The 1,089,862-nt window shown below is 41.5% G+C and overlaps 3 protein-coding genes across 5 annotated transcripts in view; 2 read left to right on the forward strand and 1 right to left on the reverse strand.

The window, feature by feature from the left end:
* The first annotated feature begins 225,861 nt into the window (after window positions 1-225,861).
* Window positions 225,862-848,396, forward strand: sfl (N-deacetylase and N-sulfotransferase sfl). Its single transcript, XM_071584433.1, has 19 exons — window positions 225,862-225,896; window positions 258,100-258,165; window positions 327,079-327,144; window positions 493,729-496,809; window positions 808,816-808,848; window positions 827,379-827,693; window positions 828,997-829,249; window positions 830,269-830,493; window positions 831,394-831,597; window positions 832,538-832,664; window positions 833,718-833,833; window positions 833,952-834,137; window positions 836,435-836,746; window positions 838,505-838,725; window positions 839,191-839,317; window positions 839,406-839,557; window positions 841,551-841,727; window positions 843,562-843,682; window positions 846,394-848,396. Exons 4-19 carry the CDS (start codon window positions 496,259-496,261, stop codon window positions 846,505-846,507), a joined length of 3,234 nt encoding a protein of 1,077 aa, XP_071440534.1. The 5' UTR covers window positions 225,862-225,896; window positions 258,100-258,165; window positions 327,079-327,144; window positions 493,729-496,258; the 3' UTR covers window positions 846,508-848,396.
* A 26,054-nt stretch (window positions 848,397-874,450) lies between these two features.
* On the forward strand, window positions 874,451-886,867 carry LOC139687276 (venom peptide isomerase heavy chain-like). Of its 2 annotated transcripts, none has more exons than XM_071584416.1 (8): window positions 874,451-874,528; window positions 874,702-874,813; window positions 874,898-875,218; window positions 875,517-875,671; window positions 877,224-877,330; window positions 879,889-880,217; window positions 881,799-881,965; window positions 886,138-886,867. In XM_071584416.1, exons 1-8 carry the CDS (start codon window positions 874,460-874,462, stop codon window positions 886,309-886,311), a joined length of 1,434 nt encoding a protein of 477 aa, XP_071440517.1. In that variant the 5' UTR covers window positions 874,451-874,459; the 3' UTR covers window positions 886,312-886,867. The 2 variants fall into 2 exon arrangements, with proteins under 2 accessions (XP_071440517.1, XP_071440518.1); XM_071584417.1 differs by having other exon boundaries at window positions 874,526-874,563; window positions 886,138-886,866.
* Window positions 886,868-901,671: 14,804 nt separating this feature from the next.
* The window catches only part of ChAT (Choline acetyltransferase), a 290,787-nt gene continuing 102,596 nt past the window's right edge, over window positions 901,672-1,089,862 (reverse strand). Inside the window, exons 2-12 of one of the 2 annotated variants that reach the window (XM_071584493.1) lie at window positions 1,030,853-1,030,992; window positions 927,571-927,765; window positions 922,491-922,663; window positions 920,844-921,027; window positions 917,272-917,455; window positions 912,138-912,370; window positions 910,723-910,961; window positions 910,027-910,149; window positions 908,917-909,145; window positions 906,770-906,973; window positions 901,672-905,394 (exon numbers count right to left, since the gene is read on the reverse strand). In XM_071584493.1, the coding sequence (XP_071440594.1) occupies window positions 905,170-905,394; window positions 906,770-906,973; window positions 908,917-909,145; window positions 910,027-910,149; window positions 910,723-910,961; window positions 912,138-912,370; window positions 917,272-917,455; window positions 920,844-921,027; window positions 922,491-922,639 (1,770 nt within the window). In that variant the 5' untranslated portion in view covers window positions 922,640-922,663; window positions 927,571-927,765; window positions 1,030,853-1,030,992 and the 3' untranslated portion in view covers window positions 901,672-905,169. Of the gene's footprint in view, window positions 905,395-906,769; window positions 906,974-908,916; window positions 909,146-910,026; window positions 910,150-910,722; window positions 910,962-912,137; window positions 912,371-917,271; window positions 917,456-920,843; window positions 921,028-922,490; window positions 922,664-927,570; window positions 927,766-974,072; window positions 974,359-1,030,852; window positions 1,030,993-1,089,862 lie in introns of those variants that run through there. The other variant, XM_071584492.1, reaches the window with a different exon arrangement.

The raw sequence follows: 1,089,862 nt of genomic DNA on the forward strand, positions 1-1,089,862 counted from the left end.
TCCAAATTTCGAGGGGATCCCTATATTCATTCGGGTCTTGTAATTGAAGTTTGCCAATGTGAAAAATCATCCCATCAGTTAATTGGTAATTGGTAAAATTCTTACTTTAAAATTGGCGGGAAATGACGCTTTCATTTTATGAGCAAAAGTGTAAATCCTTGTTCTTCTGGTCGTGCAACGCTGTGGAAGCCTTCTCACTAGCTTCTTGCAATGGTATTATTTCGTTATTTTATTATTATTCAAGTCTTTGTTGAGCTATTAATTTCACTCATTCGTATTTAATAGATAAAGTTAATGTCATGCACTAAATTACCTCCCGACTCAACTCCCCATCGGAGATGGAGTACTGCAGCGGATTTAGTCCAAGTTAGTAAATAGAATGCCGTGCAAAAAACCAAGTACTTCGGAATGCGAACGTTGTACTTATCATTGGATATCCACTTCATCTCATCGGCGTCAAAAAAAATTGCAACGCATCACTCTACAGACATATTTTTATTCTGAATCTCCGGTAACGCCTTTTGTACAGATTTTCTTCCGCTGAGCGTTTATCGTGTGATCCACCCTAATGTAATTCTGGGTGATTTACTAAACAAAAAAAGCGATTAACGGTTCCCGTGACGCATTCCAATGAAATTTAATAGCTAATATGCCAAAGAGCATAACTTGGACCTATTTCAAATGCCCGTTCAAAATATTTATCCTATTCCCCGAAGGACAGTCCAACAGTAACACAAGTTGAAAGCGGAAATACGAGGGTACTCGTACTTGGGTCAATTGTCACTTGATGTATTTTCGCTTTTTCTAAGGTGCCGCTTCCTCCAATCATTGGAATGAATCCTTCAATTGCACATTCTCATACATTCTATTTCCTACCTTCCGTCATACGATGCTTTAAGTCCTATTTAAATATTTCATTCGCTATAATTAAAATGTTGGTTAATATCTCGTAGTTATGATGCTTCTAATTGCGCGCTTGTTTGTGTGTGAGTGAGAGAGAGAGAGAGAGATGTGAGGGAACTGACTCGACCACGAAGTTTATCTAATTTTTTATTATACGGTATATCTGGAAAGTAAATGATCATTTTCTTTCTCCAGATATACATCTTGTTGCTCCTTCCTCGTTACTTATTTTGTAGCCTAATTAATCATGAAGTGGTGCAACTTTAGGAATGAGGAATGGGGAGGGTGGGCGGGGAGGATTAGGGGCCGATTGTTCTATCAGGCGCAATGAGATTTTGTTAGCGGCTTCGCATTCCCGAGAAGTTTTGCATCGTCTGCCTCGACTGATTACAACAAAAGTATCTTCCGCCTCAGTGTGAAAACAAATTATGTGCTTTGAGAAGTTAGTTTCAACTTCCAGGGAAGTTTCCGGGAGCTAAGTAATAGGATCCTAGCGCCACCGCCCAGGAAAGCCTCGCCCTTCTCTATCTCCCTCGGATGTTGATGAATTTAACTTCCGGAAAAGAGAAGTTGGTGGAGGGGGGGAGGTATCTAAAGCATCATGCTTTATTTTTTTTAACCCCATCCTTCGTTCCCAGTAAGCCGTGAAATCCTGTAGTTTTAAGTGCATATAGAACCGTAAAAAATTGACCCGCTTCTTCCCTTCCAATGTAGTTAGTGTTGGAACGGTCGACAAGGATATGCTATTTAAACGATCAATGGAATACTAATTCATTGCCTCTCAGCTCAATATGCGTTCACTCGCAAGTTTATTACGTCATTTATAATGCTTTGTAGGGCCTAATATTTTTTGCTTTGGCAGAGTTCGTGATTTAATGTCTCCAAGCTTTAACTGGGCAATTTTCGACTTATCCTAAGGATAAACTTTGAGATAGCCAATAATCCACGATAACCGATAGGCAAATGTCAATAGTAATGGCGATAGTTGTTTTATTTCATTGTTTGCCGTATGACTTGATTATCTGGATGCGTCGTAATAAAATGGATAGTCTCGTCAATTATGTTTGCTAACGAACATTATTAATGTAAAATTATGCTTTTATCCCAGCATTATATATTAATTACTTCTACACAATTCACATTTATGTGTTAGTGAGTAATAGTTGTCTCCTCATATGCGTAGCATATTAAACATTCAACGTGACTAGCGCGCTAAAGGTGCGTGGAATGAACTGGAATCTATCTCTTAATCTCTCTGAATTTACTTACGGATCTCTTAATTTACTTCTGAAATATCAGTGTGCCCATGAAATATAATCTGGCCGTAATGCACCAAGAAACACCTGAAATTGACCCCGTATATAAATTCTACGCCGTCATTCTTACATTGAAAATCCAATTGCTGGGTTAATGTTTCCGTAAATAGTGCACCAATGAATTTATGACCGAGGAAAGACGATGTTTGATTTGGGTGGGAGACTTCGTAATTTTGAATGTATTAGATTATGGAGAGGCTAATAATTTCAATTGTCGTTGGCTGTGCAGTGGGGCTGTCCAGTTTCGGCCTAACGTGGCGGTGGGTAGGGCTAGAACCACCAACTTGGTGTCTAAACATCCCTACACTCAGTACACATCTTAAGGAGAAAACGTGAATTAACGAAAAAAACTCGTGAAAATCGCCGATATACGATTGCGGATGTCTCGCTAGACGTGGCTTTCAACACAGCGCCTTGCCAGTAACGCAGATTTGTATGCTGCTGGTGTACACAAATGGTTAAAATGTAAGGCGGCAGATTTCTACAGAGACGGAATTGAAAAGATTGTACATTTTTATGATAATGGCTTCAATTAGAATGGTGACTACGCAGAAAATAGTTAAATAATGTGCCTTTCAAATGTTTATAATGAAACTTTGTCTTGTCACTAAGTTCATATTATATTTCAAAACGTAAGTTACTTTCTGGAGAGCATTTATACAATGGCCGTGAACTCAAACTCTCGTAGTAATTTAGGATATTCCGGGGCACAGTCAGCAGGCATGATGCCATCTTTTGATGGCACGCTTTGTGTGCGTTGTGCATTGCGTTGCACGTCTCCGATGCCTTCGCCCTAACTCCGCCCATTGGCGGCGGGACATACAGCATTTCGGCTTTTAATCAGAAGTAATGGGCAGGCCCCCCAATAAAAGGCCAGCCCGGGGAAGGGATACCTCTCTCCTCAAAGGCCATGATCCCCCCCATTCGTGAACTTGCCGGGAGAGGGTGCTGTCGCTCACGGCGCCACCCGGAGTGAGTCCCGGACTTTCAAACCCTTTTTCGACGGAAAATAGTTTTGGGGTGCCTCAGTGATTTACGATATCCGCCGGCGACTCCGACGGAATGAAATGGAGGACGTTTTTTGCCTCGTCTTCGGGGCGTATGTTTTCCGGGGACCCGGAAAATGAGCCACCCCAGCCGCTCTGAATGCCGGATCTCTTTCTTCGGACTTAAGAGTTGGCCGTGGGCTCTGCTTCACCGGCAGACGGCGATTCCGGTGTAAAATATCCGTAGGACCTCGTCTCGGTTAATCTCTTTTCCACTTCATGTCGCTCCTTCCTCTTGCCTCTTACTCTAACGCCAAAGTTTCACGGAGCGCATATATTACATAGGCCGCAGATACATTCAGTCCTTCGTGAAGAAAATTGTTTGGGCAACACTCTCAGGTCTCTTATTTTTTTCTTGTATAGTCCCTTCACACCTTTTAATAATCCTCTTTGTAATTGAATAATGCTTTTCGAAAACAGCGCCTGATTCTCACGATCAGCCCCTGCCACACTCCCTGGCGGTGGCTTGCTAGGGTGTATGTAAATAAAAATGTAAAAATCAAACGATCTAGGATGAAATTTTCTAATCATTTGTTTTAAGTTATTAACGATAGTGCATAGCAAAAATTATAATTATGGTGAGATATTAAAGCAAGTGATAAAATGCGTTGTGGTGAATACTTTGATACCATGATTTTCCAATGCCAAACTCTTGGCTCCTATGCTTATCAGGCGGTAACTTGATACTATGTGACAGATCCGGTAATCTAATCCAGTTGAAATCAAATACGATATCTCATTCCCATGGGATCCCGGCCCATAAAAGTATTTGATGTTTTCTAAGCGACACTCTTAAATTGTCGTTCGTGACTTAATGTTCGAATGTTAACAGTATTCTTTTAACACATAATAATGCCACCCCCGGGACTCACGGAGAAGAATGGTGTTAGGAAAAGAAGCTTTCACAAGAAGGAAGGGATTGATGACTAGGATGAGTAAGGATGTTAAGAAAAGCCTCGTTAAAACTTGGATTTGGAGCGTAGTCTTGTACGGCACGGAAACATGGCCTCTAACGCAGAATGATAGACGTAGATAGGAGACTTGTGAAATGTGGGTGCGGAGAAGGATGGGAGAGGTGAAGTGAACAGAAAGGAAAACAAATGACACTCACCTACAGGAGTAGTGGTTTAAATTTCGGCTAGGCTATATCATTACAATTTAACGTTTAAAACTACCAAAGCAAAGACGAAAATATGAAAAATCGATTTGGTTAAATTCCGGAGTTCACACTCATGCCGCATCAATTCCTTCAGAAAATCGATGCCGCTCCTTATTTTTCACAAATGGGATGAAATCAAAGAGCGCGATTACTTCTGCAACAACCTCCACAAAAAATAATACCACTCACATATTTCACGGTTCAAGCTGATGGCTGCCTTCAGAACGTGAAGTCAGCATTCAAAATATCGAAAAAATAATTAAAGGGACTCTGATTACACAACAGGCCTGATATTATCAATTTTGATTCGAAAAACTAACGGAAGGCTTATTGCCGTGGTATTAGACAGTTTGTTGAAATGTGACTGCACCAAGCGTAATGAGAATATGATCAACTGCTGCTTACACGAGCATTTCCCCCATCCCCCCAATGGCAAGGCATTGATGCATCGGCGAGGGGAATGAATAATAAATAATTGCTCATCTATCCATTTTCCAAATAATATCATTAATGTAATTCGGGCGTTTCGCTACACGATAATTAGCGAGACTGAATATTTTACGTCAAGCATGGAAACGACTACAATTGAAGGAATCAATAAGGCAACTAATTACGGAGGAGGGCCAGGGTACAGCGCTATGTCTTCCAAACTTTTGCCCTCCGCTCGTGATCACGCCCACGGACCGCCAAATACAAAGACATTTGCTGCAATAATACAATCAAGTCGATTGGAGTTTAAGAGAAGAGATTAATTTGACAAAGATAGAGTTAATGACATTGATCTCTACCGAAGTAAGATTATCATTAACAAAAAGAGCAATTTGTGTCTCGCAGGATCTACCTTTTCGGAAACCGTGCTGATTTTTCAATAATAACTCCCGATTATCGAGGTGTCTCACGATCGAACTAGCAACTATATGTTCCATAGCCTTGCTTGGGCAGCACGCCGTGGAACAAATCTTCGCCCGCTCCCGAATCCTACCCCGTCAACCTTCACGGAGCACTTCGCAGGAAAGCGGCGAAAGGGAGAAATGGGGAAGAAATGACATTCGAGACGCGATAGTGATTTTATTCCCGTTTGCCGTTGCTTGCCCGTCGGGTGTGCACACTCCGTCATGCTCCCTCCCCGTCTCCCGGTCCGGGACGCCGTGCGGAAGCTGCTGCATGCCCGACCCCAGCCCACGACCTCGGGTAATTGAACGTCGCCCGACGGTGGACGTAGACGACGAACAAGTGAAGATGTACGCTCGTCGAATTTCATATGACGCATATGCGTAAAATAGGGACGTGCGATGTTTTGACACACGAGGGGGGTAGTCTGAAAATTTTCCAACCGAAGAAATAAGCGAGGCATTTTTTCTTCAAAATAATTTTTGTTTTTCAGCATAGTCTCCTTTTGAGTCGATACAATTTTGCCTGCGTTGCTCCAACTTCTTTTTCAACCCTTCCAAATAGTAGTTGACGTCTTTCTCCGCAAAATAGGCGCTTAAGTATTTTATAATATCCTCGTCCGATGAATATCTTTGTCTTTCAAGCAGACACTTCGGCGTTATGAAAAAGGAAAAAGTCGCCGGGGGTCGGATATGGTGAATACGGTGGCTGCGTATGTTGCTCGCACGTATATACTCGGTCGCCTATATTCGGTGAGTCGATTACCCGATAGATTCAGTCTTCCGGTTTTCATTTCGACGAAGCAGATTTGTTGTACATCGCCTCCCACGTTTGCCCAACATTCCTATAGTCTCGATAGAAGATTATTATTATTAGGTAATCTACCGGTTAAGGTAGGTTTTTGGATGGATAATATTACTAATTAAAGAATTTGTGACCCCTAGAAAACACAATTATACTAAGACTAAATTCATAGAAGACAAGTTTATGGTCAAAATAATCTGTTACCTGGACGACTGGCTAATATACGCTAAAAAGAAATTTTGCCCGTTCCAAATCATTCAGTACCTACAAGAGGAATTTGGCGTCCAAATTAACATCCCAAAGTCAGTAGTAATTGTCACCAAAACACTAAAGTATTTGGGAGTGATCATCAATACGACACAACAAACGGTGCAACTCACTGAATATTCACGCAAGAGAATCCATAATGTCATCCCAATCTTACCATTTCTCCGAGCCGTAGATATTCCAAAGGCAGCCGGATACTTATCTTGGGTTGCGTGGATACTCCGCTTGCCCACGTTCTTAATTAACCATATATATAAACGGAACAACGAATGGTGGTTAATATTACAGGAAAGTGAAATTTTTAATAGAAAAGTGTCACTAGTGAGAAGCTCAAACTGCATTGACGTGTTCACCGACGCCACCCCCGCGCAGGGAGGAGTGGTAATACAGGAATGGAGCATTTCACAAAGTTTTCCCATCCCAGAACTGTCATCTATTAATGCAGCAGAGTGTTTTGCAGCCTTAAAAGGCCTGGAACTAACTTTTGATTTATTAAGACATTTTAAATTGTTCAATATGTCTGTAAACATGTATGTGGATAACTCCGCCGCTGTATACTCCCTCAGAAAGGGAAAAGGAGTAATCTTTAACCTAAATCCAATGTTAGTAACTATGTATATGACTATACTAATAAATGAAACTCAGTCACATACAGTGACCTGGTCGCTGATCCCCACTGGTGCCAATCCGGCTGACGAGCCCTCCCGGGCCGTGCCGCCTGCTCTCGATATGCCACTCGGCAGCCATCATGGCTCCAGCGGTATATAGGGAGCGCGCGACGCGGACTCGGGAGTTGGATCCAAAGCTCTAGAGAGGCATCAGGTGGGATCAGAGGTCAGCAGCAGCATCCTACTTTACATCAGGTCCCTCTTCAGCGCTGAGTACTTTCTTCCTCCCTTCATCCCGTCCAACATCCCTATCCTGTTCCTTCCCTTTCCTCGTTTGCCTAACATTCTCCCCTCAATCAGTCTTCAAAATCCCACTGCCGATCAATACGCCCCTCATCCATTTTTCCTGTCTCCTTAGGATTTCTCCCAACAAACTCCTTTCCTCACCCACCATACCTAGTACTTTCTCAATAGTTTTCCTTTCGGTCCATTTCACCTTCTCCATTCTTCTCCCCACCCAATTTTCAAAAGCCTCTAGTCTAGGTCTCTCCTGCTTCAATGACCACGTTTCCGCGCCGTACATAGCTACGTTCCATATCAAAGTTTTTACGAGTCTTTTCTTAACATCCTTACTCAACGTCCCTGTAATCAACTCCCTCCTCCTTGCGAAAGCCTCTTTACCTAGCGCAATTCTTCTCCTTACGTCCCCACTACTTTGACCGTGTTGGTCCAAAACACTTCCGAGGTGCGTGAACTCTTCTACCTGCTCTAGATTTTGCCCTCCTATTTTAAGTTTAAGCTTAGCCTTTTTCTTTCTAGAAAATCGCACTACCTTTGTTTTATTAATATTGATTCCCATCCCATATCTGTCGCTCTGAATTTCCAATTCACTCAATTTTACGAATCCCCCGCCCACTTTCATTCCTACCTCCAGTTCTTCCCATGCCTCCTTAATCATTTCCTCTGCATGCAGGTTGAACAGCAACGGTGATAATGGGCAACCCTGCCTTACACCTCTCCCTAACCTTGACCATTCGGACTCCCCGTTCCCCACCCGCACTTGAGTGGTCTGAGACATGTACAGGTTGCGGATTACCCTCCTTTCCCTCCAATCTTTTCCTAATTTCTGCAGAATACTCATTAGTTTTTCGAATTCACTCTATCAAACGCTTTTTCGAAATTACGAAACAGGCAAATACCTCCTGGTTGTGTTCTATATTCCTCTCGATTAATAATCTCATTACTGCAATGGCATCACGCGTACCTATCCCCTTCCTAAACTCAAACTGGTCACCCCCTAAGTAATCATTTGCCCTACTCTCTCTCCTTTTGTTAATGATCCTGATAACAACTTTAGCTGCGTGGGATATCAAACTTATCGTCCTGTAGTCCCCACATGATGTAGCCTGTACTTTTTCGGAATAGGAACTAAAACTGATCTCACAAAGTCTTTCGGCCCGATAGAAGATATATCCTTGGTAATAGAATGTCACGCTGCCCGAATTACCTTTCAGTAGAATATGGCACATGAGCGCCAGACATAATCGCGTGTCGCATCAACACAACGCCCAGCCTCAAAGCGGCGAATCAGATTGGGGGAGATAGCGGCTGAAGTGGTCCAGTTGGAAGGTTAACTATTTGGTTCATCTCAACACCTATGCGCGATCACTGTTACAGGAATTTCAACTAAATTGTTTCCAGCGGATAGAAAAGTAGAGACACAAAGGGAAGAATTAGGCAAAGGGCAAAGAGCTTTCACAAGGAAGAGGGAGTTAATGGCAGGGACTTCGAGTGAGGGTGATAATAAAAGGCTCGTCAACATCTTGATTGGGGGCGTGGTATTGTGCGGCGCGGAAACATGGTCACTGAAGCAGGATGAGGGTAGGACGTAGATTGGAGGCTTTTGAAATGTGAGTGTGGAGAAGGATTAAAAAGGGGAAGTGAACTGAAAGGAAAATAAAAGACGAAAGACGTGGTATGGTGGGGGAGGGGAGAGGATTGTCGGCCGAAATCAAAGAGAGGCGATACTCCAGATATTCGCAAAGTGTTTTGATTGGGAATTAAATGCTGAAGACTGTGATTGAGCGGAGCATGTTAGGTAGGAATAGGAAAGGGGTATGGATGGAATGAAAGGAGCAATGAAGTATGCGGAATTGAAGAGGGATCGCTTGCCCGATATCGGATTGCGTTTTGTTAAAGAGGGACAAGTTAATTGTCACTGTACCGTTTGGTTGGCCTGTGACCATTAAAAACCTATCTTAACCGGTAGATTACTGGTTATACATTAATTTGAAAAATGTCGTTGAAATGAACTGCAAATTTGGAATTTCCGATAAAAATCTTGCTCTTTTTAGTTTGGTGAAACTGTTGTTGTGCGGACCCCGGTGGCGGCGGGGTACCGTCTCCTCCCGCTACCCCACAGGTTGCGGGTTTGGTTCCCGCCGAATTTATTTTTCCACCTAGGGTGTTTGTAATTGTATTTTTGTCATTTTCAAGTGTAAAAATCGGCTGTTAAGGAAAAAATAGCTGTTTCCCGATTGATGATAAATAAATGTTAAATAAGTTGTGTTTGGTAAAGGCCATCGCTGGTAGTCGGGTTCACCAAAAGCGAAAAGCACCGTGGGTCCGAATTGATGAGTTTTCCTCTCTTTCACCCGGCCCTTCCGTCCATCCCTCATCACCTCCCGTGCGCTCTCAGGGTCTTTGGGGTAAGTGGCGCTGGTGGAAGAGTGCCCAGGGAAAGAGCGAGGGCGGAAGGGGCAAAGGCCTCCGTCGAGAGCGCGCCTCGAAATGGGAAGCTCAACAAGTCACGCTACTTATTAGTACGAAACTATTAGTACTTCCCAGCCACGCTTGGGGCGCCACTTGCTGCGGTAAGCATTGGATCACTGGAAATGCAATTGGGTGAACCGAGGTTAATTGCCTCAAAAGATGGACTTAGCTCAAGCTCCGTTCTGGTTTCTTGCGAGGTCTTAAAATCGGAACGTTCCTCAGACGACGCGGACTAGGTTGCGGAATAGAAGTTTTATTCAAAGAAATAGGTGACAATTTAACATCCAGTTTCTTTTTTGACTCGATTGCATTGGATTAAAGCAGTTACAATTTCAAGTGGTGGTTATAGAGGTTTGTATGTTTACCTGTATGTTTACCCACTCGCTGTGAGGGGAGGCAGCGTGTGGGGGGGGAGAGTGGTTTCGGGGAGACGGGAGGAGGAGAGTATTCGTATCCCACAGCAGGACAATTCGATATTCGAGAAATTCCAATAAAGAAGTATATGCCATCAACAGGAAACTGAACGATTGTGAATCGTACGGGTGCGTCAGCCTTTTAAGTGATCTTAAATGAACGATTTTGTACTATTCCACAGACGTGATCATGAAGTACAACGCGTATCATTGACTTGTGGTATCAAGTATTTTTGTCAAGCTATATCATGGAATTAATGGCGAAACTCTGCTTAAAAATTTCCATTAAATACAGCAGTGCATCGTCGAAAATTCTCTTCATTAGCAAGAGTCTTGTGTTTGCACCTTCGCCTTCAAAATCCCACCTTCCTCAACCCCCAACCATAACCACCTCCCTTTCACCCTGTCCTAAGCGTATACAGGGTTCGTCCGGAAAATAAGTGTACTGAGCTCAGGAAAAAAAATTTATTACACTTTTACATATCTTAAGCTAATATTCCTCAAAATAGGACCCTTGTGAGTCGATACACTTGTTCCAGCGGCGTTCCCATTCCTGGAACGCTCCCGCGAAGTCATCATCGGGAACCTCTCGAAGGCTCGTCGTCGACCTCTTCTCTGCCCTCCACGAACATCTTGTGCCACCGAAAGATCATGTTTCTGGACATGGCTGACTCCCCGTAAGCCTGGTTAATCTACTGACAGTTTCGGTAGACGATTTCCCAAGCTTTACCGCAAATTTGATGGAATAACGCTGCTCCAAAAACTTCGGCATCGCGTTCCGTGACGTGGGTCGAGCGTGGAGGTTCGCGTTAACAGAGCTCCTCACTACACCACAGCTCAGAGCCGACTGCCTTTTTCAGCGTCGCTTGCCAACATACCCCCCTCCAATCGCAGCCCGTCAGAGCGGTGCTGGGCGCGCCCAGCCCAGGAGTCAGTACACTTATTTTCCGGACGAACCCTGTATATTGAATTGCTGCAAGGAGATGAAATATATACCTGATGTTGCCTCAAGTCGGTGAAAGACATTGTATCTATGAGGATAGGCTGAAAACTAATGCACAAATGCTTGTAGACCACAGACAAAATGGCCTTCAAAAGCACTCCTGGTGGCATGTGAAAGTAATATCACGCATGCGCTGGTTTGAAGTCGTTACAGTTTCATCCGGTGTATTTTGAGAAGCGGAAGTATGGAGACGTGTTCTGGTGCAATAACAAAGCGAGTTAAACAGCTAGCTGTTATCGAATTTTTAACAGCTGAAAAAGTGACTCCTACTGAGATTCATCGTCGTTTAAAGGCTGTTTGTGGTGACGAAGCTGTTAATAGGTCTACTTTAAATCGATGGTTAGTGAAATATAATTCGTGGTTGCGAGCCTGAAAAAGCCATAATTGTTGATAAAACACGCAGTGGACGTCCAATCACTGCCACAGACGATAAACATCGCAAACTTGTCGATGATTTGATTCAAAATTACCGGTGAATCTCTCAAAAGCGTATCGCAAACCATATTGGAATATCCAAGCAACGTGTCTAGTTCATTAATGAACAATTGGGATACCGTAAAATCTGTGCACGATGGGTACCACGCCGTCTCACAGACAGAGAACAAACAGCGTCGATTGGAATGCTGCAAGCAACAGCCTCCTTATCCCCCAGATCTTGCGATGTTATTTTTTCCTAAACTCAAGAAACACCTCATGGGTAATCAATCATTGCACCTCGGACGATTAGGTGAAGGCAGCTGTCAATAACAGCACGCTGTTTAACTCGCGTTGACATAGCGCCTTGAACACGCCTCTATACCTCCGCTTCTCAAAATACACTGGATGAATGTAACGACCTCATGCCTGCGCATGCGTGTTGAGGGGGAATGTTTCTTCCATATGCAACCAGGGGTGCTTCTGAAGGTCATTTTGTTTGTGGTCTACGAGCACGTGTGCATTAGTTTTCAGCCTACCCTCGTAAAAAAAAAGTTTGGGGAAAAGTGGAAAATCATTCAAAATGGATATCAAGTTCTTACACGAAAAGAAGCTAGAAACCGTAGAATTTTCTCATAAGTTTTGTTGGTACAAACTGTTGGCGAAGTGTATTGCTATCAAAAATAGAATTTTTTCCCTACCTTAATATAGTCTTATACCAAAGAAACTCAGAGAAATAATGTAGTTGTCTTATGTTATTTTCTTGAACCACGACAAGGTCGTGGCCTTTCAAGTCGTAAGTCTAAACCCGCTCCTGTGGTTAGAGAATGGCTGAGGAATGGGGCTGTATATTTGTCGAAGGAGGAAGCGTATCAAGCTTGTTGAAAACGGAATGAGGAATTGAATAAACTAAGAGAGAAAGGCTCAGTGGTGGAGTCCCGCGGGGATTTATCAAAGGAAGAGCGAGGCCGCATGAGATGGGAGATAGGAGGTAACAGCATCAAAGTGGAAGGAAATTATAAAGAAAGAGGCGTGTAGCAGAGAACAGGAGAGATATCATAGGAAGACCTGCCCCAAAAGGAGAACGTTCATCGTCGGCTTCATTGATACGTACGTTTTCGGAGTGTTTGTTCCGTCGTCATTGTCCTCGGGAATCAACAACGAATGCACGGTGGTGGAAAAAGGGAGGACAGTGCACACGCCGAGTGATTGCACGTTTCACATCGAGGAGAAGGAGGGTAAACATCGGGGACAAGACGAGCTGCAGTGTAAATGGAGCAGAGGTCGTCGCTTGGCGCTTCTATTAATTTCGACTGGAGTAAACACACCGCATGGCCCACTGCCTCGTGCACTAAAGCTTGTATTGAACTAGGTTGGGCTCGGGACGCCTCCACCCCCCCTCCCCCCCCAACCCTAGCACTCGTGGAACCGCGTGAATGAGTAACTGTTTTCATCCTACGACGACGAATTCTCAATTCAGTTATTTTGTTTCGCATTTCTAGTTTGCTCCGTGCTGGTTAGTTGAAATATATTATTAAAAATATCTTATATTTAGGCAATGTATATAAAACCTTCTCGTTTTACTCCAAATAAGGATGATATTTAGAAAAAGATACGCAGCGTAATGATTAATACGAGAGCATTTAAGGTATTATGATGCACAGTCTTTGGAATTATAAGAAAAAAACCCACGGCTGCAATCCTCACTCTGAATTTCCAATTCCCCGGAGTAAACCACCGAAAGGAGTATACGTCCGTTACGATTGTGAAATTCGCATTCGCCACGACATCATCCGTAAACAAACAAACCAAACTAAAGCCACACGCTTACTTTTGGTTCTATAAAGGTACAGAATCCTACTGCACAAACTTGCATGAAACAAAGCCTTAATGAAAGGTCGAATAGAACTGGGCGTAACGACCCGCGTGGAATGAAGGAAGCCACGGATTCACGTTTGTAATCCACCAACAAGTGAATTTCAGCGAATGGTGAAGTAGTGGCACAAATCCGAGTTTCATCCGTGACCCAGGAAGAATGGGGGGTGATTGGTAAAGGAGTTACGTGAATTCCTTTTGTAATTTGCTGCTGCCTGGATGAATGTCGATTGCAATGGTGTCGATTACACTTAGAAGCTATGATGACGAGTATTAGCCCTGATACCCGCGACTGAGTTTCGCTTTTTGGGTTCTGTCCAACCTTCTCTATGAAACACTAACCCGCTAAATACTATTTAGTTTGCTTCCAATTATCTGACGTGATGTTATCGTCTGGGTTAGGAAGAATTTCTTCTACTATTAATATCTCCAGTCCGTCGTTTGCATGATGTACTATACGCTGCTAAAAACGGGTAATGGTATTTCTATGGGTTCATCTTGTTTAAAGGGTGTTACGTATATTTCCATTATCTATTTTAATATTAGTTCTTTATGGAATACAAATAGAAGCATTCTATCAGCATTTGGGAGTGTTTAATTAAAATATTCAAATGAATTTGAAATTTAAAAAAGTAAAATAAATGGGAGAGATGCTACAGAAGAAAGAAAATAAACAGAACGCGTTAGGCCTGGAATAAAATATGAAATTTTATTTACATGGCGAGTTAAAAAAATTCGAAGAAATGAAAACGGAATATGTAAAAGACAACGAAAAAGAGAGTATCCAACATGAATATATGGAGCAGAAACATGGAAATGAATAGGAAACGATGGGATCTCTATCATGAAAGGAATAACAAGTGGAATCATTCAGGTAGTGATGAAAGTGTAAGAAGCGAAAAGTAAAGACATTCAATTAAGTCAGTTGATATGCTATAGTCATCCAAGGCAGAGGACGGATACACAGGTTGCCAAAGCAACCTCTCCAATGGCCGCAAAGAGGCAGACCAAAAACAAAACTGTGTTGTTTGGAACATATGGGCATAGTATTTGATTGTACTTTTGAGAAAACTTAAAATTGAGGAATACTAAAGCCAAATAGTGCCGAAAATCGGAAGTTCCTTCCAGCTAATATAAACCGATTGAATGAAAATGCAGACATGTTTTAGGTTTTTTTTTGTATTCTACCGGTTAATGTGGGTTTTGGATAGATATAGTCGATACAACCTCTCCCAATCAAGAACACAACCTGAAATCGGGTACTACAGTAAGTCCCTCTTCAATTCCACATACTTGTTTACTCCCTTCATCTCGTCCAACATCCCTATCCTATTCCTACCTCTTCCTCGTTTGTCCAGCGTTCTCCCCTCTTACCACAAAATTCAACATCCCACTGCCAATCAATATACGTACTCAGCAGCCACTTTTCCTGCCTCCGTATGATTTATCCCAACAATCCCCTCTCCTCGCCCACCGTACATAGCACTTCCTCGCTTGTTTTCGGGCCACTTAAGAGGACATATAGTAAATGCTTCCTTGGGAGGAGAGATGGTCGCCAGTTACGCGCCATGGTGGTTCGAATCCCGCGCGGGATCGGATCCCTCTTGACCTCGGCGGTGCTCGGCGTCCGCCGCGCCAAGTCCCTCCCTCCCGGGAGAGCGTTGGAGGGTTCTCGGGAAGAGCGACTTCGGTCCTGGAGCATTAGGAAGGGTGACTGCGGTGGGGTGGGTGGGGACGGGGCGCGGAAGTTAATAACGAAATAGGGAGGTCGAAGTCGAAAGCGTTTCGTCTCGGTTGGTCTTATTTTTACTTTTCTCCATTTAGGATATTTCCCGTTCCCTCTCGAGTGAGGAATCCCCGCGCAGAGCAGGTTCACATGTGCTGGAGTCAGGCGGGCGGGCCGGAAGCGAAGGGGGCCGCAACCCCCCTCCCCCCACCCAGTGGTTTCGGCGTCGCGTCCCTTTCGTGGGAACTTGTTCAGCCCTCTTTCCCCCACTCGTTTCATTCACCACCCAGTTTGTTTCTTCTCTTCCGAGGGCACCTCATAATTCCACACTCCCACTCCATCCCGGGAGCCCCATCCTTGTTTGCTTTCATCTGAGATAGACACGAAGAGGCCCCGCGTGTAAAGTCCCGAAAAATACTTCGACCTTCCTCCGATGTTGACTCGTTTGAGTGTTCTTCTGGTCCCAGGGAACGAACGCCTCGGTTGAGGGCGGCTTCCTTCCTTCCTTCCTGCGTGTGTACGCGCGCGAGTGTTATTCGGTCTCCTCGAAGGCTTTTTTCCCCCTTCGTATGCTAGTATCAGTGGTGTAAAAAACGGAAGAGGCGAGGAATGATTTGTTGGGGGATTGTGTGGCGAGAAATGACTCCTGTCGGAAGCTTAAATTCTCCGTCTGGCCTCACCGCTGTGGCTGGTTGCATTGCCGGCAAGCGATTAACTCTGTCGGTTGAGGAGTCTGTTCCTCTCATTTCACCCTCGCGACGGAATTTGCGGACACAGTGAGAGTCTCGAGGCCTGATTAATTATCTCGGTGTCAGGAGTGACCGCAGTCAATTATTTTCTTTACGACCGTTTACATATGACCAATTTTTGTTTGAGAGACTAATTGTGTCCCCCCCATACTTGCCTTCCAATAAGAATACTTCCCGTTTTCTAATTTTTTTCAATCCAGGGATCTGTGTTGAATTTTATATAATTGTAATTATTGTGTAAATGTTATCAATGTGGGATGTGAATTCGATGGTTTATTTGTCTTAGCCCACCAATTTATCCAATTATTCCTTTCTAATCTCTTTATTCCTTCGAAATTCCTTACGCCGACATCCCCCGGTACTTGTTTCGCCTAATTAGTCCATGCGATAATTAACTGCGCAGTTAATCCGTTGTAATCGTCATTTTTTTGTAGTTCACCCTCTTGGTTTTCTCCCACATGATATTCATTAGAAAATCGTTCTTTAGTACGTGCCGCATTAGTTTCTCCTTTCTCTTGCCAATCCGTGGGATATCCATCTTAGCCAGCTTACGATGGGCTTATCAGATGTTCATATCCATGATGCTGACATTATTATTATGTAGTTCCATACTACCATCTTTTGTCCGAGGGAGGATCAAGTGAATACCTAGAAACTAAAATATCTTTCTCGAACGCAAAAAGGTTCTAGCTAATGTTATTTTCATGTGTATGTAGACACCACGGCGTAGAAATGAAGCATTCCTCAGACTGTTCACGGATACCCCTGGCAAAATAATGGCTTTAACTGTTGCGAAGGTCTCAGACGTCACCACTTGGTGTGACTGACTTGGTCGAGGAGTAACGCTGTTTATGAACATCGTAGTCTGCGCTTACTTTTTACTGCGCTACTGGAGTGATGTGTGTACTTCACCCCACTGAAATTTCACACGTCCCTGAATTTCGATTTGGTTCACCTCAAAACTACTCAATGGACGAATAAGATGACGCTGCTCCACTTTAATGCTTTTTGAAAATTAAGCCATAATGCTCACAGCTATTGTTGCGTTCCGGAATTGTGCTGCCAACTGTGGGCAAGTATTTAAAACATGACTATAACTATTGCGATCTAACAGGGCAGTGGCACAACCTTTCGAAGTTGTTGTAAAGTTTTAAGGTTTTCATTCGAATCTTCGTTATTTTTCTTTACTCTGCATCTATCTTCTACTTACTCCGCCTTCTGATTCAGATGTATTGGGCCTCTACTCGCGAACACCCCAGTTTCCGTGGATGCTGGAGCGAGCGAGGTTGTTCCCTCCGGCCCCTGTCGGGTTCCTCGGGCGTGGCGGAGGGAGGGGCCGGGGGGGGAGGAGCAGTCTGGGGTGGGGTGGGTTGTGGATGTCTCTCGAGGTTTCGCCTTCTCGGTTTGCGAAGGAGTTAAGGAGGGGGGGGGATATTTTTCGTCGTCGAGCGGTAGGGCCCTGTGCCCTCTTCCTCTCCCCACCCCCATCATCCCCCGCACACGAACTCGTAAAAAGTTCTCCACTACGGTCTCCGACGCTTCGAGGCAAGGCGGGGGTGCCGCACGGAGCAAGGCGCCCATGACACCACCGCCGCCGGTCCTTTCTCGCTCCGCTGCTCGGATCCAAACTCCGCCTCCAACCCCCATCCCCCCCCCCCAAACGCCCCCCCGCCCCTCCCCCAGGCCTCTTCATACCCCCGGAGAAGATTGTCCTTGGTAGTGGTCGGAGTAAATGCTCTTAATTGGAGGGGATTTCATACTAAAATGTGTCTTCTCCCCACCGTACGTCCTCAAAAGAGATTGAAATGGAAATAGAGACGTGCAGTGTACAGAAACCACAAGAGAATTCTAACCGAATCTTAGTTTTTTTGCATATGCTGATAGGAATCGCTTGACATTAGGCACAACGGCGCGTGAAATTCTCGCATCTATCAATGTGCGAGGCATTGGGTGGATGCCTTCCCTGTGTCGACTGTGGTATTCCAGGAAGATCTTGCGTCCGAATAAATGCACACCTAGGGTGAAGCTGGGGCGCCAGCCGGTGGTGCCCCGAGAAAACGAATCCGGGCCCTCTGGTCAGTATCAATCTACCCGCTGGACTACTTCCACTTAAAAAATGAAGTCTGGATTAGAAAGTTTCTAAGCAATGTCATTTCCGCCCTGGACTCAACTCGACCAGGTCAGGCTCACCGCGTTTTGACTGCAGAAGCTTAAAGAGCTGTTAAAGCTGTGCCTCTTGGGGTATCCATGAACTTACGAAGCACTGAAATACTTCTTTTGTGCACCAAGTGGATTAAATATGAAAATTGTATGAGTGAGAACCTTTATATTAATTATTTATTATTCAAGAAATTCCGGGTCGCGGTAGTCCAGGGGGTAGAGCGTTGGAATGCTGACCGGAGGGTCCTGGGTTCGATTGAAGGCACTCTGGGCACCTGCAGCTCCACCCAAGCTATGTTATTTTCGGGTACCAGATCATTCTGGGAAACCATAACCGGTATAGGGAAAAGAACTGGCCCCCCTACCCTGTGTGAATTTCACACGCCATCGGGCTTAGTACTGGGTGAACTCTACCATCACCTACCAAACCGACTTTCGGGTTGATTACTGTGTTTGTAATTTTTTAATGGTTTTTTCAAGAAATTACGGGACAAAAATATTTAGATTTTAAGGTTATCATTTGACTTTTCCTCGAAGGATCGAACGCAAATACCTCGAATGATAACTGTTCCCTATCACGTGTCCTATACAAGTCGAGAGAGGACTATTGATACGAATACGAGGCAACTCGAGGGATTTTCTGTTGTAGCGCACATCTTAACGGTTCGCAGCGAGCAAAGTAGAAGAGCCATAGTTTGCTAAACACTACCACAGCAGGATGTGCATTGAGTGTAGGGAGGTTTAGACGCCAAGAAGGTGGCGGAAGCCCTACCCACCACCCCGCTAGGCCGAAACGTACGTTGCTTTCTTGACAGCCGTCTTATGTACATTAATGAAAGCGAGTGTCACTTTCTGGAAATTAAATTAAATACAATTAAGTCAACCAACTTATTTTGTTTCTCCTTAATTTTGTAAGTTCATTTAATCAAAGATAACCGCCGCACTTCCGGTAGCGTCCTCCACCTCTCAGTTGGAAAATAATTTTGGAAAAACGTTCGTCGAGGGAATTTTACGACCAGTGGACGCAGTGACCTTTTACATCATTTAAGTCACTTACTTTCATGCACGTGTCACTCCCATTGTATCATTTTACTTTTATTTTTGTATTTCAGAAGTTTTTTAGCTTCCGCTCTTTTTCCTTTTCGCCCGTCTGAAAGTCCTCGCTCGAGTAGTCTCGAATGCGAGGTGCGATCAGCGATCACGGGGGTCGCTTTATAACCTTTCGGTGGTGTGTAAAGCGACTGTGTGTGTCTTGCTTAATATTCAGTTTTGAGAAAAAATTTAGAAATTGCTTAATGACTTCTATGTAACAGGCCTGGAGAATGTTTTGTTCGTGGTAGCTTAGTGAGGAGAGTGTTCCGCCACCTACCGCAGGGTGTCAGGTGCTCAAATCTTGCCCCGTCTAAATTCCGAACTGAGCGAATTTTTTTAATGGCCGAACTTTGTGGGAAACGGATTAGTGGAAGATGGAAAGTAAATGGACCCCTCTTATCCGGTTGATGGGTGAATGTTGCACACCCGAGGCTTGGTTCGAGGGAGTCCTACCCACCCATTTTAATCACCAGCCTGCGGTGGTGCTTTAAACATCAAATGATTCAGAAATGCCATGGATTGCGGTGACGAGCGGCTGGGCATTAACTTTTGATTGCTGGAAGGGAGAGATTTGGAGAGTGCGGTCCATTTATTTTTATGATAATACACGAGTGGAGACGATCACCTTGGAAATATTTGGGCGATGGCCTCCCAAAATTCTTAGCAGTTGAGTGGCTTCCGCCTTTATCTTCAGTTAACTTCTTCTTCTTCATTCATCTTGCGTTATAAGTGTTACAGCCTCCTGGTATATCATACTTTAAGAAAAATGTATTCGATGAGTTTTTCTCTGAATAGTTTCGCGGAAGCAGTACTTGGCAGTTATTGCGTCAGCTGGTAGTTTTTATCCTTCAGGTAAGGCCTTTTAGGGTTCTATTGCGACCTCAAACAGAAGAGTGATTTTATTTTCATTGATATCGGTCCTAGAGGATTAATACTTCCCAAGAGACAAGACGTGTGAAATGTGTTCTCTCATTGGTCTTTCTGCTATTTCTGTCGAAGGCTGTGACGCCGCCTCTCGAGAATAGTATTGATGAAGTTCTTTTGGGTCTTCCACCGGGTCAGGGGTTCAATTTTGGACGGCGTTTCGACGCTCGACTCGATCATCGTCCTTAGGGCGGACGATTCAGGCAGAGATTAATATTTTTATTATTCAGGAAAGTGTTACAAGTTGGCAGTTGTCCTGGTAGTAACGTGCATTCAGTGTGTATTTATGCATAACATTATACATTACATTCATATTTTACATGCATTGCAGGTATTCATTGAATTTCACATGCATGAATGTATCGTAAAAGCGTTTTACATATCTTTTTAAATATATTTTCTTGGGAAGGGCTCGGATAGTTCTGTATGTTAACTGTTTCAGTCAATGATCGTTTTGTTAAAAAATGCATTTTTTTTATATTTGTTCTTTACGTCCGGCATTTCATACTAATGTCTAAAGGAACCTGTGGTACCCTTATTCTAATAGAAAATTGTCTCCTTAGCGTGGCCAATATATGGAGCCAATCTATATATACTCCAATAATATGGAGCCATTTGGAGAAGAATCAATCATCTCAGGTGTATGAAAAAAAAGGGATTTCGATCATTAGTCGAGATTGGTTCGGTCTTTGCATTAAATTCGTATATTCCGGCGCGAGATTAGAAAAAGATCCTATAATCGATTCATGAGGTTTAAACTTGCGTCTTTTCCGAAGTGCTTCTCGCGTAGTCAAGATGGTCTCTCTCCCGTCCTCACGATCAACTTCCCTGACGTCATTGCGCTCCGTGACCAGGATCCACTTACTATTGGAACTCCTAACTTGAGACTTAAGTTAGTTATCATAACAACGTAGGGGTTCGACTAGATTTTCCGCAAATAAACTCTGTTCTCAATTCAGTGCGTAAATTGGAAAACCGTGCCGCAGGCAGATAAGTCTACTTTGAGGTGAGCGGGTGGAATAACACCGAGCCCAATACAGTTCGGAAATTGTGAGCGTAACTCACTGCCATATTACCTAAAATAGTCTTGAGTAGTTTCGTCACAAGTATGAGGAAACCATGTAATTCCATTCTGCTTCTGTGGAAATTAAAAAAAGGGTAATTGATGCTGATTGAGTTGATGTAGATTGATTTAACGTAAAATTCTACAAGTGAAATGAAGTCAAATAAACATTCCTCTAGCAAAATTCGATATACTACCTTGATCAAAACTTTCCCGGAATTTATTCAGAAAATTAAAAATACAAGTTTATTCATCTAAATCTATATTGTCCCCTTCAAAGTAATCCCCATCGACTGCAACACACTTATGCCAGCGCTTGATCCAATCCTCGAAACATTTTTTATATTCGGTTTTCGGTATGTCCATCAGTGCTTCCTGCGATTTTTCCATTACTTCCTCTCGGCTGCTAAAACGCGTTCCCCGTAATGGTTTTTTAACTCGATTGAACAGAAAGAAGTCACAGGGAGCCAAATCAGGTGAATTCGGTGGCTGTTGGATGGTATTTGTTGCATTTTTCGTCAAAAAATTACGAATAATGATAGCACTGTGCGACGGTGCGTTATCATGGTGCAAAATCCACGAGTTTTCTGCCCACATTTCTGGTCTCTTTCGGCGAATTGCTTCACGCAAACGTCTCATAACGCCCAAATAATACTCTTTGTTTACTGTCTGGCCTTCTGGCAAAAATTCATGATGCACTACACCGTTGTAATCCATGAAAACCGTCAGCATTGCCTTCTTTTTTGACTGAAAACGACGTGGTTTTTTTGGTCTCGGCTCATTTGGTGAACGCCATTCACTTGCCTGATGTCTGGATTGCGTGTCGTACTCATAAACCCACGTCTCGTCTCCAGTAATGATCCTTTTGATGAATGTGGGATCGGATTCAGCCTCGCAAATCATGTCTTTTGCGACGTCAACACGGTCTCTTTTTTGCATGAAATTGAGGTCTTTTGGCACCAACTTTGCTGCTACACGACGGAAACCCAAATCATTAACCACAATGTCTTGGGCGGATCCATAGGCAATGTTCAAGTCCTCCGCTATTTCTCTGATGGTTAATTTGCGGCTATTGACCAACATTTCTTTTACTTTATCAATTTTTTCACCGACTTTCGATGTCGATGGTCTGCCACTGCGTTCATCATCTTCGATTGACTCACGACCACTTCTGAACCGCTCGTGCCACTGGTAAACGACCGTTTTTTTTAGAGAATCGTTGCCGAAACACTTTTCCAACATTTCCAACGTCCGTGCGCCACTAAATCCGTTTTTTACGCAAAATTTAATACAAGTTCGTTGTTGCAAATTTAAATCCATTTCTGCAATTGTAAAAAATCGCCAACACACACAGAGATAGATGTACTCTTGGCTACGTAACTTTTGCAAATGTCAAGTTATGACACTAAGATTTAAAGGGAATATCAACAACAGATGTACCAATTTAACAAAAAAAAACAGAACTCAAATCGGAACGATGGGAGCGCCACACGGTGGTTATTCCGGGAACTTTTTGATCAAGGTAGTATCTGCAAGTTTTTTTATTGGACTTCAAGACAAGACAATCACAATTTTTAAGGGATTTTTGTGCATTTCAAAAATGTACTTGATGTTGGTACAGGCGCTAATGAAAAATTAAAAGTTCAAAAATTAAAATTTGTTAGAAATTTGTCTATGATTTTGAGGGGGGGAAAATGTCTCTGGTTTTTTTTAATGGGCGCACGGTTGGCTGAAAGGAAACCTAATATACAATTTAAACACAAAAACCCAAAATTTAACCGAAAATACTGAATGTTTTAAATTCAATATGCAGAAAAAACTTTATCATTTCGGTTCAAAATCGCAAAAAATGATTTGAAGTAGTAGATCTGTTCATAATTATGTAAACACTTAAATGCTGAGCATTGTAATTCGGCAAAAATTATGAGACTTAAACGAAATTACATCGGGATAACGTAGTACTGTAGTACGTACTTAAGTGTGAACAAGAAACAGAATCTAAGGATCTGTGGAAAGGCTGAAATAATAGAATTTTGATTTTATTTGTATTAGTGTGTTACTTGAGCGTAAGAGACACGTGTAACTAAACCGGGAGTACTGGTGTCACTGTCATAAAGTCAGTTCCCGGAAGGAAATTTTTCCTCAACTAATTTATTAATAAATATATGAAAAACGAAGAGCGTAGTTTTGTAATTTAGGGAACTTGAATGAATTATGGACGAAATTAAGCCGCTCATTGGTATCCCTCCGCCCATGCGTCTCGACCAATCATCCTCCACGGAAGACCTCTCATGGAGATGTGATTACTCTCCCGGCCGGCCTTCTTTGAAACTCCCGTCGCATGAATTTCAAAGTGATCATTATGCTCATAAAATTTAAAACGGTGCGCAGTATCATTGTTTTGTTTTTGCGGCAGTCGACTGGATTACTAAAGTCGCCTTTGGTGTTTTGAATGTGAGCACTCAAATATTCGGTGCCCTATTTATTTCTTGGTTTGCCATCATAACAACTCGTTTCCATAGATGTCAGCACAGCCGATGTGTCACATACGGTCGCTGGCCACTGAATTATTCTCTCTTTTGACCTTTCGTGGGTTCAATATCGTGGAATATTTCGTGGAACTGGTTTCATGAAGCCATTTTCCCCCGAATATTCGCGAAAAAATATTCTTTTTTTGTCAGCTGTTTCGTTCGAATTGAAGTGAATATGGTGCAGATCCGTGCAATTCATCGGGAAACGCTTTTGAAGGGAACTATTAGGTGATTTGTGGGATCAAAAATTAAAAAAAATAATTGATTTCTATTTTCGATTCGAGGGTTTTGAAGGCGAGAACTGAATAACTTTTATTTTATATAATAATGAATTTCCATTTCTGTGGTTGCCAAGAACTATTTGATTCCTGAAATCACTCGTATTATAAGCCACATAACCCGTGGCACATGCGTGAGTGAGGCACGCGAATGATGGTTCTTGAAGGTGGTGCCATGTAAGATAGCCGAAGGCGGAACCACACCACCCATCCCCCATTAACTGGACTATTCCAAACGTCCAACTTGCGAAATAAAAGTTCTTTTCGTCTATTTGCGAGTGTTTTCGCGCTCATTTAAAAAAAACGGACCAGCTCCATAGACAACATTTGGTGTGCCGATGCGTATTACCTGCCGAATTAATGACGTTCAATTTGCCTCGCTGTACTTATTACTCCATGATGAATGCGCTCGACGTCCGACTCGCTGCCCAACTGTAAAACTCGTTTTTTATTATTATTATTTTCCTTCCCGTCTCCTTGTTCATTTCTTTTCGCGCGAAACACGGTTTGTCACCTATCACGCATGAATAATCTCCACGAATTAGCCGTCGCTTTATTGCAGTGACATTGAATCGCTGTGATGAAAATCGCCGGTTTCGAGTTACCCGACTCCTTTTTATTTCTATAGCGTTTGAGCGTCACTCGGAAAAAGAGAATGGACCAACGGCGGCTCCCCTTATAAAAGAGTCGACGTGTATCAATGTTAAATGTCACTTTTTCATCGGCAATGGACCCGCGTTGCTTTGCTATGCAAATTTGCTGTACTTACGCATTTGTAGCCATGCGAGTGTGGGGCGAGAGAAGTTGAAAGGGTATTTGGTAATATCCAAAGAGGAGGAATGGGAGAAGGCATTTTGGAAGCCATGAAGCAAAGAAACCTGGGAATTAAAATCGAGTAATTTAGCCGAAAATATATTGCGTTGCTATTTTTTTTCTAGCGGGAGCTGTTGCAAGTACTTCGAGTAGTTAAATCAACCCTATTCCTTCTTTTCTTCAAAAATATTTTTTTCAGAACAACGTTATATTTATCCTTCACATCGATTTTGCTTATTTCTCGGTTAGCGAAATGCTATATATATGAAGGATAACTCCAGCAGGCTGCTTATTCCCCAAAAAAACAAACTTTTTTCAGTTAACATAATTTTTAAGAGGAAATCGCGCAATGAAATTGTTAGCTGTCAAGTTGTTTTTACCGAAATATTAAATGGAAAATGGGAGTCTTGATGGGCACAGCGCGCAATTGTTAGCGTGCGTCAATAAAATTGCGCAATGGGTTAGGACTATTATTATTGTGTACATGTAATTTTGCCAGCCCCGGTAACGGTAGGGTAACCCCCTGGCCTGCCAATCCAGAAGTGCGGGAAAGTTCGAGTCCTGCCATCTCTGGATTGGCGGGTTATTTCTTTACCTAGGACAAGGATGTTTTTGATTGTCTTTATGGTAATGTATAAGGGTTAGGCGGAATGAGGGACTGTGAAGTCTCAATCTCGCCCGTTTAAAGTCGTAAAATAAATTTAAAGAACGTATCAATTAATTTCTTAAAAAGGCTATTCATTATCTTAGCATATTTTGGATAATGCAGCCTGTCAGGCATCAAACATCCATGTTTCCTTGTATATTTATCGTAAATCATGTATTACCTTTTATGTGAGTGCACTTCAAATTTTCGGTTTACATCTAACTTCTACATAACACCCTGCAAGCCACCGCTAGGGCGTGTGGCGGGGAGTGTTAGGTCACCACCAGTAAAAGGGAACAAAACCGCATGCAAAATCAACACATCCATGCAAACCTACACCCACAGTGGCGTATGCATTCATGCAAAAAGACAAATTCAGACTAAAAGTTGAAATCCAATAATCGGAATCTATGAAATACTTGGAGTTTAATCTAATTGCATGCAATTATTTCTGAAGCCTGTAAAACAGGCAAAATACTTACATATAAATTGATTCAATACCTGCTACCTATTTGAATTATCTCTTAGAATTAAGATAGATGTTATTGATTGGTTTCCCAAGTCAAAGTTGTGATAATATTATATGTGTAACTTTTCAAAAGTTATTCGCTTAAAAATTCAATATATATTTTTTTCCTAACGGTAAGAGATTTTTATCATCTTATCTAGCAACGGAAAGTATTCTTTTATATCAGGTTTATTTTCCTGCTGGCTATTATAGAGTTATATTGAATATCCTTGGTCTCCTCTCGCGCAAGGCTTTTTAATTTGGCTCGCTCCATTTGTATGGCATCGTGTGCTATGTACGTGAGTGTGTCTCAGTGAAACCTCTCTTTCAACAAATGCATATAGTATAAACGTGAATGTGCCGCACCAAGATATCTTATTTGATGATTCTCTAAATTCATAATCTAAATTTAGTTTGTGTAATTGAGAATCTAGAGTTATGGGTTGATTTCGTTTATAGTTTATTAATGTCTTCCCTCATTCTCATGAATGTGAAAGAAATTTATTTACTCCATGCCATGCATTATAATACGTGTGAAAATAAACTTGCATATGTTCCTCTGTGTCTGTGGACCAGAATGGTCAAAGTAATGCAGACATAAGGAGAAGAATTATGTTAGGTAAAGAAGCTTTCACCAGGAGGAGGGAGTTGATGATAGGGACGAGTAAGGATGTTAAGAAAGCTAGTCTACTGGGCTAGTCAAAACGTTGGTTGATACGTACCGGGGTTATGTACGGCGCGGAAACATGGTCATTGAAGCAGAAAGATAGGCATGGATTTTTTTATTTTTTTAACGGTTGTGGTAGTAGTCACATCCTAACTAACCCTTCCTTGTTTATTCATGCTAACATACATACCTGTATAGCAGTGTTGCATAACTATGTATTTTGGAGAGTTCGACATATTCAATTTTTTGGAGGGATTAAAAAAATGACCGGAACGTTGGGAGAAGTGTATCTTTCTAAAATGGAACTACGTTGATAAATAAAAAAAAAGGTTTTTGAAAAAATGGTTTCTTCATTTCTAACACGGGTAATTATTGAACGGCCCTTGTAAATTTCCCTTTTGCCTTCAATCGCCTAAGTTATTCGATATAAGATTTTTGAGCCCTTATTTACATAAACTGTCAAGTATCCAATAAATACATAATAATACATTTGAAATTATACACGTAACCATTTACAGAATACACAGAACATTAGAATTTAGGCACTTCAAGTACAATTAGTACATATTAATAGGCATGGATTGGAAGCTTTTGAAATGTAGGTATGGAGAGGGATGGAAAAAATGAGGTGGACAGAAGGCAAATCAAACGGGGAAGTGCTTGGTATGGCGGGGGGGATGAGAGGGGAATGTTGGGAGAAATCATGACGGAGCAGGAAAGATGTATGCAGAGCATTTTGATTGGCGATGGGTTTTTTCGTGTGGGCCGTGGACATTCTCATAATTGGTAACAATCGCGGCAAAACCTTCGCGAAACAGAGAATGATCAATGGAACAGTTTTGGAAAATCGTTAGGCACTAAAGATATCAGCGGCGTAGTCGTTGGGTCAAAGTGTAATTCGCGTTAATTATTTCGCATCTTATCGTCCCCGACGTCTTGAGTACTGGGGCTTAGCACATAGGGTTCGTTCGCTTAACACCGTAAGGCGTTCACCGCAATGCCTGCGTGTCATGCGCGGCGCGGGTGACTGCCGCCCGACTTGCCCGGAGCCCCTTCCAACCCATTCGGGTAGGGAGAGATCAGAGGTGGCGGGACAAAGGGAGAGGGAGTGCGTATTAAGTTTCTCGCTCCAAACCTGCTTTAAATCGACCGAAAAGTTACTCCTTCCGCCTTCCGAGTGCATCGTCTCCGCTGTCCCGCCGAAGCCTTGTTTATTTTTCTTTCCGAATCACTCCCCTCCTGAAAATGTACCGAGGACACCCTTTGGCGAGTTTTCCTCCTCTTTTTACAGCCTCCTGAATGCCCCCCCCCCCCTTCACCGTCTCCACCTCTCCGTGGCGACTCCCGCGTTTGCGGCGACTGCTGGGCCGAGTACTGTGCGAGTCTACTGCGTCACACTCATTTTTACCTAAAAAAATAATTTTATTCGCAGATTTTTCCAGAAATTATGATAACGGTGCACTCATTTTACACCGATAGAGCTAATTGCGTCAAAATATTGACATTGCATACTTCTGCCTGAGCACTGTGTTATCGTGGGTGACAAAACCGTGAGCCTTCCAGTTATGGAGTAAAGCGTTTTTATCGGGACATCATTCCCGTGCTGATGCGAAATTCATTGCTCATCAGGCAGGTAGAAGCTGCAGAGGTGAAAGAATTTAGGATTCCTCGAGATTTTCCCACTGCAAGGAAATTTTTCCTTAGTTTTTCAAGTGGTATTGATCATCGCTTTAGGTATTCGTCTTGTGGTAGAGCAAAGGATAGATAGAGGAAACAAGATTGCTAAGTCCCTGATTACAGTTCGTTTAGTATTTCGAGGCATTTTTTGGAGTAGAAAATAGCTTTCCTCTTAAACAGCAGCTGACAAGGCTTGCATAGAAAGTATCGGTAAAAATATTTTCCTGGCGTGTGCGTGAAGTGCTGAATCCAGACATTTGGTTAAGTGTGCGCATGATCGCAGATCGTATTCGCATTGTAAGATGACAGTGCACCTCATTATCACTTTAAATTTGGCAATGCGAAAGAACTGCGCTAAACTTGTCCCGAAGGTCTTTAGACGGACGACAAAGAGCAGAGTCGAGTGTCTGCTTGCGAAGACCTTCTGCAACGACCTCGCGACGATTCCCGACTTGGCATAAGCAGATTATTTCCTATTCCTATGAGTTAAATCCTCCCTCAAAGGACACCATAATGGGACCCTAAGGGCCGTCAAAGAAACTTGCTCGCGTGCCACTAAGGACCTTGCGTAATCCGACTACCAGGGAACCTTTCAGTCGTGGAAAAGCCGCTGGCATAAGTGTATCGGCGCTCAAGGGATGTACTTTGAAGAAATTTGAGGCATTGTAGCAGTATCCGAAATAAATCTACGAGCCTTTGCCCTTCATCTTCACCCCATCGTCCGAGGTGTAATGATTACCATTGAGGTGTTTCTTGAGTGGAGGAAAAAAATAAAAATTGCAAGGCGCAAGATCGGGGGAATAAGGAGGGTTTCCTTTGTTCTCCTCTGTGGGACGGCGTGGCACCCATCGTGCGCAGATCATACGCTATCCCAATTGTTCAATAATGAAGCCGACACTTTCCTTGGATATTCCAATATGGTTTGCTATACGCTTTTGAGTAATTCGCCGGTCGTTTTGAATCAAAGTTTCGACGAGTTCGCGATGTTTATCATCTGTAGAAGTGATCTGACGTCCGCTGCGTGTTTCATCAACAATTATGCCTTTTCCTGGCTCGCAACCGCGAAATTTTACTACCCATCGATTTACATTAGACCTATCAACAGCATAGTCACCATAAACAACCTTTAAACGACGATGAATCTCAGTCGGAGTCACTTTTCCAGCAGTTAAAAATTCGATAACAGCATGCTGTTAGCAATTGGGATAACTCGCGTTGGCATAGCACTAGAACACGTCTCCATACTTCCGCTTCTCAAAATACACTGGATGAATATAACGACCTCAAAACTGAGCATGCGTGTTAAGGAGGAATGTTACTTCCACATGCCACCAGGAGTGCTTCTGAAGGTCATTTTGTCTGTGGTCTACAAGCATGTGTGCAGTAGTTTTCAGCCTACCCTCGTACCTTTCCGAAACGTTTCCCGATATTTTTTATACCAACCGTGTATTTAAATGATGAGGCCTCTATCACTTTGATAAAAGAATCGTTTTCGTGAGAAGGAGAAGGGACTCGGTGAGAGGGTGGCTTTTAGATTCGAACCACTCTTCAATTTTCTTATTACAAGGTCGAGGTTTCCATTGGACCCTGAAAAAAATGCATGCCTTCGACGAAGAGGAAAACCGAGCCGACTACCCCCCTGCACCGGGTACCGCCCAGCCCCCGGTTTACGCGCCTTTGAGACGACGCATTGCTTTTCTGCGTGGTATTTCGCTGCTCACCGAGAGGGCGGTGCCCGTAATGGGGACACGGCATCTGAGCGGGGTCTCGAGGAGACAGACCTTTAGCGGCTTCCTTGAAGCTCCTGCCGTCTCACCTCACTTCTCTTCGTGGTCCCACCAAATCCAAGTGAACTCTCTCACTCTATTTTTTAGTCTTTTTGCAATGTGTCGTCTCCTCGTCCTCCGCGAAGCCTTCACGCCGGTGTTTCCGTGACGAAATCGCCGCCGTGGAGGGGAGGCGAATGGGAAGCACTGGGGGAGAAGATTTTGTCCACAAGTAGCAGTGAGTATCTGATTACGAAATCTCTTTAACGCTGCCCTGATTGCAGAGAAAAGCGGAGAGAGATGCAAGTGGCTTTTCCACTCGACCGAGGAAATAGGGTGGCGATGGATAGCAACGACAAAGACACCTGTTTACCTTGGGCGGTTAAAATTTTTTAATTCTTCGAGGTCAAGACGTTGTCCTGGAATTGTTGTGAAGCAGGAGTATAAGCAGCAGAGTATTCTCGCAGATCATAGAGACGAAATTCTCATTTAACTATGAGAGTTTGTTTTGCTATCGTTGAACTTTGCAGGTTATCCATCATTTGTTGAAAGTATTGGCCTCGCCAAAAATAGGAAACGGCTTGTCAAAACATTATTTTACTGCATTCAATAAGCCCCTCTTTACTTCCGCACAGTTCCTTTTTCCCTTAATTTCGTCCAATATTCCTATGCTGTGATAGAGGGAGGAATATTCCTCCCGCTCCTTCCTCGCTTGGGAAAGGGAGGCCTCCTTTGAATGTTTGCCAGCAATCCCCTATCCTCATCCACCATACTCGTACCTAGCACTTTCTCGCTTGTTTTTTTCTGTGCACTTCTCCTTTTCCATCCTTCTCCATACCCGCATTTCTAAATGGCTCTAATCTACTTTTATCATTCTGCTTCAATTACCGTGTTTCCGCGCAGTACAAAACTATGCTCCACATCAAAGTTTTAACCAGTATTTTCTTAACATCCTTACTCAACGTCCCTGTCATCAACTCCCTCCGCCTTGTGAAAGCCTCTTTGCCTAGCGCAATTCTTCTCCTTACGTCCCTCCTACCCTTACTACTTGAGCCATTTTTTTCAAAACATGTCAAGATAGATAAACTGTTCCACCTGCTTTGGTTTTTGTCTTCCACATTTTTGCATTTACGTTAGCTTTTCTTTTTCCTCGAGAAACGCATAACTTGTTTTATTTACATTTATTATCATCCCATACCTATCGCACTGACTTTTTCGTGTGCTCAGCAGAGTTTGCAATCCCTTGGCTGACTGGCAAACTATAATTTGATCATACGCAAACCTAAATGACTTTATGATTTCCCCTCCGACTTTTATTCCTATCTCCAGTTCTTCTCATGCATTTCTCACCATTTCGTCTACTTATACGCTGTACAGCACTGGTGATAATGAATATCCCTGTCTCACTCCGTACCCAACGGGTATTTGAGTGAATGAAAATTATATAACCACAGTTATCAACCCGAAGGTTGCCTTTGGTAGGTGATAGCATAGCTCAGCTAGAACTAAGTCGGGTGGAACGTGGAGTATAACATCTGGGCTTGCGGGGCAGTTACTTTCTCTGGGCTGCCTATTGTTTCCCATGCAAATCTGATGTCCGAGAAAATGATTTTCACAGAAGGTTCATTCTCCGAATAGAGAGTGTGTGTTTAATAGAATAAGTAGTAGTAGTTTTTGTGGGAGACAACCGACAGCTGAGGGCATTAGCGCCATAAGGGATGAATGGGAAAGGAAGGGTGGAGAGAAACCCGGCGTCGGCATTAGCCTACTCCGGTCGAAAGCCGACAAGGGGTCCGTAGTTAAACGTCCCATCCGACGGACGGCGTACTCACTCAAATTTCTCTCAACAAAGCACCTCAAGTATGGATCGGGTACCACTGAAAAATATTTGTTGTCTCCAGGATTTGAACCCGGGGCCTAACGGTGGGAGACCTGTTCGTTAGCCACCGGACTAACCCAATAACAGGTGTGTACTTTGGGAAGGGACTCCCGGGGTGATTACGCGAATTTATCCGATAAACTGAAGAACTTCAAAGAAGCTTTCCGTTGATCTCGGGGTGGATGTGCCGACTCATCCGTCTTTGGGAGTTGTTTCCAATTTCGCCCGTTCGTTCGAGTCATCTCAGCGCCTCAGTGTGATCGTAGGCAGAGTAAACTACATTCCTCCGCTCCAAATGTATTTCTACATATCTCTCTTGCACAAACTTCCTCCGTTTTTGAACTTCAGCTCTCTCGCATTTCCTCCAAGTAACCAAACAGAATTTAATGCTTTATCTCTTATTTTTACTCTCTTTCAAATTATTGTAAAGGTGTCATTGATTGTTTGTGAAAAATCCTGTTGTTTGGGTCAGTTTCAAACTAGAAATGCAAATGGAAAAATTGCAAATTCATGTGTTACTCATCGTAGCAAACTGCATCGAATTTTGTCATGATATTATACTCCAGTCATTTCGTTGGAATTCAACGACTAATATCTCCTTCTAAAACCAAGCGGCGCGCAGAATTCACGGGGATAGATATTCCTGCCGGACAGTCGGGGGTGAATACCTTTCATTGATCAGTAATAGAATGTTTTCTGTCATCTCCTCTTAAAATGTTGAAATAATAGTTTATTTAATTACGAAACTTGGGCCTCATTTTCCTTTCATGAATTTGTTTGTTTCCTCAATTTTCTATTTGTCGTCCTTGCTTCGCCATCTTTCTCTCTTTTTCCGAAACTATCCAAAAACCACATCCTTTCAAGTGAAAATAGTTTCTCACTTGCATTTGTGCCATTTCTGATGTATGTTTGCAGTCCCCGTGCCTAAATGAGACATCTCAAGTGTGTACAAATCACGGAGGAAAAATAAAACTATTCTCTTCTTCACCACTCTTATTGATTTGCAGAATTTATCTCTATATGCAGATAACTCCGTCGAAAACCATGATACACTTTTTTAAAACTTGAAAATCGGCTAACTATTTTTTTGCATTCGGTTGTTTGGAAAACGGATTGCGATTTTTTCTGAAGTTTGATGTCACTGAATTGTTGGCTCTTTAAATAATGGAAAGCCTTCGACAACTTGTATATGTCAAATAGAGAAGCGAGGGTGGGAGGGAGGGAAGGGGTTTTCCAAAAGCAATTTCGCTTCATCGACTGGATTTCCGGTTGTGATTACTTGCCATACTTTTTTCCAACTTCAAATTCTGTTAGTTTCTCGGTCGCTGTTCGTTCTTCCTCCTCTCTTCTCTCTCATCCCGTGGACCAGTCCAACAGTTGACTACTCCTTTTGTGATACCATTTGTTTGTGTGTATTTAGGAGGCCTCTCACCATTTCCTCTTCATTGGAAGTTTGCGAATTTATCGCATGATGACCGACAACCGGCAATGGGTTGTCCTTCGCGCGGTCACGTTTCCTCTACTTCCCCCCTCTTTCGTTTTTCTATCTCTCTTAAAACTCCGCGAGTTTCAACTTGCCTGCATAACCTGGATCCAACCCATCTAATACTCACTACTCGATACCCCGCCCCTTTCCTTCTCTGATTCCTCAATGTGGCTTCGCACATCATCACGCAGGCCAGTGCAGGGCGTGGCGTCAGTCGATTGTGACGTCGTTCTTGGATCCTCGATGAAATACGTCTCGATTTATCCGAGATCGACCGGTCGTTTTGGTGGTGCACTAAGCCCACCGGAATTCAACCCTGGAGTTGACTCGTAATAGTTCGCTTTTTACGGAATCAAATACCAGATTAACGTAATTTTGGAATTCGATATATGCCAAACCCTTCTGTACCTTAATCCACATGCTTGCGATAATAGCAGCGGTGAATCTACGTATTTATATAAGTATTTGGATTACCATTGTTAAATAAATTCGTGGTATTTAATAAGATTTAAATTTTATGAAATGCTAATCACGTGATCAATTTTTAATTATTCATCCCTCGTGGTACATTATAAATAGTAAGAGGCATCTGATTGCTTGGCAGACTCTATTTCCCCTACCTATATATACCTGTATGTGCACCCTCACACTTTTCCCTTTCGGGATAGTCTCCTTCAGATAAATCCTGGTTTTGCATTTCGAAAGAAACTTCACAGTCTCACTGCCTTCTTCGATAATACCCTTTTTTGGGTGTATTTCTTTCGCCGCCGTCCCTGGCATTCAATGTTATGTAATGTAAATATCGTCTACTCTGTCAACAAGACCATATCAGCGTGGCACAATTATTTTACACTTGTCAATGCATTTTGCTCTGTCATTTTTCACCACATCTCTCCTTTTCTCTTTTCCATCGCAAGCAATCCTCACGTACCGGTATTATTCTATACAAGACAAGGTTGTGTTTAGGCTAAAAGTAAGAAAAAAATCAAATTCAATCTAATGGCGAATAGAGGTGGTTACTTTATCCGAGTATTGAATTTGTCGTGATCGATAATTTACTTGCATAAGGAGGGGGGGGGGTTACATAATGCAGGTCAAAGCAGATCAACCAAGTTCCATTCTATTTAAACCCTGTGTGTATGCTCTGCTTAACTTTCCTTCCATACCGAGGTTCCTGATAGAAATCGAGTTCAATATAATCACACTCCTATAGTTAACAGGTTTCCTCAGCTGATCACGCCAAATGTCGCGCGGTATTAAATGCGACAACTATGGATATTGTTGCATTCAAAACGCATCGATCGACAATATCATTATTATTGATTCAGTTGAGGTGAACTCAGGTGTGGCACTGGTTGACCATTGTAAGGTGAGACCATGATAGGGTTTCGAATACGGGACCTTAGGTCGGGGGTTGGAGGCGGTTTTCCCCTTCACCAGCACTAACCTCTTCTTGCTGGAAAGGAAAGATTGTTCTCGAACGCTCCCCTTTACTCCATCACTTACCGTGCTCCATAAAACTCTACCACGAAACCAATTTGCATTAAGTTTAAGTGCCCGTCGCCCACTTCTTCTTTCGCAGCCTTGGTCTGCGGCATTTTTCGAAGAGCCGCAAGCCATATCGTCTCCCCGCGAAGAGAGGAAAGACTAAAAAGTTGGGAATGATTATACGAGTGAAGGCGAAGGTCAAGGCGGGTGAAAATGTTGGTGGTTGGCTCTAGTGGTATGACCTAACGTGAGTGGAAGTAATTGGTGGGAAGAGCAAAGCCGAACGGGAACCGAGGACAAGTGTATCAATACTGAGAGCTCGCGTTGATGATCATAAGGATTATTCCCATTTCTGTGAGAGGAGGGAGGGCTCATGGGCTGAAATGGATTGCGCATATGTATATATTCCGTCTTCTATTCTCCCTTCGCCTCCTATCGGATTTCGTTCCTCCTCTTACTCCCGTCGATTCTCTGTCCCTCCCCGTTTCTTGACGTAAGAGCCATTTTAATGGGGCTTTGCATGCCCCGCGTACATAACATAACCCCGCGGCCGGCCCCGCTCGACTCAGCGGTTTCGCACTGAAGGTGAAGTTACTTGTGGATCGAACTTAGAGGATAAAAAACAAAGCCATCCATCCTCTTCCAGGTATTTCGGCGCCGTTCGGAAAGAGGGATGAAAATAAAAATTCAACAAAATTCCACCATTCGATGGATTGCGCCCCAGAAATGTGGGCAATCGAAACAGTTCTTCCCAAGCAGGGAACGTCTGGGAGTAGTTTTAAATTAGATATTAGCGGAGGTCGAAGGTCGTCTTTGGGAGCCGTACCCGCGTTGGGCTTTAGTTTGAAGAAATCCACCTCCATTTTTATTTCAGCCTCCTTAGTGCACTCGCCAAGTCCTGATTCCAGTTCTCTCGTCCTTTCGCTGTGGTGGCGCGAAGTACCTCGCGGGAATGGTGGGGAACTTCCCCGCGTCGATCCACTTCTCCGCCGCGGATTATTCCACGGGCGTAGAGGTTTCTTCCCTCGAGTTGAGACTTGCCGTCTCTCGTTCGAATGAGAGGGGGGCCGGGTTTCCTCCTTGCCATTCCGTGCACCAGTCACCATGGGTGCTCCCCCCCCCCCCGGGGAGAGTTCCCTTTTGAATGTTAAATTTTGATGGATGAGGCCATTTAAGCGACCGGATGCCCCGAAGAGGTTGAACTGAAAGAAGTGTTGTGAAAGTGTATTCATTTTGCAGGGACAGGTTGATGGATATAGATGTATTAGTTCCGTGCGGGAAAAGAAATATGTGTTTTTCTGTTCGTGCCGAGGCTTTCATGTCTTCTCGCGTCCCGTGGGGTTTAGGAGGCTTTCTAATAATGAAATGTGACGCGTAAGCCATCGTCTCCCGAGCGAACAGTGGAAACTGTGGGTTTTTTTCATTTCGGCTTCAGGAAATCCGTGACGTGCATGTTTTGCCGCCGCCGACGACGATGAGAGGTATTTCGTTGTGAATCGATGTCATCAGAACTAACCCACTCATGCATGGTGTGAACAACCCATTCATCTGGTTTGAATAAACATCCTGAGTAATGCCTTCTATTTCACTCTTGCTTCCTTTCCTGTTCCTTTTGTGCTGTATTTATTTTGCCCGACAGCCTGGGTTCACTTAATTTTCTGCATTTCATTTGTTCATTCAATCATTTAATTTGCTGCACCATTAATATAACATACCCTGTACATGCGAGATTAGGCTGAAAGCTAATGCACACATGCTTGTAGACCACAAACAAAATGACCTTCAAAAGCACTCCTGATGATATGTGGAAGTAACATTCCACCTCCACACGCATTCGCAAATGTGAGGTCGTTACATTCAGCCAGTATCTTTTGAGAAGCGGAAGTATGGAGGCGTGCCCTAGTGCTATGTCAACACAAGTTAAACAGCGTGCTATTATCGAATTTTTAACTGCTGAAAAAATGACTCCTACTGAGATTCATCGTCGTTTAAAGGCTGTTTGTGGTGACGATGCTTCTTGACAGGTCTACTGTAAATGGGTAGTAAAATTTCGTGGTTGCGAGCCAAAAAAAGGCATAATTGTTGATGAAATACGCAGCGGACGTCCGTTCACTTGTACATACGATAAACATCGCAAACTCGTCGAAGATTTGATTCAAAATGACCGGCGAATAACTCAAAAGCGTATCGCAAACATATTGGAATATCCAAGGAACGTGTCGGCTTCATTATTGAACAATTGGGATAGCGTAAGATCTGTGCACGATGGGTGCCACGCCGTCCTACAGACGAGAACAAACAAAACCCTCCTTATTCCCCTGATCTTGCGCCTTGTGATTTTTATTTGTTTTTAAGTCAAGAGACACCTCAAGGGTAATCATTTCACCTCGGACGATGAGGTGAAGGCAAAAAATCGATAAGAGCACGCTGTTTAACTCGCGTTGACATAGCACTAGAACACGTCTCCATAGTTCCACTTCTCAAAATACACTGGATGAATGTAACGACCTCAAACCTGCTCATGCGTGTTGAGGGGGAATGTTACTTCCTCATATCACCAGGAGTGCTTCTGAAGGTCATTTTGAATGTGATCTTCATACGTGGGTGCCATAGTTTTCAGCGTACCCTCGTAATTACACTGATAACTGAGCAATCAGATATTCGTGAGCTAGGAGTCGAGATGTACTGTTGAGTTCTCTTCCTGCATTTGATATTGTATTGCTTATTGCAGTACATCTGCCTTAATTGTGGCCTTTCTTGCGATCCATGCAAGAATCTGTACCATCTTACTTGTCCGTTAGTCTCCTCCGAGGATTCTTGAAGATAATGGAGCACTGTCAAGTGTAAAATGAAGATCCGATCATTTAGAAGTGATGACTCTCCTATCGAGCTAAGTGTATCTCTAAGTGCATCAACGACATACCCTATTTGCTCTGAACTCAAGGGTTTAATGGAAGGACTGCATGTGATGCGTGAAGATCAGCGCTCCCATACATCACAACCGTCACATTTTGGCGGCGGCGGATTCCATGGCTGAGATCACTCAGTCTGCTGATTTCATTGACAATGCTCTCAAGAAATTTAGGATAGGAAAAATTTGGTCAGTTAACTTCAATCGTGCTATGTGGGGATTCCACTTAATCGATTGAAAGGGAGAATTTGCAAAATTTAGAGGAAATTTTGGCGTTGCAATTGGATTTTCGAGGGATTAAACCCGTATTTTCCTTGTTATTAACCAGTCTTTATTTTGTCTTGTTCATGAATATAGTTCCTGTTTAATTCTTGTGATATTATCAGTTTGTTTCATTTGATACGACATCTCATCGACTTAAACCTGGGGTTGCTGAAATTGGAGGTGGTGTTTGGTATCTTTTTCTTCCGTCTCATTAATTTCTCTGTGCTAACTACATCCGTCTCTGTCTATTGCTCCCGACCTGTATTTATGATCTTGCAAGTCTTTGGAAAATAAATTTCTAATGCATTATTATCTGTTGTGTATCGCCTTCCCTAAAATTTTCACAACACTGATTTTGAATGTTTCCTTTTGAAATTAAGTTCGAAATAAAGCTATTGTTACTTTGGATGATTTTAATGTGGAATTGTCAAGAAATAGGTGTGAGAGCTATGATATAACGGAATTTTTTTAAATTTCAAATGCTCTCCTAAGGTGCCACTCTAAGCCAATCACCATACGGTGACCAGTTGATGTTAGACTTATGTATCGTTAACAATTGGAATAGATTCCAGTCATATTCTCACTCACCGATACCCTTTCTTTACGCCCATGACCTTTTATATATCTTAAATTAGTTTAATGTATCTTGAAGTTCTACGGATTCAGTCTCTTATCGTAACTTCAAGACTATTGATCTGGATCGTTTCCAATAGGATATTTCCCCTCTTGACTCAATCATCCTATTTTTTTCAAGCTCGATTTATTCTAAACTATCAAATATTTTTCTCAATTGATAGATATCCTTAACCACTATGGACCTTCCCGCGTGCTCTATGGTTGACGGACAAAATACATGATTGAACAAAAGAAAATGGGGAGGCCTTAGCGTCTTTTCATCCGTTCGAAAAATTAAATCAAGGTTTATGTTGGTGGCCGTTGAGTGGAAAAGTTTAAATATCAATAGTATGATATTTTAGTTAAGAGTATTTTCCTTAATATTGAAGCATGCATCAATATCACTGCTCTTTACTAAGTTATATTTGTTATCTAATGGTTCAGTCGTGTTCTTTTTTTTTAAATTCCCTCAGTTCTTATATTTTAAGTCTTTTGTTTGTTCAGTCGGAATAGTCCAAGAGAATACTAAAGTTAATTCCATTCCAAGTTTATGTGATCCGAAGTAGCGTGTCCTCTTGGATATTTTGCAAAAATGCTCAAAATGTTGCGTATGCGATGGTTTATTTCGTCGAAATCGAGTTGTCCACACATAAAGTAATAGCATGTGAGCATAGCCCACCCCCTTGCTCTTGCTTGATCAATTTGCGGTATTGGTAACGATTGTGCCGAGTATCATCAGAAAGGTCGGATCATTCTAACTTCATCCGCTCGGTCTGTAGGCGGCCATCAAAAAAACGTGATATAAATAAGGGGATTGTGTGCTTTGCGGAAATGTAATGGTTCAACTTATCACTGTGATCTTCCCGAAAATAATTGCGCGACTACCTGATAATGGTGAACAAACGTAAGTTCCCTGTCGGCCACTCAATTCATAAATTTGTTTCATTTTCATATAAAATCTTGTCCATCCCTTTCGACGGATAAACGTTGTATAACTTCATAATTTTGTTAATATTTGTTTAGTATTTGCTAGAATAACATCAGTCAAGATCAGCGTGAAACTTGACCAGCTGCCTCTGATGAACTGTGAGGAAAAACATTCATTGCAAGTTTTTGGATGGTATAGGAACTGATTTCACTAAATATTACTGTATAAAACCTACCTTAACCGGTAGATTACCTAATAATAATAATACTATATAAAAGGGGCAATAGTGACGATTGTTTTGGACTCAGCTTGCATGCCAGCATATCTGTCCTGGTATTTAGCGTCCGTAAGATGAACGAGGAAACAGTTCACTAGAATCATCATCTTGCTCTGTGTTGTAATTTGTAATTAAATCGATGAAAATTTTAATTCCTCTTGTTTTGTCTGAATTTTTTTTCAATACGGTTGACTGTTGCAGCGATTGTTCTCGTAAATGTAAAAAAAGAACTCTTATATTTTATCGTTTTTCGGTTGAAGAGTGATTTGAGGTGTACTCACGGCTTATTTAGAGCAATTCGCGATTAATCATCCATGTATGTAATTGCCATAACCACATAACCCGCTGATTCCTGGACCGCAGGAGGAACAACATGCAGCTGCAGCAGGAAAAACTTTAAAATGTGGATTAGTTGCTCCACACCGCGCAGTGCCCACACTTTTCCCAATGACCGAAGGTGGCTGCTACGTTTCATTCGCCTTGCACACTCTTTCATAGCTCATGGAAATTTAATTATAAATTAACATGCATGCAATATTTTCGAGAGCAAGACGGACCGCATGGGGGGAAATTGGAATTTAATCGAAGGGAAAAAATTGCATCAATATGTTTTTGGAAGGGAAGAAACAACGCCCACCTTTCTCTCCTCTTATGCAGTGGATTAATTTTTTAGTTTCGCCTACTTTGATTTTGTTTTTACGGAGAATTTTTTTTATACTCATGAAAGAATTTAGAGATGTGTCTGACGGTAGGAGAAGGGGTAAAAAGAAAGTATCAATTCTGTCCTTCTTGGAAATCACTATAAATATGTCCCTATAAAATATAATATCTTCCAAATCAAGTATTGATTAACCTTCTGAATTATTAAAATATTCGCCTTCTTCTTTTAATAAGGCTTTGGGATTTAATTTAACTATACATTGATACAGCCAAAATGTTTTAGTCATCTCCCCAGAAACTGCACTGTTGATATTTAGTTAATTCATTTGTCGATTTCTAGTTTCGCATTGAACAATAACTTTGCGTTCTAATCCACCGTGTAGTCTCCTGGGGCTCCTCAATTCAACCTCGTTATCGCCCGTGCTTGCGTTCCAGGCGCCTTTATTTTTTATACCCCGAGGGTGAAATTTCCCGGGCGCACCTTCCTTCACACCCCCCGCCCCCAAACCAGCATCGGCCCGCGACACTCGTGTCCGCGGGGCTCGCGTCTGCCCGCGCCCCCTGCGCAGGTGTGGTTATGTGCCCCCGTGTTTCCCGCCGTAAGGTAGGTTTTTGGATGGACACAACTACCAAACAGGCATTTTATTATTCCTAACAAAACAAAAAAATCCATCATCCTACTCTATATCAGGTCCCTCTTCATCTCTGAGTACTTCCTTCCTCCCTTCATCCCGTCCAGCATCCCTATCCTGTTCCTTCCCTTTCCTCTTTTGCCCAACATTCTACCCTCTATCACAGTCTTCAACATCCCACTGCCGGTCAACACCCCCTTCATCCACTTTTCCTGCCTCCATAGGATTGCTCCCAACAAACCCCTCTCTTCGCCCACCATACCAAGTACTTCCTCATTTGTTTTCTTCTCTGTCCATTTCACCTTCTCCATTCTTCTCCACACCCACATTTCAAAAGCCTCCAATCTACGTCTATCCTCCTGCTTCAATGACCACGTTTCCGCGCCGTACATAGCTACGCTCCATATCAAAGTTTTTACGAGTCTTTTCTTAACATCCTTACTCAAAGTCCCTGTCATCAACTCCCTCCTCCTTGTGAAAGCCTCTTTGCCTAGCGCAATTCTTCTCCTTACGTCCCTACTACTTTGACCGTGTTGGTCCAAAACACTACCGAGATACGTAAACTGCTCTACCTGCTCTAGTTTTTGCCCTCCTATTTTAATGTTAAGCTTGGCCTTTTTCTTTCTAGAAAATCGCATAACCTTTGTTTTATTAATATTGATTCTCATCCCATACCTGTCGCTCTGAATTTCCAATTTACTCAGCAATGCTTGCAGCCCCTTGGCTGACTGACAAACTAAAGCTTGGTCATCAGCAAACCTAACTGATTTTACGAATTCCCCGCCCACTTTCATTCCTACCTCGAGTCCTTCCCATGCCTCTTTGATCATTTCCTCTGCATACAGGTTGAACAGCAACGGTGATAATGGGCAACCTTGCCTTACACCCCTTCCTAACACTGCCCATTCTGACTCCCCATTTCCCACCCGCACCTGAGCAGTCTGAGACATGTACAGGTTGCGGATTAGCCTCCTTTCCCTCCAATCTATTCCTATTTTCTGCAATATACTCATTAGTTTTTCCCAATTCACTCTATCAAACGCTTTTTCGAAATCTACGAAACAGGCAAATACCTCCTGGTTGTGTTCTAAATTCCTCTCGATTAATAATCTCATTACTGCAATGGCATCACGCGTACCTCTCCCCTTCCTAAACCCAAACTGATCATCCCCTAAGTAATCATTTGCCCTACTCTCTATCCTTTTGTTTATGATCCTGAGAACAACTTTAGCTGCGTGGGATATCAAACTAATTGTCCTATAGTCCTCACATGACGTGGCCTTTACCTTTTTCGGAATAGGAACTAAAACTGATCTCACAAAGTCTTCCGGCCAGATTCCCTCCTCATAAATACTACGGATCAGCCCATATAGCCTCTTCCTCCCACATTTTCCTAAGCATTTTAAAAGTTCCACGGGAATGTTATCTACCCCCACGGCCTTATTTAGTTTCATCTCCCTTAATGCCCTTTCTATCTCACGGTCTAGTATGCCTGGACCTAAGCTGTCCTCCTCTACGTCATTTTCTTTTTCAATGTCTAACTTTTTTGGTCTGAGTTCTTTACCATACAGTTCTTCTATATACTCCTTCCATCTCTCTTGGATCTTTCCTGCGTCAACTATTACCTTACCCGCCCTATCTCTAACTGTTAGCATATCTCTTCCTTTCTTACTTCCCGATAACGATTTAACTTTGCTGTACAGCGCACCGATTTCACCCTTCCTCTGGAGACTCTCCATATCCTCGCACTGCGTCTTCCACCAGGCTTCTTTTGCTTTATTTGTTGCCCGCCTCAATTTATTGTTTAATTCTTTGTACTTCATTTTGCCTAACTCTGTATTTACATTCTTCCATTTTCGCCGCTCATCCATCTTTGTAATCATCTCATCCGTGATCCATGGTTTCCTAGTCCTTTTAGCGTTAACGGTTCCAATAGTGTCTTTTGCGGCTTTAGAAAACCCCTTCTTGATCATTTCCCATTTTTCTTCGATAGTACTTAGCTCTTTACCATCCTCCTTGATTTTCTCCACCGCCTGTTTGTATTCCTTCCTTTTCAACCCATTTAATGCTTCTACATTCCATTTTCTAACTCGCCGCCCCTGCCTTATCTTTCTGAAACGTACGCTACATTTCATAACAACTAAATTGTGGTCTGAGTCCGCATCCGCTCCCGGGAAGCTGTGGGAATTTATCACACTATTCCTAAACCTGTGTCTAACCAGGATATAATCTAGCTGATATCTTCCTGAGTCACCTGGCATTTTCCATGTATACCTGCGTCTTTTGTGGTGTCTAAACCACGTGTTGGTGATGACTAACCCCTGTCTCCTGCAGAACTCAACTGCTTTCTCCCCGCGGTCATTCCTCGTGCCTAAACCGTAGTCCCCCACCTCATCACCATCTCTTCCTTCACCTACCGTCGCATTCCAATCCCCCATCACTATCAAATGTTTCCCTGCAGGAACACACGCGATCATGTTCTCTAACTGATCGTATATCCTATCGACCTCTTCTTCCTTATGGTTGCTCGGTGGCATGTATACCTGAATAATAACTAAGTTCGTCGGTTCTGCTTTTATCTCCACTAGTAGTATTCTATCCGTTACCTGCTCTATGTTGACTACGCTTCTTCCTACCTCTTCATTTAATACTATGGCAACCCCTCGTTGGCTCTCGTCCCCGCCGCTGTATATTATTCTATACTTATCACTCCAGTAATCCCCGCTATCTTTCCATCTCACCTCGCATAGACCTAAAATATCTATATTTCCCCTTTCCATCTCTCGCTTAACATTCTCCAATTTCCCTGTCCTCATCATTGTCCTAACATTCCACGTTCCTATTCTAACTAATTTTGTCTTCTTCTCCTGCGTCTTCTGTCCTGCTGCTGCTGGTTTTCCCTTGCAAGGGTTTCGTGGGATGACGACCGCGGAAGCCTTGCCTCCCCCGCTGCCGGGCACGACACACGGCCGATTGGGCCGAGCCCCGTGGTTGCCAGGACTCAAAATATCTCTATTGTCCATCATATTTTTCTAGGGAATGATAATTGAGGTGGTTTCCCTTTGCCTTCCTCAATAGTGTTTTTAACGTGACACCATCACTTACTGGCCGCCCCACTGGGGTCAGACACCATTGCAGCCGCCTCACTGAGGAACAGACGCTGCGTGGACTACCTTTCGTCTGGCTCCTAACCTTCGACCTATCTGGCATGGGTGACCCTACCAGGAGCAATAATTATTACTCCCGCCAGCACAGCTCTAGGGGTCATCGGAACGCACAAGCCCTTCCACCACGTCAAGGTTGTAGTCCGGGGAGGGATATATATATTGTTTTAATATATTAGCTTTGAGCCTATTCCTAGTTTAACCGGTACAAGCGGCTGAGTGTGTGCACAGAGTGCGTAATCACCTCTGTCATCTTGGAATTGGTCGAATAAAACGAACTTCGGAAAATGCTGTGACAGTTTCTTAATATAGTCATACTCTGATCTGCGCCGAAATGAATTAAAGGCGAATGATTGTTACACTCTGAAATTCTAGTCGTAATTAGTATTGAATTTGTTGAGAACTGGCTCTGTATATTATTTTAGGTGTCTCATTAGTGACGTGGACACGAATTGCACGCAGACTACCGCTGAATGAAGGATATTGGAGTATTTGTGTGAGATATGTAAGACGTGGCGTACGAATATTTCCCTATTAGGTCATTGCTTCATTTTTTTAACTCTGCTCAAGAAATTCTGATGAATCGGTTTACTCTCGGGCTCTCGCAACCCTCCGCAAAGTCGTTACTTGAGCGCTTGTCTTACGTTGTGTCCTGCTTGGAAGCATCTTGTCTTGCTGGTTCCTCGCTTTTTGATCCCTGAAACCTGATTAATATAAGACCACACCCCTCATTTTGGGACGCTAAGAATCCTTAAATAAAACGCCCACACATTGTAAATACTTGCCCTAAGATGGAATATTGGCGGATAGGCAGATGATATTATCCGAGGAAACCAGCCTTACTTAAATCATACATAATTGTCTCTTAGTTATGGCTGGCCAGGGATTTAGCGTTTATGACCTCCGAAGCACATCAAATATAAACTTGGCGAATATTTCTTTGGATACTCAATTTTTATTTCATTATTAAAGTTTGGATCCATTAAAATATATGTATTTACCGATATTTGATTTTTATTTAGTTTTGGTTTAGCTTTTATTTTGACCCTCAGCTATCATAATGGGTGATATAAAAATAAATGGAGCCTTTTGAGTGTAAAAGTTTTAAATTATAACATCTTGTTGATGGAATAGTAACATATTATATTTATTGAAATTTCAAATGTACAGAAATGCTAAGATATGTGATTCAGGATGAGCTCCGATGCAGCGTTATTTTTCGTTGGGTTTTTCTAATGTGAATTTATGTTTACTACTAGTGCAGTACTTGTATGTTCCGTGGCATATATTTAGCTAATTAAAATTCGCTACCGATTCAGGAGGGGATGAAAAATTCCGCAGTGGCGATTTCCAGTGCTTTAACCCTCGTTTGCGGACGCCGGCCGAGGTCTCGTCGCGTCATCCGTGTCCGTGGTCGGGGATGAGCGTGGACCACTTCCCTCGACCCCCCTGCAATTCAACCTCTCACCCTCGCAGTACGGATCCCGCGGGAGCGAAGACACTCGAATGAAAAATAATGAGTTGCGAAACTCCGGGGGCATTCTCAAGCGTCGTCCTTTAGTAAAGCGAAATATTTATGGCAATGGACTCGTGAACGTCATGTGGCATCATATTATGGTGTGGGCGAATGTGGTACCCATGAATATCAGGCCATCCATGATACCAGGAGCGAGAAATCCTGGTTCCAAATACCGTAATGGGATTGAGTTTTAGCTAAACGACGTTGAAAGGGAATGCGCATGGAAAAAATCGTAAATGATGTTATTTTTTGTATAAATTAGATAACATATAGATAGTAAAGGATATAATTTTTTGATAATTGCTCTAACCATAAAAACATGAGTTCGGAAAGGTATGATGTGGAAGAATACTAAATGCAAAGACCATTTGTTCTCGCACATAATGGTGGTAGTTTATCGGCGAATGTTAGGTTTTAGATATATCAATTTTTATCAATTCCGTGGTTTTTTACTGATTACAGCGAATAGCACTTTTTATCACTCCGTAAGCACATTGCGCAATTCAGTCCAAAATGTCGATTATTTTCAACCCTACAGCAATTTATTTCACTCAGCCTTCTCCCATGTGTCGCGGTGTTCCAAATGCAATTGTCACTCAGCGTGTCTTAAATTCACATTCCCTGCTTTCCGTTAACTTTTTTGAAATAACTGCTCTCCTCCCCTACCCATCTTAGTACGTTTTTATTTGTCTTTTCGACCATTTTATTATTTCTCCGCACGTCCATTTCATAAGCCTTCCCAATATTTAGCTTCATAATAGCCTCTTCCCTCTACGACCAAGTGTCAGAACTGTGCAACGCAGCGTTCATTTTTAAATTTATAAATATGTAAAGAAAAAATTAGTAAGAATTTTGATATCGGAGCTACCACTTGGGTCAAAAATCCTGCTTCCGAACCCACATCGGCTTGAAAATCCCTCCGAACCCTTCGGGAATGGACTTGTCCCGTGTGTGTGTCCCGCGTTCGCAGGAAGGATCGTGTTTTCCCGAACACGCGGTCTGGAGCACTCTCGGCCTTAATGGCTCGCAGCCCGGGGGGCAACTCAGTCGCGGATGACCGGCGTGACCCACTCGAAACGGCGGCCGCCTGCGATCTCTCATCGCCACCAATTACTCACCGCTCCTGGAGCCGTCTCGTCCGCTCCAATCCCCCCACCTTCCCCCGGAACAACAGGGGCGACGGAAGGGTGGGTGTGGAGGGGGGTCGGACGCTGCGCCCTCGAGGGAGGGTTCGAGCATGACGGGAATCATGAGAGTCGAGGACATTTTTCGACGCGTGATGCGCCATCGGCATCCCATTTCATTCCCTAGCCGCAGACACCCTTCCCCTCGCCTTCGCTCTTTTCCCAGAGCCTTCTCCGAAACCCCTCGAGATGACAGAGGCATCCGTGCCACTCGCAGTCCCGAGTCATGGGCACAATCCCAATCTACTATAGTTCGCCCATACTACCTTTACCGAGCGATCTGTGCCGTTCCTAGATTCCATCTCCGCGTGCATTCAAGCTTACCAATTTGGAGTAGGCTCGTGCCCTATTGGTAATCCGAATCGCGAGTTAAACCCGCTCTAAACGTATGCACATTAATTTGGATTTTTTTTATCACAGGTATACTCTATACTTGAACACTAAATACTTTGGACACCCCTGAGTACTGGCGGACGTCCTTTTGCGAAAAATAACACGAACAGAGGCCGAGATTGGTAAGTTGACTTTTTGGGGTGGTATTCCGGTCCACGCTTGAGAGAGAGAGAGAGAGTATTCGTACAGTGCTTAAGCGACCGCGGGCCTCTTAACTGCAGGGCCCCAGGCGCCGGCCGAGGAAGAAGTGAGCCGATCCCTCCGACGACAAAATCGGATCGCCCCTCCCTTCATCCAAATCCGCACCCTCCCCGAGAGATCCAACCGCAGGAAACGGCGCGCTTATGGCTGCAGAAGTCTTTATCCCCCTGCCGCGCCTCTTCAATCCATCCGCAAAATCTCTTTCTAGTCCCGCAAACCTTGGGCAAAAACAATTTCCTGCAACAAAGGAAGATTCTCAAAGTATGGTTTTTTTATATTTGGTATTCTACCGGTTAAGGTATATTTTGGATGGGCGAAGCCTGTACGATTTCTCCTAATAAAAAACAGCCTGAAATGGACGCTACAGTAAGTCCCCTTACAATTCTGTATACCTCTTACTCACATTCCATCCAACATCCCTATCCTGCTCCTGTCACTTCTTCATTTGCCCAACGTCCTCCCTTCTATCACAGTCCTTAACATCCCATGGTCAATTCAAACTTGCTGAATCCATCTTTCCTGCCTCCTTTCGATTTCTCGCAACATTAGTCCTCTCTTCCCCCACCTTAAAAATTCAGGATACCTTTCCTCGCCAAAGTGCCAGAAGAGCAGTGTATTAGCAGTCCTACGAAACGTTTAAGTGCTAGCTTGAAGGTAATCATTGAAATGATCTATTGCATTATATCAACAAGGCCAGTATTAAAATACAATCGAGCTAAAATAAATCAAAATGAAAATGGAATCGATGTCAGCTACTCTAGCAAAAAAGTAGGGAAAAAACGAGTCCAACTTTAAGAGTATGATATTTTTTTGACATGAGTTCGTAGGATGTGTGGTTAGGAAAATGAATGGAGGATAAGGGATGAATAGAGAAGACCATTGCTAAATGATTGAAAGAATCAGACATTGAGAGGAAATCCTTGGAGGAAACCAATAACGGAAAAAAGAGTGGAATGAAGAATTACCGTAATACCGAGTTAAATGTCGAAGGCTTGCGACGGGAGGCCAAATGCTGTTAATTCAGAAGGAAGACAATCCCCCTCTCCTCTCTCACTATGCCCAGCATCTCCTCATTTGTAAAGTCTAGTTGGGGAGATCAATTCCTCGCTTGAGAAATTACCATTAGATCACGAATATTAAGTCAACCCACAACCGCATGAAATAATGTATATTTGTTGGGAATTATGGGAGAACATTTAGGGCGATCATCGGGAGCGAAGATCGAATACCCTGTCCAGATTGAAGAAATGAGAAAACCCGTCGCCAATCGAACCCTTTTGCCGTTTACAGGCGTGGAGAGGTGACACTTTTGGCCGTAAGTGATGGAACCCTGGTCGACTCTAGCTAAGACAAATAATGCGCTGAAAACCGAGAAATTGAACACGGGATCCCAGGGTATGACACATAAAAAACTGTAAATCGTAAATAATGTCCCCTTCCTTCCAATCGTGTCTTGTAAATTGGTTTCTGAATTACTTTCGTAAGTATATTCATTTGGGTTTCAAACAATCAAAATTTCTAAAATGTTTCCAATTATTACTATATCTTATGGATCAAGAGTTTAAATTATATATAGTATAAATACCTCTAGTACAGCAATTAAATAAAGAGTTAAGTAATATATTGTTCCCGAAATGAATATGACCGATTCCCTCTTGGCTATTTTTAAATGTCCTAAAATAATTACTATCTCTCGATGTATTTCACTCATTAGGGGACTTCCATGCAGGCCATACGTACTATGAAATTCCCACGTGCTAATGAAATCCATATAAATAAAATCAGTGAATACTGTCATGGCGTTGTGTGGCCAATCAACTCGGTTGTTACAGAACAGATGAGGATCGTGGTTTAATAGTTCTTGGAATACTGTTGGTTAGAGAAGCATTGAAAACGACAAGGGTGAAAGGGAAGTCAAGCAAAAAAGAGGTGAGGTAAAAAAGGAGTTCATTGTAGGGGAAGACCCTAGAAGGCAAAAACATGGACGGAGGCGATAACTGTAAAAAGGGGTCCCAGAGGGGAATGTGCTAAACTTATGGGAATGAGGGAGGCGTTAAGGCCTGAATGAAAAGGAAGGTTACAACCAATTTGGCATGACATGAAGATGGTTTGAAGTTAACGAAATATTCACAAGGGCCAGGGTGGAAAGATAGGTGATCATCATTCTTCTCTCCAGTAAGATTGCTCGGTAAATTCGGTGGACGGCATTTCTGGGTGCAGGGGTGTTGGTGGGTGGTGACTTCGCGAGAATGTCTCGTGGGTGCGAGGGCGAGTGTCGCGGACGACGACGGGTGCGAACGGAATGTCCGTCCCTAGATCCGTCGGGATGCCATTCCAGTGTCGCAGGGGATTCCAGGGGGAGCTCCTTCCAGGCCGCAGTCACGTCCCCCCCCCCCCGGGTGTCCTTGGAATGTGAGGGACGGCGACGTGCACTGCGTGCGCGATGCACTTCCGCGTCACGGAAGGGGGAGGTCGGGTTGGGTCGGTTGGCCTCGGCGGGGGCACCGGAAGCGCCCATTCGAGCTCCGTCGTGAACGCCATTTGACGGCGAACTCCCTTTTCGAGTCAGAGCATCGCTTGCAGGGGTTCTCCTATTTATCGCCTTTCATTGGAATGTTGCCCATCATATGTATTTTTCAGTTCTTAGATGGGTTTTCTTCAGTCACCAACCACGCTCTCTCCTTAGCTGGGACGACTTCAATTTTTTTTATCTCCCGACATTCGCAACTCTCGACTACAATGAACACCCCAGAAGGGAGTCTCAGGAATGCTTATGTATCATATTCCTCGCCATTCTCTTCCATTTTGGGGAGTAAAAAGTTCTCCAGCATCTCACAATAGCGCACAGGGTTCACAGTAGCCGTTGAACCTCGAGATTCAAAAAAGTAAGGCTCACTAATTCCCATGAAGGTTACAGCGCACCAAACTGTCACTTTAGGGCTATGAAGAGGTCTTGGGTGAAGTTCGCGAGGGTTGTCCTGTAGCGAAAATGTTGATTATTTACTGAGCCGGAGAGGTGAAAATGCGCTTCATCCCTAGACCACAGCGCCACTGCGTCGCCACCACACAATCATTGTTCTTAAAGAACGTTCCTACGACATAGCCTCGATTTTCACCAGACCACTGCATGGTGACTACTAAAAATGGCGTCGTTTCCCCAGCTAACGCCACTATTTCCACTGCGCTGACTCACTTGCGCGCTCTTCAATGATTTTTTGAAACTAGGGAGTCCATTATGCCCCATCCTGTGTACAGCAATGTAATATAACAAGAGAGCAATATATCCTGAGCAATACCCTGTTTAGAGCAATGTAACATTAGTACGGCACAATAAAACCGAAATGAAATAGATAATGAACGTCATGCCCCAAATACCCTACAGTAAAACCTCAACATCGTTGTCGCAACCGCCGACCGAGGCTCCTCAGTAGTGATTCTAAACACCAAAGATTACATATCCAAAGCCCCGGGTCACCTTAATGATATATCTTCCTATACTTCCCTCACCGACAACCCGACACCAACTTTCCAAACAGAAATTCGGTCTTTCCTCCCCGAATTTGGACCAGAAGAAGACCTCACCTTCCAAGGCATATGAAAGCTTTCGAAATGGTACGGCTAGGAAACTTGGTCGACAAGATAATAACAAGTGGTTGGCTTCATTAGTAATAGGTTTCGTAATGACATGGCCCGGAAACTCGGTCGATGAGATAAACGTAAGTGGCAGGCTTTTTAGTGGGATTGGGAGAGGATTTGAAGAGCGGAAAGGTGGGAAACGAAACAATTGAAGAAGTACTAGGCGTGGAGGGAAGGGCCGTAAGAAAATAGTAGAAGCTAGGAAAAGTGGGTGATAAGCGTATTGAGTGGCAGGGGAATGTTCTTTAACTGTGGAGAAAATACTGGGTGAGTGAGTCAGGGGAAGGTTGAGTTTTTTGGACGGAGTCGAGGGAGGTAGGAGTTGAAGAATGGCTCGTGTGGCATTGCAGGGCGTTACGGTGTCTGATGCTCTCTCCTCGGCGAGGATTAGAAGTGCAGCCGCATTTGGGCTTGGTGTCCATTGAGAAACAACCTTTGCGGTTGACTACTATTAATTATCATATAATGTAAGACAAAAAATTTAGGAGCGCTGAAGTTCGGCGATATCCTATGCATATCTTTCGGCTTAGCGTCGCAGGGAAGGAGGCAAATCCGTTTAGCGCCTCTCGTTTCACTTGTTATTTCCAGGATGTAGTAGATGTGGGAGCCTGTGGCGTGGGATGGCTTCCGTCGGGCTAGCCGCGTGTTGCTGCTGATTAGGCGACCGAATTAAGCTCTTGGTCAGGGCGCTCCGTTTTGACGGAGGTAAAACTCCCACGGGATCGTGGATGATGTGTTTCCTCCTGGCTCTATTTAATTTGATCCGCGGGTACGGCTCTTAATGAACCCAGACTTAGAGCGTCTAAAACGAGACCTCTCGCAACATCAATACGGAAAGGCCTCTTGAGAGAATTCTCGGCAGTCTCTCCTCGAGGATTCCCAAGCTTAATAGAACCGTTGGCTGTCTGCTTAAATTTTGATCTGGATTTTGAACACTCTCACTTTGGATTTGATGCGAAACTTCAGTGAAAAGTGATTATAATATTATATTAATTCTCAGAATTAATATTTCAAAAAACTTTTTGAAAATGTTGTTAGATTGCTCATGTCCACCTTTTCCATCCTTCTCCACACCCACATTTAAGAAGCCTTCCATTATGGTGTCCATCCTAAATATTTTGGGAATAAAAAATTGAGGTTGTTTCCCGAAGTGGAAGGAAAGGAAAACACATGAGAAAGTGCCAGGCATGGTAGGGGAGGAGAGAGGATTGTTGGAGGAAATCAAAAAGAGGTAGGAAAGATGGATTTAGAGAGTTTTGATTGGCGATGGGATGTAGAAGACTGTGATAGAGGGGAGAACGTTTGGCGAACGAGGAAAGGGAAGGAAAAGGGTAGGGAGTTGGACGGAATGAAGGTAGGAAGGAAGCATGTTAAGTTGAAGAGGATCTTGTTGTAATGCTAGATGTCGAGTCGTGTTTTTGGGTACGAGATGTTGTGCAGGTTGTGTCTATGTAAAGCCTAACCTTGCCGGTAGAATGCCAAAAAACGTATGCTTACTGTGCATTGTATATGTGCATGTGTGATACACATTTCATTGATTTGATTCCACTACTGTGTCAACGAAAGCTAATGTAAATGGAAACGCGTTCGCTTACGTCTGCTTGTAGTGATGGAAGATCGCTCGAGAGAAGAGGTTTTCTTTGCTTTGGGGCCCAGGAAAAATGAATATCAAAAAGTACCCAGCAGCAGTGATTTTCGTAAAATGTGTTGTGTTCTAAAAAATTGTATTATTCATTTTTATGAAGAAGCTTTCAGAAATACATAATCTAAAATAATAGCGGATTATACCTTTAATTTTCTGCTCTTGTTCAAATGCTTCTTATTTCGGACCTCGAACTTATTTCGCTAGGACTGAGGCGTAAAATACGCCTTCGAAGGTCTCGATTCCGAAAAACGAAGTATTTTTAGGTTCGCCTCTAAAAATATGGCAAAATATTACTTCTTTCCCAAGCAAAAGAAAACCGACAGCAGTTGGACAGAAGGCAGAGAAGAAGACTAAATTAGTTAGAATAGGAACTTTAGGAATGTTAGGAGAATGTTGGGAACAGGAAAATTAGAGGATATTAAGCGACAGATGGAATGAGGAAACATATATTTATCAGATCTATGCGAGGTGATATGGAAAGATAGCGGGGATTACTGGAGTGATAGTTATAGAGTAATAGACAGCAGAGGGGATGAGAGCCAACGAGGGGTTGCCATAATATTGAATAAAGAGGTAGGAAGAAGCGTTGTCAACCAAGAGCAAACAACGGATAGAATATAACAAGTAGAAATATAAGCAAAACTGACGATCTTGGTGATTGTACATTATACGTACTACCAAGAAAATCGTAAGGCAGAAGAAGTCGATAGAGTATACCATCAGTTAGAAGATACAATTAACTGTGTTGCTGCTAACATTTGATAGTGAAGGGTGATTGGAATGCGGCGGTAGGCGAAGGAAGAGATGGTGACGAGGTGGGGGACTACGGTTTAGGTGAAAGGAATGGCCGCGGGAAGAAAGCGATTGAATTCTGCAAGAGAGAGGGGTTAGTCATCTAGTCAGCAGTATCTCGGACGTGTTTTGGATCCACACGGTCAAAGTAGTAGGGATGTAAGGAGAAGAATTACGCTAGACAAAGAGGCTTTTACAAGGAGGAGGGAGTTGATGCCTGGGACGTTGAGTAAGGATATTAAGAAAAGACTCGTAAAAACTTTGATATGGAGCGTAGCTATTTACGGCATGGAAACGTGGTCATTGAAGCAGTAGGATAGACGTAGACTGAAGGCTTTTGAAATGTGGGTGTGGAGAAGACTGGAGAAGGTGAAATGGACAGAGAAGAAAACAAATGAGGAAGTACTTGGTATGGTGGGCGAAGAGAGGGGTTTGTTGGGAGAAATCCTATGGAGGCAGGAAATATGGATGAAGGGCATATTGACTGACAGTGGGATGCTGAAGATTGTAATAGAGGGGAGAATGTTAAGCAAACGAGGAAAGGACAGGAACAGGATAGGGATGTTGGAAGGGGTGAAGGGAGGAAGAAAGTACTCAGAGAGATGAAGAGGGACATGATGTAAAGGAGGTTGCTGGTTTGTTTTTTGTTAGGAATCGCAAAATATTTATTTGGTAGTTTTGTCCATCCAAAACCTACCTTAACTGGTAGATTACTTTATAAATAATAAAATATTACTTCTTTCTTTGATTCTAATGGTAAATGAAATCATTGTCGAAAGCGCATTATCCATGCGAAGAAATTCGCTCTTTGCCCCCATTAGTCGATCGTTCTTTCAGAATAGACTTTGAAGAAGAACAAATTTGAACGTGGGACTAATGTTTTTACCTAAATTTTCCCTTAAGCTTTAATTTTTTGTAATAAATATTATCTTTTCGTACTCTTTGATTATGTAATTTAATTATTAGAGCGGGCCCTTAAAGTGATGCAAAATTGGAAATTTTGTGAGAGATATTTTTTTAATGGGAACTTTGCGAGATTTGAAAGGTAGGTTTACATTTTTAAAGGCATAAAGGATTCTGCACTCTCTTGCCTATAGTCGATGCAATTTTCTCTCCGAATAGATGGAATTGTTTACTTTACACAAAGCTGATCTGTATATGATAAATGAAAAAATATTAAGGGATATCCGGATGTATGTACAATTTTGTCCCCAATATTACGAATTAATGACCTTCCTTGTCAATGCAGACGGATGGGACCATAAAAAGCGTTTAATTATCATGTCGATTACCGAATTTTTTCTGTCTACCTTTGATATGAATCCTGTGGGATTCCACTTTATATGCGTGATTATTCCTTTTTTTATCCTACTGAAAAACATTTTCCCACAATCAATGTTCCTCTCGGCTTGGTTTCGTGATTTGAGAAAAAGATAACATAAGACCGTAATTGACCTTGGTATGAAATTAAATTTTATACGTTAAAAAAAGTTATTTATCCCCAATAGAAACTCAACCGTCGGCGAACGACTTTTAAAATTAATTACTCCTGTGTTGCGCACGAACCTCCATGGCATTCAAATATGGAGGCGTCACTGCGTTTTGAAATCTCACCCAAAAAATCAAAATTCCGCTCGCTGCGTATTACTCGTGCAATGAAAGAAAAACGCAAATAATGGAAGGGTGCATCAGGGAGTGAGCGTTGGTCCATCTTCCTTCCCCGTAATGGTAGCTACCACTTTATGACAAGAAGTTCCTGCGAGAGGCCCTTGTATTGATAGCAATTATTTTAAAGTTAATTTAGATTAAATATTATGATGTGCCCCATGCAGGTCACCTCTCGCTCCGCTTAATAGTCTATGGACCTTGCCGTCTCTGCCGGGGTGGGATTAACAACCTCGCCCTCCGAAGGAATCCAATCCGGTTGTCCATTAATGCCATTACCGTCTTGAACTTTTCGAGTCTTTGCGATGGAAGAGTATGCACACTAAGTGGCCGTACGCGTCGTGGCAGCGGATCCGGGAAGAATAGAGGGAATAATATCTTCCTCCGAATGGAGAAAATTAATGGCATCAAATTGCCAGTAGGACGGAAAAAAATGTTTCTCTCCCGTTCGCTTTCTCTCGCTAAAGAAAAGGGACTCCCCTTTCCTCGAAGGAAATCGTCCCTTTCTTCTGGAGCGTTCACTTACATCTTATCGTCGTCCCGCTGCGACGAGACGAGTCGGCGTTGTAAATGGATGTAATTAAAAAAAAATCCGGATCGCTCCCTTCCGGAGACGATTGCGAGTGTGGAGCCGGATTGTGCGTCCTTTACGAACCGAAATGTTTAAAAGAAATCACCGTTTGGGATTTTTTTGAAAAGGTAAAAAGGAGAGACGGCGGGGCGGAGAGAGGGTGAGAAGTGGGGTGGTGGGAGGGAGGAGAAAGGTGCGAGATTCCCCCCTCGATAATAAACTCTTGAGAGGGAGAGAGGAATGGTATGCGGAGAAGGGGGCAACAAAGAGCCCCGTAGCAAAAGAGAAGGTTTATTTAAACTTTACCTTCGGTGAGTTCAACCTTCCCCGCGCGGTTCAACGGCTCGCTTCCCGCAACTTGCCGATCTTTGGTTTTATTGCGGACGAGGACGAGAGGAAAATATATACTGCAACTCGTTGCAACTGCGGCGAAGGCGACCGGTGAGGTTTTTGGCAAGGGAACTTTTCTCTTCTTTTCCCGGGAACGCCTTGAAGTGAGTGCCTAGTCGTTGGAGGTTAGGGAGTGGAGGCATGACTCGCAGCATTATTGTGCTCGCGATAATTCGTTCGTTCGTTTGCCTCCCTGGCAAAGGCAAGAGGAGGGCAGGACTGGCAATGCCTTGAATCCGCTGTCATGTACCAAAGCAACCGATTAAGCACACGTTCTCATTGCCTCCTGCTCTTCCATCGTAACACAGTCGTACCCTAAGAAGTTGGTAATAAACAAATGAAAAGTGGATATCCAATATACGTAAGTAGTACCCATACATAACGTAGATTATATTTTTCGAACAATTTAAAATATTTTTTCACAGTAAATGGAATGAATTTATCTTTCTGCAGACAGAACTTTTTCATTACTACGAGGGTCATCCGGAAAGTAGTACCCGTTCGTGAAATAAAGACAAAAGTAAATATTAACAAACATAAAAAATTTTATTTGAAAGAGGATACTTTAAACTACTTCTCAACATAATCTCCAAGCAAATTAAGGCATTTGTCATAACGTGTGACAAGTTTCTGTATTCCTGCTGCATAGTCCTTCGCCGCCAGCTCATTGAGATACGCGAGGGACCCATCTTGCACAAATTTTTGCATAATGCAGATGGTGTTTAACAATTTCATGAACAATTGTTCGAGAAACATTGGGAAAATGCTCACAGATGTCATCAATTGTGACGCGCCGATCGTTCCTCACGAATTCGTCAACTGAGCTCACCAGTTGGTCTGTAATGACAGACGGTCTCTCCGAACGCTCATCGTCGTGTGTGTTCCCCCTCCCCATGTTGAAGTTGCGACACCACCGCCGAACAGACGACTCGTCCATTACATTGTCTCCATACACCTCCTTTAATTGGCGATGAATATCACATGGGCGAACGTTTCTTGCATTGAGGAATTTAATCACTGCCCTCACTTCACAACTGGCGGCGTTCTCAATTTTTTTAAACATTGTAAACAATCACAGAAACAACACAGGCAATGCTAGCGTCACGCAACTTGGCTCAGAGAAGGCAGACAAGCCACTGAAGCTATCTGACCTCGTCCAGCGGCTACTCGCGTCGTCAGCACTTCATGCGGCACGAACGGGTACTACTTTCCGGATGAAATCGTATTTTCCGCAACCCTAAGCTGCTCCTCTCCGGAGATTTGTCGCAAGCTTTATTTTATCGTAGCCGCTAACACTGGAATCTTCCATGAGCTCCTCTTTATGGTCTAGCCTTCCTCGGTATTTCTTCGCCTGTGTCCTTCATTCGCAGTCTTCAGAAATCTATTGGGCGCAACCTGATGCGCAATAGCTTACCTAAGACCATACTTGAGTGAAACTCAGGGGGTGATGGCCACAGGGGGAGGTCAAGGAAGGTTTGCGAGATGTAATTAATGGCATTTGTCAGTGTAAGGTGCAATAAGGGAATGGTGGGGTCCTGGCAGGGAACGGGTTAGTTTGAAGAGCCGCTACAATTCAGATTGATAAGCCCGTGATCAAATGTAGGTTTGCTCTCCTCAAAGCTTTATAATCACGCGTGATCAATCCGAGGGTTGACTTGTAACAGCCCTTCTGTTCCCTATCACACTCCCTCATTACTCCTTAGTGACTCCTTATGATAATTCAATTGAAATTACTGTTATACGAGGGTCATCCGGAAAGTAGTACCCGTTCGTGCCGCATGAAGTGCTGACGACGCGAGTAGCCGCTGGACGAGGTCAGATAGCTTCAGTGGCTTGTCTGCCTTCTCTGAGCCAAGTTGCGTGACGCTAGCATTGCCTGTGTTGTTTCTGTGATTGTTTACAATGTTTAAAAAAATTGAGAACGCCGCCAGTTGTGAAGTGAGGGCAGTGATTAAATTCCTCAATGCAAGAAACGTTCGCCCATGTGATATTCATCGCCAATTAAAGGAGGTGTATGGAGACAATGTAATGGACGAGTCGTCTGTTCGGCGGTGGTGTCGCAACTTCAACATGCGGAGGGGGAACACACACGACGATGAGCGTTCGGGGAGACCGTCTGTCATTACAGACCAACTGGTGAGCTCAGTTGACGAATTCGTGAGGAACGATCGGCGCGTCACAATTGATGACATCTGTGAGCATTTTCCCAATGTTTCTCGAACAATTGTTCATGAAATTGTTAAACACCATCTGCATTATGCAAAAATTTGTGCAAGATGGGTCCCTCGCGTATCTCAATGAGCTGGCGGCGAAGGACTATGCAGCAGGAATACAGAAACTTGTCACACGTTATGACAAATGCCTTAATTTGCTTGGAGATTATGTTGAGAAGTAGTTTAAAGTATCCTCTTTCAAATAAAATTTTTTATGTTTGTTAATATTTACTTTTGTCTTTTTATTTCACGAACGGGTACTACTTTCCGGATGACCCTCGTAGTTGTGGATGTTTTGGTTTTATTAATTAAGATTTAAAGTAAAGTCCACTTCTTTAAAAATACGTTTTATCCTTTTTTTCGCCACTCTCCTACTTTTTTGTTGTGCTTAACACCACAATTCCTTCCCGTTTCTACCTCGCCTCTGGCGCTTGTCAATATAAGTTGGCAGCATATGAGTTGCGGTGGTAAGGAGGTGCGCTCCTGTGACGCTTTCCGCGTGTGCGATGATTCCTGTTGGCATGACATTATATCATCTGCTGGGAGTAGCAACGAGGCGATTTGGTTTTTCCAATGGATGGGAGGGACAAACAAACGCTTAACCGCCCCTCGTCTCGCCCCCCCTTCGCCCCGTCCCCCCTTCGCCCCCGCCTCAACACCAGCGGAAGCAGTTTCGGGCGACGCTTTTCCCATTACACGCATGGAGAGTAAACGTGGTCCGGAGGCGAGCAGGGAGTTTGGAGGGCACGGGGAAGGGGTTAAAGGTTGGAAGCGGTCGACTATTGGGAGAAGTTGGGACTCTTTGTGTGTGTGCGTTGCGAGAGTCGGCCGGCAGGCAATGGGAAAGTCTTGAGGTTCACCCCGTTACCGAAGTGTTGCCGTGGAAACGAGGGTGTGCATCACGGGCGGCCGCCCCTCACACGTCCAGGGGGCAGCGCCCCCGAGTCACACCGTCGTGCCCCCGGAGGTCCCCACACCTCTTCCGCACCGCAACAAGGCCCTCCGATGCGTCTTCTGACCCTACCGACCCCTAACCCCCTCTCAACCCCCTTTGCCCACCTCTCATTCCTCTTCCCCGCCTGTCCCTCCCGCGCCCCAAAACGGCCCCCCGTCCTCTCCCAAACTGTAAATCTCGTATCCGCTCGCCTCCTCCGGCATCCATCTCCATTCCTCTGCCTCCGGTGCGCGCCCCGCCCTCTTCTCATTCCCGCCTCCCGAACTCCCCCTCCCCCCGAATAAACAACACCCCTCCCCGACCGATTCCTACCCGCCCGCCCTGCCGCCCCCGTCCTTCCTCACGCGTTGGATTCGTTGCGATCGTGGGCGCTTGTATTCGCTGACCACGGAGGGGATTTATGTCTTGGGTCATCTTATGCTGCTCACCGTCGCGCAGTCTTAGCGTCAGGGTTTTCCACACCTCTGTAATTTTTGAGAAGTAATCAGTTTGAGAAAGTTTCAAATGGCATATATGAGGGATGACGTTATCTCGGCTAGTTGGTCGGTCTTATTACTGATTGAGTCAGCAACTCCGGATCGTCGCATGTACATTATGACGTGTTAACAACGTACGAGGGCTGTCAAGAAAGTAACCAACGTTTTGGCCTAGCATTGCGGTTGGTAGGGCTAGAGCCACCATCTTGGTGTCTAAACATCCCTACATTCAGTGTACTTCCTGATGTGGTGTTGTGCTGCAGACTATGGATCTTCTAATTCCAAGAAACTGCGGGAGATGCCGCAGCAGTAACTTTTAACGGGGTCCTTCGACTAATATGCACACAGAGCAACAATCCTGGTCAAGACGAATGATTTTTACACTCTGAAATCGTTGCCGTGGTTCTTCTACTTGGTCCACTGCGAACTGTTAAGATGTGCGCTGCAATGGTGAATCCCGGGAGTCTTCGACGTAATTTCAGGTTAATTGTCTCACCTGCTTAAATGTCTTAAGGCCCGACTAACTTCCCTCAAGATGATGATGTGAGGCAAACAAGGAATCGCTCTCATCACATTTACTTCCTAATGCATTTTTTATTTTCTCTCGCTTCTACCTAAACATGTGCCATTTAAAGTTGAATGCTTGATTTTCTTTTACACAATATGAGAAAAATACGGGAGATGTGATTTCAAATTGTACTTTCTGGTTTTATCTTCTTGTTGGTTGAAAGTTCTAATAAATACGATCATTTTTGTTTTGCACTCAATAACACTGATAGCTCAAGGATATGAAGGGCTTGCAGTTTGTTTGGGGAATAAAAAAATGAGAATGTCTTTGAGATGTCAACAATCTCTATGGTCATTGGCTCATTGATTATTATCAGTGTCAGTGTTGGAATCTTGTTTCTGTTTTGTAGTGCATGTAGGTTGGTGTAGCATCCCAGAGACTGTTTTGAACGATTATCGCGGGAGTCTAAATTATTTCCATGTTAATGAAGTGGATATATTCGGATAGTGCGTGGGGCTGGAGGTCGGCACAGTGTTAGTTTCGTGTGCTAGGGCGTCTTCAGAGCGTGTCTCCCTCGTGTCTTCCTGCCCTTGCTAGGAGGCCGCGGCGAGTCCCCCCCTCCCCCGCGGACTATATCCGATTGCCAGATGCTCCAACCCTAGGCCAACAACGCCAGTCTGTGATGAAACTGTCCTCAAAAGCTGAGCTCTTCCCACTCCTAATTAGTGCTGTGACTTGCATTTGCCAAAAATATTAAGATTTTTCAAATTAAAGTAAATTACATGGGAATACGTGATTTCTCTAGAGCTTTTAGTATTCGTATTTATGCATTATATTCTCACGGATTTCAGGTATGTATCTCAATTGGCAACTACGTTAGAGAGCATATTGAGGTGCTTAGACTTCCTTACATAGGTTTTGTGTGAAATTACGGGCATTAATTATTGAATACGTGTTCATCAGATGGGTCTGCATTAGCAAATAACAAGAGCTTGTGAATTGACTTGCGTCTTTCAGGAAAAAGCTACGAAGGATTTTGTGTTATGCTCGTGTCTTAGGTTTGAATGTCGAAACTGATGTGTCCACGTAGTTGGTGAATATTTTCCAAGGGTAGACATCTCGTGTGTGTACGCGGGAGTCTGTTGAAAATCATGTGATTGAAAGGTAGGATGATAGGCACAGATTGGAGTATATTTGGGAACTTGATGTGGCGAAGAAAGGGAATAGTAAAGTATAGGGAGGGAGAAGAAACGAGGAAGTAATTAGGGATGGCGGGGAAGGAGAACTAGTTGCTGGGAGAAATCTAAAACGAGGCAGGGAAAGAGGAATGAGGCAGTTTGATTGGTGATGGAATGTTGAAGACTACGATGCTGGGCTTTTGTTTGGCAGTTTGGCTCGTGGGGAGGAAAATAATGTTTATGTTGGCTAAAAGGAGGGAAAGTAGAAATGATTCGGAATGGAGGAAGGGTTTATTGTAATGCAGGGTATAACATTGCATTTTCTTGGGGAGTATAATAAGTGTCGCAATGATTTTCTGTGTGCCCAAACAAAACCTAACACAAACGATATACTGTCTTTGATAACAATGATTTTTATACCTTCCAGGACTTCCGTTCAAGCATTTCCCAAAGTTGTGTATCTTTCTTTTGCTTCAACAACCACTTTTAACAAATCAGTAGGCTTCCCTCTTGTTATTTTACTTTAATTGTTAAAATAATGTTTCTTTGCTCTCGGCCGACAATGCTTGAGGGCCACAGGATGCGGCACAGCCAATAGATTCTCGTATGCGTACTGACTGTGCGGAATTGCTCGGCGGACTTTAGCTACCCCAACTTTTCGCCAGAGGATTGTTGCCGGTCTCCAGAGTCAAATGTATCCTCCTCATGTTTCTTATTTCTTTTCTGGATCTCTTATTTTTCTTCCGTTTATCTCACCCTCCCTCCCTTCCCCATCCATTTTCATCCGTTCCCACCAATTTACCATTTTAAACTCCCTCCGTCCCACCCCCTCCAGTCCCCGCTTCCCTCCCCCCGCCCCCACCCAATCCCAACGAGCTATCTCCTCGTTCACCTAAATCTTTCCCGGGCGATTCCTTCCGCCCCTCCCTCCCTCTCTCCTTTATCCTCTCTCGCCCCTCTTCCCACCTCTATTCCTCTCCCATCCTTCTCCCATCCCCTCCCACCCCTTACCTCTTCCCCTCCCACCACATTGTTTTCCACCCTTCATTTAATGCTCGGATTTTATTCGTCTCTCCTCCCTCTCCGCCTCCGCCGTAATTGTCTCTATTTATCTTCCAACACTCCATGTAATTTTTCGCGCTTGAGTTCATAAAATGGATGTTTTGTTGCAATAATAATTTTATTTATAACAATTATTTTTATGTAGCATTCCGAGGCTTATCTCCGAAATTCCTCTCTCTCTCCCTCTCTCGCAATTCTCTAAAAATAACTTAATGTGGCCGTTGAAGCTTTAAAAAACCTTTTAATTTGCGTGAGCTTTTAATGGATGTTTATTGCACCGACGTGGGCGGTAGAATGGGGAAACGCTATTTAAAATGAGTTGCACTCAGCTGAGACATACTCTTCAAAAGAAGAGCTCAGCTTCACGCAAATTCGCTCATCTAAAAGGTGAGCCTCGCTCAATTCTAAAGCTCATAACTAGCCCAATGTTCAAATCGTATTTTGTGCTCCGACTACATTCTTAAGTGTTTTATTTTCGTGTGGATGTAATTGTGGGAGTTATGTAAAAAGTAGCTGTTTCTGTCTTTGAGCTTAAACGTTTTTATTATTTTTAACGTGATCAAATTAATCGGCTTATTTTTTGGGTAGCGATCTAACCTCTTCTGAAAAAAAAATTTCCTGGCTTTTCCTTAGACAAACAAACTACGCTCTTTCTTGGTTTTTTTCTCGCGATAGTCAATCCATCTCCAGCGCATGCATTAAGAAACATAAAAACGTTTTGACTTTTTTATTTCCCTCAATCTATATATTGTTTGTTGGTGGTCATCGCGAGGTATGGAATTACACTGGTTGGTGAAATCGTGCTATTGTGAAGGAAAAATACATGAATTTCGAAAATGAAAATGAGCAGGGAAAGGACCGCAATTTGAAGCTGGTTGTCGTAAAACATTTCGAGGGCACCCACGCTTAATCCCTTTTTTTTCAAGTGAGTGTGCTGAAGCGTGAAACTCGTGAAATGTGAGGATGCTAATCAGATCACGCTCCAGCGAGCACATTTGACCCGAAATTCGATGTTTTGCGTCGCCCGGCTTTAATCTTAAACACTTTAATGAATTTCTTTCTCTTGCCAAATGTGAATTTTAAATTGCGTCCTTAGTAGCTCAAGCTTTGGCTTGCTGTAGAGTTTCCAATTACATGTGTTAGTTATATTGACAGCGGTGTGAATTCTGTTAAGTGGCGAGAAAATGTGGGGATGTGGTCGTTATTGATGGCTTTTTTATCGAATCGAATATCAAGTTTTTCGGCCTTCGTGGAGGCGGGGTAACGTCCTCGCCTGAAAACCCAGAGGTCGCGGGTTTGGTTCCCGCCGGGGTGGTCCGTGTTGCGATGCATTATGCTTTCGAGTGAAACCGTCTGTCGTTATCTCGCACGGGCCGTCAGATGCGCTTAATTGATGCAAACGATCTGCGATTAGAGCGGCCGCTCACACATGGAGTGTCGCAGTCCCTTGTCTAAAGTATCGGTGTCGAATGACCCCCAAGTGCTGAGCTCGGACATTTGCAATGTCAATCAAAGCCGTGCGGTCGGTGGATGCTCTTGACCTCTGCCCTTAGACCTCTGTCGAATCGAGAGGCTTCCCTCGCGGTCCGCCCCTCGGGGATGATTACGCTCCCCGCAGCGGCCCACACTGTCAAGGGCAACCGGTATCCCTTAGGCGTCGCGCGCGCCATCCTCCCTCGGAACCCTTCTTCCTGTACGGCTCTTTCATTTGTTCGCCCCTCACCACCGTCTCCGGTGTTCATCCCCTCTTCTCCCGGTTCGTCTCACTCGCCACTCCGTCGTAGCGGATCCATTGTCGCTCTGAACCGCCTTCGACCCCCTCAGTTTCTCATTAAAAAAAACATTTTCCCAAGTATTGGAATAGATAGATGTGCATTGTTTTTTGTTAGTCTACACTGTTACTGAAAAAAATACATATTTGCGAGATTTAAAGAGCCTCACAACGGTTAAACGTGTCGAAGCTTCCATCATTGAACTAAAACATAAAATACCACATAATAATCATAGCTCACGAAGAAAATATATAGTATTGAATAATAAGATGATCAAATTAAAGAATGCAAGAAGAATTAGGGTTGACTTCTTTTTGAAATATCCTGTCATTTGAAAAGAACGTATTTCAAGTTATATAAAGTATGTGGTAGATCTAGTACGCAAAGGAAGTTAATGAAATTAATTTTAAGTAATGTTAGCATAGCTTCTTCTTGCACAGAAATATTCGGCTTTGGCGGTTGAATTAAAATTTTTATTATGTACTCCATCAAGGGGAGTACAGATTAAAACTTTTAAGGCTCCTTCAACACGAAGATGTTTTATTTTTTCGCCAAAACCTGATGCACGAGGATATGTCTTCGGACAGTGGAGCAGCCGACAAGGGAGAACTGGAAAAAAATATCTAGGATCACCAGCTCAAGGGCAATGTGAACTACATGATGGTGGGAGGGATCTTTTATCAGGGCCAAAGTCTTCATCAGGGTTCGAGAAGGCGTGCTGGGCGAGGATAGGACGCATAGATTCCTATCGTCTTGGTAAACATACTCGCAAGTAAAATACGGGCGGGGCAAAATATTAACGCTCTATAAGGACGGTCTAGGTACTTCACAGTATGAGTTCCCTACGCATCATGGAAGTGAAAACCAAAATTTCAATTCCAGATAATTTTGAAGCATACATCACTTGAATGTGAACTCCGCTCTTCTGCGCTGAAAATAGTATTCCAACTCTGAGTGAAAACTGTCTCCTTTTGCAACTCTTGATCCTATATTCATGTACATCAGGCAAAGAAGCTTTTACAAGGAGGAGGCAATTGATGAGAGGGACGTTGAGTGAGGATTTCAAGAAAAAGCTCGTCGAAACTTTGGTATGGAGTGTGGATTTGTACGGCGCGAAAACATGGTCTCTGAAGCAAGATTATAGGTATACTAGATACACTACACACGTAGATTGAATGCTTTTCAAAATGTGGGTGTGAAGGATGGGGAAGGTGAAGAGGATGGAAAGAAAAAATAATGAGGAAGTGGAGGAAGAGAGGGGATAGTTGGGAAAAATCATAATGAGGCAGGAAAAATGGATAAGGGGCGTATTGATTGGTAGTAGAATGTTGAAGAGTGTGATAGAGGGGAGAATATTAGACAAGGGAGGAAGGGGCAGGAACAGGATAGGGATATTGGACGGAATAAAGGGAAGAGACAAGAAAGCGGAATTGAAAAGGGACTACTTGTAGGGCCCGATTTCAGGTTGTGTTTCTGCTGAGGAGAAACTGCCCATCCAAAACATACGTAACCGGAATAATACCGAATAAAGTAGTCATATACGACGTCCACTTGATGATTAAAATAATACCTAGCCGATATATAAGGTGAACACATCTATTTCGTAATGGCCGCAATTCTACATTCCGTAAGTTATGTGTTGCCATGAATAAGATATGGTCATGGCTCTGAGATGTTAATCCAAAATTCCAGTTCTAATTTATTTTCCATTTTGAATTCAGCTGTCAAATCCGCAACACAGTGGAGCGTAGTGTGTGCGCTAATACCAAACTCGGGTTAATATCAATTTCACTGCGGCGGCACTCTTCGTGGTTCTCTCTTCCTCCCCGTTCCATCGAGTGCCCTTTTTCTGGATGCCTTTCATTTTCCCCTGTTTCCCTCCGGCGCCAACCCCACCCACCCATTCCATTTCGATAGTAGCGCGGTGCCCAGGGATCTCAATAGGCGTCTTTCTTTTCCATCTGAGAGGGATGTGGGATGGTGAGGGTGGATGGAAACCACATTTTTCTCTGTGGATCTCTGGATGGCTTTTGCTCTCCCACCCCCTCCCCTGGGGCTCTCCCCCTCTCATTCCCTCCACCCTCCTTACCATAACATCCCCATCTTCCATCCCTCCGCCCCTTCATCCCTCTCCTTCTTTCGTATTCATCCCGCGCCTTCCATCCAACCCGTATTCTCTTCCCTATCCCCTTTTCTTCCCATCTCTTTATTTTTCTCCGTCCGTCAAAATTCTTCTGTCATCATCATAAATAGTCGCCAATCCCAGGAGTTGAGTCGATGATGCAGAACTCCTTCCGTCTCTCTTTTCAGAAAATCTCCTCATGCGTACTTTTTTTTCTTCTCTTTCAAATGTCCCTGTTTCACGTATCGCATCCTGGGTCTCTTCCTCTCAGGTATTTCTTGTTCGCTTTGCTTTCCACAAATTCCTTACGTAATTTGCCTTGTCTCGAGTTACTTATGACGAGTTTTTGTTTCCTTATTTCCATCATTTCGTAAATGCATCTTTCTTGGACTGGTCCACGGCCAACGCTTTCGTTTATTCACTCAATGGCCGTGACCTCTGTTTGTTCGCATCCGTAGAGAAGAATACCAAGTAGATGTTTCTGTGGAATTCCTTAACTCTAACTTTATCATTGATATATTTTGGAACATTGTCGTAGCCCAGGTTGCCTTTTTATCTGAGTAATGCTCTTGAACTACATCAAATATAGTTCCCATAGATGATCAGAGATTATGGTTGAACAGCCAAGGGCATACTAATATGAGCTCGTATAGGTGTGCTACGTGTTTTAATAAGTTTTGCATTGTTCTATTGTCCGTATATTTGTTTTAAAAAAGGAAGGACGTTTTTATGACCAGTCATCTTTTTTAGTTTGCCTTTAGTATTTTATTCACTTTCTGTCTTCTTGCAATGGGTCTAATGACAGAGTTTGCATGGCTCAACGACCTGCCACCTCATTTTCCTACATTTCCCCATCTTTCCAAGATGCATTAAGATACTATTAGTCTTATATATTTGAATGCATATTCTGGCTATTCGATTTTGCCTCCCGTCTCAATGGTGTTACATGTATACATGGATTGTATATAAAGTATCGGGAAACGTTTTTGAAAAATAGTTTTCTGATATTGCTACAATACCTCGAACGTTTTCACAAGTGCATCCCTTGAGCGTCGGCACACTTTTGCCTCGACTCGAAGGCTCCCTGGTGGGTGGATTGCGGAAACTCCTTAAGGGTACGTTTTCATGCTTTTTGATGGCACTTAGGGTCCCATGGTGGTGATCTTTGAGGGAGGATTTCAATTTTGGGAATAGAAAATAGTCTGCTGGTGCGTAGTCGGGATTCTAAGGGGGTTGGGAATCGTCGCGATGTCGTCGCAGAAGGTCTTTGCAAGCAGGCATTCGACTCTGCTCTTTGTCGTCCGTTCAAAGACCTCCGGAACGAGGAGTCGAGCGCAGGTCTTTCGCATCGCCAGGTTTTCAGTGATAATGGTGTGCACTGTCACCTTATCAATGCCAATACGATCCGCGACCATGCGCCCAATTAACCGACGGTCGAAATTCAGCACTTAACGCACACATCAGGAAAAAATTGTTACCGATACTTTTTATACAAAACATGTACTGTTATATATAATGCGCTATGGCTGAATTAGGTAGCCAGAGGAAGGCTATTTTGACCCAATAAATGAAGGAAAGTATTCGCCAAATCACCAATCAATGAATTTCCTTCGCCCTCCTTATCTCCTTCCTTGTTCTGCTTTCTTCCCTCGGCGGAGGGGTTGGGGTCGGGCTATTCTCTTCCCTCAGGTGCTTAACGCTCAGTCGCCTTCTCGTTCATCTCCTCCTCGCCCATCCCTTGCAATAGTAAAGAAAATAAGGGCGGTTGCTTCTTCCATCCGAATCTTCGCGTGCGCTACTTATAGCCGGGGGAATCGGGTGGGTAGGAGGGGGTCTTGGGATGAACCCTCCGTACCCGCGGGGTGTGGACTCGTTTCAAGTCTCGCATCGTCTCATACTCCCGCGGTTCAAATGACGTGTGTGCGGCGTAATCGATGGTCTCCGACGCCGGGAAACCTCTCGCCGTCGCGCGCCCTTTATGACCCACGGCGCGCTCATTTCGACGGCCGTTTCATTGCCGGACGCGGCTGCACTCCTCATGGTGCTCTCGTGCTGGGGCGTGCCTCTCACGCGGCCCCGCACACATTTCCATTCCCATCCCGGCGTGGACGGACGTGCGCTTGGATTTCGCGGCGCCACCATCCTTCCTCCCTCCCCATTCGGCCTTTCCCGGGGCGCGCACCACTTCTTGGGCATTTGCATCTGCGGAATTTTTTCTTCCTCGAATCGTCGAATAAGTATTTTGTTGGATTCACGAGATCCAATTCTTAAATTAAAAAGGAAGTTCTTGTGCTGATCAACTGACCCTTTGTTTCTGCATTGACTTTTTCTTTGTCCATCGGTGGGGATGTGTCACCTAAGACTCTTTGCTCCAATTTGTCTAATCAGTTATTAACATGTATCGATCCGTTCCTTTGAGGAAGACGAGATACTTTTATTATTTCCGTGAAGCGATTGTGCAATGTTCTGTCCAAAAACTTTAAATTGAAAAAAAGTATTGCTTTAATTTATTATCAAAGAATTGATCGCTTTTATTTCTGGCCAAGTGTAATATTCAAGTCCGTGTAAATTGATAGGTGCGGTGAATACAAGAATATGTGTAATTTTATTTTATATTCTACCTATTTGGGTATTTGTAGCAGTTTTGGCAGTGGTAAATGTTTCTTTGATTCGATGACTGACGTCATTTCATCTACTTATCTTATATATATTTTCGTGTCTGCTTTTATAATATAATTTGTTTGGATATAATTGAATGCTTATCGTATTTCTTTTATCGTTTCAGGTGAGTTCCTGCCCTTTTAACCGGTTTAATGAGAGCCCCTTAAAGCTTTGAGCACATCCCTCATTTATTATGTAAGTGAGCATATCCATGTTTTCTTTATCTTTTCCTTTGAAGACGAATTAAATAATTGCAAGTCTTTTGAAATGCGTAGTGGAAGATAGGAATGCTTTGGTTAGTACCTCTGCTTCTCAAGTCAGACAATATTCCTTCATTATATGTCATTTTTATTTCATCCCCCTAAATAACATCGCCGTCTGTATTCCGAGAATGTTATAAGCCAAGCCCACCACATTAATGACCGATGTCTTAAATATTTTTAAAGAGCAAACTTGTTGCAGGGGTCGTGGCATGGTGTTTGGTAAGCCATTGAACGTTCATTATACTCCGACTCAACAAAATACTGAAGTTTGCGTGGTCTCATTAGGCTCCAAGTTTCAAAATATCGTCACCATTTTTTGATTTAGGCTGACCAAAAATAATTTTTGATTATACATACTTTGAGCCTGTTAGGGTTTTCACAATATACGATTTATGTTAGTTCAATGATGTATGATTTGACGCACTAGAGCAGAAATGTTATCTTACTTGTGTTATGGTTTTTCTGCAGTCAGTTTCTTAGCGATTGTCATCATTTATTATTTAAATTTATTTGTTAAAATCCACATGTGCAGATGGACAGTGTCAGGTGGCACACAAGTCCCTAGTAATCCTCTTTCGCAAAATAAGAAAATCCCCATCTCATTAACATCAATCAATCAGCAAGAAAAAAAGAGAGAAATTAAAAAAAATGAAGCTCTTACGTATAATTTTACACCACACATCAATCAAATTATTATATAATTTATTCTTTACATCTTTTCTTTCAAGTATGCACTCTGTTAGGAAAGGCTCGAATAGTTTTGCAGGTAAGGTGTTCCAATCAACAATTGTGTTATTTAGAAAAGAACATTTTTTTTATTCGTATGTTTTATCATTCTTTAGCAGATATAAGTTCATGGTACATCTAACATCACTTGAGGGTGACTTTTAACTTCGTAGGTGTAATTGACATTTCACATCATCTCGAGCAAAAAAAATCTGCAATAATGTTATTTTGCGCACGAGTATAATTTTTACTTGTTCCTTCGGGACTTTTGAAGTAGCCATCTCCTTAAAAGGCTGATTACTTAATCTCAATAAGAACAACAACGTGGCAGTTCTTAGGAGCGTCCCTGAAATGTAAAAGTGGGTGTTCCCTTGCGTCATTGGATGTAATGTGTATTAATTCACTTGCTCGCCGACTCTTAGGCGCCACACGAGAGACGCCCTATCGCGGGCCAATCGGTGGCGTCCATGGCGTGTAAGAGGAGCTCGCATGAGATTGCGCATCTACGAAAAAGCCCCGAGCATCGGGTTCACTCTTGGAAGAAGGCGCCTTCGAGGAGGGCATACCGCAAGGAATTGCAAAGGAGCGTGTGCCTTGTGGAAGGTCGCATCGGCAGGATACCCATAGATTGCCAGAATGACCGCGTGCGGCCTCCGAATTGAACGGAGTCGTATTTATATTTCTGCCGTAGGACACAAACAACTATTCAAGTAGCCCTCCCCTTTAAGATGAACGGACGGTTGTTGCTAGATGGTGTTTGCAAAGAGGAGACACCTGTCGTTTATATTAATGCGCTCTTTCATAAAAGCGAGCTTAATTGATTTTTTTTTAAATATCGTACTTTGATCGAATTAATGTAAATCAATTTTCTCTTGGGAGATCTCTTTCGGTCCTCGTTCATATCATTTTCCTCGAAAAGAAACGTTGACAGTAAATCAACAAATGTTACAGACAATTTAATAGGACTACAGAGTTAAATTTTGTAGACACACTTCGTCAGCCTTCGGAGAGGGTTTGCTTTCTTTTCCGCGTGGATTTCGTGGTGGCGATTATCCAGAGAATTTCTTTGTGTGTCAATCGAAAGACTTATGTCACGAATTATAATCTCATTGCCTTTTTACTGAGCACATTACCAAGTATCTAAATTCACTTGCACCTTTTTATTACTCCCGAGAGATGAAGTTGCAGTGGGACTCTGAAACATTTCTCTCTGGAGCTGTACATATAATCTTTATACAATCTATTAGCTGCCACTGTGGTTTTATTTTAAATTTATGGTATTATCTAATTCTTAACATTCGACTTAGAACGAGGCAATTACGAAGTAAATTCTATGGCATCGTTTGGAGTAAAATTGCGAGCCGGTGAAAGCATTTTCGGTTCAATCTATAAAAGTCGAATTACAGTTTATTATGACTGTTGTGTCAATTCTTAATTAAATCGGTCAATTTATATTTTGGTTTTTCTTAGCCTCAAAAGTTTGAACGATCACAAATATTGGTCCTTTTTAATGGTACGAAATATGGTATACCCATATTGCGGATAATGTAAATTTAGCAAACCGCCTTAATTTTCCCAAAACTCCGGTTTCCATCAACTGTTTGCCGTTGCCTGTTGAAATAGGGAATGGAACTAGTCGAGAAATGACTGAACAATGGGGAAAGCATTAATTAATTACATGCGCGAAGGAGCTTCTTGATTTGACCCGATTCCTTAAGATTTATTGCTTTCTTGAAGATTTGAAAATTGAGGCCTTACTTAGGAAGATATTCGTTTATCTCTGTCGTTGCTACGATGCCGTGTGCTTAATGAGGTCATTCGTAGCTTAAAGGAAGGGAGGAGGTAGCTGCGCTCCACCATAAAATTTAATATCATCGGCCATTAAAAGGAGTTGCTCATCTTCAGTGCTTGCATAAGAGTGTACTCTATGAATTAAGATGTAACTTATGAGAAGGAAGCTGTGCATACTACCTTGATCAAAAAGTTCCCGGAATAACCACCGTGTGGCGCTCCCATCGTTCCGATTTGAGTTATGTTTTTTTTGTTAAATTGGTACATCTGTTGTTGATATTCCCTTTAAATCTTAGTGTCATAACTTGACATTTGCAAAAGTTACGTAGCCAAGAGTACATCTATTTCTGTGTGTGTTGGCGATTTTTTACAATTGCAGAAATGGATTTAAATTTGCAACAACGAACTTGTATTAAATTTTGCGTAAAAAACGGATTTAGTGGCGCACGGACGTTGGAAATGTTGGAAAAGTGTTTCGGCAACGATTCTCTAAAAAAAACGGTCGTTTACCAGTGGCACGAGCGGTTCAGAAGTGGTCGTGAGTCAATCGAAGATGATGAACGCAGTGGCAGACCATCGACATCGAAAGTCGGTGAAAAAATTGATAAAGTAAAAGAAATGTTGGTCAATAACCGCAAATTAACCATCAGAGAAATAGCGGAGGACTTGAACATTGCCTATGGATCCGCCCAAGACATTGTGGTTAATGATTTGGGTTTCCGTCGTGTAGCAGCAAAGTTGGTGCCAAAAGACCTCAATTTCATGCAAAAAAGAGACCGTGTTGACGTCGCAAAAGACATGATTTGCGAGGCTGAATCCGATCCCACATTCATCAAAAGGATCATTACTGGAGACGAGACGTGGGTTTATGAGTACGACACGCAATCCAGACATCAGGCAAGTGAATGGCGTTCACCAAATGAGCCGAGACCAAAAAAACCACGTCGTTTTCAGTCAAAAAAGAAGGCAATGCTGACGGTTTTCATGGATTACAACGGTGTAGTGCATCATGAATTTTTGCCAGAAGGCCAGACAGTAAACAAAGAGTATTATTTGGGCGTTATGAGACGTTTGCGTGAAGCAATTCGCCGAAAGAGACCAGAAATGTGGGCAGAAAACTCGTGGATTTTGCACCATGATAACGCACCGTCGCACAGTGCTATCATTATTCGTAATTTTTTGACGAAAAATGCAACAAATACCATCCAACAGCCACCGAATTCACCTGATTTGGCTCCCTGTGACTTCTTTCTGTTCAATCGAGTTAAAAAACCATTACGGGGAACGCGTTTTAGCAGCCGAGAGGAAGTAATGGAAAAATCGCAGGAAGCACTGATGGACATACCGAAAACCGACCGTAACTTTTGCAAATGTCAAGTTATGACACTAAGATTTAAAGGGAATATCAACAACAGATGTACCAATTTAACAAAAAAAACAGAACTCAAATCGGAACGATGGGAGCGCCACACGGTGGTTATTCCGGGAACTTTTTGATCTAGGTAGTATATACAGTTCAATTCTTTGCAGACGAGAGGTGAAGCATCATGTTGGCCGAATTGCTTTAAAATTAACGTAGAGGAATAAGAGAAATAGATATGGCAGTTCCTATTTAAGAGAAAGATGAAGCGAGTAGAAAGAGTCTTTGGTGTTGCATAGTTAATTTGCGATGCTAAATATATATGTAAAAATACGAAGGAAAAGATGCCCTATGTGTAGATGAAGAATGGGCCCCTAGGGACTGTGTCCACTTTGAAATCTCTGTGACAGAGGTATTGATGGCCGACCATGTAACTCCCCGTCCAATTGTAATGTTTTTATTTTAAAGCCGTTGGAGGGTGCTATTGAAAAACATTTTCAAGGCAGTATGTGAAAGAAAATAAATTTTTTAAATAATTTTCCTGTTTGAAGAAATCCCTTGTCTCTCCCTCGATAAGCATTATGCAGAGTAGGCATTCGGAATCATTATGATCTCCAAATGGTGCACTTTCTTAAAATTATTCAGAACTACTCTACTGAATGACTAAGACTGCCTAAAGGAATATTACTTAAATGAAATCAATTCTCATGAGTATCTTATACAATCATAGCATTAAAATTCTCCTTCTTTTTCATTTTCTTCGTGTTTTCTTTTCCTCACATTCTTCCTTCAATGTACTGTGCGCTCTGACTTAAATCTCAATTCTATTTGGTTTTTTTCCTTTTCAGAGGGTGTTATTTTCCTAGAATCACATTATACACCGACCCTTTAGTGTTGATACATTATAAATTAAAGGGTTCCGTACTCACTGCGTCCTCAAGCTGTGGAAAATATTTTTTGCGACCCTCTCGTACCAAACCTTCCTCTTAAGAGTATAAGGCGTATACTCACTTCGTTCGCCTGTCGTGAACGAAAACCGAAGGGCTTCGCCGGAGTCGTCTGCGGTCCATTGTGCTGGGAACATATTCCGCCACTCCGACAGGAGGCCACTTCTTCCTTCCCGAGTTCCTTGATGCGTTTCCGATACCTCGACCCTCTTCCCACGCCCCCTCCCGAATGCTTTGTCGTACCGTTTCTGTTTCGAATACGTATCGCAGTTCGGCCTCTGTCCTGTTTATACCCTCCACTTGGTAACTTCTACGCTTACAGCGGATCCTTCCACCTCATTGTGGCGTCGGCGAATATTTTCGGATGAGAACTAGTTTCTAAGTGTTTCATAATGCGGCCCAAACGTATGAACAATGAGGAGAGACGTTTTTAAATTTCATTTTCTCTCAGTAATTCTGCATTGATAGTCGTCGAAATGTACTCGGGTATTAGCCGTGTGTAATTGATGCACTCTCAACGATATACTATTTATCCGGTAATTGATTATGAGATAAGCATTTTTTAAATAATTAGCGGGGCATAACCGCCGAATTCGTGAAATATAGTATGATTAGGACGAATCAAATGAACTTTAAATTATGGAATTTGGATTTTGGAACATTAGTATGTGGATTGACCTTTTTGTTGGTAAAATTAGTAATGGGGTATTTCCCTTTGCTCTAAGTATGTATTACCTCGGTGCTTTGATCAAGTTATGGTGCCGTAGAGAGCCACCCATTTTTTTAAATACTAATGCGTAACTTCCAAAGTAGTTCACAACATTTCGAATATACTGAACAGCTCGCGCAGATCCGTTGTGAAATCGACTCCTTTGAGAAACCCTAGAGCCGTTTTTTGTAGGATGATACATTCATAGACTCGAATAAATTTGGAAAAGGATGAAAAGTACATGTTCTGACCATCGCTCGATTTCGTATCCTCAAATAATTGTGGTAATCCCGTGTCGCGCCAAAAGCGACGGCGATGGGGTGGGTCTTGGCGGGGGTGGGGCAAGAATGGGGTGTGGGGGGAAGGCTAGAGGGAATGGCATTTCATTGGTTACGAGTGCCGCGCGGCCCAAAGGCATTCTCGCTCGGTTCTGGCCTCAAGGAAACCGCACGGTCGAAAGGGGGCGGTGGGCGCGCTGATGGAGCCGCACCTCGGCGTTTCATCTCAACACACACCCTCTGCGCCCTCCCGCCCACCCTTCCACCCCCTCATGCCCTTCCGGAGAAGTGCCCTCAACGATTTTCTCGTCCATTTGCTCGCGATACGGCGGCTCCGATGGGGAGGGGGAGGGCTGCGGGGGGAAGCCGGGGCAAAAAGGACGGAGGGCAATCCCAAATGCTTTGGTTTAGAGGCATTTTCGATGTCCCACCCGCTCACCCCTACTGCCCTTGACCCCTCCTCTTTGAGGGAAATCATCCTCTTTTGGGAAGGATCCCATTGTTTTCCGTGCCACCCTCCCTGCGACGGCCGTATCACGCGTATGTACGCATGCGACTCTTTGTGTGCGTGCGTGCGTGTGCTAGGGTCGTGATTCTGGAATGTTTGCCGGATTTCGAGAGCGGTCCTTTAAGCTGTTTTACGTGTTTGCGTAGTCAGACCGCAAGCTGGTATACTTCCCACCTCTCTCTTTCTCCAACCCCTCTCCAAACCCTTTCCTCCCTTCTCTCTCTCTATCTCTCTCTCTCTCTCGTCGTCCGCTGATATCTCCTCCCGCGTGAGCCTGTCGAGGTTTCATCATCGTCAGATTGCTCGGGGTAGCAAGAGATACTTTTGGCCCTTTCTCCTTCTGCGACCCCGGAATCCCCGCCACCTATCCCTTTTCCCTTTTTTTACGATTACTCCCACGCTGTGACCCACGTTTTCGTGGACGTGAGTGAGAGGGAGAATTGTTTCGTGTGCTCGGCGTCCGTCACGAGAGGAGATGGCGCCATTGCGGCGTTTACGGTCATCGTCTCGTCCATCGGATTTCATTAGCGCGGCGCGGCGCTCAGTGGAGGGCATTGGCTGGGTCGGGACAGTATGTCAATGGCACCCACGTCTAGGTTTACTGCTCCCGGAGGGCCGTGAAGATGAGCGTCAGCTGGGGATACCGCGAGTGGAAGTTTCGATCTGCATCCACTGGTAGCATGAAATACTACTCCCTCGACTTTTAGGTCGCATTGGAAATCGTTTTTCGGTCGAAATATTAATTACTGGGAAGGTTAGTCTCTCCATTAGAGTGGTTAAATGCATTTAGTCTCGAGAAAGATGCAGTTCTTGAGCAAAAATCGTCGAGGAAGAGAGCTCGGATGAGTTATGCCTATCATACAAAAGGAAGTTGGCCCACGCATTTATGTTTATGCATATACTCATGCACACGGGAAAGTACAAGAGGGAAAAACTATTTATTATAAATACAAATTCTCTGTGCATAGGCTCATTTAGTTGTCACCAGTATTTATCGTATTACTCACCGCAGTATCTACCATCTGATCGTTATAGTGGAGAAGGATTACGGACAATTTGGCAAGAAATCTTTTGCAAGTAAATTATATCTGAGGGAAAGCATTAACTTGCAGTAATTCTCACAAGGAAGGTATAAGTTATTTTAAAGTGAGCCTTTTCCGAGTCCATTTTATTATAGTTTATATTCTTGGTTACCTAGATTTTTCTATTTTTAGCAGTTATTGTTGAAATAAATGAGTGACGTCCCGTGTGAATTACGTACTTCGACTTCATTAAGTTTTAGGGGCACTTTTTTCCTGCAAAATATGAGCTGCCATTAGCGTCCGGCAAACGTACAATGTGCATGGAAAATGAAGATTAGATTACTTTGAAAGTGAATGCACTGTTTCTTAATTAAACAGTATCTATTATTGGCAATTAATTCGTGTTTTCAAATTATGTTATCAATTACTTTGTTTGAAGATTTTTTCTTAGAAAATTCTTCAGTATGTAAATATGATATTAAGCTATCTAATATTTTCAAGTATCTGCAGTGGTAGTTTTAGAGGAGGCCATTAGGGACAGAAGGGAAGGAAGGGTGAAGAGGGGCCCGTCCTCGGCGTTAGGTTACTTTTAACGCATTTTTATGTCCCATCCGACGGACGGCGCAATCGCTTTAAGTGCTCTCCACGAAGCAACTCAAGTAGAGATCGGGATGCCACTGAAAAATATCTTTCGCCTCCAGGATTCGAAGTCGGGCCCTCAAGGTGGGAAGCCAGTACGTTAGCCTCCGCACCAACCCGGCCCTCTTTTTTTAAGAGAATCTGGTGCTCTAGTGTTTAGCATATAGTGAGATAACGAGTGCTCACACTTTCACTGAGTACTCTGACCTTCGAGATGAAATTGAGGGTTGATTTATTTATTTATTATTTAGGTAATCCACCGGTTAAAGTAAGTTTTCGGATGGACACAACCACATATTAAATATTTTATTACTCCTAACAAAGCAAAATCCAGTATCCTACTCTGCATCATGTTCCTCTTCATCTCTGATTACTTTCTTCCTCCCTTCATCCCGTCCAACATCCCTATCCTGTTCCTGCCCTTTCCTCGTTTGCTTAACATTCTCCCCTCTATTACAGTCTTCAGCATCCCATTGCCGGTCAATACCCCCTTCATCCACTTTTCCTGCCTCCATAGGATTTCTCCCAACAAACCCCTCTCTTCGCCCACCATACCAAGTACTTCCTCATTTGTTTTCTTCTCTTTCCATTTCACCTTCTCCATTCTTCTCCACACCCACATTTCAAAAGCCTCCAGTCTACGTCTCTCCGCCTGCTTTAATGACCACGTTTCCGCGCCGTACATAGCTACGCTCCATATCAAAGTTTTTAAGAGTCTTTTCTTAATGTCCTTACTCAACGTCCCTCTCATCAACTCCCTCCTCCTTGTGAAAGCCTCTTTGGCTAGCACAATTCTTCTCCTTACGTCCCTACTACTATGACCATGTTGGTCCAAAACACTTCCGAGATACGTAAACTGTTGTGCCTGCTCTAGTTTTTGCCCTCCTATTTTGTTTGCTTAGCTTAGCTTATTTTAGCTTAGCCTTTTTCCTTCTAGAAAATCGCATAACCTTTGTTTTATCAATATTGATTCTCATCCCATATCTGTTGAACTGAATTTCCATTTGATTTATTTAATTTAAGGTAATTTATGCCATGCCATTGGAGCGAGACGATGTGCGTGCCAGGAATATGTACAATTATAAAGATTTTCCATATTCCTCCTCAAAGTCGCCAAAGCCAAAGTAAACTCTTATGACTAAAGGAAGTAGCTAATCCTCTTCACCGCCAACTCCTCTTCATTCTGTCATGCCATTGGTAACATCTAGTCCTATTCACGGAATAAAAAATTTTCCGTAGAATTTCCTGCAAGAATTTGTATGCTCGGCCCAAGCTCGTCGCTCGATTGCGTTAGAGTTAGGGAGGGCTACTAGCCGTTCGATGGGATGACAAGGGTAAAGGAAAAATCCGCTCTTATCAACGGTAAAGAGATGAGAAACCTTTAACCTTCTTGTTTGTTTGCTTTTTAAACGCCATCCTGTTTCTGCGGCCCTCGATGGAAATAAATATAACTGTACGTTTCGCTTTTTACTCTGTGTCGTCCACCTCATTCGCGTGATTGTTTTTTTACATTCATGGGGACTTCGCGTGCATTTAAGTAAAAGTCGTGTGCTTTTCCTCGTTTTTTATTTCGTTTCAAGCTCGTGTTAAAACTTGTTTTGCAAGGAATTGCATACATGTGAAAAATTAATTTTGCATACGTGCTGCCTATCTACATTTTTCTTTGTGTTCTTGTATCCCTTCGAGCCTCTTCGAGAGACTTTGAAAAGGTTTTTTACCGCAGCAGATACGGTGGGGAAAATAAGGCACTACGGAACGTGATGAAGTTCCATCGATGGGGGTGGGGAATATTATCAAAGGGGCGACCCAATTTAACGTTAACCCCGGCTGTATTCACAGAAGAGTGCTTAATGTTTTCCTCGATTTCGAATACACGTGCTATGTCTGCTGTGTAACTTGTCCGTGTATTTCGTAAATCAAACGTCTTTTTAAATACTTGCGGGAAAATTTTATTTCTCCCTCCGATACCCAAGTTCATTCGGGCGGGTCCATTTACGAAAGTCCTTTTGACGTTGCATCGGAGATATTATTTTTAATTTTAGATGTAATTGAAAATTATTTCGTTTCCGCCATCCGTTCTGTTGGTAATACCGTGTATGGATGTTATTTTTCTTAAAAATTATGTTGAATTTCAGAAGTATTAGTTTATCTTTTTGTAGCAGGGGTATCAGGATGGTACGATGACTAACGCACTTAATTTCCATCCTAAGGGTTCGGCTTCGAATCCCAGTGACGACATATTTTTCAGTGGTGTCCCGATGCCTCCTTGAGGTGCTTTGTGGAGGGCACTTTGACTGAGTACGCCGTCCGTCGGACGTTAAGCTGCGGGCCCCTTGGCGCCTTTCGTAAAAAGTAGGATAATGCCGACGCCGGGTTTCTCTCCACCCTTCATCCTTTCCTGTCCATCCCTATGGCGCCAATGACCTGATCTGTCGGTCGCCTCCCATAAAATCTGCTGCTATTAGTTTTTTTGTCATGCTATCTTGAGCTGGCCAAGCGAGAATTTCTTCAATCCCCGTTTGATATTCCTTAGCCTCAGGATTGTGATGAAGCCGGCTGGCAGAATCCGAAGTTCTCTTGGCGGTTTATTTTCCTTCGATTGTACTCGACTGCCGGTGGACTCAGCAGTCCCACTGATATCAAAAGTAACCCTGGTCGGTCTTTACTTGTAGCTTAAAGGCTTCTTTCTGTGTACTCGTTTTTATTTTCCTCCCTGTGCGAAATGCGTGGAAAATCTTTTTTCTGTCGGGTTTCAAATGCATTTGTGAAAACACTTTCATAACGGTTGTTATTATTGTTACATATACCACAGGATCGTTGAAAAAATTTATTTATAAATTATTCGGTTTCCCTAAATTGTGGAATTCAAATATGTGATCTTAAAACGCTGGCAAAATACTTCCGCGCTATCTGAAAGATTATTATTTTAGATCAACGCTTTAGTAACACTTTTATTGTGCCACAATGTTCAATTACCAGCTTTATTTCTTTTATTTTCTTACATATTCTCGAAGAAGTATTAGTTTCTCTCTATAATTTCCGAACATCATTTATGGTATCCATTTAAATATGTGTGTTCAGGTTTTTTTTCAGTCCCTGCATCATCTGCTCGCTAGACATTTTATTCGAGTCAACTCCGGCTCCTACTTAATGTTGGAAGGACAGGAAAAAGTGTATTTTTTGTAAAAACAAAAAATCGAGTCCCAAAGCAATTCTGTTTATGTTGTACCTATGCTCTCATTTGCTAAGGTGGATAATCAAATTAATGGCATGGAAACGTGTCTCACTTTCCTTGTGTGCCTTCGTATTGAAACATTTAATCCTATACCTCTGTACGGATTTAGTAATTATCAGACTTATGGATAGCGATCGCTTCAGTGGAACCGCTATTGTGAGGGATTTGGAAAGAATTTTTAAACCTTGAGAGTAATTTCTGCTAATATTTAATACATGCGAAGTTACTTCAGTGTTGAAACTCAAAAGTTCGCATACTGATCACGCGACGATTTCAAATATAAGATCAATGATCGTGTTTCCCTGTTTACTTCAAAGAATTTCTCGCTCGAATATAACCCCCACTTATGAAAATAAACACTGTTTTTCTCGTGAGTGACCGACATTACTCGAAGCAGGCTCGGGCAAGCCCTGTGACTCACCCCGGGAAGGTTTCGACACTTCTCTACGGCGGTTATCCTTCTGCAGCGCCAATTGCCCCGGCTGCGGCAATTGGCGCTCGCCTGTTCCCTCCCGCCATCCGCGTCGTCGCATCGTTTGCAATGGTCGCTGACACTCGGGCTCATGACCACTCGACCCACAGAGGTATTCCGGGTGAAGTAAGCGTGGCCGGATCGCTTCCGTGAATCGTTCTGGGGGAATGCAAGGTAAGGGCATCGCTTAGTCACAAGAACAGTTTCTCAATCGGCAGAAATGTCATATCCAACCTCCTCGCCGTAACTTTGCGGCTGACGTTAAACTGAGTTCTTTTCTTGTGTTTTTAAGTTTCCCAGACACCCTCACTTTCATTTTTTTCTGGCTTAGCCTAGTGGAGTCGGATAGCTTGGCATAGACGATCTTTTTCTCAGCCTCTTTCTTTTTGGATGAAAGCAGTCACTGTTAACAGTAGCTACAATAGCCACCCACCCTCGTTGTCGCTCAAGTTAGAGCGGACAGAGTGCCTATAGTTTATTCACCGTAAATGCGGAGTGACATCATCGTTGTACGAGGGCGATTCGAAAAGTAAGGTCTCCTATTTTTTTCGTGAACAATCAAATTTATTTTCAACTTTGTGTACATCTTAGGAAAGGCTGAGCATTTAGCTATTTTCCTACATAGTCGCCTTGGCCATCAATCAGTTTTTTCATCCTTGTAACCAGCTTTTTAATACTGGCGTCGCACCTTTCTCCTGCCGCGTCGCGAAGCCAACTGACGACTGCTTCCAGCAATTCCTCGTCTGACTTGAATTTCTGTCCTCCAAGGTGTTTCTTGAGAGCGGGAAACAAGTGGTAGTCGCTGGGGGCAACGTCCGGGCTGTAAGGAGGGTGGTCGATGATATCCCAACCGAATTCGTGGCGCGGCGGGAGAAAGGTACGACGCCGGTATTAAAAAGCTGCTTACAAGGATGCAAAAAGTGATTGATCGTCAAGGCGACCATGTATAAGAATAGCTAAATGGTCAACCTTTCCAACGATGTACGCAAAGTTGAGAATAAATTTGATTTTTCATGAAAAAAAATATTGGACCTTACCTTTCGAATCGCCCTCGTATTTGCGGCCTTTGGAAGTGTTTGCCAAGTTTGGCTGAGAAGCTTTTCTCAAGTCTTCCTCTCTCAATAGATCAAAACCATTTCGTATTTATTTCTATAATTATTATCCAAACTGCGGTGTATGTTAGAATATCAGCCATTAAATATTCTGATAAATGACATTGCCTTTTTGAATGATCATCTGTGAACAAGTTTTTCCACTCTAATATACTCGTAGTCGTCTGACGGCCTACCGTCGGACCATTTAACCTCTAGGTATATCTTTAAATGCCGTACTGGAGAATGTTCATGATAAAAGCTTTTCTTCTTGCAAATATTCCGTTGACCTACTTAATTAGTATCCCATGAATATTGGCTTCAGTGACACTCAGCACCATACGGTCTCTTGCTTTCATTATTATTCATGCTTTATTTATCATTTGTCCTGATTGGGAGTCTTTCATGATTTTTTACATTTGGCGTGTAATTGTTTCCATTGGCGCCAAACTTTCTCGGCGAAATGGTCTTTCTCCTAGAGTGCGAACGTTACGAGATAAAAAATTTGGCAGCAGTGGAATAAGCGTTTCCGTTCTTCTAGGCCAACCACTGCTTCTTAGGGATGGTGCGATGGCTACCGTCCTGAATTTCCACCCCGAAGGCTCGGATTCGAATCCCTGCGTTTGGAGAATAATTTAGAGGCATCCCTGCTCTTGCGCTTCGTGAAGAGTGCTTCCGAAGAGGGATAAGCCGTCCATCGGAGGGGGGACGCTAAATATTGTGACCCACTGACGCCTTCCGTCTAAAGTAGACTAATGTCGGCGCCGGTTTTCTGTCTACCTTGCCACCATTCCCGTAAACTCCTACCTCAACCCAATGTCACAAATTACCTCAGCCGACCGTCGCCTCCTCTAATCACTGCTACCCCGCATCGTATGCGGATCGGAGCCGTTGATTTTGACAGTTTTTTACGAAAAGATGCTTGATATTTCACATTACAATTTCCTTTTTACTTGAAATAATTACGGGGATCAAGGTGGTGCGGTGGCTATGGTCCTGGCTTCCCACCTAGAGGGCCCGAATTCGAATCCTTTAGGCGGCAGATATTTTTCGGTGGTATCCCTGCTTGTGCTTTCTGGAGGGCACTTTAAGTGAGCGCGCCGTCCGTCGGATAGGACGTTAAACTGCGGACCCCTTGGCGCCTTTCGATAAGAGTAAGCTAAATGCCTACGCTGGGTTTCTCTCCGCCATTCACCCTTTCCCATCCATCCCTAATGGCGAAAATGACCTCAGCTGTCGGTCGCCTCCCCTAAATTTACTACTGCAACTTAAAATAATGACAAAAGCACTTTCTAAAAGAAATTAATAATGTCTGTAACTTAGTTACGATTTTCTATAAATAAAGTAATACAATAAAATATTTAAAACGCAAATGACGTTAAATCTGTATTTATTTTCTTATTTTCTCTAATGCTTCCCATTGGCAAGTTCGGAAAATATCTCTTTGTGCGTCTGGTAATGGTCAAAGGCACTGATGATATAGATATGGCTCTGGTACGTCATTCTCGTGAGTACGCGTAGTCCAAGCCCATACGAAATTGTTTTTGGTCGTTTGAAGGTGCATTCTCTTGTGCCTCGCCAGCACTGCTGGTGGCGGATCTGGGCGAATGGATCCCAGCACTCAGCAGCGACGCACAAGAGGTAGGTGGAAGTAGTCCGCGTGGATAAATGTGCACGAGGGCGCATGGGGGGAGGTTAGGGCGAGGGGTGCTGTGTGAGGGGGGGTGGGGTGGTGCTGCAATGAGTCAGTCGCGTGGTATGAATGGGTCCGCGCGGCCGTTCCCTTCCGCCTGCACTCTTGCGTGCGTGTGGCAGCGCATGAGCCCCGTTTTAATGAAGCCGGCCGGCAATGCTCCTCGTTTCACGGCCATCACTCCCTCCTCTCCATCCCCCCCCCCCACGCGCCGCCCTTCGGTGTCCACCCGGGGTGACTGGGGACGGACGAAATTCCGCGGCGTCCTCCACAGATGTCTCCCCGGCGCTCTCTCCCGCTCTCTCTCGCTCACGCACTCCGGATTCGCCGACTTGGCTCGCGGGTGGTGCATCCGGGATTTTGCGGCCTCGCCCTCGGTTCTCGGGGGGATCGTGGACCCTTTCCCCTTAATAAGCGACCGGGCAAACGGACGTGAAAAGCCCCCGGCATATTTAAGTTACTCCGCTCGTCAAGCTGGTAAAATGGAATATGTTTATCGAAAGGCATTGAAATGGCCAAGAATATTTTTAAAATTTGTCATTATAATTATATTTTTGTAAAAACTGTTTACCCATCATGGCATTTCATTTGATTGACGATCACGAGCAGAGAACAAAAGCCTACTGCATTTTTAATGTGTTCCCCACTTACCTTCTCCGAAATAAACAAAAAACAACTGAGAAAATATCATGATTTATTATGTGTTTACGCATCGTGAATATCGGAAAATTTATATTTTAAAGTAACCTTAGTTTTACGCCAATTATTGAGAAAAATGGCCGAAGGAAAATTTGAAAATAAATTTCAAATAAATTGGATATAACCTTCGGTCGATTGTAATGGCAATGCTGGGGAAGTGATGAAGTTTGTAATTAAATGACAGAAACGCCATGATAACACCTGACTTTCCGTAAGTTTCTGGCGATATCATAATAACGAGAAATCTCGGCCCCGTGTGAGAAAACTACTGTTGGGAAATAACAAATATTCTTGTACAATTTTAACTTCTGTATAGCGCCATACACTCCCTTTGTCGAGTCTTCCTTATTTCATTGCATTATCTGCTTTCTATAGCGAATGGAAAGGCTGCTTGACAGAAAAATCTGGTTGTTGGTGAGAAAGGCAATTTGGTAGTTCAATCTATCCGGTGAATACACGGTCACGGGATTCCCGTGTGGGAAAAAATGGGGGTATTTTTTTTATTTGTGTACTCCGGCTGAATCCATGGAATTCATAGATAAGATTGAATAGGTCGGCCATTATTTTGAAGACTTCCAAGTCAGAACGAAAAGAGTCCGTTGTCATGGGTATCGGAAAATAGTGGAGGTGCACCAGTGCCCCCCCCCTTCCCGTATTCCCCCACTGAGTGTACGTATGACTTTCTTTTGAAGCGGGAAGAGACTTACTTAATCGATTGGAAGCGAATTTTCATTCAGGCTCTCCTCCGACCAGTCTGTTGGAATCTTAACGCTCACAAAAGCATATCCAAAGGCCCTATCCCGTTCACTTGTGTACTCAGTCGACGAGGGTTGTGTGACGCCGCTGTGTGCGCGGGGCGATAGAGGGAAGTAGGTGTGTTGTGCAGGAGGAGGCTTCCCTCAGGCAAGGCTTTCGACTCTGCGAACTGGGTCAGATGACTGCGGGAGGTTCTTGGCAGGAATTCGTTTTTCGGCAGCCTTGTAGAATAACGAAGAAATTGAGGGAAGAAGGAAATCGCGAGTTTTATTTCAAATGAAACTGTTTTCTACATTCCGCTGGAGAGCCTCCATGAGACCAAAGCATGGAAATAGTTCCGTTGTTGCAAACTACGCCGATTTAAAGAAGAAGACGGCAGGCATTTTAATCTATTTCTAGGAATTTTCCAGAATATCTACAAGTTTCTATGAGGTGTAGCAGTTGAGCGTTTTACCTGTGATTCCAGAGGGTCGAGTCAAGTGGATTTTATGAGTATTATGTAGAGAAATTTCATGTACTTTTTTGTTTCAATTCGCACGTTTCCAGTTTTATTTTTTTTTCATATTTTTTGTAAGGTACGTGTATATTTTTTTGTCACTTATTGAAATAGTTTAAATGTTTAGCTTGTGAGATATTTGGGTTCAATAATAATATTTCTCTTCACTATGCAAAAGCCTGCCTTGTGTGTTCAAATGTTTATGTATTGTTACTGCCTAAAGTTATATATTTTGTTAACTTTAATAAATTGGCGAGAATGACGTGCCTTAATTCGCACTAAAATTTGTCAACAGGTCTTAAAATTTAATCAGAAGTCTTTTGAGATTAGAAATGTTTTTATACATATGGATTTTTATTCCATCGAAGCAACATTTTTAAGCCTGCAACTTCAGTCTTATGATGACAATAAATTGATCGATCAGCTTGATAGTTCCGAATCGGAGCGTTTAGGGCCCTGAGTCATACACCTATCCAATTGGTAGTCACTATGCTGGTTCCAAGTTAGACTCTAATCGTATTGATGGCCGAATCAACGGCTTATTAATTTTAGTTGAGATAACGTGGTGGAAAAGGGACAATTTCTTCCAATGAACGTACATATGTATATACGAGGGCGATTCGAAAAGTAAGGTCTCCTATTTTTTTGCATGAAAGATCAAATTTATTCTCAACTTTGTGTTCATCATTGGAAAGGTTGAGCATTTAGCTATTTTTCTACATAGTCGCCTTGATGATCAATCACTTTTTGCATCCTTGTAACCAGCTTTTTAATACCGGCGTCGTACCTTTCTCCCGCCGTATCACGAAGCCAAGAAATCCTATGGAGGCAAGAAAAATGGATGAAGGGCGTATCGACTGGCAGCGGGTTGCTGAAGACTGTAATTGAGGGGAGAATGTTGGGCAAGCGAGGAAAGGGCAGGAACAGGACAGGGATGCTGAACGGGATGAAGGGAAGAAGGAAGTATTCAGAGATGAAGAAGGGCCTGATGTAGAATAGGTTGCTGGATTGTATTTTGTTTTGTTAGGAGTCACAAAATATTTATTTGGTGGTTGTGTGTTAGTGTCTGGGGACTACCAAAAATCTGCCAAATGAATCTCTTTTCCTTCAGCAGAGCGATTTCTGGTGTCGAGTAAATTTTCCAAAGTAGTTTTGGCGGCTTGAAACCTCCGATTTGAACTCCGGAGGTGTTGTACCAAAACCCTTCACAAAAGAGAGAATGGAATACGATGGCAAAAATTGAAGGCTGGGAAGTATTTTCTTCTTTATTTCTCAATTGCATGAGGAATCTTGGGGTTTAGGTCTGATAATGTGAAAATTGTAGAGGTTCTACGACAATTTATTATCCCCTCATCGTCATGTTGGTTTTGAGAGCACTGGAAAAAAATGGTTTCTGATTCCGTTGGAAGGCTGAGTTATCCACCCGTTGAACCAAATATCTGCTCTGCAAATTAGAGAGGGTATCTGGAAACCCTTCATGAAGTACTAGTAGTTACTAGGGGAGGCGACCGACAGCAGAGGTCATTTGCGCCATTAGGGGTGAATGGGAAAGTAGGAAGGGTGGAGAGAAACCCGGTGTCGGCATTAGCATACTCTTAACCAAAGGCGCCAAAGGGCCCACAGCTTTATGTCCCATCCGATGGACGGCTTACTCACTTAAATTGCCCTCCACAAAGCACCTGAAGTGGGATCGGTATACTACTGATAAAATCTGCTGTCTACTGGAGTCGAATCCATGTCCTCTGGGAGGGCAACCAGTACGTTTCCCACCGTACCTTTGCGCTTTCAATAATCTTACACGGGGGAAAGGAATTTTTGACAGGAAGTAGAGTAAGGATGTTAAGAAAAGGCTCGTCAAAACTTGGCTATGGAGCGTGGTTTTGAGCGGCGCAGAGACATGGTCATTGAATCTGGATGATAGGCGCTGATTGGAGGTTTATGAAATATGGGTGTGGAGAAGGATGTAAAAGGTGAAGTCGACAGATAGGAAAATAAATGAGGAAGTGCAAGTATTGTGGCGGAGAAGAGAGGGTTGGTTGGGAGAAGTCAAAAGGAAGCAGAAAAGATGGATGCGATGCATGTTGATTAGCAGTTGGATGTTGAATATTCGATGTTGAAGACTGTGGGAGAAGGAAGAATGTTAGGCAAACGAGGAAGGGGGCGGGGATAGGATCGGAATTTTTGATGGAATGAAGGGAGGAAGGAAGTTTGCGGAATTGAAGATTCATTTTTGCTCTAGTATCCGATTTTCGGCTGTTTTTTTCGCTTGATGAAATTGTATAGTGTTGAAACTTAAAACGGCAGAATACCGCAATAAACATACAGTCTTCACATAATCATCCACGCGATCTTCAAAGGTAGGCTTATATCATTTAATTATCAGCTGTCGGAATAGTAGCTACATGTGCCTCATAGACCAAAGCAGTGGGTCTCAATGTTGCTATCGGAAGAAACGTTTACTCCAGCCGAATTTCCTGCCCATAACTTTGTCTCGGGATATCAGACGCAGTCAAAAAAGAACTTCCGTGTTGCGGTAAAGATGAAAGCCGCTCTCAGTTGGAGAGAGGTCCTCAACCGGCCCTCCCTGTTGTGCTCAGCCTCCGACTCGGTCGAGTCCACACCTTTCCTCTCCTCATTCCATTTCCCGAACGCTCCCCCTCATCTTTTCTCCCCCCCTTCCCTCTCTCCCTCATCTGCTCACCTGTTTACGGCACCGCCTTGGCGCCCGCCCACTCACTTCTGCTTTGAAGATCCAAGTTCACCTTTTGAGCCACCCCGCCCTCTTTAGGCCCCGGGATCATCGACTCACCGCCGTGTTTCACGTGTTACCTTTGTTCCCTCTTTTGCCTTCTTCTTCAAACCCTTTTTTTCTGGATATCGGCGGCGTTTCTTACTTGCTCGAGAGGCGGAAGGAGTGGCTCCCCTTCGCGAAACCGCGAATACAAAAAAATATGTTTATATTTCTATATATATATATATTTATATATGTACACATTTTTGTGTACTCTCTGTATATATACATACAGTGAGCACAAAATATACACATATTATACACACACACACATATATTTATATATATATATATATATATATATATATATATATATATATATATATATATATATATATATATATATATATATATATATATATATATATATATATGTATGTATACACACACACGTGCGCATACATACACAAACTCGCACGTACACATACGAAGAAGTGTTCTCGAAGTTTTCTTTCCCCTTGTCAAATTTTTATATTTAATTTTTATTATTGTTTTCCTCCGTTAAGGTGTCGTTCCAATTGTTAATCTTTTTTAATTCGAGTGCTAATTTTAATTCAACTTGGGGCACATTAGTCATTCTGTCAGTTACAATGTTTGCTTGTTTTCTTTTGTGAGTTTTTGTTTTTTTTCCGAAATTCATTTAACCGCTTAAGTCCCTGATAATCGTAATGAGCGCTCAATCATTGTGATTGGTTTTACTTTTTATCTTCAGTGTTTCATACCATAGATAAATTTTCTTTAATTTGCTCTCAATATCTTCTTATTATTATTTTCATAACTAGACATAATTATTAATTAAAAAATATGTCTACTACGCTTCCAGCAACATGTATTCGAATCGTTAATGCGCCACTTGTTTTGTTGCTTTGGCGTATTATGGTAGCCTTAAGATACGCGTTTGATGATGTCATCATTTTAGGTATTTTCTGTCTATGACTGCTCTTTTGTCTGACGCTGATGAAATACAAATAAGTCTATGCTAACGACTTGTTGAGGTTAATATCCTGAATTTGACGATTGTGGAACTCGGCGCTAAAACATAGTAACACGAAAACATTGCATTTTGTATAGCTATCTTAGGACTACTTAACTTCTGCGTATTTCGCTTATCCACGTCATAAATCCCCGTAGTGAATCTCAAAATTATAAAAAAAGCCAGAGAAAGTGGAACAAAATTTGTACTGCGTGCCGAGGGGTTTGTTTTTAATTGTACATTAAAATTTCAATTATGAGTAATGGTTCATTCGCTTCTCGTGAACAAATTCCGACTGTATACCGATGTTAAAGTGGAAGAATTGTGGGATCGCTGCGATATCATCCGCAAAATAATTCTGAGCCGTTAGACATTCAGTTATATCAATCATTTAATGTGTATATCTATAGGTTTCAGATAAAACGTTTCGTAAGTTATGTATATGACTAAATAATTATGCGTAACTTATAGACTTTTTTATTTAGCTATCTCTATGAGATTTTTTTATCTCATCAAATGGAAAATAGTCGATCATTGCCTAAATCGCTGATATACTTCCAGAAATATTTTTTTATGTTTTGAAGGGCTGCTGAATGATTTGGAAAATGTCGACTGCGCGTAGTAAGGAAATGTTCTCTGCTTTGTGCGAGTGATTACTATATATTGCCGCATATATAGTGCCACCCGCATATCAGGAGTGCTAGCTTAAGTGTGCAGGTGGATAAACCGCATTAAATATTTTACTTTATCCCTTTGGAACTCCATTTCTTCCCGTGAATGATTTTTCTACGGCGTCACTTGAACTCTCTTTTCATATAATGCCTCCGAGAGCCGGTTTTCGGTTCTGCCGGCGTCGTAATATTGCCTTCCGCACGACCACGGATGCTCCAAGAGTGAGTGATATTATATATGTAAATTGGCAGTATGGGCACCAAAGGATTGTTCGAGAAATGATGTCGACTGCTTGAAATTGGCATTCAAATTCTTCGCTCCTTTATCGGAGAGAATCGGGCCATAAGATATATTATTTTTTACTACTTTTGGCGATCGCGGATGCTTTTACTCGTTCATGGCCGACCGTCCCCGACGCTTGGGCCGGGAGTCCCGCTGGGTATTTTTTTCCAACAAATACACTCCTTTCTCCCCGCTGTTATTCCCTTGTATTCGCATATTGCGAGGGATCGTTGAATACGCTCGCTCTCCGCATGGGGGACCTCCCTCCCCTGAGCACAGAACCCGATACTTTTCTCGAGGTTATGAAATATCCCCCAGAGTTTTCAATAATTTCGTCCCGGCGGGGAGGCAGTGCGCCCTGCCCGACGCAGTCCTCAGACCGTACGTTACCTGGAATGTCTCTCCCGTGTCGAAAGGCTAGTGAGCGCAATAACGGCCCCTTGGGAGCCCCTCCTGAGAGGCGATTGAATGTATATGGGCGGCATAGTCATGTTCCTTCTGTGGTTAGCGGTGTTCCGGCAAAGCGACTATTCTGTACTTATCATTCCTTTCACCTGGACGACTCTCGTCAGTATTTTATTACGCTGGAAATAATATCTTCCGGTGATCGTTTGATTCACCCCCCCCCCTTTCCCCGAAACAGGCGGTTTACTTCTGACGTCTGAAACCGCTTTATGTGGTTCTCGTTAAATTTGCTAGTCAGGCATATTGGTTAGCCTTGATTCCTTATACGACCTTATACGACTTAAGGAAATATTATTCAATATAATCAGTCTAAAAAGAGGCGGTAAGAAGCTCAATTTATCCTTTCCATATTGTTTAATTTCAAAAATTATTCTTCGATGTGTGAATTAGGGAAAGGGGTAACTTCGATGGGGAGGATGGGTGAACAGAAACAAGACGTCGTCGTATGACGGGCCTTAAGATAGGTACCGATGAGTGGGTATTCTATGGAGATATGTTGCGCCACCATTCCCGAGATGCGAAAAAGACGAAGTAGAATGAGTCAGAAGGTGGCAGTGGATTCTGAATGACATTTAGATTAGGCATGTTGGACGAGCCGAATAGGAGTAGAAAGGGCGTGGAGTAGAAGAGTGGTTTACCATTGTTCAGGATGTTATGTGCATTTGGGGCCGCATTAGGCAAGGCCTAGTACTGTGGCTGTGATTATCGTCTTTGTCAGTTATTGAACTGTAGAATGCTGTAAATGTCAATGTAAATAATATATTTTATCTCCCGAAAGCCCCGTACGGAAGCCAAGCCCAAGGCTGATACGCATGTGAAACAGAGAGAGAATGAGAGATGCTAGAGAAATATGAACCACTGGATGAAGGCATCAGGAAAGAAAAGGAACCCTCATGTTGTGCGAATATTGTACGTAGTCGGATGCAGCATGTTTAAGCGTGAAACGAGAATCGAGGAAGTAATCAGGGGAGAAATAGCGGAATCCGTTGTTGGGAGATCTCTGCGGCAAATGAGAACGAGATGGATTGCGCCCGATTGGAGGCGGAATATTGGATTGGTTTGGAGGGGGAGGGAGGGGAAAGGCAGGTTGGGGGCGCGTGCAGCCGCAGATGGCTCGGGGAAGAGAGCTCTCTCCTCCTCCGTGCGTGCGTTTCACTCGCTGCGGGGCAGCAGAGCACCGAGGTGCACTCCACTATCGCCTATCGAACCAATCATGGCAACTGTACTTGTGGTGCCCCACGATTGGGCTCCATTAGGTTCCCATTCTGCGGCGCGTGTGCCTACGGTTGGGATCCATACGTGCCATAGTGCAGCGTACACCACCGCATTTAGTATACCATATAGTCTCTTCTGCGACCCAATTTTTTTATTATGCTGTCATCTTTCGATCCTCTTTACCTTCGATCCCCAACATTTAATTTCATTTTTTGTTCACGTCATCAATATTTATTCAGTATTTTCTTCCTAACAGTATGTGTGTACGTATTTGCATAATTATTCCTGGGATATTGTGTCATCGGAAGAAGGAAACCTGCCGGGCGTAAATATAGTAATCCTGTGAAAATGTATATAAATAAGGTAGAGGAATTTATATTCGCCTATTTTAAATAAATATTGGTAAGGATATGCATGATTTGCAATGGGCGAAATTTGATGTGTTTTTAACCAAAAGACATTTTCTCAAGTGATGACTGAGTCTTAGCATAATATCTCACGTTTTATGCATGTGTTTTAATAAAATGTCACCATTTTCTTTATCCACGTTCTCCCTTCCTCAGTTCATTCAAGTGCTGTAAGTTTTTATTCATTTGGGGTTTTAGCTTTTAGAAATATGAATATTGTTAAAAATGAACCTTTTTTAATTTCAACTTTAAATGTTGGGGCGGCAGGAGCTTTCTTTGTGTTCTCACGAGCTCTACTCGAAGGACTGGAAGCAGTGTTTTTTATTTGGAATATGCTATTGCTTTATTCAGTCGTCACGGCATTTTTGGATTTCGGACGGACTTTTTATGTGTTTTTTTTAAACGGCACATGAATTCTGAATGCATGGTGCATGTTGGTAAAACAACAATATATATAAAAAACGAAGCGTTTCGTGTATAAGTAATGGCACGTCCGGATGTTCAGGATTTCACCGTTATCTTCTCTATTCCGGAGGAAATTCAAAACTTGTATTTCGAAACTTTTTTACCCTGCAGAGATACCCAGCCAATGGGTCTCAGTTTTCTCCGTTATACTGGAGAGGAGCGTTATTGCAGCTTGCAATGGAATATAATCGAATAGAGACATTGTATTTACACACGGAAGGTGAAATACTACAGCAGCAAGTCCCCAACGAATTTTTACCTTTAAGCCATGATAACGCTTCAGATCTAAATAGTGACCTGGACAAAACCGTATCAGATCACTTCGCTTCAGATTGAAATAAGCTACTAAATTACCGTTGAAATAAATAGAAAAAAACTGAAAAAAATATGAATTAATAGTAATAAATTACTGAGGATTGAATTGATTACTGATGATTTTGAGTAAGGATGTTAGGAAAAGGCTCTTCTAAATTTTGATTGCAGGGCTGTTTTGTACGGCGCGGAATCATTGTGATTGAAGCTGCATGGGCATAGATTAGAGGCTTTTGTAATGTGGTTGTGGAGAAGGTGAAATGGGCAGAAAATAAGACAAATGAGAAGGTGCTGGAAATGGTGGGCGAGGAGAGGGAATTGTCCGGAGGAATCATGAGGAGACAGGAAAAATGAATGAAGGGCGTATTGATTGGCCGTGGGGAGACTGTGTTAGAGGGAAGAACATAGGACAACCGAGGAAGGGGCAAGGATAGGATGGGAATTTTGGATGTAATGAAGGGAGGAAGGAAGTATGCGGAATTGAATAGGTTTCCGTTGTAAGGTTGAATATTGAGTTGTTTTTCCTTAAGAAATACAAGGGAATTGCCGCTGTACTGTATCCGCTTGTGTCCATCAAAATCCACCTTAACCGGTAGATTACTGATATTAGTAACTCATGAAAGCGCTGCATCCCAATTTCGGTAATAATAGGAAGAAAGCATCAAATACAATTATGAGGATTCATTTAAGTTGTAGAAGACTCTTTTGCTCTTCAGTCTAGTTTTTTTACTGAAAACATTCCCTTCGGCGCCTGTTGCACATCATCGCATAGGTTATTAATAGTCGGATCGAGCCCATGACTGGGCGAGCGTTACCCACCGGAGTGCCTGGGTCGGCCGTGGGTTGGGAGGCACTGATTTAGGCAATCACCCTGAGACTCGTCTGTTGGAAGGTCAACAGAATGTTGACCGAAGTCCTAGACTTGCGAACTCGAAGGCTTTAGGGGAAAAGATCAGTTCCTTTCTCTGAGCCACCATTCAGTTTCCTATGATGATCTAGTAACCAGAAAACCGCCCCGCCGATATTCAGATGAGGTAGTCCAAAAGTATTAATTGGGATTCGAATGCTGGACCAACTAGTCAGTAGCTCAAAATACTCTTTATAATACAACTACTCTTTCTGCAGAATAAAATACTGTGGCTGACATTATGTTATCATTTTTAAATAGCAAGATAATATTCCGCAAATATGTTTCTTGTTCTTCATATCGCAGGCCATTCTCATCAGTAATGTGAAAAAGTAGTACAGTATTCTACCCAGAGGGAAGGTATGCATACAGGGAAATAATTAGAACGAAACGTAGCCATATATTTTGTTGGCTAAATAAGTCGCCAAAGTGACCAACCATGTTTGGGTGTTCATTTAAGTCTGTTCATATAATTATGATTCGCATAAAGTATTCTTTTGAAATTTAATTGAATGTTTTACTGTTAGCATAATTTATAATGAATATGTGATACAGTGTTCACTGTAAAAGCAAGGTGCTTTCTCTGGGAAAAATAGATTTATTGATCTTACTTGTACAAGTGCTTAAATTTCTTCAAAATACTCTGCCCCTGCATCAATAAACTTGCAGAGACGTGTCTGCCACGCCTGGAAGGCACCCTGAAACTCCTCGATGGGAATGTATCTCAGGAACGTTGTAAGAGGCTTTTAGATATTTTCCAACCAAAAAAAGTCGCACGGAGCCAAGTCGGGACTGTAAGGTGGCTGGGGGACCACCGGGGTGCTCGGGCCAGGAAGTTGACGTAACGATGAAGAACATGTGGCTGGGCGCTCCATCAGGCCGTGTAAAAAAGTCGAAAAACGCACTTCACGCGGAGGCACGTCTTTCCGCTCAGATTGCTTGGAGAAAACTGGCGACCGGCTGCGTTGGAAGGACAGACCCCCACCACATTTCCCGACCGGTTTTACCGCGCTGCCATGGATAGTCGCGGTACAATAAAACCATGCCCATTTCATTCACAATAGACCGTGTACGTGTCGTTGAATTTGACCCCACTTATGCGACAGCGGCAGTAGTTGCGGGTTTAAACATGTTCAGTTTGCCTACACCTGCTTCGGATGATTTAAAACGCTTTTCTGGTTGGTGTTACATAACATTGCGCCTGTTATTACGAATGCATGATACTGGGAAACGGTAAAAAAGTCACTTGAGGCTAGCTGTGGAGTACAGGGAGGATAAGTTTGATGTTCGCGAGATAATCGCATTTCGCGTGACTCAACACGCACAAATACGTCTTCTTGAACTTGGATCTGTTACCAGCGAGAAGGCAACGGAGTGTTTATTGTTTCTCATGGTCCTCTAAAATTAAGATGATCTTCCCTCACAATAGTAGCATCGGTGTTTAACAGTTATTTCCGTGAAGTAGTGACTGAAACTCCGGTGGAGATTTCTCTTGATGACTTTATCCCCTCTATAAACGTTTTAAACCATCTTCTATATGCCCTATAAGGAGGAATAGTCTCTCAGCATGGGCGTCGGATTACGATTTCTGCGGGCGAAAGTAAAATTTAAATGTAGCGTCTCGTTTTACCTCCCGTCGGTGCCGTGGGCGACTTGAGCGTTTCAACTCGACGCCTACTGCTGGCGCAATCCTGGATTTAAATTAAATCAACGAAACTTGTACCACGCAGCCATTAAATATTAAGCTAGTCATGTCACATAAAGTTAAATTTTCCTCTTTAAATTATGCGAATTAACTTTTTATAATCTTTTTTTGGACAGCCTTCCTAGGACTGAAAAAAAATTGATGCACCTTGCCCTTCTCTAACTTAAGGTGTGATATTATAGTTACATTCAAGATGTCATTTTAATGTATTTTACATCCGGTCTTAAGAGAATTAATTCCGTTTATCTATTAAGGTAGGTTTTTGATGGACATAAGTTTCTTGGACGAGTCTTGTCTTAACATCCGGACTTGTTATCCCTGTCATCAACCCCGTCCTTCTTTGGATAGCATCTTTGGCTAACGCAGTTTTTCTCCTTATATCTCTACTACTTTGACCATTTTGGTCTGAAACGTTTCCGAGATAGGTAAACTATTCGACCTGCTCTACCTTTAACAATTATGTTGGCTTTGCTCTCTCTAGAAAACCTAATTACTTTATTTTTATCCATCTGAAATAATTGCTATTAAATACTTGTCGCTAAAAAAAAACCGTCAACTATCCAAGTCACGGCTCAATGAGAAAATTATAATGATTTCTGTGAGTAGTATCTGCAGATGTCAATTCCCGAAGTAATTTCCGTCAATGTCGCACGACATAAACATAACAAAACTCCTAAATAGCCATAGCCGGCGAATGAAAATTCAAGATAATTATTTTTTCCCAATATTTGTGAACCAAATGGTGACATGCATTTGGTTAGCTATGCATAGAACATTTAAGCAATGCTTGCGTTTCTGTTTACTCACATTTATTAAAATACTGTTGTGAACTCTGGCCAGTATTCTTCATCGTAAAATAGCTAAAGAAAATTCATTGTAAAGATACACCATCACCGTAGAAATTATATTCGTGAAAAGGTTTCTAAGAGTCCCTTAGATGTAAATCATACGGAAGGGCATCCGTTTGTGAGTGTACCCTTGTGGAATGAACGGGCTAGAATCGAAAGCTGCGGTTTACCTTTCAACCTACGCCAATGTGGGTTCAAAGGTTTTATCGAGGCGTCAAAAGAGGCTTACTTCTGCCCATCAAAGGACTACCCTCCGAATACTTTTACACCTACTTACTGTTCCATCGAAAAGAAACTCATCCCTTTTGTTCTATCCGAGGAGGACCACAGTCGCCATCATCCAGCTCGCCATGCCGCTTTTTACTCGGCAAAAATCCTTTCGTTTCCGTGGTCGCTCGAGGGAGCGTGGCCTTCCCGAATCAGTGAACTCAATCTTTCCTAGAATTCATAGTTTTTTTTCAAGTGCTCTTGTGGTTGGTGAGTTTTCGATTGCGTCTATGTACGTCGTATGATCGCCTCTCATATATGTACGAGGGTTGGCTGAAAACTATAGCACACATGCTTGTAGACCACAAACAAAATGACTTAAAGAAGCACTCCTGATGATATGTGGAAGTACCATTCCACCTCCGCACGCATTCGCAAGTGTGAGGTCGTTACATTCAGTCAGTGTATTTTGAGAAGCGGAAGTATGGAGGCATGTCGTAGTGTCATGTCAACGCGAGTTAAACAGCGTGCTGTTATCGAATTTTTAACTGCTGAAAAAGTGACTCCTACTGAGATACATCGTCGTTTAAAGGCTGTTTGTGGTGACGATGCTGTTGATAGGTCTAATGTAAATCGATGGTTAGTAAAATATAATTCGTGTTTGTGAGCCTGGAAAAGCCAGAATTGTTGATGAAACACGCATCAGTTCCACAGACGATAAATGCCGCAAACTCGTCGGAGATTTGATTTAAATGAAAATGAATTTGAACCGGCGAATCTCTCAAAAGCGTATCGCAAATCATATTGGAATATCCAAGGAACGTGTCGGCTTCATTATTGAACGATTGGGATCCTGTAAAATCTGTGCACGATGGGTACCACGCCTTCTCACTGCCGGGAACAAACGAAGCCTCGTATTTCTCCTTTTTGCTTCAATACGTACTTAAAGTGCGTAAAGAGCATTCGTTGGCCCATAATGTCTTACATGGGAATAGTTGAGTGGATGTAGTAAGGCCTACTTACACCGCTGGCAGTGGTCCTTGGAGTTTGGAAATAACTTTTGATGGGCAGCCATGATTTCCTTGTATCAAATGAATTTACGTAGCTTGGGCGACGCTTGAAAGGCAGGGGTGGGGGGATAGTAGAAATGTGCCTCTCTCACCGAGTACAATAATAGTGTATTCCTCCACTTTAAACGAACCAGCGTATTTTCGCACAATCCGATTTGGGTGGTGAAGTTGGTGCGACATAGTCATTCGAGTTCATTTGTCGAAAAGTCACGCCAGCGTAAGCTGGGCACACCAACTAAGCCATTTTCATCATCTCGTCGAATTTCAATGTCAAACATTGGTTTCAGTCTCAAAGGGAAGTGTATTAATATTATAAGAACTAGGTTACATTTGTAATTTTTCCACTTTTAAAGATGTAATGCCATTTCCATTTTTAGCATTTTTCTGTTACGATGTTGTAGAATATTATTGTTGTAAAAACCCTTGACGATTTAGCAAGTAAGATATTTATTAGATTATATCAAACAATGTAATGCATTCACTTACACCAGAACTGTGATATGCATTATGCATTCATTGTTATTGTCTACCAGCATATTCCACGCGAAAGGTTTTCCTCATGTTCACTTAAAAGACTCTGCTCTCGTAGAAGTAATGGAAATCATAATGAAGATACGCGATACAGTTATAGGAACTGTGGTAGGTGCTAACCTCGCGGTGACGTGACCACATCCCTGCTTGCTTTAGCTGGGCTTGTTTCGGTCTTATCAGTAATTTAGAGGGAGAGGAGGAGGGAAGGAATCACATGTTTCGTTCAAACATCTTAAGAATAAACGTGAGGGCGATGGAAAAATAAATTAAATTATTTATAAAGAGTAACCATGGTCAAAGACGAGGGTATTCGTAGCTCATCTGCATTTTTAATGTGTTTTTTCTTTCATGATGATTTGATGGCTTCGAATCGTCTGTCTACCTCAACGTAAAATTACCCTCTAGGCAACAAATTCAGAGTGTAAAAATCATTCACCTTGACCTGGATTCGAACCCGGATCCCTCAATGCATTGAAATGCACATTAGCGGATGACTTTGTTAAAAGTTACTGTTGCGGCATCTCCCGCTGTTCCTTTGGAATACCCTGTAGGGATTGAATCCTTTCCGGTGACCCCAAATCTAGAATGATTTCATTCCTAGCCGTTTAAATAATACGTGGAGACTTGTTTGAACGTGCGTAGTAAGTTTATTAATATACTCATTGGATCGTCCTTATATTTTTTCATGTTGTGAATCTATGTATTACCGCATAAAGAGTAAATTATGTCAAATAATATTGTACGTTTTGTATTCACCTCACAATTTTAATTTAAATTGGACAAATATTTCATGGGTGAAGTTCATAGTTGAAGGTTCCTTCGAGAGTGATTGATTTATAAGCCCGCAATCCTGATCTTTTCCACGATTGTATATAATTCCATTAGGGAAGGCATGCAAATTTTTGTCCTTATAATGAGTTCCATATTGTATATTCTACTCGTTTACTATCCTTAAGTAATAGTTAAATAACTTTTCCATCATGGAGATTGCTCCTAAATAAAGTTTTCTGTAAATCCTGTACCGTGGAGCCTTCACTCAAATTACTGCATCCTAGCGTTATTAGGAAGTTCACGATTCGTATTATACTACGTGGAAAACCAGGCTGTCGTAATCATTCCATGATGCTGTGCTCTTCAACTGAAGCTATGTGGAAAATTACACCATATGCTGCAACGATGATTTATGTTCATATATTTATGTACATTAAAAAAGCTATTCTGAAGCAAATATCCGTATTATTCTTGGAACAGTTTCTCAAAGCAATGATTTTTTATTTCAAATCCTTCAAAAATAGTTGCAAACAACGTCTACTCAAACTACTCTTTACGTCATTATGATGAATAGCGTTACCACGTATATTGTAACTTGCTTGCTGTCTTCGAAAGGCTATTACTAAGGATTCTAGCCAGCGTTCGTTAAGAAACGAGCGGCGGGTCTTCGATAGAAATGTATGGTTGCCTAAATTTAATTAAAAAAGTAAAATAATAATGATTTAACCCTTAGAGTATGCGTACATTTTAGGAAAGCCTTCTCTCTCGCCTCTCATTTCCCTCTCGTGTTCTCTCGGGAAGCATTCCGCTTATTTCCATCTTATTCTATTTCGCTCCAATGTCGTAATTCCAGATTCTCTGTCCTTTCTGTTGCTTCTCTCCCCCTTCCTCCATTCGATCTCCAATCCCCCTCCCCTCCAGAGTCCTCCCATCCGGGATTCTTCTTCTTTTTCGTGATCACAAAATGGGAGGAGGGGCGAGGGCACGAAAGGGGTGGGTGGTGGGGCGGGGGGATGGATAACTTGTGGCTCCCATGAATCCTTCAATGGGGAACGCGCGCACCCTTAACCCAGTTCCCGGGGATCGCCGTCGCCGCTTTTTGCAGTGTTTTTACTTTATGCCCTTCCCTCGAATTGGCCGACCCCGAGGCGAAGATGTGCCCGTCGCTTCTGGTTGTGTCAGGTCCCTCTCTGCTCGCTCCGAAAAATCCCGTCCCAACGGCAGGAATAAAGAGGAAAAGGAATTGATCCTCCCTCCGTAACGACCCACGCGATGTACTCTCTCGGCCGATTTTTCCAGAGATCCAATTTGCCTTTGTTACCGTTTTCTCTCGAAATCGTTTCCCTCGATATATTTCTTCTCCGGCAAAGTATACCTCTCTCTTAATTCCCGCGACTTCATCCAAATGGCTGACCTATGTTTAGATTTCAATTTTTCGAGTGAGTCGAGAGACTTTGACGAACACGCTTCTCTAAGTATGGAGTCGATTCAGATGCATGTCAATTTGGTCAGCAGTGATGTTTTATTTTCTCTCTATAATTCATGCAGAACTTCATGCAATAATTCCCTGCATTTGATTGTATAATTTAAACATTAAAAAATGGTATGTGATGAGTTGTCTTCTTCCGTGTCTTGCAAACACGTGATGGCCGTTCGTTGCAGTTAGGATGAGATAGGTCAGGACGACATGAGTTTTGACTGGTGATTTCTTCATTGTAAGCAATGAAAATGAGACATTATTATGTTAAAATTTACCCTTTAAATTATTATTGGTCTGTCTAATTTAATTGTTATACCTACTTTCATAAAAGTCACAGCGGGGGGTTTAATCCTAGAACATTCCAATGTATGGGCATTATATTGCATACCACGCTGGCCGTATTGACATACTTGTATATTGACATCTGCTCACGAGACAGTGGTAATTTAGTATGCCGTTTGGAGGAAGGGAAATATTTTGAACAATACGTATGAGGGGGCGGAGTCTACCAATAAAGATAAAGAATGCAGTACTGTAAGGAAAAATGTTGTTTTATTCCTGTAGTTGAAAAATTGAAGCCATTTAGAGGGAGAAAATCACAATTTTTTCCGAGGACAGCCCGATATCTATTCACCATGGAATACATAAAACAATGGAAGTTTATTACGCTATGAATTTAAAATAATCCTCTCAAAAGGTTTTGGCTGATTAACCAGGCCGCGCTGCCAGAAGTCTTTCCTCATGCGGAGGTGGAAAGGGCAAACCGTTTACCGCTCAAGATTTTTCTAATTGTGATTCACACGATACATTCTTTCTTCAGCCTCTAGGTTATTCTCCTCCATCTTCTCTGTTTTAAACATCATTATGCCACTCTGTTTCAAAATGTGAATCACATAAAATGATTTTCTCATGCTGCACGTCGGAAAATATTGTCGAGTGAATTGATGAAAGTATTTCTTTGTGTGGTAAGCCCTGAGGTCTAGTCGCCAAATAATTCACGGCGAATAGCCTTCCCTTTTTTTCCTTCCCTCTTGCCCATTGTGAATTTCATGCGTTGGTGAACCCTGGCATGATACTGAAGTTCCCGAGAGGATTTCCTTGCCTTCAAAAACTTCATGCTACACTTCCATGATTCATTACTTCAAGTTTCCTGAGAATGCTACTGAATATCTTCAAACCAATTATGAGAATGCGTATTAAATTTTAAAATATATATTCGGAGAAGGAAACATTATTAATATTTTGCTCCAACACTATGTTGTTAATTTGGATGTAAAATAATCCAACCAGTCTACTTCTGACCGTGCTCGGTATTTTCAAATAGCAGTGGCAATATTTGCAAGGTGCCGCGAATATACCCCGCCTAGCACAAAGATACCGTTATTACTCCAAAGTAGCGGAAATTATAATCTGTTTACCATTCCAAACTCGTCGACGCAAAATCGTTCAGTTCGAAAACTTCCGATTCACGAATGGACTCGACATCGTCTCTGGCCACGCACGAGTCGTGGAAACGTTGTCATCCCTTCAAATGATTGGAATTGACGTATCCCCTCTCGTGAATTAAGTTGTGTGTGTTGGTCCGTTCTGTGCGTCCGACAAGGCTTCTGATGGCACACACGTACGCCATTAGACGGTCCCCATTTCTCGTGTGGCCATCCATCTCCGAAATTCGGTGGGCGCGGAAGGCACGCGTGGGCAAAAAGCGTTCACGTGATTGGAAGTGCGGATTCGCCAGATGGCTCGGCCGGCGGGGAAAGAAGATACGTCGTCCCCCCCCCCCCGCCGAAGGGAGAGGACGCCTCGCTCGCATCCGTGATGAGCAACATCGCCATCGCGAAAGTACCCTTCCGACCGTTTCGCGCAAAAAAAACTCGCCGATGGAAAATAAATGAAGCAAATGAAATGACAGGTACCGTCCGTGGTTGGGCGTGTTTTTGTGTGTGCATTCGCAACTGTTCACGGGATGCATCGCATCCTCTCTCATGAGAGCGGACGATAGGTTTTTGAGTGACGGACGCTTTGGAGTGCTGTGCAGAGGTCGGATCCCAAAACGTAGGTGGTTGTGGAGCCTGCGAAAAAGAGTAAATAACGTTGGAAAAAAAGGAGGAGTTGGGCGATGTAAAAAAACGGACGGGATGGGGAGGCACAGAAGGATTGAGCCTTTAGGGCGGGAGAAGGTTGAGCGAAGCTAAATCGCAATCTCTCTTCGTGCTTCACGTTTGCAAATTGCCGGGACGTTTGACGGGAGAGGAGGCTTCACAGGGTGGGAAGGGGTCACGGCTGTCCCCCTCTTGTCTCTCGGTGTGAGCCAATCGTGATTTCGGGCTTCAAAAGCGGTCGGACGCATTGCCCCGCGCCACTGCACACGCCCCGCGTCTGTTTCAATCGCATACGCGCGCAGTGCGTGCTCGCTGACCTGTCATCACGTTCACGTTCATCGGGGAGATCACGTACGGCGTCGATTGGGAATTGGGGAGGGGGGGTCACTGCCACGCCCCACCGTCCTCCTCCCCCTCATCCCAGAGAGCCCTTTCCGAAATTTCTCCTTTGCCTCTGCTGATGATCGCTCTGTCATCACCAAAGGGGAAGAGACCCGCTCAAAACCGCGTTTCCACGCCCCAACTCCATCTCAACTTTTATTATGAATATTTTACCTTCTGCCGCGGAATACTCAGTAGAAGGATGACAGAACAGTTCAGGCGCGACAGTCATCACTCCTTTCGGATTCTCCATGATTGCTCAGGATTTGATGGGTATTTCGGATTCTAAGGAGGAGTTAAGTGTAAATAAATTATTTAGAATTTTTGTGTCAAGGTTTTGTTACTGAATAAGGACATAGGTGATTTATGATCGTGGACGATTTATAACTGATACCTGTGAAGACCAGGGACTGTATGTATTAGGGCAATTGGAATTACCGGGTCGATTTTTCACTGCTTAAAGATGTAGGAGTAGGAAACATGTTACGATTTTCGCTTCAACACCTCTGAATGATGTTCAATGTTTTTCGCAGAACATTGGCTATGATGATTGAACAAAGTGCATTGGTTATGATGTATATATATATATATATATATATATATATATATATATATATATATATATATATGTAAATTCGATGGCCTAGCACTGTTCCAATGACCTATCATGGCGGAGCGTGACGAGGTCACATTATAGAGGTTTCCCCAGCGAACGATCCACACTCCACAAAGGCTGGGAGCCAACTGTCATCGACCTTTTCAGCCTTTCCTGAGCCTACCATCCCTCGAACCCAGCCATATAAACCGCTTCCATTCCGCCCGCCTATCCGGGAAACAAATTTCATACTACTTTAGGACAGACCTTGTGTGTACAAACGTACATATGTATTTACGCACATGTTTTCATTGAAAGTGCTTCCGATAGATATGCGGTCAAATCCATCATGCTAGTTTGGAATGTGGAATCTTTTTTTGAAGGCGGTAAGTATCCCACTGATATAATGATTCCCAAATCTTGAATACGAGAAGCTAGGGTCGCCTAAAATAAATTACTCTGTTAGATCTGAAATTCGGCCGTACTACAGTGGGCGTGTTTAGCAAATCACTCACTAACATTAATGTATTTTGGGTGTCTAGCTTTCACAGTGACGAATCGCCCACTCGGTTACTCTGGAGGAGCTTGGCGGATCCAAGGAAATCTAGTGATTTCGATACTGGAGCGTCCTCAGGATATGTTTCTAGTCACGTCGGGTTTCACTTCCTAGAGCATTTTGCACGTCAGTCCCGACCTGGTCAAGTCCATTTTATTTTTTTTTGTTCGGGGAGGAAGTCTATTCGTTTCTCTGTCTTTCTCCCCATCACTACTTCTCTCACACCCACTCACAAACAACATCTCTCTCTCTCTCTAGCGATCACGTATCGCTGGATGGGTATTGATGGGCGTTGAGGAAGCAGGACGGGGTCTGGGGGATGGTGCGGCTCATGTGCGCTTTGACATATTTATATGCCTCCGTCCAAGCGTTCCAATTCCGCGGACCCAATCAAGCGGCTCTCTCTCTCTTCGGCCGCGGAGCTCGTCTCCCCTCCCACATTCGAGAGCGTCCTTGGGACCAATTAATCACCCCCTTGTCCTGGTCCCCCGCCGGACCTTCCTCCCCCTCCAAACCCCCTTCTCCCAACCCGTACCCTCCCCCATCAGAAATTCAACCCTCGAATTGCATTGTCAGTGCTCCAGCCTGCGACAACGCCATCAGCTTTATCGGGGAGGGTGGCTTGGATGCGGAAGGCTGGGTCATCCGCGGTGGACCCCCTTCACTCCCTACCCCTGCACGGAAACCCCTTCAGAGGTGGGTATTCCACGTGAAACGTGATCGGGTGGAAATTGGTGACGTGTCGCACCGTTACCCGGAGTCCCCTTAGTGTCTATTCCCCCGAGCACGCATTTGGTTTTTGGCAGCGACCTATTTCTTCATAGAGGGACGTTGTTTTGATTTATTTGATTGTTTTGATTTTTGTTGACGACCCTGAGTACACTCGGATCCACCTAAGGTGTGGCACCAGGTCACACTCGGTGATACTTGGGTTAGCACAAGGAAGGAACTTTCACCCTTATCCCTACGTGCGTATCGCACAGGCCTTTTAGGGTTTGATATTATGGGAGCTCTCTATCCTTAGTAATAAAATCAACCATCTGGTTGATTTTTAAGGCTAATTTAGTTATTTACAGCCGACGTAGTAGTCTATGAGTTTTAGTTATTTGTATATTCTCGCGCCGATTGAAATGGAACGTTCACCTTTGAAGTAAACTCGAGAGGACCTATTTGGAGATTTCCTCTGCCAGTACATGTCTACTTCTTCTTATGTCTTATTTATGCAAACAACATATTTCCTTCAATAATTGAACGAATTTATCAAAAAAATATTCGACAAACAGGGAGTCGAATTCGTCAATATCCCTCGATCTTCAAGTTCTTACCATATTAATGTCAGTGAACAACGCCAAATTGTTACACACAAAAATGGGACCGCGAGGAAATCTAAAACTGTAAATTTTGAGAGATCCCGTATACCTTATCACATTGCCACGATCAGGCTCCGATTCGCTTCGAATGTTATCATCCTACCTATGGCGGCTTCCTTCTATCTTACCTCGTTTCTAGTGTAATACCTGTAGAGGTCCTTTCGATGAATTTTAGCAGGTAAAGCGGGAATAAATGTACCCGCCGAAATCCCGACATTTATGATGTCTCTTAATCATCCCTCTGGAAACGTGAAACGAGCGAATTTCATTTTGTGAGTGGAGAGGCCATTTCTCCACATTGTTCCTCCCTCTGCTAGCGCAATGAGGGAAATGGCCGGCAGTGTTTGCGGGAGGGAGAAGGGGTAAATTAACGCGCAATATTTATATAAATTAGAAATTATGGGACCGCATTCTTTCTCGCTAAAACCCGCTTCCTCTCATTTCATTATCCCTCCCCTACCTCCGTTCACTCTCCTCGCCCGCGAGTTGAACATACGTTTTTACGCGCTCGGACCATTTAAATACCTCAAACCCTAAGTGGCTGTTAATAATTAAAAATGTAGAAATCTTCTCGCAGCTCGGTAATTTCGTTCCTCTTGGCAATTCTTTGGGGCAGGGAAAGCAGCAGCAGTGGCTTGCGCGCTCTCCCTGGTCCGTTTGCCCCAGCGATGGGTTTCAGAAATTTTTAACGAGTGTACAAGAGCCATTTCGGAAAGTGGTTTACCGGACGCGCGCCTAGGCCCTCCCACTCCCCCGCGAGATGACAAACGACGGGACCGGGCGAGAGAGGTGTGCGTCGGGAGAGTTGGGAGCGGCCGGAAGAGCGATATAGAGAGGGCGGGACGCTTGCTTAATTTGCGCGGAGTGGCCCTCCGGTGCCGGAGGAGGGAGCGGGACACCCTTGGGCAGTGTTCGCGTGGTTCCAAGGCTATTTCTCGCGTGCCTCCCGATGTCTCGCATTCGTGGAAGATCCTCTCGTCATGGTGTGACGATTCGAATCAATCAAAGTGCGTATCATCAATTTTCATTACATTATCATTTATTAAATATGGCCTCAGATTGTCCCGGATGATCGGTAATAACTATGAATTGGTATCGGGTTCATTTCCAGATACTTTAATTTTTTTTAATGAACGTGCATACATGTACATTGCGATTAAATGCATGTCGTCTTTCAGATGTATTTATGTACCAATGAGGCTTCGATTGACGCGTGTGAAATTAAGGAACAGAAGATTCATTTAGAACAAACATTCATTGACGTTCATAGCATTCTTCAATAGGTATATATTTACCCGGCGCGACGCGTTGAACCATTCTATGCATAGTTTACTTTACCGATGCTGCTCATGTTCGTGCATATCAACATAATGTTTTTAAAATGAAATGCGATTGTGTATTTAAATGATTTATGAGTAAAATAAAATGAAAAATTAGGTTTTTGGAAAATTGAGTTTCGCGTTCTTATTACACGTTGAAACTTGATTCTATTAGGCATTGCATGGATGCTATTGAATCAATTTAGCTAATTATATTATCATTTCTTTTTTTTTCATTCAACTTGTCCAGTTGTTTTCCAACTTTCCCCCAACACCGCATTTCTACAGTTCTGGCTTTTTATTTTCTCACCCGCATAAGATCCACGTTTCGCTACCAGAAATTAGCTCACTCCAGACAAGGCTTCACAAATTTCTTTTTCATGTTTATTTTAGATAATTAAGTTCTTTTTATCTTAACAAACAGTTTAAATCATTCACAAATTACATTAATTTTCGAAGTAATGCCGTCATGCTCAAGATGTAACTTTAATTTTAATTAACAGTAATTTTTAGTCAAATTTTACTTCCACGATGAGGCAATAATGCCGAAATTGATCGGCTTAAATAAAAGTAGGGAAATATTATAGTATTCCAACACTATTTGCGAACACGCTATTTCACAAAAATTATGCTAAGGCTATCATTCTTCATTTATATTCTTCCTCGTGCCTAATTGAGAACTTAAATATTAATATGACATTTGTGTGAAAAATATTTTATCATTAGCAAAATTCTTCATTTTGTCATCTCACATTTAATGTGTTTAGGGAATTACGAGTATGTTGTTGACATTTGCAATGATGGCGGTGTCATCTCCGAGCCTTGTAACTCGAAAGGGTGGTCTCCCATTTGCGTTAAGATCCTTTGTACCTTTTTACATATTTCCTTTTACATGTATTATAAGCAGGTTGAATAATTAGTTAGACAGGAATACGACTCCTACACCTAAAATGGCATTCCCGTACTTTATAGTACCCTCATTACAAACTTATACTCGCACCTAACTCCTTTTCTCACTTATTCCTTCGTTTACTATCAAGTGCTTTATTAGAAAAGTAAATCATGGAATAAATATCGACTTAGGAAAAATGTTTTAAAAAATGACCTTGACTGATGTATTCATTGTATCATATAATTGTAAAAATTACATTACTTATCCATATTTATATCTGTGTCGCTGTTAGTCAGTTCAGTGTAGGAAGCCAGCCGACGTGAAGTAATCGTTGGGACCTAAAAGTTTTCGTTGCGATTTTCCATACATTTACGCACCCAAGTTGTCTTTTAAGTCCTCGATGTGTAGCCATTTAGCTGATGTGCTCAGTATTTTATCCGCTAGTCATGTTTCCCACGCGAGAAAATTAGAATGCGTCCGCGAGAAAATAATAACTATTAAGTCTTCTTTTGCAACACTTTTCCGAGCAATGCTACGCATTATACGGACGGGGATCAGAATGGAATGGTGGTCAGTGTAATGTCATCTGCCTCCCGACGTCCGAGGAAAGCGGTCGGAATTTGCGGGTGTATATTTCACCCTACTTGGAAGTTGCGATGTCCGCCCGTTCGCACGCTGTGACCTCCGCGTTATTTTTTCTTGGAGCAGGCGTGTGCCGGTGATGGGTTTCTCTCCAACCTTCTTCCGATTCTCTAGAATTGGTCCTGTGGTATTTAGACCCGATTTCTGTTATCTGCCCTCGAACAAACTCACTTGCCGAGCGTCTCCACTGCAATGAATACCTTCTGCCGCCGTGCTGTTCTCAAAGTTTGCAGTCGGAAGTGGGCACACCACTCGTGCACCCACCACGGAACACTCTCGCTTCACGTGGCGATGTTATTTAACAGTCCTCCGTCCAACTTGGCCTCTTCCGCTTTCATGAAATTGGAATAGCAGCTGTCGTCTTAGCGTTGAACCGAGGATACAAATGCAAACGCCAAATTTTTAGCACCTCCTCCATCTTAAGCCGCACGGACCTGAGATAGAAGCCGAAGTCTGACTCGTGCTAGAATTATATTTTCAACTTGAGACGAAGCAATTTTATCGATGCTACTTCTCAATTCTCAAAAAAGTGACTCACGACGGACGAATTACATGTGAAAAGAGATATTCTTTGCGGACGATTATACATGGTTTGTATTAAAAGTATCCGGAAAAGTTTCGGAAAAATAGATTTATTTCAGATATTGCTGCAATGCCTCAAAGTTCATCCCTTGAGCGTTGACCCACTTTTTCCAGCGGCTTTTCCAAGACTCGAAGGTTCCCTGGGAGGCGGATTCATGAAGGTCCTTGAGGGTTCGCGTGGGAGCTTCTTTGACGGCACTCAGGGTCCCATGGTGGTGTCCTTTTAGGGAGGATTTCACTTTTGGGAATAGAAAATTGTGTCTGGTGCCAAGTCGGGACTGTAAGGGGGTTGGGGAATCGTCGTGATGACGTTGCAGAAGGTCTTCGCGAGCAGACTCACTGAGCACTGCTCTTGGTCGTCCGTCCAAAGACCTTCGGGACGAGTTTAGCGCAGATCTTTCGCATCGCCAAATTTTCAGTGATATTGTTGGGAACTGTCGTCTTATCAATGACAATACGATCTTATGCCATGGCTACTACACATAGCCGATTGTCTTAATTCAGCACTTCACGCACATGTCAGGAAATAATTGTTACCAATACGTTTTATACAAACCTTGTGTGTATAATGGAGGCCCTTTCCATAAAGGCCTCGAATAACTTGCATATGGGGGATGGTGCGGTGGCTAACGTACTGGCTTCCAACCCAGAGGGCCCGTGTTCGAATGCCGACGGCGGCAGATATTTTTCAGTGGTATCTCAATCCCTACTTGGGGTGCTTTGTGGAGGGCACTTTGAGTGAGTACGTCATCCGTCGGATGGGACTTTCAACTGCGGACCCCTCGGCGCTTTTCGTCAAGAGCAGGCTAATGCCGACGCCAGGTTTCTCTCCACCCTTCTTCCTTTCATATCCATCCTTAATGGCGCAAATTACCTCAGCTGTCGGCCACCTCCCGTAAAACTGCTACTACTAATAACTTTCTTATCAGAAACTTACTATTTGACCGGGTTTGAGGAATCAATATCTTATATTTTCTATTCTCAAAATCAAATCTTAGCTAAATAACACCGCCATGGGGCCCTGAGTGTAAGTGTCAAAGAAGTTTGCACGCGTACCCTCAAGGCCCTTCTGAAATATACCTACCAGGTAGCCTAAGGGTCGCGTTAAAGCCGCTAGCAAAAGTGTGTGTGACGCTCAAGGGATGTACTTTGAAGAATTTTGAGCCAAATATATTTTCCCAAAACTTTTGTCGATACGTTTTTACACAAACCAGGTAGAGGAAACCGAATATCTGGAGTAGGAGATAGTGAAGATGTTAATCCGCCCTAAGGAATCATCAAGGTAGTGTAACAGTAAAGTAATTGGGCTCCATTAATCACGAGGCCGCAGGGTTGATGTAGAATGAAAGTTACAACAGACTTGAGGTGCAGTTAAAATATTTAATGCGGTTCTATGAAGCAGATAAGTATTTAAGGAAATAAAAAAGGGAAGCCTGCAAGTAATGGCGATTCTTGTCCTATGGGGCGGAGATATTGACTTGAGTGAAAGCCTGAGCAATGAAATACCAAGTTGTGAAGATGAAGGAGTGAATAGAGTTTCCAAAACCTTCAAGCTAGAAAGGAAAGCATGAAGATATCAGGTAATTAATGGACATGAAGTAATCGGTGGCACAAAAAAATGGAAGAAAAATCTCTCCAATAGTATGGCTAGTTTCGAAGAATGGTTGATGAAAATTGACAAAGAAGTCTGTTTGGAATGGTCACCACCAGGGAGAAGGAAACGTGGGCGGTCTAGGTAAACACATAAGCGCATAAAGAAAAAGGGAAAATTGCATGACCAAGGGGATTTGGAGAATGAAAATACAGGGCATCCATTCGAAAGTGATCAGGTGCATTAAGGAAGTACACATAAGTAAGTAGCAGGTAAAAAAATCGCTGTAAATCTGTTTGTCTAAGATGAATGTCTAATTAAATGTGCAAAGTAATGACCGAGGTCAATGGATCCGAAGTGTGAGGCATGGCATACGGAGTGACGCGGGGGCCATAGATTGCGGGCGCCACACAATGCGAAGCCATTTTGGAAAGTTTTTCGGAACGGCCGAGGGAAAGAAAAGGACTTTTGAATTTTTAAGCCGCCGGAGGGCGCCCGATCCTCTGATCCTGTCTCCAAGCTACGAAACCGAAATGGTATTTCCTTTCTCCTCCCCCTTTGTGTACGGGGAACTGCGTATTGCCATTTCCTCGTTTTTCTATATTTTTTCGTAAAAAGATGGGGGAGAGCGAGATGTCTTGGTGGTAATTTTGCGGAGGGCCCCTGGGAAAGGGAGCGGTGGCCTTTGGTGGGCGAGGGGGGGGGCGGAGTCCCTGTGTGAACGGGACGAGAGTGGGAGAGATGACCAATGGCCTCTCCTCGCCCTTTCATCCCGAGCCCTTTTGTTATTTATTTATAAGGAGATCGCCCCCCTTCCCCGAGTCCGCCCTGTCCTTTACCCCTCTCGCTTGAAGGACAAGGGAAAGGGTAGGTCATCACTTTTTCAACCGCGAAACGCGTGCACAGGCTGACCCATGTTCCAGTAGTATTTTCCATTGCCCCTCACCCCTGTATTTTGTATACTTCCCCGTTTGTTTGTGTATTAATTATATTTTCTAGAGTTGCTCGCGAAAAAAATACAAGGCCCTGCAGAAGCTGACCTCACTTTGTGGTTATGTATGAATCCTGGGATTGTGAAACTGTAATAAAATTAGTTCGCGTTCTTGTTGCAAAAAAGTATTTTCCATTGCAAATCAGTGCGATGCCGCAGCCGGCAAATTTCCAATTGTTCGTTTGCGAGTCGGCTTTCCGAGGTGGGGGAATATTTTTTTGTTCGTGGATCAGAAACCGCCCGCGGGAAGGATCTGCTATTATTTAATTCATACAGTTTCAAGGTGCAATTTTTATGGCGATTGACTCCCGTCGAGTTACGAGATGACGGTGACTCGCTTTGACATCCAGCGTTGTATTTTTGTCTTAATCCTCGCTTTCAATTTCTATTTTTGACCGCGCTGTTTTTATTTTCCTTTGATTGTGATGGTGGTTGTAAAAGGCGGTCCGCTGGTTAAGGTAAGCACAGTAGCTAACCACGTCTACACTTCCCCTAAGCAACGCATCAGCCATATTCTTCAACGCTACCTATTTCCCAAAAACTTACGCTCGCCTACCCAAAATTGTCTTCTCTGTCAGTTTTTTACATTTCATTGTCACTTAGTATACCATGCATTCGTTTTTCCTGTCTTATTTTTAGTTTATTCCATCAGCATTCTCTTTTACCTTACAATGCCCTTCATTTTACGCTATCTCCCTTACCAATGTGAAAACCTTCCGATCTAGGTTTAGGCATCCGCTTTCCTCAATGATCAGGTTTATGAGCCATGCAAAAGAACAATTGATATCACAGTGGTAGCACCCTTTTAAATTCTATACTCAAGGTCACTTTTATTTCGATCTGAGCTGTGAAAAGTCGAGTCTCTGAGAGTGGTACGAGGTACATGTCATAAAGGGAGTATCGCATCTGTTATACTCTCTTGTTTCATCAAAAAGAGATTGGCGCATGAAAATTAAGGAAATCAGATCTATATCTTGAATTTAGTTCTTCCGTCAAATGTTTCACATTTAGTTTCATCCTGGCTCCGCTCTCAACGGTTTCCATGGTGATACAAGTATTTATTCTCATTGATGTGTGGTATCATTTGAAATGATTACCTCTCACGAAAGACCCGCTTTGATCTTATCAATGTCTAAAGCTAATAATTTTAATTCTATCAACGTAAACACATCAGAAGCCACTCGGAATGTATATATATCAAATAGCATCTTCGTAAAGTTTATTTCGCATTCGATGGCGACTCCGAGGAATAATTATCACGTGGCCAAATTTCATTTTTATATGAAAAGATGAAGTATAGAATAACTTTTGAATAGCAGTGTGAGGAATGAATTCTCCTTTTAATATTTATTTAATATTTTTCATTGTCCCCATACTAATTAAAATATTATCTTTTTGTGTTACGAATTTAATTCGTGAAATCCACTTGTGTTTAGCCATTGAACTCCGTCTCCTGCGCTCTATGGATATATATGTTCAGGCTTGCATGTAGATTCAGATTTAAATGCCAATTTTGAACATTCCTCTAGTACTGAGAGAGAAGGATGAAGTCAACTTCATATTACACTTGCTAATTTGTTGTGCAGAAATGTGAACACTAAACCATGCTTTCATTTCTACTCCGACCCTAGTCTGGGCGACATCACCACACCGTTTTCAATCACAGTTTGTTGCATAGGGTTAATTTGAAGTGTCAATCCGATAAATTTCACCATTAATTGATTATAGCTTCCCTTGATGGACATTTCATGTTTATGCTTTAATTTCCTGTATCATTTTCTCTCAATTGCTGCTCAGAACTGTGTGAAGTTCATATTTTTTTTTGATAATTCCGAAATCATATAGAAAAACTAGCAAGAGTCCAAGTATTTTGTTTAAGATCTTTTTCCTTCACATGCGGCCACTCATAGATCCATCGCTTTTATTTACTTGGTATTTTCAGAGAGTCGGAGAGAGGAGCGTCCCCCAGTGAGGAAAAGGCCTCGATGAGAAAGCTTTTGCAAGCTCTCCCCATATTGTTGAATAAACATCTTTATCTGTACAATACCCCGCAAGCCGCCGCCGCCCGATAAATTCATTCTATTAACCATTTATCAGTCCCTCCCAACTTCTGGAGCACTTCTTATGAGGCACTTTGTCGAATGAATATTTAAAATCTATAAATATAGCATTGAACCGAACGTTTAGGCTCCCGAGACGAAAATATCATGAACGGAAAGTGCAAGTTGGGTTTCGCAGCATCTTCCTTTTCGGAAACTGTGTTGGTTAATATGAGGCGTATTTTAGTTCTGTTTTCCTATCTTCCGAATCGTCATACGTCCAGGACTTAGGGGCATGTCCACCGGAAGATGAGATTCCTACTAACTATTCCATAGTAACCTACCGCACACTGTAAATACAGTTCGAATACCTATAGGTATTCGCACCTTCGCTGTGATTAGAGTCCCGGATACACTCATATTTCGCCCGGAAATGAAATGACGTATATACCTGGATGGAAAGATTGCCAACTGGAGGGGGTGTTACCAATTAAGGATTGGGTGTCTAATGCAACTCATATTTGTCTGTTTTTTATTGTATTCTACCGGCTAAGGAGGTTTTGGATGGGCTCAGGGTATATAATTTCTCCTAGACAAAAACACAACCCAACATCCTACTCTACAGCAAGCCCATCTTCATCTCTGTGTGCTACCTTCCTCCCTTCATCCCATCCAACATCCCTATCCTATTTAGGGGTTAGGTGGTAGAAGAGACTTCATAGTCTTAATGTCACCTCAAAGTAAAGACGACAATCTGTCTATCCCATTCCTACCCCTTCCTCGTTTTCCCAACAATCTCCCTTTTGTCTTAGTCTTCAACATCCCATCGCCAATCAAAACGCTCTGAATCCATCTGTCCTACTTCCTTTGGATTTCTACCAACTTAAAAGAAAAAAAGGTTAAGTGTGATCGATGTTGCTTTTTGTGAGAGCCGAGGGATTCACGGAATCCATGTTTTAATTGTAAAACCTTAGATGTTATATTGCTTATTGTAACAATAATTTCTTTCTCTTGATCATCGATTTTTTTACGTATCTAATCATTAGTAGGCGGATCCTCTTACGTTGGTTGTTCTGATATTGCGTCATATATGCCAAAGTATGCCATATTTTTTATGTAATGCCTTTTTTACTAAGCAATGTAGGATAAGAAAAAAGATAAATTATTTTTAATTGTAGACATTGGATTTTGGGCCCTGGTCATTTTTCTTCGGGTTCAGTTCTTGTGCTGTCTGTGGACATTTTGACTCAACGTAATCGTCTACCACATGCATGTTAATGAAAGTGTTTTATTTAGGAGATAATTGGAGTTCTTTTTTTACCCCTTATCCTTGGCTTTAGCGAGAATATTTTTAGAAATATTCAAGGGGTATTTATGTTTACACGGCGCGAGGCACGAAATTGTCACTCTTAAAATGTTTTATTCCGTCATATCGTCCTAAATTTTTTACTCCTCTTCTATTCTGGGGGTAAATGGGAAATTTTAGCGCTGTCGTACGCACATGCGCATATGTATGAATTCATAATCCTTCGCTTCTGCTCGCCACTTTCGAAGTCTTGGTGCGGAGTGGTTCGCGACCAACCCAAGGGACGATGGGCTGAAAAGATTCATGAGGTGGCCTTTCGAGCAATCCTTATAATGCCAAAGCTACACATGCGATTGAAGTTCTCTCTCTCTCTCTCTCTCTTTGTCCGAAAAGAGTGACGCGTGACTGGTGACCGCGTGTGCTGCCCTCTTCTTTATTTTTTAACCCCGGAGTATGTATGTTGTCAGTGGCCGAGTGCCATCTCGCAAATCCAGTTTTAAACCCCGCGAGATACGGAAGTTAAGGGAAATGCTCTGCACAAAATCCTGTCTGGATTTCGAAAATAAACCTCCCCTCCTACCCTCTACACCAAATTAATTTAGAGTCATATTCCTCTTGTAGATCGCAGATATATGGAAGTAATTACGCTCTCGTATTTTATTAAGCCACCGAAGGTAATGGCTTCTTGCCGGGACTGTTTTAATTCATCGTTATCGCGCGCTCTAGAGGATAAACATGTTTAATTATGGCGGCGCCGTAGACTCGCTCCGAATGTGTTTAGAATGTATTTTACTCCACGTCGGCCGATCGGCGTGCCATCCAGTTGTCCCATCGGCACACGAAGCATTCATGCTCTCATGTCCCCCCGAGTTGCTTGAATAATTCAGCATATGTGATAATTGTGGACGAAATTACCTTTTTTATATTCCTGAATGCATTTCTTTTTATTTTTAAAATCATAATAATTTATTTTTTAATTGGTTCTGTTATTTTTTGTTCAAACAAATACTTGCTGAGAGCGAAATATTCATTACATATTTAATTTCAAACTTATTGCCAATTACTTTTAAATATATGCGCAAATGAAACGGCATATGGAAGGATATTTTGGTGCGCGCAACTAACTTTGGCGCTATGTGTATTCTATCGCCGTGGATTAGTATCAGGGAAAAAGGGAAAGGAATATGGCAGGAAAGGGTTCTGAGGCTGAAGGAAGGCTAGAGGCATGAGGGGAAATGAAACCCTCGGCTTGCGAAAATGTGGCAATCTTGCTGGTGAAATGGGAGTGGGGCCAGTGGGGGTAGTGTAAGAGAGAGATAGAGGGAGACGGTTGTTTGATCTGTCAGACCTTATTACCCCGGATTAAGGAAGGGCTCTTTCCTTTTGTGGCTTTCTATTCCAGAAGTAATTTGGGCAAGTGCGCATAATTGTACTTGCAGATTGACCCGCCAACGCGCCGTCGTCAGGGATTGAATGTTTAGCTCGAGAGCGCTCGCCTTTTATTTCCTCTCCACCGACCACTTCATTTTCCTCGTAATTTCTTAGCGCTAACGGTATCCCTGAATCGTCTTCAATTTCTTTCATGGTTTTGAGGTGACTTTGTAAGGATCCTCCTTATATTATATATTCTGTCATCTCCATCTGAAACGCATGGCGCCTCAAGAATATTATTTAAGATATTTGCATCTATCTAGCTGTAGGTATTTTATTAAAGTGCTCGTGGTAACCATTTGGTTGGAATACGTTCGTCTTTGGGTTTCAGGTTATAGTCCCTCGAATATATCTCGCTATAAACAGACTCTGCGTTATTCTAAGTATATGTTCTCTCTGTGGAAGGTTTAAGCGACCAGAGGGAAGAATATACTGCCCCCATACTCCGACTGTCTGACTTTTAACGTGCAGCGCTCCTTAACAGAGCAATGAATTTCTTCACTTAATCGGTAGCAAAAGAACGCAAAGTGTAAGATCCCAGGAGGGAATGATAACTAGTTGAATGTCAAACTCGCATGAGAGCCGGTTTTGATCGGTCGCTCATAATATTGCCTCATTTGGACCGCAGTATCCATGTGGACATGGCGTTGCACTTATCGCATCTTTTCGTATTTCGACAATTCGTGGATGTAACATTGTGGCATGGAAATCTTAGAGGGCTTAAATATATACCCGTAGTTTTGCAACTGATCTGCATGCAATGTTACAGTTTAAGCAAATTTTAGATTTAATCGGTGCCTTTCCTCCTTAAAGGTTCGTGTTTTCCTTAGAGAGGACATGTTTGCTTTCTATGACTGGTCGTTGTTGGTTTTCACTGTGAAATAGTGGAGCATGCCTGACGAATTTCGTTCTCGGTGTGTGTTATTTCAGGGTGTTTAGTTTAGTGAATTGTGATTAGACGTTGAATTTGGCTCTTATCAATTTCATATCACTCGGTAGCTTCCTCATTACCAGTCGCATAATAACGGAGTTTGGTCTCGGAGAGCATCACAGAATTTTACCAAGGCCCGTGTTGCCGAATAATTCGCGGTGAATTTCTGGATTGCATGTATGTGCATGTTTTTGGAGATAAAGTGACGCAAACGTTTCCCTTTTTAAAATGTTATTAATTATTCTCTTTCCCTTAATGACTGTAAACCTGAGGGTAAATTTGTATAATTAGAATAAATGATGCCGACGAGGGATTAGTTTTGCATGGCATGAACCCGCAGCGTGATGATGTGGAATATTAATCTGTGGACAAGTGGCGTTTCTCCGAGGAAGGATAATGGAGATCGTGTAATCAGAACGTGGAATCCCTCATTATTTCGATTTACGGAGACATCTTTGAAATATCGACACTCGGCTTGCGAATTCTTTATCCTTTCTCCCCCTACCTCCCCCCAATCTCTTAAATCACTCGCAAGAGCCCATGCCATAGTGGAATCCGCTTAATTACCGAAAGATTGAAGCAATTGTAAATCTTAGGAACGAAAAAAAATGAAAAAAAAATAATAGAGATAGCTCTTCCATCTTTAACGACGAGAAATTTCCTTTCAGAAGGTTTAGGCAAATTTATAAATTTCTTCACTGTGAATAAATTAACTGTTGACGTTTTACCTTCGCAGTGTCGTTATTGAGTGCAGTAATAATTATTTTTTTTCGCATCTAAAGGGACAAAGCCCCCGGGTGTCCCGAAGGGATGTGAGCCGTCTCATCCTGGGTAACTCGTCGGAATTTAATAAGATTGACATTTTCATTTTAATTGGTGGCGGTGAATGGGTCGGGGGAGAAATCGTTGGGTGTGTCGGGTTAGTGTGTCATTTTAATCGTCTTCCCAAGCTTTCACGCCAACACGATTTTCCCTCCCAGAGCGTAGTCCTCGGTGAAAAAATGCCGGAAAGCGAAGTGTGTCTGGAAGGGATCCGGCAATTTTCTTATTAATCTTGTTTGTTTCTTCATTTTGCCCTGGTCCCTCGCCCCATTCTCGCCCGCAGATCTCTACTTTCATTTTCACCCTTAAAATAACGAAAATAAAAATCCTCCGGCCCATCATTGCCCAATGTGATTTCGAGCGGCGATCGATCAGGATTATGCGCGGGGATCAATGAGCTCAGGGGACCGTCATCAAAATGGTTATTCTTCCTGCTCTGCGTAGTGGGCGTTATTTGCAAGCGATGACCGTCGATGGGGAAATATTCTAATCCCACCTTATCTCGATGTGATGATTTCGAAGCGGTTCCCGCGGAGCGAAGCATTTCCGACGTGTCTGCTCCGCGATTCGGGTGTCACTATGCCGATCGCTGGACATTTGAGAGGAGCAATTTAGATTCGAATTGGGAATATGGCAATCATCACTTTCAACATGCTCTAAAATCGATTGCGACATGCTTTCAGTTACTAAAGGCATAAAATCGCAAGTTTTGCAATCGTGCGATGAAAATCATAGGAAAATGCGTTTCATAATACACGTAATGTCTAATTGTGACCAAATACGTATTGTTAATTACATAAATTTTATGGGACACTCTGCCATTCACTCTTTCTTATTGCTTGTGTGTTTTTTCTACACTTCTTTCGCATTACTTGGAAAACTTAAGAGAATCCATGTTTGGTGCATAATACACCATGCATATCCACATCAAACCGATCGTCGTGTTGCAGTTACAATTTAACCCTCGCGAAGTTTAAATTGCAAATTTAGTCTCTTGCCTAAATTTAAAAGAGGCAACTTTTAAATGATTTAAAAAAACGAATTAATAGCCTTCCGTACTATGATGATAAGATAAGATTAACCGTATGCGATTGCAACACCTACAGGCTAAAATTGTAATTTGTCAGACGAACGATAGGACATCAGAATAACTGCCAGCTACGGCGCTAAGAAAGATTGGAAATAAGATATTTTGGGCCTAGTAGGGTAATGTGCCATTATTTTATCCGACTCTTATTTTATTTTTCAGTCTGTCGTAACTTGTCTTACATGCGTAGGTACGTATTTTAATCATAGATATTGTAGTGTACTCTAGCTTTTGTATTAAATATTTCCATCATTTGAATTATTTAGCATTGGTGATGGTAATTTACATTACCTGGATTTAATTTTGATGGCAGATGTCTGATGAGGAAAATTCCCCGCCCCTCACCTTAGCGGTGGCTTGCAGGGCACTAAAGACGCAAATTCTCCTTGATCTTCAGAAGCAAGTGAAGCAGGCCAATTTTCTTCATCATTTAACTTTACTCTAGCTTATTTGTATGAAAAACTCAGTTTAATCTCGCTTTTGTATACTACCTTCAAACTTCCCTTTGAGGCTCGTGTAGATTCTTTTTATTATTTAAGCAAATTCCTTTAATAACTAAATCCAAAGTTTGCTTTTCCCTTTCATCCTGAGGACTGATTAGACGTTGGGTCTAAGGGTGGCTTGAATGCATTGCGGTTATCCCTAATGGTGAAAACTGGCAAAGCAAAGGGTTTGGAAAGCTCCGCTTTAACGTGAACTTTCATTAAACTCGAGGGTAATTTATAATTTTCTGTGGACCCATCGCCACCTCGATTTCAGTCCATCCATTGCCCTGAGAATTAGCGACGATGTCATGAATACGGCGAGAAAGAGCGGAATGATGGTGCGTTGAATGTATGTATCTTCGTCGGGTGCCGAGAGCTTCTACGTAAAACGTTCTCTCTCTCATTTTTTTCCCTTTGGTATTTGGTCGCAGAAAAAAATTACCGTTGCCCTGAATAGCGTGACAACATTCAAATAAGCGTGCTCTTTTGTTGAATTTTTATGATACAGGGTCTGATGAAACTGAGTTCGTAGTTTCCCTAATAGTTCCAGGCTTGGGAGTGGCTGCTCATCGAAGGATGTAATCCTTTTATGTTTAAGGCCGTGCGAGACACTTTCTGAGCAATGGGTGCGCTTTCTGCGGCCGGTTCCGTAGCAATCGGACAACACTGGGTTCAAGATCGCCACGTAATTTTCTGCTGCTTAATCCACACCTTCCCTCTTGGTGGTATTTCTGAAAATTCACCTTTTTGAAACTTTCCTCCACTCCTCCAGTTATCAGACTAGACCATATGTTTGGAATGCATTACACCGGTGGTCATTCACGTCACTGACAAATTTCAACGCACCAGCAGAGCATATATTACCGCAAACCACTCGCCGTAGTAAGATCTGGTGCTTTCCCGGAGTATTTGCTTGATAGAAGACGATGCACGAGTCGAGCATCGAAACGACGGCCACTAACCTTGAACCCCTGACCCAGTGGAAGACCCGAGAAAACTTCATCGCTCACGTTAGTGTTTCTTCAGTTTTTTTTAGTCCGATATACATAATGGATGTGAAACATTGGTGTTGACGTGGAGAACTAACTAACCTTTGCCGAAATCGAGTTCTCGACACTTGAGCGGATACTTTCCATAATTGACATCAATTTGTTTTTGACCTTTTGTTTAGCTCCCTATCGGCCTGACAGTCACGCCGTGCCGTGTAATACCTCCAGATCAGATTTCTCAAAAATAAGGCCACGCAGCACTGTTCAAGACTAACATCGTTTCTCAAACATTTTTCCGGGTAATCCTTGCCGAAGCCTGACGTTATTAAATCCGTCCGTGCTCGCGCTTGCATGTCCACTAAAGGGAGGCGTCGACCCCCCGCACCGAATCCTCCTGATGCAAGCATTTACATAAGTACAGGATTTTGAGTGAAGCATTTTGAAATCTTGTCGAAAGGAAAGGAACTAATTTTTATGGCCGATATAAAGTGGCCATTTCTAAGTCAGCGCCAGTAATTATTCGTGTCTACCTTGACGTAGCGATGGCTGAATACTAATTGATGGACTTCCACTTGAACACCAATGCCTCAAAACTTCATGACATGTCAACATTCCAGGAAAAAATTGGTTTTCACAGAGAATGAGATTTCGGTGAATATTTGTGAACGATAGCAGCCAAGGATAACCGTTGGCCACCGAAGCAACGTGTGCGCTTCGAAAGCCGAAGCTGGGATTCTCCGCCACGTTCTAGTCTCCAGCACTTCGAAACGGGAAGCTTCTTTTGTCTTGTTTGGCTGTGGAAGTGAAATGATGTTTACCTTAGTTGGGAGAAATGAAAGAGCTCAGCGTCATGGATGCATTTTAATGGTTTTACCCTGCCCGCTGGCTTAAAATTTGCATAATTTTCGGATCGTTTAAAAATGGCTATTGGTTCACGTGCCAGCTTTGATAACACATACTTCTCCAGGCATTCAATGCGTAAGTTCATGAGCTGGAATTTTGTGAACTCCGACATAAATGGATATCTTCTTTTAAATTAATTTAGATATACCTATATCATACACTAAGGATAGCGCATGCATTAATATAAAGGCTTCAAGTATTTGAATGTTGGTTAACTCGTTCGGAGCACTTCCCATGAGGGATTAGCCTCCAGTCTCATGAAGTGAAAACTCTCATCAGATATTTATTGGCTGGCATACGGGAGCATATTGGCGCCGAGCATGAAAAACAGAGGAGTGCTTGTTGGCGTTGCAACAAGGTGAGGTATGCGCACCAATTTTATGCGAACTCGAAGTGATAGCATAATTGAATTAGTCTATAAACGGTGAAAGAAGCAGCGAGGGTTGGAAACCGATCGGCAAACTCCGCCGCGGGCCATTCGCGCGCTCTTGCTCGCTCCTGTGGTAAAGTGGCCCAGGAATGGAGGGGTGGTCGATTGGCGCCGGCTCACCCATCCCTGCAATATTCCTCCCCGTTTTCTCAATTTTTCTATGTCTCCAAGTTTCATTATGCTTAGAATACGTTGGTTTCCATTTATTTTGATATTATTCCCACTCTTCGACATCGGCAAAAGTACCCCGCGATCCAGCGAAATAGTGTGTGGCAGGGAGTGCAAGCACCAGGCGGGAAAGGGTGAATGAAAAGGAAGAATATGGATGGGAATGGTAAAAGGAATAAAGCATTCATTAAAAGACTATCAAATAACGTGCATACATGAACACCCAATTCAAAACGAGGGCTATTTCACCCTATAAATATGCGAGGAAAGAGAATAAAAATGAACCACAACCATTTTCACGACATGCCTCCACCTTTAGAAGAGAGGTCATGCAGAATTGAAAACTAAGGAGGGGAAATTGTGCTATTTCATGGACATGTGCAACTCATGGTCTCCGCCCCCAAATACACAGGTGGGGAATGTGACGCCGACAGCGGACGCGTCCCCCCCCCCCGTCGGAGAGAGAGACGAGGGATGGAACAAGAAGCTTGTGAACAACATAGCAGGCCAAGCAATACTTTTCGCACCTTTGTCAAGAATCAGTCTCAATTCCATCAATTAGAATAATTTTAACCTTCTCTTCTTTCAGTTAAGTACTTCGAAATATTCGTGTTGTTGTTGTCGTCCATTCATTCCGTTGTTTATCCATATCGTAAATAGCAACACGGGATATTCCAGTTGATTTCGTACGATAAACTGTTGTGCTAGAGTTGTGAGAAAGTAAAAATCGTGCTCTCGGGTCGCGTGTTGGTCAGTCACGACATGTAAAAATGGTGCGCAATGAATTGCTATCCGCGTGATCACTTCGTTCATTCGACGCAATTGGAAGAGCTCTGCGTTTCACGAAACTCACATGAAATGTACAGGGTCCGTACAAATTATCGGGACTGGTTCCAAAAATTTAAATTTAATGCAGTTATCATTACTTAATAAACTTCTAAATACATTCCTCCTGCATCGATACATGCTTAGTTCGGCGCGTATGCCAATCGTCAAAAGCCCGCTGGAAGTCGGTTTCCGGAATAATGTTGAGAGCCATTGTCGTCGGCCCTTGAACCGCCTCAATGAAGTTGAACTTTTGAGTTATCCTTTGAGGCAATAACGTTGTCGAGAAAATCTTCATCTTCCTGGACGCAGTCCAAAATTTCTCGCGAAATTTCCACCTGCGATAGTTTTTGTTCCTCGCTCAAGACTTCCGGCACCAGCCTCGCGCATACTTTCCTCATCGCAAGATCCTCTGTTACAATGGTGTGGACGGTTCCGACTGAAAGGCCGGTCTCCTCACTGATATGGGCGATGATCAAATGCCTGCGTAGGTCCCAAACGTTTTTCACTTTGGCCACCTGAGTATCGGTTCGAGCGGTCGTCGGGCGTTTCGACGCGGTGATCGTTTTCGACGAGCTCCCGGCCTTCCTCAAACATTTGTGCCACTCAAAAACTCTTGTTCGGCTTAAGGCATCATCTCCATAAGCCTGTTTAATGAGTTCAAGGGTCTTCGATGCGGATTTCCCGAGTTTAACGCAAAACATCACAGTGCAGCGTTGCCCGACGGTGCGCTCCATGTTGGCGCGACGACACCACAAACAATCACGCGTTACAAAAATCCACCTCCAGTCTCAACACATGCCCGGAGGCGACTGAACTAAAGTGCGCCTGAGTGGTGGGGGACCCCTCTACCGAGCCGACAGGTCGGACCACCATCCACCGCTCCGCTTAGTTGAGGCTACAGCGAACCAGTCACGATATTTATTGTACGGACCCTGTATTACGCTCAACAAATTCATGACTTTCACGTACACTCAATCACCCTCGGTGATCAGTACTCTGGCGCGTGATTCTCTTAATAATTCATCACCATCCTGGGAATGAAAAAATGTAACTTTTATGATTCCGCAGAAAATTGTAATAATATTCTGTGGAATCAGAAAGTTGCTATTTTTTCCGTTTCTAATATGAATCGATTCCATTAAGTTCCGCCTGAAACCATTAATTCATCACCATCCATTCAAAGGTTATTTCACACTATTACGTTCGCGCGTTCTTTGGTCATTTTATGTCCTATTTTGAAATTTGTTATTTTTAATAAGTTGCTATATTCTTAGCAATTGTGAAAATCTTGGTAAAGTTATGGATATTCAGTGGTATTCCTGTAAAACATGAAGATGAGGAATGTCTAGAAAGTTTTCAATTTCGGAAAGTCGCAAAAAATTTGCTATTGACTTAATGATTCCAGCATTAATATTTCTAAGTGCGATAAATGTAGTTGGTATCATCTTTATAGTTGAATAAAAACGTTAGAACATAGGTTAAATTCTGATGGTAACTTGGGTAGTTAACTGCAGTGCCATGGTCCTCTTCAGTACCATTCACATACAGGCTAGTAAATTGCAATTTATGCGACGTTAAGATGTGGTTGTTAATACTCAATTATTTATGAAATCATAAATTGGCCTATAAAAGCTGGAAAAGTCAGATATATTCATAATTTCAATTTTGCAGTGGTTCTGACCAGAATATAACTCAATTTCATTTCTTTTCCCACTGAAAATTGAACTAGAAAAGTATAGTAAGTTTAATTGGTTACCTACATTCATTATTTCAGTTAGTTTATGCAAGTAAAATATATTGTAATTTGTGTTATGGGGCCTGAGGACTTGCGTCATTTTATTCATTGCTTAGATGTACTGTAGTATATAGGCTGTAGAGCTTATTATTTCTTGCTATAGTACCTGGGTCCATCAAAAACCTACTCCAACCCGGTTGTAATGAAAATAGAAGTTATTTATTCCGTTTGTTTTGGCTCATTTAGTCGCTTCAATTTGGCTCGGATGTCGTTTAGGATGGCACGTAACCGCGCTCAATGAAACTGCTCTTCGAAAAATAATTCGAATCCCACTCGATCCGTTGATTCCGTGTTTGCAATCCGTATTTGATCCTGAAATTTTGAAATTTTTGCGATGTTTTCGAACGGCAGACCAAGTCGGAGTACTGAAGTAAAAATGCCCCTCCCTCTTATCGGCACACAAAGCGTATGCATTTCACGATGCCAGGGAAGAGAGTAGTGTTCGCATCAGAAGGGAGTATTCGATGCGACGCCGAGACTTCTATCGCAAGGGACACGAGCTCATTGCATTGAGTGGGGCTGGATCGTCCAATTTCGAGATATTGTTCGGAGGGCAATACATCTCACGGAGCGTCATTTCAGTTTCCGTTTTCGCTCACGCTATATAACCGGGGGTTTCGACCTGGTTTCCATAGTGTCGATTTCGCGAATTGACTTGACCTTCATGTCTCTCATCTATTATGTTTTCTTACATTTTCTGCAGTACTTTTAGTTGAAGTGGTATTTTTACGGGGATGTAATTACGTTGGCATTTCAACGAGGTTCAGCAATCGATCCAATAAATTACAACTATTTCCGCCGTCGTAAGAGGATTGTGATTCAGCGAAATCTAATTGGGAAAAGTTTGGGGAGAAACTATTTGGATAGTTTCACAAGGAATCAGTTAATATCCGTTCAGGTGAGCTTATCTTGAGTCTCTGCTCCCTATTTCAGTGCTCCCATGTATTGAATCAAAATTTCTCGGGCGGCTGATCGAAAAATGCTTTGCTACCCTGGGAATTTTGCCTTCTGTGCCGACTGCTTAATTAGCTCCCTTGATTAGAATTTTCCCAATAGGCGACTTAAAAGAGAAACACGGTGTGGGGCACCTCGCCTGGAGACACCCGACAGGTTTCATTCAAACGAGAGCCACCTCCGCAAAATGGTAAGGAAGGCAAGGAGGGTGTGAGGATCAACCTCCTCGCCTTTCGCCATTCCTTCCATCGCGTGCTTTCGAAAATTATCGATATCGAGCGGTTTTCGCCGAGATCAGGCGAGTCCGTGATTGATTGCCTCCGTGGCCTCCCGACTGTCATTTCGTCTCTTCCTATAACTCTTTGTGTTCGCGGCGAGGCCTGCTCTCTTGCGCCGTGTGTTAATTTGTGGCATTCGCTTTGTTTCCGTCTCACCATTAGCGTGGCACTATTTCACGTGAAAAACAAAAGACAGTGTGCCCGATTACGTTCGCGGAAGGTGGGCGAGGCGGGACATATTTGCCCTCGATGCGATGAGACACACCGACACCTTCGATGGCCTTCGTGCCTCGGTCGCCCCGGATTATTTGCACTCCGTGTGTTCCCTGATGAGTGCATGCGCGGAGATGAATTGCACGCCATCGAGTTGTAGGTAATTCCTCTCAGGGAAATCGGTGAGGTCTCGACTCGGGGTATTTACGAGTATTGATGATGTAAGGTCTTCTTTATTTTGGCAGCCACAATTATACAGAAGGCCTTGTTAATTACTAAATGGACTCCAATTTTTAGAGTGATAGAGGTTTAGTCTATTCGTTGGGCGAATCTCCTTGTGTATTCCAAAACACATTGAACAAAAAGCAACTCTGGGGTTATCATCGAATTGCTTAGAAACTAACTAACGTTCAATCACCACGGGCCAACACATTCCTTATTACGTCTACCTGCCACATTCACAGAAATCCGCATCACTGTGCATCGTCTTTCTGAACAATAAATTCAATGGAAGGTTTTAATGAATGTATGGCGCATATTTTTATGGCGTACCCCTTGAAAATGCTTTAAAGACGAAACCTAAGAGAGATCTAACACTGCGATGTGCAGCAGTAGAATTCAGATTATTAAACTGAATGATCTAAAAAGGAAAAGGCCGTCAGTCTACCGATTAGAGGAATGTGTTTGACGGTCTTCAACAACTTTCACTTTTTGAAACAAATACTTTCTCTGACACAAAACTCATGTTCGACCCACGCACAAAAATTGCGTTTGGTTATCCCCTTTTTTAGCTATTTCCACTCGCGGTCATGTTGTCCTAAAAGTCCGTCCTCTCCTTCCTCTAATCCATGAAACGAATTCTCTCCCTTCTATCGCGGCTTTCAGCCTCCCAGTTACTCTTCGTGTATTCATGTATCCTTTAATCCACCTGTTCATCTTTTATATGATGTAGTTTCCAGGTGTGGGAGAGATCCATGATTCAAAAGAATACACTGTGCATTTCCTCGTAAATCCGCATAAATAATCATGTGGAAATACAAAAGTGTATTCTTTTCAGTTTTCCTTGCCCTTTTTCAAATTTTACCTCTCAATCGTCTCCCCAATTGATTGTAAAAACACTTTTATGCCGTTAGTGTTCCTCTCTGTCCCTTATTATTTCTGCAATCATCTCCGTGTTTGTTATAATTATTTGTATTTTTATCGGATGAGTAAAACGCAATATTTTTTGCTCTCTCTAAGAAAGTAGTTTTATATTTTCTCTGCATCTACCTTACTACCCCGTGATCCACCAAAATGATGTGTGGCACGGAGGTCCAGCACCAGATGGGATTGGTAAAGGATAAGGGAGAGAATGGGTGTTTAAATGGTTAGGAAAGGGAAAAAAACATTCGCTATAAACCTTGAAAAGACGTGCAAATCCATACGCATGCTAGTGGAAAACTTAGTTCCAAGCAAGTGTTAATTTCACCCACTGTAAAAGTTCCTTGGCAAATGAAAAGGGCCGAATAAATATTAACCGCAGCTATTAGACCTCCGCCATACCAAGACATGTGTTTCAGGACTGGAAATCAAGAGGGGACAAGTTCTATTAATCCCTGGCCATGCGACTTATGGTCCTTATTCCTAACGTGACGGGTAGAAAATGTCACATCCCGCTTTTGGCAGCGGGCGGCGTGAGGCATCACCCCCACTGATTGGGACGAGGGATGGAAGGGGGAGCTTGAACACACCACCAAACATGGTGGGAAGTCATTTGGGGCAATGCTCCCTCATTCGTCGTCAGTATTTACCCTGCTTTGATAAATATTATGGGTAGTCATTAATCCCTCACGAATTTAGGAATGATTGAAAACATCATCAGTTAGTCTGTTTAGTTTGGTGACATTTGAGGGATGTTTCTTGCTACTTTTAGTCCAAAGTTTGAGCATGGTGACGTGAAATTTAATTAAGAAACGTAATCTATGGTTTAAATATGGGCGTGGAATAACTGCAGCCGCGGGAGAACGATGGAAATCCACTAAATTGTCCGCATTAGGACACTGGATGGCTCGGGTGCGCTTTGGAATTTAGAGATTGCAATTATTCCTGCATTCTCATTTCATTCCGAATTTGATTCCTCAAAAAACCGTCAATTCAGTTTTGTAATTTCGCAGCAAAATTAAAGTATCGTCAGAAATATTCTTTAATTCATTGTCTCGTCTTAACGAAAGGTTAATTGAAGCGGACCAAAGCAATGAATTCTGAGATAATTTAGATACATTGACGGAATTTTAGCCATATTAACGGAATCTGTTGATTTGGAAGGCATTTCCTGCGGTTTGATAGCGAAGTTTTATTGAAGCTACGTATTTCAGCTCGCACAAGACGTTATATCCTTCCTTTATTCCATCACATTCGTTAATAAATATATCAGAAAAATCACTAAAATTTTACTCAAGCCAACCGGCGTGCTCCATGGTGTGCCATTAATAGATAATACTATTCATATAAAGAAATTTATTCTTTTTATCCTTTCCTATAGCTTTGACCTTAGCAAATTGAGCGGGTTTCTTGCCTAAGGATATGAAATGACGGAATTACCTTGGAATTAAGACATCCTCAATATTTTCAACTGGAATTATTCCCAAGTTCATTGATTATTTATTCAACGAAGAGATAGTGATTTAAGAGTGGTAAATGTTAATAACGAATTGAGTAGCTTCAGGCGTGATGTGGTGGAAGTCGAGCATAATGAATAACTGATCTTAGCACTGATGATGGTGTAATACATCGAAACCCGGTCGTAAAATGAAAAGGAAAAAATTATCAAGTGGAAAAGTGCTACGATCAGTCATTCAGTAAGTGTTTATATTCTACATTGTAGTGGCAAGTGGAAATAAATTACCAAATCATTGTGGTGTTCGTCAGTTCCATCTCCACAGTGTAAACTCAAGGTTCACCATATAATCTCTTTCCACGAGGGCTTTTCTTCGACTCCATTAGCACCGTGTTGAGGAGGAAAAGATGACGAACACGTCTATTACGCCTACGGAGACTGACAGGTATCCAGGTGGAATATTTTAATGTGGTAATTTTCCTTCGGTTTGGGAGAAGTTGCGACCGCATACATCTTATCCTATTGTTGTGGTTCTGAGTAAACTAATAGAAAGCTTTCCTGTTCACCCATTACTTGAGAGTTCACACATTACGTCGAGGGTTCATTAATAGCCTACGGAACTCCCGAAACTGGATAGGTTGGCAGGCTTGCGGTAACCTTCATGTAATAGAAATGGCTTGTTAAAACTTCTCATAAATATTTAGACGTGATTTAACAAAGCTGCCTTTCTCCGAAAAATATATATCGTCTATTCGACTAATATATCCAATAAAATATCTCTCGCCGTGAGGTATTATACGTTTTATGGATGTCACTTGCCTGAAAAGGACTGATCGTAATTTCAGAGTCGCATCGAAATCGTAGCGGAAGGCGCGGTAGGATTGTGGGTAATTTAATTGTTGACGCCATAACTAAATGAACTTATAATTACGTCCCAAATTCACACAAGGAAGCATACATTCAACTAATCTATTTCTTCGGAGTAATCAGAGCATTGGTATTTCGGTCTTTCCGAATTTTTATTTAGAATGGAATATTCTCTTTCTTCAATCTATGACCATGTGCGTTAATTAGAAAAAAAAATCAACTTGAAACTTCTCAAAGTATGCTTGATCATTTGGAAGAATGTTCGTGAGATGTTTTTCCTGACGAGTGGTCATTTTTGAATTGCATGCTCCATACTTTGGTATACAATTATGCATTGTTGTATTCTTTGGTAATTTTCTCGTTGCCCCTGGAATTCGGAATACTTCATTTAGCGTATACATTTAGTTCTGTTCTGTAAACGGTGGACGTTTTGATTACTTTCAGCAATTACATGCAAAAATAAATGAATATTAACGAAGTTAGAATTATGAAGTGTGAAATTCAATCTGCTTTAGTCATCTCTATTGCATGGAATATTTTCTGTACGCGATTGAAAGAGAGTTCTCGGGGAACACAAAGCCGTATGGAGTCTTCCATTATTTGATAAACCTCGGAGAAACGATCTCATGTTCCTTCTAAATGGAGAAAGCGGGATATTTCGAGGTTAGAAAAGAAAAATGACGAAACATAGAGAGATTTAGAGCACTTTAGGCAACATGGGAGGATCTAGAGAGCATGTAAATGTGTGGGATGAAATAATTTTGAAAAACGGGCAAGTGAGCTTACGATAGTGCGCGAAAACGGCGCGGAAACGTGGTCATTGAAGCAGGAGGACACACGTAGTTTGGAAGTTTTTGAAATGTGGGTGTGGAGAGTAATGAAGAAGGTGAAACGGACCGAAAAGAAAACAAATGATTAAGTTCTAGTTACGGTGGGCGAGGAGAGGGGTTTGTTGGGAGAAATCCTATGAAGGCAGGAAAAGTGGATGAAGGACGTATTGACCGGCAGTGGGATGTTGAAGACTGTAAAAGAAGGGAGAATGTTTGGCAGAAACGAGGAAAGGGCAGGAACAGGATAGAGATGTTGGACGGAATGAAAGAAGGAAGGAAGTACTCAGAGATGAAGAAGGACTTGATGTAGAGTATGTTGCTGGATCGTGTTTTGTTAGGTGTCACAAAATATTTATTTGGTAGTTGTGTCCATCCATAAACCTACTTTAACTGGTGGATTGCCTTATAAAAAACAAAATTAATTTTCAAGTCTCGCCTAGAGCCCTCCCCGAAATTTTCAATGCAAAAATATGTAGATGAACATTATGGGCACTTCCTGGGAACTGATGTAGATGATTATCGACGTATGAGACTCGCGCTCAACCGAAATGACTAATTTTCTTCGATATATCCTTCTTTCGACCCTTCCTGCCTCCATACGTAAGTAGAATCTGTCCTCATCCTCCCCAAATTTTTAAGACGGAGGTCATAATTTTTCATCCACTCACAGTCACTCGCCGGCCCCGGTTACGGCGGGGTAATGTCCTCGCCCACCAACCAAGAGGTCGCGGTTCGATTCCCGTCTGGGTGGATTTTTCTGCATCTAGGGCTTGGTTGTATGTGATTATCTTCAATGCAATGGTCTTCAATGCAAAGTTAGGTGGAAGAAGGGACTATAGGTCTCAACCTCGCCCAATTTATTCGATAAATAAATAAATGAAACACAGCACAGGGCTTAGATTTTTTAAAAAATCAGGCGGTACTCGTCAATTGGAAACCATTGTTGCCAGGACAACGTATTGGCAGCCATTGTGTATATTTGGCGGAGATCTTCACTTGGTTAATCGTCCCTGGGAATTCGTTTCCAGCTCTCGGGGATCTTGGATCGAGAGGGCGTCTAATGGATTATCGTGGAAATACTCGCTCGCGCATAAATGTGGTCCATAATCAATTATACACCTCCTGTAGCTCGTATTCCGGAGTTTCCGAGCGTCCCCGAAGCCTGTTCTACGTATGCGTGATATTGCAAAAGTTCCTGTGTGAGGCAGCCGCGAATTATCCGAGTGCACGTACGTCCCAGTCTGGCACAAATAGGCTCACGCGAATGCCCTGTGTGCGTTTGCGGGCACCCTGTCATAGAACCACCGAGTTACCGCTTAGTTTTAACCTCGAAGGCACTGTATTTCTGCGGCGAACGTCTCTGTTGGAGCCGCGCGTCCCTCGCACCTGTTGTAGGCCTTTGAGCTCCTTTACTACGAGCACACGATCAATTCCTACCGTGCTATTCAGATTAATGCGCCGTGCATGACATAAGGGGCTCTTTGTGTCTGTTTTGATATAAATACTGTTATTTTGTGTGGAAGATTTGATCCTGGGAACATGGGTTACTTGTTTGTCGGACGAAACTCACCTTAGTATAATCGTAACTTATTGTTTCGGAATTTATATGTATGGTGGAAAATAAATAAATATATGTTTATTTATATATGTATATATTTATGTGTATGTTTATTTTAGTAGGAATGTTTTACGTGGAACCTAGCTGTTAATATTTTTGATTCATAATGAATATTTTATCAAGTTTATTCTAAGAATTAACATACTATGCAGGTGAAATTATACATTGTGCAATGGAAGTCTAGGATTCTTTTGCAAAGCATGAAACTGAATAATTAATCCGACTATCATATAATTAGTAAATGAAACATACATCTACATGACACCCCGCAAGCCGCCGAAAGGGTGTCTGGCGGGGGCAGTTAGGTCGCCACCCGTAAAAGAGAATAAAATTACCGACAAAGCTAAAAATATTATGCAAATCTAAACCCACAGAGGCGTATATATTCATGCGAAAACGTTTTTAACTTAAAAACGCACGCAAATATATTAACAAGCCACTAACATACTCTTGAACATGCACCTACGAATATAACTTATTTTTACACAGCGTTTAATTTTGTCCTGACGTGTAAATCTAAAGTCTTTCATATTTCTGTGTGAATTTGGTTTCTCACTATTATGATTCCTCATTGTCCGGGAAAAGAATAAGTATTTGTATCTATCTGTACTGGAGTTAATGTCCCTCATTTATCCTTTGTGGTCTGACCTACCCAAATAGTTTGGGGCCGAAGCTTATTACCCCACCATTTAATTTTTTCTTTGTCCCGGGAACCGGGGATCCCCGAAGAAGTGGACTTATCTTATCCGCAATCATACGGGTTATTTCATTCATTAACCGGTAAAATAATTCAGAATCAATTTCGTTGTTCAGACTTCGAATTTCAATAGTTGCATACTATTAGACTGATATCCCATCTTCCCTCGCATATGTGAGAGGTGGGGGACGGAAGTAGATGACAGCTGTTGTTTTTTTTATAATTCTACCATAATTTGTTTATCTTAAGTCTCCTCTCTGTCTACACATCCTCACTCGTATTCTGTCGCGGTAGAATGATGGAGGCAGCTGGATCTCCTTTGAGGTTACAAGCCCGTTGAATGAGTTTTCCCATTCTTAAAGAAAGATCCTGAACACACAAGATTTTATAGTCCAGAGGTGGAATACAAGATTGTACTCAGCACACACTATTATTTATGTCGAAATATCATTGAAAAATCGAACTCCGATCCCTATCTCCTAATTGACGGCGTTGTAGCTCAGCGGATAGAGCATTCGACTAATGTGCCGAGGAATCCGTGTGTGGATCTAAGCGATGCCTCGCGACTCCCTCAGCTGAACCAAGGGATGTACCCGTCATTTATTAATAATCGCGGCTGCCACAGAGAAGAAAACTGGCCCGCCCACCTTGAAATGTGAACTTCGCTGGTCGTTGCGATTTAAATGCGGCGATGACTATCCGCAACCCTTACAACCAACCTTCCGGTTCGTCGATAATGACCTTTGGCTAATGCGTGAATCTACGAAAAGAAGCAATGTCTTGCATTCAGCTGGTGAGAATAATTTTAATCGGTTCTTTCTCCTCGTTTCTAAGCCGACGACGCCATCACAGCACCAATCACTCTAGCTTTCATGGTGTCTTACCTCGCGGATGCATCTTTTTATTGCATCCGTCTACCCTTTCCCCTTTCTCTCCATGGGGTAAACGCTCACCTTCTTCGCTGAGCACGCCTCTCTCTCCGCCTTCCCTTCCTTGAAACTTGGCTAATTACAGGGCGCTGCCGCTCTGCTTCGTGGGAAATAAACAGAGAGTTACTTGGCTGAACTCTGCCCCACTTCTGTCCACAGTCTTCTTCCTCTTATATCGCCTCCCTCCCCAAACTCGAAAGCCTCGCCCCGCCTCCCTCCTCCAATTTAGTCGCGGCCTCACTTTTCCTCGAGAGGAGCACTTCTCCCCGCCCTCCTCCTCCACCCCCCACGTCCTCCCCACCCCATCGAAGCAAACCCCCGCCCACGTCCCCCCCCGAAATATTACCCGGAACATTTTCGAGAGTGCTGCTGCCAGGGACCGTAATAGGAATCTTTTTCTCTCCTCCTCTCCACTCTTTGCCACAAAGGACACGTTCAACGGCGTGTCACTTATTAGGTACCAGTAATTAGGCGGGATCCGAAGTGACCTCATTTTATTCCCTTGCTTTGTTTCCTACGGTCTGCTGTACAGATAAATTAATGTAAATGTATGCAGAAAACTATACAAATCTGCATGCATGAAGGTTTTCGTGATAGTAATGTGGTGCTCCAAAAGTACTAAAAACTAAGAGAAAAATACCTTTTTAGAGAGATTGTGAGGGTCCTCGCCACGTTATCAGTGATTTATTATTATTATTAGGTAATCTACCGGTTAAGGTAGGTTTTTGGATGGACATAATTACTAATTAAATAATTTGTGGCCCCTAGCAAAACAAAAAATCCTACTTTACATCAGGTCCCTCTTCATCTCTGAGTACTTTCTTCCTCCCTTCATCCCGTCCAACATCCCTATCCTGTTCCTTCCGTTTCCTCGTTTGCCTAACATTCTCCCCTCAATTACAGTCGTCAACATCCCGCTGCCGGTCAATACCCTCCTCAGCCACTTTTCCTGCCTCCATAGGATTGCTCCCAACAAACCCCTCTCTTCGCCCACCATACCAAGTACTTCCTCATTTGTTTTCTTCTCTGTCCATTTCACCTTCTCCATTCTTCTCCACACCCACATTTCAAAAGCCTCCAGTCTACGTCTATCCTCCTGCTTCAATGACCACGTTTCCGCGCCGTACATAGCGCCGTACTATATAAACATATGTATATAAAACTTATGGATGTGAATAATGATGTGCATGGAGTCAGCACAAGCGGACAAAGACAAAAACACAGAAACACACAAAAAGAAAAGAAACTCAATAGTTTTCGATTTTTCTGCGGTCCAAGCCACCAAGCGAACTGAGGAATTCCTTCCTTCTCTTCCTTGAGAAAGGTGGCTTGGACCACCGAAAATTCGAAAACTAGTGAGTTTATTTTCTTTTTCTGTGTTTCTGTGTTAATGTCTTTGTCCGCTTGTACTAACTTCATATACATTATCCCTACTCCTTGTCTGAGTCTTCGATTACATGAGTAACTCCTCTAATTCTGATGCTGACAAATTTAACCCCGAAACATTCAAATAGCAATTTCTATTTTACGTACTTTTCTGTGCTCCTACGCATGCGTGTCTGCACATGCACAGAACAATGTTTTGTTTGTATTCACAAGGTAAGATGCGTAACGGTTTGAGGCTCTGCTGAGACTGGTGCGAAAGGTGTTCGCTGGTACTTCTTTCGCGTCGTGGCAAAGGGACATGAATTATGCAATGTGCTGGCCTTCAACGCGGCAGGCGTTGTCTCATAACCCTCTCTCTCTCTTTCTCTCTAGGGGCGCGCGTTCTTTTGTCTCGGAAAGGAATGCTGGGGAGATCGGACGACCGTTCTTTTTCAGAATTCCGTCCAACCCTTCCTTAAAACATATCCCCCTCCCGAAGAGGGCTTCGCGAGAGACTTGGAAGGAGTGTTTTTGCTCCAGCAGGATGGGTGGGATGTCAAGAAGTGATTCATTTCATGACTTTTTCGCCTACATACAAGTAGCTATAGCTAAATCGTGTCTCAGTATTTTAAGATATTCAATATAACAGTTAGTTCACTATGCAGTGTACCACGGTGGTTCCTTATTTGCGGTCTCTCATTCAGAACACTGAGCTTGCGGAATATTTTATAGAAAGAAAAGGATCTTCCATATTTTACGGGGTCTGTTCAAATGCTATTGCGACTTTTGTACTTTTTCAAAAATTTTTTACTTATTCATGAATGTCTATTTTGTCCCCTTCAAAGTAATCCCCTTTAGATATTATACACTTGTGCCAACGTTTTCTCCAATCCTCGAAGCACTTCAAAAAACTATATTTTTTGATCTCGTTCGCCTCCTCCTTCGATGCCGTGTTTATCTCGTCAATCGTAGCGTAGCGTCTTCCTTTCATGGGCCTCTTCAGTTTCGGGGACAAGAAAAAGTCACTTGGGGCCAGATCTGGGGAATACGGTGGCTGCGGCATCATTACTGTGTTGCTTTTGGTCAAAAATCCGTACACTTCTTTCTAGATTTACAAACTAAGTGTTTCCTCACTCCTTCTGGCCAAAATAGCTATACATTTTCTCCTAAATATCTATTTACTTTCACTTCCTTTTTGCTTAAGTAATGAAATGACATTAAATGTAGATAAAAACAAAGGTTATGCGGTTTTCTTGGAAGAGAAAAGTTAAGCTAAGATAAATGGGAAGGTAAAAAAATAGTTCTGGTGGAACCGTTTACCTACTTCGAAAGCTTTTTGAACCGAAATGGTCAAAGTAGTGCATAGAGAGATGAATTGTGTTAGGTAAAGAATCTTTCATAAGGAGGAAGGAGTTGTTGACAATGACTTTGACTGAGGAGGTTAAGAAACGGCTCTTCAAAACTTTAATGTACTTCTTCACAAAACACAACCCGACATCCAACCATTCAATAAGCCTCTCTTCAATTGTCTGTAGTTCCTTCCTCCCTTCTGCATCTACATCTACAGCATACCCCGCAAGCCGCCGAAAAAGCGTGTTGCGAGGGGTGTTACGTCACCATCGCCCATCATCAATCGAAGCGCTCTGAATCTGTATTTTCTACCTCCTTATGACTTCTCCCAGAAATCTCCCATCCTCCCCCACCACTCCTAGCACTTCCTCGTTTGTTTTCATTTCTGTCCACATCACCCTCTTTATCCTCCTCCACATTTCAAAGCCTTCCATCTACTTCTTTCATCCTGCACCAAGTCCCTGTTATCCGATCTCTCCTCCTCATGAAAGCTCTTTTGCATAATGCTAATCTTCTCCCTATGTCTCTACCATTTTGCCAATTTATATCGAAAACGCTTCCGTGATTGGTAAACTGTTCCATCTGTTCTAGATTTTGCCCTCATATTTTTAACAATCAGCTTAGACCCTATTGTTTTGGAAATTCTAATACCCTCCATGTACTTGGAGGGCAAAGATTAAATGGATGATGCTTCAGTTTAGTTTTTTCTGTTGTTACATTTCCCTTTCGTTGTAAGATGACCCACTCTCTTTCGGGCAGAAGACGACTTGTCTCTTCAGAACTCTCCCGAGCTGACACCGTCGCACCCAATGAGCGTGTGTGTGTGCCTTTGTCATCGGAGAAAAACTAATTGGTGTCAACAGTGAGGGCTGAAGGAGGTTGTGGGTGTCCACCCCACTTCCAAGCAACTCTGTCCTCCGGGGTGGACGAGGGGAAGTGTGAGGGGTGTGGAGCGGAAAGGCAACCCCATCCAGCGGCCTTGTCCATCAGCCGTCCGCCGGCGGTTATTCGTTGTTCTTCCTTCCGTGGTAGACAGACCCAGAGGTCCCTGCTTGTTCAAGAGGGGGGATAGGGAGCAGGCGCGATGATGGTGCTACTAAGACCCTCTCCTACTCCTCGCAGGAATCATTTTAGAAATTTCCGAGTGATGATGGGACTTCGCGAGGAGATCGAATGTTAGGTTCAGAGGGGACTTCGTTCTCAGGGAAAGCGATTTTTTTTATCTATTGTATACCGTATCTCCAATCAATTTAGACATTAATTCAACCAAAATCCTGCGTTTTCTCAACATTATACGACTCCCATTCTATCGATGCTCTCGTATCCCTTAAGTCGCATTACGAGGTGACTCTTTCCAAAAGTTGAAAGATATCCGTATTCATTCTTTGTCGTACGCGTGCCTGAATTTTTTTGGGTCAAAATTTATTTTCATTAGTGTACATAATTAGAAAAAAGCGCTCTCGGTTGCAATGATGAATTAAATTGCGAATTTGGGTATATAGTTCAAGTCACACGGAGGTTTATGCAGTTGTAAGTATTTTTCGCCGTATTAGGGCGAGTGTACTTTTATGCCAAGGCCTTTTCTCAGATTTGGATGCTTAACATAATTTTTATGAATGAGTGGTTCTAGATTTCATAGTGTATATTTATATTTCCTGCAGGAACGTAAGACTGGAATGTATGGCTCATTACTCGCCTTATTAGTTATAATGCTTATCCAAGTTGGAGATAAATCTCATGCGAGAGTAAATGTTTTAAATAGCTATACTATGTAACTGTTTTAAAATTCAAATTGGGAAATTTTTTGTATGCTCAAGGATTAAACAAAGGGTAGAGGAAAGGAAGGTCGAGGAAAAACCACATAGGCTGGAATCGAACCCGCGACCTCTCGGTTGGCAGGCGAGGAAGTTACCCCGCCGCCACCGGGGCCGGCTAAGTAAGACTATATGCATTTCATCTAAATCTTACCCTGCCGATCTCCACCTGGGGATGTGGTTTGGGGTATTTAGTCACTAGCCTTCAGACTAATTAGCGAGTTTTATTATTTTAATTTTGAAGTGTTGGAATTGTCATACGTGATATTCTGGATGAGGTTCGAATTTCCTGGACTGACATTTTTTTCCCTGGAGCATTAGCAATGAAGACTGCCTCTAATATATCGTGTGCCCTTCCTCCTGAATATCTTTCAATCTCTTTGTCCTCTTTATTTCCTGTTGATTATTGCGACAAGAGTGCGATTCGATGTCTTCCATCGGGAGACTCGCCCCGACAAATATTTCGCACTGGCTCCAGCCCATGTTTAAATTACCCAAGGGTCATCGCTGGATGCTCAAGCGGCGACTCTTCTTAATGCCAATAGCCAACGCATTGAATTCAATTGAAAGGAATCTCTTCAAGGTAGTTTGGCGATAGTCAAAATTACTTCTCGTATTTAATCATTTTCACCTTTGATAAATTCCGTTTTAAGTTCTATTTTATTTCTCACATATTTTTTACCGTTAATAAATGGCCCCTTTCAAAATTGCAATTTTTTGGCAAGTCGTTACGGCTTCGCACTGTCAATGTCGAGGGTTGATGGAACTTTCCTTTCCAGGGGGACCTTCTAGACGGTGGGGCGTTCATTAAGTTATTTGAGGGTCGACTTCCCTAGCCTCAGCTTTGGCAATATAGCGTGTAGCGCGGCATGTCATTGATTGGGTTTCGAATGTTCCTCTCGGCGGGAGGGTCGCCTGCGTTAGTTCGGACGCAAGAGCCAAGTCCCTATCAGGATCCGCCGCTTGGCCGTGCCTTCCCCCCCGCGGCTTCCTTAATCTGAGGAGGAATCTTGGCGGTTGGAGGTTCGGGGCAGCAGAAGTTTTCCTTTCCCCGCTCTGGTGTCTCCCCCTCCCCCACCGCGGGTTCCCTCCTCGCCCTGCGCCCGCATCCTGAGAGGCACCTCGGGGCGAAAGGATGATCCTCGGAAATTTCAATGGGCGGAAAACTTGCTAATCAACATCATCCCCCAAATATTTCGGGAAACGGAAACTTGTGACGGGATGGGGCGGACTGAAGGAGGAGGAATTCCTGGTAAGGGTCATTCCCTCACCCCTCCATCGAAGGGTAAATTTAGGGAGCTGATGGGAAGGGTATTTGGGAAACACCGCCTCACCCCACACCCACACACACCCTCTCGCACACCTTCCCAATTACGTGCGGATCACTGGTGTCGGCCGAGGTTTGGGGGAAGTGGGTCTGGGTGGGGAAGGGGTCAAGTTTGCCCCCTACCACCCCACGGAAGGTGTACTTGGAGGTCTCAGGGGGCCCGGCGGGAATTTCCCTCTCCCCACGCCCTACCGAAGGGGTTGACGGCGAAGGCATTTCACCCTTCCCCTCCTTCGTCCCCCACCTCCCTTGGCTACCTTACCCAGCCCTGACCCCAGCAGCCTTGACCGAGGAGGGGGGCCTCCTCTATTTCCACTCGACGATGCCTTGCCCTCTCCCCACAACGGTCAACACCTCGTCGGACTCCGTTGGAAACGAGTCGACGGTCAGTCAGTCCATTCAGTGTCCTCCCGTCCCACCCACTTACTCCCCCCCCCTCCCCCCCTCCCCCCTCCTCCCCCCTCCTCCTCCCCCCTCCTCCTCCCCCCTCCTCTCCACCCTCACCGCTAGGCATCCAGGCCGTAGTACTTCTGGGGAGGCCGTGGCAGCACGTGGCGAGTACGGAGTGAAACAAAAGCATGGTCGTGAAGGGGAGAGAACTCTCCTGCCTTGGAGATACCTCGTTGAGTAGAGACTGAATTAGTAGTTTCAGAGATTACGAGGGAGTTGTCTGCCCGCCCCGACGTTGTAGCTCTAAATTGCCCGTTAACAGTCCGCCCGCCGGCGAATATTATGCATAATATTTCGTCCGGGGAGTTAGTATAAAATTGATGTACTGCCCAGATTTTTTCTCTGGGGACCATTTTGTCTTGAGCCAATGGGAATGGCTTTTGAGTTTAGGGCGCGGCCAGGGTGAATGGAGTGGAATAATATGGATGATGGTGAAGGCTAGCGAATAAGTGGGGGGGAAAGAGGAAAGTATTTGAGGTGTTTGGGAAGAAGACATTAAAAGTGGACATTGAAGGTGGTGGTATAGGGTTGAATGCTAAATATTGTGGTATAGAGAGGAAGAGCATATACCTGTGTGTATGGCATCAAGGGTGGTGAGCATTGTGTGGAGCTGTAAACTTGTATTGAAATGTGTGTTTATTTGTGTTGTTCGCTTGTTTGTAGATTCGGGGCTTGTCTGTAGATGTGAAGATCCTATTTTTAATTACGCTACTGGCAATGCGTTAAATCAGCCCCTTAAACTACTTGTATCGTAATTAAAGCTCAAGAATAAAAGACAAGAATATAGAGTCAAGAATATGCTGTGAGTATATGGGATCCTCTCGAAGTTGGATTAATTGCAGAGTTAGATCGCAAGCGGCTTGGAGGAGCTAGATTTGTAAAACGTTGTTATGATAAACTTCTACATCTACATCTACATCTACATAATACCCCGCAAGCCGCCGCAAGGGCGTGTGGCGGGGGGTGTTAGGTCACCAACCGTAAAAAAGAAAAATACCACATGCAAAAAAAACAACACGGAAAATTACACCCACAGCAGCGCACACACTCATGCAAAAATCCCTTCATCCAATACTCATGCAAACACATATACCGCAAAACAACTAAAAAACTGCACCCCATGATGCGGCACGAAAGCCATCCTACAACACGAAAGCCAGGACACAACAAGCAAGAAATTGAAACACCACATGAAAAAGCACCACGAAACACTCTGCCCCCAAAGAGTCTTTAAAAGGCAGGGAATGCGACCCAACGTAGCAGGTAGCAGGAATTTCCCCCCGCGGAGAGGGACGAGGGATTGAAAGGGAAACTTAAAAACAGATGAACAGAACATGAATGAGGTCATTCGGGAAGAATGTGTTAATATAACAAAACACATAAGGTTAGTGGAAGAGCATGCATTTAAATACAACTAATTATTTTTTAGACGCTGAGGGTGGCAAGTGGAATTTTTGCTATCTATAACCCTGCAGTTGCTATCCCGTATTGTCCGTGGGAAGAAGGAGTCCTTGAGTCGGCTAGTTCTGGCATCTATTTCCCGAATTTTATATGCATGATCCAAGCGACCAATGTATGTAGGAGTACGAATAATTTGCGAGACCTCGGTGCTGAAACATGCGGATCTAAATTTATTTAATAATTTCAATCTTGCATTGAATCGTCTCTCAGCCAATGATTCCCACCCCAAATCCATGAGCATTTCGGTGACGCTTTGCGTTTTATCGTAGGAATTTTTTACAAAACGGGCTGCCCGGCGTTGAACCTTCTCAACTTCCCGAATGAGGCCTAACTTAGTAGCGTCTCCAGAATATTAGAGCAACTACGCTGGAAATCACTCATGGAGCGAAGATTAAATTATATATCAAATCTTTTGCACAAATTGTAAGGGATTCTCTTTAGCAGTGATGCTGAACATTTATTATTGCTCACATCGTACTACGATATGAGAGATCAAGTTGTTAAAAGTAGAGAGATTAAATGTAGAACAGATAGATTTAAGATTTTAATTTTTACACGAACGATAGGGGATCATAATAACATTGTCCGACCGCGGTAGGATCATGTTCGGGTAAAACTTATTCTTGGGTGTATTCACCCCCCGCCACGCACCCTAGCGATGGCTTGCAGGGTACATAAATAAATAAAATAAAGAATGTTAGAAAATAAGAAATATTGGAATGACCTACCAGATGGTTTTTAGACAATTTAGATTAATAGTTAAGAAATTTTATCATTGTAAATATTATTGCAGGGAAAAATGCGGCCAACTAGTTTGCATCATCGTATCAGTCACATCATTTTATCAGTAAAAGTTGATTTCATTCCACATAAATTGTATGATTTTTGATAATTTTATATATTTCTGTATCTTCGTTTTGAAACCAAGGGTGGCATTCTATGCGATATGTTTGGTATACTGATTGTTCCCATCACCGCTCAAGGAAAATGGCGTTACCCCTAGTCATGGCAAAATACATGTAGTCCACGAAGTTTTTTCACCCCATACATTTTTATTTTCGTGAAGCTACTCTTTCTGTAAAGGGTAGATGCAGGCTTTGGCTGCATAAGCGAGTAAAAAATCATTCATTTTCAATAAAAAAAAACCATGGAAAAAAAGACGAATCGTGTAATACAAAGGATCAGTGGCAATAAAAATGCTTTTCAAAATTTCACACTTAAGAGGTGCGGGGAATTAGAAGACGAATTCAACTTCTACGACGTGAAGCTTCTCGGGCTTAAATGGGAATATTAGGACTTTCCTAAGTATGAGGAAGTAACAGACCACCAATCTGTGGATGGAGAGAGGAGTTATAAATATGTTAGGGCTGCGCCAGGTGAGGCGGAGAGATAGAGGGGAATATTGGAGGGAGAGTTACCGATACCGATAATATACAGCGAAGTGGAAGATAGTCTGGGATAGCTGTAGAGTTAGATGTAAGGGTAGGAAGATGTTTCGTAAGTATAGATGACGTGAGTGATGGAATTATATTATTTCAGATTGAAGCAGAGCTGACTAACTTGGTTCTTATTCAGATTTACGTGGTCACTAGAAATAATCGGGAGGAGGACGTAGATGGCTCAAGAGCTGGATGGATACATATAGGATGCAATTGGCGGTGTTTCTGAAAAGAAAGACTTGAAAGTGATAGAAAATGGAAATCAAGTGGAGGCCGTATTGTGGAACTTGACTGACCGTTGTCAGGGAATCTTTAAGGTTTAGCGATTATACCATTATTCATTACTTATGAAAAATTGACTACCGGGTTAAATTTCATTGACTTGTGTCGAAGGTTGGTCCTCTAATTTTTGCTTTTTTAATTTACAAATGACGTAATGGTTCCGTAGTGATAAAATATTAACAGATTGTTTTTACCTTAGAATTGAGACGCAACAAGAAATGATGGATGAATATTAGTCAAGGTACCATTTTCCTCCATTCCGAAGAGACATTTTAAAATATTGTGGCTCTAAGCCCTTATTGAAAAAATGTTTACGTGGGAATGTAACATGATTTTCCTCATAAACGAAAGTATTATAATCATTTAGATAATGGTTTCAAAATGTTTTTAAAAATACTACAGTTTTTGGGAAAAGCCCTCTTAAGAAATACATATTCGCTGAGGAAGAATTACATGAAAACTACCGTGGAAAGGCAACATTTATGAAAGTGAAATTTTCAGAACATTTAGGATAGCTCGACTTGAAGACAGAACCAATTGAAATGAGCAGTGGTGGCATTTCTTCCACGACATTTATTCCGAAGAGCAATTAGCGAAGCAGTACTGATTACGCGAAATTCACCGATCACCCATGCTGAATTTCGTGTAAACAGTACTGAGTACTTTATGGGTTGGTTGCATTGCTATAAACCGGTGGACACATTTTTCGCTGTTCTTTTCGCCGAAAAGTAGATGTGAATGACAATTGATTAAATGTATTTCTGTATTGAATTTATTTTCAATACCTCACATTTCTCCCTCACGAAATTTTGTGACATATATATCTTTTACCTTTTCAGGTAAGTTCCAGTATCTGCAGACAGAGTTACTGATGCGGTTTTTTATCCCTTCGGGAGAAAAAAATCTGTGGTACCTTGTAACGGTATTTTGTGGAACCACGCTATCCTCTTGAGGTACGTAAAGCTTATTTGTTTTCGTGTTTTAATAAGCTGTGAATTGGTTCCAATTGAGATTTTTCCCTGGAGCCTTATCTATTTTTGGTGCTTGTAATGGATGTATCCAATAGTGCACTCTTAGGGCCTAGTGCTCCTATTTTTATTTTAAATAGTAAGTGTATAGTGCAAGCAGAATTAAGTGGGTTTCGTATGTTTTCCAGCGGTTTCCTTTTTTTTAAAATGTATGCTGCGCTTCTCAGGTTTCCGCTCTCAAGTTTCAATGCATTTAAATGTTTCCTGAACATCACTTAAGTGTGTTCTGTTATTTTTGGGGCTTGACGAAGGCAATTGGTTATTTAAATCGCCAAGTAATCCTCGTCTATTTAGTGTAGGTGAATGTAAATTAGATAGGGATGCTGAAAATATATTATATAAACCAGTCGTGCGTCCTTGGCTTATGACAGCTGCAATGGTGACAATATTAGTATTATTGCAGTAAGCTAAATGGCGTTAGTAGAATACTAGAAGAACTAAATGGACATTAATCTAGGGATATAAGGTATATTGATAGTCGCTTACTTAAATCAGATGCATATATTCTTCATGCTTTGGTAAAAAATTATGTATTATACTGCAGCCCGAAATATCACGAAAAATATTTTCGATACATTAATTGCAGGATCTATGTGTAAAATATAGTCTTTCCGTCGACGATAAGGGATCAGAATAATGGGCAGCGAAACCGCTTGTAAACTAATTTAGACCAACTAGCGTAGTTTTTAACCACTGCTGTGCTATTATATCCTAGCCATTAACTAGCAGCTCGTCTCGCCATCTTAGTTCTGGAAACTTTGATACTGTAGTGCAAGCAAAGCTATTTTGCAAAGTTATTTTCATCGTTTTAATTATTCTACAGCTCCTTTGATCGCTAATAATGTCGTAACATGTAACGTACCATGACGTTCAACAACGTCATGGTACGTTACAACGTAACATGACGTTGATGATGCATCATGCATGGTGTGAAATTTACACACCGTAAATATGGCTTGTAGAGCAACATGTAGTTTTAGGCGAAGAGCGCGAGAACAAATTCCGTTCCACATACTTGGCTTTCTGGTTTTTCGTAGCTTTGCTACCTGTCATAAGGTTTCCTGAATGTGGAACTATTTTTTTTTAAATCATCATAATTTACCCATCCAATATTTGGTAGGCTGTATCCTAAATATATCCAATATTTAGACATTAACTCCAATGAAGTTGGGAGTTAATATCTAAATATTACGTTTCAAACTACTTGAAGAAGCAATGTGACAATTTACCATCTTTCAGGAATGAGCAATCATTAGGCATCCTTGATGAAACGCTAGAGATATTTCCTAGAAATGTATTCGTGCATAATGTAGTCTTAATCGGCGTCCAATTCATCTTGGGCATTATAGTCAGCGTCTAAAAAATAATTAGTTGCATCTAAATGCATGCTCTTCCACTAACCTTATGTGTTTTGTTATTATACCCATTCTTTCCGAATGACCTCATTCGTGTTCTGTTCATCTGTTTTTGAGTTTCCCTTTCAATCCCTTGTCCCTCTCCGCGGGGGGAAATTCCTGCTACCTGCAACGTTGGGTCGCATTCCCTGCCTTTTACAGACTCTTTGGTGGGTAGAGTGTTTCGTGGTGCATTTTCATGTGGTGTTTCAATTTCTTGCTTGTTTTGTCCTGGCTTCCGTGTTGTAGGATGGCTTTCGTGCTGCATCATGGGGTGCAGTTTTTTAGTTGTTTTGCGGTATATGTGTTTGCATGAGTATTGGATGAAGGGATTTTTGCATGAGTGTGTGCGCTGCTGTGGGTGTAGTTTTCCGTGTTGCTTTTTTGCATGTGGTATTTTTCCTTTTTACGGTTGGTGACCTAACACCCCCCGCCACACGCCCTTGCGGCGGCTTGCGGGGTATTATGTAGATGTAGATGTAGTCATTAGAGCTGAAGGCATGTACGCTTGGATTTGCAGTGCTGGAGGCAACAAAAGTTGCATCATAAATGATTTTGCCCCGAATCGAAATGGATTAAGCAGGATTACGCTGGAGAACTGGCGGAAAAGTGAATGAAAGCGCGCGCGATCGAACGCCGGAAAATGTATACCACAGCATTATGTATGCGTCGTATGATTAAGCCAAAATTTCCTGTTTAGCCAAAGCCATATGTTTTTCCTTTTGAAGTACGTACGTGGCTCGTCAGATACAATGCACAGGCGAATGCTCTTTGATGAAATATTCACTGGTCGTTTCGGTTTGATTTCAAAATAAATTCCGAATTGTTGCCTTCAGATCCAATGCTGTGGAGTGGTTGCGGTCGTATTTGTAAGGTCACCTCGGGAGTACGGGATCCGTCGGAGAACGTGTTAATTAAGGTTGCAAAGACGACGAACTAAATCCCTCAAATGTTGAAGTCTGCGATGGGGTCCGCCGGCCCCGGTGGTGGCGGGGTAACGTCCTCGTCACCAACCCAGAGGTCGCGGGTTCGATTCTCGCCCAGGTGGATATTCCTCCATCGAGGGTGAGGTTGTATGTAATTGTCTTCAATTCAATGTCTGTAATGTAAGGGTTAGGTGGAAGAAGGGATTACAAGTCTCAACATCGCCCAATTAAGTCGATAAATAAATAGTGGGGAGAACGTTTGAAGAGCGAGGGAGGGAAAGGACTAGGATAGGCATGTTTGATGGAATGAAGGGAGGAAAAAAATACGCGGAGATGAATATCTGCTTACTGTAATGCCCAATTACAGAATGTGTTTTAGGTAAGGAGAAATTTAATAGACTGTTTCCATTGAAAGCCTACCAGTAGAATATAAAAAAATATGCATTGTCGTTCACCTATGATTGATATTTTTGTAACTACCGAACTCTTAGTCATAGAATATGACCAAACTCTTCGGGTACTTAACATTACCCTTTAAAAAGTTAATCGATCCATGCATTGATAAGAACTGGTCATATTGTACATCCCTGTCAAATTCACATTCCTAACAGTGCCCATCCCGCCTCTTCATCCGCCTCATACACCTTAGTAGGCAGATTCCCCAGACTACTCAGGTGCGTGTGGATGATTCTCCAATTTGCTCTTATTTTCTGAAATGCATTAATTAAATCTGTTCAATTTACTCAATGAAACGTCTTTCCTAAATCTTCCAAACAAACTAATGTATTCTAACTGCACTGAATGTTCCTTCTTATTATTGCCCTCATTGCCGAAATGGCATCACTCATGCCTCTCCCCTTCCTGAATCCAAACTGATCGTCCCTTAAGCAATCATTTGCACATGTCTCCATCCTCTCATTGATGATCCCAAGTACCGCTTTGGCTGTGTGCGAAATCAAACTTATTGGTCCATAGTCCTCACATACGTTTGCTTTTCCCTTTTTTGGGAAAGGAGCTAACACTGACCTGACAATAGCTTCCGGCCAAATTCCTCCCTCATAAATGCTCGTAAAAATACATTCCCTTTTCGTAAACCCTCAAGCAGTTCCGTAGGGACGATGTCTATCCCTGTGGCATCATTTGATTTTAATTTTCACTAATGCCAATGAAGTAATCGTCTCGTGGAGTACGTATCTAAGTTACTAGACGAATTTCTTGAATTTGTTTCCTCCACTCTAATTTAAAATAAAACATTATAAGTGTACACTTGCTATTTCGATAAATACCTCATTTGTTCCAATCGTCAAGTTTGCCATTCCCGCTTAAATTATTTTTTCACATTCCTTTTGATGGATTGTTTTTACCCCGTTTTCTCCTTTGTAGGGTGGTGACGCAATTCTATGTCGCCGAAAAGCAAACATTCGGTGTAAATTAGAGGGTCAATAAGGCTTCCCTCAACGAAAAGTCAAACCCTACCGCAGCTTTCTATTTCATAGAGTGCCTTGCCTTGTCTAACTTCTCTCTTTAAGTTCATGAAAGTTTAGATTGGTGATGTTGATTCATTATTATTTGAAGGGAGAGCGGGTGGGGGGGGAGGGGGAGGTCAGGGCCGAGCGGGGATGACGATGGACTAGATTTTTAAGGGGCCACTAATCCTGTAGAAATCCCAGAGGTTGATGGTCCTCTCTGCCATTTGCAATGGAAATGAGTTTTATTTAAGGTAATAGGTGTGACTGAGGTCGATAAACCCTCTCATGACCACACCCCTACCTCCATTACTGCCTCGCTTTGATAGTCCTTTTATTCAAATATTATCGCCATAGGTGTATTCTAAATGTTAGTTGACATGAAAGTGATTTCGAATCTATAAAAGAGATTGGCCCTTTCAATATTTGATAGGCTGAATGTCTTCCTGAGAATTTACCTCTCTGCCATATTTTTAAGCTCCCATTTAATTGGACCACGATCTCGCGGTCCAATTGGGCGATTGGGTATTGTAATTGGTGGTATGGTTTGTAGCGGCAAGCACCTTATGCTGAAGCCGAAAACTGCTGAAACTCTCCCTGGACTTATGAAACACACGGAAATTGCGTAATGTAAACAATTTTTGCTCTTAAGCCTTAGCCTTTTTTTTCCTCAACCCTCAGACCGTGCGAAATACGAATCCTCCTCATCTGACGTCCTCTCACTCCTCAACTTCTCGGTTATCTTCCATCTGTCAACTTCGAATTCCTCCCTCTCTTCCCGCTCCTGGCATATCTCTTGCTTTCACTTCCCATTTTGTGTCGAGCTTGCTTTTTATACATATCTTCTCGTGGAAAATGCTCCGATAAATGTGACGCAGAAGTGAGGTCATTAAAAGGAGATTGATGCGAGATAAAGAAAGTTTAACGGAGAGAGAGTTCATGACGAGGGACTTAGGTATAGACGGGGGGAAAAATGGGGAGAACATTGATGCTGAGTGTGGTTTCCTGTGGCTCGGAGACTTGGTTGTTGAAGCAGTAGGGTAAGCATGGAATGGGAGTTTTGCAGGCGTGTGAATTGAGACGAACGGAGACAGTGAATTTGAAGGAAATGAGTTCAAATAAATAAATATCAGTTGCGGTAGTTGAAGAGAGACAGGGTTTCAGGGTATATTAAGTAGCAGTGAAATTTTGAGGACCCTGATAGACGGAGGAGAATGATGAGCGAGTGCAGAAAAGCCCGGAATACGAGATATGGTGGGCGTGTTGGACGGAATGAAGGGTGGCAGAGCGTATGCGATGTTGAAAATTTGTTAATTACAGTATCGGCTGTAACGCTTTTAGTGTGGTGATAGACGGGGTAGATCCGATAGATATGCAGTGAATAAGGAAGAGCCAAATAACTTTAAATTTCTACAGTATTCTTTGAAAAAGGAACATTATTTGATTCTTCCTTGTTCATTATAATGGAATTCCACGAAGCATCGGCCACAACTATCTCTCAAATAGATGTGTGGTAATAGTTACTCTGTATTCCCATCAAATACGTACCTTGACCGGTAGACTACTTTTAATAATGATTCACCTTTTTACAATCTTTTAAGCTAGTTAATTCAGTTTCCAAAAATACATAGCTTATAAATCAGGCAATGCTAAGCTAAACCTCATGCGTGGGTAACTCTCTTATGCCCTGTGAGTGGTCACGGCGGCGTGTAACGGGTTCATAGTACGCCCGCCATTATTATGCGGATTCGCGTGAATGTGATGTGCTTCTAATGAGGGTCACAAGGTACAATTTGTTTCTTCGATCATTCTTTGCCGGTATTTGACCAGATTGGTAATAATTCCGAATTTTGCCGCGGTAGAAAGAGTATCTGAATCTCGTCATGTGGGAATTCGGTTGAATAATTCTCTTCTCTTGACATTCCAGTGATCTTATGTGCCTATGTAATGCTGGGAGCAGATAGTTCTCACTGTGGTGTCAATAAATTAAAATCAATCGTCCTCTGCATTTCTAAAATCACTATCTCCTCGTGTTTGGAGGTCCCGTACAAGTTTTAGGATTGCAGGCAGCACCATCACACTTTCTTTCCGCCATAAAATTTTGATGAATATAGCCGATCTTCCCTAGAACTGATCCATTTACGTAGTTAACAATTTCTCAAATGGATTCCAAACACTTCCCTCGTTTGTATCCAAACGAGTACGTTAACCCGCTTTTCTCCGAAATTTGAATTCCATTTGCGATCTGAAGAATCAGTCGATCTCCTTTACAGTTTGACATAGCTTGCGTCTTAATAAATTCTGATTTTATTTTTTTGATGAATATTTGACGTTTTTCGTCTTTCGACCCGAAACCCTATGAGCGCAGCGAAAGGGCTTCGTTTTCTTAGCGACTTTTCCCCGAGGCCCGAGCACAGAACTGGCTGGGAACTTTCCCTTTTAGTTTGAATTTGAAAGATAAATAAAGCTAAATCACAGCTTATACAGTTTGCCTGTTAGTGTAAATACGATATGGGGTCAAAGGTGAATCAACAATTATTTTTTCCTGTTGGAGTGATTCGGAGTACCCGTTTTGTGTTGGAGTTTCCCGAAGGCTAAAAGGTCGGTTTGTTGATGCAAATCAATAAAAACATTAGTATGGAACAGTATTTAAATTATTTTAGTTTTTCCCCAATTAAATCTGAAACTTATATCATACCCTGCATGCCTCTACGCTGGTGCGTGGCAGATATTATCAAACCTTACACTTTAAATTTAGGTGGAGGTGAAGTAATTAAAAGATCGATTTTCAAAGGTTACTTCAATCATTTTCATGCATTTAAAAAATTGAGATTCCTTAGCTATATGCTACTTCTTAAAACCTGTAGGTTTGACCAAATACCTTTTATGATGTTTCAAAAATATTTTACCATTGCTAATTAGTTCAGTCCGCAGCTATTGTTGGCAGGGAATAGGCTTATACTAATTCTGAAGCTATACTAACTATAATAAGAGTTTTCTCGGCCATAGCTACACAGACATTTACGAGGCGTTTAGATTGATCGGGAAGAAATGTATCAGTAAAATTGATTATACTTCAACCTAAGTGATGTTAAAAGGTTCCTAAGTGAACCAGTGAACGTCCTGGTAGTCTACTTTCTTCAGCAGAAGAGGTAGAACAAATCAAGAACCATAAAATAAAATATTATAAGTGGCAATGGCGTATATTTTGAGTACTTGACGGAAATGAAGTGGTTATACGTATATGACATGCTACGATGTGAGACTAAATCTGTTCCCCTACCTCGCAGGGAAGTGACTATTCTGTCGTCATTTAGACGACTCATAGCCATTGACGTTTAGTTTTCACGTAGCTTAATATGAGTCCCAGCGTACCATTGATGCTTTGCGTTAATGGAAGTTCAATTTATGGCCGATATTGAATCTTAAATTATGAGAGACAGGATTAAATTTCATTTCAAAAGTACCGATTGAAAACATTTTTAAAATTCGCTATGGTTTATTTACCTATAAACTCCCAGCGTCGTTCATGCCTCCCTATCTGTCCCTCATACCGTTCGAAGCCATGGAAAAAATGTTTTGGTGCCGGGGAGAATGTTCCATTATCCCGATTGTTTCGGATGACAGAGTTTAGCACTCATTGGAGGCCTAATAATTGCCCTCTTGAATACTGCATTTTATATCCTACTTTTAATGCCATTTTTCCGCATCACATGCTCGCGGGGATGAAATGAATTTCGTTGTGATTTTCGCTAGAATGGGCATTTAGATTTTACATGAATACGGCGTAATGTGATCGTGAAATTTAATTAGCCTGTTATTAACGTTTCACTCCCATTAATGAGCTTATTTCATCATAAGTCCTGCTTGAAAATTCGTCTCGGCATTGTATGCAAGCGCAGTGGTTCGTATGTTAACGGTTTTGTGTGGTGGAAATGAATGGCCACGAGAGGATTCCGGCCTTTTGTTGAATTCTTGAAAAATCATTTTGAATCCGTTCTGTTTAGGGTTTTGATAATTTTTAAGTTTTATTGAAATTTAACTTGATACTTAGTATTTTCTTTGTAATAGGACACTCTGAATAATGTCAAAACTCTTCGTGGTTCGAAACCTTCGAGCAATGTATCTCAAGTGTCTGTGGTTGCTGCAGTTAATTCGATGTGAATGACATTTTGCTTGCTTGTCTCCCAGATCCTCCATTACGAAAGCAAATTATGGAGTTAGATACGTTTCGTAAATATGTATTTCAATGTTTCACTTGTGTTCACACCTCGTGGTTCATTACCTGCTGTTTTGGCCGGGGTACTCGATTAGCAATTCAAAGTTCTCAAATACACATGTTTAAAGTTAAAGGTACAGATGGTTTTAATGCTCAGCATTCCAATGGTTTCGTGGGCGAGAAAGTTAAGCCAAAGGCTAGCCGACAAATACCATCATTTGATATCATTTGCGTCTTTACTTTCCTTGCATCAACTCCATAATTCTCTAAATATTTTCTTTTCACTTTCTGCAAATGTTGTGTAGCGTTATAATTAGTGTAAACTGGTTTAAAATTATCTCGTATTTGATAATACCTGCGTGGAAAGGAACATTATATTATGTTTTTAAGTATCATATGAGTAATTATCAGAATTGAAAAGCTAAATTAATGAAAATTATTAGGTCCTCGTCAGCAGAGTAGTTATATGAGCGGTTTCTTTAATCATTATTGCAATTATTTTCCGGGAAAGGATTCCCCAATTCAATGATATTTTTATTTAGAATATTCCAAACAGCAATCTTTTTATCTCTTCAATAATATCCAGAGGATAGCGTTTTCCTTTTCTAACATTTAGTCAATGGAGTTGTGCAATTCTGCAAAGGTTCACGTTGGAACATGAAGTGCCGCACCGATGATAATTAGTGGTTTCTTTGACGGAGCACAGTGGTCATATCTCTTTCTTGCGTTCCTCACGTCTTAACTCGCAATTTAAGTCTAAAGTATCCAATTGAAGTTTTTATTAAGCATTAATAATTGTTGAGCGATAGCGCGAGACCGTTAACTTGGAGCAATCTCATATTTGAAACTCCTTAGCTATATTCCTCTTTCTTTCGTATTTGAGAAGGGTGACATTCGCCTCACTAACATCTTATTTGGCTGCTATTACCTCATTCTACACTCTTCTTTCACATTCCAACCGCGGATTCTCCAGTTGATTCTGTGACTATTCTTTTGGACCAATTCAATACAAATTGCTTCGCCGAGTATGGCTACGCTTGTCTCAAGCTTTCTGAATATTTATACGTGATGAAATTTAAGATATACCGTATTTATACTCGTGCAGGAAAACAATTAATATACATATTGCCATAATCTGGATTACGAAGACAAGTTAAAGTTCTGTCAGCATTGTTCAGTGCTCAGGATTCTGTAATCATCGCTGAATTCGCGAAGGTTACATGCAGAACCTTTAGATAGGGATCTTTCGAGTAAAATGCTGACACAATCAGGATAATTTTACCGCCGTGTAATACATTGGAAGGCGAGATTATACATATTTGCTAATCTAAAGGAAAAATAACTCTCGAACTAATCGCTGGAAAGAATTATTTCTCCCTCGAACAATACTTGGTCACGCAGTATGTAACACCACTGAACGACAGTTTAAAACTCTCTGAATATAAAATGATGCGGAATGCCATCCGTTAATTAAACTCTTATTACATTTGACTGGTTACCTAACGCAGCCTTGCATATGCCCTCGTGATAACTGGCAGACTTAGAAGTAGATTTTGATGCTTGCATTTATCTTCCATCTTATATCTACATGGTTTGTATGGAAGGTATTGGTAAGAGTTTCGAAAAAATAAATTTATTTCATGTATTGCAACCATGTCTCAAAATTCTTCAAAGTGCATCCCTTGAACGTCGGCACACTGTTGCCCCGGCTTGGCTTTTCCACCACTCGAAGGCTCCCTGGTTGGCGGATCCCGGAAGGTACTTAAGGGTACGCGTGCAAGCTTATTTGACGGCACTTAGGGTCCCATAGTGGTGTACTTTGAGGGAGGGAGGATTTCACTTTTATATGGAATAAGAAATAGTCTGCTGGTGCCAATTTGGGTTTGTAAGGGGGTTGGGGAATCGTCACGATGCCGTCGCAGAAGGGGTTCACAAGCAGACACTCGACTCTGCTCTTAGTCGTTCGTCCAAAGACCCTCGGGACAAGTTCAGCGCAGATCTCTAATATCGCCAAAATTTATGTGATAATGGTGTGCACTGGCATATTGTGTCAATGCCAATACGATCTGCGATCATGCGCACACTTAACCGGCGGTCTGAATTTAGCACTTCACACACACGTCAGAAAAAATTGTTGCCGATAATTTGTATGCAAACCTTTTATCTAAGTGAACGGGCAACCACGGCCCGCGTGTTTCATTTTCATTTTAAGCGGCGGACAGAGTAATTGTTCGGGCCTTTTTTTCATACCAAACCTTCCTGCAAACAGGGCGTCTCTCCTCCGCGCCGTGCGGGGCCGTTGCTGAAATGCCCGCGTCCCCTCTCCATGACCTATTGTTCCATTTCCCCCTCCCCTTCTACCACCTCTGAATGCCGAACGCACGGTCTCAGCTATTCCCATGGCAAATTGTCCAGCGTTTGAAAAAGATCGTGTGGACATCGAGCAGAAAGGTTTGGTGTGCATCGAGGACATTTGAATTACTTTGTCCGAGTAGTAGTAGTATTTTTAGGGGAGGAGATCGATCTTTAAGGTCATTTGCGCCATTAGGGATGGATGGGATAAGATGTGTGGAGAGAAACCCGGCGTCGGAATTAGCCTACTTTTGTCGAAAGGCGCCAACGGGTCAGCAGTTCAACGTCCCATCCGACGGACGTCGTACTCGCTCAAAGTGCTCTCAACAAAGCACCTCAAGTAGGGATCGGGATACCACTGAAAAATATATGCTGCCTCCAGGATTCGAACCCGGGCCCTCTCATTGGGAAGCCTGTACGTCAGCCACCGCACCATGCCGATCCCCTGCTTCGTCCGAGTGATAGAGTTGGGTACGTGGTTTGCTTAGGCAAAGTGAGGTATTGGTTGTCAGAGTGTAAAAGAGAGAACATCTCAAAGAAATATTAGAGGCCATTCTAGCAAGTACTCCTCCTAATTTCCCTGCATGCGATTTTTCCCGATTCTCTTGTCGCCATCTCGGAGACGGGAAACGCGTGAGGGAAGAAGTTGAAATGTGGAGCCAGCCCATTGAAACCGAGTTGAGGGAATCCGGCCCGGTAATGTTTTATACATTTTATGTTTGTATCAAATCTCTTTTTTGGCATTTTTTCCTTATTTTTGCTATTAATATCTCAGTATTCAGACGAGATGACGATGGCCCTTCACATTCCAAATATTTAGGCGCTCCCATTTGGTCCAATGCGGTTAATGAACCACCACGTATTTGATGCGGCTCTTACATATGTATGTACTTGTATGAATAGGGTGGGGCAGAATTTCAAAAATCACTGAAGAGCGCGCAGATGAATTACCGGAGTGGGAGTAGTTGCGTTAGCTTGGGGAAATGGTCATTTTTAGTCGCCATCATGCTTTGGTCTGGTTAGAGGCTTTCGAGGCTTTTGTCGCACGAGAGCGATGATAGTGTGGTGGCGACGCAGAGGGCGCTGTGGTACATCGATGAAGCACATTTTCACCTCTCCGGCTCGGTAAATAAGCAAAATTTTCGCCACTGGGAGACTGACAACCCTCGCAAACTTCACCCAAGACATATTAATAGCCCCATAGTGATGGACAGTTTGGTGCGCGGTGTCCTCCATTGGCAATATTGGTCCTTACTTTTTTGATTCTCGGGGTTGTATTTAGATCAAAATATCTTCGTTTCGTGGGCGTCATTTTTTGCAGCATGACGCCATCTTCGTTAAATGCGTGTTTATGTATTTTGAGCTGGAAAACCCTCACATAAATTCGCGTCCTTGTATATGTTGCCGGGGAAGTGTTGTTTTTTAAATAAATTTGCTATTTTTACGTGTTTATTTTTATCGCTCTCATTGCAATAATAAAGATGGGGTGAATTATTTTCCACATTACAGCGCTTCGTTTACTTTTATCTCAACTGCCCTTCTGCGTCATTTGTCACCCCGACCTTCCCATCACCCTGCATTTTTAATCCACCCACACCGGTGTGCCTCCCCTCTTCCTCCTCCCCTCCCCACTAACCTTACACCCCCCTCTCGAGGAGTTTCCCTCGCCGCATTTGAGGACCCCCCCACCCATTCTCCTCTCCTGTAGCAGTTTAATCTCGTGGAGCCTTATTACCTTCTATTTCCCTCCCAGAAACGGCATTTTCCCCTCCCCGATTTTTTTCCGCGCTCTGAATTCCTGCCGTTGTGTCCACACTCACCCTCTGCGGTAGATAACCGCAGAGGGGGAGATAGAGAGAGGGGTTCTTTCTTTGAAGAGTCGCCTCCATTCGCGGATATAGGCCATCCATTTATTCTTCACAATAGGAACCTCACCCTTTTCTACCCTTAAGAGCTATTAATCGACGTCACCATTACACTCCACTATCCTGCCATCGATCATATGATTCAAATACCCAGTTCATTGTTACCAGCGTATAAAGTAATGCCTTAGTAATTGTGATCCCTCACAAATGCGGTTCCTTCTCTCAATACTTCAACCAATGTTTCCTCTGCAACTCTTGCCATCGTGTTTCTCATCTATTTGTCATCAGCATTTGGTGAGTTGATCAACGAATTCACTCTTTCTTTGTTGCTATATCTGTATAGTTTGTTATTAGTTGGTTCATTCATTGGATGTTAATTTTGTCTCTATCATTATACATTAGTTAAAGTAGCTTTTCATAAGTAATGATTAAATTATTTGCGTCTTTATCCCGTTTTTCTTTGTGAATGTAATAATCTTCGTACTACTATGTTGTTTTATTTAACTAACTCCAAGTTTTGTAACACATTCCGCGAATTTTTTTGTTCTCTCTTGATGGTAAATTTTATCCAGTATTAAAAGAATTTACCTCGTGGAAAGTAATTGGTCGGTGCTCATCATTTTTCTGTAGATCATTCGGGAATTGTTTTCGCGATAACCTCTTGAATTATTTGCTAGTCTGTCCTCATCTTTCAATGCCTTTTTTTAGATTCCTGTTTATTCTTTAGCTACTCAAGTTTTCCGTCGTTAATTTTTTCAGCAAACTCTTAATTAATGTGTTCAATTAATTTGGCTATTACTAACTCCTATTGCGGATGCCGATTAATCTTTTGAGGCAGGTAACGCGGCATTTTTCTTCTCCCTAATTTCCTGATATTGCATCTTTGAAAAGCGCGTTCCGTGTCTGTGACGTTATCCTGGTGCATCTGCAGGTTTCGGTGGCAATGTGCTTAAAAAAAACAAAATTAATTTTCCATCCGTCCACAATATACTTTTACTATCCGTCAGGTGATTGGTAGAAGAGAGTGCTGACTCCATTTGAGGGTTATCACATATTGTTTTTAAAGAAGAGAAATCCATCATACTATTAGTTCTCGGATCTTTTTCCCGTGAGAAACCCCAATGTGGATACGGTTGATTGATTGATCTTCGGGAATGAACACAGTGACCTTTGTGGGCTTCAATTACTTCCACATATTGTTCAATTTCCTTGCTAGGGACGAATCCTAACTAGGACAAGTCATTCTTGGAACGCTTTATTGCTTCACATTATTTTATTAAATGAGCTTCTGAACGCAAAAACATCTCACTGAGCCTTATTGAAATTACGGTATTCATTGGTTTTTTCCCTGAACAGGCAGGACGAAGTCGTAATATGAGATCAGAAGATGTTCAAAACGAGAATAGTATGAAATAAACCGAACGTATTTGAGCCCACATATGAGCTTAGCTGCATGAAACTGCGGTTACACTTTTCATTGCATCTTGAAAAATCCTGTCGATTTGCCGTCTGGCCTCCGTAGAAATTCTCGTACACTGAAGTAGGCAAGGATGTAAGAGCGAAGGAGAGACTTCATATAGTGTATGAATAACTTGCCATTTCAACAAAATTATAGTTGGAAAACAATAAACAATTGGTTTTATAAATAATGATATTTTCAATTTCACTGTAAATAGGAGCCTAAGATAATATTTTAGCTATCCGAAATCCGTATTGTCAGTTTTCATGAAGGCTTGAAAGCCTTCTAACTAACTAACTTCTAAGCTTTCCACCTGCGCGCTCAGGCTGATGGGTACGCAGCTCATTTCATCTTAAAATTGCCTGCGGTGCTTCACGCGGATTCTATTCTTGATAGCACACCCTCAAGAGTGACGGACAGATTGTACGTAATTCTTTTCCACTTTGAACTCCACTTCTAGTCCGCTTCGTCCTCGGGTGATCTCGACGTGTCTCGGAGTGCCTCCGCGCTGACTTGGGTGAATAAATGCCATGAAGAAAGCTTGCTCCTCTGTGTGTGTGCCTCTCGCCATTTTCAACGAGCTGCTCTCAAAATGCATTGTCCTGGCTTTTTCACTCGGTCTTCCAAAAAGTGCCAAAGAGTCAGATGTTTTTTTGGCAAATTTGTTTCGATTATAAAATGGACCGTAGTGTTGCATGGTTTCGAATCCAGTTCTTTGAGTCATGCGGTTGATCGTAGATTTGGAGGCAATTAAGATGTGCGCATGGAGAAGAGCAGAGAGAATAATTCGGACAGAGGAAGAGGTCGGCGATGAAGCACTTTATAGGGTGTGAGATGAAAGAAAGTGCTGGGCGCTGTCGGAGACGTGCAGAAACAGTTTTTCGAGGTAGCAGAGTGATAAATGTCTCGATGAAAGGTGGAAAGTTAGGTAAGCGGGGAGTGTGAAGGAAGAGAAGGAGCTCTTGGCGTGGGACCCAGTGGGAACAGAAAGAGGAAATCTAGTTGGGTAAACAAGAGGAATTTCACGCGAACAGTAGTGCACGATAGTGGTTTAGGGTCGCTCAAACTTACATGTGTATATTGTTAATGTTGATGTTGAGTCAGTGGTTTTCACGGGAGGCAATATTGACTTCTGTGTTTGTTGGGGACACCGAGGGGCATTTAGGGTTTTTTTTTGGTATCGTCGTTTTAGTTTTCAATAGCAATTTGTCCCTTTGATAACCTCTTGAAAGACCACGATTTGTCTTACACACTGGAAAGCAACGAATTAATTAGCGCTGATCACTTGAAGTGCTGAGTGTGAGTCACTCCACCTCTATATATGGTACACTGAAGTGGTGTGCACACGTCAAGGGAGTGCACATGTCGGTCCGCTTTGGAGAAGTGTTCCCTTCTGACGGGATGCGGGGAAAATGTCCAGAGAGTGCAAAGGAGCTCTCTGATAGGTGTTATTTCGCGTTATTTGCGGTCTTATTTGAATTTTGCGAATAGGTGTTCAGAGAGGTATTGTTTATACGAAAGTTTGCATGGCAAACTAGCAAACCTCGGTGTGATAAAAGTTATTCTGCTGGACATTGAAAATATGGGCTAACCATAACCATAAGTACCCGAAGGTCGGTGTGGTAGGTGATAGTAGACTTCACCCAGTACTAAGCCCGACGGCGTGTGAAATTCACACATCAGGTTAGGGGGGCCAGGAAGATCTGGTACTCGGAAAATCACTTAGCTTGGGTGGAGCTGCAGGTGCCCTGAGAGGCTTGCTCGGAATCGAACCCGGGCCCTCCAGTCAGTAGTCCAACGTTCTATCCCTGGACTACCGCGACCCACACCTTCAGTGTATCAAAATATATGTATATTTAAATTTATACACGTTGCGCGAATTCTATCAATGAAAGTCTAAAATATTCCTAGAAAAATGATATATATTATTTTTCTCAATTGCTGATGTGTCCCATTCACATTCCATCATCTAGATGCTGTGTTCCACTCCACTGCCACCTTTTTTGTGTAGCTCATATCAATCGCGTCCTTCGTATGGCCGGCCTCATCCTCTCAGTACTCCCTCAATTCTCTTTTTTGGTTAGCTATGCTATGTATTTCATGCGATGGCCACCTGATCTAAATAATAATATTTTGAAACTCGAGGTAAATCTTTGTGTTTTCTTGCAATCAGGGTAATTCTAATTTCAAGGAGATTAATTCATCACATTCTCAGCGAAGAATTACCAGCCGCCTTATTAGCATTTCATTGTTTTTCATTTGCGGGAGTTACGAGGGGTCGCTGTTTTACTTGAGGAAGCCAAGGGACGGAGTGGTTTTGTTTTCCGCGTCCAAAAAGGACGAAAACTTATAAACGTTTTTAAGATGGAAGAAACGATTCCCGTACGTTTCGGCGTCGGTTGCATCACATATTAAATATTTATGACGCGCATGCATTTTTTTAGAAGTTCGCCTCCTCGGGCTGTGCCTCGGGGCGTCCCTTGCCTTAGGGTCACGGAGAGCTCTTCGTTGCGTTCGCCCGGCCGTCATCACGGGGGAAGAGATGTGCGACGGGGGGCACCGGGGGCGGGGTTTCGACTGGGAGGAGGGGGTTTCGAAGGGGGCATGTGCCTCTGGGAACCTCCCGAGCGCGTTTCCTTATTCATGAAGGTCGTTTGCATCTCAGGATTTAATGTCGTACTCTCTGACCCCGCCGGGGTATTTTAAGAATTTCCTCGTCTCTTCGCTCTCGCCCCGACCCCTCCTCCTTCTCCCCGTGCACCGTTGTACCGCTCGAGGAAAAAGTTCCCCGTTTGTTATTGCTATTAAAATGGCCGCGGGAGCCAACATGTCCCCGTGAATGCATCGTGGGATGAGCATAAAGACTTAATTTATTTATGCCGTTTCAAGTGTTTTATAACATTTTCACGTCTACTTCCACGGATGGAGTGTCTACGTGCTCGAAATGGAAAACAATGGGATTCCATCATCTCTCGCTCGCGAGCCGCGGAGTTGAATATCGGGCTCTGATATACATATTTCGAATCGAGTTGAGTTTAGCCCCGCGGAAGTATCATCCCTCTTGAAACAAGTTACTTCAAATATTTCCGCATCGTGGTTTTTATTAACAACCCATTTTATATTCGAAACAACCCATTTCTATAGTCAAGTGCTGCAGTCGAGCCGTACTTAAAGTTTCATTTAATACTTTCGCTTCTCTAGAGTTAATTATTTTGTCTATTTTCTTCCTACGGCGAATGTTTTACGGAATAATATTTCTAGTGTCGTTCTTTCATGGTTTGCAGCATTCTTCAACAAATGTAATTGTGGCGTCGGGCAGTTAATAGCTAATAAATTTTTCGTCGCTGAATATTTAGCAGAAGAGAAGGCTTACGGCTCAAAGAGTAAGCGTGTGTAGTAATGCTGAAATTCATAATAATTTATTGTGATGGGGAATTTTTTAAGGCAAAGAAATAACATGAATAAGAATTAAATATCCTGTGAATATGCTTCTCTTACCTCCAAACTTTAATTGCGTATTTATTCTGATGTTGATGGAAGCTTGGCTTCGGAACGTTCTCATGGCTTTGGAAACTTGAATCCTCCAACGAATCTGGGACATTCAGAAAAGGGATCTCGAGCCATTTCAGTTTTCTTGGCATGTTGCCAATTTTCGAGCGAATGAATGGGGAAGAAAATATAAAAATTACCATCTCTTCTTTGAAATATTTCTTATGCATGGCTCTTTCCGCAATATTTTTGGCTTTCGGCCGACACAGTGTGGTTACTGTTATCCTCGATGTTCGCACATAATAATCATCCGTTGTGAAAAAAGAGTTGGTAGATGCAAATTCCGAGTTCATATTTTTGCCAGGCACTCTTTTCCAAAACAAAAGTTCGAGTAGGTAATGGATGTGATTCCGCGTCTCGTATGTAGCTAAGTGGTTTTTGGCAGGATAAAAATAGGTACGTATTTCAAAGCATAAGAGCAGTTCGTTTCACGTTGAGATTGGGCCTCTTTTGCCTGCATTGTTAGGAGTTAACAATATGAGATTGATGTGTAGCATCAATGTAAGCATTGTGTATATCTGCCAATCTTATCATTCCTGTAAAATTTTCTACTCTTACTTCTTCCATCCCCGGATTCCTTTGATCGTCCTTTTTTAATTTTTCCCTCTTATATTAAGCATTTTGTAATTTTCCCCTACTGCTATGGTCTTTTGTGAGTCATCGTGCCTCAGGAATCTGTTCAGTCCGCCTCGCTTCTTGTTCCCTCGGCAATATTTAGTCGCACAACATTTGCGGAAAAATCAGCTCTATGGTGCTATTATTGGCAGTCATTAACCGGGTTTGGTAGTTTTTGTATGGATCCTGGCACAATACACGACTGTATTTCTTAGAACGAGGCAAAAGATCTCCATGAGGATCCAAATTTTAAGAAAAAGTAACTCATTATTTTGCTTTATATTCTTTCTACTTCCCTTCTTGTCATCCAAAATGCCTATTCTTTTCCTTCGTCCACCCCACTTTCCCTCTCAGTATTCCCCCTTATCGTACCACGTTCACCATCCCAATGCCTCTCCCGTGCCCGCTTGTCCTGCTTGTTCGAATTTCTTAGAATTATATGTGTATGTAAATCTGACCGTGAATGAGGCATCCTATAAATGTAAACTAATTACTTAGGCTGGGAACATGAGTAATCTTTTATCAATTATCTTTTACTTTGGCCCATTACGTGTCATTCCTAACAAGCAGAAATACCTTTGCAGCCGTGGACGAACTCAACTTTCTAAGGGTTTTCACTATAAATCAATAAATAAATTATTCAAACGTTAGATATTATAGAATAACTTTGTTAACTTCTTCGTAGAAGATAACCCTAGTTTCAATAAGATGAAAAGTAAAATACACAGAGTGCTGATCAACAGTTCCTAATAAGCCAACGACCTCGAGATGTGTAGTGACTTAGTGCCATGTTTGATAGATCGTCAATAATCATTAGCTTGAGCGGCTGAGAAATCAATTTTTCGTGGTACATGAGGAGGAATTCAATCGGACAATTTGACTTGTTTTTTTCTGATATTATGTAATGACCTTTTATTTCCGCGAGGAAGGAACATGGCTCTCCGAACAATAATATCAAGAAAATAAGTTGATTCTTAACCATTTGCACGTATTAATTATGTGAACTGCATCATTTAACGAAATGTTTATTTGGTTCAACTTTTGCAATGTTTTTTGCTGTCGTGGTTTTTGTGAATATTGTTCTGATTGTAAGTACAATCTACAATTAATTTTTTAGCGAGGCAGTTTCCTCTGATTTTGTTTATCTTTTAGTTATCACTTTATCGTAATCGTATAGTTTGAACCCATCAAGGCGATTTAAGATGAAGAAAGGCATCGGTTGAAACCACCCAGAATGCATTTATCTTCATCATTTCCTTCAAACGGCATGAGCGTGGCAGCCCAGATGAGTCGCCGTTTATCAGAGTCATGAATTATGTAATTTATTTTCGTGGTCCTTTACTGGGAAATGGGCTCTGAGGTTTTAAAATCATACTCGAGAGAAAAGAGCGGGAGTTCCCGTGAATTGGGCTGCAGGGCATAAATCGCGAGTAACTGAATCCACGTGAATCGAAGCTCGAGTACCTGGACCGTTCCGTGATGCCATTGCGGCAATTTTCGAATATTCACTCGTTATTCGAATTTCGCTACTTCCAATGCCTGATGGAGCCTTTGCAATGGAATCAACTGCCTTGAAATATTCATAAATCCCAGTGGTTATTTCAAAATAGAATAAAGGATCTCGTCCCATTTATTCCAAAGTCCCTAGATCTGCGAAAAAATAATGGGCGTAATGGTCCCTTTTGTTAATTCGCGGACCCACTGGGTTTTAATCGACCCATTATATTTCGTATCATTCAGTTCTCTTCGTAATCCTCAGTGATTAAAGCGGTTTTTTTACACGCCCCTAAGTTCCTCCATATTTTCGTTTACCATGCGTATATTTTTAACACTTTTTGTATGATTCCCGAGGATTTGATTTTATTTCATTTAACTGTCATGAAAAAATTATTTTTTTTTTCATTTGCAATTTAACCTGTTGTTTTGTGTGCATAGTTGTGATATTTAAAAAAAGTATATTTGTGGCAGGTTGGATAGGTTTTATAAAAAATAAAGGAGGAAGGATTTAGTAGAAGCCCGTCGGAGATGAACTTTGTGAAATATAATGTCAGCCCGAAAGACTGAAAGGGAATAATTCTAACGCCGTGTTTTTGTTCGTGTGTTGTTGACTCCAGATTTCTGCACAAAAATTTCGGTCTTTGGTATCATTCGGTAAGTCGCCCGCGTTGGATAAATTTGCACTTTTCGCGGGATTTTGCTATTGATAATGATGCATTAAATTTAATTTTCCTTGCAAACTTTTGTATCTTTTTGTCTTAAGTGACATCGAAAGAAAGACTAAACCAATTAAAATTTAGCAATTGTCTTTCTGGATTGATAGTCAGTTTTTTAACCCTGTAATGCAGACCTCAGGAAAAGTCATGTGAGCAACCGTGTCTGGTTTTAACCTTGGGGTATTTCATTCCCTATAATTATTGCCATTGCTTTCGTTTCCTTCATTTTTGACTGAATCCATCTGTGGAGCTTGATCACTCCTTTTGATTTATCGAAGCCGTCGGAAATCACTGGCCGTCGACGTGTTGATGCACTAATGGACGCTGAGAGAATGGTGTTATTATTTCATTTATGACTTATTGTGCGTGTCTCTCGGGCTTTTCGAGAATCCTGATCGATTAGGTAATGCGAAAGGGCTGACTATATTGTTGCATTTTTTCTGCGATTAATTGAGTAACAGCCAGTGAAGTATTTTTGGAACGTTTGATTGTCTTCGATTCTCTCATCCAATCTCACGACCACTGATACGAGGTCATAAGGATATCTAAAAAAGGTTGTAAGCTCCATCGTCATTGGCATTTTTTCTCCATTTTTTTCATGATATCCTAGTTACTTTTTACATGTTCCATATAGCCTTACAAGATACATCCGATTACTAGCCTCTTTACTTTCTCACTAGATATTTATTTATTATAAAATCTCGATGTTCTACATGAACGATGTATTACATGAAGATGATGTAGTTAATTGAAACCGGTCGTATAATAAATAAAAATCTAGCGAAAAAGTGTTTTCATTTGGTCATTATTGTATTCGAATTTCTCCATACCACGCCTGAACTACGTAATTTGTCCATTACTGATATTTTTTATCTCTTTATCATCGTGTTCATTACAATTTTTACATTCCTGTTCGCAGCCAATTATCAAAAACACTGCAGCATACCTTTATCTCAACTACCCGGTTTCCGATGCGTGCATAACTACGCTCCATATCGGAGTTCGTACTCCGATAAGATTCTTGTCTTAAACCCTCTCCCCTTTGCTAAAACCTCTTTACCTAAAACACCTCTATCCTCAAAGTCATTATCTCTGTGTGGCGTTGAATATAAATATAACAGAAAAGGAGAACATTGAATCAATGAAATGTTTGCACCAGAAGAAAGGGAGAATGATGGCTGATAATTGATTGGAACGAATCGCCGAATAATAATTCTAATAATTAGTGCGGGAAGATGGAAATTTTATGTTCTAAAAACTGCAATAAGAGAAGATTAACTTCTCTGGCATATTATTCGGCCTATTTGTTTGCAGAAGACAGTCATTGAAGGAAAAATGTATGGGAAGAAACTCGGTTAAAACTGAAGGATTAAATAAGTTAAGCTTACACGAAGAAGGTTAAGGAATCATGAGATAAAGAGGTTTATGATCGGAGGCGGTCGAGCGGGACCCAGTGAAACAATGGCTATCGATGTTTAGTCCGTTCAAACGTATATCCCAAGCCTATATAACGAGGTCTCGATCAGTCTCTCACATTAGGAAGTTTATTTACATTGTGTGCATCTTACTTGAGTCTATATACTCGTTCTTTCTTATTTTTTTATCAATTCACCCTTCGCCATGTTATTCAATATGAACAAATCAACTCCAATAAATATCCTAGTAACGCCATAGCCAGAGGGCCCCAGCATTTCAACATCTATCTTCCCTCCCCTTAATGCCCTTTTTTAGTGAGTACTAAACTGCAATTCAAAACGAAGAGCAAAATTGTGATTTCCCTGCCTCATTTCACCTGCAAATCATTTTCTCTCGTACGGGATTACCTTAGGTTTTTTCAGTTAATTTTTTGCTAGCAATAAACGTTAGTTCAATAAAATTGAGTTGTTTGCGTTAACACGGGGAGGCGCGGATGATGATAGTCTAAATGGAATTAGAATGCGAAAGAAGAGTTATGCTGAACCCAGAATACCCTGTAACTGAACTCATTTTGAGGACCAACAACATGGAGATGTTTTGAAAAGAAAGTGGAGCGGTGCAATTGAAATTGTGCGTAAATAAAGGAGATAAATAAATTATTGGAAATTGAGACGAAAAGGAGTGGGGAAATGTTTGTCTGTATGTTTGGGTTAGGAAACGGGGATACTAATGAAGGGAAGGTGGGAGAGTGGGCAAAACATATCCGTTTTTATTTTATGCTGTGGAAGAGTGAGATGTCGCAAAAATGTGGCCTTGGGGCGACGTTGTCAATTTCAATATTTTTGCAGTGAGAGGAGAAAGGAGTTTCCGTTTTTGAATGCTTTTAAGGGCATAAAACAACGGTAATGTTGTTTTCCTCCATTAATTTCTGATATAGCCAACTCCAACAATATGCGAATCCTATATAAATATGTATTCTGTTCTGAACTTTTCCAAATTGATGCTAAATTAAGAAACTAAAAGCACCAGAACGTCAGAATGTGGAATAAAAATTTAATAATGGCCGATGAATCTGTATGGTATTGATTACCACTCCAGTTTACCTTCTGAAACAACGCACACCAGGAATGCTTTTAGCTGTATTATGAGCCGCATCAATAAGTATAAAAACTAAGTGCACCATCGGAGTGTAAGCCCTGCTCTTTTATTATGTATATTTTTTATTTTGTTTTGTGATTATTTCTAAGAATCATGCAGTATTGCATGCACTCTTCGATTCGGCAACAAATGAAAGACTGATACAATACATGCAGACTGGTTCTTTAATGAGTTATGATAAGGTCAAGAGTGTTGGGAAAGGGATACTCTCTCCTCTTTTCCTCTCTTTCATAAAAAGAGAGGAAAAGAAATGAAACGTTTGACGGAATAAATGGTGGTAGAAAGAATCTTAAGCAATACTATATTGCAATGCGGGATGTGAGGGTATTTTTTTAGGGTTGTTTTAGAAGTATAGTGCTGCATTAGAATAATCGGAAATCTGCATTACCCGGTCGTGTATTGCTAATAAATTTTGCTAGTTGGCAGGAGGCAAGATTCCAAATACTTCGTTCTTTCCACTACGTATTACAACATACCAAAATGGCCATTTTTGTTTGCAGAAAATTTGTTTTCGTTGAACAATACTGCGACAATTGTTTGACTGTACTTGCACATCTTGGATACATAGTACGTATTACAGAGTGAGAGAGTGCATATTTTTTACCCAAAAAAATTGGACGTGAGTATAATATACGAAGTAGGCAATGATTCTTTTATGAATTTCATATTGCATTTTTTCTTGAATATGTGTGGCACGAGAGAGGCTTGATTTGGGATCCACGGTGGGCTTGGTGCTAGTAAAGTTAAGTCTGTGGGCAACCTAGCAATATTTAGTCGGAGAGCTGAGCCAATTTGCTTCGAATTTGTTATCAATACAATGCTTTAAGCATGAAAAGCAAAGAAGTGTGATCTCTAAGAAGCAGGAAGGTTATGGTTCCCAATTTAACACATGGAAATCGATTTGAAATTTTATATTTGAATTAGTTGCGATGCAACATTATTTACCATGTAGCTTCCACGTCGCTAAAATTCTATGGTCTATCACCTTTTAGTTACTATTGCGGAAGTCTAGTTCTAAATATTTTTTATGGGCCACCATCTCAGCAGCTTACATGCTTCGTTCAGTGCTAGGATTCTATCCAGTATTAATCGCACTTGAATGCCATGTGGCTGGAACTCACCTGTGCGAGGGAAGTTTGCCGAAGGGGTTGGGGTCCGATCGTTATCGACGTGCATTACGGAGATATTTTTAACGCCTGGGGCTTCGCTCTGTGCGCTGCCCGTGTGAAAGCTTCCCATTCGGATAAATCAAGCGTATCCAATATGTTTTATCGGGGAAAGGGTGTATTAAGGGAGATGAATGCTTCCCTCTCGCAAAACGAACAGTTTTAATTTTTGCTACTCGGCTTATTTCCCTGAGACTTAAGCGTCCCACTCCACTTAATCGAGAACTTGTTTGTTCTCCCATTTTTCCTTCTTATCCCGGTGCTGTTATTTTTGCTTTCTCCTCGCGTCAGCTTTTTCCACTCGTAACCGCATCGTTCACTTTAATTGCGCCCATATTGATCGCGTGCCTTGGCGCGTCCCACCACGCTCGCCCCGGCCGTGAGCGCGTTCGCCTCCCGTTTCGGTAGTCCGTGGGTCGCTTTCCATCCGTCCCTCTCTCCTCCTGATTACATTGCAGTGTTTACTCTGTGTCGGCACCTTCGTATTATCTTGCAAGTGGCCGCAGAGGCGCTTAGAGATGGCATAAAATTGTCTTTTTTATAACATTTGGAGTAAGTGTACCAAGTATTCTGTTGCAAAATATGCGGAATATTTTAGAATGCAATTTGTAATTGCTTCATTGTCCGTCCTGAAAATCATTCTGTTCAACGTATATGTGGAAGAAATGATGGCATGGGAAAAACTGGAGAAAGGAATGAAAGTCAAAGAGGAATTCGTAAAATCAGTTAAGTTTGCTAATGACCATGCTCTAGTTTTTTCCGTCAGTCAAGGGATTGAAAGCATTGCTGAGTGAATTGGAAATCCAGTGCGACAGGTATGGGATGAGAACCAATATAAATAAAACAAAGATTATGCGTTTTTTCGGAAAGAGAAAGGCTAAGCTAAACATTAAAATAGGAGGGCAAAAACTAGAGCAGGAGTTTACCTGTTTTGGGCCAAAATGGTCAAATAGTGGGTACATAAGGTGAATAATAACATCAGGGAAGAAGCTTTCGGAAAATGGAAGGAATTGATCGGAGCGGCGTTGAGTAAGGGTGTTAAGAAAATTTTCTTCAAAACTTTTGATATGGAACGTGGTTTTGCAAGGCGTGGAAGCGTGGTCATTGAAGAAAGGAGGGAAAGAAAGAAATTGACCCAGAATTCCATTTATTGTAACGCAGAGTAAGAAAAATATTGGGTCAAACCTAATGCAGTTGTGTTTGATGAGGAAATAAACTAAGAAAACAATGGAACTGGTGAAGCAATTGAGCAAGAGGATGAATTTATAATGTTAGTCTCGCGTGCTACCGGTTAAGGTGGTGTTTGGGTGGATAGAGGCTTGAATTGGTTGCTTTGGGTGCTATTAATTGCCTATGCAACAAGACTTTTGGTATCATTGCTGGACGTTTACGGTTGCATTGTTTATTGATAAGTATATCAGAAGGGGATCGGGATTGGTGCGGTGGATATCGTACTGGCTTCCCACCCTGAGGGCTCGGGTTCAAATCCCGGCGGTGTTGAATATTTTTCAGAGGTATCTCGATCCCTACTTGAGGTGCTTTGTGGGGGGCACCTTGAGTGAGTACGCCATCCGTTGGATGGGACCTTAAGCTTCGGACCCGGTATCTCGATCCCTACTTGAGGTGCTTTGTGGGGGGCACCTTGAGTGAGTACGCCATCCGTTGGATGGGACCTTAAGCTTCGGACCCCTTGGCGCCTTTCGTTAAGAGTAGGCTAATGCCGACGCCGGGTTTCTCTCCACCCTTCATCCTTTCCTGTCCATCCTTAATGACGCAAATGACCTCAGTAGTCGGTCGCCTCCCATAAATACTACATAGTACTTAGTATGTTAGAGGTTTTCTACTGTTTTGAGATAAATTGATGTGTCGTTGAGGGAACGGATATGAATCCAGATCACTGAAATGAACATAAAAATTGAGTACAAGGTAATACTCGTAATTGATTTGACAGAAGAGTGCAGACTTAGTCAGTTATCTGAAATAATTTAGAAGCATCGCCTTTTGAATTTGTTGACAAAGACGGGACCCAATGGGTACGCGTATGCTATATTACCGAGTAGTTATAATGGCTTTAAATTTTATCTTCTAAGGTATTGATGACGACGTTAGTGCGAGGCAAAATATTTCTTGAATCAGTTGTTGCGTCTGTTATTCCGAACACTTCATAATACTCTCATCCGTTGCCGAAGAAATCATTTTGGGATTCGAGGATTCTTGTTTTTGAACTATCTCTTTGATTTTTGTTCTCATCTACAATGGGCAAGCAGCAACACCACTGTAGAAACCTCACTTATGGCATTTCAAGTGCGTCGTTGTTCACTAAAATTTTTAGGAGCTATAATTAAGCTGTGTTGTGATGATTACTCATTTCATTGCCAAAATTTTAGTTTAATATCCCTCTAAATAATGCGATAACGAATGAAAAGTTGCTGACCTCTTAATTCCGCTAGTCATTTTCTTGATTCTTTCATTTTTTGCATTCACTTCCCTTGATAGTGGTTAGCTTTTCGTTTTTTTGAATTAATATTTAATAAATTGAGACCTCGGAAGGGTTGAAATACTGCAGTCGGGTAATAGTCATCTTTCAAAATAGCATCTTCCAAAATTGTTTAGGATATTTTTGGGTCGAAAAACTCGAGAACTCAGTAAAAGTAATGATCCCGATCTTTCTACAATTCCATTTAGCTACTCTTAATCCACGCAAATAGTTATTTAAACTACCAGATGAGTAGCATGCGTGTTGGATTTTACTTGTATAAAGTTGCTCAGGCTATGCACAGGAATCTTTAGCATTAGACTTTAATACCGTCTAGGATGTAATTTTCTTAATATTTTTAATGCAATGTTTACTACCGCTGTGCAAATATTCAGGCTTGAAATGAAAGCTATGTGGAACGAACATGGTATCTCATCGTAGTAAATTGCTTATTATATGTCACATGGAATTATGTTATCGTTTCTAAATGAAAGAGCAGAAAGAGAATGGAGAAAAGGACGATCCAAGATACCCTGAAGTATGCTACTTTCCTCTCCCAGCTCCCTTCAGTTAATTTTCAACAAAAAAAGATCGAACGAATGAGTAAATGAGGATTTATTCCGACACTGTAATATGTTTTTTCTTGCTGTTTCTAAACGAGTAGTGATGTGAGAAGTATAGTGATTGTAAAAAAACAGATGTCTAACAGCAGTGTGCTCATTCTGCTATATTGAAATGCGAGAGGTAGTTTATCCCTTATTGTGGAAAATTATTCCCAGCCGTGTCGTACCCCGTCGTCGTAAATTATAGACGTTACTTTCCAACTCCACTTCTTTCAACTCCACTTCATAGGCTTCAAATCTTCCTTTCGAATTAGGTTGTCTCTCCCACTCAATCGCGTAAGGCTGTGAGAAATAACGATAAATGACGGACGGCATCTCAACCGGCACAGGAATCGGGTTGAGTACACTTGTCGTCCAACATCTGCTTCCAACAATTTGGTCGATAGATGGGAATGCGTGACATGGCAATATATCGACGCCACATCATTTTCCATGCCAGTGATGTCGACATTGGTAATTTTAAGAAAACAATGTATCTTGGGTCCATTGATGCGACTTTTGGAAAATGTTGTCAATGCGAAGGATATTGACGAAATTGTGGATTTGACGACAATGTCGATATGAAGATTTAAATGTTGTTTCCGATGTGTAATATGGTCAATGTGACGTAATAAACTATGAAGCCGATACAGTAATACTGATGTCTATAATAATAGTTGTAGACAATTTTGGCTGTATTTTGGGTGGACATGCAGAAGTATTTTCAGAAACCTTCCATACGAATCCAATGTATGTAATACCCTGGTATTAAATGACCACATTTTCGTCGGAAGATAGTGTCGATACTCTACATACACGATGTAGTTGATATTGATCGACGTATCGGATTATCGCTGCGGGGATGTATCATCAAAATCGTATATTATCGATCAATAATCGAAAATAAGTATCACATAGACCGGCTATCATCTAAATTGGACCTGATTCAGGCCATTCTGACGCAGAAAACTCCCGGGTGATTTTTCTTGCCTGGCGAACGCTTAAAACGGTGGAGTCGAGTGGTCCGGAAAGTAAACACGAGAGGAGGGCATCGTTGGGAAATCGATCGCTGTGAAACATTCTCCCCATCATTCGAGTGGTCGTGAAACTGACCTCATCCCGTCTCCTTCCCCATCCAAAACATTTGGCGCCCCCCCCCCCCACTCCCAAATTAATTGACGGCTCCCAATAGGTCTCTATAGTTCGCATATCCCATCTCCACCAAGTGTACCATATTATTATGACGGAAAAAACCCCGAAGAAGATTTCTATTCCGCAAATACTAGGAGTCAATTTTCCGGACGAATGAACACCCCCGGGGGGGGGGGGGGGTTCTGCATCATATCCCCCTTTTATCGGGCGCATTAAAAAATCGGATTTCGATTTTGGATTTATCGTCGTGTCGCGTCCATTCTTCCTGGGGCTTTTAACGGCCCCCTTAGGGGGCCGGGACCACGCCCAGGCTCCCTTCCGCCCCAGACCCCCCTCCCCGAACCCTCCCCCCTCCCTCTCTCTCGTCTTGCCCCCCCCCCGCAACAAGTTCCGCTCGACGCAACTCTTGTTGTATGCGATTTCCCGAGGAAAATTGATACCCGAACGAAGGGAGGCCGGGGACCGGTTAGCAGGGAATGGCTATTCATTTTGCCGCTGATGAAAGGACATTTGTATTTGTCTTCCCAGTGGAAACCGGAATAAGTAACCGAATGTAATGACCGAATGGCGCAGGTGACCCGGGGACGATGCATCAGAAGCGACGCCATGTCGTAAATCAAATCGGATTTTATCCATTCTCTACCATCGGCGCACTGTTCCGAAAGCGTCCTGCCCACGCGGTGAGCGCTGACCACCCTGCACCCTGTATATGACCCCTGCTACTCATGGACAACCATGGTCGATTTTATTTAATAGTGAGGGCTTTAAGTATAAACGCTTAATTACCTCTGGGTTAAAGTAGGATTTTTATTGACTCAAAGTGACTCCGAGAGTCAGAGTAATCATTGACCTTTTAACCCCACCTGTGCTGTTAATGTGCAGCAAAACATCCAACACTATAGTAAACCATTATTAACCTTCACATACGTATTGCCTTCCTTTATTCGATTTATCGTCTTAAGTTTTGAATTTAAGGGGGTCGGGTTAGCATACGTTTTCGATGGAAGTACGCAATACTGTACTTCTATGCCTTGTCTAGCACGCGAGTAAATAAACCACACCCGCGATTCCCTGGCAAAATATTATTCGCTGTCAATTTTTCCACGAGCGATAACGGTTCGGAATAACATTGTGGGTCAAAATTGATCTGGTGTGTTTTCACCCCCTGCCACACACTCAAGCGTTGGCTTGCAGGGTACTTAAATAAATAAATAATTAAAACTCTCTATACTTGCAGCCCATAAAGGAAAGAATTAATTCCATTTGAAATGCCTTATTGCCACCTCCCTCTAACTCTGAAACTAACTCTAGCCGAATGGCAATCTTAAGTTTGCCTTTCGGGGACATATTGGCTAATTTTTCAGAGATATTTCCGTAAAATGGGAGGTTACACTAGTGCAATTTTTCTTTCTAATTTCCTTGAAATGGATGTATTAAATTCCTTGCGATAATGGAGAGTTTCTTATTAAGCATTCTTGCAATTTAGTCCTGGCTGTATCCGTTTTTCAGTGCAATCATTTAAATTGTATTAAGTTCCCTGGAAAAATTACATTTATAAAGTGGAATATTTAGCAATCTATTCAACATAAAATGAACTTTGGACTGATTTATGAAAATATGTTGGCGGGAGTTAAAGGGAATAATATGGTCTGTGGAGGTTGTCTTTCGGTAATTTGATAAATCATAGCCTTTGCCGGTTTTCGAGACTATAATATCAAGAAAAATGAGCTTTCCTTTGATTTATTTCTCTCAAGTAAAATTCATATGTTTACCCTAGGCGTTTATAGTGCTTAGAAATCTTCAGCTGTCCCTCCGTACCAGTCCTCACTGCGAAAAAATCGTTAACATATCGGTACCAGTAAGAAAAATATTTCGAAATGTCGGAGCACTTTTTGAAAAGTTTTTTTTCAAATCGTCTCTAAATAGGTCGGGCTGGAGAGGCGATAAAGGTGAATCCATTGCCAATCCTTCCGTTTGCTTTTAGTATTCCCCATGGAATTGGAATCCATTGTAGTGCCACATTTTTGGTTGTGTATTCAAGGAGAGGTACATATGTAAATTTATCGCTCGATGGTTTTATAAACCTATCTCAAACGGTAGGACACCAATAGAAAGAATTTGTTGGATTGTTGAAGAAATCCCTCAAGGAAATAAATATTTAACTAATGTGGGAATATTTTTGTACAGAGGTACGTTTGCATAGGTGTTTCAGTTCTTGTTCATGATTAAATATCTAGAGTGCTATGGTGGAAAGGAAAATGTTTAGTACCTTTTGTCTAACTTTTTGGTAGTGGCGCTAATAGCTTCACCTACTCTTTCCGTAGTTAATGTATCCACGGATATATAATTTCTATAAACATTTTGACTTGATAGAGGGAATTTGTAATTTGCACGAAACTTTGAATGTGTCAATTCATAGTTTCATAATTTTATAGTTTTCTAGTCTAAATTACAAGTTTTAAATCTTTTAGAAACTTTTACTCCGTATCGCTATCTTTCACGTTCATTATTTATTGTAATAACAGTATTTATGTTAATACTATGAATTTAGTTTTGCAAGGGATATCTTTCTTCTGATGAATTACAAGGTAGCAGTATCAACAGTATTATGTGTGCCTAATTATTTAATTATCAATGAAAAATTTCATATATTGTCACAAAATTTAATGTATGTAGACTACTATGCATATTAACATAGCTGTAGCATGAGCCTACCTTGAGGTAGAGGAATGCAATTGATACTAATAAATACTTCTGGACAATTTCAAGTGAAAAAATGCATTTCATAAATTCTTTTCCTCCAATTTCTGATTTTCTTTATTTTCTCCTCGGAGAATACTCATAAATCACCGTGATACTTTCATATACGCAAATAATGAAGTGCGGTTGCATAAAAAGTAGATATTATTTGGCTGATGTTATTCATTTTTTCAATAATTCCGTAATCTTTTATAGAATTCAGTGGATATACTACAGGCCGAAATGTCATCTACCAGTGGTTGACAGAAGAGTATTTGTTTGCAGATTTTGATGGAAAGTACGTTTGTTCAACTTTGGACCGGATAGGTCATTCCAGTGTCATTTTCATGGGCACCTCTCAGCGCTTCCATCGGTATTTACATGTTCTTCAAAAGCGATTTTGAAAGATGGATCGGCGAGTTCCTGTTGCCTAAGTCACGAGTTATTTGCTCTCACTCTAGTTTCTCAAGGAAAGAGGCGATGGAATTTCACGAGAGCAAAACAGACGGTGTGAAAGAATCTTCAACTCGGACTTTCTTTTATTCATTTCAAAATTCGTCGTAAATTCACTGCTTCTGCCTTTTATTTCTTTGGAGGTATTGCCAAAAAAATAATAGCTATTTGATTGGATGTTGAGCTTTTATTCTTTCGTCGTTATAAACGTGGTTTCATCGCCTTAGGGAAAAATGTAGCTTGTTCCCCCAATACTCTCTCATGCCCCTCAATCAGAGTTGGTTCTCGTGGACGTCGGAATATTCAATTTGAATGCTTGCACGAAAATTACGATTTTGGCTTGGTAATACTGCTCTTGATCGGTGTTGAATTCCACTCATCGCAGTTGGTCGTAACTTCACCTCCTCCTCCTCCGAGAGATTTCTTTCGCATGAAATTTCATTCAAGGCGAAAAGATATGACGGGAAGGATCTTGAAATGTAATATCCTTTAATTTCCGCTCCTGAAGGTATGGACATGAAATTGTCTTCTCTGCAAGATCATTCCGTTAAGCAAGACATCTTTTTAGTCTCATATCATTCATTGCCTGAAATATTTGACTTGACAGTATAACTCACCACTCGGGTTTACGAAGCTTTCGAAGAGGCGCGGGAAGTGAGATGCCGACGTCACCATTTTAATAATCACTTGATAGAATTTACTTTTGAAAGCCTCCGTATTTTGAATGTGGCGCGTCAATTGCTCCACGATTTTTCTTAAAACAGAAATTGTTTCATCCCTATGGTTATTACATTTTTGTCACTAGATTAAGACGAGAAATAGCGATGGCAACCCCTCCGAAAGGGTTGGAATTTCATTAAAAAAACCTCAGGAATATATTTTGTCAGAACCAAACTCGGTAGTGAATCCGAGGCCATGATTGATATTTGATGGATAAGATTTTTTCTGTTTTATTTCAAATTTAATTACTGAAATTTGCACAGCCAATCTCTTGATGAGATAATAACCTTTGTTTATTGGACCACGTGTATATCTTCCGGATGTGGCCATGTAAAAAGCGGTGATTGTGTAATGAAAGGTATATATTTTTGTATAATGGGACGCTGAATCTCACACACCAACGTAAGTACATAGTTTTCTTCCTGATATTAAAAGTTTTTTACATTTTTACTATATCTAACTACCCTTATTTCATTTTTTATCCCTTCTACGTCCATTGCAAAAAGTTTTATTTTTTGTAAGGCTAGGATAAAAATTCATTAACCCGGAGGGAAAAGCAGAGGTAGAATATGATAACTATTACGATGCTTTACGCCTACACAGTGTTAATTCCAAAGAAACTGCGGGAGATGCCGCAACAGTAACTTTTAACGGAGTCATCCGCTAATGTGCATTTCAATGTAACAATTTCAGAGCGTAAAAATCATTCAGATTCAAATTTCAGAGTTTAAGAGGACGCCTCGGTAGCTTAAGTGGCTAAAGCACTCGACCGGATATTGAGGGATCTGGGTTCGAATCCCAGTCAAGGCGAATGATTTTTACACTCTGAAATTGTTGCATTGGGACAGTGTTAATGTTTCACAGAGCGCTGTCGACACTCATAAGCGTAAAATACGGTGCATTCCTAAATATCTCAAGTCACCTATCATTAAAGGGTGCTTAAATTTGTCTATCTATAATTGTAAAAGTTTGTCTTTATGGATCAGTACTGTAAAATGTCACATTGGCTGAAATTCAGACTTTTTCGAATTTGTTTTAATATTGATAAATAGTACAATCGCCATTACCGAAATCCCTGGCAACTTTAATTCCATACTAAAATCATTGAATTGTGACTTGAAACTATTAAGAATTGCGGCAAAATTCTTTTCTTGGCGCCATTCGTTTGGTTTTAGTCACCGATTTTGCTTGTTCTTGCTATCGTAGCGATAAAAGCAGACATTGCTATTTAATCTTTCGCCTTTCACGTGAATCCAACCATTGCGTTGTTATTCTCGAGTGAAAGACCTTGGGTCGTCAAAGTAGATAGCATTCCAATCTAAATGGAATTTCAATGGGGAACCTATGCTCGACTCCATTATCGCTTACGGTATTTAATTGCTATTACGGATGAACGAGAAAAAAAGTGAGCTCGTGCTCAGCGTAAAGGCGTTAGCTATTATCGTTCAAGGAAATGAGTGAATTTTATTAAGAATTTCTGATCGTTCCCCCAACGTTCGTTGCAGGACGAGATGGTGTGACTTCGGTATCGCTATTTAACTAATCTGGGGGCTTCCCAGCCGTCTGGGCTGCTTGTCCTTCGCGGGGGTCGTTAAAAAAAAGTAAAAGGCCTTTGGGTATTAAGGGGTCCGCGTGACGGGGGCAGCGGAAGGAGGACGCAGTTACTTTTTACGTCCCCTGTGAACATGATCTTTAGAGGGGTATCCGACCATTGCACCACCATTTTACACGCACCCGAAAGGGCATCCAGCGCTTGAAATCCACTTTTACGCTTCAAATCGTTCGAACGGTTTCTTTTTTTATATATATCTAACTTCTCGTCGCAGGCCCTTATACCATATCGGGCCCATGTGAAGGGGAGTTACGTGAGGAGGAAACGGATACGCGATTTTTCACCGAAGGGGCGTTTCTCTTGAGTTCTTCTCGACCCTGGGATCACTCTGCCTTCAGATGTATATTTTTTCCCTTCGCGGATATATTTAAAAAATATAGTAAATCCGACTCTGAGGTCGCTCTTTCACCCTCTCCATCTCCCATCTCCACATCAGCGGAAATAGGTCGAAACGTCACTCTTCTCTCAGGTTGTACCTTGTCCTCGCGATTCTTGCTGCATTCCTCCCCGGCGACCGGGCGGAACCACCTACGTACTGCACGGAGCGAAGTCGAGCCCTTTCTCCTCGGTCCCCTCCCTTCCCCTACCTCCCTCCCCCATCCTCTTCCCCCCACCCCTGTCTTCCCTCTCCCCAGATTCAGACAACTCGCTCCGTCCTCTCTCCCTCTCGTGATGGTTTTTGGGAGTCCAATATGATGTTAATATGAAGCAATATTCGGAAAGGGTTGCTCGTCCACCCTTGGTTTAGTAGGATACAATGCGCTGCGTAGTGGAATAATGAGATGAGTGATTACGAAAATGAAAAAATAGGTGGGTAAATTACGAAGATTCTTCCCTCTAAAATTAACCGCCGGTAAAAATATAAAAATGGGTTGTGATGGACGCTATTTTCCTTTCCGTGAAAATTTTAATAGGATTAAACCTTACAGGGTCAGGCTTCACCTCGTGGAGGTTTTGTATATCCATTGAATGAGGGAGAGAGACTTAATCCTTTTCCAGAGAATTTATTTTGTTTGGTACAGCGCGTTTCACCAAACCAAATTAATGCTGCGGAATAGTAAGTTCTCTCTTTCATCTCGATCGATATACTTGAATAGGATGTTGCTCTCTTCTAGTTCTTCTCAAACCGCCTTCTCCACCCTTCTGAGCCCGTCTCCCTCCCTCCCGTCTCTGCCTCGCTTCAATGTCTTCTCCGCCACGGAGTCGGATTAATGTTGCCGCTACATGTTGCAGTCTGATGTCTTGATAAAATGACGAATGAGAATGAGTTGACCTTTGAGGGTTTAATTTACTCCTAAACCGCAAATTCGTGAATTCAGAAAGACAACTGGCTTGTGCTTTGTTTCGTTTTATCTATGTTCATTCATTTATTTATTCAGTATTAGTTCGAAAACAGCACATTTTGGCCTTTACATCGAACTATTAACAATGATGACAATGGTCACATTTACAAACACCCAAGCCCTAGATGGAGGGAAACTCACCCAGGCGGGAATCGAACCCGCGACCCTTGGCATGGCAGACGAGGACGTTACCACGCCGCCACCGGGGTCGGCGGCGTGGTAACGTTCATCAATCTGTGTTGTCATAGTTTCATAAATATGAGTAATGAAGAATTAAATTAATCAATTATTGTAATTATATGATAATGCAATTGGACCATATTGTAAAATTTTTAGTTATAGGTATTTTTATAAATGATTTCACAGCTCCTACTGCAATTGCATCGGTAAAACTTCTTCCGCTCTCATGGTGAACTATATATAAGCATGCCTATCAATGGAACACCCCGCGCAAATCAAATTATTAGTTATCATTTTCATCCGAGAAATTGATTCAAGTGATACCAAAATGTGCGGGAACACGTCAAAGCGGATGAAACTCCTATTCTACGAAAAATCATGACACCACACATAGAGGTGTCTGAAATTGAAATTAGATTTGAATTCAGGGTATAATTTTTGCCGTTTATCTGAGGGGCGTATTGGAAATAATATTTTAGATTATGATTAATTATTTTCGGAATTATTTTTGAATTATAATCTCCTTTTGTTTGCTCACGATGTAATCATTATTCGCATTGCAATTTTAATTTGAGATTTCTGCATTGGGTCAGTTCTCGTCGTATCGATAAGCCAATGAGCGAGTGAATATGCATGTCACGATAAATGTTGACAGCATTTTTAATTGCCTTTTACCGTTTTAAAAAGATAAATTTTTTAAATGTTTAAATGATTTGCCGGGTTTGACCGCCAAATCGTGTGAAAATTAGTTTTATATGTGATATCAATGCTGAAGCAAAGTCGTATGTTATTATATTTTGTGTAGTTGGTTTTATATTTGGTGGGATTCAGTTGTGGGATTACTCTCCCGTCTCTCGCTGAATGAAATAAATTTCAGCCTTCACCATCTTCGAAGAAGCCCCAAGGAGAGATTTTAGGGAGACTAGGATGTCGTATTCCGTGCCCTTTGAGGGGGAGTCTTGAGGTGAGACGATTTCTTTTGGCGAGAAGGGTCCTTGGAAGGGAGGAGGGTTGGCGCGGAAGGGCGTCGCGGGATTTGAGTGTTCTGGGGGGGGGTTAGGGGGGATGGAGGGGCAGGCGAGGTGTCCATTAGCCTTGTTTCCACCCCCAGAGCGAACGCCTCCCCGTCACTCTTCCCGCCATCTCCGCTTGTTAAAAAGGATTGGCGAAGTCGCTTTCATTCCTCTCCTCGGTGAATATTCCTCTTTTGTCATTCTTAAGTTCTCGCTCCTCCTTGAGTTTGGAACTCGTCGTCCGCTATAGGACGCGGTGGGACGTCTTCCTCCTCGAGACGAGGAGCGAAGGACGAGAGGGTGGATTGATTGTTCCTGTCCTCATACGGGTGAACGATTATTTTTTTCCTTTTGTCAACCTCGAATTTGCAAAATGCGATTATTAATTTTTTCTCTCACTCCGTTACGACGGAGTCACTGATGCAGAGGTCTTGTCTGTTAGTTACCTTTTCAGTGAAGTGGTTTATCATGTCGAAATGATCGAAGGGGCCTAAAGGAGGCCTGATTTAGAATATGCTGCTAGTAAATGGGATCCTCACGAAGTTGGATTGATTGCCGAGTTTGATTGCGTGCAGCAAAGAGGAGCTAGATTTATGGAACGTTGCTTTGATAAACCGGGGAGGGTATCCAAAATGTTAGAGCAGCTAGGCTGGGAATGACTCACGGAACGAAGTTAAAATTACAGATTAAACCTCTTGCATAAATTGTAAGGAAGTCTCTTAAGCAATGATGTTGGACTCTATTATACCCCCATCGTACTACGGTCGGGCAGATCATGCCAATAAATTTAGAGACATTAACTGTAGAACAGATAGATAGATTTCAGGTGTCAATTTTTCCGCGAACGATAAGGGTTCAGAATAATACTTTCCAACGTCGGTAAGAGTAAAAATTTTTGGGTCAAAATTAGTCTGATATGTATTACCAGAATATTTTGTACCCTCTGCCACACACCCTGGCGGTAGCTTGCTGGGTTCTAAAAAAATACACTTACTCCAGTTAGATTCTCATTCGCTCAACCCTGACGTGCTCAAACCTCGTGTTCAACGTACAATGCCGTAGAGACAAATAACGTATTCTTCGCCACACCATTTGTTAATATTTGTGCATCATATCTAGGAGCGCAGGGGACATCCTAGTCCAGTGAGTAGAGCGTTGAACTACCGACCCAAAGGTCAGGGCTCGATTCCCGGAAACTCCCCTGGGCAACCTCAGCTTCTCTAAATCTGTGTGATTTTTCGGATACTTTCGGACCCTGGGCTTACGACCAAGGGAATGTTCATTCTCTTAGATTTTCGGGTTAATAACTGAGGTTACCTGGGAGCGCATCATTTTTAATTCATTAAGACACCTGTTTAATGATGTTCAACGAATATTCGTGGCTTATCGACTCTAAGCTGATCTAATCGAGACATTTGCCAATTAAAACGGCCCCTCCACTTAATTGTCGATATCACTGGAATGTGTTCGTGATCATATCTTAATTCCGCAAAGAAACTCACAAGGTTTCGAATTTTCGGTGCCCCAGCCACCTTTCTCAAGGAAGAAACGGACAGAACTGTTCTGACCTTTTCTTCCTGGAGAAAGGTGGCTGGGACCACCGAAAATTCGGAACATTTTGTTTTTTTCTGTGTTTTTGTCTTTGTCCGCTAATGCTTACTTCGTATACATTATTATTCACGTCCTTGAGGCTTTCACAAAAGTGTTATAATATATGTATATATTTATCCTCTCTGTCTTCGAAATGGAACGCTCTTCGGCGACGCACAATTATATAAAAACACAGATGTAGATTTTTTAAATATAGAAACACAAAGAAAAGGACACTCACATATGTACTTTTGACGTTTCGACGGCACGCCCGTCGTCATCGGAATAAATATGAGCTAAATAATAATTTACTTCTAAGGTTAGCATATAGTATGATGCCGTTTCAGATGTGTGCGAAGTGAGTTTTTTGCGACTGAATGTATGCATGAGGACGCGACCACCGTTCTACACGCCACGACGGATTCTGCAGCCCTGAATGCAGGCAGCAAGGAACACTGCTTAGCGTCTCGGGTTGCATACGATCACCATTCGTTGGGGTGGCCTATTCTGCGCCGCATGTCTCCGACGTTGAGGTTGGAAGCCCTATAAAGAGTTATATGTTCTTTCATAAAAGAAATTAGTTTCTATTTTATTTCGTGGCGTTTGTTTTTTCGTCGTATGATATTATGTCAGCGTATTCATTGTCTTTATGAAAAATATATTGAATAACTGTGAAATGTTTACGATCTTTTCGTTAATTATGCTGGCGGAAATTATAGCAATGGTATCATTCACTAATAAACATTCTAATAACGAAGATAACCCCCAAGGCAAATCAGTTTTTCACTTAGACAATGCCCACACTCAATTATTTACATTATAATACGCTTCTTGTAGTTTTCCATTGAACAAATATTTTTCAAGGCTTTCATAATTTTGCATCTGTAGTACGAGCATCGAGGGTCATCCGGAAAGTAGTACCCGTTCGTGCCGCATGAAGTGCTGACGACGCGAGTAGCCGCTGGACGAGGTCAGATAGCTTCAGTGGCTTGTCTGCCTTCTCTGAGCCAAGTTGCGTGACGCTAGCATTGCCTGTGTTGTTTCTGTGATTGTTTACAATGTTTAAAAAAATTGAGAACGCCGCCAGTTGTGAAGTGAGGGCAGTGATTAAATTCCTCAATGCAAGAAACGTTCGCCCATGTGATATTCATCGCCAATTAAAGGAGGTGTATGGAGACAATGTAATGGACGAGTCGTCTGTTCGGCGGTGGTGTCGCAACTTCAACATGGGGAGGGGGAACACACACGACGATGAGCGTTCGGAGAGACCGTCTGTCATTACAGACCAACTGGTGAGCTCAGTTGACGAATTCGTGAGGAACGATCGGCGCGTCACAATTGATGACATCTGTGAGCATTTTCCCAATGTTTCTCGAACAATTGTTCATGAAATTGTTAAACACCATCTGCATTATGCAAAAATTTGTGCAAGATGGGTCCCTCGCGTATCTCAATGAGCTGGCGGCGAAGGACTATGCAGCAGGAATACAGAAACTTGTCACACGTTATGACAAATGCCTTAATTTGCTTGGAGATTATGTTGAGAAGTAGTTTAAAGTATCCTCTTTCAAATAAAATTTTTTATGTTTGTTAATATTTACTTTTGTGTCTTTATTTCACGAACGGGTACTACTTTCCGGATGACCCTCGTATGTTGATCAATTTCAAAAATGCTAAGTTTAATTTTTCAGAGTTCTTGAGTTTTCACAAAGTAGATCCTGAAACCATGGAATGTTCATCAATTGATTTTTAAAATTTTCCTAGTACGATCTTGTTAGTATTTTGTGTCCCATTTTCTTTTATCACGTTTGTTATAACCCGTGTTGGCCGAAGATAACATTTTCCCCTGGCACTATAACTCTAGCCCATTACTTGTATGTATTATTCGAAGACCACGGGAGCTTTCAAACTGGAAAAGTCACTAATTTTGTCTGGATTTTGACGCCGCACTGCCCGTCGAAACGTCAAATATATTCATGAGTGTCTTTTCTTAGTGTGTCTCTTGTTAGTTAAGTTTTGCTCTTGGGTTCATGTGTATATTTGTGTCATTGCAGATGAGATTTCCATTTCGAAGAAGTTACGCGTGTTCGTATGGCAAAAGTAAATTTGCGCTTAGAAAACAGAACTTTATTCTCTATATTGCTAACATTATTAGGTGATAAATATAGTTATATATGACTTGCAGTAAGCGAAGTACTACTGTCAGCATACATTATCGGCAGCTAACATCAGTTGGTAATAAAGATTTTATGCAAAGAGGAGGTAGGTGTTACCAAGTGATTGACAAACGGTACCAAAGGGTCCATACATAAACGTTCCATCTGAAGGACATTTTACTGTCCGTGTGTAGTTATCGGCAGATTTATATTTTGATGCGAATTATTGATAATAATTTGTTTTGAGCCATAGCTTTCTCTATGGGTAGCCTGTTCTCGTACTTTGCTCGTTATCTTATAATAGATACCAGCTCAGAAATAACAATTGCTGTACTGGAATGCGTTTTTTTCAGTCCTTATATTAAGGAGGCGTGTAAAGACACGTTCTCTGAGGAATTATTTATTTCAATGACTTTTATAGACCGTAAATTTGAATGCTTATTTCGAATTAAATGTGAGTGTAATATAATAATGTATTTGCCACGAAGTCTTAATGGACTAAGTGTGAGTGTGTTAAACCCTTGGAATAATTTGTCTAAAATGACTCTCAACTCACATGACATGGCGGTATGTGGGGAGAAATTCATATTTTTTTAATTAGCCTCAACCGTATTTATTCTCCTCCCATTACCATAGGGTACCATGATTCCAATGATATTAACCTTATTTGTATTTAAATTCTTTGACTTGTTTTTAAATAAAAACTAAATTTAAAACGCATCACATGAATCGACCTCTTCAATCAGTTCCTCGCTGCATTGACTTTAATTACTGTGTTCAATATTGTTATCGTTTCGATCCTAATTTGTGCACCTTTCATTGAAAAACTTTATTGCATCCGTGTTCTGGACATCGTGCTGTTTTCAGCCTTAGTAAAAATGTGTAGTCAGCCCCGGTAGGATATTTTGGTGATCACCTTTCTTGTATATGTTTAACTAAGCTTGAGTGTTTTCGTTGCTGACATTCTTTCCTTTATCTTTTTTTCAGGTGAGTTCCCTTTCGGATTCCTGATCGAGGGTGAAGTCATTTCTCGAGACACCGGCCGTCTCACTTCAGCTGTTTGCACGTACGTAAGATGGATCGTCTCCACCCCCTTCCCTCCTCCGCAACCCCTCCTCCCCCAGAATCCTCTCCGCTCGTTTTTGCTGCTTATTGATTCGAGTTCGCGAGGGGAAGGAGCGGTGGTTGCCTGGAGGAGTGGGCATGATGCCTTGAGGATTAATGAGCCCCGGGTGCCGCCTCTCCCGCGGGCGCTAATGGAGCAAATCAGGCATCGGAAACCGCGAGCGAAACGTCAAGCTTGCCGCCGCGTGGAAAAGATTTCCGTAGGAGCTACTTTAATTGACCATGGAGGAGCATTTGTCACTGCTTGCGTTTCAAAGGGAATGGATTCATAGGTGAGAGCCTTTTTACCTTTTCGCCACTCCCGGGCGGGCCAATTGAATCGCCTTAATCGATGTTATCCTGCGGTGAAGTAATTTGCATTTCTTTCGACTCCCCAGTTGGTTCTCACTTTAAACGCGGGTGAGTTGGTGAAACATGTTCTCATACTTACATCCTCACTGTCGTCCTAAATTATTTTTATCAGCGCAGTTGTAATAAATAGTGTTACTGTGGAGTTCCACGAACGTCAATGAAGGAAACTAACCTTAGGTAATCTATTGAAATAATGAGAATAATGACCTTAAATTACGTCGTTGCTCTGCGTGAATAATTGAATTAAGGTGGAAATCGTGTCAGCTGTTTTACTTTTAACTCTTGTCTTAGGTAAGTCGCTATCTCGCTCAGTCACATTGCGTTTTTTTGCATTCCGCCTGAGACGCTATCAATTGACTAGTAATTCCAAGAAACTGCGGAAGATACCGTGGTAGTCACTTTTTACGGAGTCGTCCGCTAATATGCATTTTAATGCAACCGGAATCCCGGTCAAGACGAATGATTTTTACGCACTGAAAGTTTGGCATTAAGGTGATAAATACATGGCAATTGGTAAACATAACAAGTATAGACTATAAAGTACTTTAGACGTCTACATCTTGCATTCTCGTCAACGCTTACACTCTTGTAGATGAACTGAAGTCCTTAGCCAGGAAGTTACGAGGGGGAGGCACTGGATAAATAATATTGATAATATCGTTTCTACAAGGGAAGGATAAGAAAAAAAACCTTCGAAAATTTTCAATAGAGCTTGTCTCGTCGTTAGCAATGCGATAAATGATATTCTTTCATTTTTTCATAGGAGTGGGTGTGTGTGTGTGTGTTTAACATTCCCTTTCCCTGTGCCACATTCGTTTTTCTCACGAGGATCTGATGCCTGGATAGACATTGCATTGGTGGAATCGCAGAGTACCTCAGGTTATTCCCCGGAATCGAACCCACTGCCCGTGATAAGTAGTAGGGTTACTACCATCTTGTTAATATATTTTAATGAATCGTAGCCAGGTCTGATACTTTGTTGACAGATTTGTTCAAAATTAGTTTCATCAACAGTGTGCCCTGATGGTCAAGTATTGTTTTTAGGCGAAACTTGGAAGCTATTACACGACCTGATATTATAATGAGCGCAAAAGTATGATATGCGTATAAATTATCTCTGAAAATTCTTACCTCATCACATTTTTTTCTTCTAAACCTTAAATCCCTTATTTTATTCGTTATTTATCTTTTTTATATCCTTGTTCCAGTGATCGCTTTTCCGTTCATTATTTTAATACACATATACCTTAAGTTACTATCTCTCCCTCTCGCTTATATTTACCGCACGCTTTTCTCTCCCCCTTATCTCACTCCCTGCCCGCCCGTCGTTCTCGCATGTCCCGACTCGGAAGAGGATGTCGATGAACGGGGAAAAATACTCACCGGGAAGTAATTGACGTTTATAGAGGGGTCCCTCTTTTTTCTTTCCCCCTGCCCTGCTCCCATCCTCATCCCGTCCCCACGGGACCCCAACACTTCCTCGCTTATCGGATGCGAGAAAGATTCCAGAGTAGTTCGGGGTTGGGAAAGGAAACACGTAAAAATCGAAGTGGCAGACATTTCCGGTTCACTTAGCGAACTGTGCCGGATTCCCTCCCTCCGTTCTACGGCTATCTCCCTCCCCCCCCGCCCCCTCAACTCCCTACCCCCGGCTCGACTCCCTCCCGCCAACGCATGTCCTGCCTCCGGCGGTTTGCTTCTCCCTCCCTTTCGGCCGACCCGTCCCCGGGGAACTGCACCCTCTCCCGCGTGTTTGTTTCTCCCTCCGCCTCCTCTCCCTCCGAAGTCCGTCCGTCTGCGAGTCAGCCCCTGCCATTCGCCCCCCGCCGCCTTCCCTCCCGTCGCCCCGTGGTATCCCTTAATAAGGCGACTCACTCACTTCCCGTCCCCTCGCATTATTTTGCTTTCGGAGAGCGGTGTGCAGGCGAGAAGGACGCGAGGCCCGGTGGATTCCCCTCTCCTTGGGAACTCCGAATTTATCCCTCCCCCCACTACCCCCCTACCACCCCTCTCAATGCCGATGCAATCACTCTTCGTTCCCATTCGAGATTAGGGAGCTCCCGAGTTCACGACATTGCTCTGAATTTCCTGGAAAATACTGGCTCGGTACCTAAGAGAAATGATTCGTCGGGGACTCTATTACGTCACGTCGCAAGGTTCAACCGTGGTGTTTTCGAGGCGCCGCTGCCGACGGCTCCCTCTTCCTGGATTCGAATTTTGCCGGTGGTTTATCATTACATCAGAATTCACACTTCGATTGTGGTTCGGTAAAGTATTTCTCTGTAGTCCGGTTGCTGCGGTGGACTTAAGGTCATATTCAGATTATTTAAAACTCGAGGTGTAGGAAAACGAATAGTTTAAATATTAAAAACGGATTGATTGGGAATTACTCTGCAAATCCTGACGAACTTCAGTTCCAGCAAAAATGGAAAGGAAAAAGTTTTGCTTGCATTTAATCAAGCTGGAGTGATTTTGGCAATATTCAACTCTTTACCATCACTGTTATATATTTCAATGCTTTATTTATTTATGGTCCATAAAGGTTACACCGCAAGTGGTTCTATTGTATACATCCTCAACTGTCAATTTAAAACTGCAACAATTGTGCGTGTGGGCTTTAAAGAGAATTAACGTTTACCAGAATAAAAAGTCATCTGATGTTGGTCGCAGTACAGCAGGTAGGAAGCGCATAGTAACGAAGTTGGTACCACTGTTGGTATCCTGAAATACTTGTGTTGTCTTCTTCGCCTCCAGTGGCTAGGTCTTACGTATATCCATCCTATTCATCGCGTATTTGGCTGGTTATTCTTGAGTTGGTATAGGATTATTATTTTTTTATTTCATTCCTTGCCTGCCGTTAAGTAGACTTTTTTTAAGCAGGATTTTAATCCTGTTTTAAATGAACTTTATCCTTACTTCTTGCTGCATTAACAATAATGTATGAATGACTGACCTCATTCGTGTTCTGTTCATCTGTTTTTAAGTTTCCCTTTCAATCCCTCGTCCCTCTCCGCGGGGGGAAATTCCTGCTACCTACAACGTTGGGTCGCATTCCTTGCCTTTTACAGACTCTTTGGGGGTGGAGTGTTTCGTGTTACATTTTCATGTGGTAGTGATGTTTCAATTTCTTGCTTGTTGTGTCCTGGCTTCCGTGTTGTAGGATGGCTTTCGTGCTGCATCATGGGGTGCAGTTTTTTAGTTGTTTTGCGGTATATGTGTTTGCATGAGTATTGGATGAAGGGATTTTTGCATGAGTGTGTGCGCTGCTGTGGGTGTAATTTTCCGTGTTGTTTCTTTTGCATGTGGTATATTTCCTTTTTACGGTTGGTGACCTAACACCCCCCGCCACACGCCCTTGCGGCGGCTTGCGGGGTATGATGTAGATGTAGATGTAATGTAAGGTTTTGAAAGTATCGTAAACTTTCCTTTAATTCAAATAAAAAAGTCGTTCGTGGACCAAAGATATTTGATGAACTATACAAAATAATATGTTTAAGTAAATTAATAAATGGATGAATTTGGGCTTCTCCTAGTAGTAAAATATCTCGACTGGTATTCTGGTTGAAATTTCCCTGACGTGTCTTTTTTTATTTTGAAATGAAATTCATCGCTTGAAATGTATTCATCCCCCACTGAATCCGTTACGAGAGATGGCTTCTCCGGCTATCAAAATCATGGTGATGAGGAAGATGAATAGTCATCTCATGTCTCATCTCACTGTATTTTACGAATCACACTCTGCGTCAGTATATAGGGATAACTGTCTTTCAGATTGCATAAAAAATCAAATCAAAAGTATTTATATTTTATGTATCATTACTACTGTACATTTATAGTATTTGATGACGCGTTGGTACTGGTAAATTTTGTAAAATATTATAATTCGCGAATTTTCATTTGCAATTTTTGGTGGATTGATGATAAAGGGATTACGATCCTGTCTACACGATTATTTTGAGTAGTCCTCACTATCTATGTCTGTATATATTGTTTTACTCTATTTTTTTATCTGAATGTCTCTACCTGTACTTCGACAATTGGATTAGACTGGCAATTTTAGCCCACACGTCCGCTAATTCCCATTATCTGTTTAAAATGTGGTTGTCACTCGCCTCTGGGAACTTTCCGAGCATCCCTATCCACTACAATGGGTTGGACGTTAGTACACTGGGAAGGAGGGAAGCTGGAGGTTAGCGCTTCCTTTTTCTCACTCGATGCACGCGAAGCTTGGCTTAAGCTCTTGACCAAACTTTCGATGGAATCCCGAGGGGGTGGAAAGGAGACCCCGGGAAGGTGATACGATAGGTCATCGCTCTTGATAAACAACTAGAAAGATGAATGCTGCCCAACAATGTCAAACTCATAGTTATAAAAGGGGCTTATCTTCTCTAGGATTGGTGATTGGTGGGAACTTGGAAGAAACAAGAAATGAAATGCATTGTGTTGCCCTACATTTGAATTGCAAGGACTAGAAAAATATCCTAGAACCTGTTGAAAATCGTCATCGTACCTATCCGTGTTTCATTTAATTCAGAGGATACAAAATTTTCATGTAAAATGTTGCGAAAATATCGCTGAAAAATGAGTCACCCACACATCAGTTCATTTAATTTTTCAACGAGTTTTAATTCACCATCCCCAAGGAAAGTTACGCATAAAACAGTAATGTTCATTGCATTTCGTGAAATTGAAGCAATGTTTCTGTTTTTATTTGTGATCAATTTTTTTACCAATATTGTCACCAATAAATATTGCTTCTTCCCTTCAGGTTACCTTATGAATGAGAGAAGTTCGTATTCGGAATTATTTGAAGACTGTGGAAGAGCTTTAGATAAGGATTAGCGTATTTTTTCACGACTTTAATGTTCTTCAGATGGTTATATAATATTATTAGTTTATTTGCGCTCACAAAAGCTTGACTCGTTGCTGCAGTGTTTGTGTGTAGGGGAGTTGGGGAGGGGGGGAGGGTTGTTGGGTGTCCCCAAGGAAGCGTTGGCTCCTCTCACATGTTAGTCTCCTTTGGGATCCGGACTAACTTGCTGCAGTCGTGTCTTGAATCCGTATGCACTCGTGAGTGAGTCTTTCCGATTAGTGGCGCCTTTATTAGTGTGTACTAACTGAGTAAATGGCTTTCCATTGATTACCATTCCATTTTTTATTTGAAATTTGAATTGGCATTTAAAATTACATTTACATTCAATGGTTAAAACGACAGTGATGATTGGTCATAGTTGGTAACTTTTAAGTAATTAATGATCTGCTTTCTAATAAAGTGTCATTAATGTCAGATGTTGAAGTGTGATGAATCGGAATGATTTTTTATGATACATCTTTTAAAGCTATTTATGCATGTACCTATATTCGGTCATTGATGTTGAGTGTGAGCAATTATTATTAGGTAATCTACCGGTTAAGGTAGGTTTTTGGATGGACACAGCTCCTAAATATATGTTCTGTGGCTCCTAGCAAAAGACAACATCCTACTCTACTTCAGGTCCCTCTTCATCTCTGACTACTTTCTTCCTCCCTTCATCCCGTCCAACATCCGTATCCTGTTCCTTCCCTTTCCTCGTTTGCCTAACATTCTTCCCTCTATTACTGTCTTCAACATCCCACTGCCGGTCAATACCCCCTTCATCCTCTTTTCCTGCCTCCATAGGATTGCTCAAAACAAATCCCTCTCCTCGCCCACCATGCCAAGTACTTCCTCATTTGTTTTCTTCTTGGTCCATTTCACCTTCTCCATTCTTCTCCATATCCACATTTTAAATGAAATTGAAATTTGGAAGTTATCTTGATTTTTCTTTGGAAGTAGGAATGTAATCTTTCGAAAGAGAGAATACAGTAATTAAAGGAAAAGGATTAAAAGAATACAGACTTTATCAGTTAAAAATATTCCGCTGCGATGATTAAATAGGATAGCATCATCATCAAAAATATGGATTTCATATTAAAATAAGGAATAAATATTGTGTTTGGCATTGATTACTTCAATGACATTTTCATGTGCACAATAATTTTGAACAACTGCGTGATTCGTTAGTTAAGTTCTGGCTTCTTACTCAACTTGGCTACCCTACATAATGGAGCTGATTCTCTCCGCAAGAGTTGAGCAACGGTTTTCAGTCAAAATTATTGCGGTGTTGGTAAAATGAAATACCATTTGTTTCTCAAACTTGTCCCGTCCCTAACTGTGAATCGTGTCGAAGGGTCAGGATCGCTTCCCAACTCTCACTCCTCGCACTTGATTAGTTGAATTCATGGGCTCCGATTAATCGCTGCGATCGATGTTGGGCTATGCAATTACGTCCCCCCGTATTAATATCTTATTTTACAGGCCAAAGTGAGTATTCCTAGTTCCAATTCGTGTGGACGATCTTATCTCTCTCTCTCGATTCCCGCTTCTCCTTCACCGATAGACCCTCCCGTCCCGTCGAAGCCCGGCCGTAAAAATCAGACTGACGCTGTCGCCCCGCGGCGGGAATGAGGCTTTTGATGAAGGATGGGATTTTATGACCCCCATTTCGGTGGCGGAGGGTTTTTAGGGTCTCTTGAGACGGCGATGGTTGAGCGTGGGTGGGCGGGGGGATTGGGTTGTGGGGGTTGAAAGGGTAACGGGAGGAGGGTCCCTCTTTAAAGGCTCTAATGAAAGCTGGAGAGATGGAAAGATTTATGTCCCGTTGGAACACGCCATTTAATTCGACCAAGTGTGTCCTCGAATTTGTGTGTGTGTTTGTATGTGTTAGCGCGTGTGAGTTCCCGTTGAGTGTATTAGTGACGTTAGGTAGTGTCTTCTAATCCAATTTAGAAGCAGGACGGGCATTCGCCCGTAATTCGGCGAGAATGGCCATTATGACACCTTGTAAGACGATGCTTTACGCATTGACTCTCTTTTTGAATGGTTTTATGCGGCATTAAACGTGATGAAAAGTCAGAGCGCGTGAAACATCGTGTGATTTGAAATTTCCATCTTTCATTCAAACGTTTTTCTGTTGTATCATTTTTATGGGGTTCTCGAGTATACAACGCTTTGTGTCTTTGGCAAGTTGTATGGGTAACTTGCGTATTAAAAATATTTTTCCGCTCTGTGACAGTAGTCTAAATAAATGTATATTTGGTACATATTTTAGCCTCCCTCCCCCGTATCATTTGATCACAGGTCTTATCCACTCGCTTCATCTTCTTTGTCTGTACTTAAACGTCTCCTAGCATATCTCGTGTGGCATAGAATCTTCTTTTGTCTCTGAGGTGGAACGACAGAACAGTGCTAGCGGAACGAACACACCTCCCGACTACACTCTGGCGATCCGCTCAGTCCCTTTGAGCAGTTGTGTTTCACCCGCCAGAGACGATTAATATTTGCCGCGCTTGGTTCGTTCGGAGTAAGCCACGCGAGTGGAAACGCACCCGCATTCAGTAATGCGCACGAGGGTCAGGATGAGATTAGAATTCCCTTTCTCCTATTCGGTTCTCAAGTGACACGTCTCCTCTCATGGCTAAGTGACGTGGCTTTTTATGATTCCGCCCACCCACCTTCTCCCTCTCTCTCCCTCTTTCCATTATTTCATGATTGCTCGCGTCTTGGCGATCCGCCCCTTCGCGTAATTCATTGCTAATCTACAACTCTAGTTTTTCCTTCTCATGGCTCCTATTATGCTCTTCAGTGCGATAGTTTCCCCGGGGATGTACAATATTACTTTATATCTTTCTTTTCTTTTGCTTCTTCCATTAACTTCAACCTCAATTTGTGCAATAATTTTTACCCGTGCTCCATGTTCGGTCGCTGAATTGGACCCTTGTCCAAATGTTTCAATGTGGCTTGGGCTGAATGGTTTAATCCCTTCTTTCTGTCAATACCACGTGCGTGAGGGTGAGGTTCGGCGGTTATTCCGTCGGGGGGGATGGCTGGGAGCCGCCGGGTGCGATCATGACGGCTGATTTCACATCCATCCAAAGGTAAATTCATCTCTCTACTCGTGCGTACACTGCAGCTCATGCGAATTCCGTTACGAATCAGTTTTCCGGAATCCGATGAAGATTGGTGTCATTTTGCTCTCCTGTAATGCACTTGAGAGCCTGTAAGCTGTCGAGTTTGCAATCCCCTTGAGGGTCGTCAGAGGCAACATATCCACAGGGCACCTTTTCCTTCAGTTCGTCCAACGTCATCGTTCGTCCTTTGATATTTTTTTGTGTTTCAGGTGCAATTGCGTGGAAATTATCTCAACTCATTCGTCCTTTAATATTTTTTCGAGGTTCGGGTCCAATCGTGTGGACGTCAGCGACTAGTGAATGATTTTTTTGCAGCATTATGAGACATAAATTTCTGAGTTTGAGTCCCGTTTGATGCTAACTATACCAAACCTCTCAATCAGTTCTCGGGGAGATTTATTTAAAAGAGGTCTCATTAGCATCTGCGAGTATAGTCAGCAAAGAGCATATGATTTTATAAATTACTCTTATTAAATTTCATAAAAATAATTTGAATGATCGAATTATCAATTCATTTTTTTATTACTGGTACCGTCACGGCAACGGAAAATTAGTTTTATTGTCAATTCGCACATTTATCGCATTAACATATATTGGGTGACGTGAAACCCCACTGCCACGCACCCATTTGGTGATTTGCAAGGTACTAGAGAGATTAGGAAAGAGCGTTTTCAATCAATGAGTCTTTCGTCACAGTATAAAGCCCTAGGATAGCTGAACATGTCGAATAATTATTCAGTTTTACCAACATACGAGTATTAAACCATTTGTTAAAAGAATTTATTGCTGCATGCTACTTTCTTTCTGACTACAAAGCACGAGAAGAGTGTACCCACATACATTGCACTATTTGTGACAATATTTTTTACGTTTTTCATGGTTAATGTCAGAATCCACTGATTCGTTTGGTGCTCTGCAGATTAGTGATAATTAGCCATTAGTCTTTTAGGAAACCTTTTAATTCTATACTGTTGAGTTCAAATAATTTACATTTTTGCTGTTCACACCTATTCGTAAATGTCCACTCCTATATCAATCTCCTGGTAACCAGAGGTCGCCCCGAGGCGCGGAAGACATCCACGGTCGTCAATTCTTCTCACACAATACGATCGTATGTATCGAGAAAATCAATCCGCTCAGGTCAATCAATATTCGCATTCATATCTGTCAACCCAGCATGCACACTTTCTCGCTTCAAGGCTTCCCTGCATCAATTTAGGAAGGGGACTATTCAATTAACATTATTTCAAACTAATACGGAACCAATACTGTGATTTCGAAGACTGTAATAGAGGGAAGAATGTTAGACAAACGAGGAAAGGGCAGGAGATGGATAGGGATGTTGGACGGGATGAAGGGAGGAAGGAAGTGCTCAGGGATGAAAAGGTTGCAACTCCAAAGTTTTCAACGAGTCTTAATATTGTTATGGCCAACTTTTACAAAAACCAAGAATCAAAATTTTTCTTTCTAATTATCATTATTTAAAATGGCGCAAAGTTAATGAAAAAGGTTCATCCCACAGTGGAAGATAAAAACCGGTGAATATATGCACCTTTTAGCTGCCGACTAGCGCCATGTTACTCTCAATCGCTGACAAACCGCGACAGTGCGAAAGGCGGAATTGAATGCGGTCGTCCTCGTAAATATGCTGATATTTCTAATCAATGATTCTTTGACTCTGTTCAATGAGATCCGGTAAGAGGAGACTGGGCGTGGCGGTTCTGGAGAGTGAGAGAACCCAGGCGGCCCTGCGCGCCCACATATCTCCCCGGGTTTCATTTATCTGTTTCCTTATTGGATTCCCCCGTCCCCTCCACCCCCATTCTCCCCCCCCCACCCACCGCGCCAGTCCCTGCAGGTATCGGACTCTAAATGACTAAGGAGAGCGGGGGGGGGGTTTAGAAACAAAAGACGGTCCAGGGCGCCTTTGCAGTGACCGGGGAGGGTGCCGTCTCGAACCAAACTCATCTTTCAGAGAGCAGGACGATTTTCATGGCGCCGGCGACAGTTTAAAAAAAGCGTTTGTTAAGGGGGGTAGGTGGTCAGGGGTGGCCGGCGGCCCGAGGGATTGATGACCCGGGTTGGAATGGAGGGAATCCCTGGGACGTGAGTTATTCATTCCCCTGTGAGCGCCACGGCCCGCTGTCCAGCTCTCTCCCCCCCTCCTCCGTCCTGCTCAGAGTCCGAAGTATTGGCCCTCGGGGGGGAGAGGGGGGGTGGAAGGGGGCGAAGAATTCCGGCGCGGCCATTCATTGGCGTATTTTTAGGTCTTCCCGCCCGCGCGCACTTCATTATCCGCTAATGGAACTTTTAATCACGTGATTCGGGAAGTGGAGAGGGGTAAATTCCCTCCCTTCAACCGCTAACTCTGGTTTCCCGGCGATATGCGGCCCAGGGTGCTCGTGTCCCTGGTTTTCACTCCTTCCTTGGAGGGGAGGAGTTGGTTTGGGGGAGAAATTTTTTTCGTTGGGACCGTGGTCACTGGTCAATCCGTTATTTCGGCGGAAGGGCATGCTGGTAAATGAAGGGACGTCCTCGCAAGAGAAAAAAATTAATGTGTTTGTCGACTTTTAAAGAATGTAATGAGTGAAATTGAAGGAAAATAGTTCGAGGGTAGTTGGGATTTTGGCGTTCCATATTGTCAGGGTATCATTGTTTTTCCTTTTGGAAATCCCAAACTTCTCACCAACTGGGGAAATTTTACAAAGGTACTACTGTTGTCTTCGCTGACAATATAGCCTTAAACTCCATCATGAAGGGCGTTAAATGACTCCAATGTCTATCTCTCATGTTCCCTTTTCCTTCCCAGGGTCTCATCTCAAATACAGATTCCGTTCCTAGGAAAGACGGCAATGAATTAAATATCACCGGAATTGTAGTGTGCAAATCCGATGACAAAGGGTTTCCCTGTGAGAAGATTACGCGGGGCGTAGACTTTAGTGAGGTCACCATGAGAACCTTTAGCCGGTTTAATTTAGAAATAAAGTCTTTATTTTACCCACTAGCGAGATGTCAACGTACGTGTAGTAAAGATGAGATTATCGGAAACCAACGGTAACCCAATATGCCGCATAGTTAACATCGGCCCACCAACTATGGTTTACAGATACCCGCCCTCTGCTCGAGATTACAGGAAATGAATATCCGCAGTCTCTCCCGATCCAGTTTAAAAGTCCTCTGCGTAATTTATCTAATTGCGTGTTCTTCTAGATTTTCATTTCATGGGTGGCAAAATAACCTGTCGTAAGCTAGTTTTGTTTTATGGCCCCACACGGAAACCGAGCCACTTCAATTTAGAGTCCTTAATCCGTTTTACGATCCCGTTCATTAAAATATATATTTCAGCTGAGCACTGCGGCAAACGGAGTGAAAACGTTTATCCAAACGGTAGGAATTTAAATGTGGGGGAGAAGGGGGGGGGGAGAGAGGATTACGAACGCATGTTCCCTTCTCGTGATTAATATACTTGCGCTCTCGTGTCGACTTGGAACTGATTGGACGGATTCTCCGGCGGCCTTTCGCGAGGGCGAGCGGGGGGTGGGGGCGAGGGGGGAAGATCGGAGATTATTTCGTGGGCGATCGCTATGATTCCCACGGCGTGGCTGCGTTGCTTCGGTGGATTGGATAAGAGTTCTTATCTAGGAATATTTGAGAAAATGTCTATTAAATTCCTGATTGGCGTAGCAATTTCCTGGCTAAATCAGAGGTGAGCATACCGCGTCGTGGAAATGAATCGCTGCAAGCGAATCCCAAATTTGAAATCTAGAATATTCGTCACGGATGATAAAAACGTAACTCCTTAGTTGGTTTTCACCATTTATAAGTACTATTTAATCTATATGAAATTAAGATTCACGATTTTTTTCTTCTCTCCATTCACCCTACGGAAATTTTAAAAATTGACTTTCATATTCCGCGGAAACGTAAGTAGGAAAGGTAGCAATGTATTTGCATCTGACTCAGTTCAACAAAGATAAACTCATTGCGGAGGGAATCTTACAGGTTTTTCGAGACGGAAGTTAGGAATTATTTATAAGTGTTAAGACCTGCAGCCATGTTAAAGGAGACTAGTCGAAAACATTAGGCTGGAAAACAATGATCCTAAGAAGTCCTCGACACCCTCGTATCTTCGAAATTTTTGGGCATAGTATTGTAGAAAATGCAGTTAATGTGTCGGTAATTGTGCTTTATGGTGTTTAATCTCTTCTTCTTTAGGATACGAATGTGAATGAGAATCACTTCGTGCCGTTGCTGTTTACCGGAGAAGTTTGAAAAATGAATTCCGAGTTGTCGACAAAAGCAAACTCCGATCCGCTATTTGCATCCCCCTGGGTATTGCAGCGGCTGAAGAAATCTCGCACAACCCGTCACGCGAATGTCCCCCCGTTGGAAGGACACAAACGCGCGCGTGTGTGTGTGTATGTGTGCATATGCCACGTCGCCTCGCGTCTGTAGTGCCGGATGCTCGGTTCTCCCTCCCCCAAGGCCTAGGAGGTGGGGTTGGGAGAAGGGGGACATTCCGGCAAGGGTGAAGTGGAGTCCCTTTTGGGCCGATAAATCTCTCCTCTCATGCCCAAATATCGGTCGTAGGTGGTCGCGGCTGTTGCGTTTGAGGGGGTCAGATGTCGCGGGGGCGGAAGCGAGAGAGCAGAAAGGTGGAAAGGGGTGGAGAGAGGGAGAAGGGAGGAAGGGCTTTTAGCGGGAAGGCGCTCGCGGGACGTGTCACAGTAGATCTTCCATTTGCTTCGATATGGGATACTAATGCCTGCTGTGAGTTTGTGTGTACTCCCACAAAATGCCCGTCATGATCGATTCTCGTTTTCTTTATGCGTATGCTTTCATTTAACTTCAGCTGTGTACAACCCTACATTTAAACCTACCTTCCTGGCAGGTGGTATATTCACCCTTTTTTATCGAGATCGTGTGCCTGATGATGTCTGGACGTCACGTAATATCGGGTCGTGCATATTATATTTTTTATGTGGATCACATCATTTTATGGGTTCAATTCCATCGAGGAGAAATTCCTCCCAGTGACACAGGGAACCATTATATTTATTAAGTTTATTTCTGTGAATATTACTGAATGAAAGGGAATAATAGTGATGATAATTAGTAATGAATAATACTTCTCGCGTGCATAAATAAATAAGAATATCGTTTCCTATTTCAACGAGTGGTACTTGATGATGACGCTTGAGCGTTGAAAGTGATTGAAATGGTGCGGGGGCTAACGTACTGGCTTCCCACCCTGAGGGCGCGGGTTCAAATCCCGGCGGTGTTGAATATTTTTCAGAGGTATCTCGATCCCTACTTGAGGTGCTTTGTGGAGGGCACTTTGAGTGAGTACGCCGTCCGTCGGATGGGACGTTAAACTGCGGACCCCTTGGCGCCTTTCGTAAAGAGCAGGCTAATGCCGACGCCGGGTTTCTCTCCACCCTTCATCCTTTCCTGTCCATCCCCTCTGGCGCAAATGACCTTAGCTGTCGGCCGCCTCCCCTCAAAACTACTACTTGAGCGTTGAAACAGGTTGTACGCAAATAAAGGACAGTGGAAAGATACTTTGAATTCTTAATTTTATTAAAATGAATTTCCACAAGGTGCAGCCTGGAACAATTGAATATATTTTAGCTTATTTCCATTCCGAATGTAAGATGATCAATTTTTTTTCCTCGCATACAAGTTACGTAGTAGGGTGTTTTGTTCTCAGTGTTAGTCTCAGAATTTAGTTTCAGATGAACATCGAAGAAAACAGAATTTTTTCACCTTATTTGTCACCCACACTTCCTTTATTCTTCTTCACATCCATTTCTCGCTTGCATCCAATCTATCTTACTCTCGCCATCTTGTATCAACCACTAAATATACGAACAATACACGTCTACACACGATTTTAAAATTTTTCTCGAATTAAAAAAAAAATGTTTTCGTCTGCGGTGCCCGGCTTCAGCTCTCTCCGCTTTACGTATGAACGCTTTTTTACCCAATTCTTTCATAAAATTCCTGGAATATAATTACCAATCACAAAATAAGGAGTGTGTTGAAACTGGTATTTTCAATCAATTACGCTTACCAGCCCCTTGCGGACGAAAAGGCATCATCAGTTAAGACTCCATTTCATTCATACTAGTAGATAATTTTCACTATCTAAATTTCAAGAGATAGAACCTCATGTGTCTTTGACGATAATGCTTTATTTCTGGCGACAATTTTTATGAAATTCATTGCGAGCCAAACGGTAGAATCACAAGTCTCTCCCATCCGTAATTCGGGGTTCGATCGTGTGGGTGTGGTGTTTTCCCCGTAATAATATTTACACTCGGGCCACCAAGTAAAGTGCGAACCCAAATGCAGTAGACCGTGCTGATGTGTTAGCTGCTTCCTAAATTCTCTCCGACAGTTCTCAAATTTTCCTGCTCTCTCTATTGTGCAAATCATCTCCACGGTCGTGTTAATCCACTTGAAAATTGAAACCACCTTATATATGCTGCTAATTAGCCTGGTTAGGAATTTATTTGTAACAATCATTGGCTGTTACATATATTGTATCATAAACACTGTTCAAGTCTTGTTAGTTGAGAAATTCAGCTGATTTCAAATTCTAATTTTTTGAAATTCCCATAGATATTTTACCAAATAGTTTTGTGTGCATCTCGTGGTCACATTCCCATCAGGAAATAGGGAAGAAAATCTTGTTTTGAATAAAAATGTCTAAAATATTGACAGTACTTCCTTATCCCCTGGCAATTTCCACATCTTGACCCTGAAATCACACGGATTGTGTATTTCAATTTTATGAAAATTAGGATACAAGAAGTATTTTGTATCATCAAAATCCAATCCAAAAATCAATAATTTCTATTTGTATTTCTTTATTTTTTTGAAGGATTTAATTCAATTTTATTGCGAATGTTTTTTTTAAATATTTATATTTGATTTAATTTCCCCTCTCGTCTATTAAGTAGTACATAATTTTCCCTGAAAAAAGTCCAGATTGCATGTTGCAGAGACATTCGGTTCGCCGAAATTTATTAATTTTATCACCGTCTCTCGTGTAGTTATTGCGTAGTTTTTGAAGCATAGAGTCGATGTATTCCTGGAGTAATGCATCACATAATTTCGTGTTGTGTAGCGTCTTACAACTGCTCATAGGCAGTGAGTACCTCGGGTGCTTTCAATTGATACGCCATTGGATTTCCGCCTCGCGAGGGCGATGGCAGTGATTTAAGGACCAAAGTGTCGAGTGTCAACTCCAGTAAACCGTTAGATGCCCGCAATTATCCGGAATTGGAACGCTCAGCGATTCGCTGCGATTGTCTGGTTCCATTTAGCCCGCAGGCCTCATAAACTTCCCTCGGTCGCTGAGAGCATCCCTTGGCGGCGGCATTCCCTCCCACACCCACGAGTTCAGATTCCCCACCCCCCTTCCCCAAATTCCGCTAGCCCGGTTTTTTTTATTCCATGAGGATGCCGCTACACTAATAAGCCGCGAATTCAAATCCTCGTGCAGTCGGGCGTTACTCGAGAAATTACCCGCGCGGAGGCTTGCCCTTTGAGTCGGTACGATAAGCGCGTGTCCTCGTGCAAGTGAGTCGGAGCGCGTCCACGTCCAGCCATGGCTGAACGAATGGTGCCATCACCTAGCTCCCCAGACGGAATCCATGAGGATGACCGCCAAGTTTATCGGAGATTGCGAAAATTAATTCACGTTAATTCCTAGATCAGGGCTTTGAGCACTTCTTAACGGGTGCACTTGGAATTCTGTCAACTCTTTTAAATTTCCTGTTTTATCTGATGATATGCGTGCCACACAATACTATTTTCCCTCATCAATTAAACCCATAGACTGCGCTGAAGTTTATTGCCGCGAAATAAAAGAGTATTTTTAATTAACCTTAGAAAAACGCAGTGACGTACCCGAATGTTGGTTTCGAATGGCGAGGGTGTAGCTCATCTCGTTTTACGAGATAAGATATGTTATATCTTCTGTGGTTTATTTTGAACGCCAAGATATTAAGTCTGTATTTACTATGAATAGGTTTGATTTCACGACTTTTTAGGCTCCCATCGCATTCGAGTCCATAGGAAACAACTTGAAAACGTAAGTTAATCTGTCTAACCCAGCAGCCTTCGAAGAAGATCTACTTCGCTGAAAGTGGCGTGTGTATGAATGTATGTATGTTTATTCTATATATATATATATATATAGAATATATATATATATACACATACGAGGGTCATCCGGAAAGTAGTACCCGTTCGTGCCGCATGAAGTGCTGACGACGCGAGTAGCCGCTGGACGAGGTCAGATAGCTTCAGTGGCTTGTCTGCCTTCTCTGAGCCAAGTTGCGTGACGCTAGCATTGCCTGTGTTGTTTCTGTGATTGTTTACAATGTTTAAAAAAATTGAGAACGCCGCCAGTTGTGAAGTGAGGGCAGTGATTAAATTCCTCAATGCAAGAAACGTTCGCCCATGTGATATTCATCGCCAATTAAAGGAGGTGTATGGAGACAATGTAATGGACGAGTCGTCTGTTCGGCGGTGGTGTCGCAACTTCAACATGGGGAGGGGGAACACACACGACGATGAGCGTTCGGGGAGACCGTCTGTCATTACAGACCAACTGGTGAGCTCAGTTGACGAATTCGTGAGGAACGATCGGCGCGTCACAATTGATGACATCTGTGAGCATTTTCCCAATGTTTCTCGAACAATTGTTCATGAAATTGTTAAACACCATCTGCATTATGCAAAAATTTGTGCAAGATGGGTCCCTCGCGTATCTCAATGAGCTGGCGGCGAAGGACTATGCAGCAGGAATACAGAAACTTGTCACACGTTATGACAAATGCCTTAATTTGCTTGGAGATTATGTTGAGAAGTAGTTTAAAGTATCCTCTTTCAAATAAAATTTTTTATGTTTGTTAATATTTACTTTTGTGTCTTTATTTCACGAACGGGTACTACTTTCCGGATGACCCTCGTGTATGTATATATATATATATATATATATATATATATATATGTTCATTAACATGGGTACAGTTATAAGGAGAGGTAATAGGAACACAAATAAAAGAACACCAGAGAAATGGCGGGGAAGGTGGAATCGAATTTCTTGACCGGGAATCGAGCCATGGATTTTCGACTTCTTGGGTCGATGCTCTAACCATTGAGCTATCAATTAACGAAAATCATTCTGAAATCTGTGGAGGTAGTAAATATATATATATATATATATATATATATATATATATATATATATATATATATATATATATATATATATATATATACACACACACTTATTATCTCATGTAACATAAGATTATTTTCAACGAATAATGCAGGAAAAGTTGTATTCGTGGGCTTAAATTTCTTCTTATTTTCATTTATATTCACGGATAGGATTCCTCAATTCCAAGGTAAACTTTTGGACAACCATGTGAATTATATTTTGACTTTTTAATGTTTAATCTATTCTAGACGCACTTTAGATAATTTTCTTCTATGTTTTCAATCTGTTCATCCTTTATATCGGCGAAAGCTTCTACCTGCTCCTCCCTTTCTCTTCGTCTATAAATTGCGCCCCATTGCATCCGTTATCATGGATTGGAAACGGTCGGCAACCAGAAGGTCGCACGATTGAACCTCCACTTGGGACATTGACGATGTCCGGCATTGCTTCAGTAATTATCCTCGGATAGTGGAACACATAAACGTGAAATATACTTTATCCGTCGATTTACCTCCTCACAAACATCAATTCTATGTCAAAAGTTGAATTTCATGACTGGATGTTTTTAATCATCTATTTCAACAAAATATACCGAAAATGCGGCATGGCACAATTCGCCCTTTTTGCTTTTTGAAGTTGCTTTAGTCATACATGTATTCATGCAGATTTTTGTATAACCCTGGGCCTGTATAAACGAGAGTGTTAATAGTGAAAGGAATATTCATTGCTGAAAAGGTAATGCCATTCTATTTCATCACAAGTCATTTACTAAATTATTTATGATTCTGTGTGGCCAATGGTATGTATACATTCTGGTCGGACTCACCTTTATTATCGATATCCATATCATTCACTTCGTTACATGTATGATGGCTATCGCATTGAATATTCAACCGAGGTAAAACAAATCATTTTTTTTAACGTCCTCATTCTTTTACACGTATTCCTGTTGTCAGTTATGCATTGCATATTTGGGGTCCATGAAGTTAATCTTTCATTTTTCTTTCATCTACGGAACGCCGAAGAATAATTTCTATGGATAACGATTTAGATTCAAAATCTGGGCATATTTGGCAATCTTAATCATTCAATAAAGGCCTGGAGTATAAGTTTTTTCCTTGAAATCATTTAAGGCTCATTAAATTGTAAAGTAATCCATTTTTACTTATTTAACTCCTGAAACGCTCCTAAATATCCACTAAAAGCCCTTCATTAATACGAATACATTTTCGTGATTATGGTGATTATTGGTTTTAAAATTACTATTTTCCAGGGACGATAGAAGACGAGAATCATTGTTCTGATAATTTTAAGGCCAGGAAAAATCTTATTATTCTTTTTATTATTTTCGATTACGTATGAATAGAATAGGCATGTTGAAAGGAAGGAAGGGTGGACGGAAGTGTGCGGAATTGAAAAATATTATGTTATAGTGTGGGATATCAGGTTGTGTTCTGTTAGAATTTTGGCGAATACATTAATCGTTATATGGTTCGATAGTGATAAAAAAATTACCATAAATGGTAGAATACAAATTATGATAATTATTATTATGAGACGGGTAAAATTCTAACTAAGAATTTCGACCCGAATGGATTATTTTGCATACGTAGAACAGCATTAGAACTGTAATGAATGCAAATGTATATTAATTACCTCTTAATGTTGCTCCATACGGATAGTACCCGTCTAGTTTGAATTTATCCGCTGCCAAGATTCTTTTGATGCCTCGCAGGGCACCATGTACATAGATGCATGCACACGCTGACAGGTAACTATATGGATTCCTCGCCAACCCTCTCTATCGCTGTGACCAATGGCGCCGATAGCATGACTTGTGATCTCCCTCCTCCCTTCATCCACCACAGGTTGACTCCATTCTACTCGCTTCGCACGTGTTTGCATCCGTACGCGAATGCCCTGCCGAGATACGCTGGGACGAGCCACCTCTCAGCACCGTGCCCCAAAAACACGCCACCTCATCCTCGGTGAAGCCCTCCCTCCGGAAGCACCCTTTCCCATCATGCCGCCCCGTCCATCGAGGACCCCTCTCTTTCTACCAACTAACCTCCGCCCATCCCCTCCTTCCCTTTTAGCCCCCCACGGCAGCGATACCGGCCATCTAGCACCTAATGGCCTCAGTACCAAATGGCTCGTTAAGTTCCAGCCTGGTGACCTGGCAATATTTGCTCGCTCGCTTCCAACTCGTGTCGAGGGAGGGATACTTTGGCTCGCGTGATGATAACCGTGGCCAACCTTTCCATCTCCATCCATCCGTCCGTCGCCGCAATCAACAAACCCTTTTCGCGTGGGCCCTGCCGTTCCCCTGTCTTTCGATCCTCCTCCTCTCCTCGCTTCCCTTGCCCATTCCTCCCCACTCACGCACCCGTCCACTCACACAGAGAGCAGCAATAATCATCTTTTCTCTCCCCGCATCCGAAAAAAACGTTTCGTCATCGTCAGCACAGCTTTAAGCTCTCCTTCCCTTTTCCCGCGAGAGATGGCGACGTCGTTGGTCCCGTTTGAGGTTCCCGCCGATAGGGGAGCAGACGTCTATGCCCTTCAATGTGTTTTGCAGCTTACCCACCTCCTCCCCGGGTGACACGTGCCGCTGAAAGATCTTTCGAAACTCAGCTCTGGGAAATGGGACGTGTTTTTTACCTTGCCCATTTATTACTATCTGCGTTCTCTTTCAAACGAAGCACCCTTTCGATCGTCCGTCGCATCGGACGATGCGATCCGTCCAATCCGCACTTCGGATTCGTTTCCTCTTTCTGCGCTTTGTAATTATTCTTTTTGCTCGACGTGCACTCGAGAGAGTGTAAAAGGGATCGTGGAAATTTATTCCTTTCATTGCTTCACTCTTTCTGCGAACAGTTTGGTTCCACACAGTCGACCGTTTGTATTCACTCGGTTTGTTGAGTCATTTATTTTTCTTTCTAGAGCTGTGAAGGATGTGTTCTATACACTTACCAATATTCTAACTTGTACGTACGGCTCCCCGGTGTTTTTCGCGTTCTCATTATTTTTCGCTACAGTTGAACTCTTTTATTTAAATTGTCGTCCACCGTACTCATGCATTATAAGGGAAACGTTGTGTCGTTTGATTGATGCCATTATTTACTGTCGTGTTCCGATAAAATTAGGTTTCGCTGACGCATATTCTAAGCTGTGCAATACGCAGTGATCACTAAGTAAAATAGAGGAAATACTAAGCAATGTATGCAGATTATTTGCGCACGCTCAAATTGCACGAGTTTTCGATGAACTGCTTTCGACAATCTTGAAGTAATATCTCGGCACTGATTCTCGAACCGACGTTCCGTCAGAATTTAATTTTGATATGCACAAATTAGCCAATCGGAATGCATGTAGAATAGATTTTGACGAATTATTTTTATTTCTACCCCTAAAATATGCCAAGAGGTATGAATTAATTCATAAATTTGTCCACATTTTGAAAGAAAACTGACCTTCTAAATTTTTGAAAACTATATAGTTAACTTGGTGTCAAATCAATAATGCTTCCATTATTCCGTCTCGATGTGTAGATTGGGTCTGAGTGCAATGAACAGAAAAATCATTTCGAATACTGACATTATTATTTACGATCATACATTATATGACTAGTCATCGATTGGAGGCTTTTAAAATTTGGGAATTGAGAAGGATGGAAAAGCTGAAGTGAACCGAAAGGAAAACAAACGAGAAAGCTATGGTGGGAGAGGAGAGGAAATTTCTGTGAGATAAGTAGAGGAGGCAGGAAAGATGGATTCAGAGCATTTTGAATGGCGATGGGATGTTTAAGAAAGAGGGGAAATGTTAGGAAATCGAGGAAGGGGTAGGAATGGGTAGTCACGTGAGGCAGAATGAATGGAGGAAAGAAGTATGCAAAATTAAATAGGGTCCTGTTGTAAGGTGGGATGTCGGATTGTGCATTGTTAAGAGAGACAGGAAATTATCGCTTTATTATTTGGCATATTGTTTCAATGTAAAAACACTTATACCTAAACCTGTGGATCACCAATAATAATAAGAAGTTTTTTTATTTTTTTGAATCACTTGCCTCTCTTTATGCTTTGGTGATTAACCAGAGAGTGAAGCGGATGCTCGATGGTAGAAGTGGGTTATTTCCTAGCCTGTTCGCGAAGGATAAAGCAAAGCGGAAAAGAGTCCCTCTTCATCCCAGGGGAATATTTCCTCGCCTCCTCCGTGGAAGGATGTCCTTCTCCTGGGTGCGTGGGATCGAGGAGTAAGGAAAAAAATTCACCCGGTCGGATTTGGGTGGATCCGCACTAATTGCTCCCCCGTTCACTCTCGCCCGATTCAACGCCCGCCCCCCAAATCCTCAATTCTCACCCTCTGAGCTGCTCACATTCAATATTTTCTGCGAGAGCGTTCTCCGGGAAAGAAATATCCGTCTTATTTTTTTAAAATACCGCCGTATGAGCGGTGGGTGAGTCAGGGGGATGCACGGGTGGAGGGGACCCCACACTGTATCTGCGTGCGTGTATGCGTGTTCGCTACGTGCCCGAGAATCAAACGAACAAGATCAGCGTGGTGAACCCAAGTTCCGAGTGTTCAGAGGAGTTGGGGGAGGCACCTGCCACCGGTGGGTGGGTGGGGGGGGAGGGAGGGGTAGAGAGGGGTTCCGCGTAAATAGCGCCCCATTGGCTCTTTCTTCTGTACCCTTGACTATTTTCGAATCGCATTCATCTGCGTTCGTTGTTGGCGAGTAGATTGAGTGAGCTTAGGGATTTCGCGGCGGTTTGTGCAATCACCTAGTGAGACGGCTTTTGGGTTCTCCCACTTGATGGGATCGTTCATTGGATGACGCCTCGCTTCGCTTCCGTTAGGGACGGTTGAGAGTCGAGTTTTTTTTCTCTGGACTCCACTCACGCATTGGGGTCAACGGGAGTTTTTAAGACCCCTGAGCGTTCGCAATCCCCCACGACGCAGTCCAGAAAGGCGTTCCCTCCACCCATTTGCATATTTATTATTCCCTGGAATCGTGTGCAGGTCGAAGCCAAGTCTTATTTACGGTGGTCGTTTTTCGATCCCGTTCGATTTTCGTATTGCATTACTTCGGTCGCTGCACCAGGCTATTAGAAACCCTTCAGAGACACGTTTTTTGCATAATTATGAGCGATCCCTGCATGGGGGAGCTTAGAGGCGTCATGAGTGGTTAACATGCGAACTAACGAGTTTGCACGTGAAAAGCGGATTTTTATAAAATCGAAAGGCCGTGATTAAATAATTTTTGTGGATCGCGAAAGTGAAGCTTTAAATATACCGTAGGAAAAGAAGAATTTTAAATTTTTATAAATATTTTAGATTTGTCCTTATAATTGTTCGAAAGCCAATCATTAGAAATTTTCTTCCAGTGGTAGTTGGCAAATTCGTTGTGGTTTTGATTGGAAATTTTCTTTTCAAAGTTTGAAATTTGCCAAAATAGCGCGGGTATAAATTTTCAAAACTGAAGTTACAAATAGTCAAAGTATTCCTTATGAAATTTTTATTTTAGCCGCTTAATTGAATCCAATTTCTCTTTGTTTTGATGCCCCTCATGTCAGAACCAATATCTGTTTAATTAATATGCAGCTGGATGGTTCACCTTTCATGTGTCATGACCAAATATACCACTTTCCTTTTCTCCATAAAATTCTCATTGCTGATACAACTATATGTTTTCTTACATCAGGTTTCCCATTTTCACTGTCCGTGGATAATGCATTTTATTCACATTTATTCATTCACGTAAACTACACTTGCAGATCATTGAAACGCTAACTTCAGCGGCCTCTTTAAGTCTTAATTATTCCAAAGCAATGTGATCTCTCTTATTCATTATTGAACACATTCCTTTGCGCCATTCTTATCTTTTCCAAACGGCTTTTATCCATTATTTTTACGCCAGGCGTCACACGTGACGTCGTATTATTTAACAGCTGTGAATATTATTTAATTCTTCATGAGCTTTGAGGTTGCCATCTTTACTCTGAACTTGGAAGGGAATGGGGGGGGGGGGATAATCTCCGTTGTCAGTACGGTATCATTATCGATAATCTATGTGGTATGGTAGATTTTGATAGGCACCAGCTATCAAACGGTACAGCGGCAATTCCTTTGTCTCATCCGGCGAACCAACCCAGCATCCTATTTTACGGGAAGCCCCTCTTCAATTTCACATACTTCCTTCCTCCATATCCTATTCCTTCCCCTTCCTCTTTATCCTAACAGTCTCTCCCCTATTACAGTCTTCAATATTCCACTGCCAATCAAAGCGCTCTGTTTCCATATTCCCTGCTTATCTGCCTAATTGTGTTTGCCCAGGTGATTATTCAAAAAGGGAGCGGTGTTCTTTGGATTTTCTTTAGCGGTGCCCTGTGTTGTTTTGAGTTTATCCAGTAATGCTCAATATTAATGGCCTCATAGTGTTTGTAAATTGACATTAAAAAACTAAAAAACAAACAAACAACAAATTAAAACAGCAGAGTTTGTAAATTGTTATACGTAGCTCCATTACCACTCTACCCATAGTCTTCAGCATTCCATTTCCTCCACATGTCTCCTGAATTCTTCCTCTTCGTGCAACCTTCCCACCTCACCTCATTTATTTAATTACCTCCCACTTTAATGTTTGATTCACCTTTCTATTCAATCAAAATCTCATTACATTCGTTTTACTATCATTTATACGCATACTCACGGGTTTCCAGTGCGCCCCATTGTGATTGCAATCTCTTATTTATAATTTGGAAAGCACATCAACTATGGGGTTTACGGCAGACCTCCTTAAAAATATGTATTTATTAATTAAAATGGGTTTCAGGTCAAAGCAATGCAAAGGTGTTTCTTCTCATATTAATAAATGATTACTAATTCCCCTCTGCTTGCATTAAATAATTCTCTTGCACAATGAAAAGATGAATGCGAAAATGTACAATAAACCTTGCAAAAGAAGTATTATAGTATATTATGTCATTTGTTTTATCCCGTTTCCTGTCGTTATACAGACGCACTCCAAGTTTCTATTGCGCATATTGTTTCCCTGACGTGAAAACAAGGTCTGCTTCCCGGTCGTTAGGGAATGCGAGTTAGTGTTTCCACATATCTTGCCACTGGCAGCATTCCACGGAGTGACTCGCCAACTGTCACATTCGGATGTCGCGTCAAGCAAGGCCGACGCCCCTCTTCGGCGTGCGACGAATTTGGCAAATAGTCGACCAAGACGAACCGCGTCAGAGATTCCAACACGAGATTTTCGGGCTGAACCGAATTGCATACGAGTTAAAGCGTCCCATCACGTGGTCTTCAAAGCACGCCGGACGATGAAATGCGTCGATCGCTGTTTTCCCTCGCGTGAATTCGCGAGAGCGCACGATCAACCGGCGAACAAGAACGAAAAGGCGCCGTTTGCAAATATTCATCGGGAGTTCCATGAAAAGAAACCGAAGAGGACTCGGCAGAGTGTGATATGACTCCAACAAGGGCTCGCCACATGGCGCACTTGCCGTTAACTTGACTAATCTCCATTCTTTTCATTCTTCCCCTCTTGCTTCTCCGATCCACGTTCGCATCGTTCCTTTTTTTTTAATTTCGAAATTTTCGATCCAGCGAGTTCTTTCGTGAGGGGTGGTTCTTTCGTTATTCTCTCTCTCTCTCCCTGTCGTGTGTGTTCGCATCGAGGGCCGTGGAAAACCCTTCCCTTCCCAGTCGTGAGGGTGTCGGAGGCTACCTTCCCATCCCCCCACCCTCTCTTCCCCACACGGCCTCTCTCAACCCGGGGGAGGCTTGCTCACATAATAAGCGCCGGCGCGGGATGGCGTTCCCCGTGTGATCGTTTGTGCTTCGGCTGCCGCCGTTTGAGGGCGGGCGGGATTGAAGGGTTCACCCGCCGGCAAACACACTCCTCCCCGCCTCTCTTTGGGAAAGGGTATCCGCACCCGTGCGATCTTCCGCCCGGTTCTGTGGCGCCGCGGATTTTTCAAACGGCCGTCGCTCGCATCGCTCCGCGGCAATCGCCTCGACGAGCAATCGAGTCCCCCGCTCCGCGTCTCTCTCTTGTTTGTTTGCACCCGAGCGCCGTTCGCCTCTCAAATCCCTTCACTGCCCAACCTCCCGTGTTGGTCGCGTCGAGTAGGTGTTTTTTTGTTCCTGGCGTTTGGTATCTATTTGGGTACACCGACTCTCACGGGCGCGTGCATGCCTAGTACGTTCAGCCGTACTCGTGTGGCGAAATTCTGTGATAACGGTATTTTGTGTCATCAATTTTTATCCGTTTCCGGAATTCGTGTCAAAGGAAAAATGATAACCAATTTATTGATTCATTTATTTTGGGAAAACTCGTAATCCAACGCTTGGTATTTACAATATAGTTTTTATCACAGTAATAATTTTGCTTTAAATAGGCGTTAGCTAAGGTAGGTTGCAGATATCACAATTCGATGTGTGAAACTGGAACAAGTGGAATCCTTAATATACCTAACGCAGCAGCATAACATGGAATGGAAGAAGCTCGACCGACAGCAAGCGAAGAATAGCCCAAGCAAAGAAGACGTTCTTTGAGAAGAGGCAACTACTATATTTCAAAGAACATAAGACTGCAAACATGGAAGCAGTTCGTCAAAACGTTCGTGTGGAGCATGGCACTCTACGGATTGGAGACATGGAATATTGGAAAAGTGGACCAACGAAGAAAAAAAGCATTTGAAATATGGTGCTGGAGGAGAATGCTGAAGACTAGATGGACAGATCAAGTAAGGAATGAAGAAGTATAAAGAAGAGCAGAAGAGGGAAGGACCATATGTAGAGCTCTCCGGCAAAGAAGAACTAGAGGCATTGGACATACCTTGAAGCACAATGGATTAGTTAGAAACATAATGGAAAGAAAAATTAAAGGCAAGGTCCTACGAGGAAGGCCAAGAGACAAGTACATAGGGCAAATCAAGAAGGACGTAAAATAGGGAACTTATTAGGGGGTGAGGGAATTAACACTAAATAGGGAAGAATGGAGGGCTACAGTAAACAAATATTAGGATTGAAATACTGATGATGATGAGGCTTAAGTTTTGTACCAAATCCAGGACCTACCGTCTACCACCCATATCTCTCTTTGATAAGCGTACATAGGGCAAATCAAGAAGGACGTAAAACAGGGAACTTATTAGGGGGTGAGGGAATTAACACTAAATAGGGAAGAATGGAGGGCTACAGTAAACAAATATTAGGATTGAAATACTGATGATGATGAGGCTTAAGTTTTGTACCAAATCCAGGACCTACCGTCTACCACCCATATCTCTCTTTGATAAGCGTTCTTTTACATTCCTTATTTGATTATGCTTTATACCTCCCTTCATTCCGTCCAAAATCGTTTTCATTTATAATTAACAGCAATTGCCCTCCCGTCGCAAATTTTCAATATTTAACTCAGTATATCCGCATTCCACTTTCCCTTCCGTCATGGGTTTCCTCCAAAGATTTCCTCTCAATGCCTGTTTCTTTCAATCATTTGCATGTTTTGGGCGTATGCAGAAAGCATTAATCCGACATTACAATTTTAGCAACGACGACGTTTGGTGATTGCAATTGCAAGAAATAATGTATGAAATTAATTTTATTATAATAAATCTGTGTGATGAGAAGATTATTCTGCTCTAAGATTTTTTATAGTTATAGATATATTGGGATTACTTAAAAAGTGATCCATTTGAAAACTATGTTATTTTTAGGTCGTGCTTTCCTTTTTTTTAGAAAAGAGGAATTTTGTTGATAAAATATCGGAAAATCGGACGTTTCAGTTGGAAATCATTATTACAGTCCGCTGATTTTTAGGGATCGTTTCTATTTCGATATTTCAAAGTGGTATTTTGGCGTACCTTCCAGTATGACTGTCCAGTAAAATTAAACATATGCCTGCGGTCTCACCCCTTTGGCTGACTGTCGTTAGACATAGAAGGATGTAAATAAAAGATCAAATTCGTCGTGCTGGATAGGGCACTCCCAATTTTCATCAGGGCAACATTCAGTTCTTACTCTCATTATCTTTTTTTCGGGTCGTTGTCCGACGAATTGTACTCTCAAGTTGAGGATAAATGTAGTTACCGAAATGACTATTTTAGAAGAAAAAAATACCTGATAGAGCACGACATTATTTAAGATAGCGTTCCGTGTCCAATGCCCGGATACGATCATGGAATCCGAACGGTCACTGCGAGGGGGGCTTTGTCCCCCCGGGGGGGGGAGGAAGGGGGCGGCCCGCACCGCATGTTCCCTGGTCGACGCGGCCTCCTTGCGAATTGTGCAATCTCTTTCCATTCACGCTCTGCCCTTAAATCAACTCGCGCTCTCCGAGCATTTGCCCTTTGCCCGTAGGCGTTAACAGTCCCGGCACGTGTCATCGGGGCAATTTCGCAGCTTATTACGGTTCGCGGAATGCATGTATGTCTCTCTCCCTCCCTCTGTTGTAGCCCCTGCGGTCTGGGCATTCGAGGAGGAGGGGAAAGCGTATTATAGTTCGGAGACGATGTTGCGAAAAAGCTGGTTCGAAGGGTTTTTTTTCTTTTTTTAATTATCATATCAGGAGTTATCTCGCTCATTCCGCACGTAAACCGCGCGAGCAATTAGGAGCATTAATGGCTCGTATTTTGTGTTTTTAAAAAATGATTTCAGAGGTTGTGGGCGTCGATAAAATTACGGCGAAAGTGCCCAGCCTATTTGAATGCCTTAAAATTCAACGGTAATATAATTGTGGTGCACCGCAGATACGTGGTGCCGTTACCTCTTCAACGCGTTATTTTATTCAAGCCTTCATTGGGTGACAACTAGTTCATTTGTGTTTTTATGTGTATCGCATAGCGAAGGAAATAGTGATTAATTTTTTCGAGTCATCGAATTATTTTTTCCACGAGCTTTATTCACTGATGGATTAGGTAGGCCTAGTGATTTCTTATTGCTGTGTGTGCGCTTTCGCGATTTCGATAGTTTTTTGTTAACACAAAGTCGGTCGTTAAACTATTTGCGGAAAGAAATGTTCAAAATGCAATTTTCAAAACGGGATTAATTGATATCAAAATATGTTTTGTGATTCCTAATATCAAATGGCAACTTACTTTGTCCTAACTAACGGCACCTCGTTAGAAGTATTCAATATCGCTCCCCTGTTTTTCTCGCCGAAAACAAGTAGTGTTTTTTAATGGCTAATCAATTGATCCTATTCATTTCGACCGAAAAATAGTCAAGCAATGATGAGCTTACCTTACTAAATTGGATTAGAAGCGTCATGTAGGTATTTGATATGAGTTCATATTTTCACTTTAAAGGGAGCCGCTGATGCAAATTTCACTCTTACTTATTGAGCTGTCATATTTCCCCGCAGCCATTCGCCTTTGATTAATGCTTACAAAAGATTTAGCTGATTTTGAATTTTCAGCATGTCTGAGAAATTAATGTTCTTATTTATTTTTTTCAAATCGCCCGTGGTTATCAATGATATGAAATTTATCAGGGTGTCAAATGCCTGCCTCTTCAGCTGTGTAACTATTCTGGATTCACGTCCGCTTTCTGTAGAATTTTAAATAATGTTTATAGGGAGTGGCAGTAATCAGGGAAATCATATCGAGGATGTAAGGTCTTTTTAATAAAGCAGGCGATTCATTGTTTCGAAATATCCCATTAAAATGAAAATGTTGGATCTGATGAGCATGGAGTAACATCAGTTGAAAAACAAAAATTTGAATTATCTAATCGCCCTTTCAACCTCCCCGTGAGCGTCACGGTGCACTACCTAGACATAAACGTCGTAGGTTGCAGAACTGAAAGACTAGCGAGGAGTACGAGGAATGCAGCGTTGGGCATCGAGCGGTCCATTCCGTGAACGACTTCGAAGGGGAAAAAGTGGGTTCCCACTCGATCGGAAAAATTGCAAACAATTCAGAATGAACTCAATTTCCTCAACAATTCTTTGAATGTTAGAGAATGTTGGTGGAATGTTTTTAATAATATTATATAATTTGGTTCCGAGAACAATCGGTGAATTCATAGTCTGTCGCACGTGGCAGATCGCGGAATTAACCGGGACTATTTCAGAAAGAACTGCGGAGATGATATGTCCATTGGAGGAAAATGTACAAGGTCTGTTCGGAAAAAGATGAAACCGTTTTAATAATTCTTTTATTTTATTAGTTACCCCTTAATCATGATTAAGCCGCCAAAAAATATACCGCTTTCAAAATACAGTTCCTGGCTCCCAATAAAACAATCAAAGCGTTTTTCCGGTTTTCGAATGCCGCCTGGAACGGTTCTTTCGGGATAGCCTTTAAGTTTGCGATGCAGCTTTGTTGGTTGACTTCAATAGTTTCATATCGGCGTCCTTTCAAGGTGAATTTCAGCTTGGGACATGGAAAAAAGTCCACCAGAGAAAGATCCGGAGAGTGGAGTGGTTGGGGGAGCACCGATGTGCTGCTTTTGGTCGAGAACTTGGTAACAATCAATGATGTGTGCGTCGGTGCGTTGTCACGATGAACCCAACGAGGCTTGTTCCTTCGCGTTTGTGGTCTCTTCCGCCCAAAATTTCTGTCAAAACGGTGAAATACGATCCAAAACTAGTGTCAACTTCGTCGGAAATTCCCTGACGGTTAACCTATAGTTTGCATACACTAAATCATGCACAGTGTTGGTACGTGGGCGTCTTTTGTTTGACGTCGATGGTCGTCCCATTCTCGGTTCTTCATCGGTCGAGGTTTGTCCAGACTGGAAGCGGTTGTAATTACGAGAGCGCTGTTCCCGACTCATTGAATCATTGTCAAATTCCTCTTGAATCATTGGATGAGTTTTAGTTGCACCGCTCCCTGGGTTAAAACAAAAGTCAATGCACACGCGCCACGGCCATCATTCATGAATTAAAGTTTTAATTTCTACCTAAATGCACCCTATTTGCCAGATTTAGCTCTCTCGAATTATCTTCTGCTCGCTAACTTGAAAAAATGGTTCGGGGTCAAAGGTTATCCAACCGTGAAGAAATGAGGTCGGCGGTTAATGGCTATTTTGAGGAGCAAGACAGTTCTTAATATGAAAACGGTATCGAACTTACTGAACATCGCTGGGAAAAGTGTATGGAGCTGAAAGGAGATTATGTTGAAAAATAAATCAATATTTTCCAAATTTTTCGCGTTTTCTTTGTTGGGTCAGATACTTCTGGGACCGCCCTCGTACTTCTCTAACACCTTAATTATCACCGGTACAAGAATTTGTACAGCAAGTGTGTGCAAGCTCAGACAAGAATCGCTTTCGTGCGGAGACAAGTCGAGGTAGGGCCACAAGCAAGGTGAAGTTTAACTTCTCGCAGACGCCGGTAGGAGGCGACACCTCACTGATTGTTATCCGTCAACCAGTTCTGGCGTAGAAAGACCAATGTCATCATTTTTGTACTGATTTTGTATGATTGCAAGGCGTTGAATGGAAATTGGGGGAAAAGACGGTATGTTCGTCGGGGAAATTGGTACCAATTTGGGGATTGAAATCTAGAAAACGAGCGGCCACCCAATTTCCGAAAGTCATAGGCATACCTGTAGAGTGAGGTGAGATTGCAGTATGCTGAAATGGTGAAGAACTCACGTTTGCGAAAATTGAGACTTTCTATTTACCGACCGACGGAATTTTGCCAATGGTTATATGAACTGGATGTCGTCTGGAAATCAGATGTTATATTGAGTGATATTTCAAGTTTTATTCTAGTCCTTGACACTGTTTCCAACGAAGAGGCTTTCACTTAATTTGAAAGGTCTTTCATTTTGAATGTATTTATTTTCCCAGCAATTTAATGGGGTCCAATGACGTTGCTGACGAGCTTAGGGTAACCTGAGGTCCATCACTCGGAATCTGTGACTCAGGGCCTATTAAGTGTGTCTTAGTGGGGCACCTTGACAGCCATCTCATCCATACTAAAACGGTCCTCGGCGATCACTTGACGAGTCCTTAGTCTTTCCTTCTGAGATGGGCTTGAAAGCGATGCGACTAACGAACCCTTTTAAGTGCATGCACGGTGTAGAACATTTTGGAGCCTGAGTTATTTGTCATACTTTGGGTTCCTTCGTTTCTTCATCCCTAGTACGTCAATATGGTTGTTATGTTTAGAATTTAATATTTATTTATGTCACCAAGTCCAACGTGTGGTTATGAAAATATGATTCTTCTTACAAAATGTACTCCAAAAAGAACATGGGGATGTACAGGCACTGGACAATTTTGCACCAAAACTATGTCAGTCCTCATCATAATCAATTTAATTTTCCTTACTCGGTATGTTATATTTTTTTCTTTAAAGATTATGGAAGGCAATCCAATAAACATGCCCTTTCTAGGCGATGAAGGAACATCTTACGTTGAATAAATATTGCGGATTACGTTGCACAACTAATGTCGGTGTGCATTAAAAAATTCTTTATTTTTTAATGTTTATCACTGTCTTTAATTTAATGTAATCCTAAAGTGTATCAAAGGATTATTTGGTTTTTTATTGATGAATTGGATTTTGGCACAGGCTGAATATGCAAATTTTGTGTAGCGATGAAAATGGAGAAATAGAATAGGGATGTTGGACGGAATGAAGGGAGGAAGGAGGTGTGTAGAATTGATAAGTGGCCTATGATAAGGCTGGATGGCGGCTGGTGTTTCGTTAAGGGAGAGGCAAAGGAATTGTCGATGTACCACTGGTGTCTATGAAAAACCTACCTTAACCTAATTATGTCTAGTTCTAATATATGTAGCAGATAAGCTGTGGTCATCGATTTAAATTGATCGCATTAAAAATAAATGTGTTGAAATAAATTGCTGCATTTAATAATCTTGTTAGTTTTCATTTAAAATGGAATACGACGTGTATTTTAGACACAAAAGTTATGCCTTCAGATATTAACTCCTTCAGTATGTGATGGTGTCAATCATGTGATGAGATTCGTCACACCAGATCATGTTTTTATGGAAACAAAAAAGTTTCACATTCAATCCGCCTCAATCGATTTCGCACTGCTAAGAATGAAAGCATTCCTCCGGATTATCCTTTGTAATGCTGTGTAAATTTTTTATCCTCATTATTATGACATTCTTATGAGTAATGAAATGGAGTTACAAATAAATTTAAGAAGATTGGAAATCTTCGTCATATTAATTCAAAACTTGTCCCCTGCCTTGGTGCTATATTTATGAGGCATGTTCGCTTCTTTGTCAATACATTTGAATTAAGGGTCACATGTCTAAACTTGTCCGTAGGTCAAAGTTTAATTAATCCCGGTGAGGGAAAGAACGTATGCGTTTTTCTGCTTCTTACTTCATATTTGTAATTTTGTAGATTCCTAGCCGTTGGAGACATATGGAACTTACGCAAAACATTTTCCACTCAGAACATTTGTTGATTCTTTTTATTGTTCTTCATCATAATTTTATCATTTATTTTTTTCTTATATTTTGTTCACTTTTTAATTAGAGCTTGCAAGTCTTTCCATTCACCTAAAATATGGCTTTTGTTACTTCTATTTCTTACGTTTTAACTGCCTTATAAAAATATTTTCCAATTTTAATTGACCTTTAATCTGACGCCTATGGGCGTAATTTCATTTTTCTGACTCCATTGTAACTATCCTTTCCCTTGACTGCTCTCTTTTCATTTGTAAGATCGATCTTATTTGCTCTTTTTTTCTCTTCCTGCCCATTAATCTCCTCTTAGCATCCGACTCCCCCTGTTTATACATTTTCCTGCTATTTTTACCCATGATAAAAATAATGGCGCCCTGCTGTTATATTCCCTCAGCTCCCTGCTCCCATGTTTACACTCTTCCATGCTTCTCGTCCAGTCTCTTGCGTTCCGATGACCCCTAGAGCTGTACTGGTGGAAGTAATAATAATTGCTCCTGATAGGATCACTCATGCCAGATAGGTTGAAGGTTAGGAGCCAGACAAAAAGTCCACGCAGCGTCTTTTCCTCAATGAGGCGGCTGCAATGGCGTCTGACCCCAGTGGGGCGGCCAGTAAGTGATGGTGTCACGTTAAAAACACTATTGAGGAAGGCACCGGGAAACCACCTCAATTATCATTCCCAAGATTTAAATAATGGACAATAGAGATATTTTGAGTCCTGGCAACCACGGGGCTCGGCCCAATCGGCCGTGTGTCGTGCCCGGCAGCGGGGGAGGCAAGGCTTCCGCGGTTGTCATCCCACGAAACCCTTGCAAGGGAAAACCAGCAGCAGCAGGACAGAAGACGCAGGATAATAAGACCAAATTAGTTAGAATAGGAACGTGGAACGTTAGGACAATGATGAGGACAGGGAAATTGGAGAATGTTAAGCGAGAGATGGAAATGGGAAATATAGATATTTTAGGTCTATGCGGGGTGAGTTGGAAGAATAGCGGGGAATACTGGAGTGATAAGTATAGAATAATATACAGCAGCGGGGACGGAAGCCAACGAGGGGTCGCCATAGCATTAAATGAAGAGGTAGGAAGAAGATTAGTCAACATAGAGCAGGTAACGGATAGAATACTACTAGTATAGATAAAAGCAGAACCGACGAACTTGGTTATTATTCAGGTATACATGCCACCGAGAAACCATAAGGAAGAAGAGGTCGATAGGATATACGATCAGTTAAGAGGACATAATCGCGTGTGTACCTGCAGGGAAACATTTGATAGTGATGGGGGATTGGAATGCAACGGTAGGCGAAGGGAGAGATGGTGATGAGGTGGGGGACTACGGTTTAGGCACGAGGAATGACCGCGGGGAGAACGCAGTTGAGTTCTGCAGGAGACAGGAGTTAGTCATCACCAACACTTGGTTTAGACACTACAAAAGACGCAAGTATACATGGAAAATACCAGGTGACTCATAAAGGTATCAGCTAGATTATATCCTGGTTAGACACAGGTTTAGGAAGTGTGATAAATTCTCACAGCTTCCCGGGAGCGGATGCGGACTCTGACCACAAGTTAGTTGTTATGAAATGTAGCGTCCGTTTCAAAAAGATAAGGCAGGGGCGGCGAGTTAGAAAATGGAATGCAGAAGCATTAAATGGTTTGAAAAGGAAGGACTAGCAACAGGTGGTAGAGGATATCATGGAGGATGGTAAAGAGCCCAGTACTATCGAAGAAAAATGGGAAATGATCAAGAAAGGGTTGTTCAAAGCCGCGAAAGACACTATTGGAACCGTTAACGCTAAAAGGACTAGGAAACCATGGATCACGGATGAGATGATTACAAAGATGGATGAATGTAGAAAATGGAAGAATGTAAATACAGAGTTAGGCAAAATAAACTACAAAGAATTAATCAATAAATCGAGGCGGGCAACAAATAAAGCAAAAGAAGCATGGTGGAAGACGCAGTGCGAGGATATGGAAAGTCTGCAGAGGAAGGGTGATATCGGTGCGCGGTACAGCAAAGTTAAATCGTTATCGGGAAGTAAGGAAGGAAGATCTATGCTAACAGTTAGAGATACGGCGGGTAAGGTACTAGTTGACACAGGAAAGATCCAAGAGAGATGGAAGAAGTATATGGAAGAACTGTATAGTAAAGAACTTCGACCTTAGGTCCAGGCATACTAGACGATGAGATAGAAAGGGCATTGAGGGAGATGAAACTAAATAAGGCCGTGGGGGTGGATAACATTCCCGCGGAACTATTGAAATGCTTAGGAAAATGTGGGAGGAAGAGGCTATATGGGCTGATTCGTAGTATTTATGAGGAAGGAATCTGGCCGGAAGACTTTGTGAGATCAGTTTTAGTTCTATTCCGAAAAAGGTAATGGCTGCATCATGTGAGGACTACAGGACGATAAGTTTGATATCCCACGCAGCTAAAGTTGTTCTCAGGGTCATAAACAAAAGGATAGAGAGTAGGGCAAATGATTACTTAAGGGATGATCAGTTTGGGGTTAGGAAGGGCAGAGGAGGCAGACATAAGTCACATTGAAATATTTCTATTTTAAATTAAAGTCTTATTCTGGAATGAGAACGATGCCAAAATTAGCCTCTCCTCTGATTACGGCAAAAGGGTTATGTCAGCTTTGTAAGGAAGCATTATTTTCTTCCATACCCAAACAAAACCGTTTTCGGACGACTCTTCTCTTGGTGGCCTACCTTCACTGCTTCGAGCTCCATTCTCAGTGCTCTATAACATCCCTAATCTCAGTTACAGTTATGAAAACCCTGTACACTTTCTTAGTCTCGGGTTACTTATATAGTAGCCCGTCTTATATATATAATAATATGAATATATATGTATTTCTCGTAGATAAATACTTTTAGTGGTCATAAAACTGCTTGCACCAATGTTATTGAATGCTGATTAACATTGATAAAAAAGTGATAACGTTTTGTGAAAAGGGGAATATTGTGGTCGTTTAGAATGGCCGGTTTTATTGTCTTCTTTGATTCTTATTTTTGTTTTTCATAGGTCTTAATATTTTTAGTATTTTAGTGCCAATCTTAGGTCTTAATGTTGACATCAAAACTATTTTAACTAAGTTATTTCATGAGTACCTATCTTCCTCTGTCCACCATTCACTGTGGAAATTCCATCATATTCAAGTGCTTTGTGACCACGCACGGTCCCTACTACGCATGCATACCTACATGCAGATAAAACCTTTCTCGTCCCGTAAACCGACCAACCAATATCCCTCCTTCCTCTCAGCTCTCCCCCGAAGGACAGCAAAGCGTTTTGCATAAGTGCCCGTCATTGCGGCCCCCACTTGGCCGCAAATTGATTTACGACACTCGAAAAAAGCCAGCTCGCGAGACGGGAAAAGAGAGTGTGCGGAGGAAGGACGGGGGCTGGAGGCGGGAAGGGGAGGGTGTACTCGTAGGGAGGCGGGCGCGGAGGCCTCCTGGAATCCTGCAGCCCCCACCCCCTCCCCCGCCGCCTGTACTCCACACCCTGCGGAGAAAAAAATTGAGCTCGCCCGCGCATTAATATTTCCGAATACCAACTTAATTTCCTTAATGTATTAACTAAACCCCATTTAAGCGTCAAAAAAACAGGATTCAGCTCTCAAGTAATGGTGTAAAAATAATATTAATGAAAAATGTGGCTTGGTGAAATGTTTTTCAATGAAACAAATAATACTTAGTTACCTACTTAATTCGGTAGAATACCAGTAATAAAGGTAATTTTCCGCGATTTTGATATTTTACCACCACCGGTTTCGACAGGTTGTAATGATCAAGGTCAGTTACTAAGAATTATGTATTTGCTTATATCATGCGGAACACTTTCACCGTATAAAGTCTTTTTCCTTTAATTTAGACTTTTGTACAGCCCCGAACTCTGGTCTTTGGGTCAAGAGAATAAGCGGAGGTGGCGGCTTCTTGCGATATGTTGGTGTGAAGGAGGATTGAAAGACTAAAATGGAAACTTGAAGGAAAATGAAAACTAATGAGGAAATTTTATGCATGATAATGAGGATAGAACTTTGTTGTGGGGTGAAATTCAAGGAATTTCGGAAAGTGGATGCAGGACAGAGGTACTGTTTTGGACAGATTGGGCATTTTGGACGGAACGGAAAGGGATGATTTAAAAGGCGTGCCGCTGAAGGAGGAGTTTCCATAGAGTAGGACATAGCGGCATCTGGCGTGCTGCTGGACGTGACGCGAAAGAACAATCCTGGTCCATCAAAACCTACCTTAGACAGCAAACAAACTCTACTACGATATAAAAAATATATGCTTGCAAATAATATAGAGTATAGATTGAAGCGTTAGCAAATTTTATATTGATAAAAATTGTGACCTTCTTTATAAACGCTTCTTCAAGGAAACTTTTACAGAGTAACTCCTACTTTCTTGTCCCAAGTAACTCCAATTGTCTTGTTCGGAGGTACAGAGTAACTCAGTTTTGCATTTACAGAGTAACTCGGAACAAGACAATTGCATAGTACTCGCTATCGCCGGAAAATACGGACGCGTGGTAGAATCCTGCCGGGAAAACCTATCCCGAAGTTGAATTGAAAGGGACGATTGTTTTTTTTAATTTTGATTTCACTACTACTCACCTACGGTACCCGTATCGCGCATAGGAAAATTTCAGATGCCTACTTCTTTTTTTTGTATTCTACCGGTTAAGGTTGATTTTGAATTGACTCGGCCTCAAAAACTTTTCTAACCAAAACAAAACCTGATATCGGGAACTGCAGTACTTTCCTCTTATATTCAGTTTACTTCCTTTCTTCCTTCATTTTTTCCAACATACCTATTCCTACGCCTTCCTCTCTTACCTAACATGGTCCCCTCTACCACTTCCTTCAACATCCTATCGCCAATCAAAAGGCTCTGCATTTATCTTTCCTGCCTCCTCCGGATTTCTCTCAACCATCCCCTTTCCTTGCCCACCATGCCTAGCACTTCCTCGTTTGTGTTTCTTTCTGTCCACTCAACCTTTTCCGTCCTTCTCCATGCCCACATTTCCAATGCCTCCAATCAACGCCTCTCATCCTGTTTCAATGACCGTGCATAACTGCGCTCTATGCTAATGTTTTAATGAGCCTTTTCTTAACATCCTTACTCATCGTCCATATCATCAATTACCTCCTCCTTTTGAAAGCTGTGGTCAACGTATGGTAATACTGCCAGCTCTATTTGCATTGTCTTCTGTAGAGGAAGTTGCATGTTATTGGCTAAGTCTTGCTATGAGATGCTATATCGCATTTGGGCTTTCTATATTGGTTTGCAGTATTTTTATTTAGCCGTTTAGTGTGTCCAAATCGAGTTTTCGACTTGATGAATAATGGGCAGAGGAGAAGTCACGCTAAATTCTAAAGCCGAAACCAAAAATATTCCTTTCCGGCGGTCAGTACAACTGTGGATTGTGGTACGAGATGAAGAGGTGGAAAACTTCTAGTTCCGCAGCTATTAATTACGGCAAACACGATTGAAGTAGTTTCTAGGCGGTGTTCACTCGAGTCTCTCTGCCCGCGAGCGTCGTTTGGAGAGGCCGCCGCCGCTGCGGTGACAACCGGCCGGACATCCTTCCGTCCTCGCGGGAGGGAGGGCGATGTTTCACTTACGAGAGACACGCGGCGGATACCGCCATGTTCCGCCGCTCGTCGGGTGAAACACATATACTATAACACGTGTTCCAGTTCGGCTTACGTGTTGAAATCGTTTTCTCAAGCCAGGATTAACGACTGCTTTTAGAGCTAAGTGCTGCACGGTATTAAAAAGTTTATCCATTAGAGGTCAAATTCTCGCTGCACTCGCGGGTGCTCAGGTGCGATTCCCGGAGCTCGGTTTAAATGTACTCCTGTAAGGTGCACACGCCGGTGCACTATTGATCTGTCCGGGCGCTTGGTTTGTCCAGTATTTTTTAAAATTCATTACTTATTGAAATGAGCTCTCTTTCAGCAATCGTCCTCTGGCATCTAAAAAGTTTTTTTTGGAAAATATTTATGAATTGTTTATGTCATTACTCGTACGCATTTCAAAATTAACAGCTTTTGGGTTAAAAGTCTGAAAATTCTCTTGGTAGTGAGTATAGTCCTACAGGAGGATCTCAAGAAAAGTACCCTGCTTTGAATTTGTAACTGAGTGAAATTAATTTAGTGAAATGTATTTTGGATATGATTCAATGTATAATCGTGGAAAAAAGCGCGTTAATATGGCTACACTGTAAATACAACACTTATGGTTGTGTAAGTTGGGCTAGGCAAGTGGGGGCAGACAATATTCCAGTGGAACTACCTACGGCTTTGGAAAATGCGGGGGAAAGGTCTTTATAGACTGATTCGTAGCATCTCTGAGGAAGCATTCTGGTCGGAAGACAGTGAGATGTGTCAATTAGCGATTACGTTGAAAATGTATCATTACCCCTATCGTATTTCGCTAGGCGAGATCATGTAAATAAAATTAGAGAAATTAATTGGAGAAGAGATGTATTCAAGATTTCATATTTCCTGCGAACGATAAGAGATCTGTATGACCTTGTCCGACCGCGGAGCGGGGAAAAGGATTTTGGGTTGAAACTAGGTAGTCTGCTGTGTAATCACCCCTTGCCACACACCATAGTGGTGGCTCAAGGGGTACTATGTCATAACAATAAATATGTAGAAAAATGTGAAATTTAATTTTTAAGCATTGTCTGTGTGATTTAATATACTCTTATGTGGGTGAACTAACATTTAATTAAAATATTCTGAAGATATAATTACGCCTTTGTGATAATAACGGTAACGACTTTCGTTGAATAAATGAAAAACTCCAATAGTCGTGAACGGTTAACGGCTATTGGAGTTTTTCATTTATTCAATACTACTAGCCGTAAGAGCTCAATTCTATCAATACGACTTTCGTTCACTCGTGCAACTGAATTTTAGTCATTTGAATTTACGTGTAATAGTATTGAAGCGCTGGTTAAGTTATTCATTCATCTACTTTGTTGCTAATATCTCTCCTCTGTATCTTTTCAGGTCAGTGGAAAATTCATTTCGTAGCTGCATTAACCTAGAGTTGGTCTGAGCAAACACATCTACAATGTAAGTCTAGAATATGATCCAGTGATACTTGCGTTACGTTATGGGGCAATGTTTTTGCATTTACTCTTCATGTTTTAATAAGTTTTTTCTTATTGTGTTGGTGGTGCTTGTATGGCGAGTATTCATTGCTTTTGAATCATGAAAAGCGAAATTATTTTTCGCTGAGCTTCTTGTGCCACTTTATAATATGTCTTATATTCGGGTTTCACTTGAGAAACATTGCCCTTAATCTGAAGTATTCCCCAAAAGGATCAAAATAAGGTTTCAAATGCAACATGGTGGAAACGATTGAAAATTAATCTAAAGATTGGTGATGTCATATGGATATCCATCAGCTTTTTTCAGGGGTGTTTCTTTGAAATTGGCCCTGTATTTATGTAAAACATCGTACCACCAATACTTGGGTGATGTGAACGACATCATAGGCGATATATTGATGTCCTATTTGCGTACAAGTATACTTGTGAATAGCGTATAATTTTTCGCCATTCGGTGTTATTGTTTTAGCTTTGAATGACTGGCAAAAAAGTGTTGTACTGTGGAGTAGAATCATATTTTCTAAAATAAGGATTGTATAATTACCTCCTTGAGAATTCATCTCTGGTGACAAACGTTGACGTCTGAAATGGATCGGTAGCTGAATAGATATTGGCCGCAGCTGTATTCATTTAGATTATTGGTTTTGGGAACGGAAGAGGACAACACAGCAATATTTATTTTGTGAATACCCATTTATTTGGGCATTTCATTTGTGGAAACAAATGCTCGCTTTGTGATCCTGGACAAGAAGTAAGGTTTTGAAATGAATTGAATGCTGGATCACAGTCGGCTTAAACGAAAATAATAGTGTCAACATATACGCAACATAATTATTACCATGTATGCAAAATACTGGATGAATCATTAAAATGTTTAATGTTGGAATATTTTACGGTTACCGGGAGTCTAGTACTGCTCTAATAGATTTGTGCGACATTTCTAAATCGTGAGTGAAACGTCATACTACCCCAAATTCCGATTTGACCGCTGATGTTACTCACCTTCAAAATGGGTCGGACGTAATTAAATTGTTTTCCTCGATCCTCTTTCAAAATCCTTTTGGTCCTTTTATCAGTGGTCCACAACGACTTTATCTACTAGTAGCCAACATAGAAGATGTACAGTATTCCTAGATAGAGAGCCGCATTAGGAAAATTGTAGCATTGATTGAAAACTTCTCGCGTGTGAACTATTTCATGAATGAGTATGTCGTAAAAGTATTCTTATAGATTCATATAATATCAAATCCTTCTAAAAAAATTATGCTTAATACTGGAATTAAACAACGCGACAAGGCTTAGGTGTGATATAAAATGAGAATAATGAAGATATCAGATTATATAATGGTTATGCCTAGATTTAAGAACAGCGTGATTTATTCGCGGTTTCCCGAGAGCGGATGTGGATTCTGATATCAATTTAGTAATAATGAAGTCAAGCCAAAGAGAGTAGACGGATGGGAAAATATAATGCAGACGCACTAAGCGGTACGATAATAAAGAAATATCAGCTGGCTTTAGAGAAAATCATAATTGAGGAAAGGGAGACGGGCACAATAGAAAAAAATGAGAACATATGAAAGATGGACATCGAAAGCCGCAAACAAAACTATGGAAACAGTGGATAGATAAAGACGAGAAAATTATGGATTACGGAGGATATGATTAGAAAGATAGGTAGGGGAAAAAATGGAATAATATAAACACGAAGTTGGGTAGAAGGAAGTATAAAGAGTCAAATATTAAATTGAGGTGGGAAACAAAGAGAAATAAGTATTGAAGGACGCAGTGCAGGGATATGGAAAGTTTATAGGGGAAGTGTGTACTTGTTGCGCTGTAGAGGAAGGTCAGAAGCAAGGTCAGAAGGTGAAGGTATAGTCGAGAGATGAGAGGGGAAAAACCGTGCTAAAATCACGGAAAAGTCAGGAAAATAGTCATTGAATCAGTGAATATTCAAGGGAGACGCAGGCAATATGTAGAGGAACTCTGTGGTAAAAACATTAGGCTGGCATGCTTACACATGGAGGGGATGGATGTATCTTTGTGTGTGAGGATGGCATGGGTCCAGGCATAGTTGAGTGCGAGATGAAGAGATTTTTATGGGAATTGAAATCAATTCAGGTCGTTGGGATGGAAACAACGCAGAAAGGGCTACTTAAGGGTTTAGGAGAACGTTGAGAGGATCAGTTTTGATGGACTAATTCGTTGCATTAACGAGGGAGGAATTTGAACGTAAGATTTCCTGTCAGTGTTAGTTCTCATCACAAAAAAGGGAAAGGATGCCATGTATGAGGACTATGGACAAATAATTTCTATGTCTCACGCAGCTAAAGTCATCCTTAGGATAATTAATAAGACAATCGGGAGGAGGGAAAATTATTGCAAGCGGAATTATCAAATTCGGATAAGAAAAGGGAGAGGCACGTGTAGTTCACATACTTGCGCAATAGCAGTGATGAGGACACTAGTAGAGAGGAACATAGAATTAACGTGTTTCTTTCGTAGATTTCAAACAGAGTTTCCTACGCGTATGTGGATAATGTAGGTAAACAGGTATGGGACGAGAAAATCAGTGGAGTTTGCGGATTTCCAAACCTTGGTTTTCCAATCAGCCAAGGGACTACAAACATTGTTGACGGCTTGGAAAAGCCGGAGTGATAGGCATGGGATGAATTTAAAGGTAAAAAGTAATGTTAAGGTTATTTAGTTTCCAGAAACAGGAATGATAAGTTAAATATTAAAAGAGGAGTTCATAATTTTGAGCAGGGGCTACAGTTTACCTAATTTGAGTAGGTTTTAACCAGAATCGCCAAAGTAGTAGAGACATTAGAAGAAGTATTACCTTAGACAAAGACATTTTCACAAGGCGGAAGATAAAGGACGAAGGGCATGCCGGGGAGGTTGAGTAATGATGCTACGAAAGGCTTGTTAAAATTTTAATATGGAGCGTGGTTTTGTACGACGCGAAAACATGGCCGTTTATGCAAGATAAGAAGCGTAGCTTTAATGTCTTTTGAAATAGGGGTGTGTGGGAAGATGTAAAATGTGAAATTGTAAGAACGTGAAAAAGAGGAAGTACTGGGTATGGTGGGCGAGGAGAAGGGATTGTTGGGAGAAATGCAAAGGAGTCAAGGAAGATGGTTTCAGAGCGTTTTGATTGGCAATGGGAGGTTTAAGACTGTGATAGGGGGGAGAACGCTAGGCAAGCCATGGAGAGGTAGGGATATCATAGGATGGAATGGAGGGAGGGAGGAAGTATGCGGAGATAAAGAGGGGCCTGTTGTGGAGTAGGATGCTGGGTTCTTTTTAGATAGGAGAGACAAGATTTTTATTTGGTAGTTATGGCCATCAATACCCTAACTTAACCGGTAGACAACCTAATAAAAATAATGTTCGGCCAGAGTAAGCGGAGCTAGGTTGGTAATCACTCACGTAGCGAAAGTTAAATTGCAGGTTAAATCTCTTGCATTCGAGTACGCCGGAAGGATGTCTTTTTAGCGATGATTTTGAAAATATTATATTAGTCCCATCGTACGCGAGATTATGTAAATAGAATTAGTGAGATTAAGTGTAGAACAGATAAGTTGAAGGTGTAATTTTCCTACGAATGAGAAGAGTCAGGAATAACCTTGTCTGACCGATGGAAGATGGTCTTATTGTAGTGTCGGATGTCAGATTGTGTTTTGTATAGTAGAAGGGCAAAGAAATGTGTCAAACGCCAAATGCGTCACTTCTGACTTGAAGATGTCAGCAGCATAGCTGGAAAAGCTGTTGTCGCCAAGAGACGCCCTGATGGGTTGGAAGGCCCGGAAGGCTTCACCTTCGTGGATAAACGCTGCGGAAACCTCAGTTTCCAAAGAAATGTGTAGTTGTATCGTTATTCAGTCTGCGTTCATCCCACCCTTACCTCAAACGGTAGATTAACAATAATAAAAGCAGTGATAAGGTCATGCATAGGAATCATTGTAAGAACCAGACTAACAGAATTCAATTTAATAAAATTTTTTTTTGGAAAATTAAAATTTAAGTACGAACTATTATGTTAGTTTTTTTATTTTTAATAGATATAGTATGCAACTGGTCGCTGTCCGTTGGTTTTGCTCCGCCATTACTTCAAAATGTCCAGTAATCCCCTATTTCATTGCTCGGACTTATTTATTTAAAGGAAGGACAGTGAATATGCGTGTGGCATGATTGCCTCGGACCACTTAGTCCCTGCACCGCCGCGGACCGAGTCACTTGGTCCTCTCATTCGGATGTGTCTTCGCCGCCGGGGTTTCCGGCGTCTCGCCCTTCTTTTTCGCGGGAGCGCCCTCCATCACCGCCGCCGGCAAAGTTGGAGAGCAAAATCCGGCAAATTAGATTTTATTGCGGGGACGGGGGGTCGAAGGGGAGGGCGCCACGCATTTGCATATATAGCGCCCCTTCTGATTGCCGCGGTAAGTGGCCCGCAAGACCATGCGACTAGACTCCACTCATTCCAGGTTTCGGGCGCGACGTCCTCATTCTTTTTCATAATTCCCTCCTCTTTCTCTCCGCGGTAATACATTCGAAGGTCAGCAGCCCCCCCTGCTTTCAGCAGCCCCCCCCTCGGGCGTGGACGTTAAATATGGATGAAAATTGATTAAACCGCCACCACCCACCCTGGGGTTTGTTTTTTTGGAAATTAATATTCACCTCCGATTTTTTTTCACCTTTCCACCAGCCCCCACTCCCCCTCCCCTCCTCCTCCCCCCGGGGGACGGGAAAGGCAACCGGAATAATAATAAATAAAAGACTAACGAAAACTATAGCTCATCAGGGTTTGGGGTTGTTGACTGTTAGCCTTTCGCGCAAAAAAAATTGGGCTTGCTGAATGGGCACTCAAAGCAGGGTTTACCTCATGACTTTTTTATCCTACATCTTCTCGGGAGCGTTTTTTATTTTTCATGGCTATGTTGAATGGCGGGAAATAAATGGGAGAGCAATCTCTCGACATCAGATTTCCTCCCTACACCTCGGACGTGTCGTGCGCGGGCTTGTTTCGCTCTTTTTTAAGCTCTTGGACGGAGAGAGACTGAATTTTTTTATAAAGTGGAATATTTTTTTATTTTCCTTGTTTTACGTACGTAGCTGATGAATGGCGGCGTCCTTCTTCATATGTAGATAAATATTAACCGGCGCACAATACTGCCTTGTTGGTGTGCGTCTTATATGGAAAAGGGGGTGCAAGGATGACGCTGTTTTTAATTGGCTGCTTTAGTTCGTACCTTATTTTCGGTTCCCTTTTTGTTTTTAGCGATTTTTTTGATTTTGCCATTGCGCTGCCATTGGTCGTCATGAGTGCTGAGTGGGTTGTTTTTTCTGGAAGCTAGAACTCGGTAATCATTCTTCTGCTTAGAGTATTTGGTTACGGTTTGCTGTTTATTATTTTCAGTCCTCATGATTGAGGGTGAGGATCCATCGGATTGATCGTCGTGACTTATTCACGGTCGTCGTCAGATTGAAGTCGTATTCCAATGAGCCATTTTGGGTTCTCATTTCTAATCCGTCTTCCGCATCCCTCTCTCTCTCTCTGCTATCTCGAGCTTGCCTGTTCCCTCTATTGGTTTCCTTGCGACACAAACGATATATCTTGTGCTCTCAAGTGTTTGCTTGGTGTTCATCATCTATATCTTTTCCGTAACCCAAGGTTATTTGGGTTGTTCATTTGGGCTTTTCATCATATTTTTTGTGCACGAAATCTGTAAAATATTTTCTATTAATACGCGTTCTCCTTTTTTTCATCGGATAGTCAGGTATGTCCCTCATTTTTCTTCGGACGAATCCCTATCCTTAACAGAACGACCTCAAACCTTATTCGTAAGTGTAAGTATTTCTTAGTTGCCATGTTGTTTCATTTTTCCTCGGATTCAGTATCAACCGTTACGTTGCAGGTTCTCTTTCCAACTGATAATGTATAATAGTCATTCATGGGCGTTCACCGACACAGGTCTTCCTATCAGGTTCGTTTTGTACCTTTGCGATGTCTTTTATCCTTCCCCTTCTATGTTCATTACTCTTCTCAATTGGCATTTCATGACTGGGAACATAATTAGTTACTTTATACATGCCTATAGTAATATATACTAGGAATCTTTTACCACACTTTTCCATTGGAATTGGAAGTTGCTCCCTTCATATCGGCTTCATCATATTTTTTAAATGGTTTCTCAAACGTTTCTTTGTGTCTTTTTGTCCTGTAAGGCATCAACGCCCCACTGGTTTATATTGTAGTGTACGCGACATTTACTTATTTTAATCGAAATGTTTTCTTTCGTTGAGGCCTGTGTTAATCTCTTTTCGGGAAATTATATTGTACTTACTGCTCAAGTGTTTTCCTTTCCTTTTGGAATTAAAAATCACGTGCACAGCTTTCCCGTTTTTTTTGCAGCGAAATCCTTTCAATAGGTGAGAAAATGTTTGTCTTCAAACGTATACGCATTAATGGAATGACCCTAATCCCATTTTAAAATTGATTATCCACTTCCTACAAGAATAATACAAATATCGGATACCCTTTCATCATATATTTGTTATTATAATTACACGAACAGTTGTGTTATTGTTCTAGACCCTGCGGCCTATTGAATATGCCATGATGACGCCATTAAACGGCCGACCGTGATTGATGTTTCTTAGGGCTTTGAGTATTCTTCTTCACGACTCTCTCTCTTTGTTTCCTGCCATTTTATAAATGTGCAAATGAAAATTTAGTCGAAATTAGTTTTGTTAATTCCCACAAGGCTTCTCAAAATGAAAAATATCGCACGACTAATATATTATGGCATAATAATTGAACTACACTGGCAATATCCATGGTAATGAGTAACCAAGACTACAGAATCGTAGCACTCTCGTATTTTAATGAGGTAAATCACCTTGTCTAATTCTCTTTTCTGATTTGAATCCATCTACATAGTCTCATAAATTACCTTTATACCCTCCAGGGTTTCAGTGTAGAAACAAAATAACATTTCGGTAAAACTTAAATTTCCTGCCTAATTTTACCGTCTAGCGTTATAGTTTAGGCTGCCAACCCCTTTCGGGGATTAAGAGACATAAGTCCAGGATTTTACATATCCCATTGTCATGATTCAAGTCACGATACATTAAACTAGTTAATTCGCGAAACCTTTGAGGAAATGATGCGATTAACTTAGAAGGGAGCAGAAAGGAGTATTTAAAGACCGTTCCAAGAATTCTTTAGTCATAATTATGACGGATAAGTAACTTTCAGGGTTTTTGAAAATTAGTTGCTAGAAAATTGTCACGTTTTAAACCAATACACTCTGGTCGTTAACTCTCCTTACGAAGAAAAGGGATTGTTGAAACCCTTTGCTTTAGCCATAAATAATCCTTAAAAATACGTCATTACGCAATTTAATTTTTCGCTCAAATCCGGTTTCTCTCGTGAAGTCGTCTATCCGATTTCGGCGATTAGAAAAAAACGCCCCTCCGCGGTCTGATCCCCATTTCCCCCACCGCCCACAACGCTCGGCTTCTCACCGCCCCTCCAACCCTCCCCCCTGTTTCAACCCCCAGCCCAACCCACCCACCCCTTCCCCCCCCTCTTTAGCCCGCCCTCGGAATATTCTCCCATGAATATTTACCTACCCTAGCGACGAGGGAAGGGTTTTGAGCGAGATCATCACCATTTCATTTTTTCATTCCTTTTATCCTTTAGGATTCTGCGGTCCTTTTCCCTCTCCTCCGCCCTGAAGGACTTATTTTTTTATTACCGCCGCCGTCTGCCCCTCCCCCTCGCCCCTCCCTTCTCCCTGGACCCCCCTCCCCCAACTCACCTCTAAACGTCCTCCCAGAGTTCCTCGCGCGGCTGGCCTTTCGCTGCCGCCCCAAAATGTTTCCCACCCGCCCCCTCCTTCCGCGCCTCCGCCTTTTTTTCCGGTTTCTTTGCGGATCCACCTACGCGTGTACAACCAAGCATGCATATTGCATTCATTTGTCTCGTGAGGCAATCACATGGTTTTTGCCAGGATTTATTTCTAACTGGTGATATATAAGCCGCGGAGGCATTTTTATGAGTCAACCGTGAGAACTCCTGTTCGTGTAATTTTCTCTGTGGTTGCTCTCGATTGTGCATTTGTCACATTTTTTGTGCCATTACTAAATTAATTTAACTTTATCATGCTGAAATTTGCAGTCCCAGTACTTTTGATTTTACTGTTAAGGCGGGATTGCAATTGAATTCAGCAGCCTCTTACTTTTTCTGTCCAATAAATACGCGAACTGAGGCTATAAAAACTTTATTTTTCTAAATTTAGTCTACATCAATTTTGTCTCCTTCAAAGTACTCTCCATTAGTTGCTATACTTTCATTCCATCTTCTTTTTCACAGTTAAAACCACCCTTGGAAGTCCTCGCCAGTCAGGCTTTTTAGTTTTCTTGTCGTTTCTCTCTTTATTGTGTCCACATCTTCCAAGTGTTGCCCTCTCATCACATTTTTGCATTTCGGGAATAGGAAAAAGTCGCAGGGAGAGAGATCTGGCGAAGAAAGAGGATGATCAAGGACGGAGTTTGCACTTTTAGCCAGAAACTGGCGAGCAATCAATGTAAATTAAACATGACTTTTGCACACATCTAAAAAAATCCAAATGTTCGGTTAAAATAGTGTGCACTGTTGATTTTCCTAAATTCAGTTCATCAGCTATCGTTCGGACTGTTTGTTGAAAATCGGTAAGGACAAGGGATCACACACGATCAATGTTGTCGTCAACACAGGTGGTTGAATGTCATCCCAGCCTTGCATCATCCGCGGCCTCTTGTCGGCCATCTTTGAAACGCTTCCTCCACTTGAAAACGGATGTTTTCCTCAGAGCATTATCATCACAAACAGCAGTCAATATTTCAGCAATATCTTGATAACTTTTACCGCACTAAAACTTGATGTTGATTCGGTGCTCTGTGATTTCGTCAATTAACAATTTCGACAAACAGTATAAGCAAGGACAACAGAAACTAGCATAGCTGGTACCATACGCACAGCTCGACGATCCGCCAAACACAGACGGCTCATTGAGTCTCAGGCAACTAGCACCGCTATGGTCAGCGTCATTGCCACCAGATTGCACCAGTTCGCGTATTTATTGGCCATTACTTAAGTCCTTCCCACTACCCTAGATCTCAAGACTTGCCTACTGTCGTTTATGTATTCATCTTCCTTTTTAATGGCAAATTTTACCTTCGTATGTTTTTTAATGCAACAATTTCAGAGCGTAAAAATCATTCGCCTTGCAGTCAAGGCGAATGATTTTTACGCTCTGAAATTGTTGCATTAAAATGCACATTAGCGGATGACTCTGTTAAAAGTTACTGTTGCGGCATCTCCCGCAGTTTCTTTGGAATTTGTCTTCGTATGTTTGTCTATCCTCTTCCCATCCGAGACCTAAATTGACCGGTGGATTAGTAATAATGATACTTGGAAGGTAAATTAAAAATGCACATAGGAGTTAGTTTGTTGTAAAAAGTACAAAGGGCAGTCGTCCTATTTACTCATAGGTACAGAATAGAAAATGATAGTAAAAAAAATAATTGATGAAATTTAATGAAATCTCGTTCGTAGTTTTCTGCTTCCACTTCCACTATTTTCGTTTCATGTTATCGCGAAAAAATCCCCTCTTCCTGGCTTTTTTAAAGTTAATAGAAAAAATAATTTTTCAGCTATTTGAAATTATGATTTCCAATTCCTCAGTTGATTGATATAATGGCGGGATTGAGCGTCGAATCCGAGGGTGCGTGGGCATATCTCCACCCTTTGCAGACCCCATGCCGCAGGGGTTCAAGCCTGCGCTCGGCCGAAGAGAGGAAGGCTGCCTTGAAGAGATCATCTTGATTTCACGTTCGTGGTCGAGTGCCGTTTGGCCGTCAGATTTCTTTTTTCAGGTGGATCCAAACCATGGCACGCACTCTACTTTTTCCTCCTAATCTTTCCGTTCTTCTCCTTCTCTCGTTCCCTCTCCCTTCACCCTCCCCTGTCATCTGCTTCCTATTGCGGACGGTTCCCTTTCTCTAACGGTCGAGGCGAGGAAGGCTCATGTTGCACCCTAACTCTTCTCCCTTGAATTAAAATCACCCAATCTCTTCCCTGCCACCGACCGTCGCAGCTGTGTTTCCCTTGTCTGCGTGGCGCTTTCCTTTCCAGGAGGGGACAGTGTGTGGCGTGCTCTAACGTTGACGGTAGCGGACACGGGATGTGAGCCGAGGCATTACTATTTCTGTTTTACACTCACTATCTTAATATTCGTTTGCATACGCTTATGCCTATATTATTACGCATATGTCTCCGCTTCGTACCGGTAACTTGCTCGTTATACTGAACGCGGAGTAACTTGGCCAAATAATACGGGGAATTCGAATCCTTGCCATTTTTGTAAATGGCATCGATCGGGGATGAAGGCATTTTTTCACTTAGATAACCCTTCCACCTATCTGATTCATTGATGTAGATGATGGGCGAAGTGGGGATATTCTTTTATATACTATTTTATAGTTGGAAAATAATGAAACTATTTTAGCGGAGTACAGACTTCGTATTGTTCAGAATGGCATCGCTTTACATTCACCCGAAGACGATGCCCATAATCGAATCTCCATCCCAGTTTTTAAACACTACTTTATGGGAAAAATTTGTAATCAAATTGATCAATGGACGTATTTTAATTTCGTGAATTTTCCTTTCGTTTTTATTAACTCTTCCGCTGTAATCAAGCTGCTATCTAATTAAATGCAGAACGTTATCAATATAGTTTTTTTTACGTTGATGTGAAATAAGTAAGTAATTATGAATTATTCTTCATCGTCTTAGCACAATAGCTACAGCGATCTATGAATTTTATACTCAATTGGTTCCCATTGCATCCTCCTCTGTCCCCGTGCAACTGATCTGCTGCCCTAATGACAGCGGCCATCCGGCGTATTTCCCCCCGCCCCCCTCCGGGATGATATGGGCCTGCGGCATTGGATACCCGGAATGGCATCCGTGTGCGCATCACCTGCGAATATGCTCGGGAATACCAGCCTATGGATCTTCTGCCGGGGGTGGATCCGGGAGATGAGGAGAGAGAGGCCTGAAGGGCCGTCATCGGTTAAGTGGCCAGTAAATCCGAGGATGTAAAAACAATACTCATTAACCCTTGATTGACTCTGTTTCACTATGCGGGGTTGAAAGGTACCGTGAAAATATATTATTTTAGTATACATTTTGAAGGTGTAGTGCTTTTTAAGCGTTATATGTTTATTTGAGAAGGCGGTGAGAACGGAAGATGTTGTTCCACGCCATTCCTTCTCATATTAGGTGCTCATGATTACGTGATGCAGGTGGCTAATAATGTGTTTTAATTCAGAAAATGTCAAAGCTCCACACATTTCAAACGCGTACGGTCCATCTAAATCGTCAAAGTTTTGTTCATTGAATGGTCGAAAAATTGAAACAGCGTGTAAATAATTAACCAATGTTGCTTATCTTAAAAATACTCAATTTAGATGTCGCTTTCGTCTTATACTATTTTGAGTATTAAAAAAATAAAATTTGGTAGTATTTTTACAAAATTTTATTTATAAAATAATTGCACGACACTGAAAAATGTATCGGTTCAAATCGCGATGGGCCTAAATGTCGAGTTGTTGATGTTTGGCTTTAATAGAGTAATTTCTCTCTTTCCTCCTTACAAAGGTTCGCCCTTCTTTCCCGTCTTCTCTAATTACTTCCTCCATCGCTCTCCTTCACTCCCCCGAGGATCCATTCATCCCCGTCCACTCCACCCCCTCCGCCCCCGGCCCCCGCCCCGGTTGCACCGCCGGGGGCCTTCCACGAACCTCCCTCCCTCCCCATTCCTCCCCCTTTCCCTTGTCGAAACTTTCCCTCGTCTCATCATTCACCCTGCATATTGATCGTCTTGATAAAAGAATCCTTCCAACCTCCACAATCCCTCTCATCCACATTACCCACGCTTCCTTCAGCCTGTCCTCCGCGAACTTCCTGATATCATTGCCCATCCCTCTCTCCCTCTCCTGACGTCGACTTCCACGGACACGATGACATATAAGTAGACCAGAGTACAGCATTTCCCCATGCCTACTATCTCAGTTTATTTCCGTTTAGGCCTTGTTTTACCATGTCCTTCATACATCAACTTGACGCAAGTGCGGTGAAGTCAATCATTTTTAGACGTGATATTTATCAGACGGGAAAATTTTACTCATGAACTTCACAGCCCTCCCCTGGTAAACAAGCAGATGCTTCTCTATTCAAAAAAGTCTTGCAGATTCTTGGTAAAAAAAAACACTTGGCCGGACCAAAATTTCAACTGGGACCTCCTATTTGTCATTTGGGCATATTTTCGCGGTTGCTGGTTATGAAGACGAGGTTCAAATCTTTCAGAGCTGAAATGATTGCGGTCTTCCGGTCCACGCCCTTTAAAGTCTTACGCCTTTACCTACACGTATGTGGTGCTTTGATACATGTCTCATTTTCATTATGTATTCCACTTTTTGAAAGAGGTAGATTTTGAAATAAAATATGGGTAGTGTCATGGAAGATGGAGCAAGTTAAATATCCCGCCACAAATGCGCTCACACGCATGGACTTCTTTAAATTTTTCATCCATTTCGGGTTTCCGAGCCCGTTTTTGCGTCACGACGTCCAGATTTATTTTTTGCCAATATTTGGGAGTGTGGGCATTAATATTTCATGCAAGCATTCCATTTTTTCATCAACCATTAATAAAATACAAAGCATTTCTTGAATTTTAAGAGCGTGTGCAATTTGATAAAATTTCTCCCGGGCGTTAATTTGAGTTTCCTCCGTCACCATATCTCCATGGCCCTTCAGAATTCCTTCATTATCCATTGTCTTTTTTTCCCGTTAGAACCCTTCTCTACCTCTCTGCCGGCGTACCTCTTCCTTCACACCACCCCTCTTCCCTATCCGCCCCTCTACTCCCGTCTCTCATGCATGGGAAATTGGTTTTTCTCATTTTCTCCCCCTTGGCAATTCCGCCTTCTCTCTTCGATCTCCCCGCTCCCCCTAATTACTTAATCTTCGCAATTAGCTTCTTAACGAGTTCCATTAAAAGGATCCACTTCGTTCCCCATTTCATCCCTTCGACCTTTAAAACATTGGCTTTTGATCGCCCCCTTCTCCCCCGCCGCTCCCACACCTTCCCCCCCGCCCCTCCTATTGTCTTCGATTCGTCCTCCCAAGGTGTGCATGTCAGTGGTCCGAGGTTCCCCTTTCTGTACGTAAGCAATCACTCCCGGAGACAATGGCCTCCGCCTCCCTCGTTTATAGAGTAAATAAATGAGGTAAAAAATAATTCCATTTCATTTGCTGATTTTTTATTTAGTAGGTGTGTGTTTCACGAACGACTGCCACGATTATCTGTGCCTTCAAAGTTTTTAAGGGTGGCAAACCGTCACGTGCATATTAGGGTGATTGGGATCACAGTTCACTCTTTTTTTTGATAGATTCCTTACCAAAAACTGACGCGGGAGTTCAATAGGATGGAAAAGTCTCGGGAAGGGATGAAGCCGAGGGTTATTAAATTGCGTGGATAGGGAAAGGGACGGTGTCCCGAAATAATAATGTACCTGTGGAAGAAGCGTTTTATTTTTTAATATCTTAAAAAGTTCAGGGGAAGTAATTTTGTCGAGGAAAACTGGAATAAATTGAAGTGTCCACGGAGGATAAAAACGTTCATTGCTCTGCCGGAGAGAAAAAGATGCATGCGTTAGGTTTTTTTTAAAACAGCGAAATAAGGAAATGAAATTGCGCGCCCGATCGATATCTTTTCTTTTCGAGCGTATTTTCAATGGTTTTACGAAAAGCTACTTTAATCCGTTTCCACTGGAAGAATGGCTGTCGAAAAATTATTTCATCGGGGCTTCCGGGAACGTTTCTCTTTATCCGCGGAGGCTGAATTCCCCTGCTAGGCTTCATTGTTTCTTTCTTCCTTTTCTTCTGCCGTTCCCGTAGGGAAGGGACGAAGGGCAATAGCTGGGGAAGGACCGACGGATAGGGATGGGCCCAAACCGCTTCTTCGTTGGGTCAGCTGAAAGATATTGGTGTAAGGGCCATATTTATTCCGTGGAACGTCCGTCGACCCCGGGCCAACCCCCGGAGGAATGCAATTCAAGGTGGCCGTATCAATTCCCCTCCACAGTTCGCGGGGACTTTCTCCTCAACCCAGGAGGCTGACGGAGCCCCCCGCAGTGGACCATGGTCGTCGTCCCCCTTGCTTTTAAAATATTTCCCTCGGGCTTTTGTGAAATGTCACTTCGAATTCTCCGGATACCTGAACAGTTTCTGGTGAGCTTCGCTTTTTATAGGGACCCACTATTATGATATTTACTTAATTATTTATTTATTATGTTGTATTATGGCGGAAAATAATTTTTACAGTGATTTTTACTTCGAGCCCAACTCATCTCTCTGACGTTTTCCTCGTGACCTGCTGGCTTCTTTTCCTACCGGTATATTATCTCACCTTTTCCAGGGAAATAATTAAAAATGGAAAGGCTCCCAGTTCGTTCAATTACGAACATTAAGGATTTCAACAGCAGGATTTATTTTCTTTCGACAGAGAAAATTAGTTGGACAGAGGGGAAGACCAAGGCTGAAGTTTTGCAAATATTGGTTGAGACCGGAAGTTGCCGGACGAAATCCGACAAAGTCGATGAAAGTGGGCGGAGGAAATATTCTAAGGTTGTGAATTGGCCTTGGTAGAGGAGAGGATAAATAAAGAAGTAAGTAATGATAGAACAAAATGTTGGACAGAACTGAGGAAGTTCTCTTGAAAAGTAGACAATTGTCTTTAGTGACCGTCCGAAACCTACCTTAATAGACGGAATACCTTGAATATATGTACAAATTATGTCGTAAATAATCGTTTATTAAGATGTATTAACTTTGTATTAATCTATTCTAAAACACGCTCATGAATTATTAACCGTACTAGTTAAAGTTCTGGTTTGTAAGTTTCAAGTATAATTCAAGATTCGACTCTAAGCTCTGTGGAAGTGATAAAATATTTTGAAGCATATGACATTTCTGTTTGAAGGTGGAAGGTACGTAGCTATGATAATCCGTCATATGGGGTTGAAGAATATTTTTTGTTGTATTAGTTAAGGTTAACAATACAGCATTACGTCCCGCCTCAAAACATCTACCTTTAGTTATTAATGATTATGTGAAATATCTACAGGGGCCGAAACTTACATGCATAATTAATACGAGTAGATGTCTTATAGATGTTACGTTTGAGTCATATTCATGAGTGGGCGTGCCGTAATGTGGCGATGGGAGCAGAGGCGTCGCGCGAATGAGAAGTTTCGTTAGACTTTTCGAGTTTTAATCTAATTAAAAAAAAAAAAAAATTGTCGAGCGGTCGACGCAGTGTACTGTTTAATTATAAAATAAGTGCTTTTCATGTCACGAGTGGCTCGTCTGTGGAGAGAGTGTTAGTGGCGATCAAAAAGTCCAGAAAATTATACGGAGTGATTTATGGGCGTCGCCTCGGCGTAAATTAGCCCTGCTAACTTTATTAAACTTCATGCCTCCCGTATTACGTTTACTTACCGCGGGGAACTCTCCAAGCTTACGACCCCGCAGTCGCGGAGGGAAAGCCTCGAGGGCCTGTACCCCCTTCCATCACCCCCCTAAACATTTTATCTTGAGCAGCGTCTCCCCCCCTCCCGCGCTCTCTCATTGCCGTTCGCCTCATTTGTGTGTGGGCTCAGTGCCCCCTTGTCCCTCACCCCCCCCCCCGGGGGTCGGTGGCAACTTCTTTCTTTCTGCACCCTCATCCCCTCAACAACCGCCCCCCTGCTCCTTCTCTCCTGTCCCCTCTCCCACCCTCCGCGCGCATTTTGCGGCTACAATCCTTTTCCGTCCATTTGCCTCCATTCCTGTGGCAAACCCGACCTCTTCCCCAAACGCTCAAGGTAATATGACTCTGTGTGTGTGTGCATGTTCTGTTTTTTGTCGTTTTTTCTTCTTCAATTTTCTCATTTTTTTCCTTTTTTCATTTTTTTCTGTCCTTCTCCCGTGCGCTGCGCGGGTGGGCGGTCGGAAAATAATGGACGGAGTAGTCTTTTGTTTTCCTTCTGTTCTCCGTCCTCTTCCTTTTGAGCAGCCTTCCTCTCCCCCAGCCCGTCCACCCTCCATCCCTTTCCTCTGGCATTCGCTTCTTCTACTCTCCCTTCTCCATTTCTCTCCTGCCTCGCCCTTTATCCCTCGTTCCATGTCTCCTCTCGTACGTTTCCTGCCTCTTCTCATTTGTTTTCACCCACCTCTCTCGGGTTGGGCGAGTTTTTTTGTCTTTGGTTTCGGAATGGTTTCCAAGTCCGAGGGGGCCGTACAGGATGCAAGCGGTGTGCAGCCCTGGGGCATGAAGGGCGACTCGCTCCAAGCAGCACCAGTAGTCGGTTTATCCCGTTGGACGACGGCGAACATTAAAGAGAAGACTCCAAATGGTGTGTTGCATTGGGAGGGCCATATTGCCTTTCTTTTGGGAATAAATATCTTCAGGATTTCTGGACTAATACAAGTTCATCAGGAGTGCCAGCCGACTTTCGTCAATCAAGGAATTATAAAATTATAAATTGCTTGAGCTAGACATCTGATTGGCTCACTTTTTGGCGACTCTTGTGTAATTCTGCTTATCTTATCTCAACGTGATCACAAAAACGCCCCATTCGGGAGAATATTATGTTATCTATTTGCTGTCATCCTACCTAAAAGAGCATGGTTTTTCTTTTGCTAAATACTTTAGCCATTAACTAACACAGACACCGTTGCTTACAGGATTTGTGGGAAACTACGTCATGTAGAAAAATATTTAGAATAAAACTTCCAGTAAAACAAAGACTTCCGTTGAGTTCAGAAAGTTGAAGAAATAAGTTGAAAAAGAGAAAGCCAAAGGAGGACGGAAATTTTCGGCTAGAGTTCAAAGAAGAAATAAAAGTGGATAAGGAAGATATGGGGAGTGGGTGTTGAAGGTTTGTGGAGAAGGGAGACTATTGGGTGGGCGGGGAAGGACAGGAAGAGAGTACACGTTTTGGACGGGTTGATAGGGAGTTGAATGTAATGAAAACTCACGAAGGAAACAACCCAGGGTCAGACTTTGTTCATGTTTTTCGGGAGTTCTTTCAAAGTGCAAAATCATATATAGTGGCTTTCGTGGACATCCGTTATTTATCAAAGATCAAATGAATGACATGAACGTTGATAATGTATTTTATTTTTGCGTATTTTCGTTCTGCTAAGATTTGAAGCGCAATTATTAATTGTACTGAGGGCAACTTTCTTTGTAAAACTCTGCAAGCATATTGTGTCTCTGGAATCACGGGCTCATTACATTTAGGTGTGCCACGAACTCGATTTGAAATTACCGTGATTTGTGTGTAATGCTCTCCGTGTTGGAGATGCATCGGTTGATTACATTGCAGTGGTAATTGCTGAATTATCGGATCCTGACGGATGTTGTGTGTGCATTCAATTCTCACCTCGATCCTCTCCGAAGCATTTATTTACGCCCTTGGCGGTATTTTTGCTCTTAAATCATTTTGACGATCCACGGGTCATATTTGTAAACATTCTATCTATCGCGTTGGTGCGATGCAATCTAGGGATCTGGAACAATAGCGGTGTGGCCGTTGATGCTGGACCGTTGCCCGCAAAGCCATCAGACTCCCCAGCTTCATATGATGTCCTCGCACGCACTTGATGCGGTCGGTACATACGCACGCGTGCTTTTTCTACGCCAACCGCGTATCGCGTCACCAATCGAGAGGAGGGGCTGCGGCATCCGGATCGCGTGGAAACAAATCAGAGCGATCAAAATGGAATTATCGACGCGATGGCAGGGTCCATCTGTTATTTCATTGTTCATTTGTTTCCTGCGCATGTCGTTCCGTGTATTTTTTTTAAATCTTTACTATCGTGGAAAATAACGCACGAATGTGCAACACTTGCGCTGGCAGTCCCATGGGTATTCAACGGTCGAATCGAGAGATCTTTTGGGCGATGCGCTTCATCGCTGTGAGGGTAACTCATTTTTCTCCTCCTCCTGGATGTTGGTTTTTCATCATGCTACTCGGCTTTTTTATTTGTGGTCGTGTTGGCTGGCATTTAATCTCTCGCCTTTCCCCTTCACCGATGAAATTGCGCGAGATACGCGAGGTTTCGGAGCGAGGTCGGTGAAATTGTGTGCCCGCGCTTTTCAAGAGGACCGGGAAAGCGATAGTCGTTCCTCCTCTCATCCGAGACACACACTATCTATCTCTCTTACACACTCCTACTCACTCCTAATTATCTGTTTATTATTATCCTGTCAGGGATTGCTTTGAGGTTTACGGCTGTTTCTTGCAGGCTAACCCTGATTCCCCGCCGCCAATTTCCAGTGCCCTTAGGGTGGACGCCTTTTGAGGAGAAAAGCGAGTTTGCCCTCGGAAATTCGTGAAAATACATATTCATGGCAATCGGTTCTCTCCTCCGTGTATCATTTGTGTTCATTATATTTTAGAATTGTGTTTTTCCCCTTTTAGTTTTCCTCTCTTGGTAATGTTATAAACTTTTGAGGATTAATCCTCACCCAAGTTATTTCTGTGCCCTGCAGTGATTCATTTTATTTCTTTTACATCAACGGAACCTCTCCGTCCTAGAATGTTTCTTATTTTTATAACCGATGTTTTTATTATACAGGTTGAGTCGCAGAAGTAATGAAATTGAATTTCCCGCGCCGCTTTTATTGGTCGGAGTGGGATCAAACTGCTATGGGTAGGTGGAGGAGACGCTAAGCTCTGCCGCGAAACTGGTCTCAGTGCTCTCCATGCTGTGGAAGCGGCAGGACGTCAGTTATTGTAAACCTCTGTGCGCCGACCGTGTCACGAAAAAAATGAAATCGAGGATCGAGCAACGTCACGTGATTATTAGGTTTTTTGCTAAACTGAAAAAATATCTTGAGGAGACTTACAAAATGATTCGTGGGGCTAACGGGGACTCTGCTCTGTCCCACTCACATGCTTCGAGGTGCTTAAAGGCCTTTAAGGAGGGCCGGGAAGAGGTTCGCGACGAACAACGCTCTGAGCGGCCGTCAACCAGCAAAACCTACAACAATGTGGCTCGTGTTCGACAATTGTTGGACTCTGACCGTCGCTGGAGTATCAAGATAGTTTCTAATGAACTGAACTTGCCGTCTTCTGTTGTGTTTTGCATTGTTATTGAATTTAGTGATGAGGAAATGGTGCGCCGAGCTCGAGCCCAAGGTGTTTGCCACAACGCGCTACGAGTCCGCGAGTTCCTGGCCAAACACCAGTTGCCAACGCTGCCCAACACCATCCCCCTACTGTCCTCGCGTCGCCCCAGCAGACTTCTTTTTAGTTCTCTCGGATTAAGCTAGCCCTAAATGGAACCCGTTTTTTCGTCCATGGAAGAAATCCAATTAGCCGTGACGAAGACCTTGCGAAAGGTCACCGAAGATGCCTTCGGGGGCGTGTACCGGTCATGGCAGAATCACTGGAAAAAATGTGTCTAGGTCCAAAGAAAATACTTTGAAGAATTTGAAGTGTTTTTGCAAATCTGTTCGATAAATTACTTAGAAAAATAATTGATGTACTTTTCGATCGCACCTTGTTCCAGTGCTGAAGCTCTCCAGTTGGCGTGCAGTGTAATTAGTATGTTTTTCTCTACCGCAATAATACTCGTAGTACTGCAGAGGGACAAATTAAAGTGTCTTACTAAATTATCAGAATGGCATAACAACCCATTCAAGAGCAAAAACTCAACTGACGGTTGCATCCACATGCATGTAGATACTATACTATTGTACATCGTACATATAGTAGTTATCAGAATTTTCAGTTCCATAGGTAGACTTTTAAAATGGGGAATCAATGATGATTAAGTTCAGTCTCCTGAGGAACATAATTGATAGTAGAAGCCATGAGGGTTTTTCATCGCATTAATTTCGTCGTGATGTGTTAAGGAAAAGAATAAAATACGGGTTTGGCTATTAACGCTAGTCGTACGCTATATTTAATATAGAACTCTTTCTTTTGTTATTTGTGCCTTCTACTGTGCACACGCCGTTGATGGCTCACGAATTAGAACTGACCGCTAGGATCTTAGTTTCGCCCGAAGAACATTTCAGTTCCACTTTGTCCTGATCATTCCCTCTTCTACATGTTGAATGAAATTGCCTCGTTAGTTGCTGCGCCGAAATATCGTCGAGTGGTAGGCAATCCGCTCTAGAGTTAGTTCATTTAAGGAGTCGTTTTTGCGGGCCAAGGGCCGATGGAGGTCGGGTGAGTGTTATCCTGGCACTTATGTTTCCCATCCTACCACGAGACGACTCCCCGTTTTGCGGGTCGTCGACACTCCAGGCGAGACAACAAATCGGTCGACTCCTCCGCGAATGACCTTTCCTCTTGCCACCGTGACCTCCTCTCCTTCCGGAAGTGCCCTCTCCTGGGGGTTTTTATTGCACGCGCTCCACAACCGGCACCAAAGGGACCTCATCGAGCCTTGCCCTAAACACATTCCCGTTAAAGAGAACCCTATTCCAATGATGGCAATACTTCGTCCTCCCCAACGACGAATGACCTAGCAATCTCATCAAAATCATTTTACTTTCCTTCAAATTAACAAAAGGACTCAAAAATACGATCCAGATCATCGTTATTACTTTGTAGTGTACCGTGTAATGTGTGTTTTGTGATGGAAACTGACCGAACACATTTACACTTCCACTTCCCGCTGGGGTGCAACCAAACGCGGTTACCAAGAAAATCTCCTGCGGAGTTAAATCCACCGCTGCACCCGACCGCACACACCACAGAAAAACAAGTCTACATATGACGCAAGACTCAACCTATGTACCCACTATTTCCCCGGATCACACAGACTGAAAACCTTTCTTAAAGAACTTTTTCCTATTTGACACGCCACCGACGCGACCTCATCCTTCCTGCCCCAATGCCCATCTCTCGAATACAGACGACCCGCCAATCTCAAAAACCTTCTGAGATCCACCAACCCTTTTGCGCCCCCCCGCGACGAAGATCCTAATATTTCTCCCATTTGGAACCGCTTCTTATGTAAAACATGTCTGCTTATCAGATCTGCACTCCTCTCCCCACATCTCCTAATTGCCCCTTCACCTCGTTCCCACGCTAATTGCCTCTCGAAAAACACAATTTATCTTTTGTCATGCAAGCAAGGAACTTCATTTTACATAGGCGGATGAATTACCCCCTTATCCTTCGATTCAACCATCACCGCTACACCTGTCATTCTACGAAACTTTCTTCTCTTCCTATCCCTTCACACGCAAATTCCCACAACCTTTCATTCCACCAGTGTTTCTTCCTAACAATTTTAGAATCCCTACCCGATGCAGCCACCAATATAGAGGTGAGAACTCGCTACTCCGCATATATACTGGCTTTCCGATCTTTTTAAAATTCCCACCCTTAGCCGCCATCTTTAATTCCTTTCCCACCAAATAAGCTTTCTCAAGGAGGAGAGAGTTGATGACAGGGACGTTGAGTAAGAGTATGTTAAGAAAAGACTCGTAAAAACTTTGAAATGGAGCGTGGCTATGTACGGCGCGGAAACGTGGCCACTGAAGCAGGAGGATAGACGTAGATTGTAGACTTTTGAAATGTGGGCGTAGAGAAGAATGGAAAAGGTGAAATGGACGGAAAGGAAAACAAATGAGGAAGTGCTATTTATGTTGGGCGAAGAAAGGGGTTGGGAGAAATTCTGTGGAGGCAGGAAAAATGGATGAAGGGCGTATTGATCGGCAGTGGGATATTGAAGACTGTAATAGAGGGGAGAATATTAGGCAAAAGAGGAAAGGGCAGGAACAGGATAAAAGATGTTGGACGGGATGAATGGAGGAAGAAAATACTAGGAGATGAAGAGGGATTTGATCTAGACTAGGTTGCTGGATTATGTTTTCTTAACCCTAACAAAATATTAATTGGTAGTAATGTCCATCCAAAACCTACCTTAACCGTTAGTATACTTAATAATATGTATGTATAATTCATTTGAAAATAGATATGAGGAAAAGGATAGGAGGACACACAAAACATGCAATGTTGGATTAAATTTTTAACCTTAGTGTATACATGTATTTGTGTTGTCACGGAAGAGCGTTTGTTTATGAGTGCAGGCCAGTGGTTGGTTTAAGTCTCTGATGACTTTTGCCGGATCTTATGTCTATCAGTGACACTATTGAGATGGGAGGAAAAAAACGAATAACAAGGATATGCAAGTACCCTGTTTATATTTCTTAACAATAGTATTACGATATAGATGGATTACATTCGTGATTTCAAGATGATTTCATAATTGAAGAAATTTCCGAGTACTGATTTTCCACGTATTTATAAATATGTAGAATCATTTTCGACGCAATCTGTGCACCTATTTGAAGAGATATGCGCAAGAACTTAAGGCGAGTGTTTTTTCTCGGAAATCGCTAGAGTGGGAACTGGGATGAAATTCGATACTCAGAAGTGTTTTAGAGGAGAGGTTCTTCGAGATAATGAATACTCTTCTGCTGTTGTCGTTTTCCTGTTCTGCTCGGAGCAGTTGAATCAGCGTTACGGCAATTCTTTCAAAATTCTAAAAATATATCTCGAGGGTGTTACCAAACCCAACGATATCAACATACCGTTGGTGAAAAGACCTTTTGGAAATCCACGGTTTCCACTTGTTATTGTAACTTGAACTTATGCTTTGCGGATCCCAAATGATGCCCTTTCTGCCCTTGGGTCTTAATGCCCCTTCAAAGGTGGGGAGACGTCTTTATGGGACCAATCTTTTGTGATGCTTAATGTAATTTTTCTGAATTTATATTTATCATTATATCTTAAACGTAAATAGTGAAGTGGTTTATTTATTTTTATTGATCAGCCTTTACATAGGGCGTGCTAATTTTTAGAGCGATTTGATTAATCTTAGATTGAAATAATTACGATATAAATTGTTCCGTTGCCTCTTTTCTGGGAAATATTGTCTTGATTTTGGGGCTCAGTAAAATTGTAATGAACCCTGAAGGATCCAATGAAACAGACGCTCAGGGCATCAGGAATAGTGTAAGTCACTTTCCTAAGTAAGAAAGTGACTTACATTTTGGCCTAGCGTGGGTATAGCTAGGGCCAGCATTTTGGTGTCTAAACGCCCTTGTACTCACTCAGTACGCATCCTACTGTGGTAGTGTTTAGACTATTGTTCTTCCACTATACCCACTGCGAACTATTATAATAAATTGCGCCCCTTCAAAAAATCCCGCGAGTTTATTAGCGTACTTCGTTTTCAAGGGTTAAATTGTTAAAAAATTAGGTCGGTGAATTAGATAAAGTTTTTACCGAAACATAATAATGCTGATATTTATAGTAATTACGAATGCGCTATCTTAATAAGTACCCGTATTTAATAAAAAGATGACCGATATGGAGTCTCAAAAAGAGTCCCAAACGATTTGAAGTCTCAAAAACGTATTCTTTTATTTTTATGAACCTTATTTTTAGGTTTAAGTATTTTATTTATTTTTTTATATAGGCATAATGGAATGTTTGTGCATGAAGTTTAGCAAGTACTGCCAGAATCCGGTAAAATCCATCCCGAAAAGAGACCGAATTAAATGGTACATTTAAGTCGTACTATAACCTTTCCACAATCACAGCTGACATAACATTCTTGGTGCAACACCCCATGTGTCAATGTTCCATTGCACTCAACGGCTTACGTATTTTATTGCTTGTCAATGTATCTAATGCTTCATTAATTGTTATCTAATGCTTTAAAAATTGATAAATATCATGCATATAAATAAATATGATGAATAAATGGATATTAGCGAATGACACCGTTAAAAGTTACTTTAGCGGCATCTCCCGCAGTTTCTTGGAATGTGATAAATATTATACTGTAGCATTAAAATAGAATTTTTTGATATGCGAATGCATAATTCGAAAGTGTTTTATTTTTGTTTTATTTAGGCAGTTGGACTATTTTCTTCCGTCACTCTGATTTCTATCCTCCTTTCGCATTGTGTGTGCATCATTCGATTTGATCACCCTGGTGATATCCTCCGTTGGAATACTAAGAACCTCTTTAGAAAGTCCGATGAACTGCGGGCACTTTACTCATATTACCAACGAGGTTGATAATTGCAGACTTCAGATTCCAGATCGTAATTTTTTATTTCAGCAACGCCAATGCAATTATTTATGTCCATAAAACAGTTTATTGTGGGGAGCGGCCAGTTCAAGAAAGTTTTTTTCAAGAGCATCGTGTATATATATGTCTGAGTAAGCTTTGAAGAACCGTTCGCTGTTTGGACATTTATTTGCGGAGAAAGTGTCTACTTCTTTATTTGTTGGCGCATGAACTATCCTGTTTTTATCGTAATAAATACTTTTACAGTCTTCTATTAAATTTACCTGAAGGTCCCTATATCAGAATCAATGGTTTTCAGCTATTGGTTCAAATCATAGCATTTAATATCAATAGGGAGCATTTGTTGTCAAAAATAATTATTCTAGTTTCATGTATTTTCCGTTAATTTGTTGGAAAAACGTTTTAAAATAATAAGATCAATTTATTGATTTTCTTTAAACTCTTGTTTACTTTTTTTTAACTCTGTCATGGACTACAGAAGCACCTAATATCGAGTTGACCGAAAAATTAATTATCTTAGCCGTCATCTCAGTTAGGTCGTTTTTCTTTAACACCGTTTTGCGGAGGCAGAGGTGACAAGGAGTAGCAGGACAAGAGTCGCATTTGTCATTACACTTTAGTGCTGCCCTTATTTTGCCCAAATAAAGACCTCTATCTATGTACGTATCAATTTTGTGGTGTGGTCGGTAAATTTGCAAAGTACTAATCGAAGAATCTTATTTCTTCACTATTACTTGACTCGGTGAAACATCGTACGACAGGATCATTCACGTATTTTCGCAAAGAAAATCCCACAATGAGTGAGTACTCTATATTAGATGAATCTAGGATTAGTTCTATGCTAGGTGATGTCATTTTTAACTCCAGAGATCATGTATGTAGAGCTAACATAAAATCTTTCTCATTAGACATAATATAAGTCAAAGTACAACTACTAAATAGACAGGCGTGTATAATTCTTGGCGAAATCAAGAACGTCGTCGCCAATCGTTGCGACAGTTTTAATTCAACGTAGGAGACGGGAGTGCGGGCGTAGCGGTAAAAGTTCAACCTTTTGTACTTGTCGTTCGAGGAAGGGAAAGTTGCGGGTGGAAGGAGAGGCGAAAGAGGATCACGACGATGAATAAGAGGGAGGGAGCGGCTGGAAGAGAGAGAAAGAGGGAGAAGAAGGAGTGTGGAGGAAGTGAATGGGGATGAAGTGAGGAAGGAAAAGACCGGTATTAGAATTTCAGATTCCGTTTTTGGAGGGGAGGGAGGGACGGGCGTGGGTGGGAGGGCCCGTGGGAATATATTTGGGATTCGCGGAGGGAGAATGGGGGAAAAAGAAGGGGGCGTTCCGAGATGAAGGAGGGGCCGGGGGAGAGCGCGGGGAGGGGGGGGGAGACACCCTCGAGAGCGGAGAGCGTTGGCGTCCGTCGAAGAGGCTCTCTCTCTTTTTATCCTCCACCATTCGGCTTTTTTCTCGAATAAGTATTTTATTTACGCCCTTCCATTTCCCCTCTTTCCTTTCCCTTCCCTTGTTTTCCAGATGCTGGCTGTCGTATTAATGGGGATTGGGATGGTCGCATTTAAAAGAGGAATGAATGAAGTTTTTTTTCCACTTTCTCTCCTCCGTTGTTGATGTTGCTTCCTTTCATCCACGCCTGCCTGCTTTATTCAAGAGGGGGAGGGGGTGGTTCCCGGAGGGTGGCTTTATGACCTCTCGAGCATGCTCCTCGGAGGACTTTGGGATATAAGTTGAATAGTATGTGCTTTATGTTCCCGCTTATGCGTTTCCATTTCTTCAACTCTCAGCATGGATAATAGGTGCATTCTGTAATCGAAGACATCGCAGAGGCAGCTTTAATCTTTATCAGAAGAGAGTGCTAGAGTTCGTCTTTATGTTTGCTTTCTTTGTGAGTTACAAGATATGATCTGTATTCAACTATCAATACTTAATTATTGCACATTCTTGGTATCAGCAGTTGTCATCAGTATTCTGTCTGCATAGATCGGTCCTCAAGTATTTTATAATTCTGACATTCAAAACGATTCTGTTTCCCACAGAGTCGTATAAGGCAACTTTCGCTGAACTTCTTATCTTGTTATTATAATATTTGAAATATCTTCCTTCTTTAATTTTCCTTCCCAAATAGTGTCACTGACGTAAAATCCAATTATGTGCCGTCGCAAATTTGAATCTGTTTGGTGAGGTTTGCTTTTCTTATTCCATTGGTCTCTCTTTCTCCCGCCGCATGTTCAATACTACCTTGATCAAAAAGTTCCCGGAATTTATTCAGAAAATTAAAAATACAAGGTTATTCATCTAAATCTATATTGTCCCCTTCAAAGTAATCCCCATCGACTGCAACACACTTATGCCAGCGCTTGATCCAATCCTCGAAACATTTTTTATATTCGGTTTTCGGTATGTCCATCAGTGCTTCCTGCGATTTTTCCATTACTTCCTCTCGGCTGCTAAAACGCGTTCCCCGTAATGGTTTTTTAACTCGATTGAACAGAAAGAAGTCACAGGGAGCCAAATCAGGTGAATTCGGTGGCTGTTGGATGGTATTTGTTGCATTTTTCGTCAAAAAATTACGAATAATGATAGCACTGTGCGACGGTGCGTTATCATGGTGCAAAATCCACGAGTTTTCTGCCCACATTTCTGGTCTCTTTCGGCGAATTGCTTCACGCAAACGTCTCATAACGCCCAAATAATACTCTTTGTTTACTGTCTGGCCTTCTGGCAAAAATTCATGATGCACTACACCGTTGTAATCCATGAAAACCGTCAGCATTGCCTTCTTTTTTGACTGAAAACGACGTGGTTTTTTTGGTCTCGGCTCATTTGGTGAACGCCATTCACTTGCCTGATGTCTGGATTGCGTGTCGTACTCATAAACCCACGTCTCGTCTCCAGTAATGATCCTTTTGATGAATGTGGGATCGGATTCAGCCTCGCAAATCATGTCTTTTGCGACGTCAACACGGTCTCTTTTTTGCATGAAATTGAGGTCTTTTGGCACCAACTTTGCTGCTACACGACGGAAACCCAAATCATTAACCACAATGTCTTGGGCGGATCCATAGGCAATGTTCAAGTCCTCCGCTATTTCTCTGATGGTTAATTTGCGGTTATTGACCAACATTTCTTTTACTTTATCAATTTTTTCACCGACTTTCGATGTCGATGGTCTGCCACTGCGTTCATCATCTTCGATTGACTCACGACCACTTCTGAACCGCTCGTGCCACTGGTAAACGACCGTTTTTTTTAGAGAATCGTTGCCGAAACACTTTTCCAACATTTCCAACGTCCGTGCGCCACTAAATCCGTTTTTTACGCAAAATTTAATACAAGTTCGTTGTTGCAAATTTAAATCCATTTCTGCAATTGTAAAAAATCGCCAACACACACAGAGATAGATGTACTCTTGGCTACGTAACTTTTGCAAATGTCAAGTTATGACACTAAGATTTAAAGGGAATATCAACAACAGATGTACCAATTTAACAAAAAAAAAAACAGAACTCAAATCGGAACGATGGGAGCGCCACACGGTGGTTATTCCGGGAACTTTTTGATCAAGGTAGTATGGCATCGTTTATACACCGTGCATAATTTTCTCCGCCCTCTTCTGATGCCCAAAATTTATTCTCTCCAGATATTTTGCGTAATTTCCTTATGGTCCTCTTTTCTCTTACATATAATGTCATACTCCATTTATATTGGGGGTGTAATTGTATATACAATTAATTAGGGCAGGTATACGAGGTATATTATACTTCCCTTCCTTAACTAATGGAAATTTTTATTTTTAGCGCTATTTCTTTATTTTGGGCAGCAATATTTATCGTTCCTTATTTACTTTTAAATGCGTATCTAATTCGCATGAGCGCTAAGCAGTGCATTTAAAATAATTTCGAATACGAAATTAGTAACTTTACCTCTCTCCTATGACGTTAATTTACGTATTTATTTGTATATATTTCTTCTTCTAAGGAAATTTTATTTTATGTATTCTGTATGTATCGATATCTATTCTTTATTTTAATGTCTTTCTTTAGATTCCAACGATTAATAAAATCTAATACCTTTCTCGATTCACCCTTTCTGGTGGTCTGCAACTGTCGTTAAAATGATTTTAATATGCCTTTCTTCGGTGTCTGCGTGTTTGGCATCATCTGTTTCGCACGCACCAGCCTGCTAACCATGAGACAAATCATTTTTACCCCGGTTTCATTTATCATGCACCAGCTTAACAAAAATTAATTTTCGTTACTCGTACGAATAGCATTTGAGTGTTCACTAATATCACAAGGATTCGTTGACTGACCGAAATGATTTCTTTCCTATACCGAATCTCAATGCATTCTGATTACATTCGTCGCCTTAGAAATGGGAATTGCGATGTAAATTGCGTCAACAAGCGAATTTCGCTCCTTGAGCAAATGAGTCATGCTGCCAAAAATGCTCATTCCTTTAACGAGGTAAACTGTAAGTATTTAGCGTGTCGTAAATAAAGTGAAATCAGTGTCCCGGTGAAGGATTTAATGATTCATTTTCGTTATTGCAATTGCATTGCTCATTTTTGTCCTCAAGTAGAAGGCCTACTTAATTTCAGTCGGGCGGTCGGTGCGTTAAAAGCCTCCCGCCCCATGGCTTTCATCTCTTCTCAGTGTTAAGCGGTGTCATTGGTGTGAGCCAATCCTAGGGCTTCCCTTCCCTCTCTCCCGTCCTCCCCCCTATTCCGTTCCCGTCCGCTCCTGCTGTGCTGTTTTTTGAAAACATCCTCTCTGATACATTTCCCACCCCGCTCTCCCATAGCATTTTGCCCCGGGCCGGACACCACCCGGCGGCCAAATCAGTGCCCTTTGTAAAAAATTAAAATCTCATGTATTTTGTTTCCCATGCACGCGTACTTAGTTGCGTGTTTATTTTGCTCGTCCCTGGGGCATCGGATCGGGTCGTTGGGTGAGTTTGGCCGTGGATGGTGCGGCAAAGGGAATCTCGCGCTCCAAAAACCGCTCTTCTGTTTTCGCTCGTCTTTCGTTTTATTTTCCTATTTCTGCCCCCTCGCCCGTTTACACTTAGGCGCCCCCCGGGCCGTGGCTCCCATGGCTGACGTATCACTTCGCCCCCCACGCACGCACGCTCGACCGGCCATTTCGCCTGCGTCCCGTCTACCGCACTCTTTCCTTCCCCTTGGACCGCTGCTGCTGCGATATCAGATTCCTGACGTATTTATGAAATCAAGGATGCCGTTTACCTTCTCTTGGTTGATGGACTGTCACGGTCGTCGTGTGTTTCAAAACTTTTCTGACACGATGCTCATGCGATTATTTTCCAGTTGAAAGGTTTGAAAACGCCCTGCTAGGCGTGTATCTCCTTTCGATTTGGGTTTTTGGCTGAATAGGAGGGAGGACTCGAGTGAGGTGGGGGCTTTCGAGGTGCGTTTAGAGTATGTGTGGAGAATTTGAAGCAGAAATTGAAAATGATACATAAATTAACATTTAATAAGAAGCGGCCGGTGGGTGAAATGCCGTGGCTGCCTTTTTGGCGATAACGGAAAAAACCAAAGCTAATGGCGTGAGCAGATAATTAGATTATATTTAAAGGTATTAGCATTTTAAAATTAATTGTTAATGAAACCGTGTACAAATTTAAGATTTAACTATGTAAGGACTACCCTAATAATCCTTTGTGCAGGAAATAAATTGGAGGTGACGTTGTTATTATTTGGCTGGATTTGTTTGGTATCATGTTTCTTACAAACTTTTCTTTCAAGCAATTCTTACAAAGGATATATTTCTTCTCCTTCATCATGGCGTACCATAGAATCGTCGCCCAAGTTGTCGTAAAACAAAAGGACTGGTTTTATGGAAAAGATGATCATACCAATGTTTTGCCGCAAACGTTTAAATTACTGGCAAGTATCAAAAATAAAAGTAAAAACTGTTTTCATTAAGATTTATTCCATTAAAGGAAGGGCAAATGCAATGATAACGTTTTTATTGCTAATTAGCTGCCAAAAACATTGGACATAATGTTAAATATGTATTTGCAAGTCAGTGTCTGTATTCAGTTCCCCGTTGAAATCAATCAATTTATTTCCTTTTACACAATCATCTAGTTTTAGGATGATGTGGCTATGTGAGAATGGAATTCTGCGATAGAGAAGGCAGGAAATATGAAAAAAATAAAGACAATATATGTAAAAGGGAAATGAGTTAGATTATGGCAGTAATGCGAGTGAACTTTTAGTCCAAGACATTACTCTTGCGGGAAATACAGAATGAATGATTCCGCTCCCTCTCTTTATTTTATGTGCTGATCCGTCAATAATGTCTCCGTGGTGTGTTATGTCCGCCGTTTGGTGCCGCTTCGATTTGTATATTTGCTTAGGGAAACATATACCATATACATACGTATCTCTCCATTTCCACCGCGCGCTGCCGATTCTCTAAACATCCAGCTCTCCAATTTCGTTCGGCGTTTCGTTAGAAAAAGTGTATTTTTCGGAGTTTGGGGATTGGGAGGGGGTGGGAGGCGAGGGCGAGCGACGTGGTGTGAGGAATGCTCATCATTCCACTCTGTGAATGATCAACCCTGCGCTTCCATAAATGATGAACATCAAATTTTCATCTTCCATGAATTGTTTATGTCTCATGAAAGGTTCATCAGGCAAAAGTTTGGTGGCGTAAAACGCCGCGCCATTTGTATTCGGTCTGTGACGTTTACTCCCTTGGGGAATTCCAGCTGTGAGGTCAGATATGCGTTTGAATTTTTTCCACCCTTTCGATTTTAGTGCTCTTATTTTTAATACTAACTTCGCGGGCGGCCATCTATCGGTAAAACTGGAGAAATGATTGTGGTGCATCTTTTCCGAAAATTCCGTGAGCAATCAGAAGGGTTTTGTCCGAAGTAAAGGGTTATAATTATTTGAATTCGGAGCGTATGTCTGATCTCAATGAATCAATAGTAAGATACATATTTGATGATGGATCGGAGTTCGCGATTTTTAGTTTTTTTACACATGTTGTAAACTCTGACCTGTAGCTGGTGAAATCTGTTAATCACCGCTACGGCCGTTTGCAGTTTTATTGCAGACGCTTCATAAACTCGCGCTTTCTACTCCAAACTCTGTGACGGAAAGTGAAAAAATAATCGGAGATTCTCCGGTGGCGAAAATTTAGCTGGACATTATTTTGGAATAATTGGTTTTGAAGTGTTTACCCTGAATCGGTTACTAAAGAATAATATGGCAAAACCCGATTAGAACGAGGGATTCACGGCGTTCAAGCTGCACAGTTATATAACTGACGTTTTGTCGGCCCTAATCCTAGTGTAAGACCTTATCATGGAGATTGGTATTTTATTTAGGAAATAAGGAAGCAGCATTTTATTCCATTAATGTGCGCTATCCCAAATATTGCGTGATGGGGCTGCTGTGTTTAAATATTGACACGTATTATTCCTTGGAAAAATATGCTGTAAATACAATTTACACAGCAAATACTATGGCAGCCTTTCATTCAATGGGTCATTAAAATTCGCTCTGGTCTTGTTTTTTGGTGCTCTTAGTTTCTGAGATTCAAAGAAATCCGTGGAAAATCTAGAAGAAACATCGACTCGAATGGAAAAACTGATTTCAAGGATAAGTAATCTACTTTGCGCGCAAAAAAGTGGGAATTAGAAAGGAAAGACAATGCTCATTGCTTTCTTTCTCTGTAGATATAAACACCCCACATACAATGCAGTGCTCCAGGTGCGAATGACCAGTAAAATGCACTACTGCCATGGAAACCATTGCCATTAAATGTACCGCTGACTTTTAATAATGTTATTCTCTTTGCATGTCTCGGATCTTATTCGTTTAACTTGCGTGTCTATTAGTATTTGGACTTCATCATCAGTTTACTAATTTATATTTCTTTCCTCTTCGTTTAGATCACCGCCGCAGATACCAAACCGAGGGTCGATTTTCATCACTGAGGATAGAAGCCATTTCATCAGGTCAGTAGCCGAATATCCCTATCCACCAGATCTCTCCGTCGACCCGAGACGTGAACCACTGTCCTTAATTACTTCTTAATGTAATTACTGCGCGCGTTATTTCATGAGAGTATCGCAGTGAGTGACAAATGATTTGTTCGATGCTGAGAATCCGTCATCGCTTCGATACCCCGATTGGCCGTCCATGTTTAACGCCCTCGTTGTGCCTGAGGAGCCCGTCCCCTGACCGCAGATCCTTCGCCGAGAAGCACGTGCGTGCGTGGCGTATTGATTCCCCAGATTTGCACTCTGGCAGCACCCTCTCAGTCAGATCGGCCCCACCCCGTCCACCAGGGGTGAGGAGGGAAGGACGAAGTGGGGGGGGGGCTACGTTTCGCGGATTTCGCGAACCCATCGACTCCCTTCCCTTTTGTTCTCGAGAGCTCTGCGTTTGGGAGCGAGCCAGGCGGAGGTGAAAGGGCCGGAGGAGTAAGCGTCTTTCGAGCGAAATTAAGGCCATAGAGGCCCACCGCTTCCATTTAACCCCAATGGATGGAACTGGTGCCGTACAATACAAATGCGAAGGTACACGGACCCATCGCACCCACTGTCTCCGCCACACGCCTCCATCTAAATCAGCCAGTTGTACTTAATTGGCACATCGCTAACGAAAAATGTTCATTATTATGTGATTTCAATAAAATGTAAAAGTGAGTTGGTATCTATTCTGATGGTAGACCACATATTCTGCATGATCCTTTCAGAGGATAATTGTCCTGTGTGTAAACTTGCTCGTAGGACATAATAAAATATTCATTTGTTTCACTTTACGTATTCCGTCTAGAATGGGTCCGTTTACTTTTCTAGAGGTGTTGCGTAGTATTTCATATTTTAGCAAGTGGATAAACTCGGTGAACCATTGCATTGGGTACGAAACACAAGTGAGTTTAGTGGACGATTTCTCTACATGTCGATAAATTAAGGTGACTCGCTCCAAAAATAATTACAGAACATATTCCGCACGCATGCGAACCGATCAACGTATTGACATTGGGAGGCATTTTGAGTGAAGCTACCATGAAATTTCGCCAAAGCGTGTGCAAGCAGAGGAGTGTCTTGGATTGTGTGTGGGGGTTCGAGATGCGGCAGGCAGGAGGACGGGCGGGCGGCTGCTCCAATCCCATCCACGAGCGCGGTTATGTTTGCGATGTAGCCCTTGTCATGCCCCCTCGGTTGGAGAAAGAGAGAGAGAGATGGGTATCGGATTCCTCTTGTCTTGTTCAACCCTTCCGACCGCTTCCCCTCCGTCCCCTCTCCGCCTCTTTCCTCGGGTTTTCTCCGCCGCGCACGCACTGACCCGAGGAGAGGGCACGCGTGTGGGAAAGGGAGGCCGGGTTCAGGTGGGATCCTGGGCGTGGAGGGAGGCTTTAACCCCCCGTGGAGATCAATTTCCCGGCCCGCGCGATGGCAGCAAAAAGGAGAGGTTCTGGGTTTGCCAGTCGGGGCCGGGGGGTCTAGGAGGGATTAAGGGGGTCGGGGCAGAGAAAGTAGATAGTGGGGTAAGAGAGTTTGGGAAGCCTTTCCATTTTGTTCTCATTGGCTACTAAAACTTAATTTGAAACCCAGGGGACCACGAAAATGATTTTTTTAACATATCTATTAAATAATGAGCTCAAAAGTTGTATTTTATTGATATATCGCCGGCCCCGGTGGCAATGGGGTGACGTCCTCGTCTGCCAACCCAGATGTGGCGGGTTCAATTCCCGCCGGGATGGATTTTCCTCCACCTAGGTTTTGGGTGCATTTAAACCATCGTTCAATAATTCCCGGGACTAACTAAGAAAACGACATTTGTTTCGCAAAATTCATTTTTATCCATCAACATGATCACCTTCAAGAGCTATGCAATCATTCCAACGCTTTTCTAACTTCCCGATACCATACTTGTAAAAAGATTTGTCCTTGTCCTCAAAATAAGCCAAATCTTTTTCCCTGGAGCATCTTGTTGAGATCAGCAAACAGCCAGTAGTCTCTGGGGGCTAGATCTGGAGAGTATGGTGGGCGGGGAAATAGATTGAAGCCCCACTCGTTCAATTTTGCCATTGTTTTCATTGGCTTGTGGCACTGTGGTGCATTGTGTTGATGAAAGATGATTTTTTTCTTCTTCAAGTGCGGTCGTTTTTTTGCGATATCGTCCTTCAAAAGCACCGATAACTCAATGTAATAGTCGCTATTGATAGATTTACCTTTTTCATGGTAGTCTATGGAACTTATACCTTGCGCATTCCAAAATATATCCCGTTCAATAAGTCCCGGGAATTATTGAATGATGGGTTAGTTGTCAAATTGTTGTATCATTGTTCATAGTCCGATATAAAGGTTGAAGTGCTGTTTTCGGACTATTGCAAAATAGATAAATATGTGATTGTAATAGGATGAAATTAGGAAAAAAGGAGGCAGGAAGAAAGTAATCGGAGCGTTTTGATTGGCGATAAGATGTTGAAGACTGTGATAGAAGGGTGGATGTTGGGCAAATGAGGAAGGGGCAGAAATAGGATAGGGATGTCGGACGGAATGAAGTGAAAAAAGTAGTAAGTACAGATGGATAGGGATTAATTGTAGTGCCCGATTTCAGTTTTTGTTTTAGCTAGGAGATACGAGTAAATACATTGTTGCACAATTGTATAGGCTGTGTCTATTCAAAACGCACTTCAGCCGATAGAATTCCAATAAAATAGTTATTAATTTTTTTTATTTATTGCAAACATTAAAGCTCGTTTAATTTCAAATATCTAAATAGATTAGATCGATATTTTTTCCTGACTTTTTAAAATTTCCCCGCCCTGGTTTTCCTCATTTTGACGACAGCTGGCGTGGAGCACGTGCTGCTGCGGAGACGGGAGGGGGTTGACGTTCCCCGCCGGTAGGGCACCTGAATCTTCACCTGGAACCTTTTGTGTACGGAGGGCGAACGTGTCCCGGCGACTGTATGTCATGCGTGTCGCTGACATTCGGTCGCAGTACCAGTTATTGGAGCGGTCGACCCCAGACGCTATTGTGTGGCTGAGAGTGGGTTGTTGGGATTTGTTGGGAGAGGAGGAAAGGTGCGCTCCTGAATTATGTCGTACCCTTTGCGAAAGGTACAAGGATTCCTCGCTTTAGTGTCACGTCACGTTCCACGGACGGGGTATCAGAATGGGAATCAGTCCTTACGCAGCGTACGAGAAAATTTCTCAACTTCGGAGAAAGTTATGTCTCCACAGATGCTCGAACCCGACTCATCGGTGTCGGCGACCCGTGGGTTGTTCGACGATTTATTCTCCTCGTGCTACCTTTTCACTCCTACAAGCGAAAATAATAAAGACATTTTCAAAGTCTTGGGTTATCTTGTTTGCGGTAGGGTTTGCATATTTAGATAATGAGAATATAACAGATCAAAGTTAATACCTCTGTAAAAATGTAATGTATCGAGGTCATCAGGGATGTGTAATCACCTCGGATTGAGTGATAGGGAAATATTGCTACCACACTATGGGAGGACCTTAGGGGAATCGTTTTCATCACATGGCGGCCAAAATTCCTGATATATTCTTGTTTCCAACTCTTACATAGCATACTCTCCTACAGTATGTTCTGTAAGTGTCTGTCTGTCTCAGTTTTATGTTGAATATTGAATGACAATGCCTATTAAAATGTATTTCTCGAAATCACTCTACGAATTTCTTCCAAGAATCTTCCTTTTCCCAAACCATGACTAGCGCTTCCTATGTTTTCCTTTTATTTTATTTTTTCAATTATTTTCCATCGCAAAAGCCTACTCCCTATTTTTATCACACTGTCTAAACTATTAACTTCGGCGTCATACCAAATTCACGAGTATTTCAGTCTGAAAATGGGTTAAATGCAGCCGTCTAGTTTTTCTTACCTAATGTTAATTCCCTTCCACCCTGATAGCATATCTGTTTTGCATCCCTATTTACGTGTCCTGAGTACTTGTCCTACGTTTTTTCCTCGGGGCTGCACCTTCAATTTTTCCAAATTTTGTTTAGATAAAGGTGTGCCCTATCTGTCTGGTTATTCTTTTCTGTAGAGGGCTTCTACCATCCCAACATGATATGTTGCCCTCAGGTAAATGAAAAGTTCCACTTGCTCCAATTTTTCTCCTCGTAGAGCAATATCCCTTCCACATCGTAGAATTTTAGTTCTCTTCCAGTTTATCATCTCACCTTATTCTTGAATTACTTCGTCTTTAGCGTTCAGAAGTGTTAGCAGGTTTACTCGCTTCTTCGCTGTAGCTGCGATATCTTCTGGGAACCGGAGCTTATGAGTGTTACCTTCATTCATGTTGACTCCTTCGGTGCGTTATTCCTGGGCTTTTTTAATTGCTTATTCCAGGTATACGTATATGAATAGTGCTGGTGATAGACTGTCTCCTTGCCACAATATTAGGTTAATTTTTTGTCTATGTCTCGTCCGATTTCCATTCGCATAGTTGCGACTTACACTTCTACAGTTGATAGATTATTCTTCTGTCTATCACCAGTGTTACCATTAGTTCAAACATCTAGTTACACTCGACGTTGTCCAAGGCTTTCCCCAAGTCCACGAATGCCTCCTTTTACGGTTTGTTGACATTTTTAACCAATACTTCTGGCTTAGTATGGACTCCCTTGTTCTGTTTTTTCCTGAACCCGAATTTGTTTTCCTCCAGGTCTTTCCTTAAATCTTTTGCTTTATTTTTCGCCCACTTACTCTTGTTAGTTTTTTGGGCGCGTGTGACACAAGGTTAAGTGCTGGACGCTAATCACATTTCTTGGTCCTTGTTTTTTTCAGTTTACGAAGTCATCTAGCAATCTTCCATTCTCGTAGCTAATTCCAAAGATATTCCAAAGTGTCAGTTTGTTAATTGTTAACATTAGTAAAATTATAATTTATTTCAAAGTGACAGTGTGTCTGTTACGATATCACAAATAGCCTTTATGATTTCTCGGTTCATTTCTCTTCTCCTAGTACCTTGACCATATTCAGGTCTCTCACCTCACCTCCTCAGCCTTGTCCAATCAACTTCTGTCTCCTGGTCGTCTTTTCTACTTAACATTCATCTTTCAAATTCCATTATTCGTCTTCTAAAGGGGTTGGCATTTGTTCTGTATGCTATTTTCATATATTTCCTATGTTTTCAACTTTTATTAATGTATTATCACACGAGTATTTGACATTAATTGATTTTTTCATTTCTTCTGCGAAGCGATTCTTTACTTGTTTGTATGTAATCAGTATTTTCTCGCAGCATAACATCATTGATGTCTTCGGAGCATCATGAAATCCATACTTCCTAGTCCTACTAACACCCCCGTCTAACATAGTAGTTGCGTCACTTCTCATACATAGCTTCAATAGGTTTGCTGTTTTGGATTCATGTATATTCTCCTTTTTTTTAAATAGGCATCTAAATATGTGCCGTAATCCTTGGTCACCTGGCTTCCGCGAACTTACTTAACAAGTTGCTCTTCAGCCACCGCAGTAATTATTTTCTTTAATTCATTCCATTTTCCTTCAGCACTAATCTCTATGAATTTTCCCATCAATGGCTGTGGTCAACCTTTTTCATTCTTATTTTCCATTTTGCGTTTTCGTATTTCATCTTGATTCCGGTGCTGCTTTCTTAATCTTATTGTAGCGTATTCGTATCTTTATGACGACGAGGTTACGGTCGCTATTTATATGCGCGCCTGGGTATCTCTTGCACTGCTTCACTTGATCTTTGTCTCATTCTTTCGGGGACAGTGTTTCTTTTGTATCTCGTATATACGTCTTTCTTAATCTTCCACGTGTATCTTCTCCACCGGTGGTGCTAGAAGAGTACTCGCCGCCAATATTTTCTTCTCATTTCAGAATTCCATTCCTCTTCCACCGTCCAAATGCCCCGTCCTCTCAAATGCTTCACTTTCTTCTATGCTCTCTCAGATCACCGTGTTCCAGGCACCTTTCACGATTCAGATCTTTCCTTTTACTCAGAGGGCTTCTTACAGTTATTCATATGGTTGTATTTTCCCTTCTGCATGACTAGCATGTACACCGTGCCTCTAACCTAACCGTTGGAATGTTCTCGTCACCAACCCACGCTTCACATTGAAGTTTTTATTAATATATTTCCTCTGACCTAAATTTCGGTTTTTATAATTTATTTCCTTCTCTGAAAAAGCTTATTTATCCAAGGTGATATTTTTATCGTGGCCTTACAATTTTGTTCATTTTAGTCTGCAGCAATTCATAAATATTTGAAGTGATCTTCCTACTGTAGTTCTTGCCCTCAAACATTAACTCGTGACTTGGACTTCCTATTACTTGATAATCTCATTAGTGTTGTTTTCTTCCAGCAATTATTTCTAACCCCAGGATCATAAAACCTGTTCTGCAGGTAATTCCCTCAGCATTATAGCGATGTATTGCCCGAGTTACTGTCCAAAGCTTTGGTATCAGCAGTTGTAAATTACTTGATCTGTTTCCCATTACTTCCATTCGTGCCATAAGCTTTCCTTATACTTCTATGAATACTTAAAGCGCCCTGCGCTGAAAGGTATTGGTCGTAACTCACAACACTGTTTTACTTTCCTGTGTCTGATTCCCCTTCCGATACCTAGTCATAGGTTTGAGGATCTCCAATCTTATCGCTGTAGAAGACTTGTACAGGTTTCAGGTAAGCCGATTAAACCACTCCCTTTTACTGTAATTCGTTGTTCAATGGTGCTCCCTGCCAAGCGTGAATCTACCCTTTGTAAACCTAAACTAATCTCCTACTAAGTAGTCATATACCTTCTATCCGTCCTGTTTTAATGATTTTAGCCCTATTTCTTCCGCTATCGAAATAAAACACCTACCTTCATAAATCGGCTCCAGAAATTGTTTCTGTTTTTCTTTTGGGAATAGGAGTTTTAAGGAGTGAATCGTCTTTTTTTTGCCAAATTTTGCCCTTAAAATTTTTTGGTCTCCTTTTTCTTGCAATGAAATGGAACTAAGGGGCCTCATATTCATCAAATCCGTGCTATCCCACCTCACATCCATTACTCCCGTATTGCGATCCCTACTCACTATATGGTATTGACTTCCAGGGGAACTCCCAATTGTTTGCTTTAGTTGTTTGTACACGCAATATAATTGTCCCCTTCTCAAACTCCTATTTTTTTCTCGTGTTACTCCTGCCCGACGCTACCGTGTCTCCACCCTACGTATACGTGTGCCTCTGAAACTCGCTTCAATATTATTTCATCTCTTAATTATCTATATTTCCTCTCAGCAAATCTTGTGCGTCGCTTTCTGATGTGCTTTTCCTAAGCCATGGTACATACTAAGTCATTATTCTCGCAGTTCGTGTCCGTGTGATGACTTCCACGGAAGAGTTTCCTCCCTCGCTTCAGGACACGACACTCACCCTTGTGGGCCGAGACCCGTAGTTGCAAGGATTTCTTTTCAATGTACCGCCGTCGATGCTGTTATCAAGGTGAAATTAATTGACTGCTTTCCTCAATAGCGTTCCACAACCTGGCACAATGGATTAATTGGCCACATTATTGGGATTAGATTCGCTTTCACTGAAGGAAAGACGTTGGTGGAATTCCTCGTCTCGTTCCTATCATTCCACACGGCTGCCACTGGTGTTAGGGTGGCATCATGGACACTACGTATGTGGACTGCATATATTTGGAAGATATTCCTGCCGCCGAAATACCGGGTCTTAAGGAGACTTTTATTTGAATTTGGATCATCAAAGAAAGGAGCGAGGAAATTTGCGGAACTAAATTGTTCATAGAAGGAAAACCATTAAGGAAACATGCAGCTATATCATCAGGAACACTTATACGGTATTATCGTGCACTTTTTTTCCAATTCCAAGGGTGTCAAAAATTGATTTTTAAAAAGTTTTTTGCTATCGAAGATAGTGGCTCAATTCATCTTCTTCGCAACAAAGAGTTGGTGTCTGATATGAGTAAAATTGGAATGCGTTAATAGTTTCGTGTAGCCAAATGCGAACTTAGGGAAAACTGCAGGTTTAATTTGACGCCACCTGGGAAGAGCATTCCTTCCCAAGACAATGAAATGACAAATTTTCTCTCCTCCTATCCATCTTTCCGTTTTCCCTCTTCATTTCGGGTATTTTTTTTTTGAGAGTGGAACAATTTCAAAAGGCTCATTCCTAACGGAGTCTATCCCTCCCGTCCCTCCCCCCGAATCATCCGAGCGCTGCATCACCGAGGGCACGTATCATGGCCCAGAGTGCCGCTGTGTTTTTTATTCATCGCGTGCGCAAGTCTCGTGGAGGAACCAAAATGATAGCGCTGGGTCCTTACGGCGCGGTAGGGAGGTGGTTTTTCTTCCCGGCGACAATTTCGGGAGAGGGGGGAAGAAATTGGTGCCCCGCCCGCCCCTCCATCCCTCGCCGCCGCATATGAATGCAGTTCGCTGCATGACGGAGAGTGCAAGGAAGACCGCGTTTCCCTCAAAGAGGTGTGCATTTCAATGGGGTTCCTACACCCTCCGTGCTCGATCGTCATACGAGGAGGAGGTGACATAAAATGCTGATCTCATATGCGGTGGGTGCTCTCTTCGCCCAGATTGAAATTCCGTATGGTATAGGCGAGGTACAATGAAGGGAGCAGATCCACGACTCTCACGCCGTAGTCATAGTCAAATATCTTTTGCGATCTATCATTCTCACGCTTTCGGAGCCACCCGACCGTCTCCGTTAATTCTTCCCGAGCTTCTCATATGAGGGAGGGAATATGTTTTACGGCATCACGTGCGATGTGCTTGTCTGATCTACAAGAAATGCGTAGGCAGTTTTCCCATTAAAATGTTTTATTACTGCTGTTTTTCTTGTGTGATATAATTTTTACTAGGCGTATATTTTTTACTAGTAATGTTTTACTTTTTTGCTGTGGAAGAGTAGTTTCTTTTTTACCCTCATTAGGCATGTATTTATTTATTCCTGAATTATTTATCATATTTTTTTATATTTATATATTGCTGCGAATATTATGAGGAAGTACTTGGTATGCTGGGCGAAGAGAGGGGTTTGTTGGGAGAAATCCTATGGAGGGGGGAAAAGGGGATGAAGGGGGTGTTGACCGGCAGTGGGATGTTGAAGACTGTGATGGAGGAGAGAATGTTGGGCAAACGAGGAAAGGGAAGGAACGGGATAGGGATGTTGGACGGGATGACGGGAGGAAGAAAGTACTCAGAGATGAAGAGGGACTTCATGTAGAATAGGATGCTGGATTTATTGTTTTGTTAGGAGTCACAAAATATTTATTTGGTAGTTGTGTTCATGCAAAAGCCTACCTTAACCGGTAGATTACCTTATAATAAAATTATTGCTGCGTCCTCGACTGGCGGGATAAATGTTTATTAGCACTGTGCATGGAAGAACTCCTGTAGTGACACGAAATATTTTGCATGCAATCGTTGTTACACATAAGTTGCTTCCAGCACGGTCACGAGTTGTGCAAATTTTTCTTGCCCCTTACCCTTGGAATGAAGGAAAATATTTTAAATGGATTTTTCTTCCGTATAATTATCCGTCTGTTCTTTTAGAAAGTATATCAGGAGGATATATATCATCGAATGCACTTAGGTGAGTAATTACTTGGGCAAAGGAAACGTGATGGAAGAAGTAGTGCAAGGATATGGAGAGTTTGTGGATAAACAGTATGGTGTACAAATGTGCTTAAGCCTTGTCAGGAATGATAAAGCCGTGCGTATTATAAAGGATAGGGCAGTGAGTATTAAACGACCGTAATAGATCCTTTAGAGATGGATAGAAATCATAGGAGAGATTTCCTGCCTTTTTTAAATTTCTCCTGGCAGCCTTTTCTCCTTACCTACCATAGCTAAAATTCCTTTAGTTTGTTTTCCTTTCCGTCCATTTCACAGTTTTTATTGCCCTCCACATCCTCTCTATCAAGTGTCCAATCCACGCTTATCTTCTTGCCTCAACTGCCAAGTATCCGATGCGAATATTAAAATATTTAAATGGTACATAAACGAACAGAACTATTCAATGAATCATACATTAGGTTCTACCCTACCCGGCGTAAGCCCGTTGTAATAATGTTTTTATTTACCAACCTTTGCCGTGATTATTAATTCAGATATATTACGAAAATGTGCTTTAAATGATTGTTTAGTTGATTTTTTAGAAAATGCCACTTTTCTACCCTCAGGATAGCATGCACTATTCCCCTGGAAAATCTGTTCTCTGTAATATTGCTAGTACTCGCACCTGTTTACCAGTTGGTAAGTGCTTAGGAAACGTAGCGATGGGGATCGAGGGATTTGCATCGTCTAATTATATTTTCAGGTTTTACAGGAACCAAGCGGAGGCAACCGTATCATTGAGTCGTGGTACACCATTCTGCCAGACGTTAATGAGCACGTGGGTATTGGCGTTGGGTGGCGACAATGCAATGTCAGTTGGGAAGTTGGCAGGCATTGTTGTCATCTTCCGACGCTGATTGCGGGTACATCCGGAAAATGAATCCCGTCCGTCGTAAAAGGAGTTACTCGTAGGACAAATGAAATGGCTCTCTAAAATTTCAATAGTTTCCCCTCGCCGTCGCCATTCAAATTTCCCGCCCGCGTCGAATCCATTTTATGAGTTCCCCTCGGATCCCTCGATGCCTAATCGTGAAACGGAATGGACGGCGATGTGGTGCCTCATGGATGCTGTTGATGCGTGCCAAATTGAGCGCACCCCAAAACGTTATGGGACGCCGCATGGGCATGTGGTAAGACGTTAAAACACAAGCTCTTGATATTAGAATTAAAAGAGTAATTTCGTTGTTTTTTCAAAGTGATCTTAAAAGGGAAAGAAAGATAAAAAATTCTGTTAATCACCGTAGTTATTTGGTTCGTTAACCTTGTGACTGCTTTATGGCCAAACGAATGATTATTATAGAAATTACATAGGGTGTTTCAGTGTCAATAAATTTTCTGTTTTTTCCTTACCATAACTGTATTTGGTATGCCTATGATTTTTTCCGTGATTTTTTTGTAGGATCTTATTGACTCCCTTGCATGTTAGGAAGCACTCATGGTTATCGTGGAGATATTATTTGCATAGCTTAAAAAGGAAGACCGATCCTTTTTTATTGATTGATTAAATCCCATTCGTAGTTCTATGTAAGAACCCCGTCAGAGTTTCTTTTCGCAGCAACGTTTGAAAAACCTACTCCTTCGTTTTGCAATTATTTTTTTAAAATGCATTTAAATACTTAAAGAGTTTTTCAGATGGTTTTGTCGCCGCGTAGTGTAAGTGATGCCAAATATGTAAACTGACACATTTCTCGGTAAAAATCTACCCTTCGTCATATTTGCAATATTTTTTACCAAGCACTGAATTTAAGTCTCTGTTATGCAATCCTAGATGGTAACTATTAAGTTGAAAAAAATAAATTAATGATTCAATGAAAAACAAGTTGGGAAACACTCACGGAGCGAAGGCTTTATTACAGATTAAATGTCTTGCATTCATTAGAAGGATGTCTCTTTGACAATGATTTTAAAAATTTACTATTAGCCCTATCGTTCTACCACAGAAGAGATCATGCCAAAAACATAATAGAGATTGAGTGTGGAACAGACATATTTGATGTGTCATTTTATCCACGGAAGATAAGGCACCAGAGTAATGTTGTCCGACCGCGCTATTGGGGTAAAAGTATTGTGGGTAATTGGTAGTCTGGTGTGTATTCATCCCCTGCCACACACCCTAGCGGCGGTTTCCAGGGTACTATGTAGATGAAATATATATTTGTGAGCAGTTGGACTTAGTATCTTCAAACAATCAAATAACGAATTGTTTTAATTAGTCATCTATTTTATTGGTTGTTGATTTTTGATATAATTCGACGTGTTTGTTAATTCCAGTTTGTGAAGCTTACTGTTAATAAACATTTTTATGCACAACAAGTTCAGAAAATGTACCTTAAAAACAAATAGGCTCGTATGAATCCTCGTAGTATGAATTGAGGCTAAATATAGGCTCTCAAGAAAAGTGAGGACGTATGCCTACACATCAAATATGATTCTTCGCGGTAGGCCATTATCCATAAGTCGCTCTCCACTTCGGAAACAGTGAGAGCGAAATAAATCGCGCCATATACGATACCCAGCCAAACATATGTATACTCTAACATTGCCAACTTCCTCTGAGACGCGAGCGAATAAACAAGATGTCTCCCGTTTAGAATCAATGAGTGCAAAAATAAATATTTAATTGACTTATTATTGGGAAAGACGAGCGCCCCCCCCCTCGTCAACAAGGCCCCAGAGACGGGAGCGCAAACACCCTAACTAATGTTTGAGCACAAACATTCTGAGGCCGCGGGAGGTGGGTCGAAATTTCACTTCCTCGAAGTGCTCTCCGTGCCCTGGCTCTCCTTTAACTAAACTAAATTTGAATTAAATCCGAGCTCGCGCAACATGAAGGCGCCGTATACCCCCGCCCCCCCCACCGAACATTCACCCATCCCGGCCTCCACTTTGAAAACCTTGCCATAGTTGCAAGGAGAGACAAAACGACGCATAAAGCCTCATTCGGATCCGCACACATGCACACAAGGGCCGCATTCAAAATGTCGCGCCCGTTCGCTGCTGTTGCGATTCAATTGTTTGAGGACCAAGTTAATATTCCGGAGGGAAGGAGTTGTCGGGAGGCTCTGAGGGAATCAGAGCGAGGGAGTTGGCATTGTGCGAGAACACTGCGTCTCCAGTCGAGATGGCCCGTGTGGGGGTGAAGTGAAGCCCCTCTTGCGCCCCCCCCCCTGCTTGCAGAGCAGACTGTCTCGGACGAAGGCAGCGAGGCGGCGTGTGAGAGAGCCACGGCGAAAGCGTGATGGTTAATAAATGTTACTGACGCCGCCGGTGAGAACGGGCGGGCTCTAGGGTTCTAGGGCCCGCCTTAAGGACGTCGGTGACCTGTGTGAACAGCGTCCGGAGAGCAAGACCTTTTGGAGAGAAACTAGGGATCCCAAAAAATACTGTCTATGTTAATCACGCCTTCGGCGTTTTCGCAAGGATTGTGCAGCCTTTGAGAACGACATGAGAAGCTGAAATAAGCACGAAGGCGTTTTATTCCCTTGCTTTGGGCATTCAAATAATTCGTGCGAGTTTTTTCTTGACTAAAATGTAAATTTTATCATCATAGTTACACGTACTGGGAGGTAACAAAGAGGGAGCTCTCATAATACATTTTTGAATGAGGTTTCGCCCCTCGCTGTTCAACATTGCTAGAGTTTTAAGCCGATGGACGGAAGTTCATTTGGCACGACTCTGGGGGTGAACTTTGGTCATTTCGACGCTGCGATAAATGTGAACGAGTGCCATTGACTTCTTACCATAATGGAGGTTTATTCTCTATCACTTGTTGTGTTTGAATTCATAAATACCCCCCAACCAGGATAGGGAAATTCGGAAAAAGTCCGTCAGAAAATTATTTCTCTAAAATTACCTCCATTCATGTATTTCTGCTCGTACATGCCTCGTTCGCCGTCTTCGCAGTCTGATATTGTTTCGTTCGTGTTCTTCTGTTCCTGAGACATCCATTATTGCTCTTTATGTCAAAACATGCCTCGACTGCATTCACCCGTGACTTTCTCGGTGCGCCCTTTCCTCTCAAGTCATTTACTCTTCTGTCATAAATCTGTTTAGTGATTCATTTTGTCACCCATTCTATCACTTCCACCAAATCAATAAAAAGCGCACATCTTCTCTACTTGTGCATCACCGATGAAGCAAAGTCACATTTTTTGACCCACTCACTCCTCACCGTTTTCCTCATGATTTATCGGAAGCGCACTTTTTTAAGAATCACAGTCCACCGCATTAATGAAACATTTTAGCCTATCCATTTAGTCCCAATTATCGCTGCCAAAGTGAGCAGAATTGCACATTCATTCAAATGCACCTTCATTTACCCTCTTAGGGTTATATAAACATTTTTATTAATACTGAAGATATTGCCAATTATGTCTCTTTCCGCATTTGCCCACATTTTTTCTCGGAATGAATTTTAAAGTTTGTCTCAAACTGTTTTCCAAAATTTTTGAAACCGCAAAAAGTCTAAATTGACCAAATTATTCCCTTGTTTCACTTTTTACGCCGGGGAAGCACTTACATGTATTATTCCCAATCTCTTTATTATAACTACCTTCGTGTGGAACAAAGTCGCCCTCAGCGACATTTATCATTATAAATTTGATTTGATATTTTAGTACCCTGAAAAGCAACCTCTAGGGTGTGTGGCATGGGATGAATACACACCAGACTAATTTTGACACAAATGTGACCCCACCACGGTCGAAGGATGTTATTCTGATCCCTTATCGTTCGTGTAAAAAATGGCATCTCAAATCCATCTGTTCTACACCTAATATCTCTAATTATATAAACATGATCTCTTCTACCGTAGTACGATGGGGAATGATAATACACTTTCAACATTACTGCTCAAGAGACAAATTTCTAATTTATGATTTCCAATAAGAGGTATTCAATCTGTAATTTAACCTTCGCTCCATCAAGTGGTTCCCCGTCCAGCTGCTCTAATATTTTGAATATGCTACTAAGTTTATCATGACAAAGTTCTACAAATCTAGCTCCACTATTTTGCACGCGGTCCAGTTCCGCGAATCAATTCAACTTCGTGAGGATCCTATATACTTATAGTACATTCTAAATGGCCTAACCAGCGAAATGTAACATTTCTTTTTGACTTTTCATCACATTTACCTAGAGGTCTTCTAATTATTTCTAGTTTTTTTTTAGCTTGTCCACATATTCCCCGTATCTCCCCGCAAGCCACCGCTGGGGTGTATGGCAGAGGATGATTGCACAAAAGGCTAATTTGGTAATTAATAATAATGTATAAATGGAAATTTTGACCCGAATATTTTGATCTTAAATTTGAGTGTCATTTTATGTGTTTTCTTTGTATATTTTTGTGTTCTATTGTGTCGTCCAAGTGTTATATTGCTCCCGTGTGCTTCTACATCATCGATATATATATATATATATATATATATATATATATATATATATATATATATATATATGCACACACACATATATACGTGCACTTACACACCTGCAGAATATATCTATATATCTTATGATTTCTCTGCCAGTATTATTGTAATATGTCCTGTGAAGAGGTTGAAGGTCATTTGGGCATAATAAGCATTTGGGGCCTGAGTGTCAAAATGTTTCCTTAGGATTGGGAAGCAGAGGGAATAGGAACATTTGATAAATGTAATGAGTATATCAGTTTTCGGTGTGCGACTGGGTGTCCTTTCGTTATCTGCAAATTAGATTGTAAATATGATTATCTGTCCAAGATACTGTGAAAGAGGGGAGAACGTCGGGCAAGCGAGGAAGGGGAAGGAATAGGAAAAGCATGTTAGATGGAAAGATTTTTTGGAATAGAAAGGAAATGTATGTCATGTCAGATAGTGCGAAAGTGGTTAGAAACTGAGCGATGACATTTATAAAATGGCGAAGGGCAAAGAGCTAAGGTGGTGTAGAAGAGTGTGGGTATGGGTTTACAGGGATGGCCTAAAAACGACCTCTAATCGCTAGGAGGCTAGCTATAATTAAAACCCCGTTATTGATTGCCTCTCGTTGGAAGTCTGCAATCGTTAAAAGGTCCCCCAGTGGTGGGATAATGGGAGGGGAGCCGCGGGGCTTATTAATTCCGGCCGTGGCATACGATCAATTAATAATCACTGCTGTCATCAAGGTTGACACATCAGTATTCAAGATGGCATCGTTGCATTTACGGTGGCTTCCGTATCGATTTCGATTGAATTAAAAGTTGGGCGATGGGAGGAAACAAAAGTGAGCGTCGGCATGTTCGGTGAAGTCCGTTCCGTTGCGGCCGGCGGCGCTCTTCCCCGGGCGAAGGCCCAAGCCCATCCACGGGATGTGACGCCGCGTCGGGGCCTCGCGACAGTTTGCCCGATAAGGTCATGCAATTCCTTGTGTGTGTCAAAGCTTTTGTGATATTTGGCATGGAAATAAATATACCAATGGGCAACCCTTATCGTAGCAATTATTTTGGAGAAGACTATGACTACGGTAGATTTCGACTCAAGCTAAATATTCCACGCCACATATTATTTTTCCTTCTTACGCTAAGGGCTCAGGATAACATTTTCCGACCGCTCTAGGGGTGGGGAGTATTTTGTATCTAAAGAAGTCTATTAATCACACCCTGCAACGCACCTTAGTGGTGTCTCGCTAGGTATTGCATAAAAGTGATTTTTTGAAATGTTTGCATGCAGCATAGGGGAGCTAGATTTTTAATACGTTGTTATGATTAACTTAGTCGCGTATCCAAAATATTAGAGGAGCTGGGTTGGAATTACGCTCGGAGCGAAGGTTAAATTACAGATTAAATCTCTTATTTGAAATCATAAATTGGAATGACGCTCCTTTAGCAATGAGGTTCAAAATGTATTATTGATCCCATCGTACTCTGGTAGGTGAGATCATACCAATAAATTTAAAGAGTTGAAGTGTACAACAGATAGATTTAAGATGTCATTTTTTTCGCGATCGAATAGGGATCGACAGAATAACATTGTCCGACCGCGGTAGGGGTAAAAATATTCGCGTCAAAATTACTCAGGTTTGTATTCTACCCCTGCCCCACTCCCTAACGGTGGTTTGCAGAGTAAAAAAATAAATAATGTGATAGAAATAAAAAATAAATTCCAGCGACCAACAGCCAGAGAGTCGAGCTTTATTCGGGAGTTCTAAGTGGGTGAATCCAGTGCGAATCCACTCCTAGGTGTTTCCAGTGATTCCAGTGCTTACCGTGACTCGGCTCGGTGTTCTTATTTTTGGCCGTGGCGATTTATTTAAATTAATTCATTGAGCGCAATGTCCCAAAGTGACGCTCTTTCTGATAAAATATTTAAAAATTCATAACGGCCCTTATTCAATCAAGGCCCTGCGTAAATCACAAAACTCTCAATAGGGACGTGTTCAATAATCTGTAACCTGCCAGGGTAATTGATTGATTAACGGAAAATGTTGTTATCCGGTTAGTTGCACAAGCACTCCAAATATGTCAAATGTGACACCATCGATTTCACTTTGCAAATCCATTTTTCCTTCACTCTAGAACTAACGGTTGAAGAGACGGGAAAAGGAGAAAGTCCTTTGTGTGTTCCACGCCATTGTCTCGAGAAACTCTTTTATTTTGCCGTCGAAACGTGTACATTTGTGAACGTTCGGATAGCCCAAAAACCCTGGAAGCCGTCAGTCGGAAAATAATATGCATTTCAGTGCCGGGAGTCTTAAAATGACCTTTTTAGTAACGGCCGATAGTGGGAAATGGTGATCGTGCACGTGCACTCCTAGCGGAAGGTGCGTGAATGCGGAGGGTGGAAGGTGTATTATCTTGCCGTCCCCTCTCCTCTTGAAGGGGAGGGCATATGTGAGGGACACGTGCGGCAGGAAACCATACGAAGAATCCAAGTGTTTCACCATCTGAGATATATGCCCAAGAGATATGAAGTGGCTCCGAGGAAATAGTCGAAATAATATACTATCGAGTTAAACCTATCAGTTGAAGTATTTATTTTATTTTACATTTGTTTGAGTGACGGGTCACTGGCGTCGGGCTTCCCGCCCCGTAAACCCTGCGTGTGTGTGTGGTTGCGACTTGTGAAGGTCAATTTGGTGTGCAAATACCTGATCAAGGGAGTAATTGGTAGAACTATTTATTTTAATTTTCATTTGTTTGAGTGACGGGTCACGGGCCTCTGGCTTCCCGCCAAACAATAACTTTCCCACCCCCTTCTATATTCCACCTATAAGTGCCCTTAAGTGTACGGCTTTGGGTTTTACTTTCTTTCCATGCACTCGGCCGTAGTACGTTCTTTATCTATTTATCAGTTGAATAAGATTTACAGTCCATCATCAGTTCCTCCCTCGTGGTATATTGTATTTGTCAGCTTAAGACAGGATTCAGCCGCATATATCTTGGGAGCTGTAACTATTGACTCTAGGTATTTGATGTTCGTGATATGATTGATTCAACGGCGGTTTTTATCGATGGAATATCTGTATTTGATGTGAATCTTAATGGTATTCGAGAGAGATATATCCTACACGGATTCCTGTAGTTCTCGTGCTGGCAATACATTGGGGCAGCTATGCAGTGGGAGTCAGAGCGAGGATCATTGGTAATTTTTTTCCTGCCCTTTTTCCTTTTGGCATTCACCATTGCAGACGCGCGCCGAAGTAACTTCAGCAAGCGTTTGTCGCTCGTGATTCTTATCTTAAATATTCCGTGATCGCCGGCACCATTTCCTCGAATCGCTTCCGGTTGAAGATTTGTTCAGTCAGTCAAGGAGTTTTAAACTCTGCTGAGTGCATTGGAAGGTTATTGCAATAGCTATCGGATGAGGTTTAATGTAAATAAAGCAAAGGTTATGCGGCTTTCTAGACAGAGAAAAGCTAAGTCAAGTTTGAAAATAGGAGGGTAAAAAGATGGAGCAGGTGGAGCAGTTTACCTATCTCGGGAGTTATCTGAACCAAAATGAACAAAGTAGTGTGGGCATACTTGTAAGGCGAAGAATTGCGCCAGGCAAAGAACCTTTCACAAGGAGGAGGTAATTGGTGAAAGGGACGTTGAGTAAGGATGTTAAGAGAAGGCTCGTTAATACTTTGATATGAAGCCTAGTTACATACGGCGCGGAAACATGGTGGCTGAAGCAAGATGATAGATGTAAATTGGATACTTTTAAATTGTAAGTTTGCAGAAGAATGGAGAAGGTGAAATGGGCAGAAAGGAAAACAAACAAGGAAGTGCTAGGTATGGTGGGCGAGGAGAGGGGATTGTTGGGAGAAATCGAAAGGAGGCAGGAATAATGGACGCGTGAGAGCATTCTGATTGACGATGGGATTTTGAGGGATGTGATAAAGGGAAGAACATTAAGCAAACAAGGAAGGGATTGAAATAGAGGGACTAATATATGCAGAAGGGACTTGGAGTAGCGCTCGGTTTCAGGTTCTCTTTTTCGTAAGGCGAAATTGCATAGACTGAGTCCACCTTCCTTAACTGGTAGAATACCCTAAAATATATTAATACTAGCGAGTATGTGCAAACGGCCGATGGAAGGGAAGAGGAGTGCAATGAAAATTGAATCTTGATGAATAAAGAAATGGATACTAATGGATATTGGGAAGTGTTTGGGCGTAGAAGGCTACTCTACATATCGGAAAAGAAAATACTTTGTTCTTCCACGTAAATTTTATTTTTCACGACTTAGGTTTCGACTAACATATTCATCATCAGGTGAAGAACAGAGGACACACAGCTTTATATAGTAGACAGAAGAGGAGGGGGGAGGTGTTGGTGAGGTGGGAGGAGGGAAAGAGAAGGGAAACGTGTGTTTGAGGTGGAGAGGGCGGTTGGGTATGGCGTCAGGGGTGAGATGGCGTCAAGGTAGATGCCTTGGAATGGTTGGACATTTCCAAGAGCAGGCATCATAAGGGTATATTAGTTAATAATATTAATGACCTGACGTATTCGTCCCCTTCCCCCCTCCTTGACCTCCCTCTGTTCCACAACCCTTCTCCTCCCCTCTCCCCCCTTGCTCGGCTTATCAGCTAGATATTCACATGAGTTTTAAGAAACGCAGCGGTGCTTTTATTAGTATAACTAGGGCGGGAATTACCCACAGATTAAAGAGCTACACCTAATCTTCTAGGCCTTTACATGCATATAACATATTAAAAACCCTACAATTCTAAAAAAAGAATGAATCACATATATATAAGTTGACGAAGGCATGGTAAAATAAATGTTTCCAATTTAATATTTTCCAAAAACCGGAGGAAGCTGGAATATCTCTGATAGAAGTCTTTGGAACCATTTTATGGATCTTTTGATACCGCAAATTGTTCCAACACTTACGTCTTGCGTCCCCAGTTTTAGTTGAATGAATTCCTCGCGTAGAATCAATTTATAAGAGGGGTTCGCTGATGGATAATGGCAATTTATATCGTCTCTATCGTAGTGGGTTTAATAAATATGTATAGATTTTTAAAGTTTGAATTTCTTCTAGCGCTGAACTGTTGTTAGTAAGATTACCGTTCTTCTAAATAAACTGAAGGTTGTTGTCGCACATCAACTCCGTCTTCTTTCCGCGAATCGAGAATATTTATCAACCCTCAATATATCATCCGCTTCAAATTTTTCATGTCAAACGGCTCGTAACTATCTACTAGTGTGGAAGTTGTAACTATAAGTTTGTCGTGTCGAGCAGACTTGTATCCGGTTCACATAACTGTGAAGTAAAACGTAAGGGGCGTTCATAATTCTTTGGCGAAACGTCAACCCGTACGTAAATATTTAAAATCCGGCCGCCCGAAGTCGTTTGCATTTTCAATCAGTCGGACCGACGTGTGATTTTCTCCGAGGTCCCACCACGTGGGTTATTTATTTTCTCGCATCGATCGGGCTCGGCGTCTCATCTTTTTTCATCGGAGATGTATGCCGCTGTTGTCAACCGACTATGCCAACATGTTGTTTGCACTCCCTGGCGAGCGGGGCGCTGTCGTGTGGAGCTGCGAAGCACGGAGAGTTGCTACCTAGGAAACATTTTGACGCCGTCCTGCGTCCTTTCTAAAAAAATATTCCCCGAGCATTCATGGAAGTGCAGGGCCCGGACCATCGTTCTTTTTTATAATAATTTGTTATTCTCGCCAGTCCCGCGTTAGACGCCGTATTTGTCGAAGTGTGAACGTTGCCGAATGTTTGCGAGCACCCTGAATTCATCTCCGAAAACGGGAGATGAATAAAAAGACCCGATCCAAGAGTTTTCTTTTTATTCCTATCCTTCACTCATAGAAATATTCGTTTTGGAGTGGGGCCCGGGGACCTGTCCTTCGTTCACCGTAGGGAAAAAATTATTTTTTCGTCGCACTGGACATCTAAACGTGTACGAAGTCTAGAAAAATATAAGGGTAATATTAAGGTGGAGTTATCAAGGATTTCGCCCGAAATAAAATTGTAAATCATGAGAGAATCTCGGATTTTGTGTCTTTCATTAGTTTATCCTGTCGTCGATTCGCCCCGTGATCACCAACCTTTGATAAAGTAAGCAATTTTATTTTCGTTGTTGTCGTGGAATTAGACGTGGTAGCACTGCAGCCGACGCGTCTTTTCCTGGCTTCTTGTTTGCTTTATTTCTTCCCGCTTTCCCTTCGCCCTCCTCCCCGGCCCCTCACTCCTCATTCCTCCACCCCGGATCCCCTTCCCTCCACGCAATTACTTCCCCGAGCACGCGCCACAGAGGCGTAAGGCGAGGGTGCGCTCGGCTTGCGGAGGGGAGGGTGTGCATTGGATACCCCAATCACGCACGCACGTATCCACGCACATTTCCGGTCCCTGTCCCTCCCATCCCCCCGCCCTTCGTCGAACCTTTCCCTCTTATCCACAGTTGGCGTCGAAATCGAGGAAACAAAAGAATAATCGAAAGCTATAATGAAAAACCTTGGGAAGGAGAACCTGGCTCTCGGTGAAATTATTTTTTGAGACGGCTTGTGCCTCCCTAGCGACGGACGTCCGTGTGCATGCATCATTTCACTAGGAGGAAACTCACTGCATGTTCAGATGTGAATTATTATAATTTTTCCCCCGAGAGCAAGGTTCTCAGCAGTTTAACTCCTGTCATAAAATGTCATGACGTACATCGTCACGTCACTTTTAACGCACAGAACCCATTTGAGATAGTTCAGCAATGGGACTTTGCGAGTATTACCTCGCCCCAGAAATACATTAATGTGTGTTATCCCACGCTGGGTCTTCGAATATAAATGCCCGTTGAGTCGTTTAGACAGCGACCAGTGGAAAGAAAATCAGTGCCAGAAAGAAAAGATGATTAAGTAACGATCTTGTCGATCATAAAGAGGTACTTTTCTTTACTTGCGCTAATGCTGCAAGGAGTAACTGTATCACTAGATAGGGCTGTATCCATGCCCTTATTGGAATGACGGATGAGAGAATAATCATTGGAGCATAAATAACAGTACTTGTACATTCCTTGCACTGCAACTAGTACGAAAGATAATATTTCAGCTTACATTTTTTTAAAGCCTTAAAATATCAGTATAAAGTTGAAATTGTGCCAAAATTCTCCCTGGGGCTTTATGTCTCGTATTGTTTTTCTTATTTTTCAATTAATTCTGTATTCAATATGGATTATTTTTCTTCTCAACATTTTCCTACGTTGCAATCAGTTTCAAACTGCTTATTGATTGATTTTTAGCAAATCATCACCGCTTCGTATTGATCGTAAGAAAAAAATATTGACCAAGAAGAAGGTAGATGAAAGTATTCTCGAGAGAAAAAATTTCCATTGGATAATTGTCAGGTTTCGATCAATGGACTCCTTCAGTTTGCAAACACGTCGTGAAATATTTGAATAGGGATAATAAATGAAGGGAAAACTTCTCCGTTGAGAAGAAAATCAATGAGAAAACATAGAGCGATGTAATTTTCTTGGGAAGAGTGAGATTAGAGAACAATAGTATTTCAAGCACAACTTTCGTGCCACCTTGTCTTTTAAGTCATCAAAATGCGGCGCTCGCCCGTCGCTGTATTCAGCGAGTCCCACAAGGTTTCATTCTGGATCCTGCCTCTTGTTAACTGTCCGCGACTAATGGGAGAATGAACGCACGCTTTTTTCGGTAGAATTGTATTGGGTCTCGCACCAGGTGACAACCATAGGAGTCGGCAATGCTCCGTACGCCACATTCTTATTGACAGAAGATGTTTTCATTTCTTTTTATTATATTCGTTTCACGAGTGGGACTTCCAGCGACCATCCCGGTGGGCGGGGGGAGAGGACAGGCAGAGGGGGACCTCGGCCTCAACGGACGGTAGCCACGGTCATTATTGATGACTGAGGCATCCGTCTCGGGATGGACTTGGTGTTTATTTTAAGTCCTCCCCTCTTTCTTTACTCATCCTTCTGTTATTCCGCCCGGGTGACATTGAGGCATGGACGGACACGCTGTCGACTGAGGAATGAAAGGGTGGGGAAGAAGGGTGTTTATTTTTAAGGAGCGTTTGTGTAGAGGGGAAGGGGATTAGTAAGGTGGGGAGGGGGGGAGTTCGTGAGGCGATTGTCGTTGGGGGAGGAGGGAGGAAATAGGGGAAGGACGGTGAGAGCGGGGAAGGTGAGATTGAGCGTAGGACGTAGATGTCGCGAGGGGCGCCTTCCTGCTTGCCGCGTGTCTTCGAGGCTTGTAAGCGGAGTTTGGTGTTCAGGTGCTGGTAGATTGGGCCAACTTGTCCGTCGAATTAAGTCCTTTCTTTAAGGGACAGGCGGGAGGAAGTCATTGTAGGGAAAGACGCTGCACTTCTTTTCCGGCCTCTTGATTCCATGAGAAGAGGTGTGGGGGTTGAAGTGGAGGAAGGAAGGGGGGGGGGGAGTAAAGTTTTCTCCTCCTTTTTGGCCTCTTCCCCCCCAATCTTTTTCCTTTGACAGCCAGTCCTCTTCCCGCCTCCCGTCGTCATCCTCGCGGGCTTTTCTTCTCCTCTTGGAGGCCGTGGGAATGAACAGTGGTGGGCGATTCATATTGCGAATCCTTTTGTGGGAATCTGGACGTGTGAAGAAAAGGAGGATCAAGAAAGAGTGAGGGAGAGGCATGCATTAAAAGCTAATGTGAGCGGGATTTCGAGTGTGTGTGTGTGTGTGCGCTTGTTGGTTTTTTGTGTGCAGGAGAGTGTTGTTTGTTTGCTGCCGCGCTGGCGGAGGGAGTCGAGCACATGGTATAAAGGAGGAGTTGTCGCTTGGGAGGTGTTTCGCTGAAAGCGGGCCGGCTGGAGCGTCGTCCTCTTATCGCGGTCGACGATTTCTTCGCCCGCCCCGCGCCGTGCACGCATTCTGATTGAAGCTGTTTGCTCGCTTCCGTCTCGAGTGCCGACGTCGTATTTCTCTTCTCATCGTTTGCGCGTCGTTTTCCGAGTAGCGACGATTTGTCAACGACAGCCAACGGGTCGCTCGCTCGTGGGGCCGACGACGTAAAGGCGTGAGTCCTGGAAGGTGGAGTTTTCTATTTATCTTTTGTGTGTCGGAGGGAATCGCGATTTTTGCATCAATCAAGGTCCGCTGCCATTTCCTCACCCGAGTGTTTGTGTTTTTCTTTGTATCGTTTCTATCCATCCTTCAAAAAAATTCCCATGGTCGTCTGTTACTTTAAGCCGGTCTTGTTGGATATAGTCCTTGACGACTTAGAACCTAAGGTTCTCTACGTGGAAATATGTCGTTATAACTCATAGATTTTATATTAACATATTTTATAGTTTAAATTGCGTAATCATTTTACCATCCTGATGATTACGTGTTCAACCAAGTATTTTTGGGAGATTGTCGTGTGCAGAGGAGTGAATGACTTCCCTCTCAAATAATGTTTAGCAAATGATAGCATCAATTAAAATAAAGGTCTATGGTCTATTCATTAGATATATCTTTTTTAATACTACCTGGTGAAGTATTATGCTAAGCGTTATATAATATTTCACAACTGGTTTCAATTTGCGCTAATACTTGTGCAGGCATTTTTTTTCCTTATCAGAAGTTACATGGACTATAGTTACTTCTAATAATTAATATACCATGAGTCAAGAGAGCAAGTGCATGTAATTTTATTGTTTTTTTTCTCTGTACAGATTTTTTCAATGAAACATAGCTTATTATATTTTGCAAACAATTATTTCGCTGGGTGCAATGGAAGTGAGGTATATTGAATCTTGGTAAAGAAAAGCTGATATAGCATTGAGGGGTTACTTTAAAGCGCTAAGTTCAAGAAAAATGCTGTTATTACTTAATAAAATTTTACCTATTCACATTGATCCATGGTACTATACGTGATATAATGTGTAACTGGATTTAGACTGTGAGTAATATAGTCGCTGCATTAAAATAAGCATTTCCCGCCCTCTCCCGATTTTTCTTCCATTGCTACAGGTTTTTGAAAAATTTGATTTTCTCGAAACGCACACCCCTCTTGCAAAACCCCTCCAAAACCCATCGTCGAGGCGTATCTTTTCAAAATAAATCCCCGCTACACGCGCCCATATTGACTCGCGTAAAAGTTTTTCGAAATCGTCGAACACGCATCGAACGTCGCTCGGCTATCGGAGCGTAACTAATTTATGTCTCAGGGGAAATCCGCGTTCGAGGGTTGCCTTAACCCTAGTCTTAAGCTCAGCGGGGCGGAAGGGAATAATTTAGTCCGGCTTTCCTTACTCGGGGATACGTCAAAGTTTGAACTAGGAACCGCTGCTTGTGGGCTGCTACGTTTCAGAAGAAATCTTCAAATTATTTTGGAGTATAGAGAACGATTCTATATTTTTTTATTCCTCCTTATTTACCCTTGCGTGCATTCGATGGGATCATCTCAAATGAGTTTGCATTGAATTTTACAATTATGCAAAGGGGACTTTAGGAATGTTGTAGCATGTAATAATTCTCACCGTTTTATTAGTCTTTGAGTGTGTACAGCATTGGAAATCTATTTCATGAAGTTTTTATGCTTTGAGAGTGTATTATATTGCGAAGAAATTATTGGTAAAAGTTAAAAAATATTAGCAGCCAAACATGATCTCGTCTTGAAGCATGACCTGAATCTACGTGACACACGGCTAGCCAACCTTTAATGCTATGGCCGAATCGGAAGACACTAATTGGTTTGTATATTAGCGATGAGCTACGTTCAATCAATTGATAATCTAGATGAATACAACGGAGATTCGGTTACGAGCGAACTTGAGTCCACTGCAGTACTAAAATTAAATTACTCATGTAATTCTGGTAATGATTTCGTACAGAAAGAGCTTGGTAAAAAATAAATGAAACCTAGTCTACTCATTCCCTTTTTGTCTTCAATTACAACTGTTCTGGTCTCCATTACGCGACTACATGGAAATCTTTAGCGAATATTTTCGGAAAATAATTGAAAAATATAACTGACTTTCTATGAATCCCGGGTTTAACGCGTAATTATAAGCGCGGCCTATCGAGCGAATTATAACTTCGCACTTTTCCCTCCTCATCAAATGTCCTCTTCGGTTAGCATTATATCGAATTCCCTTCCGTCAACTTTACCGCACATTTTCCGTACGTAATTCACCCAAAAGGTGGTCCAGAGGCGCTTACAACAGATCCAGTCACGCTATAAACCAATCCGATGAGAGTTCGACGCGCGGCGGGATTCGAACTCGGGACTTTAATCTTTAGTCGATGGCAGTCATCATGCCAACGGCCACATGCGTGCGTTCCCCAGGTAAATACTCGTGCATATGGTGGCGCCGCTTGGCCGGTTCCCGCTGCCCTCGTATTCCCCGCCCCGACGACTAAGCCGCCCGTTCCCTGGGGTCTGTCGCCGCGGGCGCAGGAGGGTGGGCCTCAATTCCACTCCCCCCGGACCTCTCCGCACTCCCGCTACCCCCACCGCAACCTTAAACCCAAAAGTTTCATCCGGACCCACGGAATCCATTTATTCAGGCCAAAAATGCGACCTCTCCGTTGTTAGCTTTTTCCTCGCGGAAGCGGTCCCTAATCTCAGCATTCAGGGAACCGAAGAAAAAAAAATACCCTCTCCCAATCTTACGGCAGCGATCAATGCGCCATTGCCCTTCGTTTAAACATTCGTGCGAATTCCATGTATGTATAATGTTTTTATTTGTATTTTTTTATTATTTAGTACCCTACAAGCCACCGCTAGGGTGCGTGGCAGGGGGTGAATAGATTTCAGACTAATTTTTTCACGCATATTTTTACTCCTACTACGGTAAAAAATGTTATTCTGATCTCTTATCGTTCGTGGAAAAAATCTTTAATGCACCTAATCTCTAATTTTAGTACTGCTCCATCGGCAGCCTATTAGCACTCGTTTCTGCAAGCTGTCCCATATGTTTGATTTTTCTTTCCTCTATAATTCCTATTTTTATTTAATTGAACTTTATTCTCGTTCTTCAATCTACATCTCAAATAATCAATTGCCCGGTTTCAGATTCTATATTAGATTATTGACTAATGGCAAAAGAGAAAGAAAGCACTCATCAATTTCATTCCACTTAATCCGTTATTCATCATTGCTACTCGGGATCCTTTTGCAGTTAATTTAGACTTCAGTCCTTTTCTTCTAATAACTTGATTATTAAAGATCATGAGCCCGTAATCTACTCTCTCTCCCTCCCTCCCTCTACGTATATATATATATATATATATATATATATATATATATATATATAATACACAGTAACACACAATATAGAAACACAAAAAAAAGAACACTCACGCGTTATTTCTTGATATTTCGACGGAAACAATCCGTCTTCATCTGAAGATGAGGTAGTGTATGTGTGTGTATATATATATATATATATATATATATATATATATATATATATATATATATATATATATATATATATATATATACACACACACAAACATATATACGTACTTGAACACCTTGACGTGGTGGAAAGGGTATGAGTTCTGATAACCCCTTAAACAGTTATTCTTTAACTGTTTCCCACTTCAAATAATTATTGGACTCTTCATAGTTCCTTCTACTTATCTCTATGTTTACATTTTTTCATTTCCTTCTCTCGTCTAGCTTTCTAATCATCTCGTCCGTAATCCATGGTTCCGTTGTCATTTTCGTATTTAATGTTCATTGATATAGAGTAGGATGATGGATTTTGTGTTTTGTTAGGAGTAATAAAGTATTTGTTTGGTAGTTGTGTCCATCCAAAAACCTACCTTAACCGGTAGATTACCTTAAAAAAAAAATAGTTATGAACATTATGGGTAATGTGTTAAATGGAAAAAGGGTCTAAAAGGGCAAAATTGAGACCATTAGGTCTCAATTTCGCCCAAATAAAGACCTATATATCTATCTTTCTATAGTCTTCTTTGCGGCTTTCGATATCCCTAATTTTTATTGTGTTACATTTTTCCACTTTATTACTCTCTCCTCACTCATAACTTTCTCCAAAGTCTGCTTACCCTCCTTTCCTTTCCATCCGGCTAATGCGTCTAGGTTCCATTTCCTGAACCGTCGTCCCTGAGTTATCTTTTGGAATCTGACACTACATCTGGTGTAAAAGGTACGCTACGCTTGGTAAAAGTAAAGTTTTAAAAAATAGACTTAAAAATTATCATTTGGAGCAGGTAGTAAAACTAAAAAAGCAAATTTCCCTTCGCTGTCAAGCAAGTAAATGCAATGCTACCTGTCTGTGGTGCATTGCATTTTGATCGATAATGTCATTGCACTTTTTGTTAACAGTGGAGAGAGAATTAATCCATTCAAAATTAATCCATTGTAATTATCTAATTTTAACAGAATTGTGTACTCTTGTTTTAGGAGAAACTTAATGTGTTATATTTCCGTGGAAGTATTTGCAAATAATACGGAAATCTTCATTTACAAGAGAAATCATCTTAGCACATACTGCATACCCTTGAAAATAGATGAACTCATTGCTGTGAAACGTTTATTTGTCGTGTTTTCATGTTTTGTAGTATGTCATGTCATTCTTTTGTTGTTTAAAAAAAAATTGACCGAAGGAAGTATACTTAGAACACATTGAAGGAAGAAAGGGGCCTTAAAATATATTTGTGTGCCTCTGCATTTTACATTATTATTAGATAATCTACCGGTTAAGGTAGGTTTTTGGATGGACACAGTTACTAATTCAACAATTTGTAACCCCCAGCAAAACACAACATCCCACTCTACATCAGGTCCCTCTTCAGCTCCGAGTAATTTCTTCCTCCCTTCATCCCGTCCAACATCCCTATCCTGTTCCTTCCCTTCCCTCGTTTGCCTAAAATTCTCCTCCCTATTACAGTCTTCAACATCCCACTGCCGACCAATATGCCCTTCATCCGCTTTTCCTGCCTCCATAGGATTTCTCCCAACAAACCCCTCTCTTCGCCCACCATACCAACTACTTCCTCGTTTGTTTTCTTCTCTGTCCATTTCACCTTCTCCATTCTTCTCCACACCCACATTTCAAAAGCCTCCAGTCTACGTCTATCCTCCTGCTTTAATGACCACGTTTCCGCGCCGTACATAGCCACGCTTCATATCAAAGTTTTTACGAGTCCTTTCTTAATATCCTTACTCAACGTCCCTCTCATCAACTCCCTCCTCCTTGTGAAAGCCTCTTTGCCTAGCGCAATTCTTCTCCTTAAGTCCCTACTACATTTACCGTGTTGATCCAAAACACTACCGAGATACGTAAACTGTTCTACCTGGCCTAGTTTTTGCCCTCCTATTTTAATGTTTATCTTAGCCTTTTTCTTTCTAGAAAATCGCATAACCTTTGTTTTATTAATATTGATTCTCATCCCATACCTGTCGCGCTGAATTTCCAATTCACTCAGCAATGCTTGCAATTCCTTGGCTGACTGACAAACTAAAGCTTGGTCATCAGCAAAGCTAACTGATTTTACGAATTCCCCGCCCACTTTCATTCCTACCTCGAGTTCTTCCCATGCCTCTTTGATCATTTCCTCTTCATACAGGTTGAACAGCAACGGTGTATGCCTAAATATATGAATTGAGGACAATAACTGGGTATGAATGAGTTCTGTCTTTTATAAAATAAGAGCTGGTAGTTGGCATGGTCGAAGGCTTTGAGTTGAACTAAAATTTAGAGGATGGATGCCAGAGAGGGTTGGGAAAGCCATTTCCGTAATCCGGAATAGACACGTAGGCCGAGGAGTAGGGAATTCAGCCGATCGACCGAAGTGTATCCCCTGGAAGAGCACGTTTTCGTGAGTGAATGGAGACAGGATTCCTTCGATTCTCACCCGGTCGACGTCGAGCCGTGCAGAAAATCAGAGGCAGGAACAATTCCGTTCAGTAGTGGAAGACTTGAAGTGAGAGGTGGATAGGAAGGCTACGAAGCTGAATATTTTGACACGAAGCATCTCTTCAGCAGTTAATGAAAGATGTGGTAACTCTACTAGCGAGAACGTGAAAGCCTAAGCCACATTCAATCATAAAAATAAGTTTCATGTTAAACGCAGAGTGACGTGAAAGTTTTGCATTGGCCTCACTTTTAATGCAGTTCCCCTTACCAAGGATGAGCCAGCGGAAAGGTTGCATGCTTAGTGACGGATTATTTTTACAAGTAAATAGGACCAGGACTAGAAAACTATCTCTGTATTATGCATGTATTATTTTGTCGTGATTATTTTAGGATCTACCATAAAAATGCAAACGGTTACGCGTGTATCCTTGGGGCGATCCCGTTGACACGGTGCCCTTTTAGAAGTCCGTAGCATTGCAAACACCCTTTCTCTGGGACATTCGCTATCTGACATTATTTCGAGTTTTAATGTAGTACGCGAGAGTGCCATAAAAAAATTATTTCACTTCGGCCATCATTTTGCCTTTTTTTTAACGACTGGCCTTGAGGGCGAACGAGAAATTGGTGATCTGCTCACTGTTAACGCCTCCGAGAGCTTTGATAGGCGGTTGGTTATATTGCTGAAAATCTTTATTCCCATCAAACGGGAATGCAGTCTTACGAGGATACGAGTCTCGCATCCCTAACAATTCTCGGGTATCTCTCCAAAGACCGGAGTGAGTTAAATGTGATAACACCTCATCAAGAAGAAAAATCATCTTTGGACGATACTTTCCAAAAACAACCCAAAACTCACGCCCCTTAGAGAGTCGTTGAAACCCGTTCTTCTTGGCAATATAGCGTCCGTTTTTTTTACCGAGTATTTCGCGTACTCATGTTGTTTTCGCTGAGCATTCAAGTTTGGCGATGTTCTGCAAATTCTCTCTCCTCTGAATGTCTAGTTTGAGGGACGTGGCGCGTTCTTTCTCTGACTCCAGGAAGGCACTTGGATTTATGGCTGGCCGTAAGCATTTCGGGGCATTAGGGATTTATTAGGGCCTCCTTTTCCTTCTCTCGACGTGCTATCATCCACACTTGGCGTCTCTGAGGCAGTGGGCCTTTTTTTCTGGCTTCACCCATCGTAAAAGAGGAAAATATTTGCGCGGGAAAAAATACTTCGATACCAATGGAGGGAAACACGCCGGAAGTCTCGGGATTTGGGATTGACGAGGCCGCTCCGTCTTCCGCTCTGCTTCCCAACCTTTTTGCGGGGTGCAGTGCTCATGGCAAACTTTTCCCCCATTTATCTGAAGATAAAACAATTTGACTGTCGCTTGTGACTGAATTCGAAAGTGTTTTAAGTTTTACTCAAATACGTTTTAGTTTTCAGCTCTAATATCAAATCCTAAAAAACTCTTCGAAAACGTTTCCCCAACACAATAACGCATGGAAAGAGATGGGGTGAATATAATATTTTCTTTACTGAGCAGTAAATTATTCCCTAGACCTTATTGTTCAAGTTCAGGGTAATGTATGCGTTTGAATTGGTATGACAATAGAAAGTAGATGAATCGCAAATGGAAATGCAACATTTCCGGTATGACGAATATTTTTCAATATTATGTTCTATCGCATAGCCATAAATAATTAATAATCTTCCTGGCGATCAGCATATAACAGTGAAGCAACATTTGAGACTCCAATTTCAATTATCAACTATCGGAAGGCTTACTCCATGCTCTTCTGAAGTCAAATCAATCGAATGTGTAACAAGGAATATTCTAGCCCTCTTTGATGCACACTATGATTGTTAATATAAACATGAATTGAAACGCATGATAATATTGACGTTAATTAAGTAAATTACCGAAATTTCTAATAACGTACTTCCGAAAAAAAATTCAACCTTTTGGAATTTCGCTTTTTTTAATTCATTTGCATACGACGTCGTAATCAGGGTTAAGTGCCTTCAAAACGGAGTTCCCTTCCTCCTCGAAGGGTTTTGCAACCCCCCTCTTCGTTTCGTGATCGCTTCATTTAGTACCTTTTTAATTCACATCTCCTCCGTTATTCTAGAGTAATTCTCAACTGCTTCCTTCGGTTTAAAGACGTGCCTACTGAAGGCCCCGTTTTTGCTTTCTAAAAACTTCTAATTTCCTCGGCCGTCATCTGGAGTGAGATTTCGCCGTGTAGTCCGTCTCCCTTCGCTCTCGCCGGCGTTCTTCTCTTAGAATTCCTCTATTTTTTCCCGTTTTCCCTGCTTTTTTCCCTCTCACCATGTCCGATTATCTTTCGTCCCCCTTTGCTTCAACGTAAGGGTCCCATTTTTTGGCTTCTCCGAGGCTGGAGATGTGTCCGGATTCTTTTATCTATGTATGTAGCCTCTATTCTCTCGTGTTCTCCCTGCCTGAATCTCCGAGTTTCTTTTAGAAGCATTACGTGCACAAGTCTGTTTCCCGCGAATGAAATTCCTTGGCTTGTAAAGGTTCAATATGTGGTCGTTCTCGGAGACTGCTTCATGCGTCAAGTCTTTGGGAGGGCTTGGCGAGTCTTATTTCGCTTTTGGGGATATGTTGGCGAGTCTTGTTTCGCTTTTGTGGATATGTTGGCGAGTCTTATTTCGCATTTGGGGATATGTTGGCGAGTCTTATTTCGCTTTTGGGGATATGTTGGCGAGTCTTGTTTCGCTTTTGTGGATATGTTGGCGAGTCTTATTTCGCTTTTGGGGATATGTTGGCGAGTCTTATTTCGCTTTTGGGGATATGTTGGCGAGTCTTATTTCGCTATCCTTTCAAAGGTCCAAGAACGACTGACAAGGAAGGAATCATAGCCCGTAATTTAAGCCGGAAACCACTTGGGAATGTTTTTCCTCACGACATTCCTTATTCTTAAACGGGTCGTAATTTTACCCTCGCTCGTTCCTTACAATAATGATTTGGCACTCGAGAATTACAGTGATTCATTCATTTAATTCTCGTATTCTTTGGGATAGCGTTTGAGTCATTTATTTAGTTATTATGTGCTATAAGGTCTATTAGTCGTCGTTCATTCCATTGGCAGAGTTAGATGAAATATCAGGTAGATTATTGTCAATAGACCTCGGAGACCTTTCCCAAATGATTGGAATCGCTACGTTTTTTTTCCTTTTAAATGAAAATATTTTGCAAATTAAAATTGAAAAAGTTGAAATTTTGGACCTGTGCTACTTAATCACCATCGAATTTCCATTAAGTGATGATATTTTTAACAATCCAGTGGAACACTCGCACTAAAGCAGTTAACTTATATGCCCAGTTGATTCTGATGGAGTATCACTTAAGTCAGAAAAACCGAATGCCGTCTTAGTTCCCTGGTAATTCCTTCATGAATGCAAAAGGGAGCTTATCAGAATAAGGGGATCGCGTCAATTACATGACCCCCGAGGTCGCTCCAGATTAAAACAGTTATCTTCCAAACAATATACTGTAGTTAGTTTAGCAAAATGAATATTTCATGTTGTCATTCTCAAAAAAACACAATTTTCCTACAAATTTAAACGAAATGCTTGGGCAGGTACACTTTTTTGAGCATGGAGCGTCCCTTTCCATCTCCCTTAAGGAGATTCCTTGTAGCTAAAGATACCTTGTCTCGTCGCATATGTAAAACTTGTCTCTCTCTAACTCGTCCATGGTAAGTGGTTCAAATTTCCACAAAATGGTAGCCTCAAGGGTCAACGCTGTCTTCATTATTTCCCCTACCGCCACCCATTTGGATTCTTATCCAATTTTTATGCAGCTGATTTTAGTAACAGTCCTTTTTCTACAGTGCACCCCAATATTATGCATCACTTATAAAATATTCTCGTTCGTATGCCGGAAATCCTTATATACATTTAAAAAAACCATAAACACAGTAATCAACCCGAAGTTTGGTATGGTAGGTGATGGTAGAGTTCACCCGGTCCCATACGGCGTGTGAAATTCACACATCAGGGTATGGGGGCCATTTCCTTTCCCTCTGCCGGTTATGGTTTCCCAGGAAGATCTGGTACCCAAAAAATCACAAAGCTTGGGTGGAGCTGCAGGTCCAAATTCTTGTTTCAATTTCCCCCAAATCCTTTCGGATATTATCCTGTTCGGCCGTCCCTTTTCTTTTAGCGCTTTCTTGAGCTGAAAAAAATTATGAATCCCGCCGCCAGATTCCACATTAGCTATGTTATCTCACTTCTCACAAAACTACGAGTAGTACCTCTGCACTTTTAAATGTTTCTTCATTCCATAGTCGATGTTTTCTTAATTCGCCATCATCAATATTTTCCTGTGTCTTCCTATGTCCCCATGCAACATTTGTGTTTCTTTCCAGAGAATTTTTATTTTTGCTTTTGATCCGATGTGACAGAATGGGGTTCGATGACAGCCGACAAGTTTTAGCCTTTCCCGCTTCCGTGTACGATGCCAGTCAGCCACGAATGGCAGAGTAGTCCCGTAGTTTCCGGGCTTTATCATTCGTCTGTTCCCATCTGTCATAAATTCAATTTCATATTACGCTGAAATAAGAGGATTCGCCATTCACATGAGCTAATCGAAGCTGCGGATAATCTTCCACCTTTAAGTTTTGCCGTTATACATATATACATACAGTATACATACATACATATAGTATTACAATGAGTAGTCCACTTGTGATTAGGATGAAGGATTTTTCTTTTGGGACAGAATGACTGTTATCGATTAAAAAAATAAATTTTAGCGTAGATAAAATTATGACGCCCATGGAGAATTCGCAGACATGAGAACCCTGATCCCTGATGTCAGCAAGGAAAAGAAAAGAACTTGTAATTATCGGGCCGAGAGAAACATACCGTTCGAAATATGGAAGAAAAACGAGCGCGCAATGGAGATGTTTGAGGGGTGCATTTCAATATTTCCAGTCGGATAGATAAGTATAAGGAGTCAAGTCACGGCGTGATAATTGTTGATGAGTGAATTTAAAAGAAGTAAAAAACTCTCGGTGTTGTGATACTTGGGTATTATAAATAAGACTGCTGCTGTTGTTGACATAGAAAAGCTGACAAAATTAAATCTGGACTTTCCTTGGCCGTAATAAGATTTGAAAGAACATTATCATTGCCAGAGTGGATCCCGTTGCCATGTTGGCATGGCTAAAGCTGTTGGAGCGCATCGTCCATTATTAAAGAAGTAGGTAGGGAGGGAAGACGTGTATTAGACCAGAAGGGAATCTCAGTACCGGGAGATGGAGGTGAAAATGAATGCCTCGGTAGTGTTTCGTTTTTCCGCTCTTTTCCTCGAAGTCTCTTTTAAGGGGGAGAGGAGACTGTAGGAGACACGTCCCAAGGTCTCCCGTGGATTTAGTGAATGGATATCCGACGCTGGGAGTTGGTTAGAGAGAGAGTTAGTCCCGGCAATGTTTTCTGTGCCGTGTTCTCGATAAATGAAGCACGTCACCCGCTGCAGCGTGTTCCATTCGTCCCCGGAGTTTGGGTGGTGGGGGAGGAGAGCGAGCAGTCTCTCATAGAGTGGGCACTCGGCGAGGGCAAATGCGCGCTGAAAAGAGGCGGCCCAATGCTCCAGGAGATTGGGGGGGTGGAGAAGCCGGAGGGGGGGGTGGAGAAGCCGGGGGGGGGGTGGAGAAGTCGACCGGCGCGCGACTAATTGGCCAATGAGAGGCGAAGCGCCCACCGCGCGCACTCAAGCCGCCTGAGCACATGTCCTTGCCCGCCTCGAACGAAATCCGTTCGCATCCGCGGTCTTTTTGTTTATTCCTCGTTCAGCGTGGTTGTTGGCAGATTTAGCGCGCGCGGATCTTAACTGTATGGGGTTGATATCCTGATCCCACCGAGCAGCCATGATAAGATCCCTCTTCTGGGGAATCATCCAACTTGTTCCGACCGTTTTAGTCTGAAAAGTCTGATCCATCCTCTCTCGAAGGAAGGATCGAGTTTTCTGCAAAAAGAAACACCCCAATTGAACTCATATTCCCGAGTTTTTATTTTGCTTTCGGGTTAATTCGCGCTCTATCCTTCCTCCCTCCCCATTCCCAAGGGAAGAACGAGTGCTGTGAAATGCATTTTTCCGTATCTGAAAATTTCTGGCATTACGTTCTTCGGGTGGAGGACACCGATTTTTTCTTTTAATTGGTAGCAAAACGAGTGCTAAAATGCCGACAGTTTGATTCCGGGCGAGGGAATTCGCTCGCGGGGAACGGAATGGAAGGAGTGGGGACCTCACGTTAGTGTGTGCGTGTCTCAATTTACGAATAAAGACCCTCCCCCGGCCGTTTCCTCGCTCACTGACTTCCGTGGAAAACTTGCCTTATTTTCTTTATTCCGCTCGGAGTGACCCTACTCTCCTGCCCTACCCTTCCCCTCTTCCCTCCTGTTACATCTTCGGATTGAAACTTTGGAAGTGGATTTTCCGAAGAATTTTTCCACTTCCCTTCGCGGGACGAAATTTTCTCGTCCGTGCGGTAAGCTTCCTCCTTAGGTCATCCCTTTTCATTCAGTCGCGCGCTTCCATCTTTCTCTCGCCTATGCGGGAAAGATCAGAGTTTTCCTGGTTTGGATCAGGTAGCGGTTATACTGCATGAAGGGTACTTCCTCTTGTTTCTTTTATGGAATTAATTTATTCTTTTTCGATTGGAAAGGATGAACTAAATTCTTCGAGGAATGCCCTCCGCTGTGTACATATTCCTTAGCGGTTCTAATCTTCTGTCGAAAAATTGTTTTGTCCCATCTACCTCGTTTCACATTTCATGCGAGTATTCTGGATCAAAACGAATCTAATAAAACATGACCTCATAAAAACAGCGATCGAGTACCTATTGTTTTCATGACTGCTGAGCCATTGATCTCTACTTCACGGTTATTCCCACTTTTTAAATATGATTTGAACTCCGTATTTCCTTTCGCATTTTCTACGAGATTTGAAGTTTTCTATTTCCAATGTTTGCACAGTACTCGTAGAAGCACACATAAATTTGGGCTTTCTCAATTAAAAAAAATGCAAATTCCAGTTTTGCTACTAAATGGCTGATGAGGTTAAAGTTTATGTTCTCGCCAAGTGGATAGCATTTATGTGCTTATGTTTAGGCAATCAGTGGAAATACTGGTAAATACATATCAAATATCGCTTTAAACAACTTAAATTACTTGTGATAAATACGAAAAAGCTTTTTATTAAAGCATAGATTTAACTACTCCGATAAAATATCGGAATGCAATTTCAAATCGGAGATTGTCGGAATCGGTCATCGAAAGCAAGTTCTGCTGGTGTTACGAGGAACAAAAATTCACTTTCTTGTTTGAAGGTGTGAGTTTCTCATGAATACAGCGGTTACTAAGTGAGGTATGGAATTTGGAACGGATTCCATTCCATACATATATCCTTTCAAAGCCTTCATTTCTTTTAATCATTCAAAAAAAGAAAAAAAAACAATTTGAGTGTCCCTTCAGCATTTTTTGTCACATTAATCTGTTTAAAATTTTCATTTTCTATTTTAACGGAACTTAAGTGCCCTAAATTTTTTGTTGTGAAACATTTTTGAGTGTGTGCGTATTTGATGTACCTAATTGCGAAGATTTTGGGTCTCTAAATTGTAGCCGGTACTCATTTGAATAATCGGACGATAGATGAATTTAGAGGAGTGCCTATGAGAACTTCTGATAAATGTTGAAAGTAGATGGCGCACACTCGTTGACGAAAATTAAAAATATATTGTGATTAGTATAATTTTATAAACATTAACCCGAAATATTTTAATCTTACGACTTTATTAGAGGCGCTCAAAGTTTTGATATTTTGATGGAAGCATTTTTGTTATTTAAGTTTTAAAAATAGTTTATGAAATCAATGAATATAGAACTTTTTATTATGTTTTGGAAAGTCCACCTTATTAGTGGCCATATGAATGGGATAGATATAGACACGGGCGCTACACCGTCATGTACTCGTAAGCCCTGGGTGACGTGACACAAATAGCCCTAAATCCCGTTCTATGTATGTATCACGGTGCCTCAATTTCACGCTCTGCGTACTTGTTATCTTCCTTAATTTCATCCACAGCGGTTATTATAATCTTTCCCCTGCGTCGTTTTCGTAACATCCTCCCCACTATTATAGCATTTCGCCTACTGCTCAGTATCCCCATCATCCACTTGTCCTATAATCAAATTTTCCCAAAAGCTCTCTCCTCGCTACGATGCCTAATACGGAGTTTGTTCTTCATTCAGTTAATTTCATTCCCTCCATTCTTATCCACATCTCCAGAGCCTGCAATCAACGCTTATCGTCTGGCCATAACGTTTCCGAGCCATAAAAAATTACGCGACCATTGAAGTTTTCACAAAAAATTTCTTTGCAGCCTTCCTCAAAGTCCTTGTCACTAACACCTCCCAAATATAAAAACCACCTGGTCAAACTCAGTTCTTTTTATCTCCCTATCACTTTGACCAACAACTGAATATCTTCATAATTAGGCGAACTGTTCTCATTAATGTCCTGCGATTTAATTTTCTTAATTAACGGAAATACTCTAAAATATAAGTGGACAAGTTTCGTGCTTACTGCAGCTTGACTGCTAGAGGTGGAAAACAAAGTTAAGACATAAAATGGAGAAGGCTTTCATTTGCATGAAAAAGTTAAAGTCACAACAGGAAAAAACGCCAGGAAAAAAGGAAACATTGCTACAGAGTATTAAATTCATATAGCGTTTAAGAGTCTGCGGATGTAAGATGGACAGCTGTGATGGCAGTAGATGCCGAATCAGTGGTGTTGCAGGAGACTGAGGAAGAGAGATCAAATTTGCCAATGACGTGACTAACGAACGCTGCAAGGGCTCAAACGAAAAAAACCTGTGTATAAAATGCCGGAAAGGTAAATAACTCTTCGAGAATATTTTGTGGAATAATAGATATAGTAATAGTCAGGTGAGTGGGGAAGAGGGAAGGGAGAATGGAGTGGAAGACAGGGAACGGATAATGAAAGAAGTGAAGCGGAAGAAGTTCGTATGATTCCGTGAAGATGTTAAAAGAGCCGTTTGAATTCGGCGTCCAACGAAATTGATTGATGGGAATGGCGATTTTAAATTTATTAGAGAATATGCAAGGTTTTTAAAAAGGTATCGGGAACATTTTTTTCCTAGCGTGACTGTACGTCGCAGCGCGCCCGCACTGCTCAGGATCGTTGGAGGTCTGACCTTCAGCTCGCGCCAATCGCCTGCGAGTTTTCGTCCAGGGTAAATTGTATTTTAGCTGAGTCCTCTCGAACGACTCGGCACAAGCGCAAAAATGCAGCCAACGGCGGCACGGGAGCCATCAAATGTTGTGTTGGACGGGGTAAATCGGGTACGGAGACGTTGGACATGATTCGTCAAGGATGAAAGTATGTCACCAACTGTAGATTTTAAGAGGTACACGCTCTTCAAAGATTGCCCCGCGCTGGACGGCTGTCGACGTAAAGAATCGACGACAACGTGTGGGTAAAGTACGGTTAAGTGCGCGCATGATCGTGGATATCGTATTGACATTGATAAGAGGACAGTGCGCAAACCTTCATATCACTAATAATTTGGTGATGCGAAAGATTTGCGCTAAACTCGTCCCGAAGGCCTTTGGACGGACGACCAAGAGCAGAGTCGCGTGTCTACATGCGAAAACCTTCTGCAACGACATCGCGACGATTCCCCAACCCCCGACTTGGCACTAGCAGGCTATTTCCTATTCCCAAAAGTGAAATCCTCCATGAAAGGTCACCACCGTGGGACCCTAAGTGTCGTCAAAGAAGCTTGTACGCGTACTCGTAAAGACCTTTTCCCTCACGTGCTCAATACCAACAGATTCGCTCTGGCGTGTTGTGTTCTCTCTCTACTCAAGGTTAGAGTGTTTACTCTACTTTCTCCGTGGCAAGAATTTCAGCTCGAAAAGAATCACTTGCCGTGCGGAAAAACAAAAAGTAATGGCAAGACGAGAAGAGAAATGAGGACAGAAGCGAGGCTGACACGTCAAGACATAGAGCCCATCCGATGAGCGATGACACGAGAAATGGGCGACGCTCGAGGGAGACGGTAAAGATACGTGGCAACTGATGAGCGTTACCTTCATTCGTCGGAGCCAAACCGTTGTACGTAATCTCCTGGGTTATCTCACAGATCACGCATAAATTTCCGAAGGCTTCCTGCCTCACGTCTTATCCACAGACGCCCGCCCGCCCGCGATAGATTGAAACTGTCACTGGCGCATGCAACCGGGAACTTCCTCCCCTTCGCTTGAAGCAGCCAATTTTCAATCAACTTCCCTCAAAGGCAAAGGGTGATTCTCGTGGAAATGTGACGATGAGCTTCAAAATGCTGCACGTACCTCATCACCTCAAGGATTCCTCCGGGCAAATACGTTCGCCGCACCACCTGCGAGTAAGATTTGGCAATATTTCGTGATTAATTTGTTTGACTATAGTTCAGTTGTTGCATGTACCCCCCTTCCCGGCTTTGTCATGTGACCAAGTTTCTGTGTAATCTTCATCATGGCGTAACTTTGTCGAAGTTGGAAGTCATCTGTCGAAATTATACTCTTCGCTCATAATGATCATGCTCGATGCCTGATCATTATTTTGATAACGGATGCGCCTTGCTGACTTGAGCTGCAGTTCATTAGATGGAATATGCGACCCCTTATGCCATTCTCAAAGTAGATTCACCAACAGGACCAAGTTTGGTTTCCCTTTGAATCGACGAACTCGTAGATACAAAATAATGATTCTAAACCGACAGAAAGCTCTGTCGTCACATGTCACTCAAACTCGAAGTCTCTGGAAGCACATTCGAGGCCAAGCTTGTTGGAAATGTGTCTGAAATCAGTCCCTGTCAATTTTTCAATTATATGGTTTAGCAAGTCCTCACAATGAGTATCATTGATTCTAGACCTTTTCAAATCTACAGCAACTCTGGCAATTTTTCGTGTTTTGAAGCAAATTAACACTTTGATGAATGGTTATATTGACGAGGAGTTACACACGAGGTGTTTCTTGTATTCACGAATTTTCACGCGCTTATTTGCGTCATGTTGACACATACTCCCGTTATGCCTATTTGGTTTACTGATTTCATTTCGAAGACTCAGACCCGACGTGGTCACTTCGAGTGTGGAGAATCATTGTACGGTTGGGGAGAGACATGTAAACGGCATGGTCGTCTATCTTTAGGGCAATCTTGTATCGGGGCCTATGATGGATCTCCTGTACATCAAGGAGCTGGATTTTGGCCATCAGGTTTTTAGTATGACCTGTTGGGTATTCCTATTGAATATTTATGTCTTGGTTAAGGAAAATTTGAGTCAAAATTCAGGCCGTCGTAAACCTGACACTCTCATGCGTATGCCTTTGGAACAATTTATACGGGTAATGATTCAAAAGAGAATCGATTTCGTTTGGAGAATAATTCAAGCTCTTAATATTTCCTCCGCAGGAAAATCTGAATTCCAATCTACCTCCTATAGTATAGATGATGCCTAAAAAAATTAAGAGAAATGTGAATTCTCAAGAGAGGTGAAATATATTTTTGTCGCCATCTTGCCATTTTGCGTTTGGCTCAAAAGATATTGGTGTTTTCGATCCATTTCCCCCCATTGCTTTCCCTCCATTATCTTTCCAATCCTGTCCAGGTGCCACTGCTTTTTTCAAACTTCTCCGTTCACATTCTTTTCCATTTGCACTCCACGTTCACTCTCCACAAGCATTCTCCTTCCTCTTCACATTCCTTCCCTGCCTCCTTTCCCCCCTCCCCCTCGCCCGCCTCTATCCCCCTCCCTCTCTCAACTTCTGACGAGTGGCGGAATTCCATTCAGCGAAGCCATTCTTGCCTCTACATTGTTTAAAAAAAATTCTCTCTCCATTTCCCGTGTGTCTATCGATTTTATCCTCTCTTTCTACTCCCCCTAATTCTCCTCTCAAGTTCGGGATGATCCAGGAAACATTCTGAAGTGTTCCCTGCTGTTAGTCGTTCCTTCCTATGTTCTGTCTTTATCTTTCCCCTTGCACCTTCATTTCATTCTATAACGAAAAGAAAACTAGCCACTTCCTTTAGGATATGACTTTTATTGGTATATTTTCTAACTTTGTGGGTCGAGTCTTCAAATTGAAGGTTTTGTCTGTACATTTTTTTCGAATTGTTTGTACTACCCAGTACTGTTCAGTTTCAGTGCGTAATCGCTTCAACTTCATTAATTTTGTCGTGTGTTTTGAATAATTCTCCTTGCGAACTTAGCGTGCGGTGAGGTCGAAATGTATCTAGGTTTCATGGTTTGCTTTGCGTTGTTTAAGTGAGCGAAATGTTGAAATGCTTCTAAGTTTTGATATATTGCTCTATCAATTTTCATTTTTTATTTCGATGAGTAATTATATACGAAAATCCATATTCTTCATGCAAGTTTAAATTTCATGTATCGACGCCCCTTGTGCCTGATGATTGAATTGATTTGAGAATTATGTATTAGGTTTTATACTAATGCCCTTCATAGCCTTGCTGCTTTAAATAGGCATTAAATTTTGAGTTGATGAGGAGTTCTCAGAGAAATCTCTAAATATAGAACCCAGTTCAACAGCATTATTTATTTTAACTATAGCGAGCGTTTTCTTTGACTGCATAGGTATTTGTCCACTCCCATAATCCGTCTACTCCCTGTTTGCAGTCATCTTTATTATTTAATGTGTATACTTTGCCTAACAAAATAATATGATAGCTCATTGGCTGAATCTTTGTTTATTATTGATGTGCCAACTCTTAACTGCAATTTCCAACCTCTGTGAAATGACTCGTTGTTAGAGGTTATGGTCATTTTGTTTGATTAAATATTGACGGTTATTCAAGTGCCATTGATGTACGGTCAGATATTTATCATGATACCTTCGTCAGATTACTATAATGGTTTGATTTTTTTCTTTGTCATAATAAAAAATGTCATCATTTTAGCAATTAAAACTTCAGGCGTCATTCATTAGGTTATTATTGGTGGAAAATTGCCATTTTTGTGTCCCCACTCTATAGTTACAGTATTCACGATGACCAATATTATTACTCATTAAATATCTTATAATTTTTTAAAAGATGCTTTTGAAAATGATTTCAGTACTTACCATTTAAGTTGATACATTAGGTACTGTAACATTTAAAAAAAGGAGACATTTATGTCGCAATCAATTTATACAATTTCCTTGACTTTAACTACTTGTGGGAATCTGCAATTTGAAATGCTAAATGTAATTCGATTTTCTCAGCATGAGATTATTCATATGTGATTTATATACATTATATATATATATATATATATATATATATATATATATATATATATATATATATATATATATATATATATATATATATATATATATATATATATATATATATATAATATTAAACGAACCCCGAACATTGATTAAAACATTTAAACACAGAAATACAAAGAAAGGATACTCACTAATGTAGTTTCTACTCATGTGGATGTCCTTCCTTTTTATTTCCATTAACTACATATGTGAATGTTATTTCTTTGTGTTTTTTGGTTAAATGTCTCAAACAATCTTTACATGTATATATATATATATATATATTTACACGCTGATAGTTATAAATCATTCATTATTTTGACTATAGTTTATCGGTATCCAGATTTATTTCAATGCGTTATTATTCATGAATTCTCTTTCATTTATCCCGTGCTTGGTAATAAGCCATAACTATTCTTTATGTAAACGCTAAATTATTTCTTCAATATTTCGTAAACATTTTCACTATGGAATTTTTTTATCAGCTATCCAAGTCTTGAGGATTACGTTTGTTTTACTGTTGACAGAATTCGTAATTACGTGAACGGCTGAGTGAATGGTGATTGCCAAATTAAAACCTCGAGGATGAGAAAAATCGATGTTTTCTTCGATTTCAAGATTGATGATAATTTTTTTCCTCTTCAGCTGGATGTAACTTTTTTATACTGGAATTGAATGATGGGGGTGCTCGAGGAAATAGTTGCAAAGCATATACTTGAGTGGCTCATCGAACGGCAAAGAGGCTTTTCTGTGTACAATATTACTTTGGCGACGTACTTCGCTAATACCCTGTGTGTACCTATAGTGGCTTCTAATATAAGAAGGGATGTATGCTGGTCTCGCTACTTGTTGTTAGGAAAAGTATTCAAATAAAAATAGGCTTACGAATGCCAACGGAAGTACACACTCATTGCATTCCCTTTACCCGTTTTACCGTAAATGTCGATTCTGGCTTCTGGTTTTAGCCAGGATTTTCTCCGTACGTTGAATATAAAAAACTTATAATGTTTGCATTTGAAAATTTCGTGAGAAGAATTTCATTATTACGAAAATGGTTTTAATATAATTTGTCAGAATTTGGCCACTCAACTGGTATGTAGCAGCACCGTCGCAGAATTTGGACAATTTCTATTAATTATCGGGGAAGGCAGCATTTATGTTGGTATTACACTTAAAAAGACAATTAAAAATATAATATGTGTCTCTTTTTTTCTAATCATTTTAGTTTTGTGTTCCTTAAAACTAAAATTTAAAAAAAAGTTAGATTTGAATGTATTAAATTAAGTATTTATCCGTTTTCCTCTACCTTGAACTATGCCGCGTTTGTGGGCATTAGTACTTAGCAAAAAAATTATTTTCTCATAAGTTTTTCCCAGACAATGTTTATTTTACCTATATCATCATAGATAAAATAAACAGTTGCCCATCTGCTTTGTGGAACTCCACGATTATAATAAGCTTTAAAAATACTTTGCGTTTCCACAATTAAATTAATTTATTAAACGATCAGGTTTCCTTAAAGAGTAACATCTTCAGGAGAGGACCTACGGGGATCTCTTTTTGCCTAATTTCAAGTTTGTGCTTGAAATAAGTATTCATTTGCAATTTTCAGAGATAAAGATATAGTCACTGGGCCTTAGAGTTATCAGGAGGCGTAAATTAATAAATATGATTATAATAATAGGATTTTTGTGTCTGCTGAGTATGCCTCTAAGCGCACGCACGTGCGCCAATCAATTTCTCCCATTATGCTGATGAATTCATTTCTCCGTGTCGGAGTGTAAATCACGCGCATCGAGGCCAAAGTTTGCTGGGGAAAAATTGGAACTATTGCGATGAGTGCCATGTTATGATAATGGATCTTCGTGTATATCATCGCCAACGCTCCCCATCGTAACTTCTCAATTCCTGAAAGCTATTATTTGAAATGAAATGTTGTTAAATACCACTGAGTAAATATTTGATCGATCAATTTTATTATTTATCACGATATTTTCACGTTGGTTGTAGGGATATAATTATTATTATTCAAATATTATTCAGAAAGTGTTGGTTTTTGATGTATACAGAGAATGCTGTAATTAGGATATGATTCAAGTGCCACAACTCCTTTTTACCACAGGTGAGTATACGATATTTTCAGACCGAAATTGACCTACGATTGCTCGTCACATGGACATTTCGCTGCATTATATTTGGTTGTCAAGACTCCAAGATAGGCTGAACTTAAGCGTGAATTAATTGCCGGCAGAGGTTGGGCTGATGATTCCAATGGATCGTTGGTTTGCCTTCACTGGCAGTGTCTTTCTGTGGAACACTTAAAAAGGTAATGGTTTCCTTTGGCAGCTACTAAACGTAGATGGTTTAATAGTTTTCACAACATAGAAGTTCAAGTAGCGAATTGATAAACGGCTGTAAAACAAAACTGATTTTGAAAGTTGCAAAGTCAATGTACGTGTATGTACGTTTTTGTGCATGTGTAATTGACAAAGTTAAAAATATAATTTTGTATTGTAAATACTTATATTTTCACCAAGCAAGTTGGTTATGCCACTAAAATATCATGCAACGGTGGATGGCGTAATTTGTTGGAACTCCTTCATGAGGAGTTCCAACAAATTACCATCATGTGGCCAGATGATATCACGCTGTATCGAAACCGGTCGCAATAAAATTATACCTCCTATTTTTTCTATTCTACCGGTTAAGGTAGGTTTTGGATGGACACCCTAATTATGGCACACCTCTGAGTTTAAACATTTCCTGTTGCCACAGCTCCGAGTTATTAATTACTTTTATTTATTTATCTATGTACCCTGCAAGCCACCACTAGGGTGTGTGGCAGGGGGAAGTTATGGTACGTACGAGTATATACATTGGTCATATCATATGGCATTCTTTGCAAAGCCTTCGTTTATGTGCGCATATATTCGTGTATGAACATTAATATCACCGCTAACTTACCTCAAGCGAAGTCACTTAAGTTGGGTTGACGCCTATAGAGGGAGTACTCGCAAAGTTTTGATGGGAGGGAATAGGATTTGAATGCACTGTAATGAACCCGTTCATTGTCTCGCGTCCATGGTTTCATCGTGTCGTTTGCGAGCCTTTCCAGGATAATACATTGAACGGGATTTCTCCTTGGGTTCTCATCTTCTCGAGCGCCTTCCCCCTTGCGCCTTTTCTCCCTCCCCTCCTCCCTTCCCCTCCTTCGTCACTTCCTCCAACCCACACCCCGCTCCTCCTCCCCGAAGCGGCACTCGCTTCCTTCCAAGAGCCCTTCCTCCGACACCGCCCCACCGCGGCTTTTGTGCCCTTTGTTACCTTCTCCTTTCAAATATATTCGATTTCAATTCCTCCAATCGACTCCCAGCCACTTAATCCCCACTGTATTTCCCCTCGTCATCCGACCTCAAACGTATACAGACTCCCCCTTTCATTCCCCATCGTCCCTTCCCTTCTGAAACCGCCCCTCTTCCTTCAGAACCCCCCCCTCTCCCCCCTACTCCCCTGCCTGCGCCGCAAGTCCCCCAAATCTCGCCACCCCCAACCCCCGCCTCTATTTACTCACCACTCTCCCATCTCACCCTGCCGTCCCACCTTGGTCTCTTTCTCCCTCCCTCACGGTATGTGTGCCCGCTAAACCCTTTCCTGGGCGGTTTTCATGCATAATCAGTGAAGTAACTGTCGCGCTGGGTCTCGGATGGAGAGGTTTACGCTGGAAGTTTCACCGTCGGACTGCCTTTATTTAACCTTTGTAGGTCTCAGCGAGCGAGCAGGCTTTTGTAAAAGTCTGAATATATTCCGTGGCAAAATACTTTCCTCCTTCCCAGGCTGCCGCTAGGCTGTCTTGCTTTGCCTTGGCCAGAGCACTCCTCTGCCATGCAGACAACTCGACATCCTCGTGTTTGCGGGGTTTTTGGTCTCGCTCGGCAATCTTGTACCTTGGTAAATGTTCCCATCGTCTTAACTAAAATCGCAAGAGATGAATTCGGAGAGGGAGATAGAGAATATCGTACTTTTTTTACTAATATTTCCGCCAGATTCAAAGTTTTATGTGATTTTTCTCATGTAATACTCTCGTATTTAGTGCCGTACCGTGTGCGTAGTATGAGTGCATTTTATCGAGAAGGACGTCTATGGATATAAACTTTGTGGAATGAAACTTAAATAGCTTATTATCCGCTTTTATTTTACGTCCCAACCTTTAATTATACACACTGCGTATGATAATAGTCAAGTTTTGGCTTTTAATAGATATGTTAAGCATAATTTTAAAGAGCCCTCGTATTGGCCGTGTTCAGTGACTTAGCGGGCATCACTAAGCAATAAGTGTGTCATCCCAGCCAACAAAAATGGCTCAGCAAAATATTTTAAGGTTTAAAAAGAAAGCATGTCTCTCTTATTTGACTGAGGGAATGCATAGATTGTCTTGCGCTGTCGTGCATTGATTCTCAGCGGGCGTTGTTGCGGAGATCTGATGGAAATATATGCTAAACATCCTGCACGCTGCTCATTACGATATTATTTTAAATAAATGTTATCCAAATTATTTTTCTGGTTATTTTACAAGAAAAGGAACTTTGTTTTCGTCTCGCCATCTGTTTATTTCATATCGTCTGGTCCCTTTCTCGAGAAAGGATCTGTTTTTTAAATATTCAATTGTTCCCGGCTCAACCTTGTGGAAATTCATTTTAATAAAATTAAGAATACAAAGTAACTTTCCACTGTCCTTTATTAGCGACAGTGGAAAGTTACTTTGTATTCTTAATTTTATTAAAGGATCCGTTTCTTTGAAGTAGCTGAAATCTTTTCCCACGCTGCATGATGACCTATATGACGATGGAAAATGTTTCAGCTTATGGCTTAACTTCGTTTTTTTCTAATTGAACGACGATATATATAATTGGGAAGTTGGCCTATCTCGTGTATTTGGATCGCAACAGCTTCTTGTTCCTCCAGAGACGTTTCCTGCATCCATGACTCCAGTCATATCGTCAATCCTCTTAGGTCATTCAGGCCGTCCCTTTGTCTGCGCTAATGAACTTAACCGCGAGAATGCGCTTAAATAAGGGCTTCACTGGATTTTAATTTAAATTACAGAGGCCACACTGCCTGTTGTCTTCTTGGAGTGGCGATGGTATAAATTAACCATTGCCGTAAATAGCCGAGTGTGCTTTGAGGCAAGACGTAAAAACACAAATATGTTTCGGAGGTCACACGTGGACAACGTCCTCTTTAAAACTGTTCTCGTCGCCCACTTTCACGGTCTTTTCTCCCCCGTTGGATCCCACGAATTCGCGGTACTGATCTCCCGCAATCCCCCCGCCCTCTCACGTGCCCTCAAAAAGAGATCCTTCCAGTGGCATTGCCGCCTCCACGCGCCCTCTTTTGTATTCCTTTAAACCCTCTCTGCTATCTTCCCATCCTCCCTTCATTATTATTTGCCGAGATGCGGGAAGGGAGTGTAGGGATTTCATTACGCGAAAAGTCGTGGCACAATGTTCGCCTGACTTCTCGTCCCTCTAATCTTTTCGCCCCTTTAAGCGAGTGAATGAATGCATTAATTGTGTTGACACCGGCGCAGCTGTCGAGCGGGGAACCAGAGGCGCACCCAGGGTACCCGCCGCCCCCTCTAACTGGTGACTTTAAATCGCTGCGGAGGTGCTGCCTTTCCTCGGGTGGAACGCGCAGTCTCCCGGAGCCTAAATCCGCGGAAGACTGGGGATTCCGTCGGACTTGGGGAGGCAACCCCTTTGGGATCCGGCGGAACGCATTTTCAATATCCCTTACCCTATGATATGTATCCCGCTCAAAGGCCGGTCTAACACTAATATAAGCGGGGCTCTGCGACCACTTGTGTTTGGTTCGAAGTGGACACGATCACAAATCCCAAAGGTTTAACTCCCTTCACCGCAGAATGTAAACGAAAAAGTACATGTAAAACAGAACACACGGTGCCGCAATCCCTTTACGTAATATGCTTCTTCTAATGAACAAACAATGCCGACTTTCGTTCTCTTTTAGCGATGATTTCAATTCCCTATACCAACGAAACGAAAGGTCCATTGGAGGGTTTTATTCTCTCATTAAGATATTTCGTAAAGAGTGGGTCTGAAGAAATGTATGTGTACTAGGAAAATAATCTGTACTAGGATAACATACGGAAATATAAGGCGTTGTACTACGAATTCGCATTTTCAGGGAAGTGTGAAGTCCTTTGTCATAGCGTTCAAAATTTAAAGCATAAAATAGCCAAAATATGTCATTTGCAAATAAAAATCTTACGTTATATTTAAATGATTATTCCAAGAAATTGCGGGAGATGCGGTAACAGTAACTTTTAACGGATTGATCCGCTAATATGCATTTCACTGTAACAATTTCAGAGTGTAAAAATCGATTGATTTTTACATTCTGAAATTTGTAAATGATATTGTCTAGGTAACATGACTGCATGACCCTTGACGTATTGAATGGATGAGAATTGAGACGAAGGAAATTTTAGATAGTATCACTTGTTTGGAATATCGATTTATTTGCCTAATCTATTGCCTACATACTTGTGCCTATTTATTTACTCATATACGAGTTTATTTATTCAATTGTTCAATTCTAGAACAGTGGAAAGATACATTGTGTTCTTCATTTAATGACCAGTTTATGTGTCTATTATTTACCTTGTTATAATTTGCTGAGTTAATTTTTTTCCAAATCCTTTTTCTTAGCTCTATTGATACAATTTTTATTTTCCAGAAATGTGAATTAATGCAGTTTTAGTCTTAACTTTCGGAATGCCTATCTTGATTACGCTTCCCTCCACTTGCGCACGGTGGTGTGATCCAATAGGGGTTGCATGCTCGAGGGTGTGTTGCTGCACCCTCTCGCCCCTCTCGAGTGAGCTCGCGTCTTTCGTTCGCTGAGGGGAAAGGCGGCCATGAGGCGTTCCCGCAGAATAAGTGCGCAAAGGTCAAGCGCGTGACCTTTTAACCTGACCGTAAGCAGAAGAGGTCACGGCCGCGGGCGATCCAAAAGAGGCTACCGTTTCGGCCTTGTCACGATGGTCCTTCATTTGCTCCTCCTTGGGCATTCGGGCTGCTACGCCCATTCATTTAGACCAGCCCTCCCAAGTGTTATTTGTTCCCTCTATTATCCCTTATTTTTCGTGCGCTAATTTTTCGCAAAATTTTGCAGTTTTTTTTTCGTCTCTCGGTTGCTTAGGTCCTTCGTCGCTCCTCTGCTATTCATCTCGGACTCTCAATTTGATTTTAAAAAAATTTTAATTTGGAGAAACCCTTGACTGAAAGCACCATTGCCGTTTACATTTTTCCATGGCGGATGTAGGAGGATTGCACGAAAGAACTTGGTTAATGGAATTGCAAATGAAGTAGGGCGCTTTAAGTAGGGTACCGTAAAAAATGAATGCAAATGTCGATGGAAAAGTCCGTAAGGGTAGAACCTCCCGTTTATGCGCGTATTTTTTCAGGAATTCTTTCCTCACAGAATGTCTTGCGTGCACCTGACTCTTAAACGAAAATTGATTTGGTCTAAAGGTCTATCTAAATGAATAGGCCAGAGCGAAAGTAGTAGTGGCACTGAGATCATGGATAAAATTGATCTCCGATCAACGGATGATTAAGAGCTCGACGGCCCCGGCTCCTCCGTCGATCGAGCGTCTTCATTAAGGTAAATTGAAGTGTTAATAAAATTGTACGGTGTCCCAGGAAGTGTTCAAAGTGTCGGGTCGCTTTGTAAGTAGATTAATAAAAGCCTTAATTGAAAAATAAGGTCTACAAAAGTGGTTTATCCACAAACCCTCCTGGAGATAGGCTCCCTCCAGAGAAATTAACCTGAAAAGACAAGTGTTCGTCGAAATTAATTATTCGCACAACCTTTATAAGCCTCCGTCAATGACGGATAATCAATAGCCCATGACGTAAGTGATTGTTAAGAATGGCCTTTTTCGTAAAAAAACAGAAGTTCTTTCGGAAGTTCCACGCGCGAACGTAACCCGAGCCCATGGCACTTGTGATTAATACATTTTATCCATACACCTGAGTTCATTTTGACTCGAACATTATGTTATTTTTAAACATGATTTGTGGAAGGGTAGGGATTAAGTTTTTAAAAATATTTTGGAGCCATTGCATAGCTTCCCACGAGCTTCGGTGCCCCGGATTCGATACCACGCGTACAACCTGCCCCCCTCCGCTTCGAATATGTTTCAAGGGAAGGGAAATAGTGTTCTAGAAGCAAGTGCGGGTAATTTACTTTGCAGGAGCAGTTTTAATTTAAGGGGAAATCAAATTATCTCGTTCCTTCTCTCAGTGACGGGGATTGCATTCTTCCACATTGGTTTTGTGCGGAAAAAAAGAGTTATCTCCCCGGAGATTTGTTGCAGCCGCATCCGCATCCCCCTTGTCCAATTCTTCGTGTCCTCGAGGTCACCAGAGTCCTTCCCCCCCTTGGGGAACCCCTCAAGCTCTCTCTCTCTCTTTCCTCCGGCGCACTCTCCCCACAATTTCGTTCTCTCGCATCACCATTCGCGGGCACTTTAATTATCCCCTTCGTACCCAATCCCTCTACTCCCTAGGCCATTTTTTCTCCCCGCTCTCCCCTCCCCGCCTTTCCAACCCTCTCGACGGCAGCCTCGCGATATTAAGGCACGGACCCCGGGTCCGCTGGAGGTCGTCGATGTGGGCTCAGGGGTCCGACCCTGAAACCTCCCTCCCACCTCCCTCACCCTCTCCTCTAATATCCTCTCAGTGAAACCTAATAATGAGGTTTTATTGTCTGCGCGTGTTTGTCCTTCCTCCCTTTTCCCCCGTTTGGCTTTTCCCAGCTTCGTCGGGGCTTGCTTTCATCTTGCATCCCACTTACTTTTTTGACGCGTTCTTCCTTGAAACGTGGTTTATGCCCTGTATCGCTTCTTCCTTCACCGCGACTTCCTCCTCGATCCACGCAACTCCTCCTCCTCCCCCCGACCCCCTCCCATTCCATCCTCCTCAAACTGATTTTTTTTTAATTTCAACGTTTTCCGAGAACGGCAGTGGGACAATTAAATCACTTCCCGAGTGATTGGAGCTCTCGGGGACGTTGAACCCTTTCGCGGAGCGCCGCCAAGTGCTTCTTTATTTCTTTTTTGTGCTTCGGGATGTTTTCCGGGATCGTAAAAGGTTTCAGATTCAGGGAGATCTTTTTTCGTTGCCCCCCTCTCTTTTTGACCTCAGGTTAATGATCTTTAATTTAAGTCGCAGGCCTCTTTGTCGGTAGAGTCGGTCCTCCAGCGGAAATGTCATGGTGAAAGGAGATACAAAAATGGTATTCGGCAGTGACACTTAATGCAGTTTCTGGGTTAAATCAAAGCTATTTCATTCCGAAATGGAAGCGGTACATATGTGGCTTTGATCTAGTGATACTTGACCGAAATCCAGGATGTGATATTCGGGCGCAATTATTTTTATTGCCGCCTGCCACATGATGAACCTAAATGCGCCGGGGTTTATCTGTATTTAGATGCGATGCCTAAAGGGTGGTATTCAGGCTAATTTTATTATTGATATTTATGGAATGGTTTCGCCTGTTTTCTGTATTTATCCTCTTCCTCAATTGTGTCCTTACGCCGATCGTATCTGACGCATATGAACTGAGCAATTACGTACTCTTCGCCTTGAATAATAAATAAATTGTGTATAAGTGTTTTAAAGTTATAATTTAGCATGTAACCACCAGCCAAAAATCTTGCTCCAAAATGCTATCTATCTTAGAGTTACTATTTAAGACTTTACAGATTGCCGATGGGAAATTCCATACTGCTGATTTTTGCATCTTTTAGTTGCAAGTAAAACTGCGAATGAAAACTTTCTAAAAGGGAAGTTTAATGGGACTGGAAAATAATACCATCACCCTCGGAGCCACCCTTTGAAGTCTTCTGGTTTATTTAATCCTATTTTGGTTTTATTTCCGCATTTCGGTGAAATTGATTTATTGAAAAAAATCCATTTTGCCAGAGTAATGAAATATTTCAATCTGTTTGGGAAAAGGATTATGGAAGACGAAATGTAGGTTCAAATAATCTTAATAGGTAGTGTGAGTTGAACGGAGAAGAGTATTCAGATGTTGTTTGTATGGCCAAGGGTACGTATTCGAATCCACTAGACTCTTCCCGTGTGGGGCGTTTCATTTCTGCGTGCCATGTTCAACCTGGTGGCTGGAGATATAAATGGAAACGACTTTTATTGGTACCGTGTGCCCGATCGCCTTGTCACTCGCCATCGGTGAAACTCAAGGTTATTGTTTGGTTTACTCAATACACTCAAGGTGGCCTAATTGCTTATATTTTGTAATCATAACATCCACATGTAGTGGAAGTTCGTCATTGTGAGAAAAACAAATTTGCACTTTTCCACAGATTTATTTGTAACGTACAACGTGTTTCAGTTCATCGAACCATCTTCAGGTACAAGACAGTCTTGTACTTGCACGCATGCTTTCTCATAAACCAGGAAGTGCTGGACATAGTGGGGAAGGGGAGGAGAGGGTCGTCGGGAGAGATCCAAAGGAGGCTTAAAAGATGGATTCAGAGAGTTTTGATTGGCTGGATTGGATGTTGAAGAATGTGATAGATGGGTGGATATTGGTCAAAAAAGGAAGGGGCAGGAATAGAATGGGCATGTTCGATGGAACCAAGGGAGGAACGAAACATGCAGAATTGAACTTACTGTAGAGCCAGATATATGGATTGGTTTTTGTTAGGAAAATTGTACAGGCTGTGTCCATCCAAAACCTAACTTAACCGGTAGAATACCCCAAAAATATACTTTAAGAAACACTGTAGTCCGTCGTAAAAATAACTGGTGACATATTGATCGGGGGTAGCAACCTATGAAGACAAACCACTATTGAAAGTTTCGTGAAGGGCGATGAACACGAGGATCCACCGACTGCTGGGCCCTCATCCAGGGGCACCGGCGTGAACGGCGCAGAACGGGAGTAAGTACGGGCGCCTAGATGACCTTCCCCCGCTCCAACCCCGGAGTAGTACGTATTCTTACTCCCTCAGCGTCGCCTCTGGCCGCCGCGTCTGCCTTTCAACGCGCTCATTTAAGGGCGACCCACACCCACTCACCTCGTCATCTTCCGTTCTCCGAGAAACTCATTTCCCAACGCCCGCCCTCCATCCTTCATCGACCCTCAATGCCTCCTCGCCACCCCCATTCGCCTCCTCCTTTGTTTCCAAATCCCCTTTCTTTCACCCCCTCGCCTCCGACTATCTCCTTTTCTCAGCTCTCTCACCCCTCCTCCTCCGTCTTAATCGCCATTATTCTCATTCCCCTTCCGGATCCTCTTCGTGGTGTGCTCCAGCCTCCTCCTGCCCCCCCTCTCCCCAACCCTGGAAGTTTTATTCTCCCCTCCCCCTCACCCCCGCCCCGCCCACCCGACTATTTGCATTCCTTTCCGCTCCCGCGATATTTCTCCCCCTCCCCTCCCCCCTGCTCTGCTCGGGAATCTTCACTCTCACCGCTTTCATTAGCAACCACCTCGTTACAGCGTTTCGTAAATAAAAATTATCATCCGCGAAGTATTTTTCGTAATTATTCCCAGCTGGACATAATCTTATTCTGTCTTCAGTGTGTGCAAACGTTCGTCTCTGTAGTGAGGGTAAAAAGGGGGAAGGGTTAGTGGATATAGCCGTGGGTGACCGCAACCGTTACGTTCTCCTGTTTAAGCGACAGAATCAAAGGCATTGTCGGGGTTGAGAGGATCGTCTCGACAAAATTGACTCCTCTTGAGCCCGTATTCTCCTTGGATAAAGGAATCTACGGCATTCCTTCCTTTCAATGTGTAATCTGATCATTGGAAGTACGTTTAAAGTCATCCTGGAAACTGTGACTCATCATTGTAGTCTGGTGAAGAGAATAGAAAGTTGTCAAGTTCCCAACAACATTGTTTCCTTTACCCTTGCAATGTTTCATTTGCCGACTAGCGCGACCTTCAGCCTAACATTTCCTCTCAATAACTACTTTATTTGCCGTTAAAATTTTCGAAATTTCATTACGAACTTCCTTTTCTCTCCTCATGGATGTAATTTTTCCTCACTCATCTTCCTAATTTTCTCCATTCTACTTCAAGCCCACGTTCTAAAAGCCTCAAACCTTTGGTTATCCTACATTTACGCAATGTCCTGCAAACCTGCACCGAGGGCGTTACATATTTATATTCATGCTAAAACTTCTCTGTTTTCATTTTCCGCCTCTCCTTGTTTTTCCTGTTTGAATGCCTCTTTAAATAACGCAGTTTCACCTTTAAATAACACAGTTCTTTTCGCGTCTATACCTTTTTTCTTTCGTAATCCTACGATTGTTCCCTAAAACACTCAGCTAATAATGATTATAGCAGGCTTCGCGATACAATGCAAAATGTTGTAACGGGTTCACTGAGGGACTTAAATTAAGCAATCCATGACTGAAATAATTTACTCCATTAGGGGAAGGATTTGATAATTTTGATGTACTTAGGATTTTCATGCAATGGCGGAAAGGTATGAAGAAGGATACTATTTGAAAAAACCTAGGTTTCGACATTAATCTGCGCCAAGCCAAAGGTGCTTAGGGATCGTAAGTTAACGTTCCTTCTGGTGAACGGCATAGTTCACTTGAAATAGTCTCGACGTAGCACACACTGAGGTATTATGATTAGTGTTAATGATAGTTTACTGCGTGGGATGGGTTTTAATGTACGCACTGGTAGCCTTGTAAGATCCAGATAACACGACTAAACCAGACTCCATAAGATTCTACCTGATTCATTCTTCAACTCCGCTACTTTTATGCCTTCCGACTTTCTTGCCGTTTAACGTCTTATCTTTTCCTTGCTGTACCAATATATCAATCTTCCACGTTTCTATACTACTGCATCTATTGGTTCTCAAAATTCTCCAATCAACGCATATTCTCTTCCCTAAATCCCGCTGACCTGAGTGCTCGGGTTTCATTCCCGCAGATCCCTTTCGGCACCGTCATCCCTTATCCCAAGCTGTGTAATTTTTCGGGTATCAGACCTTCCTGGGAAACCATAGGCGGCACAGGGAAAGGAACTGCTGACCGCTTTACTCGTAGCCTGATGTGTAAATTACTCGTTTTGTTGGGCTCAGTTCAAGGTGAGCTCCGACCCGCAGCTACGTATCAAAGCAACCTCTTGGTTTCTTGGGAAGAGAAATGGAGTTACGGCGCCCTCGGAACCCGTCTTTGATCGTCGAAATACTTTTCATCATCATCGCCAATTCTTGCGGGTTGCTTAATGTATGTGCATAGTTATGCCACGTGAGTAGTCTGTACTATTGCCCTTTAGGGTCTTTGTCCTTTCTTTTGAGTTCCCCTTTCAACATCCGCGCTGCCCTTTCAACCCCCTTCCCCTCCCCACACTCCTCTCTCTTCCTTTTCTTTCCGCCAACTTTATTAATCGGCCTCCGCCGTACTTCTTATTTAGCTCTTCATTTTAATCCCTTTACAGCAGTCGCACTCTCCCTTGCGTTTCCCTCCTCACCGCCCGAAAGCGATTCCTTCCCGGTGCCGATTTTATTACTCCGTTTTCTTTCTCCCCCTCCAAATCCCCTCCCCTTTCTCCGTTCCTCCTTACGCTCCTTCGCCGTCCTTTCCCTCGGAATTATTACCCCTCCGTGGGAGGGGTTGGTGCTAGGAGTGTCATTATTCCCTTTCGTCCACTTTCCCTTTCGTTTTACGTCTTCATCCCGTGATTCCTCCTTCACCTTCCCGTCATTCAACCTTCCATTCCTCCCCCTTCTTATCGGATTCTTTCCCCCGTCTCATGCACGCGTGGCGCCTATCGCATCCCTCGCCCGACCCTCTTATTTTTATTTATAGCAGATCGATTTGTGGAGAGGGCCGACATCTCTTCTTTGGTACTTGGCGTTCGGGTGCCTTGAAATATTTTTTGCTTACATAGTACGCATTCCAGGCGTTGATATTTGCGTGCCTTTGACGATAAATATCTCCCTGGAGCGAGGCAATAAAGTCATATGCATAAAACATCCGGGCGGGGTATAAATTATTTCAATTTTTTTGTTTTTTCCTCTCCCTTCAAAATATGTCCTTAATTTTCGCAGCAGTCGACAGTTTTCACGCGTTGGAAGCTTTCCCAATTATTTTCTCTTCTACTCTAATGCTCTCTCTCTATGTTTCAATTTTAAACTTTTACGTATTCTCGTTCATACACTACTGCTGTACTGCCGAGTCACTTAAGAATCACTTCAGAGAAAATTGCTATTTTAAACGCATTATTTACTCTGCCCGGAAGATTTAAGTTTTAATTTTTTCTATTTGTAAATTAATGCTCGCGAACAAAAAATTGGTCCATGGTGTTACTCCAAGAAATCTCGTTACGTGTATTTTGCAATCTCTTTCTTGTTAGCTTATTGCCCTCTCGTCTTCCATAACTTGTTTCTTGTAACTCTTCTTTTAAAATATTGTTCCTTACACGAAGCTGTTTGGCAGTTACTCTGTTTTAGTCAGTTTCTTCCAAAATATTATCTGTTAAATCTTGAATCGAAGAAATTACGAAATAGCCTTTCAGATCTCACAGAGCCAACTTGTTCATTTAATTTTCATCATTCTTTGGTAGAGCACAAATTTTCATCCTTTTAACCTTCGCTGTTTCACTGCCCATTTCTCAAAGACATCGTGAGCTAAAATGTGTGTCTAGGTTATTATGAACATTTTATGATACTCAAATTAAATCTTATTTGCAATTGATAGGTGATTATTACAATGGGATACCTTCCCATCTTGGGCTTAGTTTCCATTTTAGTTCGTACACTGGTAACTGGTAATCCTGTTCCCACAGTGGACGCAGAAGTTATAGCTATGCATTAAATGACTTCCGTTTTTTAAATTATCTTTCTTGCTTTTTTAGAGATTATACCACTATCTTCATTTTGTATTTGTTCATCTTCAGGCTTGACTTTTCATTCCATACCTTTCTCACGTTTGTTGGTACATACAAGTCAGTGCCCAAGAGGTTGTCCGAATTCGTTGTCATTAGTTTGCGGTGCGCGTGCGAAAATTGTTTCGTCACCACTTCGAAATAACGATGAACTTTTGAGATCGACCGCATTCGGCCGTAAATGAGATGCGATCTTGATTTCGTTTCAGCGACCACTTTAAGCACTAAAATTACTATCAGCTGTGTAGCTTTCATGCGCATGAGTGTTATTTTCAACGTGTATACGTGATTTCTTAACCTGTGTTGCCATTTTTAGCGCATATTATTTTTTTGGTCACAGGAATTCATTTAATGTTTGTTATTCCATTTATATAATATTCATGAAATTTTCTAATTCGACTGTCTTTTATGGCAGTCAACGTCATTGTAGCATCCTGCATCCTTTGCTAAATGAAGAAAGATGAATAGGAACAATGGAATTTACGGTCTTTAATATCGACGGGGTAACATCTTCGCCTGCCAGTCTAGGGGTCGTAGGTTTGTTTCCCCCCTAGCTGCTCTGGTTTTTATGATTTGCCTAATTTTTATTCCACGTTAAAGTTATCTACTTCCAATGCAAAATCAAAAGTTGATGTTTATGGATTGCATCAGCATCATAGGTAATCTGCTTCCTAACCTGTGGAATTTTCTCTGATTAAAATATCCTATTTCATGTCGCGTGAACTTATACGCGTTTCCATCAATTTATTTCTTTCTTCAGTTCTTCATTCATTCTACTTGCCTTATTCCAAGCCTACCTGTTCTCTTTCTTTCTCTTCGCTCTAACGTAGCACGCTCCCTTCTATCGCGCCCTTTAAAATTGCACAACCCTTCGATATCTCCCCCATCCACACCTTCCTCCTCCTTCGTACTCCACCTAGCGATTTCTTCTCTCGAGATTCATTTTTGCAATTTCATCTCTAGTCATTCTGGTCTCCCAAATTATTCCTCATTTTTTACGCTTAACATCTTGGATCTACGTGAATTCTCTTGCCTTAAAGACTAAGTTTTGCAACCGTGCAGCTCTACGTGCCATATTACAATTTTCTCTAATATCTTCTCCATGCCTATATTATCTGTACCGATCCCACCTCTTGCAATATTCTTTCACCGACGTTTTTATACTCCTGGTGTCTCAACTGAACTCTTATGGCTACTTTGTTTTTGGATTTGCCGTGAAAAAGATTCTATTGCTCAAGACGCATTGTTTATGCATCGTAAAGATGCAGTCTGGGTGTACCGTTCCTGTTCATCATATTATTTTGTCCGTACGGATAAAGAGTCGTGTATTGTGGCGTAAATCATCGGATTAATTGATTCAACAGCGTGCCAACAAATGTTCGAGTGGCAGCAACGCCATCTGTCCAGTAATCCAGGTGGCTCATTGTGACCACTACCTCCGCGTGGATCCTGATCCCGACATGCAGTGGTGGTGTCCGTCCCCTTTCTCCTTCTCCCTTCCGCTCCCACCCCACCCATCCCACTCCCTTCATCACACGCATCGATTCTTTCCGCCCCGCCCCCTCCCATCTCTTTCTCCCGCCTTCTCTCTCTTTCTCCCGCTCTCCACCCCCCCCGCCCCCAATAATCCTTTCCCCAATCTCTCAATGGTTCGCAACTTCCCCTCCCCACTCTCTCACCCCCCCCCCAACTCCGTACTCGCAACGAATCGCCTTCATCCTTTTTTCGCGTGGGAATAATAATAACTCATTCTCCTCCGGGAGTTCGCCTTTTTAATTTCGCCTCTCCTCTTCCTTTCCACTCCATCCCCCCTTCTTCCACCCCATCGCACCCTCCCTCGCCCTCATCATCGTCCTCCACGGAATGCGAAAAGGTTCCCTGTAATCCTGCCCTCCCCCTTCCGTCCTTTCCCGTTCGCCAGGTGGTTAACAGCGAGCATTATCGCGCGATAACAAGAAGTTAGTTTTCAGCTCTCCCAAGTGAGGTCTCTGCAGCTGAAGTCCAATGAGTCCTTTCATCCTTATACAATCATCCTTCAATACACGAGCAACCGCTTTACGAGTCTTAGCTTACACGCGTTAGATATACGATAGGTTTTAGTTTTTTTAAGCTAATCCTTCGTTCCTACGGGGATAATAAAGAGTGGACGAGGAAAAAAAACGTTTATTAGGATTTAATTCTCACTAAACGAAATTTCGCCTGAATAGTTTCTTTGCGTAGCAGATTAAACTCTGATAGATAAGAGTTGGCTTTAATACTCACATGTTTTCTGTGTACGCTCGAGCAATAAAAATATGCCAGTTTTCTTTTATCATTTGTTGCATTTATGGAAAATGGCAACTTTACATATACCCTCTACACTGTAAGAAAATATGTATAAAAAAAAGGAAAGTTTTAGCCAATTTCCGCGTGAAAAACTCTTAATGGTGTTTCTTTCCATTAAATGAAGATATTGGTTTGGATAAAGTTTCAACTACGTTACTGCTGCGAAAAACGACTAGCGACCGTGAAAGTTTGGCGGTGTTGTGCACATATAAATACATTATCATGCCCCGAGCACATTTAGAGCGCGGAGAGTAAATTATTCCCGGGAAAAGTTGAAAAAAAACGGAAAGGTTATATTGGATGAACGTGATTGCTTAGGAAACTTTTTCCATATGGATGCTGGCTAAGGAGGAGGAGATGAGAATCCCTTTGAATTAATCTCTGATGTTCTACTCTTTATTGACCTACCTACGGAGAATGGGCTTTGGCTGATGCTCCAAGGGAAAAGATTATGGCGCTTTCATTTTCAAAGAAAGATTAACTTCTCTCCGCACCTTACTGCTATGATGTCAAATGTAAAGCTAATAATCATGCAATTTCAATCCAACCTTGATGAAGTCATTCATACCATAGCACGGATCATGTGAGAATCTTTTATGCGTAAGTCAGACCATTGTTATGAAGTTACTTTTAACAGTTAACAAGGTGCTAGCGGAATTGAATCACGAATTATTGTAATGCCGGAGTTCTGGGTATGGGACGCAAAGAAATTCATCGTTGTTCAGTCTTCAGCCGCCCCAAAACTTATCTTAAACGGTAAACTAACTACTAGTATTGAATACTAACAAACAAACAGATTATTGTTATTACGACCGGAGGGGTTTCTTGTGAGATATCCTTTGGAGGCAGGAAAAATGGATGAAGGGCGTATTGATCGGCAGTGGGCTGTTGAAGACTGTAATGGGGGGGAAAATGTGGGAGTGATGAGGAAAGGGAAGGAACAGGGTAGGGATGTTGGACGGGATGAAGGGAGGAAGAAAGTACTCAGAGAAGAGTTACTTGATGTAGAGTGGGTTGCTTGATTACGTTTCGTTGGCAGTCACAAAATATTTGTTTGGTAGTTGTGTCCATCCAAAACAAAAAATACTCTCTCAACCGGTAGATTACCTTAAAAAAAAAAATATATATATATATATATATATATATATATATATATATATATATATATACATATATAGTATATATATATTTATTTATTTATAATTATTTGGCAATATACAGGTTAAGGTAGGTTTTAGGATGGACACAGCTATTCAATAAATATTTTGTGACTCCTAACAAAACACAAAATCCAGCATCCTACTCTATATCAGGTCCCTGTGAAGGTGAATACCCCCTTCATCCATTTTTTCTGCCTCCATAAAGATATTTGAGGTCTATGCGAGGTGAGATGGAAGGATAGCGGGGATTACTGGAGTGATCAGTATAAAATACTATACAGCGGCGGGGACAAGAGCCAACGAGGGGTTGCAATAGTATTAAATAAAGAGGTAGGAAGAACCGTAGTCGACATAGAACAGGTAACGGATAGATTATTACCAGTAGAGATAAAAGCAGAACGGACGAACTTGGTTAATATTCAGGTATTCATGCCACCGAGAAACCATACGGAGGAAGAGGTCGATAGGATATACGATCAATTAGAGGCCATAATCCCGTGTGTTCCTGCAGGGAAACATTTCATAGTGATGTGGGATTAGAATGCGACAGTAGGCGAAGGAGGAGATGGTGATGACGTCGGGGACTACGGTTTAGGCACGAGGAATGACCGCGGGGAGAAAGCAGTTGAGTTCTACAGGAGAGAGGGGTTAGCCATCACCAACAATTGGTTTAGACACCACAAAAGACGCAGGTATACATGGAAAATGCCAGGTGACTGAGAAAGGTATCAGCTGGGATATATTCTGGTTAGACACAGGTTTAGGAACAGTGTGATAAATTCGCACAGCTTCCCAGGAGCAGATGCGGACTCTGGCCAATATTTGGTTGTTCTGAAATGTAGCGTCTGTTTCAAAAGGTTAGGCATAGGCGGCGGATTAGACGTTAGAATGTAACGTAGAAGCATTAAATGGTTTGAATGGGAAGGAATACAAACAGGCGGTAGAGGAAATCATGGAGGATGGTAAAGAGCAAGTACTATCGAATAAAAATTGGAAAGTATCAAGAAAGGGTTCTCTAAAGCCGCGAAAGACACTATTGCAACCGTTAACGCTAAAAGGACTAGGAAACCATGGATCGCGGATGAGATGATTACAAAGATGGATGAGAGGAGAAAATAGAAGAAAGTAAATACAGAGATAGGCTAAATGAAGTACAGAAAGTTAAACAATAAAGTGAGGCTGGACACAAATAGGGCAAAAGAAGCATGGTGGAAGACGCAGTGCGAGGATATGGAAAGTCTGCAGAGGAAGGGTGAAATCGGTGCGCTGTACAGCAAAGTTAAATCTTTATCGGGAAGTAAGAAAGGGAGATCAACGATAGCAGTTAGAGATAAGGTGGGTAAGATTGGAGGGATAGAAGGCTAATCCGCAACCTGCACATGTCTCAGACTGCTCAAGTGCGAGTGGGGAACGGGGAGTCCGGATGTGCAGTGTTAGGAAGAGGTGTAAGGCAGGGTTGCCCATTTTCACCGTTGCTGTTCATCCTGTATGCAGCGGATGTTATCAGAGGATCCAGAGGAAATTATCGAAGAGGCATGGGAAGAACTGGAGGTAGGAATGAAAGTGGGCGTGGAATTAGTAAAATAAGTTGGGTTTGCTGATGACCAAGCTTTAGTTTCTCAGTCAGCCAAGGGGCTGCAAGCAATGCTGAGTGAATTGGAAATTCAGTGCGATAGGTATGGGATGAAAATCAATATTAATAAAACAAAGGTAATGCGATTTTCTAGAAAGAAAAAGGCTAAGCTAAGCATTCAAATAGGAGGGCAAAACCTAGAGCAGGTAGAACAGTTTACGTATCCCGGAAGTGTTTTGGACCAACACGGTCAAAGTAGTAGGGACGTAAGGAGAAGAATTGCGCTAGGCAAAGAGGCATTCACAAAGAGGAGGGAGTTGATGACAGGGACGTTGAGTAAGGATGTTAAGAAGAGACTCGTAAAATCTTTGATATGGAGCGTAGCTATGTACGGCGCGGAAACGTGGTCATTGAAGCAGGAGGATAGACGTAGATTGGAGGCTTTTGAAATGTAGGTGTGGAGAAGAATGGAGAAGGTGAAATGGACAGAGAAGAAAACAAATGAGGAAGTACTTGGTATGGTGGGCGAAGAGAGGGGTTTGTTGGGAGAAATCCTATGGAGGCAGGAAAGGTGTATGAAGGGGGTATTGGCCGGCAGTGGGATGTTGAAGACTGTGATAGAGGGGAGAGTGTTAGGCAAACGAGGGAAGGGAAGGAGCAGGATAGGGATGTTGGACGGGATGAAGGGAGGAAGAAAGTACTCAGGGATGAAGAGGGACCTGATATAGAGTAGGATTCTGGATTTTTTCTTTTGTTAGGAGTCACAAAATGTTATATTTATTAGCTGTGTCCATCCAAATACCTACCTTAACTGGTGGATTACCTAATAATAATAATATTAATAATATTTTCATTTCTTTCCTGTCCATCATAAAAGTCTTTGATAATGATGAAAAACGGCAGAGGGATGTTGAAGACTGTAATAGAGGGGAGACTGTTAGGCAAATGAGGAAAGGGCAGGAATAAGATATGGATGTTGGAAGCGATGAAGGGAGGAAAGAAGTGTACAGAAATGAAGAGGGACTTGTCGTAGAGTAGGATACTGCATTGTGTTTTATTAGGAAATATTTTTTTGGTAGTTTTATCCATCCAGAACCTACCTTGACCGGTAGTTTACCTAAATAAAAATAATCGGTAATCTACTGGTTAATGTTGGTTTTTGATGATCACAAGGTGCAGAATGGTACAGCTTAACAATTAACCCCCCTTCAATTCTTCATAATTCCTTCCTCCCTTCATCCCGTCCAACATCCCTATCCTTTACCTGCCCCTTCCTCGTTTACCTAACATTATCACCCCTATTACAGTCTTCGACATCCCACTGCGGATTAATGTGGTTCACATTCCTTTTTCCTGCCTCTTTCTTATTTCTCCTAACAAACCCCTCTCCTCTCCCAACATACCTAGAGCTCCTTCATTTTTTTCTTTTGGTCCATTCCAACTTCTCCATCCTTCTCCTCGCCCAAATTTCAGAAGCCTCCGATCTACGCCTATCATCCTGCTTGAATGACCATATTTCCGCGCCGTACAAAACTACGCAACGATCATATTAAAGCATTTAAGTCCTTTCAACGACCGAAGTACTAAGTGGTGTGTTCTTGATAGTGGCTTGATGTGGTGTCATCTATAATTTTTTTCTCACTTTTCAAATTGTCTCTCTTCTCTTTTCGTAACGGTTACCTTCCCGTGCTGCTCTAGAAAGTTAATGCAGATGTTAATACACCGTCATGTAAATCCACGCTCGGGAGTCATTCTTGTGGCTGTCTCCTTTGTGGTTAACATACGTGCTTTGTGCTGGAATTTCGTATCGAAGTGTCACCATTCAGACTTTAGTTATTATTCGCTCATTTTCACGTTTTGGCAATCGCATCCGCCCTGCTGAGTATTGCCGTGATGAGTATTGCTCATTGCTTCTTATAGCCTCAATCCGGTCTTTGTCGTAGAAATTCTTTATTAAGTATGTAAGAGAATTTATTTGTCGTCATTAATTAGTTTTCACTATTTGTTTATCAAGGTATGATCCAAAGATTTTATAGAATAAGTAGTAACCAGTAGTAGTATTACTGAGATCAAAATTTCTTAAAATCAGGTTAGATCACTCCAGGAACAAGGATTTTTTAAAAAAGAGTGTCAATGAAACTTGTGATTTAATGTTATGTGATATATTGCCTTTGCGTTTTTCACTAAAAAGTCTATTTGAAGGCTTTTTTTGATTGACAGGCAATAATAAATCTAAGGCAATCATGATTTGCCTTCTATTTTAGTTGACTCTCGTGTTAAAGGTCTTGATCATTCACATGAAGTGCCTCATCACAAATTTCATATCCCGAGTGCGGTGGCGTGTAAAGGCACAACCTTAAACTCAGGAAGTGGATGCGATGGATGAGGGTAGAGCTCATCTGGTGCTAAAGCCTGCGGCGTGGAATTCATACATTCAAGGCGGGGAAACCAATTCCTTAGCCAATGCCGCCTGTGATTGCCAGATAGTGCTGGCGCCCCGGGAGATCGCCCCCATCTTTTGGGTAAGCTGTGGTGTCCGGAGGACCACCCCGAATTAGAATCCGGGGCCCTGCGGTCAGTGGTGAAACGTTCTAACCACAAGAAAGCCGCCCCCCCCCCCCGCCTTGTAACTTTCTTAAATTGAATACAAACCCAAGCATTCATTTCGGTTGCCCCGAGTGAAGGGATTTCGACGCGAATGGAGTACGTATTGATATCCGCCTCAGTCCTTCTTCGTGTTTGTGCTAAAGAACCATAAATCTCGGATAAGCCTATAAATTCTTCCCTCCTGCCAAGGTGCCTCCTCTCCCACTCCATCTTCTTCAGCTTTCCGCCCTTGTTTTACGATCGCGAAAGATTCCCATTTTCCCCGTGCGCGCTGGCAAGCGATTGACTGCGCGTTCCCAATCCCATCTCTTTATCTCTCCGCGGAAAACGGATTCTTCGAATTTTTCGAATCGCGTTGCAGAGTCGAGTTCTCCTCACGGACGGCTCTGTTCCTCCCTCCCTCTCGCTTTTTTCCCCTCTCCACTCCTCCTTTTTTATATTCTTCCAGGGCCGGCTCGTCCCCGTCCGTTCTCGTAATCGAAAGTCTATTTGTTCTCGTCCCCCTTCCCATTCGTCCCGGCTCCTTCCAAAAGGTACGCCCCCCGATGACCTTACCGCCCAAGCGAGCCTTCCGTTAACGTCCTCCGACGGTCACAGTTTTTTCTCGCGTTCCCGTCAATCGGGCGAATGCGAATGAATCGCTGGATCGTTTTTCTCCTCGTTAGGGCGGAGGAGGTGATGTCCGCCGGCGTGGGCGCGCATTCACTTCGGCTCACGACAACGGCGTCCCCGTAACGTGTTTTAAATGATGCGACGAAAGGCGACGACGGCTATCACGCTCGCCCCTCCTTGTTTCGCATCACGTACGACAAGACTTCCTTGTTTGAGTGACGTCAAATCACCGGATGTATTGCTCGTGCACTTCTTATCAGCGGCTATCTCATCGAATGCCCGGGCATCCGTCCGATAGACTGTGTGTACAAGGTACGCGAATTGAGGCCATAAAAACTTTATTTTGCAAAATATAGTCTACATCGATTTTGTCCCCTTCAAAAGTTCTCTCCATTCGTTGATATGAACTTATTACATCTTCTTTTCCACTCTTTAAAGCACCCTTGGAAGTCCTCGTCAGTTAGGCTTTATTGTTTTCTCCTCGTTTCTTGCTTTATTGTGTCCACATCTTCCCAGTAATGTCCCCTCATCACATTTTTGCATTTTGGAAATAGGAAAATATCGCTGGGGGCGGGATCTGGCGAATGAGGAGGATCATCAAGGATAGTGATTGAATTTTTTGCCAGAAACTGGCGAACAATCAATGCTGAATGTGCAGGTGCATTGTCAGGGTGAATGATCCATCCATCATGTTCGGTTAAAATAGTGTGCACTGTTGATTTTCCTAAATTCAGTTCATCAGCCATCATTCAGACAGTTTTCCGACGATCGCTAAGGACAAGGGACCGCACACGATCAATGTTGTCGTCAACACATGTGGTTGAAGGTCGTCCCGGCCTTGCATCATCCGTGGCGTCTTGTTAAGTAAACGCTCAATCCACTTGAAAACGGATTTTTTCTTCAGAGCGATATCACCGTAAGCAGTTGTCAGCATTTCACTAAGTTCTTGATAACTTTAACCGCACTTCACCAAAAACTTGATGTTTATTCGTTGCTCCGTGATTTCCTCAATTTCCATTTTCGACAAACAGTAAAAACAAGGACAGCAGGAACTAACATAACTGGCACCATACGCACAGCTCGACGATCCACCAAGCACAGATGGCTCATTTGGTTACAGGCAACTAGTGCTGCTAGTGGGCTGGGCTATAGCCTGCGTCATGGCCGCCAGATTGCACCAGTTCGCGCATTTATTGTACAGCTACGTATTCTCGCAATAGAAAGCGGGAGTGGATTGATGATCCATCGTTCCTCATCACCGAGTTTCTTATTGATGATCGTGGGGCTGTTCACGTGCAGGGCAATGTCGCACGTGACTCTCTGTTTGTCCAGCCATTACAGTGACAGTGAATAGGTGTCTATTAGTGCAGTTAACCGCGAAACTGATTCGATGGGATTTGATCCACGAATCTCGTCACGGGACGCATCCAATGCCTTCACGCTTTCCGTCTCGGGGCATTCCCATTAAACACTCGCTCGTCAGGCAAGGAGAATAAAATGAAATGTTTCATTTATTTACCGAGTCCATGTTAAGCATAATTTAATAAGAAAACGTTGGAAACCCTAGTCTGCTCGCCAGTACACGTAAACGGCTCCTATTAGCCAGCTCCTAGTCTAACTCCTCCCTTATTGTGTAGGCATCTCGTGCTTAATTACCATGGTCACTCACTACCACGTGTGAAATCTCTTAGCATAAAAGAGTTCTTCTGACCTTAGACGTGATTTAATAGGATGCCATCGGACTCGATTTAATAGAATGCTATCGCTCGATCAATCCCCTTCAAGCCATCAACGGCACTGGCCTTCGTTTTCTCGTTCGACCTTTTTCGTTTAGGTAATGGCATGATACAAAGAGGCCTATGGCAGGCTCGTTGGCAACGTTCTTGTATTATATTTTTATGCTATGAAGTATTCGCCCACGAAAATACCTTAACACAGAAGGAGAAACATTAATGACTTTTGATTTGTGGAGATGCTCTCACCAATCATTAGATTTCCGTGAAGGTTGAGGTCGACGTTTTGAACCTATTGGAAGTTAAGTTAGAAAAAAATGAGACAGGCTCGGCGAAGGTACATATCTCTGATTCATAAAAAAGAATGAAGTATTGGTGTTTACTCTTTATTGTTTTTTTCAAAATGCATTCTATCAATGTCTAATACTAATCCAGATAATTGAAACTTTCTAACCCAAAAGATTTGTGGCTGAAAAAATCTATCACGTTTTCTTTCTTGTTTTGGACTAGTCAAAATCAAAGTTTTTTCTTCATCGCGCTTGGTGAAAAATCGGTGTATATTTTGTCTATTTACATCTGTATTGAATTTTCATTCCTTATAGCTCTTTATTTTCTATATTTTGAAAAAAAAATTGATAAGTTCGAATATTTTGTTCAAAATGTCGCACAGAAAACTAACGCGTTTTCTTTTTATTTTCAGATCCCTCATCACTTTTCATCTTCGAGGTGCTTCATGATGCATGATACATCCGAGGCGTAGCCTAAGGTAAGACAAAGGTCCTTTTTTCACCTACTAAATCATTAGATAAATCAATTTTGTGCAGTAAGCATTAAGTCGCCTCACTTAAATGGGAAGTTCGTACGTGTTTATTTTTCGATGACGTTCACCATCTAAATGTTGGCATTACTCGTCCTTAGTTTGCATTTTTCTTTGTAAGGTTCGAAGTGTAAGTGGAAATTGAATCCTCAAGTACAGTTGAACTTTGCCAAGGTGAAACGCGGCGAGCTTAAATGTGGCCTAGGTAATATTCAGTAGGCGGAATACTTTAATCAAACCATCCAATATTGGCAGTCGAATGAATTAGCGCATCTTTGGTTATTTTTACTCATTCCCAAGAACCAAATCGCTAAAATTGGAGATATCACCTCTGGGATTCCCTATAATAGGGAGAAATTACCACAAATTCAAGGTAAAATGCCGGGCATAAAGAACGAATAAAAACAATTTCTTTTCTATATAAAAGACTTGTTGTTTGGAACACCTTACCTGCAAAACTATTGGAGCCCTTTCCTAACAGAGTGCATACTTTTAAGAAAAGATGTAAGGAATATGGGTAATAATTTGATTGATGAGTGGTCTAAAATTTTATGCAACAGCTTAATTTTTTTTATTTATCTTTTTTTCTTGCTGTTTGATTGATGTTAGTGGCATGGGGATTTTCTTGCTTTGTGAAAGAGATTTGTGTTTTTAATTTCCCTTTAAGTGCACTTTTGTTTAATGACTGATTTTACCTTTGTGATTCTTTGGGACCTGTGTGCCATCTGACACTGTCTATCTGCACATGTGAATTTTTATAAATAAATAAATAAATAATACATTTTTCATTGCCAAGGTACGCTTCTCGTTCGGTAATGAGTTGATCGGTTGTGACTCCAATCTGATTTTTTCCGGAAGTGCACGTTTCTGCAACGTCCTCTGCGGTCATCAGGTACTGCTGACCAAAGTCGATGCCCCCCACCCCCTCAATGCGCACCCACATTATTGTAATATTGGTTCCGGAGGAGGTCGTCTCATAAACTTTCGTCGCGTGCGTCGTCATTCAGCCCGAGCGACCGCAGCGCCGCTCAAATTGTCGATTCCAACAATGAAAGGAAAAAAAGCGCCGACCATCCACAAAACAAAAATATCTCCCACTTAAGGGCCGGGTCAAAAGGAGAAGGATTAATGGCCCGGACCGAGTCTAAATTGGAGGCTTTTTTTGTTCCTTGCCGGGAGCCGAACATATACAAAGGGAAGAGGTCCCACTATCCGTCTCTATGAATTTTCGTTATTGCATTACTGAAGGAAGAGGTAAGAGGGTTAGGTTTTATATGAATCTCTCGTCTGGTTCCGTCCCCTCCTATGCTATATCGTCGTCATTGTCGTCGAAAAGGAAATTACGACACGCAAACCGCTCTTCAGATTTTTTTCATTTTCGTTCCACCCCCTTTTTTTCCCAATAATCGCCGTATAGAGGGCTGTAATCTCCTCTGCCGGGGTCCTCCCTTGCTCCCCCCCCACCCCTCACCACCACACCACCAACCCCCCTTCTGACGCCTCCCCTTTTCCCGCTGCCCACCCTCGCAACCCCTCCCCTCGCTCTATCTTTTTCGCATTTCAACCATCAAGAGTCGTTCCTCCTCTCCGCCCCCGCAGAAGTTCCTCCTCGGAACGAAATATGTGCTTTTTTCCCCCCTCGAACGCCCCACGCCCAGTCAACGCGTTTTATTTCGTTTGCGACTTGAATTTTTTTTTCATTTTCCGCTCGAATTCTCTCGTTATGGTTTTGTCTCACTTTTGTGCGATCTGAAAAAATGGAAGAGTAGGAAGGGGGGGACGAAACAAAAAATTGGCGGGAGGGTCCTGATGGCGGGGATGAGATGGCGCCACCATTTCGATCACCACACGTAGACACGCCCGCACTTCTTTTGACATTTCGCACCATTCCCCCACACCTTCCCCTTTTCGCCACCCCCCAACCCACCCACCCACTTCACCCCCCTCCCCCGCAAACGACTCACCGCATTCGGACAACCGGGAGGGCCCGATTGGGACAGGTTCGTAATAAAAAGAATAAATGAAAGAACCAAAGCGCATAAGAATGGATTTGATTGTTCGGTGGGGTTTTGATGGAACCGCGATAATTTTATCAGGCCGGCTCATCCACCGCCATTCGGGCGGACTCCTCCTCCCCCCAAAGAGGGGCCCGCACCCTCGAGAGCCCCAAGCGAGAACGACCTGTTTGTTTCATTCATGTGGTCCCCGACCTCTCTTTCATTCCATCCCTCTTTTCACTCGGTGCCTTTCCTATCTTTGGTGGCGTGGTGGCCGATAACTTGTGATATCTCCCTAGCACGCATGCCGTCATTCGCCCTGCTTTTATCGTGTCGGATATCCCCCCGATTCGACCCGTCCCACGCTTTGCATTCCGGGGCAGAGATCACCTCTGCAGCGGAATTTTCGAAGCGTGCATTTGAAATTTCCCTCCCTCTTGTCTTTTTAAAAAATACCTATCCATTGTTCCCGAGAAACCAATCAATGGGGGGGGGCGCATTTCGAGGGAAATTATTTGTTATGGTTCATTCCGGCAACTGTTTCGAAGTTCTTCTTTTTTTTTGACTGACACATTCTACATCTACATAATACCCCGCAAGCCGCCGCAAGGGCGTGTGGCGGGGGGTGTAAGGTCACCAACCGTAAAAAGGAAAAATACCACATGCAAAAAAACAACACGGAAAATTACACCCACAGCAGCGCACACACTCATGCAAAAATCCCTTCATCCAATACTCATGCAAACACATATACCGCAAAACAACTAAAAAACTGCACCCCATGATGCAGCACGAAAGCCATCCTACAACACGGAAGCCAGGACACAACAAGCAAGAAATTGAAACACCACATGAAAATGCACCACGAAACACTCTGCCCCCAAAGAGTCTTTAAAAGGCAGGGAATGCGACCCAACGTTGCAGGTAGCAGGAATTTCCCCCCGCGGAGAGGGACGAGGGATTGAAAGGGAAACTTGAAAACAGATGAACAGAACACGAATGAGGTCATTCGGGAAGAATGTGTTATTATAACAAAACACATAAGGTTAGTGGAAGAGCATGCATTTAAATACAACTAATTATTTTTTAGACGCTGAGGGTGGCAAGTGGAATTTTTGCTATCTATAACCCTGCAGTTGCTATCCCGTATTGTCCGTGGGAAGAAGGAGTCCTTGAGTCGGCTAGTTCTGGCATCTATCTCCCGAATTTTATATGCATGATCCAAGCGACCAATGTATGTAGGAGTACGAATAATTTGCGAGACCTCGGTGCTGAAACATGCGGATCTAAATTTATTTAATAATTTCAATCTTGCATTGAATCGTCTCTCAGCCAATGATTCCCACCCCAAATCCATGAGCATTTCGGTGACGCTTTGCGTTTTATCGTAGGAATTTTTTACAAAACGGGCTGCCCGGCGTTGAACCTTCTCAATTTCCCGAATGAGACCTTTTTCACTCGGATCCCACACGCTGCATGCGTATTCTAAATGAGGCCTTACAAGAGCGTGGTAACAAAGTTCCTTGACCTTCGAATCACTTATGCCGACAATGCGTCTAATGAATCCCAATTTTTTATATGCTTGACCGCAGACTTTACGTATGTGAGTCCCCCAAGTTAAGTCTTTTGTGAATGTGACACCTAGGTATTTTACCGTATCAACTACTGCTAGGTCACCTCCAGCTAATTTGTAAGCAAATCCCGTTGATCTTTTAAAGAAATTTACCACTGAACATTTATTATAATTTAGAGTTAATCCCCAGTTAGAACACCATTTAGTAATGCAATCTAAATCCTGCGCTAGAACAAAACGATCCTCATCCCCAGATATCTCCCGATAGATCACCGTGTCATCCGCGAACATCCTAATTTTACTTTTCACTTCGCGGTTCAAATCGTTAACAAAAATCAAGAAAAGCAACGGCCCGATCACACTTCCCTGAGGTACCCCCGACGTGACTCGAACGCTGTCTGAACTAAACACATTTGAAATGAGTTAATGAGAGCACAGCTTTAGAGAGTGGTAGCCTCGTATGGATTATGTGGAATCTTTCCGCGCTATCCGAAACACTATATGCTCTATACACTATGCACTACTATAAGTTATTTGGACTTGTGTGCCTTCTTTGGTGGACTTCGGTTATGATATTTTTGCTCTAGTCTTACCTGTTTTAGTGCCTTCGAACGTTCGACGGAAACAATTCGACGAAAAATTAATGGTTCGAATTATATTTCCTCTGGCCGAAATTAGGAAATAATTTCGTTAACGCTTGGGAAATAATGGGACTCAAACTAATATATGCTGATTCTGTAAAAATGAAACATAAAGAGTTTAATAAATAATATATATTGTAGGGAGGTAATTTCTGTCCAAATAAAGGCAAAATAATGCTCACGCCTGTTGAAATCTTAAATTGAAACTCCTAAAAAAATGGATTTAGTGCTGAATAGTATTTCTTTTTTTGTGAAGGAGTCCAGGTGTCTTTTTTTCCTTGATTTAATCTATGTTTCACTGACATGATGTCATTAACGCCCGAGTCTTTTTCCAAAAGGAGAAAAAGGAAACCTCTTCAGGGCATAATTATTGCATAGTAATCTTGTCTGTTGTTATTTCGACTGAGAGTTGCCTGCATAAAATGTACTCGGCAGTGTGTGCATAAAGTTCGGATGTACTCTCCTGGATTTAAATGATATTTTTTAGTCGGGACCAAGAGCGACTTACCTGATTAACAGAGAACGCGATAGTTTTCCTCGAGGTAGCAAGCGGTAATACGTGAAAGCTATTAAATTTTCATGTGAAAACGGTGAGTTTAGACCCAATCATCGAAAGGGCGAAGTTCAATGAAACTTCAGTGAACTACTTCATCAATAGCAGCAATTATATTCTTGTCTTGGGGCCAGTGATGAGACCAGGATTCGAAACATGGTCCTTGTGATTTTAGCGTCCATCGTATTTTATGCAGTGTAATAGAATGTGTGATACCATTCTGTTTGGGACGAAGACGGGTGAAGTAGTAACGGCATTAGAAGAGGAGTTCTCTTAGGCAAAGAAGCTTTTGCTGAGAGGAGGGCAAGGAGTGTGATTAAGGATCAGATTAAAGATCAGATCAGATAAGGATAAGTGTAAAGTTGGTTAAAATTATTATACAAAAAGTATTTTTGTAAGTTTCAGATACTCGACGTGGAAGGCTAAAGGATAAAATTAGGTGTTTTAAGATGTGGGTTAGGAGGAGAATAGAAGAAGTTAAATCGACGGATGGAGAACAAAAATGAAGATACCCTGGCCATGGTAGGAGAGGACTGGGGGTTAATGGAAGAAATCATAAGGTAAATGACGTGGTTGCAAAAGATTTTGATTGACGAAGGAAAGTCTTAAAGTGTGCTAGAGGTGTGTTTAAGGTTAGACAAGCAAGGTAGTGGGAGTAAAAGAATAAGCTTATTGGAAGGAATGAAGGAAGGCTGAAAGTATGCAGAATTGAAGGAAAGAGTAGTGTTTTACATTGTATAATGTTGGTTGCGCCGAGAAGTGTAGCTATGGTTAGAGTCCTGTATGCATCCAAAAATTACGTACCTTAACCGGCAACTGCATTGTAATAATTTAAAAATAATATTATACTCTAATTATTTCTAATAATTTTTAAGGTGTTAATTCCGTAGACATCCATTAAAACGGCCAATCCTTTCTTTAGTGAGACGTAGGTAGCTTGACCCCCTTATTGATCAGCGGTGTTACAGTTTCTGAACTATCTTCCCTATCGCGGGAAACAATTTCCTGGGGTTTCCCCATATGGAGAGATATTATGTTAGCAGGTCGTAATGAGCTCCACTCTTCCCTTTGTGTTCTCTAAATTCGTTCCTTGGCACACCTCTTTAACTTCCGAAAGGGCATCCGAGTCGAGCTCCCCGGTCGTTAAGAGAAAAGGATCGGAGCTCCCGCCCTTTGCTTTTTAATTCTCTTTTTTTACTCTCTCGGCGCTCAGTACAGGGAAAGCATTATGCTCTCCTAAAAATGCTGACTTTCGCTTTTCAACGGAAATCTATACAGGTTATGAGGTCCTCTGGATACGATTTGACCATATTTTGATAATATCTCTCTTCGTGTTTCTTGTGTTAAGCTAAAAGCTGTTAAAGTGAAGCATAAAAGTTTTATGCTAAATGCAGTCTAATTGAATGAGATACAGGCGAAATATATCAAAAATGAGGGACAATTAAATGAGGCTATTCGTATCGTTGATTATTTAGGCTTGATTGAAAATTTACTTTGAAAATTAACTTTCCATTTTTATTGAAGTTTTCTGAAAATTATGCATTATTGAAACTTGATGAGGAAATATCATTATGCATTAAACTTTCGAAATATATGTAATATTGCCTGGACTTGATCATGCCTGAAGATATTTTGATGAAAATGAAGTGCTTCCTGCTGTCCTATTTTGGCGATCGCCTCCTATTCCCTGTATTTTATAGAAATTTTCACTGCTTGCATGATTTATATGTGTAATAATGGTAACTATTGGATAACCTAAGTAACAAAATCAATAAATGCCAACGGCAGTAAATTTACCATCTACTACTAAGGAAAATTTAACGCAGAACAATAAAAAGGAAGGAAGTGTAAGGAAATTTCCTCCAAGGGTATATAAACCTTTTAACGGTCTCGCCCATATTATAAATCATTTTGAAAGTAACTAATTTCCTTGCTCGTGTATGTAGTTGCAGAATATTTACTTGTCTAAAAATGAATCGAGATCAAAGAGAGCATTGCAATTAGATATTATACGAATAGATAACATCATAACATTTAGCGTGTGGCTTAGATACTGCAATTAATGAAATTTTGCAAAATAAATAATAAGGAAACTTGATCCATAATACTAATTAAGAAAATTGTACCCTCTAGTGGTAGGATTTATCAAAGGCCTACCCTAACGGTAGACTCAATTAAATCCATAATTACAAGAGAATGTGCAATCATGGATGCTCATTCATTTTCCTTGACATCTTTATGAAAGTGAAATTTTTATGACGGAATTGCGATTGCAAATTTTCAAATAGAGAGGAGAGGATGTTATTGACTTTCAATTAGGGATCCTTCCTCATGATATAAATACAATGTGAGGAACGTTAGCAGGTCAAATTTATGTATTCATTAGGATTAATTGAACCTCTACCAAATTACACACCCATCCCTTCTCGCGCAAATGACCTCGGTTGTCGCTCGCTAGGGAATGATAACTACATCTACTACTGGAAAGAGCACGGTGAGCACAATACAACAGTGTACAATATAACCACTAAAATGAACCGAAATTTTGGTTTGTTATGAAAAGGCTGAGCTCGTCTCGCTATAAACCGTACGCTGATTGAATTTGATACATCAGGGCAGATCATTGGCACAATTCTCTCTTTACTGTGCGCGGTTTCCCAGGTCGCCGAAAAATTATACTGTAGCTTTGGTGAAACTTTTGGTGTTCCGATTCATAAAGCAGCTTTGGACCGAGCCATCCAGGCAAGAATGCAAACGATCTACCAATCTGCTGGGCAACCGTGACACCTCTCATATTATTAATTACTTTTTTGCTTTACATTGATTAACAGAAAAGAAATGCCGCAATTACGAAAAAGGAAAATTCCCGGCCACGTAAGATTTTTTTCACCCTCTCCTACCATCGCGCAAGTAGGATTTGCGATTCAACCCCCGTTAACAAATCGCTTCGCCGGATTGTGCGTATTTTCCGCGTCATGTCAAGTCTCCTTTTGCTTTCTTCCGTTTCGACTCCCCATTCCGCTCCCTCCTTGTCTCTCTCTCTCTCTCTCCATTGAATTCCCTCGTCTCCGCCTACGTTCATTTATCCCGTGCTTCACAGTCCTCCCAGAATCCCGCATTCCTTTTTTTTCCTCCCCCTTACTCCCTTCCCGCTTCACCTGTCTCTCGTCTGGTCTACGACTACGGTTTCATCAACGGTGCACTCTTCACCCGAGACCCCTTTATTTTTTTGTTCGCTCCCCACTTTTTATTCTCTTTTTGTTCTTTCCTCTTTTACGCTCACATAAAAACACTCAGCCCCCAACCCTCCTCCCTCTTTCTCTCTCTCTATCCCCCCTCCCCTCCGTTCCCGCCCTCGACCTTTCCAAGTTCTACACATTCGCAATTTATTTCCCTGGTCTCATTTTTTTCGGTATTTATTGTCCGTCTCATTTATCCTTTGCCAATTTCGCTCGGGAGACCCACTCATCCGCCATTCTGGAGGGGAAGAAGGCAAATAAAAAGAAAATAGCTCGCTCCGAACCCCCACAGCCCACCTCCCCCCTCTCGACCGACCAGCCATTCCACCGTCCCTCCCTCCCACCCCCATTCAGCCACTTCCAAACCCTTTCCCTCCCCAGCCCTGTCGGTACTCCCGTATAGGAAACACGAAACACACTCGCTCCACACTTATCGCCGCCTCCTCCCCCCCTTCCGCCTCTCACTCACTCGGAGCTCTCGCCTCTTTCTCCGCCTTTCCATCTCCCTTGTCTCCATCTCGAAAGCCTTCGCACAGCTTCCCTCTCCTGTCGCACGCATTCGCACCCCTCCCACCTACCCCACTCCCCTCCACCCCGCCACTACCTCCGCCTCCCTCGAAGTTTCCCATGCACGCCGCACCGTCAGCCTAATTGGACGAGTCGATCTTTTCGGGCGGGAAACTTCGGTGTCCACGGCAGTCTTTGCGCTCGTGCCAACCGAAGGGAGCGTGTATTGATGCGATGCGAAGGCCACTTTCGAGTCGCTCGTGCTTCGGTTCTCGCGTCGCTGGCTGTGGCGTCTGTCGATGGTCAAGGCTGACGGTGCGCCAGTGCACTCACTATATATGTGCATATGTGCATCGTTGGCATTTTCTTCCGCCATGAAAATAATTCATCCTCAGCAAACTCTGCTAAGTGCATTGAAAAGTCGGTACGATAAGTATGGGATGAGAATAAATGTAAATAAAAAAAACGTCATGCTGTTAAAGCTTTAGAGTATAAAGAGAAAAGCTTATCTAAATGTTAAAATGGGAAGGCAACAACTAGAGATTGTGGGATAGTTTATCTACAGGGTTCGTCCGGAAAATAAGTGTACTGAGCTCAGGAAAAAAAATTTATTACACTTTTACATATCTTAAGCTAATATTCCTCAAAATTGGACCCTTGTGAGTCGATACACTTGTTCCAGCGGCGTTCCCATTCCTGGAACGCTCCCGCGAAGGCATCATCGGGAACCTCTCGAAGACACGTCGTCACGGCCTCTTTGACGGCGTCCAAAGTCCCGTATCGCGTTCCTTTTAAACTCCTCTTTATCTTCGGGAACAGAAAGAAGTCCGGTGGTGCCAAGTCCGGGCTGTAGGGCGGGTGCGGCAGCGTTGCCACGCCGTGCTTGGCCAAGAAGTCCGACACGACAAGCGCGGTGTGAGACGGCGCATTGTCGTGATGCAGCCGCCAGATGTTTTTGATCGCTGGCCGGACGCGGGCGACTCGTTTTCGAAGATTACACTGCTCTGCTATCATCCGAACACTAAGACGACGATCAGAGTTCAGTACATCGCGAACTTTTCGCACATTTTCGTCGGTGAGTGTCGTTGATGGGCGTCCAGGCCGTGGTTCGTCGTCGACCTCTTCTCTGTCCTCCACGAACATCTTGTGCCACCGAAAGATCATGTTTCTGGACATGGCTGACTCCCCGTAAGCCTAGTTAATCATACCGACAGTTTCGGTAGACGATTTCCCAAGCTTTACCGCAAATTTGATGGAATAACGCTGCTCCAAAAACTTCGGCATCGCGTTCCGTGACGTGGGTCGAGCGTGGAGGTTCGCGTTAACAGAGCTCCTCACTACACCACAGCTCAGAGCCGACTGCCTTTTTCAGCGTCGCTTGCCAACATACCCCCCTCCAATCGCAGCCCGTCAGAGCGGTGCTGGGCGCGCCTGGAGCGGCGGGAAAAAATCAGTACACTTATTTTCCGGACGAACCCTGTATATCGGAATCGTTTTGGACGAAAATGGTCAAAGTGGTGCGGGCATAATGGTGTAAAAAGTTAATATGGAGCGTAGTTTTGTGCGTTGGGGAAACATAGTCAGTGAAGCAGAATGATTGGCGTAGGTTACCAACGATGATAATAATTTCGCACCGTGCTCAAAATTTGTTTATTCAGTAATACTAACACTGTAAAATCGACAGTGAAAACTAACGTTGTAATTTGCTGCAGCTCATGTGTAGTTTCACGATGTTTCGCTTCACTGCTCTCTAATGTGACCCCTCAAGTCAGCCACATAATTAGACTATAGTGAACCGAAGCGCGTTTTGTCGCTTATGGTTAAAAATACTGAGAATTAGATAGTTCATTTCCATTAGAGATTTATTGAACTTCCGCGAAGTCTCGCGCGACTCCGATAATGTAGTATGAAATAGTATCCTGCCTTTTTTCCATGCCCCATTTTTTTGGAACAAAAGTTTTTCTCTGACTGACACGCGTTTAAAAGCTGCGGTATTGTGTACTTAGATGTGCAATTTCATTCGAATGATGCCATGTAAGCTGAGCACTGATTCCTTCGATCATTGTATAGCATTTCGAAGGTTGGGAGAGTACTTGCTGGAGGATCACAGAAATTCTTGAGCCCGAGAAAAGGGAAGCTCATTCGAGTGCGATACTCCGGGTTGCCTTTTCTACACTAATATGTTGGAAGGGAGTCGCGAAGGAAAATCGAAAGATTATTTGCGTAATCTTGATTTTTGCATTGAATGAAGGATGAATTAAGGTTAGCTCAGGACTGATGCAGGACTGGTAGGATAACGGTTGACATATATTTTCGGAGCGTATCCACGTCATGGTTATTCCTCGCCCTTATGTCATACCATAACTTTAATTGGTATTAATCCGTGCTGTCACCCTCGGTGAGGAATCATGCGTCTTTCCTAATTTTGACTTTCCCCTTCCGATGTTTCAAAACTTAGCCTCTCTCACTTCTTGATTGTCGTCTCGGAGGATGGAAATATATGAATCTATATTTTCGAAATGAAATGAGGCAACACGCGTATTAGACATTTATATTCAGTTTCCACTTCTTCAATCCACCACTTTTATTTTACTATTACTTAAATAAAGTGGTGGATTGGAACAAAGTTTTTCTTTTTCATTTATTAAAATGAACTTCCACAAAGTTGATGCTGAAACTATTGAGATAATGTACAGGTTTTCTTGTTAATTCTGTTTTTTTCACGGTGGCGACTATCCGTGTTCAAGTTGTTAAGTTTCTGCATGCTCATTTCTTTATGCACCTGTAGTTTCGGTTTTTTCTTGTTTCATTCCTTCCGAGAACGTCTCCTAAAAGTATTAATTTTGATTTTCTAAAAGTGATCGTTATCTGGAATTCGGGAAAAAATCTTTCCAATATGTGTTCTCCCGTGGTTCTTCAAACTGGAAATGACACCAATTGATTGTCTAATCAATATTTGTAAACGTCATATCTGTCGACATTCGATTAATTTTTACTTTATCACATCCTTGTCTTTAAAATCACTCTCCTAAGCCCTGTGAGTTGCTTTATGGAAACTCTCCTCAATCATGTCTAATTGTGACCTGGTTCGCCCTTCTATCTCAAGAACAATGTGCCAAAAGACGACTTGGGTGAATTTTAATTCTGATGAATCCTTAGCTCACATTTCTTCTTATTCGAATTTTTCATGACTGTTTTATCCATTCTATGAGTAGTTTTCAACGGCTTGGATCCTTTTTCATTGAGGATGGAGAACTAGCGTAAATTTGAGACTTTTTAAATATGGATGTGAATGGAACAGATGAAATGGTTGTAAAGAAAAACTGGTTGCTAGGTATTGAAGGGGAGGAAATGGGGTTGTTAGGGAAAATTAAGAAAAAGACGGAAAATGTGTATGCGGGACGTATGAAGGGGGTGTGGAATGTTGAAGTCTGTGACAGAGGGGAGAATGTTAAATGAGGGAGGAAGGGCAGGACGGGGAATGCCTTGGGAACCGCAATTATTATGAAGGGATGTAGTCAAGATGCATGTACGTCGAGATGAAGAGTAATTAGTTGTCGTGTATGGTGTAGCGTTGTTTGGCGTCATCTTAGATTTGTCTTGGGAATATAGCCATTGCAAGTCTTTTTGCGTTCATTGAAATATATTGATCGTTAGACTCATGTTAGTAATAGTATTTTATAGGTGAGGAATAACAGGGATTCTTAATTTCCCTAAGGTTGACTTTGACCCTTGTGAAGGGGTTGTACGAAGTTGGGTTAACCTCCCCTCTCATTATTATGTCAGCGGTGATCTAAGAGGCGACAGGCGAAGCAGGCGACCGAATTATGTGATCCTTTGCGCCGACAGAGATATGGGGATAATGAGGGCGAAGTTGAGTGGTATGAAGTAAAGATAGAATCTCTCAGCATTACCATTAGCCGTAATAAAGGGCGCGCGCGCGAGTAGCGGGGAGTGAACTTGAAAGAGCCGCTCCCCTCCACTCTACTCACAGTCACGTATCTTAGGTTCGCATTCCAAAACGACCCTCCGCCCTCCAATGGAGAGGTTGTTTGGGCGACCGGGAAGAGACATCCCTCCTCCGAAAATTTTCGTTTTTGAAACATCCCTCTTCGTACTACTGAACAAAATAGGGACCACAATCAACAATTTCAGAATTTAAAAATCATTCGCGATATTTGCGCCCTGAATTAGTTGGATTTTTATGCACACATAGTGGGTGACTACGTTAAAAGTTACTGTCGCGGCATTTCCCGCAGTTTCTTGGAAAATATGGATCCTTTACGTGATCTGAAACGTTCTCATATTTATCCGCGACGATTAATTCAGCGTTTTATTAAATTTGAAACAAATAACAGCTTAATAGCGTAAAAGCGTGATCTAATTTATTTTCCAAGAAAGTAACTTATCATTGTTTGTCTATTTGTAGAAACTCCCGAGAAAAACCGCTGTAGTTTTTGGAAAGGAGATTGATTGCAATAGCTTACAATAGAAGAAGTCACGGAAAACGGTGATATACTCGTAGTGATTGATTAAGTATTAAGTATCTTTAGAGAAAATAAATATCATCAAATATTACGCGAGTTACGCTTTGTGGTTTTTCTGCCTTTTCAATATTTAAATATTGAAATCTGGGTGGTGATGGTAATAACGCAACGCATCCATTTCAATCTAAAGAAAGCGTTGGAAAGTAATTGACAGCAGCTCTTTATTTTTTTAGCGGGGGAAAAAAACCTCTTTCTTCGTTCATGTATTGATAATGCAAACGTTTCGGGGAACTCGTTCGTTACTGAGTCGGGGCCACCCGCGAGGGGAGAAATAAACTAGGTACGTTGGATTTTTAACTTCCTTCTTCCAACTCCTCACCGTGCTTTAATGGGATAATCAGACGTTATCGAGTGTGCTTTGCGGTACGAAGGATTATTATATGTTTGAAAGTGAAGCCAACTTTTGCTGGACCGCTACGTACGTAGGCATCCACTTAAAGACAACCAGCAAATGGGGCGTCCTAACTGTCCTCCATGTTGGTCCTTACATTTCCATTCTCGGGTTGTGTACAGCATATGGGCATTGGAAAATAGAGAAGGCGTGTATGGGACACCAATTGGAATGGTAAGCAATTTTCAAGGGAATTTGAAGTTATTTTTATTATATGAAAGAACAGTAACGTATCATCGTACAATTTACGTATCTTCAAAACTTGTTTCCTCTAGAAACGCAGCTAACTCTCTGAATATCCCCATTTTCTTTAGATTTTCATGACTTATCCTGAATACTAAGTTGTTACAAAAACTTTCGAGGCGGGACATGACTTAGGTTTAACGTAAGGATAACGTAAATTACCCACCAGACTCAACAGTCTGATATACTTCGAATTTCAGATATTTGGCCCAAATTGCCAGAGTTTCCTGATTTATTATTTCGATTTCTTTTACGGAGATATTTTATCAATTAAATGAGTGCTAAAAATTTTTCGATAACACCAGAAATACGTAACCTATTGCCGTATTATTTATTTTCCTTTAAATAACACACTAGAATATAGACACCAGCTGACCCGGTGTACTATATTTGTATATGAAATGCACGGACTACGCTTATTGACGTCACAGTCTTGGAGGGCCTGGATGTGAGAGATTGAACTAAAACTTAACTTAATTCACATCTCTGTAACCCGTTGAGATTCAAATTTTCTCGCGAGAAATTGTCCCCATGAGGTATCTACACTTCCATTAGCTGTGGACGCGGCTTGATTTCAACGCTGATTATGAGGGAGAGTGGAATAGAGAATACCAATGCAGTGGCAATCAGTGGATTGACGGAACAAGCCGGGATTTCTATGGCTTCCTACTGAAAAAAACTTAATCGCTTCAGTGTCACGTCTACTGGACAAAATAGTCGTACATTAAATGAAAAGGAAAAAAAAATCTCCAAGCTCTAACGGAATTTGAAAATAGTCTCATGAGTTTCAGGTTGGCATTTTTATTCCGGAAATCTATGTTCCTAATCAATACAAGTTCTATTGATTGGGGGATATCGTCTTGGTTCCTTATGGTAGCATAGTAGGTCTTTTCCCGTCCGATGATCGGTGATCTTCGGCCTACTAACTTCATATTCCAGTGCTTAAGAACACCCGCAAAACCTTATGCCACATTTCCGCATTTTTTACTGCGAACCATGGTAAATTTTCTTTAAAAAAATAACTCTTTGAAACTCAGGAATACGTTTTTGTCACGTTTGGTGAGTGATTGCACGCGACCGTGGGCATATTTTCTCCGCGTTGAGTGTTCGCAGACTCTATGGCATGGCTCGCACTCCCACCGATCCAGGCAAAGTAAACCCCCGCAAAGAAATACGGCGCTTCCCTCTCCACCCCCCTCAACCCTACCCCTCGGCCAGGGTGCATATACTACATTTTGCACCCCGGTGCAGCGTATCCATTTCACTAGCCCCGTTTGACGTTTCCATCGCAAAGTTTCCGCATATATCAAAGGGCGATCCTTTCACCGGTTCCCTTTTTCCATTCACGTCGAGTGGTGAACAAGATAGAGGAGAGGGATAAACTTTTCTTCATTACGCTTCCAAAGTGTCTGCACCTTCTCCCATTCCCGCGAACACGCTCCTTAAACTCTCCCGCTCCCCCTCACACACCCGCACCACCCCCCATCTCTATATCTCGGCAGAAAAGGGAAAAATAAAGGCTGCTCCGCCGTTCGCTCGTGGAAAGAATTAGGCCGTCGTTATTAAAAAACACCCTTCTCAACCCTTCAAAGAGCCCATCCCCCCCCCCTCTTGGAGGGGTCTCTTTTAGAAGCGTTGGAGGGAAGAGAAAAAATATGAAAGGAATCGCCTCATTTCCTTGGGTATTTTCGCAATCTCTTTGTCTTGCCCCCTTCCCGCCTGCCTTAGAAGTCCACCGTTTTGTCTCCAGTTTCCTTCCCACTCATCTTTTGAGGTGCAGGGCCGCGCTCAAGCCAATAATGGTTCAAATTTCGAAGGAGCGTAGAAGTTGCCCGAATTTCGAATAATTTTTTCTCCATAGAGACGTGCTTGTCAATCGGTTTGCCGCAAGGCAATAGTTCGTCGCGAGCAACATTCACATTTACTTCAGGAAGAAAAATGTTGAGATTTTTCGAGGCCATCGGAAAAACTAAAAAAAATGCATCAGCTGGGCAAAAGTTGCTTTTGGTGATTCGTTCGCTGTCGAGAGTAACATTCTACGCCCTGAATTTCGTGTATCCCCATAGCTTCTCAATGATGTTCCTATAATTTTATACCCCTGCGCGTCGTATCTCGGAAGCTAGCCGTGATAATGTTTCCAAAATGTAGTAGATTTTGATTTCCTGCTTATTAATATTATTATTATTATTATTTCCTGCTTATAATGTAACCATAGGATTTTCTTAGGTCATTTCTCAACTTGTCGTGGATATCGCGAAAAAAGAATTTCAATCTTTCCATATTTATGGAATATTTATCCGAAATCGAAAGAAGTATGAAAAAGTGTTTTTTCATCTGAATATATTTCAACAAATTTGCGATTACACAATGGCAAAGGTGAAAATTAATGAAAAACGTAGCTTTGTATTACTCACTAAATAGTTCAAAAAAGAGTAAATCCTCGTTTAAGAATATCCACCGACATGAGCGTTTACACGATTTCTGCAATTACTGCAACTCTTGTAACTACGTCTTCTAATTGAAGCTAGGAGGAGGAAATATCTGATTTCAAAAGTTTTAAAATTAATTAAAACAGTATTTGTATTATTGGAAAATTTTAATTTAAACCCTCTGCATGTATGCATGCATTACTGTATACATGTATTGTTATTTCTGGCCATATTTAAGTGCGCCGGAGCTCCGGGTAAATTGCCCCCGTTTAGATGCTTCGATTCCGCGTTCTTGTTTTTCTCCGGCGACCTTCTTTCTCAGTCGGAAGGTTTTGTTGCGGATTGCCGTGGAGGTAATACCCCGTTTTTAATCACCAGGGAATTGTTTCCTCGTATTTTATGAGCCCATTTCCGCGTGCTCTCCCGCGGTTTTAGATTATTCTCGACCCCGAAAGGAATCCCGGGGAGCCAGAACCATGTTTATCTCCGGGTTTCCAAGGTGACGGAGTTTTTCATCGGTGACTAGGGCGAAGGTAAATTTCCATAACGTCACCGCGGACCCCGAAGCGTCCCCAATCAAGCCGGCTTGATTAGCGAATCCGTTCATTAATTAATTCATTTGCTTGTTTCTATCTGCGGCTTGAAATCCTGGGTTCACGTGCTGGGCCGAGTTTACTAGATCTGGGTGACCCTCGCTGTGCACAACTTCCGCTCCGTCCCTGTCGTTATGTACATCGCGAAAATAAAAGATTTGTTAAATAAAGCCACTCTCATGTTCTTATTTAGAAAACCAATGGTCGACTATAAAACGTTCTGGCATTTTTGCCCATGAATTAGCACATTGTGTAATGTAGGATTCCTGTAACAGTAGTCAATTCGCTATCGCGATAGTTCTCCTTTTGTTTCTGCACAGCGTGGTGTTTGCTTCCGTGGATCGGCAAATTAGAATATATTTATGAGTAGGAAAGTCCCATTATCGATCGGGTCTTCGAGCAAAATGCTTGGTATCGTGCATTCCACGGTACTACACGAGTTCGAATCCTTCAAATCGTTCACGTCGAGAGCTCGTAGAGAAAAAAAAGTCTTCGCGAATAAACCATGGACCCCAACTGCATTCAACTTCACAATTGTGCCTGATGGTGAGTTCGTGCGGAAAAGTACTCGTGATTGAATATCCACCTTTCCGCATTTGTGGTGCTAGTGACGAAACTAGAATAATGAGAGTCTGCCGAGATCCAACCAGGGGGCCTGGGAACCAATGAACCAATGGCTGGCGTTCAGGTAAAATTTGAACGACCCTTGTCGGTTTGCGAACTCCATACCAGCATTTCCGAAACATCATCATTTGAGAGGCAAAAGTGTGAGTCCCATTGTTTAAAAAATTTAAGGGCAGCAAGATAGATTTGGTCCGAGTAGAGTGAGGAAACGATTGAGCTCCATCCAGTGTTAGTTACTCACTCCAATCAACCCCAATCGAGTCGTAATGCGTTCTTTCTCATTTTGAACGCTACCGTTCGAGGGTCGATCGGAATTGCGGCGAGAGTGGCATGGATGAAAAGACGAACGAAGGAGACCGAATCGAAGGAAATGTTGGGCCAACTGCACCAGGAACCCGTGTTAGAAATGAAGAAACCATTTTTTCAAAAACATTTTTTTATTTTTCAACATAGTCCCTTTTTAGAAAGATACACTTTTCCCAACGTTCCGGCCATTTTTTTAACCCCTCCAAAAAATAGGATTTGTCGAACTCTCCAAAATACGCTTCTGTCTCGACGACAACTTCCTCGTTTGAGCTAAATTTGTTTCCCGCGAGCCATTTCTTCATGTTAGGGAATAAGAAAAAGTAGCAGGGAGCCAGATCGGGTGAATACGGGGGGTGTGGCAGCAATTCATAACGCGGTTCATGCAGTTTGGCGGCGAAAACTCCGGATGAATATGCTGGTGCGTCATCGTGGTGAAACAGCACCTTCTTTTTCGCCAATGCGGCCGTGTCTCCTTCAATTTTTTGTTAAAGGGGTCCAATAACTCGCTGTAGTATTTCCCAGTGATCGTTCTTCTTTTTTATAAAAAAATCCATGAGGATGATGCCATTTGCATCCCAAAAAACCGTCGCCATGACCTTTCCGGCCGATCTGGACCATCTTCGCCTTCTTTGGAACAGATTCACCGGGAAAAACCCATTGTTTTGATTGTTGCTTAGTTTCTGGTGTGTAATGATGTAGCCAGGTTTCATCAACAGTGATAACTCGATGCAAAAACACCTTAGGATCTCGGTTAAATTGCCGCATACACTGCTTCAAAGTTGACAGCCGGATCAGCTTGTTGTCCACCGTGAGCCATCGCGGCATCCATCGGGCCGAGAATTTTTTCATCGCCAACTTATCATGTAAAATATTAATTGCCGTTCCGGTCGACACACCCACGGCCTCTGCTACTTCGCGCACTTTCGTTCGTCGATCAGCGAGAATCATGGCGTGGAGTTTTTGAATTATTTCCTCGGTAACCACGTCTGCCGGGCGTCCTGGTCGCTCCTCATCAAAAACAGATGTTCACCCACGTTTAAATTCGTTGAACCAATATCTAACTGTGGTCATATATGGTGAAGTGTCCCCATAAACAGCATCCAACTTTGTTTTATCTCCTCGCATTTCTTCCCATCCATAAACAAAAAGCGAATTACCGAACGATGCTGCTCTTTTTCCATCTTAGCGAAAATCACGAAACACGTCCTACTCGAATGGCTGCCAAACTAACCTTTAAATCAGTCTGAAATTTGTTTCACCGTCGGTTGATAGATGGCAGAACACGATGATAACATAACCTTCCCTTAGGAACGCCCTTTGTCGTCAAACACGGGTACCTTTTGAACTGCCCTCGTAGAAGCATATCATTTCTGGTCGATGACCTCACTGAGTTTCTCGTGATATGATTATGAAAATATAGCTTAACCAAAAAATTTAAAATTGATAGTTTTAAAAGTTACCATCTAATCATTATTATCAAAACATTTTTAAATATAACGAAATGATGTGAAGGAATATCGATAATTATTCAAATCTGATCTTGAATGAGATTTCGACTGTGTTTTTGTCAAAAGGAAAGCTAAACCTCAATGTAGCCCATTATTCACTATCAATTCGTAAGATCCGCATCAACTCCTACGGTCAAAGGTTTATGAGGTGGATGGAGCAATGGTTGCCTACTATACCGCCACAATTTACCGTGTTTCGGAACGGCTGATTCTGCAGTGGAGGTCATTAATGTTCATGATGGGCAAGATTAATCTTAAAAAATGACAAATCGTTTATTTATGAATATATTTTTAGATGTGTAATAATTATTTATGAGCATATTTCTGACATTTTTGCTGTATTTTTCTCTAATAATGAGACGTTATTCAATAAAGGTGATAAGGGCTGCTACCCTAATAAGATCGTGTGGTAGAGAATGAATTTGAAGTTCTCAATTATATCCACTTTAGTGATGCAGGCAATTGATTGTCCAAATAATCGACCCGACGGCTGGTTTCCATGGGTGATCGTAGATCGCTTAATAGAAAGCACGTACATGTAATGAAAGACCAAATTTATTTTACCGGTTTCATAATAAATTTAGTTTATATATTTCATATTAAGAAAGTTCTCGATGGCTCGACCAAATTACTTAAATGTACCTTTATTTAAAAAGATATACACGGAGGTGCTGGAAACATTTTTTTTATTCAGCCTGACTCATGTCTAAGTCCATGTTACATTTTTATGCTACATACACATTTCATGACGATATTCGGATGCTTATGCCCGTTTTATTTTGAGAGTGAAATATACATAAATTACCTTTCCACTTAATCGTTAAGGATATTTATGTGCAAGAGTTGAACCTCATTTATGGAAATATTACACCCACCGGCGTCAAACTATCGAGAAAAAGACAAATGTTGTGTCTTAATCAACACGGGACCGGACAAATGAGAGCATCAACGTGATGCGAAGCACGAGTTTTCTTTTCAGAGTACCGCCCTGATGTTGATGCACGTTATGCGTTATTTCTACTGTTATTCATTTCGTACAACGCGTTTGGTACTTTGTCAGGCCTGAAATTGATGCATTGTTTTATTTTATTTTATTTATTTATTCAGTATAAGTCCGAAAACAGCACATTTTGGCCTTTACATCGAACTATTAACAACGATAACAATGGTCACATTTACAAACACCCAAGCCCTAGATTGAGGGAAACTCCCCCAGGCGGGAATCGAACCCGCGACCCTTGGAATGGCAGACGAGGACGTTACCCCGCCGCCACCGGGGCCGGCATATTGGTACTTAATTGTGTCCAACGCAATAATTCGCTGTGTAAAATTGCCATTTGCTATTAATTTTCGAGTGCCTACGAATTAATTAATTACTTACTTATTTTTTGTAACTAATTAATTATGCGAAAAGTACAGTTTAACGCAGTTATCTATCTATATTATTTGTCTGGTGTAATTTTAGTAGAGCGGATTTTTGCTTACCACCAAATCCAACCAAAAGCAATGGCGAGTACGAAAAGCCATTTTTTAATTATAGTATGTCATGAGCTTCATTTTTATACCGAGTTTATAGTGAAGATATTACATGCTAGGCCGTTTGCAAAAGCGAAAGTGTTTCTAAGTTTCGCCCCGCTGAATAATCTCCCGCGTATCCTGGCGTTATCTGGATTCAAGTCCGCGGAATATGTGTCGGCGTGGGGAAGGAGATTGCAGCTCTGCCCCCCAGGAGTCTCGGCTGGCGCCCGGCAATTACTCCACTGCTTCCCGCTCCTCGAAAACCGCACGGGCCGGCCGACCCGGCCATTTTCCAAATCCATTCCCCACATCCCTCCCCCCGCCCTCACCCTTCCCCTCTTGTGGCGAGCCCTTCTCCGGCCTTGCGTGGAACTCCTTCTGCCGCGCTCCTCCTCCTCCGAATCCCTTTCAATTCCGGCGTCCCCACCCACCCCCCCTCCTGCCCCCGGTGCCCCCTCGGCCGCCGTTTCGACCTGGGGCTATTAATGGTCCGCGCGCGAACCAAATGAAGGCGTAAATCAATCCTCGTAATTTCGGGTTCCATCCCTTTGAAACCTCCCCCCACTCTTTCTCTGCCCCCTTCCCGTCCCCCCCCACCTCAGTCCCTCCCCTCTAGAACCACTGTGGAAGAAGACCCGAGAAACAAATACCTCATGGATCAGTTTCCCGTTGGTGTCTTCGGATCGGTAATTCTTTCCTCTTTGCGACAAGCCTGTTCCCAAAGGGGGCGTGGGGCGACCGGTGGCCTCTCATCTGATGCTTTACTTGCATCCCGCCGAGGTGCGACTCCCTTTCTGAGCAAAGTTTGCACGTGCTGGAGAGTCCCCCCGTTCCTGTATTACCGCCTTCCCGTTCTCCTCAAACCAATTGCATTATTTCGTACATGCTCTTTGGTGATTCCGGTCTCATGCCTTCTCTCTCAACTTGATACACATATTGCTCACTGAATGTTGCATATTTATTGCATACTTCTTTTGTGCTTGACCATTTGTAGTGCATCCAATCTGCATCTTTCCATGCTCCTCTCTCTTTCATTTTAACTAAGGTCATTCATTCTAATGTTAACCCAATCAAACAGCTTAGCGCACTTTCTTTATGTCATGATTCTCTTGGGAAGAGTAGACGGATAGACTTTGGAAGGTAGCTGTTGTGAATCTCTTTATTTTTGTTCTACCGGTTAAGATTGGTCATGGATGGATGCAATTTATCCTAACTAAAAACACAACTTGAAATCGTACACTATAGCAAATCTATTTTCAATTCCGCACACTTCCTTCCTCCCTTCATTCCATACAACATCCATATCCTATTCCTACCCCTTTCCCATTTGACTAATATTCTCCCCTCTATCGCAATCTTCAACATCATCCTGCCAGTCAATGTGCCCTGAATCCATCTTTCCTGCCTCTTTTTGATTTTTATCAATTATCACCCCTCCTTCCCGACCACGCCCATCACATCCTCATTTGTTTTCCTTTCTTCGCTTTTTACATCCTTCTCCCCACCCGCATTGCAAAAACCTCCAATATATGTACGCCTATAATCCTACTTCAGGAACCCTGTTTCCATGCCGTAAAAAATCACGCCCCAAAGTTTGTTAATCTCTAAAATGTCTTTAAAAAGCCCACGTTGATGGTTGATGGCTTCCATGGTTATTTAATAGCAACATTTCATTTTATTTAATGTTCATTTCCTTTCTCTGCCCTGCACAATCCTCCCTTGTCATATTTACACACTTTCTGTCCCAATCTCATTGGTGTCTGCTGAAGGGTGGCGTCATACTGTTTTAGGGCTGTTCCCGAGGGATTCCCTGCGTCCCTCCCCTCGTCCTTCCTCGCGAGCCCTGAGCCGGTGGCGGCCATCCTGGAGAAGTTGGCGAGCTAACGTTGGGCGTCGCGAGTGCTCTGGTCAAACTCTCTCCATTTGAGGGAAAGCTGTGGCGTCGTATTCAAAATCCATTACGCACTCTCGCTGATGCGCAATCCTACGGTTGTATTCTTCTTTGATTGCATCTGCTCCCATTTCTGGAAGAGAGCTTAAGTGCGCCCCTTTCAATCGCCTAATAAACCCAAACAATTTGCCCAATATAATTCCACGAAAATGGTAATGTTTTCCGGACCATAATGCAGATCACGTCGCTTACCCGCCCGCGGCCCTACATCTGAATCTGCAGGTTTCCCTACATTCCAGTGCTGAAGTGTGTGGCAGGGGATGCTTACATGTAGGCATGCACTTTCCAAAATATTTTATGCGTGAAGGTTAGTAATTGGTGATATAAAGAGCCATGTGCAGGTCTGTAAATTGTAGCCAGTATGTAGAGACTGCATTTTGTGGTAGTTAAGGGGCAATACCCACTTTAAGTCTGCATTGACGGTAGGGTCTGAGTGTTTATATGGATCTGCAATTACCAGTTTTCTTTTTGCTGATAGCTCAAACGTTTGGGACCTAATTGGTTTTTTCAAAAAATCATGATTTCACATTATTTTAAAGTTTATATACAGGGTTCGTCCGGAAAATAAGTGTACTGAGCTCAGGAAAAAAAATTTATTACACTTTTACATATCTTAAGCTAATATTCCTCAAAATAGGACCCTTGTGAGTCGATACACGTTCCAGCGGCGTTCCCATTCCTGGAACGCTCCCGCGAAGGCATCATCGGGAACCTCTCGAAGACTCGTCGTCGACCTCTTCTCTGCCCTCCACGAACATCTTGTGCCACCGAAAGATCATGTTTCTGGACATGGCTGACTCCCCGTAAGCCTGGTTAATCATACCGACAGTTTCGGTAGACGATTTCCCAAGCTTTACCGCAAATTTGATGGAATAACGCTGCTCCAAAAACTTCGGCATCGCGTTCCGTGACGTGGGTCGAGCGTGGAGGTTCGCGTTAACAGAGCTCCTCACTACACCACAGCTCAGAGCCGACTGCCTTTTTCAGCGTCGCTTGCCAACATACCCCCCTCCAATCGCAGCCCGTCAGAGCGGTGCTGGGCGCGCCTGGAGCGGCGGGAAAAAATCAGTACACTTATTTTCCGGACGAACCCTGTAGATTATCAGGTGATCCATTCCAATGTTGAATTTCTCCCGGCTCCCACGTTTCGTAAATGCAGCGGCGATGCAAATCGGTGAGCGCGCGAAAAACTCAGGGACGATTGGTCGGAGGAACTTCGTCTGGTCTTTGAAGAACATTCCGCTCATCATTAGATTTAATGATTTTTTTAAGTGTTAAATTTGTTTCGGGTACTTTTGGGATAATGCTTTGTTTGAATGTAATGTTTCCCTGCTAGCTTCTTCATTGATGATCATACAGTGTTACACCATTTCTTGTGTCTGGTGGATATCGTTTAAAAATTGTTCATAGCAGATCTAATTATGCATGGCGTGTCTGTGTTGCATTTAGTTTGAAATTCGTGCATCCGATGGTGGAGAATTTTGACCAATCTGTTGTGCTTGCAGTTTTATGAGCTCTGTGAAAGATTTTTTTTACCGAATCGATTATTGCATTCTTGTACGCATACCGCCCCTCATCTGAAGTTACCTATTTTTCAAGATCTGTTCGTTTTACGATACATTCGTTCCTTTGAACAATCTTGCTCTTTGGTTAACATGGATGTAATTGAAATAGATTTTAATGCTAATGACCTTATTTTCCGTCAGTCTCCATTACAAAATTTCTGTAACTACTTACGTGTACCGTTGTTGTTCTTTCTTTGCATATTTCTATTGCTTCGTTATCTTAGTGTAAAATGCGTGTTTGTTGGAGAGTCCTACGCACTAATGGGCTTCTGATTGCTCTTCCTCTTCATACGTGTCAGTGTTTCCCGTTGACTTGACCCATCACCCACCCTCTCTCTCTCTCCTTGGAAGACTTCTTCATTAGTCCACTTTGTTTCCCCGTCAACCTAATCCAGCTTCTTTCACATGTTTTCAAAAGCCATTTTAAAAGTTTGTAATTTTCACTGAATACTGTAATAACTAGTTTTTTCTTCCTTCGCTTCAATTTAGTACTAAATATTAAAAGTCAAAGTTTGCTGTAATTTCCTCTTCATCTAGTCTTAGAGATGATGTAGAGTGGGGGTGTATGGAGGACTCAATTTGGTGCATCCCTGATGCGGCGTGAGTTTTTACTTCGTGCTAATGGCAGTCCTTCTGGTGAATTGTTTTTATCCTCTTAAGATTGATAACTTGGTTAAATGCTAATTTTCACTTTGACGCATTTTTCTGCAATTAACATCCCTTCCCTTCACGCAAGAGTGCTTTCGTCGGCAAATAATGCCCTAAGTCTTCCCTCCGCACTTCAATCTCTCTCATTCTCATCCTTTTCTTACGCATGCGCCAAGAATCCTTGTCTCCCGTGGATTAGAAAAAGTACTTTCTATTCTCATTCTTCGGCTTTGTCCCGTCAATTTATTCGGAAAGGTTTGCGATTATTTTTCACGTTTGATGTCTCGCCATGGATCTTTGGAGAGTAGGGAAGCTGAACGTTGAGGAATGTTGCTGCTGCTTAGTTTGCATTTAAATATTTGGGCGAGTGGCTGAGGACATATCTAACCACACTTCCCAACCTTTTTCGTAGATATATTTTAAAATATGGTGGGAGTATTTCCTTCCGATGATAATTTTATTTTGCATTTTTCATAGATTACGTGCCACCAGGTCTGTTTTGCAAGTTTTTTTTATTTGGTCTTTTTATTAGATTCAAGTGCTAATTGTACTTGCACGAATGAACCATTTCTCGCGCATGACCTGTATTTTAAACTCCAATCGCGGTACTCTTTAGACGTTAATATTCAGGATAATTAAGCCGTTGAACTACATGACTACATGGTCTGTATATGACACCGTACATTAGCGAGTTTTTCAGAAGGGAACATTTTTGAGAACGTTTTGGTAATGGGTTAAGTTCCTTTTTCTAAGAATTTGTCTTAGAAGTTTAGGTTATGTATTTTTTCAGAAGAATTCAGACAGAAGACCAGCTTTCATCTCGATTTCTATGTTCCTTTAGATTTCAACGAGAAGCGGCCGACGAGAGCTCCGTAAGTCTCCTTTACGGGAATCAAAGGAATATCGGAGGAATGTTATCCGCCAGTATTCCCCGTTTTAAGATATTTTCTCCCTTTTCCGGTTACTAGTTATTATTAGTAGTTATAGTATGTTCGTTGTGTTCTTATTTTATAGAGCCGAGGTAATCCATGTTCTTGGGTCGTAGTATGTATATTTCGTCCTATTGTAATCGTTTTAACTTGATTCTTATTAGGCTTCCCTTTCCTGGCCCTTCACTTAGTTTCACTGTCAAGATTCGTGTTCTTGGTCCTTATATGTTTTCACTAGCTATTAACTATGCACCAGTCTAAAACCAAACTAACTCACATAGCGGGTGTCAATTTTTCAGAGTTGAGTAAACCACACACTAGTTGTAATGTAATCAAGCTCCGTCACTCCGATCTACGTACTTGTATTCAGGCTATCCAGTAAACTTGGACATAGCGGCTTGTCACCCACAATTGCTTTTCAAGAGATCCCAGCAGTTGCTCCATCAAGATGCCCGATAATGTATAAAACGGGGAAGCGTGGAGAAATCAGGGATTTCCGTAATTCTTTAGAATTCAGGATAATTCATTTTGGAAATGAACTTATGGGTGATCTTGACAAATAAATTCTTGGACTAATTTAGAAATTCGAATTCTCTCCTTTCAATTTAGAGCGGCTTGAGGAGTGAGCTAAAATCTTCCAGTTGGTTGAGAAGAGTATGCAATTCCCTTATAACTCTTATTTTTTAAAAAATGTTCGTTAAACCTGCTGAATGCCCCGATAACCTGAACAAACCCTAAGGACGACCTGAAAAAAGGGATTTCCTTGAAGGCTGAATATTTGGCCACTTAACTATTTAAAATTTAATACCTAACCCATTTTTCATTTTTTAATTTGATTTTGGCGTTATTATAAAGTACTTGACCGAACTAAACATTTTCTGTAAGTAAATTTTATTTTTCCCCAAGTAATTATTGTGATTGTAAGGCACATTTTAAAAATATGAGCAGTTAAAGCGTATACTTTTCTGACGCCCTAGTGTCAAGGGTAGATTCATACTGGAAACTTAGTCGAAGTCAATATGCCACATTGTGAAACCCTATATTACCTTCTACAGTCCTGCATCTCCCTCTCTCTTCGTGGACAGTTCATAACTCATTTTAACCTTGGCATTACAATAAAATAAATAGAGAAATTTGTCCCGGTCACAATAGAATTGTGTGGATATTAGACTCATAAAAATCAGGCAGAGGACGGGTAATCCAATCACAGCATTTTGGGTCGTTTTCCATTTCGATGGATTTCTAATTTACTTTCATTATTGCACTAGCAATCAGTCACTGTGTTATGCTACGTCGCCTTCAACCGTCGTGAATTCGTGGCATCTATGGTATCTCTTGCATTTGGTGCTTTTCAAGCTCTAAAAGTGTATTCTCCATTCCATAAATTTTTCATAGGGTCTTCTAACGTTCCATCCATTAAAAAAGAAGTTCATTTAATCTGCGCAATAATACCCTAATGTTAACAGGAATTAGATTTTTCAAAATAGAAATTTTTAACGGTTTCTAATATTAAAAAATTGTATGAAAATTATTTGTGAGTATTGTAATTCTTGATGAGTAGTTAATGCAATACTCCTCCCTCCTTTGATACCGAATATGGCGGACTTTCGGAGATGTGCATGATTTGTATAAAAAGTATCGTTAACAATTTTTACTATCGTGTGCGTGAAGTGCTAAATTCAGATCGTCAGTTAAGTGTGCGCACTGTATTGGCATTGACATCCCAGACTGTATTGGCATTGACATAAGATGACAGTACACACCGTTATCACTGAAAATTTGGCGATGCGTTAGTTCTTCACTAAACTCGTCTCGAAGGTCTTTGGACGGATGGCCAAGAGCAGAGTCCCTTCCGAAGACCTGCAACGGCATCGCGACGATTCCCCAAGCCCCTTACAGTCCCGAATTGGCACCAGCAGACTATTTTCTATTCCCAAAAGTAAAATCCTGCCTTATAGGACGCCAACATGGGACCCTACGTGCTGTCAAAGATGCCTGCACGCGTATCCTTAAGGACCTTCCGGAATCCGCCAACCAGGGAGCCTTTGAGTCGTGGAATAACCGCTGGCAAAAGTGTGTCGACGCTCAAGAGATGTATTTTGAAGAATTTTGTGGCATTTTAAAAATATCTGAAATAAATTTATTATTCCTAAACTTTTCCGGATACTTTTTATACAGACCATGTATGGCGGACTTCATTGCTGATGTATCGCTTCTTGCAGAGCGCTGATGTTGTTCATATTCATGTTTGTATGGACAGCATATGGGGAAATAAAAACGTCTGCTATGTTTTTTACATTGTCGGAGGCCATTCTTTCTCGGTCTCGATGTTCTCCCCGCCGTATGAGTGAGAGCGATCTTTCTCCGCCCATTCCTACTCTTGCATCTTCCCCTCTCTCGCCCGCTCGCCTCTCTTCCCGACTTTTACGGCTCCATTTGGAAGGAGAGCGGAAGCGGTTATGTGTAAGTGACATTCGCTCCTCGTCTCGTGTCTAGGCAGTTACCTTCGCGACGGAGTGAGTTTTCTTATTCCTCAATACGCTCTCCTATACGTCGAGCCGAAGCGAGTGGCTGCGTCGTCTCCCATAAATTGCCGCGCTTGGGCCCAATATATTTCTTATAGGTTCCTGAATATTGAGTGGGCCCTCTTATTTTCAACTGAACGAAGCGAAGGAGTTTCAAAAGCAGTTATTAGCGCGATTGACGCAATTTTATTCAAATTTGTTGCGGTGATAAATGTTCTAAGCAATATTCCAGTGTACCCTTAATTATATTATATTGCCTTGTGCACTTAATTTTATAATATCACCAAACAATTAAATTATTTCAATCGCCTAATATTTCTTATGTATTCAAGTATGCTAATTGTTTTATGCCAACTTTTCTTTGTTTTCCCAAGATATATGGTGCTCACGTCTTTGTTGGTTCATGTGTTTTTTCCTATCGTTGTTGAATTTTTACTCGACAGTGTAGAGCTATGGTTAATATGTAAATAATTAAGTGCCTCAATTATTGGAGCTCATGGGTAAAGGGCTCGACTTGCACCAAGAGGGCTCCGACCCTGATTATGTTGAGAACAGCCGACGGCAGCGAACTTATAAATTATAACTGAGTGATGTTTTGAGTTAATTTTCTACAAACTTGAAAAAGGCCCTGTAATACCGTAGAAAATTGGCTTATTGATTAGATTATATACGAGTATGGTGAAACACGCTATGAGGGCGTATCATTTAAATATTATTTGTCATAAATATTATTTAAGCGTATTGTACGTTATCACTGTAATCTAAGGTGGTATTCTTCAGGTCTCATTGACTTTGATCGAGGAGAGCAAAGGGCATACTAGCTTGATGTGCTTTCGAATTACGAGGTGAAGTACCCTAATGAGAATAACAATTGTCTTTAATTTAACACCTTTTGTTTGCTCTCCATTCACCTCGCTTGGGACCTGCTAATTGTCAGCGACTCAATTATGTGGATTTTAAACCCTTGGGTAATGAAAATAATATCATTCTCTAATGAAAGACAATATCAGACTATATTTGATGAATTTCCGCATATCACTACCATGCTAGAGTCACGAAATATTTCTTACAAAATATTTCTTACAAAATTTTTCTCACGAAATATTTCTTACAAAATATTTCTTACAAAATTTTTCTCACGAAATATTTCTTACAAAATTTTCTTTTGCTGTTTTTGGATCTCCGTTGCAAATATTCTACTGCATCGTATTTTTGACACTAAATTGATTCATGTTTTCGCGGTGAAATTTTTTAATACCACGGAAAACATTTTAGGAAATCACGTTTTGTTTCTTCATGAAAGTGTAATCAAGTCAAATAACGTGTGTAAATAAATAAAGGGTAAAAATCCTAAAGAATTCAAAATCTCGGTATGCATGTTAATTACAATGGTTAAATAAATATCTGGAAATGCGTAAAAGTTTATTTTGAAAATATTGCCGTAAAAGCCTATCGAATCTTGAATTATTTATGTGTTTATGTACAGCTAGAGGTAGTTTATTAAAAATAGGAAGTTTAAAAAATAAGAGTTACTGATTCTGTGACAACTTTTATGGGTGCCTTTAATATTTGCACTCAGCGTGTCGAATTGGACCGTGTCATATTTTTTTAAATTTCGGAATATAATCCTAAATGTGCGTTTTTACGTTATATTTTTTAGATTTAATGGTATTTGTGGAATTGAATGCTTAACTCTGGCTTTCATTCTTGTTCTTCTATTAATTCCTTTTGTGCACGGACACTAATTGAGTACGTGCATGATTTTTAGAGTCAAATTTGTTCCAACCTCATCGCAATCTTTGAGAACTCTCGAAACTTGAGAGCATATTCGAATACTGAAATTGGAGGGAGTGGTTATATGACACTATTGCTGATCTAGTTATTCGTGTGTTTAGGGTTGAAATATTCTGAAAAAGCATGGAAATACTTAGTAGCCTATCCTGGGGAGGCGAGTTTATGAAAAAGAGCCTTAACCATTTGCTTACCGAGAAGTCATGGGTGTGGTGTAGACAGATGCGTTTTCGACTGCCGCTTACCCTACCCATGCTTCATATCCTCTTGGCATTGATCGATTTTGCATTTTGTACGCCTTAATAAAGCCTCGTTGATTTTTTTCCACTTTTAGATTATCATTTCATCTAATAATTAAAATCTGTGTGCCAAATTAAAACATATCTCCAATTGGCAAATTGAAGTCCAACTTATATCCTTGTTCGTTTGGGTCCAAGCGATAATTCTATTGAAGGATGTACGGGGGCTATTCTCTCGTACGATATGCGTGTAATATTTTCTTAATTCAACTTCAGCTTCGAAACGATACTTAAGTACATTATGGAATGTTTGAGTTGTCTGAAGTAGGTTAACCGGATCATCCTTTTGTCGTATTAGCTGTGTTGAATATCACTCGTTTAGCTCCTTTTTTCTGCCGGAATTTCATAGATATGAAGCACCTTGCCTTAAAAACATTCCGTGCCGGGCGCGTCACCCTTTTATGGCCATTTGCTATGCCGCTTACCAGGGATTGCGATTTAAATAGCCTTAATTGGTTGCTTTGACCCGAGACGATAATTTTGAGGTAATGGTTATGAATTGCTCTGGATTCGCTAGCAGAATAAATAACTAGTGAGACCTCTCGGGACACTGAGCGTAGAGGAAGGCACGTGCTAATGGTGTGTATGCTTTATATCTCCAAGCGATGCATCAATGAAGGGATTAATGAGACCCACAGAGTAGCGTTTGAACGAGTTAACACTTTCCGCATGAGCTAAAATTAAAGGTAGCCCTCCCCAACCTCTTTGAAAACGTCCCTGCATTGTCGGGGGCGCGGCGTGGCAGATTGGTTTAATTTCAGCTCATTATCAAAAGAATTGATTTCCTTAAATGATGCTATCGTGTGCCGATGACAGGGTATACTTTCGGAAATGAAACGCTTAAACCAATTATTGTATCCGCGCTGTTTTGATTGCATAAGAGAAATGGCAATGCCCTGACCGTTACGAAGTTATAGCGCGCCATCCTAAAAATGGAGATTGCAATTCGATGACCCGCCGTTCGTGTGATTTCTATTGGAAAGTATGTGAGGTTTTTTTTAACGATTAGATTCAAATAAAATCACCAGTATTTTATTACGAATAATATCCATACGGGTTTAATATTTTACTGTTGATAAATGAAGCTACGAATGTGAAGAAGATTACATTTTCCCGGTAAAACCTAAGTTATATCCGCTAAGCTTGAAACAATTGTTGGTTATAGCAATCGTTGAACTTAGGTGAAATTGAGGCAATTACGGAGGAATGGCGCCCTTTGATAGTCTCAACCCTTCAGTTCTTCTTCCCAGGAGGACATGTTAGATCGGTCACAGCGGCATTTGAGAAAACGACACTTAAACCAGTACTACGTTCACTGATATACAATTATGTATGCACATTGGTGTACATAGTTGTATTTGTCGAACAACTGCACTTTCTTCCCTCGATCAATCATTTGTTTGACTGGAGTAATATTATTTTCATAGTGCTTATTGTAGTTTCATCGCAGAATGAGACTTTGGAATATTTTAAACACCATAAAGCGATGTATCGTTTACGCTAAGTTTTGGGCGTTTTTGAAATATTAGTCGTAATTTTTATTCTCGGGAGCCAAGCGCTGTTAATGAATTTGAAATAACGATGCTGCATTTGAGCAAACAGCACGGAAACAATGAATGTTTAAAAGAGATTTTTGAACGACAGTGATAATAGGAAACCCAGGGAATTTTCACAATGGAGTTACACAAAAAATTGGTGAAAAACAAAACTAAAGGCATTTTGAAATCCATTGTTGAAAAAATTCTATGATTTTTTTAAAACCTAAACATTATTCATCATCCTTCATTCACCAATTCTACCTGAGAAATTGGTGCTATTGCCTTTCAACGGTGTCGCTCGTGAATAATAGGAAAGGAATTATGTCCCGCGTAATTTTCGGTCTATTCTCAGAATTGAAATAGAAAATAATATTAATTTTTCGTTATTTGCCTCTTTGCGATTGCTCTATTTCGCTATTTTATGAATCGAAAATGAAAAAAAAATTGCATGCTCGATCCCATTCCCTAACGAGGCACGGTAATGCCAAAAAAAAACATTTTAACGTCCTGGACGAAATTGCATTCATTCACATTTGAAATCCCAATGAAGCCATTAGGCTTTCAGCTTTGGCGATTTGCTTTCGTAATCAATCTTCTGTCTCTCTCTCTCTCTCTCCTTTTATCTCTGTCCCTCAGTAACACACAAGCACACACGCACACATTGCATGCTCCCTAGCCTGTTAGCACGCGCGCGCGTACGTGTGTGTGTGTCGTTCGACCTGCTGCAATAATGGATCCAATTCGCTCAATGTGTTCGAATGGATAAAAAAAGCGTATTTTCGCGCCCTCCCCCACACCCCCCCTCCCCCTCCGCCTTTCACCCCACCTCCCTCTCTCCACCTTCTACCAGCAATCCCAATTCCTCCTATCGGGTTTCGTTACTTTTCAGCCGTCGCAATGAATGTTCCATTACTATTTTCGTTTCGCGCGCTCACTGTTCTATTGTTTCACGTTCTCCCCCTATCCCCCCCTGCTCATAAAACACACAGCCCGCCTTTCTGGATGCCTAGTTTGATTCCAGGTGGGCAGTATCCGATTTTGGCCGTACGTTTGTTTTACTGAGAGAATCATTCCGTCGACCTCGTATCGTTAATTCGGAACGGTATCTCCTGGGATATCCCATATTTCCCATCATTGGCTGTTGATGATTCCGTCTGGGAGGGAGAGGGAGGCTGGATATGCATTCCTTCCAATTCCATTGGACAGTTTGATTGGCTCATACGATTCGTTATCTGTTGTCATATTTCTGTCTAGTGTGGCTGCACCGAAAAAAAAGCCCTGGATAATTTTGTGATTGTTCCACTAGAGGGACGATAATAGCAGTTCGTTGTGTTTTCTGGGGTTGTAATGGCGTTATTCGCAAAGGACTTCACTATTGAACGATCCCAGGGAGTGTGCCGGCGCAAATCGACAGAAAAGCGTTTTATTCATGTAGCGTTTCTGAACAAAAATGTGTGAGAGGTAGAACACTGTGTTACGAGGAAGGGAAGATGTTGATAGTCCGAATTTACATTCATGTGCAATCCTGCTATACCTAATGTATTGCGAATTTTTAATTAGAAGTCCGCTTGCCTATTTCGTGCCACCACCTGAAGCCGGTAATGTTGTTGCCGTCAGTGTAATTTTATTTGCGCTCTCATTAATTCAGTCGATTTCGCCCAGGCCATTTTGAAAGTCGTAAGCAAAAAAATAAATTGAAATTAAATCGTGCTGGGTTAATTTCTTTTTTTCCTGTTCGCTATCTTCAAGTCTTTTTTGAATTGTGCAGGGTAGCATTTAGATTAATTCAGGATTATATGCTATTAATATTTAACAATCGATATGAAACCCATAATGATTCACTAAATTAATTTACATAAATAATACTCATGGCGGAAACATGGTTATTGGGCAGGTGATAGGCGTAGATTGGAAGCTTTTGAAATGTGGGTGTGGAGGGACTAACGGTAAAGTTGGATGTCGGGTTGTGTTTTGTTAAGAGAGACAAGGGAATCGTTGCTCTACCGTATGTTGGCTTGAGCCCATCAACATATCTTAACCTGTAGATTACCGGTAATAATACCAAATATTACATAATCCTCCTGATTTTGCTCCGCACTTCCTAATCACTAAACTATGATCTGAACCCTCGTTCCTTCGTCCACCACCGCATTCCAATCCGTCATCACTGTTAAATGTTTCCATCCTGGAAACCCACAGGACTTCTATTACCCTGTCCATTCCTTCGTCCCAACAATGATTTATGTTCATGTAAACCTGGATAAGAATGAAGGCCTTGGTGCTGCTTTTATTTGTGAAGACAGTATGCAGTCACGTGCCGGCTCTATGTTTTCCATTTTTCTCTTATTTTCGAAATGGTTGCTGCCCCAAGTTGGTTTTATTCTCCACTATAAGCACATTACTCTGACTATTGTCCCAAAATCCTCGTTATATATTTTCATCTCACCACCCACAGCTTTGTGATATCTGTATTTCCTTTCTCCATTGCCAGCTCGGTAGTTTCTAACTGCCTTATCCTCAGCCTCGTCCCAAGATTTCCAGTATTTGATCCAACACATGGTGATCCTCTTCCGTCTCCTTTTCTGGTGGATTCAATTATTCGCCTGTGCAAGGATTTCGTGTGATGACGACCACGGGATTGTCATAACACTCTCCCCCCCCATACTCCGGTCCGCCGGGCACGACCCCAGCTCCTGTGATCTTAGTCTCATCATTGCCATGATTAATTATCACATCTTAGCCGAGCATAATTGCGTGAGTTAATGAATTGGGATTTTCTTCCCGTTTACCCTCAATGGTGTTAATAATGTGGCACCATACCTAAACTGGCCGAATCGCTGTTGTCGTCGTCTCAGTGAGGGACGGACGCTGCGTGGTCCACTACCTACCGTTTGGCTCCTAACGACATATCAAACCATTTTGGCCCCTAACAAGATTTAACGTGCTATGTTCCTGCCAGGATAAGTTAATCAGTTATCAGTGTTCGCAAATCCTACTTCCACGACAAGCTTATTCTCACTGAGTACAACCTCGTCGAAGGATTTCGTTATTAATGGATAGAGCATCAGTATCCTAGAATATCGGAAGTAGTTTTTGGGGCAGTCTTTCAATTATATCATTGTTCATCTTTGCGCAAATGATATTGCGGTTATTAGGAATTGGATTTGAGGTGAATGAACGTTTTTGGCTCTTTTGGAACTTGTTATTTATTTCATTAATACATGTTTTGATTTTCATCAACTTTGCCCTCTCAATATAAGAAATACACTCGGATTAATAACATATGCGTTTCATAAAAATGGAGTTTGTGGCATGTCATTCTTTCATTCTCATTGGTGTTCAAATTTAATTGTGATTTGGATAGAGCACCGGAGGCACTTATACGTATGTGCAATTTTCAAAAAATTAAATCACATCAAACAATCAGAAGGTTGCTTTAATACCTTAGGTTAGAGCTCGTTCTGAATCAAGCGTAATTGCTTTTTAAATTCCAAAATTAGATTTATTGAAGCCATTTTGTTCTCCTGTCACATTTCCTGTATTAGGGCACTATCTGGCCAGACCAGAACATTATTACGGGGTAAATAAACCGGGTTGGACTGCTAGGCGTCACCCAATGCAATATTTAGCCGGCGAAATTAAAAGAATAATTTCTTTTAATTAACCTTTTTAATTAAAAGTTAGTGGCTGAGATGAACCTATTTGTCCCACCCAAAAAATACAAACACCGCGACAACTTCCTGATATGATCACCCGGGAGGACTTGCCTTCAGGCATGAGGGGGGGGAGCCTTGGTAGGTAGGTAGGTGGTCAGTCGGAAGGCCGACGGGACGGCGGCCGGGATGGACGAAACAATCCTCCGGGGACGAGGTGACCGTTGCGCGGATGCGGGAGGTGTGGACCGATGGTACGACCGTAAGCGAATCATCGGGTGCCCCCCCACTCTCTTCCTCTCGTTGACCTCCTTCCTCCTCCTCCCCCGCAACTCCTCACCTGATCGTTTCCTCCCCTCTCCTTCCTGCAGCCGACTTGATAGGCCGTGATTTATGCGACGCGGGAGCAATTTCCAATACCCCGGTTCGATCCAGGAAGGGAACCTCCTTTTTAAAAACGGGAACCTTTTACATTTTCCGGACCATTCGGGAGGGATCTCGCGCTCGCCGCTAATGCCACTCTCTGCCTCCCGTGCCCCCCCCCTTTCACCCCCCCTCGCCCCACCCCACCCCCCCTTCACCCCCAAACTCATCCTCCGCGGGCCATTCTTCCTCCCCCTTCGGATCCCTCTCTTTCCTCCCGCTCGCCCTATCTGTCCCTGGACACTCTCCCCGCCAGCCACACGCCCACCGGTTCCTCCTCAATCGCACCCCCTCCTCCTCCCTTCTGATCCTCCTCCAACTCGCCCGGAGCCCCGCCCGAAATGTTCGCATACTCCACCGCGCACCCTCCACGGCCCTACCTCCATATCTCATCCATTTTTTGATATCTCTCACTCTCTTCCATTACATCGGGAATGGAATAGCATATTAAGAACCAACCCTCCCCCCCTCCTTTCCCCTTCTTCTCCTCTCCCCCCTCCGTCACCGCCCATTCGGAATCGCATTATGTAACACCCTTCCCCCCCATTCCTACTTCCGCCGAAAACCCTTTTCCCTCGAAATCTCAAATGAACCGTTATTCCTCTACCGGCTTCGAGCCTTCCTTCCACGTCCCTGCCTTCCCCTCCTCGCCCCCTCCCCGCGTAACGTCCCCTCGAGTCGTTCCCCCATCCCCCGTCTCGCCTTATCCAATCAACGCCGCGGTGGAGGGATTTAATAAGCGTTGATGGCACGTTTAAAAGTTTTACTGCCTGCAGCTGCGATCTGCATTCCCACGGTTTCTTTTATTCCCATTGTTAGGTTCCTCCCCTCCCCCTCCACCCCCTTTTTCCCCCTCTCCCCCGGTCGAGCGGCTTTCGCAGGCGGCGGCGGCGGCCCTGAGAGAGGGGAAAGGGGGGTTGGATGCTATTTTTTTCGGTTGTCGGGAGATGTTTGGGGAGGGTGGGTCGGCGAGGGGGTTTTCGGGGGTTTGTGTTTGTGGAGGGGGCTGGGTGGTGGTTTGGGAGGGCGAGGTGTGAGGTTCGGGGAATGGTTCGGGGGCGTGGGTGGATGTGGGGAGGGAAAGAGGGGCGAAGGGATTGGGTGTGCCGCGGGGAGATTTCGGCATCCGAGCGGAAAAGCCGTGGGTCGTTTGGTGGGAGTGGGGACTTTGGGCCGGAATGGGATTTGTAGTAGTCACGAGGGTGTGGGTGGGGGATGGGAAGGGTGGAGGGGGTCGATTGGGGGAACGGTTGTCTACATCTACGGATTATTACCCCGCCGGGGGGGGGGGAGGCGTGGGTGAAGGAGGTTTTAGGACCTCAGGGCCGATAAAGGAAATTTGTGATTCCTTTATTCTAAACTTATGGCTGCACATTGTTTCCTCCATGAAGGTAATTAGGAAATAGATTGGATTTCGATTAGTCTGAATTGTACTATTAGTCAAAGAAACTTGAACGTAATAATGCGAAAGCGGAAGAAAAATGTTTATCCAGTGTTTTCTGATTGAAGAAGATAGAGAGAGAGAGAGAGAGAGAGTGAATGGAGCAGATGCTGCGTAAATTAGGTGGGTGGAGTAGGAAAATGGTAATTCTGCGCAGTACGGAGAAAAGAGTGAGGTCGGTGGGACTTGTAAGTGGGTTATTTTATTGAAACCTTTCAGGTTATTTGTTGTAATGTGTATCTTGGATTAGATTTGTTGCTTTGCTTAGGTTATAAAAGAACCACGGTGCTGTTTAATTGCTTTAATTGGTCCGTCAACGACCGTCTCTGGTCACTTGAATAATTGCAGTTATCATGATTACATTTTCCACCATCATGTTCGCGAATAATTTGGGGAAACTGGATTTTTTTCAGTGTTTTGTTCATCGATGTATTTTCTCTTACCACTCAGAAGGTCTTACGCGCCAGTTTGGTGTAGGGTAAGGATTGTTTCCTTGGTGTGGCATCAAACAATCTCACGATATTTATTTTATGTTTACTTCATTTCCGTTAAACGTACGCAGCCTTACGTGAGGTCTCCGAGCATCCAGCCTCACCAATGCTCGGCTTTTCAAGAATCACGGAACAGGGTCTTGTTTCTTTGCGGCAATGTTAAAACAAAACGACGATATGGCTTGCCGCTTTTGAGGTGGTTTTATTTCGGAGGTCGCCTTAATGGGCTTATGCTCTGTGTCATGTATATTATTACTTTCTGGAAGACCAGTCCAGCTTCGTTATATTTGCCCTTTTTTTCTTATTTAATACGGTTTAGTAGTATAATACGTTATTTGGCCTTTTATGTTTGTCAAATGGACCAATTTTATTAATTTTAGTGTATGTCATAGCGCTCTTGTTGTTACACGTTAAATTTTCAAAGTAATTTTTCTCTTCCTCAGTAAAAAGGCAAACGGTTTTTCTATGTTTATTTTTTTAAATATCTCCTCGTTCTTTTCCCATGGGGTAAGTCCAAAAGCCAGCCTTAATGTCTTCCTTTCGGTATTATTACGTTTTTCCATCAGGGATCTTTTTACTAGCCCCACCCATGCGGGTGCTGCGTATGTTATGGTCTTATAACTGTTGAATATATCAACACTTATATTTCTTGAGGGGTGGCGTTTTTCCTGAGGATTGGTGCCAGTTGTGATCTTTATATGGCCGCCTTATCTCAACCATTCCGTACGTTTCCAAATATATATTTTCTACTTCTCCAGTACGCGAGCTCTCTCTGTGCTGGATTTACCTGACGACCAGGTCGTCCTCAGGATGAGACCTAACTAATCCAAAGCCAATGCCTCGTCAACGTTTTCGCTCGAATGTTGTCGCAAATTTCGTTTGATGAAATCAAGTTTCTCTCTCTAGCGCTCCGAGGAGAACGGTGGTCCCGTATGTCTTCGCCGAGGGAAGGCGGCGGCAAGGAGAGAGAGAGAGAGAGGGGGGGGGGGTGGCGGAAGGGAAAGCGGTTCGAAAGGGAAGAGGCGGGTTTGGCCATTATGCTCCGTGAGGCAGGAGGATTTTTTTGGCTGGCGGAAATGTGTGTGAGTATGTCTGTGTGATGGGGTGAGTTGATGGAAGCGGGGCGAGAGGAGAGGATTCCTTTCCTTTGCCCCAGGAAGGACCCCAGGGGGGGGCAAGAGGTAATGGTTTTGATGGTTTCGAGAGTGTTTCCGGGTCTCTGGCAGTTAGTCACGACTTGAATTGTCAGCTGTAGTTCCTGGCTGCTGCTATCGGGGTGGAATGCGAACGGCGTGCCTTGTCAGGGAAGTTCTGGCGGTACTAGAGTCACAATTGAATTACGCGTTGATGGGAACTTGCGCTAGAGTGTATGCCAGGATGTATGATTCTTCTCCACGCAGGCGCGATCGATTTTGCATGCTAATATCACGATTGGAACTAGTAGTGAAATTGGATAGCGTTGAAAGCAAATGGGGTTGCTAATAGATTTACTTGTGTTGCATTTTTCCGACGTTAGTTTGTACTGAGCGCGTGCTATGCGAGCAGCTTAGTACTGGTTGGCATTTGATGAGAGCTGTGCCTAATTGGCCACGAAACCTTACCTCCTTGGCGTGTTTGACTAGTTTTTCCGGTCCCATATCGTGAATGAAGGTAATCAAAGCAAACGACGAAGTTCCAGGCATGGTTTGGGGAAATTCAAAAAGGGTGGGAAAAGTGGATGCAGGATAAACTACTTATATTATTTATTTTAGTACCCTGCAAGCCACCGCTAGGACGTGTGGCAGGGGGTGAACACACCTGACTAATTTTGCCCCAAATATGGCCCTAGCGCGGTCGGACAAGGTTATTCTCATTCCGTATCGTTCGTGGAAAAAATGACATTAAATCTTTCTGTTCGACACTTGATCTCTCTAATTTTCTTGAAATGCTCTCTCCTACCGTAATACCATGGGGTAATAACACATTTTCTACATCATTTCTGAAGACACGTCCTTCCAATTTATGCAAGAGATTTAATTTGTAATTTAACCTTCGCTCTGTGATTGATTCCCAGCCTTGCTGTTCTAATGTTTTCGATACGTTCCTTTGTACCGAATAAAATGGAGTGGGAAGATGCATAGGTATTTTTACTTCAGTACACTTCTATGTTTATCATAACAACGTTAGCTCCTCTACGCTGCACGCGATCCATGTCGGCAATTAATCCCACTTCGTGAGGATCTCGCATACTAGCAGCATATTCTAAATGAGGCTTAACCAGCGAAAGAAAAAATTTCTCTTTGACCTTTTCATCCCATTTACCCGATATTCTTCTAATAAATCCTAATTTTTTGCTAGCTTGTCCACATATTCACCTTATGTGTTTCACCCAGGAGAGACCGTAAGTGAGAGAGGAGAGAGAGAGGAGAGATAACTCCTAGTTATTTAATTGAGTCTACACATTCAATATCGGTGTTCCCGATGCAGTTGGCTTTCGGATGGGAATCACTTTTTTTCCAAAAATGTATCACTATGCACTTTTTTAAGTGTAATTCTAATTGTTAAGTGTCTCACCAGCGCTGAATAGCGTTAAGATCATATGGAAAAATTGCTGTGTCCTCAGGATCACGGGTATCACCGTAAACCACTGAAACGTCGGCAAATAAATCTATCTTACTATTGATTACGGAGTCAATGTCGTTAGCACAACGTCATAGGCAATGGAATGCTAAACACGGTAATAAGGGGAGAATGTTTGGAAAGCAAGTTAGATGAAAGAGAAGAATAGTATGAAGTTAAGGAAGGTTGAAAATATACTGAGCTAAAGAATGGGTTATTATTATATGGGGTTTCAGGATATTTGGTCTCATGTCTCTTAGTTTATTTCAATAGTTTCTAGTGCCAAGGTCTATTAAAAGCCTACCGTAATCCGGTAGACTACCTCTAATAAATCATAATGGTAACAGAAAAAGTTGTATCCAAATCAATTAGTTTTCCCGTATAACAAGACTTCAAATCAGCACACACCCCGCTGCTGGTGGGTTTACCAAGCCTCGTACGCCTTCTGGATTGCGGCGAGTTCCTTTTTGAGGTCGAAGGGCGCCTTGAACGTTCGTCATCTTCATTTTCTCTACCCTCCCGAAACAACTTCTGCCACTCACAAATACCCTATCCACGGAAGGCATTATACTACATATAGGTAGATACTCGATCTACCCACGGCATTATACATATTACATAAGTTGCCTCGAGCATGTCATTGGTTTTATTGCCGGTTTTGCCCAATCGCACGCAAAATTCGATGGCGTAACACTGTTCCTATAACCGGTTCATGACGGAGCGTAACGAGATCACGTAATAGAGGTTTCGCGAATGAACGATCCGCACTCCGCAAAGCCTGGGAGCCAACTGCCACCGGCCTTTCCTGAGACTCCCCTCCCTCGAACCCAGTCAGAGAAACCGCCACTAGTCTATCCGGGAAAACATAATTCATACTACTTTTGGGATCAACCTTTTATATTCACGATGTCACCCACCTCATTAGTATGAGTTTCTATCATGAAAGATCATATCTAGAAGTACGAAATTAATTGTTGCCGAACGCAATCACGATACTTTTAGTTATTAGGGCGATGAAAAACTATCATATCAATTGAGTTATATCGAGATTTGACTTGTTTTTCATGTGTGTCATAAGAAATTTATTCACTGTTAATATTTAAAATGGCAAATGATTTTTATAAATTAGGATATACGCACTGTTAAGTATGATTTCCTTTAATGATGTTAACGCCCAAGAACCCGCCTTTTTTGTACTTGCATGTAGTCCACGGAATCGCGGTTGGTTTGATACGGTCCTTGAATAACATTTCCTCCCTCAGCTTAAATTTCTATAGCTCTTCCATAAAACCTGAACGCCTTCTGCTCCGGATTAATCTCTTTTCAGCACACCATATTTGCTTCCCCTTTCAAACCGTCGGAAATGTCTATTCCTCTCTCAAGCAGCAACAAACATTATCCCTTCTTCGGCAGCCTTCAACATCCTGCTGGCTTTCCTTATCTCCTGAATCCAGTCTTTCTTCACTCTTCGTATTTCGCCAAGACGACGTCGGTTCTGCAACCTCCGTGTTTTGCACTGCTTCCTATTTCTCGTCATCCTCCGTCTTTCCTCCATTGAACACCTCCAGATGTTATTTCTCCTCCACAAAAGACGAAGTTTATGCGCCAAGCCTAATCATCGCTTCAAATTCAACATGAGCAGTCGAATGTTACTCTGTGCTTACATTCCCTTAATTAGTGCCTCAAATTTGTAAAGTCTGGTTTTGCTGTGGGAATTTTCCAAATAATTTTTCATAATTTTGATTGAAAGTTCTGCTTCAATAAATAAGTTCCACTTGTTTTAGTATGCCCTCCTAAATCAATGACTACCGAGCTCTTCAGCATTTTAGTACCTTAAATTGCTATGGGAGAGGGACAAATTTGGATATTGTGGGTTTTGGCATTATCATGATGTATTACAATGAATTTATCTGAGACATTGTTACCAGAAGAATCAATAAGATTTAGTGGTCACCTGCGATTGAGTCGAGTTCCTTTATTCAAGTGAGTGGATAGTCGGGAGGCATCATCCGTATTTAAGATGGAACTTAATCTTTGACAGAAGGAGCGGCGAACATTATAGCGAAGGTGTCACGATAGCGTAGAGATAAATTACACTAGGACCCAATTATTCTAAAACTCTATCATGGAAACAAGAAGCCAAGGGTACTAGGCATGTTATAATTTTAATATGTGATAATTTCAGCGCTTACGTCTCTAAGCGGAACTTAGTTTTTCATGCATGGAAAAAAATTCAATGAAGAAAAATTGATGGGCCTCTCGAAGAATATATCTCGAATGCCTTATAGTCGACAAATCTTGAGTGAACATTTACTTTTGCCTTTAAATGAAACTTTTCTTGTGTATCTTAAACTCATCCTCGAAGACAATACTTAATGCTAGTTAATACCCCTTCTAAACTTAGTGCAGTCTTACCAGGGACCTATCCACGCAACCTCCCCTGGCAATGCTGGGCCATGTGCAGTGTCACCTACTTCGTATTTACTTCTACATATTAGCCTTGTAGGAAGTGACTTGGTTTTCATTTATCACTGATTGTCAGGCTGTCGATGAAGAGTTGGGTACTTTTATGGGTGAGATAAATGTTAGATGCTACCTGTAATTTTATTTTTTACTTTTTGCCTTTATTTGATCATCTTTTGTAATTGCGAGTGGATTTTATATGTTCATGTTTTTGCTCTGAGGCAAAATCAATTGTGATTTTAGGGACTTGTGTGCCAACTGACAATGCCTAAATGCACATTTATTTTAATAACAATAAAAATCCATGTCAGGATTCGGGCCTGCGACCGTGGGTTAATGCAGCCATTGAAAAGAAGACCAAGTCCGCCGGAGAAAAATCTAGCGGAGAATATTTCCTCCGTTCGACCAATCACATATTACTAATCGGGAGTAACTGTGATTCCTGTTCGTTCTCACTATGTCCTCGTGGATTCTCAGGTCGAAAACCATCCGCTGGTCATGTATACCTAGTTATGGAGTCCTATTTTTTCCAGAGAAACTTTTCCTAGTATTTAATATGCTTTGTATCGCTTAAATGGTAAATATTTATCTTGTTAAAGTATGCTCAGGTATGGGTAACTTCATTTCTGCTTCCAGAAAAGTTTTATCCATCCCTTCAGGGTTGATGAGATTAAGTCGCTCACAGTTTTTCTTTTGATCGGAGCAGAGGATGAAGAAGAAAAATACGGGCTCGAATTTTCGACAACTGAATAATGATTGCCAGAGCCCCATTACTGACAGGTACGCTTCCGTTCCTGAAAAAAATGGCCTTGTCATATTTTCAGAGGGAAATATAAATTAATTCATGTTCAGACTGAAACTTCTAGTTTCCCCTTCGGATTTCCGAGCAAGGGGGGATGCCTGGTTGTTTTTCGTCGTTGCCCGAAGCACTGAAATAACTCTGCCGGCTCCTAATTTGGAGTTTACCAAAGTTTTTTATTTGGGGAATGAACTGGATCATTAAGGTGTAACATAATCTTTTAGATCAGAGGGGTTGAAATACGTTGGCGTAAAGAATAACTTTGTTCATATTCTCTGGGAAGTAATAATTGCGTCTAATTTCTTTAAAAGAGATTACACATCTTTCACCCTAATTAGTTCAATGTGGGCGTAACAGCATTGCATCACTTGATCGGTCGATATGATCACATCGGCAGTTGACTTTCCGTATGGCATCCAACTTAGCGTTTTCTGTACCCGAGTTCATTATTTTTCGCAGCGATAGGTATTTCATATTCTCTTAATCTTGCATTTTTCGTAATGCTAACATTTTGAAATTATTAGAGGGTAGATGATGTTTTGCGTGAGCATTAAATTTTGGTGAATCCATTTTTTCACCTGCGTGGAATCTGTCGTTTCTCCGTTCCCAATCCGTGATATCGGGAGTTTGACGGAAGATCAATGCGGGCAAAGCGAGGCGGATGCGCTTCGAGTAAGCTGCTAATTTCTCCGCTGCCGGAGAATGAATACCCCCCCTCCCCCCCTGCTGCCAGGATGGAAGATGCATTGTGCTGCCTGCCGCCTCAAGGAACCGCCCATGAATCTCGGCCCACGTTGACCTCGTCTCGACCGGCAATCCCGGCCACTCACGCGTCCGTTCCCAAGGGGGACGCGCGAAGCCCACCTGCGGCAAACGCAAGGGAGACGATGTCGGACAGCGAAGGGATTTTCCGACCTTCCTCGAGACGGGATCTCACATAGTGTTTTTTAGCAGTTTGAAAAAATCTCTTCGAGTTTCTGAGTAGTATGAGGAAATGGTGTGAAAATTGAGTATACACGTAAAGGATGGAACAAGTGTAATACAAAAACTTCCATCTTCACTTACAGGTTTTTCTCAACAAATACCTTATATGGTATCGTTTAAATTGGCCATCAATGTCACTCTGTCACACTTTACGTGATTCTCTGCCAACGAGGCCTTCCTTCGAATCACTCAATCGATCTTTTTCTCCTTGTTCTTCTATATTTATGACTTTTCTTTCTACATTCCATCTCTGTCATCTCATTACGTTTACATACCAGTCACATCTCTCGCAACTTCTCTGATAATTCTAGCCTTTATTTTACCACTAATTCGCCCTATCATAATTTGGATCAATTTAATTACTCCATACAAATATCGTTTCATAATGTTACATGTCAAAACCAATTTCCTTGCGTAATACTTTCGTCACCTCTAATGCCTCAGGTCTATATATAAATGCTGATCTTATGACTGCCTCGTTCATATTCCCCTTTAACTCTCTTTATTGATTCTGAAATGCCCCTGAATCCCTTCCACACTCTCTCTCCAATCTAATAGCAACTTATTATTAATTTATATTGGCAGTATTTCATGGAGAGTCCCTATTGAATCCCAATGACTCCCAACTTTTGCATATTGCGATTTCTTCCTCGCTGAGTCGTTAATGCTATAGTCTCCATTTTCTATTATCTTCATATTTTGTCTTAAGTTCCAAACAATTTCTCCCGTATTCCAATATCCTTTTCAAATGCACTCTCAGGGTGTTTACTATTTGCTTTTTCATTGATTAGAGAAATAGTTGAGACCGATAAGTTGTGGAAATCCATTGTAATTCACGAAGGAGGAAAGTCTTTTTGATTTTTACTCCGTGCTTTTTCATTGATAAGTTAAAGCTTTGCGAAAATGTCAAGTATTTTTGAAGTACACGTGGGAAAGAGATACAGTGTATATTTCTACGCGAATGAGCTCAAGGAAAATGAAAACTTTCTAACGAAACAGCGGAAATGTAATTCAGTAAAGGATTCTATTTAAATGCGAATATAAATTAACTAATGAGTAACATATTTAGAATGCCTGCCGTGAATAATGCGAAATTATGAACGTAGCGGAGCTGCCTATGGAAAGGCGCGGTCCCCCCTGCCCCGATGTGTGAATTTCGCCCGCCGAGCACTGGGTGAACTCTCTACCATCACCTACCAAACCGACCTTCGGGTTGATTACTGTGCTTATGGTTTTTTTATGTAATGCTTGTAACTACACTCGACATTCCAAATTTCGATTGCGGGTTTTATTGGGAACTTTTCTCCGTATCCCCGTATCGTAATGGAATGCATGGCTTTTGGATTAAGAGCATTTCTGCGGTGGACATTTCGGAACGTGTCGGGATGTAATTTCAACTCTGAATAAAATTATTATAACTGTGACTCGAAATGGGTGTGAAATGGTTTTGAAAAATGCCCCACAATTGTGCTGATAAATGAATACACTCATTAATAACTACTTAAAAAACACAACTGCCCTTACATTAACTTTTTTATGGTAAATATACATGATGGATCATTGAAGGGTGAGATTTAGATGAGAAATGTTGTGTCTCATTCCGAATATTATTTTGATATGTTCCAACTCGTTATTAAACTTTATTGTTTCGCACTCCGAGCCTACATTACTTGTAATTCTTTCGTCTCGCATAAAATTCAAATTCGCATAGCGGCCAAATTATTATAATCCACTGTAAAATGCGGGCGACAGATTTTTTGACTCCTTGTGTCAAAATTAGACCTTCGAATTAAAGATGTCCTCGTTGCTTCCGTAAATTCAGCAAAAATGAATTACGAGGGCAAAAATAAGCTTAACATTTCCACCAAAAAGATTTAATATTTCACGACCATGGTTTCGATGCTACGCATAATCATCAGGCGCAACAGAATCGAAACCATGTTCGTGAAATATTAAATATTTTTGGTGGAAACGTTACGTTTATTTTTACCCTCATAATGAAGGAATTCCACGAAGTTAAACCAGAAACTGTTATGTTTAAAAATGAATTATTTAGTCCTTTATCTTCTCTGCAAGTGGCGAGCAACGTCTCTGGAAGTGTATACGATAACTCATACAGCCTCCCTCGCGTGGACCCTTGGAGATGTCAGCGTCGGGTTTTATTACGAAGGATTTTAAGCCATTTTCATTTTTTTAAAAACACTTTAGAGTCGTTTTTTGTGGCTCCAGGAGTCCAAAACGAGATTCCAGTATGCCTTTCCCGAGCCTTCTCAAACGTCCCATAATATTAAGTGTTCATGATCGAGGCGGGACTCGAACCAGTCATGCATGCTTGCCTCCGCAGGTGAGCCCTCGCTCAGTAGATTCCCCTTGGCTGCCGGCTTGATAAATTGTGATCGAAGGAAGTTATGGGGAATCCCTAGAGGGAGAAGTAAGGGTTCAATTGTTTTCCGCTGAACAGATATCGCAAAAATGTGTCGAAAGTTTGTTTGGAGGTCACCGCTGTTTATACCCAAGTCAACCCCTATGATAGGTTTATATTTCATCTCCAAACACCTCTGTCCCTCATTACGGGGCGAAAGTTTCCATTTTGCGTCGTTCGCTTTCCTTAATCGCTCGCAAATAGGCCTCGGAGGGGTTTAGACGGTAGCGGCAGCAGATCCATCTCCGCCTCTAACCCTCACCTATTTGTCGCGCTTCCTAAGGGGCGGGAATCGCGTCGCTGGCAAGGGTATTTTGCAATAAACGGGTGAGATAGGGGGATGGAACGAATAGGACGTGGCCTTAAATGTGTGTGTGTGTGTGCGTGACTCAACGTGAGGTTGACGGCGTTTATCTCCACGTCCACGTTTTGCTTCGTTTCTCGGAAGTCGATTGGGGATTCGATTTGCGGTTTTAGTTGCGAAAATCAGAGATTGTGACGGAATAGATCCTGATCGCCTTTGGTGTGAGGGTGGGGGGGGGGGCAGATGCACCACGATTAGCCAGAGTGCACTCCGCTGAGTTATATCCTCAAAATTTCAAAATTGGAACTCATATTTTGTGCGACTGAAAAGTGACGAAAATAAATCAATAACGAACCTTATGTGTACACATACCATGGTAACTAAACGTTTATGATATTAAGCGCATAAAGTTAAAGGAAGTCAGTCTAAAGAAAGCTTGAAATCGAGGAATCGAATTTAGTTGGATTTTACTGGTTACCTTAATGCATGTCGCAGAGACAGAGCTCCTTTGGCGAATCATGTGGTGAAGCTTTCGAAATCGTTGCTTTATTAACGTTCAAATTCTTTGGTTGTACATATTTTAAACTGAAAATTGTTCCCCACATACTGAGTACAACTCCTTGCACTTCCGCAATGTATAAAAGAAATGAGTGGTCGAGATTTTCATTGCCTGGCAGTGGTTAAATTCCAATTGATTTCAATTCTCTTGGTGTTCAAAAATAGATAAAATTATAGACATTGTTCACCATGTGATATTCTTCTTGAAGATTTTTATTTGTGACCGTACAAAATTATGAATAATCTAGTTTGTAGTACCTTAATTTTAATTACGCTCCGGATATTTCAGCCATTTAATTCATACTGTATTATATAACGTACGTTGGTACCAATGGAAAAGTCCGCCATGAAGTTATTTTATTTCTGAGTTATTGGAAAAATAAATATGGGTTATTCCACGCCAAATTCGTCTCGATTTGACCCTCGACCTCTCTAATTTAGATGAAAATCCGAGGGCATGTTTGTTTTTGAAAAATAGTATGATTTAGAGCGTTATTTAAAAATCGGGATGGAGAATGGAAGAAAGGCCATTTTTCAAAATGGCGGTTTTAAAAAACACTCAACATTTTTACTAACCTACATCTCATTGCAGAATCTATGTAAAAAGTTATTTGTTGGATCTTCCCTGGATGGATGTGTTTTCATTCTAAATTTAATGCAAAATTTAATATTAGCCACTGAGAGTATTTTCAACTAAATATTTTTTAATCATTTTAATATTATAGTTTTAAATGCTTAAAATTTAAAAAAGCCTAAACTTTATTTTTTTCATATTTGAAAAATATTATATTTTGTGAAAAAAGGGTATCATACCTGTATGACATTTTTGGAGTTTTTTTTCCAATTAAGGGAAAAAAATATTTTTTCGGCAGCATTTTTTTAAGTGCAGACATAATGTTTACCATATTAGGGTGGAATTATGGTAAGCAGACTAGAGATTGCACCTTTTCAGTATAAGCGTAACTTAAAATTTAATAATTGTAGCTTAAGGTTTAAAAAAAATTCATTGTGTAAAAAAGTCTAAAAATGTAAAAGTTCTATCTGTTTTAAATTTTAAAGGACCAAATATTTCATTTTTTGGCATTATATCGTATGATTTTGTTTTCTTCTTCTCATCCTATGGAGGCAGGAAAAGTGGATGAAGGGGGTGTTGACCGGCAGTGGGATGTTGAAGACTGTGATAGAGGGTAGAATGTTGGGCAAAAGAGGAAAGGGAAGGAACAGGATAGGGATGTTGGACGGGATGAAGGGAGGAAGAAAGTACTCAGAGATGAAGAGGGACCTGATATAGAGTAGGATGATGGATTTTGTGTTTTGTTAGGAGTAATAAAATATTTGTTTGGTGGTTGTGTCAGTCCAAAAACCTACCTTAACCGGTAGATTACTTAAAAAAAAAAAATCGTATGATGTTAAGTGCCTAGTGTAATATTTTTGAGTCGGTGCTCTTTATTTTGCAGTGAAAAATTAAAAAAAAAATTCCAATAGAGATTCATTGATACCGAGAAATTCCTGATTACCTTGGTTGTCGTTGCTTTTATTTGGCGTTCCTTTTTCCACAGAAACAGTTCAGAGCAAACGCTTTAAATCGAAAAAATTGTGAAATTTACCATTGAGCAAACTTATCGCATGTTTTGCCTGAAAAATGAATGCGAGTTACTCGAATAATTTACTTGTATTGCGTATACTCTCTGTCGACTCCGAACACACTCGACATAATTTCAATGGCCATGGATGCACATAAAACATCCATTTTTCCATGTGAGCAGTCGTCCTTTCACCATTCATCAGCAAGCGTTTTTTTCGCCCGTTACTCTGCTATTCGGGCTCTGCCGAAGTTCTGCGCTCCAATTCCGAGCTGAGTGTGAGGATCCAACTGTTAAAGATGAGTTTGCACAACTATACAACTGAAACAATGAGCTTGTCCCGTGATTTTTAATTTGTAAAAAAAACTCTAATCACGGACCATTGCGCAAAAATATCTGTACATTTTTTATGCGAGTGTGAAAGGAATTAGTTCCCATTTGTCCGTAATGCTGCGAGCTCTAAACTGATTTCCCAAGATGCTTTTTTACCTCGAGATTTAATTGCGATCATGCCAAAGTATCAAATCCTTTGAGTGGCTGCATTTTGAAATCCATTCGCACTTCCTGCGGCATCTTGCGTTGGAAAGTTGAGGAAGGGTTTCGTCTTCCGCCGTCGCATTGGCTGTCATTTGCAGCAGCCACGTTTGTGTGCCGCAGTACTCCTATCGGCGTAATCCGCGTTACTGCCCGAGGATTAACCCGCGGGAACGATTCCCTCGGAGTTGGTTGCCTGTGCGAATTCATAGCGCTCAACGTCTCCTTCCGTGGACCCTCCCCGCCTACCCTTTCCCCCTCGCCCCCCTTGTCGGTGGGGTGGTGCCCTCTCCCCAACCCCACCCCTCCTCAACTCCCCTCGTTTCGCTATATGTGCATTGCACGTACACGTTCGATCTGGGGATTTGTCTCCGCGTGCATTTCGCGCGCCGTCGAGTGGGTTATGGATGCAGTCACGCCTGATGAGCGCTGCGGCTGGGGGGTTGGGGGGATAATGCACGGCGTTATCGGTTGAACCCAAGGGCTTGGGTCGCTTGCCCGACTCTCCTCCCCCCTCGCTCGCAAGCGGCCGGCACGGCGGTCGCCTCCGCGCTCCCCTTTCCCTCGCGGCTGGGCTCTTTCGTTCCTTGCGCCCTTTTTGCATCGTCTTCGGGAAGTGAGGTGAGTGGGTCAAGCAGAAACCACCTCTCTCTATCTCCCTCCCTTCCACTTCCCGCGCCCCCCGTTGGGCGTCATGCCGGTTGTGCTGATTGCGGAAGTGTTAATTCTTCCCCGGTTCTGGTGCGCGAGGAGGGAGAGAAGCATTGGGAGGAGTATTTATGGCGTGCTGGATAATCCCCCCCCCTTTGTAATTGAACCCACGCCCCTCTTCCCTCAAACAATTCCACCGATTCCCGAGGATCGAGATGGTGCGGTGCCTATCGTACTGGCTTCCCGCGCAGAGGTCCAGGGTTCGAATCCCGGCGGCGTTGAATATTTTTCAGTGGTATCTCGATCCCTACTTGAGGTACTCTGTGGAGGGAGAAGCATTGGGTGACTTGGGAAACTTTGAGTGACTACGCCGTCCGACGCCGGTTTTCTCTCCACCCTTCATCCTTTCCTGTCCATCTCTAATGGGGCAAATGACCTTACCTGTCGGTCGCCTCCCATTATATTCTAATAGTACCCAACTCTCGCTTCAAGCGATTTTTTACGTGTTTTAGAGGGTATCCAAGGAACCTCTGCTGAGTGAATTGGAAGGTCAGTCCGATAGGTATTGGATGGTATTTAATGTAAATAAAGAAAAGGTTATGCTATATTCTTGGCAGAGAAAAGCTAAGCTAAAAATTAAAATGGGAGGGTAAAACATAGAGCCAATGGAACAGTTCATCTACCTCAGACGTCTTTTGGACCAAATTGGTCGAATTAGTGGACACATAAGGAGAAGGATTACATCAGGCAGAGAAGCTTTCGCCAGGAAGGGAGAATTGATGACAGTCACGTTGAGTGAGGGTGTTATGATAATGCTCGTTAAAACTTTTATATGGAGCGTAGTTGTGTACAGCACGGAAGCATGGCCATTGAAACAGGATGTTAGGGGTAGATTGGAGGATTTTGAAACATGGACATGGAGAAGGATGGAGAATGTGAAGTGGCCAGAAATGAGAGCAAACGAGGAAGTGCTGGGCATGGTTTGGGGGAAAGGGGATATTTGGGAGAAATTAAAAAGGAGGCAGGAAAAATGGATGCAAATTAATATTGATTGGTAATAGAATTTTGTATATGCCTGTTGGATGGAATAAAGTGAGGAAGGAAGAATACGGAATTGAAGAGGGACTCACTCTCATGCCCGATTTCAGGTTTTGTTTTTAGTTAGAAGAAATTTTATAGGATTATTCCATCCAAAACCTACCTGACTGGTAGGGTACCAAAAAAAGGGGATACCCATCTGTCAGGTAAGCATATTAACAGTTAAAAAAATGAAAATATTTATGTTTGAATTTAATTTATTTTTTTCCGTCCTATAGCGGTCTTAGGGCGAGATTTTTTTATCGTCCTTTATTTATTTGATTAAAATCGACCCGATTGATTTCATAGAAAAACTTGCGAAATATTTGAAGAATTTGCTTTATTCTTTTAGCCCACATCGACTACAAGATTATTATAGTATTCAGGTTTTGTTTACGAGCATTCGATAAATTTCTTTGCATGTAATTCTTCTGGCAGAAATCGCTAAACTCTCTCACGTTATTTGAAGCTCCCGCCGTTGGACTTAAAATTTTATTGTCGACGAGTATTGCCTATTCTTTTTTAAGTAACTAGTTGCTCATTCAGACTATAATCATTTGGTTCTTTTTAGTCTTCATCGAATAATTTTACACCACTCATTGGAACGCTTTCGTTGAGGGAACCAACCGTTCAAACTAAGCTTTCAAGGAGTTGACTGCGGTCGAATAATATTTTAATGAAGTGATGAAATAAGGCTCCGTGCTTAATTACCGAACTAAATGGTTTATTGCAACCTTATATTACGAAATTTGTCCTTAGAATTTTGACGCCAACTACTTTTAACTTGTTCTTTCGAAGGGCTGGGCAAACCATAAAAATTAGATAGTAATTTTTGTATAAATATTTGACAAATTTATTGCACTGTCTCCTTTGACCCAACCGTGACACCTCTGACCCAGATGTATTATCTCAGTGGGGCATTCTTATCACTGTCATCCTATTTCCTCATGTAATATTTATGGAAATCACGTGCAAAACACCTCGTCCTTCACTCGTGAGGTGTCACGCCACGATGGCATCTCTTTTATAAGCCTATGCAAAATTGTGCAAATTTCGTCAAAAATTATCTATCATCATAAATATGAAATAAACACTTTCCTAGTAACTAAGAATAGTTCCTCTTAATATTTTTGAAGACATTTTTCCAAGGCACGAAACAAATCTGGAATGTGGTGCGGTTCGTATATTCCTTTTACGTAATTCGTTGTTATATTTTGACTGACGGAATTACTGCAGTTATGGTTTCAACGGTCTACTGCTACGAATCAATATATAAAACTTAAAGGTTTTTTAATATTTAAATTTTAGGACATTTTTCAGTTTTTGATGCCGTATTATTCTCAGCAGAGCGCTAATAAATGACTTTCGGATGAATTTGTGGCAATGTGAAGTGACAGTAAAATAGAAATGTTGACCGATTCCAGCGGTGAACATACGATTTCAGGCTGCGCTCGTTCGCTGAGGAATCACTCAGCGTAGGGCAGTGCACTAAATTATTAACAGGGAACAAATGTTGGTGTATACATTTTACTCATATTCTGATGAAATATTATCCATGTTCGCAGGGTATTGTCTCCGTAGAACTACTATTCTTTTAAATGCAAAATTTGTAATTGGATATGTATAAAGGGAGATGCATTTTAATGCTGCATGCGTTGACGTAAATATCAGCTTAAAGTGCCTCGTTTAATTGCACGAAATGAAGAAAATTATTTCGTGCAACGTTTCATATTTTCATAAAGTCATTCGTTTCATTATTGATGCAACTTTCATTTAAAAAAGCGTTTTCGCTCTAGCATCTTCTTTTTAATATAATGACAGTGAGTCCGTTCGGAACATTAAAAATTACATTCACCATGCGTCAGTAAATTCCAGTTCTATCACCCTGGAGATGGAATGAGCCATGATTTATTCGGCGTATAGTCCCCGAGGACACGATCGCAGGTTCGCATTACGCAAAAATCCCCTGCACGGATCCATTGCTTCCTCTCCCATGTCCCTTAGAAATATTTTCCCTTTCACACTTCCGTTTAAGGAGCGACATAGTTGCGCGACTTGCCTCATCCGTTTTGGAGACCCTAAGGGTAAAAATGCACAGCCATTAAGGGAATCAGAACCGACCATTTCTCTATAAAAAATTATGCGAATCCGTGGATTCCGAGTTGAATTCAATGAAACCTCCGCTCTTTACCATTTTCGTCGTTTCCGCATTCATTTTTTTCCCCCTGGGAACAATTGCGAGGGAATAATTGCGATTTTTTTTTTCATCGGAATGCCGAACCGAAATGCGACGCGCACACGTGCAATAGAAGCGCGCGTCTATTCCCGTGAGCGTGTGGTGTGGGTCCGAGGGAGGGATTGGTGATGGGTGGGTGTGGAAAGGGGGGGGGGAATGGGAGGGAGCGGAGAGTGGCCTATATTTGCAGGAAACAATGCTTCATTTCGATGGAACAAATGGCGGATCTGTTCGCGTTTTCGTTCGCTCTCTCCTCTCGCGCCGTTCGCCGCGTATCCTTCTGCTCCTACCTCGTGGTATTATTTCGTGCACCGTTTTATTTGACCGCCATTATGTTCAATCTCCTCCTGCGGCCTCCTCCGATTCATTTTCAGTCCTATTGGCGTGCTCAGCATGTGGAAATCGTGAAAATGCTCGAGATTCCGTCGTCTTGTTTTATTTCCCTCGCTTATTTTATTTGATCTTCTCGGCGTAGTCCTTCATAACCGGTTCCCTTTTGCTTATTTCCCCTCTAATTTGTTTCCCGCCTTGAGTTCCTTCCGGGGGTGCATTGCCTAAATGCGGCGCCCAACAGTGATGGATGCGGGGGGTGTTTTATTTATTCGCTGCGTCTATCCGTCTGAGGCATCCGTCTGCATTTCTCATCTTCGGCTTGGGCGAACCAATCCTCGCGGTCCATTTTTCCCTCAATTTTTTCCGGCGTATATTTCCGTTCCCTTTTCTACGTCACTTTTGTTCCCGCCGCTAATCATTCGTCTCCTCTTTTCCTCCTCCCAATGTGGCCGCGAAGCGTATTCGTGAAGGTCGTATTCTTCCTCTTTCACCATCGTAGCCGTAAAAACGTTAGACACTATTCCGTATTTTATGCCTTCTTTTTTTCCCATGATTCCATATCATTTGGTCATACTCTTATCTTATTACCTCTGTATTCTATGTCGAGACGTAGAGTTCTGTCACGCGGATCTATGCGAGGCAGTCCCTTTCCATTCCCATTTCACCCGGTCCCTCTGGGACAAATATTGGTTTCTCTCCGAGCACTGTATGGGAGGAGTCTTCCTTGGTTGATCGAGGCGATTTTTTTCCAGGGAGCATTCTCAGGACAGTATCAGTTGACGCGAAGTGGAAACTAATGCTAAAGAGACAAGGAGAGTGAAGTAACTAAATTTAAAGGGGCAAGGAAAATTAAATGAGCAAGTATCGGTGAGAGGTAATAGGCCGCGTACACATTCCTGAGAATGAAATAGCGCTTATTTTAAGTGTACAATTTCGTTTACAGGCCGTGACCCCATAATGCGTTGCCTTCTATGCTCTACGATGGAAAGTTTGGCGGGACAGTGTTCATTGCAAGGTCACAGTACTGTACTCTATTCGCTCTATATTGTTGAGGGTCGTGGTGGATTTTCATGGCGACATATTGCTTGTGTCGCGATGAGAAGGATCTCGAGGAAGAGATACGCAACTCGTTGGATTTCGTGTGCCGTGTGTGTGTGAGGGGTAATGAAATGGAGAGTATCCAGGGAAATTCGACAGCGTCGGGGAAATTCCAGTGTGATGGCACTCTCATCGTATATAGTGCGTGCTTTCCCAAAGCGGGTCCAGCTTCATCCCGTTTGAAAGAAACGTCGCCCGCCCGTTGCAGTGCTTCGGATTGGGGCTGAGGGGAACAGAAGGGTAAAGGGGGGGGGGTTGGGAGTAACCTTCTGTGTCCCTATCGTTATTAGCGCGTGCCAACTTCAATGTGCTTTCAAATGCGTGCCATCCGGTCGTCCCACTGCTGACGGCAGCGTCGGAGTGGTTGCTTTTGGCTCGGTGGCTTCGCGTGGCAATAAATGTATGCAGACGCCGTCCGATTTAAACAACGCTCCACCCGCTCCTCCCTTGCAAGCGGATTCCCTTTACGTGGCATCCGCTAAAACGTGGAAGTGCGGAGCCGGCCCGAAGCAGGACACAGGAACGGGCACACGACCAAGTCTGTGAAATATGTAAAGGGCACGGTGCGTCCCGACACCGCGGCCCACCAATCGACCGTATTGGCTCTCCACGCGCAAAACAGATGCCAGATGTTGCCCAAAGGGCTTGATGTGGAGAGCCGAGGGTTTTTTTTCACCCTTCCTAGTCCCTGCATCAGTATTCATGATCGAGACAAAATTGTTTTCGGGGATGCGGAATATTTTTTTAGGAATATTAAAATTGGTCTCGACCACAATAATGAGAATCATGCGAGTGTTTCAAAAATTAGCACGACATTTTTTTAAAGTATCTCATTATCGTCGAAATGAATTGTTGTCTGTGAAATTTGATAATTGCTCCTTTTTGCGTGAAATCACGTCGTCATGAAATTAAGTTGGCGTGATAAATTAATAATATTTTAATTACTAAATTTGTACTGCGCCGCACGTAAGGGAACTTATAATATTCGTAGGAATATTTAGCGACAATTATGTAATGAAAATATAATCAATTATCCTCTGAGGCTAAACAATAACATTAGGTATTTCTATCATTCACTCAACTTATTATTAAAACAGCGGAATGAATAAATCGTAAAAAATAATAATGAAGTTAACGCGTTATTATGCCAGTTTATTCTATAGTATTTATTTTAATTTAGTATAGACGATTTTTAAATTTTTAAATACGACTATCGTTGTTATTCATGAAATTCCTTCTCTAAAATCATTCATTTCACTCAGATGATGTTTAATACTCAAATAATTTAAGTAGGTAGGTCGATATGGCTTTTTTTCACGTATTGCACACCGAAGGAACATCGCTTCAGCTCAACATTGCATGGGTATAGATTGTTGCCATTTAGGATTTATTTTGTATTCCAAGTTCGAGTGAAAAATATTTTGAAAATCACTTTTGATTATAGGAAATTGGTCAGCATTGCATATATATATAAATCGATCTAATACTTTCTTATTCTTAAATTTATGATTAATTATCTATTATTCTTTGCGGCATATCAAATGTAAAGTTGTTCAGTTCCGCGCAAAATTTAAGATGGATTGTGACCGACTACTAAAAAGGAGTTAGATTGGACACTGGGTACGAAATGTATTCCTTCAGATAGATAGATCGATAGAGGTCTTTATTTGGGCGAAATTGAGACCTAATAGTCCCTTCTTCCATTTAACCCATCGTCGTATATATATTATGTTAGGCATAAAATTTATAATTACATGCATATACGTATACAGATGTAAAGTAGAATGCTGGATTTTGTGTTTTGTTAGGAGTGACACAAAATATTTATTTAGTAGTTGTGTCCATCCAAAAACCTACCTTAACCGGTAGATTACCTAATAATAATATATGTATACACATAAATACATATATACCGACACAAATTCATTGTGCACAGATTTACGCCTCTAAAAGAAAAGGAAAAAATAGATATATACATACATATGCAAATGTATATACATTGCAAATAATGCAAATGCACATGTAACTTATTTAGCATTTATAACATTATTATTCGTTTACGAGCTAATTATTAAAAATCTATAGTTTTTTTTTAATTTAATAACTCCAGCAGAAGTAAGGGTAAGAGTCAATACATTATTTCTGTGCTTTGGCAGTAATTGAATAAATTCTATAGCTCGGGGTGAAATCACTTACGTGAGTCATCACGTGTTGTTCGTGCCCATCTCGTTGCCAAGTGTTTCCTCGCTTGGGGGGGAGGGGTAGGGAGGGAATGAGTGATGGGAGTGGGGTGAACGGTGACCATTTGGACAACTGCGGCACGGGGGTGGGTACGTCTCCTGGTTCACTGGCCCACGGATTGTTTTACTGCTTCAGTTCACTTCGGTGTCTTCTTCGGTGAGCGGTGCAGGTGCGCCTCTATGGGATTTAAGAAAAAAAGATCTCGAGAAAACTTGATCTTTCTCTTTGCTCAAGTCACAGCTGAGTCCGGTCGCACATAGCTGTGGCAATGTGGGTCACCAAGCTTTGATGGAATTCCGCCATCCTTCATCCCCGTGGGTGTGTGTGTGGGTGGACGGCCTTTTGATCGGAACCTTCCCCAATGGCCTAAGAACAACTTCCACGTTGAAAATTATTTTTATTTTCCTCCCCGCCATATCCCTCGCGTCATAGGATTTTGGGGGCACTTCGGGAGCGCTTTCCTTTCATCTTTTTTTTTCCTTCCTCAAAAATTTCGGCCGCGGTTGCCCGATAAGACCCGTTGAAAGTTATCGTGTCCCTTCGCCGGCGACCCGTTCACGTTTTCCTTTTTGTTCGCGGGAGGAGATCTTATGTATCATCGAATGATTCCCTGCGGCCATATTCACCTCTCCTCCCTTTGTCCTCGTCCTTCCTTTGCGTCCGGGGCGATGGCCCCTGAGTTCCGCGAGACGCCCATCCGCAGGTATGCAATAAGCACCCGTGTTTCTTTCGTCTTGCCATTTATCTGCTCCTGCGGACGTAGTTTGTAGAAAGGAATCGCTTCGGGGATTGCTAATATCGTGCCGTGAAACTGGAAAAGGTTTCGTCGTCACAGTTTTTTTCGGGACGAGCGCAAGTATTTCTTTCGCGGTGGATCAAAAGTCCCATAGCTTTAATGTCCTTCGCTTCCTGTCTCCTGGCATACCGATTAACTTTTATTTGTTTTTTCATCAGATTTTTCCTCGGGCGAAACGCCAGGGTTGCGCATCGCCCTAGACCTGTACGGAACTCGAACCCGTAACCTTTTGGGCCGGTATGCCGGTACATTACCCTTTGACGCAAAGCCCAATCGAAATCAAGCCTGTTTAGGCTGAAAGATTTATCGAAACCTGTTCTAACAGCCTTTTAGTTCTCATGTATGTTATGGTATTTGATTGCGAGAAAACAGTTCGGCCATTCTTTGGTTTATATGTGCAGCTTTGGTAGAAAATAGTATTTTACCGTTCGCAACCGTAGAATTATTTATTGCAAGATAAAATTTTTAAAAAAGTGTACACTATATACTTGTAAAAAACTGCATAGTTATTATTTTGTAAAAGCTCCTCCTCCTTCTAAAGACTGTCTTCGTCTAAAACACTTCTGGAAGTGGTAAAATACCCCCATTTTTGCTCATTATCATTGAAATTCAACTCATGCTTTCATATTTGTCCTAGAATCTTCTACCCTTGTTGTCTTTTGAATGTTTCTCATCATATACCAATTGCCTTGGTACTCTAATGCGCTCAGCAATGATAGGAATTCCTTGGTGGACTGGATAAGTATTGATTGATTTTCGGCTAAGCTGACCTAAGCAGTTTTTCAACCATTTTCATTCCTACATTCTGCCATTGCTATATCTCCCGTACCAACCCATTCGTCTCCGATGCCTGCGCTCAACTCTCATTTTCCAGATTACGTTCATTAACTGTGTTCCGCCATCTCGAAACCTACAAACTGAAAAGGTAAATCCTGAGTAATTCCTATATTCCATGTTATCAGTGTTCATATACTGACATTTGGCGTTCACCCTCTTCTCCATCCATTGTTTTGTGGTCTGAAAATTGCCTTATTTGCTTGCCAAATTAAAACTGTGGTCAAATTTTCGTAATATATTTCTCCTTTTCCATTTTTCCGATAAGGAAATGAACACTGATTGAAAGAAATCTTCTGTCCGAGTTCTTCCCTCGTTGATACTTCTTCTTCAACTTGAAAAACCTCTTCTTTCTTCCATTCCTTAATCCTAAATTATTTCTGCCTGGGTGCTTCCTCTCTGCCCAGCATTGATCCATTCAAATTTCCTCGATGCCACCTTTTTAATTTCGCAATCAGGTATGTCTGAACCTAACTTTCACATTCTTTTGTATCGTGTTCATTTCTACCTGAGTCGGTAAACGCTTCATATCCTGGCACTGTTCTTTCCACGATACTTTGGTGGGTATCAAAAATGGCTGGTAAAACAAGGTCATGATATGAAAAGAAAAAAAAACATATCGACGGGGTTTCGAAGCAAGGAAGCAGGTTAAATTGGTTTATGAGTTCTTTTCTAAGTCATATCAGCATCCATTATAAATTCATATAAATTGATAAACTTGCTAATTTATTCAGTTTTAATTTTTTAGGTTACTCATTTTTTCGCGTAATGATATCATTATTATTATTTTTTAATGATATCATTCGAACTAGATATGCCACTAAGGAGGATAAAAATGCCCACAGCATTTTTTTTGTCATGAAATATTTATTTTTTCCTTGTATCGTACCTGCAAGGCCGTTATGATTCTCAATAAATGGAAATCTGCACTCCAGTAGAGTATTTTCTTCTTACCCCTAAATATACGGCTGACAGCATTAAGGATGCTCTAGTTTATCACGTTTTTATAAATAATTGTTGCCTTATTTTTTATAAGATATTTTGAATCTCTTTCCAAGGTTTGTCCCAAAAATAAGTAGAATAAATCTGATTAAAAAATTATTTCAGATCAAAGTACAAATTGCTGAAATTCCTCATTAGAGCACCCTTATGTAACGACTCAGAAATGACAGTGCCTCCGCCAGTTGTAGTATGCTTCGTTTAAGGCATCAACTGGACCCTCGTTCACGCACCTCGTCATGGCCCCTTTGACATAATCCAGGGGTCAAAAATGGCAATCAAAGCGGTTATGCTTGGGTCGTACTAGAAGACCTATGTCTCGTCACCAGAAACCAGCTATTCAAAATATTCTGGTCACTTTCACCGTTGTCCAAGAGGCCCAAGGCAAGATTGTCACACAAGCAGTCTTCCGACAGCACCTTTGGGACCATCTTGACACACCTTTCTCATGGCTAAAACCTCGGTAAGAATGCAATGCACTGTGGAGTTATGAATATTGCACTCTCCTGCTAACATCCTGACACTTGGGGGGGTCAATCAGAATTAAGCATGTCTCATTTTTTGCATATTTTCATCACACTGTGCTCTTGATGGATGTCCAGGGCATTTCTCATTGTCAACCTCCTCTCGACCCTCCCGGGACATCTTGTTCCAGCGGAAAACCATTCCTCGGGACATTGCTGTATCTCCCGAACCCGATTTTTTGAGCTTAACACAAAATTGTATTGCTTATCGTTGCTTCATTGAACGTGGAATTGTGAATTCGTGACGAGACCCTCGACCAGGAGTCCGGTTTTGTAGTGATCAGCACACTGTAACGGCCCACAGACAACTGACGCGGGTCGCGTTGCTTTCCCAAGACATCTCAGCACCTATCCTGTCACAAATCGCCCCAGTTCATCCGTCCACGTGGGCGGATAAAGATAATTTTTAATATTTTTTGACAAACCATATATTTTGCGTCTAGTTATATCATTCGCGGCTCCGTTAAGACTCACGCGCTTTATTGCATCGGTCAACAGTGGTGTAATCAATTGCTCTGTGCTCGTGAAAATAATCACTGGAGAATTTTCCTCGCCTCTAATCGCCTCCCTTACTCACCTCGCATCGCCATATTTTGTCAGGTTCCGTGTCGTTGACCGGCCTTCCCCTTTTTGATAATATTCCATGTCAAAGTTCCCATTTAAAACCTTCAAACTTTGACTTCCATGCTGGGTCCCATCCGAATTCGTGAGTCCGAATTCGGTCGGAGAGGAAGCTATTGAATCTTCAAACTACACGTTGTGAGCAAATTTTTCTTTCCCCCATCCGAAGCAGTTCTCTTTTTTCTCGTCCAAATGCATTTTCACGCATAAAAAAGAGTTGTCCCCGTAGGGTCGAGCAACTGTTAGAATAAGACACCTCCAGGGCAGTAATCAACCCGAATTCATTTATTGGTTGGTGAGGCTGAAGGTGCTGGTGTCCCGGCATTTTTCCTCCTCTAGTTCTTCTTCTACGGAGGTTAAGCTTGCCTCTTGCCCATTATCTACGGCCTGTCATGTTCGCAGAGTTGGGGCAGCGGTTGTGGGGCGGGTCCATTCCCTCGTCCACCTTCCATTCGGCTGCAAGTAACCGGCGAAACGTACGGTTTGAGAAATGTTGAATGTCCGGAGGCTTCATCCGGATTTGAAACTAGACTCTCCGGTTGGTGGTAAAACGCTCTATGCACTAGGATACCAATTTACCTATACCTACGTCTGTACATGATACTTCGATGGATACAGATAGACTTCTATTGATTGGCGCGAGTGGATTGCCAACTCACTAGTCTCCTGACATTTATTATTCGTATTTATGGCATCATTTTGGGATTGAATTTGTATTTATATCGCTTGAATTTTTTTCAACTTTGATGAAGCCCCTAACTAATTTCTTTCATTCTTTATCGTTTTCCCTCTGCCCTTTCAATTTGTTCCAAGTGGGATCACGTTATTATATTGGAACTTTTATATTCACGTTATATCACAATATGCGAGAAACTATTTCGTATCATCATTAAATTCAAACGTGTACTCTTAGATTGGATGATTGCTAATATTAAGGGGTGGGAAATATGTAGATTTCATCCATGAAATATATGCCTGTAGAACAGATAAAATAAAAGGAGTGAGGATACATCCTATGAGTTGGTTAGGCATTCACGGAAAGACCGGAAAGAATTATGGACCTCAAAGCAATGCCGTAATGATCCAACAGGAAAAACGTTATCCCTGGATGTAAATGTCAAGTGTTCTGAAAGCGAATCTTTTAAATAAAATTCCGTAGGTACCACTCTCAAGTGGTGGGGACTAGTTCATCTATGGTCCATATATATACAAAAATTATTAATATGCTAGTTTTCATTGATAAATAACTTCATCTCAAAAAAATGAAAACTATCACCAAGTAGGAGAGAAGATAGAATAGTCCCATGTACTAAACAAGCATCGTAAATTTAGATTAAAATTTTTCTCCTTATTACTATCTTCATAAATTCAACTTTATGCCAGTTGTGGAGAAGTAATAATTATAGTTATCAATTGAATATGTAACGTTTTTTGGTTGTTCAGTTAGTTAAAATACTCTAATTAAGGAAATGTTTCTGTTCCCGGCCTGAATGTAAGACTAAAGCCTATTTATCACCACCCGTCACCTATGAGGAAACGTGGGCGCCCTTTCTTATATTATTCTCCATTCTTTTTCACCCACTGCCATTATTCTCTAATTCAGGCGCGTGTACCTAAGTTTATTTGGCAAAACTGCCTATGAATAAATATGACTAACGGCAGATTCACTCTGTTAGTCGTCTGTTCTCGGGCTAGAAACTTAAGTAAGTTATTTTATTGAGGTCCATTCTGTTTATCGTTAAAAAAATCCTTGGCCTTCGTGGTGGCGTCCAACATTTGAACCAACCCTCCTTCTCCGATCCAAGTCCTCCCAATTCAAATTTTCTCCACTTTTTTCCTCCTATCCTTTGAGTTTCCCCGTCGAGCGTAGCGATTTTTGAATGAATGTACGTATTTCTACAACGTTGGGGAAAAGCGTCGCAACTGGACGTTGAATTTACACATGATTCTTATAGGCTAGCTTCCTTCCATTCCTGAGACTCCTGATATACCCTTAATATATGAATGATAAGTCCCGCTCGTTATATTGCAGTTGTAATATTACTGGATAGACATTTTTTTATGGAATGATGTAATAGTTGTCATTAATTTAGTCTTTGATCTTAAATCTGATTTTGAGCTTCACAAAATGGACGTAATGGTCTGGAATGCTTCCCTGCTACCATCTAAAGTTTTCAATTGTTTCCACCAAATTTTGTCTTTAGTTTTCTTCAGTAACAAATCTCATTTATTGATAGCCCTTTACTTCGAAAAAATATGATTAGCATAAGGGTAAAATGGTTTTATAACCTTACCTAATCGGGTTAAGAACTTTTTTTCATGGTTATTCAACGAAGCAGGATCTCATTTGCAATATAAACCATTTTATTCATCGTCCACAGTCGTACATCTAAATGTTACGAATTCTTCGTACGCTTGCGTAAATAATTGTAATTTGATAGCGGGTAACACTATGTAGACGTTTACATAGTGTATTCCCATAAGTATTTATTTTTTGTCTTGGAAACTGATGCAATGAAGTCGTTGTTTTATGAGTAATGCTGCTTACTCTGATATTTTGGTTTCCTTTGTATCACTCTTCGGTCTCTATGTATATTGTGTTCCTACTTCAAATGCAAAGGGTTTGTCAGATTTTTAGTTCCACTCAAATGTCTCCCTATCTTCGGATGTTTAAAATACCTCCGCCCATGTTTATATGCATGGATTCCGGGTGGGCTTTATTCGAGAGCGAGATGTCTGGAATAAATTAAGATGCAAACTCGCCATAATCCCGAATTGACCTACTTAATGAGCAGATATTTCAAGGCTGGACCGACCCCTGCGCTATGGTCGATCTGTTACGTCGGCTGAAGGCTCGAATAAACCTTGTCTGCCCGCCGTTCAAGCCTTCCCAGATATTCAAGAGTTCGAGTTAATGCCCTTCCAGCGATCTGGTTATATTTATTCGGTGGCTCGGCCTTAAGATAAAAAAAACAGCCCTTGACTGAAGCGAATTCCAGGGAAAGGTTTTCTCGTGATTTATATTTTTTGTATTCTAAAGGGTTTCGTTAATGACACAAAAAATCGCATTAATTACTTTGGAGTCTGAAAAAGTATTTTTAGACTAAAATGTTTTTTTTGTATCTTTATGGGGTACCGTAGAGTGACTGAAAAATATCGTCTGGATTTCGTCGAGGACTGCAAGGACCATTTTTGGATAGACGAGCAATGCTTTTGTTGCGACATTAGAAGATATTATTCTCGCGTTGTGAAAATGAGAAGAGTCGATTAATTTCATTACACATGTATATTTTCCAAATATATGCAAACTCGCTAAATAATTTGGTCTCTTATCAGTAAGTTCGTTTATATGCTAAATACCTTGGAATAGCTCCAGTTTCATTTGTTCATATCTTTGATTTTTTTAACCCTTCCTTTCATCAGTTGCTACAGTCATGATGAATGGAATATTGTCGGAATAATTTTCATTGAATGCCATTGAAGTTTGAAAAAAAATATTATACATTTCCTGGCATAGCGATTTTGAAATGACCTTTTCAAATCGCTATATAAAAATCCATCGTCTTTTAATCCGTTGCTATCCCATTGTTTTACGTGGAAAATTATTTAGAATTGTTCTTTTCTTTTATTTAGACTTTACCATTGAATTTATTTTTACGGTGTGTCGTTGATATTGTATGCTTAAATTTCTTTTTATCTATTCTTAAATTATGTATTTCGTATTTGTACCGTATTGAATGCAATGAGAATATCAGTCGTATTCATGTATTGTTTTCTTTTTGTCACACTATCTTAAATTGTAACTCTTAAAGCTATCGGTAATAAATTTATGTTGCATCGTTTTCACAAAAGATTGGTAGGTCGCCATTAGCCCAAAAGGTTGTTTCTTCGCTTTTCAATCCATTGTAGTCATTCCTAATTCGAGTGAAAATCTTTCGTAAATATTCCTTCTCCTGGCATTTTCACGTAAGCCACTCTCGTCGTAGTGCCTTTGATGTGTGCGGTCCATGTATTTCATTAAATAGTGGTTAGAGTAGGAATTTCATTACGAATTCCTTAACAATTAAGTCTGCTAGTCGATGAAATGGCTTTTTCAAATCCTTCTGGAGGTGGCACTTTTATCTTTCCCTCAATTCGGCTCACGTTGAAGCATTGTCCCGAGTGTTTCTCTTTCCCTAATTCAATTCGAGCCATAAAAGTGCCAGCCTGCATCGCTCCGTCTTCACTTAAATCGCCGCAAATATATGCGCCCATCTCCCCTCGCTCCATAAAAACTTCCAGCCCCAGATTAGTGTGGCACTTTCGAAAGCCACCCTCTCTCTTGGGGTTACACATTCCGACGCAGCGGGCAGCTCTTCGGGGCATGGAGACTGTATTAGTTTCCGATCCTTGGATGATAAACCCAGCTTTTAGTGAGTGGTATGTGAGCTGAAGGAGTCCTCGAACTTTCCCCTTTCATGAGGAGAAGGGTCCAATCTAGTTACCCCTAGAAGGAGTGCTGCCGTCTTAATAGATGGGGGGGGAGGGCATTCGCTCTGCGTGATTGGTCGGCATGCTTGACGACGTGCGTATTGGGGAGGACGGATAAATCTTCCAGATTGAAGGTTTTACTAGTCTTACTTGAGTCGAGGAGAGGAGTGATGGAAGAGGTAGTGGAAGGAGGAGACTTTAAGAGAGGAGTTCTCGAGTGGTCCCAGGATGATGCCTTGGGGTACTCTCATGTCAATCGATAGCCCCGGTAACTGGGCTAACCATTCTTCCTCCTTCTGCTTGAAGTGCGAAGCTACATATCCACTCCTTTGCAGAACCTTGATCCGATTCCCTTGCCAGCCTTTCTGTATTCTACTCTCCTAAGCCCCTCCCTATTCGCCTTCACCTCAGCCACCGGAGTTCCTAATCCCTCCCCCCCCTCCCCCCGAACCTCCTTCGCTAAAGCCTTCAATAGAATCTAATTTTTCCCTCTTCCTTCTCGTAATACCTTTGCAGATCTCTAGGCCCTATTCCCATTTTCCTGTTGCCATTCTCCCGCGTAGTTCTATCACTGTTTTTTCCTTGCGTTTTTCCAATTTCCCTGTCTTTTGTTTTTTAAAGAAGAATGTTTTATTTCAATCCGAGCTATTTTTTCTTCGGTGTGTGTCGGCCCGAATCGCGTTCCCCGTCTCTTTTCTTCCTGCTTCTTATGCATTCCTATTTGCTAGAGGAATTCCAACCCTTGTGATGTTTTTATTTGCATTTTTGTTCGTCGTTTCCTGTGTAAATCTCTTCTTTCCATTCCCCTCTTCTTTCTCCCTTCCTTCCTTCTCCGCCGACTTCTCCTCCTCGGGCCGGATGCCTACCTGCAAATTCCGACGTGGTCTTTTCCTCATTCCGCCCACCGCTCTCTCTTTTTATATTTCTCTCTCGGCCCCTCGCATCCACGCGCTTCTTTCTTGCCCATTCCCCTTTCCTTCCATCGAAGCGTTAACGAATTAACGTTTCCAGAGTCGGGATTTGTTCTCTCCCGCCTGTGGGGCAAATAAAAGGACGGGTTTGGGGTGAGCAAAGGGGGAATGGGGCATTTTTATTTGAAAATCTTTCGGGGACGGAGAGGGCGTTTTCATCGGTGTGGGTGCTCGAAAAGGGTTTTTCAGAGGAGAAAGTGTGGAAAAGTTTTCATCGGGTTTTTAATACTTACGGTCGGATTATATTTCGCTGATAAGGAGGGGATTTTTAAGCGATAATGGCGTTATTTGCTAGGGATAAGTCCACCCGACTCGATAGTATTCCCTTTATTGGGCAAGGGTGGCGTAACTAATAATTGGATCCGTTGAGTCGTGAGTCATGGACGGAAAAATGGGAGCTCGTAAGAGTGGGATTGGAGGTCGCTTTTACTTCCGCGATTCCCCTGATCCGTATTATTGCGTCCGGATTGATCGATCCCTCATCCGCATTATGGAATGTATGGGAATTGAGATGTGCCAGCTTATCGTATGACCACTCCTTCCCAAGGGATGGATGGTAGTCCCCCACGCCACGGGCCTAGGGACGTGGTCCGCCTTCTGGGTCCTACCGTGCGGCCGCTGGGTGCGAACTTGTCTCTTCTCAATTCAAGTATTATTAGTGATTAATTTAATTATTAAAATATTTTGCAGTTCCTTCTCGTTAAATTGATGATATGCATAGGCTGAGAAGTGGGTGACGAGAGGGGATTACCATTTGAAAAGCTTTCTCGAAATCAGGATTCATTCCTTCAACTCAATTCTCAACTTCTAATTCATTGTTTCTCACTAGGACTCTGGAAAATATTATTCTAGTGGAGTGTCTCGTCTCTGGTCATTTCCTGATTTGGCCGTTAATAGTTTTTCATCGGCAAAAATTAGCAGAGGTATGAATAACTGTTATTAATGTCCAAATGTACTAATAAATTTATATTAATATCAATTTTGTCTTTGTAATTACAGGTGAGCTCCGCTACGGCTTGGGAAGGCTCGATACTAAATTCCAGTGGACGTTGAGGCTGTTTTATTTTTGAAGGTACAGTGGGCATTACCTAAAGTCTTTCAACTACACCCCACATTAACGTTTCAACCACATCAATTAAGGTCTTTTGTGAGGTTGGGAATCCTTTCGGTTGTAGTTGATTTTCCCACTACCGTTGAATCTGATCATTTTTGAGTGTAGCACGTGCTTACGCAAGAATCACGCTAAACTCCACCTCATTTGCAAGACTTTATTTGGAGATAAATAGCGTAATGAATCGATCGCGGTATTTTTCTTATTTCTTCGCTATCGCTAGGATATAGGAATAGTTTTCCCCAAGAAGCAGGATCAAATCCTTCTGATCAACCCGACAATTCGTTGGGAAAGTTGGATTACAGATCAACAGTTGAGCGAATCTCCAATGTCTATGTATTTCAAACATTAGGAAGGAATGGTGGCCAGCCATTTTTCCGTTATGATTTTCAAGAAAGATAAAATGTATAGAAAACCTCAAATCTTAGGATTTAGCTGGACTTTTCCTGAGATACCAAGGTGATTTCAACACGAGACCCTCGTATATGTAACCGATGGCCCTCTCCTTTGGACTCTCCCTGGGCCGATTGTCCATTGTATTCATACTTGTTATCTTTATCTAAATTCGCTATTCAACTCTTGCATGCCCGCGATTCCGATTGAATCTCGTCCTATATCTTAGGTACAGGTACCCCAGGCGTATCCCCTTCAGTTCCTCGGGTGTCCTTCGCATTCCGTTCATTAGATCAGAGGTGATGCACCATTCAACGCTCTCCCCTCCGGGAGATCCGTGGGTCCATCACCTCGCGATGCGTTCCTCACCCCTGCAGCCGCCGCACAGATCAAGCCGCCTTCAAAGGGTTCGTGGATCAATTCCTCGCCAGCCTGCGCTGCCGTAAAACTCCGCGTCCCTAATTGGAAATGGAACGTCATTAAAGGCTGAAGCTACTCTCTCTCTCTCTTCCTCCCAAATGCCGTCGCCGACGACATTTTTACGGGTCCTGGTGGGGGAAGGGGGGAGGCGCAATGATTGGGGGTGAGAGGGGAGGACTTTAGTGAGTCGTTATTATAGCGCTGGTCGTAATTTCTACCGATTGTCATTTCACCTTGCATTGTCACTCGACATTTTATGCTGTTTTTATAGCTAAAGCTCCATTCAGATTGTCTTAAATGCTCTTTTTCCCCGTCAGGTTTGTCTCGGTGTAAAAATATCGGGATAATCAAGAATGCGGTTGATTTTCATTTTTTGCAACTCCCTTAATGATAGCGATTTCCTTTCAAATTTTATTACCGTGTTAGGATGTTACTTTTGAATTTTCTGCTATACTTATGTGCTTTTTAAATAAAGTCACTGTCACTCCTATGATGTGAAGGCCTAAGTTAGATATCATGAAGATTTCTATTCAGTAAGATTGGGACTACTAACAAACATAGTGAGCATTAATATACTAAGATAACAGTTGAAAGGGTTCATTTTTTTGGGGAATATTTGAGCAAATGAAATGCTTAAAATGCTGTATTTTTATTAATTACAGTAGGCATGTATGCACGTTGTTTGTGTAAGTGAAGTATGGCTGTCATTCACAGATAAATATGTATAAAGCATTTACAACAACACCATATGTAAATATCGCAAATAAATCGGCTAATTCCCGATAAATTTATTAATATCCCATTCAATATGGTAGGATATTACTTCTAAAACCATTCTCGCCGCTAAATGTCATAATATTGTAACAATCATTTCACAAGCACTATCGTATTGAAAGTAGAACAAAACCCACGAAAGGAAAATTGTTGAAGAATCATTAATAATGTAAACAGCCAATTAAATTATATGGGTGCTTAAAAAACTAATGAAAATTGCCAAGAAAGGTTTAAGGGAAATGTGGGCCAGATTGGAATATGAGGAAAGAAGAGCTAGATGTAGAATGTAGAGTAAAATAATGCTGAATAATACGTAAGGAAAAGTAGTGGATAGAGAAGACGTCGCGGACTAATGAGAAGCAACCTCTTAGTACGGGGTGCGGCAACATGACTTCCTATGTTGAAAGCGTTTTTCGTTTGAAGCAAGGTAGTTGTGTTGCCTCACTCAATAGAATATTTTCTAGTAGCTAGCTGCTAACGGATCATAAGATCTATTCCAGAGAGAAAATATTGAAATTTACCTTGGATAACACTGAGGATGGTGATAGTTACAGTAATTGAATGTAGGGGATAATGACGCTTAGTCTAGGTTTTCTAATGTCTCGTTAAACGTTAGGTTAACTTCAACCCGCGGTAAAGGTCAGAACTCAGTTTTGTGACCGCCAGTTAAATTCTGACCGACCGTTAAAGAGATAAATAATTAACAGACGATGTTACTGCAGTTACAATGTTGAAATTCACTTATAAACAATCTAATTTGTTCACAATATCGGATTTGTCACTAATCGCCAAGCTACGTTAACGCCCACGTCATCTTCAACGAGAGATAATAAAACCGGGCCTTAGTGCCGTGTTAAGCAAGGATTAATTGTGTGGTAGTGGCTCGATTCTTTGGCCATCAAAAACCTTCCTTTAACGGCAGTAGTTAATTAAACGAATGAAGGAATCAAGGAGCGACTAAAGGTTATCTGAAATTTTTTGCACAATTCCATGCAACTCATTTGTTAGTTTCCGGAGACTTCCAAAAATCTACCTCCGCGAAATAGACTCGCCTACCGAGTTGACCCCGCCTCATGTAGAAGGAAGCGCTCAATCTCACAATCAAGGGAAAGGAGGCCATTGGAGAGCGAAGGGATGAGGCGTCGATGGAGGAGGATGGGACTGTAAACGTTCTTTTTAATTAAGAATTTCGTTCCCCAGTTCTGCGGGCGTAAGGAAGGCCCAGGGAAATTAATTGCGACCCTTCCCACTTTCCCCCGGAATATCGGAACTTTTTCAGGTGCGCCCATGGCGAGGTATATATATATATATATATATATATATATATATATATATATATATATATATATATATATATATATATATATATAATATAAAAATATACTTCACAGGTAGCACACTTTTCGTTAAAGTTAAAACTCCCTACTTGTCGATGAAATGAACCACTGGAAATTAATGCAGTCTCCAGCTTTCATGGAAATGCGAAGACTCCGAGGGAGAATAATGAAAATGAAAGGGACGGGCTCGGGTGAGACAAATGAAGAAGTCATTCGAAGGGCGGAAGAAGAAATCCATGGTGGACAGAATCGCAGGAAGAGAAGGAAAACTAATTGGCCACACTCTTGAGGCACAACTGTCGACTGAAGGCAGTAATGGAAGGAGCCATGGATGGGAAAACCATCAAAAGGGGGGTTAAGGATGGATTAAGAGAAGCTGGGGATTGAAGACGCCATAGCCAGCGAGAAGAACTACGTACGTGAGGACGAAGAGATTGGAGGGTAAAGAGAGAGATTGCGGAGAACCACCCCAGAACAATCCTCGGATCGAAAATCCAAGATATTGGTCGGTGTCAACTTTTTTGTACAGTAAAAAAAAATGTTGGCGATTTTTCAATCCCACAGCTGTATATGCTATGAGTAATACGGACGAGAAATATACACATTAGATGGCATGTGATTTTACTACGGTCGTTCATGTGATGAAATATCACATCAAGGGGCGGAGTCTGTGTAACAGTAATTCTGCCACAAGAACTTAATTTATTGGCATAACCGATTTAGCTCGCATTGAGTAAGTAAAATCAAATTAATATAACTACCAGATGGTGTTGCACCGGGCGAAGTAAGTATGAAGTCCTTGTGAAGTTCATAAAGTGTCCTACATATGTTCGATAAAATTTACGTTTCAAAAAATTAACACCTGACCATGTTTAACTTGTAGGAGTAATATTTTAAGGAAAAAATATCTCACGCCATGAATTGTATATTAAAGGTAAATATTCAAGTGTACAAATTAAATGAATACAATGTATCTTTCCACTATCCTTTATTTGCGTACAACCGGTTTCAACGCTTAAGCGTCATCATCAGGTTGTACGCAAATAAAGGACAGTGGAAAGATACATTCTGTCCTTAATTTAATTGAAATGAATTTCCACAAGATTTAGCCGGGAACAATTGAATATTCAAGGGTACTTTTACATTGCCAGAACAAAACAAATTAAAAGAATTAAATCTAAAAAGCCATTGTGGAGCATACCAATATAAGTTAAACTGCCAAGTGAATGTGTTAGAAGTGGGATATCGTAGCGCTGACATAAATTTGACTCCTCCTGCTCCCGTTTCAGTTAGGATGAAATAATATCGCCAATCGTACAGTTATTATGAATTCTTCTTTTCGATGGCAGGTGATGCAGTGAGAAATGACGAATAGGTAAAAAGCTGAAGGCGAATGAGCTCATTTCTTCGCCCTCGTCACGCTCATCTTCATGAACACAAGAGCGGAGGTTTAATCAATGCTTTCGTGGGAATTCATTCGGCGTCATACATTGTGGCGGTGGCGGCGGCTTTATTGCCGATGGGTCGTGAAGGAATTATCGCCCTCATCGCGGTCGGCTGCTCGGGAGTTAGTTACCTCGGCAGTGCCCTTCGCCGCTCACCGTCGTCCACCATCGCATTACCGGGTCCCGTCCGCGCGTCAGGCGGTCATTTGAAGCGGACTTCGGAACTCGGGAAGATTGCATCGCGACGCGTTCAGCCTCGTCGGTCCTTGTGCCTTCAGGTAAGGGCCGAGGGACGGGACGACCGTGGAAACAGATTTTGGTTCACTTTATATAACCCATGTTGACCCAATAAGAGATTTCAAAGCAGCGTGTGAAGGAGTAACGGGTAAAGTTCAACATTTTAATCGAGTACTTTTTATTTATTTAGTTGTAAGAATTTCGATTAATTGATTTATAAATGTAACCGTATAACGTGACAAAATAAAGTGTACTTTCTTATCTGTCGTATCACCGGTTATCGTATGTTGCTCAAGAGACACACCGAGTCCATTTCTCTCATTTGTATTATTTCATGTTACACCGTAGCTAAGTGCGGTTTTGAATACCCAATGGGTTTCACGGTATTTTTCGCTTACTGGGATCAGTGCATCATTCTGTCTGGTAATGACTGTATTCTATTTGAGAGTTTTTGTTAACTTGATGTGGTGAATTTAATTTCACGCATTAACTTGCTACACCGATTTTGTGCTGCCTAACCTTTTGGTGTGATTTCACAGATTATGAGTGAAAACTTAGAAAACATAATTGTCTCTACTTCAAGTGTGGGCCCAAGCGCTTTCCGCGACCTTTTCGGAGCTAGTTATGCTAGTGACAAGATACACTAGGAAGTCAAAGTAATGTTACCGGATTGAAAGTTTTAACTTCCTCCTTTTCATAATATTATGTTCGGTCCGGTAATGCGCAACTTTGATTTTAACCAAGCCAAGCCAAGACGGACGTACGCTAGCAAAGGGAATTTAATATTATTTACACTTTTTTACAATTAGGCAAATGTCCCAGCGATAGCGTTCAAGTGATACAGCCTTGTAATGCGCGAAAAGAAAAACATGCATGGATCAAAATACATTTAAAAAACAATGATACTTGAAGACTCACGAAATGCCCGCCCTTGCCAGTACCATCACGCATGACACCTTAAAAAATATCGTCCAGCGTCATACTACGTCCAAAATCACGCACTATTCTTTATCATACCCCGTCCAAAATCACCGTTAACTCATCACACAATTTAACAATACGACTTCTCACGCCTTCCACATCACGTACAGAAAAATCTTTTTAATAAATAAAATAATATAATAATAACCGACAAATAAAGTTTATCGCCCAGCCCTTTGTCCTGAGGCTGTTTTACACCTGTTCTGAAAACTCCGAAAATGGGATGGAAAGGGCTCAAACAACCCTACAGGCAGCTGGTTCCGTTCAGCAATATTTCTGTTTAAAAATGAATATTTTTTCTTATTTGTTTTTGTGTCATTTTTATTTTAAAAATATGGTCGTCTTTTCCCTTAAAACTTAGTTTCTCAACCTCCTTCAATAAATCTTTCCACTCCTCGACATTTTTAACTGTTCTGTGCATCGTACCTAACCACCTTTTTTCTTCTATTTTTCAAACTCCCCATTTCAGAACGCCCAACATTTCCGTTGCGCTATCTCACCTTTTGTACCTTCCGAGTACATACGTGTATATCGCTGCCTTTCCTCGCACTTTTCCTATCATTTTAATATGTCCCACATCATATGGGTGCCATACTATGGACGATTATTCCAGGATAGGGCAAACCCAGACCTTCTATACTTTTGTAATGAATGAGTCCTTGAAGAATCAAAGTATTCAAGTCCTTCGTGAGCATTATATTTTATTTACATTGGAAGGTTCCTGGTGACAGTCGCCTTATCGGCTGTCCTATTTTCAATGCATTATTCATATGAGACGTATTTGTGGGAAGGAAGGAATGTACTTCCTTTGGGATTCACTGTTTTTTTGGCAAGAGATTTAAAAGGAAATTTCATTGGGCAAAAACCATTTCTTCTCCCCCACGTCTTAGTTCATTTCTTGGTGTCATTACTCCGGCTCGAGCCGAGCGCCCGCTCTGTCGTCGGGGAAATGTAAAACGGCTTGTTCGCAATACGGCGCGGGATGAAATTGCAGCTCCCCTCCGCCCAAGTGTCCGTAATTTCGCGTCCTAGATTAGTGGAGACTCGGGGCGTGCATTGGATTTCATTCCCTTGTCCACCCCCCCTCCGTCAAAGGATACTCCCCTTGGACGCGCCATAAAAGTCTCTTTGGGTCGCCGAAAGCGTCGCGTCAATCTCAACTCGATCGGCGCAGGATGGAGACGTCGCCGGCGGAGAGTTCTTTTGAGTCGTCGCCTCCTCCTCAAAACTTCCTCCTCCGCATTCCTTCTCCGGGCGTGTCGGTACGGGGGATTGGGGACCCCTTTTTTCCAATAGCCTCCCAACGCCACCCCCCAAACAACCCCCTCCCCCGATCCGCGCTCCAGATTTCTATCCTCTCATCGCGGACCATGTTCGGAGCATTAATCAATTCGCCGCTCGCTCCTCCCACTTCCCCCCGACCTCCCCACCCCCTCAAACGCCGCCGCCCTCCGGTCTCTCGGGAGCCCACCCTCCCCTTCTGGGAAGTCACCCTTCCTCTCCACCGTCCCTTCCTTCCTTCCTTCCTTCCTTCCTCCTTCCCACCAGCTTCCCCTTGCTGCTCGAACGCCAAATTTGTTCAGTGGGATTGTGGGTCTAGTGACCTCAATGGCACATTGCGAATAGATGGCTTTCCTCTAGGGATAGGCAGTTTCTATCCCATTCCTACGGTGATCAATTGCATTCGACCTATCTTGAATCCATTAATAATAATAATAAATCATATAGCTTAACAGGATCCCCCAAATTAATGTGCTATCGTTGATATTGATAAGTTACAACACAGTAAATATAGGAATGAAAAAAGGCGAGGAAGGAGTGGGCGACAGAATATTACAAACTGTAAATGTTTGCATCAAAATTCACAATAGAATTATTCAGAGTTACGGTATAATAAAACCGAACCGCTAAATACAATTAAAAATTGAGTACTCTTTCCGACTATAATTTCATGAAATAATCCCTTAAAAAGGTCTCCTTGCTCGTTAGTTCATTGGGATCCCTGACCATTCGCAATACTATCCGAACCTCGAACGATCCCTCAATAGATTTCATTTCATCCGATGCGAGCCCCATGTGAGTAAACCAAGTATAAGTGAGTGAATCGAGGTTGGTTTCTATTTTGCGCAAACGATGGAAGCAAAATCCTCATAAGTGGATTTTAAGGCTTATAAATTGTACGTCTTGGGCGAGAGTAGTGATTTAATGTAGTTTAATGAATTTATATTCTATGACTTGGGTTTAATTTGACTTCCATTTGCATTGCGACGTGTTGCAGAAGATATTTCTAGGGGATTTGACCAAAGTGTAGGTTTGAACTTTTGTATCACACAAGTAAGGACTATCCGAAATCATTTTATGGCGCATCAAGGACAACATTATTCGTTGAAAGGCGATACTCAAATGATGACTTCTATTATTACTAGTGGATATTTTGGTTTATCTATTTTATATTAAATAATTTCAGGCAGGCTAGCATTTGAAATTGCATGCTATCCGTGGCCAAATGTAGTTTCTTCATAAGTTACGATACGCATGCACGACATGTAGCGATGTAATTTTTCTTATTAAGTAATACATGCAGATAGCTAAGAGCAAGTTAGTTAAAACTGAAGTTAATAACCTAAAACTTCCAAATTCGATTCGTCATTGCTATGTTTTGAATTTTCCTCTTGAGATAAACGTTTTGCCTGGGAATTGGTGTTTGAGCTCCACATGAAAATGCCTCTATCGAAAAAGATCTAAATTAAATAATCTACTGGAATGGAAAAAATTTGAGTATTAGAACCAATAACTATAAAACAAACTTTAGGGAAAGTCATTAATTTTGATAAAGCAATAAATACAGTGATGGCGTGAAATAATATTGAAGTCGACGTAGTACCATTTCGAAATATTGGATGATTATAAATAGTGTACAGGTATAAAGCGGAAGCTGTTGTAACTAGCTTTGGTCTCCCTCTGATGGTTAATGTGCATGCCCGGCTGAAACTTACCTTAATCGGTAGACTGCCAAAATAAAAATAATATTCTCAATTTCCCAAAGTGCCGACGCATATTCTTATCCCGACTGCTAAATGAGCGTCTCTCGGATCCTCACAGTCCTTCGTTCCTCTTATTCCAATCTATTCCCAAAGAAATGCCATCGCCGATTCGCGAAAGTGGCCGATGAGTTTGTCATAACGCTAGAATAATCACGCGCGTGCTTACTGATTTATTGATTTTTAACTTTCTCTCCCTGGGGATTATTAGCCATCCCGTTTGTTTGCTAGCGGAAACTGTCGGCTTAGTTAAATCTTTGATTTGGGACATGAGAGTCAGCTGTTAACTTTTCCATTTCCAAGATTTAAATTAAGAACCTCAACATTCCTGCGTTATTTATCTCCTTTCTTTATCATTGATCGTTATGTGATTAGGTGAAAATACGACTAAATGTGAATAAAGCTTGAGTATGGTCAGGAAAATCGAGCCGGATTGACTACACTACAGTTTAGGACTTCTGTTCTGCTTGGACTTGTTGTCGTAAGGGTTTCAAAAGGGTACGTAATTTGTAATATCTCGTTTGACTATTCTCCATCCATTGCTTATATTTGCATTGCATATTTATGTAGTGCCTTACGTCCTCGTCTGATATTAGATGTGTTTTCATCATTGTTTGGCTTTCTTCAATCCGTCTCCATCGACGGCCTTTCGGGAAAAGACAACAGAAAGCTCAGAGATAACATTTGTATTTCTATGTAGACGGATAGATAGTTAGCGGAAAAAAATGTCTCCTTTCATCATCCCATTGGTCTCATTGCCGTCGGTGGAAGATTACATTTGGCATGGTGTAAATGGTACTTGAATACATATCTGAAGAATTATCTTATTTTTATGTGAGAATCAAACAATCTTGCGAATATTTACTTAATTTACTTCAAATTTTATATCAATTGCTTGGATAAATTTACAAAGTCTGTTTATTCATTGTGTCATTCATAGAAAGCCGATTAATAAAATCAGATTTAATGTCTTACAATTGTGTCTAACTCGGGCGGGTTAATTACAGTATTCCTGGAATAGGTCAACAGTATGTCGTGCAGCAGGACAATGAATTGCCTTAGCCTTACGAGAGGAAATCAGTGCACTTTTTTACTGGTGAAATGCCTTTGAAATATATCTCTATTGTAGTGCATTGATATAATTATTTTTAATTAACTATATTACATTTGATGTCTGCAAATTAAGAAAATGTTACCAAAATCGCTGTCCAATTTCTATAAAATGATTTCATGGATAAGTACGGTTTTCTTTCCAATTCATAGTGGCTTATTTTGATACAAAATATATTATGAATCTGTAAGTCTTTGGATTTAGAATTGTGTTAATTATTTGTAATAAAATCTGGTCAAATCAGATTTTCGTGAATGTTTTAATCAGAGGGACACTACATCCTAGAGCTAGCTTCAAATATTTAGGAATATTTGCATAGCATAATTATTCTTGTAGATATCCTCAAGTAAACCGGGTTGTGCTCAAGTTAATATTCACTCATAGTAATCTTTCTTAAGAGAAGTCTTTTTGATAAGTTCGACTATTATGTACTACATATCCTGTGCACCACCCATTGTTTAATCTACGTCATATCCTTCTTTTTATCCACGTAATTTCTACGCGCCATCTATAAAGCTTATTAGCTTCCTTCTTCTACCCCGCTGACTTAACCTTCTCCTCCCTTTACGTGACGCCACCCTAAACATCCCTCTATCTCCGTACTTTTATTCGTCGACCTCTGCGTTTTTGGGATTTCACATAGCACTTTCACTTTCTTTCTTCTCCCACCATATTTAAAAGTTCCTCTTTGGATAATATCTTCTCCACACAATCACAGACATCTGAACGGCTGCTAATCTATGCTCATTCCTTTGCCTTAAAGATCAGGTTTCGGGTCCACACAACATCCGCGCTCCACATGAAAAGGCTTCATTAATCTTTTTTGGCTTATCGTACCTGTCATCAGTCCCCTTCTTCTTGCAAATCCTTCTTTCGTCATTGCTATTCTTTTCCTTAGTTTTGCATTACCAACACTTTTCTCCAAGGGGAAGTTAATGATGAAATTACATTTATAATAGAATCTTGAGTCATTTATTTTTGAACATAGGATACGATTAATAGCGAAAATTGTACCAAGCCACTATCGTCTTTCTTTGAAAATTGAGAAAAGCAGAATTCCTCTATGATTCCACTTATATATATATATATATATATATATATATATATATATATATATATATATATATATAATGGGCTGACACAACATAACACAAATAGAAAAGAATAGACACATATAAAAGGGCACTTACACGGTAAATTGTTCGAGCTTTCGGCCCTCTCAGGGGCCTTCTTCAAGAGAGACTGAAAATATGCTATGGATCAGGAGAGGGGAAAGAGTTATGGGCGTGGAGGGGAGGTGTAGAGGGAATGCTGGGAGGGAAATTAAATATGGCGGTTAAGGGTGGGAATTTTAAAGGAACGGAAGGATAGAATGTAGGCGGATTCACGAGTTCTCACCTCTATGTTGGTAGCTGAATCAGGTAGGGATTCTAGGATGCTGAGGGAAAAACACTGGTCGAATGAAAGGTTGTGGGAATTGGCGTGTGAAGGGATAGGAAGAGATGAGAGTGAGGCATAATTACAGGAGTACCGGTGATTATTCATTCGGATGGATAAGGGGGTAATGCATTCACCTATGTAGAAGGAAGTGCAGTGTTTGCATGATAAAAGATAAATGATATTTTTTGAGAGGCAATTAGCGTGGGAACGAGGTGGGGGGGCTATGAGGGGATGTAGGGAGAGGGGAGTAGGCATAATAAGAGGACAGGTTTTACATCGGGGGCGGTTGCAAGTTGGGGAAATATTGGGAAATTTGTCACGGGGGGGCGCCAAAGGGTTGGTGGATCTCAGAAGGTTTTTGAGATTGGCGGGTCGTCTGTATGCGATAGATGGGCATTGGGGTAGTAAGGATGAGGTCGCGTCATTGTCATGTAAAATTGGAAACAGTTCTTTAAGGAGGGTTTTCAGTCTGTGTGATCCGGGGTAATAGGTGGTGCAAAGGTTGAGTCCTGCGTCAGATGTGGGCTTGTTATTGTGTGGTGTGTGTGGTCGGGTGGAACGGTGGATTTTATTTCGTAGCAACTTTTCTGGGTAACCGCGTTTGAGGAGTGCAAGGTGTAGATTGGCAAGGTATTTGTTGAGAGTGGCTGTGGTGTTGCAAATTCGGTGTCCGCGGATAGAGACAGAGTTAGGAATCGAGCGTTTCGTGTGTTGAGGATGACAGCTTGTGTGGTGTAGGTATTGCTGATGGTTAGTGGCTTTGATGTGTACTGAAGTAGTGAATTTGTTGTTTTGAAGTGAGATGTCTGTGTCAAGAAAGGTGATGGTGGAGTCTGAAATGGAAGAGGTGAATTTAACCGTGAAAGATGAATTTAAGGCGGATAAGAAGTTGTTGAGAGAGTCAGAGCCATGTGTCCAGAGAATAAAAATATCGTCTATGTAGCGGACCCAGAAAAGAGGTTGAAGGGGTTGCTGTGACAGGAAGGTCTCTTCGAGATGGCCCATGAAGAGATTGGCGTATGATGGTGCCATCCTCGTTCCCATCGCTGTGCCTTTTGTCTGTAGGTAAAAACAATTTTGGAAAGTGAATGCATTTTTTGTTAGGACGAAAGTGGCAAGATTGAGGAGAAATTCCGTTGAGGGGCGCTGGGGTAGGGGGCGCAGAGAAAGATAATGCCGGAGGGAGGATAAACCTTCTGCATGGGGAATAGAAGTGTAAAGTGAGGTAACGTCGATGGTGGCCATAAGTAGGTTGGGTGTGGAGGGAATAGAGACGGAATTTAGACGGTCGAGGAAGTGGTACGTGTCTTTCGTGAAGGAGGGCAAGGAGAGTACAAGTGGTTGTAGGTGGTGGTCAAGGAATGCGGAGATTCTTTCGGTGGGAGAATTGTAACTGGAAACTATAGGACGACAGGGGATGTTGGGTTTGTGTATTTTTGGGAGGAGATAAAACTGGGGTGTTCTGGGGTTTGGGGGTGAAAGTAGGGATATGTCTTGGGAGGTGAGGCCTTCTTCTGGTCCGGAGTGGAGGAGAAAAGACCGAATTTCGGTTTGGAAAGTTTGTGTTGGGTTTTTGGTTAGAGTGGTATAGGTGGATGTATCGTTCAGGTGAGCGAGGGCTTTGGAAATATAATCATTGGTGTTTAGAATTACAACAGAGGAGCCTTTATCGGCGGAGGTAACAACGATGTTAGGATTGGACTGTAGGGTTTTTAGGGCATGACGTTCGTTCATGGAGAGGTTATTTTTCGGTCTGAGATGTTTTCTGAAGGATTGATTGGAAACTTTTTCGATGAGAAGATTTTTAATTTAAAATTTAATTTTAAAATTCCCACCCTTAACCGCCATATTTAATTTCCCTCCCAGCATTCCCTCTACACCTCCCCTCCACACCTCCCCTCCACGCCCATAACTCTTTCCCCTCTCCTGATCCATAGCATATTTTCAGTCTCTCTTGAAGAAGGCCCCTGAGAGGGCCGAAAGCTCGAACAATTTACCGTGTAAGTGTCCTTTTATATGTGTCTATTCTTTTCTATTTGTGTTATGTTGTGTCAGCCCATTATTGTGCCGCTCGTATGAGTTTTTCTGGACAATCGTGGTATATATATATATATATATATATATATATATATATATATATATATATATATATATATTAAATTCTGCTTTTCTAGAATTAGAGGACAATAAAATAACTTGCTCTAAATTGTACGTTTTTATAACTAAATTAAAAGCAATGTCATTTTTTTTGTATTTTACCGGTTAAGGTTGGTGTAGGATGGACTCCTGAAATCGGACACTGCCCAAAGTCCCTCTTCAATTTCGAATACTTCCTTCCTCCCTTCATTCCGTTCAACATGCTTATTCATCTAATATGCTAATTCTTCCACTTCCTCGGTCGCTCAACGTTCACCCCTATTAAATTTAAAAGGATAGGATGAAAATACTCCATATCAATTTTAAATCCTCAGATTCCTGCAAGGAATCATGTAATAAGCTATCAGTAGACTTATTGTTTAGACTTCACTTGCATTCCCAAATAGAAACAAGGGTACTGTACGACGAGTATGTCATTACATTAAGAGTTTCTTTTAGTCCTTGGGCGTGTCGCAGAGGATCCCTTCCGTTTATTTCCCTATCTTGGCGAGGTTTCCAGCTCTCCGGGATTCATGCAAATCTTCGTTACAAACGGGTGTGACATGAATTTTTCGGTTTGCTGGGATTAGTTATTCCCCGTCCCATGTCCATTGAGACGCCGTCTCGCTCAGAACAATGAGAATTCGTTTTTTTTGCCAGTTTTCCATTCCTTTCCCTTGTCCCAAGTCTGCGGGAACTCCATTCATCTTTCATACCCTGCTCGGCGTCCTCGTCTATGAGAGACCCTAGTCCTTCTAATGCCTCCGTCCCTTTCCCGCGCCCTCCGGCTCCGTGTCGTGCTCCACCCCTTTCCATCTCTCCCCCCCCCCCTTCTCTCTTCCCATCGGACCTCTGCTGGATCGCCATCCCCCCCTCCCCCATCCGATCGCGTTCCCTTCTCTGGCACGCCCTGTCGCCATTCTTCCTTCCCCCCGGACGGACGTTCCGCCGACTGCCTCGGGACTTGTGGAGGGTTTTCTTTCTCCACCGGGTGAAAGTTCTCGATATTCATGATGGATAACTGATCTAATAATCCCTTGTGAAATAACATTTATTTTGGATACCTTGTGGTTTGGGTGGCATTATATGTGGATTAAAGACAAGCAGTTCTTGTCGGAATTGAATGGGTCAAGAATCGCGGAGACGTATTTGCTGAAAAGTAATGAAATACGGCGCGGAGTTGTAAGATTTTGAGATCGATTGGTCGTGGGTTTCTCAAACACTATCTGATGGATGAATTTACCATCTTACGGTGAAAATGTGACATTCCCGTTGAAGCGAGAGTCTGGTTGATCCCATCGAAAATGATTTATTACTGGTGACTCATCGTTAGAATGCCACGTAAGTTTTACCCCATTGCCAGTTCTGATGAATTATTGCAAATTAATGTATATAGGTTGGCAGTCAATACAATTTATGGTGTTTTGTCAACACGGCTGATATAGCATCTATATTTTCCTATTCTTTTACTTTCATGCATGTATTACCAAGATCATAATTATATAGCATAGCATTCCCTATGTGACTTAAGCCCTGTCAGCCGTGACTGCCTCATTTATTGATACTTAATGAATAAATCTCTTAAAATACATGCGAAAATCGCATATTTATAAATAACCAGAAGGAGGAATTTGTTAAAAATGGAAATTGCTTTTATGGTGTCCCATGCTGTTTTCTGCATTACTCGTAATGTGGTTAGGTAAACTTTCCGATGTTTGTGTGCAATATTTGCTGTTTAGTTTTATGATAGTAAAAATATGTATTTATATTTACAGTAAGCATATCATGGAACACATCAAGATACATCTTTTGAGTATAGTTAACACTTCAATACGTAATACCCGGCGAAGGGAAGTATTTATCATGGATTCTTTGCCATATTTTTTTTCAAATTCACCGGCTTTCCTAGCTTACCCACGGTGCTGCGGTAACTGGGGAGTGAATGTTGCCTGTCGTGACGCGTATAATGCCGCGATTGATATGAACCGATTCAACTGAAACTGCGGGTGCTGTTTCGAAACATATGCCGTCTCATTGAGGGTGCACATTTAAATTCCGTTACGCGCTGGCCACAGCTGCCATTCCGCCCTCTCACTGGGACGCATTCGTATAAAACTGGCGCCATCCAGCATCCCCCCAACCCCCACTCACCCCCATCCCCTCCTCTATACTCCCCTTGGTGCCCACCACGTCCTTTTTCCTTTGCACCCTCTCGCTCCCATCCCCCGTGCCACCAACAAAATTGCATCCCAGCTCTAAATGTTCCAACGAGGGAGATCTGTAGACACGCCTGCGAAACCTGTGACTCCGGTTTGATGCTGACGAATACGTATTGTCGTTGTTTTCTGAAATGAATATCGCCCAATAAAACATGCATCCATTGTGTCGTACTCCCTTATTATTCCAATGCGGTCTGTTAATCCATTGTGATTACGCCAGCAAACCTTAACGGGTGGAAACCAGCGAGGCATGCTTCTGGTAACAATTTCCCAAACTAAAATTTTTAGCGCGTGTCTCTTTGCGCAATATACGTTAATACCAAATATACGCCAGTGCTGATATTACCAATAATGAGGGAGGAAGGAGAAATGTTGATTTTAGTGGGAATGAAGAGAATTGCTCTTGTCTAAATTCGAAAAGGTAGTGGAAGAGGGTGGCGTTGTTGGTTATTGATAGATACTTGAAAGCTCACTGGGCAGTGTTTGAATTGAGAATGCTAGGTGGGAAAGAGGAATGTGGGAAACACGAAAGAAAAACGCTCTGGGTGAAATAAAGGGTGGTGAAAAAGTATATAGAACTGAAAAGAAGGTGAGCGAGAAAATGCAGAGCATAGAGAGCAAATGCATGTACGAGATAATAGATAATGTCGAGCAAGCACAGGGACAAGCGGGGCACTGTGAATTGGTGCGCAAGTTTACTCTGGCGGAGGGAGAATTATTATGACCACGCTCTAAATTGACCACCCGGTTAAAATCTGGGTTTGTTACTCTTCCATTGTTTAGTTTGTCTACTTTTTCTCTGTACTGTGACTGCATCTACCTAATTACTTTGCATACCTGCTGGATTCCAATGTAATTTCCTCTGTTGCAGCATTCGCAAGCACAGCAAAAAAAACAGGATTAAGTTCAAGCGCTATGATGGAAGAACATAATTGTGAACTGACTTTCCCAATTATCGATGAATCGGGTTCAACTAAATTTACATTATGAAGGCCGCTGTCCTAACACACTGCCAGACTACCCCTAGTCAATCAAAGATAGTCAATTGGCATGAGTTCCTTGTTAATGAATGTGTTCTGTCGAAAGGGCTCTTGGGGAGAAAAATAAAATAGGGTTTCAAAAAATTAATGGTTTACGCAATGATTTGCAATGAAGTGTATCATTTTTTACCCCGGGTGTGTATTAATAATTTTTAAATGGCCCAATGGCCATTTGCTTCGTTCGGTTAGCATTATCATTGGTCTCAGCCAGCGAGTCCCAGGTGGTTGAATAGGATTGAATAACGCTTTTCAATTTCTCCCGGCGTGGGTGAAAAAAAATTGAACGACCTAGAATAACGGCATGGTATGAGAATCCCTCCCGTAAGTGTCGTATTCAATACTCGCCCTCTCCTCAACGTCTCGATGGATGGGAGCTCCTCCATGCACTCGCCTTGGTTGTATCCCTTTGAAGATCGTGCTCTTGGAGTTAAATTGGCAAATTCAATTGAAAATAATATATCATTAGAATACTGTTTTGGGTGAACCGTACTGTGCTAATGAAATTTAAACATAGAAATCAATAAAATTATTAAAGAAAAGGTCATTTATCCGTAGAGGTAGACGAAGAAACCTGACGAATTATGTCAGTGTGCTTTGCTTAGTTGAAGACTGCTTTGTGAATCAGTTTTAAGCAACCCATGAGATCACTTTGCAATTTTTGCCTTCGACAGTTTTATTCTTTCTGGAAAGTTAGTAGTGCATAGCATGTGGTTTTGTCTCTCAGAAGTGTTCCAGGAGGTCTTTTGAACTTTTATTTTGTAAACTATTAGAAAAGTATTGGGGAATATGTGATTAAAAGGCTAAAGAGGAATCCTCACACCTCACTCGCCTGCCCCCCCCCCATCTCGACCAGCCGTAAGGTGGACCCCCTCCCCCTCTTGGCGGATTAATTGAAAATCGTTTGTCCCCCGAACTCGGTCGCTGACCACTTGAGTGGTGCGTGTTTTTTCGACGGTTTCTTAGACTACTACCAGTCGGTTGCTCCTCCTTTGCGTAAGTTTCCTTGGCGTTAGAACTACTTGTCTTCATTTTCAGCCGTCTTCCATCTCTGGGAACCCTGTACGTAAGTGTCTAGCCTACGTCACATTTTCCCATGTGATTTTTGGCGTAGGAGAGTCCTCGGGACATCCCAGCGCTTTGATGTCACATGGGAAATGTTGAACCTATGGAAAACCTCTTAGCCTAAGCTCCCCAGAGCTGGGAGACAACTCTTAGCACGCGTCTTAGTTGTTACGGTTTTTATTTTGGTCTTGAAACTATAGTTTACGTAGCACAAGTTCTACGCTAGTATTTTAGTTTCAGAAAATTTGCCGGGTTAGAGATCCACGGAAGGTTGATGGTTTGCATTTGTTTCTTACGACTATCCTTCTTGTCCGGTGACACTTGGTTTGGGTCTTCTTGGGAATTTTCGCCCTGTACATGAAGATCGGGACCGCCGTGTCAATCGTAATGGCTAGGGGAAAGGTTTTCGAATAGGTCGGGGGTGATGGAACGGGATGGCTGCGAAGAGACCTAAACCCTAGTGGTTTATTGTACACGGACAGTCTCCCCAGTGCACTGAACAGACGAGGGCTGCCGTATTCCGATCCACTTTAGGGGAATATCGTCGTCAATCCCTGCATGATGTTATTCTCGGATACAGACGATGGTCGTAGCCGATATTCTGTGGAATTCTCGCTCTGCTCTGATATCTCATCATCTCTACATTCAACCTTGCAAGCTGCCACATGGGCGTATGGCAGATGATGTTAGAGCACCAACCAATAGGAACTTGTGCCGATTATTGGTAAACAGTTTGGTTGTATGCTGGGGAAGTACGCATTTTCACGCGTAATGTTTATTATCCTGTATGTCTTAAATGAAAATTATTATTATTATTATTGATAATCTAACCGTCGAGGTAGATTAGGAATGGATAATCAGACTAACCTTCGCTTTATTTGTTGGCCTTAACTAATACCACAGCGTTACAATATGCGCTACAGTTAAGCCATCTTCAATTCCGCATTCATTATGGCACCCTTCATTCCATTCAATATGCCCATTCTTTTCCTCCCTCTACTGCGCTTGCGTAGCATACTCCCCTCAATACAACCCTCAAGAATTCATTGCCGAACCAAATAATCTGCATCCACTTTTTTAATCGTTTGATCTTTCGTAGCAACCCTCTCTCCTCCCCGAACATACATAGTACATACTTATTTGTTTGTTTTCCTTTCTTTTCCTCATCCACTTGCCAAAAACCTTTGTCGCAAATTGCACAAGGGAAAAACCATAATTAAATATTGCATGCTTGGTAAACAATTTCGTTCTCCTTTTGGTCTCGTGTAACTATGAAGCACGGGATTAAAAACTGTCTCTGTCAAGGTTTAGCCTGAATGATTTGTGTATATCTAACATTATTCTTATTATCTCAAACTCGTGTTTAAAGTGCCTCCAAAGCAATACTAGTTTCTCCCTCCCTAATGGTTTTTCACGGAACGCTCTCTATCCATTTTAATTCCTAAATCGGGTTCCTTTGGGCTGGTTCGCTAATGCTCGAATAGTGTTCAAGACAACGCCAATCCAACGCGAAGATAAACACTTGTCATAAACATATCCGTCTTTTTCGCTTTTCATTTCATGAACCCAAGTTTCTTTGTTGTGGCTCCACAGATGTCCAGAACGTGATTATCCCTTACTACACTTTTGAGGGTATTTCCAATCCCTCGGGACACTATTCCTACTCCTTTGCATTTGCCTCTCCACTTCTGGGCCATTGTTTGTTTAATCTCGTGTCTCGAGGCGTTGCGGTGGAAACTTTCCCGTAGACGTCTCAAACTCCTCCTCCTCCTTCCCCTAATGGAACCTGTCGTGTCCATTGCCCTCTCTTGCCAAAATTGCTGGCCTCCCTGGACGTGTGGTCATCAATCACATTCCCCGACACCACCAACGTTTGGTCCGATGTAAAGTCCCCTGGAGACGTTGAGATGGTCGACTTTTAGCCGTTTTCTTGTACCTATACTCTCTAAAGACCTGGTTGAAGAAGTTTTCTCTCGCAAGGGCTTTGGAGCATTACCGGTTTCTTTGCATAAAGAATATCATTAGTTTAAAATTTTTTGGGCTTCAGTTTGATGAAAGATATCTGGTGAAAGAGTGACATAATGTCCCGGCATAATTCCATCTGAAGGGACGAAATTATTTTTTTCCTCGAATGGGCCTTGGTGTGCTGTCATATACCCCGTGGCGCGTCGGCGTTTTTATTCCAGGCCGATTGCAGAGGCTACGACTTTCCAAGGAGTCAATCCTTATCTTGTTGTCACTATCGTAGAAAAACCATCCGGCCACTTGGCTTTATAATTTTGCTGTTGGCCCTAATGGCCATTCGACTAATTTTTCATTTATATAAATGCATAAGTGCACGTATTTTGGCTGAAAGTATTGCTTCAAACTGCTTATGGTTAATGACTATTTCTGTAATCTTCCACGTGTGGCCACTACCAAAATCTCACGACGAGCTGTCAAACGGTTTAATAGCAAACAGCATCAATTTGTGCGAATAAATCTTATTATTAGCAATTATGGGTGTCCATAAAAAGATGTAAATGGAAGGTCTCTTCTTCATTTTTTCTGCGAAAAGCTAAGTGAAATCAAACTAGCGTACGTACATATATACGGATAATTTTAAAGGTTAGTCTGGTGTGTATTCACGCCCTGCCTCACACCCTAGCGGTGGCTTGCAGGGTCCTAAAATAAATAAAAATAAAAAAATCGTTTGGATGCTTAATGATGGCATCCGCAGGTATCATCCGGAATTGGCATCAGCGAGGCCCCAGTCCGTAGCTCCCTGCCCACCAAGTGAACACGGCGTCCAGTAGAATACAATGGCATATGGGCGGAACGCAATGTGAAGGAACCTCGTGATGTGTGTGAATTCAGAGCCTCGATGAGTGCCCGTGGAAGTGAACGGAGGAATGACCATGTTTTTTACTCTCCCGATTTGGAGTACGGTGAATGCAGATTTTTGAAGTGTAAATAACTCGGTATTCTTCCACTTTTTGAGGTTCACTCTATTTTACACAACGTTCCGGCTTCACTGAATAAGCCATCATCAGGTTAAGCTTTATGGAAAAGCGCTAAGTTCTCTACTCTTCCAAATGTCGATATTTCACAGCATAACACCTACCACCCTTAAGGAATAATATGGACTCATATAAGCATCACATGTGACATTTTGAATTTTTGGCGATACCGAATAGTTATGGGCATTACATCTCGCTTTTCCATTCTGTGAGCTTTTTCGCGTCAATATGTGGATGAAGGGAGAAGTACACAGAGATGAAGAGGGGCCTGTTGTAGAGTAGGATGTTGGGTTGTGTTTTGTTAGGAGTCACAAAATATTTATTTGGTATTTGTGTCCATCCAAAACCTACCTTAACCGGTATATTATCTAATAATAATAATAATAATAATAATAATAATAATAATAATAATGTGTATAGATCAAGAGTTTTCGTCTGTTATGCATGTACTACTACGGATGTTGATGAGGTGGGACGTCTCAGAGGAACTTTTAAAAAGGATCGTTTGGAAATAGTGAAGGAGGAGAAAGATGTCCACGGAAGTAAATGTAAGGATGGAGGTGTACCGGTTGCGTACTTGCCACGGAGGAGCGTTTGCTCGCCGAAAGCTTCCGCTTCGCGCCCCCTCAGCTCCTCCCTCCCCCCGAGGGATCGGTGGTGCTTGGGTCCCTCCGACGCCTTCCAACTAGGAGCGGATACCGCACGCACGCGGGAGCCACCTTGCGTTTGTGTGTATGCGAAGGCTTCGGGGCTCCAGGTAATACTTCCGCCTCTGAGAAAGCTCTCTACTCGTATGCATACCCCCCCTACTCCCCCGTTACAACTCCCCCCACCGTGTTACGACCCCCCCCCCTAACGGTGCTACTCCCGTGGACCGCATCGCCGGAAAATCACCGCAACTGTTTGATCCGGTGAGAATCCTCAGGGAAGATCTGCGCGGTCGTTACCGCAAAATCCCATGCAGATATGGATGGAATAAAAGGGAATTATTGGAAAGAAAGAAAATGAGGATTTATGGAGCGAAGTTTTTCCTCTATTACCTGGTTGAGATTAATATGCTAAAATCATCATTTTCATCGAGTTGTCTAACGAAGGTAATACGTTACACGAGCCCTTACAGCTGGTATTAAGCGTGTGGTCTTTCCCTTGGTTTGCACTTTTTTCGTTTTTCTATTTGCCTTCATGCAGTCAAAAAAGTACGTGTATATTCTCCACTTCTTCCCCACTCTCCTAACCCTCCCCTTTTTGGTGCGACATTCATAATCCAGCTACTTCTTAATAATTCCTCCGCACATGTTTTCCGTCTCTTTTTTCGAATTTCACCCTACGAATTCCACTCTGCTCCAACCATATTTATATTAAACCCATGAAGATTTTACTTTGATACTGATATGGTTATGCATATAATTTCAAAAATTATCCATGTTTAGTGGAATAGATAAAAATGCTGGGCATTTTTCAGAGAAGCTTCTTGGACACACATTCAGTACGTCCTTATTTTCTTAAACCATGCCATTATTAGACATGTCAGAAATGTTGCTCAAGGATGGAAATCAAATGAAATGTTTTACTCGAGCTTAAATGACTTAAAAATTAAAATTAACCGGTGTTTGGCGTGCTGCATTTTTTTTGAGAAAATTATCTCCATCTATTCTAATACTAGTAAAAAACTAATCAAAAATTAACCAGAAAAGATGAGACGCAATGGTCTAAAGATAAGTTGCCAGCTGAGATTGGTGTGCTGGTAACAGCGAGTTATTTCAAGGGAAATCACTTGCCCGTTATTCCTGTTGCAGGGCCGATGCGATAGGGGTTGTCAAATTACCTGAAATTTGTTATTTTTTAACCTCCAGGCTCTTTTTGATTTCATATGGTTTTCTCTTCATTCATCTGACATCATGTTAGATTGATTCCGGGTGCCGCCACCGTTACTCGAAGGAATATTTGATCTGATTCAAATGAAATGTAATCGCCCGGGGTCCAAATCTCTCCGAGTGACTGCGGTCGTTGATTTGCGCATGAAGCACCTCGGCGGGTCAGCCCGAAGATTGCATGAGAGAGAAACTTGACCCCTCTCCCCCCTTTGTGCTCGTCGAATCGTCCCGCTGTTTATCGACAAGTCTAGGACAGTTATGAACACCCAGTACTACTCGCGTTTATTTATTAGCGTGAATTCATTTTGTTTCCCCCAAAACTGTGATCGGTTTTTGACCTACTTGTGATTTATTGTTGACCGTGACATCATTACCTTGTACAATTATGGGAGCTTGCATTCGGTTGGAGTGTAGTTGTACGATGAGAGGAAAATCGCAAGGAATGAAAACAATTCATCAAAACTTTATGGTATAATGAATGAATAGCGAAGGTTATACTTTCCGATGTCCGGTCATTATAAAACTTAGCATGCGTACGTATTCCTGATGGCAGTGCAATATTATAACAAATATGAGTTCCCCGCTGTTACCCACCCTCCCTTTCCCCGTGCCCCGTAATGTTCAGATCGCTAGTGTGCTCCCTTGTTTGCCGAGTGTTGATATCTGGGTGAATGTGCCTGACGATTGAGGTTCGAATTTCACGAGGAAATGACCTCTTCGTGGAGTTATAGCGACATGGCCGGTGGGTGCGTCCTAAATTGGCAAGTGGGCGTAGAAAGAGAGGGATAAAATTGTTTGAAAAGACTGATCATTAAATAAAAAACTACCCAAAAAACGATTGAATTTCTAAATAACCCTGGAAAATACAGGTTTAGTCGATAGCCGACAAAATTTGCAAATCCATGGCAAAAGAAACGTGCTCGATTATGACTCGTCCCCGCAACTAATTGCTCCTTAACTACGAGTGAGAGATCATTATTGGCTCGCAAATAATCTTGGATGACATGGGATTCACATGTAGCAGTTTTTTAAAAGCGACCCCTCTTCAATATCTCTAATTTTAATGGTTACCTTGGAATGAAAAGAGTGTTTTTAAAGAGTTTCGAGTTGTATTTTTTCTCACCGAATTCTCCTGTGAAATTTCACTGATTATGCCTTATGAGTGAAACGCCTGTACCTGACATTCAACTGTCTTGTCGTGCCTGCAACGCCCATTGAACGCCTTGACAAAATCGACGCTTCTTCTGGCCCCTGAAAACTAAGCGTGTATTATAATTTCCGCTGTCCTATTTCAAGTTTTTTTTCCTAACGTTTCCTCCAAATTACTTAATATCCTCGTTCCATGTATCCTTCAGGCTCCCATGTGGATCTGCGGTCCATTCTCTTATTCCTCCACTCGTACCAACATTTTACATGCTTATAATCCCACTGCTTCATGACTTTACTTGGCTGAATACTTTTTCTCATTAATTACTTCCCTTCAACAGTCCGTGTCGTGATAATTCCCTTTCAGAGTACTTGCCAGCTCTTCCATCTTCATCCAGAGTTATGTAACGTAGTCGCATCAATTCGGACTAATTGGATTTGTGAGGTCATCCGGGTAAGGGAAGCAATCGCCTTGTTCCTGCCAGTTGAATACCGACTATTCTCTTGCTCCACCTGTCCCTGTGCTCGACCCAAAATGCGTCCTCAGTTGCAATGCGGCCCTCTCAGAAAATGGTCCAATTTATTGCGCAATGCCATGACATGGGCGCAGCCCACCCACGACTTCATTCCGACGTACGTTGCTGGGTTAAACTAGCCCTGCCCTCACTGCCGTTTGTTGTCGCCGTATATATTCTCAATTTGGCGACCTGCTGTCTCTCTCCTGAAGGCCCCGAGTGCTTCACGTTTGGCGAGGGCTGCCTACAAAAGTAAACGGCGCGCCAAGCACTGCTCCCGGTAAGATGCCCGCACCATTGTTGTGCTCGCTTTATGTGTTTGCCCTGGGCGTGTGCGCTTGCCAGTGACCTGATTCACTCGCGGGCAATCATTGCATCCGAATCACTCCCCCGTGGGAACGCAATTTATGCCTGGTGAGCCTTAAACGACATACTATAATATCATTGAATCGATATTTTTTACGTTTATCTCTCGCACCAAATAATCGCCTTCCATTCAGAAAAAGTGTATGCGTACTCACGTACGAATGCGTCCGAGTGTACATTTATTTTCGCTTTTTTCTTGTTTGAAAAATGCGGCGTTATTTCGCGGACGTAAATCGCAAAAGGTTATGAATAGCATCGTCTCTGAAGTGTTCCAATTATAACGCTTATGTACGCACATTTAAAGCCAGTCCATCCGTACCTTGAGAACGTCTTTTATATCAATTCAAACCCATCTTGCTGAAAATTCTTTCAGTTCCCTTTGATCTTTCATCTGGTTCGACAGAAATACATTTCCCAGAAAACTCCTTTTAAAAGTGTCCTCTATAGAAGCTATTGACTGAAACAACCGGAGAATTTATCCCGAAATCATACGTTGCTGTGACGTTGGCTCAAGCGAATGTAAATATGCTAAATTTTAATCGCAGGTAACTGGAAGGCATTCTTTCCAGATTGCCAATCTGGTTCGTATTTAAAATGATGACATTATTTAAGTTTCGCTTAATTCGCTCAATCTGCGAGGATCCGTGTCCATTTCAAAGAATTTTTTCTCTGTATCGAATTAATGACGAGTGTAATATTAGTTTTCAAACATGAAACATTGAAAATATTCGGCGACGAGATTTATACGCGATTTTAAATCGTCCTAGTCATATTTTCAACCGGGCGATTCAAATCTAAATTAAAGGAAATGCCACTCACGATCTCCTCGCCATTTCATTGGAATAATGAAGTGAATTTGGTTTCCCGAGCGACGCATCAAGGGTGAGTTGAGAAAAAAAGGATACATTAATCAACTCTCCATGTTGCTTCGAATTATTATCTGTACAGTTTGTTAACTGCACCATATTTCAATATGGGTGATTTTCGTTTGTTGCCCGATCATTTAATGATGAGAGCGTTCGAGGCTCCCCAGCAGTTGCTTCCAGCATCGTTGGTTGTGTGCATTTTATCCATTTGAAATTATTATTAACTTTTTCATAGCCCCATTCATTCAAAGTGACCCTCGTTTTTCTGGTACTGTGGAATTCAATTCGATCCATGCATAATCAAATGAAATTAGACTCTTTATGGGCGGACAAGGAAGCAGGATGACTATGCAATAATTCCTTTCGAATGTGTAAGGTGTTGATATCAGGTAAATGCTAATTTTTAAATATTAATCTTTGAAACTCCTGTGTTTGAAATAAATTTACGAGGCCTATTGATATTCCAGTTAAAGGAGAACCTCTTCTCCCTTTCATATATACGATGGTTCGTATTTTACCGTTCAAGGTAGGTTTTCGAACGCTCACATTATATGACGGTAGAGTGATACATTTCTTTGCTTATCCTAGCAAACCAATGCCTAAAATCTGACATTACAATAAACTCTTTCTTCAATTGAAGTGAAAGACTGGAAATAGGAATGAAAGACTGCGAAGAATCCTTAAAATCAGTTAGGCTTACGGATGATCAAACCCAAGTATACCAGACAGCCAAGTCGGGTCAAGGGTCGCAAGCACCCTTAAGCCAGTGCGATAGGCATGTGATGAGAATCAATGCAAATAAATCAAAGGAAATGAGGTTATCGAGAAAGAGGAAAGCGAAGTCAATCATTAAAACAAAATCACATAAACTAGAGTACGTAGTTTGGTCAAAGAGAACTACGCTAAGCAGAGTCTAGTGTTTCCCAATTACACCTTCGCCCACTCAATGCTTTTGTAGTAGTAGTTTTGAGGGGAGGCGACCGACAGCTGAGGTCATTTGCGCCATAGGGGATGGATAGGAAAGGATGAAGGGTGGAGAGAAACCCGGCGTCGGCATTAGCCTACTCTTTACGAAAGGCGCCAAGGGGTCCGCAGTTTAACGTCCCATCCGACGGACGGCGTACTAACTCAAAGTGCCCTCCACAAAGCACCTCAAGTAGGGATCGAGATACCTCTGAAAAATATTCAACACCGCCGGGATTTGAACCCGCGCCCTCAGGGTGGGAAGCCAGTACGTTAGCCCCCGCACCATCTCGATCCCCCTCAATGCTTTTGTTTCCCCATTACCTGTTGTTCATGGGTATGACTTAAATATGTTCGTAATTCATTTTTTTTAATGAAATAGTATCGTAATTTACAACTCAGTTTTTAATTTTATTGGAATTACATTATTACGTTCTGGTGTGCGTCAGAATACTTTATGGGTGAAGAAATGACATTGCCCTGTAAATGTGAGCTCAAAATAACGTTGAAACAACTACATATGCATTCTTCTTACCTCCTTTGTAAGTGTATGCCTTGGGTGGGAAAGCAAGGAGAGCTTCAAGCTTAAGCCTCAGGGGGGTGGTGAGATTGAAATTGATAAGTTTGCAGGGCTGTGAACCTGGGGCACACGTAGGTCGTGAAACGGACGAATTTCGAAGGTGAGACATTTTGTGGGATATTGTTTTCCTGGTATAAGCACGTGGAAACTTTGGACGGCCGTTCGTTATAGAAACTTCCATTTTCGCTTTCAGTGAACAGGAGGAAATTGAAATGAGAGCACTACAATGATACTTTTTCAGGTCCACCGAATATCTGAAATGAAATTAACACTTTTATTAAACCGTCGGGTAATATTTTGTTGGAAGTTAGATAAAAAATTGCATAGCATTGGGTTGGAGTGGGGTATATTATGACTGATACGAAAAATGGTATTGCATAGGTTGAGGGAAGATAGCAAGTAGTTGGGTGAAATTCATAGAAAATGACATAATGGGAGATATTGAGAGGTGATAGGATTTTGAAGCACTTTAGCAGTGTGCCAGGTTTGTAGATGCAGATGAAATTGATGTAGGAAAACAAGAGTTTTGGAAATCCGAGAAGAAATATTATTTGACTTATTTTTCGGAAATCCAAAGCAAAAAATGTGTAAGTGATGACTTTGAAATATGTGGCGTAAGATAGCTGGAACCTCGTGTGTCATTACCAATACCCTTAAAATGAGTGGCCATTACCTAGAACGACCAAATGCGGTAAGACGAAAGCCATGAATTTTGTAGATAGGATTACAATTTCTTCCTAAAGTGCTAGGTACGGTGGGGGAGGAGAGGAGGGGATTGTTGGGAGAAATCCAAAAAAGGCAAGAAAGATGGATTCAGGGCGTTTTGATGGGCAATGGGATTTTGAAGACTGTGATGGAGGGGAGAATATTTGTCAATGGGCGAAGAAGCGAGAATGAATAGAAAATGAATGTTGGACGGAATGAAGAGAAGAAGGAAATATATGGAATTGAAGCGGGACCACCTGTATTCCCTGATTTCAAATTGTTTTTGGTTAAGAGAAATTATATAGGCTGTGAATCCAATCGAAACCTGCCTTAACCGGTTGAATATCAATAAAAAATATTCCGTTAATTGGAAGCGCTTTGATTTTGCCCGGTACTTTATAAACTGCAATAAACAAAGTTTGCTTTAGAATTGGAATTACAAATTTTTGCAAACATGAAATATTTTAGAAAAGTGTTGTAGAAGCTCGTCTCAATTGAAATATTACGGACTCAAACAATTCATGAGGGGAAATAAATAAAATTTAATGGAACTTCGGTGTGAAACGAGTAATCCCAAATGTAACGAACGTTACTGTTTCTCAGGGCCTCAGGTAGGCTATGTCCCCATTTTCCCAGGGGTAATGTATCGAACGATTCGCCTGCCTTTCGCTCAGTCCCCATTCCCTTAACCAGGAACATCAGCGGCAGCTGGTGAGCGTCTAACTCCCAATGCAGCACTCAACTTCCTTCTCTGTCTCAAAAAATCCGTCTTGGGACTTGTCATATATTTTTTGTTTGGTCGTTGAGCCATGCGACGGTGGATAACGTTTCTATATCGCCCCCCGCCATGAGACCCGCTCCCTGCATTCGACGGGCTGAAATGAATAATGAAATGCCTCCGCTCCGTCTGAGGCCACGTGCATATACGTGCGACGGTCCCTTTAGCTCCCTGCGCCAAAGAGCTGCGACTATTCTCGGCCCCGTACTCCGTCAAGTCCGTTTCCCCTAATGGAAGAGACGCAGGAAACACTGAAATGGACTCATTTTCCGTATCTTCTGCTTAAAACAATTCAGTCTTCCTCAGTTCATCCTCGAGTTTTGGCGCACTAACAGTTTTCGAACTGAAAAACGATCACTCTCGAATAGTTCTTCCTGCTTATTTTGGTCCGGAGGAAAAATTCCGTTACCAGGACTGATCTGGAACATCCTGGCGCCGCGGCCTCACAATGCGGCTGAACCAGCATTGCCAAGGTGGTCAGCCCTCGGGGGATAAAAATCCAAAATCGAACTTGACCAAAATACGTCTGCGCGTGTCGTGATTTTAAGTGGACATTGAAACAACCCGCCTTTGTGTGTTTCCTTATAATGCCTCAGTGACTCGCCTTCACTTACACTGAGAATGAATATTTGTAATACAGTAGAATTCAAGATGGAAATAAAGTCAAGAACGTCTGAGACTGATGCTGTATGCCTAATTTGATTATAGCGCTCCTTATTAAATTATACTGCATGTCTCTTTGTTTTACTTGAGTTAAAAATGGTTGAAATTTGTAACATTTTTCGCACCAACTTTTAAATATTTCTCGCAAAACTTGGAATATATCGTTTTCGGTGGGCTTTTACTCCTTAGATCCCAAAAGGCAGCCACGGGCGGTCCTTGAATTTCGGTTTAGGGCGCAGTTAAGGTCTTTTCATAGTTTGATTGAATAAGTAATATTAGATAGCCAATCAAAAGAGACGTTTCAGGCGTGGTATGGTGATATATCATGATTAATAGAAAATTGGAAATTTAACACGAAATAAGATGTATTACGACCAGTTTCAATGTATCTCCATCATCAGCTGATGAAGATGTAGTTCTATTAAATTATTTTGTGGAAAATTGCCAATTTTTGATTAATTAGATGGCCCATTATTTTTCGAAGCTCAAGTAAATGTTTCTCATTGCTGAAACTTCTTTTCACAGCAAAATAGCGACGGCTTGTTTTATTCTGTAGTGATTACTGCTTCAATAATCGAGCTCAATGATTTTATAGTTCGGCAGATTCAAGCCAGTAAGCCGGTTTTTGGGTGGTCTTCATCGCCCCGTGTCCCGTATGAATCCGTCACTTGGGCAATTCTGCTAGTTTTTGTCAGCTGTAATTAACATATTGCTGTACCCTGCGTTAATTTACAGCAGCTTGGGTCTTATAAATTGCAGCCGGATATTCGCATCTTTAAATGACACGCCGGGGATCCGAAAATTTGATTTTCGTGGAAGTTTAATGAGAGTTTTCTGGCTCTTTTCTTAGCGCTCTATCGCCAACATGAGTGCTTCGATTTTTCAGTCACCGTACCCGAGAAGACTGGTGTTTTTTTTCACGCCATCAAAGCATCCGCTAGAGTATCCACGTGATTGTTCTCCCGTTTCGGCATCGTGTTAAACGTTCGCATTTTCTGCGGTTTTCATTAAGGGTGCCTTTTTTTCCTCCCAATCCTTCGGAGGGCAAAAAACATTGAGCAAAAAAACTGTTGATGGAGTCGACGAGGGAAAAGATTAATCTGAAGGGTGCGAAGGGGAATCGTTTTCCCATTATCCTGTTGCCGTGGAAAAGATTACCTCCAGAGATGGAGTAGTGGTCTGCGGACGCCGTTGTCGAAATATTTGGGTTGAGGACACATAATGAGGATGCACCGGCTCCGTGTCGCATGCTCTGGTCCATTATTACGTTTTTCTTAATTTTTTAAAAGACGTTCACATTATGATGGGTCAATGGGAAAATGTTGGAGTCCTTCATGAAGAGTTAAAAGACAACACTTGTTGGAAATGTGAAAATATTATGTACGATAAAATGAATGAATTGATCATTACGCGTTTCACCAGCATCGCCCTTAGCCTCTTAGCCCTTAGAGCGGCCCTAGGCGCTCGTAGCCTCAGCTGCAAAGAGACCTTTTAGGCGGAATGCGACGTGATCCCCCCCTTGTGAGAACCATAAAAGTTATATCTACGTCCCTCACTTGTAAATTGTTGTTATTTTAATTGAAAACGCCGAATGATTTCATCCCTGAACGAAATCGAGTGCTTTGCAATTTATACTTTTACTTTGTCATATGAAACGGACGGAGTTTTCCCATCGTCATTCATGCCCGTGAGATATTTAAACCAAACGTATTTGATATATTTAATAAGACCCAGGTTCATGGAGCAAATTGTTCCTCGACAAATAATGCTTTTTTTCAAGTGCTTTAGAATTGAATACGCTGCGAAGAGTAAAAAAAGGTTCATTTTATTGGGAGAATTCCATTGTCCAATTTTTGAAGCATCCATTCACTCTCAGCCATTTCTTATTGGTCTATATAACGAGCCTACGGGTGTATCTACGCACTCGTTTTAGGAAGTATTTTTGGGTTGAACATTACGGCCAAGCTTATCACATTATTTAAGATTCTATGCATAATTTTCAATTTTGCTGCGTTTAAACAAATGAATAATGTTGCATCACTGCAGATGCCCTTAAGCATTCCACTAGGGTATTTAATGAGCGACCGTGACCCCTGTTAATATTTAATATTGCAGCACACCGTCATTTCTTCCGATCTCGGGGTTGTGCAGATAATCCAGGTCGTAATTAGGATTTGAAGTTTCAAGGCAGTAGCGGAGTAATTCTCGGCGCGCAAGTCTGTACTCTCTGTTCCCTTAATTAAATTTTTATCAACACCGTTTCCTCACCCGCGGTGGGATTTTACATCGGCAGTTAAATCAAAAAGTCTTAATTGAGTTTCGGATGTTGTGTGTGTATGTGTTTGTATATATGTTTGTACCAATAGATGTGTGGGTATGTGTGTGTGTGTATATATATATATATATATATATATATATATATATATATATATATATATATAAAACTCACACATTCACATATATACGTCATAAATGGCCTCTTTTCACGAGCGTCACGGTGACATAGGTTTCGAATCATTTTTATCCGCCTGCCATATGAACTCCCCGCGGATTTTAGAGTTGCAGTTTCTTTCATTTCTGTCACCTTTGCATCACCCAAATTAGTATTCGTTGACGGAGAATAAGAGCGTCATGTAATAAGAGAACGTGAAACAGCGTGACGGATGAGCTCTCGTCAATGCATCTCTTTTTGCCGTTTGTTTATCTAATTTTCGGGAACAAATTTGAAACACTTGCCAGGTCATGTGATGCGCTTTCCCCTTGCGATCGGTAATTCCTGGTCCACCGAAAGGAGCGCGGTTCTATTGCTCCCGCCGTCTTTCTTGTCATACGGAGTTCGATGAGGATCGAGTGCACGTGACTTCGACCAATGTGGTCACGTCGCCACCGCGGAGCTGAAGGATGGATCCCCGTCGTCATTTTAATTTTTAATTGAACCGCCCCCTCTCCGTGATTTACGATAGAGTTTGGTGTTTTTATTGAACATGGAAAACCGTAGCGACTCACTGGTATATTGCAAGAGTTCGGCGCGAACCTTTTAGAGGCATGAGCTTAAGTCTATTTATATCTTTGCTTTTACAAATCCGTGGTCAACAATCGGGTTATTTATTCCCACAAAAAAATTCAAAAAGACTAACGTTTTAGTATCACCATTAGTACATGATTTCCTGTTGGGTTGCATATTCCGATAATTTCTGATTTCCTTGTTTTGCATCGAACCCACTTTACTAGAAAGTGAAATCCGTGGCAGTTGAGGATAAGCCACGTTGAAAACGACCTCAATATACCTTACCGTACCCCAATGCGAACCTTGAGTAAAGATGCAAAGAAAATATAATCGAGGACTTCAATATGATGATTAGTTTTTTTACGGCGCGGTAACTTGTTCGTCGAAGCAAGAGGATAAGCTTAAATAGGAGGCTTTTGAGATATGGGTGTGGAGAAGGGTGGAAAAAATAAAATGGGCGGAAATGAAATGAAGGAACAAGTGCCCGAGAGGGTGGGGGCGGAGAGTGTGTAGTTGGGAGTAATCCAAAGGAAAAGGGGCAGTAAAAAAGGATGCATAGGATTTAGATCGGCGATGAGATGTTGTAGAAGGCGATGGAGAGGGGAATTAATAGCAGGCGAGGTAGAATGGAAAGGAAAAGCATACTGCGGAAAGGAGGAATCAGAAAGTATACGGAATTGAAGCAGGGTTTGTTTTATTGTAGGATGCCGCCTTTTACCGTGTTGGGTGGTGCTTAGTAATGTAGCCGAGTTAAGTCTTGTCTCCAACCCAAACACGCCTTAACCGGGATGCCACCCATTGCATTTTCATTCCATTTTCCTGCTTTCATCCATATGCACTTCTAACCTGAACGAACTCACTGCCTGAGATATTTTGTGATGCTATTTGTGCAGCAACGTGAAATCGGGAGGAAACGATATATTCCTGCGAGATAACGTGTCCAAATTTATCTCAATATTTGAATATTTTTCTCCCACTTATATTTTTTCAATGCCATTATGTCATTTGCATGGGTAAGGGGGTGGTCGTGTTTGCGCTGTAAGCCTTGCGTAACATCTCCCGATGCGTGTTGCTCTAACGGGACGGTTGCCATGGATAAACACCGCCATCATCAATAAAGGCGGTCACCTACTCGTGCATTGTTGCGGTGGCTGTCGCGGGCGTAATCACGCGAATATTGAATGTCTCCCGCGCAGGAAAGGTCGTTAATGTCGACCGTAAGCGGGGCGCCGCGTCAAAGACGCGGGTCGCGGAGGGGAAGCACTTCATGCGCGACGCGGAAACTTGCCACCGCATCATACCGACATGCCGGCCGTCCGCTTTCCTCTCTCTCCCCCCCACCTCTCCTCTCCCCCTCTTGCCCCCCCCCCCGCTTGCGTTGCATAGATACGCCCCGAAGCGTCACCGCTAGGCGACCGTATCAGCTAATTACAGCCATCCCACGCTCCTCCCTCCCTCCCTCCCCCTCGCCCGCGTCACCGTGACCTCTGCGTCTTCGTTTTGTTTCGTATCTGGGGGGGGGGGGGTTGGAATTAGAATTGAAAAGGATCCCTCGGCGGGGGGGAAGGGCTTGTGGAATGGCGTTCCCCCCCCCCCGAGGTGAATCTCTTGCGGGAGGGTGGGTTTGGGGGTGGAATTCTTTCCGGTTTGTTTTTGTTTTTTCGCCCCCCTTTCACGCTGCGGCTTTAGTCGTTCCTCCGATGAAACCGGAGATGTTTTCAAAACAGCTCTTCCGCGTCGTGATTCCGAAGGCGATGTGCGCCGCTCTCAATTGAGGGCAAATTGAAAGGAGCGAGGGTGTGTGTGTGTGTGTTTGCAGGGGCGCCGCCTCGGTGGTGTGTGTGTGTGTTTGTGGCTGGCGTCGCACAACCAAGGATCGCCTTCCCTTGCGAGCGAAAACTTTTCCCCTTTAGCAGCACCGTCGAGGGAGGGGCGTGGGGATAAATATTCTTCGGTCGGTTGCCCCGGCGACCCGCGATGCGTTTCCACGCGAGGGCACCTCAGCACGGGCCCCGCGAACCGAGCACCGCTAAACTTCTAGCAACTTCCAGCGGAGAATTCCAAAGGAAGTGTAAAGATGGCGGTCGCCTCTTGAGTCCGGGGTAGGAAGGGTTTTTTTGCATAAAAAGTGATTTACGGATTCCACCTTGTATCGTGAATGAAATGCATTTGGTAATTACCGACGGACTAATCGCCTTTTTATGATTTAGCAGGTTTATTCCGTCTCTGAGAATGGTTTGTATTGCTTTGAAATTATTTCGATTTGGATACGTTCTTGTTTAAAAATGCTATGCCTTCTTAAAATAATATCTAGGTGCGGTAAAGAGATGCTTGTCTCTCAACTTTTTCACCTTGCTTGGATTATCTCGTGAATTTCTGGAGCTAAATTGACGAAAAATTGGTTTGTTACGCGTGAAAACATTTCAATTTGCAACCAGTTTTCAATCTTCCGAATGTTTTCTTTGGAATGCTTTCTTTAAGTCTATAAGAATGTTTTCATTCGACGAACCATAAATCGAACAGGATTGGCTATGGTATGGTTTTTAAAATGAAGCACGCCATCTTAAATAAAAAGTAATTATGTTGATCAAATATTTCCTCTCCAAATCTTGATTGTAATGTTACTCAAACCGTAATGCGTATTAATTCCGGCGTTTCTTAAGGTGATGTAACTAGTTGGGTGACTTTCCTTATATTGATTGAATAATATCCCATACATTCTTGTGGCCACTTTTAAATATCTAACGGAAAAGATGGGAATTTGATGGTGTCTTTGAATTCTGCGAGGAATGGATTGTAAAATAAAATTTAATCTCAACTCTTAGGTAAGTTATTAATAAAAAAGAAACTTTCTATGGATTATGAGTATGTTTATACATCAGGTTAACGTGCTTTAGGGATTTTCAACAAGTTTCCTGTTGATTTTTGTCAGTTTTTTCCAGAATTCTAGTTATGTTCAATTCAAGGTGACTATTTACGCGAAAAGGCATTGCTTATATGATTGATCGATGGGGTCTCGGTTTGCTCAGCTGCGCCCTTATTCAACGGACTATCCGATCGCCTTCGTACTGACGATTTTCGTGTTGGCTCCCGAGCAATTTATCATTTCTATTACTGAGATGGCTTTCTATTAATATCTGGGCCGTAGTTTCCATCGAAACAAAGACACGTATAATAACTCGACTTTTACATCTTCCTCTCATGTTTATTTATGTGCTAATACAGCAAGTACAAGTCCCCGCGTAATTTTCTGGTCATCGCTAAATGCCACACATTAATTGCTTTCAATAGTTGAGTAATCTAATTTAAAATACACAGCAAGCAGAGATTTTCCCTCGAGGACTGTGATAAACAATTTGAACTGAAAAATGTAAAATAAACCGCTAAAAATAAACCTTAGGAGTTGTAACTGAACTTTAAGTTAACTCTACTTGATTGGGTATCTTCAAGGAAAGTATTTTTTATAATTTAGAATAGGGGTTCGTGCTCCTCTGAAACTTTAAGCCGATAAACTTCAGTTGTCTGTTAGTTGCGGTTAAAATAAATGCTCTCTAGTAAATGTTGAAAATGTTTTATGAATAATGGTGAACGTGAGCTGTGTGAGATTCCTTTTCCCCAAGAGTTTACGCAGTCTTCGATGCGGCCGCAAAACGCTTTGTGGGCTTCACATTGTTTGGTTACGCAGTCCGTTCGTTCGTTGGACCGTTATCTGTGGACTCGCGAACGCCTTTCCCAATGAAGCGTGCTATTGATGGATTAGTGTTCCCCCCTTCTTGCTATCCAATAATGTATCCTAAACAGCTTCGATGCTTCATCGGGCTCCCTCGGAAATCGTTTCTACCGCAACCGTTAAGGGAGTAATGTATCCTAGTAAAAATTTTGTACATATAACTATATGAATGGTAAGGTAATAGATCAAGTTTTCAAGATAAACAATTGAGAAGAAGTTTTATGGGAACTAAAAGAAACGAAAAAGCGAACTGGATCGAGGGCATTTTTAGGGATATCTGTTTTAAGGAAAAATAGATGGAAAGATTGAAGAAAAGAGAGAGGGAGAGACAGAAGATACATGCATTTTGATATCGGATCATCTAATAACCGGGAGAAATGATTGATAAAGAATTGAATGAAACAACACGGTACGAACTGCAGGGAGGGAAGAAGAGTTCTAATGAAACCTATCCCGCGGACGGATTCACTACCAATGATGGGCGCACGAAATTCCAATCGCTTATTTATTAATATCGCACTGCCTTTACCGTCGAATCGAATCGATTTCAGATACCCTTTTTCATAGATGTGCGAAGATTCTCAATATTTGGTCATGCGTGCATGTGTGCGAGTCCCAGGGGAAGAGGGGTGGGTTTCTAACGCCGTAGTTATGGTTAAATTCGGCCCTCACCCACATAAATACCAAATGTGCTTGGGTCTGAGTGTCGTGGTAGTACAAGGTTTGTTTGAAAAATATTGGTAACAATTATTTCCTGACATGTTCGTGAAGTGCTGAATTCAGACCGTCGGTTAAGTGTGCGCATGATCGCAGATCGTTTATAGGAAGTCATAAGATGACAGTGCACACTGAAAATCAGTGAAAATTTGGCGTTGCGAAAGATCTGCGCTAAACTCGTCCCGAAGATCTTGGCGGACGACCAAGAGAGCCAGATTCTAATGTCTCTGCTTGCGAAGACCTGCAACGACATTGCGACGATTCCCCAACCCCCTTACAGTTCCAACTTGGTACCAATAGACTATTTCTTATTCCCAAAAGTGTTATCCTCCCTCAAAGAACGCCACCATCGGACCCTAAGTGCCGTCAAAGAAGCTTGCACGCGTACCCTTAAGGACCTTCCGGAATCCACCTCCCGGAGAGCCTTGGAGTCGTGGGAAAGCCCCTGTAAAAAGCGTGTCGACGCTCAAGGAATGCACTTCGAAGAACTTTGAGGCATTGTAGCTATATCTGAAATAAAGCCATTTTTCCAAAACTTTTCCCGATACTTTTTATACAAATTATGTGTGCCAGATGTATATGGGTGCGTTTAAGTTCACGGACAAGCCCTTCCTATTATCCGGCCTTTCTTCTGGGTAAATAAAGAGGGCTTCCTGGGGTTATCACGAACTGTTTCCGTCCGACTTTCCATCGGGCTGTCCTTCGTGTCCCCTTGGCGAGTCGCACCCTCCGCCCCCGCCGCGACATCCGCTTCTTCAGTCTTCTTGCGCCCGGGCGGGGGCCTAGGGCCACCGGTGTGTGCGTGACTCGGCCCCCTTTCCCCTGCCTCAATTTCCACCCGAGTTCACTCGACCCTCGGGCGAGAGCGGGTGGGAAGACGCAGGGATTATGCTCCCCACGGCAGACCCTCCATCCCTCTCTCGCCTGCCGTGTGGATATTAGTTTATATCCATCCCTTAATTCATAGTTCTGCAGCTATATCTGCAGCACCTAGGTGGTACCTTGCCACGCCAATAGGTTGTTTGGCAGGGGTCACTAGGCCTGAACCATTCGATCGACCCAAGACTGAACAGTTATTATTATTTTACGGGGAATATATAAGGAAGGACAATAGTAGTAGCATATCAGTTAGACAACAAGAACAATTTTTAAGCCCACATCTACGTTTCTCTCTGAAATTTCGATATGAGGGTGTGTGGCAGGGAGTGTTATTTCACTAACATTCCAAGTAATTGGTGATTAATGACATTCGGGAAGTAATGCCATCCATTCGATGGATAAACTTTTTGATTGTCATGATATCATTAATATTGCCAGGCGCGTGGGCTCGAGAGTAAGCCAAATGGATTTAAAAAATTAATTTTAAATAAACATAATTTGGATTAAATAGAGCGAATTTATTTTATACATTTTGGGTAGGTTGGTTCTAGAATGATTTATGTGCATACTTTTTGCGCGAATGGCTATTCTTTCATCCTTTATGTCTAAAGGACTTTATGAGCAGCATTTTCTTCTCTTACAGCATATCATTTGAATTCCTTGAGTAGCAGCTAGTTACTTATTATGCGTAGACGGGGTGAATGCTCAAAATGCATATTCATTTACGCACGCAAGGTACCGAGCAATCAACCGTTGCAATGTGTGGGTTAATATCCCACCAGACATGAACAATCAAAAACATATAACAACTACCTTTTATTATAATGGAATAGCAAAGGAAGAAAACACCTATATATGTATATTACTATAGTTCACGTTAGAAAATAGTCTTATAAAAACAGCTTTAGGTACATATGACACAGTATATAATTTCATGGCATTAATCTGCGCATGGGAAAGGGCGTGCGAGTAAAGGTTGGAATGCAGTAAGAATTATGAAGCATAATGGCAGAAAACTATAGTATTTGTTATAAAGCGACTTCGCTGACCGTTGTCCTGATCCCTTACCGTTCGCAGGGAGAATGACATGCCGAAGTGGTGTTTTGCCTATGGGTTAAATTTCGGGACCCATAAAAAAGTACGTGACCACTCAGATCGCGAAAGTACGGGGGAAAAGTGGATCGATGTGACATGATCGAAACGGTTTCAGTCGAGACGTCGGCGACTCGCCATCGCGCGTGCGCACAACTCAACGTCTGAGGGAACATTGGAAGGATATCTCTATAGCAGTGTGTTGAAAATATTATTACCCCCATCGTACTACGGTAGGCGAGACCATGTCAATAAAATAAGAGAGACTGGGTGTAAAACAAATGGATGTAAGATAATATTTTTCCCAAGAACGATAAGGGATCAAAATAACATGTCCGACCGCGGTAGGGGTCATATTCCGGTCAAAATTAGTGTAGCTGGTATTCACCCCCTGCCACACACCCTAGTCGTGGCATGTGGGGTAGTTGAAAAAATGAAAAAAATACAAATACAAACCGTTTTTATTCGAAACCACTCGTCCCCGTGGACTTCATCTGCAAAATGACGGTGCGGGGCGTGGCCGGGGTGCCTGCGAATCATTTAATGGACGCGAGCCACGCGCGAAAGAGTGGAAGTGTGCGAGTCCTCTAAGGGGAAGGGTGTCGTTCGCGCCTTAGCACATACACACACACACCCAACCCCCGCGGTCGCAGCTGCGTCGCATTCGGCCGATTGCCGTGGAATTTCCATCAAAGCGCCCCCGCCCCCGGCGACCCTTCGGCAACGCCCCCTTCCCCCCCGCGGATCCGAACAATATGAAGTCCTCAGTGATTAAAGAGCAGTGTTGGTTGGCATGACTGCTGTTGACGTCGGACGGTCTGTTCAAAACGACTTCGTTCTTCTCATCGCTCTGCGCTCTCTCTCTCTTCCATTCGCTCCATCCCCTTCACGTGCTGGCCTCGTTTTTCTTTTCAATCGAACGGTTTTTCCATTCCGCCCAACGACGAATATGAGCGGGGGTGAAGTACGGTCAAATACTATATTCTCCGGCGTCATTTGCTGGCCCCATACTTTCGGCGCTCATTTCACATAGTTGATTTTCTCGATGGGTGACTTTTTTTTTACATGTGATGGAAACAGTCATGCTCTCAATAGTCTGTGCAAGCATTCGTGGCGTAATAATGCTTAATTTGAATATTCTATCTACCTTAGCGTGAAAACGTTCAAGAGTCGTGTTATCATTTTTGTACGCTCGAGAGAGTGCAGAGATGGGATTTCCAACTTTAATGTTAGATTATATAAATATTTGGCCAATCGGAAAATGACGCATTAAAGATATCATCGCCCTGGAAAAAAGTATACGTCAAAGCTAATAATATAATTTGATTATTCTTTCATGTATATTTTAAAATATTATTCATTATTTTTCGGTTCCAGTAATGCCGTGGACGACTCGTTGGCCTACTAACCAAATGGTTGCGAGTTCGACTGCTTAGTTTCTCGTTCCCCGGAATTATGCAAAACGCTTTCGGTTAGGAATTTAGGTAATCAGAATTGAAGCCAAATAAAAATATTTGCTCATTCAAATTTTATTTCAAAGTTGTCAAAGGGTACCCTTGATTTCTCGATCACTAGTCATTCTCTGTAGTTCTTCGCGATGGACTTAAATTCTCGTTTCCAGGGGCTTCACGGAACGTCTGAGTTCACTCTGTTAAGTTTTATGTCACATCGGCGCTCTGTCGTGTTCATCGGCACAGGTGAAATAGAGACTCTCTGCCTGCTTTTCACCCATCATTGACGTGAACTGAAGGACTTCAAGGATTTTCTGGGTCCCCGAGTTTTCTGGAGTTTGCAAGGTTCCATGGAATCTCCTTCAGGAAACCAAATCAGGAAACAATTGTGGATTAATAGGTTGCGAATTATTGAGACTATTCTATTCGATTACGTATCCAGATGTTTTCTTGGTTGTTGAACTCATTCATGGGAGAAGCAGATCTGAGGAGACCAAAAATAGATGCGAGAGGCCGGCATTTAAAGCCTCTTTGCCGTTGCTTGATGCTGAAGCGTTAGCCAGGTTTTTACCGCGAGTGAGGTCTACATCTGAAGCAGGCCATCGCAGGCATTTCGAATCGATTGAAAAAATAAGCAAGGCTTAGCTTTCAACGTAATGGTATAAAGCAAGTTGAGATATTTCTTGACGTTGTTGTGTGGGACATTTCTGTTCCTAAATTTCGAATGGTCCCTTTTATGACTAGTTCACTCAGTTCTGAAAGTGACCAATAAGAGACTGTAACACCTGCTGAGGCTGAGCCACCGATGCACACGTTTCGGCGATGAGTATGCCATTGGCATGCCAGTGCGGGCCTGGCCTTGCACTTCTGTTCCCTATCTTCGAACCCAGCTTCCAACGAAGCCTCGCTATCGACTCTTCGCACACTTGACCGAGTGTCGTAAACTGTGGTTTGAACCTCACCCATCAACCTCTCTCCCCCGCCCCTTCGTACCATCGCACTGCTGACAGTGGATGTCAAAGAAGTCAGTAGGTCGTAGTAGAGCATGTCTGTCAGTTTTATGAGAGACAACTATGAGAGGTAACGAACTGTGGCGTAAGACAGTTCGAGATGTGTTTATAAAGCATTATCGCTGTGAAGACTTCCGCGAAGTGTAGGAATAGAAAATCAAAAACTTCCTGGAATTCTTCCGCTTTGGTACATTTTCTAGGAGAGAGGTTAACAGCGTACCTTCTCAGACGTTAGGCCCACATAAGACGGATGGAAGTCAACGTCCACCTCTTCTGACCTGAATGCGCCGACTGCAACGTCCACGAAACTGTTGTCCGTGAAAATGGACCCACGCGGAAGATTTGAATCGTCTATGAAGTATTATGTTCAGTTTTTTGTCTTCGAAGGATATCATTTTTCAGCCAGTTGTAGTAGGGTCTCATCACCGGGTTTGAGAGGAATGAAATTAACGGAATGTAGCATAGCAATGCGACTAGATGGAAAAAACAGAGCAGTGTCGTAATTCAATTTACTTAGCCGATGAGAAACTTGGGAATCTGGTCGGTAGGGCTGGACTATTGACCGGTGGGCTGGGATTCGATTCCGGATGATGATTCTGATTTCGGCACGCTCAGCTTCACCCGAGCTGTTTGATTTTTCGGGTACCAGATCTTCTTCCTCGTAAACCATAGCCGACACAGGGTCAGGATCTGGTCCCCCGACCCTGATGTGTGAATTCCGCACACCGTCTGGTTTAGTGCTGGGTGAATTCTACCATCACCTATCCGACCGACTTCTGCTTTGATACAAGATTGAAACCATTTTGGCCCATTAAGACCACAAAAACTCGCATGTAATATGTATGAGGCGGATTAAAGTCACTTGAACGTTAAAAATTTCATCAACATGAATTTTCACTTTGAAAATTTGACTTTAAATATAGAAATAATTTTCAGCTGATCACTGAGCGTCGGAAGGAAACACGGTCCACCATTAGCAAGGGAATCCTGAATGGCACGTCGATTTCATGCTGCCATGAATGTTGTATTACGAGTCATATTTCTGCTCTGCTCAATATTTTATTGCTTTTTTTATTTATGATCGCAATTGGATTAATGTATCCCAATGGGATTAAAGTTATTTCCATTTCTTCAAAGCTGCGTCGATGGCGAGGATCCTTTTGTGAGTCCATGCGTTTTACGTTTAATTATTCAGTCCCACGCGGAGCTCTACTCCGAGTGCTTTCATCTAAAAATGATGGTGGTCTTTCTCCACGATTCAGCGTCAGGTGTATCATCCATCCCCCGAAATGCTTCAATGGGTTCAGAGCTCTTTAGGGCCGGTTGGATTTCTGGTATGAAGTAGAACCAGGTTGAAGCAATGGTATCCCATTTGATAATATGGTTTAAGCGTGCTTACTTTTGCCTTTGTTTTGGCTATTTATGATAGCTTTTGAGCATAAAACGAAAACATGTTGTAGCGTTTTTATTTCAACTCGACATTTTACCAAGAGATTCATCCAACTGCCGTTTTACGCATTGCACTAAATGCTGCCTGAAGGAGATTCATATGCCTGAGGAAGAAATATATTTACTTCTAAACTGATCTCCATAATAATAATTCTTGTTTCGGTAAATGTATTCCGCAAAAAAACTATATTTTTCAATGATATTTGGAGCGTCACAGAAAGTATTTGTGACAATATGAGTGGAATTTCGATGACCCAATAGGCTATAATGTCTACATACTCTATAGAGCCTAAATATTATTCAGTACCTAACCGCTGTGAATGGTCATTACTTTCTCTAATTTCAGGTAAATATAGTTTTCGAAGTTGCTAAAAGTTTGAAATGGTAAAAAAAGGAATATTCCAGGCTTGTTGGGGGAAGAGAGAAGGTTATCTTTAGAAATTCAAAGAAGGCAAGTGAAGTAAGTGCATGTGTGGCATATTAAGCTGTAATTCAGTCTTGAAACTGTCATATAATTGAAAAGGTTGGTAAGGAAGGCGGAAAATTGCATATTTGGCGGAATGCATTATTATAATTGGTACTCCACCGCCAACGTTAGGATTTGGGCGTGCACGGACTAAATAATGACACATTTCTTTACCTTTCCTAGCAAAACAAACTTGGCACTTGACCCTTCTACAATTCCGCAGGTTCCCTTCCTTCATCTACATCTACTTAATACCCCGCAAGCCGCCCCAAGGGCGTGTGGCGGGAGGTGTTAGGACACCACCCGTAATTAAGAAAGAAAAAAAACCGCGTGCAAAAGCCACAAATGATTACCATCCGCAAACAAAACATGGCATGCATTCATGCAAGATCACTTACACCCCACACACATGCAAACACTCAAACCACCAACTAACGTACAAATGCACCTACAAGTATACCTAATATCTTCGCAATGTTTCATTTTATTCCAACTTGTAAATGTTTTTAATATTTCTGAAGTGACTTCGGTTTCTTACTATTATGATTCCTGACTGTTCGTGGAAAGAATGAGTATTTGTATCTATCTGTACTGGAATCTATTTCCCTTATCTTACTATATATTTGTGGGCTGATCTACCTAAATTGTGTGGGGCTATTATAATTCCATTAGTGTCATCGTTAAACTCGTTTGCTCTAAAACCTTCTAAAATTCTAAGTCTCTCTTGTTCTCTCCGCATCTTAATTGGCTCCCAGCCTATATCCCCTAAGAGACCTGTCACACTTGTGTTTTTATCATAAACATTTTTAACAAATCTAGCGGATTTTCTCTGGGCTTAATCTAATTATTTTTGCCAAATTTTCTCCCAAGGATCCCAAATACTTGCGACATATTCCTTCATTCCGTTCAATCTTCCTATCATCCTACTTCTCTTTCCTCGTCTGCCGAACGTTCACCTCTCTATCACAGTGCTCAGCATCCCATTGACACTTAAAATGCTCTGCATCCACCTTTTTTGCCTCCTTTGGACACCCTCTAATAACCCTCTCCCATCCCCAACCAAGCCTCGCCTTTCCTCGCATGTGTTCCTTTTGGTCCATATCACCTTTTCCAACCTTCTCCTCTCCCTCGTTTCAGAAGCCTCAAGCGTGCACCTATCTTCTTGCTTAAATGATCAGTTTTCTGAACCCCACAAAACCGCGATCAAACTCCCCTTCACTCCCTGGTCCCTGTCATCAATTTCCTCATTCTCGTGAATATGTCTGCGCCTAACTCAATTCTTGTCTCCCTACGACTTTGACTGTTTTGGTAGAAAACACTTCCTGGGCAGGTGAACTGTTACACCTGCTATAGTCAATGAACTCCTATATTAATGTTTAAATTACCTTTCCTCTTTCTCGGAAACTGAAAAACCTTAGGTTTTTTACATCGATTCTAATCTCATACATATCACACTGATTTCTTAATGCACTCAGGAATGCTTGTGGTTGGCTGGCTTACTGCCTAACTTAATGAACTTGTTGACTGTCTATCTTACGGAACGATTAAAAGTTAAATATATAAGCAGTAATTGAGTAATTTATTGTAATGTAGTGTGTTGCAGTGTTTAATGCCCTATTCTTAGGTTCTTTTGAGTTGTAGCTGGGTTTAGTCCGTTTCAATCAAAAATGTAATTTGATCAGTAGGCTACCATTAATAATATTTCTCTCCCGATAAAAGCTTTCTAATTTTTAATTGAGAGTTTTAGGGTCAATATTGGGTGCCAAACAATTTTTCCCTGGTAGATACAGACTTTTCAATACGTGTAGGATCTCAACCTCGTCTGTAGAACGAAGTAAATGAAATGGCTCTGTTGTAAACTCAGATCGAAGTCTTCGTCCCACATGATTTTCGTGCACGGAACGACTATATATTTTTTAAAACGTGGACGAGGTTATTGTGTCGATTCTCAATCTTGTGAGTGGGATGGATGGATGTCTTCGGGGGTCGTTTTCCGATCAATGGCCGAAATAACATTCGCCCGGACAAGAACGTCCACTCCAGAATCGCCGCCACCGCGGGAAATCTCCCTTGATTCAATCCGCTCGGACGCCCTTTAAGTGCTGCTTCGCTGTTAACACCCAAAACCTCAATTAGTCAGACGAGGCGAGCGGCCCCCCCCCCGTTGAACACACGAACCCTTTCCCCACGAAACCACCTCTCTCTCTCTCCCACCTACCCCCGCTTCGGGGATTCTTAAACCAATCCATGGCGTCCAGAATGGTAGTGCTGCCCTCGCTAATTCCCTCTCTCCCCTCCTCACCCCCCTCCATTCCCCTTTCGACGGACGAACCCTTCTCCTCCCCCTCCCACCCCCTTGCCTCTCCCGTGGTGGCCAACCCTTTTGTGGCTCACCCCGAAAGCCCTCCCGCCCCATTCTCGTGTCTCCACCAGACCTACTCCACCCTCTGGAACCTCTCCCTCCCTCTCTCCGCCCCCCCCCTTCACCCTCATTTCGCCAATTGGTCCAGAGGTCTTCTTCAGCTCGCCCCGCCCTCCGCAGCCCTCTCACAATACACCTCTCCTGCTCTCTTGGTCCGTCCCCGTTGTAATTCTGCATCTCTCCCCAAAAATGTTCCCGTCCCCCTTCTCTCCGCGCTGACCTCCACAGGATCTACTGAACTCACCGGGAACCCTTTTACGTTCCAACCGCCCTTCTCAATTCCTCCACCCCCCACCCCCTTCCTACTCCTTGCCCTTAAAACCGCCCCTCACCCCGCCTCCACTCCTTTTCTTCCCTTTGGCTTCACCTCCATCCTTTCATCTTGACGGTCTCCCAGAGTTTCCTCTCCGGCTCTAATCTAGTTTGATGGAATTCCTATTACATGTCCGATTTCTAAGTATCGCTCATAGTGCGCTCCGCTTGCTCCGCGCGCGCGGTTTTGTGTGTACACCTCGTGCGGTGAAAGGAAGAGAGAGGGAGGGAGCATTGCGGTGATTTACTCGGGACTCCTTCGGGTCTGGAGCGAGCGAAAGATCGCATTACATTCCATGCAGACGCCCACTGCCTGGAATTTCGGCCGCAAAAATCTTTTGAAGCCCCCAGGCAATGCTCGTTCATAATTGCGTGGCTGCAAAGGCTGTCTAACTGAATCCCCTCTTGGAGTGTAAACAATGGGACTACGAGGCCATCTTTGATGAATATGCATCTTAAACAAAGGTATTGAATTCCTCAGGAAATCTTAACCTTTTAATTCCTATGTGGATTACGTTTACTCCTCCATATGCTCAAGTTCTATTATTTTGCTTCCAAGTGTTGCAAATGTTTCGCTTACGCTGTCGTTAATTAGTAGAGTATAGGCAAATGTCTACTTTACGTGGTGAAAGGCCTCAAATCTCTCCCTCGAATTTATTTTTAAGCGTTTAGGAATTCTGTTAAATAGTTCACTGTTAAATTTACTTATGAGACGGTTTAGTTGCAAAAGTTATTGTCTTTTATTCATGAAAACCATCAAAATGAAACTTCTAATCACCAAAATGCGTAAATGAGGAGTGAATTTCAATATGTAAAATCACATGTGTGGGACTACAAAGTTTTATTTTAATGTTATTCATCGTGGAACAATTTCACCAAGTTATGCCTGAAACAATTACTTATATCTTTCAGTCACATGAGTGTAACTAACACAGGTTTCCATGGAATATTAAAATGAATATGCCATCTGGTAAACCATGTTGTATTAGAGTGTCTGCAAGGAATGAATATCGCATTTGCTTCAATTATAATGTGAAGACTTTTGATTTTGTAATTATTGGCATGCTTATTCAATGGAATAAATTATTAGGTTAATAAATATCTTTTTTTATGAATCCTTAGGCTTCCGCGCCGTCTATCTGATGAATCCATGCTGATTTCCGGGAACCAACTAAACTACGCGACGGTAATTCCCGGAAATCAGCATGGATTCATCTTTTTTTAAGTTTTGTTAACTAATGGGTCCTTACGTAAGCCCTTGTAGTGCCTTTATGAGTCACATCTAGACGTAAATATTCCTTTGATATTCCCGCATTTCGCCGTTGGACCATCGAAATTAATCTCAGACCTTTTAACAGCTCCATCATCCGACTCTCTCATTCTCGCTTCATTTTTCAACTTCATTCCACTCCACGTGTCTCCAAAATAATCCGGCCTCTCTCAAAAACGTGTTTTTCATTTCTAACCTTTTTTCACTGAAACTTTCTTTTCAGTATTTAAACTCGGAAGGGAAAGAAATTTGATGCAAAAATTCCGAAGAAACTTCGGCATTATATTTGTTGACTGCGTATTTTGTAATGCTCCCCTTTCTACTATATAGGTATTCTCATTCGCTTAAGCTTTTATGTCTGCCTGGTAGGTGCTCGAGATCCGCTTTGCTGAGATTTTCTAAATTTACCGTCGTGTTGGTGCTGTTAATGATTGTTAAATATATCGAAGAGTCTTCATTGTATTAGGTTGTACCAAATGAGTTTCGATTTATTTTCACAAGAAACGGAACGGATGCTGTTGTCGACCTATGTCACAAAATGACCTTTGACCAGTCATTTTAAATTACTCCATCAATAGAAATTTTTTTTTGGTGCGATTTGTATCAAAGATCTAAAAATATAGCATGCGTTTTAGTATCAATTTAACAACGACAGCAATTATTCTATTCTGTAACGCCGTGGATTGCAGATACGATTGATAGATATATTTTTGAAACGCCGTTATAATTTTCCCATGAAGCTTTTTAATCCTTTTCCCTGGTTAAAAATAATTTCTCAGGCTCACGGAGAGGTACGTATGTTTTCATTTATTTATTCATTAAACGACTTGATCGGAGGCGAGATCGAGACTCCATAGTCCCTTCTCCCACCTAACCCTTGTACATAACATTCGGAGAGACGATGTAACTTGCATGCGTGAGTACGTTAGTAATTGCATTTTTACCAGCTTATGTTTGGAGGAGGGGGCATGTGTTACCCACCGGCATTACCGCTCCCCCACTGGAAAAATCAAAGAAATGTCCAGCGTATCAAATACTAACGGATATGAGGATACCTCAAGTTTTAAACCCGGGTCTGTGAAACCACTCCACTTGAAGTTCTTATTTTTTCCAGGAAGGGGGGGGGGGAGTAAAATAAGGCAAGATTTCATTGCGACAAGGGGTCCTTCTCATTTCCCTGGTCTCATCCGCAGACTGGCGCTCCAGCTGCCCTCCCTAACCCAGTGTCGACTCTCACTCCCCCCTCCCTCACTCACGCGCCCCTCCTCCCCCATCGTCCTCGTTCCCCTTAGACCACAATCCTTGCTGATTGGATTCCACTCCCAGAGTCCTCCCCAGGGGGATTGCTATGTCATCCACCACCGAAGCCTCATCCGCAGCCCGGCCTAACCTCTACCCCCTCCCTCCGCTCAAACCCACCCTACCCCCGCCCCCAACCGACACTCCCTCCCTCCATCTGGCGTCCTCCTTTTCATCGTTCTCTTCGGCGTCCTGGGCGACGACAGCTCAGCTCATTACGCCTCTCGCCACCACTCCCCTCCTCCCTATTCTCCATTCGTGTCTTCTTCCTTTTCCCCTTCGTCTTCTTACTTCCCGACCCGGGCACGCCTTAGGTGTAGGTTGAAACCCGTCGATATCAGTGGTTCGCTTTGTTTATCGCTTTCCTAGACTACGAAGACGCGGCGCCGCGTGTATCGTTTGAGATTGGAATTGAATGACTCAGAAGTTCGATTCCCATGATTCTCGCGACGGATCATTCCACATATGCGCGACTCTCATTCCCTACACGACGTGTCAATTTCACTCGGCTAAAGCCTCAAAGGTTTCTCGGGGTTAAAAAAGACACACCCATTACTTCAAGGAAAATAAATAAAAGTTCTTCCTATGGTGGGAGAGGAGAAGGGTTTGCTGGAAGAAATCATAAAGAGGCAGGAAAGATGGATGCAGAGCGTTTTGATTGGAAATGAGATGTTGAAGACTGATATGGATAGGTGTATGTTGGGCAAACGAGGAAGGGGAAGGAGAAGGATTGGGATGTTGCCCGAAAGGAAAGTGGGAAGGCAGTACGGAGAATTGGAAAGGGGCCTATTGTAAGGTTGGATGTCGGGTTGGGTTTTGTTAACAGATTTCGTGCAAGGGAATTGTCACTATACCGTTTGATAGCTTGCGTCCTCCAAAAACCTGCCTTAACCGATAGTTTACCGATAATAATAAATAAAACCATTAACTCGAACGGGATTATTATCAGGTAATCTGCCGCTGAAGGTAGGTTTTTTGATGGACACAACAACCAAGTAAATATTTTGTGTCTCCTAACAAAACACAATCCAGCATCCTACTCTACATCAGGTCCCTCTTCATCTCGGAGTACTTTCTTCGTCCCTTCATCCCGTCCGACATCCCTATCCTGTCCCTTCCCTTTCATCGCTTGCGTAAAATTCTCCCCTCTATCACAGTCTTCAAACGGGATATCTGAAGGGAAATAAACCAACCTCGCCAATCATCGAATGAAAGGTAGGAATGAAGTGCACCTATTATTCTAAAAGCTAATCTAGTAATGTTAAAGTTTATATACCTCTCTTGATTAAAAAAAAACTCAATTTAAAATAAGTGTATTACCTCTAATAAGCCTCCAAAAAACCGATTAAGGTTATGCTTGTAAAAAGATTAAGTAAAGGTTTTTTTCTAAATTTCGGAATCTAATTGGCGCTAAATTGGAGTATATACTTACATTGAGTTATTTCCTTCTCTTCTCCTGCATTATGCGTGTATGCGGCTATTGATTGCCAGTAGCAGGTACGGCCAAGATGCTGCTCTGGTCATCCGCCAAGGCTCTAATTAAATGATCAGTGTGGATACCCGGATTTTCCTTCAAATAAACCGACACTGTCAAAGAAACTTGAAATTAGGACCGGCAACGAGTGCTTATGTCAATACAACGCTTTCAAATATAATTCAACGAAGATGGGTCATTCAAAATGTATTCGCAAATAATGAGGAATGTTTTAAACGATTGAATACTTCTAAGAGATGCTCGACTTTTTTCTTCCATGACAGCTTAACAGTCGAAACTTGAAAGTAATTCGTGAGTGTCCTTCCCTTGTGTTTCTGTACTTAAGAGCTCCTTCTGTCCACAGAAGGAGATGGTTGTGCCACCGAACATAGCGGAATACGAGTGTGTGTGTCCGACCTTTTTAATTTTTCTATCTGATTTTTTTGTCCAAGTAAATAAAGGAATGTAACGTTGTTGCTTTTCTTTCACTATATATATATATATATATATATATATATATATATATATATATAGTGAAATATAGATATATAGATAGCAGTATAGATATATATATATATATATATATATATATATATATATATATATATATATATATATATATATATGTATGTATATTTTTTTTTTAAAGTAATCTACCGGTTAAGGTCGGTTTTTGGATGGACACAACTACCAAGTAAATATTTTATTACTCCTAACAAAACACAAAATCCATCATCCTACTCTATATCAGGTCCCTCTTCATCCCTGAGTACTTTCTTCCTCCCTGCATCCCGTCCAACATCCCTATCCTGTTCCTTCCCTTTCCTCGTTTGCCCAACATTCTCCCCTCAATTACAGTCTTCAACATCCCGCTGCCAGTCAATACCCCTTCATCCACTTTTCCTGCCTCCATAGGATTGCTCCCAACAAACCCCTCTCTTCGCCCACCATACCAAGTACTTCCTCATTTGTTTTCTTCTCTGCCCATTTCACCTTCTCCATTCTTCTCCACACCCACATGTCAAAAGCCTCCAATCTACGTCTATCCTCCTGCTTCAATGACCACGTTTCCGCGCCGTACATAGCTACGCTCCATATCAAAGTTTTTACGAGTCTTTTCTTAACATCCTTACTCAAAGTCCCTGTCATCAACTCCCTCCTCCTTGTGAAAGCCTCTTTGCCAAGCGCAATTCTTCGCCTAACGTCCCTACTACTTTGACCGTGTTGGTCCAAAACACTACCGAGATACGTAAACTGTTCTACCTGCTCTAGTTTTTGCCCTCCTATTTTAACGTTAAGCTTGGCCTTTTTCTTTCTAGAAAATCGCATAACCTTTATTTTATTAATATTGATTCTCATCCCATACCTGTCGCACTGAATTTCCAATTCACTCATCAATGCTTGCAACCCCTTGGCTGACTGACAAACTAAAGCTTGGTCATCCGCGAACCTAACTGATTTTACGAATTCCCCGCCTACCTTCATTCCTACCTCGAGTTCTTCCCATGCCTCTTTGATCATTTCCTCTGCATACAGGTTGAACAGCAACGGTGATAATGGGCAACCCTGCCTTACACCTCTTCCTAACACTGCTCATCCGGACTCCCCGTTTCCCACCCGCACCTGAGCAGTCTGAGACATGTACAGGTTGCGGATTAGCCTCCTTTCCCTTCAATCTATTCCTATTTTCTGCAATATACTCATTAGTTTTTCCCAATTCACTCTATCAAACGCTTTTTCGAAATCTACGAAACAGGCAAATACCTCCTGGTTGTGTTCTATATTCCTCTCGATTAATAATCTCATTACTGCAATGGCATCACGCGTACCTCTCCCCTTCCTAAACCCAAACTGATCATCCCCTAAGTAATCATTTGCCCTACTCTCTATGCATTTGTTTATGATCCTGAGAACAACTTTAGCTGCGTGGGATATCAAACTTATCGTCCTGTAGTTCTCACATGATGTAGCCTTTATCTTTTTCGGAATAGGAACTAAAACTGCTCTCACAAAGTCTTCCGGCCAGATTCCTTCCTCATAAATACTACGAATCAGCCCATATAGCCTCTTCCTCCCACATAAATAGCCTCTTCCTCCCATAAATGGACAGAGAAGAAAACAAATGAGGAAGTACTTGGTCTGGTGGGAGAAGAGAGGGGTTCGTTGGGAGAAATTCTATGTAGGCAGGAAAAGTGGATGAAAGGGGTATCGAACGGCAGAGGGATGTTGAAGACTAATAGAGGGGTGAATGTTGGGCAAACGAGGAAAGGGAAGGAACAGGATAAGGATGTTGGACGGGATGATGGGAGGAAGAAAGTACTCAGAGATGAGGAGGGACCTGACATAGAGTAGGATTCTGTATTTTTTGTTCTGTTAGGAGTCACAAATTATTCATTTAGTAACTGTGTTCATCGGAAAACCTACCTTAACCGGTAGATTTCCTAATAATAATACATATATAGGTCGATCGATGGGTATTAAAATTTTGTGGTTGCGATCCTGGAAAAACCATAATTGTTGATGAAACTTCTCATTACTGTGTTTTTGGATGCTTATTGATTATATGACCTATTTTCTGGAATGATGTACGACGATAAATTTTTCTCAGTATATACAGATTCTAAAACACCTCCGACGTTGAGTTTCTCGTGCTAAAGGCAGCCTGGCGCTAATAATCTTGCAACATGACAAAGTTCGTCCTCACACCTCGCGCGCATCTAGAGAGGCTCTGCCAAAACCAGAAATTCGAACTGATTCCACACCCTTCTTATTCCCTAGATTTTGCCCCTGGCGATTTTTATTTTTTTCCTCAACTCAACATTAAACAACAGACGATGAGGTTAATGCAGCTGTTAAGTCCTGGATTCAAGAAAAGTCGGAAGTTTTTCAGTGACGGAATGAAAATATATTGTTACACGTTGGGAGAAATGTTTTAGCCTTAATGGTGACTATGTTTAAAAATAAATACATGATTTTGAAACTTAAGAACTGTGCATAAACGTACTTTTTACCCGATGATTTTGCTATTTATTTTTGTTCGCACTCTACAAGCATGTGTGCATCACTTTTCAGCCTACCCTCGTATTTAGTGAAATATTTCTGTCGTTTAGTTGTCCATTGGCCCCATGATGTGAGTCCCGTTTGAGCGTTGGTTTCCATTTTATGAATTTTATTTGCTTAATGGACTGTTCATCATCTTTCCCTATCGTATTTTATGTGCCCTCATCCCAATGTTTTTAAATTTTAATCTCAGTTCTCTTCTAGCTTGCGGTCCTTCATGATCACGACACATGATCCTAACTATTTGCACGGTTTTATGTTGTCGCTTCGGTCTCTTGTAGGTATTATTCCCTGTAAAAGTTATTTAGCATCGTCTTTTTATTTTTTCTCTTTCACATTATCGTCTTAAATCGGAATGATATGGAGTACGCCACCTCTAATCTAGGTTTCTGATGTTAAGTCATCTTTAATTCAGTTATCTTTGCACTATCCTTATGGCTTTCCCCTTCTCTTTTCCGGATGCTCCAGTTTTTCGTAATTTTTTTATACTCTTCCCTACCACCCCCCCTCCATCTCTTTCTCCTTTGCCCCTTTCACCCGTTTCATTCTTCCATTTCATAAATCAGAGCCCTTTCTTCAGGGTTCAAAATTTCTTTCGATTGTTACCCTTCGGATTTATCCCCTCCCCCTCCTCTGAGCCCTTTTTCGTTTTCTATCGGCTTTGCTTCATTTGTCACAATTCTTTTCAGCCCTTCTCTTGCTCTTTTATGTCCGTTCACACGTATTCTCCAGACTCATGGATGTTCTGAGCCCACTCTCTTCTTCTCTGCCACTCTTGTAAGTCTGCGGTAAATTCATGTCGCGGATTGAGAGGGAAAAATGCTTTCATTCCTCTCCTACGCCCATCGGTAATTACGTGACTATAATCTTACTTTAGTGCAATCATTTTAGCCTCGAACATTATCCTTTGATATATCTTTCCTTCTTATCATTCAAATAGCGCTAGTTACGGAAATTAAGAGGAAATGTTAAAGAGCTATTTTTCTTTGGCGCTTACGTCGCCTTCACTTCATGGTTTTATCTTTTTTCTTTCCATTGTTCAACCTAGAAAGGATTTCGGCTTAATGCATTTGAGCTCTTGGAGGAAATATTTAAAAGTCGTTTGCCCTGAGGCTCTTCCCGTTTCGTCGAATGATACACCCCATGCAGCGAGACAATTGTTTAGTAGCTTACTTGAAGATTCAGTTCTTTTATATTCGCCATTGCTCCCAAGGACCTTAGAACTCTGCTCCTCTCCCCTTTTATGTAAAAAAAAGTGTGCCATCGAACAAGGTTTTGTCTCTAGGGAAAGTAATGGGTGAGAAAACAATTTGAAGCTAGCGGCCCTTGCCTCAAGTTTTGACGGCTTCGATGTTTCTTTCCTTTTTTCTCTCCGCTCTTTCCGTGTTAAATCGCACGCGCTGTGCTTTTGTTTCCGGAGCGCGCGGACGCCGGCGGTGCGGCACTTCTGTTGCTCAAATGACGCGGCTCTAAAGGGTAGTAGTACTCCGTGCCCTCGTTTAAAATGGTAATAATGCCACTATCTCCCGCCGCCATTTCCTCTCTTTCCTTTGTTCGCCGCACTTTTGATTATTATCCGCAATTGCCTTTTCCTCTCCTCACTCTCCTCATCCCCCACCCTCTCTCTCTCTCATGTATAATTCCCACCACTGCCCCTGGTCGTTCCGCTCAATCTTTTGCGCCCTGCTGTCGTCGCCCTTTGTCCTTTCCCTTTCATCGCCCTCCCTTCCCCCCATCTTCTTCCTTCTCTTAATTTCTTTCCCTCCTCCTAATCCAATCCCAGTCTCTTTGTGCCGTGTACTCAACCGGCCCCTGAGGGTCTCAGCCGTGTCGTCTTTTAAGTCTTCTCCGGTGCCTCTGCTTGTTTTGTCCTTCTCCGCTCTGTTACTTCACTGCGGGTGTAATTTTTCGAGGCTTGATTCCGTGAAAACAAAGTCTTCAAATAGGTATTTTTCTTTGTTGCACTCAACGCATATTTATTACGGATCTAATTCGAGCTTGAGGAGATGATTCATAAGTTGGACGAAAAACCATTCTGTTAATGTTTTACTCTTCCTTTCTTTTGGCCATTTCACGCAGTCACTTCACTTTCTCGTATTTTCTGAGAAGAAGAATTTCTTCCTCAAGAATAGTGGAGGATGTGGTTGTTCTTTTTTTTTTTTTTTTGAAATTGAATAATAACAATAATATGTGGTCCAGGAAACTCATGAAGGAGAATTTACTTAGATGCCCATGGATGCAAGTGAGGCTAACAACGATATGACATGATTCCCACGCTTTACGTGATTAGACACAAAATCTCTAAACGCAGAGTATTAGCATGCGATCCCATAATTTCAAAATTCCCCTAATTAATTTGTAGTGTGAGTGGAAAATTAAGAAAACAAACCATAGGTTCCTTAATGCATAAACACCCAACTTCTTTTCTGTGCTGTAAAAGGAGTTTGTTTTGTATCCATTGATAAGTAGGTTCCCATTATATGTCTGGTCAAAGTTTTTTCATGTAATTATTCTCGTACATATACGGGTTGAGGTAGGTTGTGGATGGACATAAGCGTTTTATGATTTCGTGGTTTATTTTTTCTCATCGAAATAATTTGTATTCTTCGTAGAAGGATGTATTCTTGGTCTGTGACATTTTTTCATATTCTTTTTGTAATTTACGCTCTTGGTCACTCTGGTTTCTCAATAGCAAATAGACTCCACTATTGGGCTTTTATTGTCAATTGCTTATGATTTCTTTTTTTCCGCAGGTCATAATCTTTGTTTTTTCGTTAATTTAATTCAAGTGATACTTCTTCATCGCCTTCTTAAAGTCAACTGGCATCCTCTTTGGATAGGTACGCTTCATCTCTGCCATCTAACTACCGATGTCTACCCTTAGCGTACTTAGATGCATTTTTCTTTTAATTTACATTTAATTTAATAAATTATTATTATTATCGGTAATCTACTGGTTAGAGTAGTTTTTTTGATGGACTTAAGCTATCAAAAGAGATAGCGACAATTCTTTTGCCTCTCTTAATAAAACACAACCCGACATTCTGCTGCACGATAAGCCCCTCTTCATTTCCGTATCGCGCGTTTTCTTAACATCCTGGTGATGATAAATTTTGTCGTGTACATCTATGGAGAGAGGAATGTTATGCATGAAGGTAGCTGGATAAATAGAAGAGGGATGTTAAGTGGTGGAATAGATGCAGGCAGAAAATATGCAGAATTGAGGATGCGTGTATTTGTGTTAACGGTGCGGTGCTGTATCGAGTTAGTTGAGGTTTTGAATGTTGAGTTTTGAGTATAATTTCCATCCGAATTCTGCATCAATCAGTCGACTAACATTAATAGCATTGACGTATTTCAGCAGTGAAGTGACATCATCGTATGTGGTTTGCATCACTTCTATACTATTTTCACACCAATATTAATGTGAAAGGTTTATTCTTAACCACGAGTACTTTCGCGTCTGATATTTGTTGATCCTGGCTCACAATCCCCGAGCCATTTCACCCTGACATATTTTTTTCGACATGTTCCTCAGGAAAATTTTTCGCATGGTTTCTTGTCTCTTTTCCTCTCGTCTCCTCCCATCAAACCCCCCGCTCCCTCCCTCCCATCTGACCCCCTCGCGAACCGCTGCGGTTGGCACCCCGAGCCCACACCCTCAGCCCACGCATTAATGGCGGTAACCCTGTCCCCTTTACTTCCTTTTGTCCCCCCCCCCGGGGCTTTTTAAGGTGTCCCCGAGAGTGGCCGGGCCCGGACTCGGGCATTTGTCGACCCTTCGTGCCGCCAGACCCTTGTTCCCACAATGCCCTCCCGTCCCTCCCGCCCATTTTGGGTCCACCCCTTAATTTCGCTGCCGTTCTTCGCAGTCAAGTTTCTTCACACACGGCGTCGCCTCGCGTCCGTTCCTCCTCGTGTGCGCTCAATCCTTCCTTTCCTTTGGTGCCCTCATCCCCCCGATCATTCCCTCTCATCCGCCTCGATCCCTCTTCCCGAATCGTTAGTTAAAAAGAAAAATATGCCCTTATAAGATCGAGAGCGGGCTCGAACGGCCTTGAGCTCCATGTTTCGACCACGCTGTCAAAGGAAGAACTCGGGGGTGTCCTCTGTCGGCAAATGCTCACATATGCACCGCATTCACGTCTCTCCTTTGGGCAGAGCTATTTTTTGGCAATTTATGTAAACCACTGTAGTTATCACTAAGGCCAAGGAAAACTACTCTTTTTACTACTGCTGCTGTGTGGATGGCTATGGTTTAAACTAAACTGTGGAAACTGATGGTTGAAATATTCATGACTTCGTGTCCTACCAGGTTATAGACGGTTCCTAACGCCTATTCTCCCCTCAGCCTAAGCCAGTATGAAGTAATTATCTTGTTTGTCATGCAATATAATCTCTTTCAGTTCTTCACAGATCCTACCTACCGCCATGCCGTCTAAAATGCCTGCTCTCTTCCCACCTCTCCTCCACCCAGCCAACATTCTGCCCTCCATCCATCACGACCATCATCATCTCAACCCCTCTCAATATTTTTTCCATCCACTATATCTCTTCTTTTGATTCCACCCACCTTATCCTCCTTTATACTACCAAATTTCAAGTTTATCGTTATTTTTGCCTTGTCTATTCTTCTCTAATACCATTCCCTGCGTCCTAGGCTATTAAAGCCTCCTATATCCTAGACAACATCGATCTCATTGATTCTTCCTCCCCTAGATGGAGTTTTTCCTTGTCGTGGGAATACATAATTATTCCTTAAAATAATATCTCGATTAAGCTTGCCTGAGGAGAAACGGACGTGGATGTGAGACAAGATTTTTGTTGACACTTAAAAATGTCGAAAATACTTACTCCATTTAGGTCGCCGGCCACCTCCAAACTCGGCGAGAGGGATGTTAAAATATGAATGAAAACATAATGAGACAATATTGTTTGGCGTTTATTTTGAGTCAGAATAGAATGAAGCACACCCATTTATTTGGCGTCAAAGATGTCGAGGAGAATAATTTTTCGGCAAAGGGCACTTGGTATTGGGCATATGAATATTATATTCGGGTTACGTTCTTTATTCAAGTAAATTTTTCTAAGTTCTCACACATTTTAAGATATTGTAATAATAGTGTTACATTATGATTGCTCTTTGATACAATATAGAATTGTATTAAACCTTGTTCATCGATATGAAGAGGTGAGATAATTATTACCTAAACGCCGTTGAATCCGTCCATGCTTACTAGATATAAGAAAGCTCACTTGCAAAATGGTTACTCTAATTATTTGATTTTATTGAAGGAAATTGTTAAACGGTTAATGCCCGTGTTTTCGCGTGTCACTACTTTATCTCGTGTAACCGTTCATGTTTGATTGACAAACAAGAAAACCTCCTCGAATGCTCTCGCGGTGGGAACACAATCAGAGGTGCTCGCAGATGCACGGTGTTGGCCAAGGTCGTAAAATATACGGATGTCTCCGCAACACCAGATCTAACTTTTCGTAACCGCGAGTAGATGCATGTAACGAGTTCGCTGCTGTCTCGGAGTCACTGGCATTTGTTGAATGCATAATTTAAAACACGGCGACGAAAAGGGAACGTATTGTTCCTCATCAACTAGTCCCTGTACTGAATAATTGTCGAACATTCGAGAGCCTCTTCTCAAATAATCACGAATTTTGGAATGAAAAAAATGTAGAGCAATGCGGCTCGATTCTTGTAACAGTGACAATGGGGCAGAAAGCGTGAAGGCACAATTTCAAGGACTTACCTTTCTGGGGAAGGGCGCAATGGAAACTCGAAGACGGTGGGCTAAATGTAAAAAATTGTATTCCAGTGCAAAGGAATCAATCGTGCGATCTCACTTGTTACATTACGAGGAAATAATCTGAGTCCCAAATTACAGCAGTAGAGCCATAAAAAAATGACGGAATAAAAAAAGAAGCATGATCAACGATGGATTCAATGAATGTTACTCCTCTTCGTTACTCGAGTAAATAAAAACCTCCTTTACCATGTTATTTCCTATACCCTCATTTCATGGCTGGCGTCTTAAAAAAATATTCCCAAATGCTCTTGTGGCATCTTGCAGACGGTTGTTAAAAATTTGGATGCTGGAATTTCTCAATGGTTTCCACATCCTAGGTGCTGCCGGCAACAACTACAAATGAATACTGGTCTCTTCAATGGTGTTTTGCAAATTTTCAGCGCAATGCTTGGCGTTGTGGGAGAAGGCAGCCGAAACACACGCGCACACACACACAGAGTGAGAAGAAGAGCTCTCCGTCATTCGCACGTAAACTTAAAAAGTCTTCTTTTGAATCTCCAATCCTCACTTTTCTCCACCCAACTCCCTTATCCCCTTTCAGTCTTAGTAAATCCTCTTTAAAAGGCCGCTTAGATTTATTCTGGACTCCAATCTTCATCTTTTTTCGACGCAAAATCCTCCTCGTGAGAGAAAATGTGACGGAGAGGGCTGAGGCGAAGAGAAAGGCGATCTTTCCTTTCCCCCTCACCTCTTATATTTTTTCTCGTGTAAAGAGTAAATACTCCTGGTTGAGTGGTTCGGAACGCCGTCCATCAATGCGATTTTGTGCAAGACCTACTACTTTCATACTGAGGAAGTATATTTTCTATGCTCCTGAAATCGAAAAAAATGTCTATGGATTTAATTGTGCCGATCGAGGGAAATTTGGTTCAATTGTTCCACTTGATTCGGAATGTGCCAATCAGAGATTCAGGTGTGATGTGGTGGAATCGTCCCACATTGACAGAAACAGAGAAAAGCACTTAAAAATAAAAAGAGACATTTCAGGCTTGATATGGTGGAATATCATGAAAAATTAAAAATAGACAATTTTTCACAAAATAAGATTTAATGCGACCTGTTTCAATGTAACTCGATCATCATCGGGTGACAGTCATCACTCTAGAGTCCAGTATATAGATTCAATAGTAAGTAAGGGGAGGGTAGTGGAAAAGAGGGTAAGAGGGAGGAAAGGTGGAAGGCAGCGTGAGTGACTTTGAGTGGGGGAGGGGGTGGTTAAGACAAGGGGACAGGTGCAAAGTCCTTCAAAGTCCGGAAGGAGCGTCGTAGCTTGTTGGAGGGGGTTTTCCCGTTACTAAAATCCAAAGGGGTGCGGGTCCCACGGTGCGGCTCCATACTCTTAGGTCGATGGAGAAAGAGGGTGAGGTCGGGGCTTTTCCTCCCCGTGGTCGGTGACTGGGCGTATGGTCCCAATGTATAAAGAAGCACTGTGCAAAAAGGGTAAAACCGGTAATTAGGAATTTGGGATCACTTGTACTAGGGCGATTCGAAAAGTAAGGTCCCTTATTTTTTTTCCTGAAAAGTCAAATTTATTCTCAACTTTGCGTACATCGTTGGAAAGGTTGAGCATTTAGCTTTTTTTCTACCTATTCGGCGGGAGAAAGCTACGACGCCGGTATTAAAAAGCTGGTTAAAAGTTTGCAAAAAGTGATTGATCGTCAAGGCAACTATGGAGAAAAATATCTAAATGCCCAGCCTTTCCAATGATGTACACAAAATTGAGAAGAATTTGATTTTTCATGAAAAAAATAGATCTTTGTTTTCGAATCGCCCTCGTATATTATGGTTCCAGGGGGCACGCCCTATCTCAGACAAGCAGAAGTTTTTCTACACGTATCAAGGAACGTAGGAAAGGCCATATTACAGGTTATACTACTTCTTCATCTGTCAAATATCTTCTATATTCCAATCATTTCTGTAATTTCGGCTTCAGAGCACTCCACAACTTGGAAAAAGGACAGACACTAGATGCCCTGGAATAACTCGAAATCGTGCATCGCAAGGACTTGGAGCTCATCAATGAAGTCCAATTTTTATCATCATTCTCCCCCCTCCACTACATCACCTCCTCACGATGAACATGTGATAAGTGATCCCTTGTCCCTACTCAAAGGAATTTTCCTCCCCTACCCTCGGGTTTCCTGTGCACACGAATATCAGGCTTTCCCGACCGGGGTGGGAAGCCCCGACTCCCCACCCTCTTTCTTAACGGACCAGGAGGGGGCGGTTCTACACCGCGGGACACCCCACCCCCTCTCATCGGCAATTTGAAAGTGAAGGAAATCCCTCCTCCAACCTTCCGCAAATCCTCGTTAGGGTTGAATAAATCATCAATTCAGTGTGCATTAACATGCAATAATTTCAGTGTTAAAATCATTCCCCTTGATCCCGGTCAAGGTGAATGATTTTTTCGACCTGAAATTGTTACATTGTAATATTTATGTATATAGTTACTATAAAGCCGAAAATTTCGAGTGTTTTTCTCTTTTTCGGAAGGTGTCCTCGTGGATAGTTGGATTTGAATCATTCGTCTTTCTCTCTCATCATAACGAGCATTTTTTGTCGTGGTAACTTTTCCACCTGCAGTTTTTCTATACTTATTGAAGCGCTGGTGCATATGAATATTTTTTCTTAAATTTAGGTTCCTACGCACTAAATTTAAAATATCATTTTCCGCTATACCTTATTGTCCTCGAATCAGAAGCTATTGTTTATTTTATATTTATTTATTCAGTATTAGTCCGAAAACAGCACATTATGTCCTTTACATCGAACTATTAACAACGATAACAATGGTCACATTTACAAACACCCAAGCCCTAGATGGAGGGAAACTCACCCAGGCGGGAATCGAACCCGCGACCCTTGGAATGGCAGACGAGGACGTTACCCCGCCGCCACCGTGGTCGGCTAAATCGGTCGTATTGTGGTAGAATGCCCTGTAATGGGAAATGGATCTCTAATGTTTTTAATGAAATTTAAAGAATAGCATGGTAGAGCACAAGAAGTATGATTGGGAAGAAGGTTAATGACCAAGTATTGGTTATTAATATAAAATAGTGAAATAGACGGCTGTATCTGTGTCATTTTCGCGTTCAGAAACACAAAAGTTGAAGAAACTCACTCGTTGGTTGGTTTTTGCTGTCACCCCCACCTTCTTCAGTGGAAGGAAGGTGGGGACTCCGAAGAAGTTGATTTTGCCACCGAAAATGATAATCAACCCACACCTAAGCAAGTGGTGTAATTGATATGCTCAGCAATAACTATTATTCATCGTTTAACTTTGCTTTCCCATAAAATTTCAATTTCAATCACATGAAGTGCAGATCCACCCCATTTTTCTGCATTTATTTACGCGGCTCAAAATCATATCGGAACGCCAGGCACATTGTGTGACCAACGGTGATACAAGATCGGCTTAAAATTTCATTTTAAAATGTGAAATCAAAATTTTGAAACATGTATATGGACAGATTTCCTGTTAAAAATATTTATTCCTAAACTGGAGCAATTTATAATAATTGCTTGGTAATTAAAATGGACCAAATATAAATTGCAATATTTCAATGGTCATCATTTATAATTATTTGGGCAAACCATCCTTTTTCGTCACTGTGACTTCAAATACCGCATTCGGTAAGCTTATGTTTGAGCTCACAGTCTCTCGTGTATGATATATTCGTCGTGGATTAATATCTGTAATTGATTTGTGGGTATTTATACGTTCTCATCTGGTTAGCTTTTCCAGGACGAGAAACATTGATGTTTGCCTTTCCTTTGTTCGAGTCACTTCTGGAAAGAAAGATAACGCTTGTAGTAAAAGGTATTTCAGGACTTGTCTAAGATTTGAAACAAGGTATGAAAATTACCTTGATGGTGTAGGAAAGAGAAAATATAACTTCTTAGCATTTTTCCTTGTAATTTCACTTGTTTGTAAGATGTTGCTTTGAAATGAAATCATGTGTGTAACATCCTTGAGAAAATACATGCACATTTGAAACGAAGCGTGCTACACCTGCCACCTCCTTGATGCTGATTGTTCCGCTTGAGGTGACGATCGAGCTGCGTACTCGAGGAGCTTCGAGTGAACTTGTCGTAAGAGGGTGAAATGTCAGCCTCAGTCGCCGTGCCCTCCTTCCTGCCTGGAACGGTGAGGTTTCTCGATTCAGGGCCTTGGCGACGAGTCGAGGAGACCATCAGGGTCTTGCGCGACATGGAGCAACATGATTTCGGGGGAGAGGAACTCTTTGTCATCAAAACGGCTTGATTTCATTTCACCCTCAAAGAAACATTCTGGTATCATGCGCAATCATGGAAGAGGGAGAAATTTCATTTCTCATCCCTCGACCTCTCTCCGTCCGTCCTTTCTTCATCATGCGATATTAACGGAAACACTTATCTCTCCCTACGCCATTTTTTAAACTCTCTCGTCCTCTTTTATAACTCTCATTTATATGCGGCCTTTAATATTTAGGTTTTCGGTGACTCCTTGCAACTCGCATGTAGGAATTTTCGCCGCCTGTTTGTGAATATTATATATTACTTCAATTCTTCGATGTTCGTAACTGCCTTCATGAAGTCGAGAAAATATGTTTATACTTCCCCTCTCCCCCCTTACCGAACGTTCTCCCATGTTTTATGGTCTTCAACAGACCTAGCTATTAGTTATTATTTCTCCACCCACTTACTGTCTTTTTCATATTCCACCCGGAAAATTAATTTCGTTTCCCACCATATTTAAAAATCTTGTTTGTTGATCGTCCTCTGTTTTCAACTTATTTTGTCAGTGAATTTCTATGGTGAAGTTTGAAGAATAACTCTTTCGTTTGTTAGTTAGTCTATCGCCTGCATAACTTCAGCGATGACTCGCGCGTGTTATGAAAATCCAGGGGTACGAAAAACTATTGAATAGCCTGTAATTTATGCCATTCTTTTTAGCGTATCTGTCATCAGTTCTTCTTCCTCTTTGCCAATTTCTTTGGACTAGGCTGTTGTACAAATTTCCCTACTTTACGACCATTTTTCTATTAAATGCCGGCCAATTCTGTTCCCCAATTCACCTCTTTCAACTTAAATGTTTAACTTAGTTTTCTTACTTTTTAAGAATTTCATTATTTTTGCTTTCTTGTCATCTATCTTAATCTTATAGAATTCAGGAATATAGTATACTATGCAGAAATCTCAGCAAAAATTCCAATCCCTTGTCTCTCCGACTAACTAATAGTTGATCATATGTAGCTATGGCTTAATTAGCTTCATGTCAATTATAAGTCCCGCATGAAGATCACCTCTTGCCGCAACTGACATATATTCACCTAGGCTGTAAGTGTAGGTCACAAGTCTAGTCTACATAGACACCTAGTCTCTAAGTTGATCCGTTACTCCATGAATTATTGGTATTGGGTGTGTCGTCAAAGGGCGCGCATGGAAGGGTGGTTCCAGCTTGGATCGCTCCAGTTTTTGCGACGTGTGGCGCGGATTATGACAGGGTAGCGTGGCCTTGACCTGGACTCCCTCGGCCTCAAGGCGTTCGAGACTCCCTCCCGTTGCCCCTGCTCTCCTCAGTGGACCGCGTCCCCTTGCGAAGGATAAACACGCGAGCACCTCAAGATTTCTCGATCAGGCGCTGGAGCACCTCGCCAACTCAATCTATGGACTTCGGATTGGAGTGAGCGGTGCGCGGCTAGAGAAACCGCCCTGACGACGCACCAATGGCACGCCGCGGTCTGAGCACCGTCCAGTGTAATCGACAAGTCAGTAATGTCTCTCTGCAGCGTTAATTCATTTACTCCACTGAAATTGTCTCAGGAGCGTATCACTTCAAAGCGAAATTTTCACAGTGCAACATGATTTTATTAATCCGCTCGTCAAAGTTACCATTGTGGCATGTCGCACAGTTTATTTGAATATATTACATTGCTTACGTCGTCGAATTCATTCCCATTATTTTATTTATTATAAAAAAGACTGAAGAATAAATTGACAATGATAATTAAATTATAACTGCAAATTGGTATATCGGCCCTCGTACATGAAATTAAATGAAAAAATGCCTCCGCTTTCGGATGATTCTCATTTTGGTGTCTTCAGGTCATGAGTGAGAAGGTGTGTACATTTCGCTCACATCTTTTGCTTGGGAAAGCCTATCATAACCCTAGAAGGACTCTGATTGGATGCTGGTGGTCTCTCCATAAGTTACGGAAGGAATTCGTGAATCGCCACTTCTGTCCTGAAGACGCTGATAATACGGCTCTATAAACTGTCTTCGAAATAAAGTAACCCAATGCGGAAAGTCGCCCGTAATAGGGAGAGATTTAGCAATCGAAGGACCACCGGGGCATGGGAATCAGTTGCATACAGATTTCACAGCAAGAAACAGAGACGGGTGTAGACATTGCGGGTGGAGAAAACCCACTAAGGTGGGTTCCGATCCTGGGACTTCCGGTATAGTCTGGGACTTCCGGTATAGTCAAGGCGAGGACTCTACTGCGCCGCCACATCAACAAAAGCGAAGCCAAGTCAGAATGGCAGGAGCTGAGTAAATGGACTTTTTAAAAGTGACGGTATTCTTAATCATAGCGTTGCTAATTTCTTTTTAATCTTACGATTTTCCGCACTTTTAAATGAATCTGCCAAAAACCCGTGACGCGCACAGATGAGGCGTGGAAAGTTTTCCATGGAAAATCACAGTTTCACTTACTCAAGGAAATAACTTTTTTATCGTCGCACGGTTTTTAATATCCTCCATTATAATGTATGCTGAATAAAAATATTTTTAGTCGCAAAAATTTAAAAGAGTTTATGCGGCATAGCTGAACCAAGACGACGCAGATGAATTAATTTCTCAACGATCACGGATAAGCATTTTTATCGGAATTGGATTGTGAGGGGTTTTGTCGGGGAATTCTCGAAACATAAGCGCGTGGTCTTGCGCCTCGTATCCCCTAGTTTTCTCATTATCCTTTTGCGAATGTTTTCCCGAGTGATTGTGGCACATAAGAAAAGTAATTTTATCCTTAGTCGTGTTTTCCCCGTGGAGTTGGGAAAATATTAAACGTTGCCCGACACTTCCAAGCTCTCCCAATCTTTACCATCGACAATGTCATTAGTTATGACAACTGGAGAATGTACTCTTTTCATTATTAAAAAATAATATTAACCATTATTTGCCTGCCCTTGCATTTTTTATTCATAAAGATTCCTGAAATCAAACGTAATTTCGGGAATTTCTATATAAGGACACATGAAGGTAAGAGTACAGATTTCCTTATTTCGCACTTATTTAAGTATGTTTGGGTACACGTCTCTGCCTTTTTTTCCTTTTTGAAATTCAGTTCAAATTTGTAATATCATTTTTTCGGATTCAAATGATGGAAAAACATTAATGCCTATATTTTGATGATTGAGACCATATAATGACCGCTTATTTGTTAAAATAATATGATAGGGAAATATTTTAGTTGCCGTCATGTCGTGAGGCATAACCTTTTCGTTCTTTTTGGTCATATTCTCACATGGGTTGCTTATCCCGCTTGAAATCACAATAATTACGGAAAACGTGAAAATTTCAGTGAAAAGAGATTATAAATGAATCATCCTTTCTCTTTCGGTGAAGGGCGTAACATAATTTGGGCAGGCGTATTAGCATTAATTTATTTGCGACGAACTAAATCCAGTCATTTCGTACGCAGTAATTGTGCCAGTAATTATCTCTAGTCTTTATTTTCGCCTGAATCAACATCATTCTAGCCGGGGGCGAGTCATTAGCGCTGCGAGGCCGTCCCTCATTTCGTATTTTTTCCCGCCGATGCGGTCGCCTCGGGTTTCCTCTCCAAGTTGGGCGCAGCGGCCGATGGAGGAGGTTGGGCTTAAGAGGCTGAAATAATATCCATCTCTTACATGTAGTGTTGAGTCTCCCTTTCGGGATATAAATCTTCCTCTCCAACCCACCAGTCTCCATTCTCGCGCTCATTTTAATGCGAACAGGGCTCGAGGGTCGAAGGACCGGGAATTGATCCTCGTCCGAGGCAGTCAAACACTACGTCTCCCGTCCCACTGACCCCTTAGCAACGCCGGAAAAGAAAAAAAAATATTATTTCAATGGAGCCGTATGCATCCAAGTGGGATCCTTGCTGCTCATCGCTCTGGAGATGTATTTATCTTAAGATACTAAACTCGTTCCAATGTCAAGAGATGATGACAGCTTCTTCGACGTACGTATGTTTTAATATGGAAACTCGGAGAAAAAGCAGCGGTGGAACAGAGCCGTCGCTCGAGACGCCTTCCGTGATTTCATATTCGGTTCCAATAAATAGCTTAAATTACCCAACACGCCAAACCCGAATGAATTTGATTTGGACTAAACCGTTGTACTTCAGTCCTTGCTGACTTTAATCTCTCCCCCCCCCCCACAACATTCCCTTCTGTTCAACATTGTGGTCTGGACTCAGAGTGCCCCCCTCCCCCCGTTATTAAATCCATCCCGCCCCAAATTTGACATCGGTTAGGATTTAGAGCACTTACATATGTGTATCAATTACGCTAACTGCATTTGCTATCGTACATTCAGTTTTATTGACTTAAAGTTAACCCTGATAGCTCTCCTCGAAAATCTTATTTTATTTAAACTCTCTATTTATTATCATCTTAATTTATCTCATCCGAAGCGTTCGTATTCCATGATTCCTACTGCCTATATCTTCCACCACTCTCTTTTATAATTTCTTGTATGTCCAGTGTATTTGTCCTTTCACATACTATGCTTTGCAGTTGTTTTTTTTCCTTTCTCACTCTTCTTAGGCAATCCGTACATCATACTAGAGCCGATACGTTTCCGCTGCTTTTAGTGTTTTCTGTGCCATCACATTCATAGCGACACTTACCCCCAAGTGTCTTGATGGAGTTTTTCCTCTCGCACAGCGAACGCCTTAGGTCTCCGCTTATTCACATTATTTCTGTAATTTTTACTCGTTTTATTTTTAGTCTCATTAAATATTCTTAGTTTTGTTTTTTTAACGCAAGCTAACTTTCCCTCATCTTTATCTTCTTTGAGTTAACAATCACCTTTTTCACATTTTTCGCCTTTCAGACGCAAAATGTTCTTTTATCCTTCATCGTAACCTGAACGTTTGGTAACCACCGCTATTGAGTAATCAACCCGAAGGTTAGTTTGGATTGGATGAGGGCAGGGTAGGGTTTTGTGTGCTAACCCTTTGGACGTAAGGAACGCCTGTTCAGAGTGGGCAAAGGGAAAGTTCTTTTCCGAACGCCTTCTACATTTTCCCTCAAACGCCTTGGCCTTTGAAAGCTTATTCCACTTGGTTTTCAGCCGAGTATCTTCTAACTAAAACCGCAGAGTTTTTAGCACGGGACCTGCCCAAGTAAACACTCTGCTCGTATAGAAAAGACATGGCCTTTTTTCTACTCTTATTATAATTACCTCATTATTGTCCCCTTTAAACGTGGAACATATCTGGGATTTTCAATAAGCTTTGTCCTAGATAGTAGTAATATTGAAATGGGCCTGAATATTTTCCCTCAAGGTAGTAATAGGTGTATCTTTCTTGAGTAATTGGTTGCCTACGGTAGCCAATGGGGCATTTTGTATCATTAGCGAGAGATTATTGGTGCTTTCTCTGTCATCAATTCCCTCCTAATGTGGCATTTAGCTTAGCTTTCCTCTTCCTAGAAAACCCCATGACTTTTGTCCTATATAGATTTATTATCATCCCATACCTATCGCTCTGACTAGTGAATGCACTCAACTGAGTTTACAACCCCTTGGCTGAGTGACAAACTAAAGCTTGTTCATCCACTGACCTAACTGATTTTTGTATTTAAGTTTGTACAACCTTGTGCTCATTTATTCTCCACCGACTAACGTCCCTGTCTCCAGTTCTTCCCATGTCTCTTTGACCATCTCCAAAACACATAAACTTCGCAAATGATAAGATTCCAAAAGGGGATACAAATATAAAAAACGTATCGCTCATAAAAATAAAAAGGTGAAGAAAGTTCGTAGGGAAACAGCAGTTGTAATGCATACAATCAGCGCATTGAAATAATAGCAATTGTCTATGTTGAATTTGAAAATTTTATTTAAATAAATAGCTATAGTTTTAGAAAAATAGCTGTTCCTTAAGAATTATGGCAATCAATTTGTAAGGATCCAGAGGATATTTATTTGGCCCTACCTCGTAACATGATTAGCGTTTTTTCCTCGTGGCTTGCCATGGTTACTTTTTTAGTTTAGATATGGATATCCAATGCGGAAAAGCACGTGATGAAGTCACTCTTTTTTTTCTTTTCTCTTTGTTTTCCTGGTTGAATTTGAAAATTTACTATAAAATCCCTGAAAATGTGAAGTACGACTATTTTTTTTGCGGAACAGCGGTAAGGTAAACTCGAGTGAATCGTCCATGGAACATGGTTATCGACGTATGCGTAGTTTGGCGCCACAAATGGTCTGAATTTTTGAGTGCAAGTTCATTTATTTACCCGGGAGCAAGCGCGCTCCTCCACCGAGCCTACTACTCATTACGCAGAAGCACAATGCTTGGGCATCATCGATTATTTTTTTCCCCAGCGAGGCGAATTTCAAGCAGCCATCCCTCATTCAGATGGAGTTGCCGAGAGTAATCAAGCCTCTGAAAATAAAAGGAGGGCGACGAAGAGGCAGGGTGGGGGCGGATTCTGGAGGAAGGGGGCGAAGAGGTGTAGGGCGGGGGCGGATTGTGGAGGAAGGGGGCGAAGAGGTGTAGGGCGGGGGCGGATGGTGGAGGAAGGGGGCGAAGAGGTGTAGGGCGGGGGCGGATTGGAGAGGAAGGGGGCGAAGAGGAATCGTTGTTTACTTGCAACTGTGACGAAATACAGGGCGGAAACAAAAGACGACGCATCTTCCTGCCCCGGGTAAGAATAGACGTGCTTTAAATGGATGCTACCACTGCCGCCATGTTCTTTTGTTGCACCGAGCGGGGATGCCGTGTGTATTCAATAATTCATCCGGCCTCTCGCGTAGCTCTCGCATGCTTTTTACTGCTGCTTGAATAATATGGTGCACCACTCACTACTGACAGTATGTATCGGAAGGTATGCTGTGTGTTTGCTCTCTCGCTTTTTCTTACCCCGGAGCCAAATTCATCCCGTGGTGCCTGCTCATGATCAACGGTGAATATTTTACACAAGTAATGCCGGCGCACCACTGTTCTTGCGCGTCGCATTCGTCTACATAGACTTATTATTTCTGCGGAGCAGTGCTGTGAGTTGATTCGATGAATATGTTTCAATGGAAATAAAATAATCTTAACTCTACACTTCGAATGAATATTGCCGTGGTTGGTTGGATTCCCGAACAATTTTTGTTGGGACTGGACTTTTCCGTATTGTAGGAAGTGGTCAGTGAGCCCCGGGGGAGAAATATGGAAACTGCATTCCCCATTCAAAGGAGCATTTTTTATTTTTATGGTATCGTACATATATATGTCGAAGTTGTTGATTTTCGTCTAACAATCGGGGCGAAAAGTGCTTTGGATTGAAAATCACACCTGGGAAATCATCCTAAATCCACCGGGTTTCCTCTCATTCCGTTATATGTGGGTCGCGGTAGTCCAGGGGTAGAGCGTTGGACTACTGAGGGCCCGGGTTCGATTCCCAGACAAGACTCTCCGGGCACCTGCAGCTCCACCCAAGCTAAGTGTTTTTTCGGGTACCAGATCTTCCTGGGAAACCATCACCGGCACAGGGAAAGGAACTGTCCCCCCTACCCTGATGTGTGAATTTCCCACGCCGTCGGGCTTAATTCTGGATTAACTCTATCATCACCTACCAAACCGACCTTCGGGTTGATTTCTGTGTTTATTGGTATGTATATATATATATATATATATATATATATATATATATATATATATATATATATATATATATATATATATATATATATATATATATGTAAAATAGGAGGGCAAAAACTAGAGCAAGTGGAACAGTATAAGTATCTCAGAAGTGTTTTGGACCAACACGGTCAAAGTAGTAGGGACGTAAGGGTGTTAAGAAAAGACTCGTAAAAAATTTGATATGGAGCGTAGCTATGTACGGCGCGGAAACGTGGTCATTGAAACAGGAGGATAGACGTAGACTGGAGGCTTTTGAAATGTGGGTGTGGAGAAGAATGGAGAAGGTGAAATGGACAGAGAAGAAAACAAACGAGGAAGTACTTGGTATGGTGGGCGAAGAGAGGGGTTTGTTGGGAGCAATCTTATGGAGGCAGGAAAAGTGGATGAAGGGGGTATTGACCGGCAGCGGGATGTTGAAGACTGTAATTGAGGGGAGAATGTTAGGCAAACCAGGAAAGGGAAGGAACAGCAAAGGGATGTTGGACGGAATGAAGGGAGGAAGAAAGTACTCAAGAGATAAAGAGGAACCTAATATAGAGTAGGAGACTGTATTTTGTGTTTTGTTAGGAGTCCTAAAATGTTTAACTGTTAGCTGTATCCATCCAAAAACCTACCTTAACCGGTAGATTACCTAATAATAATATGTATATGGTATATATATATATATATATATATATATATATATATATGTATATATATATATATATATATATAAAGATATATTCCTGCTGAAGTGGTTGAGGATTTCCATTCCAATTTCGGATTTCCTGATTCTTTTTTCTTCCTCCCTCTCCCTTATCGCTTTCCCTCGTGAACCTTTCCCCTCACCCACACCTCCTTTCTCTCGCCCACTTCTTAATATATTTCAATGCCCCACACACATACACGTTGAGAATGGGCGGCTGAATTGAATTCATCTCTATCATGACCATCACCACAGCTATCGACCCGAAGGTAGGTTTGATAGGTGACGGTAGTGCTCACCAAGTCCTAAGCCCTCCCTATACGGTGAGAGATGCTCACACATCAGGATAGGCGGGTCAGGCGCTTTCCCTGTGTTTGCCTTTGGTTTCCGAGGAAGTTCACACTGTTTGGGTGAAACTGAGGATGCCCAGAGGTGGCACCCGCAATTGAACCCGGACACTCCGGTCACTAGCCCAGTGCTTCAACCGCTGGACCACTAAAGCACCCGATACCTATAGTTTATTCAATGTATGCCGGCCCAAGTGCTGTCCTCGCCTATCAATTCAGAAGTCGTGGGTTCGATTCCTGCCTAGGTGGGTTTTTCTCCATCTAATGCTTCGAGGTTTTTCATTGTTTGTTTTATTTTATATTTATATCATTGTTTAAAGTCTGATTTAAAGGCCAAAATGCTGTTTTCGGATAAATGCAAAATCATCAAATGTCCGAATACATTTTATGTGATCGTGAGATATTTTCGTTCAATATCATCGGCATAATACTCAATGAAATTAAAGATTTTAATATTAAATGTAGCGTATAAATATTTTTCTCAAACCCCTATTTCTCAAACCGTGTTTTCTAAGGAAAATAGATTTTAGCGACAGAATCAATGATAATCCTAACTTATTCAGTAGTAAATCTTTGATTTGATAAATTATAGAACTTCATTTCGCTATTGAAATTTTATATCTTACATAGCGTACACATAATTAATATTAGAAATATCCATAGTGTCACAATTATGGGAAAGAGTTCATGTGAAAAATAAAACGTGTGAAGAGGACCAATTGTCTTATTTTCTCATGAATGTTTTTTTCTACTTTTCATGAATATGCACCAATTGAGATGTAGCGCGTAAAGCTTGAAGCCTCGTATTGCATAATACTCTTTTCATGGGCGTGTTTTCCACATATTGTTTTTCAAATTTAAAGTGTGATGCGTAAAATTAGATATGAAACAACTTCATCGACTTTTTTGATGATCAGAAATAATTCGATGCGATACTTTCAAAATTATAATCGAATGGTTTCGATGTGTGTACATGCCCCCCATTCCTAGCACTCATGCGTACGTCACCTCCCTCCCCTGCTTTCGTCAGAGGTCAAAGTGCGTCGTGCAGTCTCCCCTCCCGCCTCCCAATCCTTCATTCCTCCCTCCATCCCCCCCCCAACACCTCCACTCGCCCCTCTCCCAACGGGCCACCTTAACAACCCACTTCCCCCATTTCCTCCTCAACCCACTAAACCGTGATCCCGCGAACTCCTGCTCGAGCAACCATTTGAACCCAAGCACTGTCGTGAGTAAGTGCTCGGTGCAACGGATGGTTAATGTTTTGTAGAAGGGCGTGCGTGCCATATCCATGCGTCGCTTCGCGGGGATGAGTGCCGATAATCGTCGTAATAAGCAAAAAGGCCCTGGAGCGATGAGGATGTAGGCCTTGAGCCTTCGGGCCGAGTCGGAATGCCCCTCCCAAATCCATCGTGCCATCAAACCAAGAAAGATGAGCATTCTATCAGGATAGAAATATTTCAAAATGAAAGGTTGATTGGTCTTGGTTTCAATATACTGTGTATTACTATTTAAACACCATAATGAATCCAGTGCCTGTGGTCCATATGGAACCATTTAACTTAATTTTTTTTGTTTTTGAGCAGAGAAAAAGTTTTTCAGCTGAAATGCATAAAACGGATTTATTGTCAGTAATATTTCCAAATATTCATCAATTAGCATATATATATATATATATATATATATATATATATATATATATATATATATATATATATATATATATATATATATATATCTGCAGGTGTAAGTATAATGCAGTAATAAACTTAATTAAATGCATTGTGGATTCTTGATAAAGAAGTTCAATGCGTCGAGCAGTGCCACGCGATAATTCTTTCCTATTCAATTTGAGTAGTTGAATGCATTTCATGGAAAATGGAATCATTATTTTTTAATAGTTTATTTCTAATCAACAAACCCACTCAGCTTTATACAAACTTTCCAATGGCAATGCATGTTTTATTCAATTAATCGAAAAGCATCCAAACTCACTTAAAGCAATTTAAATAGTGTGTGTTTCATTTGCTCCATTGAAATGGGTTGACAAGCAAAAAAACATATGTTTTCATCAGTAGTATATTGAGATTTTGGAATTGATGAAACTTTATTTTTTTATATTTTTAATCATTATTTCTCGCGTTCATAGAAACGAAAAACTTTGTTTTCGAATGCCATTAATGGTAACTGTAGCAGTGTTCATATTTATTTCCTATCTTATGGTGAAATGCCTATCCCGTGGACTACAACCGTGACGTGGTGGAAGAGGTCGTGCAATATGATGACCCCATGACCCCTAAGGCTGTGCGAATGGGAGTAATGATCATTATCCCTTGTAGGGTCGCCTATGCTCAGATACGTCTAAGGGCAGGAGCCAGGGGAAAGTTTGTTCGCGCGGCATCTGTTCCGCTGTGCGGCGGATGCAATAGCATCTGATGTCCTGGCAAATACGGGGCTGTATCCCGCCCGACAGCGGTGGATGCATGGCATCCGAGGTCGGCCCTCAAAAAAACCGTTGCTAAGCGAAATCACAGCATTTGCCAAGAGGAGGATCGAACAAGTTAGGATAAGGAATTTGATTGCTGGGACGATGTTGATGCGGTGTTCGATGCAGTAAATTAGGTCAGATTAATGAATTGTTAGAGGAAATTGGCCGGATAGGGGACTTATATCAGCAATCTTAACGTGTCTCAAACTTTTTATGTGCAAGTTTTGGATGGATATACAGGATGGGCTGTGTTGTAAGTATGGGTAAAACTGCAATGTACATTATTAGGTGTAGACATTGATTCCATCTCCAGTTCTTTTCATGCCTCTTTTACCACTTCCTCCACGTATACGTTGAACAGCAGTCTCGTTACCCTGCGTACCAGTTTTCTTCATTTTTTAAATATTTTTTTTGTGTTCAATGCATGTCTTCCATGTTGTGCATGTCTACGGGTAATTTTTTTTATCATACCTTCTGTGACGAATTCACTTTCGTGGATATATTTTTTCTTAGTGCATTAACGTAAAGGTATTTCTACAAAAGAGATTATTAATTTCATGGGTCCACTGTGCTCTAACATGGTACTTTCTAAGTATTTTACGTTTTCTGTTTTCAAGATACCTTTCATATGAATTAATGCGCCTGTAGGAAGGGGACAGTAATGCGACCTTATTTGTCAATGATGTAAGAGAAAATATTATGAGTTCATGGATTTTGTTGTAAATTGTTCAATTGATGGAGAAGTGCTTGCTTAATGCCGATTTGAGAATTCCTCTTAAGGAACTTGTGATGCATGCATCCTGATGGCATATTTTTACATTCGAAGTCCGTTTCGTCATGATCGTGTTCGTTGGTCATGGTACTTCGTTTCCAATTTAATTCGGTAAATGCTGCAATCTGCGCTGCGCTCTGACATGGTACATTCTGAGCATTTTACGTTTTCTGTTTTCAAGATAATGGCTTCGATCTTCCTGTTTTATAATCTACGGTGAATTATTGCATTAATGCTTCATACCAAACTTAGAACTGCACGTTTTATTTTAATTAAAGGAAACTACATAGAACATAAGGACTGTGCGTATTCATTTTTCAACATACTGAATATACTCTTTGAAATATGTCAGTTATTAATTCTCTTTTTCTATGAAATCACTGTTTTTGTTCGTGATATAGAACTACATTGTGGGCCTTCATTGATTGGCTATTGTATGGGAGCTGGACAGAGCGATGCGCATGCGGGATACGTTCGAATACGACCGCTCTGGGTTCTAATTAAAATGGCGTAGTTTTTGAAGGCGAAATCAAACGAGCTCAATAGAAAAAAATATTTTCCTCTTCTACATCTCGCCTGATGTCATTCGTTTATAACTGTCGAGCCAATTGCGTTTTTTTAATGTCGTATACTTCCTTTTCCAACGAAATACGAATGCGAATCCAATCCCTTCCTACCATTATTCACTTGGATAAAAATAATGTAGTCAATATATTTTACCAAAAATACATAAAAAGGTGTTCGTATGGTATTTTACAAGTTGTAGTTTATAATGCTAAATGTTGGGTAAATCGAAGTTTTGTGCATATTCTTCGTAATGGGCGATCGTTAGTCGTTTCCTGTTGGTTGCTTAAGTTGGTAGTGCGCTCCTTACGATGTGACCCCCGCACCCAGCTATGGTATTATGTGTGGGAAAGAGGGGGATGTGGATTCTGGCATAAAAGAAAGAGGAAGAGGGGGAGGTGAGGGAAAGAAGGAAAAGGGTTGTGGCGGAATAAGAGGGAGAAAGGAAAGGATTTGATGGGGTTCAAAAAAATGAATCGAGAGATATTTCGCACTCCCAGTTCATTTAACCTTAATCCAGGGTCTTTCGTTTCCTCCCCGTCCTTCATCGCACCCCCATCCCTCCCCTCCCTTCTCCGTTATCTCTCTCGCCCCCTCCCCGCCTCGCCTTCCCCCTTCTTATTTTCGTTTTGTCCTCACCTCCTCCCTCACCCTCTCGTCATCCAAGCACCACGCCCACCCTCCCTCCGTGCCTCTCTTCACACCCTCTTCCCAGTTTGCATCCACACATCTCCCTCCTCTATCCCTGATTTATTTCCCTCTTCCATTATTATGCTAATGGTTCCGCAGACCGAGGGAAACCTCGACTGGTGCTATCCCGCTCGGGAATTCAAAGACGTGCGCCCAATTGAATTGAGGGAAAATGGGAATTAATCTGCAGGAGGCGCTAGGTTTTATTCTTTTATTAATATTTTACTTTTTTAGCTTCCCTCCCATCCTAACCACGTGCGTCGGTGGAGGGAGCTCTCGTGCTTCGGAGTGATTGCTTTTGACTCAAAAATCTAGATTGTTCAAGTGATCCGTGCGATTTTGTATATTTCTTTTGACGCATGCCTTCGCGGGTGGGGATGGATAATCTTTGATGAAGGAGCTAGTTCCGTGCCACCTTCGAGATTATCATTAGTAAGGGAAATATTCCCACGAATGCGGGAAAATGTGTTCTTGTTCCCCCCACGTCGTGGAGAGCGTCCTCATTCGGAAGACGTGGAGTCGTGACATTTTCGAAAAGCACACAATGCCTTGAAAGCTGAGTGGATCCGTACCTAGTTTCTGCCTTCTGAAGATAAATCGCAAATGGTTTTAATGCGGTAATATCTCCTTCAAAGACCTTTGAAATTCTATTAGGATTAGCTGATATGCTTCCATTGAATTTAGTAACTTTTGCTTAGTTAATATAAGACCGCAGAGTCGTACCAGCAAGTTACTATGACATTATTTTTTGCCTGATTTTTTTACTTATTTGAAGAAGTCTTCGAATAAAAAGCAATTTTTTGCGCCAATTAAAACCAAGCGAAAAGAAAACCAAAAACTTCAGCAGGAGTGAAAATATTTCTATATAGACTACCCTAACGCGGTAGATTAATGATAATAATATAGTATTTCTATATAGACTACCCTAACGCGGTAGATTAATGATAATAATATTTCCTACTTTAAGATTTGGTACGTGGATTTCGAGTACATAATTCCATTGATTATATTATGAGCCACACTAATGTAGTTAATCACGCGTACCTAGAGTTTAGCAATTGTCGCAACTGCGAAGAGATATGTTTTTGCTCTGTTGTTTAAAGGAGAAGACACTTCCCTCCTATTCTATAGAATTCTATATCGGGGCGAATCCCATTCTACATGAAATGAAACGAATTTGAATATTCAAAGTTCTGCCTAATTTTCGTAAAAAAAGCACTTGTGTTTAGATGGCAGCTCTTACTTAGGACTATTACGCTTATTTCTGATTCTGAATGTTAGAGCTACGCTTGGGCTCGTTACTTGAATGTCTTTTTCGACGCCGAAGTTTTGGGGTCATTTCGAAGTTTCAGCAGAGAAACGACGAGTTCTGATTGCCGGTCGTCCAAGGACGAAACGGGCCCATGTCTCCCCATTGGGTGGACCCCCATTATTGAATTCCCCGGGAGCCGTTTAGTTTCCTCTTAACTTACAGTGATGCAAATGGCGGAAGTCGCGCAGCATTTGTTGCATGAGCAGAAATGGGGCCGAAAGTAGACGTAAAAATCATCCGGTGACTCCGAGATCAAGATGGGAAGGAGCAGACGGAAAGCAAGGCCGTTGGAGTGCAGGGAAAAATAATCCGCTCTTCGCCGTCACAATCTACGTGATCAAAAAAAAAGCAAAATCTCTTTCTCTCTCCCGTCTCTCACGTGCCTCCCGAGTTGTGCGGGGGTGGAATGAGTATTGGTATCTTCCAAGAATGGAAGGAGTGCTTTATTTTTATCTATTTCGGCCGAATTCATGATGCGATTTGCGGATTATAATGAATTCCCTCGAGAACAGATGTTTTTATTTTTGGGGACATGAAATGAGTTTGCCTATTTTATTGTCGCCTAAGTGTATCCAATTCTTGGAATCTCCCTGTTCTCCTCTTTCAATTTCGAACTGTCTTAATCCCCTTCCCCGTCCCATGGCCGTTTCCCTTTCCATGTAGTCAAAGGAAATGAATTCCCTATGCGAGGCCGAGCTTCAGTCGAAAGACATATGCTCACGAGTCATTATGAATTTTCGTGCCATCGCCAAGGGCAAGATAATTTTGCAAGTACCGGTCGTGAATGTACGTTATATGGCTTCATAAAGCATCTTCGTCTACAACATCGCTGCAAGCATGCTTCTTTATCTATATTCGTCATAAATTCTTGATTTTAGAATTATCACGTTCGGTGGTTTTTAAATGCCTTTTTTTTAAGGATATTTTTTTGGCTGGTTACACAATCACATGTGATCATTATCTTAACTTTAAAGTACCAAATTAGGACTAAGTCTCTCTTAATTTATATTAAAATCCTTTGTGCTAAAAATTAAGTAGAATCGTTGAATAATATTCCAAATTATCTATATATGTTCGTAGCCGTCATGCTATTGCATTTATTGTTTGTTTGAAAAGTGCATTTTAAAGAAAGTTAAAGGTGAAAATGAATGTTAGACTGCATATTTCTCTCTAAGGTTGCACGTATTGCACGCTCTGTCGTTCCAAAGTTTCTCGGATAAAATAATGCTCCTAACATAATTCCTGTACACACAGAGTCTCTCCGATCAGGAGTTCATTCAGCGGATCAATTTTTCGCTATGGGTCGTAAGGGTGGCAGGAGCCGATGATGGATTACTACTGTATTTAATTAAATGCCCACGCTCCCATTAAACCTTTCCTCTTATTGTAGACCTAAAATGTATATTTGAGTCCTGTAATTTTAAAATACTTAAAATTTGGATTCCTGATTCAAATATAATCTCCTTAACTATTCTCATTCTACCCAATTGTATAATTGTTACTCTGAGGACATTCAACTAACTGGTAGGTAGATGTTTTTCACTCCGAGGAATCTTGGAGAACCTGAGCTTCACTAAATCTTTCTTCTATCGGAAAGAAAATAATGAAGACGTTAAATCATAAACGAATAGCATTTTTATCAGAAACGAAAAATATTTAATGCACAAAACCGTAAAAAATGTGAAAGTTAAATGTTATCCAAGGAATATTGATAGAAATGAGCTCTTACGGCTAGTAATATATAATAAATGTGAAACTCCAATAGCCGTAAACAGTTTACCTTTCTAAACAAAGTAAAAATGAAATTAGTTGGCTAGCGCCACAAGTCAAGAAGGGGTAAAAGGTAAAAAAGGATAATGAGGTAGGTAAAAGGATAAGAAAGATGTCTTTAAGAGGATAAGAAAGGTGTCTTTTTTACCTTTTACCCCTTTTACTTACCTCATTATCCTTTTTTACCTTTTACCCCTTCTTGACTTGTGGCGCTAGCCAACTAATTTCATTTTTACTTTGTTTAGAAAGGTAAACTGTTTACGGCTATTGGAGTTTCACATTTATTATATGTTATCCAAGGATGTAGAGAAAAGCCCATGGTCATTTTTGCCTCAGGTCAGAGAAAAATTTCAATTGCTTATTCTTTAAAAGCAGAAAAAGGCAGAATTTTTACATGTGTCTTAAAGAAGTCCAATATCCTAAATTGTTTCTTTCCGAGCGTCCACAACAAAACAAAGTCTCCCTTACATCTGCAGACTTAACCCATGAGTGACCGACGCTGTCCCAGAAAGGATAGAAAAACAGCTGCGAAATATGAAGTATACTAATTCTCGCGTCCGCAAGAAGTCCTCGCTAGAATACTGACAAACTTGCTGAAGACGTCTCACCTTATTTAAAAACCGGTTTTGCGAGTCGGTGGAAGAAGGTGCAATATTTAGCGCCTGGAAGCGAGCTCGTGCATAGCCCCACTCTGTAAAGGTGATGTTAGTGAGAGTCGATTTATTTGACATCGATAATTGCAGATCGATTTATTTGACTTCGGTATCTTCCAAATCCCAAAATCCCATTGTTAGCGAGGTAATGGCCCTTCTCGGCAGAAGGAACACACTTCATCGTAAGCTTCATCATCGCAGCATCTACTTTTTCAAAAGTATATGGTACGATGCGGGGATTGAGATGTTGCGGTGGCTATCGTACTGGATTCCCACCCTAAGGTCCCGGGTTTAAATCCCGGAGGTGTTGTATATTTTTCAGTGGTATCTCGATCCCGGCTTGAGGTGCTTTGTGGAGGGAACTTTGAGTGAGTACGCAGTCCGTCGGATGGGACGTTAAACTGCGGACCCCTTGGCGCCTTTCGTAAAGAGTAGGCTAATGCCGACGCCGAGTTTCTCTTTACCCTTCAATCTTTCCTGTCCATCCCTAATGGCGCAAATGACCTTAGCAGTCGGTCGCCTTCCCTAAATACTAACTAACTAACGGTTGCGATGCACAACTGGGCCTTTTTATTCATGATATCCTGAAACCGAGGGAAGAGAATACTCTACTGGCTGCGGTATATTTTAGGTTTCAATAAAGTCTTCGACAAGATCCCTCACGAGAAATCGATCCCTTAAATGAGACATAATGAAATTAACGAGAAAGTGAGTAATTGGAACAAGGACATTTAGCCGTAAACATAATATAGTTGACGGGCTGAGCTCTTTAGTGGCAGGCATAACTTCAGGAGTGCCAAGTGTTATAGGACCCCTTTCTTATTTTTATGCAATAACTTACTGAGCTCCCACGGATGCAGCAATCGTAGATCATTCGCGATATCGGAGTGTTATAAGAAATGGCGTTTAGAATTAAATATCAGAAAACTTACATCGCAGAAGTTATGGAATAAAAAATTTAAAGAAGATTTACTTTGCAAAATAGATCAGATTGAATTAAGCAAAATTCAAAATGGGTCAAATACTTCCGTGTTCCACTCGCTTCAAAAATTTCATGGGGTGCACACATCATAAGCATATTCGGGGCCATTCTTAAGAAAGCCAGGTTTTGTTAGACGGGTTATTTGAAATGGTTACGAAGGAGTAAGAGAGAGAGAGGTGAGACTCAGTTTTGGTTAGGCCACATTTGGAATACGCGGCAAGTGTATGAGATCCATAGGAGGAAACATTAATTTAGGTATTGAAAAAGATCCTCGAAAGAATCCGCCAGATTAGTGAAAAAATTGTCACGAGAAGAGAATAAGCGCAATGTGTACATATGCTGGAAGGATGAGGCGGGGAGCGTCTTGATTCATGAAGAGAGCGGGCCAGAGTAAAGGCTGTTAGAAGGATGCAGGATACCTGAGTTGTCTTTCGACATGGAGGGAGTTATTATGAGGCCATAATGTTAGGATTGACCCCCGGGATAAAATACAAGGGGGATAGACTCCCGTCTGCGATGGATTTATGTAATACTCGTTCTTCCCTCGCACGATAAGGAGGCATAACACAGTCGGACCCAATCGTCCGAAAAATTAATTTAAATAGTAAAATATGATGAATTATGCAAACAATAATTATGTACTTATATGGGCACGAATTTGCACGGGTGTATTTGTATATGAGCTAAAATAAATGCAAGTGTATGTATAAACTAATAATTGAGCATTCACCCTAACACCCCCACCTCACACACACATCATGGTGGCTGCTTGCTTGTCCCATGTTTGGACTTGGGACTAATAAATCATTCGTAACGTGTATTTTCAAGCTTGACTTTGTTGAAACTCACCATGTTGGAGAGAAATGATAATTATTAATTGTGATTTCCAATATTGAAGGCTAAAATTTAAGAAAGACTCGGAGGTAGCATTAATTGAAAGCCCATGTAGGATGTCCTCAGATCCGTAGTTGAAAAATTCAACCCAAATATCCGTGAATTCCGTGCGTTTGAATCACCGCCCACACCGCCCCCAATAGAACACGGAAAATTTTGCCTTTGCTTAGTTACACCTGCGAATAAGGCATGGTAAACCATTGAAGTACTCTGATTAAATATCTGCCAAGCGCATTTTTTCTGAATGTGCCTTTTTTCTGAAGTCCTTGTGAAAGCCTTCTCAAAATCATCCGTGAAAGTATCCAATTTTTTAAAAAGAAATCTGTCGTCCATCGTCCCTGAAATGATTGAGATGAAATTACGTATTTGTTTTTGGACAGCTATTGCATCCACATCCATCGCACATTGGATCCATCCAAGGATACGAGAAAGTGCTGTACTGTAGGTTCGCAGATTCTATCCCATGTTTTTTTGCGGGAATAGCGAATAGTTAAAAAAATCGAGCTCCCACGACGAGTGTCCACTTTCGATTTTCCGAGAAGCGATTCCGGTGAGAAATGACGTTCCCACAGTCATCTGAATGGCATCCCGGGAAAGTTGCAAATCATCCTTCGGTTCGTGTCAGTTCAACGCCGATGTCCGACTTCCCTCTCTTCCCTTCGTCCAGCTCGGTGGGAGGCACGTCCCGTCGAAGGGATACGTACGCTGCGCGACAAGAGGCGGCGAGAGGCCCCTTGGTTCAGATTGAACATCGGTGGCATCTTTGTAACTTCATCGCCGTGCCCATCATCTGGGTGAATGTCTCCCTATACGAGTATATTGGCACTGTAACACGTCAAGCCCGTCAATTCCTTAGGAGTGCTCCATCAAAATACTGGTTATCACAAAGAACCGAGAATTTTAGCCTTGGAAATTCTTAAGACATCGAGTAGAATTTTCAGTGAAGGAGGAAATTTGTGAAAATTCAATAAATATTTTACGTTTTTTGCACGTGAAATAGGTAAACGTTTGCTTTAGGAAAGCCAGTCATAATGTTTTGACCTAGCCTGCGAATTTTCCGGAAGCACACAGCACCAATGTTCCTGATCAATAAATTTTAGGGCCTCTGCTACGTCAGGCGGTGAAGAATTGAAGCTTTGCCGGCGTGATTCACGGAAGGTAAAGGCGGGAAAAGTAACTAATATAAATCTCTCACTTCCGCAGTAAATTTCCCTTATCATCCTTTCAAGAGCAAACCTATCGATGCAATTAAGACATTTCATGATACCTTTCTCCACTTCCCCGAGCGTATTTCAAGTGGAGGTTTTTAATCTCGCATCAGCCCTCCTCCGCTTCCCCTAAAGATTCCGATCCCAGACTCCCTAGCTCTCGCAGTGACGGGGGAGATGGGCGGACGGAGGTGGCGGCCTCTCTGTCGCAATGTAATTGCAATTGTAGACGTAGAGGAGAGACTTCCTCCGGAGTACCCCCTCTCCCCATCCCGCCACTCTACCCATTTCTTTGCCATTCTACTTTCTCCGACCAAACCCTCCCGGATTCGCATTATTCCCGTGGAGAGGGGCGGTTCCGGAGCCAGCCAGCATCCCTCGGCCCATCCACTCCGCTCGCTCATCCTCTTATCGGCTCAAAAGGAGGCTGGGAAGCGCCGCTCATCCCCGGCCAGCCATTCCCTCTCCTCCCATCTTGCCACCGCCCACGCAAACCACCCGGCACTTGCCCTCCCCACCCCTCTCTATCCCTTCTCCTCCTTCCTCTCTCTATTCCATTCTATTCTCTCTCTCTCTCTCTTTAATCCTAAACGTAACCACACTCTCTCTCTTTTTCCTTCTATCTTTCTCCATCACATCCCTACGGCCTGAAATCCACATCCTACTCCCGGGCTTAAAAAAAGAAAAAAGTCATTTGAGGGATATTCCGTGAGCTCAGCGCAAGAGACGCGGCTGTGGTGGGAGTATCCCACACTAAAACGCCATCCGTATACGTGTGTGTGCTTTTCATGTGTGTTTGTGTGGCTCGGTACTTGCGTGTGAAGTGCTCGGATTCCAAACAGGCTATTGGAGGCACGGCGCGCGCGCACGCGTAAGTGTGTGGGTGGGTGGGTGGGTGGGTTAGTATAGAGTCATGCGGCGCAACTCCTTCGTGATCTGAGAGGAAGAAAATGTTGCTCTCCCACAAATTAAAATGCGCTTTATTTGCTACCGGTTTAGAGGCAGAGTGCGCCGGAAGATAAATACCGTGTTGAAACGGGTAGAAAATGCAGTGTTTTTCTGTGGAACAGCCAAGCTTTCATCTTCTTGTAACGAGTTATTTGATTTCCCTCAAGTTCTATAGCAGGAGAAAGTCCCAGAGGAAATATTTGTCGTTTAAGTTCAATTAAACTGAAAGCTTCGATTAACGTTCAATCAACTGTCTGTAAATATTTGGAAGCAATACGGTAGTAATTCTACTCTGCTATGTTGAAATGCTATTGATTTGATTTCAACTTTGATGCAGATTTAATAAATGCGAATGAACTGGCAAATAGATGATACATATTTTGCTAGCTGTCAATGGTATTGACTCGAATGTTGCAGTGCATGTGAAAACCTCGATTTTTTAAATTTTATAAAGCCTTGTTTTGAAGTGGAACGCATTTGGTTTGTGTAAAAATTTCTGCTATAATTTTTGGAACCTCTAGAAAAGGATTGTGAGATTCTTAGTCAGCATCAATCATTTTGCGTTCCTCTAATAGAGTTAATAATGAGTCGTAATAAATTATTTATGGCAATGTTTGGTTTAAATGTCGCACTAAGTGGACCATTTCAGTAGAGAAATGTTTATTCCTTGGGGCTAACATGAACCTACTTTGACTAATAGGTTACTGCCAATAAATTGAACTCCAATTATATTTCGTGTGTGCTATAATTCCCACCAGTTTGTATTATATACGTCATTTATATATGTATGTATAAAAATATAATGTAATATATGTATATATAAAAATATAATGTAATATATGTATATATATAAATATATTATATATATTTAACCATAAACGCAGTAATCAACCCGAAGGCCCTCAACCATCACCCTTCGGGCCAGTGCCAGTTCCTTTCCCTGTGCCGGTTATGGTTTCCCAGGAAGACCCGGTACCCGAAAAATCACTTGAGCTTGGGTGGAGCTGCAGGTGCCCAGAGTTGCCCGGGAATCGAACCCGGGACCCTCTGGTCAGCAGTCCAACGCTCTACCCACTGGACTACCGCGACCCACTATATATATATATATATATATATATATATATACATATATATATGACGTTTAAGACACTGCACTAGTTGATGATTTTCATGAATGTTTGTCAAGTAGTGAAAAATATGACGGTGATCTATAAATATTTTCTTCGTTTTCCATTATTTCAGCTTTTAGTAATGATTCCAAATCCCTCGGCAGTTTAAATCATGACAATGTGTCACGTGCAAGTTTAAATTGCTTAATTACATAAAAGAAAATGCTTGCGAAAACTGCAATGAAATTGAAATTGAACATTTGAATTGAATGATGGTTTCATAGTAGCCGAAGTTATCGGGGACAGGAAGAAAAGGGGTCTGCTAGTGTGTCTGCTTGTGTTCATTCGTCGGGGATGGAGGTTGTTTGCGGTGGAAGGCAGGAATGAATGCCAGGAAATACCTTGGTAGCCCTTTCAAATGTGTCACGTATCGTCAGTGCTGTTCGCTTATTGAGAGATCGCCCATCCTTCTCTCCATCATACATGTATGCGGTCAATCAGCCTCGCCATACTCTTTGCAATGCATTACATCTGACTCTTTCCTCGAAAGTGTTCTTTTAATTCAAATTAATTCATTCCCCATTATCTCTCATGCATTCTTATCGCCGTAGTAACTCCAGACGTGCATCTGATGCACGTCTCGAACTATGGTCGTGAAATTAATGCCATGTGTTCAGCGGAGGAGATTGAAAGCCGTGCTGGTTTCACATTAGCATCACTCGCCTTGAAAACTTTGCTGCAGTCACCGGAAATCTCTTTTTTACACTGCCGTGCCAGACTTAGTGTGCAAAATGCAACCTCATGAAACCCGTAACATTCAAGTGCTTGTTTCATTCATTGCTCTCTCGAAAGAACCGGGAACATCGGACATTTGCTAAATTTAAGTAAATGTTTTGCAGTACTCGCTCTTTACAGGAAAGTTTTGATGCGATTCTGGTCTTAAATTTTCCGCGACGTGTCAGTTGAAATGTTTTTCATAAGTGTTTGTTTCATAAGCATACAACTGCAGTTAAAATGAGAGAATAGCTTGTTTTCGAAAGACGATTTTTGTGTAGCTACAACTTAGTATGAAGCATTAAGTACTGAACTGTCATTTTTTGCTGTAAATAGTTTGCGTTAAGTGCCTCGAAGTTTTGGATTTTCCGTGCAACGAACTATTTCCTCCCTCTACAAACCTTAATATAACTGCATTCCTCCTATGAATAGGCATTTACTTTGTGGTACTATTATTTGGTGTGTTGCGTGGATCAAGTACTATCGTTTCACGATTTAAAGTTTTTCAGTACACTAGGTGATTTAGACAAATTTATTGGCATCCTAGGGTAGAAAATAGAATTAATTTATTGGTCGTCAAACATCTATAGAACATTAAGTTAATGCACTGAGGTAGGATTTTTCGCAATTGAAAATTTCACTTTTGCCTAGGAATTCAAATAGCAAAACTTAATGCGAGAAAAACCAGTTTGGAAATAATTTTTTACACATTTTTAAGTTTGCACATATTTTACTCTTGCTAAGAAATATCAGATGATTCGTTAGGACGATTTTTTTGCCTCATAATATGTGCCCTGCGGATATTTTTGCCACAGTTGAAATAGTCCAAAACCTAAAGATACGATTATGGCATTAAATACCGATGATCGCTGGTGAGATTCAGCCGTTGGAAAATCAATTGGCATGTAATCCTCGAAGATGCATCCATCATCTTCGCCATTAATGTGATTGTAACTTCAATACCGCTGGAAGGGATTGCTCTGTGGACCTGCAAGTTAAGGGGCGAGAACCGTAGTTCAACATTCGGTGTGTGGAAGCTGTGCTTGGGGAAATCGGGGGAGGGGGGAAAGGGAGGGATTATTGAAACAACGGGAGTCGAAACTAGCGAGCGGTCGGTTCTGTGAGCGCATGCGAATGATCACAACGGTGTTCAGTACTCTACGCGTGGCTCGGGGGAAGATTATGAACGAGTGCAATTGAAATTTTTCCCCTGAACCACGATGCAGCTGTTATATTATTCCGTCTCAAATTTAAACGTGAGATACATTATGTTATCACCTAAAATCATTCGGGATCTTGCACGAAGTATATATTAACTAATCATCCAAGAATATTCACGCCAGCCCAAGAAACACAGAATTGCAATGAATTCATGAAGGAAAACTTGCACTAGCAATACAATTCGCTTATAGGCTGTATTATAATCTTTGATCACAGAAGGGAGAGGATAACAGTATGGGATCAGAGTAAGCGATGGCGACCCTTGTAGGAAGCATTTCCATGAATTCAATGGCTTAATGCTCTAATTTGTGAACATTCATGATCACTGTATAAATAAACTTATAATTTGCTTTAAGCGCTTCGAAATTTTGGATTTTCCGATTGATAAAATTTGGAAAAAACTTGGTATCATCATACAAATACCCCGCAAACTGCCGCAAGGGCGTTTGGCGGGGGGTGTTAGGTCACTATCCATACATTCACAATCGCGACCATGTTACTTCTACGCGCATAATAGTCTGATCATGCACTCGATGAGTTTGAATCACTTGAAAGAAAGTACTTAGATGCAACACTATTCAACCAAAGGATACATATATTCGAATCATGCTGTAAAACTGTTAAAAAGATGGGTATATTAAATAAAAAGGATAACATGCAGGACATCGACAAATATATTCACTACCAATTATAATTATCTCCTACGCGATTGTTCTCATATCTATTATGATCTCTGATGTTTCGTGGACAAGTAATAGTTTAAATCTATCCGTTCTACAATGAATCTCCCAGATTTTACTTGAGTGATGTAATCTGCTATATTACGTCGAGGCCTGTAATATGTCTTTAACGTCCTCAGATAAGTAACATGCCTCAAATTTACACGGTAATTAAAACCTATATTTAAGCCTACAGTCAACGTGTGATTCCCATCCTATGGTGTCGCCAAGCGTTGTAACCGGTGGTGTTATAATTAAGTTTTTTTCTCTGTGAAATAATATCGCCGACCCCGGTGGTGGCGGGGTAACGTCCTCGTCTGCCATTCCAAGGGTCGCGGGTTCGATTCCCGCCTGGGTGAGTTTCCCTCCATTTTCATTTCCATTCCTCCACCTAGGGCTTGGGTGTTTGTAAATGTGTCCATTGTTATCGTTGTTAATAGTTCGATGTAAAGGCCAAAATGTGCTGTTTTCGGACTTATACTGAATAAATAAATAAATAAATAAATATCAAGTTTATTAATTTAGAAAGCATTTTCATCATTGTAAATGAGCGCAAACTGGAAAGAGTCGAGGCGTCCAGAAACAATTTCTAAAATATTACGGCTGGGTGTCTCGCTTAAACGAATGATACTGTGAGCAATAGTAAATGGTTAATGAATGAATATAGGGGATGATTATTATGATATTAAAGATAGGGAATTGAAAAGAAGTAATGAAAATTAAATCAAATTAGAAGACTAAGTGACTATAAAGAAAAGCTTCTCCGAAGAGTCAGTGAATACAATAATGTTAGGAAAACGGAAGACGTAAAGAAGCGAGGAGATGTATAGGAGGTAATAAGCTACTTTTCGTACTGTACCTATAGGCGGTGGCAGGGGAAACTTTAAATGAAATGAATGCGGAGTGCCTAGGGTATATGGAGTAGAACAGATATTGGAAGCGAGGGTAAAATCGGAAATGGAATAATTCTGCGATAAGTAAGTTAAAAGGCTGGAAGCGAGCGAAGCGCGAGAGGTGGCACGATGCTAATCTCTCGCATGTATGGCGTACGCGCGGGTCACGCAGTTATGAGCCCGCCACCTTTAGGCGAAAAGCTGAAATTTAATGGAGGCGACGGCCGATAGTTTTTGGAGTAAAAAAATTGAAAAATCGACGCAAATATATTGCGCAAATTTCGTGCTGAGACTTTCTTTAGGAAGATTATTTTCGTGGATTTCACTTAAGTTTTACCGTGAAAATTGGGGTTCATTGGTCAGGCAATTCGGGGAACGGGTCTTCGTTTCATAATATGGGCAGTTACATTATCCACTTATATGTAGAGTGTAATCGCGGTAGCGCGAATGTATCTCTCCTGGGGAAAAATATCGAGCGTTTCGAAATATCAATATATTACGCCCATCCCCGGGGAAGTTCTCTCCTGACCAATCTGAGCAGGGGGCTGGGGGGGGGGCAGGGGGAAGAGAGTGGCGTCCACCGCTTTAGTGGCCGAGGGTAAGTGCACTCGACAGGAGTAGAGAGAGATTGTTGAGGGAGGGGGTGAGGGTGCGCGGAAGGGGGTTGATTGATTCTGCGGGGAAGGCCCCTTCGTGGAGAGGCCAATCATTCGCCCTCTATAAAATGGGTAATTGAGGGGGAGGAGATTCCAATGGGGAGGAGCAGGGGGGGGTGGAGTGGCGGTCGACTTTGAGGGCTTTGGAGTGTCTTGGAGGCACTCCGAAGGAAAGTTTGGCGGAGAGATGTGGCTGTAATAACCGGGGTTTAAAGGGAGGGAGCCGAGGTTTTGGGAAGGGGTTATGGAATGGCGGAGATGCAGGTCTCTTGGAAGAATTCTCTCTATACGACTGTGGAGAGCCGAAAAAAACCAGGGTCGTCCACTCAATCGAAACACATTATTTCGTTTCAATTCGACCCGAGAAAGGAGCAAAACGAGACGCTTTACGTCCTATTTTTTCTGTGAAAAGGAGCCTTCTCTGTTCCTTGTTTTTTTTATCCTGAGGACTTGAAATTGTCGAGCGTCGGCAGTGATGCAGTTCTGACGTCGCACTTTGGAGGATTCATTGTTTGTGTACACGAGAATCGGGAATCAGCGTGGCCCTGACATACACTACCTCGGGAGTTGTCCTGCAATGGCAATTTCGAGACCTAAACGAATAGCGGTTTTGGGGAGAAATGCTGATGCTTAGGAATGGTGTCTCGGTACTCCGTTTGCCGTCCATTTACGTATTCTTTTGGGATTGGTAGTAATCGAATTAGATGTCATAAGGAGCGAATGGGTTCTGCCTTCTCTGTTCCATGAAAATTGTCTCCTAATTGCTGAGCGCTAGTATTTACATGAGCCCATCACAACGGCCATGAGGATGTGTGGCGGGGGGGGGGGGGTCGCCTTAATACACCCAAGAAGGTGGGTCAACACGGTCACCTCTCACCATGTTTTCTCCACCGTCCGAACAAGAGTTCTTACCTAAACAGATATTTTTGTACGTAACAATTATTTTTAAATGGAAATTGAACTGGAAAAGGAGCATAAAATATCGCACCAGATGACTTAATCGTAAGCTATTTCGTTTCTTTGACTCAGCGGAAGAATAAGTAACACTTTGTAGCGCTGCTTCTCAACGCGCGTTCTTTCTTTTATCCCATGTGAGCTGATCAGTAATTATGATGGGCATTTTTCCTATTCAGGATAAAAAATAAAATGGCTTAATACTTACCGTGAAGAGTGTGAAAAATTCCAAGGTGTGTGAGTGGTCGACAGGTGATGAGGTTTCTTTTCGGACTATACCACCGCAATTAGTCCGAATAATTGTTGACATCGGCCCACCGCTCTTCGTCATTTCAAATTCTCGTTCTCCTTCTCTATGATTCGTAGCCCTTCTTCTCGGCACCCACCTCTGGTGGGTCAAAGTGATGATTATGATGTGCGGAATAGGGAATATCAATCGAAGTTTCAAAAATATTTCAATCAGTTTGTTTGAATTTTTAATATTGGAGCGAAATAAAACTTTTTCAACAAGTTATCCATATATTGTGTAATTTTCTATGTCAGTTCGAGAGTTCTCGCTGCCATATAAGTAAATGATCGAATTCTCATTAAAGTAATGTGTATGTGGTTCATAAGTATTTCTTTTTTTAAGATGTCATTAAGTGTGAATGGTTATTTGTTTATTAAAAAAATTAAATTGAAAATGATATCTATATTTAATCTAAATGTTAATAAAACTAAGGTTTTGCGGGTTTTGAAAAAGAGAAAAGATAAGACTCTGGAGCAGGTGGAACAGTTTACGCATCTCGGAAGTGATTTTGGACCGAATTGGTTAAAGTAATAAGGACAGAGGACGGAAAGAAATTTAGGCAAAGAAATTTTCTCGCGGAGGGGGGGATAGATGACTGGGACTTTGGGTAAGGATTTTACGAAAAGGCTTGTCAAAACGTTGATATGAACCGAATTTTTGAACGGGCGTAGTATTATTCTTGTATGATAGGAGTTGATTGGAGGCTTTAGAAGTGTAAGTGTGGAAAAGGATGGGAAAGGCATAGCGGACTAAAAGGAAAACAAAGGAGGAAGTTCTATGCGTGGTGGGGGAGGAGAGGGGATTGTTTGTAGAAATAATGAGGCAGGAAAAATTGATGAAAAGTATAATGATCGAGAGTGGGATGTTGAAGACTGTAATAGAGGGGAGAATGTTTGGCAAACGAGGAAGGGGTAGGAATAGGATAGGGTTGTTGGTTGGGATGAAAGGTGGAAGGAGTTGTTCATAATTTAAGAAGAGCTTATTGTAATGTTCGATATTGTGTTTTGTTTTGTTAAGAAAGACAAGGGAATTGTCGCCGTAGTGTTTGGTAGCTTGTGTCCATCAAATCCTATCTTAACCGATATTTTACCTTTAATAATAATAAGCTATACGTAAAAGTTTCCGATGAATGCTTTTCTTTTTCCCTATCCCGTGAACCGTAGCGTGTGAGAAAGATGTGGTTTTCATTTCATGCTCCGTCCACTCAGTACCATTCCCATAAACTGACCCGTAGGTTACTCCATCTTAAATTCTCGTCGTTATTTTTTGGAAATATTAGAATATCCGCTGCTGAGGAGCAGAAGTTAAGGATTTCACCCCCAGACAGTTTTACGTATGTTGGCTTTAAGATGCTACAAGGCGCGATATACGTGTGATATCATACTGTTAAGCAGATCTTTCATGGAATACAGTGCATATATATGGGCAGTGTGGTTTTTATATACCAATATCTATACTCGACGCAATAAATGATTGTCTGAAGATCTATTTCTTGCAAATATACATTGTGCCCATATTTTATAAATATATTCTTCTGGGAGGAGGCGAATTTTTCGAGAGATCACACGAGAAAATGATAGACATGGTAGGGGAGGAAGGTGGTTATTTGGAAAAATCCAGAAGGCAATGGCAACCAAACGTTTTACATGGAAATGGAAAATCGGCCATTACCAGCAGTATATTATTAATTTAAATGATATTTTGCGATACTCATTGTAGAGTTGTAGAGAAAGGTGGAGGATTGGCCAGGGGACGGCTTACTCAGAGAAGTACGTCCGATGGATCCCTTGGAGGGCCGGGAGGAGGGTCGCCCGGAGGGCCTCCCCATTCGCACCCGCATTCCGCGCCCCCCGGGGCACTCCCCCGTGACTGCGACCGTCAGTCCTCCGCCGCTGGAGTTGATTGCGGTCGCCACTCCCGTCACCTTTTTCTTTAATTATTTCAAATAAAAAATGGTTCCCTCCCCCCTGACCTGTCCCTTTCCCTCTCCCTTACCTCTTTAGGTTCCTTCTCCATCCCTCTTCCTCCCCGCTCATTTTCTCGCCGTCACACCCGAAGGGACAGCTTCCCTTTTAGTCCTCCCGGATCCGGCCTTTCCCTTGGTGGCAAATATGCCCTTTGGTCCAGATTGAGTGGAAAAGGGAAAGCTGTCCACTCCCTGCCACTGCTACCTGATTAATTTTTCTCTATTCGTCGTCATCAGCCCGGATTTCCGTTTTTCAGTGAGAATGGAGTTCTCGTCTCAATGCTTTTGGAATTGAAAAGATTGGCCTCTTGTTTTTTCAGTTCTCAGGCATCATAGAATAAAACGGTTTCCTTTATGTATACATTCAATAAATCCATACCAATAAATTAATTCATGCCCTACCTAAAAAGCGCGATTCGTTATTACCTATTCCCTTGCTGGAACATGCTCTTTCATGACCTTCGACCATGCATATATTGAAAAATATTGCAATTCGTATAATTGTCTTATTAATTAGAGATAACTCTAGCGTTAGAATCAATTCTTTTTTTTTGGTACATTAATATTATTTCCATTAATAGATATTTTTCTCATGATTCTTTATCGAAAAATTTATATAAATGCTTTGGATTAAATTATGCCTATATTCGATTATAAAATTCTGTTATAATTTTTCATAATGGTTTTCATTACTTTTTGAATAGGTAGGTATTTTGTATTTTGAATTGAATGCAAATCACTTTCTTAGATATCGGTTATTTGACGGGAAGCTGTCCAGATACACATGTTTAATGCTCCAGATGGAGATGAGAAAAGAGAGTACGCATTGAGTTCCGGTATTTGTGTATCCTCGTAAGGTGCATTTAAAGGTGACTCTCGTTGGAAAGACCACCTGATAGAAGAGGTCCTCGTCTGAAGTTCCTTTTTAGTCCCTCTACAATTTATTCGTTTGGCATATCTCTTTTTGCCGAACTCGTCTAAGTGCTAATTTTTGATTGGCAACGAACAGTCGCCTTCTTTTATTTTCCATCAAATCGGACGTGGGAACGGAATCGAAATTTAGTCTCGTGATGTCTAAAAATAAACTGTCAATTCACTCCCGCTGCTTGAGTATCGGGCTTGTTGCCATTTTGTGTTTTGGTTTCCTTTTATATCATTCGAATTCCGTCGCGGGTGGTCGGTTCGCCAAAGGCGAGCACGGGGAGGAGAGGGGGGAGGGGTCCAGGGTTGTGACAGATTTCGTCCCCCCCCCGCCCCTCTCCGTCGACCTAAATCGCGTGTCCAATTTTCATTACGTCCGATGCGTCCAAATACAGCAATTGGAAAAGCTTTCTTCCTCTCCCGAGAGTTGTGTCGGGTGCTTTTCCAATTGACGTTCCGTAAGTGACGTCGACAGGGAATGGTTTTCCTCGCAGTGCCCCCATTTCTTAAATTATGTATTGCTTTCCTGCCATTATTTTTTGACGAAGCCTCCCGTTTCACCCTCGGCCATCGAAATGCTCTTCAAGAGCGTAAGGGTATTCTGACAGTCCCTAAAATGGAATGAAAACCTTATTGGGCTTGATTGCTTAGTTTCCTTCGATGGCTAGGCGGAAGCAATGTATCCTACGAGCACAGATTACTTCACGTTTTTACCAACCGTTCCGGAAATTTGTTCTTTACGTCTTATTTTCATCGTGTTTGGCTAAGTATATGTGGGAAATGGGATCATCATAGTGTTCTGATAGTGTTACAATAAGGTATAGAAACTAGAGGAAAGAATTTTGCTGTAAAAATCGGAGTTTTGCTATTCAGATGTCAATCATACGAAGCCTAATTGGGGATAAGATTGCAATTTACATTTAATTGGCTACATCTAGAAATGGAACATATTTTCTCACCGCGGCTGACCAGTATAATAGCTTCATCTGAGGTGGTGATGAAAAGAGACTACTTTAATACTTGGAAGTTGTAATTGATTTCAACGCTGGGGATTTGAACTTTTAAATGTAAGCAATTCAGGAGCATTTTTGTAGATTGTTTTTCTCTTACTCCAGTCATATATAATAGAATTACTCTGTTTCATAGGGGTTTACTGATGGAAAACTGAATAGAAATTATTGATACAGCTATATTGAGAAACCGGAAAACTTTGAATATGGTAATTTGGCATTTATGTAATTTCGCGGAATTGCTCTATCGGAATAAATACTATATTGTATTTGTATTATTTTAAAATGCGCCGACATATTTTTTCAGTACCTGCAGCTGTAGTTTTGTGAACTAATGTGACAATGGGCTCTTACTACTCATTGATTGTTCAAACACTAAGCTCCATTTCATTTTTTAAAACTGTACTGCGATGTGTGCATTACAAGTACATATTTAGTTTTGGTAAAATACTTTATTCCACAGTATGGTAGGTGGCGTCGTGCCGTGCCTGGGTAAAAGTGTGGAAGGCGTCTTCTTCCACGCTTTCATTGTTCAAAATGGACGATGCTACAGGGTTCGTCCGGAAAATAAGTGTACTGAGCTCAGGAAAAAAAATGTATTACACTTTTACATATCTTAAGCAAATATTCCTCAAAATAGGACCCTTGTGAGTCGATACACTTGTTCCAGCGGCGTTCCCATTCCTGGAACGCTCCCACGAAGGCATCATCGGGAACCTCTCGAAGACTCGTCGTCGACCTCTTGCCCTCCACGAACATCTTGTGCCACCGAAAGATCATGTTTCTGGACATGGCTGACTCCCCGTAAGCCTGGTTAATCATACTGACAGTTTTGGTAGACGATTTCCCAAGCTTTACCGCAAATTTGATGGAATAACGCTGCTCCAAAAACTTCGGCATCGGGTTCCGTGACGTGGGTCGATCGTGGAGGTTCGCGTTAACAGAGCTCCTCACTACACCACAGCTCAGAGCCGACTGCCTTTTTCAGCGTCGCTTGCCAACATACACCCCTCCAATCGCAGCCCGTCAGAGCGGTGCTGGGCGCGCCTGGTTTCCGGATGAACGTGTAGATACTTATGCTAGATACAGGTATGTTATTGACTGCAAAAATAAATTGCAAGCCGTGTGGTGCGGGTGTTTTCAAATGAAAAGGAAAGGCATGTAAAAACGCGAATTTTTGCGTGGAGATTCTGGGAAGGTGAGAAAACGATGAAATCGGGAATAAATACGAGCAAATAAAGTCGTAGGAACCTTAATACCGATACATATCCTTGGGGTCGGTAAATTTCGATCAAGTTTGTGCACGCCAAGTCCAAATTCCTTCACGCTGCCTGCTTGCAATGCAGTGGCCGCGCACGGACTCCACTCCCAGAGCGGAACTCAAGATTGTCCACCCATGTCTCTGGGGCGGTCTCCATCCCCTCCCCACCTCCTGAAAACCCACCCCACCGCCCCACCTCACACGGACGGTTCAACTTCCCAACCCCCATTCCGTGGGGCGTACGCGAGCAGGCTTGGTTTTTTTCCATGCGGGTCACGCATCGCAAACCGCACTACTTCGCAAGCGGACGGGCGGACAAGTTTAAAATTATGGACCCTGGCTGCGAACACAACCTCCTCTCCTCGGCTCGGTATTGTCCTAAATCTCGAAGCTTTTTGAGGACAAGACCCTCCCGAACGCTCTCCACGCCGGCCTTCCCCGCCCCTATTTTTCTTCGCGCCCCTTCCCGTGTCCCCAACCCTGTGAACCCTTAAACCCCGCTTCCGGTGAAGATTCATGTGTGTGTGTGGCCCTTTTGTGTTTCCGGGCCTAAATTCTCTTTCTTACTCCCTCCCCCGCCCCGCGCGCGTATATATGCCTCGGAGGGGAGGAGTCCTAATATATTCATGACGGACAGCGCGAAGCGAGGGGCCCTCGCCCTTTGGGTCCACGGCGTCCGGACCGTATGAGAGATGAGTGTATGAATAGCGCCGGCGGACGAGGACTGCCCCCCGACTTCGCTGCGGGAAGGGGGGGGCAGTCTTTAGAGAAACAGCGGGGAGTGGGGGCGGCTCATATTTGATGCGGGACGGTGGAAGCTGATCCAGTCGGGGGGATTCTGGGAAGGCGGAGATGTTTTGTGGTGGTTTTAAAGCTAGAGGAGATCGTTTCGGTGGCTTGGAGGTAGGAATGCCCGGAATGAGAATTGCCTGGAAAAGGGCACGGTGGGGCAAAAATGGACTCGGTCGATTCAAGTGCCTTTGCAAAGGCTTTTAAAAGTTTGTTTTTTGCTTAGAGTCTTAATATGCATAATGGATATACGAAAGGCGGTCCATCTTGAAGAAATTTATCTCCCATGGGTTCTTTCCGAAGAGATTCTCCTTCTTCTTGATTGCGAAAATTCTTTGAAGAGTTTTTGTGTAGATATGTATGTGTGTATATGTATGTATAGTATATAGGCCCCTGACGCCATCTCTTGGCCAAAGAATCGGGGCACTTGGTTGTATTAAGACCCGCAGAGCTCAGTGTAAAATATGTTTCCTCGATAGCTCAAATGGTTAGAGCATCGCCCCGGCAAGTTGAAAGATCCGGTGTTCAAGTCCCGGTCAAGGAAATATTTTTGCGCTTGTTATCTTCTCGATTCCGCCTTCCTCAACTCTCCTGTGTTCGTCCTTTATGAATAAATTTATTTATTTCTTAATGAATCTATGTAATGTTTGACAGGCAGTAGAATAAATGCCGCAGTTCCAGTTTTTTTGTGAATTCGATTTAGCATTAATAATTATGTGGTCAGAGGTGTGTAGCAGTTAAAATCTAACGCAAAGTAATATTATCTCTCTAAATATACAATATTTACGAGGGTTGTTAGAAAATTCCGCGTAAAAATTAAATATAGGATATTACTCTTTAGAATTAAAACTTTTTTAATTTTCAACGTTTTTATTTTAGGCTCGTTAATTTCGTCCAATGTTTTGATCCCGTCCAAATAATACGATGGTTCAAGCCGGGAAAATAGTTTTTTACGTGTAAAAATGTAATCACGTCCCCATTGGAATAAAATCTCCAACTCCACCAGCCATTTTTTTAAATGGAAAACAGTTAGCAGTCTGAGGGAGCGCAAGCTGGATAATAGGGTGTGTTTGGAACGAGTTGTTTAGAAGTTAAACTCCAAAATGTGCCACGAAGTTGAAATAAGTAATTGTGCACTATATTTCTGCAACTTTATCATATAGAATTTTTCCAAATTGAGTATTATTTATATTATTACAACTATTAAAATTCATTAGACGTTACCAGATCCCTCCATTAACCTCGCGTCGAGTTATTCATATGAACTCCTTCCTTACTTCTAGTGTATTCTCCTTGACTTTTTTTTCGAGAATAGCGCCAAAACTGTACTTCTGACCAATTTTAATTCAGTGTTACCTGCAGATAAAAACACGGCGCATACTAGAATGCTTCACGAAGTAACTGATAACACTGGCTGTATGAAGAGTTATGCCTCATTTGTTTTAAGCTACTACTGGATATTTCCTTTGCAAATAAAACGAGTTAGTATTTGGCGATTGCTTGTATCTGTTGGCCAAGTAAATATTTGATCGATATGAATCTTCGCGAAATCTCAGGATTATGGTGTGCCATAGTGGTGGATGTTTTTATTTAGTCAAAATATGAATATCTTCCTCGAGTTCTTGTCCACGTAATCGCTATCGGGGATCAAACAAGGTTAACTGTAAGTTTAAGATAGAATCAGCATATAGCTTCTTCACTTTGGTTGATTGGAGCAGATAGAAATAACTTGAAACTCCAAGTAGAGAAAATTTGTGAGCAAAATAAATGGGTTTTGAGGCATTTTTACGCCATCTTTTATTAACGGCTTAATTTAATCCTTCTTCAGAATCTGATAAATTGCCGCGCGTTTGAATATCTTTCATTATCCATGAGTGAATCTAATTTAATGAAAGCATTCATATATTTTATGTCGCACGGAAAACATTTCTCGTTGGTCGAGTGGTGGGTAAAATATTTACGTTGTAAGAGTACGGGGAGACTTGCTTCGATGTCCTCTCTGTTTCTCTTTGAGTGTTCACCAAAGTTGTCATTCAGGTGCTTTCGACGTCTCTAATGCATATATTTCTTTCTTTTTTCGCAGATCCAGCTCAGAGCAAGAATTGAAGACCTCACATATATATTCCTCGTATTTTTACGTGTGGTCTCTTTAACACCGACGAGTTTCCAAGCGAGAAAAGCCTCCGAGGGGTGTAGAGAAAGCTGTCATCGAAATTGTTGTACAAGAGAAGAGATAAGGAAAGGGAAAAGTGGGAGAGGATTCGAGATAAAGTTTCAAGGACACCTACTTGTGTTGTGTGCATGTACTTGCCCAGGTATTCTCAGAAAAAGCGGTCAGTTCCGCGATAGAAACTTGGTGGTAAGGCGCGAGAGGAAGTAGTCCCTTTTCTTGCCCAGCGACGGTGCATGGATAGCGTGGCCTCCCACGAGTTGGAGGCGACGTAACAAAGAAAGGTCTCTTTCCTCCGTGTGTGTGCATTCGCGTGTGATCTTATTTAAATACGTATGTATACATGTGTCCAGGTTTAGTTCCGAGGGCATAAATAGAGACCCGACGGTGCTCCATTTTGAAGGCGATATCTTTCTTTCCTGCCGGGTCGCGAGTGCCAGTTTGTGTGCGTGTGGTTTTCATTTCTCCCGTTAGATAACGACACTGTCGAGGCAGCCTGTTTCCCCCATTATTGTAGCCATTATTTTTCCATCTTTCAAGGAAAAGCTACTCCTTATTTCTTAACGTAGGGAAGGTTATTTTGTGTCTTTGCTTATGTGGGCTCGTATGCGTTTCGGAGTGCTCCAGTAAGATGCCCAACTCTGAAACGAAATAAATAACCCTCCCTTACTCTATTTTTCTACTCTCGAAGCGAAGGTATTTTTTCTTTAAGTTTCAGAGTCGACGAGGAGAAAGGAACAGTGGAGTCGGGTGTTTGTGCGTCAGTTATGTTAGCCGCATGTACACAGGAAGTGAAGGCATTCCCTCCATCCATCTTCCCACACTTCGCGTCCCTCGCAGCGCCCGCGAGACATGATACCCTCCCCCCTGACCAGATTACGTCTTGGGAGTGTCCGCCAACACTTTGAAACTTGCGTCTGCGGCGATGCGTAGCGTCGCTTAACAAGAGATTTTCGAAGCTATTTTGTTACAACCACTCTCCTTATTATCCCTCCACGAAACCCTCCGTAAAAATTGCAACGCGTTACTTCATTTATCGACGGTGAGGAGGCGATCTGTCAAACGAGCAGGAGAGATTTCAGTGTTATCTTCCCGTTATACTGCAGTGGAGTGGTGAGCAGAGTACTTTGGCGGATCATTTAAAGCTCAACACCGAGGCTTTTTTTCTTTCCGTATTCGTGTTAGTCGAGGGTGGTGTCGTCCGGGGCCGAGTGTAGTTTGAGTGCCACGGAAGGAAAGTTCAGGGGCGGCATGCCCCTCAACGGGCGTGACGGCGTCCCGTACGGTCTCTGCCCTCCGGAGTCGCCGCGACGACCGAGCTTCGACGACAATCTCGAAGCCCACGAGACGCTCCCGAAGAGAACTCTGGCGGAGGGAAGGAGAAGCGTGGCTGCAAGATGGCCGTAGCGCGCAACAAAAGCTGGGGAATTGTTTGGAAGCACAGTAAGTGGCGAACAGACAGAAAAATAGACAGGTAGGCTGGGGAAGGAAAAAATAGGAATGCCTTCAGATGAAACTTTCAGTTTCGTTTTTCGACCGTGCTGGTGTTTTGGAGCATTCTGGGTGATGGTAATCATGGCAGCCATTATCGTTTAAGACTACAAAGGTGGGAAGGGCATACTCAAAAGAAACCTTTTAGCATATCATTTTTTTGGGTATAAATATGTTAATTTAATTAATTTTCTGGAACATATCTATTCTTATGTTCGAAAAAGTAATCTGAGAAAAATTTGTAAAAAATTACGAGTTTTGAAATTGGTGAGATCTTTTTAAATCGTGCTTTGCTGTGTTTCTTCGAGTGTTGACTATATAAGTGTGGTTTGACCTTCGCACTTGGTGAATAGTGTACATTCGGTGGATCAACTCTTGGAAGTGTGAAGTGAAGCTTCCCCGCAGGTGATGCCATTCTGGTAAAGTATGTATACTATGATGATTTGTACTGTGTAAATCGACCTAAGTTGTTAAAACAAGTGAACTTCATAAGAAGTGATTACTGGAGAAGTGGGTTACCTGATAGCAGATTTATATCTGGAGAGGAGGAAAGTATTCTCATTTCTACGGACTCATATTTACCCTCGTGGACCATCGTGGACGAGAACAGGACCAAAGGAAGAGCTTCAGAAAAATCTTTTGGGGGAAAAGTGTAGAAGTCGTGATATCCTTTAGGTTCAGTCAGTCACCAAGAAACCTAAAAAAAAAGGGTATCCAGAAAAGAACTGATTGTCGAGATTCTTTCTTTTTTTGCAACGGAAGGGCAAATCCTCCTTAAATTATTTGTACCCATGCGTGCGGAGGCGAGGGAAGAGTCCCAGAAAGGATTCACGACCCCATTGTAGCCTTGAGGTCTTCCCTTCTTCGAAAGCAGACTTGCGTGCTTCGGAAGGGTGTCACGGCGCGGAGGGCTCCGGTTCCTGGTTCGCGCCCCACGAAGACTGTCGCGTGCATGCCATCGAGATGCGCACCGAAGGCGCCCCCCCCCGACGACGACCCCTCGCCCCCCTCCCCGCCCACCTCCCCGCGGGCGCCACTCCTGCACCTCCAGCCACCGCACCCGGCCGCCTCGGAGCGGAGGCCGCTGCCCTGGGCGGCGGCGGGTTCGTTCGACGGGGGCCACCGCCGACTTCTCGAGGAGGAAGATGAGGACGCCGTCCCGGTCCCCGGGGGCGGCGGAGCGCCTCCGCGCGGGGCCCAGCACCACGCGACCTCCCCCGCCGCCCGCAAGCTCCTCCTCCTCCCGCTGCCCCCTACGCCGTCCGCGGGCGGCAAACGGGGCGTTTGCGGGGACGTGACGAGGATCCGGTGGGGCGGGCGGGAGTTCTTGAGGCTGTGGGGCGGAGGGGGTCGGAGGTCGTCCCTGTTGCCGAGGTCGTGGCGGCGGTGGCGCTGCCTCCCCAAGCGGCTCAACGTGCTGCAGTGCGTCTTCATCCTCGTCATCTTCGTCGTCTTCTCCACCCTGCTCCTCGTCAAGTACGTCTCCACCTCGCCGTTCACAAGGTAAGCAATTACCCCCTCCTCCTTTCCCGGGCATATTCGGGCTTTGCTCTCCGTAAGGGATTGGGTATTCGAATACGAGAATCTACATTGCGATCGTGTATGGACACTTTCTTAATGTTTGTGCGTCGTTTCAAAGGCATTTCATTGCCTTTGTACCTTTCATTTGTTTTGAAATGTAGAAAAACTGCAATGCAAAAATTGACTCAGGTGTACGCAAAAATAAGTGATATACTCAAATTTTTTATCTTTGTAATTCACCTTTTTAAAAGAGAAGAAATCCTTGGCGATAAACATTCACTAAAAGTTACGAGTGGTAAACCGTATTGTTTGTTGCTAATTTGCAAATAACTTTTATGCGTTAAAATATATCATATCTCCCGAGGTGGTGTTAGAAGGTGAATGCATGTACATCTAATATGCATTTTTGAAGGACAAATTATGGGAAAACTAGTTTAGGAAGCGCAAGTTTGCACTTTCTTTGCATAATGCTAGGTAATGGGACGATTCGGTGAAATGTTCGAAATACATAGAAATGAAATTATTGACTTCGTAGTGCCACACACTTTATTTAAAAGCACGACCCAAGTTTCGACGCTGAACGTCATCATCAGGTAGTCCTCATAGAAGGATACTTGATTTACCTTCTGATCGAGGGAGGGGGGTTGGTTAGAGAGGGAGGGAGGGTGGAGGAGTGAAAAGGTTAAAATGTAGCTGAGGGGAAAGAGAAATACATCTTTCGGTGTCAATCGTTGACTTGGTGTAGTGGTAGGACTAGGAGTGGGAGGGATGTAAAATTTCGCTGGCAAGTTCAACCTAGTGACGGAAGCATTTCCGACCCCGGTGGCGGCGGGGTAACGTCCTCGTCTGCCATTCCAAGGGTCGCGGGTTCGATTCCCGCCTGGGTGAGCTTCCCTCCATCTGGGGCTTGGGTGTTTGTAAAAATGTGACCATTGTTATCGTTGGTTGTTAATAGTTCGATGTAAAGGCCAAAATGTGCTGTTTTCGGACTAGTACTGAATAAATAAATAAAATAAAAAAACAAATAAACTGCTCCAAAGCATCGAGCCTTTGACCTTTATTTTCAAAATGAGCACTTTAATTCAAACACTCGATTCCTCTCGTCTTTGGGAACTTTGTCTTTAGCGTGAGAGGTCAGGTTCTTAAGGTACGAACCACTGTAAAAGTAACATTTAAATTTTTCTTTAGGTAAATTTTTGATTGCTTTTTGAGAAATAATCCTTAAATAGAGTATTCTTCGCCATTTGGCAGTGGGATCTTTTAAATATTCGGGGTTGTAAATGTGGCTTAAGGCTGTTTTCGTAAATTCATTAATTAGATCTTCTAAATAGCCATTGTGTAGCCAGCAAACGTTTTAATTGACTTAGGTTCCTTATTTAAGTTGAATTTTGACTCAGGGATAAAGGCTAAACGGTGGATCATTGCATGAAATGCCGAAAGCTTTTAGGCGAAGCAATGCTTTGAAGTGGACTTGAGTAATTAGTCCAAGTACATTTCCTTCCGAAAAAATGGAGTACCCGTCTTTGTCTTTTCCAATATGATATTATTTCAATGTGTAATGCGAATTCCATAAATTTACGCCGGAGACAAACAATTTCTAAATACATCTTGGATTATTCGACTCGTAGGTAGAACCACTGTAAGTGCAGTGGGAAATGGATTGAATCTGGTGTTTGAAACTTCCCACCTCTTCTCCAAGTACAGTCACGGATAATGCACGTGTGCTGGTGCAACGTACCATTTTCACAATTATTTGACCGTGTATATAATAGAATGAAGTTTCATAGTTTACATTATACACATTATTCATCTGCCGTCTTATAATTATTTATTTATTTATTTATTCAGTATAAGTCCGAAAACAGCGCATTCTGGCCTTTACATCGAACTATTAACAACGATAACAATGATCACATTTACAAACACCCAAGCCCTAGGTGGAGGAAAACTCACCCAGGCGGGAATCGAACCCGCGACCCTTGGAATGGCAAACGAGGACGTTACCCCCGCCGCCACCGGGGTCGGCATTTGGTCGGGTTAGGATTTTGAAATCGGGGATCGAGATGTTGCGGTGGCTATCGTATTGGCTTCCCACCCAGAAGGCCCGGGTGCGAATCCCGGCGACGACCTATATTTTTCAGTGGTGTTCCGATCCCTATTTGAGGTGCTTTGTGGAGGGCACTTTGAGTGAGTACGCCGTCCGTCGGATGGGACGTTAAGCTGCGGACCCCTTGGCGCCTTTCCTAAAGAGCAGGCTAATGCCGACGCCGAGTTTCTCTTCACCCTTCAATCTCTCCTGTCCATCCCTAATGGCGCAAATGACCTCAGCTATCGGTTGCCTCCCCTAAATGCTACTACTACTACGATCTTGAAATCTTGTAATTTTGTGCTTTACATGATAGATGTTTTCCGGTTCTTGTTTCACGGAGTTGTTTTCATTTTTATGTGAAATCCTCTATCCCCTACCGTCTCTGTAATCTTCATTGTTGGCTATCTCCATTCTCTGCTTCGGTCACTTTTTGTTTTTAATTTCTCTGGGGTGGGTGGCCAACGCCACAATGTAACTCTTTGGTCTCTTCAGTCTTCTTCGTAATAGTTGCACTGCAGTGTTCGATACATGGAATAGACTATATTTAGACAAAAGTAGAGGTTCCTTTTACTTTTCATATAGAATACAACCAGGAGGTATTTGCCTGTTTCGTAGATTTCAAAAAAGCGTTTGATAGAGTAAATTGGGAAAAACTTATGAGTATATTGAAGAAAATAGGAATATATTGGAGGGACAAGAGGCTAATCTGCAACATGTATATGTCGCAGACTGCTCCGGTGCGAGTCGGGAAGGGAGAGTCCGGATGGGCAGTGATAGGAAGAGGTGTAAGTCAGTAAGTAAGGGAATTCGTAAAATCAGTTAGGTTTGCTGATGACCAAGCTTTAGTTTGTCAGTCAGCCAAGGGGCTGCAAGCATTGCTGAGTGAATTGGAAATTCAGTGCGACAGGTATGGGATGAGAATCAATATTAATAAAACAAAGGTTATGCGATTTTCTAGAAAGAAAAAGGCCAAGCTTAACATTAAAATAGCAGGGCAAAAACTAGAGCAGGTAGAACACTTTACGTATCTCGGTAGTGTTTTGGACCAACACGGTCAAAGTAGTAGGGACGTAAGGAGAAGAATTACGCGAGGCAAAGAGGCTTTCACAAGGAGGAGGGAGTTGATGAGAGTGACGTTGAGTAAGGATATTAAGAAAGGACTCGTAAAAACTTTGATATGGAGCGTGGCTATGTACGGCGTGGAAACGTGGTCATTGAAGCAGGAGGATGGACGTAGACTGGCGGCTTTTGAAATGTGGGTATGGAGAAGAATGGAGAAGGTGAAATGGACCGAGATGAAAATAAATAAGGAAGTACTTGGTATGGTGGGCTAGGAGAGGGGTTAGTTGGGAGAAATAATAAGGAGGTAGGAAAAATGGTTGAAGGGTGTATTTGCCGGCAGTGGGATGTTGATGACAGTTATAGAGGGAGAATGTTAGGAAAACGAGGAAGACACAGGAATAGGATCGAGGTCCTAAACGGAATGGAGGAAGGAAGTACACAGAGATGAAGAGGGGCACGCTGTAGAATAGGATGTTGGGTTGTTTTTGGTTAGGAGAAATAAAATACATATTTGGTTTTTGTGTCCAACTAACACTTACTTCAACCTGTAGATTATCTAATAATAATAAAGACTAGCTTGACCAATCTTGGATGTTTCGGGTAGTGAAATACCTAATGGGACGGGTGAGGTTAATTTCTGTAGTACGAAGAACAATTGCGAAGCCTTGGAATTTGTGATAATATGTCGGCACAATTCCATTTGCAATCGCTAATTTTCTGGGTAGTGTGCCCATCAATCAGTTCCCGGAAACCCATCGGTTCCAATCTCGCCTTGACCACCGACAATTGCTTATTGAATGATTTCAGTTAAACCTTCAAATTCCGGGTTATTATATATAGTATATTAATATACTTTATAATAGATCATCGGAAGATGGCAAAACTATTTCCGTGTTTCTCTCTAAATTCTTTAAACTATGGACATTGGCGTAAGCCCATCCTGGAATGCCATATTCCTGTTAACTTTTCCCCTGCATTTTCTATTGAATGCCGTGTTTACTCGCCTTTCGCGTGACTTATGGTTACGCTGAAATGAGTTTTTCGACCTTTTCAATTGATTGTAAGCATCAGCTATGCATTGCAACGCCTGTAATTTGATATTTCAGGGACGAAAGGGAGATCCCGAGGCGGTGCGCAGAGAAGCGCGCAGATTCCTCTTGGAAATTGGTACAATTTTGAACATTTCCCGCGGCACTCGCCATTGCGTCGGCGACTTTTTTTGCGATGGAAGAATGAGAACGCCGCGCGTTTCGCCTCCGTCCGGCCTTGGGCCGGTCGTGGTGAGGGTTCGATCCTGGGGAGGTTTCGGTCATTGAGAAGTTTCCATCCAGCTGTTTAGCAGACGCACATTTACGGACACTATCGTCCTGGTTCTTTTTTTCAGAGCCCTGAGCATATTAGCCGCATCCTCAAGGGTTCACTTTGGCTTTGCGAGATATTAGTGTTTAAGCCAACTATTCTAATATCGAGTACGCATTTTGCATGGCAATTAATGGAACATAGGGGTTATGTTTTCCAATCCTCCAGAGATTTGAACATTAAGGTTTGAAAAAGTAGAAAATCATTTCAAATGTGTTTGGCAAGGGAGACCAATTTCTAGTAAAATATAACAATAATACGTGTAATATTTCGCATCTCAAAGCCTGACATTTTGGTGAAAATCTAAGTACAAAGAATGGAAATGAAGCAGGAAATTGGATTTTTTCGTATGGCTGACTTAAGTTTTAATATTCAAACTTTGAAATGCCAAAAAGGACTTTTTAATATCCAATTTATTATATTTTATGCATATGAATGGCTTAGAGGGAAAGAATTTTCAATTCACAAGAATGCAAACTCACGGAATGAAAAGTCAAAGCAAGCACTTGTGTCGAATCGCCTGGTTTTCCATCATGAGCTGCTCAGAAAGCGACGAGTTGATAATTCCCGCAAATGAGAGTAGGATTTCACCATTCGGGTGTGCGATTCTCACGTTGGACATTATGTTGACTTGGGAATTCATGAAAATAACGGAACTAGGCATAATGAGTTTCGGTATGTGCGATTTATTCTATTTACTGTTTTTGGGGAAATCATTCATGTTAGAGTTACTCTCAGCTAAACACCTCGTATTTACATGTCATGCTTTATTTGACCTCCAAAAGTACACGCGATGGTTAAATCAAGAATTAAGTGCCGGGGTATTTCAGCATATTCCCTCATGTATCGAGAATCTACTTCATTATGAGTTCCTATTATCTTATTACTTGTGGTACCCTATTACCCTATAATCCATCATCGTTGTTTGTTTGCTATTCGTACTTTTTCAAGTGTCTCCCATTTCCTTGGGGGTATCTTAAACTTTTGATTATCATTACAAAATAACTGAGATAGAAAGTTAATTTTAACTTGTTATTCTTAAGACTGCTCTGCATAGGCAGCATCCAGAGTTATACATTTCTCCTATCGTTTCTTGACCTATCGAAAGCCGTCATGGTAGAACTCAGCAGATTACGTCGAAAACCATTGTCCCACCTCTTGAATTACGTAATTATGTGTCGTCAAACCTCCGACCCCGTAGTAATTTTTTGAGTCATGGGAATAAGAAAAAGTTGCTGATTGGGAGAAGAGGGAGGATGTGTCAAAATGTCAGGGCCACATCGGTTTGATTGTTGGTTACACCGTGGTCGCGATTGCAGGTTGCGCCGTGTTTCCTTATGAAAGGGAGTCTGTAGTCATGGAACCCTAAATGCAGACACCTTTGTCACCCGCAATTCTTCGTGAATAATTTTCCACACACTGCCATAACTAAAATCAGTCTCATTCCTACCTTTTGGTATGTTACTCTTCGGTCTAAAATGATAAACTTTCTTCACTTTCTTCACTGTGGTAGCATCGTCCCGAGTGTGATGGTCTTCCACTTCTTGTATCGTCTGTGCGGAAGATGTGGTTAGTTTGAAAATTCCTTTTTCACTTAACAGCTGCGACGTATGACAGGTTTTTATATCCATAAGCAGCCATCATTTCATCGTGGATTTGCCGGCCACTATGACCTTTCATATGAAGGAGCCTAAACACACTGCGATTCTCGATGTTTTCCATACCGCGAGTTACTTCTACGGCTTCCTGAAACAAAACAAATCAAAATCAATAGCTGTAATTTATTAAATTATGTGCATAGGGATCGGTTAATATGCAGAATACAGTTTTTTCAGATATCTCGGTTATTTCTTTGTAATAATTACTTAAAATCGATGCCACTACGTACTTCAGGCGCTCGCTTATAGGGTATACGATAGTTAGATGCCAATTATCCATAAGCACCGACCATTGATCCTTCGAATCGAATGAATGAGTTACTTGTACATTTATGCGTAATGCACAAATAATTCGGCAGGACTCAAGAAATAGATGTTCTCTCCGTAAATATCCCCGCACTCCACCTATACTTGCCCGCATACATGTTCTTCATTAACTGAAAATGTCAACATGAAGCCTCGCTTCCCTTCGACGGTAATGAGGGCTTCGGTGTTTGAGGACGAGGAAATGGACAGGCAGAGACGCGGTCCATTCCTCCCATGAAACCCTCTTCCTTCGACTTGTCCCGGCACCCTCAAAACTTCCCCCCAGCCTCTTCCACTCCCTCTCCGGCTCACTCTCCGCCTTCAAAAGCCTCCGCTGATTTAAAATTCAAAGCGAGGTGGCGCCTCCGGTAGGTCCTTGCATCTTCCCCGTCTACGCACCCTGGCCGTCTTTTGTTTCTTTCATGTTTCCCATTTTAACGTCGCCGCGGTCGCTCCTCGTGTGTCGTTCTCCCTTCCTCCCCTCCCCCCTCCGCAGTCCCACCGCAATCCTCTCCTTTCAGACGTACGCCCGCTTCTGCGAGTCGAGTGTTCCCGCTCCAAGGTCTGTCGGTCGCGGTAGCATTTGAATGAAGTCTTTCGTTCCGGTTCTTTTCCGTTTCTTTTTCTCGAATGTTCTCAGTCATTCGGATGGCAAAGGGATATGGCTTTTCCCGAATGCGCTTAGGTCTCCCGATTGTCTCTTGCGGCGTTCAGGTAACATGCGACGCAAGGGAACTGCGATGTTGAGCATATACGCGTATGTGCTTATTGCCAATTGTCCTTCCGTTTCAATTCCGTCCCTCGGAATGACATGAGCAAATAAAAAATGTGGTCTCCTCACAACGTTTCAAATATTCATCACTCCAGAGGAAAGTCCTGAAATGCTCGTTCGAGAGAGTTCGTCTGAGCATTTTGCCCTCTCAGTGAGGTTCCGTGGCCATCTTGGGTGGGAGTTTCTATTTCTTTTCTATTTCAGTCCTTGTTTAAGTCTTCGTTTATCATTCTTTTAATTTTGTTAGTAAAACTATTGTTTGGGACCACAGCAAAATATTTCTGAAATTTTAAGTTCCCCCTAACGTCTTCCAATAGAGTCGCGACTGATTTTATTTCCGTGCTCCCAATAAACTGCGTACAGGTATATTTGCGAAATAACCAGCGGCAGTTCATTGTTTCAGACTCCGAGGAGCGTTAGTTAATTTTTTTTATTATTATGTTTTTATTTCTTACACTTAATTTCAAAATGGCAAACCTCGCATGATCCATTGCAGGAAGGAATGTAGAGGAGAGCAAAGACAGCATTAAACTGCTCGTCAAACTGCTCGGTTCGCGATAATGTTCAACGCTCCCTCCAGCGCAGCGCCTATTATTATTTTTATTATGAACATTTATGTGCATACAGACATTGTCGGTTGGTATTGAAGTCCCTAGAATCGCGATTGATTTTACACGGAACAATAGCAAAAGCAATCATAAAAAAAACTAATTATTCAAACATTCATTAAAAAATTAACACTAAGCCGCTACATCAAGGAAAATAAAAAAATAATCCAACTAAGGAAACTAACTAATCAAGGGAAATAAAACTAATGCCGTCACGCTTGCCCCACCACGTCCAAAATCACGCACCGTCGAACCTCACACCCCGGCCTAAATCACGCCGTATCCAACTTCAGAGCAGAGTGAATAAAAGGAAATTTTCTATTTCCAACTAGATAACAGTTGAAATAATCATTCAAGGCTTTTTCCTCCAAATGTAATTTGAACTCTTTTGAGTATTTATAATGTTTAATGTAAGAAGGTTTTTCATGCTCTTTCTCATTGCATAGATTGTGGTTCGCCTTACGGAGGTTTGTAAATGCATCTTAACTAAAAAGCAGAAGGGAGCATAGAGTTTTTTTTGGTGGGACTCCGTCATTTTAATATTAGATTGGAGTATTAAAATCGTGTTTTGTCGTAAACATTTCCAACTGGTATGAAATTACTTGGACATATAATCAAAATGTAACAAGGCCCTATACTAAACAACGTTCAGGTTAACATGCCTGACTTGTTGTCGCCTGTATTTTCTGTAGTCGATATACTTAAGGCGTAAGACTCTCGTTAGAATTATCCTAAACATGAAAACCGCAATGTACCATTCATATTGTACCATTCACATTGTACCGATATTCATTCGTGTCGTCAAGTTTGAATTTAAGAAAGGCAATCACCTTCGAGACTGAGTGATAATAGATATTTATTGATGGGGTTTTTTTATGGAAATTTTTCCTCATAATATGAAACTCGAGGGAATAAATTGATCCTACTTATTAAGAAAAAATAAGAAATACGCCATCCCTGTCAATCAAATGGGAGAACGTTTCTGTTGGGAAGACGCAATGTGGATCCCAAGCCCAAATGTTTCCTGTCCCGGATATTTTCGTCTTTCCGTTACTCTGTGTTATTTTCCACATTTTTTTCCTCCGTCGAATTTGAGTCTGATTGGCGTTGTCTTGCGCATCTCCCCTCCCTCTCATGTCGTCATCAATTCCCCTCCAAGGGAGTCCCACCCTCTCCCGCCTCCCCCCCCCCCCCCCGCACCTCGTCCCGGAGGCGCACGTCTCCGAGGCGCGTTGGTCCACACCCATCCGAAATCACTGGAACACGCCGCGTGCGGTGGTCTCTCTCGTGCGACCAGATTGACAACAAGAGTCCTAACCGGTCAGATTAGGTTTATGTTTGGAACATTGGCCTGCCTCACTTCTGAGCCCCTCTGAACACGGTGTTGAATTATCCTTCAACTCCCAAGTACTTTCACTCTGTCCAATTCATCCAATCTCATTCTCCTCCCTCTGCATCGCATATCCAAAATATTCCCCTCGATCTCAGTCGTCAACATTCCATTCCCAGCCAATATGCCCCGCGCGAATTTCCCCTGCCTTTTTGGAATTACTCTCCCATCCCTTTCTCTCTCTCTCCCGCTGGAGTCTCCAGTGCTCCGTTTATTTTGAACGCTTAGATATCGATCCATACGTATTTTCACGCAAAATCGCAGATTATCTCCCGTTGAAATCTTGTTAAAAAGCAGCATCTTCTGAATGCGCCTTAATTGGGTTAATTATAATCGAAGGATGAACGGTATGCCTTTTACGATGACGGAGGAATGATTATCGTTTGCTGATAATTTATTGGTAAACGGTGATCAGTGTGATGGTCCGTCAACTGCGATAAATAAATAGAAAATTATTTGAAGGAGGTAATTAAATGGAGCTAAGTTTTGATTTTCTTCAGAATTTGATGTCTGTTAAATTAACTTAGGTAGCGTTTTGTACTGAGACGTAGTTTTCAAGGATTCGTTAGAGAATTATGTACGTGAGTGTGCGCCAACGATCTCCATTGTGGACTCCTTTTCACGCAGACTTAAAACTTAATTTTGGTTCTCATGACATTCGCTTAGCACAAGGTATCGTGCCTCACCAGTTATCTGTGATTTCTAAAGTAATGCTGGGAAGGTAGTCATAATTTCATTTGACCTAGTCAAATGTCTTGAGAGGTATATGGGTTGAAAATAAGCGGCTCTCCTAGGTGAGCCATTTGTGAGAACTTCCAGTAATCTGTACTGGTTTGTTAAATGCATGAAAGTTCTTGGCTTGGATGTCTGCTCAAAGATACGGTTTCGAAGCGCGCAATTAATTAAGTAATATGCCTACACCCCTCGGCCTGTGAATTCAATAGAAATAGAAAAGTTGCGCAATGGTAGGAAGAGCTGGTCAGAATGTGCTCGACTACATCGCCTTCTCGTTTTTATTTGCGACTTTTTAACCCTTCATTTCAAGTAGTGATTTCGGATTATGGATAATGGCTTCCAACGGTGTTTGTGTGTGTTCGATTGAGACACTGAATGAGATTTTCGGCGATGTTTGTCCATTTTGGTTGTGGAATTTGGTCACCTTTTTCAGGTGCTATGTAAGAAAATTGTATATTTGGTAGTTGGTAATGTTGACTTTTGTTATGTTTTTTGATATTGTTTTATCATGTTGATTCACCTTTTATTTTAAACAGCAAAATAATTTTTAATATTCATCTCCTGTTCATTGTAAGGCCTGAATGGCTCCATTTTCAATCAACTGCGAAATATTTTGATGGTACGGTAAAGACTTTTGGCCCGCAAGATCAGGCATAGAAAGGAAATATAAGGTAGATGAAGATAGCTTAGGTCCAGGATTACTCGATGGCGTGATAGAAAGGGTATTAAGGGAGATGAAATGAAATAAGGCCGTGGAGATGGACAATACTCCCGTAGATCTACTTAAGAGGTTTAGGGAAAGTTTGATGGAAGAGTTTTTATGGACTAATTCGCAGCATTCATGAGAGATGAATTTTGCTGGAAGCCAGATCTCAGAGATATGCAGATCAGTGTTAAAGACCATCCCAAAAAGGTAATAGCTGGAATATGCGAGGAATAGAGGACAATAAGTTTGGTTTCGCACGCAGCTTAAGTGGTTCTCAGGATTATAACCTAAAGAGAGTGGAGAGCAGAGCAATTGATTACTTAGGGAACGATCAGTTTGGGTTTAGGAAGAGGAGAGGCACGCAGTTAAAGAAAGGAACATAGTGGGGGCAATCAGGATGTACTTGACTCATTCGCAGATTTCTACAAGGCGTTTGATTGCGTAAACTGGGTAGAATTAATGAAATTGTTGCTGAAAATGAGTGTACGTAGTAGACGGGATTGGAGACTTACTCAGTAGCTCTATGAAGAATTCTGCATGTCCGGGTTTTCACCGCGTTGTTGTTTGAAGCCGACAACAGTTTCGCCGAAGTTTCATCCGGCGTCTTCAGGTCGAAGATCCGGCATCTTCGACCTGAAGACGCCGGATGAAACTTCGGCGAAACTGTTGTCGGCTTCAAACAACAACGCGGTGAAAACCCGGACATGCAGAATTCTTCAAGCCACCGCCGCGAAAATCTACGCAGTCAGTAGCTCTATCTCCAACATCACAGCGCAGCGTACTAATTCACATATTTTGTCCGGTATTTGATTTCATTAGGTTTTTTGCTTCGCTTTGTGTTTTTGCTTCCGCGTTCCATCTTACGGTTCGGAAAGCTTTGTCGAGTTCATAGACTCATGGAGCGGGTCACCATTAAGCCCTACAGTTGTATTGGGGGTTCCCTCGTCTTCCTTGCCTGTGCCTAGCTTATCGATGGTGATTGCCTCTCGTGAGAATCGCCACCTTTTTTTTATAACGCTCTGGGATCTGAGGCCATCGAATGGAATCGCTCCCGAGGTGAGCGTTAACAAGGGGGAGGGGGGAGCGCGCCGCATGTGACGCATTTGCCCCCTTCTGTGCTCCAAGCGTGTCCCCCGAACAGAGCCGAGGCCCCCTCGGATTGAATGAAAGCTCTTCTTCACGTCCTCTGATTTGCCTCGTATTGCCGCCGTCGCGACGCCCTCCCCTGCCTCTCACCCTCCCCCCTTCTCAATTCAACCCCGCTTGAGTCCAGCCCGGCCCTTCACTTTTGGGTGGTCCAAGATCCCGCCTCCTTTTTTGCCCCCTCCCACACACCCGCCCACTCCTTTGTCCATTGGCAACAACACGACGCCTCTGTTAAGTCGTCGGCCAAGGCCGTGATGCGGTTTAAAGAGGATGGGTCCTTCCCGATTGGGTTTTTAAAGGCTACCTTTAATGTCGTTGGGTGAGGAGTGTCTGCAGTATGACAGGATGTCGATCGTCTCTTCCGAAAAAGGGACCATGGGACCGGGAAGTTCAATCAGTCTTCAATTTCTTACGCGGAATTAATTCCCTGAGAAAATCCCATCGTGTCTAAGAATGACTGTAGGAATGGAGTGGGGAAACATAATCGCCAATTAATGAACCCTATTTCTAGGATCTTACAGGCATAGCGAGGCACTTAAATGCTGTAGAAATGTGCATATACATATCAATATCGTCGTTGTCGATTCGTGATGCTTGTATTTGGCAAGATATGAAAAATGTTCATATTCATAGGCGGGTAATATTGGTTGACTATAAATGCGAATTTTTAAAATTAAGGAAATACAAGCACGGCGAAAGCAATGCGATCGCCTCGCCGTGTCTAATGGACCCGAGAAGGAAGTTGTCAGCACTCGGAGGACTATGAATCTCATTCTGTGGAGAAACTCGTGCTCGTTGATTTGAGCAGGAAGAATATTTTGCTTTTTAATGTGAAAATTTCGTTGTATGAGAGTCAATCTTTTGGTCGTATTTCCATTTTTTTTTCTTTGTAATTGATGGTTATTTTACTTTGAATGCATAATATGCAAAATATTAAAAAGTAAATTAGCCAACTGTAGTTATTGACGCGAAGGTCGGTTTTGTAGGTGAGGCTGAAGGTAGTATTAACCCCAACCCCGTATGAAATCTACGCATCGGGGTTGAAGTTCCCCTGTGCCGCCTGTGCTGTGGTGTCTCGGGAAAACCTGGTACCAGAAAAAGTCACTAAGCTTGGGTTGAGGGGTGAGGGGGGCACGTATCGTTAATGCATTATTTCTCTTGCTATATTACCGAATCGCACTTGAGGATTTGAAATCATTGATTTGATACGATCGTGGTAAAACGTACATGAATCACATACTAAGATTTCGCGACGCGGGGAGAACGTAGGTAGACATGGATATTGCCACTTCTTCTTTAGAATACACATTCATTTTCAGCTTTTTATTGCTCACATTATTCATAGTCGAGAAGAGCCCAACTGGGGCCCAAGGAGATTTTTGCACCACAACAACTTATAATGCAATTCATAATTTTCGAGGCGAAAGGATTTTTAATGGAGCTTTTTTCAAATTGAATTTCCTTTATCAGAGCTAGAGAGATGAAAGGGACGGAATCGTCGGCTCTCTATTTTATCTTGCAGTTTAACAAAAATGCAATGTAATGTCTGCTAGAGCATCTTTAAAAAATGGAGAAAATGCTTCAGCCGCGCAGAATTACGATATCCAAATTTCTATAAAGAAAGGTGTATATTTAGGTCAAGAGGTAATTTTTCTTTTGTGCTAACACTAGGTTTTAGACTTGTGGTTTGTAAATCATTTTCACTTTTTTGAAGGCCGGGATAAGCCTTAATGCGAAAAAACTCTTCAAAACAGCCATTTGAACTATTTATTTTAGTGTGGACCTCTTTTCCTATCAATTTAAATGAGTTGGTATCACCTTTGGTTTTTCGTTTTCGCCAGATTTCATTTGCGCAGAGAAAACGAATCTCATTTTTTTTTAATTTTCAATAAAATCGTTCTCATTGGAACCCTCTCAGGTTTCATATGATTTCAAACATGGTGTATCGATAAATATATTTAAAAAGTAACCTCGGGTTTGATTCCCCGCTATACTGTGCTCATCCCATTATATTTTATCGATTTTATAGATAATTCAGTAATGTGGCTGAAAATGAATCCCTCATTCATGAGAAACACCATGAAGGATTGCCACTTGGAGTCAAGTAATTCGGGTTGGATGTGAAGTGATGTCATCTCCGCACTCTTAAACTTCTCTCTCCCGCGGACTTATTTATATCAGTCGGTGATTGCCGGCGTTCGGTATGAGATGAAAATTAATTTTTAAAAGCAACCTAAAATTGAACCAAATATATTAATTAATGGTGGACGAGAACAGGGCCGAAAAGAGTAATTTTTTGGCGCCCCATTTAATGGGTAGTGGATGCAGTAAACAGAATGTGCACGATTTTCCGTCCCAGCGATACAACTCATCGTCATTTCGGTGCGCTATTCCGCTGTCACTTTGGTGCACGTCGTCTTTCTTTTATTTGCGCCGAGGAATTTCTATGCGGATAATTTCCCTTAGAGAGGCTTTAATTACGTAAAGCGTCACGCGGACATCAATTGATGAAGAGTAGTCCCCCACCATTGTAAATGCCCCTGTTAATTAAGAGCTCTCGCTCACTCCCCCTTCCCCCCCAAACACCCTCCCTCATCATTTACCCTAAACACCCCTCCCACCCCCCACCCCTCACTACCCCTCCATCCCCCTCCCTCGCGGGTCTCGGCCGAAAAATTCGTTAAGAGGAGCACGGCCACCTTAATTACTAACGACTTGAACACATTTCCTCTCGTACAAAAGGATAAAGCAGAGTAAAAGTGTTTGTCGCGGTGACCGCCGCCAGGGGGGGAGGCCAATGTACATTTGCATAACATTTCCCCGCCATCAAAAAGCGTTTATCCTCCGAAGCGCGCCCCCTCTTTCTCCTCCCACTCCCCAACTCCCCCTCCCTCTCTCTCTCTCGATGGGCGCGGTCCTGGAATCGAGAGCGCACCGCTGTATGCGAGGGTGCTTGCGAATGGGTTGAGGGCAGCGTCGTGGGTACCCTCCGTGGGCGGGAGACAAAAGCGAAACGAGGCGCGTGCTCTAAAACGCGGCCCACTTGCCGCGCACGCTTCGCCGCCGCGCCATTAAAGCCAAAAACGACCCAACGGGATGTGATTATCCGAATAAGCTCCGAATTCATGCGCCGCGCCCCCTTTCCCCCACTCCATCACCACCACCACCACCCCCACTCCGTCCCCCCTCACTCTCTCATCCCCTCGAAAGCCCTTCGGCAACACCTTCTCCCGAACTCCATTTCCGCCCTTTAAAATTCCAACTCCCCTTCAATCCACGGTGCCGAATTCGCGTCTGGACGCGCAATTCTCGCAGTGTTTCTCTACATCCGTAATTTTGTTTCTTTTTTCAGAGAAGTCTATTAGTTTCTCAGTCAATGTAGTTCCCAACCAGCAAAGGGTAAAATACATTTGCATAAGTTGACGCGTAATGTTCTGCCGCGTCGTGATGATTATAGAAAGAGGAAAAGGAAGTAGCGAGATTCTCGCGAAGTGGATGGACGGGATGTAAATGTCAGAGCAGGAGGAGCTCGTGACGCTTTCTCATTTATGGAATGCATGAATTAAAATTTTATAACGTGGATGGGGGGAGGATGGAGCAAAAAGAATGGCCGTTGTGAAATAATATTTAACGGAAATAAAATTGAATGAATTCACTTGACATGTTATTGAAACATTGGTCGAGATGTGCGTAAACTATCGTCCGTGAATGAAGTATCGTAAGGTGTTTGAGTTATAAGGGGGTAAGGGACGTTATGCGCGTAAAAGTCGTGAAGGAAAGGGAATTGCAGAGAAAATTAGCAAAAGAGCGAGAAAAGGGGATTTAAATGTTATAGGAATGACGTAATTAATTTTAAAAAGGTATTTAATTCTCAATATTATATGAAATTGATTCATATTCTTGGATGAATCCACGTTACAACCTGGATTACTTTTATTTAATATCCGATGCTAAGTCTATTGGATTTAAAGAACTTTATTTCAAGCATCTTCATTTTGTCTGCTCATCTGTTCCTTGGAAAACTTCCCATATAATTTATTAAATCTCTATTATCCTCCTAGCAAAATCATTGCATCTCATACGGTATCCATCAATGGCACAATTCCTCGTGTGTAAGTTATTGTTAATTAGTTCCCTTCCATAACCTTGACCTGATGGCGTTGCTTGCGCATTCCGATGGACTGATGACCCGATGGTAATGATTAGAACTGCTAATATCTGGGGTAACTGTGGCGAAGCAATTGACCACTAGAAGTAAAAGCCTCTGAGGGATCCCCATTTTGAAAGATGGTGTGACAGAAAACTCGTATTGTAGAAGGGAACGGGAACCACCTTCCCGTGTAACGGTAGCTTTATCTTTGAGGAAAGTTTCTCAAGTGCATTTGTTAATATTTCAGCGGATATTATTAGCCTTCGCGACCGTGTTGATTCTTCCTTGATATGCGACTGCTCGGTTTCATAGTTCACTGGGCGTCTCCAAAACGAGCACTCCCTTCGCACCCAGGCAAATGAATGCCCTCGCGGAAGGGGTGTATCCCCGGGTTCTTCTTCCCCTCGCTCACCCGCGCTCTCCCCCGCCTCCCCATACACTCCCCCGTACACATACATTTGTGGATACACTCCCTCATTCCCGTTGGAGTCGCTCTTGTTGCTCCCCGCTTACTTCTGCCCCATTTAACGCCCAAATCGTTTTACTGTGGTCGTTCTCTCACCCGTCTCGTTCAGGGCGGATCACGGGACTGGAAAGCAACGGTCTCGAATAAAAGTGGGAGGAGGAGGCGTGTTTGATGGGGAATTCAAGCAGCCGGGGGACACTTGGACGGATAATTGCCGCCGCGACTTAGTAGGATAGGTTTATGATATATATATATATATATATATATATATATAATATGATTTCAATATTACTGTTGAAAATAAATGATCGCAATTTTAGTGTTATGTGCATTGTTTTTCTGAAGAAGTGTCCTTTTGTGAACTAATGTCCGGACTGTCTTGACGCCTTAGTACATTCTCTTTAGAATTTTCGTCGGGCAGTATGAAGTAGTGGAGGAGGATTGGATTAATTTCTTCTCTTCTTCAAACAATAGACCTAGAGTTTTTGAAAATTAATGTTGATCCTGAATGAATGATTAAATTTGAAGCTCTTTATTTATCAACATAATATCATCAATTCAGTTGCAGTCATTATTTAGGCGTATTGATAGAGACTGAAATTTAAAATATCATTTCTTTTTATGAAATTTTGCTACTGCCACGCGGATCCATATCTTCAAATCCAGGAACGAATCGTTTTAACTAGCGGTCTTTCGTTTCCAATTCTCTATTTAACGGAATTTAAAAAAATCTTTTTATGAAGGTACCTCAAACCTATATTCAAAGAATCTTTCCGAGGAGATTTCACTCGTTTCGGAAAGGAACTGCGGGCGGGGGGGGTGTCTGATAATTATATGTCAACAGGGAACCACCGGACGGAAAACACGATAGATTATTTATTGTGTGTTGGATAGCCAAACGTAAAGAAAAGTAGAGAAACTCAATCCAGGATGACTTTTTGAGTTATTTGAGTGAATGTTTTTTAAATGGAGGGCGTGAGACTTACTGTATACTACATCTTTTCGCTTATTTTTAACTCGGTTTTTTGTTGTTGGCTCGCACGTGCGAAACGCGAAACTTCTCCAACTCAGAAAATGAATTAAGGAACGGGCGTCGTAAGTTCGATGTGTTATTTTAATGACTTGACTCTTGATTCATCTGGTCTTTCAAAACTTTAATTATTCCTCTCTAGAAAATGAATGCCTTCCATTTCTTCCGTCTCACTCTTTTTCTTCTTCTTCGCCCACGTTTTTCGTAATCAACGGCGCAAACGGAAGACCATGGACTGTTAATTAGTCTACAATCTTATAACCAGAGCTGTAGTTTAAGAGTTTCCGTGCGAATCTTATGTGCGTAATTTATTTTTCGCCTTCCCTCCCGCCTTTCGCCCTCGCTCGCTAGCGGAGGGGGGAAAAAAGTCGAAATGGCTTTATAAATTCGCCTTTCTTACCTCGTTGAGTTGGAATTACCCCTTCCGCGGGGAACCCCGTCCTACCCTGTCTCCCCTTCCCCCCCCCTTTGGTGCCTGAATTGGTGTTTGTGTCAATTACGCACACCCGCGGTCCCCCCCCCCCCCACACCCCCGAATGCTAGCGAACGGGAAAGAGCAAAGTTTGTGCAAAGTGCCCCTTGTGCTTTAACGGCGCAGTTTATTTTTCATGGTCGCTTAATCTCCTCCGTTTCCGCGTCTGAAAGGGACTGCGCGCGCTAAATCTTTCCTCTTACTTCTTAATGACGATAGCAGATGCCTCTTTTATCTTTTCCCGAAGAGAAGGCGTAATCTTACAGCCGAAATTAGTGGGGTGGGCACCCGGATTATATTACCCCAATCGTACCATTAAAATTGCTAGGATCAGATGACCTTTTTTGTAGAACTAATTTCGAGCAATTTGACCGAGTTCTCCACCAGAAGCCCTTTGTCGGGATCTACTTCCGCGCTTTAACGATGCCGATGATGCAAGTTACAGCTGTTGGAAATTACATGGAGAAATTGGCTTGAGGTGAGGATCCAATAAATATATATTGGGATGATTCCTCAGTATTAATTAAGTCGCCCCAGGATGTCTTGATGGAATCAAGTCCATAGAGTTTCGAGAGTAGTTGTAACCAGGGATTATCAGGAAAATTAAAACCATTACACCCGATGTAGCTCTCCATTCACTTTGCTGTATCCATGAACTAAACTTTCTCCGAGTTCAACGTATTGGAGGAATTGCGTCATACGTTTTGGAGAAAATGAGCGGAGTATTTAGTCCAAAGGCAATGTGTACGTAATTTAATTTCTGATGATTTCGTGCCTACAGGTGTGTGATATGACCTTCTCTTCTGTAAATAGCGTGGGAGATGAGAGTGCATGTCGGCGGTGTTGGAATTCCTCGCTTGTGATTTCATGCGGAAAATAATACTAGTTTCGCGGGTCGGGGTAAAGCTTCTCTTAGAGTCCGCGTGAAATTGCATCTTTAAGGTCCTCTTTATACTTTTCGCGTTGTTAACGGCGGCGTTTCGCGGGGAAATCTGACGGAGGGAAAATTTCCGCGGAAACACCCGGGATGTAATGTAACCCGCAAAACTCGCAAACTCGCAAGTTTGTGCTGCGGGAAGCCTGCTCGCCGCGGCGCTTCAGTTTCGTCGTTTCCCTTGCCTTTCCAACCCCCCCTCCCCCCTTTTTATCTCCTCTCCCCGCCCCCCCGCACCTCAGTTCACCCGGCCGCCCGCACCCGCCGGTTGTGCCTCGCCTGTCGTTGAATCACCCACCCCTCTGCGTTTTATTCGAGACCGCCCGCCGAGGGAAAATGGGATAAATAGTCGATGTCTCAGCGAGTCGGTGAAAAATTTTTTGGCGATGAAAGAAGCTTGGTTAATGCGAGGAAGGTTCTTAATGAGCGCCTGTCAGCACCGGGTTAAGTGGTTTTTGTACTGCTGTTTTGGTGACTGAGTGAATACGTAGTGTCAAGAATCGGATCGTGTGACTTTTATTCCAATAGGGTTTCGCCCCTTCGTAGAGTCAGGCCCTCGGGATATCGTACCTTATAACTTTGCGCTGCGGAAATTTTTAAGGGTTCATTAATGTCCCACCCTTTCGTAAATTTCCTCACCAGGTTTTACGTTCATATGTTCGGGTGATATGCAAGTCGAATCTCATGATTGATGATGTTTGGTTGTTTGTTCATTTTTTTACATTGATATCAAAATGTGGATTCCAGAAAAGCGGTCTCTATGCGATACAATTTTAACGGACTCAAAAATAAATCAATCAAAAATTAAGAATCCTTAATTGAGAATTTAACTAATCTGTTCGAGTTTTTTAATCAGAAACAACAGCTGCACGCTACAAGTAACCTAACGGAAGTGTCAGTAGTGGTGAGTTTGTGACATGCGCAGGTGGCAATGGACGTAATAGGATTACGGGAATTGGTGTGGTTGATTAGAATTTGATTTAGGACATTGAAGAATGCATTTTGTTGAAATTTTCTCGATTAGTATGTATTTCTTCACCCCCAATGTTTTTTACCTTTACCCTAATATCTAGTACTCCCGTCCTGTGCATGTGATCTTATGGTTCTTTCATTCTACTCAACAGTCCTAAAATGGTGATTGTGAATAAGTCATCAGTGGGCAACGGACAATCAAGTTAAACGTACATGGACTCACTCATTCTCAATTTGTCTGAAGTGTTTCAATCCCACTTCAAATTTTTCTTTTAACCATTCTTTGGTTTAATAAAGTATTACATGGAAAGCACTGAATTGCAACACATATCGCCTCCATGTTGTTTTTACCTAGTCAAAGATCCTTTTGATCACAGAGCCGTGTGAAAGGGTCGAACTTTGCTTCTTTTATTGAATGGCTCTTTCATGGTAACAAACAATTCACCGTTGTTTTCTCAAAAAAGTGCAATGAAAGTTATGTCACAATCCACTTTGAAACATGTTCTTATAATTCATGAGTTCCATATCTGCGCGAAAATCGAGTCTGCACTTCCATTTCGATGTTCCCGATGCAGTAGGCGTTCGGGAGGTAAGAGCTCCTATTTCAAAAAGTCATCACGACGCACTTTTTCATTCCCATACCACTCATTGCCTTTCCAATGCGTTCTGCACTGTTTCAACCCCTACCCTGACTTACTAACTAAATCTTGGTCACCAGCAAACCTAAATGGTTTCATGAATTCTTCGCCGACTTTCATTCCTATCCCCAATCTCTCCGTGCTCTTTAAGAATTTCCTCCTGTGATACATTAACTAAAGTAATGTTCTTCACTTTGTCATTATTTCCCTCCTCCAATCGGTTTCCCTCCATTTATGGAAGGTTTTCATTATATTAAATAGTCCTGATCGTTTCCTCCTCCAATATAATTACTTTTTCCTTTGATAGCCCAGATTTCCTTTGAATTTGCCTCATTTCATCACGTTGATCATTTCACCAAAATGTTTATCTCTGTCGGTTCCTTACGTTCCGCAATCCTTCACTTCCTAATTTCTTTCGTCATACTAATTCAGCCCATTATTTCCCTTTTAAAAGCTTTCTCAACCAATTACAGTTAGTCCATATTTCTCTCTCTATGTAGAAAAAATACTATCGGTAATGATATTTTGTAAGCAAACATAACGGAACGAAAATCAAATTGCGCACAACTTCGTCGTCATTTGAGGAAGACGATCAGGGGCCATTTCAACCCAAGTGGTTTACTCAATGAACCAACCGTATTCGTGACTGTATTAAAGGTTAAAAGAAGCCCACGTAAGCTGTTAAGATAGGTAATTTATGCCATTAAACGTTTCTCAAGTATGATTTGATACCCCTTCAGAACCCAGTTATTCTCTTTGCCAAATGTAAGGCGTTTTACAAGCGTTTTGAAAGGTAAGCTTCAGATAACTTCAAAACACTTCGCCGGGGATTCTCTTCACTCCCTCGATTGCCCATCATGCGATTCTAGTGATTGAGGTGGTTTCCCGCTGCCTTCATTAATAGTGTTTTTAATGTGACACCAGCACTTACTGGCCGTCCCACTGGGGTCAGACGCCTTTGCAGCCGCCTCACTGAGTAACAGACGCTGCGTGGACTACCTTGCGTCTGGCTCCTAACCTTTGACCTATCTGGTATGGGTGACCCCACCAGGAGCAATCATCATTGCTCCCGCCAGTACAGCTCTAGGGGTCATCGTAACATACAAGCTCTTCCACCACGTCAAGGTTTCAGTCCAAGGGGAGAGGTAGTTCAACTACATAATGTATATTATAATACTATAATTTGATTACTGTGCGGGTAAAAGAAGCAGATTGTTGATATGTGTTGATAAAACGATAGAGTTAGGAGAGTTGCGGTCACATAAAGGAGCTTTCTAGTCCTTTAAACGAGTGTAAAACTCTCCTTGGTCTCATACAGAGTTCTTTACAATCAAACCTGCACGTGCCTGCGTACTCGAGGTTTTTCCCGAGCGTCATTCCTCGTATTGTAGGTTTTAGTGCGCCGTCTCGGTAAAATTGAAGACGATAACGAAGAAATGTGATCAGTTCCCTCCTTTCAGTACCGTGACTGCTTAGTTAGTTGACTCACCAGCTATAATTCACTAACGAGAGAGCAGAGATACAGGAACAGAAAAATGCGGGTCTTTTCATTTTTCAAACTATCGCAAACGCAATAACGAGGAAGGAGCTCATTACAGATATCCGAGGGCACACTACGTCGGGTCTTTTGAAACCAAGAGCGTCACGTGCCATTGGCCCAATCCCCGAACGCCCTGCCCTCTCACGGAACTCTCCTTAACTTTTCAGCACTTTCTCACAAAACGCAATTTCGCGTTCCTTTCGCCCCCTCGTTCCCCCTACCCCTTACCCCCCCACCTCCACCCCTCCGCTACGGACCTCCCCCATCCCCTCCTCACTCGCTTCCCTCTCGGGAAGGGGGATGGATTTGTTTCCAACGCTACCCTGCTGTAACACCCTTCACCTCCCCCCCTCGCCCTGGATGCGTACATTAAAAGGAGGGTTTTTACAAGTTCTAACGCCCTTTATTCTCCCCGCAATGAAATAACAAATGAAAGCGTGCTTTCTCGCCGCAAAGGAACTCGTGACTTTTCTTTTCGCGTAAGTGACCATGGAGCGAGTGAAGGGAAGGTTTCGGGGTGGGAGAGTGAGCGCGGATAGGGTTCGGGAGGGGGGTGGTACTTGTTTGAGGAAGAATGGCAGCGGGCCAGGGGTGGCCGTGCGTGGAAGCGCTTCATCCCGCCCCGCCCCTTCTTCGGCTCTCCCCCGTCCTCTGCGAAAACGTGCCTACAAGGTGAAATATTTCGTTAAATTCCATCCTCTCTCTCCCTCTCTTATTTACCATAGATTATTGCTTCCCAGACAGTTTGAGATATGATTGGGTGTGCGGAGGAATGGAAAAAATTAAATGGACGGGAAGCAAAACAAATGAAGTAGCTCTGGTCTTGATAGTGGAAGAGAGCCGGTAGTTAAGAAGAATTCTGAAGCGGGGACGTAGATGCAGGGAATATTAAAAGGCAGTGGGAACTTGAAGACTGTGATGGAGGGGAGATATTTGGGGAGGCAAGGTGGAGGACGGGAAGTGCCATACATGGTTTAGTGAGTATCGGAAAAAAAATATATTTTTGATGTTGCTACAATGCCTCAAAATTCTTCAAAGTAACATCCCTTGAGCGTCGATACACTTTTGCCTGCGACTTTTCCACGACTCGAAGGCTCCCAGGTAGGTGGAAATTCCTTATGGGTACGCGTGCAATCTTCTTTGGTGGCACTTAGGGTCCCATGGTGGTGTCCTTTGAGGGGGATTTCACTTTTGGGAATGGAAAATAGTCTGCTTGTGCTAAGTTGGGACTGTAAGGGGGTTGGGGAATCGTCGCGATGTCGTTGCAGCAGGTCTTGGCAAATAGACCCTCGACACTGCTCTTGGTCGTCCGTCAAGACCTTCGTGACGAGTTAAGCGCAGATCTTTCGCGTCGCCAAATTCTCGCCGTCATTTTATCTATTCCAATTCCCTATCTGCGATCATGGGCACACTTAACCGACGGTCTGAATTCTGCACCTCACGCATGCGTCTGGTAAACATTGTCACCGATACGTTTGTACAAACCTTGTGCGTAGAATGACCCGGCAATGGGAATAGGAACTTCGGATTGAATGAAGGGAGACGGAAAAGGTGTGCATATGATGGATGGTAATTGAAAGGTGAGGGGGCGTGTGGTTTCTTTTGATTCAATGCAGGCTATAATGTAGTATATTTTAGCCTCTATCACCGTTAAAATCCTTATTTGACTGGTAGACAGTGGCTAATTAAATTTTATATTCTTGTCCAGGTCTAATATTCCATTTATTAAGTTTGTGGCTTGATTTAAAATATTAGAAACATCTATTTGTTACTGTGATTGTATCACAGATTTCTATGAGGTACGTGGCTAATCTAGGTTTTCATTGTGGACTTTCTGCGGCGTAAAAATTCATAAATGTTTTATTTTCTATTCAACTGGCGATCTTTTAGGAAAACCCGTGTGAAAGTCAAGAAGTTCCTTTGGAGGCTCGGCGTTACAACTACGTGACTCAAAAATCAAGCGGATTTTATGGCCAGTATGTATGAGTACGGCTCATATAATGTCTTATAGTTGGTCTATTATATATATATATATATATATATATATATATATATATATATATATATATATATATATATATATATATGGTATAAGACGTGGGAAGCGCTTTTATGGTTATTTTTCTATCTCTTGGGGTAATTTTCTCAAATTTATTTAAAAGACGTGAGAGTGATATTAGAAGAATTAAATTTGTGTAGAAAAAAAGTAAACATGTACTAGCTGAGACAATGCACGGCATCTGGTGGTGGAACTAATATGAGAGTGATTCAATTAAATATGAATTTGTTATCCGATGCTCGCATCTCGTAGGTATAGCTTTTCTCTGCTCTCTCGGAGTCATTCCTGGCAGGATGTGCCGAAATATTCTGATATTCGCTAAAATTGCTGCTCGCTGTCCAAAGGTCATGGCTTTCACTTGTTCGTTCCTCTTCGGGATATTGTCCGGGTGCACCCCTCTTCGTTCGACGCCCGCCCGCATGCGTGCGCTATTTACGGGACGAAGATGGCCGAAGCGAGATAAAAAATTAAGAGTAATTTATTAAGTTTTTCCTGCACTTCGAGAGCGGTGGACGTGACGCGTGCTTAAGGCACGCGACGGCCTTAAATTGTCCTTATCCGCGTCGGTGGTGCGAGTTATCGAATCGCACGCTCATTTGTTTCCGCGGTAGAAAGTTTTCACTCGCCGTCGCAATATAACAGCTGCACCATGGAAGGGTAAGAAACGGGAAAGCCATTTTCGAAGCCAATCTCGGAAGATCTTTGTTATACTCATACCCAGCCATAACTCCTGTTTTATTACGGTGAGAGTACTAAGGTTAAATTACCCTGATTGCACGTGCTCGAGGAGTAACGAAAGTCATTATGCAGTAAGAGCATGATGTTGCGATGGATAGCCTTGTGTTAAATAGATAGGGGGACTTCGTTTATAAATAGATTTTTCAATGGCACGCTCATTCTAATGATTACTTTATTCCGTTCCTCGTGTATGTGGCCTGATTTTTAATTTTAAACTAATTTGTAATAAGATCGAGAGGCGGTGTTACTGTAACTTATGAAGGAACTAATGCGCGAATAACTAGGTGCCTCTTTTGCGTACAGAGATATGCGCCCTCGACCGGAAGCTCGAGTCTCAAGGTGGCGGAGGGAGGAGGGAAATATAAGACTTTCACTCGCAGGAAAATCCAGTGAGTGAAGATTTTTCTCTTTTAAAACTGTGGTAACTTATCGCTCTACGTATCCTTGCCACTGTCAGAGAAGTTTGTTTCGTCCTGTTTGTCATATTATTAAGGGTAGTTATTTTTAATATCACGGTTCACTTCTCCTGCTAATTTTCTTCTGCCGTGTTCTTTTGCACTTATTTATGTATGAAATGGGAAACGTTTTTTACTATAGGGACACACTATTAGTCTTTTATTAAGTCTTAGTTTTATTATTTTTTCCTTCCATTCTGTCATCGAAGGAAGTTTCGATGGAAGTTATAGCCAGATGTCTTCCTTTGCAGTCCTCAATTCGCTGCCGAATGTTCCAGGGAAAGGTGTATTCTTGGAATTACGAGGGTGATTCGAAAAGTAAGGTCTCCTATTTTTTTCATGAAAAATCAAATTGATTCTCAACTTTGCGTACATTAATTCCAACTTCGCGTTGGAAAGGTTGAGCATTTAGCTATTTTTCTACATAGTCGCCTGGACGTTCAATCACTTTTTACATACTTGTAACCAGCGTTTTAACACCGGCGTAGTACCTTTCTCCCGCCGCGTCGCGAAGCCAACTGCTGAGTTGAGAATAAATTTGATTTTTCATGAAAAAAATAGGAGACCCTACTTTTCGAATTGCCCTCGTACAAATAGTCTACAGATCACATCCTTCAAGTAGTGGTATTCTATTTTTGTAGAACACCAGTTAATTAAACCAGTTAATTTTTTTCCATGAACTAATACGATTCGGTGAAGATAAATTTGGGGTAAAAGAATTGGGTATTGCTCAAGTCGTTCTACTGAAACGAGATAAGTGATTCCCCGAACTTATTACGGATTGTTCAAAAATTATTACTGCTGCCTCGCTGGAAGAAAGATTATTATAAGCCAAAATTGAAGCGTGCGTGTTTTTAAATATTCCATTTCGTATTTCCGAAAAGTTTCCATTTGTTTTCCGCGTCGTGTTCCAGAGCTGAAATATATATATATATATATATATATATATATATATATATATATATATATATATATATATATATATAATATATATAAAATCTACATCTGTGTTTATATATATATATATATATATATATATATATATATATATATATATATATATATAAACACAGATGTAGATTTTTAGAATATAGAGACACAAAGAAAGGACACTCACAATTTGTTATTTGACGTTTCGACAGCACGGCTGTCGTCAGAGCGTTCCATTTCGAAGATTATATATATATATATATATATATATATATATATATATATATATATATATATATATATATATATATATATATATATATAGATAATGTTTGATGCTTTCGGCAGTCTGTTTCCGCGTTTCCCGCCCGTGAGCACGGCGTGATCACTCGGAAGTTATGCCTCGCGTGAGCGTCACCTTTGTCGGTTTATCAGCGTGGAATGGCGCCCTCCCACTTCCACCCCCGCCCTCCCCCTCGACCCAATACAATGCCCCCCTCCTTCCCTGCAGAGCCGGGGTATTTTCTCCTCGTCCTTGCGTCGTAGGCCATGTTGATTTGCTTCCCATTGACCGCCTGCATTAATCCCTCGCGGTCCGCGCCCCCCCCCCTCCAACCCTCCTCCCCTCCCCCCCGCCCGACGGTCAGCCTACCCAATTTAAAAATGAAGGCGGAGGTTCCTCCCCTCGCGCCCGCGTCCGCCGGGAACGCCTGCGACTGTTTATTTTCCACTCTTTTTTTATGTTCAACTCTTGTCTACCAGCATAGTAGGCAGCCGTCCTGGGTTTTGCAGGGGAACTCTTTGTTTTTATTTTTTGCATCGACTATTTCTAGTTGGAAAGGGCTTGATTTAGTTCTTACTTTCATGAGTCCGACTTGTTACTTTCCGTAGACTCGTGCTGCTGCTGTGGGCAATTATGCTACTGCCGCCCAACGCGCGGGTGGGCTTTCCTGCGATCACTGCGGGGCAATGCCCGTTATGTGGTCATTTGTCTTAAGATTTTCTTTTACTGCTTTCCTTGGACCAGGCGTTGGCTGCACTGCGCGAGATTTGAGGCACGGCCGAGTGCGATGCATTTTGTCGAAGCTACGTGGTCAATATTAAAAAAAACATTTGTTCGAGAGAGTTGGCGACAGGAGGTTGACAGTATAGGATCATGGTAATTGGGTTGAAATATATATTACGTTAACGCAATACCCTGCAAGCCACCGCAGGAAACGTTCGGACACCACCCGGATAAAAGAAGAAAACAACATTCAAAGCGAACAAAATCATGCCAATTTGCACCCGCGGAGACGGGTGTGTATTCGTGTCAAGACCATTTCAACTTACACACATACAAATACATGTACTATCAACTGACATACACAAGCGCATTCACTTGCGAGGGCAGATGAAATAGTGTTCGTCTACATTGCCATGACCAAACCCTTTTAGAAATTTAGGATTCACCTTCCATTCCCCAGGCCCAGAATTCTTCAAATAAATATTCAAATGCAACAATTTCAGAGTGTAAAATTCATTCGCCTTGACTGGGATTCGAACCCAGATCCCTCAATACCCGGTCGAGTGCTTTAGCCACTTAAGCTACCGAGGCGTCCTCTTAAACTCTGAAATTTTGGGGCTTTTAAAGGAACAAGATGTTGTGACGAAATACCGTACATACAATGTCACAGGCATTCGTATTCGTGCGCGAGGCGCCACAGTCCACGAGGTTAAAGCCAACTTTAAACACTTATGGTGTTTTCACTTTGACAAATTCCAAAGAAACTGCGGGAGATGCCGCTACAGTAACTTTTAACGGAGTCATCCGCTAATGTGCATTTCAATGCAACAATTTCAGAGTGTAAAAATCATTCGCCTTGACTGGGATTCGAACCGAGATCCCTCAATATCCGGTCGAGTGCTTTAGCCACTTATATAATATAATTATAAAATATTCAAATGTCAGTAGAATAATGCTGTTTGAGAAAAATCTGCTATAATTTTCAATTAATCATTGAATTCAACGGCAGTGGCAGTGAAAGTCATGCAATATTCATTTTATTGTGACACGAAATTTATTTCGCGCATGATGTTGCATAGCCTTCATATCTGACTGTTGCGGTAGGTTTGTCGACGTTCCAGCCGGAAAGCCAAAGATTCAGAGGTTCAAATTCCTTCTCGGGGTATTTGACCACCCGAACACGATTCGTCTTTCGACACGGGTGTCTTCTCCTGTTTTGAAGGATCATCCCTCCCCCCTGAAGAATGCCATATTGACCACCGAAATACTGGTATACATGTACTTGCTACGTTATAACTATATTGGCTGCGGATGTTTTTCCAGCATTCATTCACCATTGCTATCCGGCGGAGTGTAATCTGAGCAGTAAGAGAACCTTAAATCAAAAGTCGCTTATATTTGTGGGCGCCGAAACGCGGTACACATATTTCTACTCCACGGTGTTAAATATTAATTTTCACTCTTCCAATTTTAAGCCAATGGAGAACCTCTCTCCTAGAGGTAATGTTTTGACGCCACCGATCTTCCTCTCCGTAGAGTGCGACGTGCAACCTGTAGGAAATATAAGGGTAAACAAAAGAGACGCTTCGCTCGAAGCGGTGGGATTTCCTAATTGTTTTCATTCGCGCCACTGCCTTCGAATGTTTTCTTCCAATGATTGGGACGGCGCACGTGTTTTCGCATCATTAGTTTCCCTCCCTCCATATGTTTTACACGTACGGCTTTTCAGTCCCTCTCCAACCCTTCCCAAGCCCCTCCAATACTCTCCCCCTTCCTCTTTCACCCTCTATAGCATTTGTCCCCGCCGTTTTGAGTGAGGGCGTAGTTCGCCGTCAAAAAGGCGATCACACGCATTAGCTCGGGATGCAATGTGATGCCATTTTATAGTCCGCATATTTTTCGCTTGAACAAGCTTAAATTTAAGTCACCTCCGCCGAATGGTTTGTCGTCCACACCGCTTCCAGATATCGATTTCTAGGATTCCTTGACCTTGATGAGATGGAAGCGGAAGTTAACTTTCATTTTTCCTGTTTTGGTCACGCCAGAAGGATCCAATAACTTTTATCCATGTCGTTCAGTGAAATAACACTGCGGCCGTAGAGGAGGGGAGAGGACACGGATGGATTTTCGATGCGGTGTAACAACTCCTTCGGATACGTTGATATTCCCTGGCGGGGTGCTATTCCACGGTCATTGTGTTGTTGAGGGCGGGTGTGTCTTTGAAAGAGGGACGGTAGAAAGGACTTCCTCGGGCGGAAATAATGCGTCCATCTGTCGTTTTCGCTGACTGACAGAGAGAAAAATGGTTCCCTCTGTTCCCTCATTAGATCGTCGGTTCATGTTCCAAGAATGTCATTTAGGAGTTATTTTTCCTGTTAAGGTCGGTGTATTCTATGGTAGAAAGTTTTTTATGAACTATGTGATGATTCTCTTCGGATTTATTTAACTAATTCCATTGTAAAAATGAAGACGTTCGGAAAGAAGTTTAAATCGATAGAAAAATAACGTTTTTTCTTCATTTCCATCTTCTTTTAGTTCAGTTTATTTTTTTATCATTCAAAACGAAATCATCTGTTGACTACCGTCTATTTGGCACACTAAGGTGTGTGGCAGACAGTGATTTCACTTGTAAATTTTCAGCATAAGATCTCCACGACTTACTAACGACAGGATTAGGAGATTATGGATATGTGTTGTGGCAGAAATGATGGGAGTAACCGGTGTTGCAATCATCTTTAAGTGCCCTCCATTATTTTCGTTTTTGACCATTCATTATGCCTTTTGGACGATCTTTTAGTTATGGTCATAGATACATTTTAGTTAAATGCGAAATGTGGCCGAACAGGACTGCGTAGTATAACGACCCTGGCCGAATTCGGTGATCACTATTGCTGATCCGTTATAATTTTGGGGAAAATGTGAGTGTGAAATCTTTCATTTCGCAGGCATTCTTTCTATTCATATTGTTAGAAATTGTGATCCGTGTTTGTGTAAATTAAATTGGTATTTTAAGAATTTTCCAACATATTTGGAAAATATTAAAAAATAAATGAATAAATTTATATTTTTTCTCTCTTTGGTCATGGTATCATTGTCCACGCGGTTGAAAAAATTTGGTGGCCTCATTACGTGAAATGGGGTAAAATACGTTGAATTTTGCGACTTGAAAATTCCATAAATATTTCTTGATTTTTTGTGATACTTTAGAATTTCTCCTCGATTGAGGGCAGAGAAAAAAAAACCTTGCTATTCCACATAAAAATGTTTATTGTAATGCACGCCTATGGTTTCAATGCTGCGCAGCATCATCAGGTGATTATGCGCGCAGCATTGAAACCATGGTCGTCTAATATGGTGCACCTTTTTATTTGGAATAGCAAGGCTTTTAATCCCCTACCCTCGCTATGAAGGAATTTTACCTAGTTAAGCCTGCAACTGTTATGTTTCTCCTTGATTTTCCGAATTTCTTTTTGATGACACGGAATAAAAAGTTAACTTACGGAAATTTACGAAATCATTCCCGTGGGATTTCATCCGGGCATTCTCTTGCGTACGCACTTTACATTAGAAAGTCTCGGCTTTGGGGATCGTATTCGATACTGCGAGTCGAGATGACTTGAAGTTACTATGGAACGACGTGCCATGATGGCATTGTGTTAAATTTCTCCAACTCCTCGAACGTCCTTCATTCATTCTTTAGGAGTAGATTCGACCACTTTGGGCCAAAATCACCTTGAGGATGCGATATTTTGCTCCTGGGAAGGTTTAACCAAGTAAGAATTGGCAGAACATTTTCTTATTCCATGGCCACACTTCTAAATACAATTAAGTGGTAGCACTTCAATTCACATGACGTAGAAGGTAATCCATCGAGGTTAGCTGTGTTTTCTGGGGGTAAGCAATTTTAATATGGATTGGAATTTTAAATAGCTCAAAAGCTTGGTCTTTGAGGCAAGAGGATCAGCGGACATTAGAGTCTTTGTACGTGTGGATGGGCCAAAACGTACCCTGTAGACTAATGCGAAAAAAAGGAATGATATTTAAAAAAATCAAGCGTAGGAGCTCGAGTAAGGCTACGCTACCTTGTCTCGTGGCTAAGGCCCACCGTTATATAATATTAAAAATTAACTTTTAAAACATGAAATGTAAAATTTTTTGCTGCTGATTTGAGTACGATGATATATGTTACACAGCGTATAATGTAAAATTGGCCATTTTTTGCAATTGCAGATTGTAAAATCAATTTTGGCGTAATGCGCTGTTGATTATTTGTTGTAAATACCAAGCTTTTAAAACAATGTTATTATAGAAAATTATGCGTCATCAAAGTTTAGGGCAATCTTTGAAATCGATAAATTAGTACTTAGCAGTGGAACGCACTCCATGGCTGATTGGTCTGTGCACACGGGCATAACGTGGTGAACTAGAAAACATGTGATTTGCTCGTGGCAGTTAAATTTGACGGGTTTAGAAATCTTCATTTGCTCTTTCATGATCAAAATATTATGAGCAATCTCCATTTATCTGACAAATGAATCAACGGTTCATATTTTGAGAAATGAAGAAAAAATATTAAATTTTCTGCAATGGATGTTAATTAAAAATTGGCAATTTGTTTTGTGGAAAATTGCCAATTTATGATTAATTATTATATATCCACCGTATTACACCTGAAACGTCTCTTTTTATGCAATGGATGTGTAAAAAGGTTCTGATTTACAATAGTTAAAAATATCAAATCAAATTAGAAGGGAAGGCCGTTACTTTCCTGGGCGGTCGTGAAAATAAAAATTACATGAAAAGAACCCGCAGTGCATTAAAACCTCAGTGAAAAGAAACTGTTATTCTCATGGGAAACACCTAGGGTTAGAGGATAAGAACCCAGGCGCAACCCCGAGAAATATGTTTTGAGGTGTTAGGTCTCCATAGATTAGAATGAATAGGTATTGCTTTACACTTCCCTTAAATTGGTACTAATAAACTTAAAAATCTTGTGTTCATGATCGGGAAGTGGTATGCTGGACTGCTTTGAATTGAAAAGCCAAATGGAATCGCCTAAATTATCTCTTTGATGAGTCTCTAATATCAGCGAAGGTAGCTGCTCTTTTAAAATGCCTGCAGTTAATGATAAATTATTGCGTAAAAAACTCTATTGCAACTAAAGGAAAACAACGAGCACATATTTTTACATTTATATAGGCAGAAATTTAGTGTTGAAGACTCTTTTGAGCAATTAGCTTGTGCAAACATTATCACACTCTTTCTTTAAATAAACACGAAACAATATAATTATCGCCATAAATAACCGACTCAAGGCATGCCCTACTAATGAAAGATTGAAAAATATATCCACCCCTCGCACATTCATAGGCCGAGGTCGGATTTGAGAATAGGAGGAGGGAAAACGGGTGCGGTTCATTTGGGGTAGTTTCTTTGAATGTGACGATGACGTGTGGGGTGAGTGTTGGAGGGTTTGGTGGGGGGGGGGAGAGGTTTTTCAAGCCTTCCTGAAAGAATCCGTTTATAATCCGATTTGGCATTTCGGGAGCTTAATTCAGGCCAAGAGGCGAACTTCCCCCTCCTTACCTGTCGCCGGCCACGTTTTCGGTTTGCGTGCTGTAGGGAAGCTGTGCAGTAAGTGGAAGTTTAATTTCATTAGCGTAAGTTTAATTGGTATTATTTTAGTATATCGTACACATACACCAACAACTAGTTAGGTCCGTTTAATTTATCCTGAATTGATTAAAACATCGGATTAAAATATGAGGGGCTTTCGGCGTGAAATATCATCCCTTGGAAATACTTTATCGTCTTACTTACTCCTGTAATTACGAGCCGAAGAATGGTCTAAACGCAAACTGTAATGACTTGCTTTATTGCTTCGGTGGGCGAGGCAGGACGTACAGTTCAAGACCCCATCCTGTTTCTCCTCTTCATTATTATCTCCGGCAGAGCAGAGTCAAGGGATGGGATGAGGGCGGCCCCCGCACCGGGTCAGGTGGAGGGCCGGCAGGACGGAAGGGGCAGTATTCGTGAAATGGGAACACGGCCAAATGTAAGGTAAATGTAATGGAATAGTTTTGAAATAATTTGAAGAACGTTCGCAATATTGGAAAATCACCCGCTATTAGGAATGTTGGAGATTATGCATTGCATGTTGTTAAGGTTCTTCAACAAAGAAATCAATATTTTTAATGCATCATTTATAAATGTACTCAATTTTTCTGTTCAAGGGAATCAGTTCATCCCACTAAACTACATGAAGCCCGTCCCTATGTTATTAAAAACCCTCATTTCTTGAAATATTTGGCACATTTAATGGTCGACTGATGGGGATATTGGGAAGAAAGGAAAATCAAAATGAACGGAGAGAAAAAACTGAAATATGCGTGGAAGGGAGAGAAGGGTAATGGGATGTATTCAAAGAAGACAAATGGAGTGGCTGCAGATTACATATGAGTTGAGTGGATATAAATAAAGAGTACTGAAAAACGTGGTGAAGAGAAATGTAGGTTGATCTGCGTGTCAGGAGGGAGAAAATATCGCGCAAATAATTATGTGCGGAATGAAAAAAAGGAAGAAAATACGAGGGTCATCCGGAAAGTAGTACCCGTTCGTGCCGCATGAAGTGCTGACGACGCGAGTAGCCGCTGGACGAGGTCAGATAGCTTCAGTGGCTTGTCTGCCTTCTCTGAGCCAAGTTGCGTGACGCTAGCATTGCCTGTGTTGTTTCTGTGATTGTTTACAATGTTTAAAAAAATTGAGAACGCCGCCAGTTGTGAAGTGAGGGCAGTGATTAAATTCCTCAATGCAAGAAACGTTCGCCCATGTGATATTCATCGCCAATTAAAGGAGGTGTATGGAGACAATGTAATGGACGAGTCGTCTGTTCGGCGGTGGTGTCGCAACTTCAACATGGGGAGGGGGAACACACACGACGATGAGCGTTCGGAGAGACCGTCTGTCATTACAGACCAACTGGTGAGCTCAGTTGACGAATTCGTGAGGAACGATCGGCGCGTCACAATTGATGACATCTGTGAGCATTTTCCCAATGTTTCTCGAACAATTGTTCATGAAATTGTTAAACACCATCTGCATTATGCAAAAATTTGTGCAAGATGGGTCCCTCGCGTATCTCAATGAGCTGGCGGCGAAGGACTATGCAGCAGGAATACAGAAACTTGTCACACGTTATGACAAATGCCTTAATTTGCTTGGAGATTATGTTGAGAAGTAGTTTAAAGTATCCTCTTTCAAATAAAATTTTTTATGTTTGTTAATATTTACTTTTGTGTCTTTATTTCACGAACGGGTACTACTTTCCGGATGACCCTCGTATCTTAGGTTAAAAAATTATCCATGCAATAATTTATAATGCATTTATTAATTGTTTTCGGTTTAATAAATTGTTAATGGCAGGAAAAGTGGATGAAGGGGGTATTGACCGACAGCGGGATGTTGAAGACTGTGATAGAGGGGAGAATGTTGGGCAAAAGAGGAAAGGGAAGGGACAGGATAGGGATGTTGGACGGGATGAAGGGAGGAAGAAAGTACTCAGAGATGAAGAGGGACCTGATATAGAGTAGGATGATGGATTTTGTGTTTTGTTAGGAGTAATAAAATTTTTGTTTGGTAGTTGTGTCCATCCAAAAACCTACCTTAACCGGTAGATTACCTTAAAAAAAATTGTTAATCCAAGGGAGGGCGCTCAATCGAACTCATGTCCTTCTTTATGTAATGATCTTTCAGTAAACTTTCAACTTTATCAGATAGACCATAATAATTGTAATGAAACTGAGCGTTTTTCTCAGCAGAGGGTATGGCTTTCCTGTTGTTAGGAGTTTGGATAGGGGATGTTGGATTGTTACCCTAAGGTATAATTATTCAAGTAACTCCGTTCAATCATTGCCTTGAAAGCCTACGTCGTCCCTTGTTGAGTATCTTCTTTGGAGTCCCGAATAGTTTCCCCGGTAACTTGAAGTGCGCGGGATGGGATCGGCCCCATTATCAGCGACCGAGCCGCCCTTTGGCTCCTCCTCCTCCCCACTCCGCTCCGCCCACCCTCTCCTCCCCTCCTGCCCTCGCGTACAGCTCATATTTCCTCCCGTTCGTCTGGGTGGATTTGTAATCCCTTTAGAGCCTCGGTCTCCAGTGAAAAAAAAGCCCTCCGGGCGGTGCCTATTATCCCGCTGAAACCCTCCACCGCGTAGTATTTTCTAATATTTTAGCGAGTGCTTCATTCCGGGCGCCCTCTCTACCTGACCGCCCCTGCCCCCTGCGGAGTAATTTACGCACTCTTATTATCTCACCGCAACTCTCACGCAAATTGAAAAAATTGAAATAATAAATGAAATTTTTCGGAAGGCATTCTCTCGTCACCGTACCCCTATTACTACCACCACGTCTCCTCCCTGCGAGGGGTTTCCAATCTCTTAGGAATGCTGCCGCCCTGATTATTTTTTTCAAAGAAATCGCCCTTCTCCCTTTTTTTCACGCAATAGCCCTTTTTATGCTCCTCCTCACTTTCACTTTCCCTTTATCTCCTTTTATCCTCGGTCGACCGACTTCCATTCTCTCCGCCGCGTCTCCATGGCGTCCTCCCGAACACAATCCTCTCCGAAGAAAAATAAAACGCGCGGACGATCTTCTAGGTGGTCCGTTCCTTTTTACCAAGTTAATGATATACCTTTCTGAAAATCTCGGAATAGGAAATTTACATTGTTTTGGGTGGCAAAAAGGGAGGCAGACGGTATACGAATTCGAAGAATGGTTCATCGGCATTTGATTGAGGGAGTCAGGTCGTTAGAGACCCGTGGGGCCAGGTTTGGGATTGTTACGGAGGAGGGTCTCCACGTTCACCCAAATCCTGCATTAATAGTTAGACCACCATTAATAAAAGGGAAGCACTATTGAGCCGTATGCGGTACCTGGCTTATTGGAAGAGTAATATGTAATAATGCTTCAATCTGCGTTGCAGGACAGGGTTTTAGGGTATAAATGAGTGCTGATTAATTATCAAATCATCAAAGTGTGAAAAAGAATGTATTTATTTTGTATTCATGATGTTGGGAATGGCGTAAATGAGGAGTCGTCGATTACGGGAAATCAGGGAGGTTCAAATAATGAATGAAATCAATATAATAAGAAATGGAAATTAAGAGAAATGTTTTCTTTACTTTATAATTAAATATTTGAGTATTTTTTATACTCCTGCGGTAATATAGGTTTTTATTTATTCCTATGTTTCATTATCCTAAGGAAATTCCAAGCCTATGCTATTTTTTATACTGAAGGCGTGCGTAGCTTCATGTCACAGATTTTTTGCTTTGTTTATAGTGTTATTATTTTGTATTGATGTAAAATTCTTTGATATAATCAAAGTTATAATGTGATATCCTTTTCATTATATCAGTTTAAGGATATCACAGATGTTCCATTATTCCTGTCCCAAAAAAGATATAATGCTCTCTCAGGTCACCGTTGCATAAAGTCAAATGGCATTGACCCTAGATAATTACGACAGCAAGAGTAGGAGACTTGGTTAATCGACACTGTGAGAATTTAATCAAACTAGATCAGGACGAGGATTTATGCAGCTATTTGACCATTTATTTGTTTGTATTCATATAGTTTTTATTATCCAATTCAATAAGATATTGTGGGAACTTGTCTGCTCAAGAACATTGTTGCGCTCTAAAATTATTGAATTAGCTCTTCATTTTCGCGTAACAAAAACAACATTGCTTTAATCGCATGATATTTACTTATTAGTTTACACAAACGCTTGGATAAAATCGGATAAACTAGGCGCATCACATTTTGCTTCTGTATCAGGATAGCATTCGTTTTGGCAAATTTCGGCGTTCCCTGGACCGGAGGGGTCGGGTTTTATTTCGTTCTTGATCGCTCATGATCCCGTGGAGGCCTCGCCAAAGAGGGCAAACACATCGCCCAACCTCTCTCCACCCCTTCTCTCTTCAATGCAGCGTCCCCTCACCGCAAACTGCCCGGGTGCCTTTTCTCCCTTTGTTTCCTGATCGGTTCATCAAAGTGTGAGGGCGCGGCGGAGGAATGACTTTTCCCCGTCCCCGCTCCACCCCTCGCCCACTCTTCTGCGCCGCTCGCCGACGGAAAAACAACTTGATGGGAAAGGTCCCCGTTTGCGCCCCCGCGTCCTCCCTAATCCTTCGTCAATAATTGACGACCGGCCCAATGGATCCGGCGCGGGTCCATCGAGGTGGCCGAACCCGCGGAGTGTTCCGGCGTCCTTTGATGCGGCCGAAACCGAAGTTGAGGTAAGGTTTCGTTGCACATGGCTTGCTCGTGGGTTTCCATATTTTTTTCGGTCGATGTAAAAGTGCTGAACCATTAGGAAACTATGGGCTCTTTTAAGTTAAATCAACAAACAGAAAAGTTGATTGAAACGGACGAAATAAATGTAGTTAATCTTTCTCTGAACACTGCTGCCATTGAATTAATTGTCTTAATTGAATGCATACTCTTTTTGTAGATTATTTGGAGGCACTACGCTTCCACTAATGCAAAGGATGCCTAAGCTTGCCTTTTTTATGTAGTCTCAATGAATGCTCGAGAAAATTCCACCGTTGTTGTTGAAAAATAATGGGACCAAAACACATGACAGTATCTCACATTGTGTTCCGGCCCACTTTCTCTTCTAATACCGCGTCGCTTTCATTTGTGGCATCTCATATAAATGACACTCAATTAACCGTACGGGTTACCATACGAGGGTGGTCTGAAAAATTTCCGACCCAACAAAGATGCAAGACAATTTTTCTGAAATTTTCTGAGGTCGGAAACTTTTCAGACCACCCCCGTACCTATACATAATTTCTAAAGCCATCTATCTGTTTACTCTCTTTGTTCACTGTTATTGTCACTCGTAATTTCAATTGGCAGTCATACTGCTAAAAAGCGCTTTCATCTGCCACTATTGTCGAGATGACTTCACTTTTTCCTCCGTGTCATTCGCGTTTGAAGAGGCTACAACAATATTACCCGTTTCGGTGTCAAAGAAAGAGAGACTCGGACATTGTGAAATGTTTATGGCGCTGAATTATCTCTCTGGCACCGAAATACTTGCTATTGGACTACAATATACAACAGTAGATTACACAGCCCGTATGAAAGTAATGCGCCTAAAAATTGGCAGTAGGTAAAACATCGCTGTAATCAATCATCCTTTTCGGTATTTCATACTTGACCACCAGTGTAAAAAATAGGTCTTTTTCTCTGCCACTCGCCCGCAGGAATAATGTGAATGCGACTGCAAACCACCGGCACAAAACATACTGTCCATCAACATTCTGCAGATATGTTTTGAGGTTTGCCTCATTTGGGAATATTCATTAAATAATGTGTTTACTAAGTGCTTTTGATTTATTTCATTAGATTTGTGAGTACGTTTGAATATTTAAGAAAAAATTAATTCTAATTTAACCAAAAAACGAAATTATTAAAATTATGTGCTTGCGATGAAATTAAAATGTGAAATTTCACCTGCAGTTAATTTTTTTAATGAATCGTCAGCGATCGCGGGCCGCATAAAAAGGATAGGCGGGCCGCGGGTAGTGCACAAATAACGTAGGCTCTGCTATGGCAACTTCTCTGAATTGCAAATGGTCTCGAACGTTTTTGCCGTAATTTGGATTTTTTGATTAAATCAGACATGATCCGGAAACGAGGAGTGTTTTTATCTCCCCCCACCCCCACCCCCTCGCCGTGGCGGCCGGGGAGAGTCGAGGTCATTACGCGGCATCCCCCTCCCTCTCTCTCATCCGCCCTCTTTCCCAATCTGGCAAAGATGGGAGAAACTCGTCCGGCCCCTTTGAAAGGTATATTTATTCTACGCTCCGCGCTGGCCGTAACTCCCTTTTCTCCTACATTTCCCCTCCCCGTAATTAAAACATTTCCACTATTTCCGCTAATAATCACCCCCCTTTGGCGCTTTTTTGGCATCATCCCTTCTCTTTTTCTCAACTTTTAGGTTTACCCATGAAAATTGCAACGCTCCCTTTTTTCTCTCCCCGTCGTCCCTTTTCCAGCAAAAATATGTTTTATTCCTGAAGACTTCCCTCTCGAAAGACCTGCCATACGCTGCCGCCATCCCCCCGAGCCGTGTTTTCCGGCTATTGGCACATCTCCGCCCAGGTTCCCATATCTTGAACGTAAATTCATCTTCGTCCCGTGTCAATTAGTCTTGCAGTTCTCTCCTCCCGTCTAATCATGTCCGAGAGCATGTGTGGCCATCGCAAGTGGATATAGTTACGTTTTAAAGCATAGAGCTATTTTTGATTTTCAGTAGGGTTTGTCGTTCTCGAAGTATTTTTCATCGGGTATGAATTTCGTAGTTTGTTGAATTGTTGTTGAACAGTTGACTGTTGAATTTGGAATAAAATCTCTTATTTGAGAAAGGAACGCCGATGTCTTTAAAAATATTTTGGGTCGAGGAAGATGATGTACTTCTCAGGGGTTTATCCTTCTCCTACGGTTTTTTGGCTACAGGGCATTTTGATGGACAATGTGCGGGTCTTTGGGCATGAACAATGTACCTGTATTTTTGAAGACTGTGAAAGAGGAGAAATAGCGGAAAACCAGGTGAGGAAGGAGTAGGATGATAGAAGAGGTGAATAGTATATGCATTTTGGACGGAATTGAGGAAGTGTGCGAAATTGAATAAGGATTAATTGTAGTGACAGATGCCAGACCGTGTGTTGTTGGGCGAGGCTGAAAGGTGTGGGGGTATTGAGTTTGTGCCATCCAATACCTCCCTTACTCAGTAGACTACCGAAAAATAATGATAAGGTAATTTTTAGATTAATACAAATACCTCTTAAGCAGCACCTCTATCGCTAAATATTTACACTGAGGGCAGTTGACGTTTGTACATATTTGACTATTGACTTGCGAAATTATTATGGTGCAATGTTGCCATTATATCTTAATCTGTTGAATTGTTCCCTTCTCAGTGAAACAATTGTTTCTAATCATGTACGATTATCTTGGGCACCGTAATTCACGTATCATGTCCATTCTATGATCACAATCATTCCAAAATCATTACCTATATTTTCTTGGACTAATTAGACAGAATCAATTGTTGATAAAGTTGAAAAGATTCGTTGGAATAATACTGCGAGAAATGGTAAGTATTTGCAGTAGCCGGTATTGACTCGTGACAGCAAAATCTATTCTGTGTGTGGGCTCTTTTAGCGTGTTATTGTCTGCGCGTAAATTGCATTTAAAAACTGCCGGCTTTTCCGCGATTTTATTAAGTGCATGAACTTCGATGCTGCTGTTACTGACTACATTAAGGTAGTTATGTATTCTTTACCGCAGTTAAATGAGTCTCTAGGCTTTCGTAAATTCTCCCGCGCACAGCAGTAGGATTCATTCCACGGGCACTGAGGGATGAAATTAAAATCACATTTTCCATTCGAATGCTAGAACATCAAATCCACACTAAAAAAAGGAATAAATGATTCAGGACCAGTTGATATAAAGACCGTTTCTTCCCTGAAACAGGTCTCGTTCTTGATGACTATCAGATTAAATTCCATCGTAAACGTTCGCAATCAGGGTAAGTCTAAAATCCTTTCATTGTTATTTGTGAGCTTTCCATTCCGCTCCATCCTTTGCCAACCTCATACATATTTCTTCGTACTACAATTTCCTTGCCACGTACTCCCTAATGCATAACTCATCTATATTTCCACAAAGTATCGGCCTCAACCATCTCTCTAAGCATATATTTTTCTTTAATTTTATTATTTCGCCACTCTTCCATTCCACTCGTTCCATCTGTGATCCCTCTATTCTCATTGGTTAATGAAACGTAACTATAATTGTTCCTGAATTTGTGTGAGGTGGGAGAACAATGCTATTGTATTATTCAACGAACAGAATTAGGAATGTTGAAATCATTTGGCCAATGCGCGGCTCTGAGAGTTGAGCGGCCTGATAATGAGGGAATTATGCATGGCCAATTAGTTTATTACATAACCTTCATCTCTTCACGTACTCTTTGAATAAGTGCATCGTTGCTTCGCTTTACAATCACGAGAACGAGGAGCATTTCCATGGCGTTAATGTTACTTGTTTGACTCAGGCATTGAAAATATTTTTAATCGGCTATGTTCCTCTGCGTGATGCAAATTCGGTTTTTAAGCACTCTTTACATAATGGTTACCCCAACGGTATCTCTGTTTTTGTGGAAGGAGAGTGTTGATCACGTGCGCCAAAACACGACTTCATTGTTTCACGTCTCGTGTGCTTTTGCGCAACTCTCTCTGGTTTCGAAGTAAATCAAAAGCACTAGCATAGGAAGCGTCTATTTCGGCGGTTTTGAGCTTATTTTGACACGATCATTTAACTTTTACAGTTTGACTTACTATTTATACGTATAATCTGGAGTTTTATTCTTCCGTTACCTTTTCATTCAGCAATAACTAAATATTACTAATTAACTTTCCCGTTTCTTGTGCAATCGTCTTGGGGGACTTGTCTTCAGTTTCAAAGGAAATCAACTGAAGGAAGAAATAAATAAGGCCACATAATAAAAATACTAAGGAATAGATTTGACTTCTTGCGTCTTGAAAAGGGGGCGTTCCCGCGAAGCTGTCTTTTCTGCGGAGTGCCACTCTTGCCCACCCCCAGGCAGGGACCACCAAAACAAATGCTCAGCTAATGCCGCATCACGGATAGGAAATTCAAATAAATAAATAATGTGTCAAATCCCCAGCATTGTATCGCTTATAACACGTAGTATGCTATAAAATGAATGCAAAAAACTTGGTTTTTAACGGTACTGTCTGTCAATATTCAACTCCGATGCCTTTTGTTTTTAAAAATGTCTGTCAACTTATTTCAATTCGCAGCATGAGGTTCGACACAAGCTTCTCTGATAGCCGAGAAGTGCCCACTTGATGAGGCTGCATCGCGGCACCAAAGGTCATGCTCCTTCAGGGTGATTCGAAGGGGTTAGGGTGAGCGCGTACGTGATTCTGCGTGTGCGTTCCCCCAGGAAGGAGTATTCCATCCAATCCAATTGTCGCCCATCGACGGAGGAGGTCACATGAAAGAGAATAGGATTCAAACGGTGCAGTTCCTTATATCTCTCTTTTGGGGTTAGGATATTTTTGTGTATCCCTTTCCCTTGGACACTCATAAATTAATTCCCTCTTTCCCCACCGTCCGGCTAACGCTTTCGCTTTTTATTCCATCGCCCAAATCCCTTCCTTATCCCTCTTGAATTTTCTCCCTTGCCCGATTTACCCTGTCGCCCCTAAATTACTCTCTTCCCCAAACCCCTTTCTCTCTCTCTCACCATCTCCTACGTTCGCCTCTCTTACTCCATTCCCACGCTCGTGCACCGCCCTTTCCCCCCACCCTTTCCCTACCCTCTCTCCATGCCCTCCCCTCCCTCCGTCGACTACCCCACCTTCTTTCGACTCGCCCCTGCTCAATTTTCGTTTTGTAAGATTTCCTTTGTTCCTTTGCCCTTTCAACGAAATTTGAATAGTTTCCCCTCCCCCCGAAAATTTCTCCGGTAACAATGTATGTATTATATGTCTTTGAGGTAAATGATCCATGTTCCTGCCGGAAGAGGTGACTGATTTAACAGTTGGATCGATGCGGCGCTGTTTACTCCACGATTCCTTTCTGCAAACATTTTGCCAAGAAGAGGCATCGTAACGGATCTTGTCATAGTAAATATAATTATTCTTATCAACAGTTATTTTTGAGAAGCGTATGCCCTGCGAAATTTGCAATTGCTCTTTGACTTCCTTCCCGTGATCGATATTGCGCGTGACGAAATGAGGGAATAGCTTAGGCAACGCACAGAAATCGAATAAATTACTCCCATAGAATTATCACGAATGAATCATTGGTGAAAGTCAAGGTGGCGAATAGTTCCTCTTAATGAAACGCTTGTAGAAGTGTTTATTAGACCTAGTCTAATTTTTTATGATTAGTTTTTATTTTTCTTATTCACTTATTTATGAAGTGTTTTTGTCATGACCATAGTATTTTAGTAATTTACCATGATACAATTACCCCCATAATTATCAACGCGAAGGCCGGTGTAATTAGGTGATAGTAGAGTTCACCCAGTACCAAGCCCAACGGCGTGTGAAATTCACACGTCAGGGAAGAGGGGCCTGTTCTTTTTCCTGTGACGTCTGTGGTTCCCCAGGAAGATCTAGTACCCGGTAAAGCTTGGTGAAAATTGAGGGTGTCCAGAGGCGTCCCAGAAGTCGAACCCCGGACCTCCTGTCAGTAGTCCATCGCTCTTCCCTCTGTACTGTCAAGTCTCTTACTGGACTACCAAGATAATACATTAGATTAATTCAAATAAACTAAAAATTCATTAATTAAGCGTAATAATTAGAAAATATTTTAATAATATATTTAGAAATAACGTTGAAACTGACATACGTATATATATATATATATATATATATATATATATATATATATATATATATATATATATATATATATAGTTTTGTTTTTCGTAGGCACACTGAGGCATACAGGATTCGACTACATTTGGGAACGCGTAAGTTAAAATGTGAACTGTGTATATTGGTATGAAAACATTCGCATTTGTATGTATAATCATTTGAACGCAATCAATGAAATACAGTCAGCCTAATAAGTGAGAATGATTGTTCAAAAATAGCGTCGCGGGATTGTGGGCCTAGAAAATTTTGGTGAAAATTTACTATTTTGACCGCGTAACTGTTTTATTTCGGCTTATTTGTTTTTAGGTTGTGTATTCGGTTAATAGTGTGAAAGTACGTCCATTCTATTCCACGAAAGCGAAATGCAAAAGTAGGTCAATTTCATGAGTAACTCCAAGGGCATTGAAGGGTTTTTCATGCGAATTGGCTGAACGATGAAAACTCTGAAAAATGAATGGCTTCATTGCAATCTCCTTGCTCCCCTTTAATCTCTCAAAGGGTCCAATTTGAGAAGATACTCAAGAACGTAGTCATCTATTATTTTCCCCTGAATACTTACACGAATACTTTTCTTTTACCCAGAAACTTGTTTATATTCTATTTCACTTTAAAGAGTACCATCCATTTTGGTTTTATGTATTATGATGTTATTAATAATTATTGATTATAAGATTCATATTGTTGTTTTAAATGCGCTATAATATTATAGGACGAATTTTTTATCATTAAATGGAAGGTAGAAAGGTAGAACAATAAAATTATTAATATCACTTTATGTCCAAAAATCAAAACTCCGAAGATAATCTGCGTGACATTTTTTTTGGCTCCGTAGCTTTATTGAAGTGATGTTTTTAATTTCTCCGTTTGATCGAGTCTTGGAGATCTCGGGTATTCCATTTTCGATAAAGATGAGCCTCTTAATATTTTATTTCCATTTTCTAATTTAACTTGATAAAATAAACACGATTGTTTAATTTCGCTTCATGTAAATCTCTTGTGGCTACATTAATTTTTTCGCCAGCTACAATCCCACGGTTACTGCTTGAAGTCAAAGTTCTTTGGTGCCTCTTACATCATCAACAACAGTTGCAATATTATTAACTACTGGAACCCCAGAGTTTTATGTGCTTTAATTTTATTAACCTAGCACCATTATTGACCAAGTATACATCCTGGCACCTTCGATAAAAGCTTAATTATTTTTGTATTTTTCTGGGAATATAATTGCTGCAGTGTCGTCATTTTATTACCGTAGGAGTTATTCCCCTGCGATGAATAGGTTTGAAAATCTATTTTAATACTTAGGATGAATTCCTCTTAATGTAATGACCTTAGTAATGGCCATTAAAATAAGTATCAAGACACTATAATATTTTATCATAATTTTATTCATCTGGAGGATTTGTACATTTTATATTGTAGTTCGGCACGACATAATAATTAGCCCCGTGATCCCTCTGCAATGATTGGGTCAAGAGATTAATTTTAAAGGAGATATAGGGGGTTTTCCGGGCGATGACGAAATTGAATTACGATGTCTCTAGAGGTATTTTGCGCACCGAACGTGTGAAACATACCACAAATTAGTTTCCCAATAAGGATAAAATTCTGGAAGACCCAATAAAAAAAAGGAAAATTGTGGAGGTCGATTTCAACGTGCTCCGACTGGGATCTCCTCCCTTCTCGACTGCATAAAATTGTTTAATGTGGAGCGCGGAGTTTCCTCCCTTCATTCCCAGACCGCGTATTTCTATTCCCCCCCTTGCCCCCCCCCCCAGGGTGCAGATGCAAATTTCGGGCTCCGAACGTTTTCGCTTTTTCACCCGTCCTTTCATCCCTCCCGGCGGCAACGAATCCCTCCTCCTCTCTTGTATTCGCTAACGCTTCCTTTAAAAAAGCGAGCCGGCTGCTTCGGCGAGCCCCCATAGCGCTTGAAATGGGTTCGGGGGTGGTTCACTTCCCCTCCACACCCCGTTCCGCCCTCGCCGCCGACTGCTAGGGGGATGTTTTCCTTTTTTTATGAATGATGATGCGATCTCGGCGTCCTTCCCCCCCACTCTCCCCCCACCCCGCGGGCACCCATGAGCTGCAGCCCTCTTCATCCTTCTTGTCCCCCCCCCTGTGCCCCGATACCCCTCAACCCTCTCCTCTCCCACGCAACCCCTTTCCCTGGGCCCTATCTCTCATCTTTCCCAAACGGTATTCTCGTCTCGAACCAACCCCTTCGCCACACACCCACTTCACCCCTCTCACTCTTACCCTTTCTGGGATCCCCTTCCTAAGCTCCCGAGATATATCTAGATCAAGGAAGTTGTAATCTACCCACTTTCGGGGAAGAAAAAGAATGTATTACTTTATTTCTACTAGGAGAAGGTTTTGGCGGAGCGGGTGAGGCTGGGAAGATGGGGGTGATGTGTACGGTGGGAACCTTGGGGTGGTCCTTTCCGTCCTTCGAACCCTCTGCTTCTTTTCTTTCTTCTCTTTGCACTCTGCTTGTATATTATTTCGGAGAGAGAGCCAGCGGGACTCCTTTTAGGTGTATTTCCGTCATATTCTCGCTTTGGCCATCGTAGTTCGCCCATTGCGACAAAGCCTCGTTTCGATGGAGGAGAGTATCCTTCTCTTCCCTGAAATACTCCGAATTCCGGTTCTGCTGGAGAAAGAGTGAGAAAGGGGACAAAAATGCTCCGGAGAGCGAGTTCGGGGCTTGTTGTGTTGTCGGTGTCTGCCGGACCAAACTACTGGTCTCCTTTTGGGACAGAAGGCGAATCGGCCCGGAAGAGGTGGGAGGTGAAGTTGGTGAAATTATATTTAGTATTGCTGGAAATAATACAGAGTGAGAATTGTATCTTTTTCTTCTGTATTATTTCCTGAAATCAAGGTGCTCAAAGTCGTCTTTCATCACTTGATGCCTTTCAGACCGTTACTTTGCTTTGTGGTTGAGGCTTCGGGAGATCTCAAAGTTAGAACTTACATGTAGTTGTATTTTTCTCTTCTCAATTTTTCTTTTACTTTGAGGAAGTTGCCTCAGCTGTAAGTGCAATTTAGGGTTGATCATAATGGAAAATCTTACCCACCAATACACCATTTCTTTCTTTTAAATTCCATTAAGTTCAAAGTAGATATTAAAACTCTTGTTTTTTAATCACTCGCTTGTTTATTTCATAGTTCTTAAAGCACTTCGAAATGTTTTGTGAGGGCTGTCGAGAAAGTAACCTCCGCTTTCGTGTAGCGTGGGAATTAGTGTATGGAGCCGAATGGTCGCTGTATTGACGCACACAGTAGATCAGTACGCCTCGAACTGCAGTGGTTGGAAGGTCATGCCACTTGTCGTTTGTGTAGAATAGCGAGTCAAAATGAAGAATACAACTAAAAATTCCCGCCAAATATGAAGTCCGTGCAGTGATAAGGTGTTTACTGGTAAAAAAAAAACTTCAAAGCTGCGGACATTCATCGGATCAAATCTGATAAGTGGCAATAGTTGTACGTCAGTGTTGTCATTAGTTCAAGAGTGAACACAGATGTCAATGATGACAGAAGTGGCCGCCCGTCTGTGGTGAACAATCAACTGCGCCGGTAAATTGACGAAAAAGTTCGTGAAAACCGGAGTTTTACGATATCTGAAATCTGTAGAATGTTTTCATTAGATTTCTATGACTCTATTGCATGGAAACACGACTGAAAAGTTAGGCTGCTACACGATGCGTCTCGACGAGGAACTTCATGATGCCGTCATCGGATGACTGCGATCTCAGGCGGCAGGATTTTATTATGAAGGAATGAGAGAACTAGGTCAGAGATATGGCAAATGTTTACATATTTTTGGCGAATATGGATAAAATAGTAGAGGCACAAATAATAATTTTTTTGTATCTAATCCAGTGTATTTTTTATAGCATAACGGAGGTTACTTTTCGGACCGCCCTCGTATTTTAGTCGTCTATTCGGGCTAGGTTAATCTTTTGAGAATGTGTTTTTGACGAAGCAATGATTAAAATAATCTACTTATTAAATAAAGGATTGATTTTAGAAACATGAGCGTTTACTTCTTTTGACTTCTCCGCTGAATATGGAATTAAGCAAAATAGAATGAATTCGTAACTAATCAATCATTATTGAGCGTGATTTTACTCCTTTCTCACCAATGACTCGTGTAAAAATAGGGCTCATTTCGGACACACCTTGTTTTATTATAATTTGCAGCATGGATTGCAAGAACCTTCCTTGTACAATTATCGCACAAGTAAATACAGGGTCATGGAGCCTCGACTCATAAGGTTCTCAAGAGAGAGAATGGAAAAACGAACCAGTGCTGCATTTTCATATTCGCTGAACACCATGACCACTTGATTCCCCTCACTCCTTTCACGAAATCGAAAAGTTGGCTCGATGAAGTTCCGTTGCCGAAGACTGGAGGGTTCCGTTATGTCTCTGTTAGTCCGCCATGAAAAGAAAACATTTATCCTGCATCTGAGTAGGGCATAAACTTGAGCGAAAAAATAACAACGCGATTACCGTTGGAAATGACTCCACGAGCGCGGATTATTTTTACGTGAACGTGCGGGGAAATAACCTCGGCGGAATTCTCATTAGCAAGTATTAGAATTTCCGCCAACTTCGCCGCAGTAGGAGGAAAAAAAAATGATTCCCCGACTCCTGATTATTCGCTGAGTGGGAGGGAGGGAGGAAGGGGCAACACCGACGCGAAGGAGCGGTCGCGGTCGCATTAACGCTCAGCTCGCGAGAGTCCCCCGTCGCCCACCCGAGTCCGACTTCCGTGGGATCCATCTGCACTTATTTTCTCATTCCCAGCCCTCTCCAAGGAGTTTTGAGAATTGAAAATGTTGCTCTCGGGAGGAGCGAAAATGCATTTTCGCGATGAAAACGTTTCCCCGGACTTCTTCGGTTGCTGGGATGCCTCTCACCGTGCGCGATAAGGCGATTTAAATGCATCCGTTAACAATTAAAAGCCTGTCTTTCAAAACGAGCTTTCGCACGCAAAGAGTGTCTCCTCGCTGAGTGAAGACGCTTTATGGTCATCTAGATAAGAGAGTAAGAAACGGTGAGTATGGCAATGACTAAGAATAAGGGAGGAAGTCACCGTTATGTTATTAGGATTACGAAGTTGGCTTCCCATCAATATTCCTCTCCCTACGTACCCTGTCCTAAGATTTAATCTTGCTGTGTTTAACGCCGTTCATGCACAGGCAATTGTGGCGTCATCGAAACGTATAAAAATATGGCTATCAAAAACGTCTTTATTTCGTGCCATAAAAGCGTGTACAATTCGACTGCGGCTTAATCATCGACTCGACCGAATTGACGCGTGTCTGTGGTGTCATATTTTTTTACCAGTGACCTAAGATGACATCTATGCATTCAACAAGGACAGTGAAATTAACGTTTGCTACCGTGGTTGTCAGTGATCAGCTCCAGTTCAGTTTTCTAGCCTCCCGTCGTTATCTGCTTCATTCTGTCGAAACCGGGTTGATCGTGCATCGGGCGTAGGACGGCGTGAGTCCGGAGGGCGGATGGTGTCGGATTGGCGGTGTTGTGGGGGACGTTTGAGGTAGGAGAGCCCCCTGGACCTCGAGCCAGTATGGCTTTCATATGCTAAAGGTTTAGGGAGAGAGAGCGTCGATAGGTAAGTGAGACCTTCGAGCAAGAGGCGCTGTGCCCTGCCCTAATGTGCGACCAGGAAACGTGCCGTTACCGTTTAGGGGTGAACCGTTGAGGCAAAGTTTGAGAAGAGCTGTAGAGGAGTAGAGACGATTTTTTTTGGAAATCAGCCATAGTTTCATCAAAATCCCTTTTGCTATAATATGGATGAGCGCAACTGATGATGTAATTGAGTGTGTCGTTTCGATCGTTATTCAACATCCACCTTTGCTACAGTTGTAAATAAGTTGTGACATCAGCAGTTTTACGTGTTTTATATATTTGGATATTATTCGCAATCATCCAATTTTCCACTGTAATTATTATGTTACCTGTTTTTAACTATCTAGTGAAATATTAAGAGTGGTCATCAATTGTGTGGCAAGGATAGAGAGGCGAGACGTCGAGTTATCATCCCACTTCCCACAAGTTATTTTCCACGTACTTTAATTTTTGAAAAAAAATATATATTAAGGAATGCAATTATTATTCAAAGTGGAGAAAATTCATTATTATTAGGATAGTTATTGCTGAATCTTAAAAATATTATATTGATATTTATCCGTGTTTAGAATATTCATGATAATATCGTTCATGTACCCTCTGGGTAATTGTAGTTTTACTAGAAGATTACAGTGTACGTAGTTTACTTGGGTATCCTTGCTAGTATTATTCTGTTGCAGTCATGTTGAGGAGCTGTGGTCAAGTAAAAAGTCTTGCTATGGTGGTGTTAATACGAGGCGGTCGTCCCAGGGATGCCCCTACTTTAATTCTAAATGCTCAGTCCTATTTCATGCATTGAAGTGGCGTCGACTTCGAAACTTCTACCCTCGTCCCACTCGTAGTCGGTGAATTATCATTTGTTCGTATTTTTGTCCGCTTCCGAGTGCTGAATATAGCGCCCAGTCGATGTTGCTACAAGGCTTCCCACACGAGTTGCAGGCCTCAAACGGAATGCAAATGTGCCCCGGCGTCTTTTCGGCTTTTGAAACATGGCGAGAAAGGCGTTTCTCCTTCCCGTGACTGTTCTCAAGATGGGCGTTGGTTTCTTGTTTGCGAAGTGGGCGTTGAGCGTCTTGTCCCCCCTCGTCGGGAAAATTGTAATTCAAGAACTGTCTTCGCCTTTGAGATAGAACGCAACCGTCATTCATCACGCCGGGTAAGGCCAGTTGGAAGCTCCGGGGGAGGACAAATGTATTCATAACTGCTCCCATAAATATGCCGTATTGGAGCGAGTTGCATTTCCGCGCGTGGGCGGGGAAAATGGAGGAGAACACTTTCTCCTCGATGTGAGAAGGAGCCAGCGGAAATACGACGGGGACGGGAGACTCTATACGACGTGTTTGGAAGATCGCATTAACTGCTATGTTAATTCTTACGCTTGCTCGCCTCCATGGTTTGTTTGTCCTTAGCGGCGTCGACGGTAAAGCCATTATCGCCAATGGAGTTTCGAAATACATGTATACGTATATATATGTATGCTTGCGCCGTAGAGTTTCATTGGTTGAATACATGGAACAGTGTAATTGAAAACGAGGAGATTTGGGAACATGATAAGATGCGAATGATTTTGGAACGCCCTTGGATAAGTAAGTACTTCCTCAAAACATTAAGCGCCTCTAATTCAATGAAACGTAGATGTTTTCTCTTGAGTTTCTTTACTTAGCGTAAGACTTTTTGTTGAATATAATTTGTTACTGTAATTGTAGGTGACAGGGGGGTTAATAGAGAATTTCGTTCAATTGAACCTATTATGTGTGTGGAGCAAAATATTAGACAATTACTACATCTATGCATTTCGAAATGCCACTTATGATTTTTCTGAGGTATTAACGTTGTACGAGTGGCGTTTAAACTCGTATAACGTTAAAAATGGCGTATGAAATTAAAATAAACATGTAAAATAGAGTTATGTTTTTATTATATTAAATATACGTTTTCAATGAGTTTTATTGGTAGGAACGATTAATTAGGAGTAAATCTTGTAGCATTATAAAGTTTTTTTCTGAAACAACTGCTGTACATGGTACAGCAGTTGTATTGTACCTGTATTTCTTATTTTTCAGTGGATTTCTTTGTTTCCCATGGACTTCATAGCGACTAGTGCGAGCCTTGGCAATAGAAAACGATTCCCGGAAGCTATTAGAATATTGAAATGAACTGTTCCCGACCGTGGGATATGGATGGCCACAGGATCAACCGTACGGATTTAAAGGAAGAAAACGCGAAGCTGGAGTGATGAAATCAAGATGGGCAGGACTAGTAATAAATTAATTACAATTACAATTACAATTAACAAGTTGGTAAATGAAGAAGTTGATAGAAAAATATTGGAGCACGAGAGTTCACGGAGAGCAAAATTGAAGGCAAAATACTTAGAGATTAAAATAACAGAGGGGAGCGAAGGATGAACTGCGTGAATCAGATGGTGGAAGACGTATTAATGAAGAGATTGCCAGTCGGCAGGATCGAATGGAGGTCTGCTGCACGCTAGCTCTCTGATTAATAACCCACAGTAATGATTGAGAGTTTCAATTTATATTTAGTTGCCGTTGATGTTAGTGTTTGATTCGTGACACGATATACGAGCCGTGACATGAGGGTTGGGACGGAGAGTCAATTTTTAGATCATTATTTCAACGAAACTGATTTTAATTAATTGTACTTGTTCTCTCGTAGTTATTGAGCTGGTTCGTTTATAAATATTAAGTCAGCGAGAGATATTCATTGCAGAAAGAATAATTATTAATTTCATGCTATATGGATTGGAGTGTTCGGGAGGTTGAAACAAAGGTCACTATCGTTATTAACCTTAACTACCCTTCCGGATATTTCGCCCCGCCCATCCAATTGGTTGGGTGGGGTGCTTCCGTGGCAACCGCAATTCATGGCATCCAAATCCCTGTTCGAGTCGCGATCCGCCACCCGGAGAGAGAACGCAGGTGATTGTGAATCCCTCTTCCTCCATCCGCCGCAGAATCATCACCAAAGGCAGGTAGAGACATGTGGAACTCGGAAGGAGACGAGAAAGAGTGGATTTTCACGCGCCAAGGAGCCCGGGGGCGTGCTTGCTCCGAGGCCCCCGCCCCCTTCCTCTGCGGCGCGACGCCTGGAGGAGAGTGGCGGCGGCGCGAACGGATTTCTCGAAAAAGTCGCGCGTGTTCATCTCTTCAGTCCCCCCCCCCCCCCTCCCCGGTTCGAAGTAAGTGGCGGTAGGGAATTTTTCTCGGGATACTCGAGAGCATCCTCCGCTCGAAGAGGACCGTACGAGCGACCGGGGGCGGGGGGCAGGGGGTTTGGTTGTGTCGCGGGGGCCGAGGTGAAAAGATAGGGGTGGAGAGCTGTGAAATTAACGAGACGCTCTGTCGCGTACTGATCGATTTCAATTTTTTGGTGTTGCACCAGTTAAGGTAGGTTTTAGACGCAGCCTATTCAATGTCTCCCAACCAAAAACACCACCCTAAGTCAGGCACTAGAATAAGTCCCTCTTCAATTCCGCACACATCCGCCCTCACTTCATTCCATCCCAATCCTTACTCTTCCTCGTTTGCCGGACGTTCTCCAATCTTCAACATCCAATCGCCGATCAAAATTCCATCTTTCCAGCCTCCTTTTCTTACCCCCCCTACCATATCTAACACCTCCTCGTTTGTTTTCCTTTCGATCCACTTCACCTTTTCCTTCCTTCTTCACACCCACATTTCTAAATGCCTCCAATCCGTGACCATCACCATCCCACTTTGATGCGTGTTCACGATGGGACATGCTGATCCCTGGGTGCCGCTGCGGAGGGAAGCAAAAATTAATCTGTATTTGGTGACGAGTGGTTGCATCTCTGGCCCTGCTTGTCGTCAATTTCCCCGGATGAGGCTCGTTTTGTGTTCTCCTTTTTCTTTTCAAAGCGTGAGGAGCTGAAAAGGGAAGGTCGGACGTGTGCGTTGAAATTGGGGTGGAAATTAGTCGTCAAGTAAACTACGTGACATGAGTGCCAGACGACAAGTATAGTAACCGAAAAACGAATGTGACATTACAAAACTTAAACAAAAAGAGTTTAGATTAATTTACGTGTGAAATAATATTATTGTTAACTCGTCTTTTGTTCGCGTAACCCTTAGTAATACCATCTCCGCGGTGGTGGCTGTCGCGTCTCTAAAATTCTGCCTTTCTACCAAATCGTAAGAGTTCGGCCGTTGTGCATATCCGCGAATACCTACATAGCGTAAATCCGTACAGAAATGTTATGTATCGTATATGATATAATTCTATTAAAGTTTATACTACGAACATACGTTTCTGGGAAGATTCCTACGCCAACGTATCAGCATCAGTTGTTGTATTCCCGGTACTAATACCAATACGTCCACGGTTACATCAATATATTACTCTGCAAGCCTCTAAAAAGGCTAGGGAATATTGGGTTGCAAATTATTAATTTGAATTTATGATTTGTTAGAATTACTTAGAATGTTACTCAATGTTGAATTGTTGAGAAAGTATTCACGGCAATTTTATTTAAGTTTAAGTTTATTTATTTTAATTCTAGTTTCCGCGGTTTGTACGTTGGAATTAGGGTTCCGTATTTGTTTTTACTTCCGCTTTTCTCCCATAGCTTTTTATCGTGATAGTGGTTGAAAAGGTGATGGAGAGCTTGATTTCTGCACCTCTTGCTTTTATATTAATTTAACTTATGATCAGGAAATTATGTCTCTTTCTGGATATACAGGGCCCTTCCCAAAAATAACTATAATGATGTTTTACAACCAATGCAGACGGCTAGAGTGGGTTGATTTGTTGTGGGAAAGGTAATGAGAGATCTTTTGGAAGCAACGCCACCCACGTCAGTTGACTGTGAGCATTTACAGCGTGCGGATTACTGCTAGACTGGATCACTGATTGATGGTCACGTCACGAACCCAAGATGCCACTTTCCATGAAGCAATGATATTCGATAAAATTGTGCATTAAGCTTGGAAAATTGGGTTCGGAGACCATGAACATGGTTAAGGATGCTTATGGAGATGAAGAAATATACCAAGTGATGGTTTTCTGCTTGCGCAGGATGTTCTGGGAGGGTAATGAGGAGGTTGACGATGAGGAATGCCCTGGACATCCATCAACAACACAGTGTGATGAAAATGTGGAAAAAGTGAGACACATGTTCAATTCTGATTGAAACCCAAGTATCAAGGTGTTAGCAGAACAGTACAATATTCGGGGAACCACAGTGGATTGCATTTTTATAGATGATTTAGGCACGAGAAAGGTGCGCCAAGATGGTACCAAAAATGCTCTCGGAAGGCTGTTTGTGTAAAAATCTTTCCTTGGACCTCTTGGACCACGGTGAAAGTGACACGAATTTTTTAGAATAGGTGGTTACTGGTGACGAAACATGGGTCTTTGAGTAACACTCAAATATAACCCCTTTGAGTACTATTTTGGACCACTGGATTATGTCAAAGAGGCCATCTACATCTACTTAATACCCCGCAAGCCGCCGCAAGGGCGTGTGCTGGGGGTTGTTAAGACACCACTCGTAAATAAGAAAGAAAAAAAAACCGCATGAAAAATGACCATGGTCAATACGAAGTGCTTAAACGAGGGTCGTGTTGTTGCTTTATAGGAGGCACACCACGGGCCTAGCAGAGGGCGCTGGCATTGGTGTGTCGATATGTGTGCTCTTATAAAGGATTTTAGCAATTGATCTGCAATAAGTTTTTCCCCCAGATTTTTTCTGCTTGTTTTTGGGACAGACCTTGTATTTTGAAAAAATCGGAATTTAAAGTGTTTGTAATAAAATCTACATCTACATCTACATCATCTAAATGCATCGGAGTAAACATTGATTTAGAAAGTAGAAAATATGTAAAGAAACGGTTCTCTTGTTATGTTATACGGTCATTAGGGCAGAAATATTCACACAAAAACTTTCCCCGTAGACTTGAAGACTCAACGCTAGATAAAAATCATTGCAGCGGTATCAGTCATTTAGCTGTAGAATGCACTTGCACCATCGAGGATGTGATCCCATAGCATACAAAGTGTGTGTGGGCCGTGGAGGGTCCGTATTGTATACTCGTACACATCGGCACGTCGAACGTCGGAGGCAAAAGTGGAAGAGATGTATCATACAATCGATGCACGTGTTCAAAGGATTCACAGCAATAAGAGCGACGAGTTGGCAAATTAATCTCAACGTAATAGTAGTTTTTATGGGAGGCGACCTTAACGCCCCATCCGACGGACGTCGTACTCACTCCAAGTGCTCTCCACTAAGCACCTCAAAGTAGGGAGCGGGATACCGCTGAAAAATATTTGTTAGTCTCCAGGAGTCGAACCCGGGCCTTCTCGATAGGAAGGATATACGTTAGCCACCCCACCATCCCGATCCCCTAATCTTAAAGTCTCTCCACAGTCTCCATCTCCACAATGTTGTTCTATCGCACCCGTCAAATCGAGTACAATCGACAATGGAAACTCAAGAATTCGCTTCTTCCGTTAACAAAAAAAAAGATGGAACTGCATTTCTTCTTTAGAGACTCATCCCTTTGCTTTCTCATTCCGTGCATCCTTAAATTCGTTGATTCCGTCAACCAATTGAGTGTTTATGCGCGATTATGTCCGGATGTGGCATTGTTTCACGTGCTCCACCCTAATGGCCCCGTGCGAAAGAAGAAGCGTGTCCCGCGGATGCGATTTGCGGCCCTCGGGCATTGACCGCTCTGGCCACCAGCGATCCCTCCTCCGTTGACGGCGCCCCTCTTGCCTGCCCGAGACCCATTCCCTTTTCCCCTCCCTTTCACTCCATCACGTTGTCACTCCTCATATTTTTCCTTCTCGGAAGGGGATTGGGGGGTGGCGTAGGGTCGGGAGTGGATTACAGCGGTGGAGGAAGGAACCCCTCCCTACCCCCTCCTCTCTCTCTCCCCTCCTCTCTCTCTCCCCTCTTGGACCATCTACGTCACATACACACACACACAACCTGACCGCCCTGTTCATAAAAAACACATTTTTTCCACCGAAATCGTTCCGATTCGATGAATTTTTTTTTCGGGTTCAGAAAGTTATTCCGTTTTCTCTCTCCTCGTATGGTTCCCTCGAGTTTCCAGTTTTCCTTTGGATTGGTCCGCCTCCTCGAATTTGTCTCTGGAAATGTTTTGTGAGGCGAAATGACGCATGTGTTTTAAGTGGAATCATGTGGGGGGGGGGTGTTGAATTGGTGCTCTGGATGATGTAACGGCTACGTCGTACTTTATGCGTCGTCGTCGATTTTTTAGTATGTTCCTACAAGTAGTGACCAGTGATGTCAATAGGTGGTCAATAGATGCATAGATATGAGTGAATATATATTTGCGATAATGATTTCGACGTCATGGACATGCATGTAGTTTCGAGACAGAGTGAAAGATTTTTATTGAATACACATATCATTCGATTAATGCGAAACCCACTGTAAAGGTGTATACTCTGTATTTTGTGCGCTTTTTTCCGTTCTCTTTCGGATACCTTAAGCTTTGATGCTTTTGATAACGTAATTTTTGTTAGTTAAATTTAATATAAAGGGTTATTTGTTAACTTCATTTACAGGGTTAAAAATCTGAACACCTTTATGTGAGGCCGGCCATTAAATTCCGATAATAGCATTTCAAATTAGGTTTAACCATTGTATGTTGTATACAAAGCTACCCACAGAAACACCGAGAGTGAGAATTTGGTCGTAGCATTTTTGTGTGAATTCTGAGAAGCTACGATTATATGTGCTTGGGTTTTTAAGCGGAATGGTGGCGTAGGGAGAGAAAGGTAATTCAAAGAAGGTCGCGGAGATACGAGTAAGTAAATAGGAGGGAAAGTTGTATACAGAGCGGCTTAGTGGAAGGTAGGATAATAGGGAAGGGCTGAGAGCGGGGAAAGCGTCTTCAATATATTTCATGGAGGGACGCAAATATTAGGAATAGAGAGGACTTTACTTTGAGACAAAAAAACGACGCAAACATTGTTAATCATTTCAGGTTCAATAGTATTTGAGAGGCTAATTTAAAATTAATAATTAATGAGTGTAATATTCGTAGTCACTTTCTTGATTTTTGAAGCAAAATAGTGAAAAATTAAATTTTGTGTGACGAGTTATTTTGCTTTTAATCTCAAATTTTCTCAATTTATGTCGGTTTGCGAGTGAAAACATAGGCGTCTGGATCATTACATTTATGTTGTGTTCATTGCCTTATACCCTCTCTTCGTTTAAAGAACGCTTGTTGCGTATCCATCGTCCGACGGAACGGATAAACTCAGAAAACTTGTTCGAAATTTTGATGGATGAAGATTGAAAGTTATTGGAAAACCTTTTTTATTTTTTGAATCTCAGGACAAGTCGAGAGCATTCTTTCAATTTGTGAACTTGTTCTCAACCCGAAGGTAAAAGCTGGCGTTGCCCAATGTAATCAACCGGAAGGTTTGTTTGGTAGTTGAGGTTGGAACAGCCCTACGAATTACTAAGCCCTATGGCATGCGAAATTCACACTTCATAAAATGATCCATTTGCTTGAGCCACTTGCTCTTTCTCACGGAGATTTGCTTCTCGAAAAATCACTCAGTATCGGTGAGGCTGGGGATGTACGGAGGCATGAACCGAATTTGAACCCGGGGTCATCCGATCACCTACTAATCTGCCACTTTGCCAAAAGCGCACCTACCTGCCGATTCCATAGCCAGTTAATAGTCCAAGCGTTCACTCTGTACGGTGAATAAATTAAAAATAACACCCGCGGTGGTTTTGCCACTTCTGTTGTTCTCTTCGATGAAATTGGAGTGGACCCAATGGAGCGTCGAATCCATTTCGTGCGAACAGCGCCCAAACGGGGACTTTGTTTGCTCCGGAGTTTTCTCGCGTCGGAATACATTTTGTTTCCTTGTTTAAATAATCATTTTTCCTCAAGGCGGAATAAAATTGTCTCCCGCGCAAACAATTTGCATATTTTGCTATACATGATTTAATTTCGCAGCCTTTGCTCGTACTCCTCACGGTTACTGCAGAGTATACGGTAGATGGATTTGTTTATTCCTTCCTATTAATTTTAGATGGGCTGACTAGTATATCATATATTTGTGAACGTATTTGTCCCCCGACTTACTTTATGGGATTATATCCTATGACCTCATCATTTTAGCCCCAGTATGTCAATTATAAAAGGAAATCAGCGGTACTCCTTGAATTATTCGTCATAAATGATCATTTCTGGAATTGAAATGTAGGCTCTTTCTCTATCTCTCTCTTTGGCACATAAATTTATTCTTTGTCAAGTCTTTCTTTAAAATCTTCGATACTCTTGCGTCCAGCTCATCCTTATTTTGCTCTTAAAGGCTGTTAAGCGTTTTTGCAGTTCTTTATTTCCTTAATGACTTTCATTAAGTAGTTTTTTATACTATTACGTCTCATTACGGAGGGCAATTGTCCCTTTCGCTTGTTCTTTTCCAATATATTCCTTTGGAGAGAACCGAGAAATTCAACATACGAATCTGAGATGCCTTCCGATCACCCTTCCCTTCTCATTGGCCTCACCCCGCCCCCCATTCCCCAAGTCAACCCCCAACCTTCCTTCGTGATCGACGTCTCATCGGATTTTCAAATGACGCGTGACAAATCAATGAGCCAGAGAACGTCTTGTCTTCAAGGGGGTACCACCGGGCCAAGCATGCACTGTTCGATGGCTGATATTGGAATCGTCATCAGCGCTACGAGTTATTGGTTGGTTGGTTGGCTTGATGCTATGCGTACCAGTACCACTGTGATTCTTAAATCATGTTCAGAACTTCGTTAATTTATTGCATCTTTATCCTTAAATTTAGATTCCACCATGAAATAAAAGTTTAAAACTAATTAATTAATGGATTTGGGCCGTTAACATGGATATGTCCCATTTTGCGGCAATTTGAGCGTAGAATGCTCCATCCGAAGGGAAAGGTGGTACCGCGAGTACGCATGCGTCGGCAACCGAATTAGTATTCTGCCCAGAAGGTGGCGCCACACCGTGGGCGTATGTTTCCATGCATACACTTGAGCTGGCGATATTGTTCTTTGTGACCAATTTAAATTCTTCCGAATGCATTTGGTGAGTATACTATATTCTCTCTCCGCTGCGCACAGCTTCTGTTTCATAGTTCCACGCGAGGACTGCCGTAATGCTGATCACATTTCATCTTCCGCGTTGGATGTGTAAATGCATCTCGGTGAATTATTTGCTTTCTGCAGGTCTTGATATTCATCGCCTCTTGGTTTTCGCCCCCTAAATCGAAATCTGTCCTTTCCAGTATGTGACGAGCAGTTCACTCTCCATCGATGATTTTATTTCCTTAATGGAAAACAAGTGAAGATTTCTTCACACGCATCGATTTGAGTCCAAACGGTTCCTTCTGGTAGCTGTACTCTCGGGAATCGATATCAGTGCATCGAGTTATCATAATTCTTTTCGATATACTTGAGGAACATTTATTGATTCCCATCTCTTCTTTTCTCTTTGCTGATTCGCTCTTCTTTGTGGATCGCAGGTATTTCATGAAGCGTTAATTCAGAATCAGCAGGGTAACGTTTATGTTTGATGTCTCTCCTTACGTGTTAATGGGACTATTTTCCCTCTGCTGTTGATACAGGCAGGTGATGAAAGCGTTATTCGGTCTTTGGTATGCGGGTGGGGACGTAGAGCTGTGGCATTTCCACTGTCCCTAATTGAGCGCTGACAAATAGTTAATACAAATAGTAAAATGACTGGAATGCAAAAAGGATATTGAGTGTATAACATTGAATAGGTTTTGAAATATCTTGTTGTGTGCTCTGGAAGGGTTGAAACTAGGTAGCCCACGTTATATAATCAATGAATAATTCCTGCTTAGTTTTTTAACTAAGGATATTTATAAGATAGTTTTAACAAAATCAGGATGAATATGATGGTGGATGAATTTATAATTGTAATCCCATGAGAATTCATTAGCACCCAGTTGAGGAAACTTTGTCATTGAGCTTTTCTTTAGCCTCGGTGCATGTGGGGCTGATTGCCGGATGAATATGATTTTGCTGATTACGGATACCTTTTTCGTGATTGAAGCGACTTTCCAACTCCCATTTCCAAAAAAAAAATAAAAAAAAAACTCTCTCTCGCCGGTCCAAAGGGAAGAGAGGCGGAGGAGGGTTGGCGGTGCTCGCGGAAGGGAGGAATCATCATAGACTTCATTCGGGTCGTCTCTCTTCCTTTCGCGGGCAGATATCATTTCACTAGTCCCATTAATTAAGGCAATGGCTGGGGGAGGAGGAAAAAAAAAAGAAACTACGGGTTGGGAGAGGGAGGAAAGCGTGAAGGAAATCCATTTCAAGCAAGCTTCCTTTTCTTTCTTCTCCTCATTTTTTTCCCTCGTTTGATTTCTTTCCCTACAGAAATGATTTCCCTGCCCCGAATAAAAAAAACAAAACGAAGGAAAAAATGACGAGAGATCCGAGGCGAAACATTACCGCAGCCCTTCCCCGCATTGATCAATGGGGAATTTACTTTCCCGCGTGAGAAAGAGAACCTCTCTCTCTCTCTTATGGTTTTTTTCCCGGGCGTGGGTCCATTTTTATCATCCACCCTCCTCTATGTTATTACGTTGTAATCCGCTTGGAGCCAGATTGCGCGCGTTTTGTGCTCTCGAGATATCGGATAGATTATCCACAGCTCCCTTGCCCTCCCTACCCTCCCCCCGCCCCCACATCCCCCCTCCCCATCGCCCGGAGCACCGCACCTCTCCACTTCCGGCGCTTTATTCCTTCTTCCCCGCACCCCGCCCCTCCACCCTCAGCAAACCCTTTTCCCTCCCCGCACTCTTGCCCCTTAGGCCGCGCATCGGTGCCCTAGGGTGTTTCCCCTCCCCTTTATCCTCCATCACCTTCCCTGCACCCCCCCGCACCCCTCTCTCCCGGCACGCCAAGGATTCTGGGGAGTTTGGGAATCGTAGGGATGTGATGAGAAAGTTAAGCTGTCCTCTCTCCCTCAGTCTGCCTCTCTCCTCTTCTCCCATTTCTCTCTCTCTCTCTCCTTTCCCTTCATCTCCTCCTCTTTTCGTTCCCTTCGCCATTCTTCATTTCCCCTATGCCTTCCCTATTTCCCTCTCTCTCCTTACGTGCCCCCCTCTCGCCCCCCTCTCCCCGTTTACATTCCCCCAACCTCCTTTCGCCCTCTTTTCCATGCAATTGGGTTGCCGCCTCCAAATTAATTTGTAACTCCTCTTAAGTTTTCGTTGATGGAAAAACGAGGTAACTCGGAGTAACTATTACGAATTTTGGGTACCTTCGGCCGGGAGCGTGGGGATGAATTGAAAGTTGGGTATTAGACTGCGAGTCACGTGTTTCCAGATGCGGAATGCGATGATTTTCATCCCTCTTTTGTGGGACTCATCCGCCATTTGGTTCTATATATTTTTTTTTACTTCTAAGTACCGGCTTCCGTCAAATTATTTTTTAGGAGTAGACATTTTGCAATGGATGGAGTTTATGTAATATTCCATATCCCAAACGCGCTCGCGTCACTCCGCCCCGTGTTGTTTCATGAATTCCATAGTTTGTGGGTGGAGCTTCAAATTATGCCCCACGATATGGAACCGTACAACTTTGACGTCCGAAATATTTGTTGCATTTGGTTGAGGAAACGGCTATATATCCTATTTTAATCGATCCATGTCATGCAAAAAGTTAGCGAATGTTATGCTTCGAGTTTGGAATGCATTAATCAGAAGTAGTTTCTCCTAATTAAAAGCTAATAAAATTATTAATAGAATTACCAATTACAGTTGAAAATACGCATGCTCCATTCTGTTGTATCAAGAAGAATAATACGCGAAAATGACGTAATGCATAAGCCACGTGATAGATGAAAAGCACCCCATCTACATAGTGACGTGAACTCAATTTTGAGGGATGCAATTAAGCAAAGCTCATTGTTATTGACGTAATATATAATTGTCTGAAATAATAGAGTTTCAATTATTCTGACCTGATTGTCCACTATGGGAATTTACCGTCTTAAAAAATTGAAATGGCTTGCGTAAACATTCAGACAAATTATATTTGCTTGGAGCGGGTGAAAGTCATATCTACAATTTTGATTTGCCTCTCAATTGGGCTCAAGTGGGCTCGCTTCTAAATCTACACCACACTTTCAATTTAGTCAGCGTTTCAATGACGCGTGTTCTGTCGTTCATGCGACGTTTAGCTAATTTTATTCAGCTGTGAATTTCGAGTGGCTTCGTGCCCGACGATAAATCTGGTCGATCGGTGGTTGATGGAATGCGGCGAGCGTTACCCCTTCTCGTTGTGTATACGTACCGCAGTGCCGCCTCCATCGCCGTCCCGAGATGCCGCCCCGAGAGTGGAGCGCCTCAGGATCAAGATTGTTTTTATAGCCCGGCTTGGGGTTTTTCTTTCCGCCTCGAGTAGAGAGGAGTTTGGAGGTGGAAGATTCCCTTTCAAAAGCCGCTGCGGTGGCAGCCATTCCCCCGGTCCTTTAACCCCCCTTCCCCCATCACGTCCCTCCCTCCTGCTCACTCCTGCTGACCTTTCTGCGCCCATCTGCTCCCCCCGCTCTGATTTATAAGAGCATATTGTGTGTTTTTTTGATTCTGTTTGTATAACTGTTGGAATTGCACACCGTTTTTTTGACATTTTCCGGGAAATGGTAAAAATTTAGTTTCTCCCGCATTTCTGTCATTTCCTTCATGAACGGCTGCGAAAATGAGCTCCGCGATTGGCCGCGGTACTCTTTCTGATGACTCCGCGTCACAAGTGTATTGCGTGCGATATGCGCTTGGAGGTGCCATAACGTTATATATATATATATATATATATATATATATATATATATATATATATATATATATAGTATTTCTCGTACTAGACGTAACTAGACGTCGCTCTTGAAATTTCTCGTATTCCTTTTTTAATGTTCTACTGTCTTAATGTGACTTCCAATATTTGGTAATTTTTAACAAGCATTTACTATCTCTTCAAGTTTATTTTGCCAATTATCAGGCATTTTTCCACTTATAAATAAGCAAGTGAGCTTCTCAAATAGTATTTCAATTTGATTGGTGGAGAAATTCGTGTGCGGATCCCTTAAGAGAATCATTTGGAACAGTTATTGACCACAGGATAATTATATTTTCTTGAGTGTGACTCTCAATTTATGCCTAATTATTTTTTCATGCGTCAATATAAAGGTGGTTTTTATAATAATATGAATCATTTTTCAAGTTCAAATAAAACTGTCTTCACCCGGTGCTAATTCCAAGGTTAGTTCAAAATGTGTGATAATATTTTGTGTTATTATCACTCGTGTGATAATAATCCATTTTTCAGGGTGTTAAATATTTTTTAAAAAATTGAAGTTAGTGAAATTGGTTTTCACGAAAACTGCTTTAGGTCCTAGAGCATTTAGAACTGGAAAATACTATGCCCCTAAATTACGGGCATCGTTTAAAAACCATTTACCCGTTAAACTTAAATGATCATTTGCGTGCATGTGCCGGATTCGACGTGAGTGAAAGTATTATTAAAACCTCTAAATAAAACCTACTGGATAAACTATTACTTCATAAAATCAAACTGTTGATAGAGTTTGATGTGCCTACAGCAAAAACAAAAAAAAAAGTTGAGATGGTAAGTGATGGCGTATTTTAAAGAAATGTGAGGATAGTTATTGGCAGTGTTTTTTGGCGAGGTAGCATTGGAACTGTCGATCCATTTCGAAATGGATTTCGTGTATCAATAGAACTAACGCAAAACATGCAGTTGGAAAAATTGCAAGATGGTCCTTGGGAAGTCATCTAGTTCATTGATGAAAATATCTCCCGTTTAATTTGATTTATTAAAGATTCACTCTACTAAATGCAAATCTTCAAGTTCTCCACGATGTCCCGAATCCAAGAGAAGGCGATTTGTACGTATCCTTGTGAATAACGTCTGTTTCAAATATGGTGTCGGTGATAAGTCAAACGATGCAAATTGAAAGAGGTCATATTTATGTAAGGACCAGTTGAGGTGCCGGAATTAGGGGTGAAGAGGGGAAGAAAAACGACCGGCAGAGTTGACGACAAGCTATGGAACTAAACAAATGACGATTTTACTCGATCAGCGAATGAGATTATAACACAAAATGAGATTCATGCGTTCTGAGTCGCTTCTGCGGATCGGCACGGTGTGCCCCCATAATTACCAGGCCCCTTATCATCTCATTTCCAGCTTCACAGCAGGAAGAGTTGATATGGACGCCTCCGTAAATTGGATAGGTATTATCCCTTCATTGTTATGAAACAATTTCGACATTTCAATTTCGATAACAAAAGGTGGGCGTTATTTCGGAGGGCGATGTAGTAATTGGAAAATTACGGCAATCTCCCCGATTCCATTGTTGCACTGATTATTCATTTATCCTTGGCGCGGCGGGAAGGGGTTTGTCCCGCGATAGCACGCTCACATCCCTCCGCCCCCTCCCCACTCGCCCGCCGCCACTCCTCCTTCCCGTTCCGCTTGTCCTATCTCGGGCATGGCATCTCTTAACTTGCCGTCATTTCCGTCCCTTCTCTCCTCCACCCCCCCCCTCCCGCTCACACAGCCCGCCGCGCCCCTAATCACCCGGGCCTCAGCATCCCTCCATCCGCCCGACCAGCCCTCCCACTCCCCCCCCTGCACATTCGTCATTATTCTCTGGGTTAGGATTTCCTAGAGAGCAGCTAATTATAACCGGCGATTTAGCATCCATCGTCCCTTACGTTTCTCTCATTTTGAAATACACCCGCCTTCCGCGTCCTCCCCAAGTTTAAAGGAACGCATTGGGTCGACTGCATCCGTAATGGAAATACTAATCAAGTACTCAGGTGCCAATACTTTCTGCAGAAAATGTTTTTATCCCAAGTTAATTAGCTCTCAAACAAAGTGCGCTGGGAAAATGTAATATTTCTTCCCTAAAGTGTTCAATACACTGCACAGCATATGTATGCTGGACCAGAAATCGATGATAAACTAGGAAACGCTTTTTAAATATATTTGAAGTTTTAAACTAGTAGAAAATTTGTAATATGATAGGATGGATAAAAGGACGCACCATACCTGCATTTTTGCAGCATCAATCACCTTTATTAGTAATAGAGGTATCGTGAGGAAGCAAGTATGTGGAATTGCGCAGAGTCTTACAAGTCCGATTTCGAGTTGGGTTTGTTTGTTGGTAGAAATTCGAATGCGTCCATCCGAATCCTACCTTAACCAGTATAATACAGAAAAAAAGATGGATAATTTGATAATTTACCGTTAATTCTCTTGCGCTGCTTTCTTCTTTTCCCAAGATGCTTGGAAATCAAATATTTCAAATACCAGAGTGAGTTTCTCGGTGCATGAGGCTTTCATTTCTAATAAAAGTGTAAAACGCATATGATTACTTTCGTGTCTCAAAATTTGACCTGAAATTTATTTCATATCTCTACTGCTGACTTGCTCCGTAGTACGAGGTTAGAGATGGGGAAACGGCGCACCTCAGCTCGGAAGGGAATTATCCTTGGCGTATTTGGTCAACGCCGAGGCACATGAAAAGGGCAGGGTTATGGATGCGATGCGATTGTCAAAAACTGTTGCCACGGAATTGGGGGTAGTCACGAGGACAATTTGCTTGTTTGCTCTTTTCCCATTTCCCTTTTCGAGTTTTCCCTTATTCATGCCATCTCCCAGGGAATACAAGCTGTCCTCTGTCCCTAAATGGAAAGCGAATGAAAGTTGTTTTTCATTGAGTTTCGTGGAATTTTCAAGCAAGAGAAGGTTCGAATCAGCCGAGGGTCGACATGTTATGACGATGGCACAAAACAAATAAAATAGGCGATTCAACAATTTCGAAGTTATAATATTTTTTTTACGCGAGCCAATCACTTTTTTTCAACTAAAGGAAGAGGGCTGAGGGCACGAGAGGGTTACGAGAAGAGGGGACAAGTGAAAGGGAAGTGGTCCGAGAGGGGGGGTTGAGGGGAGTGGTGTAACCTTAGCAGTAGTAGTTGGCCAGGTTAAGGCCAGGGTCCGAGCATGCTGCTAGAAGGCAAATGAATGCCACTTGGAGGTTTTGGAGCTAAGTTGGTGAATCTGAGGGAAGAGGGAGTTGATAATTGAAACATTAAAACATACTTTGAAAGGAACATTTTAGAGTGAGGCTTCCTTGGGAACTGGCAGACTGGCTGATGCTGGAAAAAGGGCCGCGGGAGACCATCGTCGCCATTCTTGTGGATGTAATCTTTAAAGGTGTAGCCACTCAAAGGCAGGGAACATGGCAGAACTATTTTGGGAACTTCGTAAAGGGGTCACTCAAAATACTGAACGAGGTAATGTGTATTATATATATTTCTAAAATTTGGTAATATGCTGTCATATTTAAAATGTTAAACGTGTTCCATTGCTTTCACCTTGCTTATTTCGTTGGTAAAATAAAGGCAATGCACGGTGCATTCACTTCAGATTTTTAACGAGCAGGTATCCCTATTTAATAATAAGTCAAATAGGATTTCTATTCCGATAGTGATTATGTAGAGAGTTAGTCCCTATGCTATATATATAAAGTATTATTCCGATCAAATGAACGCGAAGTGGGATTAGGGCGGAGGAGGAGGAGGGCACCGGGCGCATTTCGGCGGGAGGGGAGGCGACACCCCGTCGCTCCGATGAGGCCCTGGCGTCGTCCGAGAGCGAAAGTGGACGGGCGGACTGCCGGAAGGAAGGAGGCGAGCCGGTGGCGGAGGGGGGGTGGTCGGGGGGGAATGGCGGGAAACAGTGGATAGCGGGGCGCGCGCCGAGAGCTTCCGAATAGAGATGGTAATAATGCAGGGTCCGCTTCCACCGGAGGTCCTCCTCTCGGGTGGGACGGATGCATTTTTCAAGAAGTTGGACGAGAGAGGCGTGGCCGGCAGTGTGGCGAGTGAATACCCCTTCTTCCTTGCTCCTCTCACTCCGTCGCATTTTCAGAATTACCAACGGGAGCGCCCAAAAAGACGCATTTCCGCCAGAGTAATGCTACCGGCGGTGGCGTGATTAAATGAAAATATTGCCTGTTTAAAGAACTCAACATTCCTTTGGAGACGACGATGGGTTAAACGAGGTCAGATTCAAATCTTGGAATGTTTCGTAGATATTTTATTTAAACCTTGCTCGGGAAAATTCCATTTCTGTTGGAGACAATATGAGTGAGTTGTAAGAATCAATTTAAAGATATGAAATTCGCATCCCGTGTTAAATTCCGAATAAAATGCAAAACATTTTACTATAAGTGGCATTACGCTGAATAAATGAAACATCTCGCCTACAATTTGCAAAGAACACTGATCTATGCAATATAAAATATGATACAGGAAATAATTGATGGCTGACCGAGAATAGTGACAACCGGGCTCTTGGGTTCTGGTTTTATTAGAATAAAATTTGCGATGCAGTAAGCAAAAAGGACACAAAAGTAAGTACGGGGACGATACGATATACTTTCGTCGTCAATTGTGACTTTATCCAAAGAATGTCTCTTTAATCTCGTTTTTAAATTTCAACGGATGTATAGATTTCCCCATAGAATCTCGAAACAGGTTTTGAATATTGATATTACTTTCTAAGTTCGACGAGGAAGTCAAAAGATGCTTAATAACAGTGTGTAACCAGGCTCATATGAAAACAAATTAGAGCAGTTTTGAGTCCAAAATCTTCACCACTTGCCTTCTCCATATCACTTGCATTCAGTTCTGGTAGAATTTCTGCAAGCACCTGCCTGCGCTACTAGAGAAATGATATACTTGAAAGATAAGAGTTGATACTCATAGCTCTTCGGTCTCCTTGTGAAGGAGTGACGGTTCTCTTCAGCCTTAAGGATAGGTCTGTTATCGGTTAGGTTTCATCATGCGCATTGATCAATTCTTCCTTGATATTTATTTTCATTTAGTGCTTTGTATCTTTTCATTCAGTTCTTTCGTTGTGACCATACTTACAAAGTTTCCCGCTTGTAGTCATCTCTTTTGGACCGCGAAGGATGATATGTTCCTTTGAAATCCAAGCCATTCACACGCGTTCGCTCCTCGCCGTCTCGAAGAAAACATTGGACTTTTCTGCAAAGTAGGTCATGGGAGTCTTCTCATGACGTCTGCCTTTAATAGGCATTCCTTTTAATGTTTTTGTCAATTGTATGTCAGGTTTTTTCTACTAGTAAACGTATTGAAGCATCTGAGAAGAGAGAGTGAACCAAGGTGATTTTTAATACTATGCAAACAATTCATGGTCATGTTTTATTAGTCACTCTCGTTACTAATACGCGAGTAGTATGAACGTATTCTAAGGGACCAAACCGACCATATAGCCTGTCCTACCAAATCGCCTCACTTAGCCTATTAATTATACCGAAGAATTCTCAGCCCTGGAATGAAGAATGAACAGGAACATATTGAAGATAAGATAGATAGAGAGAGATCTTTATTAGGGTAAATTTAGACCAAATAGTCCCTTCTTCCATTTAACCCATCATCATATACATTATATAATGCCATCAAATTTATAAGTACATCCATACACAATACATATACACGTCTATACACTTAAATGCATATAGACAGACAGACATGCATTACGAACCGATTTGCATATCTTAACAAATATGTACTTGCATATATGAACCTTGTCACACCTTACATGTTTGAATTTTATACTTAAGTATACACTATGCACCTACACATACACCGTACACAAGATAAGGTGGTGGGCGTTGGTCACGGAAATGAAGACTATATGCATATTATAAAGAAAGAAATAATATTTTCTTGGACTATTTGTTCACTTGAGTGAATAAAATTATTTTTCAACAACAGTTATTACGTTCACTAACGATAATTTGGCGAACACTTCCTTTGACATATTCTCCGCTCGAGAATAATTGTTGTTTACTGCGGCAAAGAAGTGAATATGAAGGCGGTGCAATCCACTTCCTGGAAAAATTGTTCCAAGTGCTTCGAAGGACAAGGAAGCACATATCGTAGGAAATGAGAGAAACGAGTCCTTGGGCCCTAATGAAGAGAGCGGATTCCGAAAAAGCAGGAGGGGGTGAAAGGCCCCAGCCATCTCCCCAGCCACCACCAGCACCACCACCAGCACCACCACCGCCGGTCCAGGCCGTTTCCACCTGATTATGCTCCTCTGTGATTTTCTCCCGCAGCTTGTTTACTTCCCTCCCTGATTCGGCGAAGGCTTTCCTTCTTCCCCTCGCCGCCCCCCCTCCCCTCCCTCTCTCGGCGAACCGGGAAGTTTTATTTCCTGGCAGGCGCTCCTTCCTCCCTGGATATTTCCCTGCAGTGAGTTTTCACGCATGGCATCCGTAAATTTTATCCCCCGAATCCCAAAAGTGTGTTCGTATCTCTCATTTTTTATCGCATCCTCCTCCCCTGCAGCATCTCAAGCCCCTGAATATCCCGTGAATTTGTGTGTTGTCCGAGACATCTTTTTAAAGCTTGATTTTTAGTTCAAATATTTCCAGTTCCCAGTTCTTCAAGAGACATTCTTCATGCGAGAAGGGATGCTACATATCGACTCGGCGCTGAAGCGTAAATATTATATTAAGTTAATTTATTTCATTCTGAAGCTTCACTCCAGTCCTCTTCTTACTCCCCTCTTGTCTCATGGCCTTCTCCTCCAAGTCGCGTCCCTTTCCTTTTCATGGAGTGCTATTTCAGCCTCCTTTATCAACAAAATGGAACTCATGCACTGCCCGGTACGTCTTATTTCACTAGAATCCTATATTATCATCCTTTGGCGATGAAAAATATTGCGGATTTGGTAAATATTGGGTCAATTGGCAATAATATTGACTAATGTCCTCATTCATGTTAAGGTCACCCGTTCCTCAACCTATCTTAATCTCAAATTGGCACTTACCTGGGTAGTCGTTCTGCCTCAGTCACCATATTCCCTGAACAAGGCTCTTTTGCAACATCTTTTCCACTTGCAGAATGAATGTCATAGTTTTTTTAGTACTTACCAGCTGTTATTTTTTTCAGAAATACCCTAAAACCTTTTTCGGTAGCAATAGCCGGACCATCCTAATATAATCTACGATGTAGCCCCTCTACTATACTTTAAGACCATAGTAATTCTGTGGGGATATTATCCATTCTACTTTGTCCGTCTTCATTGCCCTAAAGTGGTTTCTTTATATGTGTGATATGGCATGTACCCTACCAAGCTGTCCTCAGCTAGATCGTTCTTCAAAAGTCTCAGTGACTGACCAATGTGAGGACCATTATTTTCTCGAATTCTGTTCCCCGAATTCCATTCAACCTAATTTATAACTTTTAATCTTCCATCTTGTGGTCCTGTATTTACAGTGCAGTATTTCCATTTTCGCCGCCTCATAATTCTTTCATCTCCTTGCCCAGCGTGTCCACTTTAATCCACGCCCTGCATTTTTCATTATTTGTGTTCACTAACGGTTTATCATCCTAGTGTATTATTCCATTCTCTGTACGTAACTCTTCCCAGCACCATTGATCTTACGTTAAATAGTGTCCAATTGCAATTGTAATCGATAAATATTTTCATTAGAATTTCAAAAGTTTTCACCGGAAGGACGATTAGCAATTGTACAATTGAAAATGCTAACGAAGGTTACAATGTCCTTGTGTGGGAACTGGTGTGTTTTCTTCGCATTTCAGTGGACTACAGGTATTATAATTTTACTCTTTTATCTTCTGCGCTCGTAACCCCGAGTAAAATGCTTTGCTCAGAAAGCCATTCTCACATGCGGGGTCGCACTTTAGGGTGATCCTCCCTCCCCCTTCAACTCATCCCCATCTCTTTCCGCCCTTTTTTCCGACTGATTCGCTCGATGATTTTTTTGCGCTGAGCCTCTTTTCCCTCGCGAGCGATTTGGCAGCAAAAGGGCTTACTCATCGGTCAAAAAAGGAAGGCCCTTGATGAATAATTACTTTGCAAGTCTCAACTTTATCTTCGTCGTTTGTAAACTGCTTTGCCTGAGAGTCTTTTTTTCTATTTCTCTCTCCCTCTCGCCCTAATGTGGGAATTATTTACCTTTGCTCGGGATGTTTTTCAAAATAGGATTTTGCTATCCCTCGACCAATGTGTACCTCGTCGTGCGTAGGGAATTGGGGAATTAAGTGCGGATTTCTTTCTCTTGTCTATTTTGGGTAAATAGACGCAGTGAAAACAAGCAAATGCGATCTGTTACGTTTGCTCCCATCTGTATTAATTCCGTAGTTTCTCTCTAAGGACATTGTAGTATTAACGAATACGTTTTTATTCGAAATACATAATAGGAGAAAACCTTTTAGTAATCATTAAGAGAAAAGGGAAAGGTGCTCACTAGGCCTTCCGAATTTTGTCTACGCAATTTTAAACTTGAGAAAATCCGGTGTACTGTCATTCAGGGAATACACAATTGGATTAAATCTCATTTAAACCGAGGGGGAATTACTTAATAATTTCAAAATGATTATCCACCTAAATTTATTGAAAATTTTGGTATAAAAGTTGTGACGGAGTGAATTATTAAATTGGAATAGCGCAAGTTTGTTTTTACTCGATGAATTTTTAAGGTACTCGTTTACTGATGCATTGAATAATTTATTCAAGTGTACTCTGGGGAAAGGGCATGCGTATTGAATTGAGTAGCCAGTGGAATAATTTTGCTGTCCTACGTAGGACTACGCCATTATAATCATGTTTAGAGCGGAGGATGGACATTAACGCTTTTATTGTTTTCACCCTCCATTTATTTTATTTTATTGCCAATAGTTATCCGCAGTAGATATTTTCGATGCGAATCCGGAAAATTACATGACGTTTTTCTGTTCGACAGCTAGGGATTTAATTAATTCGACAATATCAGGGACATTGAGAAGAACTAAAGGTAGAATTCCCTGGAAAAAAGACGGTTATTTCTAACAACGAAATGTACTGCAAGTACTTTATGAGACCTTTGTAATCGGAATAAAGGTAGAGAAACGCGCCACCCATTCGTCATTACTCCAGTCGTTACAGATTTCTGGTGCCCTCAAGTAATTTCACGTTGCATTGCTCTGATAAAAAATAAATCAACTCTGCGTTTAGCCGAAATAGGCGACGAGGTAGGACGGCGAGGAATTATTTTACGCAGAGAACTAGGTGTCTTTCATTTGGAGAGAGCGTGGGAGGCCACGGCTTGTCTTTTCCCCTCGTTTTGTCCCACTTTATAAAAGCAAATGTAATCTCCTTGCATTGCAGCCCCCAACACTGAGAGCGCTTCCTTAGAAATTTGGCATGGTAAAAGGCCTGTCCCGGTCAAGGTTGAACTTATCTTTCATGCTGCATCGTGGTGGTGGTGTCTTAGGCGTTCTTGCTCTCTCTTGGCGCGTTAGAAATAAAATCATGATGTCTCCAACGCGACAAAGATGGCGTGTGAATGCCGCCGTCGAGTAGCGTCACAGAAGCTCGCAACCTAGGCCAGCCAGCCAGCCAGATCCCATTGGATCTCGGCGTTTTCAGTCGCGGTTATTGCGTTGTGCGAGTGTTTTTTTTCATTTGTGTGCCACCTCCGTCGCGGTTTTATAATTACAACTGAATCTCTGTCAACTCCATAACGGAGGAAGGTTTTTTTTATGCGAACTTGACTGTTAAATAAGAGCCGAGTGTTTTCATCTTTCAGAAACGGAGCCACGGAGTTGGACATAAAATTCGGGGAGACTTTTTTTTAAATTCACTGACGAATTACTTTCATTAGTTGTTCAAGATAACGTGTATTCCTCGAGTTAGAGTAAAAAGAAAACGTTCTTCGTGGCAACCAAAAAAAATAATTCTCGCTCTTGGATACTAACAAGCAAATATCTGGGTCTATTCTGGAGAGTTGGGTGCATTTCGTCCCTGGCATGTATCCTTAAGTTTTTAATGGGGAAAACTGTAGCAGCACTATTTGAGGGAATGCTGCATTGTGGCAATAATTAAATATTGCTCCGTAAGAGCCTTAATCCAGGTTTTTTAACGAGAAATTTCGCTGAAGTAATTATCGTTGATGCAAATTGGATTTGTTGTTTTCCATCCTACAAGGCAGCTTTTCCACAGTTCTCTTAAAGAGATGTTGCTGATGACGGAGAAAAGATTTCCGAGTGTTGAATAGGTGCGGAATTGGTGCTTGGCTGGGCATTTATTACTTTCCATTTTGGTGCACGCCATTGTGGCCAGTGGGGAAGAAGTCGTCGTTCTCATTGAGGGGAATATGCTCCTTTCATTTCCTCTAAAAATGAATTTGTTGAAATTCTTTCAATTAATTCATTAGTTATTTCAAGCGTGTATTTTTTTTAAACATTTTTCCCCCCAGGGTCATAGGTGTCGAGTAAACACAGACAGCCCGGTTCCTGAGAAACTGATGACCAGGCAAGAGGGGGTCACCTGGGTTCCAAAGGCACGCAGGATACGAGTAGTTCCCTAAAAAAACAAAGAGTAAAAGTATCTGTTGATTTCGCTTTATGAGTGCGGAATTTCCTATAAAAATACATTAAAGGAACGGCAGAATATACTATCAAACATTCTTTGATCTCTCTTTTAAGAAGCGTCAATTGTTACGTGTAAACTAGGCAGTTAAATTTAATCGCTCATTCCCAATGACAGTAAAAATAAATAAGGCTTTTCAAGGTTCAAGTCTCAAACGTGAAGATACTCTAAAAATAGACATTTCAGGCGTGACATGGTGGAAAATCATGATTAATTGAAAGTTGACAATTTATTACAAATTAAATTTAATTCGATGAACGGGTTTCAATGCAACTACATCATCATCACCTGATGATGATGTAGTTACGTGCACTGGAACCCGTTCGCATTAAATTTTATTTTATGGAAAATTGCCATTTTTTTAATTAATAAAAGTGAAGATACTCGTGGGAAACAGTTGGAAATAAAATGAGAACGAAACAATCGATTTTAATTTTAATTGGAATTTTTTGTCATTAGCATGAAATGTATTATTCTCGTCCTCTTGTATTCGCCCATGACGTCAATCGTGATGTTATCGGCAAAAAGAAGCGATGAAACATCGTAACACTCTTTTAAGCTTCATTTATCTTTTGCACTGTTCCTTTTTCCATTCAGCTCTGAGCGCGTGCTAGTTATCAGGGTCGACCTCGGGCGTCTCACTCACTGAGCTTTTTTGCTCCACTCGACACGTCCTCACCCTGCTCCTTCCCCGCTCTTATTTTCTTAGGTGTGACTAAGTGTTTCTCGCTCACATCACCTACCTACCATTCTTGCGTGCCGTGTCATTAAAACTCCTGGGAGCAGTGCGGGCACACATTTATGTTACAATTAATTTTAGCCAAGAAAGTGGTTCAGATTATTTTGGCAAATTTATTCATGCGCAGTATTTCGTAAAATATTTCTAAAAATTTTCATGTCTTGATTCACAACCTGAAAAATGAAGCAATCGATAAACAGGTAAAATGAAGCAAATTTTTTTATCTCTCACGGTCGATAGATTTTAGCCAACATTTTATAAGTCCTCACTGCAATATGAAACATCAGGCCTTCTATTTTCTCAGAATACCTATAACCTTCGAGTTACGATGCTTGCAAAATTCTAGTCATGATCATGACATTTATTGAGGGAGGGAAAGATAAGAAATATGGCCATAATGATATGCTCATAGGCCTTCAGAAGGAGTTTCACTAATTAGTAACTACTCCTGGTAGTGAATAACTGATCGAAGCAATTTTCCACTTGATAAAAATATTTTTATTTACGACCGGGTTTCGATGCATTACATCATCATCAGGTCCACATGTAATACATCGAAACCCGGTCGTAAATAAAAATATTTTTATCAAGTGGAAAAGTGCTACGATCAGTTATTCATTATGTTCGACTTCCACCACATCACGCCTGAAGCTACTCAATTTATACTCCTGGTAGGTTTTGATGGTCGCAGCGTAACGCCAGCTGCAATTCTAAGCCCTTCCGGGCACGACACTAAACACCGTGGCCCCCTGCAACACAGCATTGCACCTTCGTTAAAACCCCTGTCTTATTTTCATTGCTAGAGAGCATGAAGGAAGCAAAATATGCTTCGTTTTCGTCAGCTCCCCTCTCCACTCCCGCTCCCCTATCCTTCCCTCCTCGTGAGGACACTTCCCTTGTCTTTTGGGTTTACCAAGGAGAGGCGAACCCAGCTCTCCCGAAACACCTTACCCACACCACCTACGTATATGTAGATGAGTGTTGTTTTCGCGTAAGACGGGAAGGGTGGGACGAGGAAAAGAATGGGGCGAATATGACGGCGGGAGTGAAGATTAAACGTGAAAATGAGGTGAGAGATTGTGAGGGTGAAGGTCGAGGTGATGAGGGATATATGAGTACGTGAATGCGGATCAAAGCAGAATGTTACCCGAGGGATAAATGGCTCGAGGGTCAAATCGGTTGGCATCTCCAGGGTGTGGATTCAAATGTGCGTGTTGGGGCCGGTAGGGAGTGAATTATGGACGCGGTGAATCCATCATCGAATTTCCTCGTGTGTGCGTCCGGATGTTGGTGTTAGGGATCGGAAGTTGGGAGAGGGCAGACGTCTCCTTACGTGAGAAGCGGTGGTTGTTGATGGTAGCGGGTGCCTGAAGTATTCCCACGTGATGCAAAGAATACACCGGTTTGGATGTCTGGTGTAATTAAATTTTTGAACAATTAATTATCGAATAAAAATAATATTTCTCTTTATTGAATAGGTTTTATATATATATATATATATATATATATATATATATATATATATATATATATATATATATATATATACGTGTACAATGTATAAAGGACGGCCGAAATGACGTGTAGTTAAAGGTTAATTTTAGTTTGAAAAAATGTTAGTGTCGTGTTAGCTTTGAAGTGCAGCAGTGGACAGGCTCCTTATATCCTTCAAAGCCTTTGATGGTAAACTACCTTTGATAGTATCCTAAAAACTACCTTTGATGGTATACTACCGATTGACATAAGACGTAGTAGAGCCCCGTAAGGTAAAGGCGTGCCATTATCTGTCGTGGATGTCTTGTAATAGTCCTCTTTCGCCGTCGTCAATGAAGTTTTTATCTCTTATTACGTAGCTTGTGCCACGGTTTTATTTAACTATTGAAGACACCTCCTTTTGGTGCTACATCTTTCCATAGGTGCACGATTACGCACACGTTTCGTACTGCCGTCCAATCACGAATTCAAGCAGATCTAGCATTGCACTAGATCTACATAGATGTAGCCCGTCTTGCGGGAACTCAGTATTTCCCAAGCTGTGTGTGCTCTTGGAGACGAGGGCGAATGCGGGGAGGATGGCTGGGAGGGTTGGGATGGTTCTCGGGCGCCCTTACCCACTTCGCAAGGTGAATCCCACTTTTCCTCCCTCGTCGACGATCCCCTCAATTTCATGGAACCCCAAGAAACCAGTGCCAGGAAACGTCTGGTGGAACTTCAGAAATCGCTTCTCTCGGTTTTTTTTAACATCTCAATCGGGCAGGCCCATGTCCTCTTCTTGGTCCATTTAACTCCGTGCACGTTGAGGGGATAACTTCGATGAAGTGATCAGTTCAAGGCTGCTGGAACGAAATGAGGCTGTTAATGCTGAGACTGCAGGATTGACGGCTTCGTCGGTAAACTGTTTGCGAGGAGATCAATTTTGCGTATACTCTCTCTTTCTCTCACATTGTCCCGGTTCATAATGGGCAATTTACCCCAGGGGTGAGAGAACAATTTGACCCAAGAGCATTACGTGTGAATCCATTTTGCATCTTGGAAAGCGACCCGAAAAATAATGAATGGGACGTGTGGACTTGAATAGACATTTAAAATTACGTTTCTTCGGGTGAACCATTTCGAGAATCATTTGCGTGCGTTAGTGTCCCTGAATGTGAGGTACACGCCCCATACAATTGGTGGAGTGTAATTCATTTCAGTTGAAATTCACGAAGCTGTGTCCTAGATACAACAGCACTGGCAAAATCCCATTGCTTCCAATCTCTTGTGAACCGCATGCTACGTGCCCTCATACTTCTACTTCACGGCGTTCGCTTCGGAATTTCCGCGATATTTCAAAGCTAACCGCTTATCATATTTTGAAAGAAGACTGAGCTTAAATTTCTGCGCAAATAGAGAAATGAAATTCATGCATTTATTATTTTCTCGACTTTTATTTCAGGGAGGCAAAATAACTACTCCAAAGTCGTAGGAAAACATTTTTCCGATTGCGAACTGGAAGTCAACTGGTTGAATTTAGGATCTTCCAAGCATGAAACTGTTACTCTTCCCATTCGTAATGCCGTTCACATTTAATATACTAAAACTAGAATTCTTGAAAAACTTGCGGGCGGCTTAGCTCCGGAGATTTGGGCAATTCCAGGGTGCAGCGATCCTGCAGTATTTTTTAAGGTAATCTACCGGTTAAGGTAGGTTTTTCGATGGACACAACTACCAAACAAATATTTTGTGACTACTAACAAAACACAACCCTAAATTCTACTCTACACCAGGTCCCTCTTCATCTCTGAGTACTTTCTTCCGCCCTTCATCCCGTCCAACATCCCTATCCTGTTCCTTCCCTTTCCTCTTTTGCCCAATATTCTACCCTCTATCACAGTCTTCAACATCCCACTGCCGGTCAACACCCCCTTCATCCACTTTTCCTGCCTCCATAGGATTGCTCCCAACAAACCCCTCTCTTCGCCCACCATACCAAGTACTTCCTCATTTGTTTTCCTCTCTGTCCATTTCACCTTCTCCATTCTTCTCCACACCTACATTTCAAAAGCCTCCAGTCTACGTCTATCCTCCTGCTTCAATGACCACGTTTCGGACATTAAATGCAATCCAAGGGATGAGGCTTCGTTCCCCCATTTCCCGCCCTACTTCGTTTTCGGCTTTCTTCCCCCTCCTGCCGCATTGCTAACTCCTCGTTGAAATCTTCCGTACTACTCTTTTGCTTTGTTCGCCCTACCTCCTTAAAGCATATTCTTCGTTTTGCATCCCCTGCCTTCCTTTATCCTCAATTCTGCCACCCTCGGATGTAGTCTCGCCAATTGTTCGGTGTTGTCACTTCCAAAATCGCTCTTTCTCAATACACTTCACTTTATTTCCATCCAGTTGTATACTGCCTGTAGCTGAGGTAACGTTTCTTCCTCTCTCCCTGTGTACGTATCTACTTAGTATTCGTTGTTTGCCGATAATTACGTATATATTAAGTGAACTTTGGTCATAACTAAAACTTAACAGCATAAATGATATCCATGTGATTTTTCGGGTACCAGATCTTCCTGGGAAACCATAACCGGCACAGGGAAAGGAACTGGCCCCCCTACCCTGATGTGTGAATTTCACACGCCGTCGAGCTTATTATTGAGTGGGCTCTACCATCACCGACCAAACCGACCTTCGGGTTGATTACTGTTTTTATGGTTTTTTTTCATTAAACGAAAAAATTCCAATGCTAGATGGTCAAGTGTTTAGGAGATTCCTTAGTTGTAGAAAACTAATGGAAATTTGTTTTACTTATTAAATTTATTTTTTTGGAAATGTGACGGGAAGATCAAATAGCATTTTATCTTTCACTAATTAAATATCATTTAGAATACATTAGTAGTATGCGTGTTCCTCATTAATTAGAATTGATTGTTGAAGTGGATTGCGTGCAGCGAAATGGAGTCAAACTTATAAAACGTTATGACAAACGGAGTAGTTTATCAAGGCTATTAGAGGGCATAGGTTTGGAATCTCTCACAGGGCGAAGGTTAAATTTCAGCTTAATTCACTTGCATACATTGAAAGCAGGTCTCTTTGATGATGTTAAAAATGTAATATTAGCGCCATCATGCCACGGTAGGAGAAATATTGTCTGCAAAATTAGAGAGATTAAGTGTAGAACAGATTTAAATTGTAATTTTTTCCACGAACGATAAGGGATGGGAGTAAATGTAAGCGACCGCGTTATGGGGGAAGTATTTTTTTCAATTTCATTCAAAATAACGTAGTATTTTGTTGGTATTCATCTAATCTTAGTTTATTTTTCTTCTTGTGACTAACAACTCTCCCCTTATGCGTAAAGAAGTGCACCCTCACTGACATACCGTATTGCAGGAACATGAAGTTATCATGATCTAAATTGCTTGTTTCATTTTGTATGTATATTGTAACCAAAATGTGATAAAAACTTCATATTTGAGAGTGCATGCCTTATGTTAAATCACATCCTGCCACACACCCTAGGAATGGCGTGCAGGGTACCATGTAGAAGTAAAAGTTGTAATTCAGTCCCCCAATGGCATCGGCAGGACAGAAGACGTTTCGGCTCGGGGACGAAATTTCACTTACATTTGCTGTCTCCCACGTTATCGTTTGGCTGAGAATCCAGAGGATGTATGCGGAAACATCTTTATTTAGCCATTATTTCCCGAGAGCCAACCAAGCGAATCTTACGCAGTGCATCAATGGGAAGGAGAACGAGAAATGGTTCCAAGAGATAGGTGTACTTGTGGGGCTTTTAAAAATTTGTTGTATCTGGAGTCCCTGAATCTGTGTGATTAGACATCCATTTTTTTAAATATACTATTAGTATGTGTTACCGTCAGCGGATGGTGTTTGTTTTGTGAATAATTGTCTTAACTTCTAGTATAAAACGTTATCTAATTTTTCAAAATAATTTCATTCCCGTCAAATTTATCTCCTCAATGATTTCCATCCCCGAAAGGACCGAATTTCTTTTGCTACTTTAAAGACTCACGAGTGTTTAACCGCATGATCTTTTTGATTAATTTCTGGTACACTAATCACTTTGAAAGCAGAAGCATGAATATTAATGGTGAAGAGAAAGTAATATCAAATTCATTGCCAGATGAAATTGAGTCATACAGATAGTTTTTAACCATGGTGAAGATGGCAAACGCCAAAACAGCAGGTATTGCCCATTAATACGTTTGTTTATACGGCCGGCAGTCGTCATCTCTCTTGGGAGCTAAAGTCCCACTTTGCCATTTCTCTTTGACCATCACTCACGGTCTTTGTCTCTTTGCATTTCCTGATCTCTCTCCCTTCTTCCTCCCCCCCCCTTTCCCCAATGCTCTCTGTCCGGCCTCCCTTACCGTTCGTTCCCTCTTGCGTCCCTCTTTCTCTCTCGCATCGCCTCAAATTCGCCCGAAATAAGGTCTTTTGTGCCCCCCCTCCCCCGCCTCATCCCCTCCCACATCCGCCCCACATCTCTGCACCTCCGAGTCTCCAGATACTTCCCCACCCCCCTCTCCCGCTCCCTTCGTGCTGACTTGTCTCTTGTGCCTCAAAAGCTTTCCCTCCCCCCACCCCACCCCCTTCACAAACCCTCGGAAACCCTTGGCCCTCGGCTCCCTCAACACGCGCGCTCACACAAAGTCAACCGGGGACCTCCCTCCCCCCAGCCTCTTTTCCCCCCTGTCCCCTTTTGCCCTAACCGTAGGCGCCGTAGTACAACCCCCCCCCTCCTCACCACCACACTCACTCACTCTCCCCTACTCACCCCGCCGCCCGCACCCCGCTTAAAACCTTCCCCGTGGAACTTCGGCGTGAGGGCCTTCTGGCTGCCGAGTCTCCGAAACTCCTGACTCGCCCCCCCCCCTCCCTTTCCCCTCACTAACACACACACAAACACGATGTTCCCTCCTAAAAATAGAAGGGAAGGGGGGCGCGGCCCTTCATGGAGGGTGTCATCCTTGTCCCTTCGCCCTCCTCCCCGCAAAATCCTTGCATCTCCCGCACCCACACCCTTCCTCGCCCCCGATAGACCCTCCCACGCACCGCTGCCTCCACTTTTTTCCCTCCCTCCTCCCATTCCTCCTCTCTAGTGTTTTCCTCTCGACGGACTCTCCGAATTCATCCGCCCTTATTTTTACTCGCCTGCTCCAGTGTTCTCCTAGTACTGATCTAGTCGTGCACACTGCCCCGAGATTTCTCTCAAGATTGCTTTGTTCTCGCGCGTGCTGTCGGTGAGCGGAATCCCTCGTGTTGTATCCGATGTCTCGGCGTAGGACCATTATGATGATACGCCAGTTGAGCTCACTGCTGTTCGGCGTGACGCACTGTTTCATCAATTTTTTTATGAATTGTATCCGATAGCTATTATTGATGGTATATGCAGGCTAATACCAGTGTTTGACATGTTTCGAAATGCACTGTACGCGAATCTTCAGGCGTAGAACATGCTTCCCAAACGAGCCATTTTACGTAGTCAGCTTTTGCTCCTGATGCTCGCTTTTTATCTTGCATACTCGCAAGAGTTATTTCGGCCGTCGAGTTGCTTTAAGATCAAGTTAGGGGATACTTTAGTTCATAATCTAATGGGTTCAATGAACACATGCACACAAAGCTAATTTTGATGCGTATAAAAAACGTGCCTTAATATCCCTGCTATGACTATCAAAACTACATCTAGGGACCCATACTAGTCTCTTTTATGTGTTTGTGCGTCACTCAGAATCATTAGACGGAAATTAATGAAATTTTTCGTTTTTCGAAAATGCGGTTTCCTAAAGATAGTCGCGTGTATCTGAAATGCCGATGGCAATTCGCCACTGTTGCGTGAAAGCAATTTCGAAACATATGTTAAATCATAGTTAAAATTAATCTTTAAATTATTATTAAATTTGACACATTTCTTAGATAGTGAAAGAAATTATATTTTATTTCTATATTACCTGATTGTCCGGAAGTGCTATCCGGCATCAGCTTCAGTTTTCCCGGTCTCAATGCAACTTATACGGACATTTTTTTACGGAGACATACTCAAAGCATTACAGATGTATTGCACCTATTAATAGAATAAAAATGCTTGGTATTATATATCCTGGAGTAAAAAAACATTGATATATTCCATGTACACTTTAGGCTAATGCGAGATACTAGAAATTCAGAGATAACGTTACATATAAGATCATAATTAAGACTAAATATAGTCTACGCCACATTTTCAACGTATACTTAAGTATGAAATGGTGGTATGTGAATGGTTATTTATGTTTTCGTATTTTTGGCTACGTATATCGTTCTTTCAATGATATAAAAAGTTTTGTATTGACTTCGGAGCTTATCTTGTTTAAATTAAAAAATAGTATCTACCGTAAGCATTGATCCAAGGGGTATACAACTCGTAAATGGTTATACGCACGCACAGACATTCGTGGATGTCGGAATGGGATAGGTCGAGAGCCGTTATCGCCCATGATTCTCAATTTATATGTGGAGGGGAAGGTGAAACGGTCGACGCGGTAAATGGAAGGTCTGTTGATTAAGTCACGGGAAGGAAATATTCCTGCTTTGGACTTGCACCTTCCCATCTACCCTTGTGTTCGTCCTTAGTACGTGTGTATGTCCATTTTCTCCATATCTATATCCTTATGAATATTCCGTCACCGTTTGGCGGATGGATGGAATGGAAGGAGGAAAGAAGTATGCGGCATTGAATAGTACCTTTGGTATCCTTAGTGCCCCTTGTTTTTGGTTAGGAGGGGTAAGTAAACTTATTGATGTAAATTATATAGACTGTGTCCAACCAAAACTTACCTTAACCATTAGAATGCCAAAATTAAATATAAATGTCCGCGAAAATTTTCCTTACGTTGTTGTATAAACAGATGGTTGTGTCATTGAAATATTAAAACAAGAAAATTTTAAGGGCCTTTATGCCATCTTTTTGTGATTCTAAGCATGTCATGCCATCGTCACGCCAACTACACATATATGTTTAAGGTAGGTTTTGGATGGACACACTACTTGAAAGTTCGTGTTTGTGTGTGCGCGCGCATCCGCGAGAATTCCGAATGTCCCCCAAAGCGTCCTCCCCTCGCTCTCCCCGAGGACTCGTCAACCGGCATGGACTCCTCCCCCCTCCCCACCTCCCCCGCCTTCTCGTCTTTACGCCAGCGGAAATTCACGTCAGCACATTGCCATACGGAATTCAGCCTTCTTTTTTTTTTCCACCCCCCCCCATTTTTCTTCCGCTCCCACTCCAATTTCCTCCCTCTCGGAAAGAGGGGTGAGAGGAGAAAGGTTTGGATGCAGAAGACGGGGGGGGAGGGCGACCCCCTGGGGAGTCTAGAGGGGAGGCACGTTTCACTCTCGGTCGCCTCGGGAGGCGGACGTGGGAGACACCTGCCGGGGAGGGGTCGCACTTGCCCCACGGACGTACCCCCCCCCCACCCTCCACCTTTTCTGAACTCCCTCTTCCTTATCGTATATGCATGTACTCGTGTGATATACGCGTGTGCAACGCCCTGCCCACTCCTGGTCTCGGACACCACCTTCATTTCCCCCTTTTTATCTCCCCTCCATCCCTCCCGGCCACCATCTTACCCTCCCCTCCGCCCCCTCCTCTCCAACCCCTGACTCATTCCCACCTCGCATTGTCCCTCGCGAGCATGACGGAAATGTTTGCCTGCTCTGTTTGTGCTCGATTGTATTATCATTCATTCGCCTACCATTGTGCCATGAGTGCTTTCGCTCGAAATTCCATTGTTTTTCTACTTTCCGTCTCACTCTAGAATTCCTTCTTCCCTCGAGCGCTCGTTCGATCCTCACTCCTACCCCCCACACAAGTCCTGGGGACTAGAAAACTTCAACTTTCAAAGATAGATGTCTCTGCGTGTTATCCCTCACTTTAATTACTCACCTGTGCCTCCCATGCCTAGTCGTCTATTGCGATGCCATTCGCCTCTCTCATTTTTCAGTCGCTGCAGGTGAACGTGACTTAATGTGACGTGCGACATGTTTTTCGTCAGATACTCCTACCATTCATTGTGTTTTTATTAACAACACATTCCATCAACTGCCATTGCACTTTAATCGTCTACAAAATTGTTCTCGTGAATAGTTAGAGTGAATTTTTTAAAAGTAATCTACCAGTTAAGGTAAGTTTTGGATGGACACAACAACCAATAAAATATTTTGTCACTCCTTACAAAATACAATCCTGCAAACTACTCTCCATCAAGTACCTCTTCATCTCTGAGTACCTTCTTCCCCCTTCATCCCGTCCAACATCCCTATCCTGTTCCTTCCTTTCCTCGCTTGCCTAGCATTCTCCCCTCAATTACAGTCTTCAACATCCCGCTGCCGGTCAACACCCCCTTCATCCACTTTTCCTGCCTCCATATGATTGCTCCCAACAAACCCCTCTCTTCGCCCACCATACCAAGTACTTCCTCATTTGTTTTCTTCTCTGTCCATTTCACCTTCTCCATTCTTCTCCACACCCACATTTCAAAAGCCTCCAGTCTACGTCTATCCTCCTGCTTCAATGACCACGTTTCCGCGCCGTACATAGCTACGCTCCATATCAAAGTTTTTACGAGTCTTTTCTTAACATCCTTACTCAACGTCCTTGTCATCAACTCCCTCCTCCTTGTGAAAGCCTCTTTGCCTCGCGCAATTCTTCTCCTTACGTCCTTACTACTTTGACCGTGTTGATCCAAAACACTGATTGCAAATGCTTCTGTAATGGAAAAAGCCTGATTGAGGGAGGGGTGTTGTGAATGGTTACCTAAGATCGAAACCTAATCCGAAAAGAGTGGAAGATGGGAAATTTTGTGCATCAAATTCGTGGAGAGCAGAGATAATAATATTCTTTGTCTTGGTGACGAAATGTTTAGATAGTTTAGGAATGCTTCGGAAAGGAAGGTGTTTGTGTGGGGGGTAAGAGTGAGGAAGAAAGAGGAGAGGTATTTTTGAATCTCGCAGGTGAGTAGAAATCTTGAGAAGCTGAAGTGGGCGTAGTACCATACAAAATGTTATCCTATCGCTTCAAGGAGTGTTTTATTCCTCCAGGATGTCCACATGTGTCAAATTCTTTCCTAATGTGCATTAAAGCTCTCCAGTTGACAGATAATCAGAAATGGTGAGCGAAAAAACTATACACGTGTATAACGTAACAACATTCTCTAGGAAGTAGTATTGCTAATGAACTGAATATAAAGATAGGCAAAATATGTATGAATACAAAAACTTAGGTGGTAAGTTTAGGACCTCATTAACTTGTTTGTGGGTTTTCTATACTCCTTAAATTTATTATTATTACATTTATATTGTCCGTTATTCTCGACCATCCCAACACGAAAGAGCATAAGGGTTGTTCTTTCTCGTCGTTCATATCGCCATGGAAAGTATGTGTGGGTGTCAGTCCAAATCTGTAAATACATGAGGTTATATCATAAACAGCATTGCATTGTCAAGTTTAAATGAATACCCAAAATCTATTGGCTCTAATGTGATGGATGCACCTCATTCGTAAGTCCCAACTAATGCTTCTTTGTCATTGCCTACGAAATCATTGAAGGAAATTACTTCAAAAATATTTTTCTTGGTTTCTTGGTCTTTATTACTGCATTAATGTGCTTTAAATAATTATAAACATGATCTTGATATCAACGCTGCGTTTTTAGAAAATCTTAAAAGTGAAATAAATACTTGTAATCAAAATCAGGAAAAATTATGAATTTTTATTCATCAATTTAGACCTAGCCAAATAATTAATTGTGAACAATTTCTAATTAATGTTTGATATGTATTCTAGCTTTCATTTTAAAATATTGCTGTCGATAGCTGCGTCCCTATATTAGATCGTTAACTTCGTGGTTCTTGCTTCTCCCATAGGAATTGATATGGGCTCCCGCAAAAACCTTCCTTTTCATAAAACGGAAAGTATGCCGTCGGGCGTTTTTGATTTTTTTTTCGTGGAGTTTGTTTTAGTTTATCGGCAGTGTGTGCTGTTGTAAAATGGATAGCAACTTTGCCCTCCAAAACGTACGGTGGAGAACAGGGTAAATACAAAAATGTGGAACCCATTTGATTCCGATTAATTTCTTCGTGTATCCTTTTGACGATATCATGGCGAGATGATTTTTTGTTGACTGTTTCTAAGGCCTTGAAATGAGAGCTGAATCTGATATGGCTGAAAATGTTTGACCCAAAATAAAAAATTAGTGCTATCAAAAGTGAGTCTCAAACATTTACATGTTTGTATGAATAAACATTATATATATATATATATATATATATATATATATATATATATATATATATATATATATATATATATATATATATATAGTATACATATAAATTATATATACGAGAATATATGTATATATATAGTATTTAGGGAAGGCGGCGGACAGCTGAGGTCATTCGTGCCATTAGGGATGGACAGGAAAGGATGAAGGGTGGAGAGAAACCCGGCGTCGGCATTAGCCTACTATTTACGAAAGGCGCCAAGGGGTCCGCAGCTTAAGGTCCCATCCGACGGACGGCGTACTCACTCAAGGTGCCCTCCACAAAGCACCTCAAGTAGGGATCGAGATACCTCTGAAAAATATTCAACACCGCCGGGATTTGAACCCGGGATTTGGGCCCTCTGGGTGGGAAGCCGAGCAATATAACGTTTGGACTTCGCAATAGAATACAAAATAAAATAGATAACACGTAAAAGGACACTCACATTTTAGATTGTTTGAGCCTTCGACCTTCTCTGAGGCCATCTTCAAGTCAGACTGGAAGGTCTCGGACGGGAGCTGTGGAGTGTGGAGGGGGGGAAGGTGCAAGGTATGCTGGGAAGGGAATTCGAGATGGCGGTTAAGGGTGGGAATTTTAAAAGGTATTTCCTCCGAGGAAACCCATCTTTCCCGGATCCTATTGCACCGATAGAAGTTACATTGCTCGAGTCAATCAAAATCATTTTAGACCACACTTTAGCTCTGCCTCATATAGCATTTGGCCTCGTGGTGTCAATATTTTGGCTTTTTTGTAGTTTTTCTGTTGATAATGCATAGCAAAAGTGTTAGCAGAAATGGTATAACGAATAATTTTATTTTTAGAAATAATAGCGCAGAATACCTTGCCAATGTATTTTTCGTTTCGACGATATTCATTTTGGAATGTTGCCTGAAAATAATGTAAGAATAGACCTATAATAATAATATGGGCCATCATTTTAAGTTTAAAAAAATATTATTGCCATAGAATTTTACCTTAGAAAATACTTACGTACTTTTAATGCTTAAATTCAGCATTAGTCATCATTTATAAATTTAACCCTGGGAAAATAAAACATTACCTTTTACATGGCGTAGCAAGTGTCAGTATTTAAATGAATTGATGTTAAAATTTAAAGTGTCAAATTTTTTATGTGTAATAGCGATTCTTTTTACGTGTTGCACAATATTCTTCCGCTCAAAGAAGGTTTTTGTTTAAGATGGACTAAATTGAAATGTTTAACCCCTTCTAACAATGCGCGAACCAATGCACACATCTCATTATAATAAACCTTGTTTCTACTCCGGATTCATTCGTTCGCAGCGCATTCAGTCCGACGTGGCTAATTTTCTCCTCTCTCTGCATCGCTTGCCCAATTGTCTCCCCTCTATCACAGTCTTTAACATTTCATTGCTACTCACTGTCCCCTGCTGCAGCTTTTCCCGACTCTTCTCATTTGCTTCTATTAAATATCTGCCCGACCATCCTCGGTACTTCAAGCTTATATTAAGGTGTGCCACAGGGGGTTTCATGTCACCATCCTTTGGAAATTAGTACAATTGGTGGTTGTTAGCATGCCGTTCAATGTTTTGTTTGCGCATTTTGAATTGTTGTAATTGATGTTTCCTCCCCATTTTTTTGTGAGCCGTGAGAAGAGAAAAAAAAGATCCCTTACGTCCGTCCGTTTTGCCCTCAGTCTTCCATACTTTCCCGATGTGCTCTTGCCAACCTGCGTCTAGCGGAGTTAAAAGTTGTCCCTCTGTGTCAGCTTTAAACTCGAACATTTTGTGTATTTTTACAGTATTGTAAGTCGTGCATGTAAATGTAGATGAATATTTCCTGTAGATGTATTTTTTTAATGACTCTTAGCGTAAAGCTCAGGTTCCGGTGTGTGTCGTAGGGGGTAGAATCCTGAATACGTGGGTTAGAGTATCGTATCTGCGCATTCTTCCCGCCAAGGAATCCCTGGCATCTCTCGGAGGTCCTCTTGTTCGTCTCTTTCCCAATGGCGTAGTTGGCTGTGATTAACGACATCTTCTAGTTCTCCTCCGGAGTCTCGCCCCTACCCTCGCGTTCCGCTACGCGCCACCATTTCCCTCCCAACCCCTCGCCTACTCCTCCCCTCGCCCTATCATCCACATCTTGTCACGCCAGGGGGTGTTGGATCACCACCCAAAACCCATTACAGTAATTGATATGTATGTCCATCCAGTACACTTTTATTCCCATGAAGTTCGAATTGCGTTACTTGATGTCATGAATTGTGCGTGGGAAAATAATTCATCAAATCGTTCGGTAGCTCTTGTAAAAAAATTATTCCATTTATGTGTATGGGGACCAATGGGAAAATAGAAATCGACGGAAAGATGAGCAAACGTAGAAGAGTTGGCCATGGTAGGAGACGATTGATGAGAGGGGTTTTCTCAGGAGAAATTCAAAGGTGGCAGAAAAAGTGAATTCAGGGCAATAGAACCCTGTGGATAGATACTTGGGGGAATGTTCGGTAAACAGTGTATGAAAAGATAGGATAATATGGTATTTGGGTGGACTGAAGGGACAGTAGCAATTATTGAGTTTTAAAATGGTTTGTTGTGATTTTGGGTTTGTTTTGTTTAATGTGGTGTTAAGCGTGACGCTGAACAGCAGCAGTTCAAAATTCATATGTGAACCTTCTGCACCTACATGGCACCCTAAAAGCCCTGGCGGCTAGGGTGCGTGACAACCAGACATGGAATATCACAAATTTAGTTTTTCTCGACTGATATTTTACCAATAAATATGTACTGTATTTCAAATAATCGTAGCTAAATTAACTACAGACACCTGAACTATGGTATCTTGGTGTGAAATATATTCGATTGTGTATTAGAGGCAAGCTACTGGTAAAAATAAAGAAATTAATATTAAGATGAAAAAATGAAAACGCCCTTAGCTACTAAGAATTTAAAAAAAAACTTTTTTCCGTAGCGCGGATTTTGCAGTTACTCTGATCTGTTATCGTTCACTGGCAAAATGACATCTTATATCTATCAGATCCCTGCTAGATTTCTCTTATCATCTTTTCATCATCTTTCCTACCGTTATAGGTATGATGGGGCTAATAATATAGCTTAATCATCATCGCCAAAGAGGCCTACTTCCTATGCATGCAAAAATTTTAATTTGCAATGTAACCGTCGCCCCATTACGGATTCCCAACCTAGTTCTACCAATAATCTATATACGCCTCTTAAGTTTATCGTAGCGTTTTACAAATCTAGCTTCTCTACGCTGCACGCTATTTACATAACTCTGCCGGATAATTCAACTCATCTGATGCTAATTAGATGTAACTCAACTGATAAGTGTTACCACCATTTTCTGTTCGGAAGTCAATTTCCTTGACTGCTCGTTGTAGGCTGGCATCTCAATGCAAGGTGGCACTGAAAACTGACGGAAAGGGCTCGTCCACTCCCACTTCGTCAGCGTTAAACTCGAAATACCCTTGGTCTCCCTTTTCCCGCTCCTCTTCATCCCTTCTTTCCTTTCTTTGACTCTACTCCGTCTCTGTCGCAGAAAACCTTTTATTTCCTCGTTAGTCGCCTTGTACGTGCATTGTTCGTTTAAATGCACGCGACAGATAAATGGCGATCTTGGAAAGGTGTCTCTCGTAGACGTCTTTGGCGTGTGTGTTTTTCTGTTCCGTTTCCTTTCCGATTCGCCAATGTCTAGGCTCCAAAAGGGCAAAGAAAAACTGCTCTGTACGAAATTATCTCGGGATAGAAAAAGGGATTCTCGGAACATCCTGCTCTTCGTCACATTAAGTAGACCTACTCGAATTCAGGTGTGGCCTCGTGGTGACTTTGGGTCACGCGAAATGAAAGAGTAAACCAATGCACACTTATTCCGTAGGCACGTGTTGATCCATTCATTTATGAAAAGGGATTTTAAAAATATTTCTGCTTATTTTAACTGATACGATGCACGTTATAAAAACATTCGACAAGAATGGAATTCTAAGTTAAAACTACTGTATTAAATATTGCTGAAAATCACGCAATGCACGTAGATGGAAATACTGTGGTTGGGTTTTGAGGATAATAGGAAAGCCTTCTCTTGACTTCCGTTAATTTTACCATATGAGAAGGTAGTCGAGAGAGACTTGCGAGAAATTGTTTATCTGCTGCGTTTTAATCCTGTTCTAGACAGCTTTTGAGTTTCCAGATCTAGACCGCTGGCGCGTAATTCTGGTGATAATACGTCGTATAGCGCGCTTACTCCACAAAAGAAGCAAGTTACTTTTAATTTAAGTAGTTTATTCTTTTTAGTAATTCTACGTCTAAGAAATTTGTGGGTATATTTGTTGCTAACAAACTAAGAATATTATTGCTCGTCGCCGGTGAAGGGACAAGTTGGCGTATGGAGTCTGCATGAGTATTGGATGAAGGGATTTTTGCATGAGTGTGTGCGCTGCTGTGGGTGTAATTTTCCGTGTTGTTTTTTTTTTGCATGTGGTATTTTCTTTTTTACGGTTGGTGACCTAACACCCCCCGCCACACGCCCTTGCGGCGGCTTGCGGGGTATTATGTAGATGTAGATGGAGTTCAACACAAAAGGATGTAAAGAAACTCGCAGGTATCTCTGTCTCCACCTTCTGTTTTCTTAATAAATAATAGATAGCGTTGCGTTCATATTTACGGATTAAAAATGTCTTTCCTTGCGCTAAAAGTTTAGACGATCTTTCAACTTCTCTAAGCTTGATTTTAGACCATTCTCCATCCTTCGTGGGTGTTATTTTTCCATAGCCTGATGTGGGAAAAATACACGTATGCTGCTCCTAGGGGAAATTTTTCGTCGGTGTGGGCGGCGTTTCAACGCTCGACTTTGCGTATAAGATGCAGGAACGGACCCGCGGCATTCATTAAAATCGTGGAATCACCCGGAGTTTATGGAAGTGCCGAGTGAGGGTGTCTCTCGTGGACTACCTTCCCCCCCTTTTTCCCCTCTCCCGTAACACCCCGCGCTTCAGCCGAGGTGCGCCCTCGGTGATGTGGATGTCACGTCCTTCCACTTTTGGGGTAATCTCGTCCCCCGGATGCAGAATTTTGGAATTGATGAAGTCGGAAGTTGTCTTTCTCTCCCTCCCACTCTCGGAACTCCCCCTTCCACTCCTATCTTGTCCTCCTCTGCAACTACCCTGTCCGCCCCAGGGCTTGGAGGTCGTTTCGGGAATGTTAAGTCGGAGACGAGGGAAAAGCTTTCGAGATCGCATTAGCGGAACTTGGGTTCGTTGCATGTGTGTGTGTGTGTGTGTGTGTGTGTGTGTTTATGTATATATAGATATGTACTCATTCACACGGGAATAGATATAACGAAAAATGATGGGAACACACATAAAAGAGGAACACAAGAGAGGTGGGGAAGACGGAATCGAGCAGATCACAAGTGCAAAAATATTTCCTTGAGCGGGACTTTTGCACCAATATCCCTTCTCCGTATATCCGTTTCTTCTCCGTTTCTATCCCTTTTCCGTGTATCTATTTCCATATGAAAGAGAACATAGATGTTCGCCATATGGGGTGGGGATCATGTTTGAATGTGTGTGTGTGTGTATATATATATATGTGTGTGTGTGTATGTATTATGCCGCCGACAAAACTATGTCGCATTTGGCGTAGGTTGATTTTCCTCTCAGTTTTCGATCCCCGGTAAGCGGTGGCCAGAAGAAGTATTATTTTTTACAGGAAGCACGACTAGGAACGCGCTCTACTTTTGGTGAACGCAAAGATTTTTTTGTAAATTGGGCAAGTACCTATATTGGCTCTGAATTTATGAGACGAGATGAATTTTGATTTATAACATACACGTACTAGTATATATAAATTCCGATCGACCTAGCAATAAAATATAGTATTTAGAATGAGGAGGAAAATTTAGATTTGCTCCCATAGAATTCACAGTCGTAGCTTTCCACTTAGGCATTGGTTTAGATTTTCCAGCTTATACTTGGTCGTACTTGCAAAATTCAGAGCGTAGATGCATGAGGAACTGACGACACGAGTACGTTTATTTCGGGATTTTACGCGCGACTACGTCGATATTGCTGTGCCGGAAGTAGTAGTATTTTCCGTGGTCGAGAAGTGAGGGAATCAAAGAAGAATTTCATTAGGTTAGGACGATTTTACAAAATGGAGGGGCTTGTGAAAAAGACTTTAATTATGGCGTGAGTAAGATGCTAGTGACTATACTATTGATATGGAGCATGTGTTGTTGGGCTCCGAAAATTAGCCTTTGAAGTAAAAGGGGAAGTAAAATTGGGATGCATTTGAGATCATTGCTTGGGATTATAAGGTTTTGGGAAGAGTGAAATGGACAGAAAGGAAATCAACCAAGAAGTGTTGGCAATAGTAGTGGGGGTAGAAAACTGTTGTAAGAGATTCATGTATGGTAGAAAAAGTGAATGTAGATCACAAGATTGGCAATAGAATTGTGAAGCTAGATAGGTGTGTACTAGTTAAAGAGACGCGTAGAGGAAGGGCAATATCTCATCTAAATCTACATAATACACCGCAAGCCGCCGCTGGGGCGTGTGGCGGGGGCTGTTAGGTCACCACTCGTAAAAGATAATAAAACCGCATGCAAAACCAACATATTCATGCAAATCTACACCCACAGTGTATGTATTCATGCAAAAACTTTTTCAACGTTCACTCTTGTATATACATGTACTATCAACTAACATACGCATGCACCTAAGAATGTAGTAAAAAATTATCCAATAACGTGCGTTAGCATTAAATTAGCATTGAAAGTTAAGAAGGGAAAATTCCATCATCACACGGACATGGAAATCATGGTCCTTTCCCCCAAAGGTACAGGCAGGGAATGCAATAATACAGGCAGGGAATGCAATCATGCATGTTTGACCAAATGAAGGGAATGTCAGGATGTGAAGAATGGTTAATTGTAGTGCAAGCTGTTTCGGTGTTGTGTCGTATAATGTGAGGCTTGGTCAGCGGCGCAGTGGTTACTCTTTTTATTCATGACAAACCGATCTTAGTCGTTAGATTACTATTAATGATAATCATATTTAATAATCATTATTGCGAACTACGGATAACAAATTTTGACTTTTTTATGCCATTCATCTTAAGTAAAGAATGAGAAAAATTTATCCTAATCCTGTTAGATGAAATGGCTGCCGATATCAAAAGGCCACACACTTTTATCGACTGTTGCGAAACGTTGAGAGGAGCAATTCAATCAGCGATTGGCCATGCACGTAAAGGCTCTTGCATGCCACCGTCTAATTCAAAAACGAAACAATTTGAAATATCACGAAACAATTTGAAATGTCACGAAGCAAATTGGACAGAAATTTATACCTAGATCTGATTCCATAACCGATTCGGTGCCGTTCTACAAAAAAATACGAAAAATATTTCATTACTGCATAGAATTAACATTCGTCGTGATCACAGTTCATTCTTTCGACGTGCAGTCCGAATATCTCACACAGCGTTTACCCTGGCGAATGTTTCGAAAGGCAAACTGAACGGTGAAGAGCGATTATCGCTTCTAATCAGACTCGGGTCGAGGGATAATCAACTCGTTCGCTCGTTGCGAATTGTAGCCTGTGATTCTTTGCCATCGGAACCGTGCCCGTTATCAATTAAACGCTAATATTTCAAAAGGTTCGTGGCTTGATGCGCCGGAGGGCGAACATGAGCCCAGTCTCGCTTGAAGGGGGGGCGAGTGACGAGACGGTCGTGAAATAGTTGCTGGCGGGTGATCACAATCGAAGCGGCAATTTTAATAATCAATTTATCTTCCGTGCGGCCGGGTCGTTGGTTTGGTCTCCTCTCCCGTCGTTGGTTTGTTTTTTTCTAACCGCCCGCGCCGAAATAACATCCCCCCCAAGCACACGAGGCCCCAATCTCCTCCCTTTGTCCCGCATTATTTATTTATCAATGGAAACTCGGCGAGTACAACGCTTGTTATGCCCGTTATAATATCTCTTTCCACATCTCTTCTTCTTCCTCATGCCATCCAACCCATGATTTCCGACCGAAATTGCTCGATGTTCACTTTAACCAGGACGCCTGTGCCTCGAGAGGGCGCCACGCGAGGTGGCATGACCGACGGCATTATTTCCAACGGGAGGGGAGGGGGGCGGGTCGGAAGGCGGCGGGGAACCCTGCGGGGTCGGGTAATCATGGACATGCGATTCGTTCGGCCCCTATCGCTTTCTCCCTCTCTCTTTCTCTCTCTCTACTTTCTACTCTTTCCCAATTTCCCTTTCCACTCAGTGCGTATCCGTCTTTTCCTATCCCCTCTCACTCCCGGGCCTTTGCCGAAACATATCCATAAATACATAATATCGCCCGCCCTTCGCCGCTCTTAGCCCGACGCGAGGTGAGGCCGTAGGCGCTGTTACCGCCGTGGGCAGTCATGATGACGAAGTGACGATGACTCCTAACTCCGTGACTTGTGACGCTCCTTCGCGAACACATGCATTATTCAGGTTTATTTTTTTTGAACGCATTTCATCCCTCTTTTCTGAGCAATTTTAATATGGTCATTCCGTGCTCCCGCGTCATCGTTGCGGTCTCCATCTCTCTCTGCCTTTCTCTCTCCAGTTCTCAGATTTTCTTCGCCGTGATTTCACGGTATTTGGTCTTGCCACTGAGTTCCGAAGTAATTTGACGAGAACCCGAGGTGAATATGGGTGTGAGCTCTGTCGGATTCTTTCGTAATAAAAGTTTATTTTTGGAGGCTCAATTGAAAATTACATAAGCCTTTTAGTTACGTTAGGACACTTGAATTTTACTAGACTGTGAACGCGATGCACGTAGGAGGGAATTGCCGGATGGAGTTATGTATATTTATTCTTTCATTCATATTTATGTATATTTCTATCGTTATGTATATTTACGGCTCAAATATATGTTACGTTTTTACGTCCATACAATCGTTCAGACTTCTTATGTGCACATTTCCCATTTTCTAACCGAGTTGAACAAAAACAGGTCCTTAAGGGTACGCGTGCATGCTTCTTTAATGGCACTTAGGGTCCCATTGTGGTGTTATTTGAGGGAGGATTTCACTTTTGGGAATAGGAAATAGTCTCCTGGTGTCAAGTCGGGACTGTAAGGCGTTTGGGGAATCGTGGCGATGCCATAGCAAAAGGTCCTCGCCAGCAGAGACACTCTACTCTGCTCTGGGTCATCCGTCAATAACTTCGGGACGAGTTTAGCGCAGATCTTTAGCATCACGAAATTTTAAGTGATAATGGTGTGCACTGTCATCTATTCAATGTTAATACTATCTGCGCTCACTTAGCCGACCGTCTGAATACAGCACTTCACGCGCATGTCAGGGAAAACTTTTAACCGATCCTTTTTATACCATCTTTGTACATATTTGCATGGATGAGCGTATCATATTTTTTTCTCGTCACCTTTTGTGTTTCGTACAAGCACACACTCTAAATTCGCAAGTACATATTCTCTGTAACGAATGGAAGCGAGTTGCTTTCGATCAAAGCCCTGGAACTGGAATGGAAGAGAACAATTGTGAAAGGTGTGTTACTTTATACGAAAAGTCGTGTTGCTCCCAACCGTTGCAGATTTCGATGATTTAGCTCGCTTTTCCGAGGACCCAATCAACTTTCGAATGTCGTTCCAAATGAGAGAATAGCTCCGAATGACACTTATGGTTTTGGGTTTCATTTTAGACCCTTAGGTCGAGTAAATTTTTCTTCTGTTGAAATAATTCTACAGGAGATTAAATGTTTTGAAAATTGTGGAAAGTTCTAAATTCTTCCACCAAGATTGCATCCTCAGTTATGCTGTTATTGTAATTACTGATTTGATTTTTTCAACAATTTTTTTTCACCCATTGAAACATAGAATTTCCTTCGGACCAAGCGTGTCACTGGGATACTTGACATTTTCTTTGTTCAGATATTTCCCTCGCTACAGGGCCTGATCATTTGGAAAATTGATTGGCTAATGGAAGGATTTGGTTTTTGTCGTGTTGTTATTGATTATCTCTTATATCCAATAGCTTACCTTTCCATTTCCGTTTGAAGTGTAATCGGTTGGATATACGAAAAGTCAACCTATATTTTCGGTTGAAGAAAATTATCGGGACATGTTTTCATATATCGTTAAGTATTAATTTTTATCAGAATTTGGAAATTTCATGCAAATGAATTTGACGCTGATGTTAATCAATGCGAATTTTAGATAGAATGAGTAATGCCTCAAATTTTAAGAATGGAGAAACTTGCCTCTTATCTGTGTTCGACCGTAAACATAAAAGGGCTACAGAACTTTTGACATGAGTGGTGCCCCTTGATTTTCTCCAGTCCCTCCCCACGGAGATTCGATATCCCTAGTTGATAATCTCAGGTATCTGAAAACGTCATTTTCAAAATTATTCCAATTAGTTTTATCTAAAGGTCATCGGTGGCACTCAACCTATCTTAAATTTGTGTATGGTGTGTGTGTGGTTGAGGGGGGAGGGGTGGGAAGAGGGATACACCGTAAATCTGAAATTCAGACTTAGGAGTGAGTGAGTCGTTCCCATCAATTGTGTGTTTCTGTCGTGTGATTGATTCATATTTTACTCGATAGCAGCACCGAAATATTTCAGAAAACTCCAGGAAGTTATGGTATCAATTCCCATTTATGGCAGCACGTATCATCACTTGGTAATGGATGAAAAATATCGTGTCAAAATTGAAAATATTGATCTAGTAGCATGGCAGAGAAATATTATTTTGATATACTTCACGTGAAAGTATTACCAATCGCTGAAATTCTCCCACTTCCAAATTTCGTTCTAAAATTGTCTGAGTCAGAGAGAGCAGCATGTGGCGTGAACGAAATGGGTTTCGTCCCGAAGAATCTCCCGCTGGAATTTCGAGGTTGTCCTTATACCCTGATCCGGCGGTGCACGCCCTCCCGTCACCTCCTTCGTCACCATTCACTTTGATGTAATGGATTCCCAAATGAAGGCCTTCTAATGCTGTTGATCTAAGCATCCAAATAAGGGTCGAAAGTTCAACCTTATATATATATATATATATATATATATATATATATATATATATATATATATATATATATATATATTACGGAAACACTCACACGAGCAGTATAATATTTGGACGGCACAATATAACACAAATAATCTGTGTCCTTTTAAGTGTTTCTTTTTCATTTGTGTTATATTGTGCCGTCCAAATATTATTTGTAAATTTATATATAATATATCATATCGATAATGAGGAAATATTTTCACATCCCTCTAAATGGCGTATGAATGAAATATAATAATAATGTATGGGTCTCTTTCGCTCTCAATCAAAGCGACTTAGTGAGTTGTTATTATTAGGGTTAGCGTCACTTGTTATCTGGCGTCACCCAAATTTTGCCAAGTCTTTCAGTTATGTGGATCTAGATGTGCTTTTTCGTAACTGTTGCCTTTTGCTGTTGTCGATTCGGAGGAAGGATGGGTTGATGCCTTTCGATCCACCGTGGCCATATTGTTCTGATTTGATCTACGCTTTCGAGAATCTCAAAATCGCCTTCCTCATTCGCTGCAGTTTTTTTTATTATTGAGTTCCCCCCTCGGGAATCGTAGGTTTTTTTCTTATTTTGTGAGTGCTTTGAGGTGTGACTCGGCGACACTCAAACACTCCAGAGATCTCGTCTACTCCAAGCGCATTGCTTATTTAATGTGGGTCCAACCCAGCGTCTTTAAAATTTAGTCGTCGTCCTAATGGCCAGGTGAAATACCAAGGTTTGTTCCCCGGAAGGAGAAAGGAAAAGAAAGACGAATGGAAAAAAATGAAATAAATCTTTAAGTCGGGAGATAATGGAGGTAAGGCAAACAGTCTCCTGGAGGATTGAATTTCCTTAGTTTTTCGCGTCGTATTTCTCTCTACCTACCTCTTCCGCTCTCCGCTTCTCTTCCCCGGTCCTTCGGCACTGCGGAGGTTTTTGTTCCGGATGGAAGGATAACACTGACGAAGAAATGGCATTTGCTATCGCGCAAAGTTGGTTCCGTGAGCAGGAGAGTGGATGGCAACGTCTAAGGAGCGCCTTTGATAAATTAATTCCGTCCTTGGGTATCATTTCATGTATGTTTGTGTGCCGGTTCTTCTTCTTTCCCGTGGTCTAGCGCGCGTTTTCCACGTACTGTTGAGTTACTGGTGCTTCAAGATCGAGTAACTGTCTCAGGAAAAGTAGTGAAATAATTTAGTTTATTTTAGCGTGGCGATCGGCTTTTCTCCTCCTGAGTATTGTTGAGCGATTGTTTTATTAGGAGCACTGAGAGTTGTGTATCCATCTACCCCTGTTGCCCAGTTGTGCAACATCCCACTCCCACTGAGAGAAACGACCTTTTCATTTTCAATGAAACGGTTATTTTTCCAAGATTTCAACTTATTTGCGCTCAAATAGTCAATTGTGAAGATACTGTCTTAAAAAGAGCAGTCCCTGCTGATGCCGATTGGAATATTTCGATAAAAATACTAAACGCAATGTTGTTTCTTGAACGAGATTTCAGTGTACGGACAATGAATGCGAGCTTCACGAATCGATGCAGGTGCTCCGGTGTCCGAGGTCATTTGATGCCTCGAAATAGGAACATCTAAGATCCAGTTTCCGTATTCTCCAGTGCAATTAATAATATTTGACATACGCACTTTGTAATTCATGTTGTCCTTCTAAAGCAAGGGGGTGTACCGTAATGGAATTGGTTTTTACAATTTTCACGAAAGGAAAATTTGTAAATTTGATCAAATTTATTTCCTGAAGGAAATTAAATAATTGTGTGAAAGGGATTTTCATTTACCAAAATCACGTTGCTAATTTTATTTTCTCTCTCCTTTGTCCACAGGTAAGCTCCTTCGATCACCAATGGTCTGCATCTCTTGATGTCGGTATGTGCTCTAATTTTCTGAAAGCTTAAACTCATTGTTTTTTTTTTCTTTTAGTTCTGAGGGTTTTGTTAGGAAACTTTTAAGCCTCATAGAGATTTTATTTTTCCATGGAAACACTTTAGTTCGGTAATTAAAAACTAAACTGTTGGCCTTTGTGTACAGCTTTGATTTTTCGCATCATTTGCACTTGTGGGTTAAAAATTTATCGGAGGTCCTTTCTGTCGAGGGGGGGGGGGAATAAAGAGAGATCTGAACCCTCTAAAACTTTTTCTTCAAATTTAAAGGAAGCATTTCCGCTTGGAGGCAAAGCCTCTTATGGCGTAGTTTAAACTCGACACAAAGAGTGATCACACCAAATGCTCCAAAGGTCTGATGATACTTGGAAACTGAAATTACGTTTATTTCTTTAGACGCGTTTCTCTCTACTGTTTTTTGCGACATCAATTGTAGTTTCTATTTCATTTTATTGTAATATTTTTTTTAAGAAGCGCGACCATAGCAATAATCGTTCTCAATATCTATGGTACTGGCTCCAGATGTAACCTTATGAGTTTTCCTTCTTTTACATTTTGAATAATCTGTGAATTGTTCCGCGATATCTTGGTACATACCTTTAACGTTATTAAAAGGCTAAAAGTCGCCAAAGTAATATCGAACAAAATATTAACTCAGAGATAAACTGTCAAGTCGAAGCCATACGTGCATAGTTTAACGTTTATCGTGAGGTTTCATTTACACTTTTTCTTGGAAAATTCAATTTTCTATCTGAACTTCTGAGTGTTGAATTCAATAGTGTAAGAGGACTTATTTTATGGACATCGGTCGTCATCAGCTTGAGGCCCTGCACGCACATAAGCCGCCTGTTTACTGTATAGGACTCTGTGGTCACTTTCCGATGGGAATCTAATTTTATAGTTCAATTTTTTGTCCAAATTTTGTATCCAGCGAGGCCTGTGAACCTATTTTATGGCCACACGGGCCGCGGAGTTTGTTTCGGGGCCCGGGGTCTCCGGCGGGGGGAAGTAGGAGCGACGCGGTCACTTCGTTTCGGGAGATCATTTCCGCTCCGAAATTCTCCCCGCCCCGATCCCCGTGGAAAAGACAAAGGGAGGGAGGAGGAGGAGGGAGTGGAACCCCGATTTCACGTTCTTCGAGTAATCGGTTTAACTCTGGCCACCATCGCACCGATCCGAATTTTCCTTTCCGACTCTCCTCCTCCCATTCCGCGTGGTCCCCCCTCCCCACCCCCCTTCTTTCTCTACCACTCCGCCACCCCTTGGTGGGGGAGCAAACTCCTTTTAACTGTCCCCGTTGTAAGCCCATTTCCCAACATTGACTTCTAATCACGTCTCGCAGACGGGAGTCTGCCCCCCAACCTCCGAGCGCGTTCATTTCCAGAACCTTGTACCAATCCCATGTTTACCGCCAAAGCTCCTTTTCCCTCACCCCCCACCCTCTCCCCCCCCCCGCGGCCGCAGAACCACCCCGCCCCCTTCCTCGATGCCGTCTCCGCGTCATCTTCCTCGTCCCTCCCCTTCGCCTTCTCTCTCTCTCTCTATTCTCCTCCATTCTTAACGATCCCCTCTGTCTCCCTCCCTCCCCCCCCCAATTACCCTCTCACTCCTTCCAAGTGGCATATTCGACATCCCATCTTCTCCTTTCTCCTCTTCTCTGGAGTCGCAAGTGGAAGAGGGAGATGGGCCCTCCATCTCTCCTTTCCTTAGGGGAGATTTTTAAACTCGCCGGCTTATGTCCCGTGAACCGCAGTGGTTTTTTGATAATCCATTTTGGGGATTTAGAGGTTATTTACTAGCCTCGTCCTTACGGCGTCTGGTTCCGCTCCTCTCTCCCGAGAACGGTTCCAGGTGGCCTGGCGAGTCCCCCTTTCCCCCACCCTTCAACCCCCTCTCCTAAGTTTTCGTTGTTTTTCTTCACTTCCACCTTTTTTCCCGACCAACTCCTCCCCGGGCTTCACCCTTCCCCCCCTTCCCGCTGCGACACAGTTTTTTTGTGACTGAGGTGTTCAAGTAATTGCGAATATTAATTTTTCCAAAGGGCGCTTTTAATGAATGACTTTCGAATCATTTCCCTCGACAGCCGCGCAACACCTTTCGAGATTTCCAGTCCTAAGGATTGAGGGTTGATGGTTGATTTTGATTTGGAATTTAAATTGAGCCTTCACTCAGAGAATCCGTGTTTCTGAAAGGGCCAAAGCTTAATCCTCTTACCCTTTAAGAAAATACTTGATGTTGCGATGAGTAGAAAATCAATGAAAGCGTGATCTTATTATGTTTTTACTTCAGTTTTCGCCTCTATGCAAACAAATAAAAACAAATAGTTGGAATAAATTTCCCGTTTTGATCCTATAAAGGGCGTAGCATAATCCCCTTTACGTTAAAAACATCGTGGTTTTTAGTATGGCTTGTTTTTAAATTCTTAAAAATGATGGGATTTTCTGCTCTCGAAATTCTGTAGGATGTAGTAAGTTAACCATATCAGTAAAGAGATAATTTGTTCGGAAGGAAGAGAATATTAATGAATCTATGAAATGGTTTAGTTTTCTTTCATTTCATTCCCTGATATAATATATTAATATATATATAATTATTTATATATATGCATTATATAATTATATATATATATATATATATATATAAATATATATATATAAATATATATATATATATATATATATATATATATATATATATATATATATATATATATATATATATATATATATATAAATAGATGTTGAAGACTGTAATTGTGGGGAGAATGTTAGGCAAACGAGGAAAGGGAAGGAACAGGATAGGGGCAGGGGGGGATATTAGGTAATATTTACCTTAACCGGTTGATTACCTAATAATAATAATAATAATAATATATATATATATATATATATATATATATATATATATATAAATGCATGCATAAACACACCCACACGTGCATACGAGTATGTACTCAGTGAAGCACATATGTATTCCGATTGGGAAAGCACGTCCTCAGAGTCGGCCCCGATTGGAACTCGATCCGATTTCGGATTCCCCCGGCGCCCCTCCACCACTTCCACTCCCCCCTGGCGCCCCCACACCCTGCCCGCTCTCCGCGCCGACCCCGTCGCCACTCCTCGTTCATTTCCCTCACGTACCCTGGCCCACTTTCTCCTTCTCTCCCCCCTCCTCCTGTCTCACCCCTTCCTACCGTTTCGGGACTGCTAAGGGTGCCGCCATCCCCCCACGACTCTTCCTCCCCTCCCCCCTGGGAAGCGAACGAATTTCACACGTTACAAAGTACTATAATCTTTTCCGTGATCCTCTTCTACCCCACTTTATTTAAAATGCTTCATGTTTGAGTTGAAGAAGTGCCCTTGATCGTACGTCAACGCGTAGATTATACGAGGGTCATCCGGAAAGTAGTACCCGTTCGTGAAATAAAGACACAAAAGTAAATATTAACAAACATAAAAAATTTTATTTGAAAGAGGATACTTTAAACTACTTCTCAACATAATCTCCAAGCAAATTAAGGCATTTGTCATAACGTGTGACAAGTTTCTGTATTCCTGCTGCATAGTCCTTCGCCGCCAGCTCATTGAGATACGCGAGGGACCCATCTTGCACAAATTTTTGCATAATGCAGATGGTGTTTAACAATTTCATGAACAATTGTTCGAGAAACATTGGGAAAATGCTCACAGATGTCATCAATTGTGACGCGCCGATCGTTCCTCACGAATTCGTCAACTGAGCTCACCAGTTGGTCTGTAATGACAGACGGTCTCCCCGAACGCTCATCGTCGTGTGTGTTCCCCCTCCCCATGTTGAAGTTGCGACACCACCGCCGAACAGACGACTCGTCCATTACATTGTCTCCATACACCTCCTTTAATTGGCGATGAATATCACATGGGCGAACGTTTCTTGCATTGAGGAATTTAATCACTGCCCTCACTTCACAACTGGCGGCGTTCTCAATTTTTTTAAACATTGTAAACAATCACAGAAACAACACAGGCAATGCTAGCGTCACGCAACTTGGCTCAGAGAAGGCAGACAAGCCACTGAAGCTATCTGACCTCGTCCGGCGGCTACTCGCGTCGTCAGCACTTCATGCGGCACGAACGGGTACTACTTTCCGGATGACCCTCTTATGTAGAGGAATGAGCATCGATTTAACATAACCACGTTCTTGGTTTCAGTTCTGTGGCAAACAACTTTTTTTAATATCTTTCTTCCCGTGAATGGAGACGGAATTTGCGACATATGTGTGGGACTCCGTAAGGGGCATCGCGGTGATAAATTGTGCATATTGAAATATATCATTCCCACCGATGGTGTATTGATAGTGACTTTTGATTTATCTGTATGCAGCTTTGAGTGCATATTCGTGTAACGTTTCTCTGTAGGACACTACGGTGCTTCTAGGGTGGAATTGGTTTTCAATGATATAAACCGCAACTTAGTGATAGGATTCTACTAAAGAATGGTAAATCTAATTCAAATATGGGGTGAAAGCTCCTTGCAATTATCAGATTTTCGAATGGCTGATGGAGATAGTAGAACAAAAGTCCTCATTTTGGTTCTAAATCTGCAAGGCACCCTGAAGCCACCTTCAGGGTGTTTTGGTTGTGGTTGATTACACGCCAAACATTTAGCCTCAAAATTAATCTCACTCATGTGGGGACATTCGAGGGTTGGTTCGCCGGGGAGGCGACAGGGGAACGCGGGCAAAGATGGAACGGAAATCATCGACGACGCGAATACCTCCGAGCACATCTTTATTGAATTCCGTTGCGTACAGACTGACTTCAATTCGACTTCCGATTGAAGGGAGAGCTAGCAGGAGGAGTGGTACATATATATTATCATCTGGAGGCCTCCATTTTGGACTCTTGCCTGGGGGGGGGGGTTACATGCTGATTCCTCGGAGTGACCGTTGAGAACGGTTTAACAATTATGGAAGCGAGGGACAGGAAATCGTCGGGGACTCTGCATCCACCGTTTCAGCCTCCATTAGATTCCTCCAAACCATTCCCCCTCCTCCCCCAGCATCCCTTGCACTTACTTTTCCATCCTTCTCCACACTCACATTTGAAATGCCTCCAATCTGCGCTTGTCGTCTTGTTTCAACGACCGTGTGAGACACGGCCCAGCGGAGTAAACTCCGTAGTTGTCAGGACTGATTCTCGGAACCATCATCCTTGTTTGGGAATAATAATTTCGGTGGCTTCACGTTTCCTTCCTCAATAGTATTTTTAACGTGACGTCATCTCTGAAAGGCTGCCCCTCTGTGGTCAGGCGTTTATGCGGCCGCCTCACCAATTAACAGATGCTGCGCGGACCACTTTTCGTCTGGCTCCTAACCTTTGACCTATCTGGGTGACCCAATCATGAACAAGTACCTCTGCTCCCTCCAGCAAAGCTCTATGGGTCATCGGAACGCACAAGCCCTTCCACTACATCACGGTTGTATTCCATGGTGAGAAACTAGAGAATAGGAGACAATTAATGGTAAAATGGTACATTCGGTGTTAAACAATATGGATAATTCGTCCCGTGAGCTTCGTGATGTTAATAGTAAATGAGTGTGGGCTAATATTTTATGTATTATATTTTACGTAGTATTTTTGTTTCTTATGCATCAACTCGATTCCCAACAAACCGCCGCGAGTGCGTGAGGAGCGAGGGTCCTTTCGGCACCAGCCGTATAAACACGAATATTACTTCGTGCGCATTTGAATATATATTTGCTCAAATTTGCATACATATACGCATGCCTGCTTATATGCGTCATGCAAGACTTAGTGTGTTTTACTCTGTCATTAAATGTTGGTATTTTAGTAAATATATTCGGTAGCTCGTGGCTAATTTTGTTATGATTGTGTATCGTGCAAGGGAAGAACAAATGCTTGAATACTCGTGTCACAGTCTGTATCTGTCTCTCTTATTTTATCTCGGTGGACTAATCTACCAACCGCAGTGGTGCCTCGCAGGGCATTAAACAAAACTAAAACTTAATATGGTGTGTGCTCATATTAATTCCCTCTATTGTGGGTGGCGAGAGGGGTTTGTTGGTAGAAATGCTATGAAGGCAGGAAAAAAAGTTGAAGGGCGTATTGATCGGCAGTGGAATGTTGAAAACTGTAATTGATGGGAAAATGTTAGGGAAACGAGGAAAGCGCAGGAACAGGATAGGGATGTTGGACGGGATGAAGGGAGGAAGGAATTACTCAGAGATGAAGAGGGACCTGATTGAGAGTAGGATACTGGATCGTGTTTTGTTAGGAGTCACAAAATATTTATTTGGCAGTTGTGTCCATCCAAAAACCTACCTTAACCGGTAGATTACCTTATATAATAAGTAATAATTCCCTCGGTGTCGCAAAAAAACTGAGTTTTCCTGTAAATTTCTAAAAATCTTCATCTACACCTAAATCTGCACAATCCCCCACAATCCGCCGTTTGACCATTTGGAGGGGGTGTTAAGGCACCAGCCATGCACTTATGAATATTACCCGGTGCAATTATCATAATATACTATACATATAGGTACCTGTATGGTACAGATTCCTCTGCAATAACAGTTGCACACATACACACTGAAATACCTATGCATCATCATCGAGATGGTGCGGGGGCTTCCCACCCAGAGGGCTCGGGTTCAAATCCCGACGGTGTTGAATATTTTTCAGAGGTATCTCGATCCCTACTTGAGGTCCTTTGTGGAGGGCACCTTGAGTGAGTACGCCGTCCGTCGGATGGGACGTTAAACTGCGGACCCCTCGGTGCCTTTCGTCAAGAGTAGGCTAATGCCGACGCCGGGTTTCTCTCCACCCTTCATCCTTTCCTCTCCATCCCTAATGGCGCAAATGACCTCTTGACCACCGATTGTCTTATTTATTAGTGCGTGTCAGTCATCAGTATTTCCTAAATTTTTCGTGAATCAAGGGGGTCGCAACGTAAATGTTTCAGCATGTTCCTCTTGGTTTTTTTTCTAGTAGCGATTATTATGAAATCAATCGGATGTTTTTCTGAGCCTTTGTCAATACCTTAATTAATGTTTCCTCCCACATTTCACGTAACTCAACAAGAGTGACACTTCTCACTTATCAATTCATTAAATTTTTCTGCAACCTGTTTAATGAAGCTTAGATTATTTAAGGCTGATCCGTATATTGTTCTAGTGCGCGTTAAAAAAAGAATGTTACTCCTCCGGCCGTCAAATTGCTCTGAAGGACGTAAAATGTTGCCGTTAAAAAATGAAATCATTGGTGGCCATCTCTGCGAAGCATTTTGCTCCGCTACATCCTGTGACTCAGCATAACGGTTTGTATAGAAGCTCGGAGGATGTTAATTTATTGCCGGTGAGTGGTGAACGACTGCCGCTTTTAAAATCTGCTGGCTGGGTAGTAGATCCTTCTATTCAATGGGTCAAGCAATCGAGGAATGGCTAGTCGTCTGAGTTAACCTTAAGTTACGCATTGCCCTTGAGAATATTACTCCTGCGGATTAGATGGTAATCGTTTGCTGTAAAAATGCCTTTTTAACACTTTTTTTAAGATTCCATAATGATTATTATTTTTATAATTATTTATTTTTTAATTGTACTCATTTCTTTTCTTTAAATTTGTTATTTTTCCATATATTTATTCTGTAATTTATTTTAAATGTAATGTGTAATTTCAGTGCTTGCTCTCATGATACATGTATTTATCACCCTTTCACTGCTAATAGGTATCCTCCCTTAGTCACATTTCTGTAGATCTCGCAGGTTTTTCACTGTCCCCTTCCTGGGTTTCGTGTTTTCCTGCAGTGAGCTTTTTCTTCAAGCATATCGGTTCATGATCCGTACGATTTTCCCAAAAGTGTGCGTATTTTTTCACAGTCTACCCAATTTTTCCCCGATGTAGCACCATTGTAATTTTTTGATTTCCTATGTTTCTATATTCACTAAAAATGTCTCCTCTTTGTTGCAATGATCGCGGACGTACTTATACATGTAAACGACGAGGGATTAGGCGGAAGAAGGGATAAGCTAGTCTCCATCTCGCCTCAATAAAGACGTTTTCTTATTATTATGAATTTGTGGAAACATTGGGCCAACGACCTCGTCAATTTCCGTTGGACGAAGCATTTGAATAAAACATGTCCCTATTTTGTGTTGGCAACTCGGGATTCGAGTTTAACCCGTTCGAAAATGGCTTTAAAATCTGTATTGAAGTGACTTTCAAAACTTTTGGCTATGTTTCACTATTCCTATCGAACAATTGATCATTTAGTTATGAATGAAATGGAATGAATGGTCGTAGAGTTTAAACGACTTGGTGTGAAGTACTTTAACTACATGAGATTGGTTTAAATCGGGTCATTTTTACCGGTTTTTTTTCCAAACTCAACGAGTTGCTAAATCCACTGATGTGACCGTATTTTGATCATGAGCAAGGACCATTTGAGTACCCCAAGTACCCAATGCAGGGTGACTTGTAATATTCTGTGAAAAACGAGCCAAGAGCGACTATCCGACCGTCACATCCGGATCCGTCACAACCGGAAAGGCAGTGGGTATGCAACAACCGTGGTCGCTGTTGCATTTTGTGTTCTTCTCTTTCTAGGATTTTAATGAGCTCTCTGCAGGGTGATCCGACGAAATATTTCGCCTCTCCTCCCCCCCCTCCCTCTCCTCCCTGCCCTCCCCTTCCCTCCGCCCCCTCCCTCCGCTCTTAGCACACCCTCTCCCGCCACACCTTCCATTATCGATCTTAAGACACATCTGCTGCTCCCAACACTCGCCGCCGATGCAACATCTCGGCTTCGACTTTTAGAAAGGTTGCTGAACGCTATCATCTTTTTAGTTGCACTTTGTTGGTTTTACTTGTGCGAGTACGATAATCTCTAATTATTTATCATCGGATTGCTGGGATGTTGAATCACAGACTTCTTGGAAAGTGCGAAAAGAAGCGCTCATTACTCTAACCCCGAAATGCACTTGACCCACTAACATGGTGGGATATATCTGCGACAGGAAATTGGAACCCTTCCAGACTAAAGAGGCTCAGAACGCTTGCTGCGCGAACGTAGGTTTTCCAATTCCTTTCCATCATCCAACATGCAGTGCGATCTTGCTCTCGCTAATTGATTGTCAGTATATATTTTGATTTAAAAATATTCCTGTGCTATTAATAGTTGTGAATGTAATACTTATTGCTTCATTACGGTTTTTATTTTTATCTTTCCTCAACATGTTCACTTTGAGTATCTCCCCACCATGTATTTGATGAGCCGAAATTGAGATCCTCAGATGTTCCAAACTTTTGCCTGCTCCTATGTACATTCAACTCCCAGGTATTTTACCTGACCCTCAAGACTCCTTAAGTATACCCCTCCGAGTCAGTAGTTGTAAGGGTGTATAGTTTTATTTTCCCGGAAATACAATATCCCGAGGATTTGTAGTTGTAAAGCTTTTTCTGTGAGAATCGTATAAGTTTCAATCGAAGCAATCATATCTCAGTCGATAAGCTGAAAATAAGTTTCTGAGTAGAATTTAGAATTAATTTATGAAATATGTGATACCATTACCTTCTTCCGGTGTCTGTTACTCCACCCACTTTAATACTTTGGAAAAATTCCCTCATGCCTATATTAACCATATTCATTAAAGCCTGATACTTATGTGAAAAGAGTGATATTTAAAAAATATATATCATCCCTTCCGGTTCTAGCAGTAGAAGTATGGACGATAGAATTTCGACATCAACGGACGCCATTTCACGCGAACCCTATCGAGCGAAAATCCTGCGACGAATGCCCAGAGCTGCAGTATACGACGCCGTATTTGGAGCAACAGACTAAGGCAGCCAGGTGTCACGTGCCGACCCGGCAATCCAAACGTCCAAGTCCTCCTCGTTCATGGTTGTCTGGTCCATGGTCATGTTGTCTCGAGACTTACTCGGTACCTGAAGTAGATGGTGCAAGAAAACGATAGTCAAAGGAACACGCAAAACCCATGCGTACTCTTCTCGCATTTCAATAATTAAGTGATGACGTAATTAAGGCTTTAGTTCCGTGCTTCGTCAGAACTTGGTCGGTGAGTCATAAAAGAATCGATAAGGTGAAATGGACATGATGAAAAACAAATGAGGTAGCCCTGGAATGGAATGGAGTATCGGGGGAAGAGAGAGAGTGGTCGCGAGATATCGAAACTCATGCGATACTCCTCTCCCGAGTGAAACATACAAGTCTACGGGGAATATGTAAACAAGCTTATCAAAATTGGGATTTATTAGGAGAGTAGTGGATAAATCTGATGAAAAGGTCAAAGAGAACTGTCATCTTTCGCTAGTTAGGCCTCATTTAGAATATGCTGCAAGAATATGGGATCCTCACGAAGTTGGATTGATTGTCGAATTAGATCGCGTGCAGCGGAGAGGAGCTAGATTTGTAAAACACTGTTATTATAAGCTTAGTTGCGTATCCAAAGTTTTAGAGCAGCTAGGCTGGGAATCAATCACGGGACGAAGTTTAAATTACAGATTAAATCTCTTGCGTATATTGCATGGACGTCTCTTTAGTAGTGATGTTGAAAATGTATTTTAACCCCCATCATACTACGATATAGATCAGGGAGATCAAGTGAAGAAGAGACATGTTGAAGATGTCAATTTTCCCGCAAACAATAAGGAATGAGAATAACTGCTAACGACCACGCTGGTGAAGAATATCATTTTTAAACTTCCAAGCAGTCTAGATTATTGCCATTGTTTCCTTTAACCCATATTTTTCGTCTTATTACCAACAGCTCGTCTTGCATGCGTCGAAAAGTAATTTGCGCTTTAATACCGCGGTGCAAAGTACATGCACCGTGGTCACTTAAGTTTACATTGTCTCCATTATTTGAAATATTTTGCATTTATGTTGGTAACTTATACCATATTTAAGGAAACCTGAATTTTGGTTTTGCATGCCTAATTTAGTTTCACCCACTAGAACACACCCTAGTTGTTGTTTTCAGATTACTATGTAGTTGTAGGAAATAAGGTACGTTACAGTAAATGACTCGGGGTAGAAATTTCGTAGAGTTAAATAGCGGTTTATTGTACTATACGGCGTTGGTGTTGTGTTAGGAGTTGCTTTTGAATATAAACAGTAGGTAGTCTTTCTGTCCATGGACAACCTACCTTTACCGATAGACCAATGCACTCGTGTTAGACAACTCGCTCATCACTTCGGATCGTTTTTCATGCGATATCCCGTGCCCTAACGGGATTGGAGTGAGCCCTTATTCCCTCACCACTCCCCCCCTCCCGACTATGCCCCAGCAGCGGGCTAGACCACCTCACACCTGCAGCCGCCTCCGCGTGTACGCATTCCTTCCCTTCGCCCTCTTCTCTGTGACCCCTGTGCGTGCGTGCGTGGTGTTGTGTGCGGGAGAGGTCACCGTTCCCCTTTTACCCTCAACGCGCCCGTCGCTGGTCCCTCTCACCCTCCCTGTCCTCAACAACCCTCTCAGCCACCGCCTCCCTCACACGACCTTATAGGGTCATTACATGCAACACTTTCCTCCCTCCTCCACTTCCGCCCCTCTCAACTCCCCACACTTTGCCCCAAAATAAAAGGAGTTACCCTCTGTGTCCCCTTCCGATTCCCTCCCTCCCCCATCCCACCTTCCCCTGCCTCCGCCCCGGCCCTCCCGGTGCCTGCCAGCCTGCCTCTTCGCTCCGACGCCTTATTCCACCTTGAGCCTTTCCCTTTAAAAACGGTATCGGGGAATTTCCGCCGGCTCGCCCCGGTATCTCCTCGGACCCCCAATCTGCCCGTCCCCGAGGACCCCTTCCCCGGCCCTTCCTCGCTTCAGTCCACATTTGCGTCATACACTACGAGGTGTGCGGCAGGGTGTGTTTGGGACTCCCCTTTAATCATGTATTTCGGGGGTACACGAGAGATATTTATCATGGGAAAGCAATGTGGCGACGATGTTTTTGCAATAAAATACTCTAGTTTGTTTCTCTCCGTGTTTTATCTGCTATTAGGGATCGTCCCTTCTTCATGAATTTTGCACTCATGGTTTCTCATAGTCTTCCTTGGTATCAAGTTATATTTAAGCACCGAGTTGCATGGTGTTATGCAGATGTACGATTCCTGGTGATCGTGGACATGATTTGGCTTTGATTCGTGCTCTCTGAGATTATATAACTCCAAGAGTGCTGGAGAGCATTTCTCTAATATCCTTCGGGTGGTTTCATCAACGGACAAAGTGCAGGCTCTTCGTAATTATCGTGCTAGCATAATTTAGCCCACTGATCACGATGCATTTCTAAAAGTCTTGACTCTCTCCGTGTTTTAAAGGTTTTTTATGCTAATTTCTCCTCTAGTCCCATCACATTTTCTTGTTAAGAGTTTTTTCATTTAACCTTCTTCATGCACGGCTGTGCGAATTCGCCCAGTAGATATCGCAAGGAAACGAAAAATTTCAATCGGAAGCCACAAAAAAATCGTAATCGTATTACAATTTTTTGCAAAAATTCATCCACTTTAATTCTGAGATAGGGATTGGATTGCAGTTTCCACCAACGTGGTTTGATTAACGTTTCTCCCAATTTTGTCTCCGGCACCGGTGCTACACGTAATTCTGATAGCGCAATTCTAAGCGTAATAATGTGTCCTATTCAGCTACCACAAACCAATTGTATCTCTTATCAAGTGTGTTATGATTATGAACCAATGGCATACGCTGAGTAGACGCAAGTTTTACGAAAGATAAACATTTTAAAATCAACCTGTCTAACAAATGCGTATTTTTCTCAGTTGTCCAAGCTTCGTTGTATTTCCTCGCTAGTTTTACTGCCCCCATGCCATGCCATCTATATTCATAAGAGCTGTTTAATTTATGGCTCATATTTTCTATATTATGTTGCAAGGAAAACATTTAGTGTACTCTAGATGTAAACGCGTTTCATGTCAATTTGAAGTGCGTTTAAATATAATCGTTACTTGTTCCACTTATCGGGGTCCCACTCATTTATTATATATATATATATATATATATATATATATATATATATATATATATATATATTAAATCTTTGCTTCGCACCTCCTCGGAGAAGTTTCACTTCTAGCAAGTGTGGCGAGCCAACACTGCGTTTCTTTAATATGGCGGATTTTATTTTAAATTCACGCAATCCCTTACTTCACACTTTCTCCGGGGAAATCCGGTGGGTTGACCGGGGAAAAGTCTCAGGGAAGAGCAACTCTCGAGCATTCGACTTTCACCTAATTGCTGATTCAGCAGCGCCTCCTCATTTCTTCGCCCTCGGAGCGATGCGTGGTTCCTTCGAGTCTCTGAGGGAATAGGAACGCAGATGAGGCATCCTTCGGCGAATGATATTCGTCTGTATCGAGGGATCCGTCACTGTCATCTGGAAAAACGAAATAATGGAATGACGTAGTCAAAAGCAGATGGGAGGTGATGCGATGTTATGGAATGAATCTCATGTTTGTATCTCAGAGTCCCACGATGTGAATCTCCTGAGATCACGTCTGCGAACGTGAGGGAAAGCTGGGGCGACCGTTTAACCGATCGCATTTCGGTTCTTCCGTTGTTGTTTTGTTCGGCGAGGGTAGTCTGTAATCCTTGAATTATTAAAGACTGGGGATGGGTAAACGTTCGACATCCTGGGTAACTTGGGGGGAAAGGAAAATCCTGAAATCATGGAGAATTTACTTTTGTGGCCGAGTAAATGATTGATTTTATAATTTGAAAACGACTCTCACTCTATCATGTTCCTCTGCAAATGATTGGTTTTTGAAATTATAGTATCTTTACTCAGATTTCAACCCCTCGCATGCAAATCATGACAACTAGTGCGTAAATTTAATCCAGTCATGTAGCCTAAACATTTTCTCCCGCAAAACATGATGAATAGATTTTAATCTTTTCGAAACTGCATTTGTCCTTGATAAAGAATATTTCATTTCCGGAAATACGGGTCCAGAATGCGTCGGAACTCGGTATAATCTCTGTACTAAATAGGTATGCTTCCTCAATAGCGATGTCCTGAACCGTTGGCATAATAATTTGAAAGGTTGTAGTAACGTTTTGTAATAAACGATATATATGTAGTGTAGACGATAAGTGGTAGACTAACCGAAGGATAGAGTCAAAGAAGAGCTCTTGTCCAATTTTTGCTGGAATTCTTAAGCGTTGAATGTGATCGTTTGGGCAGCTTTATTAATGACGTTAAAATAGTTAAAATTGCTGTACTTTAAACTCTACATTCATTTGTTTATTTTCTCCTGCTGAAACATTATAATTGGTAAATATTCTATGACTGAGTGAGAAATTGAAAAAAAAAACAGGTTTACGCATCCTGTCACATTATACTTTCCCTTTCTCCAGGGAAAGCATTTAATTCTTTTAAGTGATTTGATTTGGCAGTGCAAACTTTACCCTCAAGACATCCATTTTCAATTAAGGTCTTTATTGTGCGAGTCATTCGACTGCTGGAAAGAATTTTTAGAGAAGTTTAGCGCCAGTATTATCTCGTTCCTTATACAATTTCCTATTAGTAGAAAATTTTGCCACTTGCCAATATATATTCTATTCTGTCACCATACATTGATTTTAGTACTATGCACTAATATACTTATTCTTATACTGCGGGAAAAAAGACAAAAAAATTTGACGACTCGATCTAACGATTCAATAATTTCGGAAAAAATCATGCCAATTTGCGTGCATGTTTTTACCATTTATTTCTCATAGCTGATTGCTAGCCGTATGAATGACGTACCGAGGACAAATATATATCCTGCACACCATATGAGAATTTTATTATTCCCTGAGTTAATTAATATTGGGCGCGTAATGCAGTAGGCGAGCACAAATTTTCAGTTAATTCATAATATTTCTTTTCGATAAGTGGATACCGGAATCGGAATCCCTTTACGTCATCGTCGCACTTACACCGTTACACTGATTAGCTCAGCTACACATACGTCATAGGGTAGGAAATGTGGCGACAATAGATGACCTTTGGCTTGACACTTGTCTCGCAATTTACTACAGCAGACGCCTACGTGTCATATAAATATGATGATTGTAATTTCCACAAAGAAAATGTTTAGAAACTAACGTATGAATTGGAAAAGAGAGAAATTAGCTGGTTTTCCTCAAATAATATTTTTCAAAAAGGTCCTATTCAATGAACTTTTCGTTCGCTGACCTTCTAAACATTTGTGCTGTTTGCAAAATATACTCAAATCCATTTCCCTGGTATTAGCTCCTATTCCTTGTTATTGCCTACTGTTTGTCTGACCTACGACCTATTTCGAGAATTAAGCAGTAGTTTACATGTTTACATTCCCTTGCGATGATGAACTTGCAACCAATTATTATTTCATTCAACAGATTAGTAATATTATCCCACTGAATCGAGAATACCGGCCATAATTCTTTTTTCCCCTACCTCTCATGATAATCTGGCTTTTCCACGTGTAATAGTCGGTTGAAAGAGCCTCGCTGTGATTTTTGGCTGTTGGATATTTTCGCGAGTGGTACTCCATATTAAAGTGGTTCCTTTTCAGTGCGTCTTCGCGTTCATTCGCTCCGGCTATTTTCAGCCGTCCGATATATTAGTCGCCACTTCATGTGTTTATGTGATACTGGCGCATTAGCGTGGAATCCCCACTTCATAAATTTATTTCCGCGAGCACCCTTAATTCATTAGCCGGGAGAAGAGGAGAGGGGGGGCGCGCCCGATCAACCGTTATCATTCCGGCGGACCGCAACCTTACATCGTTTTTATTTCCGAATGTGTGTGAGCGCGCGCGTGCGTGGGTAAGCCCTTTGTTACCCGTTGCTCGGAGCGGATGAGCCGAGCTATTATTTTGGTTTACGCTTTGTTTTTCCCAGTAAATCCGACCGTGGAAAAAAAATTCTTCCCCCCTCCTTCCACCCGTGCTCCATCCCCTCGCTCCCTTCGCCTAACCTCTCTCGCTCATCGTTTTAGCCGTCTATGAGGGAGGGGGGCTTAAGCCGCGAGGTTTTACCGGCGCGTCCCGGATCCACTGATCGTGATTTGTCTTTTCCCACACACTCTCTCTCTCTCTTCGTTTCGTTTCTTTTATATCCTTCCGCCTCTCGTCTTTATCCCCTTTCTTTCTTTTAGGAACCCTTTCCTTTCCATTTGCCGATATTACGCTCCCCCTACATCTTCGAAAACCCTTCCCCCTCCTCCCCCACCCCGCGTCAACCTTTATAACCTCAGTGGCGTGTGGGTCCATGCCCACCACTTCCTCCTCCTCCAACACTGTCGGAGCATTCCTGAGAAAAGGAGTGGGGAAAACCCTGGAGAGATCAAATGTTTTGGCTCCTACGTGCGTTTTTTTTTATTCTTAAGAACGGTACATTTTCGGCAAGACGGCCTCTTGAGGGCGAGTGGGAAGGATATATGCACACACACACATACACGCGGGAATTGCGCCGTTTGATTTTTTCAGTCAATATCAGTTCCCCTTTTGCCCCCCTCCCTCCCTCCCTCCGTCCCTCCTTACCTCCCTCCTCCCCATCCCCGGCATATAATGCGTGGTTGATTTATCCCCTGGGCCATCTATTACTTGCTTTTCCTTACCGTTATTTACGGCTCGGCGCGTGCGGCGCAGAGGGAGGTCGCGTTGTAGATACCTGCCCGGAAGTTTTCCATTTTTTTCAGCCGGGATCGAAATGTTTCCTATTTCGTATTCGAGTTCAAATGCCTCTCGATGTGTAACTTTGAACCCATTCGTTATTTTAATGGTTTTTCTGAATCGGGGAAATGTCTTTCCCGGCCAAAAAATTCCTCGTTCTCTATCGGTGAAATTATTTTCCTTAATCCTTTAAGTCAAAGGCCCCTTCACTATTTCCGTTTAAACTCGCGCGGTAAATCAGTGCAATTTAATGTGTCCTTTAGGATTTGTGTGGTCGGTCTCATGAGTTTAGTGGGTGACTCTGAAGGTGGTAAAAGCACTGGAGACAACCAGGTCTCGAGTGTGAGAGAGGGATAATATTGCAGCAAATGTAACTGATGGAGATGCATGGACGAAATGCTTTTTATTTATTAGTTTATCATCTAAGTGTTTTTGCAGATTTTTTTACAAAGAGGATTTATTTACTATTTTTATGGACGTATTTGTATGGCCTATGCTCATATAAGATTTAAGTTTATTTAGCGATCAGTTTGCACGCTGGCACATATTATGATATAAAATACGATTCAACGCAGTGGTATTTTCTCACCTCTTCAAAAATTGGTAAATCAGCTGATATTTAATAGTTAAATTTATTTTAATTTACACTGGTAATAGAAGTTAAAAATAATAGTTTTCTTTTGATGAATTCGATGGTATGAGGATCTACCTTGTGAAATTTCACGATCACTGAATATATAAAATTGGTATTTTTCCAAACAAAAAACTTTATTATAATATTACCGGTTTAGACACATAGGTGACATCATCAGGTATCATACCTATACGTCTAAACCGGTATAATTGTAATAAAGGTTTTTTGTGTGGAAAAATACCAAGTTTATTTATTCAATAATAGTTTTCTCAATAGCTCGTACTCACTTCAATCGCCGTCAAAATAAAAGCTTCCGCAAATAATTTAAAAACAGCGAGACCCTCTTTCCCTTGCCGGAATGTCATCACTTCGAGCCAGAAAATTAGAGTATAACCAGCATCAACCGGCTGTCGAGTACAGTAATTAGTTCGGAGAAGAATGAGGATGTTATTGAACAATTTCATTATGTTCGTTGCTTATGGGAATATCCTGAAGTAGAATTCCACTCATTTTCCTCTTTGCTCCCTCTCTAGCATATTTTCGAGCAAAATATGCTTTAAATAAATCGATTAGCGCGCATTTTCAGGCAAATTTAACCTAGCAATTATTCGTGTTTATTATTATTAGTGTATTGATCAGAAATTTGGAGGATCATAAAAATATTGTGTTCACCTGCTCTGTTAATTTCATCGGCTGCATGGATCTCGTAATGCATTCATTCATAGGATGCGCCAGGTTTTAATGCTCAAAGTACTCCGCGTTTTAGGATTCGTATGACTTCAGTCGTCCCCTTCGTTTCATGCAATGGAAAAATGTTTGATCCCGCTACTCCCTCAGATTTCGACATGAACTATATAAAACTCGTTTCAAGAAAGCATCTTAACTGGTGTTACTTCTTTCTAATGTCAAGAAGATTTCAATTGTGAGCGATAAGTGTTGGTAAAGGACTATAAAAAGGTCATTACACTGGGAGTAATACATGTTTGTCCCGGCAAAAATTTCAGTGAGGTTTGGGTGATCAATTTCCGAGAGGAAGGCTTCCCGGTCTTCGAGTTTTCCCTGTTGATTCGCCTATCAGTCAGTCACTCCCTCAATAGTTGAGACCGGCATCTTCCTCACTTGCCCTGTCACTGACACTTTCCGCTCCCCGCCCCATCACAAGCACTCTACTCCCCAGGAGCCACTCTTCCCTCTGCCTTCCGACTTCTCCTCTTTCAACTTTCGTCCATTTTCCCGATCGCCAAACACTCGAGAGGATCCCCTGAGCTTGCTCGTTTGTCCAAGGGACCAACAGTCGCAGTTGCCTCAGATAGTAATAATTGTTTACCTTCTGCTACGACTGGTATGCACAACTAAGAATGAATTATTGTAATATGTATTTGTAGGAATTCTGAGGATATTTTGTGCCACCTTGGTTGGGGCTAACCAGTACAGTAGTTTAGAATCCCAGCGCCCATTATAAAACTCGCCATAAGCTGGCAGATCTTCAGGACAAAAACCAGTTCAAACTTCAGGAATAAAACCTCGTAGACAGAGATGCGTATAGTTAAATAATATCATTAATAAGCAATGAAATACCCACTTCGTTTGGGATATGTATTTTTGTGAAATGAAAACGTAGTCATTTTGCGTAGTTCATTTAGGTGCTGAATATTTCAGTATTATTATAGACTCTCGATTCAAAATAAAGCATCCAGGAGATTATGACGTAAATACTTATTGATGCATTTGGGTTAATCGGGAAACTTATTGCCATCTTCATCCGTGCATAAAATCGTTGCTATCGATTATCGCCGATATAATAAGTTTTTAGTGTTGTATACTCTGTCGTGTCTTTATTCCACTGTACATCCTATCAGATCGGAAAACTTAACCCCCGCAGCATGTTAGTCGGTACCGTCCTAACTACGTTGCCCTTATCTGTCTCGACAATATTTATCGGCCCTTGCTCTATCCGCTCTCTCACATTCCCTCGGTCGTCACTGTCTGAACCATGCATTTTGTCTGTGTAGATATATATTAGCGGTGAGCTATGCAGTGTATATTATCATGCCTAATGACTAATCTTGACATCATAATTCAAATGTTTCGTGTGAAAATCAATTGGATTGGGTGTTTCATTTAGAAAATATGCCTTCCAGGCGTCAGCAAAGTATTATTTCCAATAGATAAATTTTCTCCGCATGTCTGAAATTACGCAAAATTATTTTTTTTACTGTCTTATTTTAGAATATTTTAAGAGTACTTTCTTATTCTTTTTAAGTTTTTTTATAACAGTTTTCAAAACTTATCTGTAGAATTATTTCTATGGATTTACTCATACATTTGCGGTAGTTCCACCCCGAATAGTACGCCCGTCTCGAAGCTTGTCGAACCGTCACCGCTACTGCGCCGAGAATTACACCGAGATTAACAAGCGAAGGTTAAAAACACACCGAAGTTGGCAAATTACTCCGTCGCGGATGCACCCGAGTGAATACGACGGGAAAAAATAATACCCGAAAATCCCGCCTAAGCTCCGTGTTTCATCGCGAGATCTTCGGGTGAGTGCACTCACGAAATGCCAGCCACACCCACGCGTTCCGAAGCACCAGAAAGTGTTCCCTCCCTTAAAGTGTTCACTTGGCCTCCTTCCGCCTCGCACGTCTCCTTCCCCCCGAATGCCCCCCACCCCCTCCCTCTGTCATTGGGAGAGCACGTTCCCCTAAATGAAATCCCTTCCTCCTCGCGTGGCCGATTTTTCTCCGCCCATCCCTCTCTCTCTCTCTCCAAACCCCTTCTCCGATAGTCTCCGAAAACCCTTGTCTCCCAGCCCCCAGCCCACTTGGCCCGATTCCGTCCTCGCCATGCCCCCACCCCCTTCCCTGCCGGCGTCCTATTGTCCTTGTCCCTTCCCTCCACTGTTGCCAACCCTTCGCGGTCTTATGAAAATCGTGTGGCGAATTGAACACTCTCACCCTCCCTCACCCTGCGGCCTGGTTCGTTGTGTGTTTGTGTGTGTGTGTGTGTGGGGCGGGTGGTTGTGGGGATCGTTCCTAGCATTCAGCGCGACTTATAGGGTCACTTTTCCCGCGACTCCGAGAGTAATCCTAATGAAATCGCTTCTGCGAAAATATACACAGTTTGTATTTATTTGTCCAGAGTCCCGGGGCCTTCCTCGGAATCAAACTCGGGACCCGCTAGGTCGGATGTCCACTCTTCTCACGATTAGGACATGCCGACTAACCATAGAATAGCAAGCAAGAGCTTATCAATCGCCAAGCCTCCTCACGTTACTTATCTCTGCATGCGTCTTGCGAATTAGCTATACATGCTGTACTCCGTACCCATGTACCTAACTGTACGTATTACAGGTTCCGATTAATCAGACCAGCGTTCGGCGGGGAAAAGAAATGAACGACCAAAGGGATTTGATTCCCTCTCTCATGGACCCTTATGGGTGGGAATATTTTCAAACTTGCCGTATTTTGTAAAATCAATCAATGTCAAATTGTTGACTTGGGAATTTTTATATCAAAATCACCTGTTACAAGGCCCATTTACTTGAGCATCAAATTTGATATCCTTTGATATGTTTAATTTTTTATTTGGGTCTTGGAATTTCAGTTTTATGGATCACCGGAGAGGGGATTCCTAGGATCAAAATGAAAAATAAGTTGAACGTACATATATCCAGTACCACTATTTGAACTATATAATTTTGTTTAAAATTTGTTAGTTGTTGGTTTTTCCTTTTAGAACTCTTTCCGACGTAGAAGATTACTTTTTGTCACTTCGGATTTCGAATACCACTGTTAGAAACTCACGATCTAGTAATTTTTGGCCAAAGTAAGAATGTTATTTCGATATAGGCAAGTATTTACAACTGCAATTAATAAAAAAGAATATTAAGAGTACTTATTGATCTCAACTTCACATTAGCATACACATCAAGTGGGATAAACGAATTAAAATGAGAAATGAATAGTTTGCGTGGTATGCTATGGAGCGAGTTAATTCCATGGTCAACGAAACAAATTTGAAAATTTTTTGTAAGCGTTTTTGGTCCTCAATTTCTTGTTTTGCAAATCAAAAATACCCCTGAATATCATTTATATAATTTAAAAAAATCAGATGAGAGGAATGCTTAAAATTCTTTATCCGATTAAATTTGCAGTAATAAAAAAAATTAAAGGTAAAAACCCTGAATGGGACTCGGTTGCCAACCAAACATTTCTGGTGGTAGATTTGTTTAAATAATGCGCAATTTATGTTATCAGCCATCTTGCTCATCCTCCACGGCCCAAACGACTCATATTTCGAGCGATTACAACAACCATTACTATCATCAGAAAGTGTGCCGCACTTTTCCCTGGATTCTACGGCTCATAAAGAGAGAGATCCTCCAGATTATATTCACATAACCCTGTGAAAATCCCGACATGAATTTAAGACTTCGTAAGCATACGCCGGGAAAACATCACACCTTTATTCATAAAAATATGATTTTCTGTGAATTTTGCGCATTCTTTATGGAATCCTTTGACTTTTTTCCGGATAATTTGCGTGGAAATTGCATTACCTCAGCTCTTAAATTTCGTAAATATTACAGCTTTCTTATTACTCGATTATCGCCATGTGCTGATACTTGTGTTAAATTAGTCAAACGTTACGAAGTAGAGTCAATAGAATTGTGTAATTCCAAGCCTTTATTCGCCCACAATTTCATCCTTTTGCAAGTCAAATCTCATTGAAGACATACCGAAAAAGATTGTTGTGGTGATAATAAATATTTTCAGGTGATTTATTGGTAAGAAAGAGTAAGTGGAATGAAATGAAACAGGGAACAGTAGAAGTGGCGGATAAAGTCCTGGGTAGGAAGAAACCTAAAGCTCGGAAAACTTGGATGACAGAGGAAATTTAAAACCTAATTGGGAAGAGAATTAAGCTAAGAGCAAAGAAGGATACGCGAGAATACAGGAGAGTGAAGAATGAGATAACAGACAAATGCAGGGAAGGAAAGGGGAGGTGGACAAAAGTATGGGTGAAGGAAATAGAAGAACATATAAGAGCAGGAAAACAAGATCTAGCCTATCGGAAAATCAAAGCTCTGCAATGTCAACCGAGAATAACATCAGCAGTGATAAATAACGAAGAGGGAAGGCTGTTAGTAGATGATGCAGGAGTCTGTGAACGATCTACATCTACATCTACATAATACCCCGCAAGCCGCCGCAAGGGCGTGTGGCGGGGGGTGTTAGGTCACCAACCGTAAAAAAGAAAAATACCACATGCAAAAAAACAACACGGAAAATTACACCCACAGCAGCGCACACACTCATGCAAAAATTCCTTCATCCAATACTCATGCAAACACATATACCGCAAAACAACTAAAAACTGCACCCCATGATGCGGCACGAAAGCCATCCTACAACACGAAAGCCAGGACACAACAAGCAAGAAATTGAAACACCACATGAAAATGCACCACGAAACACTCTGCCCCCAAAGAGTCTTTAAAAGGCAGGGAATGCGACCCAACGTAGCAGGTAGCAGGAATTTCCCCCCGCGGAGAGGGACGAGGGATTGAAAGGGAAACTTAAAAACAGATGAACAGAACATGAATGAGGTCATTCGGGAAGAATGTGTTAATATAACAAAACACATAAGGTTAGTGGAAGAGCATGCATTTAAATACAACTAATTATTTTTTAGACGCTGAGGGTGGCAAGTGGAATTTTTGCTATCTATAACCCTGCAGTTGCTATCCCGTATTGTCCGTGGGAAGAAGGAGTCCTTGAGTCGGCTAGTTCTGGCATCTATTTCCCGAATTTTATATGCATGATCCAAGCGACCAATGTATGTAGGAGTACGAATAATTTGCGAGACCTCGGTGCTGAAACATGCGGATCTAAATTTATTTAATAATTTCAATCTTGCATTGAATCGTCTCTCAGCCAATGATTCCCACCCCAAATCCATGAGCATTTCGGTGACGCTTTGCGTTTTATCGTAGGAATTTTTTACAAAACGGGCTGCCCGGCGTTGAACCTTCTCAACTTCCCGAATGAGGCCTTTTTCACTCGGATCCCACACGCTGCATGCGTATTCTAAATGAGGCCTTACAAGAGCGTGGTAACAACGTTCCTTGACCTTCGAGTCACTTTTGCCGACAATGCGTCTAATGAATCCCAATCTTTTATATGCTTGACCGCAGACTTTACGTATGTGAGTCCCCCAAGTTAAGTCTTTTGAGAATGTGACACCTAGGTATTTTACCGTATCAACTACTGCCAGGTCACCTCCAGCTAATTTGTAAGCAAATCCCGTTGATCTTTTAAAGAAATTTACCACTGAACATTTATTATAATTTAGAGTCAATCCCCAGTTAGAACACCATTTAGTAATGCAATCTAAATCCTGCGCTAGAATAAACGATGGAAAGAACGAGAAACGATGGAAAGAACACATGGAGGAGCTATACCAAGGCGAAGATATGACTTTGAGAGGAAATAATATTCGAAGTAGAGAAAAAGCAGAAACGGAAAGTGGGCCCCCAATCACGAAGAGGGAATCTGAGCATGCCCTTCAAAAGCTAAATGCTGGAAAAACGACGGGTGTAGATAATGCATCGGCTGAGATATTTAAAAAAACCTGGGCATAAAATGACAGCGAGAGACTCTAAAATAGTGTATGAATATAATGAAAATGGGGAGAAACCTGAAGACTTTGTTAAAAGCAAAATTACTATGACACAAAAAGCTGGGATATTGTATGCATGAACTATGGAACAATTGCTATTCTGTCAAATACTTCCAAGGTACAAGATACAAGAGGGAGCAGAATCAAAAAGATCAATTTTTCTTCCGGGAAGGCAAAGAAACGAGAGACACTATATTGGCACGGCGCTTGATCCTACAGAGAAGGCTAGAATGAATATATAGTATTGTGAAAATGGAAACTACGAATAAATGTGAAGAAAACCAGGGCTATGATAGTTTCTAGAAACAGAACAGAACCTCCTGTAAATTTAACGATAGGGAACCAAGGATTATCCAAATAGAAGAGTTCCGCTACATTGGGAATGTGATTAAAGGGACAACAGATGCACTCTGTAGGGAAAAGAAGGATAACCTTGGCGAACAAGGCATATGAAAAAAAGAATCTTTAAGGAAACAAACACATTTAATTGGAAATTATAAAATTATTTGCAAAAACGTTTATTTGGAGTACATTATTATATGGATGTGAAAGTTTCACATTGGGAAAGAGGGAAAATGCTCAATTCGAAGCAACGGAAATGTGGATTTGGATAAGGATAACAAGAACAAGATGTACGCACAATAAAAGCAACGTAGAAATATTGAGAGAAATTAAACAGGAAAGGAATTCAATAAATGAATGGAAAAAAGGAAAATTAAATTTGTTCGACATGTTCTGAGACATAAAAACTTCCTGGAAAATATGATGGAGAGGAAAATAATAGGAAGTAAGGAAGAGGAGGAAGGCCAAGAAAGAAATGTATAGATGATATAAAAAGTGCTATGAGAGTAACAACATTCAATGAACTGAAGAGGACGGCAATGGAGAGATACCAATGACTGCAACGACAAGTCTCCCTCTTTAGAAGGTTATGAAGATGGCATCACCTTCTGGAATGAAATTAATTTTTATTTATGGAATGGTAAAAAAACATTTATTTGAGGCGCAGTTCTCTTAGTCACTCGGAATGGGTTGTGCGGAGAGCATTTTTGGGCTCCACATTTCTTACCGCATTGCAGCGAGTGTCTTAACGGACGAAGTGAATTTTTTATGCTTGAATCTTCCTTGGCTCAATTGATAATTTTCCAGTTTCATCTTTGACAGTGTGGACAGACTTTTCTCTCCCACCTCCTGACAGTGCTTTAAACTTTCTGTACGGCGTACTATTTTCACCCTTCGTATCTGAACTCGCCATATTCTCGAACTGCGTGCTCGCTTCTTGTCTACAGCTTCCCAACCTCACTCTATTATTCAACCCTTTGTACTTCTTTGATTACATTCTTAAGTTCCTGACCCTCTTCTATCATCCTCATTATCTCATCTGGAAGCCATGAATTCTTTGTCGCTAACTTGTTTCCTGTTCCTATAGTTTCTATTATGACTTAAGTTATCCCTTTTCTGTGATCTCTCCGTATTTCTTCTACTTTACCCGTCTCCCTGTTTTCACTCATAAATGTTTCCACTAACCCTTGGCACTCCTTCTTTTTGGTCCCGGATATTGCTTCTACATTACGTACTTTCATCCGTCTTCTCTGTGTTATCCTCTTAAATCTGACGATGCACTGTGTTAGCACTAAATTACGATCTGATTCCCCATCAGATTCCGGAAAACTGCGAATTAGTAACGGTAATCCAAAATATTTTTCCAACCGTAATATCTTTTTTTTATGTTCTCTGAGTTCCCAGTCATTTAACACTTTTCCACGTTCCCAGGCATTTTCCTTTATCTCTTTTTGGTGTTTAAAGAGAGTGTTCATTATGGATAAATCGCATCTGTGGCAGATCCCTATTGTCTTCTCCCCATTATCATCATTCATTGTTCTTAAACCGTAGTCCCCCACCTCATCACTATCTCTTCCTTCGCCTACCGTCGCATTCCAGGCCCCCAACACTATAAAATATTCCCTGCATCAACATCCGTAATTATGTCCTCAAATTAATCTCAAACCTTATCGGCCTCTTCTTCCGTATGATTGCTCAGTGGTATGTAGACCTGAACAATGACCTCGTTCATTGAAGTAGCTTTTACTTCTACTAATAATCACCGACAACACTGGCATTGATTTAGAAAGAATTGTGACACGCACTTCCCCACAAAGGCGTCCTAAACTACAGTCAGGCACAAATAAGGACGTTATTCAACATCAAAATAACTTAACTATACTTGTTATAAATTGCAGAAGCCTCAAGAACAAATCAGCGGATCTAGAACACATAATCCAAACTCATTCCGCTGATATAGTATTAGGCACAGAGAGTTGGCTGTGCAATAACATAAACGACCAAGAAATTTTCCCAATAGATTTCAAAGTTTACCGACACGATAGAGATACAAGACCCGGAGGAGGGGTTTTCGTGGCAGTTAAAAGTCATTTTGAAAGCAGACAAGTTTCATTTGAAAATAATAACATAGAAAGTGTTTGGTGCACCTTAATACGGACCAATCAACCCAACATAAATTTATGCTCTTTCTACAGACCTCCAGACTCAGATTTGAAAACACTTCACACCCTCAACGATCAAATTTACAATTTTACACGTAAATATAATAACAACATAAACATAATTGGTGGCGACTTTAATCTCCCTGGTATAGATTGGGACAGCAATATCGTTAAATCTGGGACCCGCGATCGCGAATCTTGCAATTCCATGATAAAATTGGTTCAAAGAAACTCCCTCCATCAAGCAGTACGCATGCCCACCCGTGGAAAGAACATATTGGATCTATTTCTTACAAACACGCCTGAACGTATTATTAGTGTATCAACTGATGAGGGCTTGAGTGACCATAAAGCAATTAATGCCCACTTGGACATAGAAATAAAAAAGATTGTCAAACCAAAAAGAAAAATTTATAATTACCATAAAGCAGACTTTGAATCTTTTGCCAATCAATTAAACTCTTCACTACCCGAGTTCAAAACCCGCTTAAGTCATGTCAACGTGGAAGAAACTTGGACAGAATTTGTCAATATCATGCAAAAAGGAATTGTAGATTTCATACCTATAAAATACGTTAAAGCAAATCGCGACCCCAGGTGGTACAATAAAGACGTTAGAAAAGCCCTTCGAAAGCAGAGAATGCTACACTCTAGGGTAAAGAGGGCAGGCGTGAACACATCATCCCCTGAGAATAAACAATTATGGGACACATATAGATCCTCTAAAATTGAAACCAAAACACAATTACGTAGCGCTTTACTGGACTTTAAACGCAAAGTACTTTGCGAGCACTTGGACACTGACCCCAAAGCTTTCTGGTCATATGTTAGGGAAGTAAATGGGAGTAAACAAACCGTGGCTTGCTTAAGGGATTGTAGCAATATAATTCATACAGACAGTGAGGGTAAAGCTAACATCCTAAATTCATTCTTCCAAAGCGTTTTCTCGAATGATGTTGCCACCGCACATCTCCAAGAAACAATACATACTCCACCCATGGAAAAAATAACAGTGGACCAACAAGGAATTCTAAAATTGCTTAACGAGATTAAACCCAACAAATCCCCGGGTCCCGAAAATATACCAGCTAGGGTGATAAAACATTTAGCTCCAAACATTGCCCCGTACCTTGAGTTTATATTTAAAAAATCCCTCAAGGAGTGCAAAGTACCTAAGATTTGGAAAACCGCGCAAATAACGCCTATTTTTAAAGGTGGTGACAGGGAGGATCCCAGTAATTACAGACCTATATCTCTCACTTCTATCTGTTGCAAAATCTTAGAGCACATAATTGTCAGTTCAATAATGAGACACCTTGACAATATTAACTTTTTAAGTGACAATCAACACGGATTCAGGAAAACCCGCTCCTGCGAAACCCAATTAGGATTATTTACACATGATTTACTTTTATCGGGTGAGAGAGGTAGGCAAGTGGATGCCATCTTCTTAGATTTTCAAAAGGCATTTGATAAGGTCCCACATGGTAAACTCATTCATAAATTAAAGGTCGCGGGTATAAACAAGGGCGCCATAAGTTGGGTTAAAGATTTTCTTTCAGAGCGGGAACAGAGAGTAGTCCTTGATGGCGCTAGTTCCGACAGCGTTCGAGTCACGTCGGGGGTACCTCAGGGAAGTGTGATCGGGCCGTTGCTTTTCTTGATTTTTGTTAACGATTTGAACCGCGAAGTGAAAAGTAAAATTAGGATGTTCGCGGATGACACGGTGATCTATCGGGAGATATCTGGGGATGAGGATCGTTTTATTCTAGAGCAGGATTTAGGTTGCATTACTAAATGGTGTTCTAACTGGGGATTGACTCTAAATTATAATAAATGTTCAGTGGTAAATTTCTTTAAAAGATCAACGGGATTTGCTTACAAATTAGCTGGAGGTGACCTGGCAGTAGTTGATACGGTAAAATACCTAGGTGTCACATTCACAAAAGACTTAACTTGGGGGACTCACATACGTAAGGTCTGCGGTCAAGCATATAAAAAATTGGGATTCATTAGACGCATTGTCGGCAAAAGTGACTCGAAGGTCAAGGAACGTTGTTACCACGCTCTTGTAAGGCCTCATTTAGAATACGCATGCAGCGTGTGGGATCCGAGTGAAAAAGGTCTCATTCGGGAAATTGAGAAGGTTCAACACCGGGCAGCCCGTTTTGTAAAAAATTCCTACGATATAACGCAAAGCGTCACCGAAATGCTCATGGATTTGGGGTGGGAATCATTGGCTGAGAGACGATTCAATGCAAGATTGAAATTATTAAATAAATTTAGATCCGCATGTTTCAGCACCGAGGTCTCGCAAATTATTCGTACTCCTACATACATTGGTCGCTTGGATCATGCATATAAAATTCGGGAAATAGATGCCAGAACTAGCCGACTCAAGGACTCCTTCTTCCCACGGACAATACGGGATAGCAACTGCAGGGTTATAGATAGCAAAAATTCCACTTGCCACCCTCAGCGTCTAAAAAATAATTAGTTGTATTCAAATGCATGCTCTTCCACTAACCTTATGTGTTTTGTTATAATAACACATTTTTCCCGAATGACCTCATTCGTGTTCTGTTCATCTGTTTTCAAGTTTCCCTTTCAATCCCTCGTCCCTCTCCGCGGGGGGAAATTCCTGCTACCTGCAACGTTGGGTCGCATTCCCTGCCTTTTAAAGACTCTTTGGGGGCAGAGTGTTTCGTGGTGCATTTTCATGTGGTGTTTCAATTTCTTGCTTGTTGTGTCCTGGCTTCCGTGTTGTAGGATGGCTTTCGTGCTGCATCATGGGGTGCAGTTTTTTAGTTGTTTTGCGGTATATGTGTTTGCATGAGTATTGGATGAAGGGATTTTTGCATGAGTGTGTGCGCTGCTGTGGGTGTAATTTTCCGTGTTTTTTTGCATGTGGTATTTTTCCTTTTTACGGTTGGTGACCTAACACCCCCCGCCACACGCCCTTGCGGCGGCTTGCGGGGTATTATGTAGATGTAGATAATATTCCATCACTCGTTTGCTCTACATCTTCACATTACCCTTCGAGCCGTCGCATGAACGTGTGACAGTGGGTGGTTGGTCACCAGCCATTCTCCATATGTTCCCTCTAATTCCCCATGTACCTGGCACCCCGCGGTCCACCAAAAACCGCGTGGAAAGGGGGCGACCGAACGCCAATCAACCTACATATATTATATCTCATATGGTTAAGCCATGAGTATTACATGGTTAATAGCAATACCTACGCAAAAAGGACGAGAAAATTCATTAAAAGAGCCCAGGCAGGCACACATGCAATTGAGGCACTTATTACCGGTTAGTATTCTACACTTTCCGGGCGGACAATAGACTTAATATGCATTCACCTACTCACCATCTGGCACAAAGACGCACGGCGGGGGGCGTTTGGACGTCAGAGAAAGTTTGGTGGGAGTGTAATCTCTTATACCACTATTTTTGACAGCGCGTACCTACTACCTTGATCAAAAAGTTCCCGGAATAACCACCGTGTGGCGCTCCCATCGTTCCGATTTGAGTTCTGTTTTTTTGTTAAATTGGTACATCTGTTGTTGATATTCCCTTTAAATCTTAGTGTCATAACTTGACATTTGCAAAAATTACGGTCGGTTTTCGGTATGTCCATCAGTGCTTCCTGCGATTTTTCCATTACTTCCTCTCGGCTGCTAAAAGGCGTTCCCCGTAATGGTTTTTTAACTCGATTGAACAGAAAGAAGTCACAGGGAGCCAAATCAGGTGAATTCGGTGGCTGTTGGATGGTATTTGTTGCATTTTTCGTCAAAAAATTACGAATAATGATAGCACTGTGCGACGGTGCGTTATCATGGTGCAAAATCCACGAGTTTTCTGCCCACATTTCTGGTCTCTTTCGGCGAATTGCTTCACGCAAACGTCTCATAACGCCCAAATAATACTCTTTGTTTACTGTCTGGCCTTCTGGCAAAAATTCATGATGCACTACACCGTTGTAATCCATGAAAACCGTCAGCATTGCCTTCTTTTTTGACTGAAAACGACGTGGTTTTTTTGGTCTCGGCTCATTTGGTGAACGCCATTCACTTGCCTGATGTCTGGATTGCGTGTCGTACTCATAAACCAACGTCTCGTCTCTAGTAATGATCCTTTTGATGAATGTGGGATCGGATTCAGCCTCGCAAATCATGTCTTTTGCGACGTCAACACGGTCTCTTTTTTGCATGAAATTGAGGTCTTTCGGCACCAACTTTGCTGCTACACGACGGAAACCCAAATCATTAACCACAATGTCTTGGGCGGATCCATAGGCAATGTTCAAGTCCTCCGCTATTTCTCTGATGGTTAATTTGCGGTTATTGACCAACATTTCTTTTACTTTATCAATTTTTTCACCGACTTTCGATGTCGATGGTCTGCCACTGCGTTCATCATCTTCGATTGACTCACGACCACTTCTGAACCGCTCGTGCCACTGGTAAACGACCGTTTTTTTTAGAGAATCGTTGCCGAAACACTTTTCCAACATTTCCAACGTCCGTGCGCCACTAAATCCGTTTTTTACGCAAAATTTAATGCAAGTTCGTTGTTGCAAATTTAAATCCATTTCTGAAATTGTAAAAAATCGCCAACACACACAGAGATAGATGTACTCTTGGCTACGTAACTTTTGCAAATGTCAAGTTATGACACTAAGATTTAAAGGGAAAATCAACAACAGATGTACCAATTTAACAAAAAAAACAGAACTCAAATCGGAACGATGGGAGCGCCACACGGTGGTTATTCCGGGAACTTTTTGATCAAGGTAGTATTATATTTTCTTGGGTATTCCCCCCTTTATTATCACCGCGATTTCCTCTTGCCATGTATCGCTCTATGCTTACTACCCTTCCTACCTTTGTGTTTAATAGTGTTGCCCCCCCGCTCGCTTGCTTTCTTCTCCTCTGCTGTATATTACAAGTACTTAACTTCACTCTTCCCCTCCACTGTAGAGTAATATACAGTGGAGGGGAATGTGTAGTACTTCACTTTTAACTATCACACCAATAATCCTCGCCATCATTCCATGTCACCTCGGGTATACCTAAAATATCTACATTTCCTCTTCCCATATCTCGCACCATGTTCTCTAATTTTCCTCTCCTCAATATCGTCCAAACATTCCTAGTCTCAATGCAGACCACTTCACTGCTTTTGAGTGTTTTCTGCGCTGCTGCTGTCCGTTTTTCCTTAATGTGCGATTTTCTGCCCTTTTTAAAAGTAACCGACGCCAATAGCACGACTTTATAGTCGCATCATGTCCTGGGCGTATTTCGATTGTGTCTTACATTAACTTCCGCGTCGACACACCTTTTTAATGATTTAAATGCATTTGATTAATGTTTCCTGCTGCTACTGGCACCCAGTTAAGTTTTTGTTTTCGAATACATGTAGAATGTAGATGTAGATTTACGCACTCTTTCACTGATTTATAAAGCCATTTATTTTTTCATTTATTTTTATATATGTTTCTCAACACTCGCACCTTGAAAGCCTCCAATCCACGCTTAACCACTAATTACACTATCGTTATTAATATTTCCGTAAAATTTGTTTTGCATCTTTTTATGCAAGGTTTTTTCATCACCTCCTTCCACTTTGTAAAAGCTTGTTTTCTACTTTTAACTTCGACTTTTTTAAAAATTGCTTTGCCATTCAGGCCATCTTCACGCAGCACGCTTGATATTTGGATGATGTGGGCTTAGTTAATTAGAGATATATTTTGTGCGATAGGTATGCACGTAAGGCAGTACCTTGGCTTTTTTCCTTCCACCATTCTCCTTTTCAACTTAAAGCCTGCCCTTCCTCGACCCCACCCCCTTCTCCCACCCCCTCCGCTCTTGCCCGTCTCAATATCTATCTCGTCAACAGGGACATCTGACGGAGTTCCCACAGTCTCCCTTCATCTCCCCCGCCACATTCGTCTGCACTGTCCGCCGTCCCGCTCCCCACACCCCCCTCCGCCCATCTCACCTCTTTAGCACGACCCTCCTCAACCCCCCGGAATCCTAACTTCGTTCACTCACTCTCTTCCCTTGCCAATCCCTACCCCCCTCCTCCATCTCCAGTTGTCTCCCGTCGGCGTGATGTACGGCCTTGAGCCCCCTGTCGCGGATCAAGGTGTTCCACTGCCCTCCGGTCTGAACATCCTGAGGGTTGAATGGGCGGGGGTGGGTTTCGTCTGGGTGAAGGGGTTCACATCGCAACGCCCCCTCTTGTCTTTGCTGAGTCCCGCCTCCCGCTGAGGCATCGTTTTCCTGGACGCGGTTATTGTTCCCCTTTCTGCCCGGCGACAGTTATCCCCTTTTGTCTGGCTCTCGTCGCTTTTCGAGTCTGGGAGGCTAGCCCCTTCCCCTCTTGCCACCTCGGGCCTCTCCCCCTGCCCTTCGCTCCGCTCCGTGCGCCCCTACGCGTCGGAAGATATCAGTCTTGACCTTAAGGGGTTTCATGTTATATCGGAGGGTTAAGGTATCGCTGTCGCCCTTTGATTTTTATGTTGTTCCTCCTTTTCCACTTTGGAAGTAGTCGAAACAGAAACGAGTCACTTAGGGTACTGTTTCAGTTTGATCATGGGACATGCTTCTATTCCAATACAAATATATGTTCCTCTATTTGATGCAACAACACCTCGGGGTTACGTGAAATCACTGTGGAGGATTTGGCGTCGAGACTGGTCTGTGAGAGACCCTGATGGGTGATTTCATATGAGGCGTATTTTAGGCGAGTCGTTAGATTTTCTTTCGAGTTATGGTATAACCTAACTGTAATGGCTGCCTCATTTTCCGTCATTTTTGGGTTAAGAGATCCCTATCATAGTATTTATACTTTTACCGTTACATATTAAAAATCGTAAATTACAGTGAGAATAAAAAAATCCGATATAACATCTTATTTTATCTTGGGCATGTCTATTGTATAGTACAGCTATACTAAATGCGGAAGTGCATTAATTTGGGTACAAATGATCTTGTTCATCATTCTTCCCTCCCTATTGTACACCTAAATCTAAACCTAAACCCTTTTCATGCACCTAAAGTCTCTTCAATTTTTAAACCCTCTTTATTTTTGTCCACGTATCATTTCCAGGGTTTCTTCGATTTATTTACCCTCCATAGACTCTACTATCATAAAGTATGATCTGGTGTCTACTGTCGTAAATTACTATTTACCTTCCCGCTTCAAGCGAACATGATCGCGCACTAGATGTCCTGGAACGCATGCTATCTACGCACAATAGTACTCCCTTAATCATGAGCTCCTCAATAACCTCCGGTGACATAATGTGGCGGCCCTCATTCCTCTGATCTTCTTAAATCCTATTGGTTTACGGGCATGGAAAATTCAGTTTTTGTGGCCACCCTCCCAATGATTATTCATGTTAGTTGAGTGGACACGCTCTGCACCTTACGTCGACTTGGTGCTCTTTTCAGCTGTCGACTTTTGTTCGTTTCGATTTTGAATCCATTACACTGCTGCTCGTAATTTGTCGCGTAACCAGATAATATTCCTTCAGCTCATTACTACTAAAAGAGGCTGTTTTTCTTCGGGTGGATTTGTCGAATCCTCTTGTAGCACGTCTTTGTCCACCTTGCTCTTTTTTCCGAGCCTTGGCTCTTGCTAAAGTTCATTGTAGTATTTCGTCCATTTTCTTTGACCGTTTTATTCCCCGTTTTCCTTTAGTTTTCCTCTTTTCCTAAATCTCAGTGCTGCGATCTATTCCATGAAATACCTCGCCCTCCGAGTAGCATTAAAAACTGAATCAATCCTTTCCATCTGCTCCATCGGTGCCTAATTATAGAAAAAGCTAACACTCACCTCTTCTGCCGTAGAGAGTAGGAAATATATTTGTTATTTTTGCTCCTAAAGAATAAAAAAAATATTTTTTGGTTGGGGACGAATACTGTTGCATCATTTGGACTTGAACCGGATACTAACTTCAGTATTTCCTGCTAAACTTTGGCTAGCTCTGCTCCTTAAAGAGTGAGAAGAGTTCATTTTATTCCCAAAATCATCGGTTCTTTGGGTCGCTTTATTTTTTAAGTTAGCTCTGAACATATTTTGTAACAACAATGCGCATAAAACTGACGCAATTATACTCTAAACTTGGTGGCTTCTGTTGTGCTGTCAATTATCAGTCATGTTTTTTACACATTTTGAAAATAAATTTAAAACTGGTCGTTATTACAGTGTTTGGGAACAAATTATAACATATTACATGACCATTAGTTAATGTTGACTGCTTGTCAAAGGCAAATGTTACATGCTGACATGCTCCTGTTTTGGTAAACATCATCCGTATCCAAATTCCAAGAAACTGCGGGAGATGCCGCAACAGTAATTTTGAACGGAGTCAGCCGCAGAAATGAATTTCAATGCAACAATTTTAGAGTGTAAAAATCATTCGCATATTTGACCGGGATCCGAGTTCGAATCCCGTTCTAGGCGAATGATATTTAGTTCATCTGTATCATTGCAAACAAAATATTTTAATATTTGAGTTCAGACCGGCAGACAAACTTTCGAATTTATTTTTATCTAATGTTTAAAGTGTAATTAAATTTCATGCTTGTTCAAAATTTAATATGGCTAATTGTATTTTGACTCAAGTCCTCACTTTGAGAGATCGTCTCTCTCATTTCCTTTGTGTAAGCAGTATAATAAAGTATTTGATCTGTTTCTTTTGGTAATAATGATTTTTTCGGCTCGTGGAAACTTTTCTGCCGAACCTCTAGACGGTTAAGTTTTTGTCTCTCGCGTAAGAAGTTTCCGCAAGTGCTGGAAATGAGCTTCGAAAGCGTAAAGAAAATGGAGAATCGTTCTCATTCGTGGTGCGGCGGAGAGGAAGAGAGGGACTGGAGTGGTCCGTGGGGCGCACGTGCATGGCCTTTCGCGCACCCCCGTCTGTTGCGTCATGGGCGAGGGAAAACAAAGGAAGAGCGAAGTGAGATTAAATATTGAAGCGAGAGTGTTCGTAAGCCACGACTTGATGGGATCCTTCCTCTTTCGCTCCTTCTGCTTCGCTCCGTTGCATCCGTCTCTTCTCTTCACCCCCGCCCCCGACCCTCACCCACCCCCACCCCCTCCTTGCCTCATGCGGGCGGGCGTGTGAGTACAAGTACTTCGTCGAAAGGGAACTCCCTGGCGGAATTTCTCGCTCGGATTACCTTGAAGAAAATGCGTGACTTGCCTCCCTCATTTCCCTCCCTCACGTTTCAGCCGGAGTTCACTTTTGCGGCCTGGAATTCTCAATTCCGGATCCCGCTGGGAATATAGGCCCCGCGGAGGCTCGACACGCTGCCGCGACTTCCCATGCCTCCCTACATTCTTACGCTTTTGGCCGTCGTTCCCTCATCTTCTTCTTCGTATTCAATTCCTAGATACAAACCCTATCCCCCCCCCGAACTATTTCTATGCACGAGGATACCTAAACCGGAACATCACTTCCCGCGAGAAATTTCAAGGAAACTTCGGTATTTTTCTTCCTCGTCCAAATGAGAAAAAATGCTGACTGTTATGGGCGAAGAATGATTGTTCCTATTTGAAACATTCCGCGTTACCCAAAGAGGGTCTTCTCGTTTCGATTTACTTGTTGCAGATAGATAAATTGCCCTGACAAATTTGTTTCGCGCGCCATTCGATGAAACGGGAGAGTCATGAAAGAGGACTGTCAGTTTCGGTTAGCATAGAAGTGCTTGGTGGTGTCATTATAAATTTGCGAATTAGGGTAATTCCCTATATTTCCCCAATCCACTTTCTCATCTTCCCTGGGTATTCATTTTTTATTTCATTTTGATTTTCATCATTTCATTGTTTTTATTCATGTATTTAGTGCTATCCCCACGATATCATTGTTTCGGTATGCCCGTTATCTTATATAATCCTACCATTATAATACAACCATTTCACTTCATACGGTAGCATCTTAATATCTTCTTAGCCACTCATCTCCACATATTTCATTTTCTTTTCGCTTGTTTCATTTTGAAACTTCCTCCGTTACTTAGCATCCATTTCCTTCCCTCTCTGCCTACCAGTAACGCATTGAAATAAAAATGGCAACGATGTAATAGAGTAAGTAAGGTATGAGATATTTAAATTATTGGAAAAAAGGAGGCCCTGTACAACTATTAATGAATCGAGAAAGATTCCTTTACTCAGAAATAATTTTGTTTTGAATTCCTTCATCAGCCAACTTGAAATACATTTCACGAGAGGTTTCGGAAATGTTGGTCGAAAGATATCTTGTTATTGGAACTCAGGGCTCTAATTTAAGACTGTGCCCAACAAAAAAATCGTTCTCATTCCCCGAGATCAAATCAGCATGACCCAATTTTGCGTGTCCTCTCCAGGTCAGATCTTGGTTCACAGCGTTATTGTTTCCAGGGCCGATGTGCCATCATCTCCCTCTACTCGCATCGGGAGCACCGCACTCGGTGCGCACAGGATGTGTCCCTTGCACAAATGACATCAAACGGGTCCATCTTCCTCCGCGAATCAGTATACTGTCACAACTTGAGATGACAAATGCGCTCGCTCGTCCGTGTGGTGCTCCGGCATTCGGTGATGTCCGTTGACCACGTTTCGGCGAACTCGGAGTCGCACATCTGATGGCCTCTTAACGACGGACGATCAGAGAGCACGGAAATCCGGATGGCGCTTTGTTTTCGACGGAACTCGGGACGTGTTTAAGTTTCCAAATTACTCCATTACGCTCTAACTATCGGCAAAGTTTAGATCCGTGGGGGGTGGTTTGGTGTTGCGCGCTGCCGCCATTTGCGCTTGGCGTCCGGCTCGAGAGCGCGTAAATTTTTTGGCCACTTCTCGGAAGTTCCTTCCTCTCATGATGTTGTCCGCAGGACCCAGCGGCGTCTCCGCCGAACGAGCACACGCACTCCGCAACACTCCCCTCCCTTCCTTCCGTGGGACTCGAGCGATGGGGGGGGGGGGGAGGAGGTGTGGGACCGTCATGAGTTCGGGGTGTTTTCCGGAATACCGATTCGCCCGTTGTTTAAACAGTTTGGAACGCTCCAGGCGAGCGGTTAGCGTTTGGACCAGGGAGAAGCCAGGCGCGAACTGAGGGCTCTACGTCCGGAGCGTAGTTCCGAGTTTGCGTCGAATCACTCGCGAATGGTGGGAATAAGTTTTTCAAGCGTTGAAGTAGGTTCACAGTTAAATTAGATCGAAGCTGACTTCACGCGAGTTGCATGTACTTTTGTTGTCAGTCGGCATTGAAATACATCATAATAAATTAAAAACGCAAAGCAGATATTTGCATTTCGTTTATTTAGCTCAAGATGGTTTTGGCACCTTTAGCGCCGTGTATCACGCCTTAGCTCGCTATATTATCTCCCTTTTTAATGGGACGCTGCGGCGGAATCTTGGACGAACGAGTGAGGATATTTACTTAGTGATCTTAATTTATCATTATGGATCAAAAGATTTATATCCCGTAACGCATGATATTATTTATTGTTTTAGCATTGCATTTCCAGGTAAAATCACTGTTAAGCTGCGCTAGGGACCTTCAGCTCTTTTATTTTTACCAATTGCGAAAATTATTAAATTAAAAAAAATAATAATGCCCTCACTAACTTGAGTTGAATATATTTTTTAATGCTAAAAGAATATTGTGCATTCATTTTATGATAAAAACAATGTGTTTCGGCACTTTGCATATTATTCAGGTTTAATTATGTTGACAGCAGCTGCTAGTGAATGGTATTAATAAAAAATATTACAATGGAACTTTTCGAAATTCAATTTTGTTCATAAAATAGTTTCGCCGGTGAATTGATGTGCAGGATTTATTTAGCCGGTTATCTTGTATGTCATTGTGCGTACTTCGTGGTAGACATCTTAAGGAGAGAGACAGAAAGTCATATTTTTGCCGGTTTTATTTTGAAAATGAAAAATATTAATTAAATGACGTCGCGAGACATCTTCCAGCCGTAGATTAACCCTCGGCCTTTTGGTTTGGAGCTCAGATATGCGGATGTGACCAATCGAATACTTTTAGTCTCTGACCTTTTTATTCGTATATATTTCGTCATTTATTTTCTCCCAGATTCGCCTTCGCTTGCTTTATCTCTCCATTCCGAAATGAGGTCGACCGTTGTGGTCCTACTCAATCGTCCCTGCACCCAACGATTGGTTCTCTCTCTCACGTTCCCTTCCCTCACTCTCGCTTGTCATTTTCATTTTTCCCGCTTGTTTATTTCTATCATGTTCTCGACAAATGCGTTGTATTTTGAAGCGTTCCCGATTTGGACATTCGTTTCCATATATTTCCCCTTATTGAATGTTCATGTCGTCCTCTCCTGCATTCTTCGCCGTTTCTTATTATGTGTTCGTAAACAAATGGTTATCAGCATCCACCTGCAGCATCGCGTTTCTAAGATTCCGCATCTCATTTGGTTCATTTTTTCCTATTGCCCATGCCCCCTGTTTTTACGGAATGCCCCCTCCATATAAATGTTTACCTCTATTGTTTCGTGGTCATTCGCCGTGTAGTCTTTTGAGCAGAGTTTGTTCCCCTCCTTCGTGGATGAATTAATAGCTCGAGCTATTATGCTCTTTGTGAACGTCAAACTTCTTCCGGGTCAGTTGGAAGATTCCGCTTGCTTTAATACTTCCTCTTGTGCCGCGCCGCCTGCCTTTTAGCTCTTTCCTCCGTTGGGAACATTTGGCTCCTGACTCTTGGTTCGGCACTTTTCTCGTTACTCGATCCTGGCCATTACCTATTCCGTTAATAAAATCCCCTTACCGGCAACGAAAAAAAATTCCCCATCCCCGTCTTAGAATCCTTTACGTTTGCCGAGCCTGAGGGAAGGGAAACTTTTGAGTGGGATGTGGGTTATGGCAGAATCGACTTTATCCTCGTGTTCCTCGAGAAAAATCATCGCGTCTCCTTTTAAAGCGGATGGAGGGAGGGAGTGTGCTCCCCCCTGCCCTCCCTCCCTCCCTCCTTCCCGCCCCTTTTGTCTCGGGACCCGCCCGCAGTATTCGTTCGCCCGCAATCCGCGTCGTGGCGCGCGCTTTCGCCTTCAAGGCACGTTCGTCCACCCATCGAATTATTTCTCGTCCCACTCCTCTCCTCTGCGACTTATTATCTTCCATCCATCGTCTCTCCACTCCTATCTTCGTCTTCTATTCCTCTCTCGTCCCATTTTTTTCCTTTTTCTGTTTCCCTTTCAATCCAATTCCATTTCCTCTTCCAGCACCCCATGAATCGCATTTCTATTGGAGACGCGAACTCCTAGGGCCAAGCGTGATTGAAAAAGTAGAGGAATGAGTTGGAGTCCAAGTCATCATCCTTAAAATGGTAAATCCTGCATCCCAGACCAAGGAGTGGAAAAATCAACTTTCAGTTCGCCTAACTTCTAGCGATCCAGGGAAGAGTGGAAAGAACGTAGGTGCGTTGTCTTGTTACGAAAGTCCCTTTCTGATAAACCATCATCACCCAATAATGCAGGATGATGTTTGGTAACTAAATTCGATTCAATAAATAATGAATTTTTAAGATATTAATAAAACGAATATGGAGTGTGTGCTATACCAAAATTATTCTATTTTTTCTATTTAGCTGCTTTTGCCTCATAATGTATTAAGAGAATTCCACTCCTTTCTGAAGCATAATAACTCCATTTTGCGTGTCTGATGCGTTCGGATGTAATTATTCGAGTTGCATAAACCTTTCCTTAGTTCTTCAATGATATTGATATAAACTAGATATAAGCTTGATATAAACTAGAAAATTGTAAGTTACTCGGAGAAGGGTTTTAATGTCGATGAGGGTCTTAATTATTGCGGTCACAGAACTTTAGTACTTAGCTGAATGTTGGTAAAGATTGTATGAAAGGATATTTTCCTGTTTTTCATTTATTTAGCAATAAAACCTCTGATATCGTCGTGGTCCTGTAAGTGGAAAATCGTCTCTGTTTTGGCGATTTCTTGTTTCAAATCTGAGTTGTCTTGGGATATCCGGAGCTCAAGGCCACTCTCCATCATTCTGATTAGATACCACATCGAGAAAGAACTCTGAATGACCTCCTTTCTCCTCTCATTGCCAACCGTCCTCAGTGCATGAATCACTCCGTTACGACATGAATCACGATATTCTATTGTATTGTCAGTCCTTTTAAACATGCATTTGTTTTTTTACGGATGACAGGTGCATGCTATCAAATAAAATACAATCAGCAACTTTACTATGGTTTTTGACTCAGTTATGAATCGGATGTATGTTTTTTTTGGGGCAACGGAAGAGCGTAGAGGCTTTTGAGATATGTGGATGGATAAAAACGGGGATAGTTAGCGGGACGGAGAAAAATATTAATTTCGAAGTTTACAAACCGTCTTATAAATTATTATTTAATCCTAAATCGGACCACTTGTGTTCGCGAGTTAACTTCTAACTATAATTTCTCTTTCAGTGCATAGAAATATTTTGCAAAAAATTTTTTAGCGTTGACGAGAAACTCCTCCTTAAGATTTTCTCCGTTTTCGCTCGTAAGATTTTTATTGAATCATTCTCAAGATTAACTAACTCCATTTACTCCATGACGCCTAACGCATTTTTAATTCCTGTTTTCAAAAGCAAGACTGACCAGAGACTTATAAAGAGGTAACCAGTTTTATCATTGTCCTGCTTTTTACGACTGGAGTATTTCCATACTGTTACTTGCTCATGTTTCTGGAAACGTTTGATCTTTGCACCCTATGGAGATTTCCGTACATTAGTGTAATGATTACCACAGACTTTGCCTTCACAACGAAGAGTAGGCATACACCCTATTATATTTAATATAGGTTTGTATTGCAACTCCTATGTATTTTTACCCTTAAATTGAGGATGCAGGAGGAGAATCGACATACTATATGTGTTTATCCAAAATAAAAGATGTTTCTCTTTTCATGGCCGATGTTAGTTTTACGCTCATGTGGGGATACTTTGAGGTAAAAAAATACTGTACCGTTGGTGAACATGTTGTTACCCTTTCGTGTATAAAACAGCTACCATTGAGATCTCAGTCGATCGTGACGAAAGCAGGCGATCTTTTAGATGCTTTTAATCATGAGACTAGATGCATGGACTGTGAAAAAACGATTGCCTTGGCAGGGATTTTAGCCTAGCAATTTCCATCAGCACTATTCATCCAGTCGATGCCGATAGCGTCTCCATCTTCATCGAAAGGAAATTAATGTATCTGAGAATTGCAGTGTGTACTCGGTCAACATTACGGATTACTAACCCTGCGTAAAATATCAACGGAATCACTGAGATAATTTCCCGTTAACTTGATGCAAATTTTTCCTTAACCTCAGATTATAATCGAACTTCTACGAGGAGTATAATGGAGGCGGAAAAGACAGGGGCTGTGGTGCTTCCGAGGAAAGTATTCCTTTCTTCAGCGCAACTATCGCCCCCTGAGCGTCGCCGCATCTCGAAAATTAAAACCCCTCACCGTGGGTCCCGCCTCGCCCTCCGCCTTGCCCTCAAGCCCCCACTCCCCCCTCCCCGCCCCCGTGGAACTCGCCGTCCCGCTCGTAAATGATAATGAATAATTATCCTCGGGGAACCTCCCATAACGTGCGGATGACGACTCTTCCTTCCACACCCCCGAGTCCCAACCCCACCCCACACGGAAGAAGTGACGTAATAATAAAGGAAGCGACTTATTTATTTTTCCTAAGGCGTGAATGGAGGCGAGAGAGGAAGACATTCGCTCCGCCCACGTTGTTTTGTATCCTTGGCGTTTTATTTTCCCTCTCTTTCTCTCCCTCTCCCTCTTGCGCCCTCCTCCTCATTCTTTCATTTCTACCTCCTTCTTTCTTTCCCTCCTGGTGTAATGAGCTCGGGCGTCTCAACCCCCCCCCCCCCTGCCCTCCGCCCTCTCTTCCCTCCCTCCCCCCCACACACAGTCCCCCCCCTCGCGTGACTACGGCTCCTGAATTATTAGCGGAGCACTGAGGAGCCCCGAGTCGACGTCTTCTTGCTCTCCCACCGTCTATTTCTATTTCCTCTTCCTCTCCACTTCCCAATGCTTCCCGGGCCTCTTATACTCTTCCATTGTGTTTGTTTGATGGCGAGGATCATCTGTAACTAGCGGCACATTCCACTGTGGCGTTCTTTTACACTCTGAAGATGCCTCGAAGCATTCTTCTCCTTACAAATGTTACCATCGCGAATTTTCTGTCTGAAACACCGGGGTCACATCTGACCTTAACAATTTAACTTGCATCAACTATCTGGGCTGTTTTTCAACCTTATGGAAAATTTTAATCCGCACATCCACAACGAGTTTTAAATAGTTAGTGTGCTTATGAGTTTCAGTCAAGTTTGAAGCATCATCTTCTGGCATTAGCCATTTCCACATCACACACACACACACATGAGCATTTTTATGACTACGCTAATTGATTTTTTTAGAGCGACAGATTCTGGCTTATATAATTCTTACTCAACGTCAGAATTGATCTATCAAGAATTCTATGGTCTCGGGCTCAACTTTGTGGAGGTTCATGTTCGTTTAAATGAATATACTTTGTAACTTCCACACAATTTTTATTCGTACTACCGGTTTCAACGCAACGGCGTCATCATCGGGTACAAACATTTTTCGGGCACAGGGTTGTATATATATGCACTCTTCGGAAAGGAATGTTGGGGGAGGGTGGGTGGGGTGAATGGCTAATGGGAGGGAGAGGGGTTAGGGGGGGGGGGGGTTAAGCCGCGTGGCTGGCAGGTAAAGGTCCGTTGGCGGGGGGGGGGAGGGAAGGTGGCATGGAGGAGGTGAAAGAGAAAGGATCAGGCTTGATCTATCAAGCCTGATTTTAAATTGATGGTAGCTTATCTTGCATGAGAGGGTGCTGTTTTGCTTGGACTAAGTTTGTAGCATAATCGGCAAAGTATTGTGGAGGAACTGTACTCTTAAAAAGGTAGGGATAAAAAGATGGAAGTTTTGTTTCAAGGATATTACTGGAATTTTTACTATTTTTTACTAGTTTACCCTGTAGTTGGGCAGAACGTCGGATGAAAACAAAAACGAATACTGTCATATTCAGAAGATGATTCCTTTTTTAAAAGAAATTGAACAAGTTATTGATTGTATATTTTAAATATTCCACATTGAATTCCGTTGGATTTTTTTGGTCGTAATAACAAAGGAAGCTAAAATATGACATCATGGAAAACATAAAATTGGAAGCAACCGTCATGTGCATAGTACATAAGGATTTTCGAGAAAATCACCTGGAAAGCAAGTCTCATTGACGTGAAATTCCTCGTTGGATAAATTAGAGGCAAATTGTGTGTAACTTATCATAGTCGCTATCAAATCTCTTCAGACCAGGAATACAGAAGAGGCATCTAGAATTGCCATAAAAATTGTTTGTTAGTTCTGGAAAACTAGCGAAGTCCACGAAGTTCGTTGATATGCCTTGTTAATCTGTAAATTCATTCAAGATATTCCTAGTTAATGAGGTATGTTTAGACGTTCTCTAGAGACTATCAAAATATCACGAGAACGTTTGCCCAACCTTATTTCCTTCTCCATTTCTTCATAACTGCTTTTTGCCTTCATGCTGTCTAAAAAGCCTATCCTCTTCCTTCCTCCACCCCGCTTCCTCTCCTTTTAACTGCGACCTTCAACATCACAATGCCTTTTAATTTTTTTCCACCCACCTTTTAAACCTTTTTTCGAATGTCCCCAATAGCTTCCTCTCTTCGCCAACCCTCTTCGGAACCTCGGTGTTTGCCTTCCTCTCTGCCGAACTTATTTTCTTCATTCACCGTCACACTCACATGTCAAAAGTCTCCAGCCTCCGCTCATCCTCATGCTTCGATGGCACTGTTTTCCATCCATCAAGCCCTATGGGCATTAAAATTTTTACTTGTCCTTCCCTCACATTTCTTCAATAATCACGTAAATTGTCTCCACTAGTTCTTGTTTCACTGTTCTCGCAATATGGGATATTACGAGAATTAACCGTATGTTCGTAGATAGTTAATGAGAATATTTCATGCTATAAATGGGCACAGATGAACAAAAATAATGGTCTTTTCGTCTAATATTTACATCGATTTGCGAACAATTACGAATGGTTATCTGTCAGTAATTACATTAACTATTCATTAAACGCTAGTATATGTGATTTCAGGATTTCAGGGGCAGGAATAGGATGATAGGGATGTTGGACGGAATGAAGGGAGGAAGGAAGTATACGGCGATGAAGAGGGGCTTTTTGTGGAGTAGGATGTTGGGCTGTGTTTTTTTAGGAGGTAGAAGTGAATTATTTGGTTTTTGTGTGTATCCAAAACCTACCCGCACTTTTTTTTCTCGCACTTTCAGTCAACGATCCTCCATGGCCATTCATTGCACTTTTGCAGTAATTTATGGCATAGTGGCACGTTTTGGCCGACCACTGCGCAGATCTTCATCTAAGCTGTGCCGGCCAAACTTAAACGCTTTTGTTCACTTGGCAACGGTTGAATATGAAGGAGCAGAATCCCCAAGAGTGTTCTTAGGGTCGGCATGTACGAAGTATTTAATCAGTGCTGGAATCTCAATTTTTCCATCTTCACAAATCAGTACGCGGGAACAACAGAGTGGCGTTCGCACCAGCGATTTCTTCCTGAAGCACTGACTCGTTGCATGTTCACTCATAAAGGATTAGATATTATTACGCGAAAAACTCGTTTCGCTGGTGCTGACATCCGGTGGTGATTCCGCGAACATTTCAAACTGCCCTCATTATAGCAGCAATTAGATTTTAAATCTGAAAAAGGAAGGAATTTTATAGGTACCTAATATTAAATCCATGTTATTTAAAAAATACGAGGCACATTGATGTTACTGTGCAGATAATCTAAAATACTTCTTGAGTTAATTTACCTTATAAATGTTTCTATGATGCCCAGGGTCATGTTTTTGCTGATAAGACAAAGAGTCGAGAATTTAAAGTTATCGTGGGACAAGAATAACACGTGGTCCGCGTGCAAATTTTTTCATAAATTTTACCACTTTGCAGAATTAACTAATTTTGGCAAAAAAAATAGATTAATGATGTAAATGAGTTTCCCGTTATAATTACTCGCCGCTGAATTACAGCTAGTTCCCAGAAGTTATCTTCTCGTAAGAATGATTAGTATAGTTTTATTTTTGCCACATTTACAAAAAAGAATGGTAAATGCACGGAAGAGTCATTCAAAAGAATGCGTGCATTAGAAGATAAGATTATTTGTTTTCAGGCACTAAGAAACAATCCTATTTTATTTTTTCAATTCCTGTGTTGACAGTGAAGTATGAATGGACGAAAGGTTGGGATGTTTCGTATGCTATCCCGGCAAGCTTTTCTTACAACGACCGGCGTTCCAACATACTTCGCCACAAAATTCTCCGTGGCGGCATTGAAAGTATCATGTGGACGGGTATCTATTTTTAACGAACGACTTGGAAAGGAATTTCGCAGTCGCGCGCCTCCGACACGTCCGCCATTCACTCGCGCCTCGCCTTGTCTCCTAGGATAGCTTGGAAAGCAGCAGCTCCCCCCCCCCTCTGGTGTTGCGTGGCCGTCAAGCTCTCGTATTTGCGTGCGCACTGTGCGTGTGAACAAGGTCCAGATGTCATCCTCCTCGCCCACCCTCCTCCTCCTCAACAGATGCTTTTATCATTTATGTGCATACATTTGCGTAAAAAATGTGTGTGTGTGTGTTCGTGAAACTTGTACCTGATGATGGCGCAAGTTGGTCAAACGCGTTATACCTAAACATCTGTGGAAAAACTCCACATTTAGAATACGCTGCAAGTATATGGGATCCTCAACGAAGTTGGATTAATTGCCGAATTGGATCGCGTGCAGCGTAGAAGAGCTAGATTTGTGAAACGTTGTCATGATAAACTTGGTAGCATATCCAAAATATTAGAGGAACTAGGCTGGGAATCACTCACGGAGCGAAGGTTAAATTTCATATTAAGGTTCTTGTTTAAATTGGAAGGTCTCTTCAGCAGTGTTGTTGAAAATGTATTGTTACCCCCATCGTACTACGGTAGCAGATATAATGCCAATGAAATTGGAAAGATTAATTGTAGAACAGTTAGATTTAAGATGTCATTTTTTCCACGAACGATAGGGGATCATAATAACAATGTCCTACCGCGGTAAGGGTAAAAATATTCGGGTCAAAATTATTGTGTTGGGTATTCACCCCATGACACACACCCTCGCGGTGGCTTGCAGAGTATATATAAATGCATAAAAATACTGCATGAAGGTATAAAATAAAATGAACATGACACAATTCCACCTGAAGTGGAGCCTGAAAGTGTAAAGTACATATACTAATGTGCATAGTATTAATTGCTAGTATTAATGTGCATATATGTTTGTATTGTCATACACCGACAGGTGAACGATCACCGAATCAAAAGAACGACTTCACTGGCTTCGGTGATAATCAATGGAAGGCGTTGCATGCTTATAACTTTGTTTTGACCCACCAAAACCTAGTGTAAGAGAACTGCCCTTACTTTTCAAACTTACCTTAGATGTATGTATATACGCATACTTCCTCATACATTCGAGCATGAAAATCCACCATGCGGCGAAGTATGTCCACACATTCCCCTCAAATTCTGTCGGATCTTCTTACTACGTGTATTTGAGTCGCCTTAATATATCTTGTTGCCTCCCTCCCCTCCGCCGCCCGCCTCTCTTCTTTAACCCCCTCCCCTCACCCACCCTCCCTCCCCACGCACTCACACTCAGTCTTTCTAATCTCTTCGGGGAGCTGAAGTCATTTGTTTTCGTTTGTAGCCAAGTCCGTCCGTTCCTCCCCCTCACCTTGTTTCCCTCCCCCTTCACCGCCGCACTCCATCACTCACTGCTCACCTTCGCCCTTTATATTTGTCCCCCTCCGCCCCCAACCTCCCCCCGCCCCCCTCTCTTCTATGACGAAGAGTTGATACGTCAGCGGAGACCCCGAGGTATACGTTTCGCTTCAGCAACGGGTTTATTTGATGTAGTTCCTCGCTGCTTCCGCGGAAGTGGAGTTCCGCCACAAGGGCGTCCTGCTTTATCCGCGGCACATTCACATTCAGCTCCTCCTGACCCCACTAAAATGGTTTAATTTTGCGAATGTTAAAGGCGAAGTGTTATTTAAACAGTTTTATCCTTACTATGGGGAACTCGAGGGAAGAAAACAGTGGTTAATACTACTTTATTCCTCGGCTTTGTCGCCGGAGGTGCAATCTCGGGTTCTTCCTAGCGGATTGTTTGAACATCAGCATTTTTTTACAAAATTCGTCGGGCAATCTAACTCCGGGTCCTTTCTTTGATATATTTCATTAAATCCTGACGGTTTCATGCCCTTAAAAGATGGTGTATTGCGGAGTAACCCATTTTGACATAACTTGCCCTATTTTAGTCTGAAATAAGCGCTTGAGTGATGAAACTATGCTATTGGAGATATCACTCTAGATTGAAGGAGTGTTAATTTTCTGTTTAAAACGGGTACATTTATGTTCCAGCCTACCGCTATCATCGTGAAAGCGGAGAAGCCCATGTATAAAAGATTCATCAAAGGAAGCGCTATATACTTGTATGATTGCATCGTATAGGAATGAGAATGATACCTAAAATAACCGTTGATAGCTTAAGTAATTCGATCCAAAAAGCTATGGTAAAAGTTAAGGTTAACACGCACCTACTTCCTCCTATTACTTTTACATTTATCAATGACCCAAACCAAATTGATTCTGACTTGTGTTGCAGCTCTAATATGATCAATAATTTTCCTTTTAATGAGCAAATAAATTGAAAATAAAAATAAACGCCTTCGGTAAATCACGGGGTGCCATGTGTTCTAGAAGTATTTCAGTTGGTGTAGAAAGGCTGGTGGCCTTTCACCTTTGCGGCTGACGCAACACACCGTTGCGACGGCTTGTGTGGTTGTGTATAGATGGATAAATACATAGTTTGCATAAATAGTGTCTGGGAAAATTTCGGAAAAATAGATTTATTTCAGATATTGGTACCATGTCACAAAATTCTCCAATGTACATCCGTCTCACACTTGAGCGTCGACACATCAGAAATGCCAGCGGCTTTTCCACACCTCGAAGGCTCCCCGGTCGGCGAATTCCGAAAGGTCGGTAAGGGTACGCGTGCAAGCTTCTTTGACGGCACTTAGGGTCCCATTGTGAGGTCCTTTGAGGGAGGGTTTCACTATTGGGAGTAGGGAATAGTCTGATAGTGCCATGTCGGGACTGTAAGGGGGTTGGGGAATCGTCCCGATGCCGTTGCGGAAGGTTTTCGTAAACAGACACTCGATTATTCCTTTGGTCGTCCGTCAAGACCTTCGGCACGAGTTTAGTGCAAATCTTTCGTATCGCCAAATTTTCAGTGATAATGGTGTGTGCACTGTCATCTTATCAATATCAATACGATTTTTTTGATCATGCACTCACTTAACCGACGTTCTGAATTAAGCACTCTACGCACTCGTCAGGAAAAAATTGTTCCCTATACTTATTATACAAACCTTGTATGTACGATATCAACGTTTATTTGGGAATCCAAAGCAGTAAGCAGCTTTAAAATTTTTATTTTAAAATATTTATTTTCCGAATGATACCATTTAGTCGTCTGGCGTTATAGTATTTTTTTGTTGAAAACCGGTGTCATCATTTATCGAGTCGTTAATTCAAAATAAATCATACCCGACTGTCGGTTTGGACGATGCGGTGGACTCTTTTCCAGTTTGCTTGAAAATGGCGGAGCGAATGGGAAATCGCAGAGGCTGATCCCCATTTGGAGAGACCCCAGATTGAGGGGCTATTGCAGTGGCTTTCCTCCCCAATGGCCGTGCGTGACTCGACTCCCGACTGGGAAATTTCGCTTGGCGCCGTCCGAGGAGCAAGTGACGCCCTTCGCTCTCGCCGGGGTCGGACGTTCGACAGTGGACCCCTCGCGGTCGGCCCAGCTTCCCCAAGAGTGGCATCCCTCCCTCTCGATCTTTCTTCCCACTTTTTACGAAACGCCTTCACTCGACGCATACATTCTTTTCCCTAACGACACACCTGCGCCCAAAGACCTCGGCCTTCGTGCGTCTCTTCCACAATCTACTTAAAGGTTTCTGGAAATAATTTTATAGATGTCAGACGTCACCACCTTATAGTATATTGATTTATTTTAGTTTTTTTAAATTTAAATTAGTACCCTGCAAGCCACCGCTAGGGTGTGTGGCAGGGGGTTATGAACAATATATTAAGATTATTAGAGGGACTAGGTTGGAAATCACTCACGAAGCTAAGGCAAAATTACATATTAAAATCCCTTGCATTATTGGAAGGATATCTCTTTAGAATTGATGTGGAAAATTTATTATTAGCCCCATCATTATACTGTAGGAAAGATCTTGTTACTAAATTTAGAGATATCACGGCCAGAGGAGATAGATTTAAGATGTCATTTTTCCTACGGACGATAAGGGATCAGAATAAAATAACAATTGTCAGACTGCGCTAGGAGGGAAGTGTTTTGGGTTAAGGGTAGTCTGGTGTGTAATCACCCCCTGCCACACACCCTAGTGGCGGCTGGCTAGGTACTAAATAAATAAAACTAAAACTACATTCCCAGAGTAGATACGCCATAGTGGCTCCCTGAAAGGCTAAAGGAACGTATTATACTATAAATATTTGGGAAATATACACGGGTAAGTTGGGTACTTATTATCTAAGTTCCATTGCATTCCGTCTCCTTTGTTAAATGTGCCTGTTATTTCTCACCCTCTTGCCTGCGTTTCTAGATTTCTAAGTTCTATCTGAACCTGCGAATGGATCTTGCAACCATTACAAAGGAGTGGGGCAGAGGGCATTGGGGGTTTCTGACAGTTTTTCAAATGCAGGAAGTTATTTAAGGGTATTTAGGACTAACTATTTTGGAACAAGGTGAATATGTAATTAACTAATTAATTAGAAACGTTTCCCAATCTTCTTTTGATGAAGTCAAGTTTTCTTAATGCAGCTCTGTAAAAAGATGGAAATAATTTATTATACTACGGTCCTTGTTTTCCTACATAGTGCATACCATCAGCTAATTCTCTTCTTTCAACCCAATCAAATACCTCTTTCCTTCCCCTAGCGGTTCAAATCACGTATTAGGATTCCTCAAACGGAGCATCTGGAAAGCCTTTAATTTCGTTAATTCAGCCTCAACTTATTCCTTGAACGCGAAGTGTAGTTTTGCTCCTTATTTGGGTATATGCGGCATCTTTGTCGATCGAGAGGCGAGGAGTCGTATTCGTGGAAGATGTGAGAGGTTCATAATCATTATTGCCGTGCCTCAGTTCCTGCCTTCTGCCGCCAATGTTCTCGTCGATGAACGCAATGCACGTGAGAAAATGACTCTTTTTCCTTAATGCGGAATGATTTCGGGGTAATTTAATGCCATGCATCATTACTTTCAGTACGCCCGATAAACCGGTAAACCTATTTAAATCAATTAGGTCACACTTGTCCAAAAAATTGATTCACCCGTAATGGCATCTGTTAAAAATTCCGTGAGCTTAAGCTGATTGATACTCTCACCATTTCAACTTTGGAGGAATACCAATCTTTTCCCGGAGAAAAAAAATAGGTGAAGATTTGTCGAAATTAACTGTATGCGTTCCATGCCACGACGATCAAAGCGTAGGGTCAGTGAACTGCATCAGATCGAGACATAGTATGATTTTAATTCAATTCACTCGACAAACCAAGTGGAACTGATGGATTTTCGTCGTCAAGAGCGACGCGTGTGCCTGTCCCATATTGATTTGCCATCACGTTTGTTTACACACTTTTGAGAGATTTCAGTGTGTGTGCATCACGTGATTGAACGTTTGTGACGGTCACTTGACAGCGTAGAAGTCGAATCACGATAGGAAAGAGAATCGGGTTGAGTTAGGTGTTTCCGCGCGGGTAATGGACATCCACGTCTCGCGAAATTTCGAGGGTGGTCCCAGAAGTACCCGACCCAACAAAGAAAACGCGGATATTTTTGAAAAAAATATATTTATTTTTCAACTTAATCTCCTTTCCGCTCTTTACACTTTTCCCAGCGATGTTCAACAAGTTCGATACCCTTTTTATAATGAGAACCGTCTTCTTTCTCAAAATAGCCATTAACTGCCGACATCACTTAATGGCGGTTGGAAAATCTTTGACCACCGAGCCATTTTTTCAAGTTTGCGAAATGAAAATAATCCAAGGGGGCTAATTTGGCGAATAGTGTGCATGAGGTAGCAATTCAAACTTTAATTCATGAACTTTGGCCATTGCAATAAAGGAATTGTGAGCAGGTGCATTGTCTTAATGAAACAACAATTCCTTCTTAGCCAAATGCGGTCGCTTTTGCATGATTTCTTCCCTTAAACGTAGCAATAAGTTCGCTTAATACTCGCCGATGATGTTTTTTCCTTTTTCAAGATAGTCAAAGAAAATTATCCCACGCGTATTTCAAAAATCTGACGCCATGACCTTGCCTGCAAATGAAACGGTCTTCGCCTTCTTAGGAGGCGGTTCTCCCTTTTGAATTTATTGTTTTATGATTTTCAAAAATTCACTGAAAACGTTCATTATTAATGGCTGCCAGGCAAATGCTAAATTACGTTGTGTCTTCAAACTTGAAACATATGCTTTATAAATTGCATACTTTGTAATACAGTGATATTTACAAACAACTACCGCCATCTCTGGGCCAGGCCGGGTACGTATGGGACCACCCTCGTAGCTCCGAAAGTATCTTTGGAGCGACCTCATATAAAGATCAACCTTATTTGGTCATCATCCTTGTTTATATTAGCGCTAGCCATATTGTAAAAAAGTGGTTTTTTCCGCGTTTTCACCATCTAAAACAAATTACTCTTAATCACCCACTGACGAAATAAAAGAATACTAATTAATCGTGAGCCTGAAATAAAGAAGCCTGTATGCAAAATTACTTCTGTTTTACATGAAAATTAAAAGAATAAAGGTGCGCAGAACAGAGTGAAGGCAACGTGGCCGAGGAAGTCATCCATCTATGTAGTGCCTTGTTTTGCAAGCACAACGTACAAAAGTAAAACAACACGCCATTAATCGAGCTTGCGTGGATCCTACCCTTAGGCATCTACTCTTATTCAAGCCTTTTGAAACACACATCCAAATCATACTTCATTCGGTCTCAGAGCATTAGTTTTTTCATATAATTGAAATAAATAATTTTCAAATAAGTAATAAATATAATTCACATGTTCTTAAATGTGTTCTAATTGCAAAATCCTGAATTGACACTTTTGTGGGCCACACTGACGTTATCGCATTGCATGACCGTATATACGAGGTCTGTTCAAAAAGTATCACGACTTTTGTGTTTTTTCAAAAATTATTTATTTTTTCATGAATACCTATTTTGTTCCCTCCAAAGTAATCCCCATTAGGTATTATACACTTGTGCCAACGTTTATTCTAATCCTCGAAGCACTTCAAAAAAATAATTTTTTTGTGATCTTGTTCAGCTCCTCCTTCGATGCAGTTTTTATCTCGTCTTTCGTAGTATCCGTAGTTTCACAGAAAGCAAAATTAGATTTTTTGTTGATTTATTGTATCATAATTTTACTATCTATATTTATTTCTCAAGAAGTTTAATTCCAATTGACAAGTGTCGCACCAGAGTTATATAGCATTAAGGTCATCTGATAAAGCCGCTTTGTCCTCAGGATCACGGATATCACGTTAAATCATTGCATAATCGGAAAATAAACGAATTTTACTGGACTACGGAGTCAATATTATTAAGAAGTAATAAAAGAGGTCCGATAGCACTTCCCTGAGGAACACCTGAAGTAGCTTCAACTCAATCTATCACTGCTCTTTGATCCAGACCACTCAAAAAGTCTTTGATCCAACCACGGACATTTTTATCCATGCCAAATTCTTCTAGCTTTGCAAGTAGTTTACTATGAGGTACTTTATCGAGAGCTTTCTTAAAACCTAGAAAAATCGCGTTAAGTGGAACTCTCTCTCGCAGTAAGAATATCATGAACGAAAATCGCAAGTTGTCTCTCGTAGGATCTACCCTTTCGGAAACCGTGTTGATTTCTCATTAATAGCTCCTGATTATTGAGGTGTCTCACGATCGAACTTGCAACTACATATATGTTCCATGACCTTGCACGAAATTGATGTTAGGAAAACATCTCTGTAATTGTTCGGATCTTCCTTGTTCCTCTGTTCCTCCTCCTTTGAGAAACGGGCAAATATTTTTAATCGAGTGTTTGCGAGAATAGAACTTTATTTATTGGCTTAAGATGAGGCTTTACCTGAAAAGTATTTCTAAGTTCATTTGCCGGAAACTAATATTTTCATGATTTTACTCTGAACTCCGTTAAAAATATATTAGATTTAAATAATGATTTTCGAGTTAACTTCCCCAATTCTACCACGAATGTGTGTTCCTAAATTGTTCTGGCTTAAATTGCTCCTGAAAGACCTTGGAAGTTTTCTTTGCTTGAAAGGTGTCCCGTGTTAGAGGACCCGGTCCATCGTCCCCGGCCGAGGGGTTCGTCTTCTCTCCCCCTTGCTTCGCTTGTCACCTACCCCCTCTCCTCCCTCCCCCACCCGCCCCTCTCTGGCACGACGTGGGTACGTGGTGCGGAGTGACTTATGTCTTTAAAGACCCGCGCGGCCCTCTCTCGGTCATTAAGCTTCGCCTCCCCAGGACCACATTCTAATTTGACAGATTGATGGGTCGCCGCTGTGGGCAGGCGTGTGCGTGCGTGGGTATGTGTGCGTGAGTTTTTGTCGGTTGCCCTAGTGGATTTAAGCGCTAAGAGGGGGGGGGGCGTGGAGGTTGTTGAATTTTGTGAGTTTCGAGTCTCCTTTTTTTATACATAAATTTTCGCCCCTCCTCACGGCACACTCGCAGGGTAGCGTATGCGTGTTTGGGGTGTATTTCTATCCGCGGGCAGTTGGCACGACCCCGGAACGGCAGGGGGTGAGGGAGGTTAGGAGGCGTCGTTCCGGAGGTGGGAAGGGGAGATAATTCTGTCGGCCCAGGTGTTGAGTGTTGTCGCCGTGTCGCATGGAGTCGGGGGGCAATATGAGTGCGTCTGTTCGTTCACGCGGATGCTTTCATTAATCCCTCGCAAGTTTTCGCTTTCTTCCCGTCCCCTTCTGTGTTTCATTCCGTGCGAAATGTGTACGTGCCGGGCCCGGGTGAGTGTGTCGTCTCCCTTCCTCGCATCCCGTTTCTTTCGTGTTATATTTGAGGGCGGGAGGGTCCGGGGACGGCGGCGTGGTTGATGGCGGCCGAGTGCGACGCCCCTTCCCGCCGGGTAATTTTAAAAGGGCGTTGGCTATTGTTGGGAGTCTATAAACAGTGACTGGTAACTTGAGCGGCCGTGCTTTGAGGGAGATAAGCGGAGCGGTCGTGTCCAACGGAATTTGTGCCCGACGATACTATTACTTTGTCTGTCAGACTCTTCTGAGTGGGCTCTGAATTGTTTCCTTTTGGAAATCAAAGTGTTAACCTCGGAATGGCGAATGGGGTGTTAACAGGCTCAAACAAGATTTCGTTTGTCAGATGCGGCCTCGGACGAAAGATATACGCCGTTTAAATAGACGCTCCTTTCGCTGGTATTTGATCCTAAATCCAAAAAAAATCTACAAATGGCGACTTGAAATTATAATTTTTTTCCTCTTTTAAGGTTTAGATTGACCTTATAATAATTACTTAAAAGCCGAACGTATTAGTATGCCGTTTGCACAGATTTATACGTGGAAAAGTGCAAATATTTTCTCATAATGGCGAGCTTCCACTACATCTTGCCTGAATCTGTTGGGTATACTGTTCTTTGTCCATAGCCGATAGGTAGAATACCAAGAATAAGATCTTAATGCGAGGTTAGAATTAAATAATACACAACTGTCTCGTTAAATCTGTGTTCAGTATGTGTCCGTCTGAAACTGTGTACTATTAATAGATCTTTAAAAATCTCAAACCAATAAATACCAATATTGATAGAATTGAGCTCCTACGGCCAGTAGTATTGAATGAATGTAAAACTCCAATAGCCGTAAACAGTTTACCTTTCTAAACAAAGTACAAATGAGATTAGTTGGCTAACGCCTCAAGTCAAAGGATGGGGTAAAGGGTAAAAAAGGGAAAGGGATGAGAAAAGTGAAAATACCCGTATTTCGGCCACCAAGTAGCCCTCTTCAGCGTACTGAAGAGGGCTATTTGCTACGAAGAGGAGCGTAGACTAGTCTGTGGAAACGAAAGACGTGAATCCCTCGATCGCTTCTCCACTCTTTGAGTTTTTTTCCACATTTCCATGGTTCTCGTCAATCTCTTGGTGTAAAAAAAGATGTCTAGACGCAAAATGCATCAGGTATTTCCTTCACTTCCGTTCGTGGCGGGAAGGCAGGAGGAAGGCGGGTTGTTTGCCTACAGAGACGCTCTCTTTGCGGCGCATTGGGTCGTATTTCACGCGCGGATTCGATTTCCACCACTTCCTGCACCTCGACCTATTTCTCCCACAGCGGCATCCGCGCCGCCGTCCCTTTCCCCCGCACCCACATGGACGACCACCTCTCCCCAAATTTCCCATTAAATTTCCTAAAAAAACCTCGGACTTTGTGCAGTAGCCTCAATGATACCGGGGTTTTACTACTATACTCTTGGAGTACGTGTACGAGTTTGGGCTTGTGTATCTATGCACGGAAAGTTATCTTGTAACAGGTTTGTGTATGTATGATAAGACGGGCTACAAATGTAAAAGTGCGGTAAGAAAGCAGCTCTCAAAATACGCTGTGATCAGATAGGGAAAAATGAAGCAGATGCACCAGCAAAAAGGAGGGTGTGATGCTTTAGAAAGTTTGAACGGGGCGATTGCTGAGTATGCTGAAAACATTTGTGGAATGAAAGACGATGAAACTGTTTGAATGAAATGGGGAAGAATGAAACTGATGAATGAAAGGAGGAAGAGGAGAAATCAAAGGATGATATATGTATATAAATCTATAACGAGGCTATATTTTCACATTCCTCTAATATTTTTCACATTCCTATATACGAGGTGTGGTCAAAAAAATACAGAGCAGCGTTGATTGTCTGACATCGATGAAATTAATTCAATCATTGCAATATTGCTAGGTTTTTGGAAGCATCAGTCTTCTGTTATGGTGTTTTTTGTGTCAATGGAGTGTGATTGAGTGTGATGTCAAGGTGTGATTAAAAAAAGACGGGACTGATTTTATTCTGCGCAAACCGTTCAGCGGATCGAAACGAGATACAGTGCGCCATCTAGAGACATCTTACGGCTAAAACGAGAGGCGTTGCGTTTACGACGAGACGTTAACGTCGAGTCGTTACACAGAAGCAGCGGTACGTGTCTTAACCTGTTCGTTGCTGCGTGCAACGGCAGCAATGAAGGAGCTAGAGGAACAGCGTGTGTGCGTGAAATTTTGTTTCGAACTTGGAAAAAGTGCTACAGAGATATTTGAAATGATTCAGCATGCCTTTTTTAATGAAGCTATGAGTCGAAGCCAGTGTTTTGCGTGGTACAGTCGTTTTAAATCGGGCAGAAACTCGACGGGTGAAGATTCGCGATTCGGGGCGCCCTGCCACTTCGACAGACCCCTGCCATTCCAATTTGATGAACGATTTGGTGCGGTCAAATCACCATTTAACTGTTAGGGAGATAGCCGAGGAAGTGGAAATTAGTTTTGGATCCTGTCAGACAATTTTGACAGACATTTTGGGCATCACGCGCGTCGCATCGAAATTCGTCCCGCGGGTGCTGACTGATGAACAGAGACAAAAACGTGTGGACATTTTTTAGGAACTCCTGGATCGAGCCAATGCCGACCCAGAGTTTCTTAAAACCTTCTTTTTGTTTCCAAAGTTAAAATTAACCTTGAAAGGGCGCCAATTCGACTCTATTGTGGATATTAAAACTAATTGTACGACGGAACTGAGGAGGATCCCTAAGGCGGCTTACCAGGCAGGGTTTGGGAGCTGGAACAAACGTTGGCAAAGGTGTGTCGTCAGCCAAGGCATGTACTTTGAGGACAACAAGTTCTATAAAGCTGTATCCGTGGAAATATAGTAAACTAGTTGTAAAATCAATCCTGTCTTTTTTTTATCACACCTTATATGTGAACATGATAACAAGAAATCCCGCCATATGGCGAACAAAGGTTCATTCCCGTGGAAATATATATAAGGGAAAGGGATAGGAATACATATAAAGGACGAACATCGGTGAGGTGGGGAAGGCGGAATTAAGCAAATCACCAGCGCAAAAAGTCCTGGTCAAGGAAATATTTTTGCGCTTGTGATTTACTCAATTCCGCCTTCCCCGCCTCTCCTGTGTTCGTCCTTTTTATGTGTTCCTATCCCTTTTCCTTATCATCTATTTCAACGTGAATGAATAGTTTTTCGCCATATGGCGGGATTTCGTGTTTGAATATGCATTTGGCCAATGTGGCTCGTCTCTTTCTTCTGGCCATGCGTGCCACAAAACGCACTGTTCCTAGTCCTTACGATGCAGTATGATTGCTTACGGAACTACTATCCTTCCAATTATGTTTCATGTTTTTCTCCTGTATTGGGTGAAACTACCCCCTGACGCCATGTCTTGGCCAAAGAATCGGGGCACTTGGTCAATATAAAAGACCCTCAAATCTCATTTTAAATTAAGTTTCTTCGGTAGCTCAAGTGGTGAGAGCATCCGCCCGGCAAGTGGAAAGATCCGGCGTTCAAGTTCCGGTCAAGGAAATAATTTTGTGCTCGCCATTTGCTCAATTCCGCCTTCCCCACCTCGTATATGTAATTCATAAACACAGTAATCAACCCTAAGGTCGGTTTAGTAGGTGATGGTTGAGTTCACCCAGTACTAAGCCCGACGGCGTGTGAAATTCACACAGCAGAGTAGGGGGCCAAGATCCTTTCCCTGTGCCGGTTATGGTTTCCCAGGAAGATCTGGCACCCGAAAAATCACATAGCTTGGGTAGAGCTGCAGGTGCCCAGAGTGCCTTGCTCGGAAATCGATCCCGGAACCCTCCGGTCAGTAGTCCAATGCTCTACTACCCACTGGACTACCGCGACCCATACTTCGTATATGTGTGTATAAAAATATTTCGTATATATTTCGATGATGTAGAAACACTCCCTGGGGCAGTATAATATTTGGACGGCACAATAGAACACTAATAAAATAGTAAGACTTAAAAGGACAATCACTTTGTCAATTGTTTAAGCTTTCGGCCTGTATGTAATTATGCAAACAATTTCTGGGAAGTTATTAAAGATAAAATGGTTTGCAGAAGCATAAAATATACAGATCAATTTAAGAGAAATAGAAAACTCTTAGAAATGAGCAAAAAGAACAAAGCAAGGGTAGGGCGAAGAAATAAAAGCAGTAAAGAATAAGTGTGAGGATATTCATCGCGGTGGATATGGATTGAAAGACTGTGATGTTATGCCTAATGGGCTAGGGAATGATAGAATAATTGCTATTCAATAAGTGCCTTGGAATACACGGTTATGCCATAAAAGGTTAAATTCGCAGATATGCATTGATTTTGAGGAGGGTTACGCGTGATTAAGTGGAATGTTTCGTGTTTCGGACGGTTTGCGTTAATATGCAATAGTTCAGATTTCGTTGAATGCTGCAAAGGTTAAAGGAGAATGAAATTGGGAGTATTTTCTTCCAAAAAAAAGAAGTAGTTGGTTTTAGCTGGGAGAAAGGGAATAATGCATGCATAGCCAGTTATAAACTGGTTGAATGACTTGTAGAAGAATGAAAGTGATGAATGAATGTAGAAAGAGGTTTATTATTCTATGAAGGCAATGAAACAAGTGCGCGGTTTTCTGTGCCTCTGTGTACATTCGATTTTGCGCTCATACACGCTCACACGCAGGTATGCGGATGCACTCATACGTTGCTACACAATTATCTGTCTTATTTATCGACGAAGGCAAGCAATTCCTCGCTGGACGTCATCCTTCCGCGCCCTTGCTCCGCCTCCTTGGCCCTTATCATGTCCATTTTGATTCGGTATTTCCTTTCTCTCTCTCTCTGGAGCCCCATCTCCCCGCTACGCCCATGTACGTATGCATTATACATCCCCGCCCTAACACCCCCGTCCTAACGTGGTCTCCAAGGAAAACCGTCCCTCCAACACCCCTCCTCTTCGGCTCCTCTCACCATTTCCCCATCCGCACTGTGCCCGTCATCAATCATTTCTCAATTCTAACCCCTCCCTCCTCCCACTCCGATGGTCGGAAGAGAGCGGGTTCATCGTCGCGATTTTGACCACACGGCTGTTGCTTCGGGTGAGCGTCAAAACCTGATCCCCAGCCCCTCCTCATCATAAGGGGAGGCAGGGAGAGATATGAATCTCGCGTCAAACCCATTGATTCTCTCTCCAGGCGCGTCTCTCCTCCCCGGGACTGCGAACCTTTCCATCCCCCAAACCCTTGCCCGTACGTCGATCCCCTCTTCCCCCTTCACACCCGAGTGACGTGAGAGTCGGCCCCGCCCCCCTAATTCCCGGCATCCGTGCCGTGGGACGCTTCATCCGCGCCCTCTCCAAAACGCACGTCCTAAGGGTTGACCGCTGGCGACTAACCCTTAAGTGGTCGATTCTGGGAGGCAGCCACTCTCTCAAGAAGGGAATGATGCCAGAAGATTCTTTCGAAAACGGAAAAGCATCAAATTATCATGCATTAACTAATTGAGTTGTACACACCAGCAATATGATCTGAGCTTAATTTTTGTATGAGCATTTATGAGTAAACACTTGTCCACCCTGCACTTAGCTATAATTTGAATGGTCATCAGTGTTCCGGAATGCAGAATTTTTAGCCGATTCCATTTAAGTCCTAAATTAAAGGGAATCATACAGGCGGTCATTTATTTGCCACATTTTATAAGATGACGTTGGGATAAAAATCGACATTCCTGGTGATAGAACCATTAACAGTCAGCTATTGATATAGATGCACACTTGAATTGATCGGGAATTTTGAGAAAACGCGAACGTTATCAATTCATGGGTCATACATATGAAGAATCGCCATCTTTGAGGACTGAAAGGAAACGGCCGGTAAAATTCAACTTTTTGCAAGCGTACAATAATTGCCGTACTGTTGGTGAAAGGATATCGTTTCATCAAAATCAAAAAGAATAGAGTTAAAGTCTTATTGTACAGCGCGTTAAACAAATGACTTTCTAGGTAAAATGTGCAAGACAAAAGCTGTAGATTGGTTTTTACATTTCGGATAAATTCCCGTCGAATAGGTATGTGGTCGTGGGATGTTAAGAGGGCGTGTGTGCCTGTGTGTGGTGGGGCGCGTGCGCGGTGGTGACGCCAGCGAGGGTGGATGGCTCCCCGTTTAGATTTCACGGTCGAATGAACATGTGATGGCCTTGGGTCATTTGCGCCATTATTTCTTCAAGGGAAGGAGTAGTGTGGTGCCCAACTTAATTGATGAGTCGACAAAAGTGTGGACCAGAGGTGCCCGATGCAATATCCACGATAGTCGCACACGTCATTTTTTACGTGTGATCTCGGGCGATTAAAAGCAATGCTTTAGTGGCGTGTGCCAAGATAAATTTCAAATTCAATGTAAATGGCTGAAAAGGAACATAAGGAAATTTGAATTAACTATCAAAATCAGTGTCGTCTTCCGGTGCATTTTTTTAAAAGTCTTTTTGGTGTATAATGCGCTGTGATCGTATCGTAATTCCGGGTCAGTATCTTTATCTCCACTTGGTAAACTTTTATTCTTGTCAAATTGGATCCGCACCCTCACAGTGTTGTCGCCGATATTAGATACCGCAGTGGTCCGATCGCTTTTGCAGAAATTTGCCTTATTGTACTCAATCGTGCGTGGGGTCGTCACAATTAATGTGTGCGCAAAACGTAAATATGACTTTTTTCTGCCTGGAATTTGTAAACAACAGCGTGAACTTGTGCATAGAGTGAGGTAAGAAAATGTGCCACCTTTTGGCAAATTATGGCGAGTTTCGCACACTTTTAACATCCCATGCACGGGGCTACATTTGGGCTGTATTTGAACATCATGCGATTTCTATTTAATTAACTGTTCGGGTTGAGGTCGAAGAATTATCGACGACGAATCCATCCCCAGGCTAGATAAATTGATAGATTTTAAACTATGGGTGCCATAACTACATAATACCAACGTTTTTATATGCGCCTCGAGCCGGCATGGTTGCCTCGGGAGTTTTCGTCCAGTCATCTTCTCGTCGTATAATGTTTTGGTTTGGGTCGCCGGTGTAGTGATAACTTTTTAACTTGTTGAAATAAATCCTGAATGAAAAAAGATAAGATGTACCTATGGGATTATATCGTTGCAGTGCATTATGGCAGGGAGATTCTAGCCGTGTTTGGGTCGGAGAGGAGAATATCGGAAGAAACTTCAAGGAGGGAAAAGAGATGGATACAGAGAATGGTGATTGGCGACGGGATGTTGAAGGGCAGGGTAGAACGTAAGGGAGGAGAAGTAGGACCCGGAACAGGATTGGGATGTTTGACGGAATGAAAAGAGGAAGGAAGTACGCGGGTTTGAAGAGAAATGCATCGCTGTGCCTTTGTATAGTCACTGTCCATTCAAAACCTACCTTTTACGGTATAATACCAAAATACAACCGAGATTATATCCCAGGGTGCATGCAAGTTTATCTAATGCATTCCTCACGTCAACAAATGATATGCGCGGTCAACTCCCTCCCGGGAAACTCAATGTAGTTGGCTGGAGCCAAATGGCAGTCACCCCATTCCAATGACAGGTGAGAATATGTGGTAGTGCGGTAGTCAAAACGACAAGGAGTTACTTTCCAAGACCAGCCTTCTCGGGTTGTCCGAGCCTTCCATTCTATAGCACCGAGGTACTCTTTTAACGCATCGGTATTCAAATTTTCACCCGTGCCCATTTCGTCCCGAGACCGGCTCAGATTCTCCTGTTGGCCTTCGGTCGTGTTGGAGTGGCGACCCCCCCAGCGAAGGTGCTTGCGGTACGACTGCCCGTGCTTCCATTGGCTGTCGGCGCCGTCGGTTGATCCCGTCACGGAATGCAATCGATTTCCAATCACGAATGGAGAGTTTTCCGAGAGAAAGGTGTTCTTTATCCTTATTTCTCGACTTTCCCGCGTTTCAAAATTTGTGGCGAGTTCTCATAATAACAAATGTGTCCATCAACACACATAAAGACCGCATCACCTTAATTATTCTCAGCGAGTGCCAATCACGATTCGGCATTCGTGAAAAAATAGTTGGCATCGTAAAGTTTCAATTTCAAATCACTGTCGTGTTACCTACTTATATGATTCTAAATGCGGATGCTGTGCCCCGTGGCACGCCATGATTTATTGTTATATATATTGAAATTGATCGAAGCTTATTAAAATCCCTTTAAGGTATTGAGTTTTGAGGGGAGACCTTTAGCCCAAAACGGAAAGGAAATACTGGCTCTTTCAAGTGGACTTAATTAATTTTGCCTTGGATGAAATTTTCGGCAAATGGATAATTGTCAAGGGAAAAAAATATAATATTTCCCAGTCTAAGGGAATCTTATTCTTGATCTCGTAAATTCAACAGCTTCGCTTTCGGTCTGAGAGACGAGAGAGAAAGGCTTTCCGGCAGAAAGGAAATAGAAATATCACTCAGAAATATCACTCTTAAGGGGTCAATCGATTGGAAAACGGAATATTTTCCAAAATTCAGCCGAGTAAATCAAAATGCGAGTGATTTACCGACAAGAAATATGCATGAGAATAATACACTGATAATTATTTGACAAAATAATTATCAGTGTATTAGAATGTCGATGGTGAATCCCTGAAATGCTGCCATGAAAATAAACCCGTTAATATCTATCCCACTTGCAAAAGCCTCCGACCCATCTGTGCATATTTTTGTACTAAACCGCCACTAAAAAGGTTCATGCGACGTAATGGCCATACACAGTAATAGAAGAGGCACGTAATTCGGAATTGAAATGAATGGAAATGCGCTTTATCCGTGAACTTGAATGAATGCCAAGGAAAAACGATACTCAAAATATTGCGTCACCTTTGAGAATATTGTCTTGGTCTTTCTCTTTTGGCTTTCGTATTCGATGTCCAGGTTTTGATATGTCTCGCTTTCCCACCGTAAATCTCTCTCAGTTAACTCTTTGTGCAGCACGGGCTATCGATATGGCGGTGTTTATATTGCTCCGAATAATGCCTTTCGTGACTGTATTCAATCCTTTGTACTGTTGATTTTGCCATTTGATATACTTGTATCCTGAACCTTTATTACCGTTCATGAGATTGTCTCTCACAATATTTTTATGGTCGTTGTATGCATGAAGGTGTATTTTAAATCTGAAAATAACTTCGAATTCGGTATGACGTCTACTCTATCACTCTTTGTATTAGGAATAAGCGTCAATGATAAAGAAGTGTTTCAAACCCTGCCACAGTTCATATCATTGGTTTATTCGATTCACTGATCCTCGTGTTCGATAAGTGGAAGTTGTTCCTAGAGGATATGCGCTGAATGAAATTTACTCCACTTAGTAGCATAAATAATTTTTGTGGGGATTGAACAATTGTTTAAGTGCAATAGTAAGTTATAGAGTCGTGGATTAATTGGTTATTTAATTCGTTAATCGTGGAGTATTGAAAATCTGAGCACTAAGCAAAAACAACATCAAATATTTAATTTGAAAAGTGTTTCTTTGAGCTGAATAAGCATTCATATTTTGGAATGTTTTTATGCTGCCTGTAACCATTGATTGCATTGAATTCTAATGCAAACATATTATCCCTCCCTGAAATGTCGAATTCGACTCGAGAGCATTTTACCTGTGAAACAATGAAGTGAAATTGTACGTTAGGCGTATTGCTTGAATTTATTCGTGAGTTATATTAGTCAATCTACTCAGGTTTTTATTGAATCCGAGAGCACGGGTGTTTTGAGCTTGTTTTGAGCGTTTTCATCCTGTTATTTAAATCATTACCTTGTATGCCTAATATACAAGGTTGGTGTAAAAAGTATCGGTAGCAATTTTTTCCTGACGTGTGCGTGAAGTGCTGAATCCAGACTGTCGATTAAGTGTGCGCATGATCGAAGATTGTATTGGCATTGATAAGATGACAGTGCACACCATTATCACTGTAAAATTTGCGATTCGAAAGACCTGCGCTAAACTCGTCCCGGAGGTCTTTGGACGGACGACCAAGAGCAGAGTCGCTTGCGAAGACCTTCTGCAACGGCATTGCCGCGATTCTCTCTCTCTCTTACAGTCCCGACTTGGCACCAGCAGACTATTTCCTATTCCCTATGAAAGTGAAATCCTCCCTCCCTCAAAGGGCACCACCATGCCTGAGTGCCGTCAAAGAAGCTTGCACGCGTACCCTTAAGGACTTTCCTCCTATTAGGAAGCCTTCGAGTCGTGGAAAAGCCGTTGGCAAATGTGTATCGACGCTCAAGGGATGTATTTTGAAGAATTTTGAGACATCGTAGCAATATCTGAAATAAATCTATTTTTCCGATACTTTTCATGCAAACCATGGATATTGAAAATGTTTCCAATTAAGTTGTGTGTCAGCCCAAACGTTTACTACGAAAGGACTTTATCCAGTCCTAATTATTTTTCGCGAACGCCTCGTGGTGCACTTTATGACGACACGCACCCCGTCAGTCTTGGATGTCACTGCCACGAAGAAGATTAAGACTTAAGACATACCCAAGGGCAACTTTAACGAGCGTTCCCGCGTGCTCATCTGGATTAATTATCACAGTTGAATCCAGTGTGTTTTCCGTGAAACCTGCGTAGAACTGCGTCGTGGATCATTCTCAATCGTGGAACGGAGCGTTTTTATCACTCAGGGACCATGGTGCGCGCCCTCGGCTCGCTCTCAGCGCTTCTTTTTTTCTGCTCCTCCGTTCTCGACCATCTCTCGGGGACGCGCGGAAACTTGTCTTCGTCACCCCGTGTCCCTCACCTCGTCAGAGGTCTTCTTCGCGCACGAGCGTCTCCACGCCGCCAGTGACCCTGCCCCTCCACAGAACCCTTCTTCCCCTTCAATCCTTGTCTCCCGCTCTCGGATTAGAGGTCTTGCGACGCACCGACATCTATCGCCGTGGTGCGTGTTCTCCCCGACCCCCTCCTCTCTCTCTCCCTCCATCCTCCCGTTCCCTTTTTCCCCATCCGGGCCCCGTCGATGTGTCCGCAGTCGGGGGTGAGGTTATTTATCGACGTCTTGGAGAAAACGTCGGGGTTGGCAGGAGAGGGAGAATGGTGGAAGGAAGATGACGGAGGGACCTCCGCCCCGACCCCCCTCCTCCGCCCTAAGTGGTGCCGCCGCGTGTGTCGGTGACCAAGGGTCATCCTCTCTCTCCTTCCCCGAGGTTCGGAGTCCACAAAGGGCGGGGTTGGTGGGTGGCGGAGTGGGAAGGGAATCGGGGTTGAATGGGGGGATCGTAGAGGGTGCAACCTTTCACCCTTTTTGTCCTCTTCATCCCCCTCGACTCCGTGAATACCCCCCCCCCCGCCGTTGTATTCTTCGAGCTCTCGGCTGTATTTCATTATTTATTTGTTTACGTGTTCTGACCCTGAATGAGGCGAACGGTGACAATAATACCGTGTTCGGGTCGGGCAATGTCGTCCGCAAGAACCGTCCGAGACAAGCCGGTGGGTGTGTGGGGATGAAGGGATGGATGGATGGCTGAGAGTGCGTTTAGAGATCATCGCAATCTCCGTAGTTTTTCTCGAAGTGCTGTATGTTCTGCATTGTCGCACTGGTCATTAATAATTTTAAGATTCACCCAACACTAGTGACTGACAATGCTTTGAAGTATAATTGACGTCTAATAAATTTTTAAAGTGAGAACTTAGTAACACTTCGAGATATTACTTTGATCGCGGGCAGTAGAATTTCAAGCAGTAAAATAGCATTGCTTTCGACATTCAAGAATTACTTAAATGGTCCTGCTATGTCTTTTTTAATTCCGTCCGGAGATTTGGCATACTTCATCAACTGGTGTATCATTATTTCCGTTTTATGTTCCAGGGCAGAAAGATTTCAAATAATTTCACCGCCTCACGCGAACTTATTCTAATGCCATTTGGTGTCGATGACATGCAATAGCCGAGAACCCCTAAGGGACTGGAAAGGTTATCACCATAAACCATAGGAAAACAATGCTCGGAATTCCTTTAAAAATCCATATAAATTTCTTGAAAATAAGTTCCCTAGGTCAGAATCATCGCATGCCCTTCCATGTTCTCATTACCCTTGTGTAACTCCATGCTTAATACTAATCTTGAGTTTCATGTTCATAAAACTATTATTTTCTTGTTGGCCGGCTTTCTTTTACTCCTAAATAATTCATATTTTTTTGAAGTACATAAGATGTTGTGAAAAAATGCCGAGACTTGGCGAGTGTTGTAACTGCTTGCCACATCTCACTTGCACGAAGTTCTCCCTCATCTTTCTCCGTCTTTCCTCCCTCTTCTTTCTTCGTTCTCCGTCTTTCTTTACTTCTGAAATTTCTTTATAGCGCTACTAGGATCGAATGTTTTGGTTTTAAAGGTGAATGGAATGCGTCCTTGCGCGGATCAAATAAGAAATAATGACGCCTTGTGTAAAAGCAGTGTGTTCCCCTCTCTTTTTAATGAGTATGGAGCATATTTATTTACTATCGAAATATCTTCCTGGAAAGTAATTGAATCCAATGCTTAAACATTGATATCTGATACCTTTAACCCGGCATAGTTCACTTCCACAGAGTGGGATAACCTTTTACTTTATACGTGCCTCGTTTGGAGTAAGGAACCAGCAAACTTGCTTAACCGCAGTTGTTGTCGCATATTCGCTTTGACTCACGTTTAACCATAATTTAAATTGGTTAAAAGTATTGCTTAATTGAGCTGCCTGTATGGTTTTTGGCCAGGCAAAGTGTCCTAATCCTACTTGACCTTTATAAGTCCTTTCCTTTTTGACCTTTCAAAACAAAATTAATCCATCAATGTCAGAAAGCGCCTTTTTGGGCGGCAGAGTTTCATGTTTCTGTATAAAATGCCAAACATTAAGTTGGCAGTGCATTGGTCTTTCCCCACACAGCCCTTCCCTCGTTAAATTTTCGTCACAGTACCGTACTTCCCTTTCCTCTTCCCCTGATATACTAAGATCGCATTTTTCGTCCACCCTTATTATGCGAGGGGCCTTACGATCCAATTTTTCCGGGGTTTATGCCGATCAGTAGTGGGGACCAGGGAAGGCATAAGGTTTATAACGGTTGTTTTCCCTACACGCAGGTGTGCACACGGGGATGAAAGTCTTTCGGCCCGTGGCGCGCCAAATCCACGGAGTGCACACACGCTGGAGTCGCCCCCGCTGCCTCTTCCTTCCTCCCCTTATATCCCTCCTGGCGCCTGATTGATTGGCCTGCTCCCGCGGCATCTCTCGCTAGCAGGTATTATATATATATATATATATATATATATATATATATATATATATATATATATATATTTCTATCGATGATGTAGAAACTCACACGAGCAGTATAATATTAGGACGGCAAAATGGAACACAAGAATATATAATAAAAACCAGTATATATATATATATATATATATATATTTTTTTTTTTTTTAAGGTAATCTACCGGTTAAGGTAGGTTTTTCGATGGACACAACTACCAAACAAATATTTTGTGACTACTAACAAAACACAACCCTAAATTCTACTCTACACCAGGCCCCTCTTCATCTCTGAGTACTCTCTTCCGCCCTTCATCCCGTCCAACATCCCTATCCTGTTCCTTCCCTTTCCTCTTTTGCCCAACATTCTACCCTCTATCACAGTCGTCAACATCCCACTGCCGGTCAACACCCCCTTCATCCACTTTTCCTGCCTCCATAGGATTGCTCCCAACAAACCCCTCTCTTCGCCCACCATACCAAGTACTTCCTCATTTGTTTTCTTCTCTGTCCATTTCACCTTCTCCATTCTTCTCCACACCCACATTTCAAAAGCCTCCAGTCTACGTCTATCCTCCTGCTTCAATGACCACGTTTCCGCGCCGTACATAGCTACGCTCCATATCAAAGTTTTTACGAGTCTTTTCTTAACATCCTTACTCAAAGTCCCCGTCATCAACTCCCTCCTCCTCGTGAAAGCCTCTTTGCCTAGCGCAATTCTTCTCCTTACGTCCCCACTACTTTGACCGTGTTGGTCCAAAACACTACCGAGATACGTAAACTGTTCTACCTGCTCTAGTTTTTGCCCTCCTATTTTAATGTTAAGCTTGCCCTTTTTCTTTCTAGAAAATCGCATAACCTTTGTTTTATTAATGTTGATTCTCATCCCATACCTGTCGCACTGAATTTCCAATTCACTCAGCAATGCTTGCAGCCCCTTGGCTGACTGACAAACTAAAGCTTGGTCATCAGCAAACCTAACTGATTTTACGAATTCCCCGCCCACTTTCATTCCTACCTCCAGTTCTTCCCATGCCTCTTTGATCATTTCCTCTGCATACAGGTTGAACAGCAACGGTGATAATGGGCAACCCTGCCTTACACCCTTTCCTAACACTGCCCATCCTGACTCCCCGTTTCCCACCCGCACCTGAGCAGTCTGAGACATGTACAGGTTGCGGATTAGCCTCCTTTCCCTCCAATCTATTCCTATTTTCTGCAGAATACTCATTAGTTTTTCCCAATTCACTCTATCAAACGCTTTTTCGAAATCTACGAAACAGGTAAATACCTCCTGGTTGTGTTCTATATTCCTCTCGATTAATAATCTCATTACTGCAATGGCATCACGCGTACCTCTCCCCTTCCTAAACCCAAACTGATCATCCCCTAAGTAATCATTTGCCCTACTCTCTATCCTTTTGTTTATGATCCTGAGAACAACTTTAGCTGCGTGGGATATCAAACTAATTGTCCTATAGTCCTCACATGACGTGGCCTTTACCTTTTTCGGAATCGGAACTAAAACTGCTCTCAAAAAGTCTTCCGGCCAGATTCCCTCCTCATAAATGCTACGGATCAGCCCATATAGCCTCTTCCTCCCACATTTTCCTAAGCATTTTAAAAGTTCCACGGGAATGTTATCAACCCCCACGGCCTTATTTAGTTTCATCTCCCTTAATGCCCTTTCTATCTCATTGTCTAGTATGCCTGGACCTAAGCTGTCTTCCTCTACGTCATTTTCTTTTTCAATGTCTAACTGTGTTGGTCTGAGTTCTTTACTATACAGGTCTTCTACATATTCCTTCCATCTCTCTTGGATCTTTCCTGCGTCAACTATTACCTTACCGGCCTTATCTCTAACTGCTATCGTTGATCTCCCTTTCTTACTTCCCGATAAAGATTTAACTATGCTGTAAAGCGCACCGATTTCCCCCTTCCTCTGCAGACTTTCCATATTCTCGCACTTCGTCTTCCACCATGCTTCCTTTGCTTTATTTGTTGCCCGCCTCAATTTATTGTTCAATTCTTTGTACTTCATTTTGCCTAATTCTGTATTTATATTCTTCCATTTTCGCCGCTCATCCATTTTTGTAATCATCTCATCCGTGATCCATGGTTTACGAGTCCTTTTAGCGTTAACGGTTCCAATAGTGTCTTTTGCCGCTTTAGACAACCCTTTTTTGATACATTCCCATTTTTCTTCGATAGTACTTAGCTCTTTACCGTCCTCCATGATTTTCTCTACCGCCTGTTTGTATTCCTTTCTTTTCAACCCATTTAATGCTTCTACATTCCATTTTCTAACCCGCCGCCCCTGCCTTATCTTTTTGAAACGTACGCTACATTTCATAACAACTAAATTGTGGTCTGAGTCCGCATCCGCTCCCGGGAAGCTGTGGGAATTTATCACACTGTTCCTAAACCTGTGTCTAACCAGGATATAATCTAGCTGATATCTTCCCGAGTCACCTGGCATTTTCCATGTATACCTGCGTCTTTTGTGGTGTCTGAACCAAGTGTTGGTGATAACTAACCCCTGTCTCCTGCAGAACTCAACTGCTTTCTCCCCGCGGTCATTCCTCGTGCCTAAACCGTAGTCGCCCACCTCATCACCATCTCTTCCTTCGCCTACCGTCGCATTCCAATCCCCCATCACTATCAAATGTTTCCCTGCAGGAACACACGCGATCATGTCCTCTAACTGATCGTATATCTTATCGACCTCTTCTTCCTTATGGTTGCTCGGTGGCATGTATACCTGAATAATAACTAAGTTCGTCGGTTCTGCTTTTATCTCCACTAGTAGTATCCTATCCGTTACCTGCTCTATGTTGACTACGCTTCTTCCTACCTCTTCATTTAATACTATGGCAACCCCTCGTTGGCTCTCGTCCCCACCGCTGTATATTATTCTATACTTATCACTCCAGTAATCCCCGCTATCTTTCCATCTCACCTCGCATAGACATAAAATATCTATGTTTCCCCTTTCCATCTCTTGCTTAACATTCTCCAATTTCCCTGTCCTCATCATTGTCCTAACATTCCACGTTCCTATTCTAACTAATTTTGTCTTCTTCTCCTGCGTCTTCTGTCCTGCTGCTGCTGGTTTTCCCTTGCAAGGGTTTCGTGGGATGACGACCGCGGAAGCCTTGCCTCCCCCGCTGCCGGGCACGACACACGGCCGATTGGGCCGAGCCCCGTGGTTGCCAGGACTCAAAATATCTCTATTGTCCATCATATTTTTCTAGGGAATGATAATTGAGGTGGTTTCCCGTTGCCTTCCTCAATAGTGTTTTTAACGTGACACCATCACTTACTGGCCGCCCCACTGGGGTCAGACGCCATTGCAGCCGCCTCACTGAGGAACAGACGCTGCGTGGACTACCTTTCGTCTGGCTCCTAACCTTCGACCTATCTGGCATGGGTGACCCTACCAGGAGCAATAATTATTACTCCCGCCAGCACAGCTCTAGGGGTCATCGGAACGCACAAGCCCTCCCACCACGTCAAGGTTGTAGTCCGGGGAGGGGATATATATGTATATATATATATATATATATATATATATATATATATATATATATATATAATTATTATTTGCAGGCCATCTACTATTTAAGGTAGGTCATAACTACCAAATAAATATTTTATCTTGCCTAACAAAACACCCGACATCTTTCTCTACATCAGGTCCCTCTTCATATCTGCATGCTTCTTTCTTCCCTTCATTTCATCCAAGATCCCTATCCTATTTCTTCCCCTTCCTCATTTGCCTAACATTCTCTCCTCTATCACCGTCTTTAACATCCACCACCAACGAGAATGTGCATCCTCGTTCCCTGTCACCTTTTGATTTCTCCTAACAAGCCACTCTCCTCCCCCGCCATACCTAGTACTTCCTCATTTGTTTTCCTTTTTGTCCACTTCACCTTATGCATCCATCACCTCCGTATATATAGATCCTCGCCTTTCACTCTGCATTAATCGTCTCTCTCTACTTCTCCAATCACTCTCCTCTTTCGGCTCGTTTTCGCCCCTCTCTTTTTTAGTCTCTCAGCAACCCCCTCCGCTTCTCCCCTCCCTCCGCGCCCTCCCTCCCCGTGCATCTGACGAGCCACGCCCACCCAATCGATGGGGTCCCATGATGATGATAGTGACACCTCGCTCAAAATAAATAGGGTCCGAACAGGATGGCCGTCAAATTAAGGCGAAGATTCCGAGCCCCTCCCCCCCCCCCCCTGCCGCCACACGGACCACCCGACGTGAGCGGAGGGAAATCGACGATCCGTATCGACTTGTCCGGTCAGTCCTTTTCCATCGATAGACGTCTCGACTATTTCCGTTTTTTTTCTTTCATCTTGTGGCTTCGTTTCCTTCCCCTTTTTTCGGTTTCTCGATAAGTGAACACGGAATTATTCCTGCAAATCTCAAGGAAAGCGAACGTGTACCTTTTGGAAAGTTTCCTCACGTAAACTGATAGGCTGAACTTAAATTTTTGGATTGCTTATTTCCGACTGCTCAATAAATTTGCCCCATGTTATATACTAATTTCTGATAATTTTGAAAGGGCTTTTAGAAAGAAAACTTTGTCCCTGCGTATTGAATAAACTCTAATATAATTAATAATTGCGTGAAGGTAGCCGATATATGTATAACTATTGCCTGGATTAATGTTACCGTGCTAATATATACCTTGACGATAAAATTTAATGATCGTGGCATTTACGTAAATCTGCACAAAAATGGAATTTTCAGCAAACGTTTTTCATAGGAATATTGACATCGGAAATCTATTCTTCTTTTTTATAAAACTAGTTACAACCTTTTCCGGTTGCTTTATTTTCTTTATTGTCATAATTTATTAAATACCGCTGGTTCGAGAAACTCATTCAGTATTTATTCTAGGTTTCGTTATTTATTCGAATGTTTGAGGCTTGACTCTGTGGATGTTCTTATTTGCAAGATAAGGAACACATGTATTATTGTATTTGAATTTTAATCATGTTTAACTGCACCTCAGTAAAATGGGAGTTCTACCTTACTTATACTTACCAGTTACTTTTATATACTGGTTTTTTGGTTGTTTTTTATGGGTTACCGCTTTGGGTTCGTCGTAATTTTAACAGGGTCACATGCTATTAGCGTCGGATTTGAACGGTCGAGGTGTATACATCAATAATGTCAAATTTCTCGCCCCCAAAAATACTGAAGTGTATCAAAATATTATTCTGTAGAGCTTGGAAATTTTCCAAAGATTGGCAGAGTGTATCAGGGTTTAAGGATGAAGACTCGCGCCGTGATTGGAGGGAGAGAAGCGAGGAAGATGGATGGATTCGAGACAGCATTTGATGGATGACGGCGAGCCTAGGATAGAGAGGGAGAGAGGTTCGCTTCGGATTTTATACATTTTCGGCTCCCAGAATAATCGTATCGATTAGCAAGGTGCTTCGTCCAATCAATCCAGGCTTAAATTTGTCCCATGCGATGGGGCTTCATATTACTACTAGCTTCGGGTCAAATTGTATCCTCTCTGTCTAGCACGAAACCCACCTCTCGATGTGATATAAAGAGCTGATCCACTTAAGACTTTAATTTGAAGAAATCGATGTATACGGCTCTTTGTAGCCAAAGAAATGAGCGGTTAGCAAAGGGAATATTTTTAGGATTGCTTTCATTCTTTAAACGAGATAATAACTGTAATTAACGTTCCAATTGTGTTTTTTTTATACGGGAAATAATATTTTTCAGGGTCTCTCGAAACATTTGACTTAAAATATGGCTGATTCCGATTTGCCATTTTAGTTTGGAGGTGTAAATTTAAATCAGATAATTTATTTGAATTTACAACTCATTAAGGAAGCTGGTCCCGGAACACAGTTAACTTTTATCAGCTGTAATTAACCTAAATGCGTTTCTGATTACACCCTTTCCAGCCGAAGCAGGAAGTTATTCTTGCGTAAACGCATTAAAGAATATTTATCCCAGAATCTTTGTGGGTGTCACTGAAGCATTTCTCCCCCCAGTGAGTTTGTATTTTTATCCTAAGGGTAAATTAAAATCACAGTAACTTTTAAAGCTTCAACTTAAATTGAAAATTAATAAAAATGAAATGGAGTTTTTATTTTGTGCTATTGATTTTTGAGATTGAGGCTGAATTTAATGAGTAATCTTCCAACTTGAATATCTTTGGTGTTCGATGGTGAGGAAACGTACGCCTCGCGCGGGTGAATTTTAAGTAGACGTTGAATATTATGCTTCTCAGCTATCAAATACAAATCTAAGACTCCGGAGACACAATTTTCCCAGATTTTCGATAGGAGCGTGCTACCCCTTGAAATATTATTATGGAAGAATTAGTGTTCACTTTATGACTGTAACATTATAAACATTATCTCTTCTATATACAGGGTCTGTCCCAAAAATAAGTAGAATGATTTTTTGCTGCCAATGCAGATGGCTGGAGTGGGGTGATTTGTGGTGGGAAAGTTAATGGGAGATCTTGGGAAAGGAACGCGACCCACGTCAGTTAACTGTGGGCATTTACAGTGTGCGGATCGCTCCTAGACTGGACCCCTGTTCGACGGTCACGTCACGAATTTACGATGCCACTTTCCATGAAGCAATAATGTGATATAAAATAGTGCATTAAGCTTGGAAAATTGGGTTCGGAGATCATGACCATGGTTAAGGTCGCTCATGGAGATGGAGAAATGTCCCAAGTGATGGTTTTCTCCTGGTACAGGTTGTTCTGGGAAAGTAACGAGGAGGTTGACGATGAGTATATTCATCAACAACACAGTGTGATGACAATGTGCAAAAAGTGAGGCATGCCCAATTCTGACTGACCCTCAAGTGTCAGGATGTTGGTAGAAAAGTGCAATACTCAGAAAACCACTGTTTTTCACTCTTACAGAAGATTTTGGCACGAGGAAGGTGTGTCTAAATGGTCCCCAAGGTGCTATCGGAAGGCTGTGTGTGTACCGATCTTGCCATAGACCTCTTGGATCACGGTGAAAGTTACCCGAATTTTTCGGAATAGGTGGATTACTGATGACGAGACACGGGTATTCGAGTGCGACCCAAGTATAACCCTTATCAGTACCATTTTCGATTACGGGATTATGCCAAAGAGGCAATGACGAGGTGCCTGAACGAGGGTCTTGTTGATGCCTTACAAGCAGCATACCACAAATGGTGAAGGCATTGGCATTGGTGTGTTGATACATAAGGGTGTTTTTATGAAGAGTTTAAGCCATTTTTAATTTCATCTGCGGTAAATGTTTCCCCCAGATTTATTCTACTTAAGTTTTGGGACAGGCCTTGTACGTTTTTACGTACATAAGGGTGTTTTTATGAAGAGTTTAAGCCATTTTTAATTTCATCTGCGGTAAATGTTTCCCCCAGATTTATTCTACTTAAGTTTTGGGACAGGCCTTGTACGTTTTTATGTAGTGCTTTTCATTTGGCTTTTATCACCAGTGTTAAAGGAAAATAATTTTGATTTGAAAATGCAGTAAACGTCTAATTATATGCTCTGTGTGTTATTATAACCTCGTATTGGCTGCTGAGAGTGCCTCTATCTGCATTTATGTAATATTCCGATCAGCTTGGGATTGGCATAATCTTAACAAATTTAGGTGTTTAAAGGGGGCCCTTGATGATAGTAATGGTAATAAAAATTGAAAATGCCATAATTCTATTAAGAGTGTAAGAGTTTCAGATGGTATATTTTCTGTCTTTACATGACGTTATGCCTCTGAAATTTTCATGTATCACGGCAAAAAATATGTCATTGTGGATGGGATGGGGAAGTACGAGAATAAAATCGATGAGAAATTACGTTACACTGGTATAGAAATGAACTCCCAACCATAAATATCATATATTTTTATAAAATCGTATAAACATTTTTACTGCTCATAAGTCATTTGAGTTTTAAAATGTTTTTTTGTGATTTCGGAGAATATAACTTATTTCTTAGCTAATGCCGCATTGAATTACAGGTCCTCCCCACCGATTTTTCGAAAGTGCCATCGTGGAACATGGAACAAGGGTTTTAGCGTCACCACAACATTTTTTACATTAAAAAACTTCTTAAGTGTAGAATCTCATCCCTTCGTTCATTTGAAGCGATGTTAACTGCCGACGGATTCACATTCGAAGCTCTGTGTGTGTGGTCAAAGAAGTCAAGTCGACCCTCGAGTTCTGTTGGAGAGAACTGCCAACATTGTTGCTTTGACCCATCTTTGTGTTTGCCTCTTACCCTGGTATTCCAATCACAAAGGGTTTCTCGTGCAAATAGCCGTTTGTTTGTGCTTATCGGGCTTCAGTTAAATATACCAGAGCACGCAGCGTGTTGACTGCTAATGCAAATGTTTTCCTTACTTGGTGGTAGTCGGTTTTGGGATTGAGCCTCAAGAATACCTTTTAGATATTTCAGGACTGGTTCTTGCTCAGCTGCTGGAATTGGAAGGTATCCGGAAATATTACTCAGTACAAAGGCCCTGTGGGTCTAGGTGCTTAAATGGTGGAGAAAATGAAATATGTCTTTTATTGAGTCAATCAAACCCTCAGTTGATGACTACTGGCTATTAGTTTCAGTGTTTTATTTTTATTTTATTTACACAATTACGTTGCAATTAGGCAAATTTCCTGGTGGCAACGGTCAGGTTAGGTCAAAGATAACTCTGCAACGAAAATTACATACGAACACATAAAAACAGAAGAGATAAAATATTTTTACATAATGACACTTCCACATCACATGCAAACAAACTTCCACATCACATACAATATGCCGTCCACATCACATACAATATGCCGTCCACATCACATACAATATGCCGTCCACATCACATACAAACAATATTTTCATTACTACAATGAAGTTTATTACCCAGTGGCTGCTTTACATTTCAACTTAAAACTTCTAAAATTGGATGGAAAGGGCTCAAACAAACCTCCAGGCAGCTGGTTCCAATCAATTATGGTTCTATTTAAAAAAGAGTATTTTTTCTTATTGGTTTTTTGAGTCCTTATTTTTATTTTGTGGCTATGGTCGTTGTTTCTATGCTATGGAGTATATTTGATAGCTAAAATTTTAGTTCAGTTGTAGCATTCATCAAGTTTCTTAGATTACTTACTTTTGTACCGAGTTAGAGAATGAATTTTGAGACCGTAATAACTTGTCCGTTCCTTAGTGACTCATAAGAATGTTTTCATTGAAAATACTTTTTACAGCCAAGATAATTCCAATAGTGTTGAGAAAGATATTTCCTAAATGTTGTTTGGAAGGTGTTGCGTTACAGCGGTTATAAAGATGGGTAAAAATAATTGTAGTTTTTGAAGTGTTGTTGTGGGGAGGGAAGCTTAAGGTTGATATAGGCAGAAAAATAGTTAAGAGAGGGAATAGTGTCGAGAATATGAGATGGAAGAAAACTGCAGAGAGAAATCAAAAAGAGCATCTTTGTTGGGGTGTATATTTCGGCTGATTTGCTTGCTAAGAAGAATCTCTTGAGGAAAAAATTAAAGAAAATAGAGGAAAGGGAGGGAGGAAGTAAGATTAAAATGCTTGATTGAATAAGAGAATGTTAGCAGTTTAAATGAAAAATAAAGAAGATGCTCAGGATTGAGTGGAATGGAAGGCATTCAGTTGAAACATGTCGGTAGACAGTTTCACTTGAGAGAGATAAATAATAGTCTCTCCTAGTATCAGCGTTTGTTGCCGTGCATTCCATTGCAATTAAAAATTTTTATCAATGCTCCAAACACTCTGGAGAAGATTTCCTTTTTTGAAAATCATTCAATATAATCCGAATCTCCCTCGTCGTTGTATGTCATAGTGGAAAGTCTTCTGGGTGCATTATTTTTCATGTAATTAACCTTACATTACCAATGGATAGGAATTTCCATGCCTCCAATCCATACGATCACAATGCGGTTGCATTTTAATGCGTTCAGGATTGCTTGGTTTGAAAGTCGTTTCGCTTTTAACCTGAGTAGCTAATGACCTCTATCTGTCGGTAGGGGAACCCGATGACTGTCGTGGTGCCGTAAATAGTAAAACTAATTGTGTAATGATTCGAATACTTGATTTCAATATAATTTATTGGTTATTTAGAGCTCTAAAACTCACTTTAAATCTTAATACTCTATGGGAAATGATTAAAGTATAAGCATCGAGTGTGAAAAAGTTCTAGCCGGTGCTTTTGAGGGCCTTGGCGACTCACGAGGAGTTATGATAAACTGATTTGGTTCCCGTGCTAATAAAACGAATGATAATAAAAACCATACGGTAAAATATATTCATGCAATTTATGAAAAAAATTCCAAGTTTACGTTAATGTATAGAGGAAAATCAATGCGTGACAGTATTATCCCTATCGGAAAAAGTGCGATGCCTTAAAAATTCCTGTCGCCATCGTTCACGCTGGGTTTAATTCCTGGTTATGTGTTCGTGATATGGTACGCTCAGGCACGCACGCACGGGGCCCACACCCGTTTCATCAGTAGCGACTCGATCCAGCGAGTTTAATGCCTAAATTGGCGGCGAACTATCTTTCATTTTTATCGTACTGGGGTGAGAGAGAGGATAGGAAGGTATTCGTTGCGGGCCAACCGTTAGGATCTGTTTTTTTCGGCGAGATCCTCTGGACCCTTCCGCGCGAGAAACGGAAAAAGAGGGAGAAACCCTTCCTCGACTTAATTTTCCCTATTTTTTACCCACCCAAATAATTTAAAGATCTCGGACGGGGGTGAAAAATCCGTATTACCGTCTAACGGCTTCTCCCACATTTCCACGGGGGTGGGGAGGGAAATGAGAGGCATCTGGCTCCCCCACCCGTCGCTCAACCCACTCTTTGTCCCCCCTTCCTCCAGAGAGCATCCTCTTTTAACCCCCCCCCGAAACCCATCGCCTCTCGTCACTTCCTCGCGGACGAGGGAGGGAGGATCGAACACTGGCTAAAAACTTTGTTCTCTTCTGCGGGATGCGGAGGAAAGAGGGAGGGTACAAGTGAGTTCGCCCGGAGGGGAATAAGATGAGATTTTTGAAAAATTATTATTACTACATATTCAAGGATTTCTTGGAAGTCCGTTTCCCCATCAAAAAGTCCGTTGAAGATTACATGGTTCCCTGAACCCTCTTTCCTTTCCTTCGCTTGCGTCTAAGAAGACGCAAAATGTCTCATCCATATCAAAAGCTCCCTTCTTTTCTTCTCGGCGGAACTGAAAAGAAAAATCCCTTCCCCCCGACACCCTTGACAACGCGACGCCGCGACGGCGACAGTCCGAGCGCAGAGAAAGGCCAGACGTTCCTCTGCGTCCTCATACCCTTCTTTCCCCCATCCACCTTTTCGCGCAGATGGACCTCCTTCACGTGCTTGCCGCGGGAAAGAGAAAGGGAAGGACGTTGAGGGTGCGGGCGGGTTTGAGGAGTTACCCCCCCCCCCCCCCGCTCTCCGGGAGTTACAGGCGAGAGAAAAAATGCGGCGTGTCCCCGGCGTCGTTCGTTTTAGAGGATTACCACGAAGGATACATTCGTTCGTCCTGATGAGCGACGGATGAAGTATCCTTGTCCCAAGTAAAGTCGCGCAGAAAGGTAGGAGATCAGTAGAAGAGCGTTAGGGTCTGTCCGTCTTTGGAGTGGTTAGTTAGAATTGGGCTTTTTCACCAGCCACTCCCTGATCTACGAGTTCTCGGATTGTAATCGAAAATCCGTCTGCCGCCAGCCATCGTTGCCCCCTACAAATTCTCTTCTCCTGTTGATGAGATCTTAAAATAAATATTTCCAGGTTAAGCTAATACTTTAACCATCCTCGATATCGAAATAATTTTGGTGTTCATCAATTTATACAACATCTTTATTAAAAGGTGGGAACTGCTTTTTTTCCCTATCTAGCAGTTTTTTTATTTAAAAAATCATCCCATGGCTTGGACCGGATCTGCTGTGTTCTGCAATTGCCGAGTCACTCTACTTCCAGTTCTGTAATGCCCTATCGTGTTATTTTGAGCAACATTTGATCGAGCGCTTCGTCTGTTCCAAGTGTGCTTTCCCTCAATTTCAAGGGATCAAATACACCCCTACATGTGTTAAAGTGTTCAATGCGTCCTTCGCATGCAGCCCTCCACTCATTGGCCCATCCTTCTACCCGCTGGACTATCACACCCGTCTCTGAAGAAGTACGTACGTATACATACAAAGTTTGTATAAAAGTACCGGTAACAATTTTTTCCTGACATGTGGGCGAAAGATCTGCGCTAAACTCGTCCCAAAGGTCTTGACGGACGACTAAGAGAGCAAAGTCGACTGACTGTCTGCTGGCAAAGACCTCCTGCGACGATATCGCGACAATTCCCCAACCCCCTTACAGTCCCAACTTGGCACGAGCAGACTATTCCCTATTCCTAATAGTGAAACGCTCCCTAAAAGGACCTTACAATGGGATCCTAAGTGCCGTCAAAGAAGGATGCACGCGTACCCTTAAGGACCTCCAAGAATCCGCCTGCCAGGGAGCCTTCAAGTCGTGGAAAATCCGCTGGCGAAAGTGTGTTGATGCTCAAAGGAATTTTTTTTAGGCATTGCAGCAATATCTGGAATAAATCTATTTTTCTGAAATATTTCCCGATACTTTTTATACAAAGTATGTATGTCTTAGCGTTCGTTTAAGAGAGAGAGAAAAGCAATGAGTGGTAGTACACGTAATAGATTGTTATGCGTAAAGAATATTACGAGTAACGGTGGTTGCGAGTAGTGGTCATTGGTACCCTGCACCTCGTTATATCCGAGTGTGCGAGCGTGGTGTGGGGAGACAGTAAAGAACGGGGTTTGAAAGGATAATATATGCGGCCATTGGATCGGGGGTGTTTTTTTCGGGGTCTTCGCATTTTCCGTGCGGGCGAACGCTAACCGCGGCCTCCCTTGGAGGCGAGGGAGGGACGGGTGTTAAGGCCCGGGGGCAGTGGGAAGGGAAGGATGAGGCGAAGGGTTTGATGTGGGCGGAGTTGGGAAAGAATGGAGTGGTGCGACGTAACGCCGGCAACTCGGCAGGGCCGTTTGCGCGGGTGCCCCTGGAATTCCTGTGGGAACGGTCATCGCATTTTAGTGCAGGTTTTTCCTCCTCTTTGTTTATTTTCATCCGCGTCCCCTGGGCCGATAATGGATATTGCGAGGCGTCGCGTAATCCCTGAATTCGGGTTGACTGGAAGCTGGGCGTAATTCCCTCAAGAACGTGCTTAACCATGGAGGATTTAAATCGCCGGGATCTCGTTTGGTTTCTTGGAGTTCTCGGTTTGGTGTAAGTTTTATTATATAATGCTTCGGTCTGATCCTCCTGCCTGTAAATCGCTAAGCCTTAAAATTCCTTGCCACCACATGTTGGCTTCGTTTCTCCATTTGACGAAATCTGCCGCCTTGAGTTCTCTCACTTTCTTCTGCGCATGTCTGCGATGAGGCGTGGTTGGATTCATGGCTGGTCTCCCCGATGATTTTAGTCGTCCACCTCTGTGAATGTATTGAACAGCCAGGCTTCTTTCTCCTGGTGCTGTCATTACGTGTTGCCTTCAGGGCAGATTTCATACCCTTGGGTTACATATTTTCCCACAGGAACCCGAGATACCATATAGATGAGGTTGTTTCATTGCTAATATTCGGTCGCCTCCCTGTTTATTATTCTTCTACACGTCCGGGAAACGAGAATTCTCACCTTTCATTTGTACAATTTAAATAGCTTTTTCTTCAGTCCCATATCATTGAAGGCTTAATAAGTACCGACATAAAGGCAATTTTTAGATGATATTACTTCGATGGGGAGCAATTAAATGTAAACCCATTGGAATATCCTAATAGTTATTTGTGCAATTGCTTTGTCATATTCTATTTGGAAAACTTTGTTAGGATTGTATTTGCAGTTAGTAAACATGCAAAAACCCCAAGGGAACTTTTCCTGAAACGTCACATGCATCGTATGAAATACACTCAATTTTTTCAGTTACAATAATTCATGTTTTTTCGGAAATAGAGGGTATTTTGATAGCTTTCAGCTAATCGAAAGACAGGTTTATGAATGTTCCATTCATAAATGAAAAATAAAGCCAGCACATTCATGTGATCAATAAAGACTTAAAATGCGCCGTTTTTCAAATCTAACTACATGGCATTTTTCACTTTAATTGACTCTTAGTTATTGTTTTATTCGATGTCACGTCACGCTTGGAGATTTGTTGTAAGCCAACCCATCGGATTGATAACCCAGGATGAACGCCACTTCGGGACCTTCATAATAGCACTGTTGTGGCCGGCGGAGACAACTCCTCGTTCATTTTTAATTTGAACCTTTCGGAAGACTTTTAATCCCTCTTGCGCTCTCACATCCAACGAATTCCATCCGTCGTCAGGGCTTTGATCGCATTTCCGTCGGAGCCGACGTCACGTCCTTTTTTTCTACTGGGAATAAAACTGGTTGGAAATCTCTCCCAATTTGGTATCTCTTCCCCCTCCGCCCCTCGACAATTCCCGGACGTTGCGCTGCGTGACCACCTCCCCCCCTCTCTCTCTCCCACTCCTTCCCTCGCCTTCCCCACTCCAGCTTTGCGCAATTTTCAGGGTTTTTAATCAAGCGACGGGAAGGTGTCATGGGCAGGCGACATATGAAGCACGCGAGGCACCGGCGGGCCGAGGGGCGTGGGGGGCGAAGGATCGGGGAGAGAGTGCGACAGGGCTCAAAGGGTGAAGAACTCTGGATGTGGGGTGTGGGGGGAAAGGGCGGAGGAAATGCGAAGAGCGAGGGGCATGTGGAAAGGGAGGCGGGGAATTGGTAATGGGCTGCTACATCAAAGGGAGGGAGAGAAGGGAAGGAGAGAGAAGGAATAATTGAGTTGATTCGGGAAGGGGGAGAACAAAGGAGGCAGCTCTGAATTTAGTGGGAATGCGCGGAGGTGGAGACGTGATGGAGGATGTGGATGGAGGAAGAGTGGAAGATGGAAGTGATGGATGTGTGTGCCTGCTGCGGATGGATGGATGGATAAATTTATCGACGCAAAGCCGCCTTCCTAGAAAGGGAATGCGGAGTAATTACAAAATTTTCATTGCTTACGCACAAAATTCGCAGCAAGTCAGGGTGGGTTCTTCTGGAGGGAGTGTTCTGCGGTTAAAAGGTTGAATAAAGTCACGTGTTAGATTCCCACAGCTTCATGGCTGAACATACGAGCATTCGGTGTCGAAGCATTAGAACGGGAGTGTTTGTGGTTGGCTTGAAACTTGCATACCTCTAATATGCGTTCCAGGTGGAACGAGTGTGCGCCATCAGAAATCGAAATGTATTCAGGATTTAGATTGTTTCGAGTTCATGAACTGAAAACAGTCCAATGCAACAATTTAAGAGCGTAAAAGTCATTCGCCTTGACCGGGATCAAAGCGAATGATTTTTACACCCTGCAATTGTTGCATTGAAATGCATGTTAGCGGATGACTCCGTTAAAAGTTACTGTAGCGGCATCTCCCGCAGTTTCTTTGGAATTGAAAACAGTTTAAATGGTGATCAGATTTCGTGCAATTATGGCAAATGTTACGTTTCCCGCGTGTTAAATGTAACGATATGATTTCTTATCGTGCGAGGGAAGAACGAGTAATCGAATCTCTTGAAAAAAGGCGTCTGTTTTAATTTTTTCCCTGTGGTCGACTCTGCCAATATAATTTGAGCCATAATAATAATTGTGTCGCAAAAAACCTCAGGGCGTTCAGTACCCGTCTGCTCTCTTCGTGAATGGAGGGGTTTCTAACCTAACTTCTTGCATTCATGTAATCTTGTAATGATGTCCTACAGAAATTTTAAACAAATTTAACGGATTTCCTATGAAAAATTTTCAATTATGATTATTTAACTTTTCCTCCCATGGATCCCTAGTATATGCCGCGTATTTTAAACGTGGCCTAACTAAAGCCAAGTTATACATCTCGCTTTCATTTTTATTTAATATTCCCATAGCCTGTCTAATGTAGCTTCCTTAAGGCTGACCCGCATACTATTTTTCTGAAGTGTGAACCCCATGAAAGGTTTAACGCGAGTGTAATACCCTAACATTTGACCTGTTGTTAAACACGTGACTCGAATGCTGTCATTTTGTGATTTAGGTCATTTTTATCTTTTATTTCACTCCGAAGCGTCTGTGCTGTACATCTTCTGATATTACATTCCTACCCCTATTCATTGCAACTCGTCGATATTTTTAATATATCGTTAGATAAGAGACAGTCCGCGATCTTCCGGTGAACGATTTGCCACGAATTTCGTCAGCAGCTAAATTTCCACCCGCGACAATTTTTGTTCCTCGCTCAAGACTTTCGGCACCGCGCGCACACTTTCCTCGTCGCAAGATCCTCTGTTACCATGGTGAGGACGGTTCCGACTGAAAAGCCGGGCTCCTAACTGATAAGGGCGATGGTTAAACGTCTGTCAGAGTCAAAAACGCGTTTCACTTAGGCCACCTGAGCATCGGTTCGAGCGGTCGTCGGGCGTCCGACGCGGTGCTCGTCTTCGACGAGCTCCCGGCCTTTCTTAAACATTTTGTGCCACTCAAAAACTCTTGTGCGGCTTCATGCATCATCCCCGTAAGCCTGTTTAATGAGTTCTAGGGTCTCCGGCACGGATTTCCCGAGTTTAACGCAAAAATTCACTGCGTAGCGTTGCTCGACGGTGCGCTCCATGATGGCTGGACGACACCGCAAACAATATCACGTCACAAAAATCCACCTCTAGTCTCAACGCATGCCCGGAGGCGACTGAACGAAAGTGCGCCTAAGTGGTGGGGGATATAAATGTATGTATATAGTATATGTACATATATTCTAAATGTATATATACACACACATATCCCCGACGAAAGTCCAAAATAATTAGGGTTATCCTCTGAATATTTGCGTAAAAATTTCCTTTTAATGTTACGCAGGGCTTTTCGTATAATACGTTACATTTTTTCTGGACATGAGTTTATCTTTTGAAGTCTTCATAAATTTCATCTTTACTTTTTTAAATCTCTGGTCAAACTGTTTGTTACTTTTGACCTTGTATATTCGAATGCATCGCAATTCTTTACATAAACAATACAATGTATCTTTCCACTGTCTTTTATTCACGTACAACCAGTTTCAACACTCAAGCGTCATCATCAGGTACCTGATGATGACGCTTGAGTTGAGATGAGCGTTGAAACTGGTTGTACGTGAATAAAAGACAGTGGAAAGATACATTGTATTCTTCATTTAACTAACATGAATTTCCACAAAGTTGAGCCGGAAACAATTGAATCAAATAACTTGTTTGAAATTATCATCTTACACATCGCTCCCGTATTACTCAGGACTTTTAGCCACGGCTCCGTCAATAGAATTTCTATGTGAAGTTGATGATGAATTAGGTGTCACCAATTCATTTATCACAGGTCGTCGGTGATGAATATCGCCATCCATGTCTTTAATCTTTTTCAGCCCACTCTCTTCATCATAAACCCTATATAAGTCAACAACACTGCCAAGCGCTCACAGCCCTATGTATAACGAGAACTAATGGCTTTGGCACAATCGAATTATTATTATTATGAACATTAGTCTACAATTTAAGGTATTTTTTTCATAGGTACATGCAGTAACTACTGCGTGCACTGCGAGATAAGCCTCACCTTACACGGCACTTAACACTGTAACACCCTTCAACAAAATCAACCATTATTCAGGTCCGCTGACTATTTGCCTCCTTTCACTCCGTCCAACATGAATAATCTTTCCCTACCTCTCTCTTGTTTTCCTAACATTCTACCCTTTGCACGAGGCTTGAACCTTACCCGCCTTCTTTGAATTTCTCCAACAACCTTATCTCTTCCCCTGCCACGCCTTACGGCATGCCTCAAAAGTGCAAAACAGCGTTGTTTGTTTTGCATTTCCTCCTTTTTTCATTCGAATTAAAAAAAGAAAGTATTTTTCTGCAAAATTTGTGTAGCCTTGACGAGTATGTCATTGAAAAATGGGTGGCAATGCTATGGACGTAAAGGATTAAAGCAGTAGCCCGTTGAATATTTGGCGGAGAGAAAAGCCCACGGGGGTGGCCAGTAAGATAAGGGCTCATAATGGCGCGGCCCACCATTGAGAGAACCATGGAGGGGACGAGTCATACAGAAAGTTAGTTATGGAAGAATTAAGTCGGAGAAGCCATGAGGCGATGAATAGTTCAACCAGGACAGCAGTAATAAAGGCAGTGTCCCATTTCCGTTTATCTTTATGTTCGTCGCAGGAGTATGGTCCAAGGAATTTTAGTTGTTTGAGGTTAAACTTTAAGTTGCCATATAAAATATGTGAAGGATGCTGGAAAGATGTATTCAGATCGTTTTGGTCAGAAGTGGGATATTGAAGACGGTGATAGAGGGGGCAGCGTTAGGCAAATGAGGAAAGAGCAGGAATAGGATAGGGATGTTGTCGACGGAATGAAGGGAAGAAGCTAGTCAGCGACATAGAAGAGGGACTGATTCTAATTCCCGATATCAGGTTTTATTTTTGGTTGGGAGAACTTGTATAGGCTGTGTCCATTCAAAACCTATTGTAACCGGTGGAATACCAAACATTAGAATGCGTATCGTAAGACACACGTCACATGCTATCAAAAATAAAATGGACGGGCCTCACATTTTATATCGCTTTTAATCTCATGCCGAATTAACATCTCATCGTCACAGTAATCTACATCGCGTGTCTCATCAAGTTGAATTCATGAAGCCTATCGACTTAGCGTTAAATATTACGTATCTAGCCTTTCCGCATAGCTCCTTGCGATATATTTCACATCACAAAGAGATGTGTTGCATTTCATGCCGTCTTTAAATCGCTTCGCAATATTGTGCAAATCTCGCATATCTGAATCGATGCATCGAATTTTGCATGGGGTACTGCTTATCGATGCGGTAGTGTAGGTATGGGGGAGGGAGAGAGAGAGTTTCTCTGCGGAGGACGTATGGAAGAAAAAGCGTTAGCGATGGGTGTGGCAGGGACGAAGGGTGGCGCCGTCGTGGGTCACTCCCCCCCCCCCCCCGGTCGCATTCAGGGGCGCCCGTGGGACCTGAGGAACGGACGCGCGCTCGGGCGAAATGCCTTCTCGGCGACGCATTATTCACCCCCAAATGGCATTGAAGGCGCCTTCACTCATCCGCACTTCGGCTGCAGATGCCGCCGCCATCGACACGGTGGGATCACGAGCCTCGCGTTGCCCTTTTGCGCCGCATTAGCATGACATGCCAGCTTACGTCGGTTGAAATCTCGCCCTTGGCCCCGAGCACTGTGTATGGCAAGTCATTTCGATGTGAAATGATAGTTATTTGAACTGCTGTTCCTGCCGTTTTCGGCAGAAGAAAACAAATGTGGAACGGGTCTTATTCATTGGAAGTCTGACGCAAAGCTTTATTTATAATGTATTTCACATCAATCCGAAAACAGCACTTTACATCGGACTTGACACAACAGAAAAAATTACGTACACCAAAGCCCTAGGTAGAGAAAAACCTACCCAGGCGAGAATGGAACCCGCTACCTCTGAGTTGGCAGGCTAGGACGTTACTCCGCCGCCACCGAGGCCTTTATTCCTAAAATTTACCTATATTATCGTCAGGGCATGTCATCGCGGTCACATTTTGGAATTTTTGCGACTTGACCTTTTAAGGAATTTCCGAAGGCCTGTATTTACAAAGACGTTAATTGTACCCTGTGAAATCTAGTTTATCCGGAATATTTTCGCGCATAGATAAGAAATGCCGGATCATTTTGCACTTATGCAAATACGATTACTCTATCATTTACACATTTCCCTTCCGGGACGGCAGCAGTCATGAAAAGCCTCATTTGGATAGTTAAAGGATACATATATTCATTTAAAACACTTTTATCGTATAATCTATTATCCATGCATCCTCTCTTCACCTCGTCACATTTGTAAATTCTTTCATTCGCGCTCTTCTTTCTTGGGTCACTTATATTGCCTGTGGAATATTTGTCTGTGATCACATGAAATATTGAACTCTGGGGCCAAAATCTGGATGAGTCTTCTAATTTTTCATGTGTAATTTATAAAATTCATTTTTTTATAAAATTTGGTCCCCGTTATTAAATTTGCTCTTGCCCGTAGTGCTACCACGAGAAAGAATCGCAAACGGTAGCACGACCCGTAGCAAACCAGATATTAGGGATCTTCTCAAATTTATCTCATCTCATCGTATTCCTCTCTCCCTCTGAGGAAACGTATCCTTAATGTTTCATCAAAACCTGTTATCAAAAAATTTCATTCTTATGTGACAAATCTTGTGCTTCGCTGATGGATTTTCACTTAAAACGGTCCGATTGGCATTTAAGAGATTAAATGCTTTTATCGTAGTCTAGTGTGTAATCACCCACTGCCACACACCCTAGCGGTGATTCGCAGGTTGCCATGTGTGTATGTATGAAATGAATCATACTTATTTTTCAGTCGTGAATTTGCCCCTTATGTGGATAGGTCGTCAGGACTGACAGATCCATAACGTACTGGCTTCCCACCCTGAGGGCACGGGTTCAAATCCCGGCGGTGTTGAATATTTTTCAGAGGTATCTCGATCCCTACTTGAGGTGCTTTGTGGAGGGCACTTTGAGTGAGTACGCCGTCCGTCGGATGGGACGTTAAGCCGCGGACCCCTTGGCGCCTTTCGTAAAGAGTAGGCTAATGCCGACGCCGGGTTTCTCTCCACCCTTCATCCTTTCCTGTCCTTCCCCTATGGCGCAAATGACCTTAGCTGTCGGTCGCCTCCCCTCAAAACTACTACTACTACTGACAGATCCAGATATCGAGGTGATGGATACTTCTGAACGTCCTTAAGCAAGCTGGTGCATCAGAATTTCTTTATTCCAAAAGATTTTGTCCGAGGAAAGAGAATATTGCGGCGAGAGGAAAGCAATCGAGGATCACAATCCGTGACTCTCTCGGGTATCGCACTCTTCGGGATGTCTGTCTGCCACTCGCTCGGGATGCCAAACGGTTCGGGCGGTCGACGGACGGGCGTCCGCCTCCGCCCGGATGTTCCTCCGTCGGTGCTGTCGGCGGGTCTCGGTGCGGAGAGGAGGACGGGCCCGGCATGGGGTTGAGGGGCGCCGCGGAATTCGCGAATGGAGTTCGCAGACGCGCATTGCCTGCGAAGTGGTGGACATTCGAGGGAGGGAGATGACGGGAAAGGGGAAATATTCCGCGGAGCCCTGCGCACGACGGCTGGAAGGAATGGGCTGCGTGCTCTCTCTTTGTTTGTGTGTGTATACACACATTCGCATATATACATATATATTCGCATATGTATATATATATATATAATATATATATATATATATATATATATGCGAATGTGTGGGTTTGTATGTGTGTGTTGGCGAAAGGGCCGACGTGGGCGACTGGAGGGGACAAATATATTGTGCCGCGAAGGGGGGGGGGATGTCGGGAAGCGGGCGAGTTAGGGCCGAGAATGGAACTTCCCTGGAAGGCTAGAGAGGATTATATTTCCTCGACGGAAGCGGATGACAATTCGATTAAAATTTCCCACGCTTGCTTTCCTCAGTAGTATTCAGCCTATTTACTATTATAAAGTGTAATATAAGTCGTAGAGGTGGATTTTGGAACGGTCTTTTGTGCTTCGGAATTAAAACAAACTCCGTCGTAGTGTTGCTTATATTCTCTTTTAGTTTGCCCACACTGCTGCTTTCGTCGGCCAGAGATAATTATCGCACCAGAATTAAAAGCCATTAACGTTCTATTCTCTGCTTTCCGTACTTCATTACATTTCACTATCAGTCATTAAAATATTCAGTATTTCATGGGAACTCAATGACTTCTTCGGGAAATTTTAGGAGAATGGCGGGATGTTGGTTTTTGTCACCCAATGAATAGAGTGCTGGAAAAATAATATATAGGTAAGTGCGTATAAGTGATTATTATAAGCCGTGTTTACAAATAGATTGAGAAGGAACGGAAATAGAAGGAGAGGGAGACTACATCTACATATACTTAATACCCTGCAAGCCGCCGCAAGGGCGTGTGGCGGGGGGTGTTAGGACACCACCCGTAATTTAGAAAAGAAAAAAACAACCGCATGCTAGAACCACAAATTCAACTACAATACAATGCGGGAAAGTGAAGTATTTGGTTATGATCATGCTTCATGTTTCGTCATATTCAATGTTTCCTATGTGAAGCATAATTTAGGAATCGCCACAGATTAGTATCAAACACAAGTTTGAAGGGAAATCAAGGATCGGTAGTAAATGGTGTGAATCCGGGCCATAAAGACCGTGCAACATGTTCCGTTGATCGTTTGCAATGATGGCGATAAGGGTATTTGTGGGAGTGGTTCTGCTGTAGTTCCACCAATATTCTCACAGAGGTCTTAAGCTTAAATTAATAAGAAACTTGAATTCGGAAAATTAAGGTCCACGGTTGATAATACGTACTCATAAATATTTCCTTTAAAACCAAAGCATCAATGATGGCTTGAAACAGGTCGTATATGGAAGATAGACGGTCCAGATGCATTCTATTTCGTCCTAAAACTTGCAAAATTTGATTTGTTAATTTTAAAGTGGTACAGTGACTTCGTTTCCTGCTCAGGTATTTCGTGTACTGCTATGGTGTTGAAGGAGAGATAAATTTTCCTGTTAATTTAATTTCTCTGTTAATTTCTGAAGTTCGAAGAATAATAAGGTCATATTATGATGAAACCGAACGGAAACCGAATTTCCTTTGTTTTTGTCCTTCAACCTTTTAAATTATGTATTAGTAGGAGATCGAATGCATACAGCTAATATTTTTACTGTTGACTGCCGGTTGAGCAAAACTTAATATTGTTTCATGCTGGGTGTGGAATTATCCCCAACCGCAATACTTTAGCTGTGGCTTACCACCCTGATGTTTTTTCGGTTATTTTGTTGGCGACGGATAGCTTTATCGTGGGAAATTTGACCCACGATTTAACGTAGCCAACTATTCATTGTACCCTGCTCATTAACAAACCTTCGTACTCCTTGAGTTAGAGTGTGGAAGGGGAGAGGGTGGGGGATTTTCCAGGGAACCGCTCCCTTCTCTTTAGGATATCAGTTGACCCAATGAGAATGAAGGCTTCAACGAGTAAAAAAAAACATTAAATAATCTGCACATAATTGCCAAAGGCACAATCAGGATTCCAGCTGGCGACCCCTGGTCAGCTTGTCTGAAGGGAGGCACGTGACTAGTCATCTCATCCTTATGAGTGATTACTTTTAGTTGAGTTAGAAAGCGTCGTTGTAATGAATGCGATTATTTAAAACGTTGAATTATGTTTTTGTGTGGTTGTACTGTTCAGGCACCGGTGTAGTGTTTCCATCTTTCACAAGCCTGGCAAATGTTTTGAATAATTTATATTATTTTCCTGAAGTTCCTTGTGTTCAAACAAAATGGACTTGGGCATTCATTATGAACATTCGTATTTTTATTGCAGTTGATATAACAAGTAAATTAAATGAGATAGGTGGTGTGGCAGTTTGATTACACAAATCCATGTTTGTAAATGTTAAGAATGACAGCGAGGAGCGCTGGGGACATGTCAGCTCTCTGATCATCCCTCCGTGGTACCTCGTCCGCGTGCAATTAATAGTACAGCATTGCAGCTGTTTGAGGGCATGGACGTGATTACAGGGCTAATCCCACCACGAGGTGTTAAGTTAGCAGCTAAGCTTCAAGCAAATGCCATGTCACAACGGGACCTACTAAACGACGAGGGACTAAAAGAACTCAATCACAACACGATATTGTGGTCTGGCCATATGCCACTCTCGTTCAATGAATGTACAGAGTGTGATTTGCGTACTTAACGCCGACTTCCGACTGCTACGAGTAACTGGAATAATTTATTGTCGATTTTCATCATTGCTGATTCATTTCAACTTGTCTGTATTTCAATATTTGCAGCTTTATCAGATGACCTTAATGCTATGCAACGCTGGTACGACACTTGGCAATTAGAAATAAACTTGAAAAAGTGCGTATTGATGAAATTTTGGAAAAGAGTAATTTCCTCCGGAGCGCTTACTGCGTCTGGAACACCTAAATGGAATGTGCGCACTCAATTAAATACTTAGGCGTGACCCTCTTTCATCACCTCTCTTCGGTGAAATACGAAAAAATCTCTTGTACGAAAGAGGTAAATGTGATGAGAAAGTTAAAGAGCAATGTTACCTTTTGCTGGTTAGGCCTCATTCAGAATATGCTGCTATTTTATTATGGGATCCTCAGGAAGTTGGATTGATTGCCGAATTGGATCGCGTGCAGCGTTGAGGAGCTACATTTGGAAAACGTTATTTTATTTATTTATTTATGTACCTTGCAAGCCACCGATAGGGTGTGTGTTAGGGGGTGAATACACCCCAGAATAAGTTTATCCGCATATGTCCCTACTGCGGTCGGGCCATGTTATTATGATCTCCTAGCGTTCATGGAAAAAATGGCATCTTAAATCTATCCGCTCTACACTTGATCTCTCTAATGTTACTAGCATGGTCCCTACTACCGTAGTTCGATGGGGATAATAATACATTTTCGACATCACTGCTAAAGAGAGATCTCCTTCCTATTTATGCAAGAGCTTCAATCTATAATTTAACCTTCGCTCCGTGAGTGATTTCCAGCCTACCTGCTCTAATATTTTGGATTCGCTACTAAGTTTATCATAACGTTATAAGCTTTCTGTAATATTTCGACAAAAATATTAGTTTGGTACGCCGAAATTTGATTCAGACGAAATTCGATACAATAAACTTGGATGTGGATAAGTATCTGGTTCCTGTCTCTGGGAAGATGACGATGGCCTTAAAATGAATGAATAGACAGGGAGAAGTGGTGGGCGATATTTTGGAGGCGGTTCACCCAACCGGGCCCGATGTGATGCGACGCCGGAGACTTGATTCTCGCTCGCCGAGATCTGTGCTGAGACAAGAGTTGAGTTGGCGGCGGGCGGGCGGGGAAGATGAATGCGGCCGGGAGATAGCCGTCGAAAGGGCATGTCGTCGTCATCCGCGGCAGTGATTTTTACGCCCGTCGGCCGACCTGCAAGTCGCCTTTCTCGTCCAGGAAGATGTCACCGGCGAGAGGATGGGAAGGAATGGGAGGAACAGTGGCCGAGATATTGGACTTACTTCGTACACATAAAAATATTGCACTTAAATTATGCATGGCAAGTGAAACCTCTTGAATATTATGTTGGATTTTCTATTTGCGGTCGACCAAGTATCAGTTTTCATTGAGATTGGTGGAAATTTGTTCCCCATGGGTAACAGTAACGTTCCTGTTTTTATAACGAAATTTTGGCTCACTGAGTCATTTTCCTTCATCAGTAGTTTCCATTGAACTTGGCGATTCAACGGAAATGGCGCTGCCCCTCCATTCATTATAACTAGAGCAAAGCTGGAATATATGTGGCTTGGAAAGGACGGTTTCAACCACATATTGGCCGTCATTTTCTTCACGGATCTTAAATTTAGATTATTTCGAACCTGATAGTTTGTAAAAAAAAACGTTTAATAATATGTAAGTTGATCAACATTGCCATAAATTATTATGATATGTGCCTAAAAGTTGTGATTTCTTCTATATGTTTCATTGTTAAGAAATTTTATTTGTAAATGAAAAATATCCTTTTCTTCTTTCGACTAAGTACCGGTTGACTCCTGTTAATAATAATTAGTTGACAGAAAATATATTTATCTTCCTAGTTTTCTATTTGGTAGACTTTTTTGCTTTTACCTTAGTAAGTTGTTTTAATCCCTGCCGTCACCAGAAGTACGATATGTTTATTGTAAACCGGTGGGCCCGAGTATGCTATATACTTATGTGTACCATATTGTATTTTTTTGTAGTTTTAGTACCCTGCAAGCCACCGCTAGGTTGTGTGGCAGAGAATGAATACACACCAGACTAGTTATAACCCGAATATTTATGCCCCTATTACGGTCGATCAATGTTATTCTGATACCTTTTCGTTTGTGGGAAAAGTAATCGAGGAGACTGGATACATGTGTGTGTCCATATGTCGATATTCATCGTTTATTTGATAATAATTGGTAAAAGCTAGATTCAGTCTAAACTTTTGCTTAAATTTTGTAAATTAAACAAGGAACGCTATCTAAATTATTATGTGCCTAATTAATTAATGCCATTAACCCTATCTCTTGTCAAATTAATCTCTCCTCTTAAACTCCAATCGACTTGATTGTATTATTGCAGCTAACGTGTTTTGTATTTGGCGGTCTGTGGGCGTGATCACGAGCGGAGGGCAAAAGTTTGGAAGACATAGCGCTGTACCCTGGCCCTCCTCCGTAATTAGTTGCCTTATTTATTCCTTTAATTGTAGTCGTTTCCATGCTTGACGTAAAATATTGTCTCGCTAATTATCGTGCAGAGAGACGCCCGAATTACATTAATGATATTATTTGGAAAATGGATAGATGAGCAATTATTTATTATTCATTCCCCTCGCCGATGCATCAATGCCTTGCCATTGGGGGGATGGGGGAAATGCTCGTGTAAGCAGCAGTTGATCATATTCTCATTACGCTTGGTGCAGTCACATTTCGACAAACTGTCAAATACCACGGCAACAATCCTTATCTTAGTTTTTCGAATCAAAATTGGTAATATCAGTCCTAATATGTAATTAGAAATGCCCTTTATTTATTTTGACGATATTTTGAATGCTGACTTTACGTTCTGAAGGCAAGCATCAGCTTGAACCGTGAAATGTGCGAGTGGTATTATTTTTTGTAGAGGTTGTTGCAAAAGTAATCACTCTCTTCGATCTCATCCTATTTGTGAAAAATAAGAAGCAGCATCGGTTTTCTGAAGGAATTGATGCGGTATGAGTGTAAACTCCGGAATTTAACCAAAATGATTTTTCATATTTTCGTCTTTGTTTTGGCAGTTTTTAACGTTAAATTTTAATGATATAGCCTTGCCGAAATTTAAACCACTACTCCGTAGGTGAGTTTAATTTCTAACGCCATCGTAAAAGTAAATCATCTCTATATGTCCTTTAGGTTCAGGTAAGGTCAGTCATGAGAGGGAAAGGACACAGTGTACACGAACAGCGGGTTGCCCGACGGGGTCGGACCGTACATGTATGACACCGTGACAGGGGTTCCCTGCCGCACTAATATATAATGGTCGAGAACATTCTAAAAGAGACAAAGATTATCTAAGGTGAGTGCCGGATTCGCCAGTGCTAGCCAATACTAATAGGCGTCATTGAAAATCACTGACACCATTTCTTTGTGGTTAGTTATTCACACGTAGTCTGCGCTCAGCCGTAGTAACCAGTTTCAAACGGGCATCCCTGGGAACGAGATTTCTCGTGGGTAGGGAAGCGAGAGTGAGAACGATAGAATAGGTTTTTTTCGAGCGCGGGTCGAATTGGTTCCGTCCAATGCGGGGGTCAGTTTGGGGGGGGGAGGGAAAGAGAGTGTTCGGCGGAGGAAGTGGGTTTCGGGATTGGGCGTCGCCATGATTGAATACGAGCGCTCCCTTCAGAGGCCCACTCCACTCCCTCCTCCACCCCCCCTCTCTCTCCTCCCTCCCAAACCACCCCCCCGGCCCGCTCTCCCCACGTGGGACACGAGGGACGGACTTCTTCGCCCATTGCCACTCGGTTGGAGGCGGTGACGGCGCTTTCCGCGGTGAATGTCGACACCCGAGACCTCAGATTGGCGGGTTGAATTTTGAGTCCTGTTTCATGTGTATGCTCTTATGGATGAAACAAGGAAGGTGTGCAAAGGTAATCGCGGTTTGAGGAATGAAACGTTAGCGTATCATGTGAATGCAAAATCTACACAGTATGTGAGTTGGTGCTCATAGTCCCTGAGTTGGAGAATTTAAAAACTAAAAAAAACTTCGTTTTTTTACCTGTGAGAGCAACGTTATCATATCATGTGAAGGCCACCACTGGAACAAAAGACATTTCTGTTGAGTCTTATGTCGTCAAAATTATTTCAGCCTTCGTAATTATAATGTGACAATTTTTATCTAGATATATTTTTATTTGAAGATGTGTGACGGTTAGTATTATTATTTGATTATTAAGGCATTATTTATTAAAAATTTCCGAAGCAATGCGCCATCGATTTCATTTCTACTAGAGCGCCGTTAGGGAAAACAAGAAAGGGAAATCAATGAGGAGGTACTGGATAAGGTAGTGGAGAGAGGGTTGCTAGGAGAAGTCATGAGACAGAAAAAGTTGCTGCAAAGCATATTAATTGGAAGCGAGTTGTTGAAGACTTTGATGGAGGGGAGAATGTTAGGCATTCGAGGAAGGCACAGGAGTAGGATAGGGATGTTGGACTGGATGAGGGGTTAGGGGAAGTACACAGAGATGAAGAGGGGCTTGTCAGTTATTGAGTAGAGAAGAGTTGTTGTAAAGTTTGGCTGTGTTCTTTTGGGAGAAACAAAATGTGTATTTGGTTGTTGGGTCTATCCAAAGCCTACCTTAAACGGTAGATAAGCGCCCTTGGTGCTATAAGATCTTTTCTAGATTATAGCCGTGGCGGAGGTCCGCTTTGACTTTGCTTTGACGCTATTTTTCAGAATGAAGTCACCCGGTGTCAACGGACTCTAGGGACGGATAAGACCTTATCCACGGCGGCCGAATCGAAGCTGTTACTAGTTTAGTGGAGTGGCGGGAGAGGGAAAGGGAGGGAAGTGGCGTGGAGAGGCAGGGGCGAGAGATAAGGCAGAGAAGAGGGAGAGGGTAGGGGGTGAGAGTCGGTGTCGGGAGGGAGAGTTGTCGACCGGAAGAAAGGCTGCGAGTGGGAGTTTGCGGGGACCAGGGCGTGTGGGGGTTCGCAAGTCGGGCAAATTGAGTCGGTGGAAAAGGCTGTGGGTACGCCGAGGCGAGAGGGAGGGAGAGATTGGGTGTGAGGGAGAATAATGGATAAGCAAGCGAGGGAACATAATTAATCGTCGGAGGCGTTGCTCTGCGGAATTTATAATTAATATAGCCCCGTTGATATTCTACCCTTTATTTATCAAGAGCCGGGGCCCTTGTTCCCGACGTTTTAAATGCGCAGCAGTCAGGGCCGGCTCTAGAAACTTCGCGAGGAAGGGAAAGGAGACGATTAAGGATGATTTACCCCATGAGTGGTGAATATTTTAATGTTGACTCATAATTTTTGTCGAAAAATTGTCATCCCGGATTTTTTCCAATGGTTTATCATAGGAATTGTGCCTATTATGACACGGTATCCTCTGGGTTTGGCGGTCCACTCTCGAAGCTCGTTTGTTCGGCTCCAAAGTCTTTATAGAGGATCGATCTCCCCTATTGGACCCGCTTGAGGCAATAAGCGTGCGAAGAAGCGTTATTCCAGGAAATGAGCGTTCCTTCGTTTTCTTCGGTTTCGAAGCCCCACTTGCAAGAATTGATTTCATTTTAACAGTAGATTTACGCCCTCCTGATTCAATTTCTCAACCGCGGAGGATTGTAGCTCCTCAGCAGCGTTGATACTCGAGAATATGTTGGGTAATAACTTGTTTCCAATGCCCGATGATAGCCAACCTTCGGATTCGGTCTTTAAAATAAAGTGATGGAACGGTTTTCGTTAGACCAAATTGTCAACTCTAGTCTAGTGGAAAAAACGGTTATATTTTCAAGGTAATAATATAAACGGATTTTAAGCTCTTAACGGCCATTTAGCTGGCAACTTCATTGCTTTCTGTACAAATTTATTAATTGATTTGTCTCTTCGTTTTTCTAATGGTTTTATTATGTCATTTTCGACGTTAATCACGAGCTTAATCTGTGATTATTTCTTCTACTCAAACTCCATTCACCGATTTCATTCCTCATTTAAGGCCAGTACTCACTCTTCAGATCTTCTGGAACCAACTTCACTCCTTTGATGACGATGTTATTTCACTCGTAAATTTCTGAGTGCCATCTAACAGTGCAGTAAACACCATAACTCTATGAAATATATATATATATATATATATATATATATATATATATGTGTATATTTGCCACCATTTTAGCATCATGAGTCCTCTTGGACGTATTAATCATGGAAAAATATCTGAATTTATATATTCGCAAGATTCGTTATTATAAACAGTCGTTAAAAAGCCGTTGCAGCTGGGAGTGACTCCAGGCTCGTATGTTGGTATAATAGCTTTTACTTCAACGAATAGGTATCGGATAATGAGTTGAAGTATGGATAGTTGGTCAATGGTAACGAACTGATGCTGGTGCGAAAGTAGGACCTATTCAGTGAGCTAATCGACGCTTCCACCAGCGACTGCTCTGGAGTTACTCCATTATGTCTGGAGTGTGTATGGATATCTGGTCTTGTATCACCGATACAGTTATGCTACCAACTGTTCCCGACTTTACTACTACTCCTTCCCCAGCCTTCATGCAGTACTCAGAAGGAAGACCTCAGGAAAGGTTTTCTTATGTATGTAAACGGTTTTGCTATAAAAAAGTAGGAAATATTACGAATGAGGTATTTATTCATCGTGAGGTAAGCATTTCGGACGAAGTGGTGGCAAAGAAATCCTCTTTGACATCAGTGGAAACCGAACAACCAACCAATGGATCTTTTAGTTTTGTTCCAATTGCTGGTCGTCATACTTCTGGAAACATACCCTCCTCCGCTATTCGTGCGCCAGTGAAAACCGTCCTTGGGAAAAGATCAAGACGTATGACCCTGCAGCGTTCCTTGTTAAACGCGGGCTGATTTATCCCTCGAATTCCGTCTCCCCATAACCCTCCTTAACCCTGGTGTGAGGCACGCACAGCTGAGCCCTATCTTTTCCGCCCCCCCCCTCCCATCTCCTTTCTTCCCTCCCGCACTTGCTATCCTCGGGAAGGAACCCTTAACTTCTATCGTGCAATCCATTAAAAAGAAAGAAAGGAAGGAGAAACTGAAGGGGGGACGGGAAATGTAGGAGCGAGTGCGTAATTCGTCTTTCTCTTTTTTTCGACAGCGCAGGGAAGACGTAGGTACTTAGCGCGCAAAGTTCTGACAAAGGAAACGCGGGGTGGTGGAGGCGGTATGCCAAAAAAAAGGAGGAGGATTTTTAAAAAAATAAAGCAGGAACATAATGTGGTTGTACATTTTTTGTTTCCAGCCCGTACGGGAATTTAATGGAGACATGTTAATCTCGTGTAGGACTTGAAAAAGACAACCACAGGAGATTTTTATCGTGGAAGCACCTGCGGCCTGGGCAGTTTTTTGAGTGAGCACCACTATTCCGCAGGTAACCGTTGTCATGAGGTTTTTTTCTACCTCCGGCGTTATCCGATTTATTTTCAATGTGTTTTTACCATTTGAATCAATCATTCGTACGAAAAGAGAGGAAGTTTTCACTCCAGGCGTAGGAAAACCACTTAATTTATGGGAAGGGAAGGTGCAGGGAAAATAATATCGTTTAAAAAGTGAGTAAAACTCGTCTTATCTCTTAAGATGGATCCCACATAGAATATTACAACCTATCTTAAAAAAAACAATTAACCATGTATGGTTAGAACGCAGAGGAAAGCTACCCAGCATGTGAAAAATTGCCATTGGAAGAGCACAAAGCTCCACTTAACCTAGAACTAGAGTTTTAAATACTCGCCGACTGAACGCGAGGTTATAATTCTATCGCAATCATGTAAGTCGCGCGATTTAATTCGCAAAATCGACGAATTAATTCATTTCCCTTCAATATATAGGGAGGTGGGACGATAGTCATATAAATAGGGATTTTTTAGCGATAAGTTTGATTCGAGGATTCATTTTAACGACTCGCACAGTTGACAGCCACGTTGAAATAGAGGGATATGCCAACACATTAGTGTTAATCTCCCCTTTGAAGGCTTTTTTAAACTCCTCTCCCATATTGTTATCTCCTGTACTCCCGGCCGTGAATACCTTTTCTCTTGCCTTGGGGAAATGCTGCGGTTGTCAGTGAAGAGTTCCATCGTGTCGTTGCCCCTCGACATACCTTCGTTTTCTTAATTTTTTCATTTTGAACAATTTTTGTTAGTTTATGATTAGATGATGTGGCGAAATTAACTTGAAATGTTGTTGAAATTCGTTAAGTTATTCGACTGTGGGAGAGGGAGTCGAAGAAATCCGTCGAAAATTCCCACTGCAAAGGTACTGCTTATGTTTAGATATCATTGAGCTAAAATATAACTTCTTGCGATTCTATGGAACTCTTAGATCATGTTAAATGTCTCTGTCAAAAACTTAATGACATCTCCATAAAATTACTCTAATACGTTAGGTGGAATGCTGGAGGATGAAACAAATATTTTTTCAGTTTTGTTCATCATTAATGTTTTAAACATAAGTATTTACTTTATAAAATACAGTTTTTACTGTTGGTAGAGTGTTGGTTTCCCTGCCGTTCGGAAGGTATAACAAAAAAAACTAAAACCAAACGATATTAAAAATGGCTGCATAATTCACACTGCCGACTGTGGCAATTATGTATTCAGAAAACTTAATTGAGAGTTACAAAAGGCATTTAAAAGGCTGTTGAAAGCTTTTTACGGGCTCATTAACGAGGTATGAACTTATCCAGAAAACTTTCGTATTCAGAAGTGACTCTTATAATCACCAATAAAAAAATTGGGAAAAGGGGCAAATGATTATTATAGGAAGATCGATGTGATTTTAGAAACTGAATGAGTACGCGTGATGCGTCAAAGTATTCAGGTAAATGAATGAAAGTAATTATGGAATGTAACCAGGGTGTCTTTATTCACGTCTTAGCTGTGAGAAGGCGTTTGACAGAATAATTTGGGAAAATTTATTTAACGCAATGCGGAAGAGAAGAGTAGGCTGGAGGGAAAAGCCACCTATCAGAAGCCAATGTCACCAACTGCGCCGGTGCAGCTATCGGATGGAGAGTCGAAAGAGAGCCGTGGCGGGTACGTGATTGGTTATTATCATCCATGCTTCCAACATGCGCGGAGGAAATGGTAATAGAGACATGGGAACGGCTGGGAAACGAGAATCTGGGTAGGAAACGGCAATCGAGGCGTGGGGTAGATATTAAAAGATTGAAATGGAAGGCTGGAAAAGAAGTAATGGCATGTCAAAAGTTCGGATAGACGCTATCTTATTCTTTATACAAATGGTACTGGCTAAAGTAATAGAAACAGAAATAAATAACCGTGATATTGGTGAATTGGATATTTGCTTTAGCACTAATAAGTTAAGATTCTTTGCACAAATTGTAATTTTGGTTCTAAACGTTTTCAAACTTAAACAAATTTTTTCCCTGAAATTTACCTGATGATGAGGTCCAACCCCTTGATCGTGTTCTAGATAAAGTGTGTGTGAAATTACAGCAAAGTTACTTATTTCATTTCGACTGTCACTAAAAGTGCTAACTTTTGAAGGGGCTCGGATCTTGACCAGAGTTTTCTACCCAAGCGCCCTACTTCATACTGGAGGGCTTTTTTCACGCCCTTGGAAGTGCGTGAAAAAAAATGTGTGATTGACTGCTCAACCGGCAAGAATCATTAAATGAGAATGTTTCCTTACTTTACTTACTTCGTCGGCGTGGCAGCTTCTCGAGGCGCCACACGAACATTACGGCGCCGGCGTCAGGCGTAGTGACGTGAGGGAGCGTCGACAACGGCTAACGGGTGCGGTTATCAAACGGGGCCCCGGGGGGCCAACTTTTTCCAAGTGGTGCTCGTGGGATTGAGGGGGAGAGGGGATGACAATGGGGTGGTGAAAAAAGTGAGGAAGGGATGGAGGGACAATAAAAAGAAAAAGGTGGGGGGGGGAGGGGTTTAGGTGTCCGAGGGGAAGATGGCCGGGATGGACGTCTTTAGTGGGGACACCATCCGACTCGGGATTGGGGAGGGGGGAGACGCACCTTGTCCGGCGCCCGCCATCCGTCCTTCCCGCTCTCGCTGGAAGGACAAAGGGAGGCCACGGACGGCGGCGGGAGGGGGTGAAGTTTGGGGGGAGAAGTGAGATATTGAGGAGGGAGGTATTCTTGGAGTGGGTCTTGAAATGGAGTGGAGATGTTGGGGGAGAAGGAGAGAAAAAAAGATGGGGTGGCAGTTTTTGGGGAACTGGGCAAAAGGGTACGCTCCACCCTCTTCCCTCTCTCGGACATTGAGGGATAAGGAAAAAGTTGTGTCATCTGTCTTTTTTCCACTCCTTTCCCACCGCCTTCCTTCCTTCCTTTTGCAATTCTCTCTCGTCTTCCTCCCTCTCCCACCCCTTTCCTCCTCCCCCGCCTTCATCTCGTCTTCCAGCTTCCATTGTCCGCTCTCACTTTCTCCAATCTCGACTTCATCTCGTGCCCCTCCCCCGCCTCCCTCCCGCCCCCTTTCCCACTCCCTCCCCTCCGCCCTCCCGCCCCCTTGCCTAATTTCCTCTTCTTTATCTTTCCCTTTTCATCCTATCGCCTCATGCCTCCCCACACTTCTCTAGTTGTAGAGTGTCTTTATCCACGAACGGGGGTGAGATGGGCACGACAAGAGGATCCTCGGTGGTGCCACGAAGTTTCAGTGAGCCACGAGAGTCATGCGCCCTTAAATTAATCCGTTTCAAATTGTGAGCAACTGTACAAAGTAATGGATTGCATCGCTTGCTCTTTTTCTGCCCTTGTACCATTTCTAACAAGACTCAAGGGGTTTACGAAACGCGGCGGTTTCATTTTGGAAACATCATCATCAGCATGGCGCATATGCCTGTACTATGAGTGGGTATGGGGAAAAGGAATAATATATTTCTCTTTATTAGTTAACCTCTCACTCTTCAGATAGATTACGCCGTTTTATTCATAAGTTAGATGCTATTATATCGTGTAATTTCTAAAATCAGAATCTGTCAATTTCTTTAGGAAACATTTGGAAATGCTTTGTAGAGAAATTTGTAGGCTTTCAATTTTTTTACTATACAGATTGCTATGGTGTGTGTGACGCAGCTAGAGTCGCACTCAGGATCATCAATAATAGGATGGAGAGAGATCAGTTTGGTTTCGAAAGGGGAGAGACAGGTGTGATGCCATAGCAGTAATAAGGTTACTAGTAAAGAAGAACTAAATAAGGTCATTAGTAGAATACATAGTGGATGTACTTGCCTGTTTATTAGATTTAAAGAAAGCGTTAATTAGGGTATTTTGGGAAAAACTAATGAATATAATGCAGGAAATAGGAATAGATAGGAGGGATACGAAGCTAATCCTCGACCTGTGCATGTCTCAGACTGCGCATGTGCGAGTGGGGAACGGGGAGTCCGGATGGGCAGTGCCAGGAAGAGGCGTCCAGTCTGGGGTGTACATTATCATTTGCGTTCTTCGACGTCTATGTGGAGGAAATGTTAAAAGAGGTGTGGCAAGAACTTGAAATAGAAATTAAAAATGGTGGGGAATTCCTGTTGGGTTTCCTGATGACCAAGCTTAAGCTTCTCAGTCAGTCAAGGAGTGCAAGCATTGCTGAGTGATCTTGGAGGTCATTACGATAGGTATGGGATGAGAATAAATGTAAGCAAAACAAACGATATGCGGTTTACAAAAAAGAGAAAGGCTTAGTTAAACATAATAGGAACTTATAAACGTGAGCAGGTGGAACGGTTTACGTATCTCAGAAGTGTTTCGGACGAAAATGGTCGAAGTAGTAGGGATATGAAGGGAAAAATTGCGTCAGCCAAAGAGGCTTTCACAAGGAGGAGGGACTTGATGCCAGGGATGCTAAGAATGGATGATAAGATATATAGAGATTATGGATATGAAGAAAAGACGTGTTAAAAATTTGGTCTGGAGAGTAGTTTTATGCAGCCCGGGAATATGGTAGTTAAAGCATTATCCGAGGGCATTGTAGAATGGAGGCTTATGAGATATGTGTGACCTGAAAGATGAAATGGACAGAGAATGAAACCAACGAAGTGCAGGATATGATGGGGGAGGGGAGGGTGTTGTTGGAAGATATCCTTAGGAGGCAGGAAAGGTGGATGCAGGGCATTTTCATTGGCAACATGATGTTGGAGACTATGTTAGAGGGGAGAATATTAGGCAAATGAGGAAAGGGCAGAAATAAGGTTGGAATGTTGGACGAAATGAAGGGAGGAAGGTAGGATTCGGGATTGAATGAATATTTTTTTCATTTTCTGATGCCAGTATTTGTTTTCTTAAGAGAGGCGAATAAATTTGTCCTTGACCATTCAAAACCTACCTTAAATGGTAGGCTATTCATAAAAAGGAGTGCATTCAATAAGTTTTTTATTTTGCGTAAATTTTAAATCTAATTATCATATATCATCATTGACATATATGAAGTGTGTGGCGTGAAGGAAGGATGGGTATTTGTAGGCATTGGTATTTTTAGCTATAATCTATGTGCCAAGATTTTGCCTACGTGATTCACGTTATAGTCTAATATATCCTTCGATATCACACTTTAAGTAGGAAGGCTAAGTGTCACCCGTGCTTGCCCGTCTCCAACTCCCTAGCCCCTCCTCGGCCCTAATTCCTCCAATGATCCCTTCACAATCACGCTCTTTTCAGAACGGTAGTTCACAACGATAGTGGATTTGACTTCACCTTTAAACTTCATTCCAACTAACTTGGAATGCCTTGAATCAAGGACCAACTGCATTTTACATCAACTAATTCCCTCAAATCCCATTTGAATTTTTTAATGTCTGTTCTCACCGCAGATATAAATCATTGCGTTACTCGCGCTGAAGTGTAAAAAGGCTTTGCAAGATGCCGAGGCTATCGCTCTCCGAAGAAATATTTACCCAGGATAACTTTAAAAATCGTTCTACAAATAAAATTGATTTCCTTTATCGTTTGATATGTTTCCTTGAATTTCCAAAGAGATGTTATCTTATCGAAAGAGAGATGGCCTTGCGTGAATTCTGGTAGTGGCTCATTGTAACGTGTTAATGCCAGGTGGCGGGTTCTTGTGCCAGCGATAAAGAATACGTTAGCACGCATGGTGCCAATGGCACGCATATGGCTTCTTGTTCCACCCGCGAAGGAGATGGTTTCTCTTCAACTATTAGGCAGGAGGCAAAGAAAAAGTTGTCATTTGATAATGCCTTTACAATAGATTGAGCATGAATTGAATGTGTTGTAATACTTGTATTCACTAAACCTCATTATGAAAATTTCTGTAAAATCTGGTCATCCGGAAGAATTTTAGTCCCTGCTAAATTATTCTATTCCTTTAAGTGGGATTTCCCCTCATCTAATTTTCATTGTTTCTTTTGCGGCATTAAAAAGCCATAATCATATTTTTTTCGCCTTTATCGGGCGAATGATGTGAAGGCCATAACTCTTGTCAATTAATTTATTTCTCCCATCGTTCCCCTAAAGTGTATTTATCGACTTTATTGGGCGAGGTTGGGACTAATAGTCCCTTCTTCCACCTAACCCTACATTACAGACATTTGACGACAATCACATACCACCAAGCCCTAGATGGAGGGAAATCCACCTAGGCGGGAATGGAACCCACGACCTCTGGGTTGGTAGGCGAGGCCGTTACCCCGTCGCCACCGAGGCCGGCAAAGTGTAGAGAGAGAGAGAGAGAGGGATAAGAAAACTTATTCTTTAACAACTTGAATCAACGTAGTAAATCAATTCAAAACATTAATTTGGCTCTAGTTTCGGACTGACTGAATATCTTAATGTTTTTCATAGTAAGGTTAGTGTGATTAAGTTGAGAGTGTGTAAATAGATTCTGCCTAACTGTGAATCTTTTTGTGTTCTGAATATATAATGTTTTCTCATTTATATTCAGTTGAAATCAATAGTAAATGCACGAAAATTAGAAAACGAAGTGAGTGCAAGCGGTGGTAGGCCAAGGTGATGAAAATGATTTGTGGCTGGGCAGCTGCGCCCGGGATTGTTTAGTCTTCAATTATTTGGGCCCCGTTCCCAAGTCCCCGGATCCGTTCTCTGTGGCGCTATTGGTTCCAAGCACTTCCTTGAAAATTGATCGCTCTCCCCAATTTCGCAAACAAACTTCAGGAAAATGATATCTTTCAGTTTTTTTTTCAGCTGAAACCTTAATTTATAAACTTCGGCGCAGCATGAATATGATGGAAATCTGAATTTGCTCTTCATTTTCAGACCTCAGAGTATTTTTCCACCATTCCTGTCTGTGGTCGTTGACTTTTGGCGCAGTATGAGAGACGGAAGGAGCAAGGGAGCAGAACCCAGCTCCCGCGTTCAAGGTTTCCCTTCTCGATTCCTCTGAGATCTTTTCTATGTCTCACTGAGACTTCAGCCCAGATTTTGCCGTCCTATCTCCCCGAAGTTCTTCTCTTAGAACGGACTGGAGAGCTTTGTAACGGCAACATACGGCAGCAGCATTCACTCCTCATAAGCAGCTAAGTACATTTACGCTATACGCACAGAGTGCTTATATCCTCCGACGCGAGACATTCACGAACGCTTGCCTCGACAGATAAACGAAGACGGGAATCGACGGGGATTTGGCGCAAGAGGAAAATGATGTACGTCAGACGAGCAAATTGTCTGTAAATTGTAAAAAAGAAGAGAAAGAGGAGAATGCAAAGTCTACACTTTTCTGTGGAAAAGCGTGAAGCAGGAATCCATAAGGAAAGCATGTAAACATTAAACCATGTTATATTACAGGGTTAAAAAGAGTTATAACGGTTAGAAAGGAAAAGGGGAATGAGTGGTAGTTATACGCCAAACCAATCCTAGTAATGGTTATGTTTAGAATTAAGGATTTAAAAAAGTGTCAATTAGTATAGTAATAACCGTGCTGTTAAAGAGTAGTTTCGGCAGCATATTTTTTTATATTGTGATTTCCAACATTAATATCGATTAAATATTAAATATTTGAATTCATCCTTACTGACTCTTGAGTTGCTATGACCGCCATCACAACATAATTCCCCTATTGCTAACGCATTGATATCCAGAGGTAAAACGTTGCCCTCCATACAGTACGTAGCACACCTTGCTCCTATCATTAGATGCAGTGTTAATCATTGGTTCTCAAGAAATTTTGTTAAATAAGTTCTAAAATTGAGGCATTGTTAATTGATTTAATTAGGTGTTATAGTTTTAAATAATGATATCTGTGTAGTGTGGGAAGGGAAAAATAGTTTTATTAAGCACTAAATGTTTAAAATAATTGGAATCGGAAGCTGATCCTGACAGCAGAGTTTATCGTGAGTATTTGGGGTTAAATCACACCCGGAACATTAATACTAATACCCTGAAGCATTAACCTCCGCGAGATTGTATTTCCATTCACTTATCTAAGGGTGAAAGTGCCCATCCGTTGGTTCATATGAAGTGATTGTGAGATCAATAGTCATATGCGTTACCTTTTTATTGTCTCATCGTATTTTTTCGCACTCTGCGTTGAACTGGGACATGTTCTGCTACATGGGTCGCGGTATCATGGGCGGCAGCGACGCTTGGAAAGAGCGCCATTGTGGGTAACCTGTTGGGCGGAAAGCCCTGCGTCGCGCGCGCCACTCTACCATCTGGAATGAGGAAGTCGCTTGTCAGTGCCGCCGGACGGGCCGCGGAGTTTTCCCCGGCCGCCCACACCCCCCCTGCCGCCGCCATCCCACCCCCTCCCCTTGTCCCACCCCCATCTGGAGCTTCTCCGCCCACAAGGGGTGGATTTGTAGCAAGGCCTCCCTTCCAAAGCTCGCCATCTTTTTCCTCTTTCCCTCTCTCCAATCGTGCCCTCTTTTTCTCCGCCCGTCCTCGTCTGCTCCCGTAGTCGCCTCCCACTTCTTCCCCTCCGCCCGGCCGGAGTTCCCTGATCTGTGTGCCCATCTCTGTCCCTCGCATTCTTCTCCTCCTCCCACCCGCACCGTCCTCTTCCAATCCAGCTGGCAGTCCCCCGTTCCACGGGGCCCCGTTTCAGGCTCACCTGTCAAGCTAAAGACCGCTGCTCTCTTGTTCTCCCCGCCCACCCCACTCCCTCTCGTCATCTTTCCTCCCCTCGAACCCAGAGCGCCTCCACCGATTGTTTCCTCCCCTCTCCCTCTCGCCCAACCACCCCCCTCTCCCGAATCCCGAGGTTTCTCAAGCGGCAGATGAAGGAGGAGGCGGGATGAAGGGAACGGGGCGTGGAAATAAATGTTGGGATTTATTTCTCTCGCTGATCCCATAGGAGTGGAGTTTTGGGATATCGGTAGAGAGAGAGAGGGGGAGAGAGATACGTGCAGTGGACTGCCGATAGGGACAGGACGTGAAAGGGACGCACGTTACCGTATCGGGGACTTTTGACGCGGGGGAACTTAAAACGATTTCCGATTCCTAAACGTAGTCGGTTGTTCGAGTTCCGATTTCGAGTTTGTCCTTAGAAGAGAGGATTTGTAAATTGACCTCGGTGAACTGATCGGACTTCGGTTAACATATCGTCTGCGCGAAAACGTGTACCGTTATTGCCTCTTATTCTCGGCAAACTATATCATGAATATATCAATGTGAAATATATTACGTGCTAAAATAATATTTCCAATGTCAGGGGTAAAGGAAGAAGAGGAGATTTGCTTAAGCGCTTCATTCACTAATCTGTCTCACACTAATCGTTTGATTCGCTTATTTTTTTCTCGTTTATAAAAAGAAAAGTTCGAGAAATTTCGGTGGAGAAGGAAGCGTGTGCGAAGATTTCTCACCCGCGGGCAGGCTTCTAATCTGCAAGGAATGCATTATTAAAAATAAAAGAGGAGAGTGGAGCGATGCGTGTTGGAGCAGTATGGCCTTTGATGGTGGAGAATTCATGTAAATGGAACATTTTTGAGATGTGGGTTTCGAGAGAGATAAAAAAAAGTTAAGTGGACGGAGCGGAAGACAAACGAAAGAAGTAAGAGGGTGGGAGGATAAGAGGAAGTTGGGAAAGTGATTCAAAATGGACAGGAATCGTGGATGGAGAAGATACTCAGTGGTAATGTGGTGCTGAATGTTTCATAAGGCAGGATGCTAGACCAGCGGGGGAGAGAGAGAGAGAGAGAGAGAGGGGAACAGAATAGGAAACTAAGACGGCAGATGGGTTCTATGAGGAGTTGAGGAAAATGCTAACAAACTCTTGGATTTACTCAGGAAGTGTTTCAGAAATTTTGAGTTTTTGTTTTTCTTTCATGAACCACCGAAATCATATTTACTACTGCGTGATAAAGTATTCATGTGCTGAATGTATTGAAAAACGTGTGAAACCTATCTCGTGTGTAAAGCGAAATTAAGAAAGAATACTCATCATAAGTGTTTATCCACTCTTTTATGCATGGATATCTAAAAATATTTGGCATTTGCTCCTTTTTACTCGAGAAATGTATACGTACTAGTTTGTGACTGAATGATTTTGCGCTTTAAATGATAGTCCTTGAATTTATAAAATTATTACTATCGTGTATCTTTAATTATTTAATGCATTTGGCCATCCTCCACCCTGCATGGCTTCTTTTATCAATTGACCATTGGAATTCATTTCCATCCCTCAGAATGAGTGGGGGTTTTAAACTCTCTACTGTCTGCGTATGTTTTCACCCAGTATACTCGTATATGTTTACTCCGCCTTGTTATCTGATCACTTCTTAGTCACAGTGTTTCTTTATTTTTCTCCAGGACATATTTTCACTGCTTATAGTAATATTTTTTTGTGATATTACCATAGAGAGAGAGAGATGTTTATGTAAGTAATTCCTTTCACCAACATATTTTCAAATTGACGAGCGGGGAATCTGCTCTATTAGAAACATGTCTCCGATGTAATGTGCCACGGTTTGAATAATCTGAGTACAAAAAATTTGAGATAATTTGAAATGTTTTTGTGTTTCCACTAATACAACTTTTTTGCTTTCCAGGTATGCCCAACTTGAATGTCAAGTTAGAATTTGAAGCTGCTTGATCCTCAAATGTGAGTTCTTAACTTTAGCGTTTTTAAATGTTTAGCGTTTATAAAGTCATTCATTTTTAAGAATTTTGTTTTTAAACAATAAACAAGAAAATCTATTATTTGACATGCATTGACCCTGCTTACTCTTTCTGTTTTGTTTGCAATCTATTTGGACGTTTATATTAAGAACTTGTGGTTGGGAAATCCGGTAATGAAGCTGAAGTAAACATGGTAGCATAAAATGGCAGTCTTATCGTAAAACTAAACTCTTGTGTAATTAGTTTACATTGCCATACTGTGGCTTGATTTTGTACAAAAAATGCGTAAAATTTCGAATACATATTGTGGATATAAACCCCATCGATAAGATAAGGTCTACCTGCAATGGACGTTATAAAGTTGATAATTTTATCCTCTTCAGTTTGGCCCTCGGTTCCGACATAAAAGACAACCTGGAAGTACGAACTACTCCCGCTTTGCCTAAAAAAAAACAAATTGGCTGCTTTACAGAACCGACCTCTGCTTTTTTGGAGTAAATATTCAGTGAACACAGTTAATCTTAGCAGCAGTTTAGGTTCACCTAGAGCTTTTGCCGGTATTGTAGCTTTGAGCCAATTCTGCTTTGAATGGATGCTACAGAGGCACGTATATATCTTCACGATAAAATATGGTCTCCCTTCATTTTTCCCCTTGAACTCCCACATTTGGCGTTGCCCAAATAAATGTGTGCACGGCGTCGGGATCGGAAGTTTTCCTGTGGAGGTTACTATTCTGATACTGTTGTGTGGAAAAAAGGGTCTTTTGGAAACTGGGACGAAGGTTGAATAAAAAAACAGTGAGTGATTATCGGATACAGAGGCCTTCTCTTCCGGACTTTGGAGCCAAAATATTTCTCTACTGAGCAAGAAATAAGTCCCGGTGAAATGTATTTTTGAATGTGGAGTACGTAAAATGAATAACCTTGACGTGATTGGTGACCTCATTTCTGACAGATCTCGTGTGTTATTTTTCAGACATTTTTTCCCATTGACTTGCCTCAGATTTTGAAGATTACAGAAAGCACAGTAGAGTTAAGATATGGTAATAATTATGCATTTGTTAAAATGCAGTTCGATAATTTAGTAATATGCGTGTCTATAATCTACTTTGGACGGTATTAACGTATGAATGACATATTACGTATGTGTATATGTTTCGGTGATTATAATTGGATATTCGCACAACAGTTTTAGCGGTTGAATTTTGCGAAATAGGAAAAACACATTGTGCTCAGAATCCCGTAAGATCTTCCTCTCTAATAATGAACATTTAATTTAGGAATCGTTCCACTGTTCCTTACTTACCTTTTTGAAATCTTCTCTTGGAAATGGATAAATGGCTGTTCAAATGAGGCGAGCATTAAGATCTCATCCAATTCTACGCTTCATTGCACTCTTCCCTTTATTTTCCGTTCATTAATTCATGCCTTTTCGTCTTTCGGTGCGTGCTTTTAGCCAAGCCCCACTCTTCCACTCCCGCCTTCTGTAAAGGGAAGCCTTTATGTCGTTTGATTCTTTTTAAAGGCGGAGTAAAAAACAGCGTGGGATTTTTATTCCCGCATGAATTACTCATCAAAAGAAATTCGAACAGCGGCCCCAGATTCTTCATCTTTGTGCATGTCCTTCTCTTGCTTTTCCCATCTCTTTTTTTATTATCTCTGCGTCTTCCCATTAGCAACGAAACTCGCTCGGCGTCTTGTTTTTTTGCAAAAAGCTCTCTATGTGAAGTTAAATATAAAAATACCTCCTCTCGGAATTGGTCTTTTGTTTGGCCAGAAATTCTGTTCTCTATACCTTGCGAACGATTTTAGTGCTTCGTTTCCCGCATGGAGACAAAAAGCTTTCGGGCGTTTATCTGCCGTTATACAAAGTAGCTTATGCTCCACTTGTTTTGTCTTGATCCACTACTTCAATAAAAGCAGATGTCATTTGATACTTAGTACGCCATTAGGCGTAACATTAGTTCGCGGCCAGCGTATAGCTGAAATATGTACATTCTTATCGAACTGAAGTTCTCCTGATTTGACATACATTTGATTTTACATTTTAAGCCAGCTGAAATTCTGATTGAAGAATTATTTTTAAAAGTTTCAACGGCGTTCGAACGTTTCTCGCGTTCTTCAGTTCGAGAAGAGCGTGCAGCAATTTTAAAAACATTGATTTTAGCTGCATATGTTTTCTTTGGGAATACCCGTGGATTCAATGGTCAGAATTCAGAAATGGCATTTAATTTTTCACTTAGTGTTTTGAAATGTTTCGAAGCATAATTTGTGCCTTCTTCTTAGAAAACATACCTTTCTTATTACCCACTCGAGTCTCCAGAAGTGTGTAAGAAGTTTAAATGACTTAGCTTCATTTCTGCGATACCTTCAATGCCTATCGTAATGGTACATCAGATGTTAAAGTATCAATATTTTATTACGTGTTAACTTAGCGCAGGTATCCGGTGGAGTTCGCCGATTTTTTTGTTTCCAAGTCCCATTAAACTCAACTGTCCTGCATATCAATGTGCTTGTTGGACTCGCTCTATTCCCTCAAAATAACCAATCCTTACCCTTAACATTGTACTGTGCAGGTGAGATGGTATGAGCTTCGCTCGAGCTCCACCCTTGAAACTTCCCTATTTCTTATGCATGATGTAGTCCGTAGGTATCAACCCTTATCTCGCTCGGGTTAGTCTCGGTTAGTTAGTTAAGGTCTCCTTTAGTCGGACCTATTGCGAAGAATTACTTCAACCGCAGAACAGCGCTGTTTACTACACGTCTCGTGTCCCTGAGGTTGGTTACCGTTAAGTGCTCGTGGTGTCTGGAGTATAGCGGAATGCTTCTTGTCGCCGTTGGCTTAATCTCAGGCAAGTAGCGCAGAGCTTTAGGTACGATGCGCCTGCAATGCAATGAGCCGCGGTCCGAGTCCCTTCAGGGCACATCGGAAGGGATACAAGCGGTTGAGGCACGTGTTTGTTGAACGGACCATATTAAACCGGAAGGGTAAATCAAGCAAAGTTGATAAATTTTTTTAGAATTGGGGAGGATAAAATTTTAATTGCAGTAAGAGCCAGCAGTGCATGGGAACCTCTTTTATCCTATTTTTACGAGAAAAATCAAATCCCTTTTTCCTTAGAAATGATAAGAATTATTTTGGGAAAATTATATCTCCTCACCTGTCCTACATTAATATCAAGCAGGTGACCTTTTTCAATACATTACATGGTTGCATCAAAATAAAATTAATGTATTGCAGTTTGGATAACTAGAAAATATCGCATATTCTCATAATCTATGTCATCCTTGTATGCATTTCAGTTGATGATTTGTGATGGATAGAATTGAATTATATCATATTTTGCAATATTTTCAGAGAAAAGCAAGTGGTGTGCTGCGCGTGTTGGACGAGTAGAAAGGATTGTCGGGAGAAATTCAAAGGAGGAAGGATGGGATGATGCGGAACATTTAAGGTGGCGATAGAATGTTGAAGACTGTGATAGAGGGGATAGCGTTAGGTAAAGGATAGAAATAGCATAGGGATGTTGGATGGAATGAAGGGAGGAGATGAGAGACGAAGCCAAGGAATGTGATATTTCTCAGTCCCTTCTTAAACTTAATTTGTTGATAGACTACCAATAATGATCATAAACCAACGCTCTAATTGGGTTATTATCTAAAGATATTGAATTATGCCTACAATCAGTATAAATTATTATTTTCATGGTTGGATGTAAGGTACGAGACGCCTCGTAGACTCCTTGACGTCGATGAAGGATTTTGCCCTTTGACGTATCTGAATTTAGTAAACGTACTATATCAAAGGACAAAATATCGTATGGACCAGTATACGCAAGCCAGGATGGCTGAACACCAATCAATTTTTACTAAGTTTTCTGTATTTTTCGTCCCCTCAGCTCTTTATACAGCTCAGCCTTTTTAAGGGCTAAGATATACGAGGGTTATCCGGAAAGTAGTACCCGTTCGTGCCGCATGAAGTGCTGACGACGCGAGTAGCCGCTGGACGAGGTCAGATAGCTTCAGTGGCTTGTCTGCCTTCTCTGAGCCAAGTTGCGTGACGCTAGCATTGCCTGTGTTGTTTCTGTGATTGTTTACAATGTTTAAAAAAATTGAGAACGCCGCCAGTTGTGAAGTGAGGGCAGTGATTAAATTCCTCAATGCAAGAAACGTTCGCCCATGTGATATTCATCGCCAATTAAAGGAGGTGTATGGAGACAATGTAATGGACGAGTCGTCTGTTCGGCGGTGGTGTCGCAACTTCAACATGGGGAGGGGGAACACACACGACGATGAGCGTTCGGAGAGACCGTCTGTCATTACAGACCAACTGGTGAGCTCAGTTGACGAATTCGTGAGGAACGATCGGCGCGTCACAATTGATGACATCTGTGAGCATTTTCCCAATGTTTCTCGAACAATTGTTCATGAAATTGTTAAACACCATCTGCATTATGCAAAAATTTGTGCAAGATGGGTCCCTCGCGTATCTCAATGAGCTGGCGGCGAAGGACTATGCAGCAGGAATACAGAAACTTGTCACACGTTATGACAAATGCCTTAATTTGCTTGGAGATTATGTTGAGAAGTAGTTTAAAGTATCCTCTTTCAAATAAAATTTTTTATGTTTGTTAATATTTACTTTTGTGTCTTTATTTCACGAACGGGTACTACTTTCCGGATGACCCTCGTATATATAATATATATATATATTATTAAAAAGGACACTCACATGGTAAATTGTTCGAGCTTTCGCCCCTCTCAGAGGCCTTCTTCAAGTGAGACTCACATGAAGAAGGCCTCTGAGAGGGCCGAAAGCTCGAACAATTTACCGTGTGAGTGTCCTTTTAAATGTTTCTATTCTATTTGTGTTCTATTGTGCCGTCCCATTATTGTGCCGCTGTGAGTTTTTCCGTTTAATCGTTATATATATATATATATATCTGTATGTGTGTGTGTGTGCGTCTGAATTTTGCTGTCTGACTTGTGTTCACGTGGGAAAACCTATTCAGCAATACTTGGGGATTACCGAGCACCTGTCTAATGAGAGCAATATGCACTCACTGTAATTTTTTTTAAATAGATAAACCGCCTTAATTACTTGAGGCTTAAAAACGGATTCATTTGTCTAAGGCGATTGGCTTTTAGAAAGGATTCGTGGAGCATCGTGCCGAATGTCTCTAAGCTTCACAAATGGGGGATTGGGGGTGCTTGTGCTCCCGCTGTGTTGTTAATACTACAGTTGGAAAACCTTGAAGGTAGCACGGTTAATTAAAGCCCCTTAGACGACGCGGAAATGGTATCTTTACTCCAAACAGCAATAGTAAGGTCGTGTACAACATTTGGTGTCGAGTGCCTTACTTGTATAGGATCTTTGAACTCCATCTCCTGTCGTAATTTTCTTTCAGCGGAAGGAATGGGATGATGATGATTTTGAGACTAATTCAATAAGATTTTAGTAATGCCGCTTAATGATTCTAAGTCTACGCCCTTTGTGTATATTCGAGCATTGAGGAAGAGGGGAGCCGCTCTTTCTGCTGATCGCGGTGCTGTCGATGATTCGCTGTATCTTTTTCTTTTGAAGTGAATTTACGTGATTTCTGATCTCCACGCTAAGGCACATCTCTATTCGATTCCCAGCATCGTTTTAATAGATTGAAAGCTTGCTCTTTCGATTGCATTCACGTCTTCTAGAATATCCTCCGCAGAGGATCCGATCTACGATTTCCTTATTCTTCTTGAGCTATAAGCTATTTTTGCACTAAAAATACTTTCTCGTTTTTCTGCTCCATGGTGGATGAGTGAAAAAGTTGTCTCCATCTTCTTCCTACTAAGACGATCTTCTAATGCTGGTTTTCTGAAAAAGATTTCTTATTGTCCTACATGGAATATTATAAAGAATGAGATATTATTTTTTTCGTTAAGATAATCCAACTGAATATGTTTTAGCTTGCAATGGCTACCGCTGACGCTATACTGAGGATGAATTAATGTAACTTAGAGCACATAGATGTATGTATTAAGTTAAAAGTATAAGAACGCACTTACCTTTCTGCATTTTTTGTATTGTACGGGTTAAGGTAGGATTAGGATGGACACAGCCTATACAAATTCTCTTAACCAAGAAACAACCTGAAATCGGGCACTACAGTGAGTCTCTCTTTATCTCCGCATACTTCCTTCCTCCCTTCATTCCTCCCAACATCCCTATCCTACTCCAACTCCCTCCTCGTTTGCCCAACGTTTTCCCCTCTACTACAGTCTTCAACATCCCACTGCTGATCAATACGCCCTTCACACCCACCTTCTTGCCTCCATTGGATTTCTCCCTACTTTTCTCTGTGCTCTCCCACATTGACTATCACTTCATTTGTTTTACTTTCTGTTCTCTTCACTTTCTTAAACCTTCTACATACCCACATTTGAAAAGCTTCCCATCGCCGTTTGTCATCTTGCTTCAACGTCCATGTTTCCGCGCCGCACAAAACCGCAAAAATATTTTCTCAGTATATTTTGCGAATAAAAAAATGTATCATTTTAATTGGATATTCATCTTATTATCAGTGTTTAAATGCAGCAAATGAAAATTAACGATGAATTAAAGCAAGAACAAAAAATAATCAGAAATATAATTTCCGGTTTATTGCCTTCTGAACAGCACTCTCATGCATCGGGGACAGCGGACTGAATAGCATATTCATCAATGTGCTCTCGATCGATATCGAAACATTTATCACCATGAGGATAATTTAATAACCGTCATCTTTGATGAATAATTAAAACCCTCTCTCCTCCTAGTGGGAGGAGGGTTAGAAAATCATCATAGCCGTATCTCCAACTGCGTGGAATAAATCGATAAGATTTTGCCCAAGGATCATAGAATATTACTCTAGAAAATTCAATCTAATATTTCATCCTTTCCGTCCAATTTCTTGTTAGAATCAGGGCACAAACAATTCTCAGATGAAACTAATGTTTTGTCCGGTAATGAGCAGAATTTTCCTACGTTAATTTTGAGAGCAGTTTAGATATTAAAAAGCCCGTTTAATTTACAATAGATTAAACATCTAAATCATGTGTAAATAAGACTCCTTCTCAATATTGAAATTCAGCGTAAATTTCAGAATTCTGAAATTTGGAAATTCTGAAATTGTTAGAATTTCCAAATGGTTTTATGTCCGGTCATTTGCTACCTCAGGAAAACTAAGAGATACTTTCATGGTCTAGGTGGACAAGTAAGATTTTTTAAAAATCACTATGGAGAGCACAACCTAATAGCTTTTTTTCTTATTATGCTCCCTCTAAATTAAAAAACCAATAAATATTATTTGATAATAGCTGCAGTGGCCTTAAAAGTACTCATTTACGAGTCCAGTGTATCGAATTAGAATCCCCATTTATGCCGTTAGGAGTGAAGAGTCCGAAGACTGCAAATCTTCGCATAAGTACCTTCAATGGAAGTATTGTTTTGTCTAAGTATTTAAACGTATATATCTATTGGCTATTTGATTTGATTTTTAGGTAGTCAATGCTGTAGCATATTTGAATTTATTGCTCGGAACGAAATACGCGAAAAGAAAATTTCCGCAGCTGTGTTTGCAATTTTGCATAAAGAAAGACTGTTGAAAGTGTCAGGGAAGCATTTTTAGCTTATTCGACGACACTGAGTAATTAACTACTGGAAGTACAGTAATGCTTTCATTACTCATGAAGTTTCGCCCTCGTTGGTTTTATGAGGAGTCGTTATCTGTAAAAGGGTGTTTATCAAACAGGCGGCTCTTGTGTTTAAATCTTTAAAGTAAACAGCAAAAACGGCTGCCAGTAAAGCTATAATTGCGTTTTTTCCCGTCATTTATTGTCTCCGTTTGTGTAAGGCCAGGGTGAAGACCCTAACGTTGGCGTTGGTCATTTTCGTTTATTTTTTTGTTGACGACGACGGAAATACACAATGGCGTATTATTCTAGGGAATGACAAGTGCCGGGTATGGCGAGAGAGGATCTCTCACCGGAAGTGGTCTCTTCCGGTTTCCACTTCTCTCTCCCGCTAGGGTTCATTAAATTCATCGACTCGAAGTTCTTGCCGTGGTTTAAAACATACTCGTTTATCCGGGGTATTTTTCAAATATTGATTTTCGAACAAGCTTGAAATTTGGGACGAATTAATGAAACGTTTCCTCCTTAATGCTTGTCACTTTGTTCCGTTATCTTTTGGTTTGAATTTGATTCTTGATATATCCAAATTGTCATCATATCAAACGAGAGGAGGCAATTCTTATAATTCTCTTTATTATAGAACTGTATAGTGTTAGTCTTAATTTTGTGGAAACTTACCATAATGGAAATAAATTATAAACAACAAATGTGATTCCTCTCTTTATTATATTGGCAACTCGTATGAGGCCAGCGTTGTGACTGAATTTGGATATACTAACCCACAATATCATTCGAGTACTTAAATGACGCGAACTTAATCATTTTTGAGACTTCTTACCACTCTATACGTCTATTCGTTGGGCTGTGGTTATGGATAAGTATGGTTGCAGTTTAGGTTGAGAAAGTAGGGAGTTGAATTAGTAATTTGTGGAGCATTGCAAAACCTAAGAGTTGCGTTCTGGGCTGTGGAGGCTGGGTCCCTGGAGACGAAGGAGCAAAGTGAAACGACTGTCATCGAATGCCAGTGCCTGAATTGATATTATCTTGACGAGGCGAGTCTATTATCATTAAGAAGTAACCTCGTGATGGCGATAGACTCCTGAATTTTGCAACTTAATTACAACGTGGATTAACTAATGATAAATGAATTAAGTAGCTGGTGGCCAAAGAATGGCCGACATTTGAGGGCTAATGCTAAATCTATCACCGTTTATTTAGACGAGAGCGAAATTCGCCACTCATTGGCAACATTCTACGCACATGTAGATCCGCTCTCTAGCGAGATGGTGCCAGAAGGTTGCCGAGTTGCAAGCAGAAACTTACATTTTTCCACCATCACAGATCACGTATATCCAGATCGGTTTTTTTTTTAAGTTCACCACCAACTTTCAATATATCTGGAATAACTCTCTCATCAACCCTCTTCTAATTTTTCGTTCCTATGTGTTTGTGACATTTGCGCTGATTCCTACCCCTTGTGATCATTCCTGCCTCGCTTTGAAATATTTCTCCCATTCGATGTCTACGGAAGGATCTTCAAAACTAGTCACCTGCGGTCTATTTGTACACATCATGTGAGATGTATCTAATATATAAACCTTGGGTGATGACTTTATCGTCTTCTCTTTACTTCTGTTATTAAAATGACTTTCCATGGAATCATGTGAACGAAAGGTGGATGTTTCTTATTTCGTTTGCTGATTTTCACCTCTATGATGATGTTAACTTTTAAAATTTATTATAAACAAAATGAGTTTTGGCAGAATGCAACTATATCTTTTTATCGAAGGAAACATCCTTTGTAAATCCACACTAACTTATTGGCACAACTGGTCTCTCCATTTAAGATATCATCCGGTAGAAAAATAGGGCGAAACAGGTAATGCTAATAAATTACCTTAATTTCGAATTTTGAATTCCAAAGTATATTCCAAACTGAATTTTATAAAAATTCCAAACTATAGATTTCGCAAAGTAAGACGTGAGACTTTTAACTTGATTTTAGCCTTTGTCGGCCATTCCTTTCCGCATTTCAGCTGTAGAGCTCTTCTGGACGCGTCCTCTAGCGAAAGTAATATTTCGCTTCAATTTGACCGCCTTGGTGAAGAGGGACTATTTGGCTCTCATCAATCAGAACTCCATGAATTACCGTTCTTTCTGGAGGAAGCGATGCTCTTTCGTGTGAAGGAAAGTATAGAGTATCATTACGTAGAGAATATTTATCCCAGTTTCCGATTTACCTTGGATTAAAAAATCCTCAATTTTTTTGCCTTTTCGTGAAATTAGAGTCTGCTGTAGTTTAAAATATGTTATTTATTTGATTAATGACGATATAAGTCGAAGTTGGTGGAATAGTTCAATATTTTGGACGAAAATGGGTAAATTGGTAAATATATCAAGAAAAGAGTTGTTGTCACTACGATAAAAGTATTTATAACGTAGATACATATGGATAACAACCGCTCTTGAGAAAAAAATCCGAAGAAATGAATAGTAAAGACTTTGATGTGAAGAGTAGCATTTTATGACCGGGGCATTATTTATTTAATGTTTGTTAAATATGTCAACTTTGAGTATTTTCTAAAGATTCGCATTTTGGAAATACGAAAGTGCTTATCTTTATAATTTTTGTGTTTATCTTGCACACTTCAGTCTATATGTTATAGTTTGATAACTTCTCTTTGACATTCTGGGGTTATTCGGATGATTTGACAATTTTTGTTTTAATAATGCTTAACTGGTTTTTGAAGCAGTGTTGCTTTTGCCTCTTTTTTTTAGAATAACATAACTGAAATATTCCTAAACATTGATAGTAAGGGGATTTAACTGGTTCTGATTACGAATATTATTGCAGATCGCCCAATTATTAGGAACCCTCCTTTATTTTGAAAGCGCTTAATCTCCGCCTCTGATCTCGGCGATACTCGGACGGAAAAAACAGTGTCTAGCGACCCTCTCACCCCATTCCTCCTCAACCGCTCGTTGTTTACGTCCGGCGGAGTACACGGGGAGCACGGGGATGTGACCTCGGTGCGATGCACGTTTCCGACTCGGCGAAGTCGTAATGGCCTCACGATGCGGCCCGGGAGCCCGAAATGACCCCTTAAGCGGCGGCGCGCTGACATCTTTCTTCGACCAAAGTCACTTGAGGGACGGAAATTGCATCTGGCTCCCGCACCCACGAAACCCGAGTGCGCCGCCGCTTTCCTCCCTGGCGGCAGCCGCGCCTGTAGAAATACCCCTGGAAAAGTAATCCGGAGGGTATGGAGAAGGGAGGGGAGGCTGAGCAAGTGGATTGTGGGGCGGGCGGGGAGGACAATGCCATAGTAGTATAGCCCTGCGCTGCTGGGGGCGGCGAGGGTGGGGATGAGGCCCTCGCGCGGAATTTCACGTGGAAGACGACGGTGGGGGTGGATCCGATCTCTTCTGCCCCTTTTATTTTCCCTTCTTCTACTTCTTCTTTTCCCTCTTCTGTTTGTGTTCTCTTGCGGGGCAACTAAGCCCCTCGCCCCATCTCTCTTCCTCCCGTCCTCGGGAGGCGAAAAGAGACGCGGGGGGAAGGGAGGCAGTGAGGAAAATCAATTCTCCCCCCCCTTCTTAACTCACTTACGGATATCTCCTTATCCTCTTCTTTAAAGGAGCGCTGGTGTCCTTAAAGGGAGGGCTGTGGAGGTGGAGGTTGGTAGGTAGGTAGATGTGGCGTGGGAGGAATGGGGGCGAGGCAGAAAGAAGGCATCGTCTTTCTTTGTGTTCGCGAGGAGAACACCCTTCTCACACGGGTGCAGGAAGTTTCAACCCCTCTCTCTTTCTCTTCCCTACTCCCTCCAGACCCTCCACCCTCCCTCACCCTATTTGCCTCCCTGTGCGGGGGTTTTTGTCCACCCCCTTTACTTCCATCTCGCTCACCTGGAAGGCGGGCGAAATTGAGAGGGCGGGTTGTGAACTCCGTCGCTTTCTCGGTAATTGCGACCCGTCAATGCGATGCTGGGAACTGGAGTCGATTTCTCGTTCGATGGCGGTGCTCTCCGTTCGGGTGCGCGTCTATAGCCGTTAATTATGCCCAGCATAATTTAGTATGCATCCCGTCAAAGCGGGTAGTGGGGTGGTTTCGAATATAAAATGGGTTTTATCAGGTGATATTTATCTCATGGAACTTTGGTTCACGTTCGGTATCTCCTTTCTAGCTATTCTCGCTTCACCATAATTAAGTTATTTAGAGCTCAGAAAGCTTCAATCTACGTGTCAAAGAATGTTAAAAATAGAATATTTGGATTATCTTTGTGATATTCATCTTTCATCTTTGCCATTTTGTGCAGATAATGTCTAGATATGGTTAATAGTATTATAAAAGTAAAGCTGTAATTAATTAACTATTTTGTTCACAATGATAACGGGATTTCGTGCAGATAAGTTTCGTTTCACCCTTGGGTTAGCCATCGTCAAATATTTACAAACACATGATGAAATTTCTTGTGAGCCCCTTCCACCAAAGTTTTCCGACCAAATACACATGTAACCAGTTCTAGTAACACTGTCGTGGATACCGAAGTTACAGCCCACAACTTGTTGAGAATAGTACATCTCAGATTGAGTTAGTTGTGGAATGTACATTTTCTGTTGTAGATCAAAAGTTATAACATATGCATCCAATGATTTAGCATTTTTTTCATCATCACTCGTTACTTTAAAGGCAGCGTCAGCTTATCGATGGTGTTGATCTTGGTCAACTTTAACCCATGTGTCTTGAGCCTCCAATTTCACAGCAAAGGAGTCACAAGTTGAGCAAGTATCAACTTTTGGTGATTAAAAGGAGTGATTAAATTTTGACAAAAATATCTCGTGGTAACACTGCCTGCCGACTGGGGGCTTACTAATGTGGAGCATATTTTTATAAAAACTACCTATATATTCTGCTGAAATTGAGGTCAGGTGACAAAAAAGTGTATTAGGGTATTTCTTTCGTGATTTGTTGCTCTCGTATGTTGGAAAGCTCCTAATATACTCATTGATTTTATTACTCCATTCCATTATTTCAGCATTAGTTCTGGCGCCTCCTCTCTAATCAGAACATACCAAATCATCTTTGAGTATCTTTTCTCCAATCAGCTGCACTCGTCTAGGTGTAACACCTAAGGTGTTACAAAATGTTTCAAGGCAAACCCTTATCTCAGAACTTCCACGGAGAAGCAGAAAATAGGAAAAAGAATGCTGCCTTCGGCTTTCGCTGGGGTAGTCATGTCAAACGTCCGTCGGTGTCCTATGTCAGACTAACAATGGAGCACGTTGTTGCAGACTGGACGTTACAACGTGTTGACTTGCACTGCTACTTCCAGTTTGTTTTTCTCCCGCTAGGGTCGGCACTATTCAGACAAACTGTATTGCCATAGAAAGATATGACATTTAAAACGTGTTTTAGTATGAAAAGTAATATTTTCCATTTTTGGCATGCACAACGTTTTGGAAATGCACGATTCATATTTTTTTTATGCTATCGTTTTTATTAAAACGGTTTCATGAAAGAATTGAATGATTATTCTTCAACCCTGTGAATGGCAAATATTTCAGCTAATTCATTTGCTCAGTATAACTGAAGAATTAACAAATAATCGGCATTTAATGTGAAATTTATGTATGTAAAGAATATTTATGAAAAATTAATAACTTTGTATTGGATATTTTACAGATGTGCTCTCATTCTCCGCAGATGGCATTGAATTTCATCCTTCTTTTATTCTATTTCCACGAATACTCTTCTCTTTACATTTTATTTTTAATAATTCATTTCCGTGGTGCTATCTCAGAAATAATTCTACTCTATTGTTTTCCACACCTTATGTTCTTCTTCAGTTCTTCGTACCTTTTCCTTTCCTTTTTTCGATCGAAAAATTCTATTCTCCTCCTTCATCCATTTCGCTCACTCAACATTCTGTCACGGCCCCTAACAATCAACTGAGACGTCTCAGTATTTCGTGCGCCCACTTTTCCTGCCGTCTTCGAGTTTCACCGAGCGAGACCCCCTCTTTCCTCCCAACATATTTAAAACTTCGCCGTTAGCCTTCCAAGCCGGGTGAACTGCCCTCATCAATAAAATAATCCCCGAGGCCACTTTCTCCATCGGGAGCGATCCGGTGCGCGGAAAAGTTTCCGGCATCTCCGGTCAAGGGCACATATGGAATCCTAACCGCGCGCGTGGTGGGGCCTTTATCTCTCTCGACTACGTGTGCGGTAAAGGGGATGATGGCGGGTGTGAGGAAGGGGTGTAGCGGGGAGGGGTGGTGGTCGAGAGCAAAGGGGGGAGGGGCGGGCGACACCCTTCCTTTCTGCTCGGACGTCGGTGGTAAAGAAGAATAGTGGTGACGGGAGTGAGGGCGGGAGTGCGTGGTGACTCCAACGAGAGGGTTTGGGGAGCGAATGAAGTCCGCCCCCCGCGGAAGGGAGGGGGAGGTCTCCGAGAAATGATCCTCGAAATTGAAGGAGCCCCTTCTTCTCGTCTTCCCCATTCCCTCCCGTCCCTCACCCCCCGACTACTCCCCCCCCTTAGTGGAAAGAAAAAAGAGGGTACAAGGGGCCCCAACTTCTCATCCGCGCGCGCCCTTACGCCCCCGCCCTCCCCTTAATATCCTTTTATCTGCTTTAATTTCGTAGGATGGGACCGCCCGCTTGCTCCGGTGGAGGGCAGGATGGTTGGGGGGGGGGGGCGAGCGGGGTTCGCAAGGTAAAAGTGGCGGCAGGGGGGGCAAAGAATGGACTGTCCCCCTCACACCTCCCCCGCCACCCACTCTCTCTCCACCCTGGACGAAATATCTTATCGATTCTCCGCAAACCTTTGTGAGGGGGCGGGGGTAATGATTTAGCCCTTCTATCCCACGTCGGTGTTAGCTAGATAATAAAGGATATGCGGGGCGCGCATGCTCTCAATGGACGGCTCCACCAACGCCTCTCCTCCCCCTCCCCTCCACCCCCTGCTTTCCCCCATAGAGATGTGGTTGATCCATAAAATCTCCAGAATCGTCCGTAATGACGGTGGTCATTGTATCCGTGCGAGCGCCCCCCCTCCCCGCTCGGGGGTCCCATTTGTGCCGCTTTCGGTGGCAGGGTAATTAGGAGAGGGTGGTGGGAGTCGGAGTGGATGGATGAACCTCGGCTTTTCATCCGCCCATTCGTTAGGAAATCCGACCGGAGGGAAAGCCTGGTGCACTGCTATGCACGACGAAGTGCATTCCGATCGCCGGCGCTTGAATAAAAAAAAGTCTGCCTCGAGAGGTCACCGACAGACACTCATGAGAGTGAAGCCATCAGTGGTCATTCTACGCGAAACACCGAGTAAATCGGCGTTAAATAAGATTCCATAACCTAGTGACGATGAATATTCGATCGTTACGTGAGAAGAGATTTTCCTCCCACTTTCTTAATTTGGTCACGAAAATAAAATACGACGAAATTCAGCTTAGTAAAAAATCGATTTCCATATTGTATGGTGCCCCTTTTATATTATACTAACTCGTTCAAGGTTGTCATGAATAAATGGTTTATTTTCTTTCAAGTAGGTTCACGTAATAAGTCCAAGTAATAAATTGTGAGTCAGATAGAAAAATTCTGAATTGAACTGGATTCTAAATGACGCTTTATTCTGAATTATAGTAACTTGACCGCTCTAATGAATTTTGCAAATAATAAGTCAGCGTGATAGGAGATTGAATGAATGAAAAACTCCAATAGCCGTAAACAGTTTCCATTTGGAGTTTTTCATTTATTCAATACTAGTAGCCGTAAGAGCTCAATTCTATCAATATGGTAAGAGATGATTTAATATTTATTGCGGAAGAAATTCCATTTTCATGCTCTTTTCGTTCGAGGTCGCATGATTTAAATGAAACTCTTATGTACTTAATGGAAGGCATGCGCAAACCCGATGCGGTTTGAGGCAATTAAGGAGACCCTAAATCAAGGAATGAGTTAGTGAGTGACGCCAGTCGAGCATGATTGATGCGCTTCAAGTATCGTTTTATTGCTTACAGTGATTTACAGCTGCTCGCAACCGCCATGGATTTCTCCGTGCGCCTTTCTCCCACAACTTTCTCTCCGCGCAGAGCGAAGTATTGGAGGAATGTTAACAGATTCGATTAACGACGGCGAAACTATTACACAAACTCGTGGATAAAATGGTTGGGCCCCAAAGAAAGTTGCTAAATTATCTCCCAATTGATTATTTCTTCATCCTCGCTCGATAATTTTGAACCGTAATCTTTTCGAGCTATCGAAAATCGCGTACGGAGAGAGACTCGAGGACGGAGAGCGGTTGCGAATATCAAAAATTCGATATCTCTCGATTAATTGAACGTTATAATAAACCGATCCAAGATATCGGAACTCGATTTTCTACCCGAATAATGGAGAAGGGAGGGGTGGGGGGTGTCCCACACTAGCCCCCTCACCAGCCTCCCCCACCCCCTTGGCGCATTCTCGACTCTCTCGACCCCTCCCTAGCATCTCCTTTAAGGGATGGGAACACCCTTTATGCCTCGAAACCCTCTACCCACCCCTTTCAGCCCCACCTATAGGGGCGGCCTCCCTCCTTCACGCGAGGGATGGACTTATTGGGGAGTGAGTCGGGTGGGGGCGAGGCGTGGGATGTACGGGGGTCGGTGGGAGGGAGGGCGGGTCCTTTATGCCTTCAGCGTCCGTCTCTCTCTCTCCCCCCATACCTCTTGTTGCCTCGGGCGCTTTCACTGAGGTCACCTACGGGGTTATTGGCCGGAAAATTCCCACTTCCTTCTACTGTCTCCCGCACCCCCCCCCTTTCTTCCCTCCCGCGCTATCTCTTCCCACAGAAGTGGAGGGGGTGGCGTGAGAATCGCCTTACCTGGATGTGGAGGCAGAGGGCGGGGAGGAGGATAGGGTTGCGAGGGAACGAGGCCGCAAATATGGCGCTCTGACGTCTTCCCGTCTTGTCTATCTCCATATTTTCTGCCGCAGTTTCATTTTTTTGCGACCGCTTCCATCTTCGTCCCCTTAATCCTCTCCTCTCCTTTGAGGAAACTTCTGTTCCACGTCCCTTTAAAAAGGTCCTCCGAGGTCCGTTCCCCGCAAGTAATGGGTGGCCCGCCAGTGTTGAGGGAGAGGGGAAGGTGGGTTGGGGGGGGGTCGAGAGAAGAAAATGAGCCCGGGGCGAAATGCGGCCTCTCCCTAACAAGTAGGACCGGTGCGGATTCCTCCCCTCCTCTTTAAAGTGGGCCCAACCTGACGGAGGTGGTGCGCCGGCCACCTTTTAGTTAATCGCCCCCGCACGCCCCTCCATGGCCTCATTAATTATCAAGTTTCTGCCACTTACTTGGCGTAATGACTAGGGATGTTAATCAAAACCCTGCTGTTAATTTTTGTTCGATTTCGTCAGTTAAATGGACATCAGTCCAAGAGAGCGCCGGATTTTATCGGAAAAGAAATAAATTACATTAAAGTGGACAGGGAAGCATGTTAAAATAGAGAACGAGAACAATGGGAATGTGTTGTCAGAGAAAAATACCGTTGAGGATTAAATGGAAGCTGCGAGTATCCAGTGAGGAAGTTCTGGGAATATTGGGGTGCAGGAATAAGTTTGAAAACGTTTTCAAGTGGAAGAGATTAAATAATTAAGTGTAATCTAAGTATTGGCAAGCTGTAAAAAAAGTAATGAGAGAATGAGAATGGATGGAGAGAACAACTTTGGATGAGGAATGCTTCTTGCGAATAATGATAAGCCTAAATTGTGCAACTGTGACGGGATGTAGTGACCGGTTCGGAAGGGGACGGAGCTACAGCTGCGAAGCATTCGCAGCGCTGTTGAGTGCATGTACGTATCATCGTGGGTGACAATCCTTATCGAAGGGATAAATAAAACAGAGATGTTAGTGTTAGGTAAACAAAGTCAGAGCAAGCCTTGAAGGAAACGGATTTCGCGGTTAGAAATAGTTCTCGTCTCCAGATGAGTGTGAAAGAGAGCAGCTGGGCGTCGTTCCTAGCTCTATATGAGTAGTCTTGCTACGTAAGCGATGCAACGTAAAGTAGAATTGTAGGATTTGGATAGGTTGACACCGAGAGTAGGCGCGGGCGAGTGGTCGTTCTGGCGCTGGAAAATCAGGGCACGTTGGGAAATTATGATTATGGAGCGTGGCAGGTGTCAGGTGGTGTGTACGTTAGCCGGGTTGATTGATCTTGAGGGTCCAGTGGGCCGTGAGGAAGGAGTGGCAATGATGGAACGGCCAAGCAGACAATTGAAAGCACTGGTTTGGAATTTAGGGCTTTCGGTAATGTGTTTTATCTCAAATTACTTCGGCCTCTTAAAATGACAATAGTTTTTAGTGAATAATGTTCTAAAGCACGGATCATTTCTGGTAAGAAAACTAAAGAGTCATAGATATACATAGAATATAATAAATATTTTGAAGTTTCCTTACCGGGAGATGATCCGTTTTTGGAATCTCAGTGACGAAGGACAGCGTTAAAAGCGCCTTGAAAATTGCAGTTAAAAGCTTCATTTGAACGGGTAAACTCACTCATTTTTATTTGGCGTATTTAACTCTAGCGACCAAAAACATTGTTTTTATACATATATATGCCTTGGAAACGTTCATGGAGGAGAGAAATCTAGTATTTATTGGTAAATGTTTGCATATCACTATTCCGTAAATATTTTTTATAGAGCATGATCTTTATCATACCATCTTAATGTTCATCTCCCGTTCAAAGTCAGCGTGACACATAATTGGTTTGTGAAGTGAGTGCTAATTATTATTTTAAAGTCGCATTTCCAAGTTGAGCAAATATGTCGATTTTATTCACAGAAACTAATTTTTTATTTTTGGTTGAAAAATGCTTACAATGCCTATTAAAGGTATTCATTATTTGACCACTGTAACTATTCCTTTATATTTTCGGATTGTTTCACTCCTGATGCTTAATTTGTTTTGTTTGTGAAGGACAAACCTGATCTCTTGTCTTTCGATAGGATCCATCATTCACCAGGGTTGCAATAGGCTGTGGTAAGCCTTATTCATGGTGCATTTAATTTTGTTGACACGCATTCCGTAGTTCGACGTAAATAGACGGTGAAGTAATAAGGGGCAGTATTCGAATGGCAATGTTGGAAATACCGATCTTAAATTATTGATAGAACATTAGTGTCGTGGAGGACACAAAAACCAGAATTAGATTTACCAAATGTATTTCCAGAAAATGACATGGATTAGAATGTTGTCTTCAAAATTACGCTAATTGATTTGTTTCAGGGGATGATAGCCGGGGACGATGAGTGAGTAAGGGGGTCTACGCGGGTGGGCATCGGCCCTCGGGGGAAGGGAGGGGGGTAGTGAATAGCGCACCCAGCGGGGTCAGGGGCGTGGTGGCTCCAGGCGAGCATCGAATCGGACCGGTCACCATTCGGACCGATCGAGTGTGTCGCCATCGCGGCGCGAAGGGGCGAAACGAACGAACGGCCGGCCACCGCCTCTAGCTTATCTCGGGAAACGCATTAAACGGGCCTTTTCCTCGATCGACCCGCCGCCGCGCGCGGCCTTTTGCGGTCAATTAAGCCGCCGAAATCCGATCTCGTCGTGAGAGTCCTTGCCCATGGCTTTGTCTTACGCACGCACACCCCCTTCCCATCAACCACTGCCCTCACTCTTCCCCCCTCCCCACCCCCTCCCGTTCCCAGTTCGGGATTTGTAATCCTCCAGGCCCTAGCGTCGCGCCCTGTTTAAAGAGGCACTTCGAAGCGTCTCGATTAATTGCGATGGGGCGGTGGAATGTGCAGGCTTTTAATTCGCTTGATGACGGGTGCCTGCGCTTTCAACGACGGTTCGTCCGATTCAAATGCCCCCCGACTCCATCGGTCACCCATGGTGGATGGATCACTTTGGTCCATTCTAGATTCTGTCCAGAAAGTAACCTCCGTTTTCGGGTAGCGTGAGAATAAGTGGAGGGAGCCGAATGGTCGCTGTATTTACGCACACAGTAGGTCAGTACGCCTCGAGCTGCAGTGATTGGAAGGTCACGACACTTGTCGTTTGTTTACAATAGTGAGTCCATATGAACATTGCAATTGAAATTCCCGCCAAGTGTGAAGTTCGCTCATTGATAAGGTGTTTACTGGTTAAAAAACTTCAGAGCTGCTTACATTCATCGGACCAAATGTGCTGAGTGACAAAAGTTGTTCGTCAGTGTTGTCGTTAGTTCAAGAGTGAACACAAATGTCCATGATGATGACAGAAGTGATCGCCCGTCTGTGGTGGGCAATGAACTGTACATGACAATTGACAAAAAAGTTCGTGAAAGCCGGCGTTAAACGATATCTGAACTCTTGAAAAAGCTTTTCGCCGATTTCTACGACTCTGTTGCATGAAAACATGACTGAAAAGTTTAGGCTACAACATGTTTTGTGCTCGTCTCTACGGGAGACTTCAAGATGACGTCATCGGTTGGCTACGATCTCAGACGACAGAATTTTATGATGGAGGAATTTGAAAACTAGTTCAGAGATATGACAAATTTTTTAAATCTCTTCGGCGAATATGTATAAAATAGTAGAGATGTGCAGGTTTGAGTTGAATGTAATACATTTTCCATATCCAATCCCGTGTATTTTTTATAGCACAACTCTCTGGACAGCCCTCGTATTTCCGTGGTGACCGCTCCGCCAAATTGAAACTCCGGACGACCTGCATCATGGAAATAAATTATACGAAATATATGGCTTAAATGTGTTGAAGCCTCGACTCTCAAGTCCAGTTAAGTAAAAAAAATAATTATACCAAATAGAAATGATGATAAAGATTGAAGTTATAGCTTCAATCTTGATCATGTCCTACATGCTTTAATTGACTGTTTGCTGAGAACGGTTCTGTAAGGTATTACGGTTTTCATGTATTTTAATGAAGTTGAAGCATTTTGTAGATCAGGGTGTTCTGTTGTACATTTATTTTCTGCATCAGAGTGCGGTGTGGTGTTAACATTAGGAGGATTGGAATAGGCTGAAAAACCAAGTATCGGAGTGGTTTTTTTAATTTTCTCACAAATTATCCTCCAACGCGTGATATTTGTACGATACCTACTTTTTCCGTAAATGTTTTAATATCTTATAGCAGCATATGATCCAGATTACCAAATTTAAAATACCATAATTGAAGAGGTCTAAAATTCAGTACGACATCGCAAGAGCTTATGTTTGACCCCGATAAATAAAATCACTTCGTGTTGTCCATGAAAGGCTTCAAACTTCTGCAACGAAGGCCTAGTAAAAAATCTTGAATGATGCCTTTTACTCTGTTAGTTTCCATGGATGCTTTTTTTAAGGAATGGGCTCTGTCATCCGATAAAATAAAATCCAGTTTTTTTCCTACGACTGTAGTTTTCATTTGTTTGTAAATGAATATTCAGCACAGTGGAATGTTTTCGTGGGAAATGCTGTGAGAACGCGAGTTACTCACTTCCCAAATGAAAATCGGTCCCAAAATAAAAAGTACCCCTTCCTACCTATTAATCCTGACAAACCAAATCTATCAAATGCATAGCAAGCATTTTTACGCGATTTTTTTTGTTTTCCGGTGCCATCTTCCGGTAGCTCCTAAAAAGCTTTTCAGAGCATTAATTTCTTTTTTTCTCTCGTTTACTTGTTTTCATATCGAATGGAGGATATTCGATGTGAACGAAATAGGGTTCTGCAATTAACTGTGCTCTTCTAATTCTTCTCCCGAAAAAGTAAATACCGAAAGCACGTCCCTTGCAGCGAATTGTTGAATCCTATTTTCCAACTCGATGAGTCCGTATTCCATTTCCTGCTTGAGTGCTAGTCGCTTATGACATATTTTGAGCTCGTCCGTGTGTATTAGAATAAATAAAGCCATTCGTGCTTGGTACTCCATTCCAAATGGCAACTGACTTTAAAGGTCGTGTTAAGCCACATGCTATTACTTCAATACTTTTAATTTAGGATAGGCAGTGCCGCAAAACGGAGGAACTAGGTTATTTTGGCAATTTCGTCAATATGTCGCATAGGTTAGTTTTTAGGATGTGCATCTACTCATTTGTAATAATTATTAGACAAATTATTATCCAATAAATGGAATAACCGTGTGCTATTCTGCAATAATAGTATTCCACTTAGTTTTTGTTCAGACTGAATACTCGTCGAGAAATCATTAAATTAATATGGCAGTTTTACACTTTTATTTAATAAATTTTCACTCAAGAATAATAAGGTGCATTCTTCGCTTTATTTTGGTATGTGGCCCTCGCAGGATACTCTAAGGAAGAAGGTACCATTTCAGTCGAGCACTGAAGAAAGTGGGACTCCTATGGGTTTTTAGTTATTTCGATTTTCCTTATGTCCTTTATTGGAATTGTGCAGTTCAAAAACTATTGGTGTCCGATTTGAGGCGAGGGGGAATTTTGCGGCCAAAACATTCCACTAAACCAAGTTCAATTCTAATTAGGGTCGGAATAAAAAAAATATGTAGTCTTAGTTTTCAAAAAAGCTGAAGTTCAATGGCGATTGTTGGGCGGTTGGGTTGCACAACCTTCGGCTAAAACGGATCATCGGAGGCATCATTCCAAATGATCGGATTACAATGATTGCTCTAAATCTCTCGCTCAATGACTTTTAAATGGTCTTGGTCGGCGTCAGGAGTCATAGTCATAGTCGGCGCGAGCATAGTCATTCCGGTAACGATTCGGAGGGTGGAAATAAAATGGCGACGGACGCAAATGGCCTTACTCTTTCCGGAAAATTTTGTGTTTTTCCCTCTCCCTGGAGAATTCCATTGACGATTCCTCTCTCCATTGCTTGCAATATTTCCATGAGGCTTGGAATGTCTGAGCGATTTTACTCGTCCTCTCTTCCCTCTTCAATTTCCTATTGCCCCTTTTATTGTTCTACTTTCTCTTCGCAGTCTAGCTACCCTTCAATAAGAACAACTTTTCCGGAAATCGTTGCCCATAAAGAAGGTTTCGTCGTCTAGATCATGAAAATGGAAAGTATTTTCCATTGGTTTTTTTCCTGCCGACTTCGGTAATGATTGCGCCATATTTCAGGAATGCATAAATGCATATTTGATGGACAATGTCAAATCGCAATCTGCCAAAAGAGATATTTCCGTACCGTTTGTATATGATCACTTTAACGATGGATTTATTCACGAATAAATTCAATCGCAGTAGGGCTACTGTTTATGTTTTAATTTTGTCGATGATTGATGGAATATGCTCTCAGTTCACGGTGATAATATTGAACGAAAAGACCACCACGAACCGTACAACTTTCGTCTTCTCAAACGATAGGCCGTCGAGTTTCCGTCTTTGATTTTTTTAGGATTTCACCAATGTGGTTCATTTTTTGTCAAAATGTTCCTGATTTACAATTCTATATCGTATTATTCGTTGCAAGGATTATGCATAGTATTTAATTTCAATGCACCTGGCTTCAAATTTTCAAACGATTTCATCACTGATGATTATGATTATGTAATTGCACTGTGAAGACTCAGGGGCCTGGATATAGCCGTCTTAACGTCTAAACGGGATTTATTCAAGTATAATTTCTTTATTAAGTTAAGGACTACTGCTAAAAATTAATTTCTATGAAGAACTATGGCCAGTCATTCGCTTACGTGTGTACCTTAAAAGCAAAATATTTGGGATGGTCGGGAGAATGGATGAGAATCTGAATATATTCAACAGATTCAGGCGAGATGTTGTGGAAGTTGGAAGTCATTATGAGAAAAACAATTTTGCACAGATTTATTTGTAACTTGCGACGCGTTTCGGTTCATCTAACCGTCTTCAGGCACACGACAATACTCAAATTGTGATATATCATTGCAACAATTTCAGAGTGTAAAAATCATTCGCCTTGACTGGGATTCGAACCCAGATCCCTCAATATCCGGTCGAGTGCTTTAGCCACTTAAGCTACCGAGGCGTCCTCTTAAACTCTGAAATTCTTTGGAATTTGTCAAAGTGATATATCATATTTATACTTGTTTGAGGGAGGGGGGGAAGAAAAGAGTGAGTAGTAAGGTTGGCGGGGACAAAGAGGGGAAATATGGAAAACCCAAACAAACAGAAAAACTAAAGAAATGGAGAGTTAAACTTCCGGGGGGGGGGGGGAGAAGCACTTGTGGTCATTATTTGAGAGGACGGTGGCTGGTTATTGGTGCCATAGTGGTAGGAAGGAGGGAGGAATAAAGAAGCGTTAAGCGAGAAGGGGACATGGAAGGGATAGAGGGAGGTTGAGGGATGCGGTACGTATAAGTGATTCTAAGAGGGACGTTATCAGGGAAGGGTTGTTCGATTCATACTGAGAGTGGAGGGTGATTGGATGAGAAATTACTCGAAGGGTGGAGTCAGTTGGAGAGAGAGAGTTTCACTGTTTGCTGTGGAAACGGGATTCTGTGGAGAGGAGAGTGGTTTATAAAAATATTGTCGTTTAAAAGAACATTCATATTTAATTTAAAGATTTCAAGTTGCTCTAAAATATCAAGTCTTTTGCCCTTATTGTTCGTTGTGTAGAATCTCAGGATTAAATTTACATGACATAAAAATAGAAGACACCACTTTTTGGGGTTTTCTTGTGTGGGCGTAAGGGAGCATAGCTTTGAAATAGTTTTACATTTAAAATTTTTCTTAAAGAGATTGGCGACAATGTTCGCACTGTAGCCATCGGATACTGCTATTAATATTATGGTGTCAAGCTCATGGTTAAAATTTTTTATAGTTAGGGTTAAATCAACAAGTCGGTGTATCATTGAATGGAAGACTGAAAGTTCCTGGTTCGTAGATTGGCAGGAATCGGCTGGGATGATCACATCACTGTAACATGGTTTCCTGGGGTTTTGGGCATTTCTATCATCAAATGGACGGCTTAGCAATGGGATCTCATCTGTCCCCACTATTAGCAGAAATACTCGCCACACCTAGTTTTAGTAAAATTCTTATTTTTAATTAGCATCATATTTAGTTGAAAATCACCAAAAAAACACGAGTAATAGTTTTTAAAATATATTCAAATATATATTCACACGGAGAGAGATATATTCCATTTTCCTATTCGCTAATTTGTGTGAATTATGTTTTCGCTACTATTTAATAATATTAATAATTTCGCTAAAATGTTGAGTATTTGGAAAACGAGTTAGAGAGAGGAAAGGTATGTATTTTGGAAGGAATTAAATGAGGTAGAAAGATTGCACGGCTAAATAATGAGTTATTTTAATAATTAGTGTGGGTTTTAAGGATTTTTGTGTCATGATAGGTAGGGGTTGGGAGTGCAGTAGTGCCTATCGTCAGGTTCCATCGAAAGTCTATCCTAATCCGGTACTCTGCTAATTTACTTTCCTTCAATTCCTCGCGGCGGAAATAATGATGCATTAGGAAAACCAGGGCTGTACACATTATGTGCGTTATTGCTGATACGAAGAAGGTCGATTAAAAGTGAAGACCGCTTGAAAGGCAAGATTCGCAATACCCGTAATGTTCGTGGGGCGCGCCACTTGCGCCGTGACGGGTTTCGCGGCGTCGTTTCAGTGATTCGCGGGGGAACAAACCGCGGGAGTTCCTCTCTTGAGCCCCGGGATGGGTAGATAGCCATCCGAGGCCCTTCAGCCGTGTCGTTTTCACAAAGTACGGGGACACTTCGGCGCGTCATGACCCCGGCACAGATGACGGGCAGGGTGTTTAAAGGCGTGGGTGTGGGGGGAGGGAGGGCTCCTCCCTAACAGCTCCACGCGGTGCATATGTGACACCTAGACCCGAGGCACGCGCTGATAATCAAAGTGGCAATAGCTGCGGGGGGCGGTTTAAGCGCCTTTTGCCGTGTTAAGCGCCGGGGCTTGTCTAACGTCTCCGCCCCAGAGAGCAGCAGGCGTAATAGAGGGATCCCGCCCACGCATCGCGAGTTTCAGAGAATCCGTCGTTGTGGATGACAAATGCCGCAGAAGTTCCGCAAACGGAAGTCTTGCTAAACCTCAAGTATGACGTCTCCAGCCGCTGTCCTGAGAGGGTGTTGTAAATCAGATTACACCCTAAATTAAAAGGAAAAAAATTTAATGGTTCCATTCTTATTGAGTACATCTCACCAAGGATTACGACATAATTCCCGTTCTTTCACACAAATTGCTTTCATAGGTAAATGGTGAAATAATATTAATTATTAAAATAAACCTTGCTTTGTTTTTGTGACCTTGGTGAATACCTTTTTATGATTTCTCACAGACCTTTTCTTCAACAAAATCATTGACTTGAGTTGGTCTGGCGGGAATTAGGTGGTTCACTCTAATTACGGTAGTTCTGTGCTTCCCGGCAGAACCCAGATTCATACCCTGACCTCCCCCCCCCCCCAGCGCACACCACCTATCGTCTCAATCTTCGTCCCGCCCCCTGACACGCCCAATCACTGCCTCAACTAAAATGTGGTGTTTAGCTATCTTAATGTACTTTGTCATGTAAATGACGCAGCTGACATCGCAATTGAGACGTAGTTGTTCAGTTTAGTGTATCTGATTAATTTTTTCAGCAATGAAATTACAGAATAACAATGCTTTTAACCGTAGCGTTTGGACGTCGTATGTAGGTTTTTTGGTTCCCACAAGGGAGGGGGGTGCCGCCTAGAAAGGCTCTCCCTGCAGCTTAGGCTATGAGCGCCTAGAGCCGGCGCTAAGGGCACCGCTTGTGGAACGTCAGGGCTTGGTTCTGGTGGATCTGTGTCCCTCTCCATTAAAGGAATGACATAAATATATAATGAATGGAAACTAGTACATTAATAGATACATAGTCGATAGCACCGTACCGGTTTATTGAGTGACAGGCCCGATTTATATTTTAAAACCGTTTTGAGTATTTTGAAGAATTTCTCTGCGTTCATCTTTTCATGTGCCGTAAAAATTATTTAATTGCCGTCACTTATGGCTTTGGAAATAATTAAAAAATTGTTGTAGCAACGTATTTCGGTTTTTTTCCTACTTTTTGTGATCGTGTGATGGCGATACAGTAATCCGTGTATGGATCTTAAAAAAATATCGTGACGCCATCTGACGTTAGCCTTACGTACTTTGTGATGGCAGTCTAAACCGCACACCACTGTTCACGACGCTGTTTTTACGGCCTGCTAGAGATAGCCTCCTTGATAAGAGGAATTAAACATGGCATTCGACGAGAGAAGCTGAGTTAGCGGTGACGGGCGCCTAAGTGAAGATTCCTCGTGTCCAGCCCGTTTTTTCCCGTCCCTCGCCCCCAACCCATTTCTTTCCTTCCCCCGACAACCCCACTTTCCCTGTTTTCTTTTCTGCCATTTTTTCCCCGCTGAAGGCTTTGCCTGCGTCCAACCTTTCCCCTTTCTGCGCCAATAAATCGCGAATCGTTTCGCCCGGGGGTCATTCTCCCTTATCGTCCGATATGGGGCCTAGACCATTAAGCATGCCTCAATACGGGGGACGGCACTGTTGATCACGTCCACCCCCGTTGGACCCCCCTCCCTCCGGTGAGTGGGCGGGGGGAAGAGGTGGAAAAATGGCGTAATCCTCGGTGTGGGATAAAGTCACCATGTTTTGTTTTCCTTTCGTACCCCCCGGCTCCCTCCCTATCCTTTCTCCCTGGCCCTCACTCATCCCTCCTTCCAAGTGCTGCTCGACTCAATCCCCACCCCCTCTCCGCCCTTTGATCAGTGACACTCGTGTTCGCCTAGGGCGGATTTCGGGAAATGACTAACCGAACTACTTTTTTCCCCTTGTTTTTTATTTCAAATGGTTTTTTTTATATATTTTATCCTGGTAAATGTATTCCTCTCTCAGATTTCCAGTGGAATATAAACTTGCTCTGCAATAAATAACTGAAATCGGGACCATTATTTCGAATGTTTTAAACAATCTCACAGCCTGTTATTTTCTCGGCTGCTAAGCATTACAGTACGGCTTCAGGTAACGTGGTTACATTCATTGGAGAGATTGCATGCCTGCCAATTTCATATCTCGGTGAGCTCAATTTATTTTCATATTTAAGTATATCTTCCTTCTTCGGTATGTTCACCTCATCGTTGGTTCATGAATAAATAAATAATGCTTCAATAATGTTAGTATATTATTTTTTACTTATTTATTTATCACTGAGGCGAAAACAACCATTGTTTGGCTCCGAATTTCAAGAAAAAGACGATCGCAAATTCCCAAATATGATTGGAGGAAAACCCACCCATATGGGAATCGAAGCCGCGTCATCTGGATTAGCCGATGTCACCCCGCCGATGCCGCAATTTATGCTTCGCTCAGGTTTCATTTCCTACTACACGAGTTATCTGTGAGTTATCGGGATATAAATATTTGTGTCAATTTACGTAGCAATGGGTTTATGTATTCATGGTTTAAGTATTTTCAAAATTTTTATTTAAATTTTTCATTTTCAGGAACGCTGAATGTACTTCTGTAAGTGATTTAAACATGCCATGACTTATGTATTCACACACTCCTGCCACACACCTTTTTGGTGGCTCGCAGGGTTTTGATGTAGATGTAGATTCAAGTAGAGTTTATCGGTTATTCTTCAGTTAAATGAACGTAAATGGCTCCTCGTGTGCTTTTATTTATCTCCGATAATTCCTTCCGCTTCGATTTGATGGATGGCGTTTGCGTTAGCGCGATTTCTATTTGGTACATCTAGTCTAGCCTAGTTAGTCTAGTGATTTCTCTCTTTTGGGCCTATTCATACATTACTATCTACCTCATTGATTTTGTCATGTCCTCGTCCGCTTCTTGTTCTTTAAATGCGATCAGTTGTGACACCTAATGTTCGAATGAAAGAACTGCGTTTAAGTTTCATCTCAATTCTCCCTGGAATATGATTTGGTCCAAATACACGTATTAAACTGTAAAAGGATTTGTAAAACTGAAGGTCGTTGAGTACTGTGGCTTTGTCATCTCTTAAGGTTTATACCCCGAGAAGGCTCATAGTAACTTGCTTTGATACTTTTTCCTGTCTTTTAAGCCTGTATTGCGTTTCACCCCACTTCTGTTATTTTTTTTAACAATGCTGCTTCTTTTATATTTGGCTTTTTGAAGACTATCAGTTCATCAGCAAATTGCGAATCATTGGTGTTCGTATACTTTGTTGGGTCGTATTAATTGCCATAAGGCGTTTTTTATTTCGCTAATACAATTGGAAAATGCAAAATCTAGGGAACCTGTTTATCATGTTCTGTTCTGATTCATAGTCCACTCTATAATCATTTCCAAATTTCGAGACTCCGTTTAATCTTTCGGTCGGATGGATTCGTCCCCGTGAGAGTTTTCACGTCGCGGTTCGCGACGACTGGCGTGTCATTTCCCGAGGGCTGAAGATTGGTCCGGCGTGCGGGTCGCGGAGGATGCAGTGATCACAGTTGATCATCGGTGACACGCTCAAGTGAGAAGTGCTCTCAAGAGAAGCGCGATCGAATTCCAACATACACGCCCATGCATGCCCACTTGAATTTTACGGAGGGAATACTTCTCCATCCGGATACATGCTGTCTAAGAACGAGGTCATTCTCCTTCCCCTCCTCCACCAAAAATAGCCCACACCGATCCACCACCGTACGAACCCTCCGATTCAGTTCCCCAAATCCCTGGTCATTAGCGGAATAATTGATTCCGAGAAAGGAATTTCGGGCGGCATTACCATGGATACCTCTTTCCCCTTTCCTGCTCGTCGGCTAAAAATGTGTCGAGACTCGTTGCTTGATCTGATTGCACGCTGTTGCTTGCGAGCGCTGGCGCATTTTAGCTCCCTTCCACCGAAACCGATATTCAATTCGAGGGGTTTTTGAATTTGCGTCGCAATTCCGCGCACGTCCCTGCGGTGCTCTCCGATAAAAAGAGGAATCGTGGCCAGAGGACAGTTCAAATCGCACTCGACGCAATTGGATGCGCTCCCTACCTGCCACCCACCCTTCCTCCCCCTTCTCCCTTCCCCCCTCATCCGTCCACCTGGAAGCAGCAGCCCCTCTCCTCCTCCCACCCACCTCCCGCTGCCTATTTATTGCTATCAATTCTGTACCTTTCATTTATTTCATTCTGTGGCGATTCCTTCTCATTCCCCGATTTCATTTTTTTCTTACTCATTTGAGCATTCTTAACTGCAGAATTAGCAATATTAGGTGAAAATGTTCTTTTTTCGGAGTGTGGTACGAAATTTAATACATAGGTGGGGGTATTACAAGAGTAATATGTAATTATTATTGTAATGCACATGGAATGATAAGTCTTTGATGGGTTCAGTATTGCAGTAAGCCTATTTTAGCACAGCACATAACACAGCGTTAAATACCCTAGAACCATGGCTACAATAAATCATCAACTTGGGATACTTACTACCTCTTCTTATTCTGTCTAATATTATTGTCTTATTATTGGTCTAATATTTTCCTGCCTTTAACTTGCACACTCGCCATTCTCCTCTCTACATCAATTGTAACTTCGACTCGAAATGCCTAGCATTCTCCTTTTGTTGCCTAACGAATAACTGCGAAAATCCATCACCTTTCCTTATCCATCTACCTTCTGCAAACTTTTTTCGCGTCAGCGAAAGGAGTTTGCAGAAGGGAGAAAGTGACAGCCGAAATTATTTTAAATTAAGACGTAAAAGGAGTTATTAAGTGAGAATAGTGGTATGGAGGATGGATTGTTCTATGTAGAATCTTAGCTTGTGATAAAATCGAATATGTGTACGTAGGTACTTCCATTATTACTGGAAAACGTAAACTGGTGTTGTATACGAAGACAAAAGGTGAATTTGTGTTGGGCGGTGGACGGAACTTGTTTGGGGAAATACGACCGAGCATTCGGTTGGAGCAGATACGGGGGAAGTGAGATGTTGACGCAAGAAATAGAAGAATAAATCGCCAATACAGGTCGGTGTTTTACGTGTAACTTAGATGACCAAATAAGGGAAATGGCCCGGAAAGGCTACAATGGTGTGCGATTTAAAATTATTCCATGCTGAGATGTTTAAACAATTGTGCAAAACCTCCTTGCATATGGTAGAAGGGGTATGATAATATATTCTTAAATGGCTGCTGTATGTTGCGTTCTATCACTTTCCCCTCTCTATCTTCATGTAGACGGGCAGACAGACCGTCTACGTCCGTTACATTTCATGGCAGGAGGGTATGAGAACCGTGGAGCGATGGATTTTCTTCTTTGTTTCAATTCTTATTAAAAATACTTGCATATCAAACCGTTGCCGAATGAAAAATATGCTGTTGCACACCCTTTCTCTGCAATTAATTGATATCGATGATTAAATAATTCAAGTTGATAATGCACACATACTAAATAAAATAAAATCTATATAAACATATAGTTTGCTGATAAATTAAATTACATTTACTATTTACCCGATAACCAAGATGTTCTACATAAATTCAAGAGTACCGATCCTCTTTAACTAGTGAAAGTTTGTGATACATATTGATGTATTTCAAACTATTGATCAATAAGGCCATAATAAGATAAAATTCAAATTTAAAAATATTTTAATTTTCTAACTTTGTTGAATCATGAGAAAATTATTTTTTATCCCAAATTGTGTGCAAATACTTACATGTAGAGTTGCCCGTTGGTATGATTTTGTAGTTGAGTGAAAGTAGATGTTTTCTTTTCTCATATCGAACGAATTACTTCATGATTGAGTGAGCGAAGCATACACCGAAATGCCTTTAAATAGAAAACATTTCACTAAAAATTATTTAAATCGCAACGGCCTTTGGATTTCAATTTATAATGGTATTCATCTTCGGAAAACATGAATTCCTAATTTCAATTCACGTCCTTTCATTACTTTTTAAAATTTCTTACAACTTTCTCTGGTCAAATACATCAAAGGTTAATGAGTCCGATAAAAGTGTCCATAATTGTTTTGTTGTTTACTGTCTCCCATGATTGAATTGTGCTTGATTAAATAAAGGGGAATGGGGTATTTGTCATGTAGACAAATATATTAGGATTTTAAATTTTAAGTTCTCGAGATAGAAATATCTCTTTGAAAGTGCAGCCTACCCTCCATCTGCTTACTGTGGCAGACAGTAGTTGTTAGCATCATAGACGATTTTGGTTTTTGTGCGCCGATGTATTATTCAATATACACATGCACTCGTAGGAAAATTTAAAGTGTAAAATTAAAAAGCGATACTTTAAATAAAACGTTTTATTCGTTTAGATGTTTTAAAATGGAATTATTAATGCAACATGCTGTTATTTTGCTTTAAATTATATCTTTAACTGCGAGGGAATCAGATACCGTTGAAATTACGCGCTAGCAGTCAATTGTAAGAGTAGGAACGAAGCACGTGGTAGGCAAGCAACTAGGCTCTAAATTAATTGCTAATTAAAGCCCCATGGCAACAGTTTTTTCGTGCCTGCTCGTTAATAATTAACATTAAAAGAATGCGTGTCACTCATTTTTATTAATGATTGATGATAAATTCTTCCCAACCGTCTCATTTCCATTTCGTTAATCTGCTCTGCTGTACTCATAATCCTTATTTGTATTCGCACTCATTACCACTGTCATGCGATGGTTTTGAATAAAGTCAAGTTTAGAATTTCACTTTAATGTTTTTTTCAAAGCAGTCGAAATAGGGTGCAAGAGTTATGGTTACACAATTTGCTGACTTGAGGTCCAATTAAGCAGTCGAGATAAAAATAATACCCCGATTAAAGGGGAAAACACTCGTAGTTTTTCATTGAAAATATAGGTGAAGTAGTTATATGTATACTCTAATCTCTTTGCGTTCTAAGCAAGCGCAACAGCAAGGAAAACGTCAAAATAAAAATGGTAGTTCAGGCCGCGAATTATCTGATTATCAGTGTCTTTAAATCGCCATGCGTTCAAAACCAAGGCTGGCCTTTTTTTTCTTTAATCATCTCCTGTTTGAATCTATCTCTTGTGACAGGGATGGGGATGAAAAAAAATGAGCTTGTGCGCGTCATTTTTCTCAATCGTTAGCGCATTTGTTTGGCTCGCTGCGAGACGGCTATGTCGAAATCCAATCCCTGCGACACGTTTTAGGTATAGGTAAAAAAAAAAATCCATCTCGTCAATTTCATACTTCCTCTCGAGTGATTTCGCTCGTCATTGAATTGATTGTGTTGATGAACGAATATTTTCTTGTTCCATCAGTCAATTTATTTTCAGAACAGAACCCAAAACCAAGTCATCAAAATAAATGACTTTTAAATGTTAGTTTGAATACGTGTTTTAAGGACAATCTTTTGAAGATTAGAGATTAATTTAATGGCTATGCAATTTATTGGATTTCTGCTCGGTTTCGTTTCAAAATAGCATAAGACAGTGATGTTTTTATTCCTTTGTAATATAATTCTGTGCCTTTTTTTAGTTATTTTGTACCAGGTAAATGCCATTTAACAGCCCTCGACGTGTTCACTCTTTCATACCTCCTTTTATTATTTTTCATAACCTTTCCTGATTAATCAGTCCTTCTCTTTCTTCCACTTGTGATATGTTGAAGATGGTATTCGGCCTGTAGGACGGAAAAAATGACGCTGATGAGGAGTTGCATAGATTATAACAACTAAATGTTAATCTACAGTTTATTTGCTGCGGAGGACGTAATTGTGCTCTTTAAGTACTGGGACAATTCTCCGTGTAAAACCATATATTTAAGCTAAATTAACCGCACCTTTTAACAAGCGTGTAGTTTGTGTATGTTAATTACGGTATCTGCATAAATACCCCGCGATCCACCAAAACGGTGTGTGGTAAGGGATGCAAGCACCAGGTGGGAAAGGGTTAGTGATAAGGGGAGGATGCGGGAGAGGAAGGGGAAAGAGAAAAATATTCGATAACTCAAGCAAAGTGTAATTCCTGGACTCGTGGAATTGGAATACCCAATTCAAAACAAGGGTCCATTCACCAAACAAATCAGTTATTCGTGAGACGAAAAACCTTTTCCGTATCCTTTCTTTAAAACACCTATTGAAACATCAATTACGCAGCCATATACAATCACATACCTCAATGACTGGCTTCTTTGTGTTCAGTGCCATGCTTCCTACTTTATGCTCCGTATGAAATCGTGTTCCATGGAATGCTTCCTTCAAACCCCAAGCGACGAAATAGCCGAGCCGCCTACAGGAGGCTTCTCATCGTGGCTGTGGTGACTCAAAATAAACGACAAAATCCGGCTTTCGGGGTATTATGTGAATGTAGAAATAGGACCATAATAATAAATAATGTTTAGCAAATTATGGAAGCACAATGTTTCGAGATATCCGAGTTGTCTTGATAAGCAGCCTATTTATGCATTTCAGTCGGCGCATAATTTAAATTTTAAGCTCTATTCAGGTGATAGAAGGCGCCCAGTCGTGCCATAGTCATGGCAAACCTCTACGTAAGCAGGGCGCTTTCATTTTTCTCAAGATAGCGCCGCAACTATAATACTCCTCACAGCGCACTAACCTATCCGAATGTTTGATCTCGCTACTTAGAGATCTTGTTTGAGTAATTTACTCACATGAACCTTTGCATTTCATAAACAGTCCTTTTTATCTCGGGTTGGAAGTACTCTGTCAGCTATTTTTCTTGCCTTGGTGTATTAAGATAACTTGCTCGCAATGAATAGTCAGCAAACACACAGTAGTATCACCAGTTATTATCGTCATTCTTTTCCCTAGCTGCGAAGATAAACTCACACATATTCAACCTGAAGTGATGTGCAATAAAGATAAAAAAAGGCACGAAAAATGAATTTTTTTAAAAAGGCATCCCATTCGTTCCCCGTTATAGTCTCGGATAACAATGGTCGATCTGTGTATTTTTTGTTTATTATTTTCTGTAAGCAAAATAAAAGATAAGTGGTTTTCAAAATAGAGGAACGCTACTTTAAACGCCAAAACTGGAGGGCGGAAATGTATCGGAGAGCAGTTCCGTGTTTTGATTCAATGTGGTCAAACAATTAGGGACATGAGCATCATCTACACACCCTGCTAGCCGCCATGCGGTGGATTGATTGCGGGGTGTTATGTAGATGTAAGAAGAAAAATGCTTTAGGCAAAGTAGCTTCCACAAGGAGGAGTTGATGTCTTGGACGTCGAGTAAGGATGTCAGGAAAAGATTATTGAAGCATGGTTGGATGATTTTGTGGAGCATAGTTTTGAGCGGCTCTGATACAATGTCAGTGAAGCAAGATGATGAGAAGGGATTGGAAGCTCATGAGACTCGGGTGTATAGGAGGTCGGAAAGGGTAAAATATACAGAAAGGAAATTAAACGAGGAAGTGGTAGGCGTGGTGTGAGAAGAGAGGGATTTTTTAGGAAATATCCAAAGAAGGCAGGAAAGATGGATGTGGAACATTTTGATCGGCGATGGGATGTTGAAAACTGTGATAAGAGGTGAGTACGTAAAGCAAGCGAGGAAGAGGTAGGAATGTGTTCGGCATTTCGGACGGAATAAAGGGACGGACAAAGAATTATTTAAAATGCCGAATTGGGGAATTTTAATTTTGTGTTGGAAATTGTGGTGTTGGCTGTCAGCGTTTGCCTTGCAAGGAGAGGCTAATAAGCCTATCAGAGTATAGTCTGTGTCCTATTGATAACCTTTCTTAAACGGTAGACTTTAAAAGAAATAAATTATTGTTGATTCGCATCTATCTTTATATTTTATAGGGTTCAGGTACCTAAAATAGAAACTTGGTAACCATAATTAGTCAATAATTCTTACGTACGCGCATATCTGCAAGTTGACTGCTGGTTTTTTATTCCCGGTTCATTTGTAAAATACTTCTTAATAGGTAGCTCGTTGTTTTGTAAACGTAACACAACATTTATCCAAGGGATTTTAGATGTTTCCAAGTTCCTTTTTAAGGGTGAAATACCCTAAATTTCGCGTACAATGCTTCATTAATTTTTCCAAAAGTTAGTATGGAATAAAATCATCAGACATTAAAAATAAGTGTGTTGTTCTAAAGATTTTAGCATTTAGTAAATTGATGGTTTGATAAATCACTCTTTTTCTGTTACCATGTTCATTGAACATGCGTTGAACAGTATTTGTAACTCATTCGATTTAAAATAAACTCGTTGATAAAAAAAATATTTACAGCCAGTTCATACACATATATTCTCTGGGTATAAAAAAATCGGGAACATACCCCCTATGCTCGATCATTTCGGTGACACGAAAGGGCAATACTGTTGGAATGCTCTAAAAAAAATAGGACAGAGCTTTCACTTCGCATAGATTTACCATTCATCACGAGGGACGAACGATTATAACATCAAACACCAATTGAAGCCCGAGGAGGATTCCAAATTTTTTTCCGACCCGACGAGCATTCCGAATTTGCAACCGCACAACCGTCAGGCGGTGGCGGCGGTAATTTATGGTCGGGAGAGACGTGCGTTTGCCCCCTTCAGGATAGGGGGGGAGGACCCTCGTCTTTCGCCCTCCCCCCTCCCCAATCCCACTACTCTTCTACCTCCAAGGCAGAGGGACTTGTTTATTGGGATTCCGACACGGATGACGCGGCTTTAGCCCCGCCTACCCTCCCTCGTCCCCCCCTTCTCACCCGCCCTCCTCCCGGGCGACCCCGCCGAAAAAATACGCCCCGTGGTGAAAAACGCGGTGTCATCCACTCGATTAAGTAGGCAAGTGAGGAGATTGGTGTTCGGGTCGACCGTCCCCGTGGTCAATATCCCCCTCCAACCCCTTCCCCTCTACCTCCCCCCGCCGTATTTTTTCTTCCTGGAACTTCGTCATCAAAGGGGTCTCGGGAGTGCGTCTTCCCTTCCCTTGAAAGGGCCGCTTCCTCTTTTTCTCCTTTCACCCTCCTCTCTTTCCCTTCCCGCCCTTTCTTCTCTTCCCTTTTACATCGTGGACCCTCGCCTTGCGTATGTTTTTCCGGCACGGGCCGCCGCCTGGGTTTCAGTTGTTACGCCGTAAGCGGCCACTTGTGTGCTACGTCCCTGTCTTGAAATTTGATAAATTCCAATCTACCTTGGACTGTCAATTGCTATTTATTACAACCATGAAAAGATTGGATTCGAGGCATATTAAGAATGCGTGCGTCTTGTATAATTAACTTCCTTCACATCCTTAATAACTCGACGTGGGATCGCATATGTCTTTACGGTTTCAACATGTTTAGCGTGATGCACAATAGCGCATATAACACGGACTTCTTGTGCTGCTGCCCTTAAAACGGGGAGTGAATGTTTTTGAAGACACGAATAACGACCGAATATTGCACAATTGAGCTTCTAGATTAGAGTTGGTATTTCAAAGTAATCTGCATGATCTCTGTACAAATCGTAACTAGTCAAGTTCATTTACCCTACATTATTGCTTAGTTTGGGTAATGACGTTTCTCTATGCGCGAAAGTCCTGGTTTGAACTACTCCTCTTGATACATTTATTCTTGTTGTAAGCTGTTATCATTCCTGATATGCGTGTATCAAGATACCCACCCCCAAGGGTATTATCTCCGAGTGAGATCGAGAATGCGTCCTTGCTATCGATAATTCGAAACGAAAGTGGTGACAGAGTTCACGAGCGGATATAATGGAGTTAATATTTTTGTTATTCCTTCGTTAGTTATGAAATGTATTAATTGGAGCCCTCTCCAGCGTTTGTGTTCAGCAAAATTCTATGATGATTCCGCCATTTTCCTCATCCATTATAGTAAATTTAATGCACCAATGATCCAAATTCTTGGACACCATGGATCACTCATTAATACAGTAAATCCTCATTAAAGGAAAAGAGTTTAGTGTGGAAACTACTCTAGGATGAAAACATGTGTCGCCGAGCATCAAGATTGGTTTATTTAGTCATTAAGCATCCATAGGGAAAATATCATTTGTGGGATCTGTCATCTCTCCCTCTTTAATCTTTGCAGTTTCTTCAAGGAACTGTTTTATATGATGATTAAAAGTTGCTCATGGATATAGTTCAGCTCGAGTTTTATTGGCCACGTAATTTAAGCTCAAAGAATTTCTTTCTATCACACTTACATCACACACGAGTATGTGGTTGCCATGTATACTTTTTGTAATTATATCATCGGTGGTAAGATGATATACATTACCGCAACATTGTGATTGAAGTTATAGCTTAGGTTTGGTACTATTCAGATATATCTGTATTGTTTTTATATATAGGATTATTCATATGTTAATCTAACCTATTCCAACTTTACTATGTTGAATCCATGAGACATACAATTATCAGCGAACTATTTTGGATTTAAACAAGTATTGTGATGAAGTCAGTGGTAGGTAATTGACCACCCTGTTAACTATGCTTATTAAAACTGGAATCAAGCTTAACTTATTGTCTACTGTCATTTCACTCCAATTAATTCCTAGAAAGAATGCGAATATGTGCAAAACCTAAATTGTCGGACGTGTGATTAATAGCTGTCTGATTTTCAAAATGGACGGTTACGTTTTCTCCCCATACGATTTTCATCAAGTACGCGGCTTTTAGGGGGGAAACCATGCAGTGTATGATGTGAATATGAATTAATTTTGAAAATAAAGTTTGCGTAATAATTGTCTTCTTAATTTGTTGAAACGATCGTAATTTTATTCTATTTGAACGTTTAAATACTAGCGAGTAAGTCGATAGATTGACTGGGGTTTTGTGTTCATATTCTAAGCCCCATGAATGTATTGAAAGATTTCATTGTATTATTTTGCTTTCGACGAGCAGCTCATGCAATTAGATCACTCGGGAATACGTGCTTCATGCATGTACGTTCGGTAGAAGTCAAGGGAGATGACCAGCAGAGTAATTACTCTCGGTCGCAAAAAATGCGTGTCTTCTCTTGACTTTCTTACGTCAGTATAAATAAAGTAAAATCATCCACTCGGTCCATTTCTTTCTTACGGCATCCGTCCTCCTTTCGTGTGCGTGGGGTCAAATGTCTTGTCTCGGCGCTCCTTATCTGCGTCCTTTCCAAGCCCGGAACAGGCGAGAGAGGGCGCTTCTCCGCGTCCATTGTCCGTCCGCCGAAGGGATGACCCCTTCGTGACACCATTCCTCAACCCCGCGTCCCTCCCTTCCCCTCTGACCTCGCCTCGTGGGAGAACGGGAGCGGCTTACCAGTGGGCAATGTCCATCGTTCATCCCGCCCCTTGCTCCATATGGGTGATAATGTCACCCCAACCCCCTCCCCTCCCCTTCTTCCTTTCTCCTCGCCGCCCTACCTATCCTATGAATCCCAAATCCTCGGAAATTACATTCTTGCGTCATATCCGCCTCCCCCTCTTAATTTTACCATTTTTCCTGCGTTTGAGAAAGGAACTTGTTTTACGGATGCGTTACCAATGCGGCAAAATCCATTCTATAAACGTTATTATACAGGTACCTGTATAGTCGTTATAAAGCCCAGATTGACCACTCCGAAGTGCAAGCCCCATGGCTGATAGTAAGATATAGTATTAATATATTTTATAATTTAATTATATATTCGATACTTTATATAATAAATAAGAAACGTGACCATCTTGGTTTCATCTGAAATGTAGAAGCTTAATGAATGGCTCTGCTCGAATCTGGAGACCAGTTTCATGTTTGTCCGCAAAATTATACTCCTTCGATTTATGTCGTAGGTATCAGTGTAGTCTTTCCCATTCCATTCTTGGGAAAAAAGAAGGTTACGCACGCGCAAGCTAAATTCACTTGTTTACCGCTCGAGGTCTGAGTTAGTTGCTTCTCTAAGTGGTTGTGCAGTGGCCGTCGTCAAATCGTGAGTCAGATCTGCATGCTTGGAGAGAAACGTGAAAAACACTGCAGAAGTTGTGTTTTACACATTTCGAAATATGGCTACTCCAAGTATTACGTACTTCAACTCTCTTTGAATCAAATGGGACATCTTTACTCGTTTTTTTTTTATATTTTGACAATGCTGTTAATATCATCTTCATGGGTTTGCGTTTTGTGTACTTAATCTTGTTTATTTCTCTCCTTGTCACTTTCCAATACTCGTTGGTTTTACCTCACGAATGTAATAGGTGGTGTAACATTATTTACTGAAATACGTTACTATTTTCGTTCGCCCTCGAGAAGCATTTTAAACCTTTTGAGGATAGTTAACATATTTTACTATTGCCTTTATTTTGTCTTGTTATATCAGCATCAGCCATTACCATATCGAAATTTGTAGTCAATGTACATCATTTATACGATTATTTTTAATGGTAAACCTCTTCAATTTTTTTTTTAAAAAGAGCAATGTTCATACTACAGCTGGTATAAATAATTTGTATTCGAAATCTTTAGATTTTGAGACACGGGTAAACTTTTAATGTTCTCTTGCCTCGGATGAATATTTTGGAATTGAACAACTATTTTGCGATTCTTGTACGACTGATTTTAACACCATTATTAAGTTATTGCGTCAGCCTCAGAATGGCAGGTGTTCAGCTATTTCTACCCGTAATGGCTTTTAATAAGTCAAAATGAACTCTCATTCCTTTCTATCCCCGGCACTTTTCTCGGCGAATTGCCTGCCCAGCGTCCCCATGCAGTCCCCTCCCAATTTCGGGGCGTGCAATTTAAAAACCGTCCTCAGCGGCCGAGGTGCGTTTCCGCCTTCTGTCAGGCCCCCCCTCCTAATATTCCCGCTGTATGTTCCATCACTCCTGTCCCTCGAGTATCATCTTAAAGTAATTAACTCTGAAGGAAGCTTGGATTACATTCCTTGATTTCTGTGAGGTTCATTCAGGAATCAAAACTTTGCCTCTGAACCTCCCTGCCTGATACATTGCTTGGAAATGGTGTCGTAACTTTGCTACCATAGTATCCTAGGAATTAAATATTGAATTGAATTGGGTCCACTGAAAAGTATTTCACTGACTCGGCCACCGATTACTTGAATATCACTGGTTAAACCAAATCCTAGGAACACTCAGAGCCTGAAGAAATTATTCTTCATTAGCTAGTATCCATTCTGAAGGCAATGCCTTGATATGACACAAATTCAGTCTACTGGCACTGTAAAAGTCGCTTAAAATTATTTCTACGAGTGTTATTAGAGGTAGTGTAACGCTTGAGTTGGATTTTGACGGACACTATGACTAAGCATTGCTGCTCTCCAACAAGCATAGCACGTAATATCATACACTGCTCTAAAAAGCTCTTTCCATTATTCCAGCCAACCAATCTCGTACTTAATCTTGTTCTTCCCTTTACCTCAATCAAACGACATACTCTCTTCTTGCGCGGACTTCAAACCTTCCTTTGCCGCTCAATATACCCTTTAAAAGTATGTGGGTTCACAAATTCACTTATTGTTATTTGTACATAGATCTGGGAGGGTTCGTTCAATCAATCAATCAATTCAAACCAATCATCACGCGCTGGATAGTTGGTATGAGGATCTCCATTGCTCATTACCCACTCAATTAATTTACGAATTACCGTGCGTTAAAATCCTGCACAGTAATTTTTCTTCTTCTTTAGTCTTCTTCCGACGTGGCATGGGTCGTATCTTGAGGGGCCATCCTTCTGTCTGAGACTCGCATCCCCCTTCTTGAGCGAGTGACCTTTCATTGGGATGGCGATTGCCAAGATGAGGGCGGTATAAAGGTTCGTTTAGGGCGAGAGTGCCTCCTCCTCGGACGCATTGGACGCTGGGCGATTGTGTTCCTGCGGTCAGGGCGAGGGCCTTCGGTCAGGTGGCCGGCCAATCGACGCGGAAACGTCCAGCGCGCGGAAATCCCCATCGTATTCAACCAGCCCCGTAGTACCCCCGTACCCCCTTCCCATCATTCCACGCTTGTTGTTTTCCTCCAATTTGTTCCCGTTGAGGCGCTGACTGGGCGGAGGCGGGGATGGGAATGGAGAGGGAGAGAGGGGGGGAATGAGGGAGTATTAAAAAATTTTGCTTTGATTACGGGTGTGTCCCTTAGTCTTTGTCAGTGGAAGGATTTCCCATTGAGAAAAAATTCCAGCTCGCGCTAATTAGTCCTGTGTCTCTCACTCTGGTGGGAGTTTCTGGAAGCTTGGGAGTCCGGAAGTGTCATTTTTTTAAGGCTTGATTCATGTTGCAAAGGAGAATTTTCGATTTATTTTTCTCTTATTTTAGGGAGGCAGGGGACGTTCATTTATTATCGTTTTTTATTTTCTTGTGTCAATCAGCTTTTCAAACTGACGTATTTATTATTATTTTGTGTATATAAAGTAATTTAGTGTTCCATCAGCTTAATCCCAGCCATGTTTCGTTGTACATTTTAAATATTCTTCCACATTTGTGACATAAACTTTCTTTTTGACGAAGAAGCTGTTAATTGTATTACCATATTATCACCTTATTGTGATTTATTAAAAACATTCCGCAAGAATTAATTAATATAGGCACAAAGGTTTTGGTATCATTTGCGGGCTCAATTTGAAATTTAGTTATATTTTTTATTTCTGTTAATTATTAACTATTGTATATTATTATATTTTAATTAATAAAATATTTAATGGAGTGCATACGAAACATTCATTTGAGAATAGACTAAGATTATTGCAATGCATACGCATTAATGCTCGTATTAAGACTTCGAATCAGCAATTTAATTTATTTAGTATCTGATTGCATTTAATCGTTATCATTTACTTATTTTGTTCTCACACTTACAGGAAGATATTATATGATCACGAACGGAACAAATAAGTGTGTGCCCACAGTTACATTCATGTATGTGTATAGAAACGACCATTTAAAGATTAATTAGGAGTTTTTGTTTTGTTTGGATCGGGAAACTTGGTCGTTAAGCAAAATGATACGCATAAATTGGGGGTTTTTGAGATGTGGATGTGGAGAAGAAGGGAGAAAATAAAATGTCGGAAAGGAAAACAAACGCTGCAGTTGTAGGCACGGCAGTGGAAGAGAGAAGGGCATTGGGGGAAATCCGGAAGAAGCAGGTCAAGTTGATTCAGCAGATACTGAGAGGGAATGTTATACTGAAGACAGAAATATGCAAAGGGGGAAGGTTGCTGGGAAAGCGGGATAAGAGGAAGGGAGAGAATCGGCGCTTTGGATGGACTTAAAGGTGTTAAAAAGTGGAGTTATATAATGACATATGCGCGTCCTTTCCTCAGAGGAGAATATACCTGTACATTTACATGTGCATTTACATATGAATACATAATGCCCCGCAAGTCGCCACAAGAGTGTGTGGCGTGGAGTTTATATTAGCCTTTGATGCACAAATATGCAATAATAAACATGGTTTTATAAAACATTTCGGGAAAAGTTTCGAAAGAGTAATTTATTTCAGATATTGTTACAATCCCTCAAAATTCTTCGAAGTACATCCCTTGAGTGTCCACTATAAAAGTACAAAGTAATTGTTGAATGCGTTATTATTATTTGCCAGTCTACTGATCAAGGTAGGAGTTCCGGTGGTCACCGACTGCACTATACATGTATTTAAGCTTTACTTTATTATTCTTCTGATTACTGTCATGTTCACTCTTAGTCACTGTAGCGGAGGTATCTGTAGATAACATTATATCAGCTATTTGATATATTCAAATATTATTTGGTTACTAACTATTTAGAACAATTTAATTTTTGTATTACCTGTCTGGAGTTGAATCACCCCCTTCTATTCACCGTAAAAGTGGTTTCAAGGGTAGAATGTAGAAATTGAAGTTATTACTGTAACGTGTTTTGGGTTTTAGGGATATTTTGTGTCACATTAGCTAGGGCTAGGAGTACAGTAAGGTATTTTGCCCAGCTCAGTCTAAATCTAACCTAACCCGGTACCCTACTGTTAATCATAGGCTGTCTTGAGTTATACGTTATGCTAATAATAATGGTATTAGCTTGCAGTGGAGGTTGTCAGGTAAGGCTTAATGTGTGGCGTTAGTACCGAATAATATACGTATCAAGTGGACCTTACCAGAGACTGTTCACTCAATGGCTTCCCTTGATTTGGGACGACATTCCGGAGGTCATCGACAAATTTCGAGGCGAGACCGAAACTTGGCCGCAACGTTGGCTGGTTGGCATTGCCCTCGAGTTCACCGTTTCATGTGGAGCGCCGTGTGTCACGGTCGCAATTGAATCCCCGGGCTACGCCAACGCCGATTGCCGTGGGGGTTCAAGGTCACGGTCGGAGATCTGTGGGCTGCAGGGTGTCTTCCCTTAGAAAACTCGGAAAGGGGGAGGGAGTTGGGAGAAAGGGCCCGGGAGAGAAAATGAAATCCATTATCCGGGACCATCCACCCGTGCCTTCTCTCTTTCCATTAGCCATCTCATTCCACTTACCGTCCTCTCTCCTCCTCGTCTTGCCCCGCCCTCCTCCCTTGCCTAGCTCTTCCTTCCTCTCTCACCCGCCTCGTCATTTCCTCTCCCCAATAGCATACGCTCCTCACCTTCGCCCCTTCCCTCATCTGTCCTGCGAATTTTCATCAGTGGAAGAGTCTTTTTTTTCATTGGGGGCTCCCAGGGGTCAAAGTGCGAAGCTATGGTGGGACGTCCACTCTTGGGGATAGCTCCACAGTACGGAATATTTCACTGTGCAGAAATCATTCGCCTTGATCGGGATTCAAACCCGAATACTTCGATCCCCGGGCGATTAAATCCAGTTAGTATACCCACCAGGACGCCTCGGTAACTTCACTGACTCAAGCACTCGGCCGGAAATCTAGCTATATAGGTTTGAATCTCGGTTAAGTCGAGTAATTTGAACGATGTGTAATTCTCGACTTCATGTACTGGAACGGTGGTGAAAAAGTGAATGGTGTATTCTTCAGCCCATTTATTACTGTGGCACGACCGGCCTTGATCGTTACGGTATCATGGAGTTCGCTGCATAAAATTCAATGCATTTAACCTGAGACGATTCTCTGTAATGGAGTAAAAATAAGACGTGTGAGCTATTGGCTGTGAATATAAAGCTAGGTAATTCCTATCGCCAATAAAAAGAAACTTAGAAGGTTCCTATAATGTTATTTCGGTCAGCCGGTGACCATCACCGCGGAGGGGCAAGTTTTTGACAGCGAAAGGTCGAGAGTGCCGTAGTACTGTTCGATGTCAAATGGATGTGTAATGGAATGTTACTCAATGATGGGAATTAATCAGAGCAAAGAAGTTCTCTTTGAGCCGTGTAAAAGTATGGAATTTATAGGATGAGACGTGACTTAATGATGAATTTCTTTTATTTTGGTATTCTACCGGTTAAGGTAGGTTTTGGATGGACAAAACCCATGCAAGTACAATATTTCCAAGCAAAAAGCACAACTTGAAATCAGGCACCAGAGTGAGTCAGTCTTCAATTCCGCTAACTTGTTTCCTCCCTTCATTGCATCCAATATGCCAATCCTATGCCTTCTCCTACCTTGCTTGCCCTACGTTCTCCTCTCTGTCACAATATTCAGCATCCTATCGTCAATCAAAATGCTCTGTATCCAATGGATGACGTATTTGGCTGATCTTCATGCAATGAGAAACAAGTGTATAGTTCATTGAGCTTTGCTTTGGAATTAAAAATCGCCCAAAAAGAGGTAATTAAAGGAAATACCCATATCATGGAACAGGTTCTGGAAGATAAAAAATAATTAAGGGGTGTGTTTCAAACCCGGGATTCAAACCCGAGGCCTCCCTCTTATAGTACATAGCTGTACTATAAGAATTCCGCGGGAAGATAAATTGTTTCATTGCCCTTCAATAGTCTGTGTGGATTGGTTACCGACACTATAATACTCGCAATGAGTCCGCTCCTTCACGCTCCCTCTCGGTGGATCCTGGGGGTCTTTACAAAATTCTAATAAACCTTGTTGGTGGTATGCATTGGTGCATTAATCGAAAGAGGACTCCTTAAATTACTCCTATTTTTTCATGGCCATTGAATACCAGCGAGGTTTTTGTCAGTTTTACTTGCACATCGCGTGCATCTAATGGTCCCAAATTTTATTGCTAGATTCGACTCTTGGGATACACGTAAAAGACGATATACTGCATGAAATTAACAAAATAATAAACAAATTATTCTCACTCGTACTACCTCTCCCCTACTCTCGTAAGAGAGATTAACACCGTAAAAGGCAGATTGAAGTTTTCTCTCTCTCTCTTCCACGTTCGTAATCATAACAAAATGAACCGAAACGCCCGAATAGTTTTGGTTGAAGAACAAAAAAAATCGATTAATTCAAACAACAATTATTGTATGATGTTTGTGTGGTGGCAATTATGTGCCCGAATTAGCCAATTTAAACAGAACAGCGAGAGACTATCTCTCCATCTCTCTCTCTCCATCTCTCTCTCCATCTCTCTCTCCATCTCTCTCTCTCCATCTCTCTCTCTCCATCTCTCTCTCCATCTCTCTCTCCATCTCTCTCTCCATCTCTCTCCATCTCTCTCTCTCCATCTCTCTCTCTCCATCTCTCTCTCTCCATCTCTCTCTCTCCATCTCTCTCTCTCCATCTCTCTCTCTCTCCATCTCTCTCTCTCTCCATCTCTCTCTCCATCTCTCTCTCTCTCCATCTCTCTCTCTCTCCATCTCTCTCTCTCTCCATCTCTCTCTCTCTCTCCATCTCTCTCTCTCTCTCTCCATCTCTCTCTCTCTCTCCATCTCTCTCTCCATCTCTCTCTCCATCTCTCTCTCTCTCTCCATCTCAACTATAACTCTCTTCCGACGGGTCCCAAACTGTATGCCCTCCATTGTACTCAATCCTGAGCATCTTCTTTCTGTTACCTTTAACTCCTGCCATTTCTTATCTCAACAAGAATTCCAATCCTTTTTCATTCCCTTCCTTATTTTCCTTCTGTGTTTCCCTCTGCGACTCTTCCCAGCGAGCAATTCCGTCGTGTCACATGCCCCAAGCCCAAGATTTCTTTCTCAATTTTATTTCTCTCAGTAATTTTCTTCCCCTTCTATTCTCATTATTCTCGTACTTTCTCATTTCTCAGCATATTATTCCACTTTTCCGTAAGCATTCTTCTCCTTAATCATGTTTGAAATAATTTTCATTTTGCTTTTTAGCCGTCGCATGTTCCGCTCGTGTAAGATATCACATTCAAGACAAAACATTTGGTTTATCTCTTGCTCAGTTAGTTTGTATTTTTTTACCTTCTTTGAATAGTCCTTTCACATTTTCTTCAGCTTTCTTACCCATAGATATTCTCTTTCATATTTCCTTGGTGCAGCTCCCTTCCCAATTTACTAAGCTTCCCAACAGCTGACATGATTTCACTTGCTCAGCGACGTACTTCTATGGTTATGCCAGTGATTGCTTCATTCCTACTTGCTCTCAACATTTTTGTCTTCCATGCATTTAGTATTTCCATTCCGAATTGTTTCTCAACTCAAACAGTACTCTCCATCGTACAGTGATTCTACTCTTCTGATTCTACGAGTACTTCTTGATCATCTGCATACGTATTTAACAGTCTTTATTCCTTCTCCCACCACACCTTTTGCTTTTTCAATTTCATTTTAGTAAGATCTTCAGCATATATATTGAACAGAGCATGTGAAAGACAGCATCGATTGTCTGACACCCCTGCCAATACCTATTTCACCTATCTCTTCATTTCCTGCGCCCTGTCCCAACCCTTCGCAGTGGCCTGCGGGGCTTTGTGTAGATTTAGATTTTATGTGGAGGGCAGGGGGTCTGTCTTGCTCCATTCAGTGAAAAAGACGATTGTGTGCATACCATTAGTAAACTACTTCACCGTAAAACAAGATTTTTCTCGTCATTAGCCTATGATTAGACCTTGTTTATTTAATTTAATTAGTTCAATGAAAATATTTTGGGAATCTTTTGAGGTTAATAGGAACTGAGCTCAAAGGTTTAGGGGCCAAAATAAGCTTGTATTTCTCTCCTTGTTTTCTCGGCTTCCTCTTCTGCTTAAAGGTACACATTTATCAATGTGGATAGATAGCCATTATCATTGGGTTCATTTACGCGGTGGACCGAGTGTTGTGTAACCTGCCAGTATTGGTTCCCTCTCTGAGAATCGTTATTTGTTTACGGATTTCCAAATGTGAAACTTGTGCTGGTTGCTCAGCTTCCGTCAAGCCACCAATCACTGCACACCCGCTCAACTGCTCGAGTAACTCCTCAAAGACCACTTACATGCATTTGCACAGGAGTGTCCAACCGCCTACCATTGCCCACGATGACGGTTATCATTGTTTGCTCATATTTAGTGACGGCGGCTATTCATTAAAAATTAAGAAACCTCTTTATCAACTCTTGTCGCCTTTATTGCGAGCTTACAGAGTCTTATCTGTCATCGAGGAATTTCTTCCACTATCTATTCTGATGGTGGGACTAATTTCATTGGGGCGGGTCGGTTTCTGACTGAATTGTATCGGATAATCCGACGTGTTCTTCATCAAGAGGCATGAGCGGATCTCTCTCCTCATGCCAGAATCCCACCATACGCTCCTCCATTTCGGAGGTTTATGGAAAGCTGGGGTTTAATCCGTGAAGTATCTGCAAAATTTACTCAGCAACGAAGTCCGCGGTGGGAACATCGTACGTGAGAACTCTTTCGAAGAATTTATTGAAAATATTAGCTTATCCCTGCTTGTCAGTGTGAATGAAATTATTGCAATCCCTTAAGCAAGCCACGGTTCGCTCACTCCCTTGTACCTTCCTAAAATGAGATCAGAACTCTTGAGGGTCTCTGTCTAAATACTCGCATAGTACTTTACGTTTTAAGTCTCGTAAGGCGCCACGTAATTGTGTTTTGGTTTCAATTTTAGAAGATCTACATATACATGTGCAATGAATGTTTATTCGCCGAGGAAGATATGTTCTCTCCTGCTTTCTTTACTCTAGACTGTACTATTCTCAGTATAGAATTCTTTATAGTATATCGGGTGGATTTAAAATGTCGTTCTTTCCTTGTGCCTTTAGAGATCAAAATAAGCCTGACAGCTAAAACGTATGAGATAAATACAATTGATAGCGCATATATTTTGTTGAAATCCTACATGTTCTTTCCTGCAAGTTAATTTTTTTATTTAATAGACCCATTTTTTTACAGTTCTACATCATTATTTGGGTATAACTATCCTTTTATTGAATGTTGTTGCAAGTAGTTTGTTATTAACACTTTTTGGTGTGCCTTATCAAATTAACATTTTTGTAGAGGTGACATGATTTGGATTCTGCATGCATGACTGATCCGTAAAGGACCTAATACCCCCCACCACACGCCCTCATGGCGGCTTGCGGGGTATTGTGAAGATTTAGATGTGCGAGTACATTGTTTTGTTAAAATGTGTCCATATTCAATTTGATTCCTTTAATATTATGGCCGAAACCCCAAGCTGACATTGATTTTTTGACTCCAGTTTTTTTTCTTAATGTGGGTTTAGTTTGTAGGTACTCTTATGGGACGATATTCTTAGCTTTGTGTCCGATTTTCCTCCTAGAAGCCTCATATCCATCACCAATGATTAGTTTTTCCAATATTTTTCTGAAATCCCCCTGATATTTATTTCCCTTCAATCTTGAATAATTTGGTGGACTGGAAATGCCGAGGTCATGGACACACTCTTGGAGTGATACAGCGAGTGATTCCCATACCTCCCTCAATGCCACGCTTCCCGTCAAGCCATCTGGTAATTCATATCTATCGATCGACAGTTTGCCTAAGGGACGAAAGCTTAATGTCCCACTGGTTTCTCCAATTGTCTAAATTGAATCTGTAAGATAAAATATGATTTTTATACCTTCACATTTAATTTTTCGTCGACTCAATTTAAAAAATGGAGCGCATGAAATGCTTACATAGTTGTTTAAACAAAAATTATAGTATAATTCCCACCAAGTGCTGTCAAATGTTCATCTTTTCGCAGAAATAGTATTTTTTAATATAAATGGAAATATTACATATCGTACCTTAATTTAAAACGTGTTGGTCGATCAATTTGATTGCTTCCGTACTACTTTCTATTCCTCTGGCTCCATACACGCAAGCGTTCTGCATCAAAATTCTTCGATCGCATTCACCGAGCGTAATGAAACATTAATAATATAATTTGTTTGCATTCATCATTTAACAAGCCGTCAGATGCGTTGGAAGCGAACTGGATTTTAACTTCGCCCATAGTCGATGACTCCAAGAAGACTAATGTGGCAGGCAAAATAAAACACAGGTGGGTGCGCGCGACGTAATTAATCGAAAGTTTTCTCCGGAACTTTATCGTACCCGTGCACCAGATACTCTCTAATTACATTATTCCGGTTTTTAAGTGCTCCCCGATAAAGTTATTAAGAAAGCCCCCCCCTCCCGGTCGTATACTTATTCCTTCGCTCATTTTCTCCCTCTCCTCTCATCCCCCCTCTCATTCCACCCGCCCCTAAGGAGCACTCTTGTGCCCTTTCAGGCTCCCATCCACCCCCTCGATACGCCTCTATGCCGACGCCATCTGCCTCCTCTCTCTCTCCCCGAACCCCACCGCCTTAACCCTGCCCCTCGCCGTTCCAAGGGTTACCTTTCCCGATCCACCTCCGCACCCCTTCGGTCCCCGTTTTCTCGAATGATCTCTGGAGTCCCTCCGTTCGCCCCCCACCACCGCCCTGCCCCTCCCCTCCCCCCGTGGTACGATGCTACCTTGTTACAGCCCCTTTCTCCTTTACACCATCCCCCGGCCCCACTTTCCTCCCATCCGCGCCACCCGGAGCCGCCCGACTGAGATCAAACTAACCCAACCGCTTCCTTACCCTCCCATTTTCGCATTTCCCCGTAATGAACGCCGAGGAGATGTGGACTAGGGCTGATAAACCTCGCTGTTTCTCCCGCTACGCGCCTCGCCCCCCCCCCCCCCCGCCCGACATTCTATTCCCACTCCGCATCCCGCATTCCCTCTCTCTGTCGTCCCCACCTCTTCATCGTTTCGCTCCTGCACGCACACACGGGCTCCCAGAAGCTCTCTCCCTCCCTAAGCCTCATTCGCATCCCTCCAGTCAACCCTATTATGCGCCCCTTTCTATTTCCCCCCATTCCTGCCATCCCACCCCCCGATCCTCTTCTCCAAACTCCCCCCCTCTCCCTCCCTTCATTACGAGCAAATCTCTAGCCCCTCTCTCCCTTCCCCCTCTCTCTTCCGCCAGGGAGGCGCCCGCCGGGGTCTCCTATCCGCGTGGCGTCGGGCGGAGGCGAGGTGTATCTGGGGGCGGAGCGGGTGTGGAGGGCGTGGGGGCGTTGCGGTGTTTGACTCGGAACGTTAAACGGCGCAAGGGTGGATGGAATGGATAGCACGAGACTCAACGCACGAACGAATTTTTATAAAATCCCGAGCATTAGTGCCCTATTCCACTCTAGGCGCTGTTGTTATTTTGGGTTGCATGTGCTCCTCCTTAGCACTCCTTTATTGTCGCATTTAGTAACTTATGCGCACTTAGTAACTTTTACGCACGCACGTGATTTGATTCATGCGTTGTCTTGTGATTGCTCGGTTTTCCATTCAGGTTCCATTACGTGGTAGTGATAGGGTAGCGCGCGGAATGTTCGGCAAATGTCTGGAGGGTCGCGGTGTGAAATCCATAGCATAGCATAGCACACCGTAAAAAATGCTATAGGCGTGAGATGAAATCGATAAAAGATAATTATGGAGAAGGGAAAAATGGGCGAGGTAAGAAACTAGACCTTTCCTTTGTTAAGTTGTTATTTATCTCGCCGCAGTGCTCCATTGGTTTCATTACGAGACGGGCTTCTCCCTTATATATTTTACTACAATCAATTAAAAGCCTATAATTGTTTGTAAGGTAATACTATTTTTCTTTGATATCATTTATTTGGTATATATCATTGAATTTTCATTAACGCAATAGTCACTGTATTGAGTTCATATTGTTTATAATATACCGGCTTTTTATCATTGTATTTCTGTGTATTTGACTCCATTTACTTTTCTTTAATGGAGACAGGTATTATTCACCCTTACATTCACCTGAAAACGCACAACTTCTCTATGATGAAATTTTACTGCTCTCCTCTGAATTTTCTTATTTTTTTCATGAGACGTGTTGGCGACAGAATTATATTGCATCGAAGTGATAAATTAAATAGGTTTTCATCTAAGATTGCATCTACAATTAAAATAGATTCACATCACCCGAAAAACTCTTGATGCCACGATTGCAGTCTGACCGAGAAGGTTGATTTCTTGCATTGAGTGCGCGTGTATTCCACTCATTTTTGATCGTGACGTGGGCGGGGATTCATGATTTAGTAAGGCCTCACAGACTCGCATTTTCTATAAACTCCAAAAAACAGACTATCATTCGATGTGATGTTTTCATATCGCACACATGGAACTGGCAATCTCTTGAAAGGCGTTGTTTTACTCTCAATAACTTTTTACTCTCTTTTTGCACGTCACGAAAAACGTGTTCGTGCCATAAATGCTTTCCTTAATTTGCCGCATGAACTGCTGGTCCCGTGAAGGGAGTTTCATGAACTGCTTCTCTTATTCATATCCACGAAAACCCATCATTCCTCGCATGTTTCGGGAATCGTCATTATAACAACTGCGATATCATTCGGTGCTCCGCATGGGCGTAACTGATACGTGCTACGGGGAAATAAGCTGTTTGAATTCCGCCCCCAAATATTGCCTTTCTGTATGCGTCCCCTTCCACCTTTGTCATTTACTTTGCCGTCGTCCCATTCCTCATTCCCCTCCTCCTTTCTTCTTGTTTCAATGCTTTGGCGGCCGTAACTCTTATCGCTGCGCGAAAGTTGCACTTTGAGAGTTTCATGTTTTGTAGCGTAATTAACGTGCTTAAAGGTTTGGAACATGTTTGGGAGGGCGTGGGAGGGAAGGGCGGTTTCGGAGGGCTTTTAAGGGTGGCATTTTGGTGGAGATGGGAGTTGGTGAGGGGAGGGAAGTTCCACTTTTCGGGCCAATTGTTCTGCGTCTTGATCGTAATTGCCGTGGTGGCACTTCTAAGATGATGGTGCTAGGTGTGTGTGTGTGTGTGTTCTGGTATACATTGAGCCTGCTTCGCCGACGGAAAAGCGAGAGGATAAGCCCACGCCTTTCTTTTCTTTCTCTATGGAGAATCCCCTTTTTCTCTCCGCCCACATCCACGTCTCAATCCTTCCTAAATCTACCCCTACCTTATGCTGCTTAACAGAAAATTTTAATCCCTTTAAGGTTAATAATTTTTAGCCACACTCGTATTTTATGTTGCAAATTTATTTCTTTGGTCTACAATTTTTAATACATTTTGATACCAAAATGCATCTAATTCGGAGTTGATTTATCATAAAACTGAGTCAAAAAAGTTTGCAATAGGTGGGATAAAACTCCGAGAATTTCAATACAATGGAATGAAATAAAATTCTAAAAAAATTAAATCATATTTTATGAATATAATTATAGTTTTAAAATTACAGTTTGAAGAGCATTAAGGTCTCTGAAGAATATTTTGTCCAAAATAAAATTGTTCACAATAATTTATGCGAGTGATGTTCAATAAAGAATGGCATATACTTTCAATTGAATTACTATTGGTGCAAATATCTTTATTTTCTTGCTGTCTTTGTTTTTTTAATACAATATGCGTGGGTTTCGTTCCAGTTTTATAGGTTTAGGAATGCGTTAGCGACAGCCAGTGGAAGTTGAAAACAGTTCAGATTACCTACGCCTAATTCGGGTGATGAAAAATCATTTTGAAGGTGCTTCTTCACGTTTGGAGACATTAAAAGTTTCACATATGAAGACGCTTTCACTATACGAAGAATGAGGAACTCTTACCACAACGAGCGAGACAACCTCACTTTTGGGGTGACTTTGGCTGAAACCACCGCGCACAAATACGTATCTTGTGCAATTTTTCTTTTACCAATATACGGGTGACACACACAAATTTTCAGTATTTCTAAGAGTGCTTATTATGCCTTTTGAGGGTCTTCTTCCATGTTGATAGCTGTGTTAATGTTTCCGCAAGAACATTAAAAGAAGCTCAGGGTCCATCTTCCCTTGAAATTGATTCTACCTTCCTTAATGTTCAATATTAAACCACCTTTTAACTACATATGCTGTACAAGATAATAGACTCTTTGTCAGCCTTCTAAATATTTTCTAAGGCATTTGCTGATGGGTTATTCAGGGTAAATAAAATTATCAATGCAGCGTTGCATTATATATATATATATATATATATATATATATATATATATATATATATGTATATATACTACCTTGATCAAAAAGTTCCCGGAATAACCACCGTGTGGCGCTCCCATCGTTCCGATTTGAGTTCTGTTTTTTTTGTTAAATTGGTACATCTGTTGTTGATATTCCCTTTAAATCTTAGTGTCATAACTTGACATTTGCAAAAGTTACGTAGCCAAGAGTACATCTATCTCTGTGTGTGTTGGCGATTTTTTACAATTTCAGAAATGGATTTAAATTTGCAACAACGAACTTGTATTAAATTTTGCGTAAAAAACGGATTTAGTGGCGCACGGACGTTGGAAATGTTGGAAAAGTGTTTCGGCAACGATTCTCTAAAAAAAACGATCGTTTACCAGTGGCACGAGCGGTTCAGAAGTGGTCGTGAGTCAATCGAAGATGATGAACGCAGTGGCAGACCATCGACATCGAAAGTCGGTGAAAAAATTGATAAAGTAAAAGAAATGTTGGTCAATAACCGCAAATTAACCATCAGAGAAATAGCGGAGGACTTGAACATTGCCTATGGATCCGCCCAAGACACTGTGGTTAATGATTTGGGTTTCCGTCGTGTAGCAGCAAAGTTGGTGCCAAAAGACCTCAATTTCATGCAAAAAAAGAGACCGTGTTGACGTCGCAAAAGACATGATTTGCGAGGCTGAATGCGATCCCACATTCATCAAAAGGATCATTACTGGAGACGAGACGTGGGTTTATGAGTACGACACGCAATCCAGACATCAGGCAAGTGAATGGCGTTCACCAAATGAGCCGAGACCAAAAAAACCACGTCGTTTTCAGTCAAAAAAGAAGGCAATGCTGACGGTTTTCATGGATTACAACGGTGTAGTGCATCATGAATTTTTGCCAGAAGGCCAGACAGTAAACAAAGAGTATTATTTGGGCGTTATGAGACGTTTGCGTGAAGCAATTCGCCGAAAGAGACCAGAAATGTGGGCAGAAAACTCGTGGATTTTGCACCATGATAACGCACCGTCGCACAGTGCTATCATTATTCGTAATTTTTTGACGAAAAATGCAACAAATACCATCCAACAGCCACCGAATTCACCTGATTTGGCTCCCTGTGACTTCTTTCTGTTCAATCGAGTTAAAAAACCATTACGGGGAACGCGTTTTAGCAGCCGAGAGGAAGTAATGGAAAAATCGCAGGAAGCACTGATGGACATACCGAAAACCGAATATAAAAAATGTTTCGAGGATTGGATCAAGCGCTGGCATAAGTGTGTTGCAGTCGATGGGGATTACTTTGAAGGGGACAATATAGATTTAGATGAATATACTTGTATTTTTAATTTTCTGAATAAATTCCGGGAAATTTTTGATCAAGGTAGTATATGCGCTTATTTAGCTAATACAGAAGTTTTCTTCAATTAATTTCACGTGTACCATATTCTGCCAAAATATTATCAAACCGCTTAGTATGTGTGGCGGAAGCAAGTCACAGTCACATTTTTCTTGCTTATGAAGATTAGCTTTGATGAACTATTTAATTTATTGAATGATGTTATATCTTAACTGGCTATAATTGTTGTGTGAGTCGAGTACATGTTATGATATATCTATTTGTTTATTTCACGGTTTTTCTTATATTCATCTCATATGGCAAATCAGTTTTCCCTTATATGTTCCGTCAAATCCGTTCCGTATGCTTTCACATTAGAACTGGAGACACCAATAAATCATTCGATGCTCAATATTCACCTTCAGATGGTGTTCACTCTCTGGAAGCGTAATTATCTTTCCGTACATAGTCGCATTGAAAAGGTTCAATATTTTTAGCCCCGTGAATACGTACTTCCCGCAGGACAGAAATGCTGAGCGAAAGATATCTCAAACTTCCACAGGCGTACGCCTTCAAAGAAAGATGCATCACGCAGTGACATTTTTTTCTCTTCATTTATAGTAATTTACATAATTATTTCATGAGTGAGTTTGTATTATATATATATATATATATATATATATATATATATATATATATATATATATATATATATATATATATATATATATATGTATGTATTTATTTATTTAATTATATATATGTATATATATATATATAAATGTGCATATATATATATATTATTCGTTAAATCGGTTAGGTTTGCTGATGACCAAGGTCTTGTTTGTCAGTCAGCCAAGGGATTGCAAGCATTGCTGAGTGAATTGGAAATTCAGTGCGATAGATATGGGATGGCAATCAATAAAAATAAAACCAAGGTTATGCAGTTTTCCAGAAAGAGAAAGGCTAAGCTTAAAATTAAAATAGGAGGGCAAAACCTAGAACAGATAGACCAGTTTACGTATCTCGGAAGTGTTTTGGTCAAAAGGGATATTAGGAGAAGAATTGTGTTGTTCAAAGAAGCTTTCAAATTAATGAAATAGATAAAATAATAGAAAGATAAAATTAAGGAAATGACTATTGAGTAAGGATGCTGAGAAAAGTCTTGTTAAATTTTATATAAAGGGTTGTTATTTACGGCGCGGAGACATGGTTATTGAAGCAGGAAAATAGGATTAGATTGCAGGATTTTGAAATGTGGGTGTGGAGAAGAATGGAGAAGGAGAAATGGACGGAAAGGAAAACAAGTGAGGAAGTGTTGGCGGTATTGTGCGGGAGGAGAGGGGATTTTGGGAAGAAATTCTAAGGATACTGGAAAAATGGACGCAAAGCAAAGCGATCGGCAGTGGGATGTTGATGACCTAAATAGAGGGGAGAACGTTAAGCAAACGAGGAAAGGGCAGGAATGGGATGGGGATGTTGTACGGGATGAAGGGAGGAAGGGAGTGCCCAGATATGATGGGAGGCATGTGATTGAATAGGATGTTGGGGTTTGTTTTTTTAGGAGAAACAAAATATATATTTGATGGTTTTGCTCATCCTAAACCTACCTTAACCGTTAGATTACCTGATAACTTAATAGGAAGAATTTGATATTCGTGTCAAAGGAGAAGTATATTTTTTTTAATAATTGAATAATGCGGTATTGTTATTTGCCAGTGTATGAGTTCGGTTGGTCACTGACTGCATTATACGTACTGCTCTTTCTTCCTCTTATCTTCTTTCTCACTTCATTCCGTCCAACATACCTATTCATTCCCTACCCCTACCCTACCTCGCTTGCCTTACGTCCTCACCGCTGTTACACTCTTCAACATTTCATCGCCAATCGTTGGTCTTCATTGAATTTCCGCCACCAAACTCACCGTCCGTTCTTCCCTATTACTTCTTCCCTCGATTTAATGTCCGTCCATTTAACATTTTCCCTTCTCGTAGATGCACTCACTTCTCAAGAACATTCCATCTTCTCATGTCATCTTACTTCTACGACCATGTTACCGAGCCGTGCAAAAGCTAGCTTCGTACCAAAGATTTGTCTATACATTTTTGGAGCTTCTTACTTGACTTCCTAATCATAAATTTCCTTCTTTTTGTGAAAGCTTAATTGTGTAATGCAATTCTTCATCTGTCGTAACTACTTTGACTATCTTGGCCAAAAACACATTACAGATATGTAAATTGTGCTGCCTATTCTGGTTTTAGCCCTTATATTTTATCGTTCAACGTTCTTATAAACATCATACCTTTTACTTTGCTGACATAGATTATCATTCCATACTTGTCACACATGGAATTAGCATTTTATGCCGAATATAAAGTGATACAATGTGCGAAATATAAAACGTTTAGTGTAGTGCAAATTTTCCGAATTTGTATTGCGAGAGGAAGCTATGAAATTTATTGATATAACTGAAACGATACATTACAAATAAAAATAAAGTATGCTCACCTATTTGAACTGTAGCTATTCTTTCTGCCGAACTACAATATATATTCTGTATTAATACGCATGGGGATGTTTGAAATGGGTAATTTCGCTAATGGATCACGATTTAACGGGTCTGCTTAAATAATCAAAATCAGTGAGGTGCAGTGTGGTGCCGAAAGTAAAAAATAAAGTACATACATATATTACCCATGAATTCCGTCTTTTATCTTTTCCCGTGAACACCTCTGTTTTACTCTCTTCGTAGAAGCGCCCGACTGGTCAATTATTCTAGAAAAAGGGAAACAATTTCCTCCGTTACGTCCTCAAGGTTACGTGTGCAAGCTTCTTTGATTGGACTTAGGTTCCCATAGTGGTGTCTTTTGAGGGAGGATTTCACTTTTTAGGGAATAGGAAATAGTCTGCTGGTGCCAAGTCGGGACTGTAAGGGGGTTGGGGAATCGTCACGATGCCGTCACAGAAGGTCTTTGCAAGCAGACACTCGACTCTGCTCTTGGTCGTCCGTCAAGACCTTCCGTAGTCGTAGTTTTTAGGTGAAGCAACCGACAGCTGGGCTCAATTGCGCCATTAGGGATGGGTATTAAAGGATGAAGGGTGGAGAAAAACCCGACGTCGGCATTAGCTTAATCTTTACGAAAGATGCCGAGGGGTCCACAGCTTAACGTCCCATCCGACGGATGGCTTACTCTCTCAAAGTGCCCGCCACAAAGCACCTCAAGTAGGGATCGGGATACCACTGAAAAAGACCTTCGGTAAGAATTTCGCGCAGATCTTTCGCACTGTCAAATTTTCAGTGATAATGGTGTCCACTGACAATACGATCTGCGTTCCTGCGCACACTAAACTGAAAGTCTTGAATTGAGCGGTACACGCACACGTCAGTAAAAAATTCTATCGAACTTTTAAACAAACCTTTTATGCACGCCACTCCGCGTCTTATCAACTTTCTCGCTACCCGATCTAAGTACAACAAATTTTATCCTCGTTCGTTTTGCCCTTTTAGTTACAGTAATGGAGGCTGCCGTTTCCGATTCTGTTTTCTTTTCTTCTGAGGCGCGCACGCCCTCCTCCGCCTCGGCCCCCTCCGCTTAGCTCGCGTGCGTGCGTTTGGATCTTTGGGTTTCCCCCCTTGCCCGAGCCCCCAGCACCAATCCACCCCCCCGGTGTCTGAATCTCTTCCCCAGAGCACTCCCCTTCCCTACCAGCTCCCCCCCCCCGTGACCCCTAGCACACTGGCGAGGCCTTTTTCTCTCTTTCGCTCTCCCTATCGGAATGCTCTTCCTTCCGCCGTAAGACCCCATCCCTTCAAATCCACGGTTCCAGATCGCTTCATCGCCTTCTCTCTCGGCGCAGGAAGTAAGCCCTCATCTTCCCACACTCACTCCGGTGCTCTTGTTCGAATCCACCGTCGAACCCGCCCTAGCCGGCCAAACCTTCCCTCTTTTTTTTCATTTTCTCTCTGCCTCTTTCCCCCCCACTCACTCACACACTTCAAGAATAACCTCCTCCTTCAAAGTCTCCCCCTGTCTCTTCCGCCATTCCTCCCCATCGTCCCCTCATCCCGATCGCATCCCATCTCTCCCACCGCCTCCCTCGGGGCGAGGGAGGATTTTTATCAACCCCTCCTCAATCACTCCCCATCTCTCTTTCTTCATCTTACTTATCCCGGGCTGGATTTTTACATTCCCGGTCCCTGGGCCATTATTCTCCCCATTCCCGTTTTCTCCTTGTTCACGACCTTCTCCATCCTCCTTATTCCATATCTTCTAGATTTCCGCCCTGCCCCTCTGGATCTTTCATGTACTCTCTTTGCTGTGATCTTAAAAAAGTGATGCAATGACGTACATTTTACATTTGCATTTGCTGGTGTATCCCTTTCTTACAATTGCATTCAGTTATTGTTTGAATTTGGACATTTTTTTCGGGATATATTTTTTGCTTTTAGGAAGGAAGTACTGAGAGATGAAGAGGGACCTGATGTAGAGTAGGTTTTTGGATTGCTTTTTTTTAGGAGTCGCAAAATTTTTTATTTGGTAGTTGTGTCCATCTAAAACCCAACTTAACCAGTAGATTACTTTAAAAAAATTGATACATCATTGTTCATTGTAAATCAGTATTTTAACATAAGTAACATTTTGGTTCGTTTTTTCCCTCATATTCATGTAGAATTTTTAAACCATATTTTTACTTTACTTTAATTATGAAACTCACGGCATTTTTGCTCATAGAGTACCAAGTATTTTACGGAGAAATTTACTTCATGAATTCTAAACATACCTTTATGTATTAGCTCAATAGGCTCATTGTTTATAATGCCATCAAATTAGTAACACTTCTCTGCCTTAGGTGTTATCTTAAGGATTGCGTGGTAACTGGATACTTCAATTTGTCTCTGGTTGATAAGAATTCAGTTTTCGGTTGAAAGCTTTCGATTCGACTAATTTTTATGGATAATTTATCCTTGCGATTACGATTTATAATATGTTTTAGTTTTTTCTGAGTTACTGACTTAAGATTATTACTGACTGAAAATTATGTAAATATGTGAATAATGGCTGTTCATTCATAAATAAGGTCACGTTTCATTTTCTGTTGTGTGGTATTATATCCGTAATTTTATCGCTGAGTTTATATCTGAGCTCCAGAATATAGACTTGAATTTGTTTCGATGAGAGCGGGCAAAACTGTTTGCGAAGTGAAAATATCCCGGAGTAAATCACCATTTCTGTAAATTTTTAATGTTTTACTATTTTCGTATTCTGAATCTCCTATTGGCATTTGAAATCTTCCAGTTATGAGGAGGTATCTGGCTGAATGTTTGAAATCTGCTTCATGATGGCGAACAGCGAGCCTGAGGTTTTAGTCTTTCAAGCGGGTGGTCACTCTCCGCATGATTCATGTAATGCGTGTGTATTTCCGAGTTTTTACCCCTGCTGTGATGCGGAAATCATAAAAAGAACCTTCATTTTGGTTGAAATTTGGATTTCTGTGATTTTTGTCTTTCCGTAAATAAATCATATTAACTCTCTTCAGGTTTTCTATTGGAGCGTAATCCAACATAGGTCAAAATCCATTAACATGACTTTAAACATTTAAAGTTCGGCATGTAGCATGCTAAACAAAATCAACGCTGGCGTTATTAGTCCAACATTCCCGTTAACGTATAGTTTTAAAAAATGAAACATATCATAGTAATGATAATGATAAAACTTGTAGAAAAACAATAGAGCGTGACTTTATTTTCGCCGTGATCAGTACCTGTGCGGTAATTAAAAGGATATTAGAAGCCAGGGATACTTCGAACTTCATAATTCATGCGACTCTGCCTTCATTCTTTTGAAATGAAAATTGAAACTGAGGGTATTCACCGTGCTGAATGAACTGATGAAGGCGAGGTGACGGTGTCGTCAACCGACAGCCCTCCCCAGCGACGGCGTTGCCCTTCGGCAGACGTCTTTCCCACGGCTCCGCCTCCCACACCCCCACCCTCGCACGCTCGTTATCCTCCCCCGCGCCAACCTTTCGTGCCGCGCACTTCACACGACCTCAAATTCCTCCCCCGCCTCCCTTTGACCGCCCCCTGCTCTCCAGTGTCTATTCCCCCCCCCCCGCCCTTCTCTCCCCGTTCGCAATTACCATCACGCGTCCTCTCTCCGCCCCCGTACCATGCACACGCTTACGGCTAAACCCAGGCGGCCCCCCCCTCCAACCCCCCGCATGTCCCTGCTTCTTCCTCTGCCGCAACCCTTTTAAACGTCTCAACGCCATCCTTCTCCCCCGCCATCCCTTCCGGCGCCTCCTTATCTCCTTATTTGATCTATCCCTCCCCACGCCCACTTTTTCTCCCTCGCCCCGCCGCCTCGACCCTTTTTCATCCCCTTCTATTCCCCATTGCCCCCAACCCCCCTCTCACCCCCCAGCTCAGCTGTACGCCTCCCAATCTCCTCTACCTTCGCGTGATCCAATCCTCGCACTTTTTTAATCTCCTCTCGATTCTCTCGATTTCCCCGATCCATCTCCCCCACTCCTCCGTGTACCTTCCCTCCCTCTCTCATCCCTCCCCCCTCTCTACCCTCCCGCCGTTATATATCTTGCTCACTTTGCCGATTCGGTGGGGATCTTTCCCACTCTTCGCCGCCGAGGAGCTTCCCGACCCCGCCTGGAAAGTATATTTTTCCCCCCGTCCTACCCGCCTCCTCCTCCCTTTTGAGTCGGGCGATTTTTTTATGATTTTTTTGGGTCGTGGGAGGGAAAGGGATGAAATGAGGAAAAGTGGTCCAATGCCATCTTCCACTGCCTCGCTCTCCCTTTCCTTTCACCCTCTTACCCCGAATGTGGAAAGGGAAGAAAAGAATCCGAGTCTCAGTCCTTGATTTTCCAGAAGGGTCAACAAGGGACATGCTCCGTCTCTCTCTCTCTCTCTTTGCCACCCCTTCCCCCTGCGCTTCCACCCAAACCCGTCCGCGGATTTCGATTCCTCCTTTCCCTCTCGCTCCCCTTTTACCTCCGCTCTACTCTTCACCGCTTTTCCCTCCGCCTTTCAAAAATAAATAAAAAACTCCCCTTGTGATCGACTCGAGGCCGGGGGGAAATTGGATGGGAAGGCGGTCGCGGGAAAAGACGCGTGAATTTCGGGAATAAATGCATTACGCGTTCTAGAAGCTGGATGGCGCTGTCGGGCCCCGGGTTCATGTCGGGCATTTTCCGGGTTCCTCCTCCTCTTTATTATCCCTTCCTGCCCCCCCCCTCCGGGGGCATCGAGGGGATGGTGTGACAGGGGCCGTCCGCGAGATCCCGAAAACATATTGCCTCCAACAATTCAGTATTTTGTAGTGTGTGGTGATGGTGAAGGGGATGACGCCGGGGCTGGGAATGAATGAATTACATCCGATCCTTTCCTTCGAAGCAATCCGTTTTTAATGTCCATGACCATTCTGAATGTAATCGAATTCATTGAATGTGTAATTGATTAATCCTAGTTTATTTTAAGAAATGTTATCGGAATAACACTGTTTAATACGCATTAGTCCATCGCCAATAGAATTTTTGTCATTGTTGGTAGAATTAGAGCCGTTAAAATATTTCTATTCTTCTGGTGTAAAATAAGTGCCTTTGTGCGATTAACTTCCTTATATTCAAATTGAAATTTCAGCCGTCCTTAGCCGCGGTAGTAAGGTATGTGGACTCATGCCCAAATCCTGGGATGGTAGAAGTATTGATAAAGAAGATAGATGTTCAGAGAAATGTTTGGAAATATTTTCAGGAGACTGACTTGAGGATAGGGCTCAAATCGGTGGTGAACCCACCTTTCTCAAGGTGGGTTGACCGCCGAAAATTTGAAGAAGTGTGAGTTTCTTTTCTTTTTGTGTGTTTCTGTGTTTTTGTTTGCTAGTGCTAACTTGATAGACATTATTATTTACATACGTGAGACTTTCACATAAATTATATATATATATATATATATATATATATATATATATATATATATATATATATATATAATATATTGTGTGTGGGTATTACAGATACCTACATTAAACATAGGACCCAATATGGACACATCTTTACGTTTCGACAACTTTCTTAAATTCGCCTCTATCCTCCTAAAGTGCATTAGCAATCTACACCCTTCCTTTGTCAAACACGCGTGCCTAAAAAAATGATCCATAATAAAGTCTTCCTTTGTGACCCAGTCATCTACGTCTCAAGTTTTATTTTGAAAACTTCAAATTCATTAAAACCTTATATTCTAGCGCCCTCGTAATTACAAAAATAATGGAACTCTACGCTATCAAAAGAAATGATAAATTGGCCTCATTTCTATTGCCGAGGTACTTATCCGGGCCCCTAAGACGAACTCCGAGCCTAATCAACATTCTGAAATGAACGAACCCTGTATTTCTCTCACCCCTGTCCTATGTCTTCCGCTCCTCAACTTTCTTTGCACAACTCGTAAATACTGCCCCAGACTTCGCCCGACGACCTCCCATCCGCACTGAATCCTCATCCCAACTAAATCTACACCTCATGCAGATCATAAAATGTAATTTACCGTCCCTCTAGCGTCGCCAGCCTGGTCTTCTGCGTGGGTGAATGCGCCATCTTCTCTACCTATCCGCATCGACAACCATCGTCAGTCCATTATATCCCCTGCCTTACCCAATTATCCCATTCCCTCACAGACCACTTCCCAGCGTCAAAAAGTCGATAAAATCTTTGCCCTGTGCATAATCGAAGATCTCTCGTAATGGGCAAGCAGCATTGAGGTAAGAACTGGGACCTTGGTGCATTTGGAATTCCCGGACTTAACGGAGTCCATTGATCTCCTCCGCCCTCCCCTCTCCGGCATCATGCATACCCCCCCTCCACGCCCGCCTTAACCTTTTCCTTTCGCTCTTTCCTTCTCTGTCCGTCTGAGGGAAGTACTTCTCAATTGTCGAAGACAGCTGAGGCTGTAGAAACGTAAGGGAATGTGTGATTATCTTTAGTTATGGAAATCCCTCCAAAAATGGTATTCCTATTTGGACAAATATGGAAGTTCTTTTACGAGTATAGTATAATATATACGCGTTTTCCTTCCTTCGTTCCGTGTTTGATGTTAGTATTTTTTATGTATTTGTGTCATCTCTGATTAGCGCTACTTATTCAAGTTATAAGTGTGTATATATATATATATATATATATATATATATATTTAAAGTGTGTGTGTGTATATATATATATATATATATATATATATATATATATATATATATATATATATATATATATATATATATATATATATATATATCTGAGCGCGCGTGCGAGAGAGTCTGATTTTTGTTTTCTTTTGTGTTTTTAAGTGGTTAATATGACATGGTCACGTTTACTAATCCTTTATCAATTGGTTGGTATCCCGGGTAGAGGTAAAGATTTTTCCCCTTAGAATAATCACAACAGATCGTGACTGAGCTTAAGTTATTGTGATGGAAATACGCACAGGCTTTCTCGAACTATCTACGTAATTTTATTCTATTGTCTTGTTGTCACCCTTGCTTAATATGATGAAGCGGGAAACGGAGAATATCATGTTTTCTCGAATTCCATACTCTTGCGTAAAATGAAATCTTTAGTCAATATCACTTTATCTCGGTTTTTTTGGTATCAAATTCTTCAAGCATAATTGTTCCAATAAAACATTATAGCCCAATCTTCATTTTATCCTCTCCCAATTTTGAAGCATACGGCGTTGCATCATTTCCTTAGGAATGCCTCTCCATACCTTGATATTCCTTGCTTCTGTTCCGGACCTTTATGGCAAATCGTGATCGTTTTTAACTTTTTTTACCTCCTGTCCATCGTATCCTTTTGCCGTATTAATGAAAATCACCATTTTTGGCGTCTTTAATACGAGAACTACTCTCGTTTCCTATGCATGCACTACTCTGAAATACTAGTTTCTCAAAAGGTAAGTTAATGTTTTCCAATGTTTGCGTTCTTATTGAGAATCATAGTAATGTCTTTACCTGGCTATGCCTCTGTTGTCGCAGAGTCATGATGTTGCCGGATCTTGATACTCTTTTGGTTCCTCCTTGCCTCTCTTTCCCTCGCTCCCTCCACCTTTGCATCGCTATTCTCCCTTGTTGTCTCTTTCTCTCATTAGCTCCGTCTCTCCATAAAGGCCCCCCGTTCTGCTTATCTCCATTCCCTCGGCCCTCTCTCCCTCTAATCAACTCGCCTTCCCCTCTTCCCCTCCCCCCTTTCCTCCTCACCGTCCCGAGGACCGCACTTTAACCGGCGTCACATCGCTGGAATTTGTGCTCTCAGCGCTGCATTACGCACAGCCTGCATGAAAACCTGAGGATAGGGAAATTCCCTGAATTCAAATACCTCCCTCCCTCCCTCTCTCTCTCTCTCATAAGTGCTTAGTTGGCATCTGAGATATCCTCCTGTCCCTCAGTGCGCAGGCTCAGCCCCTTTTAGGCGTTCGGCCAGCCCTGGAACCATTTCCCCTTGAAACGTGCATCGCAGCGTGTTGTCGTGCTTTCTATAGTTTGAAATTTAATTAATTTCCCATTGATTTACTGGTTAAACGTTTTGTATTTACGAGAAACGGAATATCTCTGGTTGCTAGGTGATTGTAGTGAGCGAAATGAATTTTCCCCATGTTTTGTCATTTAGACCATGCGAGGTGCTCTTTACTCCAATATGTATAACTGAAGTGGGCAGTCAACCAATGATAAGCCTTGGTAATATTTAAATTCATCCTGTATTTTGTATTTCATTGCTTATCTCTGTGATTTGTACCGACTTTGTCAAAGTAGCCCAGCAGCCTTGTTTTCTTCTTAAAAACTCTTTCTTGGAAATTTGTTTCGACAGTCAAAGTAAGGCTGTGTAAATTATAGTACTTTTTTTGCCTGCTATTGGGCCTTTAGAATTAACTCTATTTTTTGACTGAGATCGCGCATGCTAACTGTAAATTCACCATTTATATGCTGAATAAAACAGTTTCTGGCGTCACTTGGTGGGAAATCTTCATATTGATATTGAAATTAAACCACTTGGCTTTTCCTCATAGAAAAGCATTTTTATTTGCTACCTAGGTTTCGTTATGGTATGACATGATCAGCTAAAAATACAAGTCAAACACACTATACATAGCTCCGGACGGAGGGAAAAAGGAGGGAGGAAGGAAAGCGAGCAATGGTTGAGGTAGGAAGGGGATTGAGGTAGGAAGGGGATTGAGGTAGGAGGAGGAGGATTGATAATATTGATAAATTAGCAGTCTGGGATAAATTGATACAATGTTGAAAAAGGTTTGCTTGGCATCAAGTTAGTTGGCAGAGGAGTGGGGGAATGGGTAATGCGAATGGGGAGGATGGCACAGGGTAATTAGTCAGGTGATTAAGTAGTAGGCTGGAGGAGGGGTTGCTACATTGTTGAAAATGCTTGCTTGGTGTCAGTTTAGATGGCAGAGTGGTGAGGGAAATACAATAGCAAGGAATGTGAAGGGTAAAGAAAATCGTTGGTCCAAACATCTTCTCCATAATCCATGTGCTGAAGAACTTCTAATTGCTCCTGCGCATCAATGCAGTGGCCTTTCTTCTCAAAAGTGCAGGATTTCGGGGATGAAATCACTGCTGTGGCCGCAATCTCTCAGGTGCTTGGCGAAGAGTGACGTGGAGATGTTGTTTCTGAAGCATCCTAGGTGCTCCTTTACTCTCCACTAAAATCTCCTACCCGTCTGGCCTATGTATATCCGGTTGCAGTCTTTGCAGAGGAGTTTGTACACCCCACTGTTGTGTATGGGTTTAACTTGGTCCTTCGTTCAGCATAACAGATTGCTAAATTTTGTTTTAATGTATTTTAATGTATTGTAATTTTGGTCGATCTCACCTTTTCTTAGCACCAGCATGATTTAGGAACAGCATTCCGTTGTGCCTGTTTTTTGTAACACTTTTCATGATTCTAGCGTGAATTTGGCAAACTTTGTGAGTGGATTGAAATATCTACTAAAATAAAGTATTAATCCACGATTCCTTGTAACTAATTGCCTCATTTAGATGATTCATGTGATGAATTGCGACTAATTATTCTTCCTTCTTTCAGGTAAGCATGCCCCTGGGTGGTGGAGGATCGTCTACATTCGTGTTCCTTTGCTGTCAGTATTGTGTGCCAATTTATTTGCGTCGGATGCAGTTGAACGTGATTCTCACGATATGTATGCAATCCACAGTATCATGTGCGTTTCGTTGTATTCCTCATAATGTAAGTATATCCAATTGATTTGTATTTTTTATTTCTCTTGGTTTTCTCATTAATTTAAATCTGTTTTTTTCCTTGACTTCCTGTTACAGATAACTCCCAACTTGCAATTTTGCCAAGTGCGACTATGAAAATGTCATGCTGATTTTAGACAACATCTATCCAGAAGGATGCATCTTTTACGTTGATTCGACATTAATGCTCACAATTTTCTATTAAAATCATTCCATTGTTCAGAGCTTGCTTGATTTAAAATTATGGAATTCATTGAAAAGAGAAACTCACAGCCTCACTTCAGCTAACAGAAATTAGTTACAGAATTATTTTTCATGAAAATAATGTTTTTGGATGTATTTTTCGCGAAATTAATGTTTAAATTAAACTGGTTAAGGATTTCTGTATTTCTATTAATCAGTACACATTTACAATTTTAGTGACACCCAGGCACAATCTAAAGATTGCATAACAGTTTTAGAACATTGCGCAATTCGGCGATTCAAAAAGTTGTTGTAGTTTCCTTATGATTTTTGTTTGTGTGTGGTAGATGATCATCGCCACGTTTCTTAAATCGAGTAATTGTAAAAATTCAAATTTGCAGTTTTCAATATTTGAAACCATTACTTTCATTTTATATTTAAATTATAGCCCTTATTTGCTACGTAGGGCAAGACACTACAGTTAAATATGTTGATGTGAAAGGTAATATGTATCTGTTTGTTTACGAAAAGTTTTTTAGTTGCTTTTGCTTCTTTTGAAATATTATATGAAATATGATTATTGCCTTTTCACCGATTATTGAAGGTCGTGTACTATCCATAATACGCAAAATCGCTTGTTTTTAATGCCTGACGTATATCATTCTTCAGTTTTTGTACTCGTTTATATTACGCCTCTTCATGCGTCATAAATATGTTAACGTGCAATTGTTCTCTCTTCCTCCCTCTTTCTTGTGTATGAATAAAATCGCAGTGAAACTAAAGCAGTAAGCAATAACCGATTGATGTATCGAATAATGGAGGCATTCTTTTCCTCCCTTAATTTCGAACCCGAGCAGCGCCACTTGAAGATTGCTTTTTCCCTCGGCGGTCACTGAAGCGTCAAGCAATTGAAGAGCCTCAGAACTTCGTTGTAATCATTGATCGATCAAATTAAAATACATTTCCCTTTTCTTTTCTGCTTAATTTTTTGGGAAAGGAGCATTATAGTTCCCATCCTAACGTCAAGTAAGCACTATTCCAAATTTCTTATTCTACAGCTCAAACCCATAAAAGGCAAAATAGAGATGTTCCGAAGCGATGTACGATTAAACAAAAAGAAGTATCGCCGCCCTCAGGCCATAAAAACTTCGTGTGTCATGGAGTTCAGGGAGTTGTTGGACGTCAAAAAGTTGATTTTTCCAATCAGCAAATTTACTTTTAAGGTTTGCAAGGCGTGCCTCTTGTATTTCCGGCGCCGTGTAGGGGAGTCTCGCCCCGGAGAGTGGGCCCCCCGAGGAAGAGTTAGGGCTCCACAGGGTACCCTCCCCTTATAAAGGTTGGCCGTTACTTCTTTCGATGCTTCACGCCCCTCACCCCTTCCCTTCTCACCCCCAAGACATCCCCGCCACTCCACAACGCACACACAAATCGTCCCTTTTTTTATCCCATTCTCTCTCTCTCTCTCTCTCTCTCTCTCCCACCTTCAGTCTGCCCTTCTATCAAGTTCTCTCTTCCCCGACATCCATCTTCCTCTCTCAATTCCATTCCTCCAAAAAACCGGTTTGCATTTACAACCATTTTATTGCAGCGCAGAAGTGTGCCTATCCCACTTCCTAACCGCGAAATCCCTATTCGAATGTTTCACGCATGATAACATTCATATCATCATTGATACTCCAATACTTCGATGAGCAAATGTCTGTTGAATGTCGGTAGATCACTAAAATATTTATAATATAAATAAAAACTATGCTGCATGCCTAATTGCTTTATGATAAAATTGGTTTGTTTGATTTAAGCATCAAGTGTGAGTCTTTTAATTTTGTCAGGGACGTTGAGCAAGGAGGTTAAGAAAACGTTTGTCAAAACTTAAATGTACTTTAGTAAACTTTAGTAGACATCAACAGTGAACGTTTTCAGTGAATTTGTGAAAATGGAGAAAATTGGTCATCGTTATGTGGTAGAATACTTATATTGGAAAGGCCTCAACCCATCCGATATAAAAGCTGAACTGGATTCTACTCTGGGTGAGTCTTCTTCTTCGTTTACAACAGTAAAATATTGGGTAGCAGAGTTTAAACGAGGACGTACGAGCTGTCAAGACGAGCAAAGCACGAGCAAGACGTCAAGACGAGCAAGTCGACCAAATGAGGTGACGACTCCAGAAACGGCGAAGAAAATCCACTGAATGTTTAGCAAAGTTTTACCGCAACAAAGCAGAATTTTTGTGCCGTTTCATAACCATGGTTGAAAAATGGGGCCGTTACTTCACACCCGAGACGAAAGAACATTCAAAACAAAGATTCAAAAGGGAGAACCGCCTCCAAAGAAGGCGAGGGCCGTCTCATCTGCAGGCAAGTTCATGACGTCGGTTTTTTGGGTTGCCCGTGGGATAATTTTCTCGTTATTGCAATGGCCAAAATTCATGAATTAAAGTTTGAATTGCTACCTAATGCACCCTATTCGCCAGATTAACCCGCTCGGATTATTTTCTGTTCGCAAACTTAGTAAAATGGCTCGTTGGTCAAAGATTTTCCAACCGTGAAGAAGTGATGTCGGCAGGTAATGGCTATTTTGAGGGGCAAGACAGATTTTATTATAAAAAATGCTATCGAACTTATTGAAGATCGCTGGCAAAAGTGTATAGGACTGAAAGGAGAGTATGTTGAAAAATAAATACATATTTTTCCAAACATTTTGTTTTCTTTGTTTGCTCGGGTACTTTTGGGATTGCCCTCGTATTACGCAAATTGCTTGCACTAATTTCTAAAATGATAAATTCGCTATTATTTCACGTTTTGCTTTTAATTAATACTTTTTATATCATGGCCAACTTTAAGGAATAAATTTTGAATCTCCATTTAAAGTTTCCAGAGCGTATGATTCCTATTGTGTAGCAATTAATCCTTCAGCCGATACCGGTGTTGAGTTATTCTTCAAACAAATGACTCTTAGCGATCTGGATCTCAGCTTAATTTTTTAATCTTCTTTCGTAAAGTGAGTTGTTTCCTCTTTGAAAACATATGGCAGTTAAAGATGATCTCCATCTAAATAAATCTTATCCTTCACTACCCGCATGCACCCATTTAGAACTCCAACTCATTTCTCGCACTCCTGAAAAGTAATCCTAATATTAGCTAAGTTTATTAAGAATTCTATTAGGTAGCATAACCATAATAGTTTTTCAATGTGCAGTCGGCGCACGGAAAAGGGTTGGAAATAGAAATCTATTCAAATTTAGAGGCTGTTTGTGAGCGCTCTTTCCGCTTTTTCCCTCCCACATCCCACCACTTTCATTATCTGTTCTCGGTACCGCTGGCATGGGACGCCCTGGGGCTTCCTGCGTCCTCTTGCCTCTTCAATATCTATCCCGTGCTTTCCCTTCACATCTCAATATGTGCCCAACAAGTTGTTCTCGTATTTGAATTAGAGACTTCCATAAAGTGCTCTTCCCACCCATTCTCCGGGGGATCTAATTGTTCCATCGGTTGACGTATTTTTATATTTTTGTGCACGTTTTCAAGGCATTCGTTTCACATTAATATGCACTTCGTAAATGCCCCGCAATCGACCAAAAAGTCGTTTGAAAAGGGGTGGAAGCACCAGGTGGGAGGGGTAAGATGCCGTATAAGATGGAGGAAGGGTATTTAAATAGTAAGGAAAAGGGAAAAAAGTTCACTGATAACCCCGAAAATACGCAAATCCATGTGCCTGCTAGCGGAAAACTTAGTTCCAAACCAGTGTTATTTTCTCTCATTATAAAAGTTCTTTAGCGTGCGAAAAAGGTGGGAACCGAAGTGAACCACAGCCTCTATAACGATAGTAGCGTGATTGAAATCGAAGCGTTTTCAGTGCTTGAACTCGCGTCGTTCATTGCATAACGACAACGTGTAATCATCCGTTTCCTCCAATTGCTTTCGCTTCGGCCAGTCCATCCTTGTCGCAAACCATTTCCTTTGTTTTGGACTTTTATTATCTCATGTTAAACCTTTTCCCATCATTTCATTCATTTTTTCCTGAATTAGTTTGAGTTCGTCTTCATTTTACGGTGAAATAACAACATTGCTCGTTAGTCTTTACACGTCCATTCTTTCAACTTGCACGTTTATTCGCACATCTTTGTTCAGGAAGTATTTGGATTTCTGGTTCATGTTGTTTGGTGATAGACAGTGCTACCCGTTTGGAAATCTTAGAACTCTTCCTTTTAAAATACGACATTTCATTTTTCAGTATTTTTTTCACCATCGAAAAAACTTCTGTCAGCATAGATTCACTTAGATCGTCTACATTTCTTTTTTCCTCTCTTTTATAAATCTTTCATCGGTTATTTTTACTTTAAATATTTCCATGCTCTAACGTTTCCGTGTTTTTTGTTTAAATCTATCCAGTATCTTGCCGTTTTTATTCAGTATTGTCTTTCTTTCGTTTCGCATTTACCTGAAAGTAAATTTGCCTATAGTTAACCCTTTTCCATTTATTTCCCCCTCCAAGTGTCCTCCAACTTCGACGCATATGTTCGTCGCTAAAATGACGGGAACTTTCTGAAAGATTAGATTTCTCCGACCACATGGACCGACTACTTTCGCCCCCAGGAGGGGTATATTACAATCTCTGGGTGGTCAGGTGCTTCACAGGTGAAGGGCCACCGTTGTAAGCACATCATCAACATCGCCGTCACCGTGGTCGTCATCACACAGGGGTCGTGGGCCCCACTGGTGCTCTTTGAACAATCAAACTTCTCCTCTCTCTCTCTATGTTCCGCCGTCCCTTAGGCAGGGTGTAAACTCATTCGTGGAATGGCGTTCATTCTGCCGCTAAGGATAGGCGAGGCTTGTCTAGGAGCCCCCCCCCCCTATGTTTGCCTGGCGAGCCTCCCTCTCTTCCCCTCAAACTCCGTACCACCCCGCCACACGTGCCCGCCTCCGCCCCTCGCGTATCTCCCTCTCGGAATCTCATCCCCTTCCCTTCTCATGCATCCCGCCCACGCCCTAATCTCCTCTTTTTATCGCCCTTCACTCTTCCCCGTTTTTCATTTCCGCCTCGTTCCGCCTCTCCTCCTTCCCGCACCTATCCTCCTCTCTCTTTCTCTCTCCTTTTTCCCATTATTCGCAATCTCTTCTCCTTATCTCCATTTCCTCTCCTCTCTTCGTTCCCTGCCATTCATTTGGAAGTTTGCCGGTAAAAGGAATTCCTTGTTCCGCGTCCCTCTTGCATCTGTCCATCGACCCCTTATTTATCCACGTCTCTTTCTCTACCTTCTCCGCGCGTAAAGCGTTTGTCTTTTGTCTCCGTTTCTGCCAGCTTGCCTCGTTTCCCCTTTATGCAACCCTCCCCCCCTCCCTCCCTTTTTTCCCGCCTACCGCCTCTCCCGCATTCCTCCCCTGTCTGCTTACCCGCTCTTATTCCCTTCATTTCCTGATCCCTGGCGTCTATTCCTTTGCCCGCGCGAAAAAACGGCGCTCGTGGATGGGAGCCCTCATCCGATGCAGGAAGAAATCCCTAACGGAAACGCCTAATGAGACAGCGAGGGGAATCGTGTAGGCCGATTAAAAAGGATGTTTCATGAGCAATGTGGATAATCTTAATCACTGTGATATTTCCCTTATTTATTCCTGTATCAATTTATTTCTATGAAATTCAGATTATCTCGCGAGGTTTCACGTGTTTTTGCTCGTTATTTACCGATGCAAGTACCTATTAATGTGGAGCAATTACAGTTATTACATTTTGTTTTATTTTTGCCGTATGTTGCGAAGTCTGGGAAAATTCGAGGGCAGGAAAAGTTGATGCGGGTGAAAATGAGTGGCGATGGGATGCTGGTGAAGGTGGTCGAGGGGAGAATCGGGGGTGCGCGACGTAGAGGGAGGAAAAGAGTGCGCAGCATCCTGGACGATGTCAAGGGAGGTAGAAAGTGTGTGGAGTTGTCGTGGTTTATTTCAACGTGTGTTCCATGGTATTTACCGTACGAATAAAAGGGGCTTTGTTCAGGTAACGTCGCTCCAATAATCCCTGGGTTCATCAACTTACCTTTGACGGTAGTACACTGTTCAATAGGAATCTAAAAAAAATTGGGAAGCTGTGGCGAATGGTTGAGAGGACTGCATCACTTCGGATTCTGATAGGAAAAAAACCAAGAATCCCCCTTTCTCTCTCTCTCTCACACACATACACGCACACACACACGCACACACAAACTGCCTTCTCTAACCCCTGCTGATGGAGTTGATGTGCCGTGGAAAAAGTGAAGTCGACGCATGTTGTTTTAATGGGACTGCTCCCGCTCCTCTTTTTTTTTCTCGTGCCTGCATCGACGTTTCCTTTTGGCACGGGGTGGTATTTCCATCCTCTGCACTGCCTCAATGTAGTCCGCAGTCGGCTAATTCCCATGTGCCCCCTAGGGTGATGCCTGCCCCCCCCTCCATGCCCCTACCCCTGCTCTGGGCAGGGACGTGGAGGAGGGAGAGGGACTCCCTCCTCGCTAAGCTCTTCGGTCGCGACCGCGACTCCTCGGCCCTTCCCCCTCAACGCCCTCCATCCTTCCTTTCTACCTCCTTCCCCTTCTTCTCCACCCCCGCCACGCTTCCCTTATCCTAATGTAATCTACCGGTTAAGGTAGGTTTTGGATGGACACAACTGACAAATAAATATTTTATGACTCCTAAAAAAACGCAATTGAGAAACCTACTCTACATCAAGTCCTTCTTCATCTCTGAGTGCTTTCTTCCTCCCTTCATCCCGTCTAACATCCCTATCATGTACCTTCCCTTTCCTCTTTTGCCCAACATTCTCCTTTCTATAACGGTCTTCAACATCCCACTGCCGGTCAACACCCCCTTCATCCACTTTTCCTGCCTCCATAGGATTGCTCCCAACAAACCCCTCTCTTCGCCCACCATACCAAGTACTTCCTCATTTGTTTTCTTCTCTGTCCACTTCACCTTCTCCATTCTTCTCCACACCCACATTTCAAAAGCCTCCAGTCTACGTCTATCCTCCTGCTTCAATGACCACGTTTCCGCGCCGCACATAGCTACGCTCCATATCAAAGTTTTTACGAGTCTTTTCTTAACATCCTTACTCAACGTCCCCGTCATCAACTCCCTCCTCCTTTTGAAAGCCTCTTTGCCTAGCGCAATTCTTCTCCTTACGTCCCTACTACTTTGACCGTCTTGGTCCAAAAAAACTACTGAGGTACGTAACTGTTCTATCTGCTCTAGTTTTTGCCCTCGTATTCGAATGTTTAGCTTGGCACAAACGGATGAAGCTGAATCTATACATAGCCCCAAAACCCATCGCAAGAACGTGTGGCAGCGTGTAGGTCACCAGCCATTATACTTCTGCTCCACTACTTCCACATCCATATGGTGTCCCGCGATCCACTGAAAGGGCAAGAGGAATGGGGGAACCATTCTTGGAACATGGAACACACGTTCTACACATAAAGAATATTATACTTCTAGTGTCTGCTCCACCGAATACACTGAGGAAAAATTGCTCCTTAAACCTCTTCTCCTCCTTACTCGTGTAATACTTCTCCAATAATATGCGTTGAGAACTATTTTACGCTTAGATACCGCAGTACATGTACCTGCAGTGATAAATGTTATTTGAAATATTTTACTTATTTATTTTTACTAATAAATAGGGGAAAGTGTTCCATATTGCATGCCTGTAGTTGAATCACCCCAGACCCAAACTAGCCGTGGCCTTCGGGATACCATGTAGATTTGGAAATGTAAAATGCCATGAGGACGGAGGACGCGAAAGGAATACACACACAAAGAAAATACGAGACAAACTTAGGTTGCAAATTTTCAGTCGATTAACCCGTCTTCTTGGTAGCTGAGATGAGACTGACCGTTTTCGCCTAGAGGAGCAGTGTGTGGGTGTGCATGTGCGTGTTATGTAAAGGTGTGCGTGTGTGTGTGAATAATTTATTCGGGGCAGTTATCTCTTCGGACGTTGGGATTCTGACGGCATTTATCGTGGGAGTTGCAGAAATTAGTGGCGGGCAGAGATTGGCCAAGTGGGATTGGGCGAGAGGGTTGTCGGGGGATATTAGCGGAAAGGATGGGCCAAGGGAAGATTGGGGGGGTGAGCTGCCGCGGCGTTGGCGGCAGATAGGACGATTTAAACCCCCCCAAAAATTACAGAAATAGAACGATGCCATTTTCGGATGATTACCCCTCTCTCTTTTTTTCACCGCCTTATCATCGCCTTTCTCCCTCATTCGAGAGAGGTCTCCTCGCCCCTTGGATACACCCATCCCACCCCTCCACTTTGCCCCAACAACCCTCCGCACCAATACACTCCCTCCCCACGCCCCACCCTTTCTCTCACCCGCTCACCCCCCCCCCCTTATCCCGCAACGCACATTTCATTTGCCCGCCCCTAGACCCTCACTCATTACCCCAACTCCCGAGCATGACTCCCCCATTATGTACCCACTCCCCCTCACTGTAATCCCCGCTCCCCAACCACCCAAGGCGGCTTCCGTTTCCGGCGCCGCCACCTCACCCCTTATCCCCCGCCCCCTTCTCCGTTTCCCCTCATCCCTTCCCACCTCACGCGTCCCCCTCCCTTCCAGACCCTTTCGAAATGGATTCCCACCAGAACACTCCCTTTTACCCTCCTCCTCTCTTGTACCCCGTATCCTAAGCCCTCTTTCCCTCCGCAACCGCCCTGGAATCCATTCCTTCTCATATCTCCCTCCTCGCAGATTCCTCTCGCCCTTCCCCCGTTAGATGCTAGACTCGCTGGGAACCGATGCTCTCCCAACCCCCCCTTTCTCCCGCCTCCTTGCCCCTCCAAACTCCTCCGAAACATCTCATCCCTTATGCCTTGTGTTCCCTCAACCTTCGCCCGCCCATTAGCGAGCGATAGCGACCCGCCCCCGCTGCGTGTGGGACCGTCACATTAATTCACACGCCCACGCGCGAAGGAATACATGGGCATTCTGTCGCCTCTCCCCTCCCGCTCTCTTCCTCTCTCCTACTTTCTCTCTCTCTCTCTCCCTCTATCCTTCCTACTCTCTTCCTCCCTCGATTCCCCGAGATGGTTGGATGGTTTTGCGCGTTCGCGTCGTCTCGAGCGTCGAATTCATCCCCCTCCCCCGCCATTTCCTAGTGATGCGGCGTTCCACACATGCGTGTGCATCTGTGAGTGCGTGTGTCGCTCCTCTTGTCATTTCCTCCGCGCTCCCGGGACCTTCCTTCCCCGCTCCTCAATTCGCACGAGCTGTACTCGCGAGGGCAGAAAGGAGACGCCCTCGGTGTAGCCGGGGGCGTTGACGGGATTCGGGACGGGGAGTTGCTCCCTCGCTCGCCGCATGGGGGGGGGGAGTGTTGTGCGGGCAGATGGGGCGCGGGTGTCCTCGCACCGCCCTCCCGACCGCGTTTCCGGCCCATCCTGCGCCCTAGGTTTGCTCCCGAGAACTTCGAAAATAATTATTGTAAAAGATTAAAAGCGCTGGGTAAATTTTTGCTCTTACTAAAATGAGATGACTTCAGCTAGATTTTTGAATGGTCTAGGGTTGGTTTTTCAGTCGGCCAAACATTCATTGCGTAAAGCTTTGCAGAATCAGTGGAGTAGGTATGGGTTGAGAATTAATTTAAAAAAAACAGTGAAATGTGATTCTCATGAATTAGGGTAGCTTAGGTAAGAATTAAAGTCTGGGGACATGAACTAAAAAGAGTAGAACAGTTCACCTAGCTATGAAGTGTTTTGGAGGAGGATGTGCCTAGGGGTAGGAGTATTAAAACAGGACATTCTTTAATTAAAGGGACGTTATAAGGAATTAGGGTGTTTAACGTGCAAATTCACTAGTATTATAGCTAAACTTCAATTGAATTTTTTGCTATATGTGGATGTGAAGAAGAGTAGAAAGCATAAAATAGGCCAAAGCGAAAACAACCGATTAAGTTTGATGCATGATTTGGAAAGAGACGACTGTTGGGAGATATTTGAAGAAGGCAGGAGAATTAGATACAGGATTTACTGAAGTAGTAGGATGCGGAAAGCAGCGTGCAATAAGAGGGGAGAATAATGGGAAAGAGAGGAAGAGGCTAGGCATTTCGGCTGCAATCAAGGATGGTAAGAAAGAATGCTCGGATAAAGAGTGAGCTATCGTAATAGGTAGTATGGGGCTTATGGATATTTTGTTTCGTGCTAGTTAGATTTTGATTCAAAGGGAATAGCGGGCATCTTCAGCGTAGTCACTAATTTTCCGGTAGCAGTAGTACTTAATGCCGGAAGGAAAATTCACAAATGCCCCAGATCTATAGCTTTGCTCACGCGACACCCCATCACCTGACCCAAGGGCGCGTAGGTTTGGTGTCTCAAACTCAATCCGTGGTTCATTGTTTTTCCCGAGTGGTATGGAGCGATTGAAGAGATTGATACCGAATTCCTCCTTCCATGGCAACGATCCCAGTGTTCGAGCGCGGTGACAATGGAGTCGAATCCTCGGGTCCAAGGACATTGGATATCCTCCAACAGGGTTTCTGTGTGTCATTATTTCAGTCGAATTGCCAAAGAGTCCTTTCGCTCGCAAAGAAGGGCTGAAAATTTCAATAAATATGGAAATAACTTTTCATTTTGTAACTTGTTGGAAAAGCCTTCCCTGCATATCCCGTTCTTAGAACCGAACTCTCCAAGGACTAAAATACAGGTACAAATGTATGTAGAAATGAATGTTTCTAGGACCAAGCCATCGTGTTGAAGTCTGTCTGCTCTACTCGAATAGACCTTTCAAAGCGGGAGTGAAGGCATTAGCAGGAGAGAAAGGCTGAGGTGGTGGGAGTGTGAGGAACAGGGCGACACGTTAGTCTGATATGAACGAGCGACGCAAAAGGGCCCCGCATAGTTTAAAGTGTCATCAGACTGACGGGACATAATTGTACTCATCGCCAGTACACTAAGTGCTTTCCAAGCGCGTGGCTCCCAAGTGTCCTTAGGAATGCCGCTGAAATCCCCGGCATCGCTTTGATCTGAACTCGGAGGCCCTGACTTGGGATGCCAGCGCCGTCACCAAAGGCCACGTCAACATATTGTCACTGGTTCGTACATATTTCCATGGCGCTCCCGTTTTCGCCTCAGATATTTTCCCATCCCCGAAGTTGACGTCTCACTCCCCTGTCTTCTCAACCCCTTCCCATAGTTCACCCCTCCCTCCCTCCACCCTCTGCCCCCGCCTAATTTCCCCCGCGCACACCTACATACATACTCATTCCGTGTTGCAGCGGCGTGTCTCGTTCCGCACTCTCAAGGCTGCATCCCCCCTCTCCCGCCTTAACCCCCCCACACCCTCCCGCACCCCCTCCCTTCCCGTCCCGAACACGCACATGCATAATGACACGGGTTTTGTCTCCGCCACTCCATCCGTGGCCTCAAGCTGCTTTCACTCTCTCCCCCTCCCTCCCTCCCTTCCACCCCTGACTCTCCCATTCCCCCCCATCCCCAACGTGATTTAATTTCGAGTGTCCTTTGTCTCTTAGTTTCGAGATGAGGCCGCGTTGTTCCCTCGCATGTTATTTCGTGTTCGTAGGCGTTGCAGATTTTAATTTCTCCCTTTTCTTGTTTTAATTTCCCCCCCCCTCCTCTCTTCCCCCCAACGCTTCCTCTCCCCTCCTCGCTGTGAATTTATATTTCCTACGCATTCGTTTTATTTGTTTTTCTGTGATCAGTTAGTTTTTCTTACTTGACATCGAAAGGCATGCGCACTCGCCCTGAGGAGAGGATCCGATCTTTTTCTTTCCGAGACCACACGGTGTGTGCGGGAGTGTCTTGGTGATCATAATCTTTACAATTCTGTGCGAAAATATCGTGTTGTGCCGTAAAGCTTAACTGCCGGAATTTGCCTGGCGTTTCGCCATGAGCAACGAAAAATGACCTATTCATTATCCTAAGATATTTTTCTTGAATATTAACCACAAATCTTTCCCTTTGCACTATATATTTTGGTATTCAACAGGTTTAGGTAGGTTTTTGGATAGACAGAGCCCAATCAATTTTCGTAACCCAAGACACAACCTGAAATCTGTCACTTAAGCGGGTCCCTCTTCAATTCCGCGGTCTTATTTCCTCCCTCATTCCGCATAACTTTACTATCCTTATCCCGCCCCTTCCTCGCAAACCTAACATTCACCTCTCTATCAAATTCCTCAGCATCTTGTTGCCATGGCAAAATGATCTGCACTTATTATTCCTGCTTCTTTATGATTTCTCCCAAAAATCCCCCCCTCTCCTCTCCCACCATGCTTAGCACTTCCTCGCTCGTTTTCCTTTCAGTCTACTTCGCCATTTCTCTCCTCCTCCACTTCCACATTTCAAAAGCCTCCAAGTTGTGCTGATCTTCATGCTTCAATGAGTATGATTGTATTATAAAGTATCCTTCACACTATATCTGATTAAAATTATTTCATGCAAGTTTCATATGATTTGCGAGGTCATTATAGTTGACTAGATTTCAACTATACGTGATTGTTAATTTGGTGTTATTGGTGGGTCACTTCTTGTATCAGTCAGAGTTTTTTGTCGTGTAAATGGTATGTTTCGAACCACTGACAACCGTGGTGATGACTTGGTTTACCAGCGATAAATTTCCATGAATCATCATGGCAACCTGTCAATAATAGGATCACTGATGCGTTTTTGAAATGGAGAATGCCCATTTATCTTAAATTAATATCTCGTTATTTATTTACTGTTGTAATTTAATGATCGTAACCATGACGTTCGTAGAACTAAATATGTTGAGTTTGAATTTTCCCGAACATTTCTACCTGTATGCCATCGATACGACACAAATTTTTCACTAGTAATCTTTAATTATCTTTTTATTTTATTACATATTTTTTTAATTGAATAATTTTTTTAAAAATCGGTATCAGTTATAAATATTCATTGTCATCTACCTACTAATAATGAATCAAAAATTTCATTCACTTTCATTTTCATTGGCTAAATTTTTTTAATGTGTGGTTTTTAAGTCTATGTCGCCTCAGCCTAAAGGTTCCCGTCAAGGTTTGTACTCCCCGTGATATATATTGATTGCCCTCTGGTACTGAGAAATCTTCTGCCATTGCCAATCAAGATAAGTGAAGGAATTGATTCCATCCCTTGGTTAATTAACGAACTTGGGTTGGTTAATGGCTTTTTTGCATTAGTTTATGTTTTATCTTCATATGGTTAATGTAATACCGCTATCAAATCAATAACAGAAGACTAAATTCGATCAAAGTTTGGGTTACTAAAATATATGTGCTCAAAGTGTTACTATGTTTATTTATGTATACATACACAAACACACCAAAGTGTGCATATAAACTTCACGGATTCGGGGTAATAATCCAAACGTAACTTCTTGTAAAACTTACTTTCATTGATATAAAAAGTAAGGGCACGGCGATGGTGGAGAAGTTATCAAATATACTTATATATAACCGTCGTCGTAAGTAGTGTGAGAACGTTCGTTGAATATTCTCTGAGAAGAGGGGCTCAATTATATTTATTTTTAGAGTGGAGTTGTTTGCAGTGGTTTGGCAAACGTTCCCGCTTTTTTAGAGGCAATGTAATAACATTTCAGGAGCCGCCATCGTAAAAATTCTCACTCATGTGTGTGGAGTAGCGACGACCGTTTTGCCAGCTGGAGGTCTGGCATATCAATTTGCATTAAAGATAGGAAAACGTTTAGTTTTAGCGTTGCTCATTGACGAGAAAGTTCAAATTTAACTAACGTCATCCCTTCTATTTGTAATGTACGTTCTCTGGGCTATTGACTCTTCTGCTGTTCTTGCCTGGAACTTTCACGAACTCTTGTTAAACGATGCGAGTAAACTATATATAATCGGCGGTAGAAAGTGGAGAATATTTGTCATTTCACGAATTTTTTCTCGGCTGAATTGATGAGATGTATTTGCAGAAAGAGCTGACTGGTTGAATTGTGAATAGAAATGATGTCGGAACATGTTTAAATGAGAATGCAGCTTAATTTCTACGTGATATCTAAAGTGCAATAATACTTTCCTTAATAATGCTCGCATGTTCGGGGTTCGAATACGAAAGAGACAGCTCTGCGGGAAACGAGGGAATAGAAATTCCAGTAGAGCTGTTATCACTAAATAAAAAGCAAAGTAATGGGAGAGCTAAAGATATTAATGGATGAGATGTGAGATATGAGGGATACGTACTATATAGGATTAAAGGGAATTTATCAAGAGAATTTTGAGATGACCCTGTGAGAAGTTTGGAAAAATTATTATCCGTGGAATATTCATATATTCGGAAACATTGGAAATGTATTCGTGGAAACCTACGTCAGCTAGGAAATGGCATATAAAAACCATATGTGCAAGAAGCAACAAAGCTTAACAAAGCTGCAGATCATCAATGCATATAATATAATAAAAATAGTGAATTAATAAGTGCCAACAAGTAGGACTAAATATTATATAGAAAACTAATACACTCGCACACACGGGGAAGAGAACATATCGATTCTATAACTCGATGAAGTCATGAACCGATTGCAGAACCAAAAGTCAGCTTACCCAGAATGGATGAATTTAACACTGTTGAAATATGGTTAACTACCGCAGAAAAAAGGTGACTTCGTAGTAATATTTCCATATATTCTCATAATTTAATCAAATCCATGAAGACTGAATGGCTTTAGGAGTGATATCCATTTTTCACCATGAATGTGCGTAGTAATTAATGAGGTACGAGTGTGACTGCTACTACATATAGTATATATTCGCAAAGCATCAATTACTTGCATGCAATTAATTCGCTTACATGCAATTTCCTGGCAAACAAAATGAAAAAATAAAATATTTACAGAGGAGTTAAGTCCCGCATATATAATACAAATTCATTTATAGTCCAAAAGTCACCAAAAACATGATGAATTTAATTAAGAAACGCGTATGAATGTCATTTCCCTTTGAAAATTTGTTTGGCCAAGTAGAGAGAAATGATTTCTTGGTAGTTACTTCATAGTGGAAGAGTTCCACAATTGCTTGTAAGAAAATTTTGAGCCTCTTTGCAAAGATAGTAGTAAAATATATTTTTAGAGTATCTGAACCACGAATCACGAGGTCAGACAAAATGTATCCATATCAGCCACACTTTGCTATGCATTAATTAAACGACTTCATAAGAAGGTTAGACAGGTTGTAGATAAAGGGTTTAAAAATGATACGCATACATTTGGAGAATACTACCTTTGGTGACAATCTGCTAATTATTCAAGATGTTGAAGGTGTCAATCGACAGTCAATACATAGGATAGAGAATACCTTCGAATAATGTAAGATGTTATGTAGGTCAAAGTCGGAAACAGCAGTATTGGGTCTTCCAAGTAAGAGAACTGATGAGAGTAAAAAAATTCGGTAAAAACACAATGGGAAAACAAGTTATCTGTTCTACTCATTTCGGAGAAGCGCAACCAAATTATGATTGCGGTATTTTGGGAAATGTGTTGAGAGGGTTAAAAAGCTATTCTATCTTTCGCTAGTCGTCTAGAATGTTCTAGTAATAGATGAGATCCTGATAAAGTTATTACGATGGCAAAATTAGATCTTGTTTAACGAAGAGTAGCTCGATTTGTGAAACGCTGTCATGATGAAATAACGTTGACTTGTTGGCCTGTAGATTAAACATATTATAAATATCGGTAATCTACCGGTTAAGGTAGCTTTTTCATGGACACCAGCTGCCGAACAGCAACAATTATCCTGTCTCTATTAACAAAAAAATACCTGACATCCAACATTACGAGTCCCTCTTCAACTCCGGATACTATCTTCCTCAGAGTTAATTTTCTTTGAATTCTATCGGTTAAGGTAGGTTTTAGATGGACTCAACCGATACAATTTCTCCTAGCCAACAAAAAACCTCAAATCGGGCATGGCAGTAAGTCTCTCTTCAATTCTGCATGTTTCTCTCTTCCCTTCATTCCATCCAACATTCTCATACAATGCCCTTCATCATTTATTAGAAGGTGTAGATGGTGATATGAGGAGATGGATGGTGATCACTCATAAAGCGAGCGAAAGTTAAAACACAAATTTTAATCTCTTTGATTAATTGGAAACGGATCTCTTTTGCGGTGATGTTGAAAATGCACTATTAGCACCGTGTTACGACTTAAGGATTATTATGGCACCTATTTATATTGGTCGAGTCAACCAGCTTGATAATAAAATAAGAGAGATAGACAGCATCATATACAGATTAAATATCTCGTTCTTCCTTCGTACTATACGCAAATCTAAACAAAGTCGAACCACAACACCCGTAAAAATTAATTTAAAGAATAGAATGCAATGACTTAGTCTAACACATTAATTGTTGAATGCAGCGTATAGGCAAGCATGTGTGAATTTGCACGAGTGATATTTATATATTAGAAAATATATATTCATACAAATATATTAATTAATATTTTTGCATGAATAGCTGGTGCCTGAACACCACTTGCTTCCGGGGAATTACGCAGATTTAGAATGGGGAGGAATGAGCCCTCGATTCGTATCTCATGTTTTCGCTCGTGTAACTTGAGACCTATGGACGGGTGATTGTTTGAATTTTCTTTAGGAGAGTTTTCTTTATCTTACCCCTTTCCGATGTATCCCTCTTCACTAGCAATAGCAGTGAAGTCGCGCTTTAAATAATTGATGCTCTCAAGGGCCTGGCCTTTCTCTCCAAGCCGCTAGGACGGCGTCGTTCGCCCTTGCGACTTTGCCGAAATGGGAATAGTGGCGCCATATTGTCGAGGCCCACGAGAGCCTGGAAAAATGCGTGATTTGCGAACCCTTGAAACTCACGGTTCGAATGCGCTCCTTCTGGGGGGATGAGGTTTGCTCTCTGTGTGTGCAGGAGGGTATTTTGGCCTTAATCGTTTGAAAGGAGAGGCTGTTAACTCCCGTCCCGTCCCCTGCGGGCTCATCTCGGCTCGCTTCGACCGTGCGTTGCTATCTCCGTCGATTCACTGAACCGGCGCCTTTCCCGGACGCGGGATCATCCCCCCCCCCGCACCGTTCTCCCCATGCTTTTATTCCATCAACCCCTCTCAAGGCTCCTCATAGCATTGCTCCCAGCGGAGGCCGTGTGGGGGGGGGGGGCACCAGCCGTTAAAGGTTTACATTGTGCCTCTCATTGTGTCAGGATTGAGTCGGGAATGCGTCTGAAAGGAAAACCCTGCGACAGCGAGGTAGGGGAACCTTGCTCAGCCTTGCTGGTGTCGTGATCACGAAATCGGTTAAATCCCTCGAATGATTTAGGATAACTTCAATTTATCCTCTTCGTTAGCATTTGGGTCTTCATTGTAAGTTCCAGGATGTCCGCTAGCGTCAATCAAACGGTGATGGACCCTTCCCCCGGGGGGGTATTTCTCCCTCTGCGAGAAAATTCTGAGTTCAAACGGGCTCCGAAAATATTTTAGGATGGATCGCTACCCGCTTATCAGTTTTTGGAGGTGTGCCATTATTATCGACAATAGTCGAATGGTCAAGGCAGGTTGTTGGCGGACATAGATACTAACCGCTGCCACACTCCTGACCTCCGCGTTACACTACGCTAACACGTCACACCTCCATTCAACCATTCCTTGGCACAGCATACTTTCCACCGCCCTTCCTTCCAACTAGACGAATATTTTTCCCGACCCGAGATCGTTTAACGAAAAACATTCTTGAAAAGGCTGTAGGTATGATCTTGAACCAGACTAACCACGTAATTGGTCAGAACAGGAGTTAAAGCCCGGTTTTATTTTCATTGATAAAGAGATGGCTGTTCTCTTTTTGTTTTGGCTTCTTCGTGGCCTTGGTCCTCCAGTCATCTTCGGCGAATTTAGATTGGCGGAGAATTGAAAGAAATCAAGTATGCACGTGGTAAATTCAAAGAACCAATAAAATTAATATCTCTTTTCCCGGTATTATTTTTTTTCAAGATTTCTCTGCTGGGATTAGTCAACAAATGCGCATTGTTTCCGTTATAAATTAGTTGTCTTCACTCTGTCGTGGCGGTAATTATCGGGCCAGCGCCTCGCAAGTTAAATTCCCTGGCCAGAGTCATTACGGAGGCGTTAAGGAATCGGCTTTAAGGATGAAAATCCGTGTTTGCTGATTGAGTTACGATCCTCTTCCCATTCTTCCATTCTCCAATCCCATTCGTAATTACGAAGTCGAATGCCTTCGTGCATTGTGAAACTCGTTTCCGTCGCGAATTTGTTTTCAGCCGTTCGTTTTTCACCCTACCACCCTCGCCTCTCTGATTCATTTGTGGCAATTCATTTGGGCGGTCCACACCCCCCCCCCCCTTTCCTTCCTCTTCCTCCCCCCTCGCAACCCCTCTTCAAGCACACAAACACCGCCCTTTCGTCTTTTGTTTTTGCCTTTTATGTACACACGACACGTTCTGCCATCGTGGTCCCCTTTCCCTTGCTTTTGCGAAATATCCTCATCCCACGCCTTTGTCCCTCCACTTCTCTCCCGCCACGTTTAAAGTTTGTCGGAGTCTTAACAATGTCCTCCCCCTCCCACCCAATCTCTCCCCTTTTTTTCCGTCAAGTAAAACGAGATTCCCTCTCTTTCTCTACCCGAGCACTCGTTTGCGTCTCCGCTCCGGGATCGCGGCCCACTGTGGGAGCGGCGTATGGCGGGGCGTCGTGTGGTTTACGACTGAGGGGTGGGCCGCGGGGGGAGGTTGGGGGGCGGGGAGGAAGGGGTGCGACCGTGGGAAAAGTTGGGATTATATATTTGTCCGCGTCTCTCCATTTATTCCCCTTCTGCAGTTCGCCGCCGCGGCTGGCCGAGGACGGCGCCCTCGCCGGCCGGCGACGCTTGTCGCCGCCTGGCGAGGGCGTCCACATCGGTAGTCGGCGACGCGTTCGCACGAAACCGAAACCGTCGGAGTCTGATGGGGAAAACTTTTCTGTCCCAGAAAGTTGAAATGAATCCACGTAGCTGACGTGGATGATTCGGCACCAAGTCCACGTTTAATTGAAAAACGAGAAGGCAGCGCGCAGGGAGGAAAAAATGCGAGGAACTTGAGCGGATTTGCAGGGAAAGTTAATTTTTGGCGTGCACCGTGCAAACTTTTGCAGGCAGATTGGGAACGGAAGAAAAAAAGCCGAAATTCCTTGTCCCGAGCCTATTGTTAGCCTTTTTTAATTTTCAACGTTGTATATTTTTTTAAATGAAACCATACCTTTTTTTTCCTTTCCCTTTCCCTTCTCGTACCTTACCAATGCCATCCATGCCATACTGAATCCTCTCATTCTTGCTCTATAATGAGTTGTGATACTAAAATAAATGCTTGAAAAAATCGCCGCCCGCGCGTCATTGAGAGCAAATATTCCTGAGGTTTTATGTTGTGTATATATATCACATTTGTATGTGCGGATGTATATTTGCAATGTATTATTTTCCCTCTCATACTTGCATATGCACACATGTACATGGTAGGGATAAAAAGTATATGGAACAATTTTTTCCGGACGTGACTGTACGTCGCAGCGCGCTGGCCCTGCGCAGGCTCGGCGGTGGAGGGTCTGACCTGCAACATGCGCCAATCGCCTTCGAGCGTTCAATCAGGATAGATCGTGTTTTTAGTGGACCTCTGAAGAGTGACTCGGAGCAAGCTCAAAATGCAGCGAACGATTTAACAGCGGCACGCCATCAAACTTTGTGTTCGACTGAGGAAATCGGATGCGGAGATTTTGGGCATAATTTGCCAAGTGTTCAAAAATGAAAACGAGCTGCAGTTTTAATGTGGTCCAAGCTCTTCAAAGTTGACTGAGGGGGTGTGGAGGACGACGAGCCCCGCGCTGGACGGACGTCGACGATGGGAACCGACGACAACGTGCAACATGTGCGTGAAGTGCTAAATTCAGACTAGTCAAATGTGCCCATGATCACAGATCGTATTGGTATTGATATGATGGCAGTGCAGGTAATTATCACTGCTAAACTCGTCCCGGAGGCATGTGCTTGTAGCGAGGCATTTTTCACAGGAGACTACCTGGAAAAAACGTCATCGCGACGATTCCCCAGGCCCCTTACAGTCCCGACCTAGCACCAGCATACTGTTTCCTATTCCCTATAAAAGTGAAATCCTGCCTCGAAGGACACCATCATGGAACCCTGAGTGCCACCAAAGAAGTTTGCACGCGTACCCTTTGGGACCTTCCGGAATCCGCCTACCAGTGAGCCTTCGAGTCGTGGAAAAACCGCTGGCAAAAGGGTGTAGACGTTCAAGTGTGATGCACTTTGAAGAATGTTGAGGCATTGTCGCAATATCCGAAATAAATCTATTTTTCCTCAACTTAACTCAATACATTATATACAAACCTTGTTCATAGACCTGCTGTTGGACTCTCAAATTTGGACAATAAATATCAGGGCATCAGAACGTTGGATAGAACGTTTAAAATGAGTGTATAATAGATAAATATAATCTTGTGCAAAACTAATTATTATTTAAACTGCTATTCAGAAATGCTCTACTCTTTCCAGCACCAATTAATTAATATTTTTCATCGATGGAAAATGCATTCTTCTCGTGATATTTGTACCCCATTAATCTTAATGGACAATATCTTAGTTTTGTATTCTACTGGGAGTGATTTTTAGGTCAAAATAGCATGAAAGGGATAGGTATTCCTGAATTTCTAGTACTCAAACATCACACAAGTGAATTCGCTGAATCTGAACGGAAAAGGTCGTATCATAAGATATCCATCCATTTTTATCAAATTATATTTCAGTGAGCGTATTTAGACGAGGATCCTTCTTCCCCTCCAGTACTCGTGAGATTTCCGTTCCTCGTCGCCCGTCACTCCGCTCGATCATGGATGCTAATCCAATGGAGATATTAATCGCAAGCATGAGACAGGCTTAAAATTGATACCCTGGAATAAGTTGTACATTTTTTATTTTGTTCAAGTGCAGCTGCTCGGAATGGCTTCAATATCTCTGAGAACGACTGTTCCATAACCTACGGAGTATTCTAATAAAAAAAACTTGCGGCGAATGCGAAACGAAAGCAATATTTCACGGCAAGTCTCCCTTTTCCGTATACAGTTGTGACTCGTCGCTCTCCTCCTCCTCAATTTCGGATTCGTTTTGAACCCATCCCTTTTCCCTTTCGCCAATTCGCAATTTTCCACTGTTTCCCCTTGGCTGCTTTACATTTCCATTCGCCGCTTCAGACGGTGGGTATTTCCTTTTCATCCCCTTAGCTGAAACCTTGAAACCCTGCTCCGGGCATATTTTACGATTTATTTTCCGAAGCTCACGTCGACGAGAATCTTTCAGAAAAATTTTTGTCGTGTTTCCTCGACATTTACTTGCTTAAGTTATCACTGATGACGACGCTATTATCTTTCTCGTTCGTGTAAACCCTCGGATTTTTAGGTCTCCTATTTGCTGTGTGGCCAAAACCGAGTGTGACGTCAGCGGACCAGATTTCAGCCTCTGAAAACGCGTTTGCCCCTGGAGCAGGGAATGTCAATGCTGTGTCACAGTCCTTTTTCCCTTTCCTTAAAGACGAACATGGTAGTACACTGTGTCTCAAGGCTATGAGACGTTTTCGATACGCAACGTTCAAGAAATCACACCAGACTCCTTTTCGTAAGACAGAATTCTAGGCCGCGACTTGAGAGCGTAATGCACACTTCATTGATATCGCAATAACAGTGCTACGTTAGTGAATATCAATGTTTTGAACTTAGACGTCAGAATTTGGATCGATTTCTTTCTTCCGTGCGTGGGTTGTAGCAGTTGGGTCAAGTCGTCAAAGCGAATTGCATAAACGAATAATCATCTTTAAGTGATTTCAGTTCTAATATTATTATTTGAAATAAATTACTTGCTCCATGGGCGAAAAAAGCTTTATCTTTATGTGTTTGTACTTAATTTAAATTTAACTCTCAGGGTAGAGAAGTAATGTCTATCGCTGAATACTTGATTTACCGCGTTCTTCCGTCGGGTCCACGGGTTAGGAAGACAGTACGCAAACAGGAGCTCCACGCTGATGCCAGCAGTAGAAAAGAAATTCGGAGTCTTATAAGGCTCAAGCATAACGTCGTTGACTACTACACTCCCCAAATGCGATTTTCCTCTCCGGTTAAAATTTCTCTGAATTGAAACCTCTATTTTGTGAAATTTTTTTTTCACTCTTTAAAAGTCGTCGCTTTTAGAATTCAGGAATTTCTACCATGTCACTCCACTCGCTGTTCCTTTTCAAAGCTTGTTTGTTCGCCGTGTGTCACCGAATAAAGGGCTTTTTGTCACCTGGGCCCTTTCGTCACCTCGCCCCCTTCCGCGCCCTTCTCTCGCCCGCTGGATCTCTCGGGCCAACCAACCCCCTACTTATCTCTCTGAAGCATAGCCCGGGGTGCTCTAATTCTGTCGTGTGAGGTTTAGTTGTTCTTTATAGCTGTTATATAATCTCCCATCTCTTCCCAGGATCCTTCTCTTTAACAGCGTGATATGTTTGGCGCAGGAAAGTCCAAGTTATGCCCCTCGACAATCATTCTTCCTTCCCTTCGCCGATTCCTTTTCTCTTGCCCTGTTATCAACTTTCACTCTTCACCCGTGAAATTATTACGCGGCGAGTGCTGATAGGGAAAGAAAATAAAAATTTCTTTAGCCAACTCTTAGCTATTTATTCCGTCATTTTTACGCATTGAACAGTTGACTCATTAACCTGTGAATTATCATCGGATAACGTGTTCAAATTGATGCCCAAGGGAACTCCAGGGTGCATAGTTGTATTTCTATGGAGTTCCGTATGAGATGAATTCTAGGGTTAAAGTTCTTCGTGTGGGACTGAATTTTGTAGATTCCTCCTGTAAACTTTTGGTCTATTCAAACTGGGCGTCGCGAGTTTGAAAATTCCATTTAAATGTTTAAGCGTGGCGTGGGCGTCGTTGGTCACTGCATATGTTGTGTTTGTCGTGGACGTATTCGACTGTTAAATGCACACTTTTCAGGTGCGTGAGAACCGTACATAAGGAGATTTTATTCGCCAGATTTTGGTGATAAAGGGTTAGTTTTAATTTAAATATTTCATTTCTGCTACTTTCTGAAGCAGAGGAAGGGTCATCGGGAAAGGAATAAGAGAGCGAAGAAAGAAACTTCGATCAAATCCAGAATATGAGGCCAAATATTTCAATGGTTTCGATTTCCTGAATAAATGTACGCTGCTTGCCTCCAAGTAAGCCTCTGGAAACGGTTTTGTTGTCCCGATAACTTAAGTAGCGTGTCGTAATTTTGAATTAAACATGCATATTCATTTTTGTCCTTCAAATCTGTGATGTTTTCAAATGTGTACGGGACACACGAAATATTTCGTAAACAGAAATCCGTTTCCGAAATTAGTGGTGATTTTTTTCCCCGAGTAATAAATCAAATTTAACGATCAGCTTTGGAATTTTGCACTTGGTGACGTGTTTTGTTTTCCTCGCACCTGAGCGCAATCCCTCTTCCCCTAAACCCCTTCGTTGGCAACGGTGAATTTCACACGAGTGGGCTGACACTTTTATCGACGCACTATCATCAGTTGGCCGTTGCGCAGCGGCGAAAAGTAACGCCGTACCACGACTGCCGTCAGAAGGATAGGCCGATGTCTTCCTCACGCAAAAGTCTCCAGATTACAGCGGCGAGGAATAAATTCTAATAAAAAAAATAGTCCGAGAAGGGATGTGAAATTCCTTCTTTCCACGCTCTATCACTCTTCCTGTCGGATCCGGAGTCCTCTCCCGCCCCGCAAATCCCCGCCGTTATCTGCCCTCTGCCGCCGTCCATCTGTCATCCGCGTAGCCTTTCCCATTCGTGCAATCGGACATCCATTCTCCCCTTTTGTCACCCATATTCCTCCTCTAACCCCAGCCATCACCCCATCGCCGCTCCCTGTCCCTAACTTGAATTTTTGTCTTTTTCCCACCGAAGACGGATTCATTCAGATTGCAACCGAGAACATCTCGAGTTCAGTTCCTGCTGTATGTAGCGCAAGTAATGTGCGTGAAAGAGGTATTCCCTTAATTTATTTGGGCGTGCAATTACCCCCCTCCCTACCCCCTCTGAGGATGCTTTCGGAGCTATAATACCTCCGAGTTTCAAAACTCTCAGTCCATAGGCATTGACGTTTGGTGAACGTATGTAGAAGTACACCCTTATCCATCAAAAAATAAGTTTTCTTTGTATTTAATTACTAATTCATGCGTATTTGTATCTGCTTAACTTGAAAAAAAGTCCTCCCACGTATTTGTTTGAGAATCGTAGAGTAATCAGGGTGTTTTTGCAAGTCAGTTAACTGTTCTGGCTGTGAATTTCACTGTCTCGCGTCCAGAATGGCTTTTTTTGTGCAATATTTTCAATATAGTTTCTTCTGATTTTTCTTTTGTATTCTGATTTTTCTAGGAATCCGTCGAAATGACTCCAATATGTTTTACCAATATTCTCTCCAATCATGAAGGAGTCATATTTTAGATTTTTGACATCACAGCTTCTACTACAATTGAAGCTTTTCCGGTCCCTCCATGTATTAGACTTACTACCTTGATCAAAAGGTTCCCGGAATAACCACCGTGTGGCGCTCCCATCGTTCCGATTTGAGTTCTGTTTTTTTTGTTAAATTGGTACATCTGTTGTTGATATTCCCTTTAAATCTTAGTGTCATAACTTGACATTTGCAAAAGTTACGTAGCCAAGAGTACATCTATCTCTGTGTGTGTTGGCGATTTTTTACAATTGCAGAAAGGGATTTAAATTTGCAACAACGAACTTGTATTAAATTTTGCGTAAAAAACGGATTTAGTGGCGCACGGACGTTGGAAATGTTGGAAAAGTGTTTCGGCAACGATTCTCTAAAAAAAAACGGTCGTTTACCAGTGGCACGAGCGGTTCAGAAGTGGTCGTGAGTCAATCGAAGATGATGAACGCAGTGGCAGACCATCGACATCGAAAGTCGGTGAAAAAATTGATAAAGTAAAAGAAATGTTGGTCAATAACCGCAAATTAACCATCAGAGAAATAGCGGAGGACTTGAACATTGCCTATGGATCCGCCCAAGACATTGTGGTTAATGATTTGGGTTTCCGTCGTGTAGCAGCAAAGTTGGTGCCAAAAGACCTCAATTTCATGCAAAAAAGAGACCGTGTTGACGTCGCAAAAGACATGATTTGCGAGGCTGAATCCGATCCCACATTCATCAAAAGGATCATTACTGGAGACGAGACGTGGGTTTATGAGTACGACACGCAATCCAGACATCAGGCAAGTGAATGGCGTTCACCAAATGAGCCGAGACCAAAAAAACCACGTCGTTTTCAGTCAAAAAAGAAGGCAATGCTGACGGTTTTCATGGATTACAACGGTGTAGTGCATCATGAATTTTTGCCAGAAGGCCAGACAGTAAACAAAGAGTATTATTTGGGCGTTATGAGACGTTTGCATGAAGCAATTCGCCGAAAGAGACCAGAAATGTGGGCAGAAAACTCGTGGATTTTGCACCATGATAACGCACCGTCGCACAGTGCTATCATTATTCGTAATTTTTTGACGAAAAATGCAACAAATACCATCCAACAGCCACCGAATTCACCTGATTTGGCTCCCTGTGACTTCTTTCTGTTCAATCGAGTTAAAAAACCATTACGGGGAACGCGTTTTAGCAGCCGAGAGGAAGTAATGGAAAAATCGCAGGAAGCACTGATGGACATACCGAAAACCGAATATAAAAAATGTTTCGAGGATTGGATCAAGCGCTGGCATAAGTGTGTTGCAGTCGATGGGGATTACTTTGAAGGGGACAATATAGATTTAGATGAATAAACTTGTATTTTTAATTTTCTGAATAAATTCCGGGAAATTTTTGATCAAGGTAGTAGTTGCAATTGACCGTTGGAGCTTGTATCTCTACATGTATGCTGAGAGCTATGTATTTTCCTGAGAAGGAAATTCCCTAGTGAAGTTGTTTTGCGAAGTACTCATTCTCTACTGCGTTAGCTATTAATGAAAATATCTCGATTTATCCGTTCGAATTCGCAATCCTGTGTTTTAGGTCATAGGTTTAGAAAATTGCCAAATAGAACCTCGAGTGAAATAATCAATTTTCAGTAAACAAGAAGTGAGGTAAATCAAATGTAAAGGTTATTTAAATCTTCTATTTTGTATCTTAGGATTATTGTCCATTCAGAATCGTGATTTTTTTCTAAATATTTGATTCATAATCCCTAAGCTCTTGCAAGTATTCCACGTCGTTTCCCTCAACAACGCCATGAAACCAATGAAAATCTTGTATTCTTGTAATTCTTGTATTTTTAAACCAGCGAGAGTTGCAAATCTTTAGATTTGCTTATGTCTTGAATCAGTTATTTCATGTTTGCCTAGTTATGCCATATGGGCAATTTCAGTCAATCAACTTTTTTTGGATTTGCAAGACTTAACCTTTCTTCTAGTGCAATTTTTCATGTTATCATTGTATGTATTTCGATGCCACGATGAAGTATGTATCTTGCCCCGAGCACCTTGGGTGTATGAAGACTGTTCGCAGTATCTTTTGCAGGTGTGCCTAATTAAATAGGAAAGTGAAATGGGTGATGTCATAATGCCACATCTCTTACAATGTTTTTTGACAGTTTGAGACTAGGAAATGCCTTTCGGTGAGGTTGATATAACCGCACTCACAATTTCATATCCACTGTTCGATATGCTGATCCAAAATCTAGAGGAAGTGAAATGATCTCGCTGGCCAATCGTGTTTTTCAATGCGATCTTGATTATTAGATAAATACATTATAAATGGCATTCTCTTATTGCCGTTTCAAATAACATGCCGGTTTTTATTACGCTTGAGGAAATTCTAGGTCCCTCAAGGGACCTAGAATTCCCCAACTCACCAAGGGAGTGTTGGTGCATGTACCCCGGCATGCGCGCGCGCCTTTAACCGCGACAATCGGTAAAGCCTTGGACTCTCTCATCACTCCAAATTCATTTAGACAGTACTTTTCTATTTTCTATTGAAGTGGACATTTTAACAGTTCGCAGCGAGCAAAGTAGAAGAACCTAAGCTGTGCTGAACACTACCACAGCAGGATGCGTGCTGAATGTAGGGACGTTTAAACACCAAGATAGTGGCTCGAGCCCTGCCCATCACCACACTAGGCCGAAACGTACGTTACCTAAGTTATTTTCTTGACAGCCCTCGTACTTCGTGAACATCAGAACGAAATCGGGTAATGCTCTTATGCGTAACGTATGCGTTGCCGTCGAGAGGAAGGCAGTACGACGAAAAGCATGTTCGAGAAATAGCGACGAAGCTGTCTAGGAGGCACTACATATTTCTTAATAGTTAGATCGCACATTAAATGTATGTACTGCGTCTATTAGGGGCTCACCCAAAAAAAAACAATCACCCCGATTTGCAAGAAACTGCCCGTAGAATGGGATGGGACTCCTGGGAGACTCGATGGCTCGCCGCTCGGATTAAACTCTACTGCTTAGGTGTCATCGGTATCGGCTGCATGGTCCGTCGGATATTATTAAACAAATCCAAGAGCGCGCTCAGTGGCCGACCAAGTTCCCCTGAATCCCTCAGGGCGATGGGCCGTCGCCGGGAACTCACGAAACTCACCCTTCATCCCACCTCCCCGACCCACCCACCCCCCCGCCCACTCAAAATCCCACCCTCAACCCGGTGTGTCCCTCCCCCCCACTCGAATCATGGCAACCCATGCCACTCCCCGGCGTACATTTCCCCCGTGTAGTTTTCAAGGGATAGAGAGAGGAGGGAAGTTTAAGGGTTTCGGGGGGACGGAGGAGATGGCCGGGTGGTATTTTCGGGGAAGTGCTGCTCCCGTCTTCGTCCCATTTCCCCAACCGGAGAGGAGAGAGTGCGGCGGGAGAAAAGGGGTCGTCCTCCCCGAGAACTCCTCTCCGCTCCCGTCTCTTTCCCTTCCGGCGTTAAACTTTCCGCACACTTATTCTCCGGGGCGCGTGACTCGACTGCGGGCGAAATGTTTAGCGGCGGGGGCGCGCGGGTGGGGAGGGATTGCTGGGTGGAGGGAGGAAGGGAGGGAGGGTGTCGCCTCTTCCTTCCCTCTGGAACCCTCGCAAAGGTTTTGAGGCGGTGGTGACGACAGCGAGAGGGGGGAGTTTCCATCTCGTGTGTGTTTTTCCCGCAGTCCACGAGGCGCGCGTGTGCGAATCTCTCCTTGTTTCGGTCTCCCGGCGACGCATCCCTTTTCAATCGCGCCACCAAGTGGTGGAAGGAGGGAGGAGGAGGGGGAGGGGGGTTTTTGGGTTTCCTTTTTTTTCCTCCCTCCCCCCCCCCGCCCTCCAGTCCCTGCGAGGCCTTGGTTCGTGGGTGGGAGAGGGTCGTCTTTAAGATTTCCTTTCGTTTCTTTCCCTCGAGGGAATGCGGGAGAGGGATGTTTCGTATGAGGCGAGTGTTTTTTTGTCTTTATTTCTTTGAAATTTTCGAGAGCACGAGGCGGTTTTGGGGTGGAATATTTAGATATCACGACCGAACATCTGGGGAACTTTTTACTGTAGAAAACGTTCCGTATCGCAGTCAGCTGAATTCTTTAGTTCTTCGGTTGCTTCATCCTCTTTTTTTTCGTTTTACTTGAGAGGGCTTGACTGAATCCGTCCCTGCTCTGGGAGCTGTTCTCTTCTGACCTCGGTTTGATTATTTTCCTGCGTCAAGCGGACGAAATGAACTTGGCACGGGTTGGATTGGAGCCTACGTGCGTATATCCAATTGACTCAACGTATTGTTTACTAGTTAGTAACTTCTTTAAGATATAAAACGACCGCACATGACATGAAGCAAAGTTATCACCAACGAGAAACATGAACTACTGAAGCCAGATTATAATAATCGCCTAAATATAATGTATGTGCGTAAAATAAATGTATTTATAAAATAAACTGTGACTCCGCAGAATCATTTACGACCGTGAAATTTTGGGCAGCAAAATTTAAAAAATTTAAATTATGCTGCAGGTCCCTCTTTTTAGAACTTTCATGTAATTCATGTCGCGTTTATCTATATAAGTCGCCCATTTGCCGTTTTCGTTTCATTCATGGAGATGTAGTCATTAAACTTTCAAATGGACCGCGGTTTTAAATCTGTATTTGTGTCGGCACATTCAGTGCCTCGAGAAAACTGGTCGAATTAAATACGAAAATCGGTAAAGTGATGACAGCATAAGACGAGTATGGGACATTTAATGCGTTTTTCATAGAGAATGTTACGGTTTTATCGGTAATCTGGATCAGATTGCGGGGCGGGAGGGGGGGGGTTGGTGGTGTGTGGATTTTGTCGTGTGGTGGTTGTGGGGGGGGGGGTCATTTTTGACTCTCCCTCCCGTTTCCGTCCTGGTGTCAAAGTGGGCACGCCGCGCGATTATCCGAGGATCTCTGAACTTCCCTCTCTGGGGTTTAAAAATGCCGTCGGTGGGGGCGGGAGATTTATTTATTCCAGTTTGGCGAGTTGCTCTCGCGTCCTCACTCACCGCTAATTCCTTTACGTGTCGAATCTAAGAGGTGCCGCTCTGTGCGTGTTGTATGGATTTTTTCCGTGCAATCCTCGCGGTCGTAAATTGCATTCCTTGACTCTTAGCTATTTTCCTCCCTCCCGCCTTCCTCAGCAAAAGAGGAGCATTTATTTTCCCTCGCTAATGCTTGAAGTGAGCAGCGTCGGATGGGAGTCGCGTGTGGAAATATTTATTACTCGCCTCTGTGCACCTTCGTCGCTTTCGAATCGCCAGAGTATCGCGCGCCGGAATTTTTTTTCATCTTTTTCTGCCCTCACGGTTGCGTGAAAGATAAGTCAACCCGTCCCCCCCCACGCTTTCCCCCCTCCTCTCTCTCTTTCTCCCTCTCTCCACCCCGCTCTGTCTCCCACCTTCTCCGCCCCAATTTTCGCCACAATCCGCAGAAGTTGCTTGGAAGGCGCCCAAAGTCTAGGGTCGACTCTAGTAAAGTTTAATGATGGAACGGCGTCTGTTCCCCTGGTCTAGCTAATATCCCTGTGGTGACAGCGACCCATCTCTCTCCTTTTGAGAGACGCCCACGGAAAATTTCTGCTTGAATCGGTAACTGTTGGAAGTCGTGTCTCTGTAGTTGGAGACGAAAGAGCGTGGGCAAGGATCACGATCCTATTCATGGAGTTAGAAGGTTGTATTGCTCCCCCTATGATTTTTTCCGCTAGTTTATTTAAACTTTGATGTTTCAGCGCTTTGTCAAAGAATTTTCATCTGTATTCCTGTCTGTGTCGTAAGGCATTCACGACATTTTTTAAGTGGGGTACTCGTATGTTGATTTTTATTTGCTTAGTTGTATGACCTATTTCAGTTGTGCTCACACAGTTGATGGGTGAGAAATATGAATCTCATTTGGTATTTAATCAGAGGTTTACCTATTATTCGTGGCTACTAGGAGAAGCTTGCTCGAAAATGAGAAACGCTTTGAAGTGTTACCCACACAACTTTTCTTTGGAATTTGAAGTATTTTTAGAATTATTCACCAGAGAATAAATTTTAAATCTTCATGCCTATCATCAGTAATTGTTATCATTTTAAAGATATGACTTTTTTCTGCCTGGAATATGTACAATTTGTATGCAGCAGCGTCAACTTGTGGATAAAGTGAGGTGAGAAAATGTGCCACCTTTTGGCAAATTATGGCAAGTTTTGCACTTTTTTAACATTCCATGAACTGGGTTACATTTGGGCTGTGTTTTAACATCATACAATTTCTATTTAATTAGCTGTTTTGGTTGAGGTCGAAGAATTATCCCCAGGCTAGAAACCATCCCCAGGCTAGATAAATTGATAGATTTTAAACTATGGGTGCCATAACTACATAATACCAACGTTTTTATATGCGCCTCGAGCCAGCATGGTTGCCTCGGAAGTTTTCGTCCAATCATCTTCTCGTCGTATAATGTTTTGGTTTGGTTCGCCGTTGGAGTGATGACTTTTTAACTTGTAGAAATAAATCCTGAATGAATAAAGATAAGATGTACCTATGGGATTATATCGTTGCGGTGCATTATGACAGGGAGATTCTAGGCGTGTTTGGGTCGGAGAGGAGAATATTGGAAGAAACTTCAAGGAGGGAAGAGAGATGGATGCAGAGAATGGTGATAGGCGACGGGATGTTGAAGGGCAGGGTAGAACGGAAGGCAGGAGAAGTAGGACCCGGAACAAGATTGGGATGTTTGACGGAATGAAAAGAGGAAGGAAGTACGCGGATTTGAAGGGAAATGTATCGCTGTGCCTTTGTAAAGTCACTGTCCATTCAAAACCTACCTTATACGGTAGAATAGGAAAATACCACTGTTCGCCACGTTACGGTTTCGCAACGAGAATTTTGCGTTGCACCAAAATCATTCTCCATATCTTTGGAGGACATTTGAGGGACAAAAATCGATGTGAAAATCAAAACGAAAGTATTGGATTATTTTTCATGCGATAGCACTCCCATCCTAGTTACGCTGGATTTTCTTCCTGTGAACGATAAGTTCACTCTCTCTCTCTCCCAGTCATCGGGGTTAATTCCCCGGAATCAGTGGGATTAATTTTCCTCCTGCGGAGGAATTCTTCTCCCTGCTTCCTCACCGTCGACTCGATGTCAAATTGAACCAACCTCAATCTCTGCTCAAAGTAATCGTCGACATGATACAGTATTTCAAGAGCGCTTGCGCATGATAATTTCGCTGTAACTATTCCCTCTATTCTTCCTTGCATAAAATAGTGTGACAAAATGATGTGAATGAATGAATAAATTAATTTAATGTAAGACTGCCGAGGTGCGCACACCACATGTCGTATCAAAACGCAATGAAGCGAGAATACGACTACGTTGAATGTCATTATAGGGAAAATCGTTTTTCGATGGCAGGGTTTTTTTGTCCGTTTGTTTTTATGGCTTGTATAAAGAATATCCGAGATGCAGTTTGAGAGCCATGGTTCAAAAAGGGAAGTGATGTAACGAACGCCTGATTGAAAAAAATGATTGAAGTTATTCAGTCTGAGGGACATGCTACACTACAATCCCATTCCCTTTTCTTTCGTTGTGATTTCCCATTCTCTACCTGTCCATCCCATATCTCTTAATACCGCCGCTTTCTAAACCTTTCGCTGTAAGTGGTTGTCACCGAAATATCCCAAAAAAATGCGTCCTTTTATGTACATACACTATCGCGATTTTCATCCAAAGCAGCAGATTCTCAGTTTGCTGCCATAAATACCTTTGGCAAGTTTCATTACCTCAAAATATGTCCGATGGATGTATCGTATCATCGTTTTTCCTTGTTTAGAGAAAAACCTTTCACATTCCCTTGCTTATGTTGGAATTTTTTTGGAAGCTAAGTAAATCAAATGCAGTTTTAACACTACACACTATGGTCAGACGCTTTCTAATAAACCTTCCTTTTTGTCGGAAATATTAAATTCTGACTTGATGTTGAATTTATATCATTTGGCGTGCGTGTGAGGACGACTGAGATACCTCGTAGCCTATCGAGTTTGTGGTTTGAAATGCGGAATCCACCGTATGGATAACTTTTAGGAGTTCCGTATCGTCCCAGGAGAGAAAAGTCGAGGGTTGTTGTGTTCACTGGCTCGTGAAGACAGACAGAGAGGGAGAGAGGCGGGCGTTTTATTCCGTCTTGCCCGCCAAACTTTCGACATCACTTGCAAATGGGAATGATTTTTAACGTCGTTCCATTTCGCTTCGCTCTTGAGTTTCCCTCCCCAGTCAGTTTTTCCTCTCTTTCCTCTCTTCATCATAATTTGGGTTCGAACGAGCATAAAAAGAAGATGGCAATCCATTTCTAATAATCTTTCTCCCTCTCTTGCTGTATTCCGTTCCCCCAGAACGATGCGTGTATCCCCGAGCAACCTAACCCACTCCTCCCAATCGAATGCCACCCGCTCCGATAGATAAAAAAAGATGTCGGTTTGGAGTCTGTCCCTCTCTCTCTTTCTCTCGCAAACGTCTTCTCCCCTCGCCCTCTTCCCCCTTCATCCCGAAAGTAATTATCTCTTTTCCAAATGATGGGTGCCTCTGTATCGAAAAACTAATTACGTTCCGCATTAGCACCTAGGGAAAGTTGATCGTTCCTCCCCCTGGAAATGCTCTGAATCCGTAATCGAGGCGTGAACTTTGAATGAATGGCCCCATCGTCTGACGACTGAATATGTACGCACACATAATCCTTATTGCATAAACTTCCTGTGAGTTTTTTCTTTGATAACTAATGCAATCAAGACCCGTTCCAAGATTTAAATTATGAATTGCTGGTTAGTAAAGAAGGAAATTCGCTCGCAAATCTCGCTTAAGATTGGTCTACTTTGATACGGTCATGACCATATTTCTAATCTAGGAAATTAACATCGAAGCATGTGAAGGAAAGAGTTTTTTTACGGTCAGAGTTGATTTGATATTTCTTTTAACTTAATGAAATTGTTTTCTTCTTGTAAATGAACCACGTCGTGAATTTCTTCGAAAATTATTTTCCCTTCTCCCAACCCGCGCGGAAAAATATATTCTTTTATAAAAGCACAGACATTTTGGAGGGAGCGTCTTTGAAAGAAGAGATGTATGGTGAGGAGAGTGGTATGATTTACATTGAACAAACATATTTAACTGTAGACTGACATGAAATGTCGTTAAAATGTTTCTTTTCCACACATTTTCACACCCAGTGTTTTTCCATTAAGCCTATAGGAATAGGAAATCGAAATCACTTGCATTCACTTACTTTTTTTATTTTATTTATGCAAACTGAATTCATAACCCCTTTTTCATATAGTAATAGCGGAAAACCTTTATTTTAAATTAAAATAGAAAGCAATTTCATGTCGTTTTGCAAGATCATTGAAGTGTTTGTCCTTTCACGCCTTAATAGCTCAACCGTTTATACAGGAGAAGCTATCTGTCGTATCCCCCGAGGGTTCACGAAGTCAGTATGCACATGGCACATAACAATGGACTTACGTTTTTAATGTTTTCTGAAAACAATTCCCATAAACTAATGAATAGAAGCTGGTAAGGCACTTTAATTACGTCTTTAAAACTAAGTCCATTGCTCTGTAACATATGGGAATTAAGTCAATCAACGCCGATTTTAAATAAGGGGTCTCGGAAGTGGAAGCCGCATTAAGGGCAGGGATGTGGGGGATAGACACTCCACTCGACGTTCCTCATATCGCCCAGGGTGCCTCTCCTCACGAATAATCCATCATGCAGACGCAAATCCAATCACATGCTCTTTCCTACGCCTGATGAGTCAAGTAGGCAGTCACGTAATTATAGGATTGGGAGGGATATGCGTTTTGGCTCCTGATGGCAGATCCGCCCGACAAAAGCCCCATCCTCTCTCCGTCGCATGACGACTTCTTCGGCATCACTACGCCGATCAATCGCCGCCGATTGCCACAGATCAATAAGAATTTACCCATGGAGACGAAGGGAGAGCCCAATATTCACGCGCGATTCTTCTCAATGTCATTCGTCAAGCTGATTATCCAACGTATGTCACGATAAGTGTCACAAATAACAAATATTGAGCGATTGTGAATCTTATAAACCTTCGAATTGAATTCTTCTTCCGCAAATGACGTCGTCACCAGTGCCTGACTAAGAAATGAGAAATCGCCTATTTGCGTCACATTTTAATTAACTCGGTTCCTTACGTCCGAATGTTACAGTGCTAGAGGATTCTCTGACTTTAATATTCCATATAATTTTAATGCAAAACTTAATTGCATCCCGCCGCGGTGACGAATTTCATCCTGAGATTGGTTTTAACTTCGAAAACCTTGATTTTAATGTTCTTCTTTCTGCATTCAATCATGACCGCCAGGAAATAACAAGCAATTTGAGGTCTCTATAAATGTGTATGTCATATTCATTTGAGTTTTCATTAGCCTTTTCAGTTTCCTCAGTTGGAAGGCTGTTGTGAAAATTATAATGATGTATTTTAAGTTAAGCTAATTCTATCCGCAGGCCTATCGTAAGGAAAGGCTGTGGTCTCCTATCGTAAGTACCATTATTATATAATGTCTGATATTTCATGGCATGGAACTTTTAATTGAAGCAATGCACATATATATATATATATATATATTTATTTATTTATTTATTTATTTATTCTGATTTTAATAATTTGGTGATACTGCTGCTGAAATGTGCAAGAAAGTATTTTCTCCGGATTGAAATTTTGGATTGAGTACATTTAATAGGTTTCAAGAAATCTTCTGTCTCCATATTCGTGATTTCTTAAAGTAATTCTTATTTATAAATGTCATCATTTCCATATCTCATGCTGTTTTTGTATTTCCCATGTGTCTGTTTGCCATTCTTTCCCATCGTGTTCATTTTGCAATGTAAATATATTTAACAGAGAAGGGAAAGTCGGATTCGAAATTTGAGAGTTGAGTTCCTTGAACTAAACTTGTCTCTTATGGACGCGATATCACTTAGAAAGAAGTATGCTTGCGTTGCATAATGGAAGAGGATAGGCATGTTGAATGGATTGGAGGGAGGAAAGAAGTATGCGGAATTGAAGAGGGACTTAGGGCTGCAGTGCTCGATTTCAGGTTGTGTTTTTGGTCAGGAGATATTGTATAGACTGTGTCAATGCAAAACCTAGCTTAACTAGTAGAATACCAGATAATAAGTCATCATTCGAAGGATTTACCTCTAATAATCTTGCACAAAAATATTAATGAAATAAAAATTTAAATTATTTGCAAAGAAGAGTAAACTAAATTAGCATTCAATAGAGTGGACGAGAATGCTTATCCAGGTTAAGATAAGCACGGTAGATTTCGTTCTAGAAATGATTTTAAAAGTTTTTGTGTAAACTCCCCTTTTGAACAATATCTCATCAACTGTAAAAAACAAACATTTTTACGGTCCATTTATTCTCAATTTAAAATGGAATCTGAGAGCCAGAGAGTACATCAGCTTTACGGTCAAAGGGGTTACCTTCACGCGATAGGAATTTTGACGTGGCGACATTTCCCTAATTAATTCTGCTCCCACTCGGATTTAAGGCAAAACTCTAAAGGCTTAAAAAAGAGTTATTCATTGCTAAGGGCGGTCGCGGCCGGAAAAATCTGCCGTTTTTACTTTCATCTCGCTTCGGCTGGTTGTGTTTTCCTCGACAAATAACCCTTGCATCCAATCGATTCGAACCCCCATTCCTCCTCTCCCAATCCTTTGTTTCCATCCCCCTCTCCTCCCCTAAAACCCCAGTCTACCACCACCCCCCTCCCCTGAAATTTCACCTATCCACTGTTTCGCCATCAGCGCACCTCCCCCCTGCCGCGCGCCCTCTTTCCCATCTCCAACCCTCCCCCTCCCCTCCAGGCACCTGGAGCGCCTGGAGCACGATGCGGATCCACAGCCTCCAAAGACCCCCCCCCCTCGACATACCTCTTGAGGCGCTGCTTATCATCCTCCCTTTCTGCTTTCGATCCTTAAATGGCCTGATATCGTATGATACACGTCAAGTTTGTTGTCGCTGATGGAATTTAAATAAATCGATTCCTGCAAGTGTGTCAAATCTGGGCGAAGCGATTGTAAGAGGGTAGGCTGAAAACTAATGCACACATGCTTATAGATCACAAACAAAATGACCTTCAGAAGCACTCCTGGTGGCATGTGGAACTCCCTCAAAACGCACGCGCAGAACACTTAGAACCAGAACAATTCTCCATACTTCCGCTTCTTAAAATACACTGGGTGAATGTAACGACCTCTAACCTGCGTATGCGTGTTGAGGGGGAATGTTACTTCCACATGCCACCAGGAGTGCTTCTGAAGGTAATTTTGTTGGTGGTCTACAACCATGTGTGCATTAGCTTTCAGCCTACCCTCGTATTTTTCCCACTTCGACCTATTTTGGCAGCTTATTTCAATCCGGTGTTCTCTTTCAGAAAGTCTTTAAAGAAAGAATTTTTTATGTTTGCATATTCTTAAATACTGTTGAAGTACACGTTACTAAACGCTGCTTTACTTCCAAGCCCTACTTTTAAAGTTACACCAAATGCCCGAAAACCATGCATGACCTGCATGGTTTTAGGGCATTTTAGGGTGCATTCCATGCATGCAAAACCATGCGTTTCCTTCCGTCCTACTTTCCTTCAATCCGTCCAACTTGCCTAATCCTTTCGTCCCTTTACCTTCCTTAACCGATGTTCTCATTGACATTCAATAACCGTGCATTAGCGTTTCCTATCTAATGAATTTCTTCCAGCGACCTTTCTCTTCTCCTACGATGCTTAGCACTTCGTTTGTTTTCCTTTCCGTTAATTTTATTTTTTCATTCTTCTCCGGAAGTACGCCTCCAATTTACGCGTCTTGCCTCGGCAGCCAATCTCCGGAGAAGCGTTTAGCAAAGAGATTGAATCTGATGACAGGGATCTAAAATGAAGATACATAACAATAGTGAAAGCTTTGATAAGGAGCGTAGTTTTTTTGACTTCGAGACTTGATCATTGGGGCAAGAGAATAAGCGTAAATTAGACATTATTTTTACTATTGCTAATCTACCGGCTAAGATTGGATGGACGCAAGATACGAAACGATGCGGCGATAATTCCCTTCTCTCTCTTAACGAAACTTAACCTGGCATCCAACATTACAGTAAGCTCCTCTTCATCTCTATGTACTTCCTTCCTCCCTTCATTCCGGCCAACATCCCTGTCCTATCCCTACCCTTCCTCGTTTGCCTAACACTATCTTATTCTTCATCACCCCACTGCCGATCAATATGCTGTGCATCCATCTTTCCTGTTTCCTTATAATTTGTCCCAACAATCCCATCTCCTCTCCCACCATACCGAGCACTTCCTCATTTGTTTTCCTATCTGTCCACTTCACCTTCCCCATCCATTTCCACGTCCAATTTTTAAAAGCCTCTAATATACGGCTATCATCTGCAATAGCCATGTTTTCGCGCCAAACCTAGCCACGAAATTTGAGATATAAGTATGGAGCAGACTAGGAAAAATGAGAAAGGAAAACAAATGAAGAAGTTCTAAGCTTGATAGATGAGTAGAGAAGGTTATTGAAAGAAATTCAAAGAAGGCAGTGGACATGGATTCAGGGCATATTGAGTGTCAATGGAATTTTGAACACCGTGAAGGAGACCAGAATATTCGCTAAGCGAGGTAGGGTGAGAAAAATGTGAGAAATGTTAGATAGAATGGAAGGGGATGGAAAGGATGTGGAGTTAAAATAATTTGTGATAATGCCTGGTGCTCGGGAATTTAGTTTGATGTTAGGCAAAACTTAGAAGTGAAATAGTGTTTACGTAGTCCATCGAACACAAACAAAGACCGGTAGAATACTTTTAATGCTAGATCTTGGAAAACTACAAATGAATGTATTTAACTTAAGATATGTATTATAAGCGTCTTTATTCGGGCGAAATTGAGACTACAAGTTCCCTTCTCCCAAGGGTTATTTCGCCAAGTACAGAACGGTAATAATAATAGTAGGAAATATAAAGCGATATAAGTGAAAAAAGGAATGATCAAGTGCATGTATATAATGAAAGAAATAAGCACGCTACGTAAAATTGTGGGTAAAACCTGTTACATGAAATACATGTACAGTACAGTACATGTAGATACATACAGACGGCTCAGGGAGTGGAACTGCTTTCCTTACCCGCCCCCCTCCATGCTTTCTGGTGTGGATCTTACTCGCCGTATTTGTGCGAAATGACCGCTATCCTTACTTATCAAACTATCGTTCAGGTGGATTGCTTGGTTAATTTTTAAGCGAGAATCGCCCATTAATGTCTCATGGAAAGGGGTGCGCGTGTCTTCGACCTCGGACGTCCCGCTTCTCTTGGCCGTGCTCTTCTAGTCGTCTCCCCATTTTCAGTGTGTGTGTGTGTGGAGGCCCATCTCGAAGCGAACCCTTCGCCCTGGGACGCTCCACTTCCCCCGACTCGTTGCCGGCGGCTCCTTCGCCCCTCTGGCGCGAGAGGTCCCGATGGCTCTCGCTAATGGCCGCGGGGGAGAATGAGGGGGGATCACGCATGCCTGCCGGGCTTTTCCCCCCCTACTCCTGCTCTCTCGCCCCCCCCTTACCCCCCGGGCGCCTTCCGTGCAGGGAGTGAGAACCCAACGTCCCTCTCTCTCTCTCTCTCGACGCCCCCGCCCGCGAAATTTGCACCCCGGATTTATGCCCGCATTCCTCTCTTCGAGAATTATATTTCCGATGGCGGGGGGCGGGAGGGGGCGGGAAACGGGTGGACAGGTTGTTGCCGCTTCGGTCGTTGTTTCGGAATTTATCGCGCCGTGCCTAAGTGTTTCCTGGCTGCAGACACACGTGCCGGCCGAGCCGAGCTCAATAGAGAGGAGTCAAAAGGTAATTGAGACACATATGGACGGTGTGTGTGTGTGTATATATATATATATATATATATATATATATATATATATATATATATATATATATTCACACACACGTGAACCGGAACGACGTGCGCAGTTTCGACTTTATAATGGGCCCGCGTTTTGCCATCTTGAAGAATGCGCACTCAAGCTAATTGAAGCAGTACTTTAGGGGAAGCGAGGGTGGAGAATAATATGAGGGCTGTGAGCTTTTTTAATCTTGCCGTAAAAGTCGACTCATGTGCGATGTTCAACGCGGTGTTACTTGGCAGTAACACCGATCTGTGATAGCGCGTGCTTTTAAAAAGCCTTTTTTCCTTTTCAATCATTCCCGCGTATCTTTTAATCCTTTAAGTTTCTTGAATCACGTTCATTATTTGTATTCCTGTAATCATTATGCGCGCATGTAAAGAGAATGAACTCGAACGACTTGTAAATGAGCTTCCCGTACCAATGACGACGCAGTTAATTTAAAATATTTGTGCTGAGAATTCTTTGATGGCGTTCTCTGCCAATGGGGAAGGATTTGCCTCCACAGAGTAATCGACTTCTCGCGATTGAAGCTTCGCGTACAACACCCCGCGCAATTGTTCCGTGGGAGTACAAAGGCTTAGTTTCTCTTGTTCTGTCCTGCCGGTGGTTTTTCGTTATTCAAAAGGAATAATCTCCCTTGCGTTTTTGATTCGGAGAAATATTGCGAGATAAAGCGCAGGGAAAACACACCACGCTCCGGGCCATTCTTCTTTTGATGTCCGATTCCCTTTCGAGAATGGAAACTTGCATGCTTAAAGGGAGTTTTGGCGGAACAAAAAGCGCACTTGAAAAATCTCGCGGTTCCGACGAGATCTGTTGTCTGAGAGCCCGGAGTAAAAGGAGAGAATTAAAGCATGCATCGATTCCGCATTCGCGCAGCATCCACGCACGTCCGATTTAGGTCATCGCCGGATTTCGCTGCTCAGTGTCTCCGTGAGAAGTAAAAGCGGCGGTGGTTGAGAAGGGCCGTTATGGCATCCCATTATGATTATATTCCAATGTTTCAGGCTTCACTTCGTGGAAGTATTTCATATCCATATTAAAAGGACTTGGTACTTTTCCACAGATTTTTATTACAAGGTACAACGCGTTTCACCGACTAGCGGCATCATCAGGTACAAATATACTTAACAACAGTGCGAGAATATATACGCTCAGGACAGAGGGCGGGGAGGGGGGAAGGAGGGCCTGAGAGGGGAAGGGGCGGTCGGGTGCGTTAAGGGGTTGGTTTGACAGATTCCTGGCTAGTTTCTCAGAAAGGAGTGGGGAGGGGGACGGGAACAATTGCTCGTTACAAAGTGTCCAGTTGGGGTTTGTTTGCTAGGTGCCCTCGTATCTCCATTTGCTCGAGAGCGTCCATTTTTAATCCTTTGGGGAGAATATGTAATATTTCTGGGACAAAGCCACTGCTGTGGTCGAATTCTAGTAGGTGCTTAGCAAAGAGAGAGTTGGTATTCTTATTTTTGTGACACATTGCGTGTTCCTTGGCTCGTAGCTTGACATTCCTCTCTGTCTGACCGACATAAACGGTGTTGCAAATCTCGCATTTCGGTTTATAAATACCTGATTTAAGAAGGTTATCCGCAAGTCGGTGAAACACGTTATACCTTATAATAAAAATCTGTGGAAAAGTACCAACTCCTTTTAATATGGATCCTATTATGATATTTTCTACGATATTATGGCGCTCCTGGTTCATTGTTTGTTAGAGAATAATACGATTACTGATGGGTTTTTAGCGATATCCGTGTAAATCGGAAGCCCTTTCGCAAAAATCCAGTCTCCAGTCACATCCGTTACCAATCACTCTCTCTGCCACACGATTGCTTACAATATCAGGTGGCGATACTTAAATGTTTCAATGGTTAAATGAAGTAATTTTGGGCCCTTGTATCTGAGCCGTTGCTTTTAATCACAGTATTAGATAATAAGTACTCCTAATTCGTAACAGTTGATTCGAATGTGCGTGTGAAATTTGTGCAAGCAGTCGAGTATAATTTATAGCTTCGTTAGACAGCTATAAACTATCGGAAGGTGGGGATGGATTCAACTAATAATCTGCGGGATTCGATGTTCACAAATAATACCGCGTAAGTTATTCTGAGTTTGGAATTTATTGAGCCATGGCTCTCATTTCTGTGAAATGAGAAGGAAGAACATCAGCGAAGAGTATATTTGGACCCATTCCAGCCGCGTGTACTGGGGAGGTTGGTGAGGGTCGTGACCCACACCCCGCTAAGATTTACAAGCACTGAGGAAACGGGCATATATGTACTTTCTTTTACAATTTCCCCTTCCCTCCATTTCTAGTAGTGACGTCCCTCCCCCTGTACTGCTCCTGAGAATGGCGAAGCGACAGGGTTAAAAAATGAAAAATGAACGAGTTACACAGTTTATTTGATATTCCACCATCTGAGGTAGGTTTTGAATATTCACAGCTTATGAAATTTCTCCCAACCAAAAACACAACCTGAAATCGGGCACTGCAGTAAGCCCCTCTTCGTCTCCGAATACTTCCATCCTCCCTTCATTCCGTCCAATATCCCTATCACATTCCTGCCCCATCCTCGTTTGCCTAACATCCTCCCCTACCCATCGCAGTCTAAAACATTCCATCTCCAATTAGAATGATTTATCCATCTCTCTTGCATCCTTTTAATTTCTCCCAACAAACTCCTTTCCTCCCCCACCATGCGCAGCATATCATGGCGTGCCCTCCTTTCTTTCCACTTCACCTTCTCCATCCTTCTTCACAGCCACATTTCAAATGCCTCCCGTCTACGCCCATCATCCTGCTTCAATGACCGTATTTCCACGTCATGCAAAACCTCCCTCCATATCAAATAGTTAACGAGCCTTTTCTTAACGTCCCCACTCAACGTCCCTGTCATCAGTTCCTTCCTTCTTGTGAAAGCTTCCACTTACCGGCAAAATATTTTAATTCGGGTTGGGTGGCAATAATTATTCTCGAGCGAGTTGTAAAACACATATTCGAGTGCATGGCTACTGCTGTTTTTCTTCTCAAGTCATCTGCAAATATCCCAAGCTCTCCATAATATACACCTCAACATTTAGCCTACTTCCGGCGAGAGTACTTTTATGTCTACGAGTCTGGGAAGGTCCACATAAAAAAGTAAAAATTTGTTTGAAAATAAGTTTTTTCGAAGCCCTTGATTTTTGGAGCGCTTCTAGGTTTCTACATGAGGTGTACCGGTGCATTCCCGCGGATTCTAAAACGCTGGAGAATTGCCCACGGATGCCTTTTGCCAAGCTCCAATCAGAAGAAGGATCCAACGTTGGCGCCCCCTTGCCAATCAGAGTTTGCAGTGCCCTTGCCAAGCACTCATCAATAAGGTCTTTAGCGCCTGAGGTTGACTGGAAATCAATGCCTGCCGCTTTAGAAGCTCATTCGACGGTATTCTGACGTTGACGTGTTAAGCATCGGAATTGAATTTGAGAATTCAATCCCTTTTTCTAGCCTGAAGTCTTTCCAATGGGATATATTTTTCCAATTCGAAAACTGATGCCAATGATTGAAGCTTTTTATCAGGTTCGGAATAGGTCTTAAAATTTGCAATCCTGTCGTGATTTTTGAATTATTTTTCCAACACTTTCCCTTTCACCGTAAAGTGCGGTGACTGAATGACATCCCTCGAAAAACTGTGTGCGAAATGATTACGTTATCATGTTCTCCATCAAAAAGATCGGCCAGGTTATTGAAAAATTGATGAGATAAGCATATCACGATTATTGAAGGAACCGGAATGAGAAATGATTCAACCAATTTAATTCAAATTTGAGAAAAAGTCTAAATTGGGATTTTGGTAAACTGCTGCCTCCTCAATGTTACTTGTGAAATCAATGAGCGAATTATCGCCCCCCCCCCCCCACAACGTGATATCTTATAGTCCTTTTTTATACTCCTTAAAAACATCGACCCGGCGCGAATTATCGCACCCCCCCCACAACGTGATATCTTATACTCCTTTTTTATACTCCTTGAAAACATCGACCCCAACAAATCTCCGGGACCTGATGAGATACCGGCTCGCATGTATAAATAACTGTCGTCTGAAATTGCCCCTTATCTAAATATAATATTTAAGAAATCATTAGCGGAAGAAAACGTGCCAAGCGGCTGGAAGATAGCTTCTGTGACACCAATATTTAAAAATGGAGACCGGGAGGACCCCAGTAATTATAGGCCAATATCGCTCACCTCCATCTCCTGTAAGATTCTTGAGCACATCATTTTTAGTTTCATAATGAGGTACCTCGATAGCCAAGATTTATTGATTAATAACCAACACGGGTTCCGTAAAGGTAGATTCTGCGAAACTCAACTCGCACTCTTTGTTCATGATTTAATGCATTCCGGTGAAAGTAATATTCCAGTTGATGCAATATTTCTAGATTTTAAAAAATCTTTTGATAAAGTACCTCATTGCAAGTTACTCGCGAAGTTGTAAACTTATGGAATACACGGCAGTATTATATGCTGGATTAGACAATTTTTAAAAAATCGTGTTCAAACAGTCGTCCTGGACGGTGTGTCATCCGATACTGTCAAGGTCACGTCGGGTGTACCACAGGGAAGTGTCATAGGCCCCCTCTTGTTTCTTATTTACATAAATGACCTTAGTACCGTGGTTAATAGCTGGCTCCGTCTTTTTGCTGACGATGCGGTGATTTATGGGGACATTCGAAGTCGCGAAGACAGAGTCACGTTAGCTAATGACCTAAATGCAATCCAGACTTGGTGCGATACATGGCAATTGGAATTAAATTTGAAAAAATGCGTAGTGATACATTTTTGGGAAAAGAGTAACACCCCCCCATTTGGTTACAAAGTGAAACAAACAGAAATCGCGAGGGTAGATTCCTTTAAATACTTGGGTGTAACAATTACTCACGATCTGTCCTGGGGAAAGCACATACGGGAAATATGCGGTCGTGCTAATAAAAAATTGGGATTTGTAAAAAGAGTGCTGGGTAAATGTGACGAAAAAGTGAAGGAACGATGTTTTCTTGTCCTAGTCAGGCCCCACCTAGAGTATGCTGCCAGTATATGGGATCCTCAAGAGATAAATTTGATTTCGGAATTAGATCGAGTTCAGCGGAGGGGGGCTGGATTTGTCAAAAATTGTTATGACCAACGCAGTAGCGTAACTACTTTGATAGAAAATTTAGGCTGGGATTCCCTTACACAGCGGCGTTTACAATATGGATTAAACTTATTAAAACATTTAAAGATGGGTCCTTTTCCGATGACATCAAGAACATAATACGAACCCCAACGTATTACGGGCGGAGGGATCACGAATATAAGATTAGAGAGATAGACTGCAAGACTGACAGGTTTAAATGGTCATTTTTTCCGAGAACAATAAGAGACCAAAATGCTTGTAATCAAAACCCCTCAGGAGTCGGCTCGACATAATAAGTATTAACCTACAAGGTGGCGACTGCGCATGGTTATACTAGTATTTTAACCTCCTCATCCCTTACCCTTTCCTCATGGTGCTGCACCCCCTGCCACACACCTTTTTGGTGGCTCGCAGGGTATTGATGTAGATGTAGATATGGGCAGGTCGGACCCCCCAGGTCAAATATAATAAATACGGTAGCATTCCGTTCTATTAGACTCAAATGCTAGTTCTCTCCTCGCTCAAATCATGATCACAACTAAACCAAATTTATCAAAACCAAATAAATTAGGCATGTGCTATGCCTTTCAGGAAACCTTCACAACTCTCAGCAATTGAATGATTCAAGTTCGGTGTCCTAACACCCCCTGCCACACGCACACGTCTCTGTGTTCCACGTTGGTCGTAGTTAGGCAACTAACCTGTCACGAGAGCTGGCATATTTTATTCCCTGGGGAATATTTTTGTTGAAGTCTGTATTTGGCAAGCCCATACCTGCACCGGTCAGAGTATCATTACAAATTTCAGCCAAATGAGGGTGATTTTTTCTCCATGTGGTGGTTTTTCCACTCTTTCGACATGCCTATTTTGAAAGCTAATCTTAAACAACAATTAATAGTAAATTTTAGGTAATCTTCATCTCGTTCCAAACCCTATGACACTTGGTAAGAAATTCGTAAATTCAGGAGAAGAGGGCTGGTGTCTTTCTCTGTGTCGCTTGTAGTTTGCCAGTTACGATTTGATGCCTACCCGAAAATTCGCAGCGCTTTGGTTTAGCTAGGCGTGTTCAGAGGCATAACCAGGGGCCCTGTGGAAAGAGGCGCAATCAGGTTTATCTACCTTAGCCTGATTTAGCAGTGGAAGTGTACCGTTCAAGGTAGGTTTTGGTTGGACTCGCAAACTAATCACCCATGCATCTCCACCCCAGACATAACAGGGTGCAAAGCAACACCGAACATTTTCTCACTTCACTTTTTCACATGAATGAGTTGTGATTGGTTTCCAAATTACCGGTAAAAAATTCAACGATAAAGTTATGGGACATTCGAAACTTCTTGCAGAACCTTGAAGGATAAATTTTAATGGTAGCTTTCTCTGGTTTTTGTTGCTATCTTCTCCTATTGTTTTCTTTAAAAAAACTGCTACCAATTAGAACTCAGTATTTTCATTAGATTGTTATTTATGGCAATGGTAGAAAATTGTAAGATACAGTGACAGGTGTTTTTTTATTTATACTGTTACTGTATATTGGTCATGCCTTCATTTCGATGCGTCATTTACTTTTGGCCTGTTGTACCTGTGTTGTTTTGGCAACTTAACAGGATCTGTAGCGCTGGGCATCTAAATGTGAGAGTTATAAAGACGTTATAAAGACGAAGTAGAAGTTATAAAGACGTCCACTCGTACGAGTGGACGTCTTTATAACTTCTACCGGTTGCAGTTCAGTGCGCTGTGAAAATATCCCCAAAAGGTAGCGGTGACTTCCACATAAAATAGTCATTTTGAAATTGGTTATGGATTCCGATAGTCGCCAGCTGCCGAAAAACTTGTAGTTACTATATTTGACATGTGTATTGAATTTCCTCTTCATCAATGCAATGCTTTTATCTGTCAGGTCAATTTCCTACAAGTGATCGGGGAAGCAGAAGTTCTCCACCTCTGCCTCCAACGTCCCCTTACACACTCTTCCGTCGCTTGACATTTATATCTTCCCCGCATTTCGGATGCCGCTCTTCGTTTATTCCCCCATCAAGTCTTGCGCTCATCCGTTCGCATCCTTTCCGCCCATCTCACTTGCTAAAACCTATTCCTGTTTTGAGTCTCATCATTTTTCATGCACGCAGAAGTGAGATTCACTGAACAAATAATGACAGGCGTCAAAAGAGGAGAGATATCTAGGCATGAGGTTGGCCGATAGAGGGATCGAGTGGACATCGACGTCAAACGAATATTGGGACTTTTAGGTTAGATGATGTGTGACCTCAGCGGCAGTGTTTTCGACCAATTTAAGTGATACCATAGCATGCCATGCATATATATGTATATGCCATATACGGACAGACTCTCGATGCCTGCGTGCGTGGAAAATATTTTTATCCAACCTTTCCTCTCTGCCCCGTGTGAGTCACCAATTATTCACCCGTCCCCTTCTCCACTCCCTGCAGGTAGAAAGCTTGTTCCGCTGTCGCAGTTGTTCTCTTAACATCCTTGCCTCTGTGTGTGCGTCCACTCGGGAGTGCTTTTGGGGCGTGACAGAAATTCAAATGGAACGCGGCGCGCACTCGTGTACATGGGCTAATCGGATGTGTGGGACGGAGAGTACCTGTTATTATATTAATTCAAATTGTTGAATTGCTCCTGTTTGGTCTCTGACGTTTGTTTGTCCTACTACAGAGTTTGTTGTCCTACCTACCTACAGAGACAACCGAACGCATTTCAATGCTCGGAAATTCTGAGGTTCACTCTCATCGCGCCCCACCCTGATAGGAAGGGAGTTTTCCGTCGTCCAATCCTTGTGATATCCAATTTTTTGCAGTTTGCATTTGCCCGTGTCATTCTTTGCGTATGCTTTATACTCTATTTCTTTACCCACTCCTAAATATTTTGTAAATCCATCGCATTTTCTTAATAGGATACATTAATTGTGAATTCGAAACTCAAAACTTTTTGTTTCTTTCCTGTAATCATGAGTGTCTTCATCGTCATCTTGATGTCTGTCCCAATAGTCCCTGTTGTCGTTAAACTGCTATGTAATAAGTATTTGCCCTGTCGGAGGAAGAAATAAACGACTTTCGTGTATTGTTGAAACAATCCTCCTCGTTTGAATATCCTTTCGATGTGTATTTTCTATTTTGTTTGACGGATGATGTGAAAAAAGCTAGCATTTTCTTAAAACCGTGGTATCGTTCTCAAGATGGTTAATCTATATTGTAGAGAACAAGTTTTTTTATGGACCCGACGACTAAGTTCTGCTACACTTTAGAGCCTCAACCTACCGTCTAATTCCTCCTAAGCCCTACCTAATTCCGTGAGACCGCTCATTGGAACACAGTAAACAATTGTTCAAATCCACATACTTTCTACCTTCCTTCGCTCCGTCCAATATGCCCAGTCTTTTCCTCCCTCTCACTTCCTCACTCAGTATTCTCCTCTCTATCACCGTCCTCAACATTCCATCGCCAGTTAATATGTCATTAATCCACTTTTCCTGCCTTCGTCTCAACCCCCTTTCTTCCCTTAATGTGCATTACACTTCCTTTGTTTCCCTTTCCTCCCGTATTACAAACTTCAAAGGCCTCCACGACGTACGCTTGTCCTCCTGCCCCAAGGACCACTTTTCTGAGTCGCATAAATATAATATATTTATCTAAGGTCCTTATCATCAGTTTTCTTCTCCATACTAATTTATCTAGAACAACAATTCTGATATTCTTGCTATTTTTCCCGTGTACGTCTGAATCACTACGTAACCAGGTGAACTGTTCTGCCTGTTCCAATTCATGCCTTAAGCTTTAATTTTCAAATTAGGCTCACTATTTGTTCTGATACTCAGTGACCTCTCAATGCAACAATTTCAGAGTGTAAAAATCATTCGCCTTGACAGGGATTAGCGGATGACTCCGTTAAACGTTACTGTTGCGGCATCTCCCGCAGTTTCTTCGAGATCATTGACCTCTGTTTCCATATAATTGATTCTTATTCCATATCTCTCTCACTTATGATGTTGTAGGCTCAACGATAGCGTCAATCCCTTTGCTGATTATCCAAAACTATCTAAAACGTTATAATCCGCAATTCAACCGATTTGATGAGCTCCCCATTTATGCATACCCCTCCAGCCCTTCCCATGCATCTAGTACCATTGCCTCAGCGCAGGCGTTGGAAAGCACAGTGATAGCGAGGATAGTGAACAACACTACGATATGCTACCGCAACCCCCCTGCCTATCGCCTCCCATCCAGGACACAGTGGACGCAGTATAAGACGTAAGTGTTTCGCCTATCCCTGTTTATTATCTATTCCTGTCTTCTACATTGCGTTGGTTAATTGATCTTAATTGACACTCTCGAACGCCTTTTGAACGCTTCTCATTTAGCAAACAATACATCCCGGTTGCACTCTTTCTGCCCATCAATACATATCTCTTTTGACATCGTGCGTACCTCTGCTCTTTCTAAATCGAAAAAGTGATATTCCCGAGGAATCGTCTGCTCTATTTTACATTCTTTTTGCCGACGATCCTGGGTACTTGTCTCTGCTGAGTGTGAAATCAAACCTACCCTGGTAATCATCCCCCATATATTTCCTTTTCGCCTCGCACAGCCCTATGAATATTATCTAAATTCCTCTCCTGCCGGATGTTTTCTAACTTCCGTGTCCTTTTGGTCTTCTTAACATTCCATGTATTTACTCTAACAGTTTTGGTCCAATTCTATGTCCAATTTTCTGGTTCTCTCAACTATGTCGTATAAGGATATCTTATGATGATCGCGGAGGCCTTTCCTTCCCCACTGCCGGGCGCAACACCAACACGTAGTTGCCATGATCAATCATCCCATTGTAATCGCTTGGGAGAAGGATTAAGGTTGCATTCCTCGATAGTGTTTTTGACCTGACAACGTCGCTTTCAATGGCATCGGTGGGGTCCGATGACATTGAAATAGGTGGGGGTCAGACTCCTTTGCAGCCGCCTCCTCACTGAGGAACAAAAGATGCACTGACTGGCTTTCGTCTGGCTCCTAGCCTTCGACCCATCTGGTATGGGTGACCCTGATGGAAGCAACTCGTACGTTGATCCCGCTAGCAAAGGTCTATGGGTTATCATAGCAAGCAATCCTTTTCACCGCGTAGTCCATAATATTTAAATAACTTTGGAGCGTTATTGACATAGTCAAAACACACAGAATCGAATTTTCGTGATGTTCCTCTTCTTTGATATAATTTCTGCCCAAGCCACATTTCATGCTCCCTCTGCTTCAGCCTGAGAGAGATTTTATTTTTCAGAATAACATCCTCCCAGATTGTTTGATGTCACTGCAAATTCACCCGTTGGTTCTCATATTCCACACAGTATTTTCTCGTGCTAACGAAAAAAATCGACTGGTTATTTGACAGCTGATGAAAATGCTTTTCCAAGCGCACAGAGCTTGTTATTGACAGAAGCAGGACGTTGTGGTTTCGCGGTGTCGAGGAGATGCCGCACTGAGCAACTACTTTGCATCTGGTGGTGCTTTTCCGTTTTATTTTAAACGTTTCTGGGAAACAGTTGGTGAATGGAGTCGACTTTCGAATGTGAATTCCTCTCTGGCACGATTAATGTTAAAATAGCCTAAAACCTGTCCAGTGTTTATGCTTGATTTATTTGAAAGTGGTTTTTTATGGCATGCTCTTCCATATGTGCCTAGTAATTTTCAAAAGCTTATGCCTTAAACGTGGTCATTGAAGCAAGAATATAGGCATAGATTGGAGACCATTGAAATATAAGTGCGGAGAAGAATGGAAAAGGCGAAGTTGACTGAAAGAAAAACTAATGAGGACGTTCTAGATATGGTGGGGGAGGAGAAAGGTCTAGTGTTGGAAATCAAATGGAGGTGGAAAAAAATGGATGAAAGGCTGATTAATCGGCAGTGGAGTGTTGAAGACTGTGATAGAGCGGAGAATGTTATAAAAACGAGGGAGGGGCAGAAATAGGATACGGATGTTGGACGGAATAGAGGGAGGAAAGAAGTATGGATATGAAGAGGGACTTAGTATGTTTTTTAGTATGTTCTTGGGTTGTGTTGTGTTAAGAGATAAAAGATAATTGTTATAGGTGGATATATAATACCCTGCAAGCCACTGATAGGGTGTATGGCAGGGGATAAATACATACTGGACTAATTTTGACCCGAATATGACCCCTACCGCGTTCGGACAGTGTTATTCTGATCCATTATTGTTTGTTGAAAAAATGTCATCTTAAATCTATCTTAATATATTTATATATCTTTATGTATTGTTGCTATATAGTTTGGTATCTCGCGCTCATCCAAAAACCTTCCTTAACCAGTAGATTATCGACAATAATAATAATGCACTGTAAATGTAAGCTGGGTAAATTGTGTTGTTGGAATTCATTGCCCACACATGTTGCCCTTTCGGAAAACTAATTGGCCCTGCTTTCTATCCTTTTTTGTGCTGTTTTGTTGTTACATCAACGGGTTGAAGGTTTCGTAGTTACGTGTCTTAAAGTTTGATCATTACCCATACTAACAAGACTGTATTTTTCCACATATTTTTATTATGTAGAAAAGTACATTCTTTTTAGTATGAATAAAGTAAATACTTCCACGAATTGAAGCCTGAAACAGTAGATTATATTTGATCATTAAGTTCGGTTCGGTAATGATGGATATCTCCTGGAGAAAACTAGTGAAATGAAATGTCCATTGAAATAATTTTGAAACGGCTCTGAATTAGAGATTTTTACGCCTCGTGCGTCATCAATATGTTTTGGGAAACATGCGTTCGCACAATACTATTCTCGTTATCTCGTGTTTCTCTCCGTTTTTGCACGAATTCTGTAACGAATGCTCTCATGAGAGGTGTAATTGAAGATGGGTCCCAGATTTTTTCGAGTGCCGCAGAAACGTATTCCGGTTTCCTGAATGGCCCGAGCGTATTGCGAATAAGGGGCACACATTTGGTGGCAATTCTCAAAGGTTTATTTACGATCCACCTGCTGAAACACTTGACGAAATATGTCAGAGGGGAAACAGATATCGCTTTCAATGATTCCATTAGTCCGGAGAGGAGACGCTCCAGCGCTGGGCGGTCGTGATGAATTCAAGTGCGGATCCGCCCCAGCGCTCCTCTGGCCGTTCATTCATTAGACGCTCCCCGGAAGGGAAGTTATGCTCTATTCAACCGCAACTTTCCCTTCGAGGATTCTCTCCCACATTTTTATGCACATTAGGAGTGTTTTAAAAAGTTTTTAAAAAATTTTATGCGTGAATATATTGCGTTATGCATGTTTCGTAAAATCCATTCTTAATGTTTGGAATATGTTTTAAGAAACAAACGAGGCTTAGATTGTCGTACGCAGGTACTGGTACCGAGTTTTATTTCCCAAATATATCAGCTCTTGTTCGATATCTCGGCATCTCTCCCTGAAACTCAGGGACACGCAGGTCTCCAAACTGAATGGAGAATGGCGGATAATAAGATTTCCGGAAAGCACAAAAAAAAGGAAAGTCAACGGTTACACATAAAACCAAACAGTAAAATTAGTATATTTTAGGAAACTTTTACCTGACTATTAAATATTTGTTGCTGATAATTCATCTCATATCAAAAGCGAAAAGATACAATTGACGTGATACGAACTTTTATCGTCGAAGGACATTTTCCGTGGGACATACGTACTTTCGCAAGCATATAGCTAAGCCCACAGATATTTTTCTTGTAATTAATCTTTTATAAAGATGTCATAAGACAATTTTATTCTAAGTTATTTATAAATGCCATCAATAAAAGAGCTTGTAGGTCTAACTTACGAGAGCTATTCAATCAAAATGATATTGCATATTCTATTCACATAATTTACTTTACAATTTTATGCCATATTACGTATATATACCTGTACTTATGTGTTATATTACGTATGTACCCTTATGTGTTATATTACGTATATTACGTTACATACGTATGTATTATGCATATGTGGTATAAGTTAATTTATTTGACCCCAGTATTAGTAGTATTGCGTATGCCTGACGCATGTAACTTACAATATTACTTAAAATTAAATTTTCGTAAAATATATCATGCCAATTATAGAGTATGAGATCCTCCTTTATTGAACAGTTTTAGTCTCGTATGCCATTTAAGTTAAAAATTATAAATAATTGATGAAAACGATTGCTTTTGCAAAACAATTGCGATGATCTTTCGTGTAACGTTTTCTCCATTTTTGTACTATTTATTAATGTTGATACATTACTCTCTTTGACGTGTTTTATGCACAGATTTTTACCCAGAGAATTTTGCCCATTCTACCCGTACCTAGAGAATTGGCATGTGTCAGGTGTTGAAGAGAAGTCCACAGTTTGTAAGAATGAAAATGTTTTTGCGTTCTGGGATAATTAGAGTGAATCAACCCCAAGTTTCCACCACTCTAGATCGCCAAATTTCCATTGATAATAATGCTGTGCACTGTCATCTTATCAATTCCAATACGAATCGCGATCATGCGCGCACTTAACCGATCTGTAATCAGCGCTTCACGCACACGTCAGGAAAAATTTGTAACCGATATTTTTTATGCAAACCTTGCGGATAAAATTAGTCCTGGCAATTACGGGACTCGGCCCAATCAGCCGCGTGTCTTGCCCGGCAGCGGGAGAAACAAGACTTCCACAGTAGGCTTTGATTTTTTTTATAATTCTAAAAAATGATGCTTAAAATTTCTTTTATGGCATTCCTTGCCTTTAAAACCATTCATCTTTTCTATCTCACTGCTTTCGTCGAAGAAGGCGCAGAGCACTGTAAGCATAAGTACATAGGTAACGCTGAACGTTAGGAGCTTGATGAACCCCATTCCCCTTAGTCTACCGATGTGCACCAGTGCGCGTGAATAACCTGCCTACCGTCACCGGTAGACCTCTCTGATTCCATGACGATGCTGACACTGTGTGCCCTTCTCTCGCCCTGCCAGCCTCATCCGGCGGGAGTCGAGGCCGGAGCCCTCCATCCGGTGCGCCGCGGGCGACGACGGTCCCCACCCCGCCTCGGGCAACCCCTTGCTGCTGCAGCGGATCCTGCGGGGCGTGGGCCACTCGCTGCACGGCTCCTCTCTCTCGCCCGTGGTGGTGGGCGGGGCGACAGGGGCGGCGGGCGCGGGTCCGGCTCCCCCGGACCGGCGCTCCGCCGCCTGGCTGCGGATCGACCCCAAGGTGCTCGTGTTCGTCGAGACCACATACTCACGCCTCGGCAAAGAAATCACCGAGCTCCTCGTGTACAATAGAATTAAGTAAGTCTCCCTAGAACAAGCATGCCCTTAGCCTATTTTGTTGTGCTCATTTTTATTCATCAATGAACTTTTGTGATAGTCTCCCCAACTTTATTGATGCCGATTCCCTTTCTCTCATACTTTTAAGTGATCAAAATGGATCCAATTGCTCCTAAGGTGAATAATTCTGTTATGAATAAGAATGGGTAATATACAAGTACATGTATGTAAACAGTCACAAATCTGTAATCAGAAAAGCATGGATGATTAATCCATAAAATGTACATTGAATTGAAACATTCCGTCAAAAATATAAAAACTCCCAAGTTTTGGAAATATCGTTCTCTCATGTCTGATATAGCTACATCATAGAAATCAAGTGTGAAGAGCATTGGAATACTGACGGGAGGGCTCGGGTTCGATTCCCGGTAAGATGACTGAGATCATTGGGAAACATTTTAATATGATTTTTGGCAAATATTACAGGAAAGCACTATCAGGAATAAAGAAGGGGAAAATCATGCTCCTTATTGGAAACAATGTAGGGAAATTATTTATTGAATCAACCAAAATCAAGGAAGATTGAAAAAAATGTAGAGAATATGTACAGTAAAAATATTAGGCAAGCAAGTTGAGATAAAGAAAGAAATATGATGTAGCAGAGGATGATATAGGCCAAGGTATACTTGATTGCAAGATAGAAAGGATATTAAAGGGATTGAAATCAAATAAGGTTGTTAGGGCAGATAGCATTCTTATGGGTTTAGGAAGTTGTGGAAGAGGTAATTTGAGGTATTTCCAATGCTTAGAGCTTCCATTGTATACCTAAACGTTATTGTAAAAGGGTTGCCTCTGATTGCATACAGCTTCCAACAGCCTAAAAATGAAAGTGAGGCGTTTTAAAATGCTTCCTCTTATCAGGCCTTAATTCATAAGATCTAGAAAGCCCTTTAAAATATTATCAAAAAAGAAGCATTTATTTCTTTCAGTTTTATATTTCTCATCCCATTAGTCTAAATGAATGTCTCTTCTGGTATTGTTCTTAATATGATATTGCTATGTCTTGCCTTTCTAATAATTTTAAGTTTTTCAATTAAGATATGTTTAACAAAGATAATTCATAATTGATGAAATTGATCTTCATATTCTAATTCTTCTTCGAACATGTTTAATACGCGTAAATCCTGATTGTTTTACTTGAGGTTTTTTTTTAATTTACAATTCATCATTCTGTGTAATTTAATGCAAATCCACCAATGCCCTAAGTTATTTGATAGTTTTATTTTCTGTGATATTTATTGATTTTTATCTTTTTTATCTACAGGTATAAAGTAGAAGTTTCAGGAAAATCATTGCCTGTTCTGACCAATTTGGACAAGGGTAGATATGGTGTTGTAGTGTTTGAGAACCTAGTAAAATACCTTAAAATGGATAAATGGAATAGGGAGTTACTCGATAAGTACTGCAGGGAATACTCTGTTGGTTTGGTTGGTTTCAATCCACCTTCAGAGGAGACATTAGTTGGAGCTCAGTTGAGAGGATTCCCCCTCTTCCTTCACACCAACCTCAGACTTCGGGTGAGTATATGTCAAAATGAGGGATCATTTAATTAGTGTATTCTGGTTGACCTATGCTGTCATTCAGTAAAACCTTTCGATGGCTGCTTGTGGTATGTAACTTTATTGTCACTCCCTATATTCACAAACACACCTCCTTTCAAGCAAAGATGAAATTTGATCATTATGTTTTTTGGTTAAACTTTTATGATCTCACTAATTCATGAACATAAAATCTTAAATTTGTGATTTGCCATATCCCATAGTACAGTGATTACTGCACAATATGCGATAGAGACTCCATGATTCCTCCATATTGCTCTTATTAATGCATTATGATTATTTAATTTATGGCAAGAGGTTGCTCAATTTCCACAGCAGTTTTGTGAGTTATGTTGATGCCTACTATCCATCATCATAGTTAAAAGTTATTTTGCACAGAGAAGAAAGGAGAATTGGTCTTAAATGGTTTTACCAGGGTTCTAACTAGGTAGAAAGTTTTCATAAAAATGTTTTAAATTGTAACTTCTGATGTGTAAAATTATGTAATATATTTTTTTTCAAAATATTAATCAGCATTCAGTTGAAAGTCCCTTAAGACTCAAAACATTTAAACAGGGACATTGGGGTAGCACAGCAACATCAAAATTCCTTGGGGGAAGAATGATGGCAGGCCAGACCAGTGAGTGTTGTGCCATTAATGTCTGGGGACATTAAAGTCATATTAATGATGCATTAAATTGTAGTTTTGGGAACACCAATTTTTTCAGTGCCTGTAAAGCATAATTATAAAACAAAGTTTTTTGGCTTGATGTTGCCTCCCACTCCTCTAAGGAATGCATTTACTCACTTACGTGTTCAGGGACTGTTGCTTCTCCATGTAATTTTGAGTGACATATGTGCAAACTCACAAGCCACTGAAATATTAAATGGAGAAGAAAGGAAAAGTAATAAGTCATATCTGATGACCAGTTTTGAAAGCAATACTCTGATGACATCATCTATACAAATGAATTTAATGTTGTCATTGGCCTTTGCAGGATGCTGCACTTAATGCCGCCTCTCCAGTGTTGAGGCTGACCCGTGCTGGAGAAACAGTCAGGGGGTCGTTAAAGGGGGAGGACTGGAGTGTATTTTCACCCAACCACTCAACATATGAAGCCGTGGCATGGGCTGTGAGGGACTGGGGGCCTGGGGGGCCTCATCATGGAGTCAATGGAGTGGAGGAATCCGATCCAAAGCAACCCCTCATCACAGTCATTCAGGTTTGTTCATCATAACATAAAATGGTTTCAATGTATTATGTGATCATGGTGAAATGTCTTGAAAATAAGCTACAAATGCATATTTCAAGTATAAGTGGATTCATTTATTTATATGACAATGGTGTGTTGCTAGAAGCAATATTGGTTATGTTGCATTTGATGGAAGACAGACTATTAGCGAAGGACATGAGTCTTTCAATTTTAGCATCCATAAAATGGAAAGCCATAACGTAACATTAGCTTCTATTATCTGGCAGTGTTATGAAAATGATTAAATGCATATCATCATCACAGGTTATCAATCAAAGGATTAGGTAGTAGCAACTCTCCACACAGTTCTGTCCCCTGCCAGTCTGTTCATACCCTTATTAATCCTTGCATTGACATATTCCATCGCCTGTTTCTCAGAATTCATAATAATTTCATAATATCATATAATAATTTCTGTGTGTATGTGCATATACGTATATACATGCACACTCACATTCAAGCATGAAAACCCACCAAAAGGCAATAACATATTCATTGACATGGAAATAGATATAAGTTAAAGGGATAGGGACACATATAAAAGGACCGGAGTGGTGGGAAAGGTGGAATCGATCAGATCAGAAATGCAAAAAAGTTACTTGACCGTGAGTTGAACCACGGCTCTATATGCATTTTAAGAAAAAACATTTCAAATGTTTAAGAAAATGTCATTTTAGTACAAGCTCGTGTTACTCCGCTTTGAGTTGTTTAAGGTGATGGGTATTAACAGTGATGCAATTGCATATAATCATCTACATCTCGTGTGAGTTGAAGGCCCTGGATTTTTGGGCACTTCCATGACCTCCTTTATTATCCAGATGGAATTCATAATTACTATTTATGTTTTTATCAACTTTTTGTCATTCACAGGATCATGGACGCCTAGATGGCATTGAGCGTGTTCTCTTTGGATCTGGACTAAGATTCTGGCTCCATAAGCTTCTGTTCTTGGATGCACTCTCTTATCTTAGCCATGACCAGTTGAGTGTCTCACTGACCCGATATCTTTTGATAGACATTGATGATATATTTGTGGGAGAGAGAGGTACAAGATTAACCAGGGATGATGTACAGGTAATTACTTGGGATTGATATAACTTTTATAAATGTAGTTTTTTTATGTTAAACCCAAGTCCTTGAGAAAGTGACTATAGAGGCTGTGCAGGTGCCTACACATCTCATGTAAGTGGCTGCACAGCTGTGTAAGTCCAGTTGAGACTGCAAGCATCTTTGAAAGTGGTCCATTTTCCTTGCAGTTTCTATTCAAAAATATGCCCTTACTCCCAAAATTTCATCCAACAATTTTTTTCCATTTGTATCCTATACATATTCTCTCCTGATGAATTGCATACAGAGGTTAAAAGTAAAAAATCAAAATATAGAAATTTTCAATGATTCAGTTATTAAAGTCATCCATCAGAACTAACAGTGGCCATTAAGCAACATTGTTCCTGGGGACAATGGGGCATTGAGGTTGTAAAACTGTCATCCACTTACTCCCATGAAATCTCTCTAATAAGGGATTCCCTTTTTTTCCTACCCCCAGAGTTAATGTGGTGACCACCTTTTGACATATTAAATTCCTTCCAAAGTCTATGATAGAAAGTTTTTCTGGAATTCACAGCCCCCATCTGGGCCGATACTCAATGCATTCCTTAGATTTAGACCTGCATCTTCTTATGTGCCTAAACCTCTTCAATGTCTCCAATCCTTATTTCCCTAAATCCCAAATCAAACCTATCTCCATTAAAATCCACGGCTTTAAAAAACTTACCAACAACCCTGACATGATCTTAGCATTGGCCAATAAAGGCTTCTATTGCTTTTCTCTCTAAAACTTGAGTTACACTCTATGATGCAAAGCTGATCATATTGCATGGCCTTTATTGTTGATTTTTCTTACTGTGAGACCACAGGTCTTCAGAGTGCAGTATCATTATGTGTGAATTACCAATATAATGACAAACATGCTCTGTGAGATTTTAATTTGTGTTCTATACTTTTTTTCATACAGGCATTATTGGCGACTCAGAAACGAGTTCAACAAATGGTTCCAGGCTTTAGGTTTAACCTTGGTTTTTCCGGAAAGTATTTCCATCATGGCACAGCAGAAGAAAACTTGGGGGATGATATGTTATTAGGTAAGGTCTTACTCATGAAATATGTTGTAAATATAAATATATATTATTATTATTTTTGAGTAATTACTGGATAAGGTAGGTTTTGTTTAAACACAACTACCAAAATAATATTTTGTGACTCCTATCAAAACATAATCAAGTCCCTCTTCATCTCTGTGTACTTCCTTCCTCCCTTCATCCAGTCCAACATCCCTATCCTGTTCCTGCCCCTTCCTCCTTTGCCTACATTCTCCCCTCTATTACAGTCTTTAACATCCCATTGCCGATCAATACGCCCTTCATCCATTTTTTCTGCCTCCTTTGGATTACTCCCAACAAACCCCTCTCCTCGTCCACCATGCCTAGTACTTCCTCATTTGTTTTCCTTTCAGTCCATTTCACCTTCTTTATTCTTCTCCACACCCACATTTCAAAAGCCTCTTATCTAATTCTATCATCCTGCTTCAGTGACCACGTTTCCAGGCAGTATATATATGTGCTTCATATCAAAGTTTTTATGAGTTTTTTCTGTACATCCTTACTCAAGGTCCCTGTCATCAACTCTCTCCTCCTTGGGAAAGCTTCTTTGCCTAGTGCAATTCTTCTCCTTACGTCCCCACTACTTTGACAGTGTTGGTCCTAAACAATTTTTTGATCTTTTCTATATCAAATATTATCTTACTCAACTTATCTCTTACTGTTAGCACAGATCTTCCCTTCTTAATTCCTGATAGTGATTTTACCTTGCTGTGTAAGCACACCAATTTCACCCTTGCTCTGCAAACTTTCAATATCATATATATATGTATGTGTTCCTATCCCTTTTCCTTATATCTGTTTCTGTATATATGAGTATTTATTCGCCGTTTGGCGGGATTTCGTGTTTGAATGTATATATGTATATATATATATATATATGTATATATATATATATATATATATATATATATATATATATATATATATAAAATATTAGTGCTAAATAAACTAGCTTTACCCTCTTTTTTTATTTGAGGATAATTTCGTTGAAGTTTGGACGAACTAATTTCCTATAAATATGATCTATTATCCCAGAAAATGCAGATCAATTCCTATGGTTTGGACACATGTGGAACCATCAGCAGCCCCACTTGTATGACAATATAACACAGCTGGAGATTGATATGACTCTGAATAGGAACTTTGCTAAGGTAAAATTTGCCTCTCATTTGATTTTTATTGTAGTTGTGAGCATGGGAATTATGGATTTTTTTAGTAATTAAATTATTTTGATTGATTGTAAACTTTTCTGATCATTGATATTTCCAGGAGCACGGTATCCCAGTTGATTCTGGTTACTCTATTGCTCCTCATCATTCTGGAGTCTATCCGGTGCATGAGCCCTTGTATGAGGCTTGGAAGCGTGTATGGGGTGTTAGAGCTACTTCAACAGAAGAATATCCACATCTGAGACCAGCCAGACTGAGACGTGGTTTCATTCACCGTAACATCATGGTAAACATATATTTTTTGCTTAGTAATTAATATTTATGCCATTGTTATTTTTTTAGAACATGGCAAAATATTCCAGATCTACTTTCTAAGAATTCTATTCTACCTCGTGGTGCTTTGCAAATTTGGAATGGGAAGAGGTGGAAGATGGGGAGGAAAATATGCCCCAGAATCTTTTTTTTACAAAATGAGTACTTTTCATACTGTGCATTCAGGCATTTTAAATTTTATTTGAGTTGCCTAAAATTTTTGTGAAAGTTGCTTAATTAATGCCTAAATTTTAAATTACGTTTTCCCGAGAATAAATATGTCATGTGTATAAGTAGCTTAGGAGCATCAATTTCATTACATACCTTGAATATATGTATTTACAGTAAAATAATTATTTGAGTTAGCTTAAAGTTAGTTCATTTTCGAACTAATTACTTTGTCGATTACTCAGCTGGTCATGATATGCTGAATCAAAAAGTAGCCGACACATTATATCTTATGGAATATCAAGGTATATTATTGAATTAAAATACTTATCAATCATGTTTCTATTTATTGTGTTGTGAATTAATCAAGTAAATATATTCCATGGGATATTTTTGAAAGTGTGTTTGCTATTATTTAAGAATTCAAATATGGCAGAACTTGATAACCATCCATTTACGTGAGATTACCAAGTTTAAAGCACAACCAAATAGAGTGAAATTAATTGTGCCCATCAATAGTTGTGCTGGAAAATGGCTCCTATATAAGTGGTGGTTTCTCAGGAGACGTTTCCTCTCCAATAATTTTTTTTCAGTTCAGTTGCATTGTGACATAAAATTCAATGAGTGATGATTGATCTTCTTTTTCATTGAAAATATACCACAAATCATTAACATTGCATGTACAACTATAATATTTTAGTAGAATAATTAGAAATACTATACCTATATTTTTTTTAAGGTAATCTACCGGTTAAGGTAGGTTTTTCGATGGACACAACTACCAAACAAATATTTTGTGAGTACTAACAAAACACAACCCTAAATTCTACTCTACACCAGGTCCCTCTTCATCTCTGAGTACTTTCTTCCTCCCTTCATCCCGTCCAACATCCCTATCCTGTTCCTTCCCTTTCCTCTTTTGCCCAACATTCTACCCTCTATCACAGTCTTCAACATCCCACTGCCGGTCAACACCCCCTTCATCCACTTTTCCTGCCTCCATAGGATTGCTCCCAACAAACCCCTCTCTTCGCCCACCATACCAAGTACTTCCTCATTTGTTTTCTTCTCTGTCCATTTCACCTTCTCCATTCTTCTCCACACCCACATTTCAAAAGCCTCCAGTCTACGTCTATCCTCCTGCTTCAATGACCACGTTTCCGCGCCGTACATAGCTACGCTCCATATCAAAGTTTTTACAAGTCTTTTCTTAACATCCTTACTCAAAGTCCCCGTCATCAACTCCCTCCTCCTCGTGAAAGCCTCTTTGCCTAGCGCAATTCTTCTCCTTACGTCCCTACTACTTTGACCGTGTTGGTCCAAAACACTACCGAGATACGTAAACTTATACCTATATATCTGTCTTGTGATTATGCGTATTTTATATTGAATGGTCTGTGTCTGAAAGTACTCATTGATAAAATAATATCAAAAATAAGCTACGTAAAAAGCATATTGGTAAGAGAAGGTTATATCTTCTGGAAACAAAAATCATGTTCGACATTGAATGGATATGAAATTGTCATCTCATCAATAATACTTTTTTTGAATGATGACTGATCAATCAATCCAAAAGTTTGATTGAAGGAATGGGATGGGCATATTGGATGGAATGAAGTACGCAGAACTGAAGAGGGACTTACTGTGGACACCAATTTCAAGTTGTATTTTTGGTTAGCAGAAACTGTATAGACTGTGTCCATGCAAAACCTACCTTAATCAGTAGAATACTAAAAAATAAATGTACACTGAAAAGAAAGTTCATTAACTTAATTTAGAATTGAATTGAACTTAAAACCTATGATTTTTGTTTCAAAAACTCATCAGATAAACAAAATGCATTTCTTAAAAATAACTATAAATTCTGATGCAACTGATTGAGAAAATAGGAGCATACTCATCAGATTCTTAGCAGAGCAGTGAGGTCAACTGTAGTTATATAAATTTCCATGTTGGCATGCAATTCAGAAAGTCCTGGAACTCCTTGATTAGCCTTTACACCAGCAATCCTACATTGGGAAAAACTTTCTTTCCAGACAGAAATATTGAGTGCTTGGGCAGATTAATTTATTTTTTAACCTTTATTTTACCATTTTATTACAGGTATTGCCAAGGCAAACTTGTGGCCTTTTCACTCATACAATTTTGATTGAAAGGTATCCAGGAGGGAGATCAAAACTAGATGAAGCCATAGAAGGAGGAGAACTGTTTCAAACACTAGCATTCAATCCTATAAATGTGTTCATGACACACATGTCTAACTATGGCAATGACCGATTGGCCCTGTACACATTTGAATCTGTCGTGAAGTTTCTGCGCTGTTGGACCAATTTGAAGCTTACCAGTGCTCCACCTCTTCAACTCGGTGAACGATATTTTCAAATGTATCCTGAGGAAGCGGATCCTGTGTGGGGGGTATGTCTTAAACATATGATTCTCTCACCTGTAGAATATTTTGTGCTTGAATTTAAAAGAGGTATATTTCAGCATTTAAATGGTTCCTTATTGTCCTCACACCACTCAATGACAAAAAGATTAATTAGAGTATTATATACAGTGTTACATGAGCAATGAAGAGTACTTATAATACGTACATTTGAGTTATGATGCATAGTGCCCTATGCATCAGAATTATAAAATATATTTTTCACATGGATAATGTAATATTTCATGCATTAAGTACTTTTGAATAGCCAAAAACAATTTTTTTCACTTTAAAGTCAAATAGCCTCTGATTTTAATAGTTCTTATATGTCAATGCAACAATTACAGAGTGTAAAAATCATTCGCCTTGACTGGGATTTTTTACACTCTGTAATTGTTGCATTGAAATGCACATTAGCGGATGACTCCGTTAAAAGTTACTGTTGCGGCATCTCCCGCAGTTTCTTTGGAAGTTCTTATATGTGTTCATCAATTATGAATTACAGCATTCATATTTGCCCTTGGCAGTAAATTAGAGTTAATTAGAGCTATTATTAATATTACTTGCCTAAGGCAAACTAACAAAAGTAGCATTGAACAAAAATCAGCTGGATTATCCACAATTATTTGAGCAAAATCAACAGATTATCATTTAAATACATTCTGACAGCATATCTTAACATTTAAGAATGCTGAAGGACCATAGCTACCATGATGTGCATCATTGCTATTGAAAATCACTAAAGAAAAGTAGTGCCTCTTTTCTACAGTTAAGCTTTAAATAAACGATTGATTGGTGAGTTATCTTATTGGTGGAAATGGACAACATAAATGCTATAAAACAACCAATTATACATTTTCATTGTTTTTTCTTTCAAAGTTAATGTGGAATTACTATTCAATTTTTTGGTAAAGTCTGCATATGAATATTTTATTTAAATAAGATTAGTACCCTTTTAAATGGTATAATCTTAAACTTTTGGACTGTAATGAATTACATAGAGTCATTAAAAGTCGATGATGATCAGCAGAGCACAAGATGAGAGGGGAAAAATATTCCTTATAATTAATCTTTTCAAGGTGCCAATATCTCAAAACCAGCATTCATTTCAAATCAATATATCATCAGGTCAAACAAATTTATTTCTATTGTTTCAGGCTTCACTTCGTGGAAGTTATTAATATCCATTACTAAAAAAGAAAGAAAGACTCGTACTTTTCCACAGATTTTATTTATTTTCCACAGATTTAAAAATCTGTGGTAAAGTACGAGTCTTTCTTTCTTTTTTAGTAATGGAAATTTATTTCGTCAACAAATAACTGGTAACATATTTTTGCAACAAGATATTTAAAGAAAGTCAATCATACCAACATCTACTGCTTTTAATAATTCAGTGATATAACTGATATCAAGTCAGCCAATGGGTCTATTTGTACTTTTGCCAAAATTTAGGCAATGACCATTATGAAATAAAGCTTGAGATCAAAGTTTAAAGTCAAAAGTGGCACCACTAAATCCATGGACTACTAGACTTTCAAATGTTTGTATTCTGAATGGTGTCCTTCCACTTTTAAATAGGTGCATACTTGATTTGAGAACTACTTTTTGATTGCAATCCACAAACGAAATTTGATTTTTATCACTAGTAGCAGCAGTTGTGAAAAATGTGATGGGAGAGTTACAAAAGGTTGGTTTTTTGAATTATCCTTGAATGATAAATAGTTTAATTTTCTTGACACTTTGTTTAGAACCCATGTGAAGACGTCCGCCATCAACGAATCTGGTCCAGAAACAAAACCTGTGAGCAGCTTCCTCGTTTTCTTGTGATTGGACCTCAGAAGACAGGGACCACAGCATTGTACACCTTCTTGTCCATGCACCCTGATATATCCTCAAACTTTCCTTCCCCTGACACTTTTGAAGAGATACAGTTCTTTAATGGAAAGAACTATTATCGAGGACTTGACTGGTGAGTGCTCGAAATCAATATGAGAACTAATTGTAGCCATAAAAGTTATAGTCATCATCGCAAAATTCAACACTTATGTTATCTTCAGTACCTGGTTTTGTGTTCTATATTCAAAGTGGTGGCAAAATGATTCTATGAATACATGGATTTTGTTTACCATTCTATGTAAATTAAATATTAATTTTCTGGTTCTCTATAAATGTTGATGTATACTTCAGTATCAAATCTCATGGTGTAACTATTAAATGTTATTAATTATTCACTAAGAACTGCTCGATTCTGATGGTCTTTTCATATTTCCACTGCACCCATTTGGTTGAATACACTGGGGCAAAGATACTTATTCTAGAAAAAAAATCGTTCAAGTATGCAGAATGGCAGGGTTTCATGGATGTATTTTATATATGCATATGAAAGAATTCCATTTTCTTTGTCTAAAAGATTCATTACATCTGTATTTTTCAGGTACATGAGCTTCTTCCCAGTGCCGAAGAATTCCACAGCTCGATATTTGTTTGAGAAGAGTGCCACTTACTTTGATGGAGATTTGGTGCCAAAAAGGGTGCATGCTCTCCTGCCCCATGCCAAACTGGTAAGTGCTCAGTGATTATGTATTTTAATAAGAGGGTTAGTCAATCCAAATAGTCTTTCATGCATTAAAATGAATTTCTCTTTCATAGGTCACTATCCTTATATCACCATCCCGTCGGGCATACAGCTGGTACCAGCACATGAGAGCACACGGTGATGCTGTGGCCAAAAATTACACATTTTACGAGGTGGTGACAGCTACTGATACAGCTCCAAAAAATTTACGAGAATTGCGAAACAGGTTAGTGAAATTTAATTTGAAACACTTGAGGGACGGTTCAGATGAACTTTAATTTTGTTAAATTATAATCCAATTATTTTCATGAGGCAAATTTCTGTCTATTGAATTTTAATGTATTTTTTGGTTAAAATTAATTTACATCTTATGTTAATGTCTAATGATGAAGATATAGGTAGCAGAGACTAAAGAAATTTGACTTTTTCATTCATGATAATTTGAAGGAAGTAATGGATTCTTATATTAATTATAATCAGTAAATTTATTAGTTTACTTTCATCACAAGAATAGTTTAAATCACCCACTCAAATACTGTCTCTTCAAAAGAGCATATGCATACATTATAGCATTAACTTAAAATCAAATTTCTTTGAATAGGAATGAAGTAATTTGAATTGAGTAATTATTTTACATACGGGAAAATGTGCATAATTCAATTCCTTGGTGAATACTAAGAGGTGTTTTGTGTGCTGGTGCAGATATTCCAGCATATCTCATTGAAATGAGAAGAAAACATAGTCGTTTTACACAGACACAGGCAAAAAAACTCAGCTATGTTCATTAATATTTGATGCCTCATTTCATTTAAAAACATGACTGGAACATGACCGGTTAATGGTAAGTGGTTGTGTATGGTTAACTTTGTGTTAATGGCCATGAAAGACTTAATATTTCACAACCAAGTTTCATCATAGCATGTGGTGGTGGTATCTGAAGGGTACAATGAAGATGGCAATGTTATGTATACACTGCATTGTGAAATAGTTTTTATTGGACATGGATACAAATTGAATTTCACTTAATATAATTTCCCATGGGCAACGCCAGCATCTATTTATCTCATTGAGAGTAGGATGTTAGGGAGTGTTTCAAATCTAGTAAATTTGATTGTGTAAAAGGTGATGGAGAAAGAGTGAGTCTCAATGTTACACCTGTGCAATAGGTATCACTCCTAAGCAACAGTGATGTGACAGTGCATTCTCAAAAGAAAGAGTGTAACTTTCCTTACTTGTCAAGATCAGTCTGGTATTACAGTAGTGTACTGGTGCTATATGGGGATGTTGGTTCCTACAGGGGATCGAGGTGGTGCAGAGGCTAACGTACTGGCTTCCCACCCAGAGGGCGCGGGTTCAAATCCCGGCGGTGTTGAATATTTTTCAGAGGTATCTCGATCCCTACTTGAGGTGCTTTGTGGAGGGCACCTTGGGTGAGTACGCCATCCGTTGGATGGGACGTTAAACTGGGGACCCCTTGGTGCCTTTGGTAAAGAGTAGGCTAATGCCGACGCCGGGTTTCTCTCCACTCTTCATCCTTTCCTGTCCATCCCCTATGGCACAAATGACCTCAGTTGTCGGTCGCCTCCCCTAAAAACTACTTCTACTTGGTTCCTGCAAGTAAAAATAACAACCTATTGCAGGATCAAATAATAAAAAAAATGAGGGTAGGAAGTAATGGCATTTGAGATTATGGAATATCCTCAAGTTGCTTGGAGCAATTTGGGAAAATAATTGAACCACAGAATTGAATCTCATAAAGCTATGAAATACAACTATATTCTTAAAAACATTCAACAAAAATATGATGTATGGCAGCCTGTTTGCTTTTAATTTTGAGAAAATTGGAGGTACATGTTTCTCCCACCACTCTATATCATTTGCTCAAACTATGTCCAGAGGTGCACACATGAACAACTGGTGCATAATGAGGGCTGACTCCCCTGCCCACTTTCCCTAAGCTTTTTTTTATTTAACCTTAGTCTCTCAGTATGCATAGATTCCATTTTTGCTCAAATAGTACACACGTGTTATAGATAATAGTGTTGTAATGGATGGATTGTTCCAAGGTGCCTTGCCTGGAAAGAGTCTCTTCTTATACATTGCTCCAATTTGGCTGCAATAGAAGGCTTCAGTGTTGATGCTTGAACCGTCCTATTTTATACAGTTTTATTAAAAATTCTGTTTGTTGAGTAAGTTCTTATTTTCTTGATATTCCATAGGTGTTTGAATCCTGGCAAATATTCACAGCACCTTGAAAGATGGTTGTCATACTTCCAACCACAGCAACTACACATAATTGATGGAGACACGCTGCGCTCCAATCCGGTGGAAGTCATGAATGACCTTCAGCGCTTCTTGAAGATTATTCCACCTTTTGACTACTCAGCTCATCTCAGGTAAATATTAGAGTTATGTAAATGATTACATTGCTAGTTTAGGAATTTTCATTTTTGGGGGAAAGTTGCAAAACTGTGGAGTTTGTTGGTAACAGCTGCAGTAGTTGTATCTTTGAAGATGCTTTGGCAGATCAGTTGTTTAGCACCATGCTCAGAATTTGAATGAAAATCAAGCTTATTATTAGGGCTAACTTAATAGTATTTTTTTTATTAAAACTTGATAAGTAATTAAAGAAATGGGTGCCAATCCACCAAACCAGCCATTAAGTTATCTATAACAATCTGTATATGCATTTTGACCAATGAGAATACTTACCATTGATCTCCAAATAAGGTTAATGTAATAATTCATTCATACTTTTAGTTCATCAAGTTCTGTATTGGAAACTTTATGTTGTTTTGTAATTTCTAAAACCTTTGCAATTGCTCTCCTTGGGTTTCAGAGGAAAATATTCATCAATTACTGGTAGAGGTAATAGAAATTTAAGTCACCATTTGCACATGTGAGATAATTTTCCCTGCCCATACTTAGCTCAACATATTGAAATTGAGGGACAACATTCTCATTAGTCAGCCTTACCTTATGGGTTTTTTTACCACCGTCTATATTTAAGTATCAATTACAGTTAAATTTTATTGAAATGGTGACTGAAAGATGATCAGATATACATCGAACCCTGGTTGGGTTCATTTATAATGACGTTTCTGAATTAGTAACGAGATTGTCTAAACAAGAAAGCTTACAAGTAGGTTGAAATATGCAAAAATTCAACGGATTTGAATTATTTAATGAGTAATCAGGCTCCATCGTTCAAATTTCTGCCAGAATAGATTCAGATTCCAATTAGGTGAACAATGCTAAAAACAAAAACTAAAATTTGTTGTCTCAGGCGTAACTTTGTGGAATTTGCATAACATATTGAAATGTAATGAAATAATTGACTTTGTAATTCCACACACTTTATTTAAAAACACACGACCCAGGTTTCGACGTTGAACGTCATCATCAGGTGGTCCTCATAGAAGCACGCTGGCTATATATACCTTCTGATCATAGGAGGGGGGGGGGTTGGTCAGAGAGGGAGGTCGGAGGGGTAAAAATTGGAATTACAAAGGTGGAAAAAAGGTGGAATTACAAAGTCAATTATTTCATTACATTTCAACAAAAACTAAATTAAGTTCCTTGATGAGCTTTGATACACGATTAAAATGCATTTCAATGCAAAATTGAAGTGCATCCATCTCTTTTTATTGATGCTTGGCATCAAGATGGATGTAAAAACCACCATTTATTTTAGCTATATAGTTGTAAGTAAACATTTATAGCCACGAATGTTGTATAGATTGCACTTATCCTCATTGAGCCAGTGCTCCCATATAGAGAGGATGGCATGTTTATAATTTTCAGTGATAAATTCAAAGTTAATTAAATTTAATTCTTAGACTCTGAATGTTTAGATGTAGGAAAACTAAGCATGTAGGTTTGATGCATGCAATATATGTTAAATTCAGTTAGAAAACCCCTATATACCATTGGCATTGTCAGTGAGTAAAATATTAGTATCCAATTGGAAAATATCCTAGTTATGAACCCTGATCACGTATTGCTATTATAAATTTCATGTTAAAATATTTATGCTTATGATATAAAATATTTACATACAAGGTATGCATAAAATTTTTAGTTCAAATATCTTTTTACAAAAGTAGAAGTATTTAATTTATACAGAATATGTAAAACATTTTTTTAAATTGCCAATGACTTTGGATGTTGCTTGTGGCATCACATCCCATCAGTCAGTAAAAACCAAATTTGATTCTTTATTTATACCAGGTATGATCCAAAGAAGGGTTTCTTCTGCCAAGTGACAAATGGAGATCACACAAAATGCTTAGGAAGGAGCAAGGGCAGGCAGTATCCCCCAATGGATGAACGAGCCTATAAATTGCTTCAGGTTTGTATGCCACAAATGATATTTTTAAACAGAGCCTACTTTCTTCTAAAATTGAGAATATAACTTACTTTTTAAGTCTTCTTATTTATAAAACCTATTAGAGAACTGAATCAATTTTCTTTAACTATTTTTGGTATGCATTCAGTTCTGCTGCCATAGACTTTTAATACCTATGTTTTAGTCACTATGTTTTCCTTTCCTGAAATGCGATGAATATCACATTCATCACACAGCAAGAATGTGGTCTCTGCTGATCAGGTTTCTTGAAGAGTTTTAATGTTGGCTTCCTCATGAATATTTCTTGGGGTGACTTCATTGACCTTATCTGCTGGAAGGGCTTCTCTAATTTCTTATACCTTTGGGTTGCCAGCATGGATTCTGGCGAGTGGTCCATTCACAGCAATTTCTAAGCGGTCCTTGGGTATGTTGGGCCTGCCCAGGGACTGCAATTGCCACAGGAAGTGCAAAGGTGTTCTGGTGCTCGGAGGCTGAGAGTCATGGCATGAGATCTCCTTTGACCTTGTCACACCTTCTTCCTTTCGAGGATGGCTCAATAATTATATCTTCCACTTTCAAGGCTTATAAATTTTTGAACTGTGAAATGGCATACCGAAATTTCACATCATCTTTCATAATTCTGCATAGATTAAATTGACCTTCCAGCTGAACAAACCATAGAGGAGACTTTTTTGGCTCAAATGGTGGGATTCGAACTGCAATATGATTCAGCATCACACTACCCGTGGGTAATTCGGTGCCACGCATGGTCTCCTTTGCAACCCTGTTAGCTGGATGATATAACATAAGCATCATAAATATTAATTCTCAGATTTAAATTTTTTACAAATTTTATTCCAATAAATTAAGGAGTGAGGTCAGTTTTAAGCTATTAAGGAATGTAAAAAATTTACAGGCCAGTGTATGTTATGTACAATCCAGGTTGTAGTAAAATTTTCAACAAATATCTCATCCTCTCTTTACACTCACTCTCCCATTAATGCTCTAGTTCTTTATTTTGAAATAGAATGGCTTATACAAAGAATATATTTTTGGTCTAAAATCTAAATTAATGAACTCTGTGGTTTGACTCATGTGATTACACCTGCATGAATTCTAAGCATATAAATTGATGTTCCCTTTGACAATGGTGAAAAAATATTCATTCAATATTTGTGATGTTTATTTTTCTCATTTGCTTATTGGTAATAAACCACCAAGTATGGAGACTGAAGCATCTGGATGGAAGGCATGTTCCTCAATGGTTGAAAGATAATGTCAATAAAACAGATTTGGTATCCAGAATTTCTGAGAAATCTCTCAGCATTCTCTGATGTTAAATATCTCTCTGATAAAAAGCAGTGTGCTGCAGAATGAGACAGTTCTGAGAACTTCCTAGGGAGCAATTCTTTAACTGCTCATACCCCCACTCAGATAATGTTCCGAGTATCTGCTCATTTTAATGGTGTTGGTCATGACCTGATTTCACAAAACTTTTGACTTAAAAAGATATCTGTAAATTTATAGATGTTGACCTTTGCATTTTAAGTATCTTTGAACCTTAACCCTCAATGATAGAGATATTTGTTTCATTTTCCTTCATATTTATTTGAGATTTTTCCTTTATATTAAGTTTTCAGTCTAAATTTAATGAACATAACAGTTCCAGGTTTAACTTGTGGAATTCCTTCATTATGAGGGTAAAAAGAAACTTAACTCTTCTACAATAAAGATTCAATACTTCACAACCATGGTTTTGATGCTGTGCGTCATCATCAGGTAGCATACGTCAACATTTTTTCATCTTACATAGTCTGGCTCCAAGAAGGGAGTAAGGGAGAGGAAAGGGGGTATGGTAGGGGAAGTAAGGGAGAGGGGGTAAGTAGAGTTTAAGTGTAGCAGCCTATTAGTTGTCTAGGGGAGGGGGAGGGTATGTATTGGAAGTTCACCGGCTATTGGCTCAAATTTGTGAAAATTTATATAAATTAAATGATCATTGAATGAAGAACACGATGTAACACTTCTTAGAAATAGCATTGGGAAAAAAACAAACCCATTGTGTTCTACATTTAATTAGGGGGTGTTTAAAATTTAAATGTTCTAAATTTAATAACCATTTGACTTGCAATTTTTTCTGGTAGGTTTTTCACACCTGTTTATCCTTTGCAAAGCCAAGTATTGTGCTGTTCAAAATAATTCATGTGCATTCTAATGAGAAGATATGATTGTGTTTATTAAGGGGCAGTACATCAAAAGATAAATTTGTTACCCTTGGATGGAATTTTCAACTGTGAACTCAATGTCATTCATCAAAAGAAGGCTAATGGCAATGTTGAGTCTCCTTCAACACCATTTTTATGCTCTTTATGATGTCCTGCCTAACACTAAATTGCCTTTCCCTGAAGACTAAATAGTTCTGCTATTTGTTAGAGGCTTCTAATAATAATGATAGCATTAGTTAGTGAAGCTATCTGTGAAAAGCTTCTTTCTTTACCCTCTTAGTGAAACTATATCGATAATTTTAGTGCTTGTTTACAAATTTCTTGTGCCTGTGCAAAATATAATGCATTGATTTTCATTTAAATAGTTTTAAAATATATATAAACATAATTTACTCATGCTGCCAACCTTCAGCCTCTGGTTCTTGATGATAGTGTTGCTTACTTACTGATTTATCATCTCTCTGACGTTACTATTCTCCTTTTTTCTTGCAGCGTTACTACCTCTCCCACAACACTGCCCTTGTAAAACTCCTCAAGCGTCTGGGCGGAAGACACGTTCCTCAGTGGTTGAAAGATGACCTCAGTGACACAGTTGTGGCAGCTTGAATCTCTAGGAAATCCCTTTCAGTGTTCCCTGTTGGTAGACATGTTTTGCTGAAAATAAGAGTGGTTTGCTGCAGAATTTGATGCTTTTGAGGTCTTCATAAAGAGGCAATATTTAAGCAATCAAAACCCCTCCTCAGATTATTTTCCATGTCTCAGGTCATTTTTATGGCATTTTACAGTGTCATAGACTATTGCTGAATTTGAACAACCTTGCAGAGAGCATGCATGTTGAAGAAATGGGTTTTCACTTCATTTTGATGCAACTTTATTGGGATACTCGAATTAAAATAAATCAAACTTTTAAGTTAATGACTAGCCCAGAGATTATTTTTAATAGGCATTGTTTTTTTATTGTATTATTTTTACTCTAGCCTGCATCTGAGTGTCTCAGAAATTCCATTTGTCCACATGCATAGTTTTTTTCATCAACTAGTCAGGACTGTTTTTTTCTACACGCAACCTCAAACTTAAGAAGTTAAGTCATGAACTAGTCGTTCAACTGGCTCAATCAATACAGTATGTGAAGTGAAGAAACTAATTTACCTATACCTGATCATACCTGAGTGTCATCAGCCTTAATATTCAAGCTAACAGCCTCTGTTTACTTCTTGATATCTTTTTTGGATGAAACTCTGTGCAAAATGGGGCTGCTAATTGTTGGCTGTGTGTGGTAAATTGTAGTGCTCTAGTTAATCACCTTCAAGTGTGTCAAAAAATCTTGAATCTTGGATGAATGATGTGCAGCTTCAGTGTGTATCAAATGGATGGAAGAAGTAGTGAATCACATTGTGTGCTGGGCGAGTGTGGTGGTGAATCTTTTAGATGAAGCTGGATTAATGCTCATAGTAAAAAAAATGTAAATTGGAGGGAGTATTAGTGGCAGCTTCACTAGTCCAATGAATTGATAGTTGCATAAAAGTTAAAAGAAATACAATGGTCCAGTTTTGGGATAAGCATTCCCTTTTTTTTACTGACAGGGATGTGTGTTTGCATGTGCCAAAATGATTGTGATACAAGAGATGGCACTTGTTTGACTCAAAGCCACAAAATTGAGCATCGAGGTGGTTCAAGTGGTGAGTGATTTACTGTTGTGATTGTCTTAGGAACAGGAGGACCATATATGTTTTAAGAGAATCAGCGATGTGAAAATTCTTTTCCCTTGGCCCAAATGAAAAAATAACCATACTTGTTTTATAAGTGGTTATAATTTCTGTGTGTTGTTAATGGAAGTCATAATTCTCATAACTCTGTTGTTACTTTTCCAGTCATTGTACAAAAAAAATAAGCTTATTTAATCTTTTTTAAGTCTACCACTCACTCAGTCTCTCTCTTAACTCTGATTTGCCCATTACTAAAGGAATGCATTGAAAGACGATATTTGTTTTAGCATTCCATTGCTGTACTTGGTGCCTATTTCAATAAGAAAAATAGCATTAAAAATCCCTAGTGCTAAATATGTGTGTGTAATAATGTATCAAAGTTGTCATCTCTCTTTTAAGTTCTTGCAAAAGCAGTACTAAATTTCTTGCGTAGCCTTAATTTTTTCTCCATTTCTCCCTGCTCTTAACTCTTTGTGCAATATATATTCAGCATGTGTCCAAATCCACATTTGCATTTGAGGCTGAAGTAAAATCATGGGCATGAAGATGTGTAATCCTTTTTGTGGTACTTACTTGCTGAAAAGTAAACTGGAATGAAAGTATAAATATAATAAGCACACACATGCACCTCTGACAATAACTGGCATAGAGGAGAGTAAGAGTGAGTGGTCCAGTTGGGTGGGTGACCTGCCATTCATTTGAATCTGACCCACTTCAATATCATTAGGAGAAGGAGAAAGCAGTACCTCCATCACGTGATGTATCAAATAAAGCGGCTAGCATTGGAAAGGTATTTTTTTCGCTCCCGTTTTTCATTTAACCTTTGAAATTTGTGGCTGTACTCAACAACCTCTCGCAGAGATGCAAATGGACCAAAGGCATAAGCCACAGGCGTTCACCTTTATTTTCAAGAGAGAGCTTCTTGAGAGTTAACAAAAAATGTTATCCCCTGCGCAATTTGCTACCCGGCTAGGAATCTTGAACCCTTTTCTCCAAATTATTGGGATGCTAAATTATCTCTGCCTGCCTTGACTTTCTAAATTTTTTGATGGAGATTCCAAGGTTTTTTATTTGTATACTTCAAAGTTAAATGTATCTACCTGCAAAGGAGCAACAGGTTCAAACGATGGTGAATTATCTGAGAAAAAATGTGTGACTGCATTTTTTTCAAATGTACTTAAAATATATTAATGCATTCTACAGTAATTTCTCCGGTCCCCAGAGAAGGCAGAAATTTTTTGGGTGAGTTTAAGCATAATTTTACACCTGTCAACATCAATCACCACCCACCAAAAAAATGACATGTTAGTACACTCACTAATCAACATTATCATTCCCCTCCAGAAATAATAAAATTAATTCAAATGATACCTATATATTTTTTTATAGGAATAGTGTTTATGAGAAATTTTACTTTTTATATTTGTCCTTGATTTTTTAAACTTACATGTCCTCAGCAACTCAGAAAATTGACTTCCAGACTTCCTTTCACCTCCATCTATAATAGGTGCTAACTTAAAAGTGTGTTGTGCCCCTATAGCCTGAGCTTGAATATAGCATAATTCACTGCAATCTAAGAACCAATTCAGGATATTTTTCGAAAGATAAAATGGTACCTAACAATTTTGATGGAAAATGTTCAATCCTACCATTTTATTTCAAATCATGGGGAGGCATAAGCAAATTAACCAACCCAGCCATTATCATCATCATCATGATCTATTGTAAGAGTGTATGGGCATTCAAATGGCGGATGATGATGAAATAAATAATCATACTTTTTGCTTTTTTGATTTAATTGGTATGATTCATTTTTGGAGTTTTGAATATTTAAAAATCTTTGAAATTAAGCCACCATTCAATTATTTCAGGTGAGCTTATGCCGCTTTATAAATTTAAATTCATATTATCTCACCTATAGATTTTGGGAAGTTGCTGGCCTTGAGCAATTGTTCACTAAACTTTTATAATGGTTAATGTGCCATAAAATTAGGTCTTGAAATTGAGTGCAGTAAAAGCGAAGATAGAAGAACCTAAATAATCCACCAACTGACATTCAGATGACTAAATATAGGAAGATTTAATAAACAGACTGTGCGGCATTGTAATTTATTCTCACAGCAATTGGGTATTTAATAATCAATCACCCAAAGTGAGCTGAGATCTATCCTCCCAGATTACATGATTTGAAAACTGTATTTTTTTTGAAGTGGCATTTATTTCAGTCTTCTGTTGTACACCTGAAAGCTACCTTTATATATGTGCCATAAATTTGTTGTCATTAAACTCTCCTCTTATTAAGCACGGATAATAACTGGATATATGAGTCATTTGCGGAAGGATTTAAATTTGAATGACCTTCAATGTAACCTTCTCCAATGGAACCTTGACTCCGTCAATTTTTCCATTAAATTTAAAACTGGGCATGAAATTCACTCTCTCTCTCTCTCTTGTAGTCTTGGAGATGGGACACTTTAGAACTGAATGTGTTCCACCTTTGTGAGGTCACAATGATTCCTTACTTTGAATTTTGGAAATTTAGGTGCTTTGTCACATAGGGCTCTGGGTTTAGGGAATGCTGAAAAATTCAATAATGGTTGGGAAAGAGTGCATTGGGCAGACATGTTTTCATTTTAGTGACACACATCCTTTGCATTTTAGAATATGTGCAGTATGTTGTGAATTTTCAACTATCTCACCTTCTTATTTGTTATACCACTGGACTCCTTTTCCATTCTTTCCTCTTTAACTTCTTATTTTCTTTCTCCTTGGGCAATCCTATTTATTCCTGCCATCTTCTCCAATTCCTACTGTCACGAAATGGGCTCGAGGCTCTGTACTATTGAATGGAGTTCATGTGAAGAAGTCTCCAGATACAGAATAGAGACTATGAATTTCCTGAAAAATAATTATTGTGGTACAACCAGGTTCATCATTACATTTGTAAAATTTTCAACCTCATAGTATTGATGCCAACAACTATTGATGCATTGTTTATTTTTCTTGCTTTAGGGATCTGAAATAACTACATTTCTTTCAAATGTGTCCGCTAGTTTTTTCTCTTTATAGATATTTCATGCTATCTAAATATATAAACTACAACCAATATCCTCCGTGGTTGAATTATTATAACAGATACGTGCTCTAAGATAAAAACATTTTTTTTCTTATGCCAAAGACTATTCCGCTGCTAATGCGGCATTGAGGCAACAACCGAGCAACTCTCATGATTGGATGCTGATCCATTCTTTCCTGCATTCAAACTGCGTCGGATGGGACGTTAAGCTGCGGACAGGTGAATGCCGACGCCGGGTTTCTCTCCACCCTTCCTTTACCATCCATCTCTAATGTCGCAAATTGCATTAGCTGTCGGCCGTCTCCCATGAAAACTACTACAACCAGCTTTTCCATTATTGTATTTGCCACTGCATTGGGGCCCCATGTAAACGTCAAGGAATCCTCCGTTTCGAATGAGAATTTTCACTCTACGGCAGGTCAGAGTAAAATTTGGCTGGCCGTTGTCCACTGCGACCGAAAAGCTCATTTGACTGAATCTTCATGTTTTAGCACGTGGTGCAATTTGCCCCCAAGTGGCAGTCAGCCATGCTTGAGACGTAGAGGATTGCTGCTGCTGTGCTTTCTTGTGCTGTTTCAATTGAGTAACTTCCGTCCTGGTTAAAGGAATGTATTCTTGGAAGAGAGGAATGTGAATTGTAGGTGTGTGTTACTTTTACTTGCCTGATACAAATAACCCGCTAGTATAAGGACTGCAATTTGCTGGAAGGCACGGTGCAGTGTCGCAGCTTCATTTGGATGGTAGCAGAGTGTGTTGAGGATATTATTCAGGTTATGCGGCTCAGAATGACCGAACAAGAAAAGGATCAAAGCCTGAAATCCCTGTTGCGGATCAAGTGCGTGTGACAATTTCTTGCATCAGGTAAGTGCTGTCGAAAACATTCTCTGTGGTCAATGGATTTCTACGTTTTTTATTTATTATTATTATAAGGTTATCTACCGTTTAAGGTAGGTTTTTGGATGGACACAGCTACTAAATAAATATTTTGTGACTCCACAAAACACAAAATCTAGCATCCTACTCTATATCAGGTCCTTCTTCATCTCTTAGTACTCCCTTCATCCCGTCAAACATCCCTATCCTGTCCTGCCCGTTTCTCGTTATCCTAACATTCTCCCATCCATTACAGTTTTCAACATCCCACTGCCGGTCAATAAACCCTTCACCCATTTTTCCTGCCTCCATAGGATTTCTCTCAACAAACCCTTCTCTTCGCCCACCATACCAAGTACTTCCTCATTTGTTCTCTTCTCGGTCCATTTCAACTCATTCTTCTCCACACCCACATTTCAAAAGCCTCCAGTCTACGTCTATCCTCCTGCTTCAATGACCACGTTTCCGCGCCGTACTTAGCTACGCTCCATATCAAAGTTTTTACGAGTCTTTTCTTAATATCCTTACTCAACGTCCCTGACATCAACTCCCTCCTCCTTGTGAAAGTCTCTTTGCCTAGCGCAATTCTTCCTACGTCCCCACTACTTTGACCGTGTTGGTCCAAAACACTTCCCAGATACGTAAACTGTTCGACCTGTTCTAGTTTTGCCCTCGTATTTTAATGTTTAGCTTAGCCTTTTTCTTTTTAGAAAATCACATAACCTTTGTTTTATTAATATTGAATCTCATCCCATGCCTGTCGCACTGAATTTCCAATTCACTCAGCAATGCTTGCAACCCCTTGGCTGACTGACAAACTAAAGCTTGGTCATCAGCAAACCTAACTTATTTTACGAATTCCCCGCCCACTTTCAGTCCTACCTTTAAGCACATAATTTTGTCATTTTAGTCACTCATATGTTTTGTCACTTCAAAAATACTGTTTCTTATTCCATTTCTCTCATTATTATTTGTGATGAAGTTAACTTCTGAAAAGTTTCATTTTTGATAGTTAAAATTAAAAAAATATTTCGCCGTAGGTACACATCTATTCTCGTTTTTAATAGTTTCAGATATTCCATACTGGAATAAATTCACCTGCCTGATAAATAAATTCAATCCAAGTAGGTTATTTTTTATTCAAGCAGCATTGAGAAGACTGAAAAATCTAAAGGGTCATCACAAATTCAGGACAGAGAGGAGAGACATGTATATTTTTCATGTTGTATTGGAATAAACGAAATGACACTATTTGAGGGTAGGCTGACTCTACACTACTTCATTTTCAATTTTACGTTCTGCAATAAGTTCACGAATGGGTCCACAAGAATTGTTTACCACCGCTGTAATCGGATATCTGATGTCCGCAGCTGACTGCACGGAGGTGGGAGAACCCGGCAAGGGATCCTGGGAATCGGTGGGTGGTAATCTAAATTTTCCGCTGCGTGACACATTAGACGCCTCTTGTTATCATTTGGCATTCAACCATCTAAGTTGTACTTGCATGGATACCCACCGAATATCACGACATTTCTTAGCCTTGCCTTTCTAGACAGAACCTGACACCCCACGCTACAATAAATGGATCTTCCATTAATTCCCCATGCACCCCGCCTTCATTCTGTTCAACATACCTATCCTTTCCCTACCCCTTCCTCGTTTGCCTGACGTACTCCCCTTTATCTCAGTGAAATTCTATCGACAATCAAATTCATCTGCATTAATCTTCCCTGCCCTATTTGGATTTCTCCTAGCAATACTCTCACCTCCCCCACAATGACTAGCATTTCTTTGTTTGATTTACTACCCGTTCATTTTACCTTTTGCACCCTACTCCACACCAATATTTCAAAAGCCTTCAGTTTACGCATGTCATCACGTTTCAACGACCAAGTTTTCGAGTCGCACAAAACCACGATCCGTGCCAAAGTTTTCGCTAGTATTTTCTTACTTGACGCCCGTCATCAATACCCTCCTGCTTGTGAGCGATTCTTCGTCTTACGCAATTCTTTGTCTTATGGTAATGGTAGGTAAAATGTTCCTTCTGCTCTAGTTTTTACCATTAAAACGTGTGTTTTAACGTTTAGCTTAGCCTTCCTTTTTCGCGAAAACCTCCCTCAAGCCTTTGTTTTGCTTGCATTCTCATTATTATAGTCTCATCTCTTTGCTGACTGGCAAACTAAAGCTTGATCATCCACAAACATAACTGATTTTATTAACTCCCCATGGGTTCCAATTTGGCATAATCTCCATAAGTTGAATATGCGTCAACACCTTGGCTCTGAACATCTTCGGCTCTCTAAGATAAAATTTTCTTTTCTGCATCATTTTGTTGATTGCTATGAGAAATTGCAGTTATTTTTATCGTGGTTTATCTTTTATTTGATATTCTACCGGTTAAGATAGGTTTTGGATGGTTTCCTGCTTGTTGATTTCTCCCACCATGCCCCGCACTTATTTCGTCTTATGTCTTTACTACTTTGACCATTTTGGCCCAAAATACTTCCACGATAAGTACACCGTTCCACATGCTCTATTTGATGAACTTCTATTTTAATATTTCACTTAGCCTTCGTCTTTCTCGAAACCGCATAATCTTTGTTTAATTTGCATTTTTATTCCAAACCTCTCGCATTGACCTTCCAATGCACTCTTAAGTTTGTAGCCCCTTGACTGACTGACTAACTAAAGATTGGTCATCTGCTGATATCACTAATTTTATGAATTCCTCGCCGACTTTCATTCCTACCTCCAGTTCTTCCCATGCCTCTTTAATCATTTCCTCTACAAAAAGGTTGAACAGCAACGGTGATGATGGGCAACCCTGCCTTACACCTCTTCCTAACACTGTCCATCCGGACTCTCCATTCTCCACTCGCATCAGATCAGTCTGAGACATGTACAGGCTGCAAATTAGCCTCCTGTCCCTCCATTCTACTCCTGTTTTCTGCAATACATTCATTAATTCCATCTAAATCCCTTTCTCGAAATTTAAGAAACAGTCGAATGCATCCTGATAGTATTCTATGCTTCTCTTTTTAAGTGGCCTCATCATCTCATCCATGACCATTATTGACGGAAAAGAAGACAAGGAAGTAATCCCATGTGTGAAGCTAGATCGCCTTTCCAGGAAATATTATCGCGGTTTAGTAATCTAACGAAAATATGACCTGGGAACACAATCCAGCTTTGCACACGAGGTCATATCCTTATCTTCTTTTCCGTTGAGGGGCCCTCCTGGGTGGGTGCCTCCACCGCTCCCTTTTCCGAGAGCCCTGAATATGCCTGAAACAGGTGACGCTCGCGATTTGAACAAATCACTCCGAAATTTATGGCTAAGGGGTATCGGAAGCACACGTTCGCTAGAGCCGCCTCTCAATCTCTCGCTCTGCTATCGGCGAGTTCCTTCCGACAGCAGCCGCGTTAGGGAAACTCTCATTATAAATATCTAGCTTTAGAAACATAATTTTGCTATGTATACAGATGAATAGATTTATCCGTACACCATGTCCTCGAAACGGTCCCTTTCCCATGCATTCAAATCCATTTTCTTTAACTGGGTGCTTCTATATGTGGCATTGTTTAGATGCTCAAACAACGTTGCGTGGGGCCTAGGTCAGTGAAGTGTGGGTTGAGCCTTTTTATAATATATGTTTTATTATTATTATAGTACCCTGCTAGCCACCGTTAGTGTGTGTGGCAGGAGGTGAATACACACCAGACCAATTTTGACCCGAATATGACCCTACCGCGGTCCGACAATTTTATGCTGATCCCTTATCGTTCGTGGAAAAAACATCTTAAATCTATCTGTTCTACACTTGATCCCTCTAATTTTATTGACATGATACCGTATTACGATGGGGGTAAAAATACATTTTCAACATGCCTGCTGAAGAGACATCCTTCCAAATTTATGCAAGAGATTTAATCTGTACTTTAACCTTTGCTCCGTGAGTGATTCCCAGCCTAGCTGCTCTAATATTTTGGATACACTTATAAGGTAATCATAACAACGTTTTAAAAATCTAGCTGCTCTACGCTGCTCGCGATTCAATTCGGCAATCAATCCGAATTCGTGAGAATTCCATATACTCGCAGTAATGAGGCCTAACCAGCGAAATATGACATTTCTCTTTGACCTTTTTATCACATTCACACAGGACTCTTCTAATAAATCCTAATTTTTTGCTAGCTTGTCCACATATTCTCCGTATGTGTTTAACCCAGGAGAAATCGTGAGTAAGGGTAACGCCTTTGCATTTATCATATAATATCGCAAGGCGATGTCACTGGAAGGTTTTGATTGCGTTAAATGCCGGTGTTTTCCAACTATTTAATCCGTCTTCCAGGATACATTTCAGAAAGAAGCCTACGCCACGGTTAAACCGCTATAAAGTAGGACGTGAATGCAATGTTAAACAATAGGAGACTTCAATGCAACAATTTCAGAGAGTAAAAATCATTCGCCTTGAATTGCAATAAGAAGAAATAACACGCATGAAGACTTAGCGATTTCCAATTCATATTGCAATAATCGATTATCAAAATGACCGGTTTAATAAGTTAGTCTTTTCCAAATTGCTGGTTACTCTTTCGCCTTATATGGGAGTAATAAGTATATGGGATCCTTATCAAGTCGGATTGATTGCCGAATTTGATCGCGTGCAGCGTAGAGGAGCTGGATTTATAAAACGTTGCTATGATAAACTCAGTAGCAAAATATTAGAGCAGCTAGGCTTGGAATCACTCACAGAGCGAAGGTTAAATCACAAATTAAATCTTTCACATAAATTCAAAGGACGTATCTTTAGCAGTGACGTTGAATATGTATTGTTATCCCAATCGTACCACAGTAGGAGAGATAATGCCAATATAATTAGAGACATCAAGCGTAGAACAAATAGATTTAAGATGTCATTTTTTCCACGAACGATAACATTGTCCGACCGCGGTAGGGTCATGTTCGGGTAAAAATTATTCTGGTGTGTGTTCACCCCCTGCCACACATACTAACGGTGGCTTGCAGGGTGCTATAATAATAATAATAAAACATTGTCCTATCGGTGGCTTTCAGGGTACTAAAATATCTAACTAAATATCTAATTAACGGAGACTTCCATCATAAATCCACCCGCCATTGACTATCCATTCTTATTCCTATGAATCTTGTATCCCTAACTCGCTCGAACACAGAGAATAAAAATGAAAACGGTTATTCATCGCTGGTTGTCACGTCAAAGAAGTGACTTCTCATTAAAGATACGTTTAACCATGTGAAAGTATCAAGGATTTGGATGGCATATAACTTATGCTTTTATTTAAGAAGCCCCTTTTCAATTTTACCGCCTAAATTTCATTGTATGGGCATGCATACTAGTGAATATCAAACCAACTTTCGGCTGAATGATTAAGATTTGTTTCGTGCGAATGGAAGGGACAGCACCAGTGCGAAAGAAAAGACCAAGAGGCGGGGGGAACAAGGGGTTGTGAGCAGATATGGAGGTTGGCGAAAGGAAATAATAAGGCCGGCAATATATGCGAGTCGTTACGAAGCATATTTAAATTATGAAGGTCTTGTAATGTATGGGGGTAGGGCATTGTCTTGGTGAAACGGAAAACCCGGGAGGGGGAAGGGATGTAGGACCTTGCCCTTGACCCAGACTGCTTCGCCGGGTCACAGTGGTGGGGGGAGAGGAGGGGAAGTTGTCATGGAGCCAATTATTATTTCGTAGGCTACCGTTTAAGATAGATTTTGGATAGACACAGACTGAATACCGCTTTAGTTCTAAGCCTAAAAAGACCCAGCCGGACACTCTGGGCTGCTAAATACCCCTCTATTTTCAACTTCCCTTCTGAGAGTGAATTATTCAATGGAAAAAGTTTGTAAAAAGGAAATCAATATGGCTGCAATTGCTCGATGCTGAACGAAGCAGTCCATTAAACGCTCCCTCCCACATTTTCCTAAACCTCTAAGTAGTTCCGCGGGAATGGACGACACGCCCACGACCTTATTTGATTTCAATTTTATTGCTGCCCTCTCCATCTCGCTATCAAGTAGACCTGGACCTCATCTACGTCATTTTCATTCTCTATGACCAACTTTTCTGGCCTTATATCTTTGCCACACAGTTCTTCTATCTATTTCTTCCACCTCTCTTGGATCTTTTCTTGTTAAACTAACATTTTTCCTGACTTAACTTTTGACTGCTTGCGACAATTTCCCCTTCTTACTTCCTCATTGAGTTTTCACCTACCTGTATGGCGCAAAAATTTGACCCCTCTCATTCATACCTTCCATACCTACGCACTGCGTCTTGCATCGCCTCTTTCGGTCTATTGGTCACCCGCCCCAGTTTATTACGTTTTGACTCTTTTTACTTCCTCCTATTTACATCTATGTTTATGTTCTCCCTTTTTATTTTCTTGTCTATTTTTTAACCATTTCGTCCGTAATATATTTCCTTGTCGTTTTCCTAATGAATATCACGGTAGTTTGAGGATTTCCATATCGTGTTCCCATTTCTTCTTCTATGCATATTATACAGATCCTTGCCCTCACCCATAACTTTCTTTATAGTCTGCTGATATTCCTTCCTTGTCGTTCCGGTTAATGCTTCCACATTCCATTTCCTAACACATCTTCGCAGCCTATTTTATCCTTATGAAGCAGATGCTGTCGCATGAATTGTGACCCGGATCCGCATACGCTCCCGGGAAACTGCAAATTAATGACGCAGTTCCCTCATCTGTGTCTAACTATGACATAGTTTGACATCATCCTAAATCTCCGGGCATTGTACGACATGTAAACATGTTCATTGGAGCAAGTGAACGAGATGAATGGAAGAGGTGAAGTGTACGGAAAGGAAAATAAAAAGGAGAGCTAGTTATGGTGAGGGAGGAGAGGGGAGTTTTGGGAGAAATAAATAGGAGGCAGAAAAGATGGATTCAGAGCGTTTTGATTGCCAATGTGATGATAAAATCTGTGACAGAAGGGAGAAAGTTAGGCAAACGATGAAGAGGAAGGAATAAGATAGGCATGTTGATGGAATGAAAGGAGGAAGGAAGCGTGCTGAATTGAAGGTTGTTTTAGAAGAGGTAAATGTATCGTTGTATAAGCCGTGTTCACTCAAAAAATGCCATAATGTGTAGAATAGCAATAATAACAAATGGAATAACTAAATAATCAGTCTCCGCTTATACGTAATTTGCATCCACAAACTTATTTAGAATAAGAATCCTTGAAAGCACCTGGCCTTCATGACGCCAGGTGCCTTCAATTGGGTGGTATTAAAAGACTTTACGGTCGGTCATTTAGAGTATCCAAAGTTAGCAAAGCGTGACGCTCTTTGTCACTATCGTTTGATGTAAGAGTTTCGTGATACATACGTATATGACCACGTCTTCGGGAGCTGACTTCCCATGCAACGTATCACCGAAAGCATATGATAGTTTTATTGCTTGATTTCTTTTGCAATGATATTTCAACATACGAGTCACTCTCAAAGATTGAAACTTGACTCGTAGCCACCGAAGCCACGGTTACAAAATAGCTGTTAATTGAAATGGGGAAACTCTCTGGAAAACATGAATTATACGCATGGAAAATCACAAAGCGATGATTCATTCATGGGTGAAAGCCATGACTAACAAATCTGAGAGCAAGATTTTTCCATTCTTCGAAACGGGAGGAAAATTTAACTCTCATGTGTCACGAAACTTGATCTTCACGCTTGATCTCGAAGACTTTTTCCACCGCGGTAATACTTCAAAACAAAAAATATCCGTATCACAGAATTTGCCTCCTCATAATTACATTCAGACGGAAGGACAAAGCAACCACCATATACATTATGGAAACGCGAAACTATATTAGGAAGAACCAGCTAGCCTTGAGCGGACTGAACATGCATGGGGTTGAATTCAATCGCCAGAGGTTCACACGCGTCCACAGGCCGACAAAAAAAGTATGGCTGCGATAACAACAACAACAAAAATCATCGGCGTCATCCGAAGGCTGTAGGCGAAGAGCAATCTTAAAGCGGAAGCATAGTGGCGTCTGGACTTCCGGTGTGAAGGTTTGTGGCCATCTTTTTTGTCTTCCTTCCTAAGTTGATATCATACGCATTTTCGGCAACTAAGATTATCTCAGTAGAGAGTTCTCCTAAACAGTCGTTTCCAAACGCTTTCTCGAGGGCGCCCTCGAGAATTAAACAGCATTTGGAGATACCGCAACAGTAACTTTTAACGGAGTCATCCGCTAATATGAATTTCAATGCAATAAAATCAGAGTGTAAAAATCATTCGCCTTGATCGGGATTCAAATCCGGATCCCTCAGATGTCCGGTGGAGTACTTTTGCCAGTTAAGCTATCGAGGCGTCCTCTTGAATTCAGAAATGTTGAGGCTTTTAAAGGAACAAGATGTTGCGACGAAATACCGTACATAAGATGTCACAGGCATTCGTATTCGTGCGCGACGCGCCACAGTCCACGAGGTTAAAGCCAATTTAAAACACTTAGGCTGTTAATACCTTAGACAAATTCCATCGAAACTGCGGGAGATGCTGCAACAGTAACTTTTTATGGAGTCATCCGCTACTATGCATTTCAATACAATACGAGACAAGCTTAAGAGAACGCCTCGATAGCTTAACTGGATCCGGAAATTTAGGGATCTGGGTTCGAATCTCGGTCAAGGCGAATTTTCTTTTGCAGCTTTCGTTATCATTTTCAAGATACATCCCCATTTTTCTTCGATTGGGTGTATACGAATGGTCACATTTTTATATCTATGTTCAAGGTCCGATGTTAATGTCGAAGTACTGCTTTCGGAGTAATGCAAAAAAAATAAATAGTAATCAGCTCTTTACCATCCTCCATGATTTCCTCTACAGCCTGTTAGTACTCCTTCCTTTTGAATCCATTTAATGCTTCTTCATTTCCTTTTCTAACCCGCCGCCCCCTCCTTATCTTATTTTGAAACGGACGCTACATTTCATAACAACTAAATTGTGGTCTGAGTCCGCATCCGCTCCCGGGAAGCTGTGACATTTTATCACACTGTTCCTAAACCTGTGTCTAACCAGGATATAATCTAGCTGATATCTCTCTGAGTCACCTGGCATTTTCCATGTATACCTGTGTCTTTTGTGGTGTCTTAACCAAGTGTTGGTGATAACAAACCCCTGTCTCCTGCAGACCTCAACTGCTTTCTCCCCGGGGCCATTCCTCGTGCCTAAACTGTAGTCCCCCACCTCATTACCATGTCTTGCAGTTAAGTTAGCCTGATTGTATATCCTATCGACCTCTTCCTCTGTATGGTTGCTCGGTGGCATGTATGTATACCTGAACAATGGCCAAGTTCGTTGGTTTTGTTTTTATCTCTGCTAGTAATATTCTATCCGTTACTTGTTTTATGTTGACTACGATTCTTCCAACCTCTTTATTTAATATAATGGCAACCTCTCGTTGGCTCTCGTCCCCGCCGCTGTATATTATTCTATAATTATCACTCCACTAATCCCCGCTATCCTCTCATCTCACCTCGCATAGGCCTAAGATATCTAAATTTCCTCTTTCCATCTCTCGCTTAATATTCTCTAAGTATCCTGTCCTAACATTCCAAGCTCGTAGAGTAGGTTGCTGGATTGTATTTTATCATGAGTCAAAAAATATTTATTTGGTAGTTGTGAACATCCAAAACCTACATTAACCTGTAGATTACTTAATTATTATTATTATTCGGTAATCTACCGGTTAAGGTAGGTTTTTCGATGGACACAGCTACTAAATAAATATTTTGTGACTTCTAACAAAACACAAAATCCAGTAATCTACTCCACATCAGGTCCCTCTTCATCTCTGAGTATTTCCTTCCTCCCTTCATCCCGTCCAACATCCCTATCCTGTTCCTTCCCTTTCCTCGTTTGCCTAACGTTCTCCCCTCTATTACAGTCTTCAACCTTCCACTGCCGATCAATACCCCCTTCAGTCACTTTTCCTGCCTTCATAGGTTTTCTCCCAACAAACCCCTCTCTTCGCCCACCATACCAAGTACTTCCTCATTTGTTTTCTTCTCTGTCCATTTCACCTTCTCCATTCTTCTCCACACCTACATTTCAAAAGCCTTCAGTCTATGCCTATCCTCCTGCTTCAATGACCACGTTGCCGCGCCGTACATAGCTACGCTCCATATCAAAGATTTTACGAGTCTCTTCTTAAAATCCTTACTCAACGTCCCTGTCATCAACTCCCTCCTCTTTGTGAATGCCTCTTTGCCTAGCGCAATTCTTCTCCTTACGTCCCTACTACTTTGACCGTGTTGGTCCAAAACACTACCGAGATACGTAAACTGTTCTACCTGCTCTAGGTTTTGCCCTCCTATTTGAATGCTTAGCTTAGCCTTTTTCTTTCTAGAAAATCGCATAACCTTTGTTTTATTAATATTGATTTTCATCCCATACCTGTCGCACTGAATTTCCAATTCACTCAGCATTGCTTGCAGCCCCTTGGCTGACTTACAAACTAAAGCTTGGTCATCAGCAAACCCAACTTATTTTACTAATTCCACGCCCACTTTCATTCCTACCTCCAGTTCTTCCCATGCTTCTTAAATCATTTCCTCTACATACAGGTTGAACAGCAACGGTGATAATGGGCAACCCTGCCTTACACCTCTTCCTAACACTACCCAACCGGACTCCCCGTTCCCCAATCGTACCTGAGCAGTCTGAGACATGTATTGGTTGCGGATTAGCCTCCTTTCCCTCCAATATATTCCTATTTTTTGCAGAATACTCTTTATTTTTTCCCAATTCACTCTATCAAACGCTTTTTCGAAATCTACGAAACAGGCAAATACCTCCTGGTTGTGTTCTATATTCCTATCGATTAATAGTCTCATTACTGCAATGGCATCACGCGTACCTCTCCCCTTCTTAAACCCAAACTGATCCTCCCCTAAGTAATCATTTGCCCTACTCTCTATCCTTTTTTTATGATTCTTAGAGCAACTTTAGCTGCGTGGGATATCGAACTTATCGTCCTGTAGTCATCACATGATGTAGCCTTTACATTTTTCGGAATAGGAACTAAAACTGTTCTCACAAAGTTTTCCGGCCAGATTCCTTCCTCATAGATACTACGAATCAGTCGATATAGACTCTTCTTCCCCCACTTTCCTAAACCTTTTAGTAGTTCCGCAGGAATATTGTCTACCCCCATGGCCTTATTTAGTTTCATCTCCCTTCATGCCCTTTAATTTCATCGTCGAGTATGTCTGGAAGCTCTTTTCATCTACGTCCTGTTCCTTTTCTTTGTCTAACCTTGTTGGCCTAAGTTTTTTACCATAAAGTCATTCTATATATTCCTTCCATCCCTTTTGGATCTTTTCTGTGTCAAATATTATCTTACGCGACCTATCTCTAACTGTTAGCCCAGATCTTCCTTTCTTACTTCCCGATAAAGATTTAACATAACAATCTAAATTATTACTAGGTAAAATTAAAGATATGAAAAAATTAAGAATGGAATTGGAGTGGTAACTTACCCTCTCCTGACCGGAGGGAGAACACCAACCTCCCCCCTCTTCACCATCCCCTGCTCTCTCTGCATCTTTATTCTGATCTCTAATCGTTCGTGGAAAAAACGACATCTTTAATCTATCTGTTCCTCTTTTAATCTCTCTAATTTTACTAGCATGATCTCTCCTACCGCAGTACGTTGGGGGTAATAATACGTTTTCAACATGACTGCTGAAGAGACATCCTTCCAAATTTATGCAAGAGATCTGTACTTTAACCTTTGCTCCGTGAGTGATTCCCAGCCTAGCTGCTCTAATATATTGGATACACTACTCAGTTTATCATAACGATGTTTTACTAATCTAGTTCCTCTAATCTGCACGCGATCCAATTCGGCAATCAATCCAACCAGTCAATCCGCAATAAATCCAGTTATGCTGACGCCAAAAATTTTGTATCGGTGCGTATGCTTCAGGAAAGTGAGCACTAGCAATTTTGATTCCATTTCATTGAATTATCATAAAAAAACTTCGAGCAATATTCCGAACGAATAATTGTGTGGGAATTGACCTGGCAAATTTGATCGAAGTTAAATATGAACACGATTAATCACAAACCTATTTTTGTAAGATTTTCAGCGATTCGATGGCTGAATTGACTGGTAGTTTTTGGATATGTTAAAGGAAGAGAGGAAGTACGAAAAATAAACGAGCAGTAATATAACAAGGAGATATTAGGAGAGGATAGTTTAACTCCACCATTGAAGTATGGCAGCATGTAAAAAACCAATGCAGGTGGAGGGAAAAAATCATTTTATAGCTATTCAGGGGGGGCCACAACTGGTGGTAATGAAATAAATTGCCTCATTAAAATGTTTGATGGGTCGATAAAACGACATTATTTATTTAACGGAATTTGTTCTACAATAATATTCATAATTTTTTATATTTAATATCAGTAAAATACTTATCTATATTATTATTTGTATGTAGTCTCTAATGCGATGCGAGTGCTTGCACACTACTGCTAGATGTAGTTTACCTTTATTTTATGTTCATTTCAATTTCAACATCATGTGTTCGTAATAAGATTATACGTGTATAGGACTGATTCCGATTTTTTTGGGGAAAGACGGCGGGGAGCTGTTTAATTGGGAGGGGTGGGGGGTCGAGTCGGGGGGGGATACTCCTGTCTAAATTATGAAAACACAAAACATTCAGAATAATAAAAAGCTATTTTTCACATTGTTGTATCGCATACGACGCGTGAGCGCGACAAGGTATTAGAATTTAAATTGCGATTTGGGCCTGAAAATGATGTCTTGACCTTGAAACGTGAGATTTGCACTAAAATCATCGTGAAATATCACCAATTGTTATAATTATTAATTTGAAAAAGCACTTTCCACGGCTTGAAATGCAAATCTCTCTTAGATGGGCGTCGCAATTGTATATTAGCTTTGATGACCATTCAAAACCTGCCTATGATCGGTATGAAACCTGAAATAATGGTGATTTCCTTGGGGGAAAGGGAGGAAAAGAATAAGGCTCGCGGGAGTGTGGAAAGAATAAGGCATAGCCTCTTCCATGGGATAAGTCCCGCCCGAAAGCCGTGTTTCTCCGAATGGATGATGCAATGTTGCTACTTCCTCTGGGGATCGTAAAGTTCAATCCCTTCGACGTCCGTCGCCCGTTTCTGTTTTTTCTGAGACCGTACGGGGTGGAATTACGGAGAACGGGACGATGACCTTTTTACCCTTTCTCCATGAACTCATCCGAGAAACTGGTTCTATCCGACATGACGATCGCGGGCGTTGTCCGCCACCCTCATGTAAGTAGTATCTTAGGAATATGCATAGCCGCGAAAGCTTGCTTCGCGCTCTACCTGCTCGGCGTTGAATTTTCTCGCTCCCATAATAACCCGTCGAATGAGTTATTCCTTCGAAGGTCACCGTGGGACGTCGATCGCTGCGTCGCTGAACTTGCGAGACCTCATCTTGAATATTGACATTTTTTTCCCGTAATGACCAAGCAACTAGAAAAAGTTAGTCCCGAAAGTGAGACCTTTCATGATGCTTTCATCCATATGTTCCCGCTGAATTTAATCGAGTTCAAATTGGATTATGCTTAAAATTAAATGAAGAATTTGAAGTTAATCGCAACAATGTTTTCGTTTCACTGGATTCTGACTTGAGTACATACATAGTAAATGTGAGTTACTCTAGCTAATTCTTAATTTGGTTTCCTGAGTTTACATTACATACAAGCAGACCCTCAGGGCAAACATGCAATAATATCGAAATTAGTTCGTCCGATGATTCTAGTTAATACCTGTACAATATTTTCTTGCAGTTTGGTGAATTTAGCAAGATTTTAAATGACAGAGAAATGCAAAGGTTCGATGGAATATGGGGCTTTGTATTGTATTTTTTAGTACTCTGCAAGCCACCATTGGGGTGTTTGGCAGGATTTTTTCTTTAATTATAGACTATCCAAGCGGAATTTCACACAACATCTAGGAAAAAATACCCGACAGCAAAGGAAAAAAATCCAGGTCCTGGCTCTGTAGATGTATGTTCCGCATCCGCAAATAACAGAATTACAGAGGCAGGTTCAAGTTAAGTTACTGACACTTTTCAAAATATATATTTAAGCTTTACCTTCGTACAATCGCGTCAAGAAAGAGAGTGTACCATTAACATAGGAATGCATATTTACAGACTTTTTCCTCTGCATTGTCAATGGCTGGCTGGCTGTTTTCCCACTCCATGACGCACGCTCTTTGGGGCCTTTGGGTTATTATGTAAATGTAAATAAATGGACTGGTGAAGGCAACTGAGGGGTTATACTTATTTATTCACCTATTCAAATGTTTGTGTTGTTTTAGCACTCTTTGTTATAAGGATTAATTTTCCTAAAAAACTTTTGAAAACCGAATCATCGAATGTACAAAAGACAGCTGTGTTCTGTAGTTGAAGTTCGCGAGTTTTAATGACATACATACCTATTGAGTAGACATTTAACTTTTTTTCCGATTTGATTTTCTGGCATTATACGACCCCAAATGTCGGCGAATCTACAAAATGAAATTAACTAGGCACAAGGCGTACTAATCGTATAGATTAACTCTAACATCGGCATTAGGACATGTGCCCACCCTAAACTGAACTTAGGAATTTATAAGTTACCATTTATCAAGTGCCAATACAGCATGTGGATAAGTTTAGGAGTGATAACTTATGATTGTCAGCTGTGTTACATGTATGGTGTGTATGTAGTATTTTCGTGTATTTTTCTAAATTGTACATGGGTTCGACTACTATATTCTATTGAAGTGAGCGAATTTTCGTGCATTATTCTAATTCTATTTTCTGTATCACTTATTATTTTGAATGTGTTCTACGTCACATGCATGGCCAACTGAACAATTTTTTATTAGGTAATATACCAGTTAAGGTTGGTTTTCGATGTACACAACTACCAAATAAATAAACACAACCCAACATCCTAATTTATGGCAATCTCTCTTCATATCTCTGTACTTCCTTCCTTCAACATCCCTATCCTATTCCTGCCCCTTCTTCCTTTCCCTAACATTCTCCCCTCTATAATAGTCTCTAACATCCCACTGCCGACCAATACCCCCTTCATCCACTTTTCCTGCCTCCATAGGATTGCTCCCAGCAGACCCCTCTCTTCGCCCACCATACCAAGTACTTCCTCGTTTGTTTTCTTCTCTGTCCATTTCACCTTCTCCATTCTTCTCCACACCCACATTCAAAAAACCTCCAATATACCATTTAACAATTTTCCCTCAATCTCCACATCCACATGTCAAAAGCCTCAATTATACGCAAGTATAATGTGGAAACAATCTTCAGTGACCACGTTTCCGCGCCGAATTAACCGTTCTACATATCACACTTATAAAAAAGTGCTTCCCACCGAATAAAGAACAGAAAGTAACAATTTTCCGGTGAAGATGATGTAATACATCGAAACCTGGTAGTACAATTAAACGCGTCTAGTGGAAAATTGTTACTATCTGTTCTTTATTATGTTCGAATTCCACCTCATAACGCCTTAACCTACTCAATTTGGCTTCGCACATTTTTGGGGGTATCCCGATCCCTATTGAGGTGCTACATAGCGCTTTGAGTACGCCGTCCGTCAGATGGAAGGTTAAACTGAGGAGTCCTTGGCGCCTTTAGATAAGAGTAGGTTAATGCAGACGTTGGAGTCTTCCACCTTTATCCATTCCCTGAATTTCTTACCCATATCAAATTACCAGCGCAAAAGCCACATTTTTATACAATCCACAAACAAAACATGGTATACATCATGCAAAAACACTAACACCCCACACATATGCAAACATACAAAATACCAACTAAAATACACATGCACCTACAAATATACCTGATATCTTTGCAATTTTAATTTTGTTCCCACTTGTAAATTAAATGTTTTTAATATAATATCTCTGCTGTCGGTCACCTGCCCTAAATAACAACCACGACAATCCAAAATCTTACCTGGATTGTTAAAATTTTCCACCTACTTTAGTTTTTTTCGTCCTATTTTAACCTCATAACCTTAGTTTGTTTACATTGATTCTCACCAAGTACATATCAAAATTATATTCTGATGTACGCAATAAGAATTTTGACCCCTTAGCTGAGCGAAATGAAGTTTGATCATTCGCAAATTTAACTGATTTTATCAGTATCCCATCGAATTCTTTTCTATCTCCATTTCTTCCCATTACTCTTTTACCATTTCCTCCACGTATACATTGAAAAACATGGGTCATAATGTCATAATGGACATTCTTATCTTACTCTCCCTCCTAACAGTTCCCATCTCGACTCTCCATCCGCCACACACACCTAGGCAGACATGCACAGGTCGCCGATAAGCCGCATGTCCTCCTCTCTTATCTTCTGTAATACAATCTAATTACTTTACTCTGGGAAAGGCCTTCTCGAATTCTAATAACAGAAGTACATTCTGACTGTACTCCTGATGTTCCTAACCGTTAGTGCCCTCAATATGTTTGCCTCATTATCTAACCATTAAGATCTTGTGCATATTTTCCATCTCTCTTGAAACTCTCTGGTTCCATTCATAATTTTCCTGTCGTATCTTTAACAGTATGCCCGGATGTTCCTTTCAGGTGGTATTCCCACCTTTCTGTATATCGCATCCCATTATCCCTTCCTTTTGAACATCGCAATGTCATCACACTTCTTTCGTCTTATTAGATTATCGCCTCAGTTTCTTCCTCTTTGACTTACTAATGCCTGATTTTCTGTTTTAACTCTTACATTCATTTCCACGTCTCATCATTTCGTCTGTAAACTATGGTTTAATTGTATTTTTCTTAATTAATAGTCATGTAGTTTAATTTGGACATTTCGGGATTGGTACGAAAGAATATCGTAATCCTTTAATTATCAATAAAAATAATCGAGTAAAACACTTTTCTTGTCATTTTTAAGGCTTCTCTACATAGCCACCATGCAGAGTTATACATTTCACCCAGCGTTTCTTGGCCATTCAAAAGCCGTAATTTTAAAACTAAACAATTTTCCACACACTGCCATAATTAAGATCAGTCTCATTCGTGATCATTGGGGTGGTTTCTCTTCGATATAATATGATAAAGCCCTCCACTTTCTTCTCTGGCAGCATCGTCCATGAAAGATGTCCCTCAAAGATGATTTGGCCGCATGTCCTCACAGATGATTCACTTCTTAGATCGTCTGTGAGGGATGTGTATCCAAACGCCGTGCACTCTTGCCAAAAGGAGTCATTTTTCACCACGATAACACCCGGCGTCATTCGGACCATCAATTCCCTCTTCCTTGTGAAAGCCTCTTTGCCTAGCGCAATGCTTCTCTCCTTACGACCCTACTGCTTTGACGGTGTTGGTCAAAAACACTTCCGAGATACGTAAACTGTTCTACCTGCTCTAGGTTTTGCCCTCCTATTTTAATGTTTAGCTTAGCCTTTTTCTTTCTAGAAATCGCATAACCTTTGTTTTATTAATATTGATTCTCATCCCATACCTGGAGCACTGAATTTCCAATTCACTCAGCAATGCTTGCAACCCCTTGGCTGACTGACAAACTGAAGCTTGGTCATCCGCGAACCTAACTGATTTTACGAATTCCCCGCCCACTTTCATTCCTACCTCGAGTTCTTCCCATGCCTCTTTGATCATTTCCTCTGCATACAGGTTGAACAGCAACGGTGATATTGGGCAACCCTGCCTTACACCCCTTCCTAACACTGCCCATCCTGACTCCCCGTTTCCCACTCGTACTTGAGCAGTCTGAGATATGTACAGGTTGCGGATTAGCCTCCTTTCCCTCCAATCTATTCCTATTTTCTGCAATATACTCATTAGTTTTTTCCCAATTCACTCTATCAAACGCTTTTTCGAAATCTACGAAACAGGCAAATACCTCCTGGTTGTGTTCTATATTCCTATCGATTAATAATTTCATTACTGCAATGGCATCACGCGTACCTCTCCCCTTCCTAAACCCAAACTGATCATCCCCTTAGTAATCATTTGCCCTATTCTCTATCCTTTTGTTTATGATTCTTAGAACAACTTTAGCTGCGTGGGATATGGAACTTATTGTCCTGTAGTCATCACATGATGTAGCCTTTACATTTTTCCGAATAGGAACCAGTCGATATAGACTCTTCTTCCCCCACTTTCCTAAACCTTTTAGTAGTTCCGCAGGAATATTGTCTACCCTCACGGCCTTATTTAGTTTCATCTCCCTTCATGCCCTTCACTTTCATCGTCGAGTCGTCTGGAAGCTATCTTCATCTACGTCCTGTTCCTTTTCTTTGTCTAACCTGGTTGGCCTAAGTTTTTTACCATGAAGTCATTCTATATATTCCTTCCATCTTTCGGATCTTTTCTGTGTCAAATATTACCTTACGCGACTTATCTCTAACTGTTAGCCCTGATCTTCCCTTCTTACTTCCCGATAGTGATTTAACACTGGTGTGTAGAACACCAATTTCACCCTTCCTCTGCAAACTTTCCATATCCTCGTACTGCGTCTTTTGGTTTATTTGTTACCCGCCTCGATTTATTTATTAACTCTTCCCCCTTCCTTTTGCCTAACTCTGTATTTACATTCTTCCATTTTCTTCTCTCATCTATCTTTCTAATCATCTCGGTGATCCATGGTTTCCTTGCCATTTTCCCGTTAGTGGCTCCTATAATTTCTTTTGCGGATTTCGATATGCTTTTCTTGATACATTCTCATTTTTCTTTGATAGTGCTCAGCTCTTACCCGAAACATGAGCAGAGAATCGTATTATTTTCCTAATTTATGGGGGTGTATGTGTCTATCTGTATGCTAATAAAGAATGAGTCTTAAGATCCGGAACCTATTCACTTAGGTAGTTTTCGAACCTCATTGAACAAACCGAAACATTTATACAGGTACACATTGCGCGGGTTCGAAAACTCCGTGATCAATGACTATGACCAGAAGAAAAATGTATGAATGATGTGCACATCTAGTTGTCGTTTCGACGGCACGGCCGTCATCTTTAGAGCTGTGTTTCTGTGTATAAATATAAATAAATAAATATATTTCATTTATTATTTATATGTCGTAATGTGATATATAAATAAATAAATAAATATATATATATATATATATATATATATCCCTCCCCGGACTACAACCTTGACGTGGTGGAAGGGCTTGTGCGTTCCGATGACCCCTAGAGCTGTACTGGCGGGAGTAATAAAAATTACTCCTGGTAGGGTCACCCATGCCAGATAGGTCGAAGGTTAGGAGCCAGACGAAAGGTAGTCCACGCAGCGTCTGTTCCTCAGTGAGGCGGCTGCAATGGCGTCTGACCCCAGTGGGGCGGCCAGTAAGTGATGGTGTCACGTTAAAAACACTATTGAGGAAGGCAACGGGAAACCACCTCAATTATCATTCCCAAGAACAATGTGATGGACAATAGAGATATTTTGAGTCCTGGCAACCACGGGGCTCGGCCCAATCGGCCGTGTGTCGTGCCCGGCAGCGGGGGAGGCAAGGCTTCCGAGGTCGTCATCCCACGAAACCCTTGCAAGGGAAAACCAGCAGCAGCAGGACAGAAGACGCAGGAGAAGAAGACAAAATTAGTTAGAATAGGAACGTGGAATGTTAGGACAATGATGAGGACAGGGAAATTGGAGAATGTTAAGCGAGAGATGGAAAGGGGAAATATAGATATTTTAGGTCTATGCGAGGTGAGATGGAAAGATAGCGGGGATTGCTGGAGTGGTAAGTATAGAATAATATACAGTGGTGGGGACGAGAGCCAGCAAGTATTAAATGAAGAGGTAGGAAGAAGCGTAGTCAACATAGAGCAGGTAACGGATAGAATACTACTAGTGGAGATAAAAGCAGAACCGACGAACTTAGTTATTATCCAGGTATACATGCCACCGAGCAACCATAAGGAAGAAGAGGTCGATAGGATATACGATCAGTTAGAGGACATGATTGCATGTGTTCCTGCAGGGAAACATTTGATAGTGATGGGGGATTGGAATGCGACAGTAGGCGAAGGAAGAGATGGTGATGAGGTGGGGGACTACGGTTTAGGCACGAGGAATGACCGCGGGGAGAAGGCAGTTGAGTTCTGCAGGAGACAGGGGTTAGTTATCACCAACACTTGGTTCAGACACCACAAAAGACGCAGGTATACATGGAAAATGCCAGGTGACTCGGGAAGATATCAGCTAGATTACATCCTGGTTAGACACAGGTTTAGGAACAGTGTGATAAATTCCCACAGCTTCCCGGGAGCGGATGCGGACTCAGACCACAATTTAGTTGTTATGAAATGTAGCGTACGTTTTAAAAAGATAAGGCAGGGGCGGCGAGTTAGAAAATGGAATGTAGAAGCATTAAATGGGTTGAAAAGAAAGGAATACAAACAGGCGGTAGAGAAAATCATGGAGGACGGTAAAGAGCTAAGTACTATTGAAGAAAAATGGGAATGTATCAAAACAGGGTTGTCTAAAGCGGCAAAAGACACTATTGGAACCGTTAACGCTAAAAGGACTCGTAAACCATGGATCACGGATGAGATGATTACACAAATGGATGAGCGGCGAAAATGGAAGAATATAAATACAGAATTAGGCAAAATGAAGTACAAAGAATTGAACAATAAATTGAGGCGGGCAACAAATAAAGGAAAGGAAGCATGGTGGAGGACGCAGTGCGAGAATATGGAAAGTCTGCAGAGGAAGGGGGAAATCGGTTCGCTTTACAGCATAGTTAAATCTTTATCGGGAAGTAAGAAAGGGAGATCAACGATAGCAGTTAGAGATAAGGCCGGTAAGGTAATAGTTGACGCAGGAAAGATCCAAGAGAGATGGAAGGAGTATATAGAAGAACTGTATAGTAAAGAGCTTAGACCAACAAAGTTAGACATTGAAAAGGAACATGACGTAGAGGAAGATAGCTTAGGTCCAGGCATACTAGACAATGAGATAGAAAGGGCATTAAGGGAGATGAAACTAAATAAGGCCGTGGGGGTAGATAACATTCCCGTGGAACTTTTGAAATGCTTGGGAAAATGTGGGAGGAAGAGGCTATATGGGCTGATCCGTAGTATTTATGAGGAGGGAATCTGGCCGGAAGACTTTGTGAGATCAGTTTTAGTTCCTATTCCGAAAAAGGTAAAGGCCACGTCATGTGAGGACTATAGGACAATTAGTTTGATATCCCACGCAGCAAAGGTTGTTCTCAGGATCATAAACAAAAGGATAGAGAGTAGGGCAAATGATTACTTAGGGGATGATCAGTTTGGGTTTAGGAAGGGGAGAGGTACGCGTGATGCCATTGCAGTAATGAGATTATTAATCGAGAGGAATATAGAACACAACCAGGAGGTATTTGCCTGTTTCGTAGATTTCGAAAAAGCGTTTGATAGAGTAAATTGGGAAAAACTAATGAGTATATTGCAGAAAATAGGAATAGATTGGAGGGAAAGGAGGCTAATCCGCAACCTGTACATGTCTCAGACTGCTCAGGTGCGGGTGGGAAACGGGGAGTCAGGATGGGCAGTGTTAGGAAGGGGTGTAAGGCAGGGTTGCCCATTATCACCGTTGCTGTTCAACCTGTACGCAGAAGAAATGATCAAAGAGGCATGGGAAGAACTAGAGGTAGGAATGAAAGTGGGCGGGGAATTCGTAAAATCAGTTAGGTTTGCTGATGACCAAGCTTTAGTTTGTCAGTCAGCCAAGGGGCTGCAAGCATTGCTTAGTGAATTGGAAATTCAGTGCGACAGGTATGGGATGAGAATCAATATTAATAAAACAAAGGTTATGCGATTTTCTAGAAAGAAAAAGGCCAAGCTTAACATTAAAATAGGAGGGCAAAAGCTAGAGCAGGTAGAACAGTTTACGTATCTCGGTAGTGTTTTGGACCAACACGGTCAAAGTAGTAGGGACGTAAGGAGAAGAATTGCGCTAGGCAAAGAGGCTTTCACAAGGAGGAGGGAGTTGATGACAGGGACTTTGAGTAAGGATGTTAAGAAAAGACTCGTAAAAACTTTGATATGGAGCGTAGCTATGTACGGAGCGGAAACGTGGTCATTGAAGCAGGAGGATAGACGTAGATTGGAGGCTTTTGAAATGTGGGTGTGGAGAAGAATGGAGAAGGTGAAATGGACAGAGAAGAAAACAAATGAGGAAGTACTTGGTATGGTGGGCGAAGAGAGGGGTTTTTTGGGGGCAATCCTATGGAGGCAGGAAAAGTGGATGAAGGGGGTGTTGACCGGCAGTGGGATGTTGAAGACTGTGATAGAGGGTAGAATGTTGGGCAAAAGAGGAAAGGGAAGGAACAGGATAGGGTTGTTGGACGGGATGAAGGGAGGAAGGAAGTACTCAGAGATGAAGAGGGACCTGATATAGAGTAGGATGATTGATTTTGTGTTTTGTTAGGAGTAATAAAATACTTGTTTGGTAGTTGTGTCCGTCCAAAAACCTACCTTAACCGGTAGATTACTTAAAAAAAATATATATATATACATATATATATATATATATATATATATCACATTACGACATGAGTAGTGCAGAGTATGTTGTATATGTTTATTTGTGTTTACGCAGTCATGTGTCTGTCAAGGAGTTGTAAGGAAATTACACAGTTAAAAACATGCTTAGTTTCTGATCGTAAAATGTAAATTATTGAGGTTTTTGAACGACGAAGGACGCTATTTCGGGGCTTTCCTGGTGTCGCGCATTCGAGTAAGCTTAAGCGAAGGACATACAAGGTTAGCCGCCGTAAAAACCGGTCCGCATAATTTCAGGAAAAGGCCTCGGGTATATGAGGAAGGAGGACCTGACGTCAGCGGCATTTCTCTCCTACTCATCTTCCCCTGCGGTTAATTCGCTGGTGAGTATTGAAGTCTTAGCTTCACGATAGAAAGTGTAAGTTTTTCGATTAACCTTACCGAATATGTCACATAGCGCGAGAGTATAATATGTTCTAAAATTATAATAAGAATAACCAATCCGTGTGATAACAATGTTTAATTATCTTGTGACTATTAACACAATGTTTTACAGGATAGAATGAAGTGTAAACCCAGTCACGTATCAGCAGAAGACAGAATGCGCATTTTGCTCTGCATTTTGTTTGCCATTTCGTTTGTCGTAGGCGTGGCGGGACAATTTGTGGGTATGTATAGCATTGTGTTAACATATGCATGCTCCGCTTTAAATAGCCATAGGTAAGTTTGCTCTTTTATTTTTTTTATTAAAGGTGAGTCTTGTGCGAGTGACAGACAAGGAAGCCCAGGCATATGTAGGCGAATCATGAACTGTCCTAGCGCACAAGAAGGTCTTCGAAGAGGTCGGGTACCAGTTTCATGTGGATTTCAAGGCACAAATCCTATAGTTTGCTGTCCCGTTCAGGCTGCTACCACTCCGCGACCAATGACTACGATTAAAAGGAGAGAGACTACCCCTGTTGCTACCACCCCTACTCGAATGACCACCAATAGGCCCACCACAACACCTGGGATTCCAGTTACTGGTCCGAGTTCTGGCGGAGAATCAAACCCCAAGGCCATTGCTAGAAGAAGTAAATTTTTGGTTGTCACATTTAATGCAATTTGTAATTAATGATGTTTTATGTGAAGTTTTAATGATGAAGTGGTGCAAACGGAAATTTTTTCATTGTGTCGGGATATAACATTCATTATTCGTAATGTCAGACTAGACTTCGTACTTTTACTTAACCCTATTTCCGTTCTACTGTCCCGTGAATGGTCGTTCTGCTGATGTTGTCCTATCTGCCCCTAAGTGATACCAGATTTTTCTTCATCAGGAAGTGCGTCAATGTTGGTAAAGAGGTTTTCTATGATCTTATTACCCTCCAGAATGCCAAGAGTATTCGAGATGGGTGTATGCTGTTGAAGTTTCTCCCGTTAATTTGCCCGGGAGCGTGGCAGCAAAGGAAAACTTATGTGCGGTAGAGAGTGTCCCACTTATTGTCGGAGGTGTAAAAGCAAAGCCTGCAGAGTTTCCTCACATGGTTAGTGTGTTTGTTTTTCATAGTGTTATTATAATTTGTGTAATATTAGTAATTTTAGTATCACAAAAGATTAAATTAGATTTTTAGCGTTTGTGTATTTGGCTTGGTGTGGGCATGGAACTTTGAGTTGATTCTTTAAACCAAGTTACATTTTTACATCTGTTATTAATTTTCCCATGTACGTATACAAACATATATGAGTACATCTCCACTCGTTAAAATTGAATTATATATATTTCTCGGTTTCCAACATTTTAGGAGTGACAACCTTTTTAATTTACAAGGTAGACAATTTGCTGGCTATTTTAAATTCTTCATAGTATGGCTTAAATGAATTTGAAATAATGGAAAGGCTGGTGAAGCTATTTAAGAAGAATACACGCACATGCTTTCATTGGATTTAGTAATAATTTACATGAATATTGAGATCAATCCCATCATGTAATTGAAGGGCCCGTACATGTTGATGGTTCCTAGTGATTTAACAAAAGAGGGTGTTTATTATTTCTGGCCAGCTCCAGGCTAGTTAGAGAAGGACAGTATGATGTGAAATATGATTTGTTTAGGGAGTTACCTACAAAGGTTCTAGTAGGGTACATAATATGTAGGCACCCCTTCTACTGCCCCGTGAATGGTCGTTCTGCTGATGTTATCCTATCTGTAAAAAGGTATTATGCAAAATAATTTGTATGAAGGAAATTAAGCATCACCTCAATTACCTACCCAAGATGTAATGACAGGAACTCATCAAGGCACAATGAACACTGATCCTCATTATCTGCTCATGATTTGATTGGCTTAGTGCAACTCTCCATTTAATTCTCTGGTAAAGTCTCCTTTTCCATTATTTGTTTCATGCATCCCATTGAGGATTAATCTTTGAATATTCCCATTTTCTTTCATTGAGCAGTGGTCTTCACAAAAGACAAAGAATTGCTATAGGCAAAGAAGCTTCTTGAGGAACAGGGAAGTTTTCACTGGGACGATGATTAAGGATGTTAAGAGAAGGCTCATAAAAACTTTTATATGGAGCTTGGCTTTGTATGAAGTGGAAACATGGCCTTTTAAGCAAGGTACTTGGCAGAGATTGTGGAGGCTTTTGAAATATGGGTGTGGACGATGGGAAAGGTGAAGTTAAAGGAAAACTAATGAGGAAGTGCTGGGGAGGAGGGGGATTGTTAGTAGAAATCAAAAAGACGCTGGACTGATGAATGAGGAGCATTCTGATTGCCAATACCTTGAAGAATGTGATTGTGGGGATAATGTTAGGCAAATGAGGATTTGGTAGTAATAAGATAGGCATGTTGGATAGAAAGAACGAAGGAAGTATTTGGAATTTTAGAGGGAATTTCTGTAATGTTGGATTTCAGGTCGTGTTTTGTTAAGAAATATAAGTGTGTGTGTATATAAGTATATATTTATTATTTAATGAATTTATATATTGCCACCTTTTAAACATATATGTACATGCTTACCCATGAAATGTGTGTGCAAATGCATTCAATTTTTCTGAATAAATAGGTTTTTCTTACGATAGCTGCTTTATTTCTAGGCTGCTATTGGCTATGGCTCAGAATCAAGTCCTGCTTGGCTTTGTGGTGGAACACTCATTAGTGAAAACTTTGTCCTGACTGCAGCACATTGCACTTTTGCCCGGGGGTAAGTCCTTTAGACATGCATTGAATCATTGGTACACAAGGCAGGAAAACTGTTTTTTACTGATAATTGAGATTGAAGTTCTATGCTGTGAAAAAAGTATGACTGATGTCAAAGTGAATGTCACTATCTTTTACTTATATTTCTCTTGTAAGTTTAATATTCCCCTGATGTGTGAAAACTAACATATCGAAATAGGATTTCAAAGAAGTGTGTTTTCAGAATAGTAGAAATACTTTCAGCAGCTTTAGTTTGCAATAAATATAATAAACATAAGACTGAAGAACCCAAGAAATGTATTCTGATTAAGACTAAATTTGGTTTTGGAAGCCCAGGTTATGCCATATTCTGTTTGCTCTATCCCCCTTGTTACTTCCATTACAAGTACTATAGATCCTCTGTTTTAATAGGACAACTCTTTCTCTTTTTCTAGCATAACTTTCTGTAGCCTTCCTTGGAGATTTTCTTCCGTGCTTTGACTGTAGACCATTACTTAATTTAATCATGTTCATCCTGAAGTTGAACTTTTTCATTCCCATATTTTCTATTATCCTTGTAAGGTTGTCCTTCTAGCAATGTTATCTGTTAACTTCTTGATACTAATCTTTTCTATGTATACTCACAAACATAATTTCTTACCTTTTCCTTGAAGTTGTTGAAATCTCTTTAGTTGAATAGCTGTTATTTAGTGAGAAATTACTTACTCTTACACCTTAACTTAGTTTAGATTCTTCCATTCTTTTACATCAATGCTCTTTATACACAGTGGGTGTCTGTCATTGTAATTGTCTGCATCTTATTTCACTGCAGGAAGCATAGACTCATATTCCAATTTATATTATCAAATGCTTTCTCCAGATCAATGAGTGCATTATAAGTTGATTGTTCTTTCTGTATCCGCTTCTGTGTGATGCATCTTAGAGTGAGAGTAGCTTTTTTTGTTCCCATACTTCTTCTGTATCGAAATTATTCCTCACTTAAATAATCTTCTGCTTTCTTCTCCATTCTTTGGTAGATTACTCATTTCATAATGATAAATTTTGTCTTGAGGACAGAAGTCAGAGTAAATAATTACTTCACAGATCTAATCTTGGAAGAAATTCTAAGGGAAAGTTTTGGTTCAGGAAAGAAGAGGTACATGTTATGTCAGCAATGAGGCTACTAATATTAAGGTACATTGGATACTGGCAGGATTTATTTGCTTGTTTGTTTAGTAGATTTCGAGAAATTGTTTGATAGAGGGAATTGGGTAGAATTAGTTAATGTAATGTAGTAAATAGGAATAGATTTGGGAGGATAGTTTACTCATGTACAACCTGTAAATGTCTCAGACTACTTAGTTGTGGGTGATGGTGGAGAGTTGGGGTGGGCATTGTTAGGAAGGTTGTATATTTAGAGGAAATGATTAAAGAAGCATAGGAAGAACTGGAGGTGGGAATGAGAAGGAAGAGGAGAATTTATTAAAGCAATTAGGCTTGCTGAAGATCAAGCTTCAGTTTGCCAGTCAGCCATGTGGATGCAGGAATTGCTGAGTGCATTGCTGAGTCAATGCAATAGCTTTAAGGTGAGAATCCAGGTCAGCAAAATGAAGGCTATGAGGTCTTCAAGAAAGAGCTCGGCCATCGAAACGTCGGCAAACCTACGAACGTGGACCCGGTGGGAGACCCGAATAATCTTGGAAAACAAGATTAGGTGAAACGTTAAAATAGGGGCCAAAGCTAGAGCAGGTGGAACCGTTTACCTAATTTTTAAGTTTTTTGGACCAAAATGGTCAAGGTAGTCGGGACATGAGGCGAAGAATTACTATAGGCAAAGAATCTTTCACAAGGAGGAGAGAATTGGTGGCAGAGACTTAAGGAAGAAAAGGGATATCGAAACTTTGATATGGAGCTTGGTTTTGCATTGCCGAGAAACATGGCCGTTAAGGCAAGATGATAAGCTTAGATAGGAGGCTTTTGAAATGTGGATGTGGAGGAGGATGGAAGAGGTGAATTAGACAGAAGGGGAAACAAATGAGGAAGTGCTGAGCATGGTGGGGAAGAGAAGGGATTGTTGTGAGAAACCCTAAGGAGGCAGGAAATGCAATAGGATGTTGAAGACTGTGATAAAGGAGAGAATGTTAGGCAAACAAGGGAGGGGCTGGAATAGGATAGGGATATTGGACAGAATGGAGGGAGGAAAGAAGTATGCGGCATTGAAGAAGTCAGGTTGTGTTTTGTCAGACGAGGCAAATACTGTATCTGTATCACTGTACAGTTTTATAGGCTTTCTATTCCATACCTTCTTTCTGGTAAATTACTATTAATAATAATAATAATAATTCCAGTAGAAAGGCATATTTTCATTAAGTTATCTGAAATCAATAGCAGCAGGGGCCTCTCTAGTCAGCTGCTAAATTTGTGGAATGGTGTACGGGATATAATGTAGCAATCTTAAATTTGCCACCTTCAAATCACAACTGAATAAACTGAGAAGATTTTAATTTGTGTAGCAAGGCAAACATTATACACTGATTTACCCATGTATGGATTGGATTGGTGACTAATGAATTCTCATTTCAGTGGAGAAGCCAAATGGGTTCAGATTGGAGATTTGGGTTTGAGTCCAGTTGTCACAGCAAATACAGTTGGAGCAAATGGAAGGATTTTGCAAGTAGTGGAAAGAATTAGGCATCCAAATTACAAGACCCCTCCAAAGTACAATGATATAGCATTATTGAAACTGGCACCTTTGCCTGGGGATGGAACCCCTTTGATTCCCACACGGCCAATACCAGAAGGAGGGCAGCATCCATTGTTTAATAAGTTCATCAGACCAGCATGTCTTCATAGGGAAACCAGTCTGCCATTCAGCAAAGCTCTTGCAACTGGCTGGGGACGAATCGGTTATGGTAAGTAAGTTATGAAAGTTACGTGTACCTTATTTAACTGGTAGAATATTATTAATGATAATAATAATGCCAGTAGGCATTATTATTATCATTAATAGGAATGAATGAAAGGCATCTTTTCATTAAAATATCTGAAATCAATTGCAACAGGCATTGGGCGTCTCTATTCAGCTGTTAAATTTTGGGAATGGTGTACGGGATATGATGTAACAATATTACCTAAGTTATTACATAAATAAATTTGTGATCCCTTTTTCTAGCAGATCATTTTTTTTATGGTCACTTATGAGATTTTGAAAATTTTTTGAGGAAATAATTTTCATTGTTATGTTTGACTGGGTTCCCTGTGGAAATTTAAAAGATTTATTGTTTTTAAGATAAATCCAGCGAAGTAAATAGCTTGGTAACAATGATGAATAATTGACTCCTCTAGCTTTTTTGCCTTTTTCTAATTACAGCGCTGTAAATAAAATAAAACAGCTGTCGTATAATTTCTGCTTCCAAGGTCTCATTCAATAATTTCTCATGAAAAGTTACCCGCTCATGAAAAGGTACCCACTGATTTAGAGTAGGATACTGGATTGTGTTTTGTTTTGTTAGGAGTCACAAAATATTTATTTGGTAGTTGTGTCCATCCAAAAACCTACCTTAACTAGGTAGTAATTAACTAGGTAATAATTAGGTAGATTACCTAATAATAATATTATATATATCTGCATCCCAGATCTTGGCACCATCATCAAGGTGCCTTGAAACTGCTCATATTGTTGAAATCATGGTTGGTTGAATACAATTAGAGAAATTGTTGAAATATAACTGGTGTTTTTAATTATTGTTATAGATATAAGAAGGTCAAGGTCCAAAATGTAAAGTATATGCATGTGATTTGAACAATGAAAAAGTAGCCTTTGAAAATTTATCCTTGCATTTGCTGGTAAAATTGTGTATTTTGGTAAAATGTGATATTTGATTCCTTGATAATTCCAATATCTTTTGTTCATTTGACTATATCCTATTTATCTGATCAAAAGTTAAATTCATCCGAGCTAGCACTGGTTTCTTTATATAGTTAGGTCTTAGTTATTCGGAAGATGACTGGCAGCTGAGGTCATTTGCACCATTAGGCTAGGATGTGCAGGGAATGGGAGGATGGTGAAGAGAAACCTGGCGTCGTCATTAGCCCACTTTTCACGAAAGGTACCCAGAGGAAGGTAAATACATGCATTACATGCATGTAATGCATTACATCTAGGGGAACTTCTTAGGAGTTTGAGATAATTAGAGGTGCAGGAAAGGCAGGAATTGGAAAGGCATAAGAAAGGCAGGAAATTTTTGTGGCATGGTGGTTGATTTATAAATCATCATGATCATGGCCCGGATCTTACTCTTACCATAAGGTACTATTAAGGTCTAAATTTAACAAGGTCTTTTATGATGTAGTGCCTTTTTGAAGTCGTGTTCTGTATGGCAGAGTACATGAGCATTACCTTGATGTAGTTATTTCTGGAATATATTGCCGTGTCATGGTATATGTTAATCAAATATTTTGTTGACTAATTGATGCTATTGTTAATATTACAGGTGATGACGCAAGCCCGGATCTTCTCAAAGTACAACTCAGTATCATTGATACTAGTGTATGCAATGAATCTTATAGTGCGGAAATAGCCACAACTAAACTATCACAGGGCATTATTCCGAATCAGATTTGTGCTGGTGAGCTAGGAGGAGGCAAAGATACCTGTCAGGTGAGGATGGATGTATTTCTGCCCATTGCAGAAGTGTCATTTAATGGACCCAGCACACAATGAGGTGTAAATCAGCATAATCCAAATCCAAGCAGCTCTACAAATTAGTTGGTTCCCTGCCAATCTCTTAATTCCCTCATAGCTCCCACTCGCAATTACATCTTCCCTTTCTTGCTTCTCATAGTTAAACCTTGGCCTTCCTCTTTAATACATCCCCTCCATATTCCATTCAGTTATACTCTTCAGTAAGCTATCTAAGGGTATGTCCAACCAATGTCCCTCTTTTTCTTTTAATTGTCCCACTTCACCCACTCTTTGAGGTTCATCTTCATTTGTTTCTGTACTCACTTTATATTCAACATTATTCCATCCATTTGGCTCCATTCTTTTTTTCTTTGCTGTCCCTATCATCCCTAGACTAACATCCGCAGAAAACTAGACTCCATTCAATCTGAAAGAATCATCTCCTTATGTCGATGTCTATGTCTACTCTTTGCATGTCTCTGATAGAAAGCCTTCTTTACCATTCCTATTTTGCTTACTATGTCCTTGTGATCCTGCTGTTTAAAGAGGACAACTCTTCCTCTTATTGCAGCATGCCTTTCTGTAGCCGTCCTTGGAGATTTTCTTCCCTACTTTGACTGTAGACCATTACTTAAGTTTTAATCATGTTAATCCTGAGGTTGCCCTTTTTCATCCCCATATTTTCTATTATCCTTGTAAGGACGTCCTTCTTTTCCAGTGTAGCAATGTTATCTGCTAACTGCAGAATACTAATCTTTTCTATATATACGCCCAAACATCACCTCTTTTCTTTTCCTTGAAATTAATTATTCCCCATGAAGCCTTATTCCCACTGTACTCTGTAGATCACTTATTTCATAATCTTCAAAGCACGTGTCAGAATGATTGTTCTGAAGTTTTGACCTTTTTCTGATGCAGAGCATGTATCCTTACCGAACCATCTGGTGTAAGCCATCATGCAGAGCATGATGCCGCACACCAGAGACGTGACATTCCAAGTTTTGAGGATTACCAAGTAACTGACTGACTGATGTTGTCTCTCAAGCAATATCTGCCTGCAGATCCAATTGGGAGACAATTACACCTCCAAAATATTTTACTCAGTATGGTTCCCTCCCATCTGTTACAGTGGAACCTTGCTTAAAGAGCATAATTTTTTCCATACCATTACTCATAAATCAAAACCATCATCAAAGGAAACAATTTTTCTGATATAAATTATTATATAAATATGATAATGCATTTCAAGCGGAAATAAATAAATAATGTTCAAGATTTATTCAAAGAAAATTATATATTCATTGTTTAGGGCTATCTTCATCTTGTTTTCTATCTGGCAGTGAACCAACTTGAGATGCAAATTCGATTTTTAGAAAACAAAAATGAATTGAAAATATAAGTTTATTAGTTACTATGTCTTAAGTAACTAAGTCTTTTTTGTTAGAAAGCTGTCTACAGACATTTGTTTTTGCAAACACTTCAAATTTTTTGAATATGCAACAGCATTATCGGTAAATAAATTCATAGCATGCATAGCCACTGCCTTATTAGGGTGTGGACATTAATGATACTGGCATCTTCTTAATGAGGTCAGCAGAAACCACTTTCACCTTCTCATGATATTCTGGTTAAAAATTTCTCCTTTCAACAACATTGCTAATATGCAACCGTTAATGTCACTCCCATTGAGATTGATTTTGTCTTGATTTTGTCCTTGTCCTTGGCTACTCTTGAAACAATGTACTAAATAATAAAGTCAACCAACTTGATGTGGATGCCGGTGGGAACCATGCTCATTAGATTATTCTTGCTTAGTCAATTATTCTTGCTTTCCAATGATTTTACTTTTCATTTGTACTGTTAATTTCATTCTATTATGGTGGAAACGCCATGCATTGTTTCTCCACTTGTCCGGCCTCTTTTGGCTCACTGCAACCCTCAGCCTCTTTATTTACTACCTTTAAGTAGAAATCTTTATTGGTGGTTTGACATATTGGTAATGAATCAGCCCTTGCCAATCGAAGTAACACACACCTTCTCATTGGACTGGGACATGCAAGCTTTCTTTGGTCACGGAGAATGAGGACCTTTCCTCTGAGAAGGCTGGGCCTTTGTCCATCATAACCGTAAACCCAGGTTTTGTCACTGGTTATGATGGTTTTAAGAAACTCTGGGCCGGCATTGGCTCGATCTAGGAGTTCCTGACGAATGCCCTCAAGTTTTTGTCTCTGTTTATCAGTCAGCACCCATGGGGTGTGGGGGGAATTTTGATGGGACGTGCGTCATGCCCCAAATGACTGTCAAAATTGTCTGACAGGATCCAAAACTAATGTTCACTTCCTCGGCTATCTCCCCAAGAGTTAAACGGTGATTTTCCCGCACCAAATCACCGTTTAACTCTTGGGGTCTTGACATGGTTGGGGTCTATCAAAGTGGAAGGCTGCTTCAGTCGCGAATCTTCATCTGTCGAGGTTCTGCTCGATTTAAAACGACTGTACCACTCCAAACACTGGCTTCGACTCATAGCTTCATTAACAAATGCTTGCCATTCCAAATGTCTCTGTAGCACTTTAGCTAAGCTTGAAACAAAATTTCACGCACACATGCTGTTCCTCTAGCTCCTTCATTGCTGCTGTTGCACGCCGCAACGAATTCCTTACTGCTGCTGCTGCATAACTACTCAACGTAAATGAATGCAAACCTCTTGTTTTAGTCATCAGATGTGTCGCTAGATGGCGCACTGTGTCTCGTTTCGATCCGTTGAATGGTTTGTGCAGAATAAAATTAGTCCGCTCTTCTTGATCACACCTTACTTACTTACTTACCCTGGTAGGCTTCCAAAACTTTTGTAAAACGTTATCTCTTTTTATCCCGCCTTCTTTAAAAATCAGTCCCTCCCTATTCCCATTTTCACCGGCACCCTCCATCCACCCACATTGACGATGTCACTTTTTGCATGAATGTGATATTAAATGATTTGATTGGCAGGGCAGGAAGCTGCTTCCTTGTGCTCTGGGTGATACAAATCAGGAGTTGGTTATTCTGTGATAAGGTTGCTTTCCATAATCAAAACAGTTATCACTCGATCAGATAAGTTAATCATTTAGCATCTGCATGCAGTAGAAATGGGTTTAATGATATTAGGAAGAGAAGAGTGTGCTGTGAAGAAGTGTGAGTTATTGACTGGTGCCCAGGAGGATATGCCCCATATTTATTCCTATTTTCAAAATATTTACTGATTAAAATTATACCATCCTCAGTTTTAACATATTTTCATAATTTTTTTAAAGGTTTAAATTTAAATAAAAGGTTTTGTTTGTATTATATGTATTGAATAAGTACAATTGATTGATCATTGGTTTGGGGGGGCCCTCACCGACTGGGCACTCTTGGTCCTTCTTGCCATAATATAATTACAATTAGTTTTTACTGATAAATTTTTATGAATAAATTGTCGTCACATAATATTATTTGTGAGCTTCATGAAAGCTAGAGCATTTTTTTCACAATGCAATAAAACAAATTGTTTGCTGGAATTCTATAAGCATTTAATTTGACTTGAAGTAAAAGGGATTTATGTTGTTTTAATGCAGTTGAGAGATGATAAAAATTTTCAACAAGAGTTAAAGGAAGAAATAATGCTAGTAGTACTCGAAACCTGCTTGTATTATAAAAATTTACCGTTGAAAATGCTTTTCATGCTGCTTTGTCACTTTCTCAGATGGAGCAAGTGCATAGCAGAGAAAAAGGTGTTAGATATTCTATTAATCTGGCAGAAGTGTAAATGAAAATGAGAAGTTTTTCTTCTCATTTTCCACCACAGAGAGACCCAAGAATCTTTTCTTGGGTCTCTCTGTGGTTTGAAAACTCAGGAGAGATGTGTATTGAACCCAAGAAATGTGTATTGTCAGTAAGATATTTGTCTGAATAGGAATTTTATTTCAAAATGAAAAGTTGTGCTTCAAAATTTTTGAATAAGGACTTTTATTGACATTGACATGAAAATGTTATCTTTTCTTTGTGTCAATGAATTGATTCAGTTGGGCCAATGGATCGATGGGTTAATTTATTTTGACAGTATTTGCTAAGTTAGTGGAAAAAATATTTTTTGCTTGGCTTGCATACATCAATGTTGGGGTTTTTTCCAGGGTGATTCCGGTGGCCCATTGCAGTACGTGTTGGAAGACATTTATTGTATGTACAGTGTGATTGGAGTGACATCGTTTGGAAAATTTTGTGGGTTTCAAAATTCACCAGCTGTGTACTCCCGGGTGTCTGACTTTTTGCCTTGGATTGTTCAGCAAGTATGGCCTCAAGGATGAGCATCTAATTAAGCAGTGAAGAAGTTATTGACTGGTACCCTAGAAGGATATATCCCAGGGTATATATATTCCTTTTGTCAACAATGATGAGAACCAGAGGAAAAACTCACCTTCATTGCTCACCTCTCCCAAAAGGACTGTTTCTTCCATCCTTTTTCAATATTTTTATTGACTGTATAATATTATCCCCATTCACATACAGTTATGCATTTATATCATATTTTTGTCCTTTGTCAAAGAGCCTTCAAGGCCCTGCAAATGTAAGTTGTCACCGTTATGAAGTTTTTCTAGTAAGATATTTGCATTGCCATTATCATTGGTAATTGTATGTTTAATGGCTGTGATAATGTTCCTAATTGATTTGCTGAGAAATACTTGCTTTTTGGCATAGTGAAAAAGTTTAATTTTTGCGATCATCAAACAGCCAATTGTTGTTTACATGTATTTAAATGCCTGCAAATAAATTTGGCTTAATTGGAATAGAAATGCCTGCAATATGGTTTAATTTCACATCTGTATAAAAAAGAAAACCATTACTTATTTCCATTGTTTAATTGATTGTTTTATTTTTAAAGTAAACGCTTCAAGAAATGCAGTTTGCAATGTTCACAATTCATTGGTGCCAGGATCCATTTGCAGTTTGCCTTGCCCCTAATGGTCACTCAATGCCAAATTCAAGTGCTAAAAGCAGGACATCCACGTCAGATACATGAACTGACTGAACTAGGACTATGATTAATTTTGAACTTGGCTAATGTGGCTAACTTGGCTAATGTGGCTAACTTGGCTAATGAGAGATGGTAAAAATTTTCAAAAAGAGTTAAAGGAAGAAATAATGCAAGGAAGTGGTGGACATTTACTCAAAACCTGCTTGTATCATAAAAATTTACCGTTGAAAATGCTTTTCATGCTGCTTTGTCACTTTCTCAGATGGAGCAAGTGCATAGCAGAGAAAAAGGTGTTAGATATTCTATTTATCTGGCAGAATTGTAAATGAAAATGAGAAGTTGTTAAAAGAATTTTTTTGAAGTTATGGAAAATCACACGTAAACATCTTTTCTTGGGTCCCTCTGTGGTTTGGAAACTCAGGAGAGATGCTTCCATACCCCAAGAAATGTGTATTGTGTACTGGGACATGCGAGCTGTCTGCGAGCCTGGACTGCAAGCCATCAGATTCATTTGCTATCCACCAGAAAGGAATAGCTCCAGAGATAGATAGATAAAGGAAAAAAGAATATAGTTTATTGTTAAGAAATGCCAACAAATATTTTAATGATCAGAGGCTAGCTCTCCTCCAACAAAACTAAAGAAACATGGCAAATAAATAGTGAAACATTGGAGAAACTTTCTCTTAAACATTCACTTATTTTTTATAATTATTATATTTTTTACATCTCAGCCAGCCAATAGCATGTGCCATGCCTGTTCTTGGTTAGGTGACTGCAAAGGCATCTGACCCTAATGGGGTGGCCATTCAGTGATGGTGTCAATTTAAATGTTACTATTGAGGTTGGTAATGGGAAATGGGACTGATAGTCTGAGGATTTGAAAGAATTGTCTGTTATCTTCTAAATGATGGCTCAGAAATCATCTGACCCATCATTTTGGAAAAAAAGTTCTTCATAAGTGCTATAAAAATTAGTTTTGGCAGCTCCCTCTTCATCTCTGAGTACTTTCTTCCTCCCTTCATCCCGTCCAACATCCCTATCCTGTTCCTTCCCTTTCCTCTTTTGCCCAACATTCTACCCTCTATCACAGTCTTCAACATCCCACTGCCGGTCAAAACCCCCTTCATCCACTTTTCCTGCCTCCATAGGATTTCTCCCAACAAACCCCTCTCTTTGCCCACCATACCAAGTACCTCCTTCCTCATTTGTTTTCTTCTCTGTCCATTTCACCTTCTCCATTCTTCTCCACACCCACATTTCAAAAGCCTCCAGTCTACGTCTATCCTCCTGCTTCAATGACCACGTTTCCGCGCCGTACTTAGCTACGCTCCATATCAAAGTTTTTACGAGTCTTTTCTTAATATCCTTACTCAACGTCCCTGACATCAACTCCCTCCTCCTTGTGAAAGTCTCTTTGCCTAGCGCAATTCTTCCTACGTCCCCACTACTTTGACCGTGTTGGTCCAAAACACTTCCCAGATACGTAAACTGTTCGACCTGTTCTAGTTTTGCCCTCGTATTTTAATGTTTAGCTTAGCCTTTTTCTTTTTAGAAAATCACATAACCTTTGTTTTATTAATATTGAATCTCATCCCATGCCTGTCGCACTGAATTTCCAATTCACTCAGCAATGCTTGCAACCCCTTGGCTGACTGACAAACTGAAGCTTGGTCATCCACGAACCTAACTGATTTTACGAATTCCCCGCCCACTTTCATTCCTACCTCGAGTTCTTCCCATGCCTCTTTGATCATTTCCTCTGCATACAGGTTGAACAGCAACGGTGATAATGGGCAACCCTGCCTTACACCTCTTCCTAACACTGCCCATCCTGACTCCCCGTTTCCCACTCGTACTTGAGCAGTCTGAGACATGTACAGGTTGCGGATTAGCCTCCTTCCCCTCCAATCTATTCCTATTTTCTGCAATATACTCATTAGTTTTTCCCAATTCACTCTATCAAAGGCTTTTTCGAAATCTACGAAACAGGCAAATACCTCCTGGTTGTGTTCTATATTCCTCTCGATTAATAATCTCATTACTGCAATGGCATCACGCGTACCTCTCCCCTTCCTAAACCCAAACTGATCATCCCCTAAGTAATCATTTGCCCTACTCTCCATCCTTTTGTTTATGATCCTGAGAACAACTTTAGCTGCGTGGGATATCAAACTAAATGTCCTATAGTGCTCACATGACGTGGCCTTTACCTTTTTCGGAATAGGAACTAAAACTGATCTCACAAAGTCTTCCGGCCAGATTCCCTCCTCATAAATGCTACGGATCAGCCCATATAGCCTCTTCCTCCCACATTTTCCTAAGCATTTTAAAAGTTCCACGGGAATGTTATCTACCCCCCCGGTTTTATTTAGTTTCATCTCTCTTAATGCCCTTTCTATCTCATTGTCTAGTATGCCTGGACCTAAGCTGTCTTCCTCTACGTCATTTTCTTTTTCAATGTCTAACTGTGTTGGTCTGAGTTCTTTACTATACAGTTCTTCTATATACTCCTTCCATCTCTCTTGGATCTTTCCTGCGTCAACTATTACCTTACCCGCCTTATCTCTAACTGTTAGCATAGCTCTTCCTTTCTTACTTCCCGATAACGATTTAACTTTGCTGTACAGCGCACTGATTTCACCCTTCCTCTGCAGACTTTCCATATCCTCGCACTGCGTCTTCCACCATGCGTCTTTTGCCTTATTTGTTGCCCGCCTCAATTTATTGTTCAATTCTTTGTACTTCATTTTGCCTAATTCTGTATTTATATTCTTCCATTTTCGCCACTCATCCATCTTTGTAATCATCTCATCCGTGATCCATGGTTTCCTAGTCCTTTTAGCGTTAACGGTTCCAATAGTGTCTTTTGCGGCTTTAGACAACCCTTTTTTGATCATTTCCCATTTTTCTTCGATAGTAATAAGCCCTTTACCATCCTCCATGATTTTCTCTACCGCCTGTTTGTATTCCTTCCTTTTCAACCCATTTAATGCTTCTACATTCCATTTTCTAACTCGCCGCCCCTGCCTTATCTTTTTGAAACGTACGCTACATTTCATAACAACTAAATTGTGGTCTGAGTCCGCATCCGCTCCCGGAAAGCTGTGGGAATTTATCACACTATTCCTAAACCTGTGTCTAACCAGGATATAATCTAGCTGATATCTTCCTGAGTCACCTGGCATTTTCCATGTATACCTGCGTCTTTTGTGGTGTCTAAACCAAGTGTTGGTGATGACTAACCCCTGTCTCCTGCAGAACTCAACTGCTTTCTCCCCGCGGTCATTCCTCGTGCCCAAACCGTAGTCGCCCACCTCATCACCATCTCTTCCTTCGCCTACCGTCGCATTCCAATCCCCCATCACTATCAAATGTTTCCCTGCAGGAACACACGCGATCATGTCCTCTAACTGATCGTATATCTTATCGACCTCTTCTTCCTTATGGTTGCTCGGTGGCATGTATACCTGAATAATAACTAAGTTCGTCGGCTCTGCTTTTATCTCCACTAGTAGTATTCTATCCGTTACCTGCTCTATGTTGACTACGCTTCTTCCTACCTCTTCATTTAATACTTGTTGGCTCTCGTCCCCACCACTGTATATTATTCTATACTTACCACTCCAGCAATCCCCGCTATCTTTCCATCTCACCTCGCATAGACCTAAAATATCTATATTTCCCCTTTCCATCTCTCGCTTAACATTCTCCAATTTCCCTGTCCTCATCATTGTCCTAACATTCCACGTTCCTATTCTAACTAATTTTGTCTTCTTCTCCTGCGTCTTCTGTCCTGCTGCTGCTGGTTTTCCCTTGCAAGGGTTTCGTGGGATGACGACCTCGGAAGCCTTGCCTCCCCCGCTGCCGGGCACGACACACGGCCGATTGGGCCGAGCCCCGTGGTTGCCAGGACTCAAAATATCTCTATTGTCCATCATATTTTTCTAGGGAATGATAATTGAGGTGGTTTCCCGTTGCCTTCCTCAATAGTGTTTTTAACGTGACACCATCACTTACTGGCCGCCCCACTGGGGTCAGACGCCATTGCAGCCGCCTCACTGAGGAACAGACGCTGCGTGGACTACCTTTCGTCTGGCTCCTAACCTTCGACCTATCTGGCATGGGTGACCCTACCAGGAGCAATAATTATTACTCCCGCCAGCACAGCTCTAGGGGTCATCGGAACGCACAAGCCCTTCCACCACGTCAAGGTTGTAGTCCGGGGAGGGATATATATATATATATATCCCTCCCCGGGGGATTATTATATATCTATATATATATATATACAAATATATATATATATAATTTTATATATATATATATAAAATTATATATATATATTTGATATATATATATGTATATAATTTTATATATATATATATATATATATATATATATATATATATATATATATATATATATATATATATATATATATATATATATGAGTTTTTTGGGGTACGTGGCCTTTGTTTTGACTGGCGAAGTCTTGATTAATACTTTGTAGGTTGAAACCTGGGCATGTTGCAATAGTTGTGGTGAGCATGTTGTTCTATTTTCCGATTTTGTGTCGATTCCACCTCCTCCCTCTCCCTCCTTGCCTAACTCCGCTCCCCTCTAGCCTCTCCTCTCCCTTTCCTCTCCCCAACCATTCCTCTCGCCCCTCCTTTGCCTCCCGTTTTCCCCTTCCCCTGGCCCCCTTCCCTTTCTCTCGCACCCCTCACCTCAATAATTCCAGCTGTCATTATTTCTATATCTTCAGATGAAGACGGATTGTTTCCGTCGAAATATCAAGAAATAACGTGTGAGTGTTCTTCTTTTTTTGTGTTTCTATATTGTGTATTATATATATATATATATATATATATATATATATATATATATATATATATATATATATATATATATATATATATATATATATATATAAGATCTTTTTAGATAAGATGTCTTACATATATATATAAGACATCAGCAACATATATAAGAAGATCAGTGAAAATTAGTCTTGTCAAATAAAGGACATACAAAATTTTATATGGAGAGTAGTATTTTACCGTCCAAAAACTTGGTCGTTGAGGCTAAAGGAGGCTTAGAGTGTCTCTAGATGTTGTATGAAGTAGAAAGGAAAATGTGAAATCGAAAGAAAAAAACCAAGTTCTAGGCATGGAGGTGGATATAGGGATAGGGGAAAATTCCAAGAAAGTTGTAGTAGTAGTAGTAGTAGTAGAAAGTAGGGCAATAGTAGAAAGTAGGTGAATACACACTAGACTAATTTTTACCCAAAAACATTTATATAATGTTACGAGTATTTGTTGACAATGTTATTCTGATCCCTTGTCGTTCATGGTAAAAATGACATCTTAAATACATCTGTTCTACACCTAATCTCTCTAATTTGACTAACCTGATCTACATAATATTGCAAATAAATACATTTTCAACATTATTGCTGAAGAGACATCTTTCAAATTTCAGCAAGAGATTAAACTGTAATTTAACATTCTCTAGCATTCTTCTGATGCTCTGATCTGGGTCTAGCATAGAATTATCTTTGTCGTCTGGCAGCCTAGAAAAAGGCAAACACATAAATTCTTTTGGATTCAGGAATTTTAATTGAGTACCAAACACTTTCCAAACTTTATTTGTATAAAATTTATATTTATATAAAAATATATACAAACAAAGCCTTATTGATAGTAGGACTCCTTGGTTAGTCAGGTGTTGTTGATGAATAACCAGCACGGTTTCCAAAAGGGTAGATTCTGCCAGACACAACTTGCGCTCATTGTTCATGATATCCTTATTTTGGGAGAGAGCCCCAGACCTCTTTTATTCCTTAATTACATTAATGACATTATTTCTATAGTTAATAGTTAGATATGTTTATTTGCCAATCAGGCCATCCATCTAATTATATTATATTATATCATAAAGACCTCAGAGATATCCATAATTCTTAGGACAAGCAGCTTTAGTACATGGCTATTTGTACAAATGCAACACTGGGGTGACAAATGAAAAAATTAGAATTAAACTTAAACAAGTGAATAGTGATGAATTTTTGGAAAAAGAGCAATTAAATTTTCTCCTGAATGCCTACTGCATTGTGAACACCGAATTAGAAGGGTAGACTGGATTAAATAGATAGGCATTACCCTCACTCACTCACTCACCTGGGTGAAACAATAAGGAGAATATGTGGAGAAGTTAACAAAAAATTAGGATTAATTCGAAGAGAACTAGGTAAATGTGATGAAAAGGTCAAAGAGAAATGAGATCCACATTAAGTTTGAGCAATTGCTGAATCGGACATGATATCCTGGCCCCAAGGAGATATTCCAATTGATGTTAATAAGTGTTAATGTTGACAAATGTTAATATGTACAGGAAACCATAAACACATTGCATTGAGTCGCATACCATAGTTTTAGTACCATAGTTTATCTTATATTAATTATATCTAATAGCCTCATACGGTGATATGTTGTTATGGGATATTTTATCCCCCTCTCTAAATGAGTTTAGTACATCAGCCCCTTCATTATCTTTTTAGTTAATTTCCATCTTTTAATTGAGTTCCTCCTCTTGCTCCTTCCTGCTACTGCACAGTAGCATGAAGGAGCAACCCAGATAGGAAAAGAATAGAATGCAAATAAAAGTAATAGTTTAGTGAGCCCTATGGCATTTTAATGTTGAAAAATATTGCAAATGGCAAAATCTTGAAAATATTGAAAGAATTTGAATGCCAAAGAGGGTTAAAATCATGATTGTTGTCAGTTGCCTGATATATCCTTCAAAAGCATCCCTTAAAATATAGAAACATATCCTTAAAAAGCTCCCAATCCTTAAAAAGCATAAATGACACACTCCAAAGTATTTCTGACATCAATAATTTAGCACACACATATGAAAAACATAAATATTACAGTCTCAGAGGTAAATATGGTAATTACTCTTCCAAATAACTACCGTGTCAGTTGAACTTTCGATTCGATGATTTCACATTCAATTTATGCATCAATGAATTATGATGAATTCTTCTGGGAATTTCCACCTGCATTCTGCCAATGTCAGCGGCAATGTTCTACATATTTGTCAATGTCAGCGGCAACTTAAACTGGTGGAAATCCCAAGAAGAATTCACCATGAACTTATGTTGGGAAAGCATCACATCCTTCATCAATGAAATACTTTTTTAAGGGCCACAAAATCAGGAAATGAGATAAAGTTCTGACAAAGCATCATGTTGAACTAACTGAACTGTTGCTTAGCTTATTAGTAAGCTTAGGTTATTATCATGACACAATAGGATTTAAAAAAATAACTCCTTCATGAGTTCTCTTGAAGAAATATATTGTTTTTTTTATTTTCAACTTTCTCTCAGTAAAACTCCTCTAAAGTTTATTAGTACATCCAGTTTCACAATTGTACATTAAATACATTGATATAGGATGAAGAATCAGGGACCAGGTAAAAATGAAGTTGAAATAACCTTGGGCACAGAACTACATTAAGAACTACAATTCAATACCAAACAGAGTTGTGTAGCACAAAGTATGCATTAAGGTTATAATTTTTCTATAGATGCCCATTGGTATCTTTCTCTGTGGGTCAATTTGTAAATATCTCGATGCATGAAATTCAAGTAAACTTTCCCATAAAGGTTTAGTCAATTTTTGAATAATACCCAGTCACAGCAATTTATGTTTCTAAAATTTTTGGAATGAGAAACAAAATTAGAAAAATTTAATATTTATGGAATTTTATACATTTAGATATGCAGTTTAGCTTTGAAAATATGCAATCAAGTTGAATGACCTGACAGTGGTATGTAAAAATGAATTTAAGAAATAGAACCGGTGCCATGGGTAATGTGCATGACACTGGGCTATACAGAGTGAAGCAAAGTGACAATGAACACAACCAAGAAGAATATTTCATTTCAGAATTCATGTCCACAAGTATTTAATTCTGTCATTATATCTGCCTTACTGGTGGGCTAAGACCATGCTGATTGATTTGGCAGTTGTGATGAGTGCAAAAAATGATGAAATACGAGGGTCATCCGGAAAGTAGTACCCGTTCGTGCCGCATGAAGTGCTGACGACGCGAGTAGCCGCTGGACGAGGTCAGATAGCTTCAGTGGCTTGTCTGCCTTCTCTGAGCCAAGTTGCGTGACGCTAGCATTGCCTGTGTTGTTTCTGTGATTGTTTACAATGTTTAAAAAAATTGAGAACGCCGCCAGTTGTGAAGTGAGGGCAGTGATTAAATTCCTCAATGCAAGAAACGTTCGCCCATGTGATATTCATCGCCAATTAAAGGAGGTGTATGGAGACAATGTAATGGACGAGTCGTCTGTTCGGCGGTGGTGTCGCAACTTCAACATTGGGAGGGGGAACACACACGACGATGAGCGTTCGGGGAGACCGTCTGTCATTACAGACCAACTGGTGAGCTCAGTTGACGAATTCGTGAGGAACGATCGGCGCGTCACAATTGATGACATCTGTGAGCATTTTCCCAATGTTTCTCGAACAATTGTTCATGAAATTGTTAAACACCATCTGCATTATGCAAAAATTTGTGCAAGATGGGTCCCTCGCGTATCTCAATGAGCTGGCGGCGAAGGACTATGCAGCAGGAATACAGAAACTTGTCACACGTTATGACAAATGCCTTAATTTGCTTGGAGATTATGTTGAGAAGTAGTTTAAAGTATCCTCTTTCAAATAAAATTTTTTATGTTTGTTAATATTTACTTTTGTGTCTTTATTTCACGAACGGGTACTACTTTCCGGATGACCCTCGTATAATTGAATCAAGCCATAATTTGTACATTTTTACTTTTACATCAATTTTTCAATGCAACAATCTTCTTCTTCCCTGTCTCTCAATTGAACCTTAACCCTGCAGAAATCTACTGAGGCTGCCAGGGTCATGATGTGTTTATTTAATCAACTGATCACCATGAACGAACAGTTCTCTCTTATTCAATTAGTCAATCAAATCAATTCAACCAATTAGTGGTTTTAGAGGCATAGAATATTTTTCTTCAATACAGTTCCATAGCTATAAGAACATCTTTTGTTAAAATATTGAGTCTCGGAAACTCTATGCTAACATCACAAGTTTGAGGTTTTCATTGCCCTGGGTTTTGGAAACAAAGGTTCATTCTCCTTTGGTTTTTGGAAACAAAGGAATATCTTTTTGTAAGTTTTGAAGGACAACATAACACTATAATTTATGATCACCAGTCAGCATCGGATACCCCAGGCCTTTTTCCACAGTTGATAGTCGTTGTTTGTTTTATAGCCACTTTTCACAAGTTGCAATGTAGCAAATTACAAAGAGAAAACTATTTATCTTCTTTATTTTTCTTCATGTGTGAAAAATGAGTTAAGTCTATTCTTTGGACATTTATGTTCCAAGCATTACAGGAATGGAGATATTTTGAGACGACATTAAGAAAAATATATCATTTGTGCTCATTTTTTAGATTTGATGACAGAAACAGAAGGAAGAAAGGAAATATGTTAATTAATTGACAACAAATCAGTCAATACTTCAAAGAATGTGAGATTTGATGTGCTAGTACTATTAAAACAAATTTTTGTTCATTTGCATGTTGATATGGTAAAGGAACAATTTATCAATGCCCTGAGGAAGTAGAATTTCATCTTTTATGCAACAGTGGTTTGATGTTATATGCTTGAAACAAAAAAATTCACTTTACAAAGTGTTAATGGTATTTCCTCATCATTTGCTGAGAATGTATCTGTGTTGGGAGCTATTGATAAAGCAAAATTAGGATATGAGCCTGAAAAGCTCAATGTGAGTACATAAACATGCTCCAGATCATTAGTTCCACAGAGCAGAGTACAAAATCCACAGAGTACAGTTCCACAGAGTTGAAAAGCCCAAACCAACACTGATTAAAGCATTATTATTCAACTTACATATCACAATGACATATGGGGCACTTTTTTTAAAGATAAAGCAAAAATGTTATCCGCTGATAGAGGAGCCTCTACCAGCCTATTATATCTATAATCTATATATATAAAGGAGAGTGTTTGTTTGTATGTATGTAATTTGTTTACTTTTTTGCTGTCATAGAAACAGCATTTTTCCAACTATGCCAGCAGGATACTTTTGCAAGAACACTATTGTATTCAGAATTGCCGAGATATTATACGTGGAATACATCAAGGAAAGTCTTTTGTAGAAGAAAAATGGGCAACTTTGATCCTGAGAATAATATTTATTCATGTGACGCATTGGGCCGAGTCTACACAGTCCATCCTAACAACGCCGAATGTTATTTTTTAAGAATGCTTCTACATACCATTAGAGGACCTCGCTCATTTGCAGAATTAAGAACGGTAAACGGAGAAATATGTGAGACATTCAGAGAAGCTCGCCAGAATTTAGGGTTGCTAGAAGGAGATCAACACTGGGATGACTCATTGCGAGAGGCCAGTTTGATTTCTCTTCCAGGACAAATCTGAATTTTGTTTGCCATCATAATAACCTCCTGTAATCCATCTAACACAAAAACATTATGGGAAAAATATAAAGAATCAATGAGTGAGGATATACTGGCTAAAGTTCGAAGTGAAAATCCTACATTGAATATTACGTTTAACTCCGACATTTTTAATAAAACTTTGATTATTTTGGAGGAAAAGTGTATCACCATGGTTAACAAGACTTTAGTGGAACTCGGTCTTTTTGCACCTGTACAAGATCAACAGGGTGTATTTTATCCAGATTATATACGTGAAACTAGCTACAATGCTAGTTAAACTTAAAAATACTTAGAAGCATACATCGCGGATAAAAAGCCACTTCTCAATGAAGATCAGAAATTCGCATACGAAACAATAATGGATCAGTTGGTAGCAGTAGATAAACAAGAAGGAGGTATCATTTTTCTTGATGCTGCTGGTGGCACGGGAAAAACATTTTTAATTAATTTAGTTCTCGCTGAAATCAGGGTTCATGGAGAAATTGCTCTAGCCGTTGCATCTTCAGGTATTGCAGCGACATTAATGGAAGGAGGAAGAACAGCCCACTCTGCCCTTAAGTTGCCACTTAATATTTCCCGACAAGAAAATCCTACATGTCATATAACTAAAACAAGCGGCCAGGCACAAGTTCTTATAGAATGTAAATTGATAGTATGGGATGAGTGTACGATGGCTCATAAAAAATCTCTTGAGGCCCTCAACGCAACACTTACGATCTTAGAGGAAACTGCAGTTTAATAAGAGGAGCTCTGGTACTCCTGTGTGGAGACTTCCGTCAAACTCTGCCTGTCGTTCCAAAATCGACTCCAGCCGATGAAATTTATGCCTGTTTAAAACATTCTGTTCTATGGAATCATGTCCAAGAAATTAGCCTTAAACAAAACATGCGAATCGTCTTAAGAGATGGGAATGCTCAAAATTTTGCAAATAAACTTTTGGAGATTGGAGAAGATAGATTAGTTATTGAAGCATCTGGTATGATAAAATTGTCATCAGATTTATGTGTATCGGTGAAAACTGTCCGAGATATGATACAAGCAATCTATCCTAACGTTAATCAAAATTATAAACATTTAGAATGGTTGCGAGAAAGAGCCATTCTTGCTCCTAAGAACGATGATGTTAATGAAATTAACAAGGAGATACTAGCCATGCTGCCAGGAGACGTGATTGAATATAAATCGGTTGATTTATCGGTTGATAAGTGGATGCTGATGAAGCCGTCAATTATCCAACGGAATTCCTAAATTCACTTGATCCAGCTGGATTGCCACAACATCGCCTTATACTTAAAGTAGGATCTCCAATCATTTTATTGCGAAATTTAGATCCACCAATACTCTGCAATGGGACACGATTGTGTGCGACAAAATTAATGAAAAATATAATACAGGCAGTCATTTTAAGTGGAAAAGGAAAAGGTGAAATAATTTTTATTCCACGGATAACTCTAATCCCAACTGATCTTCCCTTCAACTTTAAAAGATTACAGTTTCCAGTCTGGCTAGCTTTTTCAATTACCATTAATAAATCACAGGGACAGTCTTTAAAGTTTTGTGGTGTTGATCTAAGATCGCCATGTTTTAGCCACGGGCAACTTTCTTTCTCCTGGATATGAAACAAAAAATGTAGTTTATAAACAGGTGTTAAATAAAAAAGATTCTTAAATTTGTATGAAGTAGTGTATTATTGTACTTTATAATTTGTTGTTTTTATTTATGTAGTATATTTATATCATTGTTTCTCCCTAACCCGTGCAAAGCCGGGTATTCAGCTAGTATATTATATAATTGACTTTATATTTTTCGGATATGACTTATTTTGCTAGCCCAACCACCTAAACCTGCCAGAAGTATCCCCAAGAAATAATTCCCAAGAAAGAAACAAATTTAATAATAAAATAGCAGCAGTTTAATGATTCCATTAGAAATTAAAATCATGGGTTCATGGGCTCAAAATCATGTCTTTTGGGATTGAACTGAGAACATGCATTTGAGGGTGACTCTGGGAGGTGACCCTGAGGGAGGGAAAAGCCAGCAAAAAAGTGGTGATATATGTGATGGAAGCATAGAATGATGTTCTGGGTCCTGTTCCAAGGCTAGTTGATCTTTAAATTTTCATCATAGCCTCTCCCCTATTGTGTTATCAACAAAATCCAGTTTTACTTGTATTGCTCTTTCCCACACAGTTTGCAAAATCTGTTGCAGTTATTACCAGCTGAACAATCTAAAAAATAACTTTCTGCAACACCAATTCTAATTAAATCAAAATTGATTGACTTTGAAAGGGAAAAATATCTGCAAATTTCAATTTGAATGCTTTTTACGTGATTTTTTACTTTCATAGTGATTTTGCAATGAATGTGGAGGCAATTATGAATATGGAAAAATGCAATTTGTGAATTAACAAGCTGGGATATTAAAATGAACCAATTATCACAAACAAAACTCTAATTGACATCTATACACATGAATTTAATTTTCATTGAATGAGTATTTACAATAACACTTGAGATAAATTGGTAGGTACCTATTTCTGGTAGTAATAGAAATGGCACTTAGTTACATCAATGCACCCAGAAATTAATTTTGAGATCCATATTTACACCAGGAATACAGTGATATGCATAATAAGGATTCTCTTAGGGACATATATCTCAAACCTTAAATAACATAATTATGCTCACATAAGAGACCAAATTTTTTACTTATAAACTGTAAAAAATAATGTAAAAAGTACTGAAAACTCTCAGTTATCCATGCTAATGGGTATGGAAGAATTAAAAAAACAGCTAACAGAAACATGTGGAAACCTTCCTTTTTCATTCCATGTAATTAATTCAAGTTGTTTTCTAGCGATGGAAAGTGCATTTCTTCAAGTACATTCTTTCAGTCATTTTATTAGGGTTTACATGAACACCGCAAGACGTATTTTCCTCAGAAAGCTAAACTAATCATGTAGTCAGCTAAAACAAATGACTGGCAGGGGACAAACTTATGTTGGCTGATGTTTATTCATATTCATCACATGATACGAATGAAAATAATGCAGTTTAGGCAGTTTAACATACATAGTAAAACTATTTATTTGCTTACACAGGAGAAACTATTATATGGTATTCTGTTAGGAGAGTATGAAATTCTAAGGGAAAATGAATTCATTGGTGAAGTTAAGAAAAGATAAAACAAAAATATTTCAATTAAAATATCAAATACTATTGACAACTTTATATTTTTGGAAATTAAAAACTTGAATCGAAAACTCGAAAAAAGAATGCCAGGATATTTCAAACTAGTATTTTTTCCAAAGTCAATCAAAGATTCAAAGTATTTATATATCTGGAAAATTGTAATTTTATTAAAATTTTAAGGTGCTGGGAAGAAAGAGTAGCATGAATAATCCACAAAATAGTTAATCGAAAGTTTACTGTACTTACTTGGGGATATTTCAATTGATACTTCTATGGAGTGCCAACTAGTTTCATGAACTTTACCTGACTTTAACAGCAGGAACCTAGCTGACAGGAGGAATGACAAAAATACCAAAATTTCTAAATCTCAAGAAAGACAAATTATAATACATCCACTTCTAATTGGTCAATAATTATGTTCTCAAACACTCTCTTATACACGTTTAATAAATTCTTTTAAGATATTTAAAGACATCCTTATAATACATCCAGTCAATCAATCCATATAATATCTAACCAGTTATGATGTCATACACCCTGAGGCACGGTAGGAAACCAGAGAAAATTAGGAAAAGATAAAGAAAGTTAACTTCAATTTTTTACCTGTCTTATGTGACATTAAGAGGTAGGTTGACATAATAAGGTTTCAGTAATCAAATTTGGCAGTAGTAATATTTTAGTATGTGAAATAAGCCTGAACAAAAAATAGTGAATTGTATTTAGGTGCCCTGAAGTTTTCACACTCAGAAATAAATTTCAAGGTGGTCTTTTTCTGTGAAATATCTTTTTCTTTGACTTTACTAGCGTAAAAACAACATTCCAATTCCATAAATAAATTAAACTGATTTTTTTAAATATTGCTTGGGTTAAAAAATGTTGATTTTTCATAATTTTTCAATTTATGAGGAATGAATGATCAGTAGATCATTCATGAAAGAAGATAATATATAATATATATGATTGGATATAAAATAAGATATATGAATGAAGCCATGCATGCTATAAATTAGATTCAACATTTTAATACCATTTTTTGTTCAATGGAAATATCGAAGCTTAGAGGTTGAGAAACAACGTAATATCCAAATGAAAAGCCCCATAACTTCATCTCTCATACAATGCTGAATGAAACATTCATTTAAAATACCATTGCAAATATTTTAACATCAATAACATGCAGGTGGTGAATTTGGCATAATTACACCAGGACATTAACTGCTCAAATAGGAACCAACTAATTGTCTTTCAAGGAAATCTGTAATATATATATATATATTATGTATATATATAATATGTATATATTTATAATCCACATATGTACATACTACATATTAACATACACAGGTAAGTGTCACATAAGTAGGCAGTCATCACTTGATTCTTTCTATGATTTTTTTCTGAAGAATTATTTTCAAAACCAATGCCAGTGCCTATTTTACCTTTGATTTCAAGCCCTGATCTACCCTGATTTAGGAAGGTAAATTGTAAAATCTCAGTAAAAATCAAATCATGTGCAGAGGGAACCCAAAGCATGCACATTTTAGAAAAAAGCCCTTTGCATGCTATTATGCTCTCAGGCATCAATAGTGTTTCATTCATCTAAACCTACATTTGGACAAGATTCTGTGCGGGCACTCCTCAACACAGGAATTTGTGTTTCAGGAGACTAAATATAATTTGAAAATGTTGTGCATATTAACACAACTGCATTCATTCTCTCTCATTTTCTCTAAAAATTACCTATGAAAATAAAAGTATTTATTTCATTTCATCAGTCACACTTTAGGGGTCCAGAAGGAGGAAAATACATCTAGTCTACAGATTAGGAAGTTTCTAATGTGTTCAATTACAGGGAAAGCCTTTAGCATTTAACTGGATGTTTTACCCATGGTAACTACATGGCAAAATATCTAACTCTGTATATTGCTAATACACGCACTGTGGTCCTATTTACAATCATACCTACATTATAATTTATTTCAACCTTAACAGTTGAATTAATTGTCACCGTTAACTAATGCAAGTACATTAAATATACAGTATATCAACAACCAGCATTTCACATAGACATTAAAACAAGTTTGGTCTCTAAAATTTTATAAATTCTCTATTTATCATTTACAACATGATATGTTCACATTATTACTCAACATTTAATATTAGCAACATGTTTAAAATTTCCATTCCTCATAACTTTATGTATTCAATATTACATTGTCAATTAAAATTCCTAAATTTAATTTGAAAGAGAATAAATATTTGGTTAGCTATTGGAATTATAGATATTGATGTTTATTTATAATCTTTTCACCATCACAGACTTAAAAAAAGCAGTAAAACTTAACAGACCACCACATCATAATTTTGGAATTCCTTTAATTTCAATTGTGCCTAAATAAACCAATGCTCAATTAAAACTTCAACATTGCCACTGCGGGCATATTTTTTTATATAAACTATATTTACTTTTTGACCAGCAAATAATTTAGAAAACATGTTTCTTTTGAGTATATGATCGAGGAAGCTCTCTTATCTGAATTAAAGCTGCAGTGAGGGATTCAATCTTTTAAACATACATCAACAGTATCCAAACAATATTTCCCAATATTGCAACCGAGTATGAAATTCACTAGGATTAAATTTATTGACACAAAAAAGTATTTTGTCCCTTCTAAAGGGAAACAGGGGAAGAAGCTCATGCTTTGATGTCAATCATTCTAAGCAATGACTTGAGTGAAGTATGCAATTGAGATTATAGTGAATTGAAAGATGAAGAAATTTTTAACAGTAAAAAAGCAGAAGATGATTGACATTGAATCATAATTGACATCAAAACGTCCATGCTTACAAGATGAAATCTAAAATCCATCTCTTATGGCTCGAATGGCAAAATTATTAGGCATCCATTGCCAGTCTTCTTAGTTTTAAATATTATCTTACTCTTAGTAAAAAGAACATTTTCCTTCTGTGATAAAATTTCATCAGACCTTATTCAAGAGACCTAGGAGGACCTAGGAGTCTGGAGGACTTCCCTCTCATCACTTATATGAACATTGAAATTCCTTTTACCCAAAATTTCATTATTGAAGTAGAGTAGATTAATGATATGATTAATGACTAATTTTATTGCTATTATTAAATAGCATTCCTGAAAGTGAAAACATACAATAAGATTTAATGAAATCATCAATTGGAATTGATCACATTAATGGAATTACCAGCATGTTAAAAATAAATTGCAATGCCATAAAAAACTATTGCAAATAAATGTCTTTAAGTTGATAGCATTGAAAATGTGAGCCATGGACACTTTTTTAGTTTATCCGTCATAAATTGGGCATGGTAAAACTAATAAATTTTGTGGATTTTTAGTTCAGATATGATAACTTCCTCAAAGGTTCATAATTGATATGTCTTCTTAACTTAAACTGCTCAGCAGTTTTGATAACTGTGCTAAATGTCTATAGTAAATTGGATAAAAAATAAATAATATGTGTCAATAAGTTTTTGATTAATTTTCTAAATTGACAGATGATATGCTAATATGATTGGTAGGTACCCAGGCAAAATCAGACTTTGCAAAAATTGGACCAATAACATTTGAAAGTTGTAGACATTGGTCAATGTTAATTGCATTAGGATAATGTTGGCTGCTAGGTAATGTGCATTAGCTTAAGATTTAAGTTCACATTCACAAACTTTGCATATAGTGGACCTAAGTGGATCTTACCAGCTATTCTTCATTGTTTAAACATTTATACCACTGCCTAACCATTTCATATATTTTGCTCATTCCTCTCTGAAAACTGAGTGCTTTTTATTAGTCTGCGGTTGAATTGATATCAGGCTGTTAAGAATAGGTAAATTACAACTTGGCATTTGTAGTCTGAGAGTGCTATAATGCGACGATAAAGATTAAGAAAGATGACTTTTTAAAAATAAATTCATCTTCAAATGTGACTTTGATAAAAGAAAGTCATTTTCTTTGATCACTCAGTGGTTTCTGGACAAACGCAAGAGTGGCCAAGTAATGGCAGGACCATAACCAAGACCAAGGCTTAACGTGGCCCACCAGTTAGAAGCCAACACTAACCCATGATGTTTCTTTGACAAATGTTTGTATCTTAGAAATTGGACAATATTGAAAGTCAATGAAGCTCAATGGCCCAGCATAGTTTTGCTGCCTGGGTACTAAAATATGCATTTGACCTAACATGATAATTGCATTTTCTTCCTTTTGCCAAAGGTGAAACTAGATTTGGTCGCTAGTAAGACGACACAGTGCTCACTTCTTGTGAGTGATAAATTTCATACTCTATGCCTACTATTTCTAGTATTCACACGTGTGTGTGTGCGTGTATTTGAAATAAAAAAATAATTTACCCATCAAATGTTTTCAGGGAAATGCAAAGAAAAATATAAAATCTATGCAAAGACTATGGGTGTCTCTAGTTCATTTCTTTTTCTATTTCCTGTCACTGGCTGTCTGTGCGCGTCTCTGCATCAGGTGACTCATTGCTTTCAGACTGCATGTTAAGCTTTGGGAGAATTTCCAGGTGTCAGTTGGCTCAAACGCTCGGAATGCAGACAGGCAGAACACAATTGAGTCTGGATGTGGGCAGTAGGAGGCTCCATAGCCATCTGGGACCACAGGACCATACCCCATGAAGCAGTCCATGGTCATAGGAATCTGTTCAGATGCATAAATTTTCATATTAAATGATGAAGTAATCGGGATTTGTATACACTTAACACAGAGTACTTAGTGTGAGTGCCTGAAATTGTACCTGAAATTCACCTAAATTACTGTTATTCTGTGTACAATGAAAATATCAGCCAAAGAAGGATTTGAACATTAAAAAAAATGGAATTTTTATTTGAAAGTAGTCCAGAGAATCGCAAGACCTAGTAATGAAAAAATTAATTTCCTCTATCCCTGGCAACTGGCAACACCAAAATATACTGTACAGGTTGATATATGCATTCAAAATAAAACAGTATGACCTAATGCAACTGAAATATAACGTATGACTCATTGGAGTTGATTATTCTCATTTCTTTTGTTGTAACCAGAGCAGCCCACCTTCCCTTCCTTTGGTGTTGATGTCATATTCATACCATTTGCTTTCAAGTAATTTTGCAAAAAAGCAGGCAGTAGGAAGGGATACTCATTACCCACTTTGATTTTGGATGCAAAATTAGGGAGGGCTTATGGCAATAAAAAGGGAAATATGTAGAGTCATGCACAAATGGAGAGAGGGACAAATGGAAGTAGCACCATATTTGTATTGGAATTATTAACAGCATCTGCCTCAAACATGAGTAGAATAAATCTGGGGAAAAATATTTTTTGCAAATCTAAATTAAAAATCACTATAATTCTTCAAAATAGCGGCCTTGTGCATCAATGTACTGATTCCAGCACCTCTACCAGGTGCTGGAATCTGTGCTATCAGGGTGTCTGCTTCACCCTAATAAAGACCTATAATTATCTATCTATCTATCTATCCAGGCTTTCAAGATTGTCACCTTCCCAGCTCCTCCTTATTCTTGGGAACAAAAAAAAGTCAGGCAGCACCATACTGATACTGCCATGTCAAAGGTGGCATGGAATGGTACATTATTGCAGTGCAGTCTCCACTTAAGAAATATCTCCTTCCTAATTTGTTGCACTCTTTTCCTCAGCCTTTTGAGGACTTCCACATAAAACTTACTGTTCACTGCCTTCACTTGAGAGATGAACACTTTCTGAATTGAAGAAGACAATGAACATCATTTTACTTATCTTTGGGACAGATTTTGCATAAAACTAGAACAGATTACACCCAAATGAGAACTTGCACTAAATGAATTCTTGGCCTAGAAGTATATTATGGAACTGCATAAAGTAAAACAATATGAAAAAGGCACTGTTTGGCTTTACTTTGGCATGGCTTTACTTTGAATTATTAATTCTAAGTTCTCTCCTATACAAAATGACGTAGTGACGAGTAGTGATGACTGGGTAATTTTTTTAGAGACATGAATGCAATGAGACTATGCATAGAGTAAATTTGTTCTCTTACTTGACTAGTGGAGAGGGAGAAATGGTTGGCAAGTCGAAAAGCTTCATCATCTCGAAACAGAACTGGTAGCACTTCTCCAGCTTCCTTGGCTGCTTCACGAAGGCCAAGCAGGTGGATATCAATTCCTTCCCCAAGAATATTCTCGATGGTTATTTCAGTTTGTCGGCGTAGGGCAGCTTCCATTAACTCTATTCTTCTTTTCTCCTATTTAAAAAGAACAGGGCAATTCATCATTAATCATCTTGAGAATCATGAAATACTCAAGATTTTATTTAATTATACGAGGGTCATCCGGAAAGTAGTACCCGTTCGTGAAATAAAGACACAAAAGTAAATATTAACAAACATAAAAAATTTTATTTGAAAGAGGATACTTTAAACTACTTCTCAACATAATCTCCAAGCAAATTAAGGCATTTGTCATAACGTGTGACAAGTTTCTGTATTCCTGCTGCATAGTCCTTCGCCGCCAGCTCATTGAGATACGCGAGGGACCCATCTTGCACAAATTTTTGCATAATGCAGATGGTGTTTAACAATTTCATGAACAATTGTTCGAGAAACATTGGGAAAATGCTCACAGATGTCATCAATTGTGACGCGCCGATCGTTCCTCACGAATTCGTCAACTGAGCTCACCAGTTGGTCTGTAATGACAGACGGTCTCCCCGAACGCTCATCGTCGTGTGTGTTCCCCCTCCCCATGTTGAAGTTGCGACACCACCGCCGAACAGACGACTCGTCCATTACATTGTCTCCATACACCTCCTTTAATTGGCGATGAATATCACATGGGCGAACGTTTCTTGCATTGAGGAATTTAATCACTGCCCTCACTTCACAACTGGCGGCGTTCTCAATTTTTTTAAACATTGTAAACAATCACAGAAACAACACAGGCAATGCTAGCGTCACGCAACTTGGCTCAGAGAAGGCAGACAAGCCACTGAAGCTATCTGACCTCGTCCAGCGGCTACTCGCGTCGTCAGCACTTCATGCGGCACGAACGGGTACTACTTTCCGGATGACCCTCGTAGATTTAAAGTAACATTTTTCTCCGAGTGAATTGCAACAATAATGGATTCAAAGAAAACTAAAAGAATGCGACGATTTCAGTTCAATTAAGTTAATTCTTCATCTATTTTTTATTAATTTTTTGGTTAAAAAAATGGTCTTCAACCAGAATAAAAAAATATAAGGCATCATAAAAAATATAAGGTCTCTGAACAATGTTTTAATAAAACTAGCAGGTATTTGCAGGCATCTTCTGATAAGAAATGGTACGGGTTTTTAAAAGAGAAAGAAAGAAAAATAACAGGAACGAAATTTTTAAAAATCTCATGCTTACTTTCCCTCCTTATCAGAGTACATTCGTAGAAAAAATTATTATCTCCTGTGTGTCATCATAGGGGAAAGGGGATTTGAAATATTTTCTTCCCCTATATGGGGAAGAAAATATTTCAAAATTTAATTGTAAATGCGAAACAACAATTAAACATGGCGTTAATGACAATTAATTGACATCGAACCCTTTTTTTGACTCAGTGATTTGAATCTTGCTTTTTAATTGTAACATGTTACTATTACTTATGCCCGCATCACATAAAATATATTATTTAATATATTTTTAGCATTCACTGTTGAATCTAAGTAGAAAAATAAGACAAGAGTACAGTGAAGGTGAAAAAGATAAGCTAAACTGAGGGAAAATCAAAAAAGTGATGTTCTAAGTTCATTGGGAAAAGCCGCAACACTTGGGGTAAAATGGTGGTAGGAAAAAGATAAATGACATTCCGAAGTGCGCATGATTTGGTTCGTAGCAAGAAATGACGCTGGGGAAGCAGGGGCCGTATAAAGCTTTTGAATTCCTAAGTATGATTTCGGAAGTCAACAAGAACATTTTCAGGAAATTATATAACCTACAAACGTAAGGTAAAATAAGTACAGTATGTTTCTAGAAATTTCCTGTAGGATAGTATTATGAAATCAGGTCGTCTAACGCATAATTTTTAAACCATAAACTGTCCTTATTTGTCAAAACTCGACCTCATGGCTTTTGCCTTGGAGAGACGGCAAGTGGCCACGTTCGAGATTAGGTCCGTGAGATAGGCGGATATTTCTCTCTCTCTCCCCCCCCCCATACTTACGTTGCTAAGGTTGAACGTGACCCTCTTCCCCCCCATGTAGTCGTCCTCGTATGCGTCACCTCCCTGGATCCGCCGCATGTAGTCCTCGCCCTCTTCCTCCTCCGCACGCACCATGGCCCGCGCCCACTCCAGGGCCTCCACCGTGGCCGATCGAATGCAGTCGACGCGGCCGAGCTGGAACCTCCGCGTGGAGGCGCTCTCGTACGTGGCAGTGAGACAGTTGTGCAGTCTGCAGCGCGGCAAGCATCGATGTCGTGGGAACAAAAGAAGGGAGACATTACGTGTGGGCCCAAAGGCAGTCGTAAAAGGCTCTGCTTTAGACCCGATTCACACGCCTTCGCGGGACGCCTTCTGGGGAACCCGCATCTTGCGGGTGAATAGTGTCTAAGAGTCCTTTCACAAAAGCGTTTTCCTCCGGTGCGTGTAGGCCTCCGGAGATAATTTGAACACGTCAAAGAGGATATTGCAACCGAATTTGCAAAAAGAAACTGGAGGAAAAAACTGGATTATAACCGAAATCAGTTTTTAAAGAAATATATATGCTTTCGATGGCCAACTCTTTCACTCAGAAAGAAAGTGACTAGAGGCCTTAGTTATGATCGCCAGGAAGGAAATACTGCACCGGATGAATGCGGTATTAGTTTTACGATGGAAGATATAAGTTAGAAAGAATAGAAATTGTGAACTCATTTCTTGAAGATGTGGCCATCAACTGGCGATCAATTAATTTTTAATCAGTCCTTACAACAGTAGGATTTGGAACGGTAGAGCCAGTAACCCAGTAAGTGATGAAAGACATTTTCTCAAACGATAAAAAAGTTCAAATTTTCCGCAAATTTTACCGATGACTTTTTATGATCATGCTGAAATCTGAGCTAAAAACATTGAAAGTGCAAAATGATACGTACAAGAAATATAAGTTATATTTTAAGGAGTTCATTGTTCGTTCTAGTTCGCGTTCGCCTAGTTCGTCACTAAGCGTAAGTAGCAAATAGGTTTTGACATGAACTCAAGTGTAAGCAGGTATTGTCTCATGAAATGAAGAGGGAAGGTTGCTAAGCCCGTTCATCTCACAGTGGATGTTGAATACGTACAAAGACGATTGACTACCTGTAGTAAGCAAGCTGTAGAGCTAGTTGAATGTAGGCATCCGGGCTGACACGGCAGGACTTGATGAACTCTTTGCCATAGTCGGTGAATCGGAACACATAGAAGTCTAGGTCTTCAATAGCCCTGTGGGCAATAAAAAATATATGAGTGAAAAGGAAAGAGAGGACCATGGAGATACTCAAATAAGTACCTAATTCATTCATTTTATTTTCTGGTAATTATCTCGTGAAATTGTTACACCCAGAGTAATGCAATGTGAACAACTATGCAAACTGATTTGAATTTGAAAAATTTCAGCCAAATTTTAATCTCAATCGGAACTTATATGGAAATTACCGGCAGAGTCAACGTCATCATGACGCATCTTTGCGTGATACTCATTACTTTTACATTACCTTCAAAGTCTCACCTGGAAAATATTTCTAGGTATAATTTATTTTATTGAAACTTCAATTTTTTTGAAACAAAAGGCAACCTAGGTCTCTGAACAATGTTTTAATAAAACTAGCAGGTATTTGCAGGCATCTTCTCGGAAAATCCACTAGCAACAACAACAACGCGGTTTATCGAGACTGCAAGATAAACCGCGAAACCGTTAACTTTGAAGAGAACACAAGAAATGTTCAAGGAACAGGTTCGGGATGAATAAAATGGGGGAGGCAATGATTTAGGACGAGCGGGTTAAGGGTGCGTCACCTGTCGATGTTTTGCGCGGCCATTTTGATGTTCCTCTTCATCTCCTCCTCGATGATCCACTGGAGGCGCTGCGGGGGGTGGGGCAGAGGGCCGTCCGCGACGAGTGGGGGCTGGCCAGCGGTATCGGAGAGGTCCCCCACATTCTTCAGAAGCTTCTCCATTAGCTGTACGACCGCGATGCCTTCGGATGGAGAATGCTCGTAGCAAAGGCCGCACACGCCGTCGCTCGTGATGATGAACTGCGGCGGAAATGGCGAGTGAAACATTTATTATTTCATGCCAACGATGGCTATCCCATGGAATCCGAGGGCTCTGGTGGACTTCGTTCTCATGACCGAAAATTCCCTTGATGAGTGAATGAATGATGGAGATAACTGTGATTGCAATAACTGTTCCACAAAAACATTCGTTCTCTAGATCAGCCAATGGATTTATAAAACCAGGATGCGCAAATTATTATAAACAATGAATCCTTAATTGCAAATTGTAAAATATGCAGTAGCAAGATTTACACGTCCAGTAAATCTGTCGGAGTGAATTCATGAGCTAAATGAACGAGCAGAGGTTAACATGTCTGAGGTTAACATTCAAGGTCTGATATCTACTACTCCCCTGTGCAACATCCCCTTCTCCGAATCCTTCTTTCTCCCATATCACACATCCTATATTACAATTGTAGTTTATAATTCATTTTAAAATATTTTAGCTGACATTTGTAAAAAGTTTGGAACGGAATTCACAACGTCTCTTTGTTGTTTTCACAACGCCTACGTTTAATATACGCCTACGTATTTGTGAGTACCCGTGCGTATTAAAGAGAGTAAAGCAGTGACTGAAAGTTAATTTAACAAATTTCTGCCGTTTCTGCCAAATGACGTTCATCACAAGCATTGGTCTTAGATAGTTCATATCTCGTTAAAACCGAATGTTATTGTAATATTGTAATTTCATTTAAATCTTTGACTAATTTATTGTTCTTACACCGCCTTCATCACAGGAGAATTCGATGAAGATCGCAGGCAATACGAAGGCGCCGTTTCGATTGTTAATTCTTCATTACCCACCACCTCTAAAATTTCATCTCAGATTTGAATTCCATGTCCACTGAGGCCTCACTATGTCACATCCCATGAGAATAGCCTTGGAGTCACCCTGAGAACATTTCCACCTGGCGCCATTTCATAGGAACAACGAAATAAATATTGCTTTCGTTTTTCTCTACAAATGCTGACGAGTAACTTTCGAGGAGAGGAACACCTGGACGATGGCGAATATTACTGTATCTGTTCAAGCTCTGCCAAGTTTTACTGTGGCAAGTACACGTTATGTTCCAGGTTGGTGGTCGGGGATGAATATTTAAAAAAATTTTCGCGTGATTCACATTAAATAGCCGCATTAGCCGCAGGGGTGCTTACCTGAACCGTCTTGTCGAACCATCTGTTGCCCGAGTTGTAGAAGCTGCCCCCGCCATGCAGCGTCTGGTGCGCCATGTTGGTCTCGTCCCGGTTGCCCGCGAAGTGGCCCACCTTGCCCTGATACAGGCTCATGCCGTCCGCCGAGTAGTTGAAGTCAAGCGGGAGGGGTTCGTCGAAGCACACAACCATCAGGGCTCGTTCTATCTTCTCCAGACTCCGCACGTTGGTCTCATCTGCTCTCGCCATGGAAAGAGAAGGAGGCGCTGTGTGGGGCTCTTCCAACGGAGATTCGATCAAGCGGACGACGGCGCAAATTAAAAAAATCCAAAGTAATAAGCGTTGGGTACCCACTCTGTAAGCGGTTGTATTGGGGTGGGCGAGGTCATTCAATCCATTGGGGAAGGTTAGGGTAGTCTCGGGGAGAAGGTGGTACATATTTCGGGGAGGGAGTGACGGAAGGGAGGAGAGAAACCCAGCACCGGAATCGAGGCCAGGTTAACCAGTTGTCTCCCAGCTCTAGGGGACTCCACTAAGGGTCTCCTTGGTCAACATTTCTCATGAGATACGAGTATCCTAGCGTTGGGAGTTTCCTGGGAACCTCCTTCGTCAAAAATCACGAGGAATTGTTGCGAGTAGTCTCTCCCAGATCTTGGAGGGGATTAATATGGACCTAAGTTTACACGTGGCAACAAAGTGTGCTGAGGCTGGTAAATGTCCCGTTTGATAGACTACATTTGATATGATCCCCACGAGAAATTCAAGTTGGCCTGGAAAACTGATCACCATCAGGATCCGAACACAAATGTTCGGCTTGGAAAACTAGCACACTGGTCACCCATCGTTCATTAAAGAGAGTCAGAAATGGTACGAGGACACGACGCAGAAGGCTTAAAGCTTCGAAATTCGAGTTTTATTTGCGTGTAAATAAAGCGGAATACATTTATTGACATGTTCAAGCACCCCAGTTGCCATTTTCATTCTGGCTATTGCGGCGAGCCATACTGGGTAAATATAGCGTCAAGCCTTTAAGTCAAGTGCCAAATTTAAGGATGTTTATTGAATATATATATTTCATCTCAAACAAATTTTTCAGGAATATGTCAAAATAATTCTGCAAAAAAATCACAACAGAAAGCATATTTTGTGATACCCTTGTGAATGTGATCATCTTGTATATGATCACAGAGTTCATCGACGAATCTCCCCCAAGTTTCGATAAATTGATATGCGCCCATCACTGCTCCTTGTCTTATCAGCTACCTGTCTCGAGGTCCTACTGGGGTTGCTTCCTGAGGTGCCAGAGGGCCTCCGAGCTATGCGGTATAGGGCGGCGCCAAGCCACTCCCCGCGCACAAAGCATCGCATGCACCCACACAGTGCACGTTTTGTGAAGCGTTTCCTAATGAGTCTGGATGTGTAAAGTGCGGTGACAACTGAACTGTGGTGCCACTTGTTCATTAATGCCAGCAAGAAAAAAAATTGAAACTGTGGCTTGGAAACTTGTTGAATTTGAAATCGACGTGATGACATAGTTACATAGGTCATATTTGTTGAACACGCAATATAAATCGATTGATTAATTAACAGAAAGTTAATGGCATATTATCACAAGAAAACATCATACGTATGTTCAACGCAGGCTTTTCTTGACTTTACAATAGAAACAGACGTGTGACAAATTAAGAGCACATTTTAGCTCGAGAGTGACTTAGATATCCATTGGGTTGGTGCTCTAAAATGAAAGCCTTCGTACAAAAATGGAAGCTGAAATTTTAGGGTTTAATAGAATACGGCATATAGTAGTAGCTGCACGTGAATTAAAGTTAATAATTTAGTTTAAAATACATACACCCATTTTGAATTACACTCATCCACATAGTGTAAATATGTTTACTACTATACTGGTATTATACTTCTATAGTGCTATCATATTTCAACACTCTAAGTTTCTAGTACTAATATTTCTATTTAAGGTGAAAGCACACGTTGATATGAGTCTAGTGAAAGGCGTGTCACTACCCAAAGCGATATCTGATTGGTTCTCCACATTGTTTGGGGCAAGGCAACTGATGACACAATGAGGCTATCATTTATTATTCCCTAATGTTATCACAAACAGCACAAAAACTAATTCTATGTTATAAATAGTTGAACTATAGAAAGCACATACCTTTTGGCACCTATAACTGTTAAACTGTTGAACAAGCGACTTAATCAAAACAAAAATGAAGGCAGAGCGAATAAAATGTCGCCTTCTAGGCTATGAAAGGATTCTCAATCTGAATCCTCACACGAAAGAAACAGTCCATGCACAAGCAAAATCCTTAATTAAACTCAGCGTTAGCACCCTTCCTTAAAATTTCGGTTTGCGTTTTTTAAAATCACGGATTGTAAGAAAGATCATCACTCTTTCCATCTCCTGCCTTTTATTTTGCCATTTCCATACATGAGCGTTGTGGGTTAATACAATATTCAATACATTTGAAGTGAAATCGAAGTCTCCATTTGAAGTGGAATCAGAGTCGAAGTCTCCATTTGAGCTAATTGGATTAAAAGTGAATTTTCCGTAATCGTGAAATTAGTTGCTTACTCAGGAACCGACCTGCCCTCTCTCTAAGTGGGAAGGTGGGTTCCGCCAAAAGAAATTTCGGCATAGATGTCACAGGCGCGCCTTGCTCATTAGCAAATAACAGTGGTGGTACGTGTTGCAGTATATTATAAAGAACTCGCTCACGTAATCATTGACTTGTCAGGATTTTGAACATCATCATTTCTAAGAGAAATGTTTCAGCTTTTCAAAAATGAAAAATATTTTAATGTGAATGTGAAATAACAAATCGCTAAGTCATTAAAATCGTTGCAGATGAATGGAATTCTTTATACATGAGTTGACATTACGTTAATGATGCAATTATCACGTTTGAATTCTTTTTTATATATGACTCAATATACACCCACAAATCAATAAATAGGTTATTGAGGCAATTTGCACGTTTTTTTAGCAAATGAAATACGCAAATACCATCATTTGCCTCATTCCATTCACTTGATTTATCACTTCGTCGGGAAGCTTAAATTTTTTTCACAACGGAAGGTGAATTTCTGAATTTCATTGGAATTTTGAGATGGTGTTAAGCTAAACTAGAATGCGGTTCATTATAGTAGACATGCTATTGGTTCTCAAAATGTTCTTACACCCCATATCAACCAGCCGTTTTGTTATGCAGCAGGACAGTCATGAGAATATGCCACTTTAGTTCAAAATCAAGCTAATTTTCTGACTAACACTCTTTTAAACTTTAATGTACGTCCAGAATTACATAAATGACAGGTCTTGTAACAAGTACCTTGAAACAAAATTAAATATTACATTTTTTAAAAGAAAAAATTACTTATTTCCAAAAGTACTAGAATTAATACCAATATTTTATGGGTACTGGCCGTCACGGTTCACTATGCAATGATTTGAGGGGTCCTGGAGAAAAGATACTCTTCCCGTTTGAGACTCCCTTAGTCTCGACAGAAAGGGCAAACATTTACTTCCAAGTGGCCCAAGCGCTGCTTAGAAAGCTTTAAGATGCTTCCAAGAATAATTGAAGAATTGCACAAACATAAATATTCCCATTTGATTCCTTATTTATGCCTATAGTTATTAACAAGGATTGAAAACAAGTCCCCAAGTTTAAAAAAGTTGAGATATCACAGATCTCTCCCAACACATATCACAGAAATCATCCCAAAAATTGTTTTGAAATGTGAGTGTAGTATTCACGTTCTAACCATCCCTGCGGCATGTGAAGGTCTAATTTCCAGGGAAGGGCGAATGAGTTCCATTCCCTTCACTACGCATTTAAGCTATAATCTTGACGCAAATGTAGACTGGCAAGCATTCATTTCAAGTATTACGGCATAATGACAAAATACAGTAACCTGAATTTAAAAATTTCAGGTAGGTGGATTGAACATGTTGTCGATACGAACGAATGCCGCAGAAGAATTGACCGAAACGACAAATACGAGGGTAGGCTGAAAACTAATGCACACATACTTGTAGACCACAAACAAAATGACCTTCAGAAGTACTCCTGGTGGCAAGTGGAAGTCACATTCCCCTTCAACCCGCATGTGTGAGGTCGTTAGATCCATCCAGGGTATTTTAAGAAACGGAATGAAGAAATGAGATTCATCGTCATTTAAAGGCTTTTTATGGTGACGATGCTGTTTATAGATCTACTGTTAATCGATGGGTAATAAACTTTCGTGGTTGCGAACCTGGATTAGCCATAATTGTTGATGAAACACGCAACGGACGTCCGATCATTGCCACAGACGATAAACCGCAAACTTGTCGAAGATTTGATTCAAAATGACCGGTGAATCACTCAAAAGCGCATCGCAAGCCATATTGGTCGAGTTTGTCGTGTTAAAAGCAGTCTGGCGCCAATAATCTTGCAACATGACAACGCTCGTCCACACATTTCGCGCACAACTGCGAAGATTGCGCTCTGCGAAACCTGAAATTTGAACCAATTCCACACCCTCCTTATTCCCTCGATTTTTTTATCAAGGGTTTTTTGCACCTCGGACGATTAGGTGAAGGCAGCTGTTGATAAAAGCACGCTGTTTAACTCGCGTTGACATAGCATTAGAACACGTCTCATACTTCCTCTCCTCAAAATACACTGGATGAATGTAACAACCTCAAACCTGCGCAAGCGTGTTGAAGGGGAATGTTAATTCCACATGGCACCAAGAGTGCTTCTGAAGTCAATTTTTTTTGGATTGTACAAGCATGTGTGCATTATTTTTCAGCCTTGATTTTCCCGACTTCTTCAGACTTCGCACGCTGACATCACAAACACGCATTTCGCCAACGGGGGCTTAGTTATGGCGAACGCCTTGCTCAGCCGTGAAATAAAATGAGTCTACGAAAGGCGGGCGCTAACCGAACAAAAAAAATATTTGAACACACATGAAATAAAAATCACAGGAGACATAGTGAAGCCATTGCAAAATGTGCTCTACCAATATCAAAAACAAAAGCTATACCATTGGGCATTTTGGTGGTGCAACAAATCGCAAGCATTTTGGGAAGTGTTGCATAACAGATAGACAACGGCATGAGAACACTGACGTCTCCTCAGTTTGGCTCGCACGTCGGCCCACGTGTCTCGCCGTTCGGCCGTCAGCAGTCCGATGGGTGGCGTGGCGATCGGCGACGACACCGACGGCGCCTCCTGCAGCACCCGCATCATCTGCCGCGCCAACTCCGCCTCCGACAGCGGCCGACCGTTGGCCTTCACCTTCACCTCGTACAGCTGCCCAGAAAGAGGGAGGACCAACTGTCAGTCGCTCGTGAGGACAGGACAACCAAAACGCCGAACGATTGTGCATAGACACGAGACCATCCAACCGTCTTACTAAATGGAAAAGTACTGTGAGCTGTTGGTGGATGGTCGAAAAAAGGAAAAATCTACGGTCAACGTGATCTTCGAATGGTTAAGAGTCCAAAAATGATCGATGATCACCTTGAATGACGCTGTGAACATGGTCACATTTTGTCCAAAAGACTGTGTTTACGATCTTTCTCTAAAATATAAATATTGAGTTATGATTTTTATATCTAAGTATGTATGTGTGTAGCTAAGTAGTATGCATATATCATGCATATGCATGCATATATATACATATATATGTATATATATACATATATATATACATATACATACATATATATATATGTATATATATATACATATACATATATATATATATATATATATATATATATATATATATATATATATATATATCCTATGGAGGAAGGAAAAGTGGATGAAGGGTTTATTGACCGGCAGTGGGATGTTGAAGACTGTAATTGAGGAAAGAATATTAGGCAAACGAGGAAAGGGAAGGAACAGGATAGGGATGTTGGACGGGATGAAGGGAGGAAGAAAGTACTCAGAGATGAAGAGGGACCTGATATAGAGTAGGATGATGGATTTTGTGTTTTGTTGGGAGTAATAAAATGTTTGTTTGGTAGTTGTGTCCATCCAAAAACCTACCTTAACTGGTAGATTACCTTTATATATATATATATATATATATATATATATATATATATCTTCGAAATGGAACGCTCTTCGGCGACGCACAAATATATAAAAACACAAATGAAGATTTTTAGAATATAGAGACACAAAGAAAGGACACTCACAATTTGTTATTTGACGTTTCGACAGCTCGGCTGTCGTCTTCAGAATGGCGTTCTCGGGGGAGAGCGGAGAGGACATGTGCGGGGGAGAGGTGGGGGAAGGGGAGGTAAGGGATCAATAGGAAATGAACTTGGGGGTGGGGGGGATATGTAGGAAGCCATATGATGCATTCAGTGGGCTTGGTTCAGTCCGGGCGGTTTAAATGATTGGGCCACCCAGATATGCGCCATCTCGCGGGTTCTCACCTCTATTATACTAGCAGATTTGGGAAGGATTTCAATCACCGAAACGGAGAAGCAGTCGTCAAAAGATTGATTGTGGGAATCAGTGTGAGTAGGGATGGGATAATTAAGAAAGGTGGGAGATTTGGTGGAATATCGGTGGTTATTCATGCGGAGGTAAAGTGCGGTCGTGCATTCGCCCACGTAGAAGGCAGGGCAGAAGTTACAGGAGAGGCGATATATAATATTTTTTGAGGTGCAGGTGGCGAGTGGTTGGGAGTTGGTACTGAGTGAGGGGGAGGGTCTTAAAAGATGACAGCATTTGCAGCGTGGGCGGTGGCATGGTGCGGAGAGGGGCGGGGGTGCTTGCATTCAAGTCCACAAAACCAACTGATAGTGATGGGGGATTGGAATGCGACGGTAGGCGAAGAAGTAGGGGAAAGAACTGGAGGTAGGAATGAAAGTGGGTGGGGAATTCGTAAAATCAGTTAGGTTTGCTGATGACCAAGCTTTAGTTTATCAGTCAGCCAAGGGGCTGCAAGCATTGCTTAGTTAATTGGGAATTCAATGCGACAGGTATGGGATGAGAATTAGTATTAATAAAACAAAGGTTATGCGATTTTCTAGAAAGAAAAGGCTGAGCTTAACATTAAAATAGGAGGGCAAAAACTAGAGCAGGTAGAACAGTTAATGTATCTCGGTAGTGTTTTGGACCAACACGGTCAAAGTAGTAGGGACGTACGGAGAAGAATTTGCGATAGGCAAAGAGGCTTTCACATGGAGGAGGGAGTTGATGACAGGGACGCTGAGTAAGGATTTTAAGAAAAGACTCGTAAAAACTTTGATATGGAGCCTAGCTATGCACGGTGCGGAAACGTGTTCATTGAAGCAGGAGGATAGACGTAGATTGGAGGCTTTTGAAATGTGGGTGTGGAGAAGAATGGAGAAGGTGAAATGGACAGAGAAGAAAACAAATGAGGAAGTACTTGGTATGGTGGGCGAAGAGAGGGGTTTGTTGGGAGCAATCCTATGGAGGCAGGAAAAGTGGATGAAGGGGGTGTTGATCGGCAGTGGGATGTTGAAGACTGTAATTGAGGAAAGAATGTTAGGCAAACGAGGAAAGGGAAGGAACAGGATAGGGATGTTGGACGGGATGAAGGGAGGAAGAAAGTACTCAGAGATGAAGAGGGACCTGATATAGAGTAGGATGATGGATTTTGTGTTTTGTTGGGAGTAATAAAATGTTTGTTTGGTAGTTGTGTCCATCCAAAAACCTACCTTAACCGGTAGATTACCTTAAAAAAAAAATAAATAAATAAATATATATATATATATATATATATATATATATATATATATATATATCAATTATACGGAAACACTCACTCGAGCGGTATAATATTTGGACGGCACAATAGAGCACAAATAAAATAGAAACACTCATATGGTACATTGTTTAGGCTTTCGGCCTTATATATATATATATATAAGAGTATATACCTATAAACATGTATATATACATAAAAATATCTTCGAAGTGTAACGCTCTTCGGCGACGCACAAATATATAAAAACACAGATGTAGATATTTAAACCATAGAAACACAAAGAAAGGGCACTCACATATGTTGTTTTGACGTTTCGACCTCACGGCCGTGCCAACAAAATGTGTGAGTGTCCTTTCTATGTGTTTCTATGGTATAAAAATCTACATCTGTGTGTGTGTGTGAATATATATATATATATATTATATATATATATATATATATATACATATACATACATACACACACACACTCCATTGTTACGGATGAGAAACTAGGGTGAGGGGACCAGTAGAAAAAGAAGATGAGGCGATGGAAATGTGGTGCTACGGAAGAATTGGAAAATCAAATGGGTAGACAGAATAACAAATGAAGAAGTACTTCGAAGAGAGGTTGAAGAGAGAATTGTATGAACACTCACGAGATAAGAAGAAGGATAGTTATTGGATATATCCTGAGACACAGCAGCTAACTGAGACCCATAACTGAAGGAAACATGGTGGGGAAAAATCATATAGGCTGGCCTAGGGTGAACTGAAAGAAGATAATTAATGGTACAAATTATGGAACAAGGAGATATGAAGAAATGTACGTAGAGATTTGCAAGGAACAGGATTTTTTGGTGAGCTGCTGAGAACCAGTCCTCGGATTGATATCCCACGACGAGGGCGAGAATGGCTGGCTAGCAATGTCGATCTCACTTTACCGATTGGAGCTCCAGCCTACCTGACTCCTGCACGCCACGATCACGTGCTCCTCCTCCGGGATGTGGTCCTCCACGAGGCTGGAGAAGAGTGTGTCGGCGGGGCGCCCAGGGATGCGGCAGGATGTGAGCAGGCGGTAGTACTGCGCCATGCATAGGGGCTGGCCTTTCTCTCTAGAGGTGGCCCTTTCCAACGGCAACGCCCGCCTGCCAGGTGACACGGGAAGTGGAGGAGGCCTTTAAGACGCGTCTTTAAGTGGTCGAGCTTTGAAATTTTGAAATTCATAATTGAAACTTTGGGTTCTCCTATAAATATATATATATATATATATATATATATATATATATATATATATGTATGTATATATGTATATATATATATATATATATATATATATATATATATATATATATATATATATATATATATATATAATGGGCTGACACAATATAACACAAATAGAAAAGAATAGACACATTTAAAAGAACACTCACACGGTAAATTGTTCGAGCTTTCGGCCCTCTCAGAGGCCTTCTACATATATATATATATATATATATATATATATATATATATATATATATATATATATAAATAAATATTATATATATATATATAATATTTATAAAATAAACCATAAACACAGTAATCAACCCGAAGGTCGGTTTGGCGGGTGGTGGTAGAGTTAGCACTAAGGTACAGGACTAAAAACGGCGTGGGTATGTACTACCAGAATTGACGCAACACCCATGCCCAAAGCGGGACTCAAGTGGCGACCTCATGGTTGGTGTGTCCCTCACTCGACTAAGCCAAATTTTATGGGAAAAAGCGACCACAGCTTTAAAATAAAAATAAGAAGCAAAAGACAAGTAAGAAAAAAATACTCTTTTTTAAACAGAACTATTGTTGAATGGAACCAGCTGCCTAGAGGTTTGTTTCAGCCCTTCCATTCAATTATAGGAGTTTTAAGAATGAGTATAAAGCAGCCACTGGGTGATAAACTTCATTGATCAGTGATTATTTATTATACTATTGAGCTTATTAAGATATTGCTTGCATGATGTACGCGGCGTAAGAAGTTGCAATGCAAAATTGAATGATGTGTTAACGGTGCGTGATTTTGAACGGTTTATGAAGTTGAAGAGGCCTTGATTATGGACTGAGTGCGGCGATGGACGGAGCGCTGTAGGTATGGTGTGAACCTAGCCCATGTGTGATGGGAAAGGTGCGGTTGGTAATCTGAAAGTGTCGTCGCATATTAGAGCATTTTGTCTCATGTCTGTTCTTCTTATGTTTGTATGCATGTTCATTGTAAGAGTTGACCGTTGACCAGACTTTACCGTTGCTACCAGGCCAATTGCTTAATTGCATCGAGGTTTATATAATAATAATAATAATAATAATAATAATAATAATAATAATAATAATAATAATAATAATAATAATAATAATAATAATAATAATAATAATAATAATAATAATAATAATAATAATAATAATAATAATAATAATAATAATAATAATAATAATAATAATAATAATAATAATAATAATAATAATAATAATAATAATAATGAAGAAAATGCATCACGCGCAAGTTATTCGCGGCGGTTCTTGTTTGTGGGTTGTCGGTTAGGGGGAGGAGGAGGAGCGGCTGCGGGAGATTCACCTGTCCAAGACGGCCTTGTGCTCGAGGATGCCGGAGAGCACCCGCGCGGCCATCCTCGCCATGTCCGTGGTCGCCGTGAATTCCTTCGGCGGGAACACCATGCCGGGATTTGAATTGATGGGCAGAGCAAGCGGGTTGGCCAAGTACATGTCCCGTAGCCACCAATCGTATGCCTGCAGAGGAAAACAGCGGAGTTTTCACGGAGTGAAAAATAATGACAAGTATCAGCTTTGTATTCTTTTACGCACAGAATAATGAGTAATGAATCCGAAAATGTGAGGAGCGAAAATGGTTGACGATATTACTATCCTACCGGTCCACTGAAAATATAATAAGTTTCCCCAATACAGGCCGAAGTAGAAGCAAATTTTACCAGTGATGGAAGCAGTAGAATTTCACTCGCACTGGATGCTCCATAAGACCGCGATACTAATCGGCCAAAAGGAAATAAAATCAAAACTTATTGAACTTAAAAGATGGAGACACAATACAGAGGAGGTTTTATTTACACAAAGTGTATCTCAGATGAACGGTGAAATAGGGATACCTGAAATAAAGAAATGAGGTGTATGAATTTTGTGTTGTATACCAATGCAATTCGGTGCCATAATGAGTGCATCGTGTTCGCAAGAAAACTCAGGTGTCTTGTGTCTTTCTTAAAGTCTAAATTTGGCTTTATCTTTTCGTTAAATTTCGTTAAAGAGTGCTCAAACTAATTTCTCCAGCATATCCGTGACGCTTTACTCCATTTTCGTATCAAAAATCTTCACAAATATGACGGAGTTTCTCTTAAGCTTTTTCAATTCCGGAATTAACGTTTTCACTCTCGAATCCCAAACACGTCACTTATTCCAAATGTGACGTAACTAAAGCGGAGTTTAATCTCTCTCTTCATTACATTGTCCTACAACCCATCGAGTGAAACTTGACTTCTTTAAGGGTAACACTTTGCCATATTCTTCTGATATGTGCACTCCATGAAATGCTTCATGTCAGAGTAACACCCAAGTATTTGGACCTGTTCTAAGAAATTTAATTTCGTCAAATTTATTTTTTACTGCCTTGCTTATCTTTTCCTTCATTCCAAAAATACAGTGGTATATATATTCTAATATTTAGCTTTATTCCCCATTCCGTGCACCACTTTGGTTGGGACTCCAGCGATTTGGTCTAAATCGCTAGAGTTCAGCACGAAATTTTCCGATGTTTTACTTTCTTTGTGAATCCCTTTCTCGCCTGCAAATAATCTAAGTTTGCTGCTAACCTGGATGTAGGAAGGAAGTAAAAGAGTTCCAGGTGATAAAGGAAATCCAAGGAAAGTAATTTCCGATTCCGAAAAAATGCTCTTGAAGTCAACGAAGATGCTTAAATGGGGTGCATCCTAAACCAGCTTCTAATCGGTGACCAGCTCAAAGAAATACATATAACGCAAGAGACTTTTATCCCATATTCATATGTAGCAAGTAAGTAAACATCGTAGCAAGAAATATAATTCTCAAATAAGACTCACAATTGATGATGCTATTTCTATTTTCGCAGCAAAATCATCAGCGGTTGTTGAAACACCAAGGAGGGGAAAGGCATCATGCTAAAAAGGCTTCCTCCTATCCGAATAAATAGCTATGAATGGCAAATACTCTAGCCTAGACAAAAAGGAGTGACTCATTATTACAGTTCTAGTGGAGTTTAGTTTGCTATGGTTTTGAGACATGGACGACATTAGTAGAGGGGGAAAAGACAGTTAGAAGTGATAGATGTGAGGTGGAATCGATGGACACGGATGGGTGGAAAAGCATGGTGAAGAGAGAAGCTGACGAATGGCACGAGTCGAAAAGGGATACTGATTTGACAAACTTAGTCACAATAATTTAAGAAAAATGGAAAGGAATGGAGAGACTTCACTGAAATTTCGGATGAAAGGAGGAGAGGATGAGTGAAGAGGCTGGCCTCAATAATAATGTCAGGGCGGGAAACATGAAGGAATGGGATGATTGATAGGGACCTGGATACAGTTCGGAGAATTCGTGCCAACAAATCCTCGGACAGATAACCGGGGGTGACGATGATCCCCGGAGTACCAACCTCATTCTCTTTCCTCTCAGACGGGGTTCGTATGCTTAAACAAGAGACTTCATCAGAAATAGCACTTCAGGACAGCCATAGACGCGGTCGACCTACTGCGTACTCTTCGCCTTCCCGCCATCTCCCCGCGTTCCCCTTTTGCCCCTCAGGTTGGGGGTTTGGGTTACCTGGCATGCCCGAGAGATTAATGAAGGGGGAGAAGGGTCCAAGGGTTGAGGGAGAACCATCGACCCAGGGGGGCCGAAAACGCTATATAAAATCAATTTCCAATCCCCCTTTCGAATTTGTTTGATCCCGCAACCGGAAATGCCTCCGGGACGCGCGCCCATCTCCCTTGCCATTGGCACTGCTGCCTGGGGAGGGGTGCGGGGCCCTCTCCCTACTACCCTCCGGCCAGGGAGACTCATCCTCCCCCCACTCAGCGGAGTACCGTTGTATCCAGAAATCAGGGGATGGAACGGGCACTTATGTACCCAGAAATTTCTAGGGATCCTACCCAATGTGCATCGGTAAACTTTGAGCACGGCAGTCCTAAGTGCCAGTACCAAGTATTCATGACTCAGATAATGTTACCGAGGTAGCGGTATGTAGTTTACTTGTCCTATGTGTAAGCACCGATCTATATTTCATATAGTTTACACTTTTATAAATTCCAAAGAAACTGCGGGAGATGCCGCAGCAGTAACTTTTAACGTAGTCATCCGCTAATGTGCATTTCAATTCAACAATTTCAGAGTGTAAAAATCATTCGCCTTGACTGGAGTTTAAGAGGACGCCTCGGTAGCTCAAGTCGCTAAAGCACTCGACCGGATATTGAGGGATCTGGGTTCCAGTCCCAGTCAAGGCGAATGATTTTTACACTCTGAAATTGTTGCATAGTTCACACTTTTATGTTGAGAATATGCAGTAAGTATTTAGCATGTAAATATCGCTAAATGGTGATTTGGTATAAAGGTCAGATACCATATAACAATTATGTAATAATTAAATTTTATATAAATTTTGCCTAATGTCCATTTCTGCCCTATTCTTACCATGAACCCTCGTTTTCTCTTCGACAAAAATTCCTTGAGGCGTGGAGCTCAACAACAACGGACGTTTTCAGAGTCGATGCTTATGCACCGAAAGTTCAAAAACAGACGCTCAGGTCCTGATATGGAGGGGTGGGGATTTTTAGACTGGAGGGGGGGATGCATTTTAGGGGGGCATGAATAAAGGGGGCAAGATCTTCGTACGCGTGGGAAATGGACACGGCGGTGGTTTAGAACGGAGATCCAATTATAATTTTTAATCTCCCCTGCGGCGGCCATGTTTGCGGAAGAGCGGACACAACCTCCGACCGCCTAAAGTTTTAGCCCCGGAGGCGACCCCCAAAACAGTCCCGTCAACCCCCGCCTCAACCCCCACCACACCCCCCGATCCGCCTTGCCCTCCACACCCTCAGTGCCCCAGGGAATAGAAGGAACATAAGAAGGCTTCTCCTCCAGCCAAGCAGTCCAATCGCTGAATTCCAATATTGCTTTAATAGTGCATTCATTAAAAAATATCCCTTTAAAAACAGTTTTTAGCAATATTTATGGTGGATATTGCATAATGTGCATTACGGTGAATTATTTTTGCGTTTTGGTATTTATTTCGCTATTTAGTTAGTAGTAGTTTATGGGAGGCGACCGGCAGCTAAGGTCATTTGCGCCATTAGGAATGGACAGGAAAGGATGAAGGGTGGAGAGAAACCCGGCGTCGGCATTAACCTACTCTTTACGAAAGGCGCCAAGGGGTCCGCAGCTTAACGTCACATCCGACGGACGGCGTACTCACTCAAAGTGCCCTCCACAAAGCATCTCAAGGAGGGATCGAGATACCTCTGAAAAATATTTGACGCCGCCGGGACTCGAACCCGGACCCCTTGTGTGGGAAGCCAGTACAATATCCACCGCAACATCGATCGATCCCAGTACTTCTTTGATAATTTTCCAATAGACCTTACGGACGCCTGTGAAGGTTCCAATCTTTAAGTCCCAAAGAGTAAAGCTGAAGTGTATTAAGTGCAGAGTTTATTTACGGTTAACTTATGTCAACTATCGTACCCTCTCGATCCTCTTTTCACCATTTCTACATCAAACAATTGTCTGTTATGACCTTAGTACAATGATCGATGCTTTGGGATCCATTAGCTTTCAATGCATTCATAGACAAACATTTTGTTAACTTCCACTCGCTCAGTAAAATACGAGAAAGTAAGATGACCTTATGAGAATGTTGTATTTAATTTGATTCTTCTGTCTTTTCGCTTCATTTTTTGACTCAGTGGGGTCTCATTTTACGCCCAGGAGGGAAATGAGATTAAATAGGAGTACTGCCAATGGCCATTGATTTGTGGCCATTAGTGATCCCCTTGTTCAGTTAATAGTTACTTTCTATGTCGAATTTTGGATAAAATTTATGTCACCTCACTACGATAAATTGAGCAGTAGGATACTTGTTTAAAGTTGAAAATAAATATAAACGGAGACATTTTGCGTCAATTGTCCAGCATTATTCTTGAAAAGAAATTGTACATGATTGCGAGTTGGAATTAATTTAAGCCCATGCGAATCCTAAAACCAAAAACCTTAGTTTACACACTTTACTCATCCACCTAGTACATATGAGTACTCAATTTATTTCACTTAGTTTACTTTATACTCCCTTTTACTTATTTATTCGTTACCGCCAAGTCATTGCATAGGTGATTCTTTCGTATGGGTCCCATTAATAAATTTTAAACATAGGGGCTCCCCTGCTCCTGAAACTTCTACTGTCTTTCTTCGTCTTGAGAACCCTTGGACCATATTTCAACTATCATGTTTGGGGTCAACTCCGTCAACTCTGCTTACCCTTCTTTCTATCTGTTTGGTGATTTGACACTTATCAGTCCTTTGTGACCAATCAAGCGCAGGGCACGTCTTCGTAAGTGTGCCATAAAAATATTACTCAGATAAGTGGGATAAGTACTCACCCAGTTTTCCGTTTCCTCTCTCCGCCGCAGGAGGCGCTCCTGCAGCCTTCGTCCGATGCCATTGGGCGCCGCTAACTCCGCCACCGACGCCCTCGTGCGGCTCAACAGGGAATCGCTGACGATGGGGGTCACGGCCGCGAGGTACCTCTGCAGCGTCTTATCCAAGTCGGGCACGGGCAGCTTAGGGAGCACCACCTGGAAGGGAAGGTTGAAAGGTCAGTCGAGGGAACGACAGCTGGGTGTAGCGAGCCTCAATGGGCGTGTCTCGAATATCGGAGTTTTCTTTTGAAAATATTTCGTCGGCGGTTCAAATGGAGCACCAATATAGAGATAATGATTCTCTCAGAGTCACAAATACTCTCCTCAAAATATGGTACACTTTTGGCCAAATGAAAGCAGTAAATTATTACATGTGTCCATATTATTTCAAATACCTTTCGGCTCAGTGCGGTGGCTAGTGCATTGGCTTCCAACCATGAGGGTCCGGTTTTGAACCCCGCTGATGGAAGAATTCTTCAGTTGCATCCTGGCCCCTACTTGGGGTGCCACGTGAGGAGCACTTCAAAGTATATTGCTTCATCCGTTTAGAGTAGGCTAACGCCGACGCCGGGTTTCTCTTTCCACCCTTCCCCATTACGCCTGCCTCCTTCTCCTGCCTCTACCAAAATACCCACCAATCTTTAATGACATAAATTACATTAGTTGTCGGTCGCCTTCACCAATAGCTACTTATTACTCTGAAAATGCACAAGATCAGTTTCATTATTTAAAAGAGCCGATGTTTAATTAGGGATAATATTTCACAACTTAAGATTAAGAATTTTTGAAAATTGACTTTTGAAAATTTTGAATTTTCGAGGGTAGGCTGAAAACTAATGCACACATGCTTGTCGACCACAAATAAAATTACCTTCAAAAGCATTCCTGGTGGCATGTGGAAGTAAAATTCCACCTCAACAGGCTTGTGCAGATTCGAGGTCGTTACATTCATCCAGTGTATTTTGAGAAGCGGAAGTATGGAGAAGTGTTCTGGTGCTATGTCAACTTGAGGTAAGAGGCGTGCTGTTATCGAATTTTCAACTGCTGGAAAAGTGACTCCTACTGAGATTCATCGTCGTTTAAAGGTTGTTTATGAGTAAAATTTCTTAGTGCGAGCCTAGAAAAGCCATAATTGTTTATGAAACACGCGGCGGACGTCCGATCACCCCCACAGGCGATAAATATCGCAAACTCGACGAAAATTTGATTCAAAATGACCGGCGAAACACTCAAAACCGTATCGCAAACCATGTTGGAATATACCAGGAACGTGTCGGCTTCATTATTGAACAATTGGAATACCGTAAAATCCGTGCTCAATGGGTACCACGCCGTCTCACAGACGAGAGCAAACAAAACCCTCCATATTCCCTAGTGCTTGGCGATTCTTTCTTTTCCTCAACTCAAGAGACACCTCAAGGGTACTCATTACACCTCGGACGATAAAATGAAGGCAGCTGTCAATAACAGCACGCTGTTTAACTCGCGTTGACATGGCACTAGAACACGTCTCCATACTTCCGCTTCCCACAATACACTGGATGAATGTAACGACCTCAAATCTGCACATGCGTGTTGAGGGGGAATGTGACTTCCACTTGCCACCAGGAGTTCTTCTGAAGGTTATTTTGTTTTTGGTCAAGCAAGTGTGCATTAGTTTTCAGCCTACCCTCGTATACATAATTATTATGGAAACCGTGAATGGCAATATAGCTATGGGAAAGATGTAGATGGTTCACTCGATTTCTGAAATTTAATTGAATAATTTAACTGTATTTATATTACAAATTGTAATAGGTATTGATTCCGCCCACAGTGCACATGAGAATTAAACCTCCGACTATTCAATCCTCTGGAGCCTGAACGTCGTGCAAGAGGCTTGCTTGTGGTTGAAGTGCAAGTGTAGGTAGTTAAAACAATGCTTAACGATTCTCATTCCTATTTGCATTCAAGAAAATGAGCATACGTCGCCTGTGGGTTGCAAACATTGCTGAGTGAATTGGAAATTCAGCGCGATAAGTACGGAATGAGAGTAAATGAAAATAAAAGAATGGTTTCCCGGATTTCGAGAAAGAGAAATACTTAGTTTAACGTTAAAATAGGATAAATTATTGAAATTAAATTTAAAATACTTCGCCTTTCCACATAAAACCACTTTTATTACGACCTAGGTTTCGTTATGGTATAACATCATCAGGTCCTGATGATGTTATACCATAACGAAACCTAGGTCGTAATAAAAGTGGTTTATGTGGAAAGGCGAAGTATTTTAAATTTAATTTCAATATGGAGAATTTCCACCAAGTGACGCCAGAAACTGTTTCATTTAAAAAAGGAGGGCAAAAACTTGAGCGGGTGGAACAGTTTACGTATCTCGGAAGTGTTCGGGACCAAAATGTTCGAATTAATAGGGGCTTAAGGCAAAGGAAAATCATTTATCAAAGAAGCTTTCACAAGAAGGGATTGATGAAAGGGATGTTGAGTAAGGATGAAACGGATTACTAAACCTTTGATATGGAGCATGGTTTTTTACGGAGCGTAAGAATGGCTATTGAAGCAGGATATTAGCCATAGATGGAGGCTTTTGAAATGAAAGTTGAACAAACGAGGAAGGATTAGAATAGGTATGTTCGGCTAAATAAAGAGAGGAAGGACGTATTCGTAGATGAAGAGGGACTTGTTGTAGTGCCTGATTTCAGGTGTACATGTATTTTTGGTGAGGAGAAATTGTATAGGCTATGTCCACCCAAAACCTACCTTGGCCGGAAGATACACATGCAGGTATGTATGCATTTTATACTTAGGGTTGACATGGCAGCTTTGACTAATAATATTGAATCGGCATTTGCGTTTATTTTATGAACTCTATTTCTGATTAGAATTACACTATTGAAAATTTAGATACAGCAAATATGCTCAAGAGCTAAATGACAGAAATTAGTATTATAAGCGATCATAAATAAGAAATTTGTAATGTTTCAAACGAAACTCTGAGGAAAATTTACGTTCCATTCGAGTGATTTAGATCGAACATATCTGCATTGTAATTAGGCATTTCTAGCAACCCCTTAAGGCATTTTAATGGTTTTGCTGTCCCTATCATCCCTCATCATTACCTTCCCATGACGAATTTAGAAGGACAGCATTCAACTTCCGTGTTTGGCTCTGAATCTCCTTCTCTATTACTTTTTATTCGGAATCTTTCGTCCTCTGGATACGTGAGAAATGGCGTCCATTGCTGCTGCATTTCCGCTCCACCTAACATTTCTCCGGCCGCGCGTCAAACACCACGTCACATTAAAAGGGCGCCCATTTTATGTGAACATCTCGAGACTACACATTTCACTTCATGACCAAAAATGATTTAAAAATATTCACGATATACAGTCATGATCCAAGCCCTGAGCACTTTTGCGAGCAAGCAACGGGAAAGGAAGCGCGCATTCTCATCGGGACCAGAAAGAAAGAAGGCGGAACGGCCAGGGGTGTGCCAGGCCCTATGGGGAGTCTCCATCCCTCGGAGACCGAATGGATATTTATGCCTTTACACTCCACGGGAAAGACATTTGGTTGCTCTGCCATAACTTCACGTTAAGGAAGAATCCCCAGGCAATCTCTGTACTCCTGTTCATCGTCCATGTAAGACAGGCCAAGGAGAGAAAATACCAAGTCAAATAAATAATCGTAAAGATAATTTAAAAGTTTGGAAATGATTGAAACGGAGAATTCATTTATATTAGCATTGAATACAAAAACGTAAAATGAATTGATAGACAAATGCCAATTTTTTGAGACGTGACTTTGAAACTGATTGCCGTTTAACTATCCGACTGGCAATATTCCTCCATCGAACCTATGTCATTCCATGTCAACCCATGTCATTCCCTACCTGTGTTCTTGGGGGAGGAGACCATTGTACGTTTCATGTCCATGTAGAAGTGGAATTTAACCTTCTTACTTTTCAAATTATAGCTTGCACCTTATTGGATAAATGTTTACCACATTCTATGGCTAAAGCACTCGACCGGATATTGAGGGATCTGAGTTCGAATCCTAGTCAAGGCGAATGATTTTTACACTCTGAAATTGTTGCATTGAAATGCACATTAGCGGATGACTCCGTTAAAAGTTACTGTTGCGGCATCTCCCCCAGTTTCTTTGGAATTTGTCAAAGTATAAACACCATAAGTGTTTAAAGTTGGCTTTAACCTCGTGGACTGTGGCGCGTCGCGCACGAATACGAATGCCTGTGACATTGTATGTACGGCATTTCGTCACAACATCTAGTTCCTTTAAAAGCCCCAAAATTTCAGAGTTTAAGAGGACGTCTCGGTAGCTTAAGTGGCTAAAGCACTTGACCGGATATTGAGGGATCTGGGTTCGTATCCCAGTCAAGGCGAATGATTTTTACACTCTGAAATTGTTGCATTGTCGTGCATTTGTTTGTTAGTTGATAGTATATGTATTTGCATGCGCTGAAGTTGAAAGGGTTTTTGCATGAATGTATACACCACTGTGGGTATTTGTTAGCATGGATGTGTTGATTTTACTAGAGGTTTTATTTTCTTTTACGGGTGTTGATCTAAAACCCCCCGCCACAAGCCCTTGCGGCGGCTTGCCGGGTATTATGAAGATGTAAATGTCTTTGAAGGCGACGCCTGTCTCGCTGATTTTAATGGTTTCATGAATAAATGATGACTGGTTCTATATTGGTGCGGAATATAGCTTAAATAGGTTCCAAGCTTTACATTGGATTTCGAAGAAAGATAATTCAATGATCGTATGCTGTTGCCAGGATAACCCTCAGCGCCAGGTTATGGAAATATTTGTGCTATAATTTATTCAAACTAAAAATTCAGACATATATTCTTTGAAATTTTCCTGTACCAACGGCAGATACCCTTCTTAAATGAAATTTAATCAGGACCGTACTTATTTCGAGATACATTATTCCTTTAAATGAGTTCAAGAAAGAGACATAAAAACTCAACTACTGCATATTTTGTTTAACTATATGAATAATATAACATATACAATTTTGAAAAGTTTTCACTTCATCGGGGTACTTTATGAAGGTAGTCTAAAAACGACTTGGATAAAGTGTGTCGTCGGCTCCTGAAATTATCTCGTCGCATAATTTTTCTATTGAGTGGATGAAGCTTCTGAAACTCTATAGAGCATGTAATCACTAAGGTGATCTTGTGTAGAATAAAGGTTTGGCACTTTTATACCTTTAAGTATTGCTTAAAATTCGAGTTTATTTCGGCGTAAACGATTTAAGCTACTTAAAAGCATCTGAAGAGTTAAGAGCACGCCGCAACTTTGACCTCCGGGGCAGAAGGTCAGCGTTGGGTTCGTACGATAGCTGAACCTGCTTCTTAGTCCTGCCCAATAAGAGAGGAAATATAGTCGCCACGGGTCACACACTCTTGGGCATTACTGACCTCCCGACCCGCCATGTCCGTAAATCTCCGTTTGGGAAAATCCCGAGGCAGAGGGGAACAATTGCGACTCCGCAGGAAGCGATGGGAGAAGGTGAGAGGGCAAGGAAGACACGGACGGCCACGTAGGCCGAGAAAATCCTAACAGGGAAAAACTCTCGAGGGATGAAACATCTTCATAAGATGATTGATTAATTGCACAGAGAGCGTTGGCGCTTCTACGCCTCACACTTCCCTTTACATGTACGCCGATGACACTGCTATCGCCGCCACATCTCGAACACACTCCGCGAACATCAGACGACTTACAGCACACCTTTACAAACTGCACCGGTGGACACGGACTTGGAAAATACGAATCAATCCTGACAAAAGCACACATATTCACTTTTCCCGCAGACGAAAACGCACACCCCACATTCCTCTTTTCTTCCACCAACACATTATACCGAGGGCTTCTTCGCACCGATTTCTTGGTGTCATTCTAGACAACCAGCTCACTTTTCAGCCGCACCTCGACTTTTGCCGTCAGAAGGCAATGGTTGCAAGGAGCCGTCTCGGCTGCCTTTCCTCCGTGATATCTCCCCTGAATCACGCCGACAGGATGCGAATTTACAGGTCAATCATTCGACCGCAGTTTCTGTACGCTTGCCCCGTGTTTGCCATCCGGAAAACGCTCTGGCGTCACCTTGAAACCATCCAAAACAAGGCTGTTCGGTCGTTACTCCAAGTGAGTCGCTTCACTAGGATGGCCGACGTGCGAGCGGCGCATAAACTCCCATCCGTCGCGGAATTCATTCGCTCGCAAGTCGCGTCTTTCAAATCCCGCCTCGCACCGTCTGGAAATCCGCTGCTACAAACCATCTGGGACTATGATCCCGGAGAGAAACACACTTATACACTGCCTAAAGATATTACTCGCCTATGAGTCTTTACTATGTCTTTTAATTTTAAATTTTCTTCATAGTCTTAAGCCGCTTCACGGCCGGACGGATCTCTTCCTCCGTCCTCCAAGTTATTTTAGTATTATTTTATCCGCTTCACGGTCTTGCTGTCACCCGCTTCCTCAAGCCCAAGTGTAATTTCCCGCTGTGGGAAATGGGCGACCCTCGCCACCGCTTCCATTTTGTACCGCTCTATGCTCAGAGTGTGCCGGTGGGCAGTTAGTGCTGTTAGTGACGTACTTTTTTTTTTTTTCTTTTTTGTAAAAAGCCGTTCCCTGTCGGCTTTCCTTTCTTGTTAGATTAAGAATTCATATTTTATTCCTAGTTTTAAGTTTCACTTTCTCGCAAACCGCACTTCCACCTCAGCCATGTTTCTTTCTTCAATGCCATGCGTTTCTTATGTACAATGACCGGTAAAGGTGGGACTTCACTCACCGGGACGGTTTATACTTGCCCGCTTGGGCAGTCAATGAACTTTTTTTTGTTGAGCGTTGGCGTCGACAATCGTACACTTCTTATCGTAAACCTATTCACTTCTACAACCGCACAATGACTCGCAAGAGGTCACTGCAAACCTGTGCGGTTGCGGTGTTAAAGGCAAGAATTGAAAAGAAACGTCGGTTATTCATAATAGATTATCAATCCAAGTATTGTATGTACCAGCTCTCGTAACTATCATATTCCCTGCCAATTTCTTCATTCCCTAATAATTGGTTACACCGAAATTTGCACAATTATATGTACGTATATCCTTCTCTTAGTTAGTTAATCCTTGGCCTTCTTCTGCAATTTTTTCCCTTAATGTTCCCTTCAATCATGTCCTTCAAGTTAACTATCCCTCTCCATGATATGCCGCGTTAATTTATTTATTTATTCTTCTCGTAAATGTTCATAGAGTTCAATCTTCATCCACTCTTCAAAGTACAGGGTACGGCAACATAGCTTCCTTTTTTGAAAACGTTTTGCGTTTGAAAAAAGCAGGTTATGTTGCCACACTCTGTACTTCATTTGTCACACCGTTTATCTTTTTGTATGAATCACAATTCGGCAGCACCATATTTCCATCACCTCCATTTTTTTTCTCTATTCCCCTTAGTACGATAAAGTCCCAAGACTCATGACGGTAGGAAAGAGGATCTTAGCTTTTCCAGGACGGAACCACCTAAAATACATCATCATTTCCCTGTTTACTACTCTAATTTGGGAAGGAAATGTTTTGCAAGTATAGTAGTTATTTGAGCGGAATATTATTGCGGTAAGTCTTTCATACGTTTAAGAGCGAAACATTATTCGAATAATTGGAGGATGACTCAAAATTATTTTGGTCTTACGCCATTTAAATAAAAGGGATAAGTCCAATTGCATACCTCAACGACATAGGGGCGAGCTGACCCGCACGGGCATACAAAAACTGCCTCATCACCTAAAATCATCAACCGAAATCTCAATGATATAGAGAAATAGAGAGATGTTTAAGCGTTAAAATAATGTATCAAATTATGAAAATAAATGCTTTTTTGTGCTTATATAATATTTGGAGATCTCAATATTGGGATTACCCTCGTATAATTGTATAATTATAAGTATAATTATACTAGCAGTCGATTAAAATTCTTCAGTTGGAGTAAATAATCCCTTTGAGAATATGATTTGATAGTTCAAAAGTGACATATTCAATATGAACTGCAGAGGATTGCATAACTATGATTATAAACGTAGATTAAACTTTGAAAAAGGAAATTTATTGCTATGCCATCAAGGTTAAGGGTAGATGAGGAATGGGTATCAAAATCAAACCGTGGGGTTAATAAAGGGAGAAGGCATTATCAATGGCACGAGTGGGACGAGACAAATTTTAAGCAAGAGGAGTGTTAAACTCAAAGACCTAATGGAGAAAAAACCAAAAGGAATCTCCCACGAAAAGTCAATGAAAATATATGTAGAAACAATAAAGAGGTGGTGGTAGATTTGTCATGAGTTATGAAAAACCGAGATTTTCTTGAGTATCAGTTTGAAGAAATGCACCCTAATCATAAAAAATCTGAAAAATGTTCTGAATATGAAAATTTTTCCAAATTTCACCATCGTCATGCGCTGAAATAGCAATGGTTCGAGGCCTACGGTTGTATGCTATTGTTCATTACTCTGTAAATACTCGATGCTATTTTTTCCTGCTTGACACGATACAAGCTATTACCATTAATATCACACGTTCCCATTATTTTCGTTTCCGAACACCTCATGAACAGAGAAGTATCAGAAGGAGACATTACTTTAAATGCACTTCAATAAAAAGCATGCAACATATTTTCTATTTAAAGGCGTACTTTTTGTAATATTTTCTTTGCAAGTGCAGTGTTGTTGATGCTGTAGCTATTTGAATGAAACCATATGAATTTCATACGTCCCTTGTCCCTTAATGCTTTACTTTTCCCTTATGGAAACTTAAAGACTTGAAGGATATCTTAGCCGAATGAAAGAAAGTTAGCATTGAGTGTAGGAAAAGATTAAGGGTAGCAGTTAGCTAATATTCAGATTGTGGAGCGGTGGTGCATTAGAAAGTTCGCACAACACCAAGTTTTTCTGTGCGGGTGTTGGGCGCCAGGGGCAACGCGGTGCCCCTGGAGAGGTAGTTCACTAGATGGCATCAGGCTTGACTACAAATAAATTTTCGAATGAAAGAAGAATGTTAGGTATTTTACACAAAACCTTTTAGTTGGTACGACTAAAAGGTAAGGGTACCTGATGATGATGCCTATGCCCTGAAACTAATTGTACCAAAAAAAAAGGTTTGTGTAAAATACCTTCTATTCTTCTTTCATTCGAGAGGTAGTCCCGTATACGATACATGCCAATCGACAGTCATGACACCTCTCAACCTACCGTTATCCCAAAGGGGAAAGTTCACAGCCAAGGTACGCTCGCATAAAATTTGACTGTAAAATTTATGGAGAACGTGACACATCTAACTTGCAATATAGTTCTCTACAGCTCTTGGAAGTGGAAATACGTATCTCCCTCAATGAGATGGAAAGTAATGTTCCCATCCAAAACGGCTGATAAGAAACATCTTCGCTGTCACCTGGGTGGAATCTACGGACGACCCGGATTGAAAAGGAGAAGGGAAAAGTGACGAGGGCGAGGACGTTTCCTAAGAAATTAATTTTTCCTCGCTCACTCAGGATTAATTATGAAGAGAAGGGAAATTGACAAGGCGACAGGGCTGACAAGGCATGAGATGACGCCGGAGGCCAGAGCGGGGTGAAAGGGGGGGCAGGCAATGACGTGTTAGGAAGAGGCTGACGTCACGATTCGCTGAGCAAGGCCAGGGGGGGGAGTGAAATGATGGTTTGGGGGGGGGGAGTCGATGGGGAAGGGGGAGATAAGGGAGCGCGCGCCGAGGGTATTCATTCGCGACGAGTCGCACCAATTAATTCCTCGGAGATCCCTGCCCCCCTCCCCCCACCTTCCCCAGGATACCCTGCCTCGCGACCCCCATCTACCTCCCCAGTCCAGCCTCACTGCGCCATCCCTGGGGCACAGGTTGATTAATCTAATTTGGCAAACATCAAAATCCTCATTCATTAGCAGAAGTGGCTCTTGCTAGAGGAAAAGTTAAAACGAGACAACGAAAAATCTCGCTGCTTAGCTTAACTTTTTTCGGCGAAAGGTCTGAGCATTTAGTTGAAGGTTAAAAATATCGCATCATCTCCCTCGCCCCTCGTTTAACTTTTATAAGTAAAGGCGAAAATAATGTCTCGATCGCCAACGAGAAATTTCCGTTCATGCGGGAGAAATTAAAAACCATGTTCCCTGTTATTTGGTTTTAATTCTCAGGTCACGTAAAATTATTACAGAGTAGTTCATTTTTAATTTCATCCCGAAATGAACATTTATTTCATAAAAATTAAAAAAAAGATTAAAGATCTTCCAAACAGTCAGTTGAGATCGTAGCTGCATAAAATAAAGGGCGCCAATAATAACACAAAATTAAGTGCAGAGAAGCTAAATCACTTTAGGCCAAGGAGGAGTTGTGCGACTTTGAAGCTCACCCGTCTGGTTCCCACGCCAAGGGCTAGGGTTCGATTTTATTCCTACTTCGATAAGACGAAAGGAAATGGTTTCAGTTCATTCGTTGGGGCATTTAACTGAGAATGGTAAGACTTCCGGTTCTGCCAACCACTTACCCCTACTCGCAAGAAACGATGTCCTGAAGTTAGTTATTGTCAAGAACTAATGGAGATAAATCCGATTGATAAGATGCCGACGTTTTATGCGAAGCGAAGTAGTGTGTGTGAGTCAATCAATGAAGTATCCCATTTTGTAGCTTTTTTCCGATATAACTGACGATAACCGTCCCATGGACTGCAACCATGACGTGGTGGAAGGGTTTGTGCTTTCAATTGACCCCTAAAGCTGTGCTGGTTACGTCAAAGGGAGGCTGCAAAAATGCCTGACCCCAATGGATTCATACCCACTTGTTTCTTCCTTTGTCTTTGGAGTGCAGTAAAGAGCCACATTTATCAACCAAATTGTAAACTGACGCAAACACCGGAGCACATGTGCCATGAACATCACCCAACTCGGCTTTTATCTCTTTCGGTGTTAAGCCAATCAAATAGAAGTGTTAAATCACCACATAAAACTCATTTTTTCCACTTTTCAAAAAAACAAACTTTTGCTGCTTCGATCGACCATGAAAATGAAACCACCCCATAAATATAGCTGAAACTTTAACAGCAGTCTAGTGAGAGATAAGGATTACTAAATGCAAACATTTCCGATACCATTAGCGCCATTTCTTTGGCTCTCTAAGGAATTATTGTACGCCCAAGTACCTGGGAACCTTATGATGTACCCAAAGACTGGAACTAACGTTCGTTTATCATTCCCCATTTCATCATTGCCGGCAGTTGTCACCCCGAGGATATGTTTCACGGTAGCCCTCCACTCATCCCTCACTACATTGCTTCGTAACTTCCTACCCTAATATCTCCAACAGTGCGGACATGTGAAGCCAATAAAGAACAAACCTAGCTCCTACCATGTCGGTGCGGTAGCTGTTGTACTGGATTTCCACACCGACGGCTTGTATTCGAACCCCGGTGGGGACAGGATTGTTCAGTGATATTCCGATCTCCACTTGTTACCAGATAGAGAGCCCTTCCATTTCGTCGCATCACCCGATCATACGAGAAGTTAAATTGAGGGTTCTTTGACACTTTTTGTCATTAAGAGTATGCCAAAGCTGGCACTAGGTTTCTTTTCACCCTTCCCCTATTTCCTGAAAATCCTTGATCCACCAACTTAAATACCTACCATGTGATGGCACAAAATTTCGCATCTCTCTCACGCCTCCCCTAAATTACTTTTACTACTATACTATATAATAATTCATTTGATATGTCGACGGCATCTTAAAATGTTTCATCAAAAAACATTTGAAATTTGAATATTTTTTCTACTTATTGATGACATGAAAGTTAGATTCTTTAAAATGTGTTTTTTCTTTAAAATATGTACAATAACCACCACTTATATTATTTTTCTTATTATTTTGTTGGCATCCCTGTGCATTTAATTCAATTCTCGTGTGCCTTCTTTCATCGTTTCTACTAGCCTTTTACGCCTATCGACTTTTTCCCCTACACATCATACCTTCTCGGCATGAATTCATTTTTCCCGAACACAACTTTTTCATTAATACAACTTTTCAGAACTCCTCACATGCACTTATCAGGTTATCTCACCAGAAACCATTTTCCATTAATCCTGAGATTGTTTTAGCGCCTAAATGCGGTCAATACGATCAATTACTATCTTCTTAATCAGTAATTATCTTCTATATTTCTTCTCTCTTACACGGGCTATTATTTTATCCTTGTTTTCATCCTGGGCCTTCCTCCGTTGTTTCTCCCGACTAATTTCTCCTCGATCACTGACTGCATCAAGCAAAGGTGCCTCTGACTATACCCGGCGAGGCTATTTTCCTTTTGCAATTTGCTGTCAGACGACTTCCTCCTCCCGCTCTGCCTCTCAGCCTCTCCTATGGTCATTCGATTCTTCCCACTGTCGGTAGGCACATCCCAATTCTCGCTCACGTCGATCGAAAAATTGAGAGGTAAAACAAAACTGAATTGTGACATAGCAGCCGAATATATTAAAATTCATTGATAACTATGTATATTTAGGATCGTCAGAGAATGCATAAAGATACGATTGGTGAAAATTCTTATATGGAACCTAGTTTTGTACGACTCGAAAACTTGGCCGTTGAGACAAGATGAACGGATAAGATTATCGAGCTTAGGCCTTAGAAAGGGATAGAAGCACTTACAGAAACGAAACAAGCTAAGAAGTTGTAGGTATGGAAGGGGACAGGATGCAGAACATCGCTGGGAGGAATTTCGAGAATGCAGGAAACGTGGCTGCAAGAAATAGTGGAGACCATGGAGAACGACGACTGTAGAGGAGATAATGCTTCGTAAACGAGGAAGGAAAATTATAGTTCCGTAGATCGGAATTAAGGGAGGCAGAAAGTATATGGATTTGAAAACAAATGGATTTTTATAGCTTTTGGTGGGTAACGATGCCTTATGCTACGTGTCTTTGAAGCGTAGCAGTGACTGCACATTATGTCCATCTAAAACTTATCTTGACCAGTATACTATCGCTAATAAAAAATAATATTTTGGAAATATCGATACCATTTCGATATCGATAACTTAATCATCATTGCCGTGGTACCAACACCAGAATTTTGTCCCGCTGTATGGCCATTATTGTTATGCTTTGGAGCAACTCACTCCCCACGTCCAGGCACTCGCAGTGGTGTCGCAGTCGTGGGGAACATGCACACTCACACGATGACCGAAGCACCGTTTCCGACCAATAATCGTTACAAATATTCCTCTATCAATCCCCCCCCCCCATTCACACTTTAACTGTTCGGCAGAATGGAGGGATCAGAAGCGGGCCTTTTGTGTTCATCACTACTCCAGGGGGCACGAAATTTAAGTTTCCATTTCCGAAACAAAATATTTTTTTTCCATTTTTTTCCCGCACAAAAAGATTGTCATATGTAGATTCTCAGGGGCAGAGGAGGTTTATTCAAACGGGGAAGTGGATGCAGAGGGAGGGTCAGAGGGGGCGAGGGGCCAAGAGGTTGGGAAGGGGGAAAGGGGTAAGCGGAGCGTGAATGGAAAATCGCGTTATTCTCGTCACGTTGCGCTCGAGGGATTAGGGCTTTCGGAAAGGGTCCGCAAGGGGTTGCGGCGGGGGTGGGCGGGAGGGCCGGAGGGAGGGGCCGGTTTCGGAGTAGGGGACTTCGGGGCAGAGAGAGAGACTTGAACAAACGAACGGGAAAGGGGGTGGGGATGTGGATTGAAGAGGATTCCAGGGATGCGTGACGAGGAGGGGTTTGAAGGTGAATGGGAAAGGAGGGGCGGGGGTGCTGGGGAGAGGGGGAAGGGAGAGGGTTAAAGCAAATACTCCAAGCATTCATCCCTTCGGATGAGAGGGGAGAGGGCGGACGCATATTTCGATTGGCGTCCCACCTAATTAAGGACGACTCCAGGAGTGCAATTCGGGGACCCATGCAGTCGGGAACAGGCAAAGGCCCATTTCCTTCAATACGTTTTTTCTTATTATAATACATAATTTAGTACTTCATAATTTATTCCTCTTCAAAAGTAATATTTTGCTTTTTTATATGGCTTCTCCATAAATATTGTGTATGGGGTAAAACAAAATTGACATGCTAATAAAATTGATATCAAGGAATTGTTATTCATTGCTTATGCTAAAATGCACAACTTGAGAATGAAGGAAATTTGTTTTAGGGTGTATTAAATATTTCTGTCTAGCTGTCTAAATAAATACCGCTCTTCGTTCTTTCGTTGAAATCTTGCCGCTCCTTTTCACGGTACGGTCAAGTAAGATCTGGCATTCAACAAACTTCTCACTAATTTTGAATAAGAATTACGTATTCTAATGTGCATATAAAGTCCAGCAGTGGGGTCCTGCCACTGTATACTGGCTATGAAGGTGATGTATTCAGATGGCTTAAGTTAAGACTTATAAAAGCTTAGGCAATTCTTTCAGAAGTAATTATTCCTTTCATACAGCAGTAAATGCCGTTCGAGGTATCACTAGGCTTCGTTTCTTTACAGTCAAATGTTGTTGAAAATGTGCCAAAACTGGTTGAGTTCCGTAACTGATAAAAGGAAATACTGCATGTGGCACGGGTGTTAAAAATGGTGGTAACCCTTCCTCGCTGCCACCCCTAGCACTGGTTCTCTTCCCCTCCGCTGTATTTTACACTATAATTATCACTACAGTATCCCTCAATGTTCTTCCATCCCTTCTCGCACTATCCTAAATCAACTATATTTACTCTCTACATCTCCCGCTTTATGTTTTATTTGTCCTCAACACCATCCAAGCAATCTAATTCCCTATTCCAACTATTCCGTATCTTTTTCTCTGCTGCTGCTATCGCTTCTGCTTTGCGCGGCTTTCGGGTGATGGCGACCCTGGAAGTCTTGCCTCTTCCGCTGCCGGGAAAAACGCACGGCCCAGTGGCCCTGGTCCTGTAGTTGCCAGGATTAATTTTCATAATTGTGTCCATCACATGTTCGGTGAGAGAAATGATTTTTTATGTTTTTCCGTTGCTTTGCTCACTACTGTTTTTAATGTAACACCATCACTCAATGGCCGTCACCCTGGGGTCAGACGCCTTTGCAGCCGCCTCATTGAGGAACAGACGCTGCGCGGACTGCCTTTCGTCTGGCCCCTACCCTTCGACCTATCTGGGCATGGGTGATCCTACCACTCATTATTATCATTGCTTTCGCCAGCAAGGCTTAAGGGGTTATCAGAACGCACATGCCCTTCCAACTTATGAAGATTTTGATGCATCGGGGGATTTTTTACAAAACAGCTGAATATAAAGAGAAATAAATGGCTTTTTCACAAATTTAACAGTTTGAGACTTACATTTAACAAGCCCATGAAGATAATCCAACAACCAAAGAGAGAAAAAATGTTATATATGAGAGGAATAACAAGATTTACTCTCCCGGAAATCATAAAGCCTAAATGTTGCGCAGGAAATAACGAAAGCAATCAGTCATTAAGTAGGGAAGGTATATTTTTTCCTGGAATTCCAATACCATAATTTATATATGAATAAAATTTTGCAAGGGTACGATTTTTTTGCTTAAATTTTTCTATGTCATTGCTTTGAGATATATGATATCTCTAAATGGAATGGTAAGTTATTATGAATATTGATTACGTGTAACGTTATAAAATAACAAAATTGAAGATAAAGTATAACGCCTGCAATATCCGTTCCTCACTTATCTCGATATCGTCATATCATTGAAATTCTCGCTTCAATTTTCGTACACAAGGAAATTCTACCCATTTTGTTTTTTTACAGATATTTTCAAATGCACTCTGCCGCTGCGAATAATTCAGACAATGTTTCGGTGCTTACATTTGGTCAGCGATCCCGAGGGGGTGGGGTCTCGTTAGCTGACCCATTAAATTCGGAGTGCCACCGCCGCAGTACAAGGGAACTTTTCGTTTGAGGTTTGAAGCTGGAGGCATTTGGCCGTCACTCAGAAGGCGGCCACCGTCGAAATTTCCACGCGCAAACGTAAAGACAGGTAATCCTAAAGGCACTCGGAACTCATAAAGCACGGCATTGCACATCATCAAAGTTAATAAGAGACTCGCGATTCCATTAGGATCGCCTTCGTTCGCTCTCCTGGTATTACTCCCGGGGCAGTCCGAATCACTACGTCCTCCCAACCTCTCATAATTTTTTTATGTTATCACCTGATAAAGAAAGGTGCAAACATTATCTTGCAATAGCCTTACAACCTGTGTATGCATCCAAATATGACTGCTTTTATGGGAATCCTTTTAGTTGGACTCGCGGGTAAATGAAATAAATGGCTCATCGTAATTTTTTTGGACACGACATTTTTGTCAGCGACGGAGTTTGGAGAGTAAAAGCACTTTTTAATAGCGCGTTCACCATGATTCTGTGGTAATGTATTGACTTCAGCGTTTTAATTATTATTTATTTATAGCAAACCTTTTGATATTCTCGTACTGTTTTGCAGACAAAATGGATTTCCGACTTCATTTAGGCAGCTCATTAATGGCTATTTCCCAATGAGCATCTCAGAAATAATGTAAACTTTAAAAAAAGGAAAACTTGACCAAAGATTAACACTAAATTTAAGTCAACTTATATGTGTTCACAACAAAAATTAAATAGTGACCTTTGCAATGTTACTTTGCCTTGAAACTCTCCCTGTACTTAAGTGACGTCACCAACATCGATGTTAGAAGTATAGGTGACTGACGCCCGTTGTCTGCTGATCAATTGTCGATAGCACCGATCGCTTGCAGCAGAGGGTGATTTTTACAGTCATATAAATAATGAACGCGGCAAATAGCGATAAAACCGAAACTGTCCCTTCCACCAGGGGGGCGCGCGGCCGCCAGGCTTTGGCACGTGCAACTCATAACGGCAGGTGAACATGGAACTCGTAAAAGCAAGCAGTATGATTCCTCGGTTACAATTTCTCGGGTGCTAAACTATTATTTTATTTTAATCGAAAATTCTACGATTGGAGGAAGAGAGGGCACTAAAATCCGTGCTAGAGTATTTTTCTCGTTCTATCATTCGCTTGGTGTAATTACATCATGTTGTGTTCAAATTGGGCCATCATTGAACTTGCGAGAGTTTTACTTTTCCAATTCTCGCATACAGTCTCCTTCGAATCCCAAATGATTGCTAGTTTGTTCTAACCGTAGCCTGTGACAAAAAAGGCATCCTCTTTGTGCTCCAAATACAAATTAGGACGACCGTATAACGAACACTAAGGCGGGCACACACTTTTGTGAGTGCCCCTTGAAAGGTGGGTCTGCATTGGCGCATTAAATGCGGTCTCGGTTACCTTTGCCTACACTCTAACTCGAATCGTTAAAAATGGAAGAATAATATTACATCTTTATTTTTCCAAAATATAAATTTAATTTTTACCTTAACAATAAAAACATTTGTTGGAAATAATAATTAGGAAATGATTAAAAGAGAGAAATTCAAATAACTGGTCTATGGAGGAGATTTCCGTCCATGACAAACATTATTGGATGAAATCAGTGTGATGGTAATCTTCAGGCATGACCAAAAATAAATCCCAGAGACGTTTAAAGATTTTCTCCTTCAAAACGGAGGACACACAAAACGATGATCGCTCAATCTCATCCCCTCCCAATCCAGAAATGCCCCTGCCTTGACTCTCCTTCACGAAATGAAGAGCGTTATGTGTCTGGCTCGCGGATGAACCCTAACGGAATGAATAAACTAAAAACCACCATTCAAATTAGTTTCACAAATTAGCTTCCAATTCGTTTCGTCTAAGATCAAAGTGAGAAGTGCTTTGCCTTTTATTAACAGCAGTGAGATATGCTTTTTATTAACAACAGCAAAAAATTCAAGGTTTCAATTCAAATTCAACACTTCTGTGTACAAATTCATAAGTTCCGACTAAAGTGACAATAAATACTTTAAAACTATGCAATAGGATAATTAATTCCACTTATGTATAGTCAAGTGAAAATAAAACCCCTAGCGGAAACATCAGAGGTCGCTGGTGACATCCAGGAATCACCCCCACATTACATTCGCAGCAGGAGCGACCAGCGTGAAAGAGGAGCGATAGATACCAAGGGCCGATAGGTACAACAAGAAGGTGCACTTTTTCTTCTTTCATGCGATACATACTAATGATGAAATCAAACGTAAACTTTCCTAGAATGTAACGTAAACCTCCTAAAATTTAAATTTAAAAATCAATATTTAAAAAAGTGTGAGTTCATGAACAGGTATGAAAATACATTCATATAAGACTAAATTAACCGAAAACGGAAGGAAAATATTAGCCCAAATGAACGAAGGAGTTACATACCGTGGATACAACCTCTCACACTTCAGTACTCTTCAACTTACATCTTAAAGAAGCACAAGAGTTGTGCATCAATCGAGTCAAAGTGAATGGCGAAACAATTGAATGATCCGGTTTGCAGATGAAATGGCAGTAGTTGCAGAAATATGAGACGATCTGCAAGAAACTCTGAATGCTACGGATTAAGTGCCTCGGGAATATAATATGAGCATCAACGAGAAGAAAACTTTAATCCTCGTGTGTGAGGGAGAGAAGCTGAAACTAGAGCAAGTGGAATCCTTCATCTACGTGGGCAGTAGTTTAACTTAAGATCGAAGAATAGCTCAAACGAAGAAGGCGTTCAAGAAGGAAACACGACTAATGTATTCAAAGAATCTGAGGTTGCAATCAAGGAACCAGTTTATCAAAACGTTCTCTTGGAGCATGGCACTCTACGGATCAGAAAAATAGAACACTGGAAAAGTGGAACAGCGAAGAATATAAGCCTTCAAAACTTAGTGCTGAAGGAGAATAATGAAATGGATGAATACAGAAGAGCAGAAGATGAAAGGACAATATGGCGAAATATACTTCAAAGAAGGACTAGTTGTATTGGAAACACTTTGATGCACGGTGAATTATTTGAAATGACAGAGGTTGGTAATTCCACACGAACTTAATTAAAATACGACCTAGGTTTCGACCTAGGTTGGAAATCATCATCATCCCGAAGTCCTACGTCGAAACCAAGGTCGTATTTTAATGAAGTTCGTGTGGAATCACCATGTTATTTCTTTCATTTTAAATATGTTGTTTAAATTTCATAAAGTTACACCTGAGACAACAAATTTCACAATGAATTAGTCAGAAACATAATAGAAAGAGATATAGATGGCAATATCTTGCGAGAATAACTAAATGACAAATTAGGAAGGAAGTAAATCAGAAAAGTTATCCGGGGGTGAGGGAATTAACACAGAATAATGAAGAATGAATGACTGTATTAAACCAATCTCGATATTGAAATAGTAATGATGACGATCTATGTTTACTGGGTATAAAAGGCCGATGGCACTAACACCACATCCTCAGGCATACACCCATTGTGGGGGCTTGCGGGGTATTGTGCCTATGCCGAATGCCTCGCCGACCGATGAGGTATTTTTGCGTGAAGCGGCAAACGGTGGAATGCAGTGGAAGGATTGTATTGACTCTCCAAGAAGAAACTGAAGAAGGTGCTCCGATTCTTTTCTCCCCTTCCCAGCAACGATCGGTCATTCTCACCGTCCCGGCGGACGGGACCAACGAGGGCCATCGCGACAGAAGCAGTCGTTGTTACCGCCACAGGGTCGACCGGGGAACTTCACTACAGATCTGTCGGCCCCTAAGCCATAATATGCTCGCTCTGTTCACTCATCATCGATGAGGAGAACAACGGGGACAGAGGGAAGTCGACTGCAATCAGTTTAACTGCCATTTTGAGGAGAGTTAACAAAAAATGAAATGGGCCGTATTTTTCGTCCTTCAATTCGTCACCTTGTTCCTGAGTTACCCTGGCGTCGAAACATCGAGGCGCCCAACACTTTTTTATTGGAAAAAAAGGATGAAACGACGACATCCATCCCATAATAGTCGTTCGTCACGGAGTGCCAAAATGAATACCAACAAACAAACATGTAAACACACATTTTATTGCCAACAAAAACACATAGGAGATACCGAAAATAATTAGGGCACAATTCCTCATTTATCTTACTCTTAAGATACGTATATTTCAAGATATAAAGCAAAGATATTTCTTGGTTCTTATCGATGTGGCTATTTTAATAACCTTATTCATTTTTCCTTCTCATTCATGTTTATTTTTTAGATAACGTTAGATGCACATTGTAACAGATGCCGGCAAATGCTCTTGATTTTGACCAATAACTGAAAAACGCAACTCCGGATACGACGGAAAAGTTTGGGAAAGTGAATCGTGCAGAAAGGTTGACGGCGCAAGATGAAGTCACGGGTAAGCGTACCCATAGGGGCCCTGTGAAGGGTGGTGAGGGGGTATAAAAGGGGAGAAGGCGGCAGGCTCTCTTATAACCTACAAGCATTATTTTTTTGTTGTCCTAGGAAAAGTTACAGTCGAAGGGATCCCTTAAATTAACGAAGAAGGCATTCAACTTACCCTCAATGCATGTTCAAGGGTAACCGACCCATCCCCCCTCGCCCCCTTTCCGGCCCCTTACTGCTCGCAGTCGCCTACCCCTCTCCAATTAAGGGCCTCCCTTCCGATCGCTACTCTCCCCATGTCCAAAGAGCCTCCCCTACTCCTCAGCCGCGCCGGGGTCGAAGGCACAGACTGCTAGGCGGAGGACCCCGAGGATGACGTCTAGGGCGATAAGTGTACTTGAGCAAAGCTCGCAGTTTTATTTTGGTTCGACTGACGCGATTTCCAATCCTCAAGTGGCGCCCCTGACGAGATGGAGACTATCCAAGCTGAGTTCATTTTATACTCTGCCGTTTTTGCTTTCTCCGTGGAGAATGGTATTATTTGGAGGGCTAGGGAAGGGTTGAATTGCAGATAAAGGAAGGGCGGAGAGAAGGTCCGGGAAATAAAAACAGGTCCGAGAAATAGAAGAGGAAAGCGGGGTGGTTAAATGTGGAAACACTGAGAGAAGTAGATTGGAAGGATGGGAAGCACTTCTGAGAAGGAGAAAGTGGGATGAGAGGAGAGAGGATATCGAATGAAGAGGCAGTTGGGAGAGACCGGCATTAGGAAATGGTAGAAGCATGCACGGACGAAATCATATTAGTGAAATCTATTAAATCGATTTTAAGCAACACCAGCGTTTAAATGTAGCTTTACCGTAAATTTAATTTTATAATTAGTTAGTTTTCATTCATATTTATGTGGGCATTCCAAGAGTAGATCCAGTATGAAATTAGATAATAATTACTTATGATTTCCTTAGTAAAATAATTAAAAAAATAACCCATTCCTGCCAACATTGGGTGAAAGTAAGCGAGGCGAGAGTACTAATATACACTCTTTATTAATTAGATTTATTTCCGGTCAGTAAAGTAAAGGTCAGTTCTTTAATTTATGCATTAATTAAAGCAGGCAACTTTTTTCAAACGTCGAGGAACATTCTCGTTCAAAATCACAAGGCAAAGCAAAGGCTTTCTCATCGGTTTCTTCTCAAATAAAAATGTCAGTGACGTCGCATGATGAGCGAGGAGTGTAAATCCCGACAGTAAATATTCGCAAATTACCAGTTCAATTAATAGCGAGTGATTTTGATTTCTGAAATTTTCTCCCTAAGTGAAGGAGGAGTTACATCGAGTCGTGAATACGAGAGAAAGAATCCAAGCTCATTAGAGGGAACACATAAATACTTGAAGCTCAGTCACATACGAGACTACATATTTGCAACAATTCTTTAAATCGTTAATCTAAAAAACTTTTAAGTTTCATTCAGGGATCTGAGTGGAAGTTGAGGTTATCTCATCGCAACACTTCATTCACTCCACGTTCCGTCCGCGGAGAGAGTGGAGGAAGGAAAAGTTTTCCCGCAACAATTATCCCAAACGGAAAGCGCTCGACTATTTAAGAGTGGAAAACTAAATTACTACAAAGTTCCGATCCAAACCCAGCGGGAATTCTCCATTGGTGACGGAGGGAGAGAACAAAGGCGAACGAGATCATCCAAACGGAAGAAAAAATCTTCGATGCAAACATACCCCAAATGTAAATTCAAACCTTTCCACTCATCTTCCCCCTCTTCCCTACCACCCCACCAATAGCACATATCCCGCACCACACACGAAAAGAGCTTCTCATTAATTTCATTCCCTTCTTGCACCCCTCCGCACCATCCCTCCGCGCCACCCACCCCGCCGCCCACCCGCCCACAGAGCAACCACCTTCAGCTCACGGTCTCCTCATTAGTCCTAATTGCACCATCATTTCTCTACCCTTCGACCGACCCCCTCCCAAGTGCTTCATGTTACTCCGCTCCCAATGAGCCCCACGTGCTCCAAGGGCTCTCTCCCCCCCACCTCCCCCGAAAACAATACCCCGCCCGCCCGCTCCCTCAGCAAGACATGCGGAGTGGATGTCGGTTTTACCATATAACCCAATTGCAACTTGCAAACCAAACTAGCTATTCGCGGGACACAGTCTTGACGTGAGTACCTGCCCAAAGTGGGGCTCGAGCCTCTATGTAACTACGAGTCGGCGGTGGAGTCCACTTCTGTGAGGGCTTTCGACGTGGGATTAACTTTATTGCAATCCTGACCCTGTGGCCAGGATCGTATGACAATAAATCAAGAATAAAATTTGCAGAGTCGCTGTTTTTAAGACTTGAAATGGTTTTCCTCGCCAAGCAATGATTTCTTAAGAAGAAGTATACTGTAAAAATAAGCGCTCAGATCGGGCCATCATTCAACGGAACATGAAAAGCATTAATTAAAATTAAAAGCTGAATAATTCGTTTCACCTCGCACGCGCACCTTTCCGTGTTTCTTTCTCACAAATACGAACTCATTTTGATTGGTGGTTGATTTAAAACTATCAACTATTATATAAAAAGTTGGATACTTTAAAAAAAAATTAATTGAAGTCATTATTAAAAGAGTACCATGAAAATCACAAGAAAGGAGTTCGAGGATCTTGAATGGTAAGTTGTTTCACCGGAAAATTCGTTTACCCGTTTCACCAGGCGTTTTTAGGTCGCATGGCCCTCGAGCGTATTTACCTCTCAGTCCAAATCAAAGAATGTGGAATTGAAATGAAATGGCACGAGAATTTGCACGAGAAAGAGATTGGAGCACTTTCCATTAACGTTTACCGCAGCCACAAATCGGATGCGAGCATGACTTAAGCACACGTAAAAAAGAAGAGCGCTGCACGGCGTCCTGGCAACGAGATGACAGCAACCAATAACTCCACAAAACTACACCCACAGAGAAAATGGAGAAAAAACAACTGCTTCAGACATTTACAATCGTCAAGAGGGAGGGGAATATCCTTGCCCTATCAAAAAACAACATTTAGTTGTAATTGTTACAGCGAGGAAAATATTCGTGTTAGAGGGAGTCACAAGCGAAGCCGCAAACGAGTTCAGGGCGACTGGATTCGTTTGCGGTTTGCCTAACAGTCTCCTTTTCAGTAGAGCCTTTAGCACTTCGGGACAATCAAAGCACTCTCCATCCACTTTACTCAATTGCTTTGAATTAATCCCAAATACACTATCTTCCCCCAACCATGCCTGTTACTTCTCCATTTACTTTCTTTTCCGTCCACTCTATCTTCCCCATCCACAAATAAGTCAACGCCTATCCTCTGGTCTCAACGACCAATAATCCGTGAAATAAAAAAATGATGCCCATCGCAATTATGCCAATTAAATATGTAATTTTCCCATGCATATTTGTTTTAAAAATATATGTCCTTCTTGTTGAATATCGGAAGAAAATTGCCGCTTGATCTTTATGTATATCTACCAATAGTTACTTTCATTCTTACCCTTGACTTTCTATCTTCTGCACCTAAATACTTCAGACACCTCGTGTTGGACTTCGGGGCAGACCCGCAGATTTACAGGCCTGGGTGCATAGACATGAGGGACTCGGTTTTCTCGCTGAATAGTTCAGCGAGAAAACCGAACCCAATCGAATGAAATTATGTATTTTGAAGTATATGTTCTGTAAAAATGTGTCTACTGATAACGTATAAAGTCACATATCAGTGCGAATAACTTGAATTCGTGAAAATCGGTAACAGAAAATTCGATCATTGAATATTATAATGATATTACCAAGACACCGATTTTGGGCCTCACAATAAAAAAACAAACCACTAACACTGTTTTTAAAAATCAACAAAATATTTTATTAATAATAAAATTCAAAACTAAATAATTGAAATTTTAATCTTATTTAGACATTATTCAGACTCGAAACCGGTGTCTTCAGGTTCCTCCCGCGTGTTTCCCTCTGGCTAAATGACGGTTTTGCCGGCGTGCCGGAGTCAGCAAGGTTAGGTCTGAAGTGAATTTCGCCAATTAACCGGTTTGACATTGGGAGGGCTAACTCCTGCGAACCGTCATCCAGCCAGAAGATACCACGCGAGAAGAACGGTAAAAACCGCGTTTCAGGTATCTATATCTATATGGGTTAAATGGAAGAAGGGACTATTTGGTCTCAATTTCGCCCAAATAAAGACCTCTATCTATACATCTATCTACTCCACCACGGAAGTCTTCCATATACTATTTTGACATGATTGAGCGATTTAATACATTTACCCTATTATGGAATAATACTACATGCAACAGAACCGTTCATTTTTTTGCAACCGCATAAAAAAGGATATAATGTCTTCATAACTTTAAAATAAGACTTTTAGGTACGGAATCGTTTCATGACTAGGCCTTCTACCTTTATATACTTCAGAAAAGTAATTTTGAATAGTAAAATGCGTCCTCATTTCTAAACATAGCGGTTTTAGAAATCAAAGAGATTCTCGAAAAAAAAAAGAATTTGGAAACCTTTTGTGAATTTCCGTGACTTGGAAAACCGGTCTCTCCGTCCTCGTTCCCTTTTGCCTTTGCATCGCGTAGTTGGATTTCGCATTCATTCAAAAGGAAGTCAAAAAAGGAATGGACGACAGAATACACATATGCATTGGAGGGGGTTGGAAGAGGAAAACTCTCGGTTCTAAAATGGAAGTCGATCGTTGGGGCAAGGAGAGGGAGGGTGGCGGGGAGGGGCGCATGCAAAGCCCGGTCGGCGTACCGCACGGACTTGATTGAAATTAATAAATGGAGGGGTTATGGAGGGGAGGGTTCCGCGGGTGCAGGGGGGGGGAGGGTTGGGCGGAACCTTTCATGCACGGGCATGCGAATCCCACGGACGCCGAGTGAATGAATCGGTCCGCTGAATGGCGCCGTTTTTTCCCCCACGTGGAATTTCAGTTTCGAAAAGAATTTAGGAATCAAAAAAATGCGCGAATCGCCATCGTTATCATTCTTAAACAAAAGCATAAGGATAGGCAAATTATCTCTGTACATATTTATCACACGCCACAGGAAATGCAGAATGGAAATTGGCCAATAAATAAGCGTAATATGTTGAATCTAAATTTCGTTAACAATTAGGATTCAAAATGTAGATTATAAACGTATAGCCTGCTGATAATTGATTGCTAATTATCTTGATTTTATTTCAATTGAGAATTTCATGAGCAATATTATATAGACGGTATTGGCATGTACGGTTAGTATAATGGCGTGCTAATGCTGTAGAACTAACGAGATATAATATAGAATTAGATATAAGCTAACATAGCAAGTTAATAAGCGTGCTATAATGATTTTTCATAATTCATCTCTATAATCAAAATTTTTATCCATTGGATCTCAGTAGATTAAGCAATCTTTCAATTCCATCGCTATTTTCAATGTATACCTTCTAATCTGGATCTCTTGTGATTAAATTGATAACTAATTTATCACACACAGACCTGAATATATGTGGTTTTCAAGCATTCACTTTATCTTTCCTACTGAAAATAATATTTATTTTTATTTCTGATGTTCTTCCAAGTCATTGGATCTATATTTTTTTTAAAATTCTTTTGCTATTCGTTATTTAAAAAATATTATTATACGCTACAGTGACTGAGAAATTAGGCAACGGACTTTTTTTATGTGAAATATTAAAAGTTTTAAATTTCATTGAAAGGAAGTTTCACATGGTTCTTGGTCTGCAGTTTAATGAGCAGCTCATTTTCAATTTATGAAAATGTAACAGACGAAGGTCTTCACAGAAATAGGCTGTGCGTTGGCTAATATTGTAGTTATATAGTGGGAACTGCAAAATTTATTATTTCATTGGGTCATTGCTACGTTGGTCTAAATATTTCGACGACTACATTTCGTAATTTCTGGATATGCATACCCTGAAAACTGTGGCGGGTGCGTTCGACGTCGCCGTCTCTCTTCCCCTCCTGTCTCCCCCGGTTCCCGTTCGTCGGATTGGGGGTGCGGGCGAACATCTCGCACACCTTCCTCGCCGCTTCGCTTATCGATCTCAGGTGCGCCAGCGAGTTTTCACGGAGCGGATTCAGGAAACAACCGAGAGATGTCACCCCCGTGCTCAAGAGGGACGAGAAAGTTCGGAATGGTGGGCAAACGACGAAATTGAGGACACAATTCCTTCCACTGCCGGGCGCTCACTGAGAAGTTTCCGATTGCGAAATGACGATGACTCGGCACCCCGTACTGAGCAAATAGGTTAGTTTTTTACCAGTTCCTTCTGACCTGAAATACTACAATAAATGATGCGGAAAAGGCAATTATTAAAGGAAAGAGAATGACAATTGTCCATCAACTAAAAGTAACGTGACAGTATTTGCCTCGTCACATAAGTGCCACTCTCCAATAAATCCTGTGTTAAAGATTTGTAGCCGAAATATTTTGCGTGAAATCATTGAACTGCAGCTATTGTTCATATAATATGTGTTTACATTGTATGTGGCAATGATGGGTAGATTAGAGTTGGACCTAAACTCGATTTAAACTTTGCTTCCATCAATTGCCCTCACACGGCAACAAGGGTTTTTATACTTCCAACCTCGTCCCATCTGCACAAATTCCTTAGACAAAATATATGATTTCACTTAAAATATGTATTTATTCAATGTTCTCTGAACCGTTGGTCGATCATTTTCTCAGAGAAGGTCGTCCATTCCTCGAGGTGGGAAGATTGGAGTGTTCGTTTTTGATACGCATTAGCTTTGAGAAGTGAACAATCGATAACTAAAATATGCGGAATACGAATAAGGAATACAGGAATACAAATTTAAGGGAAAATTTTAAGCAAAAAAATGATATTTGATATTTTACAATCCTGCAAGCCACCACTTGGGTGTGTTGCAGGGAGTGAATATACACCAAACTAATTTTTACCCGAATATGTCCCTACCGCGGTCGGACAATGCTAAATGAAGAGAGAAACAAATATGTAAGTAAGTGTTGTAAGGAGAACAAAATAGGGTATAGAATGAGAATACATTCATTCAAAATATGAAGGGGGATGTGAGGAATCTGGAATGCAGCCTTGGAGTATCCTTAGATGACATAAAAGAAAACTGGACTCGAACATTACACAATAATCAGATATTAACAAGAAAATTTGAAAAAAGAACATAAAAACTAAAGTTATTTAATGTTATTTCGATCATTACCAATAACCTTTAAGAGTGTGATCCTAAGATTACATACTAGTATTTATGTTAGGGGAATTTAAAAAGTTTTTTGTAACTAGTTACCGGCAAATATTAACAATTTACTTGTTTATTCATACTATGTGACCTTACTTTGAATTTAACATTTATATTTAACAAAATAGACCCTCTCTAGAGTCGTGGTTATTTTTCATTAGGAAGTTCGCACAAGGATGTCTATAGCAAATTAATTATTATAATAACTGTTATTATCACCTTTCCAAAACTCATCGTCTAAAAATTTATTACCCAATCCACGGTCATTTTTCTTACCTTAGCCATCCGAGTCCACACCCACATCTATATAGCCTTTAATCTACGCCTATCATCTTGTTTCAACGACCATGTTTCAATGCCATAAAAAACCATTCTCCACTGAATAAGTAAACTTATTTTTTTCACACAAAAAATTTATTAAAATACTACCGGTTCCGGTGCATAGGTGATATCATCGGGTGTAAAATATCATGCATGGCCAGGAAATATACGCGCATACTCTTGCTAGGTGGGCAGGTGGACTATGGATACCAAGTTTGTTTGTCCAGTGAGCATGAATTTTCACAAAGTAAAGCCTCAAACCATCGAATTCAGCATAACTTATTTCAATGTCATAACGAGCATTTTCTTAATATTCCCTCACCCAAACGTCCCCGTCATCAATCCCTTCCTTGCGAAAGCTTCTTTGCCCGATACAATTCTATTGCTTACGTCCCCACTACTTTGATCATTTTGGTCCGAAACACTTCCGATGCTACTCCATCTGCTCTAGTTGGTGAACTACCATTTTAATATTTAAAGGAATCTAACCCCAGAGGAGCGGCCATTTGAGTGATGGTGTCATGTTAATAACACTATTCAAGAAGAAATAACTATTGAGAAAGGTAAAAGGGTCACTTCAATTGATTATTCCATGAAAGACTGATGTAGATTATTTTTATTTTTGGTGTTCTACTGGTTAAGGTACAATTTGGATGGACACAGTAGATACCATGGTACAGTGGTTCATTTCTTTGCCTCCCCTAAAAACACACAACCTGGCATACGTCACTACAATAAGCCCCTCTTTAATTCCGCATATACAGGGTTGCACCCTAAAGTGGTAGGACAGATTTTCTCTGGCGACGAACGGAGCAGTGGAGGGGGGTCTGCCTGGCAGGGTAAGGTAGAGGGGGCTCTTAGCAACAGACAAACACCAACCTCAGTCACCTGCGGGCTGTCGTTGAGTGAGGACACCGTTTTTAGTGAAGCAAGTTTTTTGTCCGCGTCGAAAAACAAAATGAAACTGAATTTAGAGCAACATTATTCCGTGAAGTTTTGTGCGAAACTCGGGAAGACGGCATTATACGATCAAGCACGACGACGATATGATCAAGCATGCTTATGGGGACACTGCCTTAAGCCGTTCCACAGTATTTGAGTGGCACAAGTTGTTTAAAGAGGGTAGGGAGCTCGTTGAAGACGACCATCGCTCCGGACGGCCGTCGACGGCAAGAACCGACACGAATGTGGACAGAGTGAGGACACTGCTGAACACAGACCGACGCTTAACCAGTGAAGAAATTGCAGACCAGTTGGGTCTGTCTGCATCCAACGTCCAACGCATTATTTCACAGGATTTGGCCATGCGCAAGGTGTGCGCCAAGATGGTGCCGAAAATTCTGCCATGGCGCGCTCGTCGTCAGACAGCTCCTGGCCAAATACGGCGTTGCCACGTTGCCGCACCCGTCCTATTCTCCAGATCTGGCACCACCGGACTTCTTCTTCCCCCTGATGAAAAGACAGCTCAAGGGACGACGTTTTGACTCGATAAAGGGCGTTCAAGAGGCTTCGACGAGGGTCATCAACGGCATCCCCAAAGAAAATTTCAAGCGGGCGAACGGGGAATGGCAGCAACGTTATACTAAGTGTGTAGCAGCTCAAGGAGCATACTTTGAAGATTATTAAGTCGATGTAAGTATATCGTCAATAAAATTCTTGCAAAAAAATCAGTCCTACCACTTTTGGGTGCGACCCTGTACGTACTTCCTCCATTCTGTTAAACGTGCCTATCCTATTCCTACACCTTCCTCGCTTGCCCAAAGTTCTCCCCTCTATCAATCTTCAACATCCCATTGCTGATCAAAATGCTCTGCATCCGACTTTACTGCCCTCCCTCCACTTTCGCCACGCCTAGCACTTCCTCGTTTACTTTTCTTTCCTTCTATTTCACCTCGTCCAACTCCCCCACACCCGCATCCCTATCTACGCCTATCACCTTACTTCAACGATAACGTTTCCGCGCCGCAATAAATCTCGCTCCATATAAAAGTTTTCACTAATATTTCCGAACGAACATCTTGAATTAGAATCCTTGCCAAAAAATCCCTTCTCTTTGTGAACGCTTCTTCGCCTGACGCAATCCTCCTTCCATTGACCTACTTTCATTATCGGTTCAAAACACTCTCAAGATAAACAAACTACTCCACATACTCTGGTTTAACTTCTCTGATTTCAATGCCCTACTTATTTATTCATTTTGTTGAAAATCTCACTACCTTTACTTTTGCAGAACTCTGTTACATTCTCCCCGATCACATACCTTGTCCATATGTATCTTCTTTCCTATGAATGCTTATTGAAATGTATACCTGAAATAAGACCAAGCTCTATGGCCAAGATATTACTTCTTCTATTAACATCCTATTACTCTCCCGTTCTATTTTTACTACGCTTTTTCTTACCTTTATTATTCAATACTACTGCCACACCCGCTGGCTCTTTTCCTCTGGGCTGTACACTCCAGTAATCCCCGCTCTTATTCCATACCACTCCCCGCAGTCATAGAATATCTATACGTGTATTTGCTTTCTCCATTTTACACTTCATATTTTCTAATTTTCCAGTCCTCAACATTGCCCTAAATTCCAAGACATGGTTCTATTTATTTCGGCCCTCTAACTCGGCTCCTCTGGTGCTGCTGTCGTTTCCGGTTAGTAAGGATTTCGTGTGATGACGAGCACAGAAGCCTCTCCCGCTGTCGGAAACGACACACGGCCCAGCGGGCAGCTTCCTCCTTAAAAACTTCTTAAACTCATATTTGAGTCTATCATAAGCTAATCATAAGGGTTAAATAATTGAGGTAATTTCCAGTTGTTTCTCTCAATTGTGTTTTTAACGCGACGAAACCCCTCGAAGGGTCACCTCTTTGAAAACCAGAAGCCCCCCGAATGATCTTTCGTCTGGTTTCTACTCTTCAACTTCTCCGGCAAAGGGGACTACGCAAGGAGAAATCATTATTCTTACCGTCGGGACCGTCCTAAGGCCGTCAGAACACAATTCGATCCGCCATGTTAAGGCTATAGCCCATTCGATCTTCCTAAGACAATTGAAATATTCGTTGACCAATCTAAGGAATTATTTCGAGGATTACATCAATCTTTAATAATTTATCAAGACTGTACACAAAACCTTATTCCATACTTTATTAATCACCGGGGATGTTTGAAAAATTAATTAGAATAGGAAGATCACATATGAAGTGAGAATATGATTTTGACAGTCCTTACGTACTTTTAATCCTTGCCTGATGCGGGAGTCAAAGTCTTCCCGCTTCTTAGAGAACACAACGTACCTACATCATAATACGCTAATACTTGCTCTCTGTGATTTTCGATGAGTTTCAGCGAACAATACAATGAAGTCCGCCACTTACACACACTTCTTTCATTTTTCAGTTCTCAACTCCCGAAACTCGTAGAAGGAAAAAAACATCCTTACCGATCATCAATCCTCCAGTTTTTCCTGATTGCCCAGTGATGTTGTGCAAATCATAACATTTCGATGAAGCCGTTGCCATAATTCCACGCGCGGCGCCTCATCGTAACCGCTAAATACGGAATATTCATTAAGTATTTATTTTTCGTAGGAATTTATTCAGGGGCCCTTCCCACAACTTCCCTTCTTCCATCACCGGCTTAAGTAACCGTAAGTGGCTGAAATCATCGCTCCACGAAACCTTCTTTCAGGAAAATTATTAATGATTCTCTTGCCTTTAAGTATTTTAGCCATTTCCTTCCTCTGCGGATCTATTGAATTATTGGCTTTCACTTTAAGATGACATAGAAAAAATTCTCAGGTCAGCGAATTTCAAGAAACATACTGAAACAAGCAAGATATGCAATAATCAGTCTCATTTAAAGAGATAACATGGCCCTAACGGTAAAATGACAGTAGTATAATGATGCCATATTATTTTTATTTCAATGCCACTGCGATCACTGGTGTCGATAACAATGGCCACGTAGGGTAGGAACTAAAGATGAACGAAAATGACAAAATATTATTGATTAAAAAATTAGATTATGGGGAAGGGGAACCGCGGAGAGTCATGGACTAATAATTAATATGGACTGAGTTTTCTTCAATCATTTGAGAGAGTTGGTCTGGCCAGCAAAATATTCAAAAACCAAAATTGTGAATGCTTCCAAGGTTTAAATATAAGGTTAGTCACATCGCGCGGCTATGATATATATATATATATATATATATATATATATATATATATATATATATATATATATATATATATATATATATACATATATATAAATGATATTTCGTCGAAATAACACGGAATTGTTGACTAAAAAACAGCAACAAGTAAAATAAGAACACATAAAAAGATCACTCACACGTTATTTCGTGATCATTTCAATGGAATTCAACTCCGTCTTCATCGGAAGAAATAGAAGTAATGACTCATTACGAGGGTGGTTCAATAAGTACCCGTGTTAGAAATAAAGAAACCATTTTTTCAAAATTTTTTTTATTTTCAACATAGTCCCCTTTTAGAAAGATACACTTCTCCCAACGTGCCGGGCAATTTTTTTAACCCCTCCAAAAAATGGATTTGTCGAACTCTCCAAAATACGCCTCCGTCTCGGCAATAACTTCCTCGATTGAGCTAAATTTTTTCCCGTGAGCCATTTCTTCATGTTAGAGAATGATAAAAAGTCGCAGGGAGCCAGATCAGGTGAATACGGGGAGTGCGGCAGCAATTCATACCGTAGTTCATGCAGTTTGGCGGCGACAACTTGCGGATCAGCTTGTCGTCCACCGTGAGCAATCGCGGCACCCATCGGGCCGACAATTTTTTCATCGCCAATTTATCTTGTAAAATATTAATTGCCGTTCCGGTCGACGTACCAACGGCCTCTGCTACTTCGCGAACTTTCGTTCGTCGATCAGCGAGAATCATGGCGTGGACTTTTTGAATGATTTCCACGGTAACCATGTCTGCCGGGCGTCCTGGTCGCTCCTCATCAAAAACAGATGTTCGCCCACGTTTAAATTCGTTGAACCAATATCTAACTGTGGTCATAGATGGCGAAGTGTCCCCATAAACAGCATCCAACTTTGCTTTTATCTCCTCGCATTTCTTCCCATCCAAAAACAAAAAGCGAATTACCGAACGATATAGCTCTTTTTCCATCTTAGCGAAAATCACGGAACACGTCTTACTCGAATGGCTGCCAAATCCAAACCAACCTTTAAATCAGTCTGAAATTTGTAGAAATACTCACGAGAGTAATATAAAATTTGGATGGTACAATAGAACGCAAGAATAAAATATATTACACGTAAAAAGACACATTTTGAAAGCTTGAGCTTTCGGTCTTCTCTGAGGTTTTCTTCAGGTCAGACTGCTAAAAACCTTCTAAAATGTGAGTGTCCTTTTACATGTTATCTGCTCTATTTTTGTTCTTTATTGCGCCGTCCTGATGTTTTATATATATATATATATATATATATATATATATATATATATATATATATATATATAATATATATATATATATATATAGGTCACTCAAGGCTTTAAATCTAAGGTACTTGAGCATAGTATATATTTTGTTTTCGTCTGCCCGTCTTTGACTTTCCATGCACTCCGGAACATCTTGCACCACCAAATTCCCCCAATCCCACCCCCTCCCGTGCCACCCTAACCCTCCCCTCTCATATCTGATCATAAATAACCCTGGGATGGGGGAGGGTGGGGAGCCGCGGTGGTATCCGGGTTGTCGCCACCCACCCTTCGGAAAACCCCACGACCATCCCTCTCGAGCTGCCTTCGCTCGCACCCCCAGGGGTGAAACGAGGGGGAGTGGAAAAGGGGATCGGCACGTAGCAAGGGCGGGGGGAGGGGAGTGGAAGACAGCCCGCGGGGAGGGGGTGCGATTTTTCTTCCCCCGGCTGCGGTTCAGGGGTCTCCACACCCACCGCGCGCGCGCCTCATTGTCGGGACACCTGCCGCTCTTCACACGGGCGACCCCTCCCCTCTCGCCGCGCCACTTCCCCCTCCCCCCCCATCCAACCCATCCTCTCCAGAATCCTTCCCGTCCGCGTACACGTGGTGATGATGCATAACTCCCCATCCCCTTTCCCCTCTCCCCATCCCCTACAACCAAGACTATCAAGGAACCTCCTAATGCATTCTAGCACGCACGTAAACATGTAGGCGTAGTGTATCCCCTGGCGATAACTGCACCATTGCACTGGATGCATTTCAAGACGATAAATCAAGGGTCGCGCAAATTGCAAAAATGTAGTCTAAAATAAATCTTAGCAGCACTCTTGAAAGAGGAAAGAGATGCATAATAATATTCAAAATATTTAAAAATGAACGTTTTGAAACACTTTTGAAAACGAAATAAAATGATTCCGTAGAGAATTTCTGAGGGTTTATAACGTGCATCCCAGGACAAGTTAGTTTTTACCAACACTCATCCTCAATTAAAGTGTTTAGAACTCGACATCTGCTTAAGCGGAGTTTTCTTTAATAACTACAGTTTATTACGTGTGTGGCGAATATTAAAATGATGAAATACCTCGCATATACTCTTTATATTATAATGATAGCCCGAAAGCCTAAAAATAAAAAAAAACTTTATGTTGTTATAAACGTCTTTATTTATAAACTTCTTTCAATAAGAAATTGACATATAATGTGGGTACTTTCGTTTTTTTTCAAGATTGGCCTATTTTTTAACTTCAAAGAACCCAAATGGCTGTAAACACTCAATGCTATGCGCCAATTAGAAATTTTTATCAGTGTATAAAATATTTTACGTGGTACTTCCACCGGTTCAAATGTAAACAGAAATGAATCACCAGCATGCAACCCGTTGCTGATTGAACTTGAGCGAGAACCTGGGTTTTCACCTGGGTGAGAATCAGAAAGATCAGTCTCTGACAGTAGGGACTTCTATTAGCAGAAAGCAATATCATTGAGCATTACCGACGATTTCATATTAGCGAAATAAAACCAAAGTGACATTTCAGATGACGATAATTTATTATTTAATTTATTTGATCTAAGGATTTTAGAAATCAGATTATTTCATATTTTATATGTCGGAGTTTTTATGCCTGTTTTTACGATGGCGGAAGTCAAGACAATCTTGATACTTCAGAGGCATGACGCAGGACGATTCTGACCTTTCTGACGGTCAACTTCACCTTGCTTTAAAACATATGATCTTCGTCTCTATCTTAAGCTATGACCAGCTGTCCTCGATTTCTTTCAACTCATTCAAATTATTACAAACCATTGTGTAATTATCATTTGCACGCACAGGATCGGATACAATCATACCGGAAAAAGAAACGAAGAGGCATTCTAGTAATAATAATTGGCACAAATATATTTCTGACACCCTGCAAGGGATTTGAGACAATTAGTAGTCACTCTTTCAACCAAACGTGAACATGCGCGCAGAGTGGAGATGGAATTTATAAAATTTTTCCGGGTTTGAAGATGACCATCATGGTAGGAGTTTGACCGAAAAAAACGCATTTCCCGAAAGTTCTTGTTAGCAGGAGAGAATATGAGAGAGAGAAATATAAGGAAAGGTTCCTGTATGAAGAATAAGGGATCTGAAGGAGAAATTAATAAGGACGAAGGCTATGAAAGCATCGGAGACAATTAAGCGTCGAACACAAAGAAGAATCTCGGGGAAAAGGTATGGGACAAGGTCTCTTTTGAGGCTGGTTTCTCTTTCTTCATCTACTGCTCATGTCCCATGTGCGTATGAAGTAACACGTGAGTGTGAACGTAATATGTCTAGGTGAGTCGACGAATACGTACATATCCCTTAGAGGGCGACGTATAGGGCCGCGATAAAAGGTCGGACGCTCTTCCCCATTCTCTTTCCACCACATCACAGCAAACGACCCCTTCTGAGGACGAGAACCACTGAATCCAATACCCCCGCCATCCCACTCTCCCTCCCCCCCGGGCTGTTTGCCCTCGGATCCCTGTCGATTTGCTTTTGTGAGGCGGTTGTGGGATGGAGAAGAAGTGTGGGGGGGAGAGAGTGGTCGGGGAGGGAGGTGGGGGAGGAGGAGGGGGGGGTGGAGGGGGTGTGAGGGCTGGGTGGGGGTGCGACGGAAGGAAAGGCGAACTGCGGAGGAGGGTGAAGCACTGACAGCGTCCGGCAGAATTAAGTGAAACCTTTGTCTCACGTTAAGAGGGAGAATGTAAAGGGCGCATGAGGAGAACTGCGGCGACGGAAATGGATCGGTTGCTCAAGAGGGAAAAGGTGGGCGGGGGGTGGGAATGGCCTTGGGGCCTACCCGCATGCATATGTGAATTATTCCTGCATCTATATCTTACCATGTTACCACTCGCCTACGTCTTAGTCGCCATTCAAGTCGTCGCACGACAAGTCGTACGTGATGCTGTTCGTAATGCTGTTGACAGTGCAAAGGAAAAATGATTCAATTTAACAATCTATTCTGCAGTCAGTTTTGCTTATCTTCTTGTTATAAGCTCGCCTACCAGTGTAATACGGGGTGAAGCTATTCCTTCTGTGTCAGCGTTAAAGACGAATAATGGTTAGGTAGTAGTTCTTTGTAATTTATCTAATGTCATTACTGGCTGTTATTAATTTCAATCCTCAATTTTCTTAACTAGCTCTAGCGAAAAATCAAGTCAGCAGGAAACTACATCAGCCTTCAACTGATAATATTTGGTTAGTGCCTATTTAAGGCGTTAAAAGTTAGCACGCTGTACAAGGCATTTTTTCGCGTAGCTTTTAACTTGTTAATTAAATTTACCGATGCCTTTCCAATTTAAAACACAGTCAAAAAATGACGCGTTTATTTAATTGGAAAAATATTTTTAAAATAACAACTAAAGGTTCATTGCTTGAACGAAAGACGTCCTCATAAAAATAATTTTAGGCTGGCACCATTGCGAGGCAAAATGGGTTAGACCGGAATTTCATCTTCAACGCGGAACTTTTACAGTATTTAGAAAAATATAACTGTCCGCCAGATTCTACGATCATTCATTTCTTTCTTCGAGAAAGGAACAAGTTTTCCGTGCACTTGTCTCGTAAAATATTTTTGTCTAATTAACTTAGATTAATCATTTAATTTTGATTTAAATTAAATTTAAATAAATATTTCGGTATTTTAATTTTAACTTGACTCAGTTAAAAATATTTAACATTTGACTCGAATGAGTTAACTTTTACGATTGAAACGAACCTTCCCCCTACAAGTCTGCGACATCCAAATCAGAGGTTGTGGAATATCTACTATGATGAACAAGGAAAAATATAGTAACTTTGCGTTTCCCGAGAATAGAATTTTTATTTGCTGACTAGTTTCGCTACACCTTAGCATCATCCGGACTATAATGATCATACACTTATGTAACAGATACAGGTGATACTAGAGTGTAGCGAAACTAGTAAAAATTCCATTTCGTACAAACGAAAAGTTTAATTCTTCCTCTTTCATCAATCCAAGGTTACTTAAAATTCATCCGTTGCCGGGTCTTAGCTGAGTTTCATGAAAACTCAACGAGTGATTTAAAACTCTGGTCTTCTTTTAATCGTAATTCCGATTGAGGATCTTCATTTTATCGAACAATGCGAGTCGCGCCCCTCAATCTCTTTCCTCCGAGGAGGGATGGGTGGCGGCGAAGGGGAGACTGTTAATGCAGGGGATGAATGAACACAGATCGACGGGCAGAGCCGCGTGGCGGGGTCGAGAAGGGAGGGGAGTCTGCTAGGTCGTGGGGGTGCAAGGGTTGAGCGTGACGCGGGGGGGGGGATGGCGATGGTGGTGTTGGCGGCGGATGGTGTGGATGTAGGGGAGAGGAGAGATGGGTTCCAAATCCCAGTTAACAGGCCAAAGGTTTACGCTCCTCTCAAGTGAGTTCCAGGGGCGGAGTCGGTGTTAGCCGCAGGATTTGCGCTTTAATTGGGTTGGAAATCGCGTTATGGGATCGGGGATTAGGTGCCCAGAGGTGTCGAAGGGATTTGGACGCCCAAAATCCCGCCCCACCCTCCGACGAGCGTGATTTTTGCACGTTCTCTCTCTCTCTCGAAAGAGGGGAAGCGGACGAATTTGACGGATTCATGTGTGTCCTCGGTTGTGAGCACGATTTAGTCAATTATGGGTGGAACATTATAGCTCCGCCTTAGAGGTGGAACATTCCGAACTTGCCAGGAAATTCGTTCCGGCATTTATAAAACTCGAAATTATTCAAATAATTCGAGTATTTTTGGTTTTATATTTGCTATTTCTTGCATCATCGGCCTCATTTTTGCTTCTCATTACTATCTCCAGGATGTACCTATATTCTATGGAGTATCCTTAGAACCATTTCTCATTCACTCTACTGCTGTCATATTTTCATTGACCCTCTTCTTTTTCCTCTCCTCCGCATGCCATTCCCAAGCCTTCAGTGGTACTCTATTCTCACACTTTTGGCGTATGTGGCCATACCATCTGCTCTTCACGTATTGCATCTATGCTTGTATATCCCGATGCTGTTTTCCATCTTATTTTTTCATTTAGAACATGGCAGAGTGGGGTCAAAACCTTACTTAAATTTACCATCGATCCGACAACCGTCGCGTGGCTCCCTTCCAAGCCAGTTTGCATCAGATGTTCCCTGGAAGTCTCTTCATGCTCAGTTCCACAATGACTAACGTCTTCGATTACTCTGTTATCAAACTCGTAGATGCTATGACTGACGTGAAAAATTCTAATAAGTAGCCATCATAATAAAATAAAAAAATTCTATAATTTTTTCACTGTATTTTCAAATTTTGCTGACCATTGCTTAGGCGTGTCATTATCAAAAAATCACCTAGATAATGACAATATTTGCCGAAGCTATGGTCAATATTACTTTGAAAATTCTTTGAAATATTTACAGAGTTGTCTCTTCTATTATAATGGAAAATATCTTTTTTTTCTTCGAAATTGTTAATATAATCCGTTGTGAGAAACTTTTTATTATAATCTCAGCTAACTGCTGTGAACAGGGGAGAGTCCAATTGGTTTATCTTCTTCCGGAATCAATAATATCTGGGATAATTAAACTTTTGAGTACCTAAGCCAACATTTTTTTGTTTATCGATTTTCGAAATACTCAGTTGATTGGATATATTTAAAAACAATGTATTGCAAAAATTGCAGTTTATCTCTTTGAAATAACTAATTCGTGTAGTCAATAATGAAGTTATTCCTACAACGAAGAGGCCGCTTTCGATTCCCAAAAATTCTATGTTCTTCTTTTTTGTCTTTTATCCGCTTTTTAGACACTCACTTCACGACTGTATGCATATCTACATAAAGACGAACATACACACCCGCAAAATAAAGGGGATTTTTCAAAACTTATTTGCCCGCTCATTTTACAAATACTTGACTTTGAAATTGAAGAGTTGAGAATGGTACGGCGTGAAAATAAACCTCGGTACATTTATTAAGAAATTACGATGCCCTCACCGAACTGAAAACTGCATTAGAAACGGCAGCAATAATACTTTTTCATCAAGTACGCTTCACGACGATAAGTCGGACTGATAAGCTCTTGGGGTGGACTCAAAAGAATACAATTTGCATGACCACATTTATGTATAATTCATGTGGAATAAGACAGTGCATTCTTTTGAATCATGAATTGCTTTCACAAAGTAAATCTGAAAACTGCATCATACTCTTTGATAGCGTTGGAAGCCTTATAGCAATCAGTTCTACCCAATACACGAGGGTAGGCTGAAAACTAATGCACACATGCTTGTAGACCACAAACAAAATGATCTTCAGAAGCACTCCTGGTGGCATGTGGAAGTAAAATTCCCCCTCAACACGCATGCGCAGATTTGAGGTCGTTAAATTCATCCAGTGTATTTTGAGAAGTGGAAGTATGGACACATGTTTTGTTGCAATGTCAACGCCAGTTAAACAGCGTGCTGTGCTCGCACTTACTTATAAATGCGTCTATATTCCAGAGTTTGATTAAGTGTACCTCTGATACACAACCCTTGGAAGGTGTACACCCTTAGAATACACAACCTCGTCAACAAGTCCATCAAAGGACTTTATAACAGGATTGAAGAAGAATTGTGTAGAATTTCGTTGAGAGCTTGCAAAAAATGTAGCAAGAAGCATGCGGGACAGATGCCAAAGGTGAATAGGGTACTCGGAAAACTGGAATACGACTCGGAGGGGAAGAGATGCAAATGAAACTGAAATTGACGAAAATTTCAATTGGGTTGGAAGGCGAGGAAATGGAGAATGAATGATTTAAAAAGTGTAGGGCCGAGCATGGCATAATATAATATAATCTACTCAGCTGAGCAGCAGAGTCACAAGGTTGGTTCTTCGTTAGATGACAATGCAGAGCGTTTAAATTTAAATGCGAGCGCAATCCGGTGGCGTTACTTCGGCCCTGTCTTCAGTTGTTGATTCCAAATTAATAATTATAAATTGAACTTCACGAATGCCATCAATCACCAATTACTTCAAATGGATGGTGACCTAGCACCTGACACGTGGTGCCTTTCAAGGTAAAATGTTAATATTCGGTCACTTCTGCCCTTTGACCCACCTCCCATATTCCTCTAATTGTTAGTGCACCCCCGAGCCGCCTCCCGCGATTACTTGCAACCCCCTGGTCCCCTGTCCTTCTTGCCGCGCGTGACCACCGCAATCCCTGCTCCCATTTCGCTCCCTCCGCTTTGGAGGAGGGTGTCCCGGATAGGGGTGGTTGCGGGAGCGGCTGATGGGATATCGGCATGGGACGGGGGAGTGTTAGTCCGGGGAGGAGTGTGGAGGGGTAATAAATGAGGAAGGAACAAATTACCCCCTGAACGGATCCCCCTTGTAATGAAATAATATAAACCATGCCATGATTAGAAAAACAATTTCGCGAGAAAATAAACATTCCAAAAACAGCAAACGAAAGTGAGCAGGATATAAAGTAGGTATAATAGAGCTTTAGAAATATAACCGACTATTTGTGGGGCGAGATTAGCATTTGAAGTTTTTTCTGTCATCTTTCTCCTTTTCATACGAGTATTTACTCCTAAGACATCGCTATTTAATGGGTTGATCTGCTGTGGCTATGGTAAAAACGAGTATAGGTAAGAGTACCATATATTTACTTGACATTATGTTTGAAAAGTAAAAAAATAAACGTTTTTACCCACCCGAAGATGAAAAATAATTGATTAATAATTAATCATTGTCATTTACGGTTAATGGCATCGAAAAAAATCTTGCCTTGCCTAAATCATTGAATATCCATAAGCAATTATTGTATTTTTAGGATACTGCAAATGAAAGCCCACATAAACCACTTGTAAATCACGCCACGAAACGTGATTAGTATTACAAATGGGTATCAGAGAAAATAGTCTTCAGATGGACACAAAGACTAACCACTACTTGCCTTTTAATTCCCGTATAATATTTCACTAAATATAGGAACATCCTTTACTATAATAAACTAAATATTCTTCATCTATATATGCGTCCTGCTTCCATTCATCCCCTACAAAATACTCAACGTGTTTCTCCCTTTGCCTCGATTACGCAACATAATTCTCCCTTCTTCCGATGTCTCCAATATTCGATTCACTCTCCCAATATGCGTTGCTTCCCCATTTCATGCGTTTGTAGAATTTTCCCCAACAGCTTTCTCTCTTCCGCCAAAACTTTCTCGGTTGATTTCCTTTGGATCCGTTCTATATTCTCGATTCTCAAAAGCCTCCAAAATAAGCTTATCCTCTTGTCTCGTCGGCCAATATTCCGAGTCATACACAAAGTAACGCTCTGAAAATCATCAAGAAAACTGGAGTTATAATATTACACCCTTCAGCACAACGTGAGACTCGTGTTGGGAGGATTGACCGAAGGAGGGAGAAGGGGGGAAGGGAGGGCGGGGAAGGGGTTGGGGTGGGCGAAAAGGGCGGGAGTGGTCGGCAGGTGAGGCGAAGAGGGGGCTGCAGGGGGTAAGGGCGTGCGTGGGTCGATAGTCCTTCCGGGGTACTTCTCGAGGGTGGCGGGCCCTTGTCGCGAAGGGAAGCGAGGGATGGAAAAACAAAAGAGGGAACAGGGGTTAAATGAGGTGCGTCCTCTGTGTGTGTGTGTAGGATGGGACGCAATTGAGGAGGGGGAAGGGCGCTGGGGATTGACTCGGAGGGTTGCAAGTGGGGAGGGTTGGGAACGAGGTGGTGTGGGTGGGCAAATTTTAGGACGAGAGAGGAGGAGCACGTCCCCACTCACTCCTTTCCACCAAATATCCTCTAAGGGTATCTGGAAAAATCTTGACCGATAGGTTATGAAAATGGGGATATGAAAGAATGAAGTTAATTGAAATTTGTCGCAAGTGTATCGTGGGTCATGTTTTTTAAATAGCTATTAAATCCAACGCAAAATGCAGTAACATAGGAAGCATTACGCATATAGGTAAGAAACAAGCTAAGATATTATGACTGCCGTAATGTGTGAAAATTGATAATATCCATGGTAATAGAATGAAACAACTCTCAAGATGGGTTTGAGGATGAAACAAGTCTTCCCCTGCCACACACTCTAGCGGTGGCTAGCACGGTACAACGGTATACTATAGAAGTTGAAGAAGTCAGTTAAGTTGAGTATAGTGTGGAAATGTGCAAAGATGTTTAATCCTATCGTGGTGGATAAATAATTATGATAAATATTTTTCCCTACTATTTCCTGAGATTCGAATTTACGCAGACGTTAATAACTGCAAGGTGCTGCCCTGCTTCTTAATGTAGGGGAGGAAGCGAAGACGTAGGAGCTTTAATATCGCTCTTTAGCAGAGAGGACATGCAATACAAGAAAAAAGTAAGATCGAGTGCAAATAGTTGTGTGGCGAAACTTGAGGCGCCACGGGATGGTCAACTCGTGTCTTCAGTGAGCGTGAGTGGGGTGCTCGGTTGTGGAGATGCCACGAACACCGAATCGTCATCGCATACCGCATTCGTAATTGTGGAGAGCGATCTTACCTCCAATTAGCAATTCCAGAGCACTCGCGTCACTTGCTTTAGCTCGTCACCGAGTGAAATACTTGCAAAGGGGTGGGCAGAATGAGGCTACAGCATTGACTCTCCATAGATGGCTACAGAAAAAAACCAAGGGGCCAGGGCACAATATATTAAGGAACAGAGAATCTAACGAGTGGAGCGCATATGTAGAAGCAGAAGCGGTTACTGAAGTGTGCTGGTAACATAACGAAAATACGGCACAGGTTTATCTCTTACGTTAATTTCCTTAAGTTGCGAAATCATTTAGGAAGGAGAGTAGATTCCTTAGTTGGCAAATTGAGACTGATATTCATGTGCTCAATGGCGTTACTTACGGAGAAAAGTAAATAATTGTAAAAGAAAAAAAATAGCCAACGCGGTGATGTTGTTCCTTGATTTCATGGCGGAAAAACACATTTTAACAATATGAAACATTCATTAACCTACCAAACCGAAGTAATTAACCATAAGGTACGTGAAATCGGCGATGGTCGAGCTCATCCTGAAGTTATCCTCGCGGTACATGACATTCACATAAACGGGGGCCAGTTCCTCTTACTTTGTCACCATTTGATTTCGCACAAAATTGTAAAAAAATAGAAAATCGTACCGCTTAGAATTTAGGTGGGGTTGCCCAAAGGCAGTTTTTGAATTTGAACCCCGGACCCTTCAGTCAGTAGTAGTAAGTAGTAAAAAGTAATAAAAAACGGAAAATAAAGAGTTATTCCTCAAGGGTCCATATTGGGTCCATTCTTGAACTTGATGGCGATTATTCATTTTAATGTCGGTTTCTTTTTGCTTTTCTCTTATTGAAAGCCAATCTTCAGCAAATTTCCTATTTGCGAGTACGAAAGGCAGAAGATGACTTAAGGAAAAATATCGCAACTGGAACACAAAAATGCAAAGAAAAAATACGCGAATGAACAAAATTTTGACCCTCCTTTATGTACTGCGTGCGGCAACATAACTTCATTTTTTCAAACCAAACTTCCTTTTTTGAAAGCAAAACGCTTTCAAAAAAGGAAGTTATGTCGCCGCACCCTGTACCAAACGTTACATTTCAATTCAAAATAACAATAAAAGTGTAGTATATGAAAAATTACTATTTGCCAATTCTAGAATAGAGGAAGATTTTGTGATTAGGTGAACGTGGAATTTACAATCTATTGTAACGATACGAATTTCTTGGGGTACTCGGAAATTCAAATTTTATGTTCCTCTGGCATACTTTATTTTAAAAGGTAATAAAGATCTCTTGGGCAGGGTTACGAGAACTACGGAGGATTTAAAGGTTGCTGGAGGATTCGGAGGGTGGGGACGAGTTTTTTTCCACGGCGTCCCAACACGTGCCAGCTCTTCTCCTTCAGCATAGATGGACCACCTTGGAACAAATGTCCCTCTCTTCACTTTCTTTCGCCGGAGGTCTCAATTATCCCAGCACGTGCCTCGAAATTCCTCTCCGTTGCGACCTACCTCGACAATTGAAGGTGAACTCTCTCACAGTTTTTTGCTTATGGTGTAAGTCGAGCATGGGTTTAAAAAATGGGGACATTTTCAGTCTTTATTATTTTCCCCACTTTTTTTGGGCGAAGGGTGAGTTGAAGCGGGGATGAAGTCCTGACCTCGTTTCCTCTTGGACGAATTGTGGACGTGACGAGGTGGATATTCCTCCACCCCCCCCCCCAATCTCCCTCCCCATTTCCCCAAATTTAGCCCGGAAAGACTTTTCGTCGGTAAACCATTGTACTCAATTCAATACTAGAGCTTTTCAACGTAATCTGGAGCCAGAAAATTTCATATACGTGATCACTAATTGGAGGGAGTTTGTTTTTGAATCCTCACGTAAGCCACTGCCTTGCGGTCAGGCTTCATTAGTTTCCCCATCGATCCGTCCATCAATTATGTTAACCTGATATCGGGCAAGGTGAAAAATGAAATTTTGGCATGCAGGATCAACTTATCCGGATTTACAACTATATATGTGTTAAATTACGCTGCATATTGATCAACTATTGCTTAGTTAGGAATTAATATGGGATTGACGGGGTGATGTGGGCATTTTATTGCCTAAAAAAATTCCCAACTAAAAATCGGCCACTCGTAATTTTATCTAGCCAATGAGCACATTTATTAAATGTCGCACCTCATATCGAGCGACGTTTAAATTTATATGACTAAATAAATCCTTGGAAAGATTATTATTTCGGGGAGTCATGTCATTTGTGTCACAGAGGTTTTTATGCGGCCTCATTTCAACTGTCTCTCGTGACGTCGACACGAGAAACACAAGGACGCTTTTCCTCCCACTTCCGTTCCATATCTTTAGCGGGAGTGAGGGTCGTTTCCTTTCAATGCTATTTAAGACTCCTTATTAATTCTCTTTTCCTAATTCCTCCTTGATCAAGCATCAGGAAAAACAGCGACTGACGGAAAATTATTATTCAATAACAGTTCGCCATTGGTTCCAACGATCAACTTTTAATTAAATATATATTCATAATTTACTGAAAACCTTTACTATTTGAAGCGGTTTGTCGAAAATGTCAAACCCATTTATGAGAAGGCGACCAAATCAAAAGACATTCAAATGTTAAAACAGATCAAATTAGAGTTGCCTTGTTAAAGACGACAATAAGATCCAGCTGCATACGACCGACTATTTCCCTAATTACATTTTGTCCATTCCATTATACAAGAACAGACAGGCCTTCGGAATTGGCATTTTTCTCAACAACAAGCTTTCAGTTTAATTTAGCGAAGAAGATATTCTCATAAACATAGGTTTTAATTAATAAATGTAAATCAGGGGGACCTTAAAACCATTTGGTCTTTTGAATTTCGCGTTTACGAAGTCATCCTTGAAAGAACTCAAGAAATACATCACCACTGATATAAAGTAAAACTCATTGCGTATGAGCTTGTGCTGGCCTTGAATTCAAAGTGTAAAGGCATGCCGAAGATTTCAATAGAAGGAAAATGAGCGGTAAAAGAGTAAAAGGAGATTGAGATTCATGTTAAAAAAGTGGTAGCAGTTACAAGGGGGAGGAGCGAGAGCTTACGTCATATTCATGCACTTACAAATTATGAACTGCAAAGCTAATTCAAGCCAATGGTAATGGGCGCTTATGGGCGCCCAACATACGCACACAACTTTGCTATCGAATATACAGTGATTGTATGTTCAAGAATCGGTGTCGTCGCTTCTTGAAATCTTCAGAATGATCAACCTAAAGGTGTCACAGCACGATGACACCCGTGCCGTTTGAAATAAAATATCTGTGGATAATAAAATTGCGCAATTTAGCAGGACACAGCTGACGATGGACCATGACGAGGGACTTAATAGACGAAGCGGAAGACACGGACGGAATGGAGGAACCACAGCGAACCATGCTAGGTAATTGACACCACTGTCTGCAGCCGATTTTGTTTAGCACTGGTGCTGTCGATGGCACCCACCGCCTCCAAGCGTGGTGTCCGGTCCCACTCACCGGTTCCGACGTCGATGGCCAACAGATCCGCTCCGCCTCGCCCTGTTCCGCCGCCCGCACCACCGCAAACCCATTCGTGAACACCCAGCGCTCCAGGGGTGTGGGCTCACCCTCGGACGGAGGGAGGAGGGGGGGCTCCTCCCTTTCCTCCGTCGTTCCGGGTTCGATTCCCTCGCTTGGTCGCCGTCCGTCCGACATGGCGAGGCAGTCCTCGCTCCGTTGTGCGGAGAGAGTGATGGAGGACACGCCGATTCACTCAAAACATCCTCCCGGCGAGGCAGAAAATATGACGACGCCCTTTCTTCTCCTCCCGCGACAATTTCCCTCTGTGCTCTCTTGAACCCTTTCATGGAAGCTCCTCCAGAGCGTCCCACGCCGAGGAGGGAGTGGGGGAGGAGGGCTATGAAAGGACCAAGCGGGCGCCTTCAGCACTACTCAAAGTAAGCAGCACGGCCAAGTTGCAGCTCCACATCACCTTCCCCATCGAACGGTTTTGCTTCCTCCTTATTTTATTTAAACACCTCCTTGTGCAAATCTCTTGACGTTAAAGCTCCTGGTAATTTAAAGCGACCGGAGACTGGGTGCCGGGCATAACTCCGTGAAAATACGTTTCTTTAATGAGAATAAGCTGTTTTCACAAGTGAAAAGATAACCAAACCTTTTTACACAATATTAGAAATAGCTGAAAGTGTTGAGGTATAATACAACTACGAAACGCGCTCGCCATCGAAGTAGTGGTATTGCTAGACTCGACTAAATACTTAGGCGTTACCCTCAATCACAATCTCTCCTGGGTGAAACATATGCCGGGATTATGTGAACACACTAACAAAAAATTAGGATTTATTAGAGAAGTGTTGGGAAAATGTGACGAGAAGGTTAAAGATCAATGATATCTTAGGCTATTTAGGCCTCATTTAAAATATGCTGCTAGTATATGGGATCCTCACGAAGTTGAATTGATTTTCAAAGAGTATCGCTTTCAACGTAGCATAGCTAAATTTGTAAAACGTTGCTATAATAATGTAGCGTATGCAAAATAGCAGCTAGGCTGGGAATCATTCATCGAGCGAAGGTGAAATAACATATTAAATCTATTTAATTAATTTTAAGGATTCCCCTTTAGGGATGACGTTGAAAGCGTATTATTAGACCCATCGTACTAGGTTATGTAGCGAGCACTCATTTGAGACACCGGGAGTCATAATATGTCTTGAAAAATACGCGTTTTTATTAGACAGGAGATGAAGAAATTCTCACCATGGAAATCACGAAACTGTCACTAGATGAGGTTAATTCAACAAAGTAGGAGAAATGAATGAGACTGCCAGGAAAGCGGAGTAAAGAGGGAATAAAAGCTGACTGGAAATTGTAATGATGTTGGTGGGGGCAATGAGATTTCTTCTTAACCATTTTCGTGTGTACGACTGTTATTTCCCCATTTTACATTAACGATAAGACTTAGGAAACACTCTGAATTTGTAAAATATTATCCCGAAACGAGAAATCCCCTATTTCTGTAAAATATTAAAACCAACCCTTTCGTCGCAAAAAAATAAAATAAAATTGGAAAGGTGAAATTAAAAGGAGAGTGGTATTGTAGGTTATGGCGTGCGTGCGTGGGGTTTTTTGGCTTGCGTGAGTTGGTCTCTGACGCGGGAGTAATTTCAATGCAAATCACGGCGCGGAAGAATACGTGTGATTGTAACATTTTACATTTTTGGTTATTTAATTTTTCAAGATGATCGGATTTCAATTATTTTACAGTCATAGAAGGTTTCCCACTTAAACACAACAGTTGAGCCGAAAATGGTACTTCGTCTAGTTAATTGTAAAACATGGTATCCGTGATGCGTTGGTTTTGATAAATGAACAAATATTACGAGTTAAAAAATAAAAAATATGGGAAGTAGCACAGGATTACGTTCTTTTTTTATAATGTATTTCACCCAAAAAGAGAAAAAAATCAAAGCGGAGGATTCTGCTTCAGAGTCTAGGAAGAGCTTTAACGATCCATTCTTTTGTTCGACGATTCAGGCCCTTGGAACAAGAGACATTTAATGAAAAGATACAGAAATCTCTTCACACAAAATGCGCCCTTGACTAAACCCGGAAACTTTCAATAAGAAATCAATTCGGTGGTGGAGAGCGGAGGATTCTCAGTCCGGATTCCGTCTCTCCGCGAGCGGAGGGGGTTGGGCCGGCGATGGTGGTGGTCGCGGGGCGAGAGCCGTCGACTTCGCCCTCGAGAGGGAAGCAGATTAATCGGCGGATAAAGCCTCACGCGTCGGCAAATCTCCTCTCGGGGACGAGAGTGTTTGGATTCAATTCTTTCGCCGTCATCCGAGGCTACCACCGCCACCCCTGGGGTTGATTGCGCTTCCGGCTCCGCCAACGAGAGGGTTTGGGACGACAGGACGCAAGGGGGACGTGAGGAAGGCCTTCCGTCCCATCAAGCACCGCGGCTCCTCGAGAAAAATGGCCTCCGAGTGATGGGCGCTCTATTGTTGCGGTCGCCAAGAGAGGGAGAGAGAGAGGAACGAAGTGAGGGAGGAGCAGGAGGGAATCAGGAGCAGACTTGGAGAGGGAAACTGTAAACGTTAACTTAATCGAGCTTCGCAAACTTTGTAGCATATTTTAAATTGAGTTAAGCTTTAATTTATAGTCTGATAAAACTGATTTCATTTGGAATATACCAGAATAAACTTTCAAATATAAACAAGATAATCTATTTACTACCGCGAAAACTCGCGTCAATTTTTTTTCACGTTTCTCAAATAAAAAATGAAATATAAAAGAAACCGATTAATTTTGCGTTTTTCTAAATAAGGTATACGTGAATTTTTTGAATTTAAGGTATTTTCCTTTGTGAGGAAAGATGATAATATTCCCTCACAATGATGCCAATCTAAATTAACTTTAAGAAACTCACATTACTCCGATGAATAAAAGTTTACGTTTTGTAAGCGGACAAACTCTGAACTTCGCGAGGTCTCTTAATCTCACGGTAATTCTAGTCGGCTGTCCGAAGGCATGATGACAAGTTGGCGCCGACGGGGTAGCAAATCGTCGAGCGTCGTCGTGATAATACCGTGAAACTAAGGGAGCCATTCTCAACGAATTATCGCAAATTTGCACTATAAAGTGTTTCCTGGTGGCCAGTGTGAGTGGTAAACGAGTGGTTATTGGGAGACGATGTAATCGAGTCGATCGAGCCTTTGACACGAAGGGGGAAAACCTTCTGAAGGCGTGAACAGTTGGACTGTGGTGCACAAGGGTTAGTTGCCCGTGATGGAGAGTACTGGAAGCTAAAATAAATCTCCAGGAACCGAAGAACTGTTTCCTTATTCCTTCCTCAGCGAATTTAAGGTTATTTTAATAAAATTTCAATTGAAATAGACGCAAGGCATTCGAAAGACAACGAAAAAAATATGCTGAAACAGTCAAATTTATTGAGGGAATTAACTCTTAAAGATATTTACGGTTGCCATGTGATCGTACTCGCCGGGCTAATAGAAGCGAAAAGGGTGGAGGAGGAGGCAAGAGCAGGGTCGCCGCCGACTGTACGGAGAGGTATACCGCTTCCCCGCGGGAAGTATAGAATGGGGTGTCTACAAATCAAATCGCCATTTAATTGCGGTGGCGTCTAATGTTAGCCAGGAAAGCGCCGAATCCGAACGACAGTTTTGAATATTCCAACCCGTAGGAAGTGATGAAACTTGAAAGGATAAGGGTGTTCTCGTAATTGCTTGAACTGGTTGTGACAAGTGACAAGAGGGTTAAATCGCTTATGTTTATAATTATAGCCAGAAAAGTTGTATATTTTAACCATTTGAACAACTTTATGTGTTTAATGACCATTTTGTCTTAAAGTTGGCGGAATCATCCCGAAATCTCGTGGGTTACGAACCAGCTATACCTGTGAGGCGGACACAGATCGTAGGTTACTCATATCGCTTAAGGAATCATGAGAAACAATCAAAGACAATGAACAGTTCTTCGAAAATTATAATTCATTTGATGAACTCAAAAGAATACTTCCTGGTTCGTCAAAAATGTTCTTAATTGAAAGAAAGCCCCAAAGGCAAAGGAGACATTTACGACAATTTGCTGGAAAAACAAAAATATTAATGTTACGAATTAAAAGCTGACGTTGAGAGAATGCTTATAATTCCGTATTAAATTAGTAAAAAATACATTGAGAACTCAAAGAAAATGGAAAGAAGTTGTGTCGCTAGGAAATTATAGAAAGAGGAATTCTTCTTCTCACGAACATTCCTTTGCGTATTGAAATGATGTAAGAAAAAAATGTCAGCTCAGAATCAGACAGAATCCATTTGAGTATGTCTGAGAAATTCTTCGTGTGACAGCCACTCACTTGGGAAACGTCTTTGAAAGAGTCAATAGACTTGGAAATCACGAACTTTGGTTAAAATTACCTCGCATCAATGCCAACTGCTAACTTCAATTTCACGAACCGGTTTCAACAATACTTTTATTACCTGAAGATGACGAGTTCTTTTGATGAAGGTGATGAAATAAAATAATTTTATATGGAAATTCATTCAGAATTCTTTTTACTCTATATATCTATAATCGCACAACAAGACACGGATGAAAACGATAGAAAGGATAATTAAATGGACAGGCCGAGAAATTTAAAATATATATTATCAGGGAAAAACTGCATTGTGCTCTGTTTTCGCTCCCAGAGCTTGATAACGTTCAGGTGAGCTTCTAAATTTCACTCGTGCAAACGAGAGAAAGATGGTTATTGCATTCCCAATGATAGCAATTTAGTGAAGATATGCTTTATCGAACGAGCTAGGACATAGAAAAGACAAAAGATGCTATTATATAGTATTCCCGTTTAAATTTTTAATGACTCACTCTCCATTGCGTTTAAACTAGTACTGCCGGAGGTATGAGGGATATTTAATTTAGGTTAACTATGAGACAAAGGGAATCATTATAGTCCCACTTTATTTGGCTATGTTAGACCACGGAGATAAAATAAGGGATATCAAATCCAATAAAGATGGATACAAATTCTTTCCTATCAGGTCAATCAGGAATCTTAAAAGTAAAATATCATAAGAGAAATAGCTAAGACATTCGAAATACAAGCGAGGACAAGATTAAACGCTGCGTAGACATCTGGTACATTCGTATGGGCATGTGCATGTGTATGCTAGTCGCTAGTTACATTGCTTGTGGATTAAAATAGGTTTGGCATAAAAATATTCTTATACATATATTTATTATATTTTTTAATATATATGTCTATTATATTATTTTCATAATATACATATATTTATTATATTTATATTTTTTAATATATATTTAATATATATTTTTTTGTGGGTGTGAATTGGCATGTATTTGTTTAATTGCATGTACTCTGTTTCACGGGTGGTGTCCTAGTACCATCTGCCACGCTCCCTTGCGACATCTCGCAGAGTATTGTGTAGATAGATGTAGATTATACCTATGGATGCATTTCATAGATAGATGTCAGATGATATCCATTGACCCATTTCAGTAATTCAGATAAAATTGGCATTCGCAAGTTTAACACGTGGAGAAAAAAAAGAAACGATACTAAAGATAATAAAAAAATCGATGCGCTCGTTTGCTTTAGGCCTCGGAAACAAACACTGCCGCCGTATAAAATCCGATCCGACGTGACCACGGCCGTGCATGCGAAACGAAAGCAGAATTAATATCCTCGAGGAAACACGGAAACTTCCAACTCAAACAAACAAGATTCATTTGGCGAGCAATGAACCAAACAGTTACGTACGAAGTTGAATGGCGAATATTTATGCGAGCAAAGGGGACGAAGCTGGTGCATACCAACCAAACCATTCGAGCGGTGGGACGAATTGTTCTCCACCGCATCCCACAGAGCGTGGAACCGCTCCCCACTCCCCCCGTCGTTGCCAAGTACTGCGGTCACCAAACAAGCAAGCAGTCGACCCAGCTGGTCTTTTTCTCACGGAGATACATCCATCAAATATGTCTGTCTACCCCTCCCCCGCCCCGCAACGTCTCCCACCACTTCCCCTCCAATATTGTACTATTACTTCCTGCCTCTCTTCGTTCCCTGCTCCCCTTCCTCCTCCCCCCATTTCGGAAACTATCACTGTTCGAGGGGCCTCCCCCCGCCGGTTCGGTAGGCTCTCTGGAACGCACAACCCTCACGGAGACAAACCACTTCCCCCTACCGCACGCTCCCTTCCCACGCAACCCAACCCTTTGCCTCCCTCCAGCGCTGCTTCCCTCGGTACCCGCAAATTCTCGACGAGACGACCTCCTCCACTCTGTATGTGATACCATCCGTGGTTGCCGTAGTTTAATTTCCGCGGAGACGCGACGGTTGGAACGCCACCGCAGCCCGCAGGGATGGACAGCGGTGTCCGAATGGCGGACGCTGACCACGAGGAGGAAAACAGTCGTCCGCAGTGAATTCTGGAAAAATAAGCGGACCCCAAATTCGTGGCAAATGGACTTTACGTATCTCCCACTCCACTCCAGGATCAGCCTGAAATATCGCTTTCGGTCCTCGTCCTCCCGTTTTCTGAATATAGCATCATACTAAATGACAGCTCTAACGTATGGCGCTGGTCTTAAAGTTAATTCATCAACATCTACGATATTTTATTTAGTTATTTTGCGTTAATCCGAAAACATTGCGTTGGCCTTTACATCGAACTTTTAACAATCATATATATATATATATATACATATATACATATATATATATATATATATATATATATATATATATATATATATATATATATATATATATATATATGTGTGTGTGTGTGTATGTATTATATATATGTAATATATTAATATCTATTACAATACATCCAATATACCAGTGTTTTAATACAGAATAAGTTTCTTACAACAGTGAAAATTCAAAAAAAAAAAAAGATGGGATTTAGATAATGTTTTTCGAAATAATTCGCCGAAAAATTTTAGAAAACCTTCAAGCAAATGAGAAACTCTCCCCAACTTAGAAATTATTTTCAGTACGGAATTTTTAAATTGATACAGGACGGGTCGTGAAATTTCGGGCGAAATAATTCCTCCGTGGAAAGAAATACACTCATTACTTAATCCTTATCCCGGATATTTCGTAAACTGCTCATCCTGCTCTAGTTTTTGCCCTCCTATTTTAATGTTAAGCTTGGCCTTTTTCTTTCTAGAAAATCGCATAACCTTTGTTTTATTAATATTGATTCTCATCCCATACCTGTCGCGCTGAATTTCCAATTTACTCAGCAATGCTTGCAGCCCCTTGGCTGACTGACAAACTAAAGCTTGGTCATCAGCAAACCTAACTGATTTTACAAATTCCCCGCCCACTTTCATTCCTACCTCAAGTTCTTCCCATGCCTCTTTGATCATTTCCTCTGCATACAGGTTGAACAGCAACGGTGATAATGGGCAACCCTGCCAACCCAGTAAAGAAGGATGCATAGTATTTTGATTGGCAATGGGATTTTAAAGACTGTGATCAAGTGGAGAATATTATACATACATGCGTGGTAAGGTGATGAAAAGAATAGGGGTGTTGAGCGGATTGAAGTTAGGTAGAGTGCATGCAGAACTAAAGAGGAGTCTGAGTGTCTAGTGCCTAGTTGTGTTTCCGTAAAGAAATTTATCATTCTTCGGTCTGTATGCATCCAAAATCCACCGTAAACTGTAGGCAACCAATAGTAATAAGTATTAATTATTTAAAGTGCAAAGATAATTGTAAAATCAGAGTCATAGGAAATGAATGCTCATAGATGTTTTTGAGAATAATTCATTGTTACAGCCACTTTCTTCGGCGAACACAGTTCTTTTTTTTAGTGTCGGAAATACGCGTTTTTCCAATTGTACTAATTTTATCTAAATGCCTATTTATTGATTTTTTCATTGATTGATTGATATATATTCTATTCTGAAAAATGATATTTCCAAAAACATTTAAATAACTCAAAATCCCATTGAAATGGTAAACATCGAAAAATTAAAAAATGTTTAAAGTATGAAATTGTCTAAATAAAATGGAAATGAAAAGCATGCAAGTCCATTAATGCATTGAATAGGCATTTCAGTGAGTGAACTTGATTAGAGGAAAGTATAACTAGAGGGACAATTTCACAACATTAAAATGCTATTTGAATTGGACTCAAAAACGTGGATTGCTCTGAGGAATAAGGAAATATTTTTGAGGAGTAACAGGAAAATGGATTCATGAACTTGTTTTTTTCCATTTATTATTCCTCACGTTAGTTGCAAATTAGGTGCCTCTTATCCCGAGTACATGACATTTTCGCGGTGACGTAGGAACGAGATGAATTAAGTTTTTAGAACCTTGGGAAAAAAGTTTCCGACTCGCTTATGCATTCGACGGTACGAGTCTGCACCAACCACTTACTGCACTCCATACGTGTCCAACTCTTTTGTCCGATATTTGCCGAGATTTAAGCCCGTTAAACATTGCTGCAGCCGTTGACATTTAATAATTTCTTCTTTTTTTAAGTTTGCAGAGAATAATTCATTTCTTCCATCCTTCACCATTCATGCTTCGTTGATTCAAACACGTTATTTACCATCAGCGTGCATATACGGGCTGCGTTTATTTTATTTTTTATTCAACGTTGGGGAAACAAGGAGAGAAAGCATGCCATTCACTCGAACGCCCACGGCAGACGGACGGGTGACATTTGATGGAAGCGGTGAGGAAGTGGATCTGGGAAAATGGAATTTCATGGAGGTACAAATATGACATGGTTTAACAAATTTCCGGAAGAATAAAAGGAAATCTTTCCTTCTTGCGTCTTTCACAACACTTCTCCGAATGGCATTCCCTAGATAAACGATTCGTTCGGTAACTGAGATATAAATAGATACCGCGAAAATACAAATAACATGATAAGATAGATATTAAAGTTGAACAAAGTTTTTGGATAGATTCAAAAACTTTATCCTCAGCAACTAATACAGTATTATAAAGTTCTTAAATTCACTTTTGAAAACGATTTAGATCAAGGAAGTTTGACGACTCCATTCCATGCCATTTCCATACTTTATAGTTACTTTATGTGATAGCGATACTCCGATTCAAATCTTCGTCATACGAATGGCATTCACTTTGTTCTTTATTTTTTTCAGGTGTTTTATTTCATTAAAACGTCTTTACTGCCGGTTGGAGGCATTAGTAGAGTAAATAATTATTAATGGGCGGGAAATCAATGTCGATTCCAGAGAAAATTTTATCAAAGGCATCGAGATGATGAAAACGAATTAATTTAAAAGTATATGCATGTTCTTGCGACCTTAACCGCAAAGGGCGGAAGGGAAATCCTTCCAATATTTTAATTTTCAGCTTACTCTGTCCTTGTGGAGTCGTCGTTAATTGAAAATTGATTATAATTGACTTTCCAGCATTAATACTGAGCAGGTTAAAGAATAGAGCCCTTAAGAAAACCCTTCATAAGGACAGCTCCAATCTCTTTCTGTCCTCAAAAAAGTAAAGAAATCCATAAAATCCTCTGTTTTCAGTTTCGGGTCCTCTTTGAAATTTTGGTTTAATTTGTTAATGGAGTATGCATGGATTTTATAAATCCTCGCCCCTGAATTATTTAGCAGCGAGTTCTTCGTTTATTAAAAGGGTACCTTCCAAACATGCATAAACATTCTCATTTCTTCTAAAACATCAGAATGCGCCAAGAGTGACCACAGAGACTTGTGTTAGCGGTTATTAGGGTACTCTATAAAGAAAATATTGTGCAGTACGTCTGCACAGGGAATATTTTATCAATTTGCCTCCGTTTTGCTCTCCTTTCTCTTCAGAGCGTGAATTGTTTCATTAGCCACCTCTCTTTTGGTGGACATGATAGTTTAACTATAAGCCCGCATTCGCATCACACCTCAGTTACCATGACAACACATCATTAATTGCCGTGCCTTCTTCCAATTACGCTCGATTACGCACTTAGTATTCTCCCGTCTTGTCTCTCTTTGCCGGTTTCATTTTTTTCAATCATAAAAACTCGACAGTTGGCGTACAGGTTTTTGCTGTTTACATTTAAGATATCTGTATACGAACGAGGCGCAACATGGTAGATATCTTGCATTCATGTTATTTTAACTCCAAATCACTAAAGAAGTAGGCCATTATTTGTATCAGTCTATAAAGAGCTAAATAGTGGACATTTAAAATCTACTCGTGAATCTACAAGTGAATTTGCAAGTCAATTGTATATCCATTTGTACGATATAATCGAATCAATAGATAGACATGTAAAACCGGTTACACAATTTCCCATATTTTATTTAAATTTCAATTGAAAAATATTGTTTTTCATTAATCTTAATACCTGTTACTTACTTAATAGCCAACAATTTGATTATGAGGGTAAAAGATAACAGAAGCTTTACACTTCCACACACTTTTAATGTCCTACGACCATAGTTTCGATGCTGCGCATCATCGTCAGGTGTCATGGTCGTAGGATATTAAAAGTGTGTGGAAGTGTGAAGCTTCTGTTATTTTTTACCCTCATCATGAAGAAATTCCACAAAGTTTAGCCTGAAACTGTTAACTTTGTCAATTTGATTGTTTTACGATTAATAGTCATTAAAGTTACCAAAAATTTATATTCTAAATGTTCAAGTAATCTTATAGGTGAAATACGTCTTATCACACGTACAAGTATTAATTTTTACAATTTCATGGGAGGAGAATCATTCGGGTATTAATGCCAATTGCGATCATTTTTCATGTAAATGTATCAGTAAGAATTTCTTTTCTTCTTTCTACAACGAACACTATATCTCAACCAACCATTCATCTAACTCCGTCAATATTGTCTACCTTCTGGTTTCACCCAAAATTCACCCCTCTTGCCCCACCATGCATGCTATTTGATCATTCCTTACTTTCTCGCCGAATTCTTTCCTCCACACACACAAGTCACCCTTAACTTATCCACCTTTTTTTAAGGACCATTGGATCCATTCAATGCCATACTTTATATTACAGTAATCCTTTACCCCCCTTTCCCACTTTATTCCCGGTAATGAATTCCTCTTTTCATAAATGCTTAAATTTTTTCTGCCTATATAATTCTTATCTCAATATTTTATTTGCCGCTAAAACATCCAATTTACTCAAAAATTCTTCCCTAAATTTTGAGAGCTCCTCGAGTTGATTGATGTGCTTGACCTCCCAATGTCTTCGAATCTGCCCATCTTGAAGAGAAAGAAATACACACCAGTTTGGTTTTCAACTGTTTCATCTTTCACCCATATTTTGAACATTGATCAATGGTATTATGCTAGTTAGTTATCTCCAGTTCGATCATCGTTAGACACACCTATCATGCTAAAAGTATTTTTTCTGCTTAATTTATGAAATTTATTTATTCGTAATTTAAAATTTTTTACTTTTATTAGTGCATTTATATTTCATTTAGTTATATTATCCGTAAAGGATTCCATTTCGATAGAAAAAGTAAATATTTACACGGTCGAGTGAGCAATCTAAGTAATGATTATTAAAATATACACTTATAAGCATTACTTAAAAAGATAAATCTGAGGTGATTCATTTCGGAGGATAGTAACATGCGAAAGCAGATTTTAATTACAGAGACATAAATTGCGCAAAAAAATGAAAAGCAACCCTATTGATTATTTCACAGCTGAGCATGGGAAGGCGACAACATGAAGTTTGGAGGACGCGAAACGTTGATGAACAATTCTTCGCTTTCGGACCGAATCGTCTAAACTTGGAACTGACCCCTGCACGTCAGCTGACCTTCTCAATTCACATTCGCTCCTTTGCATTTTCTTTTCAGAGGAGAGATGGAAAGGGATAAAGAACGCCCAACCCATTCTTCGCCCGCGCGCAGTCCCTCTCTCACTCTTCCCCCCGCCCTTCCCCTCCTAAACCTTCCTCCCCAGACCTCACCCCCCCCCTCGCCACAATTCGGAGACCTCCTCCTGCCCCACTTCAACAACGGAATCCCCCACCTTTCACAGTTTCACGATCCAAAGCCTATTTTCCACGGCGGGTGGCGGGGGCGAGTGGGTTCCGGGGGCCAAGTGGATCTCGGAGCCGTAGACAGAGAGAAGAGGGTGGCGGGTGGGATGGGGGACTTTTTCTGGAGTCTCACGGGGCTGTGCGGGGGGGGGGGAGGGTGCATCCCCCTTTCCATGCAACCCCCTCAACCGCGCCCAGCCCTCGACCACTAAGGCGTCGAGGGCCCTTGAAGCGGAGCAATGTTATGCAAGGGCGCGGGGGTGGGTCGGGGGAGCAGGCTCAGAGTGGACCCCGGCAAAGAAGAAGGGGGGGGGGGTGGGAGACCCCCGTCAAAGGAGAAAGAGGGGTCGAAGGCAGCACGTACACAAGGGGACGGAGGTGGCTGTCAATGTTGGGAGGGAGGTGGAGTGGGGCCGTGAGGGAGGGGTGGGTACGGGCGGATGGGGATGGGAAGTTGCACAGGATGATGGGAAGGGAGCAGCGTCGCCGATCGAGCGTGAGTGAAGTTACTACCACCGGGTTCCCTGCGAGAAAATCTCGTACTTCTAAATCACCTGCTAGCTGCACTCTTCACGAGGAAAGTAAAGGTAAGCACGGACACATATAATGGGCGGAACTCTACTACAGGAAAATAAACTACCCAAATAAATCCGCTGCTGCTGAAATAGCAAAGCGAGAGGATGACAATGCAACAATTTCTGAGTGTAAAAATTATTCACCTTGATCGGGATTCGTACCCGGATCCCTTGATTCCCGGCCGAGTGCTTTAGCCAGTTAAGCTATCGAGGCGTCGCGAAAGCTTAACTGGCTAAAGCACTCGGCCGGACATCGAGGGATTCGGGTTCAAATCCCGATCAAGGCAAATAATGTTTACACTCTGCAATTGCTGCATTGTAATGCATATTAGCGGATGACTCCGTCAAAAAGTTACTGTCGCGGAATCTCCCGCAGTTTCTTGGTATTTGGGAGAATGACGTTTCAATATTTCACTCCGGCAAAAGCTGTGTGTCGGAAAGTGTCATTTCTTCTAGATTTCCACGGTTATAGTGGTGGTACTCTATTAGTCTCGAGCAAAAGAATATTAACACAGTGTATAATCTTTGCTCCTACCTGGTTAATGATATCCGTGAATTTAATCACACTAATAACTAATGCAAATTTTGACTTACCGACTCCCTTTTGCAAAGTATTTAAATTCAATGTCATAGACTGCTCGTCAGACTCGTTCAATACACTTTCTCCCGAATAATAGATTCAAGTAGTAGTAGTAGTATTTAGGGGAGGCGACCAACAGCTGTGGTCATTTGCGCCATAGATGGACAGGAAAGGATGAAGGGTGGAGAGAAACCCGGCGTCGGCATTAGCCTACTCTTTACGAAAGGCGCCAACGGGTCCACGGCTTAGCGCCCCATCCGACGGACGGCGTACTCACTCAAAGTGCCCTCCACAAAGCACCTCAAGTAGGGATCGAGATACCTCTGAAAAATATTCAACACAGCCGGGATTTGAACCCGGGCCCTATGGGTGGGAAGCCAGTACGTTAGCCTCCGCACCATCTCGATCCCCTAATAATTTCAAATGATTTGAGAGAGAAGAGCACGAAATGGAACAATGCATCAAAAATCTACTTCCCTTCTTCAAATTAAGGATGAGTGTGACCAATCGGTTACGTGGGAGCCCTCATCAGTCTTCATTTATGAAGCAAAATGGTCAGAAGTTTTTGTTTTTTTTTGGAATTGGTCTTGCAGCGGTACTCATATATTCCGAAATCGAGCACTACAATAAGTCGCTCTTCAATTCCGTATAATTCTTTCCTCCCTTCATCCCATCCAACACTTCTACTCAATTCCTTCTTCCCCTTCCTCGTTTGCCCAAAGTTTTCCCCTCCATCGTAGTTTTTAGCATACCATCGCCAATAAAAACGCTCTGAATCCATCTTTCCTGTATCCTAACGATTTCTTCCAACGATCATCACTCCTCCCTCACCACGCCTAGCAATTCCTCGTTTGTTTTCCTCTCGTCATTCTTCTCATTGTTTCCGCGCCGTACAAAACCACGCTCCATATCTAAGTTTTGACGAGCCTTTTTGGAATATCCTTATTCAACGTCCTCAGCAATAATATATTATCATATGACCGATTCGCAAATTGTTGACCCATAACCACAACATGGGTCTCCCTGTTGAATGAAAAAGTTGCAGCTACCGAGTCACGAGATCCAATTTCACGGTGTTCATTTAGCATTTGAGCCTCTAGGCCAGGGATGGCGAACCATTTGGCTATTCAGTGCCAACGTTTATGTACGTAATAAGAGTATACTCTTGACTCGCGTGCCAACCCATCGAGTGATCACTGTGAAATTGCCCGCAGCACCCTCCTAGCTCTGCGTGCCACTTTGGACACGGGTGCCATAGGTTCGTAACCCCCGCTCTAGGATATTTAGTGTTCATCGTGGTGAATCGCGTAGCATTGGTGTAATAGTGATTTGAATTCAGTCCGGCTGATGTATATTCGTCCAATTAATTAAATACCGTCACGAAGTAATATTAACTGTCATAATTTTTCATTTTATCATACACTCTGAAACTTTTCAGGTATCTCTCATAGTTCTTTGAAATGAGGTAAAATATTGAAATTAGAGATGACTCCCACAATTTTTGCAATGCATTCCAAAAGTAATGCAATTGAATTTCCCGCGCCGCTTACATTGGTCGGAGTGAGATCAAACCACCTGAAGTTTGCCGCAAAACCGGTCTCAGTGCTCTCCATGCTGTGGAAGCGGCAGGACGTCAGTTATTGTAAACCTCTGCGCGCCGACCGTGTCACGAAAAAATGGAATCGACGATCGAGCAACGTTACGCTCGATCTATATAGTGACACTATCAGTTTTACTGATAGTGTCGCTCCCAAGATCAAGTATTCATAAAATTGCACCGCTTGGATTGATAGAGAGAGGAACAGGGAGGAGGGGACTGAGAGAGCACGACGTTGGAGGGAGCACAGGGAGACCAAAATTATGCAAACGAAAGACCAGCAGGCAAAGTATCAGACTTATTAGTTACTACGGTTTACATATGGTTATTGAGTCCTAGATGAAAGCTTGGAATCACCTTAAGAGTTGAAAGGTAGTGATGAGGCACGTTAGGCGGAATGACCGAGGGAGAAAGTATAAGAATGGCATCGCAGTGAAGGGGGTTAGAAAATTTAGTGTCGTGTTAAGTGGACATGGAAGCGCAGCAGCTCTTAATCTCTGGGTCCATCGAAAATCGACCCAAACGTGCCCGCTACTATTAATAAAAGGGAAACCCGGAAAGTATCCATAAATATATTCTGAAAATTTGATTCGGAATAATCAGAGCCAGTTACAGCGCCGTCGCTCTGATCCGCGCCCTGGTTGGCGGGCAATCCATGCGTATCTTTGTGGTCGGGGGGTGTTTGTCGCAAGGGGTGGAGGCAAAAGACTTCCCGAGGGGCCGAGCAGTGTGACAGGCTTTGGAGTGGTTTTGGGGAGGTACGCCTTACGCGAGAGGGAGAGTAGCGGGGGGGGGGGCGGTTAGTTTGTCGGGCGGCGTGAGGGGGCCGAGGGCCAAGCGGTTGAGTCGAGGGGTGCGAGGAGAAGGAAGGTTTGGAAGAAGAGGTTGGGGGCGAGGGATTTTTGGAGTGTCCTTGAGGAATTCGAGCGAGTTGTACGCTAGAGTAGGGAAGGGGAGGGGATTTTAAAGGGGTTGCGTGGGATATGGAGACAAAAGGGCACTCGTCTCCCCACCCTTATTACAAATATATATATATATATATATATATGTTATTATTATTATGTGTATATACACATACATACATAAAGTGCCAGGGCAGAGGGGTTGAGAGAGCTGATGAAAATATATCTCACGAGTTTTCAGACGAAATTTGCTTCTTAACGCAAAAAAACGCCCTTTGAGCGCGTATTTCTTTTCTTACGAAAATGTTTGATAAATTCTACGTTCAGCCTTTAAAATATTCTTTTGAAGAAGCAATAACCGAATAGGTTAGTGAAACGTTAATTAATATTCTCATTTTCCTTGGCAGAGACAGTATTTATAGTTTATTCTTTGACATATTGGGCTAATGCTAATTCAATTTCTTTCATTTTGGCTGGCAAAACTCGTGAAATTAAACTTGTGAAGCAAAGCTACTTGGTTCTTTTATCGCGATTCAAAACCTTCCATTCATTATAAATCTATAGAAAATCAATTTATTTATCCACCAATTGCCTTGGAATGTGTCCGTCTAAATTTAAGAGAAAATGAAAGAAAACGTGGATGGAGTCAAAAAAGAGGTAAACGGGAAACGGGTGAAATGGGTGTTGGAAGGGTAAAAAAATCATACTAAAGTAGAAAATCTTTAGCAGATATCGGAAACTCGCATCATTTTAGAGTTGCAGGACTGGTAATGTCGCAAATATTTCATCGATTAAAATATTACGTAAGCGAGTCAATCACTTACTTAAACTATCCACTGATAATATTATTTCAAAATGATACTGAACCACGCTTGAGTATCTAAACATTAAAAACATCTATTTACGGAAGTGAATGCTCAAATTAGTAAGCGACTACAAGTATTAAAATGGAGGCATTAACTTTCAACTCTTCCAACAACGATAGGATTCGTAACTAAATTTCTCTGTTTCAAAGTTAAAATAAGAAGCACGCAAACAAATACTGATAAATGCCTGTGTAAATCAATACAAACGATCAACCGCATGCGACCCGTTAGTACTAAATCTTATGCAAAATTCTATTTGCGTCGTCATTATGATGAACGAACCGTTTATGTTAAAGCAACATCTTGTTTGTGGCGTAAATGGAGAAAAAATCTCGAAAATGAACAATACATACAAGTATAATGGTAATATGTGTATCGTAAGTGTGGCCACTATTAATTCACTTGTACGTGATTTGTATGACAAGTAGCGGGAAAAGTTTTTGAAAAAAGTATGTATTTCAGACATTGTTACAATGCCTCAAAATGCTTCAAAGTGCATCCCTTGAGTGTCGACACACTTTTGCCGGCGGCTTTTCGACGACTCGAAGACTCCCTGGTTGGCGGATCCCGAAAGGTCCTTAAGGGTACGCGTGCTAGCTTCTTGGACGGCACTTAGGGTCCCATTCTGGTGTCCTTTGAGGGACGATTTAACATTTAGAGTAGGAAATTGTCTGAGAGTGCCAAGTTGGGGGAACTGTAAGGGGGTTGGGAAATCGTCGCGACGCCGTTGTAGAAGGTCTTTGCCAGCAGAAACTCGACTCTGTTCTTGGTCGTCCGTCTATCTGTTAGGTATCTTCGGGACGAGTTTAGCGCAGATCTTTCGCATTGCTAAACTATCAGTGATAATTGTGTGCACTGTATCCATGCCAATACGACCTACATTCATGCGAACACTTAACCGACGGTCTGCATTCAGCACTTCAGGTACACCTCAGAAAAAAGTGATACCGATACTTTTCATACACACCATGTCAACTTTGAAATACTCTTCAAAATTGCCATTTACCCCTTGGAAAATCCATGGCAAAATCCATATCTACTTGACAAAAATTGTCATGAAGATATGTCTTAATTTAATCTTAGTTCAAATAGAAATCTAACACTAAATTTTAATCGAAAATATATAAATAAAACGGAATAGGTAATATCTGAAAATAATTCGGTGAATAAAGAAAACTGTCAGTTATATACATTTATCAAGTGAAAAAGAGTCCTGATTGTATAAAGAACAATTGAGAATCCAATATACCACTACCTCCAAATGAAATACTTAGCATCGAAATTCTATCCCTTGCAAATTAAAGTTTTACGTTGAAACTGGCGAAGGCATATAAATCAATGTGAAATATTACAAAGTGATTCATTTGCATCGCATACATTTCTTTTCAGCTTGTTATCCCACAAGTTTTGCCCAATCTCATGTATTATGAATAATATGGCTCACGCACTGCTCCAAGTATTTAAGTCATTAAAGTCATTATTTAAGTCGGCCTGAAGACCGACAAAGGCGTATGAATTAACTCGGATGTTAGAAACCCATTTATTCGTAAAACGCACGAACCGAAACAGATTGTACAGGGGAGAGAGGCAGTTCGAGGGAACAACCAAAGAGGAGCGAATCACGCACGTGACAGGGCCCGCAATCAACTTTTGGGGCGTTCGTGAATTCAGATTCGGAATAAGCACCGGGAACGAACGGTCTTTCTTTTCGCCCGCGGATGACCACTCGAAGCAATGGGATCTCCGATTACGAAATCACTCAGGGCTCGCTACGCGGAAATGAAAGCACCCAGCCCCGCCATGAATACGAATGGAAAACATGAAACACGGAACGGATTCTCTGATTTACTTCCCCTTATTTTAAATGCTAATTCTCCTCCTCTCCAATCCCGGATGATAGCGGTCGTCCACTGCCAGTTACGTCTTCCGTAGCGGTACGATGACGTCGAGGGGGCTTTTAAGTTCGGTGACGAAGGCAGGCTTAATGTTTCTCTTGCGTTGGAGTACGCTTCTTCAGCAAAGCAACTGACATGAATTTTTTACTCAATCGTTCAAATGAGTATGCCTAGAAGATGATGAAGGTAAAAATTAAGGTTTGAAAACGGTTTTGCCTCCAGTCCAGTAATCGAGTTCATGTCTCCGTTTCGACCAGGAGACGTCTCCATGGCTGTGGGCCAATCTTCTTTAAGAAAAACAACTTACCCGATGTAAATTTAACGAAATCTATTTTGAAAGTTCATCAATTTGACGCCGTGGATACCTTTTAATAACTACACACTTTGTGTGTGGAATTACAAAGTCAACAATTTCATATCATTTCAATATGTTATGCAATTCCATAAAGTTTCGCCGGAGACAGCAAATGTTTTTTTTTAATTACTCCCACACGAACAAATATGAGATGGAATGTAGCCTCTCCCTTTCATTGGCAAAAATTATCAAGATCTGTCCCACTGGATGTGCATACATTTCTCGGATTTTGGAAGCTAAAACCATTCTGTTGACTACATGTGACATATGGAGCATGGATACATTTTCAATTTTTAAAAAAGCTGTTTCACGACTTTGAGTATAATACACGACATAGTTGAATACAGATGCAATGAATAATTACGACTACATGATATATTCCACATTACACGAGCGTGAAACTTCACATTTAATTTTACATTTGTCATTCATTTACAACGACCACAGTTTCGCTGTAGTAAATCATCATCAGTGCACGTAATAGTTCATATTAAGTAAATTGCAAATTTGAAAATTACTGTCATGCTTTTTTTATATCTTTCAAAATGAAATATTCCTTTGCAGGGGAAAGTTAAACTGTGTCCTATTACACTGGAGGGGTTTCATCAATATTAAATAACAATTCCTTATACATTTTCACGATTGCCGTTTCATATTCCATTATTCTCCACAGTAATTCCATCCCAATCAAATCTCTTCCCATTCCGTTTCCTTTCTTTCATCCCCCCTTTGCATCCCATCCCTCTCGACATCCCCTCTCATCCCCGCATACCTCCGTCCTCCCTTTCCCTTCTCCTCTTTTACCAAGTTTAATTGTTCTCCCCCTCGCGAATATACCTCCCCCCCACTCCCCAATTATCTCCCGTAACTATCAAAATCTCATTCTGCACGCGGCCATTCTTCTCCCCCAAACCCTCGTGTCCCCTTCACTCCCTCGTTACGGGACCCCCACCTCTTGAAGCAACCTCCCCCCTCTTCCCCGTTCTCTTCACAAAAACCCTCCCTCTCTCGTTCCACCCTCGAAGTACATGCAGCTAAAGCCACGCGCGACCACAGCGACGGAGCAGTCAATATGCCACCCCTGCCCACACCACAGTGGTGGTTTGCAATGTACCATGCAGATATATAATATGTGCACATGTATTTCCCGTATTCTCTTGATTTGCATTTTATATTCATTTATCCACTTTTTACTTGTCCTCTCCGTCTCCGATTTTTCACTTTGCTGTCGTCCAAGTTCTACGCCGCATAATCTTTCTATCTTGAGTCTGCCTCACTTGGTAAGCTAATGCTCACGAATCCCTTGCTCCCCTCTATCACTCTACACGCTTTTGCTACATGCTTTTCGAGACGAAACCGACACACTTTTATATTTTCGATTTTTTCTGGCTCAACTTTGTGGAAGTTCATGTACATTAAATAAAGAATACAATTTATTTTTCCACTGTTATTTATTAATATTATTATTATTGTACCTGATGATAACGCCTAAGAGTTGAAACTAGTAGTGCCAAAATAAAGAACAGTGGAAAAATACATTGTGTTCTTCATTTAATGAGCATTTTTATATCTTGAATTATCCCCCTTGTCGGTGGAAATTTTATATCTTCAAACGTAACTCTGACTCCTCTCTTATAGCCACACAGCCAATTACTGAACTCTCCTTAATCTAGAAAAGACTTTTCATTTCATATGTAAGCAAGTTTTGGGCGTGATGCTCTTTGGAGGCTCAACATTTTTATCCATATGTTAGGACCTGTTATATGATACTAATATCGATTTTGGTTTCTTGTTTTTTTTTAAAATTCTATCACTGGTCGCCCTGTCTTGTGATTAGTCGCTATTTTAGCAAAGCTGTAGCCTCATTTATAAAAATATTTGGACAAATCACGATCTTTCGGAAACTCTCAGCTCAAGGATTTCTACAAGTGGATGGAATGAGGTTTTAATACCTCGTGACTGGAAGTTAGCTCACATCGCCCATATCTATAAAATCGATGATAGGGAGATCCCCAGTAATTACATTCCGATTTCATTATCATTGATATCCTATCCATAATATTTCTGATAATATTACGGCCTCTCTCGACTGTTGGAAAATACTCTGCGGTAAACATCACAGAATTAGGAAGAGCAGATCACGTGAGGCAAGGATGGGACGATTTATTCATTCTATCCTGAGATTGGGGGATGGAAATACCTAATTGAATGTTGTATTTATAGATTTCAAGAAAGTCTTCGATAAGGTCCCTCACGAAAGATTGATACACAAACTAAGACATTGTGGTATTTACGAGAAAGTGACTAACCGGATTAGGGACTACTAATCAAAGAAAAAAATATTGGCGACAACGGGGTTGAGTTCACTTGAGGTTGACGTAATTTCAGGAGTGCCGCAAGGAAGTGTTATAGGGTCCATAAACTCTTCTTCTCATGGATTAACGCCCTGATATACCACGAAAGCAGCAATCTTAGATTATTTTGCAAAAAACACATTTAATGATGGTGAAGCACATGGTGATTTGCTGAGAAAACAGGACATCGGCAGATTTCTGGACACTCTTTTAAGAGTTAAATACCAGAAAATGTACAGCACTGAAGTTTCTCAATAAAAGAAAAAAGAGGCAAAACATAAATTATAAAATAGATGGGATAGAATAGAGGACTTCAGAACGGGTCAAATACCTGGGTGTTTGTCATTTCACTTAAATATAGACACCAAACCTTTCGTGGGGATAACAGAACAGAAGAATATGCGGGTCCCCCATAAAAAAGCTAGATTTCACTAGCAAATTTATAAGAATATGTAATGATAAAGTAAGATAGAATTGTTAATTCGCCGTGGTTACGACTAATGTATGCACTAGGATGGGCGACATGCATCTGGAATCAAACCAAACGTTTTTTCCCATGGATCGCGCCCATGCATGCCCAAGTACGGGTTCCACATAAATTAATGAATGAAAGTAAACGTACAACCAGTTTCATCTGTGAGGGCATCGTAATAAATAGTAAAATAAGCCGTAAAATATTTTGCAGATGGTATGAATTGAACCCGAAAACCACGACACTTCTTAACATCCCCAGTAAAAAGGCACTTCGTGGTATTCGAGAGTAGTATAATGCCTTCTTCCTCTGTATTTTCATTCCACCGTTCTCCATTCTTCTCTTCCCCCATCCTGTAACCTCACCAAACCCTGGCATCATCCACGTCTCCCTCCCTGCGGCAACCCCGAGTCAACCCAACGCCAATCCCTCCGAGCCTTTCCCCCCTCACTCTCCCGCCTCCCCACTCCACCCTCGCCGCCTTCCATTTCTGCCGCTATTGTATTCCACTTATTTCGGAATCTCGCAATTTCCAAGGCGCCTCGCCACGCTTCCCGTGAGCGCAGCAAGGGAAGGGGATTAATGCTTCCATTTCCCCCTCATGAAAAAAAAGGAAGGGACCACTTGTCTCACGCCACCGTCCCTGGAGTCGTATCCTTGGAGACTTTGTGGGGGAAGGGGAAAGAGGATGGATCGTTTGCTACAGCTCACCGAACTAATACGCGTCGCCTAGGATGGATGCTGACATCAAAGTAGACTTGTCGACAAATAAGCTGATTACTAAAGGAAAATTAGGGATTTAATTCTAAATTTTCTAACAGCAATTGCTCATTTTATGATTTGAATCAATTAAGAGATCGTCTTTTTACTTATAGTTGAAAAACATAAATGTTGCAAAAGTCCTGTCAGATTTTATAAGTGCAGCTACCGTATTATTTTCTTTTTGAATAAATATATAATATTCTAAAATATAAACTTTGAAATAGGAGAGAACCAATCAGATATAGTTCACTCTTCTGTCATCAAATCTGTTCTGTATAGTTAATCCGTAGCACGAAACTATTATGTTGACGAGCTCAACAACTGATTCGCGCTTCATTAAATTTGCTTACGTGTGACCATGCCAGGAACACACGTTGAATAGCAGAATATTCTCAAGGGATGACCTATGTGTTCAGGCTGTATCTATGGGCGGAAAAAAACATAAGATCATGCTTACGCTTGCTTATTTATGCTCACATATAATCTTTCATAAATTGTATAAATTTATGTGACTGAAATAATTGAAATAAAAAGAGACAAATCATAAAAATAACGCAATGGTGAGACGGGTTATGTCTTAAGCCTTGGAAGCTGGAGTTTGACCATGGAATTGAACTAAAATGGCGTTGCTTCCCAGGTGGAAATTTGGAAAGCCCTTTGGAGAATTACGTTGAGGACCTGGATTGGGATGGAGACGAGAAAACAATCCAACGGACCACTACCGATTGGTTGAATCACAAAGGAAAAATTGCTTTACACATTTTCTTTAGGATTAGCCGTAGGAAGAAGTATATAAAAAATCGATAAGGCATCCATATAAATTGTAATGAAATACTTCATGGCTCAGCTATGAACAAATACTACAATAGGAAGGAAAAGCTTCACGAAATGATTATAGACGAAATATGGAAACGGGTATTGTGATTCGGAACTACAAGGAACCATGCAATCCAGAGAAGGTTTTTACGAAAGAGATGAGGTTTTATACTTATCTTTTGCTTTGGAAAGAGGAGGGAAAAATTTTAACTTACAACCTAACCATTTGGCAGTCTTTTAAAAAGAATTTACGATCGGATTCCCCTTCGTCAAGGGATTTATTTGCGATTGTGAATATAATCTTTCAGGTATCATTATGTCACTAGTAATTCATTTACATTGGATTTGATTAATATTGGATTATACTATTATTGTAATGCAAATAAGCATAATCGTAGAGTGTTAAACAAAGGAAGAAAACATTTTGGGCACTCCAACGGCAATCCAATGTTGAGTTAGTGACTCTCTTCTCCCTCTCGCTAAATCCGCCGCCAGAACGGAGGTATATTATTTGGATTGCTTTGCCGTCGACGGGGTGAAGTCCTCGCCAGTTGAATCAGAGGTGGTGATTTCTCTGTTGCTTATAATACAATGAAATATTGGCAATTTCTGGATCACTGTTAAATAATAAAAACACATGTCACGTCCAGAATTGGCGTGACGATGGATTTGGAACGTAAGTCCGGAGGGGATCTTCGATTCCTCTCTGTCCCTCCCTTTGGAACTCACATTGTACCCACGGAGGCGGTTCAAGGCCCCTCGCCGGCCTACCTGCCTCGTACTCCGTGGAATTACCGATCCGCCATGGTTCAGAGACACATCTAGAGCAGGGCTGAGGATCAACCGTCCTCGGACGCGTTCATTTAATTCCTCGCGGCTGAATCGTCCTTCGCCCAAACTCCTTCCTTCCTTCAGTTCTCTGTCTCCGCATGGGTTTTTTCTTTCCTTTCCCTTCCCAAGGATTCATCCGTTTTTATTCCCGCACACAATGCACCATGTTACTACGTCCTTCCGGGGGAGGACTACGTGCAGAGCGAGGAGTCGCGAAGCCATCGAGTTGGGCGGAGGGGTTCTAAGGACGGAGCAAGTGGAGTGGAGCCGGCCTTAATCCCACATTCAAAATGGCTCAGGGGGGCCGAGAGTCAAGAGGATCCGGGGTTGCACAGGAGGGTGGAATGGGGGATCGAGGGTGGAGTGAGGTAACGGAGGGGAGAGGGGACGTGGGGAAGCTTGGACCCTCGGTAACCAACGGTTGAATGGATGGACTACGGTGCGACATGCCTCGAGAAATTTATCCTAATATTTTTTTCTTACAACTCTTTTTATCTTCTTATAATGGGCTGGACAATATTATCTGTCATCAATGTCTTGGGCTTCCTATAGTTCTTCCTTTTCATTAGCAATATACTGTTGACTTTCAGATTCTTCAGCCGTCCATTATGTATTTAGATGCCAAAAATTCACCTTAAGAAGAATATTAGATTCCAGGGAAAGATCATTCTCTGAATAGCTGAACTGTAGTAGTTATTATGGGAGGCAACTGACAGCTAAGGCTATTTGCACTATTAGGAATGGTTGGGAAAGAAGGGCAGAGAGAAACACAGCGTCGACATTAACCTACTCTTGTTGAAAGGCGCCAAGGGGTCCACAGTTTAACGTCCGACGGACGTCGTACTCACTCAAAGTGCTCTCCTCAAAGCACCTCAAGTAGCAATCGGGATATCACTGAAAAATATCTGCCGCCGATTCGAACCCGGGTCCTCTCGGTGGGAAGCCTGTTTGTTAGCCACCGCACCATTCCGATCACCTAATAGGTTAACTGGCTGGAAAATAGTACAGAGAGAAAGTGCTAAGTAGTAATGCTAACTATTAAAGAGAACGAGAAGTAAAATTTAAAAAAAGCAAATAAAACCGGGGCGAGACACTTGTAAGAAAACCCACTAGTAACCATGTGTACACTTTTACAAATAATAGATATACGTATTTATAATTCTCTCAATAACCCCCAATGATGAATCGACGTCAAGGATGAAACATTTTGCCATGGCAGCACCTATTCACGATGTGGGTGAAATAAAGAACGAATCAAGGCTTACTCGAACGTGCTGGAGCGTGTGCGTGTCAGGAAAGAGTAAAGAGGGGGCTGGGAAGAAGGCCAATGTTCATGGGGCTTCAAATTTTCAAGGTCTCTTTCCATAGTTGCACACGTAAAAGTGTAATTTATTTGCTAAGTGTGCGGATTTTAATCCAACGTTTTAACGACATTTCAAAAATGCATGTGACCCTGGATGTTATCTACACACAGGCAATTAAAAGTGAAAATTTTCTAATCTCTTGCGGAACCCGAGAACATATGACAGCCCATTCTGTGGCTCCAATTAAACGTTTTAGTTCCCATTAAATAGAATTCTATTTAATACTTAACACTATTCTTTACAAAGCAAATTCAACTCAAGATCTCACTTGCTCATCATTCCAATTAGAAAAAAAACAAAGTTACATGCATTCCGATATCATTGCAATAAACTCATGCGTTGCGGCACACTCGCGCCCAAAAATAATATCACGGAAGCGAGGCAATTGTAATCAAGTTACGTCTCCGCTTTCTGTCGTTGGTTGCTATGAAACACTCGCTAAGATATATTCATGTAATTTCTGGAACTTTGCACGTAAATTTGCTTGTAGTGCGTCATTTTCAAATGGTTTGAATCGGAAGCCATCCCAGGATCGTATTAAATCCAAAGAATGGAGCACATGAGTGGGTTTCACACTAAAGGATCGAAATTTTATAGATACAGGGAGAGAATTCTAACGCCAAAAAGGATGGGTTTTGTGGGAAAACATATTATTCCTCTTCTGCTAGCTTGGCGATCAGCCATAGCCGTGCACAAGAAGTCGAAGAGCTTTTGGAGATATGCCTTTTACGGGGCGAAATAACCACCCTGAGCGAATATAACTCATTTAGAACGTTGGGGGAATCGGGATGGTGCGGTGTCTAACGTACTGGCTTCCGGCCCGGGTTCGAATCCCGGTGGGGGGGCAGATATTTTTCAGTGGTATCCCGATCCCTACTTTAGGTCCTTTGTGGACAGCACTTGGAGTGAATACGCCGTCCAACGGATGGGACGTTAAGCAGCGCACCCCTTGATGCCTTACGTAAAGACTAGGCTAGTGCCGATGCCGGGTTTCTCTCCACCTTTCATCCTTTCCTATCCATCCCAAATGGCGCAAATGACCTCAGCCGTCGGCCACCCCCCATAAAAACTACAACTACGAAAACTTTGGGGCGGAAATTTTTTCTAATTTTGACGCCGTCATGAAGATAACCTAGATACATATCAGCGCGTAACATACCACGGTGGGGTCGAGCGGGTTGCTCCCCGGGACGGATTCTCCTTGCCCCGCTCTCCTCGGCTACTGCAGATCGTTGCCTTTTGACACCATCGGCATGGAAAAATGGGGGGCGCATGGAGTGGCTGGGAAACAAAAGGTCGCCGGGGCAACACCTGCTCGGCGCCGGTCTAGGCATGCGCACAGCCAAGCGCGAGCCATCGTCTCGATAATAGGCGTCAAAATACGCCAAAAAAATCAAATTTCCGATCAAAGAAGCTCTAAAATGTGATTTTGTTCTTAAAAGGCGGTTGCTTCACCTCGCAAAACGCATATATGTACTTAATTTCAGCTGTACTTTGAACACTGGCGAATGACTATGGCTGCTCGCCCAACCAGCAAACTGAAGCATAAATGTTTTCTTACCGAAGCTATCTCTTTAACCTACGAATTCCAGGGTCTCTCAAATTACTACAAATAAACAGGGTCCTACTAAAAATACTCAGACTGCACAGGTGAAGATAATGAAAGGGGTATTCCGTATGGTCAAAGCTATTCAGGGGAATAAGGTATGGTTATCCGTTATCACCTGTTCTTTTAAATAAAGAGGCGGAGGAAATGGCGAACCGAGGCACACGTCTGGCATATCTGAAAGCAGAATTTAAAATCGGTAGTGAGCTCATATTATCAGATTTTTAGATGATAAGTATTACTTATTCAGCCGATCCTGGCATTACAAAATGTGTACAGACACAGCTAATAGAAAATACTCAAACTCATAAATGTTTCGGAAGCGGCTGCATACTTATTTTGGCCCTAAGAGTTCTAGATCGTGGGAACCGTACAAAGCACACCAAAGATGGCATAGGGACAAGATTTTCGGATCCATTTTTTCTAATTTGCTTCAAAATAGATGTGGCTTTATTAAAACATACGCGAGCCAAACGAGGGCAGCTATAGTCTGTAGTGGGGGGAGGTGACAGTTCTAGCAAGCAACATTTAAGGACACGAGAACCGACAATTTGCCACGTTCGATGTTTCCGTATAATCAAGGGCTCAATTTATTATACCAATGGGTCAGAAACGGGACCGCTTGTCCAATAGGGGAGGGATTTCATTTCAAACGAAAAGCCTGGAATTTAACTAAACAATCAGGTAATCTTTACTAAGCTACGATAGCTCCATTCCTGGCGGAAGAATTTAGGATGGCCATTAGGTTTTAATTAATTTATGAAAAAACTTATTCATTTGTCAGCATCAGCAATGGTGAAGTAATGCGCGGCCAATTTGGGAAATGATGGGATTTGATAGGTGCGCGAAGGTATAAAGGACGCGAGGCATGAGGCTGTGAGTGAGGAGGGAAGAGTGGGTGTCTATGGGGACGGGGGGGGGGGAGAGCCGCTTGGCTCCACCGGTCTGCCGAGGGAGGAGGCGGGGAATGGGGTGGAGACCTCTGACACATCGGGATGACTTTAAGTAGTTAGCGAAGAAATCAATTTTCAGATAAACTCACATTTCATTCAAACCTATAAAATATGAATTTAAATGTAATGTGTACTGTGACTTTAGAATAAATACCTTTCTCTGGGTAGGTGTTTCTCATTCCTCCCTTCCCTATCGCTCGGTTCTATAAGGCGAATCCTAAACTTAGATTCAATGGTTCTAAAACAGATTTTATTTTCATGAATTGCAATATTACATCCTTATATTTTAATTTAAAAAGGGTCTATTATGTGCTTCAAATACAGATTAATTTAGTGGCAGTTCGCAATACGTACTTAGCTTTTTTAAACTTAACATATCCATATATTCTTATTAGTACGATGCTTTTTCTCCTGAAATACTCTTATTAGCAGAATAAATATCTGCCGACAGAGATAAGACATTCGCCGATTTTGAAAATCTTCTCCACTTGCTGCCAAATGTTTCCACCTGAGTCGCTACGCGATTCGGAAATATTTTTTACTGGGAAACTGTAGCACTTTTAAAAATCTACAGATTAATAAATACTAAATTACCTCCAAATGCATATGCATATCAATAGCAGTCCTTGACCTCTATTGATTTCAATGCGAATCAAAAGGCTTTTGGCTCTTTCATGTGCAGAAAACCGTCGATATTATTTGACTAAAATTGGCGATTCCAAACCTCACTATTGAATTTTCAAAAAAATAAATGTTATGCAACAATTTCAGAGTGTAAAAATCATTCGCCTTGACTGGGATCCCAGTCAAGGCGAATGATTTTTACACTCTGAAATTGTTGCATTGAAATGCACATTAGTGGATGACTCCGTTAAAAGTTACTGTTGCGGCATCTCCCGCAGTTTCTTTGGAAAATATATGTTATATTTAAAAATCCTTAAATAAAATACCATACTTAAAAAAAACCGCAAAAGTAAAGCTGTAAGGTATCTCACTGCCAGGAATTGATTGTTAAGCATGAAGTCGTCCAGTAACTTCTTTTGATGATGCCGCTACAAGGCTATATACTATATTATTTCATTGGACTATTTACCATTAAATAGTTCCAGTATCTAAGCCATGCTCTTACATTCCCTTTACAATTATAACATATCCGGTAGGGTTTAGCACGAGGAGCACATTTCAACACATAAAAGTATCTTTTCGTCCCATTGAGCTCTTAAAGTTCCATAAAAGAGTTTTTTTTTCCGTGTCATAACGCACGTGATACTTGAGCATGCTAAGATACATGAAATGCTACTTTCCATGAATGTACCAAGTATGAAGGAGTAACGCGAACTCGCCGTACGGAGTATGAAATATTTTTTAGGCAGAATGAGAAGGAAACACCTTCAACGCGTTTCGAATAAAAATGAATTTGTGCTCTCTTCAACTAATGGAGCATTAGGCCTAACGCGCGCTTCAAAGCTCTTACCTCTTGAAATTTATTCGCTCTTTAAAATGATGACGCGAGCCGGGACGCTTTGAAAGACCGATAAAATTTTACGGTGAACAGTACAAAAGCCTTTCAGTTACTTAAAAAATTTGCTCAACAGTCATAAAATTGCTGTTGCTCTTTGCAAGGATGGTAAAGTTATAAAAATTTCTGGATTAGATCGAGTGTGACGAAGAAGAACCATGATGGTAAAGCGTTTGCTGGACAAATAAACAGATGTATCGTATCCAGAGACTGAAAATGGAAACACAGACTAATTGGCGTTTATTAAAAATTTAAACAAGGGCCTTTCCTTGTGCATTTATAGAACCTAGTGTACATCTGATATTTATACAATTAAAAGGGAAATGAGTTCTGAGAAAAAAACTGCTGAAGAGTCAGGTAGAAATTACATTTCTTTCCCCAAACGGCATTGAATCAGAATAACCGATGTCGAATTCCCACAAGAAAGATAATTCTTTAAACAAAGTAGTCCGGTTTGAGGTATTTATTTTATATTTGATGCTATTCTTATCATTATTACATTAAAATTATGGTTTTCCATATTACCCGAAGGTAGAAATCGGTTTTAACCTCAACATCTACTCATTTGATAAAAAATTGAGAGTAGATCAACAAAGAAATATTATGAGATACTTGATGATGTCGCCTGTGCATCGAAACCGATGGTATTATAATTGTTTTTGTGTGAAAAAATACCAACTTTATTTGCTCGTATTCAGTGAAACAAATATTATTTTCAGTAAAAGTACAATCTGAGTGATCATTTTTATTGATTTGTAAACACTTGACAGTCTTGAGTAATAGATTAGTGAGGTCTTTTGCCATATTTTCCATCCTCCAAATCCTACGTACTTTCCTCAGTTTGTTATATGCTTGGCAGGCTAATTATTACTTTCGGTGATACGCACTCGTACACTGAACCTTTTATTCTCTTAGAAATGTCAACCCAGACTGATTCACCTTCGCGGTCACTTAACGCGGTCTTTATTATGGTGATTTTCCTGATTTCTATCAAAGATTCAATAGTAATATTTCGAGTTTCTCTTCCAAACTCGCTGTCTTCCATTGTAAGCAGTTTTGTTTAATTGTGGCAAATCAAATGCAGTTCCTTAACTGCTGTCTTGTATCCCAGAATTTCCCCTAAAAAAGTCCAATTCGACAACTAGTTGCTACCCTTCAGCTTTTTCTATTTTCCTCGCAATACGTGGTAATTCCTTAAATTATGTGTTGGTTAATATTTTTACCTGCCTTACCTAATCCAAATCGTTCTCTAATATTATCCATAAATACCTAGGTTTCTTTTATATGCTTAATTCTGGGGTATATTTAGTTCCCGTAACACCTTGGAAACAGAAACGAACTCTTAAAGTTAAAATTTCATTTTCTTCAAAAAGTATTCTTTGAAGAAATTAAGTAGAGCTAGCTCTAACTCTGCCATAAACACTTCTAGCGGCTTCTCCCCATGAGTAAGGTATTACAAAATACCTTAATTTTTGAGGATATTCAGTAACCCTACTTATTTCCATCGTTTATAATATGTATATTACGACTATATCAGTTAAATGTCCAACCCCCTACGAATGAGCGAAATGAACAGCACATGCCCGCCACGCACCCTGCCGACGGCCAGCACCATGCAGATGACAGAGCGTAGGTCACGGCCCTCCCTCACACGCCGCACCAATTCTTATCGAGGCTTCCGGATCTGCATCGACGGCATCACATGCCGGCCCTGGACGAGGAACCCCCGAGCCCTCCCGAGAGCATTAAGGGGCTCTGAGGCAAGGGCGAGAGGGGAGAGGGAAGGCGTGGAGCGCGAGATGGCATAATAATGTGGCGGGAGGGTGCGGAGGGGTGTTAGGGAGGAAACCGGTTGGCTACATCATCCCCCAGGGGGTAGCCAGTGATGAGCGGAGGGGGCGAAGGGGGCCTCAGGGGAGGGGGTGCGCCGAGGGGGAAACACTAACGCAAATGGGGATGAGTGCGTATGCGTGTACATATGTAGAGGAAACAGCACATGCGCTCTCGCACGTATGAGTGAGCGGAGAGAGGTTGAGCCCTTTTCAGTGTTCAGTCCGTCCCGCGGGACATCTCGTATGGAAATGGTAAACTTGGATGGGGGGGGGCGACGGAGGCGAAGGGGTGGACGTCGGGGGCGGGAGGCCCGGGTGGAGATCGGGTTCACAAAGGCGTGACTCGCAGGAGTCAGTACGTTTGCCTCATCCCCGGAAGAGGAAACTTGGGATCTTAGTTTGCGAGCGCGGAGCGGCCGCCTTCCACAGAATCCAATCAAGAGAGGGAGAGATAGGGACGCTCATCGAAGAATACCCATGCATTGTAGAGTACTGAACTCCAAACCAGTGGGCACTGGTTCGGTTCCCAGTGACGCGCCTGAGCACCATAAACTTTACCCGAGAGGTAGTTTCTCGAGGTGGAAAATTTATCGGGGAGATCGGAAGTGCCACAGGGAAAGGAGCTGAGCCCCCCTAATATGATGGGAAGTTCGTGAAGTCGAATTATATCGCGTGCAGCGTAGAGGAGCTAGATTTGTGAGACGCTGAAATGAAAAACTGAGTGTCTAGGTTGGGAACAACTGGTGGAGCGGAGGTGAATTACAGAGTAAATCCCTCGTATGAATTGTAAGGATCTCTTTGGTTGGCAATGTATTTATTCTACTACTGAAACACAGTACCCTGCAAACCATAGCCCCATCGTACAAAGGCAGGAGAGATCATGCAAATAAAATTCGGGAGATTAAGTGAAGAACAGACACCATTTACGATATTATTTTTCTCACGACTGTTAGGGGATCAGAATAATGTTTTCCGACCGTGCTTGGGGGAAAAAGTATTTTCTGCTCAAGGTATTCTGTTATGTAATCACCCCCTACTACACACCCAAGCGGTGGCTTGCAGGGTGGTACTATATGCATGAAAATGTAAATGTGTCGATTTCACTAACCGTTGAGCTTATTAGTAGATTTTATCCGCTCACTTATAAAAACTAACTTCGGGTTTATTACTGCGTCTTGGAAAATATCGGTCTTCTGAAAACTTTAAAAGGGGAACTGACAGTTGTTCATCGCTTGTGTCACCACTCCGCCAATTTTTGAGAGTTTAAATTGATAGCATATGCAAAGCCAAGACATTCTTCAACAGTTTGGATGTTATTATGCGAGGAGAGATGGTGTCCAGTCCTCCGCCAAAGAGAGCACGAAATTCACGATTCAAAGAGGTCAGAGTGCTCTCTATTCCTTTGCCTCTGCTGCGTAGTTCCGCTGGTTGATTGTCAAAACGTTATGTTATCCACAAAAAACGATACCGCTTGGATTTGGCTAGGGCGTAAACACCCTGAGATTTCCCTCACACTTACACCTTCGGCGCTCGGGTCGATGGCTCTACACTCTACCTGTGAACCAGAGAATACAGGGTTCGTCCGGAAAATAAGTGTACTGACTCCTGGGCTGGGCGCGCCGCTCCAGGCGCGCCCAGCACCGCTCTGACGGACTGCGATTGGAGGGGGGTATGTTGGCAAGCGACGCTGAAAAAGGCAGTCGGCTCTGAGCTGTGGTGTAGTGAGGAGCTCTGTTAACGCAAACCTCCACGCTCGACCCACGTCACGGAACGCGATGCCGAAGTTTTTGGAGCAGCGTTATTCCATCAAATTTGCGGTAAAGCTTGGGAAATCGTCTACCGAAACTGTCGGTATGATTAACCAGGCTTACGGGGAGTCAGCCATGTCCAGAAACATGATCTTTCGGTGGCACAAGATGTTCGTGGAGGGCAGAGAAGAGGTCGACGAGGAGTCTTCGAGAGGTTCCCGATGATGCCTTCGCGGGAGCGTTCCAGGAATGGGAACGCCGCTGGAACAAGTGTATCGACTCACAAGGGTCCTATTTTGAAGAATATTAGCTTAAGATATGTAAAAGTGTAATAATTTTTTTTTCCTGAGCTCAGTACACTTATTTTCCGGACGAACCCTGTATGCTTACGTTTTTAGATACAGACATCTTATCGTCTGGCGTTTCGATTGTTCCTGAAAAAGTAGTTCGCAGCTACTAAAAAAAAAAAAGTAATGGACTGCCAAAGGAATAATATATCATTTTTCCTGAACATCTTCGAATTCCAAATTTCTGAATGAAATTCGGATTCTTATTTTCCATTGTATTGCCCAAGGTATCTCTTTATCCCTGACCGTTCTACGAACACTTAATCTTCAAATTTCCATATCTTTCTTTGTGCCTATTCCCATATGAAATTGTGTGAGTGAAATTTAACGTGTAATTAAATATATAAATACGCACATTAAAATTCACTTTCTTCTTCCACTTTCATTGTGCCTATGCCCATATGAAATTGTGTGAGTGAAATTTAACGTGTAATTAAATATATAAATACGCACATTAAAATTCACACCTATTTAAAAATAATTACCGTTAAAAATCTTTAATCAATTATCATAAAAATGTCGAAGACTTTCATAACGTTTTCACGTTTTTTCAAAGGCATTCATAAGTAATACTAAAGCGTTAGCTTACATTTACGTTTACAATGCCTTGGATTATCATTTCCTTTCATATCGAAGTAAAAATTAACTAATGTAGTAATTACCACTCTGCTTAAATCTCAAATATATTACGCTTATTATCCATCTTCTTAAAAGTTATGAAATATACCCTAAAATAAGGAAATTTTCATGTGAAATTTCGAACTGAAACATGTAGAAGTAAAGCGGTAGCTGGGTTTACTCTTCAAGTGCCATTTCACTCTGGATTTGAAATCATTATCTGTAGAATAAATCTTATTTGACGAGAGAAAGAAGAAAATATTCTTTACCTTGCGAGAAGAATATCTTGCATAAAATTCTTATCATTAGTATTAGTTTACCATAGCTTAGGAGGAAGGAATGAAGATTCTTCCCACGATAATAACTCATCATTGCGCGGAAAATTAACTTCCGAGAAACACGTATGTTTGACTTTCAAACTCCTTCAGGCTGTGCGCCTAAAATTTAGCTCAAGAGCTTCCGTGAATCCTCTCTGTTAGAAGCCGCAAGCCCCTTTTCCATTGCCCAATTATGGAGACCGGAGAAGTTTCCGGGAGACGCAATGGCTTTTTTTACCGCATTTCTCCCTCTCCATCTTCCTCAAGTTTCAAATTGGCATTGAAGATTAACTCATCTAACATTGCAAAATACAAGCTATATCTTCGTTAATAGTTCACCTCAGACCTATTCTGAAAAACACGATTTCGAAACCACAGTCAGAGATGTAATACGAAGCGAAGTTTCCTTAAGTGTCTTCTAAAATAGATAAGCCATTTTGGCATTTTTAGTTATATCTTTTAACCGAATTAAATAGGGAAAAAATCACATTTATATTAATAATTTTAGATAAATTGTCGAAATTTTCAATGCGTTTGCAGTGAATACTTTCATGCCTTCAATCAAATAATCGAGTGATTCAATGGAAGTATAAAACGCGCGATAAAATATCAAAATTAATAATATATTTTACTTACTTCTCTCACCAAACTGAAAACCTTCAATCATTGAATTTGGGTGTAGCTATAATGGAAAAACAGTTCAAGTAAAGATATTAACTTCAATGCCTGGAAGGGTCTGATAATTTAGTTTACCTGAGCTTTCCCATTCTGTGAGTATAACGTATAATCAAAGTCACTCTCAAGAAGGCAATATTGTTAATTGAAGTTGTAATTTAAAATTTCATAAACGTAGGCATACATTTTTATCCAAAATTTACCGTGTTATATTGCGTAAGTTTGCATAAGTGCCAACGAAATATGAGCTCTATGGACACTATACAAGAATACTAAAGCGATTTTGTGAGAAAACTGCTTGAGGGGGGGTGAACTTAAATCATATTATAAAGAGAAAATGTGGCCATGGATAATATGCTTCAACGTATGCAATTGTGTCATCGTTTGTAAGCAACTCACTACGTCTCAATTGAACGTACACAATGGCTTCTTTGACAAAGCAAAGTAATTCCATGCAAAAAAAACACTATGCGCGCACGACCTTATTCAACCAACTCCCAAATGACAACGCCTAGAAAGATGAAAAGCGCATCAAAGCAGCTTGATGCAACCTGGAAATATTAGAGGGATTAAAAGGAAGTAAAGTGATCTTTCCAGGAGGTTTAATTGCTTATATTTTCCTGCCTTTTCTCTTTTCTGGAACCGACCGGCCGTAGCAACTCCCAACTCTCGCGGCGATGGAAATTTCAGTGCATAGACCCTTCCTTTTTTGCATCAAACTCCATTCGCCAAATTCTAAAATATTTTTCGAGACTCTGATACTGGGTGGTGATGGTACAGGGCAAGGCTTTTTAAGGTAATCCCGACAATAAAGAAAGTAGAAATAAAATTTAATTCCGCAGTTGAGGACTGAGCGATTGTCAAATATTTCTCGGAAAGGCGACATTTTAGGTCAAAACCGATACTCTGGATTTAATAATTTCACGTAATAAAGAAAGTTCTTCAAAGAATTTGTGAAAAAATAAAATCCTGATAGCATACTACTAAAAAGGCTACTTGGACGATAATCATGTTTTCACTGTGATTTTTGTGAATACAAATTATATTATACAAATATTTACAATAAGAAGAAATTTCACGTATATATCAACATTATTTTAGTTGGATTCCTTGAAAAATCACTGTGATATATGATAATTAAAGTATAGATAGTGAAAGAGAGACTTTAGGTGTAAATTAATACTGAGATAAATCGTTGAAATTAGATGGATTTTGGAGCAAAAAATTGATGCTTATTACGTATCTCAGATAGTTCGAAGTGTACACCATACCAATGTAAAATTTTCAGTTTTTTTAGCACCTACTCTGAGGATCATATGAAGTTGGATTCTCATGAATTAACTTATAAAGTTGGGATATTCTAGAATTTGGATTGGTTGTCCAATTAGATCTAGCGCAGCGCACATGAGCTAGATTTGTAAAACAATGCTATGGTGAACTGAGTATCGTATCAAAATTATTAGAAAAGCTAGGATAGGAATCACACACGGAGTGAAGATTAAATTACAGCTTAAATTATTTGCATAAATTGGAAGGTCTCTTCAGCGATAACGTTGAAAATGTATTATTAGCCCCACCGAATTATGGTAGGCGAGATCATGTCAATAAAATTAGAGAGATTAAGTGTGGAACAGATAGATTTAAGATGTTATTTTTCCCACGAACGATAAGGGATTATAATAACGTCCGATTGCGCTAGGGAAGGAAAGGTATTTTGTGTCAAATGTACTAGTAGTAGGCAATCACCCTCTTCCCTCGCAAACGCATAAAGAACGTAAATATTTCAATAGATATTTAAAATAATTAATTTATCGTGACTGAGGATTTTCAATGGAAGTCTACCAGTCAAGTTTTCGTTGGCATTTACACTGTTACACTCATAGGCCTTCCTGCCACGGCACTAGACTGTTTGTTTATAAAATCATTCTGTTTCGTTGGCTACCCGTTTTGAGATAGGCATCGTAAGATTCTGACATCGTGATATATATATATATCTTTCTAAAATCGCGTGGGTATAAGATATGCAAAATACTAGAAACACAGTTTCGCCATTTCGACGTCAAGGAAACATATATATATTTCTAGGGAAATATCACGATATTAATTAATGACTATACAGGAATTGCGATATGCACCTTTTTGATACATAATCGTGACGCTAATTCCACATCGCAATGCGAATTCGAACTAAGAGGCGATATACGCGTTTACATACATCTATGTATACGTGGCGCTTCGCAGAATTACATCTGATTTACATATTAGATGCAGAATGGCGATTGGAACTCGTGCAGCAGTCTACTGGGAATATCGGCTTTTGCGGGCACCAATCACCACATGGCACGGCGGCAGTTTCATCCAATACCTACTCAGCACCCCTGCAAAACTTCACGTGCAAACTTACAGATGGCGAAACAGAGGGCTAAAGTTTATTTGTCTGCCCCGCATCAACCCCGAAGTGAGCCCTCCCAGTCACCCATCTTCCGAGTAAGTCCGCGATCTTTGATTCAACTGAACGCCATCCGGGTCGCATTCCCTCCGATACGGAAGCGCCACGCTTTTTATTCGTCGTTTCGACTGCTTCCGGCGCTGCTATCGCCATAGACCAATGCGGAAGGTATTTTCGGACGAGAGGAGAGGATTCACCTTCAAAAAGGCTCGTAGAACCGACTCGTTTATTCGGAATAAACAATCGATCAATGGGCAATCCTCAACTACATTTATGGATTGAAATTCGACCTAATAATAATACACCGTCGATAAATCGACACAACTTCTATACGCAATCCACATCGCGATGCGATTCTCAAATTCGAATCTCGCAGAGACCCCAGGCGCACACGATAGAAAGGGAGTGTTAATGTGGGGGGGGGGGGAAATGACGAGAGGGTGGGGGGGCTAAAAGGGTGAGAGAGGGTGGTTGCGGGATGGCTTAAAAATAGGAGTGTGAATGGAGTCCCGGTTGGGTGAGGGTAAGTGTTGGAGAAGGGCGGGATGAGGGAGAGGGAGTGAGAGGGATTAATTAAGAACGAAGGGGGGGAGGGAGGGAGCAGGGGGGGGAGGGAGGCGAAAGGGGGACGGGCGGGAAGAGGGCCCTGAGGGGCGGAGGGAGGGCTCTCTCTCTCTCGCGTATTGATCCAACTCGCGGGCAGGTAGGCTCCATCCCCGCCCTCTGACCCCGTCGCACCTCTCCCGTACCTCCCCCCTCTCGCCCCCCGCCACCCCTTCCCTTCGTGCCCCCCCCCGCCCCCACTCCGTGTCGAGGCGAGAGGGGAGGCAGTGACGGCTCTGCAGCCGCCGTTGCTGCATTCGGGCCCGAGATGCGATGCACATAATGCACCAATTTCACCACCAACCTCGTTGAGCGACAACAACTCAAGGAAAGGGAAACTATTAACTGGGTGAAACTATTGTTAGTCAACCAATAAAGGCAAGTTTTTCAAAACCGGACTAATCACAGCTACTCTTGCAAACCCCGCCTACTACAAAGCTAAACACACTGACTCCCCGCACTACAATTAACCACTACTCCGCTCCGGTTATTCCCTGCTTCCATTCACTCCTTTAAACGTGCTTTATCTTTTCCTCCTCCTACCTTTCTTAGCTAACTTTTACACTTCTGTCACAGTATTAAACATTTTACTGCCACACAAAATATCTAGAACCCACTTCCATTCGTGAATTGATTGAATTTAGACTAAATAAATTATAACCTCTCCTATCTCGTCTCAAGCTTCCTCGTTTGCTACCTTCCCGTCCATTTTAATTTTAACATTCTCTTCCGAACTCACTTCTCAAGTCTCTAGCATTTACCACCGAGTTTCCAAATCTCATGGTACCCAAATAAAAGTTCTCACTAATCTTTTCTTTCCATTTTGATTTAAGTTAACTGTTTTTAACTCCTTCCCTTACCGCTTCCTATCTCTCTCACACACACTTTTAAAAATAATTAAATGAGAGTAAGCAAAACAATGAAGTGGGGCCTTTATGGTCAGGGACCACACTATAGATACAGTCTAAGAGTACAGTCTTACTAAAATAGAAAGGAAATGCTGATAAGACCGCAAAGGTTCTGGAATTATAATTTGAACATAGTGTATGGGGATAAAAACCACCATTTTTCATTATTATAACTTAGATAATGAAGAAAGCAATGATTTCGTATGTTTAATTCAATTCAAAAATGAAAATAGTAAAGTAAGAGGATGAAAACCTAAAATATCCCAATTAAATCATATTTTTAAACATTTTTGTTTTGGCAGAGAAACTCAAAAGAGTTTCAGAATCAATTTCAATAAGAAAAAACAATACATAAATAAATTACAGCACGAATAGTTTTCATTGACTTTAAAGTTATTTATACAAGAAAAACCTCCTCTTTTACCTAAAACTCATTCAATAAAACATATATCAATACTCCTAATTTTGTCTTAACAAAATGGAACGTCTATTTATCCAATTGGTAAAGAAGTGAGACACTTTGCGATTGACAAGTTATCAAGAAAATGGGAAATATATCCTTTCCGATTTAATATTTCAAATTTTCTTTAAAATTTAAAGATAATATTATCTAATACTAAAATTTTCAGGTAAAAAAACGTTAAACGCCACGCTAATTTTCGTAACGTAACGTATCGCTCGTAACCTACTCGCTACTAAAACCTTTCCTTAGATATTCAGGGTATGACTGTAATACTTTTTAGCAAAAAAAATTTCAACCCCTCCCGAAAATTAAACTTTTGCCATCGCTGAAGTGGGAAGAATATGCTCAAGTGACCTCAACTCATATAGAATACTCTCCGACTCATGTGGGATGATTTCCCAGCTACATATCAGTTTGTCTAAAAGTCCCTGTAACTTACACTTACGGAACCTGATAATTGTAATAAATGGTGCAGAATACCACTTGTGAATAATGGTGCAGTGGAAAACTCACCTACATTATACGCCATTTTAATTTGAAAGTTTTACTTTTGGTAAACTCAACAAAGACTTGTAAGTCACCTTATAGCTTTGAGAAATATACGATACTTAATCCGGTCGATATGATTTTTCTTAATAGTGTGGGCGATCGACTTGCCTGTTATTACTTATAGCATTTTGGTGGGCCCTGCTGAGGCAATGGGATAACAATTATCTCCCTGGAATTTAATTATTTTTAGTGCACAATATTCACCAATTTTTGAGTCCAAAATTGCTTCATAATCTTCTCCCACACAGGTCGGATATAAAATGTCAACCTACTTCACCAAGTTGCCGTCGGGTAAAGCGCTCGGAATGGACGACCGTAGGGAAGAAATAATAAACGCTTGTTTCTCCCATTCTTCCTCTCATTCCATTTGAGAGAATTTCCCAGCGGTCAGGTGAGCGAAAGCGATTTCATTTAACGCTCCCCTCAACCCCTTCCCCAAACACGAGACGAGGCTAAAAGTGAGTTTCCCTAGATTGTTCGCCTGCCCCGACTAGAACGGGGCCATTATGCGTCTTTAAATTTTTAATAGGATGAAAACACTTTAGAGACACTGACGTAAAACTTTTCATAGAGGTTTCAGGGTATAAGAATAGGGAAATTATTTTAATGGCTGTGTTGCATTCTGCTTTTACTAGATACCAAGCAGAAGATTAAGGCGCACGAAGAAAGTTCATAGCTGTGGACTCCCAAAACATGTACCTCTGTACGTTCGATGCTACTCGTATCTCAAGCAACTATTTGAGTTGGAGATTTAATGTACTAATATACCAAATTATTTCAGAATGATAAAGGTCGTGTAGGAAAAAAACGCACCCTCATCCACTCCTTATCATTCTGGGAGTAAGTTTCTAGTTCACTTCTGAATATCATATGCTTGTCTACACATATCATAAATTTATATATTTATAAAATTTATAAATAGCAGTGATGAGGTCAAAATGCCAAAATGCGAGCAAATGACTTGCATTGAATCGTAATGTGAGAAAGTTAACAACACAAGAAAGACTTACCATTAGAAAAGTAGCAATCCCAATGAAACTACTGGACTATGGAAAGTTAGAGAGGATGATAAAATATAAACATAAAAACAAAAACAATATAACGAAAAAAAATACTTAATTAACCACATTAGTACACAAACTATGATGTTATTTCTGCTTTTCTTAGTATCTCCCTCGTTTTCCCACATCAAGGGTGTGCTTAAAATGGAAATTCTTCAACGGTAGTTAAAATATGTTAATCGTATAACCGTAAATAAACAGTAAATTTAACACACTTCAGCTTTACTCTTTGGGACTAAAAGATTAAAACCTTCACAGGCGTCCGTAAGGTAAGACGGAAAAGGTAGGAGTATGGACTCATTAGGAAATAATCAAAGGAGTTCTGGGATCGATCGATTTTGCGGCAGCTATTGTACTGGCTTTCCACACAGGGGATCCGGGTTCGAGTCCCGGTGGCGTCAAATATTTTTCAATAGTATCACGATCCCTACTTAAGGTGCTATGTGGAGGGCACTTTGAGTGCATACGACGTCCGTCGGATGGGATGTTAAAACGCGGATCCCTTGGCGCCTTTCGTTAAGAGTAGGTAAATGCCAACGCCGGGTTTCTCTTCATCCTTCATCCTTTCCTGTCCATTCCTAAAGGAGCAAATGACCTTAACTGCCGGTCACCTCCCCTAAATGCTATAGCTACTTCAAAGGAGTTCTAGGTATGGTGGGAGAAGAGAGCTGTTGACAAATATTCAAATAAGGCAAGAACGGTGGATGCATTGCATTTTGATTGGCGGTGTGAAGTTGAACATTGCGATAGTGGGGTGGACGTTAGGCAAGCGAGGAAGGGATAGGATAAGAATTGGTATGTTGAACGGAATGAAATTTTGCTGAAGGAAGAAAGTATACGGAATTGAAGAGTCATATTGTCTTATTGTAGTGTCATAACGTATGCCAAGTTGTATTTTGTTAGATGATGCAAATAAATATTTCGTTCTTCAGCCTGTGAACTCAAAAGCATACTTTGAATGTTAAAATAAAAATAATTACTCTTTCGTTGTATGGTCTGGAATAATAGCCAGCTTGATAATTCTAGTAATGGTTTCATAAAAGCAACGGGTATTTCTCGCAGCCCCTTACAACCTCATGATAAGATACGAAGATTCATCGTTAACACACAGAATAATAACAACGTAAACCTTATAATTTCTATGGATGTGAATAGATAGATTCGCATTCTCTAGATTAGTGAGCAATCAAGTTGAATATTCTTTCGATTGTCCATACTAGTTTTCCAGTCAAGTTATCTTTTGTCAATTGCAACTTCACGTGATATGCAATCAGGCCCCTGCACTCTTGCATCCCTCTTCATAACCCTGCAGCCCATTAGACGACCCCTTGACGTGCGTTACTTGCGATATGCTCTTCAACTTTTTCCAATATAACTTGGTCATTTTGTGGTCGGATAATATATGGTACTGTAGTATGAAGCTTTTGAAAATGCATCGTATTATCAACGGCAAGATCCTTTAATTCCGAAAATCCAACATTGACATATCAAATAACAGTACCTGCGTATTTTAACCCCAAATGTCCATGCTGTAAATTCATATAAGGAAACAATCTATAAAAGCTGATGTTCAATGGCAGTTTTCAAGGCGAAACTAAATGTCAAAACTGAGTCCCATTGATTTTTTCGTGGAAGTGCTGCCCTCTGGTTACCCCCCGGGTTTTTGTTTCATACTATTTCTGGGGGACTGACATGTAATCACCCAGGTTAGGAAACATCAGGGAATGAAAAGAGAATCATCGATGCCCCCCCTTACCGAGCCAAAAGGGGCTCCGTGCGGCGAGAGCCTTCCGTGCCACGCCTTTGCGATGCCCACGCTCCTCCATCCCTCAGCGGCCAGGGCGGCAGATCCGCTGGGCTTCGCTCGGGACGAGTATGCGGCCAAGAGGGCGGGGGGTGGGGGACGTGGAGAGCTTCAGACGTGCTCGAACAGAGAGGTGGTATATAATGTAGAAGAGGGGGCGGAAGAGAAGGTTGGTTAGCTAAATCGAAGGGGAGCGACCCCCGCCCTTTTCGCAAACCCGCTTTTTCAAAAACACCCTAGCCCGGGGGCGGGGGTGTGTTGGGGGAGGGGTCGGAAGACACAAGGGTTCGGGTAGAGGGGGGACGAGAGAAGGGGAGAATTGTGCGTAGCTGTAATTGTTGTGGGCGGGTGGGGAGGGGGGCGGACCTAACAATGGGCCACCACAGGAAAATGCCGGTGGTGTCCTTGGGCGCGTGGAGTAGCGGCGAGGGGTTTATCAGTGTCGGCAGGGGAGGGGACGCGAGGGATAGTGAGGCCCTGGATCTGAAGGGAAGGGAGGGATGGCGGCTTCCCTGTCTCTTCGGCCGGGAGGGTGATTGGACAGCCCTTAAGGGGGTTACGGTTTGTAAGGCCGGAGAACGGGAAAGAGAAAGGTAAGAGCTACGCTAGAGTACACCTGTGATGTGTCCGATAAAAAAATGACTGGAGATATTTCGAAACATACAATACCCTCTCAACAATGTTTACTTACATTTTCTGTACTAAACTAATAGTCAAAAGAAAGGAAGAAAGGATATACCGTTGATTTTCAACCTCGTTTATCTCTCTAATCATCTCGTACGAAATCCAGGTTTCCTTGCCCTATTCCTATGGTTTCATTTGCAGCTTCCGGTATCCCTTTTTGATATGCTCCCATTTTTATCTATTTGAATCTATTCTCTATCGTTGTTCATACTACTCCTTGCTGCGTGCTGGCACTATATTCTTTTCGTTGCGGTTAGTGCTTATAAATTTTCTCATCCCCTTTTCCTGTCTTATCCTCTTAAATTTGACGTTACATTTAATCAGAACAGCATCACTCTTAATTTTCTTTTCAGTTCGCTGGTACCATTTTCTGGTCGTTCCGTTTAATACTTCTATAATCCCTCTCTTAAAGCTTATTCTCTATTGCGTAATATTTCGTTATCACTAAAATAGTTTCTGAATCCGTATCCGCTTAATCGAAACTTGACGTTCATTCATATGACCCTAACCACAATAATATAGGCTGACTGATACCTTTCCGAATCTCTGGGTTTTTTCCATACACACCTAAGAATATTGCGGTGCTTAAATAAATTCTTCGTTTTCATTTACCTCTTTCTCCTATGAAACTCTATTGCTTTCATCCTGTGGTCATTTCTTCATCCTAAACCGTAGTCTCTACTTTGCTGCCATCTCTTCTTTTGCCTAACGTCGCGTTCCAATTTCCCATCACTATCAGATGTTTCCTTCTAAGAACACCCGCAACTATGCACTCTAACTGATCATACTACCTTGATCAAAAATTTCCCGGAATTTATTCAGAAAATTAAAAATACAAGTTTATTCATCTAAATCTATATTGTCCCCTTCAAAGTAATCCCCATCGACTGCAACACACTTATGCCAGCGCTTGATCCAATCCTCGAAACATTTTTTATATTCGGTTTTCGGTATGTCCATCAGTGCTTCCTGCGATTTTTCCATTACTTCCTCTCGGCTGCTAAAACGCGTTCCCCGTAATGGTTTTTTAACTCGATTGAACAGAAAGAAGTCACAGGGAGCCAAATCAGGTGAATTCGGTGGCTGTTGGATGGTATTTGTTGCATTTTTCGTCAAAAAATTACGAATAATGATAGCACTGTGCGACGGTGCGTTATCATGGTGCAAAATCCACGAGTTTTCTGCCCACATTTCTGGTCTCTTTCGGCGAATTGCTTCACGCAAACGTCTCATAACGCCCAAATAATACTCTTTGTTTACTGTCTGGCCTTCTGGCAAAAATTCATGATGCGCTACACCGTTGTAATCCATGAAAACCGTCAGCATTGCCTTCTTTTTTGACTGAAAACGACGTGGTTTTTTTGGTCTCGGCTCATTTGGTGATCGCCATTCACTTGCCTGATGTCTGGATTGCGTATCGTACTCATAAACCCACGTCTCGTCTCCAGTAATGATCCTTTTGATGAATGTGGGATCGGATTCAGCCTCGCAAATCATGTCTTTTGCGACGTCAACACGGTCTCTTTTTTGCATGAAATTGAGGTCTTTTGGCACCAACTTTGCTGCTACACGACGGAAACCCAAATCATTAACCACAATGTCTTGGGCGGATCCATAGGCAATGTTCAAGTCCTCCGCTATTTCTCTGATGGTTAATTTGCGGTTATTGACCAACATTTCTTTTACTTTATCAATTTTTTCACCGACTTTCGATGTCGATGGTCTGCCACTGCGTTCATCATCTTCGATTGACTCACGACCACTTCTGAACCGCTCGTGCCACTGGTAAACGACCGTTTTTTTTAGAGAATCGTTGCCGAAACACTTTTCCAACATTTCCAACGTCCGTGCGCCACTAAATCCGTTTTTTACGCAAAATTTAATACAAGTTCGTTGTTGCAAATTTAAATCCATTTCTGTAATTGTAAAAAATCGCCAACACACACAGAGATAGATGTACTCTTGGCTACGTAACTTTTGCAAATGTCAAGTTATGACACTAAGATTTAAAGGGAATATCAACAACAGATGTACCAATTTAACAAAAAAAACAGAACTCAAATCGGAACGATGGGAGCGCCACACGGTGGTTATTCCGGGAACTTTTTGATCAAGGTAGTATACCCTATCGACCTCTTCCTCCTCATGATTGCTTGGTGGCACGTATATGTGAGCAATGAATGCCCAGTTTGTTGGTTCCTGTTTTACTTCTACTAATATATTCGATCATTCACATATTCTACGTTTACTACGCTCCTCCCAACCTTTTTGTCCGCTATTATTCCCATCCCTAGCTGACTAAGAGAAGGACACTACCACAGTGTACTATTACTCTATAACTATCGTTCCAGTATTCCCTGTTATCCTTCCATCTCATCCCATACACGATTTATGCGTGTTAGTTCCCGTCAAAAGCGCCTTTATAAATCTTGTGACGCCAATTGCAGTTGAGCGGAGAGCTAAATTTACAGTTCTAGCAACGTCGGCCGATGATAATATGTTTCCACGGGAACTCATCATGATTTGGAAAGTAATGGCAACAGAGAAGAGAATATTGTAGTGGAGGAAAATTCGAGAGTACAATATGGAAATTATCCCATTAAAATTGGGAGGGATTCATCACTCAAGAGAGCTTCATCGAAAGATACGTAGTTAATGCAATTAAATCGAGATAACCACGGAAGCCGAGAGACCTGAGTTGAAAGACGCGAAACTCATTAATTTGGAATTTCGTTTCAAAAAAGAGGCAGAAAAACCGACGGTATAAAAAATGTTTGAAAATCTTTAAATACATCACTTGTTTTGTAAGTTTTAACGCCAAAGAGGTCCGCGTCGTTCAGGATTACTGAGTTCTAAGGTAGAATAATTACATTTGGCCGAGATTTTACCTCAAGGGTTCGCACAAAAGATAGACATTTTTTCATTTTTTTTATCAAAATTTTTTTATGAAATAGTAAAATACCTCAAGCAAGTAAAAGCGAAATGGATGGCACAAAAATAAGTTTGAGAAAGAAGAGTACCCTTCATTGAGTTATCACGAATTCAATGTTTTCAAACCACGTGATCGAATCCGCATCATTACAAAACAAATTGTGGCTATACTCCGTAAAGTTTCACCCATGACTTTAAACGGGATAAATTCATATTTGATGCGTAAAATTAAGGCCAACTCCGAGTAATGCAATGAGGAATGTTTAATTTTCACGAAGTAATTACCCTTCGAATTTCACCCCCTCACTTCCCATGCACATAGAATCCATGCAGACTCAAGGTACATGATTCCATGGACCATCCTCGTCGCTCTATCTCAGGAAATATCTTCCGCTAGAAATTTCGAGTGACTGCCAAATTGTATTTAGAAGTTAAAGTTCTTCTGCTAATTAACTTGCATTCTACACGCAGAACACGCGCAGGTTAAAAGCAACCTCATGAGGGAACTCGTGCTGGAATATTTCCAAACATAAAGGTTCGAGGTGAAATTTGCTCCCTAGTGAGTGCCTTGAGGAATTAATTAACATAGCCCAAAGCCTGAGATTAAACTCACGGATTGTTTTCAAAGGAAGAATGTTAATACCTTAAAAATAACGTAGCAGAGAAGTAGAAGGTACTGAAAAGCATGGTTAAAAACAGGAAATTAATTATATAGCGTACCAACGAAAACCGAGAATTTACATTTCCCGTAGACGTGACTCCTTGTGGGTCAAATTACTCTTGATATTTATTGCATATTTCTTTTGCTTCCTTGCTCTCCTTTCTGTCCATTTTGAAACTGTTTAAGGGGTTGAAAGTCTTCTCCATGAATTCGTAAATTACGCACACAGCCCATGCATTAATCTCTGCCAACCTTAGTATTTTCAAATTTAGTTAATCATCCCGAAGATTGATTTTAAGGTCAGCGTAGACTACAATAGACCTTATGAAGCGAGTGGAATGCATGCATCAATGGTATATTTCGCCCATTGCCTTTCCCTATGTCTCCTACAGTTCCCATTAAAGGTGTATTTCACATGATAAATCCTGCGGCGTGAATGAGACAGAGTTGCCTGACGCATTATCCAGATTTGAGCCAGGGTCTTTCGGATAGCATCCGGAAAGTCTTTCTCAAAAGCCACCACGTTCTAAGAAAACTGAAGGGAGTGAGTATTTGCGTAACATAATGAATAATTCATTGAATATAGGGCCCATTAAGGCGCTGCAATACCATGTGGGACGACCACTAACGTCAATATTCCTGCGGCTAGTCTTCGCTTTGCCTCGATTTGTTTTTAGTCTCTTCACCCATTCGTTAAGTCCGATATTGGACCAAAAGTTTATTAATCCGCTATTATTGCCCATTTATAGAGAAAAATAGAAAAAAATTCTATCTAATTTCCCGAGCATTATCAAATAAATGACGGGACATTTAATTTTTGTACACCTCCGGAGCAAATATTAAAATTTAAGTTCCAGGAAACTGCGGAGGATGCTGTGTCAGTAACTTTTAACGGAGTCATCCGCTAAGTTAGCATTACAATGCAACAATTTCTGAGTGTAAAAATCATTCGCCTTGACCTAGATTCGAATCTGGATCCCTTTATGCCCGGCCGAGTGCTTCAGCCAGTTTAGCTTCTTTTTGCTAAAAAAAAGCAGTTCTTAGAAACTTGTTTCCATCATGGATTCACCCCCACGTGTGCTACTAATGTTTGAAACAACTCCTTGAAGGAGAATATATTTGACGAAGAAAAAAATGCATGTTTGTGGAGGAAATATAAACTGTGACGGTATGAAAAAGCTAAATATAAATGAGCTACCTGACCAGTAACTGGAAGTTATCATCAATCACAGAAAATATTTTTTAAAGGGCAGAAAATGTTTTAATGAAGCCAATTAAATATGTATATACTTAGAGGAAATGTTTCCATTGTCAAAAGGAATCTACATAAAATTTAACCCTTCATTTATGGTCTTATGTGTTAATTCCCCTGAAGAGATCCAAGCCATTCGTTCCTTCCAATGTCATGCACATATCTCCAACTAAGAGCATGAATACGGAGGACGTCATGAAGTACACTGCAGTTTAGGTCTCCCGAAACCCTAATTGAATGACAAATTTTAGCTTTTGCTATTAATTATTGTTTTTTGTGTTTATTATTGAATATGTCTTTTGTCGTATATTTGACCTTATTTTCAATAATTTCTGCGTTAAAAATATATTAAGTTGGACTAACTTCGATTCTTATATGATCAAGTGGTATTAATTTTTATTTGATGGATGGCATTCTAACAGTCCTCGTTTATTCAAAATATCATATTTTCTAGGAACGATTATGGATCACAAAAGTCATTGAAGTTTCTCTGGGGATAAGTCACTTCGAAAATTTGCAGTTTTTTCTTTTGATTTGTGAGAAATATCGTATTATATATTAAGGAATTACAATGATGTCTGACTTCAGTGGCCACCTGAAATAAGTATATCTTTGCTCAGCCTGTTTCCATCCAAACCAACTTTAAACAGTGAAATACTGACAATAACTCCATTATTAGCAGTTCCTCTCAAATGCTTTGATTACCCGTTTCATGTGAAATTATCTAGTGTGCCTAGTTTGGAGGACCAGATTCTTTCATCGCTTAATATAAAAATTTAATTTTTTAATGATAATCTTGAAATATATAATAAACGTAGCCCATGACTGATGTGAAATCACCCCCAGGCGCAATTTCCACCCGAGGTTCTGATGATGTCTTGTGCAGATATTCCCGCAACGATTTGCAGGGTGGCATATGAAAGGCAGGGGAGGATGTCTGGAAGTGCAATGCGATAAGACACCCACCTATGGGCACGCACAGGGCTCATTTCTGGAGTCACGCTGCTGGGTGATAGAAGGAAAAAAAAATGGAAGGTAAACGAGAGAAAGTAATTCCTCCAGATGCACGGATATATGAGTCCGAAAATGCTACGGCTGGTCCAATTCAGTTATAATAATTTATCCTCTTGGTTCTCGTCGTTTCTCGCCTTCGGATTCGGGGTTTGAAGTAAGAAACAGGCCCTTAATAAGCGTCACGCGGCAGGGACGGAATCTGTTGGGGTCGAAGGGGAAGGGAGGTAGACGGGGGGCGAAGAGGCGGTCTTGTTCTCTGCGGCCACGGGACAAGTAGCAGGGGGGAGGTTGAGGACTTAACCCCGGGAATGGGGAGAGTGGTGGCGGCGGAAGTAATGGATTCGTCTCGCCCCGTCGCCCCTGCGGGCGCACGCTCCACCCAGGGGCCGTAGAATCCTGGAACGTATTCCTCCCAGTCTTATCCTCCTCCCCTAGCCCCTCCCCTGCCCACAAAACACAAACCTCCTTCTCGTTTCCCTCGCCCCTGCATAGAACCTCCATCCACCGTGCGGAAAAAACACAGATCCCCACAACCCTGCTCCCCGTCCCACCGCCCCAATTAAGCCCCGGAGGCCCCCACCGAAAGGCAAATTAATCGGACGAGGCGTGTGCAAGACAAGGGAAAGGAAGCCTTGATGTTTTTCCGAGTACTACACGGTTTGTTTCCGTGGGAGGATGCCTTCGGTTCTTGCGGTTAGCTTTGCTTTAGGAGGAGTGGGGAGCCGAGGGGAGAACGGTTACAACACGAATCCATCCGCAGTTGCCAGTTGGACTATCACCCGAGCTCAGATTGCCCTTGGCATATGAGTACAGGAAAACGCGCGATGCCTGGTCCGGATTTTATTTCCAATATATAAAAAAAAACCCATGCACTTCAAATTGATCATACTTTATAGGATTTACCTGAATGAAGTGCCCGTTCGAAACCACTCTTTCCTTACGGTCACTATGCCATTATTAATGTATTTCATAGTTATAGCTCAATTATTATTATAAATTACTGGTATACTACTATTTGAGTTAAGTTTTGGATGGAGATAGATTATGCAACGGTACAGCGATTAATATAATTGCCTCTCCTTATAAAGCAAAACCTGAAACTCAAGCGCTGCAATATAACCTTCTTCAATTCCACATACCCAATTCATCCTTTCATTCCTTCCAACATGCCGATCTTATTTCTATCCCTTCCTCACTTCCCTAACTTTCTCTCCTCTATCTCAGTCTTCAACATCCACTGCTAATAAAAATGCTCTGCATCCATCTATCTTGCCTCCTCCAATCTTCGCCTATTATCTTGCTCCAACGACAATGTCTCCGTGGTGTAAAAACAATCGCTCCATATCAGTTTTACTGAGGCTTTTCATAACACTCTAAATCAACATTCCTGTCATTATTCTCTCCTCTTATCTATTCTTCTTCTTTATTAAATCTTCGCTTTCTTAAGTCATTCTTCCTATCATGCTGCTACTACTTCGATCATTTTAGTCTCAGACACTTCCGGGATAGGATAACTTTGTGTCGACTACATTAATTCTCATCCCATACCAATCTGGTCTCATGAATTCTCCACCCAATGCTATTCCTAACTCCAGGTTTCCCATTTCTTTTTAACCATTTTCTCCACGCATATGTGGAAAACCATTGGTGAAAATTGATAACCCTGCCTTACACCTCTTCCTAACGCTGCACATCCCGACTCTTCATCCGCACCTGAGCAGTCTGAAACATGTAAAGGCTGCCGATATATTGGAATCAAGACATTAAACAGATACCCATATTAGATGTCTTAGAAAAGCATTTATAAATAAACGTGTAAAATTAGAAAGAAATTAATATAATTTGAAATAATTATTGATAAGGTTATTTGACCTTTTTACCTGGAAGAGAACTCCCCGATGGGTACATGTGTAATTAGGGCTATCTCAGTGAAAAGAAATCTTATTAATTGGTCTGTATTTTAATGCAAGAGCCTAATTAGAACAATGGCAATGAAAAGAATTGATAGAGATTATTGAGGAGAAAGCTCAAAAAATGAGTAGCTATTTTCAAAGGTTGTTTAGCTATGCAGTTTCACAAATGGAGAAGCCAGCAGTAGAGCTTAAGCGTGAGTAGGGCGCAAGCCAACTTGGATGGCTCTCTCTAACCTAAAGATGATATTCAAGTAGCTATATACGAAGTTAATTGTCACAACTCGCTTTACACGTTATGAATGCTTACGCAAGTCTGAGAAAGTGAAGAACGGCTATGAGCGCTGAGGGAATTTGGTCGGCGTTCTTTTCCAGCACCACCTATATTTTCCAATATATAGTATGAAGCCTACGGTCCAGGTTACCCCAGCGCGCGGTGGTGAATCCATACTACTGAGTTTTGACCCAGACTTCCGGATTGGGATCTACCGCTTTATTCACCATGCCAATTTCATATCCTTAAATGGTATGACAATAATTATTTCCCAACTAGAGTTTAGGTGCAGTTCGTATGTTTTGTGGGTTAATACTAAAAAGTACGGATTAATATTTCAGAAATGAAATTATTTATTTATTTTAGAAATACGTTGCAATTAGGCGATTTTCCTGGCGGCAACGGCCAAGTTTGGTCAAAGATAACTCTTACAACGAAAATGAAATACATACACGCACTAGAAAAACAGATTCGAGACAAAATATCCTTACATAAAATGACACTTCCACATCACATACAGACAATATTTTAACAACTACAATGAAGTTTATCACCCAGTGGCTGCTTTACATTTATACTTGAAACTTCTAAAATTGGATGGAAAGGGCTCAAACAAACCTCCAGGCAGCTGGTTCCAATCAATTATAGTTCCATTTAAAAAAGAGTATTTTTTCTTATTTGTTTTTTGTGTCCTTATTTTTATTTTGAAACTATAGTCGTTTTTTCCCTTCAAGTTAGGCTTTTCTATCCCTTGCCATAAATCTTCCCACGCTTCGTCCTTTTTAACAATTCTATGCATCGCGCCTAACCTACTCCTTTTTCTTCTATTTTTCAAACTCTCGCATTTCAGTACATCTAACATTTTCGTGACACTATCTGTTCTTTTGTACCTTCCGAGTACATATCTTGCTGCCTTTCTTTGAACTTTTTCTATCTTTTTAATATGTCCCACCTCATATGGATCCCATACTATGGAGGAGTATTCTAGGATAGGGATAACCAGTGCCTTACAGGTGTATGCATTTTCTTTTGTGGCTACGCTACTTCCTTTTAAATTTCTCATTACCCAATGCAATACTTTAAATGCCTTCCGTGTCAAATTATCTACTTGGACCCCCCACCCAAGATCCCTAGTTAAGTAAATGCCTAAATATTTGCATTGACTGGTACACGGGATTCTTTCTCCAAAGAGGATGTAAATTTCCTTTTCTGCATACTTCTTTAATTATTACGGCCATTGGAGTTTTTTCTCATTCTTATTTAACTGAGAGCACATTATTTCTTGCTATGCATTCTTTTTATTTGAAAAATGTATATTCTTACTCTTGCTTATATCAACGCCCATATTATTATTTGTAACCCCGTCACCAAGGCGATCGATGTCATGTTGTAGTATTACGCGGTCATTTACATGCTCTATCCGTCTGCATATAATGCAATGATCAGCAAAGAGTCTTATTTGGGAATGTTAATTGTTTGGTAGATCGTTTACGTAAATTAGGAAGAGTAATGGCTCTAGAACACTGTCTTGTGGAACTACTGCTAAAACGCTCGCCTCATTTGAAATTGTATCCCCTAATTTTACTTTTTGAGTTTTGCCTATAAGAAAATTTTTTATCCATTGCTTTACCCTCAAGTCCAATGGTAACGAATCCAACTTTAACAATAATTTATCGTGAGGTACTTGGTCAAAAGCTGCCGAAAAATCAACAATTACTGCATCCACATCTTTTCCTTCATCTATTGCGTCACCGATATATTGGCTAAATCCCAAAAGCTGCCTTTCACACGAGTATCCCGTTCTAAACCCATGTTGGTGTTTGAATAGCCATCTATCTCTTGTCCACCATTCCCGAATGTAGTCAGCGATTCTTTTTTCAATTATTTTGCAAACAACTGAGGTTATGCTTACCGGTCTATAATTGTTGGCTATTGTTTAATCCCCTTTCTTGAAAATTGGTGTAATATTTGCTTTTTTCCAATTATTGAGCAAGGCATCATTATTTAAAGTTACTTTGAATAGATGACTCAGGTACAAAGCTATTGCGGTATCACCCAGTGTTAGAATGTCAATTGATATATTATCCGGTCCCACTGACTTATTTTTCCTCATCCTCCTTATTTTTTTCACAAAATACGAATCCTCCACGACAATAGCGTTTGTCGAGGGCAGTGAGCTATTTGGAAATGTTTCAATACTTATTCCTTCGTACTTTGGAAGAGCATTTAGCCTTTAAAAAACTCTTTTCATAAAACGAGCGCTTTTATGTAATTAGTAGTAAAACCTTTTTTGCCTCAAATCATAGCAAAATTATAATGCCCCATATCCTGAATGTTATATTAGTGTGGGAAAGATAATGACGATTTATATCAATATTACGTTAATCCAAAAAAATCTCCTGCTAATTACCTCAAACGACTGGCGTTGGAATTTTGGAGATGGGATAATCCCCATTGGGACTGCTTGGTTTGAATTAAAAAATGAATGATTAATCGAGTGAAAAGCACATATTTCGTCTTTATTTTGCATGAGGAAGATCAAATTCCTCGCCATTTCAAACCAGACCATTTTGTGAACGGGATGGAGTGGCGTCCTGTGTCATCAAGATAAACTGCCTTGTCCTCAAAATTTTTTGTCCAGTTTTCCCGTCCCGAGAGCGTGGATGCGTGAGAACAGCCCTTGGAAAAGGGTCCTATTTAGCCAATGTATGGTACCAATTATGATCCCTGGCCTAAACAATATTTCCTTGCTTGGATTCATTCGATCCTTGGATAGCATATTAAGTCCTTTGGAGCTCTTCAAATCGTGAAATTGTGCATGACTGTACTATTTTCCCTCAGTATGAATAATGTTATGTGTCACTATGGCAGGATCTATTTCCAATTAATTTGTTATAAAGTTAATAAGAATTTGTATTCATCATCAACGTTTATGTGTACAGACCGTTTCGATTATTACGTGTTTCAGGCTAAATATTGGTACTATACGACATAGTTGATAATATCCTGATATGATATGATTTTATCATTGCAACGTAATATAACCAAGACGGACATCCAGAATATAAAAATTCATTTTTTCAATGATAATGGAATCACTTCTCTTTAATTCAATTATTTCTGGGCTGATGTGCCTGGAATTTACAAGGTCATTTATTAAATGAAATATCCTCCCACATAAAATATTTCTCTTAGCCCATTTATCTCGTTTGCTCCACGATTTTCACTAAAATGAGGAGAAATGTATAACTTTACAAAACTATAAAAATTACGAAAAAGGTTATTATATAAAATAAACAACGGTGAAAAAATTGATTTAAATTTATGATTTATGTCACTTATTTTATAGCTGGCACACACAATTGCGTTCGCACTAAGAGCATTGCTCAAAAATTAAACGAGATAATGCGCAATTAAACTTCTTTCACTCAAACAACATTCAACCACGTCTCTAAATAAATAAGAGAGAATAAGACAGTTAGCCACATTTATTAAGACAAAGTACCCATACACTAACTGTATCAAATATTGATTCTTAGCCACAAATCGTGGAGTCTTTTTGAGATTAATACTTAATTACTTACATGCATTGGAATTACTAAAATCTGAATGATATATGTGTGTGTGTGTATATATATATATATATATATATATATATATATATATATATATATATATATATATATATATATATATATATATATAATATCTTCGAAATGGAACGCTCATCGGCGACACACAAATATATAAAAACACAGATGTAGATTTTTAGAATATAGAGACACAAAGAAAGGACACTCACAATTTGTTATTTTACGTTTCGACAGCACGGCTGTCGTCTTCAGAAGATGATTCTGAAGACGACAGCCGTGCTGTCGAAACGTAAAATAACAAATTGTGAGTGTCCTTTCTTTGTGTCTCTATATTCTAAAAATCTACATCTGTGTTTTTATATATTTGTATATATATATATATATATATATATATATATATATATATATATATATATATATATATATATATATATATATATATATATAGATATGATGTGGAAGCCGACATGTAGGTGTGTAATTGGGGTAGAGGGGCCAGATCCTTTTCCTCTGCCGCCTTCGGTTTCCCAGAAAGTTCTGCTACTCGAAAAATCAGCGGTGAAGCTAGGGACGCCCAGAGAGGCGCACCCGGGAATAGAGCCTGGGGCCCTTCGGTCAGTAGTCCAAAGTTTTACCCCGGACTATGCGTCCCCATATGAACTATTGTACTTTAACGGAAGGCAATGGGGGAAAAATGAAGATAAAACAACTTAGGAAGATTAAGAAAATTAAACAAACTCAATCAAAGGGAAAAAAGAGCAGATGCTTATGGACTTGAATTAGAAATGATGGAATTACGAGCCGACAGGAATCATTGTCTTAGAACATTTCCTACTCGACCGGCTACGATATAGGTCAAAAGCGAACAATCTCATTTCCCAGAACCTCCTAAATATGATGCTCACCCATCATAATCCATCGTTGAAGTTTCCACCAGCATTGAAGTCTCCGCGTTGAATACGGCGCGATGTCAGCCATTTGCTGCGTATCACCGCCTCGTAGAGATGAATGCATCTCGAATTCTACTTGATATGCATACGTATCGACTGTTTGTCTCTCGTGAAAATGGATTATTACTGATTGTTTCGTGTGATAGTTGAAAGCTAGGATGGCTGGCATTACTCAATCTACATTTTAATTAGTTAGCCGTTGGCCACAATTCCAAATTAAATTTTTTGGTTGACTGATGCTATCCGAATTAATGGAAATCTTTGCCCTGGCCCTTTAATAAACCATTATTACTCATGTTTGTAAAATTCTAAAACATTTCCGAAAAAATACCTCCCAATGTTGTACTACTTGATTGCCTTATTCAGCTCTGTTTACACATTACCCCAGTTTCGTGCCAACTGAACTGATTTTTTCCTCACTATTCTTTATAATTCTTTATTTATCTTACCTTTTCTCGAGCCAGGCTTCAAATAACACTACCCCATAACAAATAAATTATTGCCACATTTTCCGTCTTCCTCGAACTTTTCGCATCCTCAACCGCATACAGCATTCCCTTTGTGTGGTAATTCTTCATTCTATTTACATGACTGTTGTATAGGCTAAGTTTAAAAAAAGATTTGAGACCGGTACTTACATCGGCACCTACGTCGCTTCCGTCGGCGCATGGTTGGTGGTAAGCGCTGTGGGATGGCGAGGCGGATGGAGACGCCGAGGCAGACGAAGATCCGGAGCCGAAGAGCCGGCGGGGGAGGGTCAAGAGACTCTCTCGCCAACCTGCAGGCAAGGAGAAAATAAAACAATTCTCTTGTTACGACTCTAAATATGCACACGGACACATACTCTAATGGAAGTTTACGCCTAATTGATGCATGCCAAATGAACGCGAATTGCAGCGAAATACATAATTAGCCAGGGAACTCAATTGTAAAGGCACATTTTATAATCACATGTTAATAGTTATTTTATATTTTAAACGAAAAATATATGGATTTGAAATCATATTATATTCAAAACACAACGGAAAATATTAACCACATTGAAAATTAAACCTAAGTGTATCAATATCCTATGATATAGTATTTCATCGCAAGAATTTGCATTTTAATGAAATCCATGTAATTTATGTTTATTTATCATCTGAATATTCTCCAAAAAATCACTGAAAATATAACAGTATCAACTTTTTCTTTGGAATTAACACTGAAGTACTATGGGTATCCGCTCGACGAAGAAGTGAGATTTAGAAAAGTCAATGAATATATAAGTTATTGCAAATTAATTACCTAACAATACCACATACAATAACTTTAAATTTTTTCATAGGTAAGTATATCCAAAAATATAATTGAAGTTTTTACTAGATGCCCTCTTTTCCTTTCTGTAATAATGTACTTTTGTTTCCATAATCTCCTGATTCTGCGATAAAGAAAGTCACATCCACACCAGTCAACAGTAAAAGTGTTAAGATACTGTTCAAATCAATTGGAAATTCCTCACTCTCCCGGCATTACATGTATAGTTATTATTTCTCCATTCGAAACACCACAAAATAATATAAAAGAATTTTGATACAATTTCTAATAAGAAAATAAAAATTTGAATACGCATACGTATATACCCGTTAATTTACACTGACTAAATTAATACGCCAACGAGTACTTACGTGTAAACATATCCTAAAGCTCAAAATATTAAGAAATTTTTAATCAAATTGAAATTAAAAGATCAGGAAATGGAAGCTGATATCGATGGGAACATATTTTTTACTATACGATTTTAAATAACTGCGTGACTGGGAAACCTTTAGGTTTTAGAGTTAAAATATGTGATTATAGAATTAATACCTGTAGATAAGGAGGAGCTTTACATTATGAATAAACTAGAACATTTATTTCATGAATGAATACATCCCAGGTAATTTATCATTTTATAAAAGTCTCTAAAGTTAGTCTATTATAGAGTTAATAATATTCAAAGTTCGGGCAAAGATAGATGAATATCCTCCTTTCTCATCCATCCCTAATGGCGCAAATGACCTTCGCTGTGGCTCACCTCCTCCAAAACTACTACTAAAAGTCAAAATGAATCGGTTTGAAATGCTCCTGCGCGGAGTTAAAAACACAGGAACACAATCTCAGATGAAACCGCTTGTCGGAAGAGGTGACTCAAGGATCATTTAGCCTCATTTTAGAATATAGCTTTAGTTTTAAAAATAATTTCGACTGATGAAAGCTCTAAACAATATGTTATTGGTAATTTTATCAAAGTTATTGCTATAAAGCTACTTTATTAAACAATTTTCGTCAAGATGGTTGAAACTTCGCGGTTAAACAAAGAAAAAAAACACAAACACACTGCTGATGGGTTAAACTAAAATAATGCGGGAGACAGTTTATCATATATCACATCATTTGGCCATGATATTATTTGCGAAACGAGTTCTATTGTCCAGAGTTAAGGGAATGAATAACTTAAGGGGTATGGTTAACAGAACAACAATATGTGCTTAAATTACGATGAAATATTTCAAAACAAGGATTGCCATATTTGATCCAGAAATCGATAAGTAGTGTGGTTTGATATGATTGGATAAAATCATCCGTAATAACTAAGCTCTGTAAAGTGTAAGGTTAACATATCAGGGTAGATAGGTCGATTCCTTAACCAGTATCTAATCCAAGAAAAAATAGAATTTGAAAATATTAGCTCGAGAAAGTGATTTACTGGTCCAGAGCCTAGCAATCTCTACAAACTAAACTGTCATAACGTCTGAGAGAGAGATAATTAAATAATAATGCATATGAATTTACTAAGATTCCTTGAAAGTTTACCATACATTCCAGTCAATTATTTCAGTCGACCAAGCAGAGAGTTACGATGGACTACGCGCGGGCAGCCGCTCCTAATTAAGATGTCCGAACTGCAACGAATTTTCCTCGACCTGAACATGCCTCCGGGACCGGTGGTGAAACTCTTTATCGGGAATGTCAACTCACGCGGAGAAACCTGGAGGAAGAACGTCATCCACAACTTTCTATCACGGAAACATTGCAGAACATTCATTCGCACGACTCAAAATTCCTCAGTTTTCCCAATCCGTGCCCATTTGAAAGCGGTAATTCTTCACGTTATTTTGTTTTGATTGATTGTAAACCTTTGCCACGCCATTAGCTCCATTTGCACCATCTCGCACATTCCATTCCATTGACGCGTCGGCGACAGCCTCCTCCGCTCGAGGGGGCGAGGGCGCACATTTATGTCTTTTCCAGCGCTCACCTGAGTCTCAGACGAAACAAATGGGGATGCAAGCAAGATGGCCTTGAGGCCCCCATCCTCCACCACTTCCCGCTTCATCCACACCCCGCTCGCACTCCCATACACACACCGCCGGCACTCGGCGAGGGTGGAGAAGGGGGCAACTCCTCGCCACCCCCTTCCATCATCATACGGACTCATAAATCCATTTCCGCACCCCCTCCCCATACAGCGTTTTGCCCTCAAACTCTTCAGCCCTCCTCCCCAACCCCTCCCGGAGAACTCCAGGCCACCAACCCCCTGCCACCCTCCTCCCAATTCCCACGTAACAAATCACCTCCCCTACCCCAACCCCTCACATCCTGCATAAGGGTTGAGTGATGAGGGGCTCTTGCGTTTCGAACTGGGAATTTTGGAGTCGGGGAGTGGGGCTTGGCGTGTTGAGGGTAAGGCCGTAAGGGAACGGGGGAGGGAAGGGGAAGGAATGGAAGGCGAAGGGGGGTTTCTGAGTCCCACCCTTTTTGACGGAGCGCTATCACCTAGGAAGACACACATCCTGACACACTATTTCCCACCCTCTTAACCCTCCCCCTCTCCCCCTCACAATGACACATCCGCAGACCCCCGGACCAAGCAACCCCCGTCCGTCAAACTCCTATTTCCCGCCGACCCCTTCCCCTCATCACTCTCTGCATTCGGTCGATGCCACCTCGCTCCCAGCTCGAGGTGCCGCCCTCAGTTTGGGACTCTTGTATATCCGTAGATCCATAGAAAAATGTGAACATTCAACAAGGGGTGACGGAATCATTTGGATTTCATATATTGGCATTGAAATGCGAACATTATGGTCGTTTTGGCTTGCCGGGGCGTGACGAATCCTGAAACGCGTGTTTTCTTCTTCTAATAAACGGAGGTATTACGAAATAAATTTAAGGTTGAGAGAGAGAAAAAGAACATTTCCCAAAGAACTACTCTCTATTGCTGTGAAGACCACTTAAAAAAGTAAGTAAATTTCTTATATTTATAATATTTCTCCAGTTTTTGATCAATGAATAACTGATCGTAGCACTTGATATCAAGTGGAAAAGTGCTACGATCAGTTATTCATTATGTTCGACATCCACCACATCACGCCTGAAGCTACTGAATTTGTTTTTGATTAAATTTGAATTTGAAAAAGTTTAAAAGTTAGCGATAAACCGTAAACATGCTTAACTTCAATATAGCACTTAAAATATTAGGAATGGCCAGGTATTAAAATTGAGAATGGTAACGTGGATAATTTATACGAGAATTTATGTATAATGTAGAATTTTCTATTCCAAAACCTTCCTATGGTGATGCCAACGGAAATTTCAGTTCATTTAAACTTTTTATATACGTGTACTTTTTGCTATTACTTTTCAGTAGCCTATCCGGAACCCATAATAGAATTTGGCCAAATGGTTCAGAACCGAGCCTTTTGCTTCATTATTTGGGTGCTATGAGAGGAAGTTTTTACTTCGTGAGCAAAATGGGTTTGGTCCTGAGGGTGGATTGATGGGATAAGCATCTTGTAAGAGCCGCTATGGATAGATTTCCTGATCAGCCCTTAGGGCTGATTTTGTGACGAAGCTCATATTTGGTTTTGCCGCGTCTTATGGTGTGCTAAATTTATCCACGACTATGTATTTCCAGGTCAGCCTCGAAGAACATTTAGTAGCAAGGAGCATTTAGCGTAGCAACGATAGGCAACATATCTCTATTACCATCCATTTCATTGATGGAAGATTCGGTTCCCAATAAAATGGGATCTTGATTACTTCGAAAATGAAAGTCTTGGTAGTCTCAACAGCCAAGAGTTTCACATTCTACCTGCCACAACAATTGGACCTCACACAAAGACAATAATGTAAGATATATTAATTTCACATTTAATTATAAACAATTCATTCTGTTGAAAGTGCTATTCTTAAATCCTATTTTTTCTTGTTTAAATAAATTGCGCGGTGATGTTCATGATTTCCCTGTATACCATTTAAATATGGGTTATTTACATTTGATAATTCATTAAAAAGCATGCCTAAAATATGATAACTGCAAAATCGAAAGACTATTTATGAAAATTTAACGGAGGTAATTCACGAAAAACACGAGTTAGAGTTGAAACATCCAAAGTTTATAAAATTTCTATGGTAAAAATAACTTTTCCATCTTATTTCCCTATTTTTGGTAAATAAAATAGTATCTGATAGAAAATTAAATTTCTTTCAAAAGATATCCCACAGTAGGTTCATTGGAATTGCATGCGAAAAAGATCTTCCTATTTAATGTAGTCTCTCATTCCATTGTACTCAATCTTGAAAACCATATCTCGTTACACTATTGTGTTTACACGAGGTTCCATTGTTTTGGTCGTGAGATATATATTATTGAGACGGGCAATTTGATATCCGAAATGATTGAATTCACATTATCTCTGCTGTTAGGACGCTGCTATATACTAATTGCTCCGTTATGCACATTGAGGATGATCTGAAAGGTACGCAGCCGAGAATACCGTAATATCTTGGGGCAACTCATTTCATAACTTCGAGTGGGGAGATTTTCTGGTTGTTAGAATTCTGTGGGAAACAGAACTGGCATTCGCTTTCACTGAATGTGTGAATGAAACACAGGGGTCATATCGGTACAAATGATGCCCCCCTCCATAAGTAGTATTTGATGCTACTACTTATGGATGCTACAAAAGACAAAATCGGTCCAATAAAAGGTTTGGAAATATTTTCGGCGCAAACTCCGGTATAATTGCTATGCTGTTCATGTCCTCTTCCACAGATTCTTCTTTGAATAATGCTCTCTGCTGATTTCCATTTATTTGGATGCATCCTTTCGCTCGGTTGCTTGGTTTCTTGAGATGTCCTAAAAATATTAAAATTAGGCTTTAAATTCGTTTTTAATTTCTCCTTAATTATTTAATTTTCCTGAATGTGAAAAGTGAAAATAAATCAAAATTAAACTAAACACTTATTATAGCAAACTAAAAATGATCGAAATATTTAATCTAGCTTATGTATGTAAGTGCTTTTATGTCTTTCATTCAGAAGAAATTATTGTAATTACGTAAATACAATATCACCTTAGTATTTAGACATAACTTTTGGAGAAAGCACAATTTTGATTCATTTAATGTTTTTATTCGTACTGATCCAGCTCCTTTCGAGAACTTCAGGTCCCCACTTCCGCCCTTTGCCGCAGTATATTCTGTTTCCCGTTGATAAGTATGATGAGCGAAGTTTGAACTTAAAATTAAAGGTAATGTGGGATTACACATATTCCCCCTAAAATTAGCGACCCCGATTTCTAACCGGCCAGAACTTGAGGCCTCGCGCGGCTTTAAGTTTCTGGTTTGTTCCCTACTCCCAAAGTCAAATCAAAGAACCCTAGGGGTGAAGCGGGGACCGATTTCCCAGCATTAGCCTACGGGTGACTTTACCTACTTGTTATTTCAATTCCACTTTTCACGTCCATGACCCAAAAATCATGAACTAACAGAAGCGAAGTTAGATTCTACAGCGGCCCGTAGTGCCGACCATTTTGTCAGAAAAGTATATTTTCACAGTTCGGTGGACGTGGTGAATTTCTTCAAGTTTATCTAACTCATTTAGCGAATAACCACCCAGCGGCAGAGCAGAAGTTACCTGCGCGCACAACGGCATAGCACGTGATCTTTGTATGTTAGGGGATCAGCTTGGCCAACTGACCCCTACCGTATTAGCTCTCTCCACCACAATCTCAGCTTGAGTAAACGTTGTAACCGTTGGACACGTCCCAGATATAAAGGGCCGGAACCCTAATTGAGAGCGCTCCGTCAGGACGCCGGAGTGAATTCAGGGGACGCGGCTTTAGAGGACTAAACCATCAACTTGCTCACGTTCGTGCACCAACGAGATTCGACCGCATCCCCAAACAATGGCGTACTCCTCACATAATGATGACCTCATCAGAAAGCACATATTACTGTTAGTCGTAGGAACAACGGCACGCTTTGATCGGTGGCCCTTCTCCGTAAGCGAGATTGGCAATCGCTTCGCTCATTTCATCAATGCATATTGGTAATCCTTAACAAAAAGAATGACTGGCGATCAGCAGTCAGCAACTAAAAGATTGCTTAGCTGAGACTTCCTCCATCCCGTTCGCTTAAGTGAGTGGAACGGAGAGGTGGACGTTCTTTATAACTTTATGTGCTAATTCTGACAGTACAAATCTTTCGTTTTCTGTGAAGCCATCATAATTAGCTAGAGCTCCTAAATGAGGCTCCCTTGTCTCGATTATCCCTGAGAAACATTAAAATAGGAGGGAAAAAACTAGAGCAGGTAGAACAGTTTACGTATCTCGGAAGTATTTTGGACCAACACGCTCAAAGTAGTAGGGACGTAAGGAAAAGAATTGCGCTAGGCAAAGAGGCTTTCACTGGAAGGAGGGAGTTGAAGACAGGGACGTTGAGTAAGGATATTAAGAAAAGTCTCGTAAAAACTTTGATATAGATCTATGTACGGTGCGGAAACGTGGTCATTGGAGCAGGAGGATAAACGTAGACTGGAGGCTTTTGAAATGTGGGTGTGGAGAAGAATGGAGAAGGTGAAATGGACAGAGAAGAAAACAAATGGGGAAGTACTTGGTGTGGTGGGCGAAGAGAGGGGTTTGTTGGGAGAAATCCTATGGAGGCAGGAAAAGTGGATGAAGGGGGTATTGACCGGCGGTGGGATGTTGAAGGCTGTAATTGAGGGGAGAATGTTAGGCAAACGAGGAAAGGGAAAGAACAGGATAGGGATGCTGGATGGGATGAAGGGAGGAAAAAGGTACTCAGAGATGAAGAGGGACCTGATGTAGAGTCGGATGTTGTGTTTTGCTAGGAGTCACAAAGTATTTAATTAGTAGCTGTGTCCATCCAAAAACCTACCTCAACCAGTAGATTACCTAATAATAATAATGTGGCTCCTAGCAAAACACAACATCCTACTCTACATCAGGTCCCTCTTCATTTCTGAGTACCTTATTCCTCCCTTCATCCCGTCCAGCATCCCTATCCTGTTCTTTCCCTTTCATTTCCTCTGCATACAGGTTGAACAGCAACGGTGATAATGGGCAACCCTGCCTTACACCTCTTCCTAACGCTGCCCATCCGGACTCCCCATTCCCCACCCACACCTGAGCAGTCTGAGACATGTACAGGTTGCGGATTAGCCTCCTTTTCCTCCAATCCTTTACTATTTTCTGCAATACACTTATTAGTTTTTCCCAATTCACTCTATCAAACGCTTTTTCGAAATCTACGAAACAGGCAAATACCTCCTGGTTGTATTCTCTATTCCTCTCGATTAATAATCTTATTACTGCAATGGCATCACGCGTACCTCTCCCCTTCCTAAACCCAAACTGATCATCCCCTAAGTAATCATTTGCCCTACTCTCATTCCTTTTGTTTATATATATATATATATATATATATATATACATATATATATTATATATAAACCATAAAACCATAAACACAGTAATCAAACCGAAGGTCCGCTTAGTAGGTGATGGTAGAGTTCACCCAGTACTAAGCCCGACGGCTTGTGAAATGCACACATCAGAGTAGGGGGGGCAGTTCCTTTCCGTGTGTCGGTTATGATTTTCCAGGAAGACCTGGTACCCGAAATATCACATTGCTTGGGTGGAGCTGCAGGTTCCCAGAGTGCCTTGCCGGGCACTCTGGGAACCTGCAGCTCCCGGGCCCCTCTGGTCCTCTCTGGGGGTAGAGCAGTCCAACGCTCTACCCCCTGGACTACGGCGACCCAGAATATATAATATAATTTCATCCATCCATCAGCATACAATATAATTCATAAAAATCATAATATACAAATATCTGTCGAGTGCTTTCAATATTTTTTTAATAAAAATGTACAAAAGAATTCCAGGCCTCGGATCGCAATCGGGTACTTTTCCCAAATGTAGCAACATATCATGGGCAATTTACGTTATATAGAAGAAAGTGTATCATAATAGAACTACCTTGCCTAAATTCTCCTTGAATTACTGTACTACTGCCAACCAATTCAAGAACAGTACCAGCTCTGGTATGTAAAGATATGAAGTAAGCAATTTATTAAATAACCTGGGAATTATTTCGCTTCAAAGTTTGCATTTGGTTTTAGACTGAGGTGATATTCTTAAAATATACGTAATTATATGCGCAAAAAAGTATTTAATGTAATATAGAAGTATTAATAATGCCTAAGATACCATTGAGTGGGGATACTCATGATTATTTTAATTTATCATCCAGGCACCAGCTTTATTATGAGGATAGCAGTAGCTCTTCTCAATGGCTCCTTATACATCATTGAATTGAAATATTGGTAAAACGGGTCGTGTGTGGATCAAAAACTCTTTATTCGGCGTGAAATGAACGGTGTGAAAGAAATTGAAAGGCAAGGAATCAAAGATTGCCTTTTTTCACCGCAAAAGCAAAAGTTTTGCTAGCAAAAAAATATGGTACAAACATAGCAGAGTTAAATTCATGGGTTTTTGAGATCCCTATTTATATCCGTCCAATTTCCTTTGCTTTGCATTGCGAAGGGGAGGGAAAAGCTTTATGCCAGGGATAGGACGTGGAAATCACCAGGGGAGGCTGAAAAAGAAATCCTGGTAATGGAAAGTTCTCGCCACCGTTTGTCTCCCGTCCGGAGAGACCTTTTTCCTCCAATGAAGAGCAATGGCATTTCGTGGAAGTTGAAATCCCAAATTTTATTTCGTAGGAGTAAGGGAGGTCTTCAATGAGCAGAAAGAAAGTCTTCTATTTTAAAAAGTATAATGTTTGCTCCATTAAAATAATACGAGCTTTAATTATAGAATTAAATCCAAAATTCATTTAAAGTTTAATAAAAACCAAGACACAAAATAAACCGTGAAACTTAAAACACTGAAAATATAGCATACAAATAATAATAAAAAAGAGAGCCTTTATGATTACATTATAAATATCACTTTCATAATTTGATGAGGCCAAAGCACTTAGTTTAAAAGCATGTAATTAAAACTTCTACTCCCACACAAAGCGTGATTCTTTCTGATTAACTGATTCCCTGATAACATAAAATGATGTAGTTTTCAGAGGCAAATAATGCGTTAAAATTATAGTTTATGCAATGTTGTGGTAAAGCAAATGATAACTCGCCGTTAATAGATTCGTTCAACTTATGAGAAAAGGAATTAAGATTAGAACAAGAGTTTCTTATGTTAGAGGAAAGCGATGCAAATATTGTTGACCAAACGCGTGAGAACAACAAAATGGTGAGTATATTCGCCGCTGAGCTACTTCTTTTCCGCCGCCTTTGAGCGGGGAGCAGGGCCGAAGTAGGTGCATTAGCAGCGGTGGTTTCTAATACAGAGATAAAAACATCCCCCGCATCTGGGAACATCCTTTCTCTTGGCCGGGCGATGAATCAACCCTCTCTCCCTTCCTCCGTGTCTCCCCACAACCCCGCCCGCCTTTATCTCTCCTCTCCCCCTTCATTTTTTTAAATAAACTCGGAAACGTGCGCGGTCCGGGGTAATGTAATAGACCGCGCCCCATTACTCTAATTAATTGCCCCTCTCCTCCTCCTCCCCTCTTGCAGACGACCGCGCGGCCAAGGAGCATCCGACCGAAATGTATATACGGCGCACGAAGCCCTCTCCCCCACAAGCGAGCGCCCCATTCCCGCAAACCCATCAACCGCTCAGCCCGGTTCCCCTCCCTCTACATCCTCCTCTCCCTCATTCCGCACCCATGCTAACGAACCGAACCCGCTCCCTCTCTTTGGGGCCGCTGCCGCCCTGCTCTCCAGGTCCAAAGCAGGGGGACCACAGGATCCCTCACACTCGCCACACCTCTCTCTCTATACACACACACACATATGTGTTTGTGTGTGTGTATATATATATATATATATATATATATATATATTATATACACGAGTACACGCATGCATACATTCACACGTATGTATTTTTGTGTGTATGTATATCTGTACGCCCAGCCGAACTCCCATCCATCCAATTCCCCTTCCCACAATCCGTCTCCCCCCCGCCACATCTCCACATCTTTCCCTGGCCCAATTTCCCCCATTCAGCCACGTGGAGCAGAAATACTGACCATGGGCGTCACAGGAAGAAGACCCAGCCATAATGTGCGGAGAACTGTCGCAGTTGATGGGTAAAGCACAAATTGCACTAAACATGTTTGCTGGGATGTGCATTAAGAAAAATACTTCGTTTTCACTTGACGCCATAAAATTGCTCGTATGGCAGGTACACTGTATTTCATGTACTTCATGCCCTAATACTGCGAAGCATCGAAAGAACTGATCTAATTCCATGGTGAGGTTATTAACCTCTGTTGGGATCTGAGTGGCGGGTCTTCAATAAGTCAGCTCTCTGTACGCCAAATCACCAAAGACATGCGTTCGAGCTACTCAAAGGAAGTACGGCTACCGATCATAGAGGTAGGATCGAATAAAAACGTTGAAATATCAAATTCTGCATCGAACATCCTATATTACCCTCATCTAACGGATTACATGTGTTAATTAATCTGATAATACTCTCATAAATGTTAATAATTATTATGAAGTAATGATCTCATAATATAATAATAATTACAAGTTTAGTGTTTTCACATTACTGCTGTAGGATTCACCCTCGAAAGACTTTGTAGTCTCAGATATAACCTTTAGGTTATATATACGTATTACCATCCATATTTTTATCGCGTATTATTTAAAATAACGGATATGAAATGGGTCCCTTACCTTTAGTAGGCATAAATGACGAAATTTACGTAAAATGAATCAAGCACGGTGCGTTCGGCTACGGTTCCAAGTGTTCGAAAAGGGAACTACCAACGTCAGATCTCTATTCATTGCAATCTAATTGATATTTATCCACCCCCTTGCACTGCTTTTAATTTTTTCAAGTAACATTTATGCTAAGGAACATGCTTTTAGCTGAAATCATGTAATGACGCCGATGAACCTTTCGTTGTCAGATTGACGAGGAATTATTATTTGGGCATCTTTTTTTAATGCTTATTCAAGGTTTTCGAATACGAGGCGAGGGTTGGCGCAAAATGCTACGCCAAACATTGATTGACCTCACGTTATATGCCAATCCACCTCCGGCTGTGGTGCAATTCAATACAAGGTTGTTTCCTCGCATTCCATTTCTCCCTTCTCAGTGAGAGAGAACACAAATACGCGGTCGCCGGGGAAGGAATTTTATCCAAAGTAATTTCTCTTCACTTCTATGTAGAACGATGCCTCCGGGTTGGCATAACACCGAATGTGATATTGAATCGGATTGATGAATTTTCAAATGCAAACACAGGGCATCTGAAAACTTGACTTTTCCTGATAAACTTCCTCTTCCATCATTTCAGGACGAACAGATACTTGTTTATGTACACGTGAAAACGTACCCTCTTCTTCACACATTATATTGTATAAATATCGTACATTTAGGTCAAATTTCAACACAAAATATCATCTTCTGAAATAATACGTAATTTATTGACGGAGATCATCGTTGCAATAACAAAATTGAAAATAAACTATCTTCGGCCTGCCATTAAATGTGATGCTTCAATGCAGTATCAATTGAGAAATCCTAGAATCACAAAATAATCGTGTCCAGGGTCAATAAATCCTTCAATTGCATCGAATAACATAACACCGAATGTGATATTGAATCGGATTGATGAATTTTCAAATGCGGTCCATAATTATCTCAGAGAAGACAATTCTATCGATTCAATAATATCAGAGGAGAATTTCATTGGAAATTTAGGGATATTATTATATAGAACACAGTTCTAAATCTTTCACCAATTTCAGATTGTGGGTGACAGAGATAACAGATTTAAGTCGAAGGCATAAAATAATTTGAAATATTTGATATAGGTATAATCTATAAACTAGATACACAGATAAATACTCAGTATAAAAACTTTATATCCCTTTAAAGGAGATTTCATAAATATTAACTGCTATGTATTATCAGTCGTGGTTTCTTATCATTAATTTTCTCGACGTGGAGAGGAAAATAATTTATCTACTATCCGTTAGCTCGATAAAAATTGAGCCGGTTTCCTTCATAACGACGCCATTAATCTTAACTAACGAATCCTCCAAAGGTTGAATGGCGGTCTCGGGAAAAAATATGCGCGGCACGTCACTCTGGGCGGCCCCTGGGCCTGTCTGGCCCCTCCGGCTCCGACTTTCCTTGGCGTGAAAAATGGATTCCCGCTGGCGATAGGGAAGATGGCCAGAAAGAGAGGCCTCTCGCTTCCTTCCGTAGGTGAGTTTCGTCTCCCCGGGGTACCCACCTATGCTTGAGGATGGGTGTGGAACCCTACGCGGACTTAGAAGGCCGGAAATGCGTTTTCCTGCTTCGAGGGGTGATGCCTCACGATGCACGCCATCGCGCGCCCCCAATCGTAGCGGACGCTGGCGGCCAATCGGCCGAGCGAACGATCTCCGTTCGGCTGATTATGTGCTACTGGGCTGTTTAATCTCCGTCCTCGCACTTTCTCATGATATGTCATGAAGAGAGGGGGACATTTTTTTCGGAAAAGAGAATTCATTAAATTTAAGTCGGTATATACCAAAGGTTCTACTCGGACGTAAGCTTAAGACAATATTGAAAAAAATGACAATGTAGAAGTAATTTAATTTTTTCAACTGCCTCAACGACTGAGGTCATTTGTACCCAAAAAAATGGACATTAAAAAAAAGAATGTTTCATGTTGAAAAGAAATTGTGAGACATACAGGTAGTATGCAGATGTATTTAGTATGACATATATAGCACGTCAAAACATTTTTATTGAGATGGTCTAAGTGAGTAAATTATAATTCTCTTATTATATGTACCTATAATTTAATGTTTTCGATCGAATTAAAAGCATAAAAAGTGAAACTTAGCTACGCTCCTCATAATGTAACATTTCGAATTTGCTATTCATGGGATGCTGAATGAACTTCCAGGTCATTTTTCACGTTGATGCTGTCGGAACCTTTACTCCACGAGACGCGTTAATTCGCGTTGTTGCCCTGAAACCTTTCTTGTAGACTTTCAACTAACGTATGCACAGAGACTATCGGTTTTTTTCCCTGAGCCTCGTGTTTATCTTGTCACGTCCCAGCTTTCAGGCTATTTCGGCACAGAACACTTCTGCCGCAAGTCGTGGCGGTGGAAAAACTTTCCTCTCTCCCCCCCCCCGCCTCCCGCGTATCAATCAAAAGAGAGGATCTTTGTCGTATTCCCTTCTGCCTCCGCAGGAAACTTAATCCGCATCGCTCCCGTAGACCCCGCCCCTCTCCTCTTCCCGGCCCCAGGGTTCACTCCCTTTAGATAAAGCCACTCACTCTCCGCACAGCCCCTCGACGCCCTTAGCGCCTCCGCGGTCCTTCGTAGGACTCTTCAAACCCTTGGCCGAATCTCCTTTGTCTCCATACCTCAACTTTCTTTTCCACATCCCTAGTCTGATATTCTTCGTTTACTTCAACTTCGAACACTGCTTTTATCATAAAAATATTCTCACACTTGCGTAATTGACAACTCGGATTCAAGAGGCATTCCCGGGGAATTTAAATTTGACAGTGCAAGTTGAAATGGAATACATGTATGAAATAAATGTATGTGTGACAAAAAGCTTTGTAGAGTTGCCAGTGAACTTTCTATCGAAGAAAGACAATGATCTCAAAATCTCTAGATCCATGGGAAGACACATTAATTTTAGACGTTTCTTAGGGCTCACGCTGGTGGCCGGAAGTTAATCTACGGGATAGTAGATATAATTCTATGAATTCCATGTTTCTGTGTGTTCAGCATTGGTTTGTTGGCGTACGCGTATTGTCATTACTGTAAATACTGTTACATTTATGTAAATTTTCGATCCGAATGAAACGAGTGACATGGCATCGTTTTCCGGCGTAATCTAAGACTGAAGAGAGGCAAGCTATCGCAAATAAACTCCCATTTGGAAAACACTTTTGGTATTTTCACGTGCATATGTGAGGAAAAGTGAAAAGCATTGTCATCTGAGGAAAGACCTATTATGGAAATCCATGTTTCGTAAGAAATAGAATGAATTGTAAAAATGCTTGCTATTATTTGTGTGTTTCGGTCTTTATCAAAATATTTATGAAAACCCGAAGCTACTGCGCTGCGATAAAATAATGCATAGGAATCAGCAAATCAGAAATATTGACACTTATGCCTCAATTTCGTAATAGAAATGAACTTCCAGAAATTCGAGGGAGCAGTTCAAGCTGGCGAATGATACAATAGGCGCGTCATGCTTCAACGGCAGTAGTTGCTATTAAGCTATCGAAAATATTTGAAGATTATAAGACTAGTAGTAGTAATTAAAACTGTGGGAATGAATTCAGTGATCTTTCTATTATCAAACATCTTAATTGATAATTCGAAATACCATTCAAATATGATTTTTCCTTCTCCTATAAAACCACAGTTTTGGACTTTAATGATTACCACTTGTATTTACTGATTCATATACACATGCAGACAAATATGCATCATGAACATTCTTAAAATTCTTATTTATTAACATAATTGTTAATTACACAATCTTTCCAGCCCCATCTCCTCAGCCATAGTTATATTTTATGCGTAAATCATCTCAATACCTTCAACATATTTATAACTATAGACAAGCCAAAGCATATTTTAAGGAATACTGTATCTCAGTGCTTTACGCCACGGGTTTAAAAAAAATACAAGACTGAGCCCAGGGTTTTAGAAAGTACCGGATCGTGCTCAATCCCAATAGATTCAACGGTAATCCTTATTTTCTTTGCGCAAATACCACTCTCAAGGAAAAAAACAAATGTCTGTCCGTTGCCTTAATCTCTTCACGATCGTGTTTTCTGCAAACGCAAACCAATATCTCTCCTTCCCTCTTTCCCCCAATTGTTTCCTCTCGCATCCATCTTCCTCCCTCTTCGCCTACCCCCCCCCCCCCTTGCCGCTCGAGCCCTTAACCTTGTTCCGCCTATTCCCCCGCCCCCCCCCACGACATCCGTTTCATTCCCAACCCCGTCCGCATATAGCAGCACTCTTCCTTCCCTCCCCTCCCCCCACCTCCTTTGCCTCCCCCTCCCTCACACCCTCTCTCCCCACGATGCCTACCTTGTCACAAAGATTAGCTGAGGGGAGGAAAATTAGATCCGGCCTTGTTTTCCCGCTCCCATCACTCTCTTTGCCTCCAGTGTCGCCTCCATCTCAACCCAAATCTCCTCCCTCTCCCTCATCTGGCGGCATACTCCTCACCCCCCCTTTCCCCTTTTCCGCACACCATCATGGCCCCTCTCACTTCTACGGTCATGTACCTCCGATATGTCACGGCGAGAATATCGACTTTTTTTGAGACATTGAGCCGAGTTGCTCCAAAACATATTGATATACTTCCATTTAAGGATCGAAGGGACAAAAATTAAAAATGACAGCGCAGACAGATATAGTGGATGGAGGTGACCGCTAAATATTCAACGTCATCTCAATGGCTTGCATGACCGTCGCCGGGGAAATGTTGTATAAAATCAGGAAAGTTGGGTGCCTCAAGCAGTAATTATTGTAAAGCGTCATCGTGAGTTCTCTCAAACAATGAGCTAGAATATTATATTACATTATCAGTGATATCAATTTATATCCTTTTAATGTTGTATTCAGCAAAGCAAATTTCATTTCTCACAGATTTTGAGGAAGAAGAAAGAAAGCGATTCACATTCAAATACTTTCGATATGAGCCGAACTACATGACCAATTTTTTTAATATTTAAAAGAGCTAAATAGGCAAAAGCGTTGGGAAAAAAAGGAAGAGGAAGGTCAAGACAGAAGTTTTTAGAGGACATAAAAAGTGCTATGACCAATGAAAACATACAATGATTTGAAAATAATGGCAATGAAGAGAGATGGATATATGGCTGCAACGACGAGGCTCCGCCTTTAGAAGATGATGATGATTACGTGTAAAAAATTACCGTCAGGACTTAAGTCCTGAATTTCTGATTTGTACGCTATCGGATAGATTTTTACTACACTTGTAGGTGCATTTACATGTTTATGTTAGTTGATAGCATATGTATTTGCATACGTGTAAAAAGCTTTTCGCATGCATCACCCTGTTGGTGTAGATTTGCATGAATATCTTGATTTTGCATGTGATTTAATTCTCTTTTACGAATAGTAACCTAACATCCCCCGCCACATGCCTCTGTGGCGGCTCGCGGATTATGATGTAGATGTAGATGATGGAGAGGTACGTTTCGCCCGAATCACTGGCACTTGTCCGCCAAGGAGATGTGCAACAGGAAGTAATACTAATATGAGTCAAATTAAATGCACAGATTGTGTTACTGCTGGGCAAGTAGAAATCCATCCAACTTTTTAAACAACTTTGGACTTGGGATCCTACCAATCGAAATTGTTGGACCACGGATGGAAAGAGTAACGAAGGTTTGGCCGGAAATGTTTCACGGAAATGTCATGAGCGTTGAAGGTTATAGTAAAAAATCTGCATGAAATTAGACAATCACCGATGCATAATTTTTGAAGGTACATTGTGGTTTTATTAAATTTAAAAATTTGCAACCTCGTGGTTACGTTCAACCACGGCAAAAATCTTCCGGAATGATCGCCATTATAAAAAACGAATATTATTCAATTTTTATTCGCCATTAACTTTGCGCACATTTTGCTTAACTTCATTAAGAAATGATTTAAAACCGTAACGATGACCGGTCGGTACTATCACTCTCTGCAATCACCCCTGGAGCTCGCCGGCTCCCCCTTCCCGTCTTCCCCCTGCGACCCCCTCCCTTCGCCCTTCCTCACCCTCGTACATCACCCGCACCCTCGATGCCTGGCTAAAACCCTCCCCTCCACCCCACATGATCCACATCGCCCCACTTTTGTTTTTCTTTGGCCTACTGGTGCCCTGCGGGTTTCATGAGGGTGAGCGAGATGAAGCCTCCGAAGGACATTTACTCGGTCAACACCGCGTACGCCGATCTCTGTTTTCGTATATTTATGCGTCAGGCCGGAAAGAAAAACTTTTTCGCCTAACTCCGGCGAGAGATCCTTAATTGAGTTATTCTAACCTGTGGACTGGGCTGTTGTGTTTCCCTCTGTTGCCACCCCCTCTTCCAGTCCCCTCCCGCTCACTTGCCAATCGAAAGCAACGGGCAAATATAATGTATTTCCATTGCAAATACGCTCAGTAATTGGGGAAATTAGTGAACCGACATCGACAAAAACACATTCCCAATTGATTTCCGTGAGAATACTCACCGTATTTGCGAGTAAATGGAAATGAAGTGCAATAGGATTTCCGATCCGTGGGTTCATTTTCTTTCTGATCATTTTATCTCCGACAGCACGAACGGCAAGGAAAATATTGTGAGCAATTCTATAGTTCGTTTGATGCATAATTTACGCAGTATAACTCATCTATTACCAAGCCCAAGGTGGCGGGAAATTCACACATCAGGGTATGGGAGCAAGCTCCTCTGCTGTGTTTTACTAGAGAAATATCATGTTAGGGGTCAAAGGTTAGGTTTGTGTCCAAGAGGTTTCACCCACAATCGATCTTTGCCCTTTGTTTAGTAGTCCAGCGCTCAAAGCATTGAACTACCAACTACTACATTACTGCGAATTATAATGGCTTAAATATTTTTCGAAATGCTAATTAATTAAATTTAGATGTGCATTGGCGAGATTTCTAGCACCCTTTTTAATAAAATGAATGTACGGCCTGCACTGGTACAATAAAAAAGAATGAGAGACCTATTCAAATCATTCAAATATCTCTTCGAAATACTTTTATTTACTTTTAGAAAATGGAAAAGAATGGCGAACTATTTGCATATTTTCTCATAATATTAAAATGGACGCCGAGTTATTTCAGCACTTCCAAAAACCTTCTATGTATTCTGACCGTGGAAAAACAATGGTCGTCGTTACTCACACGCGATACCAAGTTCCTTTTGCACTTATGCAACAAATAAGGAAAACAAAAATTATCGATTGCATTAAAAGAAATTTCAAAATTAGTCCAATATTTTAATACAACTTTTTACGGTGTTTACGTAGCTTATTTCTGCAATAATTTTGGTCATAGAATTATTTTCCTTCTTGGGTGTGACTTCACTTAATGTAATTTGCAACGAAGATGATTATCCGAGTTAATAATTCGATAACACAAATACGAGTGTCCGATACCACGTTATATACCTATCGCCTGGTGAAATTTTAACTAAGAAGTTCATGAATTACGGACGGATTTTGGACACCTACCCCAAAAAATATAAACGTCCTGGAAAAATATCAATATCCACACCGTGTCCTCAAAATAAACCAGCCCTGCTCACTAAAATTTGTGCATTTATTCCAAAATAAATTTCAGTCAATGCAAAAAGTGTGTCACCCTGAAAAATTTGAAACAAATCACTCAATGGAAATATAATCGGACGGTTAGTATTGGTTCGGTCACTGTGTCATTTTTATCTAACCTGAGTTCCAAACAGTGTTGGGCGAGAGGAAGGGTCTCCATGCTCCCAGACCTAGATGCTCCTTGCCCCCGGTTCTGAGAATGAAGCATTCGCCTGCAACCCTTTCCTACATGCCATGTTTTTTCTTGTCTTTATTCTTCATTTTTGCTGCTAGTAATTTAACCCTATCTGCTACCATCCTAACTCCTGGTCCTCCTTGTATATCCACCAGCATACGTGTGCACTCTTCCATTAAACATTATCTCCTTTCTCAAATATGAGATAGGCAATTGGTCCACCACACAAACGATGGAATTCAGAAGAGTAAGCTATGGACACGCTTATCACGTATACTATCAATAAATAAGGAATGCCTTCGTCACCTCTTATACTGCTCGTTAAAGCGTTGGAAATATCCATTCACGTTTCTTTCTCCAGTTTTCTACGCTACAATTTTTGAAACGAACTTTTCAGCTGTTATGGTAGGAGGTCTGAAGTGACACAAGTATTATTCGGGAAAATTAGCGCCCCAAGGATTGCTAAAAAATAATAAAAAATGCACTGCGGCATTCTCAAAAGTTTTAAACGTCAAACAAACTCGTCCTGGGAAACATAAAAAGAGGATCCTTGTACTTTTCCAGACAGTTTTCTTTGGGATAAGAATACTTTGACAGAAGGATTTGTTTTTTAATATAATTACCTACTTTGTGCAGAACCACAGTGCTGTACTTTGTGACTAAAATTGGATTAAATGCGCAGTTAAAATATCATCAGTCTGCGGGGCATTATAAGAAATATTTTTAAAAGTATTTTTCCTCAAAGTTGAAAGGAATGTGACGTAGCAAACTAGGGTTATATATGAAAATGAGTTCATAATTCTTGAGAGGACGTGCTTCTAGCAATGAGTTATGAGAATTTCAAATCTCCTCGAAAGAGAGACGTGTGTCTCCCTTGACTTTTCCCCGTTTTTGCGCGCAGCGTCGCGGAAAATCTGCCTGGCAAGGAAATGGGAACGCGTTCCGACACCGCCTCCATTTCACCGCACGACGTTGGACCATCAACCTGCGCGAAATTCTCCACGGGAAATAAAAGTGTCATACGGCTGCCGAGAGAGATAACGCCGAGGACATTTTAGACTTCCAACTCCGAAATATTCTCTCAAAGTTCGGATGGTTGCCGCTACGGAAAAGCCTCTCAAAGGCATCCTACATGGCAGCTGACGATGTTTTGGACCAGAGCATTAGTCTAATACTAGAGCAGAAGTTCCGGAGGCCATGTGACATCGAAGAAGAAAATACAGCCGCACCGAGGAGCTACTTTTATTACTGGAGTAACCAGGGCGAGCAGAGTCGATTTAAAATTAAGTCAATGGTTTTGACTTAAGAGGCCAACGAACCTCAACAGGAATACTTTGACTTACGAGGCGTGGAGCCATTAAAATGTTGCTAATACAAAATTCAATTTAATGGTTAACTCGATACGTTTCCAAATTTTCACAGATGTTTCTTAATTAAACTTATTCCTTGAACCATATATGTAACAGGGTGTTATTGTAATAAGGAGACGTTACTTTCCTCGGGCGTTGGGTACCTTTGGAAAATTTTAGAATGAAGAAATGGTTAGTCCATCGGCAAATGCGTTGAATTATCCCAGTGTATTCAAATAGGAACAGTAGCTATACCGGTATTTATGCAACCTCAAAACACCAAATTTTGCAAAGAGATCGACGGAGGAAGCTAGTGCTTTAATCTAAGTTCGAAATTGAAAGCCTATTTATACATCAACTTGAGCAACTCAAACATATATATGATAGTCAGAGTGTTGAAAAATGGGAATATACAACATGCATCCCATCTGGCCAGATTTGCATTATTTCCACAAATCATAAATCCAGTTGTGAATGGGAAAACTAATCTCATAGTCAAGAGGTATGATTGTACGAAACGATTTGGTTATGTCAATGTCATAATTTCACCCAAAAGGTTAAATGAGCCCATATTTTAAATATTAAAAGATTAAAGTTTCAATTTGCAAAGCTGTTCTAAGAACCTTCAATAGAAGTATGTAAAAGAGTGTAAACGGCTATCTGGAGGCGCATAACGTCATAGGTCTCGTACCGGGGTTATTGATAAAAAGGAAAATATAAGCAAGGACAATGTTTTGTTTGCTCTGTGAATGAACAGAAAGCATTTTGATACCTGACAATATTATTGATGGCCTCTCGGTGTGTACATACTGGATGGCCAATTGTTAATTTGAAACCCATTCATGGTTAACAATTCGCGCAAAAGGGCAGTAGGTGGAGAATTGGGGGTGAGCATTAAATAAAAAGGCAAGCTCTCATGATCCTCCGCGATCGTTGACCAACGCACCGAGCACCCCATTCCTTCCTTGGGTGAACGTTGGGATCGGAATGGTGCGGTGGCTAACTTACTGGCTATCCACCGAGAGGGCCCGATTTGAATCCTGGAGACAGCAGCTATTTTTCAGTGGCATCCTGATCACTACTAGAGGTCCTTTGTGGAGAGTACTTTGAGTGAGTACGCCGTTCGTCGCATGGGACGTTAAATTGCGGACCCCTTGACACCTCTCCTTGAGAGTAGGCTAATGCTAACGCCGGGTTTCTCTCCACCCTTCCTCCTTTCCCATCCATCCCTAATGGCGCAAATGACCTCAGCTATCGGCCACCTCTCCTAAAAACTTCTACTACTTCAACTCGGTGGACGTCACCTCTTAAACTTTTCTCTTCCGATTTCATATTTACTAGAACATAGTTATTCGGTTGGTTTCATTTCTGTCTATTTTATTTATTCCTTCCTTCACTACACATCTCAAAATCCTCCCATCTCCGGCTATCCTCTTATCACAACGACCAAGTTTCCGAGAAATGTCGGAGGGCCAGATGAGATCGACTAAAAAAAGATGATGTCAGGAGGAGGAGGAGAGGAGGGGGAAATGACCCGCGGGGCGTGGACGGAACTCCTACTATGGCTGGTTCTCATCCGACACCACAGCATTTCCGATCGGTCCGCATCAGCAGAAAGGTGGTCAGCTCCTTCGGTCCCCTTGTCCGCTTTTCGGGAGGAAGGAACCGTAACCTTCCCACACACACACATACCCTCCCCTACTCTCTTGGTCACAGCCGCCTTAACTGGAGAGAGAGAGGGAGACTTCCAGAGTACTGTCCCTTTTTTTTCTTAGCACTACTCCCCTTTGACCCTCTTCCCAACTCTCCCTGGCCTCCATGCTCGCTCCGCCTAACTTTAATTCCCAACGGAGCCAGAGGGAAGGGGGAGCACCGTCTCTCAGCATCGCGAAGTGAGGGTACAAGAAAGAGGGTGGGCGGGAGGATTCGCTGGGTAGGGCATTGAGGGGGAGTAGAAGATGTCTAGGGTTTGAGGAAGTGGGGATAATGGACGGATGGAGGCCCTGGGGGAAGAAGGTGGGTGCAGGTGAGGCGGCGTGAGGGTGGGAGTGGAGTGGCTAGACGAGAGGTGGATCGAGGGGGAGGGAGGTGTGGGATGAGGAATTAGGGGTGACGGAGGAGGGTAGGGAAGGGGGATGAGGAAGTCGTCGCTGGAGATGGAGAGACGTGGATGGGAAGCAATCGAATTACCGATAAAGATGACTTCAACCGGAAATTTTATAGTCTTAATCGTTTATTTTCTAGAACAATTCAATTTCACTCGCAATTTCACAGCGAATCACTCCGATTAATCGTTCCCTAGGAACACTTCTTTCCTGAATGGAATAACGTTATTTCCCCCCCGACCTCGAATTTCGTCAGTTTTATTTGACATGATATACTTTCTAAAGAATCCGTTTCTTTGCTATTTGGTGTGTCATTCCGATAAATCTTCAGTCCTAGATGTTTCGGATTAAGAAAGAACCTAAGTCTTCGTTAAGTAAACATATCTATAGGAGTGAATGTATTCACCCTCAATGAATGTTTTTTAATCGACTCACTCCTACAATCAGTGGGGCAAATCTGATGATTCAACTATTTCGATCCCTAACTGGGTCACCACAACTTCATACCCACCGCATTGAAGGGGTGTCCAAGAATTTTACCAGCAATACCTCAGTCACGTATTCTCTTAGAGTCCATAAGTAATTATGCACGTAATTCGGATGTTCTGTGGCAAGAAATGAACAAGCCTGCTGAAACGCATAAAATATAAACTCCTCCATTCACGAATCAATTATTAACATTATACGTTACTCTGATCCAACAAGTGAAGTGTTTCAATATTTTTCGCCAACCTCATTTTGAAATGGTATACATTATTCAAGAGCACACAATATAACGTGTGGTAATTAAAGGGTTCTATTGGCGGCTGGACGTGAGTGTCTGTCCTTACACATGCATGCAATATACGGCGCTCAGAATATAATTTAAAAACTCATGCTGCGCTAATTGTTCACCTACATAACTACGGCATTTACAGGTATTCGTATTACCGTCAAAAAAACCTAATGAGTTGTTCAAAATTTAATTTTCGACCTGCGCATCGTATCTCTCTTTTAAAAAACAGTTTAGTATACATGTTGTTAATAAAATGCTGAAATTAATGAATATATACGGCATCAATTTTGTAAGGGTTAATTGTAAACCTTCATAGATTTCGTATGAAATGAATTGTGGGATATTTGTGGGAAAATTCCAGGAATAAATGTTAATAAACCTTCATAGAGTTTACTCTCGTTTCTCAATATTTGAGTTGAAATTATGAATGACATTTGTAATTGCGCATTGTATACATAGAATGTCACGTTAGATGAATGATAAATACCTGAGCTTCAAACACATTGCAAATTCACTGTACGATATCCATCTAAAAATAAGAAAAATACAGTTTACTTGTGGTGTTATTTATTCCGCTGAGAACCAACGCTTTCACTGGTCATACGATTTCTGTTCAATAAGTCCCCGAACTTTTGTAATAGTGCGCTCCCAGTTGATTTTTTTTTAAACCACTTGAAAGCGTTGTGCCGGCGAAAACTTCCCAAATAACAGCCTTTAAAAACTTTGTTGATATCTTATTTTATTGAATATTTACGGTCATTTTTGTGAAGGGACGTTCGTGGAGTGCGGCGAAAAATTGGATCCGCAGAAATTAGCTCTTTGAAGGAGCATCTTAGTTTTGTAAAATTTTGCGTGAAACTCTTGAAATCCTTCACGGAAACTTTTGAGTTGATGACCGAGGCTTATGGTAAGGATGCTCTGAAACTTACCGCTTGTTATGTGTGGTTTGTCAGGTTCAAAAATGGGTGGCAATCAGTGGTAAACGTAGAGCGTTGGGAAGGAGAGTACTTCGAAGGGCACAATACCAATAATTTGTCAGTAAAGTATTATTTTTTGTAATAAATAAAGTTCGGAGACTTTTTGAACATACCTCGTACGCTTTAGATTTTCCTGCATACGACACCAAAGCAATGGTTGGGGGAGGCAGGAGGTGGAAAAAGGACCAAGGTAGGAAGGAGTGTTGGGGTTGAAATAGGCCAGTGGTGGTGGACGGGATGACATCCAGGGAAGAGGGAGGCAATCGTAGGATCTTTATGCACTCTTCAGATGGATCAAGGGAGCGAGCAAGTCGGGGATCTTCCGTCAAGATGCTAGAGTCAGGGTACACGCCCTGACGGGGAGGTTTGAGGGGTGGAGGGAGCTCTACTACCCCCCCACTCATAGGGGTCAAGTCCCAGGGGGACTTCGCGAGGGGCGGGCGGTCCACTCGATTCTCTTTAGCCATTACTCTCTCTTTCATTCGCGTCACTCCATGATGTTCTTTTGTTCCCAACACCGCTCCCCGTCCGTCTCTTTTTTCCGCCTCGGGTCTTCAAAGAGGGGTTTTAGCCCTCCCTGGAAATGCAAGCCCGAGGCGTTTGGAAAACGGTACAGTGAACACACTAGCTAAACAAAGGGCGAGGGAACGAAAATGAATATTTTCTTTCAATTGCGGTGAAAGTTTAACGGCTCGTGACCGTTACTGCTTCACTGGACTCAGAATCCTTTCTTTGCAAAATGTTTCGTTTTACGTCACTTAGAAATAGGCCCTAAATACGCTGGCGGAAGATATGGATCTCAAGGAACTAATTTAAACGGTACTCTAATTACTATATTCAAGATTCATGAAATATCTCGCGTTCCAACGCATTTCATTTAATTTCTATTTATCATGTTGTCTAAATATTTACGCACCTATCTACTATAATCAATCTCTTCTTAATTATCGAAAAACTAGCACGCTATACTTTACAGTAGCATACAAACCATATTCAGTAAATAACTCAAAAATACCAGCATAGATGATGAAATAATTATTTTAAATACTTTCTAGTCACCATAAGATGTAAAAATAGTACCAGAATAGTTTTAATTAGTCTCAAGTGAAAAAAATGTGAGCTAGGGAGGTTGGGTGAATTTTTGAATGCTTGTAAATTTCACTTGTATCTGAAAAAAATATTCTTATTTTATTTTTGACATACGTTTCAATATTGCTCTTCTACCAGTTAAGGTAGATTTTGGATGGACAGCTAATGCAACGGTACAGCAGTACATTTACTTCCCTCTCCTATCTAAACACAACCCGACATCCTACTCTACAATGAACCCCTCTTCAATTCTGCATACGTCCTTCCTCCCTTCTTTCCCCCCACACATCCCTATCCTATTCCTTCTCCTTCCTCGCTTGCTTAACGTTCTCCTCTCAATCATGGTCTTCATCATACAATTGCCAATGGAAATGTTCTGCATCTATCTTTCCTGTTTCCTTTCGATTTTACCAAACAATCTTCCCTCCTCCCCCACCATGCCTAACACTTCCTCGTTTGTTTTAATAAAAGTGAAAAATAAAAAAAATTAGCATGTTAATAGTTTAAGTATACCATCCTTGATTTAAAAACATAATCAACTTAGTACATGGGATATTTCTGATTTACTTCATGACTTTTAGTTCATATTTTCGCTAGAATGTAATAAAATATACCAATTTCGTAAAGTATTTGTGATATTTTGTCTAAAAATCCCAATTTTTACGAGATTTTTCGTAAAAGAAACTTTAAAAGACCGTGATGAGCGTGAAAATTATGAATGGATCCCACGGTTCTAGCGTGTAGTGCTGCTGCACACTAGACTACTGCAATTTCTACAATACTTTCCAAGCACACTGAATAGCCATAAGGTTCTCAAGCTAACGCTCATAAAATATTCCCGTATATCAAGAGAAATAGAATGCCTTTTAGTTCTAATGGAATAATAATCAATGATTGCCCATTATTAGAAGGTTTTTTTCTACGCTGCACAAGAAGGTTGGGAGCCGCATGTTTCATGGCGCGAAAAGGCAAAAAAAAGTATCGTACCGGAGTCCAGCGTTTTCCTTCGACACTGTAGGAATTATCACAGCCGGAAATTACATGAGTCGATTTGACTTTAGGGAAAAGAGACGCAGATGCCATCACCGATAGATTCAGGAACTCCTTCTTCCCTCGCACGCCACCAAGTCATAACAAAATCAAGCCCAAACACCCGTATGTATTCTAGCTAAGGACCAAAAGTAAATGATTCATTCAAACACACCAATTAATGCATGAAACACGTAGCCATGCACGAGCATGTTTGATCATGTTCGACATGTCGTGTTTGTGTGCTTGAATAAATATCAAACGATATTCATGAGTGAACACATTCCTGAACAGCTTCGCCGTACGCCATTTACGGTGGTTCACGGGGTATTATGAATATATACGAGATGTGAAAGGGAGAAACACGAGAATATCGATTATTGGTATGCATCAAGCATGAAGATGTTTTCTCAAGAACTGGCCACACTGCATACATGGTCAACAAATGTTGCAAACTGTAGGAATAAACGAGGTTTTTCCAGATAATGGATTTGTGTCGGAACATTATTAGAAAAGTTGAACTGATTCGGATGAATCAAAGCAAATATTTCCAGAAAAGTTACTAAATATTGAGTGTAAAAATTTAATTTAAAGAAAGGTCCTTGGAAGTCCGCGTCCGTCAAATATAGATGCAAGAAGGACGTCTCATGAGGGGGGGGGGGTGCGCGAAGGACATGGGGATGTGCAATGGGAGGAAAGGGAATCCGAGAACGAATATAGCGGGACATTTCCTTCGGCGTTCCATTCTGATGGACAATACCTCACGTCTCGAGCGCCCCTCGCCCTCGGTTCGAGTGCGCCCCGCTATTTCTCTTACGGTCCACACCTCCTTCCCTCCCTCATCCCATAAAGTGTCGCCCCAAGCAATCGCACCTTGGAAGCCAATTTCCCTCGGGCGACACCCTCCCTCTCTGCCCCTCTGCGCCCGGACTCGGCGCTGGGCGACGGGAGATGAACACGATTCTCCCCGGGCTCCAGGCACGTCCGTCCAACTGGCAGCCGTCCATATTTTGACACACGTCCATTTGGACCAATCAGAGTACCCCACGGATATGTGCGAGTGGTCGATGATTCGTGGTTACCCATAAAATGGGAGTGGTGAATAAGCAACTGTATAAGATTACTATTTAAAAGGTGTGTTCTTCTGTATTTCCTCTCTAATAAAAGCTGCATTAGGTATACTCGTACGTTAAACTAACACGATGATATTCAGTGATTAATTTTTAGAAACTTCTTTGAAACATCAAAACCAACTCTTACTTCTTCTAAACCAACTAATATTAACAAGTACTTAAGAAATCATTGATGGCGCTTTCCGTAGAATCGACGAATAAACAGAAGTCTACAATTCCTGGTTGATCTTAAAGAGGAAAAGCGACTTCGGTACGTATGAATCAATAAAACCTTTAGCTAGATATGTAAATATGACTAGACTTTAAGTGATACTACAAGACTAGATGTCTTTTCCTCCTCTGTATTTTTGGAATTTTTCCTTCCATCAAAAGCTAAGTATATTTATTCCATTATTTAATGCATGGAATGGAACTCATTAAATATAGATGTGATTATAAGATATGAAATGGATGTTCCAATCATGATCACTGTGAAAAATTAAAATATTCAACGGAGTAATTCTTGGAATAAAGCCCTTACAAACGAAAGGGGCCTCTATATTTTCTTTAAACACCATGATCTCCTCCTCCAAACATGAGTTTGAAGATTAGAAGTACACAAACAAAGTTCGTATTCGGTCCAACTGTATCGGGAAAAGTTTGGTCACCGTAGACTTTAGAACAGAGGATGGCTGGAGATTGTTGGCCTTATTGTTCGAAAGTTAGAGGCAGATCATCTCATAACTCGGGTGTAAAAGGGTTCTGTCCACTCTTGGGTTAAGTCCAGTGACTTTGTCGGTCAGGCGATTTTCTCGTATTGTACATTTTCCACGCAATGGTTAATTGATTTGACCACCTTATGATGAAGTTCAAGCTATATAAGGACTGAGGATTTCGTAATACTATTTTACATTTAGGGTTACGTTTTGGATGAACCCTGAATATTGATCGACTCAAAGTATTTCTTTAAACCTTTTCCTTCAGTTCTGCCCGACCTACCTTGGTAAGGTGATGGTCTATCGTATTATTCTGGTTATTTTTACTCCCTCATTTTTAGTATGTGAGAGAACTTCAAAGGTGGGTGTAATAAACAATTGTCTGGAACAATTGTTCTTCACTAGCATGTAAATGCGTCTGTGCGTTTTTTCAGGGGTTTTAGTGGAGGTTTTTTTCCCTTTTGCTGACTCTCTATGCAAACACGCTTTCACCCACTCATCCCATACCCATCCCACCTGATACTTGCACCTCCTGCCAACACCTTTCGGTGAGTCGCAGGATATTGATGCGGATAGCACAATCTACCTTTGACTTATTCACCATATGACCATTCCCTCATTCGAATCATAATAGTTACAATCCTATTTCATGTTACCCAAAGAACCTGCTATTAATCTCCTTTAACTCCCTTTAACTTACATGTTACATCCTTTCAGTTTTTCTGACTTCTTTGAAATTCTCACAAATGCTATCACACTAACCCCAGGCTATCACCTACCAGGTTTACTATACTTCCTCTCCGTGTCCAACTTACTTACAACATCCATCGCCACACATCATCTCAATAGCCAACATGATCAATATGCATACATTCTTTCTCTTCTATCAGAAATGACGTTTCGGGATCACTCAATTAACTCAAAAACCACATCTAAGACTTCGCCAACCTTTCCTTCACGTCTCCCAGTCGTCAAATCCCTCCTTTTTAGAGAGATTTTTATGCCAAAAGTCTCCTTCTCCGAGTACCCAAATTAATATGCTAATTTAAAAATAAAATAGTATACTCAATTTTAAGCGTTCCACATGTCCTTATTTGTTCACTCCTAATTTGGTTTCCAAATAGCTAGTCTCTACTTTAAGAACATTTTTCTTCCATATTTTACTCATTATTTACTTCCTTAAATACAATTTAAAGTGAAATTACATTACGGTTGGGATGAAACGTAAAATCATTCCCTCCTCCGTGTGATGAAGGAATGAAAGCGCCTGAAAATCGCAATTGTCACCACGCACTGAGGGACCGGAGCCAATGGGTAATTCGTAAGAGGAGAGAGAGAGATTCCCAAGATTTCCCAAAATAAGCAACGCTCTTCTCCTCACCACCTGAGCCAACAGAGGGCCCTGCTGTCCCGTCAAGATTGAGGTAATCGACGCTGGTGGGTGGATGGGGGTTACCAGGGGATGGACCGCACAGGGGAGGAACATGGGAGGGAGGGGTTCGCTCCGTTCCCCTCCCCCCAGCGGCGTGGGGGCGAGTGAAGAAGCAAAATCGCACACAGAGCGAGTTTGGGCTCATCGTTCGAGGGGATGGGATGACGGGGAGACAGACTCCTGAGGGACAGGAAAACAAGTGGCAATCGTTATTCTGAAAGAGAAGGCGAGATCCTCCCAACGAAAGCGCCAACTCAATCCTCTCTCCCTCCTCCAGAATTCAGATTGGCAATTTCGGGTAGAAAAACGGATAAATGAAGGCAGGGAAGCGTTCCCTCCGCTGACTGCCTTCTTTATTCCCCTCCCCCTCCCGCTCGCATTCTTCCATCTTCCCTCATCTTTTCTCTCTGTCTTTCTCCCCTTGCCCTTGATGCGGACAGACTGACCGACGAAAACCCACGATGCTTCCGCGAAGTAAATATATTTTCTAAAAAATCGGAGTTTGCAATACTCTTGGAAATCCTTTCGGAAGTAGGCATGCTATAAATTCAACAATTTCAGAGTATAAAAATAATTCGCCTTGATTTTTAAACTCTGAAATTGTTGCATTGAAATGCATATTGGCGGATGACTCCGTTAAAAGTTGCAGCATCTCCCGCAGTTTTTTGGAATGGGCATGCTATCTTTAAAGTCGATGATAATGTGGTCTTTAACGAGCCGGAGTATTACATAGGTCTCCTCCTTCACTTATATTCTCGATTTTCATTTTTTAGATTCAAAATAGCTCTTTACTATACACTTTTGTACCATCGAAGGTATTATAACACCCACTCAACTTATTCCTTTTGAACAAAGACGTGAAACAAACGCAAAATCTACAAAACAATAACAAAATTCTAAAATGATACCTTGTTTGAAAAAAAACTGTATGACACTTTCTATAAAGAACACCATTCAAAGAAGTTGGCGCACAAGAGAAATCCTCTGATTACTTAGAAGCTAACTAGAAATTCACAAAAAGAATTCTGAATGATCTCACGGATGACGTATTCCGATATAGAATCGGAAATTCAAATACAGCTTCAGTAAATTCTGAGAATGTCTTCATGGAATTCAGAAGGCCAATCATTTCATTCAGTGAAACCGCGACGGAGCATGGTAATGGTTTCATGTCGTTTTCAGCCAAAGCCTTTTCAGCGTACCCGACGGTTCAATCTTCATCAAATGCGCCGTCGTCACTTATTTGAGTGGAATTGATGCATTAACACAGTAAATATTTGCGTACATCATCACGGTAAAAATATTCTACGAAATCTCATCTCTTCGAACCTGAGTGTTCATTTGAATGAATTCAGCATAGTCTGGAAACATCTTTTCCATTCAGAGTAAGAGTTCAGCGTCCCTCCTTGAGAGGACAAAAGAAATGCATGCACCCGGAGAGCTGAACGACAAACGTTGCGTGCAATCAATCAAGATAAGTGGAAAAAGTGCTCCTCTCCTCGCGCCACCCAAATATTTTCACTGCGTCCCATCGGCCCCTTTGATCGCCGCACCCCATCTCCGCACCGACTCAACCCCCCTCATCCTCCCCCTCTTGAAACCAACCCCCACGGCGATCCCTCCCCCCGAAACTCCCTTCACTCACAGGAGAGGAGGGGGTTGAAACGAAACGCAACGGGATTCTGCTCGCGCCCCGCGTATGCCCTCCTCCCTCCCCCGGCACTTTTGAGGGGGGACGGGGGGCGGCGAAGATGTGGCCCCCTTGGGAGGGAGCGTGGGGAGGAGGTGTGGGGCGGAGGGGTGCGTGCGGAGAAAGAGATATTGGAGGGAAAGAGCTCGGATGAATGGAATGGGGAGGTGCTGCCCCCTTCGCTAACCCCCGCGTGTCGTTCCGCCCCGTCCCACTTTCGAAGTGACTCTGCAACGTGCGAGGGTCGTCAGAGCGGGAGGGTCTAGGGCCCTGGGTCGGATCTCTCTCTCGCCCCCTTCTACCGCCGCTCCCCCCCTCCCAAAGTAAGCCCAAATGACAGAGAAGTTTATTACGACCGATGCGCCATGGTGGTCCCCCAACGGCCGCACAGGACGTGGGAAGGAGAGATGTGTTCGCTGAAAAAAAACCATTTCACCTACTCGGGACTCAGACCCATATCTTCCGATTGAAGTGCTAAGGTGTCACTGAAACAAACTTATCGATTGTTCATGACACCATTCTGTGGAAACATTGGTATGGTTTCGGAAAAGATAAAACGGTATCAGAAATTCTAGTCACTTAATGCTAACTTCTCCACCTAATATTAAAAAAATTCCCATTTATCTACCGTCACTTGTAATAAGAATTCCCAAAAAAGATTTTGAACAAAAACTTGCTGTGGCTGAGCGGAGTCATATTTAAAGAACTGCGTAATAGGGTCTTAGAGATTCTTCCTGGGGTTGATAATTATAAATATGTATTAACTTAAATAAGTATAATTTTCCGAATAGGAAGGTATGGAATTTATAAGGCACAGATTTTTAAATTTAAAAGAGTCGACGCTTTAAATTAGTTGGTCTGCTCGTTTTGAGATGAAAGGAAACAAAATAAGGTCGATTTTGAAATTATCATTGTTTAAACTGAACTAGGAAAAAAGCTCACCGCATTATAAAAGAACGCCCTTGAATGTTGACCCTTCCCCACCCCCTACCAACCAGGAAATAGAAATGTATTTCTGCTATATTGTATCTACTAATATGCTCATTTCTTCGTAGTAGTAGTATTTAGGGGATGCGACCGACAGCTGAGGTCATTTGCGCCATAGGGGATGGACAGGAAAGGATGAAGGGTGGAGAGAAACCCGGCGTCGGCATTAGCCTACTCTTTACGAAAGGCGCCAAGGGGTCAACAGCTTAACGTCCCATCCGACGGACGGCGTACTCACTCAAAGTGCCCTCCACAAAGCACCTCAAGTAGGGATCGAGATACCTCATGATCATTTCTTCGTGCTTACCTTCTTACACCTACAAGTCCCCATTTTTCGCAGTGGAGTAGAAGACTTCAACGTGTGTGGCTGTCTTCTACTCCACTGCGATTAATATTTTCTTTCACAAATATCTCCAGCAACTATTTGTACGTTTATCTTAAAACGTCAAATTTCTTCTTTTGATCTTTTGGTAAAAATGTCTATTTCTCCGACGTGTGCATAAAATTCCTCGTTATTTAAATGATCGGCCCTCTTGGTTTAAATCTCCCTTAGCAAGTCTTTCCAGTTTCGTTTCCATCGCTCCTGGCGTCGACCCTGCCTCGTATACTTGGAGAAGTACATAGAGATATACGAATTTTTGATTTCAGGTTCAATTTACCTCTGTTATTTTCTTGAAACAAATTAGTCATCTGAATACCTTCTGTTTTGATGGCGAAAGGCATCATTTGACCTTATCCTAAGCCGTATTTTAGCTATCTACTAAGGCTCCTAAGTACCCTCTTCGGTATTCATCCTTCCGCTTTCACCGCACTGGTAAACCTCAGGAGATATCAAAGGATCTTAAACCTCGAACGCGGTAAACGCGTGAATTTTACACGCCGTGGAGGTCCCCGCACGATATCCGCGCTAACATCGCCCGTCAAATGAACCATTTCTGAATAATTACTTCGACTGGATCCTCTGGGGAATATTTTTGCTTAGCTCATTGATGTCATGCATGACCAAGCTCATGGTTAGGTTTCCACATGCTTCTATTTTTTCTCATGAACATAGGCTCCATTGACTTTTAAGAAGCTGGATTTCGGATTTTTAGTTTATTTTTGGTTTGCGCTACGCCGTATTTACTTGAATTGTAAACTTTGATTCGAGTCCATGATGGTTGAAAAAATGATTGAGTAGTTTACTCTTTCATATGAAATGAAGCTACACACATTTAATGCAACTAACACATGCATTTCTTAAAATAGCAATACATTCAACAATAATTTATACTCCCTTCTTATTCAAAGTGGAGATGCCAACCAAACCATTCTACCGATGGCTGCGGATTCCAATTCAGCCAATAAATAGCACAGGTGACAAGGGAGTGAGAGATTCGGCCACAATACACTGGAGCTACCTATGAATTTCTTTATATTTATCTCCAGCTTTTTCTCAGTTGTATGGTTTAACTATAATCTGATGTGCATATCAACAAATCGTCTAATATATTGACCGCAATTACCATCGTCAACAAACAGCTAATACAGATGCGGGAATATTAAAAATAAAAATTCAAAAATTGTCAGCTCCATTGCATTTATTCATCACATTGGACTTTCTATTCGGGATTTGAAATCCAGAGAGACATGGTTATTGTAATGTTTAAAGTGTTTCAAACGATGGTGGACTTTTACTTTGAATAGATCATGAACCAATCACTTAAAGGATTCAAGTTGCATTAAAATTAATTATAATTTTGTCTTACTAAACTTCTGCCAATATATAGACAATTTATCCTTCACAATTTATAAAATGGTCGAGGTTAAAACAATAAAACATCCCTTTCCTTTGTTTTCAATTTCTTTGGTCTTCCACGTGGCATTACAGAATGTTGACCCTGGCTCTCTTTCAAGAAGCGGCCGCTGGCAACTGCTTTTAGCCCCCCGCTGGCCTTCTGGGTCGAATGACGCAACCGTGCCGCGTAATTGTAACATCATGCACATTCAAATACTTAATAAGCGACCACTAACGAATACGGGGAAGCAGAAAACGAATAAAGGGCACACCTAACACATTGAGGTACCAAAATATATTTGCTCCTTGAAAACACTTTTTATTACTTTCACATACCATCCCAATACTCGCACTCGTACAATACTCCATTACATTAAAACCATTTCATATACGTACTCAATAATTACCTTTAGATTTGATCACATTCACTCAATTGTGAAAATCTATAGTTTTCCGGAAGAAAAATTCGTTCGCTCGATATGGTTATTACATCAAATAATCGCAACATATTTCAGATAGGAACTAACATTACCATATTTTCCAATGACCTTCAGATACATGATTTAGCATGCTCCCTGAATCTTAACATAATTCTTTTAGGAGTTTATTATTCTCCTCCTGGATATATTATTATACTCGAGAGTAAATGTCATATTTTTATGCAATTTCAAAGCGTATTAGAATACTCCCGCGAGATCCCTTCCTGCAGTCTCGCAGTGAAGACAATATGTATTCGACCTCAAAGATAAGATTAGGGAGATACACTCCATTACAGATACATAGAAATATTCCTTCTTTCTCCAGACAATTAGGACTAATAATAGTATGAAATCGGAGTCATTACAGAAATAGTAAAAACATTCGATTTACAAGTGAGGACAAGCTTAAAAGTTGCGTAGACATAAGGTAGGTGGATGTGCATGTGTATGTTAGTTGCCAGTATATATGTATGTATTTTCATGAAGACATACATCTCTGCGGCTGTATTTTGGCATGTATTTGTTATTTAAGCATGTGGGTTTATTCTGTTTTGCGGGTGGCGACCTAACACTTCTCATCACACGCACCTGCGGCGGCTCGCGGGGTAGAGTCCGGGTATTATGATTTACATGTTTGAGACGCCACGACTTCTGACTGGCTCTCATTTCTCAAAACATCTGTTCAAATCTCTCTTTAGGGTTAGTCTACCAAGTGCGCAAGGCTTGAAAATGTACTATTATTTCATTAATTTATGTTTATTTACGAATATGTCATCGTCCCTCCTTAATATCTTAATTTTCCTCAATTTCAAAGTTCAGAGAAGTAATTTTCGAGCATTTTTCTCGGTGCTCCTCTCCAAGAAGATCATACTTTTAGAGATACCCTTCGTCAATAATCTGTACGTTTAAGATTACAAATAAATAAACTAAATATCAGTCGAAGATTTCCAAAGGAGTGCGCGCGTTTATAAATCAATTATTTGCTGAAGAGGATTCGCTCTCTGATCCAAAGGAAAAATTGTGAGACTAGCAATTTTATTTGGAAAATTTAAGTTTTTGCTACTTTCATCTGAGGGCCTCTCAGACAACAATATATCTTTAGCAATATTGTCGATGAAAATGACAAGAAGATGTTGGCCAGGAAAATACATGTTTTATCTTTTATAATCCTTTTTATTAAGGTCAGCCATTATTTTTCCAAATATTGGCATTGAATCAAAAGTGATTTCTTCATATGACATGTTCCCTTCAATTTCAGATCTGAGTGAAAGGCATCAAAGGGAAAACTTGAAGGATTTAACTCTCCTTTATCACCTATGACAAATTGAAGAGATGATGGAAAGAAGATTCGGCAAAATTTGGAAGCTGAAGAGAAAGGTTTTCCGTTAAAATGACTTAAATTTCCAAATTATAAAATTCCGAATAAAAATCTTGCATGAAAATATTTCACCATTGATAAAAAAAATCAATTTTCTTTGAATTTTTTTCAAATTTGTCAATTGCAGTTTTCAATAAATAACATGCAGAAAAATAAAATGTTTAACTGGATGGATCCACACGGTTTTTTTCCTTATGAAAATTTTAACTTATCCTTTAATTAGTAATTTCATGGCTTATTGTTGTTCAATTATACCTGTTTTTATTCGTCATAGTTTATTTTTTACTGATTTAATAATGTTTCTGTCGGATCGCATCAAATTCAATTATTCGTGTTCACTGATTACATAAAAGTTGAACGGAATATTGAAGACTCAAACTTTTAGGTAATTTAATTACCACTTCGAATTTTGAAATTGCTTTTTTCAAAAAACCACATTCATTATAGCTTCTGAAATCAAATAAACCCCCCTAGATTTTAATATTTTCACTCAATACTGCACTTCTCCATGAAATAAAAAAATCTTGGTTAAGCTTTAACTATGATCACGTCAAACTTAATCTACATCAATGCAATAACCCGCAAGCTGCCACGAAAGAGCGTGTGGCTTGGAGTTTTAGGGCATCAGCTCTATGTACATGTAGAATCATTAGTTTATAAAATCGTTCGAAAATTTTAGCTCACATACAAAACACATACATACATGCATGCATGCCTATTTACATCATACAATGACTGCCGTGATTGGGTAATTATATACAATTCAGTAATTAAGTTGATTTAATTTTTTGGACCAATCAGTTCGAATTTATTTATTAACGCGTACTGTGCGAGAAAGAATGTGTACCTTAATTTGACCGTGACAATGTTTTTTCCTCTGATTTAACCCCAGTGCTCGAATCTAACCATATAATTGGTGCAAAAACGATTTGCTAGGTTATATCAAGAAAACGTAGTGGCCATGTAACTTTCTAAATGTCCTGCCTGCTCACTTAGAGGATCATTAGACTCCCAACCTAAATCCTCCAACATCCCCGTGACACCTACTCCATTCTCATAGCAATTTTTAACTAACCTTGCGCATTTAATTTGAACCTTATTTAATTCTTTGATTAATTTTTGCTTCCATGGATCTCAAATAATTTCAGCGCATAATCAAACTAAAGAAGAATAACGCCTCTCTCTATTTTCATCGCGTCCATTTTTCTCCAAGGCGCCCAATGAAACGTTTCCCTTTTTTATATCTCCACATATAAATCTTCCGGTGCTAATGCTTATCGCTGCAGAACCTTTGTTGGAAGGTTTCTGGATACCATTTGAAATTTAAAAATTACTTAAAACATATTTAGTATTGTTCATGCATTGTGGCATTATGAAGAATATTTTATTTATTTTTAAGGATTCAGTATTTCAATATATCAACACGCGAAGATTACGATTTATTAGTGGCATGCTTCACTCGAAATGCCGATATATTGTAAATAGCAACCATTTGTTTGGGAGCACTTGTATTTTTATGAAATGGCAATTTTTTCACGTGTAAATATTAAGTACCGAGTCAAATATCAGCATCATTTAAGAATTAGAACTCGAGGCTGTTTCTGCAGTTTTGAATGACCTCAGCTATAGGAGTGGGTGCTTGACATGCAAAAGTCGTAAAGTTATCAATTTTGCATCGCCTAAAGATTATTTGGAATTTGTGCGATACATTTATATGCTGGATGAACAATTAAACATAGCTATTGCATTTCAAATCCCATTTTTATAAATTCAGTTAAAATTTGGACGAAGACTGGAATTGTTAAATACTAGGCCAGTCGCCCACATATTTCCTTCCATATGCTTCCGACACCTTTGAATGCACCGACATCAAGTCACTTCAATGTCACAAAAAAAGGAACATGCTTAATAGTGACACTCCTTTGAGAAGAAGAAATCATTTCATTCTTGTTTAATGCAGAAGAAATAAACAACTTAAACTCATTGTGTTTTATGCTTTTAATATTTTGATTGAACTTTGGTGAATTAAACATTTTCCCAAACATATTGGCTGGTGTTTGGGGAGAAATGATTTCGAAAAAAACCAAACAATAAATACCGTGGGAGACTCCCATTCACGGTTAATGATAACAATTGGGCTTGACTGCCATTTTTAGCGGGAGTGGACGGTTCATTAGAGCTTGGGTAACCAGTATGTTTTGAAGTGAAATATTGGAGGCCACCTGTCATTTTAAGAAACGAAACACCAGATATACTAAGTTGTCAAGGAAATTATACACTGGAACTTAGGCAAACATCAGAATTGCGGTGGTAAAATAAATTATTAATTACGCAATCACATATATCTATTCAGTCTCTGCGGACACCTTGCACCTCGTTCTAAAAGTAACTCTATTTTTTCGCCAGATTGCAGGTTAGGATCAAACGACTACCATTTTCAAAAATCTCGCCGTCCCTTTCCAAAGAATCATTGCCATTTCCAGATCTGTTAACGCACGGAATTGACTCGGGGACACGCATACGAGCCCGTCAACGTCCCAGTTTTCGAAGTGTGCCCAAGTGCGTGCGCCGAAAAAAGAAAAAGGGATCTTGTCCCCGATCGCAAAGGGGTCACAACACGTCCAAACTGTCAATAACTTCGCCCCCTTTCCCCCACCCCCTCTTCCTCCCGTCGCCCTCTCTAATTGGCCTCGACGTCCTCCTCCCCCATCCCTCCCCTCGGAGCGCCAACCCCATATCCCGTCTCTCACCTCACCCTCCCTCACCGCACGCACTCCCCACACATCCGTGTTATTGTTCTACGTACCACCCTCCTTATTGCCCCCAACTCCCTTCCACCCCCAACCCCCCCCCCCCCGCCGCACCTCTTTCGACCCTCCCTGACGCAACCGCGTCAAACTTTATCAGATATAACGACGTGGGAGTCTTCTTCATAGATTCCTCCTCAAACCAAACAAAAGAATATTTTATTTAAAAATCAATACCCATGACTCATGGAGTCATGCAATTTTTTCACTCTGAAGGGAATTTGTTCAACAATATGGCTGATCCCGAAATGTAGTTATCAATTTAATCAAGCATCAGCGTATTTAATAATTATTGACGGTAATGGCGACCTTTTCGTAAACTTCTCAAGTAATTTTACCTTAAAATAAACGTTTTGTGGCTTTCTTTAGAGCTAATTATGGAACATGGCAAACGTCTGCTTTGATTTTTAAGTCTTGATTCATGATTTGGCAAACGCATCCCGTTCTGAATAACTTGAAGTGATTAAGATAGTTAGACATTAATTTTCATATTTCAATACGGATCTCTGATATCTTTTTCCCCCGCTAACATTTGTTAAATGTCACATGTCCTAAGGTTCAATTCTCTTTCTCTCAAATAAGTCAAAATTTAATGCTTCCCAAGTCCTCGGACTAAAAGATTCATTCATATTCTAACAGTAGGTATACTGAAACATTCCAAAATAATTGCTATTCATCATCAAATAAACGGGGTACTAATTAATAAAATAATATTAAATCATTCATATTTCCGTCTTTTTTAACTCACGGACTTAGTATCCGTAACTAAGACATAATATACACGTAGTTAAAATACAATCTTAAAAAGTGACACTATATTTTGATTGAGCCTTGCAATTGATCTTTGCAAGTTACATATAGTAAAAAATTAATGACCAGAAAACGTACATTTAGTATGTTAAGACACGTCTCCCTATCATAACACGTTTTTTTCTAAAAATACAATCGAATATTCATGCAATTTCAACTGAGCTATTAATCAATTGAGTAACATTTTAAAACTTTTTACGTGTAGTTTTAGGGAATTTTGTATCATGCTGGGTGGGAAATATATGGGTAGCACTGGGATTAGTGCACAAAATGAATACTAAACCACGAATGATAAACTTCTGGTAATAATAAAATATAGTTTACCGGCGATCAAATGCAATACTAATGCGGAACATGGGGGTCACAGCCTTTGGCATTAACTCCTCCGTCCCCCAACTTTATCATCCCTTATCTTCATCCCCGCCGTCGGATACGTTCATTCAGCGCGAGCGTCGTCTCACAATTTCACCACATTATCATAACAGCTATCTCCAATGACCCTTGTGATAAGGGGTTTTCAAATCCCCGTGATTTAGGTTACTTGTGAGACGTACTTTTCGCCGCGGTAGCCATGGAGGTGTCCTAAATCTCCTCGCAGAAATGGCCTAATTTTGAAAGGGCACGCCGTATCAAGAGCTGGTAACAGTTACCAGACCGTGGGGCCAGCAGTGCCATTCAGGAAGCTTAATTATATAGTATATCCCCGGCCTTCCTTATCTCGATCGTTCACTTCCACGCTGGCGGAAGGAACGCGTTTCCCAAGGCACTAAGATGGCGCGGAATCAAAATGTTCAAATTCAAACGTCCTTCTCTTGTGGAAAGCAGTCGTTATGGAATTTCGGTTGACTAAAGGGGAGGTTCTTATAAGACTCTCCCGCCCAGCTATATGGGGTCCTCTAACATAATCTCAAATCATGGGATACGTATTTGAGAGCGATTGGACTAAAAAATTCTTTTCTCTTTTTTTCATGGTTTTAATACTTCCGACAGGAAACATGTGCCGATCCCTAGAAGAAAAAGATCCCTTCCCATTTTGCAAGACAAAATTAAATTGAAATTTATGACGTTCGAAATATACGTATTCAACTTATGCCAAATTTATATAACTGAGTGCTTATGTTACGGTTAAACTTTAAAAAAACTCACTCCTCACTTCGTTTAGGCAGGATTATCCAAAGTCGAACGTTTGTTGACAATGATTCTTTGGCTGAAAAATATGTAAAAACTTTGTTAAAAAAATTTTCCTTAAACAGTGAAATTTTTTATTCTTCCGAATGTAAAGCACGTCGGAAATTCCATGTGTTTTCAATGGTTGCCGTGAATGAGCCGAATAATTTTTTTTAATGAAAAAGTCACGACGGTACATATGTTCGGGTTTACAATCCTTTCTTTTTATCGTGTTTCGCGCCTCGGTTCAGTATTTATTCCCCTTCCTCGCCCCCCTTTCCCTTTATGTCTCCCCGGCCCACCACCGCCATCGAACCCCAACCCCAAACAACCCCACCGCCCGCCCATTGTTCTCCCCGCCTTCATTAGTGCTCTCCGCGGGGGGGCCCGCCTTGTCCTCAACTGCTCGCCCGGGACTGGATGAGGGGGAGATGAAGGGTGTATTGCCCCATTCTCCCCCTCCCCTTTGTACAGATCACAGTCGCACACCCCTCCCATTAAACAAATTCACTGCGAGTTGGCAAACCGCTTCAACTACTCCCGCCGCTGATTTAACTAACTACTGTTACCATAGGTATACTTATTTATTATTGTTATAATTATACCCTGAAACCCAGGAAAAATTATATCTGGTGAAATGGAAATAGTTTTGTTTTTTATTAATTGGGTACAATTCACCAGCCGAAGTGTTGGGCAAGTTAGGGCGAACATTTATTTATTACAACAGCCGTAGTTCAAATAATTATTTGCGGTATTCGGCCGATGAAGATTTTTGAATGAACATATCATTTCTAATCAACGTATCATTTCTCAATCTCACCTCTCATGACTCAACGTGACTCTGCAATGCAATAAACTCTTTTTCGATTCCGCCTGCTTTCTCCCTCCATCTATTCCTTCCAATATGACTACTTTTGAAAGGGAACACCATATCAGAGCTGGTAACAGCTAACCATTCCGAGGGGCCAGCAGTGCCATTCAGGACGCGTAATTATATATCCACGGCCTTCCTTATCTCGATCGCTCACTTCCACGTTAGCGGAAGGAACGCGTTTCTCAAGGCACAAAGATGGCACGGAATCAAATATTCAAATTCAAACGTCCTTCCCTAGTCCTAACTATTTTCCCCCCTTTCCCGCACATTCCCATCATTCTACTCTCTAACCCAGTCCACAACATTTTACTGTCATCAGAACAGGCATGACCTGCCATCACATAGGCCTATACCTATATTATGGTCATTAAAAATTATCTATGGTATGATATCCAAAATAAATATTTTCGGTTGGTTCGCGTCGTTATTATTATTATTCGTATAAGTATAAATAAAGAAATATTCAAGCGAGGAAATTACATGAAGAGGTGGAATGGTTTAGACACAATCTAAGACCAAATGTTAAGAAATTAATTATTATGTGTAATGATTAAAATATGTCCTCGGACATGCGTATAAAACATTTTTCTTTACAATTTTTTATGTACATTTTTTCAATCTCTTTCTTCGGGAGAGGAGGTGTTTAAACTCTGCGCCCCTATCTGAAGTCACTACTGAACCAATCTTTTTCGGTTGACGACTTACGTGGGGCGATGGAATCACCTCTCATCCTCTCCTTATTACTTCCGCACATTTACCTCTCTGAACATCCAATGGGTCTTTAATATTAGGATTTATTCACTTCCAAATTCGTTATGCCATCGCCTTACATTGTGTTGCTCATGGGAACAAATAAACCTATTCCTCAATTAAAACCACACCCACCGCACGTTAACAGTTTTAGGGAAGGCACACCGCCTTCCTCGTGACCGAGTGCAGCGCTGACTAAGCCGCCCTACGCCCCCAAAGTGGCACCGCCGGACTTATTTTTCTTCCCAAGAATGAAAAGGAGCTTGAAAGTCAACCATTTTGGAACGTTGGATTTCTCCAAATTGGCCATGACGAGGTGCCTGAACGAAGTTCCCGTCGACGCCTTTCAGGAAGCGTACCGTGACTGGCAGAGGCACTAGCGGCGATGTGTCGATGTACAAGGGTACAATTTTAGTGATTTGCGCTTCGATCTACAATAAAATTTTTTCCCAGATTTATTCCACTTATTTTTGGGACCCTGTATTGCTATGTATCACTATAAATACCGTTATTATTAAGAGGAGAATCCGAAACGTTAATACGGAAAGTATATAAAAAATTTCCGATAGAATACATCTCCCTCTCTTTATCTTTCCCCATCTCTCGCTCGCCACCAAGTCTTAATGTAATACTTAATCTCTGATTATTACATTCCGTATTTATATCTCATTAGGACACGCAGGACTTTTAATATTAATTCATACTTTCAATTTCACTGTGTTTACCGCCAGCTTCATGAATTGCTTACTTCTCAACGGATTGCTTTAGCTATAAATATGTTATCATACGTAAGGATAGAGTGCTGTAATCCAAATTACCTCACGCACGGATGTAAATAGATGATAGGTGCCTTCACATAAGCGAGCGCTCTATAACCGTAGGATGTGTGTACTTTTGGTGCTCCCCAAATAGCATGAGCCATTGCGCCAAAGGAAACCAATGGCGAGCACAGTGAATGTCAAATGTATCAATTGGAGCAATGAGAAGAGAGAGAGGGAACCTTAATATAGTCCGATTGTGAGAGGGTGTGACAGGTACCCCTTTCAGAAAAAACATTATTGTGACAAAATGATGGTGGAGTCCAATGATGGTGCGAAACTTGGAAAGCGTCTTTTTCCATTCTCCCACCAATAATATTATTCCTCCATAAATTTCATTGGCCTAGCTGTGCTTGTTTTTAACGACTACTCCACATCCTCTTCCCAGTTTCCTGCCATAGCGAACTTTTAAATTATAAGGAGGTTATAAATTTGACAATCTGCATGTCTACTCATATCCCGGAAATTTTGTCGATTACATTATTTTATTTATTTTACATTAGACCGAAAACAGCACTTCGACCTTCACATCGGACTTTGAACATTGATATGACAATTTGACAATAACATACCCCCAATCCCTAGGTGAAGTAAAAACCACCAAGGTGGGAATAGAACCCACGACTTTGGGCAGACGAGGGCGTTCCCCGCCACTACCGGGGCCGACAAAGATAGATAACAGAATAGATAACCGATATGCCGATAAAATACCTACATATCACGTTGGTCTTTACTCGCACCGGCTATTAAAATTACAAGTCCATTTATCTCGCAATATGCATATATCATTACTTTCAAAATACGACATTACTTTCGCCGAAGCCGGAATTCATGTCGTTTGCCAATGCAACCTTAGGTACTTATTCATTTCCAATGGATTTTTAAATGAAAAGAAAGGATTTTCGTGTCTTTCACGTAGTCGCATTGACGAGACTTTGGAAACGCAGACGTCAATCAAGTCATATTATGAAAGCCGGGAGCGGGGTTCTGGTTATCCTCTCTCATAGCAAGGAGCAAGGAAAAGGTATGGCGAAAAATAAAAAAAATGACTTCCCTAGGGAAAAAGAGAAGGAATGATAAAAGACAGCAAAAGAGAAACGAAAGGCAAAAGGAGAAGAGAGAAACAGGTCGACTCCATCAAGGCGACCCGATCCCTTCCCCTCCCCCACCCACCCTTCATTTCCATCGTCCCCCTGGAATAAAAATAGCACCCCGACGCCTTTTATTTCTCCCATTTATTATTTTCTCTTCAAATTCGCACATTTCTCTCCTTCCCCCACGCCACCCGTTGCGTTTTCCATGTGGCATTTCATGGATGGGGGTAAGTGGGTGACGTGGATGGAGCGAGCGGTTTGGGGGGGGGAGGGTGGCAAGAGACGAGGGTGGGGGAGAGTGGAAAGAGGGATGAAGGCAAAGGGGTGGAAGGGGAAGAGCGTCACTAAAAAATCCCACCAGCGGAACCATCCCATTCAACCCATTTCCCCACCAAATCAAATTATGAAAGAGAGAAAATATACATGCGTATATATACATATATATGCCAGCAGTGGTTAGAGAAGGGAAGGAGGGGGGGATTGAGGCGGGGTGTGAGGGGGTGGAGGGAGGAAGGAGAATGGTGCATGCACACACATAAAGAGGGAGGGAAGGGGAGAGGAAGGAGGACGAACCGGAGGAAGCAAGGGCCCTGGCCAATAAAGACCATTATCTCGCCATCCATCTGGGTCGTCCTCCCCCCCTCTTTATGGGCATCGCGACAACCCCTACCCTTTCCCAAAGCCCCCTCCCCAACCCAGATACCCTCCACCCCCCAGACTCAGGACCCCTCCCGCCCGCAATGTTTCATCCGAGGGAACACCCAGCGAAAACTACCGCTCACTCCCTTTCCCGCCTCGAGACACCACCCGTCACACACCCGCACCGAAAAGATCGTTCGTTATATGTATATATATATTTCTTCTCCACACATCCCCCCCGACAAGCCCGTAAACCCGGGAACATTCGGGATTGGGGGAAGGGAGGAATAGGCGACGGGAGGAAGACTTAGGAAATGGTGGCGCGGATGTTAAGGTTGGGGGTTCATGAGTCATTAGAGGTCGTTATTGTGATGCAAAGGGCCTGCGGAGGGTAGGGTCGACATTTGAGTCCTCGCCCTTGGTCGCGCTTAGGAAGGGAGGCGAGTGAGGGGACAGCGCAGTGATCCTACCGCTTCGGAGAAACCACGTGATACAGCACCGAGGACTTGGTGCTGCTGGGGATGTAGGGAAAGCTCGTGCCGCTGAGCATTTTACGACTTTAAGACTCGAGAGAGAGATTCAGAACATTTGAAAACCCTTTGAAATTGAAGAGTAAGATCATTTGAAGCTGGTTCGCAGTGAATGGGAGTAATTCACATACGGACTTAAATAAACGGGACTTGGATGATAATTGGGACGTGGATTTGGAGCATATAGTATGCGGGGAATAAGTCCGTCTGTATTTCGACTTAAATACTTAAGGAAACGTGGAAGATAGCTCACGTTTCCTATTTCGATTAATTTGCCAAAATTCTTATATTTTTTAATCTCGCTAGATCGCCAAAGGCTCCCCAGCACCGCAAGGGTCTTGTAATTACACAATATACGTAACGCACAGTCCAAATTATCCATGGATTACTGATAAAGATGAATACCGAAGTCTAACTAACAACAGACCAACGCTGCGGGCTCAAAACGAAATATCAAGCAAGCAATAGAGGAAATGTTTCTATTGGTCAACTTAGGAGAAGATAGTCATCTACTCATTGGCTGAACGTGGTAGAACCTGATCAGTCATTGGGAACGACGCTAGAATTTAATGTTACAACAGCGTGAACCGGACTTCAGCGTTGGGAAAATGTTGGGTGTAGGCATGGTAGCGGAAGAGGAAAGGAAGGTTGTTGGGAGAAATTCCAAGAAGGATGGGGAAACAAAAGTAGGAGATGCTGAGATGCAATGGAATACTGAAGACGTCGATAGAGCGGAGAATACTGGGAAAGCGAGGTAAATTGAGGAAAACAATAGGCATTTTGGATGGGATTGAGGAGGGTAGACCGTATTCAGAGCTAAAGAATAAGATACTACAATATGTAGAAGCTTGGGGTTTAAATATATTTTATGACATGTAAATTAGAGTTCCGTAGTGCGTCGTGCAGGGTCCATCAAAAACCTACCCTGAGACAATAGACTATTTCTGCATTAATAAGGGGTGGGAGGTACGGATTACGACGATGAAATATTATTCTTTGAGGATTGTGTGAATATTCCGAAATCAGCAAACCAAAATATTGAAGACCGGATGAAAAATTTGTCTCCATTTTTCTATTTTCTTATTTCCCTCGCAGCCGTTGAGAGTATGTATTCTACATTTCGATTCGTTTTTAAGTCCGGAGATAAATAGGAAATATTTTCCAAGGAAACTTTGCTCTCGATAATTATTATCCGTCGTGTGACAATTTAACACCAAAATGGTATTTTTACAATCACTTACAGTTAGTTCATTGTGTGCCCTTAATATATTACCAAGCTATAATAAATAAAGTCGGGTATAAAAATAAAATGAATAATAAATGCATATTGTATGATTTTCATATCATGACCGACTTGGTTGCTGGGGTGTCGATCAAGAGAGCTTAGTAGACAGTCGCTAAATGGACATTTCGCCAGCTTGCCAACGCCTTCTCAGTGAGATTGGAAGGGGGGGGGGGGGTCGGCTTCAGGCGCCGCTGGTGGGGTGGTGATGGGATAGCCCATTGTGTATTTAGTGGCACAGAATATTTTGAGGGTCTTTATTCTGGCCCAATGTCCTATTGAGGGGGAGTGGACGCCCTGCTCGTGTCTTCTTCATTTCAGGGCGCTCGTCTTAGTGGAGCTTATAAATATTTCGGGGGTGTGGGGCGTCGGTGAGATGGAAGAGGGAGCATTGGAATGGCCAAAGTTCTGACATATGCCCTTCTCCCCTCTCCTTTTTCCAAATCCTCTCCCCAGTTCCCCTTTCGAACCCATATCTCCTCGGAAGACATTAGTGCCCTAGTGGCGGACGCTCGCTGAGGAGAGAAATGCTGGCTGGGATGGGGGAGGGACGGAAGGAGGGGGTTGACGGGAAGGGGTCAGAATCAAATGTGGCGTGATATGCGCTCTCGTGGCTTTTCTCCGCAGTTGGTGAGCCGGGTAGCGTAGCGGCTCTATGCGCTTGCACTGCGGAACTTTTCGAATGATGTGTATCGAAGGTGACATTACTATCGCACTGCTCCTGCAAACATTGGTCTGGCCCTCTTATTATGGGATATAAGATGCGAAATTTGACAACGAGCGGTTGTTAGGCATTAACAATCCTTGACTCGGAATGCTGAGATCTAAAACTTCCCTTGACGACATCAACCTGGGGTGTATGTTGGGGTCTTTGAAAGGTGCAGAAGGATGGGAGTGATTGTTTGACGAGCAGAGAATGTTGTGATGATTGGTTCATTGGTTTATTGTGACATTTTACGGTTTGTAAGTGGAATGAAGACAATCGAGACACGTGTAGCATAATTGCTTTATCTTCGAGAAAAATTACTCTTATATTTCCTCAGAATGGTTTGCTACAGCAAAATTTCCCATGCCAAATGAAAACAATTACACTCCACTGAAAGAAATAAACTATAATACTGTAATAAAAAAATCATCTAATTCGGCGTTATGGCATGACAAAATTCGCACAATATTATTCATATTTTTTTACGTTATATTTTGGCTAGTTACGTATTGAGAGGAAACGAGAACATTATGATAGGAGAAATAAAATTGCATTTTGAAGTCATCTACGTTCATCCGATGCTGTGCTATAATCCAAATTTCCAAACACGTTATCATAAAACGATCAAATGAATGCCATTTCGTCCCCATTACGTGTTGAACAACCGCAGCGTAGTACTAGCGAGAACCAAGTGAATTTAAATGCGATTTTCTAAACCCACGAGAGGAATAACTTTTCAAACTTACTAAGTTTTTAGACCTTCCCTCTAAAAGTATTCCACAATTCAAATTCTATAATAGACGATTCAAAGGAATCCGTCAATACACTCGTCCATGTGGATGGATGTCTCAATATTGTCTGAGTAGAGCTTGCTCTGTGCTTCAATTATCTCGCTAGAGAAGATAAAACAGGTTGGTACCTCAATATCGCAAGACCTCACATATCTAAATAGGTAGAGATTAGGAAAAGTAATTGAGATTTGAAAGCGGAAATAAGATTTACATTAACTCATTTGTTCACTAAAATTCTTCTTTCAACAGAAAAAACCGTTGATTGGAATGCAAGGAACAGAAATCTACATTTACACTTCTTCACGCTTAACATTCCATCCTTCGCACAAGAAATAATAAACAAACTTGTTTTCAACTCATCCCACGAGACCAAGAACTATAAAATAAAGAAATAAAACAGAAAACTATAAATTCAGAGAAATAAATCCTCAAAAAACACGTAAGTCATTGAAACTTCGAGAAATCTTCCTACTTATTTTAACAATAACTGATTCGTCACGGCTATACATTTTCTTTGAGCCTCCCTTCAATCTGTCCTTAGGGACAACTTCAAGTTCGCCAGCTGCCTGTTCCATTGCTTATCCTGTTCCCAAGAGAAATGAGCTTCAGACTCCCCATTGACCATTTGCTGCAAGAAGGGAGACGTGGAGGCCAGGTTTGACGCTTTTCCCAATTCACTTACAGAGTCGTTTCAGGACTGCGTATTAATAAATGCATGAATCAAGAAAATATTCTATGCACTCAATTACGCAAACACCATCAAAAATATTAACGCACTGCTGAGTACCACGTGTAAGTTTTTTTAAACGTAAATACAGAGCGAATCTAGTCATTTTAGTGCTATTAGTTAATTTGGTGACTTTATTACGATTTGCATAACACGTGACTGGAATGATTTTGAACCCTGTAGAGTTTTTCCTCGACTTAAGTATTATGAGTTAGGGACATAGAAACAGCTTTAAATCCTAAACAACTCTAAATATTTTAGCCACAAATTACTGGAAAAAATACTTCTCTCAACCCTTCAAATTAAGTCTTTAACAAGGATATCTTAAAGATCAGTTTTCCCATTGATAAAAATGATGGCGCTTAAAAATACGAGATGGGTCCCTCGCGTATCTCAATGAGCTGGCGGCGAAGGACTATGCAGCAGGAATACAGAAACTTGTCACACGTTATGACAAATGCCTTAATTTGCTTGGAGATTATGTTGAGAAGTAGTTTAAAGTATCCTCTTTCAAATAAAATTTTTTATGTTTGTTAATATTTACTTTTGTGTCTTTATTTCACGACCGGGTACTACTTTCCGGATGACCCTCGTATCTGGGTCGAATTTGAATTCCGCCCGCCCGGCTGTCTTTCCAAAATGAACCATTCACACCATTATAAGCTTTTTCTCCCAATATTTTTCAAAATGCCACCGAGATAATTAAACAACAAGCAAGAAAATTTCCAGCTTTTAACAAGGTTCTGTGCGAAATAAGACGTTTTCAGATAAGGGAATAAATGATCCTGGCAAACATCGAAGGTTTACGGTTCTATTGATCTCCCTCCTACCTTCACCGACCCAAAACAAGACACTTCCTTCACTCGTCTTAAGATTTTGTGTACCTGCTAGCACGATCATCGTCTGGGGAGCGGGAGTGCTTCGAGACAAGTGCCTGCGCAGCAAGTCGACCGGATTCCGAGAAACTGCGGGAGAAGCCGCGACACTTACTTTTAACGGAGTCATCCGCTAAATGTGCACTACAATGCAACAATGTTAGAGTGTAAAACTCATTCGCCTTCACCGAGATTCGAACCCGGATCCCAAAATTTTCCCCGCCGAAGGTGCGCAGCACACGAACGCAACCGCGTTCCCACCTCTCTCCGATACTCCTCGGGCGTGGGGGAGGAGTGTTTGAGTCAGCCCATATCCTTCAACCCCCTCCGTCTATTTCATCGCCTCGGAGGATAGCCCCTCCCGCCCGCCCGGGGCCAATTTCCTCGGCGATCCCGCAGGCGCTTCGAAGGGTAAGCGGGGGTGTTAAGCAGGAGGGGGAAAGAGTGGAACAATGAATGGGCCAAGATCCCCCTACACTGGTATCTCATCCCAAATCCCCGGCTTCCCTCTTTCTTCTTCCTCACTCAGAAAGATCCCACTCCCTCACTCCGTGGAAAAAGCCTTGCCGATTCGCAATTTCGACGTCGTGCCCGGGAACTCCAGGGGTGTGTCCTGTGCGTGTCGGTCGAAGGGGCCTGGGTGGATGGGGTCTTGAATTGGGACGGAGGGGGGCGGGGAAGCGAGTGGCACTGACTCAACCCCCTGCAGAAGGGAAACCTTGGATGAGGAGGGATTTAGTACCGGAACCCACCTCGCATCCCTCGGCAATCAGCACTGACTCCTCGCTTTGTCCCGGGCGTGTAGGCGCCCACGTGCTACACCCCACCACGATCGAGAAAGCAGCAGCTTTGCAGCGAGGGATGATGGATGACGAAGAGTGTCCATCTCCTTCGACTTTCGAAAAGGCTATCAACATCGAAGTATATTAATATTAATTGAATACAGTGTTTAATTCATAAATGCGTCTTCACGTAATTGTTTAATGTTAATATCGTAAAATAAATTAAATATTTTAAATCTACACCAACATATGTACCGATGACTTGCCGAGATTCATCGTCGCAGTGAAGTGAGTAGTTCCACATACTCGTGCAAAGTCTCAGCGCTATTTGACGGCATCCTTAGCTAGTTTTCTTTGTTGCCAAAGCAATAAATACCTTTTTGAAGTTAATAACAGGTGAGTTGTAGAGATATCGGTGGATTTCGAATTATTTACTTGGTCTATTCCCCTTTTAGACGAATAGCTACATTCACGGAAGACTTAACTTAAAACGAGTCTGCCAATAGTAGGTAAAAGAACGTAATTGTTTTTACTTAATCCATGGAATTACGCCAAGAGACGGCTTGAAAACCTGACTTTAAAGTGCCAGTAATAGTTCCACCGTCCTCAAATTATGAACAAAATAATTTGGAAGAATGTGTACTAAGAAAATGATTCGATAACTAATTTTCCAACAAAAAGGAAAATACCTTAATAAAAAGCTTCCGTTTTTGTAATATTGTATCAGCTGCGTAGTAGTTACACCTGTCTGCGCCATTGCCAACTTCAACTTGTATGTATACCAGAAAGTCTGTTTGATAGGTAAGGTTGAATTTTATATGAAAAACAGCGGTGAAATGTATGAATTCAGAATATGGAGTACAGTCCCTTTCCTATTACCACTCGTGGTTTCTCAAAAATAAACTGTACCCATTAATTGTAACGTTTGGATGAGGATCCCAATTTAGTCACCGGTACCCGAGAACAACTGATTGGAAGTTAGGTTGAGTCATTACATATTTGACATTGAAAATAATAATTAACCCGATACTCCTCATGTCTGCATTTAATTTCGAAGTTGGTTTAACTAAAGACGAATAAGCAAAATAGTCTGGCAAACGTGAATAACATATTAATCGTTTAAGGTCGACCAATTAAATGTCTTGTTAAGGGACGACTGACCGGTTGCAGTCACAATTGCTGCCCTAATAAGCAGGAAGGTTAGGCAGCGAGCGGGGCCCCTCGAAGGGGGTTCAACAATAGGGGCACCCCTCCTTACTTACTCGATCGGCCGTCTTCCTTGGGTTCCAAGTTCGGCGAGGAAGGGCGTCGGAGTCCTTCGCTTCCTCCCTGGCGGTCGCTCCTCCTGTCACAACAACCCACTCACGCACACTGAGATCCATCTCTAGGCGAAAGCTCTCCACGGGTTATATTTAACGATTTTACCGAGGGGCAAACAAATGAGCAGCGGATTTCGACTGCTAAAGAGACGAGGCGGGGAAGTTCGTTTTGGGAACATACTACGACGAAGAGTTGAGGCGGCAAACGTATCTCGGGACTTGGATTGGAGGGTGAAGGGGTCAGCAAGGAATCATCCCTCGGCTACCCTATCGCTTTCCCCCCCCCTTGTGAATAGAGTGCCATTGGGGGTTGGAGTCATCCGCCTCCTCGTCCATTCGCTCCTCGTCACGCTAGGTGTGGAATACGGAGGTTCTTCGCGGTCGCGTCTCGATTGCCGAGTAAACGAAGCGGTCGCAGCACTTCCGAAAAAAGAGGCCGGCCTGCTACGAAGGCCTGCGCAGGGCCCACCATCGTTCATCGACCCATGTTGCATATCTGATTCGTGTGCACCTCAGAAATATACCATTTCCTGTGTTTCGTACATATTTTAAAATTACAAACTACGGTTTAAAATTTTCAAAACCACCAAAATAAAATAAAACAATGTTCAACAGTCTTCGAGCTCTTGATAAAATGTGTTCAATCATTGGCGATTAAATTTTGCGTACCACGGGATAAGGTGATGTACGAGTATAGCATCAACATTTTCTCGAGCACATCTTCGTCATAATTATCAAAGATTTCCCGCAACGTACCGATAAATTTTACAGTCAGAATAAAAAAACCAATTGGAATGCAACAATATTTCTTCTTAACGCAACCGTGATTTACTCAGCAGAAACTATGTGACTAAGGATAATTCATTTTACTGCATTTGACGTAAGTTTCAATGTTAAATAAGGATTTAGCACCGCATACTATCACTTTTCGATTAATCGTAACTAAATCCTGGGACATTAATTAAAAGAAAATTTATTAAATAGAGAGATTATTGACTTTTAAGCTTTCCCAAAGTCCAAAGCATTCAAACCTTCCCCTTCCAGATTCTAGTCGCTCAGATGAAACGACTAGGGAAGATATAATATGTTTTCGAGTACACAGTATTATTTCACAATGTGATGGATGGTTATGTTACGATTTCCTGGGGAAAGCAACAATGCCTCGTCAATAACTAGTATCTCCATCCTTCTCGTTAGTATGGGAGAGCGTTGAACTTAACTTCTTCTCCTTTGCAATTCTTTCTAATCCTTAATTGTCCCTCAACTTTCTCTTTCCTTCCTCCGGAGTTTAGAAATTCTTTTAGGTGCTGAAGTTTTCGCCTTTCACCGGCTTCACATGTCCACAGTGACCTCCCCCCTCTCCCGCCCAGGAAACTTCCTCAATTCTGAAAGCTACGGATACGCGTCGCTGACTGGCATCTCCGCTCCCCTTGTCTCCGCGGGATACGCGAAAGTCTTGACGGAGCGCCTCTTCTGACTTACCCCCCTCCGCTCACCGAGCACGCCCCTCCCGCCGGAAGATGCTTCCCCCGCCCTCTTCCCCGCTCTCGAGAAGAAATAAATATAACCCGCCTCGACGAGCGATGTTCACTTCCAGGATCGACAATAACAGACAACTAAAACGTCGAAAATGGAGAGAGGTAGAATGGTTACCTGTTTCTTGAAATAACTGACGTGACTTCCAAAACAAATATCACCCTCCCTTGCATAATCGTTATTCTCCAAATTTGTTTTTTTAAAAATCTCTCTTTCTTGATCCTCTTTCCTTATGACACGCGCATCCTTCGTTTTTGAGATTGAAATGATACCGTTTATTGCTCATTTATGTTGATCAGAATTCGGAATTGTATTCCCATTTTCAGTGTTCTAAAATAAAACTATGTATTACAAGCAGATCGGAAAAATAACAGTATATAGTATACGCTGGAGGTCACTTTGCTTTTGTTTGGGAGCAGAGTTGACCTCGTATCATATAATCTACTACGTGTGGAATGGTCGGAGTGTGGGTACCAGTTTGCCGCGTGCGGTTTCCAGACAAGATAGTATACCCGGGAATTAAAATAGCTTAGCTCTGCCAAGGGTGCTCAGAGGAATCAACCAGAATTGTGGCCAAGACTTTTCAATCATATGGAAAACGTTACCCAATTAGATTAATAAATCAGACCAAAGTCACATTTAGTCACATCAGTTTCACTCAAAGACTTGACAGAGAGATGAAAAGAGAAAAAAATATTTGCCCTCTCGAAAAATTGATTATTTCATCATTATTTCATGTAACCTTAGCTTGTCCTTCTTTGTAGCTCGTCTCGAATATGCAGAAAAGTATTTAACACTTAGGCACCGTAGTAAATCCACCCTTAGTTATCATTGCCTACATTATTTGAATTATTTACACATTTATTTTAGCTGAGAGGAGAGAAAAGACTTAATTTTTGACGTTGAAGAGAGTCTTGATTCTCCCCTGTCACACCCTTTCGGTGACCTGCAGGCAACACTACAGATGTAACATGTACAATATTTAAGGTGCCTTTAAAGTCTATATTGAAAGGATGAGTTGAAAATTATACTGTTCATTCCGTATCATTCATTATCCTTCCTCTCATAACTCACCATTTAAAATGTTTCATTACCCCCCCCCCCCACACACACAGTACCTACCGAATTCTGTCGGGTAAAAATGACCTCGACCATGTCCCACGGCTCCATTGCCTACCGCCCCCGCCCACCCAATTCCCGAGACCGCAAATCCTTAATCTGCCCACCGCCCTTAATTCTACCACAACACCGTTTCCCCGCACTCTCCCCCGCTACCCCCTCTCCTCGCGCCATCGACGGCAGTAGAGATGGGTGACGGATGCTCTCATGTGTACATTTTACCTTTTAATTTAAACTAAGTGTCGCAAAAGTTTAGATAACGGTATTGAGATGCACGTGGACGATATCGTATTCCACGTCGTTCAATCAATCGGGATCTCGCCACCTCAGTATCGCGTAACACTCTCATCCGAGGATCAGAAGAAGGAGTAAAATAGAGAAAAAAAGGAAAATTCGTTGCCGAGGGAGAATAATGACATCGACAATAAAAATTGAAAGAATCGAGAGTGAAGGAGAAAAAAGAAATGAAATGATTGACGGGAGCCTAATCCCTATGGAATAGATTCTTAGGAACCATGCCCGAACACATGATAGTTCCTGAAGGAAAATTCATAAGACCAGATGCGAAGTACCTCGGTTGAGACACCAGAAAGAATTAATATTGGATGTTATTGATGTGAAATGTGAAGCATTGAAGAGGTTAGTAGGTGAGGTAATATTTGGAGAGCTGCATCAAATCAATATTATAATGGACGACCTGTGATGACGGTTAATAAAAATAGCAATAAATAGACTTGATTTTTATTAAGAACTCGATTTCTAAGAATAAGAATCATTGCTGAATTAATTCATGTAACACTATTCCAGTCCCTATCGCGGACCAATAACTGCACTTTGAGAAATGAATGATTTCTTAATTTGGATGCCCTTGAATGACGCATGATAATGCAATGAGTTGGATATAGAATAAAGGCTCAGAGGGAAAAATTGTAGACTATTCCAATATAGGCCATAGAATAGATTATGGGACGTTAAAAAAGGCAACATGATTTTATGCCTGACACCGTTAATTTGATATAATTCTAAATTTAAAAGTGCCTTTCTTATAAGAACGATCACGAACCATAAAAATTTTTATTAAATATGTCTAAAAGGTAATCTAATAGATTTAATGGCCTATCCAGGCCCGAATCATGCCACAATCACTGATTATGTTCATAAAAAACTCACTGTAAATACACTCAACTCATGCTGTAAAACCTACGTACTCTCTCAATCATAGTCCAAAGTTAGGCTCACTAATACTATATAATGCAGTGGGTGACGAGCTATTTGCGAACAGAGTTGGCCGATCGATATCTCTACCTGATTATCTACAGCTTATTTTACTTATCGCCTAGTTCATAAACTGCTCGTGATATGCAACTAACTATGTAATGCTATCATTGCATGCCTAGTGTGGAAATGCTCTTGCCACGCACCCTAGTGATGACTTTGCAGTCATGGATGAAATGATTCTCTTCATCAATTTGTACATCTTGCACCCAACTCTTAGATGCAGGTGAAGAGACTATTTGCTCCAAAAAGTCCACTTTGATTGCAAAGGAGAGAGGCCTTCCGATCTTCTCTTCTTTTTCGGAGCAGCTCAGGACAGAAGAGAGATGGAGTTGGCGGGGACACCCTTGGCGTCCCAACCAAACTCTTCTTCTTCTACGGGCTCGGCCGACTTGGGGGGAGGAGGGAACGGCGGAGAGGCCCTTGTAAACTCAATTGGGTGCGAAACCCAGAAGGATCAAGGCGTGAATGCGTAAGGGGGGGTGTGGAGGGTGCAGGGACGGGGGGGACAGGGAAAGACTTCCGTGTCTGCTTTTGCCGGCTGGTCGGGAGGGATGAGGAGGCATTGGAGATGGCTTAAGGAGGATTGAGACGGGGAATGGGAGAGTGAGAGTGAGTGCGGGACATGGGTGGTGGATATGAGGTTGAGAGGGAGAGAGAGAGAGAGAGAGAGAGAGAGAGAGAGAGAGAGAGGAAGCGGTGAGGAGGATGTGAAAAGGTTTATTTTGTACCTTAGATTGCTGCGTGAGTGATAATGGGGACAATAGGAGTTTGAAATATTGTCGCACTGTAGTGTTTGCCCATCGCCGCCATTCAATATATTTATTAATTAAAAAAGATAAAATACATTTAATGATGAGTCATAGTAATTCATCAGTTACGCTTCTGGAGAATAAATCCAACGTGATAAATGGTAGCTATTGTCTAAATATAAAACCCCTATGAAATCCTAACTTCAAGGCTTAAAACAGAAACATAGTGATCAACCCGAAGGTCAGTTTGGTAGGTGATGATAAGAGTTCAGTCAGGAATAAGCCCGACGGAGTGTGAAATTCACACATCAGGTTAGGGGGGTCATGCGAGGGAAAAAGGTAGCCTTGGTATTATTGAATTTATTCGGCAGTCAATGCGTATTGCAACTGGCCACATATCCACACCGGTCAATGAAGAAAATGTTAGAGAAAAGAAACATGAGGGAGCTACTAGGGCCGATAAAATTGTGGATTAATTAACCAAGACATTGATAAGTTTTCTTAATTCATAAAGGAAAACGCTTGATTCTTGTGAAAGTTGAGTTTTTCTACCTTGGGTCCAATGCAATGTTTTCTATTTGAATGTCGCTTTATGATGCTAGTAGTTTTTTGGTTCCGAATCCATTACCCGAGTTGCCGCGTGAGTATCGCCATCGCTACCGTCAATCAGTTTCACCCTCATCCCTTTCCGGGTGTACCCAGGACCGCTTTTCTCTTCACGTGCCCTTTTCATTCCCTTTAATGGCACTCCAAACACATCCCTTTAACGGGTTTGCCCTTAACCAGACCAGTATTAGATATCTGGCATTTCCACGCTTTGGCTTTCCCTCCTCGTCTCCCCTCTCCACCCTCCGCCCCCTCCCCCTGAGCCTCCCACCCCATTCCAAACCCTGCCCCGAAATTCTCTTATTTCTCATCCCTTAAAAGGTTCCCTCAGTTCCTTCATTTTCTTCTGTCTCGCGAATGTCGCTCCCAACTTCCCGCAAGACGTCCCCCGCGTCTCTCCCCCCCCCCCGCCCCCCTCGATGCTCACCTGTTTCTCTCCCTTGCGCCTTCTTTTCGAATTTCCGACTCCACCCCCAAACGAAGCGGTAGAGAAGGTGGGGTGGGGGGTTGCCTCCAGGGGGGCGAATAGGGGGGTTGAGGGAGGAGAGTACGGTTCCGTGCGCGTGATGGATCGATGAGTGTAGTGCGTAGATCTTGGGGGGGGGGGAGGGGGAGTGTGGGGGAGCGGGGTTGGGGCGAGAACTTTTGGGAATAAAACCACGTCAATCCGCGCGATCCCTCCGGCTGACTTCTTCTCCTCCCTCATCATTCAAATAATACAATTTCGATCGGTTCCCATTTCCGATGGATGACGTGACGTCGGGAAGTAGTTTCGACGTTCGTCTACGAGTGGGGCAACTAACTCTCCATTGGTAGACAGGCAGGAAATCTTGGCTGAGAGCTCCAAAAGTTACGAACTCTTCTCGGTTTGTCTTCACGAGTTTTGTTTTTGATGATCAAAGAACACAATAGATCATGTAGCGGGAAATTGTATTCCAGAAAAGAATATTATTTCAGGCCGTATTTCCTCCGTACACGTAACTGGGTGTTCGCCTTCGTGTGTTTAACGCAAGACTCTTGAGTCTTTATTCCGGACGAATAAAGTCACAGACCATGTTTACAATAAATGATTTCTTTTAACTGTCATTACATTAGTGTAAAATCCTAGGCTTTTTACAACTTCACAATATTTCTCGCATATTATTATTGCACATTGTAGGCATTTGTGATAATAGTAAGATAATAAGTTGAGTGATATGCTGCAAATTGAGGAGAAAGTTAAAATTTTATCCTTGATTTAAATTCTTACATTACACTCCTTACTACCATAATTACAGACGCAGGCATTGGCGATTCCGACTAAGTAATTAAAATCTGTCACGGGGACTCGGCAACTCTGAATCTTGTTCTTTTAAGAGCAAAACATGTGAGTAAGAATAAGGTAGAAACATTTACTAAAATTATAGGCGAGTTTAAAAAAAAATAGATAAACGTTAACCAATTCATTAATTAAATACGCTATGGTATGTTGAAATGATTTGTAGAAGCAAGACTATTATGCACAGATGCGGGGAAAAGGCTGGAAATGTGAAGAAACTTTGAACGGTTTCCGAACATGAGTAAGCACAATTGATCAGGG

Source organism: Hetaerina americana, unplaced genomic scaffold, assembly GCF_022747635.1.
Source record: "Hetaerina americana unplaced genomic scaffold, ioHetAmer1.1.p SCAF_19, whole genome shotgun sequence".
NCBI lineage: Eukaryota > Metazoa > Arthropoda > Insecta > Odonata > Calopterygidae > Hetaerina > Hetaerina americana.

What these genes read in the sequence shown, in the direction of transcription:
- sfl (XM_071584433.1), top strand. Translation starts at nt 496,259, where the DNA reads ATGCCATCGAGATGCGCACCGAAGGCGCCCCCCCCCGACGACGACCCC. An exon ending in TCCACCTCGCCGTTCACAAG is followed by an intron (nt 496,810 to 808,815) that starts GTAAGCAATTAC and finishes TTCTATCCGCAG; the next exon opens with GCCTATCGTAAGGAAAGGCT. An exon ending in GACTACTCAGCTCATCTCAG is followed by an intron (nt 841,728 to 843,561) that starts GTAAATATTAGA and finishes TATTTATACCAG; the next exon opens with GTATGATCCAAAGAAGGGTT.
- LOC139687276 (XM_071584416.1), top strand. Translation starts at nt 874,460, where the DNA reads ATGAGGAAGGAGGACCTGACGTCAGCGGCATTTCTCTCCTACTCATCT. An exon ending in CTGGGGACGAATCGGTTATG is followed by an intron (nt 880,218 to 881,798) that starts GTAAGTAAGTTA and finishes TTAATATTACAG; the next exon opens with GTGATGACGCAAGCCCGGAT. An exon ending in GAGGCAAAGATACCTGTCAG is followed by an intron (nt 881,966 to 886,137) that starts GTGAGGATGGAT and finishes GGTTTTTTCCAG; the next exon opens with GGTGATTCCGGTGGCCCATT.